Source organism: Nymphalis io, chromosome 27, assembly GCF_905147045.1.
Source record: "Nymphalis io chromosome 27, ilAglIoxx1.1, whole genome shotgun sequence".
NCBI classification, from domain to species: Eukaryota; Metazoa; Arthropoda; class Insecta; order Lepidoptera; family Nymphalidae; genus Nymphalis; species Nymphalis io.
In genome coordinates, this window is record NC_065914.1 from 718,960 (window position 1) to 1,802,283 (window position 1,083,324).

General features: G+C 36.0%; 34 protein-coding genes, 2 long non-coding RNA genes and 3 other non-coding genes across 56 annotated transcripts; 22 read left to right on the plus strand and 17 right to left on the minus strand.

The window, feature by feature from the left end:
• Nucleotides 1-491: 491 nt before the first annotated feature.
• Nucleotides 492-87,308, plus strand: LOC126778717 (GTP-binding protein 2-like; the record flags this gene model as incomplete). Its single annotated transcript, XM_050502340.1, has 10 exons — nucleotides 492-620; nucleotides 70,919-71,131; nucleotides 72,072-72,165; nucleotides 72,748-72,863; nucleotides 79,218-79,382; nucleotides 82,601-82,762; nucleotides 83,111-83,220; nucleotides 86,794-86,899; nucleotides 86,980-87,134; nucleotides 87,215-87,308. Coding segments are annotated over 10 exons (1,344 nt in total), but the record flags the coding sequence as incomplete, so codon positions are not given.
• Nucleotides 87,309-151,724: 64,416 nt separating this feature from the next.
• LOC126778724 (uncharacterized) lies at nucleotides 151,725-152,555 on the minus strand. Its single transcript, XM_050502345.1, has one exon. The coding sequence runs from the start codon at nucleotides 152,553-152,555 to the stop codon at nucleotides 151,725-151,727; it is 831 nt and encodes a 276-aa protein (XP_050358302.1).
• Nucleotides 152,556-168,368: 15,813 nt separating this feature from the next.
• LOC126778700 (uncharacterized) lies at nucleotides 168,369-174,561 on the plus strand. Of its 2 annotated transcripts, XM_050502318.1 has the most exons (3): nucleotides 168,369-168,506; nucleotides 170,367-173,845; nucleotides 174,074-174,561. In XM_050502318.1, the coding sequence occupies exons 1-2, from the start codon at nucleotides 168,497-168,499 to the stop codon at nucleotides 173,837-173,839; spliced, it is 3,483 nt and encodes a 1,160-aa protein (XP_050358275.1). In that variant the 5' UTR covers nucleotides 168,369-168,496; the 3' UTR covers nucleotides 173,840-173,845; nucleotides 174,074-174,561. The 2 variants fall into 2 exon arrangements, with proteins under 2 accessions (XP_050358275.1, XP_050358274.1); XM_050502317.1 differs by having other exon boundaries at nucleotides 170,367-174,561.
• A 494-nt stretch (nucleotides 174,562-175,055) lies between these two features.
• Nucleotides 175,056-207,086, minus strand: LOC126778704 (fatty acyl-CoA reductase wat-like). The gene is made up of 15 exons (XM_050502322.1): nucleotides 206,959-207,086; nucleotides 192,175-192,370; nucleotides 189,480-189,741; nucleotides 180,747-180,862; nucleotides 180,252-180,374; nucleotides 179,921-180,105; nucleotides 179,579-179,662; nucleotides 179,191-179,300; nucleotides 179,027-179,112; nucleotides 178,539-178,654; nucleotides 178,130-178,252; nucleotides 177,929-178,048; nucleotides 177,072-177,262; nucleotides 176,365-176,431; nucleotides 175,056-175,727 (listed from the first exon to the last, which is right to left on the minus strand). Exons 2-15 carry the CDS (start codon nucleotides 192,364-192,366, stop codon nucleotides 175,625-175,627), a joined length of 1,878 nt encoding a protein of 625 aa, XP_050358279.1. The 5' UTR covers nucleotides 192,367-192,370; nucleotides 206,959-207,086; the 3' UTR covers nucleotides 175,056-175,624.
• On the plus strand, nucleotides 181,952-182,024 carry Trnav-uac (transfer RNA valine (anticodon UAC)). Its single transcript has one exon. It is a non-coding gene; the product is annotated as a tRNA-Val (tRNA).
• An 8,025-nt stretch (nucleotides 207,087-215,111) lies between the features above and the next one.
• Nucleotides 215,112-230,121, minus strand: LOC126778719 (uncharacterized). The gene is made up of 9 exons (XM_050502343.1): nucleotides 229,694-230,121; nucleotides 225,075-225,213; nucleotides 224,126-224,213; nucleotides 221,235-221,889; nucleotides 220,660-220,761; nucleotides 220,259-220,305; nucleotides 220,105-220,174; nucleotides 219,442-219,521; nucleotides 215,112-218,319 (listed from the first exon to the last, which is right to left on the minus strand). Exons 1-9 carry the CDS (start codon nucleotides 229,890-229,892, stop codon nucleotides 218,296-218,298), a joined length of 1,404 nt encoding a protein of 467 aa, XP_050358300.1. The 5' UTR covers nucleotides 229,893-230,121; the 3' UTR covers nucleotides 215,112-218,295.
• Nucleotides 230,122-230,709: 588 nt separating this feature from the next.
• LOC126778715 (uncharacterized) lies at nucleotides 230,710-236,177 on the plus strand. The gene is made up of 4 exons (XM_050502338.1): nucleotides 230,710-231,072; nucleotides 232,370-232,491; nucleotides 233,106-233,187; nucleotides 234,116-236,177. Exons 1-4 carry the CDS (start codon nucleotides 230,862-230,864, stop codon nucleotides 234,694-234,696), a joined length of 996 nt encoding a protein of 331 aa, XP_050358295.1. The 5' UTR covers nucleotides 230,710-230,861; the 3' UTR covers nucleotides 234,697-236,177.
• Nucleotides 236,178-246,312: 10,135 nt separating this feature from the next.
• LOC126778702 (uncharacterized) lies at nucleotides 246,313-256,299 on the plus strand. The gene is made up of 5 exons (XM_050502320.1): nucleotides 246,313-247,552; nucleotides 251,494-251,602; nucleotides 253,621-253,909; nucleotides 254,873-255,028; nucleotides 255,447-256,299. The coding sequence occupies exons 1-5, from the start codon at nucleotides 246,492-246,494 to the stop codon at nucleotides 256,187-256,189; spliced, it is 2,358 nt and encodes a 785-aa protein (XP_050358277.1). The 5' UTR covers nucleotides 246,313-246,491; the 3' UTR covers nucleotides 256,190-256,299.
• A 4,933-nt stretch (nucleotides 256,300-261,232) lies between these two features.
• LOC126778710 (scavenger receptor class B member 1) lies at nucleotides 261,233-357,018 on the minus strand. The gene is made up of 12 exons (XM_050502326.1): nucleotides 356,784-357,018; nucleotides 320,452-320,706; nucleotides 292,376-292,467; nucleotides 285,233-285,393; nucleotides 283,839-283,980; nucleotides 271,706-271,912; nucleotides 270,278-270,504; nucleotides 266,504-266,661; nucleotides 265,335-265,456; nucleotides 264,749-264,874; nucleotides 264,340-264,482; nucleotides 261,233-264,134 (listed from the first exon to the last, which is right to left on the minus strand). Exons 2-12 carry the CDS (start codon nucleotides 320,507-320,509, stop codon nucleotides 264,023-264,025), a joined length of 1,548 nt encoding a protein of 515 aa, XP_050358283.1. The 5' UTR covers nucleotides 320,510-320,706; nucleotides 356,784-357,018; the 3' UTR covers nucleotides 261,233-264,022.
• A 2,972-nt stretch (nucleotides 357,019-359,990) lies between these two features.
• Nucleotides 359,991-365,586, plus strand: LOC126778709 (zinc finger protein 43-like). The gene is made up of 6 exons (XM_050502325.1): nucleotides 359,991-360,317; nucleotides 360,799-360,925; nucleotides 361,378-361,422; nucleotides 361,926-361,970; nucleotides 363,176-363,307; nucleotides 364,079-365,586. The coding sequence occupies exons 1-6, from the start codon at nucleotides 360,177-360,179 to the stop codon at nucleotides 365,191-365,193; spliced, it is 1,605 nt and encodes a 534-aa protein (XP_050358282.1). The 5' UTR covers nucleotides 359,991-360,176; the 3' UTR covers nucleotides 365,194-365,586.
• A 776-nt stretch (nucleotides 365,587-366,362) lies between these two features.
• Nucleotides 366,363-372,700, minus strand: LOC126778708 (gastrula zinc finger protein XlCGF57.1-like). The gene is made up of 6 exons (XM_050502323.1): nucleotides 372,495-372,700; nucleotides 372,041-372,182; nucleotides 371,633-371,683; nucleotides 370,702-370,764; nucleotides 369,735-369,830; nucleotides 366,363-368,939 (listed from the first exon to the last, which is right to left on the minus strand). The coding sequence occupies exons 1-6, from the start codon at nucleotides 372,633-372,635 to the stop codon at nucleotides 367,723-367,725; spliced, it is 1,710 nt and encodes a 569-aa protein (XP_050358280.1). The 5' UTR covers nucleotides 372,636-372,700; the 3' UTR covers nucleotides 366,363-367,722.
• A 478-nt stretch (nucleotides 372,701-373,178) lies between these two features.
• LOC126778699 (codanin-1) lies at nucleotides 373,179-385,038 on the plus strand. 2 transcript variants are annotated; one of them, XM_050502316.1, is made up of 16 exons: nucleotides 373,179-373,440; nucleotides 373,514-373,602; nucleotides 375,239-376,702; nucleotides 376,926-377,061; nucleotides 377,134-377,231; nucleotides 377,900-378,006; nucleotides 378,423-378,640; nucleotides 378,845-379,345; nucleotides 379,496-379,672; nucleotides 379,778-379,994; nucleotides 380,179-380,312; nucleotides 380,477-380,633; nucleotides 380,880-381,080; nucleotides 381,413-381,642; nucleotides 381,889-382,044; nucleotides 384,841-385,038. In XM_050502316.1, the coding sequence occupies exons 1-15, from the start codon at nucleotides 373,354-373,356 to the stop codon at nucleotides 382,024-382,026; spliced, it is 3,954 nt and encodes a 1,317-aa protein (XP_050358273.1). In that variant the 5' UTR covers nucleotides 373,179-373,353; the 3' UTR covers nucleotides 382,027-382,044; nucleotides 384,841-385,038. The 2 variants fall into 2 exon arrangements, with proteins under 2 accessions (XP_050358273.1, XP_050358272.1); XM_050502315.1 differs by lacking the exon at nucleotides 384,841-385,038 and having other exon boundaries at nucleotides 373,180-373,440; nucleotides 381,889-382,856.
• LOC126778720 (uncharacterized) lies at nucleotides 382,999-384,924 on the minus strand. The gene is made up of 2 exons (XR_007670224.1): nucleotides 383,993-384,924; nucleotides 382,999-383,740 (listed from the first exon to the last, which is right to left on the minus strand). It is a non-coding gene; the product is annotated as an uncharacterized LOC126778720 (long non-coding RNA).
• A 3,041-nt stretch (nucleotides 385,039-388,079) lies between the features above and the next one.
• Nucleotides 388,080-392,792, minus strand: LOC126778725 (uncharacterized). Its single transcript, XM_050502347.1, has 6 exons — nucleotides 392,706-392,792; nucleotides 392,374-392,455; nucleotides 391,812-391,901; nucleotides 390,154-390,249; nucleotides 388,944-389,071; nucleotides 388,080-388,165 (listed from the first exon to the last, which is right to left on the minus strand). Exons 1-6 carry the CDS (start codon nucleotides 392,728-392,730, stop codon nucleotides 388,080-388,082), a joined length of 507 nt encoding a protein of 168 aa, XP_050358304.1. The 5' UTR covers nucleotides 392,731-392,792.
• A 1,372-nt stretch (nucleotides 392,793-394,164) lies between these two features.
• On the plus strand, nucleotides 394,165-403,465 carry LOC126778712 (zinc finger protein OZF-like). Its single transcript, XM_050502332.1, has 4 exons — nucleotides 394,165-394,481; nucleotides 396,738-396,882; nucleotides 397,307-397,376; nucleotides 398,074-403,465. Exons 1-4 carry the CDS (start codon nucleotides 394,282-394,284, stop codon nucleotides 399,108-399,110), a joined length of 1,452 nt encoding a protein of 483 aa, XP_050358289.1. The 5' UTR covers nucleotides 394,165-394,281; the 3' UTR covers nucleotides 399,111-403,465.
• A 3,391-nt stretch (nucleotides 403,466-406,856) lies between these two features.
• Nucleotides 406,857-532,627, minus strand: LOC126778711 (fasciclin-3). Of its 5 annotated transcripts, none has more exons than XM_050502328.1 (14): nucleotides 532,418-532,627; nucleotides 495,223-495,441; nucleotides 424,730-424,826; nucleotides 424,330-424,411; nucleotides 423,515-423,638; nucleotides 422,189-422,311; nucleotides 421,555-421,746; nucleotides 421,057-421,247; nucleotides 420,293-420,434; nucleotides 417,500-417,613; nucleotides 411,489-411,525; nucleotides 410,695-410,745; nucleotides 408,524-408,647; nucleotides 406,857-408,326 (listed from the first exon to the last, which is right to left on the minus strand). In XM_050502328.1, exons 2-14 carry the CDS (start codon nucleotides 495,272-495,274, stop codon nucleotides 408,180-408,182), a joined length of 1,476 nt encoding a protein of 491 aa, XP_050358285.1. In that variant the 5' UTR covers nucleotides 495,275-495,441; nucleotides 532,418-532,627; the 3' UTR covers nucleotides 406,857-408,179. The 5 variants fall into 5 exon arrangements, with proteins under 5 accessions (XP_050358285.1, XP_050358284.1, XP_050358287.1 ...); XM_050502327.1 differs by having other exon boundaries at nucleotides 408,524-408,650; XM_050502330.1 differs by lacking the exon at nucleotides 410,695-410,745.
• A 13,186-nt stretch (nucleotides 532,628-545,813) lies between these two features.
• Nucleotides 545,814-561,058, plus strand: LOC126778698 (WASH complex subunit 2). Of its 2 annotated transcripts, XM_050502313.1 has the most exons (13): nucleotides 545,814-545,959; nucleotides 547,432-547,540; nucleotides 547,788-547,885; nucleotides 550,003-550,090; nucleotides 550,368-550,495; nucleotides 550,956-551,044; nucleotides 551,416-551,543; nucleotides 552,308-552,409; nucleotides 552,593-552,677; nucleotides 553,318-553,535; nucleotides 554,478-554,594; nucleotides 554,861-557,768; nucleotides 558,642-561,058. In XM_050502313.1, exons 2-13 carry the CDS (start codon nucleotides 547,445-547,447, stop codon nucleotides 558,734-558,736), a joined length of 4,152 nt encoding a protein of 1,383 aa, XP_050358270.1. In that variant the 5' UTR covers nucleotides 545,814-545,959; nucleotides 547,432-547,444; the 3' UTR covers nucleotides 558,737-561,058. The 2 variants fall into 2 exon arrangements, with proteins under 2 accessions (XP_050358270.1, XP_050358271.1); XM_050502314.1 differs by lacking the exon at nucleotides 552,308-552,409.
• Nucleotides 561,059-561,891: 833 nt separating this feature from the next.
• On the plus strand, nucleotides 561,892-733,139 carry LOC126778820 (ribosomal RNA processing protein 1 homolog). 2 transcript variants are annotated; one of them, XR_007670236.1, is made up of 12 exons: nucleotides 561,892-562,162; nucleotides 562,611-562,690; nucleotides 563,917-564,066; nucleotides 567,279-567,381; nucleotides 567,455-567,546; nucleotides 567,855-568,031; nucleotides 568,104-568,204; nucleotides 568,818-568,961; nucleotides 569,220-569,383; nucleotides 569,507-569,601; nucleotides 570,064-571,352; nucleotides 733,122-733,139. XR_007670236.1 is itself a non-coding variant. In XM_050502520.1 (11 exons), exons 1-11 carry the CDS (start codon nucleotides 561,961-561,963, stop codon nucleotides 570,886-570,888), a joined length of 2,133 nt encoding a protein of 710 aa, XP_050358477.1. In that variant the 5' UTR covers nucleotides 561,892-561,960; the 3' UTR covers nucleotides 570,889-572,174. The 2 variants fall into 2 exon arrangements, 1 of the variants encoding a protein (XP_050358477.1); XM_050502520.1 differs by lacking the exon at nucleotides 733,122-733,139 and having other exon boundaries at nucleotides 570,064-572,174.
• LOC126778787 (protein son of sevenless) lies at nucleotides 575,465-604,434 on the minus strand. 2 transcript variants are annotated; one of them, XM_050502447.1, is made up of 35 exons: nucleotides 604,109-604,434; nucleotides 601,030-601,149; nucleotides 600,439-600,576; nucleotides 599,901-600,077; nucleotides 599,521-599,712; nucleotides 598,921-599,050; nucleotides 598,359-598,462; nucleotides 597,887-598,054; nucleotides 597,758-597,822; nucleotides 597,565-597,695; nucleotides 597,030-597,130; nucleotides 596,624-596,729; nucleotides 595,704-595,845; nucleotides 595,148-595,277; nucleotides 594,805-594,985; nucleotides 594,635-594,706; nucleotides 593,728-593,839; nucleotides 593,167-593,323; nucleotides 592,817-593,053; nucleotides 592,369-592,464; nucleotides 591,899-592,244; nucleotides 591,704-591,825; nucleotides 591,070-591,189; nucleotides 590,592-590,655; nucleotides 590,142-590,213; nucleotides 589,540-589,684; nucleotides 588,637-588,693; nucleotides 588,178-588,322; nucleotides 585,849-585,948; nucleotides 585,620-585,686; nucleotides 583,345-583,413; nucleotides 583,200-583,249; nucleotides 582,946-583,019; nucleotides 582,483-582,655; nucleotides 575,465-582,223 (listed from the first exon to the last, which is right to left on the minus strand). In XM_050502447.1, the coding sequence occupies exons 1-35, from the start codon at nucleotides 604,202-604,204 to the stop codon at nucleotides 582,166-582,168; spliced, it is 4,317 nt and encodes a 1,438-aa protein (XP_050358404.1). In that variant the 5' UTR covers nucleotides 604,205-604,434; the 3' UTR covers nucleotides 575,465-582,165. The 2 variants fall into 2 exon arrangements, with proteins under 2 accessions (XP_050358404.1, XP_050358405.1); XM_050502448.1 differs by lacking the exon at nucleotides 594,635-594,706 and having other exon boundaries at nucleotides 585,620-585,689.
• On the plus strand, nucleotides 605,151-634,410 carry LOC126778811 (SID1 transmembrane family member 1-like). Its single transcript, XM_050502504.1, has 20 exons — nucleotides 605,151-605,317; nucleotides 616,120-616,189; nucleotides 618,595-618,697; nucleotides 619,375-619,476; nucleotides 620,023-620,135; nucleotides 621,411-621,517; nucleotides 622,359-622,446; nucleotides 622,772-622,855; nucleotides 622,951-623,069; nucleotides 623,389-623,510; nucleotides 623,807-623,905; nucleotides 624,376-624,487; nucleotides 625,294-625,369; nucleotides 625,755-625,922; nucleotides 626,155-626,272; nucleotides 626,730-626,852; nucleotides 628,003-628,119; nucleotides 631,578-631,710; nucleotides 633,014-633,218; nucleotides 633,395-634,410. Exons 1-20 carry the CDS (start codon nucleotides 605,211-605,213, stop codon nucleotides 633,569-633,571), a joined length of 2,343 nt encoding a protein of 780 aa, XP_050358461.1. The 5' UTR covers nucleotides 605,151-605,210; the 3' UTR covers nucleotides 633,572-634,410.
• On the plus strand, nucleotides 636,894-649,741 carry LOC126778778 (uncharacterized). The gene is made up of 4 exons (XM_050502417.1): nucleotides 636,894-637,103; nucleotides 640,992-641,130; nucleotides 641,309-645,184; nucleotides 645,809-649,741. The coding sequence occupies exons 2-4, from the start codon at nucleotides 641,008-641,010 to the stop codon at nucleotides 646,697-646,699; spliced, it is 4,890 nt and encodes a 1,629-aa protein (XP_050358374.1). The 5' UTR covers nucleotides 636,894-637,103; nucleotides 640,992-641,007; the 3' UTR covers nucleotides 646,700-649,741.
• Nucleotides 672,360-710,613, plus strand: LOC126778843 (putative fatty acyl-CoA reductase CG5065). 4 transcript variants are annotated; one of them, XM_050502547.1, is made up of 13 exons: nucleotides 672,360-672,495; nucleotides 696,369-696,474; nucleotides 704,241-704,357; nucleotides 704,940-705,059; nucleotides 705,901-706,026; nucleotides 706,361-706,506; nucleotides 706,880-706,992; nucleotides 707,447-707,639; nucleotides 708,310-708,456; nucleotides 708,764-708,853; nucleotides 709,139-709,303; nucleotides 709,454-709,552; nucleotides 710,038-710,612. In XM_050502547.1, the coding sequence occupies exons 2-13, from the start codon at nucleotides 696,376-696,378 to the stop codon at nucleotides 710,192-710,194; spliced, it is 1,572 nt and encodes a 523-aa protein (XP_050358504.1). In that variant the 5' UTR covers nucleotides 672,360-672,495; nucleotides 696,369-696,375; the 3' UTR covers nucleotides 710,195-710,612. The 4 variants fall into 4 exon arrangements, with proteins under 4 accessions (XP_050358504.1, XP_050358505.1, XP_050358503.1 ...); XM_050502548.1 differs by having other exon boundaries at nucleotides 672,374-672,475; nucleotides 696,350-696,474; XM_050502546.1 differs by lacking the exon at nucleotides 672,360-672,495 and adding an exon at nucleotides 681,962-682,054 and having other exon boundaries at nucleotides 710,038-710,613.
• Nucleotides 713,440-718,138, plus strand: LOC126778931 (uncharacterized HIT-like protein Synpcc7942_1390). The gene is made up of 2 exons (XM_050502686.1): nucleotides 713,440-713,859; nucleotides 716,952-718,138. The coding sequence occupies exons 1-2, from the start codon at nucleotides 713,530-713,532 to the stop codon at nucleotides 717,111-717,113; spliced, it is 492 nt and encodes a 163-aa protein (XP_050358643.1). The 5' UTR covers nucleotides 713,440-713,529; the 3' UTR covers nucleotides 717,114-718,138.
• Nucleotides 721,228-723,932, minus strand: LOC126778930 (cyclin-dependent kinase inhibitor 1C-like). Its single transcript, XM_050502685.1, has 2 exons — nucleotides 723,818-723,932; nucleotides 721,228-721,841 (listed from the first exon to the last, which is right to left on the minus strand). The coding sequence occupies exons 1-2, from the start codon at nucleotides 723,857-723,859 to the stop codon at nucleotides 721,383-721,385; spliced, it is 501 nt and encodes a 166-aa protein (XP_050358642.1). The 5' UTR covers nucleotides 723,860-723,932; the 3' UTR covers nucleotides 721,228-721,382.
• Nucleotides 724,900-725,092, plus strand: LOC126778958 (U2 spliceosomal RNA). Its single transcript, XR_007670260.1, has one exon. It is a non-coding gene; the product is annotated as a U2 spliceosomal RNA (small nuclear RNA).
• On the minus strand, nucleotides 726,441-736,332 carry LOC126778869 (NADH-ubiquinone oxidoreductase 49 kDa subunit-like). Its single transcript, XM_050502603.1, has 10 exons — nucleotides 736,073-736,332; nucleotides 735,698-735,813; nucleotides 734,828-734,937; nucleotides 733,905-734,106; nucleotides 732,702-732,889; nucleotides 731,971-732,134; nucleotides 730,482-730,601; nucleotides 729,819-729,948; nucleotides 728,841-728,986; nucleotides 726,441-728,096 (listed from the first exon to the last, which is right to left on the minus strand). Exons 1-10 carry the CDS (start codon nucleotides 736,165-736,167, stop codon nucleotides 727,967-727,969), a joined length of 1,401 nt encoding a protein of 466 aa, XP_050358560.1. The 5' UTR covers nucleotides 736,168-736,332; the 3' UTR covers nucleotides 726,441-727,966.
• Nucleotides 726,441-751,574, minus strand: LOC126778951 (uncharacterized). The gene is made up of 2 exons (XR_007670255.1): nucleotides 751,426-751,574; nucleotides 726,441-727,273 (listed from the first exon to the last, which is right to left on the minus strand). It is a non-coding gene; the product is annotated as an uncharacterized LOC126778951 (long non-coding RNA).
• On the plus strand, nucleotides 736,797-800,186 carry LOC126778777 (ankyrin repeat domain-containing protein 50). Its single transcript, XM_050502416.1, has 39 exons — nucleotides 736,797-737,235; nucleotides 760,481-761,116; nucleotides 761,576-761,727; nucleotides 763,116-763,310; nucleotides 763,766-763,884; nucleotides 764,150-764,286; nucleotides 764,973-765,067; nucleotides 765,509-765,576; nucleotides 766,075-766,801; nucleotides 767,531-767,683; nucleotides 768,818-768,917; nucleotides 769,350-769,449; nucleotides 769,670-769,792; nucleotides 770,190-770,323; nucleotides 770,816-770,974; nucleotides 771,512-771,598; nucleotides 772,285-772,411; nucleotides 773,028-773,103; nucleotides 779,796-779,947; nucleotides 780,465-780,608; nucleotides 780,770-780,949; nucleotides 781,046-781,116; nucleotides 781,871-782,052; nucleotides 782,365-782,506; nucleotides 782,574-782,764; nucleotides 783,257-783,355; nucleotides 783,771-783,954; nucleotides 784,221-784,401; nucleotides 784,560-784,629; nucleotides 784,797-784,943; nucleotides 785,256-785,339; nucleotides 788,109-788,264; nucleotides 788,728-788,846; nucleotides 789,215-789,336; nucleotides 789,680-789,831; nucleotides 790,346-790,472; nucleotides 792,524-792,607; nucleotides 796,007-796,077; nucleotides 797,295-800,186. Exons 2-39 carry the CDS (start codon nucleotides 760,758-760,760, stop codon nucleotides 797,408-797,410), a joined length of 5,685 nt encoding a protein of 1,894 aa, XP_050358373.1. The 5' UTR covers nucleotides 736,797-737,235; nucleotides 760,481-760,757; the 3' UTR covers nucleotides 797,411-800,186.
• Nucleotides 744,416-744,495, minus strand: Trnal-uag (transfer RNA leucine (anticodon UAG)). The gene has a single exon. It is a non-coding gene; the product is annotated as a tRNA-Leu (tRNA).
• Nucleotides 800,187-818,014: 17,828 nt separating the features above from the next.
• Nucleotides 818,015-828,653, plus strand: LOC126778726 (brain-specific homeobox protein homolog). The gene is made up of 5 exons (XM_050502348.1): nucleotides 818,015-818,306; nucleotides 824,294-824,401; nucleotides 825,923-826,081; nucleotides 827,971-828,017; nucleotides 828,540-828,653. Exons 1-5 carry the CDS (start codon nucleotides 818,015-818,017, stop codon nucleotides 828,651-828,653), a joined length of 720 nt encoding a protein of 239 aa, XP_050358305.1.
• An 18,301-nt stretch (nucleotides 828,654-846,954) lies between these two features.
• LOC126778862 (leucine-rich repeat neuronal protein 3-like) lies at nucleotides 846,955-857,011 on the plus strand. Its single transcript, XM_050502588.1, has 10 exons — nucleotides 846,955-847,083; nucleotides 851,344-851,412; nucleotides 851,896-852,030; nucleotides 852,518-852,735; nucleotides 852,827-853,024; nucleotides 853,883-854,082; nucleotides 854,536-854,743; nucleotides 855,412-855,593; nucleotides 856,295-856,428; nucleotides 856,826-857,011. Exons 2-10 carry the CDS (start codon nucleotides 851,349-851,351, stop codon nucleotides 856,966-856,968), a joined length of 1,482 nt encoding a protein of 493 aa, XP_050358545.1. The 5' UTR covers nucleotides 846,955-847,083; nucleotides 851,344-851,348; the 3' UTR covers nucleotides 856,969-857,011.
• Nucleotides 857,012-857,694: 683 nt separating this feature from the next.
• LOC126778879 (uncharacterized) lies at nucleotides 857,695-875,642 on the minus strand. 3 transcript variants are annotated; one of them, XM_050502617.1, is made up of 19 exons: nucleotides 875,563-875,642; nucleotides 874,517-874,611; nucleotides 873,864-874,098; nucleotides 873,386-873,434; nucleotides 871,363-871,396; nucleotides 870,791-870,857; nucleotides 869,764-869,827; nucleotides 869,360-869,393; nucleotides 868,080-868,155; nucleotides 867,440-867,495; nucleotides 866,151-866,193; nucleotides 865,287-865,339; nucleotides 863,970-864,030; nucleotides 863,178-863,233; nucleotides 862,420-862,483; nucleotides 861,866-861,901; nucleotides 860,753-860,833; nucleotides 858,660-858,730; nucleotides 857,695-857,814 (listed from the first exon to the last, which is right to left on the minus strand). In XM_050502617.1, exons 1-19 carry the CDS (start codon nucleotides 875,565-875,567, stop codon nucleotides 857,747-857,749), a joined length of 1,248 nt encoding a protein of 415 aa, XP_050358574.1. In that variant the 5' UTR covers nucleotides 875,568-875,642; the 3' UTR covers nucleotides 857,695-857,746. The 3 variants fall into 3 exon arrangements, with proteins under 3 accessions (XP_050358574.1, XP_050358573.1, XP_050358572.1); XM_050502616.1 differs by having other exon boundaries at nucleotides 860,753-860,806; nucleotides 868,080-868,206; XM_050502615.1 differs by having other exon boundaries at nucleotides 868,080-868,206.
• Nucleotides 875,643-880,458: 4,816 nt separating this feature from the next.
• LOC126778910 (Krueppel-like factor 3) lies at nucleotides 880,459-927,975 on the minus strand. 2 transcript variants are annotated; one of them, XM_050502664.1, is made up of 10 exons: nucleotides 927,903-927,975; nucleotides 923,318-923,538; nucleotides 922,499-922,557; nucleotides 915,304-915,360; nucleotides 903,565-903,652; nucleotides 883,907-883,976; nucleotides 883,723-883,797; nucleotides 882,849-883,207; nucleotides 881,330-881,501; nucleotides 880,459-880,839 (listed from the first exon to the last, which is right to left on the minus strand). In XM_050502664.1, coding segments are annotated over exons 3-10 (834 nt in total). In that variant the 5' UTR covers nucleotides 922,511-922,557; nucleotides 923,318-923,538; nucleotides 927,903-927,975; the 3' UTR covers nucleotides 880,459-880,838. The 2 variants fall into 2 exon arrangements, with proteins under 2 accessions (XP_050358621.1, XP_050358620.1); XM_050502663.1 differs by having other exon boundaries at nucleotides 880,459-881,501.
• Nucleotides 927,976-935,078: 7,103 nt separating this feature from the next.
• On the minus strand, nucleotides 935,079-947,225 carry LOC126778876 (tRNA pseudouridine(38/39) synthase). Of its 2 annotated transcripts, XR_007670244.1 has the most exons (10): nucleotides 947,028-947,225; nucleotides 946,828-946,955; nucleotides 944,180-944,381; nucleotides 942,955-943,124; nucleotides 942,007-942,215; nucleotides 941,461-941,608; nucleotides 939,645-939,791; nucleotides 937,635-937,816; nucleotides 936,824-936,998; nucleotides 935,079-936,343 (listed from the first exon to the last, which is right to left on the minus strand). XR_007670244.1 is itself a non-coding variant. In XM_050502611.1 (9 exons), the coding sequence occupies exons 1-9, from the start codon at nucleotides 947,118-947,120 to the stop codon at nucleotides 936,919-936,921; spliced, it is 1,359 nt and encodes a 452-aa protein (XP_050358568.1). In that variant the 5' UTR covers nucleotides 947,121-947,225; the 3' UTR covers nucleotides 936,788-936,918. The 2 variants fall into 2 exon arrangements, 1 of the variants encoding a protein (XP_050358568.1); XM_050502611.1 differs by lacking the exon at nucleotides 935,079-936,343 and having other exon boundaries at nucleotides 936,788-936,998.
• Nucleotides 947,226-960,818: 13,593 nt separating this feature from the next.
• On the plus strand, nucleotides 960,819-990,698 carry LOC126778794 (anoctamin-4-like). Its single transcript, XM_050502464.1, has 25 exons — nucleotides 960,819-960,878; nucleotides 966,366-966,620; nucleotides 967,333-967,457; nucleotides 967,606-967,749; nucleotides 969,462-969,617; nucleotides 970,285-970,470; nucleotides 971,516-971,650; nucleotides 972,650-972,826; nucleotides 973,290-973,441; nucleotides 974,158-974,260; nucleotides 975,274-975,381; nucleotides 977,116-977,321; nucleotides 979,037-979,203; nucleotides 980,091-980,167; nucleotides 980,656-980,796; nucleotides 981,357-981,521; nucleotides 981,717-981,860; nucleotides 982,341-982,510; nucleotides 982,960-983,099; nucleotides 984,039-984,198; nucleotides 984,653-984,698; nucleotides 985,591-985,696; nucleotides 986,811-986,986; nucleotides 987,060-987,237; nucleotides 988,097-990,698. Exons 1-25 carry the CDS (start codon nucleotides 960,866-960,868, stop codon nucleotides 988,195-988,197), a joined length of 3,531 nt encoding a protein of 1,176 aa, XP_050358421.1. The 5' UTR covers nucleotides 960,819-960,865; the 3' UTR covers nucleotides 988,198-990,698.
• An 8,240-nt stretch (nucleotides 990,699-998,938) lies between these two features.
• Nucleotides 998,939-1,011,329, plus strand: LOC126778812 (cullin-2). 2 transcript variants are annotated; one of them, XM_050502505.1, is made up of 15 exons: nucleotides 998,939-999,061; nucleotides 999,786-999,868; nucleotides 1,000,362-1,000,486; nucleotides 1,000,973-1,001,068; nucleotides 1,001,672-1,001,765; nucleotides 1,002,190-1,002,264; nucleotides 1,002,838-1,003,005; nucleotides 1,003,122-1,003,269; nucleotides 1,003,658-1,003,998; nucleotides 1,004,308-1,004,415; nucleotides 1,004,491-1,004,733; nucleotides 1,005,316-1,005,480; nucleotides 1,006,148-1,006,580; nucleotides 1,006,724-1,006,836; nucleotides 1,007,859-1,011,329. In XM_050502505.1, the coding sequence occupies exons 2-15, from the start codon at nucleotides 999,806-999,808 to the stop codon at nucleotides 1,008,018-1,008,020; spliced, it is 2,334 nt and encodes a 777-aa protein (XP_050358462.1). In that variant the 5' UTR covers nucleotides 998,939-999,061; nucleotides 999,786-999,805; the 3' UTR covers nucleotides 1,008,021-1,011,329. The 2 variants fall into 2 exon arrangements, with proteins under 2 accessions (XP_050358462.1, XP_050358463.1); XM_050502506.1 differs by lacking the exon at nucleotides 998,939-999,061 and adding an exon at nucleotides 999,203-999,256.
• A 2,944-nt stretch (nucleotides 1,011,330-1,014,273) lies between these two features.
• Nucleotides 1,014,274-1,019,281, plus strand: LOC126778804 (coatomer subunit gamma-2-like). The gene is made up of 2 exons (XM_050502488.1): nucleotides 1,014,274-1,014,887; nucleotides 1,016,738-1,019,281. The coding sequence occupies exons 1-2, from the start codon at nucleotides 1,014,342-1,014,344 to the stop codon at nucleotides 1,018,784-1,018,786; spliced, it is 2,595 nt and encodes an 864-aa protein (XP_050358445.1). The 5' UTR covers nucleotides 1,014,274-1,014,341; the 3' UTR covers nucleotides 1,018,787-1,019,281.
• Nucleotides 1,019,282-1,019,624: 343 nt separating this feature from the next.
• On the plus strand, nucleotides 1,019,625-1,037,127 carry LOC126778795 (uncharacterized). Its single transcript, XM_050502465.1, has 15 exons — nucleotides 1,019,625-1,019,856; nucleotides 1,020,460-1,021,219; nucleotides 1,021,934-1,022,031; nucleotides 1,022,784-1,022,919; nucleotides 1,023,559-1,023,693; nucleotides 1,024,770-1,024,858; nucleotides 1,026,109-1,026,861; nucleotides 1,027,191-1,027,332; nucleotides 1,027,905-1,027,984; nucleotides 1,028,060-1,028,210; nucleotides 1,029,663-1,029,754; nucleotides 1,033,861-1,034,417; nucleotides 1,035,028-1,035,147; nucleotides 1,035,585-1,035,680; nucleotides 1,036,173-1,037,127. The coding sequence occupies exons 1-15, from the start codon at nucleotides 1,019,734-1,019,736 to the stop codon at nucleotides 1,036,309-1,036,311; spliced, it is 3,471 nt and encodes a 1,156-aa protein (XP_050358422.1). The 5' UTR covers nucleotides 1,019,625-1,019,733; the 3' UTR covers nucleotides 1,036,312-1,037,127.
• A 2,645-nt stretch (nucleotides 1,037,128-1,039,772) lies between these two features.
• On the minus strand, nucleotides 1,039,773-1,082,677 carry LOC126778832 (scavenger receptor class B member 1-like). Its single transcript, XM_050502533.1, has 12 exons — nucleotides 1,082,506-1,082,677; nucleotides 1,060,709-1,060,945; nucleotides 1,051,877-1,051,987; nucleotides 1,049,942-1,050,086; nucleotides 1,049,229-1,049,370; nucleotides 1,044,611-1,044,811; nucleotides 1,043,824-1,043,943; nucleotides 1,042,641-1,042,764; nucleotides 1,042,042-1,042,182; nucleotides 1,041,240-1,041,358; nucleotides 1,040,910-1,041,041; nucleotides 1,039,773-1,040,433 (listed from the first exon to the last, which is right to left on the minus strand). The coding sequence occupies exons 2-12, from the start codon at nucleotides 1,060,932-1,060,934 to the stop codon at nucleotides 1,040,170-1,040,172; spliced, it is 1,725 nt and encodes a 574-aa protein (XP_050358490.1). The 5' UTR covers nucleotides 1,060,935-1,060,945; nucleotides 1,082,506-1,082,677; the 3' UTR covers nucleotides 1,039,773-1,040,169.
• Between the last annotated feature and the right edge of the window lie 647 nt (nucleotides 1,082,678-1,083,324).

The window sequence follows — 1,083,324 nt, forward strand, 5'->3', positions numbered from 1 at the left end:
TGTCTTAAATACTTGTAAGTTTTTATTTAGTAATAAGGTTTGAATTAGCGACCCACCCGTCGTCCTCTGCAAGTCTCGGGCGGACAGCCTCCGAAAGTGGGCCGCTCGTGTCCCGCGGCGTAGCCCCCTGGCCGCGCCTTTACAAAAGAAAAGTAGTATATGTAGTATATCAGTTGTCAGGTTTCCAAAGCACGAGTTTTGTAAGAGCTTAATTTGGGATCAGATGGCCGTGTGTGAAAAATGTCCTAGGATATTATTATTATTAGTTTCAAAGATTTAGAATTAGGATTATGATGTTAATGTACCAGGAGAACATAAACAGTGAGACGGTCTCACCGAACGATTAGATTAAAAGAGTCAATTAGTTTCAGTTAGGATTACAGTGTTAATGTACCAGGAGATCATAAACAGTGAGTCGGTCTCACCGAACGCGGATGGCATTAATCGAAATAAGATCAATGTTAAATATATTCGATTTGGCCCTCAGAACATCCGACGCCGACGATTCCGGCGACGAGTGCTACGGGAGTCTACCCCCGGAGCCTCGTTTCGGGAACGTCGAGTACAAACTGCAGCTGGTCTCGCCGTGCGAGCGACGCTTCCAGCACCTGGTGACGCAAGTGAATAATAAATAATATTAAATATATAACATTATATATAACTTAGGTAGCTAACTGGGTAGGTATCACCCACTCATCAGATATTCTACCGCAAAACAGCAGTACTTGGTATTGTTGTGTTCCGCGTGACAGTATAATTACAGGCACAAGGGACATAACGTCTCAGTTCCCAAGGTTGGTGGCGCATTTGCGATGTAAGCGATGGTTAACATTTCTTACAATGCCTATGTCTATGGGCGTTAGTGACAATTTTATTGAGGTTGTGCTCGTGAAATATATCGATGCGATGCTCGTAGTTCCACTTGGGGCCGATAGGTGGCGCCGTTTCGAGTGACGTACAACGTTAAGCGGCATGTCAAAAGTATAATAATGCCCCGGATACACACGTGTGAAGCTGTTAGTTAGCGAATCGTTTAATTAAAATGAATTTTGATAGGCGGTTGACATTCAGCGAGATATTTTTTTTTTTATACAATAGGAAGGCGGACGAGCATATGGGCCACCCGATGGGAAGTGGTCATCGACGTCCATAGACATTGGCATTGTAAGAAATGTTAATCATCGCTCACATCATCAATGCGCCACCAACCTCGGGAACTAAGATGCTATGTCCCCCGTGCCTGTATTTACACTGGCTCACTCACCCTTCAAACCGGAACACAACAAAACCGAGTACCGCTGGTCTGCGGTAGAATATCTGACGAGGCACCCCCTCGTACCCGGACGGGCTCGCACAAAGCTCTCCCACCAGTAAAAATATATCGTATTGTCACCCCGACACCTCAACACGTGCCCCCCCCCCCCCCCGCAGCTGAAGTGGTGGCTGCGCTAGGGCGGCGGCGCGGCGGTGTACGTGGTGGGCGTGCGCGACTGCGGCGCGCCACGCGGACCTGCCGCGTGGCGCCCGCGCGCGCCGTCGCCGAGGTGTACATCCGCCAGGTGGGCACGCCTGGAACTGGTACACCGAGGGGCCGCGAGGCCGCGATCGAGACGGAGATGGTTTGTCGATGTGTGCTTATAACGTTGCCATAGTACCCGCGTTCCCTGTTTTGGGAGATTTTCGGGACTTAATTAAAACTAAATAGGGTTATTAAATTTTACTTTTTAATGTTTATTGTACATTTTTTTATTATAATATTTTTTTGTTTTCCTCCTACACCCGAAAACCGTTACATTGTTTGTTTTTGTTTCCGTTATCAATAGTACTTCGGCATCTTTATATGGTACTGGATTAGCGTTCTCCTCATAAAAAATGGTTGCCACATATATTTCTATGTTACCCTCTTGACTCGGAATCTAATAATATTATAAATTCATGAAGAATGTTAAATCATGTTGTCGTTAGAAAACTATAAATAGGATAACGAATAAATTAAAATAACATATATACATATAACGAAGCACTTTAGTTTATTAATGGACGCCGTATTTATTTGTTTCATTGTCGACGAGTCGATATTTTTTATCGAATATCGGGACTTTTTTTAGCCGATGCTTTCAGCACTTACATGATAAATAATTATAGGTTATGAATAATAAAAACTGGAAAATCATATTATCTTTAGGATTTAAATGCGATATAAGGTTCCGTCATGCTATGGCATAAATAAACATCACTGAGAAACTATATTATCTGTCGCTTTAACATGAAATAATACGACACTGCTCCATTGTATAACCATCGATATGATATAAGGATTGTTTCTCGGCCTTTACACTGGATTAGAATCGTTTTCTAACATAAATATAAGCGAAAATTGAACATAAAACACAATGAACGCACCAACTGTCAAGTTTCAACAAAACCAAAACTGGTTACACGATAAGGGTCAAAAGATTTGATAATTCTATCTCTGTCTAAACCTGTCTACGCTACAGTACGTACTCGGTTCGCAGCTGGCGGACACGCAGCAGAGCGTCGAGCTGCGGGTCGCGGTGATGGGGGCGAACTAGGCGGGCAAGTCGACGCTCATAGGCGTTCTCACTCAAGGTACGTTCGTTATTATCTTGTTGAAGTCGTGAGTTCTAGTAACTAAATTAAATATTGAGTATTTAATTACAGGCACAAGGGACATAACATCTTAGTTCCCAAGGTTGGTGGCGCATTGGCGATGTAAGCGATGGTTAACATTTCTTGCAATGCCAATGTCTATGGGCGTTGGTGACCACTTACCATCAGGTGGCCCATATGCTCGTCCGCCTTCCTATTCTATAAAAAAAAATATTTATAAGGCTTCGTATCCAGAAGTTTTTATTCGATTATCATGTAGAGATCCTATACGTGTGTACTCGTAATAAGGAGATGACGCCTTATCCCAGCTGTGGGTAAAAATGCTGTTACATTTTTAAACAAATTAAATGATACCTACTCAGTCGGGACAAATACCGACTTTGTTAATATTATATTGTAATATCATTTTTTTTATCCTCAGATAAATATTTTATGGTCAAGAACATACCATGAATTCTATAGAACACGGCTCCAATGTAAAATTCGAGATCTCTCTAGAATATTCTAGATAAATTAAATATATTAATTGTATCTGTAACAAGTTTTCTTGTCGTGTTCACTTCATGATTGCGTGGGGGACGTTTCGCCTTGCGGATTTAATTACAAAAAACGACAAACGATGATGGTATTTTTATGTTACATAAAAACAGTGTTGCCAACCTCTTAGAAGCATCCTCCTGACGGATGAATTGAAACAAATACAAAATACATTTATAATATGATGTTAAAAAAAAGGCAAATCAAGTACTGCAAGTAGCATTAGTAAACTTGAAATATACTCAATTAAATGAAGCTGAAGAGTTAATCCCCGGAGAGAATTTCTTTAAAAAATGTTCCTCCTAAAAAATGTCTAACCTGAAAATATCCTATTTGATTTCATCTGACATAGCCCTATTTAGGGGGAAAAACCCCAAGTTGGCAACACTGTATAAAAAAATGTGGACCATCCATATAAACTTTCATATATTTAACACTAGCGGACAAATTTTTAATAAACCATCATATGTGATCGAGCAAATTTTCACTTTAAAAAATCATTTTTATTCAGTCAGTTAATTAATCAGTGTCAGAGTTTTTATTACGTATATAACATACATGCAAAACGTCTATGCTTATGTATAAATAATATTGCAATATATAAAGGCTTATATATATATATATATATATGAAAATATAATATGGAACTAATGGCTTCTTATGTATGTACACACATACATCCAATTTCTAGTTAATATTAAATAATTATATGACTAGATTTATGGAATAACGTACATACACAATGGATATTACATCTTGGTTCCCAATGTTGGTGGCACATTGACAATATAAATGATGGTTAATATTTCTTAAAACGCCAATGACGCGGTGGAGAATTACCACCAAAATTACATTAGCCTTCCTATTCGAAATTAAAAAAGAGAAACAGAAATCGCAACAGTAAAAGGTTATAAGTCTTTATATTTGAAAATATGTACATTCAAAAACATTAAATTCTTAGTTATACCATGTTTGCCTATCTACCCTTCCGTGACGCCACGGTGACAGGACTATGATAATCTTATCGTATTTTAAATTGTTACAATAATAGTGTGCGAGTAATTGTTATATTGCTTGGACGTTTTTCATTGTTTTTATTATATTGTGAGTATCGCTTATCAGTTCTCGGAATTGTTTGCTAACAGCCGGTTCTAGTGGACTGGACCGGTTAGTGATATTTAGACCTTATCGCAATGAGTGTGGATCCAATCTTGAGTGAAGTGGGAGAAGTATGCGAGGAAGAAATAATAGTACCCTCACCAATTATTGAATACGGCGAAAATAGACTAGCTAAAAGAAGCAGGGAAGATGAAGGGGATGAGGAATGGGTTGAAATCAGAAATAGAAAAGCAAGGCGAAGGGAAGTGAGGGGTATTATAGATATTTGCATTTCCTCAACAAATATTTTACCCAAACAATTTGCTTTAGCCAAAATATTCAGGGATCAGGGAATTACCGACATAAGCCGCGTTAAATATATAAACCCATATAAAATAATCGTGGAGGTAACTAACGCGTGCAGTATGGAGAAATTAACTTCCTGCGAATACCTTCTCGGGTTGGGATGGAGATTTCAACGACCGATGGAAGTTGCTCTTTCCTATGGCGTTATCAAACATATAGAGCTGAATTTGTCTGAAGAAGAATTGCTAGATGCGATCACTAGCGTATATGAGGTAGCTAGTTTGAAAAGACTTAAGCGTCGAGCTGAAGTAGAGGGAGGTTGGACAGACAGTGAAGCAGTCAGGCTTGGATTTAAAGGGCCGTCTTTGCCTGCCTACATACACATTTATAGCATGCAAGTGAAAGTTGAGCCCTATATGTTTCCAGTGACGCAATGCTCTAGATGCTGGCGGTTCGGGCATACTATTAAGATGTGTCCTACGAAAACAGTATTTTGTCCAAAGTGTGGTGGGAAACATGATAACTGCCCAACGACAGTGTATAAGTGCATTAACTGCTCTAAAGACCACATGGCGTTAGATCGTAGCTGCCCGGAATATCGTAGGGAAAAAAAGATACGGGAAATAATGGCCGAGTTTAATGTCTCATACCGAAAAGCTATTGCAATGTACGTTCCGCCGCAACTTAATGCAAAGGAGGCTACGCTCCCAGCGAACCAAAGTTATCCTGATCCTCGTGCCCCAACGCCGGCACCTACAAATCATCAATCCCCGGCGAAATCTACCACGGAAGCCCTGACGTATGCACAAGTTGCATCAACTCGTGCGAGGAAGACAGAAATTACTAATAAAGTAAAGAATAGAAACACAAGTGACGCTAAAAAGAAGAACAAAGAAAAGGAAAAAAAACAAGAACTGGAAGCAAACAGCGATGAAGAAAATATGATGGTTACAGACTCCGAGGAAAGTGTGTCTTATTATTCGAAAAGGGAAAAGAGTAGGCAAAAGGGAAAGAGACTATCAAGAGATATACCGTTTACTTGTCTAGTTAAAGAATTTATTAATATTTTTTGTAACAGCAATATTTCAATAAATGATAAAATAGAAAAGTTAGCAAAATTGTGTCGAGTGGATTATCTCTTGGATATTACAAAACATCTCAAGTTTGCCTTTTTTTCAAGGATTAATATTTAATTATGAACAGTATTAATATTAATATATTGCAATGGAATGCACAAAGCTTAAAACCAAAAATACTTGAGTTGGAACAATTACTGTGTCAGGAAAAAATACATTTTGCTTCATTGTGTGAAACGTGGCTTAGTTCAGTAAATACATTCAAACTTACAAACTATAATATTTACAGGTTGGACCGGGATGACTCTTATGGGGGTGTCGCTATAGTGGCTCATAGATCCTTTAAAACAGAGCCTCTGTCAATTCAAAGTGGAAATACAGCCATTGAGATTATTTCTGTTAGGGTATTGAACTGTGAAAGATTAGAAAACATAATTTCAGTGTACTGCCCCCCGAGTGCTTGTACAACAAACGCAGATTGGGATTTTATATTCTCAATTTCTCATAGAAGGACTATAATACTCGGTGACTTCAATGGACACCACCCAAACTGGTCCAATAAAACTGACGTCAGAGGAATGCAAATATTTGACGCACTAATGGACCATGATTTTGTTACGCTTAATGATGGTAGCCATACGCGCATAAAACTTGCAAATGGTGTATTACAAAAGTCGAGTCCTGACATCTCTATAGTTTCGTCGGATATTGCATTGGGGTTCTCCTGGAATGTTACCAATGAATGTCTAGGCAGCGACCACCTCATCATAAAATTATCAACATCTTCTAACTATAACCCTATATTTAACAAAAAACGGAATTACAAATTAGCAGATTGGGAAAAATATAGGAAATCGATAGAAAATGACCTAGTACAAATAAGTTTGCCAGTTGAACCCCAAAAAGCTTACGATGTTTTTGTTAACATAATTAATAAAGCAGCAAATTTATGCATTCCATATACTAAGGTATGTGTCAACCCTAGTCCTAAATTTGTCACAAAAACCTACTGGAAACCGGAACTTTCTAAAGCCGTAGCGGAAAGGAGACTGGCATTATCAGAGTTTCGGAAAAACCCAACACCTATTAAATTAGAAGAACTGAAAGCCAAAATATCTGACGTTCAAAGGCTCATTAGAAAAGCAAAGAATAAGGAATGGTGGGACTTTTGATCTTCAATAAATGAGGAAACTTCTGTTAATCAAATGTGGATGCGAATGAGATGGATAAAAGGACACAAATTTGCTAAGCGAATGGTGGGCAAAACTGTAGCCGAAACGATGTTAAATAACCTCACACCCGATTTTGTTACTCCATGCCACCCTCGCTGTACATCTCGAAACTTAAAATTAGAATCCATCATTTCGACACATGAATTAGAAAAATGTTTAAAATCTAAGGACACGGCACCAGGTTTAGACGATGTCTCATATTCAATGATTTTTAATTTACCTACTATAGGAAAGACTACGTTACTAAAAATTTATAATATGTTCCTCAATAGTAATATAGTTCCTAATCAATGGCGATACATTCGCATACTTCTCATTCCTAAGCCTGGCCGGGACTGTACCCAAGTATCATCTCTTAGGCCAATATCCCTGATGTCATGTATATGCAAAATTTTTCATGCTATCTTAAAGAATAGAATCGAATGGTATCTTGAAAAAAATCATATATTTTCCGAACAAACAAAAGGGTTTAGAAAAACCCGCTCTTGCTTAGATAATCTAACAGACTTCGTATCTAGTGTACAAATTGGATTTAGTAAAAATCTAATGACAGTGGGGTGTTTTATAGACGTAGAAAATGCTTATAACAATGTTGATGTTACATATCTTATTTGTAAATTAGATCAATTAGGTGTAGGCAGTATGCTTTGTAATTATTTGTGGGATTTTTTACATAAACGATGTCTGATTATTGAAGGCCAAGACTTTAAAATTGTAAGATGTACGGGAGTAGGCCTTGCACAGGGAGATCCTATATCTCCATTACTATTTAATGTTGCAACAATTGATATATGTGATACTATTAATTCGATGGATTATATTAGTTTTTCGCAATATGCCGATGACTTTGTAATATTTACTTCTTCTGATAATTTAGTTGACATTCAAAGCCGATTACAAACTGCTTTTGATTGTATAGCCAAAAAATTCCATGATATTAATTTAGAAATTTCATCAACAAAAAGCAAAATATGTATTTTTTCAAGAGGGCACAAATTGCACAATATTACTATTACTCTAAATGATGTAGTTTTGGAAGTCGTGGATAATGTTAAGTACCTGGGGATGTGGCTGGATCGCGGTCTTAGATGGACTAAACATATTAAAGAGATTGTGTCTAGGGTGTCTAAGTTTTTAAATATATTTAAGGTGTTAACAGGATCAGGTTGGGGAGTCCATCCAAAACATATTCGTAAGCTGTATATAACGTTACTTAGAAGTAGATTAGATTATGGTTCATTTTTGTATGACAACTGTTGTAAAACCAATTTATCGAAATTGGACAAAATTCAAAATCAAGCAATGCGAAACATTGGAGGGTTTATAAGGACCACTCCCATACATGTGATGGAGAGTGAACTTTGTTTACCTCCTTTGTATTTAAGAAGATTATATTTGGCAGGAAAATTTTGGCTTAAAAACAGATCACTCTATAATAATACTTCTTTTTCATTAATTAATCAATTAACAGATCTGACACATAACAGATTCTGGACTAACAAGAAAAAACCTCTACTTACACAAATTTCCGAGATGTACAAATCTCAACCATGCAACTCTTTCTCAAGTTTAGGCATGTTTTCATTAGATCAATGGGCAACTAGTATTGATATGTCAAGCATTCTAAAAACAAATATCGAAGGATTTACCGGTTCTAAGCGAGAGTATCATCAAATTAGTTTGCGAAATACTTGTATAAAATACATAAATTTGAATTACTCCAACTGTCAAAAAATATTTACAGATGGTTCGAAAGACAAATATGGAATAGGAGCTGCATTTTTGGATTTCAATTTGAACATTTATTCTAAATTCCAAATTAAAATAGAGGTATCTATAATGGAAGCTGAGCTTGTGGCTATTTTAGAGGCTTTAGGCTATATTGAGTGTACAAGCTACAGTAAAGTAGTTATCTTGTCAGACTCCAAAAGCGCGCTTCAACACCTAGCTCGGTGTACCTCGATCTGTCGAGGGTTACCTGTAGCTTACGCGATTCTAAAGCTTCTATCTAAGTTACAATCAGATGACAAAGTAATTTTCTTTCAATGGATACCATCTCACGTAGGCATAGAAGGGAATGAACAAGTAGATGTACTAGCCAAAGAAGCTATATCTGACGGTGTTGAAGTCCTCTTTACACCTTCATTTGAAAATTACTTGCCAAATCTAAAAGTGCATTGCTATGATTTATGGAAAGAGTACTTTGACGAAAGAGCTAAGGAGAAAGGTATATGGTACCGTACGATCCAGCCTCATCCATGCAGATATCCTTGGATTGAGAATAGTAACATGAATTTTAATGAAACGAAATTAATTCTGCGGCTTCGGTCTGGGCACATCCCATGCAATAAGTTTGCATTTCTGATGCGGAAATCAACTTCTCCAAACTGCTCAACTTGTAATGTACCTGATGATCTTTTGCACGTATTGATGGAATGTGCTCAGAACGAATCTCTTAGAACTAGACTTAATTTGGATATAAAGTCTGTTGGACAATGCAATGTCATTCTGTCAGATCCGACGTCAAATCTCGCAAAAATGTTGTCCAAATTAAGTCTTAGATCTGTGATTAATTAAGGTATTTTTAAGTTTAATATATTATATTTTGTACCCTCCTAAGAATTCTCAACCAGGGCGGCATGTTCGCTTGTGTTCGCATGTGTTATGCGAATAAGCCCTTTTTTTTTAGAATTAAAAAAAAAAAAAAACAGAGCCTCATATCATCTCACACGGAATTGCAAGCGGAGCATAGCAAACTATCCGAGGAAAATTCCGCTTTAAAAGCTCATGTATCATCGTTACAAGAAGGTGTAGATGATCTTATTTATCAAAACTCAAAACATCAGCAATGGGTGCGGCAACAGAATATAGAAATTATAGGCGTTCCAGAACTAAAAAATGAGTGCGTGAGAGATATTGTAATTAATATTAGTAGACATGCAGGTGTTCAACTAGAGTGTAATGATATTGAATTTGCAAATAGAGTGCAACCTAAAAGAAGTATCAATGGCAGACCAAAAGTAATAGTCGCTAAACTTAAAAACAGACTTATTAAAGACAGTATTCTCTCCGGCCTAAAGAAAACGCGTGGTATCACGACGAAAGACATAAACATTGCTGGCAACCCAAATAAAATTTTCGTGAAAGATCATCTTACACTACAAAACAAGATGTTACTTCAGAAATGTAAATCACTTGCATCCGAAAAAGCGTACAAATTTGTGTGGACAAAAAACTGTCTAATTTTTGTTCGAAAAAACGAAAAATCACAGGCCATCGCAATAAACTCAGAAAAGGACCTTATAAAAATGATTTAATAACTAAAAAATTGTATGTATTATTAGATTTTTTTTTAATTTTTACACTTTTCCGCAATACTTTTTCTTATATTTTTGCTTTTTAGTTGTAATAAAAAAATTTACACTTAAAGGCGACGCACACACACTTTCCATCACTCATACAAACACTCTCAGACATACTGCTTTAATATTGGTTATGTTGACTTTTGACCGTCTTAGATCACTTAGCTTTACAATTATTTTGTTCCATTTTAATGAGTGTCTTAGTAATGCTTTAATTTCTACCCAACCATCATGAAACCATCGATAAACTGTTACTACCAGAACGTCCGCGGTCTTCGCACTAAATTGGATGACTTACATAAGAATATTCTTAGCCATGACTTTGACTTAATCTTTATTACTGAAACCTGGCTTAATGATAGTTTCTTAGCCGATGAAATATGTGATAATAGATATGATGTTTTTAGGTGTGATCGTAATAAGTATACTTCAGTTAAAGGCATTGGTGGCGGTGTATTAATATGTGCTAAAAATGTTTTTCAAGCCGAAGCTAGAAATGAATTTGTTGGGGAGGGAATTGAAATTATTTGGATATCAGTTAAAGCACGAGTTTTCGCTAATACTCAGTGTCACGCAATTCATTTTGGTGTAACGTACATACCGGGTGACTCTCTGCATTCTCATCGCCTCACACTGGCTCTAGATTCATTGTCTAATGTTATACGATCCCACCCTAATGATTATGTATTCTTTTTGGGTGATTTCAATATCCCCAACCTCGATTGGACACATCGAGGACCCTTGTGTTTAAAAAAGGGTACAACACAAAGTCAAGCTGCTGTAGCTAATTTTATGAACACTATTGAGTTCCTTGGACTTAGACAAGTCAATGAGCATTGCAATTGTTCCAATAATATTTTAGACCTTATTATTACCAATACCTCACCAAAAGTGTCAGTTTCGTGCGATCCTTTATTAGTCGAAGATAAGTATCACCCAGCACTAGAAATAGATTGTTCTGATATATTCATATCGCAACATCGCCTTTTAAAAAATATAAAATACAAATTTCATAAAGCTGATTATATTAAAATTAGAGAATACCTGTCTAGTGTTAATTGGAATGCATTGTTCATTGATAAGTCGTGTGAGGAGTCACTTCATAGTTTTTATGAAATACTGTATGAAACAAGGAATTCCTTCGTGCCAAAGTCTCTTTCGGGTGGAAAGTATAGCTATCCAGTCTGGTACTCTAAAGCGTTGATTTCTATAACTAAAGAAAAATATACTGCACATCGCAAATGGAAAATACATAGTAACCCTCTCGATTATGATGAATTTAAATTGCTTCGCGACAAACAAAGGCGTATTCAAGCTGAATGCTACGACTCCTACATTTTTGGAATACAAGCAGGCATTAAAAACTCACCTAAACTTCTTCACGAACATATTTCTTCCAAACGTAATAATCAAAGTTCGTATCCAAGTTCCTTACGCTGTGGTAATCAAATTTACAATAACGAAAAAGAAATATGTTCTGGTTTTAGTGACTTTTTCAAAAATGTCTTTATTAAACATGCGCCTAGCTACGACAACTTATTACACGAAATACCTTCAGTGACGGACGATACTTACCACTCTTTCACTGTTACTGAAGAGGAAGTTTTAAAATTATTAACATCTCTCGATACTCAAAAAGGCTCTGGTAGTGACAACATACCTTCAATTTTTTTTAAATCTTGCGCTATTGAATTATCTTTGCCTTTAACTCTAATATTTAATAAGTCGTTGAAGGAAGGCGTGTTTTCCGCTAAATGGAAGGAGGCACTTATAGTTCCTATTCATAAGAAAGGCCCCAAGACAGAGATAGAAAATTATCGACCTATATCTATTTTGAATATTTCAAGTAAAATATTAGAAAAGCTAGTATATCACAAACTATACCCTTTCCTCGCGAGAGCCATTCCGTATAATCAGCATAGTTTTATGAAAAATCGGTCTACAGTATCTAATTTGTCAATTTTCATTAGTGATATTCACAATAATATGGACTCAGGTGCTCAAACTGACGTGGTCTACACTGACTTCGAAAAAGCGTTCGATCGTGTAGACCATGTCATCCTTCTACATAAATTACACGGCTTAGGAATTCGTGGTGATCTCTTTCGTTGGTTTAAATCTTATATATCTAACAGAAGACAAGCTGTAAGAATTGGTGGCTCTTGTTCTGACTACGTTGATATTATTTCTGGTGTCCCTCAGGGGTCACACTTAGGGCCTCTTCTCTATAATACTTATTTGTTTGATATTGGTGCTTGCTTTAAATATTCAAACTTTTTAATGTTCGCCGATGACAAAAAAGTATATAGAAAAATTAACAAAATAGAAGATTGTTTATTACTTCAGAGTGATTTGGATAGATTATGTAATTATTATACAATGAATAGGATCTCCATTAACGTAAATAAATGTTCGCAAATTACTTTTACTCGAAAAATAAATACACATACTTATGGTTACACAATGAATGGCGTTCCTGTAAAGAAAACCAACCTGGTTCGTGATTTAGGCGTTCTCCTAGACTCGAAACTACTATTTAATCATCACATAGATTATATAACTAATAAGGCCTATAAACTACTAGGTTTTATAAATAGAACATGCAAACCTTTTCGCGACATTAATTGTCTAAAAATAGCCTATTTCTCTTATGTGAGAAGCATATTAGAGTATGCTAGTTGTGTTTGGAATCCTCAATATTTTAAATATATCGAAGGAGTTGAGGCCATACAAAAGAAATTTATTAAATATCTGAACTTTAAAACTTACAGTAACACAAACTACAGGGATGCTTGTAATCTTTATCGCATATCCAGCTTGACAGATCGACGTGAAACTTTAGATATGATATTTCTACATGATTTGGTCTCTGGTAAGCTAGACTCGCCTGAGTTGCGCTCGCGCGTTCTTCTTAATGTACCTAAAAAGCGAACTCGTTATGCATATTCGAATCTGTTACACGTCCCTTTATCCAATTCGCGTTACGCTGCAAACTCTATATTGCCGCGCGTTTTCACACTATATAATAAAAAATACTCGCACATCGACATCTTTCATCGGTCGATTAAATCATTTAAAAAGACATTCTCACGGCTCAAAATTCTACTTAACCATTCGAACTCATACAAAATTTACATACAAACACTTAAACACATAAATAAAACCTTCCCTACTACCTACCTACCTACTTATACACACACAAAACAACAGTGCAGTTAGCACTACGACACCCATCCACAACATAGTCTGTGTCGCCTAATTTATATTCATTCTTTTTTTTATTTTATTTATTTTGTATTTTTTTTTATAGATATTTTGTTACTTACATTTTTTTTTTTACCAAAACTGTGTGTTGCTACTTCTGTTTACTGATATCAAGTTTGCATAACTCAATGGAAAACAGTAATTGGCTCTATTTTTTGTATTTTTTTTATTTTTAATGCTTGTATTTTGTATTATATGGTGTTGTTTTCCTTAAATAAATAAATAAATAAATAGTCAAACTAGAAACTTCCACCGGTTAAAAGTAACACCCAGCCCTGTGTCGAACCAGTGAAAGAAACTCAGACTATTAGTCTATAAAGTAAATAGTAGTCTTTTTGTAATAAGCAACAAATATATTTTTATCAAGGCAGAATGTTTTGTACACAACTAGCATAGATACTGGTAAAAAAAATCAAATTTAGAAATAAATTCGAATGAAGTCTCTGGATCATTTCTTCTTCTTCTTCGAGTGCCACTCCGACTAGCGAAGGTTGGCAGTCAGCTTGAAATACTCCTTCTTGTTCTTCGCGAGGCGAAAGAGTTCGACAGCACTCGCGATTCCCGTCCATTCACGGATGTTGCACAGACAAGACTTTTTTCTGCGCCCAACAGCTCTCCTTCCGGCAACTTTTCCCATCATAATCAGTTGCATAAGTTCATATCTTTCATGCCTAAGCACGTGTCCGAGATATGCAACTTTTCTCTTCTTGACAGTCTCCAAAAGTTGCCGTTTTTGGTTGACGCGTCGCAGAACTTCCACGTTCGAGACCTTTTGAGTCCAACTAATGGCCAACATACGTCTATAAGCCCACAACTCGAAAGCTTCTATACGTTTTTTGAGATCTTCTTTAATTGTCCACGCCTCGCATCCGTAAAGAAGTATAGGCCAGATGTAACAATGTAGGAGTCGTATGCGCACAGGGATCTTAAGTCTGCGATTGCAGAGTACTTTTTTCAACGTGCAGAAGGCACTTCGAGCTATTTCGATGCGAGTCTTTACCTCCTGTTCACAGCTCCAGGTGTCATTAAGCCATGTCCCCAGATATTTGTACTTGCGCACCCTCTCAATTTTTTGGCCTGCTACAATGATAGCAATGTCATCGAAGCTATGTTTAGATAACACCATGATCTTCGTTTTTGATAGGTTCATCCTCAGACCAGCGTTTTCACTGCACTCATTAACACAGCTCATAATTAATTGCAGCTCTTAAGGAGATGATGCTATTAGGACTGTATCGTCAGCGTATCTGATGTTGTTAATATACCGGCCATTTATTTTGACTCCACTTTCTTGGCCTTCAATTGCTTCTGCTATTATTTGTTCCGAGTACAAATTAAATAGCGTGGGTGATAATATACAGCCCTGTCGGACTCCTCTCTTTATTCCTACCTCATCAGTCTCCTCATTGTCAACTCGTACAGTAGCCTTCTGGTTCCAATACAGATTCTGGATAATACGTACATCTTTGTCATCTAAGCCGATATCATGTAATATTGCAATTAGACGGACATGCAGTACTCTGTCAAAGGCTTTTTCGTAATCGATGAAACAAAGGAAAACGTCTTGTTGCATGTCTCTGCATTTTTGTACGAGAACCTGCATTGCGAAAAGAGCCTCTCTCGTGCCCACTCCTATTCGAAAATCAAACTGACTATCTGCGAGATGTTCGTCGCGTTTAGCTCTTATTCGCTCGTGGATGATATTCAGAAATAGTTTCAATACTTGGCTCATAAGGCTAATCGTTCGAAACTCTTCGCACCTTCTTGCGTTGGTCTTCTTAGGAAGCGTAATAAAAGTTGAGGTTAGCCAGTCTTTGGGTAAGTGGCCAGAGTCGTATACCAAGTTAAAGAATTTAACCAGGAAGTTAATATTTTCGTCTTCAATAAGTTTGAGTACCTCTATGGGAACATTATCCGGTCCGGTTGATTTTCCCGTTTTAGCTTTTTTAAGAGCGTTTGTGACTTCATTTTTCAGGATAGGATATCCCTCATTTGGATCACAATTTACCGCTATGCTTCGGAAAGCGTCGGTATATTGATGAAATGTATTGTTCCCATAGGTGTTTTTTTCCTGATATATCTAATATGGGAATATTATTTTCATCCGTAAGTTGGTGAGACGTCTTTTTGTGTCCTACCAAAGATTTTATTTCCTTATGCAGGTTAAATGCATCATGTTTAGCATAAAGGTCCTCCACAAAATCACACTTGCACTGATACCAAGCATCTGTAGCATAACGAACTTCACGCAGAATTTTCTTATCAATCTCAGTATACTTACTATTGTCGGAATTCTTTTAGATTCTCCTTTCTTCGATAAGATCATATATTTTTTCTGTCATCCAACTCTGCTTAGGAATCCAATCTCTTTTCAAGTGTGTCTTATTGATGTTTAATATTTTGTTCTTCATTGAACACCACTCTTCCTCCACCGTACGCATTATCCCAGGTTTCTCATCTGCTGCCCACTCGTTTATTTCTTTCGCCACTTTATCTTGGATGTTAAGTTCTTTAAGTTTCCTCACGTCTATTGCGTGGTACTGTGTTCTCTTCTTTAGTTGTTTGAGTCTACATGATATTAACATGGATCGGTTTGATTTTGGTACTAAGTTAACAGGTGTATTAATGTATTTTGTGTTTATGATTACTCCCACTCCATACTTGTTGGAGCTATCCTCAGAACCAGAGTAATACATGGTGTAATTATTATCTATTTGGTGTTTACCTTTGCCTATCCATCTAATCTCACTTAGTCCCATGATGTTAATCTTCATTCGTTGCATTTCTTTGTAGACATTGTAGACTTTTTCAGGACTCTTCAAGCTTCTGACGTTCCACGTTCCTATCTTCATTTGTTGTTTTTTACACCTGGAGATTCTTAGCACCCCTGTCCCATCTAAGGGACGCCAGGTACTCGGGGCCATTTCTTTCTTAGACTTTTCCATAAAGCTGACGATAACTAGGGAATAATAGTGCAGTGGTTTCCCCTTGCCTTCTGCACCAGACATTTTAGAGGTTACTTGTACCTCAAGGTCGCTGTTTCCCTTTTTCCAATCATGGTGCGTATGGTTATACCGCCATTGATCGGTCGCCAGAGCCTCGTTTGTTATCTAGCAGGGAGCACCACGTGCAGGTGAGGTTGGCAATTGGTTCGGTTTAGATGGTAGTTCCGTTCCCCCCTTACCCCCCTTTCTTATAAAATAATATAACATTTATAAACATATTTTATAGTAAACATACAAAAAGATTTTTTTAAATTTAACTTTTTCTAATCTGTTATGACTAATAAAAACATTAAAATGCCTTATCGGTTATCTGTTGTGATTATTTTGATAATGAAATTTGTCATTCATGTTATGTTATTGTATTCAAAAGGAATGTTACTTATCTGTTCCCAAGTCACTTTCTGTGTGTTTTTTTTAAATATATATATCGAGCAGGCATAGTGAAAACCATATAACACTACCTTAAACAATAATGACTGTTTCAAACCTAAACAAGCACCAGTGAATTTTCATGTGATTAGTTTGCGTTTAAAAATATCGTGAGACAGCCTGCATTTATAATTATCAAATTTCACTGAAATTCTGCTAAACAATCCACTGTGTATTATCCAAAAAGGTAGAACAGACCTTAACCAGCCAGCTTACTCGTACTTCCTAAAAATAACATAAAATAATTTTGAATTACATTGCTTGTTCGATTCTGTTACATATAATGACATTTTTGGAACATCCAGAATAAATACAGAAATTGGCAATATACCACTTCAATAAAAAAAAAATAACCAATGCCAGAAATGAAAATATGATGTGTTGCCAAAACAATTTATAAAGCTTTTATTTTACAATAATACTATAATTATGAAATCGATTTTCAATATTTATTTGTTAAAATAAAACTTCAAAATATACAAGCGCTGTCCCGCAGTTTTATTCGCATTCTATCCAATTGAAGTTAAACAAAATGACGCCCTGAATTCGAGCCTTTTATGAGACTAATTTGTTTATAAAAAAAGGAATGTGAATAAAACCTCGGGCGGAACTAATTTGAAGCCTAGCAGTAGTATTTATATTATATGACGAGCCGTTTGGCGTGGTTAGTAGGTACCTGCCTTTCACGCCGAAGGTTGTGGGTTCGATTCCCACCCAGGACAGACATTTGTGTGCATGAACATGTCTGTTTGTCCTGAGTCTGGGTGTAATTATCTATATAAGTATGTATTTACAAAAGAAAAGTAGTATATGTAGTATATCAGTTGTCTGGTTTCCATGGCACAAGCTCTGCTTAATTTGGGATCAGATGGCAGTGTGTGAATAAAGTCCCAGGATATTATTATTATTATTATACATAGAGCTATACAATAAATATTAGTTGGCGGTTCTGTGGTCGCGTTATCGTATGTTTATTGAATGAGCAAATAAATATTCGCTTTCAAATTGAGTTCCAATTTTAAATTAAGGCTTAGTTTGTTTTAATTTTTGTTATTTTCAACGTTAGGTAGTAATTATTAATATAAAACAATATACTTTTATTTAATTCTCGATGTCACCGCTTAACTGTGACATCAATTCCATCGCGAACAAAGAAATTTGGCAACTCCTTTCTTTGTCGCACTTCCAAAAAATGGAATTCCTTACCAGCTCACGTGTTCCCCTCCTCTTACAACCCGGGTTCCTTCAAACGAGGCGTGAAGAGGCATCTTGCGGGCCGGCAAGGCGAAGGCGGCTAGTGCAGAACGTTTTCCCCGTCTGTACTGGCCGTCGTCGCGTTTGGACTCTACTACCACTTACCATCAGGTGGAGTAGAGTCATTTGCCCTCCCGGCGAAAATAAAAAAAAAAAAAAAATTCGTGTCGTTTCGTCTCGGTAGAATCCACACGTGAGTCCGATGAAATTATGCCACTTCACTGTATCAGATTATATAGACTTTAGATAAAACAGTTCAGTGCCTTCTTCTCCTCTGTTAAAGGATTATTTTTTTTGAGCTTTAGTGTTATTCATAAAAAAATAAATTAAAGAGTAGAAAAAATTACGGTCGAAATATGCAAATTCATATATGTCTACAGAACTTGTACCTATGTAAGTATGTTTATAGATGTAGTAAGGGCTAGCTAATGTCGATAATATTAGTATATATGTTATTTTAAAGTTGCCGTCATGATTTTTCTTTAATACAATGATTATAAGAAAAAACTATGACAGGTTTTTTTTGACGTCAAAGAAAATGACGCCCTGAATTCGAGCATTTTACAAGATACAAAAAAAAGACAAGTATCTACTGCTGCTTTACGCTTTAAGGTCTTATATCCCTCTATGAAGGTTAGGAGCTGTCTCAGGTTACTGCATTACCCTCGTGGTTAGAAGCGCGTTATTATAGAGATTACTAACTCCGTAATATTTTAAGGGCTTAAATAAAATGTTTTTACGGAAGGACAGACAAAAAAAAATTACTTATTTTTGAGTCAGAAATCTTCGCAGTTTTACACAGAACACCTCACCAAAACTCATACACAATCGAATGATTAGTTCAAGAACGTTTACATAACGACAAACATACTTACAAACATTCCTTTTCATTTATTAATATGCTTAATGTTATTATGTATATTAGTAGTTTTATTCAAAACATAGAGCCGAGATGGCCCAGTGGTAACAACGCGTGAATCTTAACCGATGATCGTGGGTTCAAACCCGGCCAAGCACCACTGAATTTTCATGTGCTTAATTTGTGATTATAATTCATCTCTTGCTTTACGGTGAAGGAAAACATCGTGAGGAAATCTGCATGTGTCTGATTACACTGAAATTCTGCCACATGTGTATTCCACCAACCGGCATCGGAGCAGCGTTGTGGAATAAGCTGCAAACCTTCTCCTCAAAAAGAGGAAAGGAGGACTTTAGCCCAGCAGTGGGACATTCACAGGCTGTTATGGATTCAAAGCATGCTAATTTTATTTTTATCGTGTCAGTGAACTCTATTTAAATTTATTTATAATAAGAAAATTCACGATTGTCACGTTAAGAGTCTAAATTTAAAGAGGGTGACACTGCGAAGTACATCTATTTATATAATAATAGTTTTCGCCCGCAGCTTGACCCATGTTTGAGGGACTGAGACAGATGTATGTCCTTTGTCCTTTTCTGTTACAATGTCAACATTTTTTCGGTCATGATAATCGGTCGAGAAGTTAAAACGTACAAGCGTAACAAAGAAACAAACACACTTTCACATTCATAATATTAGTAAGGATTCTTTTGACCCTGTTGGTCTAGAAGCGATATATAACGCCGCTGATCTCGAGGTCCTCAGTTCAATCCCCGGGTGGGGCTGATAGAAAGTTATTGGGTTATTCTTTTGAAAGTTCTCAATAGCAGCTCGGAGTTTGGATGTTAGATGTGTGTTCATACCCGTGCCTCGGAAAGCATGTAAAGCCGTTTGTCAAGCGCTTGGACTCCCTTCGGTTGTTGTTGTATTGTTGAAACGTAAGCAATGAAGTTCTGAACAAAAATATCATCTATACTTAATATTATAAATGCGAAAGTAACTGTATGTCTGTTACGCTTTCACGGCTTAACCACCCCCCTATAACACGCGTGCGAAACTGCGAGTGTTAACTAGTATTCTAAAAGCAAAACAAAAATAAGCTTAATAAATATAACTAAATCTAAAAGTATAAGTAAGACATTCTAAAATAATTGTGTAACCATAAATCAATAAAATAACAAATAAAAAGCAAAAATTCACGCGAGTCTTGGTTCCAAAATGTCTTATACCATTCTAATCGCGCGCGGATTATACATATTTCTTCCATTTGTTTAATATTTAAATTTCATTATTGACGGGCCGGTTGGCGTGGTTGGTAGACACTTACCTTTCACGCCGAAGGTTGTTGGTTCGATTCCCACCAGGACAGATATTCGTGTGCATGAACATGTCTGTTTGTCCCTAGTCTGGTTGTAATTATCTATATAAGTGTGTATTTACAAAAGAAAAGTAGTATATGTAGTATATCAATTGTCTGATTTCCGTAGTACGAGCTCTGCTTAGTTTGGGATCAGATGGCCGTGTGTGAATAATGTCCCAGGATATTATTATTATTCGAACAATAATGGGTAATCTAATTTTTCAGACAAAAATGGACTCGTTCTTCAGCCTCTTCGATCCGTCAGATGGCAATACGAACAGACAGAATAATAAGAAAAAACATAAAAACGATCAAGAGAACGGCAGGAAGAACCCAGACGCACCCAAGGGTATGTACAAACCTTTGTATATATGTAATAAGTTTATTTATTGAAATAAAAACTAAAGTCGTTGCTATGTTATGCGAAATTTATTCTTTTTTATATCATATCACAAATTACTTCTGCAAACAAAGTATGAGTACAAATTATAATTATTTACTAACCCGTAAAAAGAAACAACATTAAAAGCTATTGCTTCAAATATTTTTTTACAATCTGAATTGTTTCTTTTTTTAAAAAAACGTCGTTAACATTTTATTATATTAAGCCAGTGTGAATTTCTCTAATTATAGAATGACACATGACAATGCAAAGTGTTGCCACAACAGATAATACTTGGACGTATTAAGTCGAAGTTAATGCACGTGGAATTTAAATTTAATGAAGAGCCCAAAGAGCTTCATTTACATATATATAAAATACTGGCATATAAACGCACAGCCCAAACTACTGCGACATGAAAATTTGCATACGGGTTCCTTTTACGCAATACGTTAGCACTTAGGAAGGATTTTTGAAAATTTAACACTGCAGAAGCAACTCGGGCAGGAAGAACAGAAGGAAGAAGAACAAAGTATCGGCAGCAAAGGACGACCTAACAACAGCATGGCAGAGTTCATCACAAGAAGTACCGGAACCGTTGAATAATCAATCGTCGATACCAAAGGTCTGTGACGATAAAATCGGAAAGAACGTCGACGATTTGAAATCGGAAGACGATTTTAAGAAGACGAAGAGGAAACCGACCAATGATGATGAGGATGCAACGAGAAGTGGGACAAAGTTTGCCGATAGAGTGTACAATGTCATCGATAAGTTGGAGAAGGTCAGGATAAAGGACGATATGTATTTAGCTGGTGATTTCAATTCCGAGGACTTGGAGAGTGACTTCTTCTACAGCTCTGATGATATGGAAGACTTCTACGATGATACGTAAGTGATGTTTTTTGTTAATTAAAAAAAAGTATTATAATTTATCTGTTGTAAAGTAGTAAAGTAAAGTAACAGTCTGTGTATGTCCCACTGCTGGGCTAAGATCTCATGTGGTAAAATTTCAGTGAAATTAGACACATGCAGGTTTCCTCACGATGTTTTCCTTCACCGTAAAGCACGAGATGAATTATAATGACAAATTAAGCACATGAAAATTCAGTGGTGCTTGCCCGGGCTTGAACCCACGATCATCGTTCAAGATTCACGCGTTCTTACCACTAGACCATCTCATCTCTTATGTGTTGTAATTTTGGGTAATTATACGTTTTTTCTTAAGGCTTTGCTTGCTTTCCACGGTATGGAAGAGCAAGAAACAATAACATATCTATTCGCTTCACCCGGAATTTCAATCAAGGCTTTATATTTAAGCTCATTAACTAACATCTAGACTAAAAGAGTCAATTAGTTTCAGAGATGTAGAATTAGGATTACAGTGTTAATGTACCAGGAAATCATAAACAGTGAGTCGGTCTCACCGAACGATTACATTAAAAGAGTCAATTAGTTTCAGTTAGGATTACACTGTTAATTTTGACTAGACGTTTAGCGCGGTTGATAGATACTTGCCTTTTCACGCCGAAGGTTGTGGTTTCGATTCCCACCCAGGACAGACATTTGTGTGCATGAACATGTCTGTTTGTCCTGAGTGTCATTTTCTGTATAAGTATGTATTTACAAAAGAAAAGTAGTATATGTAGTATATCAGTTGTCTGGTTTCCATTGCACGAGTTTTGTACAAGCTTAATTTGGGATCAGATGGCCGTGTGTGAAAAATGTCCCAGGATATTATTATTATTAGTTTCAAATATTTAGAATTAGGATTACGTTGTTAATGTACCAGGAGAACATAAACAGTGAGACGGTTTCACCGAACGATTAGATTAAAAGATTCAATTAGTTTCAGATAGGATTATAGTGTTAATGTACTTACGTGTTAACAGAATCGGTGAGACCGACTTACTGTTTATGATCTCCTGGTACATTTACACTGTAATCCTAACTGGAACTAATTGACTCTTTTAATCTAATCGTTCGGTGAGACCGACTCACTGTTTATAATCTCCTGGTACATTAACACTGTAATCCTAACTGAAACTAATTGACTCTTTTAATCTATAATTGAATTATAATAATAATGTTCTCCAGACCGATTTTGGCTACGGCGGCCAATCTCAAGATTGATTAGCCAAATACGCAGGAGATATTATAGTGCACAAGTGTGTGCGCAAACACAGGTGCACTCCCTATTCCCTAACTCTCATAATCCGATGGGACGGCAATCCGATACGACCGGAAAGAGTTCAGGCGCAGGACCATCAGCTTTAAGTGCTTTCCGAGGCACGGGAGTGTACACATTTCCAACTTCCAGACTCCGGGCTGCTACTCAGAATTTTCTGACAGACAAACCCAATAGCTTTTTTTATTTGCCCGACCTGGGAATTGACCCGGAGGGGGTCTGCCTTACATCAAGCCACTAGACCAACGAGGCAGTCATAATTATACGAGGACTTTGAAGAGAATAGATTAGCATCTCAACCACCCCATTTACCATTTCCCTTATAATAAATTATTTTTTATTGGACAGAGAGTGTCTGACCAGAGACAACTATTAACCATCTACTTGATACTCAAATATCAATATTTGCAAAGAAGATGCTCTGAACATAATGAAGATAGTAGAAAGCGGCACCAGCACCAAGTTGTACTACTACTATAATAATAAAAAATCCAAATACAGTGCAGACTGGCGACATCTAGTGTCTACTACATGTAACATTATGCTAGACATTATGGTAAGTTCGTTTAATCATTAATTAAATCATATAATCGACTAAATGGGTACAATGATATTTATGATTATATACTAATGTATGGAATTCGATTAACGCTACAAGATTTACTATTGAGTTTCTTTCTTCGGTTCAGTTCTTCTTGGTAGAATCTGCATATATCCACAACTAGTAGCTTTAAACCTTTGTGAAATAATTCGAATGTACTTATAAGTCTACTTGATTAATTATCACCAACTCAGCAAGCGCGCATTGTTGTGAAACTTTCTTATGAACGCGGGTTGACACAATAATTGCCAATTTATTTTTTACAAAGTGTAGCTTAAATTATAAAGATTTTAAATAAAAAATCCAACATACTTTAATTATTTTTATTATAGTCTAATGATGTGCTAAAAAATGTTTTAATTTTTTTTTAATATTGAGTGACTGATTTAAAAATTTTTTTAATCTTTGCTAATATATAACATTTTTCTAAGTCAGTAAAAAACATTGTTTTATTTTTTAAGTCACAATCACACGTTTTATTCAAAGCATAATTAAATAAACGATTAATTTAGTCTAATAACACCCTAAAATTTTCATAAATCGATGACATGAAGCTAACTTTTATTAAAACAGGCCGTTTACTCTGACAAAATTAAAAAATTAAAGAAACACACGTTTCAAATTAATAATCTAAGCGAACTGCCACAGATAATACACAATTAAATATTTAACACCATCATTTCATCGCTTACATTTCATTTTAACTTTATCAAAGTTAAAATGAATCTTAGTTGAATATATATAAAATACAAATTTGATGATAAATATAGAGTAAATGTAAAAAATACACTTATAAATACAATTTTTTTAGTAGGATTACTTTTTAGGTATTTTAATTCATACAAATTATAAATTAAAATATTTACTTACAATTGTTTTTACAGATGAAAAACGAAACAGCAAATTATATAATTAATTTTGTTCCCATAAATATTTCTGAATTTCAAAATGGTGTCACTTAAAAATGTCTTACGTTTGTGTTACATAAATACGTATATTTAACTTAAAATAGCAAGTTATATCAGCTTACAGGAACTAGAAAAATCATTTAGATTTATTGTACAAAATTTAAATACTTCGACAAAAGATATGTATACAACAATACAATAATATTAATCGCGCCAAAATTTAAATTTAAAATGGCGTCATGATTATGTTTAAAAATATATAATATTTTAATAAATTTAAATAACACAATACGAATTTGAAAATGGGGTCTTTTCAAAATAACAGAATATGCCATAACAGAGCATTTTTTAATATTCTTGAGGATGGTTATCACACAAATGCTATTTCTGATGTTAGGTCTGCTATTCTTTTAATAATTATTGTTATTTAGCTTAGCGGTATTTTTTTCCATTCATGTTGCCGCAGAGTCTTAAACACAGGCCATTCCTTATATATTCAAAATGATAATACGAATAAAATATAATTTTCAAGCAGTGATGAATCGCTTGAATTTTGTAAAAATTTACCAAAATAGTAATATATAATTTTGTGTTGGTACATAATCAAATTTAGTATTGCATAAGTTAGGTAATAGACGAAATTTCATTTATTTATAACTGATCAGAATAAGATTGACGGGAATAGTTCGTGCTTATAATGCCTGAAGTTCTCAAAAAAATATGACCGAGTTATTACAACTTATACCTAAATACCTGGATGTTTATTTTTTAATTTATATATAATTAACATTATTTTATGCTGCAATTTTTTTAAATTTGTTATGTGTAATATAATAATCAGGTTAGTAAAGGTTTGAGTATGTTTTTTTATTTAAAAAAATAACTTTTAACGCGACACGTTTTCTTAGACCAAAAACGTAAATGATACTAATTATCTTTGTTTAAAAAAAATCTTATTCAACTATTAATTGCTTTTATTAAATTATGTTTAATATTATTGTAGTTTAATTAATATCGATGCCACAGATAGCTATAAAAATATTAATTAATACAAATCATAAAAAGTCAATGTCATATCGTCTAAAGTAAAATCGGCATTAAATAATCCGATCATTGATAGTTAGATATCGTAATGTTATATAAATATGTATCATTAACGTAAAATTGCAATTTATAAACAGGAACTGGATATATCATTTAATGTACAAAGTTTAAATACTAACAATATGAAAACTAATTTTGGTTTACCTCTTGAGGTAGTTATTATATTAATGGCGCCAAAATTGTAATTCAAAATGGCGTCATGACGTTTGTGTTTTTAAAATGCCAAGCATGTTTTTTTTTTAAATAAATACAAAAATTATTTTACCGTACAACATTATTGTTTTAAATTTATAATCAATTGTTATTGGAGTCTTACATATCAGCGCGGCTTAATGCAAAAGTAACATCGGCATTGTAAGAGCTACCATTAAAAAAAAAAAAATACAAACCTAAAGATTTGTTCCTTGGGGCGTGATTATCATTTTAAAAACAGTTACGTTATATATGTATGCATATAAATATGTTATTTCATTTTAATAGAAAATAACTAGTGTATTAAAGCCACAAGAGTAGACAAAGGCAAACTAACAACCGACATTGAATTGGCGCGATATCATTGGTCGAGATTTTGAGTTATCTGTGATATTCATTATGGACTTGCGAAAAAATTGCGTTTTATCCGAGAAAGTAGTTAAGCTGAGCTATTAGCGACTATCACGGGATATGGAAATATAAAGTTAGTTTATATTTACTCCTACGATTGGAATATACTAAATATACATTTCAATTAATTGTAAAAGGTGTATTAAATACAATATGAACACGTACATAGTGCTATTTTACATTTAAATAAGAATATTTAATTTAAATCTCAGTTTATTTGAAACTTTAAGTCAACTAACTTCTAAATAAGTTATTATTGTAACAATTTAACATACGATAAGATTATCATAGTCCTGTCACCGTGGTGTCACGGAAGGGTAGATAGGCAAACATGGTATAACTAAGAATTTAATGTTATTGAACGTACATATTTTCAAATATAAAGACTTATAACCTTTTACTGTTGCGATTTCTGTTTCTCTTTTTTAATTTCAAATAGGAAGGCAAATGAAATTTTGGTGGTAATTCTCCACCGCGTCATTGGCGTTTTAAGAAATATTAACCATCATTTATATTGTCAATGTGCCACCAACATTGGGAACCAAGATGTAATATCCATTGTGTATGTACGTTATTCCATAAATCTAGTCATATAATTATTTAATATTAACTAGAAATTGGATGTATGTGTTTACATACATAAGAAGCCATTAGTTCCATATTATATTTTCTATAAGCCTTTATATATTGCAATATTATTTATACATAAGCATAGACGTTTTGCATGTATGTTATATACGTAATAAAAACTCTGACACTGATTAATTAACTGACTGAATAAAAATCAGTTATCAGTGAAAATTTGCTCGATCACATATGATGGTTTATTAAAAATTTGTCCGCTAGTGTTAAATATATGAAAGTTTATATGGATGGTCCACATTTTTTTTATACAGTGTTGCCAACTTGGGGGTTTTCCCCCTAAATAGGGCTATGTCAGATGAAATCAAATAGGATATTTTCAGGTTAGACATTTTTTAGGAGGAACATTTTTTAAAGAAATTCTCTCCGGGGATTAACTCTTCAGCTTCATTTAATTGAGTATATTTCAAGTTTACTAATGGTACTTGCAGTACTTGATTTGCTTTTTTTTAACATCATTTTATAAATGTATTTTGTATTTGTTTCAATTCATCCGTCAGGAGGATGCTTCTAAGAGGTTGGCAACACTGTTTTTATGTAACATAAAAATACCATCATCGATTGTCGTTTTTTGTAATTTAATCCGCAAGGCGAAACGCCCCCCATGCAATCATGAAGTGAACACGACAAGAAAACTGGTTACAGATACAATTAATATATTTAATTTATCTAGAATATTCTAGAGAGATCTCGAATTTTACATTGGAGCCGTGTTCTATAGAATTCATGGTATGTACAGGAAGGTTTGCGTGACCCGGCCAATGGCTCTGTAACAAAACAATTTCGTTAATATATAAAATGGCTGTTTGTGTATCTGTTTGTGATTAATAGAGTTTGGACCGTTTGAATCACCATCATAGTTGAAATTTAGATGTATGTCTCATGGATGATTTTATAATATCCACTTCGTTGTAACGCCGCTAGATGGCGCTGTACCACATTAACAGCCACCTTCCGGGTTTTGCTAGTAAAGTACAAAAGTGTCTGTTGGTCGAAGATATCTCTTCTTAAGAACAAAACTTATTCCAACATGATTCAAAACAGTTACAGTATATAAATGTCCCACAGCTGGGCTAAAACCTCTCCTTCTCAGGAGAAGGTTTGAGCTTATTCCACAACCTGCTTCGATGCATGGATTTCCTTCACCGAACACTTATAAATTAAATATGTGAAAGTCAGTGGAGCTAGCGATCTCGGATACGAACATTGAGTTGACGATATACTTTATTGGCTCAACAATTCAACTGTAATTAGAAGTTATCGTTGGGTTCGTTGAGCGGTACCTGGTCCCCAGCCCCGCCGTGAACAGCAGCCGGCGGCCCCGCACGAGGTACTCCGGACAGCGGGCGAACCTGAAAAGCACGGAGGCCCCCTCGCCCGCCCTCAGCACGTTGTTCGGAGACATTATACCCTAAAGCGAAAAATATATCCGTGGTCAGCGATGAGATGAGCAACCCGATGGTAAGTGGTCACCACCGCCCATAGACATTGACACCGAAATAAATATTAACCATCGCTTACATCAACAATGCGTCACCAACCTTGGGAACTAAGATGTTATGTCCCTCGTGCCTGTAGTTACACAGTTTTACTCACCAACAACAATGCTATTGCTGTTTGGCGGCAGAATATATTATAAGTGTGTGTGGTAACTGGTGGTAAGGGCATTGTGCAAGCCCGCCTGGGTAGGTAGCACCCACTCATCATATATTCTACCGCTAAACAGGAATGTAACATAAAAAAATAAATATCATTATCATACTTAAGTATTTTACGCAACACCACAAATAATACCAAAATTAAACTATTTAATTCCATTCCGCAAAGTGAGTTTGATGTATGTATTCGTTACCTCGATAATGGCCGTCTGACGCACGTTCCCGACATGCACAGAGCACTGGAACCCTGGGTAGATGGCCGTGGAGTGTCTCAGGACATGCACGGATACCTGTTACATTCAATCAAATTTAATTCATGACCGCATTACATATTATATTGCACAGTCTGTGCTAATATTGCTAGCATATAAAAAAAACAGCCAAGATGGTTCAGGCACCACTGAATTTTCATGTACTTAATTTGTGATTATAATTCATCTCGTACTTTACGATGAAGGAAAACATCGTGAGGAAACCTGCCTGTGTCTAATTTCACTGAAATTCTGCCACATGTGTATTTACCAAACCGTACTGGAGCAGCGTGGTGGAATAAGCTCCAAACCTTCTCCTCAAAAAAGAGAGAGGAGGCCTTTAGCCCAGCAGTAGGACATTCACCTGCTGTTACGGATAAAAAAAAACACACACACACAATGTGCTGTGCAAACACATACAAATCTATAGTCGATTCCAATAGCAAGTAGAGTATATAAGCAACTTTGACCTTGAAATTTGGTCGAAATCTTAATATTCTGTGGTATTGACTATGGATTCGCGAAAAATTTAGCGTTTTGGTTATCTGTGACGTTGTTATCGGAACTTTGTAAGTAAAACTAAAGTGTATATAAGTAGTTAAGTGTAACAGTGTCGTGTTATATATAGAGATATATTGATCGAGAAGTGTTTGTGGTGTACAATACAGCAGAGCTGGTAGCGAATCGCATGGAATCGCATATCTAAGGTTTGCTAATCTTTTAAAAACGAGTAGAGTTTTCTGCTCACCTGAAAGTATATACAGCGTCTAGGGTCGTTTGGGTCTTCGAGGAACACCAGGTCGTCACACACGCACTTGTCCTGCGTGTCGCTCGACACGTGCGCGTCGCTGTATTTGCTCCCGTCGTCCGACACGTACACGTTCGTGCAATTCGTGTCCGATGTCTTCGTGAGGCTGTTCTTCACGTTGGCGATGTCCTGGAGGATATTCTTGATCTGTCTCCTCACGTTCTTTCGATTCTTCTCCGAAGCTTGCGACCAGTGGACTAGTTCTGATAGTCCCGCGGCGTAGCCCCCCGGCCGCGCTAGCAGCACCATGCCCTGCCGCAGTCCCGGCGGGAAGCGACCCAGGCCCAGCGACGCCGACTGTCCTGCGCGCACGCGGCCGCACGTGACGCGGTTGCGGTATATCGTGCGCACGGATATCTCCGCGAACTCGCCAGACTCCAGAGGTTCTGGGGGGGGGGGGGGGGGGTTAAATATACGTCGCTCTATTCATCTCACAACTAACAGAACGCAACGCACCTATGATAAGTTCGTCGCCCTCGTAGAATCGCCCTCGCGCGAGCAGTCCCCCCACGACGGGCCCCGTCGAGTCCCCTACGTGGAAAATTTCGTCTATTTGAAACTCGCACGCCTCCTGTAAAGTGACATATATTATAACATTTATAATTTAATAAAAAGGATATTAGTCAACTGCGCAACATATGGTTCACTCACGTCCTCGGGGCGCTGCAGGTCGCGGCGCGGCGCCAGCGCCAGCAGGCACGCGTGCAGCGCGTTGAGGCCGGCGCCGCGCACGCAGCTCACCGGGAACACGGCCACCCTGTCGGCCGACAATTCAACTATATATATATATCTGATCCGAAACTAAGCAGAGCTTCTACTATGGCAACCAGACAACTGATATACTATTGTATAGACAATTACACACAGACTCAGGAAAAACAGACATGTTAATGCACACAATTGTCTGTCCTGAGTGGGAACCGAACCCACAACCTTTGGCGTGAAAGGTAAGTATCTAGCAAGGGTGGTTGGCGTAGCTATAGACAATATTATTACCATTACCAATAGTATGGAACTCGTTTTACAGTCATATATAAAAGTTCACCCAGAAACACTTCGGGTTAAATAAAGGCTTGTGAAGCTACTAACTCCTCATCCTTTTTGATTTCCTCGTCTACATTGTCTATGGTGTCCAGTATCGACTTTTGCGGCGCAACGCAGTTCCTTGCCATATTCTCGTCAGTTATTAACAGCGGTTTCTGTAATAATACCAATATATACCATTACTTTAAATTTAAATAAATCTATAAAGTATACAGCATCCCTGATTTATCATCTCGTGCTCCTTGAAGAACATCGCGAGGAAACCTGCATGTTTCCAATTACAATATAAACTAATATTATAAATGGGAAAGTAAATATATCTATTTGTCTGTTAAACTTACCCCCCCCCCCCCCCCGGCTTCTCTTTATGTTATATGTGTGTGGACGGGCAATTGGGCTACCTGATGGTAAGTGGTCACCATCACCCAAAAGCATTGATGTAAGAAATAATAACCTAGTTTATAAGCTAGTCTTTATAGATGCTATTTAAAATAAAATCACTGACCTTATTAGCGGGTTCCAACAATTGAGCCAGCCTCGCTACAACAGCATTGATGTTGCTAGCCAGTTCACACTTGTTGATGACTGCGAAGAACGGCATGTCCAAAGCCAGCAGAAGACCGATGTGTTCTTCTGTGATGCGAGTTATACTGGCTGTTCCCGAAATCTAGAAATAAAAAAAAACTTTATAATACAAGTTGATAATATGACTACAGTGCCATCTGTAATATTATCTTGTAGCTGAATTAAAAAACTTACAGCCACTGGGTCACTGTGACCCTGGCCCCTCGGGCCAAAAATTAAAGACACGACAGGTTAGGGGCAACCCCGCGGCCCGTACCCAGACTGGCCTAGGCCAGTTAGGAGGAACCAACTCTCTCTCTTAAAAAACTTTCATTAATAAGACGTATTGCTCGATAAGGGTTTATAAATATGATAAAAAATTGTGTTTAAACTCTTACATAGTTTAATTGTAGCAAAAGAGTTTAGTTTTTTGCCGATTATTTTTAGTAGGATCTACAGTTTGAGCCGGTGTTAGGTTTATATATTATTACCTGAATAAATTATTTTGATTTTGAGCTGTTTGTAAAAATGTATTATTAAGATAAGATATTTATTCAACAAAATGAAAATTAACTTTTGGTTTGATATGTCAGGACTCCAAAAAAATCCTTACCTAATAATAATTTGAAAACACGTTATCAGGGCTATAGAAAAAGACTTAGGCTACCTAAAATCTGAGCCCCCCCCACACTTATGGGAACTAGTAATAAATAAACATACTTACAACGAGCATGGCGTAGTGCGGGGAGTAACCCGTGAGCCCGTGGAGCGTGGTGCGTTGGTACTTGCTGTGGCCCGCCAGGTCCAGGAAAGACACCAGCTTGGCGCTCCTCTCTCCGATGCGCTCCGCTGTCATCAGCTCGGAACAACCGTAGTTGACGACATTACCCTGTTTATATGAATGTAATACATTAAATGACTTTCATTTTAGGTATAAGTAATACCGGGTAGTGTTGCATGTCGATAGTCCATTATCGATAAAATCGATAGTTTTGGACTATCGATAATCAATGATTTTTCGATAGTATTGACGTATTGATTTTTTGACGAGCCGGTTGGCGTGGTTGGTAGTTACTTGCCTTTCATGCCAAAGGTCGTCGGTTCGATTCCCATCCAGGACAGACATTTGTGTGCATGAACATGTCTGTTTGTCCTGAGTCTGGGTGTAATTATCTATATAAGTATGTATTTACAAAAGAAAAGTAGTATATGTAGTATATCAGTTGTCTGGTTTACATAACACAAGCTCTGCTTAATTTGGGATCAGGTGACCGTGTGTGAATATTGTCCAATATTATTATTATTATTATTTCTATTTAACTTTTAAAGTTTCTCTTCTTTCGAAGGGTTTAAACCGAAAACGCGGGCTGCAGCCAAGCGTTAAGGAGTGTTGCTTATATTAAAAACGTTGATGATAAAGTGGATGATGATATAAACATTCGGGTGATACGGCAGGTGTTAATGATAATGGCTTTTTGAAGTATATGGAGGATATACGCTGGCATTTGTAAGGTGTTCAGACTTCGTGTCAAGGATTTTGGCACTTTACCTGTGGATGATAGGACTATTGGGACTATGTGTACTGTTTGTGCTTTCCATTGCGTTTTAATTTCTATGGCGAGATCTTGATATTTACTTAACTTTTCAGATATTGTGGTTTGTATGTTATGTGAATTAGGAACGGCTATATCGATAAGATAAACGATTCTATTGATTTTATCATGAACGGTAATATCTGGTCTATTATAACAGATAGTTTTGTCAGTTATTATTGTTCTATCCCAGTAGATTTTGTGGTTTCTAGTGTCTAATACACTTTCCGGTTTATATTTGTAATATAGATTCATTTCTGTTATAAGTTTATATTTGTATGCTAAATGTTGGTGTATGATTGCAGCCACTTGATCATGTCGATGCTTATAATCGGTCTGTGCGAGAGATTTGCAAGCCTCCGTTATATGCTGAATAGTTTCAGAGGCTGCGTTACATTGTCTACATAAGTCAGTAGGTTGATTATTATCCTTCATTATGTACTTCCTATAGTTACGAGTTTCTATTATTTGGTCTTGAATGGCGAGCATAAAACCTTCGGTCTCAGGGAACAGTTCACCTCGTTTGAGCCATTCGTTCGACTACTCTTTGTCGACGTGGGGTTGGTTCAAATAGGCTGGGTGCCTCCCATGCAGTGTTTTTTCAGCCCATGCCAACATTTGTTGTTGTTTACTTCTGTTCGTTTACTTGAGTGTTTTTGTCATGTAGGTTTAATGGTGTAAGCTTTTTGTCTATTTCTGTTGCGTGTCTATGTAGAGGTGAGTGTTCGGATTTATCCTGGAAGTATGCTCTGAGTGAGAGTATCTGCTTATTGTGTAAATTTTGTATGTCTATTAATCCCCTTCCTCCTTCTTTGCGTGGTAGTGTGAGCCTTTGAATACAAGATTTTGGATGATGTTTCCTATATTTAGTGAAGTGAGTGCTTATAGTTCGCTGCAATTTTTTTATGTCACTTTTTGACCATTGTATTATTCCGAGAGAAGAGTACGTAAGTAAGGGTATGGCAAATGTGTTAATAGCTTTTATTGTGTTTTTAGAGTTAAGGTGTGTCTTTAATACGAGATTTAATCGGTGCGAGAATTTTGTAAGCAGTTCTTGTTTTGTCGTAGTTTGTAGTATTTGCCTAGATTGTTTAAAACCAAGGTATTTATATGTGCTTTGTTCATCCATTGGTTCAATTTGTTCACCAGTTTCGAGTGTGTAGCTATTATTAAGGATTTTTCCTTTCGAGATTGACAGAATTTTGCACTTGTCGACACCGAATTTCATATGAATATCTTTGGAGAACTGTTCCGTAATGCTTGCTAACTCAAGCAGCGCGTTTTTGTCAGTGGAGTAAAGTTTTATATCGTCCATGTACATGAGGTGTGATAAGTTATATTGGGTGTTATTACCGTAAAGTGTGAATCCTGTATTGGTTTTATTTAACAAGAGTGAAAGAGGATTTAAGGCCAAGCAAAACCAGAGGGGGCTCAGAGCGTCTCCTTGAAAAACTCCTCGTTGGATACGAATTGGTTCAGTAGTTAGAGATTTCATGGACGATTGTTTTATTTTTAATACAGTTTGCCAGTTTTGCATCGAATTTTTAAGAAATGATATGAGAGTTGGGTTTATTTTATACAATTTTAACACATAAAATAACCAGCTATGCGGGACTGAATCAAAGGCTTTTTGATAATCAATAAACATAGTATGGATATCTGATTTTGATTTTACCGCACTACTTAAAATGATTGCATCAAAAGTAAGCTGCTCCTTACAACCTTGGCTATTTTTTCTACACCCCTTTTGCTGTTCGGCTAATATATTATGTTTAGTTAAATGTTTGTATATTTCTTCACTTATGCAAGCTGATAAAATTTTATATATGGTTTGTAAGCAAGTTATTGGTCGGTATTTATCTGGATTTGTGGTATCATGTTTATCTTTAGGTACTAAGTATGTGATTCCATGTGTTATATATTTCAGTAGTAAATGTGGTGATTGAATGAATGTATTTAAGTACTTATGTATGTATGAGTGTATGCTACTACATTTCTTGTACCAATAGTTGTGAATATTGTCTGAGCCTGGGGATTTCTAATTGTGCATTCGTTTGATGACATCTATAAATGTTTCTATTGGTATGAAGTTGAACTCCATCTCTGGAATATGTGTAGTTATTTCGTTAACCCAGTCTGCATGTTCATTATGTTCTATGGGGTTTTCCCATGTCTTAGCCCAGAATTGTCGAAATATTTCAGGGGGAGGTATTTCTAGATTTTGCTTATTATCTTTTCAGTTAGATAATAAATTCTATAGAAGATTTTTTCATTGTTAGCAAATGTTTTGTTTTCTATTTTACGGGCAGTACACGTCAAATATCTCTTAAGTCTACTAGCTGCTGCATTGAGTTTCTGTTTTAAGGTATCTAAGAAGTAATCTATATGCGTGTTTGTATTTTCATATTGTGCGTGTGATTGATATTGTGTCTTTATGAGTTCTACTGCAGCTACTACTTTTCGGTTTCTATTTCCTCTAATAAATTGTGTTAACCTGCCTATATTGGCTCGCAACTTCCTTATTTTATTTTCTTATCTTCTTTGCCAACTAGGTTTTCTGTATGATTTGTTTTGGTGGTTGTTTTGTGTTAAGAATGTCATTCTTGCCCCATTACATTTAGCTGCTGTCCATGCTGCACAGTAAATTATTGTCTGTAGAGTGATAAAATCAGTATCAGTGTTTACAAATTTTGTCAGTATCATCGTATTTATGTATTTCATTATTAATGAAAACTTTTTAGAAGTTCTTTGTTTTGGAATGTATGGTCTGCTAGTTGGTTCAGTATCACAAAAATGTTCTAGAGCATGAACGAATGTGTTCTCTATTTCAGTGTTTACTTCTAAGGTCACATCATGATCGTGGGTGATACTTTCTATGTTTTGTTCATCGATAGGGGTTGATGTAACGGAATCAGTGCATGTAACTGTAGTGTTTTGCATTTTCCTAGCTTGTGAGTTTGTTTCTGAATTAGATTTGAATGCATCGTAGTGTGTAATATTACTTTGTTCTGTTGTTTGTAAATGTTCATTATCTGTGTCTTCCGTTAGTGTGTGTGTATAATGTAATTCATCTGCTACTTGTTGTTTAATCAGTGTTAATCTATCTTGTTTAATATATTTATTATTTATTATTGCCCTTCGTTGATCCGCTAATCTTTGCTCTGTAATGTGTGTAAACTCTGGATATAAGTTTATAAACTCTTCATACAAACGTTTTCTATAAGCGGTCTTATTAGTCTCTAATTGTGTTATTTCGAAATAAATCCTAATAATTGCTTCATTGCATTCATTTGTCCATTTCATACGTTTTCCTGTTAGTGTGTTAAGGGATGTTTTAAGATTTGTGGCGTTTTGTTGTATCTGAGTTTGGATTACTTGCAATTCTGTTTTAACTTCATCGTAAATCTGATCAATGGTTTCTTGTGATAATAATTTCTTTTGTATAATAGCTCTACGTTGGTCACCAATTCTCTGTCTGCTTACTTCCATATGTGGATATTTATCTATAAATTTTATATGTAATGAAGAAAGATATGAATTTGTGTCTGATTCTAAATTTGTAAGATATAGGTAGGTACGTAGGATGAACTTATTCATTTCCATACTCCATTTTTTACGTTTTTTTACGCCACTGGTGGTTGGCACAGGTTCACTGACAAAATTTATCTCCTGTGCAACATCCGCCAGTTGAGCACCGGTTGATGATGAATTTGGTGAAGATGCATACAAAATTGGTGATGAAGAGGGTATTGATGGGAATAAAGATTTAGAGGATGAATTAGAAGTCTGCGTGGACTCTTCTTCTAACGATGGCACGTTCGCCTGTATATATTTTTTAGTTTTAGACCTAGTTATCATATTATTCCCACGAGTAGCTAGGGACATAAAAGTCAATCACAGCAGAGCCCTGCATTCACTGTGATAAGGGTAAATTAAATTAGAGGTCCCCTTGTCTCTAAAGTTCGCATACTAACGACTAAGCACCCCCTTAGCCATGGAGCCCTCGGCGTACGCTGTTCCACCTTGGCTTGGGTTGTATCTCTCTTGGTCTGTCTTCTCATCTTAGGCCAATCCAACATGAGTAGATCTATTGGCATAGCCCTAAGAATCAGTGAAGCGCACAAGCCCCACCACGTCGGCAATGTAAAGATACGTCGGTGGGGTTATCATTTTTATTATTATATTATTATTGCTTTCTCAAGATAAGTAATGTAGTAGGCCCAATAACAACACTATTATTAATGAAGTTTTATTACATCGTTACTATCGAATGAATACCTATGGATTGCTGTTATCAATAGTATTAATAATAATAATGTCCTCCAGACCGATTTCGGCCACGGCGGCCAATCTCAAGAGAGATTAGCCAACTACGCAGGAGATATTATAGTGCACAAGTGTGTGCGCAAACACAGGTGTACTCTCTGTTCCCTAACTCTCAGGCAGGCAAACGAGTTATCAATAGTATTGTGAACAGAGAGCTATAGTAACTATCGATAATATCGACAATATTGACACAAGACGATACTTTCGGAAGTACTGTCGATAATAGTTTTCGAGGTCAAACTATCGATAGTTCTGCAACACTGATACCTGGGATTAGGTAAATGAAACTACAATTTATTAGATTACAAAAACAATCACTTCTACACTATATACACTCCGTAGCGAATATCTAGACAGCGCGATTCAGGAATGTGACATTTCGAATGAGCGCCATCTATCGTTAACGGGGTGTAACATACGCCATCATACAACTGGATAATAGAATAACGGAAGCTTTTACAAAGATTAATATAATTGAAAAATGAGTATGAAAACTAGATAAAGATGTTTAGACAACTTGTAGCCGAGATGGCCCAGTGGTAAGAACGCCTGAATCTTAACCAATGATCGTGAGTTCAAACCCGGGCAAGCACCACTGAATTTTCATGTGCTTAATTTGTGATTATAATTCATCTCTGCTTGACGGTGAAGGAAAACATCGTGAGGAAACCTGCATGTGTCTAATTTCACTGAAATTCTGCCACATGTGTATTCCACCAACCCGCCTTTAGCCCAGCAGTGGGACATTCACAGGCTGTTACGGATACGAACGGTTTAGACAACTGCACGGGACTAATAATGGTACTTGTGTGCGCGTGCAAGCACAGACAGTCTCTATTCCCACACACTCTTAATCCTATTGAGAACCGAGATGGTAGTGAATAGAATGTGTAAATCGTTACCAATGATAGCGTGTTAAAACCCAGATTAGCACCACTAAATTGGAACAGCGTATTGGAATAAGCTCCTCATCAAAGGGAGAAGAGGGATTAGCCAAGCAGTGGGACATAGACATTTACATAATCCCAGGGTGAAAATTAGAGAGTTCAGGCGCAAACAATGTCTTTACACGCTTCCAAATCTCACTTCTAGTGTACAACTTACTTTTACTTTTCTTTTCTATTTACTTATTATAAAAAATAACGCCTCTGCTGGGCTAAGCCCTCCCCTCCACTTGTGATTTGGAGCTCTAACTTGCAACTTCGATGCGGGTTGATGGATATACATAGCAATACTTCATCCCATAAAAGCAGATCTCCTGACAATGTGCCCATTAATTAAGCACATCAAAGTGCAGTGGTGTTTGCCCGGGCTTTGCAAGTGGGTGGGGGATTGTTCTTAATTTAAATAAACGTCAAAATAATCATTAGCGCACCTGAGCATCGAAGCCGAGTATCTCGTGGCTGAGCGAGGACGTCCTACCACTTTTCACTTCGTGCAAATGCCTGAACATGTTCAGGCGAGCGCTACCTCTACCGTTATCGAGTTCACCTGTAGAAAAGAAAAACTATTGTATTGCGCACTACAAACAGCTCACATACCATCAACCAATGACGTCATTACAATTTCAAGGCCAAATTTTATATTGCCATTGTAATTACAACTAAGTTTCTTGACCATAAAATATTTATCTGAGGATAAAATAAATGATATTTCAATATAATATTAACAAAGTCTGTTTTTGTCCCGACTGAGTAGGTATCATTTAATTTGTTTAAAAATGTAACAGCATTTTTACCCACAGCTGGGATAAGGCGTCATCTCCTTATTACGAGTACACACGTATAGGATCTCTACATGATAATCGAATCAAAAACTTCTGGATACGAAGCCTTAAATATTTTTAAATATTTTTTTTATAGAATAGGAAGGCGGACGAGCATATGGGCCACCTGATGGTAAGTGGTCACCAACGCCCATAGACATTGGCATTGCAAGAAATGTTAACCATCGCTTACATCGCCAATGCGCCACCAACCTTGGGAACTAAGATGTTATGTCCCTTGTGCCTGTAATTAAATACTCAATATTTAATTTAGTTACTAGAACTCACGACTTCAACAAGATAATAACGAACGTACCTTGAGTGAGAACGCCTATGAGCGTCGACTTGCCCGCCTCGTTCGCCCCCATCACCGCGACCCGCAGCTCGACGCTCTGCTGCGTGTCCGCCAGCTGCGAACCGAGTACGTACTGTAGCGTAGACAGGTTTAGACACAGATAGAATTATCAAATCTTTTGACCCTTATCGTGTAACCAGTTTTGGTGTTTGTTGAAACTTGACAGTTGGTGCTTTCATTGTGTTTTATGTTCAATTTTCGCTTATATTTATGTTAGAAAACGATTCTAATCCAGTGTAAAGGCCGAGAAACAATCCTTATATCATATCGATGGTTATACAATGGTGCAGTGTCGTATTATTTCATGTTAAAGCGACAGATAATATAGTGTCTCAGTGATGTTTATTTATGCCATAGCATGACGGAACCTTATATCTCATTAAAATCCTAAAGATAATATGATTTTCCAGTTTTTATTATTCATAACCTATAATTATTTATCATGTGAGTGCTGCCAGCATCGGCTAAAAAAAGTCCCGATATTCGATAAAAAATATCGACTCGTCGACAATGAAACAAATAAATACGGCGTCCATTAATAAACTAAAGTGCTTCGTTATACAGGGTTACAGGGTAATATGTCACGATCCTTTTAAAGGGTTATAGTTCAGGACAATAGCTATCAAATGACCCCCAAAATGCTTATGCAAAAGTGTATCGTTTTCGAGTAATTAATTTTTTAATATTTTTTTTATTTAAAGGATGCTTAAGATTCTAAAATTCAATAAAAAAAAAATCAACGTATTTTCCCTATTTTTTTTTTGTATTTCTTGCTAGGGTACATCCTAGTTAATAATAACCAGTTATAAAACAAAAACAATCTTCAAGCATTTTTAAATTACAGATCCAAAACTGTACAACTTTTCGATTTTTAATTTTGATTCTTTAAGTTACTCGCAATTTTTTTGTAAAAATCACTATGGCTCTTATCGTGCGGATCATTTTAAAAACATCTGCGTTTCCTTAGCTATCCATCGGTACATAAAAGTACAGTAACAATCATAAACTCAGGAGAAAATTAGATAACAAAGAGACCAGGTAGGAAATTCTAAGAAATGCTATTGTTAAGAAATTAAATCTGGATCAAAGACAAAAGGACCTCAATGCAAAGTAGTTAAAGATTATTTTTAATAGGGGTAATAGGTAAAAAAGGAGAGATAAACCAGAGCTGTCATTGCAATTTTGAATTTAAATCAAAAACAAAATACTTAATCTTTTTAGTTACTCCATACTTTCGAAATTACACTGTTTATTATTCATAATTCGTGTTCAAAATGAGATCCCCTATTTCGTATACAAATACGCATTCTTTTTCTTAATTCACTTTTTACTACAGCACTACTCAAGCTATGTCGAATAGAGTTTTCAGCATTCATTATTCTTGTTTTGAGTTCTTCAATTGTTTGTACTGGTGAAACATCATAAACCAGGCTTTTCATATGCCCCCAGACATAATAGTCCATCGGAGTCAAATCTGGACTTCTCGCTGGCCATGGGATTGGTCCTCCTCTGCCAATCCATCTATTACGATAATTGCTGTCTAGCCACTGTCTTACGGACATTCGAAAGTGTGCGGGGCAACCATCATGCTGGAATATCATTCTCTGCCTAAGTTTCAGCGAAACATTTTCGAGTAACTCATGCAGGATTTCTCTAAGCAAGCTTTCATAACTTTCACCATTTAAGTTATCAGGTAGGAAATGTGGCCCAATAAGATTATCATTGATAATCCCCATCCAGACGTTTACCGAGAAACGTCTTTGGGAACCGCTTAATCGCTTTTTGTGAGGGTTTCCCTGTTCTTTTTGAGACCAATATCGAATATTGTGGTAGTTAGTGATACCATCTTTGTCAAACTTTGACTCGTCTGTCCATAAAATTTTTCTCAAAAAATTGGGATTTTCTGCATCACAGTGTAGCATAAATCGGCAAAAATCTAAACGTCTTGCAGGATCTCCTTCTTCAATCACGTGTACGGGTGTGTAATGATAGGGATACAATCCAGCCGCGTGGACAGTAAACCAGACTCTCCATTGAGATACGCCCAGTCGGTTTGCCACAATATTGGTGGAAACTGTAGGGTCCTCTCGAAAATGACGAATAATTACATCTTCTTCATCTGTAGAACGGACACGAGGGCGTCCGGAATCAGATTGTCTCCTTTGCACGCGACCAGTTTCTCTAATTCGACGATACACACCAATAAAGACACTATTGTCAGGTGTGCGGCGATCCGGAAATCGACGATTATACTCACGACGAGCAGCTGCGGCGTCACCGTTACAATATCCATAGCAAAATAAGATGTCAGCGTATTCCTCATTAGAGTACGGACGACGAGAAGAATTTTGTTCTGCAGCCATAATAGTCCTTTTTACGCGCCAAGTTATCATAAACACAAATCACAAATTCCTTTTAGCTAGCCGAGTCACGAAGTTGTAAGAAACAGAGTCCAGTAAACGAAGCGGTTTTTTCAAAAAATTTAAGAGATCAATATTCACTAAAGCGCGTCCACACTATACGAGCAGTGTAAGTACAGGGAGTATTATGTACCCCGACAAGGTTTTATTACTCTTATTCCTAAAAGAAATGAGATAAAAGGAAATTAGAAAAAATGACGGTAAATTCAAAGGAATTGATAATAGTATTCCACAAACCGCTCTGGTTTATCTCTCCTTTTTTACCTATTACCCCTATTAAAAATAATCTTTAACTACTTTGCATTGAGGTCCTTTTGTCTTTGATCCAGATTTAATTTCTTAACAATAGCATTTCTTAGAATTTCCTACCTGGTCTCTTTGTTATCTAATTTTCTCCTGAGTTTATGATTGTTACTGTACTTTTTATGTACCGATGGATAGCTAAGGAAACGCAGATGTTTTTAAAATGATCCGCACGATAAGAGCAATAGTGATTTTTACAAAAAAATTGCGAGTAACTTAAAGAATCAAAATTAAAAATCGAAAAGTTGTACAGTTTTGGATCTGTAATTTAAAAATGCTTGAAGATTGTTTTTGTTTTATAACTGGTTATTATTAACTAGGATGTACCCTAGCAAGAAATACAAAAAAAAATAGGGAAAATACGTTGATTTTTTTTTTATTGAATTTTAGAATCTTAAACATCCTTTAAATAAAAAAAATATTAAAAAATTAATAACTCGAAAACGATACACTTTTGCATAAGCATTTTCGGGGTCATTTGATAGCTATTGTCCTGAACTATAACCCTTTAAAAGGATCGTGACATATTACCCTGTAACCCTGTATAAATGAAATTTCGTCTATTACCTAACTTATGCAATACTAAATTTGAATATGTACCAAAAAAGAAATTATATATTACATTTTGGTAAATTTTTACAAAATTCAAGCGATTCATCACTGCTTGAAAATTATATTTTATTCTTATTTGGCGCCATTTGGAATAGATAAGGAATGGCCTGTGTTTAAGACTCTGCGGCAACATGAATGGAAAAAAATACCGCTAAGCTAAATAACAATAATTATTAAAAGAATAGCAGACCTAACATCAGAAATAGCATTTGAGTGATAACCATCCTCAAGAATATTAAAAAATGCTCTGTTATGTCATATTCTGTTATTTTGAAAAGACCCCATTTTCAAATTCGTATTGTGTTATTTAAATTTATTAAAATATTAAATATTTTTAAACATAATCATGACACCATTTTAAATTTCAATTTTGGCGCGATTAATATTATTGTATTGTTGTATACATATCTTTTGTCGAAGTATTTAAATTTTGTACGTTAAATCTAAATGATTTTTCTAGTTCCTGTAAGCTGATATAACTTGCTATTTTAAGTTAAATGTACGTATTTATGTAACGGCAAACGTAAGACATTTTTAAGTGACGCCATTTTGAAATTCAGAAATATTTATGGGAACAAAATTAATTAAATAATTTGCTGTTTCGTTTTTCATCTGTAAAAACAATTGTAAGTAAATATTTTAATTTATAATTTGTATGAACTAAAAATACCTAAAAAGTAATCCTACTAAAAAAATGTATATTTATAAGTGTATTTTTTACATTTACTCTATATTTATCATCAAATTTGTATTTTATGTATAGCCGAGATGGCCCAGTGGTTCGAACACGTGAATCTTAACCGATGATCGTGGGTTCAAACCCGGGCAAGCACCACTGAATTTTCATGTGCTTAATTTGTGTTTATAATTCATCTCGTGCTTGACGGTGAAGGAAAACATCGTGAGGAAACCTGCATGTGTCTAATTTCATTGAAATCCGGCCACATGTGTATTCTACCAACCCGCATTGGAGCAGCGTGGTAGAATAAGCTCCAAAACCTTCTCCTCAAAAGGGAGAGGAGGCCTTAGCCCAGCAGTGGGACATTAACAGGCTGTTACTGTATGTATATTCCACTAAGATTCATTTTAACTTTGATAAAGTAATGGTAAGCGATGAAATGATGGTGTTAAATAATTAATTGTGTATTATCTGTGGCAGTTCGCTTAGAATATTAATTTGAAACGTGTGTTTCTTTAATTTTTTAATTTTGTCAGAGTAAACGGCCAGTTTTAATAAAAGTTAGCTTCATGTCATCGATTTATGAAAATTTTAGGGTGTTATTAGACTAAATTAATCTTTTTATTTAATTATGCTTTGAATAAAACGTGTGATTGTGACTTAAAAAATAAAACAATGTTTTTTACTGTCTTAGAAAAATGTTATATATTAGCAAAGATTAAAAAAAAATTTAAATCAGTCATTCAATATTAAAAAAAAATTAAAACATTTTTTAGCATATCATTAGAATATAATAAAAATAATTAAAGTATGTTGGATTTTTTATTTAAAATCTTTATAATTTAAGCTACACTTTGTAAAAAATAAATTGGCAATTATTGTGTCAACCCGCGTTCATAAGAAAGTTTCACGACAATGCGCGCTTGCTGAGTTGGTGATAATTAATCAAGTAGACTTATAAGTACATTCGAATTATTTCACAAGGGTTTAAAGCTACTAGTTGTGGATATATGCAGATTCTACCAAGAAGAACTGAACCGAAGAAAGAAACTCAATAGTAAATCTTGTAGCGTTAATCGAATTCCATACATTAGTATATAATCATAAATATCATTGTCCGATGTCCGATGGTCCTGCGCCTGAACTCTTTCCGGTCGTGTCGGATTGCCGTCCCATCGGATTATGAGAGTTAAGGAATAGGAAGTGCACTTGTGTTTGCGCACACACTTGTGCACTATAATATCTCCTGCGTATTTGACTAATCAATCTTGAGATTGGCCGCCGTAGCCGAAATCGGTCTGGAGGACATTATTATAATAATTCAATTATAGATTAAAAGAGTCAATTAGTTTCAGTTGGGATTACAGTGTTAATGTACCAGGAGATCATAAACAGTGAGTCGGTCTCACCGAACGATTAGATTAAAAGAATTTTGACGAGACGTTTGGCGCGGTTAGTAGATACTTGCCTTTTCACGCCGAAGGTTGTGGGTTCGATTCCCACCCAGGACAGACATTTGTGTGCATGAACATGTCTGTTTGTCCTGAGTCTGGGTGTAATTTTCTGTATAAGTATGTATTTACAAAACAAAAGTAGTATATGTAGTATATCAGTTGTCAGGTTTCCATAGCACGAGTTTTGTACAAGCTTAATTTGGGATCAGATGGCCGTATGTGAAAAATGTACCAGGATATTATTATTATTAGTTTCAAACATTTAGAATTAGGATTACGTTGTTAATGTACGAGGAGAACATAAACAGTGAGACGGTTTCACCGAACAATTAGATTAAAAGAGTCAATTAGTTTCAGTTATAATCAATGCTGTTTCTCACGGAGACGCAAATACTCCGCCCTGCCGACACCAGCTACCTTAACTATCCCGGCTACATGCTAGAAGAATCTTTTAAAGCGAAAGCCGGAGTATGCTTGTTCGTCAGGGCGGGTGTTTGTTATCACCGATTGCGCTGCTTGGAGGACCCCTCCTTCTCCATGTTGGTGGTACGTGTGGACCTGGTTCGTCAGAGTCGAGTCTACGTGTGTCTCTACAGATCCCACAATGGTGACTTGGAGACAAGCCGATTATTTGACCATCTTAGTCGGGTGGCAGATGCTGCGCAAGAGCAGTTTCCTAACGCGGAATTGGTGTTTTTGGGGGATTTTAATGCTCACCATGAATCATGGTTGAAATCCCTCAAAACTGACTATGCTGGAAGAACTGCTCATGCTTTTGCTCTCACACACGACTTGACCCAACTGGTTGATCAGCCCACCAGGATCCCAGACATTGATGGGCAAGCACCTTCTCTACTGGATCTTCTGCTGACTTCTCACCCGGTGGAATATCAGGTTGTGGTTCAAGCTCCACTTGGTTCTTCGGATCACGGCCTTATATCTACCAAAGTGCCACAGGCCAAGCTGCCGCCATCAGCGGTATGCAAACGTCGCGTTTGGCACTATAAGTCGGCAGATTGGGACGGTATGCGCGATTACTATGCGTCAGTCCCTTGGAAGGAACGTTGCTTCAGTGGGAATGACCCGACAGCTAGTGCCGCTGCTGTTGCTGATGAGATCATGTTAGGAATGGAATACTACATTCCTAGCTCAGATCTCATCAATAGGGGTACGCGTAACCGTTGGTTCACTCGTGAATGTGCCGACTCTGTATCATCTAAGCAGGCGGCATATCGCACGTGGATCAACGGCTGCATTAGCGGGGCATCTAACATTGACTCACTGAAAGCAAACTACAATAAAAATTCCAAGTCCTGTAGGAAGGCATACACGAGAGCGGATGCGCAGAGCATTGTACAGATTGGTCATGACCTTACTTCGCATCCTAGGGGCTCCCGTAGCTTCTGGCGTCTGACCAAGTCTGTGCAAAACTATTTCTGCCAACCTTCGCTGCCACCGCTCAGAAATCCGGACGGATCGCTAGCTCACAGTGCGCAGGAGAAAGCCGACCTCCTGGCTAAACTCTTTGCCGACAACTCTGTGATCGATGATTGTAGTGCGCAGCCACCAACAATACCTTCATGTGGCCACACGATGCCTGACATCAAAATCAGGCAACGTGATGTGCGTGCGGAGCTGCAATCACTTGATATACGGAAAGCTAGCGGTCCAGATGGAATACCAGCCATTGTGCTGAAGAAGTGCGCGGCGGAGCTGTCTCCTGTGTTAACGCGCCTGTTCCAACTTTCTCTTTCTTCGGGATGTGTGCCGGAGGCTTGGAGAAGAGCTAATGTGCAAGCGGTTCCCAAAAAAGGGGATCGGTCTGACCCGGCAATTTATCGACCAATAGCTATCACCTCAGTACTTTGTAAGGTGATTGAACGGATTCTAAACAACCAACTGATCCATTACCTAGAAGATCACTGTCTAATTAATGATCGTCAGTACGGGTTTCGACCAAAACGGTCCACAGGTGATCTTCTAGCGTACGTAACACACCTCTGGGGTGAAGCTATCGACAAGCATGGAGAATCGTTGGCTTTCAGCCTCGATATCTCCAAGGCTTTCGACAGGGTCTGGCACAGAAGTCTTCTCTCCAAGCTACCGGCATATGGTCTGCCTGCTCAGCTATGCACCTGGATTGCCAGCTTCCTACACAAGCGTAGCCTTCGTGTTTTAGTAGATGGTTGCGCTTCACAATTCTATGTAGTGAATGCTGGGGTCCCCCAGGGATCTGTGCTATCTCCCACACACTTTCTTTTGCATATCAATGATATGCTCTCCCTTGGGAACATACATTGCTATGCAGATGATAGTACAGTGCATGGTGGATACCACGGACGCGCAGTGGCTGGGCGGGCGGAAACTGAGGAGAGGCGGGAGAATCTTGTCATTGAACTCGATAGGACGTTAGATCTCATCGCCAAATAGGGCTCTGATAATCTTGTTGAGTTTAATGCCAAGAAAACACAGGTATGCGCTCTCACAGCGAAAAAGTCACCATTTTACCCTCATCCCTCCCTCTGTGGCATACCGCTGATGATACAAAGCAAAATCGCCATGCTGGGGATGGACGTTCGCTGCGACCTTAGTCCAAGGGCATATAATTACATCGAGGCTATTATAAAAACAGCTTCACGAAAACTCGGAGTTCTGAACAAGGTGCGGCGTTTTTTCACGCCACAACAACTGTGCCTGTTATACAAAACACAGGTACGATCTTGCGTTGAATATTGCTCGCACCTTTGGGATGGCTCCGCTAAGTACCTACTGGAGGCCTTGGACCGGTTGCAGCGACGTGCAGTACGCATTATTGGCGACGTAAAGGTCACAAACACCCTTGAACCTTTACAATTGCGTCGCGAGATAGCAGCACTGAGCGCTTTCTATCGACTGTATGACGGCGAGTGCTCTGAGGAATTATTCTCTCTAATTCCTGCTTCTCCCTTCCTTCTTAAGTCCACGCGAGCTGGTTCTCGATGTCACCGCTTAACTGTGACATCAATTCCATCGCGCACAAAGAAATTTGGCAACTCCTTTCTTTGTCGCACTACCAAAAAATGGAATTCCTTACCAGTTCACGTGTTCCCCTCCTCTTACAACCCGGGTTCCTTCAAACGAGGCGTGAAGAGGCATCTTGCGGGCCGGCAAGGCGAAGGCGGCTAGTGCAGAACGTTTTTGCCGACTGTACTGGCCGTCGTCGCGTTTGGACTCTACTACCACTTACCATCAGGTGGAGTAGAGTCATTTGCCATCCCGGACATATAAAAAAAAGTTAGGATTACAGTGTTACGACATCTAGTGTAACTACTACATGTAACATTATGCTAGACATTATGGTAAGTTCGTTTAATCATTAATTAAATCATATAATCGACTAAATGGGTACAATGATATTTATGATTATATACTAATGTATGGAATTCGATTAACGCTACAAGATTTACTATTGAGTTTCTTTCTTCGGTTCAGTTCTTCTTGGTAGAATCTGCATATATCCACAACTAGTAGCTTTAAACCTTTGTGAAATAATTCGAATGTACTTATAAGTCTACTTGATTAATTATCACCAACTCAGCAAGCGCGCATTGTCGTGAAACTTTCTTATGAACGCGGGTTGACACAATAATTGCCAATTTATTTTTTACAAAGTGTAGCTTAAATTATAAAGATTTTAAATAAAAAATCCAACATACTTTAATTATTTTTATTATAGTCTAATGATGTGCTAAAAATGTTTTAATTTTTTTTAATATTGAATGACTGATTTAAAATTTTTTTTAATCTTTGCTGATATATAACATTTTTCTAAGACAGTAAAAAACATTGTTTTATTTTTTAAGTCACAATCACACGTTTTATTCAAAGCATAATTAAATAAAAAGATTAATTTAGTCTAATAACACCCTAAAATTTTCATAAATCGATGACACGAAGCTAACTTTTATTAAAACAGGCCGTTTACTCTGACAAAATTAAAAAATTAAAGAAACACACGTTTCAAATTAATAATCTAAGCGAACTGCCACAGATAATACACAATTAATTATTTAACACCATCATTTCATCGCTTACCATTACTTTATCAAATTAAATTAATTCGGATTAATTGATACTTTGAGGCAAAGAGATCTAATAAAATACGTACTTAAAATTTATGCAATAAGGACTATTATTGTATAAACAATAAGATATGTAAGAAAATTTTAAAGTCGTTAAGAAGAAGATAAAAGTTAAAATGAATCTTAGTGGAATAAAATACAAATTTGATGATAAATATAGAGTAAATGTAAAAAATACACTTATAAATATACATTGTTTTTAGTAGGATTACTTTTTAGGTATTTTTAGTTCATACAAATTATAAATTAAAATATTTACATACAATTGTTTTTACAGATGAAAAACGAAACAGCAAATTATTTAATTAATTTTGTTCCCATAAATATTTCTGAATTTCAAAATGGCGTCACTTAAAAATGTCTTACGTTTGCCGTTACATAAATACGTACATTTAACTTAAAATAGCAAGTTATATCAGCTTACAGGAACTAGAAAAATCATTTAGATTTAACGAACAAAATTTAAATACTTCAACAGAAGATATGTATACAACAATACAATAATATTAATCGCGCCAAAATTTAAATTTAAAATGGCGTCATGATTATGTTTAAAAATATTTAATATTTTAATAAATTTAAATAACACAATACGAATTTGAAAATGGGGTCTTTTCAAAATAACAGAATATGACATAACAGAGCATTTTTTAATATTCTTGAGGATGGTTATCACACAAATGCTATTTCTGATGTTAGGTCTGCTATTCTTTTAATAATTATTGTTATTTAGCTTAGCGGTATTTTTTTCCATTCATGTTGCCGCAGAGTCTTAAACACAGGCCATTCCTTATATATTCAAAATAGCGCCTAATAAGAATAAAATATAATTTTCAAGCAGTGATGAATCGCTTGAATTTTGTAAAAATTTACCAAAATAGTAATATATAATTTTGTTTTGGTACATATTCAAATTTAGTATTGCATAAGTTAGGTAATAGACGAAATTTCATTTATATTTATAACTGATCAGAATATGATTGACGGGAATAGTTCGTGCTTATAATGCCTGAAGTTCTCAAAAAAATATGACCGAGTTATTACAACTTATACCTAAATACCTGGATGTTTATTTTTTAATTTATATATAATTAACATTATTTTATGCTACAATTTTTTTTAATTTGTTATGTGTAATATAATAATCAGGTTAGTAAAGGTTTGAGTATGTTTTTTTATTTAAAAAAATAACTTTTAACGCGACACGTTTTCTTAGACCAAAAACGTAAATGATACTAATTATCTTTGTTTAAAAAAATCTTATTCAACCATTAATTGCTTTTATTAAATTATGTTTAATATTATTGTAGTTTAATTAATATCGATGCCACAGATAGCTATAAAAATATTAATTAATACAAATCATAAAAAGTCAATGTCATATCGTCTAAAGTAAAATCGGCATTAAATAATCCGATCATTGATAGTTAGATATCGTAATGTTATATAAATATGTATCATTAACTTAAAATTGCAATTTATAAACAGGAACTGGATATATCATTTAATGTACAAAGTTTAAATACAAAAATATGAAAGCTGAATTTGGTTTACCTCTTGAGGTAGTGATTATATTAATGGCGCCAAAATTGTAATTCAAAATGGCGTCATGACGTTTGTGTTTTTAAAATGCTAAGCATGTTTTTTTTTTTAAATAAATACAAAAATTATTTTACCGTACAACATTATTGTTTTAAATTTATAATCAATTTTTATTGGAGTCTTACATATCAGCGCGGCTTAATGCAAAAGTAACATCGGAATTGTAAGAGCTACCATTAAAAAAAAAAAAAAAAAATACAAACCTAAAGATTTGTTCCTTGGGGCGTGATTATGATTTTAAAAATGTTACGTTATATCTGTATGCATATAAATATGTTATTTCATTTAAATAGAAAATAACTAGTGTATTAAAGCCACAAGAGTAGACAAAGGCAAATTAACAACCGACATTGAATTGGCGCGATATCATTGGTCGAGATTTTGAATTATCTGTGATATTCATTATGGATTTGCGAAAAAATTGCGTTTTATTCGAGAAAGTATTTAAGCTGAGCTATTAGCGACTATCACGGGATATGGAAATATAAAGTTAGTTTATATTTACTCCTACGATTGGAATATACTAAATATACATTTCAACTAATTGTAAAAGGTGTATTAAATACAATATTAACACGTACATAGTGCTATTTTGATTTTAAATAAGAATATTTAATTTAAATCTCAGTTTATTTGAAATTTTAAGTCAACTAACTTCTAAATAAGTTATTATTGTAACAATTTAACATACGATAAGATTATCATAGTCCTGTCACCGTGGCGTCACGGAAGGGTAGATAGGCAAACATGGTATAACTAAGAATTTAATGTTTTTGAATGTACATATTTTCAAATATAAAGACTTATAACCTTTTACTGTTGCGATTTCTGTTTCTCTTTTTTAATTTCGAATAGGAAGGTAATGTAATTTTGGTGGTGATTCTCCACCGCGTCATTGGCGTTTTAAGAAATATTAACCATCATTTATATTGTCAATGTGCCACCAACATTGGGAACCAAGATGTAATATCCATTGTGTATGTACGTTATTCCATAAATCTAGTCATATAATTATTTAATATTAACTAGAAATTGGATGTATGTGTGTACATACATAAGAAGCCATTAGTCCCATATTATATTTTCATATATATATATATAAGCCTTTATATATTGCAATATTATTTATACATAAGCATAGACGTTTTGCATGTATGTTATATACGTAATAAAAACTCTGACACTGATTAATTAACTGATTATATGAGTGAAAATTTGCTCGATCACATATGATGGTTTATTAAAAATTTGTCCGCTAGTGTTAAATATATGAAAGTTTATATGGATGGTCCACATTTTTTTATACAGTGTTGCCAACTTGGGGGTTTTCCCCCTAAATAGGGCTATGTCAGATGAAATCAAATAGGATATTTTCAGGTTAGACATTTTTTAGGAGGAACATTCTTTAAAGAAATTCTCTCCGGGGATTAACTCGTCAGCTTCATTTAATTGAGTATATTTCAAGTTTTACTAATGCTACTTGCAGTACTTGATTTGCTTTTTTTTTTAACATCATATTATAAATGTATTTTGTATTTGTTTCAATTCATCCGTCAGGAGGATGCTTCTAAGAGGTTGGCAACACTGTTTTTATGTAACATAAAAATACCATCATCGTTTGTCGTTTTTTTAATTTAATCCGCAAGGCGAAACGCCCCCCACGCAATCATGAAGTGAACACGACAAGAAAACTGGTTACAGATACAATTAATATATTTAATTTATCTAGAATATTCTAGAGAGATCTCGAATTTTACATTGGAGCCGTGTTCTATAGAATTCATGGTATGTACGGGAAGGTTTGCGTGACCCGGCCGATGGCTCTGTAACAAAACAATTTCGTTAATATATAAAAATGGCTGTTTGTGTATCTGTTTGTGATTAATAGAGTTCGGACCGTTTGAATCACCATCATAGTTGAAATTTAGATGTATGTCTCTATGGATGATTTTATAATATCCGCTTCGTTGTAACGCCGCTGTACCACATTAACAGCCACCTTCCGGGTTTTGCTAGTAAAGTACAAAAGTGTCTGTTGGTCGAAGATATCTCTTCTTAAGAACAAAACTTATTCCAACATGATTCAAAACAGTCACAGTATATAAATGTCCCACAGCTGGGCTAAAACCTCTCCTTCTCAGGAGAAGGTTTGAGCTTATTCCACAACCTGCTTCGATGCATGGATTTCCTTCACCGAACACTTAAAAATTAAATGTGTGAAAGTCAGTAGAGCTAGCAATCTCGGATACCAACACTGAGCTGACGATATACTTTATTGGCTCAACAATTCAACTGTAATTAGAAGTTATCGTTGGGTTCGTTGAGCGGTACCTGGTCCCCAGCCCCGCCGTGAACAGCAGCCGGCGGCCCCGCACAAGGTACTCCGGACAGCGGGCGAACCTGAACAGCACGGAGGCCCCCTCGCTCGCCCTCAGCACGTTGTTCGGAGACATTATACCCTAAAGCGAAAAATATACCCGTGGTCAGCAATGAGATGAGCAACCCGATTGTAAATGGTCACCACCGCCCATAGACATTGACACCGCAATAAATATTAACCATCGCTTACATCACCAATGCGTCACCAACCTTGGGAACTAAGATGTTATGTCCCTCGTGCCTGCAGTTACACTGTTTTACTCACCAACAACAATGCTATTGCTGTTTGGCGGCAGAATATATTATGAGTGTGTGATAACTGGTGGTAAGGGCATTGTGCAAACCCGCCTGGGTAGGTACCACCCACTCATCAGATATTCTACCGCTAAACAGGAATATAACATAAAAAAATAAATATCATTATCATACTTAAGTATTTTAGAATCTTAAACATCCTTTAAATAAAAAAAATATTAAAAAATTAATAACTCGAAAACGATACACTTTTGCATAAGCATTTTGGGGGTCATTTGATAGCTATTGTCCTGAACTATAACCCTTTAAAAGGATCGTGACATATTACCCTGTAACCCTGTATGTATATATGTTATTTTAATTTATTCGTTATCCTATTTATAGTTTTCTAACGACAACATGATTTAACATTCTTCATGAATTTATAATATTATTAGATTCCGAGTCAAGAGGGTAACATAGAAATAAATGTGGCAACCATTCTTTATGAGGAGAACGCTAATCCAGTACCATATAAAGATGCCGAAGTACTATTGATAACGGAAACAAAAACAAACAATGCAACGGTTTTCGGGTGTAGGAGGAAAACAAAAAATATTATAATTAAAAAAAATGTATAATAAACATTAAAAAGTAAAATTTAATAACCCTATTTAGTTTTAATTAAGTCCCGAAAATCTCCCAAAACAGGGAACGCGGGTACTATGGCAACGTTATAAGCACACGTCGACAAACCATCTCCGTCTCGATCGCGGCCTCGCGGCCCCTCGGTGTACCAGTTCCAGGCGTGCCCACCTTGCGGATGTACACCTCGGCGACGGCGCGCGCGGGCGCCACGCGGCGGGCCCGCGCGCCCACGACCGCCGCCACACCGCCGCGCCGCCGCCCGAGCGCAGCCGCCACTTCAGCTGCGGGGGGGGGGCACGTGTTGAGGTGTCGGGGTGACAATACGATATATTTTTACTGGTGGGAGAGCTTTGTGCGAGCCCGTCCGGGTACGAGGGGGTGCCTCGTCAGATATTCTACCGCAGACCAGCGGCACTCGGTATTGTTGTGTTCTGGTTTGAAGGGTGAGTGAGCCAGTGTAAATACAGGCACGGGGGACATAGCATCTTAGTTCCCGAGGTTGGTGGCTAATAATAATAATATCCTGGGACATTTTTCACACACGGCCATCTAATCCCAAATTAAGCTTGTACAAAACTCGTGCTATGGAAACCTGACAACTGATATACTACATATACTGCTTTTCTTTTGTAAATACATACTTATACAGAAAATTACACCCAGCTCAGGACAAACAGATATGTTCATGAACACAAATGTCTGTCCTGGGTGGGAATCGAACCCACAACCTTCGGCGTGAAAAGGCAAGTATCTACTAACCGCGCCCAACGTCTCGTCAAAATTAACTCTTTTAATCTAATCGTTGGGTGAGACCGACTCACTGTTTATGATCTCCTGGTACATTAACACTGTAATCCTAACTGAAACTAATTGACTCTTTTAATCTAATCGTTCGGTGAGACCGACTCACTGTTTATGATCTCCTGGTACACTAACACTGTAATCCTAACTGAAACTAATTGACTCTTTTAATCTAATCGTTCGGTGAGACCGTCCCACTGTTTATGATCTCCTGGTAAATTAACACTGTCATCCTAACTGAAACTAATTGACTCTTTTAATCTAATCGTTCGGTGAGACCGACTCACTTTTTATGATCTCCTGGTACATTAACACTGTAATTCTTACTGAAACTAATTGACTCTTTTAATCTAATCGTTCGGTTAAAAACGTCTCACTGTTTATGTTCTCCTGGTACATTACAACGTAATCCTAATTCTAAATCTTTGAAACTAATAATAATAATATCCTGAGACATTTTTCACACACGGCCATCTGATCCCAAATTAAGCTTGTACAAAACTCGTGCTATGGAAACCAGACAACTGATATACTACATATACTACTTTTCTTTTGTAAATACATACTTATACAGAAAATTACACCCAGACTCAGGACAAACAGACATGTTCATGCACACAAATGTCTGTCCTGGGTGGGAATCGAACCCACAACCTTCGGCGTGAAAAGGCAAGTATCTACCAACCGCGCCAAACGTCTTGTCAAAATTAACTCTTTTAATCTAATCGTTCGGTGAGACCGACTCACTGTTTATGATCTCCTGGTACATTAACACTCTAATCCTCACTGAAACTAATTGACTATTTTAACCTAATCGTTTGGTGAGACCGACTCACTGTTTATGATCTCCTGGTACATTAACACTGTAATCCTAACTGAAACTAATTGACTCTTTTAATCTAATCATTCGTTGAGACCGACTCACTGTTTATGATCTCCTGGTACATTAACACTGTAATCCTAACTGAAACTAATTGACTCTTTTAATCTAATCGTTCGGTGAGACCGACTCACTGTTTATGATCTCCTTGTACATTAACACTGTAATCCTAACTGAAACTAATTGACTCTTTTAATGTAATCGTTCGGTGAGACCGACTCACTGTTTATGATTTCCTGGTACATTAACACTGTAATCCTAATTCTACATCTCTGAAACTAATTGACTCTTTTAGTCTAGATGTTAGTTAATGAGCTTAAATATAAAGCCTTGATTGAAATTCCGGGTGAAGCAAATAGATATGTTATTGTTTCTTGCTCTTCCATACCGTGGAAAGCAAGCAAAGCCTTAAGAAAAAACGTATAATTACCCAAAATTACAACACATAAGAGATGAGATGGTCTAGTGGTAAGAACGCGTGAATCTTGAACGATGATCGTGGGTTCAAGCCCGGGCAAGCACCACTGAATTTTTATGTGCTTAATTTGTCATTATAATTCATCTCGTGCTATACGGTGAAGGAAAACATCGTGAGGAAACCTGCATGTGTCTAATTTCACTAAAATTTTGCCATATGTGTATTCCACCAACCCGCATTGGAGCAGCGTGTTGGAACAAGCTCCATACCTTCTCTTCAAAAAGGGAGAGGAGATCTTAGCCCAGCAGTGGGACATACACAGGCTGTTACTTTACTTTACTACTTTACAACATATAAATTATAATACTTTTTTTTAATTAACAAAAAACATCACTTACGTATCATCGTAGAAGTCTTCCATATCATCAGAGCTGTAGAAGAAGTCACTCTCCAAGTCCTCGGAATTGAAATCACCAGCTAAATACATATCGTCCTTTATCCTGACCTTCTCCAACTTATCGATGACGGCGTACACTCTATCGGCAAACTTTGTCCCACTTCTCGTTGCATCCTCATCATCATTGGTCGGTTTCCTCTTCGTCTTCTTAAAATCGTCTTCCGACTTCAAATCGTTGACGTTCTTTCCGATTTTCTCGTCACAGACCTTTGGTATCGACGATTGATTATTCAACGGTTCCGGTACTTCTTGTGATGAACTCTGCCATGCTGTTGTTAGGACGTCCTTCGCCGGCGATACTTTGTTCTTCTTCCTTCTGTTCTTCCTGCCCGAGTTCCTTCTGCAGGGTTAAATTTTCAATAATCCTTCCTAAGTGCTAACTTATTGCGTAAAAGGAACCCGTATGCAAATTTTCATGTCGCAGTAGTTTGGGCTGTGCGTTTATATGCCAGTATGTTATATATATGTAAATGAAGCTCTTTGGGCTCTTCATTAAATTTAAATTGCACGTGCATTAACTTCGACTTAATACGTCCAAGTATTATCTGTTGTGGCAACACTTTGCATTATGTCATGTGTCATTCTATAATTAGAGAAATTCACACTGGCTTAATATAATAAAAAGTTAACGACGTTTTTTAAAAAAAAGAAACAATTCAGATTGTAAAAAATATTTGAAGCAATAGCTTTTAATGTTGTTTCTTTTTATGGGTTAGTAAATAATTATAATTTGTACTCATACTTTGTTTGCAGAAGTAATTTGTGATATGATATAAAAAAGAATAAATTTCGCTTAACATAGCAACGACTTTAGTTTTTATTTCAATAAATAAACTTATTACATATATACAAAGGTTTGTACATACCCTTGGGTGCGTCTGGGTTCTTCCTGCCGTTCTCTTGATCGTTTTTATGTTTTTTCTTATTATTCTGTCAGTTCGTATTGCCATCTGACGGATCGAAGAGGCTGAAGAACGAGTCCATTTTTGTCTGAAAAATTAGATTACCCATTATTGTTCGAATAATAATAATATCCTGGGACATTATTCACACACGGCCATCTGATCCCAAACTAAGCAGAGCTCGTACTACGGAAATCAGACAACTGATATACTACATATACTACTTTTCTTTTGTAAATACACACTTATATAGATAATTACACCCAGACTAGGGACAAACAGACATGTTCATGCACACGAATATCTGTCCTGGTGGGAATCGAACCAACAACCTTCGGCGTGAAAGGTAAGTGTCTACCAACCACGCCAACTGGCCCGTCAATAATGAAATTTAAATATTAAACAAATGGAAGAAATATGTATAATCCGCGCGCGATTAGAATGGTATAAGACATTTTGGAACCAAGACTCGCGTGGATTTTTGCTTTTTATTTGTTATTTTATTGATTTATGGTTAGACAATTATTTTAGAATGTCTTACTTATACTTTTAGATTTAGTTATGTTTATTAAGCTTATTTTTGTTTTGCTTTTAGAATACTAGTTAACACTCGCAGTTTCGCACGCGTGTTATAGGGGGGTGGTTAAGCCGTGAAAGCGTAACAGACATACAGTTACTTTCGCATTTATAATATTAAGTATAGATGATATTTTTGTTCAGAACTTCATTGCTTACGTTTCAACAATACAACAACAACCGAAGGGAGTCCAAGAGCTTGACCAACGGCTTTACGTGCTTTCCGAGGCACGGGTATGGTATTTACTGGTGGTAGGATGCTAACATCCGCCTGGCTTGTTACCACCGTACGCATGGTGAAAAACTACTGGTGGTAGGATGCTAACATCCGCCTGGCTTGTTACCACCGTACGCATGGTGAAAAACTACTGGTGGTAGGATGCTAACATCCGCCTGGCTTGTTACCACCGTACGCATGGTGAAAAACTCGTGAAGTGGCTTGCAGCCGCGTTTCGAGGTCAGCCAGCGTACAGCCAGAGCCCGAGCGAGTATTGCCGCGATGGGTGTTGGTCCGGTTGGAGACGGCTGTTGAACCAATGCCGGGGGAAACTGTATTGACCTGCCGGTCAGGGAGACCCGAAGAAACGGCTGTTCCGCTGGCCGCCCGTGGCATAGTACAGGGGCCCGAGCGTGCCTAACCAGCTCGTGAGGCTGCCCCACCAGGCCACGCATAATCTCGGGGTGGACCGTCGTGCCGGTTGGTGACCGGTAGGTGGGGTCCCGGCGGCCACTTCCGGGGGGGTTCGGGGGCCCTTCCGTCCGGCGGGTCAGTGTATTTTTCCTTTTGGCAACCACTTGGGGAAACACGCCTCCACACTTTGCCCATCCCTATCGTGGCAATACATCGCTCGCTTCACGTCTCTTTTCCATTTAATTTCTCCCAAATGGCGCAACAAAAAAGAAATAACGGTCGTACAGCGGTGCTCACCCCCACCATACCCTCGCTGTTTGAGGTCGAGTTCTCTAACATCCGAGGACTCCACACTAACCTCAACGCTGTCCACCACCATCTCGAGACAGCACGACCAGCAATGTTGTTTCTCACGGAGACACAAATCCTCCGTCCTGCCGATACCAGCTACCTTAATTATCCCGGCTACACGCTTGAAGAATCCTTCAAAGCGAAAGCCGGAGTATGCTTGTTCGTCAGGACGGATGTTTGCTGTCACCGACTGCGCTGCTTGGAGGACCCCTCCTTCTCCATGTTGGTGGTACGTGTGGACCTGGTTCGTCAGAGCCGAGTCTACGTGTGCCTCTACAGATCCCACAATGGTGACTTGGAGACTAGTCGACTATTTGACCATCTTAGTCGGGTGGCAGATGCTGCGCAAGAGCAATTTCCTAACGCGGAATTGGTGTTTTTGGGGGACTTTAATGCTCACCACGAATCCTGGTTGAAATCCCTCAAAACTGACCATGCTGGAAGGACTGCTCATGCTTTTGCTCTCACACATGACTTGACCCAACTGGTTGATCAGCCCACCAGGATCCCAGACATTGATGGGCAAGCACCTTCTCTACTGGACCTTCTGCTGACTTCTCACCCGGTGGAATATCAGGTTGTGGTTCAGGCTCCTCTTGGCTCTTCGGATCACAGCCTTATTTCTACCAGAGTGCCACAGGCCAAGCTGCCGCCACTAGCGGTATGCAAACGTCGCGTTTGGCACTATAAGTCGGCGGATTGGGACGGTATGCGCGATTACTATGCGTCGGTTCCTTGGAAGGAACGTTGCTTCAGTGGGAATGACCCGACAGCTAGTGCCGCTGCTGTTGCTGGCGAGATCATGCTGGGAATGGAATACTACATTCCTAGCTCAAATCTCGTCAGTAGGAGTACGCGTAACCGTTGGTTCACTCGTGAATGTGCCGATGCTGTATCATCTAAGCAGGCGGCATATCGCAAGTGGATCAACGGCTGCATTAGCGGGGCATCTAACATTGACTCACTGAAAGCAAACTATAATAAAACTTCCAAGTCCTGTAGAAAGGCATACACGAGAGCGGATGCACAGCGCATTGTACAGATTGGTCATGACCTCGTTTCGCATCCTAGGGGCTCCCGTAGCTTCTGGCGTCTGACCAAGTCTGTGCAAAACAATTTCTGCCAACCTTCGCTGCCACCGCTCAGAAATCCGGACGGATCGCTAGCTCACAGTCCGCAAGAGCAAGCTGATCTCCTGGCTAAACTCTTTGCCGACAATTCCGTCATCGATGATTGTAGTGCACTGCCACCTACAATACCTGCATGTGGCCATACGATGCCTGACATTAAAATCAGGCAACGTGATGTGCGTGCGGAGCTGCAATCACTTGATGTACGGAAAGCTAGCGGTCCCGATGGAATACCAGCCATAGTGCTGAAGAAGTGCGCAGCGGAGCTGTCTCCTGTGTTAACGCGCCTGTTCCAACTTTCTCTCTCTTCGGGAAGTGTGCCGGAGGCTTGGAGAAGAGCTAATGTGCAAGCGGTTCCCAAAAAAGGGGATCGGTCTGACCCGGCAAATTATCGGCCAATAGCTATCACCTCAGTACTTTGTAAGGTGATTGAACGGATTTTAAACAACCAACTGATCCATTACCTAGAAGATCACTCTTTAATTAATGATCGTCAATACGGGTTTCGACCAAAACGGTCCACAGGTGATCTTCTAGCGTACGTAACGCACCTCTGGGGTGAAGCTATCGACAAGCATGGAGAATCGTTGGTTGTCAGCCTCGATATCTCCAAGGCTTTCGACAGGGTCTGGCACAGAAGTCTTCTCTCCAAGCTGCCGGCATATGGTCTGCCTGCTCAGCTATGCCCCTGGATTGCCAGCTTCCTACACAAGCGTAGCCTTTGTGTTTTAGTTGATGGTTGCGCTTCACAATTGTATGTAGTGAATGCTGGGGTCCCCCAGGGATCTGTGCTATCTCCCACACTCTTTCTTTTGCATATCAATGATATGCTCTCTCTTGGGAATTGGTACTACCGTCTGCATAGCAATGTAACATACATTGCTATTATTATTATAGTACAGTGCATGGTGGATACCACGGACGCGCAGTGGCTGGGCGAGCGGAAATTGAGGAGAGGCGGAAGGATCTTGTCATTGAACTCGATAGGACGTTAGAGCTCATCGCCAAATGGGGCTCTGATAATGCGCTCTCACGGCGAAAAAGTCAACATTTTCCCCTCTTCCCTCCCTCTATGGTACTCCGCTGGTGATGCAAAGCAAAATCGCCATGCTGGGGATTGACGATCGCTGCGACCTTAGTCCAAGGGATTACATCGAGGCTGTTATAAAAACAGCTTCACGGAAACTCGGAGTTCTGAACAAGGTGCGGCGCTTTTTCACGCCATAACAACTGTGCCTGCTGTACAAAACACAGGTACGGTCTTGCGTGGAATATTGCTCGCACCTTTGGGATGGCTCCGCTAAGTACCTACTTGAGGCCTTGGACCGGTTGCAGCGACGTGCCGTACGCATTATTGGCGACGTAAAGGTCACAAACACCCTTGAACCTTTACAATTGCGTCGTGAGATGGCAGCACTGAGCGCTTTCTATCGACTGTATCACGGCGAGTGCTCTCAGGAATTATTCTCTCTAATTCCTGCTTCCCCCTTCCTTCTTAAGTCCACGCGAGCTGGTTCTCGATGTCACCGCCTAACTGTGACATCAATTCCATCGCGAACACAGAAATTTGGCAACTCCTTTCTTTGTCGCACTTCCAAAAAATGGAATTCCTTACCAGCTCACGTGTTCCCCTCCTCTTACAACCCGGGTTCCTTCAAACGAGGCGTGAAGAGGCATCTTGCGGGCCGGCAAGGCGAAGGCGGCTAGTGCAGAACGTTTTTCCCGTCTGTACTGGCCGTCGTCGCGTTTGGACTCTACTACCACTTACCATCAGGTGGAGTAGAGTCATTTGCCCTCCCGGCGAATATAAAAAAAAAAAAAAACGCACCTATGATAAGTTCGTCGCCCTCGTAGAGTCGCCCTCGCGCGAGCAGTCCCCCCACAATGGGCCCCGTCGAGTCCCCTACGTGGAAAATTTCGTCTACTTGAAACTCGCACGCCTCCTGTAAAGTGACATAAATTATAACATTTATAATTTAATAAAAAGGATATTAGTCAACTGCGCAACATATGGTTCACTCACGTCCTCGGGGCGCTGCAGGTCGCGCCAGCAGGCGCACCAGCAGGCACGCGTGCAGCGCGTTGGGCCGGCGCCGCGCACGCAGCTCACCGGGAACACGGCCACCCTGCCGGCCGACACTACTGTGATTTGCGTTCAACTATATATATATATATATCTGATCCGAAACTAAGCAGAGCTTGTACTATGGCAACCAGACAACTAATATACTGTTGTATAGACAATTACACACAGACTCAGGAAAAACAGACATGTTAATGCACACAATTGTCTGTCCTGAGTGGGAACCGAACCCACAACCTTTGGCGTGAAAGGCAAGTATCTAGCAAGGGTGGTTGGCGTAGCTATAGACAATACTATTACCATTAACAATAGTATGGAACTCGTTTTAAGGTCATACATAAGAGTTCACCCAGAAACACTTCGGGTTTAAATAAAGGCTTGTGAAGCTAAGCTTGTGAGTGGGTGATACCTACCCAGTTAGCTACCTAAGTTATATATAATGTTATATATTTAATATTATTTATTATTCACTTGCGTCACCAGGTGCTGGAAGCGTCGCTCGCACGGCGAGACCAGCTGCAGTTTGTACTCGACGTTCCCGAAACGAGGCTCCGGGGGTAGACTCCCGTAGCACTCGTCGCCGGAATCGTCGGCGTCGGATGTTCTGAGGGCCAAATCGAATATATTTAACATTGGTCTTATTTCGATTAATGCCATCCGCGTTCGGTGAGACCGACTCACTGTTTATGATCTCCTGGTACATTAACAATTTATTATTAATATTTAAAATTTATTAATAATTAAAATTTTTAATAAACCATCATATGTGATCGAGCAAATTTTCACTTTAAAAAATCATTTTTATTCAGTCAGTTAATTAATCAGTGTCAGAGTTTTTATTACGTATATAACATACATGCAAAACGTCTATGCTTATGTATAAATAATATTGCAATATATAAAGGCTTATATATATATATATATATGAAAATATAATATGGAACTAATGGCTTCTTATGTATGTACACACATACATCCAATTTCTAGTTAATATTAAATAATTATATAACTAGGTTTATGAAATAACGTACATACACAATGGATATTACATCTTGGTTCCCAATGTTGGTGGCACATTGACAATATAAATGATGGTTAATATTTCGTAAAACGCCAATGACGCTTTGGAGAATTACCACTATGTACGTACATAGTGCTATTTTGATTTTAAATAAGAATATTTAATTTAAATCTCAGTTTATTTGAAATTTTAAGTCAACTAACTTCTAAATAAGTAATTATTGTAACAATTTAACATACGATAAGATTATCACAGTCCTGTCACCGTGGCGTCACGGAAGGGTAGATAGGCAAACATGGTATAACTAAGAATTTAATGTTTTTGAATGTACATATTTTCAAATATAAAGACTTATAACCTTTTACTGTTGCGATTTCTGTTTCTCTTTTTTAATTTCGAATAGGAAGGCTAATGTAATTTTGGTGGTAATTCTCCAAAGCGTCATTGGCGTTTTACGAAATATTAACCATCATTTATATTGTCAATGTGCCACCAACATTGGGAACCAAGATGTAATATCCATTGTGTATGTACGTTATTTCATAAACCTAGTTATATACATCTTTGTCATCTAAGTCGATATCATGTAATATTGCAATTAGACGGTCATGCAGTACTCTGTCAAAGGCTTTTTCGTAATCGATGAAACAAAGGAAAACGTCTTGTTGCATGTCTCTGCATTTTTGTACGAGAACCTGCATTGCGAAAAGAGCCTCTCTCGTGCCCACTCCTATTCGAAAACCAAACTGACTATCTGCGAGATGTTCGTCGCATTTAGCTCTTATTCGCTCGTGGATGATATTCAGAAATAGTTTCAATACTTGGCTCATAAGGCTAATCGTTCGAATTTCTTCGCACCTTCTTGCGTTGGTCTTCTTAGGAAGCGTAATAAAAGTTGAGGTTAGCCAGTCTTTGGGTAAGTGGCCAGAGTCGTATACCAAGTTAAAGAATTTAACCAGGAAGTTAATATTTTCGTCTTCAATAAGTTTGAGTACCTCTATGGGAACATTATCCGGTCCGGTTGATTTTCCCGTTTTAGCTTTTTTAAGAGCGTTTGTGACTTCATTTTTCAGGATAGGATATCCCTCATTTGGATCACAATTTACCGCTATGCTTCGGAAATCGTCGGTATATTGATGAAATGTATTGTTCCCATAGGTGTTTTTTTCCTGATATATCTAATATGGGAATATTATTTTCATCCGTAAGTTGGTGAGTCGTCTTTTTGTGTCCTACCAAAGATTTTATTTCCTTATGCAGGTTAAATGCATCATGTTTAGCATAAAGGTCCTCCACAAAATCACACTTGCACTGATACCAAGCATCTCTAGCATAACGAACTTCACGCCGAATTTTCTTATCAATCTCAGTATACTTGCTATTGTCGGAATTCTTGTAGATTCTCCTTTCTTCGATAAGATCATATATTTTTTCTGTCATCCAACTCTGCTTAGGAATCCAATCTCTTTTCAAGTGTGTCTTATTGATGTTTAATATTTTGTTCTTCATTGAACACCACTCTTCCTCCACCGTACGCATTATCCCAGGTTTCTCATCTGCTGCCCACTCGTTTATTTCTTTCGCCACTTTATCTTGGATGTTAAGTTCTTTAAGTTTCCTCACGTCTATTGTGTGGTACTGTGTTCTCTTCTTTAGTTGTTTGAGTCTACATGATATTAACATGGATCGGTTTGATTTTGGTACTAAGTTAACAGGTGTATTAATGTATTTTGTGTTTATGATTACTCCCACTCCATACTTGTTGGAGCTATCCTCGGAACCAGAGTAATACATGGTGTAATTATTATCTATTTGGTGTTTACCTTTGCCTATCCATCTAATCTCACTTAGTCCCATGATGTTAATCTTCATTCGTTGCATTTCTTTGCAGACATTGTAGACTTTTTCAGGACTCTTCAAGCTTCTGACGTTCCACGTTCCTATCTTCATTTGTTGTTTTTTCCACCTGGAGATTCTAAGCACCCCTGTCCCATCTAAGGGACGCCAGGAACTCGGGGCCATTTCTTTCTTAGACTTTTCCATAAAGCTGACGATAACTAGGGAATAATAGTGCAGTGGTTTCCCCTTGCCTTCTGCACCAGACATTTTAGAGGTTACTTGTACCTCAAGGTCGCTGTTTCCCTTTTTCCAATCATGGTGCGTATGGTTATACCGCCATTGATCGGTCGCCAGAGCCTCGTCTGTTATCTAGCAGGGAGCACCACGTGCAGGTGAGGTTGGCAATTGGGTCGGTTTAGATGGTAGTTCCGTTCCCCCCTTACCCCCCTTTCTTATAAAATAATATAAAATTTATAAACATATTTTATAGTAAACATACAAAAAGATTTTTTTAAATTTAACTTTTTCTAATCTGTTATGACTAATAAAAACATTAAAATGCCTTATCGGTTATCTGTTGTGATTATTTTGATAATGAAATTTGTCATTCATGTTATGTTATTGTATTCAAAAGGAATGTTACTTATCTGTTCCCAAGTCACTTTCTGTGTGTTTTTTTTAAATATATATATCGAGCAGGCATAGTGAAATACATATAACACTACCTTAAACAATAATGACTGTTTCAAACCTAAACAAGCACCAGTGAATTTTCATGTGATTAGTTTGCGTTTAAAAATATCGTGAGACAGCCTGCATTTATAATTATCAAATTTCACTGAAATTCTGCTAAACAATCCACTGTGTATTATCCAAAAAGGTAGAACAGACCTTAACCAGCCAGCTTACTCGTACTTCCTAAAAATAACATAAAATAATTTTGAATTACATTGCTTGTTCGACTCTGTTACATATAATGACATTTTCGGAACATCCAGAATAAATACAGAAATTGGCAATATACCACTTCAATAAAAAAAAAATAACCAATGCCAGAAATGAAAATATGGTGTGTTGCCAAAACAATTTATAAAGCTTTTATTTTACAATAATACTATAATTATGAAATCGATTTTCAATATTTATTTGTTAAAATAAAACTTCAAAATATACAAGCGCTGTCCCGCAGTTTTATTCGCATTCTATCTATATTTTTGAAGTCAAAGAAAATGACGCCCTGAATTCGAGCATTTTACAAGATACAAAAAAAAGACAAGTATCTACTGCTGCTTTAAGCTTTAAGGTCTTATATCCCTCTATGAAGGTTAGGAGCTGTCTCAGGTTACTGCATTACCCTCGTGGTTAGAAGCGCGTTATTATATAGATTACTAACTCCGTAATATTTTAAGGGCTTGAATAAAATGTTTTTACGGAAGGACAGACAAAAAAAAATTACTTATTTTTGAGTCAGAAATCTTCGCAGTTTTACACAGAACACCTCACCAAAACTCATACACAATCGAATGATTAGTTCAAGAACGTTTACATAACGACAAACATACTTACAAACATTCCTTTTCATTTATTAATATGCTTAATGTTATTATGTATATTAGTAGTTTTATTCAAAACATAGAGCCGAGATGGCCCAGTGGTAACAACGCGTGAACCTTAACCGATGATCGTGGGTTCAAACCCGGCCAAGCACCACTGAATTTTCATGTGCTTAATTTGTGACTATAATTCATCTCTTGCTTTACGGTGAAGGAAAACATCGTGAGGAAATTTGCATGTGTCTGATTACACTGAAATTCTGCCACATGTGTATTCCACCAACCGGCATCGGAGCAGCGTTGTGTAATAAGCTGCAAACGTTCTCCTCAAAAAGAGGAAAGGAGGACTTTAGCCCAGCAGTGGGACATTCACAGGCTGTTACGGATTCAAAGCATGCTAATTTTATTTTTATCGTGTCAGTGAACTCTATTTAAATTTATTTATAATAAGAAAATTCACGATTGTCACGTTAAGAGTCTAAATTTAAAGAGGGTGACACTGCGAAGTACATCTATTTATATAATAAGAGTTTTCGCCCGCAGCTTGACCCATGTTTGAGGGACTGAGACAGATGTATGTCGTTTGTCCTTTTCTGTTACAATGTCAACATTTTTTCGGTCATGATAATCGGTCGAGAAGTTAAAACGTAAAAGCGTAACAAAGAAACAAACACACTTTCACATTCATAATATAAGTAAGGATTCTTTTGACCCTGTTGGTCTAGAAGCGATATATAAGGCCGCTGATCTCGAGGTCCTCAGTTCAATCCCCGGGTGGGGCTGATAGAAAGTTATTGGGTTATTCTTTTGAAAGTTCTCAATAGCAGCTCGGAGTTTGGATGTTAGATGTGTGTTCATACCCGTGCCTCGGAAAGCATGTAAAGCCGTTTGTCAAGCGCTTGGACTCCCTTCGGTTGTTGTTGTATTGTTGAAACGTAAGCAATGAAGTTCTGAACAAAAATATCATCTATACTTAATATTATAAATGCGAAAGTAACTGTATGTCTGTTACGCTTTCACGGCTTAACCACCCCCCTATAACACGCGTGCGAAACTGCGAGTGTTAACTAGTATTCTAAAAGCAAAACAAAAATAAGCTTAATAAATATAACTAAATCTAAAAGTATAAGTAAGACATTCTAAAATAATTGTCTAACCATAAATCAATAAAATAACAAATAAAAAGCAAAAATCCACGCGAGTCTTGGTTCCAAAATGTCTTATACCATTCAAATCGCGCGCGGATTATACATATTTCTTCCATTTGTTGAATATTTAAATTTCATTATTGACGGGCCGGTCGGCGTGGTTGGTAGACACTTACCTTTCACTCCGAAGGTTGTTGGTTCGATTCCCACCAGGACAGATATTCGTGTGTATGAACAGGTCTGTTTGTCCCTAGTCTGGGTGTAATTATCTATATAAGTATGTATTTACAAAAGAAAAGTAGTATATGTAGTATATCAGTTGTCTGATTTCCGTAGTACGAGCTCTGCTTAGTTTGGGATCAGATGGCCGTGTGTGAATAATGTCCCAGGATATTATTATTATTCGAACAATAATGGGTAATCTAATTTTTCAGACAAAAATGAACTCGTTCTTCAGCCTCTTCGATCCGTCAGATGGCAATACGAACAGACAGAATAATAACAAAAAAGATAAAAACGATCAAGAGAACGGCAGGAAGAACCCAGACGCACCCAAGGGTATGTACAAACCTTTGTATATATGTAATAAGTTTATTTATTGAAATAAAAACTAAAGTCGTTGCTCTGTTAAGCGAAATTTATTCTTTTTTATATCATATCACAAATTACTTCTGCAAACAAAGTATGAGTACAAATTATAATTATTTACTAACCCGTAAAAAGAAACAACATTAAAAGCTATTGCTTCAAATATTTTTTTACAATCTGAATTGTTTCTTTTTTTAAAAAAACGTCGTTAACTTTTTATTATATTAAGCCAGTGTGAATTTCTCTAATTATAGAATGACACATGACATAATGCAAAGTGTTGCCATAATAGATAATACTTGGACGTATTAAGTCGAAGTTAATGCACGTGCAATTTAAATTTAATGAAGAGCCCAAAGAGCTTCATTTACATATATATAACATACTGGCATATAAACGCACAGCCCAAACTACTGCGACATGAAAATTTGCATACGGGTTCCTTTTACGCAATAGGTTAGCACTTAGGAAGGATTTTTGAAAATTTAACCCTGCAGAAGGAACTCGGGCAGGAAGAACAGAAGGAAGAAGAACAAAGTATCGCCAGCGAAGGACGTCCTAACAACAGCATGGCAGAGTTCATCACAAGAAGTACCGGAACCGTTGAATAATCAGTCGTCGATACCAAAGGTCTGTGACGAGAAAATCGGAAAGAACGTCAACGATTTGAAATCGGAAGCCGATTTTAAGAAGACGAAGAGGAAACCGACCAATGATAATGAGGATGAACGAGAAGTGGGACAAAGTTTGCCGATAGAGTGTACAATGTCATCGATAAGTTGGAGAAGGTCAGGATAAAGGACGATATGTATTTAGCTGGTGATTTCAATTCCGAGGACTTGGAGAGTGACTTCTTCTACAGCTCTGATGATATGGAAGACTTCTGCAATGATACGTAAGTGATGTTTTTTGTTAATTAAAAAAAGTATTATAATTTATGTGTTGTAAAGTAGTAAAGTAACAGCCTGTGTATGTCCCACTGCTGGGCTAAGATCTCCTCTCCCTTTTTGAAGAGAAGGTATGGAGCTTGTTCCACTACGCTGCTCCAATGCGGGTTGGTGGAATACACCTGTGGCAAAATTTCAGTGAAATTAGACACATGCAGATTTCCTCACGATGTTTTCCTTCACCGTAAAGCACGAGATGAATTATAATGACAAATTAAGCACATGAAAATTCAGTGGTGCTTGCCCGGGCTTGAACCCACGATCATCGTTCAAGATTCACGCGTTCTTACCACTAGACCATCTCATCTCTTATGTGTTGTAATTTTGTTTAATTATACGTTTTTTCTTAAGGCTTTGCTTGCTTTCCAGGGTATGGAAGAGCAAGAAACAATAACATATCTATTCGCTTCACCCGGAATTTCAATCAAGGCTTTATATTTAAGCTCATTAACTAACATCTAGATTAAAAGAGTCAATTAGTTTCAGAGATGTAGAATTAGGATTACAGTGTTAATGTACCAGGAGATCATAAACAGTGAGTCGGTCTCACCGAACGATTACATTAAAAGAGTCAATTAGTTTCAGTTAGGATTACAGTGTTAATGTACCAGGAGATCATAAACAGTGAGTCGGTCTCACCGAACGATTAGATTAAAAGAGTCAATTAGTTTCAGTTAGGATTACAGTGTTAATGTACCAGGAGATCATAAACAGTGAGTCGGTCTCACCGAACGATTAGATTAAAAGAGTCAATTAGTTTCAGTTAGGATTACAGTGTTAATGTACCAGGAGATCATAAACAGTGAGTCGGTCTCACCGAACGATTAGATTAAAAGAGTCAATTAGTTTCAGTTAGGATTACAGTGTTAATGTACCAGGAGATCATAAACAGTGAGTCGGTCTCACCGAACGATTAGATTAAAAGAGTCAATTAGTTTCAGTTAGGATTACAGTGTTAATGTACCAGGAGATCATAAACAGTGAGACGGTCTTCCGAACGATTAGATTAAAAGACTCAATTAGTTTCAGATAGGATTACAGTGTTAATGTACCAGGAGATCATAAACAGTGAGTCGGTCTCACCGAACGATTAGATTAAAAGAGTAGAGATTAGATTAAAAAAAACCTTTGATATCACACAACGGTAATTAATTGATATAAAACAAACACTTTATTAGGAAAACATTTTCCTTGTTCGAAATATTTTATTAAATCACGAAGGTTTTAAAAATATGCTAATTTTGACTGTTAACGCTGATAAAACGCAACCACGAGCTACAGTGTGTGCTTTCATACAGACCCTGTGGTCTTGACAGCTCAACGCCACGAGGTAATTCATTTTATAACACGGATTAAAAAAAAACAATAGTGTTTTTATATGTCGTTTAAGCAATATATATGTATATTCAATTTGAGCGTATAATACAAACAATTTTATTGAGGTTGTGCTCGTGAAATATATCGATGCGATGCTCGTAGTTCCACTCGGGGCCGATAGGTGGCGCCGTTTCGAGTGACGTACAACGTTAAGCGGCATGTCAAAAGCATAATAATGCCCCGGATACACACGTGTGAAGCTGTTAGTTAGCGAATCGTTTAATTAAAATGAATTTTGATAGGCGGTTGACATTCAGCGAGATATTTTTTTTTATAGAATAGGAAGGCGGACGAGCATATAGGCCACCCGATGGGAAGTGGTCATCTACGTCCATAGACATTGGCATTGTAAGAAATGTTAATCATCGCTCACATCATCAATGCGCCACCAACCTCGGGAACTAAGATGCTATGTCCCCCGTGCCTGTATTTACACTGGCTCACTCACCCTTCAAACCGGAACACAACAATACCAAGTACTGCTGTACTTGTATAGCTCTCCCACCAGTAAAAATATATCGTATTGTCACCCCGACACCTCAACACGTGCCCCCCCGCAGCTGAAGTGGTGGCTGCGCTCGGGCGGCGGCGCGGCGGTGTACGTGGTGGGCGTGCGCGACTGCGGCGCGCTGCGCGGGCTGCGGGCGGGTGCGCTGCGGGCGTCGCTGCGCGCGCTGCGAGACATGGCACGCGCGCTCGGCGCCGCGCTCGTGGGCGCGCGGGCCCGCCGCGTGGCGCCCGCGCGCGCCGTCGCCGAGGTGTACATCCGCAAGGTGGGCACGCCTGGAACTGGTATCTGGTATCGAGACGGAGATGGTTTTTTCGATGTGTGCTTATAACGTTGCCATAGTACCCGCGTTCCCTGTTTTGGGAGATTTTCGGTACTTAATTAAAACTAAATAGGGTTATTAAATTTTACTTTTTAATGTTTATTATACATTTTTTAATTATAATATTTTTTTGTTTTCCTCCTACACCCGAAAACCGTTGCATTGTTTGTTTTTGTTTCCGTTATCAATAGTACTTCGGCATCTTTATATGGTACTGGATTAGTGTTCTCCTCATAAAGAATGGTTGCTCATATATTTCTATATTACCCTCTTGACTCGGAATCTAATAATATTATAAATTCATGAAGAATGTTAAATCATGTTGTCGTTAGAAAACTATAAATAGGATAACGAATAAATTAAAATAACATATATACATATAACGAAGCACTTTAGTTTATTAATGGACGCCGTATTTATTTGTTTCATTGTCGACGAGTCGATATTTTTTATCGAATATCGGGACTTTTTTTAGCCGATGCTGGCAGCACTCACATGATAAATAATTGTAGGTTATGAATAATAAAAACTGGAAAATCATATTATCTTTAGGATTTTAATGCGATATAAGGTTCCGTCATGCTATGGCATAAATAAACATCACTGAGAAACTATATTATCTGTCGCTTTAACATGAAATAATACGACACTGCACCATTGTATAACCATCGATATGATATAAGGATTGTTTCTCGGCCTTTACACTGGATTAGAATCGTTTTCTAACATAAATATAAGCGAAAATTGAACATAAAACACAATGAACGCACCAACTGTCAAGTTTCAACAAAACCAAAACTGGTTACACGATAAGGGTCAAAAGATTTGATAATTCTATCTCTGTCTAAACCTGTCTACGCTACAGTACGTACTCGGTTCGCAGCTGGCGGACACGCAGCAGAGCGTCGAGCTGCGGGTCGCGGTGATGGGGGCGAACGAGGCGGGCAAGTCGACGCTCATAGGCGTTCTCACTCAAGGTACGTTCGTTATTATCTTGTTGAAGTCGTGAGTTCTAGTAACTAAATTAAATATTGAGTATTTAATTACAGGCACAAGGGACATAACATCTTAGTTCCCAAGGTTGGTGGCGCATTGGCGATGTAAGCGATGGTTAACATTTCTTGCAATGCCAATGTCTATGGGCGTTGGTGACCACTTACCATCAGGTGGCCCATATGCTCGTCCGCCTTCCTATTCTATAAAAAAAAATATTTATAAGGCTTCGTATCCAGAAGTTTTTATTCGATTATCATGTAGAGATCCTATACGTGTGTACTCGTAATAAGGAGATGACGCCTTATCCCAGCTGTGGGTAAAAATGCTGTTACATTTTTAAACAAATTAAATGATACCTACTCAGTCGGGACAAAAACCGACTTTGTTAATATTATATTGTAATATCATTTATTTTATCCTCAGATAAATATTTTATGGTCAAGAAACTTAGTTGTAATCACAATGGCAGTATAAAATTTGATCTTGAAATTGTAATGACGTCATTGGTTGATGGTATGTGAGCTGTTTGTAGTGCGCAATACAATAGTTTTTCTTTTCTACAGGTGAACTCGATAACGGTAGAGGGAGCGCTCGCCTGAACATGTTCAGGCATTTGCACGAAATGAAAAGTGGTAGGACGTCCTCGCTCAGCCACGAGATACTCGGCTTCGATGCTCAGGTGCGCTAATGATTATTTTGACGTTTATTTAAATTAAGAACAATCCCCCACCCACTTGCAAAGCCCGGGCAAACACCACTGCACTTTGATGTGCTTAATTAATGGGCACATTGTCAGGAGATCTGCTTTTATGGGATGAAGTATTGCTATGTATATCCATCAACCCGCATTGAAGCTGCAAGTTAGAGCTCCAAATCACAAGTGGAGTAGGAATAATAAGTAAATAGAAAAAAAAAGTAAAAGTAAGTTGTACACTAGAAGTGAGATTTGGAAGCGTGTAAAGACATTGTTTGCGCCTGAACTCTCTAATTTTCACCCTGGGATTATGTAAATGTCTATGTCCCACTGCTTGGCTAATCCCTCTTCTCCCTTTGATGAGGAGCTTATTCCAATACGCTGTTCCAATTTAGTGGTGCTAATCTGGGTTTTAACACGCTATCATTGGTTACGATTTACACATTCTATTCACTACCATCTCGGTTCTCAATAGGATTAAGAGTGTGTGGGAATAGAGACTGTCTGTGCTTGCACGCACACACAAGTACCATTATTAGTCCCGTGCAGTTGTCTAAACCGTTCGTATCCGTAACAGCCTGTGAATGTCCCACTGCTGGGCTAAAGGCGGGTTGGTGGAATACACATGTGGCAGAATTTCAGTGAAATTAGACACATGCAGGTTTCCTCACGATGTTTTCCTTCACCGTCAAGCAGAGATGAATTATAATCACAAATTAAGCACATGAAAATTCAGTGGTGCTTGCCCGGGTTTGAACTCACGATCATTGGTTAAGATTCAGGCGTTCTTACCACTGGGCCATCTCGGCTACAAGTTGTCTAAACATCTTTATCTAGTTTTCATACTCATTTTTCAATTATATTAATCTTTGTAAAAGCTTCCGTTATTCTATTATCCAGTTGTATGATGGCGTATGTTACACCCCGTTAACGATAGATGGCGCTCATTCGAAATGTCACATTCCTGAATCGCGCTGTCTAGATATTCGCTACGGAGTATATATAGTGTAGAAGTGATTGTTTTTGTAATCTAATAAATTGTAGTTTCATTTACCTAATCCCAGGTATCAGTGTTGCAGAACTATCGATAGTTTGACCTCGAAAACTATTATCGACAGTACTTCCGAAAGTATCGTCTTGTGTCAATATTGTCGATATTATCGATAGTTACTATAGCTCTCTGTTCACAATACTATTGATAACTCGTTTGCCTGCCTGAGAGTTAGGGAACAGAGAGTACACCTGTGTTTGCGCACACACTTGTGCACTATAATATCTCCTGCGTAGTTGGCTAATCTCTCTTGAGATTGGCCGCCGTGGCCGAAATCGGTCTGGAGGACATTATTATTATTAATACTATTGATAACAGCAATCCATAGGTATTCATTCGATAGTAACGATGTAATAAAACTTCATTAATAATAGTGTTGTTATTGGGCCTACTACATTACTTATCTTGAGAAAGCAATAATAATATAATAATAAAAATGATAACCCCACCGACGTATCTTTACATTGCCGACGTGGTGGGGCTTGTGCGTTTCACTGATTCTTAGGGCTATGCCAATAGATCTACTCATGTTGGATTGGCCTAAGATGAGAAGACAGACCAAGAGAGATACAACCCAAGCCAAGGTGGAACAGCGTACGCCGAGGGCTCCATGGCTAAGGGGGTGCTTAGTCGTTAGTATGCGAACTTTAGAGACAAGGGGACCTCTAATTTAATTTACCCTTATCACAGTGAATGCAGGGCTCTGCTGTGATTGACTTTTATGTCCCTAGCTACTCGTGGGAATAATATGATAACTAGGTCTAAAACTAAAAAATATATACAGGCGAACGTGCCATCGTTAGAAGAAGAGTCCACGCAGACTTCTAATTCATCCTCTAAATCTTTATTCCCATCAATACCCTCTTCATCACCAATTTTGTATGCATCTTCACCAAATTCATCATCAACCGGTGCTCAACTGGCGGATGTTGCACAGGAGATAAATTTTGTCAGTGAACCTGTGCCAACCACCAGTGGCGTAAAAAAACGTAAAAAATGGAGTATGGAAATGAATAAGTTCATCCTACGTACCTACCTATATCTTACAAATTTAGAATCAGACACAAATTCATATCTTTCTTCATTACATATAAAATTTATAGATAAATATCCACATATGGAAGTAAGCAGACAGAGAATTGGTGACCAACGTAGAGCTATTATACAAAAGAAATTATTATCACAAGAAACCATTGATCAGATTTACGATGAAGTTAAAACAGAATTGCAAGTAATCCAAACTCAGATACAACAAAACGCCACAAATCTTAAAACATCCCTTAACACACTAACAGGAAAACGTATGAAATGGACAAATGAATGCAATGAAGCAATTATTAGGATTTATTTCGAAATAACACAATTAGAGACTAATAAGACCGCTTATAGAAAACGTTTGTATGAAGAGTTTATAAACTTATATCCAGAGTTTACACACATTACAGAGCAAAGATTAGCGGATCAACGAAGGGCAATAATAAATAATAAATATATTAAACAAGATAGATTAACACTGATTAAACAACAAGTAGCAGATGAATTACATTATACACACACACTAACGGAAGACACAGATAATGAACATTTACAAACAACAGAACAAAGTAATATTACACACTACGATGCATTCAAATCTAATTCAGAAACAAACTCACAAGCTAGGAAAATGCAAAACACTACAGTTACATGCACTGATTCCGTTACATCAACCCCTATCGATGAACAAAACATAGAAAGTATCACCCACGATCATGATGTGACCTTAGAAGTAAACACTGAAATAGAGAACACATTCGTTCATGCTCTAGAACATTTTTGTGATACTGAACCAACTAGCAGACCATACATTCCAAAACAAAGAACTTCTAAAAAGTTTTCATTAATAATGAAATACATAAATACGATGATACTGACAAAATTTGTAAACACTGATACTGATTTTATCACTCTACAGACAATAATTTACTGTGCAGCATGGACAGCAGCTAAATGTAATGGGGCAAGAATGACATTCTTAACACAAAACAACCACCAAAACAAATCATACAGAAAACCTAGTTGGCAAAGAAGATAAGAAAATAAAATAAGGAAGTTGCGAGCCAATATAGGCAGGTTAACACAATTTATTAGAGGAAATAGAAACCGAAAAGTAGTAGCTGCAGTAGAACTCATAAAGACACAATATCAATCACACGCACAATATGAAAATACAAACACGCATATAGATTACTTCTTAGATACCTTAAAACAGAAACTCAATGCAGCAGCTAGTAGACTTAAGAGATATTTGACGTGTACTGCCCGTAAAATAGAAAACAAAACATTTGCTAACAATGAAAAAATCTTCTATAGAATTTATTATCTAACTGAAAAGATAATAAGCAAAATCTAGAAATACCTCCCCCTGAAATATTTCGACAATTCTGGGCTAAGACATGGGAAAACCCCATAGAACATAATGAACATGCAGACTGGGTTAACGAAATAACTACACATATTCCAGAGATGGAGTTCAACTTCATACCAATAGAAACATTTATAGATGTCATCAAACGAATGCACAATTAGAAATCCCCAGGCTCAGACAATATTCACAACTATTGGTACAAGAAATGTAGTAGCATACACTCATACATACATAAGTACTTAAATACATTCATTCAATCACCACATTTACTACTGAAATATATAACACATGGAATCACATACTTAGTACCTAAAGATAAACATGATACCACAAATCTTACTATGCTTACAAACCATATATAAAATTTTATCAGCTTGCATAAGTGAAGAAATATACAAACATTTAACTAAACATAATATATTAGCCGAACAGCAAAAGGGGTGTAGAAAAAATAGCCAAGGTTGTAAGGAGCAGCTTACTTTTGATGCAATCATTTTAAGTAGTGCGGTAAAATCAAAATCAGATATCCATACTATGTTTATTGATTATCAAAAAGCCTTTGATTCAGTCCCGCATAGCTGGTTATTTTATGTGTTAAAATTGTATAAAATAAACCCAACTCTCATATCATTTCTTAAAAATTCGATGCAAAACTGGCAAACTGTATTAAAAATAAAACAATCGTCCATGAAATCTCTAACTACTGAACCAATTCGTATCCAACGAGGAGTTTTTCAAGGAGACGCTCTGAGCCCCCTCTGGTTTTGCTTGGCCTTAAATCCTCTTTCACTCTTGTTAAATAAAACCAATACAGGATTCACACTTTACGGTAATAACACCCAATATAACTTATCACACCTCATGTACATGGACGATATAAAACTTTACTCCACTGACAAAAACGCGCTGCTTAAGTTAGCAAGCATTACGGAACAGTTCTCCAAAGATATTCATATGAAATTCGGTGTCGACAAGTGCAAAATTCTGTCAATCTCGAAAGGAAAAATCCTTAATAATAGCTACACACTCGAAACTGGTGAACAAATTGAACCAATGGATGAACAAAGCACATATAAATACCTTGGTTTTAAACAATCTAGGCAAATACTACAAACTACGACAAAACAAGAACTGCTTACAAAATTCTCGCACCGATTAAATCTCGTATTAAAGACACACCTTAACTCTAAAAACACAATAAAAGCTATTAACACATTTGCCATACCCTTACTTACGTACTCTTCTCTCGGAATAATACAATGGTCAAAAAGTGACATAAAAAAATTGCAGCGAACTATAAGCACTCACTTCACTAAATATAGGAAACATCATCCAAAATCTTGTATTCAAAGGCTCACACTACCACGCAAAGAAGGAGGAAGGGGATTAATAGACATACAAAATTTACACAATAAGCAGATACTCTCACTCAGAGCATACTTCCAGGATCCGAACACTCACCTCTACATAGACACGCAACAGAAATAGACAAAAAGCTTACACCATTAAACCTACATGACAAAAACACTCAAGTAAACGAACAGAAGTAAACAACAACAAATGTTGGCATGGGCTGAAAAAACACTGCATGGGAGGCACCGAGCCTATTTGAACCAACCCCACGTCGACAAAGAGAAGTCGAACGAATGGCTCAAACGAGGTGAACTGTTCCCTGAGACCGAAGGTTTTATGCTCGCCATTCAAGACCAAATAATAGAAACTCGTAACTATAGGAAGTACATAATGAAGGATAATAATCAACCTACTGACTTATGTAGACAATGTAACGCAGCCTCTGAAACTATTCAGCACATAACGGAGGCTTGCAAATCTCTCGCACAGACCGATTATAAGCATCGACATGATCAAGTGGCTGCAATCATACACCAACATTTAGCATACAAATATAAACTTATAACAGAAATGAATCTATATTACAAATATAAACCGGAAAGTGTATTAGACACTAGAAACCACAAAATCTACTGGGATAGAACAATAATAACTGACAAAACTATCTGTTATAATAGACCAGATATTACCGTTCATGATAAAATCAATAGAATCGTTTATCTTATCGATATAGCCGTTCCTAATTCACATAACATACAAACCACAATATCTGAAAAGTTAAGTAAATATCAAGATCTCGCCATAGAAATTAAAACGCAATGGAAAGCACAAACAGTACACATAGTCCCAATAGTCCTATCATCCACAGGTAAAGTGCCAAAATCCTTGACACGAAGTCTGAACACCTTACAAATGCCAGCGTATATCCTCCATATACTTCAAAAAGCCATTATCATTAACACCTGCCGTATCACCCGAATGTTTATATCATCATCCACTTTATCATCAACGTTTTTAATATAAGCAACACTCCTTAACGCTTGGCTGCAGCCCGCGTTTTCGGTTTAAACCCTTCGAAAGAAGAGAAACTTTAAAAGTTAAATAGAAATAATAATAATAATAATATTGGACAATATTCACACACGGTCACCTGATCCCAAATTAAGCAGAGCTTGTGTTATGTAAACCAGACAACTGATATACTACATATACTACTTTTCTTTTGTAAATACATACTTATATAGATAATTACACCCAGACTCAGGACAAACAGACATGTTCATGCACACAAATGTCTGTCCTGGATGGGAATCGAACCGACGACCTTTGGCATGAAAGGCAAGTAACTACCAACCACGCCAACCGGCTCGTCAAAAAATCAATACGTCAATACTATCGAAAAATCATTGATTATCGATAGTCCAAAACTATCGATTTTATCGATAATGGACTATCGACATGCAACACTACCCGGTATTACTTATACCTAAAATGAAAGTCATTTAATGTATTACATTCATATAAACAGGGTAATGTCGTCAACTACGGTTGTTCCGAGCTGATGACAGCGGAGCGCATCGGAGAGAGGAGCGCCAAGCTGGTGTCTTTCCTGGACCTGGCGGGCCACAGCAAGTACCAACGCACCACGCTCCACGGGCTCACGGGTTACTCCCCGCACTACGCCATGCTCGTTGTAAGTATGTTTATTTATTACTAGTTCCCATACGTGTGGGGGGGGGGGGTTCAGATTTTAGGTATCCTAAGTCTTTTTCTATAGCCCTGATAACGTGTTTTCAAATTATTATTAGGTAAGGATTTTTTTGGAGTCCTGACATATCAAACCAAAAGTTAATTTTCATTTTATTGAATAAATATCTTATCTTAATAATACATTTTTACAAACAGCTCAAAATCAAAATAATTTATTCAGGTAATAATATATAAACCTAACACCGGCTCAAGCTGTAGATGTAGACCAGATATTACCGTTCATGATAAAATCAATAGAATCGTTTATCTTATCGATATAGCCGTTCCTAATTCACATAACATACAAACCACAATATCTGAAAAGTTAAGTAAATATCAAGATCTCGCCATAGAAATTAAAACGCAATGGAAAGCACAAACAGTACACATAGTCCCAATAGTCCTATCATCCACAGGTAAAGTGCCAAAATCCTTGACACGAAGTCTGAACACCTTACAAATGCCAGCGTATATCCTCCATATACTTCAAAAAGCCATTATCATTAACACCTGCCGTATCACCCGAATGTTTATATCATCATCCACTTTATCATCAACGTTTTTAATATAAGCAACACTCCTTAACGCTTGGCTGCAGCCCGCGTTTTCGGTTTAAACCCTTCGAAAGAAGAGAAACTTTAAAAGTTAAATAGAAATAATAATAATAATAATATTGGACAATATTCACACACGGTCACCTGATCCCAAATTAAGCAGAGCTTGTGTTATGTAAACCAGACAACTGATATACTACATATACTACTTTTCTTTTGTAAATACATACTTATATAGATAATTACACCCAGACTCAGGACAAACAGACATGTTCATGCACACAAATGTCTGTCCTGGATGGGAATCGAACCGACGACCTTTGGCATGAAAGGCAAGTAACTACCAACCACGCCAACCGGCTCGTCAAAAAATCAATACGTCAATACTATCGAAAAATCATTGATTATCGATAGTCCAAAACTATCGATTTTATCGATAATGGACTATCGACATGCAACACTACCCGGTATTACTTATACCTAAAATGAAAGTCATTTAATGTATTACATTCATATAAACAGGGTAATGTCGTCAACTACGGTTGTTCCGAGCTGATGACAGCGGAGCGCATCGGAGAGAGGAGCGCCAAGCTGGTGTCTTTCCTGGACCTGGCGGGCCACAGCAAGTACCAACGCACCACGCTCCACGGGCTCACGGGTTACTCCCCGCACTACGCCATGCTCGTTGTAAGTATGTTTATTTATTACTAGTTCCCATACGTGTGGGGGGGGGGGGTTCAGATTTTAGGTATCCTAAGTCTTTTTCTATAGCCCTGATAACGTGTTTTCAAATTATTATTAGGTAAGGATTTTTTTGGAGTCCTGACATATCAAACCAAAAGTTAATTTTCATTTTATTGAATAAATATCTTATCTTAATAATACATTTTTACAAACAGCTCAAAATCAAAATAATTTATTCAGGTAATAATATATAAACCTAACACCGGCTCAAGCTGTAGATGTAGACCAGATATTACCGTTCATGATAAAATCAATAGAATCGTTTATCTTATCGATATAGCCGTTCCTAATTCACATAACATACAAACCACAATATCTGAAAAGTTAAGTAAATATCAAGATCTCGCCATAGAAATTAAAACGCAATGGAAAGCACAAACAGTACACATAGTCCCAATAGTCCTATCATCCACAGGTAAAGTGCCAAAATCCTTGACACGAAGTCTGAACACCTTACAAATGCCAGCGTATATCCTCCATATACTTCAAAAAGCCATTATCATTAACACCTGCCGTATCACCCGAATGTTTATATCATCATCCACTTTATCATCAACGTTTTTAATATAAGCAACACTCCTTAACGCTTGGCTGCAGCCCGCGTTTTCGGTTTAAACCCTTCGAAAGAAGAGAAACTTTAAAAGTTAAATAGAAATAATAATAATAATAATATTGGACAATATTCACACACGGTCACCTGATCCCAAATTAAGCAGAGCTTGTGTTATGTAAACCAGACAACTGATATACTACATTTACTACTTTTCTTTTGTAAATACATACTTATATAGATAATTACACCCAGACTCAGGACAAACAGACATGTTCATGCACACAAATGTCTGTCCTGGATGGGAATCGAACCGACGACCTTTGGCATGAAAGGCAAGTAACTACCAACCACGCCAACCGGCTCGTCAAAAAATCAATACGTCAATACTATCGAAAAATCATTGATTATCGATAGTCCAAAACTATCGATTTTATCGATAATGGACTATCGACATGCAACACTACCCGGTATTACTTATACCTAAAATGAAAGTCATTTAATGTATTACATTCATATAAACAGGGTAATGTCGTCAACTACGGTTGTTCCGAGCTGATGACAGCGGAGCGCATCGGAGAGAGGAGCGCCAAGCTGGTGTCTTTCCTGGACCTGGCGGGCCACAGCAAGTACCAACGCACCACGCTCCACGGGCTCACGGGTTACTCCCCGCACTACGCCATGCTCGTTGTAAGTATGTTTATTTATTACTAGTTCCCATACGTGTGGGGGGGGGGTTCAGATTTTAGGTATCCTAAGTCTTTTTCTATAGCCCTGATAACGTGTTTTCAAATTATTATTAGGTAAGGATTTTTTTGGAGTCCTGACATATCAAACCAAAAGTTAATTTTCATTTTATTGAATAAATATCTTATCTTAATAATACATTTTTACAAACAGCTCAAAATCAAAATAATTTATTCAGGTAATAATATATAAACCTAACACCGGCTCAAGCTGTAGATCCTACTAAAAATAATCGGCAAAAAACTAAACTCTTTTGCTACAATTAAACTATGTAAGAGTTTAAACACAAATTTTTATCATATTTATAAGCCCTTATCGAGCAATACGTCTTATTAATGAAAGTTTTTTAAGAGAGAGAGTTGGTTCCTCCTAACTGGCCTAGGCCAGTCTGGGTACGGGCCGCGGGGTTGCCCCTAACCTGTCGTGTCTTTAATTTTTGGCCCGAGGGGCCAGGGTCACAGTGACCCAGTGGCTGTAAGTTTTTTAATTCAGCTACAAGATAATATTACAGATGGCACTGTAGTCATATTATCAACTTGTATTATAAAGTTTTTTTTTTATTTCTAGATTTCGGCAACAGCCAGTATAACTCGCATCACAGAAGAACACATCGGTCTTCTGCTGGCTTTGGACATGCCGTTCTTCGCAGTCATCAACAAGTGTGAACTGGCTAGCAACATCAATGCTGTTGTAGCGAGGCTGGCTCAATTGTTGGAACCCGCTAATAAGGTCAGTGATTTTATTTTAAATAGCATCTATAAAGACTAGCTTATAAACTAGGTTATTATTTCTTACATCAATGCTTTTGGGTGATGGTGACCACTTACCATCAGGTAGCCCAATTGCCCGTCCACACACATATAACATAAAGAGAAGCCGGGGGGGGGGGGGTTAAGTTTAACAGACAAATAGATATATTTACTTTCCCATTTATAATATTAGTTTATATTGTAATTGGAAACATGCAGGTTTCCTCGCGATGTTCTTCAAGGAGCACGAGATGATAAATCAGGGATGCTGTATACTTTATAGATTTATTTAAATTTAAAGTAATGGTATATATTGGTATTATTACAGAAACCGCTGTTAATAACTGACGAGAATATGGCAAGGAACTGCGTTGCGCCGCAAAAGTCGATACTGGACACCATAGACAATGTAGACGAGGAAATCAAAAAGGATGAGGAGTTAGTAGCTTCACAAGCCTTTATTTAACCCGAAGTGTTTCTGGGTGAACTTTTATATATGACTGTAAAACGAGTTCCATACTATTGGTAATGGTAATAATATTGTCTATAGCTACGCCAACCACCCTTGCTAGATACTTACCTTTCACGCCAAAGGTTGTGGGTTCGGTTCCCACTCAGGACAGACAATTGTGTGCATTAACATGTCTGTTTTTCCTGAGTCTGTGTGTAATTGTGTTATTTCAATAATATATATAATATAATGGTGACCAACGTAGAGCTATTATACAAAAGAAATTATTATCACAAGAAACCATTGATCAGATTTACGATGAAGTTAAAACAGAATTGCAAGTAATCCAAACTCAGATACAACAAAACGCCACAAATCTTAAAACATCCCTTAACACACTAACAGGAAAACGTATGAAATGGACAAATGAATGCAATGAAGCAATTATTAGGATTTATTTTGAAATAACACAATTAGAGACTAATAAGACCGCTTATAGAAAACGTTTGTATGAAGAGTTTATAAACTTATATCCAGAGTTTACACACATTACAGAGCAAAGATTAGCGGATCAACGAAGGGCAATAATAAATAATAAATATATTAAACAAGATAGATTAACACTGATTAAACAACAAGTAGCAGATGAATTACATTATACACACACACTAACGGAAGACACAGATAATGAACATTTACAAACAACAGAACAAAGTAATATTACACACTACGATGCATTCAAATCTAATTCAGAAACAAACTCACAAGCTAGGAAAATGCAAAACACTACAGTTACATGCACTGATTCCGTTACATCAACCCCTATCGATGAACAAAATATAGAAAGTATCACCCACGATCATGATATGACTTTAGAAGAAAACACTGAAATAGAGAACACTTTCGTTCATGCTCTAGAACATTTTTGTGATACTGAACCAACTAGCAGACCATACATTCCTAAACAAAGGACTTCTAAAAAGTTTTCATTAATAATGAAATACATAGATACGATGATACTGACAAAATTTGTAAACACTGATATTGATTTTATCACTCTACAGACAATAATTTACTGTGCAGCATGGACAGCAGCTAAATGTAATGGGGCAAGAATGACATTCTTAACACAAAACAACCACCAAAACAAATCATACAGAAAACCTAGTTGGCAAAGAAGATTAGAAAATAAAATAAGGAAGTTGCGAGCCAATATAGGCAGGTTAACACAATTTATTAGATGAAACAGGAACCCAAAAGTAGTAGCTGCAGTAGAACTCATAAAGATACAATATCAATCACACGCACAATATGAAAATACCAACACGCATATAGAACACTTCTTAGATACCTTAAAACAGAAACTCAATGCAGCAGCTAGTAGACTTAAGAGATATTTGACGTGTACTGCCCGTAAAATAGAAAACAAAACATTTGCTAACAATGAAAAAATCTTCTATAGGAATTTATTATCTAACTGCAAAGATAATGAGCAAAATCTAGAAATACCTCCCCCTGAAATATTTCGACAATTCTGGGCTAAGACATGGGAAAACCCCATAGAACATAATGAACATGCAGACTGGGTTAACGAAATAACTACACATATTCCAGAGATGGAGTTCAACTTCATACCAATAGAAACATTTATAGATGTCATCAAACGAATGCACAATTGGAAATCCCCAGGCTCAGACAATATTCACAAATATTGGTACAAGAAATTTAGTAGCATACACTCATACATTCATAAGTACTTAAGTACATTCATTCAATCACCACATTTACTACCGAAATATATAACTCATGGAATCACATACTTAGTACCTAAAGATAAACAGGATAACACAAATCCAGATAAATACCGACCAATTACTTGCTTACAAACCATATATAAAATTTTATCAGCTTGCATAAGTGAAGAAATATACAAACATTTAACTAAACATAATATATTAGCCGAACAGCAAAAGGGGTGTAGAAAAAATAGCCAAGGTTGTAAGGAGCAGCTTACTTTTGATGCAATCATTTTAAATAGTGCGGTAAAATCAAAAACAGATATCCATACTATGTTTATTGATTATCAAAAAGCCTTTGATTCAGTCCCGCATAGCTGGTTATTGTATGTCTTAAAATTGTATAAAATAAACCCTACCCTCATATCGTTTCTTAAAAATTCGATGCAAAACTGGCAAACTGTATTAAAAATAAAACAATCGTTCATGAAATCTCTAACTACTGAACCAATCCGTATCCAACGAGGAATTTTTCAAGGAGACGCTCTGAGCCCCCTCTGGTTTTGCTTGGCCTTAAATCCTCTTTCACTCTTGTTAAATAAAACCAATACAGGATTCACACTTTACGGTAATAACACCCATTATAACTTATCACACCTCATGTACATGGACGATTTAAAACTCTACTCCACTGACAAAAACACGCTGCTTGAGTTAGCAAGCATTACGGAACAGTTCTCCAAAGATATTCACATGAAATTCGGTGTCGACAAGTGCAAAATTCTGTCAATCTCGAAAGGAAAAATCCTTAATAATAGCTACACACTCGAAACTGGTGAACAAATTGAACCAATGGATGAACTAAGCACATATAAATACCTTGGTTTTAAACAATCTAGGCAAATACTACAAACTACGACAAAACAAGAACTGCTTACAAAATTCTCGCACCGATTAAATATCTTATTAAAGACACACCTTAACTCTAAAAACACAATAAAAGCTATTAACACATTTGCCATACCTTTACTTACGTACTCTTTCGGAATAATACAATGGTCAAAAAGTGACATAAAAAAATTGCAGCGAACTATAAGCACTCACTTCACTAAATATAGGAAACATCATCCAAAATCTTGTATTCAAAGGCTCACACTACCACGCAAAGAAGGAGGAAGGGGAATAATAGATATACACAATTTACACAATAAGCAGATACTATTACATACAGATATTATATTGTAATTGGAAACATGCAGGTTTCCTCGCGATGTTCTTCAAGGAGCACGAGATGATAAATCAGGGATGCTGTATAATTTATAGATTTATTTAAATTTAAAGTAATGGTATATATTGGTATTATTACAGAAACCGCTGTTAATAACTGACGAGAATATGGCAAGGAACTGCGTTGCGCCGCAAAAGTCGATACTGGACACCATAGACAATCTAGACGAGGAAATCAAAAAGGATGAGGAGTGAGTAGCTTCACAAGCCTTTATTTAACCCGAAGTGTTTCTGGGTGAACTCTTATGTATGACCTTAAAACGAGTTCCATACTATTGGTAATGGTAATAGTATTGTCTATAGCTACGCCAACCACCCTTGCTAGATACTTGCCTTTCACGCCAAAGGTTGTGGGTTCGGTTCCCACTCAGGACAGACAATTGTGTGCATTAACATGTCTGTTTTTCCTGAGTCTGTGTGTAATTGTCTATACAATAGTATATCAGTTGTCTGGTTGCCATAGTACAAGCTCTGCTTAGTTTCGGATCAGATATATATATATAGTTGAATGCAAATCACAGTAGTGTCAGCCGACAGGGTGGCCGTGTTCCCGGTGAGCTGCGTGCGCGGCGCCGGCCTCAACGCGCTGCACGCGTGCCTGCTGGCGCTGGCTCCGCGCCGCGATCTGCAACGCCCCGAGGACGTGAGTGAACCATATGTTGCGCAGTTGACTAGTATCCTTTTTATTAAATTATAAATGTTATAATTTATGTCACTTTACAGGAGGCGTGCGAGTTTCAAATAGACGAAATTTTCCACGTAGGGGACTCGACGGGGCCCGTCGTGGGGGGACTGCTCGCGCGAGGGCGACTCTACGAGGGCGACGAACTTATCATAGGTGCGTTGAGTTCTGTTAGTTGTGAGATGAATAGAGCGACGTATATTTTGCGTTCTGTTAGTTGTGAGATGAATAGAGCGACGTATATTTTGCGTTCTGTTAGTTGTGAGATGAATAGAGCGACGTATATTTCCCGTGCGGCAGCGTGCGCGCGGGACAGTCGGCGTCGCTGGGCCTGGGTCGCTTCCCGCCGGGACTGCGGCAGGGCATGGTGCTGCTAACGCGGCCGGGGGGCTACGCCGCGGGACACGAGCGGCCCACCTTCGGAGGCTGTCCGCCCGGGACTTGCAGAGGACGACAGGTGGGTCGCTAATTCAAACCTTATTACTAAATAAAATTTTACATGTATTTAAGACAGAATATATATACGCGGCCAGTAGTGCTATTCTAGAATTTTAGATTCATCACTCTCCGGTGAAATGTTGACATGATGATGATGCGTGTGGTAAAATGTTACAATTATTACCGTTTTCTGCGGTGAGTGAGAGAATGTTCTTACAGAGTACTGGTTTACTGGTTGTAGCTTTATATTTAAAATTATATTATACAAACGATTTATATAACGATTATAAGGTCGAGATGGCCCAGTGGTAAGAACGCGTGAATCTTAACCGATGAACGTGGGTTCAAACCCGGGCAAGCACCTCTGAATTTTCATGTGCTTAATTTCTGTTATAATTCATCTCGTGCTTTTCGGTAAAGGAAAACATCGTGAGGAAACCTGCATGTGTCTAATTTCATCGAAGTTCTGCCACACTGTCTCCTCGCGTTCTTTCGATTTTTCTCCGAAGCTTGCGACGATTGGACTAGTTCTGATATCTGTAACGATGAATTTTGAAAATAAAAAAATATATCACTTTTTTAATTTCGTATAGGTACGCTGGCAAATGACCACCTTATGGTAAGTGGTCGTCACTACCCATAGACTTTGTCACAGTCTATTAATCACCCCTAACATCGTAATGCGCCATCAAACTTGGGGATTAAGATATTACGTCTCTTGTGCCTATAGTTACACTGTCTAACTCATCTTTCAAACTAGCACACAATAATACTAAGTATTGCCATTTGGCGGTAGAGACGTTATTCAAAAAAGCCTTTTTAAATCGTTTCAGTACAGTAACAGCCTGTAAATGTCCCACTGCTGGGCTAAAGGCCTCCTCTCCCTTTTTTGAGCAAAAGGCTTGGAGCTTATTCCACCACGCTGCTCCAGTGCGGTTTGATGGAATACACATGTGGCAGAATTTCAGTGAAATTAGACACATGCAGGTTTCCTCACGATGTTTTCCTTCATCGTAAAGTACGAGATGAATTATAATCACAAATTAAGCACATGAAAATTCAGTGGTGCCTGGACCATCTCGGCTGATTTTTTATATGCTAGCAATATTAGCACAGACTGTGCAATATAATATGTAATGCGGTCATTAATTAAATTTGATTGAATATAACAGGCATCCGTGCATGTCCTGAGACACTCCACGGCCATCTACCCAGGGCTTTTTTATTCCAGTGCTCTGTGCATGTCGGGAACGTGCATCAGACGGCCATTATCGAGGTAACGAATACATACATCAAACTCACTTTGCGGAGTGGAATTAAATAGTTTAATTTTGGTATAGTTGGTGGTGTTGCGTAAAATACTTAAGTATGATAATGATATTTATTTTTTTATGTTATATTCCTGTTTAGCGGTAGAACATCTGAAGAGTGGGTGGTACCTACCCAGGCGGGTTTGCACAATGCCCTTACCACCAGTTACCACACACACTTATAATATATTCTGCCGCCAAATAGCAATAGCATTGTTGTTGGTGAGTAAAACAGTGTAACTGCAGGCACGAGGGACATAACATCTTAGTTCCCAAGGTTGGTGACGCATTGGTGATGTAAGCGATGGTTAATATTTATTGCGGTGTCAATGTCTATGGGCGGTGGTGACCATTTACCATCGGGCTGCTCATCGCATTGCTGACCACGGGTATATTTTTCGCTTTAGGGTATAATGTCTCCGAACAACGTGCTGAGGGCGGGCGAGGGGGCCTCCGTGCTGTTCAGGTTCGCCCGCTGTCCGGAGTACCTCGTGTGGGGCCGCCGGCTGCTGTTCACGGCGGGGCTACCGAGAGAGGAAGGTACCGCTCAACGAAACCAACGATAACTTCTAATTACAGTTGAATTGTTGAGCCAATAAAGTATATCGTCAGCTTAGTGTTGGTATCTGAGATTGCTAGCTCCACTGACTTTCACACATTTAATTTATAAGTGTTCGGTGAAGGAAATCCATGCATCGAAGCAGGTTGTGGAATAAGCTCAAACCTTCTCCTGAGAAGGAGAGGTTTTAGCCCAGCTGTGGGACAATTATAAACTGTAACTGTTTTGAATCATGTTGGAATAAGTTTTGTTCTTAAGAAGAGATATCTTCGACCAACAGACACTTTTGTACTTTACTAGCAAAACCCGGTAGGTGGCTGTTAATGTGGTACAGCGCCATCTAGCGGCGTTACAACGAAGTGGATATTATAAAATCATCCATGAGACATACATCTAAATTTCAATTATGATGGTGATTCAAACGGTCCGAACTCTATTTATCACAAACAGATACACAAACAGCCATTTTTATATATTAACGAAATTGTTTTGTTACAGAGCCATCGGCCGGGTCACGCAAACCTTCCCGTACATACCATGAATTCTATAGAACACGGCTCCAATGTAAAATTCGAGATCTCTCTAGAATATTCTAGATAAATTAAATATATTAATTGTATCTGTAACCAGTTTTCTTGAACTTGAAAAACTTGAAATGACAAACGATGATGGTATTTTTATGTTACATAAAAACAGTGTTGCCAACCTCTTAGAAGCATCCTCCTGACGGATGAATTGAAACAAATACAAAATACATTTATAAAATGATGTTAAAAAAAAGCAAATCAAGTACTGCAAGTAGCATTAGTAAACTTGAAATATACTCAATTAAATGAAGCTGAAGAGTTAATCCCCGGAGAGAATTTCTTTAAAAAATGTTCCTCCTAAAAATGTCTAACCTGAAAATATCCTATTTGATTTCATCTGACATAGCCCTATTTAGGGGGAAAACCCCCAAGTTCGCAACACTGTATAAAAAAAATGTGGACCATCCATATAAACTTTCATATATTTAACACTAGCTGACAAATTTTTAATAAACCATCATATGTGATCGAGCAAATTTTCACTCATAACTCATTTTTATTCAGTCAGTTAATTAATCAGTGTCAGTTTTTATTACGTATATAACATACATGCAAAACGTCTATGCTTATGTATAAATAATATTGCAATATATAAAGGCTTATATATATATATATATATATATATATATATATATATATATATATATATATATATATATATATAATACATCCAATTTCTAGTTAATATTAAATAATTATATAACTAGGTTTATGAAATAACGTACATACACAATGGATATTACATCTTGGTTCCCAATGTTGGTGGCACATTGACAATATAAATGATGGTTAATATTTCTTAAAACGCCAATGATGCGGTGGAGAATTACCACCAAAATTACATTAGCCTTCCTATTCGAAATTAAAAAAGAGAAACAGAAATCGCAACAGTAAAAGGTTATAAGTCTTTATATTTGAAAATATGTACATTCAAAAACATTAAATTCTTAGTTATACCATGTTTGCCTATCTACCCTTCCGTAACGCCACGGTGACACGACTATGATAATCTTATCGTATGTTAAATTGTTACAATAATAACTTATTTAGAAGTTAGTTGACTTAAAATTTCAAATAAACTGAGATTTAAATTAAATATTCTTCTTTAAAATCAAAATAGCACGATGTACGTGTTAATATTGTATTTAATACACCTTTTACAATTAGTTGAAATGTATATTTAGTATATTCCAATCGTAGGAGTAAATATAAACTAACTTTATATTTCCATATCCCGTGATAATCGCTAATAGCTCAGCTTAACTACTTTCTCGAATAAAACGCAATTTTTTCGCAAATCCATAATGAATATCACAGATAACTCAAAATCTCGACCAATGATATCGCGCCAATACAATGTCAGTTGTTAATTTGCCTTTGTCTACTCTTGTGGCTTTAATACACTAGTTATTTTCTATTTAAATGAAATAACATATTTATATGCATACAGATATAACGTAACATTTTTAAAATCATAATCACGCCCCAAGGAACAAATCTTTAGGTTTGTATTTTTTTTTTTTTTTTTTAATGGTAGCTCTTACAATTCCGATGTTACTTTTGCATTAAGCCGCGCTGATATGTAAGACTCCAATAAAAATTGATTATAAATTTAAAACAATAATGTTGTACGGTAAAATAATTTTTGTATTTATTTAAAAAAAAAAACATGCTTAGCATTTTAAAAACACAAACGTCATGACGCCATTTTGAATTACAATTTTGGCGCCATTAATATAATCACTACCTCAAGAGGTAAACCAAAATCAGCTTTCATATTTTTGTATTTAAACTTTGTACATTAAATGATATATCCAGTTCCTGTTTATAAATTGCAATTTTAAGTTAATGATACATATTTATATAACATTACGATATCTAACTATCAATGATCGGATTATTTAATGCCGATTTTACTTTAGACGATATGACATTGACTTTTTATGATTTGTATTAATTAATATTTTTATAGCTATCTGTGGCATCGATATTAATTAAACTACAATAATATTAAACATAATTTAATAAAAGCAATTAATGGTTGAATAAGATTTTTTTTAAACAAAGATAATTAGTATCATTTACGTTTTTGGTCTAAGAAAACGTGTCGCGTTAAAAGTTATTTTTTTAAATAAAAAAACATATTCAAACCTTTACTAACCTGATTATTATATTACACATAACAAATTTAAAAAAATTGCAGCATAAAATAATGTTAATTATATATAAATTAAAAAATAAACATCCAGGTATTTAGGTATAAGTTGTAATAACTCGGTCATATTTTTTTGAGAACTTCAGGCATTATAAGCACGAACTATTCCCGTCAATCATATTCTGATCAGTTATAAATATAAATGAAATTTCGTCTATTACCTAACTTATGCAATACTAAATTTGAATATGTACCAAAACAAATTATATATTACTATTTTGGTAAATTTTTACAAAATTCAAGCGATTCATCACTGCTTGAAAATTATATTTTATTCTTATTAGGCGCCATTTTGAATATATAAGGAATGGCCTGTGTTTAAGACTCTGCGGCAACATGAATGGAAAAAAATACCGCTAAGCTAAATAACAATAATTATTAAAAGAATAGCAGACCTTACATCAGAAATAGCATTTGAGTGATAATCATCCTCAAGAATATTAAAAAATGCTCTGTTATGTCATATTCTGTTATTTTGAAAAAACCCCATTTTCAAATTCGTATTGTGTTATTTAAATTTATTAAAATATTAAATATTTTTAAACATAATCATGACGCCATTTTAAATTTCAATTTTGGCGCGATTCATATTATTGTATTGTTGTATACATATCTTTTGTCGAAGTATTTAAATTTTGTACATTAAATCTAAATGATTTTTCTAGTTCCTGTAAGCTGATATAACTTGCTATTTTAAGTTAAATATACGTATTTATGTAACACAAACGTAAGACATTTTTAAGTGACACCATTTTGAAATTCAGAAATATTTATGGGAACAAAATTAATTAAATAATTTGCTGTTTCGTTTTTCATCTGTAAAAACAATTGTAAGTAAATATTTTAATTTATAATTTGTATGAACTAAAAATACCTAAAAAGTAATCCTACTAAAAAAAATGTATATTTATAAGTGTATTTTTTACATTTACTCTATATTTATCATCAAATTTGTATTTTATATATATTCCACTAAGATTCATTTTAACTTTTATATTCTTCTTAACGACTTTAAAATTTTCTTACATATCTTATTGTTTATACAATAATAGTCCTTATTGCATAAATTTTAAGTACGTATTTTATTAGATCTCTTTGCCTCAAAGTATCAATTAATCCGAATTAATTTAATTTGATAAAGTAATGGTAAGCGATGAAATGATGGTGTTAAATAATTAATTGTGTATTATCTGTGGCAGTTCGCTTAGATTATTAATTTGAAACGTGTGTTTCTTTATTTTTTTAATTTTGTCAGAGTAAACGGCCAGTTTTAATAAAAGTTAGCTTCGTGTCATCGATTTATGAAAATTTTAGGGTGTTATTAGACTAAATTAATATTTTTATTTAATTATGCTTTGAATAAAACGTGTGATTGTGACTTAAAAAATAAAACAATGTTTTTTACTGACTTAGAAAAATGTTATATATTAGCAAAGATTAAAAAATTTTTGAAATCAGTAATTCAATATTAAAAAAAAAATTAAAACATTTTTTAGCACATCATTAGACTATAATAAAAATAATTAAAGTATGTTGGATTTTTTATTTAAAATCTTTATAATTTAAGCTACACTTTGTAAAAAAATAAATTGGCAATTATTGTGTCAACCCGCGTTCATAAGAAAGTTTCACGACAATGTGCGCTTGCTGAGTTGGTGATAATTAATCAAGTAGACTTATAAGTACATTCGAATTATTTCACAAAGGTTTAAAGCTACTAGTTGTGGATATATGCAGATTCTACCAAGAAGAACTGAACCGAAGAAAGAAACTCAATAGTAAATCTTGTAGCGTTAATCGAATTCCATCATTAGTGGTTTTCCATGACTCATTTAGTCATTTTTTCTGTTTATTTCCATAATTTATGTTTGTTTATCCTTATCCAGATCCTAGGTCATCTTTTATTTAAATTTTATTATGAATTAACAAACACACTAGGTTCACATAAACAATATTAATATCAAAATACTTTATTCAACATTGAAGCATTACACTTGCTTATTGATAGTCAAACTAGAAACTTCCACCGGTTAAAAGTAACACCCAGCCCTGTGTCGGACCAGTGAAAGAAACTCAGACTATTAGTCTATAAAGTAAATAGTAGTCTTTTTGTAATAAGCAACAAATATATTTTTATCAAGGCAGAATATTTTGTACACAACTAGCATAGATACTGGTAAAGAAAATCAAATTTAGAAATAAATTCGAATGAAGTCTCTGGATCATTTCTTCTTCTTCTTCGAGTGCCACTCCGACTAGCGACGGTTGGCAGTCAGCTTTAAATACTCCTTCTTGTTCTTCGCGAGGCGAAAGAGTTCGACAGCACTCGCGATTCCCGTCCATTCACGGATGTTGCACAGCCAAGACTTTTTTCTGCGCCCAACAGCTCTCCTTCCGGCAACTTTTCCCATCATAATCAGTTGCATAAGTTCATATCTTTCATGCCTAAGCACGTGTCCGAGATATGCAACTTTTCTCTTCTTGACAGTCTCCAAAAGTTGCCGTTTTTGGTTGACGCGTCGCAGAACTTCCACGTTCGAGACCTTTTGAGTCCAACTAATGGCCAACATACGTCTATAAGCCCACATCTCGAAAGCTTCTATACGTTTTTTGACATCTTCTTTAATTGTCCACGCCTCGCATCCGTAAAGAAGTATAGGCCAGATGTAACAATGTAGGAGTCGTATGCGCACAGGGATCTTAAGTCTGCGATTGCAGAGTACTTTTTTCAACGTGCAGAAGGCACTTCGAGCTATTTCGATGCGAGTCTTTACCTCCTGTTCACAGCTCCAGGTGTCATTAAGCCATGTCCCCAGATATTTGTACTTGCGCACCCTCTCAATTTTTTGGCCTGCTACAATGATAGCAATGTCATCGAAGCTATGTTTAGATAACACCATGATCTTCGTTTTTGATAGGTTCATCCTCAGACCAGCGTTTTCACTGCACTCATTAACACGGCTCATAATTAATTGCAGCTCTTCAGGAGATGATGCTATTAGGACTGTATCGTCAGCGTATCTGATGTTGTTAATATACCGGCCATTTATTTTGACTCCACATTCTCGGCCTTCAATCGCTTCTGCTATTATTTGTTCCGAGTACAAATTAAATAGCGTGGGTGATAATATACAGCCCTGTCGGACTCCTCTCTTTATTTCTACCTCATCAGTCTCCTCATTGTCAACTCGTACAGTAGCCTTCTGGTTCCAATACAGATTCAGGATAATACGTACATCTTTGTCATCTAAGCCGATATCATGTAATATTGCAATTAGACGGTCATGCAGTACTCTGTCAAAGGCTTTTTCGTAATCGATGAAACAAAGGAAAACGTCTTGTTGCATGTCTCTGCATTTTTGTACGAGAACCTGCATTGCGAAAAGAGCCTCTTTCGTGCCCACTCCTATTCGAAAACCAAACTGACTATCTGCGAGATGTTCGTCGCGTTTAGCTCTTATTCGCTCGTGGATGATATTCAGAAATAGTTTCAATACTTGGCTCATAAGGCTAATCGTTCGAAACTCTTCGCACCTTCTTGCGTTGGTCTTCTTAGGAAGCGTAATAAAAGTTGAGGTTAGCCAGTCTTTGGGTAAGTGGCCAGAGTCGTATACCAAGTTAAAGAATTTAACCAGGAAGTTAATATTTTCGTCTTCAATAAGTTTGAGTACCTCTATGGGAACATTATCAGGTCCGGTTGATTTTCCCGTTTTAGCTTTTTTAAGAGCGTTTGTGACTTCATTTTTCAGGATAGGATATCCCTCATTTGGATCACAATTTACCGCTATGCTTCGGAAATCGTCGGTATATTGATGAAATGTATTGTTCCCATAGGTGTTTTTTTCCTGATATATCTAATATGGGAATATTATTTTCATCCGTAAGTTGGTGAGTCGTCTTTTTGTGTCCTACTAAAGATTTAATTTCCTTATGCAGGTTAAATGCATCATGTTTAGCATAAAGGTCCTCCACAAAATCACACTTGCACTGATACCAAGCATCTCTAGCATAACGAACTTCACGCCGAATTTTCTTATCAATCTCAGTATACTTGCTATTGTCGGAATTCTTGTAGATTCTCCTTTCTTCGATAAGATCATATGTATATGTTTTCTGTCATCCAACTCTGCTTAGGAATCCAATCACTTTTCAAGTGTGTCTTATTGATGTTTAATATTTTGTTCTTCATTGAACACCACTCTTCCTCCACCGTACGCATTATCCCAGGTTTCTCATCTGCTGCCCACTCGTTTATTTCTTTCGCCACTTTATCTTGGATGTTAAGTTCTTTAAGTTTCCTCACGTCTATTGCGTGGTACTGTGTTCTCTTCTTTAGTTGTTTGAGTCTACATGATATTAACATGGATCGGTTTGATTTTGGTACTAAGTTAACAGGTGTATTAATGTATTTTGTGTTTATGATTACTCCCACTCCATACTTGTTGGAGCTATCCTCGGAACCAGAGTAATACATGGTGTAATTATTATCTATTTGGTGTTTACCTTTGCCTATCCATCTAATCTCACTTAGTCCCATGATGTTAATCTTCATTCGTTGCATTTCTTTGCAGACATTGTAGACTTTTTCAGGACTCTTCAAGCTTCTGACGTTCCACGTTCCTATCTTCATTTGTTGTTTTTTCCACCTGGAGATTCTTAGCACCCCTGTCCCATCTAAGGGACGCCAGAAACTCGGGGCCATTTCTTTCTTAGACTTTTCCATAAAGCTGACGATAACTAGGGAATAATAGTGCAGTGGTTTCCCCTTGCCTTCTGCACCAGACATTTTAGAGGTTACTTGTACCTCAAGGTCGCTATTTCCCTTTTTCCAATCATGGTGCGTATGGTTATACCGCCATTGATCGGTCGCCAGAGCCTCGTCTGTTATCTAGCAGGGAGCACCACGTGCAGGTGAGGTTGGCAATTGGGTCGGTAAACCTTTCTTATAAAATAATATAACATTTATAAACATATTTTATAGTAAACATACAAAAAGATTTTTTTTAAATTTAACTTTTTCTAATCTGTTATAACTAATAAAAACATTAAAATGCCTTATCGGTTATCTGTTGTGATTATTTTGATAATGAAATTTGTCATTCATGTTATGTTATTGTATTCAAAAGGAATGTTACTTATCTGTTCCCAAGTCACTTTCTGTGTGTTTTTTTTTAAATATATATATCGAGCAGGCATAGTGAAATACATATAACACTACCTTAAACAATAATGACTGTTTCAAACCTAAACAAGCACCAGTGAATTTTCATGTGATTAGTTTGCGTTTAAAAATATCGTGAGACAGCCTGCATTTATAATTATCAAATTTCACTGAAATTCTGCTAAACAATCCACTGTGTATTATCCAAAAAGGTAGAACAGACCTTAACCAGCCAGCTTACTCGTACTTCCTAAAAAATAACATAAAATAATTTTGAATTTATAGTTGTATTTAACTATCATAGGAAAAGTTAAGCAGCGATAAATCAAACTATATAGTTTTTACACACATATATTGTCACAAGCACAGAAGGGGTTCACAAGAAAGATATAGCGAAGGTACAGTGATAGCGTTTAAGTATGAAAATAGAACAACTAAGAAATATGAGAGGAATAAAGCGTAATACGTAAAAGCGTTGTATAGCAATGAGTATCGAACGGTGCGCGCGCGGCCTCACGGCGTCGGTATCGGAAAACGACTGGCGAGCGGGGTAAAATCGATGTTGCACGACGGTCCCGAGGCGCGCCCGAGCGCATCATCTCGGCAGTGACGTCACGCACAGCGGTGCTTTAACCAACTATGCATGAAGCGAGTAATGCGTTTATTCAACGCTACATCAGCCCCCCCGGAGACCGTTAAGGTCGAAAAACGTCGGGAAAACGTACTCTTCGACCTGATCGAGTACGGCGATCTTCATTACTTCTAACTGTATCCTCTATCTGTTTCATCCCAACTTCCGTGCGCGGCGCTTGGTCACTCAGTATGTACGCTGGTTTTAATCTGTCTATCGAAACGGTGGTAGGTTTCCCCCGAATGTCGATCTTGAAGAATTTGTCTCCTCGTTCGATGACGGTATATGGTCCAGCGTACGGTGCCTGTAAAGGCTTGCGAACGAAATCTTGCCGTATAAAAACTTGTAGAGCAGATCGCAAGTCCTTGCTGATGAAAACAGGAGTTCTGCCATGGTGAACAACTGGTGTAGGTTTAAGTTTCCGAATGTTTTCTCGTAGTCGTGCGAGAAAATCTGTGCAATCCACGATTTCAGTGGGACAGTTGTTGAAAAATGTGCCAGGTAATCGTAAGGGCTCTCCATACACTAGTTCAGCTGATGACGTGCTTATGTCCTCCTTCCATGCTGAACGAATTCCTAAAAGAACTAGCGGAAGTACTTCAACCCAGTTTTCGTCATTGTGGCACATTATCGCCGCCTTGAGTTGCCGATGGAACCGTTCGACCATTCCATTCGCAGCGGGATGGTATGCTGTGGTCTGTATATGATTGACACCTATCAGCTTCGAAAGTTCCTTAAATAAAAATGCCTCAAATTGTTTTCCTCGATCCGTTGTTATCTTCTCGGGACAGCCAAAACGTGAAATCCAACCAGCAACAAAAGCATTTGCCACTGTGTCAGCTTTGATGTCGGAGAGTGGTATTACCTCTGGCCAACGAGTGAATCTGTCCACGGCTGTAAGACAATACTTATACTCTTGTGAGGCTGGCAGAGGTCCGATTAGATCAATGTGTACATGGCTGAATCTGTTCGACGGAGGAACAAAATGCTGTACAGGAGATCGAGTGTGTCTGGAAACTTTCGAGCGTTGACATGACAGACAGTTACGAGTCCACTCGGCACAGTCCTTTTTAATATTAGGCCACACGTAGTTTTGCGTGACCAGTCTGGTTGTTGCTTTAACACCTGGGTGACTCAATCCGTGAAAGCAGTCGAACGCTTGTCGGCGGAATTCTGGAGTCAGATAAGGACGTGGTGATAAGCAGGACATATCGCAGTAAATCGTCTTACCGGAACCAGAAATGTCTAATCTCTGGAGGTCCAGACAAGAAGTATTGCTTCTTAAAATTCCTTGGAGCTCGTCGTCATTCGCTTGCGATAAAGCTAATGCGTCCAAGTTGATGGCGGTGGTAATTGCATCCGTGCGTGAGAGAGCATCGGCTACCACGATGTCTTCACCTGCGACATATTTAATATTAGTTGTGAATTGCGACACAAAATCAAAATACCGAAATTGGCGTGGTGAGCAATTCTCTGAGGCCTTTCTGAACGCCGATACTATTGGTTTGTGATCGGTATATATGGTGAAGTCTTTCCCTTCTACCATATGACGGAAATGTTTAACGCCTTCGTAGATCGCTAGTAGTTCTCTGTCGAATGGACTATATTTTCGCTGTGATCTACTGAGCTTTTTGGAGAAGAAAGCAAGCGGTTGCCACACGGAGTCTATTTCCTGCTGTAGTACAGCGCCGATCGCGTTGTCTGAAGCATCTGTCCACAGAGTTAATTCAGCTGTTGGATGCGGGTGTGCTAAAAGTGTGGCTTGAGCTAGACTTGCCTTACACGCTTCGAATGCCTTCTGAAGCTCGTTTGACCAAACAATAGGTGTACTGGCTTTGATAGCTGGACCAGACAGTAGCTCGTGCAATGGGGCTTGTATCCTTGCTGCGCTAGGAACAAAACGGCGGTAAAAATTTGTCATACCCAGAAATCTTCGTAGTTCCCTGATGGTCTTGGGTTGCGAGAATTTTTGTATGGCTTCCACCTTTTGAGGATGCGGCCTCGTACCTTCTGCAGAGACGACGTACCCCAGAAACTCCACCTGTGGTTCCCCTAATACGGATTTCGAAGCGTTGATCACGGCACCGTGGTCCTGTAAACGCTGAAAGATTTGCTTCAGGTGTTCACGGTGCTGCGTCTCGTCCTGAGAGGCCACAAGGATGTCATCAATATAAGGAAAACAGAAGTCTAAACCTTTGAGTATCTCATCTATAAAGCGTTGGAATGTTTGAGCAGCATTGCGTAGACCAAAACTCATATATGGAAACTCAAACATTCCGAACGGGGTAGTTATAGCAGTCTTAGGTATATCAGCAATGTTGACTGGGATCTGATTATACGCCCGGATTAGGTCAATTTTACTAAACACTGTGCAGCCGGCAAGATTATGCGCTATATCACCTATATGGCGGACTGGGTATCGATCAGGTATTGTGCGCGCGTTAAGTGCACGGTAATCTCCGCATGGCCGCCACTCATTGTTTTTCTTTGGCACGAGATGTAACGGGGACGACCACGGGCTATCGGATCGCCTTGCGATACCTGCTCTTACCATATCCTCAAACTCCTTGATAGCAATCCGGAGTCTATCCGGTGCTAAACGACGAGGACGGCTGTATACAGGAGGTCCGGAAGTCGTGCGTATGTAGTGGAGTGTGTTGTGCTTGACCTCACGCGGAGACAGGTCTCCAGCGGGTCTAGTGAGATCCGGAAACTGTGAAAACAGGTCATGGTATCGCGAAGTACCTGTAAATGCGATAAAAAGTCTATGCCTATAATAGGTTTAGTGACGTCAGCTATGACAAAACGCCACGTAAAAGCACGCCTGAGTCCAAAGTCTAAGGAAAGGTTCACCCAGCCGAAAGTATTTATTGTGGACCCATTGGCTGCGAACAGCTGATAGTCTGTCTTTATACACTTCCTATCTCGAATATAATTATGTGGATATACACAAAGGTCAGAACCTGTGTCTATTAAATACTGCACTTTAGTCTTACAGTCCGTTATGAAAACGCGGCCACCAGCTACACTATTACAGTCACGCGTTGCCGCCTTCACTGACTGCTTGGTTCGTTTCCCGAGTGAATCGAACACGGGGAGCGGCACTTCGTCGACTGGTTGCCGAAACGCCGATGGTACCAGCAATGGCTCGAGCCAGCATTAGAGCGGCTCCGGGGCCGTCGACGCCAGCGTGGAGAACGCGCTCGACTTCTCGAACGCGAGCGGGACCTGATGGATAGCTCCGCAACTTGCCGTGACAGGTCGTCGACTCGCTGAACAAGCTTTTCTATGAGCGTCGTCGGACATCCTGACGGTGTTGAAGTCGACGTCGATGCTGCTGCTACCTGAGGTTGCAGAGATACCTCGTGGATCTTATCTACAATTTGCGCCACCGTGTCGAGGGGGAGATCGGCTTGAGCTGCAATAATCGCCTGAACGTGACTAGGCAATCGGTTCGTCCACAGCGAGCGTATGAATTCGTCCGGTACATCAGCTCCAGCTAGGCTCCGCAGATGTCGAAGAAATTGAGAGGGTTTCCGAACTCCTAACTCTTCGTGGGTAAGTAATTGTCTTACCCTTTGCTCCTGTGACGCCGACAACCGCGAAATTAATTCTGTTTTTATTTTTTCGTATTTATTTTCTGCCGGCGGATTCGTGATTACATCTTTTACCTCGCATACATATTTGTAGTCTAAATTGGCGATAACGTGGTAGAACTTCGTGCCATCCGCCGTTATATTAGACAAGGCGAATTGTCCTTCTAATTGAACAAACCACAATGCCGGTTCGTTCGGCCAAAATGGCGGCACCTTGACGCCAACGCGGCACACTTCTTCCTTCGCGCCATTGTTTGCCATTTTAACTTATTACTGTTAATTGCAACGTACACAGTCTATAATAGTGCGAGATCACGTCGGGGTCACCACTTATAGTTGTATTTAACTATCATAGGAAAAGTTAAGCAGCGATAAATCAAACTATATAGTTTTTTCACACATATATTGTCACAAGCACAGAAGGGGTTCACAAGAAAGATATAGCGAAGGTACAGTGATAGCGTTTAAGTATGAAAATAGAACAACTAAGAAATATGAGAGGAATAAAGCGTAATACGTAAAAGCGTTGTATAGCAATGAGTATCGAACGGTGCGCGCGCGGCCTCACGGCGTCGGTATCGGAAAACGACTGGCGAGCGGGGTAAAATCGATGTTGCACGACGGTCCCGAGGCGCGCCCGAGCGCATCAGCTCGGCAGTGACGTCACGCATAGCGGTGCTTTAACCAACTATGCATGAAGCGAGTAATGCGTTTATTCAACGCTACAAATTACATTGCTTGTTCGACTCTGTTACATATAATGACATTTTCGGAACATCCAGAATAAATACAGAAATTGGCAATATACCACTTCAATAAAAAAAAAATAACCAATGCCAGAAATGAAAATATGGTGTGTTGCCAAAACAATTTATAAAGCTTTTATTTTACAATAATACTATAATTATGAAATCGATTTTCAATATTTATTTGTTAAAATAAAACTTCAAAATATACAAGCGCTGTCCCGCAGTTTTATTCGCATTCTACCCAATTGAAGTTAAACAAAATGACGCCCTGAATTCGAGCCTTTTATGAGACTAATTTGTTTATAAAAAAAGGAATGTGAATAAAACCTCGGGTGGAACTAATTTGAAGCCTAGCAGTAGTATTTATATTATATGACGAGCCGTTTGGCGTGGTTGGTAGGTACCTGCCTTTCACGCCGAAGTCTGTTTGTCCTGAGTCTGGGTGTAATTTTCTGTATAAGTATGTATCTACAAAAGAAAAGTAGTATATGTAGTATATCAGTTGTCTGGTTTCCATAGCACGAGTTTTGTACAAGCTTAATTTGGGATCAGATGGCCGTGTGTGAAAAATGTCCCAGGATATTATTATTATTAGTTTCAAAGATTTAGAATTAGGATTACGTTGTTAATGTACCAGGAGAACAATAACAGTGAGACGTTTTTAACCGAACGATTAGATTAAAAGAGTCAATTAGTTTCAGTAAGAATTACAGTGTAATGTACCAGGAGATCATAAACAGTGAGTCGGTCTCACCGAACGATTAGATTAAAAGAGTCAATTAGTTTCAGTTAGGATGACAGTGTTAATGTACCAGGAGATCATAAACAGTGAGACGGTCTCACCGAACGATTAGATTAAAAGAGTCAATTAGTTTCAGATAGGATTACAGTGTTAATGTACCAGGAGATCATAAACAGTGAGTCGGTCTCACCGAACGATTAGATTAAAAGAGTCAATTAGTTTCAGTTAGGATTACAGTGTTAATGTACCAGGAGATCATAAACAGTGAGTCGGTCTCACCGAACGCGGATGGCATTAATCGAAATAAGATCAATGTTAAATATATTCGATTTGGCCCTCAGAACATCCGACGCCGACGATTCCGACGACGATTGCTACGGGAGTCTACCCCCGGAGCCTCGTTTCGGGAACGTCGAGTACAAACCGCAGCTGGTCTCGCCGTGCGAGCGACGCTTCCAGCACCTGGTGACGCAAGTGAATAATAAATAATATTAAATATATAACATTATATATAACTTAGGTAGCTAACTGGGTAGGTATCACCCACTCACAAGCTTAGCTTCACAAGCATTTATTTAAACCCGAAGTGTTTCTGGGTGAACTCTTATGTATGACCTTAAAACGAGTTCCATACTATTGGTAATGGTAATAGTATTGTCTATAGCTACGCCAACCACCCTTGCTAGATACTTGCCTTTCACGCCAAAGGTTGTGGGTTCGGTTCCCACTCAGGACAGACAATTGTGTGCATTAACATGTCTGTTTTTCCTGAGTCTGTGTGTAATTGTCTATACAATAGTATATCAGTTGTCTGGTTGCCATAGTACAAGCTCTGCTTAGTTTCGGATCAGATATATATATATATAGTTGAACGCAAATCACAGTAGTGTCGGCCGGCAGGGTGGCCGTGTTCCCGGCGAGCTGCGTGCGCGGCGCCAGCCTCAACGCTCTGCACGCGTGCCTGCTTACTCTGGCGCCGCACCGCGACCTGCAGCGCCCCGAGGACGTGAGTGAACCATATGTTGCGCAGTTGACTAGTATCCTTTTTATTAAATTATAAATGTTATAATTTATGTCACTTTACAGGAGGCGTGCGAGTTTCAAATAGACGAAATTTTCCACGTAGGGGACTCGACGGGGCCCGTCGTGGGGGGACTGCTCGCGCGAGGGCGACTCTTCGAGGGCGACGAACTTATCATAGGTGCGTTGCATTCTGTTAGTTGTGAGATGAATAGAGCGACGTATATTTAACACCACCCACCCCCAGGACCTCTGGAGTCCGGCGAGTTCGTGGAGATATCCGTGCGCACGATATACCGCAACCGCGTCCCGTGCGGCAGCGTGCGCGCGGGACAGTCGGCGTCACTGGGCCTGGAACGCTTCCCGCCGGGACTGCGGCAGGGCATGTTGCTGCTAGCGCGGCCGGGGGGCTACGCCGCGGGACACGAGCGGCCCACCTTCGGAGGCTGTCCGCCCAGGACTTGCAGAGGACGACAGGTGGGTCGCTAATTCAAACCTTATTACTAAATAAAAACTTACATGTATTTAAGACAGAATATATATACGCGGCCAGTAGTGCTATTCTAGAATTTTAGATTCATCACTCTCCGGTGAAATGTTGACATGATGATGATGCGTGTGGTGAAATGTTACAATTATTACCGTTTTCTGCGGTGAGTGAGAGAATGTTCTTACAGAGTACTGGTTTACTGGTTGTAGCTTTATATTTAAAATTATATTATACAAACGATTTATATAACGATTATAAGGTCGAGATGGCCCAGTGGTAAGAACGCGTGAATCTTAACCGATGAACATGGGTTCAAACCCGGGCAAGCACCTCTGAATTTTCATGTGCTTAATTTCTGTTATAATTCATCTCGTGCTTTTCGGTAAAGGAAAACATCGTGAGGAAACCTGCATGTATCTAATTTCATCGAAGTTCTGCCACATGTGTATTCCACCAACCCGCATTGGAGCAGCGTGGTGGAATAAGCTCCAAACCTTCTCCTCAAAAAGGGAGAGGAGGCTAAAGGCCTCCTAAAACGCCAATGTAGCGGTGGAGAATTACCACCAAAATTACATTAGCCTTCCTATTCGAAATTAAAAAAGAGAAACAGAAATCGCAACAGTAAAAGGTTATAAGTCTTTATATTTGAAAATATGTACATTCAAAAACATTAAATTCTTAGTTATACCATGTTTGCCTATCTACCCTTCCGTGACGCCACGGTGACAGGACTATGATAATCTTATCGTATGTTAAATTGTTACAATAATAACTTATTTAGAAGTTAGTTGACTTAAAATTTCAAATAAACTGAGATTTAAATTAAATATTCTTATTTAAAATCAAAATAGCACTATGTACGTGTTAATATTGTATTTAATACACCTTTTACAATTAGTTGAAATGTATATTTAGTATATTCCAATCGTAGGAGTAAATATAAACTAACTTTATATTTCCATATCCCGTGATAGTCGCTAATAGCTCAGCTTAACTACTTTCTCGAATAAAACGCAATTTTTTCGCAAATCCATAACGAATATCACAGATAATTCAAAATCTCGACCAATGATATCGCGCCAATTCAATGTCGGTTGTTAATTTTTCTTTGTCTACTCTTGTGGCTTTAATACACTAGTTATTTTCTATTTAAACGAAATAACATATTTATATGCATACATATATAACGTAACTGTTTTTAAAATGATAATCACGCCCCAAGGAACAAATCTTTAGGTTTGTATTTTTTTTTTTGTTAATGGTAGCTCTTACAATGCCGATGTTACTTTTGCATTAAGCCGCGCTGATATGTAAGACTCCAATAAAAATTGATTATAAATTTAAAACAATAATGTTGTACGGTTAAATAATTTTTGTATTTATTAAAAAAAAAAACAAGCTTAGCATTTTAAAAACACAAACGTCATGACACCATTTTGAATTACAATTTTGGCGCCATTAATATAATCACTACCTCAAGAGGTAAACCAAAATTAGCTTTCATATTTTTGTATTTAAACTTTGTACATTAAATGATATATCCAGTTCCTGTTTATAAATTGCAATTTTAAGTTAATGATACATATTTATATAACATTACGATATCTAACTATCAATGATCGGATTATTTAATGCCGATTTTACTTTAGACGATATGACATTGAATTTTTATGATTTGTATTAATTAATATTTTTATAGCTATCTGTGGCATCGATATTAATTAAACTACAATAATATTAAACATAATTGATTAAAAGCAATTAATGGTTGATAAGTATGGGATAAATCGTTTTTCAATATAAGGGCGCAATAAGATTTTTTTTAAACAAAGATAATTAGTATCATTTACGTTTTTGGTCTAAGAAAACGTGTCGCGTTAAAAGTTATTTTTTTAAATAAAAAAACATATTCAAACCTTTACCAACCTGATTATTATATTTTACATAACAAATTTAAAAAAATTGCAGCATAAAATAATGTTAATTATATATAAATTAAAAAATAAACATCCAGGTATTTAGGTATAAGTTGTAATAACTCGGTCATATTTTTTTGAGAACTTCAGGCATTATAAGCACGAACTATTCCCGTCAATCATATTCTGATCAGTTATAAATATAAATGAAATTTCCTCTATTACCTAACTTGTGCAATACTAAATTTGAATATGTACCAAAACAAAATTATATATTACTATTTTGGTAAATTTTTACAAAATTCAAGCGATTCATCACTGCTTGAAAATTATATTTTATTCTTATTAGGCGCCATTTTGAAAATATAAGGAATGGCCTGTGTTTAAGACTCTGCGGCAACATGAATGGAAAAAAATACCGCTAAGCTAAATAACAATAATTATTAAAAGAATAGCAGACCTAACATCAGAAATAGCATTTGAGTGATAACCATCCTCAAGAATATTAAAAAATGCTCTGTTATGTCATATTCTGTTATTTTGAAAAGACCCCATTTTCAAATTCGTATTGTGTTATTTAAATTTATTAAAATATTAAATATTTTTAAACATAATCATGACACCATTTTAAATTTCAATTTTGGCGCGATTAATATTATTGTATTGTTGTATACATATCTTTTGTCGAAGTATTTAAATTTTGTACGTTAAATCTAAATGATTTTTCTACTTCCTGTAAGCTGATATAACTTGCTATTTTAAATTAAATGTACGTATTTATGTAACGGCAAACGTAAGACATTTTTAAGTGACGCCATTTTGAAATTCAGAAATATTTATGGGAACAAAATTAATTAAATAATTTGCTGTTTCGTTTTTCATCTGTAAAAACAATTGTAAGTAAATATTTTAATTTATAATTTGTATGAACTAAAAATACCTAAAAAGTAATCCTACTAAAAAAATGTATATTTATAAGTGTACTTTTTACATTTACTCTATATTTATCATAAAATTTGTATTTTATATATATATTCCACTAAGATTCATTTTAACTTTTATCTTCTTCTTAACGACTTTAAAATTTTCTTACATATCTTATTGTTTATACAATAATAGTCCTTATTGCATAAATTTTAAGTACGTATTTTATTAGATCTCTTTGCCTCAAAGTATCAATTAATCCGAATTAATTTAATTTGATAAAGTAATGGTAAGCGATGAAATGATGGTGTTAAATAATTAATTGTGTATTATCTGTGGCAGTTCGCTTAGATTATTAATTTGAAACGTGTGTTTCTTTAATTTTTTAATTTTGTCAGAGTAAACGGCCTGTTTTAATAAAAGTTAGCTTCGTGTCATCGATTTATGAAAATTTTAGGGTGTTATTAGACTAAATTAATCTTTTTATTTAATTATGCTTTGAATAAAACGTGTGATTGTGACTTAAAAAATAAAACAATGTTTTTTACTGACTTAGAAAAATGTTATATATTAGCAAAGATTAAAAAAAATTTTAAATCAGTCATTCAATATTTAAAAAAAAAAAAAATATTTTTTAGCACATCATTAGACTATAATAAAAATAATTAAAGTATGTTGGATTTTTTATTTAAAATCTTTATAATTTAAGCTACACTTTGTAAAAAATAAATTGGCAATTATTGTGTCAACCCGCGTTCATAAGAAAGTTTCACGACAATGCGCGCTTGCTGAGTTGGTGATAATTAATCAAGTAGACTTATAAGTACATTCGAATTATTTCACAAAGGTTTAAAGCTACTAGTTGTGGATATATGCAGATTCTACCAAGAAGAACTGAACCGAAGAAAGAAACTCAATAGTAAATCTTGTAGCGTTAATCGAATTCCATACATTAGTATATAATCATAAATATCATTGTACCCATTTAGTCGATTATATGATTTAATTAATGATTAAACGAACTTACCATAATGTCTAGCATAATGTTACATGTAGTAGACACTAGATGTCGCCAGTCTGCACTGTATTTGGATTTTTTATTATTATAGTAGTAGTACAACTTGGTGCTGGTGCCGCTTTCTACTATCTTCATTATGTTCAGAGCATCTTCTTTGCAAATATTGATATTTGAGTATCAAGTAGATGGTTAATATTTGTCTCTGGTCAGACACTCTCTGTCCAATACAAAATAATTTATTATAAGGGAAATGGTAAATGGGGTGGTTGAGATGCTAATCTATTCTCTTCAAAGTCCTCGTATAATTATGACTGCCTCGTTGGTCTAGTGGCTTGATGTAAGGCAGACCCCCTTCGGGTCAATTCCCAGGTCGGGCAAATAAAAAAAGCCAGAAATGTCAGAAAATTCTGAGTAGCAGTCCGGAGTCTGGAAGTTGGAAATGTGTACACTCCCGTGCCTCGGAAAGCACTTAAAGCTGATGGTCCTGCGCCTGAACTCTTTCCGGTCGTATCGGATTGCCGTCCCATCGGTTTATGAGAGTTAGGGAATAGGGAGTGCACCTGTGTTTGCGCACACACTTGTGCACTATAATATCTCCTGCGTATTTGGCTAATCAATCTTGAGATTGGCCGCCGTAGCCAAAATCGGTCTGGAGGACATTATTATTATAATTCAATTATAAATTAAAAGAGCCAATTAGTTTCAGTTAGGATTACAGTTTTAATGTAACAGGAGATCATAAACAGTGTGTCGGTCTCACCGAACGGGTAGATTAAAACTGTAAAACTCCTGGTACATTAACACTGTAATCATAACTGAAACTAATTGACTCTTTTAATCTAATCGTTCGGTGAAACCGTCTCACTGTTTATGATCTCCTGGTACATTAACACTGTAATCCTAACTGGAACTAATTGACTCTTTTAATCTAATCGTTCGGTGAGACCGACTCACTGTTTATGATCTCCTTGTACATTAACACTGTAATCCTAACTGCAACTAATTGACTCTTTTAATCTAATCGTTCGGTGAAACCGTCTAACTGTTTATGTTCTCCTGGTACGTTAACAACGTAATCCTAATTCTAAATCTTTGAAACTAATAATAACAATTACCTGGGACATTTTTCACACACGGCCATCTGATCCCAAATTAAGCTTGTACAAAACTCGTGCTATGGAAACCTGACAACTGATATACTACATATACTACTTTTCTTTTGTAAATACATACTTATACAGAAAATTACACTCAGACTCAGGACAAACAGACATGTTCATGCACACAAATGTCTGTCCTGGGTGGGAATCGAAACCACAACCTTCGGCGTGAAAAGGCAAGTATCTACCAACCGCGCCAAACGTCTAGTCAAAATTAACTCTTTTAATCTAATCGTTCGGTAAGACCGACTCACTGTTTTTGATCTCCTAGTACATTAACACTGTAATCCTATCTGAAACTAATTGACTCTTTTAATCTAATCGTTCGGTGAGACCGACACACTGTTTATGATCTCCTGGTACATTAACACTGTAATCCTAACTGAAACTAATTGACTCTTTTAATCTAATCGTTCGGTGAGACCGACTCACTGTTTATGATCTCCTGGTACATTAACACTGTAATCCTAACTGGAACTAATTGACTCTTTTAATTTAATCGTTCGGTGAGACCGACACACTGTTTATGATCTCCTGGTACATTAACACTGTAATCCTAACTGAAACTAATTGACTCTTTTAATCTAATCGTTCGGTGAGACCGACTCACTGTTTATGATCTCCTGGTACATTAACACTGTAATCCTAACTGGAACTAATTGACTCTTTTAATTTAATCGTTCGGCGAGACCGACTCACTGTTTATGATCTCCTGGTACATTAACACTGTAATCATAACTGGAACTAATTGACTCTTTTAATCTAATCGTTCGGTGAGACCGACTCACTGTTTATGTTCTCCTGGTAAATTAACAACGAAATCCTAATTCTAAATATTTGAAACTAATAATAATAATATCCTGGGACATTTTTCACACACGGCCATCTGATCCCAAATTAAGCTTGTACAAAACTCGTGCTATGGAAACCAGACAACTGATATACTTTATATACTACTTTTCTTTTGTAAATACCTACTTATATAGATAATTACACCCAGACTCAGGACAAACAGACATGTTCATGCACACAAATGTCTGTCCTGGGTGGGAATCGAACCCACGACCTTTGGCATGAAAGGCAAGTAACTACCAACCACGCCTACCGGCTCGTCAAACAATCAATACGTTGTGCCTACGTATTAACTTTTATTAATGTAAGCAAAAATCACTGTCCATAATGGCACCTAGAAACAAGTCGATATTCGATATGCTACATTGTCAAGTAATACATTATTATATGTTCTGTCGCCAGTCGCCATTCTAACATCGCACTGTAATATCGTCGTAACAATTAAATATTGTAAATTATATTACATACATATATCTATACTCAATTGCCTTTCATTACATCATCCTCAAGACATTTAAGGCAAAACGTCAATACTATCGAAAAATCATTGATTATCGATAGTCCAAAACTATCGATTTTATCGATAATGGACTATCGACATGCAACACTACCCGGTATTACTTATACCTAAAATGAAAGTCATATAATGTATTACATTCATATAATCAGGGTAATGTCGTCAACTACGGTTGTTCCGAGCTGATGACAGCGGAGCGCATCGGAGAGAGGAGCGCCAAGCTGGTGTCTTTCCTGGACCTGGCGGGCCACAGTAAGTACCAACGCACCACGCTCCACGGGCTCACGAGTTACTCCCCGCACTACGCCATGCTCGTTGTAAGTATGTTTATTTATTACTAGTTCCCATACGTGTGGGGGGGGCTCAGATTTTAGGTATCCTAAGTCTTTTTCTATAGCCCTGATAACGTGTTTTCAAATTATTATTAGGTAAGGATTTTTTTGGAGTCCTGACATATCAAACCATAAGTTAATTTCATTTTATTGAATAAATATCTTATCTTAATAATACATTTTTACAAACAGCTCAAAATCAAAATAATTTATTCAGGTAATAATATATAAACCTAACACCGGCTCAAACTGTAGATCCTACTAAAAATAATCGGCAAAAAACTAAACTCTTTTGCTACAATTAAACTATGTAAGAGTTTAAACACAATTTTTTATCATATTTATAAACCCTTATCGAGCAATACGTCTTATTAATGAAAGTTTTTTAAGAGAGAGAGTTGGTTCCTCCTAACTGGCCTAGGCCAGTCTGGGTACGGGCTGCGGGGTTGCCCCCTAACCTGTCGTGTCTTTAATTTTTGGCCCGAGGGGCCAGGGTCACAGCGGCCCAGTGGCTGTAAGTTTTTTAATTCAGCTACAAGATAATATTATAGATGGCACTGTAGTCATATTATCAACTTACACTGTAAAGTTTTTTGTTTATTTCTAGATTTCGGCAACAGCCGGTATAACTCGCATCACAGAAGAACACATCGGTCTTCTGCTGGCTTTGGACATGCCGTTCTTTGCAGACATCAACAAGTGTGAACTGGTTAGCAACATCAACGCTATTGTAGCGAGGCTGGCTTAATTGTTGGAACCCGCTAATAAGGTCAGTGATTTTATTTTAAATAGCATCTATAAAGACTAGCTTATAAACTAGGTTATTATTTCTCACATCAATGCTTATGGGTGATGGTGACCACTTACCATTAGGTGGCCCAATTGCACACATATAACATAAAGAGAAGCCGGGGGGGGGGGGGAAAGTTTAACAGACAAACAGATATATTTACTTTCCCATTTATAATATTAGTATATATTGTAATTGGAAACATGCAGGTTTCCTCGCGATGTTCTTCAAGGAGCACGAGATGATAAATCAGGGATGCTGTATACTTTATAGATTTATTTAAATTTAAAGTAATGGTATATATTGGTATTATTACAGAAACCGCTGTTAATAACTGACGAGAATATGGCAAGGAACTGCGTTGCGCCGCAAAAGTCGATACTGGACACCATAGACAATCTAGACAACGAAATCAAAAAGGATGAGGAGTGAGTAGCTTCACAAGCCTTTATTTAAACCCGAAGTGTTTCTGGGTGAACTCTTATGTATGACCTTAAAACGAGTTCCATACTATTGGTAATGGTAATAATATTGTCTATAGCTACGCCAACCACCCTTGCTAGATACTTGCCTTTCACGCCAAAGGTTGTGGGTTCGGTTCCCACTCAGGACAGACAATTGTGTGCATTAACATGTCTGTTTTTCCTGAGTCTGTGTGTAATTGTCTATACAATAGTATATCAGTTGTCTGGTTGCCATAGTACAAGCTCTAATTAGTTTCGGATCAGATATATATATATATATATAGTTGAACGCAAATCACAGTAGTGTCGGCCGACAGGGTGGCCGTGTTCCCGGTGAGCTGCGTGCGCGGCGCCGGCCTCAACGCGCTGCACGCGTGCCTGCTGGCGCTGGCTCCGCGCCGCGACCTGCAGCGCCCCGAGGACATGAGTGAACCATATGTTGCGCAGTTGACTAATATCCTTTTTATTAAATTATAAATGTTATAATTTATGTCACTTTACAGGAGGCGTGCGAGTTTCAAATAGACGAAATTTTCCACGTAGGGGACTCGACGGGGCCCGTCGTGGGGGGTATGCTCGCGCGAGGGCGACTCTACGAGGGCGACGAACTTATCATAGGTGCGTTGCGTTCTGTTAGTTGTGAGATGAATAGAGCGACGTATATTTAACACCAACCCCACCCCAGGACCTCTGGAGTCCGGCGAGTTCGCGGAGATATCCGTGCTCACGATATACCGCAACCGCGTCCCGTGCGGCAGCGTGCGCGCGGGACAGTCGGCATCGCTGGGCCTGGGTCGCTTCCCGCCGGGACTGCGGCAGGACATGGTGCTGCTAGCGCGGCCGGGGTGCTACGCCGCGGGACACGAGCGGCCCACCTTCGGAGGCTGTCCGCCCGGGACTTGCAGAGGACGACAGGTGGGTCGCTAATTCAAACCTTATTACTAAATAAAAACTTACATGTATTTAAGACAGAATATATATATGCGGCCAGTAGTGCTATTCTAGAATTTTAGATTCATCACTCTCCGGTGAAATGTTGACATGATGATGATGAGTGAGAGAATGTTCTTACAGAGTAGCCATACTGGTTGTAGCTTTATATTTAAAATTATATTATACAAACGATTTAAAAAGGCTTTTTTGAATAACGTTTCTACCGCCATGGCAATACTTAGTATTATTGTGTGCTAGTTTGAAAGATGAGTTAGACAGTGTAACTATAGGCACAAGAGACGTAATATCTTAGTTCCCAAGGTTGATGGCGCATTACGATGTTAGGGGTGATTAATAGACTGTGACAAAATCTATGGGTAGTGACGACCACTTACCATAAGGTGGTCATTTACCAGCGTACCTATACGAAATTAAAAAAGTGATATATTTTTTTATTTTCAAAATTCATTGTTACAGATATCAGAACTAGTCCACTCGTTGCAAGCTTCGGAGAAGAATTGAAAGAACGCGAGGAGACAGAACAAGAATATCCGCCAGGACATCGCCAACGTGAAGAACAGCCTCACGAAGACATCGGACACGAAGTGCACGAACGTGTACGTGTCGGACGACGGGAGCAAGTACAGCGACGCGCACGTGTCGAGCGACACGCAGGACAAGTGCGTGTGTACCCTAGAGGCTGTATATACTTTCAGGTGAGCAGAAAACTCTACTCGTTTTTAAAAGATTAGCAAACCTTAGATATGCGATTCCATGCGATTCGCTACCAGCTCTGCTGTATTGTACACTACAAACACTTCTCGATCAATATATCTCTATATACAACACGACACTGTTACACTTAATTACTTGTATACACTTTAGTTTTACTTACAAAGTTCCGATAACAACTTCACAGATAACCAAAACGCTAAATTTTTCGCGAATCCATAGTCAATACCACAGAATATTAAGATTTCGACCAAATTTCAAAGTCAAAGTTGCTTATATACTCTACTTGCTATTGGAATCGACTATAGATTTGTATGTGTTTGCACAGCACATTGTGTGTGTGTGTTTTTTTTATCCGTAACAGCATGTGAATGTCCTACTGCTGGGCTAAAGGCCTTTCCTCTCCCTTTTTTGAGCAGAAGGCTTGGAGCTTATTCCACCACGCTGCTCCAGTGCGGTTTGGTGGAACACACATGTGGCAGAATTTCAGTGAAATTAGACACATGCAGGTTTCCTCACGATGTTTTCCTTCATCGTAAAGTACGAGATGAATTATAATCACAAATTAAGCACATGAAAATTCAGTGGTGCCTGGACCATCTCGGCTGTTTTTTTATATGCTAGCAATATTAGCACAGACTGTACAATATAATATGTAATGCGGTCATGAATTAAATTTGATTGAATATAACAGGCATCCGTGCATGTCCTGAGACACTCCACGGCCATCTACCCAGGGCTTTTTTATTCCAGTGCTCTGTGCATGTCGGGAACGTGCGTCAGACGGCCATTATCGAGGTAACGAATACATACATCAAACTTACTTTGCGGAGTGGAATTAAATAGTTTAATTTTGGTATAGTTGGTGGTGTTGCGTAAAATACTTAAGTATGATAATGATATTTATTTTTTTATGTTATATTCCTGTTTAGCGGTAGAATATCTGATGAGTGGGTGGTACCTACTCAGGCGGGTTTGCACAATGCCCTTACCACCAGTTACCACACACTCATAATATATTCTGCCGCCAAGCAGCAATAGCATTGTTGTTGGTGAGTAAAAGAGTGTAACTGCAGGCACGAGGGACATAACATCTTAGTTCCCAAGGTTGGTGACGCATTGGTGATGTAAGCGATGGTTAATATTTATTGCGGTGTCAATGTCCATGGGCGGTGGTGACCATTTACCATCGGGTTGCTTATCTCATCGCTGACCACGGGTATATTTTTCGCTTTAGGGTATAATGTCTCCGAACGACGTGCTGAGGGCGGGCGAGGGGGCCTCCGTGCTGTTCAGGTTCGCCCGCTGTCCGGAGTACCTCGTGCGGGGCCGCCGGCTGCTGTTCACGGCGGGGCTGGGGACCAGGTACCGCTCAACGAACCCAATGATAACTTCTAATTACAGTTGAATTGTTGAGCCAATAAAGTATATCGTCAGCTCAGTGTTGGTATCCGAGATTGCTAGCTCCACTGACTTTCACACATTTAATTTATAAGTGTTCGGTGAAGGAAATCCATGCATCGAAGCAGGTTGTGGAATAAGCTCAAACCTTCTCCTGAGAAGGAGATTTCGGCTACGGCGGCCAATCTCAAGATTGATTAGCCAAATACGCAGGAGATATTATAGTGTACAAGTGTGTGCGCAAACACAGGTGCACTCCCTATTCCCTAACTCTCATAATCCGATGGGACGGCAATCCGAAACGACCGGAAAGAGTTCAGGCGCAGGACCATCGGCTTTACGTGCTTTCCGAGGCACGGGATTGTACACACTTCCAACTTCCAGACTCCGGGCTGCTACTCAGAATTTTCTGACAGACAAACCCAATAGCTTTTTTTATTTGCCCGACCTGGGAATTGACCCGGAGGGGATCTGCCTTACTGATGTAAGGCCACTAGACCAACGAGGCAGTCATAATTATACGAGGACTTTGAAGAGAATAGATTAGCATCTCAACCACCCCATTTACCATTTCCCTTATAATAAATTATTTTTTATTGGACAGAGAGTGTCTGACCAGAGACAAATATTAACCATCTACTTGATACTCAAATATCAATATTTGCAAAGAAGATGCTCTGAACATAATGAAGATAGTAGAAAGCGGCACCAGCACCAAGTTGTACTACTACTATAATAATAAAAAATCCAAATACAGTGCAGACTGGCGACATCTAGTGTCTACTACATGTAACATTATGCTAGACATTATGGTAAGTTCGTTTAATCATTAATTAAATCATATAATCGACTAAATGGGTACAATGATATTTATGATTATATACTAATGTATGGAATTCGATTAACGCTACAAGATTTACTATTGAGTTTCTTTCTTCGTTTCAGTTCTTCTTGGTAGAATCTGCATATATCCACAACTATTAGCTTTAAACCTTTGTGAAATAATTCGAATGTACTTATAAGTCTACTTGATTAATTATCACCAACTCAGCAAGCGCGCATTGTTGTGAAACTTTCTTATGAACGCGGGTTGACACAATAATTGCCAATTTATTTTTTACAAAGTGTAGCTTAAATTATAAAGATTTTAAATAAAAAATCCAACATACTTTAATTATTTTTATTATAGTCTAATGATGTGCTAAAAAATGTTTTTTAGTTCATACAAATTATAAATTAAAATATTTACTTACAATTGTTTTTACAGATGAAAAACGAAACAGCAAATTATTTAACTAATTTTGTTCCCATAAATATTTCTGAATTTCAAAATGGCGTCACTTAAAAATGTCTTACGTTTGCCGTTACATAAATACGTACATTTAACTTAAAATAGCAAGTTATATCAGCTTACAGGAACTAGAACAATCATTTAGATTTAACGTACAAAATTGAAATACTTCGACAAAAGATATGTATACAACAATACAATAATATTAATCGCGCCAAAATTGAAATTTAAAATGGTGTCATGATTATGTTTAAAAATATTTAATATTTTAATAAATTTAAATAACACAATACGAATTTGAAAATGGGGTCTTTTCAAAATAACAGAATATGACATAACAGAGCATTTTTAATATTCTTGAGGATGGTTATCACTCAAATGCTATTTCTGATGTTAGGTCTGCTATTCTTTTAATAATTATTGTTATTTAGCTTAGCGGTATTTTTTTTCCATTCATGTTGCCGCAGAGTCTTAAACACAGGCCATTCCTTATATATTCAAAATGGCGCCTAATAAGAATAAAATATAATTTTCAAGCAGTGATTAATCGCTTGAATTTTGTAAAAATTTACGAAAATAGTAATATATAATTTTGTTTTGGTACATATTCAAATTTAGTATTGCATAAGTTAGGTAATAGACGAAATTTCATTTATATTTATAACTGATCAGAATATGATTGACGGGAATAGTTCATGCTTATAATGCCTGAAGTTCTCAAAAAAATATGACCGAGTTATTACAACTTATACCTAAATACCTGGATGTTTATTTTTTAATTTATATATAATTAACATTATTTTATGCTGCAATTTTTTTAAATTTGTTATGTGTAATATAATAATCAGGTTAGTAAAGGTTTGAATATGATTTTTTATTTAAAAAAATAACTTTTAACGCGACACGTTTTCTTAGACCAAAAACGTAAATGATACTAATTATCTTTGTTTAAAAAAAATCTTATTCAACCATTAATTGCTTTTAATAAATTATGTTTAATATTATTGTAGTTTAATTAATATCGATGCCACAGATAGCTATAAAAATATTAATTAATACAAATCATAAAAATTCAATGTCATATCGTCTAAAGTAAAATCGGCATTAAATAATCCGATCATTGATAGTTAGATATCGTAATGTTATATAAATATGTATCATTAACTTAAAATTGCAATTTATAAACAGGAACTGGATATATCATTTAATGTACAAAGTTTAAATACTAACAATATGAAAGCTAATTTTGGTTTACCTCTTGAGGTAGTGATTATATTAATGGCGCCAAAATTGTAATTCAAAATGGCATCATGACGTTTGTGTTTTTAAAATGCTAAGCATGTTTTTTTTTTTAAATAAATACAAAAATTATTTTACCGTACAACATTATTGTTTTAAATTTATAATCAATTGTAATTGGAGTCTTACATATCAGCGCGGCTTAATGCAAAAGTAACATCGGCATTGTAAGAGCTACCATTACCAAAAAAAAAAAAAAATACAAACCTAAAGATTTGTTCCTTGGGGCGTGATTATCATTTTAAAAACAGTTACGTTATATATGTATGCACATAAATATGTTATTTCATTTAAATAGAAAATACCTAGTGTATTAAAGCCACAAGAGTAGACAAAGGCAAATTAACAACCGACATTGAATTGGCGCTATATCATTGGTCGAGATTTTGAGTTATCTGTGATATTCATTATGGATTTGCGAAAAAATTGCGTTTTATTCGGGAAAGTAGTTAAGCTGAGCTGTTAGCGAATATCACGGGATATGGAAATATAAAGTTAGTTTATATTTACTCCTACGCTTGGAATATACTAAATATACATTTCAACTAATTGTAAAAGGTGTACTAAATACAATATTAACACGTACATAGTGCTATTTTGATTTTAAATAAGAATATTTAATTTAAATCTCAGTTTATTTGAAATTTTAAGTCAACTAACTTCTAAATAAGTTATTATTGTAACAATTTAACATACGATAAGATTATCATAGTCGTGTCACCGTGGCGTCACGGAAGGGTAGATAGTCAAACATGGTATAACTAAGAATTTAATGTTTTTGAATGTACATATTTTCAAATATAAAGACTTATAACCTTTTACTGTTGCGATTTCTGTTTCTCTTTTTTAGTTTCGAATAGGAAGGCTAATGTAATTCTCCACCGCGTCATTGGCGTTTTAGGAGGCCTTTAGCCTCCTCTCCCTTTTTGAGGAGAAGGTTTGGAGCTTATTCCACCACGCAGCTCCAATGCGGGTTGGTGGAATACACATGTGGCAGAACTTCGATGAAATTAGATACATGCAGGTTTCCTCACGATGTTTTCCTTTACCGAAAAGCACGAGATGAATTATAACAGAAATTAAGCACATGAAAATTCAGAGGTGCTTGCCCGGGTTTGAACCCACGTTCATCGGTTAAGATTCACGCGTTCTTACCACTGGGCCATCTCGACCTTATAATCGTTATATAAATCGTTTGTATAATATAATTTTATATATAAAGCTACAACCAGTAAACCAGTACTCTGTAAGAACATTCTCTCACTCACCGCAGATAACGGTAATAATTGTAACATTTCACCACACGCATCATCATCATGTCAACATTTCACCGGAGAGTGATGAATCTAAAATTCTAGAATAGCACTACTGGCCGCGTATATATATTCTGTCTTAAATACATGTAAGTTTTTATTTAGTAATAAGGTTTGAATTAGCGACCCACCTGTCGTCCTCTGCAAGTCCCGGGCGGACAGCCTCCGAAGGTGGGCCGCTCGTGTCCCGCGGCGTAGCCCCCCGGCCGCGCTAGCAGCACCATGCACTGCCGCAGTCCCGGCGGGAAGCGTCCCAGGGTTCGGGGGCCCTTCCGTCCGGCGGGTCAGTGTATTTTCCCTTTTGGCAACCGCTTGGGGAAACACGCCTCCACGCTTTGCCCATCCCTATCGTGGCAATACATCGCTCGCTTCACGTCTCTTTTCCATTCTATTTTTCCCAAATGGCGCAACAAAACAGAAATAACGGTCGTACAGCGGTGCACACCCCCACCATACCCTCGCTGTTTGAGGTCGAGTTCTCTAACATCCAAGGACTCCACAATAACCTCAACGCTGTCCACCACCATCTCGAGACAGCACGGCCAGCAATGTTGTTTCTCACGGAGACACAAATACTCCGTCCTGCCGATACCAGCTACCTTAATTATCCCGGCTACACGCTTGAAGAATCCTTCAAAGCGAAAGCCGGAGTATGCTTGTTCGTCAGGACGGATGTTTGCTGTCACCGACTGCGCTGCTTGGACGACCCCTCCTTCTCCATGTTGGTGGTACGTGTGGACCTGGTTCGTCAGAGCCGAGTCTACGTGTGCCTCTACAGATCCCACAATGGTGACTTGGAGACAAGCCGATTATTTGACCATCTTAGTCGGGTGGCAGATGCTGCGCAAGAGCAATTTCCTAACGCGGAATTGGTGTTTTTGGGGGATTTTAATGCTCACCACGAATCCTGGTTGAAATCCCTCAAAACTGACCATGCTGGAAGGACTGCTCATGCTTTTGCTCTCACACATGACTTGACCCAACTGGTTGATCAGCCCACCAGGATCCCAGACATTGATGGGCAAGCACCTTCTCTACTGGACCTTCTGCTGACTTCTCACCCGGTGGAATATCAGGTTGTGGTTCAGGCTCCTCTTGGCTCTTCGGATCACAGCCTTATTTCTACCAGAGTGCCACAGGCCAAGCTGCCGCCACTAGCGGTATGCAAACGTCGCGTTTGGCACTATAAGTCGGCGGATTGGGACGGTATGCGCGATTACTATGCGTCGGTTCCTTGGAAGGAACGTTGCTTCAGTGGGAATGACCCGACAGCTAGTGCCGCTGCTGTTGCTGGCGAGATCATGCTGGGAATGGAATACTACATTCCTAGCTCAAATCTCGTCAGTAGGAGTACGCGTAACCGTTGGTTCACTCGTGAATGTGCCGATGCTGTATCATCTAAGCAGGCGGCATATCGCAAGTGGATCAACGGCTGCATTAGCGGGGCATCTAACATTGACTCACTGAAAGCAAACTATAATAAAACTTCCAAGTCCTGTAGAAAGGCATACACGAGAGCGGATGCACAGCGCATTGTACAGATTGGTCATGACCTCGTTTCGCATCCTAGGGGCTCCCGTAGCTTCTGGCGTCTGACCAAGTCTGTGCAAAACAATTTCTGCCAACCTTCGCTGCCACCGCTCAGAAATCCGGACGGATCGCTAGCTCACAGTCCGCAAGAGCAAGCTGATCTCCTGGCTAAACTCTTTGCCGACAATTCCGTCATCGATGATTGTAGTGCACTGCCACCTACAATACCTGCATGTGGCCATACGATGCCTGACATTAAAATCAGGCAACGTGATGTGCGTGCGGAGCTGCAATCACTTGATGTACGGAAAGCTAGCGGTCCCGATGGAATACCAGCCATAGTGCTGAAGAAGTGCGCAGCGGAGCTGTCTCCTGTGTTAACGCGCCTGTTCCAACTTTCTCTCTCTTCGGGAAGTGTGCCGGAGGCTTGGAAAAGAGCTAATGTGCAAGCGGTTCCCAAAAAAGGGGATCGGTCTGACCCGGCAAATTAACGGCCAATAGCTATCACCTCAGTACTTTGTAAGGTGATGGAACGGATTTTAAACAACCAACTGATCCATTACCTAGAAGATCACTCTTTAATTAATGATCGTCAATACGGGTTTCGACCAAAACGGTCCACAGGTGATCTTCTAGCGTACGTAACGCACCTCTGGGGTGAAGCTATCGACAAGCATGGAGAATCGTTGGTTGTCAGCCTCGATATCTCCAAGGCTTTCGACAGGGTCTGGCACAGAAGTCTTCTCTCCAAGCTGCCGGCATATGGTCTGCCTGCTCAGCTTTGCACCTGGATTGCCAGCTTCCTACACAAGCGTAGCCTTCGTGTTTTAGTTGATGGTTGCGCTTCACAATTCTATGTAGTGAATGCTGGGGTCCCCCAGGGATCTGTGCTATCTCCCACACTCTTTCTTTTGCATATCAATGATATGCTCTCTCTTGGGAACATACATTGCTATGCAGATGATAGTACAGTGCATGGTGGATACCACGGACGCGCAGTGGCTGGGCGAGCGGAAATTGAGGAGAGGCGGAAGAATCTTGTCATTGAACTCGATAGGACGTTAGAGCTCATCGCCAAATGGGGCTCTGATAATCTTGTTGAGTTTAATGCCAAGAAAACACAGGTATGCGCTCTCACGGCGAAAAAGTCAACATTTTCCCCTCTTCCCTCCCTCTGTGGTACTCCGCTGGTGATGCAAAGCAAAATCGCCATGCTGGGGATTGACGTTCGCTGCGACCTTAGTCCAAGAGATTACATCGAGGCTGTTATAAAAACAGCTTCACGGAAACTCGGAGTTCTGAACAAGGTGCGGCGCTTTTTCACGCCACAACAACTGTGTCTGCTGTACAAAACACAGGTACGGTCTTGCGTGGAATATTGCTCGCACCTTTGGGATGGCTCCGCTAAGTACCTGCTTGAGGCCTTGGACCGGTTGCAGCGACGTGCCGTACGCATTATTGGCGACGTAAAGGTCACAAACACCCTTGAACCTTTACAATTGCGTCGTGAGATAGCAGCACTGAGCGCTTTCTATCGACTGTATCACGGCGAGTGCTCTGAGGAATTATTCTCTCTAATTCCTGCTTCCCCCTTCCTTCTTAAGTCCACACGAGCTGGTTCTCGATGTCACCGCCTAACTGTGACATCAATTCCATCGCGAACAAAGAAATTTGGCAACTCCTTTCTTTGTCGCACTTCCAAAAAATTGAATTCCTTACCATCTCACGTGTTCCCCTCCTCTTACAACCCGGGTTCCTTCAAACGAGGCGTGAAGAGGCATCTTGCGGGCCGGCAAGGCGAAGGCGGCTAGTGCAGAACGTTTTTCCCGTCTGTACTGGCCGTCGTCGCGTTCGGACTCTACTACCACTTACCAACAGGTGGAGTAGAGTCATTTGCCCTCCCGGCGAATATAAAAAAAAAAAAAAAAAGGCCCAGCGACGCCGACTGTCCCGCGCGCACGCTGCCGCACGAGACGCGGTTGCGTTATATCGTGCGCACGGATATCTCCACGAACTCGCCGGACTCCAGAGGTCCTGGGGGGGGTGGTGTTAAATATACGTCGCTCTATTCATCTCACAACTAACAGAACGCAACGCACCTATGATAAGTTCGTCGCCCTCGAAGAGTCGCCCTCGCGCGAGCAGTCCCCCCACGACGGGCCCCGTCGAGTCCCCTACATGGAAAATTTCGTCTATTTGAAACTCGCACGCCTCCTGTAAAGTGACATAAATTATAACATTTATAATTTAATAAAAAGGATACTAGTCAACTGCGCAACATATGGTTCACTCACGTCCTCGGGGCGCTGCAGGTCGCGGTGCGGCGCCAGAGCAAGCAGGCACGCGTGCAGCGCGTTGAGGCTGGCGCCGCGCACGCAGCACACCGGGAACACGGCCACCCTGCCGGCCGACACTACTGTGATTTGCGTTCAACTATATATATATATATATCTGATCCGAAACTAAGCAGAGCTTGTACTATGGCAACCAGACAACTAATATACTATTGTATAGACAATTACACACAGACTCAGGAAAAACAGACATGTTAATGCACACAATTGTCTGTCCTGAGTGGGAACCGAACCCACAACCTTTGGCGTGAAAGGCAAGTATCTAGCAAGGGTGGTTGGCGTAGCTATAGACAATACTATTACCATTACCAATAGTATGGAACTCGTTTTAAGGTCATACATAAGAGTTCACCCAGAAACACTTCGGGTTTAAATAAAGGCTTGTGAAGCTAAGCTTGTGAGTGGGTGATACCTACCCAGTTAGCTACCTAAGTTATATATAATGTTATATATTTAATATTATTTATTATTCACTTGCGTCACCAGGTGCTGGAAGCGTCGCTCGCACGGCGAGACCAGCTGCAGTTTGTACTCGACGTTCCCGAAACGAGGCTCCGGGGGTAGACTCCCGTAGCACTCGTCGCCGGAATCGTCGGCGTCGGATGTTCTGAGGGCCAAATCGAATATATTTAACATTGATCTTATTTCAATTAATGCCATCCGCGTTCGGTAAGACCGACTCACTGTTTATGATCTCCTGGTACATTAACACTGTAATCCTATCTGAAACTAATTGACTCTTTTAATCTAATCGTTCGGTGAGACCGTCTCACTGTTTATGATCTCCTGGTACATTAACACTCTAATCCTAACTGAAACTAATTGACTCTTTTAACCTAATCGTTCGGTGAGACCGACTCACTGCTTATGATCTCCTGGTACATTAACACTGTAATCCTAACTGAAACTAATTGACTCTTTTAATCTAATCGTTCGGTGAGACCGACTCACTGTTTATGTTCTCCTCGTACATTAACAACGTAATCCTAATTCTAAATCTTTGAAACTAATAATAATAATATCCTGGGACATTTTTCACACACGGCCATCTAATCCCAAATTAAGCTTGTACAAAACTCGTGCTATGGAAACCTGACAACTGATATACTACATATACTACTTTTCTTTTGTAAATACATACTTATACAGAAAATTACACCCAGCTCAGGACAAACAGATATGTTCATGCACACAAATGTCTGTCCTGGGTGGAAATCGAACCCACAACCTTCGGCGTGAAAAGGCAAGTATCTACTAACCGCGCCCAACGTCTCGTCAAAATTAACTCTTTTAATCTAATCGTTCGGTGAGACCGACTCACTGTTTATGATCTCCTGGTACATTAACACTGTAATCCTAACTGAAACTAATTGACTCTTTTAATCTAATCGTTCGGTGAGACCGACTCACTGTTTATGATCTCCTGGTACATTAACACTGTAATCCTAACTGAAACTAATTGACTCTTTTAATGTAATCGTTCGGTGAGACCGACTCACTCTTTATGATCTCCTGGTACATTAACACTGTAATCCTAATTCTACATCTCTGAAACTAATTGACTCTTTTAATCTAGATGTTAGTTAATGAGCTTAAATATAAAGCCTTGATTGAAATTCCGGGTGAAGCGAATAGATATGTTATTGTTTCTTGCACTTCCATACCGTGGAAAGCAAGCAAAGCCTTAAGAAAAAACGAATAATTACCCAAAATTACAACACATAAGAGATGAGATGATCTAGTGGTAAGAACGCGTGAATCTTGAACGATGATCGTGGGTTCAAGCCCGGGCAAGCACCACTGACTTTTCATGTGCTTAATTTGTCATTATAATTCATCTCGTGCTTTACGGTGAAGGAAAACATCGTGAGGAAACCTGCATGTGTCTAATTTCACTGAAATTTTGCCACATGTGTATTCCACCAACCCGCATTGGAGCAGCGTGGTGGAACAAGCTCCATACCTTCTCTTCAAAAAGGGAGAGGAGATCTTAGCCCAGCAGTGGGACATACACAGGCTGTTACTTTACTTTACTACTTTACAACACATAAATTATAATACTTTTTTTAATTAACAAAAAACATCACTTACGTATCATTGCAGAAGTCTTCCATATCATCAGAGCTGTAGAAGAAGTCACTCTCCAAGTCCTCGGAATTGAAATCACCAGCTAAATACATATCGTCCTTTATCCTGACCTTCTCCAACTTATCGATGACATTGTACACTCTATCGGCAAACTTTGTCCCACTTCTCGTTGCATCCTCATCATCATTGGTCGGTTTCCTCTTCGTCTTCTTAAAATCGTCTTCCGATTTCAAATCGTTGACGTTCTTTCCGATTTTCTCGTCACAGACCTTTGGTATCGACGATTGATTATTCAACGGTTCCGGTACTTCTTGTGATGAACTCTGCCATGCTGTTGTTAAGACGTCCTTCGCTGGCGATTCTTTGTTCTTTTTCCTTCTGTTCTTCCTGCCCGAGTTTCTTCTGCAGGGTTAAATTTTCAAAAATCCTTCCTAAGTGCTAACCTATTGCGTAAAAGGAACCCGTATGCAAATTTTCATGTCGCAGTAGTTTGGGCTGTGCGTTTATATGCCAGTATGTTATATATAAATGTAAATGAAGCTCTTTGGGCTCTTCATTAAATTTAAATTGCACGTGCATTAACTTCGACTTAATACGTCCAAGTATTATCTATTGTGGCAACACTTTGCATTATGTCATGTGTCATTCTATAATTAGAGAAATTCACACTGACTTAATATAATAAAAAGTTAACGACGTTTTTTTTAAAAAAGAAACAATTCAGATTGTAAAAAAATATTTGAAGCAATAGCTTTTAATGTTGTTTCTTTTTACGGGTTAGTAAATAATTATAATTTGTACTCATACTTTGTTTGCAGAAGTAATTTGTGATATGATATAAAAAAGAATAAATTTCGCTTAACATAGCAACGACTTGAGTTTTTATTTCAATAAATAAACTTATAACATATATACGAAGGTTTGTACATACCCTTGGGTGCGTCTGGGTTCTTCCTGCCGTTCTCTTGATCGGTTTTATGTTTTTTCTTATTATTCTGTCTGTTCGTATTGCCATCTGACGGATCGAAGAGGCTGAAGAACGAGTCCATTTTTGTCTGAAAAATTAGATTACCCATTATTGTTCGAATAATAATAATATCCTGGGACATTATTCACACACGGCCATCTGATCCCAAACTAAGCAGAGCTCGTACTACGGAAATCAGACAACTGATATACTACATATACTACTTTTCTTTTGTAAATACACACTTATATAGATAATTACACCCAGACTAGGGACAAACAGACATGTTCATGCACACGAATATCTGTCCTGGTGGGAATCGAACCAACAACCTTCGGCGTGAAAGGTAAGTGTCTACCAACCACGCCAACCGGCCCGTCAATAATGAAATTTAAATATTTAACAAATGGAAGAAATATGTATAATCCGCGCGCGATTAGAATGTTATAAGACATTTTGGAACCAAGACTCGCGTGGATTTTTGCTTTTTATTTGTTATTTTATTGATTTATGGTTAGACAATTATTTTAGAATGTCTTACTTATACTTTTAGATTTAGTTATGTTTATTAAGCTTATTTTTGTTTTGCTTTTAGAATACTAGTTAACACTCGCAGTTTCGCACGCGTGTTATAGGGGGGTGGTTAAGCCGTGAAAGCGTAACAGACATACAGTTACTTTCGCATTTATAATATTAAGTATAGATGATATTTTTGTTCAGAACTTCATTGCTTACGTTTCAACAATACAACAACAACCGAAGGGAGTCCAAGCGCTTGACAAACGGCTTTACAAGCTTTCCGAGGCACGGGTATGAACACACATCTAACATCCAAACTCCGAGCTGCTATTGAGAATTTTCAAAAGAATAACCCAATAACTTTCTATCAGCCCCACCCGGGGATTGAACTGAGGACCTCGAGATCAGCGGCCTTATATATCGCTTCTAGACCAACAGGGTCAAAAGAATCCTTACTTATATTATGAATGTGAAAGTGTGTTTGTTTCTTTGTTACGCTTTTACGTTTTAACTTCTCGACCGATTATCATGACCGAAAAAATGTTGACATTGTAACAGAAAAGGACAAACGACAAACATCTGTCTCAGTCCCTCAAACATGGGTCAAGCTGCGGGCGAAAACTATTATTATATAAATAGATGTACTTCGCAGTGTCACCCTCTTTAAATTTAGACTCTTAACGTGACAATCGTGAATTTTCTTATTATAAATAATTTTTTTTATTAAATTTAAATAGAGTTCACTGACACGATAAAAATAAAATTAGCATGCTTTGAATCCGTAACAGCCTGTGAATGTCCCACTGCTGGGCTAAAGTCCTCCTCTCCTCTTTTTGAGGAGAAGGTTTGCAGCTTATTCCACAACGCTGCTCCGATGCCGGTTGGTGGAATACACATGTGGCAGAATTTCAGTGTAATCAGACACATGCAGATTTCCTCACGATGTTTTCCTTCACCGTAAAGCAAGAGATGAATTATTATCACAAATTAAGCACATGAAAATTCAGTGGTGCTTGGCCGGGTTTGAACCCACGATCATCGGTTAAGATTCACGCGTTGTTACCACTGGGCCATCTCGGCTCTATGTTTTGAATAAAACTACTAATATACATAATAACATTAAGCATATTAATAAATGAAAAGGAATGTTTGTAAGTATGTTTGTCGTTATGTAAACGTTCTTGAACTAATCATTCGATTGTGTATGAGTTTTGGTGAGGTGTAAAACTGCGAAGATTTCTGACTCAAAAATAAGTAATTTTTTTTTGTCTGTCCTTCCGTAAAAACATTTTATTTAAGCCCTTAAAATATTACGGAGTTAGTAATCTATATAATAACGCGCTTCTAACCACGAGAGTAATGCAGTAACCTGAGACAGCTCCTAACCTTCATAGAGGGATATAAGACCTTAAAGCTTAAAGCAGCAGTAGATACTTGTCTTTTTTTTGTATCTTGTAAAATGCTCGAATTCAGGGCGTCATTTTCTTTGACGTCAAAAAAAAACCTGTCATAGTTTTTTCTTATAATCATTGTATTAAAGAAAAATCATGACGGCAACTTTAAAATAACATATATACTAATATTATCGACATTAGCTAGCCCTTACTACATCTATAAACATACTTACATAGGTACAAGTTCTGTAGACATATATGAATTTGCATATTTCGACCGTAATTTTTTCTACTCTTTAATTTATTTTTTTATGAATAACACTAAAGCTCAAAAAAAAGAATCCTTTAACAGAGGAGAAGAAGGCACTGAACTGTTTTATCTAAAGTCTATATAATCTGATACAGTGAAGTGGCATAATTTCATCGGACTCACGTGTGGATTCTACCGAGACGAAACGACACGAAATTAAATATAAGTATATTGTTTTATATTAATAATTACTACCTAACGTTGAAAATAACAAAAATTAAAACAAACTAAGCCTTTATTTAAAATTGGAACTCAATTTGAAAGCGAATATTTATTTGCTCATACAATAGACATACGATAACGCGACCACAGAACCGCCAACTAATATTTATTGTATAGCTCTATGTATAATAATAATAATAATATCCTGGGACTTTATTCACACACTGCCATCTGATCCCAAATTAAGCAGAGCTTGTGCCATGGAAACCAGACAACTGATATACTACATATACTACTTTTCTTTTGTAAATACATACTTATATAGATAATTACACCCAGACTCAGGACAAACAGACATGTTCATGCACACAAATGTCTGTCCTGGGTGGGAATCGAACCCACAACCTTCGGCGTGAAAGGCAGGTACCTACCAACCACGCCAAACGGCTCGTCATATAATATAAATACTACTGCTAGGCTTCAAATTAGTTCCACCCGAGGTTTTATTCACATTCCTTTTTTTATAAACAAATTAGTCTCATAAAAGGCTCGAATTCAGGGCGTCATTTTGTTTAACTTCAATTGGATAGAATGCGAATAAAACTGCGGGACAGCGCTTGTATATTTTGAAGTTTTATTTTAACAAATAAATATTGAAAATCGATTTCATAATTTTAGTATTATTGTAAAATAAAAGCTTTATAAATTGTTTTGGCAACACACCATATTTTCATTTCTGGCATTGGTTATTTTTTTTTTATTGAAGTGGTATATTGCCAATTTCTGTATTTATTCTGGATGTTCCGAAAATGTCATTATATGTAACAGAGTCGAACAAGCAATGTAATTCAAAATTATTTTATGTTATTTTTAGGAAGTACGAGTAAGCTGGCTGGTTAAGGTCTGTTCTACCTTTTTGGATAATACACAGTGGATTGTTTAGCAGAATTTCAGTGAAATTTGATAATTATAAATGCAGGCTGTCTCACGATATTTTTAAACGCAAACTAATCACATGAAAATTCACTGGTGCTTGTTTAGGTTTGAAACAGTCATTATTGTTTAAGGTAGTGTTATATGTATTTCACTATGCCTGCTCGATATATATATTTAAAAAAAAACACACAGAAAGTGACTTGGGAACAGATAAGTAACATTCCTTTTGAATACAATAACATAACATGAATGACAAATTTCATTATCGAAATAATCACAGCAGATAACCGATAAGGCATTTTAATGTTTTTATTAGTCATAACAGATTAGAAAAAGTTAAATTTAAAAAAATCTTTTTGTATTTTTACTATAAAATATGTTTATAAATGTTATATTATTTTATAAGAAAGTGGGGTAAGGGGGGAACGGAACTACCATCTAAACCGACCCAATTGCCAACCTCACCTGCACGTGGTGCTCCCTGCTAGATAACAGACGAGGCTCTGGCGACCGATCAATGGCGGTATAACCATACGCACCATGATTGGAAAAAGGGAAACAGCGACCTTGAGGTACAAGTAACCTCTAAAATGTCTGGTGCAGAAGGCAAGGGGAAACCACTGCACTATTATTCCCTAGTTATCGTCAGCTTTATGGAAAAGTCTAAAAAAGAAATGGCCCCGAGTTCCTGGCGTCCCTTAGATGGGACAGGGGTGCTAAGAATCTCCAGGTGGAAAAAACAACAAATGAAGATAGGAGCGTGGAACGTCAGAAGCTTGAAGAGTCCTGAAAAAGTCTACAATGTCTGCAAAGAAATGCAACGAATGAAGATTAACATCATGGGACTAAGTGAGATTAGATGGATAGGCAAAGGTAAACACCAAATAGATAATAATTACACCATGTATTACTATGGTTCCGAGGATAGCTCCAACAAGTATGGAGTGGGAGTAATCATTAACACAAAATACATTAATACACCTGTTAACTTAGTACCAAATCAAACCGATCCATGTTAATATCATGTAGACTCAAACAACTAAAGAAGAGAACACAGTACCACGCAATAGACGTGAGGAAACTTAAAGAACTTAACATCCAAGATAAAGTGGCGAAAGAAATAAACGAGTGGGCAGCAGATGAGAAACCTGGGATAATGCGTACGGTGGAGGAAGAGTGGTGTTCAATGAAGAACAAAATATTAAACATCAATAAGACACACTTGAAAAGAGATTGGATTCCTAAGCAGAGTTGGATGACAGAAAACATATACATATGATCTTATCGAAGAAAGGAGAATCTACAAGAATTCCGACAATAGCAAGTATACTGAGATTGATAAGAAAATTCGGCGTGAAGTTCGTTATGCTAGAGATGCTTGGTATCAGTGCAAGTGTGATTTTGTGGAGGACCTTTATGCTAAACATGATGCATTTAACCTGCATAAGGAAATAAAATCTTTGGTAGGACACAAAAAGACGACTCACCAATTTACGGATGAAAATAATATTCTCATATTAGATATATCAGGAAAAAAACACCTATGGGAACAATACATTTCATCAATATACCGACGATTTCCGAAGCATAGCGGTAAATTGTGATCCAAATGAGGGATATCCTATCCTGAAAAATGAAGTCACAAACGCTCTTAAAAAAGCTAAAACGGGACAATCAACCGGACCGGATAATGTTCCCATAGAGGTACTCAAACTTATTGAAGACGAAAATATTAACTTCCTGGTTAAATTCTTTAACTTGGTATACGACTCTGGCCACTTACCCAAAGACTGGCTAACCTCAACTTTTATTACGCTTCCTAATAAGACCAACGCAAGAAGGTGCGAAGAGTTTCGAACGATTAGCCTTATGAGCCAAGTATTGAAACTATTTCTGAATATCATCCACGAGCGAATAAGAGCTAAACGCGACGAACATCTCGCAGATAGTCAGTTTGGTTTTCGAATAGGAGTGGGCACGAGAGAGGCTCTTTTCGCAATGCAGGTTCTCGTACAAAAATGCAGAGACATGCAACAAGACGTTTTCCTTTGTTTCATCGATTACGAAAAAGCCTTTGACAGAGTACTGCATGACCGTCTAATTGCAATATTACATGATATCGGCTTAGATGACAAAGATGTACGTATTATCCAGAATCTGTATTGGGACCAGAAGGCTACTGTACGAGTTGACAATGAGGAGACTGATGAGGTAGAAATAAAGAGAGGAGTCCGACAGGGCTGTATATTATCACCCACGCTATAATTTATACTCGGAACAAATAATAGCAGAAGCAATTGAAGGCCGAGAATGTGGAGTCAAAATAAATGGCCGGTATATTAACAACATCAGATACGCTGACGATACAGTCCTAATAGCATCATCTCCTGAAGAGCTGCAATTAATTATGAGCCGTGTTAATGAGTGCAGTGAAAACGCTGGTCTGAGGATGAACCTATCAAAAACGAAGATCATGGTGTTATCTAAACATAGCTTCGATGACATTGCTATCATTGTAGCAGGCCAAAAAATTGAGAGGGTGCGCAAGTACAAATATCTGGGGACATGGCTTAATGACACCTGGAGCTGTGAACAGGAGGTAAAGACTCGCATCGAAATAGCTCGAAGTGCCTTCTGCACGTTGAAAAAAGTACTCTGCAATCGCAGACTTAAGATCCCTGTGCGCATACGACTCCTACATTGTTACATCTGGCCTATACTTCTTTACGGATGCGAGGCGTGGACAATTAAAGAAATCTCATAAAACGTATAGAAGCTTTCGAGATGTGGGCTTATAGACGTATGTTGGCCATTAGTTGGACTCAAAAGGTCTCGAACGTGGAAGTTCTGCGACGCGTCAACCAAAAACGGTAACTTTTGGAGACTGTCAAGAAGATAAAAGTTGCATATCTCGGACACGTGCTTAGGCATGAAAGATATGAACTTATGCAACTGATTATGATGGGAAAAGTTGCCGGAAGGAGAGCTGTTGGGCGCAGAAAAAAGTCTTGGCTGTGCAACATCCATGAATGGACGGGAATCGCGAGTGCTGTCGAACTCTTTCGCCTCGCGAAGAACAAGGAGTATTTAAAGCTGACTGCCAACCTTCGCTAGTCGGAGTGGCACTCGAAGAAGAAGAAGAAATGATCCAGAGACTTCATTCGAATTTATTTCTAAATTTGATTTTTTTTACCAGTATCTATGCTAGTTGTGTACAAAACATTCTGCCTTGATAAAAATATATTTGTTGCTTATTACAAAAAGACTACTATTTACTTTATAGACTAATAGTCTGAGTTACTTTCACTGGTTCGACACAGGGCTGGGTGTTACTTTTAACCGGTGGAAGTTTCTAGTTTGACTATCAATAAGCAAGTGTAATGCTTCAATGTTGAATAAAGTATTTTGATATAAATATTGTTTTTGTGAACCTAGTGTGTTTGTTAATTCATAATAAAATTTAAATAAAAGATGACCTAGGATCTGGATAAGGATAAACAAACATAAATTATGGAAATAAACAGAAAAAATGACTAAATGAGTCATGGAAAACCACTAATGATGGAATTCGATTAACGCTACAAGATTTACTATTGAGTTTCTTTCTTCGGTTCAGTTCTTCTTGGTAGAATCTGCATATATCCACAACTAGTAGCTTTAAACCTTTGTGAAATAATTCGAATGTACTTATAAGTCTACTTGATTAATTATCACCAACTCAGCAAGCGCGCATTGTCGTGAAACTTTCTTATGAACGCGGGTTGACACAATAATTGCCAATTTATTTTTTACAAAGTGTAGCTTAAATTATAAAGATTTTAAATAAAAAATCCAACATACTTTAATTATTTTTATTATAGTCTAATGATGTGCTAAAAAATGTTTTAATTTTTTTTTAATATTGAGTGACTGATTTAAATTTTTTTTTAATCTTTGCTAATATATAACATTTTTCTAAGTCAGTAAAAAACATTGTTTTATTTTTTAAGTCACAATCACACGTTTTATTCAAAGCATAATTAAATAAAAAGATTAATTTAGTCTAATAACACCCTAAAATTTTCATAAATCGATGACACGAAGCTAACTTTTATTAAAACTGGCCGTTTACTCTGACAAAATTAAAAAATTAAAGAAACACACGTTTCAAATTAATAATCTAAGCGAACTGCCACAGATAATACACAATTAATTATTTAACACCATCATTTCATCGCTTACCATTACTTTATCAAATTAAATTAATCCGGATTAATTGATACTTTGAGGCAAAGAGATCTAATAAAATACGCAATTAAAATTTATGTAAAGGACTATTATTGTATAAACAATAAGATATGTAAGAAAAATTTAAAGTCGTTAAGAAGAAGATAAAAGTTAAAATGAATCTTAGTGGAATATATATAAATTACAAATTTGATGATATATATAGAGTAAATGTAAAAAATACACTTATAAATATACATTTTTTTAGTAGGATTACTTTTTAGGTATTTTTAGTTCATACAAATTATAAATTAAAATATTTACTTACAATTGTTTCTACAGATGAAAAACGAAACAGCAAATTATTTAATTAATTTTGTTCCCATAAATATTTCTGAATTTCAAAATGGTGTCACTTAAAAATGTCTTACGTTTGTGTTACATAAATACGTATATTTAACTTAAAATAGCAAGTTATATCAGCTTACAGGAACTAGAAAAATCATTTAGATTTAATGTACAAAATTTAAATACTTCGACAAAAAATATGTATACAACAATACAATAATATGAATCGCGCCAAAATTTAAATTTAAAATGGCGTCATGATTATGTTTAAAAATATTTAATATTTTAATAAATTTAAATAACACAATACGAATTTGAAAATGGGGTCTTTTCAAAATAACAGAATATGACATAACAGAGCATTTTTTAATATTCTTGAGGATGGTTATCACACAAATGCTATTTCTGATGTTAGGTCTGCTATTCTTTTAATAATTATTGTTATTTAGCTTAGCGGTATTTTTTTCCATTCATGTTGCCGCAGAGTCGTAAACACAGGCCATTCCTTATATATTCAAAATGGCGCCTAATAAGAATAAAATATAATTTTCAAGCAGTGATGAATCGCTTGAATTTTGTAAAAATTTACCAAAATAGTAATATATAATTTTGTTTTGGTACATATTCAAATTTAGTATTGCATAAGTTAGGTAATAGACGAAATTTCATTTATATTTATAACTGATCAGAATATGATTGACGGGAATAGTTCGTGCTTATAATGCCTGAAGTTCTCAAAAAAATATGACCGAGTTATTACAACTTATACCTAAATACCTGGATGTTTATTTTTTAATTTATATATAATTAACATTATTTTATGCTGCAATTTTTTTTAATTTGTTGTGTAATATAATAAACAGGTTAGTAAAGGTTTGAATATGTTTTTTTATTTAAAAAATAACTTTTAACGCGACACGTTTTCTTAGACCAAAAACGTAAATGATAATAATTATCTTTGTTTAAAAAAAATCTTATTCAACCATTAATTGCTTTTATTAAATTATGTTTAATATTATTGTAGTTTAATTAATATCGATGCCACAGATAGCTATAAAAATATTAATTAATACAAATCATAAAAAGTCAATGTCATATCGTCTAAAGTAAAATCGGCATTAAATAATCCGATCATTGATAGTTAGATATCGTAATGTTATATAAATATGTATCATTAACTTAAAATTGCAATTTATAAACCGGAACTGGATATATCATTTAATGTACAAAGTTTAAATACTAACAATATGAAAGCTAATTTTGGTTTACCTCTTGAGGTAGTGATTATATTAATTGCGCCAAAATTGTAATTCAAAATGGCGTCATGACGTTTGTGTTTTTAAAATGCTAAGCATGTTTTTTTTTTTTTAAATAAATACAAAAATTATTTTACCGTACAACATTATTGTTTTAAATTTATAATCAATTGTTATTGGAGTCTTACATATCAGCACGGCTTAATGCAAAAGTAACATCGGCATTGTAAGAGCTACCATTACCAAAAAAAAAAAAAATACAAACCTAAAGATTTGTTCCTTGGGGCGTGATTATCATTTTAAAAACAGTTACGTTATATATGTATGCATATAAATATGTTATTTCATTTAAATAGAAAATAACTAGTGTATTAAAGCCACAAGAGTAGACAAAGGCAAATTAACAACTGACATTGTATTGGCGCGATATCATTGGTCGAGATTTTGAATTATCTGTGATATTCATTATGGATTTGCGAAAAAATTGCGTTTTATTCGGGAAAGTAGTTAAGCTGAGCTGTTAGCGAATATCACGGGATATGGAAATATAAAGTTAGTTTATATTTACTCCTACGATTGGAATATACTAAATATACATTTCAACTAATTGTAAAAGGTGTATTAAATACAATATTAACACGTACATAGTGCTATTTTGATTTTAAATAAGAATATTTAATTTAATCTCAGTTTATTTGAAATTTTAAGTCAACTAACTTCTAAATAAGTTATTATTGTAACAATTTAACATACGATAAGATTATCATAGTCCTGTCACCGTGGCGTCACGGAAGGGTAGATAGGCAAACATGGTATAACTAAGAATTTAATGTTTTTGAATGTACATATTTTCAAATATAAAGACTTATAACCTTTTACTGTTGCGATTTCTGTTTCTCTTTTTTAGTTTCGAATAGGAAGGCTAATGTAATTTTGGTGGTAATTCTCCACCGCGTCATTGGCGTTTTAAGAAATATTAACCATCATTTATATTGTCAATGTGCCACCAACATTGGGAACCAAGATGTAATATCCATTGTGTATGTACGTTATTCCATAAATCTAGTCATATAATTATTTAATATTAACTAGAAATTGGATGTATGTGTGTACATACATAAGAAGCCATTAGTTCCATATTATATTTTCTATAAGCCTTTATATATTGCAATATTATTTATACATAAGCATAGACGTTTTGCATGTATGTTATATACGTAATAAAAACTCTGACACTGATTAATTAACTGACTGAATAAAAATGAGTTATGAGTGAAAATTTGCTCGATCACATATGATGGTTTATTAAAAATTTGTCCGCTAGTGTTAAATATATGAAAGTTTATATGGATGGTCAACTTGGGGGTTTACCCCCTAAATAGGGCTATGTCAGATGAAATCAAATAGGATATTTTCAGATCAGACATTTTTTAGGAGGAACATTTTTTTAAAGAAATTCTTTCCGGGCATTAACTCTTCAGCTTCATTTAATTGAGTATATTTCAAGTTTACTAATGCTACTTGCAGTACTTGATTTGCTTTTTTTTAACATCATATTATAAATGTATTTTGTATTTGTTTCAATTCATCCGTCAGGAGGAAACGGGGGGCTTTCGAGATGGTGCTAGGGGAGGATGCTTCTAAGAGGTTGGCAACACTGTTTTTATGTAACATAAAAATACCATCATCGTTTGTCGTTTTTTGTAATTAAATCCGCAAGGCGAAACGTCCCCCACGCAATCATGAAGTGAACACGACAAGAAAACTGGTTACAGATACAATTAATATATTTAATTTATCTAGAATATTCTAGAGAGATCTAGAATTTTACATTGGAGCCGTGTTCTATAGAATTCATGGTATGTACGGGAAGGTTTGCGTGACCCGGCCAATGGCTCTGTAACAAAACAATTTCGTTAATATATAAAAATGGCTGTTTGTGTATCTGTTTGTGATTAATAGAGTTCGGACCGTTTGAATCACCATTATAGTTGAAATTTAGATGTATGTCTCATGGATGATTTTATAACATCCACTTCGTTGTAACGCCGCTAGATGGCGCTGTACCACATCACCGGCCGCCTACCAGGTTTTGCTATTATAGTATAAAAGTGTCAGCTGGTCCAAGACATTTCTTCTTAAGAACAAAACTTATTCCAATATGATTCAAAACAGTAACAGTCTATAAATGTCCCACAGCTGGGCTAAAACCTCTCCTTCTCAGGAGAAGGTTTGAGCTTATTCCACAACCTGCTTCGATGCATGGATGATTTTCTTTCAACGAACACTTATAAATTAAATATGTGAAAGTCAGTGGAGCTAGCGATCTCGGATACCAACACTGAGCTGACGATATACTTTATTGGCTCAACAATTCAACTGTAATTAGAAGTTATCGTTGAGTTCGTTGAGCGGTACCTGGTCCCCAGCCCCGCCGTGAACAGCAGCCGGCGGCCCCACACGAGGTACTCCGAACAGCGGGCGAACCTGAACAGCACGGAGGCCCCCTCGCCCGCCCTCAGCACGTTGTTCGGAGACATTATACCCTAAAGCGAAAAATATACCCGTGGTCAGCGATGAGATGAGCAACCCGATGGTAAGTGGTTACCACCGCCCATAAACATTGACACCGCAATAAATATTAACCATCGCTTACATCACCAATGCGTCACCAACCTTGGGAACTAAGATGTTACGTCCCTCGTGCCTGTAGTAACACTGTTTTACTCACCAATGCTATTGCTGTTTGGCGGCAGAATATATTATGAGTGTGTGGTAACTGGTGGTAAGGGCATTGTGCAAACCCGCCTGGGTAGGTACCACCCACTCATCAGATATTCTACCGCTAAACAGGAATATAACATAAAAAAATAAATATCATTATCATACTTAAGTATTTTACGCAACACCACCAACTATACCAAAATTAAACTATTTAATTCCACTCCGCAAAGTGAGTTTGATGTATGTATTCGTTACCTCGATAATGGCCGTCTGACGCACTTTTCCGACATGCACAGAGCACTGGAACTCTAGGTAGATGGCCGTGGAGTGTCTCAGGACATGCACGGATGCCTGTTACGTTCAATCAAATTTAATTCATTACCACATTACATATTATATTGCACAGTCTGTTCTGATATTGCTAGCATATAAAAAAACAGCCGAGATTATCCAGGCAACACTGAATTTTCATGTACTTAATTTGTGATTGTAATTCATCTCGTACTTTACCATGAAGGAAAACATCGTGAGGAAACCTGCATGTGTCTAATTTCACTGAAATTCTGCCACATGTGTATTCTACCAAACCGCACTGGAGCAGCGTGGTGGAATAAGCTCCAAACCTTCTCCTCAAAAAAGGGAGAGGAGGCCTTTAGCCCAGCAGTAGGACATTCATGTGCTGTTACGGATAAAAAAACACACACACACTATGTGCTGTGCAAACATATACAAATCTATAGTCGTATAAATTTAGCGTTTTGGTTATCTGTGAAGTTTTTATCGGAACTTTGTAAGTAAAACTAAAGTGTATATAAGTGGTTAAGTGTAACAGTGTCGTGTTATATATAGAGATATATTGATCGAGAAGTGTTTGTACTGTACAATACAGCAGAGCTGGTAGCGAATCGCATGGAATCGCATATCTAACGAAAAACGAGTAGAGTTTTCTGCTCACCTGAAAGTATATACAGCCTCTAGAGTCGTTTGGGTCTTCGAGGAACACCAGGTCGTCACACACGCACTTGTCCTGCGTGTCGCTCGACACGTGCGCGTCGCTGTACTTGCTCCCGTCGTCCGACACGTACACGTTCGTGCACTTCGTGTCCGATGTCTTCGTGAGGCGGTTCTTCACATTGGCGATGTCCTGGAGGATATTCTTGTTCTGTCTCCTCGCGTTCTTTCGATTCTTCTCCGAAGATTGCAACGAGTGGACTAGTTCTGATATCTGTAACAATGAATTTTGAAAATAAAAAAATATATCACTTTTTTAATTTCGTATAGGTACGCTGGCAAATGACCACCTTATGGTAAGTGGTCGTCACTTCCCATAGACTTTGACACAGTCTATTAACCACCCCTAACATCGTAATGCGCCATGAACCTTGGGAACTAAGATATTAAGTCTCTTGTGCCTATAGTTACACTGTCTAACTCATCTTTCAAACTAGCACACAATAATACTAAGTATTGCCATGGCGGTAGAAACGTTATTCAAAAAAGCCTTTTTAAATCGTTTGTATAATATAATTTTAAATATAAAGCTACAACCAGTATGGCTACTCTGTAAGAACATTCTCTCACTCATCATCATCATGTCAACATTTCACCGGAGAGTGATGAATCTAAAATTCTAGAATAGCACTACTGGCCGCATATATATATTCTGTCTTAAATACATGTAAGTTTTTATTTAGTAATAAGGTTTGAATTAGCGACCCACCCGTCGTCCTCTGCAAGTCCCGGGCGGACAGCCTCCGAAGGTGGGCCGCTCGTGTCCCGCGGCGTAGCCCCCCAGCCGCGCTAGCAGCACCATGCCCTGCCGCAGTCCCGGCGGGAAGCGACCCAGGCCCAGCGATGCCGACTGTCCCGCGCGCACGCTGCCGCACGGGACGCGGTTGCGGTATATCGTGAGCACGGATATCTCCGCGAACTCGCCGGACTCCAGAGGTCCTGGGGTGGGGGGTGGTGTTAAATATACGTCGCTCTATTCAATTCTATATCAAGGTATGGAGCTTGTTCCACCACGCTGCTCCAATGCGGGTTGGTGGAATACACATGTGGCAAAATTTCAGTGAAATTAGACACATGCAGGTTTCCTCACGATGTTTTCCTTCACCGTTAAGCACGAGATGAATTATAATGACAAATTAAGCACATGAAAATTCAGTGGTGCTTGCCCGGACTTGAACCCACGATCATCGTTCAAGATTCACGCGTTCTTACCACTAGACCATCTCATCTCTTATGTGTTGTAATTTTGGGTAATTATACGTTTTTTCTTAAGGCTTTGCTTGCTTTCCACGGTATGGAAGAGCAAGAAACAATAACATATCTATCGCTTCACCCGGGATTTCAATCAAGGCTTTATATTTAAGCTCATTAACTAACATCTAGATTAAAAGAGTCAATTAGTTTCAGAGATGTAGAATTAGGATTACAGTGTTAATGTACCAGAAGATCATAAACAGTGAGTCGGTCTCACCGAACGATTAGATTAAAAGAGTCAATTAGTTTCAGTTAGGATTACAGTGTTAATGTACCAGGAGATCATAAACAGTGAGTCGGTCTCACCGAACGATTAGATTAAAAGAGTCAATTAGTTTCAGTTAGGATTACAGTGTTAATGTACCAGGAGATCAAAAACAGTGAGTCGGTCTCACCGAACGATTAGATTAAAAGAGTTAATTTTGACGAGACGTTTGGCGCGGTTGGTAGATACTTGCCTTTTCACGCCGAAGGTTGTGGGTTCGATTCCCACCCAGGACACACATTTGTGTGCATGAACATGTCTGTTTGTCCTGAGTCTGGGTGTAATTTTCTGTATAAGTATGTATTTACAAAAGAAAAGTAGTATATGTAGAATATCAGTTGTCTGGTTTCCATAGCACGAGTTTTGTACAAGCTTAATTTGGGATCAGATGGCCGTGTGTGAAAAATGTCCCAGGATATTATTATTATTAGTTTCAAAGCTTTAGAATTAGGATTACGATGTTAATGTACCAGGAGAACATAAACAGTGAGACGGTTTCACCGAACGATTAGATTAAAAGAGTCAATTAGTTTCAGTTAGGATTACAAGGTTAATGTACCAGGAAATCATAAACAGTGAGTCGGTCTAACCGAACGATTAGATTAAACGTTTGGCGCGGTTGGTAGATACTTGTCTTTTCACGCCGAAGGTTGTGGGTTCGATTCCCACCCAGGACAGACATTTGTGTGCATGAACATGTTTGTTTATCCTGAGTCTGGGTGTAATTTTCTGTATAAGTATGTATTTACAAAAGAAAAGTAGTATATGTAGTATATCAGTTGTCTGGTTTCCATAGCACGAGTTTTGTACAAGCTTAATTTGGGATCAGATGGCCGTGTGTGAAAAATGTTCCAGGATATTATTATTATTAGTTTCAAAGATTTAGAATTAGGATTACGTTGTTAATGTACCAGGAGAACATAAACAGTGAGACGGTTTCACCGAACGATTAGATTAAAATAGTCAATTAGTTTCAGTAAGAATTACAGTGTTAATGTACCAGGAGATCATAAACAGTGAGTCGGTCTCACCGAACGATTAGATTAAAAGAGTCAATTAGTTTCAGTTAGGATGACAGTGTAAATGTACCAGGAGATCATAAACAGTGAGACGGTCTCACCGAACAATTAGATTAAAAGAGTCAATTAGTTTCAGATAGGATTACAGTGTTAATGTACCAGGAGATCATAAACAGTGAGTCGGTCTCACCGAACGATTAGATTAAAAGAGTCAATTAGTTTCAGTTAGGATTACAGTTGTACGGTAAAATAATTTTTGTATTTATTTAAAAAAAAAAAATGCTTAGCATTTTAAAAACACAAACGTCATGACGCCATTTTGAATTACAATTTTGGCGCCATTAATATAATCACTACCTCAAGAGGTAAACCAAAATTAGCTTTCATATTTTTGTATTTAAACTTTGTACATTAAATGATATATCCAGTTCCTGTTTATAAATTGCAATTTTAAGTTAATGATACATATTTATATAACATTACGATATCTAACTATCAATGATCGGATTATTTAATGCCGATTTTACTTTAGACGATATGACATTGAATTTTTATGATTTGTATTAATTAATATTTTTATAGCTATCTGTGGTATCGATATTAATTAAACTACAATAATATTAAACATAATTTAATAAAAGCAATTAATGGTTGAATAAGATTTATTTTAAACAAAGATAATTAGTATCATTTACGTTTTTGGTCTAAGAAAACGTGTCGCGTTAAAAGTTATTTTTTTAAATAAAAAAACATATTCAAACCTTTACTAACCTGATTATTATATTACACATAAAAAATTTTAAAAAAATTGCAGCATAAAATAATGTTAATTATATATAAATTAAAAAATAAACATCCAGGTATTTAGGTATAAGTTGTAATAACTCGGTCATATTTTTTTGAGAACTTCAGGCATTATAAGCACGAACTATTCCCGTCTATCATATTCTGATCAGTTATAAATATAAATGAAATTTCGTCTATTACCTAACTTATGCAATACTAAATTTGAATATGTACCAAAACAAAATTATATATTACTATTTTGGTAAATTTTTACAAAATTCAAGCGATTCATCACTGCTTGAAAATTATATTTTATTCTTATTAGGCGCCATTTTGAATATATAAGGAATGGCCTGTGTTTACGACTCTGCGGCAACATGAATGGAAAAAAATACCGCTAAGCTAAATAACAATAATTATTAAAAGAATAGCAGACCTAACATCAGAAATAGCATTTGTGTGATAACCATCCTCAAGAATATTAAAAAATGCTCTGTTATGTCATATTCTGTTATTTTGAAAAGACCCCATTTTCAAATTCGTATTGTGTTATTTAAATTTATTAAAATATTAAATATTTTTAAACATAATCATGACGCCATTTTAAATTTAAATTTTGTCGCGATTCATATTATTGTATTGTTGTATACATATTTTTTGTCGAAGTATTTAAATTTTGTACATTAAATCTAAATGATTTTTCTAGTTCCTGTAAGCTGATATAACTTGCTATTTTAAGTTAAATATACGTATTTATGTAACACAAACGTAAGACATTTTTAAGTGACACCATTTCGAAATTCAGAAATATTTATGGGAACACAATTAATTAAATAATTTGCTGTTTCGTTTTTCATCTGTAAAAACAATTGTAAGTAAATATTTTAATAAAAAAAGTAAATTATATAATAAAATAAAAATAAAAATCAAAAGTAAATATTACAGTAAATACCTAGTACACCGTACTTGAGTTTTTACACATTTATTTAAATGATAATCATAGAATATAGTTAATTTCTGAGTCTATCAAATAGTTACGTTTACACATTTATTTAACTAACAATCTTGATAGGTGGGTTGATAATTTCAGTTTTGATCAAACATTAAGAAAAATTTAAAATGATTCAATCACTTAATTAATCAATAGTTATTCTGTTAATGTCAGAAACACTAATAACGCACTTCACTGGTAATCACTACACTAATAAACTAGATATCACTTCATTCTTATTTGGACGTACATTGTGTCAAGCTTAATGAACTTGAGCTACCGTTTGCCGCCCTCGGGACACGGCCTGCTCATTAACAGCACATAGTCGAGGTAAGCTACCGATTGTCACCATCGGAACACGGCCTGCTCATACGTCACATAACGAAGCTACCGTTTGTCACCATCGGAGCACGGCCTGCTTATACGTCGCATAATGAAGCTACCGTTTGCCGCCATCGGGACACGGCCTGCTATTCGATTTTACTCTTCATTTCATGGGATAGTCTTTTTTTTTTAAATAATTTCGGGAAATATTTAATTTAGTAATCACTTGCCCTTGATATTATTTGATAGTATTTAGTATTTATTTGATTGAACTAGGTAAATTGAATTAAAACACGATCTGAGCAAAACGACGGAAACAATGTGTATATTTGACAAGGCAGATTTACAGAGTATATGCTTTTTTTCTTTTTTTTTTAATGTCATAATATGACATGTGCACAATATTTTAAATAGATGGCGTTCAGTGTTGCAATTAATCATTTCAACATCCTCTTCTTAATTGCAAACCCATAGCCATGGAACAGTCATCAGTCTTCTTTGGAGAAATTGGTTTTGTAAGTATGTCAGCAACCATATCTTGAGTCCCAACATAGCAGAGTTGAATTTCCTTATCAGCAACTCTTTCTCGGAGAAAATGATGTCTCAAATCAATATGTTTGCTGCGGGCACAGTAAGAATCAATACCTGCAAATTTGATTGCGCTTTGATTATCACAATAAATTATGGTAGGCACATCTGTAAGCTTCCAATTTAGTTCCGACTCTAAATGCCTTAGCCACATAGCCTCCTGTGTGGCCGTAGCTAGTGCCATATATTCAGCCTCCATGGTTGATAAGGCAACTGTGTTCTGTCGTTTAGAACACCACGAGACTGAAGCACCCTGAAACAAAAAAGTGTAGCCAGAGCATGATCTCCGGCTGTTAATGTCAGAAGCCCAATCTGAATCACAGTAGCCAAACACTCTTCTTTCATCTTTATTTTGGCTCAATTTTAATTTATAATCCTTAGTTCCTTTTATGTAGCGTAGCACTCTTTTAACTGCTGACCAGTGTTGTATTTCTGGTTTGTTGTTGAAACTACTCAATTTATTTACAACAAAACAGATATCTGGTCTTGTGCCTTGTGATAGGTAAAGCAAACTCCCAATAGCTTCTTGATAAGGTACATTACTAATAATATTATTTTGATCTCCTGTGCTGATCAATTTGGAGCTAAGATCACAGGGCGAATGGACTGGATTACAATCTGTCATATTGAATCTCTGTAGGATTTTTTCTATATAAGCAGTCTGATCAATATAAATTTGGTCTCTGGCCGCGTTTTGACTTATCCTCCAGCCAATAAAATAATTGACAGGTCCAAGCGATTTCATTTCAAATTTACTTTTAAGTTGTAGCTTGATTTCTTTACCTTTCTCTTCATTATTATAAAAAATTTATAAATCATCAACATATATCAATATAAAGATGATGCTTCCATTATCATTTCTGTAGTAAATACATGGATCAACAGATGTACTTTTCAATCCCAACTGTTTGAGAACAGAAGTAAGTTTCAAATTCCATTGGCGACTAGCCTGTTTTAAGCCATAAATAGACTTATTTAATCTGCAAACTTCTTGTCCGTGTTCATAGCCAGGTGGTTGATTATATATATTTCAGCATCTATATCTCCCTGCAAAAATGCTGTAACTGCATCCATTCGATCTATATATAAGTTTTCTTTTACAGCTAATGCAAACAAATATCTTATTGAAGTATGCCGTACGACCGGGGCAAAAATTTCATTATATTCAGATCCTTTCCTCTGTCTGAATCCTTTTATGACTAATCTTGCTTTGTATCGTACAACTTCACCATTTGCATCTATTTTCATTTTGTAAACCCATTTGCAAGGGATTATTCTTTTGTCTTCAGGTTGAGTTACCAATGTCCATGTATTATTCCGAAGGAGTGATTCATACTCGCTATCCATAGCTTCTTTCCACTCTTTTGCTTTTGAGCTTGAAAGAGCGTCTTCCACAGTCTCTGGTTCCTTTAATAATGCTGATGAACTTGTTGGTTTGTCTTCATAACAAAAATAAGTAGTAGGTTTGATATTCCTTGGCCTCAGAGTTATATTTCTTAATGGTATGGAATCGTCATCAAATCTTTCCGGTGTGTAATCTGGGTCATTATCTCTTTCTGAATTTGATATATCACTGCTGGCATCATACAATTGTTCCTCTTCTGAACTTTCATTTACTAAAGTATCGGTATCAGATTCTTGTTTGGCTGTCGTTTCCTGTTTTTGCAAAGAAGTGAGTGGCATAATTACACAATTATTCCTAGCTGTGTGTTCCAAGAAAACAACATCTCTACTCTTGTATATTTGTTTTTTACTCTCATCATACAATCTGTAGCCTTTAGTTAGTTTTTGTGAATACAATAACCCACAAATATCATCTTAGTAGCTTTTGAATTCCATTTTCGTCTGCTTTCTTTTGGTACATGAACCATTGCGTGACAACCAAATATTTTCATGTTATTTAAATTTGGTCTTTTACCTGTCCACATTTCATATGGTGTCTTGTAGTCCAAAGCTTTTGTTGGTGAACGATTTGTTATATATGCCGCTGTTGAAACCGCCTCAGCCCAAAATATTTTCTGTAGTCTGGAATTCAAAATTAGGCATTTAGCTCTCTCTACTAATGTGCGATTCATACGCTCTGCCATACCGTTTTGTTGTGGCGTATATGGATTACTAGTTTGATGCTGGATACCAGATTTACACAAAAACAATTTAAACTCATTGTTTACATATTCTTTTCCATTATCTGTGCGCAATGTCTTTATTTTCTTATTAGTTTCATTTTCTACTAAATTCTTAAATTCTTTAAACTTTTCTAGTTTCAGACTTGCTCTTCATGAAATAGACAGATACTTTCCTACTGTAATCATCGATGAAAGTAATATAATATTTGGCACCTCCAATAGAACTTGTCTCCATCGGACCACATAAATCTGAGTGAATTAATTGGAGCAATTCTGAAGCCCTAGTACCCGTATTTTTAAATGGTTGCCTATTCATTTTTCCCTCCAAACAAGTTGTGCAAACTTGATTACCTTTTTTCGATAATTCAACCCCTTCTGCACTATCAGTTATTTTTGTAAGTCTGTGAAATTGAGATGACCCATTCTTAGATGCCATAAATTTATATCTCGCTCATCTGTTGTTGATAGCAATGCCGGTGCTTCAGAAACATTATTCAATATATACATGTTATTGCGATGCAATGCTGTCAATATTAGCTTATTATTTTGATATATCTGACAACCATCTCTCTCAAATTTCACTTCACAGCCATTATTCACCATTTGACTTACAGAAAGTAAATTAACTGTTAGTGTGGGTATATATAAAACATCTCTGACCTGTATTGTCCGTATTATGCCATCTGAGTCTCTAATCTGAAAATCCACCTTGCCACTGCCTTTTACTGCTACTGTTTTATTGTCTGCAACCTTAATATTGTTGATAGTTGATGGGGATACATCATACATCCAATTCTTGTTATTGCACATATGCAATGATGCTCCGGAATCAACATACCAGCAACTTCCATCCAATGCAGCAGCAACTGTTTCGCTGTTGTAGCCTCTTGTACATGGACGTAATTAACCGGGTCTACCAACAGTATTATTTTCGATTTTGCTTTCGTATTTTTCTTGCTATCAGATACATAGCCTGGGTCAGATTCAATCTCCTGCCACAATTCTTCATGTTCGAGGTAGTTTTTCACGGCAAACTTCCAACTTTGGTAATTTTCTCTTCCAATTAGCTTCTCAATTGTACCCATTGATATTTGTGATGCCATTTTATTAAGTATTTTCTCAAAAAATTAAGCTGAAATTGCTGGGAAAAAATAACGAACTCGCCGGCAATGGCCAGTTTTGAGGTTATCTAACTTCAATCTAATTGAATCACAGCGCTTATGTTTCGAATTACTTTTCTAATATACTATCGGACATATATAGCCCATAACCTGATATTATTTGATAGTATTTAGTATTTATTTGATTGAACTAGGTAAATTGAATTAAAACACGATCTGAGCAAAACGACGGAAACAATGTGTATATTTGACAAGGCAGATTTACAGAGTATATTCTTTTTTTTTTTTTTTAAATGTCATAATATGACATGTGCACAATATTCTAAATAGATGGCGTTCAGTGTTGCAATTAATCATTTCAACAGCCCTGATCGATTCAGACATCAGACCTAAACTTTTTCCGGATTGTAGTTAGGGATTGTAGTGGTATGAATGATTAAGAAGGAGTGTTGAGCGAGTAAAAGTTGAAGAGAAAGAGTTTATAGATAGAAAGGACAGTTTATTGGAAGTCACAAGCACACACACACTAAAAGTCAGAAGAAGAAGAATAAGTTTAGAAGAGGTACAGAATTACACAGAGACAGTTACAAATTATGAATTATAAAAATAGGACGCGGCGGATACAATTTCTTAGAATTTCGAATCGAGTTAATCGTGTGTAAGCGTACAGCTGACTGACTCGATCGGCCGGTGCATCGTCCATCCGCGCGGCGCAAGCGCCGCCCCTCTGTGACGTAGTCGTTCGAGACAATGGGACCGGGCAGCGGCCGATCTATTTATTAACTACTAACAATTATGTTTGCGTGTCCGCTTTACATACAAATAAACATGTGCACTATTTTACAATACATTTCTTTACACTTACTCACTTTTATATTTATGAAAATATATAACCATGCTACATCACCCCCCTTCAGAGACCGGGTTACGGGCAATAATAGTCGGGAAATTTTACAATGCGGCCGAGTGTGTTTTCTTAATATTATCACCGGAAAAAGATAACCTCTGATGTTTCTCTCGTGTGTTGTGATGATGAGTGTGGACGTTGGATGGTGGTGTATTGTGATGGTGTGTGAGAGTGTAGGATGGTAGTGTGTTTGTTGGATCACTAAGTATGTAGGCCGGTTTTAAGCGATCTATCGATACTGTAACCTGTTTACCGTTTACCATGATTTTGTACACCTTGTCGCTACGTGAAATAACTAAGTGAGGTCCGGAGTATGCTGGTGTTAGGGATCGTTTAGTGGTGTCGTCTCTGAGAAAAACGTGAGATGATGTGGGTAAGTCCTTATAAATGAAACTTTTGACCTTACCACTGTGGTGTGAGCTTGGCGATGGATGCAAGTTCCGCACAAAACTACGCAACCAAGACAGGTAGTCCGTCATGTCTGCCGTTTCTTCGCTACGAGGATCGAGAAAGTCGCCAGGTAGTCGCAGAGGTTGGCCGTAAACAAGTTCAGCCGGTGAGGCTTGTATGTCTTCCTTGTATGCGCTGCGAATTCCCAGTAAGACAAGAGGAAGGGACTCAACCCAAGGTCCATTACCGTGGCAGGTTATTGCAGCCTTGAGCTGCCGGTGAAACCTCTCCACGAGTCCGTTGCACGCTGGGTGATAAGCCGTGGTTCTCCGATGCTGAAAACCAGCACAGACAGACAAATTTTTAAATAGGGCTGATTCGAATTGTCTGCCCCTATCGGTAACTATATCTGTGGGACAACCAAATCGAGATATCCATCCACTTAATAAGGCCTTTGCCACAGTTTCTGCGGTTATTTCCATTAGAGGGATTGCCTCAGGCCATCGCGTAAAGCGGTCTACGGCCGTAAGGCAGTATCGGTACCCGTGACATAACGGCAAGGGTCCTATCAAATCGATGTGGACAAACGCGAATCTCAATTGTGGCAGTTTAAAATTTCCCACTGGAGCAAAGACATGCCTGGTCACCTTACTGCGTTGGCAAGCGAGGCAATTGCGTACCCAGCTCCGGCAGTCTTTCCTTACTCCAGGCCACACGTAGCGTTCTGAGACCAACTTGGCAGTAGCATTGGCACCAGGATGACTCAAGCAGTGTAGACTTTCGTATACCTGCCTGCGTAAGTCTCTGGGAACAAAAGGTCTTGGGGTGGTGCTACTGACATCGCAGTACAGCTTATCCCGAGATCCAGGAATTTTTATTTGCTGGAGTTGCAGAGATGTGTTGCCTTTTAACAGCTCTGATAACTCAGTATCAGAACTTTGAGCTAAAGCTATTCTCTCAGGGTCAACAGGTTGGGTGATTTCCTCAATACGCGACAAAGTATCTGCCACCACGTTGTTTTTACCAGATATATGTCTGATATCGGTGGTAAATTGAGATATCAGATCGAGGTGGCGAAACTGCCTAGGAGAACAATTGTTCTTACGATTATGAAAAGCGAAGGTGAGAGGTTTGTGGTCTGTGTAGACTACGAAGTCGCGAGCTTCTAACATGTGCCTGAAATATTTGATGCTCTCGTAGATGGCAAGCAGTTCACGATCGTAAGGCGAATACTTGATCTGAGCTGGGCTTAACTTACGAGAGAAGAATGCAAGAGGCTGCCATGCCCCCTCCTTCAGCTGCTGAACGACTGCGCCAACAGCTCTATCCGATGCATCAGTGACCAGGGCCAGCTTTGCGTCGCAGTCTGTATGTGCTAACATGGCGGCTTGACAAAGGCTGTTTTTGCAGCTTTCAAAAGCCTCCACTTCCCGTGCTGTCAAGTTGACTGGACTGGAACCCTTGACAGAACCAGATAGTAGTTCGTTTAAAGGTGCCTGGTAAGTCGCTGCGCCGGGAATAAACCTACGGTAAAAATTCACCATGGCTAAGAAACGACGTAATTGTCTTACCGTCGTTGGAATGGGAAATTCCTTAATGGCATCTACCTTAGACGGCAGTGGTGTTGTTCCCTGAGCTGTGATGCGATGACCTAAGAACGTGACCTCCGATACACCGAAGATACACTTAGAGCTGTTTATCACCATACCGTATTCTCGGAGTCTGGTGAAGAGCTGGTGGAGGTGCATCTCGTGGGTCTGTTGGTCTTTTGAAAATACGAGGAAATCGTCCAGGAAAGCATATGTGAAGTCAAGACCTCTGAGCATTTCGTCGACGAAACGCTGAAACGTCTGTCCGGCGTTACGAAGTCCAAACGTCATGTATGGAAATTCATAAAGTCCGAACGGCGTTGTAATAGCGGTCTTCGGAATATCCTCTGGATTCACCCTGATTTGGTTGTACGCCTTTTCCAGATCTATTGTGGAGAATACAGTACAGCCGGAGAGGCTGTGAGTGAAGTCCTGTATGTGACGGATGGGATACCTGTCTGGAATCGTGCGAGCGTTGAGCATCCTATAGTCGCCACAAGGTCGCCAGCCGTCATTTTTCTTTGGCGCTAGGTGTAAAGGCGATGCCCATGGTGATTCGGAAGGACGACAGATACCACTTTGCAGCATGGTTTCAAATTCAGCCTTCGCAATTTTAAGCTTGTCTGGTGCTAGCCGGCGAGGTGTACAAAATACTGGTGGTCCAGGTGTTGTTTTAATGAAGTGCATCGTATTGTGTGAGTGTGTACGGTGTATGCCAGGTGGGCGAGTAATATCGGGGTACTGTCGTAGTATGTCGTGGTATGCAGAATTACCAGAGATTACCTTTACCGATGATATTACGTCTGCTGAATGGGCAGACGAAGCCGGGGACGTAAGCGTAGTTGTGTTGTCGATAAGACGCTGGTTTCTGCAGTCAACAATTAAATTGTAATAAGACAAAAAATCCACGCCTATTATCGCCTTCGTAACGTCCGCAATAATAAATCTCCAAGTAAAGTCACGACGTAACCCTAAGTTTAAATTTAAATTAATAAAACCGTAAGTATAAATTTGTGTACCGTTTGCCGCACTTAACTCGAACTTCGTTTTCTCACGTCGTCCTGATAAGGCTGATCGGGGGAAAACGCATAGATCGCTGCCGGTGTCCACTAAAAATTGGTTTTTGGTTCTGCGATCGGTCACGAATAAGCGGCCGGTATTCGGGCAATCACTGGCCGCCATTACTGATCGCCCTTTGCGTTTCCCGACGCTCGGTAGTCACATGGCGGTATACACTTTTTAGCACGTTCGCCGAAATGTTGATGGTACCAGCAGTGTGATGAAGATTTTGATCGCGTAGAACTCGAGCGATGACGACTGCGGTTCCGGTATCTAGACCGTCCGCGCTCTCTCGACATCCTTTCTATTTTTTCGGTTAAACTAGCGACTTGTTTAGCCAGGGCTGCAATTTCGGTATTTTCACTGCTATTACTCGTGACGGCTGATGTTGACGCCATTTGAGGTCCGACCACGTCGCTAATTCGGTCAGCTAATTCCGCCAGATCGTCCATCGTGCTTTTCGATTGCGAAGCAATAATTGCTTGCATATTATGAGGGAGTCGACTTGCCCATATAGTGCGCAGGAAGTCTTCTGGTACTCCAGGTCCAGCTAAGTTCGTAAGATGCCTGTAGAACTGTGAAGGTTTTCTGTCTCCTAATTCCTCGTGCATGAGGAGCTGCTTTAATTTCTTCTCCTTGGAAGCAGATAATCTTTTTATCAACTCGCTTTTTAGCCTTTCATATTTATTAGTAGTTGGGGGGTAGGTGATTATGTCCTCCACCTCGCAAGCATATTGAGGGTCCATATTCCCCGTTACATAATAAAACTTGGTCTCGTCAGTTTTTATATTTGACAGAGCAAACTGTGCTTCCATCTGGGAGAACCAAAGAGCTGGTTTCTCGGCGTAAAATGGTGGGATTCTTACACCAACCCGAAATGATTCATACGTGGTCTCACCCGCATGTTCCGGAACGTTCGGTGCCATTTCGATGCGTGCTTTAGGCTCGCTCATCTTGCTTGTGTTCTTCGGGGTCACCAGTTGTAGTGGTATGAATGATTAAGAAGGAGTGTTGAGCGAGTAAAAGTTGAAGAGAAAGAGTTTATAGATAGAAAGGACAGTTTATTGGAAGTCACAAGCACACACACACTAAAAGTCAGAAGAAGAAGAATAAGTTTAAAAGAGGTACAGAATTACACAGAGACAGTTACAAATTATGAATTATAAAAATAGGACGCGGCGGATACAATTTCTTAGAATTTCGAATCGAGTTAATCGTGTGTAAGCGTACAGCTGACTGACTCGATCGGCCGGTGCATCGTCCATCCGCGCGGCGCAAGCGCCGCCCCTCTGTGACGTAGTCGTTCGAGACAATGGGACCGGGCAGCGGCCGATCTATTTTTTAACTACTAACAATTATGTTTGCGTGTCCGCTTTACATACAAATAAACATGTGCACTATTTTACAATACATTTCTTTACACTTACTCACTTTTATATTTATGAAAATATATAACCATGCTACAGGGATCATAACTAAGTCACCACATTTAAAGAGTTTTGTAGGAGCCCTAGTTCTATCAAATGTCATTTTCATTTTCTTTTGATTTTCTATTATATTCTCCGCTACCTTTTCTCTAACTTTTTCCCTATTTTCTAAAATTTCCCTTTCATGACCATCCTCTAAAGCCCCTTTTAAAATATTTTCAGCAGGATTATTTGTCCGTTTACCAAAAACTACTTCTGCTGGAGATTTCCCGATACCTTTATTTAAAGTATTATTAAAACTTCATTGTAATTTATGAATATTAATGTCCCAATCCCTTTCATGAAGTCCGTGGTTCATAGCGGCCAAGGAGTTTAGAATGAATCGATTATAGCGCTCAACTTGTCCGTTTGCCCGGGGAGTCGCTACAGCGTTAAGGACATATTTTATACCTCTAGATGTCACAAAATCTTTAAATTCCCGTGAAGTAAAGCTTGTGCCTTGATGAGATATAAGTACATTCGAACAACCAAAATTAGCGAAGATTTCCTCAAGAATCTTTATTGATGTTTTAGATTTTGTGTTCCTTACAGCCCTAATGAATATATATTTGCTAAACCCGTCTACTGCAGCTAAAATGTATGTATTTCCGCGTTTACTTTTTATAAATTGGCCTAGATGGTCTATATGTATAGTATGGAAGATACAAGGAGTCTTGGGTATTGGATTTAAGAACCCGGTTTTTTTACCTGTCACCTCTTTATTATAAGCGCAGCTAATACATGCCGACACATACTTTTTAATAAACCTTTTCATTTTGGGAAACCAATAGTCCGAGCCTATCTTCTCCAGAGTTTTATCGAAACCAAAATGCTCTGCCTCGTCATGGTTTAACTGACAAATACGCCAACGAGCCCCATTTGGTACTACCCACTTTAAACCACGCCCAACTTTTCGATATATTCTACCGTTACGCAAAACATAATTGTGTCGGATATCTTTAAAATCACACTCTTTAATGTCAAGAATATCCTTTATATGTTTCAAGTGGGGATCGGTCATTTGTACAGTGTGGAGCCAATCCTCAGTAGATATTTGTGAAACCTCTAACTCTTCGGCGTCATCTGCTGGGGTTACTGGGTTCCGACTCAATGCATCTACGTGCTGCATGTTATGGCAAGGTTTGTATTCTATAACGAAATCATACTCTTGTAACATTAGCCACCATCTAGCAACTTTAGGCAACAAATCCCGTTTTGTTAGAGTAGTTCGTAGCGCATTGCAGTCAGTGACCACCTTAAACCGAATCCCTATTAAATATACCCGAAACTTCTTAAGTGACATTACAACCGCCATGGTCTCTAGTTCGTGAGAATGCCACATTGCCTCTTCTCGAGTCGTTTGCCGACTAAAATACGCTATAGGGCGCAAAGCAGAATTTTGGTCCAACTGCTGTAATAGAACGCCGCCGACACCAACTTTACTTGCATCACAATGTACTTCCGTGTCATATTCCGGGTTATATAATGCGAGAACGGGTCTGGATGTCAATTTAGATTTGATTTCCATAAAAGCTGCTTCTTGCTCGGGGTAAGAGGCTACCGCCCTTTACTGTAATGGGCTTACTCGAAAAATTTAGGGCGAATACGCTTCCTCTCCCTTCATGAAACTCATATATACCCTGAAGTAAGCAGTATTCTGCACCTGGTTTCATGCAAATATTCCCAGGAATGAAAAGGGGACCGTTAAATTCCGAGTTGTCTATATATACACCGAGATCGCTCTCAGACCATTAAACGTAACGTCTGTAGTCACTTTTACTCCTAATCTGCTTACATTAGTGTCGTCACAATACAGTGTCAGTTGCGTACTAGTCTTGTAGACGGTCACATATGTCAATTCGGTTAAGGATTGACCTATCAGAACATTTGTATTCATGAATTCATCGTCTATTACATATGCCTTCACGTCAGCTTTCACAGCATCCACTTCTATTGTTACCGTGACCCCACCGGATGGTACTACGCTGCCTAAGCCGAAACCCTTTATAACCGGAAGCTGTGTCATATCTAACTCTAAATTCAACTGTTTTGCTACTGTACGTTTTATAAGTGTACATTGGCTGCCAAAGTCTATATAAGCTGTATGTGTAACGCCGTTTAATTTAATAGTCTTAAAATACTTGCCGTTATCTTTCTCATCCTTAGTAATATTGAGTACATTTTTGGTGTCCGCGCTTTGTGGCACATATGTAGTCGTCGGTATTTCTTGGGGACGAAGCCTTGGTTTTGTGCAATCGGGAGCATTATGTCCCAGGCGTGAGCACTTGTCACACTTCCTAATTGGTTTTGAACATGAATGTACAATGTGACCAAACTCGTAACAATTGTAACAGCGTATACTTTTAAATGTGTTGCGAGGTAAATCACCAGACGGCTTAGAGGCAGAAGTTGATCGTGCCCGCCCATCATCTTTAGCATCTGTGCGTTGGAAGGCAGCTCGTTTAACGAGACTGGCGGTAATTTTCTTCGAAATTCGGCTTAAGTAGACTAATAGTTGCGATGGCCTCTTGAAATTCGATCCCTGTGCATTCAACCTTATATTGTTGTCGAAGATCCCATTAACTATGCAATCAACTGCGTTTCTACCTCTGATACCACACATCTTTACTAGTCGGGCTTTGTCGTGGAAGTATTCTTCAAGAGATTCATCCCATTTACTCTTTCGTTCTAACATCTCATAGAGTCTATCAGCATAGTTTCTGTCGTCTGGAAAAGTTCTTAGTATCTTTCGCTGCCACTGTTTCCAACTCATATTGACAGTGGTCTGACCCTGATACCACTTCTTTGCATATCCAGCCAGTTTGGGTATTGCATGATAGATCTTCTGCTTGTCACTCCATCCATAAATGGTTGCGGTATCATTAACCTTTTTAATCCAATCGGCAGCAGTTTGTGTATTGGCATCAGGATTAAATTCTGGTATTACATTTTGTGCCCCGTCAAAAGGAGTCGCTTTAGCTTTTCCATCAAGAAATTTTACGATTTTTTTGAAAAAAAAAGTAACTGTGATTACTATCAATACTTTCAGATCTAGATCGATTTCGTTTTCTACCTAACTTGGTATTCGTCCTGCGACTCCTTTCATTACTTTTCGATTTACGCTTCTTGTCACGTTACTTTCTTGGATAATCTGTTTCACGATCATTGCGAGACGAGTCAGAAATAGATGAGTCATCGGAACTGCTACTCGAAGTCGAGCTACTTGATATTGTTGATGGTCTTTTATAACGACGTATGCGTCGTGATATTATGCGATGACCCTTTGAACAGCCACGCGTTTCACTTTCCGACGTATCCGATGTCTCGAGACTACTACAACCCTGATAAGGGTATCGTAACTTGCGATACCGCTTGCGATAACTTGTAGTTGGTTGAGCTCTTACATTACTTCTAGAACGCCTGCTTGGTCTCGGAATTATATTTTCCTCAATGGGAGGGGTATGCGTCGACCTATCCGACATAATGTCCCTATACTAGGGTACTTTCTTTTCAGGTCAGTGATTATTCAATGGAGGCTACAATCAACAGCCAATCGTTGTCCACTGCTGAACATAGGCCTCTCCCAAGGTGCGCCAAAGCTCCCTGTCCTCCGCCTTCCGCATCCAGTTGGTGCCCGCCACCTTCTTAAGGTCGTCGGTCCACCTGGCTGGAGGGCGCCCTACGCTGCGCTTGCCGATTCGCGGTCTCCACTCTAGGACTCGTCTGCTCCAACGGCCATCGGTCCTACGACATACGTGACCAGCCCACTGCCACTTCAGCCTGCTAATTTTGCAAGCTATGTCGGTGACTCCGGTTCTTTTCCGGATAATCTCATTTCTGATCTTATCCTTCAAAGATACTCCGAGCATAGCTCGCTCCATAGCACGCTGAGCGACTTTGAATTTGTGGACTAGTCCCGCAGTTAGTGTCCACGTTTCGGCACCGTATGTCATGGCAGGTAAGACGCATTGGTTGAAGACTTTCGTCTTCAAACATTGCGGTATAGACGACTTGAGGACTTGACGAAGGTTGCCAAATGCTGCCCATCCCAAGCGAATTCTTCGATCGGCTTCCTTCTCGAAGTTGTTCCTACCGACTTGTATTATCTGTCCTAGGTAGGTATATTCACTAACAACTTCGAGAGGTTTCCCCTCGACGTATATCGGTCCCGGCACGACATGCCTATTGAACATGACCTTGGTCTTGTCCAAGTTCATACCGAGACCGACACACCGGGAAGACTCGCCTAGGCTACGCAGCATTTCGGTGAGTTGTTCCAGCGACTCTGCTATGATGACGATATCGTCGGCAAATCGAAGGTGTGAGATGTACTCGCCGTTTACATTGACTCCATACCTAGTCCAATCCAGCGTTTTGAAAACGTCTTCCAACGCGTTGGTGAACAGTTTCGGGGATATTACATCCCCCTGTCTCACCCCTCTGCGCAGTTGGATCGCCTTCGTCTTACAGTCCTGGATGTGGACAGTCATTGTAGCGGCGTTGTACAGACATCTCAGTACCTCGATATATCTCCAATCGATATGACATCTCTGCAATGAGTCGAGCACTGCCCAGGTTTCGATGGAGTCGAAGGCTTTCTCGTAGTCCACAAATGCCATACACAGCGGCTGATTGTACTCTTCGGTCTTCTGCACAATCTGCCGAACAGTATGGATGTGGTCCACGGTGCTGTAGCCTGATCGAAAGCCGGCTTGCTCTGGGGGCTGGAACTCGTCAAGTCGTCTGGCGAGACGGTTCGTGACGACTCTTGAGAACAGCTTATACACGTGACTCAGGAGGGAGATTGGTCTGTAGTTTTTCAAGAGGGTTTTATCACCTTTCTTGAAAAACAGTACCACCTCACTCCCGCTCCACGTTTCCGGGGTCTTGCCATGTTGGATGACGGAATTAAAGAGGCTTGCTAGCTCTTTCAGGACCGGAGTCCCGCCTGCCTTAAGCAACTCTGTTGTGATTCCGTCATCTCCCGGAGCTTTGTTGTTTTTAAGCTGTTCTAGAGCCGCCCTATTCTCTCCTTGGTCAACGACCGGGAGCTCCTCGGAGTAATGGCGCATAAGAGGGGCGCGCTGGTCATCAATACTGATTCCCACGGGTTTATCCGATCTTGAAGAGAACAACTTCCCATAAAACCTCTCTACTTCTCCGATAATCTCAGGCCTAGAGGTAACGACCCCACCATTTTCAGTTTTAAGTTTTGTCAGACGCGGCCTCCCAAACTTGCGAGCGAACACTTTCGATCCCCGATTTTGCTCAATCGCAGCCTTGATGGCACGGGTATTGGAGCGTCGGAGATCGCGTCGCGTCAGCGTTTTTATTGTTCGGTTTAAGGCCTTATCTGACAAAAACGATGGTAGTTCTCGTCGTTTTCTCATGAGCTCGAGTGTCTCAGCAGAGAGTTTTGGTGCGTTGTCTCTTCTCTGTGGCGGAAAACACTTGCGGGATGTGTTTTGCAGTATTTTGACCAGCGTGTCGGTTCTCTCATCAATGCTGCTTATGGTTTCCAACGCGGTGAATTGATTTTGAAGTTCCATTTGGAACTTTTCGGAGCCTTGAGCAGCTTGGAGCATGGTAGGTCGGAGAGTAGACCTCATCATTCTCGATCTTTCGGCTTTTAAGTTGATATTTAGAGTGCCTCGAACCAAGCGGTGATCACTTCCGGTATTAAACCTGTTGATCACTGAAACATCTCTAAATATGTGCCTTTTATTCGAAATGATAAAGTCTATCTCGTTCCTTGTCACGTTATCGGGGCTTCGCCAGGTCCACCTCCTCTGAGGCTTCTTTTGAAAGAAAGAATTCATCAAAAAAAGCCCCTGCGCTTCGAGAAAGTTTACCAGCATTTGCCCCCTGTGATTTCTGCAGCCCAAGCCGTAAGGTCCGACTTTCGATTCACCGCTATCTTGTACTCCCACTTTAGCATTAAAGTCTCCCATAACAACATTGTAGTGGGCCCTCGAGGTGTCGTTGAGGGCCTTTGCGATGTCCTCGTACATCGCTTCGACCACATCATCAGAGTATGTCGAAGTTGGCGCATATACCTGTACAACCTTCAGGGAGTACCTGTCGGAAAGTTTTAGGACAAGGTACGCTACCCGGTTCGACACACTACTGATTTCCACAATGCTGCTAATGAGATCCTTTTTGACTAGAAAACCGACACCACCCTGGGAGAGGTTATCACCTTCGCGGAAGTAGAGTAAGTTAAAAAATGGAGGCTACAGTGATTATGATATAAAATGCCAGTTGTGGTAAGTAAAATTAATAGGAAGAAATAGAAAATTATTATGTAAATAAGTTACCCAAATAAAGTAGACATAATTACTTGAATGAGACATAATCGTTCATTGTGATTGCATAGATAATTCGTACACGTAACTATGTATGAACTTTGCAGTAGTTTTATGGATAAGTTTATACTTACATTATAATTGATATTAAATTGTAGTAGGCGTTTATTTATGACAACAGTAGATATTTTGATGATGAAATGTTCCCAGGTAGGTAACCACTTAACAACAACATTATAGCCTCTTTATTTGTACCAGGCCAAACAAAGGGAATGCATTGAAGGAGATATTAATATGTATACCTACCTACCCATCCTCACAACTTTTCTTTAATTTCCATTGATATATATTATTGGTGGAGGTGGATAGTTAGATACATTATTACAATATAGATCGCGGCCGCCACAGTGCTGACCGCTGAACATAAATATCTCTAGATGGATAAGTACATAAAATAAGAAAACATACCTGTGGGTATCCTCGAACGTTCATCCCACTTCTGATGTTGAAAGTCACTAGCAGGAACAGATATTTAATGGGTGAATCCAAACTTTCCAAATGAATTGTAGGAAAACACAATCAAATCTATTAACAGTTTTTATTTTAAAATGTCACAGACACAATTCACACGGGACACACTCTCATTCGCTGTCGCCACCGATCGAATGACGTTTTATCCGTCAAAAAAAAGAACCATTGACAGCTCGCCGCCGGTTATCGTTCAAAAAACTAAACGCTAACACGAGTAAGTAATGAAACAATGAAAGTAGTGGTTTTTCAGCGACGACCGCGAACGCGAACTTTGTGCTAAGCGCCCGACTGTTGAGAGTCGACGGCCCCGAGAGTGACCGTAATATATATAGTATATTTAATAAATATCATGGGTCACTTCGTGTTTTTTTTATCGATAAAAAATAATCGTTTTATGTCATAAATCATTGATAGACCCCTTAAGTAATAATGTAGTTATACATGCAATATTTTATTTTTCACTATGAACTGGATTCACTTTCTGCAAAATCAAGCTAAAGATTAGCAACTTTGCTCTTAATTAAGATCGTTTATCATAGGTTTGAAGACAATTTTTGACAAGGCTGCTGTATATACAAGTACCTTATCCCATTAAGTTACGTTATTCTTGCCAATGTTTTGCGTTTACATATTTAATAAAAAATACTATTTCAGCTTCAAGGAAGTTCATAAACTTTCATGCCAAAGTGGGCATAGATGGATATAGTACATGTTCAATGCAGCCAATGAAAGATTTAAATACAAGGGTTTAACGGATAATTGTTTTATATATATAGAAGGTTTTTTTACCAATTATACGTTCATAGTCGAGAATAATCCTGAAAAATCTTTCAGTCTGCGATAACATAATCCCATACAATAATTTTTTTTACGTCATTAACTATTCGTAAAATCTAGATTGTTCTATGGTTCTATAGTATTTTCACTTTGTGTTAAATCTAATACAATCAAAGCAATTAACATTGTGTTGTAAAAAAGTAAAAACAATCATAATAATTGAGTAAAACACTGAGACTTTTATTCAACAAATATTTAAAAAAATCTGGATATTAGAGCTAGTAATAAAAAAGAATAAACAAAAACTTTCGATAATATTGTCAAAATAAAGTTTACGCCTGGCTATACCAAATCATAGCGTGCGACCGATGAAAGAGACAAAAAAACTATCTCTTTCTTAGGTATATGTTCTTTCTCTTTCACCCGATAAATCGGCGGCAGATACAGCATTTCCTCCATGGTCGTTCTTATCCGCCCCGACTTCGCACAGGTACAATTTAAAAATAAAGAAAATGAGATTTATTTTGCTTCTATAAATACTAATAATTATCGAGTACAGTGTTTTGATTAAATCCGTTGCGTGGTTTAGAAGAAGTTAGCGGAGATACAGATAGCAAAAATATGAAATACTGTATGCGTGTCTATTTATCTGTATATACGAAATGTAATACGAAAAAGACAAATTGTAAATATAAAGTTCTGTTTATAATATATTGACAGACGGACAGAAATCTTCTTTTCGGTCGTTTGCTTCATTGCTGAAGGTCGTGTCATTGACTATCATAACAGTTTCACCATCTTTTTACAGGTTAGCAATTAATACTGTCAGGTGCTCAGGAGCTCCCATCTCTAGTAAGATTTTCCAGAGACAGTCCCAGCGTACACAGTCAAAAGCCTTGGAGTAGTCAATAAAGCACATTAGAGTTGGCTTGCAAAATTCTCGGCTTTTCTGTATTAGTTGCCTAACGTGTACGATTTTTTCCCTGGTACCTCGACCTCTAACAAAACCAGCCTATTCTTAAGGTATTGGCCACTGTAGGAATGTCTTTAATCTCTCGTTAATGACGTAGAGCATTATCTTGATGTAAGTGCCACTGTGCGATAGTTGCTGCATGAACGAGTATATCCCTTCTTGTGGAGAGGGATAAGCATTGACTCTTTCCAGTCATTTCGCCATTGACCTGTTCTCCATAATTGGTTACACAGGTCTAGTAATATCTTAATATTTGCTTTAGTTCTTCAGCGTAAACTTTGTCTTTACGCACGTACGTTACGTTACGTACTTTAGCGCATCGTATTTCAGACTCCAGTATCTCAGGTTCACGATTGATTAACTTAAGTGAGGAGCAATTAAACAAACTTGAGCGATTACAAAACCTATGTATACGGTTCATATTTGGTTTGCGCAAATATGATCATGTTTCCGAATTTCGCCAAAAACTCAAGTGGCTCCCTATTCGCCTTCGCAGGAATACTCACATTTTATCTCTTCTCTATTCTATTCTTTTTAATCCAGCGACACCCTTCTATCTTAAAGAGCATTTCACTCTCCTAAGGGAGACTCATAAGCGCGCTCTTCGCTCGAATGAAAATTTAATTCTCTCCATTCCTTCTCACTCTTCTTCCTACTATTCTAAGTCCTTCACAGTTGAAGCTTCTCGACTTTGGAACTCATTATCCTTAGCTACAAGGCGCGCACAGTCATTGGCCGTTTTTAAAAGTATGGTTAAGGACTTTTACTTGTCGCATTATTAATACTAAGCAGTCGTTGTCGTTGTTAATTTTTTTTGTTTTGATATATCTCCTATTTTTATTATATATATATTATGTATTTATTTATGTATGTATTTATTATAGTATATATATATATGTATATTTATATTATATATAATAGTAGTGTAGTATATATATGTATGTATTATGTATTATATTATTATGTATGTATTATGTATGTAGTAATGTATGTAGTATATAGGTAAACTGGCTTGTACCCTTCCCATTTATAAATATTATGATCCTCTGCTCAAAGGTTGCCTGGAAGAGATCGCTGCTTAGCGATAAGGCCGCCTGTTGCACCTCACCTTTGTTTTGTTTGTTTAAAAATTGTAATTTTTAGTTTTAAGTTTGGGTGCAATAAAGTGTCAATAAATAAAAATAATTAAATAAATTGTTAGGGTCTATGAGCAGCCAATCTTTAGTCTGTTGATTATGACTATCAGCGTAGAGGCCCTAACAATACGATCGCCACCTTTTAATCACTTGGTTAATCTCTGTTAATAGATTGCCCGCACCATCCTCTACAGTCCATGTTTTCGGCTTTAATTCCCGACTAATATTCTTGACTTTCAGGAACAGATCGCTTGTGTGCGTCGTTTTTGAGTGCCTCTCTATGTCATCACATATGTTGTTAAGGTAACCATTGTAGTCCCTGCGCAGAGATATTGGATTCTCGCCTATAATCTTCTTTCTAAATTGCGTACGGTCAGTATCAGTATTGCCTTTAAGTATGTGTTTCCTCTGCTTTATTAGCTTCCAAGTTTCCTCGGAAATCCATTCCTTATTCGGATTGTCTACTTTATCCCTAAATGCGCAATACATGGCTATACATAGTCACTTAGCCTCTACCTGCCAACTCTACTCCCACCTACACGTGGTGAACACTGTTACGTCGAGAAACCTATTGTTAATCAACCAATCCCTTGGGAAAAATAGGCCAACAAGCCGACGGGAGAGACCCCCTCTCTCCGGACAACAATGTCCACTCCGGACGTCAGGCGCAGGTAGCAGGGCGCTGGACGATTTCTTTAACACCGCTGCAGTGCACAAGGCAAGGGGAAACCACTGCACTATTCCTCCCATAAAATCCACTTATGGAAGGACAAACTAGACAGGGAGTTTTAGCATATGACCCGGTCACCACCCGGCGCCAGGCGGATCCCAGGTCAATCAATCAATCAATCAACAGCCAATCGTTGTCCACTGCTGAACATAGGCCTCTCCCAAGGTGCGCCAAAGCTCCCTGTCCTCCGCCTTCCGCATCCAGTTGGTGCCCGCCACCTTCTTAAGGTCGTCGGTCCACCTGGCTGGAGGGCGCCCTACGCTGCGCTTGCCGATTCGCGGTCTCCACTCTAGGACTCGTCTGCTCCAACGGCCATCGGTCCTACGACATACGTGACCAGCCCACTGCCACTTCAGCCTGCTAATTTTGCAAGCTATGTCGGTGACTCCGGTTCTTTTCCGGATAATCTCATTTCTGATCTTATCCTTCAAAGATACTCCGAGCATAGCTCGCTCCATAGCACGCTGAGCGACTTTGAATTTGTGGACTAGTCCCGCAGTTAGTGTCCACGTTTCGGCACCGTATGTCATGGCAGGTAAGACGCATTGGTTGAAGACTTTCGTCTTCAAACATTGCGGTATAGACGACTTGAGGACTTGACGAAGGTTGCCAAATGCTGCCCATCCCAAGAGAATTCCTCGATCGGCTTCCTTCTCGAAGTTGTTCCTACCGACTTGTATTATCTGTCCTAGGTAGGTATATTCACTAACAACTTCGAGAGGTTTCCCCTCGACGTATATCGGTCCCGGCACGACATGCCTATTGAACATGACCTTGGTCTTGTCCAAGTTCATACCGAGACCGACACACCGGGAAGACTCGCCTAGGCTACGCAGCATTTCGGTGAGTTGTTCCAGCGACTCTGCTATGATGACGATATCGTCGGCAAATCGAAGGTGTGAGATGTACTCGCCGTTTACATTGACTCCATACCTAGTCCAATCCAGCGTTTTGAAAACGTCTTCCAACGCGTTGGTGAACAGTTTCGGGGATATTACATCCCCCTGTCTCACCCATTGCGCAGTTGGATCGCCTTCGTCTTACAGTCCTGGATGTGGACAGTCATTGTAGCGGCGTTGGACAGACATCTCAGTACCTCGATATATCTCCAATCGATATGACATCTCTGCAATGAGTCGAGCACTGCCCAGGTTTCGATGGAGTCGAAGGCTTTCTCGTAGTCCACAAATGCCATACACAGCGGCTGATTGTACTCTTCGGTCTTCTGCACAATCTGCCGAACAGTATGGATGTGGTCCACGGTGCTGTAGTCTGATCGAAAGCCGGCTTGCTCTGGGGGCTGGAACTCGTCAAGTCGTCTGGCGAGACGGTTCGTGACGACTCTTGAGAACAGCTTATACACGTGACTCAGGAGGGAGATTGGTCTGTAGTTTTTCAAGAGGGTTTTATCACCTTTCTTGAAAAACAGTACCACCCCACTCCCGCTCCACGTTTCCGGGGTCTTGCCATGTTGGATGACGGAATTAAAGAGGCTTGCTAGCTCTTTCAGGACCGGAGTCCCGCCTGCCTTAAGCAACTCTGTTGTGATTCCGTCATCTCCCGGAGCTTTGTTGTTTTTAAGCTGTTCTAGAGCCACCCTAATCTCTCCTTGGTCAACGACCGGGAGCTCCTCGGAGTAATAGCGCATAAGAGGGGCGCGCTGGTCATCAATACTGATTCCCACGGGTTTATCCGATCTTGAAGAGAACAACTGCCCATAAAACCTCTCTACTTCTCCGATAATCTCAGGCCTAGAGGTAACGACCCCACCATTTTCAGTTTTAAGTTTTGTCAGACGCGGCCTCCCAAACTTGCGAGCGAACACTTTCGATCCCCGATTTTGCTCAATCGCAGCCTTGATGGCACGGGTATTGGAGCGTCGGAGATCGCGTCGCGTCAGCGTTTTTATTGTTCGGTTTAAGGCCTTATCTGACAAAAACGATGGTAGTTCTCGTCGTTTTCTCATGAGCTCGAGTGTCTCAGCAGAGAGTTTTGGTGCGTTGTCTCTTCTCTGTGGCGGAAAACACTTGCGGGATGTGTTTTTCAGTATTTTGACCAGCGTGTCGGTTCTCTCATCAATGCTGCTTATGGTTTCCAACGCGGTGAATTGATTTTGAAGTTCCATTTGGAACTTTTCGGAGCCTTGAGCAGCTTGGAGCATGGTAGGTCGGAAGGTAGACCTCATCATTCTCGATCTTTCGGCTTTTAAGTTGATATTTAGAGTGCCTCGAACCAAGCGGTGATCACTTCCGGTATTAAACCTGTTGATCACTGAAACATCTCTAAATATGTGCCTTTTATTCGAAATGATAAAGTCTATCTCGTTCCTTGTCACGTTATCGGGGCTTCGCCAGGTCCACCTCCTCTGAGGCTTCTTTTGAAAGAAAGAATTCATCAAAAAAAGCCCCTGCGCTTCGAGAAAGTTTACCAGCATTTGCCCCCTGTGATTTCTGCAGCCCAAGCCGTAAGGTCCGACTTTCGATTCACCGCTATCTTGTACTCCCACTTTAGCATTAAAGTCTCCCATAACAACATTGTAGTGGGCCCTCGAGGTGTCGTTGAGGGCCTTTGCGATGTCCTCGTACATCGCTTCGACCACATCATCAGAGTATGTCGAAGTTGGCGCATATACCTGTACAACCTTCAGGGAATACCTGTCGGAAAGTTTTAGGACAAGGTACGCTACCCGGTTCGACACACTACTGATTTCCACAATGCTGCTAATGAGATCCTTTTTGACTAGAAAACCGACACCACCCTGGGAGAGGTTATCACCTTCGCGGAAGTAGAGTAAGTTACCGGACTCTAGAGTTATCGTGTCCTCCCCCTGTCTTCGGACTTCAGATAACCCCAGTATATGCCAGTTTATATGACTTAACTCTACTTCTAATTCGGCGAGGTGATGGTCCAGCCTCATCGAGCGTCCATTATACGTTGCCATTTTCAGTCGCTTTATACGGTAGCCTGCCGTGAACCGGTGATTCTTAGCACCCCCTGCCCTGCCGATACCGCGACCGCTACCTTGGTCGGGCCTAGCGGGCTTGCCGGTAACTGGGGGCCTTTTTTTGGGCGCATCTGCCATTAAGGGAGGGGTTTGCCCATACTCGCCGCGCTGGGCAGGCGTGTTGGCGAGCGCAGTAGGGGGTAAGATGTTTATGGGAGGGGGGACGCTGCTGCCCATCCCCCCTTTTCCCCGTCCCTCAGTCGCCTCTTACGACACCCACGGGATGAGATTGGGGGAGTACTATTCTAAGCCGGTACTCCACGGCGCCTCCCAGGTCGCAATGTGTGAAATATACTACTGGCCGTACCGATGTGAATCACCAGCCACGGAGTGGAGTAAATGCTACTGGTAACGATCACCAGCTAAACTACCATCTCAAAGTCTGTAATAATATAAAACTGGGCACATGGAACGTCCGAGGCTAGATTACGACGGGCAAAAAGGAGATAATAGCCCAAGAACAACCGAACTATCGACTGGACATTTTGGCACTTCCAGAATCACACATGAGGGGATCCGGGTTTTAAGAAACACCTTGTGGTCATACAATATACTACTCGGGCCCTGAAAACGAAAGCCGCAACAGAGTTGTCTGAGTTATCTGTTTCCGAGAAAGTAAGTTTTTTACTGGTGGTAGGGCTTTGTGCAAGCTCGTCTGGGTAGGTACCACCCACTCATCAGATATTCTACCGCAAAACAGCAATACTTGATATTGTTGTGTTCCGGTTTGAAGGGTGAGTGAGCCAGTGTAATTACAGGCACAAGGGACATAAAATCTTAGTTCCCAAGGTTGGTGGCGCATTGGCTATAAGCGATGGTTGACATTTCTTACAATGCCAATGTCTAAGAGCGTTTGGTGACCACTTACCATCAGGTGGCCCATATGCTCGTCCACCTTCCTATTCTATAAAAAAAAAAAAAAAAGTAAATAAGGCAGTCATAGGATACAACCCAGTGAGCGACAAGATAATGACAGTGAAGCCTAAACCCAAGCCATGCCATATGCATCTAATTGTGGTATATGGACCAACATCATCGTCGTCAGAGGCAGATATAGAGGCGTTTTACAGACTGCTGGAGGGCACGATAAAACTAGTACCCAACAGAGACATAATGTTACTCCTTGGGGACCTCAATGCTTAGGTAGGATCAAAAGAAAATGACGACCTTCTAAGAGAAATAGTTGGAAGATACGGTCTGTGAGAGCGGAACGAGCGCGGTGAAATGTGGCTGCAATTTTGTGCTAAGAACTCCCTCACGATAACTAACTCATGCTTCCAACAACATCCGAGAAGGCTCTATACATGGGTTATGCCAGGAGATCGACTGAGAAACCAAATCGACGGACAGAAATACATATACATTTTTGAAACTGTGTAATTACTCTAAATTTACGTCATTGCTGTATGAATGTACCCTGGAGCTATCTACATAAAAATATTTTTCTTAAATTTACGGAAAATATGAATAACTTATTATCCCAATGTAATTTTAATTTACTTTAGACATTCATAAAATATTATAATTATTATTTCTTTAACTCAGCGCAAAGCTATCGCTGTCCTATTATTTTTCTATAGTATTAAAGTTCAGTACAAGGTTATTTTTTTTGTGTATGGCATGCTTTCATGTTTAAATATTCACATTATTAAAAAAATACAATAATGCTTAGCAACTGTTAGTGAGTTTATTTAAGTACTTTTTATATATTTGAACAAAACTGATGATTAATTTTTTGAATATTTCGTTTATTATTTAAAGTAAAACGATAACTATTTCTAAGCGGCAACACTGAGTTGAAAGCTTTAGAGATTGACAATTAATGATATCATGAATCATTCCTGTTGAATCAAGTTGAATGTTGATAAACGTAGCATACGATATTGAGTGCCGGTAACTAAGGATTAAAACCAAGTATATGTGTTCCACAATAATTACACGCCATTTAAAACAGAAGATATAATTAAACTTGATGCCATTTGGTGAGTGTTACTATAATAACGTAATTAATATTACACAATGTTTTTTTTAGAAACTTAGTTGGTATTCTACTTATAGAGAATCTAATTTGTTTGAAAAATATAATAAATAGCGGTCAGAAAATAATGCATTTGATATATATATTTTGCATTTAAAAATGGGCGTCCAATAGATTCCGACTTATTTTAGTGATATTTATGCGTGATAATATTATAGTTGAGAGCATACCAATTATATTCTGTCATACGTGAAGTGTTTGAATATTACCTACTTCTCTGATCGCGCAGAAGAAACCACGCCTACAATTTCGAAGTATATCTGTACTAGTGTGATTGTAATGTGCACCTATTTTTAGGATTCCGTATAATGCGAGCTTTATCGTGTGCAATAGCTGATATTTTTAAACATCTGAAAAGCATTGCGTCAAGTTCCAATATAACATAGAAAAATCCTTAATTCTATTTTATTAGTATTGTATTATCAAAGGAAAAGGAGAATCAAACTCGGCTTAGTATCTATTCAAATAGTGATAAGATAATGTGATAAAAATGATAAAAATATACTATCTAAAATCATTTAATAAAATGTTATTATTAAATTCCATTAATCTTTACAATTCAATAAATATTATAAAAATAATTTAATGTATACAAGCCTTATATTCTATTGCATCATATATAATATTTAAAAAAACAATAAAAAAACATCTTTGTTTAAGTATTCTCAAATGAGCACATTTGATTTGTCAAGTTACAGTTTTGAATTTAATATAACCAACCACCTGTTTATATTGTAGATTCTACCTTGATAAAGCCTCAAAAATTCCGTATTATTCTTTACCACCAATTAAAACAATTAATCTTGTAGATATATATATATATATATATATATCTGTTATTGAGTAAAAACAGATAACTTGATTTTATATTGCATGAAGTTAAGAATAAGGTTATATGTAGCTTTTAACACAAATAAATTGTAATTGTTAATGTAATAATGTTATTTATTTATTAAATATAAAATGAAGTATTAAAAGTATTTTTATTGATATTTTAAATATTAAAGATATATTTGATATTAAACTAAATAAGAAATGTCTCAAAAACAACAGAATGAATATAATTTATTTCTTTTAAATTCACTTTTATGTTGAATGATATTTTTATTGTCCGATTTATTTAATTAATAATAATTACTACTTCTAAAAAAAAGTAACTTATCGAAACATTTTTATATAGTGTCAAAATAATGATTAAAAATGTTTTATTATATTGCCGAGAACATTAAACTTTATACAAAAAGTATTTTAATTACTTCACTGGTACCTAATGCCATACAAATCATTTACTATCTATTAGAGATGTAACAGACGTCTGTGTTCTCTCCAATATCTCGTCATTTTTATCAATATTCGACTTCCTATCAGTCTCCAATAAAAATGTGGTTTTAATCGCAATTTGAGTTGATAATGGTATTCATTGTGATGTAAAATATTTTAATAAATTAATAACTATACTGGATTAATACTTCATTTTATATGCAAAACAAGTATCTAGTCAGTCATGTTATTAAGTATTACAGAGTATTAAATGAGTTTTATATCAATAAAACAAATTAATTCATTGGCCAATGCGGAGGGGATATATATAGACAATTAGTCTTAGACTAAGGAAATTGTCATACATTATATTTTTATTTTTTATGCACTGTAACCGACCTACTCAAAGTGTGAGAGTCTTCGGGGCCCACTTACCATCAGGTGGAAGATTTGTCATTACCTTTTAAAAAAGCAGTCCATTTAAAACAAATCTTAGAAATGTGTACCAAATTCTGTAATTTAAGTAAGATTGGTGTTTTTTCAGAAAACATGGCGCCATTGCTGATAGAAGGCAACACTTTAGGACAAAAATATAAGAACTACAACAAACTAGTAAAAGAAACGAAACAAGAACAAATTGCAGATATTGATTACGAAGAACCTGATTTGAGTAACCTCTTAAAAATCGACATAGCCATCAAAAACAGGAATGTTAACTACATTCTCAAAGTGTTTCAATGTGATGATATGCTCTACGTGTCGCGAGCTATCAAACGATCCACGTGGCTCGTGACCGAACCACAATATGCTCACGTCATCAACCCCACATACCTGTACAACGAGCTGTCTCCGAACATGACGGCGAGAGGTTTCAACAAACTCATTCTTCATATAAGAATTCATCTGAAAGATGAGAAGCGCGTCGAAGAATTCTTCAACTATTATATAGAAAGAGATTTAAAAGTAGCTTTCAAGTGGTTGCCGAATTGTTCTATACAATTAATAGAAAATATTATACAGAAACATGCAGACGACATTCCGAGACGTCTGCTTGTAAGGCTATGCGAGAGATCTATAACGTGTCTGTATAAGTACATGCACGGTGTGACGTCTTATTACAAACGCGACACGCTGGCGTCGACGATGTTCCTTTTAAAAAATAACATGGAGAAATACTTGGACATTGTCGAAGCGTGTGAGAGCTATGACGTTCCCAGGTTTGGACACAAGTCTACGAAGTTGATCATGAAGAGATGTAACGAGAGAGTTATGAAGAACCTCGATAAGTATGCTGCGTACGTCCACATACCGACGTTCGCGAAGTTTATTAAACCGGAAGACATCAAAGATTTCATAATGAAGAATGTCAAAAATGAAAAGATGCGTTCGTGGTTCTCATATAACAAAATAAAACCCTTCGTTCAACGTCTACCCGTAGAGAGTAGATTCGAGTTTGTTAAAGAAATATTTATTGACAAAAAACAGGAAGACTTAGAAGACGATATCGTCGCGTACTGTGGTGAAAATTTCAAATGTAAGGACTCCTCGTCACAGCATATATACCGCTGGTACACGTACGCGCCCTTCAACACTGCCTTTGCGGATTTGAAGAAAGTAATCCGAACTGAATCTAACCCTACAGAGAGAACGGCCATGTATGGAGTAATGCTAACATGTGCTGGAAAGGATATGAAGAACATTCACTCGCTGCTGAAATACTATCGCGAGAATCACATCAATGAGCCATTTAAATTCAAAATACAATTTGTGAATCTTGTGATTAGTTACACGAACACGCACAACTTCGATAAGGAGACTTGGGGATACTTAAACGACTTGTTTAGTAGCATGGAAGTGTACAGTGAGTCAGATAAGCTCGTTCAGAACTGCGTGAGGTCCATAATACTGTACAGAGTCACCCACGACGAGAGCGTTCCTGACATTATCGAGAAGAAGTTTCTGTTCGACACTTTCAAGAGCCATCAGGAGAAATTAATGGGAGAACAAAAAGAAAAGGTTTTTCTATATTTATATAATTATTTACAATCAAATATCGACAATTGCAAAATAAAAAACAAAAAGGAACTCACCAAGGCAGTGGAACTATTGACAAATATTTTAAATCTTCTCGTCGATTGGAAGAAGGAACTTAAAGAATTTCCAACGATTTTGAATAAAATAAAAGAAATAATTCAAATCAACAAAACGAATAAATGGGATGTAGATATATCGGTGTTGTACAACGTTAAAAAAACGTGGAAGAAACTTTTATTTGCAGAGTCGATTATTTTGAGTCCTTCTCAAGAAGCGTGCATTAACGCGTTGAAGCACGGCCCAGAGCTATTGGAGTCGTACAAGGCGGAAGTGGAATCCCTTTGTCTGAACGACAATATACTGGTAGATCAATTCCTTAAAAAAGTTCGCGTTTTTTGGTCTCATTCTTTAGCTAACAGCTATAAAGAGTTGTTTGTGGACAAATTGGACCAAAAAAATACACACAAGGCCGTAGTTATTGGACTATGTATATTACTTCCGAAAAACGAACTCTCGAATTTAATTCAAAAACATGTGCCAAGCGACACAAAAATTGATTGGACTCAACCTGACGACTTTGAGCTCAGTCTTCGCAAGCACATTGCATCTAACCTGCATAAGGCGAGGCCTCAACCGTCACCTGCCGCAATTCTATTGTATGCCAAAGGAGATTATCTTCAGTTTTCTCTGCCCTCATTAAATGCGATCTTTCACAACATGAGTTCCAAACATACCCGCGAACATCTGCCTGAGCTCCTAAATTCGCCGGTGTCTTTACAGAAACACGGTATCCGCGTTGCGTTTGCGAAACTCAAACACGACGAACTGAAGAAATTGTTTTCTGATATTTGGAAAACTAATAAAAATAGCAGCATTCGAGCGGCTGTCTTTAACCAAACTTTAGACTTTCTTTGTAAAGAAAAAGATCCAACGGCTATTGGAGAGATATGGGAGCTACTGAGTCTGTTCATCGACAACTTGACGGCGGAAGAGAGTAAAAGTATATACACGAAGCTTAGCAAAGTCGAAAGAGTACCGATGAGCGTGAGACCGGAGTTTTGGATGAAGAGCTACAGATTTCTGAAATCATTGCCTCCGAAAGACAACTGCGATAGCCTGCTGAAATATTTAAGAAACAAAATGAGCGACGTCATGGAGTTTCTCGACAATGACTTGATCGCTGAAATATTTCTAGAGTCGTTCGATGAAAACTTCAGCACAAAACAATATGAATTTCAATTTTTGGTTGCCGTATTCTTACTCTCCACGAAAACAGAGGAAGCACAAATCGCGCGCTATCGCAAAGTATTTGTTCCAATATTGGAACGTTCGCTTGCGATGTGGAACAAAACTCACGAAGGTGTTTACAACGTGAAGTGCAATCTAAAAGAAATATTAATGAATCTGGATAACCAATTCGAGGATTTAGTTGGACGTAAGAAAATGTTCCTGCCCACTTCAATATACACGGATATATTCGAACGACTTCGTAAGAATTTATCAATTACAGAGAATTATGTTATGATAACGACACGCCAACTGGCATTAGACTATGTACAATTATATGACGAGCAGATGAAATTAGCTGAGACATTTATACCAAATGAAGGAGACGGTGATGACCAAGACGATAGTGCTAAAATCAAATCAGTTAACAAGGCAATCGCCCAGAAACTGGGCGCGCTCTGTGTAAAGTACTTAAAGGAAGATGTTTCAAACAATTTCCCATCCATTTATATACTTTTCGCTGAAGCGTTTCATAATATATTTAACAATTTTAATTTCAATGATACAAACAAAATGATTGCTCTAAAAGTTTTTCTAGATTTCAAAGATTTCATTCCGGGCCACCTGTTCGTGCTCCAATCTCTACCGAAGTACATTTACGATGACGACGAGAAAGCCTTGAAATCTGAATTACTGAAGGACATACAGAACCACAGATCTGTGGAAATTAAAATGCATTACTGGTACAAGCAGTGATAACTTATGTTTAATATTGCGTTATTGTTGTGTTCCGGTTTGAAAGGTGAGTGAGCCAGTGTAATTACAGGCACAAGGCACATAAAATCTTAGTTCCCAAGGTTGGTCGCGCATTGGCTATATAAGCGATGGTTGACATTTCTTACAATGCCAATGTCTAAGGGCGTTTGGTGACCACTTACCATCAGGTGGCCCATATGCTCTTCCGCCTTCATATTCTATAAAAAAAAAAACTGAGAGGGTGAACAATATTTGGGCTGATAAAAAAATGTTCAGTCCTAATAATCTGTTACCTCCGAATGAAATGTTTTTAATATAAATAAACGCTTTATACTGCAAAAGGTGCACTCAAATATTTTGTTTATATTTATTAAACTGTACATTATTTACTTCTGTTGCCGTATTGTTTTTATGTTTATTATTTTTTTAAATGTGACATTTTTTTACAAATAAAACTAGAGAAGAAATCTTTTTTTATCATCTATTTTTTAACAAATGAGTGTCGATATATATAATTAATGATTTGTTTATCAAACCTTTGACAAACAGTTTTCATACATATGTAGATAATGTGCTAAACAAGCAAAAACGCTGTAATGTCAAATTAGTTGAGCCAATGTAACAAATTAATTTAAAAACCTACGTGTTATCACTACATACTTGTTTTTTTTAATTTCTTTTTTAGCAGCTTCTATGGAAAATAAACACTAGTTTTTGAAAAATATGTGTCCATACATATATTATTTACCCGCCCGCATCCCTCCCACCGAGATGGCCCTGTGGTAAGAACGCGTGAATCTTAACCGATGAACGTGGGTTCAACGGGTTTGAAGTTTGTGTTCAAGCACCACTGAATTTTCATGTGCTTAATTCGTGATTATAATTCATCTCGTGCTATACGGTGAAAGAAAACATCGTGAGGAAACCTGCATGTGTCTAATTTCACTGAAATTCTGGCACATGTGAATTCTACCAACCCGCATTGGAGCAGCGTGGTGGAATAAGCTCCAAACCTTCTCCTCAAAAAGAGGAGAGGAGGCCTTTAGCCCAGCAGTGGGACATTCACAGGCTATTACGGATCCCTCCCACCTCCGCCGATGCTCAAAGAACAGTCTGCATGTCCATGTTGTCTATACTTTATTACCGAGTTTTCATTTCTAAAATAAGGAATTTGATTTAAACAAAATATTATAAATACAATGAACTTTATTGTAATCTCAAATCACAATACATTTTATCAAATCTCACAGAATTAAAATCTCAGTGTTGCCCTTGTAAAAATAATCTAAAATACAATAAAAATGTTAGCTTAACGATCATTATGGTACAATAATTGGTTCATTCAAATCGTTCAGTAGCTGCGTAACGACTTATGCATTATTTGCCGAATAATTATAACGATAATTTTTATTTTTTTTTAAAGTATTTTATTGTCGAACAAATAAATATAACATATCTCATTAAATTAAGCTTGTCAATGTGACACGAATGACGATTGCCATAATATTTGTCCCATAGAACATAACCACAAGTTTGTTTGACATTTAACCTTATTTACAAACGTCGCTTAGCTGTTTAGTTAAATACAGATTTCACTCTTTCTGTCATTATTGATTTGATATTCGATAGAAGAAGACAACATTGTTGAACTAATCACCCGCTAAACGTTTCCAAGGCCGTCTAACTATATAAGATAATTAATCTTAAATATAACACCTATAATAATTAAACTAACATTTTATTGTACACTTATTATAAGTTATTAATATAATTTGTATTCAATACTTAACCCATTATGTATGAAAATATACTCGTGACTAGAATATAAATTAAATAAATTACTAAACTGAATGTTGTTATTTTGACGAGCTGGTGGAGATAGAACAACCTGAAATAGAGTATTCGTTCTAATATTAAAACAATCGCATAAATATTAATAATAAGGATTATGTACTACTGTCGAATTTCGAGTAATACGGTCGGGACTACCCAGCTGCGTAGGAGATATTATAGAGCACACACACACTAAGTTTTTCTATGTACTAAAGTGTAATACTGCTATTCCTAACTCTGGGATACTATTAGGAATTTCAAAATCCTTCTGTTTGTCTGACAAGAAGTACTTGACACGTTAATATTGTTAGGAATATGTCAAAAGTATAAAAATCAGAAGGAAAACATCGTGAGGAAACCTTAATGTGTCTAATTTCACTGAAATTCTGCCACATGTGAATTCTACCAACCCGCATTGGAGCAGCGTGGTGGAATAAGCTCCAAACCTTCTCCTCAAAAAGAGGAGAGGAGGCCTTTAGCCCAGCAGTGGGACATTCACAGGCTGTTACGGATTACGGATAAAAATCACTCAGTCAATTAATTTAATAACAATTAATACGTATATAGTGGAATAGACACAGACTAATAATAACAATAATACAACTATGAATACATCTATAACATACAAATCGAATTATATAAATGTCAATTAGTAATCTTAAACATCGTATGAATGTGAACAATGATTATACCTGTTCCATTTCTTCCGCGCCTCCGGTAACGTCGAGAGATCATCCTTAACCAAGTACACTCTCAAGCCTGTCGGGAAATGCGCACATTAGTATTCGAAAATATTACAAAAAATCACGCGCTAAATAACATCGAAAATATCATTCTGAAATAAAAATATCATTTTTGATTTTATAATTATGTATAACTTATTCATATTATAATTTTTTACTTTAAATAAAATAGTAAACAATATTGTTTAAATCTTTACTTTGGTATGCCGACTGTCTGTCTATGTAGTGATTTCACGAGTACTAATCAACTGACAGACGTCGGGGACGCTCTTAGCGGGCGGAGTTTATGTGCATTGGAGTGCGGTGCGGATAGCCGAGATGGCGTAGTGGTTAGAACGCATTAATCTTAACCGATGATCGTGGGTTCAAATCCGGGCAAGCACTACTGAATTTTCATGTGCTTTATTTGTGTTTATAATTCATCTCGTGCTTGACGGTGAAGGAAAACATCGTGAGAAAACTTGCATGTGTCTATTTTCATTGACATTATGCCATTTGTATTCTATCAACGCATTGGAGCAGCGTGGTGGAATAAGCCCCAAACTTTCTCCTCAAAAGGCTCTCCCTTTAAGGCCTTAGCCCAGCAGTAGGACATTAACAGACAGTTACTGTGCTGTATACTGTAATAGCTCTGAGCTATGCGGGTTATAAAATACCAAGTATGAACGTCTCCGCCATGTAGTCCCACGACATGTCACCGAAGTGGAATGGGAAGACGGTCTGGTCCGAGGGGGAGGTGCGCGCCCACATGCGCTGCACGCCCTCGTCGCTGAACTGCCAGTCTTGTGTCGAGAAGTAAAATAGGATCTTGGCTATTTTTGTAACTTTAGAGTAGAACTTTAACATCCTGAAACAATTTATGACTTCGTTATTGAACATTTTTAAAAGCTTTTATGTAATATAAATTCGCCTCTTATATGTATTATGTTTATTTATCTTATTCTATCGTCATGTTTACGTCGCTATCTTTTGATTCATCCATTCCATGTAACTAAATATGCTTATACGTGACGCATCCTTGAATTTTTTTTCTAAATTTTCATCCACCTATTGATTATCTTATAACCATTTTTGAAGTTTCACTTCAAAATTAATATGTCGATATGAAGTCCACCCAACTGATTGCGTCATGGAATAAGCTAAAACCTTCTCTTTGAGGGGAGAAGGCCTCTACCCTTTACTACGTGTGTGTTTTTTTTATAGAATAGATAAGCGGACGAGTAAATGGGCCACCTGATGATAAGTGGTCACCATCGCCCATAGATATTGGAATTGTAAGAAAAGTTAACCTTCGCTTACATCGCCAATGCGCCACCAATCTTGGGAAATAAGATGTTATGTCCCTTGTGTCTGTAATTACACTGGCTCACTCACCCTTCAAACCGGAACACAACAATACCGAGTATTGCTGTTTTGCGGTAGAATATCTAATGAGTGGGTGGTACCTAAACAGGCGAGCTTGCACAAAGCCCTACCACCAATAAAAATGTGTCGCTAGTTGTGTAACACTCACGCTCGCCGTTTCCCGGTGAGCGCGCAGTACACGTCGATGAGCAGCGCCGGCAGATAATGGAGGAAGAAATTGTAGATTTGAAACATGTAGTAGGAGTTCGTCGGGTTGAGACCGTAGTACCTGAAATATAAAATATGTTGTAGAACTCTCGTAAAGAAGATAGACTTTAATAAAATAAATATCACACAAAAGGTTTCTTGCCAGACAGCCTTCATAGTTGGAGTCTGTAATCCATATTTCCTATTGTATTCGATAAACTGTCCCCAAGTTATGGGGTTCTGGCTTCCTGACACGAAGTTGTACACCGGTATGTCGGACGTTTGACTGAAAATAAATATTTTCTTCTTATAATTTTCAAATACGACTTGCGCGCACCATCAAATACCAACAAAAACCGTACGAAGATTTCAACTTAATTGTATATTAGTTGCGCCAGCGCATAGAATACGAAAAACAATAACATTAGTAGCAACAATATTCATAGCAATAGTATTTTCATTCCAGTATATATCACAACAATGAATTGAATTGAAATGAATACAGTTTAACTCATTTTATGAATTTATCCTACTGGTATAGATAACAACATGTTGTACTATGTATGACTTACTTCTCTTTGAAAGAGTTCGCGGTGTGATACGTGGACGCGATGATGGCGTTCACTGTGAGGTCTACGGGAACCATATCTGCTACTTTGTTGAGGTCCATGTACATCGTTCGTATAACCTGTTGCATAACTATTGTCATTGATATAGGGGGAAATGTAGATTAGGTCACCTTAGAACACTAGTTGCAGGTGTTCAGCAGAATATCACTCATAAGTTGCTTTGAATCGTTTGAAGTTTACAATGGTGATTTTCAGCTGCATTCAGAATATTTACGTCAGTAAGTCGAGATGGCTCGTGTTTAGAAGATAAGAATCTTGACCGATGATTTCGTGTTTAAACCCGGGCACGCACTGAATTTTCATGTGCTTAATTTGTGTTTGTATATTATGTGAAAATAAACATCGTGAGGAAACCTGCATGTAGTGCTAGTAATGATGTATAACAAAGTATTCATCTCTCGATATTTACAATGATAATAATATGAACTCACCCCAGTGCCGATGCCGATAACCAGACCCATGGGTCCATACACACTGTCCGTCCAGCCTCTAACCGGTTCCTCATACGTTGAAATAACTGGAAGAAAAGTTATACTTTAAAAAATAATAGAACGATTGAAAGAAGAAGAAGATCGTATTTTCTACTCTCACTCACCGATAGAGGGTCGCACGATGCACACCGGCATGCCTTCAGCGTGTATCCTGACAGCTTCCTCGGCGACCGCCTTCGTGAGACAGTAGGTGTTCGGCCACTTGCCCAGAAGCCTAACATCAAAAGTATTGAAATGATCTACTATAATAATTTTAAATGAATTCGATTACATTATAATATTACGTCTGATAACCTGACTATTTAAATCTTGGCAAACTTTTACAAGTTTTTCAATAACTTCACATGTTAATGAAGAATCTACACTCTGAATACTAGAAAGACGTACGTAGAAGACCGTTTCAAAAGTCATTAAAAATGTATCCCTGTATTTTATACAAATAACATAAAATAATTGATTAACCGATTCAAATATCGCAACTTTGTAACCTACGTTGGTAAAATAGTCTCAATTAAGTTTTCATCCAGCTGAGCGATCGCTTCCAACGCTTCTACCGTCATCGGAGGCTCGTAGATTCTGAAAACAATTACAAATGTAACTTATACACTTAGGTACTTATCACCATGACTAGAGCTGTTCGCGTTTGCGCAAAGGTGCACATCTATTCAATCAGGGTCAGCATTATACGCAAGTCACTGTAGGTACGGTACGGTACGACAAAAACAATCTGCGTTATTTGGGATTTTTCTATGGATAGCCCGCGTAGGCTAATTTGCACAAAGACCTACCAATTGTATTTCTATCATCTCGGTATAAAGACATAATCCAACTAACTTTTCTTCAATGTATTTAAGATGTGTGTTCGAGTAAGCGGTGGACACGTGGGTGAACGCCTTGAGATTTCTGCACTCCTTGGCGAGCTTGATCACCTCCACAGTCCCCTTCACGTTGATGGCCGTCGATATCGACAGTTTCTCATCGAACTTTACCGTAGCCGCTGAATTTATAATTATTGTTACCTGGAAGTTTAAACAAAAAATAATAATTTTATGCTGACTTATATCTGCATGCTGAAAAAGGTCGAGATGGCCCAGTGGTTAGAACACGTGAGTCCTTACCGATGGTTGTGGGTTAAAATAGAAATTGAGATTTAAGATGATATTACCTTAGAAATAAGCATTTTCCTATCCTCCTTACTGAGTCCCATACCCGGCAGCTCCATGTCTCCTACAATCGGTATTACTTTATGGATACCCTTGGGATTTTCTTCATGAGCCCTTTGAAATACCTGAAAGATAAGCTTCCATTTAGTTTACTTTTAAAACATACAAAATGGAGTTTGGGTGATATCAATGTTGCTAAAATCAAGAATACATTTTTCTCAACATTTATTATATATTTTTGTCTGTAATTGCTGTCGCTGAACCTGAATCAATAATATCTCCGATATATTATTATTAATATACAAAATATTGTTGTAAACATATTGTACATTTTAATATTTTCATGTGGAAGGCAGTACGAAAATTTAGTATTAGCATTGTTTACACTTTTTTTTTAATCTTTTATAATCAACTTAGAAATTAGAGATTCTTTCGTACTATTGTATATTAAATTCGTAATAATTTATGTAGCTACGTTTAAAGTTACTGTTACTCACAAAGTCATCGAGCATGTCGTGAATCCTCGAGGTTGGATCTTTGCCTTTCTTCGATCGAACCAAAACGTAGATGGTGTCCACGTCGCCGCACGAACGCAACAACTTTTCAATTAAAACTGAAACAACAGAAAACGTGACAAACCATTTCACTTTATAAATGTTATGTATGTGTAGGGGGTGACATTATATTTGCCGTGTTTATATTCTATATATTAACAACAAACCAGTGCATTGCCAACTGCCGATTGCTTCGCTTATTTTAACAATAAAGAGTAGTTAATTCTTTTTTCAAGAAAATTCTAATATTAGCAATATTATTTTTCTTATAATATATATCTTATAAACAATAATTATTATTGTTTTTCTCGATTAACAATATTCAATAATCACTATCAAATGAAATAAAAGGATAATCTTAAATATGAGTTGTTAATAATTCTGTTGACACGTTGACTGGTGAGAACAAACACAGACAAGACCAGTATCTATATTATAATTTATATAGAGATATTCTGAAAGAACAATCTCGAAAGTACCGACAGCAAACGATCCTAAAATCGGAAAGTGATGCGACATCGATTATCATAAGTATAATACGTTGTATCAACACAGCGTATCGCCGGTCGCCATTACATCAGTGAGAAGCTAAGTGAGTTCTTACTGAGTAACGCCGTTGTTTCTGGTCTACGCAAGGACTACCTTTTTTTCATCAAAATCTTAATTTTCCATACGATGTCAGGTCACCTCCCCAGTCGGAATATAAAATCAATCACTTATCTCAATACCGGGCATAATTTATATTAATAATATCATAGTTATTTTTATAGTAGTTAATTTTTACTGTAACTTAGAGAGTTACTACTGACGATCCAAATGTGCTTGTAAAACTTCCTTGCGTAAAGTGTTTCTTCATTAATATTTGCTTAAACTTGACATACATTAAATTAATGTTATATTAATTAAAATATATTTTACTGTAATTATTAATTTCATTAAAACAAGGCCAATAGCATTAATTAGATAGGTATTGTATACATTAAAAGTAATAATAAAAGTTATAATAACATTCATAGCGTTCAATCTATTTTATAATAAAATTCTGTAGATATTTATATATTTTATATTTAATAAATTAGAAACGTATGCTAATAAGTATATTATATAACGTATATAATCATTACGATTATTTTGTGTATGTTTTCAACGGTTCCGTGGTGTAGTGGTTATCACATCTGCTTTACACGCAGAAGGCCGCCAGTTCGATCCTGGCCGGAATCACACGTTTTGTTTTTAATTTGACTTATTGTAAATACCTTTTACATAGATATTTTAATAATATCTCTCATTCCAACCTGATAAATTAAAAGTGAAAATTCTAAATATATATATACCGACTTACATAACATTTCTAAAAGAACCGCAAGACGGAACTTATATTGTTATATTAATGTTAAATGTTTTAATTTCACATAGTATATTAGGTAAATGTAATCTAGGAATATTTGACATTATTCGGATATTGTATGGGATTCCTATAATTTTCATTAATTTGTAATATAGCTTCCTTAAGGGTTTTATAAAAATATAATACAGTTTTTTTTAGGGTATAGGTAGGCGGACGAGCATATGGGCCACTTGATGGTAAGTGGTCACACAGTGGTATTGTTAACCATCGCTTACATCGCCAATACGCGACCAACCTTGGGAACTAAGATGTTATATCCCTTGTGCCTGTAATTATACTGGCTCACTCGCCCTACAAACCGGAACACAACAATACCAAGTACTGCTGTTTTGCGGTAGAATATCTGATGAGTGGGTCGTACCTACCCAGACGAGCTTGCACAAAGCCCTACCACCAGTAAAGTTGAAAAATAGAATAATAATGTATGAAACGAATGCTTTTTTTATGAATTCTCCAAAGATTAAGCGTTCGTGTCCTTGTTAAACTTTATTGCTATATTATAATTATATTTCTAGTTGCTCACAACTATTTGCAACTATGTAACAATGAATGTACTTCAAACACTAACTATAATTTCAAATGGATGCACTAGAGGACGAGGGAGGCTTACTGTCCAAATCACCAACCAAGCGCTTCCATCGCGTCACGTGTGATACGTGTCTTGATAGCGGATTCCTCTTGCCTTACAGTCGTAAAAAGCACATCTAGTAATAATTCATCCGTTTGCATTCACAGCACGTGACGAGATTATCATTGTTTACTCAGGCTCTACTTTATACCTAACTTGCTCAAATACGCTTTATTCAAGACTCTCAAGCACTTTCGAATCGCCATTTCACAATATTTATTATACCTAAAGCAACAACCGAATGAAACTCAGTAGTTAGTCATTATCATGTACATGTAATAAACACATACAATTAAATAACGAGTTCTAAACATTACAGTTACTACTGTCGCACTTATTAATTTCACTAGTTTAATCTCTGTTCAAGATCAAATTACATTTTGCCCAATATCATTTTAGTTTTTTTCTTTTCATCAATAGATGGCGCTAGTTGTATTCTACATCGCGCTATGACTGTGTACTTGGCCTATTTAAAAAGTGAGGAACAATTAAACCACCGAAACCAGCAGGACATACATATTGTAAAATTAGTACAGTATTATCGGGTCACCCCAATCAATCTCAGTTGAACCTTACCAACAATCAGATCTATTCATTCAGGCTCTATATTTAAATTTCAAAAAGTAAAGATAAATAAACATTACATATAAATATTTAATGCGAGTTGAAAATATATCCGCCAAATCTGTGTTTAAACAACACTATTCCACACATCCGACTCAATTTTACTTCCTAATTACTAACAACCCAAACAGGTGTGTCATTATGCTTTCAAGTTGAGTTTCAAAACCTAACACTGATTTGTCAACGTTGATTATTTATTTTCACTCCTGCCATTTAATTCGTCTATACAATAATTTATAAATGCGAGATTATCTCTCTCTCTCTTTCTCTCTCTCTCTCTCTGTCTCTGTTACGCTTTCACGAGTAAACCACTGAACTAATTTTGATGTTATTTGATATGAGGCTTCAATTCCAAGGAAGGATATACACCTAACATCTCCGGGTCGCGGGCGAAAGTTAGTTGTCTATATTCGCCAAAACGGTCATCGAAACCGCTAACCCTTTACTTATAATTGTGTTATCAATAAGGAAACAACACATAAGAAAGCGTTGTTATATCGAGATGTAGAAATGAAAAATAAACAAAATTAATAAAACATTTATTTAAAATCTAAACAATCACCTTGAATGTGTACAAGAGCAATAAATAAACAAGGTGGAGTAGAAAAACGGTCCACTTTTATGGTAATATTATTCAGAGCACGACCTTCTCTATGACGCGACTCGCCTTCAAACTTATCCTGCCATCTGTGGACACACAAACACAACAATGACGTCACACGAAGTGGCATCGCTCCACGTCACCGCGTCCCAGGGGTCAAAAGTATACCATATGGTGCCGTCGATGAAAACATAAGACGATTATGGTCACAGTAACTGTCGCAGCCAGAAGACGTTCAAGGACTTAAAAAGCAAAAGAAAGACATTAACGAAATGTTTATTTTTCGCAATTATTTATAATTATTTCATTATATATAAATAAAATATATAGCTGTTGCACAAATCGTGCCCACGTCGAATGATAATATGGAGAGCATTTCTTCGTTGATTTCGTTGTGATTCCAATTCGTTGGCCGCAAAATTAACCAGCCCCTCTCCTACTGGTATATTAGGGATATAGGTGAAGGGCTAGTTAATTTTGCTCCTAACATAGGCTTTAGGCTTAATTGGAGGGGAATAAAGAAAGAATAATTCCTGACAAATAGACTTACTATTGCATTATTAAAAAAAATAACTTGACGTTACGAAATTGTTTATTTAAATAATTAAAAAAATTAAATTGTTCAATAAATCGAATTTAATAGCTTTTTATTCTGTATAGGGTAGAAAGGCCCAAGCGGATCCGACCTTGGACGTCTTCTGATGACACACTAAGTAATACGAACTTATCTGTCATGCTCATCTATTTTGCGTAGACGGATTAATGTCTAAGAACTTACGCAATAGACCATTAAATTAATAAATATAACTAAGGCTTGTGACCTTTAATCTCATTGAAGAATTGGTGATATATTTGGTAATATCAAAGTCGACTCCAAATAATACACATCTGTCCCACTCCCCTGATAGGTACATATTTTTATAATCCGTTATGTTCATGCAATACAAAACACATTCCATATACAGCCAAGCAACAAAAAAAAACATGTAATACACGTATATAAAATTAATACACAACATAACAGATAAGAAATACAAATAAATAATATATACTTGTTATATTCATTGGGAATAAAGCTAATAATTTTGAACAGTGAGTAAGTCATTAATCACTAGATTTAGAAAAAAAGTTTTTATTATTTTTCTGTTACAATGACGTCATCGGTTCTTTACGCGATGTGTAGTTCTAACTAATTTTATAAATGTGATAGTGAGTTTGTTTGTTACACTTTCACGTATGGTTTATCAACCGATCATCATTGAATTTTTATACATTAGTATCAAACTCCTTGATTCTCTCACACACGCAGGCAAAGCCGCGGCCGGAGATAATAAAGTAATGAATACATACGCATTCTCAGCGTTTTAGAATGATATCCTTGTCGGGTTTTTTCCGTAGAACCTACATTCCGAACCAGTGGTTCATTTGTCCTATATAATTACGATTCGATGTGTATACGCGTCTACTAAGAAAACAATATATATTATTATCGCTTTTGTTAGTTTTCATTGATTTTCACGCATGATAAATTAATTTAATTATTATGAAACATATTAAATGAGTAACTACTACGGTTTCTTGCCGGTTATCTGTAGAATCTACGAGTACGTTCCGATCGGTGGTAGCTTTAAATTTAATTCATCTTGTAAATAAATGACCTTTATGTGTGTTTGCTTGAACAAAGTGTATTATGATTTTGAATTCAAAATACTCACAGCTGATTAACTGTCTGCCAACATCAAAGCGATATTAATGATCGCAATTTATATAAAATTTATAAAGGTAATTCCTTTTTAGAATCTTAATTAATTTACTTATAACATGCAACTCACATGATCGTAAATGTATATACATATGTATATGTGAGAAATTATCGATATCACTATACATAAATATTATTTCTCTGTCCCGTTGGTTTAGTGGGTAACTAATAAGGTTGTTGATCGCGAGATCTTGGGATCGAATCGAGCCAGTAACAATATCAGTGCGAACTTTTAAACTCCCGTACGGAACTTTTAAGTTCAATAACCTTTTGCTGACCCAAATCCGGTATTTATAAAGCTTTTAATAATTAAAATGGATACGACGAATCATAATTAATGTTTTTTTTTTCTATATTTCAAAAGTTTATTCGTTAAAACGAATATGCCACTCTGTAAAATTAAAAAAGTTAATTAAGTTCTTTGTACCTAATCCTTTCTATTGCTAAGCCGACCTTAACTAATTCAGACCTTAAGAGGTTCAGCCAAGATGCTATTTAAGCATCCCAAACAAGACTTTATCATAATTAATTAATGTTCCTTTTGAAAACACTTACTTTTGCAATTGTTGTCCCGAGACATGCGGTCTCGAGCATCTATCGAGCCCAATCTAAGCTTTTTAAAGTATTTTTAACCATCGGCTGCCATCTATCCCGTTACAAAACTTCCAACGTTCAAAAAGACATGCCGTTTTTATTGCGATAATGTATATAAGAGGTATAAGAATATTTATATGATACGTGACTCATGATCTCAGACACGGTTGAGAATCCCGGGTGTGTGGGCGTATTAGATGTTGGATTTATAATAAAATTAAATAAGAACATCAACAAATAACGTGTGCGATGATAGTCGCCATATTTAAATGTTTAGTAAAAGTTTTTATATATTTTTTAATATCTGTAACAAGTACAAATGTAGTAAGTATCTGAACCGCTATTGTTAGTATATTTAACAGTATTTAAATCATAACACCCCTTCTTATTGATGAGGGTTGAGGGCTGATCATTTCTCGCCCTCGGAATTCTAATTTTAAAGCGAAATGATAGCAATCTTGCTATATTTAGTAACGTAACCGTAACAACCTGTGAATGTCCCACTGCTGGGCTAAAGGCCTCCTCTCCTCTTTTTGAGAAGAAGGTTTGGAGCTTATTCCACCACGCTGCTCCAATGCGGATTGGCGGAATACACATGTGGCAGAATTTCAGTGAAATTAGACACATGCAGGTTTCCTCACGATGTTTTCCTTCACCGTAAAGCACGAGATGAATTATAATCACAAATTATATTTAGTGTGAATCCAAATATAAGTACTCAAAATTATTAATTATTATGTGAAAATATTTAATTTATATTATTTGACAACCTAACTCTGTACGCATGATATACAAACATACCTTCACCTTGCATTTTGTACAAATCGTATTGAACATTCCAGTGTTGACGTAATCGCGATTATCTTATATAAACATCAATGTTCTTCACAAAAGGAAAACTTATTTATATGTAATGAATGTAATAATGGAAGTGTTATATATATAACAAACAGTAAAATGGCTGCGTCTGGTCATGAAACATCGCATAGCTAAACGAAATATTAAGAATTGTGTTACTAAGGTACAAAAACTCTTTATTGCACCGCAAAATAAAATTAAAGTAGTAAAGAAAACGCTAGTTTTCAATAAGAAAACATTCGGAGTTATATATGCTATTATTTAAATAAATATCTATCATAACATTATCTCAAATGATGATTTGTATTTTCGTTTAAAAGTGGTTTTTTACAATTTTCTACGTAACTTCGTTGTTAATATGTTCGTAAACTTCAATTTTTAATCAGTCCAAAATGTGACACAGATGGGTTCTCGTTTAGAAAGCCACATACAAATGAAATGTATAACATTGATCATGGCGTAAGTGCATCGTCTGTATTGCATATATACATTTTTATAAGGACGTCATTGATAGTTATCGGTTATGGTAAGTGTACACCATGCGGAAATTCTCAGATAAATGATGAAACTTTACATGATTCTCTTTTCCCTGGAGCGACATATAGCATACTTTTATCCCGACACAAATAATCTTAAATGGACAGACAAAACAATTTGATTCATATGCAAAGTACATGCGAAAAAATGTAAAAACATATCACAAAACAAAAATGTACAAAAAATATTGAAAATAAAACTTACCTCAACCGTTCCAAATGCAATAAAAACACACACACGCGAACACAAAACCATGCAAGTAAAACAAAATACAGGAAATCATTTTTCTTATGTACAGTACAGTAACAGTAACAGCCTGTTAATGTCCCACTGCTGGGCTAAGGCCTCCTCTCCCTTTTGAGGAGAAGGTTTGGAGCTTATTCCACCACGCTGCTCCAATGCGGGTTGGTAGAATACACATGTGGCAGAATTTCAATGAAATTAGACACATGCAGGTTTCCTCACGATGTTTTCCTTCACCGTTAAGCACGAGATGAATTATAAACACAAATTAAGCACATGAAAATTCAGTGGTGCTTGCCCGGGTTTGAACCCACGATCATCGGTTAAGATTCGCGCGTTCTTACCACTAGGCCATCTCGGCTTTTCTTATGTACCTTTTTTCAATTTTGGTATTCTTAGTAAATGAAGTCAGCACGAACGATCCTTACTCTAGCTTACTCTTTATAAAAAAACAACATTATAACGATATTTTGTTACTTTTAAGTATATACAGGAACTAAGTACAATTGAAGAAACAATTTTATTATAAAGTTACAGCCGAAAGTCTCTCTGCTGAACAAAACTTGGTACTTAGTCCCCCACGCTGTTCCATCGTGCTTCACGGTACTCATGTGACAGAATTTCATCCGGCAACTTCCCTTCATCTGAGCACGAGATTCATATATAAATAAGATAAGCACATGAACACAGTTGTGCTTCTCGGATTTAGACCCAAATTGCTTTATATATTATAAAATTAAGTATGTTATATTATTATTTATATTACTATATAAGGGTGTTTTTTTACACTACGTTAAGCATTATTTTTTGTAAGTTCTAACATATTATAATGACAAGGAATGAATTCGGAGTAATATTTAAATATTTATATATATATATCTCTAGATTATTTTTGTTAAATGAGGAAATGTCTACGAATGAGCGGTCGAGATCGACATCTATTAAAACATTGGTTTCAAGATCGCTGTTAAATAAAATTCAAGTTCAACGAATCCATTACTCATTATAAATACCACTCTAGATCAGTCTTTCTATATAGAAAAATTAATAATACGTTTTCCTAAGCAAATTTTACGGGTCAGTCACGGACTGCGCCAACTGCGTAGGAAATAGGATAGCTTTAAGTGTGGAAGCAAATGGGGCGGCAACGAAATACGACCGGAGAAGATTAGATAAACAACCCACGATACTTGCTTTCCGAGGTAATTCATTAAATCTTGGAAAATTCCTAAATCCAGCCTGACAATAAGAATTTCATTACACAAAACTTGATGTCTTTTAACAGACCCAAACTGGGACTTAAAAGACAAATTGGTCAACAGCTAACATTGCGCTAGAAGCTGGATATATAATTTAAAAATCTTAGAAATATCAACTTAACGAAGCTGAATAACCACCACCGATCCACCAAACACACTCACCTTTACCCAAGAACCCCGTCCCACCCGTCAAAAACACACTCTGGTCCTTATAAAACCTCTGGATATCTGTTTTGTTCGCTTTACCCTTCGTGAGTCTTTGCTTTTCGGCTTCCTTCGCGTCTGCTTGATCTTCTTGCGAGTAGTAATCGTCGAGCTGGTTCGCAGAGACAAACTCGTGTTCCTCCGACGAGTCGAGAACGGGTGCAGTTGGATTCATAGCTTGGTTTTCCACTTCCGCTATGCGAACCGAATTTTCTAAGTCCTGGAAATATTAAATATTTAGCTTTGATTCAATTGCTCAAGTTAATTGACAATTGATAAATTAGTTATATGGTTCTGTATAATATTACATAGAGGATAAAGAACTTGGAGTTAGTATTCTTTGATACAACGTAGGGTCCTAACCACTAGACGATCACGGCGGATACAAAAGTCGAGATGGCCCAGTGGTAAGAACGCGTGAATCTTAACCGATGATCGTGGGTTCAAACCCGGGCAAGCACCACTGAATTTTCATGTGCTTAATTTGTGATTATAATTCATCTCGTGCTTTACGGTGAAGGAAAACATCGTGAGGAAACCTGCATGTGTCTAATTTCACTGAAATTCTGCCACATGTGAATTCTACCAACCCGCATTGGAGCAGCGTGGTGGAATAAGCTCCAAACCTTCTCCTCAAAATGAGGAGAGGAGGCCTTTAGCCCAGCAGTGGGACATTCACAGGCTGTTTTGGTCGGGCTCGGATACTTATACTGTTTACGATTATTACGTGTATGATAGAAGAAGAAAAAGAGATGACTGAGTTAACAATCTCTTCTTTCCGACAGACTAATTAAAATTGAAATGGTCAATTCAAAAGGTAGAACGAAAAAAAAATAGATTAAGAAAAGATTTTTTTTAACTGTGCGGTTTGTCCCTTTTTCTTTTCTAGTCGCAGGGTTAATGAGTACATATCGAATGTTTTGGCATCAAAATAAACTCGTAACACGACCAGTGATACAACAAGTTGAATTAACTATATAAAGCTGACATCAAACTATCTCAAACGGTAAATGACAGTCGCTATATTAGAAAACTCGTAGGTGCGCGCCAAGTTTATTCTATTTGCCAAATATATAATGATTATTGATTAAAAACTAAATTTCAATGTCAAATCCATATTGTAATTTAAAAGTATAAACCAAGGCGACCTCGGTTCTCGCTACTGATTCAAAACAAGCGAGACGAGAGCAACGAACGAACAATTATTTATTATTAACTACCTCATAGGCTCATTGGTTAGCTTATAAGGAATATTCCCGAGGTCCTGGGTTCACGTTCCGCTCGAATCAATAAATAAAATAATGTTTTTTTTCGTCGAGAAATTCTCAGTAGCAGCCAAGCGGTCCACATGATGGTAAACGGTCACCACCGCCCATAGACAATCGCTTTGGTAACGAAGATATGCCCATATTGTGCCTGTAGTTGCTCACTCACCCATCAAAACTAAACACACCAGTACTATTGCTGTTTCGCGGTATCTGAGGACCTGCGCCCGTCTAGGTAGGTACTACACATATTACAAAGCCCTACCACCAAGTAAGTATACATATAATATATACAATGGATATGTCTTAGTTTGTACTGACTCAACGTACTTCATAAGCGGAGCTTTGATAACGTACACGTGATTATATCGCACGTATCAAAGGAATAACAAAATTTTATTGAAACTTAAAAACACAGTGCATTGACCTTGTACGTGCGAATATCCGACTCATAAATCGGATCTCGAATCATATTCGACTAACTTACGACTAACTTTCGACCTTGTAGCTTACACCATCTACATTAAATTTTAATGATCTTGAATATATATTTAATAAGTTATGTAAACACTTAAAGTCAAACGTTGTTTGTTCGTATATATATATATATATATATATATAAAGAGGTAGTTTGTGAGTTTGTAAATTCGATTGTAGGATGACGATGATATTTTACAAAGCAAAGATGGCCTAGTGGTTAGGACACGTGAATCTTAACCGATGATCGCGGTTTCAAACCCGGGCAAGCATAACTGAATTTTCATGAGCTTAATTTGTGTTAATAATTCATCTCGTGCTTGACGGTGAAGGAAAGTATGGTGAAGAAACCTACTTGTGTCTAATTCCACTGAAAATTCTGTCACATGTGTATTCCACCAACCCGCATTTGATTTGGAGATTTTTGATTGGAGCTTATTCCACGCTGCTCCAATCAAAAATCTCCTCAAAAAGGGAGAGGAGGCCTTAGCTCAGCAGTGGGACATACACATGCTGTTACTTACTTTTCACTATAATTTTATTGTACACATATGGTTACGGATCGAGGTTTTCTTGTATATTGTATTTTTATTCTGATGTTATTTTTCATATAAATTAAATCAGAATAAGGGTGTGTACACAATTCTCGAGTAGGCTAGACACCGTCTGAGTATTCCGTGAACATGAATGTACGAGTACCACCGAGAAGAAACTCAACACTTTGGCATCGACCATATACAATTGAATTTATATAAGCCTGTAAGAAAACCAACGAATACTAACTCGCAGCTCTTCCGACAGTCACATTACATAATATATATTATATAATCGCTAATCTCTTGAGATTGGCCGCCGTGGCTGAAATCGGCCTGGAGGACATTATTACATATCAAATTAAATAAAAAACATACATGTAAATTGTCCTGCAGCTCCTTGCTCAGTTTTCTGACGTTCTCCAGCTCCTGTAGCTGCTTGTCCGAGGGCTTCCCGTACACATCCAAGTCTATATTTTCCCCTCTGCGCTGCCCTTCCACCCATTTGGAGATTTTGTCCCTGGTAAGGTCGGTGCGCGCCAGCGGCGACTCTTCTAAGGAAAAGTTCATCTTTCTGTAACAAAGAATTATGTTTGTTTAATAGAGCGATTTCGTAAAATAAAAAACCTACATCTAAATTTCAAAGAAAAACTAAGTTTAAATTAAAAAAAAGTGATTCATGATTCATTGAGGCGGATATTAGCATTCCGAACTGGCGGTAGGTATACTTTTTATTTTTATTTAATCTTGTTAAATGACGATCCTAAAGAAACCTAATTAAATTGAGTTCATATATTTTTCGAACTCATTTAAACTGATGATTGACGCGCCAGTAATGAATCGTTACGGTAATATAATTCATTCAACGGAAATTAATTTTAATTTAAATTTAAATTAAACCCTACAGATATAATCCACACCAGCCATATTAAATTAAAATAAAATATACAGTATTTTTTTCCACGAATAACATATAATGAAATTGATAAAATGATAAAAGTATATAAAGGTATAATATAATGAACATATTCTTTATTTATTAAACTAAAGTTCCTAGGACTCATAATAGTACTTTAAGTACATTTTACAACAAACATATTCTATTTCACCGTTAGGGACACGTAGTTTTTTTTTTTTAAATAATATACTGGGACAATATTCACACACGGTCATTAGATCCCAAATTAAGCAGAGCTCGTACTATGGAAACTAGACAACTGATATATTAGGTCCTTACATATGATATTAGCGTTTTGTCGTACTGACCACTTTGATCTGAAATATCTACTCTTTGGTTAAAAATTCCAAATTCAAATTTATAAATTCATTTAGTTGGTACATTTGAGTTTTCAAAACAGTCATTCATTTGTTTATTCCTCATTATTTTTTTCTTTGGCGTCGCTTATTACCGCACAATGGAAAACATGAAATATCGGTATATCGGCACCAGAAAAATAGCTCGAAGGATTAATGATGTGTACGGCGCTGGTGTCGCAAAAGAAAGCACGGTACGTTTTTGGTTTCAACGTTTTCGTTCTGAAAATTTCGATCTTCCCCAAACCAACCAACCAAGTGGACGGCCGGAGACCAAAGTGGAAAATGAAGAATTAAAGGCTATTGTGGAAGCGGATCCATCACAAAGCACTTCAGAGATAGCTGCAGGCTTTGGGGTAAGTGATAAAACTATATTAATCCACTTGAAGCAAATCGGGAAAGTAAAAACTTGAACGATGATGATTAACTCATGAATTGAGTGAATCGAACTTGCAAAAACGCGTCGACTGCTGTGTTACTTTGCTCAACCGACACAATAATGAAGGGATTTTAAATCGAATCGGCAGTCCAAACCGCCTTCAAAGAGTTTATTGATTCTCGCCCCCATGGTTTTTTTAGTAAAGGTATCAATGAACTACCTATGAGATGGCAAAAGTGCATAGATAACAACATAAAATAATATAACATATTATACAAAAAAAAAAAATTGACTTTATATTCCTCCCGTACAAAACGCCAATTTCATATGTAACGACCTAATAATACATATACTACTTTTCTTTTGTAAATACATACTTATATAAAAATTACACCCAGACTCAGGACAAACAGACATGTTCATGCACACAAATGTCTGTCCTGGGTGGGAATTGAACCAACAACCTTCGGTGAGAAAGGCAAGTATCTACCAACTACGCCAACCGGCTCGTCATAGTTCCTTACAGTGCATGCATGAGTGACGCCATTAGAGACGGTCAATATTATTATTTATTTGTTCTTCCAGACCGTTTGGTCTTCCAGACCGTTTTAAGCCACAACGGCCAATCTCAAGAAAGGTTAGCCAACTGCGCAGGACCTATTATAGTGCACAAGTGTGTGCGCAAACACAGGTGCACTCTCTATTCCCCTAGCTCTCATAACTCGATAGGACGGCAATTTGACACGACCAACGGCTTTACGTACTTTCCGAAGCACGGGAGTGTACATACTTCCAACTTCCAGACTCCCGGCTGCTTCTGAGAATTTTCGACAAAAAAACCTATAACTTTTACTAGCCCGACGTGGGATTTGAACCCAGGATCTCGGAGGCTGTGGCCTTATATCTAGCCACTAGACCAACGAGGCATTCAGCGTGTTATAGTACCCGTGTAGGACACCTACGGAGTTGCAAACGTTTTATTTTTTGCGTTTGCGTTTTTCGCCTTCCTGGATCTATCGCCTCCTTTCACTGAGGAGGAGCATTACATCACCTTTTACATATTTACATTGACTAGTCTGCAAAATATTAAAACCTTTTCTTAGAATGAGATTATTTGTACTCATCATCAGATGAGTTGAGTCTAACTGACATGCCGGCGGATAGAGCACGTGGACATCAGCCAAGGAGTGTAAAATAAAATTTGAATAGTCTGTAACCCGTTGGACCGGTCCGGTCAGGTCCGGTTTATTTTGTGAGGTCAGTGTTGCTGGCATTAGAAGATGAAGGTTACGACCTTTTATTGCTATTTCCAAAATACATAATGATTTCCTTACGGAGCACTATTTATTACATATTATGAATTGTAACTTTCCCCGTTAAAAAACGAACATAACAAGCTTCTTTTTTTATATTATAGGTAGGCGGACGAGCAAATGGGCCACCTGATGGTAAGTAATCACCAACGCCCATAGACAAAGTAAGAAATGTTTACCATTGCTTACATCGCCAATGCGCCACCGACCTTGGGAACTAAGATATTATGTACCTTGTGTCTGTACTTACACTGGCTCACTCACCCTTCAAACCGGAACACAACAATTATACCAAATACTCCTGTTGTGCGGTAGAATATCTGATAAGTGGGTGGTACCTACCCAGACGAGCATACTCAAAGCCTTACCACCAGAGAAAAATGCTTCTATAGCAAAAAAAAACAATATATATATATATATATGAAAGTGCACAGTCCGTATTCATTGATTTTCATAAAGTACTATGAATTACATTTGAGAAAATGATTCCACGTTTCATGTTGTAACGTGCTTTACGATTGCATCCTTTAACACGGTTTAACAGTACAAGAGAACTTAAATAAAGAAAAATATTTTGATTCAGTGCATTTATTATTTATACATATATGTAATAGATTAGTCATGCAGCCTGCCACTTTATTTGTACATTGCTTTTTGCTTTTTTAGCAATAACGCGGCGTAGGTACTCGTATTTGTTCAGCTCTTTAAAGATTGCTAACTCTGCGTATTATTATTCCGCTATTGTGTGCAATGAAGTATTTTATTAATAATATTTATTAAATGTTAATCTTTACCAGTAATAAAAAAAGACGTGTGTGTGTATGAAACGATCTTTGCTGTGCCACGCGTGTATTGACTTAAAGGCCAAAAATATTTGCTGTTATAAGTCTGCTTTATATTACCGAATCTTAATTATTTCTCGAAACATCAACATATTATCATCAGAGGTTGTAGTCAACAATCTTAATAAACAAAGACACAGTGATCGTGTAACGTTTGAACTACGAGTTTTATTACGTATTATATTTTGTTTATTACGTGTTTTTTCAATATATATAATCATGGGAACTATTTATTTTCCTAAAAAAAAAACAATATTACGATGTAGTATTTTGGAGTGATATCGGAATGGCGGAAACCGGTTAAATTAATATTTTAAATCACCGCCAATAGTTTAGGACGCCATTTCGAAATATACAGCGTTTTCTATTACAATGACAAAGCAAGATGAATTATTTATTTATTTATATTTAATTGTAATCAACATTGTTACAGAAATGGTTGTACAGTTATCACTCACTACTACAGTAAGGCCACATAGGATTACAATTTTATAATACGAAGCTTGAGAAAAAAATAACATTACATAGTATAAGTATTGATATTTACAGTAAAAAAACATTCTTGCTTAATATTATATAATTATTGATTAACTCTAGTAGTTACGTTGAATGAATTAACAGAGCCTTCCGTTTAAGTTTATCTCGGAAACGATACGAATCCACTGCCTATAACATTTTATTTCACGGTATTCATAATTTTCATACGTGTTGTTTATTGTAAAGTTAAAACGTGCCTGTTTCAGTTATTTCATGTTATTTCATTAATGTTTTTTGTTAAATACAATATCTATCTATCAAAAGGTACAATTAAAAATATCTGCTAATCTTATTATAGACACGAATATCTACAGGAATAATGATAATATATAATATATATATATATGATAATATATAATATATATATATATATATATATATATATATATATATATATATATATATATATATATATATATATGTATATACGCCGATAACTTAATGATTTATTAACGATACCTTTCAACTTAGTTCGGTTTCAACGTTATACTAAAAACAAGACCTAAAGTCATTAAACTGAACATAAATTGTAATGACTTACAGGTAATTTACAGAAGCCGAGATGGCCTAGTGGTAAGAACGCGTGAATCTTAACCGATGATCGTGGGTTCAAACCCGGGCAAGCACCACTGAACTTTCATGTGCTTAATTTGTGTTTATAATTCATCTCGTGCTTAACGGTGAAGGAAAACATCGTGAGGAAACCTGCATGTGTCTAATTTCATTGAAATTCTGCCACATGTGTATTCTACCAACCCGCATTGGAGCAGCGTGGTGGAATAAGCTCCAAACCTTCTCCTCAAAAGGGAGTGGAGGCGTTAGCCCAGCAGTGGGACATTAACAGGCTGTTACTGTTACTGTTACAGGTAACATTATTCTAGTTTAAATTTTTAATACGTCTTGTTTTTATTATTATTATTAATACTTCATAAGAAAACCTTAATTATTATGTTATTTTTTAATTCTATTCTTATCATAATTTTCGAGCGGTCAACTAATGAATTTGTTTCATTTAATTTCATTTCTAACATCAACAAATATTTAAAAGACTTTAAGGTAACAAATCGTCGGGTCTCACACTCGGGCAACTTTTAAAACAACATTTATATCTTATCGTGTAATAGTTTTTAAACTATACAAAATAATTATAAAACATATTCCACAAAGTTATACAACTTTTTTTTTATATATAGAATAGGAAGGTGGACGAGCATATGGGCCACCTGATGGTAAGTGGTCACCAAACGCCCTTAGACATTGGCATTGTAAGAAATGTCAACCATCGCTTATAGCCAATGCGCCACCAACCTTGGGAACTAAGATTTTATGTCCCTTGTGCCTGTAATTACACTGGCTCACTCACCCTTCAAACTGGAACACAACAATATCAAGTATTGCTGTTTTGCGGTAGAATATCTGATGAGTGGGTGGTACCTACCCAGACGGGCTTGCACAAAGCCCTACCACCAGTAAAACTTCTGCTGTGCTTAGTCTATAGACGACTAGCGACCCGACCCGACTTCACACGGCTAAAATTAAGGTTAATCGTGTTTTACTCCAATTATTTATTTTTAATAATATCCACAGCGACAAATACGTGAGTACCATTATACACGTGACAGAAATGACACGTCTTAACATGAATGAATAATAATATAATTTATAAGAAATGTTCTCCGTCGTTTAACATGCAAATATCAACTAATAATTTCATCAAATAATTTACAAAAAGATCACAAAAATCCCATTGTTGGTCTGAAGCCTCCTCTCCTCTTGAGAAGAAAATTTAGTGCTCAATCCAAGCTGTTGCAATGGGTTATTGGATATACATGAAGCAGAATGAAACGCTCAGTTCTCCTCTCGATGTTTCTCTGCACCGCTGACCTCAAGATGAATCATAACCATTCGAGTTTGAACCTGCAGTATTCGGTTAAGATCCACATGTTCTAACTACTGGGCCATCTCTGCTATTCGGCACTATTGCCCATAAAATATAATAATGGTCAAATATAATAACTGTGCGCGTCATAAAAGTCAATCGCCACCTTACATTTTTTATGTTCTTGCTACAAATCAGAATTGTAAACACGCGTTCAGTAGAACTGTTCTGTAAAGAACAAACTCTTACTTAACGCAGAGCACGGAGCACCTGAAATGTCAGAAAGAGATATGCGACGTTGTTTATAATAATTATAACATTTCAAGAATACACGCAACAAAACAGCGTGTTACTATAAATCGGTTTTCAACAATTGACAAGTGAGATTCGAGGTGAGTTCTTACAGAGTGGCACAGCTGACTATACAAATTAAATCATACACATAAATCGTGTGTTCCTGCAGCATCGTTAACACTGATTTTATTATCTGACATTGACATAGATTGTCCGCATTGTCGGGTCGGAATTATTATCCTTATAATTCCAAGTATAAAGCACTAGAAACTGGCTTCGACTGCGCACAAGGATTCTTAAAGTATGTTTGAGGATACGGTTTGAAACTTATTCCACCAAGCTGCTCCTTTTTTATGTGGTGTAAACGAGCAGGAGGCTCATCTGATGGAAAGTGACCACTACTGCTCATGGACATCTGCAACACCTGAGGGATTTCAGGTGCGTTTCAGGCGTTTAAGAACTGAGTACGCTCTTTTCTTGAAGTTTTCTCATGCTGATCCAACAGAGTGGTTGTACGAGGCCGGTAATCGCGCAATACAATCCAACGCGTCTTGGCTTTTTGCATTTAAAGCAATCGTATTGCGTCACTGCCGAGCACATGAAAACTCAGTACTAGCCCGGGTTCGAACCACTGGCCATCTCGGCATATGTTATATCTCTACAATATTGAAATATTATTATCACAAATCGTATTTGATTTTGTCTTTGGTCAATCCACCGCAAGCTCGACTGTTGCGTATCTAACTTGTTATTCAACAAAGTTTGTAATTAAATAATAAACGTTGAATAATGTTCAAGCTAATTGTCTTCATCTCAATTAAATATAGTTACAATGTTTATGTAAATATACACAGCATGGATATTTAAAGAATATTGCAATCGAACCGGTTTTTATTTATATCAAATATAAATCGCTCCAGTTAAAGTACATCCGCTAAGAGAATGCGTTCTCGGCGGTTGAGAAAAACGTCGAGGAAACCTGCATGTGTCGGGTGGAAATGTGTCACGTGTGTATTGCAGCATTGGTGAAATAACTCCAACACTTATCTTTAAGACGAGGGGCACCCTTTGCCTCTTATTTTACCACTAAGCCCGTCTTTTGTACAATATACTTATATTTTGTGTTCTTCAATATTTAAAAAAGCTCGATGATAATAGTAATGTCTACCAACCTAAGAAAGTGCAGGAAATTACGTCTTTTCTCACGTTTATATATATATATAACATAAACACAATACATACATATAAAAGTTGCTATATGCATTGGAGACTATTATATGTTTTAAATGTCATAACAATACGCTGTGCTTATTGTTCTGACAGCGATAACTATAATCACGGCCGCCATTATTCCGACTGCGGACCACACATACTTGTTCATACAAAACGAATGTTATTAAAACTTTAACACTAGTAAGATGCTAGTAAGTACATAACGCGCCATTTTATATACGAATTTTCCGTACTCTAATGGTAATTCGCTATTAATCTTTACTCGATAAAATGTATAATGTTTTTAAATGTCTTAGTTATAAATTGCGTGCAATATAATACGTGTCACGTTCACTTAGCTTAGTGTTTATAGCGTTGGTACCACCTACTCATCATATATTCTACCGCAATACTGTTGTGATCCGGTTTAAAGAATGATTGAGCCAGTGTAACTAAATGCACAAGGAACCATCTCAGTTCCCAAGGTTGGTACCGCATTAGCGATGTTATTGATAATATTTCTTACCACGTCGAAATCTCCGGGCGGTGGTGACCATTTACGATTAGGTGGCCTATATGCCAGTCTTCCTATTTAAAAACGTATTGTCACGTAACTAATTGGGTCGCTGCTGCCCAAAAATAATCAAGTCAACATTTTTTTTTTCGCAGCGTATTTACGCAGCTCCAGCTAGACTTGCCATACATACATATTCAAATTATGTTTTTATATCGCCCTAACGACATTTATGTAAATAAATTAAATTACTAAACGTACGAGTTGAATAATGAAGAAGGTCCAAAGTCAAGTTCGTATTCGTTCTGATTGAAGACTTTTACAGAAAATAATAATACAAATACATGCTAATCATTGTGTAATAAATGTTTACTTAAGTTAAGTTGAAACTTAATTACTTAAATTAAAAACGATGTGTTCAATTCAATAATGTATTAATTCAATAATGTTTCAATAGTATATTTAATAATACACGAAACATAAATAAAAATAATAAAAATATACCTAATGTAACTGTTTTTATTAAAACAATTTTTTTTATATATATATTATATTATTTGATTTAACAATTAATTACCTACACAATGTTGTTTTAATTACTTAACTTACATGTTGAATAATAAATCGTTTTTTTTTTATTTAGAAAAAAGGTCTTGGTGCGTTATGGTAGCAACATTTCAAGGCCGAAGTTGAGCGAACCGAGATGGTTCAGTCATGTGGACTTTAATTAAAGGTGGTGGGTTGAAACTTCGACAAGCATACTGAATTTTCATGTGCTTTGTTTGTGTAAACACAAAATAATTCATCTCGTGTTCGGTGGTGAAAAGATATGAGCTTCAAACCCATCGCTGCAAGTGAGAGGACGCCTTACCCCAGCAGTGGGACAAATACAAGCTGTTCATTCTTATATTATATATATTTGGAAGATACGAGCTGTAAATCTTTATCTAAAATAGAAACGTTATGATTATCAAGCATCTGTCACCAACGGAAAGAAACACGTCAGATTTCCGGGGTCACTTTGTAAAATCAATCACAATATATATCACTGAACCTTCGTAACGGGGTAACAATACTATTTGTTACTAATACTCGTCCCTGGTACTAATAGTATGTACATATGTATGTACGTCACAATTTCTAGAATATTTTTTTTTATTTTAATTGATTTAATTTTAATTCTTAAGTAAAACTTCAGGGCCCAGGTTATATATTGCGCGAATAGACCTTTTCTCTTTGTTTTCCAAGACTGTAATAAGCGTACAAATAGTCCCACAAGAGAGTTACTAGTCATATTTAGTCTGGTTACAGACGCAACTGGCATTATGTTTGTTACTGGTATAATAACTACGTCTGACAGTTCAAGAACATTCTTTTATTGAATTTCTTTTATATATACAGCGTCGGTCAGTATATTTCTTAAAAAACCCATCTAGATTCTGAGTACCCGTATAGGCAGCGCTTTATTTTGTATTTTTTGCGTTTACACGTCTGGCATGTGAGTTAAAGTCAATGCCAGCTGTTGAACCTAAACTGAAAGGCACAAACATACATACAGGTTTGTGTGTCACATGTTCGTGAAACTGTTTTTATCACTGTACCTATGTAGAACCTATGTATGAGAGCTGTATGTATATAAACGAAATAGTTCGGTGTCTTTGTCAACTCAGTTTGTCAAACGATTTGCTGTTAGTGTGTGTGTGTATGTGTGTTATCAATAGAAAAATAAGGGTAGAAAAAAAACATGTATGTTATAATTTATTATAATGCTTAGTGTCGAGTTTCAGGAGCTGCACCGCGAGAGCTCGAGTTATTTATTATAAAGAGCTGGGTTTTGTTTCTTTTGTCATTTAACGCAAGAATTACTACGCCGATTTATATGTAATTTCTTTATTTTTGTTTATAGTTACAGTACGAAGAAAACTATGTATGAAAGATTTGTAAGTATTTAAAGTTGCTATAGAAAATACAGCGATAGCATTTGTAAAAGTAAAGTAAATGTCCCACAGTTGGGCTAAGGCTTTCCCACTGTTTTAGGAGCTTCCTCTACCACACTACTCTAATACGGGTAAGTGGATTTACATGTGACAGCTTTTCATCCAGCACATATATTTTAATGCGCGGAGCACGAGATGAATTATGAACACAAATTAAGTACTTGAAGCTTCAGCGGAGTTTGTCCGTATTTGAACCAAGAGTCGGTTAAGTGTTTTAACCACTGGGCCACACCAGCTCTTTCATTTATAAGTGACTAAAGATTTACATATCAATCGGATTAGTTTACGCGTAAAACCGGAAAAAACATATCAACAAACATACCTCAACATAATAACTGTGAGTAACCAGTGATTATGTCCGTGAGGCGATTATTCTTTATTTTTTTAAGCGCAGTTCGTTCAATATTTGTATATATCGAAGTTTAATCAATTTAACAACACTACTATAGAATAATTTAAAGTTTTAAATATGATTTAATTATAAAAAATAAACATTTGAATGATTTACGGAAATAATCAATTAATTTTTGATATTTTTATAATTATTATTATTCATTTCCACTTCGTACGTTGGAAATTTTTACGAAGCCCCCCATTTCGTCCTCCAATTAAAATTGGAATTCCCAAAAAGTATTTCTTAGCGGTTGCTTACGTTATAAAATAAACTTATATTCTTAATTTCATTGTAGACTCCGTAGTTTTGTCTGTACGTTGGCAAAAGATTTATAAGTATAGATTTAGATATGAACAACTTTTATATGTACAAGAAAACTTTTTTGTTGAATCATAAAATGCTTCTCTATGTATAGTGTCATGGCGGGATAATTTAAATTGTATTTGTTATATATTGAGATGTTCAGCCGTGTACCGGAATAGTTGAAAAGAGATCCATTATCTTAAATTTATGTAATATCCTGACTTACTAACTTAATTTATTAATAGAACCAGTAGTTTTTATAAAAACGAAATGATGGTAATGTTGCTAAAAGTTGTTTTTAAAGTGAAAAGTTATTAATAATAATGTCCTCCTGACCGATTTAGGCCACGGCGGCCAATCTCAAAAGAGATTAGCCAACTACGCAGAATATATTATAGTGCACAAGTGTGTGCGCAAACACAGCTGCACTCTCTATTCCCTAACTCTCATAATCCGATGGGACGGCAATCCGACACGACCGGAAAGAGTTCAGGCGCAGGACCAACGGCTTTACGTGCTTTTCGAGGCACGGCAGTGTACACACTTCTAACTTCCAGACTCCGAGCTGCTACTGAGAATTTTCTGACAGAAAAACCCAATAACTTTTTATTGGACCGACCTGGGAATTGAACCCAGGACCTCCGGGTCTGCGGCCTTAAATCAAGTCACTAGACCAACGAGGTAGTTATTAATATTGCATTATCGAAGTTAGAGAACCAGCGATATGAACCAATAACCAGAAGCTGTTTATAATTGACACTGATTGTTCTAACGACCGGAAAGTCCGTGAGAATTCGAAAGATTACTGACTACAGTCACACTTCTTGATAAACGTAATTATAATTAATTAGCCAGTGTCTTACATCTATTTGTTATACTTCAAGGGTTTAACAGTTAATGATACATTTTCCAAGCGTCACTGATTTCCATGTGCTTAATTTGTGTTTGTAAGGCACATACATACACATACATCGTAAGGAAGCCTGCATGTGTCGCATGATTCCACATTCGTTAGTGTTGGTGATATAAGCTCCAAATCTTCTACTTTGAAAACAGCTCTTTGCATTTCTAGTAACATTTCTTACAGCGCTAATGTCTGCGAGTTATGGTGACGATTTACCATCAGATGGCACTTCCGCCTTCCTATTTACAATACAATATTCTAGATACGTAAATAAGTTAATTATAAATCAAGGTTATTAAATAATCTATCCATACTAAAAAAAACTACAAAAACCTTCACAAAAACATTGAACACTATTTATTGTTGATGATATTCTTATTATAATGTTTTGACTTTTTGTAAAGTATGTAAGAATAAGCAAATAGCATCACGCTCGCTGCTTCGTGGCCGAAGTCGCTTACAGTAATGTTCGCAGTTTGGTATCTATTGTAAAACTATTTCATTATTTATTCTAAGAACATGTTTTTTTTTTTTTATAACATAGGAAAGCGGGCGGGCAAATGGGGCATATGATGGCAAACCACCACCGCTCTTAAACATTGGCGATGTAAGAAATATTAACCATTCCCGGTGGTAGAGCTTTGTGCAAGCTCATCTCGGTAGGTACCACTCACTCATCAGATATTCTACCGCAAAACATCAGTACTTGGTATTGTTGTGTTCCGGTTTGAAGGGTGAGTGAGCCAGTGTAATTACAGGCACAAGGGACATAACATATTAGTTCCCAAGGCTGGTGGCGCATTGGTGATGTAAGCGATGGTTAACATTTCTTACAATGCCAATGTCTATGGACGTTGGTGACCACTTACCATCAGGTGGCCCATATGCTCGTCCGCCTTCCTATTCTATAAAAAAAACCTTACTTCATCAATGCGATACCTGCCTGGAAACTAAGATGTTATGTTCCTTGTGCCTGTAATTACACACAACAATGCTAATTGCTGTTTTGCAGTTGAGTGTTTGATGAGCGGATACCTTCCTAGACGAGGTAACTAATGCGTATATTGACAATAATTATAAAAATACGAAAACTAAAGTTTCCGACACCGCAAACTCAATAAATCCTTCAAGGTATTCGTTTCTAGAATAAATTTAAGCAGGCATTTTTAACGTGAAAAATTAATTAATTTAAATATTATGCTAATAACTAAGGTATATAACTCTATAAAATATTATACAGACGATAAAAAGTGTTGATTTTTTTTATTATAAAGGCAGGATGTATACATATTATTGTATTTGGTATTTGATTAACGCATCTTTGTTATTTAATCGGTGGAAATGAGTAAGTACGGAGTTCCTTGCCGGTAGGAATTGTATTGCGGTAGTATTTTACTTTTAATTTAATCTTGTAAAATAATAATTCAAAAGTGCTTGGAAGAGCCAACTGGTTTAAAGTATACTTTGATTTTAATTTTTGAAAGTAACTAATGTGTCGCTTCATACCATCAAGTCTACCTTCGGTTAGCCACCATGAGAAGCTTGAACACGACATCGGAATATGCGGCCTTATATCTGGCTCCTAGACCAACGGCAGTCATTTTTCTTATCTTTATATTTTCATTTAATTATGCTTTAATATTTTAAAGGTGAGTGCTTACAACCGTTTAGCGACGAGCCAACTCGAGGACGTCCTTGTGTACGTTTCGTACATAATATGTTTAACTATTTTCAACTGTTATTCCTTCACATGTTACAAAATATTCTGCGTGTAGGAGTAACCAAAAATAGAGGATCTTTGCCCCCGTGACATAAGTTTGTAAATTTTTTACCATACCATCAGCATAGAACTTTAACAACGCATAATATGTCAGCGGGGAACCACCGTCGGCCCATTCTACAGCTGACATTCCGCGGACTACGCAAAATGACATATGAGCGTACGCGTGATTGTCAAAAATACCAAAATGTTCAAGTAGACACTGAAAACACATTAGAATCGTCGTTTTACAGGATTAAATAAAATATACTAGTTAAATGTAAACCGGTTCGAAAAGTAGATTCTGCCGAGAAGAACCAGCGAGGAACTGAATTACTTTAATTGTCCACCAATTAAAGCACGTAGATAAGTTGACTAATGCAAACTAATTATTATTTATCCTGCATAAAAACTAACGAATATTAACTGCACTCTTTTTTATCATATTATTAATAAATCAAGCTATAATTTAATAAGTCTCATTTATATTAAAAAAATGAAGTTCTTTATATAAATGTTTCATATTTTTTATCTCAAAGTATAATAATCATCACAAGTAGTTATTACATATATATTAGTAAAAAATTTGAGAATTGATACTATTTTTTATTTAAACTGCGAATATATTTACTGGTGGTAGGGCTTTGTGCAAACTCGTCTGGGTAGGTACAACCCACTCATCAGATATTCTACCGCATAACAGTAGTACTTGGTATTGCTTTGTTCCAGTTTGAAGGGTGAGTGAGCCAGTGTAATTACAGGCACGAAGGACGTAACATATTAGTTCCCAAGGTTGGCGGCGCATTGGCGATGTAAGCGATGATTAACATTTCTCACAATATCTATGGGCGTTAGTGACCACTTACCATCAGGTGGCCCATATGCTCGTCCGCCATAAAAAAAATTAGCATAAAATATATAATATAAACGTATATTTTTTGTTTGGGCGCAAAGGACCATTCATTCATTACGATTTTTCTATATTTATATGTAATATGAAGAAATAAAATAAAATTATACATTAAAATTTAACTTTACATGTTTTTGAAATATTTTTATCTACAAATATGGCAATAATAAAAAATAAATCATTATTTTAGAACAAAAAAAAATATAGCATAAATAACCAGAGAGTTCAATTACCTCTGTATCGACAAAATTATTGTCACGGAGTATATTTAATAAAAAAATCGATAATGGCATCTCTTTGTCTATTACCTACTAATATCTACTTTAAATATAATATAAATTATATACAACTAGGCACGGCTACGCATTTACAATTACTTTAAGTATTATTATTGTAAAAACAATATATATTTAACAGTTTCATTTAAACATAGCACCTTAATAGAATAGCCGATAATTGGTAGTTTGTAAAATCAAAGTTATTGTAAGTGTCAAATTATGACATTTAAATTTTAGTAAAAACTTAGTTTAAAAAAATTGCAAAATTATTAAATCAAAAAAAAACTTAAGCTAAGTTTTGCCTAATTAATATTTACTATTAAAAATACTCACTTCTTTTATAATATATTTTTCGAAACGATATCAAATATATGCTACACGGTATACTGCACCGCCAAGTACTGGAACGCGTCCGACACTACGCGTTTTATTTCTAATACTGACGTGTCGGACACATGTCCCATGAAACGCTTCACTTTAAATACATATTAATAGTTCGGGGTTGCGTTAACAAATTTCATATTTATAAAATAAATATCTTACATTTAATAAATACGAAAATCTATAATAATATTGCTATCCTTATTTAATTAAAATTTGAATTCAAATAACGAGACGCGGAACCAAATTAATTATAAGAAATTATTTAAAAATTGAGATTTTTTCATATTATATATGTATATATATTAATACATAAACTGATTGAATATGTTTCATATATTGTGTTTATATGTGATTTCAATGCTTCGTTGGTCTAGCGGCTAAATGACATGACTGCCGACTTCGAGGGGCTAGGTTCGAACTCTGTGAGACCAAATAATTAATTGGGTTTTTCTCTTCCCGTGTCATGAATATCACGTAAAGATCTTGGACGTGAACTCTGTGGTAATAGAAGGTCAACTGTGACTGTGTGACACATACTCGAGCGCTATAATATGCATCGTAGCTGGCTTTGAAATCTGCCAGAAGGACATCAATGAGAATCTCATTCGAGACAATTTTGCGCAAATCTTGAAAGACATCACCTATATTGCGCATGCGTTGAAATATCTCTCAATTTCATTTTATTTTTTTAACTCGATAACTCGAACTTAGCCCTAATAGCTAAGTTAGCAATACATACAAGTTAGAGTGAAGTTAATTTCTTATACAAATAATAATAATAATTTGTAATTTGACGGACCGGCCTTTCACGCCGAGAGCTGTGGGTTTGATTCCCACACAGGACATTTGTGTGCATGAACATGTCTGTTTGTCCTGAGTCTGGGTGTAATTATCTATATAAGTATGTATTTACAAAAGAAAAGTAGTATATGTAGTATATCAGTTGTCTGGTGTCCATAGACAAGCGCTGCTTAATTTGAATCAGAGGGCCGTGTGTGAATAATGTTCCAGGATATTATTATTATTATTATTTATAATATCGCTCCCCACCGCCCGTGGACATAGCGCTGTGAGAAATATTAAGTTTTCCATCGTCAGTACGGCACCAAACTTGTGAACTGATGTTATGTCATTTAAATGTTATAATTATGACTTTCTGATATTACATAATCCTATTCTGCGCTGAGTTAGAAATTGTTTTTACAGAACAGTTCTCCTGTTACCTAGTAACGGTATAATGTAGCACACATAAGCGATATAAGCCCGAGTAAATAGCTCAAGAATTACACTTCACACTCCAACAAAGAATTATTTGTTTATAAAACGTCAAATAAATAATGTGTCAACAACTATTCATGTATATTATGTATTGCTGACATGTGCATGTTTCGTTATTGACAATAAATACATAAGTAATTATAATTATGTACATTAAAACCTACGACTGCGTCCGCCACTGTACAAATCATTTAAACATTTATTAAAATATGACATTCATTATTAAGTATGCTCATAATTTTGAATTCCGATTTAATTTCATTTTTTATGAGTGATTACGTTTATATATTTATTTATATATATATGTATAATGACCTCCAGACCGATTTCGGTCACGGCGGCGAATCTCAAGAGAAATTAGCCAACTACGCAGGAGATATTATAGTGCATAAGTGTGTACACACAGGTGCACTCTCTATTCCCTAGCTTTCATAATCCGATGGGACGGCAATCCGACACGACCGGAAAGAGTTCAGGCGCAGGGCCAACGGCTTTACGTGCTTCCAGACTCCGGGCTGCTTGCTACTGAGAACTTTCTGACAGAAAAACCCAAAAACTTTTATTGGCCCCACCTGGGAATCGAACTCGGGACCTCCGGGTTTGCGGCCTTACATCAAGCCACTAGACCAACGAGGCAGTCAATATATAATAAAATATATAAATATATATAATAATAATAGTCGTCCAAACCGATCACAAGAGAGATTAGCCAACTATAATCGCTCTTATGTAGCTGATGCAATTCGTTTCAAAAATGGATGCACCTTGGCATATCAAGATATTTTGTAATTGATTAATAAAACGCTGGGTCATTTTTAAAATAAATCAAATCACAAAATCGCTTAATGTCATTATATAATTTTGAAATATGACGTTTATTATACCTACTTTTTAAAACAACTTTTTTTATAGAATGAAAACAGACTGGCTGTAATGCCACCCGATGACCTATTGCTAATAATATAGAGTGTAGGGTATGGAGAAATAACTTTTTGTATAAAAAAGTGTCCTCGAAACGTACGAAACTTAGACGGCGTTGCTTGAAATAGAGAACGCTACGGAGCTCATTAAAGTAAAACGCAATTAGGGAAGGAAATTTTAATATCCGCCTTCAGGCTACTTCCTAACTATTCAGTTAGATAAATTTATTAAGAACGCAAAAATGTTTTTATGTAATAGAAAGGTACAGTACGGACAAATGGGCATGGTAAGTGCTCACCACCGCCCATTATAATTGGCGATGTAAATAATATTAACCATTTCTCATCTTGCCAATGCGCTACCAACCTTAGAAAATAACTTGGTTCAACAAAGATGTTATGTCTCTTGTGCCTGTAATTGCACCAGTTCGATCTACCTTCAAACCGACACACAATAATACTAAGTATTCCATTGTGGCGGTAGAATATCTGATAAGTGAGTGGTACCAATCAAGACAGACTTACATGAAACCCTACCAGTAAATAAGTTAATTGTAGATTTAGGGTGAAGTGATTTGTGTATATGCGATACATCTCTTTAGCTCTACACTCCACGGTCCACTACCCTAGTGGTATATAAGTGTTCAGCTTTGACCAAAGGCACAGCTTTGTTAAAAGTATAACCACCAACTTTGGTATTCATGCATTCAAAATCATAAGATGCATAATATTGTATTCCTATAGGAAATGAAAAAGAATGATAATAATTAAATCGTATCATCGTATATCGCCGTCACGGGATGTCTGGCGGACGTGACCGATCGAAATTAGTGGTCAGTAAAGAATATATAATTAAAGAAAACCCATAAATAAATATAGACCTAAAGTTTCGGTAGTAAATAATAATATCCTGGGACATTATTCACACACGGCCATCTGATCCCAAACTAAGCAAAGCTCGTACTATGGAAACCAGACAACTGATATACTACATATACTATTTTTGTAAATACACACTTATATAGATAATTACACCCAGACTCAGAACAAACCGACATGTTCACGCACACAAGTGTCTGTCCTGGTTGGGAATCGAACCCACAACCTTCGGCGTGAAAGGCAAGTATCTACCAACCACGCCAACCGGTTAAAATAAACATATTATATTATAATAGTAGTCTATAGCGACGAAGGCTCCACACAAGGGGATAGGGAGGGAGCATAAGAGTGTCATGGCGGTTGCCGACACTTCGAGCCGGTCTTATCCCCGCGACGCTCCGATATATGTTTCCGTCGAGTAAATACAAAATTATATAACTGATATAACTATACACATAACGGCCCGTCGTGTTGTCTCGTCTGATGACTCATTTGTTTTTGTTATTCTGGAAAATTGAAAAATGCAGTCAGCTTTCTTGTCGTGATTTGTACAGTAAATAATTTTAATTTTTATAATTTAAACAAATAAATATATATAAATTATTACTTTTATATACTGAAGATCTGAGATAGCGGGTTCAAACCCAGGCAAGCATCAATCAATTTTAATGTACTTAATTTGTGTTTATAATTTCGTCTCGTATTCGACGGTGAAGGAAAATATCGTGAGAAAACCTGCATGTGTCTAATTTCACTGAAATTCGGCATGTGTATTCATCGACGCTTATTGAAGCAGCGATCAACAGGCAACACTGCTTGTTGATCAGAACAAAATAAAACTATAAATAAGTGATTAATCACATGACGTCATAAATTCAATCCGGTAGTGCAATAATTTACGTTGGACAAGGTCTCAAATAATATTTGTTAGTCGTATGACCTTAATAACTACTATTAACGATAAGCTGATAAAAATTAGTGAATCGGTGCGAGGCATAACTACCAGACCATTCCCGAAACCATTCTGACAGTTACATCGAAAAACGTTGACGATCATACTTATTTTAAATAAAAAGGGCAGACGGGCTGACAAATGGACCTTCATACGGCAAGGTTTCACAAAGCTCCAACACCAAGTGAACCAAAAAATGAAATAAAAAAATTCCCTGTCGGTTATTGGGTCGCGAGGTGAGCAGGTCAAGTTCGCGACGAAACGAGGCGGAAGAGGCATTTTGCGGACCGGCAAGGCGAGAGCGGCTAGTGCAGAACATTTTTCCCGACTGTACTGGCCGTCGTCGCGTTTGGACTCTACTACCACTTACCATCAGGAGTAGTCATTTGCCCTCCCGGCAAATAATAAAGTACAAATAACCTAACGCATTGCTGGGTGGCGGTAATATATGATGAGTGGGTGGTACCTACCCAGACAGACTTCCACAAAGCCCTAACACCATGAAGTAGTGTCTCTTTCTGATATTTCACTGAGTTGTTCTTTACGGAATAGATCTACTGAACATGTGTCTATAATTTGGTTTTTAACGAGAACATAAAAAATACATATTAACACACAATGGCCACAAATGTAAGGTGACGATTGACTTTTATGACGTCGCGCACGGTTATTATATTTTACCATTATTATATTTTATGGGCAATAGTGACAAATAGCAGAGATGGCCCAGTGGTTAGAACATGTGAATCTTAACCAAAGAGTGTAGGTTCAAACCCAAAGGAAACATCGTGAGGAAACCTGAAGGTATAAACCTGACACTTTTTATTTGATTACACTACTTGAGTCCTCAATATAAGTAATTCTTATGTAAATAAAATAATCAAAGTAAAAATATTAAACAGCAGAACCTTTATTTAAGCTTTAACATTCATTTTTGAAAAAAAAAGTATGATTCGGTATATTCACTTCTGGGCTAAAACCTCTTTTCCTTTATGAAGAGAAGGTTTGGAGCTCTCTCCAGCATCGCACTCTAAAACGGATATACATACATGTGGCAGATTTTCGTCCGACACATGCAGGTTTCCTTACGATATTTTCTTTTACCGCAGAGCACGAGATGAATTATAAAAACAAATTAAGCACATAAAAATGAACCCACAATCTTGAATTAATACTTAAGTATTATCACCACGTCTCGACTCTCGTATTATTTTAAACTTTAACTTTCTATTAATTGTAAATTAAACTAAATAAATTTCAACCTTAGATATTTATTATTAAAATAATTTCCTATAATGCAGACTATTTATGAAGAGCGACACAATCACAACACAATTAAGGTCAGCGATGCGATCGAACCAGTACAGGAAACGCGTCATTTTTTTTTAAATTGAATACACGTAATGTATTGTTATTTAATAAACGAACACGATGTTTTATAAAGAACATGGCATTCACGCTTGTCACGTCAATAGTCCAAAGCGCGTGAAATTGCGAGTCGCTGCATCTTTTGGTATAAGTTTATATATATTAGATTAGTAGTTTTTTCAGTTAGACATTACAAAAATAACGTGTCCTTATGTATTGGTATTGATATTATATAAGTGTTATACATTAAAGCCTTAAATATATACAAATTAAAAATAGCTACTATACCAATCGTGATTCTCTGAACGAAAAATGAACCAGCCCCCCTGTCACCAGTAGAGGCAATAAGACGAGGAATTATGATGAGATAAAAAAATGTATTTCCTAACTTATAAATCCACGTCTTGACAGAGCTAGTTTTTACTTTCGATATGGAGAAATGAGGTTGTATAGGATGTTGACTTTTAGTCAAACATGTTTAGTCAACATTAGCGGCACATAAAACCATATACTTCCCTCGATTTAGTAGCATTATAATTAATGTTAAATATATATATCCTTAAAAATTTTCGATAGCATGCTTTGTGCCGGAATGCATTTAAAAAAAAGAAAAGTGCATCATCGCCTGTCATAAAAGAGGAATATCGCTTTTGGCGCGAAGTTTCGGTGCTTCTAACATACAATTACTTGAATTGACATTTTTAGTTGGTTTTGTTAACATTTAAAGTAATTAATAATTATTTTGTTTGTTATTTGTGTATTTCTTATTATAAAGTCAAATAGTTATTTATATATTCTTTTTAAAAGTCATTTTCACTTCTTGTAAGAATATATGTATGTATAATATGTAATAATTTGGGCGGGGCAGAAAATGCCTTTAAGCTGCTGTTGAAGATGGAATTTGGAATTCTAAAAAAGCTGCCAAAGCTTAACTAAATCGAAGGAAACAAAAACTCTGTTTTAAGTTGTATTTTAATAATAATTATAAAGTTTGATTACATAAAGTTAAGTTTCACTTGTTTTTAAGTCAACACACATTTTTAAATAAATACATAGTTAATATTATACATCCATTTAAACGATATTATGGCCATTGTTTATATACAATCGGTCAAAGGGCACAGCTGAGGTCTTGAATATTGATTCCACGAATTCATTAATACTTTGTATAATTTCACGTTTTCTTCGCTCTTTATGCCAAAATATTATCATTAATTTACTTTGGAAAGCAAAAAAATTACAGTTGTATTATAATTATCTTTTCTTTCATTATTATTTAAGATGCTTAGTGTCATTTTTGCATGTCGTGGTTACCTATAAGAATAGCAACTACCGTAGACCTATTAGTATGTAAACTTTTAATTTGTAATTATTACTGTATGCCATGTTAGTGATCCTAAATAAATAAATAAATAAATAAATAAATAAGTAGCTAACAGCAAATATAATAAGATAGTCAGATTGCCCATTTTCCAGGCTGCCTACCTATTTGAATTAAGACAATGTTTGCAAGGAATAATTGATTTTTCCTCTTTAATAACTTATACGCAGACAGCTGGCTTAGGATTGGCCGCCATGTTTGAACTTCGTTCAGGATACCATTAAATGGTCAGAGTAAATCAACCTTATTTTAATAATGGTTAATAAAACAACTACAATATTTAACACTTATTCAACAATATAAGACTGTACTAATATCAAAAAAGCGTGGAGTACGTATTCCTCGTTTTCCCTTCAGGCTATATAAATTTTATGTCTTTGTAATTTCATTTTAGAAAGAGTTAAGATAATATCCGTGTTTCGTTTAATTACTTCTCGATATAATCTTCCCGAACCGTTGATACCTTTACATTTAATTTTTAATCCTGCAACGTGTCATGGCGCACATTCAACGACGGTTTTAAGCCTACTTTGATTTAACAGTCTCAATTATTACACGTATTAATTACTTACTTTTCATTTTAAACATTATTCTGTAAAAAAAACAACTTGAACGTTATATCAGATTAGGCCAATGGCGTAACCATAACCATTGAGGTCAGCCCGAGGTACGTGGTGACCTTGAGGTCGACAGCAAGAACTATTTTACATTATTCAATGCAATGAAAAACCTTAATTTTTTTTATAAAATAGGTGGAGGAACGGGCCCCCTGATGGTAAGTGATCACGACCTTCATTGACCTTATCGATATAAGGTATGTTAAACTTACATCGCTAATACGCCACCAACCTTAGTAACTCAGGTGTTGTCCTGTAGTTACACTGGCTCACTCACCCTTCCTCAAAGATTATGTCATATTAAAATGTCCGATAAATATTCACACGTGTGGTTGTTTTTTAATGGTTTAACCAATTGAAGTCAATGTTTTAGGTTGGTCATAAATCAAACAAATAAGCTCTTCCGTTCGCCACCCTTCTATCTCATCTGTTCCTCTCGTGGTTATTTATATGTAAATAAATAATAATATCTTTGTTATCGTAATTCAACCGGCAAATATTTATATTTTTACAGACACAAGGGACGTAGCATTATAGATTCCATTAATAAATGTGAAAGTAATTCCGTCCGTCTGTTCATAAACCACTTAACCAATTTTATTGAAATTTGGTAGAAGCAAGTTTGGTATCCAAAGGACATAGGCCTTTTTAGTCCTCACCCCTCTAGACACGCGAGTGAAAAACTAATTTAAAATTAAACAAGATAGTGATTTTCCACTTATTTTATTTGAAATGGCCACTGCTGTAAAAAATATATAAACAAAATGTTGTTTCTAGCAATTAACTCTTCCTTAAACACTAAAAATTTGTTGTATTCATTTTTCTTTGTGAAAATTCCAAAAACACGCGCCCATACAATATCGCTTTACAGTACAACACGTTTAAGTACCATTGACGCGTCACGAGGACATCATAACAACGAAATTAAAAACAAAACGTTTTTGGGACATTCACAAAAAACACTATAATGGGTATTCGATCGTATAGTTTCACTTTTGCAATTAAAAATATATTATATAACAAATTGGTGTTCGCAGGCAAACGATTATCACAAACGTGACTTCTATCATTCAATTGTGTAAATATTTATTTTGTATGATTTTTATTTAGATATAAGTCTAGTATAGTAAGACATGATTTTAAATAATTTGAGTTGAAAACAACAACAAAACAACACTGTTTCCGTTGTGTCTTATAGCGACACTCCGCTTGGCGTTATTGAATCTGTTGTGCGGAGACGATAGAGCATATATATATGCTTTACATCACAAACATGGCATATAAAGCAAATACACATGGAAACGCTTGTCGGCGTTTTGTTACACATCAAAGAAATGTTCGTGTTGACCGTACACGCTCGAGTCATTTATGTACCAACGTAGTTACGAGTCATTTCGTTCGGACCACGTGTGACCGACTTACTTGTAATATTACAACCAACAAACATTCGACTGAACAGAGTCGCCTCAAAACGGCCGCGGTTTGCCTACGAACACCTTATTTAAGTATTCATTATAAATTTGTATCGCGAGTGAACGATTCCTTCGATCGAGTAAAACTATACAATCGAAGTTCTCTTAACTTCCTTTACATTAATTCACAGCTTTGGTCTAAAAGAGCGCACAGATAAAAAATATAATCTTTTTTTTATAATTACTCTCATATAAATATCCGATTTATACATCACAATTTTGATATCAAAAGTCCGAAAAAAAAAAACAAAAATTGCGCGCGCTCCCCCCCTTCCTCCCGCGATCTAATCTTAAATACTAAGTAAATAATTTTTTAACACTAACAAAAAAAATTTCGACATAAAACTAGCGTTTCATCTACGTGTGCGTCACAAATACAAATTATTATTAAAAAAAAAAAAAAACAAAAACAAAATTGTACTCATACGGTCGTATTAAAATGCAAGAACAATTCGAAAAAAAATATAATATTTAAAAGAGCACCAAAAAAGAAAAATCTAGTTCCTTAATATAACATACAAGAGCCGTATATTTCTTTAAATGTAAAATAAAAAAAATATATATTTTCATATGATTTCGCGCGCGAACGAGCCGACGTCACAGACCATATAACACACATCTATAATAACGTTTGTATATCAACGACGTCGATTTACGAAATTGATTTCCAAATATATATAAATTGTCATATAAAACAAAATAGACGACGTCGCCTGTCACACGCACGCTAGTCGCTATTAAAGGGAATGCTGACATTACAATTTGTATAAGACATTAGGGCACATTCACACAGGTTGTCCTTACAGGAACGTTGGTAAACCAGTCTGACAGCACGCGACCGCTGTGTGAACGTACCCTTACAGTTCGTTCCAATAACAAAATCAAGCAATATTCAACACATACGAAATATTCCCAAACATTTAACCGACAAAATTCAAATCATATCTTTACACAAGAGGCGGTCGTTTTACATTTATTTGTTAAATTTGTACAAATTCCAATTAAAACGTAGAGTGCTCGAAAACATTTTGACAGTTTCCTAAAAATCCCAGATTCCGAGGCAACTTTAAAAAAAAAAATAACACTCCTCAATACTAGAGTATGTCTTGTGCAACGTTAAAAAAAAACTTTGGCAAGATCTAAGTCTAGTTTTATCAAAAACATATTAATATCCAATTGTGACGAAAGAAATTAAGACTTACACTACACTTTCATTTATTAATAATTGCCACGTAAATTCGATAAAATATCACTTTCCTAACCGTTTACACTTGATTATATAGTTTCATCGAAATCGACACAGCAATCTACAAAAAATTCTCACGCAAACGTAGAGTGCTGTGTCGAAAATGATGTATAAAAATGCGATATCGAAATTAATGGTAACTATATTGTATTATATTGTATAAATAATGTTAAAATTATATAAAATAATAATAAAACAAATCTATACATAATCCTATAAAATAAAAAACAATCAGATTTTTGAAATAAGAAATATATATATGTAAAAAAATAAAATCTTGTAAAACAATGGCAACAATTTTCACATGAAATGATTAGTCACATAAAAAATACATTCGAATTCGATAAAGCAACCTTTTTTTTTAATTACTAACTCAGGTCGAATTCATGCATATATATATATTCAATAGCACGTTTGAAAACACTTATATACTATATAAAATAATACAATAATATTTTTTGTACTACAATATTACAATAAAAATATAACTGAAAAAGTGTGACAATTATGAGCTGCCATAATATTACCGTAACCGTAACAGCCTGTGAATGTCCCACTGCTGGGCTAAAGGCCTCCTCTCCTCTTTTTGAGGAGAAGGTTTGGAGCTTATTCCACCACGCTGCTCCAATGCGGGTTGGTAGAATTCACATGTGGCAGAATTTCAGTGAAATTAGACACATGCAGGTTTCCTCACGATGTTTTCCTTCACCGTAAAGCACGAGATGAATTATAATCACAAATTAAGCACATGAAAATTCAGTGGTGCTTGCCCGGGTTTGAACCCACGATCATCGGTTAAGATTCACGCGTTCTTACCACTGGGCCATCTCGGCTTACAATACATATTACGTGTAATGGCAAATAATACATAAATTACAAAAATAATCTTTCAACTGTGCTATTAAATAATTAAAAAAAAAATTGTCAATGTCAAAATTGCCGCCAAAATTAACATATAACCGTAAAATTTGTTTTGCTTTAAATGTCATATAATACAATATATGATATAAAATAAAATTTATTTACAATTTACACATAATATATATGTATATAAAAAATTAAACAAACTTTTTAAAAAAAAAAAGAAACACCGAGAGATTATCGTCGCTTACAATATAATAATTTTATTCAATTATATTATTACTTTCATCATCAACTTTGGAATGTCTCTCATCATTGTAGGATTCTGCTTAAATCCTGAAAAAAAAATAAACGTCACTTTAATATACATATCCCAGTGACACAGTACAGATAAACAAATCTTAGATTTAATTTTTTCATGCGATTCGCAAATAGCTCTGCTACAACATATATTAGATACTCATCAGATATTCTACCGCAAAACAGCAATACTTGATATTGTTGTGTTCCGGTTTGAAGGGTGAGTGAGCCAGTGTAATTACTGGCACAAGAGACATAAAATCTTAGTTCCCAAGGTTAGTGGCGCATTGCCTATAAGCGATGGTTGACATTTCTTAATAATGCCAATGTCTAAGGGCGTTTGGTGACCACTTACCATCAGGTGGCCCATATGCTCGTCCGCCTTCCTATTCTATAAAAAAAAAAAAAAAACATTCTCTACAAACAGTTCTTGATTAATATATCTCTATTTATTCCACTTAACTATTTATATTCACTTTTATTTCACTCCCATAATACCGATAACAACTTCGCCGTCGTTCATAACGCCATTTTTTCACGAATCCATAATAAATAACACACATTTTATTTTAGATCTCGACCGATGACGTCATCGTGTCAATTTGAGGTCAAAGTTCTTTATTTATCTGTACTCCTGCCTGACATCTGGTATATGTCATTTTATTACTTCGTTTAGTAAATAAAACAAAACTTAGCATAAATAACAACAATAATATTATCCATAAATCCACCTACACACTTTTATTTTATATATAGTCTATAATATTAAATACGTGCCGCCTAGTCTGAAAATTCCTAACCAAACATCATAACTCCCCTAGGCCTTTAAACCTTTTTACTTAAAAAAAAAAAAGAAACATTAATGGAAAAAAAAATCATAATAATAAAAGGGAAGTGTCGCTATCAAAGCACCGTAGGGGAATCCCATTTTCCTCCACACAACATCGTTAGTTGCTACCAAGCGGACCAGTTATGTAACAAGTGGTATTTATTACTATGTTATGTATACACAAGCCCAGTTTCATAGACCATTGCGTTCAATTGTCAGAAATTAATCTTTATTTCAGTGATATAATAAGTAAAGTATTTCACTGCACTGTCCACAGTGTCTACACGGAAGCCGGTTAGGAACATTAGTGTACTCACATCGTTCCTCACCTCATATCGATGCAGGAGTTGGGACGAGTTGTAATGCGGACTCTCGCTGTAAAAGAACGGCCGTTTCATCGTATTTTGCCCTGAAAATAAAACAAATATATTTAATAAAACATGAAAAACAAACTAATTTTACAATGAATATTTTCTATCTTCGCCTCCATTATAGTTATTATAAATCTTTTGAAAAAATTAAAAAAAAAAAAAAAACAATAACACAAGGCTTATTACACAATTACAGATTGTATAGCTAACAAAAAAGCGTGTAGTGGCATATTAAAGCAGTCGCATGTTAAAGTTACTTAGTGGTACTCTATAAAATCTACATTCTGAACCGGTGGTAGTTCTACACTTAATTGAATGCTACATGATTCGATATTGCACATACTTTGTTTACTTGAATAAAGATAACATATTCTGATAGTGATTTTCAAAATAAGTCTTTTTGACAATCTCACAGACAATACATGTGCTACAAGTACACTGCAGTAGCTGCGTCCGTGTGTATGTGTGTGTGTACGCGTGTGTGCACTCACAGAGCCGTGTGTATGGCTGTGTGTACTCATAGATCTGCGTGTGTGTGTACGCTTAGAGCTGCGCGTTTGCATGTACTTACAGAGCTGTGTGTGTACTCGCAATCTATTATGTATGCGTGTGTGTACTCACAGAGCTGCGTGTGCGCGGCGAGTGCGTTCTGCTTGGCGATGAGCATCTCGGGGCCGGGCCGCGCGCTGCCCTCCGCGCCGCCCGCCCCGCCCGCGCCCCCCGCGCCCCCCGCGCCGCCCGCGCCCCCCGCGCCGCCCGCGCCCGCCGCGCCCGCCGGCGAGTAGTACGGGCTGCTCTGCGGCTGCAGCACGTTGTCGCAGCCTGGAACGTAAATGTATAATGCTTCTATATTGAATAGTCCTCTATTTTTTACATTATTTTCAATTTTTGTATAACTGTTGTTGAGAAATAATGATAATGTCCTCGTGATCGATTTCGGCCACGTCTGTCACTCTCAACGGAGACTAGCCGACTGAGGGGACGCAAGTGTGTGTGCAATTCTAGGAGCACTCTCATAATCCGGGACGAGTTCTCCCAATTTACAGAAAAAAAACCAGGATTTAAAAATCTACAGCCTTATAAGCTAACCAGTGGACTAACGATATAACAGTAACTAGTAGGTGGTACTACAGACGTCCGTACCGACGCCTCCGACCACCCCCCCCCAATACTCACTGTTGGGAGTATCAGGTTCCTGCTTCACTTGATGCTGTATCTGTTCCAAGATCCTCTGTTGTTCGATGACTCGCCTTTGACTGTCGTACATCGCGTTTTGGTCTAGAAAAGTAACGTTTGGATACAATAGATATACACTTTTTTTAATAGAATCGTTTATATCGAACATTTGGACATTTTTTTTTTTTATAAAATAGGAAGACGGACGAGCATATGGGCCACCTGATGGTAATTGGTCACCAAACGCCCTTTGACATTGGCATTGTAAGAAATGTCAACCATCGCTTACATAGCCAATGCGCCACCAATCTTGGGAACTAAGATTTTATGTCCCTTGTGCCTGTAATTACACTGGCTCACTCACCCTTCAAACCGGAACACAACAATAATAAGTACTGCTGTTTTGCGGTAGAATATCTGATGAGTGGGTGGTACCTACCCAGACGAGCTTGCACAAAGCTCTACCACCACATGTCATACAAATGCTTAAGATTTGATATTATATATATATATATAAGTGATCGGACACACACATACATAAAAATATTTATATATTATATAAAGAGGTTACATACCGATTTGCTCTTTATTCTGTTCATATATGAACTTGTCCTCTTCGTTGCCGAAATCTATTTCCTGCTTTATATGATTCTCGTTAAAGAAGTTCTGATTCTCGTTGATCCTGTGCTGTTCCTGCAATACCTGCAGATTGTGCTGTTGGTTCCGGAGTATCTCGACGCTATCCTGGTACGGGCTCTGGTACACGAAGTCCGGTCGGTTCTGGTACTCCTTCTCCAAGTAGCCGTTGTATACGTCCTGTATTTTAGGGTAACCGTTCTCGAGCACCGATTTCTGGTAATCGATTTTGTCGTAGCTGTTATGGGATTTCCTTTCGAGGGCATATTTCTCGGCCTCCTTGTTGTATTCCTCGTTCGTCTGCGGGATGTAGTCGTCGGCCAGCTTCGAGAAGTCCTTCGGCATGTCGTATTTATTCAGCTCGGGGTCGTACGATTCTTTGAACTGACCGTAGTCCATTTCCGGGTTCACAGACTTCTCTGACTCGCTGTAGGTCTGCGGATTGTCGTCTTCCTCGGAGAGCACGGGGTCGGTTTGCATTATCGCGTCCTGTTTTTTTGGTTTCATTTGATTCTGTATCTGATTCTGTGGTGTGCTCTGTGGCTGTGTCATGTTGTTTGCTATCGAGTTTAACGCTTGCAGACGATATACTAGCTGGAATTTATAATATAATATTATTATAATAAGAGACATAGTATTGCCAAGTTACTGTTTAGAAACTAGAGATGCTTTCCGTACAAACTTTAGTAACTTATTACCGTAGCTTTTTATCCTATTCAAAATAGATAGGCAGACTGGCAAATAAGCCATCTGATGGTAATTGCCGCCCATAGACATTGATACTGTAAGAAATATTACCAATCCTTACATCACCAATGCGCCAACGTCAAAGTTAAAAAACCGATCCGACCATCAGTCATGAACGGCTATATCATAAATGGATAAAGTCTGACTAACAGTTATATACCAAATAAATTCTAATTTATGATACGGGCAGCAGTCGCCTGCTGGGTTTAAAAAAAAGTAAGTAACAGCCTGTAAATGTCCCACTGCTGGGCTAAGGCCTCCTCTCCCTTTTTGGGGAGAAGGTTTGGAGTTTATTCCACCACGCTGCGCTCCAATGCGGGTTGGTGGAATACACATGTGGCAGAATTTCGATGAAATTAGACACATGCAGGTTTCCTCACGATGTTTTCCTTCACCGAAAAGCACGAGATGAATTAGAAACATAAATTAAGCACATGAAAATTCAGAGGTGCTCGCCCGGGCTTGAACCCACGTTCATCGGTTAAGATTCACGCGTTCTTACCACTGGGCCATCTTGACTTTGCTGGTTTCTGCTACTTAATTAAAAAACGAACCTGACGGTTACATTCGTCCCGAGCGCTGGAGCCTTTAAATGGTCAGTTACCTCCGCAGTTGAGAGACAAAAAGCGCGATATAAAAACACAATTAAAGTGCAAATATATCTCTTGAGCGTTATTTATAAATTATGATCGACCTTCAAAGGTATCGTGATATAAGATTTATATTTATCTCGTTTAAAAGACGTTGATACGAGTAAAAGTTGAATACGTGGATCTGGTCATGTTTTGCTTAAAACTTGATACTGGCTCGCTTACTTAGACAATTAATTATTTATTTATAGGGCTTTGTGCAAGCTCGTCTGGGTAGGTACCACCCACTCATCAGATATTCTGACGCAAAACAGTAGTACTTGGTATTGTTGTGTTCCGGTTTTAAGGGTTAGTGAACGGGAGTAATTATAGGCACAAGGGACATAACATCTTATAGTTCCCAAAGTTGGTGACGCATTGGTGATGTAAGCGATGGTTAACATTACTTACAGTGCCAATGTCTATGGGCGTTGGGACCACTTACCATCAGGTGGCCCATATGCTCGTCTGCCTACCTATATTATTTAAAAAAAGTAGAGCCGAGATGGCCCAATGGTTCACACCGAATAAGAATCACTAAATCTTCGTGTGTTTAATTTAGAAACTGCATGTGTACTATTACTATCTGCACATCACACATGCATTGGACAACGTGATGAAGTAATCTCCTAAACGTTTGGTGTGGAAACGAGTGGAAACGTTTGCCCAGCAGTGGGGGAATTAGTTATATAGTTCATTGCACACAAATATCAATTGCTATACCTACAACAGTTTTGCCGAGATGGACCAGTGGTTAGAACGCGTGAATCTTAACCGATGATCGTGGGTTCGAACCCGGGCAAGCACCACTGAATTTTCATGTGCTTAATTTGTGATTATAATTCATCTCGTGCTTGACGGTGCAGGAAAACACTATGAGGAAATCTGCATGTGTCTAATTTCATTGAAATTATGTCACTTATGTATTCTACCAACCCGCATTGGAGCAGCGTGGTGGAATACGCTCTACACCTTCTCCTCAAAAGGGGAGAGGAGGCCTAAGCCCAGCAGTGGAACATTAACAGGCTGTTACTGTATACAAAAGTTTTAATACGTACAAAGGTTTACTTATCGCTGCTCTTCCGGGCAACTTCTGGACAGAACCTTAACTTTAAGAACTAAAAAATGTACACAGCAAGTTTAGACATCAAGAACTTCTTTTAAATAAGCTTTCATGTCAAATAGTGTACTGTATTTATTTACTGGAACAATATAAATAGTATCCTGCTTAAATAAAAGGGTGCTTCACGGAGACCTGTGTTATAGTGTTTGCAGTTGTTTTTGTAGTTATATTTAATCTAAAACTCTTGTTATGTTAATAACTGTTTTTATTTTTATACATGTGATGCCTACTTTGTTGGTGTTGTTTAATTAATAAAATAAAAAAAAAGTTTCGTCTTCGAAGAATAACTTAAATAAATGTTGGTGTGTCGATAAGTACGACGTGAACTCACGTTGTTGTCTTGTTGTTCCTGCGGCAGTCCGTCCGCGTTCATCGACAGTGCCGTTTGACTCATACTTGACCATTTCTCGACTTTGTCACTGAAACAATTAAAATAGTCAATATGACGTCATCCTGACCGAACGCGGTCGCGGCGGCAAATCTCAAGAGTTATTAGACAAAGTCGCAGGATATTTTAGTGCTCAAGTGATCTTTTTCCTATTGTGGGACGACAATCGACACGACCGAAAAGAGTTCAGGCGCAGGACCAAAGGCGTTACGTGTTTTTCAACTTCCACAATCCGGGCTGTTACTGAGAACCTTTATAGAAAACCCCAATAACTTTTTATTAGACCGACCAGGGGGACGTTGGGATCTGTGGCCTTATATCTAGCCATTAGACTGAGGCAGTCGAGTCTAAAATAAATGAACAGCGACGGCACAGTGGCTAAAACACGAGAATCTAAATCAAAGATTACAGGTTTCTATAGCACCACTGAGTTTTCATATGTCATATCTCTAGTCCATGAAAAAATCACAAGATGGCGCAAGAATCGTATCAGGTAAAGCACGCTAGTAATTCTAGTCTATTTTCAATAATTACTAATGTTATATACCCTAATATATGTATTTCGTAATGTAAGAGGGGACAAACGGTCAGAAGGCTCACATGATGAAAAGTGTCCACCGCCCATGGACACCTGCAACACCGGAGGACTTGCATGCGTTGCCGGCCTTAAAAGACTGATTACGCTCTTCCCTTGAAGGTTTATCAGTTCGTTAAAATCGCCGACACAGAGTGGTTGCACGAGGTATGAAATGCTTTAACAATCGCACTGTTGTGGATTTCGTTAACCTTACATTAGACGTGAATACGATAGCTGTCCAGTAACTCATGACCGGAGTAAGGGCTTTCAAGTAATGAAATTTTAGCTAGTGATTGAGTTCGAGAGTACACATACCCGATGCTTTGATCATCCTTTTTGCTCTCCTTGTATTTGACCGTGCGACTCTTCCTTATAACCATCACTGTGCCGTCGGGGTTCAACTTGGGCAGGTTCTGCGACGGAACCGCGTCCTTCGACAATGTCTTCCATTGACCTGAAATAATCTTCAACAATCAGTAAGTGAACGACGAGTCAGAACAATGAGCTCTATATAATAAGATTATTATTATAATTCTCATAAAATATGAGGTTTTCTTCGAATAATAATGGATGTTCTGGTTTTTCAAAGTGAATACTTTAGACAGGTAATAATTATGAAATGTCACTTTTATTTATTTGTATACATTATTATAGTATACGTAGACAAGGAACCTGTTAGTGTGGAGTGTTTTTTTTTAATTGTATTAGTTAGGCAGACTGACTAGTGGGCCACTTGATGTTAAGTCACCACCGGTCATAGACATTCTCTCTTCTCCCTGCGTCCCTTCTACGTGGGGTCGGCACAACGTTTATTTCCCGGCAAAATAAGTATAGGGCTAATCTATCTCCTCCAGTGGATGTCGTAGCCGACTAAGGGAAGAAGGACCTTGTGCACACTCCAATAAGCACCTTGAGGTACCCGCATGGTGGGGAGGAAATCACCAACAACAACAGCATTCCCAAGGGTTAACGTCAGGTAGGCGGCTGGCTATAAAACACTAGCCAAAACCTTACAACAAAGGATTTTTAGACATGGGCATTATAATAAATATTAACTGCTTACATCGGGAAGTAAGTGGTCACAATCACCCATAGACACTGACAACCGCACACAACGTCAATGCATTACAAACCTTTGGATAAAAGTTGTTATTTGCCGATATTAAACTGGCTAACTCGACCGCTTCACAAGTGTACGTTTGTTTATTTATAAAGAGCGAAATATTTTATAAATAATGTTAGTCTCATCTCCACATCCTTTACAGATAATAATTTTAAACAACCTCGTAAACAAAACTGGACTCATTACTTTATTCGCTTTGAATTTTGATAATGATATATTATAGTTCAAACCCGGGCAAACACCACCAAGGTTTTAAGTGCCTAATTTGCTTCTATTCATCTCCTGCTCGGCGGTGAAAGAAACCTGCATGTATCGGATGAAAATCTGCCATCAATCTGCATGAAAAAGACCCCAAACCTGCTCTCAAAAACTAGGGAGCATTTTATATCAACTGTTCAATTTTATAATAAACTTTATTCGCTTCGTTACATAGATAAAATCTTATTATTTTTGAAAAAATATTTTTAAACTTGATAACTTCTAAAATACTTTTCTATAAAGATGGTATACATCGTAAAGAGGTCTTGGAATTAAAATATATATAGTCCAACCGACTTCTGTGGAAGGAGTAAAGATAAATAAACAACTTTGACCTTGAACTGAACGACAAAACTGGTCGTCGACATCTAAACAATATCTGGTAATCATTGTGGAATATATGATTTTGAATGTCGACAAAGTTGTTATAGGAACTTTGGACGTAAAATTATATTAACTACCCATTGAAATATAGATTTAAAATTGCGTCCAACGGATCAGTTTCCGTGGTTCTCAGTGACGTGATACGAATGCCGACATTCTTGATTTGAATACTATATATACTCGTTTGAAGGAACCCGGGTTGTAAGAGGAGGGGAACGCGTGAGCTGGTAAGGAATTCCATTTTGTGGAAGTGCGACAAAGAAAGGAGTTGCCAAATTTCTTTGTTCGCGATGGAATTGATGTCACAGTTAGGCAGTGACATCGAGAACCAGCTCGCGTGGACTTAAGAAGGAAGGGGGAAGCAGGAATTCAATTACTCTAAATTAGACTTCCAATATCACATCACCCATGTACTTCATAGGGTTCAAACACTATTGTTTCAAACATTATAAAAACAAATGTAGTATGTGATGCCCATAAACACTCACCCAGAGTTGGTAGAATACACATGTCTAATTTCATTGAAATTATGCCACATGCAGGTTTACTCACGATGTTTTCCTTCACCATCAAGCACGAAATGAATTATAATCACAAATTAAGCACATGATAATTCAGTGGTGCTTGCTTTTGTGGGTTTGAACCCACGATCGTCGGTTAAGATTCACGCGTTCTAACCACTAGGCCATCTCGGCTTATCACGACTCATATTAATACAAATATATATAATTTGGAAATTATCAAGTCCCGTGAACAATAGCTTGTGGTTTTATATATTTCATTGTTATTATTTTTGTTAAATACATATGCAATAATAATTTATATTTTTAAACAATTAATGTCTGTGACCATATGTGGTTTATTAGTAATGTGTATTTCATATATTTCAAAATCAATTGAGAACAAAAGTGGAGCTATTGAATAAAACCATTAAAAAACTTTTTATATTAAAAATACTTAATGTTTGGGCTTTGTGTAAGCTGATCTCGGTATTCACCAGTCATCAGATATTCGGCCCCATCAGCATTATTTTGTTCCAGTTTAAAGTGAAAAGGAGTGAACAAGGGTTACTACGGGAATAAGGGTCATAACAACGTAGTTCTTACAGTGGCGATGTCTATGGGCTATGACCATTTATCAACAGGTGGCCTATTTTACAGTCCACAAACTAATTCCATTAACCAATAAATTATTTATAAACTATTTGACTGTCATCTGAAATGTAGACGTAGCGGGACAGTTTTCATATTAAATTTTACTGCATTACACATATATAGACAAAGAAATCAATAACAAGAAGGAGACCTTTGCTCAGCCCTTATTAATCATGTTCAAATACATGATTAAAAAAAGAAAAATCAAATTTACATTAACTAAATGTTAAACGATCTTATTATTTCAACAAAATATCTTTTGTTGTTTTATTTATTTTTTTCGAGGCATAGCAATGGAACTCTGCCAACTGACAACACCAGTAAACAAATGAAAAGTTTTCTCCCTAGGATTTGAACCCCAGAATTCCTGTGCAAAATTTGAACACATGATTTACCTGACTCATTACGACATCCATACTAATATAATAGAGGTGAAAAGTTTTGTTTGAAGGCACTTTGGTGTGCCGCGAAATTCTAAAAGTGTGCTGCAAAATTTTAAACATAATTATGTTAATATTATCAAATAATATGTTTTATAGAGAAAAATCCTTTTAACACGAATAGATATTTAATTCCATAAAATTCGATTGGGTTTGTAATCTATTTTACGCAGTGTGTATAGGTAAGTAAATAATTTTTAACCTTATATTTTTGTTTGTGTGCCGCCAAATTTTGACATTGTTAAAAATGTGCCGCAACAAAAAAAAAGTTGAAAATCACTGTACTAAACTCTGGAACTACAATATTCTTCGATTCTCTACTCTAATCTATCTATATAGTCTATTTTATACATCATGCTATGGCCCACAGGTTTAAGTTGGCTGAAACCAGGCAGAACAGCTATGAAAGCAAACAAAATATAAAAAAAAAAAAACAAATAATTCTTGAATTTTTCAAAATTATTGTTGTTAAACTATATACACTTATTATATGAATGGTTTTAAGTTAACATACAATCATATCCTTATATTATTATTATGTAAAAAAACCCAGATTTTTTTTTTTAAATAATTGACTCGTGCTTACAGCATGCTGTTATTATATACTTTTATTTATTTATCTTTAATTGTATATATTGGAATGTACATACTCTGTATACTAATATTTTATTTATAAAAATATTTTTAAAGATGAAATTATGAAAATCCAACGCAATAACTTATTAACCGGAGATGGCCCAGTGGCTAGAACATGTGAATGCTAACAGAAGTTTTCAGGTTCAAACCTGGAGCGAGTACCACTGAGTATTTGTATGCTTAATTTGAGTTTGTAATTCATCTTTTGATGGTGAAGTAAAATACTGTAAAGAAATTTGCATGAATCAAATGAAATTTTCCTAATTAAAAAGTTTTTGATACCCTCAAAGATTATATACTTACATAGGTGTGTATAATACATAATCTTATTAAATCATTTTCACTTGACAGTACCATTAATGACTCAATCAATTACATTGAGTAATATTTTATAATGGTAATACTTTATTGTGTGTCCATTTCCAACAAACTTTCAAAGAAAACATACATCTCACTTGTTATATTGTTTACACATGAATTTATAGAATATAAATAAATATTTTTATATTACGCAGTATTAAATTTATGCAAAATATTTATTTAAAATATGTGATTTATATAATAAAGACCGGAAAATTCGCTTCAAAATTAAACTAAAAATCCGTAAATAGAGGAAAAATGTATAAAAACGACGATGCTAAAGTTTTACATCTTTTTAACAAAAACAAGGTTGTTTTAACGAAAATTCTTATTGGAATATAAAAAATAGGACTTATGAATGTCAAACGTTCGAGATAAAGGGCATTCGCGATGTTTTTATACGATTACATGCAGATTCCGGTCTCGAAATGTTTCCGGCGAGCGAGCGTTTTCCCTGACGCAAAGATCGAAACATCACGCTGCTAGTCATTACAATGAGTCATGCGAGAGTGAAAACTTGTGATAGACTTTATACTATGCTAACCTGACATGGAAAAACCCTTATACCTTTATTCTTACCCATTGTTGTGACGTTGTAGTCAGCTTGGGTGAAGTGTAGACTGCAAACTTTTGAGTATTTCGTGTACGGTTTGCCGCGTTTTAGTATTAAATTCCACTTGTCTGCCATTATCACATCACGAGGAAAACGGTGGAACTTCACGTTCTTCGTCTTGCCGGCGAGCGAGGTGCATTGTGGCACGGTACAATAATAACCCATCTTAATTCCCGATAGACCAACCTTTGTTATGAACTTTCGGCGGTCGATCTTTTCTTGTGCGAACTAATCATTAAAAATGCCGAAAGGACGCACCGTCCGACAGTATGTCAAAATGGTTTATTTGTTGCAATCTTTATCACGTTTATTAAAATTGAAATCATCACACCGCAGCCTTGAAATATTTGACATGTATTCACCTTTTTTCCCTTCCCCACTTCCCACTTTTTTAGAAAAATGGCCACTCGTATGTATAGACAATAGAGTAAACAAATTGCACAGATTAATGAGCATACTGAGGTAACATTCAGTATGACCATATATAAATTATTATAATCTGTTTATAAAGCCATGTTGTTCGGATGGTAATGGTAAAGAATCATTCTTATTAAACTTACTAGTATGTAATTTTTTCTTAGATGGGAGGACTAGCGTATATCATTTAAAAACACTAAGACAGTAAAATTACTAGAGTAACATATAATACAGTAAAATTTTGTACATGCAAATATTCATCAATTTAATGGTATTAATAAAAAATAATTAAGCACTTAAGTATTTTCAAACTACGATAATACGTAAATTTCACAGAAAGTCTTAATAATTTTTTTTATCTTTCTTATAATGCTGAGTTAATAATAATTTGTTAATTATTTCATATTTAGTCAACAATTATTTAATGAATTTATATAATTTTAGAGAATACATTATATTTCTTTGATATTGTTAGCTATTCTCTTTTTACTTGTGCTTCGGCTTACAAGTCTTTTAGAAACTGGCAACCCTAGTATTTACTTTTTTATTTTTAATACCAAGTATAAAGTAGCAACTAGCAATCATGTCGCTGGCTTGGTGTGTATACGCTGTGTTTTGTTTGTTTTTGTAATTTTCTACCAAATTGAATTTAATAATACAATTTATAGATCATAGATATGTTACATTGTGGAACAAAGTTGGTAATGTGTTAACAAAATGCCTTATTATTGTACGGTTCCGCGGTGTACTTCAATGGCCGGCAAAGCTAAAAATGTTTCATTCCACCAATTTCCGAGGGACGAAGATCTAGCAAAGCTTTGGAACAAAATACTCAAACGTGGCAAGCCTTATACAAAATATTCGAAAGTGTGTAGTTTACATTTTACGCCAGAAGATTACACGATTACTAGCGGCCAAAAGAATAAAGGTAAACAAGTGGTTTTTTTTAATTGCTCCCGTGTTGTTTTTTTTTTTTCGCGCGGGAAATACATTTTGTCAATAGTTTGTAGATTAATGAAACTTGTGGAATATTACTCATTGATGATGAATTTGCTATTTTGGAACTTCTTTATATGTTGATATTTCTTTTCATATCATCCATACATAAAATGATCGTAGTGTAATAGTGTTTACGAACATTTTATCATAATGTCTTATATGGTAAATATGTACCACCTAGTAACCTGGTTTATAACTACCAATCAATATGATACAAAGCATGGCATGTGCCAGACATTACAAAAAAAGTAACAAACAGCTTACTGAAGTGGCCTTATTGCATGAGTGAGAAAGTTTAGTCAAATGTAGCATTTAAGGGTACAATATTTATAAGTCAGAATATTACAGAATATGTTATTAAAAATTAATTAAATTAATATACAAAACATAATTATGTCCATTAGCTACAATATACCTAATTAATAATAATTAGAAACATATTTGACAATGTTGATGACCAATGCAATATTTTGCCATGAAATATATATTATATGTTGAAATACCATAATATATAAGTTTTCAATGTTTAGTCTATTATTAAAGTGATTAAATACATATGAAGTAAATATTTGTTGGTTGCAACTTGTTGATATATCATTACTCTCAATGTCAACAACAGTCAAAGTTACTTGCCTAAAGCCAATTTGTTTAGTAAATAAACAGTTAGATAAAGTGTAAACACTTTATAACATTGTTCTTTATAATGATAAACTCCCTATCACATAGAAATAAGCACAATTAGTCATATTTTGTTTAGTTTACATAAGGAATTGACTAAATCTTTGAGGTGCTAAAATTTCTGTGGTCATAACAGCCCTTGCTTTTGTTGTTGTTAAGGTGGACGGGAAAATGGGCCACCTGATGGTAAGTGGTAACTATGTTGCTTTTAGATATTGTCTCTGGAAGAAATACTAACCATCTCTTAGATCTCCAATTAGCTGCAGTAGAATATGGTCCTTACCCAGATAAACTTGAAAAAAGCCTTACCGCCAAGTAATGAGAGTGTGCCATTACTCTTGTATCGTTTCGAGGAAATGATGGTCTCAGTTAACACTAGGTACCTTTAATAGATTATCAGTAGTAAAGTGACATTGGAAATGTTAACATGGCCAGTAAAAGAAAAGTTATACATGTCAATGAAAATGCTTGTATAATACTTGTGGTAAATAATTAATTTAAAAGTCTTGAAACAAAGAAGTAATTATTTTTAATTAATATAATTTCAGGACAATGGAGAACACTCAGGAAAGATGCTGTACCATCTAGAAACTTGCCAACTGACTCACCTGTACCATACCGGAGAAAGAACTCTTCCTGGACACCACCACCGACTATGATCAATGCCCAGGTATACAATATATATTTTTATTATTAGATTTATATAATATATTACCACATTCCCTTGGTTATGGTCCTGTGTCTGATATATCTTTGGTCATGGTGGAATTCCATCCTATCGGGTCATGAGACTGAAGAAATAGTCAGTTTCTTGATTGCATACAATGTAAAATTTCTTGCTCATTGAATTAGTTTTTAAATTGATTGTTTAGACCTAATTTCAATTAAGAGAAACTTATAACAACATCTTGCTACACGCTCCATAATCTTCAGCTCTACCACATCAAGAGAAATTAATAATTATAGTTTTTTTTTAATGTTGTGTCGTCGTCCCCACCAATGTGTTTACTGTATTTTTCTATCGGAGTTAGAGTTTGGTAGTTTTAATCTTTTTAGAACTAAGATGTAACATTCCTTTTGTCTGTTAGACTGGCTAACACTTCAAAATGGAACACAAAAATATTTGCTATTGCTTTTGGTGGAATATGTGATCAGTAGACGGTACCTACCTTAACTTGCACACAAAAGTCTACCACCAAGTGAGATATTTGGTGGTGGATCTTGCTACCAGGTAATGGACGTTGAAATGAACAAACCTTTACATATAGATGTGTAACTTTCCAGATGCAGCAACAAATGGCTCAAGCTATATATGTCCAAACCATGCTGGCAATGCAAGCGGCCAGCATCTCCGCTCTCAGCACAGGTGAGTTTACAGCGCTGTAGTATATTATTTATATGATCATGATGAGCTTAGGCCGATTCTCAGCGGACAACAGATCCAGAAGATTGTGTAGCACCTGGCTACTCTCACTATAAAACCTCCACTATTATAGTGAATGTGGCCAGGTGCTGGTCCAACAGATAACGTGTCCCGCCCTGGAGGAATTAAAAAAGAGGAGATGCTGTGCGGTGGTAGTTGGTAGTAGAATTAAATATAACTTTCCTCAGACGAAGTGAGATACCGCTCGAAGATGTGGGGAACATTTGCTCATCTTTAAGTCCATCTATAAGAAAATTATTATTTTTTTACTTATTTTTTAGTCAAATATCCTTTTACAAGACTAAGTAAGTAATGATGAAGAAGGAACTGGCAAGGAACTCAGTAGTTACAGATTAATTCCTTAAACGGCTAGTGTGGCGATCTGCGATATTGACAGAGCCCACCCACACAGTCTTGTACAAAGCTCCGTTGCCATAGTTTATATGATGATGATGGTTAGTTTTAACTGGAGGTAGGGCTCTGTGCTAGCTCGTCTGGGTAGGTACCACCCACTCATCAGATATTCTACCGCAAAACAGCAGTACTTGATATTGTTGTGTTCCGGTTTGAAGGGTGAGTGGGCCAGTGTAATTACAGGCACAAGGGACATAAAATCTTAGTTCCCAAGGTTGGTGGCGCATTGGCTATGTAAGCAATGGTTGACATCCAACTTGCCAATGTCTAAGGGCGTTTGGTGACCACTTACCATCAGGTGGCCCATATGCTCGTCCGCCTTCCTATTCTATAAAAAAAAAAAAATAGCGTGACGTCAGCAAAGCAATTAGCATGAGGGTTAAATGTAACTGTTTGTTGTAATATATATGTGTATGATTTATTATTTAATTAGCATGTTTTGCATATATTTTTACAGAGAATTCATCACCGACTGAAGAAACCGACGCTCAAATGTCATCACCCATCCCCATCACCTCACCTCTCGAACATAACAAAATCGGCAATAACACACACATAGAAAACGAACCTACAAATCTCGAACACTACACTAACACACATAAATATTCGACACACAGAGACACATTTAAATGCGAACAATGCTCAAAGTGCTTCAAAGATCCCGACGTTTATCTATTACACAAAAGAAGTCACACAAAGAGTCATACGGACAACGAAACTGGCAACACTGAAGAAATGTTGAAAGCGAATCCTATATTAGCAAACCTACTCAGGTCAAACGGTCCGCACACTTCGAAAAGGAACGAAACGAACGGTGTTTTCGATGTGAAAAATGTTAGGAGCATAGAAAATCAAATTATGTCAGCGTTGACGGCGAACATGGAGAACTATTTGAGGAATCTCTCGACGATTATGACGCATGGCAACACCGATGACGTAGAAAACGGAACCGATACAGACTCAAAGGAAGATTTAATTTCTAACTGTGATAAACAAGACTTGTACGACTCAAATTTAGTTATAGACGAAGATAATTAGACTAAGCTCAATTATATAAAAATAATTAGTTTCTAAGAGATCACGACTGAGTTCTTTCTTTTGTAACTTAGGTTAAATAGATAATTTTTACCCACCTTTAGTTGTAGTACTAAGATGTTTATTTTTCTAAGATAATGATGAGTGCGAATGAAACAACTGTTTCCTACTATTTGGTAGTTTTATGAATTTAGACTGATCGGAGCTTAAATCATGTGTTCAGTGTAAAGTGTAAACAATGTCAGTTATAAATTTTATATAGATCTATATAAGCCTCTTCTTTTTTTAAGATCTTCTTAAAAAAAGAGGAGGCCGTAGCCCAGCTGTGGGTTATTTGTTACAACTACTCCCACTACATATAAAAATCCTGAGCCGAGACGCTCCAGGATATGAACATGTCTTGACTGAAGGTCTCTGGTCCGGTTACCAATTTTTAATGTGCTTGATATTAATAATTAATTTTATTGTAGTTGCAGGTTCAAATTCAGCTAGTAAGCTTTCTATTCTTATAACAGAAGATATTTACAAAGTAGAAGTGAGACGAGCTCAATGTTATATAAGGCTAAGTGAGCCAGTGTAATTAACCATACAGGTGACATATGTAAGGTTGTATTAATAGTGGTTTCCAACTATAATCCTTATAATCCTTACTGGTGGTAGAGCTTTGTGCAAGCTCGTCTGGGTAGGTACCACCCACTCATCACATATTCTACCGCAAAACAGCAATACTTGATATTGTTGTGTTCCGGTTTGAAGGGTGAGTGAGCCAGTGTAATTACAGGCACAAGGGACATAAAATCTTAGTTCCCAAGGTTGGTGGCGCATTGGCTATAAGCGATGGTTGACATTTCTTAGAATGCCAATGTCTAAGGGCGTTTGGTGACCACTTACCATCAGGTTGCCCATATGCTCGTCCACCTTCCTATTCTATAAAAAAAAAAAAAAAAACCTGAGATTTATATATTTCATGCGATAAGCTATAATGCAATACTACTTGTAAACACAATACAGATCCAAAGTCGCGATAACAATTTCGCTGACATTCAAAACGCCATTTTGGTTTCGAAAACCACAGATTATGTAGAGCTTGACCAAAGTTGCATAATTATCTTTACTCCTGCTATTAGAAATGACGTAAACGATTATGGCCATTTATTATGAAAAGGCTTAAAGCGCTGTATTGCTTACACTTTATACGGTTAGATTATATACCCACAATTGAAATTATCTCACTATATATGGATCTCGGTATTTAGAAATTTAGATAAAAACTTAGTGCCTTAGTATAGAAGTATTTGTACGTGATTGTACTAAGGACTTTCTTGAAATTCGATAAATTGTTTTTGATATTAGCAAGTAAGTAATGAGATATATGTAACATTTGTATGAATTTGTGTATGTATCGTGGAACAGACCAATTATACAACTTACTCCTATTAACATTTATGACTTTATTTGATGATGTATAATAAAATGTGCGACTATCATGGCTTTTAATTTAAATCTCGTTACGAAACATTAATATTAACATTATTTATATCAGTTTAATAGGTGGTAGGGCTTTGTGCCGTCTCAACATTATACCTCAACAGAGTTGTTGCGCTCCAGTTTGACGGGTGAGCGGGCCAGTGTTACACTGGGCACAAGGAACATAAGGAGAATGATGTAAGAAATGAAAATAAACTTAAACAAGCAATGAACTAATATAATTAGAAAAAATAATAAACAAGAAGGCACGACACTAGTAGCGTTTCACGCTACTTTTTTTCGTTCGAGTCACTCGCTAGCTGTACATCATCCTCAGCAGTTAGTACTCAAAATGGCGGACGTTCGCGCCAGCAACTGACTTGTAATGTAACATTCAAAGGGATTCGCCAAAAATCGACAACTAGGTCGACTTATGGATCAGAGACGTGGTCGCTCTCAATGGGCCTCATAAGAAGGCTCAAGGTTACTCAAAGGGCAAAATGGAGAGGGCTATTTCTCTGCGAGATCGAATCAGAAATGATGAAATCCGCAGGCGAACCAAAGTAACCGACATAGCCCGAAGAAATGCTAAATTGAAGTGGCAGTGGGCGGGGCACATTGCTCGCAGAACTGACGGTCGCTGGGGCAGAAAAGTTCTCGAGTGGCGACCACGAACCGGAAGACGCAGCGTGGGCACGCCCCCTACAAGGTGGACCGACAACTTAGAACAAAGTCGCGGGAAGCCGTTGGATGCGGGCAGCGCAAGACCGGCCAACGTGGAAATCCTTGAGGGAGGCCTTTGTCCAGCAGTGGACGTCTTCCGGCTGATGATGATGACCTGTACATACATATACACATACATAACACGATAATAAAGACTAAAATAATTCATTTTATTCTATTAGATGCAAATACAGCATTCATGAATATAAAAATAATAAAAGTATTATTGTATGTTTAATGTAACAAATTATATCATGATTTATTTGTTCACCTTAGGGATATGTCACACTGGCGATTTGCGAGCGAGTTCAAAGCAAGGCGGGATCATTAACCAGTTTATACACACATTACAAGTTATTTTTTATGTTTAAATAAAATTTTACATAAAAAAGAAATCATCTTTTGTCGATTTGAATTGAATAAAATATCAGGTTGATTGAAGTTAGATAATGAACGGGTTTGCTAATTTTAAGAAGTGGGTTATGCATTTGGTAATTCCACCTGCGAGAAATTTAGGTTATCAAGGCGTTATAAGCGTTTTGTGTACAGAAGAACATCGGATAGAATTATCCTTATAGTACCTACCTTTATATATGTCGTATTTATATTTTACACGGTAGCTTTAAGTAAGTAAACTATAACTTAACTTTGAAACTATAAAATGCATAATTAATAAATACCAATAGCTAAACACTAGAGTTAAATTTACTAATTTTATGTGACCTTTTGTACTGACAATACAAAAGGTTGAACAATAAAACAAGAAATCTTATTATAGAAAACAAAATGGCTCGCCAGTTTTTACCGTTTCAAATAACTTTATTATAAATAATCTTCTAAGTATTTACATGTTATAAATATATGTAATGAAAACTAATATATTTTCTAAAACAAAAAAATTATATAACTGATAATATCATATTTTATAAATGTTGCACTTCTTCATTGTCCTATTTTAACATTATGCATTTCTACTTACGTCAATGTCAAGCTAAGAACATAAATATTGCATCTCTTTCTGTTTCATTGTTATTGTTCACTTTCTCTATCTTCAGATATATTTCGGGAGATCACCGTACTGTAGACATTCAGTAATACTAGTACAAAAAAATATTTAACGCCAAATATTTTTTATAAAATATTTATGTAAGCACCACTTATACCATATGAGTTTGTTTACGCTTTTGTTTACGAGGGAATATTAAACTTATTACACAATTATGAAATTGTAAGTAGATGACTATTTCGTATTATTTACAATTAGTTACATAAACTACAAACTAATAATTATGTGCCTTGTAGAAAACACAGCATCGCATTATGAAGAAGCAGCGTCGACTCGCCTTTATTGTTCTACTTACTCTCGTGTGTCTTAACCCGAATCCATAGATGTTCATCCTCTACCTTATTTGAAATATCTATGGTCTGTCACCGCAAGGCGGGGACCGGCCTGTCAAAGTCATTGGAGTATTCACCAGGCTCTTCCTGGTCATTCCTGCGATGACGACGACGATTCCTGGTCATTCCCGTCGTAGACATTTTTGAAGCAAAAATGTCTACGTCGGGTCTGCCCCATCTTTTGAAAATCTTTGAGGTAGATAGAGGTAGTAGGTGCCACTCCGGTACTGAACGTCTCCTTGACAGTCTGTCTGCTATGGAATTGTACCCGCCTGGAAGATACTGCGCTGACAGAACTATGTTCCATTTGTCTAGAAGAGTCAAGAGTTGAAATGTTAGAGACAGGAGACTTATCGAGTGAGTCCCTCCTTCCTTGCGAATGTACGCAATGATCGTTTTGTTGTCCATCTGTAAAAGAACATGCGAGTCTCTGAGACTCTTCGAGTGACCTCTCACTGCAGACAGCACTGCGAACATCTCTTTTTTGTTGCAATGCCACAGTCTCTGATGAGGTACCCAGGAACCTGACATTGTCATCCTGTCCAGGACCGCACCCCAACCGATGTCTGAAGCGACGGTAGTCAAAAAATGGGATACGGATATCGAGTGAATGGGTTGGGGGGGGTTGTTAGATAAACGGCTCCGAGCCACCACTGTAAATCGCCCTCCGCGGGAAGAATAACTTTGTTTTTGGCAGATTGCGAGGGAATTGTCTTAAAAAGATCTGTAGGTGCTGACAGTGAAGTCTCCTCCTCGGTATCACGAAGCATGTAAAGTTCAACTGCCCTAGCAGGCATTGTAGTTACCGTAAATTGCAAGCTTTCTTGGTTAACAGGTTTATTAAGGCAGTAGAAATTGATGTCTGCTTCTTGGTCGGAAGAGACATGATATTCCGCTCTGTATGCCAATTTATGCCTAGAAAGTCCAGGGACCTCACTGGTGTCAACGTTGACTTCGTGTAATTGATTTTCCATCCTCCAACTCTAAAAGCTCCACAACCTCCGCGGCCTGTGATGCCAACTTGGAAGGGTCTTGGTGTACCAAGAGAAAATCGTCTAGGTACACCACAACTCGCATCCCTCTCTTGCGTAGAGTCTCCGCGACCCAGCAAGTGACTGCTGAGAAAAACCGGGGTGCTGATGCATGCAGATATTTCAAATAAGGTAGAGGATGAACATCTATGGATTCGGGTTAAGACACACGAGAGTAAGTAGAACAATAAAGGCGAGTCGACACTGCTTCTTCATAATGCGATGCTGTGTTTTCTTTCGGCACATAATAACCGTTTTATTGTTATGTAAAACGTTTATATTAATTCGTGGAAATCAACGAATAGTAACTCCACACTTTTTATCATATATTATCTACTTATATTTTTAAGGTAAGCTTAGTGGATTTGGTACAACATGTATATATATTTCACGATTGGTGAAAGCACAACACACAAATAATCTGAGTTAGTTTACGCCCTTTTTTAAAATCAATTACTTTAAAGGAGTTTTTTCTTTATGAAAATGCCACCCTGCTGGTTACAGAACGTAAACATTACACATTGCTCAATTACATCTATTCTTAATAAGACCATAATTTGTACAAAACCTGCGCTGCTTCTCATGTAGTGTCAGCGAGGACAGTATTACATGCCCCCACCTCCCCGCAATAATTAATTAAACGTTGAACAATATTCTATCAGCTTCATTTCGAGCACACTCCATTATTACACGATACGTATCTTCTTTGATATTACATATACTGCAATTAGGTGAGGGTGTATTACCCATAAGAAAACGAGACTTATTTAATGGAATGTGTCCGGAACGAAGTCGAAGAGCTTTAGCAATTGAGGATCTGCACATATTGGCACCATCAAACCAAAGACTTTTCCACAGTCCAGGCTGCATTGTTGTCCAAACCCCCGTGGTAAGCGATTGTTCAATAAAATACTGTCTCCAAAATTTGTAATATCTGTGTTTAGCTGGATATAATAATTCCGAATTATATGGTAGGCAATGGTATAGTTTACGCATTTATAATATTAGTTATGGAGTTTGAAGAGTACTTATTAATACAAAGGTAATCAAGACTATTGCATTATAATAATACATAAGCACAGCTTCGAACGATACAAAATAACACATAACTACATAGATACAGTAAAAGAAGGAATTTTATTTTGTTAAAGAAACAAACATTAAATATTACATTATATTATAAATAATTGTATTATTAGAAAAGATTTAAAATGTTAAAAAATAAAGTACTATAAATATATAATGAGCATTTTTTGTGTATATATATTCATACATAAATTTATTTCATGCATCTCTTAAGCTTGGTACGTAAATAAGGTTTTGCTTTTTAAATATAAAAAGTTGTGTTTTAATCTTTATAACTAACAAATTAAAGTTCCTTTAACGAATCAAACCAATTCTACTAATAAACTGTCTTATTCTTTAATGAAATAAAATATAACAAATAAGTTTAGTAATATAAAAATTTTACCTTCCAATAAAATTTGTATTATGTTTCCTAAGACGTCCGAAGTCCATTATGAGAGAGTACATCGTCTGATTTCCGCTGCAGGTCGCTAAATTCGCTACTTCCGTTTCCTAACTCGTGCCTACAGCGCCCCCTATAATCCTTACTGGAACTAAACTGACAAGGAAATACGAGCCACCAAATTTGTCATTGTTCGGCTCACAATGATGGATGTAGCCCTAGGAAGACATTATCTGGGCTTCGGACGTCTTAGGAAACATAATACAAATTTTATTGGAAGGTAAAATTTTTATATTATGTGTTCCGGTCGACGTCCGAAGTCCATTCTGAGAGACGTGTTTGTTATCTCCTGGTGGCTTGTATTTGTAATAAAATAATATTTATTTAAGATGCAACAATGTTTATGTGTAGACGCATTTGAATTAATTCAATGTAAGCATATAATATTAACTACTGGATTTGAATCGACATAAATCAAATATTTTCCATGAAATATTAAGATTTAGGACAAAAATACTAAGACAGAGGTTTCTCAGAAGTTATCTCTATATTTGATTTATTAATAATATGTTTTTGATAGAACTTTCTAAAGGTAAGCTCATGTTGCCAGTTTCCTTTAGCTAAAATATGATTAATGTGGTAATTTTCTATCTAATTTAAAAATGAAACCGCTGCTCTACAACTTCCAACTGAGGCCTGAATATCAGAATTTGCTAAAAGTCCTTTTATCCAACCACCGATCATGTCACCGCTGCAGTAGCCGGTTTAGTAGGACATTCAATTGCTAAAAATAGATTACTAATATTCTCTGTGATTTGCTGTGTCATATACAAAAGAGTGCGTAGCCAGTAAATTGCATCGATGTTTCGGTACGAATAATACGAAGTTAAAGTACGAAGTTTAATTAAGTTAAAGAAAATACGAAGATGAATCATTTTTCGACCCAAATATGGGATAGGTAATGGAATCTACGTTAATAATAAAATGGTCACTGTCAACATGCAAAAGAGTAAGGTCATGTACTCTACGACCCGAAGATAACAGCAAAATAGCTGCAGTATGCTGGATATTTGATATACACTATTTAAATCTATATTATAATTCTTTAAATGACAAATCAAAATTCTTGCATCCCATATGGGTAATTTAGGAGGTGCAGGCTTTGCCAAGGAAATAGCTTTGAGTATATGTTTTACTATTGGGCTCGATGCTATTTTTATATCCGATAGTTTCGCAAACTGATTTATGAACAAGCATGGTTCGATAGGAGAGAACATGAGATAAATACAGGTAACCGAGGTATCTAGCTACATTTGCTGGTTCAGGTACACGATTTTCCTGACAAAACCTTACCCACTTATTCCAAATAGGGGCGTATGTACTTATCGTAGACTCTCTCCAGCACGATAGTAATATGTTTTTCTCCTGCGATTTCCATGTCCCCATCAGCGTGTCCCACCCAAATGAGCCAAGCTTCCAGGTATAGAATGCTGACTTGAGCTGGGAGTATCATTGTCATTGTGTCCACTAGACTGGTGCTCTGAGTTTCACGGATCGTGCTTTCAGGTCTGGCCTCCAAAAGGGCCTTTTCCACTTGGGTGCCACTAGTATGTACCGACCTGAGGCTGAGTTGAGGTGGCCCAGCACCCTAGACTGGGCTGCGGAAACAACAATTCCAGCCGATAGTGCCAAGATCTGCTGAACGCATCGTGAAAGCAGGCATTCGAGTCTAGCAAGTCCCGGTAGGTGGTGAAGGAGAAGTACAACATTGAGTTGGTCTACTAGAGCCAGCAGTTTTTGAGTCAGATCTAGCAATTTTCGTGACCAGGTTACTCCCTCGTGCTTTATGTAGGAAACAACTGTTCTGTTGTCACTCTGAAGAATGACTGTCGAGTCTTGAGGCAACGTTGCTCTGGAGGATATGGCTGCTGTCACTGATTACATCTCTTTCAAATTGCAGTGACATTTGCTCTGGTGGTGATCTCATGACCCTTTCACATTTTCTATGTCTACAAGGGCTTCAAATTGAATGTCCGACGCGTCGGTGATGACCTGGTTCGTGAACATTCTCTGAGGATGAATTAGCATCCTCTGACTGATGTTCTCTAACTACCACCCCAGCTCTATACGTACCTCGTCCGGATACTGCTTTGGTAAGTGAGGATACCTCCTGAGCTTGTTGCTGTGGTACTGCAAGACTCGGCAATGTAACCTTCCCCGGTGGGTGATGAAAGTCGCAAAGTTGAGGTGTCCTAAGAGGCGTTGTGCCTGCTTTATGTCCCAACTGCCTGTCGCAAGTCGCACGAGCAAATTATGACGAATTTTCTGTATTTTGTTCAAGGGACTTGATGTTGGATTTGGTGTCCCATACGATTCCCAGAAAGTTTATTAATCTCGTTGGCGTCATAATCGATTTTTCCATATTGATCCACCAACCTGAGCTGCTCAGTAAACGTATGGCCATCTTTACTTGAGCTTTCAAAACGTCTCTGCCCTGGTGTACGAGCAGATTATATAGGTAAGTCACTAGTCGCAGACAGACATTTTTGCGAAGTATTTCGGCTGTCCAGTTTGTTACTGAAGAAAATATCCGCGGTGCTGCAGCTAAGCCGAATGGCAGACAAGTCATCTAAAATAGACGACCGTTAACTGATCCGGAGAAACCTCCTGTGCTGCTCTATTATTGATAGATGATAATAATAATATCCTCCAGACCGATTTCGGCCACGGCGGCCAATTTCAAGAGAGATTAGGCAACTACGCAGGAGATATTATAGTGCACAAGTGTGTGCGCAAACACAGGTGCACTCTCTATTCTCTAACTCTCATAATCCGATAGGACGGCAATCCGACACGACCGGGATGGTTTTAGGCGCAAGACCAACGGCTTTTCGGCTTTGCTTTCCGATGGCACGAGAGTGTACACACTTCCTACTTCCAGACTCCGGGCTGCTACTGAGAATTTTCTGACAGAAAACCCCAAATATATATATATATATATGTTTTTTTTTTATTTATTTTTTTATTGGCCCGACCTGGGAATTGAACCCAGGACCTCCGGGTCTGCAGCCTTACATCATAAGGTAAGATGAGATGATAATAGACCAGTTTGACTATCCAATCTCCATGTTGTAAGAACTCGGGAACTTGTTGATGGTGGAAAAGATGAAAGTGTCTCGGTTTATGTAGTTACACTGGCTCACTCACCCTTCAAACCGGAACGCAACAATACTAAGTATTGCTGCTTAGCGGTAGAATATCTGATGAGCGGGTGGTACCCATCCAAACGGGCCTGCACAAAGGCCTACCATCAGTAAACCTCCCTTATTAAACCCTCTTAGGGGATAAATTATCGCTTTCGTTATACATATAGCAAGAGAGATTTGGCCGTGCTTTGTTAGGAAGTAAGTTTTAGAATTTTATTAGGTAGATTTGCAAAACTCGGGTGACGTCCTCCTGTCTGTATAATGCAAACGTAACATAACATTTTTATATAAATAACTTAATCGTTAATTTGTTGTGTGTTAAGTGGATAATTTTCTGATATCGTTAAAACCTTAGTTCACGTAAACCATCTTTGTTTAACATCGAACTGTACTTGCTACGATTTCCCCTATTGCAAGATTGTGTACCTCAATAATAATAGCATGTTTGATATTTTTTTCCGACGACGACGACGCATGATATAAATAATATTAGTTTCAAAAAAAGTTATTCAAATCGTGGATTTCTTGCGTACTACTTGGCAGCTCTTCATGAAGAAGTTAGTAACGAAATACAAACGTTCCTATAGTTTTTCGTCGACTTGGTTACAAAATTGACATTCGCGAAAAACCTTAAATTTTAACGGGATATTATATGTATATACTATGGCCTATGGCCACTGATGGTATATTCTAAATATGAATGGTTTTTTTTAATCGTATGAAGCTTAAACAGTGCCTCCCACATCAAATCTTACAAACTTTATTTGTTTTAATTATAGAAAACTAGTTTTCACCTGGGACTTCATTCGCATTTTAGGGGGTGCTTATAAGGTATAGAAGAGTAGCCGAATTCACCTCAGGGTTCAACTTTGCAAATACCAAATTTCATCAAAATCGTTTTAGTATTCTAACCGTAAAAGTGTAACAGAGTAACTATCACATATATAATATTAGTAGAAGATATATGATATATAAATATGTAAGATTACAAAGTACATACATCAACTTTGTAAATTTATCAATTTCGCAGAAATACAAATATGTAAGTAAAGAACATCGAATGTCATTTAAAAATAATAATCGATTTTGATGTTGTAACATTTAGTGAGTCCGGCTACTTGCATCGTAAAGAAACGTGACCAGTGACTGTCTTGCAACTCTTACTTCCTATTTCAAACTCAACCCCACGCGAACACACTTTATTATAAGCGCGATGCTCTAATAAATACGGATACTTCTAAATACTCGTTGAACTAGTTTTTGGAACAGGTTTTTATATGTACGTGTACTCGTAAGACTCAGTACATCATTTTCGTAGTAGGTACGTCTCATCTCTACTCAGGAGATTAAAATGAGTTTAAACATCAAATAGTTTGTCTAAAAGCGAGAATGTGTTATGTATTATTGTTATTAATGGTCTTTGTTATTCAACTATACACTATTTGCCTATTAATTGACATTAAGTTAACTGACATAGACCTTAGCCTTACGCACGCGTTAAAATCATAGACAATTTACATTTTTTTAAAGATTTGACACATTCCCAACATGTTACTATTTTCATTAGTTATCTTAATTATATAAATTCAAATCGATTTCCGAAGGTGTTGCTATTTGGAGAATTTAATACTGCTTTTTTCCTATAAGGATATCTACATCCTCATACTTTTGTATTGTTTCGAATGTACAAGAAAAATAGGAAACCACATCCGGTATAACGAACTTAATGTATTGTCATTAAAGAGACATTAAGTTCAAAAGTAATTTGTAAATAAATAATTAACGAGCTTAAATTAACTGTAAAGCTACCGGTTTAGAGTTTCGATCTTTAGGAGGTCCGTTGTAGCAGTAAAATAAAACTTCTTCTTATAGAACAGTAGAATTTCGTGGAATGATTTATTGAAAAACGGTACGAGTATTTATACAAAAAGTGAACTAAAAATTAACCAATCAGAATACAAAAAAAGTATAAGTTGTATGTTGTGTTGTTGTGTATATATAGAAATATATATATATATATATATATGATAAAAAGGGGTAAAACTCAAAATATAGCCATGTAAAGTGGCGAGTATATAACATCCATCTGTATCATCAAATTGCAATCTGTAAATTTAGTCTATCCCAAATAAATTTATTTTTAATAAAAAGTTGTTTTAATATTTTCATAATACAGTGGCGACTCTGCCGGCATTTTCGTGGTAAAAATGTTTGTGAAGATCGAGAAGATTTTTTTTTAATCTGTTGCGCAAATATGTCAATGCCTTCAAATCTCGTATGTATAATCTGTAGTCTTCAATATCCTTGGCATGCATGATATTTTATGGGGATGCCCCAGATATATTTTAGTATTTATCATTTGGTTGTTGGTACTTGGTGTACGTTTGCGTTTTAAGTTAAGCAATGAATTGATAAGGTTGACGTAAGCCAGTGGTTTTTATAGAAATAATGTATTAAAATTTAAAGTATTAGTTATTATGTACTAATTTACCTTAGTGAAACAATATGTCTGACACGGTACCACCAAAAACTGTTAAGATACGTACCTTGCCTGTTCTTATTAAAAAAAATGCTATAACGTCTTGTGATGAATTAAAATCGAACTATAATTTATTGTTTCGGTGTGTTAAAAATGCAAACCAGCAGTTGTACAAGGAAGACATCATATATAAAACAAGTGAACGAGATGTATTTAACGGGAAATACCCTAACTTAATAATTACCAATCGACTTAATATATTAAAAAACAGCAGTCGAACTGTTGCTACCTACACAGGTGAAGATTCTACCACCGTTGAGTTGAGCTCGGACGCCGTGACGAGTCTCATTGGGCAAAACAACTATGATATAGTTTTTAGTGCTTTGTGCTCAGTTATAAGTCAGGATTTAAAAGTAAAAGGGATCCTATCATTATTAAGCTTAGATACTCACGTCAGTACTAAGACTGGGCGTGCTGACCAGTCTACTCAGACGTATCAATCAAGTCGAGAAATACTTATGCGTGAGAAACAACGGAAATCTATCAAAAAGAAACCGGTACGATCTTACATCGTACAAGATGACATGTTACCAGAGAAACTGACGAAGAAAATTGTAATTCATCCGAAAAACCTCATTGAACCAGATCAAATCAAAACAGAGAAAGTAGGCAAGTCCGAGGAACAGTCAGTTGAAGAAGAAAATTTTATTAATAATAATAGTACAGAAGAAGTTAAAAGTAATCTATTGCCAGATATAAGACTTCTGCTTGACGAAGACAGCAACATTTCTGAAATAAGCAGTGGTAATGTATCAATAGGCAGTTACAACATACCAGACATATTAGAAAACCCAAAATCCCTGTTGATGAATATAGATAAACATACAAAAGAAACTGTTCCTGAATACACGACAATTGTTACAATGGATGGTTCATTAGTAAAAATAAAAGGTAATCCTGATATATTTCACTTGGCCACGCCGGAGGTTTTAGCACATTTGGAGCCGAGTGATCGAAAGAAAATTGTTTTGCACCAAGGTTACATTGATTGGAAGTACTGCCTGCATGAAGACAACAATCAGAATCTGTAAGTATCCTCATATAATATATACATTTACTGATAAATAAACTTTATGTTAAAGTAATATTAATAAATATAATATGCTATTGGGGACAAGATTTTATACATGATAAAAGAGCTTTGAGTTTTTAATCATAGATTTTTTATACGGGATACATAATTGAATATGATTAAACAAATGTTGAAATCTTGGATATTCTATGAAATTCATTATAGTTTTGCAAAATTTAGTGAGTGTTAGCAAAGTTTTTTAGATATTTGGAAATAAAATTAAAGTGTATATAAATAGTTAAGTAAAATAGTGTTGTTTTATAAACAAATATACATTAATCAAGAACTGCTTGTAATGCACATTACAGTAGTTATAATCAAATTGCATGGAACTTGAAGATTTAAGGAGAATCTACATCTACTGCTTCGATTGGAATAGTTTATAAAATTGAGCGATTTATAAGTCATCTTAGTACAATCAATTTTGAACTAGTTGAAGCTTTATGCTAAATAAACATCAAACAACTCAAACGAAACATTATATTTTGATCTTCTGAAATTATTGGAAAAAAGAAATTAATTTTATTATTAACAATTATGACACCAGTTAAAATACAGTAATGTATATATGTATTTAAAAAAAAAACCCATTTCAATGATGTAGCTGGTCTTTGTATAACTTTAAAATTGTGGTAATTTTATGTACATATTCGAGACATATTTAGTTTTGATTTAAATTTAACTGATTCAAACTGTAGCAGTATATTTCTATGATATAATAAAATTAATGTTTTCTTTACATTTCGCGGTTGACAAAACCAACTAGTTTGAGTGATATGGGATGTTTACTTCTTAATATATGATAACATCAAGATATATAATCTATACAGAGTTTTTATATTATAAAATACTGCATATTGATAATTTATAGATAGTCTCCTCGGAATGTAACATTCCGTTTATCACTTTAATACATTATAGCACAAAATTTATATTATTCCTTCAAAATCTCGCTGGTATAGTTATTTGGTGTCCAGTTTATATGCCTGCAGACCCTGAGGTCCTTGTTTCACACACCGTGATGATCTCCATGTGTTGGATGAAATTTACGTTGTTAGGTACACCTGCATTGAAACGGTGTGGTGAAACAATCTCCTCCTCCTCAAGAGGAGAGGAGGCTTTTGCCCAGCTGTGGGACACACGTGTAGCCTGTTATTTTTCTCCACAATTAGATAATCTTAATAGATGTATTGTATTATTGATATTTTATAGTGTAATGACAAATTACTTAAATTACATAGTTTTCGTCTTATTAATAAATAAAAATCTGTGTTTGTATGTTCGTCCTCTATGCTAAACCATTCATCCGATTGTGATGATACTGTGGTTAGTTGTTCTGCGTATTGCCGCGAAGGTTCCTAACCCAAAAAATGAGAATTTAAATTTGTGTTTGTTCTTCAAAATAACCGTTTTGTATATACTTTTATTATGCCCTTGCGAGCCCGCGACAGTAGCTAGTATTTTATATATTAATCAATTCAAATATAACATCAGAGAGCAGTGTAAACATAATAATAATATGATATTTATGGTGAACACTCGGCGTCGTGTTCAGCCCCTCCGCCCCTCAGCCCCTCTCGGGAATTCCCCGATCGTTGCGAATGTGAAAGTGCATATCTTGCTATTTTAACATTTCACGAAACGTGACTCCGTGTCACCGTGAACCGAAGACTGCGGTCTCCAACCTGGTCGAACACCACTGATTTTTCATGAGCTTATTTTGTGTATATAATTCACCTCGTGCGCGGCGGTAAAGGGTAACATCGTGAGGAAGCGTGTCTGTGTTAAATATTAAAATATATTTAAAAATCAATTTGTAAATGTTTAAAGATATCGGTACTTTTCATTAAAACGATTTGAATTTAAACCTGATGCTGCCGGTCCGGAATGACGATTGTTATTAATCAGAGTTCAAAAACTCAATAATTCCTCTTTATGTAATAACTAACTTCTATTTATTGTACCCAGTTATTTTATTTAAACAAAAAGTTGAAAACATCGTGAAGTATACAGACACGAAGCACCAACGAAGTGTGTAATGTATCAATACTCATTGTTTGCTTTCTATATAACAAAGAACAATTCATCATCATCGATGGACGGCTCACAAGTTTTGACACGACGAAGGAATGAGTTCAATCCCAAACCCAAGGAAATCACCAAACTGACCAGAAAGCGACAGAGAATAAGCAGTCGCGTAGCTAGGTGGACTGAGGCCCCGGTGTAGAGAGAACGAATCGAGCTTCCGAAGGGGGCGTTTGAGGCGAGGGGGAGCTCAATTCCCACTATTAAACTTATTTTTTTTATTTTGGGAAACATACAGCATAATTTAAATGTCTAAAAAAATAAGTCTCACATAAGCCAACAAAGTTTCCACTTTTACATTCAAACATGGAGTGAACCTAACAATAATAAGTTATTTAACAATTAATTAAAATATATAAAGTCGAGTATTAAAAAGTAATTTCAAAATCAGAACAAAAAAAAACCGATTTAATATAAAATAAAGAATATTAATGACAAATACAATTTTTTAAGGCTTCTAAGAACTTAAATACATTTTCGTTCAAGATATGTATATTAGTGTAGCGCTTATTATAATTGTCACATGCTCTCACCAAAAAGCGATTTTTAGCATAGTTCGTTCCACACATTGGGACATAAAAGGTATGTTTTGAACGGGCATTGGAATGTGAACTTATATATAAAATATTTCGTATTAAAAAGGACTTGCGCTTATTCCTATTAGTATAAAGCCATACATCATCTTTATAATGAGATGTAAATTCCGTATGTGCTAAAATGCTTAAAATTTCTGCGCCTTATTTTTGTGGTCACTATTATTTTTGAGGTATCTTTAATTGACTAGCATACAAAATTCCAAGTTTCTAAGTCAATGCGTTTAAAAGTTTATATAAGCTACAAAGTAGTACAGTCTCGTAGAAAAGTTTAGGCTCAGGAATGTCATCTGTCGGCTAGTTCTGTCGGCGAGTTTCAGCGACGTGTTTCATAAATATTTGAGGTGTAACAAAGGCATGGTGTAACAAGGTGGTGTAGCGCTCGGTATGCGGCAGATAACTGACGATGACACTTTGAGCGTCATATTACGTCAAAATAATATTTGTTATGTACACATAAAATCGCACAATTTTTAAAAAAAATAATATTTTGTTTTTGAAAGATCTTTCAGCTGTCGCAGAAGTGACAGGAGTTGGAGTTGAGTGAATGTGCTGTACACACTTACGTTACATTGTAGCGCGTTAAATTTCGTTAATAGTATTATATGCTATGTACAATATCGTTGTATTGTAAAAATACCCCAGTAAAACAATCTTTCACAATTACTATTAACATTTTTTCACACATAACTTGTAATATAATTTATTACCAATTAATATTTTACAAAGGCCGAGTCTAGAACGGTGCAGATGCAATAGTGCCAGCGTCTTGTGTACAATGCCACAGGACAATCTTTTAGACGGCGTGTTTCTGCTATAAATTTGTAATGTGTATTTTGTTTATCTAGTTTTCTAATAAAGATTGAGATGATTTTACAATTTTATTACAATTTTCATTGGAATTCCTGCAATCAACCGGACTACCATCAAGCGAGTCAATTTTTCTGTGTTGTTTTTTTTATATCGCGTAGTTTTTTACGCTCAATAATTTTCAACCATTGTTCATTTAGTTAAAAAGTAAAACCATTATTTTCTAAAAATCTCAAAATAATTATTAAAAATCAGTAAAACCTTACACGATTTAAACCAATTATGCACATCCTTATTCTACACGCGCATTCTGGTACGGGTAGCTAGTTTGTTAATAAATTATACACAAAATAAATAAGATAAAAATATAAAATAAATTAATATTTACATTGTTCGTGTTAATTTTAGCCCGATCCACTGGGCCGTGCTCAGAAACGATGTGCAGTTACTGAAACGACAGTGCCTGGTGTTGAAAAGTCGACATGAATCAGTTGACGTCCCATCCGGGAGTAACATGGTAAGGCGATACGTTTTTTTGAATTAACGATGAGAGCGTGGTCGATTCGGCATTCAGCATTCGGGTGTGATCACATATGAACGCAGGATAATGCATTCTTATTCGGGTTAACACCACATGGTATATCACGATTCCAATGTGGAACGGATATGACGTTAAAAAATGAAACTATAAAGTTGTTGAGCGCTAAATATGTATTTGTTACATACCACTCGTAATAGTTAACTTATAAAAAAAATATATATAATCTGTTCAATCTTATTTATAACTTCTTACAGACAATAATACCGTAATAATTTAATAAAATAATATATATTGTAATGTGGTAATTAATATAGTTGCATACTATCGCGTCTAGAATACATTCCTTGTATAATAGTAGTAATTTACTGGTGGTAGGGCTTTGTGCGAGCTCGTCTGGGTAGGTACCACCTACTCATCAGATATTCTACCGCAAAACAGCAATACTTGATATTGTTGTGTTCCGGTTTGAAGACTGAGTGAGCCAGTGTAATTACAGGCGCAAGGGACATAAAATCTTAGTTCCCAAGGTTGGTGGCGCATTGGCTGTAAGCGATGGTTGACATTTCTTACAATGCCAATGTCTAAGGGCATTCGGTGACCACTTACCATCAGGTGGCCCATATGCTCGTCCACCTTCCTATTCTATAAAAAAAAATAAAAAAAAATAATAGTAAATAAGAAGGATGGTACGTGCACGCCGTACGCGATGACGTATTACTTCTGCCGCGCATATATATGCACTTTTTATTCATATTTTTAATCAGATATGGAAATTTCCAAGAATATTTTAATTTGTTATCTAAACGTGATAAAATAAAGCTATGTACGTGATCAGTTATGACACGAATGTTCATTCATAAATTCCATATTGTTATGAAATATACCAAACCTTGGCAGACGTTGTGCTATCTTTGTATATTGTTTATGGGTGGTAGGGCTTTCTTCTGAGTAGGTACCACCCACTCATCGTGTATCATAGCCAAGTAATACTAAGTGACTGAGCCAGACGTCAGTGTGACTACAGGCATACAAGGCATGACATCTTGACGATGTAAGGGATGCTTGTTATTTCTTATATCCCCAATGTCTATGTAAGTTGGTGATCTTTACTGCCTCGTTGGTCTATTGAGACTATATATTTAATTATTTATCCAAAATACAACTTAGCTTATTTCTAATACAAAATATACAATATTAAGGTTATAATAAATAATGCAGTAAACACGTAACTAAATATTTTGTAGTATGTAATAATGCTAAGCAACCCAAGTTCGATTCATATTTCGTACTACCGTACTAGGTGAGCTGTACGATATAAGTCCGTAGACCCCGAGGCGGGTTCAAACCCGCGTCGATGCTCGCGAGATGTTGTCAGTAACTTTTTATTATTTATCACTTCATTATTAAGCAATTCGTGATCGTACGATTATTTTAGTTATTTTTATTTTACGATTTTTTTTCCAGCAGTTAAACACACAAACACTCAACATACATATATGTCTACATAGACATAATCTTCTATAACCACAACTCTCTCTGTGCTTTGCTATAGTCGGATAGTTATTGTTCAGAAGCTCATTACTAACGCTCCATCGCTTTCGCTCCGCCCCCCCCCCCCCACTCTCATAGCGCGCGGATCACAAACTAACTTCGAAAGTGGTGACTCGATTTTAGCTAATTCCAAATCTGGTTTATATTGTCCGGTAATCGCTCGTAAATGTCACACCGACTGGCAAAAGTCCACCGATGATGAAGGGTCGATGCATTGTGTATCACGACAAGTCACAACCGATCATGAAAAGACTTAAATACATAAAACTAACTCACGAATAACTCGGCGTCTGCTAGGTCTTAAATCCAGGAGATCACGCAGCCGGAAGATCTCGAACTGGAGGACCGCGGATGCAATAATAGGACGACGGTATACGGGCCGGGGGTCCGACTCGGTCCTACACGAGACTCGCACTAAACTGGAGGTTGCCCCCGTGTCGCAGACGGCGCTGCAGATGGCGCTGTTCCAGGACAGCGCGGAGTGCGTGAGCGAGCTGCTGCGGCACGGCGCCGACCCGCTGGCGGCCGACGGGGACGCGCGCGCCGCCGCGCACCGCGCCGCCGCCGCCGCGCCCGCCGCGCTCGCCGCGCTGCTGCGGGCCGCCGCGCGCCGCGCCCGGGACGTCCTGCAGCAGCACGGCGACCTGTGGAGGCCGCAGTTCGAGAGGAAGACCGACGAGGAGTTAGCTGACCATCTGTTGTACAAGATGTGCGTGATGTGCGACGACCAGGGTGATTAGTTTTAAAATATAAAGGTAGACTAGTAATAATCCACTTCGATGTCAAGTCCCCATTGCCCGTGGACATTTGCACTGTAATATAAAGTCTGTGCTTGTACTGGCTTTGTGCGACCTCGTCTGGGTAGGTCCCATCCACTCATCAGATATCCTACCGCAAAACAGCAGTACTTGGTATTGTTCTGAACCGGTTTGAAGGGTGAGTGAGCCAGTGTAATAACAGGCACAAGGGACATAAAATCTTAGTTCCCGAGGTTGGTGACCACTTACCATCAGGTGGCCCATATGCTCGTCCGCCTTCCTATTCTATAAAAAAAAGCCTGCTATAGTGTGTAATGACATAATTTATAATATTTTATAATAGTATATAGTATCATCGGAATTGCGATTCAAAAGAGAAAATGCTGCTAGTATTCTTGCCACCATTCCACGCGGTCACGATTTGTACCGTAGCTTTTTTCTTTTAAGATTTTCTTTTAATTTTTATAATTCAATTTTGTACAGACAAGTAACAGCCTGTGAATGTCCCACTGCTGGGCTAAGCCCACCTCCTCTCCTTTTTTGAAAAAAAGAGTTGGAGCTTATTCCACCACGCTGCTCCAATGCGGGTTGGTAGAATTCACACGTGGCAGAATTTCAGTGAAATTAGACACATGCAGGTTTCCTCACGATGTTTTCCTTCACCGTAAAGCACGAGATGAATTATAAACACAGATGTGATGGCCCAGCGGTTAGAACACGTGAATCTTAACCGATGATCGAGGATCAAAGCCGGGCAACACCACAAAGTTTTCATGTGCTTAATTTGTTTAATAATTCTGTAATAAAAAAAAAGTATTAGTAAATAATAATTATAACATCTAGTAACAATTTATTAGTCACTAAAACTCAAAAGCTTCAGTAAAATTTGTTTTTATGTAATAAGACGAATAAAAGAGGTCCTATAACCGTTTCCCAGGGTACACCCCGCTGATGTTGGCCAGCAAGGAAGGGAAGAGCGAAAACGTTAAGCTGTTGATAGAAGCGGCTCCGAGTACCATCAACATGAGGATGCCCAACTGTGGGAACACCGCTTTGTACTTAGCGGTGACCGCCGCCTGTCTGGATTGTTACAGTAAGTACTGTTGTGAGCCTTGAAAAAATACACACTTGGAAGTAAATTAGCAGTTCGAGTGACTGCTGGGCTAAGGCTTTTCAAGTCTCGGGACTTATACAGGCTGCTCCAATGCGGATTGGTGATACACATGTGGCAGATTTTTATTCGAGACTTGCAGGTTCTGGGGATGTTTCCTGTCACTGCTTGCTTGAAGTATATTTTTTTTTATTCTGTTCATATGCCGATGTCCTTGTCCAGGTCGCGGGCTGCATCTAAGTCAAATATTTATTTTTTATCCGTAGTGTCGTAGTAGTTTAAATTCCTTCCGCTTTAGTGGCTTGATCATGGCGAGATAACAAATGAAAACGTTCATTTCACAATAAGTCAGAAAATTTGAGAAATTCTATGAAATGATAAGATGTCCTTACTGTCGCAGGTCGCGGGAACAAGACAGAAGTGTCGCCGAACTTCTACTCTACCATAGACGCACTGGTGGAGGGGGGCGCCGACCCCACCATCGACAACGACTCGGGCAGCAACGTCAACCTGTTGCTCACCGAGTTCTCCATCGGCAAGCTGTCCATGTTGATCGCCAACAAGCTCACGTCCTCCAAGTACTTCGACGGGAACGAAACGAAGGATTTCAACTCGTATATGCTGGTCAAGGACTCGGAGGGTAAGGTCAACCTGCAGGAACTGAAGTCACCCAAGGCGGCGCCCCCGGAGTCGAAGGAAAAGGTGCCTGCGCACATCGTAACGCTCGACGCCAATAACGAGCCGCAGCCGCTGATCGAGACGGCGAGAAGAGGAACGAACGAACAGACGAACACGGTGGTCGTCAAACCGAAGAAAAAGATAAAGAAGCGGAAACCGGTCATTCTGCAGAATATACCGGTCGTGACGCAGTTCGTGTCGCTCGCGCAGCAACGGAACCGGCCGCTGATACTGAAGAAGTTCAACAAACCGAAGGCGGACGCGGCCGAACCCCCCAAGGTCATAACGCTGGCGCAAAACTTTATACCGTTACAGGCGACAGTTCCGATGAAGTTCGTTAAAATCTTGCCCAAAGTCGTGCAGCCCCCCCCGGCCCCGCTCGCCGCCACCCCTCCGCCGCCCACCGGCGTCATCAAGCGAGCTAAATCTGATTTAAACAGGAGCCCTAAAAAAATTAAACTCTAACAGCGAACTAAATCGATAACCATACTTACGACGCGATTAATTTTGCTTACGAGGCGTTCACGAGCGACCGTCGGCTGCTCGCTCGGCTTCTACGTTCGCGGCATCGTGACGTGCCGGTGTCGGGGGAGGGGGGTGAAGGGGAGCGTTGCGAGTGTAGAGGGGGGGGGGCATATTTGTCATGGGGGGGCCACCCGCGAATTTCCAGCCGATCATTCACCAGAAGGTTACGTGTAACACATAGTTTACTAACCCTAATTGTATGAAGATGACGGTTACTAGTGCGGCTACTATTACTATCCGTAAGCAAAACTAATCGTTTATTTTTTTATAAATAGAAATCGATCTTTAATGAAACGTTTGTGATCAAAATGAATCTGTTAAGAAGTCCGGGAATTAATGTTTTCCATCGAGTATTGCCGACACGTTTCCACAACACTACGGTTATATAGTCGTGGAAACTGTCGTCCTATCCTCACTGTCATATAGGAAGGGTTGCCAGTAACAAACTTTAAGACTTGCCATTGAAAAACAAGAACATACCTAATGGTATTTTTATAAACTTCACCTTTTATTTAAAGCCCGTCCGCTGGGAATGCGTCCCTGGCGTTTGTCCGTCGGTCACGGCCAGTGATAGCCTAGAAACAAAACGTCGACCTAACAGAGCAATGTGGATTATAATAATTATTGTTTTTTTTTTTTTTTATTTACAACAAGCATGAAATTCACTACGTCACGGCAATAGTTTTAATTTATAGCGAATGAAGCTGAAGCGCCTCTAGTTATATAAAAATATTAAATACTAAAATATTCTCCGGAACGCGCGGTGCGTTTTCTTCTGGTATGAGTTTTATGTATACTGGTTTATGATTAATATTATTAGTACCGAATAAATCGTGCGCATATTTATAACACTTAGTAAGTTTATATATTTGAAGACATAAATGAATGAAAGCGTTTCGTTGAATTTGTTTTTGTTACATGTTTATTATTTTACTATTTACAATAAAAAAATTTAATGAATAAACTATCAGGTCGAGGGCCAGACGTAATGGATGAATTTTCTTTGTACACGAATAAGTCAATCTGATAATTATTTATAATCTCTTTGATTCATGACGTTTTGTTTCAACATTTTTTGTCATGAATTCTTCGCTATGCTTCGCTTTCTTTAAGCTCGTCGTCCATTCGATCCCGGACTGGTTAGGTCGCATCCTCTTTTCGTCGGATTTGCGATGCTCCGGTGATGCGAGCCGGACATTATCATGACCTTGAACGTATACAGCGAGGTCGGTTCTTAATTCAAACTGCGTCATCCTGTATTTAAAATTAAAAAATAGTTTTATCGATTGAGAAACTTGTTCATGTGTATACTATGCATGAGCTCTTTAACCCTAAAATGCACTTCGGGTCATTCGCATACAGATATGTTACGATGAAAAAATACTTCGTTCAAGTGATGTTTTTCCCTTACCTTATGGTAATGTCTATTGAAGTTATTTTTTTTTTAATGGGTTGAAAAGTACCGCATCTGAAGCGTCACTTTATTTGTAATAGAATATAAAAGGGTCCCCAATCAGGGTTCCCAATCCTCATTTCAGGGTTAAAGTGCCTCAAAAAGATCACATGAAATCCACTATAAAGTAATTGAAAACGGGTATTATTGATGTAAATTATGTATTAAGTTAATATTATAGTTATGTTTTTATGAATGTGTCCGTCGGTTCATACAAATGGTATATTAATATGAAGTTGTCACGGACAGCTATTGTAAGAACTCACTTCGTAACTCACTCGTCAAATGTTGCCCGTCGGGGTATGTACCCACTCATCTCAATGAGTATATTTGAAATTCGGTTTGAAGGGTGAGTGAGACAGTGTAACTACGGGCACAAGAGACAACATCTTAGTTCCCAAGGTTGGTAGTGACGATATACGGTTAATATGTATTACATTGATAACGTCAATGTTCGGTGGTGACCACTTACCATCCATTGGCTCACTTGCCAGTCTGCCTACCTATAGTCTGCCTGCCTTCAAATATTAATAATTATAGTCAATTTCACGTATCACTTTCTGACATTTCACGATCGTGTTCTGCGTTGAGTTACGAAGTTTGTTCGTAAGGAATATCCCCACCCACTGATATCGTTCACATCGGGACAGTTTTAATTAAGAAAAGCACGTCTGTCCGTTAGATTCTGAAATAAATAAACAGTCGCTCGTTTTACCTCGCTTTACAACTCTCCTACTTAATTTTACTAACAATATTTCGAAAACAGTGAGTGAATCCATAATTAGACCAGTAAACTGTTTGTGGAGGGGATGATTCGCCACTAAAAGTTAAAAAAGTGGGGATAGAACATCCTTTTATTAGTTGAGAACTATTGTACTTGATTATTTATTAAGAGCAGAATTAAAGTAAATTCATGTTTAAATAATTATTTATGCCACAAAATACTCTGGACAAATCTCCGACGATGGGAAAAATGGGAGTGTATTCTACCGCGCTGTACCGCTGTGGGTTAGGGAGTACAATAATAATAATAATAGGATAGTACGTTCAACATCCAGAGAAATACATTTTTGTAAGTAACGGATATACTTAGCTAATAATGAACCCGAGTTTAATGTTGTTCAGCTTTTCAGAAGTCGTACGTTACCGGGTCCGTTTTCTAAACCAGTCGGGAACTAAAAGCTAGTTTGACGTGACGTTTGAACGGGACGACGTGACGTCATACACAAATTAGCAATTAAAGCTGAAACAAATTAACTTAATATGATATTTTTGCCGCGAAGTAATTAAATTTCATTGATACAGCAACGGAAGATACGAATAGGAATTAAATTAAATAGATATAGATATTAATTATTTAACCTTTTTTATTAAATTATTATTTTTATAATAAAATTGCCTATTAACAATAATTATAAAACAATTGAACCACCAAATTGTTTATTAAAAATTCTTCCTTCCCTATTAAAATAGAAGGAAGTTACTTACGTTGTATATTATTTATGAAAACATTCGTTTATATTTTTGTACATAATCTTTGAAAATTGTCAGCACTCAAAATATATCTGTCTATTGTTTGAGGTTTATAGAGATAGCAACACTTTTTAGATCTGTCAAGGCGAACAAGGAATTAAACACTTCTTTGCTCGTTTTGAGAACCACGAACTTGTCTGTAAGTTAGGTTAAAAAGAATTAAAACTGGACTAACAGTATATCTCTTTCTCTGGTATGAGATTAGAAGAGTTAGCAACTATTAACTTGGTTTGTTCTGTCGATTTAAATTTATCAACTAGAGATATATTTTTTTTTACATTTACATTACATTTCATTATAATAACGCGCAGGAACTCGAGAACATATAAAAACTATAATTTGTAGCTGTTAAATTTTTATATAATGCATAATGTATACTAGAGTAAGTTTTTATCATATTGATGTTTAGCATAATTTTAAGATATGTATTATAAGGTTCTGTTAATGTCTTAAAAATATTTAAGGCGTAACATTACAGGAATCGTATCGTTTTCATTTTTATATATCGAGTAGGTTTTATTTGTTTTAATTGCTTGCGACGTGTCAATTATTGGGGATTTTATTTTTTCAAATACTTGCCTCTGTTGTATAATTGTTTGTATATAAATAAGGTTTAAAATATTATTAAAGCATTCAATGAATAGTTGGTGTTTAATTTATTATTAATAATAATTATATTTGACTTCGTCTATAATTACTGAACGCGTGTGTATGATGTGGGCGTTATTAATTTTTATAACCGATTTCCGTTGCGGCGGCCAGTCCTAAGGTCCGTTGTTCACGGCACGGTTTTTTAACGGTCGGGTGTGCTAGCCACATCATAGTATAAACGTGTGTGCATTACACGGGAAACCATGTAATATAAGACAACTAATTTTTGATGAAGTAAAGACTAAACAGTGCCATAAATTATTTTTATAATTATTTAGTTATTTCAATACGCAAATTTTAGCTGTTTATTTAGACACGCGGTAGCATGTTAAGCCAAGTTCAAGCTAACAGAACTGGCGAGCAGCACCGTGTGTAATAACACGAACCATTTGGTACACCATAACTCGAAAACTATTTCACATTTACATGTCAAACTTGGCTCATATATTGAGACTTGCGAGATACATATTATGTGCTCCCAATTTCATAACACACCTCAAACAGTTATTTAGATATTAACGTCCAAAATTCGTAATTTTTATCACTGACTGACCTATAGATAAAACTAACCCAGTTCCAGATGACCTAGAAAGTTCAAATTTGGCATCCAGATAGGCAGTGGGGTGAAAACAAAGGAATAAGTCAGAAACTAGTAAATTTTTATCATTTTATTATAATTTTATAATAATTGATTCTATTACGAACACTTACAGTGCCTGTAATGTAAGAATCAGCAATCAATATTGATGACAGACAGAAAGAGAATAGTCGACTTTCGTATTTATTACGTTATTCAAAATTATTTATAAGTAATGATTTTATATTGTTGATTTGCGCTTCATATTGAAATAATAATTAATACTAAATCCCAGATAATAAGTACATTATAGCCTTCACAAGTTCTAAAGCTGTGAGTTCTTATTTTACTTTTCCGAAAATTTGGCTTGGTGGTAGAAACTAGCCATCGAACATAGGGCTCTTCCATGACTGTTTCAGTAGGTACTTAATAACAATTATATGAGAATTAGCCAAGTCAGACCTTATATAAGAAGAAATGATATTTTATGTTTTTATAAAATATTTTTTGTTGCTATAAATAAATTTCAGGAACGATCATTGAACTTGGTACCCATTTAGATCCCACTTCTTTTGTCATTGAAGGCACGTATCATAATATTTTAATCACATTTATGTTTTTGATGGGTAAGATTTTTCCGGAAAAACACACAGACAAATAAAAAAAAACGTTTGTTTTGGCAAATAGCCATATTAACTTTAAAAGAAGCAGTTAGTTTGAAGTCACAGAGAGAATTGTATTTATTTGTATAGATAATAAAAAACAATAGTAATATAACTTACACCTTTATTCATTTATTTACATTACGCACAATTTAACATTCACAAAGTAAACATGCGTTAACATTTAGTCCCGAATTTGAGCAAATTGTAGGTGATGTGGCAACACTAGCAGCGAGCGAGCGAGCGAGACGGAGATACACAAAGAAAATGACAATATATAGATAAAAATATTATTTGAGGTAATTATTAAAGAGCGCCAGCTGTTCCTGACTGACTTCGACCTATCGAAAAATAAAGAAGATATATATATTTTTTTATATTGTACAGTCAGCAGAGTTTACTGAACTCGTAAGGAATGAAAATAAGGTACACTCGTCGCCGTTCGGACCTCGACCTATCAAATGATCGGTTTCAGAGATATCGCCACGGTGTTGCCACTACTTACATTAAAACAATCAATACAAATACATCTTTACTATTTTTATAACTTCGCTTTTTACATTGTTTGATAATATAGTTAAAATTTAAAACATCTCCCAAGTGTAATCAAATACCAGTTAAACATGTGGTGACCGAAATACAATAAACTATAATCGTAAACTCAAATTATAAATTAAAAAAAAAACTCTTGTAACGTAAAAAATATTTTGTCGTACATTTAATTAAATTCTAAACAAAACAAGGATGTTTAAATGAAAAACACTTCAAAGATGTTTCTATAAAATCATAATTACAAATTAATCAAAAATATTTATATAAGATTTAAACCTTCAAATAGAGAATTTATCCAAAAATATTTTGGCTGTTACAAAACGTTTTTTTTTTTTAGTTTTATCTGCTTCCAGTCTCGTCCATCATGTTTGATCACACATTGTATTACGACAATGTGTAAACAAAAACTCAGAATAAAATCAATGAATTATTTCAGAAAATAATTCAACTGTAACCGACGCGACGCGCTGATCGGAATATCGTCCTCGGGTTTCTGACGTTTTTGTTTACCGTCGCACAAATGTCAAATGTCAGTTACACGTCACAATCGAGTCACTTATTACGTCACAACCTCCCGCCTTGCATCACGTCACAATTAATCATGCGGCGTTAGGATGATTAATTTTTGTATAGTCGGGAAGCTGCATTTTAATGTCCCACCGCTGGGCAAAGGAAACATGATTTAAGTATATGAAATATAATCGTTTACTGTAGCACGATGAATGGACATACATTTATTAGAATTTCTTGTTATATATGTATGTTTTTTATCATCGTAGCGTGAAGAAATATTTTTCCTTTGTTTTAATTCCTTAAATAAAAGTAAGTCTACAAACTTTCAATTCTATTCTACTGAGAATTTATTAATCTCTAACGAGTCGTTTAAACTTTATGTTTCAATCAATCAATCAATATATAACTTGTACCCCACTAAGCACCCGCTCCCATTTTATAACTTAGTTAATTGCGCATTTTAAGTTTGCCGATCAGAAGTTAGTCACAAAGCGGAGACAATATCATGTCCTTCTTACAGAAGTGTCTGTGCGTTGTGTCTCAATTAGAATGTTTATATATATATATATATATATGAATAGTTGAGTAGTTAAACGACAAAACGTCGTAACTACCAAACTTAAAAAAAAACGTATGTCTTCTGTAATATGAGTCAATCATTTTATATTCGTCTAATTAATTCGGAATTTAATAGTTTGATCATTAAACCGACAATTGTAACAAAAATTTTAAACATATGTAGTTCTTTAATAACTTTAAAGTCGTGATGTAAAATATGTATATATAACGAAGAATTAAAATCATTTTAAATATGACTAATAATATTTCAACACCATACCTTGATAGGTTTAAGATAAAAAAAGTTAATTGGTAAAAAAAAAAGTAAAGTACACCTTAACCTAAGGACGGATACAGACTAGTCTACCGATACGTTAATATTTTACAAACGACACTCGGAGCGGAACGCGCAACCTTCAGCCTTTGACATCTCTCAAAACTGCTCGAAAAAAAAAAAAAAATATTGTAAAGTTCTAAATTGAATACCAAATTATTTGCTGGATTTTTGAGCAAATATTCCGCCGTTTGTTGTAGCTGTATACTATTATATTATACATTTTGGTAAATTGTAAATCGTAATTAACTCTGCATATCGAATTAAACAATAATCAATTATTTTTCATCGCATTCGTAAAACTATTCTCAAAAGACCTTTATATATTACGAGATATTTTTGATACTGAACAAGTGTCTATCTAAGCGCTTAGATAGCGCGCCCCCCTCCCAACGTCTATGCTACCTGCCTTAAAACCGAAGAGATTTTTTATAATGGCAACCCGAAGCCCGATTGAAGATATAAAATATTTACAGATTAAAAATAGTCATAATTTTCCGAATGTCAATTTTAAAACTAAAAAAAACATAAATTTGTTCGAATCTTAAATTTGAATTATCACATTCGTTGGAAGATAACTTAAAAAAAAGCTAATAATATTTATGTTAAAAGGTGGTTTCTTAACGAGTAAAAATGCTAAAATTAAACAAATATGTCATTTTTCCCGCCGATTTTAAATCGCATTCAGTTTTAAAGTGCTATTAAAAAAAAGTCGTTACACATCAAAATTAACGATAATATTTTTATACATAGAATTTGATATATTTTTTAAATCTATACTTTTAATGCTACTGACGTGTGTATGTAACTGTTTTGTAGCCTTAAAGTTGTGCCATTTGTATGTGAAAGTTGTAGTTTTTTTTTATATAAAATGGTAGAAGTAGCGTTGCCAAAACAGTTACACACAAGTTTATACATACGATGCGCGGTTCCCTACACGTTATCTTCTATTGTTCAACTCGTATCCGTTCTCTTTGCTCGGAGTTTTCGCTGGAGTCGGCTTGGCGACCGCGTGACCTTCCAGTCTCAGGGTGCTCTGACGATGGGACGACCTGTTACAAAGAAAACGTTCGAAGAAAATTCTCAGAAACAACCCAGTATTTGTCCCAACGCTGGGCTAAGATATTCATTTTTTGTTAAGAATTCACGTTACGCTCGGCGGTGACGCTAGCATATATAGCGTTTCATTCTTTAATTCCGGATGGAAAAGAAATCGTCGGTCCTTCGAGCCGGATACAAGCCGGCTCGTGCACTGACCGTATGAGGCAGGTGACGGCCAGCAGGATGAGCAGCAGGCCGAGCGCGGACAGCCCCCAGCCCAGCGCCGCGCGCGCCACGGGCGGCAGCGCCGTCGCCAGGCGCAGCATGGACGACACCGACTCCGGCAGCTCGTCGATGCCCTGCGCGGGGCGGGTACAGTCACATTTTTGAATGAGGATTAATTACAGTTCCTCGCGTAAAAATATAATCGATAAAGAACCTGCTGCGGGCGGGGTTCGTCCCATTCACGAAATGATAAGCTAGTCAGTGTAATTACAGGCGCACGGTTGTGATATTTTAGATCTCCTGGAGGAATAGTTATTTTAACCCTATGAGCGGGGCCGATCGCTATCTGACTCCCAACTGCCCCGCCCTGAAGGGTGTATAGTGAGGCGCTGTCACCCACCTCCTCGAACCACAGAATGGGGAACACGATGTCCGGGAAGTTGGCGACCTGCTTGATGTCGACGACTTGCGACACGGCCAGGTTGATCTGGATACGCGCGCGGGCACGCAGCGCCGTGCCCATCTCCTGTAAAGGGGGGGGGGGTCGTATTTACACTTATGGTAAAATAATATGAATAAAAGAGTCAATACATCAATGCCGTACAAGATTATATAGGTAAGGTATCATACTTTGGAGTTCTTCATAGGCGATATATGCATGTGATAGATCGAAAAAACTAAAAAAATTAGATAGCAAATGGATTTAACCGAGACAAGTACGAAGATAATAAATGCTGTCGACTTTTGCGTCAATACTTTACTCTCCCGTATTTCCATGTCCAAGTAAAGCTGGTCATGCCTCTGACCATCTTAGTCTTTCCGTCATTGTCTCGTGAATACGAACAGACCCTACAGTAGTAACAATTGGCCGCGACTGGAATTTCTTAGTGGGACATAATCCTTGGTAAGATTCCGTCGTATTTAGATGATAACTATTTACTAATACTGATAAGGTGTTGTGGTGTACGTGTGTCGTTTATACTTACGGGTTGTACGTCGATGTAGAGACGATGAGCTTCAGGGTCCGGGGGGGAGACGCCCTCCACCGCGTCCCGCAGGCGAGGGTCGGCGAGGTAGAAGTGAGGGAACGAGAGCATTATAGGAGAATCTGTAAATAACACAAATAGCCAAGATCAGATATCGAATATCTGTTTGGAGAATCGTTTCCCGAATAACTAATATATTGTAAGGTATTACCACTTTCCAAAACATAAGCGAATCTTGTATTAATTATACTTCCGTATTATATTCATACTTCCGTTTTTAGTAAAATATTTGAAAAAATTATATTAAACGAACTTCTACCATAGTTAACAGCAATTCGGGTTTACAGCTGTCGGAATGGCGCTACTTGGACTTATAACGTCTAAGATACATGGAAGAAATCACAAAATGCTTTTGGCGTATTCTGCGAGAGACAGTGAGGTGTGAGGTGAGGTGTAGAGCACAAAGAGCGTTTGCATATTACGGTGTTAACAGTAAAGCTCATAGATATCATTACTTCATACAAAAAATAGAATTAAGCGTTTGAGTCTGTACTGAGATTAGGCGTTTCACGGGGATCAATTTTAGGTATTTTTCATATAAATAACATATTATGTTTAACGTAGTTATAGTAACAGCCTTTGAATGTCCCACTGCTGGGCTAAGGCTTCCTCTCCCTTTTTGAGGAGAAGGTATGGAGCTTATTCCACCACGCTGCCCCAATGTGGGTTGGTAGAATACACATGTAGCAGAATTTCAGTGAAATTAGACACATGCAGGTTTCTTCGCGATGTTTTCCTTAACCGTAAAGCACGAGATGAATTATAAACACAAATTAAGCACATGAAAACTCAGTGGTGCTTGCCCGGGTTTGAACCCACGATCATCGGTTAAGATTCACGCGTTATTACCACTTGTTATTATTTTTTCTGATATTACATCATTGTTTTTTAAGATAAGCAAGTCATAACATTGTATTATGATTGAAACAAAGTTAAAATCCTAAAGATCAATCTTATAAAACGATGTATGACGATATCTTATAAAATAATGACGTATATCTTACTTGAATAAACACTTATTTAAGTGAGATATAAAGTATATTTTTTTATTGAGAAACAATTTTAACTTGACAAAGGAAACAGTGATCGTTGATATGGATACCACTTACCATATTGACAGAGGGACACGTTGAAGAGCCCGTTGGGCGCGCACGGCGGGCCCGCGGGACAGAAGCACTTGTTGTGCTCGTCGTTAGCGAACACGTCCTCGGGCGGAGTGAACCTGAAGCCCTGCACGCCCGCCGCCGACTCCACGTCCTTCAGATATCTGAGAACATTATATACTGTGTTATTATTATTATTATTTTTTATAGAATAGGAAGGCGGACGAGCATATGGGCCACCTGATGGTAAGTGGTCACCAACGCCCATATACATTGGCATTAACCATCGCTTACATCACCAATGCGCCACCAACCTTGAACTAAGATGTTATGTCCCTTGCGCCTGTAATTACACTGGCTCACTCACCCTTCAAACCGGAATACAACAATACTAAGTACTGCTGTTTTGCGGTAGAATATCTTATGAGTGGGTGGTACCTACCCAGACGAGCTTGCACAAAGCTCTACCACCAGTAAGATTAGACACATCCATTAAGAACAAGACCATGTCGTATGCCGTCATGCCGTCCGCCGCTGGTCGCTACTCCATACGTATGCTATACACTTCGCTGCTATATATTATAATAATAATAAAACTGTTATATTTATATAACTGGACATGCTGCGTGAAAAAATGGCGTTTTGAATGCCGGCGAAGTTATTATCGGAAATCCGGAAGTAAAATTAAGTGGATATAAGTAATTAAGTGGAATAGTGTTGTATTATAAATAAAGGTATGTTAATCAAAAACTGTTTGTCGTGCATAATATGAGTAATCGCTATAAGCGAATCGCAAGATAAATGGAAATTTAAGGTTTATTGTTCTCTTCTTCTTCCTACCCTTATCCCCACGTCGGGTCGGCACGACATGTATTTTCCTCCCACTTCTCTCTGTCACTCTTCATATCAGCACTCACCCCTTTCACACACATATCCTTTTTTACGCAATCCATCCAAATTTCTTCGTCAACCTCCCCCGGCACTAAATCCATCAACATTCATACTCATCACCCTTCTAGCAACATGCTTTTCATCCTTCCTCATCACTTGCCCATACCATCTATTACTCTTCAAAATCGGTTGGAATAAACATTAAAATTCAGTGTTGTTTGCTCAGGTCTGACTATATTTCTTATAAAGTAAAAATAAAATAATTCAGTAAATAAGCTCCCACGTAGTTCACCTTCACCTCCCGCATCCTCAGACCACAAGCACTGCATCATTGATAAAACTCATTAAAAGAACGACGAGACGTTATCCCGACATTACGATCAGTAATTGTATAATTTATATATAAGTGCTTCGTCGTTATATTATCGTTAGAGTTGCTAACGATGTTATATATTAACCTAAAAAACTAATATATAAACGCTAAGTCAACAAGACCACAGATTATGTAACAGAAAAGATTAAACGATCGTATTTCTAGAATTTATACCTTGGTTTACGTGACGAAATTTTGATGAATGTAAAATAAATAAGAAGTCTCGAAATTACATCTTACTTGCTAATTTCAAGTTTAAATATATTATTATACTGGTGGTAGACGCTTTGTGCACGTAGTCGCATTGGAGCAGCGTGGTGGAATAAGCTTCAAACCTTCTCCTCAAAAAGGGGGTGGAGGCCTTAGCCCAGCAGTGGGACATTCACAGGCTGTTACTGTACTGTGTTTCTTGCCGGTTCTTCTTGATAGAATCTACATTCCAAACCGGTAGCGCTTGATGATTGATAAGTACTTGTAAAAGTCTATTTGAATAAAAACATATTATATTATAAATAAAAGGCAGTAGACAGTGTGTGCTTGATAGTATATAACATCGTAATTAGTTATGCCTCAAAAATACTATGTATACTACTGATGGTAGAGCTTTGTGCAAGCTCGTCTGGGTAGGTACAACCCACTATACATTAGATATTCTACCACAAAACAGCAGGTCATGGTATTGTTGTGTTCCGGTTTACACGGTTCCGGTACATAACATCTTAGTTCCCAAGGTTGGAGGCGCATTGGTGATGTAAGCGATGGTAAACATTTCTTACAATGCCAATGTCTAAGGGTGTTGATGACCACTTACCATCAGGTGGCCCATATGCTCATCCGCCTTCCTATTCTATAAAAAAAAAGTCAATGCAAATTAAGTAAATATACTGTTTATAGTAGCTACATATATACATAATATATGGTTTGTCGATGTTTTTCGTTGATCAAACTGTTTACGGAACGGCCATTGTTTGATTTGATTTTGTAAACACGAGAACGTATCGAGTTTGTTGAAATATCGAATTGCTTCCTGCGGACCGTCGGACATTTGTTATTAATCACACTTAGCAACTTGGATGACGTAAATGATGTTTTAAAGTTACTGATATAATATGCATTTCAGAAAATAATATTCGACTTTGACAATAATTATTAGATTTAAAGAATACACGCGTCATAATAGCTTATCAACATTTCACAAGTGAGATAGGAAGTGAGTTAGAGAAACGAAGTGATGATGAACCGATCAGCGAAAGAGAGTAGCTAGTAGTCAACGTTGACATTAGGACTCTAAGATATGTAAAATATTCTTACACCACCCACGCCTGTCCCCTATGGCTGTAATAACACTGAATCTGCTTTTTAAAACTTGAATTTAAGCTTGAAAATTATTTTAAACATTTTCGTAAATAAATAATAATAATATCCTGGGACATTATTCACACACGGCCATCAGATCCCAAACTAAGCAGAGCTCGTACTATGGAAACCAGACAATTGATATACTACATATACTACTTTTCTTTTATAAATACATACTTATAAAGATAATTACACCCAGACTCAGGACAAACAGACATGTTCATGCACACAAATGTCTGTCCTGAGAATGGGAATCGAACCCATAACCTTCGGCGTGCAAGGCAAGTGTCTACCGACCACGCCAGCCGGCCCGTCAAATGAAACTTACTTAAATATTTCCATAAATATAACTTTCCTTATATACGTACGTGTATTACATATGTACTTGTGATACGTTATAAAGATATCTGATGTTCGCCGTACTTTGTAATTGTTGTTAATATACGAGTGTCGCAAATGTTTTATTTAGGATTTGGCCCGAATTTTCTGTACTACATAAGAGGCGCTGTTTGTTATCTGTGGGGGCGTTTATCATAAATAAATGCAGTGATTTAATTGTACGTGCCCGTGCCTAAACAAACGAGAGCCGAGATGGCCCAGTGGTAAGAACGCGTGAATCTTAACCGATGATCGTGGGTTCAAACCCGGGCAAGCACCACTGAATTTTCATGTGCTTAATTTGTGATTATAATTCATCTCGTGCTTTACGGTGAAGGAAAACATCGTGAGGAAACCTGCATGTGTCTAATTTCACTGAAATTCTGCCACATGTGAATTCTACCAACCCGAATTGGAGCAGCGTGGTGGAATAAGCTCCAAACCTTCTCCTCAAAAAGAGGAGAGGAGGCCTTTAGCCCAGCAGTGGGACATTCACAGGCTGTTACGGTGCCTAAACAGCCTACAGACGATAGCTCTGCAAAGATGAGCGTTGGAAGAAATATCTTCAAGGCATTAGCATGCCTTGTCTATTTAAGTTCCCTTTCGATATCTTTTATTTCTGGTACAAGTAAAGAGGTGTTAGTATTACCTAAGAGCTTATTCTCTCAGCTCTCAGGAATGGATATGGAATGATAGAATAAGCTCCATACTATCTCCCAAAAAAAAAGGAGAGGATACCTTAGCCCAGCAGTGGGACATTCGCAGGCTGTTACTGTTACCTGAGAGGTAAAAGCCTGCACAGGTCCTTGTCGTAGACCGCCAGGCTGTCGTTTCTCGTGATGTGTGGAGGGAAGATGGACCCGTCGGACCCGGCGATGCTGTTACACTCGTCCGTGGTCCAGTGAGGAAGGCGCTCCCTGTAGTTGTACCGCTCGAAGATCCCGTACTTGGTGATGTCTGATGCGCCACTGAACATGGTTACTTCATCGGGTGACGTTCCGTTTTTCTGGAATGAAACAAATTAATGTTTATAAGTAATTTTCTTATAGTTTATTTTTATATATAAATATTGATTTTGATATATCTGTTTGAGGCACAAATATGTTTTTATACTATCCAGGTTGTTGATACTATCCGCTAGATGGCGCTGCGGCACATCTGTACTGTTTAACCGATAGCCATGAAAATCGGTACCTAAGGAAATATTGAAGCGAAAGTCGTAAACTAAATTACAAATAAACCTATGGACGCAAACAACGCCAGCCAAAAGTTAGTAGAAGATTGTTTTTTATTAAATAGGTAGGCGGACTAGCAAATGGGCCACCAGACTGTTAGTGGTCACTACCCACCAACATTGGCACTGTAATTTGGAACGTGTGGGGCGGCCTCACAGGAGGTACCCTTCAGACGTGCTTAGCCTGAGCTTTTAAATGGACTCCCAATGTATATGTTGAGATTTAGTTAAGACACGGCGCGTTGACGATGCCGATATCAACATATCACCCAAAAACAATACAGTTTTGTTGTTTATTACATAAATGCAGGATGAACCAGTACGATTATGATTGAGTTAGTTATACATGGTATTGTCATACACACTAGCGACTGCGTGACATAGCATTATCTAGAATGACGTAGACAATGGAGCTATTACCGATATTGTTAAAACGGTATTTAAAGGAGAATCTTACGAAACTATATTTTTTCCATTTAGAACATTAGTTACGATCTAAAAATTAAATATTTTCAAACGGAAAGACTAACGAATTAAAACAACGGAACCGCCCACTACAAACAGTAACGGGCTCGCGTTTACAGCGGATTTAAAAGTTGTTACGACAGATCTTATATCTTTATTTATTATGATATAAAATCATTCGCCGCGTCTATCTGTTTGTGTAATCTCAGAAACTACAGTATATATTAACGTACCGTCTTCACCAGTAGACAGATTGATATATGGTAAAGGATTTGGTATTTAGTTTGGGAAATATTTATGCAGATAACGTTTAAAACTATGTTAAAAAAATTCACTCGCCGCAGGATCAAAAAATCAATAAGTGGTATGCGACTTTGGCTATACTAATTATAACATTCAATCGATACACGCGTCAAAATAGCGTATCACCATCAGTCGTAAACATTTCACGATGAGATACAAAGTGAGTTCTTATAAGAGCTCTGAGAAATACTGCTGATAAACTTACCCCGTAGAAGAGACCGAACTCCTCGTACGGTAGCTTCTGTTCCTTCGGCACGACGTCCTTGGCTAGTTTCAGGAGCGGGTCCTCGTACCCCCAGAGCAGTTGTCCCACCGACACCTCCACGAATGGCTTGATCTTCAGGATATCCATAATGGAAGCCATCGCGAGGCGGAGGAAACGTGCTGCGTTTTTAGATTGGGAGGTTGCACTCTGTTGACAATCACATTATATTAGTTTTATTATAATTAAGTAACATTAGGAAATCTTCCATTGAGTTTAAGAACTTATTCTTTTGTAGCAAGTTTACCCCTTCAAATGTAGGTTTCATTTCTGGATTATAAAGATGTATTGATCGCATGAAAACTTATTTGGATTTAATACTAAGAGTTTCGGTTAAGAGTCTTTATCTGCACTAGACAATTTCATCTCTAATTACTATCTATCCGAAATAATCTATTTTTTTTTTTATTACAATTTCGTAATGAACTCAGAACAAAATGTATAAAATTCATTACTCCTAAAGTAAGATGCTTAAAAACGAATAGGCATTCGTTGCAGATGAGGACTGTTCTATGTAGCCTGAACCATAAAGCTTTACTAAACAGTGATTTTAAGATATACATCAAATCTAGAGTAAACAGGATTCTTCTAGGCAAGCGTGCCACATCCTAGACCGTGTCGATGCTTAACATCAGGCAAGTCAACGGTCAAACGCTGTCCTATTACGTGGAAAAAAACATATGTCACTGTAAGGACCGTTATTTTACAATTACTGAATAAATTGTAAGTTGTTAAAGAAAAATTAAATTAAGATTTAAGAAGTTCATATCTCATCAAGAACAAAAGTTCACACACGAGAAACTAATTAGATAATTTTCTTATATCTATGTTATAATTATCGGTGCCTTTATACAAAATAAAAGGAATTATATATCTATTTTCTAAAATCGAGCTTTGACAGTGTTTTCTTAGTTCAGTCTTAAATTTTACAATTTTGTTTCATTAATTAGTTCTATCGGTAAGCTATTGTAAAGCAGCTACGAAGTAATTTACATACGAAGCATAATATTTTTGCTTTATATGTACATTAAATATCATTAAAGAGTTATTATGAATAACAGCCGTCAGTGTCGAACTATCTGAATTATTTCTTGTTTTAAGAAAAATACGTTAATTATAGGTCGTCAAGGTTCAAGATTTATTATTCACATTATATTTAACAACTTTGAAACAAGACCTGTTTCGAAGGTGACATGAGACAAATATACCTAAAGTGTCATGAGCTTTTGACATTATATGAACATATAGTAACAGCCTTTGTATGTCCCACTGCTGGGCTAAAGCCTCCTCTTCCTTTTGAGGAGAAGGTTTGGAGCTTATTCCACCACGCTGCTCCAATGCGGGTTGGTAGAATTCACATGTGTCAGAATTTTAATGAAATTAGACACATGCAGGTTTTCTCACGATGTTTTCCTTCACCGTAAAGCACAAGACGAATTATAAACACAAATTAAGCACATTAAAATTCATATGAACATATACTCTAATTAAGTACGATCTTGCGAGTACTACATACTTGACATTATATAAGATTGACTGCCTCGTTGGTCTAATGGCTAGATATAAAGCCGTAGAACCCGACGTCCTGGATTCAATTCCCAGGGCCGGGCCAGTAGAATGCGATTGGGTTTTTCTGTCAGAAAATCCTCAGTAGCGACCCTGAGTCTGGAAGTTGGAAGTGTGTACACTCCCGTGCCTCGGTGCGGACGTAAAGCCGTTGGTCCTGCGCCTGAACTCTTTCCGGTCGTGTCGGATTGCCGTCCCATCGGATTATGAGAGCTAGGGAATAGAGTGCATGTGTGTCTGCGCACACACTTGTTTACTATAATATGACCTGCGCAGTTGGCTAATATCTCTTGAGATTGGCCGCTGTGGTCGAAATCGGTCTATATTTTCGGTCGGTAATCGGTAATATATTTTTTTTTATAGAATTTTTATATAAGATTGAAATTAAAGTTATATCTGGTTTACATTCATATAGTATTCGAGAAAAATGTTTGGTAGTTACTAATTTTCTTAATACGCATTATTTAAATTATTTATTAATGATTTAACATAAGATTTATATTTATTAAATGTATGAGATATCTTCCTGATCGATTTCGCGGAATATATCTGTTATTTTACATGATATGTAGGACTAATGAGCCACCGATGGTAAATGGAGACTACGTACTGCTTGAATATGTGCGTAAATACATAATAATATTATTTTTAATTTAAAGTTTATTAATGAATATTAGCTGTTATATAAGAGAGAGCACATAGACATACATATAACTAGTGTAATGTAAGCTTGTGAAAATATTTCCCATTATCCGATGGCGCGGCAAATCCGACACGATCGGCTTTCCGAGACACGGCTTTATCAATTATTCCACTTCCAGACTCCAAGACTTAATTGAAAATTTGAATACAGATGGTTCTAACCCAGGACCTGTAGTGGCCTGATAAGCTAGCCTTCTATATATAATATTATTACTATGTGGATAAAGAGAAATATACATTTCCAAAGTGGGTTATATTTATAAAGTGAGTTTACTCAGCATAAATTTATTTACATTTAGGTAACCTCTAATGAAATAAACTTCACAAACAGCATTGAGAAACATTTGATCATTACAAACATTCTTATTAACGAATTACTACTATTTTTACACACCGAAATGAACCTTACGTCTATAGCTATAAATCACATTTCTAAATGACATCTAAATGTTTAACTATACAAAGGATTTTCGACTCTATTTCCTTAATACTACTATTTATTTCTCTTTATACTTTTGTGAATTATTATTTATAATGAATGCATTATATACACTTGCGATAATATGTCTTAATCGTTTATGTATAGAAGTTGTTTTAGCGTGTTATTATTGAGTTCATTGCACTAAGCGTGATTAGGTCCTTGATCACGTATGTGCTAGGTAAAGAAATTTTGTAAGGTAGCCATGATTTCGATTTGTTAAGGGAAACGATTATTGTTTGTGTTGCAGTGGTGAACTACAATTGACCGGAAGAACTGCAGGTAAATGCCCCACTGCTGGGCTTTTAAAAATAATGTTTTAGGCTTATTCCACCAAGATGACGCACGAGGATTGGTAGAACACACAGTTATTATATACAAGTCCTTACGTTGTTTTCTTCACGTTAAACGCGAAATTAAGTAAATACGCATTTTTTTTAAAAATTAATCTCATTAAGAATTCTAACCACTCGGCGGTCTCTGCTTTTGAATTTTGTTTAAAATGTCATGTTGAAGTTTTATTTTGACTTATTTTATTATTTTACGGATATAATGTAACACACTCGACACACAGAAAACTTTGTTTTAATACCGACTTTGCTAGCACTTCTGGGGACCAGCCACTCAAACAACATACATATTCTACCGTCAAACAGCAATAATTAGTATTGTTGTGCTCCGGTTTGAGGGGTTAGTGAGCCAGACGCAGTGTTCGTACAGTAACAAGGGACATAACATCTTAGTTCCCAAGGATAGGTGCACATTGGTGATATTGTTAGGGTTAATATTTATCACATAGCTAATGTATATGGGAAGTGAGGTGCTATCACCATGAGGTACATTTGCCCACTATCCTACATTTAAAAATAATTATAATAATTTTGTATTGATCTATTAATTCGTTATTAAAGTGTACATGTCCTTGTAAATATACAAACCCGTGGTTACCCGCGACACGACTCGGCATTTGTGCGTGAACTAACCGTATGAATTTACAATGACTTAAAGCGTGATCACCACAATATTAACATACCGGTTATTCCGTTCGATGTGATCGTTATAGGTCGCGGATTTGATCCGTGCCATTAACTATATTATTTGTTAAATGTCTATTTATTGACTTGGTGGTTAGGACTTTGTGCAAGCACATCTGGGAGGTATCACCCACTCATCAGATTTCCTACCGCCAAACAGCAATAAAGCCGAAGCCGAGATGGCCCAGTGGTAAGAACGCGTGAATCTTAACCGATGATCGTGGGTTCAAACCCGGGCAAGCACCACTGAATTTTCATGTGCTTAATTTGTGATTATAATTCATCTCGTGCTTTACGGTGAAGGAAAACATCGTGAGGAAACCTGCATGTGTCTAATTTCACTGAAATTCTGCCACATGTGAATTCTACCAACCCGCATTGGAGCAGCGTGGTGGAATAAGCTCCAAACCTTCTCCTCAAAAAGAGGAGAGGAGGCCTTTAGCCCAGCAGTGGGACATTCACAGGCTGTTACGTAAACAGCAATACTCAGTATTGTTGTTCTCCGATCGAAAAGGTGAATGAGAAAGTGAAACTATATGGACAAGAGATACAACATCGAAGGTCCTAAGGTTGGTGACGCATTATTGATGTAAGGAATGGTTAATATTACTAATGGCATCAATGTCTATGAGGTGCGGTTACCTCTTAAAATCAGGTGACCCATCTGTCCGTCCATTTATCTAAACAAATATTATAAAGAGGTAGTTTGTGAGGTTGTAGGGGGTAATCTCCGGATCTACTTAACCGATTTTAAAAATTCTATTACCGCGTTTTTTAAGCCACACTATTTGTGAGTATATATATATATATATATATATATATATATATATATATATATATAAATTCAAAGACTTTTTCGTGGTAGTCGGATTTGCAAAGTAAGTCGGAGAAAAAACGGTCGAACGAAAACGTTTCTTACGAACGCTGCCTTAACGATGAGAGATATATGATTACATTCTAGAGAAAAGTTGTAGAAATTGATAATGCCTATAAAAAGTCAGCGACAGCATATATCTAACTATTGTATTTAAGTCACAAAAAGTAATTTTTTATATTTAAAAATAATTTAAATCGTTATATAATGGTCGTGTTTGTTGGTCATTTTCTCAACAATTATGAATTCTTATCAAAATAAATAAACTTATCGGTGAGTGAGGAAAAAGTCTTTTTCCTTTCATATAATTTGGACAAATAGTTAAAGACATAATACGGCATAGGTATGGAACCGCGACCGTGTGATCTATTTAATGATATTTCTATTAGACGGTATTTATAAATAAATTGCTTTATCACCAAGGAAATATATATATATTATATATATATATATTTACAGAATGTTTTTGGTTGTATAGTTTATCAAAAATAAAATATCAAATACGCGAGAAAATTTTATTATTGTTCGGTCAACGTGACTTTTGGCATTCAGGAAATAAATCATAGCACTCAGCACTAACCGAACCACAATCATAATTTTATCACAAGTAAAAATGTTTACCACCCAATGAAGTGGGCAAGGGTCAGCTTGTCTATATAATAAAATAAAAAAACAACGAAATCGAATCCAAATATTTTAATTGGTTTGATTATTTTTTATATAATATTATGAATGTATTATTATTTATATATTTCGGAATGTAGATTCTACCTTGAATAACCGGCAAGAAACTCAGTAGTTACTCTTTTCCATTAATTTACAGTTATGTAAATAAAATACAATTAATTTTATTATTTGCTCAGTCAGCTTATTCCTTGACCGGAGTCTGTGAGCTTCGTTTACGATCGTGGTGACGGCGGGGACGTTAAATATTCAAATTGGATAATTGAGTATGAATTCTCGTACCAGCATCCGTGTGCGCTGAGATGGAACTGAGGCAGCGGAACTTATAACAGTGTTGTGCAACGAAGCGTCTCCCGTCTAGCTATAGCACACCATCTAGCTTCTAGACTTATGTAATATAAATATACTAGTCGCCCATCAGTCGAAATTCGACCGTATTACATTGAATCATTCATATATATATACAAAATATCACTCACTGACTGATTCATCCGGAACTATACGCCCGATTGATTCAACATTTATCATAGTTACTCCTTTCGCGACGTAGGAGCTCACTAAGAATAAATTTTACGGAAACCCTGTCCTATGACTACATTACTTTATACTGCTGGGCTCAGGGCTGCTCTTCCTTTGATGAGAAGGATTGAAGGATTGGACTCTTTAAACGCTAATTCAATGAAGTTTGGTGGTTACACATGTGGCAGAATTTTGGTGAAATTATGGGCCGGGAGGTAGTGTTGCATTTTAGGTAGTGATTTTACGCCGATCGATTGCCATTAATTTCAATAGATCTCGAATGACTAATAAGCGAAGTGACCGGTAGCAACCTAAGTAGCGGTGGGTTTGGCTGTGGGAGGTTGCGAAAGTGGTAAAAAAAAGAAAAAAAAGTGATAATACACTGTACGAAAACAATAATCAGCTGCCTGGTTAGCAGTGGAAAGACCGTCAGGTGACGCAGTAAAGATTTGGTCGGGAGGTAGCGTAGTAGTAATTGGGTTGCTATGTCTTTTGTAAATGCAACGCTATATCACGGATCATTAGACAGGTGCAGGTTTCCTCACGATGTTGTCCTTAACCGTAAAGCACGAAATGGCACATAAATTAAGCACATGGAAATTCAGTGGTGCTAGAATGAGTTTGTATATATCTAAATACTAATATATATATTATTTATTTATTTGGTAATCAAACGGTTTAGATATATAACTTGTTAATTATGTATTACATCACTCGTAACTAAAACCGAAATATGATTACACAATTCAATTTAATAAATATTGCATTACAAACAAGAAAATAGTAATTAAAGTAAAGTTTAAAAAAGTAATTCGGTAAGTCGACTGACAAATGAGCCAACCGAGGTAAGTGGTCACCACCGCCGACATTGAAACTGTATAAAAATAATAAGTATGTCTTATTTTGCTAATGCGCCACCGTATGAACTGAGATGTTACGTCCCACGTCCCTCGTGCCTGTGGCCACACTGGCTCTTTCACCCTTCAATCCGGAACACAACGGTAATAATTAAAAAGTTAAACAATTTGTATGGTTGAACGCGCTTGTCTCAGAACCATTTAGAATTATTAAAAAAAAAACGTGATACACACAATCTATTCAGATAAAGTTTAAATCCAAGTTTAGCAATCGTTATAAATAATTCTAATATGACTTCCGACTCCAATCATATATATACTCGTAAAACAGGTATCTATAATTCAAATGTAACGCGTGTGAGACCGCTTGATACAGTTAGTTTTAAAAAAATAACTATAAGCTTAATGTTGCCACCTGTATTATACAATAAAATATAATAAATATTTTGTTTTGGGCAAACGAACGTTATGGAAGCAATAAAGTACGTGAAAATACTTTTAATAATTTTTGTGTTCCAAAAAAAAAAGATTTTTCTCGCGTGTAACGTAACGTTGAGAAATGAAGTATTTATATATATGGATATAGATATGCGCTACAGACGAGATGGCCTAGTGGTTAGAACACGTGCATCTTAACCGATGATCGTGGGTTCAAACTCAGGCCACCACCACTGAATTTTCATGTGCTTAATTTGTGTTTATTATTTATCTCGTGCTTGACGGTGAAGGAAAACATCGTGAGGAAACCTGGATGTGTCAAATTTCACTGAAATTCAACATGGAATAAGCTCCAAACTTTCTCCTCAAAAGGGAGAGGAGGCCTTAGCCCAGCAGTGGGGAAATTAACAGGCTTATACTAAAAATAGACATGCGCTAGTAACAAATACTTGTTACATTTTGATAGCAACAACAACAATGATGGAGCGCCAATAACTAATATATCGTGTTCAGATATTGTATTATACACTGGCCTCCAAAAAAATCGTCTTCTTCTTACAGTATTTTCACTCACAGACACTCCACGACTTTCTCGGAGTCTACCTTGAACGTCAACAGCCGAAAGATGTCGGTTTCTTAAAGACGTCAAACCAATAAAACGGTCATCGGTCGGGTTCGTGACACGCCCCCTGCCAGATCCTGGTCTCCGGCGATACTCCCCAGTCTCCAAGTAGCGTTTGTACACTCTTCGCACCGCTGAACGACTTAATTTTAGTGTTCTAGCCACATTTCGCTGACTTAACCCCTCATGAATAAGAGCTACGAATTGAGCAGCTTCTGCTTCAGTAGTATCCATTTTTTATGTTTAAACTTATTAAAATTATTGTTTCAACAAAGTTTCATACACTTAATCAATAATAAACATCGAACCGAGATGACTCCGCGTTAAGAACTGGAAATAAACTAACCATGCACTTTGTGCACAAAGTAACGTTTTCTTATCAATACTTTAAAAATATTCCAAATATCCTCAATAACACTTACAACTCCTCCAAATCAATATCAAGTGGGTAATAAAATGTTAAATGTATGTCCCATAAGTAAAACAATCCACCTAGGTCGTCGCATAGTTAAGATAACAACTTTGTAAGTATACTTTTTACTTGAATTTCTACACGAGGTCCGCAACTGACTTCGTATATTTCTGTCAGATACATCAAACAATGTATGAATCAAGACGCGTGACAGCGGAGGCTCGACAGTCGTACGTACAAATTATATAGTGCGTAATGTTCGGTCACACTCTACTTATGTTACGTATTGATTAGAGGTCTTCGAGAAAGTTCATTTAAAGCATTATTAACGGCATAAGGAAATTGTGTTTATATACACTCGATATGTATGTAATGACCGAGATGGCTCAGTGGTTAGAGCACGTGAATCTTGACCGGTAATTACGGGTAAAACGTGGGCTCGAACTATTGAATTAATCGTGCTTTAAGGAAGCAATCCTGAGGACGTTTGTCTGGGGTGTGGATGAAATTGTGGTCACTACCCAATTCGTATCCACAAATCGGAGTGGAGTAGCGTGGTGGAATAAGTTTCTAAAGGCTAGGAACTCCTCAAAGGTGAGCAAAATTTTTTATAACTATGTTTTTTTTAAAATGATTACTATTAATTTATTACATTTCCGTAGACGCGTTTTTCTTTTAAACTTATGCAAGATAACGTTGCTATAGCAATCGTTATTATCAAAGTATGACATTAAAAATTCGATGATCGGGGTCAACTTCGATATTCGGTCATCGGTTTGCGCGTCGCAATTAGGCAACGCGCTTTAACTAGCCATTATTGCGTATTGTTGATGTCATAACGACTATGGGGCGAGCGACCATTGAGGCGTAGATATATTCCGTCTTCTTATTACTTTGTTTAAATTATATTCATATATGAACGATGAAACTCAATGAACAACTCTGCTCAAATGCCGGCTTGGACAGCTTGAGGAGTCCGGGACTGAAAGGGCCAATACCAATATCCCTTACCTTTGGTAATGAGAAAAGAAATAATGAAAAAAAAAGTTTGTTGTTTGTTGAAATTAAGTTATATTTTAAATTATTTAAATAATAAAAAGAATATATCTTTGTTTATTAATTTGTAACAAATTATACAAAGACAGACATATTGTCGATCAATCTTCAAGTTAAACAGATAACTTAGAAATAAAGATATAGAATGAATACAGATGCAAATAATACAAAAGAAAAATATTAACACCTGCAACAACTAATGAGCAAATTTCCACAGATAATATAACACAAACATAATAATAAACGTATTTATTATAACAGGAAAACTTAATCACTCGGATAGTTAAAACAAGGGAAGGAAATGTGTATAAAAACAGAGCAATTATAGCATTTAACATACCAGAATACATAGATCTGATGGCTGTATAAATCAATACCTTGTTCTCAATAACATAAAAACTCATTACCGCATTTATATTTTTTTTTTACTAAAGTGTCTAAAATCGAAAGCGCGCAAGTCCTCGGTCGAAGTGAAAGGTATCGACCCACATACGTACGTGGGCTAGTTTTTATCGAGAGAATCCAATGAAGATAATAGTGTGTTTTGTTTTAAATATCTCCTGAAAGGCATTTAACAATATTTATTATTTTATAGTCACTAGACTTATAGACAAGATATTTTGTATATAATCACACAAACATAAGGCATTGCTTATGAAAAAAAAGTATCATTCTGTTAATGTTACACAGCTGAGCTAAGATTCAAGCTCAGGAAACGGTTTGGAATTTGTTCTACTAAGCTGCTCCAATGCGGGTTTGTGGTGACGCCATAAAAAAAAAACCTTATTTAACCTATCCGGCGATAGGCTCGTGTGTGACTGTGTGTGTGTGTGTGTGACGTCATATCATATCCACTCGTGGTATATAATCGTATATCGCACTGGTTACGATTTTTTTTTAATTAGTTTTGAAGTCGAGCCGTTATTCGACATTGTATTTACCGGAGTTTGACTTTAAACCATATATGAATGACATTAGCGAGGTTCAACAGCTCTTGAACTTAGTGCGCGTTATTGACAAACAGCGCTTCCGTATTCAGAGACACGAATATTAAACTTTAAAGTTACTCTACACAAAGGTCCATATCAAGGATTACGAGAAAATTAAGATAAAAAAAAAACATATGTATCTCTGATCACTGACTATATTATAATAGTAGTGACGTTTTATTTTTTATAAATATAGTATAATTATATAACTGGACTTACAAGGCAGGGGACAGCCAAGTGATTAGAATACTTAAATCTTAAAAGAAAAAAGCAAAGATAGATAGCGGCTATTTAATAAATAATATCCTGGGACATTGTTAACACACGGCCATCTGATCCCAAATTAAGCTTGTACAAAACTCGTGCTATGGAAACCAGACAACTGATATACTACATATACTACTTTTCTTTTGTAAATACATACTTGTAGATAATTACACCTAGACTCAGGATAAGCAGACATGTTCATGCACACAAATGTCTGTCCTGGATGGGAATCGAACCCACAACGTTCTGCGTGAAAGTATCTATCAACTACGCCAACCGGCCCATCAATTATTTTCATGTATTTAATTTTAGAATATAATTCTACGTCTACTCAAGGATGAAGGTAAGCAGCGTGGTGGTTTAAGCTCCGAACACTCTCCAATATTGAGGAAACTGTTGGACGTTAACAGAATGTCACAAACTTACTTGCTGGTTTTTGGATATTTATTAGTCAATCATTTTTAACCGACATTAATATGATTATTAAATATCATTGTCATGTGACAGGGAATTTGATTACAGTAAACAGCCTGTTACTGTCCCACTGCTGGGCTAAGCACTCCTCTCCCTTTTGAGGAGAAGGTTTGGAGCTTATTCCACCACGCTGCTCCAATGCGGGTTGGTAGAATACACATGTGGCATAATTTCAATGAAATTAGACGATTTTTTCCTTCACCGTCAAGCACGACATGACTTATAATCACAAATTAAGCACATGAAAATTCAGTGGTGCTTGCCCGGGTTTGAACCCATGATCGTCGATTAAGATTCACGCGTTCCAACCACTAGGCAATATCGGCTCTAAAAAATTAAACAAAAAAAAATAAGAAAAAAAAAATCTGACTAAAATTAATTAACGCCTACGATGCGGACTGCCAACGACTTGTTCGATAGCATATAAATATATATAATGATTGATATGTTATATCTTCAATTATAATAAATAGTTAATTGCGAAACAATTATATAAAAGTAGTAAGTAATTAATTCGTGTACAATCGATATATACATATGTACAATATAATATATCCTTTATACTTATGTAATAAGAGTCAATATAGCTTGTATGTTTTACGAATCACGTTCGTTTAATTACATATCTGACATGTTATACATAAAAGGGGCTTTTAAGTTATATAATTAATATTTTTATTATAATAACAGCGTCAGGCTTTAAGTGTTTACTCGACTTAAATATGAGCTGTCCGATACACGTATGGTTTCCTAACGATGTTCACTTCGAGATGAATTATAAACGACGTAAGTGGCACTGTGATCCTGTGACTCGACTGCATTGAGTCAGTAACTCTTTCGTGGGGCAGTTTATACATTAGTTATTACTTGAATTACATTGAATATATGAATTTGAGTTCGAGTTTGAGTTCAGTGGTGCTGGCCTTTTATATTTTAGTCAAGGTTCACGTGTACTGTCCCCATATATGCAATTGAATAAGCTTTTACCTACTCGTATTCTTTAAATGTCTATTAGACGCATTATCATCATACATATGAGTTTATCATCAGACATGATTCTGTTGATGTTTTGGCGCCAAGTCAATGATCAGCTCAGGTACTCACCAACATGGGTATGTTCGGCACGACGACGGAGTCATCGTCGGGTCCGGCGCTGAGTTCCGGCATGAAGGTGTACGTCCGCTTGTAGTGGAACGACAAGGTTCCATTCTCGTTGTCCGTTATATTCACCTTCTCCCACTCCTCGCTGTGGACAAACAGGTGACAGGTATAATCGAATCTATCAAAAATCGTTTCACCTGCCTAGCAAAGCTGCCTTGATAGGTAGCCCTTCTTCAAAGGAATTAAATAATCATGAGAAGTTGTTTTTCTCGTGATTATTTAATTGGGTTCGTATTGTAAGGTGATAAAAACCAAGGATAACCCTCAGTCGAGTGAGATATATAGTGGAAATATAAGTCTAAATCTTTCTCCTTGGGAAACATCTTTGCCCAGCCTTGGAATATAGTCGAAGGAGCAAACATGTCAAGGGTGATGTAAATGTTGGAAGCTGTTGTCTTTATGCATGGCCACTTATGTTAAGATTACGGCCGAACACGCGATGTGTCGTGACACGATATACATATAAGCAAATATATATGCATATAAGAGTTTGCCGACGTTTCGTTTGTACATTTATGTGATTATAAAATTAAAATATACTTTACTTAAAGGAGCTCCTGCAAATAATTTCGAATCATTATTTACGATATTAAATCCTGTGCTGTCCTTGAGATGGCTGGTATGTTTGTTATCAATCACCAGGATCATAAACGAATAGATTGTAAATTTACGTCAATTTGTCTTCTAAGGAATGTTTCGCTTAGATTGTTTAAGCTAATGACATATTCTTAATTAAATAGGGTAACATTCTTTCAATAATGAAGTTATAATTAAAACTTATTTAGAATTGATGATTATATAATCGTATTTTAAATTAATTAAATTTAGATCAATCGGTTTTGTTTTGTTTCACAATTCAAACTTTAACTAAACATATCTACTTCCTGCCGTCTATATATTTAACTGCTATTAAATTAACTAATTATTTCATATTAGCAGTTGAAGGTATTATGCAGCATGGGTTACGTGAGTTACGTATATTTTTTTATTTTATTCATGATTTTCAGAGACCTAATCATTTGGGCATCATACATAGCCTTGCAATAAAATATACATCTTTTTATCATTTCTCATTAACGAAAAGTGTATATGTTTGGCTTAGTATTATGAATATTGTGAACAATAAAAAAAATGAGAATATAAACCCACTGAGTTATTTTCGCGGGGTTTTCAAGTCAGGGTCTTTACTTTGACTATCAAAGACTTATTGCAAGTCTTCTATATTGAATCAAGGAATTTAAATTTGACTATCACAGCCGGTGAAGTTGGAGAAAGTAATTTAGGAATTAAATATGGCTTCCATCACATTACATTACATTATATTTCAAGATACTTACGAGTAAACATAAGGTCCCAACTCGTCCAGCACCGGCTTGGAGCCATTGTTGAGGAACTCGTCAGCGTTCGTCACGTTGTAGACGTACACGCGGACGAACGGTCGCACGGGCGGTCGCGCCCACCACTCGAACGTCATCGAGCCAGGGCGGAGCACCAGCTCCTGAAACACGACATCACGTTAAGCCTTCGATATATTTCTATGTCACAAAAAAGTCATAGGTTAGACTTTTTAAACAAATCAAATACATTTAATAATACTGTATAAATATCTATATAGTGTTGTATGACTGTTGTTGACTGCCTTGTTGGTTTAGTGGCTTGATGTAAGGCCGCAGACCCGGAGGCCAATAAAAAGTTATTGGGTTTTTCTGTCAGAAAATTTTCAGTAGCAGCCCGGAGTCTGGAAGTTGGAAGTGCGTACACTCCCATGCCTCGGAAAGCACGTAAAGCCGTTGGCCCTGTGCCTGAGCTCTTTCCGGTCGTGTCGGATTGCCGTCCCATCGGATTAAAGTTAGGGAATACAAAGTGCACCTGTGTTTGCGCACACACTTGTGCACTATAATATCTCCTGTGTAGTTGCCGAACCTTGCGATTGGCCGCCGTGGCCGAAATCGGTTTGGAGGACATTATTATTAGTCTTGTACGGTACAATATATCTGATTTTTTAATTTCTTAACATGAACCTTAAAGTTATTCGTGGGTAAACTTTAAATGAACTGCGAGATTCTATTCTTTTAATCAAAACCATAATTACAATAGACACCAATTATATTAATTCTTATTGAAAAAACGAATTAACATTAAAAAATAGATATTAAAATGACATTTGTAATTGTATTATTTGTATGTTTGTGTGTGCATATTGAAAATGACGATCACAGACGCATAGATATTGGAAAAGTGTTTGCGCTATAAATATGACGGCGCAGTTGGTCAGCCTCTAGGATATCGTCGTAGCCGAAATCTGTCAGGGGGACGTCATATACAATGGGTACTCATTTCTTATTTATAATAGGTTTTCAGACTTACGTGGTCACCACTACCCATAGACACTTACGTTGTAAGAAATATTAAACAACTATTTTATACTCAATGCGTCAACAATTTTGGGAACTATGATGTTATGTACTTCAAACCGGAAGACAATAATAGAAATCCTGTGGAAGTGGGTGGTACCTAATCAGACCGGACTACACGAAGCCCTACCAACAATTGTTACCAGCACTCTTGTTTGAACTGTCGGTTTGTATGTTACAAGTGAAACCATATGCAAAAACAAGTGTAACAAACACGATCAAGGATCATCTCACGCTGTTCTAGCAATTGTTTTAGTTTTGAAAGCGCGTGAGAGCGATCGTACTGATAGCGGATCACCTTCACACGGATACATAAACCCTTATATAGCTTGTTTTGAAGCCTTAAACTTTTTTTAACTTTAAATTGCAAACCATGTTACTAAATATTTAGTCCTCGTGACCGTTTGGTCTACGTCAGCCAATCTTACACCTGTGCCTGTTTATACAGGTTCTATACCCTCACTCTTATCATAGGATGGGGCGGTACCAACGGCTCAAGGTACTTTTTAAGGTTAACACGGGAACACTCCCATAACAACATCCGTAATCCGTAACAGCCTGTGAATGTCCCACTGCTGGGCTAAAGGCCTCCTCTCCTCTTTTTGAGGAGAAGGTTTGGAGCTTATTCCACCACGCTGCTCCAATGCGGGTTGGTAGAATTCACATGTGGCAGAATTTCAGTGAAATTAGACACATGCAGGTTTCCTCACGATGTTTTCCTTCACCGTAACAACATCCCAGTTGCTAAAAAGATCATGACCGAAAAACCAAGTAACTTATTACTGACCGACCTAGATGCAATGACCCAGTGGTTAGAACTCTTCAGGTTCCTTAACTGATGATCGCAAACCGAGGTTCGAAATTGGACAAGCACCATGAATTTCCATGTGTTTAATTCATGTTTTTAAGATAAAACTGTGATTATCCGGATTCCAGTCTGCTGTCTTGAAATAAACTACACACTTCATCTCAACCGTTCCTTCAAATTAAATGCCGAAAACAAACAATATAATAGCACCATAAATTAATAAGCAAAAGCAATAAATTTTCTAATTATAGATAATATATTCAAAGAGCAAAAATAGCATAAAAAGCAAACATTAATAAAAAGTCATTTAAAATACAATAAATAATAATATTACAACAACAATAAAAAAATGACAAGTATATTATATTAAGATTCTTACAATTAATCATGCATACGACAGACTTATACAGTTAATAAATAATGAAATAAATTTGATAACAACGCATTCTGCAAATCAACGTCTATCTTTATGGTTTTATAAATGTTTTAATGGCGAAGTTATTGTTTCAATATGCTCGGCCTTGAGAGACAGTTTAGGGGGGGAATGGTATTGCTTCACGCGAAAAAAATATCAGCTTATCTGTGCCAAGGATTTAGTTACAAAACAAGAAATATTTAATTCAGTTTATTGATTATTGTATAACTATTATTGTTTAAACGAACGGTTAAAATTATACTTTCAAGTGTTCCATTGCTTAAATTGCAGGGGTTCTACCATCATTTATTACCACCATTCCCATACGCATACTTTGACACTCAAAATTCAATTAAATATAAAAATTTACAGTTTTTTAACTTTTAAGCCGTCAATATACTCAGTATTTACTATTTTGTTAAATGAAACACATAACCAACAATATACAATTAAATTTAGTTAGAATTCGTGTTAAGTACAAGCGATCTCTATTTTAAATTTCATCTGAATCCGGTTAAGCGTTATTGAGTAACAAACATTCACACGTTTTTTTAATATTATTAAAATATATATATATACAGCCTGTTAATGTCCCACTGCTGGGCTAAGGCCTCCTCTCCCTTTTGAGGAGAAGGTTTGGAGCTTATTCCACCACGCTGCTCCAATGCGGGTTGGTAGAATACACATGTGGCAGAATTTCAATGAAATTATTATATTAAAATATAGACTCCAATAATAAGTAATATTTACATTACTTTCCAAATTATTATTATATTTTTACTATTAAAGAATAAAAATAAAAATTTCGTTTTCGAGATAATTAGATAATATGTACACACGATAGATTTGTTCTATATTAGTATGAAAGATTAATTTATGTGTTGAATATAAGACCGTTGTTCGTGACGCACCCTAACGGCAGATCGTCGGTGACAATTTACACCGCCTAAAAAGGTATCTCATGAATATGGAACGATGCTACGGTAGATTATGTTTGTCCATAAATCCAGTTTTGTTGTTGCTATAAAAAAAACTTCATTATTAAAAATTGATTTAGTTTAAGGGCATTATTTATATTCCATATTACTGTATAGTCCAGCGTCAGCTATTAATATGAGTGATTGTTGCGAGATGGATGAGCTAATAAAAATGTAAGGTATAGTAACAGCTCGGAAATATCACATTGATTACCAAAAGTCGCCTCCGCTTGATAATATATTAGTGCATTAATAAATGTAATTAAGTTTTTATTTTTTTATAATTGATCATTCTTATATATAAATAAACACCATTCACTGTGTGTGTGTGAAGTGTGAGTGTGTGTATACGATTTCAGAATACTTACGTACAATTTTAAGACAGAATTTTGTTTAGTATATAATAAAATAGAACATTTTTTATATAATAGGAAGGCGGACGAGCATATGGGCCACCTGATGGTAAGTGGTCACCAACGCCCATAAACATTGGCATTGTAAGAAATGTTAACCATCGCTTACATCACCAATGCGCCACCAACCTTTGGAACTAAGATGTTATGTCCCGTGTGCCTGTAATTACACATTACGTAACTACAGATCACAATTAATAAGATAATGAATAGAGAAGATGAAGTCAAGACATCCTTCCTGGGGCAAGGTGTTCGTTTCTATAATATACGATCGAGAAATAGATCAGCGGAAGAGCAAATGGACCACCTGATGCTATATGGTCACGATCGTCCATAGAAGTTCAATTGAATTAATATTAATCATTCCTTATATTAGAAGCCGAGATGGCCTAGTGGTTATAACGCGTGAATCTTAACCGATGATCGTGGGTTCAAACCCGGGCAAGCACCACTGAATTTTCATGTGCTTAATTTGTGTTTATAATTCATCTCGTGCTTGACGGTGAAGGAAAAACATCGTGAGGAAACCTGCATGTTTCTAATTTCATTGAAATTATGCCACATGTGCATTCTACCAACCCGCATTGGAGCAGCGTGGTGGAATAAGCTCCAAACCTTCTCAAAAGGGAGAGGAGGCCTTAGCCCAGCAGTGGGACATTAACAGGCTGTTACTGTTATTCCTAATATTGTCAATGCAACCTTGGGAACAAAGAAGTTCTATCCCTTGTGCCTGTAGTTACACTGGCTTACTAACTCTTCAAACCGGAACCCAACTAAATCCTACTTTTTGGTGGTAGAATATCTGATCAGTGTCTGGTATTTATCCAGACGAGCTCGCACAAAGCCCAATCACCAAGAAAAAAGTATGAATATATAAATAACATAAAAACAATGGAATTCGTATTACTTGATTCCCAAACAAGATATAAATTTAAATGGTTTTTGGTTTTCATTTGAAAAAAAGGTAACTACCGAGTGTCATTCTGATTCTCTTCAACCTACATGAATAATTTATACTTTGATTGATAGCAGTTAAGTATAAGCGAGTGGTATCCACCAACTGGTCTGCACAACTACCACTGGCTCTACTAACCGTTAAACCGAATAGGTATCTCTCTAGAGCAACAACAATGACCCCATTATAGTAACGTTATAAAAATCCATTCATCGTTACTCAACATAAACCTATTCTCTGTTAAACGCTATGCAATAAAAGTAACTTGAGCAATAAGACGATAATATACAAAACATTTTGAATTTAAGATGTAATTATATACATATTGCTTCATTATAATGGTGTACTTGCAATGATTATTATAAAGTACTGTCGAAAAAAAACATCGATTACAATATTTTATATTATCACCACGTATTATATACGGTGAAGGAAAACATCGCGAGGAAACCTGTATGTGTCTAATTTCACTGAAATTCTGCCACATGTGTATTCCACCAACCCGCATTGGAGCAGCGTGGTGGAATAAGCTCCATACCTTTTCCTCAAAAAGGGAGAGGAGGCCTTAGCCCAGCAGTGGGACATTCACAGGCTGTTACTGTATTGTAATATAAAGTGCCCCCGTCGCGTACGTCTGTGTGAACGCTATAAACTCAAAAACTACCAAAACATTTCCATATGGTTCATGAGGAAGGTTTTGGTGTATAATTCATTAATGTTTTGCATAAATTAGATGAAATATGACGTCGTTTTTGAAGATAAATTCACACCGACTTTTGCACGACGTGAACAAATTGCGGTATAAAGTGTGCATGTTACATTTTCACGTCTTAACTATTTAATCGATCATGAAGAAATTTTGCATACACGTTGTTATAGGGTACAAACACCTCAAAAAGGGGAGGGGGGAAACAAGGATAAATAATAATTTGAATATAAACTTACTTAAAAAGAGAAAAGTGCGTTTTCCGATATATTTAACACTTTTGCATACGGTGCTTCCAGGTAAAATTTACAAACCGGTTGCGGCTTATTAACATTATTACGAGTCTATAAATACACACAGACAGTAAAATTAAACACATGCAGGTTTCCTCATGATGTTTTCCTTCACCGAGCACGAGATGAGTTATAAACACAAATTAAGCACATGACAATTCAATCGCCTGGATTTCAAACCACGATCCCGATGATCGTAAAATTTAGGCATTCAACCAATTTTTTTTTAAATTTTTTATTTAAGTATGCCACCAATAAACATTATACAAAAAATAATTAATATATTAACATAATATTGTCAACGCTACACAGTCGTGTGGTTTCAAAATGGCCACTACGGCCTCTCGGCGACAGAACGGGTCGAGGGTAAGTGCGGTCTGCGTGAAATAAACCATGAAATACACTTTACACGCCGCGATAACTATCGTAATTCATTTTTTACGATTAACGACGATTATAATACGGTTTTATTATTATCGCAATCAATATTAACATTAAAATAACTAACTAATAAATACATAGTTCATTTATTCTAGAGATTTATTATATGATCTGTGTTTTTGTGTGTGCTTGTACATAATTCGTATTTGAAATTAATCTCGGTTTGAGAGAGGTTCGTAAAATATATAATAGGCATAGTCGCTATCATAGTAAAACATCAGTCTAGTGGCTGCTAGATATAAGGCAGTAGTCGAGGTCTTGGGTTTAAGATCCAGGTCAGGCAATAAAAAGTTGCTCAGGTCTGCGGTGTTTCTTACCCAACCAGTTGTAGATTATTGATAATAATTAAGCAAGAAACGCTTCTCAAGTGAATAAAGATTTTAATTTCTATAGTTACCGTCGTATCTTTACGACTCTGTCAAAACGCAGGGCAAGTGATAACGGTATAGAGTTAAGAAACAGTAACGATTTCTCTGTTTTAGAGGAGAAGGCTTTAAGGGAACTCCACCGCGCTGTATAACAGCTTTATATGTAAAGTAAAAGTGAATGTAAATAATCCACCACGCTGATCCAATGCGGTTTGGTGGATGTTTTCCCTCACCGCTGAGCACGAGATGAATTATGTGTAAACACAAATTAAATACATGAAAATTCATTAACGCAAGCCTGAGTTTGTGAGAGCCACCACCTAATCACTGGGCCACCTCGAGTTAAAAACTACCACCGGAAGTTTAAGATATATATATCATTTACGATCTCCAATTTTTATTGGTAAATATTAATACAGTGTAAGATGTAACGATGCTTAGAAGATGCAAGCCTTAGTGCACTCACCAGTCCACGGTATAGTTGATGTATGAATTTAACTATTGGAAATAATAATTATTCATTATATAACTGAAAGCTAGTATTTCTCTCTCAAGCCATCTCATGGTAATTTAGCGCTTAGAATTATTTATTATATAAAACGAATACATCGAATTTAAATTATTACATTAGTAATATTTTCTTATTCTTCAAATAATACATATTAATTGTATATACGTGTATTTACTTACATGGTCAATGAACATCCGGACCCAGGTACCGAAGAATATCGCGCATATTATGCCGAGGAGGAGCAGCACCACCGCTGACGCCAGCACGAACCCTGGAGACAAGTATATATTTTATAAATAAGTGTTATACGTGTTATGTAGATAAAAATCGAAGGCAATAATGACGTTGGAATTAAAATGAATATTGATTGATTTGTATTACTTGTATGATAATATAATCTATCTACCCCCCCCTTACCTTAAGAGGCCGGGTGCACCCCACTGCCTTGCCCTATGATAGCTACTTCCGGATAATGTCCTTAATTTAAACAATTATAAAAGTAAAATTACTTATTAAATGTTAGTTTTAATATTTAAAGTAATTATTTTAACAATATACAGTAAAATATAAAATTTAATAATCTATTGTTAATGAGACAGTTCATTGTCCGTTAGTTTATCATTAACGACATTTATAACGTCCATATCAATTCAATCTCCTTTTTATTATAAGTATTCGTGGACAAAAACATCACCGCATATCATTAATGATGGCCCAGTACGAGATGGCCCAGTGGTAAGAACGCGTGAATCTTAACCGATGAACGTGGGTTCAAACCCGGGCAAGCACCTCTGAATTTTCATGTGCTTAATTTCTGTTTATAATTCATCTCGTGCTTTTCGGTGAAGGAAAACATCGTGAGGAAACCTGCATGTGTCTAATTTCATCGAAATTCTGCCACATGTGTATTCCACCAACCCGCATTGGAGCAGCGTGGTGGAATAAGCTCCAAACCTTCTCCTCAAATAGGGAGAGGAGGCCTTAGCCCAGCAGTGGGACATTTACAGGCTGTTACTTTTTACTTTATATCATTAACATATTACATACTATATAGCATAGCTTTATGGTTGTCCGTGTGTTGATAAATATTACTATTATGTATGAAGAAGCAGCATATAAATGTCCCTCAGCTGGGCAGAGGCCTAGCTTTGCTACAATGCGAATTGGTAGTAACACGTATGTCAGAATTTCATCAGAGGACTGACAGTTGCAGGTTTGCTCACGACGTTTCCAACCCATTTCGATCGGCTCAATTATGTATTCGCAATTATGTTTATAAAACGTAAACGTTAAGTAACTAAACTTAAACACTTTTTTTAACGTACTAACTCAATGTCAACGTGCTCCGGTCCTTTTTTGGAGGAAACCGGGATCATGGAGTTTTTTTGCCCGTCTTTGGCTCGGACCGGAGAGGCTACGACATCGTGTCAATATAAGCCCGTGCTGTGTTCCGTTTGTAGATTGACGAAGCTTTTCTCAGAGGGCAACGGCGGTTTTCCTCTCAGGTCAGGGAGAGCGGTCTCCCGGCTCAATAAGTATATACAAAACACGCAATTCCGTTTATCTGAACCATGTATAAATTAGATTTATTACATGATATAACCGCGAGTCAAAATTAATGTATTTATAAATCAGATTGTTTGTTTTTTTTTGTCTATTGTTAATAAAACAAACAATGGCATGAAGGGTAATGTGATCACAGGCCATGTTTGACGTCACCGCAATATTTTTGATTGACGAGATACGACTTTTATCATCGTGGTCGTCAGATGTTTAAAATACAGCAGCTGTTCTGTAAGAACAAACTCACTAACCGCTGAACACGGTCGTGAAATGTTACAGAGCGAATGCAACATTGACTATAATAATTATAAACATCTTTTATAGTAGCTCCCATACAAGTGGACCGATTTTGATGCGGTTTTTCCATTTTAAAACCGAATATAATCTAAATATTTGATGATCATTAGCTCATTGCCTATTTGCAAAAGGGTAAACCAACTTTCACTAGTTCGATGATGCTGATGCTGATGATTTTAAACTGCGTTCTCCCTAAGCGACACATCAATTGATTTTTTCCTCTTAAAGGTTTTTTTGTGTGGGGGTTATATAAATTTTTAATTTTAGTTATAGCTTCGACCTACCTGTGACAAAATTTAATATTTAAAATTTTTGTGGCTAATAATCTATACGAATATTAAAATGCGAAACTAACTTTGTGTGTCTGTTACGCTTTCAAGGCTAAACCACTAAGCCGATTTTGATAAAATTTGGTATGAAGCAAGCTTGAACTCTAAGGACGGATATAGGCTTTGTTTTACCTAATATCCGCCCTTCTCCCAGTACAACGCGACGGGGGCGAACATTAGTATTACATATGTTCAACTAATGTTCGATTTGACACTTTCCCGCGGTACCCCAAGCCGTCAAGAGAGCGCGTTCGTAATTCAGCATTATTATGTCAAATCGTCGACGCGTGTGCGCTTGCGCAAAGAGGAAACGACTTACGTAACCTCTGCTCTGCAGATCACCGCACTCTTCTTTGTATTATTATACAAATATTACTTAACAAACTCTTACTGGGATTACAAGCTCGTAGAATTCAGTTAAATATAATAAACGTTTTTAAGTAAATTTTTTGAGAATCTAAACTGAATGTAACTCTTTCCCCAAACGGTCGAAATATTTGTTTCTATAATAAGATAAAGTAAATTAACAGCCTGTAAGTGTTTTGAGGAGTATGTTTGGAGCTTACTACCAACACTGTGCTCCGATGCGGGTGGGTGAATACACGTAACAGATTCTCGTCCGACGCATCCTAGCAATGTTTCCTTCACTGCCGAGCACGAGATGAATTATAAACACAAATTAAGCTCATGAAAATTCTATCGGTTTGACTGAATCATCGTTTAAGTAATTAAGGTTGACGTCTTCTAACCGCCAACAATAAAAATTCCCAGTTATTCTTTATCTTTGTGTATTAATAAATTTAATTATGACGTTAAAAGATATTCATTTATAAAAGATTTTATACTGTACAAGATTAAATATATGTGTGCTCGTTAGTATTCTTTTGATTTTTATACAGATTTTATCGTAGCATAAAATTCCGTGAATCAAAATTGTAAAATAATTAAATTATATTTTGTTTTTTATTATGTATATTATAATATTTTACATGATATAATAAACTTTCCTTAGCTTAAACAATTCAAGGAGTAAACATAATTATGGTAAATACTCGCGTCACGTGAGAGCATTGATTACGAAATGAGCTGTAAGGTATTTTGTAATGATTCAGCGAGTGATAAAGTTACTGGCGTTTAAGACTCAATAGATACATACTAAGGATATTATTTCTTTCATTGCATACTTCTTTACAAGGAAAGTAAGCATATTTATATAAGTGATATAAATCAACAAAAAAACGTCATCATATTGACGCACCTCAAAATTTTGTGGGTTTTGACACACTAAATGTAGCAACACCGGAGCAGTGTGTTTCTAAAGCGGCAGTGAGGAGGTTACGTCCCAAAAAATTAAATGTAGTCTAATTTAACGGCTGGAGACAAAATAAATAAACAACATTGACCTTGAGTTGATGTGACGTAGTTGGACGAGATGTAAATAGTCTGTGGTATTCATTGCGGATTTTTGAAAGATGGCGGTTCGAATGTTCGAGAGTTGGCATCGGAATTTTGTTAAATTAAGGAGAATATCTAGGTTCCACTTAAAAGTGAAAAAGTATTATAAATAAAGATTGAAGGGTGAGTAAGTTTGAAGGGTGAGTGAGCCAGTGTATATATCTTTTGGTTAGGGTATTTGTAAATTGAGATCAGGGTAGGTATTATGTTTATATATACCTACACACACCAACATCTACATAACAATAGGTATATAATATACATAATAATAATAAAGAAAACAAATACGGTGAAACGTACAATAAATATTAACCACTTTACACCGTCAACGCGCCACCAACTTTGAGAACTGAGGTATAATGACCCTTGTGCCTGTAGCTACAATGGCTCACCCTTCAAGCTGGAACATAGCATTACTAAGTATAGCTATTTTGCGGTAGCATATGTGATGAGTGCCTAGCCAGATGGACTCGCACAAGTCGCAACGCTGTCTTTGAAACAGAAGTTAAGCTCTTCAACCAGAAATAGGATGTGTATACGAGCACTATTAGTATTTTTCCAGGTGAAGGCACAAATGTAAAACATCATTACGCAAGTAACACGCGCTCGGCTGCCTTACCATCAAGTTCTTGGAACCGGTTCAATACAGTCAAGGGAATATTTATTAGCAAATGAATCGGTAATATTATTCGATACAGATATTTATACTAATGTGCAGAATTTAGTGTAATATTACACTGTCAACTATACACTAGCATATTCGATTGCTTATAATCGATTAACTCTGAAATTGGTGAATCGATTTTAATAATTCTTTCACCAATAGAAAGCTACTTTAAGTAGGATATATTTTAATTCAGTATGTATGTATGTACTCCTATAGTCCCAAACTGAATTCCACGTGGACACAGCTAGCACACTGTTTTAGTTATTTACAGCATCATTAGTGAACTGGCTAGGTTACGAATGGTTACGAAATATAAACAATTGTGAATGTAAATGGCTGTGCAGTTAGGAACGTAGCATATTATATGGATATAGTTTTTACAGTTTAGTGTAAAATTTTATTAAATAGTGGCTAATCATCCCGGCTTCGCGCTGGTATATAAGAAAAACGAATTTTGAGTAGGATTTGCATAAAATCCGTTCTTAGTGAGTGTCTACGTTGGAGAAGGAGTGACTGTGACAAATTTCAAGTCAATCGAGCAGATAGTTTAGGAGGTCTCGTGATGGTGGTATTTCACTTGTATACATATATAGACTAGAATAAACGTATAAGGTGAAGTGTACATAAGAACTCTATAATATGTATTTAGTATTTTAAAATCAGTGAAATAATTTTATACAAATTATGAAACCAAATATAGATCGAGGTACTGACGAACATGTCTGGGGATAATTGTAATTTAATAATAATAAAAAAAGGCTGTGAACAGCTCGGGTCAATAAAAGTTATTTATTTGTCGATAAATTATCAGTAAGATAAGCACGGAAAGCCACTGCCCTGCCGCTGGACTCGTGTCGGAGTAACGTCCCTTCGGACAATGACAATACAAGACAATGACAATGACAAGGAGAACGTAATATAAAACCTTCTGTCCCGGAACATATGTATAAGATAATACACCCAAATTTATGTATATAAGTGAATTACAATTCTTATTTATCCATCCTAACTAATATTATAAACGGGAAAGTGAATTTGTTTGGTACGCTTTTACGTGTTAACTGCTGTACCTTAAGATGACGTAAGACTTAATATTTTCTTTATTTTAAAATCTCAGCAATTCTTATTCCTATTAATTAACATTAAAATTAAATATTTAAATTTCGTTGTTTTTCATCAAAAATCTACGTTTGAATTTAACTTAATCACCTACACAGTATATTTTCTGCGCAAACACGCTTTGCACAAAAATATATTTTACGTAGTCTGACGAAAATGGGCACAAATATGTCCTCGTGTGGGCAAAGATAAATAACATTCCATTAACACTATGCTAAGTCGAGATGGCCCAGTGGTAAGAACGCGTGAATCTTAACCGATGAACGTGGGTTCAAACCCGGGCGAGCACCTCTGAATTTACATGTGCTTAATTTCTGTTTATAATTCATCTCGTGCTTTTCGGTGAAGGAAAACATCGTGAGGAAACCTGCATGTGTCTAATTTCATCGAAATTCTGCCACATGTGTATTCTACCAACCCGCACTGGAGCAGCGTGGTGGAATAAGCTCCAAACCTTCTCCTCAAAAAAGGGAGAAGAGGCCTTAGCCCAGCAGTGGGACATTTACAGGCTGTTACTGTACTGTAACACTATGCTATTTACATATGTATAGGTGTATACTGCATAATAACACGAAGGCATCATTCTTATTATGAGCAATTCATATTCCTGGTTTCTAACTATGTGGCCGAAGTACATCATTAAAGGTAAAAACTTTTAAAGAATAGATTAAGTATTTGGGCCAACAGTGCAGTACAGGAAATAGCAATCGGAAATCAATTATTATTTACGAAGAAGAACCGCGATAAAGTCATTAACATAAAAATACTCAACGATTATTATTATATACTTACTCAAAACTACATAAAATAAATATTAAGTAAATAGTATTTTCAAAAACAAACAACGGATTGGATATAGATTATAGAGTTCTTCAGATTTTTTTTTTAATTTTATATAAATTTCTTAAAATTCATAGATTTCTGGTAGAGGCGGGGAAAGAGAGAAGGACAACCTACATTGTTCCTTATTTATATGTATGTAATGTTCATAATAATTACCTAATAAATATCACATGATCAAATCACCGATTTTTTGAAGCTCGTTGACCTTGTACCTTGAGCTTCCATTTATAAGTTCGTTAAACTTAATTAATAAGTCATTTATAAAGTGAGCCGGTACCCGGAAACCGGTAGGTTTCACTAATAAAAGTATTTATCTCAAACATGCGCGGAAATGGTCAAACACATACGAAAAAACACACGCAAAATATCATATTTTCCGACCGTATTGAAAAAAATGTAATTAAAAAAGTATTGTAAAACCTTTTTTGTTGTTTAGTTTAAATTTCGAACATAAAACGTTAATTATAGTCATATTCGTTTTTTAATCTGGTCTGCGTCAATGGCCCGTTACAAGGCTGCACTGTCCAATTACCTTTGGCTGAAGAATTAATAAATAAAATACGATTTTCGGGAAAGCCAACAAGTTTTTTTATAGAATTTTAGTTGTTCCGATACATTGATTATATGGTATATTATAAATAATTTTCTAGAATGCTCTCAACCAGTGGACCAATAGTGTACAAAAGAGCTGATAAATATTATATAATACATGTAGAAATGGCGCAGTGGCCGGAATATGGTTCGAACCCAAAAAATAACAAACATAACAAGAAAGAAAACACAGCAAGAAGACCTGCACGTTTATTTTTCATTTTGTCACATGTGCAGCTAATTGGGGAAGCCTCTAAGTGTTATTTTCTGGCTATTGACTTACTTTTAATAAAAAAATACATTTAACGAATGTCTCAACACTTATGTAAAGTACAGTTGTTATTACTCTCCTCATCCATTGTGCTCTGAGAGCGGAACTGATACTTTAATGCATTGAACGAGAAAAGAGTCAATGAAATAATATATTATATTATTTTAGAGATCTTGGCGGTTTCGAACCAAATCGGGCCAACGGAAATTCATCGTTCCATCGTATCATGGGAGTGAGAATATAGTGCACTGGTGTTTTTGCACATACATGTACATTATACATTCGATAAAGTTACTTAGCATTCGTTGTGCATTAAAGATATTATTTATAGTGTCTTATTAAAAAATACTAATACATCAACTTTGATGGTGATCGATCAACTCATACCAACATTAATTTGCACGGGAGTCGGATTTCGACTCAAAAACCGACGTGTTTCGGACATTTTATTTCTCATATTTCCATTTTTTTAAATATTAACATTATAGTTCGTCTAATACAGGCAAAGGAGAAAAGAATCCTGAACTGTTTATCTTTTTCTTTTAAGTGATACAGACACAAGGGACATATCACATAAAGCCGCATGGTCATAGCGCATTGACAATGTAAGGCACGGTCAATGATGTCGTAACGTCAATGTCTAAAACCAAAGGGCTTTTACCATAAACCTCGTTTGCCAGTCAACCTGCCTGCCTGTCCGCTATCGTTACAACAGATAAATCAATTCAGCGATCGTTAATTAATTATCGAACCAATTGAGAATATAGGAAATAAACAAAATCAGGTCAATCTGTTTACGTTCAGCTTCATCTGCGGCGATTTTATTGTATAATTAATTAATAATCGATTAATAAGCACTTAGTATATATTATACATTTTGTATAACATATGTAGGTGGTGAACCGAAAAATAGGCCATTTATTGGTACCGAACACAGTCATTGGCACTATATGAAATATTAGCCATTCCTTACATTGTCAATGCGCCACCACACCAAAATTGGCAACAAATGTGTGTACGTCCCTCGTGCCTGTAGTTAAACTGGCATACGATTGGAAATCAAATTCATCTAAACTAATATAGCAATGCTGGAAAGTTTGTTTGTTTGAACGCGTGAATCTCTGGAACTAATAGACAGATTTGAATATTTTTTTTCATTTGATAGCCTCATTCTTAAAATGACGCTACGATCCATAGTGGCAGAGAAGGAACATTTAACGCGGGTGAAACCGCGTAGGACATATAGAATTTTATATCCTAGTAACTTACCAAAAGCACTATTTCCGTCGAGAAATTATAATACAAGTTTGCAAATACATTTATGAAGTCGGTAATAATGAGTGTAGAGCTTACACCTTAGTAAATGTACCTCGAGATTCGTTTCTTTTTTAACCACTAGATGGCATGCTATGTATGCCGCAGATCTTTATAGATATAACATTATTATTTATGAATCAATCAATAAAAACACACTCGATCTAACCTATAAACTTTGCTTAGTCAGCCGCTGTAGCCAAGCACTGATTTCGCTCTTTCTGTCATTATTGTTTTGACATTCGAAACAAGATACAGCATTGTTTAACACATCACCCGCTAAACACCGTTTGTAAGAATGATGGTAGAGCTTTGTGTAAGCTCGTCTGGGTAGGTACCGCCCAGTCACACTCATCTGATATTCTACTGCAAAACAGCAGTACTTGGTATTGTTGTGTTCCGGTTTGAAGGTTGAATGAGCCAGTGTAATTATAGGCACAAGGGACATAACATCTTAGTTCCCAAGGTTGGTGGCGCATTGGTGATATAAGCGATGGTTAACATTTCTAACAATGCCAATGTCTATGGGCGTTGGTGACAACTTACCATCCACATACCATATAAAAAAAGTAAAGCCGACAATATTACAGTAGCCACAGTAGTAAGAACTTAAAATAATAAATAAAAAAATGTAAGTCTATAACTGCGTTGTTTATTACTGCTTGAAAACCAAGTTATTTATTTAGTGTTTTTTAGATAAGATTTATTACGGAAACATTAAATATTTGAAAATCATGTAAGCTTAACTCCAAAAGCATCAAAACTGGGTCACGATACACACATACACACTAAGAGATCTCGTCCAAGGCGTTTTACCAATTAAACTATTCGTTTGAGTAACAGCAGCGCTAAGGTGTATGCACACGATGTAATAATTCAAACCAAAGATATCGCACTCTCTACCGCTCAATGTGAGCAAAGTGTATTATAGAAAAACCAACATCATTATACGTTTTTTACCGAGTGCTTTAAACATAGAATTAATTCTTTAACAAATAATAGTTTCTCGATTGTTTCTACCTTAGGAGATAGGACTGATTATCCTTGACACAGGTTATTGAATTAGCCTAGCTAGGATAGCCCACACTGATTTTAATTTCATTTGATTATAATAATATCAATACATTGAGTCTTATATTATCAGTATCATTCAATCTTTAAAATAAATATAAATTAAATGAATTAACATACATATTGTAAAATTATTTAAATGCGCTTGAGAGATCCGCCTGGAATAAGGAATATTTTCGATGTTGACTATAAGGTTTAGGAGTTTAGTATTATGTGCAAAATTTCAGGTTTAAAGATTCAGTCGCAGGACGTATACGAATTTAAATAAAAACCTTTTTCATACACACCATAAAGTATAGACGAAGACAATCATTAATCTAATTAAATTATATTTTTAATTGACTTTGTCACAATTTAACTAGAATTAAGGTAATTTATATAATGATTATGTGTAATTAGTTTATTTCGTATCATTGAGAGAAAGTCAGTTCTGCGTAATTTTAATATTAAATCACTTCGAGGCTAATTAAATTACATATAAGCGTATTTTTTACATTTACATAAATATATACATATAGACATGTTTCTATATATAGAAATAAAAAAAATCCAAGGCCGAGTTTTTGTACGTCGTCATGGATAATTTGTAAAGGTTAATTTAATTTAAAAAAAACACAAGTTGTTAACGTTAAATCTTCACTTCGCGCAAATTAAATTTTAATCATGATTTTTCTATGACTTAATAAAAAATATAAAAGCCCATAAACACTGTGTGTTATCGACTTCTCTATAATATTTAACTAGAATCTGTCCAGTTTTTCGAGATTGAGAACATACACAAACAATCACACAAACATACTCATACGTAATATTAGTAAGACGATATGGACGACAAACAAAACGAAAAATATTAACAAAATGTCTATCATACGGAAATTAAAGTTTATATACTTTCTTTGGAAATAAAAAATTGTTGAACTTCTGAATTATTGCAATTTATAACGCTGACGTCAACAAAGAGACTCGTATAAAAAAAAAAACGAGAAACTATGCAAAGTGCTTTTACATATATTAATATATACGCAGAGGAGTAGCGTGGCAGAATAATCTTAATACCTTATCCCTAATCGAAGTCTATGCCCAGTAGTGGGAAACAATTAGCTGTAATTGATAATTTTTTTTACTATCAACAAAAAACTTCAACGCGCATGCAGCTTGCATTTAACATATGTATTTTACATTGAACTAAAATTAATTCAGGATTAATTTTGAGTCTTATTACATTTCAATGACATTTTTAAACAATTATATAAAATGGTAGTTACAATCTAAACGGCGAACAAGCACAAAAATGTTATACAGTTAACGTGCTTATGAAAATGAGCAAAGTAAACGAACGAAATGACACGTACAGCAAAGCCAAGCTGTTTCCTTCTTACATTATGAACTGAAGGCCGAATATTTTGCACCGTCAACATGTAAAATATAATTAAATATAATAATAATTAAATGAAATAGAAATCGTTTAAAAAAATATAAATTAATAGTCTGTCATAGTGACCATTAAAATATTTCGATTATATTTATAAAAAAAAAAAATATAAAAGATCAAATTCTAGAATATAACATAATAATCATAACAAATAGATAATATTACAAACGTATTGTTTATATACAGACACATCACTACGTTCCATGTTCCAGCTGACGAAATGACTAACGTAAATAAACTTATAATACATAAGAATTGTTTGCAATGAAATTTCAAAATTCGAATCACGACCGAAAATTCCAGATTAATTCAAATGATAGAACCGATAGTTTGAACCGCCTTTCGAAATTAAGCAATATCCAACAAAAACCGAGTCGGTTTTCTTTATTTTAACTAATACACTACGAAGGCCGAATTACATTATATTTTGATTAACACAATATTACGAAAACAAAAACACTCACTTATCCCTCTGTGATCCTTGACGTATTCGAAAAAGCGGGAAAATGTAAACGCCATTTTGGAAATTCGAAATTAGAATGTCGTAACGCGGTCTCGATTGGATGAAATTAGAGCGCCATTATGCTTCGCCGGCGCGAGAGTGACTGGCCAGTTACCGCGATGCAAGTAGGTTTTACTTGCAAATTGTTTTTTTTTTTCGTGGAATGCCTATGTTATCTGTTGCAATCAATGGGACATTATGGGCAGCGGAGTGTAAACAGAAATTTACTTTACATAATTGAAACAGAGTGCAATATTAAATTAATATTTTGTTTGTATGGCTATTACGTTTTCAATATTCATTAGTAACTATGGTTTAAAATATCGTTAGTAAAAGTTACGTGTTGTTTTTTTTAAATTTTATCAGAGCTAAGTGTGAGCCTTTTGAGATAAATAGTACCATCTCCTTTTCTCTGCCACCAAACAGAAATAACTTGCAGTTCTATATTGTGGTATTAATATATATAGAAATATGGTAGGAGATGACTCATAACCATCTATCTGATAAAACAGCCTATTTGTAGAATAATCTAAAACTTTTATATAATACAAATAAATAAATCCACACAAAACAAAATGATTGTACAACAACATATCGGATGTATGTCGGTCACGTTGAAATAATTACTTAACATATATTACGAATAGAAGTTATATGATGTACATTTGGTGATAAATAACAAAAGTAATGGTTACCGTGTTGATATTAAATCATTTTTATTACTGCTCTCAACAACGTGCTGGAATAAATAGACGAATACGGACATACGTACATACTTATAGACATGCTTATAACCAGTTTTGTATCGTCATGTTAGAGGATTAAATTTAATGTTAATGTAGCTTAGAATTAGAATTGGTAAGAAACTAAGAAGTAACTATTTTAAAAATGAAATACTTAGTCAACTATACGATACGTACATACTATATTTTCAATGTTGAAAGAGCTTTGCGCAAAGCTCGTCTGGGTAGGTACCACTTACTCATCAAATATTCTACCGCAAACCAGCAGTACTTGGTATTATGTTTCGGTTTGAAGGATAAGTGAGCTAGTGTAATTACAGGCACAAGGGACATGACTTCTTAGTTTCGAAGGTTGGTTGCGCATTGGCGATGTAAGCGATGATTAACATTTCTTACAACGTCTATGGGCGTTGGTGACCACTTACCACCACAAACTCGTCCGCCTACCAATACTATAAAAAATACAATTAAGTTTATATGTCCTGTTTGGAAATCAATGAATACATAACTCCACGTTGATGAAGTTAGACAAACAAATGAGCTGATGATGAGGTCACAACGACAGCCTTCTCCCCTTAACATACGTAGATTACTACATCACGCTGTTCCAATGGGAGTTGGTGTATACACGAGGCTAATATTATCAACTAACACATGCAGGTTTCCTCACGATATTGTCTATCACTACCGAGCACGAGATGAAATATAAACATAAATCAATGGAAATTCATATATCGAATTCAAACCCTCCGTAACCTAACCTCGATTCTCTAACCACTGGGCTATCTTGGCTGTAAAGATAAATATTTAAATCGGAAAATATGTTTACTTCGTTATTATCAATAAACGAGACGGAAGGAAATCGAATCCGCTACCCTTGACGCACGTTCCGGCTAATTAACGATTAATTTCACTGCCATTGAGTTATATTAATATCGTTGTAACGATCGAATTTCGTCATAGTTCATTGCGGAGATTTAAAACCTTAAACATGAAATTATTAATTATATATTTCTTATTATAACAATAATGTATAGCAATTAAGTATACAGTATACGCGCCACGCTCATACAAGGGTGTAGAGAGCGGCCGCGGAGAGGGCGTGACGTCATAAGAGAGCGTCACGTCGTTTGCCGTCACGGCGTAAGTCGGTTTTACCCCCGAGGTGCGACAGTAGATGTATCAAATCCAAAAAACTTAGTGTATTAAGTTTAACTAAAATAGTCAACTAAGTTAACAAGCGATGGTATAATTAATAAAAATTAAACATTCATTAATATTCCTTCGCAAAAGTAATTAACTATAGTGCATAGTTTTAATAAATGCAAATTATCTCAGATTAGTCGTAATCATAAATATATTTATTATAATCAGCTAATAGTAAAAATAACTATTATATGTTGGGGTCGCCATAAGTAACTACATAACACAGGACAAGACTGATATTTTATTAGACGTATAAAAACCGGACGGACTTACAGATATACAGAAATGTTGAATCTAATATTATAAATGCGAAAGTAACTCTTATGTCTATTTAATACGCTTTCACGGCTAAAGGACTGAGCTGATTTTGATGAAATTTGGTACGCAGCAAGCTTGCATCCCAAGAACGGACATAGCCAACATTTAAGTAACATCTGACTACCCCTCACAAGCGAGTGAAGCGATAACCGTACACTAATCTTATATAGAAATGGATGTTGGTGTGTCCGTTTGAGATTAATAGACTCTTACACCGCTTGACCGGGCACCATGGAAGTTGTAATATATATTAGTATCACTGTACTTTTTATAGATACGTTTTTTATGCACACATCGTTGTGAATTACAACAAGCAAAAGCTTTATAGTGCTCTTGATCGTGACTATTACTAAATATTCATATAGACAGGACAAAGTCTGTTAGATTTTTTTATGCAAACGTACGGAACGCTCATTTGATGGAAAGTACTGTATGTTAAATACTCTGCTAGTACTGTAAAAAACTAGATATTTATCTAATATAAGAAAAAAACTAGCCTAGGCGTAGCCTAGGCGAGTCTTCCCGGTGTGTCGGTCTCGGTATGAACTTGGACAAGACCAAGGTCATGTTCAATAGGCATGTCGTGCCGGGACCGATATACGTCGAGGGGAAACCTCTCGAAGTTGTTAGTGAATATACCTACCTAGGACAGATAATACAAGTCGGTAGGAACAACTTCGAGAAGGAAGCCGATCGAAGAATTCGCTTGGGATGGGCAGCATTTGGCAACCTTCGTCAAGTCCTCAAGTCGTCTATACCGCAATGTTTGAAGACGAAAGTCTTCAACCAATGCGTCTTACCTGCCATGACATACGGTGCCGAAACGTGGACACTAACTGCGGGACTAGTCCACAAATTCAAAGTCGCTCAGCGTGCTATGGAGCGAGCTATGCTCGGAGTATCTTTGAAGGATAAGATCAGAAATGAGATTATCCGGAAAAGAACCGGAGTCACCGACATAGCTTGCAAAATTAGCAGGCTGAAGTGGCAGTGGGCTGGTCACGTATGTCGTAGGACCGATGGCCGTTGGAGCAGACGAGTCCTAGAGTGGAGACCGCGAATCGGCAAGCGCAGCGTAGGGCGCCCTCCAGCCAGGTGGACCGACGACCTTAAGAAGGTGGCGGGCACCAACTGGATGCGGAAGGCGGAGGACAGGGAGCTTTGGCGCACCTTGGGAGAGGCCTATGTTCAGCAGTGGACAACGATTGGCTGTTGATTGATTGATTGATTGAAGAAAAAAACTGTACTCTTCTAAAGAACATTATTAGACTTAAATAATTATAGTATATTCTAATAGGCCGGACTAGTCCTGAGGATACAAGATAATTGGTGACCCTAGACGGTATGACTAAGTATAATTCGGTAATTGCTTAAAATTTTCGAGGAAATCTTTATGTATAATCTGTGACTTAAATGTATAATTGACGTGTTATGTGACCAGTTAAACTCAAACCAGGATTCTTAGTATTATTTACTAATTTATATGATAAAATTAACGTAATAACAGACAAAATCTTTATTTACAAGTAAGTACCTTTATAATAGTTTATTTATTCCTGTACAGATGGGACGGAAAACCGACACAATCAGAGACAGCTTAAGCCAACGGCCTTACTTGCTTACAGGGCTTACACACACAGTAGTGTAACTTACAGACACAGTAGGATTTCCATTGAGAATTTCTCGAAAAATCCAATATTTCTTTATGGTCCGATCGGGATAAAATATAACTCATAATGGGACCCATGGACCTACATCCATGGCGAAACCTCAGTCACGGTTCATATGTTATTAAAGTCAAATACCAATGATAATTCACAATTGCCTCATGACTAATGAAATTAAGTAACAATTTTACTTAAAAACTATTTAAATTCATGCAGGCGTTTCGTTCATGATTATTAACAGTATAATAAAACCGGACTGAATTAAAACATAACAAGCGCGCTGTTACTAAGAAATCACGTGGATTTTAAAAGTGGAGGCCGCAAAATATAAAGTCAAAATCTTTATTTAATAAATACATTACACTTAAACGAACTTTAGTTAGAACACTAGCGGTTAGAACGCGTGAATCTTAACCGATAGTCGTGGGTTCAAACCCGGGCACCACTGAATTCCCAGGTGCTGAGTTTGTGTTTATAATTCATCTCGTGCTTGACGGAGAAGGAGAACATCGTGAGAAAACCTGTATGTGTCTAATTTCATTAAAATTCTGACACATGTGTATTCTACCAACCCGCATTGGAGCAGCTTTGTGGAATAGGAAAGGTTAATATAAACTTGCATAAAAATCTATTCTGGATGGGTGGGTGGATAGAATACGTAAATTCTAACCGAAAATTGCGAGTACAAACTCGGGTTCAGCCACGCCATTTTTATGCGCTTAATTTGTATAATTATATCTTGTCCGGCGGTGAACGAAAACACCGTTAGAACTTGGCATGTGGCATCTCCCATCCGTAAAGTATTTAATGAAAGAAACTGTTATTTACCATAATACACAATAAAAAATAATAATGTCTTCTAGACCGATTTCGGCCACCGCGGAAAATCTCAAGAGAGATTAGCCAACTGCGCAGGAGATATTATAGTGCACAAGTGTGTGCGCAAACACAGGTGCACTCTCTATTCCCTAACTCTCATAATCCGATGGGACGGCAATCCGACACGATTGGAAAGAGTTCAGGCGCAGGACCAACGGCTTTACGTGCTTTCCGAGGCACGGGAGTGTACACATTTCAAACTTTCAGACTCTGGCATGCTACTGAGAATTTTCTGACAGAAAAACCCAAAAACTTTTTAGTGGCTCGACCTGGGAATTGACCCAGGTCCTCCGGGTCTGTGGCCTTACATCAAGCCTCTAGACCAACGACGCAGTCACACAAAATACCTATATATATATATATATATATATATATATATATATCTTATACAAATTAATGTATGTAGGACGTAATGTAATTAAATATTTTACATACGTTTTTGAAATTAACACATTACAATAATAAAGCTACCTAAGGTTATAATTGTGAAAGTGTTCGCTCGTCCTACTTTTACACGACAATCTATCGTCATGTTCGAATTCAAATTGTTTGAGAAGGCGGTTACCTTAACGAGCATGTCTGCATGTAAGATATAAAGTAATATATATTACAATGGATGCACCGAACCGTTATTTAATAAAAATATAAATAACTATATATATAATAGTCGAGATGGCCCAGTGGTAAGAACGCGTGAATCTTAACCGATGAACGTGGGTTCAAACCCGGGCAAGCACCTCTGAATTTTCATCATCATTTCATGTGCTTAATTTCTGTTATAATTCATCTCGTGCTTTTCGGTGAAGGAAAACATCGTCAGGAAACCTGCATGTGTCTAATTTCATCGAAATTCTGCCACATGTGTATTCCGCCAACCCGCATTGGAGCAGCGTGGTGGAATAAGCTCCAAACCTTCTCCTCGAAAAGGGAGAGGAGGCCTTAGCCCAGCAGTGGGACATTTACAGGCTGTTACTGTTACTGTACTGTATATATTATAAAACAGACAGGCGGCGATACTTACCACTATACTACCGATATAAGCCGAGATGGCCTAGTGGTTATAACGCGTGAATCTTAACCGATGATCGTGGGTTCAAACCCTTTTTTTAACGCTCGAAAAACGCATTAAGTGTTTCCCCCACGGAAACAGTGGGGGGGTATGTAGGGCTCGCCGGTGTCCAAGGCGCCGAATGCGCTCTGAACCTGGGAATACCCACTAAAAAAACATCTCTCTCACCTCTGGGCCATCACGGCTGCATATGCTCATGTCACTGGCTGGTGTACATAAATGATCTATTTTATATTAAAGGTATTTAAATATCGTATTATTTGCTCATGATACTTCCTAATATTAATGTGAACATTATATTTTTCGACATAAAACCTCCTATGTTTCATTTAAAATAATATTAAACAGAAAATCGCTTACTAAAGCTGTAGAAAATAAAAATAAAGAAGTCTTAACCGTTTTCATTAAATAGGTGGAAATAACTGAGTTAATAAGCAAAGACAATTTCCCATTAAAAATGCCGGATTAAGTTGCCATTATAAATATTAACTACCTACCTGAATGCTTAAACAATAAAATATCTGTCGATAAAACAATGAGAAGTTGCATTTTTAATTTGAAAATAACGAGATACAAGTCTTAAAGCGATTCAAACGCCGCACCGCATGTGATTGATGGCATTTTTATTTATATATTACGCTGTGGTATTTCTTAGAAGTGAGACGTGTTTAATATGCGATTCGTTTTTTTACGATAATGAAATACTTCTACATAGCATTTTATTTTTAACTCATGTTGAATAAATAATAAGGCAACCGTTTTATTTCGTATTCGTTACATTCAGACAGTGAGATATTTTATCATGAGGAACTTTAATACACCCGAGCGATCAAGCGAAGCCACTGCTGAACACACATTTGCAATTGGAATCACATTAAAAACTATATTGATCGCGATTCCGAGTTACTCGTCGAGACCTACATACGAATAAAACACAAAGAATTTTAATTATGACTATTCTATACAAGATAATTGACTGAATTAGCGACAGCAATGAGCTTTGAACTCATGGTGGTTATGGTATAATGAGAGATAGTGTCACAGGTGTATAAGGGGCATTACAATATATTGTGGGTACTGCATTGATGGTTTATGATTTCTTACATGGCCAGTATTAAAACTTTGACAATTATAGTATAACAAGAACCGCTTGGGTTTTTTTTTTTGTATTTCTGTGCCCGCATAATCGATCGACTATCGTTATACGCAATTTGCTTGGAAACGATATATTTAAAGCTACGGTTACATAGATGCGACACAGGAATTATGATGTTGTTCGTACTGTGTTTTGTCTCGCTTGATTGTACAGATGTAACGGTAGACTTACGAGGATACTGCATCGAGTTCTATTAATTATTATTAATAGTCAATAAATATACACACGTCATGCCTGACATCACACGCCTCGCTGGTCTAGCGACTATTTTATAAAACTGAACTCCTGACGTCAGGCCGTAATAATTTTTTTCTGTTTAGAAACTCTGTTACTTACAGTTTCGAAGTAGTCGGTATGTAAGTCATACGTTGGTCCTGGGCCCGATTTCTTCAGTCGTACGAAATTTTCTGTCCCATTTCACTATAATACGGTTCGAATAGAGAATGCACCAAATGCTTGCGCATACAACTATGCACTATAATAATATATTCTAGTAAAAATATAAAAGGCTGTTCCGGGCGGTATGATTAGCGCTAAACGTTATTGTTTCGCCCCCGTGGATTGAGCGTGATGTTATATAATCTATAACATTTTTTTTTTTTGTTATAGGTAAGCGGATGGGCAAATGGGCCACCTGATGTTAAGTAGTCACCACCACCTTTAAACCAGATGCAATACGAGTATTGCTGTTAAGCGGTAGAACATCTGATGAGTGGGGGGCACTTACCCAGACGGGCTTGCACAAAGCCCTGCTCCTAAGTATTACATATGTCATAAGCATAACTAACAAAATATTTTAGAAAATCGGAATTCTAGATTGTTTAGTGAAACCCTTCAGTTTTATAATATACTAATATGTTGATAAATATTTCGTAATAAATAAAAACAATAATCGCCTTGATAATATCGGTCTGTAACGGTGACAAATATTTACAGGTTGGCTGCTGCTGTACAAATATGTAAAGAACATATTAAATTAGCGTGAATTCACATAATATAATACAATAATACCAATAATCAATTGTCTAGTCTAGCGGCTTATAAAACTACAGTAGTTACAGGCACAAAGCGTAAGCGATGGTTAACATTACTTGCAATGCCAATGTCTATGGGCGTTGGTGACCACTTACCATCAGGTGGCGCATTTGCCAATAAAGAGTTATTGATTTCTTTAATATATTCTCAACTGTAGCCAAAGTTTTCGAAGTTGGCATTATTTACATTCTTGCGTTTCAGACAGGTAGTTTTGCGTCTGAACGGTTTCCGGTCGTGTCGTTTATCGGATCGGATTGTGAGGGAAAAGCGAACGACTATGACATGAAACTTTTAAACCGTGATTTCAAGGGGACAGTGAGCTATATTTACGGCTTTCATCTCGCTCATTACGCTTGTTGTCGCTTCATTAAGATTTTTATATCAGCGCGATGTTCAATTTTCTCTATTATGGAAATTGACTTCTAAATTCACTTATTTGTAATCACTTATAAACGATTGACGTCCTACGGGTAAAACATTGAGTTACCAATTACGATGGTGATGACACCAAGAATCCCTACCACCGATCATACCCTTCCATTCCATGAACTTTGCATTTTCGTTTCATTCGCCTGTAAATCGTGGAAGAGTTTTCGGTTCAGTCTGTATGTATAATAACACAAATTCCAAATTCCTATTTTTTGTATGTCAAAAATTTTAAAGATATAAAAACAAACAAACATCCACTCGCAGTCCCGAACCCGCTTTAAACCTTAAACGGTATGCAATTTAAAATAATACAAAAACGCATTACATAAATCGTTTTTAGCGAAATAAAACAACGTCCACAAAACGTACAGCATACTGTTTTGTTTCATAATAAAACACTAAGATTCGTTTGAATTTAATTTTGCCTTTTTTTATCGAGGCTTAAAATATGTTTTTACAATTTTTTTTAGTCATGTAACATCCACATAACGACCACTTATGTTTTATTTCGGATATCCTTCTACTTTAATACAAGACAGCGCATTCTAAGTTGACTCTCCAAGATATTAGTTTCGATTGATCTCCGACATGGCGTTTTTTTTTTTTGCTTAAGTAAGCGGACTGGCAAATGGGTAAGTATGTAGTAAGTGTTCACGATCTTAAGACGCAATCCCTGAATATCGTGAATGCGCCACCAAGCTGAGGAACTAACATGTTATATCCCTTGTGCCTTTAATTACACTGGCTCACTCACCTTTCAAACCGGGTTAAACTTATACTGAGTAGTGCTGTTTACCGGTAGAAAATGTAAGTGGTTTGTACCTACCCTGGCTTACCTACCACCACTACTACCAGTATAGCCTAATAAAGATATTTTTCTAATTACAATTGGTTCAGAGGCACAAATGTTAATATACGTCTACGTTTTTATTGGTATTAACAAGTTAACACAAATTCCATTTTAAAGTAAATAACAGCCCGTTAATGTCTCACGGCTGGTTATTTATCAACAAGTGTTATCGTCTAAGACGTCATTACTATTAAGAAACCCATTAGATTCCAAAATAACTAAATATATTTCAAAGCGTCTTCTGTTATATCACGCACATTAGGCGGGTCTTACAATTTACATAGATTAAACATAGTAAATAGAAGTCATAAATATCCCATCGCTGGACAAATATCTCCTGTGCTCTTGAAGATTTAAAACCTTATTCCACCCCGGTATTCAGGATTCCTTTCGGTTCTTACCACCGAGTGGTACTCGCCTGGGCTTGAACAAGCAATAGGCATGATGACAGAATTAAAGAATTAAAAAATAAATGATTTTAGAGAAGAAACTATTTTAAAATTATTCTAAAAAATTATCCCAATTTAATATACACATTGAGATTAATAAGATTTTTAATAAAATAAAAGTACAAAATTCTGCAATCGGCCATTTTATTTGAAACACCTGATTGGTGTTTCAAATAAAATGGCGAAAAGCGTAATACTTAATATTCACGTGTTAAGCATTTCAACTTACTTGTTCCCCGTAATTACCATAATCAAGGAACTCAATTATCTATATTACGTACTATTGGAGTTATCAAAAATGATTTCATTAAACTGTCTTTTATATTCGATGAGCGTTATGTAACGAGAGAAAACCAAAATTATATATTTCTTTTTATAGAACCCGGAAAATAAAATAAATACTGAATAATTAAACAGTTCGCTTCAAGTTGATAACGGTGTGCAAATAAAAGGCGTTTGTCACGGTTATATGGGTAACAGATATAATAATATAATAGAAATGGCATCGAGTATATAAAGTACAAGATTGCATGTGTGCAGACGGATAAAATATCTAAATATTTATTAATTCTTTCTTAACTTATAGAGCCGAGGTGGCTCCGTGGTCAGAACATGTGAATTTTGACCGAAGATTGCGGGAAATTGTTTTTATCTGTTTAATTTATTATTATACCACCTCGAGCTCTTGGTGAAGGAAAACGTGACAAAATCTTAATGTATTTCATGAAAATCATTGAAGTAGTGTCGAGAATATCTACAAATCTCCTCAAGAGGACAGCAGCCTTTACCCAACAGTGGGACATTTAGGGCCCCATCGGTTTAGGTATAAGGGTGCACCTCCACCCAGTGCACAGGTTGCTAGTCATTCAGAAACGGCCTAAGCCGTAATTCAGTCAGGACTTCCAAACATAGACTACGTAATGCGATTTTTGTCAATATTTGTTTGTTTATATTTGTCAAGTCAGTCATACTATAATGCGAATGTCATCAGAGGCACAACTAGAAGGTACCACTTCTACTCAACACAATAGTTTGTGATCGGTGTAATATCTTAAAACGAGTTGAAACGACATTCGTCAGGGTCAATAAAGTATACAATGCTAGTGTATATAAACGAACATACATACATTCACTTAAACTAAAGTATCAATTCAAACGAAATGACATTTTGTCAAAGCATTCATTACAAATACATATTTACTTTATACGCCGAGTTATAAGAAAAAACATAATGAATATATAAAAATGGATGTCAGTATGTCTGTTTTTTTTTTATATATAGAATAGGAAGGCAGACGAGAATATGTGCCACCTGATGGTAAGTGGTCACCAACGCCCATAGACATTGGCATTGTAAGATACGTTAACCTTCGCTTGCATCACCAATCCGCCATCAACCTTGGGAACTAAGATGTTATGTCCCTTGTGCCCGTACACTGGCTCACTCACCCTTCAAATCGGAACACAACAATACCGTTAAGTACTGCTGTTTTGTGGTTGAGTATCTGATGAGTGGGTGGTACCTACCCAGACGAGCTTGCACAAAGCTCTACCACCAGTGTTTGAGATTCATAGATCGATACCGTTTGTTTGCTCACCAAGAAAGTTGTTATGTATTTTTTCAGAGATTTTTTTATTGAAAGTAAGTTGTGAATGTACCGTAAGAAATTTTAACGTCCATTATTATTATATCATCTATGCGCCATGGGAGCTAAGACGCCTCTTGTGCCTGTAGGTACACTGGCTCTGGTTATTAAAAGACAATTTGAGTCCATTCGCAAATGTTTTACTTTACAAACGTGCTGAATGTTAAAGTTTATTTATTCTAAACTAAACAATATAATTAATAAATAATTGTTTATTAAATTTTATTTTATGTAATGATCATTTGTCTGGTAATTATTCATCAAGTTCTTTTGTTTAGTGATTTGTTTTAAGATTCATCTTGGATTGGACGAATATTAATAATAATAATAAGCGGTTGATGTGTTATTTAATGATAATTTACTATTTTGGATGCTTCTACTGATAATCTTTCCTCTAGTCACTTAGCAATATATCCAGTTATCTTAATTGATATTTTTTATCGTATAACTTATAACAAAGCAAATATCAAATATATTGGGATTTTCCTTCGATAAATTCTCAGTAGCAGACCGAAGCTTGAAAGTTGGTATAACTTAAACTACCTGGCTTAGGAAAGCACGTCAATTATATGATCGTGTGTTCAAGTAATTTCCAGTCGTACCAAATTTGCCGACCCATTAGATTATGAGAGTGAAAGAATGGAAAGAGCGTTTGTGTGAAATGAATGAACACTTTGGGTAGTCTCCTTTGAGAACAATCTTCGTGAACGAAATCTTTAGGAGGATCTTTAAGAAACGTATTAACCTTACTCTTAAATAATCAAAGTGCCCACGGAACTTTATTCCGAAAGCGTTTATTGAGGATAATAAAATTTAATGTAAAGTTTTATAATGTAATTAAATAATCAATCATCGAATGTGATCTTTTATTATTATTATTGTATTTAATTTGTCTATATAAATATGACGCGTATATAGGTATCACCAATAAGTTTTATTTTCTTTCAAAACCAGTTGGGTAAGGCATTTCTTGAGCGATAATTTTCGCAAATTATTTACATAGATTACCTTTAAATTTTTTACACATATTTTGAAACAAAGCGGATAAACATTTAAATTAAAATATTTTATAAAACAAAGTACCTACCTATCCAACACACAGCCGGTTTTTTATAAATTAATGAATATCTTATAAAATATTCTCAGAAACTTCGACATTTGAGAAAAATAATTATTAAAAAAAGGCATTTTGCATTTAAATAAATCGTGTAAAACGAACATTCAAATGTGCTTTTAAGAGCCTATTTGAATAAATTATATTTTGATTATATTTGCTTTGCCTTTAAGCTCATCACTTATCCTCTAACATGTACCGAAACATTTCAATACAAAATATAATTGTCATGTCGCGGTAGAATCTTTAATGATTAGGCGGTACCTACCGAGACGGGCTTCCACAAAGCCTAACCGAGAACTAAATTATACCACCTACCCTGATCTCAATTATACAGTGCCCCAAGTTAGTCTGAAAGAAATCCACTAGTACCTAAGTGATAACACCTTTTGAGCACATATTTGGTTTTAAATTTTTTTTGGTAAAATTGTAATCTGTGTCGTAATGAGGCAACAGGCACTGGCGACTACGACAAAGTTTGATTGACGCAAATATTCAATACAGCTATTGAAATTTATATTTCCAAAACAAATATTTGTTCCGGTTCGCATGTTGTCTTTCATGGTCACCATGGTAAAAGACCATATTGTTTGCTCATTCCGGTTACATTTAAAATATATATATTTTTTCGCATAATCCTCTCCACTCAACAAATGTTTCGTCCGCCGTTCCTACAATGGAATTTATGTTATTTTGATGTGTCTCCATGTTTGACCAATATTAGTATTATTGATGACCATAAAAATTTTAATTAGAATCCATGACGACGAAATAATTGAATGGGAATGTTGTGCACTAATTGTTTTCGCGTGATTCTAGATTCCTTAACTGATCTAAATGATCTGAATGACCATGGTCGGGTCATTTTTATTCGTCTTCCTATCCTTATCCCACTACGTAGAATACCACATGTATTCTTCTTCCATTCCTTTCTATCATTCGATATATATATGATATGAATGAATGAATCTTTATTATGGCTCAGATGCGGTCATATTTGTGATTGTGGTTCAGAACGCCACATTGCACCAATAACACGTGGACACTGGTGAAGAGGGTTTCCCAACGAGAAGAAGCTTATTGTTATCCGATTATCGGAATGGATTCTGTTGAAATGTGTAGGTATTACGTATATAATAAATTATATATTAATATATAAATTACATATATAATAAAATAAATAAAAAAAAAAAATAAAAAAAAATATCAGTAATTTTTTTTTTTTTTATAGAATTGGAAGGTGGACGAGCATATGGGCCACCTGATGGTAAGCGGTCACCAAACGCCCTTAGACATTAGCATTGTAAGAAATGTCAACCATTGCTTATAGCCAATGCGCCACCAACCTTGGGAACTAAAATTTTATGTCCCTTGTGCCTGTAATTACACTGGCTCACTCACCCTTCAAACCGGAACACAACAATATCAAGTATTGCTGTTTTGCGGTAGAATATCTGATGAGTGGGTGGTACCTACCCAGACGAGCTTGCACAAAGCCCTACCACCAGTAAAAAATGAGAATATTCTGACTATTGGTCGAGCACCATAACCCCGATTATTGAAATAACTAGTCGTGACCGCAGTGCTAATAGTTTACATGATAATACAACAGAATGGAACAATGCTATTAACACTATTAAAGCAAAAAAACTATCAAGGAAAACTATCAAGAGAACGATTTCCTTATAATATTCTTATTAAATAATTTGATATATAAACATATTACGACATTATTTTTATTTTAACATATAAAGTTTTACACAAACTATATTTTAATTAAGCTACCAGGGCAAGTACTGTTCACTTAGCACATATTCTACCGCCAAACGACAGTACTTATACTTATTGTTGTGTTTCAGTTTAAAGAGTGAGTGAGCCAGTGTTAATTTACAAGATAACCGCTTAGTTCCGAAGTTTGGTGGAGCATTGACGATGTAAGGGATGGGTAATTTTTCTCGCAGTGCCATTTTCAAAAGGCGGCAGTAACTTATCATTAGGTGGCTCATTTACCAGTCGATATACCAAGTTAATAAAATTTAAAATATACGTTTCATTCATAATTTTTTTTCACAGGACTTTAATGAAAGGGCAAATTGTGATAGTTAGTCCTAAAGGCTAAAAACATCCATATTTTGGCTTTCTATTTCGGGTAAAAAGTAAAGTAAATAAATGTTCCAAAATTCCATATGAGGAGAAGGTTTGGTGTTGATTCATCGTTGTTTCATTGCACCGCCGAGCACGAGATAAACTACGGACACACCTGAACATTCAGAGGTGATTGAACCCGCAATTTTAAGATTCACGTGTAACTACTGAGCCATCTCTGCATGCGATTCCCTTTTAGTATTGTAGATGCTTATGGACGAGGGTTGTGTTGTGTTATAAATAGACACCATCAACGCACCTTTCGCGAGTACCACGGGACCGGTCCGGCGAGTTTTTATCAAACGTAGATATAAGATACCGTTCGCTGTACGTTTGCTAACAACGTTTGAATGGAGACGAGTTTTTTTTAATTATTCTTTATGGTCTAGAAGCGACTTTTCGTTAGATCCATAATTTAGTTTTATCTTTATAAATAACGATATATTGGAAGTTTTTGTTTTATGGTTTGGAAATAGGAAAAGTATTTCAATTTATATAAAAGAAAGAACTTTAAGATTTATAGCTCATCGGTAATGGGGCCGTAAGATTTGCAATCCTGTCGTTTATCGGAAACAATTCAGGCGCAAGACAAACGGCAGTACTTACTTTTCGAGGTACTGGACTATTAACACTTCCAAATACCAGTACAGGCTGCTATTGAGAATTTATCAAGGCCCAATACGGGGTTTGAACCCAAGACCGAAACCAAAACAAGTACACAGTACATCACTAATAAATACGAGCAAACTTATGTACAATATAATTTAGCGTTATCGATATAAACGAATGCTTTAAATTAAGTATTTATTTAAGTTATTATATTATGTATACCAAAAACAAGAGAGATACAAGAACATGTCAAACAGTACCAAATATATAAGTCATGCTTATTTATCTCTTGAAGATATTTCATCCAGAACATTCGAAGAGAAAAAATTAAAAATGACAGAAAACTATATGTAGTCACGTAGAATCATACAAAATCACGATAAAAATATACAGCGAAAACTCATACACATTCTCAGTTATATAGCAAGTTTCACATAAGGCCTTTGCCAAATGGCAAATACATTTGCACGAAAATAAGAAAAATACTAGTATATACTAAGTTCTTATCTTTTATATGTAGGTAAATAGTTTATCTTAATAAAAGGCTATAATAATAAAACCCAAGATTCATTCTACTACAATCATTTTTCTCTGAATGCACGACTCGTATCGTTTACCACACGAATAAGATACAAAATAACATATTCAAGGATAAAGTATAATATTATTTACTATTTTGTAAAGATTCTTATGACAAATATTTCTTTTAAAAATATAATAAAATAATTTTATTTTCTTTCGTCACAATCAAGTTTATTTGTAATCAATAGGAATAAAATCAAAATGTGCGTCTGTGATTTTAAAATAACTGCATTTTTGGAGTTAATATGATAACAACCATTTACCTTTATTTTGTATGTCTGTTTTTAATATAACCTAATAAGGAGTATTCAAAGGTACTAAGTAGGTTTCGATTTTATTTAATTAAAATCTGGTGATTCTATCTAAAGTTAGGAGTGTCCCAGTTCCGGCGATGTATCCATCAACCAGCAAACTCTCCTCTCACGAGTAAGAGACCTTAGCCCAGCAGAGGGACATACAAAGGCTTTTACGTTTCATTATCGTGTTTGTCATTTCTATGATACTCTGTTCTTGGTATAAAACTTATCTTACAGTTGGGGACGCTAAACACACATACTATTTCTCATTTGCAAAGTCAATAATTAAATAACAAAATTCAATTGAAGATTTTTACAAATGAATTAAATTAAAACTACCGCAAAAAATACCATAAAAACTGATCTGTTTTTTACAACCATACTGAGTATAGTACCGTCAAAAAAGTATACATACAGCAAAAAAATTGTACTTATTTTTTTATTAATGTAAATATTAATATACATATGTATATTTAATTTATTATGTAAAATCGTTCTATATATAACAATTTATAGTCATAAAAAAACATAATTTCTCTCGAAACTCAATCAAGCTTTCACTTGCAATAATTTCAATTTTAAGTTAATTTGTAATAAGCAATACTTACACCACTTTCTGAGGAATGCGCTCGTGAGCTTAGCACATAACTTGTCCCGGCCCTGCATATTGACTGTCGATCACAATTATTTAATAATCACAATATCACACAACACCACACAAACACTAAATCCGTTCCATTTAGTTGTTATTCAATTTATATATCAAATTCCACCGGGCGCGACGTCCTCCTTCACCGGCGGTCGGTCGCGAACTGACTTCGGCGACTTTTATGACGTTACGCGATGTGCGTACGAGCAGAAACCTGCAATATAAGGAAAAAAATATGTTTAAAAAACATGGCCTGGCTAACAAAGATCATGGTTGAGGACCGTCTCCGAAGGCTGGTTAAAGGTGAGTATAAATTTCACCAACATTTTAAAACATTTTTAACTACAATTAAGTTACCTTTAGTTTAAAGAGTAAAATTTAAGTGCTCGTACAAATTAATTAAAATTTAATTTACAATAATGGTTCAAGTATTTTTTTAAACAGAAATTGTTAAGCTGTACTCGATTACAATTATAGATTTAATTAGGCAGATTTAATATCTTGACTGCCTGTCATTGTTGTTGACGTCTGAAATGAAAGAGGGCGCGTATACTAAAACAATATACTCCTAGGCTAAATTGAAGAATAATTAATGCACAAATTTTTCAATTTTCTCAAGAAAGATTTTCGGTTTAAATGCTCTACTGAATAGACTTATAAAATGCTACAATAGTTTACCAAAAACAGTTGATTTTGATATATTTTATAAATCGTTGAATTACTTTAAAGCCAAACTCAATAAATATTTTTTGAAGTTTTATGATTAAAAATTACCATATACAAATTATTTTTAGTTAATAAATTTAAAAAATTGAAAAATTTAATATTAATATAATGTAATTAATTTTTATTATATTTACAGAATAATCATCTTTTTTTATCTCTTTAATATGTAGATTCAAATTTACATATTGACAATGCAGTAGTTTATATGTATGTATATCAAATATCAATTCTTTAAAGCCGATTATGACATCATATTGGCATCTCTTAACAATGTTGATTGGCTTCAAGAATTCAAGGATTGTCTCGATAATGTTAATGAAATGGTAGATAGGTTTTATACCATACTATATACAACTATTAATAAATACGTCCCGAAAAAACCTGTGTCACAAAAGTCTTATCCATCTTGGTTTACACCCACCTTAATAAAATGCCTAAAAAGAAAATATAAGCTCCATATTAAATTAAAACAGTATAACAACCCATTGGATAAAATAGAATTTCAATACCTAAGAAAAGACTGTAACAAATTGATCAAACATTGTTATGACAATTACATAACGATGATTGAAAATGCAATCTCGAAGAATCCTCGGTATTTTTGGACGCATTTCAAAAACAAGCGTAAAAATTCTAGCGCCTACCCTACATCGATGGTCTATGGAAATGTCGAAGCAAAAAATAAACAAGATGTTTCGAATATTTTTGCAGCGTATTTTTCCTCCGTCTATGTAAATGACAACACATCAAACTACTGTGCACCTGATCCCAAAACTTACGTTGGTAATATATACCTATAACAAGGCGACATCGAAAAAAAATTAAAGAGGCTTGATCATAATAAAGACGCAGGACCAGATAACATATCTCCCTACTTCCTTTCAATGTGTGCGTCTACTTTATCTTTTCCATTGTATCTCATTTTTAATACATCTTTAAATACAGGAATATTTCCACAAGTTTGGAAGGAGGCGAGAATTGTACCTGTGTTTAAAAGCAATGATCCCGCTTCCGTCGAAAATTATCGTCCGATATCAATCTTGTCAGCTGTGGCAAAGGTCTTCGAAAGCCTTGTACATTATAACTTAGCAGATTATCTTAAATCCCATATAAATAGTAATCAGCACGGATTCGTATCAGGAAGATCTACTAATACCAACCTTGTCACCTTTGTTACAGAAACATACTGGTGGTAGGGCTTTGTGCAAGCTCGTCTGGGTAGGTACCACCCACTCATCAGATATTCTACCGCAAAACAGCAATACTTGATATTATTGTGTTCCGGTTTGAAGGGTGAGTGAGCCAGTGTAATTACAGGCACAAGGGACATAAAATCTTAGTTCCCAAGGTTGGTGGCGCATTGGCTATAAGCGATGGTTGACATTTCTTACAATGCCAATGTCTAAGAGCGTTTGGTGACCACTTACCATCAGGTGGCCCATATGCTCGTCCACCTTCCTATTCTATAAAAAAAAAAAAAAACAGTTAGAGCTGTAGATGAGGGTGAACAAATTGATGCAATTTATACAGATTTTTCGAAGGCTTTTGATACGGTTAATCACTCTATATTATTGGAGATATTGAGATCGTTCGGTATAACTGACACCTTACTAAAGTGGTGCACCTCTTATATTAACGCACGCCCATCTACAGTAGTTATTGATGGATATCAGTCAGTTCCATACATTGCACATTCAGGAGTACCACAGGGATCAAATCTAGGTCCAATATTTTTTAATATATTTATAAACGAGTTACCCTTAATATTTAAACACGTTAGAGCCTACTTGTATGCTGATGATTTAAAAATAACAAAGACTATTAAAACTCACAATGACGTGACAATAGTACAGGAAGATATTGATCGCCTTGAAAACTGGTGCAAATTACATAAAATGAAATTAAACATCAAGAAGTGCTACCATATTCAGTTTACACGAAAAAGAAACACTATAGAAAGTGCGTACAATATATCTGGTATTACTATAAACAAGGTGCAAACTATTCGAGATTTAGGAGTTATTTTGGACTCGAGGCTTCAATTTAATACTCACGTCGAACACATTACAACATCCGCATTCAAGTCTTTGGGATTCATTTTGAGAAACTCTAAGGAGCTACATAAGTCATATACAATCATAACTCTTTACAACTCCTTGGTTAGAAGTAAACTGGAATACTGTTCTGTTGTCTGGAGCCCTCAATACAAAATTCATATTGATACAATCGAGAGAGTGCAAAAGAAGTTTTTAAAATTTTTACATTATAGATTTAATAACTTGAGGGGCGAACAGTACCAGGACCGACTTAATAACTACCACTTACTGTCTTTGAATTGTCGAAGAAAACTTTTAGATCTAACGTTTCTACACAAATTATTAAATAATAAAATTGATTGCCCACAAATCCTCTCTATGATTGGTTTTAACGTGCCTTTCAGAATACCTATATACGAGTCACCGTTATTTGTAACAACTAAACAAAAAACCAACCTAGGAAAAATTTCACCAATAAACAGACTAGCTAGGACGTATAACGAGCTATCGACTGGTATCAATGAACTAGACATCTTGCATGATAGTAACTACTCCTTTAAAAATAAAATTGCCTCACATCTAAAACACTTTGCATAGAATATAAATAAATAGTTATGATGTTATGTTATCTGCTTTTTTCTGTGTTTTTATTTTATATCGTGAAATTTTTTTTTTTAAATACTTATGAACAATTTTTTGACACCATTACTTTGTTACTTTGATTATTCAATGGAATTCTTATATAGTTTTATTAGCTTTTTTTCCTTTTTTACAATTTTTATTTTTTACATAAATTAAGATAAATCCTGTATTTTGTAAGCATGTTTTTTTACGCAAATGAATATCTATTATTTTTATTAATGTAACTCTGTTAGTCGATGATTGCCTATAACAAATTGCATGCTGTAATTACCTGTAAGTAAAAGAACAATTGAAATGTATTACTAAAAATTACTGCTGTACACGAATTATTGTATCTTTTGTTGGTAGTTCTAAAAAAAAAAATATATATTTATTCTATTTTGTTATTTAAGTTAGTTTTATTTTTTGATTGTTAAGTTAGTCGATAATTGGTATATATTTGGTTAAAATATTTTTATACATGCAATAACAAATGTTTTTCTAAATATATAACGTTGGCTTCCTATTTAATAAATAAATAAGAAATCTCAGTAAGTTTTGCTTTCTTGAGCCCTATTCAGGGCCTACTCAGCCGTCACGGTAGCATGCGAAAGCGATCCCGTGGCGCTCCTCGTCAAGACGGAAAAGGTACCGCTGGTTTTTTAGTGAGTATTCCGATGTTCGAGGCGCACTCGGCGCCTTGAACACCGGCGAGCCCACATACCTCCCCAGTGTTTAAAAAAAGGCCTACTCAGCCTACTCAGCCTTTAGATAAATCGGCGCCTTTGCTTAACGTGTTATAAAATATTACCCATCATATTATTGTATGCGGACAGCACTTGGTGATATGTGAAATTAAAAGTCATCGCCAGACCACGGCCAACTGATTTGCCTAATTTATAATCAGATGCGGATATCGGCTATTAATTTTCAGCCAACAGACGCAGCGCCAATCGTGGCAGCAGTTTGTTTTAGAAAAAAACAAGTGTTCTTATATTCTATGTAAACTAGCTGATAGCTGAGCCGGTTTCATCCGCATTAAATGTGACTGCCAACCTCGTCGGTCGTTTCGTGTTATTATTTCTTACATCGCCAATGTCTATGGGCGTTGGTGATCAATTATCATCAGATGGCCCATTTGCTCTACACTTATATATATTCAAAACAGACGAACGAACTCTTCAGCTTTATTTAATAGCATAGATAATTAGTACAGTCGTTATTTGTGAGATATTTCAAAACACAAATTCATTTATTCAACGTAGAAGTTTATGGATAGTCAAAGTAGACACTATCGCCGTTTTAGAAAATAAAATACCCTGCCCGAGTAGGATCTTCAAAGAAAATCTTCATCTAGAACTATAGAAGAAAATGTGCGAGAAGAAGAAAGAAGTGTCAACTTCTGTTTCTTGGTTATAAATGTTTTCGTACGATCTTTAGCTGCGCGAATTCAGACATAAGATTGAGAATACAATGGTCGCCGTGTGGACGGCAATTGATTATAATTTGATTGAATTGGCAATTGAATGTTGACATGTGTTCAGCCAATCTGATAACACAATTTACATACAATCTCTAATCAAATTCACTCGCGTGTAATAATGAAGATGTCCTCGTGACCGATTTTTCGGAAATTTATAATGGAAAATAGACTAATGCGCTGAAGATATTACAATGCACAAATGTGTGCGCAAACAGCTGTCACCTCTATTTTTGCACTTTCAGAACAGTAATATGACCAGGTAGATGTATACGCTGGACCGAAAGGCTGAAATGCTAAATTCCAAGAAAAGGAAACGTAATAAAACATAACACTTAAGCATATTTGGCTTAAATTAATAAATAACTAACGGCCTTACTTACAACCTCGTTTAGCGGGTGATTAGTTAATGAATGCTGTGAATGTTATTCTTTCCAATATATTATTCTATAATATAGCTCATTTTGAAAGAAACAGTGACAATAATTGTATAGAAATTAAGACAAAAAATATCATGACAAAAAAAACTTTGATAAATAAGGCATTTTGCTTAACACGAGATTATATAAATGCGTGGAGATAGTATTAGTTTATTTCCAAGCAGAATATACATAAATTGTATGGTATTTGATTCTGATACTCTGTAATTAAAAAAATGAAAAAGAGTGAATGCTGAGTGTCTTCTAGGTAGAATCTACAACCGAAGCGGAGGTAGTTTTACATTTAATTCAATACTGTAACATAATGATTCAACAGTGCCTTTATAAGCATACTTGAATAATGAATTATTTGATGTAATTTGAATGTGAAAACAATAAGGATAGAAAGAGATAAATAATTGGTTAACTAAACATCCACTGAGCGACGAAGTTACGCATTAAAACCAGTTACGTTTGACCTGTACCGAAAAAAAACCGTTACGATTTGTAGTAGGCGCGCGTAGAAACATTCTTGAATAAGAATATAAGTAATACGTTGTGTTTCGAAATCAAAAACTTGAAATATTCAATATCTTATGAGTTTTTATTGAAAGTATTAGAACGTTTTTATCTCCGTTGAAATATATTAATAGATAAGGCCATATATGTATCCACCAACCCGCAGTGGAGAAGGGTGGTGGAATGAGCTCCAAACATTTCCTCAAAAGGATTGAAGGCCTTAGTCCATAGGGTGATTAATAGACCTCACTTTTCTGGTTTTGAATGTAAATACCACCGAAATGAAGCGTCAAAAGCGCAATAGTTATATCAAATACCTCACGTTCGATCTTGAGCCCTTGTACCATGTTTTAAACTATATTGAAATTAAAATATTATATAATTGCGAGTTACATGAAATATTAAAATAATATAATTAAACACAATTAATTATTGGTCAGAAATTGATACATATTCCGGTCATGTGCTTGTATATTAGGTCACGGCTATTTATTAACGATTTTATAATTGGTTTCAAATATGTATACAGTACCTTGAATGACCGTCAACAGCCCAGCGCGATTCAAGTATCTGGAGGTTGTCGGCGCGCGTTTTAAAGCTTAAGCAAAGATTTAAGTATCGTAGCAATTATACATTCAATTATAATAATTACCCGTTTTTTCGTAGGTCTGGCTGACCAGATGAATAAGGTTATATTACAAGGCTGATGAATGTGGAAAGGGCGTGTCAGGTACGTTACGAACATTGTGCGGTATCACTGAGGACAGCAGTGCTGTGCTGTATGAACTCACTCACTCTCTCTCTCTATTGAAGCTTTGGGGTTTATTCACACACGCTACTTAGATACGAGTTGGCGGATATGACGGTATTTCATTAGACTTAGACATTAGGAATGTTTTCTAAGATCAATTAAAAACACAAATTGAGCACACACACCGAATACCACCAGCACCAAAATACCTGAAATTTTATTGATGTTTATGAAACGATCTTCGATTAAGATTACCCGCATCTGCTCTGGATCATGGCTAGTAATTTGTTTTATGCGTTATGTACCTACGTTATATAAGATATCATTTAAAGGTGACGTTTGTGTGTAAAAATTTATTATATAATAATTAAGTCTATAGACGAGAAGTGATAAGACATTAGGAACGAAACGATCGCCTGCCGTTTTCATTCATATTGAATTTTGTAAAAGATTATAAAAATTGTCAAAAAAAAAACTGTTTTTGTTTCTTACGTCTATTATCAGATCAGGGTATTTTCGGAATGCTTCTAATATTTAATATCAATTTGATTAATAATTTCAGAAACACAATAACTCTTGTATTAAAAACGACATGCAAAACAATTTAATATATATAATAAAATAAAGCCTCTTGATGCGTGTTTATTTATAACACTGGAAAAATCCAGTGATCGTTAGCGTGCATGTAAGCACATGCAAGTTATAAAAATACTACGAACAGTTCCCGCGTGGCTTCTCTGCGCGTAAGAAGCGGGAGGCAGGCGTTATCTAACCTATGTCCTCTTCTGTACCCCTAAGAACGTGTATATAAGGGATCGGTTGAGTATTTAAGTAAATAAACATATTCACTTTCATATTTACAATATCAATAATAACAAGCACATTATAAAATGTCGAAAAATTGTGAATGGAGCGTTCAATTCATTTAATTTGCGGTAATACCCCTCTACAATTATCGGGTAGCATACGTATATGTATGCGAAAGTACCTGTTTGTCTGTCTGTTATGCTTTCACATCTAAACCACTGAAGCGATTTTGATGAAAATTAGTATGAAGCTAGTAACCCAAGGAATTACACAGGACTCCTTTTCTTACACCCAACACCTGAATCACAATACAACACGTGGGCGATCTAGAAATAAATATAGTATAAAAACCTTCTCCATGACAAAATACATGCTCTAACATTCAAAGTGATCGGTACAACGGTATTGAAGTATATTAATCTCAAACAAATATTAAAGACCCTTTTTATATAAGATTATACGATAAGTCCAACTGTTATAAAAAGTGCAAGGTCAGTTAGTACTGCAGTTTTCTAGATGAAAAACTAGTTGTACCTTGATATTTTTATGTCAAGGCTACTCTGAGGAATCGATTTTTTTATATCAAACTATTTGTATTCAAAATATTTCTAGATAAGTGTTTAAATTAAATGAAACAATTAAAATATATATGTAAATACAGCAAGACATTTTATAAATACACTCAAACTTAATTGGTGGTAGGATTATGTGCAAGCCCTTCTGGGTCGGTAGCACCCAATCATCATATATTCTACCGCTAAAGATTGCTCAAGTATTGCTGCTTAATATTATTGCCAATCTACATGCAGACACAAGGGACAAAGCATCTCAGTTCCCGGGGTTGGTGACGCATTGGTGTTGCAAGGAACGGTTCATATTTCTAACAGCGCCAATATATACAGATAGTGGTGGCCATTTATCATCAGGTGGCCCATTTGCTCATCAGCCTACCTATTTTATAAAAAAAAGATGCCACGAGGTGCATGTAAAGCCAAAAAGGTTACAACTCGTGAATATTAACCGAAGTTCAGGCTCCTCTGAAGCGTGCCGGAGTAACCTCTTAACTGTCTCTTCAATATGAGGAAAAATATCTCCCATGACACAAGAGCATACCGTCAATTCTCAAAGGCAACACGAATGATAAACTTATACGGTTTCCTTATTCGTCGACGGAACCCTGAATACTGTTCCGATTAAGAATTACCAATTACGGGACAAGCATCAAGTTTTGCATAATATTACGCAAATGTGAAAGTGGTTCACGAGATCACGAGAACACGACACTCGACGAACGAAATTTAACTTTATTACTATTCAAAATTAAATCAACAACGCATTTGAACTGGTTCCATAACAACAACATTATATGCTAATTATATATGTATATATTATAAATATTTCTTATTGTGTGAACGTTCGCCTCGAACAAAGACTCAAATCTATAAATATTCAAATCGAAATATACTTTATCCAAGTAGGCTCTATAATAACTTCATCGTTTACAAGGTTTATAGCTGCCACAGGTTTGGTGTATGTAAATTATACCGAGGATAACCAGAAAATCTGTATATTATATATACATATAACCTGTATGAAAATGAACGACAAATATGAATGGTTTCCACCACTCATTGATCAAATATTATATACATCTAAACTCCAATACTTTGTACAGCTGTTTGAAAAGAGACCCATTTTAATTCCTTGGATCCGGTTGGCAGCGATTTAACGGTGCGTGAATAACTATTCCATGGGAGACTAGCCACCTGCTGACAGGCTATAATAGTGTGCGTAAATGCAAATGTATTCTCTATTACCTAAATCTTTTATAGAAAAAAAGGAAAAGGAAGGCGGACGAGCATATGGGCCACCTGATGGTAAGTGGTCACCAACGCTCTTAGACATTGGCATTGTAAGAAATGTCAACCATCGCTTACATATCCAATGCGCCACCAACCTTGGGAACTAAGATTTTATGTCCCTTGTGCCTGTAATTACACTGGCTCACTCACCCTTCAAACCGGAACACAACAATATCAAGTATTGCTGTTTTGCGGTAGAATATCTGATGAATCTCATAAACAAATGGCACGACAATCTGATCATGACCGGAATTAGTTCTGGCGCAGGACCAACGACCTTACAACATGTTTTCCGAGGCTTGGGGTTCTTTCAACTCAGGGCTTGTACTGAGAATTTCTTGATTAAAAACACCAATAACATTTTAATGGTCCGACCCCGGGTGCTTGAACCAATAAAATCGGGATTTGTGCACTTATAAAATAAAAAAAATATTCACATACACTTAGTTTTACAACCTTAGTATCTTGTATCAAGTGTCTTGTATTAGCTGAAACAACGAAGTATTTTATACATAGTAATTACTTTATTGTTAATTTGCGATGACTAAACATCGAACCTTGAACCCCGCATTATCTTGCCTTCGTCGACATTGTCTCATCGAGGCATTGTCAGCCGAGGATGAATCACGTCTGTCTGTATACCTTTTATAGTTAAAAATCGTGACACAAATCGCCAATAATATTCGTAATGTTTTCCTTTATTTTAACCGCACTTGATAACTATCGTGGAAATTAGTCGATGCTTACGCCAAAGGATGCCATACAATGCCATATAAGAATTTTTAGCCCGTTTGGGTTAATACGTCTTATCGCAAAATGGTATACCAAAGTGAGTGAGCCTGTGATATAACTGACATATAGAACATGCCGTCTAAGATTTCACGATTGGCACCGTAATGAATCAAATTGTGCCTGTAGTTACACTGGCAAACTCACACTTCCAACTGGAAGACAAGGTGATCACTCAGACGGGCATGCTAGCTACAGCGAAATAACAGCTAAAGTTAGTAATACCAATTACAACTCAATAAATATTACAAAATATAGCTGAGATCCTACGGAAGTGATTGTTTCAGCAATGTTGTGTGTTTGTTTGGCAACGTCCTCGGAGCGGTTTCGACACTCATCGATTTGTCTTCCGTTAGCGAACGCGTTTAACAGCTGATAAAACGCATTAATAACAATCCGGCTTCAGGATTTTCATGTAATTCCAAACATTTAATACTTTTTTGCGGTTCTATCAAAAGCAACGAGGCAAAACTTCGTCTTGATAAGAGTATGGAGTATATCCCAAGACGCTACTGTCAAGCTGTTTGGTGGACTTACGTCTAGCAAAAGACATTCTATTAGTCACACAGCATGTGCCACACGTGTCACAATATTCGATTAATGTTTACTTGTGCTAACGACTGGGCCATTTCAGCCACATTAAACTTATATGTATAAAGTATATATTATATAATAATAATTATAGATTATACCTATATATAATATCTTTTATATATAACATCTTTAAAAAGCCGAGATGGCCCAGTGGTAAGAACGTGTGAATCTTAACCGATGATCGTGGGTTCAAACCCGGGCAAGCATCACTGAATTTTCATGTGCTTAATTTGTGATTATAATTCACCTCGTGCTTTACGGTGAAGGAAAACATCGTGAGGAAACCTGCATGTGTCTAATTTCACTGAAATTCTGCCACATGTGTATTCCACCAACCCGCATTGGAGCAGCGTGGTGGAATAAGCTCCAAACCTTCTCCTCAAAATGAGGAGAGGAGGCCTTTAGCCCAGCAGTGGGACATTCACAGGCTGTTTCGGTTCGGTTCGGTTATAACATCTTTATAATTGACAGATAGTAAATAATAGTAATAATAAAGATTGTAATAAAACTTTAATTTATATATTAGTGAAAATCATCGAAAATTTATCCTCTAAATAAATTAAAACATTCGGAGCTACGAGTACATCCACAGAGCAATTAAATTAGATCAAACGCATGATCCAATTCCGCGCGAGGCGGTTAAAAGGCGGCTAACGTTTATCGCAATGCACCTCAGACTTGCCGCTTGAATAACAATAGCCCATGTGCTCAATGTAGGCTGAGAATGAAATTACTTTTACAGTTCCGTATATAAATTCCGTAATTTACTAGTGCTAGAGCTTTGTGCAAGCTCGTCTGGGTAGGTACCACCCACTCATTAGATATTCTACCGCAAAACAGCAGTACTTGGTATTGTTGCGTTCCGGTTTTAAGAGTGAGTGAGCCAGTGTAATAACAGGCACAAGGGACCTAACATCTTAGTTCCCAAGGTTGGTGACGCATTGGTGATGTAAGCGATGGTTAAAATTTCTTACAATGCCAATGTCTATGGGCGTTGGTGACCACTTACCATCAGGTGGCCCATATGCTCGTCCGCCTTTCTATTCTATAAAAAAAATAAGCGAAATACTACTCATCACGAGATTTTCTAAACTATCTGCCAGATTGACTTGAAAACTTGCCTTCTCCGACGTAGACGCTCATTAAAAACAGATTTTACGCAAACCCTATCCAAAATACATTTATCGTCTTAACCAACCGTGCGAAGCCGGGACGACTAGCTAGTATGATATATACATATTATACTAAATAACCGATGGGTTATACGGGTATACGGGTATTCCGATGTTCGGGGCGCACTCGGCGCCTTGGACACTGGCGAGCCTCAAATAACACCCACAGTTCCCGTGGGGGGAACGCCTGATGCGTTTTACCAGCGTTAAAAGAAAAAGTTATGATAGCCAGGATCTAAACGTCATTTTGTTTAATGGGCAGGTCATTATACACTAACGATAAATTCCATGTTGTCCTATCAATATTTCATGGTAATAAATGTGAAATAAATTTAAAATATATAAATTTGTTATAAAATTACAAGATTAATAGAGTATACTTAACTGGTGTGGATATTCACATGATCTTAAAGCGTCTGAGATGACTCGATCATAGTATTTGCTATAGGAAGCCGTTCCGTCTTACTTTTAATGCTTAAACTATTACTCTTTATATATATGATAATAAAAATGTCTGGAGTTAGAATCCATGCAGGATAAATAATAATTCAATTGTATTTCATTATCTATGTATTTCAATTGAAGTCGGTGTTCAGAATGACTGGTGGTCTGAATGGCCGGTGGTCAGAATTAAATGCTAATTTAATTTAATTTTGTAAAATGACGATTCTAAAAAAAATATTCAACTTGTCCAAAGTCATATATGAAGGATGACAACATAATTATTTAATAATAATAATAATTCCATAATGCATACCTCTTAAATGACAAAGCAAGAAATATTCCCCAGGGATTTTTATAGTACTTTATTTTATATGTTGAATTCAGTCAACTGCAGGGCAGTGTCTGTAACTTTACAAATATGAAAGTTTGATTGTCTATTTGCGTTTATGACAACTACAACCGATCATTGTGTAGTTTTGAACATATTTTTAATTTTTTTTCATTCATAGAATAATTATTTCAACATTGCCAATATGTGTATTATAATTTATTAAACTATACCGGAAATAACGTAATACGATTTTCACAACTGTCCACGTAACTCCAAAACAAGTGGACCAATGGCGGTGACGCGTTCGAATTTGGAACGAGCGTACTCGACCGAGACGGCGCGCGCGCATCTTTATATTGTTACCAACTTGAATCTATTCATATTGAATAAATCACGTTTAGTTTTTTACTATAAAAACAGAACGCGAACTAATAGACCACCTACCTGTAAATAGGTCTAACTTTGACATTGAAAATAATACAACCGACTTGCTATCAAAAATGTAAAGTTTTTGGTGGAAAAAGTTTATCTGTGACGTGAAATTACTCTGTAATTACACTGGCTCACCTTGAGAAACCGATGTAAGTGTTTTAAATGTCCACACAAATAACCTTACCAACTTACTATTGATAAAATAAAACTGTAAATTTTTCTTATTAATCGTTCAAATTTCGTGCGGACTAATGTTTTTTCTCCTCTTATCCATTTTGAAAGTGTGTTTGTTTGTTACGCTTCCACGTATAAATTACTCAAACGATCATCATCACTTCACTCTGCCTCTTAAACGCAGGCAAAGCCGCAGGCGGATACTAGTATTACTATAATCACCTTATAATTTCTTGATTACAAAACATAAAAAAACTCAACACATATTCAATTCGATATAAATTTAATATACATTCAAGCCTTTCGGAAGGAATTACCTAAATTATTATGTAAACCGAATATATATCCACGAACAGAGGCGACAGGCGATTATACATATATTTAAAGAAGCCTTAGACTTACGAACATATCATTCAGCAAAGACCTAATTTCCTTTTAAGGAAAATAATCGCGTGCTTAACACGCAGCTCCGTTTCAGATTCGTGTTTAGATATACGAACATGATTCAGAATTTCTTCCAAAAATAAAACAAGATTCCTTAAAATCTTTTCCTTTACGGACAAAATTTATGTCGTAACAGTTGCAAATTAAATGTGTTTTTGTATAGGGCAAATGACTCAACTCCACCTGATGGTAAGTGGTAGTAGAGTCCAAACGCGATGACGGCCAGTACAGTCAGGAAGAATGTTCTGCACTAGCCGCCCCCGCTTTGCCGGCCCACACGGCCTCTTCACGGCTCGTTTGAAGGAAAAAGTTTGTCCTCTAATCAATAACAGTAACAGCCTGTTAATGTCCCAGTGCTGGGCTAAGACCTCCTCTCCCTTTTTGAGGAGAAGGTTTAGAGCTTATTCCACCACGCTGCTCCAATGCGGGTTGGTAGAATACACATGTGACATAATTTCAATGAAATTAGACACATGCAGGTTTCCTCACGATGTTTTCCTTCATCGTCAAGCACGAGATGAATTTTAATCACAAATTAAGCACATGAAAATTCAGTGGTGCTTACCCGGGTTTGAACCCACGATCATCGGTTAAGATCCACGCGTTCTAACCACTAGGCCATCTCGGCTTATAAACATACATTCGATTTTGATAAAACTATATGTATGCCAGCGGAGGCCTAACAAAGTACTGGCTAAAGATCGAAATTCTTTGTGCTCGTATGTATGTCTGAGGTCCCTTGATATAATAAATAATAAAATGTCTTATTCTACGTGCGAAACAGTGACGGATGGCTTTTTATACAAAAATTTATGTTAATTTTATCGATAGTACGTAAAGAGCAACTGACTGTTTAAATATTATTCTAATGAGCATGCCGTGTACACAAGTTTAAGAATGTATTCTAGCTTAAAACTGTATAAGTTCGTAATTTTAATGTATGTCTTGATTGTATTCCGTTTGTGTACCCATATAAATAAATAAATTAATTAATAAACCATATCATTCTTATATTTAATATTTCTAAATAAATTTAAAAGTGCAGCGTTTCTCTACATTTCTATTTTTGGTTCGTATCAAGTGTCACGCGTCGAGTTTTTACTTTCAATCGAATTATTAAGGACATTATGCAATCACGAATTGGAACCGGTGTATGATTAATTACGATTCACTTAACCGTTAAAATACGAGTGCGTAATTTAACGGTATACACATACGTTATTTTACCGCGGTGGACCTACGGATCATCGTTGGCAAAAACGTAATATTATAAAAAAATATATATATTTCAAATTTAATTAAGAATAAGACTAATGTTAAATGTAGTTATATATGTAAATTTATATAATCAAAAAGATTAACTAGAAAAATGACTCGAAGACAATTAATAATAAGCAATGATATCATCCGAAATGGCCTAGTGGTTAAAACGCGTGAATTTTAACCGATGATCGTCGGTTCAAACCCTGGCAAGCACCACTGAACTTCATGTGCTTAATTTGTGCTTATAATTCATCTCGTGCTTGACGTTGAAGGAAAACATCGTGAGGAAACCTGCGTGTGTCTAATTTCATTGAAATTCCGCCACATGTGTATTCCACTAACCCGCATTGGAGCAGCGTGGTGGAATAAGGTTCTAAGGTGGAATAAACCTTCTCCTCAAAACGGAGAGGAGGCCTTAGCCCAGCAGTGGGACATTAAAAGGCTCTTACTGTACTGTATGATATCATCCATGATAGGATTTCGATTTAAGGCGCCCCAAACGAAATCCACGCAAAACTACAAGACATCGCTAGTCGTATTTATATGTAAATCATTATTTCTATTTATAATCGCCGACAGGGAGCCGTGAGAGTGCGTGTATGAATGGTTGCCTAATGCTTTGTGCGATACGTTCCCACATTACTCCGCAACTAATTGTACACAGGCTGCTCTGTTGAAATTAGACATCGAATATAGTCAGACTTGGAAATTAAAATGATGTTAAAACATGATAAACACTTGATTCTTTCTATATAAACGAATATGTAAAATATAAGAATGTATTGAATGAATGAATAATTATTTACTAGACTGAATTTTTTGACAATGAGTCTGATATTTTGAATTTGATTCAGTAACATATTATGGATGTTATATTATTCAGTAACTATGCATTTAAACGTAAACTTAAGTAAATCATTTAATTTAATTAATTATTGTTAATTTTAAGCCAAATTTCATTTTATATACCTATAATTTCATATATATTTTTATATAGGTAGGCAAATGAGCATATGGGCCACCTGATGATCAGTGGTCACCAACGTCCATATCTGACACGTGTATCCACCAATGCGCAGTCTAGAAGCATGGTGGAATGACAGTCCTTAAAAAGGAGATACGGCCTTAGCAGTGGGGCATTTACTGTGTACACTTATTTAATCTCCAAGTTAAACGTAATTACATCACATCGAGCAATCGTGTCAATCATTGCCGTTTATGATTAGCGAATACTAAACTGTAGCACGCTGTATACAGACGAGGCCTTCGAGAAACGAAAGCGAATATAGTTAGTTATCGTTCTTTGTCTTACGTTGTTTATATATACGACCCGCGCAGTTCGACACGAATTTCTTTTTTAATTGGACGACACTAATATATGTTAATGAGCTTTGTGATCAAACTAAGGGGCATCACGCACTTATCACTTATTCTACTACCAAACGGCAATACCTGGTATTGTTGTGTTCCAGTTTGAAGGGCGAGTCAGCCAGTGTAACTACAAACAAAAAGGACATACTTACTAGTGATTGGTAGTGGTAGTTGACTTTGTGCAAGCTCGTCTGGGTAGGTACCACACACTCATCAGATATTCTACCGCAAAACAGCAGTACTTGGTATTGTTGTGTTCCGGTTCGAAGGGTGAGTGAGCCAGTGTAATTACAGGCACAAGGGACATAACATTTTAGTTCCCAAGGTTGGTGGCGCATTGGCGATGTTAGCGATGGTTAACATTTCTTACAGTGCCAATGTCTATGGGCGTTGGTGACCACTTACCAGTACATAACATCAGGTTGCCCATATGCTCGTCCGTTTACCTACACTATAAAAAAAATTACATCTTAGTTTGTGGCAGTGACACAAGGCCCAAAAACCGAGTATATTATTCTGTAAACAGACTTAGTATGTCTTTTCCTCCTCTACTTGTCGGCCGATTTTATATATTTTTTATTTGACAACTATTGACGAACTTAGGTAGTGCCAAAAAAAAAAGGAAATGAGAGAGGAGAAAAATACAAAATTTTCTTTTACACATTAAAAAAAATTATAATGATTGAGTTCGAAATCTGTGTTAAATAAAAACGCCATGATCTTCAAGGTAATCTCCTAGAGGAAATTAAGCCGCAGGACAGAACTACTTTACATATACCTACACATTATATGCGCAACGCCGGAAACAATTTCGATGTATATAATTGACGAAAAACTGCGGAAACACAAAGGTCATAGCATTGAAATATGAAAATATATACGAACTTATAAAAGCTCGGCCTTAAAGTTACATTCAACTCTGCATTTACAGTTACTTTAGGAGAATATTTTAAGATTACAAGGCGTAGTAAAGTAGGATTAAAATTTTATTGTCTTGACGTATTATTTGTCTTATATTTGAATAACCGAATCCGTAACCGTAACAGCCTGTGAATGTCCCACTGCTGGGCTAAAGGCCTCCTCTCCTCTTTTTGAGGAGAAGGTTTGGAGCTTATTCCACCACGCTGCTACAATGCGGGTTGGTAGAATTCACATGTGGCAGAATTTCAGTGAAATTAGACACATGTAGGTTTTCTCACGATGTTTTCCTTCACCGTAAAGCACGAGATGAATTATAATCACAAATTAAGCACATGAAAATTCAGTGGTGCTTGCCCGGGTTTGAACCCACGATCATCGGTTAAGATTCACGCGTTCTTACCACAGGGCCATATCGGCTATAATAACCGAATAACTAGTATATTTTATGTATGTATATATAAATATGTAATTGATATTTCATCGCGGAACATTTTCGGTTTAGTATTTGTAGGTATAGAGGGCCGGTGACAATTTTTTTAACAGTTACGAACGGTCTAAGGTTTGCTTATAGAGAATGATTTTAGCATTAAGCCTGTCTCTAGTTTTGAAAATACATATATGAACTAACACATTTTTAAGGTGTCGCTTAATGTTTATTTATACATACATATAATATGTATTTAAATAAAGGATAGAAGTAGAAGTTCAAGCGTATGCGGAAAAAGAAAACAAGAATACTCTATTCCTTCGCTCCCATATATCCGATGTAAGGGCAAGCCGACACGACCGGAACGAGCTTGGGCGTAAGATCAGCTTTACTTGTTTTAGGAAGCACGGCAGTTTTATAATTAAAAACAAAACTTAAAACACTGGGCTGCTATTACGAGGAGTTTCTTGACAAAAACCTTTAACTGACTCGGGAGAGCATTGTTATAAAGCCAAGATGGCTGTCATATATAATACATAAGTTATATACATACGTAAGTATGTATATGTTATGTAGATATATACAATATTGCGTTGACTTATTACTAGCTAGCTAGTAACATCAATTAAAACTACAAAATTAGTCGCCGATCATTCTACGTGTTTCCGTCACACATGATATTGGCAGAATATTTTGTGCTCAAAACAAAGATACAAGTAAATTAAAAAAAATATATTGCTAAGCTGACAACTCATAATAAATATTTATGTCATAATTTGCATAAACCACTATATACAATACACGAAAAACTAGAAATACAAAATGAAAATGCATTTTATAATTTATATAAATTATAAAATTTCGTCTTTACATAACTCTAACAACCCAGTTTCACTGAACACAATAAATATTATATGCGAACTCACTTATCGTATCTCACTCGTAGAATGTTGATATCCGACTTTTGATAACACGTTTTCTCGTGCGTGTATTCTTTAAATGTTATAATTATTAAAGTCAATGTCGCATATCATTTGCTGACATTTGACCTATTCTACGAGGAGTACGAACTTCCTTATTGAACAGCTCTACATGGTCAAGATGGTTCATTCACTAAATATCTATCCATTTTGACCATCCATTTAATTACACTCACCCTTCAAACCGGAACACAAAAATACCAAGTACTGGTGTTTTGCGGTAGAATATCTACTCATCAGATATACAGGATTGTACCAAATACCCAAATGAGCTTGCTCAAAGCCCTACCACCAGTAGATGTATATTTAGATATAGATTTACTAGTTTTCGCCCGCAACTTGACTCGCATTTTGGGGAGGAGGGGAGGTGTTAGGCATCTAAACATAAAGCTATTTTAAAAAAATTAGCCTATGTCCAATGTCAAACATGCTTCATACCAAATTTCATCCCATTCGTTCAATATCTTAGCCGTGAAAGTGTAACACACAGACAGCGTTACTTTCGCATTTATAATATTGGTAACAGCCTGTTAATGTCCCACTGCTAAGGCCTCCTCTCCCCTTTTGAGGACAAGGTTTGGAGCTTATTCTACCACGCTGCTCCATTGCAGGTTGGTGGAATACACATGTGGCAGAATTTCACTGAAATTAGACACATGTAGATTTCCTCACGAATTTTTCCTTCAACGTCAAGCTCAAGATGAATTATATTCACAAATTAAGCACATGAAAATTCAGTGGTGCCTGCCCGGATTTGAATTCACGATCATCGGTTAAGATTCACGCGTTATTACCACTGGGCCGTTTCGGATATTAGTATATGTATATTTAAAATATTGACAATTATGTGAACTAAGTTATAGTCCAGCCTTGAGAACGTTATATAGTTACAAAAACATAAACACGTAAGCTATTAAACTTGCTTATTTTTAGAATTAATAACGAGTAAAAAAAATTACTTCATAGATGATGTACGTATGTTTGTATATTCTAAGTTACTTTTAGCATCTGTCCGTTTATTTGCTTATTTATTCTAACTATATATAAATCAAAATAGATTTGGATTTGATTTGAAATATAATATAAGTAATAATTTTTTTTGCAAGTGCTAAGATAAAATGCATTCAAAAATAGACTAAATGTTTCCAACTGTGTAACCACCAACACGCAATGTAGCAGCGTGGTGGAATATGCCGCAATACCTCCTCAACGGGAGAGTTATTTACTAAAGCCTAATTGTAACAGTAACAAGACGAAGCCAGGCTGATTGGATAGTGTACTATAATTTGAATACACATTCTTGATCAGAATTTCGATAAAAACGTATGATAATTTTCAAGGTAATCTAAAGAGGAACTCAGTTACAAGGTCTAAGGTCCTCGATCACTGCAATGGAAGGATTAGTAAAACCAAAAGACTTAATCTTCCGGTATTCACTGTGAACCGGTACTTCGACCGCTGGCTTTGGTTTTACAGGGGCGGATTTAGGGGATCTTAGGCCATATCCGGGGCTTCCATAATAGAAAACTTATAAAACCAATTTCGACGAATACACAAGAAAACAAGAATAAACCTTGCATTATATTCTATTTCTCCGTATGTTCCATTTTACTGGTGGTAGGGGTTTGCGCAAGCTCGTCTGGGTGGGTACCACCCACTCCTCAGATATTCTACCGCAAATCAGTAGCAGTACTTGGTATTGTTGCGTTCCAGTTTAAAGGGTTGTAAAGCCAATGTCAATGGGCGTTGGTGACCAAACTGCTTACCATCAGATGACTCATATACTTGGTGATGGTTCGCCTACTACTCTATAAAAAATGTTTTTAAAAGAATTTAATTTGTAAATAAATTATTACTAAAACGATATATGACGATGTAACGTAATGTATGACCATATATCGAACACGACAGCCAATCTCAGACACAAGGAACAAGAGATCACCACTAAACTCCGAGCTTCTACGTCACGATTCGAGTATGAACCAATGACCTTGGATCTATACCATAAAAAGCTGATCAACGACGCAGCTTGAACATATAGACAAAGGATATATATAAATTGTATTTAAAATGTTTAAATACAATAACTATTACGATAAAACAAAAGAATTGTTAAGGAAAATGAATATGTAGACGATTTTAATAGAAGACTATTGTATGTTAATGAAACCACAGCGAACAGACAAGATGAGACTTAATTTTGCTCAACAATGAAGTCTTTTGGCGTTTGTTCATTTATTAAATCATTAATAAATATTAACGCCCTTGCTTATTCGCTTAAACAATTATTTCTTTCATCCTATCATCATTGCTGACGGGTCGGTTGGCGTTGTTGGTAGATACTTGCATTTCACGCCGAAGGTTGTGGTTTCGATTCCCACCCAGGACAGACATTTGTGTGCATGAACATGTCTGTTTGTCTTGACGCGTCCGTGACGTTTACCTCGCGAATTCACAAACCATTGCGCTATTGGCCATTGCGTAAAACCGCTAATTACTAAATTTGTTCAAGATCCGTCTATCGATCACGTTAGATGGATAATCAATAACATCTTAGCTAAACTCTCCTACTATTCTAAAGTAAAAAATGAAAGAAAAATAATTTGGTTTTTGTTACGTGTTAGTGAATCCGAGTCATTCAGAATAGCTCACCTGCATACGGATGGAAATTGAGAGTTGAAGATCAAGCTCAGTGGTGTACCATTGTAAGTAAGTATATTAGAAATTTGACGAAACATTTTTGTCTTCCTGAATAAAAATATATAACAAATTAAAACATCGTTTTAATGAATACATTTAAAATAAAGTAATGAAAAAATATGTTTAATATTGAACCTTTTTTTAAAATTACAAATATACGAATTTAATGAATTTTTACTCCTTTTTTTTATAGTCTTACGCTTGACCTATTGTGGTCAAGCGTAAGATACACCTGATGGTTAGTACTGATGCAGCTTAAGATAGATGCTAATTCATTTCTATCTTTAAATTCACTCACCAAACTATGTTAAAAAAATTCGTCAGAGCCATTGTATCTATCAACCCGCATTGGAGCAGCGTGGTGCATTACGCTTCAAACCTTCTCCTAAAGAGGACCTTAACTCAATAATAGGTTAGATTTTTATAAGTCAATACGCTTGAGGATAAAGTCCACTTCAAATCTCTACAACACGCCAACGCCACTCCTATAGAAATACCAAAAAACGACAGAAAGTTAGCGTCAGGAAATCGCGTGACAGCGTCAACTTAGTAATGGCCAGACGTTACGAGAATAATACATTGAGAAAATAACTCGGTGGAAACGGATGTGACGTAAGGTACAAGCGATGACCGACTTATAATTATATATATTTAATTTTGACATTGGAACCCTGCCTTTGGTAATGCTGTTTCACGTAACTTAAGGGAACGGAGCATATATTTTAATTACATTTATCAATACTGTATCATGAGGATTCAAAAGTGTCTCTATAAGCCAACTTGAGAAAAGAACTAGGTCATTTGATTTGATATTTGAATGATTGAATAACAGTGCCTGTTTTAATAAGCCATTTTACAAGTTCAATTAAATTTGAAGCTACCAACGGTTCGGATTGTGGATTATACAGGAAAGACCCGAAACTCGGTAATTAGGTAAGTACTCTTTTTCATCGTCCGTATATGTAAATGCAACAATCATTTAAAATTTAATCAAAAATACTAACCCATGATAATAATTTATAAAATATCACAAATATATCTTAGTATGTATGTTTATTGGTATGTATAAGTATATAAGTATTTTTTTAGAAATGACATCTACTGTTGTCCTTGATGCTTCCTGCGATGCTGAACTTTGGTTTAGGACGCCGTCAACATCGGGAGGACATGGAGTACTGATTATCACCCCGTCATAAACCTAATCGTGGACGGGTTCTAATGGTTAGCGTTTATTATTCTCTTAGAGTAATTTATTTCTCTTCTTCGTTTACAAACTTTTTCTGTACTTTCCATTTGTTTCGCTGGTAGATCCATTTAATAAGGCCGCCTTTTGTATATATATGTCGACCAAGCAATTGTTATATATATATACACAATTCAATGAATACTAACCAGAAGCTCTTTTATCATCTAATTTCTTATATATCATGATATTCCTATCATCGATTTTTCTAATATTATAAAAGCGAAAGTAACTTTGTCTCTGTTACGCTTCCGCGGCTAAGTCATGAACCGATTTTGATAAAATTTAGTATGAAGCAAGCGTTAAGCCTAAGTAAGGACAGTCTACTACTTTTTTATACTTAATACCAGGCCCCCGCCTCCAAAACGCGGGCGCACCGCGAGCGTATACTAGTATGTTATAAGTGGGGAAATCAAAATGTACTTTTTTTTTATATAGAATAGGAAGGTGGACGAGCATATGGGCCACCTGATGGTAAGTGGTCACCAAACGCCCTTAGACATTGGCATTGTAAGAAATGTCAACCATCGCTTATAGCCAATGCGCCACCGACCTTGGGAACTAAGATTTTATGTCCCTTGTGCCTGTAATTACACTGGCTCACTCACCCTTCAAACCGGAACACAACAATATCAAGTATTGCTGTTTCGCGGTAGAATATCTGATGAGTGGGTGGTACCTACCCAGACGAGCTTGCACAAAGCCCTACCACCAGTAAATTATTTACTTTATTGAAGTAGACCTTTATAAGCAATTTTAATCGTGATATTAAAGGAATTATGTTAAATTAAACTTATATATACCACCGTCAAATATAATAAAGTTATCTTCTCACACAGAAGTCAGTAGTTACTCCTTTTATGTAACGAAATACATAATTTCAATTCAATTAAACAAAAAAATATATATTTTATAACGGCTTATATATATTAACGGCAATATAAATAGGTTCAGTTCCGTATCTTGTCTGTTTCTGTTTGTTAAGTGATTTTGTTTGGGAGCTATAGAAGTACTTTAGTATTTTCAATATAAAAAACATTAAGAAAACAAAAATATATATGAAACATGCAAAATTATATAACCTGGGACATCCTGGGACATTTTTCACACACGGCCATCTGATACCAAATTTGAACGAAGCTTGTGCTATGGAAACCAGACAACTGATATACTACATATATTACTTTTCTTTTGTAAATACATACTTATATAGATAATTACACCCAGACTCGGGACAAACAGACATGTTCATGCACACAATGTCACACATGTCTCTCCCGGATGGGAATCGAACCCACAACCTTCGGCGTGAAAGGCAAGTATCTACCAACCACGCCAACCGGCTCATCAATATATCCTTAAATTATTCATAAAATGATGACTGTCGTACTTGGCCACCGTGCACACTTATCTAAAAGGCCACGAACAAAGCTCAACGATACAAATGCAAAAGAGACACACGACCATTTTCGTACAAGCTTAAATAGTACCTTAATTATAGGCGCCGTTAACGTTAACCTTGAAAATAAATATGACAATTAAGCGAGTTAAAAATATATATATAATGTTATGACTTACCTCAGAACTTATACTTAAGAAATTATAATTATCTTACGGCCTTAATTATAAACGTTGCTTGGCGACTGCTTAGTGAAACAGTGATATCTGATCTCTCTCTGTCATTATTGTTTTGAGATTGGATAGAAGGAGACACAGCATTGTTTAACTAACCACCCGCTACACACCGTTTATAAGTATGATCTTTAATAATGAAAGAAAAATTATCAAATAGTTTTCTTAAATTTAAAAGACCGGACGGTGCTTCGCTTGGGTCACACAATCAATCAGTTATAAATTTTGTGAAAAATTGTGTTTATTCAAGATATATTTAAAATATATAATTAAAAATCAAAAACTTATATAAACACAAAATTTGAGCCAGATCTACACAGTCGTTTACGAGATACACAAAATATATACATACGGAAATTGCTTATTTCATATTATTATATACACACACATATATAAATATATATTATGTTCTGGAATGACGTTATAAGTGCGAGGAAGATAAATATATAACTCGCATCTCTTCCAACTTACGCCACGCATACCAGGGAATCGGCTTTCACCGAATGTTATATTTTCAATGATTCACTTTCCGACCCGACTGAGATTCTACAATATTGTACGGAAAAAAAATCTATTGAATTATTTAACCAACTTTGAATATGTGTAGTTCGAACATTAGTTTATTTCGTATTGTTACTTGTTATTGGATATAATGCAACAGTTTCGTTCGACTCCAACTAAACAAAATCGTAATTATTGTAAGTGGTCACCAAAACCAATACACATTGGCATTGTAAGAAATATTAACCATTCCGCATCGCCAACGCGCCACCAACCCTTGGAACCAATAATAAAAACACCAGTAGAAGTAATAAATTTTATTATGTGTTAATTTTAATATCTTTAATATAATAACGTATGAGATATTTTAAATTAAATTATAACAAAATGTCATATATTGTTAATTTGATGACAATCGTTCAGTTCTCTTCGCGCGTGAATCTTAACCGATGATCGTGGGTTCAAACCCGGGCAAGAACCACTGAATTTTCATGTGCTTAATTTGTGATTATAATTCATCTCGTGCTTTACGGTGAAGGAAAACATCGTGAGGAAACCTGCATGTGTCTAATTTCACTGAAATTCTGCCACATGTGAATTCTACCAACCCGCATTGGAGCAGCGTGGTGGAATAAGCTCCAAACCTTCTCCTCAAAAAGAGGAGAGGAGGCCTTTAGCCCAGCAGTGGGACATTCACAGGCTGTTACGGTTCAGTTCTCCGTTTTTTATATATGCGCGGGAAAAACAATTTTTTTTTTAACTTTCTTTCATACCAAACAATACCAATGACGTTCTGAAACCGATTATATTTTTATTAAATCAAATACAATATAAAAATATGTAATTATTAAATATATTAAATGAAGTACATAAATAAGTATTTCTAACACTAAGAAGTACAGACCCTTGTGCCTGTAGTTACATTAGCTCGCTCAAAATTAAAACCGGGACACGACGATACTGAATATTCCTTTTTACTTTCGACTGTCTTATGAGTGGGTGGTAATTTCATAAATAGGCTTGCACAGAGCCATACCACCAAGTAAATACTGAGATTAACGCGCCAAACATACCCTTCAGCTTTATATATTAGTATAGACGGTAACTACAAAGAATGTTTATTATTTATTTATTAGATATCTCCAAAAAAGGTACACACTTACGAGTTTTTTTTTTTTTTTTTATAAAATAGGAAGACGGACGAGCATATGGGCCACCTGATGGTAAGTGGTCACCAAACGCCCTTAGACATTGGCATTGTAAGAAATGTCAACCATCGCTTACATAGCCAATGCGCCACCAACCTTGGGAACTAAGATTTTATGTCCCTTGTGCCTGTAATTACTCTGGCTCACTCAACCTTCAAACCGGAACACAACAATATCAAGTATTGCTGTTTCGCGGTAGAATATCTGATGAGTGGGTGGTACCTACCCAGACGAGCTTGCACAAAGCCCTACCACCAGTATAATATAACATCAACAACAGTAACAGTAGTACATAACATCATGTAATAATATTTTAAAATATATTATGTAGTACAGTACAGTAACAGCCTGTTAATGTCCCACTGCTGGGCTAAGGCCTCCTCTTCCTTTTTGAGGAGAAGGTTTAGAGCTTATTCCACCACGCTGCTCCAATGCGCGTTGGTAGAATACACATGTGACATAATTTCAATGAAATTAGACAGATGCAGGTTTCCTCACGATGGATTTCCTTCACCGTCAAGCACGAGATGAATTATAATTACAAATTAAGCACATGAAAATTCAGTGGTGCTTGCCCGGGTTTGAACCCACGATCATCGTTTAAGATTCACGCGTTCTAACCACTAGGCCATCTCGGCTTATATGTGGGGCTCCTGCTCTCCTCGGTAAGTCGTAAATACGTGTAATGACGTCATGACGTAGGTACGTCATGAGGTGAATTCGACTTTGACCAAATTATTATGTAGAGGAAGTGCAATTAAAAGAGATAAAGCGTATTACATAATTAATTGACAGGATTAAAGATTTTACATAGCATCACACAATAAAAAGGTGAACAACACATATTAAGATAATGTTATGCAAATGTGAATTTAAGTATTAACAATCAAAATGTATAAAATTTAAAACAATCAACTTTAAACTAGACTAGCCGGTTGGCGTAGTTGGTAGATACTTGCCTTTCACGCCGAAGGTTGTGGGTTCGATTTCCACCCAGGACAGACATTTGTGTGCATGAACATGTCTGTTTGTCCTGAGTCTGGGTGTAATTATCTATATAAGTATGTATTTACAAAAAAAAATAGTATATGTAGTATATCAGTTGTCTGGTTTCCATAGCACAAGCTTTGTACAAGCTTAATACAAGCTTAAGGGATCAGACGGCCATGTGTGAAAAACGTCCCAGGATATTAAAAAAAAAAAAATTACAGAAGAAACAGAGGTCAGTGACCTTCGTGAGTTTTGAAATAAAATGAAATATAAAGCGAAAAACGTTAGAGAGACGACCATTAAATATAAATAATAAATAAAAAACCGAGTCCAAGAATTTGTCTTAATGTACTACGCTTCAAGTAAAAAAAAATCCTAAATTTTAGAATTGATACAAGAACCATTGAGCTGTTCTAAACTGAACGCAAAAATAATGATTAAAAATGGTTGATACGCATAAACTTTATACGCGAACAAACATAAATATATACATATGTATACATAGCGAATTGATAACCTTGTTTATTTAAATCGTTTAAAAAAATCTATTTTTCTCAACGAATAACATTTTACATTTAAAATTGCAGTATTAAAATAAATAATATATACTGTAACTATAATTATAGACAATAACCGACTAACCTACAAAATGGCGGGGCTATTAATAGTTTTTAAAACATAACCACTCGACATAAAAGCCGTAATTAAAAGCATTTTACTTACATACGGACATAATCAATAATAAAACAGTGAAAATTTATTTACATACATAAATTTGACTGTCTCGGTGGTCTATTGGCTAGATATAAGACGGCAGATCCCGAGGTTCGAGCCTCAGGTCTGGCAATAAAGAGTTATTGGGTATTTTGTCGAAGATTCTCGATAGCCTGTAGCCTGGAACTTGGAAGTGAGTCCACTCCTGTGCCTCGGAAAACATGTAAAGCTTCGTTTACTTTTCTGGTCTTATCGGATTAATGTCTCATAAAATAATAGAACATAAGAAGCGAGAGTGCACTGGTGCTTGCGCACAAACTTGTGCTCTATAAAATGCCGCACACAACTCCCTACTCCCCCTCGTGAATGGCCGACGTGGCCGAAATTGGTAAGGCGGATACCATCACCACTTTCAAAACAATTTGTACCCTCATAGCGTTTCAACTCGGCCTTTGTTTTATTGTCTTTCAAATTATAATATGTAATTGAGGGATTTCCCTTTCAAATTTGCAATTTGCTATAATACATATTCGAATTATTTTATATTAATATATTTTGCCATCTGACGGAGATAATTACTTGCATCTTTGTTCGTGCATTGATGTGATCTAAGATCATTTGTGTCTGAAGTTACACTGGCTCACTCGCCCAAGCCAGAACATATAAATACTAAGAATTTCTATTTGAACGCAGAATTACTTATGAAATAAGTTAAGAGAGTGTAACATTAGCAGTTCGGTGGACAAAAAATAATCGATTTTTATCAGGCCAAAATTCAACTTAGCAATATATAGCCTTATATCGGTTTTACAGTATATTATTATGTCATGTTTAGGGTGGGCAGGTAGCTCATGTTTATGTTCCTTGGGAGTAAATTTTACCAAAATCGGTACAGTGATTTAACCATGAAAGCGCAACAAAAAGACAACGGTACTTTTTTATAATATTTATATACATTTCGGTTACATGCAACAGAGTGTTTATGTACTCAAAAGAAATAGATTTATGTATCTACCCTCAATTTACCGTTTGTAAATGTTAATATTAAAAGTCTTTCACATGTTTATTATTCGCTGCGCGTGAAGACATCCATTATTTGCTTCACCTTCATCACTAAATAGGAGAGTACCTATTACTTAACGCTCTATCGGGTTAAGGACGTAGTCAAGACATAGTCTTCAAAATGAGATGTCATGATCTTTAACTGTATTATTTTCAATTTTTTTTTTTAAATTTAAATTAAGGTTGATCGAGACATGGTTAAAAAAATCCTCAAACTTAAACACTTTTTAAGAAAGTACTAGAAGGACTGTTATAGGCAAGTCATTTAAGATAAATGGTGTATTTAGTCAAGATTATAACATGGTACAATACTTGTTACTTTCGTTTTTAAAACTACTTCACGTATAAGATATTTCTAGCAATTTAAGTTTGCTAGAAAAGTTACATCAAGGCTTTATCGATAGTTTTAAATTTTCATTACATAAACATCCTTGCACTACAATTTTAATTAAAACAACGTTAGGTACTAAAACGTAAAACGTAGCAATTAAAAACTACTAAAACGTACCAATAAAATATTATGAATGAAGTAGTATAAAACAATTCCAGTCATGTACAGACGTTTGAGTTTTATCTTTAAGGAATTTCGTGTCAAGGTAATGTCCTCGGGCGAGTTATTTAACCGGCAGGAAGGTTTACTATATTAATGAAAACTCATTTACCTATTCGCAAGTAGCATTCGCTTCCTCATCATCTGTATCCATATTCTCATCCGATACGAAATTATATCCAATAATGAAAGTATATAGAATTTATTTTTCAATATCAAGTGTATGTTTCAACTAAATCAGATGAATAATATGGAAACATCCAAACTGGTCTTAGATATCAGAATCCCATAGATGAATCACATTATTTCAAGGAATGTAACTGGCACAAAAAAATGTTTTGAATTGGAGGTATGTGGTATACTTGGCATACTGTTAAGATAGACATGAGATCGATAAGAGTAACTTGAAGCTTCATGTACATAAACATTACTTAAGTCGCATTGATCACCTTTATACTTACCGCCATTGTAATAATTGTAAGATTCAAATTATCTAGCCCTAGTAACCATCTCCCCAAGGTCCAATCACCAAGCCACGTAGCGCCATCCGGTCGTGCAACATCCTCGTGTCACGCCTAACCTCGTGTCGTAAGACGACCTCAGAACGTGCGTGTGTGCGTCGTGAATTGTGAAGCTAATTATGCTTGACTATCAGATAAATTGACTTCATTTTAGGGTATTCGTCTTTTTTTGAGGATAAAATACTGAATGGTTCTCTACAGTTTAATAACTCCTACGTTAAGTGTACATCATACAAGTATATTCTATGAACGTCAATCGTGACATATTAATAAATTTTAATTAACAAAATAACAACAGCCTGTAAATGCGTCAGGACCAGCCATCGCAGTGGTTTTATCGGGTAAGAAGCAAGGGCACATATCTGAAGGTTCCCACTGCTTGAAAGAAAGGCTTATTGCACTACGCTCATTTAATTTACTTTAGTAGAGAGAGAGAGAGATGTGTGACTTTCGAAAGATACATGATGCGCTGACAGAATGCGTTCCTGACAGGTTCATAATCGACTGGACGATATAATTTTGAAGCGGCGAAGTCTTTTATTGTTCTTACTAACTACTCGAAATAATACATTTATAAAAACTATATATTTATGACAACTTACAATAGACGTTACATAAATAAGTTTATCCATTCCGTGATATTATAATCTGCAAGTTTTTGTCAGCGGTTTATTTGTGTAGTTGTCATGATACGCCAGAAAAACATTCTCGTAAAAGCATACAATCATTGAGATCGAAATTAAGAGAAGTGGAAATTCGGTCAAGAGGACATCATAATGAAAACCTATTTATTATGAATACGATGAATTTTTAAAATGTCGAATGACGTAACTAAAAGTTACGGTTAGTAAACTAAACACAGTTCTCTAATTATTCAAACACCCATTATCGTTAAGAAAAAACTAAACAAACCAGTAGAGGATAAGTATTTCTTTAATTACAAAGAAGAGGTAAAATTATCTTGAATTATTATAGCCGTGATTGTTACGGAGAATTGTACTGTTCGCATAATAAATTTAATTAGTTTTAGAGTTTAAGGCAAACTCTAGATTTTTACGTTTTAAAATTATATTATATCTTAAATTACCAAACACTTGCTAGTATGTACATATGTAGTTTTATAAGTAATACAGATTTGTAAATTTATACTCAAATAAGATATTCGCATGCCTCATGCGGTTTTGGTTTTGTGACATTCGATACGAAATCCATTGTTAGAATGGATCTCACGGTTACAAAACGACCTATTTATCTTTCTATAGCAGATAGATTTTAATACGTTAATTAATCCAAGAGACATTACACTGATTCTTACGCGCAATAGCAATTATTAACACGTATGCCAAAGAAACATTAATATACATATAATATTAATGTTTATTCTAGTATAAGTATCAAACTTATTGAAAGCTATTTGAAAATATCCGCGAAATCTTAATACAGAAACGAATAGCTTACCCCAGGGTGTCTCAATGACGTCACGAAGTCGAAAACTTGGGACCAATTCTACGAACAAATTGTCACTATCGCAATCGAATCGAAGCGTGAGCGTTGCCGTTTATGCGATTTCTTATTCTTTAATTTAATTATCGACTATTGGCATAAATGTTAACAATGACGTTTGGTTTTGACATAACGGTATATGTTAAAATTGTATCGGTTTTTCAGAAGAAAATGGGTCCTTTGCCCAGCAGTGCAAGCAACATTTGCGAGCTCTTTAGACCCTTATCAAGCCTAAAGTTATCCCATAAAGTCTTGCTAACAAAAAGCAGAGAAATAGAATGGCAATATTACACTCCTATCCAGTCGTGTCTGCCGTCCCATCAGATAATAGAGGTATGAATAGACATTAGCAGAGTTTACACATGCCTGAACTATGAAATCTTCTGAACTAGGCATTCACCTGAAGACCAAAATTAGTATATTATCATCATCATCATCATGAACGAATTTCCCGTTCCCTTATATCACCGATCAGTTACCATAATTTGCCTTTAATACTATTACAATTAAAATACTAACCTCAAAAAAATGCAAACTTAAGCAATCTGCTGATATTTTCAAATCTATTTGATATTATATTACAGCTTTGAATTATGTACTATCCGAGCCATTAGCGTTTCTCGTTGTGACACACTCACGTAACTCGTACGTAACGTCTATGCAACAAAACTGGTATTCATCATAAAAGTGGCATTTAAAACTTGTCGAAACCAGTCGAGTAATGCTTCGGAATGCAAAGGAATTGTATACATTGTATATTTGTATATATTTTTTTAATTTTAAATGGGTAGGCAGATTTGTGGCGCCTGATGTAGACCTCTGGATCACTTGCCCTTCAAACCGGAACAACACAATATTCATGTTTGGCTGTAGAATGATGTGTGCCAGGATTGCAGAAAGCCCTACGACCGAGTGTTTTTTATAGCACCATATGGGCCACCTGATGGTAAATGTTTACCAACACCCATAGACATTGGCATTGTAAGAAATGTTAACCATCGCTTACATCGCCAATGCGCCACCAACCTTGGAAACTGAGATGTTACGTCCCTTGTGCCTGTAATTACACTGGGTCATTCACCCTTCAAACCGGAACACAACAATACCAAATACTGCTGTTTTGCGGTAGAATATCTAATGAGTGGGTGGCACCTAACCAGACGAGCTTGCACAAAGCCCTACCACCAGTAATTCAGTGATTCTGAATAATTCTCATGACCTATGTCGTCTTACTTAATATTACCAATGCTAATTCGCAAGTATATAGCATAATGTATTTAATTTCACTAACCACGTCGCTATAAATTAATAAGTAAAAAATAATGAAATCATTCTTCTTGCCGGTTGGTCTCGGTTGAATCTACATTCTGAACTGACATTCAAAAATGTGATTGTGTAGTGGTGAAATAGGCTCCATAAAGCGCTTCAACAAAATTATTTTGATTTAAAGTTAGGTACCCTCGTTAAAAGTGGTAACTTATCACGAGTTCCAAAGCGCACAGCTTTTAATTATATAGTAGCACAGAACATTTTTATTATATAGTAACTACTACAATAAGAGCCTGTGAATGTCCCACTGCTGGCTCTAGGCCTCTCCCTTTTTGAGGAGAAGGTTTGGGACTTATTCCACCACGCTGCTCCAATGCGGGTTGGTGGAATAGACATGAGACAGAATTTCGATGAAATTAGACACATGCAGGTTTCCTCACGATGTTTTCCTTCACCGAAAAGTACGAGATGGATTATAAACAGAAATTAAGCACATGAAAATTCAGAAGTGCTTGCCCGGGTTTGAACCGACGTTCATCGGTTAAGATTCACGCGTTCTTACCACTGGGCCATCTCGACTTTATATATATATATATAAATGCTACAACACTTTTAAGTAAATAGATATATATTTATTAATAGACCAGCTATTCAGTACCGGTTGATCTTATCTATAACGTAATTTTTCTTTCGCAATTTCTGGTTTATGTAACTGGGTCCTTTTCAAAGTCACAAAACTTCTATGATATATCTCCTTGCAATAACATTAGTCATTGGTTTCGTCGTAATTACGTTACAAAAAGACACGCAGGGTTACATCAGTATTAAAAAGATTAATCTGATAAAACTGATGTCGTCCTCGAATAATTTCTTCAATATCAAGCAATAATAGCTTAATTTTATTTGCACCTTAGATTATATATGTCTAAATTGTTTTCTTATATTACATATTATGATTCATTTTATTAATAAAAGTTAAAAATTGGTATAGCCCACCAACTAGCAACACCTTTTAATGTTGTTTTCCGGTTTGAAAAGTGAGTAAGCCACTGTAACTGCAGGCACAAGACCTCACGTCTTAGTTCCCAAGGTTGGTCGCGCATTGGCGATGTAAGGGATTGCTTATAATTCTTACAGTGCTATGGATGTTAACCACTTACCATCAGGTCAGTCGAACTGCCAGTCTACAGAGAATTCTCCTAATAAGGAGAAAACTTGCGAGATAATCACATGTCACTGGATTAATATAGTTGTACTAATTTTATATATATATCATAAAGATACAGCAGAAAACAAATATGAAATATCTACTCTTTAAAATTGTACATATAGTCTATAATCGAATCAGCGGACGATCGCACTAACTGCACCAATCAAATTATTTACACTTTCAAACGCATTAATATTTTGATACGGAACAATACCGGTTTATCTTTCACGATAAAACATTTTGGTTATTGTGCAATAACCATTGTCGAATATTGAAAGCGTAACGTTAATTACAAAACATTGGGATTAAAAAAAGTTGATTACAGATAATATAATTTACAATGAAATAATTAACCAGAAAAGATACAGATTATGAGATTGTTTAGTAGATCAATTGCGTATTCTTAACTTAAGAACGACGGTTATAATCCGGATATGTACTATTTTATGTGTTTAATGTAAAATAACACGATTAAGAAATTGTTTAGTAGCCGAGATCGGCCAGTAGTAAGAACGCGTGAATCTTAACCGATGATCGTGGTTCAAACCCGGGCAAGCACCACTTTCACGTGCTTAATTTGTGATTATAATTCATCTCGTGCTTGACGGTGAAGGAAAACATCGTGAGGAAACCTGCATGTGTCTAATTTCTCTGAAATTATGTCACATGTGTATTCCAATGCGGGTTGCATTGGAGCAACGTGGTGGAATAAGCTCTAAACTTTCTCCTCAAAAAAGGGAAAGGAGGCCTTAGGCAAGCAGTGGGACATTCACAGGCTGTTATTATTAGGTCTTGACTAATTAATCAAGGTTGTCTTCTTCTTTCGAATGTCAAATCAATGATGACAGACAGAGCAAAGACAGTGTCTAACTAACCACCCGGTAGACGAAGTTTATATAACGCGGTTAGGGAATAAAAGGGTTGATCTTTACTGTCGAACGAGGGACAACTCCGGAGCAACATTATAATCCGTGCTTTGTTTGTGTCCATAAAACAAAAATTCTCAAAACCATATCGATTTTTCGGGCACTTGTTTTTATTACCGTCTATTTTTTAAGGGAAATATTGTAAGAAACACTGAATTTTATTCCACAGATCCGACACCCAATGATGCTGACCCAGATACGAACAAGCAATTTTTGATTAACCACGAGTTATTATACACAGAACCATCTAGGCTTCAGAAATAATATGTAAATTTTAAAACTACTTAAATAATGCGTAGTTATCACACGGCCTAACTTATTTAAAACATTCTTTGGCTGTTCAGTTACACAATGTTTTCTCTCTATCTATCCTTATGCTTTGAAATTTGAAAGAAGAAGACACAACGCTTATCACCTTCTAAAAAATATTCATAAGTAAAGCCGATAATGACCGAAAATATAATGTTGCCAGATAATTAAACCCGTTCTCACAAAACATTGCCAAAGTCGTTTCAAAATATTCAAATTGAAATTATGTTTAACTTTTAAAAAGTCGATGGAGAAATATAGCGATAGTTTTACTCCAAGAATTATCGTAGAAAGCTTTTAGTATATGAACCGTACGTTATGTTAGCTGCTATGTTTAAATTGAAATGACCTGAAGACACACCGACATACTTCAGGTTTCCCTTTCATTTTAGAGAGTTCTCTGTTCCCTCACTCACATAATCCGATGGATCGGAGGCAACAAGACCTAGAATTTAGGCGCAGGACCAACGCCTTTACCGAAAGTCGGACGGAGTGTAATCAATGCCAAATTAACTATGGCAACTTCTGGCTGTTACTGGGCATTTGTAGAAAGAAAATTCCAAATACTTTTTCATTAGCACAAACCGGGGTTTATTGGAAGTCGACTCTCGACGGCCTTCTTTAGTAATTAGACCATCGAGATTATATTAATAATACTAACCAGGAAGAAGTATAAAACTTGTGTTAGTAGTGAGGATGACAACAGCCCACGGGATCAGAATTGAACCTGCCGCTTTCAAGTTTCACATCCATGCTGATATACTACGGGGGATATATAGTCCGTAAATAAATCGTAGGGTCAGATATTACATACAATTTATATTTTAAGATGAAATCATGTATTTTCTTTATCATGACCGTAAACAGGGATATGAAACGAGGTCACCAGGTTATTAATGTTTTCAGAGGATAACCAGAATCTTTCTATCCTCGATTCTCGTATTCAGGCTCGTATCTACCGTATCCTGTAATTCGGTGTGTCCTAGGACACCACACTTGAACAAACACACAGATTGTGAACACATACCCGTTCTGCGTATGAATTTGTCATGTCGTCATAAGCCGGATGTGTGTCTACATGATTTAACAAGTACCTACTACTATTACTATGTTGTTAATGTTCGTCTATATGCGAAATTTAAATATATTATTTACATTTGAAAATTATTCGATCATATTTTGAAAAAAAAATTTCAAGTATCGAAGTCATGTCTATGTATCTGTGTGTCTATGTGTCTATGCAGAAGGTAATCACGAAATTACGTGTGGGTACTATAATATAAAATGTCAACATTCCAGCGTAATATCAGTTGTCAATAAAAAAGCTAGTATAACGAGTTCCATCGACTAAAGCACTCGCTAAAACAAAATGAGATGGCGTCTCACTTACCTCAGTAAATGACCGAGTTATTCAGGCTTTTATTTCGAAAATATTTATGTAACAATGTCACGCATTTAAACTTAGACACATCACAAATATATTTTCACACCGTCGGCTGTAAACGAGAATTTTGACAACTGTCAAATATTCCCGCCGCTTCGTTTAAAATCGGCCAAGACAGTCGTACTTTTTTAATTGGAACTTTTTCGAGCAACGATAATACGCGCGACGTACTTTACGTCGCTCCACTGACTAACTGCTTGACTACTTTCGAATCTTGCGCCGGACAAATGCTGGGTACAATTAACATCAGAAAGCGTGTAAATAATTTATATCTATGAACATAAAGTTTAGAATCGTTTGCGTTCTTAAATCAATGTGTAAAACTATTTAAATTTAGTTTTAAAATGACTTACGGTGCGATCTTAAAAAAAAAACTTTTTAACACTCGGCATAAAATACATTTTTAAGTGACACATTATATAGTCGCGTACAAGATGATTGTTCGAAGAAGTATTTGCGTTACGCATACCTTATATGCCAAGCTAGTTCCATGGATTGTGTGGTAATTTTTACTATAATTACTTAAGACTATACAGCTCTTAATAGTACCAGTATAACTTACATGTACGAAACAGGTTTTTATATACTCTTCAGTACGTATAAGTATGACATGAAATAGGTTAAGTATATATATATATATATATATATATATATATATATATATATATATATATCTGTACTCATAGATAACTAGATGTTAATCAGCAAGAAAAATACGAAGTACATCATTTCATTCATAGTATATTTTAAGAGATAAGGGGAGAAATACGGAAATTACAAGATGATGTCTGATCTATATAACTAATAATTTCCCTGAACAGATAAAATGATAAGGCATCGCCGGTTTCCCATAGAAAACAAAGCTAATGGTTATCACATGTATGTAAACATAGGTATTTATTATGAAAAAAAAAACTTTCTGAAAATAATTATATAACAACCAACGACTAAGATCTAATAGTAGGTTTGACCAAATAACAATAAGTGCCTCTTAACAAAATTTCGGCTATTGTGGTCAATCTGCGCCAGAGAACAGAGAACTGCGCCAAAGTCGCCTGGAATTCTCTGCCATGATCGCAGATTGGCCACAGTAACCACGGCATCACGTACGCAACACGCATCCGAGTGACAAGTGGGCCAACACGTCCACATTGATATTGAAGCTGTAAGAAATATTAACCATTCCTTACATAACAATTGCGCCAGCAACCTTGGTAACTAAGATATTGTGGGTATCCCTTGCCAGTAGTTTCACTGGCTCACTCACACTCCAAGCCGGAACACAGCTATATTATGTATTGCTGTTTGGCGGAATACGTGCTGAGTGTATGGTACCCAGATGGGTTTGCACAAAGCACTACCAGCAAAAAATCTCCGAGGCAAGTGAGTGTGACATCATCTGAGAATTTCTTCACAGAAAATATCTTTGCAATCTGACACTACCGGAGAGAGTTCAAGCGGTTCAACGTTCTACGTGCTTTCCGAGGCACGGCAGTTTTAAAACTGCCAAATTCCAAACTTTGAGCTACGTCTAAGAATTCATTACACGAAAACCCAATTAAGCTTATAAGCTAGCCAATAGACCAAGGAGGCTGTCATACATAAAAAAACTACTTATTTAAGTTAGATAATGATTATTTTTAATAATTTATACAAAACTATAACACATAATTATGTGTAAAGAAAGTCGTTCGTTTAAACTGATTCATTCGTGGTTCAGGCGCTGCGTACAAAATAAAACAATCATATAATACCATTACATTATTTTATTCATTGATCGGTTTTGCAATTATAAAAGTAAGTGTTTAATATTCCCCTGTTTGACAAATGCCTCCTTTTAGGAGAAGAGATGAAGCTTAATCACCACGCTGCTTCAGTTAGGGTGGTCAGGATGTTTTCCTTCACCGCAGAAGATAAGATTAATTATAAAACAAATTAGTAGCCTAAATAAATTGGCAATGAAGTAGATTTAAAAAAAAAACATTTACGCGTAACACATTCATATCATGCATGTTCGTTAAATCAAATAATATATATGTAACAACTCTTAGAATTTTTTTTTATATGTTTACACACATAATAATAACATACATAACACTATCAAATTGGGAAGCGACAAACATATTGTGATATAGAGTAAAAAAAGCATAGCTTGAGAGATATCAACATATTTTAAATATTATATAAACGAAATAGGAACGCAAATTAAACCACTTAAAAATCCAACTTACTTCCATGGATTTGAAACCACAATCATTGGTTAAAATCCACGTACTATAACAGTTGAGCCGCCTCGATTCTTTCTGCTTCGCAATTATTATAATTATCTATTATTACATAGATACTCCCACTCATTTAACTACCCACCCATCGGTTATTCAACCGCTAAACTTTGTATATCTTTGTTCCGGTTGGAAGATTGGTTGATTAAGTACAATTATAAGCACAAGGAATTATACACTTAGTAACCAATAGTAGCTGTGAGCCACCATTTGATATTGGATTTAAAATGAACAAGAAATAATTAAAACTATTGAAATAGAATCATTTTAAAAATATATATCTTATATTTAAATTAGAAAACCCGTCTGCCAACAACACTATTTTGAAATGATAAATATATATATATATCTGCCTCGTTGGTCTATTGGCTTGATGTAAGGCGGCAGACCCGGAGGTCCTGGGTTCAATTCCTAGGTCGGGCCAATAAAAAATGCCAACACGAAGAGTTTTTCAAAAGGCTACCAGCTTATCAGTAAATACTATTAGTCAACGATGCTAAGTAATAATCGGCATATAACCTCCAAACGAATTAGAATACAAATATAATAAAATTATTTAGTAATAACAAACCAATGATATTACAAAGGCAATTAAACTTTTAATATTAAGTTCATTTTTATTCATTATGTTTTTATCGTTCATTGTTTTAACGTTTATTCTTGCAAAATATACTTTAAATACACGGAATCAGAATTTATTATTAATACTAATATATATTTTTTCTCTTACACAAAACAAAATATATATATTTTATGCAACTTTTGATAAGAGCTGAATATTCTAGTATTCAAGGCGAAACTAATTTTGGTAATTGACATTTGACAATCTTAACATTGATTAGACTTTTTTCTACTCATAAGAAATCGTACACAGAGAAACTAATATGAAATCAACAGCGAAGCAGTAGCTTTGGCAGAATATTTTACGCTCAAATAGCGTAGATAAACGCCAGAAACGAAAAAAAAAGCAGTACTGCAGTAGCTGTCAGCTTTCAGTTTCGGATCAGTATGAAACAAAAAGTTGTCGTTTGTATATTAAATAGTAACTCGATTTAAGATGACCGAAATTTGGAATTTAAACGCATTGTGCAGATGTTGTCATGCTGACGGAAACTTTAGAGATTTAAATTCAAATTGCAACGTAATGGGTTCTGTTGAATTATGTACGGATTTGTTGAAAGATACATTTGGGATAAATGTAAGTCAGGTTTCAATAATAAATTAAATAAATGTTTCAGTAGTATATACTTGCCTATTTTTTTTTAATTTATAACAATATATATTTTTATTTATAAAAAACTAACAAACATTTCATCATTTATTATTAGTATTAGATGTTTTAATATATAAGTGTAACAAAAATTAGGAAATAATACCTTCAAATGCAACATATAAAACTTTAATAATAGGTTATTTTACACTAAATATTTTAAATAAAAATAAATCATATAAATAATAACAATATTATTTTTCAGTCAAATGATAACCATACTTTTTTTATATTCTCCAATAGTATTATATATATTATCATGTACAATTATGTTAATTTTAGGTGCTAAATATTAAATTGTTATAAATTTAAAAACATTAAAATATAGTATGTACAATTAATATTATAAATTTAGTCTTGAGAATTAATCTAGATAATAATATTATTCCTTCGTAAATTTTATTTGTAGCTACCATCACCATCTATTGAAGTCAGTAATACCATATGTGATGAATGTGTACATCAGTTGCAAAATGCTACAAAATTCAAGAGACAGGTGATGCACTGCGAGCAAAAGTTTCAGGAGTATTGTAAAAGTGAGTTATATGTTTATTAATCAATATGTACTCCACTAGCTGAGCCTGAGACCTCACTCATGTGTAATTCAGCTTTGTAACTAAGAATACAGACATATGTATTGACTTTGGCGAGCTCAGAAGGTAGTTACAATGAGAATGAGGACTTGAACTTGACCCTGTTGTAACTTGTGAACTGATTCTGATTCAAATATGTTTCCTAGGTAGTGAAAGGAAATTTTACACTATATAATTTTTATAACAAATATTCTTGACGTAGAAGTATTGGCATAAAATCTTGTGACACATACTCGGAATATTATTCAGGAAAATATACTAATTTACCACATTTGGTCTCTTCCTGATCTTTTTTAGTTTATATCTTTTATGCCTAGAATATATGTTCAATAAATGTATGAAATTATTGTTGAATTAAAAAACGTTTTTTTAATTTATACTTTTTTTCTTTACAGATGAATTATTGCAAAATATAAATATTAAATTAGAGAATGAAGACGGTAAGTCAGATATAATATAACGGTAAGTCATTAATTAATATCTAGAAATGTCTTATATAATATCTTGTCATATTTTAAAGAATTGATTTTAAGGGCTCATTAATCGAAACGCAAAAACTTTGATGAATGATTCGACTACAAGATCTGGGGGGCAATTGAACTAGTTTGTTATGGTTATGATACAGGACAGACATTTGTTTGCATGAACATGTCTGTTTGTCCTGAGTCTGGGTGTAATTATCTATATAAGTATGTATTTACAAATGTAAAGTAGTATATGTAGTATATCAGTTGTCTGGTTTCCATAGTACGAGCTCTGCTTAGTTTGGGATCAGATGGCCGTGTGTGAATAATGTCCCAGGATATTATTATACTACTCCGATCTAACTTCGACCGAACCACGACTGGATCGGATAACGTTTCGTTTTGATTGTGTAAAGTGAAAATTTGTTAGTAGAATGTCTCTTTGAATATAAATCAAATTTTAAAATTTTCTTTTCCAGATTACCATGTTATAGTGAAAACTGAAATAGCTTTGAAAGATGAAGGTATTTATGAAAATATATAAAAAGTCTTTTTGAAATTTCAAAGCCAATCAAAGTTCATCTTTAAAATTTAGGGTATGTTAATATTGGGATCGACAGTCACATTAGCCAACGTAATGAGTTACAGGGCCGTTTTTTTACATAGCCAGTGATTAAAACAAAACAAAAGTCAATAATTAACAATTGAAGTTTTGGTGTGATTGGCTCACAACGTAGGGGGGAGGGGTTGGAGAAGATGGTAAATTTTCACGGGCCCAGTGTCTTGCAAGCGTGATTTTGCTATTTATTGCCACAATAAAACTCGGCCTTAACTTGATATTTTGATAACATCGCTTGCTGTTGATGATTTCCTTAATTTACCATGGACATAGACAACAGAGTAATAGCTCTAGGCATAGACAAAGCTACTGTGCGACTAATCTTTCTATAGTAGGCAACTTAGATGCATTATATAGAAGGTGGATTACCAGGGTGGCGGCGAAAATGACGATACGTTATATAAGAAAACACTTGTAATGCTCGTTACAACGGTTACAATACCAATGCCCGATATATTTAAACTGGCGGTATTTATACAAAAACATCTTGACCTAATTTAATACTAAATTTACAAACTTAAAAGATTAATTAAACATTGTTTATCTTAATTATTCTAATGATTATTTACGGACAAATATTATTTAATAATACAGGATTATGTAACATTAAAGATTAATATATTACACCGGAAGTTGATAAGCAGCAGATAACCTAGCCAGATCAGTAAAATAAGATTCTAGTAGCTTAATCCTTACATTATACATAATAAAACAAAATTATTATAGCATCGACATAATTTGAGAAAATATAAATAAACAATAAGCACTATTTATTAATTGCGCCGGAAGCTGACAAGCAGAAGGCGCCATTAATAAATAGAATAATATATAATAAAATGTTCCAAGTATAAACAAATATGAATCAACTATTTATTTGATTATGAAAATACTAATTAAATTGTTAAACAGAAGTTTTAATCTATACTTATAAATAATCATCAAGATGTACCCGAACTAGCCGTATATGCAGGACCGGAAGTATTAATTGATAAAAATTATCAGTTTATCTTTTTCTAATTTTACCGCCTTTATTTATATTCTCACTCAACGCAAATAAATACTCGGACGTTTTCACAAGAATATTTGTTTATATTTTTTTTTCTCTACAAGATATTGATCACGCTTATGAATTAAAACAAGAAACGCCAGCAATTGATATAGAATATAAAATTCGAGATAACAGACCAGAGGATGAACAAAAGATAGAAGAAATAACCACTACACAACACAGAAAGCAAGATAGTGAGTTGGTTTTTCATAATATGTTGTAACATTTTTTTTATAGAATGGGAAGGCGGACGAGCATATGGGCCACCTGATGGTAAGTGGTCACCAAACGCCCTTAGACATTGGCATTGTAAGAAATGTCAACCATCACTTACATAGCCAATGCCTGCCTACACTGGCTCATCCACCCTTCCTTCAAACCGGAACACAACAATACCGCTGTTTTGCGGCAGAATATCAACTTTAAATGTATGTATGTGTTTTCATAATATATGTTTGTTCACCTGGGCTTCATGCAGGTCCGTCTAGGTGGGTGCCACCCACCATCAGATATTCTGCCGCTAAGGCACAAGGTACATAACATCTCAGTTCTCAAAGTTGGTGGCGCATTGGCGATGTAAAGTATGGCTATTATTTCTTATTTTGCCAATGTCTGCGGGCTGTGGTGGCCACTTACCATCAGGTGGCCTATATGCTCGTCCGCTGCCTATAACATAAAAAAAATGTGAGCAATATCTCCTTTTTCATTGCATGAGGTTTTCTCCTTGATATATAATTAATCTAGTAATTACTCCTGGAGTCTTAATAAAAAAATGCGATCAGCTTCTAGATCAAATAGAAAGTACTATTGCTTAGTAAGTTAAATAATGAAAGTTCAAAGTGTACCGTTGCTAGACTTCCTTACTCGACGTCTGGATGTGATTCCACCGTGCTGCTCAAATGCAGTTTTATATATGCACCAGATTGCAATGTTTTTTTTTTTTAAATAGGCCTAATAACTTTCAGGTAAATATAAAAAAGCAAACCTCACGTGCAATATCTGTGATATTCATTTCAAAAGACTCGAGACATACAACAAACACGTGGACAACCATTCTATATGTGTAAATCCCACGATTCCTCTAACAGACATCAAGAAGTTTGACTGCAAGATGTGCAGCAAAAGTTGCCGTACGATAAATGACTTGCGTGCGCACAGAAACAAACATACCAGAGAGATTATATATATTTGTGATATATGTAAATCGGAGTTCCTCAACAAGAGCTCGTTGAGGAGGCACTTGCTCTTGCACTTGGGGCTCAATAAGAAATACATGTGCCATACGTGCGGGAATTCGTTCAACGATATAACGAATTTGAATAAACACATAACGACCGTTCACGATAAGCTGAAACTCCACAAGTGCACGCTCTGTCCGAAGGAATTCGCTGCGAAAAAAACGTTGAAGGTTCATATGCGTATTCACACGGGAGAGAGGCCGTACAAATGTAAAACGTGCGATAAGGCATTTATTTCCTACTCATACCTCGCTAAGCATGAGACTTATCATGAAAGAAAGAGAAAATTCGGCGGTATATATATTTGCAAGTTTTGCAAAGACGTTTTCGATCATCGTGGAGTTTATGTATCACATTTAAGATCTCACGTCACGGCGAGACAGTATAATTGTACGGAATGCGGTGAAAATTTCGCGAATGGGTACACTCTAAAACGTCACTCGGAAACGCACGGCGACATACCGAAATACGCTTGCGATAAATGCGATCGCAAGTTCATGACGAAAGCTAACCTACGCAAACATAAATTAAATCACGATACGAATAAATTGAACACGAAGACAAAAGTGAAGATTGAGAAAGTTAAGTGTAAGGTCTGTAAGAGGTCGGTTACAAATATAGACAAACATCTGAACGCACATTATAACAGGCGACACCAATGCGATTTCTGCGATAAAGCGTACGCCGAGAGGAACACGCTGAACCGACACGTGAAACAGTTCCACGATGGAGTACGCCAGGAGTGTGACGTGTGCGGAAAGAGATTTCTAAAAACAAGTACTTTGAAGGCACATCAGAAGAAATGTCATAATTTAACCATAAAGAAAAGTGAAGAGGAATGATGAATAATTCTGTACGCGTTTTTCCGTCATGTTTGTGCTAAAGTAATATAATAATTGTTATGGCGATCGGTTGAACGATATAAAAGTTGGTTGTAACTCGCCGTCATCAGATCGGATGTCGGCGAGTTACAACAAAGTTGGTAGCATCAAAATTCCCCATGAGAAATTACAAATACGTGCCGACTTTCATGGAGATTGGTCAAACGATGTCATCTTAAGCCAACCAACATTTTTATACATATGAGGATACCACGTAGGATACCATGAGTATCCCATTTGATACTTAACTAGTCCTTGTTATTTGTATGATGTTATATGATGATGGATATAACTAAGAGTGAAATCCTAATAGATATTGGTACAATAATATAAAATAATAAAATATGGGTACTTAAATAAAATCTTTTATTTCCTTCCACGGCCATAGGATTCCAGTAAACTCACGAAGGTTTGTGTATGTGAGTATTGCTGGCATTGGTAATAATTAATAAAATAGATTTACTTGGTGGTAGCTTTGTGTAGGTACCACAATCACTCGTCAGATACTCTTCAGCTAAATAGCAACACTTATTATTGATGTGTTCCGGGTCAACAGGTGATTGACCCATTGTAACTGCAGGACCAGTAACAGCCTGTGAATGTCCCACTGCTGGGCTAGGGCCTCCTCTCCCTTTTTGAGGAGTACAAGAAATATAACATCTTAGTTCCAAATGTTGATCGGCGATGTAAGGAATGGTTAATATTTGTTACATCGTCAATGTCTATGGGCGGTGGTGATCACTTACCATCAGGGGGCCCATTTGCCAGTCAGCCTACCTATTACATAAAGATCCCGAGTTCAAATCCCTAGATCGGGCCGATGAAAAGTTATTGGATTTTTCGGTCAAGTATTCTCAATTTCTCAGGCCGGAGTCTGGAAGTTAGAAGTGTGTACACTCCAGCAAAGCACGTGCAGATTTTGGTTCTGCGCCTCAACTATTTCCGGTCGTGTCGAATTGCCGTCCCATCGGAGTATGAGAGTAAGAGAACGGAGAGTGAATCTGTGTTTTCGCACACTTTTGCACTGTAATATATCCTGTGCAAGTGGCTAATCTCTCTTGGATTGGCCGCTGAGGCCGTAATCGCTCAGGAACCATCAGTCTAGGAATTTTCAAATAAAAGACAAAAGACAGAAAATATATTAATTATTATTTACATAAATCTTCGTACATCATTGTCACATATAAAAATCATATAATTTAGTAAAAATGTTTTTAAGTACAATATTATATTTGAGCGATTGTTAAAACTAAAAAACTATTTTTTTATTAATGTTAATCCATACTTACTCAATAGATGAAGTGGATATAAACAAAAATTTTTGTTTTTTTTTTTTAAATTCAACTCGTGCTCGGTGGTGAAGAACATCGTGAGGTAGTATTGTCAGCTAATAGTCCTATGCTTTGGAGTGACGGAATAACCTTCGAAACTTCCCCTTAAGAGGGGAGACCTTACACTAATTGTGACACATTCACAGGCTTCCACTAAATACCTTAACAAATTATACGTCTAGAACTAGATCTTCCTCATAACTCATTTATCACTCCTACCATTGGTGAAAACCGAAAATCAAGGCGGAAGGTGAAATTTTTGAGTGTTCAGACGGACACAGAAGCGACCGCTCCCCCGTTTGCTTTATAATCCCTACTTACCCTTTACCTAGGTAATAAACAAAGTATAAAATTTTAGGAACATTGAATTTATGCCAACTTTGCTGCTTATATTATTTTTCATATGTTCTTACATAAATTAATACATCGTGAACAAAACTGTTAACTTTTTGCTTTCCAACAAAACATTAGAATTAATTATAAAAATCAGCTAACACGATAGACCATATGGATAAAGCACATCCATAGAATATGAGAGCCAAATATATATTTTTCATTTCATATAAACGCAAATATAACAATAAATAAGATTATATAGATGATAAAAGACATGACATAACTGGTCGAGATCTTAATAATCTGTGGCGTTCATTGGATTTGGTTCCTAAGTAGCTCGGGTCTTTGGAAGTAAAATTAAAGGGGATATGAGTAGTTATGTTGAATAGTGTTGTATTATAAATAAAGATATATTAATGAAAAACAACAATAATGTTTGTATATTATTGCAGAGCTATTATTGAATCGTTGGACTACACTGTGTGCCGGCTACCGGACACTGCATGTCATACGACACTGACAATTCTTGTAAATTAGTGATTTATATTTTATTATTTATCATTAAAATATATAACATTGTTTGATTTTATTTGGGCATCGATGGCTGTACATAATATTCTTATACCTTTTTTCTTATTTATTGGAACCTTTTGTAATAGGAAAAAGGTAGGTTACCATACAGCCTTATATATATATATTTTTTTTTAATTTAGGAACTTATGTTATATGTTTTTTGTTTAAATGTTTAACGAATAAAGCTTTTTTCATTTACAAATCTACTTTAGTATTGCTTAAATATGAAATTCTCTTTCCAGCTAATATCTCAATCAATTTTGCCGATATGAACACATTTATGCCTTTTCAGACCACTGCTCTGTGTGAAGTGACTGTTACACACGTCACAGCTGAACGGCCGCTCCCCGGTGTGCACGCGCATGTGCAGCTTCAAATTACCATTTATAGAAAACTGTTTTTTACATATATTACAGTTAAACGGTTTCTCGTCCGAATGAACGCGCATATGTTTCGACAAATTACCGATTTGTTTATTACACACTTTACACGTGTACGGTTTAACGCCCGTGTGTACACGCATGTGGCGTTTCAGCTGACCCGTCTCTCGGAACGAACGCTTGCACACGTCACAGTTGAAAGGTTTCTCGCCCGTGTGTACACGCATGTGTATCTTCAAGTAGCCGTTGTCCGAAAAGGCTTTCTTGCAGACTTTGCAAGAGAACGGCCGTTCGCCTGTGTGCGTCCGTTCGTGGAGTTTGAAACTCGCCATCTGTGCGAACTGCCGATCACAGAACGAACATATATACGGTTTGAGGCCGGTGTGCACTCGCATGTGGACCTTCAGCGTGGTGTACGCCGTGAAGTCCTTCTTACACACCTCGCACGCGAACGGCCTCTCGCCCGTGTGCTGCCGCTGGTGTATCGACAAGTAGCTTTTACTCGAAAATTGTTTATTGCACACTTTACACCTGTGGGGTTTGATTCCCGTATGAATTATGAATATGTGTCGCTTCAAGTGCGTCCGTTGGGGGAACCTCCTACCGCATACGTCACACACGTAAGGCCTCTCCCCCGTGTGGGTCAATATGTGGGACTTTAAGGTCTGATTGTGGCCGAACGACTTATTACAAATGGTGCACGTGAAGTTCTTCTCGCCCGTGTGTATCTTCATATGTTCCTTCAACCCCTTCTTCCTCTGGAACTCCTTCTCGCACTGGCTGCATTTGAACTTCTCGTCACCGAAGTGCACGGATAGGTGGTTCTTCAAAAGGCGCGCTTTCTCGAAGACTTTCGCGCAAACTGTGCACGGGAACGAGCCGTTTAGTGAGTGCGTCGTGTTTATGTGTTTAATGAGTTCTTTATTGAGACTGTATCTCGCGTCGCAGATGCGACAGAGGTAGCTTTTCTCGCCGCTGTGTATCCGTTTGTGAACTTCCAGTGAGCCGTTGTACGAAAATTTCTTGTCACATATCTCACAGCTGAACTTTTTCGATATCGTTCGCTGAAGGGTTTTGCTGTCTCTGTCTGAAAATCGGATTAAAAAGCAAATTGATCTATATGGAATCGACTTATACCTGACTACTATATTCAAGAAACATCTCGTTCTGCTTACGGCCAGTACAACGTTCTAAGAGTAATTCAGATTCATTGGAACACTACTTACGGATCAGTAGCTATATTCTGTGAAAACTAACTCGAAACTCACCGCAATAAACGGTCTTAAAATATCAGAAAGATATATGCGACATAACATTTCAATAATACACGCAACGAAATAGTGTATCACCATAAGTCGGTTGTCAACATTTCACGGGTGAGTAATGAAGTGGTCTTACAGAATCGCACTACTGACGAGGGTAACGGATAGTTGGATATGAAGATGATGCATAAACAGTGTTTCAATAAAAAAAAGAGAATTAGACATGTAGAAGGGCTATGTTTACGCTGATATAACATCAGGGTATCAAATGGTAAATAAATCAAAGAAAATGGTGTCTCTGTATGAGTGTTTGCTGTTGGCCCTACTGGCCTTTACAGCGTCACCGGGCGTTTGGACCAGTTGCGACTAGACTCCACCTTGAAATTTGAGCCTCAAGCGCCGAGTGACGTCCATCCTGAGGGTTACATCGCCAATGCGCCACCAACCTTGAGAACTAAGATGTTATTACCCTTTTGCCTGACTCACTCACCCTTTAAACCGAAACATAAAGATACTATGCATTGGTCGTACCCAGAGAAACCGCAGCCTTAAAGGACAGACACACACGGAGCTCCATGCTCAGTGTTGGTACATTGACAGTTGTAATTGTACTATATTACCTTGAGGTAGCGGCATCCAGCTTGTATCTTGACCAGAATGACTTCTAAGGGTGGATAAGGGCTGATCATCCGCGTCCCCTCTATCGCTAAAATCGTCTATAAAAATATAATTTTACTAATTTTAAATAAATAATTAAAATGCTTATGTAATAAGGGTTTAATTGTATTTACTAGCCATCCCGGCTTTTAGGAATAGGTCAAAACTATAAAGTACTAAAAATTTATCTCATCTAGATATCCTTCATAAGATAGTCTATGACCTATGTCAGTAAACTGAGTGACATTTAATACGTTAATAGTCTATAGGTGTATCCGACCGAAACAGCCTGTGAATGTCCCACTGCTGGGCTAAAGGCCTCCTCTCCTCATTTTGAGGAGATGGTTTGGAGCTTATTCCACCACGCTGCTCCAATGCGGGTTGGTGGAATACACATGTGGCAGAATTTCAGTGAAATTAGACACATGCAGGTTTCCTCACGATGTTTTCCTTCACCGTAAAGCACGAGATGAATTATAATCACAAATTAAGCACATGAAAATTCAGTGGTGCTTGCCCGGTTTGAACCCACGATCATCGGTTAAGATTCACGCGTTCTTACCGCTGGGCCATCTCGACTTTTTCTATAGGTGTATATACAAAGACAAATAAAAACAATAATACACAGGCTTCGCACGGTTAGAGAACCCAAACCTTTATACATTATGCATAGAGCGTAAACAAACAAATATTCATTTAATTTATATAGAAAAAGAAGTTAATACAATAATCTCATAATATGTAAATAAATTATAAAAACACGCATCATTTGTTGGTATTCATATATGATATAAATTATTGCATTTCAATTGAAATTTTAACACAATCGGTGGTGTGGAACTGGTTTAAAATTTAATTGTAAAATAAGACCCACACACTACAAAAATGTAAATATAAATACATGAAATAAAAATAAAAACTTGTATCTACCATCATCAGACTTTTGGTTGGGTCCGTCATCATTTAGATCAAATTGCGATTCCTCCTTTACTTCTGGAAAAGAAAACAATTTCAAGTTATATATGTAACTCTGGCTTAGTATCTGTGCCCCGTCTGCCTAATTATACAATAGTAATGGAAGCAAAACAACACTCTCTTTCCACTACTCTGGGAAATTTTCTAAGTCCGTACCATAACAGCCTGTGAATGTCCCACTGCTGGGCCTTAGCCCAGGCCCTTAGGCCTCCTCTCCCTTTTTTAAGGAGAAGGTTTGGAGTTTATTCCACTACGCTACTCCAGTGTGGTTTGGTGGAATAAACATGTGGCAGAATTTCAGTTAAATTAGACACATGCTGGTCTCCTCCCTATGTTTTCCTTCACCGTAAAGCATGAGATGAATTATAATCACAAATTAAACACATGAAAATTCAGTGGTGCTTGGCTCACTGGGCCATCTCGGCTCGGAATTTTTTTAATTATCTACTAAACACTTTAAATAGCAGTACACAATTTACAAAAGACACTGAAATAATAATAATAGTGGTTGGTTTGGTAACTTGTAAATTGCCATCTTAACTTTAAAAAGGCGATTATTTTGAGATCACAGACATAATCATTTTATTTATTGTATAGATTGTGGAGTTTTTTTTCACCATCTGATAAATAGCATATAAATAATTTACTATAACATTAAAATCATTAAAATTGTTTTATTCTAATGAAAAAAAAAAAACGCAAGATCCTTATACACCAATGCAAAACTCTTAATTAGACATTATTTTATTGAAAGAATATAAAAATATTCATTTATTCATGAGCCCTAACATCTCAGTGGATTGAAGAGGAGAATCTAAACCAATGATTTCTCTCATGCAATATAAACATAAATCATTTTCCAATAAGAAATATATTCAATACTCACCAGGTGCTTGTTCTAGAAACTCATCTTTGATTTCTTTATCACAGAATGTAGCTGAAATCAAATTACTTCTATTAATAAGATCCTCCAGACCGATTTCGGCCATGGTGGCCAATCTCGAGAGAGATTAGCCAATTGTACAGAACATTTTATAGTGCACAAGTATGTGTGCAAGCCTACATGACTGGAAAGAGTTCAGGCACAGGACCAAAAGGCTTTACGTGCTTTCCGAGGCACGGGAGAAACAGGAAACCCAATAGCTGGGACAGAAAAACCCAATAGATTTTTAATGGCCCAACCTGAGAACTGAACCCAGGACATCTGCGGCCTTACTTATAGCCACTAGAACAACGGGGCAATTCAAGGCACTATCACCACCACTAAGACAGGACTATTATAAGTAAAATTTACCTTTATAATGTGTGTTATAATAGTGGTAGAATGATTGTTCACAGGACAACACTTGTTGGTGGAAGAGATATGCATCACATAACCGCGGAGCGCAGACATCACAAATAGAAAATGCTGTGGCTATTTCTGGCATTGGTTTGACCTGCAATATAATTTGATAGAATCAACTTAAAAAATCAAATTTATTTATATCATTCTTATAAAGACTTGATTCAAATAAAATGACAAAGTATTTTTTTATAATTTAAATAATTTTGTTTGTTATTGTATTTTGCAGTTAAATAGAGAATAATAATAATATTCATAATACTTTATTACGATTGTAACGTTTTGTTCTGATTATGCCACCATGATTGGCTTAATTACAAATTATATAAATTGCGGTTCAGTATTGTTTTATATCACAACAAAAGAATAAGTTAAAAATATGTTTATAGCATTAAATTATACGTACATCTATATTAAAAGCTTGTTGTAACATATTTAAATATATCTCCTGACGTCCCTCGTAAACGCAGGATTCGCTTAAACTTTTGAATGTACCCTGAGTGTGACAACAACGACAGATACCGCTTATATTATGGAATTCAGTCATTTTTTCATAATTTTAAGTATTATTTAAGCATACGACACATCTAATAAAGTTCTATGTTTTCATGTTTTAGGATATCATACACAAACTTTGATACATTACAGAAGCAAATTGACAATTTCATTTGGCAATGACAGTTATTTATTTTCCAGTTTTACGCCGAGAAAAATTTCTCTTTGCTTAATCGTTTTCATAAAGACCGAAAGTTCCGCCACCAAATGGCGAATACAATAATAATTTTATAAAAAAAACAGTGAAAATAGTTAAAAGATGTCTAATAATTATATGTAAATAAAATCAAAAAATAAAATCACAGTGGACCGATCTTTAATCATGTGGATGTTTGCGTGAAATTGGTGGTTAATACTGTTTTATATACTTCTTGTGGTGTCAGAGACTTACGAGCGTAAGATAAGTATTTTTAGTTGTTTATTTTGACATTGTTGATGAATATTCTCCGTTTACTTAAGAAGTAAGAAGTTTTAGAAGTCCTCATACTTTTCTTACAAATAAGGCTTTTGGGGCCTGTAGTACTGTCGTTTTAGGAAGTTACAGATTATACATGAACAATTAATGTGTCACTGACATCTGCGGGCTGCAGCGTAAATTTAACAACACAGTCGTGTCACTACTGGCAATGTCACTGTCATGGCGCTCAATGAAAAATTAGCGCGCAACTCCTTTCATCGATCGCGAATTTTTCTATTTTTATGTAGATAAAATGCCTGAAACAATAATTCAAAGTGCTATTTCGGGAGAGTTAGATTGGGATTTATTATCTAAATGGTTAAATAATGAGTCAATTGAGGTAAATAATCTAGTAAAGCTTAAAATTTATTACTCGTTAGAAATGTGTTTATATTTTTTGTTTAATATTTCAGGCTGCACCGGAAGACTGTATCTTATTTTGTTCTAATAGAAATGAATTTGTTGGATTCTTTCTGTCGTACCTCAGGAATCAGACTGAGAGGTGAGTTCGAATTTTATTTAAATGTATAATTAATTTACTATATTCACAATGAATGTTATTTGACTCTAACTTCATTCATATTATCTAAATAGCAATATGTATATCTGATCATAACAGACAGGTCAGTAATGTTATTGAATAATTTATAAGTGTTTTATAAATAGAAAACTTGATGTTTAGCAATTATAATTAATATCATTAGTTCAATTAAATTAGAAAGAGATGGTATTATTAATTATAAGTTACACTGAATGAATAAATAAATGATTGTAATTTCTAACGGATCTAAGTGATAGTGCCTTAGAAATATTTTAATTACATTTTTCAAGCGACAAAGTAAACCCAACGTCAAATGTGCAGTTCCTAACCTTACTTTTTTAACCTTTCACGCCAATCTCTTAACTAACTTGACAAGGAAGTCTTTGCTTCTGCTACTTTAATAAAATATATATATGGATATCTCTTATAGATTAATAAATATTACAAAAGCACTTATAGATCACCTTAAGAATAATCTGTAGTTTCCTCTAGTTTTGATATATAGCAAAAAATGTTTACAAGAACCAATGCTTATTATAATATATCTGTTATATTGACCATAATCTCAGGCCACAGCTGCATGCTTTATAACCAGCTTATAAAGGACTCTTACGACATAACCCATAAACCAACCTCATATAACTAATATTTATGGAGTCTTCTTTCTGTTTATTCACCAGCTGTTTTGTTAAGGTAAACTAAAAAAAACAGGTGCACTAAATAAGTATGGGTGGGTATAAATTTTAATTAATATAAACCAAAGGCCTAGTGGTAAGAATGCGTCAATCTTAAGCGATGATTGTGGATTCAAACCTGGGCAAGCACCACTGAATATTCATGTGCTTAATTTGTGTTTATAATTCATGTGCTTGACGGTCAAGGAAAACATTGTGAGGAAACCTGCATGTATCTAATTTCATTGAAGTAATGCCACATGTGTATTCTACCAACCCGCATTGGAGCAGCATGGTGGAATAAGCTCCAAACCTTCTCCTCAAAATGGAGAGGAGGCCAACAGCAGTGGGACATAAACAGGCTGTTACTGTAAACCTAAGGCTACATGACAATTGTACAATGTTAGTTACAAAAGTGAATTATACTATTTACAATATTAATATTGATGCATTGGTATGGTTCGATCATACAATGGAACAAAGCTGGTTGATATGGTGGTTTTCATGGTGCCACTGCGGTAGGCTTAAGGGTTGCATAGTAAAAATGATCAACACATAAACTACAAAATTTGGACACAAATTTTTCTTAACAGACTAAAGTTACATAGAATGAAACTCATACAATGATATTACATGTATGTAGCATGTTTTTCCATGTTGCATGTTGCGTGCATGTTCCAAATTACATATAGGCATATGTGAAATAAAGAAAAGGTGTAAGTTTTATACACAAATATATTATCTATAAACTTATTTAGGCGACTTTGTACCACATCAAGAAAAGTACTTGTGAAACATCACTATAGACCACTCGTATTTGATTATGTCATATGTCTTTATAACATATTTTAATTGTATATATATATTATTATAGTAATATTTAATGGAGTTGGAGAATTAATATTAATTATACACATTTACAGCATATTACAGACAAACAGCAATGCCTTGTCGATCCCACAACACCAAGGTACACCTGAGAAATCCCTTGGTCAACGCAAACACCACAGATCAGTTAGTGAACCAACGTGTGACAATGAAAATTCCAATGACAGTCTCATAGTAAAATCTGACAGAAAAACACACGAATCTCCAAATAGGGAGAGAAAGAAACCTGGTCGACGAGTCAAAACGAAGCTGTTCCCGGAGGATAAAAAAGAACATAATGTGTCTTTATCGTCTGATGAATCAAGACTCAGCACCGGGGTTGAGAGACTCATCATATCGAGTACTCCATTGAAAAATACCTTCAAACCAGATTACTCCAATTTACCTTCGAGTAGCCCTGTCACACCTCAATCAAGATCGTTCAAAGAATTCGAAAGGTGTGACACTCCACGCATCAGTAGGCATTCCAGGTCTCAGGAGAAGAGTGTCAGCTTAGCGGATTACTTAGTCAATGTCCAATCAAAAAGTTCGAAAAAGAGACGGTCGAAAAATACGTCGAATGACGACAGCGAAACGAAAATGGACCTGGATTTGAGCAATTCGGAAATATTTCCCGAAATCGGTGCAAGGAAGTCCAGTTCGCTGAAGTCTGAACGACGCAGAATCAAACCGACGAATATCGATAGAAGCAAAAAAAGCTGCTCGTTAAATAGCTTCACATCTGAGACGTTTCAGCAACCATCGCCTCTAGCGCTCGAGGAAAACTTAGCCTTCAAACCGAAATTACAGCCTAAGGAGCTGTCGAACGGCATCGAGGTCGAGCGTAATATTTTAAAGCAGGAAAGACAGAAATTGATGGAGAAATTTAACGTTCTGAACACGTCACTATCACCAAAAGTTACAACGCCACAGATAAAAGTAACCCAGAAAGATTTATCTGAAAGAAGTTTAAGTTATGTCGAGGCTGATCAGAGTAAAATCGCATTTATTGAAAAGATCGATATATTAATTGATATTTATAATGTTTTACTAAATAATAATTTAATATTAAGCATAAATACGGAAATATATTTCTTAATAACGATCCTGTTGTCGAAACAGTTGGACGAAGACTGTAAGATTTCTGAATCTCAATTACAGAATAATTTGTACGAATCGATTTTAAAACCAATTCACAATAGCACGTATTTCGCCGTGAAATCATTATGGCATCAACGGGCAACGTTAGAAGTGATACTAGACAAGAATTCACTAAAAACACTCGGCGAAAATAAGAAAGTACGAAGTTTCTACCCGGACTTGGCGAAGTTTCTCCTAAACTCGTACGGGTTGAAGTGCGAGGCGGAGTCCAACAGCGACAGGTCCAAAACGAGCGAGAGTACAGGCTCGAACGGCATGGTTTGCTTCAACCACGAGACGGATAATTCAGAAAACTTCCCATCGATACTGAGTTTCCAAAATTTCAAAAAGCAAAGGGACATGTTTTACGACATATTGAGGTGAGTCCGACTTATATCATAAATGCGAAAGCGAGTTTGCGGCGGTAATCGATCGTCGACGTCGCCGCCTTTAAAAATAATAAAATATCAACATCACCATAGAAAAATATAACAAAGATATATAAATAAACTAAAATCCCGTTCCCGATAGAGTCGATCGAAAGCCCTAGATAAGTCCCATGATATAGACGCGCCCACGGCATGTAGCGGTTTCCCTCGGCAGGTGGTACGCGTCGGGCGGCGGCGGCGCGGCGCTGCGCACGCGCACGCGCGCGCTGCTGGCGCTGGCGGCGCGCGCGCACAACCACGCGCACCTGGCCGCGCTGCTCACGCGCCTGCTGCTCGACGCGCCCGCGCCGGTCGGTGCCCCGCGCTCTGCGAACGCCCGGCCCGGCTGTGAGCCGACCCTACTACAACGTTTGCTCTTGCAGGAGTCGAAGCTGAGTAAACTCCGGCGCCGGCTGACGTGCCCGTCGGCGACCGAGTCTCATCGCTTCCCGCGTTTCTCCGATAAGGAAATGTTTTACAAGTAAGTCGCAGCTTCGAGTATCGAGCGATGCGGTCCTTCGTGCCGGGGCTTCTGCTTTGAAGAGCCCAGATAATTCCCCGTGTGGGGAATAATCTGGGCTGTTATACTATACTGTTTTCATCCTTGGGCTGGCGCCCCTGGGTACCTGGTCCTTCCCCTCGATTCGGTTGAGCTGCCAGAGTGACTTAGCTTTCTTTTTGTGCGTTCGCCGCTGAAGCGAATTTCATCCACGGAGCGTGAATGCTGTTATCCTATTAATTTACATGCGTCGAGGTCATTACTTGCAGGTCGAGGAATGATCTTCGTCCAAACATTTATTAAAGTGCTAAAATAATGGCGTTTTTAAACTCGGAATGTACAGGTTTGTTACTTCGAGGCCCACTACGCTACAGTTACCCCCCACTTTGACAATAAAAACAATAATTAAACTGCCTTATTGATAGTTAAAAATGTACGAAATTTAAATTTTTTAAATTCTCAAGAAATACCTCAGACCTAAGAGGAATCGGCGAACGAAACCCTGAGTTTTTTTTAATTATGGTAATGAATAAAATGAATTAAATCAAAGTATAAAAATGGTATTCGAGAAGTCCTATAAGCACTTTTGAATCGTCGTGTAATGTCATGATAACCAACTAGGTTTTTTTTTCTATATATAATTTTTCCAGAGAATTTATAATGTACGCAGAGAACGAGAGCTTCAGGGTGCATTTGAAAGACGCGCTCGCTTCAGAAATATTGACCCTGGACACGACGGGCATTAGCAACGAGTCTTGTAAGTTTACCATCAGCCCCTGTTCGTTCACTGTTGGACATATGTCTCTTATTTATATATACACATACATGGCAAATAGGTTTAGGTTTAAAGATTATTTATTCCCATAAAGGCAATTACATCACTTACATGAGAACACAATTGAAGAAAAAATACAAACAATTAACAGACATTCGGTGTCGTACTTACATTTTTCAATAAAGAAAATAACACACAAATCATCAAACACAATTTGAAATAACACACAAAACATCACCACGATTTGAAAACCACCCTGATTCCATTCTACATACTCAGACAGATATTTTTGTAATAATGTAATGAGACAGTCGCTTTTTGAATATATCGAACGAGTCAATATTTTTAATGTCTGAGGGTATCTTGTTATAATGAAAGACTTGTAATTCCTTTTTCAGCAAATAGGGCTGACCTTACAAGGGAGTATCTAGTTTTATCTAAAAAGTTATGTCTTCTGTCCAAATTCCTTGGATACTTAACATCGTTACCCTACGTACAGACGTCCGTAGATATTCTGTTGAAAAGTGGAACTCAGCGCGGTGATAATTACATGGAAGACATATTTGCAGCGCCGAAGGAGAAAATTTTGGAAAATTGCATCGCGTTACGGAATTATGTAAGTTTTTAATTAAAATAGAAGCTATTTATGTAGGGTTCTACTAAGAGTACCGCTTTTGGAGTACTGCTTTTGTTTATGTTAAGTTTCAAGTAGTAATAGGGCAATGAAAACACTGCAAATGTGTTTCTTTAAAGAAAAATAATGACCAGTTTTAAAGTTTTCTTTGATAATACTAAATAGATAGTTTATACCCTGTTACAGAGCCAACCTACCATAGATTTGAATGGAATTTTAAGAACAGCCATAGAGAATGGCAGAATGACAATAACTATACCATGGATAGTGCACTATTTGTCGATGCTCGACTACACCACGCTACGGGTTCAATACTATCAAAACCTTCTCAATCTACTCTTCTATATTTACGAAAAAGTATTAAAATACAACGAATTTATGAAGAAGAACACCGTCATATACATGAAATCGATTCTCGGCTGGCTATTCGACTTGCCGCATTTCCCCCAGGAGTTTTTTAGCCACAAACGAGATGCCACGCTCAGCGTCGCGAGAGATGGGTTCGATTCGTGTGACTTGATCGACGAATCGATTCTATTCGAGCTCTGCCCCTTCCTGAAGGACGTCAACGTGCTGCTCTCCACGTCGCGAGTCAATCCCGAGAAGGAGAGCTTCAGACACATAACGCCCGTCAGGCTGACCCTGAACACGGAAGACAGGATACGGAACAAGGAGAAGGAGCTGCAGGTACGTCGCGCCCGAAGCGTATCGGGTCGCACATCTTGACATTCGTCGCCGACGTACTCAATGTCAAACGAAACGAGGTCATCCCCGGACCGGGCGGAGTGACCAGTGACCCGTGACCAGGATAATCATTAGCGCCCCGTTCGATTGCAGTCTCGCCTCGAGGAGGAGCTGCTCCGCAGCCAGCCGTCGTCCAGCCGGCGCGTGCTGGAGCTGGTGACCGAGCGAGTGTGCTCCGCCGCCGTGCGCGAGCTCGCCGCCGCGCTGGCCGCCGCCCGCAGCGCCGCGCGCGCCGCCGCCGCCGGCCTCGTCGCGCAGCACGCCGCGCGGGTGAGCGGGGGGGGGGGCGTCGCGCAGAGACAGAGCAGGGGACTGCTATGAACTTCTTAATTGAACTTTTACTCGTGTCGTCAACACAGTATCGTATCCCTCCAGGCCACCCTCATTCCCGCGCTGCAAGCAATGTACGCAGAGCACCTGGACAGGCTCCGCTCTGAGGCCCTGGAGTCCTGCAAGACCCTCGCCCGCAGTCGGATCTCGTCCGCGCTGACGGCGCTGCTGCCCATGTCGCCCGCGCCGCTGCACGCCGTGGCCACTAGGACCTGCTACAACAGGCTGAGCAAGTGGATTAATGACCACTGGAACACCACGGGTGAGTGGATAGAATTAAATGATAAAAATTGAAATAAAACGAGAATTAAAGAAGATAATAATAAAATGAAAAAAAAAAGAATTCAAGGAAGAATATCTCTTTTTTTACTCTTATCTGTGTCTCTATTTTTAAATATCATGAAAAACGTTCCAACTCGATCAATAATTAGCCAATTAAACCGCAGCCGTGCTGTGCAAGGACATAGAGCAGGAGGCGTGGTCGCTGCGCGTGTCGCCCGACTCCCCCCCCGCGCTGCCGGCGCCCCCTGCCGACCTGCGCGACCTGTGCAGCCCCGCCGCCGCGCTCATCGCACTCAAGGTACTTATCCTACTTTTATCTATTAGTCGAACGGCGTCTTCTTAATTATAATATATACATATTTACAATTTATAATAATAAAACATTACACGGTACTTTTCAATTCTAGAAAAAAAATAACCATTTTTGTATTTTTTTTTATAATGATTTTTTCTTGGTTCCAGGAACAGACCTGCCTGCTGCTCGACGGCGAAGACATCCCGCCCCCCCGCGCGGTGCTGCGCGCCTGCGCCGCCTGCTGCTCGCCCGCCAACGTGTTCAGCCGCCCACCCACGCAGAGAGCCATCCTGCAGATGTCCATTGACTTCTGTATTGTTTATGGTGAGCCTTTCGGAGATTACCTGTCCTTTTGGCCGATTTCGATCACGGTGGCCACTTTCAACGGCAAATAATCGACGTAGTAGACGCAGACATATCCGACGTGACATGGAGAAAGCTAAAGCATAGGACCAACGGCTTTTGAGAGTATTAAACATCATTTTCACGAAGTTTTCAATTCAATGTCATGAAATTACACTTATATTTATATATATATATAATTAATATGATTGTGAAAAATGTCGCCAGTGAGCAGGAAGACGATGAAAATAATGGAGGTGTTGCCCGACCTGCACGAGCTGTGGAACACGTGCTGTCCGGACCGGCCTCAACACGACGAGGGGCCCGAGTCCCCCGAGCGACGACCGGACCTCTCGCCCACGGATGACTACGACGACAGGGCCCCCACCCCGCAATCTGATGAAGACGGGAAGACTGCAGAAGTTATCGGTAGGTTTTGCAATCTTAGTTGGTGGTAGAGAGGAGAAATATAAGGTTTGTGCAGGCCCGTCTAGGAAGGTACCACACGCTCATTACATATTCTATCGCTAAACAGCAATGCTTAGTAATGTTGCGTTCGGTGTGAAAGATCAGTGAGCCAGTGTACTGCTGCTGCTGGGCATGTCTGAAGACATCCTATCTGATTCGTCAATCCTCAAGGTTTTGTGTCAAACGCAACCACTGAGCACGTTTTTCTAATGTTATCTGACCGTCGGCCGGGTGAGCTCCAGGCCTTCAGCCCGTGTCCACCTTGACCCTAATCTGACCGGCCGTGCCCGCAGCCCCCCCGGCGCGGCTGGACACACGCACGGAGCCCCGCTCGGAGAGCGAGGCGCTGCTGGAGCTGTTCTCGCGCGTGGTGTGCGCGCGCAACGTGCGCGTGCTGGGGGCGCGGGGGCCGGCGTGGGCGGCGCTGGCGCGCGTGCTGCTGTTCCTGCTGGCGGAGCGCTACCTGGCGCCCGGCGCGCTGGCCGAGACCTGCCTGGCGCTCTACTCGCAGGACTGGCCGCAGGTACGCCACGTACTTAAACTGTATTCATTAAAGCAAATATCCTCGGTTCGCATCCAGCGTTAAACATGAAAGATACTAAATTTTAACAATGATTACATAACTAACGAAAATCATACTGAGTTCGACACTGCCTGAAAAGATGGATTATTACGTTATTATTATTTTATTCGTTCACGTATAAAAGGTACATTGCAATTATAAACACTACTTCTTATACTAATCTGCATATATCCCTTATACTTCCAGGATGTGCTGACGAATCTCTCGACGTGCATGAAGACGGTCTCGGCGGGCTGGTCGAGCTCGTCGGGGGGCAAGTTCACGCTGTTCTTGGACTTCCTGGCGGACTACTGTAACGATATGGACTTCGAGATAATCGAGTAGTGAACTGAAATCGATTCGGTACGTTTTAAAATCGATTTTACTAAATTAACGTTTAGAAATTTAGTGTAAATATATAACGAATAAATGTTAATTATTAAACAGTTCAAAAATATTTCTTTTATAATAATTATAATAATCGTTTGATGTTTTTGCCTGTCTTTCAAATAATCATTTTAAATCAAATGACTTTTATTGTTTATTTAAAATTCGTAAATATAAACAAAGTAGATTTACATATAAAATCGCGTCGCTAGTAGCTCGCTATATTATGCACTACAAACAGTTCTCGGTTAACAACTGGTATTTCAACGATGAAAATTATAATTCTGTTCATTGAGTATGTGACGTGATATTTTGAGACATATGGGAGTCCTTCCTGCCTTTAAAGATGAAATTTCGTATTATTTCGAATGCTAACGTTATAGAATAAGCATTCGTTTCAAATTTCAGCTTCCTAGACTCGGTAGTTTTCTGTGCGTTAAGAGTCAGTCAGGATCTATAGATGTTTAAATATTTAGTGCCCCGCCACACGTATGCTATTTTTATCTTCGAAAGGACTTAAAAAGGAATTAATATATATTAGTAGTAAATCTGTGTTTTTAGAATATTGCTCATAATAATTTTGAAAAGTTTTAAATATTTTGCTTAAGTAAACAAAATGGAAGGAATACTCTATGAGGAATTTTGTAGGATTTTTAGAAGTTTTTAAATATATTTAGGGAATAAATTGATAAACTAATAGCAACACCAATTCGAATGTCTTATAGTTATATAATGGGTAGGTAATTAAAATGGACACCCGATAGTGTGTGGTCACCTTTTGTTGTGAACGAATTTTAAACTAGATGAAAATGTTAATATAAATCTAGTATGTTATATACATTATGTATAAATGAGTATTATTCATAATTGTATGTCAAAAGTATAATCACGTTTAAAATCCTGAACGGAATAGCTTTTTTGCAAGAATAAACTCGAAACTCACCGCAAAAAACGGTCGTGAAATGTCAGAGAGAGAGAGGCAATTCAAGGATAAAGGCGTCAAAATGGCGTATAAACCATCATCCTGGGCCGGAGAGGCTGAGGGATCATGGCGATAAAACGCATACCGTGTCGGCGAAGCCCTCAAACCAATACGACCCAACTTAAGGGAAGACGAGAAATACTGCTATATAAACACGAAAAAGTATTAAAAACTTATGTTGGACTGCCATTTTTTTGTAGTTGAATTGTAGAATATGAGATGTACATATATAATAACAAAAAAAAATACAAATAAATATATAGAAATATATAGAAGGAATCTTTATAGTCTAGAGAGTAATCAAATCATATTATATTTTATTCAAGTGGGATGTTGTGAGGACTTTTGAATGGTTATAATACAAGATTAAATTAAATTTGAAGCTACCACCGGTTCGCAATGAAGGTTCCACCGAGAAGAACCGGCAAGAAACTCCTAATGATTTCCTCACTGTTTTTTAACAATCATGTCACATAGATAATTAAATACGATTGAATTATAATTTATCCTGTAAATCAACGAATACTAACCACACGCTTTTTTTTAATCTATATTATATTTTATTGAGTAATATGCCTTATGGATAACATTTTCGAAATTAAAGATATGTAACGAATTTTATTATAGAATGTACCTTCCTCTAGGAAGGAGTACTAAAACATTTCTCCCCTCCCAGCAGCCACTTACCCCCTGTAAGCAGAGTGAATTTTTTCATTTTACACGATCACACAAATATTTTGCGCAATCTTAAACTAATTTGACAATACTGAAAATGTTGCCATCTCTCTCATGTTTGCAATATTTTAGTTATATCGAGGTCATTTACGTCATCTTAGTTATATATGATATCAGTGAAACATAATATTTAATTCATACTCACTGTGTTGTTAATTATGAATAATGGCTCTAATTATTTATAATACTAACAAAACTTGAATGAACCTTTCCTGGCGATCGGTTGAACGGTACAGAAGTTGATGTGCTGCGGCGCCATCTAGCGGAGAGTTAAACCGTTTCCATGAAACAATACATGTCGTCCTCACATTGGAGTCTGTTGAAATAAATTTCACACCACCTCAAAACAGATGACATCTTCGATTAGCACTCTGACGGTTTTAATTTTAAATTATCCTCGACATGAGCGTCTGTTTTTTTTAGTTTCTTAAAATTGGGTACATTTTCATACAAATAAAAGGCAAACATTTTCATGTACATAGCGGTATGGAATGGACATTTTGGACGGATTTTATTGATTTATAGAATAGGAAGGCGCACGAGCATATGGGCCACCTGATGGTATGAGTATGAGTGGTCACCAACGCCCTTAGACATTGGCATTGTAAGAAATGTTAACCATCGCTTATATCACCAATGCGCCACCAACCTTGGGAACTAAGATGTTATGTTCCTTGTGCTTGTAATTAGACTGGCTCACTCACCCTTAAAACCGGAACACAACAATACCAAGTACTGCTGTTTTGCGGTAGAATATCTGATGAGAGTGTGGTGGGTGAACCTACCCAGACGAGCTTGCACAAAGCCCTACCACAAGTTTTTTAAAATTGTGTAGATTTTCATACAAATAAAAGGCAAACATTTTTATGTATATAGCGGTATGGATTGGACATTTTGGACGGATTGAATAAGGGTGGCGATATCGTCCCGGCTTGACGCGTCCCGAATTATAAAAATATTAAAGTTGTTGCCTGTACATCTCTATATTAGTTTAAGCTGTCTTTTAATTAATTAATCCCGGTTACTATGTTAAAAATATCACATTTTTAATATAGAAACACATTTGACGAGCCGGTTGGCGTGGTTGGTGGATGCTTGCCTTGATTGTGGATGGTAGATATATATAAATATATATATATATATATATATATATATATATATATATATATATAATGGAATTATCTTAGACTGTACTCATAGACATTATTACAACATTTAGATATATAGAAAATATGAAAAATAAAAATAAATATTATAATATTAAAAGGTACTTATTAATGTAATAGTTACATTATTAAGTAAATAAGAAAAATTATTATTATTTTTTGGTTAAATTTTTAATAATTTCATAGATAATAAATTAGGCTACGGTTAATTTATGTTCATTTATTAGGAATAAATGTATTTTTTTGTGTATTTATATAATTGACATTTCTTCTTTAGTCAATTTAAAATTAAAAAAATAAAGCGCCTTATTTTTGGATTTTACTTACTCGATGATATATAGTGTATTGAATGGCAATTTATCTTAAATTTTAAAATGCTATAACTAAGATATCTGAATTTGCAATAACACTGGCTCACTGCGTTAGTCTATATGCAGAGCCAAGATCCAGTGCTAAGAACCCAAGATTTTGGGATCAACCAGAGAAGTACTGGTAGTAAACCAGAGTAGTAATATTTTAATGTGCTTGTTTTTTTTAAATCATGTAATAGTCCTTATTTGTATGGACAAAAATCCAATATTTGTCTTCAAATAGAGAGGAGTCTATTTATATAAGTACAAAGCATTGCTTGTTTTGATAGTGGTAAGTATCATAGCCGGCAACGGCCTGTTTGTATACCATTAATCATGGCGTTTTGTTGAACTGTAGACAAGTTGAAGTGTTGCAGCGCCGTCTAGCGACAAGTAGTAATACAGTCGATATGTATACACGTACAATAGATGCCCAATTAGTAAAAAAAGTAAACCTACGGGTTTATATGAACGATATATTAAAAAGCTAAACAATATCAATAAATGATGACATAATACCAGTTTCCCCTATGTTCTCGCCTCCAGCGTTGTTATTTTAAAATAATTAATTATCTATGTTATTTTAAAATAATTCATGAAATAGTGTTGCCATTGACAAAAATGGTGTTACAAGTAAACACAATTATGACTTTATTATTTGTTCTTATATAATAACAAAGTACATATTGTATTATAATTTATAGTAAACCTCTAAATAATGTCGCAATTTTATCTTTTGTTTTGTGTCAAAATCGTGGTGGGATTGAAAATAACCTACCAATATTTTTTGTATATAGCAATAGTGTGTATGTGTGATGTATCTCTAAAATTAATATTACAATGCTGTCTTCTTTTTTCATAATTAATATTGTTATCAGGTTTAATTGTTGTAAAGTATTTTAAATCTTAAATTGTTAATAATAAGAGCGGTTTTTGTTTATACATACAATATGTTTTCTACTTTCAATTATATTATAAATATATTGATTAACTTTAATAGACAATACTTTGATGTACGCATTTTGTACTATTTACTTTATGTAATTATATGTATATATAATTGTGTGGACTTTTATTTACATAACCTAGAATACGCATGGGTATATGTGCGTGATGGCGATGATACCCTCGTGACCGATTGGGTAAGAATGCCAGGACCTGCTTAGGACATTATGGTGCTCAAGTGTATGAAACATAAGTGTACTATTTTCCCTCACTTAAATCCGATAGGGCGGCAAACGTGACCGAAGAGTTCTTTCACGGCCACCTCCATCGAACACTGCCAGCTAGCCAGACACACACTGCAGGACCGGACTGCTACTTAAAATTTCTCGACACCCAACAACTTATTATTGTCCCGGACTTAAATCCAGGACCTCGAGATCTGATGTCTTATAACCTAGCCAATAGACCAATGAGGCAGTAAAAGAAACATGTGACCTGATGATGAGCCTCTTAAATATAATAGACAACATATCGAATAGACACAGTGATATTGCTTAAAATATACTATATCTACTGGGCTGTAGAAGCCCTTATGCATCGGAACGTAGAATCTACAAAGAACCGATTAGAAACTGGCAGTACAATGCACTAAATTTCCTTATTACGATATGAGGCAATCGAATCAAGATTTACCTAAAAAGGCAAATTACTTCTCGTGGCTCCTTGTTACAAGAGTTCCACTAGGATAAATTCTAAGACCGTTTGGTGTCATTATGAATCCCGTAATAAGATAGGATTGTTATATGTAATTATAAGAACTAAACTATTTTAATATATCAATTAAAACATTAACATTCATTAAAGTAAATGTCCCACTGTCGGGTTAAGTACTTTTTTGAGAGATGGCTTAGAGCTTACGACACTGCGCTGCTCCAATTCAGACTGGTGGATAAACATAGCAGATTTTCGTAGGCCACTGAGGCAGGATATTTCAAGATGTTTTCCTTTACCGCCAAACAGGGAATGATTTGCTTGCCTGGGTTTCAACTCTAAATCATCGGTTAGATTTTCTTTTTCCAGCCACTGGGCCGTCGCGCTCGGTGTACACATAATAAACATTAAGGTTGTCGAAGGATTATGAATAAAAAACTATTACCAGAAAACCTTAAACATGTTTTTAAAATTATTAACCCTTTCATCCAACATAATTTTCCGGGACACGATATCCGTGGGGACAGTTGGATACCTTGTGATATTCACGACGCATTTTCCTTTTTTTACAGGAAACCAATCTTAAACATAAACATTACTTATAAACGTTTAGCGCACGTTACACACTCCTGTGAGGATAGGCTGATTATATAAACACTAAATCTATTAAGATAAAAGCATTTACAGATACACATTGAATCGTCACAAAAACGAAATATTATAAGTTAATAGATAGCCATTTATAAAATTATTTATACTTACAGAGTCCTGAAATTAAAATTAAAAACGTTAGAAATATGTCAAATCATTAAAAAGTACTACCTTGTCTATGGTTTCATATTAGTTAATATTAATTATTGACAGTACGGCACAAGGCTACTTGTAAGTAGGGTCTGCAGCCGTTAGCCTGACTGTAACAATTAACGCAAAATAGTTTATAGTTAAATAAATAAGACGAAAGACGTATAGTGCGATATAAAAAAACATTATTTGAGATGTAGTTAAGATTGAAAAGTTGTAAGAACACGAAGATTACGGGTTCAAACTTGGGCAAGCAACAATGGGCTTCCAATTTTGCATGATCTTGTGCTTATAATTCATCTCGTGACCAGCATATAACATTTAACTATTAGAAATGTGTCTAAATGTAGTTAATAAAAGTATTAATTGTCTCTGGTCTTCAATCAATGACCTTGATGTCACGTACGCTAGAAGGTTATGTGTGAGTTAAGCTTATGCTGAATACCCCGGGGCGCATAAAGGGGTGGCGTACGGGGTGAAACCCTGTGAAGCTGTCCCGACTAAGTATTTAAATTATCAAAGAATTATTTTTAATATTATAAATAGGGGGACGAGCAAATGAGCCTGGTGATAAATAATCAACACCACCGCTTATATACATTGGCGATGTAAGTAATAATAACCATTATTTACTGTTAGGAATATGTCAAAACTACTAAAAATTGTCTATGATCTGATCCTGGCGAGATCTTTCATTAGATATAAGAATCACATATTGACAGTCCACCTCAAGGGTACGTGTGAGTAAGGTTTATGTCAGTTAGCTCAGTGACAATTGATACTTTATTAGTATGTATTTGAATAAACCATAATACACTTACATCACCAATGCGAACCCAACCTTGGGAACGAAGATTTATGTCACTTGTGCCTGTAGTGCTCAATGGATGCGACTAGCCCAGGACCGGGAGAACTGGCGCGCTTGTGAGGGTTTCTATGTCCAGCAGTGGATTAATGTGGGCTGATTATGATGATGATGTGCCTGCAGTAACACTGGTACATTTGCCATTCAAACCGAAACACGACAATACTAAATATTTCTGTTTTGTGGTAAAATATCTATTGAGTGGGTGGTACCTATTTAGAAGGGATCGCATAAACAGCTATTACATAGTGGTAATTAGTAATTCACTCTATATCATTCGTACTCGACTCATAATTGATTAAAAGTAATTGTTAACATACGTTTTGTCTTAGATACACAGTTGGCGAGCTCCAAGTGACACAAGTCTTCGAAAAGCTTCAGTTCGTATACTAATTTTCCTTTTCTACCTTTGTCTTTTACAAGCCTCATGCCACAAACACTTCCGTAGCTAGAAAATGTAAAAGATGCGTTACTTTTAATAATTTGTATGTTAGAAAAAGACGACAGAGAATAAAATATATTGTTAAAGGCGAGTGAATTCATTCTATGTTAGTTTTTGACTTCTAGAATCTACCTGGTTAACATCATGCAAGAGCTCTATAACTCATTATTAGCTAGTCTTAAATAACCATAAATAATAATTGTGCGTTTTTTTTCGTGACAATTAAGGAACTGATTTTTTTGTGTCCGTTGCGCCGAATCTTCAAACGCGCTACTGCATATGGGTCGTAATAAAAAAAAAATTACCACTGGCCTCGAGATATACTTTCTACTGTAAACACCGATAAAAGTAGGTTTATCTCTGTGTTGTATGTAGGTAATAATAGCAAGTAAATAGTACATCCTCTGTACATTGTCTGTTCCCAATGTAAGCAAAAACTATATTATAAGTAACAGTCGACGGATATACAACATATATTTTTATACATAATACACTTATACTCAGAGCGGGAATCGATACCGCAACCCCGGAGCGGACGGTCACTGCCTGTCTAACAATAATGTGTGTAAAAAAAATATTCCACGGAGTTCTTACACTGAATACATTATATACGTCAGAAGCAATACACTGACATTGTACATTTAAAAATAATATAGTGTCGAAGCTAATTTTAATGAAGCGTGTCTTCTCATCAAGTAAAGTGTGGTTCTATTTAACAAAACGCGTAATAGTAGTGAACACTGCCAACGGCGTCAACGGGCCAGTCAATATATGAAATAATATCGATTACCTGGGTATATACCGAAGTTGTACAATATAAGTAGATAAATTACAAATTAGAGATGGAAATATAATTTGACATGTCTGTAGATCTATTTTATATAAAAGCTCATGTGTATCCGAAATAATTCGCCTATAACATAATTAGAAAATACAAATGACACGTATCAAAATTGCATATTTCTAGAAGTCGCTTTTCAACACTTTCACTTAAGTGCGCATAATCAGGCTGTTATGGCGTCGTCGACGTCGGTAACCCTTGGTGTTATAACCGTCAAGATGTTCGTAATAAGATAAAATAACCTTACTATTCATGAGCTTTCATGCATAGTTGGTTACATTCTCTGTGTTGAGTTGATCCCGTGTTCAGAATCTTGCCACCTGGTTTACTCGTTGTACCATTCCTGTTTAAACAATTAACGGAATTTGAAAACTGTCTGTCATTCTTCGAAACTAAAGCTTATTTGGTAGAAATATTTCGTACGTAACGTAACAGCCTGTGAATGTCCCACTGCTGGCCTAAAGGCCTCCTCTCCCTTTTTTTGATCAGAAAGTTTGGAGCTATTAATTCTTGTATTTCAAAACATTAAAAAAGTACTAAATTGTCTATGGTCTAATCTTAATATATTTGATTAGACTCTGTAACCATTAACACGTAAATAGTGTATCATTAAATAAACAATATTATCTTGAGTTATTTATTTTTGCTGCTTATTTATTAAATAATAAATTACTAATTATAACGTGTATAATTAGTAATTTATAATATGTCTCACAGCTGGACAAACCCCCCCAAAAAAAAACTATAAACAGAAGTTTTCAAGGTGTTACCGAATATACATATCCGATATCCCCTAAATGTGGGTTTCTTCCCCACTACAGCGCTGTAGTACTATAGTATAGTATTGTAAAATTGACTGCCTCGTTGGTCTAGTTGCTAGATGTAAGGCCGCAGACCCGGAGGTCCTGGGATCAAATCCCAGGTCGGGTCAATAAAAAGTTACTGGGTTTTTCTTTCGAAAGTATAGCTGCCCGGAGTCTGGAAGATGGTAGTGTGTACACTCCCGTGCCTCGGAAAGCACGTAAACACGTTGGTCCTGCGCCTGAACTCTTTCCGGTCTTGTCGGATTGCCGTCCCATCGGATTATGAGAGTTAAGGAATAAAGAGTGCAATTGTGTTTACACACACACTTGTGCACTATAATATGTCCTGCGCAGTTGGCTAATCTCTTGAGATTGTCCGCCGTGGCCGAAATAGTTCTGGAGGACCTTACTTACTTGTTGTAAAATTACTTTATTTACAATTTGTAATATTCTATTCATGGCTTTTATTCGGTTACGTTAGTCATTCTATGGCCATACCTCTTACTTTTCAAGTGTAATTATAAGATTATAAGTGCCTACAAATTTCAATAAAACCAGTCTATTATTTTTGTGTATATTAGTTTCGGAGTCAGAGGTCCACCACCTCTGTTGCTTATGTAAAAACCCGAGATTTAGATAAAACTGCTAATTAATATTGTGTACATGTTTTAAAAAAAAACCGAAATGGCCACTGGGCCGCTCTTACCACTGGGTAAGAGCGCGTGAATCTTAAGCGATGATCGTGGGTTCAACCCGGGCAAGCACCACTGAATTTTCATGAGCTTAATTTGTGATTATAATTCATCTCGTGCTTGACGGTGAAGGAAAACATCGTGAAGAACCCTCCATGTGTCTAATTTCACTGAAATTCTGCCACATGTGTATTCCACCATTAGAGCAGCGTGGTGGAATAAGCTGCAAAACCTTCTCCTCAAAAAGAGAAAGGAGCCTTAGCCCAGCAGTGGGACATTCACATGCTGTTACTGTTATCGTTACATGTTTTTAGGAGTAAATAAAATTTATTATTATTATATATAACTGGATGCAAATAGTTTATTTATTACTTATTAATAATTAAAAACTAATTAATTAAAAACTTTACCTATTAAAAACCCAGTCGCCTTTTTCCCAATACGGTTCGTAATAATCTATCTTGCTTTTCTTGTTATCTAAGGGTCTTGGTGTTGAGATCCTACACGAGAGATTAATACCTTTTATTTCAAAAACCAATATAGTATTGAGATTGTCATAGATAGTATGTTATTTCATAAATTCCCAACAAAGGGTTGGTTGAATGAATCATTAATATATGTAACCTCATTTCCTTATTTTATCAACTTTTAAAATATTACATTTATTTTATTTATTTTTTTACCCATTGAACCAGGGGATTGGCCATTGGCCAACTCTACTCACGATTCATTTTATCAACGAGGACTACTGATGGTAGGGCATTGTGCAAGCTCGTCTAGGTAGGTACCACCCACTCGTCAGATATTCTACCAGTGTAATTACAGGCACAAGGGACATAACATATGCTCGTCCGCCTACCTATTCAATGAAAAAAAAAGTCTGAACAACAAAGCAATAAGTTTGATGCATTCTACTGTTTGATCAAGAAACTTAGAAAGGCTTTAGTAATGAATATATTATTAAATTATCACCTGTATCGTTCAAGGTCTTTTTCCTTATTCGCCTGAATTGAATCACTTGAATTTGTTCTGAACATCGAAAAGAATGCCATCGCTATAGAAACAAATTGAACAAACCATTTCACAGTCACGTATAGTGCAGCCGCTATTTCCTCAATAAATAGAAGTATTATATTGGTAAAAAAAATATATAAAATCAAAGTTTAGGGTTTAAGTCAAAAATAAATGTCTTCAAATTATATATGTATTATATGTCTGCATAAAGTTGTGCGAGATAGTTTGAAGTATTTAGTAAAAAAATGACTTCTTAGAGTCATAACAATTAAAATACAGTAAATACTTACCAAAAAACAAAGTTTTCGTCAACATTTTTTACATTCTCAAATGATTTGATTACTTTCTGTGTAATTGAAATGCAAACTTAACGGACGATAAAAATATAATTAACTTTTTATACATAAAAAATGCATATATTTTTTATCTCAAACATAACAGGCCTATGGATATACATTTTTAAATATAATAATAATCGATCTAACATGCTATCAATTCATTCAAATGAAACTGGGGACACAAAGCAACTCTCAAATTAATTCAAATACTCGTAGGATCAAATCAAAATATACTTTATTCAAGAAGGCTCTTGCGAGTACTTTTGAATGGTTGACAACATTAAACTTAAAGCTACCACCGGTTCGAGATGTAGATTATACCGAAAAGAACCGGCAAGAATTTTGGTAGTTACCTTTTTCCGATAATCTCATTGATAATTAAATACAATCGAAATATAATTTATCCTACATGAAAATCAACGTATACTAATTCCACGCTTTTTTTAAATAAGACCATTGCAAGACCAACATTTTATAGAAAAAGAAAATTTTTGCGAGCCCCTCTGTTACAAGAGGCAACCGCAAACTTTATGAATTTTTATTTCGCTGTCGGGTTTAAGCTTATTTATATTTATATAAAATAATAACAAACTCTTGATCATTATATGTATAAATACGATAGAAACATTTGGATACTTTTTTAGTACTTCATTTGCATTTGTATTCTCATACTACAGAAGTGTACTAATTATTTATTGGGATTCATAATAATGCGAGAAGGAGATGTGTACCTCAATAATTAACGCCCTTGGCCAATAATGGAAATGTTATAAAGCTTAATTAATAATAGATAAATTAGTCAAAGAGTAAAATCAATCATCCAAGGACATATTATAATGCACAATGTGCGCAATAACAAGTGCACTTCAAAATCCGATGGGATAGAAAAACTAACATCACAGGAGAAAGTTCAGATACATGACTAATGGCTTTTCGAGGCACGGGAATAGAATCACTCATTCAACCACACATTCTAGGGATTATTTAGGTTTCTAGAAATATAGACTTCGGGCTGCTACTGAGTTTTACGCAAGAAAAACAAAACAACTTATTACCCAGCTACTCCGCTACTAAACTGAACGAGGTACTTATATCAAACTATACTTTATTCAATCAGCCTCTTTATACAACTATTGTAATTTTAATGATTTTACGGGATTATATTGAAACTTTTTATCACGTTGTAATATATTAAAAGGCGATCCAAATTTTTTTGACATAAATTAATCGATAAACAATTTTTGATGATAGAAATCGTAATTTTATACTGTGTGTGAGTTTAAAATACGAAGTGCTATCTTACGAAACTTTCAAAAATTGGTAGTGAATATCGAACCTTTATTTTTTTTTGATAAAATATTATGGCAGCACTGAATTTACGTACGTCAAGTGGGCCATCAGACAAGTGAAATTTGAGGTAGCAATAGGTACCTACATAGCGGTTTTCCATAGTAAATTACTCGAAAATGTAATATGAAAGTTGTAAAATAATGAAATTGTTTTTATTTAAATAATACTAACATTAAACATGTCATTCGATTGTATTAAAATTAAACAAGAACCGAACACCGAGCCGCCATCCTCGTCAAATAATATTGTAAATAATTACGATAAATCGGAACAATGTAAGAAAAATATTAATAACGAACAAGAAATAGTTCAAGATCTATCAAATTCGACGACCGAATTTGTAAATATAAAGATTGAACCGGAACTGCTCGACATCAGGTGAGTTCTCTCCACTTTATATTATTAAAATAAAACTAAGTTACATCAACGTCGTTCATCATAATTTTAGAAAATATTTATGTATAAATACTCTAATTAACAAATATATTGTTTATATTATATTTAATTAAAAAAAAACACATTATTATGGTTTTCAAGTTGTAATAAATCCAGTTTTACTTTACTTATATATTCAATTGTTTCTACAATTTGTCTAATTTGACTTTATAATACTTAGAACTACTCTAAAAAGTAGGTCATCATGTTTTTAATTATTATAAAAAATCAAAATCACAATATAAAGCACTTTTAAATTGTTATTTTATAGAAATATATTAAATTTAAAGCTTTCACCAGTTCATATTGTAGTTTCTACCAATAAGAAACGGTAACTCAGTAGTTACACTTTTCCACCAATTAAATTACAAAGTAGTGTCAATTAAATACAATTAAATTTATATATGTATATATACACTGCCTGAAAATCTATGTATTTTTAACATATATATAATCATAATATCCTGGGACATTATTCACACACGGCCATTTGATCTCAAACTAAGCAGAGCTTGTACTATGAAAACCAGATAACTGATCTACTACTTTTCTTTTATATATACATACTTATATAGACAATTACACCTAGACTCAGGACAATCAGACATTTTCATGCACAAAAATATCTGTCCTGGGTGGGAATCGTATCCACAACCTTCGCCGTAAAAGGCAAGGCCAACCATGCCAACCAGCTCGTCGATCTTGTGTTGTGTAATATACATTATTTATTAGAGTTTATTTTTAAGTGAAAACGTTTTAAATGCTGGGTAGTTTTTACTGGTTCATGTTGATAGCAGGAATTAAAACAAACATTACATTTCAATTGGAAACATTGATAAGTTATCACATAATGTCATTCTCTATTTATCTATTTAACCCAGTCCAAATGTGAAAAATGTTATATTGAGCAGTGTAGTGTATTGTTATTAGACAATAATTATAATTAAATGAAAGTCACATAATATTTTTAAGCAATGCTAATTTCATTTAGAAAAAACTGTTTAAGTACTTGTACAAGAATTCACAATTAAAATCATGTACTATTGTGTTATGGCCAAAACCATACATAATTGTTTAATTAGATGATTCTGAACCATCTTGGTGGCTAGTAATGGTCAGCAACATAACGGCTGCATGTAAGCCCGTTTCTGCTATGTCGAAAAAATAGCCTAATCACATATATAACCAATAATCCTATTATTTCATTATAATAGACGTAAATTTTGTTATTACATGACAAAAAGTTTGTTTTCAGACATTGTTGGCATAGCATACGGTGTGGGCGTACTCAAATACTATTATTATTAACTTATCAAAAAAAACTGGGTGATAGGAATATACGTAGTGTAGCATAGTCATATAGTTGGTGATAAAACTTGCATAGCTTATTCCAACCGCAGGAGATAAAGACAAATAAACAATTTTGACATCCACCTCATTCAATATCATTGGTCGAGATTTTTTTTTTTCTTTTTAAATATATAAGCCAGCGCTTGACTGTTATCACACCTGATGGAAAGTGATGATACAGACTAAGATGGAGCGCGCTTATTCACTCTAAACTTGAAGGTACCCATATTGTAGGTGGTGGAAAAAACGGAGGTCGGGAGGGTATTCCAGATCTTAGCGGTGCGTATCAGAAACAAGGAAGCAAAACGAGATGTAAATAATCCGTGGTTGAATACCATTATTACGGATTCGAGAGAATAAATAAAAATATTGCGTTTTAAAAGTCAGCTAAATTGTTATCAGAAGTAAAATGAAGTGACTACCATCCATAGACATTGGCGTTGTAAGAAATATTAACCATTCCTACATCACTAATGCTCCACCGACCTTGGGAGTGCACCAAACCTTGTTTATAAAAACAATGGATGATGAAAGAGCGGAAGTATGAAATTTTAGTGGTTAAATAGTCCGTTAATGTTCCACAGGTGGGCCTTCATGCTACTCCAATAAAAGTCGGTGATATACGCATTTAATTCACCGAATGCTATTCTCAAAACGTTTTCTTTCAATAGATTAATAAGCAAGAATTAATCACATGAAAACTCGGTTTCAATTGTTCGAATTTAGATTAAATCAGCGACCTTCGGTTATGTCTTATCGACTCCTCTAATCACTGGGTCACCACGTCTCAGTGGATATTTTTCTAAATAAATAGAAATGCGATAAATAATGAACGATTTCTAATTTCAGTGAAACCCGAGTTAGCTCAACACCGCTAGAGGTCGACACGAGTAAGTGGCACAGTGTACCTATTAAATATGAGCCGTGTGGGCAACCGAGCATCAACGTGGAGGTTGCGATTAAGCAGGAGCCGGAAGAGCCTGCAACTCCAGGGGTCAGTGGTGTCAGAATTATGTAATTGGATAAGATTTATTTTACTTTAAATCATTTGACGTTATTTGGTTCCCGAAATATGAACACCTTATGAATTAATTGTCGTGTTACAAATCGGGTTTTTTGTAAACCCAATAACAATCGTATCTTATATTATAATGTTAACTTACTTCGAACCGTCAATAGCATAATGGTTTACGGGTCGCCTAGCGATTTGAAAGTCGCAGGTTCCATCCTATCCGTTGTGCTTTTGTCGTTCCCACCCCACAAGTACGCTTAATTGGAGGGGTAAATGGGAATATTAGAAGCTTGATTAAATTTAATTTCAAAATGTACAGCATTAAATATATAAGCTATAAACTTACTTATTGATTGTTAAATTAAAAACTACTTAATATAAACGGAATAATAAATTATTATTTCAGGAAGACAGTTGTAACTACATCATACCAGACATGTGTCCGCCGAAAACTTCCAATATATACATAAGTGATGGTAAGTAAATTGTCGTCTCCCTGCGGAGATAGAGGCTGCTACTTACCAAAATATATATCCCGAGTTATATAACAAAACAATATGCCGGTGGAACCGTACAGCATTCTGTGAGAACTCGGTATCTCATGAGTGAAATGTGTACTTAAGATGGTATGTTGTAGTTATTATAATCAATATATTCTGATATTCCACAGAATGTGTTTTTTTTGTAGCATATGTAGGCGGACGAGCATATAGGCCTGATGGTTAGTGGTCACCAAAGTCCATAGACATTGGCATTGTAAGAAATGTTAACCATCGCTCACATTACCATTGCGCCACCTACCTTGAGAACTAAGATGTTATGTCCCTTCAAACAGGAATACAACAGTACCAGGTACTGCTGTTTTGCGGTAGAATATCTGATAATTGGGTGGTACCTACCCAGACGACCTAACACAAGAGTAGAAGGTGTGTTCTTACAGAAAACCTACTAGTCGGAGGAGTAATTATGAGTTGTTTGATTCAGTCATTCTCGAAATGTCGTTCTTTAATTGTCAGAAAAGACTGACCACTGAGTTTCTTGTCGGTTCTTTTAACTAGGAACTACATTCCGAACCGGTGGTCACTTAAATTTAATCTTGTAATAAGACGATTCAAAAGTGCTTAAAAAAGCAGTGTGGTAACTTTTCATTTATGCAGTTTTTTTTGTTTTTAGTGTCAGAGGAAGTCCTCAGTCTGAATTCAACAGTCGATGGTAAATACATGTGCCCGATATGTCACAAACGTTTCGCGAACAAGGGGAATGTGCAGAGGCATATGCTTCTGCACACTCGCGAGAAACTCGAATGTAATGTTTGCTTCCGACAGTTTGTGAAACAGGGCCACTATCAGAAACACCTCCTGACGCATTCGACAGAAAAGCGATACAAGTGCGACGAGTGCGGGAAAATGTTCAGGACTTCGTCGAACTTGGAGCAACACAAACGGATCCATTTGGCCGTTAAGCCTTACGAATGCGAGACCTGCTTGAGACAGTTCGCAGTTAAGGCGAATCTCGTTAAACATTTGAAGAGCACAAATCGATGCAAGATGCCCAACCACGAACCGATCGTCTGCAAAGTGTGCAATAAAGTTTTCCAAAAGGAGTTCTTGTTGAAGAGTCACCTCCGCAGACACACGACAGAACGGCCGTACGTCTGCGACAGGTGTCAAATGAGCTTCAAATATAAATCGACGCTGATCCGACACGTGCAGCTACACAATGGCGTGAAACCGTATTCCTGTAAGATATGCAGGAAGAAGTTTACACACGCGGGCCTGATAAAGCCACACATGAGGAAACACACAGGGGAGAAGCCGTACACGTGTCCGGTCTGCAATAAAAACTTCGCACACAAACACAATATGCAAAGGCACACACTCCGACACACGAAGGTGAAGCACCTGGTCTGCGACGTCTGCAACAAGACGTTTCCAAAGGAAAGTCGGCTCAAGTACCACATGCGCACACACACAAAGGCGAAGCCGTTCGTGTGCAACGTTTGCGGGAAAAAGTTTTCACACCGACAGAATATTATAAGGCACTACAGTCGCAAACACCCGAACGACACGTACGACTGCACAGACACAGACGCGAGTGTCGCGAAGGACGTTTGGGAGAAGGTGATTAAGTCTAAGAAAATGGAGGTGAAGTTGGAGATCACGGAGGTGAAGGAAGACTTGACGGAAGTCAGTGATAGCGTGTTGGGTTAGAAGTAGCTTGGGACTGTTCTGTGTAGCGCCTTTTAATTATTACTATTTGTCAATCACATTAGATTTGCTTTAAGATGCCGTTCACCGTTCGCACCACGAGTGAAAGTGGTGCAACTGTTATCGTTTGGTGACCATTTGGAGCAGTTCGATTGTGTGTCTCGAGGATTCGCTTGAAATAATTTGGATAGGATTTTTTTAACAAACCTGCCAATCTTTGAATCTAGATTCCTAAGTAGTCCAACAGAAAAAATCCACTATGAAATCTGAGTCAGCCAGTACACCCATAGTGTTATTTTTTATTTATTCGATGGCAGCCGAGTGACTTCTTGCTGCTATTATTGCAATAGTTTGTTATCAGTTGTTTATTATCTTACACAAATTATGTTTTTACGATTATATTTAATGTTTATTTATATTAGTATATTAATTGCGCACCGCATTACACGATTTAGTGTTAAAAGAGCAACATCACACGCATATCAGCTATAACCAGTAAACAACCTTGTGTTTGGTTGGACTTAAATCAAAAATTCGATGAAAATATGAAACAGCTGTGCTATTCTATAAGAACTCACTTCATCGCTCACCCGTGGAATGTTGACAACCGACTTATGTTATGTGATGTACAATTTGATGCGTGTATTCTTTAAATATTATATTAATAAAGTCAATGTCGCATATCACTTACTGATATTACACGACCGTGTTCTGCGGTGAGTTTCGAGTTTATTATAGTATATCAACAACAAGTCGGCTGTCAACATTTCACGGGTGAGTGATGAAGTGAGTTTTTACAGAATGTCACTGCTGTTATTATAATCGATTGATTATTCGCATTTCTGTGACACGATGGTTTTCTAATGTTACATGGCCGGTTGCTATATTGAAGAAATGATTGTTTTTACTAAGGGATAGTAAAATTACTTACTTAATTCATAAGCTTATATAATATATAAGAAGGCTACATGTTTTCATATTTATTATTTACACAAAACTCTTAAATATACACAAAAAAAATTAAAAATCTGAAAAAAGGCTACTGTACAAAATGTGGCCGCGTGGAATGGTGGCAAAAATGCTAGCAGCATTTTCCCTTTGATTTGCAATTTCGATCTTCTGGGCGATGTCATCGGCGAATCGAAGTTGTGAGATGTACTCGCCGTTTACTTTGACTCCATACCCAGTCCAATCCAGCGTCTTGAAAACGTCTTCCAACGCGTTGGTGAACAGTTTCGGTGATATTACTTCCCCCTGTCTCACCCCCCTGCGCAGTTGGATCGCCTTCGTCTTACAGTCCTGGATGTGGACAGTCTTTGTAGCGGCGTTGTACAGACATCTCAGGACCTCGATATATCTTCAGTTGATATGACATCCCTGCAATGAGTCGAGCACTGCCCAGGTTTGGACGGAGTCGAAGGCTTTCTCGTAGTCCACAAATGCCATACACAGCGGCTGATTGTACTTTTCGGTCTTCTGCACAATCTGCCGAACAGTATGGATGTGGTACACGGTGCTGTAGCCTGATCGACAGGCGGCTTGCTCTGGCGACTCTTGAGAACAGCTTATACACGTGACTCAGGAGGGAGATTGGTCTGTAGTTTTTCAAGAGGGTTTTATCACCTTACTTTCGCTCCAAGTTTCCGAGGTCTTGCCATGTTGGATGAGAAGAAAGAAACTTAAGAAACTGTTGTGATTCCGTCATCTTCCGTCAGCTTTGTTGTTTTTAAGCTGTTCTAGAGCCGCCCCAATCTCTCTTTGGTCAACGACCGAGAGCTCCTCGGAGCATTACTCCGAGCTGACCAGCGCCCAAGAGGGGCGCGCTGGTCATCAATACTGATTTCCACAGGTTTAGCTGATCTTGAAGAGAACAACAACAACCATAAAACCTCTCTACTTCTCCGATAATCTTAGGCCTAGAGGTAACGACCCGCACCATTCTACTGGTAGTAAAGCTTTGTGCAAGCTCGTCTGGATAGGTACCACCCACTCATCAGATATTCTACCGCAAAACAACAGTACTTGGTATTTTTGTGTTCCGGTTTGAAGGGTGAGTGAGCCAGTGTAATCACAGGCACAAGGGACGTAACATTTAGTTTCCAAGGTTGGTGGCGCATTGGTGATGTAAGCGATGGTTAACATTTCTTACAATGCCAATGTTCATAGACGTTGGTGACCACTTACCATTAGGTGGCCCATATGGTCGTCCGCCTTCCTATTCTATAAAAAAAAGATTTCGTTTTAAGGCCTTATCTGACAAAAACGATGATTATTCTCGTCGTTTCCTCATGATATCATATTCTCGTCCGCCTTCCGATTCTATATAAAAAAAAAAATAACCTCTAGTGTCTCAGCAGAGAGTTTTGGTGCGCTGTGTGTTTTGCAGTATTTTGACCAGCGTGTCGGTTTTCTCATCAATACTGCTTACGGTTTCCAACGCGGTGAATTGGTTTTGAAGTTCCGTTTAGAACTTTTCGGAGCCTTGAGCAACTTGGAGCATGGTAGGTCGGATAGTAGACCTCATCATTCGTGATCTTTCGGCTTTGAAGTCGATATCTAGATTGCCTCGAACCAAGCGGTGATCACTTCAGGTATTAAACCTGTTGATCACTGAGACATCTCTAAATATGTGCCTTTTATTCGAAATGATAAAGTCTTATTTTGTTCCTTGTCACGTTATTGGGGCTTCGCCAGGTCCACCTCCTCTGGGGTTTCTTTTTAAAGAAAGAATTCAAAAAAAAGTCCGTGCGCTTCGAGAAAATTTATCAGCATTTGCCCCCTGAGATTTCTGCAGCCCAAGCCGTAAGGTCCGACTTTCGATTCACCGCTATCTTGTACTCCCACTTTAGCATTAAAGTCTCCCATAACAACATTGTAGTTGGCCTTCGAGGTGTTGTTGAGGGTCTTTGCGATGTTCTCGTACATCGCTTCGACCACATCATCAGAGTATGACAAATGAGTATGGCGCATATACCTGTACGACCTTCAGGGAGTACCTGTCGGAAAGTTTTAGGACAAGGTACGCTACCCGGTTCGACACACTACTGATTTCTACAATGCTAATGAGATCCTTTTCACTAGAAAACCGACACAATCCTGGGAGAGTTGATCACCTTCGCGGAAGTAGAGTAAGTTACCAGACTCTAGAGTTATCGTGTCCTTCCCCTGTCTTCGGACTTTAGATAACCCCAGTATATGCCGGTTTATATGACTTAAATCTACTTCTAATTCGGCGGGTGATCCAGTCCAGCCTTATCGAGTGTCCAGTATACGTTGCCATATAAAGTCGTTTTTTATGGTAGTCTACCATGAACCGGTGATTCTTCGCACGCCCTGTCTTTTTTTTTTCTTGGGGAAATTCTCTTGGGATACTTACCCGCCCGGGGAGGCGAGAGAGTTATATCGGATTCTTACCGACTAAAACCCCAAGGTGTCCCTCTCGTTGCTATGCGGCGAAGCCACGGGAACACTTTCGCATACATCCGCGACTTCGTCAGCAATTGTCTGAATACAGACCCCCCTATGTTTTACTCCCATTACAGGTGCAACGGAACACTTGGTGCACCTCCAACTGTTTTAAGGCCTATTCTCGTCGGGTGGCAGATGTCCCCGCATCTGCCATCAGGGGGGTAGCTATCGATCGTTGGCCACTCGTCTACGCCCCACTTTCTTGCGGTCGCACCACCTGCCCTGCCGATACTGCGATCGCTACCTTTGCCGGGCTTAGCGGGCTTGCCGGGGGCATTTTTTTAAACGCATCTACCATGGAGGGTTTACCCATACTCGCCGCGCTGAGCAGGCGTGTTGGCGAGTGTAGTAGGGGGGTAAGATGTTTACATGTGGGACGCTGCTGCCCATCCCCCCTTTTCCCCGCCCCTTAGTCGCTCCTTACGACATCCACGGGATAAGATCATAGCAGAGTCGCTGGAACAACTCACCGAAATACTGCGTAGCCTAGGCGAGTGTTCCCGGCGTGTCGGTCTCAGTATGAACTTGGACAAGACCAAGGCATGCCGTGCTGGGACCGATATACGTCACCGCCATAGCTTGCAAAATTAGCAGGCTGAAGTGGCAGTGGGCTGGTCACGTATGTCGTAGGACCGATGGCCGTTGGAGCAGACGAGTGGAAACCTTGTTTTGGAAACCGAAGTTTGAATATAGTAACCGAACTGAAATCGATCTAATATATCAATTTTAAGACAACTCGATTGTTTTTAACATTCGACCATTAAGGCGCGGAAGCCGTACTATTAACTACTAATATTATCGTAAAATAAAACGATTTTAATAACACGGTAATAAAAAATAAAAGATCTCTCTTATATATAAATATAATTTATTAGAATTATAAATATATACTTTTTAAATTGTTCGTTAGTGTTAGTACGTACTTAAGGGACAGTGATAAGCAACAGCTTGTACGCCGCTCGCAAGATTGATAGCGAGCGGCGTACAAGCTGTTGCGTTTCGCTTCGATTGACGTTAAATAAAAAAAAATACGAAATGTCATAAACACATTATTATTAATAACAGACATTGTGTATATCATTTTGACCCCAAAACCAATTTAAAAAAAAACAAATGTCAAGAACAAAAAGAGTTTTTTCAACAAATCAGTAAACTTCTGTAAGCGATTTATTAAAAAAATACCTAGTCTAATATAAGTTAAAAAAACTTATATATTGATAAATGAAAAAATGTTATTTTATAAAAAACATTACTTGAGAACAGATTATATAGTTTTTTTTACATAAGTCAAAATATTAGGCTTTGATTTTATTTGTGCTTCCACTCTTCCGTGATCTCTTCAATGACGATTTTTTTCGTCTTGATATTTATTTTAAAAAAAGTTTAATAATAAGAAATAATAAATTTTATTAAATGAAATGCTTTTTTATCGTTTAAATTATTATTGTTTTCTTTTGAACAAAGCGATAAAACACCAAAGTGTGGAGACATGAGGTTCCTTTCGCTATACATCGTTTTAAATAACAGAAAGAATGACATAAATGAACAAAGTTGGAGAGTTATTGAATGAAAAAAATAATAAACATTTTACACACAGACATTACGAACACACGATACCATAGAGGCACGCGTGTAAACACGTACTGTAGCCAAAGTGTAGTAATAGACGATGGGGAGCTACCCAAGTCGCCGCGTGTCTAGAGTTTAACGTGCGATAAGGAACTTCGTACGAAAAGAGCGTATCTTTCGAAATACGTCGTCGTCACAATTAACAACACAATAATTGTTAGCGAGTGTTTAAAATTTAGATGTATTGTACTTACAATTAAATTGTACGGAAATAAAAATCATAATTTTAATAAACAGTCGTAAATCAACTTGATTCGATAATTTTTTAATATTGGTGTTAAGGTTTGACATTAATTGCCAAAAAAAATATTTTTATTTAATATGAATATTGCTGGAGCTGTATTGCTATCTCCTATCTTCTTTGTACATATTATATATTTTATAAGCGAGAAGGAATACGAGTGAACTTAGCAGACCAAATGTGGCTTTTTCGCATGCAGCTCAGTTCTGAAGTTCTTGATACTGACGTGAAATAAGTGAATTGACAATCCCATCTACCAATCTTCCGTAGATCATATTGTGACAGCATGAAAAAATATGAATTTCATGATTAAAAAATGATCATTGAGTTCACCAGTGGGAACTCTGTTATTATATAGTCTCGAGGATTGTTGGTAGATAATTTTGTCGACAGACTTATTTCAACTCGCCAAATTTGACAGACCTCACAAGACACCTTCACAATAATCTGCTCAGTTAGCTTCACTTCGATACGGGAGCGTTTGTTTTTTTTTTTTGAATCAATGCAATATCGAATAAGTATTTAATGTAATTTGTAAACATTTCGTTTTTAAAATATCGGAGATTTTATAAATATTTTTATAAATGGAGGGCGCAGGTCCTTCACTGGGTTGAGTTGTTGAGATTTTGATCCTGTAACGTTGTGTAGCTTTAAGTATTCTCTTAGAACGCGTATAATGTTATGCATAATAAAGAGCAATAATGTTTTATAATGTTTTATTTTATATTTTTCTCTGTTAGATTGATATCAAGCAATTTATTTGGCATTGAAATTTTTATACGTTAACATTCTGAAATCTGTTCAGAATGGTTTTATAAGTGGTGTGGAGTTTTCCGGGTTTATTATATTTAGTTCCTTTATTAATTGTAGACCCGTAAAATAGTTCCATATTTATCCTTTTTATTATTAAGTTAAATGTGTAACATTTGTAATGCCCAAAGTTATACTTACTTAATTAGAAAACGACGGACGTAGAGAGTGGTAAGAAAAAAATAGTTGATGCAAAAATATATTAATAATTTCAGTAATTCGTAACAGCCTGTGAATGTCCCACTGTTGGGCTAAAGTCCTCCTCTCCCTTTTTTGAGGAGAAGGTTTGGAGCTTATGCCACCACGTTGCTCCAGTGCGGATTGGTTAAATACAGATGTGGCAGAATTTCAGTGAAATTAGACACATGCAGGTTTCCTCACGATATTTTACTTCACCGAAAAAACTGAGATGACCCATTGGTAAGAACGCGTGAATCTTAATCGATGATCGTGGGTTTAAACCCGGGCAAGCACCACTGAATTTTCATGTGCTTAATTTGTGATTATAATTCATCTCGTGCTTGACGGTGAAGGAAAACATTAATAATTTAGTAAAGATAATTTACTTTTAAAAACAAACATCTTCTATATTATATATTATAAACGCGAAAGTTTGTATGGATGTTTGTTACTCTTTCATGCAAAAACCACTGAATGGATTTTAATGAAACTTTACAATAATATAGCTCATACGTCAGAATAACATGTAGGCTATAATTTATACAGCTATTTGATTAAATTGGCCAAAATATAACAATAAGTGTCACGTTAGTCGGAAAAAAATCCTATCTGCGAGCCATTCTGGCATGCGCTGCAAAAACCGTAAGAGCTATACGAATATAATGTATGGCGAAATTTATCTCTTAAATAGTTCTACAAAAAAGTCCGCGACAGCATATATCTATTTTTTATGTGTAAGCCATTATCGCTAAAATAGTGAATCGAAATACAATAAAATTTGATATTTATTTCCAAAATGCACATTTTGTATTAACAAATTGATTCTCATCGAAACAAATACTTTTATCACTTCCGAAATTTAAAGTAGATAAACTTTGTCATTTACACTGTGTCATTTGGACAAATATTTTAAAAGTTACGACGATGAATGTAAGCGCGCACCGCGCGGTGCTGTTGCTATGCGTGAGGGCAGACCTCGTTGAAGGTTGTGTCTGTTTTGCGATATTCAAGGCCCTGGCGATTTGTTAAAGACGCGCTATGCCTGTTTGTAATGTAATAGGTAGGTATTGGAAGGTTTTTTTTTGGTTAGTTACACTTACAAGAAGAACAAGACAAACAGTTTTTATTACTTTTTATTGTTTTGACATATTAATACGACTGGTAGTTGATTAGGTTGTTTGAAAATACTCATACATACATACGTATTGATTTTCTTGGATAAATACTAATATCCTACGAAAATAAAACGAAAAATGTTGTATACACTGAAATATTATAAGTCTGCTCGTAGAGATTTTTTTAAGTTATACGCGGGTGAAACCGCTTGCACAGCTAGTTTAATAATAAAAAAATAGCGCCAAATATTGCCGCCCATTTGTGACATTTCAGTGACATCAGGTGAAAGAAAAAAAAAACAGCAATTATGACACAAGATATTTTATTATCTTAACACACATACTCAGTATATATTTAAGTACCACACAAACAGCAAGCAAATTTTAAAACGTACAAAAAATATCTAGAACAAGCGCAAAGCCATTGAAGTACTTGAAATAATTTTTCCCAATATTTTGTTTCAAATTATTTATATGTTATGTTATTTAAATATTGATTTCATGTGACAAAGTGTAAATGTTATATAATAGTGTACAGCATTTAATATATCTAATTATATAATAAAACTATGTGCGTGATTCAAGCACCTCGTTTTAATATTAATTTCTCAAAATATGAATATTTTTTTTGATTCTGAAAAAATAAAACATTCATTTGCATATTTTTAAAAAATGGTAACATTGGTATGTAAATTATTTTACGTTTTGAAAAAAAAAATCTTCATACGTATTAATGGACGGAATTAAAAATGTAAAACGACCCACGAACGAGTCATCTATTTTATTTTAAGGCTAATTAAAACAATTTCATATAAAATAAAAAATATTTGTACCTTAAAAATTACTGAACAGTGTAAATAATGGGACCCTTATATTATAAGCCTCCAATGTGACCCTGTCGTTATTTAAAAATATACACCCTTACATAAACGTTGCTTAGCTCTTTACTTAAACAGTGATTTCTCTCTTTCTCTCATAGTTGATTTGACATTTGAAAGAAAAAGATACAGCGTTGTTTCACGCGCTAAACAAAGTTTATAAATAAGGCTCAAAGGAATTAACTTATATATCGTTTTTTAATTTATTTAGATACAGATAAAACATAAAAGAAAAGATTTTTAAATTACATTTCAAATATATCAAAGAGCATTTTTTATACATATTATAATTATTATAAAAATCGCAAGGCAGTTGAATAATTAAAAAATGTTTTAAATCTATTAATTGTATATAATATAATTAAAAGCACACGTATCTTAATCTATTAAGGAATAAATGAGATTACTAAGTTCCATCATAAGTTGTTTTTTTAATGTTTGTTAATCGACTCCGACATATACATAATCCAAAATTTAAATATTTCGATGAGTTATTTATTTACATATGAAAAGACAATTGATAAATAAATACTTATTTTTTTGTGGATTGGAATATGTTATAATTAGTAGATGTGGAACCGACATAACACTTCACAATAATTAAAAAATATTTTTTTAAATAATTTATAATATCTTGTCGGTGGATGCAATTAAATAACGATCGATCGATCGAAGAAATGTAAATTCCGATTATAATATTCAATTTAAATATAAGTTTTGTTTTAAAAGGTGCATACATGATATCTCATAGTTACTCTTTGTTCTCTTTCATCTGTGGCGACTGTTCCGTGCATACGATTTCTGCGTACTCTGTGGAGGGAGGAGGTGGTTTTTCCGCGTTCTGCTCCCCTAAAGCTAGTTCAGCGTAAATAACTCCCTTCTTGTCATCAGCTAGCGCCTGGAATTGTAAACATTAATATTTAATCAAGTGGAAGGAAATCGTCTAACCCTCATGGATGTACGTGAGGTACGGAGGATACTCGGTGTCCAGATAATTAATTTGTCTTAAGGTGTTAATCCAAATTCAAATATGAATAATGAATTGTTACGCAATCTGTATATAAGGCCGGACGCGAAGGGCCCCGTCCCCGTTACCTTGTCGTCGCCGCGCTCGGGCTCCGTCGCCTGCACGCGGTCGCGCCCGCGCGGCAGGGCGGCGCGCACGCGGGCCGTCAGCGCGCTGAGTCGCGACTTTTGTCCGGCGGCGCTCTCCGTGTCGCTACTGACGCGGAATATTATAAACATTTACCAACCGTGTGTACCGAGTTCGAAACGTGAAATACTTTTTTTTTCATATATTAAAATACAATTAAAAAAACCCAAGAGTGTTTGCAAAATTTCAGTTCAATCGGTTGTGTGGAACTGGCTTAGCACTTGCTAGGTAGAAGAAATTATGTAATAGAATTTTAACATTCGGCCCAAAAATTGTTAATAGATAAATTTGATTATTTCAAAACTTCCGGCAGTATAAACTTATAAAAAAAAAAATTATTAATATTTACTAATTATATATTGTAAATGCTAAAGTAAGTTTGTTAATTTGTTCGTTACGCTTTCACGTCGTAACTACGCAACCGATCATGAAATTTTGCATAAGCATTGTTAGTGGTACAGAAAAGAACATAGGACACCTAACACCTGCCTCACCCCACACATGGGCGAAAAGTAATAGACACACACAAAGCAAAGTTCTATTAATAGCACATAAGAAAGCACTACTTACCTTTAGATTCTGAAACGCTCACCAATGCAAGATTAACTAATTTTACTAATCCGTAATACAATTGGTGGTCGACAGCCGATGACGTAATGATCGACCAATGAGCGTGCAGTATTCGAATTAGGAAATCTGACATTGATCATCAATTCAGAAACTTGCGATTACTGTACTTGGCACCAAAAGTTAGTAAAGTTTGACTAAATTGGTATTAGTAATTTAATTGTATACATAAGACTCATGATTAGTCACCTAAACCCTTGATAAAAGCCGAAGATGGTGATCCCAAGGAGAGGCTTTCGCCTAGCAGTGGGCGTACAGGCTGGTGATGATGACATCAGGTCACATTGACATCACAATACTATACATATATACCGATGATCGTAGGTTCAAACCCAGGCAAGCACCACTGAATTTTCATGTGCTTAAATTTGTGTTTATAATTCACCTCGTGCTTGACGGTGAAGGAAAACATCGTGAGGAAACCTGCATGTGTCTAATTTCATTAAAATTCTGCAACATGTGTATTCTACCAACCCGCGTTGGAGCAGCGTGGTGGATTAAGCTCCAAACCGTCTCCTCAAAAGGGAGAGGAGGCCTTAGCCCAACAGTGGGACATTATCAGGCTGTTACTTACACATATAAGTTCTCTCATTCTTTAACATAATTAATGACGAATCAAGAAAAGACAATTTATTATTAAATGTTTAAAAAGCAAAACAGACTACAAGATTCGAGCCCATAAAAAATTCATGCCCTAATTTGTCACACAGGTGTGGTATTTTTTTAACAGATTGTACGACAATATTTATAAAATAAAAGTCATTCTTTGCCATACTGTCCCCTGGCTGACCTGTACGTGGAAGCAAAGACATAACGTCAATGCGCACCTATTTTAAATTCTAATCTTGAACAAAATGTTAAGCAATTCCAAAGTGGTTAGAAGCATAATGGCTTAAACGAAACGGTGTAAATAAGTTTTATTTAATTGTTTTAGTAATAATACTAGTAAACTGAGGGCCAGGGCCGGCTGCCGTCATTGCGCGGCTTGAAAACTAATATATTATGAGCCCTATTCCAAATTACACTAATTTATTGTTGGCAACAAGTACAACAACGGAGATGATTCCTGTTTGGCGATAGAGTATCCAATGATTGTGGTACCCAAGCGGATTACATTTTTTTAATTGAATACGTAGGCGGACGAACAAATGGGCCTCCTGATGTTAAGTGGTCACTACCGCCCATAGAAATTGGCATTGAAAGAAATGTTTGGGAATCTTGGGAACTAAGATGTTATGTCCCTTGTGCCTGTAATTAAAGGCAGGTATTGCCCGAAGTGCTACCACAAACATTCAACTAACCCATAAATATGATATGTATATATTTGAATGTATAAATAAATGCGCGTTAGAATTCACTTTAACAATCAATATAACTGAATTATAAAATAACTGTTTATAATGACAAATTTAAATAATTCGTTTAAGCCATTACGCCCGGGGCTATGTTATATACATACATGTTATATATCTACAAACGGACATACGTTTTAGAAGGTAGAACCACGCTCTCTAAAAGCACGTCCCCGGCCGGAGTCCTTATAACAAAATGGCGTATATTTACAAAGCATGTACTTCCAGAACCTAATTAAATTATCAAAGCACATATTATAAGTTAGTTTTATTAAATTTGTATTATAATTTATATTTGAATAAAGTTTTTTGGAATTGCAAAAAATATCGTTATTAATTATATTATTTTGACTCACGGATATTTACATCAAAATGGCGACCATTCCATTTACCGCCATTTTGATTTTACGTGAGAGTTACGTTTAAATTAATAAGTTTCCATTATTATATTTTATAATTAGAGTATTGTATAATATTATGGTAATTTTATGATAAACTAAAACTTTGAACAAAGTTTTAAAGCAAGTTTTTGCAATTCAAATCGAATTTGAATTGCATATATAAGTAAGACTGATATTAATGTATAAAATTTATAAATCATTTTATAAAATTACGAATAATGGCAATTCCGCTAACGTGAAATTATAATTTTTGATGTTTTACTTATCGTCATAAAAAATAGTCGAGCAATTCCGAACGCTGTTTTGCTCAACGCAGAAAACGGTCGTGAAGTGTCAGACGGTAACATACGGAATGTGTCAAAATTGCGTTACTATTTTTCTTACAGAATATCACTGCGGATTTTGTATTTACAGAAATATATATATAAAGTTATTTACTTATATAATTTATAATTGAAATTAAAAAATCCCATTATCGATATCCCGGTTATTTACAAGTGTGATGTATATTCGCTTGTTATACTTACGATTCTCCGGAACTCTTAGTGTGGTCTCGACTCCTGCCTGTAATGTTTTTAAAAATGTTTGTCTTAAATAATACATTATACAGCCTCGGTAACTTTTTAATTATATTTTATAATAACTATTGACGCGGTGAGAGTCTATTTTAATCGTCGATTTAAGTGCAACGCATTCGTGTAACGTTTGACTGAAACTTTTCTGACGATAGTTATGATTATATAAAATTTGTTAGGGATTTGTAATTTTTATGTGAATAAATAAAACGAACATGTTTCTTATTTAATAAATACTTTTATATTCAATTATAATTCGCAATATCGGTTGAAAGTCGCAAGTTCACAATTTATAAACATTTTAAACATTTATTTACTAAATGCTATATATTTGAATTGATAGAAATTTTGATACATAATAAAAAACCTAAATAAATGTTTATATAAAGTTTGATTATTTGCTATTTGTATTTGAAATTGATTATGAATTATATTCTGACGTTACGGATGCAAAATGGCAGTGCGTTTAATTCGATTTACAATTAAAACACTCTTTAAAACTAAATTGGTACAAAAATAAATTCTTATTAAGTAATTGCGTTTAATAATAAAAAAAAATACTAAAAATCACAATGACGGTGACTTAACGCTAACTTAAGCTAACTGTCATTTTATAAAATTTTGTTTTTACAAAAAAAAAAAATAATGGAAAAAAATACAAAAACAATGTATTTACGACTTTTTTTTCTTAATTGAATAAAATGCGTTTTATTGAGATTTCATTTAATTACAGAGTATCTGCATTTTAACAATTAAAAAAAAATATCGTTACAATTTTTTTTAAACAACTAACGTATTAAAATTATTTTTAAGTAGGTATGGAATTAAATCTACGGCAGATTATATACAAAACATTAAAAAAAAAATGGTGGTTCGAACACATTAGTCCTAAAATTAAGAAATAATTATGTACCTGTGTAATTTATAACCTAAATAAGAATACAAAATGGCATTTACATATATGTCAAAAAAATACAGATTAGCAAACATTTTCAAGTTTTCTTACAACGAAAACCGAGTTTGGCTGAACCACACACCACCTTTGACGAAGTAAAAATTAAACCAAATAAAAAAAACTGATATTTTTTTAAATGCTTAAGCAATGCCTTGAAACTTAACCGTCCCGGAGCGTCGAATTAGATGTTAATTTTATTTAATCAAGATTTTAAAAAATACTTAAAATTCTTATCAACTTTTATTGTAAAATGAGGTTTGAACGAAAATTATAGTAAATATGATGTAAATAAAAATTAATAATGAAGACAAAATTATTATAATGAGGAATTTCTTGTTGGAATTCCTAAAGTTCAGTTGTATTTATATAAACAAACAATGACAGTAATTTCAAAATGGCGTCGTGATTTTTTCAGCCGGATAAGTTCATGACCTTAAAGATTCTGACAATAATTTTGCAAATAGCCTATTTTAATTTCAATTTGAGTTGTTTTTTTAATAATATCTTAACTATAATTTGCGATGGGATTCGTTGTTTAACAAATGAGATTCTTAATTTCTATCTAAATATAATTCAAAGAGTTTACATTAGAATGATTTAGGAAGTATTCAAGTATATTACCCGACTGCGGTATAACGAATGCGAAATGAGTTTACTTCTAATGTCAATAAATTATGTAAATTTACTTATATATTTTCATACTTAGTTAAAATTTACTGTTAACTTTTAGCTTTGCGATGGGTCGAGACATTAATACGATATGACGTCACTGAAAACAACATGGCGTCCAAACAACATCGATACTCCGTATTGATACGAAAGTTGTTCAATATCATATTTGAGCCATATTGAGCAAATAATAAACTATATATTTGATTTTGTATATAATATAAATAAATGTTACTTATATACCGTAATCGGGTTATGTTATATTTAAATCAATTTGTTAACAGTTATAGACAATTACGCTCATATAGTATATAAAGGAGGCAGTATATAACAGTCTACAAAGGTGTACATTATTTAAAAATTGGAAAAATTCGTCGATGCGATTAAATTTTATATTCAAATAACACTTTATATATAACGGAGAAAATTTCGAGTTAAAAAGTAGTAGAGCTGTCACTCTTTCCTTAAATAAATTTTATGAATAAAATTTATTATAATATATGTAATTATATCATATACATAACATTTAATATAATTAATTGAACTAAATGTATATTGAATTTAATAGTTTTAATTATTCTTAAGAAACATTAAAAATGATTTAATAATTATAAAGTTTTTTTTTTTTTTAATTACATTATGTCAATATCAGCTGTGTATATAACGATTGACTAAGTATTGACATTACATGCAGTGTACATAAACGATTCTGTGTTATGTAAGTCAATTTACATAAGCCGAACGAGTCGGCTCGAGTGACAGCCCTCACTTACGATTTACACGGCCGTGTCGGGTTTCTTCTCGGGATGTTTAGTGTCACCGTTGCTGATGTAGTCTCCGTGATCATGGGAGGGGTTCTCAGAGCCTTTGACGTCATCGTGAGGGGGGAGGGGGGCTTCGGAATCAGCTCCGTCTGGGATGTCGGTGCGGTGGGACCGCCCTGCCACATACCAATACATTAAGCGATCAAGAGCGATGTTTCGGTTAACATGAGTTAGTCAAGCTTATCTGTGGGCCTTTTGTGAGCGTCACACGTGATCGTAAGCCGTCTACTTCGTACTGGATTGAATCGAGTTAGGATTATGTAAGATGAAGTATAATTGTTTGTGAATGTTTTTTGTCAAAAATAGTAACTTTATTTGTTCCAATAAAATATTATTAAAATATATTATTTTAATTAATTATATGAATTTTTAAGACACATAAAATATCGTTAAGTTATAAATCGGTTTTTAAAAATATTGTTCTTTATGTAATATAATTTACAATAACATATAAAATTATCAATTCGACATTTTAAAATTATGTCTTATAATTTTATATAAAACTATTTAGTTATGTTATATTCATTTCATTATATAGAAAAAAAAAATATTTTAACGCTTACTTTCACATAAACCTCATTAACCACTAAAAAATTTATATATTAAAAGTAGAATATATGTAGCGTTATATGATAATTAAGTTATATGTTTCGCTAACTTTAAATACTTCAATATATGTTATGTCATAATTATAAAGGGTCTGAAGATTATATCAATTATGTAAAAACTTAGTTTGATGTCTTTTTAAGATTTTTTTTTTAATATTTGAACTTTAGACTTTTTATTAATTATTTTGGCAAACTTCAAATTGCAAAAACTAAACTCAAAGGAACACTGTTTCAAAACGAATTATTCTACTAAATGGCGTTATTATATAAATAATTGCCTTTTATAATTGTAATTAACTATGTTTATTTGAGTATCAGATTTTTTTAGACGTGATTTGAAAAGGGTGAGCCACATATTATGATTATATAAAAATAATAATTAATTTTAATATGATAATGAATGTTATCATTATTAATGATATGAATGAAATGTGTAGTCTGTTATGTAGTTACACCACCACCCGATTATGTAATACTCAAAATATATAAACCAAAAACTTTAATCATCTGAAAACTAAACTAATTATATAATATAATATTAATTTACCAATCACCATTAACCGACACAGATAAAAAAATGTATTTAAAAAAAAAAAAACATTCCGTTACGTTTTACAACATGCAAAAGAAATAAAATCTTAAGACATGCGTCACAGAGAGATACATAAGAGGAAAAGAGATAGAAACAGTCACATGCTCCGTTTAGTATATAAGTCATGCGTATTTATATATAATTTATCAAATCTTGATCGCTTTAAATATTGCTAAGTGACATTACATTGAAATCCAATTAGAAATATATAATGTAAACCTTAATTAAATAAAACGTATGCGATAATAACACTGCCAGATTACAATGTATCCAAAAATGATTGCGTGTGTAATTTAAATATATGTATAAGCGAGTACGTGTGATTGTCTTTTTTTTTTTTTTTTGATAAAAAAAAAACAATTTACCTATCGACTCTCCCGCGTGGCTGTCGGAAAATTGACGTAATTATATTTAAACATAATTATAATAATTACATGCCTATATCTAACAGATAGTTCAAGCTTTAAAAGCGCTATCAATGAGGGAAAATGCAGAAAAATACTTAGAAATATTGACAAATTTTTGTTTTATTTGAATATTATGATTTCTGTAATGGCAACACTGGACGTAAATGTCATGAACGTGCAATAGCTATAGCTTATACCACAGGAGGAAAGACAAACAAACAATTCGACCTTCAATCGCAGCGATATCATTGGTCGAGAATGATCTATGATTCATTATGGATCACAAAATGGCGTCTTGAATATCGGCGAAGTTTATAACGTAACTTTGGAAGTGAAATTAAAGTAGATTTAAGTGTTGTAGTATGAAAAAATATTATTATTATTCAAGAAACATTTGTATTGCATATATAGTTAAGCTAATCGCATGGAATATGTAAATGGTTTTGTTTATCTTTACTCCTTCGACTGGAATACGCTCTCGCTATATCTGAATGCATGCAAATAAAAACTGTCAATATTTTAATAATAAAACTGGGATTATTCGAAACGATTAGACAATGACGTATTACTTTATAAAGTAATTATTACAATTGATTATAATTATTAGAACTTCTGCAATGCTATTCTGTAAGAATTCTTTTCCCGCCATCGATTTATGGTGATATACCATTTTGATTCGTGTATTATTGAAATGTTATAACTATTATGGTCAATATCGCTTATCACTTTTTGATATTTCACGATCGTTTTCTGCGTTGAGGGTGTTTGTTCTTACAGAACAGCTGGTGATATTTGAATATTTGAGTACAATAATGTTCTCGGAAAGATAAACGGATATAATAATATCCTGGGACATTGTTAACACACGGCCATCTGATCCCAAACTAAGCAGAGCTCGTACTATGGAAACCAGACAACTGATATACTACATATACTACTTTTCTTTTGTAAATACATACTTACATAGATAATTACACCCAGACTCAGGACAAACAGCCATGTTAATACACACAAATGTCTGTTCTGGGTGGGAATCGAACCCACAACCTTCAGCGTGAAAGTATCTACCGACCACGCCAACCGGCCCGTCAAATAAGTCCAAGCTAAATCCATTTAATAAGTATACATTTGAAGTAGAATTTTTTTGTCTTAGTGATATAAGGGTGTGGTTGAAGTTGAATAACTTCATATATATAAGTTATTGATTTAATTACTGGTAAATGACTTTCAAATGATATAATATTGAGAATGAACATGAAGGCATCACCATATTATCACCATCATATGAGATAAATAAAGTATTAGTCTTCTACCAGAAAATCGTCTAATTAAGACAACACGCAAGGGTGGGGGGATTGGGTGGTTATAGTGAGAAATTGCTAACAATTTGTGACTTATTAATGGGTCTATCTAAAGCTATAGTATTTGCTATCACGGCTGCTCTACGAGTGTACGTGTCGCACACTTATATTTCTACTAAACTAGCACTGTCTTTGTCTAATCGTTAAAGAGTTAGTTGCGAATGAACTCGTTGCACAATCATTCACGACTCATAAAAATATAAACCGTCTAAATATATATATATTAATCTGAATGTTAAATATGGTACATAAATCAGAATTATATCCATTTTTTATAGTATAATTAGGCGGACAAGCACATGGGCCACTTGATGGTAAGTGGTCCCCAACGCCCATAGACATTGGCACTGTAAGTAATGTTAACCATCGCTTACATCGCCAATGCGCCACCAACCTTGGGAACTAAAATGTTATGTCCCATGTGCCTGTAATTACACTGGCTCAAGGGATATAATATATTGTAAGTATGAAATATGTTTTGCCATATATATATATTTGAATTTAGACGATTTGAATTGTAATGCGATAGTTTAGTAAATGGTCTTACCGGCGAAGCACCAGCGGTCCGTCGCCTTCGCGAACACCACGAGGAAGACGGCGATGAGCAGCAGCAGCACCGCGAGCACGATGCCGACTATGGCGCCCGTGTCCAGCTCCACGCCTGGAGATATATTGTACCGTGAGGGAGTGAGATGGTGCGGGCGAAGTTTACTGGCATTGTGGTGTTTGGACTTTGGAATACTACCACTTCAATTTTTTTTATAACGTGGTTGAGGACGTGCTAATGCACCTGATGCTAAGTGGTCACCGACATCCCTTGATCTCGTCAATGTCTTTCAAGTTTCGGAACCAAGATGTTATGTCCCTTGTGTCTGTAGTGGCTCTGGCTCACTCACCATTCAAACCGGAACAACAAAAGTGCTAATACTGAACATTAAGGCGTTTCTATGTTTAAGGTTTTTTAAGCACTAAACCTGTTTACTTGAGCCTCTCAACCATATTTTTCTGTCAAAAATGTTTTCTGTAAAAATTCTATAATGTTGTGGAATTATAACTTAATATGATTTCTTATTTTTTATTAACAATATCGCAATATTTTGCTTATAATTGACTAATAAATCATCTAAAAACAAACGCATGCTTACACAATAAACTAAGTACGTTTATACACAAAATGCATTTGGAAGTAAAATTTACATTATTTCTTTACTTAACATTAATAATTACGTATCTAACATTATAATGAATTCATGCTCTAAATATACTATATTCTGTTCAAACATTTAAAAAAAAACTAGAACTCGTTGCTATTTAAAAAAAAACATTCAAGTAGAAACTTATTTGTCAAACAATGAAAATAGACAAAAAAATAGACTGGCAAGTGGTCACCACCGCCCATAGACACTGGTGTTGTATCCGCTGTGACATCAAACTAAGTAAGCTATTTAGCGGTAGAATATCTGATGAGTGGGTGGTAAATACCCAGGCTTGCAAGGCCCGTCAAGTAAATTATATATTTGAAATGATTGTACATACCATGCAATCTTATTCTGATGACAATTAATAAATAATCCAACTCTAATTGTACTCTGTTACAAATGCCTTTTTTACAATATTAAACATGATTTAGGTAATTTATGATAATAATATCCTGGGACATTACTCACACACGGCCATCTGATAAGTAAGCAGAGCTCGTACTATGGAAACCAGACAACTGATATACTACAGACATATCTTACTTTTCTTTTGTAAATACATACTTATTTAGAAAATTACACCCAGACTCAGGACAAACAGACATGTTCATGCACACAAATGTCTGTTCTGGGTGGGGATCGAACCCACAACCTTCGGTGTGAAAGGCAAGTATCTACCAACCACGCCAACCGGTCCGTCAAAATATGAAAATTTACAGAAGACCACACAGAAATAAACTATCAATCATACACTAAAGGTCATGCAGAACAGATGTCATTCATATGCGAAGTAGTTTATGGTTCAATTATTTCCTTACCATAGACATCGATTATAAGAAACGATGACTTTGCTTTGCGTGCTGTTGGAAATTAAACATTGTTATGTGACAAGCGGTTATGACGTCACAGTGACGTAATGTGTTATCAGTCCAAGTGAGATAATGAATCATGGGAACGCATCATGGGAAAGATCTATGTCCAGCAGTGGACGTGGGGCTGAATGATGGATTTTAAGTTGGAATATAGGACTTCAAGAGTGAGTCCAAGTTTTCATGGTCATTATGACTTCTTACTTGGACTGATAAGATTAATAATTAATTAAGTATGAATAAGTGTCCATTAGAGTCCATTAGATAGTTTCCGGCAAATTAGAAACGAATGATCACGGAAACCCTTATGGGCCCTAGTCTATACTAATGTTATAAACGAATGTAAGTCTATTTGTCTGTTATGTTTCATTGCTAAGCCAATGAAATTTTGTATGAAGCATGAACCCAATGATATAGGGTACTTTTATATATCTAAAATCTATTAACATCCCTAATCTAGTCCAATATACAGTTATTAATAAGAAAATATAACATAAGAATTGTTATAACCTTCACCTAAATTAAGTTTAATTATCTCAATGGTATTCAAAGTACTTAATATATATTTTTATAATATAATTTAATATGCGATTATAAGTGATATATAACAATATTTTTTTTAAATTATTGCCAAGAATCTTTTAAATGTAATTTTAAGCAGAAGCTCAAGCAATTGGATAGTTAAACTTAATGTTAGCAAGTTATAATGTCAAAATATTAATTGCGTATAACAACGGGCTGAAAGCCAGTGCTGTGTTTCGACTCGACTACACTGAGCTCATTTTGTCATACAGTGTTTTTCGTGAAATATAAATTATTATTCTTATATAGGTGATTTTGAGCGAATATTTGTGTTATACAAGAAACTTATTCAGCATGGTTGGACGCTACTGTACTAATTGGACTAAAAAAACAGTAAACAGTGACTAAATTCCGAGCTGCTCGTAAGTGTCCCACAGCTGGGCAGTCTCCTCTTAAAGAGAGGCTGACTATATTACACTACCACGTGAGAAGTGGACGTACAAGTGCCAGGATTACAATTCATGCAGGTTCCTTCACCGTTAATTATGATGAATTATAAATATAAAAACTAAACACTTGAAACACTTGAGGTGGTGCTTGACCTAGGAATTTAAGATCTTTTATGAAATATTTCGACTAAAATGCTAAAGTAACTAAACTATATATATAGTATATATATATATAATGTTATCGGTATGTCTAAGTTTAGTTACCGAAGTCCTAATAAGTGAATTAGTTATCAGACAGTACCGGCCGGCTCGTCCATGGTGCTGAGCCTCAGCGCGAACTCCTCCCTCCCCAAGTCGTTGGTAACCCTCAGGTAGTACGTGCGGTCCACGTCCTCCTTGGCGACTCGCGTCAGCACCAGCGTGATGTTGTAGTATCCGCCTCCCTGGGGGAAATTCGAAAACGATTACCAACATTTTCGTTATTTATTAATGACTCATAAATCGTTTGCTCAACCTCATGTACCAGTAAATAAGCAGATGATCAACTTTTCAAGTGAATTTAACGTGGACCCACTTTTTATTACTTATTTGAATGTCATCATCAGAACGCCATGGTATGATCCTATTTATATTTTCTTAAAGGTAAGAACTGCGCTGCAAGGTCGTATACGATTTTTATGAGTTTTATCGTCGACGTCCGATCGTCGGCATACATAAGAGGCAGAATTCTTAAAGCAAATGACAATATCGTTTATAAATATGTTGAGAAAAGTGGGCTCTAAGTGAGATCTCTGGGGGACACCAGATTTCATTGTATTGATTGCTGATTCTAATCCGCCTACCGCCACAAAAAACGGTCGGTTAGATAGGTATGATTGAAACCTCTGCAAGAAGATTACCACCCATGAAACCATTACAAGGGAGCCAGAAATGCCATATACAGCTAACTTACACTCAATAATTCCATGCGAAACTACGTCGAAAGCCCCACTCAGGTACATATATATCAGTACATGTGATGTTCTCTAGGATGAAACACAAGTAAGAGGGAGTCCCCGGGCTCACCAGGTGCAGCGGCTCGAGCGCGACGGCGGAGCGGCGCTCGTCGGCGGCGGGCGGCGCCAGCACGGCGTCGCCCAGCGTCCACTCGGCGGCGGGCGGCGGGTTGGCGCGCACCGACACGTTGAGGCGGCCCTCGGCGCCCAGCTTCAGCCCGAAGATCGTCATGGGGCCCGCCTCCAGCCGCTTGGGGGGGTCTGCGGGCGGCGAGACGACCGACGGTACTCCCACATTATATGGTTTTAATTATGTGAATAATTATATCGATCCACATTTTGACCAAATATAATTAGTTGATTTTCAATCGACAGTCGCTAATGAGTAACAATTTTGGATCCAAAAACTATATACAATGGAGCCACGAAAAATAATACGAGAAATCAGTGTTTAACTAACCAGTTGCTTTACAACGATTGTAAGTAAGGCCGTTAATTTTTAAGGATCAGTAATGGAACGATCAAAAACATAATCAATCAATCTTTGTTTAGTATAAATTGTACTCACAGTGAACCACCAACTGTCTTGCAGCTTCCCTGGGCCCATCCAGAGCCTCATGTTCAGCTCGACAAACCAGTTTCTTGCCATTGTCATCTGGAGTTAGGGACCTGGAGACATTTTGGCTGATCGTTTGTAAATCACTGCCAGGCTCCTGTGTTATGATGGGCTGGTGTACTCCGGCCAGGAGTTGGACCTCATCTGAAAAACATACATATTTAAATTGTTTTCTGGTAGAATAACTTCAAAAATTTATAACTTCAGAAATTTGTAACAGTTTTTGTTTCAATTATTAGTTATTTATTGTTGGATATGATGATGATGACGTTCTCCTGGCCGATTTCAGAAAACAGAAACTAGCCTGGATATATTGTAGTGCGGGTATCTGTGCACAAACACAGGTGAACTCTTTTATCAGTCTCATAATTCAATAGGACAACAAATGCGACACAACTGGACTGGGTCCAGGACCAACGGCTTTACCAATTTGCAAATTCTAGGCTGTTAATGAGAGTTTATTGAAAGAAAATCCTGTTAACTGTTTATTGGCTTGTCCTAGGATTCAAACCTAGGAACTCAGGATCAGTAACCTTATAAACGTAACCAGTACATCAACGAGTCACCCAAATACCATCACACTTACCCAAATACCACGTAATCTTGGCAGCTGGTCTGCCATCAGGAACTATGCATTGCGCCATGAAGTCATCACCCTCTTTGAAAGTAGGCTGTGGTGGGGAGATGAGTTGAGGGATTCCTGGAGCTCCTTTAAATATGTAAATATAAATTACAAAGTAAAATTTACCTTATTTAATCTAAGTCGATGATATTTGAAATAAAATATCGGCGTTTGTTTTTATTGAACACTAAATTATAGTCGAATGATTATCAACACCCATAGATACTGGCGCTGTAAAAAATATTAACCACCCCTCGGGGACAAAATATATGTCCCTTTTGCCGGTATATACTAGATTTTGCATTTATTAATGTTCCTACTGGGCCGCTTATTCGCTTATTCTGTCACGTTCAAATATGCCAAACGCTGGTTTTCCTCTCAATGTTTTTCTTTACACGAACACGAGAAAATTTACATGAAAACTTTGTGTTTGTTAAAATTTAAACCTACGACCTTTGTTAAAACTGAGACATCTCGGCTCTATATTTATTACTTAATCATTTATTTATTTATAATTTTTTTCTTTTTATAGGTAGTTGATAGGTATGCATTGGAAACTTATTTATTACAAAATTGGAAAATCATTTTCAATCCCTAACAAGTTAAGCATAAAATTGACCCACAAAGCTAAACGAAAACAAATAGGGGAAAAAACAGATTATATGAAAAAACATTGAACTATCACGTTGTATAGAATATACTCGTAGTACGCAGTTGAACAAAATAAAAAACCTTTATCGCAAAATTTAATGTCGGTCGTGATCGTCCATAAAATAAATAAAGCTTAAAAATTTTATGACGTTGTTTTTGCGTTGTTTTTGCTGTTTTTTTAGTCATTTTATATTTAAAACACGTTTTCAAAGTTACTCTTTAGTATAAAATAAACATTGTCCCATGTTGGGCGCCATGTCTTCCTTTTAAGTTTAATTAAATTATCTTGATTTATGCATTTAATATCATTCGTACTATGTAATAAAGGCTCACTGGTGGGGTCTTCTTTCACATTAGCAAGCTCATAGATATGTTCTTATTATGAAAACCGTAAATTATATAATAATTATGTCTTCAGACCGATTTCGACAATGACGACCATACCCAAGGGAGAATAGCCAACTTCGCAGGACATTTAGTGCATAAGGACATGTAGCGCAAACGCTTCTGCGCTCTATCTGTTTTCACTCATTATTCGATGGGATGTGATACCCGAGACGAACGGAAAGAATTCAGCTAATGGCATCACGTACTTGCATTTAGTTGGCATGTGAATGATATAATAGACTGTAAACTAACTTGCAACAAGCAGCCTCATGGCTGCAGTGACTTCAATGCTGCCGCTCTTAGGGGGCAACATACAAGATATGTTACCGTTCCACTCTTCCCTTATATGTTTTATGTGAGCTCCGCATTCGCCAAACTGGAAATATTGAAATAGTATAAATTTAATTTTATGCCCTTTTTTGCGTATTGACAATGGGCCACCTGATGGTATGTCATAAAACCATAAGAAATACTGGTAATTATTATATATTAATTACATCGCCAATGCGCCACCAACGTTGGGAACTAAGATGTTATATACCTTGTGCCTGTAATTACACTGGGTCACTTACTCTTCAAACCGGAAAACAACATGTGTGTACAATTTGCTAAAAAATATAAAATAACGATGATAAGCATATTATTGGTGTGTAAGCCTAAATTAATAATTTTTAGGGATATAAATATAACTGGAAACTTTGGTATCGAGCGCACAATTACTATACCAATAATATCCAAGGACAATATTTACATTCGTTCACGAAATACAGAGTAAAAGATCTTAAGCGCGATAGTTTTATTACAACTAACCCTCTGATAGCTAAAGAAGACTCATCTCGTGTGAAGTATTTAAGCCACTAACTCAACACAAATCCACTAACCCTGATTCACTGCTTTTTGGTGACCCGAGATATTCCAGGATAAGCCCTTCGGTGTCGCAACTTTTACAAGATTATTATAATACATGGAGTTTTAAAAGTAGGACAATGTGGACTTGCCCGACTTAATGAAAAAGTATAATAAGTAAATTAAGTAACTATATATTCTACCCTATATAATATATATACCTGTAATCCCTGACCCGAGTATACGACTTCTTCATCTTGATTGCTCGGAATGAGTCTGTATGATTTACCACCGACTGTCATTCTGAAAAACAGAGAGAACATATCAGATACATACATACAAGTATCAATTTGAGTTTTATATAATGATATTATGATGATATCCACCTGGCTAGACATGGTCATCATTCTCAACGGAGATTAACCAAACCTGTACGAGAAATCTTAGTGCAAAGAACATGTGCACTAACAAACCGGATGGGATAGCATTCTGACACGACCGGAGTCGTTCAGGCGCACCAACTACTTTAAATACTGTTCCAGGCCCTGAGTAATTCAGAATTTAAAACCCAGGCTTTGCAGCTGTATCAGCCAAGTATGTAAGTGAAAACAGTCCACTAACCGACAAGAGTCTATTGGATAGGGAACTTTGCAGAGCACAATCAGGTCGTCTCCAGCGCGGCGCACGGCCTCCTTAGGCGAGATGTCTACATTTTGACCTGAAATTAAAGAAAATAGTTTTTAGATATAAGAAAATGCATACATAGTAAAAGCACACGGTAAATTTCAATTAACAATTTGGAGGATTTTTGTCAAAAAAAACGTACGATGAAGTCCTTAAATTTTTAAATGTAAATTAAACTACAATCGGTTCGGAATATAGATTCTATCGAGAATAACTGGAAAGAAACTCAGCAACTAGTCTTTTTTTTTAATTTATAATATATATTTTACTATTGAAACAATGTACAGACATTTTTATAATATACAAAATTAAAATAAAAAACAAAATGTACATTACAAATTTATACCAAAAAGACGCCGTCTAAAAGATTGTTCTGTAACATTTTACCCAAGACGCTGGCACTATTGCCTCTGTGCACCGCTAGACTCAGCCTTTGGGCTAAATAAGCGCCAGCTCTTAGATCACCTGAAGTGTGGACCAGTTTCTTAGAAAGATCTATTACTATCATATCTACTACTCTTTTTTAATAATTTATTATTACCTGAGTATTACAACTGTTATAGCATTTATTAATAAACGATAAACAATTATAGCATATCTATATATTTTATCATTGATATTTATAATGATTAAAATCATTAAATGATAATAATAATAATAATATCCTGGGACATTTTTCACACACGGCCATCTGATCCCAAATTAAGCTTGTACAAAGCTTGTGCTATGGAAACCACACAACTGATATACTACATATAATACTTGTCTTTTGTAAATACATACTTATATAGAAAATTACACCCAGACTCAGGACAAACAGACATGTTCATGCACACAAATATCTGTCCTGGGTAGGAATCGAACCCACAACCTTCGGCGTGAAAAGGCAAGTATCTACCAACCACGCCAACCGGCTCGTCGACGATTAAATATTTAGAGGTATTTGGTTTAATTTTATTTTCTACGTAAATTATAAACAGAAATTGTTATAGTTTACACGTATTGCGAAAACACTTAGCAGTAATAGCCACCCTGTTACCTAAAGACATCTGTTTCAAACTGCTCGGAAAATCAGTTCTCGCTATCCCCGTTCATCCGGTTTTAACCGCTTTGAACTGGTTGTAACCGCTTTTAACAGGTTTCAAACGCTCTGAACAGGATTGCTTCTAGAGATTATATTCTACTGTGCGAATTTAAATGAAGTTGGAATTTAAATTTGGAATGTTTAATGGATTAATTTAAATAGTATTAATGTGTATATTAAGACATCTGTCTAATCACTCTAGAGTAGTCGCAAGACGGTTAAGATAATTGCTAAGGTTGGTTTGTACTATTTCTTGTCACTTTTAGAATAGTTAAAAAAAAAATCCACCAAAATCAATTTATCTTGCTTAAAATAAGTCGGTTTGTTAATGATTTCGAGTTCGATTCCGCTTTTCCTTTTGTTTTCATAATTCATCTTATGTTCGGTGAAGAAAAACATCGTCAGAAAACATTCATGCCATTACATATTTTTTATAAGTTTCTAAGTAATTAATAAATTTTATTTATAAGTTGATTGTACACTACGCCCGATTAATGTTTCTGGCTAAAAAGCAAAAATATGTTTGTTTTTATAGAGGTTGCGTGGAAGAGCTCACTGTAAGTGATAAGTCCGCCTTTGCATAGTTTATATACAACTTGCTCTTTTATATAATATTTGTATATCGTGTGCAATAAAAACGTAATAAATAAATAAATGCCTGATGATATTTGCGTATCTCCCAAACTAGTAGATCAGAGTATTAGAAGAGCCAATGTATTTGACAGAAAATGGGTTTTCGCCCAGCGAGACATTTACAAGCTACTTCTTACTGCATTCTGATTTTCCACTAAGTTTAGCTAAGTTAAAGTAAGTCAAAGTGCTCCTTTACAAAAGTTTTATCATTAAAACATTTGAAAGTACTCGTTCAATATTTTAGTATTTTCTGGTTTCAATTTAATATCAAGTTCCGAATAGAATGTTTAATATTCCTCGCCGGATTGTCTGGAGCGAGATCGTGTTGTCTATCAAATATTTATTTCAAATGTTGCATCTTATTGCGTTTCCTTCTCATGTGAAATAAAATTTAGAAATCTTATTATGTTACAAAGAAACATTTATATCCGCGTATTGTATATATGAACATTGAACGATGTTTTTGTTTCGAGACTTATTTGTTTTAAAAACATTTTTTGGGCATGACTGACAAATCACTTCTTCAATATAACAATAGTTTAGTAACTTACCTCGTGCTTTATACTCGCTATGTATAAAATTCCTATATACAATCATAACAATACATATGATATACATATAGTTACGTTAATCTTTTATGTCTCCGTTAGATTCATATTACTAATAAAATTAAGTATATATATGACTGCAATGTTATTATTTTTTTTGTCTGCTTGATAGCAAATGAAACACGAAAATCGCTGGCACTTAAGAAATTAATAATAAATTACATTACATAATTTATTATATAAATATACATATTTATTTTTAATTTAGTTTTTTTTTCTATTATCCAACGGAACCCCGAAACGAATTCTAATAAGTGTCGCGACAATTGATGAAAAAACACCGCCCGTATTACATCAGACAATCAAAAGAGATGACGCGGAACAGCGAGATGAGTGGAGTAGCGATTACATTGCGTTTATTTATAAACGCATAATAAACTGCATATAACAATAGTTAGAAGTATATTTTATAATAAATGTGAAAGTTTGTATGTCTGGGTATTATTTGGAACGAAGATAGTCTACAACTTTACTTAAAACAAAAGCTATCTAACTATCTACTACCTAAAACGCGGGCGAAGCAGTGGGCGAAGCTAATACATGTACACATGTGCCAACTTTCAAACTAATTGGGCAAACTTTGTCTATTAATAATAATAATAATGTCCTCCAGACGGATTTCGGCCACGGTGGCCAATCTCAAGAGAGATTAGCCAACTGCGCAGAAGATATTATTGTGCACAAGTGCGTGCATAAACAGAGGTGCACTCTCTATTCCCTAGCACTCATAATCCAGATAAGATGGGTCGGCAATCCGACATGAGCGGAAAAAGTTCAGGCGCAGGACCAATGGCTTCACGTGCTACTACTAAGAGTTTTTCTGACAGAAAAACCCCAATAACTTTTTTTGGACCGACCCGGATAGAACCCAGGACCTTCGGGTCTGCGGCCTCACATCTAGCAACTAGACCAACGAGGCAATCGAAGTCTATTAATCTACAAATCAACATACATTTCAACATATGAAATAAAGCCTCAAGACACATCAGTTGAACTATAACAATCATGACATATAAACAGATTCATTTCTCTGTCCTGTTGTCATATGTCGTCAAAATGGCCGTCTCTATTAGAATGAATCGCCGAAGATCATGTATTAGCAGATGAGGTCGTATTTAACGTGATATACAAAATGGCTTTAACTACTTCGTAAAATATATATTAGGGTTTTCATTGATATTTATTGTTATTAACCGATTGTAACGCAGTGGAGGTATTGTGTTAAACGTATTATGTGGGTTGAAAGATTGAATTGTTCAATACATTTAAAAAAACTCAAGAAATTGATATATAAGGTATATAATATGTATAACGTTTCGGAGAAATTCTAAAACTCGTATTTACTGGGTTTTGGTCTATAAGATATCTTATGGGGATGGGATAATTAAAATTTCTTACTTTTTAAATGTCTCTTAATTTATCTCCCTTGTAGCTGTAGTACACTACTCACTGGCTAAATCAGGTGGTACCACCCCACTAAGAATACGATGATGACAGGATGGAGATCAGGTGCAGGATTAACGGCTTTACGTGCTGTCCGAGGCACGGCAGTTTAACACTAACTTCCAGACTTCATGCTACCCACTATATTTTTTATTGTTCCGTCCATTGACCCCGGGATCAACCTTATAATCTACTAGAACAACGAGGCACAAAATATAGACATATAATATATTTATATATCAGTAAATACCCAATGGAATCTGTACAAAGTATTATCATAGTACATGCAGCTGTGTGTAGACTTCACGGTCTACTACATCTGATAAGGTTAACTTCAGAGCTTAGAGCTTACGCTAAAAGCTTTGGACGCTTTGACTTAGCAGAAGCTTTCATTTAACTATTGAACAACTGTTTTATTTATAACCATATGAATATGTACGATACCAAATTGACTTTTGTCACCCGTCCGGGTAGGTTGGACAAACTTATTGGGTTACGCGGCGAACGCCAGTAAAGTTCCAGTCATGATTTTCCCGATATCTTTAACAATCGTTGTCATATTACAGGTAGTTTACACAAAACTGTAATGGATGATATACCAAAATTTTCCTCATGTATCACTCCATCCATTGGTGAAAACCGTTTGAGTAACCTTTCGGTAGTTTTCGAGTTTATCGCGGACAGACAGACAAACAAACGAGCCGGGGTTTGTTTAGCATTATATATTGATTATTATTAGAACCAAACCTCGGTCGCCTAGTTACTGTGCTTAATTCGAGAAGGCTTTTATAATCACTTGTCATGTTACAGGATTCAATTGATTGTAAAGCTATCGCCGGTTCGGAATGTAGATTGAAATAGATGAACCGGCAAGCAACTTAACAGATACCAATTAAATTACACAGCCATATTAATTATGATAATATTCTAGGATAAGAAATATTTAATATTAGAATATAATATAGTTTATAACAATAGTACGCCGGAAATTCTTATATTTGTTAGCGTTATCAAGAAATATTATTTATAGTGTCAATGTCAGTTTGCCTATTTACTTAAATAAACGTCCGTTCGGGTAAAATTTTACATGTGTAATTTCAATAAATAAATATAAATTACTGGTCGCCATCCCCCACCCCTCGGGTGAACGTATAATAGAAACGAATTGTCTTACTCGAACCACAATACTAACGCAAGTGGCTTTGTCCCCGGGGATCTTCCCTTAATTTTGTTATAGAAATCAATCATTATTAAACACAGTGCGCTTTATGTAATTCAAATATCATTGTATTACAAGTATATCAATACTACATTAGTATCACTAAATATGTATGTCTGTATGTTACCTTAAACGACTAAACCACCTACTGAAACTGGTGTTAGGGCTTTGTGCAAGCTCGTCTGGGTAGGTACCACCCACTCATCAGATATTCTAAAGGAAAACAGCAGTACTTTGTATTGTTGTGTTCTGATTTGAAGGGTAAGTGAGCCAGTGCAATTACAGGCACAAGGGACATAACATCTTAGTTCCCAAGGTTGGTGGCGAATTGGTGATATAAGCGTTGGTTAACATTTCTTACAATGCCAATGTCCATGGGCGTTGGTGACCACTTACCATCAGGTGGACCATATGTTCGTCCTCCTAGCTATACGATAAAAAAAATTGACTGAAGCTGTTACAGTGAGCAGCTAGTTACTTAGTCGCACTTTCAAAATGTCAGGAATTGTTATTTAAATAAATGTCCACCAATATGCTCCTCCTTCTCAAGAGTAAAGGAATTTGCAAAGAAGTGGGGCATTAAGGTTGTTACTTTTCTATGATTATACAGCAGCGAGTGTTGAGTGGTTAGAAGATGACCTTAATTGATAATTCCAAATTCAAATCCGGGGAAGCACCACTGTCTGTTTATATGTCAACTTAACTAAAATTAGTATTTTATTTAATTTTATACGAGTCAAGTTAACATAGAAAATTATAACTTTATTTCGTACTAAATAAAAACAAGAAGTGAACAACCCACCTTCGAATCGTCGATAGGGGTGAGACAATAGTCCGAAGGGTGATATAATGTTCGCCTTTCCTAAACTTAAGTCTGTGATCCTCATACTTTAAAGCCGTTGAAGCTCAAGTGGATCCCAACGGATATATCCAGCAATGACACTTTTCAATTTAGCACTTTATAAATATATAGAAAACGAATTAAACGTTGAACAGGAAAAAAATATTTTATTTTAATCTATTAATTTTAAGCTATGTACAGTCATTTTTATTATATATAAAATTAAAATAAAAAAACAAAGTACGCATTACAAAATTGTTCTGCGGCATGGTACCCAAGACGCTGGCACTATTGCCTCTCGCAGCCTTTGGGCTAAATGTGGCCAGCTCTTGGGTCACCAGCAGTTAAAGTTGGAACGTTGAATTATTATAGTGAATAATTATAAATGCACGCATGTGGAGTACAGATGTTAGGAAGCCTGTCTTTAGCTGTACGCCTGAACAACGTGACTGCATTTGAAATGCTGGGAAGTAAAGGCATTAAAGTGTACCAAACAATCTCAATCACGTTTATAATATTACCAATGGACACCATTAAAGCATACAAGTTAATTGTTTAATAAATATATATCGAGTAATTAAATCTCATTTTATGTTAATATAACTTATCATAAACTTAAGTTGACTTGAATAAGTGTAATGAATAAAGTAATCTTCATTTCGACGATTGTTGATAAAAAAAAATCTAGCAATGTCCGTTTTTTAAGGAATAGTAGTTCTGTTATTAGGACTCATATTTCTGTTTACCCCTCCAATTGAGAGTACAGCTTGGATTAGTAGGGTAATAGCCCAAGGAGTCGAACCTGCGACTTACAGATCGATCGATCTAGGCGACCCGTAAACCATTGCGGTATTAACGCTTCAAACCCGGATTAACACGCTGATTCTTTCACCGGTTCTTCTCAGGTCGAATGAAATTTTCTTGAACGGTGGGAGATTAAATTAAAAACAAAAAGATATATAATAAATAAAGTTATGCGCTCTGGAGACCTGGGGGTAGGGGGGTAACACAAACATCAGTGTCTTCGAATCCAAAGTAAAAAGGTTTCTTCTAGGAAAGCGTGCTAGATCCTAGAACGTAACGATGCTTTACATCAGGCAAGTCAACAGTCAAACGCTGACCTATATGAAATGAACAAAAAGATGTTTCGACAGTCCATAAGTGAGTGAACGCTTCTATATTGTACAAATATTAGATATTGAATGACAGCTTTGGCAAAACGTTAACGGTTCATTGTACACTGGTAATATTGCTTCAAAGCGTCGTTGTTTGTTAACTAAGCGACGCCAGGGGGCTAGCTTATCACACAATAAAGTGTTGCCGCAGGCAATTATGGACACACGCTTGTTATACAGCGAGACTGATTTGATTTCGACTATACAGCGTGAATACATGTTAGAATCTATTTACTTATGTCTTGGTGTTATGGCTTTGGTGGATAGGTAGGACCCACTCTAAATTTTCAACTCCAAGAAATACATAGTATGACTGTTTTCCGGTTTAAAGGGTGAGTAAGAGTGAGTGTTAGTACAGGCACAAAGGATATAACAACTTAGTTCCCAAGGTTAGTGGCGCATTGGCGATGTAAGGGCTGATTAGTATTTCTTACGGCGCCAATATCTATGAGGTAGCTACGGGGCCCATTTGTCCGTCTACTTTTGATATAAAAAATACTTTCAAAAAATTATGATTACGAGTTTAATAATTGAGATAATTGATCCATGTTATGTATTTAGGTATGTATATACAAATAGACTGGCGTTACTAACTTTCACAAATAAAATAAAACAATATAACGAAATTGTCCGGTCACGGCTGATATTTTAACTAATATTATAAACGCGAAAGTGTGTTTGTTTGTTACGCTTTCACCTCTTAACTTATCAAGCAAACGTCATGGAATATTTCAAACGTGTTGTCAGTACAGAAATGGAAATATGATACAAAACACTACCTCACTCATTAAAATAATGTGAAGAATGCACAACAGAAGACTTGGGATTAACACAAACGGTGTGTGGCCTAGTGTAATGAAAGATACTGAGTCTCTGTAGCCCGGGAACCACATTAGAAATGAAGGCGCTCCTCAAAAAAATGGAGTGCCCCTGATTTTTAGTGGATATTCCTATGTTCGGTGCGTACTAGTCTTCTTGGACAGTGGCGAGTCACACAATCCCCAGACTTCACTTGGGGGAAACGCGTCCACGTTCCAGCAATATAAAAAAAAAGAAAGATACAAGACAAGCTGTAAATATATTTATATTCCAACAATAAATATAACTTATATTACTTTTAAATTAAATACAGCTACTCACAGCTTTATATTCCCCGAAGCAATTTGACACACCCTTTATTACAAACTCTCCAATTTTATTAAGTAACGATACAGTATTTGCAATTAGGGTTGTGGGAACGAGGGATGAATATATTATTAGGGATGCTTTGAGGTTTTTTTATATGAATATTTAATGGGATCGATTGCTCAGACTATGGTATATGCAGTGGACATCGTAAGTGATAACTCGTTGGGTTTATGGGTTGGGGGTTGAAGTTAATTATTAAGTGTTGATTAATTAAAAGAGGCGAGATGGCCCAGTGATTGGAACTCGTGATTCTTAAACGACGATCGCGGTTTCAAACCAAGCAACTGAGTTTCACTGCACTGAAGCACTGAAGTTTCATGTGCTTAATTTGTGTTTATAATTCATCTCGAGCTCGGCTGTGCAGGAAATATCGTGAACCTGCACGTGTCTAATTTTACTAAAATTCTGCCACACGTGTAGCCACCAGCCCGCTTTGGAGCAGCGTCGTGGAAGAAGCTCCAAAACTTATCCTCAAAGGCCTCAGCCCAATATTAACAGGCTGTTACTTTTAATTAAATAGTTAACCGCTTTAGATGTGGTCAATTATGTTCAATTGTTGTGTGCAACGTTTATGTAACGTTTGAGTGAAACGAAAATAGGTTACCCTTCTGTTACGGATAAGCTGCTAACGAATTATAATATTATAGAGATGTAATAAGACAAGAAAAATAATATGTATGTGTCGACATGTCCTAATGGCTAGAAGACGTGAATTTTAACCGAATATTGTGGGTTCAATCTTGTGTATAAATTATAAACTGTATAATTCAGCTTATATATGATTTGCGTGACAATGGGATATTTACATTTTTATAATTTAGATTACTCTATATATTATAATATATGTATTTAAATAAAAATAAAATATGTAGTGTCACTTTTTCTTATTGGAAAGCCGAGTTGGCCCAGTGGTTAGAACGCATGAATCTTAACCGATGATCGTGGGTTCAAGCCCGGGCATGCACCTCTGAATTTTCATATGCTTAATTTGTGTTTATAAATCAATGCTTGATGGTGAAGGAAATCATCGTGAGGAAACCTGGGTGTGTCTAATTTCATTAAAATTATGCCACATGTGTTTTATACCACCCCACATTGGAGCAGCGTGTTGGAATAAGCTCCAAACCTTCTCCTCAAAAAGGGAGAGGAGGCCTTAGCCCAGCAGTGGGACATTAACAGGCTGTTTCTCTAAGCTCAAATAACATAGTAAAATATATACACACTTCAAGTGTTAGATGAGTTTCGCTACGAGAATAGTTGGAGTTTCATTATATTTCTAAGTAATTAAGTCTAGATAGTCTAGGCTGTATAGACAGATAGACTAATATATTCAATTCTGGATGGATGGACCGTGACCAGAGATAATTAAGTATTATGTCCACATTCATAGGATTTTGGAGGATAATTCCCAGTATCGTGTTTTATGTAACTGACATTTATATTCATATTTAAAAGTAAACAGACGTTGTCCTGATTATGAGTCATGGCGCTCGGTTGAATGGTGTAGAAGGTGGATGGCGCTGCAGCGCCATCTAGCAAGTTGCAACTTTACGGGTAGGGCTTTGTGCAAGCCGTTTGGGTAGATACCACGTACTCATCAGATATTTTACCGCAAAACAGCCGTACTTTTTTTTTTTTTTTTATAGAATAGGAAGGTGGACGAGCATATGGACCACCTGATGGTAAGTGGTCACCAAACGCTCTTAGACATTGGCATTGTAAGAAATGTCAACCATCGCTTATAGCCAATGCGCCACCAACCTTGGGAACTAAGATTTTATGTCCCTTGTGCCTGTAATTACACTGGCTCACTCACCCTTCAAACCGGAACACAACAATATCAAGTATTGCTGTTTTGCGGTAGAATATCTGATGAGTGGGTGGTACCTACCCAGACGAGCTTGCACAAAGCCCTACCACCAGTAAATTTGGTATTGTTGAGTTCCGGTTTGAAATGTGAGTGAGTCAGTGTAATTACAGGCACAAGGGACATAATGTCTTAGGTCCCAAGGTTGGTGGCGCATTGACTATGTAAGCGATGGTTAACATTTCTTACAATGCCAATGTATATGGATGTGGGTGACCACTTACCATCAGGTGGCCCATATGCTCGTCCGCTTTCCTATTCTATAAAAAAAACTAAGTAGATAGTATGAAAATCTTTATGAAATAATACAAACATGTGCCATATTTCATGGTGTCGGTCTTTCAGCCTCAAACAGATATCCATATATACTGTTATCCATATTTATATATAATATAATATTATGACCTATTTTTAGTTTAATCTGCGGTCGAAATCAAATCGACGTTAAATTGAATTGCTTTTTTTATCACGAGAAAATTATAAATAAATCCACTCAAGTTTATCTCTTATATATATTTATTGCACAACCGACATACTCATATTGTACCAAAAAAGAAGAAATGAAATGTAAATGAGGACCTCAGTGCTAACGTTTCTTGTTGAAACGCTATTGTATTACGCCTCGTAGAAAATTCTGGTATCCGTAAGTAACGAGATATTTCTTCGACTTAAATGGAGTACCCTATCATACATAGCAATGTAAGATATGTAAACCATTACTTGCAGCGTCAAATCACCACAAATGAGATCGAAGATGTACTTGTGTCTGTAATTACACTAGCTCACTTATAATAATACCGGAACAGTATATTGAGAAGGAATACGTTGTGTTGATATAATTGCACTTCGCCGATATCAACGCCATTTTTTCACGAATCCACAATGAATACCATAGATTATTTCAGACCGCGACTGATGATGTTGCGTCGCTTCAAGGTTAAAGTTTATTTATATTTCATTTTGCCATGGCAACGGCTATGGGCGTGTTTGATCGAAGCTCTTCCCTATAAAAGAAAGAAGAAAAATAGACATCAAATCAAAATGTTACTGTTAATAAAACTGAAATCTATACCACATCAAACGTGAGCGTCACCCACATTGGGATATCTAAATTTATAATATATGCACCCCATCAACGTGGCGATGAGCTTACCACAAAACGGTAGGGTTGAACGGCGAGTCATGAATGAATAGTTATTGAAGAAATTTGCATCATGTGATTACAAATATTAATTGCAGTATATGTACCACTGTAAGTTATTACATTTTTAAAGAATACACCGGAGCAGAAGCGATTCTGTAAGAACTCACTTCATTCATCCGTGTAATGTTGACAGGCTACTTATGGTGATATACTATTTTGATGCGTGTATTCTCGAAATGTTATGATTATAACGGTCAATATCGCATATCACTTTCTGACATTTCACGACCGTTTTCTGCGTTGATAGAGATGTTCTCACTAGTGTACGGACAAATTTGCCAACGATTTGTTGAAAATAATATATAGACACAGCAAAGTAGATTTTAATCGCGACCGTGAAAGACCAGCTTTATATTTTATAAATAAACTAGATCTTAAAGTTGAGAAATCTTAACCAACAGATTGCGGTTCGAACCTGCGTGGAATATTAAATATGCTCCTTAAGAAGGCCTTTTTCCAGCAGTGGGAATTTTAATACAAATGAAACATAATAACATGTACCTAACAAAGACATCCACTGGGTGACAGTGTAATAAGAATTTAGGATAAAATGCAAATAATAATATCATGAGGGGTCACAGCAACAAACTCACAAAGTCATAGAGAAACACTAGTATAAATATTAGGCGAGTCTTGCCACTGTCATGGTCACCCTATATATAATCCCCTCAAACAAGATCCCCACATAGCAAATAATATACGCTTATTTGCTCGGAGATTATCTCTCAAGCGGCGCGTGTCCAATTACTTGTTTTCAAATGATGGTCACCCTCTATTGTCACTTTGACAGGATACTTCAAGTGGCATTTTGTTTTTTTTTTAATGTGACGTTGGCGAAATGCTGTATGCCCACTTTGTGCATATAATGCATAGGGAACATTGAATAAAAATATAGTTTTGTTGAAAATGGATTGAAATACAATAAACTATAATACGCGTAAGTAAATTTTTGCATGTTACATTTTAACAGTTAAGCTATTGACTTAATTTTTAAGTTTTTATTTTTTATTTCAATGAAACGAAAGAAAATATTTAATATTGTTTTTTTTTTAATATATCCACCTCTAAAAGACAAGGTATTGTAATAAAATAGTACTCTAATATTCGTACCGAGTCGAGCCGGCTACGTGGCACGGTAGAACACTCCTAACACTTATAGCGCTACAAATATTAAATTCACGCTAGTTGAAACTAGGTTCCGCCCGCGGCATCACCCGTGTAGGTAGCCTATGTGTTAAGTCAGGCTATAAGTTATCTGTATTTCAAATTTCATCCAAATCAGTTTAGTGTTTACGTGAAGGAGTAACAAAGATCCGTCCATCCTCATAAGCTTTCGCGTTCATAATAAAATCCGAAACGAGCTGCATCTTTTAGTATAAGTTTTATTATTTCATTTAGATAGGCATTAAAAAAAATATTCCAGACTTGCTATTAATATATATAATATACAAACAACGTTAATTTATGCATGTATGTACTCAAAAACCACGTGGTACATCCTCAAACAATACGTACACCCCCTTTTATATAATCTGGATAAAAAATAATCTAATATACAAATGCTACCGCGCACCCTGGTTTTGAAAAAGTCTTTGTGATGTCACAACAGACAGATGCGGTTACGGTCGGGTTTCTAAATTTTTTATAAGATTAACAAGAGAGATTAGATTAATTCCGGTATCTATCTTTTTGGGGGACGATGAAAGGTTCATAGTATATATATATATATGTATAAATAAAACATATAAATATATAAATAACCGTCCTATATTCGCATAAATCGAATATGCAACGAGATATGAATTTCTATTCTATATAATAATAATAATATATCATGGGACATTTTTCACACACGGCCATCTGATCCCAAATTAAGCTTGTACAAAGCTTGTGCTATGGAAACCAGACAACTGATGTACTACATATAGTATTTTTCTTTACTATATAGAAAATTGCCGAGATGGCCCTGTGGTAAGAACGCGTGAATCTTAACCGATGATCGTGGGTTCAAACCCGGGCAAGCACCACTGAATTTTCATGTGCTTAATTTGTGATTATAATTCATCTCGTGCTTTACGGTGAAGGAAAACATCGTGAGGAAACCTGCATGTGTCTAATTTCACTGAAGTTCTGCCACATGTGAATTCTACCAACCCGCATTGGAGCAGCGTGGTGGAATAAGCTCCAAACCTTCTCCTCAAAAAGAGGAGAGGAGGCCTTTAGCCCAGCAGTGGGACATTCACAGGCTGTTACGGTATATAGAAAATTACACCCAGACTCAGAACAAACAGACATGTTCATGCACATAAATATCTGTCCTGGGTGGAAATCGAACCAACAACCTTCGGCGTGAAAGGCAAGTATCCACCGTTTGGTGGATGCTTGCCAACCGGCTCGTCAAACTGAACTCACTTCATCACTCACCCGTGAAATGTTGACAACCGACTTATGGTGGTATATTATTTTGATTCGTGTATTATTGAATTGTTATGATTATAACGGTCAGTATCGCATATCACCCTCTGAAATTTTACGACCGTTTTCTGCGATGAGTGAGGTTGTTCTTACAAAATAGCCCTATTGTCTTATTAGTGTAAGACTTCACTTTGAATATCACTCGTGAAATGTTGTAAAGCGACGTATATTACGCTATTTTGATACGTATCCTTTAAATATTATAAATTTTTATAGTCATTGTCGCATGTTTGTTGCACTTCCTTATACTTATGATCGTTTCCTTATATAGTTTCGTAGTTATTTAAGTTTTAAACTGTTCGATTTAAGTTGACCAACTATTGGAGTTCAACATAAAAAATAAAAGGAATGGAAACTTAAAATGGATTCAACGAAAGTCGAACCACAAGCTGCTTGTGCTTTTTTTGATAGATAAAGAAATTTCAGCAGTGTTTACACTTCGATCCAGCAAACTCTGGGATATTTTTGACAGAAGCTGTACTGAGAAGTTTTCGACAGAAATACCCAACATTTTTTTAGCGGTGGTAGAGTTTTGAGCAAACTCGTCTGGGTAGGTACCACCCACTCATCAGGTATTTTACCGCAAAACAGCAGTAATTGGTATTGTTAACATTTCTAACAATGCCAATGTCTATGTTGGTGACTACTTCCCGTCAGGTGGCCCATATGCTCGTCCACGTACTTATCGGTAAAAAAAGGGATCCGCGACCTTATACCTTAGCCACACCAACGACATGCGACATACACATGAGCAGTAGAGCATATTTATCGATGAACATAAATAACGTAAGCGAAGCCGATATAAAAATATTATGTATGACCAGTTTCATATGATCACTTTAAGGCATATTAAGCTGAGAGATGAGACTAGAGAATTTGCGTGTAATGTATTAATAATAATAATGTTCTCTAGACCGATTTCGGCCACGGCGGCCACTCTCAAGAGAGATTAGCCAACTGTGCAGGACATTATAATAGTGCACAAGTGTGTGCGTAAACACAGGTGCACTCTCCACTATGGTACTTTTTCCTACTTGATGGTACCTAGTGGGTGGTATCCAGATGGGCTTGAAGAAAGCCCTACCAACAAGTATTTTTAAGTATTTCATTGGTTTATTTGTGTTTATATTTATTTCCTTTTCTTTGTTTTAAGATTTAGTATTTTATATATAATATAATTTCTAGTATATGCTAAGTATAGATTAAGTAAATTATTTAATTATCTTGATTTTAACGCTTCCTGTATTTTTTTTATTAAAACCCATACACAACTTTCACGATCAAACTTCGCGATATCTAGATATGTCTGTATGTCTTCCTGTTTTTTATAAAAAGTTAATTACCCGACACATTAAACGAACGTGATTCTTATTGCTTTAGAAATAAATATCAATATTGTATATATGATAATATTATACGCTTCAAAGACAGGGGGAAAGGATTTCCGGAATCAGTGTAGTAGAAGTTATTGGATGTTTATTTTGTATATATTTGTTAGAGTTTTAACATTTTGGGGCGATCTTTTAGCTGATGTCACTTAATGTAGGTTGTATATCAAATAAAAATTTACTTCAAGCAATTTCGTAAGAGTACTTTAAATGGTTATTTTACGAGATTATATTAAATATATCACCGGTTCGTAATGGTTCCGAGGAAGAACCGTCAAGACACTCACTCGTTACGGTATTCCATTAATTCAATTACATAAGTATATTAACTAAATATAATTAAATTATTATTATAATTATTCCAAAAACAATTTGAATTGAAAATGTGAAACGAGTAATAAAATGTACAAAATATTTCTTATTTTAGCTTATCTTTATAAGTGTCCTTTAGTGAAAATATATATACTAAAATAGTATACAGTAACAGCCTGTAAATGTCCCACTGCTGGGCTAAGGCCTCCTCTCCCTTTTGAGGAGAAGGTTTGGAGCTTATTCCACCACGCTGCTCCAGTGCGGGTTGGTAGAATACACATGTGGCAGAATTTCGATGAAATTAGACACATGCAGGTTTCCTCACGATGTTTTCCTTCACCGATAAGCACGAGATGAATTATAAACAGATATTAAGCACATGTAAATTCAGAGGTGCTCGCCCGGGTTTGAACCCACGTTCATCGGTTAAGATTCACACGTTCTTACCACTGGGCCATCTCGACTTATAAATATAAATAGTATATCATTTATATATTATATTTTAAAACATAATATAAATATATAAATATTTTATAAAAAAAAACACAAGCCGTTACTCTCAAGCCTTTGTGAAAATTCAAAATCTTTATATTCAAACAATGAAATACTCCGAAGAAATTCGTGAGTCGATTTTCCATTTTCTTGATGGGAATAAATTTAGCTTCATTGAGCCGTGAGTTCGGACGCGATCACACCGAAATGAACCAATCGAAAAATCCTAATATTATAGATACAAAGTGAAATTATTTGTCTGTTCGTTACGCTTAAGCCTTATCCTTATTTTGAGGCTTCCTTACACGCAAATAAAACCGCGAGCGCAAACTAGTAACAAATCTAATCTGTTTATTCTTGAAGGATTCTTAGGTTTGCTGTGTTTCTTCACAACCAGTAGACGTTCATCAAGTAAATATTACGTTTATTTTGTCAAAGAAGGTTATATATTCAAATAAGATTAAAAGCTATCCTAAAATACAGTTAATACCTATCACATTACGCAATTGATATAAAATATAAGCGAGCTCAAATATACAGCTTATTCCAATTACATAAAATAGAATTAATATAATTGATCGAGATCTTTAAAAATTTATTATGTTCTTTTTGAATTTGAGAAAAAATTACGATTTGCATCTCTGCAAAGTTGTTATAGGTAAAATTAAAGTCCCCTGATGCGTTATGATGAAGATGCGTTATATCAACACGATCCCACAGTCTCCCCCATGGAAACCGGGTACCTTTCTGAAGGTTTCCACTGCGTGAAAAAAAAAGGTAAAATTGTAGTACATATAAGTATTTAAGTGTTGTGATATAAATAAATATATATAATATAATGAGATCTGTTTGTAGTGCATAATATAGAAGAGCTATTTTTTTTATATGCCCCGGGATGGCAAATGACTACTCCACCTGATGGTAAGTGGTAGTAGAGTCCAAACGCGACGACGGCCAGTACAGACGGGAAAAACGTTCTGCACTAGCCGTATATTATTTTATATTGTACTATATTAGCGAACCGTTTGAAATGTATAAATATTTTTGAGTTTATTAACGTATTTTGAGTTTCCACATCGGTGTGAGATCACGCCAAAATGTATTATAATAAATTATTCTATCCAAGACAAATAGCAACCTATCGATTTCAAATCTTTTAACGATATTCTTCTTAAAACGTTTCCGAGGAAATATTTAACTTAAGGATTTAAGTTAATTTACATTTTAAGCGTTTCAATAGACAAATTACTTTTTAATTCATAACGAATCGAAACAAAATCAATATATTATGTACTCAAGAGAGCTCATAATAATCATTTTGAATGGTCATGTTACTGTGTTAAATTAATGGTCGACATAACGTCAAATGGGTTCGTTAAATGCAACATAAAAATTATTTTTTTCATTTAATTACTTTGTAAATAATGTATAATGAAGTTGGAGATTTGACGAGCCGGTTGGCGTGGTTGGTAGATACTTGTCTTTCACGCCGAAGGTTGTGGGTTCGATTCCCACCCAGGACAGACATTTGTGTGCATGAACATGTCTGTTTGTCCTGAGTCTGGGTGTAATTATCTATATAAGTATGTATTTACAAAAGAAAAGTATAATATGTAGTATATCAGTTGTCTGGTTTCCATAGCACAAGCTCTGTACAAGCTTAATTTGGGATCAGATGGCCGTGTGTGAAAAATGTCCCAGGATATTATTATTATATACTCTACTCTACTGGTTGTGAAACTACGATTCTTGAAAAATAACGATACTAATACGAACGAATAGTAACAGCGGCGGACGAAAACTACTGTATATAGTATGGTCTATACTGCATGTAGTACGAGGCAAACTATGTAAGATTATTAGTATGTAGTATGTGAGATTGGTGGTGATGGAAACACCTGAGCGATCAAGCGAAGCAAGTTATACCTTTGCACAGTTACACTCAGACAACGGAGCAATGTATAATAAATATATATTTTTTTATCTATATATATCCATTTGTGGATTACGGGATTACGTGGATTACGGGGAACATAAGATGACAATTTGAAACACTTAAAACACCCAAAGAGTCGGCCCCGGAATCGTACCCGCTATTACCGAGACTAATGCCCGGCTTAACGTCTAAGTAATATTAAGGAAGTCATAAGTACCCTATAGTTCAGTGGTTATTTACGACTTTTTATTGTATTCGCTTCCTGTTCGGATCGTTTTGTCTATGATGCAAGGGAGCGGTGTCTATCGTTATTTATTGCCACATTTATTTTTTTATATACACATTTAGAGGGGCTATGACCCCACTGTTTTCTTTTACGTACTAGTCTTATTAACTAACTCCACCTTCATACTGTGAGTATTAAGAGTGGCTGTAAGAAATCTCTTATAGAGCGGTATAAATTGTCCTTTGTAAGATATTTTCCATGACTTTATTCCACGCTGCTCCAATGCGGGTTGGTGGTCACACATGTGGAAATTTCAGTGAAATTGAACACGTGCATTTCTTCACCATGTTTTTCTTCACCGTCAAGCACGATGAAAACACATATTGAGCACATTAAAATTCAATAGGGCTTGACTGGATTCGAAACCGCGTCCATCCGGTTTGAATTCACGATAAAAGTAGGTATACTGCAGCGAGTTACAACGTGGACAGTATAGCAGCCTTCATGACCAAAAAACATATATGGGTCGAATGATCAAGCAATATGGAAGTCCATTCATCTCAGACATACTAAAATCCATTTCTATATATGTGATATATATAGTTATATATAAATGTTTATGTTTATGACATCGAGGAATCAGCGAATGAATTGTCCGTTTGCATATTTCTCGGAACCGTTTAAATGTACGTAACACAAACACACATACGAGTATTGAATTCTATGGCGTACATGTGTGTGTCCATTGTAAGTTTGTCGGTGATCGTGTAACTCCTAAATAAATTGAGCGATGGATTATTTATATTTATATATTTATGTATTATGTATTCTAGCTTCTAGCTACTTTCTACTAGCTCGCGTGTGATGGGAGGGAGCAGCAAAGACATAAATAACTGAAAAATACTAAGCCGATAAACATAAAACTTATACCAGAAGATGCAGCGCGTTTCGGAGAAGGGTTCAATATTTAATATATTTTTTTGAATAGTTGCACTAATTTCACTATTAACATTATACATTTTAGAAAATCCGCAGTATTAAAAATTCAGACATTGAAACCATTATGAGAAGATTTATTAAAATTTCATAGAAATTTAAACAATTTCAGTTTTTTAATACTCGTTAACATGAAAAGCACTTACAAAATAATCATTAAAAAGTATAAATGCACTATTTAAGAAAAATCTATATTAGGCTTAAACTAGACTAGGCTAACTGAGAGTTCGAGCGTTAGATGACGTCATAATCGATTTCGAGCGTCAGATGACTTTAGCTATTCACCAGAAGATTTGTTATTACAAGTGCGTTAATGTGTGCGTGAGATCGGTACATGAGCTTACACAACACATCAATTCTTGTAAGTACCTTGGCACTCATCTTTTTATTTTTGACATTATATTACATATATACATCATACGTCATCAACCCTGCGTCGTCCACTGCTATACATAGGCTTTTTCAATGGCACGCCACTGAGCTCGATCCTCAGCTCTCAACCTCCAATTAGTTTATTTATTAGCTCAATAATTGACGCAAAACCGCAAATAAAGATATCCCACAACATGAAAAGAATGAAAATAATTGCGAAGCTTTTAAAATCAGTTGTTGTTTGTATTTACAATTGCTTAAAAAAAAATGTACTTAATTATTATGTGAACGGACCAATTGTTCCGATTCGTACCGTCCATCAATGCGCACGCGCAATGTAACGGTATAATAACCGTGTCAAATCATTGATACAACACATACGTATATGTAATGTTTGTTCGGAGAAAAAATATTCTTATTTGATAAGACGGATCCCACTGTTTGGGTTTACTCGACTGCGACGATAAAATGAGTAATGCTTTGCTAATATGTTATAAATCAGCAATAGTTATTGTTAATCAAAAAAGTTTCATCGTGGATGTGTTTTTTTAGATATTTAGTATTTATCCTGGATCTAATCTGGGTAGGTGCCACCCCTGTATCAATTATTTATCTTAATAGCAATAAATAGTAATTATATCTGTGTTCCTGTTTGAAGGGTCAGTGAGCCAGTGTCACACGGACAAGGGACTTAAAATATTGATACAAAAGACGGTGTGTGAGCAGCATGGGAGCAGTGGTTAGAGCATGTTTAACGAAAGATTGCGAGTTCAAATCCGGGTAAGGAACATTCCGTTTTTATATTGTTCGTTTTGTATTTGTATTTTTAATTCATCTCGTTCATTGGAGCCTGGATCATCGTCGAGGGAGATATTCAACCTCAACAGTGCAAAGTTTACACGTTTATTATATTTTTAAATACATAAGTTGCTATGTTTGTATGCTTTACACTTTGTGAAATATTTTCTTTGTATTATTTTCAATAGGGGAACTGTCCTCAAAAAGAGGAGAGGAGGCCTTTAGCCCAGCAGTGGGACATTCACAGGCTGTTACGGAGGGGAACTGTTCTATTCTGTATGAATCACTTCATCACTGACCCGTGAAATGTTGACAATCGACTTATGGTGATATACTATATTAATGCGTATATTACAGAAATGTTATGATTATAAGGGTCAATATCGCATATTACTTTCTGACATTTCACGACCGTGTTCTACGATGAGTTTTGAGTACAGAATATCCCCTAAGCCCTATATAATTTTTTAAGTGGGATATCCCCTAAATATCCCACTTAAAAAACAGTGAAACTATTTTTTTTCTAGTACTTAATGTTGTCACGGAGTTCTCGTGTGTACGGGGTTCTTTTTTTTTTATATAGAATAGGAAGGTGCATATGGGCCACCTGATGGTAAGTGGTCACCAAACGCCCTTAGACATTGGCATTGTAAGAAATGTCAACCATCGCTTATAGCCAATGCGCCACCAACTTTGGGAACTAAGATTTTATGTCCCTTGTGCCTGTAATTACACTGGCTCACTCACCCTTCAAACCGGAACACAACAATATCAAGTATTGCTGTTTTGCGGTAGAATATCTGATGAGTGGGTGGTACCTACCCAGACGAGCTTGCACAAAGCCCTACCACCAGTTCGTTCGTTCGTTCCACCAAGACCGTTTCATTAATAAAACAATGAATGCCGTTTCGATAACCATAATTTATTTTATAAACCGGTTAGATTAGGTGAAATAAATACAATATTTTAATAAAAATTAAAATACTGAAAAATTAAAATTGATAGGGTTAATAATAATGTTTCAAAAATATTAAATAAATACGGTTTATTTAAAGCAATATCGCATTTCAAACCACCAGTTGATAAGTCGTGCCAGGATGGATCCCAAGTATAATATTACGATATATATGTATAAGACAGTTCAACAGGAAATTAAATGCAAGCGCTTCGCAGTTCGCTGCGTGTCTGTTACGTCTTGTGTTATACGACCAGTTCACAATGATATGTTTGTATTCTCTAACTTCGGGAGGGTAACCTCTGTATTGTTCATGGTTTTCTTAACAAGTTTTACTTAGTGGAGCTCTGTGCATTTGGCTAGCTAGGCATCACCTACTCATCAGATATTTTATTGTCACACAGCAATAAGTGTTGTTGTGTTACGGGTTGATAAATTATAATAAAATATAAAAAACCAGGTTTGAACCCGCAATCATTAGTTTAAATTCACGTGTCCTAACCACTGGGCCATTTCGGCTCTTAAATATAAGTGCCACCCTAATTTAAAAACAGATGTCAGGAATTAAAATAAAACAAAGAATGTGAAGTAATTACACCGCTCGACTCTCCGTTGTCGGTTAAATCGATTATTATAGAAAGTTTGTGGTTTGAAACAGGAAATTAAACTGAGACGATTGTCGTTCTGAGATATTAACGGCATAATATATATCATACGACTTTACTTGTCTGTAGTGTATTTGTTGGTGGTAGGGCTTGTGCCGGCTCATCTGTGTGGGTACTACCCACTCATCAGATATTCTACAGCCAAAGAGTTATACTTAGTATTGTTGTGTTTGAAGGGTGAGTGAGCCAGTGTAACTCCAGGCACAAGGCACGTAACATCTTCGTTCCCAATGTTGGTGGCGATATGCAATCGGCTTTGGCGATGTAAGGAGAGGTTAATATTTCTTAAACCAATATCTATAGGCCAATCACTTGTACAATTTACCGTAACAGCCTGTGAATGTCCCACTGCTGGGCTAAAGGCCTCCTCTCCTCTTTTTGAGGAGAAGGTTTGGAGCTTATTCCACCACGCTGCTCCAATGCGGGTTGGTAGAATTCACATGTGGCAGAATTTCAGTGAAATTAGACACATGCAGGTTTCCTCACGATGTTTTCCTTCACCGTAAAGCACGAGATGAATTATAATCACAAATTAAGCACATGAAAATTCAGTGGTGCTTGCCCGGGATTGAACCCACGATCATCGACTAAGATTCACGCGTTCTTACCACCGGGCCATCTCGGCTTATTGTACAATTTGCTTGTTTGCTATTCTATATTAAAAAATATACTCATATTATGTGCAATTCTGTTCGTGTGTTACTTTAATACGTCTAAGCTCAACCGATTGTAATGGAGTTTGAAACTGTGCTTTTCTTTAACCTGTATACATTTGTATAGCATATAAATTGAAGGATTTATGATAATGAAAAATGAATGTGGATAGCGTTGTAGGGAACAAACACGATACGTCATGTCGTGATACGATATGGCCCAGTGGTCAGAACGCGTGAATCTAAACAGATAGTCGTGGGTTCAAACCGAGCAACACTAAATTTTCATGTGCTTAATTTGTGATTATAATTCATCTCGTGCTCGATGGTGAAGGAAAACATCGTGAGGAAACCTGCATGTGTTTAATTTCACTGAAATTCTGCCACATGTATATTCCACCAAACCGCACTTCTCTCAAAAAGGCAGAGGAGGCCGTAGCCCAGCGGTGGGACATTCACAGGCTGTTACTGTTACTGTGACACGATATCGTGTCGCTTTAACGTAGGGTTTGCTTCGTATAAAACCACAATGCGATGTCGTTTAGTGGGACGACGTTACATTGGCACGATATGGTGGCGTTGATTGTATGTGTGGGTTTAAATATATATTAATGAGTATAAAATACGTATTATTTACTAAAGATCGATTGATGTTTATGGTAACGTCTAGTGACAATTCACTTCATACATCATTCCGGATTCGAACTCGGAACTTTATTCATACTTTATTTAGAAGTTCAATTTGGTCACACATATATATCGCTTCATTTCTTATAACTTGTTGAAAACATACGGGGATATAGTTCGGGCGGTTTTTATAACGTTTATTTGTGTTTGTTACTAATTATATATATATATATATATATATATATATATGTGTGTGTGAAGAATGCAAGTAGCCGTATATAAATTCATTTGAAGTCTAAATGGTAAGTAAGTCAGTGTAACTAGAGGCTAAAGGCATATAAAATCTCAATTCTCAAGATTAGTGTCGCATTGGCGATGTAAGAAATGGTTACTTACTACTGGAACTGTGGGAACAAAATACCATAAAGTGGCCCATTTGCCTGCGTATATTATATAAAATACATAATAGACTATTATATAACATCATGTTAGTATATAAGCTCGTCACATTAAATATCACATGTACCATTTTAAGGTATTCATTCATACATATTACATGAAGGAAGCTCAATTTGAGGGTTTTAATAATATAATAACTCGTACTGTTAGCTAGTGGTCGTGATTATCATACCTTATTTATATACTATGTGTACTGTAATGTTTGTGTATACATACGGACAAATTGATTGGCTAATAAGAAGCGTACATCATTCTCTGAAGATACCGTCACCGAACACTTGATTATAAGTCGTGATTTTGAATGGTCACCACTTGAGAATTGTAGGTTCAAAAACGGTCCAATACCAATGTTTTTTTATAATCATCGTATTCAGAAATATCCATTAAACTACATTAAAAGTGGATAATCCTCCATAGCATGTCATGAAGCCTTACCCAGTAGTAGTAGATAAACGCACAATCCCCTTCCACATCGCAGTCGGTACAAATCTACGGATCCTAGTTCTCCACCCACTATTTTTACTAAGCAATTAATAACAATTAAGCTTGTAACTGTAATTGTGACTGTCCTCAATTGACAGTTCTCACGGGTCAGTCTTTCTGGTGGGATTCCTTAAGCCGTCTCCTTGTTTGATTGAACTCGTGGTACATGTCTAGGCACAGTGTTGATTAGAGTTTAGATAAATTATTGATCACGTAATATCAAATCAAAATATTGTTATTCAAGTAGACATATAGAAGAACCGATGTCCCAGTGGCTGGAGAACATGGGTCTTAATCGAAGACTGCGGGTTCAAACCTCGGAATTACTTTTCGTATGCTTAAGTTGTTTATAATTGTCGTGCTCAGTGCAAGAATACATCGTAAAGAAACCTGCAAGACATGTATATGTAACCTATATTGAACCACCATGGTTCTCCTCAAAAAGAGGTCTTAGCCATACATTTTAGTGGTATCAATTACCATTGGTCTGCATAAAACGGTCTGTGTGTTTATGTTACCCACAGAATCTAATAAAAGTGTATAAGATTTAAACGAGAAAACCATTCCTTAGGGACAGTAGTCAGACAACCCTGTTATATTATGATGTCTTCATATAATTCTATTAAATAATAAAACACATTTCACATATAAAACATATTTCAAAACAACGGCTTTCTCTTTTAAATCGTAATAGTTTTATTATTATTTCAATTTGTTGGAACAGTTCTGCACAACACGGTCGAATTGATACGTGACAATAAAAAAATGTTGAATAAAATTTAAGAAAAAAATCTCTTAAAGAAAATCGTTGGTAATGAATGAGATCGGTGCCTCAGAGAGCACGTTATAATGTCTAATTGCCTTGGCGCTCCCTAGGATCATAAAAACAGGACGTCCTGTGACGTCAGATCATTTAAGATGGCGCACACCACTTATACGAAACAGGAAACGCTGTCAACTGATGGTAAATAATTATAGCTAGTCGATCTATTAAATACCTTATGAGCGAACAATTGTTGACATCTTGATTGAAATTACCTGAAAATAAATAAGTATCGTTAGTATTATTATTTTAAAAGCTATGTTTCTGTGGTTGATTAATTTATTAACTCAAGAGTGCTCGCTCGCAGTTCCGCCTGCGTTTACGTAAGAGATGTTGATGTTGGGGAGGGGTTGCTATAAAATTAGCCTATGTTCTTCCTTGGGGTTCAAGCTTGCTTCATACTAAATTTAATCAAAATCGGTTCAGTTTTTTAACCGTGAAAGCATTCGCATTAATAATATTAGTTTAGATATAAAAGTCTAAAATCTTTATTCAATATAGAAGCATTACAGTTACTTTTTGATTGTTAACATAATCATTTTTGAAAAACCTCCGACCTGAGAAGAACCGGCGGAAGAAACCAAGGTATATTAAAGTTAAAATAGAGATTTTCAAAATCAATAGAGTCAAAACTACAGGCACAAAGGATATAACGTCTTAGCTCCCAAGGTTGGTGGCGCATTGGCGATTTAAACAATGGTTAATATAATACGGCGCCAATGTCTATCACCACACTGCCCGAATCGTACAAGACTCCGCTCCTATAGCTCCTTCACAAAAATATCGTATCACCGTCAGTCGTAAAATGAAATTAGCGCTCATTGGTCGCTTATTACTTCATCAGCTACCGACCAATTACGATTCAGTTTAAAGTCGAATTAGTTAATTTTACTTTAACGTGACGTTTCAGAAACTGAAAACTTAAAATGGGATTAAAGTATTATTTCTTTTTAATATGTTGAGATGGAAAGGTTTTTGCTTCAGAGCCAGTACTGAGTAGCACTAGTATAGGACATAATATTGGAAAATTAAAAGATGGATGGCAATGGTTACAACACGAGAATGTGAACCAAGAATTGCAGGTTCCAACCCGGGTATGTTCAACTTCATTTTCAGGCGCTTATGAATTAGATACTCATGTTACATCCCATAGTACTGGATTCGAACCCCGATTCGGGTTTCCCTAATGTAATTGGTTTATCTGTCAAGAAATTCTAAGTTATAAGTTTGGGTGCGGTACAAACCCCAGAAAGCGGGACTTGAGTGAGGTATTTCTTATTGATGGCAAAAGACCAAATGGACCATGTATATGTATACATAATTTATTTAAGGTTATTATCGGATGCTAAGCCGCAATGAGCTACTTGTAAATAAATAAAACGCGTTTAACGTTAAACTTTCCCAGCATTGATGTAATGCTAAGCGATTATTGATGGTGTTTTTATAGTCTGGGGAGAGCGTAGATTAACGTGTAGGCAATATTACTGACTGGTTGCTATGTTCGAGTTAATCTCGAAAAATAATTATAGAATACATCCTAACAAACTAAGTGTTGAATGTTTACAGTGCATTTCACCTCGCTGCTCCAATGCGGCTTGGTGGGAGATTGAGATTGGATTAAAAGTTATTACTGACTGGTTACCTAAACCTTCTCCCGGCTTTCTTAATTCAATCTCAACCTCCCACCAATTTGGGATTGGGCAGATTTTTATCTCGATGCGATTTCCTACATCAACAAACACGAGATCCTTATCCTTACGAAAAGTTGGAATGCCCAGCTGTGGGATATTTATCAGCTTAAATATAATACCATACAACATAATAAAATAAATATTGTATATGTTATATATAGAATTATTTTCCGCATAATTTTCCTCACGAACATGAAAACGCTTTTAAACTTTTACAAACACCTCCAACTAACGTTTAAACAGGAAAAACATTTAGTGGTACCTTTTTAATCCGCATGGATACTGGCTGCTGGGTAGTGGGTGTGATTCCCGGTTATGACAAATATTTTGAGGACTAGTTGGTGAAGTATTTTGGGTAATAGTTTTCACACGGCTTTTAATTATAACTTCGCACTTATAAAGTATATAATACTGATTGTATTGGAAGTTCGTTCTATTATGTATTATATATAATATATTTTTATATTTAAGTCTGTCTGTATGTAGGGTTCATTATCGTGTTCTGGGTAAGTGAGTTTGTTCGTAAAGCTCTACAGGTCGCGTTTAATAGAAAATAGCGAACAAAATAATTTCGAAGTTAAATTTTACGGCAACCTTTGATTGAAAACTTTCTGCCGGGAGAAGGTTTCATTAAAATTCATTAAAATTTCATTTATTACACAGAGAAAAACCTGCAACAAACTCAGTTATGAAATAAATCACTTTTATATGTATTAATTTACTACATATATATAATAAAATTAATATATAATATAATGAAACTCAGTCATCGCGATTTATCATCAGTATGGTGACGAGTGATAACTTTTAATTCATGAAAGCTTTTAACGTGATATTTTAATGTATTGACAGACCAAGTTATTTAATTAATTTCTATAATTAACTAAACGCGATCTTCACACGACGACGGCACATATCTTTTACATGAAGTAATTAAGTTTAGAATTTAACTTTATGATTAAATTTTAAATATTCAACTCGGCTGTGTACGTTGTATTATTAAACGTGACAGCCTGTGAATGCGCCACTGCTGGGCTAAGACCTCCTCTCCCTTTTTTGAGGAAAAGGTTTGGAGCTTATTCCACCACGCTGCTTCAATGCGGGTTGGAGGAATACACATATGGCAGAATTTCAGTGAAATTAGACACATGCAGGTTTCCTCACGATGTTACCCAGACGAGCTTGCACAAAGTCCTAACACCAGTAAATCGCAATCGTATTATTTTTTTAATTTTAAGATAAATCATTGTTTATTTAATATTTTAAAATACTTTAATTTTACTTCTTTTTGGCGGTAGGGTATGCGATAAGTGGTACCCAGGAGGTTTGCACTAATGTGTACCGACCATATATACATTAAATATAAATGCAAAAATTAAAGACGCCAATATGATCTGCGTGAATAATTATTTATTACTATCTACATATATGTAAATAACAAATGACGAAATAGTTCGTTACAATTTTCTCGTTTGTTTATCGTTTTTTTGAGAAATGAGAGCAGTTCTTTTATCAAACGTTTCATGTGTATACCTTAAATTTTTAATGATAAGAATGATCCAAATTCGACCAAAGGGCGAACACTGATACACTTAATTATACAGGGTGCAGTTGACAGCTCACGCAAGATAGCCGCTGGTTGACATTTTATAACGATATAAGCGTTAATATGATTAGCACCTAACCCGGTTAGGAAATAATTAACCTTTAATTTAAATAAATGTTTTAGTTTATGAGATATACTCGCATGCAAATAGCTTTATAATCTTCTAATGGACTGGGGATTGAAGTGTTCTAGCAATCGCGATACGTTTAGCACGCAATACTATATATGTCATAGCTGAGTAAAACTGTTTTTTTTTTAAGTAATGTTATTGGGCGTAAATCGAAATGGTTTAGTGGTCCGATTTTGTGAATCTTAAGCGGCATCACGGGTTCAAAGTTCGATGTAATTATATTTATTCTTTGTATTGATTAATAGCCGTGCCCGTAGCTTCACCCGCGTGGAATTCAGTTTGAGTAACATTATAATAACAGCTCGGTAGAAATTTTTCTTCCGTTTGCATCACAAATACCATTATGTCGGGATTAAATCGTTTTCATATTGGAATTTGGGGTTAAATTTTCAAAAACTTAGTGCTAATTTTTTTTTTTTTTATAGAATAGGAAGGCGGACGAGCATATGGGCCACCTGATGGTAAGTGGTCACCAACGCTCTTAGACATTGGCATTGTAAGAAATGACAACCATCGCTTACATATCCAATGCGCCACCAACCTTGGGAACTAAGATTTTATGTCCCTTGTGCCTGTAATTACACAGGCTCACTCACCCTTCAAACCGGAACACAACAATATCAAGTACTGCTGTTTTGCGGTAGAATATCTGATGAGTGGGTGGTACCTACCCAGACGAGCTTGCACAAAGCCCTACCACCAGTAGTAGTAGTAGTAATCTTCTGTGTAATAGGAAATCTTATGCAAACTTCCAGTGTGTAGCTGTAGCTGGGCTTTGGGCCTTTGATATCTCAGTTAGTTAGTTATTCTTGTATACATATAGATAAATAAACGTCTATGTAACGTGACTCCGTCGTAAAAACTTCGTCCGACAGCAGTAATAGATTTCGTATAATTTCGTTGAGGGTGCCGTCCTGTTGCGTCAGAGCTTTAGTATCGCGTGAGATCGAAATACGCGATTTTCTTTTCTTTTTCATATTGTCGACTTAATTATAGATGTCGATCTGTTTTTAAAAAACAGCATTTGCTTTAGTAAAACGCGTCAAAATATTATATTACCATAAGTCGATTGATAACATTTCACGGGTGAGTAATGAAGTGAGTTCTTACAGAATAGTACTGCTGGTTTAAAATTCAGTTGAAAGATTCGATCCGACCATACCTGTCATCAAAAACACGTCTATTTACCAAAAGTTTGTACGATATAGCTTCGCATTGAACTTGCTACCTAACACAACGGAAGGGTGTGAAACCTAATGGGACCGCACCTGTCTCCACTCCTCGTAAACACGGACAAGCGTTACCAGTAATTGAATAATATTTTATATATATAGTTTGCACTGTCTCACAACAAAATGAATTAACCACGTAGCTGTTGGGCGAAGGTTGAAGATTTCTCCGATCATAGCAAACATTCAAAAATATATTTTTTTATCCTGGGACATTATTCACACACGGTCATCTGATCCTAAATTAAGCTTGTACCGAGCTTGTACTATGGAAACCAGACAACTGATATACTACATATACTACTTTTATTTTGTAAATACATACTTATATAGATAATAACACCCAGAGTCAGGACAAACAAACATGTTCATGCACACAGATGTCTGTCTGTTCTGGGTGGGAATCGAACCCACAACCGTCGGCGTGAAAAGCAAGTATCTACTAACCGCACCGACCGGCCCGTCAATTATTGAACGTGTCAATTGTTGAACGTTTCTTTATTAAGGGATATTATAAAACTAATGACTCAAGATGACAACATACCCTCAGAATGTAACGATCGCCTCCAGGCAGGTGACTATCGAGCAGCTAATATTGAATAAAGATTTCGGCTCTTAAAGGCATCGCTTTATTGAAAAGTACAATATGTACATACCAATGAGTACGTGGGAACTCAATAGTGCTCGCGCGGATTTGAGCCTTCAATCTTTGGTAAAAATCCACATGTTCTATCCACTACGCCGTCGCGGCCTTTGAATGAAGTTCGAACAAAAAGTGGGATTAATGACGTAGAACCATCGAGAAAATGTCCCTTGAAGGACTTTCGGAGGACTTTAAAACTTTTAAGTAATTCTGTAATCTAAGCGTGGCTTTTAGCCTCAAAATGTAGATGTTTTTAGCCAACTTAAAAAATGAGGTAACTGATTTAGAAATATTTTTTTCATTTTATGTACATATATAATCTTCGAAAGCTTAAAATCACAACAAAAAGTAAGGCAATAATATTTAAATATTATTATTATTTTTAGGTTAATTGTATATACAGACAAAGAATTTCTCACATGGCCGAATACAAGCAACAGACAAAATATACCATTATAAAATTTCTACAAGTTACCTCGCGAGAACACTAAACTTTTCTGTATTTTTCGTCCGGATTTGAATCCACGTCAAATACATCTTCTATGGACTGGGCTGTCGGCTCTCTGATAATAAATGACGTAATGCCCAGTCATCTTTGGTCATAGACAATTTTAAAGGCATTAGCCACATTTATCATTGCAAACGCTCTCCTGACTCATACGACTTTATACAGCGTTAGTACTCGAAAGAATATTAGAAAATTTTATTGTAACTTCGATTTAGTTCGAATTCATGGTCAAGCGGTTGGTTAGTTACACAGTAGAACGAAGCGAGGATGCTTTGGGAATGGCGAAGGAGTCTGGTGAACCGCAGTAACAAACATGGCTTTAGCGCTGCATACAAGTAGCTTTTGTAGCGAAATGCGACAATATAGAATATTCAATGCTTTTGTTATGTAATTAATATTTAACACTATTGCACAAAAAAAAGAAAAATACTCTTGAAGTCCCACTGTTGGACAAAACCATCTCGTTCCACCGAGCTGTTCCAATGCAAGACATTTGACTGGATTTAATTCGACACAGGTTTATGCACGTGCTTAAATATAAACACATGAAAACTCAGCGTATTAGAACCCACAATGTAATAAGATTCCATTACTCTAGCTACTGAGCCATTACCTCTCAGAATATGATAATATTAAATCAATACCAATTTAAAGTACAAATATAACAAAACCTGAGTTTAAATTTATGTATGAAAAAGCTAAAGAGCAAATTTGGTATCTATGTCTATAACCATAAAGCTCATATCACGTCGCGGCGCAGCTTTATGTAAAACATGAGTATGAATATGAGATTTTTATGAATAAGAATTGCAGTTCAGTTTATATTTATAAACGCATATTGTTCAAAGTTAATATATTTAGATTATATAAAAGCATAGGATAAAAGCATTCTCCGTACAAAAATACATCCTAACTTATATATTATATACGACAAAATGAGTTTGTTTGTTTGTTACAAATTCACATTTTAACTACTCAATATATCATTATGAAATATGTATATGTATTCTATATATATAAGTATATATAGAACTGTATAACATATTGTATAATTGTATATAAGATAAATATATATTATTATTATTAATTAAGTCTTTGATCCTGTATAAATAAACAAACCAACAATACATCCACTGTCCGAGCGTCTAATGTTGTTGTACGGAGAGACAGCGTGTAATTAATAACAATTATTAGTGCTCACACGCAACGCAAACACGCGACAGTTTCGTAACCTAGATTAGTTTTGAGTTTAATTGAACCGCTTTAATTGGAACATTGAACTATGTTTTATACAAATAACCTATTAAATTAAATTGGATGACTTTTTTATGTAAGAGGGGGAAAACGGGGGCCTCACCCGATGGAAAGTCTACCACCGCCCATGGACATCTGCAACATCGGAGGACTTGAATGCGTTACCGGCTTTTAAGGACTGAGTACGCTATTTTCTTTAAGGTTTAAAGGTCAAATGGTTTGGAAAAATCTCCGGCGAAATCTACCTAGAGTTAGTGGTAGTGTGGTTGTGCGAGGTGGGAAATGCCTTAAATAGCGCACTGTTGAAGATCCAATCCAATATAATATTCCTGTATAAGCATACTTGGTGGTAGGGCTCTGTGCAAGCTCGTCTGGGTACCACCGACACATATTCAAACAACACATTACAATTGCAAATATTTTTTTTCAGTCTTTTGCCGTCCACTGCTGGACGAAAGCCTCCCCCATAGAACGCCAACCATCCCGACCTTGGGCAGTCTGCATCCATCCCGTACCTACCACTTTTTTTTTTAAATCGTCGATCCACCTTGCCACATGGAAATTATAAATACAAATTACAATTGGTATAATTCCTTAGCTTAATAAATACACAAAATTTTCTCGTCCCGACATCTTTATCTGCAGCTTCAAAGCTAGCCACTGGAAGACGTAATAAGTATCTTCGTGCAACCAGCTCGTTAATCAAGAAACAAACTGATAAGTAGCCCGAAGGCGTTTATTTAAAATAATCTTTTAATAATTGACAGATAATATTTACCTCAGACGATCTATTGTTGAGCGTCGCGGTAGCATGCGCAAGCGATCCCGTGGCGCTCCTCGTTATGACGGAAAGGGTACCGCTGGTTTTTTAGTGGGTATTTCGTTGTTCGGGGCGCACTCGGCGCCTCGGACATCGGCGAGCCCTACATACCCCCCCACTGTTCCCGTGGGGGAAACGCGTAATGCGTTATTCCAGCGTAAAAAAAATAAAAAAAAATAAAAGACGATCTATTGTGTTATAAACGAATGTAATTAATTATTTAATTGGTGTTTTAATAATCGACTTGTTTGTTTTAGCTTTAAAGATTTTTCACACACACATACATACATAAAAATGTGGCCCTCACGATATGCCTGGCAAGTGTGAAATACTGAAATCGATGGTTATTAAAAAATAAATATGGAGCAAAATAATAAAAAATGCTGTGAGTGCAATGTATTCACGAGAATTGATGTGCAAATAACAAATCTCACGTCACCTGACGCTCGAATTCTTACGGTTACTTGTCTGACGCTCGAATTCTCAATTAGTCCCTAGCATGTACCGAGCGCTAAGATGTTAAAACATCAATATTCCTCTCGTTATAAGTATATTTTCTTAATTATCATAATATATAGCAACGAAGCACAAGGGAGTGGAGACCAGTGGTGGGAGACCTGATGGCGAAGAGTCTCATGTAGTGTCACGGCATACGAGTCGGTCTTACCCCACAACCAATCACCATCACACAGCTCAGTTGTCAGGCTGCCTATCTTATAATATATAATAATGAAATTTTAAAATATTATACTTAAATATGTAAATTTTCTAAACTATTTTTATGAAATTTTATTACATTTTCTATAAATGAAAATAAGGTAGTCTGATATTGTATGTAATTTATTATACTGTAGACATATATATGATATTTGCATGCCATCTTATGGTTTTTGTGGCGGAATTGTAACATCAAAAATGAACCTACAACTTTGCAAATAAATCATTTGAATTTGAATTTAATACAAATAGAAAAAAACACTAACCTTTCTCAATATATAATACGTAACATTAACAAACAAGTAACAGCTTATGTAGTATATTATATATAAAATATAATCAGTACAGTACAGTAACAGCCTGTAAATGTCCCACTGCTGGGCTAAGGCCTCCTCTCCCTTTTTTGAGGAGAAGGTTTGGAGCTTATTCCACCACGCTGCTCCAGTGCGGGTTGGTAGAATACACATGTGGCAGAATTTCGATGAAATTAGACACATGCAGGTTTCCTCACGATGTTTTCCTTCACCGAAAAGCACGAGATGAATTATAAACAGAAATTAAGCACATGTAAATTCAGAGGTGCTTGCCCGGGTTTGAACCCACGTTCATCGGTTAAGATGACGCGTTCTTACCACTGGGCCATCTCGACTTAATATGAATATATAATCATAAGTAAATAAATCTATGGTGTATGGATTCTGACTCATTTTATTATTATTGTTGTAATTTTAAGATCATGAAGATTCTTAAAAGCTTGTGCAAGTATAATTACAGTAAAAAGTGAATCGCTTATTACTCCACGATCGCAGCGCGACGTGGGAACCGATACGACCGTTATGAGCTAGTGATGTGCTACCTGTAGCTTATATCGATACCGATGGTAATATTAAACGTCAATAGCACGGTTACGGGCCGCTTGGAATATTGTCGCCCCCACTGACACAAGCTGTACGCTTAATTGGAGGGGTAAATAGGAATAAAAGTAATTCCATTAAAAAGTAGGATTGCTTTTATTCTTTTTATAAATACCATAGATTGGTAGATTATCGAAAAGCAATTGTCAAGTGTAATGATTTAACATTTAATCAATTTTATGTTTAATTTATTGACGAACCCTCTTCATTTGTCACATTAATCTATGTATGACAATGTGTCACAAACAATTAAATATTAAAAAACATTTAAATAACCTCCAACTTAAAAACGCTTTCCCCCACGCGAACAGAAGGGGGGTATGTGGGGATCGCCGGTGTCCTAGGCGCCGAGTGTGTCCCAAACATCGGAATACTAACTAAAAAGTCAGCGGTACCCTTTCCGTCTTATCGAGGAACGCCACGCATGCTATATATAGCGTGACGCTCTGACTCCATTCTGTAAGGGGGATTACCATAGTACTGAGAACCCCCTAGTCCCGGCGACGCCTATTGGGGCGGAGGGAGAAGGTGCGCATAGCACCTTTTTCTTCTCCCCTATCACCTCCAACTTTACGTAGCAAACTGATTCTTACGCAATCTTATCGGTTTACATATCAAGATAACAACAATGTTTACAAACATCGATACTTGTCGATAGATTAGCACATCTCTATCGATTATACTGTTCCATTCTATGACGTAGTTATAACTAATAGAAACCTAATGGACACGTTATGGTAATTGATTTAGTTTTAATAACAAGAATTAATTCGATATATAATAAAAACGATTTCATTAGTTGATTTAAAACTTAAAGTCCAGTTTTTTTTATCTTACTATGTATTAATAATTTATCATTAAGTACAATATTTGTAGGTATAAATCTTATATGTGTATAAGAAATTATTTCAGAATATAATTGTGAAAGGTGACAAAATGAAATGCGACATTGACAATAATAATTATAAGATCTTCTATGTGATGTGTATCTCGGAAACTACTTTTATAACTCATGCTAAAAGCTAAAAAGTATTAATAAATAAGGTATATTATATTGTACAGTCATCAAGAGAGATTAACCGCAGCGCAACAGATACAAACAGCGCAGGAGATATTATAGTGCACAAGTGTGTGCGCAAACCCAGGTGCACTCTCTATTCCCTAACTCTCATAATCCGATGGGACGGCAATCCGACACGTGCTTTCCGAGGCACGGGAGTATGCACACTTCTAACTTCCAGACTCCGGGCTGTGGACTGAGAATTCTGATAGAAAAACCCAATAACTTTTTATTTGCCCAACCTGGGAATTTAACACAGGACCTCCGGGTCTGCGGCCTTACATCAAGCCACTAGACCAACGAGGCGGTCAGATTGTACAGTATTATTTACATGATTAAATAGCTTGGAGTATTGATTTTTATACTGGATACATTTTAATAGTATATTATTTGAGTAATGAAAAAGAGTAATTACTGAGTTTCTTGACGGTACACCTAACGGATCCGGTGAAAGCTTAGCATTCAGTTTGATCTTGTAAGATTATGATTCAAAAGAAAAATGTATAATTTAATATAGATACTTAGTATTGTGTGTCGGTTTGAAAAAATAGTGAGCCAATATAACTTAAGCCTGAAGAGACATAACATCTTTGTTCCTAAGGTCGATGGAGCAATGGCGATATAGGGATGGTTAATATTTCTTGCAATGCCAATGCCTATGGGCGGTGGCCACTTACCATCAGGTGGCCCATTTGCCCGCCTGTTTATTATATATAAAATAAAACAAATATATATTAAATTGGCTTGTGTTAGCACCTTAACAGTGAAGGGAAATAAATTAGAAAAACCAGTAAGCGTGTTGTGCTGCAAATTGTAATCGAATATTTCGAAATGTTTTTTGCTTATGTAACAAAAAGAGCGGAACAGATGTTCCCTGACTAATGACCACGAGATATATTATTAGCTGATATATCGACGCGTGTTTATGCTTCCCCTTTCACCTCTAAGACCTATAATTAATAACATCTTTTGTTTAGAAAGTTGTTATGTATGAATAATTGTGTTTAAGCCACAGACGGCCAGTCCGTGCATGGGAATTTGTAGAGAATCTGTGTCAATTATTTCGTGACCGGTTCTTTTGTTTTGGTACGTTTGATCCAAATCAAAATATACTTTATTTCTATATGCTTTTAGAAGCACTTTTGAATGTTCATTTTACAGAATTATCTTAAATAAGTTTTTGCCCATGTTTTGGGAGTGGGTTAGGTAATAAAAAGTAGCATATGTCTTTCTTCGAGGGTTCAACTTGCTTCATACGAAATTTTATCAAAATCGGTTAAATAGTTTAGCCGTAAATGCGTAACAAACAGTGTTACATTCACATTTTTAATGTTAGTATAAATGTAAAGTTTAGATATATTTAATTTTTTTTTTATAGAATAGGAAGGCGGACGAGCATATGGGCCACCTGATGGTAAGTGGTCACCAAACGCCCTTAGATATTGGCATTGTAAGAAATGACAACCATCGCTTACATAGCTAATGCGCCACCAACCTTGGAAACTAAGATTTTATGTCCCTTGAGCCTGTAATTACACTGGCTCACTCACCCTTCAAACCGGAACACAACAATACATTGCTAATATTGCTGTTTTGCGGTAGAATATCTGATGAGTGGGTATCTACCCAGACGGGCTTGCACAAAGCCCTACCACCAGTATTAATTGGTAAGGTTAAAAATATTTTCGGATTATTATCATAGATAATAATACCTTGCTCCGTATGGATTTATTAACTTCGTGGAATCAGAAACTATGAATGATTTAAAAAAAAACTATACTTTTAGAATAAATTCGAAAGTAACTAACTGTCTGTCTGTTATGAATTCACGGATAGAACACTGAACTGATTTCGATGAAATTTGGTATGAAGCAATCTTGAGCTACAAGGAAGTACATAGGTTAGTTTTTTTTATAACAACTGCTCGACTAAGATTGGACTGCATGCTGGCAAATGGGTTACCTTATGGTCCCCATCGCTCATAGACTATTTGGGAACTAAGGTGTTATGTCCCTTCTATCTGTAGTTACACTGGCTAACTCAGCCCTACCACCAAGGAAATGTGGTGTTCTTTTTATAATAAAATCAAATAAATATTATATAGTTATTATAGTTCACTTTATATATAATTATTAAGGTAAATAACGTCTACTGCGTGATATTTATCTAAATAATCATATATTATACGCATGTGAAGTAGATGCGAGTAAATAGCGATATATAACTTGCATCCATGACTTCGCTACAAGCCACAGAATAATTTACGAGTCATTAAGTTTTACCCAAATAATGAAGAACTGTTTAATGCCCAAAACATCTAAAATATATTTACATTATTCGTGAATTCAACGTTGTACATAATTAAAATTGTCGGCCATTTTTAATTGACAGCTGTCACTCGTTCGCGCCTTTTTTGCTGTCATATCGATCCTCTCAGGACGCTAAATGAAAATACATTATGATAAAAGTTTTGAATAATTTATGTTTATTATTTTTTTAATAATTAGATTTATACTAGAGTGTAAGTCGTTTATCATTTGTCAAGTAGTTTAGCCCGTGAATGTCCCACAGCTGGGCTAAGGCCTCCTCTCCCTTATTGAGAAGAAGGTTTTGAACTTATTCTACCACGCTGCTCCAATGCGGGTTGATGGAATACACAAACAATATATGGCAGAATTTCAGTGAAACTAGACACATGCAGGTTTCCTCACGATGTTTTCTTCACCGTCAAGCACGAGATGAATTATAATCACAAATTAAGCACATGAAAATTCAGTGGTACTTGCCCGGGTTTGAGCCCACGATCATCGGTTAAGATTCACGAGCTCTTACCACTGCGCTATCTCGGTCTCGGTAAACAAATAGTTCTGTGCAAACTGGCAGCTTTAGTTGAGACCGATACACAGAAATGCAGCGAGGCGCTTCGATTTAATTTCCTGTCACTGTATTCTGATAGATATCTAGATATATTCAAGTCAAGAATTATCTAGAAATTAGTTAGGTCTTAATTCAATTGAAGCAAACGGTAGCTCTGTCATCCATTACGAATGATCAGCTCGAGGTGTTGCTGTTCGGAATCGAATTAGTTTAAAATATTAAATATGTTTCTCGCCGGTTCTTCTGAACAGAAATAGAAGTAATAATCTTTAAAAATATAAAAGAAGGTTTTAATTCCTTTTAAAATAATTAGATAGTTCCAATGTTTCTGTATAATCGCTATCATATGGACAGGTTTGCTAACGTCATTGTTTTCGTTTACTGGTAACCACGAGATAAATTATTAAAAATCAGGTATCTCGGCTTCGGACGAATTTGGATGAAATTTGAAATAGATATAGCTTTTACTATGAATTAACAGCTGCCCCATCCCACACATATTTTTTAATATTTGTCGGGAAGACAAATGACTCTATTATCTGAGGGTAAGTGGTAGGAGAGCGACGTCCAAAAGCGACGACAGCCAGTACAGTCGGAAAGAATGATCTGCAAGACGCCTCTTCACGCCTCGTTTGAGGGAACCCAAGTTATAGGAAGAGGGTAACACGTGAGCTGGTAAAGATTAAACTTTTTTGAAAGTGCGACAAAGAAAGCAGTTGCCAAATTTATTTGAGCGCGAATGTCATACATGAGCGAAGTCGCGGGCGGATGCTAGTTTAAACTAAATCGTCTCCATATTCAACATTAATATAAAAACGTCAGTAAAGTGTGGTTTCGCTCAAACATTCACGATATCAAAGATCGATTCGCACAGTATATAATAAATATACCGGTTTTTGATCGCGTTTGCATAAATCAGTTTAACCGGTTTCAATAACGAATATTTTTTTCAAATTACAGATTTATGATTAAATTGTATTAAAAACATATTTTTCCTCTCTCGTACAGTATACAATTTATTCCACGTTGATCCAGTGGCTAGCTTCATCATCATTTCAGCCAGAAGACGACACTATCGGACAAAGGTCCACCAAGTATCTCTAAGACGGCCGGTCTTGCGCTACTTATATCCTCACAAGATCTTTGGTTCATTAAACTTTGTTAAACTAAAGTCGGTAAATATAACTTTTATAAATAAAGCCGATAGCTAGGATATCACTTTTGAATGTATAGTTAAAATTAATTGCTTAATGAAATATTTAAGTTCTGAGATCACGTGTAACGTTACTATATTTTTTTTCTTCTCATATACAATGTCGTAAGCTCACGACAATAAAACAATGCGTGTGAAATGACAGTTTCAAAATATTATATCAAATAAATGCTTTCAATTTGCGTACTAATTTGTGTACTGCATTTTTATTGAATTACTAAACCAATATACCTAAACTTATAAAGTGCCTAACACGACACGCGAAGCCGAAAGCGAAAAATAGTCTTATATAATGACGCTTATAAAGTGCTTTTGCGTACTTAAATAATGTATATTTTCATTTTGCAATAACTGCTAAGTTTTTTGCTCGTCGCGATAGAATCTACATTACACAGCGGTTGCGGTACATGGCGATTACATTGACTTGCTTTTAAAGGCACGGGAGGTGCAATACTTTTAAAATAACTTAAATAATACTAGTACCTAACAACCACTAAATGACTTTTTATTCGTAATCCACCTTATAAGCGACCACTAGACCCTCATACATTTCACATGGAGACAGACAGGTATGTTACCGTTTTACTGTACATTTAGATGAATATCTCATAACATTAACGATAATATTTGTCATAAAACTGTTCTCAACGCAAAAAGCAGTTATACAGATGTCCCCAATAGTTCAGTGGAGCGCTCGAGCGTGACAGGAAGTGATGACCGTTAGATTCGTTTCCGCTTAGTTTTGTTTATAATTTGTTTTTGGAATTTGGGTTATTTAAAGTGAAAATGTTTCTGTATAGCATTTAACACTAGCTGCCCATCCCGACTTCATACGGGTGAAATTCATACAAAGTAACCGCCGTCATTCGGACTTATAGTTTCGGAGAACTCGTGATAAGTGAATTAGTCGTTTTTCGGTATTATTATATTTATATTTATTTAGCAGTTGAAGCCCCTGTGGAAGCTAAAGAAAACTGAATCACATAGCTAATATTATCATCAGTCTGACCCGAGTTTGAATCTAGAACTTCGGATCAGCACTATGAGGCAGTCAATTGTAGTATAATATCAAATCAGAACACATCAATACTAAGTATTACTATGTATATCTGTTTAGAATATGTGAGGTACGGTATCTACAGTCTGGGTGGGCTTGCACAAAGTTATTGGTTCGTTAAATAAAATATTACATCGATTACATAACATAACTGGTGGTAGGGCTTTGTGCAAGCTCGTCTGGGTAGGTACCACCCACTCATCAGATATTCTACCGCAAAACAGCAATACTTGATATTGTTGTGTTCCGGTTTGAAGGGTGAGTGAGCCAGTGTAATTACAGGCACAAGGGACATAAAGTCTTATTTCCCAAGGTTGGTGGCGCATTGGATATGTAAGCGATGGTTGACATTTCTTACAATGCCAATGTCTAAGAGCGTTGGTGACCACTTACCATCAGGTGGCCCATATGCTCGTCCGCCTTCCTATTCTATAAAAAAAAAAAATAATAATTACAGCGTTGTAACAAATGATAATCCACCGGAGATATCAATCAAGAACGCACCTTTAAAAAAATCATCAATTATCTTTATTGTTACCGCCGTAAAAGCACCTGTACGTGGCGGTCGCCCTCACCCCCAGCTTACCATGAAATAAGGGGGCCGCCGGACGGATAATTGTTAACGATCTATTTTAAAATATTATTAATGATCAACTAGTTGGTTCTGTGTTTGTACACTGTTGCATAAGGCCGCACGTTGTCCTAAGTTCAATTCAAGCTCAAAATGATAAACTATTTAGTGGATGGGATAAGACTGTATTTTGAGGATGGTGTCTAAAATGGGGTATTCGTTTTTTATGTTATAGGACGGGCAAATGGGCCAGATGATGTAAAGTGGTCACCATCTCCCATACACATTGGCGATGGAAGAAATATTAAACATCGCCAATGCATCACTCATGTTGGGAACTAAGATGTTATGTCCCTTGTGTCCGACGTTACGACGTTTTTTGTGAATGAAATAACCTGATGGCAATGATACTTCCCAAGGTATCTTGTAATTATTAAAATATTCTAAAATATGCGTTAAAAGTACATAAATTATGGACACCCGAACAATAAATAAATTATGGTCACCCCAATACGCCATATGCAAAGCGTTAGAAAAATTTGTAAAGAATACCAAATGAAACGTAATGAACAATGGACGTATGAAAATTTATTTTAATGGTATTGTTTGTACCGTCGCCTCACGGACAGACGTACGTTCAATTGGATACTTTTTGCTATCACACTCGGACCTTAAAGTAATTATGCAAGAACCTTTATTATATACTAACTGCCCGCCTTGACTTTGTACGGGTACAGCAAAAATTCAAAGGCTCATGTTTTTAACTTCAATCACATTCGATCCTCAACCCTCCCATTTCGCACTCTTAAACTTGAAATTTCCGAAAACCCTTACTTAGCGAAAGCCTATGTTGCAATTGTCACTTTATAGACTCAGTAGTTTTGTCTGTCCGTTCATAGCAAGTCGGGACAAAGGATTCTATAAGTAAAGATTTTATAAGCAATGATGTCATTTTTCACCCACGGGATAAAAAAACGATTCATCATAGAAATTCTGCTTGCATTCCTGGCGCTATTATAGAATTATGATTTGTACAGTTGATGTCCATTTGTATATACTTTAGTAATTCCTAAGACATATAATAGTGCGCGGAAATGCAATTAATGTAAAGTGCAAAATAAACCCAACACTGGCTACTTCCCAACCGAGGCAAAAGAGTGTCCAGACTACAGTTTCTGAGCCCAAAAAATATCAAAGTTTATAGAACTACTGACTTAGAGAGCTGCTGTAGACTTACATAACGAGTGTCGATTTTGTTTGAAGAAAAGACCAAAATATATAAAGCGTGTCTATTTGATTTATCACGTTACAAACAATTGACATACTGCATTGAATAATTTAGACGAAAGCGAAGTTCGACATAACTTTGACAATTGCCGCTTGTACTTTATTCAAGAGCCCGTACTATAAAGTGAACAAAGTTTTTATTTTTGCTTCTCTTATCACGTACTTTTACGTAAGCGAGTACAAATCGTGTCTGTATGTAGGTTACGTCGTAGCTGTAAAACGTGCGAAATATACTAGGCATTTCTTTGATCTTGTTTGTTACCTAGAGCTGTTGTAATGTATACAATAGTCTAACGGGTCTAATCTAATCTTCTCGGATCTAATCGTGTCTTTTCGTAAAATATTTTATTTAATATTTAATTTTCATACATACATGTATATATATAATTTATATATATATCGCCTGTAAACGTCCTACCTATGATATTGTATTGGTGTACTATGATATTTAATTAGTACATATTAAGTAATCGGGGGTAGTTTTACAATTAATATAAACCTGTTAAATAATTCAAGTGCCGTAAGAGTAGGTAGGTACTGGTGGTAGAGCTTTGTGCAAGCTCGTCTGAGTAGATACCGCCCACTCATCAGATATTCTACCGCAAAACAGCAGTACTTGGTATTTTTGTGTTCCGGTTTGAAGGGTGAGTGAGCCGGTGTAATTACAGGCACAGGGGACATAACATCTTAGTTCCCGAGGTTGGTGGCGCATTGGCTATAAGCGATGGTTGACATTTCTTACAATGCCAATGTCTATGGACGTTGGTGACCACTTACCATCAGGTGACCCATATACTAGTTCGCCTTCCTATTTAAAAAAAAAAAGGTTTTAATTTGATTTGTAATCGCTGAAGTAAAAATATTCCTTAGTAGTTTTCGCCCGAGTGTTTCGTGTTTACAGGTCTTACATATAAAAAAGTAAATGCTTGCTTAAAACCAAATTTCATTCAAGACATACGGACAAACGTAGTGGGGGGATTTTTTAGTACATAGTGATTAGTGCACATTTACACGTCTAGTAAGTTCAGTTGTATATTATTAAACAACCACGAGTAACATTATACATCAAACCACAATATCATAGATGAGTAATATAATTGTTGATGCGTTTCACGATTGCTCGATAAGTATGAAGCATTGACGAGTTTGGGTGGCACTTACTCCTTTGTTAAGGTTTGATGACTCGGTTGGTGTTGTGACCGGTTGATCCTTGGTACATAAACACAATATATATAATGAAAGATGAATGATGCCTCGGAGGTCTAGTCTACCTTATCATAACGCATATTTGGATTTCAGGATCGGAAATTCTCAGTAACTGCTCCAAGTTTGGTTAGAGTACACTCATGTGGCTCGGAAAGCACGAAAAGGCGCTGGTTCTGCGTGTAAACTCTTTCCAGTTGCGAACCATATATTAATATATTACAGGCACTTAATTAATTTAAATTGCTTGTTAATTGTTAAGTTATAAAACTAGCCGAAGTTAATAAACGCCATAAACTCATATCTCATAAACTAAACAGTGGATCATTCAACTGTGAACACCACAAAGTTGTAATAACCACCGGCATTGCTAAAAGCTTTCCTGTGCTTGAGACGGGCGACATTTACAGCTGACGACACGATTTGTCGTGACGTATGTGTATACTATTATACTTGGTACCGGATTGTTGTGTTCCGATTTGAATGGCGAGTGAGTCAGTGTAACTACAGACACGAAGGGCACAACATATTAGTCGGTGACATATTATCAGGGGCTCATTTGCCAGTTTGTTTACTTATAGAAAATTTTAAAAAAAGCTTGAATCGGTATTCAAAATTGATGTTAAAAAAGAAACTTAGTACTCTATTTAAATTAGTACAATGGGAACGCAAGTCGTATCATTGTTTTTAAGTAATTGAATGCCTTAGAGAGCAGAGCCTAGATAATTTGTGCTTATAATTCATTATCCTCAAGAGGAGAGCAGGCCTTAATCCTGCAGTGGGACATTAACAGGCTGTTACTACTTTTTTTTCACTTAAATAAATGAATCATTAATTGAAACAATAAAACAGTTATTGCAACACGACAAATCGATAGCTAGTTTGTAGTATAATTGAAACGACACAATAAAATAGTTAATGAGTATAAAATGAATGCTTAATATTGCATAGAAAAAAAGCTTAAAGAGCATCCTTTGAGTCGAGCGAACTAGTTAACAACGGCCGCAACGTTAAAAGCTTTTTCACACTGTGATGTTAAGTGCTTTTATACCTCACGACACGATGCATTTTAATTTAGCACGTTCGTCCTGAAACTTACGGTCGTGTCGGATTGCCAACCCATCGGACTACACTATACTTCTAGTCTATTCTTTATTACGATATATATTTGACGCGATGTCAGTTGTCGAGATCTTAAATGACCTATATGTTCATATTCATTACGGATTCACGAATAAATGTCAGCGAATTTGCTATCGGAACTTTGAATGTGAAACCAAACTTGATTAAATGGAATTGTGCCGTATAAAGATATATTAATCAAGAACTGTTTGAAGTGCATAAAATAGCAGAGCTATTGGCGAATCTTATGAAATATGTTAATCTGTTTGTTTATTTTTACTCAGTTTTCGTTTGGAATATCTCCTGCAGTTATCTAGTTATCGTTGAGATCGCAATGTAAGCGATGGGGATGACATTACCTTGACGAGTATTTTCACGGGGTGCACGTTTTTGATACAAAGAGGCTTGGTAACCCGAACCTCTTAAATAAGTTTTACAAAATAGATGACGTAGGTTTTTTTTTTATAGAATAGGAAGGTGAACGAGCATATGGGCCACCTGATGGTAAGTGGTCACCAAACACCCTTGGACATTGGCATTGTAAGAAATGTCAACCATCTCTTACAGCCAATGCGCCACCAACCTTGGGAACTAAGATTTTATGTCCCTTGTGCCTGTAATTACACTGGCTCACTCACCCTTCAAACCGGAACACAACAATATCAAGTATTGCTGTTTTGCGGTAGAATATCTGATGAGTGGGTGGTACATACCCAGACGAGCTTGCACAAAGCCCTACCACCAGTAAATCCTCATTTAGTATATAATAAAAAGGAATATATTTAATCGTTAAAAAATGACATGCCTCGGTAAGCGACCGGCGCCTGCTCAAAGATCAAAAGGCCCGAACAACGTAGTGCTGCCATCTCTCAAATAAAACAGATAATAAATGTCGATTCGATAACCGTAATTTATTTCATAAACCGGTTAGATTCGGTAAAATAAATACAATATTTTAATAACAATGAAAATAATGAAAAATTAAAATTTATAGGGTCACAGTATTTTTTAAATAGTTCTTAATAATATCGTCTTTGAATATATTCTAACAATTACCAAAAAAATCTCAACACTAAAATGTACTTCATTAATTAGTAATCGAGTTTAAACTAAGGATTAGCTTTACAAGATAAAATTGAACATTAAGAAAGTTAATCGTTACTGTTGTTTAATAAAAATAGATGTATTTATTTACAAATTATATATCATTCGTAAGTATTAAACAAACTATCTCCAGGTTTTACTACTTTTATATTAATTGGAAAATGTGAAAGTCTCGGCGGTATTTGATTATAGTTACTTCAATCGTAAAAGTAAGCCAGTTAATAATACTTTTGTTGAGCAATGATAATTCTGAATGTTTTTATTTTATTCTAATATATACGATATGGGTCTTGATGTTAAGTGGTTACAGTCGCCTACATACATTGAGGAGATTTTTTGTATATACAATAGGTAGGCGGACGAGCTTATGTGCTACCTGAAGTTTAATGTGGTCACCAACACCCTTAATCATCGCTTACATCGCCAATGCGCCACCAACCTTGGGAATTAAGATTTTATGTCCTTGGTGCCTGTGCCACTTGCCCTTCAAACAGAAATACAATAATAGCAAATACTGCTGTTTTGCGGTAGAATATCTGATGAATTGGTGGTACCTACCCAGACGAACTTGCACAAAGCCCTACCAACAGTAGAATATGAACAATTTACATCATTCGTTACTAACCATATGAGCCATAGGTCGAGATGGCCCAGTGGTAAGAACGCGTGAATCTTAACCGATGAACGTGGGTTCAAACCCGGGCAAGCACTTCTGAATTTTCATGTGCTTAATTTCTGTTTATAATTCATCTCGTACTTTTCGGTGAAGGAAAACATCGTGAGGAAACCTTCATGTGTCTAATTTCATCGAAATTCTGCCACATGTGTATTCCACCAACCCACATTGGGACAGCGTGGTGGAATAAGCTCCAAACCTTCTCCTCAAAAAGAGAGATGAGGTCTTGATCCAGCAGTGGGACATTTACAGGCTGTTACTTACTTTTTTTACTTACTAACCATATGAGCTAGGAAGTAATATCCCTTGTGCCTATAATTACACTGGCTCATTTACCCTTTAAATCGGAACACAAAAATACTCAAAAATACTAGCTGTTTGGCGGTAAAATATGTATGTATAAATTACTTTTATTTACACAATGTATATTTGGTGATGATTAAGCCGAAATTTTAGTTGTAATATACTGGATCCTAAAGTAAGCAGAGCTCGTACTATGAAAACCAGACAACTGATATACTACATATACTACTTTTCTTTTGTAAATACATACTTATATAGATAATTACACCCAGACTCAGGACAAACAGACATGTTCATGCATACAAATGTTTGTCCTGGGTGGTAATCAAACCCACAACCTTCGGCGTGAAAGGAAAGTATCTACCAGCCACGCCAACCGAAACCAAAGTTGTAAGTTATTTGTTTTTATAATTCAGTCGGTGCAGGAAACTTGTATGTGTGTGCTATCATACACATACAAGTTTGCCACACATTGATGGACAAAACTTTACGATATAGAATGTTGGTAGTTAGTTGTTTTTTTTAAAGTTGTTTATAGCAACTGATTTATATTTATATATACTCACACAGATACTGTTATTCCTTGATGGACACTTATCAGTACTAATTACCTGTAGCAAACAACAAATTATAATGTATATATTATGTTAATTACTTAGGCGCTATTGCATTTAGGGAAACAAAATCCACATCGTTGGATTCATCGATAGTCTAGTGACTTAGTTATATAAGTCTGTTGATACAAAGTCATGGGATAATTCCAAGTCAATGAATTATGGAATATCTATCAAATTTTCAGCAGCTGTCCAATGTTTGGAAATATGGAATGTTACACTCATTTAAGTGGCCTGTAATTGTAACACGTGTAAAACAGTTGATCTTGACTTACGTGTCTCTGTTCGCTGTACGTGTTGGATTGCCGTCCCATCGAACTATAAGAATGTGTATGTTATTTAATTTTTTTCAGCGAAAATTTTAACTGTTTAGAATTATTACAATACATAATAAATGTTGTCTGTGTGTTTAAATCTTAAATAATATTATAAACGGTGGAGATTATTTATTCGTTTGTTAGGCTTAACTATTCAACATCATGAATTTTTGCAGACGCTTTGTTAGGGGTACAGACAAGGACATCTATATACCCCTCTTATACCGCGTGCGGAATCTAGTATTATCACAAACTACTGGTTTTAGAACGGCTTACGTAGTCATCAGGAGCGGAAACGAAACCAACACGACATTCGTCGATAAAAAAAAGTAATTGAAACCGGAATAAGTAAATAATAAAACAGTTTTCTCTTCGAGATTGTTTCGTTTATAAATAGATAATTCATTATTAAACGCAAATTAAACCATAAACGAACGTATCTGTCTGTTCATTGTAAATTTTATTACGTGTAGTAAATGAATTACAATATAAAAGTATATTGCCTCTCACATCCACTCGACATTATGAGAAAAATAAATTTTTAAATGTCTTTATGAAGGCGTCGCGGCGATAAAAGCTTTTTAAACGTTTCAGAAACGTGCATTTACACATCACGACTTAATGTCTTGCTTTCAACTTTCGCGATTTATACTATCCTGGCTGATACGTGGTATGATGGCAGCCCGACTGGGACTGCGGCGAGAGGCCTATGTTTTTTTTTACAGTATAGGTAGGCGGACGAGTCAATAGGCCACCTGATAGTGGTTATCATTGCCCTTAGACAGTAAAAAAATGTTAAGGATCGCTTATTTCGCCAATGCGCCACCAACCTTGAGAACTAAGATGTTATGCCCCTTGTCCCTGTAATTACACTGGCTCACTCACCCTTCAAACAGGAACACAACAATACCAAGTACTGCTGTTTTGCGGTACTTACTTTAGTGGTACTTACCCAGACGAGCTTGCACAAAACCCTACCGCCAGTAAAGTGTTCTGCAGTGGATAGCGATTGGTTGAAGATACATAGATATAAATAAGCAGTTGGCATGCGTATGGCGTGCGTTGTTTTCATCATTAAACTACGAGTATCATCTCAAACATCTTTCGCTAAAATATTCTCCGTACAAATTGTAAGTCGTTTATCATGGCGATTAGTAACAATGGGCTAGTACCAATAATATGGGTCGTGTATAAGCTTTCTTCGTAAATAAAACCATATTTCATGGTGATCAAACAATATCGAGGTCTATTAATCTCATACAGACATATATATATATAGATAGACATATATATATATATATTATATATGCTAAGATATTATATATATAAGATAGTTAATAATAGACGCCAATATTCGTCCATATACGTAAATGACAGAAAAACTTCAGTTAAAACTTTTAAATAATATATACCCAGTGAATTGTTGAATAAGTGAATTGTATTCTTTTTTTTGAGAAATAAATTCATACACCGTAAATCCGTATACATCGTATCGTGGTCGTCACGTGGTATACAAAAGTTCCAGTGCGAGTTCATTATCCGTGCAATAATCAGAATGCATGAGCCTAGCTTTTGAGCTTTTTATCCTTGCGGGATTCACACGTTTGGATACTATTTCTGAAATGTTTGAAGATGCGTAATAACCGCTTCGACTTCGCGCGTCACTGTTTAGAGCTTTCATAATTTAAATAACCTTTAAGCCGAGAAGGCTCAGTGGCTAGAACACTTGAACCGATGATTGTGGGTTCAAACTCGGGCAAGCGTTAATAAATTTTAATGTGCTTTTATGTTTATAATCTTATGTTCGATAGTTAAGCCGCGTAGCAGAATAAGCTCCAAACATTATTCTCAAACGGAGATACCTTAAGCCCAGCAGTGGGACATTTACTTAACATAACGGAGCTAAAACTAATAAGCGACATTATTTTAAACCCGTAAACACATTCCTGATATACATTGTATTTCAACGTATTTTATCGCGGAATGACTGCAGCCTACAACCCCCTGACGTCATTCGACCTCGTGACGTCACCACAAATTACTTTATAGCACCTTAACTCACTGCAGTCGTAACTTGCGCTGTTTGTCGTTTCATTACGTGTTGCTGTAACATAGTTTTTCCTCCTTGAAATTGAAGGGTTTGTAAAAGGAAAATAACGATTTGCTTAGAATTTACGTATTTATATAGTTTTAAATGATAGGCTTAGTTAAATCGGACTTTGTTCTTTAATGTTCCCTATTTATTATACGATATATAAACATCTTTGTAACTCTGTGTTTTTTTTAACTAAAGCCATTAATAATTCTATGTTTTTATTCACAGTAATATAATTTTTACATGTAATATTTATTAATAAATTTAACGGATCACGTACTAAATATGGTATATTATTATGTACAAGATTATATAGATGAAAGAACAGCTTGGAAATAGTATACGTTGATTTTATGATACTGGATATGTAATCATAATCATAATATCATAAATAATAATTATTTTATCTTATCTATTATATGTATATTTGTATTTATTTTAGTTTTTTTTTTCATTGCATATAAATACGAAAGTGACTCTGCCCGTTTGTTATTCTTTCACGGCTACACTGAACCAATTTTAAAATATTTTTTAAAAATTGTCATGTTCTTTATTCGGTTCAAATTCGCTTTATATCAAACATCATCAAAATTTGTTCAGTAGCCGTGAAACAGACAGACAGGCGAGGACCTTACGCATTAACAATGTTAATATATATAATATAATATATATCTTGGGACATTTTTCACACACGGCCATCTGATCCCAAATTAAGCTTGTATAAAGCTTGTGATATGGAAACCAGACAACTGATATACTACATATACTACTTTTTTTTGTAAATACATACTTATATAGATAATTACACCCAGACTCAGGACAAACAGACATGTTCATGCACACAAATGTCTGTCCTGGGTGGGAATCGAACCCACAACCTTCGGCGTGAAAGGCAAGTATCTACCAACCACGCTAACCGGCTCGTCAAATATATACGTAATAATATATAAGTATACATTTATAATAATATAATTTGTAACACAAATGTCATATCGTCATCAGAATAAAGCGATATAAAGTCAATATGATTTTAATTACAACGAATATTGGCTTTCGATATTATGTCGAATAATTATGACGTCGTTCAATTTTAAATATCGCATTTCGATGCTAATTGGCGTTGAACTCACGATGGCGTCCACGGGGTGATATGAGTTATATGTTAACCAATAAACTATATATTGCTGATATAGCTTTTGTATTCTCTTACGCCGAGGTGGCCTAGTGGTTAGAATGCGAGAATCATAACCGATGATCGTGGGTTAAACCCGAGCAAGCACCACTGAATTTTCATGTGCTTAAATTTGTGTTTATAATTCATCTCGTGCTTGACGATGAAGGAAAACATCGTGAGGAAACCTGCATGTGTCTAATTTCATTGAAATTATGCCACATGTATATTCTACCAACCCAGAGAAGCGTGGTGGAAAAAGCTCCAAACCTCCTTAAAAGGGAGAGGAGGCCTTAGCCCAACAGTGGGACATTAACAGGCTGTTACTGTATTCTCTTAAGGAATTGGTAGAAAAGAGTAACTAGTAAGTTTCTTGCCGGTTCTTCTCAGTAGTCTATATTTCGAACCGATAATCATGTAAAATATGGATTCAAAATTGCTTGTGAAAGCTTACTTGAATAAAGCAGGTTTTAACCATATGGAAGGGATATAGAAAACTACATACGGTACCTAAAAGCCACTCTTGACTGTAATAATCTAGGAGCTATGCGATTATAGCGCTGCAAATTTAGTGGACGAGATGCGTTCAGAATATATTGATATTTTAAAACCACTGAGTAACAAAAGTAATTACTGCAATATTTTGAAATATACATATATAATATTTGTTGTATTATTTCTTTGTTCAATTGAATATTATGAATAGAATATTGTCATCATTGTTTTCATTATTAAACTAGTTTGTTGATCTAGTCTAGTGCCTAGCTTGATATTAGGAAGCTGATCTCATTGTCCTGGGTTCAAATACCAGAACAATAAAAAGTTTGTGTTTTGAAAGACTGTTGGTAACCTGGAGTCTGGAAGTTGACAGTGATGAAACTACCTTGTACTCTGAACGCGAGTAAGACTTGGTCTTGCGCCTTTTCCTTTTCTTGATATATAATAGTCGAACGTGCAAATAGGTCATCTGTTGATAAGTAGTAATCACCGCCCATACATTAGGGCTGTGAGAAATATTGACCATTCCTTACAACACCAATGCACCACCAACCTTGGGAACCAAGATGTTGTATGACACTGGCTCACCGCCCATCAAACCGGAACACAACAACACTGAGTATTGTTATTTGGCAGTAAAATATCAGATGAATGGGTGACACCCACCCAGATGGGCTTGCACAAAGCCCTACATCAAGTAAATAGATAATATTTTAATCTCTGTTCCATCCCTTGTAATGGCAATAGGTCACTCACCTTTCAAATTGAGAAAACAATAAACAGTTAAGGAGAGTGAGTGGGCGAAAACTATTTAGCAACTTTATTAATATATTGTGATATATATCGTATCAATAATTAAATACTTATATAAAATCGATATACAGATCACTGATACACTCGGAACTATTAACGGCGATTCGCAGTCAAAACTGACCAACTTATTTCGAATTTAATGCATTCAATTTTTCATGCATATTTTAATTAACGTTATCGAAATTAAAATTTTCAAGCACAAGCTCTCGACGAAATCGAATAAAATCAGAAGGACGAAGAAGAGGTTACAGAAAACATATATAATAGTTATATAAATGGAGAACATATTAATAAAACTTTATTAACCCGAGCGAAGTCTGGGTAAATGGCTATCATCACAAAATTAAATCGTGCTCAATATATAATGACATTTCATTTAAGCCCTCTGTAAATTTTAATACAATCGAAAATTATTGAAGCTACACTATTTGATATATTGAAACACAAATAATGTGGTTACGATGTTACAGGTATACACAATACTTATGTATTTATATAACTGCTCGTTGGTCTAGTAGCTTGATGTAAGGACGCAGACCGGAGGTCCTGGGTTCAATTCCCAGGTCGGGCCAATAAAAAATTATTGGGTTTTTCTATCAGAAAATTTACAGTAGCAACCCGGAGTCTGGGAGTTGGAAGTGTGTACACTCCCGTGCCTCAGAAAGCACGTAAAGCCGTTGGTCCTACGCCTGAACTCTTTCCGGTTGCGTCGGATTGCCGCCCCATCGGATTATGAGAAGAGAGAGTGCACCTGTGTTTACAATGGCCGCCGTGTCCGTAACCCGTCAAGAAGACATTATTATTATTATTATTTATAGAACAGGCGGACGAGCGTATGGATCACCTGATGGTTAAGTAGTCACCAACGCCTATATCCATTGGTACCATAAGAAACTAACCTTACACCTTCGCTTACATCGCAAATGCGCCACCAACCAAAAACTAAGATGTTACGTCCCTTGTGCCTGTAATTACACTGGCTCACTTGCCCTTCAAACCGAAACACAACAATACCAAGTACTGCTGTTTTGTGATAGAATATCATTATTATACAATATATTTACTGGTGGTAGGGCTTTGTGCAAGCTCGTCTGGGTAGGTACCACCCACTCATCAGATATTCTACCGCAAAACAGCAATACTTGATATTGTTGTGTTCCGATTTGAAGGGTGAGTGAGCCAGTGTAATTACAGGCACAAGGGACATAAAATCTTAGTTCCCAAGGTTGGTGGCGCATTGGCTATAAGCGATGGTTGACATTTCTTACAATGCCAATGTCTAAGGGCGTTTGGTGACCACTTACCATCAGGTGGCCCATATGCTCGTCCACCTTCCTATTCTATAAAAAAAAAAAAAATTATTTGTATGTATGTGTAGAAAATACAAAGCATTCTCTAATAGTATGTAATTATGATTAAATCGTTTAGATATTTTAATATTTTCTTTTAAATGTTTTATTATATAATAGAAGGTGCTTCATAGATACAATACAAATTGACCTCGCAGAGGGCATTAGACGCGGGGGCGTTGTTTCGAGTCAGCGTTGAGTCACGTTATGAGGAATTTAAGATTTAATTTAGGGACGTCTCTTCTATTTACTTTATACTAGTTTTCGTCCACGGCTTCGTCCGTGTTTAGTAGGTTTAAGACATCCCTGACGTGAAAATTTCATGATGATCGGTTAAATAGTTAACACGTGAAAGCGTAACAAATAAACTAATTTTCGCATTTATAATACCTAGCCTTTCACGTCGAAAGCCTTTCACGTCGAAGGTTTTGGGTTCGATTCCCACTCAGGACAGACATTTGTGTGCATGAACATGTCTGTTTGTCCTGAGTCTGGGTGTAATTATCTGTAAGTATTTATTTACAAAAGAAAAGTAGTATATGTAGTATATCAGTTGTCTGGTTTCCATAGTACAAGCTCTGCTTAGTTTGGGATCAGATGGCCGTGTGTGAATGATGTCCCAGGATATTACTATTATAATATTAGTCAGGATAAAGTTGTTAACATTAACGACGTAATCTATAAATTACGTTCAGTGGGTGGATTGGTAAACAGCTGTCTTCTTCTTTCTAATGTCGAATCAATTATGACTGAACGAGAGAAGTGAGTCTTTAACGAAACAATAAACTTTTATAAGTAAATGTACGTACGTACAATTATTTATCTTTGTGTTGAAAGTTAAAGTTTTATTGTTCAACTTAACTTGTATAACGTAACCAACATATTTACTTAATTTGAGTGAAATTGTTTTATTAACTTTAAAATACTTTTAACATAAATAACTTAATTTCATTATTATCTATTAATAATCACAACCCAGTACGTAGAAAGCGCGAATTAAAACTGAACATAGTAGCTTCAAATAGGGACAAGCTTGGTGGTAGAGCTTTTTGCCCATCTGAGGTACCCATCACATATTCTACTGCCAAACAGCAATACGTAGTATTCTGGTTTGAAGGCTGAGTGAGACAGTGTAACTACAGAACTACAGGCATCGAAAAGATCTTCACCCGTACATAGTTGACGTACTTAAAACACGTACGAACCGATTTGCTTCCTCGTTTCTGACACTCACCGCTAAGGTCTGAAATACCCTCCCCGACCTCCGTTTTCCCCACCACCTACAATACCACCTTCAAGTCAAGAGTGAATAGGCATCTTCTAGGCAAGCGCGCTCCACCTTAGACCGTATCATCACTTTCCATCAGGTGTGATAAGAGTCAAGCGCTAGCTTATATTAAAAAAATAAAATTAAAAGTATAACATTTTAGTTCCCGGTGACGATTTATCATCAGCCTGTCTGCCCGTCCGCCTATCTATATTATAATCTGTTTTTCATCGTTGCCGAAATTATTTGTTGCTTCTACTTTTATCTCTTAATGAGATATAAATAATTGAATCTGATAATTCGTATAACTCAATTACGTCTTACCATTAGGAGGTAAGAAGTGTCTATATTCTTACTTTCTCTTACAAAAATAATATCAAATTATCAAAAAACAAAACAATAATTAATCATTACTTATTCTAGCCATTCCAACCGATTTCATCTGCGTTAACCTTTACTGTATGGCTATTCTAAAAGAATAAACTCGAGACTCAGAAAACGGTCGTGAAATGTCAAAGTGACATGCGATATTGACCAAAATAATTATGACACTTCAATAATACACGCATCAATATAGTATATCACTATAAGTCGGTTGTCAACATATCACGGGTGAGTGATGAAGTGAGTTCTTATAGAATCGTGGCGTGATGTCTATGTCCACATTCACACAGACGATCGGTTTGTATAGAACCGTTTCTACCGGGTTGCGTTTACTTATCTACTTATCTACTTATCACTATCCGGAATAGTGTGAGTGAACACCTTCAACTATGTACGCCGTTACCGAAAAACAAACATGTACTATAAACCAAGGCGCCGAGTGCGCCCCGAACATCGGAATACCCACTAAAAAACCAGCTGCACCCTTTCCGTCTTAACGTGGAGCGCCACGGGATCGTTTGTGCATGCTACCGTACGCTATGTGTTAAGTTAAGCTTAACGCAAAATATTAACAAATATATCCGTATGTCATCATCTTAGGTCTTATTTCTTTTCGTTTTATATTAATTTTGGAGAGTAATTATATACATGTAAGCGTGTCTGTCACCTCATAACGACTCAATGAACATCTGTCGCCTGGGACCTAGAGAATATCAAAAATTTGAAGCCGACGAAAACACGGGACTGCGATATATCAACGCACAGCCCAAACTACTGGGGCTAGCACGATGAAAATTTGCATACGAGTTCCTTTTACAAAGTAAGTTAGCTGTACGGAAGGAATTTTGAAAATTTAAACGCTAAGGATGTTTTTAATTTAACCTCGAAGTTTGTATGAAAGTCCTTAATTTTTGAAGAAATGGAATTTTAGCAATTTTGAATAATAACGCGAGCAAAACCGCGTGTATAGTAGCAGTACTATTTATATATATATATATATACGGACGACGGGCGAAAGTTAAACGTTAATCATCATAAAGTCTCACCATGGACTATGGTTAAGTGAACAAGTTGTAACATAACTTGCTTCGAAAGAGAAAGCGATTTGAAGCAACAAGAACGCGATAAGAAACCGACATTTTATTTAATTGGACCTCCTGCGGCCCGGAGGATCAATATTTATTTATTTAGATAATATTTTGAGCTAGAATAATATTTATTACGGAGATAAGAGCTTCAATCATGTCTTATGTAAATTAGTTGCTGTTCAAAGACATATAATAAACAGCCAATATTTATTTAATGTACTTTAGAGTCTGTTTGTTTGTATGTTTGGAAACATCCAAAAAGATGCATCATATTCAAGATAGATAATTGTATACGCTTCTTCAGTATTTATACTAACATTATAAATGCGAAAGTAACTATGTCTGTATGTTACGCTTTCACAGCTAAACTACTGAACCGATTTTGATGAAATTTTGTATAAAGCAAGCTTGTAGCTTGAAGGTACTTTTTATACCTAAAACTTACCCACTACCCCTATCACGGACGAGAGTGAAAGCTTAATAAAACAGGCTGGAATTTAACAATATTTTTTTATCAACCGCAAGGAATTAAGCGAATTTCTTACAGTTTATTGTCCCTTTCTTTCTAAAAGCTGTTTTGTGAAACCGTGGTAAGAGTTAAAATGTTAACAATCCAAATACGCATGAATATAAATTAATTCGATTTGATTCGTAACCGTATTACAGACGTGCAGAAAATTAAATTTGGTCAAATTTCCAAAAAAAAAATAAGATTGTTAATTGTTAAACTAATTTACAGAAACAGTCAACCGCAAAGACAACCTCATATTTTAATTATTTTAAATATATCTGTTGTAGATTCGATAAATTTAATATTGCTATATACAAAAAACCGGGCAAGTGGCGTCGGACTCGCGCACTGACGGTCCCGTACCACCACACAATACTGAAAGATTTACTAGGTTTTTTTTAATTCCAATTAGTGCAGAAATGCCCGTATAATGCCCGTAGAATATACAAGAACTGAAACAAACGAATAATTAAAAAAAAACATTTTGCAAAAAGCATTCTCGCAGACGATGTTTATTTAAAAATTTTAAGGGGATAAAAAAACACACAGATGCGACCTCACGAAATAATTCGAGATTGTTTTTAGATATTTTTCAACCCCGTCAAGGGATGAACTGTCTTGAACCTGGGTGCAGTGACACCCGAGCGTTCACCTCGGTCTGATATTAAGGGCTGTCTCGTCTACATCAAGATAACAACTGTTACATATTCGGTGTCTATATAGTATATAGCAGTATATAGTGGTTTTTTTTTTAATTTATTTAATGTTTTTTTTTTAATAATATAATGCGTAGTTGGGTTTTATACAGCCTAAGGTTGTGAGGAATTACAAGTCATTTAACAAAGCAAGTTACATATTTTATGTTTTCCAAATAAATAAATTATTTGGAAAATAAATGAAAAAGATATTTATTACGTTATATACCTATTATGTTTTCTTCGTTACTAAAACATATATTAAAATTGTGCTTCGATTATTTAACTACCTCATTAGTTTAGTAATTTAGACTAAAGCGCTCTGTCGAACGAGGACGCAACCAGGGGCGGATACACGTATTAATATAAATTGTAATTGTCATGCGTTTGTCTCACGCGAGTATCGAACTCGCGACCGTCCGCGAGACCAAGTTCAATGAATGCAGCGTCAAGTTGAAGTTAATTATATTTTCAATGTTAAATAGCATTTCAAAAGAACACAATAGTTACAAATGCATCGCGTCATGAAACGGGCATCGAATCCATTACCCACGGTACTATTGACGATTCGTGACGGACGTGATTAAGTTCAAGTTTAATTCCATTATATTAAAATAGCAGCCTGTAAGTCCCACAGCTGGGCAAAAGCTGGGCAAAAGCCTTTACTATTAAGGAATAAGTTTGGCGCTTATTTCTCAACGCTACTCCAATGAACTGGAGAAGGTTGTTAGTTTCCAAGGTTCGCAGTTGGCGATGTAAGGAACCGTTAATATTGTAACCAATGGTGACTCAGGTGACATTTGCCAATTTGCCCGTCTGTCTGCCTATTCTTTAAAAATATGGATCCGGTAGATGGCGCTGTTGCCAGCATCCATATTTATTAAATATTTTGTATTTCTCACACAAAAAAACAAACATATTTTCAGCATCCCAGCACCTCTTATTATATTTTTTTCCCGTACGGAGTCGGGACGGGCAGCTGGTATACTTCTAAATCAAGGGTTTAATTTCATTTCAACTCACGACACAAATATATAAATAGATTCAAATCGAGTGTTACAAATACCACTAAAACGGACGGTAGACGTTTATGTGATGTGATTTGTATAATAAACATACATACATAATACAGTGTCTGCAACTATTTTAAGCGTGAGACGGTAACGTCAGGAATTCAGAGACGAGACGAAATACTTCAAGCGAACTTCATACGTCTTTGTCATTTAAGTGTTTCTTTCGAACGGTATGTTTATATGTTATTTTATAGTGTAAGACGGTTTCGAATTATTATTATATTATCATTGAACGGAGATGGCAACGTGAATAAAAGAAGATGGCGGGTTCCGAAACTAAGCACGAAACAATTAATGTTCATTTGTTTACAATACAGCTCGTTTCCAGCGGTGAAACAGCAAATCTCAAGAGAAGTTGATAACATTTATTGTAAATTTTTACGCTTTGTTACACTAAATAGAAACATTTACAAATAAATTTTAAACTCGTATTAAACATTTTAATAAGTAATATAAGAACTTGGAGTTAATATTTGTTGATGTTCATATAAATATCCAGTAACAGCCTGTGAATGTCCCACTGCTAGGCTAACGCCTCCTCTCCCTTTTTGAAGAGAAGGTTTTGGAGCTTATTCCATATATAATAAGCTATATAAATATATTTGTATATAATTATTACATGTATTTTTTTATTATTATTAAATATAGTAAATACTGAGTTTCTTGTCGGTTCCTCTCTGTATTATCTGCATTGATGGGACTAGTGGTAGCTTTAAGTAAAAATTTATATTGTAAAATTATTCAAAAGTGCTTTTGAGACTTGAATATAGTTTTGACTTTGAACAAGAAATACGAAAGGCAAATGAACTTAAAAGCTGATAACTTGCTACTTCCCAATGTTACGTTATTGCAAACACCTCGCTGAATGGTTCAAATAATGAAGGCAAGCGCTGACACGTACTGGGGTTCGTTCCGCTGTCGATTCGACATCTTTTTTCTTAAGTGTAATGGACTTTCGAACTAATTTTTTTATGAAGAGACCGTAATTATTGCTTTAAAAGGCTAAATTTATTTATATCTTAAATAATTTTGAAACTATTTTGCTGTTAGTTAAAGTAAAAAAATGACCCAATGTTGGAAGATATTATTCAGAAGGATTGAAGCTTATTGCACCATGCTGTTCTAATGCGGGGTGGTGTGGTAGATTTAATCCAAACCGTGCCGGTTTCAGAGTAAGGTGAAACTGCGCGGCGAATTAGTAGCTTATAAAACTCCTCGAGTTTGAAAACATTTAGTTCGTTTTCAATAATTCATACATAAAACTGACAAGTTTGATTTTAAGAACTATTTATCTATACTTATAAAATCGTTTGTCCAGACTGACATCAGTACCAACGCACATACAAAATGATTTGGTGTACGAAGCTGAAATTTTGAACAAACATAAGTTATTTCAAAAATCCTTTCGTAGCGGATAAGAAAGTTATTTAATTTTTGAAACGGGAGGGTAAGTTTGTATAAATAAACGCACGAAGTCGGGACGAACAGCTTGTTTATATTATATAGCTTCGAACGCAAAAAATATTCTCATGAACACCTATCGTGTTTCAGTAATTGATATGTTACTGATAAGGAATACGAATAAAAAAACTGATTAATACATACAAGCCAATCCATGTGACTCCGTTCGCATCAAATTCTAATTTTTTCCATATATTATAGTATATATATGTATGCATGTCTTATCCAAAACAAATGTTCAAGATTTAAGTGATGAGTTAACACACAGAGTTCTTTTCGCTTATTAGTCTAATTGTATTCAAACTGGTTGCGGTTTCATCAATACGGTTGATTAGGGAAATACATTGTTACATTTGGTATGAAAGCTGTGCGAGCGTGTAATTTCAGTTGCTTGGGAACGAAACGTCTTTATATATTAATGAATACTATATAGACAATCAAAACGTACATAACCTCGATATAGGTTAGTAATTATAAACATAAACTGTTCTTTATTAAATACTTTTCTTTTATCAAATTATAGGATTAAGGACTTCTTTATGTCGTTTTTTTTCTTTCATCAATAAATATGATTTTAAATACATATGATTAATAATGCCAACTCCATAGCTTTACTTGATATTAAACCATTTTAAAATTATGAAATATTAAATAGCAATTAGCATTGTTTGTTCTGGTTTGAAGAGTGAGCCAGTGTAATTAAAACAAGGGATCTTAGTTTCCATGGTCAGCGGCGCAGTGACGATGTAAGGGATGGTTAATATTTCTTACAGCGCCAATATTTATGTGCGTTGATGACCATTTACCATCAGGTTTCCCAATATATTTTTTTTGGGTCATTTTTCACACACGGCCATCTGATCCCAAATTAAGCTTGTGCTATGGAAACCAGACAACTGATATACTACATATACTATTTTTCTTTTGTAAATACATACTTACATAGATAATTACACCTTCGGCGTGAAATGCAAGCATCTACCAACCACGCCAACCGGCTTGTCAAAAAATTGTCCGTCCACCTATCTGTTTTATAAAAAAGTTGCTCTCATATCGTGGTCATTTACTCATTACTTCTTTTTTAGTTATTGTATTTTTTTATAGTTATGGTTTTTAGTATTTAATAGTTGTTTTTTTTGGTATTGCAATCTCATTTGAATACGTATGTAAGATAATGAAAATTTATTTTACGTAAACGATTTCCGATTTTATATAAACATTATTATTCAAGGGTAAACTTTTGCACAATAATCAGCGGCTCGTGTTGGTGAGTCAGCGATTATAACTAACTGTGAAGTGATTCACATTTCTGCGGTTATATATATAATATATCATATGAGCTGTGCATATACAGATTGTAAGTAACATAGAAGAATCGAGATCGCTTACGTTGATTTCAATCGAAGATCATGAATCTTATTTATGATTCTTTTTTTTTTATATGTCCGGGATGGCAAATGATTCTACTCCACCTGATGGTAAGTGGTAGTAGAGTCCAAACGCGACGACGGCCAGTACAGACGGGAAAAACGTTCTGCACTAGCCGCCTTCGCCTTGCCGGCCCGCAAGATGCCTCTTCACGCCTCGTTTGAAGGAACCCGGGTTGTAAGAGAAGGGGAACACGTGAGCTGGTAAGGAATTCCATTTTTTGGAAGTGCGACAAAGAAAGGAGTTGCCAAATTTCTTTGTTCGCGATGGAATTGATGTCACAGTTAGGTGGTGACATCGAGAACCAGCTCGCGTGGACTTAAGAAGGAAGGGGGAAGCAGGAATTAGAGAGAATAATTCCTCAGAGCACTCGCCGTGATACAGTCGATAGAAAGCGCTCAGTGCTGCTATCTCGCGACGCAATTGTAAAGGTTCAAGGGTGTTTGTGACCTTTACTTTGATTCATTAAGCTCGGTAGTGATATCGTGAGGCCTGTATCGAAATAAATGCACCAGGATGTGATACCTTATTCTAGCATTTATATTTTTATAATAAACTCCAAAACTACGAGTAATCCAAAAGGACGGAATAAAAGGTGTAAGATATGCCAAAGCGAGATGGTCATAGCTTCCATGTGTTAAAGAGAGACAGCACACATCTAACAACACACTTCCTATTTGGTTTAACTATTTTACGATGTGCTCATATTTAGATTTCTAACCTACGTCAATGAGCGTTATGAGGAGGGTCAGGGGCACGACTAAACCGTTATGGCTATATCAATGGAGATCACTGCCCAGGAGAAATGATAGCGTTCAGATAGTGATACGACTTTGACAATAATGATGTCCTCCTGACTCTCAAGGAAACTCTAAGGTGTGCAAACACAGGTGCACTCTCTATTCCTCACTCTTATAATCCGATGGGACGGCAATGCGACATGAAAGGAAAAGTACAGTTTTTACATGCTTTCCAAAGCACGGATGTGTGCACACTTCGAATTCCCAGAATCCGGGCCGGGAGAATTTTTCGGTAGAAATATCCAATTTTTTTTTTGGCCCGACCTGGTGTTTGAAACCAAGACCTCGGGATCTGCGGCTTCATATCTAGCCAAGAATTATAACATTTAAAGGGTACACGCATCAAAACAGCGTATCACTATAAGTCGGTTCTTAACATGTTACAAGCGAACGAAATGACTATAAGAACAGCACTGCTATTTTTCGGTTTGGCAGTTTATTTGCACAAGACTCCCCGAAACCCGCTTCTCGTGGCCTAAGAGCTGGTGCTTACCAAGCTCTAAGGTGGAGCCTTAGCGTTGAAGTACCAGCGCCAATTGTACGCTGAACAAAGGGTAAGACGGCTAAGTCTCGTTAGTTACTTTGGTTTTTTTTTAAAGTATAAGTAGGCGGACGAGTAAAAGGGCCTCCTGATGGTAAGTGGTCACCAACGCCCGTAGACATTGTCATTGTAAGAAATAATAACCATCGCTTACATCGCCAATGCGCCACCAACCTTTGGAAACTAAGATGTTATGTCCCTTGGCCTGTAATTACACTGGCTCACTCACCCTTCAAACCGGAACACAACAATACGCTGCTCCAATATGATTTTCACGATGTTTTCCTTCACCGTCAAGTACGAGATGAATTATAAACACAAATTAAGCGCATGAAATTTCAATCGTGTGATTTCAGAATTATCGACTATTTCACGTATTAAATTCGGTTCGACGTCATTTTAATTTTAAAAGATATTTTAAAACTAGTCATACTTTGCTCTAGTAATAAGATGTGTAAAACGAGGTGATAAAACATTTTTAGCATGTTAATTAAAGCACAAAGTTATAATTATGTAACACTAGCATAAAATGTAATTTTTCTCTGTGTATCTTTTTCAAATATGCACCAGAATGACGTGCATCAGAATGAATGTATATAATGACAGATCAGCTTTAAAATACTAGAACCTTTAGGTAATAATTTAGTACCTTTGTTTAAATATTTGGTACCTAAATCATTGACAGAAAAACATCCTTATTAAAATCTGTTAAGTCAAACAATTAAAAATTGTAAATTAAACACATAAACCTGTGTGTACGTTCTGTAAATATTTAGACGCGACAACGTAAACATTTGTGAGACATTGCAACGAGTTACAAAAAATAACAGTTAAGTGCGAGTCGGACACGAGGAACGAGGGTTCCGTGTATTATTAAGTATATTTATCCCATCGGATTATGACTGAGGAAATAGAGTGCTTATGCTTTGCACTCTTATTGACTATTTATATGTCCTGCGCATTTGGCTACTTGAGATTGGCCGCAGTGGCCGAAATCGGTCAGGCTGACATTATTTTATTAAGGAGTATAATTTTAATTTCCAATTTTACTAAAGTAATAACATAACATAACATATTACGTTTTTTTTCAATTATTAGAACTTATGATACCGGATTCTACTACAAGGAATATTCTGTAAGTGTATATACTTGCCGCATAATTGCTGTTCATGATTTTCAAAACATTAGATTTTGGATAACGATTATTATTATTACTAGAACTGCTGTCGTTATCTGTTTGCGACGACGCGAACTCGCTTGATAGTTTATATATTTATAAAATATTTTGCGCACAAACACAATACATAATGTATGACACATACAGTAACAGCCTGTTAATGTCCCACTGCTGGGCTAAGGCCTCCTCTCCCTTTTGAGGAGAAGGTTTGGAGCTTATTCCACCACGCTGCTCCAATGCGGGTTGGTAGAATACACATGTGGCAGAATTTCAATGAAATTAGAAACATGCAGGTTTCCTCACGATGTTTTCCTTCACCGTTAAGCACGAGATGAATTATAAACACAAATTAAGCACATGACAATTCAGTGGTGCTTGCCCGGGTTTGAACCCACGATCGTCGGTTAAGATTCACGCGTTCTTACCACTAGGCCATCTCGGCTTTTTTTTTTTGTGACACATAGCATAGAAAATATAATAAGTTAAACGCGTGTTAAGGGAAACTTATCGATGCAGCGATCTCTACCAGGAAACATTTGTGACAAAATTTAAATAAGAATTAAAAAAAAAAAACGATGCTTTATTGTAATTAATTACTATAAAATGTTGTTCTGTGTATTTTTAAGGCCTCGGATAATATACTTATCCATTAAATATCCAATAGAATATCCAAAATACTATATTATTGTGTAAAATCGATTGAAATTCAATAAATAATTTCAAGGTCACAAGCGGAACCCTAAATCGTCACGGGAAGTGTACAGGAAGAATATGTTTACATTAAAAAAAGTTACCCAGCTATCGACCATGTCAAAAGTACTGTATTCATTATGAAGCTGTTTTCTGTTAACTACAAAAGGAGAGCCGATGTGGAGCAGATTGTACACGTGACACAATCCCGACTATATACTAGCTGAACACGTGACTTCTCCAGCGTGGAATTCAGTTTGTGACGAAAATCCTTCATAACTGCCATTTTAACGATAAGCCTAAGAAGTGGACAGTAAAACTACGTGAACTTCTAAATTAACGGATTTTGTTGATATAAAGACTAAACGGTATCTTGGAATATTTTTTTTTTCTGCCTTTTGCCGTCCACTGCTGGACGAAAGCCTCCCCCATAGAACGCCAACCATCCCGACCCCCCTATGAGCGACGACATCTTGGAATACTCCATATTTAAAAATAATTGCATCATTTTTAGCCGTTTTGAGAACTATCTCGGTCAAAATGTTTTGTTTTTGGATCCATTTGGTGACTTTTTAATTAACTTCCGTAAGAAAATTATACCTTAACCGTTTGCCCTTTTTAATTTCTTTTAACTCGTTATCTCGTTTAGCTTTTATTTTATTTGTAATTTCGGTAAAATTCATAAATTATTCATTACATCCAGTTATGAAAGTGTTTTATCTTAATTTAATCTCAATGTGTTAATATTTTAATCATAATTAATTTCTACTTTTATATTGCATGAGGTGTATACCCAAATAGATAATAAGTATATAGACTGGTACATCAAAAAAATAAAAAATAATTTACAGCAGTTCGAAAGACGGTTATAAACATTTAACGTATATTTTTTTAAATCACAGAACCCATTTTTATGTGTATACGTTTAAGTCTTTAATGAAATATCTTATTTGAATAAAAAAAATACAGTTAATATATTACTATATTATCATAGTTTATAATGAGTAACATTAAAATAAGACGCCGCAACAAGACGGGGGAACGCGAAAGTGTTGAATTACGTAAATTGTGTTGTGTTGCCACAATTCCTTTCTAGATCTGAATCAGTCGGTGTTGCTACATCTTTTTAACTCATTCAAACATACTTCGTTTAACACGTATTATATATTTAATTGCCTCGTTGGTCGAGTGGCTTCATATAAGGCCGCAGACCCGGAGGTCCTGGGTTCAATTCCCAGGTCGGGCCAATAAAAAGTTATTGGGTTTTTCTGTCAGAAAATTCTCAGTAGCAGCCCGGAGTCTAGAAGTTGCAAGTGTGTACACTCCCGTGCCTCGGAAAGCACGTAAAGCCGTTGGTCCTGCGCCTGAACTCTTTCCGTTCGTGTCGGATTGCCGTCCCATCGGATTATGAGAGTTAGGGAATAAAGAGTGCACCTGTGTTTGCGCACACACTTGTGCACTATAATATCTCCTGAGTAGTTGGCTAACCTCACTTGTGATTGGCTGCCGTGGCCGAAATCGGTCTGGAGGACATTATTATTATTTAATTGAAAACTTATGTTCTAATTGATCAAATGATGTTAAATTTATTTTGCATAGGAATTGCGAAAAGTCAATCCCTTACTTTCGGAGATCTCGTGATATCAGCCTATATTAATTCGTGTTGTAAGTATATTCTAGTTCATAAGTATTATTGGTTTTATTTTTGCCCGATGTTGTTTATACCTGAGTTGCACCTATCGGGGTCAAGAGCTGATTGTCTAAGTCTGATAAAAAAATTGAATAATACCAGCTTTAACTTGAATCTTCTTTATAAAGATGTTTTTTTGCCCTCTAAGCGTCCGTAAACCATTTTTTCAATGGTGATAAAAACTATATGATAGCTACGCCACTGTTAAGCATATATATATATATATATATATATATATATATAAACAACACAATATCTTCCTGGTTTTGCTACTATAATGCAAAATGGATAACCTGCATTGTTCAGTACACTTGGAATGGATAACTTACAATAGATCGCGACTTATTAACATTACAATTGTGATATTTTTGGAAGACAAAACTCCGATGACAATCATTGTTATTCTTGAAGAGAATCCATTTAACGTGGGGAACGTCCTATCTAAGCGAAGCATCACCACCTTGAGTTAATCTACATTTTATTATTTAACCACGTGAAAATTATAGTTACGACGCGTCCCACTATTACAGCTACTATTGCAAATTTGCTTTAAATTAAAAAATGGGGCGCGTAATCATGATTTTTTTTTTTTTTTATAGAATAGGAAGGCGGACGAGCATATGGGCCACCTGATGGTAAGTGGTCACCAACGCTCTTAGACATTAGCATTGTAAGAAATGTCAACCATCGCTTACATATCCAATGCGCCACCAACCTTGGGAACTAAGATTTTATGTCCCTTGTGCCTGTAATTACACTGGCTCACTCACCCTTCAAACCGGAACACAACAATATCAAGTATTGCTGTTTTGCGGTAGAATATCTGATGAGTGGGTGGTACCTACCCAGACGAGCTTGCACAAAGCCCTACCACCAGTAAATTTGAATGTACTTATTTACTTTGTTATGTTATATAATATGTTTTCTATTCGCATTATGCATATCATATATGTCCCCACCAAGACAAGACAACGGAAGCACACGACACTACCTACCTTTTCTCGAAGCGTTTCGTATTTTTGTACCCTTACAGTCTAGCTATCAAGTGCTATTATTTGCCCATAATAGAAACTGATCCTAAATTTGAGTCACTAAATTTATATTGTATCACGAGGTCTGAGAAATAGAGATTTAACATTGACTAGCTTCCGACGGCTTCGTCCACGTGAAGGAGAGTTTGTACCCCTGACAACGTGTTTGCAATTTCATAATTTATTGAGTAGTAAGGACGTGAAAACGTAACAAATAAACTAACATCCCAAAACTCTTCCAAGGCGTCCACTTCTCTTAAGAAAAAGTATTTCATTTAAACAAGCTGATTCTCTCACAATGTTTTCCATTTAATACGTATTATGTATATAAGTTATATTTATATTATATATACAATTTAATCACTAGAAAAATATGTGATACTTGTTCGGGTTTGATCGTGAAATTATCGTTTGGAATCCACATGTTTTACTCTTGAATCATTTAAGTTTGCAAATTCAAGAGACCTTCTGATAAGAGGCTTATCAATATTGGCACTGGGGCGGTTTAAGGTATACAAGTTTATTTCCAGTTTTTAATCGTAAGTATTTAATTTCGAAGTTATCGCCTTGAATTATAATTTGAAGTAGATAACCTGAATTTATAGTTATCAAATGTATGTTATAGTCGTGATGGTTTAGTGTAGAGAGTAAATGGATTTTGGCGGATTCAAATCAAACTAGTAGTTTTAGGAGGTTCAATTCTATTTTCAATTACACGATAAATACAGTAATATCTACAGTATAAAGGTTGTTGTTTTAAAATATAGAGACAGATCAAGTCTCAGAACTTTTTTCCTTTTTTGTATAAATAGGCGGACGAGCAAGGGCTATCTGATGGTAAGTACTGGCGGTAGAGCTTTGTGCAAGCTCGTCTGGGTAGGTAAACAGCAGTAATTGGTATTGTTGTGTTCCGGTTTGAAGGGTGAGTGAGCCAGTGTAATTACGGACACAAGGGACATAACATCTTAGTTCCAAAGGTATGGGCTACCTGATAGTAAGTGGTCACCATCGCCCATAGAAATAGGCATTGAAAGAAATGTTAACCATCGCTTACATAGCCATTGCGCCACCAACCTTGGGCACTAACATATTAATTCCCAAGGTTGGTGACGCATTGATTTAAGGGGTGGTTAATATTTCTCACGGTACAAACGCACAGTAGCCAGTCCGCCAATATATTTTAAATGAGAAAACAATTGGAAAGTCGAATACGGTAACAATTTTTGTGTGAGTAAGAATCTTTATAGCATTAATCATCAATGATTACGTGTGTATTTCCGTATATAATCGGTAATGTACGTCTCAATTACTTTTGATATATATCGCTTTTCTGCGCTAACGGACCGGGGTTAAACCATTTAGTACAAACGTTAGAATGTGCAGAACATTTTTTACAGAAAAATTCACGCTAGAAAAAGTCACTTCCAAACGAATGAAACACAAAGCGGTTTTCAAATTCTCTGTTTACTACCACGCTCACATTCATTTAAATATCGTACGAAACGCCTGAACTAGCTTTGAAATAACTGTTTCACATTAATTACAATAATGTTCGTAAACAAAATTAGGTTCGAACTTCGGGTCTAAAAATAATAATAATAATGTCCTCCAGACCGATTTCGGCCACGGCGGCCAACCTCAAGAGAGATTAGCCAACTGCGCAGGAGATATTATAGTGCACAAGTGTGTGCGCAAACACAGGTGCACTCTCTCTTCCCTCACGCTCACAATCCGATAGGACGGCAATCCGACACAAACGGACGACGAGGCGCAGGACCAACGGCTTTACGTGCTTTCCGTGGCACGGGAGTTTGCACACCTCCAACTTCCAGACACCGGGATGCTACTGAGAATTTTCTGATAGAAAAACCCAATAACTTTTTATTGGCCCGACCTGGGAATTGAACCCAGGACCTCCGGGTCTGCGGTCTTACTTTAACCCACCAGTCCAATGAGGCAGTCAAGTCTTAAAATAATCACTACATGTTATAAATATAAAACAAGTGCCCGCATCGCGTCTGTCTGTCCGAACGCGATAAATTAAAAAACTACCAAATGGTTTTCATGTGGTTTTCATTAATACACAGAGTCATTCATAAGGAAGATTTAGGTGTATAATACATTAATGTCTCGTGTAAATTGATTGAAATATTACGATTATTATTGAAGACGTCGGAAAAATAACGCCGACATGATTTACTGGTGTGCGCCACGTAATCCAATATAGTTATATCCATTACAATAAAAACGTTTTATGTAGACCATTATTATATAATCCTGTAAAGTAATATAATGCTGTAAAATAACGATTCGAAAGTGTTGGTACGAGCTTATTTGAAATCTCACTCATACAAAACGGCGAAGTCGAACATTTCGAACTCACCCCAGAAATCGATCGTGAAATGTCAGAAAGTGATATTCGAGATTGTCGATAACAATTATAAGACTTCAAGAATACACGCGTCAGAATAGTATAGCAGATATATAGAAGTGAGGTCTTACAGAATAGCACAAGCGGGCACAGATATATAATAATAGTTTGTTTTTTAATTATTTTTAGAGTCAAACCTTATTTAAACTGCCACTTCAAATTACTTATTTTACGAGGTGACCCTCTATAATGTCATGAAACTTTATAACAATTTTTTTCCGATTTATCATTGAAATATTTGCTTTAGACATTTGTTAAATTATATGTAATAAATAGAATTTAATTTAATCACTCAAAATATGTATTGTGTATCTAAAAATATAAATATCTTAGTATAGAATTTCTAGACCAAATTAGACACTTTTGGGGAATAAATTATAATGAATAAAAACGACTTACCTGAGACAATAGTCAGAAGGAGAAGTCCAAAAAGCGCGGGAAGGGCAGCCATCTTGTTCTATAGAAATCCTCTCACAGACACTCACACACTCGCATAACTAGACACGAAAGCGGTCACTTTTTAACCTTTTTGGTTTAAAAAAATCCAAACAGGTTTAAACTGGACTCTTCTGTCTCACTCGCGCACGGGTGTCCACCGCTGTCGTCGTCCCTTTCACTCTGTAACAAAAAAACAACAATGTAGGATCTTTTTTTCCCGGGCAAGGTGTTTTGGAGTTATGTAATTCAAAACCGATGGATCCTGAACTACGTTCTGTCATTATTGGAGTGATTTTGTACTGTTTATCATTAGATTTTAACCTTTAGATAGTTCAAGATACAGTGGAGAGTCTATGACGGTATTAATAATGATACTTTTTTAGACGGAGGTAAGCTTCGACCGTATTTTTTTAAATATTTTAATAAAGCAACGATATTCTTGATGTAAATTCAAATTTTTGTAGACATGTTTTAATAACAAATTTATTATGATTTAAGTTTACGGTCTAGTCAGGTCGAGATAATACTATTCAAAATTATGCTACAGTATTTTCAGACGGATAAATGGCCCAACCGATAATAATTCTGGCCAATATTCTTCGGCTGTAAAATAAAAATATACTTTATTTAAGTTCCCAGAAGCATTTGAATAGATTTACAAAATCAATTGTAATGTTAAGTTAACCGGTTCGGATTGTAGATTCTATAAAGAAGCGTCAAGAAACTCAGTAGTCACTCTCACTTAAGCCTTACTTATTAATATTTTTAACATGAATATATCCTTTGTGCCTGTAATTACACTGGCTCACTCACCCTTCAAATCGGAACACATCAATACTGATTATTGCTAGCTGGCGGTTGAATATTTGATGAGTTGTACCCAGAGTTACACCAAATAAAATGCTGATTTAGAGGTTTCTGAGAGCGTACTTTAATAAAGTATATTATATTTTTATTTCTATATAACTAATCGCCCGCGTGATGGGGTGCTTGCTTTATACTAAATTTTATCAAAATCGGTTCAGGTCAGCCTTGAAAGCGTAACAGATAGACAGAGCTACTTCTCGCTCGCATTTATAATGTTAGTATATATAATTCTGATTACAAGCAAAATACGTTTATAAACTCGGAGCACCATGTTGTAAAAAAATCTCAAGTTATAAATTGTTACGATTATTAAAAAGTTAGAAAATCTTCTGTTTCGTAAATATTTCACATTCCACGGCTCGGAGTCTTTGAGTTTAATTGGAATCTCTGTGGATTTGAGGCTGGAGGCTTTGTAACTTAGATTCAAACAATGCCCGAGTTTGTAACTTCGGTGTCATTAGAAACTAATATTTCTTATTTAATCTAAGAATGGCTACAATCGTTTCCTATTCCACTGCTGGGCAACTCATTTTGTGAAGGTTTAAAATCATTCCCACAGGCTGATTTAATGACACGTTCGTGTTTTCTTTTAATATCATATTTATGTAATAGCTTTTGATTTCATTAATGCTAAGTATTATATAAATGCGACGAACACATTCAACCAAAATTTCTTTACAAAACACCCGAAGTATTGATATGAGTTTTAATTAAAATAACCAAGCAACCATGTTTATTTGTACGCCCGTCGACTGCTGCCGTTCTCACGCATCAGTACAGTCGGCATTAAGTTACGGCCTTACTTATGAAGCCGAGGTGACCTAGTGGTTAGAACGCGTGAATCTTAACCGATGATCGTGGGTTCAAACCCACAAAAGCAAGCACCATCATGTGCTTAATTTTTGTTTATAATTCATCTCGTGCTTGACGGTGAAGGAAGACATCGTGAGGAAACTTGCATGTGTCTAATTTCATTAAAATTCTGCTACGTGTATTCCATCAACCCGCATTGGAGCAAAATGGTGGAATAAGCTCCAAAACCTTCTTCTCAAAAAGGGAGAGGAGGCCTTAGTCCAGCAGTGGGACATTCACAGGCTATTACTTACTTATAAAACGTTGCTTAGCGTTTGATTAGGTAAACACTGCTCTTCTTCTTTTGAATGTCAAATTAGTAATGACAGAAAGAGAGGTGAGTGAACAGCCGCAATAAACTTTATAAGTCTTTGAATATTTATTTCCATTTCATTGAAGTCTTTTGTCTCGACTTTCGACGTGTTGAGTAAAATTACAAGTTCATATTTAATTTAAATTACCTATATATTTATAAATAAGATATGATAACTACGTGGTATGAGATTTTTATTTTTTATTTGTTATGTATAATTATAATAATAATGACATTTATCAATAAAAATAATACTGTATTAGAACTTTGCAGGTATGTATATAATATTTGCTTGCTGTTCGATTTCTCAATGCTAATTATTGTTATTTATAAAATGTAATATTTAATTTATTTTTTTCTGTCAACGCTACACGACGCGCCGCTGCGCGGGCGCATCCGCTGCACAGAAATAGCTTGCTTTGTCCCGAAGCCGTTCATACCGTCGATACTCGATCTCTCCTTAGCCATTGCTTACGTATATGGATATTATACACGCAGATTGTTTGACGCGATTGTTTCGATGATTCAAGTACATAAATAATTAGTTTGTAAACCAAATGACATTATATATTTTCTAAATGTTAAAACTGCAGTTAAATCAAACCAATTACTTCATTCAAATAGACTTACAAACAATTTAAATTTAAAAACTGTGTCTTCGTCTTACAAATGTCAATCAAATGATGACAGAAAGAGAGGAGTCAGTGTTTATCAAAACGGCTTAGCAACGTTTATAAGTAAGGTCGTAAGTTTTTAATCAACCCCTAAATAACCCCTAATTTATAGGTTAAGGCCGTAGTTAATGTTTATTAATTCACCCATAATTAAGAATTTATAATTAGCTTTTATCGTTTATATTTTTCTAACAATAAGGCAATTATTTAGGCAGCTGTGCTTATAAAAATAACCTAAGCTGGTGGTAGGGTTTACTCGTGGTAGGGCTTTGTGCAAGCTCACCTGGGTAGGTACCACCCACTTATTAGTATTGTTGTGTTCCGGTTTGAAGGGTAAGTGAGCCAGTGTAATTACAGGCACAAGGGACATGACATCTTAGTTCTCAAGGTTGGTGGCGCATTAGCGATGTAAGCGATGGTTAACATTTCTTAAAATGCCAATGTCTATGGGCGTTGGTGACCATTTACCATAAGGTGTCCCATATGCTCTAACGCTTATCTATATTATAAAAATAAAAGAATAAAACAACTGTGCTCATAAAAATACCCTAAACGAATTAATTTAAGTGTATAATAACTTCGTAATTTATGTGATTACGAAACACTTATTCGCTTAAATTTATTTTGGTTAAAATCTTAGTAAATTAAATTTTATGTTATCACCGATGCTGTATGTAGATTATACGGAGAAGACAGTTTGTTTACTTTAATCTGATTAATGACCAAGGGAATGTTGATAAAATACAATTAATTTATTATTTACGTTGCATAAATAAAATCAACGAATTCTAACTCCACGCTTGTTTATAAAAGTTTTTTTATAATTTAAATGTATTCATTAGCAAACGCTCTCGGGGATTGTATAATAGAACTGAAACCTAGTCCAAGGAGGGGAAAGGGGGGTATTGACTTTGTGGAGGCGGAAAATTGGCGTTTCAATTACATATTTACATCGTATTTATACAATGTTTATTATTATTTCTATCAAAAATAATAAATATTATTGTGGATATCATAAATATAAATAATAGGACTGGTGGTAGGGCTTTGTGCAAGCTCGTCTGGGTAGGTACCACCCACTCATAAGATATTCTATCGCAAAACAGCAATACTTGATATTGTTGTGTTCCGGTTTGAAGGGTGAGTGAGCCAGTGTAATTACAATCACAAGGGACATAAAATCTTAGTTCCCAAGGTTGGTGGCGCATTGGCTATAAGCGATGGTTGACATTTCTTACAATGCCAATGTCTAAGGGCGTTTGGTGACCACTTACCATCAGGTGACCCATATGCTCGTCCACCTTCCTATTCTATAATATATATATATATATATATATATATATATATATATATATATATATATATATATATATATATATATATATATATATATATATAATTAAAGACTCAATAGCGTAATGGTTTACGGGTCGCGTAGCGATGTAAATGTCGTAGGTTCGATTCACATGCTGTACACAAGCTTATTTGGAACTGTAAATAAGTAATTCTTGTATATATCATGTGGTATTCCAACTTCGCCAAACACATATCGAAGGACTCGCAAACTCTGAGTTTACAAAGACGAACTTTCGAGAACATTTTTGAACGAATACAATTTCTATTCCTGAAGCGTCACCAAGTAATATATAACAAAGTTTACGAGTTACGTTAACATTGTAATGGTAATGAAAAAACCTTTAAATAAAGCATGCAAGTGTGGATTATTTCACCCTCAATAGTGTTACCACTCTGACATCATTGTTGGCACACCGTTGCTGAGTAACCATTGATTAGGGCGTTCACCCCTTTGCGCCCTCATACACCTCATAATACACTTGATTATGTCTTTACGGTGGTATAATAATTTGAAAGCCTAATTTTACCAGATTCCATCTAATATTGTTAATAATGAAAGAGAAGGTTTTCCATATAAAGCAAATATAAAATTTCTCACCGCTGGGCTAAGAATATAATGAGCTATGCTCGGAGTATCTTTGAAGGATAAGATCAGAAATGAGATTATCCGGAAAAGAACCGGAGTCACCGACATAGCTTGCAAAATTAGCAGGCTGAAGTGGTAGTGGGCTGGTCACGCATGTCGTAGGAGCGATGGCCGTTGGAGCAGACGAGTCCTAGAGTGGAGACCGCGAATCGGCAATCGCAGCGTAGGGCGCCCTCCAGCCAGGTGGACCGATGACCTTAAGAAGGTGGCGGGCACCAACTGGATGCGGAAGGCGGAGGACAGGGAGCTTTGGCGCACCTTGGGAGAGGCCTATGTTTAGCAGTGGACAATGATTGGCTGTTGAATGATTGATTGATTGGGCTAAGAATTGCTCTTAAAGTTTGAACCCGTAATCATCGGTTAAAATGCACGATTAACCTAACCACTATAATAATGAAGTATTACTAACGATAAAAAAGCTATATATAAACTTATATGCCGAGTTTCTATCTTAATTCTGTGCGTAATTTAAAACACGTATTACAATATGAACTAACAAATTTCTTGTCGATTCTTGTCGGTAGAATCTACATTTCAAACTGATGTTAATTTTAATGATATAATCCTGTATTATAACTAAAGCCTATTTCAATCAAGACGGAGTGAAGATAAACAAACCTTATATATACATACATAATCTATGTGATTTGCTATGAGCTCGACTATATAATGATTAATATGTATTTATAATACAGCACTATTTCAATTATCTACATATATCTACTTTAATTTCACTTTCAAAATTGCGATAACAAATTCCCCGACATTCAAGACGAAATTTTCGCAAATACATAATGAAAATCATTGATTATTCAAGATTAATAATAATGTCCTCCAGACCGATTTCCGCCACGGCGGCCAATCTCAAGAGAGATTAGCCAACTACGCAGGAGATATTATAGTGCACAAGTGTGTGCGCAAACACAGGTGCACTCTCTATTCCCTAACTCTCATAATCCGATGGGACGGCAATCCGACACGACGCGGAACGGACAGACGGACGGAGCGGACGGACGACACGGAAAGAGTTCAGGCGCAGGACCAACCGAGGCACGGGAGTGTACACACTTCCAACTTCTAGACTCCGGGCTGCTACTGAGAATTTTCTGACAGAAAAACCCAATAACTTCTTTATTGGCCCGACCTGGGAATTGAACCCAGGACCTCCGGGTCTGCGGCCTTATATCAAGCCACTAGACCAACGAGGCATTCAAGATTACCAATTATATCGCGTAAAATAAATGTCGAAGCTGTTTATTTGTCCTTCTCTTGTAATTAGAAAAAGCTGTATAGTACATAATTTATATCAGTATATTTGAATCCGGATTTTAACGGGATAAATGATAAAACGTGCAAAACCACAGAACTTCGTTGTCATTAGCGCTATACATCACGGCACAAAACACTGGCAATTAGCCTTAAATCATGTTACGTCGATTGTGGGGAATGTGACCATAAATCTGTAATGTTGCCGGTTTGTATAATACTCGTTTATTGTTTACATTCTTGCGCTTATAGAAAATAATTTGCACGAGATTTTCTCGTTGGTGGTGATGGTTAACAGATCGCGATGCCTTGGATTCAAACCCCGTATGAAGTTATTGGGTTTTTTCTTTAGAGATATGCAATAGCACCCTGGAGTCCAGAATGTGATGGCGTTGGTCCTGTGCCTAAATATACTTTAGTGAAGATTAGTTTGTTTGTTTGGAAAACTCCAAACTTCTCCTCAAAAAAAAGGAGAGGTCTTCGCACAGCAGTGGGACATCCACAGGCTTTCACTATAATATCTTAATGCACTTTTTTACTGTAATATTATTGATTGTGCATCGAAGGTTAAAAATAATTTATATATATGTAAAGTTTATGACACTTTAGTTTATGTAAAAGAAACACTTTTATGATAAATTAATTCTTTAAACCGTAATCCATAAACTGCTACTACTGGAGCGATTTCACCATTAGAAAGCTACTTTATCCAGGAGTAACATTCACATGATTTAATAATAAGACTTACGTATATTCACAAACTGAATATTACGCAGACGAAGCGAGCAGAGATGGTAGGGAACAGTAAACTTTAGAAGAAAGTACAACTGCGCTTCAGTACAAGGCGACTGTACATTTCAAAGTTATTTCCGGCATATGGAGGTTTTCTCACGATGTTTTCATTCCGAACAAACGATGAATTTGAAACAAAAACAAATTCTTGGAAAATTTAACGGTTGTTCGGATTTAAACTTATATTACGCGTGTTTATCACTTTTTAAAATACATTAATAACAAAACACGAATATAAAACTTCTTTAATATTTATAGCTGTTCTTTACTAACTTAGATGTACTTATTTGAATATTACTGTATTATGTAAAAATAAATTTCCGTGTTAATCGTAATCAGAAAAAAAAAAAACAGTTTAATGAGTAACTGAAAAACACGATAAAGCGGTGCTTACACGTAAACAATAAACTTTATGGCGACCCCATTACACTATCAACTGCAGTTATATAAGGCGTATGTACACAGTGCGTTTTACAACTTTAAAAACTTACGCTATTGCCTTTGTTGTTGTTTTGTTAAACACAGATTTATCTCTTTCTGTCATCATTGATTCGACATTTGAAAGAAGACGACAGTATTGTTTGACTGAGCACCCCCCAAGCTTTAATAAGCAAGGTCGTTAGATCCTATTATTATGTAATGTTCATGGTATGAACATGTGAGACTTGACTGCCTCGTTCTAGTGGCTAGATATAAGGCCTAGATAGATAGATATAAGGTCCTGGGTTCAAATCTCGAGTCGCGTCAGTAAAAAGTTATTGGGTTTTTCTGTCTGTCTGAGTATGGAAGTTGAAAATATGTACACTGTACACTCCCGTACCTCGGAATGCACGTAAAGCTCGCCCTACGCGTGAAATGTATACGGCCGTGTCGAATTAGCCGTACCATCAGCGACTTTTTGCGACTTTCACAACCCTTAAACTGTTGTGTTATTGACGCATTTAGAAATAATAATTAATTAATAATAAAGTAAATGAAATATCTAATTTAAAAAAAACAATAAGCAACAGCTACATGCGAAAGTGCCCTAATTGCAACGTAAAAGTGTGCCAAGTTCCCGTCAAGTAGAAAGTAAAACTTACGTTTATTAATGCTTAACTGTGCTTAATTCGATAAGTTAGCTGTACGACACGTTCGATCCAACAACGATATCATTTTTAGGGGTCTGTAGTTGAAATATCATTCTGAATAAATAATACGACGCTGACTTCTGTTGTTTGAAATTAAATGTTAATAATTGTTACTTTATTTATATTTAAATAATCTAATTAATGCACCACCAACCTTGGGAACTAAAATGTTATGTCCCCTGTGCCTGTAATTACACTGGCTCACTCGACCTTCAAACGGGAACACAACAATACCGAGTACTGCTGTTTTGCGGCAGAATATCTGATGAGTAGGTGGTACCTACCCCGACGAGCTTGCACAAAGCTCTACCATCAGTAAGCTTGCTTATAAATAAATACACATAATTGGAATTGAATTAATGAAAATGTAATGACAAGCAATATAATTAAAAATTTATTACAGTTTTTAAACTGCGTCATTATTGAAAGTCAGAATATTATAATTGGAACGAGACATTTTGATGTATTTCTTTTTTTAAATTAAAATTTTTTTAAAATTGTGGCACTGACATTATATTTAGTTGACTGACATTATATTAGTTATGTTATATATATATATATATTAGTTATGTTACAACGTTATCTAAGGACTAATTTATCTTCTCCTCTGAAGGAGACGGTTTGAAGGTTATGCCATCACTGAACTTGGTAGTGTTTTGTGCACATATGTTCCTATCATGTTATGCATGTTTACGCACTGCCTTGAGAACTTGTCTATATATATATATATATATATATATATATATATATATATATATATATATATATATATATATATATATATATATATATAATGTACTAAGAAATATATAGCATACGAAACCCTTTTAAGCCTTATTGAATATATTTCGTACAATTTCTCATGCAAGTTAATGAGATAAAGTGATCGGACGTGATTCGAAAGTGCGATACGTTTTTATACCAAGATGATATATACACTTCGCACTAAGCATAGTTGAGGTTGCATGTTCACTAGTGCTTCGTGCAAGCTTCTGACCTTCATTCATCATTATTATTAAAATAGCTTGGTCTAAACTTCAGGCCTTGCTCTTACAAGAGAACCAATTTTTCAGTGATGCGACATATCGAATGTCATCATGTCAATATAATACACATAGGCGAATTGTTAAAGAACGCTTGTGTGCTAAAGGGCACAACCAATGACTTTTTAGACGATTGCACACCTTGGATATGAAACGATCACCTCCAGGCCATTTCAAATTAAAAAATAATACAATTCTATTGTTATATTTTACCTGTAATTGTAAATGATAACATATAAAAAAATAATCCCGCTGAATTTCTTTCGACGGTTCCCCTCAGGTCTGAGGTGTTTATTTCTGAACTGGTAGCAGATTTATGACAATCAATAAGTATGTGTAACGCAACAGATTAAAATATAGGTTACATATTATTATTTAATACGGGGGGGGGGGTCAGTGTTACGTACCGTTTAGTGAACCTCGGACAACGTGTATGCAAAATTTCATGACAGAGTAGTTAAGAAGTAAAAGCGTAACAGACAAACACACTTTGGAACAAAAAATATATATTTTCGAACAACTTATTTGAATAATATCATATCGAACAATGGCAGCTTATCAATAAACCGTTTCGAATCAATTTTCCGGCTATAACATATTCGATATAGACGATTGAAACGCATAATATCGCTCTTGTAATATAGGTTAACAGTTTAGGCGTTATTCGCATGAACACCAATATTATATTATTCAATTTAAGCAAATATAATTTTTATTATGATTTCTGTAATATCACCATCTATTTTATAGGTAGGCTTACGCGCAAATGTGCCACCTTTGGTAAGTGGTCCCCACCGCCCATAGACGTTGGCAATGTAACCATCCCTTCACCAATGCGCCATCACCCTTAGTAACTAAGATATCATGTCCCTCGTGCCCGTAGTTACAATGACTCACTCACCCTTCATATCACACAACAATACCAAGTACTGCTGTTTTGCGGTAGAATATCTGATGAGTGGGTGGTACCTACCCAGACGAGCTAGCACAGAGCCCTACTACTAAGTACTCATCTTTATTATTATAAACGCTAAAAAAGCACTTATGTTTTAGTTAGATTTTCTTGTTGAGTACAACCTTCAAAACTTCGTAATTAGGATAAAAGTTTTGATAATATTAAGAGTTGTTTGAAAGTATGAGAAAAAAAGACCCAAGGGTGTTCAACGCCAGTATATTATATATCGTATAGTGGTGTGGGTAGTATATTATATACACATAAGATGAAGATCGCCTTTATGTAGGAAGGAATTACAGTAGTATGTATAAGCGATACAATCGTATTTTATGTTGCATTTCCTGTTGCTATATATAATCGTTAATTATACTTTTGTGTTTACATACTGTATTTTTTATTATATATTGTATTATAACAATTAAGAAAATTATATATATTAGACGCCGTCCAAGCGTACCTATACTCGCTTTGCAGAAGACCAGCGCTGTGACATCAAACATTTTGTAGAATAAATCTTAAATAGTCATTACTATTACTTCGTTTTCAATACACTAGCTTACTCAGGCACAGACATTTTATATCATACGTACGCAAGTAATGAGCCACCATTGCCCCTGGGACATTGGCGCTGTAAGAACTATTAACAATTACTTATAATGCGCGACCAACTTTGGGAATTAAGTGATTTGAGCCGAGATGTTATATCATTTGAGCCTGTAGTGACGCAGGCTGAATAATCTTTGAAAACTTCAAACTTGAACACAATAATACTACGTATTGCTTATTAGCGGTCGAATATCCGGTGAGTGTGTACCTCGCTCGCACGAGGCCCTACCACCAAATATAATATTATTATTTTAAATATTTCCTGATATTAAGTAAGTAAATAATTAATTATAATGAACTAGCTGATGTCGCAAAAGGCCAAGGATACCGAGATTGCATCGTGATTTCTACAGAGTGAAAGGTATAGGCCAGGGAACGATCGGCTAATTAATTCACTTTTCTTCATTTAATTGATAGTGTATATTTGTTAATTAATGTTGATAATTTAAATTGAATATAAGCAATTTTTTATTGGTTTTAGACGAGTGCTGTAGTCTGTAGATAATTTTCAATAGATTAAAGATAAATAATCCGGTTATGTGAAAGCCGTATGTTCAATCCTGTCAGTCTAGCATAGCTTTAAGCTCAGTTGAGAAAGTAAATAGATTTAATATTTACTTATTCTTTTAAAGGTTATCTATTAAAATTACTTAGTTCATATGTATATATGCCATTGAATATAAATTAAAATTTGCGTATATGTCCATATATTTCAAGGTGTAACACAAAGAACAAGACTTTTGCTGTAATCTTTTTTATATTAAATAAAATTACATGTTCGCCAATCTCTAACTATTGACACTTTTATAAAACGAGTGAAAGACCATTATTTATCACTTATATACGTAATATTATATATCACTTTATATAAACTTTATATATGCACATCGTTAGTATTTCTATGTATTTATAGCTATATAATGTATATATTTTTATAAATACAACATTTTATATATTTGTTCCACCACCTGCCCAATTTCATTGCATACACTTCTTCGAAATATAAAAATATTCAATCGACAATGAAAAAAAAAAACCTTTAAAAACGAAAAGTATCATTCCATTTAAATCTTCACATAATGTCGACATCTCAATGGAGATTAAAGTTCTTAAGGCGTCAAGCCATCAAATGACTCAACAAGAATCCACTTTAACGCTACAATGATTCAAAGTTCTCTATTATGATGTTAAATCGACGTGTTCCGTGTATTAACCCGATTTAGTTACTTTCTCTTTATAATGCAAGTCGTGGTTTTTACCAAACTTTTTTGTCCTCAATGAGTTATATTTATACACTATATATGCAGTTGTGACTGTCATAACTTTTCTCACAAACAACTTTACAAATTGCTTATTTTTTTTAAAAAAAACCTCGTCAGTAATAAATAAATTTATTCGAAGTAATGTATGCTAATAAAGATACAAAAAAAAAGTTTTCGTTGCTTATAATACAATCACAATGTGTAAAATATCCACATGCACAAAAAGTAACATTAAAGTATAAATCTTCCTATTTCAAATTTCTAAAGATGTTCATATTACTTATTTCAACAAACATTAAAATAAAACTCTACTATAGCCCTCGCCTCCTGGCCTACGTAGCATACCGGTTGGCTCAGTACAATGGGCAAACGGGTCTGCGGTCAGTGACCTGCGGTTTGATCTAACTTTGAATAGACGTTAGGAATCATATTAATTACTTGTTACGAAATAAAAACGAATTTTAAAACAAAACAAGATAATTTTACTTCCAAAGATAATTCATAAAAAAATAGAAATGAATGATGTGAAAAGTATATTTGATACTAGTAAAGGCCATACTGGGTTAAGGCCTCTCTTCAAGAGGAGTAGGCTTAAGGCTTATTCCACCACGCTGCTCCAATGCGGGTTGGTCGACACATGACGCAGAATATCTCACGATTATAGGCTAGTCTCCCTTGAGTTTAGACGCCAAGGCCAAAATAGGTGTATATATATGTGTGTGTATATTGGCATCGTCACACTTCAGAGCCATTGTCACTTGAGTATTAAAACAGACTTAGGAGCTTTTAAATTGATAGTTAAAAGTTCGTACATCAGCATTTCGTGATCTTTACAAAATGTTTTTATACGAACTTTGAAATGTTTAGAAGCGTCTGCATAACGTATTTGAAAAAAATGTTGGAAAAAAATCTTGTTAACCTTTTTTTTTTTTTAAATTAATTACGTGCTTTGAAAGATGGTGCAATAGTAACAAGTATATCTAAAATCGAATCTCATTCCAATTCCTTTTTCATATTATTGACTTAGTCTATGTATCAGACTTAGTTTAATTTATTGGAGACATAAGTAATCTTTGAATAGCGCCGGGGTTAACCGCTAGTTTTAGATAGCAATTGATAATAATCAGCCACCTCATTTCAAATCAGTGTAATTCACACACATAACATTAATGAGCTTTTTGTTAAAAGATAACGGTTGACATGTCATTCATTTCGAGACGAGATCCTAAGTAGATACACGTATGTGGTACTAATCGTGGTCTAACATTTTCAATGGAATTCTTGGACAGAGCAGTTTCCACTACGAGTTAAAAACTGATTTCGTAAAGAAACTTCACCAGTTTTTTTTTTATACATATAACAACGCAGTAGAGCTTGCTTGCTCAATCTCCATAAGTCAGAATAAAAATGCGATTTAATCCTCTCTAATCTATCTATACTTATAAAATCGTTTCTCCTGACTGACTATCAATGAAAAGTCAACACTACTATATCATACTGTAAGATTGTTTTTGAGAATTTCAACTTTAAAGGGAAGAGTTAAATGGAAATATGAGAGCTGGTTATATACATTTGCTCAAAGCATTGGGAGAAGTTCATTTGTACCAATTACAATTCCCGCGGGAGATATCATTTAAATTTCACAATGTTTAAAACTTTCGAGAACATTCCGAAACTCCGAGCGCACAAAAAGTGTATTAAATACCGTTTCATATTTTAATGTTTCTAAAATACTTTAAATACTCAAAAATAAATGTTTACGAATACTTTAACAAAAACATTTTACTATGTAAAATATTCGCTTCACCGTTTAACTTTGTGTTTATAATTCATCTCATGCGCGTGTATGTGACGGTTTATCACACGTATGCACCAACCCGTATTGGAGCAGCATAGTGGAATAAGTTACAAGCCTTAACCTCAATATGAAAAAACTTTGGTCAGCAGTGGGTTATAGCCAAGCAGATCAATATTATCGTAGTCCAGACCTCAGTTATAAAGATGCAATGATGTTGATAATGGATTTGGGTCAAAGCGGCCTTTCTCAGAGGGAGGTCTGTGCGGGACATAGAATTTTTCACAATACGCAAACGCAGACACTATTTACTTACTTCGTTAGTGACAGGGCTTGGTGGAAGCCCGTCTCGGTAGGTAGTACCCACTCATCAGATGTGCTGCCGCTAAATAGCAGTACTTAGTTTTTTTTTTATAGAATAGGAAGGCGGACGAGCATATGGGCCACCTGATGGTAAGTGGTCACCAACGCTCTTAGACATTGGCATTGTAAGAAATGTCAACCATCGCTTACATATCCAATGCGCCACCAACCTTGGGAACTAAGATTTTATGTCCCTTGTGCCTGTAATTACACTGGCTCACTCACCCTTCAAACCGGAACACAACAATATCAAGTATTGCTGTTTTGCGGTAGAATATCTGATGAGTGGGTGGTACCTACCCAGACGAGCTTGCACAAAGCCCTAGCACCAGTAATTGGTCACCAACACCCAAAGACTTTGGCATTGTAAGAAATGTATCCATCGCTTACATAGCCAAGGCACTACCAGCCTAGTATTGTTGTGTTCCGGTTTGGAGTCAGTAACTATAGGCACAAGGGACATAACATAGTTCCTAAGATTGCTCCGGGATTGTCTCCGGGATTGTATCCCTCTAACTATTTTACAAAAAAACTCTTCCCTGAATCTCATATTTCGATGTGACGGTAAATCCGACACAACCGAAAAGAGTTCAGGCGCAAGACCAACGGCTTCACGCACTGAGGCACCTCCACTCCAAGTCGCTACTGACAATGTCTCGACAGTAAACCCAGGACTTTCACACCATTAAACAATACAAATCACAAATGATTATGATTTAAATACTAGACGATACATATACATAATATTTGCTTAATATACGTTTAAAGTAACTAATGTAACGGTGCGCAATACGGCCTTCAGTGACTTTTGTTTTCCGACGCGCTCTGTTGGTTTTGGGTTGATGTGCCGATTAGTGACGTCATGGGGAAAATTACACAAGCTTTTTAATTACATTACTCTCTAGATGTCGGTCGAACATTAAACTTTGATATTGAAATAACACTTAAATTAATTCAAGGACGCATTGAGAAGAACAGATTTGTGCTAACTCAAATAAATACTAACTCCAGGTCCCACAAGAATAGTGTAATTTTGTGGTCTAATGAGTAAGTATAACAGTGGTATCTACTCAGACGAGCTTGCACAAAGCTGTAGCTGACATTCATTATGGATTTGTGAAAAAATGGCGTTTTGAATGTCGACGGAGTTGTTTGGTGTTTATCTTTACTTCTTCGATTGGATGTTTATAAATCGAGTTTGTATGACAGAATGGATAAAAAGAGCTTAAAACCAATTTTGAAGTCTCATGATTACAAAATAATTCGTATTATTGCTCGAAAACTCAGTTACAGACTAACGCCTTGTGTTATCAATCCCACCCCCCACGCAAGCTTCACGCATAACTGGAGGAGAAAATTACTTATGTATTTCTAATAGCTGGAACACGAACGAACTTTGTATTATTCAAAATAAGATAAATAAACGGATAACTTTTTCGACTTTTATATTTAGCAACACAAACATTTAATTGATTTAAAACAAAGCAAACGAAATTAAACCTTGTAATTAACATTAAGAGGTGATAACGACAAATATTCTTTGCGAAGGTCTTTCACCCGTAACGGTACAAGCCGTTAGTTCGCGCGCAAAACAATCAACATGGCGGACGTCCTTCATAGACAAAAAATATTTTTTATCTACAATTGTCATAATTTTTTTATCTATAGAATTGAATAATAAAGCTACGTTCGCACACAAGATAATCATTACGTATACTTTACGTATGGGCAACACCAATTTATTATCATGTGCTTAATTTGTGTTTTTTTTATAATTCATCACGTGTCTGTTGAAGGAGTACATTTTGTGGGATTAAAATCTGCTTCATGTATATCCTCCAATCCGCATTGGCGCATCATGGTGAAATGAGCTTCTTAAATGGACTTAGCTTATCAGTGTATTTACAGGCATATTACTACAATTATAAGCGTTGTTAAGCGGTGTTTAGTTAATCACTGATTGCTCTCTTTCTGTCATCATTGATTTGACATTCGATAGAAGAAGACATAGCATTGTTTATCTGATAACCTCTTGAACATTTATAGGTAAAACTGTTAATAAATTGCTAAAAATAATTCAGATAAAGCAAATTAAGAAAAGTCTGATTAGCAAGAACCATGAATATTTTACGATTCGTTAAATCCTAACAGAAGTTATTCAAAGCCAATGAAATGTAGATTATATCGGACAAAACGTAACCAGACTTCAGTTGATTGCGAGAGAAATTGCGTGTTGGCTGTCTGTACAGTATTTTTTTTAGTTTGAATTTTGATTTTATTTCGATTTCTAGTTAACCTAACATCGTTGGTCTCGTAGCTGGCCTGAGCGGCTGCAAATCATGAGCTTCTGTGTTCGAATCTCGAGTCGTGACTGTACAAAATTATTATTTACACTCATAACAGAATTAAAAAGTTTTCGGTGTCACACGTCTCTCCCTCGAAAAGCATGTATAGCCGTTTGTCCGGAGCCCGATCTCTTCAACTCGGGTTAATATCGGATTATCATGGTGGAGGAACATTTATACCTGAACATGTATACATACCAGCGTTTAGAAAGGCCGTTCAAAATGTCATTGTCACACTATTTAGTCGATTCTTTTTTACCAAAAACGAGTAAATTCTCAAACTCCCCCACTTTTAGGACACAAATTAATCAAAGTCCCAACAGTCGCCTTCTAATAAGCCTGTTGCTCCGCTAAATATAATAAAAACCCCTTGCACTATTAATCTTTATATATATTTCTTTCGTACGTGTGTATGTCACTGAACTCCCTAAACGGCTGGACCGATTTTCATTAAAAAAATAGTTTGTATATAAGGTTAAACCCAGTGGCTTTGTGATTGGTTAACAGTTTTTTTTTAACAAAAAAATCCTATTTCGTGCAAACGAAATCGGGACGGGCATAGTTATATGTAATCGCTTTAAGCCGATTGAGAGATGTATATAATATCGGTTTTTTTCACCCAAATTAAATATATTGAGCATTTTTTTGGGTGAAACGTTGATTAAATCCCAAAAACGAATATCTCTATGTCTATTTGTATTGGTGTGCTAAAATTTCACTTTGAATTAGTCGACTGGATAAAAAAGGGAAACGCTTCCTTTTAAATATATATATTTTTCTCTTCTTTAGTAAGCATATTATAAAATCTCATGGAAAATATCCTCTAAATTATCAAATATCAATATATATTGATACCTCATAATATATACTATATACAAAACATACTTTAAATATAAAAAAAAAATACAATTATAGTAACAGCCTGTAAATGTCCCACTGCTGGGCTAAGGTCTCCTCTCCCTTTTTGAGGAGAAGCATTGGAGCTTATTCCACCACGCTGCTCCAATGCGGGTTGGAGGAATACACATGTGGCAGAATTTCGATGAAATTAGACACATGCAGGTTTCCTTCACCGAAAAGCACGAGATGAATTATAAACAGAAATTAAGGACATGAAAATTCAGAGGTGCTTGTCCGGGTTTAAACCCACGATCATCGGTTAAGATTCACGCGTTCTTACCACCGGGCCATCTCGACTTAATTATACAACAACTACAATTATAATATTTATTATGTAAAATATTTTGTAGTGATTAAGTTTTGTTATCAACGTTATCAGTAACACGGTTTATTGATCGATTGGTCACTTACGACGTTCGTTTATTGCTCGATTGGTCACTTACGACGTTCGTTTGTTGATCGATTGGTCACTTACGACGTTCGTTTATTGATCGATTGGTCACTTACGACGTTCGTTTATTGATCGATTGGTCACTTACGACGTTCGTTTATTGAATCGATTGAGAAGAAAGTTTAAACTGATGAACTATATAGCTATATTTAACAAATCATCATTTTACAAGATTCAATTAAACGTAAAGCTTGCAACGAGTGGGTAACCTGGTGGGAGGTGGTCACCACAGATAAATTTTCATTGTGGGAAACAGTAAACGCCCCATACATCGCCACATTGGCGACCAGCCCTGGGAACTGATGTCATGTCCCTTGTGGTTATAACTAGCTAACTCACGTTCAAACCAGACCTATTTGAAAATTAATTCAGTTTTCGTAAGAAGTAATCAATGTATAAACTTAAGTAAATCATTGAATTTAATTAATTATTGTTAATTTTAAACCAATTTTTATTTTATATACCTATCATTTTATACATATTTTTATATAATTATTTTAATGTACATTTGGTGCGATCTGTATTTAATATTAATTACTTGTTAACATACATATTTGCGTGCCTATCGCGGGCGAAATGTATTAGATACTTATAGAGAAATAATAACATCTGTAAAACTATGTTTCATGCAAATAAATAATAATAATTATTATTATTATTAAAGTATATTTTGATTATGACTAGAAAATCAATGAATACAAATTAAAAGCGTTCTATTATGTTTATATTACGTACGTATATAAATAATTTTATAGAATTATCATTTGCCTATTTCATCTTTTTTTATCAGTCAAAACCTTTTTCAATCCGAAATTCAACTATTTATCATGCAATTCCATATCAATGTACCATTTCAATGCTTTGTGTGTCATTTACTTATTCCTACAATGTTTTTTTAATATACAGATAACATACAAAACGTGAATAATACGACAAAAAATCAGAATTCACATCGGAACATTTGAAAAAAAACAACAAAAACAAAATAAGACAACTCCACAGAACGTTCTTATACGAATTCATTTAATCACAATCCAACGGAAGTCCTCTGGAAACTGGAATCTAAAATTATCATCGAAAATAAAACAAAAACCCCGCGCAGCTGACGTCACAAGATGGCAACCGGGCGCATTGACAGATGGCGCGGACCCGGCTCCTTTGGCGCCATTTCGTTTGTACATGTGCTCGTAATATTTATGCTCCAATTAAAGTTTTAAACTATACTTTTATCGCTTAGTTTCAATTGTTACATCAACGTTTTGTAACATAGCTTTTCTGCATTAAAATTTATATTTAATATATAATAATAAGTGTTATGAAGCCTATTTCCTTTTCTATATCCTTGACGTGTATGTAATTACATAACGATCGGTTTAGTAGTTAAGACGTGAAAGCTAAACATAAAACAAAAAAACAAAATCACTTTCGCGTTTATAATATTATGATATGATTACTCTCCTAGTCCTTAGAGCACTGTTGAATAATATGGGTACGAATTTAAGATTTTAGAACCGTCAAGACGCGTAGTAACGGTTTTTAATTAATCGTATTGCATTTATATTTATGTATAACCTACCAACCCGATTTCTAGAAGTATGGTGGCCACTTCATATTCCTTTACTTTTAACACTGAATCAAAATTTCGAGGCGGTGGTTAGCGCTTGCTATTTTAAAGTATATAATATTCAAATATATATAACGCATATTTATTATGCAATGTTCTCTACTCAAATTACGTCCTAACGGCATAAACATATTATATATTTGCTGATTTTATATGTCAATTAATAAATATAAATCTCTTGTTACTAAAAAAACATAAATAACACGTAAAAGATCACATAACTATTATATAGATGATAAAAAAGCCTTGCAGTTAGCATTCGTTGATATTCATACAGGATGTAAAATAATTATATTGTATATAATTAACATAAGTACCAATAATGTAATTTAATTGCTAGTGAAATGAATTAGTATTAAACAGTAACAGCCTGTGAATGTCCCACTGCTGGGCTAAGGCCTCCTCTCCCTTTTTGAGGAGAAGGTTTGGAGCTTATTCCACCACGCTGCTCCCATACGGGTTGGTGGAATACACATTTTCACAATTTCATTTCAGTGAAATTAGACACACGCAGGTTTCCTCACGATATTTTCCTTCACCGCCAATGAATTATAATGATAATGAATTATAAACACAAATTAAGCACATGAAAATTCAGTGATGCTTGCCCGGGTTTGAACCCACGATCATCGGTTATGATTCCCGCGTTTTTACCACTAAGCCATCTCGGCTTTATAAAAGAATTATTATAAGTAAGTATTTTTTTTTTTTTGCGTGAAACAGAAACAAAACAAAGGAATAATACTTATCTATAATAATTATAATATTAGTAAGATTACAATAAATAAAGCTACGCAGATTATATAACAGAAAAATTGCAAGATTTCCATTTGGAAACGAACATAAAATAGCTGACTGTGATTCTCGTGAGAAAAGCGCATATCAATGGCCAGACTTGATTAAGTTCCAACGGTTAAACGCCTCGTAATTAATCGAGAACTCCACCGGAAGCGGAATGTTAGAACTTTCTAGACTATATTTAGATTTGCGTTGTGGTTTTCTTTATCTATATGCGAAAGAAAATATCTATGTAAACGGTATTTAATTATATAAAATATCATTTAAAAGCACTTCCGAGTGGTAATTTTACAATGGTAATTTCAATATAAAGATACCACCGGTTGGAATGTAGATTCTACCGAAAAGAAACAAGAAACACAGAAGTTACCTGTTTGCGTTAATCAAAAATATATATAAAGATAATTAACTTGTAATTGTATATGATTATTATTTCATCACAAAACAACTATAAAAATACTTAATATATAGAATCTATGACTTGGTCAAAGTGAAATCATCTCATGTCGTATATACGTTTTGACACGTATATACGACTTACCGAGGAGACCAGGACCCCCTATAACCCCCTATAACTATAAAAGCCGAGATGGCCTAGTGGTTAGAACGCGTGAATCTTAACCGATGATCATGGGTTCAAACCCGGGTAAGCACCACTGAATTTTCATGTGCTTAATTTGTGATTAAAATTCATCTCGTGCTTGACGGTGAAGGAAAACATCGTGAGGAAACCTGCATGTGTCTAATTTCATTGAAATTATGTCACATGTGTATTCTACCAACCCGCATTGGAGCAGCGTGGTGGAATAAGCTCTAAAACCTTCTCCTCAAAAAGGGAGAGGAGGCCTTAGCCCGGCAGTGGGACATTAACAGGCTGTTACTGTTTACTGTTATAGAATCTATGTTAGTTAGCTTCCGCCCGCGGCTACGCTGACTTGTGGAATAAGTGAGAGGGTTAGGTATTAAGTTAGGTTATATGTTAATTCAGGGTATAAGCTATCTTCATACCAAATTTCGTATATTTCAGTAGTGAGTGAAAGAATAACAAAGATCCAACCTTTCATTCCCACAAACTTTCGCTTTTATAATATTAGTATTAAAAATTGTACTTATAATATAAAAAATAAGAGTTTGTTCGTTAGTACGCGCTTTCGTTAGAATCTATTTGTGCGATTTGAAAAAACCTTTCAGCGTTAGATAGCCCACTTTAATTGACTTTTATAATGTATTTATTGCAATTGAATATATAATATTCATATAATATTCCATGCGATTTGCTAATAGCTCTGCTGTAATGCACTTCAACTGTTGAGAAATGTTAGACTATATAACGTCCCATTACGAACATAAGGGGGGAGCAGTAAGCTGCGGAGCTTCTAGTAATATAAAGAAAACCACAATTAAGTTTATTAACTTAATTAATATTATATAGCAAAAAAATGTATAAAAGCAGATTTTGAACTTAGCTCCACCGACATAACGTCCACAATGCTCTGACAATCGAATTAATTTAATTATAACTTTGACTATTACAACGGACGACAGAAACGTATAACTTTTATTATTATTCAAGAATTTTTATAATTCAATTCTTATTATAATTAATTAGAATTATTATTCTTAATTAACATAGACTAACATTGAATTTATATTTTAATCTTTACCTATACGATGATGTACCAATAACAATGATATTTTTTTTTTAATTTATAATAGGTGGACAGACTGACAAATGTGTCATCTGATGGTAAGTGGTCAACACCATAAATAGACATATGAACCATCCCTTACATCGTCAATGCACCACCAACCTTACCAACCGGAATACAAGTATATTAAATACTGCTGTATGCCAGTAGATATGATGATATCCTGGCTGAATTTCAACCGCGACGGCTCAAAGAGTAGCTAACTACACAGTATATATTAGACGGGACGTTTGACGTGGTTGGTAGATACTAGCCTTTCAAGCCGAAAGTTGTAGGTTCGATTCCCACACAGGACACACATTTGTGTGCATGACTGTTTGTCCTGAGTCTGGGTGTAATTATCTATATAAGATATTTACAAAAGATAAGTAGTATATGTAGTATATCAGTTGTCTGGTTTCCATAGTACGAGCTCACAAGTTTGGGATCACATGGCCGTGTTTGAATAATGTCCCAGGATATCATATTACCCAAAATATACTCATAGTGCACAAGCGTATGAATAAACACCCATTCTCATAATCCAATGGGAAGACAGATTAATATTGATGAAACTAATTATAAGTACTTATTTATAATCTATTCCAACCACAAGAGGAGTAAATACAAATAAACGACTTTGAAATTGAACTGACGCGATATCATTAGTCGAGATCTTCAATAACCTATGCGATCGTCCATTAATCACGTGAGGCTCGAAAGGGGGGGAGGGGTTCGGAAAAAAAACACTAAATATCATAATGAGATATCACGTGTATTTATTTTTCGTAGACCGCACGATTTCTATACGGAAAATTAATAAGATTATACCGGTATTTAAAGATAATATTCTGAAACTTTCAATATACACTGAACTATAAAAATATACGTGCTTTTGTCTATGGTAGTCTACAAGCTCAACACATATCACCAGGAGGGGGTGTTGACCAAAAAACATCACGTGATCAATGGACTACCACTATGATATTAACTACGGATTCGCGAGAAAATGTCGTTTTGTCTGCGAAGTTTTCGGAACTTTGGAAGTTAAATTACAGCGGTTAAAACTAGTTTAGTGGAATAGTGTTGTTTTATAAATAAAGGTAAATTAATTAAGAAGTGTTTGTAGTGGAAACTACAGGAAAACTATTACCAAATCGCATAAATCTTACCTCCTATTTATCTTTACTCCTTCTTAGATTGAAATATACCATATATACCATATGTAACACGGTAGCCTGAAGCGAACCCGGGGCGTTCCTCGTTAATACGGAAAAGGTACCGCTGGTTTTTTAGTGGGTATTCCGACGTTCGGGGCGCACTCGGCGCCTTGGACATCGGCTAGCCGCACATACCCACTACTGTTCCCGTGGGGGAAACGCGTAATGCGTATTTCCAGCGTTAAAAAATAAATAAAAAAAGGATATATATGTAACGTTTAAGTGAAACTTATTTGACATAAAGTTACGTATACACATATGTAACGTGTAATAAGTGATGTGTTTTTTAATCTGTTACATTGTGAATTGTATATTGTTTTTGCCTTCACTAACCAAACCGGCTTCAAAACCTGTGCTTCGACTTATAACCGGCTGCTTTTGCCAAATAAGATTTAATAATTTATTTTGTATTTTCTTTTTAATAATTTGACTAATATTATTAATGTGGAAGTGAGTTTTGGTTTACTGGTTTTTTTATAGAATAGGAAGGCGGGCGAGCATATGGGCCACCTAATGGTAAGTGGTCACCAACGCTCATAGACATTGGCATTGTAAGAAATGTTAACCATCGCTTACATCACCAATGCGCCACCAACCTTGGGAACTAAGATGTTATATAACTTGTGCCTGTAATTACACTGCTTACATTTCAAACCGAAACACAACAATACCAAGTACTGCTGTTTTGCGGTAGAATATCTGATGAGTGGGTGGTACCTACACAGACGAGCTTTCACAAAGCTGTACAACGTGTAAACGTTGTGACGCTTTCAAGTCTAACTATACAATCGATCATCATGAATTTTCGCATATACGTTGTTAGATGCACAGAAAACGACGTAGAACATCTAACACACCCACCCCCATACAAATCCGCGGGCGGTGAATAGTTATTGAGAACTTATCCAGATGCACTTAAGTTACAAAACGACGTCACGTGGAAATACTTTAATCTATATCTACCAGTCTGATAGGAACATTATGTTAAAAACTATTTATTGAAAAAGTCGAACCCTCGAGAGGGGGCAGTGAGGTTTAAAGCGGGTGAAACCGAGCGGATTAGCTAGTCATAAAGAGCATTATCTGGATTTTAATGAAACTCACCTCAGTGATAGTTTCTCTTTTGAGACAACAAAACATTGTTCAAATCCCTAAAAACCACCCCTAACATAATAAAACAGGTAATCAAGTGTGATCCCGCGGAGTCTGTATTGGTTCACTAAATAAGGGAAAAAGTACATAAACTTTGATCCTATTAAGAGAGAGATGGGTAAATAAATCTCTCGGTAAGATGGAAAGAGTGAGATGGAGATACTGAAATAGGCTGTAGGTTTCGCTTGTGTACTGTTGCTTTTGTAGACATCGTTATTGGCTTTTGTTTTTTGGAACAAGTTCTGTTCCATATTCATTTTCTATATATATATATATGTTTGCTTGAGATTAATAGAATTCAACATTTACGTCTAAATTGTCCAACAAATAGTCATGGGGATTGCTGGTAGTTTGAATACGTGAATAATTAAATATAATATGTTTTACCATAAATTTACCATATTTATGTTGGCTTTAATTAAAACAAATTTAAACACAAACAGACAAATACTATACATTATATTGTTCACATGCTTTCTATTTACTACGAAATTCACTATTGGAATGTCAGTTCCTTTGTAGGGAACCCTTCTGATAATTTAATTAACACGCATACCTTAATGCGGTTTTGAACCTTTGTAATGCCGGCGCTGGGGCCAACGTTGGGACAAGTCTCGACGCTTGGGGAAGTGTATTAATCGCACTTTTGATGTGTTATGTGTATACATTGAAATCATTTACTCGGCTGTTCTGTGACAACATTTTATCGTGAGTTTACAAAGTGACATTAAGTGTATTGTAATCTTTGTTTATATATATATAACTCTTCTTAACGTGTGTGTCAATTAAATCTTAAACGAATGGACCGATTTAGTTTTTTTTGTGTGTTTGGGCTGATGACTTAGATTTCTGGTGGTAGAGCTTTGTGCAAGCTCGTCTGGGTAGGTACCACCCACTCCTCAGATATTCTACCGCAAAACAGCAGTACTTGGTATTGCTGTGTTCCGGTTTGTAGGGTGAGTGAGCCAGTGAATTTACAGGCACAAGGGACATAACATCTTAGTTTCCAAGGTTGGTGGCACATTGGTGATGTAAGCGATGGTTAACATTTCTTACAATGCCAATGTCTATGGGCGTTGGTGACCACGTACCATCAGGTGGTCCATATGCTCGTCTGCCTTCCTAATCTAAAAATAAAAGATTAGGAGTCGCTACAATCGAGTTACAGGGTTCTTTTCTAAATAAAATAATACAAATTATAATAATTTCAAGAGTATAATATATTAAATATAATTCTACCACCGGTTTAAAACGTAGACACCGAGAAGAACCGGCAAGAAACAGTAGTTACAACATTTCAACTAATGAAATCAAAGTCAAAATCATTATTTTTATATAGACGCATTAGAAAAGTACAATTAAATTTATATAGCCTACCTAACAATTAATAAATACTAAAGACTAAAAAACGGTGATATTTAAAGTTGCGTTTAAGAAAAAAACAATTTATCATATCATACTAGAAACGTTGGTGCGATTCCTTCCAACTCGCTCGGTCCGAGTTGGCGCATTGGTTCCAACTCGCACAGAATTTTTCTTTGTGAGAGAGCTGTTAAACTTTTTACAATGAGTTGAGTGTACTTTGGACTTTTATTGTGGTTCGAACAAACGGTAACATTTTTATTTAGCTAAAACGTAGACGAACAATTGTATTGTACGAATTTCTATACTTATTACATGTTCGTCCCGATGTCGCACTTATAAAAGAAATATTTCATTCAGAGATATTATTTAATGAGTTATTAATAAGTCATGAATAAAAAATATTGATAAGTCCGGAACGGAAGGTAATGTTTCATCAAAATCGGTCAAGCAGAAGGCTAACGATCGCACGTAGACATTTAATATATAAAGATATAACTTGAAGTTCTACATAACTAATAATAATAATGCTTAACTTATTCATTTACATATTAACATCACTATCCCAAGAGGTTTACTTGAATAATATATGAAACAAAGAGTGGGCAAAGATAGCGAAAGAATTGTTTTGTTGTCATTAACAATATTTATTAAACAGGCAGAGTAACCCTTTTTTTGGAAACGCGTTACGCGTTTCCCCCACGGGGACAGTGGGGGGGGGGCATGTGGGGCTCGTCGGTGTCTAAGGCGCCGAGTGCGCCCCGAACATCGGAATCATCATCATCATCATCATATCAGCCGAAAGACGTCCACTGCTGGACAAAGGCCTCCCCCAAGGATTTCCACGTTGGCCGATCTTGCACTGCCCACATCCAACGGCTTCCCGCGACTCGTTCTAAGTCCACTTTGTAGGGGGCCTGCCCACGCTGCATGTTCCGGTTCGTCGTCGTCGATAAAAATCATCGAATAATCGAAAACATCGAAATACCCACTAAAAAACCAGCGGTACCCTTTCGGATCGCTTTCGCATGCTACCGTGATGCAGAGTAACCACCCTGCTCCAGTTCAACAATAATTATGATCGATCATTGTAAATACATCGCTATTTATACAAAAGTCAAATAATTTTAATATTTGTAGTTGTATAAATCATATCACGAAATTGAAACAAGATTTATAATAAACTTAGCTTAAATAAATATTAGGTTATTCTAAATTATATACGCGCTGGTCGTAGCGTTGAGTCTAACATATATTTTAATTTTCTTATGTACAATGTAAAAATTTAGTATTTCACGTTCTAATTAATTGATTTAGTAACCAGTGTTTGTCGACAGCCATGTATACGTAACAGCCTGTGAATGTCCCACTGCTGGGCTAAGGCCTCCTCTACCTTTTTGAGGAGACGGTATGGAGTTTATTCCACCACGCTGCTCTAATGCGGTTTGGTGGAATACACATGTGGCAGAATTTCAGTGAAATTAGACTCATGCAGAAATTTCAGTGATGCTTGCCCGGGTTCGAACCCACGATCATCGGTTAAGATTCACGCTTTCTTACCACTGGGCCATCTATAGTCATGAATAGTAACTCAAGACTATAAGTTGACATATAACTTTATATAAAATTGAAGTATCTGTGTCAAGTCAATGGGGCATATACTTCGGAGATCTCGTGATGAGTCAGTAAGTCGTATTTAGCCGTATTTATATATATCATATAAGCGAAATAAGCGAAGATAAGATTAAAGTATTACAATTTATCCGTTTATGTAATTAGAATTAATTTTAAATACATAAGAGAGTGGAAGAACTATTTTTTTATTTTTGCTGACAAAGGAAGTAGGTGTCCATGAAGTAAATAACGTTATGTGAACTACAAAGGGAATAAGTGTATTTTTTCTTCGAATAAACTAATTTGAACAGAGATGTTGGACGTGCCTTTGTTTTTTTTTATTTATTTATAATAAAACAACCAACAAAGTTATAACATCCTGTTTAATTAAGATATCAACGCAAAATAACTTTGTATTTAAAATATTTTTTAAATTCAATATAAAAACAATTAAATAAAAAAAATGTAAAAAGATATAAGCTTCATTCTACAACTACGTAAATGAATCAAATCAATGTTTACATAGGTTATGTCCTTAGAGACTGGATATCAGGACCAAACCTACTTGTATAATAATAATATCCTGGGACATTTTTCTCACACGGCCATCTGATCCCAAAATAAGCTTGTACAAAGCTTGTGCTATGGAAACCACACAACTGATATACTACATATACTACTTTTCTTTTGTAAATACATACTTATACAGATAATTACACCCAGACTCATGACAAACAGACATGATCATGCACACAATATCTGTCCTTGGTGGTAATCGAATCCACAACCTTCGGCGTGAAAGGCAAGTATCTTCCAACCACGCCAATCGGTAACATACATTTTACACTGGAGTGAAAAGATACTTAAAACGTGGAGGCTTTTGCTCAGTGGGATATTTAATACGAAAATACTAAACAAATTTTGTAATCAAATCCGGACAGAACTTAAAATGGAATCCTGATTTTCAAGGATATGTGGTTACAACAGCTCAAATGGACTTGCACACATTAAGCTTAAAACGCTTTCTTTACAAGACCCATTAATCATGGAGCCAACCAACATGGAAACGTGTTGGCTAGGGCTGATAGGATTTTAAATTCATGAACGGTTTTATTTGAGAAGAAATATAACAATGATGCAGATAATGCACTGAAAGCTAAAAAATAATTGGATAAATCCTAGTCACCAGACGTCACAATCCAAGGCACTGATCAGCCAAAATACAAATACGCGTATTTTTATTATTTGTTTTAATAAACAAATGTATTCAAGTGTCGTAATATATTAACAAATATGTTTTATTATATAAACGTGGTATGTGAAATGAATAATATAAAATTGTTTCAGCCCTATTTCTAAAATGGATGTTTGCCGGTCAGAGCTAATTACTTTTAAACTGGAGCCGTCTAGCGCCCGTGTTACTACACAAGCTTATTAAAGCTAAACCGAAATGAATTTGTGTTCAAACTTACTGTAGCTGCTCCTCATCTACTCATCATGGTGAGGCCTCATGGGTCTAGTGGTCTTATAGGGCTGCAAGGGTACGGGGTTCAAATCCAATTAAAGGTTATCTTAGCGGAATTGATTGGAAAGCATGTCACTCAACTTAGCTGTTCACTTAGAATCTTTATAGGATTTTTCGAAATTTCATTTAATAATGACTAATGGATATTTTTATAAGATTTATAATATATATCTTTAGCTCACCGTCACAAATCATATTTAATATTATTAATGAGAAAGTTAATTTTTTTGTTTATTTGTTCGTTACAATGTCATGTCTGTACTCAACAGATCATCATGAAATCTTACATACACGTTGTCCTAGGACAAAGGCAAAGGACATATGGGGGAATCCCCCCTCACAGGCGCGAAGCCTCTGGCGTAAAATAGTTTTGAACATTTAAAACTTGAAAGAACATGTCGCGCTGAAAACGCACTAATTAATTTTTTAAACAATTTCCTCTTTAATCTAGCCGCCGCGCCGTATCATTAACTATTAAAAAAAGGAACTCTCGTCAATTAATTGTTTAAAATTTAAATATTTTTTAACATACGTCCACATTATCGAATAGATAAATTTTCCCCATTCATGAACACATTAATTATTACCAACAAGCATATATCATATAACAAAAACAACAATGGAATTTATATACAACAATGAAGTTCACACGACTGTCTTTGAAGCTATATTCGAAAGTGTTTGTTTAATTATGTCGTGTTGAGACTATGGGCGAAGATATACGATGCTTTAAATATACTATATATAATACTAGCTAATGCCCGCTTCGCACGGGTAGATAAGAAAAAAATTACTTTGGATAGGATTTGCGTCGGGAAAGGAAGCTGTGACAGATTTCAAGTCAATCGGGCGGATAGTTAAAGGAGATCTCGGGATGAATGGTATGTCGTATTTATATATATATATATATATAGATAGATTAATAATAATAATAATAATATCCTGGGACATTTTTCACACGCGGCCATCTGATCCCAAATTAAGCTTGCACAGAGCTTGTATTATGGAAACCAGACAACAGATATACTACATATACTACTTTTCTTTTGTAAATATATACTTATATAGATAATTACACCCAGACTCAGGACAAACAGACATGTTATTCACACATATATCTGTCGTGGGTGGGAATCGAACCCACAACCTTCGGCGTGAAAGGCAAGCATCTACCAACCACGCCAACCGGCTCGGCTAGATTAACCATTCCTTACATTGTCAATACTTCACCAACCTTGTGAACTAAGATTACTTCCCTTGTGTCTGTAAATACACTGGAAATAACGGCTGTGTGACGTCTTATGTATTGACTAGTGGATTATAACGGCTTGCGCTCAGTCGCCGTCCCGACCCGTCCCTATCTGAGCACGGCTTAAAACAAATTGGACGACCTGAGCTGATATCGATACAATTAAATCCATTTATATAAGTTATACTTACATTCAATATCGCACATAAATCATCATTTCTCTCGTTGTTTAGCAACACATCGCATAGCATATCCGAGCCTGTTATATCCGACACTTACCTAAGTTCAGTACGAGCGGTTCCGCGTCATTGTGTTAGTGTAATTATTATGTAATTAAGTTTTTCATCAGTAAAAGCGAAGTTAATCCTACGGAAAAACTTAGAAAGTTTAAATTTAATCTGTTGAAAATGTAAGAGTTAAGTTATTCACGTTGACGTCTCAAACATATTTTTCCACTTATCTTTATTGGTACGTAGGTTCAAATCCGGCTCGATATATATGACATTTTCTATCCCTAGGATTAAGTCCCTGGGGATCAACGAATAATACACGCGAGCTGATATCAATTATCCGAGCCATGAGACCAGTGGCTATAGCATGTCTTAACTGAACACTGCGAGTTCAAACCAGGGTGAGAATCACTGAATTATTATATGTTTAAAATCCTTGCTAATTCTGTAAGTCCTCAAAAATAGGGGCTCAGCCCAACAGTGGTATCTTTAAAGTCAGTTACTTAATTAAACCCGTATGATAGACAAGGCCATTGTTTTTTTCTATAGAATAGGAAGGCGGACGAGCATATGGGCCACCTGATGGTAAGTGATCACCAACGCCCATAGTCCCTGTAATTACACTGGCTCACTCACCCTTCAAACCGGAACCCTTAACGTGAAAATCATTTTTCAATATAGAAACATTTCTCTTACTTGTTTACATATAAACATTATTTAAGGGCTGTTCAGTTAAACATCGGTTTATCTCTTTTTGTCACCGTTGATTTGACATTGCCAGGTGGACCGACGACCTTAAGAAGGTGGCGGGCACCAACTGGATGCGGAAGGCGGAGGACAGGGAGCTTTGGCGCACCTTGGGAGAGGCCTATGTTCAGCAGTGGACAACGATTGGCTGTTGATTGATTGATTTTTTGATTGATTGATTTGACATTCGGAAAAAGACAGCATTGTTCAACTCATACCGACTTATCAAAATTTCTGTTAAAATAGTAACTTTTTTATTTACTTGTATCTTCAGAATCTTAATAATGATTGATAAAAATATCTAACTTAGATCTTAAAAAAATGTTATCAATTATAATGACTTCAACGTAGAAACATGTGTGTATGTCCTGTCGTTTTGTCAGTCAGGAAACTCCAAAACACAAAAAACCATTAGAAAAAGTTAACACTTCACGTTTGCATTTAGAAAGCAATTTTTTTTTCGTCACGAATCTGTTTTCTATCTTTACCTGTTTGTATTTTTGTTACACGACATCTTGTTTAGCAACAGAACGACAGATAATTACCAGACTTAGTTTTAACATTGATAGCGTTATTTTTTTTAAATCTCGAAGTCGTGTTTTTTTTTTTAAATATATAGGCTAGCGCTTGACTGTTATCAACCCGATGAAAAGTGATGATACAGTTTAAGGCGGAGCGCGCTTGCCTAGAAGACGCCTATTCACTCTAGACTTGACGGTACCCATATTGTAGGTGGTGGGGAAAACGGAGGTCGGGACGGTATTCCAGACCTCAGCGGTGCGTACCAGAAACGAGGAAGGAAATCGTTTCGTACGTGTCTTAAATACGTCAACTACGTAAGGACGCAGATATTTTCGAGGCCGGCAGTTCTGTGGTAAAAAGATTTCAGGGGAACAAAATTAAATAGTTCCTGAGCACACTCTCCGAAATATATCCTGTAGGATACCGACAGACAGGCAACCTTACGACGGTGTTCTAAGCTGTGGAGCTGTGGATCTGAAACTCGCAAAATATTCTGCCCATAACATGTTGTCGGTTGCTTATAGTTTGAATTGATAATATTTATAAATATATATTTATATTAGGTGAATAAATAAAACAAATATAAAAACCTCCACAAACGTTTTGAATAATACCAAGTTTTTTTACTGTAATTTTTATCACAATGTTCATACAAACACAGCTATTTTTAAATTGAACTTATTTTTACTTTCAACGTTTTAATAAATAAATAATAAAACCAGACTCGGGACGTGAATCGAATTCACAACCCCAGAGCGGAAGGCATACTTACTGAAAACTGTGCCAACGGATGGCCCGTTTCAAGGTCACCAGTAACAGCCTGTGAATGTCCCACTGCTGGACTAAGGCCTCCTGTCCCTTTTTGAGGTGAAGGTTTTGGAGTTTATTCCACCACGCTGCTCCAATGCGGGTTGGTAGAATACACATGTGGCAGAATTTCAGTGAAATTAGACACATACAAGTTTCCTCACGATGTTTTCCTTCACCGTCAAGCACGAGATGAATTATAATCACAAATTAAGCACATGAAAATTCAGTGGTGCTTGCCCGGGTTTGAACCCACGATCGTCGTTTAAGATTCACGCGTTCTTACCACTGGGCCATCTCGGTCACAAATTCACAATTCGGTCCGAGGTCACGGCTTCATATAATATAGACATGTCTGTTAGAGCTCTTAAGAATATTATCGTGAGATAGCGGTGCGTGTGCCTTGTTAGGAATTCCATTTAAATAAATAAATAACTTCGGAAGCAACCAGAAATCTAGTTTCGGTAAGTCTCCATGGATTGTAATATATAAATATAAAATGATAGTCACGTCCCCCGGTAGGAATACTCCCATATTCAATATTTATGGAATTGTTCTGTCCCGTGTTTAGACGCCGTTGTTGTCACAAACGATCACACTAGGAGTAAACTTGAATGATTAAAAATAAAATGATGAAAAACAGGCTGTCACAGTGACTGCCGATAGATGTGAAAACTTGAAACTGTTAATTATATTTGTCCAATGTCCAATTTTTATCCATTTATTGTCGTAATGTTATGTCGTATACTCGGAACAAAATATTAATACAGCTTAATTTATAGTAATAGTTAAAATACACATTTTATTTGTATATACTGTTAATATTTATATAAATTTCAATCATTATTATTATCGTTAATTTCTACAATACTTAAATTATTTGTACATTAAATGATTTCGTTATATTAACCTAATTTTAAAGTGTCGACGACGCGACAGCGCCACGCGCCTACAGAAGTTTCCCTTTAAAAATGGCGGACTGATCCCAATAGGAGATTCTAGAAGATCTTTTAGGTACTGAGAGGAGAATCAACGAAGAAATTAACCTATTCCAATCAAAGGAGATTTTTTTTTTTATAGAATACGAAGGTGGACGAACGTATGGGCCACCTGATGGTAAGTGGTCACCAAACGCCCTTAGAGATTGGCATTGTAAGAAATGTCAACCATCGCTTATAGCCAATGCGCCACCAACCTTGGGAACTAAGATTTTATGTCCCTTGTACCTGTAATTACATTGGCTCACTCACACTTCAAGCCGTAATACAACAACACCAATTACTGCTATTTTGCGGTAGAATATCTGATGAGTGGGTGGTACCTACCCAGACGAGCTTGCACAAAGCCCTACCACCAGTACAAATAGACGCATCAACCTTAGATTTACATATTCCAGCGACTCGCTAATAGCTCTTCTGTTTTATGCACTACAAACGGTTCTTGGTTAATATTTATTTATAGCACTTTTCAACTTGACTACTTATGGCGGAAGAAACCTGCGTCACTTCTGTATCACTGACAACGTGCATGCCAAATTTCATGTTGATCGGTTGAGTAAGACAGGAAAGCCTAACAAAACAAACCCACTCCGTTTATAATATTAATAAGATTTCTCTGATATATATCCGTTGATGGATTCAAAATCCTGTGGTTACTTCACATTAAATCGATTTCCTTAACATATTGTACGGTAACACCATCGTTTGATGGTACCACTTTGATACACCACTGACCCACTAAATCGAAAACACAAATCGCATCGTAAAACTTCATACAGCTTTAATCGCTACGTTTGAACATAACGGTTATTTTACACTCGTAAATTTTTTATCAAACGATTATAGCTAACCGTTATAAATTACTTGGTGGTAGGGCTTTTTGCCTCGGTAGGTACCACCCACATCACATATTCTATCGCCACAGCTATACTTAGTATTATTGTAAGTAACTACAGAAAGTTTCCAATATCGTTCTAAAGGGACGGTAAATATTTCTTATATTGGCGGTTGTAACTAATTAACATCAGGAGCCCATTTGTCAATATACCTTAACTGAACAGCTACAGTGCGCAGCTCATCTGGGTGGCTTCAAGCCACTCAAGTTACTCACAACCCAACAGTAACATCAACAAACACACTTCATACAAGTAGGCTCTTACGAGTGCTTTTCAATAGCCAACTCACGAGATAAATTATCCGTCAAACTACCGGTTCGGTGTGTAGATTCTAACTAGAACCACTAAGATAACAGGTATAATACAAAAGCAATAAATACACACCCGTCATGTCAATAGTCTAAATTTAAAGCATGTGAAATTAGCTACTTATATACTATATATATATAAGCATATATATAATAAGCGCAGCGTAGGGCGCCCTCCAGCCAGGTGGACCGACGACCTTAAGAAGGTGGCGGGCACCAACTGGATGCGGAAGGCGGAGGACAGGGAGCTTTGGCGCACCTTGGGAGAGGCCTATGTTCAGCGGTGGACAACGATTGGCTGTTGATTGATTGATTGATTGATATATATAAGCGAAATACCACACATCACGAGTGTAAGCTATCCTTAAATTTTTTTTAGATTTACTTGAAATTTGTCACAGTTACTCCTTCCTCAATGTAGACGATCACTAAAGTCCTATCCGAAATACATTTTTCCTCTTATCTACCCGTGCGAAGCAGGACTGGACCGATCAGCTAGAAATATATATACTAAGCCCTCCGAAGCGCGAAATGTATATTTTTTTGATCGTTTTTTTCAGTCAGGCATTATAAAAAAGTCTTTTCAATTATTAGTATATATACATAAGTTAATTATTAACATTATATAACCTGCTTTTTATTATTTATAGGCCAGCGTTTGACCGTTGACTTGCTTGATGTAAGTATTAACACGATCTAGGATGTAGTACGCTTGCCTAGAAGAAACCTGTTTACTCTGGAGTTGAAGACACAAACGTAAATGCTTCATATAAATAGCGAATACTAATCCGACGTATTATCATATAATATACAACCTTATACATATATGCTAAGTCTACATAATAAGTATTAAATATTACGTATTTTACTTCGATCAAAAAAAAAAATACACATTACCTTACTAACGGTGGGTGGTATATTTACTACCTTTGTCAATAAAAGGCCAGTAATGACGTCACACGCCGTAACAAATTGACCAAATCATACATATACACAGTATAATAAGTTTATCCGTATCCATGTAAGAAATCAATAAGAATATGTCTTCTCGCGAAATACCTAAGGAATGACTCATTTCTGACATATAAGAACTACGAACGTTTATTAAATTCTTGAATAACCAAACATCAGCCGGTTATATACATATTAATGTACATATAATAGAGATAATATAATCCTGTATGTAACTAGCTATGTATCCTGTCGTCGCACGGGTGTAATGAAGTACTCCAACTCGTGACATTCATTTATATAGGTAATGAGGTATTATGATATTAAATTTAAAACACTAAAATATGTTACAATAATTTGTCTGTTGTTAAAATAAATTGTTTAAATTGTACAAAAAAAATAATCAAAATCAATCAAGCCGTTTAAGAGGTGAAGATTAACGAACATACTCGTCTTATATAAAAATATATAAAGATGAAAGTACGCTAGAACACGAGTCAGAAATTCATTCTCAAAACGAAATTTCCGATTTAAAAAAAAATGCGTCCGATTGATCATTAGAAAGGTTTTCCAAGGTAAAGTCAATATGGTTCCGCGAATTACAGTATAATATACATTTCTATATATTGCGGGATAATGTTTCATTTTATACAAACTTATGTTCTGAAATCAGCAAATCGACATTCTAAAGAAGAAGACAAAACAGCGTTAATCAAATGTTACGTTTAAAAAATGTCCCAATTTCCTTGGATTGCTTCATACGAAATACCATCATCCAGATTCAGTGATTTAACCATGAAACAGTAATACACGCACCGACACTGGTTGTTATTCATAATATTAGTATAAATATACATTTTCGAAATAAGCTGTCACATTTTACTTTATGATAAAGGAAATTTATTAGTACGTTACAAACTTTATAGTTCGTATCCAGATTTCAACTCGCGACCTTTTCGGTGAAGTGTAATATCTTAAGGGCCATCTCTGCTCATTTTTTTTTTTTTTTTTTTTATAGAATAGGAAGGTGGACGAGCATATGGGCCACCTGATGGTAAGTGGTCACCAAACGCCCTTAGACATTGGCATTCTAAGAAATGTCAACCATCGCTTATAGACAATGCGCCACCAACCTTGGGAACTAAGATTTTATGTCCCTTGTGCCTGTAATTACACTGGCTCACTCACCCTTCAAACCGGAACACAACAATATCAAGTATTGCTGTTTTGCGGTAGAATATCTGATGAGTGGGTGGTACCCACCCAGACGAGCTTGCACAAAGCCCTACCACCAGTAACGTCATATATTAGTCGCGTGTTATAGTTAAATACAAAATAAAATAGTTTAAAATATGTTTTTATAGGTACCGTTTAATTAAAAAAAAAAAACAAAAAAAACGATAAAACTAGTCTAACACGAAAGCATGGCTTCCTTTTTTAAACTAAATTAATTGAACTAGTTTAAGCCGACTTTCAAATACCATTCAAATTACAAAAAAAAAAAAACTTAAAAATACTGAAATTTGAAAATGAAGGAAAATTCATCAATAGAACAGCTTCCATTTTTTATTATTCAATTTTAGTTATTTGTACACTATTCTAGTCATACAAAACCCGTTACCATTTGAAAGTAACTTAACAATGGCGGTAACTCAATAATTACTACACTACTATATAAAAGGCCTCTTAAACACAACTTTGAAACAAAGAAAACTAGAATGTTGAAAGTTTTAACCAATCCTGTAATAAAAATTAGCACGTTGCTAAAATTTTTGCACATTTTGTATGAGTATAAACATCAATAAATATGATTATGACCAAAACTAAGTGTAGATAAATAGATACATACCAAGATAAGGTCGTACAATCGTCGTGACTCACAAATGCACTTTTTTACTAACACAAAGTTGATTTTGAACTTTTGAAAAGAGTATTTTACGGTTGAACGCGGCACTGACCGCCTACGCCACACCTCAGAGCACTTTCAAAACCGGTTCTAAACGGTCACGTAAAAGTAGTCTCAAAACCCGGACAGAAGCAACGCACACTCACCCTACGGCTGTTGTCTGTGTACTGGCGCGCCGAGCGGTCGGGAAAAAGTTTTGGTGTTGCCGCATATATAATTTAAATTTTACTCGGAAAATTTGTAATTGCAGGTTTTTTTTAAGTCATTACAATTATTGTTATTTACATATTACTAATTTAGAACATAAATGGAATTAACACTAAAAATGGAACTAAATAGTATCGAATACCGAACAAAGTCTTCTAAATAAATAACAAGCAAATAAACAAATTTCAACATATTTTCCTTTCTATTAAAATGTTTTACAGAAAAAAAATTAAGTAGTACTTCTTTCATAAAATTTAATTATTTCGAATATTATTATTCAATAACCGATATTATACCTAACTAATATTTTAAATATAAATTTTGTTGTTTTTTTTAATATAAATAAAAGTATGAAATGTGCAATCCATAAATACGAAATAATTATTTACTTATTACAAAATAAAAATGTTCATCTTTTTGTTTCCCTCAATAACATTATCATTTTCAGAGCTGACAACACTCTCATGCAACTTTCATCGCACATTCGGCTAGTTTCGTAAGCACTCGTGTCAATTCGTAAAACGGCGCGCCACGGTTCATGGCGTACAAAAAACAACTTTAGTTAGAAAACAAAAGTGGGACATCTTTTGTTTATAACTACCTTATTACATGCACTTTTACGTTTGCTATTTAATTTTAAAATTGAAAATATGATTGAAATTTTCGATTAGCAATTCGTTTTGCTATAAATTCTATACAATCATAAATATTCTAATTATAATTAAACTTGAATAGACCTCCAGGAGTTTTATTTATAAGCTTATGAAAATTATACTTATCTATATTATTGTATTTGATGATCTGGTTAAATATAGCTTACCGTTCTAAGAAATTATTCTAAAAATAGCAGATTTCAAATAAATATGATTATTTATATGACGTATTGATTTTTTAAATTGCTGGTCTGAATATGAAGGACGCAAAGGAAACACTATATTTAAAGACTTTTTCATGATACTGATTTTGTGTATTTTAAATCGATAAATAAAAATAGTGTTAATAATTATCTTATATTACTTATTTGAAAAATAAATTAGTTTGACAGGACTAACAATATTGTTATATCTTACTTATCTACGAGCTTAAAGAGGGATAGTAGTATTTTTTTATTTTATTTTAGAGCCAAATGAATGATTCCGTGGAGGCAAGTGGTCACCATCGCCCAAACACATTGGCAATGCAAAAAATATAAACAACTCCTAAGCTATGGGAACTAGGACGCAATACAGCAATACGAATAATAATTTGTAAACGTAAATACCTGTCTGGCGTTTAAATTTATGAGTGGTAGGTTTATGGTATGTATAGATAGTGGTAGGTAGGTGAAGGTGTAGACGGACATACATAAAACTACCAAAAAACGATTGAAAAATGCTTGTAAACGTCTACTTAAATGGAAGTGTTTTTATATAGGCATACTTTACACATACAAGCAAAGAACCAATTAATAATGCCAATTGTAAATTCGACGTCAGTAAAAAAAATGTTTTAAGATCTGTAATCCAATATTTTAATCGTTATAGAATTCATCTCGCTTACTTCTATTAATGTTAAAACAATAGACAGGACCGCCGGATGTGGCCATCTTTATTTTACTAAACAAACAAAAGGAGTTCTTAATAAAAAGTTCTTATATGAATCATGTATTCCCAATAATATAAAAATACGTAGAACTTTCGCGGGTGGGTTCCGTCCTTTGTTTTTTGGACAAAGAGGCTTTGAAGCCCCCTTATTACATACAGATTAAAACATGAAATTAATGATTTTTACGTCTAAAATTAAAACGTAACAAATTATATATTAAAACCATCTCCGAAATGCGCTGTAACTTCTCATATAAGTTTTTTGTATATTTGTTTAAATTTTTTCAGTTTGGCATTACAAAAAACACGTCTCCTTATTTATTATATAGTATATATAGAATGTATGTATGTTTATCTTTTACTATTTATAAAAGGAGTTTCATTTAACTAGTAGCTTATTGTAAACAGTTTTTCAAGCCATGAATCATGGTATACACTGACCATGCAGTGAAGAAAGTAGCTCACTCGCTAATTGTGGACAATAGGTCAATTTCCCACCACTTTCACACGCCTTATTGAAAAAGTATTGATTGAAATACATTGAATAATTCATATCTACTGTAAATGTGTGTGTGTATAATAAATAACAAGTAACGAGTCCCGTTTTTGTTCGAGAAATAAATATATATTTGAAAACCAAGACTATCGCACTATCACAATAAACATTGTTTTACTGTTTCTGAATATGATATGATGACAAAAGTCAGCAGGAGTCTAAAGCAGTTGTACTCAACCGGCCCGCCGAGCTTTTGTGGTTGGCCCACCTGGTGTTACTTCATTTTCAACTGTTATACATTTCAAAGGTTTTTTATTAACACCCGAATAATTTGAATTAAACAAATGCTGGTTACCACGGACACTGCAGTGTTTGAAACGTAATGATGAAAGTATCATAAAATTTACGCGATAAATCCTAAGAAATCATTATTGTTTGTATAAATATTTTTGTTTGTATAAAGAAAAAGTTGAGTAAGGCTGGTCTATAGTCTCACGGTAGCATGCGCAAGCGATCCCGTGGCTCTCCTCGTTAAGACGGAAAGGGTTCCGCTGGTTTTCTAGGCGAGTCCCACATGAAAACCGACTTACAATGATGTGCTATTTTAATACATGTTTTTTTTTAAATACAATATTATCTATGTCACATCACTTTTTGACATCTCTTTTTTGCGGTGAGCATCGAGTTTCTTCTAATATTTTAGCTGGATATTATATTGTTATTAATATAAATAAATAATCATCAATTTAAATGAGTCGTGTATCTTGTTTACGAAACGGTACTGTTAGTTACGTTTAAGTTCCAACAATCTTTATGGCACATCAAAGTAATTGTTTAAATGAAAATGTTTTATGTAGTATAATCTGTAATTTTTGACAATAAACTGACATTTCTATATTATCTGTAGATGACCTTTTAAACGTTTCTAAAAAGTAAAATATTAAAGTGATTTTAATCTTTTGGAATGTATCTTACGTGATTAAAAGAAATCTTCGCAAAACTTCAAACTCATAAGCAAATAATTGAATTAAATTAAATATTATATTCATTTGTAAACTCTTTGTAACATTGGCCAAATAGCCTGTCAATTCACGAAAGAATCTAAAAAAAGCATAATATATTAAATAAATATTATATTATAATATTAAACAATTTAAATCTACATGCTTAATCTGACAACAAGAACATTGACAACTCTTTATGACGGGAAATTGATTCATAGTTTATATAACGGGCATTGAGCATAATTGCGAACAATATAAGCAATACCTCCATCGAAACCTCGTTTCATTTCTGAGTTGAGATCAAGTTCTTTCACATTTAAAACTAATTAGATCTCAAAATAATGATAGCGTTAAACAAAAGTAAATATCAAAAGTGTGTCAGCTTACAACAACTGTTCAAACGGAAGTTTTAAAAGAGTATCTTTATGAAGTTTCAGTTCCACGATACACGGTAAGCCGGATAGTTTTTTATCGTAACATTTCTGTTGGATTCTTGAAGAAGAATGTTGTATACTTTTCTCTGTTATTTATTTTTAATCTGTTCCTACGTTTTAGTTCAAATGAAAGTATTTATTGTTTTTTTTCCTTTTCTTTTCTTTGTGCCTTATGGTTTCGTAAGGTTATATTATTAATTATCTTTTAATATGTATATATATTTTAATAATCTCGGAAATGGTTGTAACGATTTGGCTCTAATTTTGTTTTGCTTTTTATGTTTGTTTATATGGTTGGATTTTTATCAATTATTATTATTATTATTCAATAAACTATAAAAGCAAAAATATAATCTTGTGCAAAAATTAGGTTAAAATAATATATTATTATTTTAAACCGTTGGCTAGTAATAATAAAATCTGTCAATTTTAAATATTTGATTTTCCTGCTACTACAGGATTATTAAATTATTATATAATAATTATTTTTTATAGTCTTTTGCCGTCCACTGCTGGACGAAAGCCTCCCCCATAGTACGCCAACCATCCCCATCTTGGGCAGATCGCATCGATCCCGTACCTGCAACCTTTTTTAAATCGTCGGTCCACCTTTCCTTATTGGGGCGGAGGAGCACAGCACGGGAGAGGCCGCGGATGGGTTATATCAAAACGTTCCTGAACCTCTTCGATCCGTGCCGAAGACGGCCATCGCAGTGGTTTTAATGGGTAAGAATCTCGCATAACCCAGCCCCTCATGGGAGCCGGATACCTTACTGAAGGTTTCCACTGCATGAAAAAAAGGGCAAATTGCACATACTAACTTAAACAATAGCTTGTAAAATTCATAGAGAATACAATCCAATAAAACCGATATCATAAATTTACCTTAAAAGTACAGCCTGTAAATGTCCCACTGCTGGGCTAAGGCCTCCTCTCCCTATTTGAGGAGAAGGTTTGGAGCTTATTCCACCACGCTGCTCCAATGCGGGTTGGTGAAATACACATGTGGCAGAATTTCGATGAAATTAGACACATGCAGGTTTCCTCACGATGTTTTCCTTCACCGAAAAGCACGAGATGAATTATAAACAGAAATTAAGCACATGAAAATTCAGAGGTGCTTGCCCGGGTTTGAACCCACGTTCATCGGTTAAGATTCACGCGTTCTTACCACTGGGCCATCTCGACTTTAAATTAATAAAATAGTAATTAAATTTACCTTAATTACAAACAAACAATATAAGGTAACTGTGAAAGTGAGATGAGAACAACTCGAAGCTACTGAATCCAACGCAAGAATGAACATCAAAATCAGTTAATAAATAAAAAAGTTATACGCGAACATACATAAAAATACATCCTTTTCCGAAGTCTGTTCATAACCACGTTTTTGTATCGTGGGAGAGTACTTCGATATCCGGGTGGGGTTGTTAAAATATGCGCTGCGAATATTGTATTAACCGTGTAATGAGATGCATACATTTAAATATTTATGATTAATAATAAATACCATTCATTATATTGGTTGAAAAAAAATTCAATCTATCGTGAATGAAATGAAATATGAATTGTGAACGTAGCAAAGACAATATCTTCGAGTGGTCTGCTCTCGAATCAGTTGGTGACTACATCGATGGCAGTTTTTCGCAGACTTTCCTCGCGCAACTTTAGCTAAACTGTCGCATTGGCTTGCAAAAACACAAATTCAGCAAATGTATATTCGTCTTTATTATCCTCAATGGCACATCGTTTTAAGTCTGCAAGTTGAACATGAAAAAATTAAGCGGCCATTTTGAACAAATTACAATATTTCGTATAAGTACTAAATTTAATTACTATACAAAAGTATATATTGAGGATTTAAATATATACAAATTAAGATTAAAATAGCTACTGTACAAATCACGACAGCGTGGAATGATGGCAGGAATGCAGTATTTTCTTGTTTAATAGCCACTCCTGTTCTCTAGATGAAAAATGAATCACTCTGGAGGCGTATGGGTTTTATATATTTTAGAAAAGCTTTTTTTTACTATTACTCCAAGTAGAAAGTGAAATTGCAAAACGGAACAAAATTTTAATTTTTAGACTAATATATATGTATATATTAAAGGAATACTGGCAACGCCCGTTTTCTTAAAGAACTATCAATATTATGCTACTAAGCCCTTCAATTAAGCGTACAGCTTCTGTTAGGAATAGGGACGACGATAGCCCAAGGGATAATAATTATCGACGAATACAATTTTGGTTTCCTTTTCATCATCGACTTGTATAGTATGTCTTAATATCAATATGTAATTACATAATGTACTCGTATTATAATATTAAATATTCTACAATTTCTCTTTATTATAATCAAATATCATTCAATCAGAAAATATATAGATTTCTTCACTACTTATAAGTAAATCTTTCAACAATAACAGATAAATAATATCGGGCGAATTTTTGTGTCGCGTTCTCACGTTAAAACCTTCAAATTTAGGAGTTGTGCTCATAGTTAGTCCGCAAAATGCGTGACCACGTAATTCAACAAAAATTAATTTGGCTCGAACGAATATTCTGAAAATGGACGATGCGATTGCTTTTAGTTTTATCTCGGTTTGTAATTAATGTACACTGCGGTTGTTGGAACAGCCGACAAAATAAATAAAACTATACGTCCGATGAAGAATCCCTTTTTCAACTTATCCTCTTTACATTAATGGCCTCGTTGGACTATTGGCTAGCTTGTCAGGCTGTAGATCTCGTGTTACAGGTCTCCAAACCCGGGTGCGGTTGGGTGTTTTTGTTAAGAAATACTCAATAGCAGCCCAGGGTTCGGAAGTTTTCAGTATTTATGCTCCCGTGTATTTCCGGTCTTGTAAAATTTTGCGACTTATTAGAAAAGAGTGTAATTTTATATGTTTTTTTTTTTTTTTTTTTTTTTTTTTTTTTTTTTTTTTTTTTTTTTTTTTTTTTTTTTTTTTTTTTTTTTTTTTTTTTTTTTTATAGAATAGGAAGGCGGACGAGCATATGGGCCACCTGATGGTAAGTGGTCACCAACGCTCTTAGACATTGGCATTGTAAGAAATGTCAACCATCGCTTACATATCCAATGCGCCACCAACCTTGGGAACTAAGATTTTATGTCCCTTGTGCCTGTAATTACACTGGCTCACTCACCCTTCAAACCGGAACACAACAATATCAAGTATTGCTGTTTTGCGGTAGAATATCTGATGAGTGGGTGGTACCTACCCAGACGAGCTTGCACAACGCACTACCACCAGTTGTGGACACATATTTACAATATACTATGCCCTGTATCGTTGGCCAGTCTCTCTTGACAATGGCCGCCGTAATTATAACCTACAAATACAAGACGTCCTATCTGAACGAAGTCTGCGCTCGAAATGTAGAAAACGAACGTCGTGTTCACACACTTCCTGACACGAACATAAAACCCTTTGACTAGCACTAATTTACCGACACAATTTATTTAATTGATTTGCGAACTACACAAAAGTACTTTTCTATCGCCATGTTACATTCATAAATTCAATTTAAAATCTCCATTGGAACCGACTAATTAAATTATACGTATATGTCTATTAAGTGCGATTAAATTATTATTTATCCTGCATGAAAATCGTTTGGCAAAAGTCGATAATGTGACCGTGGGATTACTGAGTCTGGGATTACTATTCTATTTTTTCTATTACATTGTAAAACGAAGTAGCTTGTTAATTTAGTTATCATACAATAAATTAACTTTGAATTAAATTGATGTTAAACGTTTTTATGACGAACAAGCCGAAACAGAAGCCAAAGATCATTTTTTTACTTTCATTCCTAAGTTTATCTCGAGTAAATTTAAAAAATCCTTAATTAGTGCAAAATTTCATGTTTCCACACCAAGTGGTGGTAGCAGTGAGTTATATCAGTTAGTAACTTTAAAAACATCATCAGATTTTATAACGGATTAATACTTCGGGGATACAATGACTCAGGTGTGATGAAAGTCATGAAAACATTACGTAATTATATGGTACGTAGCAGCCTGTTACTGTCCCACTGCGGGGCTCTGTCCCCCGGCCTCCTTTCCCTTTGAGGAGGAGGTTTGGAGCTTATTTCACCATGCTGCTCCAATTCAGTTTAATGGACACACATATGGCAGAGTTTCGGTGAAAATAGACACATTCAAAACCTCAAGATATTTTCCTTCACCGCGTGAGATGAATTGTAAACAGAAATTATGCACATAAAAAAACTGTGTTTCTTCCAACCATTGAGACCATCACGACTCTACGTAATAATGTAAATGCTAATTACTAATTAGATGGTCTACGAGAGACATATGCTCTTAGCAATTAGCAAGTACCGCAGACAAAACTTAATAATAATCAGCCGCCATTTGTATGTGTTCAGTGTTTCAGAACAGTATTATAATAGACATACCACTTTTACGGATTTCTATTGAGCCTAATGGTAGCATTAAATATTATGGAACAAAGTACCTGAGCATATAAGAAAAGCTACCTCTAAAATTACTTTCAAGCCTTGTCTCCGTGAGCATATTTTGTCAGAAAGTTCCTAGTTCTCTTCATCTTATAACATCTATATTGCATTATTCTTCATATGTATATATATATATTATAGCTCTGTTTTTATTTGCGTGTTATTGTTATATTTGTATATATCTGTATGTATGTATATTTTTGATTATTAATTACCACCTTCGCGGATTTCTGCTTAGCCTAAAGGTTGACTGGTACAGAATGCCTTCAGGCATTAAGTCCGCCTTTCTTTCTTACTATACAATGTGGTGGTCAAAAAAACTTTTAAATAAAAAAATAAAGACGTCTTTTGTTCCGAATGTATATATATATATATATATATATATATATATATAATTATGTGGTAGTCAATAAATAAAAAGCCGAGATGGCCCTGTGGTAAGAACGCGTGAATCTTAACCGATGATCGTGGGTTCAAGCCCGGGCAAGCACCACTGAATTTTCATGTGCCTAATTTGTGATTATAATTCATCTCGTGCTTTACGGTGAAGGGAAACATTGTGAGGAACCCTGTCTAATTTCACTGAAGTTCTGCCACATGTGAATTCTACCAACCCGCATTGGAGCAGCGTGGTGGAATAAGCTCCAAACCTTCTCCTCAATAAGAGGAGAGGAGGCCTTTAGCCCAGCAGTGGGACATTCATAGGCTGTTACGGTACAATAAATTAAAAAAAATACGTATAATATACACTTCTTCACTTTATTAATTCGTTGTTTTTTAAGTACAGATGAACGATCAATGATTTAAAAATATTAAAAGGCTATCTACTCTTTCACGTCAATACAACAACTAGTTGACTGTTTGCCCACTTCCGGACCTGCCGGCATTACAATGCTGTTAACAAAAAGTACGAAATAAGTATAAAATTTATACAGTCAAATGATTCATGTATCAATTATAAAAAGTAATAAAATGTTTGTAATAAGAATAAACCTCTAATAAAATAGATGATTTTATTCTACATAATAAAAGTACATAAGTGACATAACATTAATAAATTATTTTTAAAATAATACAAACTAAGGAGGTTTAATATCACTACAATATTCTTGTAAAACAATTAAAAAATTTACTGCAAACATAGCTCTACTTGAAGTATACTATTTTTTACACTGTCAATAGACGCAAACCATTTGATCCAAGATGTCTTACTCTTCAAGCCAGAGAAGACTACTACAGATTGATATTAAGCATTCGAATAATTTTACTCGGTGGTACGGCGAGCTCGTATCACTCGTCAAATATTCTACTGTCTAACAGCAACTTAACCACAAGGAACATAACATCTCAGTTCTCAAGATTGGCGGCGTATGGACGATGAATTGAATGATATTTCTTACAGTGTCAATGTCTTGGGCGGTGGTGATCACTTTAAGTGACCTATTTGCCCATTCTTCTATCTGTATATATTTTTTAAAGTGAGTAGATGGGATGCTTACCAAGACGGGACTCTTCAAAGCCCAACCACCGTGTACATACTTAAACGCTACCATTGAAATTCCTTTATTTTGTTGACTTGTTATAGCTTAAATATATTAATATATAACCCTTGTTTCTTGCAATAGTTTGTAATGTCATTTTGAATGGATTTTTCGTTCATCGAATCGGAATAGCGTTTCAACGGGAAACGCGAGATGCAGCATTCTTGCCACCATTCCAGGCGGCCATCATGTACTTACACCGATTTGAAATTTCATAAATTTAAATCTATTCATATTTCTTGAAGTATTTTATTATTTATTTATTTATTTATTATTTTGTGTTTATACTTTTTATTATTTTCTAATTTAGTCTATATAATATAATTAAGTTGAAAATATGCTTTTAATTGGATTAGATTCGAAATGAAGCACATGTAACTCTGGTGTTTGCCCGGATTTGAACCAGCGATCGTTGGTTAGGATACAAATCTATCCACTGAGCAAACTCGGCTCTTATTGATATAAGTATCAAAACTATCATAAATCTCTAAATACAAAATGGACGCATGAAATCATTACGTATCAATTTCCTTAAGAAACTTATTATTTTATAATATAAACAGTACCTACCGACTCCGAACGAGTGCTTATTATTTTAAGTGTACAGTAAACCTAGTCGATTTCAACATAATATGCATGATTGGAAAAACCGGAATTATAAATTGTTAAAAAGTTTTTAAAAGAAAGATACAAGTTAAATTGATTATAGTTCTAATAAATTGTAATTGCTATTATATGTTTTAAATAAACTTATGTTCAGAAATAGGCAATTGGTCCACCTGATAGTAAGTGACCACCACTGTCAATATTAAACATCCCCTAAACATGCGACACCAACCTTAGGAACTAAGATATTATGTCCCTTGTGCCTGTAGTTACACTGGCTCACTTACCTTTAAGCCTGACTGAACAATACTAAATATTGACGTTTTGCAAAGAATATCTAATGAATGAGTGTATCTATCCAGATGGGCCGAAGACATACCACCAAGTAAATTGTTAATATAAATAAACAATCACACTGCAATGATCACGTACATGTTGTGCCTCGGAATACACGATCTTACCTTGTTCGTGACGTATTACCGTCCCATCGGATTATAAGAGTGAATAGAGACCTGCATTTGCACCTGTGTTTGCGAATAAAATCTCCCACGCAGTTCTTTCTTTGCAGGTAGGCGTTGTAAACAAATTTCTGTCAAAACATTATATAGTTCGTGCAAATGTTTAATCAATATTTTCTTTCAATTAAATGTAACAAGTGGGGTAACTTTTTAACATTATTCCTTTATAATTTTGTCGTTTCCAGCGTGTATGACACGTGACTCGTTGAAGATTAAATGGTTTTAAATTTTGAAGTTTTTTTTTAATGATTTTGAGTTAAGGCTATACAATAAATGGTATGGTATGAATTCTATAGAAACGAACTATAGCCATTCACTCAGTAATCAACGAATGCAAGCGAGTATTATACCGCAATGCAGTGTCTAGTTTGGACTAGATTTTTCTAACATTAGTCATAATGACGCACGGATGAACGTCCTGTGATGACGCTATTATATATATATTATTATTAATTTATAAACATTACGTTATAATGTTTCAAAGTATCTTCATTTTATAACGACATTTTAAGAAAATAATTAATCTTATTAAATATGTAAATTCAAATTACCTTGTTAAAGTGCATGTTACAGGTCTTAAATAAATGTAAAGCTATCAACGATTTCGAATGAATATTTGATCGAGAAGAATCGGCACGATTTCCGTAGGTACTTGCAATTAGATATATAAATTAATTATTTACAATTATTGTAGTAATAATATTTATAAGATTTATAAATTAGTGGGAAAAATATATACTCATTTATCGAAAAGTACAGCGTCATGTACAAAAAGTAAATACTAAATAGGCGAAATGCGACCACAGAATATACAATTTTTTTTTTTTTAATTATATACTGCTTATACAATTTTTTTTAATGAAAATTTTAATTGATATTGCATAGGTACTCTTTTAAATACTATGTGTTATACATTATTGTTTTTATGAGTAATTTAATTGCGTTTAAATGCGTTGAAGCTAATTAGTAAGTGCAACCAACCCCCCCCCCCCCCTACTAAGTCCATAATAATAATTTGAAAGCAGTGACAGCAGCGGTTTCATTATTACGCGCCAAAACACTAAATTAATTAGGTATTCCGTTCTAGTCTAAGCTATTTTAAATATTTTCTATTAACGTTTTAATTGTTAGACAAATTCTACATTAAATTGTAAGCGTACTTAAATTCAATATGATATTCTTGTAATTAATTTTGTAATTAATACGTTTTTAATAAAACCTCTTAATAGCTTACTTTACCTGGTGATAACGGAGGGTTTACGGAGGAAGTTGCAACTTATTCTATTGAGACTTTTCTCATTTTTGTTATTTAAAACCATTAATCACCGATATAATTTTTAAAGTAATTTAAAAATAGATTTGAAAGGTTATTTTTGTTAAATGTCATAATTGAAATTGTCAAGAAATTTTTGAAATATTATTGTTCTTAATTTTATCTTGTTAAAACTAGTGATAATCCATATCAGTTAACGGAAAGGCAAAAAGAGAAGTTGTTTATTTATTGGCTCATATACCTACCAGTACAATAAATAATAATATAGTTAGGAGACTCCTTGATCCATACAACAGCGTTGTTAAAAAAAAACGCATTAGCATGCGTCTTTTTTTTAATATAAAATATAAAACTAATATAAAACCGCCATTTTGTTACAGACAAGATAGATTATCAAGAAGATTTTGGACAGAAAGGTAAATTAATTAATTCATTATTGGCGCAACTTGTGATTTGTTCAATGTGTTCAATTGTGTTATTTGGATTTTTAGAATAATTAAGTGAGTAATTTACATCAATTTATATGATTTGGTTTTCTATTTTTAAAAAGACCAACTCGAGGTTTTTATAAAATCAATTTCACTTCCGGATACTAAATATATAATATTCGAAAGTTGATAACCTCGTGCAATCACATATTTATTATTTTTATAATAATTCTCATGCAGCCAAAAAAATTGTGAGTATGTTTAAAAAAAATGAAAGTTTTTATTTATATCGTATAGATAACTCAAACAAACCCACTGAGAAACAAAACTTTATAGCAAAACGAAGTTTTCACAAAGTTAGTACAAGTGCAACTTTGTCGTCAGTTTTTGAATATAAAATGTGCTAAGTGTATTTTATCACTGAAAGTTGCTGCGCTCTAGTTACGTAATCATATTGTAACATGTGTTGAGATACATTTTTATTTTTATTATACCTTCAAATAACATTTAAAAATGAATCGTATCACAACTAACACACTGACAAAGTATATCAATAAAAATCTTCGACTCTAATCACTCAAAAAAATTTCAATAAATATTTATATAACATATGTAATATTTCAATTATTAAAGTTGTTAAATATTTTTATTAAATTTGACAATTTATTTTCAAACGAAAACGTGAAATGGAACGTTGCTTGTCATTTACTGTTATTGTGGTCTTGACATTGACAGTTCCGAGTATTCTTTGGAGTGCGTAGACTACATCTCATTTACTTTTTTGTTTTCTTAATGATTTAGTGGTTTTAATTAGAAAGTTAATTTAACGTAAACGCTATTCGGCACTAAGCTTTCTATTGCCGTACTAGTGATGTGAAGTGCTATCTGTAACGTAAGTATTAGACGTGTTTTTAATGTAAATAAACTGGTTTACTAAATTATTACAAAGTATTTTCACATGTCAATTTATTAAAATAACGCCTACATTATGAGGATGTTTATTTTCATATTATTGATATGATATGCCATAAAAAAAATACTGTAAGTATTTTTTGTAATTAAATATTGTAAGCTTAAATTCTTATCCAATTATTAATTAAATGTGATTTAAATAGTTATTTATTTTTATTGTTAATAGTAATAATGTGGTTCTAGTTTAAAAATATATTTTTTTTTTTTATATTAATATTATACAAAATATTTAAAAATTTATTGATGTTTATTTGTTGTTATTCCTTAAAGTTATGGAAATCTAAGTATAAAGCATTAAACTACACAAATATTACATTGATTAAGTTTATATTTAATGAATATTCTTTATTAAGTGTTCAATAGTACTCAAAACAGCTTTTAAAACTTATATTTCTTTAATTGAAAAGAAATTCTCTTGTACTCATTGGTTACATACATGTGCAAAATTCCAAATTATGTTAGTCACAGTGAAATTTTAATTAAAATAATCTAGTGCATTCATTGTGATATGCATTTATATTATTAAGAGTATGTAAAAACGATACTTTCGTCTCAATTATAATAATGTATAAATAAATTAATGATATACTAAATGATGCTCAATTAAAATACTTTCTCTGAAATGTTTAAAATAATTAGTCTCTAGTATTAATTTAAAACTGGATAATTTATATGTTTGAACCAGGTATGTTTACAGTAAATTGTATTGTACAGTAAGTACAGTATAGTAACAGCCCATGTATGTCTCACTGCTGGGCTAAGGCCTCTTCTTTAAGGCATTAAAGCCTTTTTTGAGGAGAAGGTTTGCTTATTCCACCACCCTGCCCCAATGCAGGTTAGTGGAGTACACATGTGGCAGAATTTTAGTGAAATTAGACACATGCAGGTTTCATCACAATGTTTTCCTTTACAGTCAAGCATGAGATGAATTATAAACACCAATTAATTAACATGGAAATTCAGTGGTGCTTGTCCGGGTTTGAACCCACAATCATTGGTTCTAACTTCACTCGTTCTAACCACTGGGTCATCTCGGCTTTTTCTTGTTATGACTCTATGAAGCTGTTATTTATATATTTTGTAAAGTCTATATTTTAAGGATTAAATAATGTATCTTTTTCGTTTAAATTAAGTAGGAAGACCAATGGGCCACCTGATGGTAACATTATAGGTAATTTAACAAATATTACACATATGTCACACAAGCATAAAGATGTTATGTCCCTTGTGCCTCCAGTTACACTGGTGCCCAGTTTTCAAGCTGGAACACATCAACACTTTGTATTGTTGTATGTTGGTAGAATAAATGATGAATGGTTACTTACATGGACTTGCACAAAGCCAAACCGCCAAGTAAAATGATTTAAATATTTTTCTCATTTATAATTATAGGTGTTAGTAAAAGATGGAGGGTGACACAGCATCCCTCCGAGAAGCGGCTCCAAACTGGAACCTAGCCGGAGATAAACAGCTGCTGGGGATGTTGCAGCAAATTCATCAGGTATATGACCGTTAATACTTTACCCGAAAAATGTTTTCCTATAAGCCTTTTATTCAACATTGATCAAAATATTATTGTAAATTTAACACACTTTGATACAAATTAACGTAATGTTCATTAAATTATTAGATATTATTTTTTTAAATAATAAAAATAATAAGAAACAACATTTTAGAAACTGTATTAAATTAAATAGCATGCTAACTAGGATGTATAAAAAAACTATTTTTTAATTTTTTACTTTCAGTCGATTATGACAAAATGCCAAGAAGCCAATGCGAAACTGGAAGCAATGGTAGATGCTCTGGACAACGCCAGCATAGACCTGCAAAATGTTAACAATAAGTAAGTGAATCTGCTCCGTAAACGAAAGTAGTCTGTCGCAACCATTTTTTAATAAAATGCTATGGAATTACTGCTTTGGAATGTTGATTTGCCGGGGACAACCGACATGCAGTAATCATATACAATTATATTTATATATCCTGTATGAACATCAACGGATACTAACTCCGAGCTCTTCTATCATTTATATAATCCTGTACATTACAATAAGACTCAATAAAAAAAATTGAACATAAGTTTTCATTAAAATGGTCTGCGGAATTTTAATACATAAACACTTGTATACTAAATACATATGCATCAACTATCATGGCGATCGATCACATTACAGATATAACAACGTTTTTACTAATCTATGCTTATATTGTGAGTGCTAAAGTGTCTGTTACGCTTTCACGTTTAAACCACTGTACCGATTTTGATGAAATTTGGTATTAAGGCTACTCCTATTATACCTGAAAGCAACTCCCTTAAATCAAGATTTGTAAAATCAAATAAAAAAAGCCACGAAAGGAGTTACTATGCTAAATTTCAAGTCAATCTATAGTTAAGGAGATAAGTCAGTCAGTCAGTCAGTGGTATTTCGCTTATATATGTATATACAGAGACAGATAAAACTGGTGGGTTTGTTTGGCAATGGAGCTAATCTCGGATGTATTTAATATACTATGTAATATAACGCTACAATCCAAGGGGGCGGTGCTACCACATATTTCAGTACGGTATCTCCCGCGTTTATGTGACTGCTAGTATTAAACACGAGAAGATTAAAAATTTATTACGCAATTCCACGACGGTGATTGCAAAAACTGAATCATAAAACATCCGGCGATTAAATCAAATCAATAACGATGTATACAAAACAGCGTATTTGTTTTAATTTGAATTTATTTTAATAAATCTACTCGCTGTTGATTTGCAATGACCGGGTTTTGTATGAACACTATTATGTAATAGCTTCCGTCCGGCTCGAATGTGAGGGGGGGGGGGCGACTTACGTTACCAAACAACTCTTCATCATGATTGGTTGTGTAGTTTAGACGTGAAAGCGTAACAAACACACTCACGCATTTATAATATTAGTAAAGATTACAACTTACGTATATTATCAGTGCTCAAATGTAAACCGGATGTCATGATGATCGCTTAAACGGTGTAGAAATTGATGTGCTGTAACGCCATCTAGTGGTGAATCACTCCAAACTGGATACAAATATTTGCTAAACTGTTTTACTGTTAACATGCCTCGGATAGCACGTAAAGCCGTTGGTCGAGCCGAACTGGCTTTGGTTAGAGAGGCATTGTTCATTGTGTTATATTATTAGCTAGTCTCCATTAAAAATGCCATAGTTGAAATTGTTCAGAAGACATTCACTGGTGGTAGGGTTTTGTGCAAGCTCGTCTGAGTAGGTACCATCCACTCATCATATATTCTACCGCAAAATAGCAGTTGGTGTTGTTGTATTACGGCTTGAAGTGTGAGTGAGCCAATGTAATTACAGGTACAAGGGACATAACATCTTCCTTGCCAAGGTCGGTGGCGCTTTGGCAATGTAAGGAATAATTGATATTTCTTACAGCGCCAATGTCTATGGGCAGTGGTTACCATTTATCCTCCGCCCTATTTGTTTGTTCCTGACACTGTAATGACTGACATATAAATAATGCTGTTATTTTTTCCAATGGCAATTCATTAATAACAGAAAGAGAGAAATCTATATACACCCGATAAACAATGTCTATAATTAAGGCCGCATATATTTAAAAGAAAGTCGAGATGGCCCAGTGGTTAGAACGCGTGAATCTTAACCGATGATCATGGGTTCAAACCCTATCAAAAACCCTATAAAAATATATTAATTTGTGTTAATAATTCATCTCGTGCTTGACGGTGAAGGAAAACATCGTGAGGAAACCTGCATGTGTCTAATTTCATTGAAATTCTGCCACATGTGTAATCTACTTACCCGCATTGGAGCAGCGTCGTGGAATAAGCTCCAAACCTTCTCCTCAAAAGGAAGAGGAGGCCTTAGCCCAGCAGTTAATGAAAAATGTTAATGTCCCATTAACAGGCTGTTACTGTTAATTGTATATTTAAAACGTTTTTTTTTTTACAGATTCATGGCATTAAGCAACAGTCAGTTCGTCGAGAGCCGAGTTTATGATGACGATGTTGATGTTAAAGTTGAAGAGTCTTCGATTAAGGTAAGAAGCACACATCCCATAAATGTTCCACCATGGGAAAAATGCCTCTTCTCCCCTGAAGATGGCTTATAGCTTATTTGCCTAGCGCAGTTGGCTAATCTCTTTATTTTATTTTATTACTAATATTCCTATGTATCATTCCAATTAAGCGTACAGCTTGTGTTAGGATTGGAGAAGACAATTGTCCAAGGGTCAGGATCTGCTGTTGACGTTTACAGAACTGAATTAATCATAAGTTCTGTTTAATTAAATCTTAAGTTAATCTTTCCTATTAAAGCAAGAAGCACCGAAATTTCAACCGGAAAGCGACCTTCAGAAGATCAAGCGTAGTCTCCAGAAATTGGAGATGATGCACGAGCCAGTCGTCATCGTCGACAGCGACAGCTCTGATGATGAGGAGAGCAGGTAGGCGTCAGCAGATGCTAAACTTACACTAAGCACATTTGCTTAATTTTGGCAATGTGTGTCTTTTTATATTTTGTATCTGTTTTTAAGATTTAAAAGAGATTATATTTTAAAATATATATCATCCGTATCTTCAGTATGTTTAAGAAAATCTTCTAGCTATGAATGTTGGGCTAAGGTCTCCTCTCCTTTTGGAAGAAGGCTTGGAGCTCATTCCACAACTCTGCTCCAATGCGGGATACACATGAAAGAATTGCATTAAAATTAGACACATGCAGGTTTCCTCGCGATGACGTCCAATTGAAATATAAGAGTGAGGGAATAGAGAATAGAGCTGTGTTTGCGCACATACTCGAGCACTATAATGTAACTAAACGTCCCGCGCCCCCCTCTAGTGATGGCCGCTGTGACCGAAATTAGTAAGGGAACCTCGTCGCTAATGATTTATTTAACCTTTCAGCATGGTGCTAAAACCTAAGAATGTTTATTCAAACCGTCCCGTGCCTTATGTCATTGGATCACAAGCCTGGAACAATAAATGGCATGCAGGTAATATTATTGAGTTTCTTATTCTGATTTATTTATATATATATATATATATATATAAATAGGTTGAAGGACATTCAGGCGATTTTGATATTAACCGATAAATTAATGGAGTATTATTGTTCGATAGACAAGTAGATGACGAAGGACCAACTCAAATTACCACCATTTTTTTACTGTCAAAAGGGTATGGTAAGTGGTCACTTTTAGAATAATAACCATCCCTTATCATCATTCCACTAGCCTTGGTATCTTAGTTATGGACCTTGTGCCTGTAGTTGTTAAGTATGTGGTATTTACCTAGATGGGATTACACAAAGCCCCACCAAGTATATAATAAGCGTACCTTAAGTAATGTCGAGCGATATCATCAGGTCTTTTGCCTGAGGACAGTGACAGCGATAGTTCACTGTCTAACCGAGACATCGTACCCATGGAGGAGTATTCGGACTCGGAACCGGAGATAGCAGAGGATATGACAGAGAAACATGCACAGAGAACTGTAAGTATAACCCATTTCAGTCACGAGTGTAAACACAAAGAAATAAATTTGATCTTGAATTGAAGCGATGTCATTGGTCGAGATCTTGAATAATATATTCATTATGGTTTTGCGAAAAAATGGCGCCTGTACCGTAACCTAAGCTCTGTTTTTCTTTATAGGCTATTGAGTATCATTTTAGAAGAATATTGTGAACTTATAGTTGCTATTATCTGTGCTCCATCTAGAAGTTACTAAATTGGATTGGTTTCATTCAAGTTGTCATTGTATAATTATTCAACTCAAGAAGTTAATCCGTTACTACCATCAAGTTACATAGATAATTAAATACAATTGAATTATTATATATCCTTCATGGAACTCAGTAACAGCCCGTTAATGTCCCACTGTTGGTCTAAAACCTCCTCTCCCTTTTGAGGAGAAGGTTTGGAGCTTACTCCACTACGCCGCTCCAATGCGGGTTGGAAGAATACACGTGGCAGAATTCCAATGAAATTAGACACATGCAGGTTTCCTCACGATGTTTTCCTTCACCGTCAAGCACGAGATGAATTATAATCCCAAATTAAGTACATGAAAGTGGTGCTTGGCGAAGATTCACGCGTTCTAGCCACTAGATCATGGAAATCGTCATAAAGGATTTTAAATTTGATAACATGGCTGAAAATTCAACTCTGCCGGAACTATTCTACATTATGGTTTACATTTAAATTGGTCATGCGTGAGAATTAGACGACCGCTGACCCGTCGCGTCTCGTGTCCAGATATCGTCGTCGTCGGCGGCGGCGGGCGAGCGGGCGAGCCGCGCGCCGCCCGCCGCCGCCGTGGCCGCGGCGCTCGCCCGCCGGCTGGCCGCGCCCGCGCACGTGAGACGCCACACTTGTACACGAGCTATTAGCCAATTCAATTGGAAGAATATATTGCTATCTCGTTTCTATGTATCGGATTAAAAGAGATAGCATTTGCATTGCGATTTGTAATAAATGGTATTGGACTCATATATCACATTGAATATTTAAAACTATATATAATATTTTAAATGTCTTCAGTTGCCCGTTCCCGCGCCAGAGGCGATAATGTCACCTCCAGAGCCGACTACGAGAAATGTTTATGGGATGGACAAACCGATACCAGGTAACATAATAAAATATATACATTGTCAGGTAACTTACATAATGTGTTGAAAGAACGGTAAAACATGTATATCCGCCTCGCAGAGGACCAGTTTGTTAAATGAAGGTATACAACCTTTTAACCAGAAAAAGAGTAATTTATCAATTAAAGAGATTTCGAACTGTTTCTTTTATCATGTTTTTATTATCTGTATTCGTCATTGCAACCATTAAAATTTCAACCAATAGCAAAAATTAACAATTTCAATAACTGTCATAACTTCATAGTATGTAGTTAAAATATACATGTCTTATATATCTGGTTGTGCTAAAAGATATTTATTCGAGAGATAAGCATTTATACTAAACATTTGTAATATTTTATCTATTTTATGAATATCGTTATGTTGAATATATAAATATGTTTATAAGTTTAATAATGTCCTCCAGACTAATTACGGCCACGGCGGCCAATCTCAAGAGAGATTAGCCAACCACGCGGAGTATATTATAGTGCACAAGTGTGTGCGCAAACACAGGTGCACTCTCTATTCCCTAACTCTCATAATCCGATGGGACGGCAATCCGACACGACCGGAAAAAGTTCAGGCGCAAGACCAACAGCTTTACGTGCTTTTAAATTTAAACATGTTTTGTTCCAGCAACGATTTTCCCAAGCGAGCCACCTCCACTCGACTCATACGAGTCGGATAGATACTCCGATGACGACATATTCGCGGAACTACACAAGAAACCGAATCAAAATAGCTACAGGGATCCGAATCGATCGAGTTTCGGTGCGAATAATGTCGTAGAGGAATTATTTGGTGACCGTTCGCCGTCTGACGATATTGGTAACATCGTACCGGATTATGTGCAGGTAATACCGGGTGGTGATTTAGGTGGTCAGATTTTAATGGTAGCTATGCTTAAACTTACTTAAATGAATCAACTAACCGTACGCCTATCTAAACCCAGTTAAAATCGGTGTAGGAGTAAAGGTAAACAAACCGTGCACAAATTGCATGCGATTTTCCAATTGTCCTGCTGTATTACGCACTATAAGCAGTTCTTGATTAACTAACCTTTACTTATAACACAACACTATTTCACTTAACTAGTTATAACCACATTAATTTAACTTTCCAAGTTCCGATTACAACTGCGACGACAATCAAAACGCCATTTTTTACAAATTCATAACGTAACCATAGACAATTCAACATCTCGACCAATGATATCGCGCCAATTGATATCGGTGGCCAATGATATCGGTGTGTTATTTCGGTTTACTCCTCTTCTGGTTGGAATAGGCTATAGAAACGCTTTTCACGGTAGCATGCGAAAGCGATTCTGTAGCGCTCCTCGTTAAGATGGAAAGGGTACCGCTGGTTTTTTAGTGGGTATTCCGATGTTCGGGGCGCACTCGGCGCCTTGGACACCAGCGAGCCCCACATACCCCACTGTTCCCGTGGGAGAAACGCGTAACGCGTTTTTCCAGCGATAATAAAAAAAAGGTTGTAGAAACGCTAGGTTCACGCTAAATTTCTCGAAGAAGTTTTTCAGTAAATTAAAGATCAAATACAAATTAAGTAATCGCTTAATCTAAATACAAGTTTTGTGTTAATGTCAAGTAATGGATTTTCTAAAATTCTTCCTCATCTACTCTATATAAAGAACTCTTGTCCATGATTGTGTCCTTCTTAACTCATAGCTGAGCTTTAAACCTTCAAGAGAACAGATCTGTGCTTAGCAGTGGGATGTTAATAGGCTGTTACGTTTCTATATTTTTTTCAATATGTTGTATTATTTTTTGTCTCAGCCGAGTTCCAACTTCAGGGTAGATTCGCCCTTATTTGATGAAGTATTACCAACACATGCCAATAGTGAAAATTCGACGAACAAACAAACATCGCCCACGCCCGAAACTAATACCAAGGTTAGTGTGTAAGCTTATTTAACTTTACTTCACAAGCTTTAAACTAATTCTAAAGAACCGATTAAGTTGAAATTTTGCGCATATTTACAATGCTGATAATTATATGTGTATCTAATCTAAAATAATAATTATTTTGATATTTATTTAGTGGTTTGAAAATGTAATACGCACTTAATCGAATTGAAATAAGGTGTACCGTCATAACCTTTTAATTCTCGCTATATTTATTGTTTTTATTGTTAAATTCTTATCCCGAATTATTTCAGAAACCGATAGGTGGTATATCTTTGTTCGGATCGAACAAAGGCGCTGAAAGCATCGGCGCCGCCATTTTGAAACGTAATCGTCGAAAATCCACTTCCGATGAAGACAGTAGCGACGTCACTGAATCACAAACTCAGCCTGCCAAAGAAACTGTGAAAGAGAATAAGAAAATTATCGAAGAATTATTCACTAAACCGCTCGTTAAAAAAGATAAAAATGTTGCAAATAAACGAACAGATAACGTTAAACCTGTTAAAGATAAAGATAAGGCTGTTGAAGTTAAGGCTAAAGATAAAGTAGATTTATTCAGTGATAATCTATTCGATGATATAGATGATATATTTACTACGAATGTAACTAAACCGAACGTTAATAAAATTAAAAAATCAATATTCGATGACGATGATCTCTTCAACGATGTAGTCGAAAAAACAGATAAACCGCAAGACAAAAAAGACACAAAAGGCATATTTGATAGTGAAGACGATTTATTCACAGATAACGTTAAAATTTCAACAAGTAAAGAAACAAAAACTAGTAATATGAAAACAGATACACATACAGACATAAGTAAAACGACAAGAGAAAATGTTAAAGTTAAAAGTATTTTCGATGATAACAGTGATGATGACTTATTTTCAGATGTAGCTAATAAATCTAAACCTAAAGTTGTTGAAGTTAAAGAAAAGATTTATAAAAATGATAATATAAAATCTATTGATAGTGAAATTAAAACAGAAGAATCTGCAAATGTTACTACATTATTTCCTAATGAAAACAATCTCAATGTTGATCAAAATATGATGTCTAATAATAAGCCTAATAATAATTCAATTATAAAACAAACACAAAGTCCTAATCTATTCGATGATGATGATGATATCGACGACTTATTCAGTGTAAATACGGAACAAAAAGTTGTTAAAACACTACAAATTAATGTTAAAGAAACTCCTTACTCTGACGAGAAGAAAGATGAAGTGAGTATTGATGTTAATATAAGCGCAGTAGAAAATAAAAATGCATTGAAAAATAGTTTTGAATCGATTAAAATATCAGATGATAAAGAAATAACAAAACAAAATGTTAATAATACAAAAGAGGAGAATTTAAATATTCAAAAACCTGTTATTACGAGTAATGATGAAAATTTAGATGATAACAATTTCACTAATAAACAAGGAATTAATGAAGAAGATGAAATTATAAATGAAGATGAAATAATAAAAACAAATAGCAATGAAATTAGTAAGGAAATTAATAGTGATAAATTTATAGATCCAGATAAAACTCCCGAAGAACCTTTATTCTCTAAACGAGATGCGGAATCGAAAGAACCCGACATATTTAGTGATATATTTAATGACTTACCGCCAGCTTTTGAAAAACCGAGTGAAACTAAAAGAAGTAAAAATGTAAATGCGCTTTTTGATGATGACTCGGATGATGAAGCGTTATTCTTTAAAAAAAACGACGTGATAAGCGACGAAAAACCAGATCTTGATTTCAGTAGTGATAGATTTAGGATATTTCATGATGAACCACCGGATATAGAGGTCGATTTTTCTCAAAAGCCACTGAAAAGTACAAACACTGTTTCTTATGAAAAACCTATTGATGAGTTATTTGATGAAATACCTCACGTGGAAAATATTGAAACAAAATATCACGAAGAACAAGTGGTTTCACACTCAAGTAAAGACGCACCGGATACTATTTCAAAGGAACCCATTCAAACAGTGGATATAACAAAATTATTAGAAGACGTTAGCGATACAAAAGAAGATGTTAATATTTCGAAGCTCCTCGAAGATGAATCAGATAACGATAACAATGAAATAAATAATTTAAATAGTGAATCTGCAGTAGAAAAAAGTATACAAAATATTGAACAAAATAAATCATTTGAATATGAATCTAAGGATACGACAAAATTAGAAGAAGATGGTACCAAAAAAACAATTGGAAAACTCAAACCAATGAACTTTAATATAAACGTGAATACATTGATACCTGGAGCTTCTCCTAAAAAGAACAAAATAAACGAAGAAACAGACGGACAAATCCTATCGACTAAGAGCAATGAAGACATTAATATACATAGTCCTAATAAAACAGATTCAAAAATGGTTAAATCTGTTAGTTTTGATGGTAATCCAGACTCAACGATATTGGATAATAAACTATCTAAAGACAGACCTAAAATTCAGGTTAAAAGACGCCCTTCATCCAGACGCGCTAGATTAGAAGCAGTTAGAAAATCTGGTATAGACTTTGGCTCTGATTCCACTGATAATTCAAGTTCCTTTGACGAACCTAAACCGAAAGAATCATCAAAGGATGAGATTGATAATCGCATACAGGTAGCAACTGTGGAACTTAGTCAGGAATCTGATAAACAACAAATTGATGCACCAACAACAAACAAAACATCAACACATAATTATAATTCAAATATGGAACATAAATCAGGTGACGTTTCAAACACAATAAAACCGGAAGTCAAGTCAAAGATTGTGTACATATTAAACGATGAAGACATATTTTCAGACACTAGTCAAAATACATTTATCAATAGCGAGAACAATAGCGGTCAACATAACATTACAACCCTCGGCAAAGCTTACGAAGAAAGCTCTAAAATGGGAACTATATCAAAAGATAAAAATAAAGATCAATCAAAAGATAGAAAACCTCTTTTCGATGATCTCAGCGATGAGGAACTATTTGGTAAGAAATCTTCAATACAGAAAACGAAAGACAGTGTATTCGATTCGGATAGTGAAGCTGATCTGTTTAGTAAGAGTGCAGTGAAGCCTGTTGACAAGAAAAAGTTAGTCAGGACTTCCTTATTCGGTGATGAAAGCGATGACGATGATTTGTTCGCGAGTAAAACTTCAAAAATAGCAGGTATGATTTTTAATTACTCCTTGATAAAAGGTAGAAATCCGAGATGGCCCAGTGGTAAGAACGCATGAATCTTAACCGGTGATCGTGGGTTCAAGCCCGGGCAAGCATCACTGAATTTTCATGTGCTCAATTTGTGATTATAATTCATCTCGTGCTTTACGGTGAAGGAAAACATCGTGAGGAAACCTGCATGTATCTAATTTCACTGAAATTCTGCCACATGTGTATTCCACCAACCCGCATTGGAGCAGCGTGGTGGAATAAGCTCCAAACATTCTCCTCAAAATGAGGAGAGGAGGCCTTTAGCCCAGCAGTGGGACATTCACAAGCTGTTACGGTAAAAGGTAGAACTGTAAAGCTAATTTTAGGTCAAAACATTTTTAACTGCAATATATCTTATTTCTTATGCTTAATTTGTGTTTTTCAATTCATGGTTTATAGTTTAGGGAGCTCCAAAGCTACTTCTCAAACAAAGAGGCCCAGAAAGAGCCCAGAAGCCCAGGGCTGGGACATTCAAAGACAATTAGAATCACGTCCTTAAAATCTTCTCAATATCAGCTCGAATTCAGAAGCAGTTAGACTTGAAATTGGCCACCGAGTCTGATACTCGACCAGGGACTTAAGAGGACTTAGTTAGGATATTTCAGTAATATATATTAATTTTTTTTGTTAATATTAAACAAACTTGTGCCAAAATGGTCCAGTGGCTGGAAGACGTGAATTTCAATCTTAACGTTATTCATCTCATGATCTGCTTTAAAAGAGAACATCTTGAGAATACCTACATGTGTCATCTTAAGAGGAGAGAGATCTTTGCTGTGCAGTTGGATATTGACAGGCACTTTTGCATTAACATAAACTATTTTTTTTTAGATATAAAACCAACTCTGCAAATCCAATCAACGAACAATTCAACGGAAGTCGTTTTTGAGGATCCCTTGTCATTGTTTGGAGAAGATGAGACTTAATGTTATGATATTATATAAATTATTGTTATATTATAGAAAGAGTGAGATATATAGACAAGAGATATATATTTATAAGCAGATTTGGGCAAAACACATATTAACTTTGATTCTTGTGAGAGCGAGCGGGACGCTCTGGGTCATTCACTTGACTCACACACTCACTCACTTTACTTTTTTGATTAATTTCTTTATACTGCAATCGTGGTTTATGATTACACATTGTAATCGTTAATCTGATTACTTTTTGCCCAAGTCTGTTTATAAGCGGTTTTAATATAATTTGTACGTACGTTTTTCTATTAGCTAATTTTCAGTGATTTTGTACCCCCAGAAAATAGTTAACAACGTTATAAATTAAATAATTCCGTGGCCTGGTTCCAAAAGGGTTAAAGCACAATGCCAGATCATTTTATTTGGCTTAAACTTAGACTTTACTAAAACCAACAATATTACCCAAAATTGCGTATATTATATAAAACAACAGACATCCGTTCATACCTTTTATCTTGATATAGGACCTTTTAGCACCAGTCCACTGAATTGGTTTTTTTATTACTAGCTGCTTTACGTTTCACCCGGTTTAAACGTTACTGCTCCTCTTGGGTTTGATCGTTGTGTTAAATGTAGTCTAGATAAGATCTTTTCTCGATTTTTAACGCAAAACAATTTTTTCATATCTGTTTTCATCTTGAGATAACTGCGTTCCAACGAATAAAGGAACTCCTCAGTTTTATGTAATATTGAATTATGTTCAATTCGCAGAACGCCTCTTAAGGAGTAATTTGTCCAGCAGTGGGACGTTTGTATACTCGTTTTGCTCTAACTATTAATCTGGTTTTTTTTGGATTGATCTATGTAACTTCCATAAATCTATTTTATATATTGATATATAACGTAAATGCTATTAACACTTAAATTTAGTTTTTATTAAATTTATTTCCAGTTAAATGTTTTTTAGAAATTGAATTAATTTCATTTAAACATAGTTTTCTATTCAGATGAAAGGAAAACAAGGTCGAAGTCGAAATGTTCGTGTGTTTCAGTTTCGTTTCCGTGTATGTTGTCTGACGCAAAAACGTTTCTGTCACTTACGTTTTTCGTAAATTGTTTATAATGTCGCTTTAGTTATGGAGTTCTTGTAGAATTTTATAATGTGTGATATAATAATTGTTATTATATAAGATCTTTGTTATGTTTTGAGTTTTTCAAAGTACATATTTTTCCGTCGCTTTATATAAAAACCAGATTACATATTATTCAAATGGTGGAAGGGATATATAAATCAGTGATATCGTTGATTCTGGTTCGTCGATCGAATGAATTTAATTAGGATTATATAGGCATTGTAGTCATGTTTTTTTGGACATAGACTCTTTTTTTTTTTTTTTTTTTATTTTAGGGCGAACGATGAAATTATGAAGTGCAATAAAAGAAACAAACATTCCGAATAAATACATTATGTAAATAATAAAGGCACTGATTTATTGTTGAAAAAATTGTCATTCGTTATTTAAATTAAAAAGATATATGTTTTGTTTTTTAATTTGATAATCGTTACTGAATTGCGAAAGGTCGTAAGTGAAAAGTTGATTCGCAATTTGAATTGAACATATATATGTGTGTGTGTTATAATATAAATATGAAAGATGAATGTTATGAAATATAAGAAAATAACATTTTTTTACGCGCTCCTGTCTTTAGTTACGAAAATTGTAATTAAAAGTAGCGACATATTGTTTATATAATCTAATATACATAAGTCACGGTCCTTGTATATATATTTGTTATATTGGTATAGTATAACTTGTTACTGTGATTCATGGGTTCAAATCCCGGGTCGAGAAAAAGTTATCGAGTTTTTCTCAGAAATTCTCAGTCGAAGTGAACCCTCTCTCCCGTATGAGAGAGAGGGAATTCAGCATGTATAACACTATCTCTCACGCGGCTTTTCTCCGATAAGAATAGCCGCCAGGCCGAAATCGGTAAAGAGATTTCACGGTAGAGAAGAACAAAGAAATATATTTATTATATAAAGAGAAGAATCGCGTGTCTATCCACCCCTATACAAAAACAGCATGGACCGATCATTTAAATATGTATTTATATAATATTGCTTATTTAAATTTAAAGTAAATTTATGTTATAGTAATGCTTATTTCAATTAAAAGTGTACAAAATTAAATATTATATTAGCTACAACAAATTTAACATGTTATATAGTTCGTATATATTATCTGTTATTTTTTCTTATGACATATCAAAATGTTTTTAAATCCAATAAGATATTTAAATCGGCTTTCGTTGACGATTCTTCACATTTTAAGGCCCAGAAGCATTTTTTAAATTCAATATGTTATTTATGGTATAAAATATTTTTAACTAAATATAATAAAATTATATTTACTTAGTAAAATTATAACTAAGTGCCTAATAATTGTAATGAGTTACGTTTATATTTTACAAATAAATTAGTTTTTATTCGAAGTATTTTATTGTATTCTTGGCCTGATTAAATATATATTCATTAAAGTGTAATTTATCAAAAAAATCGTTGAAATTAAAACAGGATATTTTATTGTTTATTACTGGCCCTGTTAGCGTCGTTGGGTTGGCGGTATCGTCTGGTATGGTACTTTCAGCCCATCACTCATCCAGCTCCATCTCAGATCAGTCTGCAGGAATAGCCGTAATTTGATATAGTGTTGAATGGTTATTTAATAATGCTATGAGCGGCTTGAGCACAGAACAATTGAATCGAGATTTTGTTGCGATCAAGTCTAAACCTCATCAATTATAAACTAATTTTATTAGTATGATTAAATTTAATTGCTCGCATAGCGATTCCTGCCGTAAATTCAGTGGTTTCCTGAAAGATATGGGTTATAAAGTTAGATCTATTTGCAGATCTGAATGTAAGAGGATAAATACAATTGACTTTTTAGAATGGATTTCGAATGTATTTCAAGACAGTTACATCACATACTTGTCAAATATATATTGTAGTAAAGAAATAACACTTATAAAATCTAGGTTTTGATACTTAAAACGATAAACCAACTCCCAACACGTGTGTTAACCAAAATGCGAAAAACCTAGTAACATTCACTCGTTAGTGTCAAACTGTCAGATAAGAAATAAGTTAGTTATCATTTAAGTGTCAAGCGTGGTTCAGTTGTGCGATTTTGTATTTGTGAACACAAAAATACTAATATATAAACTTAAACATGAAGCTTCCCGAGAAAAAGAAGCCGAAAAAGCAAAAAATTAAAAAGAAAACTATAGCTAAACCTAAGAAGGAGAAGGTACTTTTAGTAGCGCAAGAATTTAAATTTGCGCGTTTGTTATCTGAAAACGAGAAAAAAACACGAGATCGTGTGCTTAAAACATTTAAAAAATGGCTTTTAAACTGCTTCGAGAAGGGTTATGGTAAGTCCGTATCAAATATTGTTGTTTAAATATAGTTAATTAACTTATTTTGCGATAACATGTGATTTTAAAACATAACCTCAAAACAAAACAATATTACTACAGGATCCCGTTAATAAATCGGATGAGTAAACCAAGGTTAGAAGGACTGAACTGATTTTTTTATTAGTTATTCTTTCTAATATTTTTAAGCACTGGAAATCTGTATTACTTAAAATGTCTTCATTGCACATGATTTTATCTTATAAAATTGATTCAATACATGTAGTATATATGCGTTGATCGTAATTACAACTCATGTATTAATAGTTAAAAATTAAACATATAAAATGGATAATTCTTAATAATTCTTTAGCTAGTTTGTATGAGAAAAACATATGTGTATTTTAATTATCATCTATTTAAAATATTTCATAATTGTTATTTTAAAGTGTAATAATTCTTTCAGAGTTCAAAGAAGAAGATTTCATCAGAGTATGGAAGGGTTTGTTCTATGCTGTTTGGATGTCTGATAAACCTCTAGTTCAGGTTTGGTATCAACTTTGAACACTTATTAGACTTACACAAACATTTTATCCATTTAGCTTAATCTGTGATCATAGAACTGTTATTGCTAGACAATTTAAATACTTACAGAATATTTATTACTTATTTTGCTTATTAACAATTACTTACTTAGTGTAATAAAATATATAAATAAGTACATTATAGATATAATACTATAATAATAATAATAAATGAAAACAAAACAGACACTTGTTAATAAGTCATTCAAAATAGATATATACAGCATGGGCACAGATAACATATTTTTATGAATTATATAAAAAACCATAGACATTAGGACTAACTTAATGGCCCCATTACCCATAACCCTTAGTGTATGAGTCTCAAATGTATTTAATTTAAGAAATATTTAAAGTGATCTTATCTTGATTTTAATAAATAGTGGATTTATAATAACTGATCGATAATATATTATTTTAGTATATATAAGAAGCTTTTCTGTTTTTAATATAGTTTTATAAATAATATTATCTTATATCTGCCCAGAGGGAGAGTTCTATGTCAAAGGAGGAGGTTGTTGGGTACCCTTTGTCCTTTTATGTACTCCTGGCATTGTGTATGCAAAATTTCATGATGGTCAGCTGAATAATTGAGATATTAAAGTGTAACAATCACACTTTTACATTTATAATAAAATTTATGTTTACGAATTATAAAATTAAAATTTATAATTTAATTAATAAAAAAAGTACCGCCTTTTGTACAAAATAGTTTTCGTTTCTTTTGTGTTTAAAATAGTTCTGTAACTCTTTTGGTGTACAATAAATCATATTCTATTCTATTCTAAAAAAAAAGAAAAACTACTGATTGTCTCGCTCTCTGTAAAATCTATTTCTCAAGCAGCATAGGTAGCTTTACATTTCATTTGTCTTGTAAAATAATGATGGTAGTATATTCAAACATATTATTTTTTTTAACCAAGTGCTCAGTTATAAGGAGGATAATGACAACAGTATTTTTTATATGATATTCATATGATGCATCTTCTGGTATAATAATAACTATATAAAAAAATAAAATAAAAAATAATCAAATACATAACATATTTTGATATAGTTATTCAGTCATTACAAAAAATTTATTCTTATTTATTCATAAAGATAAAATGCATGTTAAGGCCTAGTTTATTACAGATATAGAATATTTTGATTTAGAATTGTAAGAAAATTTTTTCTTTTTTTTTTTAGGAGGATTTGTGTGAGAGTATATCAGAAATTCTAGACTTATTCCCGCCGGAACATATCTCTAGTGCGATGCTGATGAGCAAGGCTGGTTTCAAAGTGCTGGCAACCGAGTGGTATGGTATCGACCAGCACAGAATGGATAAGTTTCTTATGGTGAGATTTAATTTAATAATATTTTAACTTGCTTTGTGTAATATTGTTCAATCCCAGAAAAAATCCTATTTTACTTGACAGTAAAACCCAAGATAGTCAGCCATTTGTGTATAACAATGGTGAATTCCTACCAGTATAGTGTACTCGAAAATATTCATAGTATACTCGATTAGGCTGGACCATCACCTCGCCGAATTAGAAGTAAAGTCATAAAAACTGGCATATACTGGGGTTATCTGAAGTCCGAAGACAGGGAGAGGACAAGATAACCCTAGAATCCGGTAACCTACTTTACTTCCGCGAAGGTGGTTCCTCTCCCAGGGTGGTTTCAGTTTTCTAGTCAAAAAGGATCTCATTAGCAGCATTGTAGAAATCAGTAGTGTGTCGAATCAGGTAGCGTACCTTGTCCTAAAACTTTCCGACAGGTACTCCATGAAAGTCGTACAGGTACATATATGCGCCAACTTCGGCATACTCTGATGATGTGGTCGAAGCGATTTGCGATGTCCTCATCGCAAAGGCCGTCAACGACACCTCCAAGGCCCACTACAATGTTGTTATGGGAGACTTTAATGCTAAAGTGGGAGTACAAGATAGCGGTGAATCGAAAGTCGGACCTTACGGCTAGGGCTGCAGAAATCACAGGGGGCTAATGCTGGTAAACTTCCTCGAAGCGCAGGGGCTCTTTTTGATGAATTCTTTCTTTGAGATGTCTCAGTGATCAACAGGTTTAATACCGGAAGTGATCACCGCTTGGTTCGAGGCAATCTAGATATCGACTTCAAAGACGAAAGATAGCGAATGATGAGGTCTACTCTCCGACCTACCATGCTCCAAGCTGCTCAAGGCGCCGAAAAGTTACAAATTGAACTTCAAAATCAATTTACCGCGTTGGAAACCGTAAGCAGTATTGATGAGAAAACCGACACGCTGGTCAAAATACTACAAAACACATCTTGTAAGTGTTTTCTGCCACAAAAAAGAGACAACGCACCAAAACTCTCTGCTGAGACACTCGAGCTCATGAGGAAACGATAAGAACTACCATCGTTTTTGTCAGATAAGGCCTTCAACCGAACAATAAAAACGCTGACGAGACACAATCTCGGATGCTCCAATACCCGTGCCATCAAGGCTGCGATTGAGCAAAACCGTTACCTCTAGGCCTGAGATTGTCGGAGAAGTAGAGAGGTTTTATGGGCAGTTGTTCTTTTCAAGATCGGATAAACCTGTGGGAATCAGTATTGATGTCCAGCGCGCCCCTCTTACGCGCCATTACTCCGAAGATTAATGGCGCATAAGAGGGGTCCGAGCTCCCGGTCGTTAACCAAGGCGAGAATAGGGCGGCTCTAGAACAGCTTAAAAACAACAAAGCTCCGGGAGATGACGGAATCACAACAGAGTTGCTTAAAGCAGGCGGGACTTCGGTCCTGAAAGAGCTAGCAAGCCTCTTTAATTCCGTCATCCAATATGGCAAGACCCCGTAAATGTGGAGCGGGAGTGAGGTGGTACTGTATTTCAAGAAAGGTGATAAAACCCTCTTGAAAAACTGCAGACTCCTAAGTCACGTGTATAAGCTGTTCTCAAGAGTCGTCACGAACTGTCTCGCCAGACGACTTGACGAGTTTCAGCCCCCAGAGCAAGCCGGCTTTCGATTAGGCTACAGCACCGTGGATCACATCCATACTGTTCGGCAGGTTGTGCAGAAGACCGAAGAGTACAATCAGCCACTGTGTATGGCATTTGTGGACTAAGAGAAAGCCTTCGACTCCATCGAAACCTGGGCAGTGGTCGACTTATTGTAGAGATGTCATAATAATATTAATGTTCTCCAGACCGATTTCGGCTACGGCGGCCAATCTCAAGAGAGGTTAGCCAACTACGCAGGAGATATTCTAGTGCACAAGTGTGTGCGCAAACACAGGTGCACTGTCTATTCCCTGAATTGCACAATCCGATGGGACGACAATCCGACACGACCAGAAAGAGTTCAGGCGCAGGACCAACGGCTTTACGTGCGTTTCGATGCACGGGAGTGTACACACATCCAACTTCCAAACTCCAGGCTGCTACTGAGAATTTTCTGACAGAAAAACCCAATAACTTTTTACTGGCCCGACCTGGGAATTGAACCCAGGACCTCCGGGTCTGCGGCCTTACATCAAACCACTAGACCAACGAGATGTCATATCGATTGGAGATATATCGAGATACTGAGATGTCTGTACAACGCCGCTACAATGACTGTCCACGTCCAGGACTGTAAGACGAAGGCGATCCAACTGCGCAGGGAGGTGAGACAGGGGGATGTAATATCCCCGAAACTGTTCACCAACGCATTGGAAGACGTTTTCAAGACGCTGGATTGGACTGGGTATGGAGTCAATGTAAACGGCGAGTACATCTCACACCTTCGATTTGCCGATGATATCGTCATCATAGCAGAGTCGCTAAAACTCACCGAAAGCCTAGGCGAGTCTTTCCGGCGTGTCGGTCTCGGTATTAACTTGGACAAGATTGGTCTTGTTGATGACCTTGGGGTCATGTTCAATACCTCTCGAAGTTGTTAGGGACTATACCTACCTAGAACAGATAATACAAGTCGGTAGGAAAAACTTCGAGAAGGAAGCCGATCGAAGAATTCGCTTGGGATGGGCAGCATTTGGCAACCTTCGTCGAGTCCTTAAGTTGTCTATACCGCAATGTTTGAAGACGAGAGTTCAACCAATTACTTGCCATAACATACGGTGCCGAAACGTGGATACTAACTGCGGGACTAGTCCACAATTTCAAAGTAGCTCAGCGTGCTATGGAGCAAGCTATGCTCGGAGTATCTTTGAAGTATAAGATCAGAAATGAGATTATCCGGAAAAGAACCGGAGTCACCGACATAGCTTGCAAAATTCAGGCTGAAGTGGTAGTGGGCTGGTCACGTATGTCGTAGGAGCGATGACCGTTGGAGCAGACGAGTCCTAGAGTGGAGACCGCGGATCGGCAAACGCAGCGTAGGGCGCCCTCCAGCCAGGTGGTCCGATGACCTTAAGAAGGTGGCTGGTGCCGACTGGATGCTGAAAGCAGGAAGACAGGGATCTTTGGCGCACCTTGTGGACAATGATTGGCTGTGGATTGATGATATTCTACCTATATAACCAATGTTATTGACATTTGATTTCTCAACAAAAACTGTATGTATTGAATACATTTTATTCTAGCTCGTCCGTCGTTATTTGCGTGGAAGTCTCCGGTGCCTGCTGCGATGCAATTGGAGTCTCGAGAGTTGCACACTGTTCGCAGACATGCTCAGCAGCGGGGATGGTCAGTTGAAAGATCTGCAAAGGTTGAGCTAAATGTCAAATGCATAGTACAATATAATTTTCATTTTGTCAAGGTTTGTTGGCCCTGACGACGCCGCTGTACGCTCGTAACGCGCTCTCGTTGGTTTTGCACATCATGGATTGCTACTTGGAAGAAATTTCAAAGGTAAGCTCATTTATAATGCGAAGAAATTTCTCAGAGGCTTTTGTTTTAGACAATCTCTTTCTCTTTCTTTTTATAATCGTTAATTAAATAATTTAAGTATTTATGAAACGTCGTAATAGTTATATGAGATAGTAGTTATTATTTTGTTGAGAATTTTTTTTAAGTAAGGGTACCACAGGGTACTTTCTTTGGGCTTAATCTTCATGAACTTCTCCTAGTAATCTTTACTATTTGTTTATATATTTTTATTAATTAAAATCAATTAAATTATTATTTTGTATTGTCATACACAACGAGTACTGCCGCAGGTGTCGCGCGGCGAGATCCCGGGCGCCAGCCTGGCGCGCCTGCTGCGCCCCGCCAGCGCGCTCGTGTGCGGCGCCGGCGACGCGCGCGCGCAGGCCGCCCGCCGCGTGCTGGGCGCGCTCGTGCGGCAGAGCGCGCTCGGCCTGCGCTACGAGCACAAGGCGCGCGCCTGGCAGCTGGTGCGTACCGCACGGCGCTCTCTGGCGATACGGGGGCTTGCCAATGATATGTATTCATATCTCGACTTTCAGATGGGGTGCCCGGCCGGTGGACCGGACGCGTTGGAGCTGATGTCCGATGACGAGGCCGATGAGGAAGTCGATCCCGACGACACTGAAGATGTAGAAAATGGGTTAGTAACAGTATTAATTTTTAGAAGACGGTATTAGGGGCGGACCCGATTACGGGCACTTTAGAAAATTGACCGATTTCAAATAGGAGATTTCATTTAAAAGAATAATTATATCCGACCTATTATTCTTTTAAAAAGATTTCGTAGTTTGTTGATAATTTTATATATAAAGATTGTTAAGAATTTTCGGAATTTCAACAATTTCGAAAATTGACTGTCCAGCTGTTGACAGTCATTACCTAAATCAAAATAAGTTGATATTTATTTTTATATTGTATAATATTGTTGTAATGGTTTCATTATACAATAAGTTATGATTTTTTAGAAAATACAGCTATCTAAACATTTGAAAAACTCAGGTTTTATATCTTTAGTAAACTAAAAGACTAAATTTCAGATTTCACCTCGCCTTCCCTTACACGTCACTCCCGCTGAGTGATCTTATTTCTATGTTTAATTTAAATACTTTCATAGCTTCTGAGGTTGCAAATCGCGAGGTCGCGCGTCCAAATCCCGGTTCGAGCATATAAAGTAAATTTATCTGTAGCAGCCCGGAGTAGTAAACACAGGCGTGACCCAGTGTCCGCCCCGCTAACGCGCGCGCCTGTTGCAGCGCGCTGGACCCTCGCGCGGGCCGGGTGCACGTGGTGCTGCGGCCGCTGCCCGTGCCGGCCGCGCTGCTGGCCGAGCAGCTGCGCCAGCTGCTGGCCGGGGCCGGCTCGCGCGCCTACACGCGCGCCCGTATCTGCGCCGAGCGGTCAGTTCTAACGCATGCATCAAACCTCGCACGTTTCCCACCTCTATTATCTCTTGTCTTTCTCGTGGTCGTTTGTAAACGTTCATTATGTAAACTCCATCATGAAAACATCACAAATAACTTTCTACGTAACGATCTAATATATACTTTACACGCATCGCTTTTAATTCTTACTATTACGATAGAATTATAAAAAACTAATATTTCGTCCGGTGCTACTAGTTAATATAATGTCCATAACAATACAACTGTCCCCAGATTTGAAGAGCTGGCCCGCAACAATTACCCCCTAAAAGTACCAGATACGGATGCCCAGGGTCTGGAACCGAATCTAGATCGCGCGGAGCCGATGCGAGCCGCGTCACGACTGCAAAAGCTGGAGAAAACTCTAATTACCGCTTCGGACGAACTTGCTCTGCGAGGTGAGTCTTGCATTCTGCGCATGGATCAGCATAGTCAGAGGATAACAAAGGAATCTGATCGAAGTCTCTCTCCCCTCTCTTTCTGAAGCCGTTATCCATTATATATCTATCTCTTTTCGACAGGCCTGAGTAAAAAGCATCGCAAGCGTTTATTGGCTCGCAGTCGCTCTGGATTAAGTATCGTGGATGAAATCGCTGAAGGAAAATCGGATTCCGCCGTGAGTAACTTATTAACCTCTTACATAAATATGATGATGAGATAAGACCGCTTTTGCGTACTTTATGATCTACCTGTGCTTCTTTTATATATTGTTTGTAAATTATGTGCATATAAAGACTTAAATAAATCATAATAAACATATAAAAGGGTTCCTCTTCCTTCAGAAGAGGTTAAATGTAGTTGATACACGTGTGGCAGAGTATCCCCTCATATGCAGGTTTGTTCATGGGAGATGAATTACAAACTCCTTGAGACTACCATTAATATACTCCAATTCTTTTTTGAAACGATCAGACTGTTTCTTTATATGGACTATATATATAAGATGCTATCGAGTATGATACCTGATATTCATAAACTGTATTCTTTAAATAGTTATTTATTGATCTTTATAAGCTACAGAATAAACTCTGTCATCGTAAGATAAAGAAATCTTCAAATGATTACTTTTTTGTTACAGAATGGTGACTGGCAAGTAGAGACAACAAAAACAGACGACAAGACTAAAAAGGAGGAATCAAACAAAGAAAATAAAGCGTCCAAGAAGAAGAATAGGAAGAGAAAACTTCAGAAAGAAGATAATGTACCGCAAGTTGACAATAAAAAACCTAAAACAAATAAAATTGTAACAAATAACGACACAAATAAAGTGAAAACAAATGAAAAACAAGTTAATAATAAAAAAGTTAAACCAAATAATACTAACAACAACCAAAAACAAACAGAATATGCTTCGAACAAACCAAATATGAAACAAAACGACGACACAAAAGCTGGGAAGCAAAAAAAAAACAAGAAAAAATTAAAAAAGGAAAAAGACAAAAAGTTAGCAGAGGAGCCAGCGAAAGTTCTATCTGTTAATAATGCAGATAATACAAAAGGCAGCCCGAAACCTAAAACAAATGACAAACAAACAACAACGCAGACCAATGTTAAGAGAAATAGTGAAAATAAAAACGCTGTGAACGGCAAACCAAATAGAGGGAAGTTGGAACCGAAATTAGTTGTTAATAAAGTGAAAAAGTATGAAAAACAAACGAATGTCAATAATATAAAGAAAGACTCGAGTCCTAAGAAGAAAGCCGTCTTGGAAACACCGAAGAAAGTTAAGTTTGTATTGAAGAACAACAGCATGCAAGCTCCAGTGGATTACTACAAGAGTGTCAGACAAAGCCCCAGCATCCCGTTCGACAGCAGCAAGCAGCCGAACAAGACCAACCTGAAACCGTCCACACCATCCCCCATCAATCCATTCTTTAAAAAGAAGTTTAAATCGAAGTTTTGATATAAATGATTTTTTTTATTTAATTAATTAATATTTTTTTTAATGTATCAATCGATGAGATAATGTTAGGTGATTGGCACAATACAATACAACATACTATTTCAAAATGGAGCCTTTTCACATAATATATAGTATGCTCCATGTCAATATATTTTTTTAATATCAACAGCATGTTTATATAATGACTTTAAGCACTCAATGTTATGTCTTTACAAATATAATCATTTTTACTTTAAACATAAACTGAAAAGCATGACATAAAGTAGTCAAGACAAACAAACAACTTTGAATTGGCGCGATATCGTTGGTCGAGATGTAAATAGTCTGTGGTATTGATTATGAATTCCTGAAAAAATGGCGTTTTGAACGACAGCGAAGGTGCTATTGCAACTTTGTAAGTAAATTTAAAGTGATGTAAGTAATTAAGTGAAATAGTTTTGTATTATTAATAAATAATAAGAACTGTTTTGTAGTGCCTAATATAGCAGAGCTGTTAACAAATCGTATGGATTATGTAAATATAAGGTTTGTTTTTCTCTGTCTGCCATTGGACTATAGTATAGAGACGTAATGTCCATTTTAATAGAAATGATACAAAATGTTATCAATTTTATAGGCAAAATATTAATGTATTATTTTACCATTATGATATTGAGCCGGTTGGCGTGGTTGGTAGAACACTTTCCTTTCACGCCGAAGGTTGTGGGTTCGATTCCCACCCAGGACAGACATGAACATGCCTGTTTGTCCTGAGTCTGGGTGTAATTATCTATATAAGCATGTATTTACAGAAGAAAAATAGTATATGTAGTATATCAGTTGTGTGGTTTCCATAGCACAAGCTCTGTACAAGCTTAATTTGGGATCAGATGGCCGTGTGTGAAAAATGTCCCAGGATATTATTATTATTATTATTATGAATGAATAAGATATTTCAAAAAATAATTACAAAAAGAGCAAACAAATAAAAATTGACATTTGAAAATCGCGCGTTTCAAGATGGCGGCGAACGCTCGCATCTGCGACTTTAAACTTTGACGTTTAGTTATTATTACTTGTGTTGTTCATTTTAAATTATTGGTTTTGTTGCTAAAGATTATGTGAAACTTAATCAGGTTTTCTCATTTTATTGTACAAATCTGTTCGTTCGTTCGACGTATCTGACATTGTGTCGCTATGTAGCTCCTTTAGTGAATGCATTATCTTTAATTGTTGGCATATGTAATAGTAAAGGCGCTTTATTAGGGCTCATGTGTTATAAAAATTCAATAAATGAAGTGTTTTAAATGAAATTTATTTTATTTAAATCCCATATTAATCATGTATTTATGTATGTATGACTGTTAATAAATTGTTTTTTTTTCGAACAATCTACAATTGTTCTTTTCTTCACTTCCCAGGGTTGCTAGGAAGAGAATGTTTTAAGCATTATCTTATTATATTCAATATTGTTAAGGAATGAGTTAAAAACAAATAAAACGTATTCTTCTTCTCTTATAATAAATATTTGGGAAAGATTATAGTTAAACATAGAAATTATAAACAAGAAGTAGTTAGTAAATGAATGTTATAATAATTATCTACATAATACTGAAAATACAATTACTAAAAAATCTAAATATCTTTGGTCATTTGTTAAATCTAAAAAACAAAATACTGACCCGATATATTTTCCTTAAATGTTCCTCACAAATGATAGAATATAATTAATCTTTTAAACAGATATATTTATTTATCTTTTGAGCATTATTCCATCTTTATACCGTGTTCTTGTGTTTGAACTCTGGACCTCGGGATTTGCGGCCTTATATCTAGCCACTGGGCTAACGAGGCAGACGTTTCTTCGGTTAGTACTCAAGTATCATCACAAATCTTACCAGTTTCGTCATGTGCTCGAAGATGAATAAAAATACCGTGGCGACACCTATATGATTCGAAGTATAATTTGCGACATATCGATGGCAGCAAAGTAGATACGGCCATCTGCATTTTTATGAAATTGTTTCTTTAAGAAAATAAGCTTTTATTAACCTCATCTACAAATCTGTATTCGGTAACAGCCTGTGAATATCCCACTGCTGGGCTAAGGCCTCCTTTCCTTTTTTTTGAGGAGAAGGTTTGGAGCTTATTCCACCACGCTGCTCCAATGCGGGTTGGTAAAATACATATGTGGCAGAATATCAATGAAATCAGACACATGCAGGTTTCCTCAAGATGTTTTCCTTCACCGTTATGAATGAATTATAAACACAAATTAAGCACATGAAAATTCAGTGGTGCTTGCCCGGTTTGAACCCACGATCATCGGTTAAGATTCACGCGTTCTAACCAAAAGGCCATCTCGACTGTCGGCTCAGGCTGACAGTCTGTATTAAAGTTATTTTAATTTTTCTAAGTAATTACAATAATCTGGTACGTAAATGAATACACCTACACTCGAATTTTAACAAACGCCGCAGTAGAAACGGACATTTGAATTCGTCCGCCTTTACCTCGGAGAATCCGCAGATGATTGAAACGCAAGCGAAGATATCAGTCACTTGTCACACTTTTGCGCATACGCAGTTATGCGGGTACGCAGTTAATTTATCGCACTTTTTGTTAAAATTATATTGTTTACAGCACTTTACATTTATGTATTTTTAAAATATTAGTTTCTATCAAGATACCTACCATGATTTTACAAAAATATCAAACACAGTAGAGTAGGAGAATCAACTGCAGTTGACGACTCAGAATTTAAAGATCAACCTTTTTTTTATATAGAATAGGAAGGTGGACGAGCATATGGGCCACCTGATGGTAAGTGGTCACCAAACGCCCTTAGACATTGGCATTGTAAGAAATGTCAACCATCGCTTATAGCCAATGCGCCACCAACCTTGGGAACTAAGATTTTATGTCCCTTGTGCCTGTAATTACACTGGCTCACTCACCCTTCAAACCGGAACACAACAATATCAAGTATTGCTGTTTTGCGGTAGAATATCTGATGAGTGGGTGGTACCTACCCAGACGAGCTTGCACAAAGCCCTACCACCAGTAACTTAGTTTATTCGCACCTCATCGTTAACGTTTTATCTCTTTTTTTTCATTAGAAGAAGTTTGAAAGTGATAATAATTGTTGAGTTATAAAATTTCTTTACATTTTATACTTGGTAACTAATTTTTACTAATATTATAAAGCTACAGTTTGTTTGGTTGAACGCGCTAATCTCAAGAAATACCGGTTCAAATTAAAAATTATTTTAGTTTTGAATTGCCCATTTATCAAAGAAGGTTATTACATTTAACATCAAGCTACAACCAATGGGAGCTAAGCATCAATAAAAAATGTTGCAGAAACGGGGAAAATGTATTCTTTTTGAGAGCTTTCGTTGCGTGCGCTGCCTAAACGGTTAAAGTTAAGCAACAATCACGTATGCCAGAATTGTTTTTCCTAAAAATAAAAAAAGAGTCCACCTTATCATATGTGTTTAATTTAAGCATTAAAATATGACGGAATAGATTTAAGAGACTGTTTTTCTTATGGCCAATTGTATGTTGCCTTATGTACATCTGGTTTGCGAAAACTAATAGATATCCCACGAAAATAAAACTAAGAATGTTGTTATGACTGAAATACTATAAATTCGATTTTAATGATTTTTTTTAAGTTATACACGGGTGGAACCGCGGGCACAGCTCGTTACCAATATAACACTTAACTGAGTGATCAATAGCCTGATATTCTGTAAATTTCAAGGCTGATTATACTTTTAACAAACAGTGACATTAATCTTTTATTTGTATATTAGCATTATACTAAATTTAAATTCATTAATAAAAAAATGATTTTCTTTGATAGTTGATCTGGTATGATTTACTTAAAAATACTTTTGATTTTTTGTCCATAAACAAAAACATATAACTATTATGAATAAATAAAAACAGTATTATATTAACTGCATTATTATTAAAACAAAACATTGGCGTGGCTTAGAAAATTAAATGAGCTTAACTGAGAGCTATGTAAAATGTAATATGCAAATGCAATATGCAAAATGCAATATGCAAAATGCAATGTAATATGCAAAAAAAGTAAATGAAGACAACTACAAAATTCTAGTCTAAAAATGTTGAATATTGTTTTATGGTGTTAGATTTATTTAAATATCCTTAAAACATAGTTCTGGAGGTTGTTACCTTAATTTATCAAATACTTTAATTAGAATGAGCACTATTTTGATTACAACGAATAAACGGATATCAGGTAGATGTCTTCTTTTACGTAGAGGCTTTTACAGAGTAAAAAAATACATATACATTATTTCAGAAAAACCAACGAAAGTTTCATGTCAATTGGTACATAAATCTCGAAATGGTTACTATTTTTTACTTAATGTGATCTCCTGAAAAATTGCTATAATATATATGTCTGTATCTACTTTGCTGCCATCGATTGTCTGTGTGCTTATAAACCCGCATTGGAGCAGCATGATGGAATCGCCTCTAAACCTTCTCCTTTGTAACTTTAACAACCGATTATTTAGTTGACGATATATAAGGGTATTGAAATAAAACGAATACATTTATAACTGTGTATATAATGTTTCTACATCGCGCTCGATGCTATATATACAAGTATTATATAATTTACATGGTCACATCTTAACTAATGATTTAAGAAACAAAACCATAGACTATACAAGATAAGGGCAAATCAAAAAAATCCATAATAAAAAAAAAACTTAAATCGAATTGCATTGAAGTAAAAAAACGAGTGTAGCCTATGGTACATTGTTTCTAATAACTTTAAAGTTATCTAAAGCGCTTTAATGCAATGTTCTAAAACATAATTTTTAGAGACGAAACTTCGTGTAAGACCGAGTATTATCTGTCTCTCTCTCACATATATCTGAATCTCCCTCGATTGTCACGAATGCGTCAGGCAGCCTCGAGTTTCAAGCCATATACTATACATATTGTAACATTAAGAAATGCGACTCGGGGAATCACCTAGCCAAGCTTTTTTTTTATTTACAAAGACGCGCACAGACGGCCACGGTCCACATACAGCCTAAGCGAAACTACATTATTATACAAATATATCGATACCTACTTAAAATAACAAGCGCGGTCGTCTGTACTGTATAGACACCATACACGTGACGTAACACGTGTCTGAGCGAGATAGCTATATAACAATCGTTCTGTTTCCCTCGCACTTTTTCCAACATATTACAATATGGCAGACACCCTGTACATTTCACGCAAAATATTCCTCGACAGAGAACGCATAATGATTATTTACAATCGGCTGATATATTTCCTTATAAATTATACTTTACAAATTAGTAAGAAACAATTATGGTAAAAACTGATCATATCGTATTGTAACCTTTGCTTACCTCATGTGGAAGAAATTTAGTGTCTGTGCATGACGTCATTTTGAATCCAATATGGCGATGAATGATATCATTTTAATGCAACTATTAAAAAAACACTTTACAATGACCTTGTTGATTAGGCCACGCCCACATATCGCATTTCAAAAGAGAAATGAGAATGAGATTGGCAAAAGAAAAACTTATTTAATCGAGAAGCTCTAAGGGCTTGGAGTTTGTCTCAAGAGTGGGTAGAACTCTTGTATATTAAGGACATCTCAAATCCTTAATCAGAAACCAACTTAATAAAGATTTAGGCTTTTTATATGTATATACTAATCAAGCTGAAGTATTTATTTGAACGCATTAAACACAGAATTTACGAGAACGATTTAAAAAAAAGAACGCTTTATAATTCACAATCGCTAATTATCAATTTCCAAAGCTATTTCTTCAAAAATGAAGGATTTGCATACAAACTCACCATCTATCACCTCAGGGGTTACATTATCAAATATCCTTCCCCAGTGATAGCCAACCGTGTAAAAGGAACCCGTATGCAAATTTTCATGATATTATAGTTTGGCCTGAGCGCTAACATATAAATCAGGCAGTCAGACATTTATTATTTTATATACATAGATTACATCAGCTTGTATTATATATAAGAAATAATATCAATCGATATATTTACACGTTCCACGTAATCATTATCATCTACTGAATTATAAATAAATTCATAATCATCGTAACTACAAAATTTAAATTTCATCTCACAAAATTCAACATCAATATATATATTTGTGAATAAACCTTACAAATACATATACTCGGCATCTACATGTCGATCGTACATATGTATACATTTTTACATAAATTTATTTCATTATTCCAGTCACTGGCAACGATACTGGTATACTGTGACATAATCTGTATCCGCTGTGTTTATACGTTATAAAATCGAAAATAATAATATTATCTGTGATTCGATATTGGCAGTTCATTAATATTGATAAGCGAACTCGGTTCTCTTAATTCATATGAATTTTTGAGTCATTTCATTTCTTTTTTTTATCGACAGATACCTGTAATTAAAAAAAAATGGCCGTCGTAATCTCATGTAGATACGGATGTTGGTACGTGTATTTCTATATAAGATGACATTACATAAAAACATACATATAAATATTAAAACATCATTGTTGATGTTTGTCGTCTGTATAAAGTAACAGCAAGTAATTATCCCACGGCTGGGCTAAGGGCTCCTTCCAGCACGCTACTCAAATCGTGGTGGATACAGGATGGTAACTTTTTTAAGCACGTAAATATTCAGTGACTAGTAGTTAATATCCTCGTATCTAACCACTGAGCCATCGGGGCTCTATAAAAAATGTCAACTGTACAATGAAAAACAAATTCAAACGCCTTAAATATAACATTCAACGGATATATCGCTTGTAATGACGAACAATTAAATTATTTACATATAATTAATTGCACGGTGTGTCCATTTTAGCTTTTTTTAATATTGTTACGAGAAAACCTCAAAAATATTTCAGGAAGACGTAATTTTTTTTTTTTAAATCACAGATAATAAATTATTAAAAAAAAAACCTATTAACGTTGCTGCTGTTAAATTTATCTAATATTAATAAGTCGGTTTGTTAGTGCCAACGCGTTGGACATCTGGTATAGACTTTTATTACATGTATATGTTTTGTTATTATATGTAAATATATTAAATGTATCATAAAATAATATAATTTCGCTATAGCACTAACCGATCGACTTATTTTTGTATGTATCGTCTCCGACTACTGCAATGTTCACACTTGATGTGTATTATACTAAAATTATTAATCTCAAAGTCACCCGCGCAAGAGACGCTAAAGTTCTCATCTGTGTGCGCAAGCACAGACTGCTGGGTTGCTGCATTCCCCGACTCTCACGATGGGACGGCAATCTGACACAGGTGTTAGGAGTTCTAGCGCAGGAATGGACTTCACGTGTACACCGAGGCACGGCTGTGTGAACACTGGCAACTATCAAACTCCTGTGTCACTACGAATCTCTCTACAGGAAAACTCAATATACATACTAAAAATGATGCTATTTCATAAAACGAATAATAAAACTTTATAGTTGAAATAATACAAGTTCAATGAAATAACGATTTTGATATAAAAAAAAAAAACATTAACGAATCGGATCGTTCAAGAAGACAGGAACGAAAGATAAAGCTCACTGAGTATCATTCGCTACTTCTTTTCAGATTTGTGTCTTGTGATGTAACTTCTAGCATCGATAAGTAATTATTGTACAAATAAAATTTAAACGAACAGACATCAAGCGTGAAAACAGTACGAAACAGACGTATTGCTTTCCATGAAATTATCGTGTAAGGCAACATTAGTTTTTTTTTGTACTGGATTATGTCTCGGTATTGTTTTGCGACCTCATATGAGTTCTCAGGCTGTTTACGAGATAGTGGGGGGGGGGGGGGTTTGTTTAACAACTATAATATATCTAGATAAATTTCAAACCGAATGAAACTGATATTCAATATAAACGCTCATGAAATTACAGCTTACAATCTTATGTTTATATTTTAATTAAAATTGGACCATTATATTAAAAACAATATGCTCCGTTCACATGACATATCGTTTTGAATTTATCTAGATTTATTAAAAAAAAAAGCCTTAGAATACTATCCGGTAACATAAGGATCACATAACACCGAGACTATTATATACTACATAAGCCGCTGCAGTTAACGTGACATGACGGAAGTAATGTTAGGTTAAAAGATCCATTATACATATAACTACAATATATTTTAACTTATCATACGCTTTGTGCGATACTCCGTTAGTGTGGCACGACCTTTATGGCTATATTTATATACGATATCTAATTGCGATATTTATATGGGCTACGTATATAAAAAGTGATAATAACAATAAACGCCGTGACATACGGTAAAGTTGCAGGTATCTTGGGCCATTGACGATCTTAAAATAAAAAAAAAAAACAACAAAAAAATACCAATGGAAGATACTTTGTACATTCGACAGCAATAAGATAGGTAGAACGAGATGCGGTTCCATTTTTAAAATATGTTAAATATGAAAAGTACAGTTACCATAACGATAATAATTATACGGTACGGTTAGCAAAAAAAACTTATGTTTATTTCCTAACCGTACCGTATTTATCATGATTGACTTTTTTTATAGTGTTTATTAACTTTCCTGCTGAAACTGTACAGACCACACAATTTAATACATAGGTGTTTAATTTATTAACAGAAACTGAATGAACAAATCTCGTTAAGCAAATCAAATTACGACATTTTCATGTTTAAAAACCGCAAGTACGTTCTACGTCATCATCGTTCAAATTAATTTAATCGCTAAATACAAAAAATATATACACGTTGTATATTAAAATCGAGTATTTGAAGATTCTAAAATATTTTAATCTAAACATATACATATATAATTAAAACGGAGCGGGCTGTCGGAATTTAGAACATTTGTATATAAAACATTTTAAATATATGGATATATATAATCAATTATAGATTTTTAAGTATCAGGTAACGTCAGCATGTCACTATTATAAATCCATTCCTAGAATTCTCTTAAGGATCATCTATAAAAACGTTACATTTACATTAAAATCTGCATAGTCAACTTTAATATATATAATTTACAAACCGCTCGCTCTTATATACTTATATTATATCTCTTTACATAACATATTTATTTACAATAAATGCTTAATGAGCATGGGTATTTCTTCAATTTTTATTATATCGTAAAATTGTTTTGTTATCATTATTTATAATAATAATATTTTGTAATCTAAATTTATTTATACTATTTATTGGCACTGCACAGGACATTTTGTTAGGAGATGCCAAATAATTATAAAGAAAAATCTTCGGGCGCGATAAGGGACAGACAAGGTCGTTAGAGAAACGCTTCTGGCGCGAAAACGTTTCACTGTATCACGTGCACGCGATTTTTTTTTTGAACAATGACACAGTAGTATTTTGCTTTTAAGGATTTAGTTTTCGATATTAATTATAGATGTTATATAGCTCTTGCCGATTAAATCTATGTAGCAATTTTTTGTTTGGGAGAAATGGCATTTGTAGTTACGTGTTAACTTCAAACCAATGTGTAATGTAAGATATGAAAAACAAATCATCTGTTCATTTAAATGTAATTTAGTGTCTTTTTTTCGGAGAGATGAACTTGAGGTAACTGCATCATGGCTATCCAATATATATATGACCGTCAATGACGTCATTTGGAACTCGAAAAGTACGGTTAGCAAAATAAATATTTTACGAATAACGTTTTCTTTTTTTTACTTAATTCTTTGTTGGATTAATGTGACGTGTCACTTACCACTTCAAGCTCTTTTTTATTACATTTATATTTATAAGACCTTTTGAAGTGATAGATTTTTTTTTATAACGCTACTTTTTTATACGCTTTTATTTTGTTAACAAACGCGCATGTAATGTTTTGTCAAATTAAAATCAAGTATTGCATGTAATTCTCTACGAAAGAAAATGGAGGCTATTTATGAGAGCATTCGTGTTATTTAACTATTTGAATCAATACGTCGATAGAACATTCTAATGTACACAAACAAACAACGTCATAAAAGTTAATATTCAAAACGATTAGTTTTGATTACGGATGGTACATCTACGAGGCGTAAATCAAAAGCTACGAACAACAGATAAACGTCAATTGGAATTAATTTACTAAACGAATATTGTAACCGCGCTTCAAACGTACTTTTGACATTATCAGAATGGCATATGCCTTAACATATGTTTTGTATATATAATTCTAATGTATATAACGACTGGACAAATACAGTTCACGAACGCTCTGCGAAATGCCATTTTTTTCATAATCTTTTTCAGTCCACAGACTATTAATAATTTGCCAACTAATTACCGGCCAATTTATCGTTACATAAAATATAATTTGATAAACAATCGATATAATAATTATATCGCATATATTAGAAAATATAAACATTAGCATGCAGCATTGCTATTCTGTAAGAACGCACTTCCCTCACCCGTGAAATGTTGACATACAATATTGATGTCCCTTTCTGACATATCACGACCGTTTTCTGCTGTGAATTACCAATTTCTTCTTACAGAATAACCATACTGCACGTAAAACATTTGCGAATTGAGTGTTTATCTAGTTATATTTTATAAAACGATATGTTTGTCGCTTGAATGGTTTCTGAATTTTTTTAGCAATATTATCATTTTCCATACGTTTTTTAGTTAGCTGATTAGTTAAACATTGATCTCTCTCTTTCTGACATCATTGATTTGACATTCGATAGAAGGAGACAGAGCATTGTTTTAATCACCCGCAACAAACACAATCAATGAATTGGCTGAATTGAATTGTTTTTAAGTAATATATTAATATGCCAATGAAATGCTTTTTTTATATAATATTGGATGAGTTTTATAATTATTGTAATTAATTATTTAACTTTTAAATTATATTTGATACATTAAAAATCAATTTTAATTAGCATAAAATCTCTTGTGTACTTTTTCTTTTGAATATTTTGGAAGGAGTTTATCGTGAAATGGAATAAAAATAACTTTTTTAATCTATCACAGTACGGTATGTTACTTAATTTTATAGATTTTTATAATTTTTGTTTATTTATTTGCCAGGACGATATGACGACGTCAGTTCTATCTGAATTAGTTTAATTTGTAACTATTATCTATCTATTGGTGCGCCGGTCACGCTCGTGTGCCGCGGCGGGGTGGGGCAGGTTAGAGCCGCGTCCGCCGTGACGGCTGCAGGTCGTCGGGTGGGCTCTGGCGGTAGTGCGGTGGTGGTTACGTTCGCGGCGCGACCGCTGCCGCGGCTGGTTTAGGTGGTAGTTTTGGAGCTAATCTGTAACGAAAGTTATATTTATTATTGTTACTGTAATGTTCTGCATGTTTCGAACATTATTTTTTTTCTACTTTTATTTCCTATTTTTTTTATTGACAACTTATATACATATGTTTACTTCAAGATAGATGTTTTGTCACATTACGTAGTCGGTAATTTTGCGGTTTAATTTTATCTATACGTCTCGTGTTTGTTTTTACTATAAATATTAAGAATATTGTTGTAAGCATATTGTCCCGGGAGTCCCCGCGGTACTCACGCGGCGGTGTGCCGTCGCTGCAGCAGCGCGGAGTGCGCCGGCCGCAGCAGCTCGGGCGGGGGCGGGGGCCGCGGCGGCAGCGGGGGGGGCCCGCCGCCCGCCGCGGGGGGGCCCGGCGCCGCGGGGGACGAGCCCGAGGGGGACCCGCCCGCCACGCACTCGTTCCACGACGACTGCGAGGCGAACACACATTTATTACAATCCGTTATTGGATTAACATTAATTTGGAGCAACTACGAAATACGAGGGACTTCTACATCTCATATATCAGTGTCTATGTGTTGCCTAATTACTGCTCATTTATTTTAAAATAAATTAAATATTAGGTAGGGCTTTAGGAGATCCCTCAACCCTATACTACTATACTTGAAACTTTAGCGACACTGAAGTCGTATTATAAAAAGTCACACACACACACAGTACCAGGGACGGTATCTACGTCAGTAATACAAGTATAGCTCACGAGGTGCGGCGTGTGCGGCGCGGCGGAGTCCCGGCGCCGGCGCGGCGGCAGCGGCGGGGGGGCCGCGCCCTCCGCTGTGGACATACCGCGCGTTAGCACCGCCGTACAGTCGATTACATACCAACTATATATTAAAGTGTGTTGTATCCGGCTCGTAGGACCAACAAGAAATTACTTGAAAAATATGTAATAAAATGCAAAAACAACCGCATGTTCTATTATAATATAGCAGAAAAATAATTGGCTATACTTACAATTGTGGTGCGCTGACGGCGAAGTCGCTGAAGGAAAACTAAAGGCACCTCTAAAAATAAAAAAATAAATGTATTAGTAATTGGTTCGTGTGCCGAAGACTAGGGCTCGCTGGGGTCCAAGCAATGACCTTCTAGTGTGTAATACCTGTCTAGTAGCAGCGGACTGATCGGAGGGGCAGGCGCAGGTGATCGCTTCGGAGACATGGCTGGACTTCTGTAATTTAATTATTTATAAATTATTCACACATCACACCCAGACGGTGATTCTCTAACACGAGGACCACATGGTCGTTTAGACTTCATATTTCAAGTGACACTCTTAGAGAAACAAACTTTGTTTGAACAACCCTGTTTTAATCCAAAGTCGTTAAGCCATATTGCCTTCGTGTATTACAACGACGATAATAACGAAGCTGAGAGGAACCTAATGAACAGAACACAAACGGTGACCTCCCAGAAAATTCTGGACCGAAAACTTCTTTCCAAGTCCTTTATATAGTTTACTCCATCATGGACAGGACTATCTAGAAATTCAGAAACCCACTAAGATCAACACGATAAAGAGAACACAGCAAGAAAGTTTGTCTTCGACAAACAACAATTTTAATACCTAAGCTCGACCAAGTAATAGAAAAATGCACCAAATGTACGGACAACATATCTGTGGAGATTAGACTTAATAATATTTAATTATAAAAACGTGTTTCCTGTCTAAAGGGTTCCCTGCCTAAAGTTACTGGTGGCAGGGCTTCGTGCAAGCTCGTCTGGGTAGGTACCACTTACTCATCGGATATTCTACCGCCAAACAGTAGTACTTGGTATTGTTGTGTTCCAGTTTGAAAGATGAGTCAGCCAATGTCAGGCACAAGTGACATAACATCTTAGTTCCCAAGGTTGGTGGCGCATTGGCGATGTAAGCGATGATTAACGTTTCTTACCAATGTCTATGGGCGTTGGTGACCACTTACCATCAGGTGACCCATTTGCTCGTCCACTTACTTATTCAATAAAAAAAAAAAACACAGCCGGGTTAAATATTAAAATTAAAATATCACAATCACAAAATTAAATTTTTAAGATTACGATTCTACTATTTGAGAGCAAGTTGTATTTACCTTTTAGGAATATTTAAAACGAATTTAAATTATTATTTTTAATAATTTTAAACACTTCATAAATTTCTGAAACCAAATCAGGAAATGAATGTTTTTTTATTATAAAACAAACAACAGATTAATACACACACACCGTATTGCAGAACAGAAATTCAATATTATAAAAGTTTTGTAATTAATACGATAATTACTAATCTCATAGTTTTAATTTACAACAGATAATAAATGTCACATTATATTTATTTTTTAGTAATTTATAATAGGTTGGTAGGTTTACTAAATGGGCAAAGTGATGTTAAGTGGTCACCACCGCACATAGACATATTGGCGCTGTAAGAAAAATTAACCATTCCTTATATTATAAGTTATAATGCCATCGAAACCGATTTCGGCCACGGCGGCCAATCTAAAGAGAGATTAGCCAACTACGCAGGAGATATTATAGTGCACAAATGTGTGCGCAAGCACAGGTGCACTCTCTATTTCCTAACTCTCATAATCTGATGGGAAGGCAATCCGACACGAGCGGAAAGAGTTCAGGCGCAGAACCAACGGCTTTACGTGCTGTCCGAGGCACGGGAGTGTACACACTTCTAATTCCTAGACTCCGGGCTGCTACTGGGAATTTTCGACAGAAATACTCAATAACTTTTTATCAGCCCGACCTAGCATTTGAACCCAGGACCTCCGGTTCTGCGGCCTTACACATAGCCACTAGACCAACGAGGCAGTTCCTTACATTGTGTATATATCATGATAAGTGGGTAGTACCTGCACCTCGAGCACAAAGATAGGGCACCGAGTTAAGTAAAAGTACTTGTGCCTAATATAGCAGAGCTTTTGGCAAATCGCGTGGATTATGTATATGTAAGGCTTGTTCATCTTTACTTCTTCGATTGGAATAGGTTTATACATACAATTGTATTTGATATAAACAGTGTTATCTATTCAAATAAATACAATTAAAGTGTCCGTCTGTGGTTACAAAATATGTACTCCTTTTAAGTTAATAAGGCGTTTTGCAAGTTACCAAAACAATGCAGACACACGCAGGTTTCCTCACGATGTTTTCCTTCACCGTCAAACACGAGATGAATTATAACCACAAATTAAGCACATGAAAATTCAGTGGTGCTTGCTCGATTTTGAACCCACGATCATCGGTTAAGATTCACGCGTTCTTACCACTGGGCCATCTCGGCCATTATGTACATTAAAATGGAAGATTTTGAAAGGTATATTATATTGCTAGGTTTTTTTTTAAATAGTTTCATTACTTAGTGTGTAGTAGTGATTCGGACTTACCGGAACAGTTCATGGTGCTTCGGACTCGGCAGTGGGCGGTCCGGGGGCTCGGGTGGGGGTTCGCACGCTGCTGACACACACATTATCAATCTTCAATAACTTATTATTTTATTTAAACTAGTTTTATAATCAGATTTTATCATATATGTATATAAACAAAACATACATGCTCTATATTTAAAATACATAACTTTGAAGTTTGGTATAAATGATGGAACGTGTGCCTTACCCGCGTGAGGCGACGATGGCCTCCTCGGCACCACGGGCGGGGCCTCGTCGCGGGATTCGGGGCCCCCACACGCGCGCGGCAGTAAGGGGGGCACGCGCTCCTGGGACACGGACAGAGGTTGCATGTGACACTCCAAACATAAATGTTGTATTATCTATTTCAAAAGTATAATTAAAATAATTTTGATAAAGATGGTTTTAGGTTACCTGAACAGCTCTCACCAGACCTCGATGATCTGTGCCTAAATTTGGGATAATTGTCGTACTTGGTTGGTTGGTGCGGTACGGTCGCTCACCTGCGGCGGCGGCGCGTCCTGCTTGCGGCACGCGAGGTGGTCCATGCTGCGCGAGTAGAACAGCTCCGCGTCCACGATGGTGGTGGTGGTGGTGGTGCGGTACGGTCGCTCACCTGCGGCGGCGGCGCGTCCTGCTTGCGGCACGCGAGGTGGTCCATGCTGCGCGAGTAGAACAGCTCCGCGTCCACGATGGTGGTGGTGGTGGTGGTGCGGTACGGTCGCTCACCTGCGGCGGCGGCGCGTCCTGCTTGCGGCACGCGAGGTGGTCCATGCTGCGCGAGTAGAACAGCTCCGCGTCCACGATGGTGGTGGTGGTGGTGGTGCGGTACGGTCGCTCACCTGCGGCGGCGGCGCGTCCTGCTTGCGGCACGCGAGGTGGTCCATGCTGCGCGAGTAGAACAGCTCCGCGTCCACGATGGTGGTGGTGGTGGTGGTGCGGTACGGTCGCTCACCTGCGGCGGCGGCGCGTCCTGCTTGCGGCACGCGAGGTGGTCCATGCTGCGCGAGTAGAACAGCTCCGCGTCCACGATGGTGGTGGTGGTGGTGGTGCGGTACGGTCGCTCACCTGCGGCGGCGGCGCGTCCTGCTTGCGGCACGCGAGGTGGTCCATGCTGCGCGAGTAGAACAGCTCCGCGTCCACGATGGTGGTGGTGGTGGTGGTGCGGTACGGTCGCTCACCTGCGGCGGCGGCGCGTCCTGCTTGCGGCACGCGAGGTGGTCCATGCTGCGCGAGTAGAACAGCTCCGCGTCCACGATGGTGGTGGTGGTGGTGGTGCGGTACGGTCGCTCACCTGCGGCGGCGGCGCGTCCTGCTTGCGGCACGCGAGGTGGTCCATGCTGCGCGAGTAGAACAGCTCCGCGTCCACGATGGTGGTGGTGGTGGTGGTGCGGTACGGTCGCTCACCTGCGGCGGCGGCGCGTCCTGCTTGCGGCACGCGAGGTGGTCCATGCTGCGCGAGTAGAACAGCTCCGCGTCCACGATGGTGGTGGTGGTGGTGGTGCGGTACGGTCGCTCACCTGCGGCGGCGGCGCGTCCTGCTTGCGGCACGCGAGGTGGTCCATGCTGCGCGAGTAGAACAGCTCCGCGTCCACGATGGTGGTGGTGGTGGTGGTGCGGTACGGTCGCTCACCTGCGGCGGCGGCGCGTCCTGCTTGCGGCACGCGAGGTGGTCCATGCTGCGCGAGTAGAACAGCTCCGCGTCCACGATGGTGGTGGTGGTGGTGGTGCGGTACGGTCGCTCACCTGCGGCGGCGGCGCGTCCTGCTTGCGGCACGCGAGGTGGTCCATGCTGCGCGAGTAGAACAGCTCCGCGTCCACGATGGTGGTGGTGGTGGTGGTGCGGTACGGTCGCTCACCTGCGGCGGCGGCGCGTCCTGCTTGCGGCACGCGAGGTGGTCCATGCTGCGCGAGTAGAACAGCTCCGCGTCCACGATGGTGGTGGTGGTGGTGGTGCGGTACGGTCGCTCACCTGCGGCGGCGGCGCGTCCTGCTTGCGGCACGCGAGGTGGTCCATGCTGCGCGAGTAGAACAGCTCCGCGTCCACGATGGTGGTGGTGGTGGTGGTGCGGTACGGTCGCTCACCTGCGGCGGCGGCGCGTCCTGCTTGCGGCACGCGAGGTGGTCCATGCTGCGCGAGTAGAACAGCTCCGCGTCCACGATGGTGGTGGTGGTGGTGGTGCGGTACGGTCGCTCACCTGCGGCGGCGGCGCGTCCTGCTTGCGGCACGCGAGGTGGTCCATGCTGCGCGAGTAGAACAGCTCCGCGTCCACGATGGTGGTGGTGGTGGTGGTGCGGTACGGTCGCTCACCTGCGGCGGCGGCGCGTCCTGCTTGCGGCACGCGAGGTGGTCCATGCTGCGCGAGTAGAACAGCTCCGCGTCCACGATGGTGGTGGTGGTGGTGGTGCGGTACGGTCGCTCACCTGCGGCGGCGGCGCGTCCTGCTTGCGGCACGCGAGGTGGTCCATGCTGCGCGAGTAGAACAGCTCCGCGTCCACGATGGTGGTGGTGGTGGTGGTGCGGTACGGTCGCTCACCTGCGGCGGCGGCGCGTCCTGCTTGCGGCACGCGAGGTGGTCCATGCTGCGCGAGTAGAACAGCTCCGCGTCCACGATGGCTCCTCGCGGGGACAGCGCGGCGCGGCGCGCGCTACTGGAACACGTGCTGCTGGAACTCCACTTGCTGCGGGGAAGAAGGGAGTACGTTAGTGTGGCCTGGGTCTGCTGCGTGATGCGTATAAGCAGCCAATTACGAAGAAGTAATAAGTGCATGACAAACATGGTTCAGAAACTGAGTCTTAATAATAGCAATCAAATCAAAAATTTCAAATAATATTGAAGTCATCAAAGAGTGAGTTCGTTTAGAGAAAGAGAGTATAATAATCTATAAAAAACATTAACTATAAAGTTAATAAAAAACAGACAAGTAAAGTCGAGAACAAACAAACAAACAAACAGACATCAATTCTGGGGTGTTAAACAACAAAACGATCGTGCCTGGGAGAGTGGCTGTCCCGCGGAGACGGCGGCTCGTCCCGCGCCGACCCGCTGTTCCTGTAGAGACAGAAAAATATTAGATTATATACTTACTAACCCATTTATTCTATTTGCATTATAGTATACCCACTTCTGAGTACAATACATTCACGTTTATATTACCAGACGTACCTCCCACCCCGCTTCCCCGCATCGTTCCTCGATACACACCCGTTTAGTACGGTTAGCAAAACTTTCACGTAAAGTGAGCACATCATTATTTTAAAATATACATTTTTTTATCATGAAAATGTGTAATGCCTCTTATTATTTATGTCTATTGTTTATTTATATAGGTAACTAAACTCAATAAAAACATTGTTTTCTAAGCCATATAACTTCACTTCTTTTAATCCACTCATGACTATATTTCCTTACTAATATTTACCGTACAATAAAACTTGTTAATATATAACAAAAACTTTTGAATTCCTTTTATATACAAAGTAACATATTGTTACAGTAAAAAAATGCAATAAATATTTTTTTTGTCTACAGTACTAGCTGTGCCTGTTACGTCATTGTGTATGGGTCTACGACGGTTTTCTCGAAATGAACGGGCAGTAACTTGAAATTAGATTATGTTTTGAGCACTAGTGGGTTTACTTCTAAGCCGTGCTTAGCGACTGTTTAGTTAAATACTGATTTCTCTCTTTCTCTGTCATTATTGATTTGACATTCGGAAGAAGAAGACAGCATGCTAGTGTAAGTTTATAAGTATGGCCGTGGATGTCATATCCAAGTGTGTGTGAAGGCATACAGACAGTCAACGGCCAAATTAGTTTCTGTTATATACTACAAGTTAAAAAGTTAAATTTATGTGTAGTATATTTTAACTGTGATTGTAAATGCGTCACGTGCTACCTGTTGAGCGTGGCGACGGACTTGCTCTTGTCGAAGAGCGCCAGCCCCTTGTCGAAGAGGCTGAGCTGTCCGAGCTGGGCGAGCGAGCTGGAGCACGAGCGCTCCAGGCGCGGCGACGTCAGCGAGCCTCGGTCTTCCCGGGACCCTGCATATATCAACACCAAATTAAAAATCATCTGCACCAAGTATCAAGCTTGTATTTAATTTCACCTGAAAATATATATCAGTTAAATCTTAGAATTGAATTTTTCACTGACTTTTAGTATTAATCACAAAATAATTTGGCGTCGATATGTATATTTAGATATTGTGTAATGGTCATAAATCATCTCCAAATCAAAGATAAATTCGCAAACAAAACAAAAATCAGAGGTATAGTCTTATTTTGATATTCAAATATACTTGGATTGTATTGACGTTTTATAATTAATTGTTCTAAACATAATTATAATTCGTAATTATTAAAGATTTATTCAACTGATATCGCCATAATTTTGATGGTTTTACAAATATTCAAATTTGTTTTGGGCGACTTTCTACTGGACTTCTCATGGCATCTATGATGTATCTTTTGTACATGATTGCATAGTGGTTGCAAATACCATGATCGTGTACAGGCAGTGACACCACGGAGATACCGTCCCACGTACTCGTCGGAGACAGCTGAGCTACATCTGTAATTAAAAAAAAAAATAACGTATCCATTATTATAGTTTTATGAAAAATATTTAATATAGCTTTGTATTAAATGTGATGCAGCATCGCTCATACACTCAAAATGATACGTCCCTTGTGCCTGTAATCAGTCAAGGTCGCACAGTATTCAAGGCAGAAAATAACCATTCAAACATTGATGTTCGTTGGTACAATTATTAATTATTTGTAATCCTTTTGAAGAAAAGAGTAACTTTACATTGAATTTAATCCTGTAATATGAATATTCCAAAGTGCTTATAAAATTCGCTTGCATACATTTTTTTTTTTATTTTGTGGACGGTACCTTATTAGAACTAACGGTAAAATAAACTATATTGATTTATTCGTATACTCACTGGTGTTGTCATCGGAGACTTTCACCTTCACAGGCTTCAGTGAGAGGTCGGGATATCGTCGGGGCTAGACAAAAAAAGAGTATTGTGTATATTATTAATAAAAAAGGGGGAATTACTCGAAAATAATTTGAAATATAAATAATGAAACAGGGAAATCATATTAAATAACAATTACTAAAATTCTAAGATTTATACAGTGTTTCTTTCGCCTTTTCTGCTTAGGGTTTATTTCGGAATCCGTGGCACATTTTTGACACTCAATAAATAAGTGTATTTCTTTTATATTGAATAAATAATGACGATAAGATAAACTATTCAATTTCAATAAATAAATATATAATTGACTGTCCAATGAATTACCAGAATATTTACATTTTTAAGCTTAATAAACTAACATAAGGATACACATTACACAATATTACAATTCACTAATTGCACATATGTAATAGAATAATTATTAAATTAAAACTCTACTTACGAATTTCGGCATTTGCTTGAGAGGCAACCGAGGTTCTATCTCGAGGCTTTTCGCGTAGAGATAGTCGGTGACCTCTTTGTCGTCCATGCCAGGGAACGGCTCCAGGGAGTCCAGAAACGCCTGGAATTGGCAAAGTGGTATTGAAATTATTGTTATAGTTAGCTATTATCTGTGGACAATAGCTCTGGCAGCATATATAGCTGTCAAGAACTTCTTTTTTTTCCTATTTATTTCGGTTACCATGGCAGTTGTTATCTAAGAGTGTGGGATATCGATTTGATCTGTAACTAATTTGAGATGTTCATATTTTGCTTGATAAAATAACTATTAAAAATATTTAGTAATTTTGTGATAAATTACTTATTTACCGAGAAACACTAACAGCGATAGATGGCGCTGATTATTGAATCAGCGCTGGCTAGATATTCGATATTGGGGTATACAAAGCGTACAAACATAATGAGCATTTAAATAATCATTATATAAATAGTTTTCAACTTCTTTAGTATCATTCAGCATTTGATTCCTCTGATAATATTTCGGCGAAGACGACAATTTCTATTGGTCCTATTCGTTGGATCGGACCAACAAGTCTACCTAATATACAAAGCCAGCGATTTAATTGTATATGTACCCTCGTCCGTGGCTCGACCGTGAGACAGTAGGGCTGGTTCTGATACTGCTGGATCTCTCCTGTGATCTCCGCCACCTTGCGACGCTTCGAGAAGTTGATCAGTTCGGAGTTCGGCAGGTAGTCTGTAATATGACGAATTAGTCAAACACGAATATCGAAGAAAGGTCTCCTCCACCGTCGGCACGATGTGCTCACCGAGGTTCCCCTCCTCGATGTGCAGGATGTTGGTGAGGTACATGCCGAGGAAGGGCACGCAGGGCGGGTTGATGCTGCGCAGGCGTTCTTGGTAGCGGCGGAAGTGGTCGGAGTTGAGGTCGCGCAGCTGGTGCAGCGCGCGAGCCAGGCGCGGCGGCAGCAGCGCGAAGGTGGCGCGCAGGCGGTGCACGGACGCCGAGCCGCACGCCGCCACGACGCCCAGCACGCCGTTGAAGTTGTTCAGGTCGCGCAGCGCCAGCGCCAGCTCCAGCAGCCGGGCCAGCACCGCCGCGCGCTCCTCCAGGTTCTCGCTCTCCACCACCCACTTTTCCATCCAGCGCGTGAACTGGAGCGGTACGTTATATTAACACATTACTTGACGCTGATTAACATTGCTTCTAACGATAGACTTATAATGGCCGTACAAAATAGAAACATACTTAAAACAAAGATGGGTGCCGTTAACTCACGTTAGTAGTATGCTTGATGATCCTCAGCAAGTTTGGGCTGGTTTTCTCCTTGTCTTTTTTAGTCCACACGGCGCCAACCAGCTCCGAGGGTTTTACCTGATTTCAAAGTATCATCTAAGCCAGGGATTCCGAACCATTACGGGTGTAGTCTCCCTGGACTATTATAAATTACATATTCCTATTTAAGTTTTACACTGTCATAAGAAAAGTGAGTCAGTTTAATATTTAATTTTTCAATTTCAAATGATGATGAATATTTGAAAGGTTTGACGTTCATTTTTATAACTATGTACCATTAAAAATGAGTGATTTTAATAAATTATCCCGCTCTCCCCTTAATATACGACCCTCCCAGTCTATTTGGGAGGTCCAAGTCTTAAATAAGACAAGTCACCTTCCACCGTGGTAGCCCGCAACAGCCACGCATGCTTAGACGGCTATGCCTCACCTGCCGGTAGAGCTGGAACTCCAGCAGAGTCAGCTGGCGGGCCAGCTCGAGCGGGTGCAGCGCGAGGGGGTGCCAGTTGTACCGCTCGGGGTCGTCCACGTGGCGCAGCGGCGCGGGGGGCGAGCGGTCGAACACGTGCGACACGCCCCCCGGGCCCGGGCCCCCGCACGACGCGACCGCGCCCGGCAGGGCCGCCCCGCCGCCGAACTCCGCCTCGCCCTGGCCGCTCTGTGCGCACTGCGGACATTCGGAATGAGTGGTAGGCTATGGTTAGCGTCCAACTTAGCGCAGTTCAATCAATACAAGTCGATTTCCTGTATTTCAAAATAAAATTCCCAATCACCACCGACCTTTCTCTGAACGGTTTTGAGCACGCTCTGGACCCACTTCTTCATCGGTTTCCCGTCAACGGACTCCAAAAACGCGATCAGTTTCTCCAGCAGCGCCGGTTCTCTTTCGAAGTCGTAAAAGTGTTGATCCACCCAGTGACGAAGGACGTTTATTACACTATAAGAATAAGAAAAAACAGATAATTAATTTATTTGAAATACGTAAGTAGTCCTCAGAAAAACCCGAGAAAGAAACTTAGTACGGTACACAGTTTTACATTTAATCCTATAATTTAAATTATGATAAAGTATAAAGTTACATTAGTTAGTTAGTCGACATATGGTATATTGTTGAAAACGTAAAATTGAAGCAAAAGGATTACTTTGTCGTTTTGTTATTTTTATTTCATATAGGTAGGTGGAAAGGATTACACAAAGCCCTTCTAACAAGTAATTTTTACATATGATTAAGATTCAAGGGTATAACAATTTAACGCATGTAAATATATAATACAATTTAACATATGTAACCGCAAAGACTATTTTATCACACTAGACTTTCTAGCTAAACCGTCTACATACCGGAACTTGACGGGCTGCTGGAACTCCTTCCGGTACCTCTTCCAGTCCTCTCTGGCCGTGTTCTTGCTCAACTTCTCCGCGTCGCTGCTCGCGGACATCTCCACGCACTCCGCTATAGCAAACAAATGAAAACTTAATATAACATATTATTTTAGCTTAATGTTCAAAACGCCATTATGGACATAGTTTTGACATTACAAATCTTATGTCGTAGCTTATTGTATTTAAATCGCAGTATGTTGAAATATGGTCAGCATTAGGCTTCTGGACCGTAAACGCAGCGTCAAACACAAGTTGAAGACGTTGAGAATCATCCTGGAACTAAAATGGACTTTGGCAGGAGAAAAGGCGGGTTTTCGGGCAAAAGCAAGGCGATTATGATAACAGAAAGAGAAAACTTTTATAAGTTAGGCTGTTAATTATTAATTATTTGTTTTTAAAATTAAAATTATTATTATATTTTTGTTATGTTTGTTCATGAAATCACTTGTCTGTACAAGAAATTAGTGAGTTTATCAGTAACCCATTGTTGACAAAAGTTAACGCATACAAAGTGTAATAGAGGCGAAATTACACCGGCTCTACACATGACTCTTAAACGGTAAGTACCACTGATTATTTAAGTGTTTAATTTATATTTAGATTTCATTTTACCCTCAGCGGTAAAGGTAAATCTCGTGTGCATGTGTCGAATGAAATTCTATCACATGTCGTTCCATTCCTCGATAGGATAGGAAGATTTTGTCCAGCAGTGGGACATGTATAGGTTTAAAAAAAATAGAAAATAATTGAATTATTATAAGCACAGATATAAAAAAAAATACAGAAAATGAATTTAAACGATAACTAAAAAATACATTTGAACGCTGCAACAGTGAAATGCTACTTTATATGACATGTACGGTACCTATGTCGAGGTCTAAATCCAGCAACGAAGCGTTCGGACTGATATCCTTCTTCGGAGTCTTGATCCGAGGGGCTGGCGTGTTAGGGAGACAAGCGAGCGTATCGTTAGTTTGTTTAGTGGGTGGTGTGTGGTGGTGACCGTAGTAGGGGGCCGCTGTAGGTGGTACGCACCGGGTCGCGGCGCGTCGTACACGAGGTGCGGCTCGGGGATGTCGAAGCGCTCGATGAGCAGGTCCAGCAGCTCCGCGGGCGAGCAGAAGGAGCGGTAGGTGGTGAGGAAGGTGCGCACGAGGTTCAGATCCGCGTGCACGTGGTAGGTGAGCCGCTCCACTAGCTTCAGCAGAGTCGCGCCCTGAGATAGGGAAACAGATATATAAGCACAAAGAGTGGTGCTACACTGGATTATTTATTATTCTCCTCCCTTAAACAGTTTATAGATTTCTTTATTTGTTATATAGAACACCGTTATCTATAGTATAATTTCAACCCTCTTCTCAAAGCGTAGAGGCCTCACCTTGATGAGGGGCGCGTTCCCGGGGCGCTCCTCCAGCACGATGTTGTCGGTGCAGTCGGGCTCCGCGAACCGGTACAGCGACGCCGGCGGAAGCTGCAGCGGGTGGCGCCGCTCCAGGTCCAGCAGGATGCTGCACGACACGCAAACGGAACTTAGCAAACACCCTATTGCTTATAATATTTCATAAGAACAGTTCTGCTTATTAGTTATGATAACAGTAGTTTATAAACAAATTGGGTTTAACCCCTTTAACAAATAACAATGTGATATTTTTATAATAGATATTATCACTGTAAGAAGTATTAACCATCCCTAGGATGATCCTAGAACTAGGATGTTCCATAGTGCCTGTCATACAAAAATAATACTGCGTATTGCTGTCCGGCTCGAAGGACCAATTACTAATGTACGAGTTCTAATTAACTATGATGCCCCCAAATGGGCTTACACAAAGAACTACCACCAAGAAAATATTTAGTATTCCGATACGATGTCAACTGAAAATTAGTTAAAGCGATTTATAAACATTAATATTTATATGAAATGTGTGTGTTACCTGTCAAGACTGCGGTCCAGCATGGGCTTGGTGTTGAGTAGCACAAGGTCCGCCATCCAGCTGCGCTTGTCTGCACTCGAGGCGGCGGCCAGCAGCACGGGCGGGCCCACGCGTGGGCACAGCTCGATGAGGTTGCGGCCCTCTGCGGACACGTCCAACAATACTGTTACTCAAACAGTAAGAATACATACTTGTTTAGCTAAGTACAATACAGCCATATGACTCGCGATAAATAAAATATCGAGTCATGAGGACCAATCGGTTATCATTTCATCTTTCGACTCTATGGCCCTCGAGCCAATAGTTTACACTGGGTCACTCACCGGAACACAAAAAAATACTGTTTTGCAGTAGAATATCTGATGAGTGAAATTAAAAGAATTTTTAAATCTTGTATGAGAAATAAAGAATATGAACAACATGTTTTTTAATCACAAAATGTATAAACACTTTAGAAATTAACTAATTCGATTCAAAAGTGTCCAAATGTTCATACAAATATAATATCGATAACATATAAGTCCAATATAGCAGACAGTAGCAGACATATTATACTGTAACTTGCAAGTATTCAATACTTATACAGTAACACCCTGTGAATGTCCCACTGTTGGGCTTAGGCCTCCTCCCCCTTTTTGAGGAGAAGGTATGGAGCTTATTCCACCACGCTGCTCCAATACGGGTTGGTGGAATACACATGTGGCAGAATTTCAGTGAAATTAGACACATGCATGTTTCCTCACGATGTTTTCCTTCACCGTATAGCACGAGATGAATTATAATCACAAATTAAGCACATGAAAACTCAGCCCGGGTTTGAACCCACGATCATCGGTTAATCATACGTTCTTCCCACTGGGCCATTTTGGTTTCATACAATACTTATATACATTGAGTTAATATATCTTCAACATTCCTACCTTCCCCATCAGCACGATCGACAATCTTCAACTTCCGTATGTGTAATTTTTCTTTCAACTTCAACTGCTGCAAACCACCCGACGTCACACCACTATTAACAGTTACCTACAACAAATATTTAGATTTTTTTCGTTTTTTTTTTTAAATTAATACAAATAATTATGAAAAAAAAATATTCTATGTAATATCGTATTTACAAATTGTAAACACTATCAACTTCCAACTCCGGTCTGGTACTGATAAATAATCGACAAAAAACGCAATCATATTTTTTATAGTCTGTATTCAGTGGAGTTTGAACCTAAGTGCTCTGGATCTGCCTTATAAGCGAGCCACTAGACCAACGAAGTAATTGTTGGTCAATATAATAAAATATGTAGATATAAGAACATATATACGACTCACCAGACTAGTAACGGGCTTACAGAGAAGTAGTAGGCCGTCGAAGAGGAACGCCCGTCGCTCCGCTATCCGCTTGCCTGGACCGATTTTCGAAAGCGAATCCTCTGGAATAGGAATTTCATTTCTGTGCAGTAAATATTACTTATTAAATCAATTTTTTTTGTATATAGCTTGGTAAGCTGTCAAATGAGCAACCTAATGGTAAGTGTATTGGTAAGTAATATTAAATATCGCCAATGCACCACCAACTTTGAGAACTAAGATGTTACGTCCGTTGTGTCTGTAGCGACACCGGCTTACTCACCCTTCAAAATGGTTTTTCAAAATATTTGGTAAGCGGATGGTACCTACCCACACGGGCTCGCACGAAGCCCTACCACGAGTGGAATCTTCGAAGGCACAACTATGGAACTTTTTATTTGTAAATCTTAGAACTCGGAAGTAAATAAATTGACTTTACAATTTATCAATTTCGCTACGCTTATCCATGTAATTAATATTTGTTACTTCGCCGTGCGCAGTAGATACGGGGCCGTACCGCGGATGAACTCGTTGCAGCAGTGCGGCACGTCGCGCGCGTCCCAGTTGTCGACGAGGCGCGCCAGCTCGCCGCACTTGTCGATGGCCAGCTGGCGCCGCGCGCGCCACAGCGAGCGCACCGCGCCCTCCCTGCGCGCACACGCGTTAGTACCGCTCCACACACACACACACCCCACACGAGCTACACTCACAGTTTGGGCCCGTTCCCCAGCGCCTTCGTCAGCAGCTTCTTTATCGGATGCAGGTTGCACTCCACCTGCGAACACGGGCCGGGTGAGTGGGGCGCTGCAGGGCGCGGGGGGCCGCGGGCGGGTAGGCACCTGCTTGAAGCTCTCGCGGTCGTCGGAGGCGGGCGCGGCGGTGAGCAGCGCGCGCACGTAGCTGTGGTACAGCAGCACGTGCGCCACGGGCGCCAGCAGCAGGCGCGGCAGGCAGTACTTCACGGCCAGCCGGAACCCGTGGCCCGCCGTGTCCAGCCGCTCCGAGCGCTGGGGGACATGGCGGTCTCATGACTACTCTTCATTTTTTATGTAGATAGTGACAAATTCCAAAAAGGCTAACTGGAGAGAAAAAAATGCCACAGTATTTATTCAACTGCCTCATTAGTCAGATGTCAACAAGGCTGTAATTTTTTAAATAAGAACCGAAGGTCAATCAACAAAATGTTATCGATTTTTTTATCACGAAATTGTCTATGACTAATATTATACTCCCATTCCTCTATGAACACTTAGAGGCATCGCTTTATGGGATTTATTTCTACGGTTAATAATGTCAGCAAGTGTAGTTTACCACGGGATCATCCACAATCTTCTGCAGCGCTTCCCTGGACTCCTTCTTCGTGACGATGTTCGCGTACCGCACGTATGCTCTGAACTCTTCCACCTCGGCCAATTCTGAAAACGTATTGAATGACACATTGATAACAATAATATAATAATGTCCTCCGATACGACCGATATCGGCCACGGCGGCCAATCTCAGGAGTGGTTAGCCAACTGCGGAGGAGATATTGTAGCACACAAGTGTACTCTCACAATCCGATGGGGCGGCAATCCGACACGACCGGAAAGAGTTCAGGCGCAGGACCAACGGCTTTACGTGCTTTCAGAGAAACAAAAGTATACACACTTCCAACTTCCAGACTCCAAGCTGCTGCTGAGAATGGGCCTTACATCTAGCCACTAGACCAACGAGGCAGTCACAAATTCAAGATAATAATACTTGAGTTCAAACTTTAGCCTTGTAGACAGAACGTTCTGGTATCTAGCGATAATTAGTATAATTATGACATTAATAATATTACTATTGAATCAAGATAATTTTAATATAACAATTCTGAACTAAGTGCCACCTTCAAAACAGCTCCCAATATACGGCGTGTGCGAGTCCTGCGACATCTCCATGGCATCCTCCAAGTTGCCGAGCAGCGTCACCGTCAGCTCGTATATGTCCACTATGTTGCCGAAGATCAGGGATATCGTCTGGAAATATGTAAAAATTTTTTAGAGAATATTTTAGCCTCATTGCCAAAACAGCAATAAACAAAATGTTGTGAGATATATACATATATATATCATAACATTTTGTCTTCCTATTAAATAAATATATAAATAAACAGCGACGGTATAAAATACATAAAAAAAACCAACAGCAGGACTGAAAATTATTTATATATACATTATACATAGCATAGATGATAGCGTGGGTGGAATGGATATAACAAAATTTCATTGTTGTAACTGAGTTTGTTGCTTTTTGATAATTTCTATATTTTTTATTGTTATTTAACTACCCTGCGTAAATATTCTCAAGCGAATCGATAAGGGAAAGATTTATAAATGGCGAACAGTATTTATCCTAGTACAGAGAAAAAAAACATTAATTTTGTAATGCGCCGGCGTTGACATTTTAAACTAGGTTATCTAAGTGTATCAGTCGAGGGCAGCAGCACCTTGCAGTCGCCGTCCAGGATCTTGTCCAGCTCGTCCTTGAAGACGCGCACGACGAGGTTGAGGTCCCGCAGGAAGGCGCGCTCGTCGGCCAGCAGGTCGCGCACCAGCTCGCCGTAGCCCTGCGCGCGCGCGCCCGCCGCGCCGCCGCCGCCCGCCAGCGCCGGCTCCTGGTAGAACACGTCCACCAGCACCTGCGCCACGCGACGGAATCATAATTACTTATTGCCATTTTGAAACATTTATATATTATATATATCATAATCACTAGGATAACCATATTTGTATTGTATCATTTAAAAAAAAAAACGAAAATCCACCGAATTTCTTTGTACATAAGAGATCGGTGTGGGCATATAAGGAGTATTAATTAGAATAGCACCTTGTCGGCGCACATCGCCGTTTTGATATCGCTCGTCGTTATAACTTGGTAGCCGCTCTTCTGCGATATGGTCTTCACGAAGGTGCCGGACAGCCTGAGGATGTCGGTGCTGACGTACTCCAGCACGCTCGTCATACACGCCGACACGGACGTGTCGATCTTGTACAGGAGCACCTCCTGTAAACACCAACGTTTACATTTGTTTAATGACATACTTTGGTGGTGATGATTATGACATCCGGAGTGATTTCGGCTGCGTAGCGAATGTCAAAGGGCAGTAGCCAACTGCACTGGCCATATTATATGCAAACAGGTGCATTATACGATTGAAAAAGCTTCAGGAGTAAAACGTGCTTTCCGGAACACGGGTGTATTTACACAGCCAATTTCTAAAATCCAGAATGATAATTTCTAGACTAAAAAAACCCCTTTTTTTATTGGACCCACCCGGATTTGAAGTGAAGCAATCACTAAGCATCTTCAGCATCTATCAAGAATAGTACTACATTATCTGATGTTTAATCGTATACCGACGTACCTTCTGCAGCAGGTGATGTATCTTCTCCAGGGGCAGCACCAGCTTTTTCCGTCTCACGCTGGAAGGGTCACGCGTCTCGCCGATAGCCCAACTGTCCAGCGGCGTGGGAAATGTACGCGCGACGCGTTCCTCTACATCCTGAACAATGAGGATCGGTGTCGATAAAACACCACGGAAGGGGTTTTTGACTAGATCTTATTTTTAATAATGAAACTGTACTCTTAAGCAGAAAATGCAAGGTTTATATATAGTAGATACAAAACGATGCGATTTACTAATGGCTCCGCTATATTATGCACTACAAACTTGAATAATATATATTTATTTATAATTCAACACTATTAACTTAACTATTTATATTCACTAAAATTACGTTTCCAAAGTTGCAATAGCAAGTTCACCGAAATCCAAAACGCCATGTTTTCACGAATCCGTAATTTATACCATAGATTGTTCGAGATTGACTGAATGATGTTTTTTGTTTTTTTTTTAGTGAAATGTGCTATATATATCCGAGAGGAGTCGAAAGCTGAGCACCTGGTATATTGGCTTGCTTATTTCCAGGATAAAAGTAGTATACGATAAATGTACCTGCGCGGTGAGCGGAGGCGGCACCGCACACAGCATTGCCAGCAGCTTCAAGCACAGCGACTCGACGAATTCCAGTGCGCTATCCTCCGCGGTCAGCGTCGGGTGTAGCGACACGAGGATCTGGAAATGTTTTATGTATTATTAGTATATTTATTATAACATTTAATATTCTGAATTTAATAAAAACTTATTGGATTTTTTAATTGAAAAACTCTAGAAGTTGGAAGTGTTTTACTTTCATGCCTCGGAAAGCACGTAAAGCAGTTGACCTCTCTTAAACTCTTTCCGGTCGTGCCAACGGATTGTGAGAATTTATAAGTACACAAACAGGAGTGTTCGTTGGGGACACAATAAAGACCATCATTTGTTTTTCGACAAAATCCCATTCTCGACAAGCTTTTACTACTTAGGAAAATAGCAGGGAGTGTGTTTATAAAACTATCTCGCTCTCCCCTAAACCCATATCAAAGAGAACCATTGCAGGGTTTTTAGCTCTTTAACATCCCACATAAACTAGTCTTCCACAGAGCCAACAGTAATTAAGCATTCCACCATTCTTATTATATATTTTGTCTTACCGCATCCTTGGGGTAAAGTAGCTGACATTGAAACGATTTTTATTCTTCAAAAAAGGGCCACACAGTCTTATAATTTGGGAGCTTAAGCTACCCTCGGAGATGTGTTTAGGAATATTGGTATTATGATAGTTGCATCACAGTAATATTTTATATATATGTAACAATATTACTCATTCAAAGGAAAGTAACATACATCAATTTAATACTCGAAATAAAAATAAAATAATCATTCCAAGCTTCCATCTTAATAAAGTTAATCAATTATTATTCATATGCATATTAGGGCTATACACAAATTTTTAATAAAACTCTGCAGTTTATACTTGAGTTGCCACTAAACAGGCTTCAATTAGTTATAAAAAATAGTCTTATTAGCAAAGCCTATTACTGAATAAGAAAGTCTGACAAAAATGCATGGATTGAATGATTGCTAGATCTTGTGCAGAAACAAAGTGTATTTAAGCAAATTTGTATTTTTATATGTAAACTACTGAGTTTCTTGACGGTTGTTCTCAGTAAAATCCACATTCCAAGCCGGTAGCAATTGACGATTCGTCAATTGCTACGTATAATATAAGTACTTGTAGGAGTCTATTTCAATAAAAAATATTTTAATTTCATTCTACACAACCTTGAGCTGGCAGGAACTTTTCCTACAAAAAGTTTCTGATGTAACCAATACTATCTGAACAAATAATATTCCATACATTTCAGAGAGCTCTTCATAAAAAAAAGGATAATTTTTATTGAATTTTTAATTTCAACTGTGTCTCACAAAGGTATTAATGATTTAATATAAATATCAACATTTTTATAAAATGAAGTAAAGCCAGGAGAATTTTATCTATTGAGATGGAATCTTCACTCTTGAAATTGGCTCGACATTTTAAATACAATCACGTACTCATGCCCATGTTTAAAGTCAACAGGTCAGCCAATATCAAATCATTTCATTCTAATTATTGTTGTTATTTTTCAAGAATTTTTCAGGAATTAGGTTCCTTATGTCATGGAACTGAATGAAATGAAAACTGGAAAAAACAACTGGATGCAGAAGGCGGAGGACAGGGAGCTTTGGCGCACCTTGGGAGGCCTATGTTCAGCAGTGGACAATGATTGGCTGTTGATTGATTGATTGATGTCATGGAAGTTGACTGATATATGATACTAATGCTGTTTAAGTCACATTATTTATTCATTCTCTTATTAAACCAGAGAATCCCGGCAGATATTGTCCTACCTACCATGTGTGTATATATAAATAGTTGTGACAACCAATTGAATGAATGAACCGGTGCTGTGTATATCCAATTATGTATTTATTGTTTTATTATTACCTTATGTTATCAATTAAATAACATATCACTCTTATTAATTCATAAATATATATCTGAATTTAATATTAACAATTTTTTCTAGTATTACAGTATTCTGCTTAGTCTAATTAATATCTGTTTGACCTTAATTATCAATAGTAATATTATAGATGCAAAAGTAACTATGTCTATAATGCTTTCAAGGCTATACCATAGAACCAATTTTGATAAAATTTGTTATGAACCAAGCTTGAACTCCAAGTGGGGACTTAGGCTTTTTAAGGTATTACTCTCCACTTTCCCCATAACTGCGAATACCAGTAAATAATAGTTATATTATTTCTATTGTTCACTTTGCATAAAGATTTAGAATAAATATATATGAGATATTTTATAAGCATTGATGACTTAAGAAATAACACTTGAGCTATTGTTTTAAGTGTTTCCTTAAAAACTTTTTTGGTAGCTTTTAAAATAAATGCTTATAAATGCAAAAGTAATGTTCACCATCTATTAATCTACTAAACACATATCGATAAAATTTGACATGAAGCAAGGTTTAACCCCAAGAGAGAACATAAAGTAAATCATTATGGCTAATACCTACCCCCGTTCTCCATAACATGCAGAATAAAACTAGTACTAGATATATATTAATTATTTGATATAAGATTTGTAAAATAATAAAACAAAAAAAAAATTAGTAGAGGATTTCTATTATTTATAGTCTACATTAAAGCTTAGTTCTTTTATTAAGGTAAAAAAAATGTATTATATCGAATTGTTTGTAAATAGTGTATTATATCATAAAAATACTAATCTTAATCAATTAAATGTTGCATGTCATAAAATAAATTAATCCAAAATGCATCCTTGACCCATCTAGATTTCGTTAGTGACCTCGATTTGTATGCTATACGTAAATATATGCCGTTCTATACAAAATTATGAGTGTATTCTAATGAACATATCGAGTCCACTAGCACGATTGAAACAGCTATCAAAAATGCCATGTTTAGACTTAAAAGACAAAATTATAACAAATAAAGTTTGATAAATAAAGAAAGTTAATGAATTATAGAAAATCTTTTAAGATAATGAGAAATATAATAGATAAACTGTCGTTTTCGTCCAAAGTCAACACAGACAATGTTTTGAACGAACTATGACATATTGTACACAAACCTTTCGGAATGAGTTGATGAACAGTCCGCGCCATTTCTCCGCATTCTCGGGGTCCTGGAAATCGTAACCCCGGCTCTCCTCCACTGTGGGCAGCATATTGGCCGGAGTACCCGCGCCGAATTCATGTAAACACTTTTTAATCACGCAACTAGACAGAACATTATTTCGCTTCACGCGAATTATTCACAGCTCCTTATTACTTAACACTGAACAATGACACCCAAAAATATATCGTATAATGGAATAATATATATAATAAATTGTATTAGCTTAATTATAACAGGACATCACATAAATTATTCTTTGATTCATCTAATCGGCAAAACGACGCCATTTTCGATTTATTTACAAGTACGTTCCTTTTGGATATCAATATTGGTCTCTGAAGACAAAAGTGATTTTTGATTGGTTCATAGAGAATGATGTCAAAGAAATGCAAGGTTACAATTGGCTAAGGAACGTTTGACGTTATTGCACTTACACCAATCCGCAGATTACTGATTATATAAAGCTAAGTATAAGCTATTGAGGCATACATCTATAATTATTATAACTTTCCTAACTGATTTTTAATAGTATCCATTTACTTATATATATTATTTAGGATACAAAAATACTGAACTGAATTACAGCTTTTTTTTAAGGTAGCCGCACTCCGCTTGATTTCTTTAACGAACTAAAAAAAAAAAGTTTAAGTAAAAGTAAAGTTTTTTTTTAACCATTTATTTGACGCATATGTATTGGATGAACATTCATAAATTATATTATGATATAAAAGTAGTCTGTGTCTTTGAAGTACAAAGATATTTATATAGCTTGAGTAGTATGTGATAGCAAAAATCGTTGTTAAGATAGTTTTGAAATCCCAACTTATTCATGACAAAAATGCCATAAATACCAAAAGTTTTAAAGAAAAAGGGAGGTTAATATTATAGAAACCGATATAATTATTAACGCTGGCGATACAAATAATAAATGTCACTCAGTACTCAGTTTCGCATATGTTATTGACATTTGACATTGGCATTAGTCATCCAAACAAGACAATTTGATTTTCAACATAATAACATAAGTGCAAATATAAATAAAAATATAGTTCATAATGTTAAGTGTATTTATTTCAATTATAGTATTTAAATGTGTTTTATGTTACAATAATGTGGTGCCATTGCAAAATTCGACACAAAAACAATTTATATACGACAATACGTAAGTTTTGTAAAAGAATATTTTTTTTTACTACATAGTATTACAGTTTTATATATTTATAACTGTTGAAAATCATGCCAAATATCTATTATTATATTATATAGTTATATGAATTTATATATTCGTAATTTGTGCGTATTCAATATTTGCTTTGAGATAAACAGAAAATGGGGAATTCCCCATCAACGAATACTACTTAAAACTTCATATTATTTGAAAATAGAATTATCATTATTTTAATAATAAGAAGTCAATAACTGTACTGTGTTATATATATAACTATAAATAGTTGATTGCAATGTAATTGTTTTTATGAGACATTTATATTTTTTTTATTAAGTTAAACAATTTGTTTTATATTTTTTCATTTTTTTGCAAAAAAACTGCATCCTATGTGCAATGACAGAGAACATATAATATGTAGTGTAATATTTAAAAAAATTAAATAAAAACATGTTGCATTTATGTGTGGTTGAATTAAAGAAATCTTTTATTATATACCTAATAATTTTAGTGATATATAAAAAACACGGAAATCACGAGCAATCTTATGTTTAATACAATTATAGGTATGGTTAAATAGGAAAGTAGATGTAAGTGATAGGTCTTTGCGCAATCCCATCTCGGTAGGTACCACCAATACATCCAATATTTTACAGTTAAATAGCAATATTAGTATTAATATTGTTGTGTTCAGGTTTGAAGAGTGAGTTAGCTTGTGTGACTACAGACACAAGGGACATAACATTTTAATTCCTGAGGTTGGTGGAGCATTAGTGTACACAATGTTTAATATTTCTAGTGCCAATGTCTTCTGACATTGTTGACCACTTACCATCGAGTGCAAAAAAAATAGTAGCGACACATACATACACACATAAATAATCATTCCTACTTCTGGTCTGTATTGTCAAAATTAAATTTGCGAATGCAAAGTTTATAGTAGTGCTTTTCCAATTATACGAACAATAATTGTTTTTGAGCGATAATGGTGTTCTAAAACAATATTGTTTTGTTTTGTTGTATGAATATGCTGTTAGTAATCTGTTAGTAATTTATTATGAAAATGTTATAATCAAAGCTGCTCTGATTAACAAGGATCTAATAAATCACCTTCATTGGTTTTTATGAAACTAATCTCTGGCTTTAAGCACCAAAATGTCTCATGTATACTAGAGCCGCTTGTGTAAAAAACGAGACAAAAAATGTTTTTAGATTTTATTGCACACTGTATCTGACACAAACCATGAAATTGAATTGATGCAATTATTAGAGTCTTATTTAAGCGACATATTCTCGCGAGTAACAGATAGGCGGCATTATATTCCGTGGGCTTTTTAAGGATAAATTGTGTTAAGCGCTTCCGATAATTATAACAGGAAAAAATAATACCAGATGTCACTCAAACTATTGGAATTGTGGTCTAAATTTAATAAATCACTATATATTTTTTTAAATAAACTCATAAATTTCCTAACAGGAATATAAGATACGAACAAAAACTAATGATCTATATAGAAATATTTGTTGTTGTACGTATGATTTAATAATACTCACAGAAACCTGGTTATGTGACAGCATTCTTAATTGTGAAATGTTTGGCTCCAATTATAATGTTTATAGAAGGGATAGAGACATGTATAACTCTAAAAAAAAACATGGGGGAGGAGTGCTGGTTGCCGTGTCCAATAGACTTATTTCTCGAAGAATGGTCCACTGGGATAGTTCTTGTGAGGATTTGTGGATCGTTCTAGAAATAAAACCATCTATAAAAATTGCTATTTGTGCAACCTACATTCCTCCACCAGTTAATAAAAAAGTCTTGGAAACATTTATGGGCAATTTTAATCGTGTTACAGAACAAACGAAATATAACACACTAATAATTGGCGATTTTAACTTAAGTTGCATTGATTGGAACTTGGCTGATGGTCCCCATGATAGTTACCATACAACTACTTTAGCTCAATCTTTAATAGACTTTTCCCATACTAATTGTCTTCGTCAAATGAATCGCATTAAGAATGTAAAAAATAAAGTACTCGATCTAGTGTTTTTTAATGGTGAATCGTTAACGGTTACAGTAGATAATGCCCCTAAAGAATTAACTCGCATTGATCCACTACACCCACCCCTTAATATTGATATTGTCGTAACACACAATTTGCAGGAAAACTTGAGGATTAATCAAGATATCAAAAAATATAATTTCGCTAAGGCCAATTTTGTAGCTATAAATGAATTTCTTAAAAGTATAGACTGGAGTGAAAAATTTGCAGAGCTTCATGATATTAACACAATGGTTGATTACCTATATACGAAGATATATAATTCTATAGAACTTTACACGCCGAATTTCAAAAGAACAAAATCATTAAAATATCCACCTTGGTTCAACAAAACTCTAATAAAGAGAATAAGAGAAAAGGAAAAACTAAGATTGAAATTTAAAAAATACAAAAATGCTATGGATGGTTTGTCACTTACGCTCTTAGAAAAACGATGGAATAGACTATCTATTGAGTGTTACAATTCTTATCTTAACTTTGCAGAAGAAAAGATTAGATCCAACAGTAAATTTTTCTGGTCATATATGAAAAGCAAACGCGATAAAAATGTTAACACCTATCCAACATTAATGAAAAATGATGAAACTGTAGCGTCTGATGGTTTAGCAATTTGTAACCTATTTGCGTCACAGTTCTCTTCGCTGTATGAAGAAAACGAGAGCAAGTACGATATGGACAAAATACTGCGAACCATGGATGCTACAGTCAGTTGCAATAATAGCCTACCTTTGATCCAGCTTGATGAATCCGAAGTCATTAATAAATTAAAGAATTTAGATATAAATAGGGGTTCTGGATCTGACAATATTCCGCCTAATTTTATTATAAACTGTGCCCAAAGTCTTGCTGTACCACTAACAATTATTTTTAACAAAACATTAGTCACCGGAATATTTCCTTCTAAGTGGAAAACTGCGAAAGTAGTCCCTATTTTCAAAAGTGGAGAAAAAAATTATGTAAAAAACTATAGGCCTATTTCAATCCTTTCTATCTTTGGTAAGGTGTTGGAGTCTCTAATATATCCATATATTTACAGTCATGTTAAATGTTTTCTTAGTACCCACCAGCATGGCTTCATAGCCGGTAGATCTACATGCACAAATCTAGTAAATTACTCCGAAATCTTATTTGAATCTGTTGATAGGAACAAGAGAGTGGATGTTATCTACACAGACTTAAGTAAAGCATTTGACCTGGTTCCATGTTCAGTACTAGTCTTGAAGTTGTCCAATTATGGTATTGTCGGATCTTTACTGAGATTTCTAGCATCATATCTTACAGAAAGACATTTTTATGTTGTTGCCGGCGGTTATGAATCGGTTGAATGCCATGTAAAATCTGGAGTCCCACAAAGGTCACACCTGGGTCCGCTGCTCTTCAATATATTCATAAACGATCTGCCTAATTGTTTTAAATATTCTACACCATTTCTGTATGCTGACGATGTCAAACTTCTTAAAATGATTGAAGAACCAAATGACACTATTCTTTTACAAGATGATCTGACAAGATTATACCATTGGTGTAATGATAACGGCATGAGACTTAATTCAGTAAAATGTTCATGGATATCATTCACCAGGAGTTTAAAAGAATTTCAAACGAATTATTATAGCTGGTGCCCCTATTAAATCTGTGGACAGAATTTCAGACCTGGGAGTAATCTTCGACAAAAAACTAACTTTCATACCTCATATTGATGGTGTAATTAGCCGTGCCTCGAAAATGTTAGGTTTTGTAATAAGAAATGGAAGATTATTTCGAAATCCTAGAACAAAAATTATTTTATTTAATAGCTTAGTCAGGAGTATACTGGAATACGGAAGCGTTGTTTGGAGGCCACATTATGCAACACACTGCCTTAGACTTGAGAGGATACAGAAACGTTTTCTTTATCATCTTACTTTCTCGTTAGGTAAAGGGAAAATACTTCCTTCTTACAAAAAAAGATTGGAATTTTTCAAAATTCTTTCACTAAGTGATCGGAGGGATTTGTTGGATTTAAAATTTCTTTATAAAACACTTAACAACAACTATGATAACTCGTTTCTGATATCAAAAATTAAATTGAATGTTCCCATTAGATATCCACGTAAACCAGTAACACCATTAGTAAGACCTTTCCGCAAAACTGTTTTAGGAAGCAATTCACCTGTATCTCGCTTATGTGGGATTTTGAATGAGCACAGTGCTGTTTTAGACCCTTTTGGAGACTCATCAAACAAGTTTCACAAAAAAATATTGTCAAAATTGTCAGCTAACTAATTTATTTTGTTTATATTTGTATTTTATTATTTTACTATTATTGTTAATTCTTGTCATTTTTAACCTTGATTTACTAACAATTAATTATTTATAAATTTGTCATCTCCAACTTTATCTTTGCAAGTGGTATTCACCTTAATAGGTAATGCATTTAGTTTTAAGTTGTATTAAAATTGTATACCTTTGTACGTGTTGATGTATTTACCACTGGTGAATCTTAAATAAATAAAATAAAAATAAAAAAAATAAGAGTTATCCGATATGATACAGACAGACTATTTCTAATGCAAAGAGGTATCTTAAAATATAACTTATCTAGCCTCTAAAATAAATCAAATCAAAATATACATCAATCAAGTAGGTTTTTACATGCATTTTTAAATCTTCATTTTAGAGAACTATATTAAATGTAAAGCTACCATTTCGGAATTTAGATTCTAATGAGAAGAACCGACAAGATGGCTATTTTATGACTACATTGCTTGACATAAGTCGTATAATTTATTTCTACTAGCACAAGTAGACCATTAATTTGATTTGATGAATTAAATATGTTATTAAATTATTTTTATATTAATTACAAAAATTTAATTATAAAGTTCTAATCGTGTGTAATTAATTACACACAAACAAACAAAATTAATACCAAAATTATATGTTATTTGTTTACTACCACGAAATTATTTTAGAAATCTATTTAGCTATTATTAATGTTTCAACAACGTAAGTTAATAATTAACTGTATAATAATTTGTGTGTTAACTAGCACAGATTAATAGTTAAATTTGAAATAAAGTTCTCTCAAATTATCTATTCTTCTCTGATTTATATATCAGAGAAGGTTCTTACCATTCCTCTCGCTCCGCCCTCCTGCGTTTTTATTATCGTCGCGAACCTTTACATCGGCGTCCACCAGCATGCCGTTGACATCACCGATACCGCAACGACGCGTGACCCGCCCACAACCACTGCGCCGCAAGGTTTTCAGTCGGTCCGTGGCCGCCGCGGAGGCCGAACTGGACGCAATAATAGCGACCGGCGAAGCCACCTTTACCGTCCACGGACGTAAGAAAATCCCGGACTCGGCGCAACGTGAGCCGGCGAGGAAACCTCCGCCGTTAGCCCGCTCACACTCTCCTCTGCGCCTTCAACGGAGACAGTCTGGCCGACTGCTCAATGTCGCAGCACGATCCCAGCCGTATCCGCGCCGACACCGACTGTGCAGGCAACATCGAATCCAGCGCGCATCCCACGCTTTCCCGCCCCGCTGCCGAACACCACAGAGGGGCGTTTCCCCTCTCCCCCAAAGGAATTAGGAGAAAAGACTCCAGTGCTTGCACCGCCCTGCATGCCGCTTTTGTCTCTGGAATCCCCGATGGAGACAAACGCGGCAACATCCGACTAGGCTATGTCCCGGAGCATGTGCGGACGATCCCCGCCCGCCCAGGAAGACCAGGATGTCTAATGTTCGCTTAATTGCAGCGGTCACCAGACCTCATCCCGGGCATATACGAAGTGAACGAGCTTCTATGTATGCCCGGGATCACCATCGAGGCATGGCGCGGACGATAGGGACCCGCACAATGCCACCGCTGCCAGCAGTTCCTGCATTCTTCCCACAACTGCCACAGGCCCGTTGCCTGTGTGCGCTACGGCCAGGGACTGCCAGCACCCCTGGGGGAACCCCCGACGTGCGCTAACTGCGGCGGCGCACACACCGCGAATAATACTTTGTGTCCGGTCTTCATTAAAGAGACAAAGAACCGCCAAGCGGGAACAGTAGCACGCACCACAGCTGCGTGCATCCCACCAGCGAATGCTTCCACAGAAGAAGAGATTAACGCACCCGGCTCGCTCATGGCTGCCGCTAACCAGCTGCAGCAGCAACCGGGCAGAAAACGCCGACGCAAGCGCGCAAAGCGCGCTCGGCAAGACAAGCCACCTAAGGCTGTACCACCCCCAGTGCCCTCAAGCAAAACAAAAATGGTAACGACATCATCAGCGCCGCCCAAAAAACCGTCCAAGCTCACCGTGGTCGCTGCCCCTGTCACCGTGGTCGCTGGAGGAAGGCGAAGCGGATGGCCTCCTTGGACCCAAAACTGACTAACGTCATCGGCACCCTTAACCAGGTTCTGGTGGCCATCCAGGAGCAGCGTGACCCAATTCCGCTGATCCTGAAATGCATAATGGAGCTCTGTGTTGGGTGAACTCCGCATTGTATTCTGGAAAGCCGACGGACTCTCTTCGCAAAAAGCCTGTCTCTTCAAGAGCCTGCTCTCCCAGCGTCGAGTGGACATCGGCCTGATCAGTGAGACTCACCTCAGACCGGTAGACAAGCTGAAGGTTCCCGGATATTATGTCTACCAGGAGGACCAGACCTCACCGTCCGGGACTGCTTATCGGGGCTTAGCAGTCTTGGTCCGTCGGAAGATTATCCACCAACTGCTTCCAGTACCACAACTGCAAACGTCGTATGCCCTGGGCGTGGAGATCTGTATCGACCGCCAGCCCTACCGCGTGTTCGCCTATTACAAGCTTCCACAAAACCGACTTGCAGTGGCTGACGTTCACACTCTGCTGGACTCGCCGCTACCCACGGTTATTGCTGGAGACTTCAACGCGAAACACACGGCGTGGAATTCGAGCACTGTAAATCCGGCAGGCAGACGCCTCCTGGATGACGCAGACCGCCATGGCTACGAGGTGCTAGGACCAGAGGTCCCGACGCACTACCCGTACCAAGCAGCCCACATGCCAGACGTCATCGACATTGCAGTCACTCGCGGCCTGTCCGCCGCACCGTCGATCGACGTAACGGATGAATACCTCATTTCCGACCATCAAACAGTCCTTTTGACGCTGAAGACCGCGCCGATGACAATAAGATTACCTTCTCCGAAACATCGCCAAGACTGGCGACTCTTTGCCGAACACCTGGCTAAGCATTTGCCGTCCTATAGAGTGGAGTCCCCAGCGGACGTCGACCGACTAGCCACAGACCTCAGCGCGATTATGTCCGACGCGCTTCAAGAATCTAGACTCGACGCCGCCACCACACAGAGACAATCCTAGCCCCCACCCCACGTCAGGGCTATGTTAGAGGAGAAGAGGAAGCTGCGCAGGAACTGGCAAAACCAACGATGTCCGGCCATGAAAACGAGACAACACCCTAGCTATCAGGATCTCGGAAGCACTGGAAGCAATCGTAAACGAATCCTGGTACATTACCATCGAGCGAGCCGGCGAAGACTGGTACGGCATCCACCGCCTTTGCCGCCGACTCTCCGAAAAACCACCTCCGATTAGGCCCCTCATGGCCAGAGACGGAACCCCCCGTTACCGTGCGGAGGACCGAGCGGAGATATTTGCGGACTTCCTGGAGACGCAGTTCACACCGAATCCGACCTCAGATGTGCAGCATGTAGAAGCCATTGAGCGTCACGTAGAAGCATACCTAATACGTCACGTAGAACCGATAGGACCAACCGAAGTCCCCGTCGCGTTTTCCCCTGGACAAGTTAAACGGATGATTCGACGAACAAACGTAAAGTTCCTGGTCCTGATCGAGTCACCAACGAAGCCCTGCGTCACCTACCTCTGCGAGTAATCTCGACGCTGATGCGTCTCTTCAACGGAATTCTCCGTACCGGGCACTTTCCATCTCCGTGGAAACTCGGTCGAATCATCCTTATCCCCAAGCAGGGGAAAAAACATAATGCTTCCTGAGAGCTATCGCCCCATCACCCTGCTATCGTCGATCTCAAAAGTCTTCGAGAAACTACTACTGCTGCACATTACGCCCCACATCCAGCCACGTGACGAACAGTTCGATTTCCGTGCCGAGCACTCCACCACGATGCAAGTCTCAAGGGTACTGCACCATCTCGCTACCGCCTACAACAAGCGAGAACATTCTGTCGCAGTACTTCTTGATATGGAGAAAGCGTTCGACCGCGTCTGGCCTACTGAACTCATCTACAAGCTGTCTACGTCTACTATTCCCCGACGAGTAGTTAAGACTGTGGCCAGCTTCCTGGAAGACAGACGTTTTAAAGTGGCGGTTGAAGACGCCCTGTCCAAGAAACGGCCTATCCGATCCGGTGTACCCCAGGGAAGCTGCCTGTCACCCGTCTGCTACAGTAGATACACGAATGATATTCCAGTTGCGAACGGTGCTACACTGGCACTGTACGCCGACGACGCTGCATTTATAACTACATCTATGAACCTTGTATACAGCGACCAAAATGCAGCGAGCACTGGACGCACTTCCCCCTTGGCTGGAGCACTGGAGGCTTAAGGTAAGGGCACAAAGCCTACCCCCGCCGGTGTCGCTTCTAGGGGAATCCGTCGACTGGTCCCCGACTGTCAAGTACCTGGGCGTGACCATCGACAGAAAGCTCTCAATGCGACACCATGTGAAGACCGTGGTAGCGCAAGAACGCTCTTACGTCCTCTACTGGCGTCACACCTGCCGCTCCGTGTGAAACTGTGCGTTTACAAACCGTACAATTGCACACGACTCACCTACGCAGCCCCAGCGTGGTTCGCGCTGGCTAGCGATACAAGCCGCAAGTCACTGCAGGCGCAGCAGTCGCTAGCGTTACGCATTATCACCGGAGCCCCTCGCTACGTAAGAAACGCGGTGATTGCCAGAGATCTGCGTATGGAGAGCCTCGACGACCATGTTCGCCGCCTGAGCGCCTCTATGTTTGGCCGCGCTGACGGAGCACGATCCCAGCACCTGCGCGGTATCGCGCCATACCATCGGCGACCACCAGACCCAAGAGGACTTCCACGCGACCTCACTCAACAATGACCATTTACTTGTCGCTGGCTGATGGGCGCTCGCCGGCAACCACCGACGGGCTCGACCTCGCTGAGCCACGAGAAAAGACAACACAGACCCACCACTCCGCCACAGACCGCTGATCGCCGAGGCTTGATTGCGAATTAAACACCATGGACAATGATCCTACCCAGTGACCCGTCTGTAGTTGCAGACGGCGTTGCCACCACTGCAGGGGGCCATCGCCCCGAACAGTTACCCCAAGACACACGGGCCTGAGTGGACATTCCAAGTTCCATTCCTCTCGTTCCGTAGAATCGTCCTCAGAGGTTTAGTGGGGGTCATTTGGATTATATGCGACCACAAAACAAAGGATACACTATTTCATATAATTTGATTTTTCACTTCACAGTTCTTACCAACTTAAAGTTACTTAGCTAATAAAATAAACAATAATCAACAATGAATATAATCGAGCAGCGGGTTCACGACACCGATTTAAAACAACTCAAAATAATTATTTCATCTCCCAAATGGTCCACACCGATCACGCGTCTTTTTAGAATCCGAGCCGCCAAAAACACGTTAAGATGGCGCCTCGACCCCGCTCGAAGCAGTGATGGAATATTCTGAAGGAGTTGCTTCAGAATATTCCCCCTAGAACCAACTTCAAATTCCCTTAAATATCGATTAAGAACCCCTAAATTTTTTGTTGTACATTGGGTTTGGGAGGTAATTTCAAATACAAATTTAAAATACATGCAAGCAGTATAAAATAGCTGTTGTATTTATGCGGGTGCGTTTTACATATTAACATACATTAATTAATGACCTAATAGTATTCATGATGATAACAATGAAATTAAACGATTTTTATTTTTTATTCAGTGACCAGAAATCGAAGCCCGGGCCTCCTACGTCTTGTACAAGCACGCTGATCGTTGAGCTATTATTTCAAACTCAACATATTAGTTTTTTGATATTTCGATTATAGCCACGCCTGGAGTTTATATTTGGTTTAGTTTATTGGTTGCGTTCGAGGCTTAATATAAATTGTAGAGTCGTACGTTTTTTTAAGTAAAAAAAAAACTTGAATAATAGACCCCCTAAAAATCCCTCTAAATAAATGTACCCCCTAAAAAAACCCCTGGACATCTTATTTTTCCCTAAATTTGTGGGGAAAACCCCAGGTTGGCATCACTGGCTCGAAGCTAATCTCTACTCTGATTGGTCGTGACATATGACACAAAATAGAATTAAAATGTAGGATTTTAAACAATACAAAAATTATAACAAATCAAATAAAATGAAATTAAAATTTTAAAATATTAACTCGCGTTATGCAACCAACAATCAACTTTATTCTTTCACTTCCTCCGACATACATTTTTAAACATACGGACTAGGCCACCTGAAAGTAAACGGCCACCACCATAAACAGTGGCGCTGTAAGAAATATTAACCATTACTTATATCGTCAATGCGACCAACTTTGTGAATTAAGATGTTATGGCGCTTGTGCCTGATAGCTGTATTTACAGCGGCTCACTCACTCTTCAAATCGCCAATACAACAATACCAATTATTGCTGTTTGGCGGTAGAATATCTAATGAGTGCTCGGTACCAAGACGGGCTTGCACAAACCAAGTAAATATAATTGATTGTAATCAATTTTCAGGTATGATTATGACTCCGTCATAGATGTGACTGTTAATGACACTACGACGCATATATTGGACTTCAATGAGGTACATATATACATATATAATAAATTGGTAAAGCGTATATTTACTTCAATATCTTATAATATTTCTATAACTTCTAGTTCAAATTGCAAAGTTTAAACTGCAGTACATATTTATAGAACCATTAAAATCAATAAATTTTGACTATTTTTTTGTAGATTTATTTATTTATTTGGATATCCAAAAGTTGTACATAATATACTTCCAACACATGTATTACAATCACTTCCAACTAAATATGTATTACCAATAGGAGAACACACCATTCCCAATCACAATTACGGTGTTCAATCAAGAAGTAAATAAACATGAACTTTATATATATATATGGATGTCTATAAGCTTATTTAAATAAAGGACGTAACATAAAACAAATAAAATATAATCGTATTTGTAGTTTTTGTCTAAAGCCGAAAAAAAACAAAAACTTATATAAAGATTTTCAGCACATTTTAAACGTCATGTTTCGTAATTAAATTAAATTTAAAACTACCAGTTCGGAATGTAGATCGAGAAGAAACGCAGTAGTTGCACTTATGTATTATTTTTTTCAAACATTAAAATTAAATTTATTAATAGGCAACCTTATCTGCGGATTATATTATCGTATGTCTTAAGTAGTAAAAAACTGACTCTATCCATACCATAATTTCAGAAGCCCAAGAGGACTTAAATAATTTAAATATCTGGTTCCGATATTACCTACCAAAACAAATTATACAATTATTTCAGCCAAAAATAAGAAAATAACACACCACAAGCCATTAATGATAAATAATGAAATTAGATAGCCACTTAACTTCGAAACCACATCATCACAATATCAAAAGCAAATTAACATCATTAAACGGAATTATAAGAAATATTACTAGATGTCTTCCACGCCAAGTAAAGTATACGATTTATAACTCCCTAATCAAACCACATTTAGACTATTTAATAGAATCTGGGGTACGGCTGGCCCAACAGACTTAACGCAATTACAAGTTAAGCAGAACATTAGTAAAAACGCTTTTTAATTACGACTTTTTTACATCAACACAAAAAATGTCGCTCAAACTTACAATTACTTTATTTGCATACTAATCAAAAATTTTTTAGATAAAAATATACACACATAAATACAATTGAATAAAAACCAAAAATCACAAAGAATGAAATTAAGAAACGCTAATAATAATAACATCCGTAATCCGTAACAGCCTGTGAATGTCCCACTGCTGGGCTAAAGGCCTCCTCTCCTCTTTTTGAGGAGAAGGTTTGGAGCTTATTCCACCACGCTGCTCCAATGCGGGTTGGTAGAATTCACATGTGGCAGAATTTCAGTGAAATTAGACACATGCAGGTTTCCTCACGATGTTTTCCTTCACCGTAAAGCACGAGATGAATTATAATCACAAATTAAGCACATGAAAATTCAGTGGTGCTTGCCGGGTTTGAACCCACGATCATCGGTTAAGATTCACGCGTTCTTACCACAGGGCCATCTCGGCTTTTTTTTTAATAATAATAACATAAAATTATCAAAACCTCGTACTTATTAACTATGGGAAGAAAAATATTTTGTTTGACGGAGCGAAACGATTTAATACTTTACCAAAAAATATTAAAGAAGCAAAAAGTATGCATCAGTTTAAGAGACTATTAGAAATACATGTTCAAAATAATATAATATAACAAAATACATAATATGAAACAAACTATATAATAATGTTTATTAAATTTAATATTATAAAAAGTAGCAATGAAAAATAAATATATTTATTTAAATATAAAATAAAATAAATAATAATAAATTCTCACTCACTCATACCACTTCCTAGCTGTACTTAATAAGACAAGTCTATCGACAATAATGCAAGGTTTTCACAGATACCCTCTTCGAAATTGTATTTTTCTATCATTTAATAATATCATGTATCCATAATGCTTTGCCGCGCCGCTTGGCAATTGCTGTAGTAATATTATGTACTCATGTTAGTGAATGTGTTTCTTGATGAGAATATAGTTTCTTTAACCCCAATCGAATAACTTTGGCCTCAGGGAGGAAGTATTGTCTTCGTGCAGTTAGAAATTTGGTGTTATAAATTTGCTTTTAATCTTATAATAGTTCCGGCTTCGCACGGGTAGAAAATAATGCATTAATCGTTTATATTATATACATACATAAAAAATCTTGAGTTTCAATTGTCAGGGACTGTTTGGGAGCTTACAAAAAACAAACAATTTTCATCACATTTAAACGATTGATTTAGGAAGGCATTGAGAACACACATTAGGAATAAGGAGGCTTAGATTAGGAGAGGCTATCAAAACGTTAACGTACCTTAACCTTCAGGAATGAAGAGGCACTTAAAGAAGTAGGATAAAGAAGGTTTATATTTATTAAATTTTATTATATGTTGCAGCAATCAAATCTCAAGTCTGTGTATCCGACACGTGTCCACGTCAGCACAAACGACACACTTGATTTGTCCTATCCTCTATTCGTGACTGCCGCTCAACAAAAAGGTATGAACCACCATCGTCATCTCATTCCACTTTTCAATTCTTCTACTTCACTAAAAGCTTTTTTTTTAACACAATGTCATAAAGGTAAGCGGGCTTCGTAAGTTACTAAGTTGATCCATAGACAATGAGAATATTATTACGTTTTATCCATAGACATCTATTACATTGTTACCACTGTCTAAAATTGTAGATTTTAAAAGAAAATAATTAGAACAATAGCAATGATCGTTTTTTAAGGAGATTAATATTCCTATTTACCCCTCCAATAAGGAGTAAAGATCGAGTTAGGTCGTCTCCAATAATAACCCTATTCTGTGATTTTCACATCACGGTCATCACCCATAAACCATTGCGTTATTGACGAAAGAAAATCCATACTAAATGAATATAAGTAATGTTTGCCATTGATTTGTTGTAAACTTAAGTAAGTTTCTCGTTCAGGATACTATGTCATATAATATATTGTCTTGTAATGAAATCTAATTATATAAAATTTATTATATATAATCTCGGGCACATTTTGGCATAAAAGTTAATTCTTAATTACTTCTAAAGTCTCAGAAAGGAGATCTTTTTATCTCCTACCATAGGCTACCTTAACTGGCCCGACCAGGGATTTGAATTCAGGTTCTTTGGACCTGCATAGAGAGAGGCAGTTATATGAGTGATATTTGCAGGAGTATTATCATGGGAGCTACCGTTAGTAGTCAGCACGAAGCAGGCGGTACTGCGGTTCAATGACATGGCTCGGACGCTCTGTCCACACGACGCAGGACCTAGTGAGTAGACTTGATTCATAATATATTCTATTCTGAAATGTTAAAAACTTACGTGTTTATTACGCAAGCCTTTAAATGTTGTTATTATCAGAATAAATGTCGCGTATCGCCCTCTGATGGTTTGCAATCGTTTTCTGCGATGAGTTATGAGTTTGGTCTTACAGAATTGTTTCGTACCGTCATTCTTTATAGTCGATATGGCCCAGTGGTAAGAACGCGTGAATCTTAACCGATTATCGTGAGTTCAAGCCCGGGCAAGCAACACTGTATTTTTATGTGCTTAGTTTATGATTATAATTCAGTTCGTGCTTGACGGTGAAGGAAAACATCGTGAGGAAAAATGCATGTGTCTAATTTCACTGAAATTCTGCCATATGTGTATTTCACCAACCCGCATTGGAGCAGCGTGGTGGAATAAGCTCCGAACCTTCTTCTCAAAAAGGGAGAAGAGGCCTTTAGCCCAGCAGTGGGACATTCACAGGTTGTTACGGTCATTCTTTAATTTGGTAGCGACTTTAATAAATAAACAATTTTGTCAAAACTCAGATGTGACTTCTCAAGGCCGCCCCACGTTGACGTTGGCGACGTCGAGCCCTTTAAATATATCGGTTCGGATAAAACTTCGACGTGTGGAAGATTTCTTCGTTGAAGTTAATAAGGTATGATATTCTATTTGACATTCAAATTACATTATCGTTTGTTTTAAGCAACTGTGTTTTCGAACACAAGGAATAAGCGTGATTTTTTGTTATCAATCGACCCGGTTACATTAAAATCAAGTCCTGACAGATTCACTTTAGAAATTGTGTGTGTGAATTGGAAATCGGCACCAGAATTTTTTGAACCAGAATTTTAGTTAGTAGCTTTTGTTTATAATACGGTACGGTACGGTATTTGCTTGTAATACGGTATTCATATAATTTCTGAAGGGAGTATTCCTATATATATATATATATATATATATATATATATATCATAGTATCACCATTCTAGAGGACATTCTAGACGTCAAATATTGATATAAATGTGAATAGTAAATTAATATTTGCAACACATTTAATAATGTAACTCATATTCGCGTAAGATAAATATTTTTCTTTATTTTCCAACCACTAGAGCACTCAAGACCAATTTTTGACATTGACATTGCGTTGACATATCATTGGTCGAGATTTTTAATTATCTATGATTTTCATTATGGGTTCGCAAAAAATGGCGTCTTGATCGTTGACAAAGCTGTTATTGAAACTTTGGATGTAAAATTAAGATATAAGTAGTTAAGTGGAATATATTTTTTTAATTAGGTTTTTAGTGCATAGTATAATGGAGTTATTATTAGCGAATCGTATGCAATGTGTAAATCTAAGGTCTTATTTTTAGTCTTAAGTACATATCGGAGACTTCCTAATTTCCCAAATGCTAAAATAGATTTTCATTCGATTTTAAAATATATAATAATAATGCCATCTCCTTTATTGTATTTATTTATCTGTCGTTGCTTATATATTCTATATAATGGCCATTTGACGGGCCGGTTGGCGTGGTTCGTAGATACTTGCATTTCACGCCGAAGGTTGTGGGTTCGATTCCCACCAGGACAGACATTTGTGTGCATGAACCTGTCTGTTTGACCTGAGTCTGGGTGTAATTATCTATATTAGTATGTAATTACAAAAGAAAAGTAGTATTTGTAGTATATCAGTTGACTGATTTCCATAGTACAAGCTCTGTTTAGTTTGGGATCAGGGTCGTGTTGTTCCAGTAATTTCGTTTATTTTTATTGCATGACGTGAAAATAAAAACTAATATTTAAGTATCATGCTCACCAATACATGAACAGACTTGCTGGCGAGCTTGCTTGTGTGGCACGAAAGAATTGACCGTCGTGCGTTGACATTTATTTGAAATCTGTTTTAATGTTGGTATTATTACAGGACGTAAATCTAAATGTGACTCCGAGCACGCCAAAGTATTACTACTTCTCGTTCGACCGAGACCCGTGGACGCACTTGCAGTCTACGCATCCCCAACTATTCCCCCAGTAAGACATTTTGTTTTTTTTTTTATTAAAACAAGGGGCTTGCAAAATGTTTGTTTTTAAATTAAACAGTCTCTATATCAAGTGGCTAGCTCATTACAGATCGCGAGGTAAGGTTTGAATTTTCGAATTGCTACAGTAAAAGCTGTTGGGTGTGTCCGTCAAAAATATCTCAGGAACAGGTCGAATATAGAAGGTCGGTGGTGGTTCACTGGTTCTCTGTTTTCTCTTCACAACATTAAATATGTATTCCCTGGTATTTACAAATATTGGTTATCAAATTCTCTTTGGTTATATTGGATACCTTGGATTTATTGTCGCACTGCTAGCCAAAGGCATTCTCATTTTGAGGATTTTATCGTTTATTCCACCACACTCCTCCAATGCAGATTGGTGTTTGCACATATGTTAGATTATTAACGTACACATGCAGGATTTCTCACGATGTTCACCTTCACTGTGGAGGACGAGATAAAGTGCAATCTTTCTGCCCGGAATCTGGAAGTTGGAAGTGTACACTCCCGTGCCTCGGAAAACACGTAAAGCCGATGGTCCTGCGCCTGAACTCTTTTCGGTCGTGTCGGATTGCCGTCCCATCGGATTGTGAGAGTTAGGGAATAGAGAGTGCACCTGTGTTTGCGCACACACATGTGCACTATAATATCTCCTGCGCAGTTGGCTCTCTTGAGATTAGCCGCCGTGGCTGAAATCTGTCTGGGGGCAGGTGTCCATAGGCGGTGGTACTCACTTGCCGTCAGCAGGGCTTTCTGCTCGTTTGACTTACAGAAAAACAAAATGCTCTAACCGTTTGGTTATTTGTTATTAATATTAACAATTATTTCAGTTTCAACTACACGATACCGAAGAGTGTACTGCTGGAGATAAACTCGAACGACCACGTGTGCGCGACTGTTTCTATACAGAACAATTCGGTAAGCTTTTTTTTTACAGTTATGCAAATTTGAATCTTAAACCTTGAAGCATAAAGTTGTTTTATTACCTGAGCGACCGAGCTTGGCTCGTTATATATATATATATATATATATATATATATATATATATATTTCACACATGTAATGGGTGTTACATAATGTCGTTTTGCGGGTGATTACTTAAACAATTTCGTGTCTCTCTCTTTCGAATATGAAATCAATAATGATAGAAAGAGAGAGATCAGTGTCTAACTAAACATATTAAAAGGAATGTTTCTACACGTATTATTTATAAATGATAATAATTTTATTTATTGAATTACAGTGTCCTGTTTTTGACAACGAAAAGGATATGACGTATCAAGGGTACCACTTCACAATGACCACGAAGGGTGGTATAACTGTGACGGTACGTTTCAATATGAGTTGACTGACATTTGTGCACAGTGCATTCTTTAATTTAGGAGTTGTTTTAGATTGATATTTGGTTGAAACTTGTTGCAGCAATCAATGTTCCCTCGTGGTTTCTACATAGTGTTCATAGTGAAGGAGAGTGATGAGGAGTGCACCGGCATCAGCGGCGACCACGGGGCGGGTGTGGACAAGCGCACCAAGATATTCAGGTGCTTATGAGCTGCCTAGTAGCTAAGTGAGCTGGTCATGTCTCCAGACGCATTGATCGCCGATGGCGCCGACACTTGTTAGAGTGGAGATAATAATATTTCTTATAACGCCAATGTCTATGGGCGATGGTGACCATTTGCCATCAGGTGGCACATATGCCCAAAAAAACAATTAGTGCTTTCATGAATGGTAGCACACCTTAGGAATGAAACGATCGGGCTATTTATTTTTATACTGAAAATCTAATTACAAGAGTAGATTGACAGTCAGATTTTCCGGGCTAGTTTAAAAAGGTTTTCGATTTGATTCGATGCGCAGTTTCCGCGTGATGGCGGCGGCCGCCCCCTCGGACTACGTGACGCTGGTGCTGACGTCGCTGGCGCTCACGGCGCTCGTGGCGCTGCTGGCGCCCACCATCACGATGATCACCTGCCGCTCCGGTACGTAAGAGTTCCTCCTGCCGGCTGACACGCAAAAGGCACATAACCCAACCTAAATTTAAAATACTATAACTGTACATTTGTTTTTTTATTAATTATTTATTTTTAACTTGACCTATTAATTAATAATCATACATACCTAGTCGGGCTTGCACACATGCCTACCGCGTAAAAACTTTCCCAACTGACAGCCCCCCCCCTCCCCCTTAAATCTTCATTGTAAAATAAATTTATGTTCTAAATTTTAAACTCAATCTTTTCAGCTGTGTTTTTAGTATAGATTTCGATTTGCTTAGGTCAGACTATTGAAATAGAGGAGGCTCCCGGACCGTCAGGCTTGCAGGATCCTCACACCTCAGAGACCACTCGAATCCTTGCCAGCAGTAATCAGTCAGGTAAGTAAGAATACCTGTTATTTTATATGCTCGCTTTCTATCGACTGTATCACGGCGAGTGCTCTGAGGAATTATTCTCTCTAATTCCTGCTTCCCCCTTCCTTCTTAAGTCCACGCGAACTGGTTCTCGATGTCACCGCCTAACTGTGACATCAATTCCATCGCGAACAAAGAAATTTGGCAACTCCTTTCTTTGTCGCACTTCCAAAAAATGGAATTCCTTACCAGCTCACGTATTCCCCTCCTCTTACAACCCGGGTTCCTTCAAACGAGGCGTGAAGAGGCATCTTGCGGGCCGGCAAGGCGAAGGCGGCTAGTGCAGAACGTTTTTCCCGTCTGTACTGGCCGTCGTCGCGTTTGGACTCTACTACCACTTACCATCAGGTGGAGTAGAGTCATTTGCCCTCCCGGCGATATAAAAAAAAAAAAAAATGCTCCACGAATAAAAATAAAAATATATATTGTTACAGATTCCGATGTAGATTCTGAACCGGATTTAGACGACAAGTCTCTTCCGATACCTCTGAACGTGGCGAGGTTGAGTCGAGCGCGTCCTGTAGCGCACAATCGCCGGTCAAATAGGTGAAATATACTGTCAAACACATCCCATGCTATTCGCTAACAGCTCTGCTATAGTATGTACTACAAACAACTATTGACTAATATATCTTTATTTATAATACAACACTATTACACTCAAATACACGGTAACAGCCTGTGAATGTCCCACTGCTGGGCTAAGGCCTCCTCTCCCTTTTCGAGGAGAAGGTTTGGAGCTTATTCCACGACGCTGCTCCAATGCGGGTTTTGGAATACAATTCGACACATGCCGGTTTCCTCGCGATGTTTTCCTTCACCGTCAAGCACGAGATGAATTATAATAACAAATTAAGCACATGAAAATTCAGTGGTGCTTGCCCGCGTTTGAACCCACGATCATCGGTTAAGATTTACTCAAATACATATTTTCACTTTAATTTTACTTCAAAAGTTCTGATAACAACCGTCGATAATCAAAACGCCATTTTTTACAAATTCATAACGTAACCATAGACAATTCAACATCTCGAAATTCAAGGTCAAAGTTGTCTATTTGTCTTCACTCCTCTTGTAGTTATTATATGTTGACCCTTTGTATTTGCTGTATGGGTATATATCTAAAACCATACGGTCCAACATGAGTGGTCGTAAAATCGATTTCTTAACATAAATTACAAGAGATATTCGGTAAAAACTAATTCAATTAATCGACTATCCGACCGTAGACCGCACGCTGTAGTATTGAACATTTCAAAAATGTATATTCGATTTATAGTTCGATTAAATAATTTTGAACCTCGTAATCGAAATTATGAAACTACGTCGTTATATATTGTTTCATTGCTCAGGTACTTCTGGAGCGCTCTCACGGTAGCGGTAGTGTACGCGCTGCCCGTCGTGCAGCTGCTGTTTACGTATCAGCGCGTATGTGCCTCATACTTTTTTAATTAATTTTTTTATATAGTCTGGCGAATGAAACACATGATGTTTAGTGTTAATAATAAAAAGTTCTTTTCTGTAGTCACACTGGCCGACTCACCTTTCAAATCGAAATACAACAATAATAAAATGATGACGGTACCTTCGCAGACGGGAATTCGGCCAAGTAAAAAAAATAAGTTCAATGACTCAATATTTCCTATTTCATACGCGAACATTTTCACAAAAAGATCTGTGAGACTGTGTTTGAGCTCCTACGTCGGTCTCGGTCACTCGTAACGGTCACCGAGCTCGGGCTAGGCTGTGCGTCATCGCCCGCGCGTAGAAATACCGAGCCCGTAGCGCCCGAGTCAGGGTCGGGTCTGCGCAGATGGCGCTGCAGACGGGCGCGCAGGACGTGTGCTACTACAACTTCCTGTGCGCGCTGCCGCTGGGCGCGCTGCAGGACTTCAACCACGTGTTCTCCAACGCGGGCTACGTGCTGCTGGGGCTCGCCTTCATGCTGCAGGTGCGCTGCCGCGCCGCCGCCCGCCGCGCGGTGAGTGCTTCGGTCGTCTTTTAAGAATCCGACTGCCCTGTATAAGGAGCGCCTTACGCCTGTCTCTTTTTTAAAATATCGGAAATAATAATGAATACGTATGTAACACCCGTATACGTCTAACGTGAGACATATACGCTCGTACTCGATAAAGGTTAGTTTAGAATTAATTTAAAAAAAACTTATATACGACCAGTACGTACCTTATATATTAACGTTCGTTCCATAATAGGATCTGGGTATCCCCGAGCACCGCGGTCTGATGTATTCCATGGGGCTGGCGCTGGTTATGGAAGGTTTGCTGTCCGCCTGTTACCATCTCTGCCCCAACAAGATGAACTTCCAGTTCGGTGAGCATTACCCAAACATGGTATTAACCTTACTTACGTTTGCTCAGGATATTCTCATCAGCACAATAGTAGCAGTGACAGCCACTTTAAAGGGACATTCAACCTCATCTAGCAACACTCATGTATATCAACCATGAATAATAATCATATTATAAACACAAAAGTAATTCCGTCTGACTGTCATGCTTTTTTACGGCTAAACCATTGCGATTTCGAAGAACCTATATATATTTTTAGCCGACATGGCCCAGTGGTAAGAACGCGTGAATCTTAACCGATGATCGTGGGTTCAAACCCGGACAAGCACCACTGAATTTTCATGTGCTTAATTTGTGATTATAATTCATCTCGTGCTTTACGGTTAAGAAAAATCTCGTGAGGAAACCTGCATGTGTCTAATTTCACCGAATAATATAACCTAACCTAACACTGAAACTAAATATACAAATGTTTGCAGATTCTTCGTTCATGTACGTGATAGCGGTGCTGGGTATAGTGAAGTTGTACCAAAGCCGGCACTCCGACGTGAACGCCAGCGCGCACGCCACCTTCATGTTGCTGGCCTGCCTCATGGCCATCGGTAAGCCAACTGTGATAACACTGGGGAATCGTTGTTCGATGCTTTGAAATTACATACGGTTATTGAAATCTTGATGACCGTTATGGAAATATTTTGAGGTTCTTTGGTATTGAAGCAAAAGTAACAGCTGTGAATTTGCATGCTGCATTGCTGGGCTAAGGTCTCTTCGCCCTTTCGAGAAGAAGGTTAAAAGCTTTGCCATGTGGGTTGCCACATGTTTGAATTAAAAATGCAGGTTTCCGTTCGCCGACCGGCACGAGATGAATTATAAACACAAATTAAGATAATAAAGCTTAGTGTCACTTATCTGGTAAGTAATATAAAGTCTCTTTTGAGTGAAATTTGAAACCTTCTAAAGAGGAGAGGAGCCATTTTTTACAGGCTGTTACTTTACTATTTGAAAAGTTTAACCAGCGATTAGAACCCATCTATTCCAATCGAGTAAGAAATAGTGATAAACAAACTTTAAATATTTAGATTAATATATCTTTTGTTATAATACAACACTATTTCACTTAACACCATATATCCACTTTAATTTCGCTTCAAAAGTTCCACTAACAATTTCACAATGAATACCATAGACAATTCAACATCTCGACCAATGATATCGCGTCAGTTCAAGGTCAATGTTGTCTATTTGTCTTGACTCCTCTGTGATTGGAATAGGTTATAATAATGTCCTCCAGACCGATTTCGGCCACGGCGGCCAATCTCAAGAGAGATTAGTCAACTACGCAGGAGATATTATAGTGCACAAGTGTGTGCGCAAACACAGGTGCACTCTCTATTCCCTAACTCTCATAATCCGATGGGACGGCAATCCGACACGACCGGAAAGAGTTCAGGCGCAGGACCAACGGCTTTACGTGCTTTCCGAGGCACGGGAGTGTACACACTTCCAACTTCCAGAATAGCAATAGGTTATATGTATTATCCCGAACCTGCCACCTTTTTTAAATCATCGGCTCATCTTGTCACAGGGCGTCCTACACTACGTTTGCCTAAGCGTGGTCTCCACTTTAATACGATGCGGACTGCCCAAGATCGGGATGGTTGGCGTTCTATGGGGGAGGCATTCGTCCAGCAGTGGACGGCAAAAGGCTGTAAAAAAATGTATTATGTGTTGTAATATAACATATATTTTCAGGAGTCTTCGGTATAGTGTATCCGAACCTTTACTTCTGGGCGTGCTTCACGGTTGCCCATTTCGCTGTCTGCTTCTTCCTAACGCTTAAAATATATTACGTTGGAAGATTGAAAATAGGTAAGAATATATATTTGTCAATGCTAATATTTTAAATGCGAAAACTCTGTGTCAACTCTGCACTACTTGAATAAAACACATATTCTTCGAAACTCAAAACTCAATTTATTACTTTTTTTTTACATTTCTGAATGTATGCGGTTGGCCCTATTGGCCTTTATAGCGTCACCGGGCGTTGGGGCGAGTACTAGACTCCGCCTTGAATTTCGAGCCGTCTCGGGCTCTACATGACGGCCATCATGAGGATGTCTCCTACGAGATCGCACCTCGGCTCAGGACGTAGTCGGAGGGGTGGAAAGCGCTTCTAAAAGAAGCAAGTCTGGGACCTCGTTTCCGCCGGCGGAAACGGTGTATGTGTGTCGGGTGTAGTGTTTTCCCTTCGAAGGGAGCGTTTGCGACAGTTATTCTGTCGTCTTTGTCATCCAGGACGGACTGAGTCTGAGTGGGAGGTTACCTCTGAGAGAGGTGTATGAGCAGGCCTGCGCTATCAGCGGATTACCGTGTCGTTTAGCTCTCTCGAAATACGCCGTAGAGAGCATCTTGAGATGCTTGGCGATCGAATCGATTTTGAAGTCCTTATGTAGGTCGACGTTACGTACGTACCATGGCGAGTTGGTAGCGATACGAAGAAAGCGATTTTGTATCATCTGCAGTCGTCTGATCTGATACGGTGAGCAGAGGGCAAAGACAGGGCTTGCATAGGTCATTATGGGACGTATGAAGGTTTTGTATAATGTCGTCTTATTTCTAAGGGACATTTGACTCCTCCCACATAGCATCACATACAGTCTTCCTAGTACGAACGCTGCCCTGTTGCGCACTCTTTTGATGTGGGACTGGAAATTGAGTCTCCTATCGAGTGTGACTCCTAAGTATTTCACTTCGGATTTCCACGGGATAGGTTGTCGAACAGGGTTATGTTTCCCGGATTGCCCATATGATTCCTAATATAAATAGGATTGCGGGTGAAGTGTACTGCTACACTTTTGTCCGGATTTACTTCGATTCTCCACTTCCGAAACCAATCGCCTAGTGCGTTGGCCGTGGATTGGAGACGCTTTGTCATGACTGCCGTCGAAGGCGTGGTTGTGTATAGGGCGGTCTCGTCCGCGAAGAGGGCTAAGTTAACTCTTTGGGTTGAGTTTGGAATATCATTCGTGAATAACGAATAGAGTATCGGGGATAGTGCGGAGCCTTGAGGGACTCCTGCCCTGATGGGGCGAGGTGATGACAGGGCACCTTCGACTCTGTAGCGGAAAATACGATTAGTCAAGTAGTCTCGTATGATGAGAACGAGTCTGTCTGGCAATCCTAGAGTGTATAGTTTATATAATAAACCATTGTGCCAGACTTTGTCGAATGCTTTCGCTTTCGAAGAATAGGGCACCCGTCGAGGTGATTTTACCGATGGCGAAACCCTTGAGTATGTCTTCCGTTAGGCGGTGGACCTGATTGACGCACGAGTGCCCGGCTCTAAAACCGAACTGCTCGTTAATCTGAATCAGTTTGGCCTCTATGTGGGCTTTAATTCTTGCAAGGATGACTCTCTCATAGATCTTTCCGAGAGTGTTGAGGAGGCTAATGGGTCGATAGCTCGTAGGTTAATTCCTGGGTTTCCCTGGTTTAGGGATTCCTATAACTATGGCTTCTTTCCAGTGGTCTGGAAAGGAGCATCCTGCCAGAAGGGCGTTGAATTAGCACGAGAAGTGCTATAAGTTTTATTAGTGATCCGGTCCGCACCGGGCGATTTTTTGACTTGTAATTTTTTGACAATCGATTCGATCTCCTCGACTGATGTCGGTGACAACGGTTCGTCCGTTGGTGGCACAGAGCTGATGTTATCTACTAACGAGACGACCTTTAACAGGTGTTCCGGTTCTACCGGTTGGTTGCTTGGCGAGCATTGTGATTCTAAACTATCGGCTAAGCACTCGGCCTTAGCCAAGTCGTCTGTTGCGGGCGGGAGATTCGGGCGTAACAAAGGAGGCATGGTCGCGGCTCGTTCGCCTTTGAGGGATCTCGGCATCGACCAGAACGCTGTGTGCGATGGCTTGATTTCCCCTAGGCGAGTATCGTAATTATCATCACGGAAATCGCTGAAACGGGCTTTGACGTCCTTCTGAAGGGCCCAGAGTTTCCTCCCGTTTTCTGGTGACGGAAAAGCATCATGAGCTCGTGTGGCGGCGTTTTACCGCGTGATAAGATCTTTCAAGGCTTCAACGAGCGTTGGCTCGTTAGGGCAAATTTCGACCTCCCTAGAGCACATGTCTATTTTGTCGCGTATGCGGATCGTGAGTTTAATCGCGGTCGCTTTTGCAACGTCTACTGAGTCAATTCTGTCTGGAATGTCTTTTAGGGACTGTGATTCTGTTGTGTGAATTTATGCCAGTCGATGATAGTTTTAGTTGGATGGTTAAGTGGATCATCTGGTCCTAGTTCCACTAAGACTGGGCGGTGGTCTGAGTCTAACTCGGATAGTGCCTCGATTGAGCGTAACTGCAAGGTCACGCAATTCAAGATCACTACGTCGAGTACGTCTGGTCTATTTCTGCGGTTCACCGAGAATGGGAACCGAGTGGGTTCAATTTATTACAAAACCACATTTCATTTATACAATAAAATAAAAATCTAGCCATCGCGATTCAGAAATGCTCGATACTACACCCAGCGCCATCCAGTGACGAAGCGTCCGAACCACACATGACAATTCTATTCTACTCTTTATTTAAAAACATTCTTAACACTGTTTGCCTATTACGCTTTATAATCTCTAAACCAATTTTGATGAAATTTGCTAAGCAGTAGGCTAAACCCAAGGATAGATATAGACCACTTTTATGTGACACCGGTATTAATTATATGTTTTTTTCTTACGTTTTTTATTTTTTGCATATATGAATAAAAATATGAGCAATTCATGAATTTGTCAACATTGGTTGACTATCGTTACTGGTGGTAGGGCTTTGAGCAATCGTCTGGATAGCTCCCACCCACTCATCAGATACTCAACTTCCAAAAATCAATTAGTATTGTTTTGTTCCGGTTTGAAGTGTGAAAAAGGGACATAACATCTTAGTTCCAAAGGTTGGTGGCGCATTGGTGATGTAAACTATGGTTGACATTTCTTACAATGCCAATGTCTATGGGCGTTGGTGACCACTTACCATCAGGTGGCCCATATGCTCGTCCGCCTTCCTATTCTATAAAAAACAACGGAATTGGACAAAGCATTTGATATGTTTTTATTAAGGAAATGGATTTCTGAAATGAGTAGTAGTGGAGTTGTATCAGCGCCAACTATCGGTATCGGGTTGTAACATGTGCAATTCAACACTTATAATTTTATAAAGTTCTATAAAGATGTTTCAATCTAACAGCTAAAATTTCAAGTTTCACTTCAACATTTGCACCTATCTCCATTTTTCAAATCTTTATTTAAGTTGGTAAATAATTCGTAGGTAGTACAATGGTGAAGCGGGCGTGGGTGGAGGTGAGACGTACAGGGCGCTCCGCCTTCAGACCGAAGTACCCGGCGAGGGCGGTGTTCTTGGCGATCGCGAACTTGGCCAACTGGGCCTTGGCGGGATACGGGTAAGATCTATGTAATCAATGTCAGATACATGCCCTTCTCTATCCCTTTTAATCTTTGTTAGGATAACATCTTGTATTTCTGGAATTTGTAATCTGATGCCCAAAATCTAATTATATAATAACAATAATGTATAATGTCTCCGATGTATATAAGCCCGATAGGTTATGTATTTAGATTTTTTTTTAAATCGCAGCAATTTTTTATTACAAATTAAGAAGCCAAATATAACACAAGGGAATGTGTATGTCTGGAGAAATTGAATTATAAAAAAAAAACAGGCTGTCATAGTGACTGCAGATAGAAGTGAAAACTTGAAACTATTAAATATATTTGTCCAATTTCCACATCTATTGGCACTCCAAGTAATAATTCATCCCTTTTTTATTATACAGCTTTTTATTCATCAAAATACACAGTATGTCGCAAACTCGATACAAAATATAAATACAGCTTAATTTAAATAAATAATAGTTAAAATACACTGTTATGTTATATAATTTTTTATACTGTTAGTATTAACATAAATTTTAAATATTATTATCCTTATTAATTTCCACAATACTTAATTTTTTTGTACTTTCAATGATTTCCACTTGCCACACAAGCCAAAGTTTCCACTTCAAAAAAGCATTGCTTTGAAGCGCTATATACGAAAATGGTGGACGCAGTGGACGCCATATTGCTCTGTGGTCATGACGTCAGTTGGCCGTGTAAACAAATGTTGTATCGTTGGTTACGATAATAATAAAAGTTCAAAGCTATATACGCTGATCTGTTGAGATGACAGATGAGACATTTTTTAAAAAGCCGTATTACGTAATACGTGATGAAAAAAAATGACATAATAACATGGCGGCTACTATTTCATTGTGTTCAAGAACAGGTTTAAAACAGAAAATTTGAAATTGAAAATGTATTTTGTTATTTTATGCTACTAAAACTAACATATTCCGACTTCTTTTTGCCTAAGATATCCGTAACAGCCTGTGAATGTCCCTCTGCTGGGCTAAAGGCCTCCTCTCCACTTTTTGAGGAGAAGGTTTGGAGCTTATTCCACCACGCTGCTCCAATGCGGGTTGGAACATAAATATATATCGATAGTTTATTTTAGATTTTCTCTTCTGTAGAGTAAAATACTTTATTCTGTCCCAGTGGTTATGAATTGTTTTAATGTAAGTAAGTAACTCTTAGATCTGGGTATTTAGTTCCATATTGACTTCCAATAAATAAGTTCCATATAACGTATTAAATTTTATATTTTTTCAAAAATTGCCGCTTATGAAGTATGCTCGTATTCGCTAGCCTGTACGAGCACAACGCTGACTTCGCTCGGCACCTGCTGGCCGTGCTGCTGGGCAACGCCATCCTGTACACGCTGGGCTACGTGGTGCTGAAGCTGGCGCACGGCGAGCGCGTGTGTGCGCGCTCCTGGACCTGGCTGCTGCTCGCCACCGCGCTCTGGGCGCTCGCCGCCACGCTGTTCCTGCACTCGCGCACCAAGTGGTCGGTGAGTACTCGCTCGCCTGGATCTGGCTGCTGCTCGCCGCTGCTGACTGCTATCATTCCACCATGAATCATTTACTTAGTCTAACACTACGTCCTATGATGCTTATTTAGTCTCTACATTTTTCTATATACTGTAATAAATAAGGATGAAATAGTAAGATACACCCCCCCCCCCAGCAAACGGCGGCGCAGTCCCGCACGTACAACGCGCAGTGCTCTGCGCTGCGGTCGCTGGACACGCACGACCTGTGGCACCTGTCGTCCGCCGCCGCCATCTTCTCGTCCTTCAACGCGCTGCTCATCATCGACGACCCGCTCGCCTCCACTCCGCGGGTGGACATTCCCGTCTTCTAACCACTAGTCGTAGACATATCATTAATTCAAGAATCCAATGTTACTAGTGGTAGAAATTTGAGTTCCTCTAAGTAGGCACTTATTATTTTGCCAAACGTTGACATATTGTGTTGTGTTCCGATTAAAATGCTGATAATGTTTGCGAAGAATCTTGGATCCAATGGCTGGCGCATTGACTGTCAAAGGAATAGCTTATATGACTTAGTATTTATGGGCAAATTTTCCATCAGATGGCGTGTTGGCTCGTATACTTTCGTTGTATAAAATATCAATATTATTTTAGTAGAATCTCTTAGAATACACATTGTAGTTTTAATTTCAGTCAAATTTATCTATAAAAGATTTTTTTAGGTGGTAGGGCTTTGTGCAAACCCATCAGTACCATCAATACCGCACTAATCAAATTTTCTAGCGCCAAACAATAATACTCAGTATTGTTGTATTCTGTTTTGTAGCGGGTTTTTTTATGAACGATGAAATCATTGATCCTTTTAAATGTATATATATATATATATATATATATATATATATTTGAAACCAAACAAAATATTACGTCGTTTATTGTATGTGCAATGAAACGGAAAAGTAATTGAAAATATTTTATATAGAGTTCTTTACCTCAATGTTTTTTGTGTTCGTGCTATTTTAAATGCTATAAAAGTAATATAAGAAACGATCTAGACTAGGCTCAAGCCTGCTGCAAATCCGTACAGAAGTTAGTAGATGGCAAGCGCGCTCCACCTTAGACTGTATCTTCACTTCCCATCAGGTGTAATAACAGTCAAGCGCTAGCCCATATATTTAAAAAAAAAAGCTCATACCAAATATACGATTCAATAAGTGTAACATAGAATATTATTTAGAATATATAAAAGTAAAAAAAAAAAAAAATCCAGCCAGTTAAAAGAACAGTCTTTAAATAATCATTAGGATGATTTTTGAATTGACGTATAACTTCGTATTATAAGTGTTGCCAACATTAAATATTATTGTGTACAGTGTGATGCTATTTTTTTATTGTACCTTGTACTACCTTGATGTTCTATATTATTGATATTATTTCTTACCCGAATGTTTAGATATTTTTATTTTTTGTTATATTTAAGAATGAATTTGTATTTACATTAAATGATGAACAGCTTGTGTGTAAGTGTATTTTTTAAAAGCAATTTTTTTTTTCATTTTTCAAAACTTTTAAAAGTTATTGGGCTCGTCGAAATAAGCTGTAAAAAGGCTGTGATACAAAACATGCTTGGATTAGAACTTGCAAGTTCTACTGTTCTAATATTACTATATCTTTAAAGTATTTCCTTCAATAAGTTAAATAAATACATTTCGATAAATTTATAAAGTTTTGCGTTTTATTTTTTAAATCTGTTATAACTCATATCTGTTATTATAATCTAATATAATAATAAAATCTAAATGATACAGAGGATGATGCCCTTTTGCACAGAGTTTGTTCAGACACAAGTGCATTTTATAGTTTCCCAATCTCAAATCCTTTGGGACGCCAAATCCAACTGAGGCACGGAAGTGTAAATAACTAGCTTCTAGCAGGGATAATAGACAACATTGTTGCTGACTTTCTTTTACAGATAAGAAAGATTTTCTCCCGGTGGTAGGGCTTTTTGCAGGCCCGTCTGGCTAGGTACCACTCATCAGATATTCTGCCGCTAAACAGCAATAGTTAGTATTGTGGTGTTCCGGTTTGAAGGGTGAGTGAGCTAGTGTAACTAAAAGCACAAGGGGCATAACATCTCAGTTCCCCAGGGTCGATGGCGCATTGGCGATGTAAGTGTATGTAATGGTTATTATTTCTTACCTCGCCAATGTCTGGGCGGTGGTAACCACTTACCGTTAGGTGGCCCATTTGCTCGTCCGCCCACCTATAATATAAAAAAAGAGATAGTATCACTTTTAATCCAGACAAATTACTTGAGTATAAAAAAAGAGATGGAGTATAAAAAATTATGCTACTGAAATCCAGCTTGCAATAAGTAACCTTTGAAAAAATATAAGTAACCTTTTTAAAAAATTTAATCGATTTTAGTGAAACTCGAAGTAGCCTATTTACACGAGTTTTTCTTTCTGAATACATGCAACAAAAAAGATAGCCAAACTCTTTTTTACGTCACTTGCCTGTGGGCGGTATGTAATATACGAAGGCATTGTGTTTGCATGAAAGCAAGAACTTGTATGATTGTACAAGCTTTTTTCTACTAAAATAACACAAATTTTCAATAAATAATCAAGATATAATATCGGCGAAGCAGCGTTTTCAGAAGCTTTAGTCCTATCATCAGATCAAAATCAGAGACGAATCAAACTGTCGTTTCAACCGTTCATACCTCGGAATGTAGGCTACATTACGTATACGTTTATATATATATCATTTCCAGGACGGAGGAGATTTAACTTTTAGCCAGTTAAACTATCCATAAAGGTCATTATTTTTCTCTTTTCTGACGTGTATCTACGCTACCTGAGCGCAAAATATTCTGCCAAAAAGGTCATTATTATGACAACAATATTTTTGTTTTCAATTAGAAAAGCTTTTTATAACAAATTGAATAAGCTTTATAAAAAAAGAAATTGTGATGTGTATTTAGGGTCTTTGTATGTGTTTAACTACGATTTTACGAAAGTTTAGATAGACAATTGCTTCATGAACTTGCAAGTCACAACAAATTCACATAAATTATATGTGGTGGCAAAACCACTGACGTGAGGGTAGTGTATCCAGTATGCAAGATAAGCATTTTACAACAACAATAACACTTATAAGTTAAATATAAACTTATTTAAAGTTTCGTGTACAGTATATTGTACAGATATTAATAATAAAGATTACCAACTAATATTAATGTAGTTCAATACTCCGCGACCTACATAGTAACAATTATAGGTAGCTGTGTGAAGGATGACCTACTCGTAGTGGAGGGACGTCGATGCCCCAGTGGCATACTTTTGTTCTCGAGCGCATGTGCACTTCAGGGTTTGAATGAAATCGCACCACGTCGTTCGGGGAAGGAAATTTTTCATTAATACTTGGGAAAATTTTCGTAGTTGGTGGTTAATAATTATTTTTTTGGAAGTAATTGTAAAGAAGTATACTTTTTAGTTATTAATGGATTATCAATGTTAAATTTAACAAGTAAGCCGTTATAATTTTGTTCGTATTAATACTTGTTATCTTTAAGTCCATCAAGTAATATAAATATAGTAAATCAAATAAAATATTTTTAGGTATTCGAAATAAATTAAAATTATTGACGGGAAATACGATTTGATAAGTTGCAACATTAAGCCAGGGTTTTAAGAAAAATGGCCGACTCACGTAACGTCAAAACTTATTGGGCGAGTGTCTTCGAAAACGTGTGATTTATATCGAAAACTAAGCGAAAATTGTATATCCAGTGCATGTGACGTGATTTAGTGCTTGTGTTTTTGTGTTATTTCATAATATCAAGATAATTTTTACACGGTGGACGACGGAACCAACCAACTGTACACTCGGGTCTGATGCACAGTAAGTATTTTGGTATATATTTTCGTAAAACATACTATTTAACCAATAATATATTAATTCACGACAGCTATATAAAAAAATATATGCAACTTAGTATTCATATCATGCACAATGAATTCAAAACATTAAAAATAATCTCAAGATACATCACACACATAAGATATATTATTGAAACAATGAACAGGCCTTGATAATACACAGCAGATAGTTGTATCGCTGGGGCAGTATTCATATATATTTACGAGACGATAACTGAATATCATCGCATGACGACGTCAACCACAAATAGATTGCATTTTATACAACAAGATTTAAGTAAACAGTCGTATCGTATGCGTTCCGTAGTCATAATAAAAAAAAAGTGATTACGCGGGAAAAAAATATCGATATATTTTCTTACACAACAAATTAACTAAAATTCGTATTCGTATGTATTCATTAATTCTTTTATTTATGTTTTAAAATAAAATCCATTAAAACAAATTAAACTTATGAATTGGGTGGTTAATCAGCTATGACAGCAAGATATTTTTGTCGCAATAATGATAAGAAATTGTGAAAAGTCGTAGGCAGGTGATGAGATAGTTATGACCCATCCTCTTCCACTACCTGATGACTCAACTCTTAGTAGCATCACACTTGCAAAAACTTGTATTATTACATTGCTCATGGTTGTTAAATGTCATGTAAACTTTCAGTTTTTTATTATAAATGAATAATCTAAGATCAATAGTGCAATTTGTTGACTTTAGTGTGGAAATGTTGAAGAAAGAAATCAATTTCATTGGATTTTCTTATATTGTCACTTTGTTAAATCAAAAGTAAGTAAGTTTTATTGTTATCTTGATTATTATTTATTTGTGCTACTTAATGATGACAATTATTGAATCTTTTTAGGAAAATTTAATAAATGTTAAATTTATTTCTGATATTGTCATTACTCTGCCATTAGTATTTTTTTACTAAATATTTTTTTTTTACATTTTATCACCATACATTAAAAAGGCATCTTGTATTGAGAAAAGCAAAATTATTTTATTATGTGATTTCTTTTTGATGATTCAAGACAAATAGAGTTCCAGGGATGACATGAGTGATAATTATTTTCATTATTATATAGCTTTTTATACTATCGAGATTTAGTGCATCTCTAACACAGGTTAATTTATCATGGCCTTGCAAAATAATATTAACAGACATAATATAGTAAAAATACTGTTTCCTGTTTAATTTACATTTTCATAATGTTTTGTGAACAAAGACTCACTTAAAGGTAAAATATAAATTTAAAATATGATAGGTAAAAATATTATTGTTTTGGTAAAAATTGTATTGTAAGCTTGTTTCATGATAAATAAAAATATTACTTGCGTAAAGAACCCATACTTTTTTTGTAAATATAAAGTTAATTAAAATAAATTAGCAATAGGAGATGCAAATAATGAATGAGCTTTTTTATCAGTTAAAACCTCAGACCACTGGACAAAATATCTATGATAATAATAATAATTTATTTAAACACACAAACACAAGTTGACATATGGATTACAAACTGTTAAGATTATGTACTAAGGAATAACATTAAAATTCTATGAATAAAATAAGTTAATTTGTATATTGTAGATTCTTAATAATTTTGATAGCATGGTTTATCTAAATTAATACAGACAATTTAAACCAAGTGTTGAGTATGTCGTAATCATTATAAATCAAAATTTATATAAAATACTCAGGTAGCCGAAATAAAAATGTCTGTTCTTCTGTGCTATGATGTATGATTGACTGAATAAAAATAGTAATGATTCACTGAATGGTCTGTTTTGAATATTTTAATATTTATTCGTTAATGATAAGTATATCATTATTTAAATATTTATCTATTCCCAATAATAAAAAAGACAATTGTAACTATTCATTCGCTTTATCGTTGACTCTGTAGTTTATTTAATAAATAACACCTTTCAAAGTAAAGCAATATATCATCTTATAATACACTTTTTTTCCTTAGGCTTAATAGTTTAGTAAAAATAAACAGTAAGAATGATAGGACTTAGTATAATGTACGTAAACAAGAAGTCCGGTTCACACTTGTCATGTAATCTCAATCAATAAATATTAATTAATTATCTAGTATATATGTATAATGTATATATAAATTGGTTCTAAGTAGACAAAATAAATAATATTGTCCTTCGTCTTATTAAATTTTGTTTTAATTTAAATATTAGTACAAATAGGTATTTAAAACCATTTCATACAACTGGTTTAGCTGAACTGTGCAAACACTGGTGACAATTACACCAATTACATCATTTTCATAATCCGATGGTACAGCAAATCTGTCAAGAAGATGTAGTAAGAGTTCCCGTCTGGGGCCCTCATATTAATAAATTGGCAAATAGACTCGGCTCTGCAGCTTTCACAGTAAAAAAAATTAGAATGTTGACTGATGTAGATACGGTTCGACTAGTATTTTTTAGTTATTTCCACAGTATAATGTCTTATGGCATTCTACACTGGGGTAATGCAGCCAATATTAATACGATTTTTGGTACTGCAGAAGAGGGCTATTCATGCAATTTATAACCTGGGCCCAAGAGATTCATTTAGATGTAAATTTAAAGAAATAAAAATAATGACTGTCACTTCTCAACATATATTTGATAATTATGTACGTACACAAAAACAAAAGATTTTACTAGAAATTGTGACGTACATACTGTTAACATCAGGAACAAGTATAAAATTACAACCATTATTACCAGATTACACAGGGTTAGTAAGCCTTTTATGGGACAATGTATACGCTTTTACAACAGGATCCTAGAAAACATTCAAAAATATTCAATTATGAAATTTAAAAGAATCGTTAAAAAATAGAAAATATTACACATCCGATGACCTTTTTAAATGATTGTATACCCTGGGAATGAATCGATCGCCTCCAGGTTATCTCAAATTAAAAAAAAGGTATATATAATTTGGCTAGTGTTGTATATTTATTGCACATCTTGTAAAGGATGAGATATGAAAAAAAAACCGCTGAGTTTCTTTCGCCGGTTCTTCTCAGGTCTGAGGTGTTTATTTCCGAACCGGTGGTAGATTTATGACAATCAATAGGCAAGTGTAACGCATATATATTGAATAAAGATTTTTGACTTTGACGTACAGAATGAGATATCGAATGGTTAATATTTCCTACATCGCTAATGTCCACAGACGGCGGTGACCAATAATACCAACAGGTGGCCGATTTACATGTCCATCTACTATAAACATTAAAAAAAAAAATTTTACAAATCATGTGTACACAAAGTTTATTGTGTCTGTATATGAACCTAGGACCCTCGCTTAAAATTGAACTGTTCCATCTATTTCACAACAATGGGTAATTTAACCTTTTGCAAATGACATTTATGATCCATAAGATATATGTTTATTTTTAAAAATGAACTTATAAATACCATCATGGTTTAAGGCAAATTATGAGTATGTTTAATTGAATGTCATATGGGAAAAAAACATTAAGAAACAATTAGAAAACTCGTACTTCCTTCCTCATGACTAATCTGATACAATATAAGCTATTGACTCTTCGGGGTGGCTTTTTGAATGTATGTATTCGTTATGTAGACTATTCCTTGGCATATTAATTATTGAAGTTGTTTGTCTTGAACCAGAGTTTTCTCCGGTCATTATTAGTTTTTGTGTCATCAGAGTATGAGATGATGATGAGAGCGAGGGAGTAGAAAGTGCAACTGTTTTTGCGCACTTACCTGTGAAATAATATATATATTTTGAATGTTTGTATTGGCTGAAATCAATCAGGAAGACGACATAATAAATTATATTAATTATTACGTTAACACGATGCAATTGAATTTGTAGATGTGAGGGTGGTGGCATGTGGGGCGCGCAGGCGGGGTGGTGGTGCGGCGCGCTGGCGGCCGCGCTGCTGGCGCTGCTCGCGCTCTGCCGCCGTGCCAAGCGTGCGCCCTCGCCCGTGCCCCAAACGACAGTCACCCAGGTACCTTTTTATCTTCACGTCACTATTTACTTCAACAAATTAGACACGTGTAATATAAAATGTAGACAAATTATATTATACTCTCTCTCTCTCTCTATATATATATATATATATATATATATATATATATATATATATATATAAATATAAATATAATACAATGTATATATAATTCTAGGTGCACATAGTGTGTAATGGTGCGGCACGCGTGACTCGCGTTGGGACTCCGCCGGAACCCCCACGCGCTTGCGTCGCGCTGTCCGCTGCGCCCGCGCCTGAACCCCCCGCCAACTCCCAACAACCCCGACACGATTCTCAGCAACCTCCTCATATACTTATCGTACAAAGCTGCACACAAAATACTATTCCTCAGCAATCTGACTCACCCCAACCATCGAGCTCTCAAGGTCCGCGACAACCTCCATTAGAATATCGTGGAATACCGAAGCTACCTCTGCCGGAGCAGTGGCTTCATAAACGGCCTTTCGATTACAAGTATTCGGCTCTTGCTAGACCATTTGCCCAAATCGTTAGTTCGGATCTCATGGTCGATCAGCAAAGGGAATCGCGAGCCAAGAAGTACAGCGCTACAAGATCTCCGTCGTTGGAAAAAGACGAGAAGTCACCCTTTGTGAGTAGTGCGAAATTAGAGGACTCGGAAGTTTTTGGATTCGATAGTGAATCTGTGCGTAAGTTGAGCGAAGATAGCGAAAAATCTAGGGAAATGGGAGAACGACCGCCCTCGTCGCCGCACGAGAGCGAGAAAGAGATGTCGCCGACTAATTTGCGAAGATTTCGATCAGTGAGCACGAGGCTCAATATGTGTAGTGTTAACGAAAGCCCTCTGCCAGAGAGTCAACCGGAGAGGTTAGAAATGCAAAGTTCTCCTCGTATACTCGAGTGTAGTTCAGCTAAGGAGAAGACCTCCGGGACTAAATTCGATTTTTCACCGAAAATTTTAGCTGATACCATTTCCTCTCCGCGCTTCTTCACACCACCCGAAATGGTATCGCCTTTGTTTTTCGCGGAACCCTCACCAAAGTCTGTGTATTATGATAGTGTAAGATCACCGAAATTCTTTCCTGAAACGCCTCGGGACGCGGAAGTTCCTCAGTCGCAGCGAGCGTTAGGTGACCACAGAAACCGTACAAACGGTATGTCAGACAAACCCAGCTCGCCTAGAGTTTTAAGTGCTCGACCTAGCCCTAAGGTTCATAGTTATAATAAAGAAAATTACTTCACATTCGAACACGTCGCTGCAACGGATGAGAATGCAGCGAGAGTATCACCGAGACCGAAACGATACGGGGGGAGGAATTCCATAGAAAGAGAAAGATTTACGCCACCAGCCGAAAAGGTTGACGTAAAAAAGTATAGAAGACATAATAGCTGTGATACGAACTATAGAAGCGTAGAGGTTAATATATCCGAATGTGATGATATCAAAGAAACAGCAGATGCTGGAACTAAAATGGACGCAACTGACAGGGATGTAGTAGATTGTTGTGCCAAAATAGTGTCTTTGCAAGTCGATACAAAGGCAAATGAGACAAACGAATTGACTCCTATTTCGAATTCTGCGCAATTGAGACGACAGAGATTAAAATCAATATCTCTAGATTCAGATAATGCAAAAATAATCGAACAGAATCTAGGTTTACCAATAGCTAAACAGATGAAAGATCAAATGAACGAAGCGTACAAAAATCAGGAAGCGAGCGCGTCCTGTGAAAGCATAGAGCGGTATCAAAAATCACCTTCGAATGAACGACCAGCTTTTAAATTTGACGTTGATCAGAAGGAAAATGTTGAAAGTGACCCGAAATCGCCGGATCGCAAGCAGAAGAAATGTCTCCGTCAAAGTTGCGATACCCAGTCTTTCTTAGATATGCCCAGGTTTTCGCCCAAGGAATTCGAAATTACAGTAACATCCGAAGAAGGTGCAACGACATCCGCTGAAACTCAAACGAAACGAAGAGGTAAGAATTTACGAAACTTAACAATCGATTTGTCGAAACGCGATAGCGATCTCGAAAAAGAACTGTTAGAATTCGAGAAGCTCTACACAAATGCTGAAGAGAAGAAGGTTAAAACACCAACTTTAAAAGTCAAAGCGACATCATTGGATTCTTCTGAAACCGTAAATCTTTCTCTGCCCCAGAAGAAGACCCTAGAAGTACCCCAAAACTCCATTTCTGTCCCCAATACTCCAAAACGTCAGTTGAAACGTATACTAGCTCAAAAGAACGTGAAACACGATTTGTCTGGTGGTAAAGTGGGGTATAACTCAATACAATCGAACGCAGACCAGCGTAGGTTGTTCATGAAGGGGCAGGATAGTGGTATATTTCTAAGAGAGAATCACGCGAGCCTCATGTTATACCAACCTGGCACTTCTAGAATGGGTTCTCGCACAATGGGCTCGTTCGACGAAAACATGACGGATAACGCTCCGGAAATAAATGTTTCCACCGTTGATAATAGGCCTGGATTTCACCTGGATTCCGGTCAAACACTAGGGTCTAACCTATTAAATTATAAACAAAATTTAAGCGTGTCAAGTACAAACTTAAAAACCCTTCCCGAGGGTGTACCGTCTGTTGATTTCGAACCGTGCGTTGAAGACGAAAAATTGGTTAAGAAATTACATAGACGTAATTCGAATCAAAGTATGTTAGGTACGCACAGTTTGCAGAGCTCGAATTGTTCTCTAAGTAGCGCGGGCGCCTCGTGTCATAATTTAGCGACCGTTAGAACGAGTATATCGAATTTTAGTTTAAACAACGATAGCAGACAAAAGAAGTTTTCATTGGAAAGGCGAGATTCTAGCGCCTCCATCAACCCGAGTGATCACTTAACGCCAACCACGAGAGTGATATGTTCGTCTAATACAAATTTGTCTGGGGAAGTTTCCAAAAATTGTCTGCTACAGCGCCGTGGCTCAAACAATAGTCTTACCTTGAATATATTATCGTCAAACAATCTTAGTCGACATTCGAGTAACAGTTCTCTGAACAAGGAAGCTAAACTTACCCAAAAAAAGGGTTTATTAGAGAGGAGAAGCTCAAATACATCTCTTACTCTTAATATTAACACTTCGAACCCTCAACTATCGACTAATCGTGGCCTAAGCATATCAAATTACAATCTAAATGGTTCTACATGTAACCTAAGCATATATAACAGCAACCATAGCATCGATAATGCTGAACCAAGGAAGGGAATCTTAGAAAGAAGAAGTTCTAATACGTCCCTAACTCTCAACATCCAACCTCAAGAGCCCAGAGATTTAGAAATAGACGAGACGTTAATAGATGCAAATCTTAAAGATTTACCGCACCGAGATAAACATAGAAAGTCACTGAGCACTGAAAATTTAATACCAAAATCGTATAAAAATAGAACAAAATTCCGGTCAACGGAAAAGAGTTTCGGTTCACACGATAATTTGTGGTCAGCATCGTACGGCGACCAGGAATATACCCAGAACCTAACCTACGTTTGTGGTGATCAGGAAAATGAGATTATATACGCGTTCGGTCGTCAGGAGGACAGTAACTTCCAACCCGGTTTCGTCCGTAATATTACAACGAAACCTCTGAGCCCTCAAAGTACCTCTGAAGATTTCAGACTGTATTTAGCCAATATGCAACATTTACAGAACGCTTCGAGTGTTTTGACGAGACAACAGTTAAAAGACTTGAACGATGTCTTCCAAAATGGATATTCCAAATTTAAATGCTTGAGCAAAAATGAGGGTCAGCACTGTTGTTCAGGTCGCGTCGATATCGATCTTATGTCAGCAGAGAATCCAGAGATGGCTCTGTCGGAACCGGTGGTATCGCAACCATGTTCTGAATACCAGAAAATGTTATTGAGAAACTTACACCAGGAGTTTTGGGATATGCCGACTAATTTTCAGGAGAAGCCAATAGTGTCGGGGTCTCATACGAAGAATAGGTACAAGACGATCCTACCCAACGAACATTCTAGATTCATTCTTCGAGCTGATGGTGATAACGGCGAGGGATACATAAATGCCAATTATATAAAGGTTAGACTTAAAATCTTGTTAAATAGTTATAAAGTTCTATTCTAAATTCATAGGAATAACACGACACGTGAGCCTTAACGAAAGTGCGCATTATTTATAATGTGTACTGAAATTTTGCTGCATATAACTTTAGCTCGTAAAAAACAACAAGAAAGTATATGGCGCCCTTATCTACCACGTGGGCTGCTACTGTTTTTCTAATTTTAATAATCAGCTAATTTATAGCGTGGTATACGTAACTGAATGTTAAAAATGTTTGATCAAAGCTCTGCCCTCTACGCTATTTCTGACTCTAAACTATAACATTTAAGTACGAGGGATGAAACGATAAAATGTTTTCTAATCTTCATGATTAGAATGACGATTAAATATATTCTATTTGGGTGCATAATCGATACTAAAATTAATTACTTAAGATTTTACTTATTAATGTGGTTTAGGGGGTCATTTGTTGAACAACGGAGTCTCTCCTTCTTTCGAATGTCAATTCAGTAATGACAAGGAGAGAGAAAAATCAGTAATTAATTAAACACCCGCTAATAGCTAATCAACGTTTATAAGCCTGTTGATATAAATGATATAAGTAAATATATAATGTAATAATATCAATTTTAATTATTTCAGGGGCACGAATACACCAAAAACAGCTACATTGCAACTCAAGGGCCACTCCCGAACACATTATACGATTTCTGGCTAATGGTTCGGCAAAACAACGCCGAATTCCTCTCCCAAAGACCTCCTGGTACCAACACCGAATATGTGCAGAAGATAGTCATGCTGACAAACTTCATAGAGAACAACAGGCAAAAATGCGAAAAATATTTTCCACTGGAGATAGATGAGGAAATAACCATATCAAGTCCTGATTGCTCGGAGGTCTGCTTCTTTTTTGAAGACGATACCCCGAAGAACACGTTTAAAATCAAGAATACCGGGAAGATAAAGAAATCTGGTTACACTATAAGAAAATTGGATATGACATATGTGAATTCAAGTGGTGTTAGTGATGATAATGTCTCAGTGTATCATTATTGGTTTCACAATTGGGCGGATCATAAGTGTCCGAAGGATGTTAATGCTTTGTTAAATTTGAGTTTGGATATTTTAAAAGAAGAGTGTTATGACTTCAGTGAGTTTAAAGACGAGAAAGAAGAACAGTGTAAATGTAGTGATAGTCCTAAGCCCGGTTCCAAGTTCGTTTTTCCTCCGCTGGAGTCCCAGAGCATAGCGTGCCCTGTCAAAGTGTGTGTAACGTCACCTTTGAACTTCTCTGTTGAAAATCACTCACCACCAACAATAATTCATTGTTCTGCGGGTATTGGCAGGACAGGGTGCTTGATTGCTATCCTAAATGGTATAAAGCAGTTGACAAATGAACAGAAAGTAGATATACTGGGTATAGTTTGTAATATGCGTTTGAATAGAGGAGGTATGGTACAAAACTCGGAGCAATATGAACTTATACACAAAGTGCTGTGTTTGTTCGAACACGCTTGCTTGCCCGATTTATAGCTAAAACGTTAACTAACCAGTCTTGTGATTAATTTTTGTTTTTTTTTTTTTAATATTTTTCCAAAAATTAGTTTTAATGTAAATTTTGTTCGAGTATGATTTTAAATTTTATTTGTGACAATCTTTCATAACCCTCAAAACAGTTTTATTAATGATGCCTCTTTTTTATCTGTGGAAAATAATGTATCAGTGTAGAAGCTCCTTAATTTTGTATTTTATGTTTATATTTTATTAGTCCATAAAACTGTGTTACAATAGTAGAATAATTAAAAAGATTTAAAGTAAGGAATAATAATATCATATTGTAAAAAGGACATTATTTTAATAGCACCAAAAATTTTATTAATACACTAAGCATTATGCCATGTGTAAATTGTCCGAATAATAGATAAAAACTGATATTTTTGATCTAGAGTGATAATGTCACTAGATCAAAAATATCGGTTTTGTATGTCTTATTAAGTAAATAATCATTATTTATTTGTTTTAGGTATTTAGGTAATTTCTCATGTTTGCTTTTAAATACAACAGATATTAATTAAATTGCTACTTATGACATAAATTTTCTAATTTTAAAATGATAGCAGTTTTGCTTTACTCTAACAAAAGGCATAAATTTGTTTTATAATAAATATGTTTTATTTGATAAGACACATATATAGATAAACTTTATCCTAGTACAAAATTTGAGCCAAATCCTTAAAGCTGATGGTAGGGCTTTGTGCAAGCTCGTCTGGGTAGGTACCACCCACTCATCAGATATTCTACGGCAAATCAGCAATACTTGATATTGTTGTGTTCCGGTTTGAAGGGTGAGTGAGCCAGTGTAATTACAGGCACAAGGGACATAAAATCTTAGTTCCCAAGGTTGGTGGCGCATTGGCTGTATAAGCGATGGTTGACATTTCTTACAATGCCAATGTCTAAGGGCGTTTGGTGACCACATACCATCAGGTGGCCCATATGCTCGTCCACCTTCCTATTCTATAAAAAAAAAAAGCTATTTCCTAGATACACAAAATATATACATAATTTTATAGAAGAATTGCTCATTTAAAATTATAAGATACTAAATTATGATAGCTATTATTTTAAAGCGCGCAACGCTACACAATAGTACAGTGATTATATTACATTTTTTAATTCGTTTATTATAAAATTTAATAATTTATAATTGCTTTAGTAAACACTAAATACTAAAAAAGAAGGAATCCGCTTATTATTCTACTATTGTAAACATTCTATTGGTATAACATTAATGGACCCAGATAAAGAAATACTACTGATTTTAATCTAAAGACAGCGCACATTTTATTTTAAAATTAATTTATTCTAGTTTAGATAAGGTAGCGAATTCTGACAAATTTATAATTATATTGTTGTTTTATATTGGATTGTCCGGAAAGTTTGTGATGATGAAACATAAAGTAAAGGCCGGCCCCTTTACTTTACACAATATATGGCTTCATTACTGATTAAGTGTATGTATAAATGCCATTCGTTTTCTATCAACGGATATATATCAAATATATCAGATAGATATTCAGATATATTCTTGTGCTGCCTATTAATATTTAGGGAGAGCCGGACCACTGTATATAAAATATGCCCTCTTCCATAAATAAACAAGGACTTTCTTCAAAAACAGAAATTGCTTTGATCTAGATTTACTAATAACATAACTCAATTCGAATACTAGGTAGATAATTTTCTTTTTACAATGTTTATGTAAAGGCATCTAAAAATTATTTAGTAAATACTTTGTTGATTTGAATGATACCTATTTAGCATTAATAATATCAATTTGTAAATGTAGTATCAAGCCAATGTTATAATCAAGAACATTAGCACAACAAATCTAGGATTGATATTTAATTATGCAAATGCGAGTCAAATATAACTTGGTTACGGGTCATTTATGAAAATGATGGTGTTTTATGGATAAAACTGTCATGGTGAATACATAAAGTCCCCAATGGGTATTAAACCATCTGGGTTTAGGGTACAACCAGACCACAGCACCAAACAACAATCATTTGACCATAGTATTATATACAGTCAATTTTGCCTTATTGTCTGTAAACGTTAGTTTGTGTAGTGTAATTTAAAATTAATTGTTGTTGGTAGTTCAAATATGTTTGCACAGCACATACACTTGCCCTCTTGATAATACGATGAAGAAAGTCCTGTTTAAATAATTTTGTATAAACTTTTATATAAATATATCATTATATTTAATATAATAGTGAAAATATATTTTTTTCTTTTAAAGAGAAATAATTATCGAGCGCATGCGTTCAAGCATGAAAGAAGATTTATGTACATTGAGAATAATTGCAGATAATTATACTAAGAATTGATAATTATATTATTGTGTTATGGCAACACTGATCACCGTCAATTAAAATTTATTTTCGAGTATGCACTTAAATCGTAGTCTTATAATATTAATTGGCTATAAATACGGATTCTATTATTTTAAAATTATTGATACCTATAAAAATATGTATCGTTTTTAATAATATAATCCAATAATGATCTTAAAAAGGTATCAGCGTTTGCTCATTGAAGAAAAAGGTTTTTGATAATTCTATTTTTTATATAAAAATTACTTCGCTCAAATAAACCTTGCTTTACAAAATACTATGAATATTTTTGGCTTGTACACGAGCGTATTTTTTTAACAAATTGACCAACGTTCAGTGCTGTCATGCTAAAAAAAAAAAAACAAAATATTTTAGCGTTCATCAAACTTTCAAATTTGAAATTTTAAATATATTAAGAGAAAGCAACATTTTATATGTTTTATATATAAGAAGACCCATGTATATTACATAGTAAGTGACTTTGTGCTATATTTATTTTATTAGGTAGTAAATAAAAAAGGAATTATTTATTTCTATTATCAAAGATATGTAGTTTATAAGAATTTTAGTCATTTAAATATTATTGAATCATAAATGTAAATATGTGTGTCAAGTATATTAATATTCGTTTTTTTTTTAATTTTTAAATATTTTACGGCAAGCTTTGCAAGGAAAAATATACTGTATAGTACATTTTTTTTTTCATTTATTTAATTTTCCTTTGTTTTTATTAATTTTTGGCTGCATCTGGGGTGACTTCATTTACTAAACTGCTTTCGTTTCATAAAGTTATTAAAAAAAAAACGGTGTGGGTAACACCGTATTTTTTTTCTTTTTTAGAAATCAAAATAACTAGGAATAATATTAATAAAACAATTTTATATTGCTATGTTAGATTATTGTTTCAAATAAGTAACAATATTCGTTTTACGTGAATGTTACATTTCATAAAACCATGATATAGCGTTGGGATCTTTTAAAGCATAAATCATTTACAATCCACAACTTATTCATTTTGATATATTTCGACTTATATAACTACAGTTTTGAAGAAAGCATGAATAATTTTTTGATCATTTCCGATCGGATTTACATATACCATGCGAATTGCGAATAGCTCTCCTATAACATGCATAAACTGTTCTTATTTATCATATCTTTATTTATAATACAACAATATTCCACTTAACTACTTATATACACTTTAATTTTACTAAAGTTCCGATGACAACTTCGGCGACATTCAAAGCCATTCATATACCATAGATTATTGTCGACCAATGATATTAATCAGCGGCAATTCAAGGTAAACGCCGTTTGTCTTTACTCCTGTGACTGGAATGAACTAAATATTGGGAAAGCATTAAACGAAACAATTTTGCATCCTTGTTTTCGCGAAATATCGTGACGTAATATCGATATAAGGAAAGTCCTGTTCAAAATAAGACCCAGGGTCACGTTAAGAACAAAATGGTAATAAAAATATTATTTATTTAATTTCGATCTGATAACACTTAAATCGCCTGAACCTGCAAGAACTCAATACTTATTATTTCCACTATTTATGAAATACAATTAAATGTCCTTCATTCAAATCAAAGCATATTGACTGCACATTTTTTTTGCCCACTTTATCAGAGCTCAGATAAGTTCTCGGGTCATCAAAAATTACTACATTTTACAGGATTTATATAATAAAATAATATCTATATATTTATCTATTAAAAATTGTAAAAGTAACGTATTAAGTGTTCCGATTCTGAACGGTTACGGACATACCTACAAACAGACCGCGAATCCTTGAAAGTCAAATCTAGTTTCGAAATATTTTGTACCAATTATCGCGTTTGGTCATAAAGTCCATATGTTTTGGTAAATAAAGTCAAGGTAAAGGTTAGCAGTCGAAAAAAATATTTATTTACACCATTAAGTATGTTACAACAGGGTTGCCATGACATTAAATACTTCTGATACAAAGGGGTTAAGTGCATAACCTATAAATATTTTTCCTTAGAATAAAGTTCAGAGAAAGTAGCATGTTTTACATAACGAAAACAAAATATGTCGGTTAATTAAATAGAAAACGATTTCGATTTACAGCCTGCAAATATTTTTGCAGACTATAATATTTACGGGCAATGTGTTTGATTGTAGAAAAATATTGTATATTTTTTTCTTTACAACTGTAAGATTGATAGGCAAAGGGATTACGTAATAAGTCTTACACACGCATATATAGTCTCACACTGCCAAAATTCAAAATCAAAATATTCTTTATTCAAGTTTAACTTACAAGCAATTTTGAATCATTTAATTAATATTAGTAATTTTACGTTACATATTCCGTGCATTAAGTTCAAATTTTACCTTGAAATATAAACCTCACGCGTGAACAAGTTACTTGTTCCTATTCACTGTTCTGTGTCACTTATCAAAATGTCACAGGTAACATACGTTCAAAGGGCACAATGTAGTCTGATATAAAACTATACCATGACGAAATTAACAATTAATAAAATTAATTTAAAATGAAAGTTATTTTTTCATATTTGGGCATTATTACTTACGCCTTGTGCAAGAAAGTCTGTAATTTTGTGGGACTCTTACGATGGTAAAAGTGTTCAAAAATGTTCAATAGTAAACTGTAGAGCTATTCTTCAATAAACTCAATCACCTCAGCAATTATTATTTCATATTTTTTAGAGTATATATCCCACTAATTATATTACATTGATATGTTAAGTAAACAAGACTTTAATTAAGATTAAAGATGTTAGATGGTGTTATTTGTCGTTTGAAAATTCGCGGATTCTACGCGTCATAATTAAGAATTGCTAAATAAAATTTTTTGTAGCTCTTTCGTCAAAACAGAAAGATTTTCATACAAACTTTCATCCCCTTTATACTTTTATAACTTACGGATTAAATTTTCAAAAAGCCTTAGTGCTAACCAACTATGTAAAAGGAAGCCGTAAGCAAATTTTTATGGTGCTATCCCCAGTAGTTAGGGCTGTACATAGATATGTCAATCAGAGTCAGGCAATCAGTTATTATTTTATATACAAATGTATATAGATAAAATGAATAAAAGGTACAAGGTTCTATCAATTATATTTGTATGTCATGACGAGCGATCCTTAAATTTGACAAGAGCTACAGTCCGAATCCGTACAGGAATATATTAAAGAATATCCGGGGGATGACGAAGTAGATAGTGCTAAAATATTCTCCGTACGTATACCCCAATCGTCATGGTGATCACCAGTTGACTGGTTTAGAAGTGGTTGCTCTACAGTCAATAGCGTAGCTATTGTAGGGGTAGGTGGTGTGGTGCAGCAGGGCCCCCTATGGAAGGGGGCCCCTAGGGGCAACATATGTAATATTTATTACATAATATTTGCATACTAGCGATAGCATTTTTTTATATTTTTGCGTATCAACTATCATTCTTATTCCAGCTTAATTATTATATTTTATATTACTAGAAGACAATAAAGGTCATCTAACATTTATATATTATGGCGACTTCTGTATCATGCAAAGAAGCACCGGTGCCTTTATCCGCTACTTGCTGGAGCGCCATCGAAACGACTTATAATAAAGTGGAAAGTATATGAATCATTTTCATGAAAATATACCTACATATGTGACAAGTAATGTGGTGATCGCACAGTTTCAAACAAATATACAAACATACATTTATATATTTCAAACAACTTTCAACGCACAGCTTAAACTATGATACATGAAGTCGCCAGCAGAAAACCCCTTACTTTTTGTCCACTTACTCACCCCCTGAAAGAAAAGATAGGTATGGTTAATATGGTTTTATTATAAGTGCGATTAGAATTCCAATAAAAATAAGACACTTGTATATTTTTTGTGATATAATGAAGTTATAAATATATGTATTGCACGCCGCTAATTTTTGTAATCTGGATAAATTTCTTCATTCGACTTTATTTTAATGGATGTTAAAAATATAAATTGGAAATTGCCATATAATAAAAAACTTATATTGAGTTACTTATAAGAGATAATTTATCTCTGAATGTTATAATTAAAATTTTACAGATATTATTTTTATTTAGTACTTAAATAGCCGGCTTCTTTTTGGAAGCGAAACTTACACTATCGAACAAGGGATTATTAGGGATGTGACAATTACAGTATATTTTTTCTAGTTATCGATAATATAATAATATGAATGTACTTAATACACGACATTTAAATTAACATTAAAATATCACGTCTTTATTATAATAATGTCTGTAAATAACCATTTTTATTTATCAACAATAAACAGTACATGAGCTATTTTATATTTAATTGTGATATATTTATTACTAACATAATAATATGGGCTTATAGAGTGTATTTTTTACAAAAAGCTATATCTTTATAACATTTCAGCGAAATGACTCCTTTACCTCAACTTATTTATTTATGTAATATATACATTTAATAACATAATTGTACATCCAATATGTATGACTTAATCTTAGGAATATTTTAAATAAATACGTCAACAAACTTATCTGGCTCGTTGGGAGTGTCGTTATTCAATTTATTGTTGCTATTACATATTTGCAATAAATAAACTTTGTGTATATAATCGTTAAATCTTTGACAACATTTACAAAAAAAAAAAAACGTCTTTGTGTTTTAATGTCTTTTCTTGGCTATTGTTTCAATTGAAAAAAACATAAGTGACAGTGACAGTTCAAGTTTCATTTCAAAATGGCGTCGTCGTCAGGTGAGTCTGTTGCAACGCTACGACAAAATATAGTTAGATTACGTAAGTACTACGATGATCCTTGAAATTCTATTTAAAAGATGTATTGTAATTAAATTATAATATTTAGTTAATAAATATTAATTTGTATAAAAAATGTTCTTCTTTTTAAATGAAATTTAATTATTTATCGTATGTTTAAAAAATATTGTAATAACTAAAAAGAAATAAATTATAAGGAATTTATAATTGATAATGTACTTGTATTCAAAATTACTTAGCGCGAATTGGGATTGCGTTTTGTAAAAACTGATTTTATACATTAAAACTAAAGCGTCTGTTCATAATTAATGTTCAGAGGCAGAGAGAATGTTGTCTCTGCTTCGCTCGTGCGATAGAGGAAGAGCGAATTATTTATTATTTATATTAGATAAAAAAAATATAGCTATTGCCTTACTTGGCGTTCAAGCTTGCTCCATGTCAAATTTTACCAAAGTCGATTCAGAGGTTTAGCCTTGAGCGCGTAACAGACAAACAGAGTTACATTTATAATATCAGTATAAATTATGGCAAATTTAACGAAAACTACCCAAATGCGATCCGTTTTCACGCGTTTTCCGCATCTTAATAAGTATTGGCATGTTCTAAGGTATATCATGAAACGATGGTCGACATCTTTATGGATTTGCAGATTTTAAACAAAAGCTTCATTAACTTTCATTTCGAGTTACAAGAATTTACATTTCACGCCAATCAGCGTAATACGTATTCGAATTAAAAATACACCAATCAGCGTGCGCATCTTTTAATGGTTTATTGGTAACACTTTCACTTAGCTATATTGTTATAACGATTGTTATCAATATAATTATAATATAACTTACCTTTGTTATAATAAAAAAATAAAAAAAAAGTTTTTATAAAAGGCAACACCATAACGCTCGAACTGTAAGAAAACAAGAACACCAATATTTTAATATATATATTATGTAAGATTTCTAAATGTAACTTTTCGTATAGATGTTGTATAGTTACTTTAAATTATACCTTGTATATTAGCGTAATCTGTTGTTTGCACAGATAATAAATTATATGTCTATTGAATGCCTTTTTATTTACAAATATTTGAATAATTTATTGACAATCGTTATATTATGAATGTGATATTGTTCTTCAGTCTTTCGGTTATTTCGTCGAGCTATGCCAAAGATTAGCCAATCGCAGACGAGAAATGCAGATGCGCAAGTGAAAACTTAGACACACTTTCTTCTCTCACTCTCATAGTGCGATTAGACGACAATCAGACACGACCGGAGAGTGTTTAGGCACAGGCCGAAAGGGCTCATCTGCTTTCATGTGCATGTGTGACACGGGAGTGTAACACTGCCTATATCGTTTGTGACAATAGAAAGTCATAAGATATCCAACTTTTTTTCAGGAGGAAACGGGTTAAGTGAGATTCTTACCCACTAAAACCACTATAACTGTATTCCCATGCTGTGCCTTGCTCGTCACTCTCCTCAGGGGGTTATCTCGTCCCCCGCACTTCGTTATTGCATAGGCAGCGCGAAGCCTTCCTAGGGCCATCTGAAATAGGACACCCGAGACACCTCGCACATTCAAGGCCCCAGGGTCACGAGCTATCTTTTAAGCCCCGAGTGTCAGGGCTGATAAGATATCCACTAGATGACTAGACCAACGAGACATATGTATCATGTAATATGGGCAACACAATTTACCTTCTTGCCATGTTTTCGAGAAGGCCTCTTGAGAAGCTGATTCAGTACGATCCAATCTGCCTCTCGTGTATTAGTGGTAGAAGACGCACACACACACAAGAGGCTGATTTTAATCAGGAAATTTACGTATAACCATTGGACTATCTCCCCTCTCGGCTACATGTAATATTAACCACGCAAGATACCTTTTCACAACTCCTAAAAATATCACGCAGGTAACAACAGTTTTTCTTTATCTTAAAAGCTACTGCGGGTATATATAAATATATATTATAATGATGTATATTCCGAATATAGAGACAAAGAATACAACGATCAAGTGACATTATTCGTTACGCAGGACAGCTTTCCGTTTTTATATGGAATGAGGCTGACAAAGGCATTGACCGAGCAGATAAATCTGAGAAAAGACCTATTGTTCGAAGTAATAGGTTTTGTGAGTTAAAGTTGTTTTATTAGCCTACGTTATGAGTTATGGAGTGACAAATGTGTTTGCGTAATTTTATTATAGATGCTTATGACCTTGACCCAAACAGGGACGCCACAATAGCGGATTTTTTTTTTAAGGCATGGTAATTAAGAAGTTAGTCGCTTGTGCCTGTAATTCCACTAACTCACTCACAATACCAATTGTTCGGCGAAAGAATATGTTACGAATGGCACAAAGCTTTACGACCAAGTTTGGCTTAATTTCGAAAATAAATTGCTTTATTATTATATATTATGTATGTTCGTTAAATATAAAATATATTCGTGCTAAAATTAATATCGCTTAAGACGACATCAATGTCAGTATTATAGACTGATAGGCTAATTAAACAATCATTAATCTAATAAAGCTGTCAATGTTGATTAACTTTTAATTCTAATTGAGTTAAAAAACATTTTTAAACTTATAGTCCAACATCCCAGGTACCGTAGACCTCTTTTAGGTCTACGGACCTCTTTTTTTATCGCTAGAAAAACGCGCTACGTGCCACTGGAACAGAGGGGCGGTATGTGGGGCTCGCTGGTGTCGGGCGAGGAGAGAACACTGGCCGAGTGCGCCCCGAACATCGGAATGCCCTCTAAAAAACCAGCGGTAACTTTTCCGTCTTAACGAGGAGCGCCACGGTAGGTCCCGCAGACCTAACTAATTTTCTGATGGACAAAATATGTATAATGAAGTAGTATTAGTGTGTCCAGTGAATGTATACATACCCACTAGCTTGGGCCGACGGCCAATTGTCAGGTACCAGGTGCTACAGCTACGTAAAAATTGTACTCACTTTACTTACAGTCTGACTACTGATTCTTACGTATGTTGCAGGGAATATTGTAAAAATATATTGTAAAAAAAGCCGAGTGGCTCATAAGAACGCGCGAATCTTAACCGATGATAGTAGGTTCAAACCCGGGCAAGCACCACTGAATATTCATGTGCTTAATTTGTGATTATAATTCATCTCGTGCTTTACGGTGAAGGAAAACATCGTGAGGAAACCTGCATATGTCTAATTTCACTGAAATTCTGCCACATGTGTACTCCATCAAACCGCACTGGAGCAGCGTGGTGGAATAAGCTCAAACCTTCTCCTCAAAAAGGGAGAGGAGGCCTTCAGCCCAGCAGTAGGACATTCACAGACTATTAAGGAATATTGAAAACAATTTGAAATGAATACTGCCAGACGTCTTCTGTCGGTAGTTTTTATTGGCCGACACTTTAAATACGACACCTTACTTACAGTCTGACACTTGATTTTTATCTATGATATTTAGGGGGCTATATTGGATTTTGTAAGCTGCCAGACCAATCCTAGGGGCCAAACACCCTCTAAGCGAATTTAAGGTTCCACCGTAAGTATACCTATAGAGTGCATATTATTTAGTTAAATTTAGTGTTTGATCGAGTCCGTTCAGCACTACTGCACTTTGATTTTATCATTTGTGAATAAAATAAAAATATTTGCTGTGTATTTTTTAAAAATATAATGGCAGAGTTATTAAAATGTTTATTTGTAATCGTTTATAAATACATTGGCTAGATGACGAGATAAAGAATTTCAACGACGAGTACACATTATGTAACCTCTGTTCTCAAGGAAGTGACTATAATATGTCTTATTGAGAATAAATGTCTTTAAAAATAAACCTAGAAGTGCCCAGGTCCTGTTGTGAAGGGCCCAGAGTTGTAGCCCTTGATGCCTAATGAATGGAATAAAACGATATATGTTAAATCGATTGTCTGTTATGGCTAGCATTGAATTATCTCATAATTTAGTACCCGTTTTTTTAGTTTGAAGCGCCATAATGGCATCGTAAGACTTTAATTTACTGGACTAAATCGTTTCGTTTTGACCTGAAGTTGAATTGTTATGAATAGGAACACTATATGACTATATCATATACTCCCTAGCCATAAGCTAGCAGGCCTAGCGTCTGACAACAGGCGAGACAAATAATAATGTATTCCTTTAAATGAAAGCTAATAAAAGCCGGTCAACTGCGTGTCGGATAAACAGTTGCTGGAAAAACGCGTTTCCCCCATTTGAAGTGGGGGTATGTGGGACTCGCCGGCGCTGAGCATGCGCCGGAATACCTACTAAAAAATCAGTGGTTCCCCACACCGCCTTTTCGAGGGGCGTCGCGGGATCGCTTGCGCATGTATACTACCGTGACGCCACCACGGTTGACCCGCCTCTGCAGGCCTCCTAATCCTAGGGGGTTCTCGGAGTACAAAGACCCTCTAACCCCAGCAACACTTACGGCGGGAGGAGAAGATGCGCATAGCGCCGACGCCTTCTCCCCGGTCTTCTTCGGCGAAGCGAGTCAGCGGAGGCCCTCTCTTCACGCTCCCGCTCCGCTGCCTCCTTCTGCAACATGACATTTTCGCAGAAGTAGACCGTCTCCAACCAGCACCTCTCGCTACCAAGCATGGCGGGGTACCTGCCTTACCCCAGAAAACAATTGACCAATTATCATTATTTTTGTTAAAAACATTGTTACCATGACGATTGTTAGTTACAAATGTCCTAGGGTGACAGCGCAGGTAAAAAAAGAAGCTGGCACCGGAAGAAAAGGAAAAGAAAAAGATGGGGAGACTGACTTTTTCTACTTTTTGGGAACTTTCTATTTAATTACATAGCATATGTTCCTAATTACATTGAATCACGGGAGACTGATTACCAAAGATGGTTATTAAAATAAAAAATGATATTATAAAGGCCAAAATATTAGTTTGGTTGAGGTTCAAACGTTATGTACCCCATCTTGCCCCCCTCTCCCCTACTATAAATAAAGTTTGTTGTTTTTATTAATTCTGACAATTATTTTATTATACACATTTTATAAATTAAAAATTCTCAATAATTAAGTATACGTTCACTGTACACACAAATACTATTCTGCTGTACATATTTTGTCCATCAGAAAATATGTAAGGTCTGGGGGCCTGGGATCTTACTCAGTTATTTTATCTACTTTATGGGGTTCCACGGAGTAACGGATTTACCCTATGGTCAAGGGTGGTAAATCTTGTAAGAATGGCAAATTTTTCTAAAGCAATTTGAAGAACCTAATCAACATCACACGTGTACTCTAAAACTATTAATATACTTAGGTATACCTACATACCTACCTACTTTTAATTAACCATGAGTAATTAAGTTTACTGTTAATAAATATAAACGAAGTAATTCATGATTATGATACACTGTCGACACTATATTAAGAAGAAACTCGACTCACCGCAGAATTTGGTCGTGAAATGTCAGAAAGTGACCATATAGCGACAGTAACATTACAAGAATTGCACTGCAGTATTAGTCCAGTCAAATTATGAATCAATCTCGGAATGAGATATAATAAGCTGAAAACTCGTGTACATCTTTATTTTAGTATTCTAAATGTTTTCTTAAAAGTCTCATAAAATCTCGTGTCTGCCTCATATGTTATTCAAGGTCTATGGTCACGAAAATTGGTTTTTCGTTATTATCACGGTTTCTGTAGCTTTGTATTATAAAAATTATAAAATTTGCAACAACTTTTATCTTAAGCATTTTTTTATAGGCTCAACCGTTTTTGAGATGGAGGGCGGGGAGCGCGCTGCGCTCTGGCATACATACCGTAATGCAAGGTCAACTGAATCTGGGTGAATAATACCTTGAATTTTGAATAATTTGTATTATTTATTGGTCAATACATTGTATTTAATAACATTTAACATATATTTAATATACTCATTTACAGATACTTCGTGTATCACTAATATTATATAATGTTATTGATGAATGTAAATATCACTAAACAAGCGAGATGATGCTGATGTTCTTGTCAAAGAAACAGATATCGAAGAATCAAAACGCGAGAGGACATCATAATAGAGGGACACTTAGATTTGCTCGTTATTTTAATTGGACTTACTCATTGATAAGGCACTGTCAAAACACAAATCTATTCTCCAAAAAGTTTTGACAAATCGTTTTTTACAAGAAAACTGCCCTGTACGCTTCAGTCAGAGCACTGCACGTTCACCACCCTCTCAAAAACGGTTGAGCGCATGAAAAAATGCTTAAAATATCCTTCTTTTTTTAATATCATAGAACGTTATTCACACACGGCTATCTGTTCCCAAATTAAGCTTGTACAAAGCTCGTACTATGGAAACCAGACAACTGATATACTTTATATATTACTTTTCTTTTGTAAATACATACTTATATAGATAATTACACCTAGACTCAGGACAAACAGACATGTTCATGCACACAAATGTCTGTCCTCGGTGGGAAAACCACAGCCTTCGGCGTGAAGGGCAAGTATCTACTAATCACGCCAACCGGCCCGTCCCCGGCCAGTAAAATTTATCCCATATTTTATAGTCAATAGAAACCGATGTAATCGCGAAAAACTGATTTTTGTGACCTTTGACCTCGAATAATTTACGACGCAGACGCGAGATTTTATGAGACTTTGGCGACAACCGTTAGAACGCCAAAATGAAGGTGTACACGAGTTATCTAAACTTATTATCTTTCTTTTCGAAGTTGACCTCTTTTTATGCTTAAGTGGACTATATATAATACAATGGTGTAATGAAACTACGAAAATAGCACACATGACATTTGGCGTGAGGCAAACATTAGCGTGATTTAAATGACAAGTAACGCCATCTATTATTATAAAACATCATATCTCAATTTATTAAGTGTAAAGTTTCGAATTGAAATTCACAAACAAGCTACAAGATTGTAAAATTGGGTAAAGATTTTTTCCACTACGGAACTGTTTATCCGACACGCAGTTGACCGGCTTTTATTAGCTTTCATTTAAAGGAATACATAATTATTTGTCTCGCCTGTTGTCAGACGCTAGGCCTGCTAGCTTATGGCTAGGGAGCCGACAATACAAGCATCGGTATATGATATAGTCATATAGTGTTCCTATTCATAACAATTCAACTTCAGGTCAAAACGAAACGATTTAGTCCAGTAAATTAAAGTCTTACGATGCCATTATGGCGCTTCAAATTAAAAAAACGGGTACTAAATTATGAGATAATTCAATGCTAGCCATAACAGACAATCGATTTAACATATATCGTTTTATTCCATTCATTAGGCATCAAGGGCTACAACTCTGGGCCCTTCACAACAGGACCTGGGCACTTCTAGGTTTATTTTTAAAGACATTTATTCTCAATAAGACATATTATAGTCACTTCCTTAAGAACAGAGGTTACATAATGTGTACAATTACATTATTCGCGATTCCATCTTAAGTACTATGTTTTAGGTAATTAGGAAGTGTTAATAAATTTAAAAAGCCGAGATGGCCTAGTGGTAAGAACGCGTGAATCTTAACCGATGATCGTGGGTTCAACCCGGGCAAGCACCACTGAATTTCCATGTGCTTAATTTGTGATTATAATTCATCTCGTGCTTGACGGTGAAGGAAAACATCGTGAGGAAACCTGCATGTGTCTAATTTCACTGAAATTCTGCCACATGTGTATTCCATCAACCCGCATTGGAGCAGCGTGGTGGAATAAGCTCTAAACCTTCTCCTCAAAAAGAGGTGCGGAGGCCTTTAGCCCAGCAGTGGGACATTCACAGGCTGTTACGGTAATAAATTTAATTACGATTACAAAAAAAATTACGAAATTTACACAGTTAAAGATTTAATTACCGTAACAGCCTGTGAATGTCCCACTGCTGGGCTAAAGGCCTCCTCTCCTCTTTTTGAGGAGAAGGTTTGGAGCTTATTCCACCACGCTGCTCCAATGCGGGTTGGTAGAATTCACATGTGGCAGAATTTCAGTGAAATTAGACACATGCAGGTTTCCTCACGATGTTTTCCTTCACCGTAAAGCACGAGATGAATTATAATCACAAATTAAGCACATGAAAATTCAGTGGTGCTTGCCCGGGTTTGAACCCACGATCATCGGTTAAGATTCACGCGTTCTTACCACAGGGCCAACTCGGCTTTAATTACATATAGAATATTTAAGGGCCAAGATTTAATTACATATAGAATAATAAATGAGTTAAATAAAAACGAAACAAAAACAGAACATAAAACTACAATAAAAATTAGACCGATTATTTAAGGTTAAGTTAAATAATAATAAAACAGTCTATACACGAACAATCAGCGAAGCGGTATGTCCTTTTTTTAGGAATTAAAAACCAATTTTTACCACCTTAACTCATTGTATTGTCAAAAGGTGTTCATAATATAATTAGCTAGTTTTATTTTGAATGAGGCTTAAATTTTTTATAAGTGGGGTTTTATATAACTTATTGTACAATTAAAAAAAACAATCATTTCATTTAGTAAACAACGTTCAGCTTAACAATTTTCAGAGAATAATTAGAGGTCTCCACTCCTTTGCTGCCCCATGGAATTCAAACCAACAGTATAAGTTAAAAGTAACCAGCTTGAAAATGTCCCACTGCTGGTTTTAGGTCACAAACACACACATTACCGGTGCTAGGGCTTTGTGCAAGCTCGTCCGGGTAGGTTAACACCCACTCATCAGATATTCTACCACAAAACAGCAGTACTTGGTATTGTAGAGTTCCGGTTTGAAGGGTGAGTTTAATTAAGTGTAATTACAGGCACAAGGGACATAACATCTTAGTTCCCAAGGTTGGTGGTGCATTGTCGATGTAAGCGATGGTTAATATTATTTCAATGCCAATGTCTATGGGCGTTGGTGATTACTTATCCGATGACCCATTTTCTCATCCTATCGTACAAAAAAAAACACGCACACACTGACAATTCCACTGCGTCCATCCACGAGGCATTAAATCCTCTAGTAAATAATACTTTATTTACCAAACATTACGTTTTTATTCCGTTTTACAAAACAAGAAGCAAAAACTGCGTGTTCATACAAAAAATGAAATAATTTTCCCGGGTGTACAGAAACAATATTTATTCTTAAGTTAATTTATTTGTATTGCATGTTAATGCGAAGGTTGCGAAGTACAAATAAATACTGATAGGATTCACTTAGCACATACCTAGTTTACGTACTTCGCTCTAGAATCGCGGTGGACTTTGGTATATACTAGCAAAAATCGCGGCTTTTTTATAGAATAGGCAGGCAGACGAGCTTATGGGCCACCTGACGGTAAATGGTCATTAACGCCCGTAGACATTGGCATTCTAAGAAATGTCAACCATCACTTACATAGCCAATGCGCCAAAAACCTTGGGAACTAAGATTTTATGTCCCTTGCGCCTGTAATTACTTTGGCTCACTCATCCTTCAGACCGAAACACAACAATATCAAGTACTACTGTTTTGCGGTAGAATATCTGATGAGTGGGTGGTACCTACCCAGACGAGCTTCGGGACCACAAGTGAAGCTTCGGGAACGTGGAACTTAATTGTGTAATCCTTTAAAATTTTCCATTTTGACGTAAATCATGTATTTTTGGTATATGAAATAATTAATTTATTAAGTCTCGCAAATAGCCATATTAATTTAAAAGGAGTTATTTTTGTATCACAGATAGACTCTTCAGTTTTATTTATTTGTTCAGACTATGATATAGAGATGAAATTTTCCACTACAAGATAAAACCCTTCTATTCTTTAAATAATTACAGCTTAATGCACAATGCAATAAGCTTGTGAAGAATGACTGAAGTGTGAAGATCCAGTGCTAGGTGACTTGCCCAGTCCTTAACCCAGTCTTCGGTTAAGATTCAAGTGTTCCTTTAAAGCTAAGGATCTTGAAAACTAATATAGACAAAAGAAACACGCCAAATAGATATTCTACCGCAAAACAGCAGTACATGGTATTGTTGCGTTGCGGTTTGAAGGTGAGCCAGTGTAACTATAGGCACAAGAGACATAACGTCTTTGTTCCCAAGGTTGGTGGCGCATTGGCGATGTAAGAAATGGTTAATATTTCGTACAACGCGATGTCTATTTACAAATCCGCTTTCCTATTTTATATTAAAAAAAAAACATTTCATCCAGTTAGATAGATAGGCTATATTTTATTTCAGTAATAATAATCAGATTACAATATATAAGTACCATTACTCACGAATCGTCTTGCCCGAAAATTCGATGACTTCCAACCCGTGGAGCAGGCTGGGTTTCGAAAAGGCTTCAGTACCGTAGACCACATACACACACTAAGGCAAATAATACAGAAGACCGAGGAATATAATCAGCCTCTATGCCTAGCGTTTGTGGACTACGAAAAAGCCTTCGATACCATCGAGACATGGGCTGTTCTGGAATCCATGCAGAGATGCCTAATTGACTGTCGGTATGTCCAGGTGGTAAAGTGTTTGTACGAAGCCGCAACCATGACCGTCCAAGTACAAGATCAGAGCACAAGACCAATCCAATTGCATCGCGGGGTAAGACAGGGAGATGTAATATCACCGAAACTCTTTACCAATGCATTGGAGGACGTCTTCAAGACGCTCGATTGGAACGGACGCGGCATTAATATAAATGGCCAACACATTACACATCTGCGATTTGCCGACGACATTGTCATCATGGCGGAGACTCTGCAGGATTTGGAAGAGATGCTAAACAGCCTGAGCGATTCTTCAAGACAAGTAGGTCTCGGGATGAACATTGAAAAGACCAAAATTATGGCAAACCGTCATGTATCCCCGAGACCAGTGGTCGTAAATGGCTCTCCACTTGAAGTTGTGCAGGAATATATCTACCTGGGCCAAACTATACAACTTGGCCGGCACAACTTTGAGAAGGAGGCTAAAAGAAGAATACGTTTGGGCTGGGCGGCATTCGGGAGGTTACGTCATATTTTTGAATCGTCGATCCCACAGTCGCTTAAGACCAGGGTCTTCAATCAGTGCGTCCTACCTGTAATGACTTACGGTGCCGAAACGTGGACACTTACCGTAGGACTGGTCCACCAATTTAGGGTCGCTCAGCGAGCAATGGAACGCGCGATGCTTGGGGTTTCTCTGGCAGATAGAATCCGAAATGAGGACATTCGCCAGAGAACTAAAGTCACCGACATCGCGCTTAGAATTAGCTCGCTGAAGTGGAAGTGGGCTGGTCATGTCTCCAGGCGCATTGATGGCCGATGGAGCCGACACGTGTTGGAGTGGAGACCGCGCTTAGGCAAACGTAGTGTAGGACGCCCTGTGACAAGATGGGCCGACGATTTAAAAAAGGTGGCAGGTTCGGGATGGATGCGGACTGCCCAAGATCGGGATGGTTGGCGTTCTATGGGGGAGGCTTTCGTCCAGCAGTGGACGGCAAAAGGCTGAAAAAAAAAAAATATATATATAAGTATGTATTAATGCGTTTCCTGATTTCAGTACATAATTTTTCTCCAAAGTTGGATAAATGTAAATAAGATAAAAATGTTTTTAAACAATTAATATAATAATAACAAACAAATTATAAAACCACACGCACTCTTTGTCTATTGACTTTTCATATTGTTAAGTGCCTGTGTTAAAACGCGATACAAATAAATCGTGTTAATTGATTACTTAAGAACACGCGTTCCTGAATCGCGTTGGCAAGAATAGATAGTTACGTTGCTGTATTACAAAAGTTATCCAATCCACAGGCGCCTTAAGCACGTCCCTGATATCTACTGCCGACATTATTAGGACTAGGCTAGGGGTAGGTCTTTGTGCAAGGGGTAGGTACCACCCACATATTTTACAGCCAAAGGGTACTTAGTATTGTGTGACATCATCATCATCATCATCATATATATATATATACATATATACAATGTATATATAATGCAATGTATATATAATGCAATGTATATATAATTCTAGGTGCACATAGTGTGTAATGGTGCGGCACGCGTGACTCGCGTTGGGACTCCGCCGGAACCCCCACGCGCTCGCGTCGCGCTGTCCGCTGCGCCCGCGCCTGAACCTATAAATATATATATATATATATATATATATATATATATATATATATATATATATATATAATATATATATATATATATATTTCAACCTCTGTAAAGAGAAATGTTTATGTGTTTTTTTAGCCAGGGTCACTAATCGGGCATTGTGTGCGAACAACTTATACTTAAAATTTAAGGAGCTTAATACAAATATGTAATATACCAACCTACATACACATATATACATATACACTTATACATATATATATACATACATACATATTTAGTGTGTGCGAAAACAAATCTGTGCTCTCAAAAACCTCACTCTAATATTCCGATGGGAGCGCAATGCGATACGACCGAAAAGACTCCAGCGCAGAACCTTTTTATTGGCCCGCGGAATTTGAACCGAGAATCTCGAGGTCTGTGGCCTTTATACTAGATCAACGAGATAGTCAAATTAATATATTTTAAAAGAATACTCAATGCGCAATGCCCGTAACTACAATAAGCAATGCCCGTTTTAATTTATTACCGAATATTCCTACTTACCCCTCCAATTAACGGTTCAGCTTGTGTCAGGAGTGGGAACGGCAATAGTTTAAGCGGTCGGGGTCGAACCTGAGACTTTAGCATCGCTCGGCGACCCGGAAACCATTGCGCTAGTGACGCTTCTTACATTGCGCAACATTCGATATATAAACATGCTATAATTTAATATTTAACAAACGTCGCAAAAACAACATGTTGTTTTTTTACTCAAGAATGATTGATTAATATGTATTTAATAAGAAATACAAAAAGTAATAGCAAGTCGTTACCGTCAACACTAAACAGCAATAATAAATTAATATATATGAGCACTAGCTGCACGCCCCGACTTCGTACGAGTAAATTTCATGCAAAGAAACCTTTTTTGGATAAATTGAAAATTTATGTTCCAAATTTCAGCAAAGTAACAGTCTGTGAATGTCCCGCTGCTGGGTTAAGGCCTCCCCTCCCTTTGAGAAGAAGATTTTGAGTTTATTCTATGACGTTGCTCAATGCGGGTTAGTGGAATACACATGTTAGAATTTCAGTGAAATTAGACACATGCAGGTTTCCTCGTGAAGTTTTCCTTCACCGTCAAGCACGAGATGAATTATAAACGCAAATTAATGATAAATTAATTCTGGATAATATTTGCGTAAAGTTCTTAGTGAGCGTCTATGTCGCGGAAGGAGTAACCGTGCTAAATTTTATGTCAATTGGACCTATAGTTTCGGAGATCTCGTGATGAGTCAGTCAGCTATTGGTATTTCATGTAATATATAATATAGAATTAGTTGGCTGAAGTGGAAATGGGCTGGTCATGACTCCAGGCGTATTGATGGCCGATAGAGCCGAAACATGTTAGAGTGGAGACCACGCTTAGGCAAACGTAGTGTAGGACGCCCTGTGGCAAGGTGGACCGACGATTTAAAAAAAAAAGGTGACAGGTACGGGATGGATGCAAACTGCCCAAGATCGGGATGGTTGGCGTTCTCTGTGGGAGGCTTTCGTCCAGCAGTGGACGGCAAAAGGCTGAAAAAAATATTATTTATTTATATAGACTAGTTGCTATTATTAAATTCACGTGTAAAATAAGTACACATTTATTTATATATTTCTTACAACTAACATTACAAGACAGTCTCAATGCGATAATATAATATATAATAATAATATAGTCTCATAAAAACAAGATATACAATGAAGATTTTCTTAATTAGTTCACATACCGTAACCGTAACAGCCTGTGTATGTCCCACTGCTGGGCTAAAGGCCTCCTCTCCTCTTTTTGAGGAGAAGGTTTGGAGCTTATTCCACCACGCTGCTCCAATGCGGGTTGGTGGAATACACATGTGGCAGAATTTCAGTGAAATTAGACACATGCAGGTTTCCTCACGATGTTTTCCTTCACCGTAAAGCACGAGATGAATTATAATCACAAATTAAGCACATGAAAATTCAGTGGTGCTTGCCCGGGTTTGAACCCACGATCATCGGTTAAGATTCACATGTTCTTACCACTGGGCCATCTCGGCTCTAGTTCACATAACAATTATATTAATATATTATTTAACTGAATTTAAAAAAGGTTCTCATTTATATATAGATATTTTTTTTGTCTGTATGTATTCCATTGTTGGCTTAAAGTGCGTTCTTCTTTTTGGGAAGCTTGGATTTTACTCCATCACGCTGCTCCAATGCGAGTTGCTGGATATACTGTCCCTTGTGCCTGTCACTGGTTCGCTCACCCTTCAAACCGGACAACAATAATATTAAGTATTTATGTTTAGCGGTAGAAGATAAAAAGGTAGTACCTACCCAAGCGGGTTATCACAAAACCCTAGCAAGTAAATATTATGAATATACTAGTAAATAAAAATTATCTTCATCATCATTGCTGTACATAGGTCTCTACCCATGTGCGTAGGCGTTCCGCCACCCTCATCAAGTCCTCAGACCACCTGGCTAGAAAATACGTTGCGCTTTCCCTGTTAGAAATATCGCTTGGGAATTTTGTGTACTTTTCAAAGACGTCTTATTTATAAAATGAATTATCGTTATATCCGTGGAAATGTTCTGATTGTCGTAAGCCTTTACGTCAGTATGACGCATAATTTAATAACAAATTTAAGAAAAACAACTTTTTTGCTTCAAAAATTATGTACAAAAGAAAATATATAAATATATATTGATTATATTAACAGGATTATACTTATATATATAATATATGTTTAGCATCTGTATGCTTTTTCACTACTGCAAATGAAACTGATTTTATAATAACCTCGAATTTATCTTCTTTAAAGTAGAACTAAGAAATTAAAGTAGAACACTATATCATACAAATTGATGTAAATAACTAACTCGATAACACTTAAAAATAACTCAATAGAACACATCCAACAAATCACTAGTCGCGACAATAATGAATTAGTTACTTTACGTTTCTTTCTTAACGCTGATGTTGTGATTCAAGGAATCTTCTAAATATATTATATATAAGTAATATATTTTGAAACGTCAACGTCGCTATGGTTTACAGGTCGCCTAGTAATCTAAAAGTCGCAAGTTCAATCCTGACCACTTGGCTATTGTCGTCCCCAATCCCGGCACAAGCCTTATTTGAAGGTGTAAATTGGAATATTAGTGATTTTATGAAGATGAGAATCGCTATAGTTCATTTAAAAAGGAAATCCTATGCCGCCTATTTTCCGCTTTCTAAAATTCGACCAAATATTTTATATTTTACGGCCACATCATTTTAAATAAGAATAAAACAGTACAAGATAACAGCGATTAGCTCCCTACCTGCCTACTTTGGAATATTTGGAATATACCAAATGGACCACAAGATGGTAAGTGGTCACCATAGACATTGGCGCAGTAAGAAATTTTAACCATTACATTTCCAATGCGCTACCAACCTAGGGAACTAAGATGTTATGTACCTGTTATACTGGCTCACTCACCCTTCAAACGCAACAATGCTAAGTTTTGCTGTTTGGCGGTAGAATATCTGATGAGTGGGTTGCGCCGGCACAGGCGGGTTTGCACAAAGCCCTACCTAGCGAAAGCTATTAGTTTATCTTATAAAAATATTATTTGAATATGCTTGCAAGTTACTGAAATAGAGTACATTTTTGATTTTATTTTAATTTCGACTATCAAACAATGCTTAATTCCAATCGTATATGGAGTAAAGATCAAAAAACCTTAGATTTACATATTCCAAGCTCCCCGCTATATTATGCACTACAAACAGTTCTTGATTAATTTATCTCTATTATAATACAACACTATTAAACTTAACTATTTATATTTACTTTAATTTGACTTCCAAAGATAACATCTTCGTCATTCAAAACGGTAATTTTTACAAATACATAATATCATAGATTATTCAAGACATGATATCACCTCGAATGTCAAAGTTATTTATTTGTCTTTACTCCCTCTGTGCTTGGAATAAGATATACAGTTTTAAATATGATTTAAAGTCTTGTTTGTATTTCTTGATTAATATTATGATTTGATGTAAAACCTTCAATTAATTTTGACAAATGAGAAAGGTCATTACTGTGTCCATTTCATGAATAAATTAGTCTCTACAATTTTCAATCGAATGTATCAATTCCTTGTGGCGGAATATATTAAAAAAAAAAAAAGAAAAGCGCGTCATCACCCGTCACAGAAAAAGAATGTTATTTTTGGCGCGAAGTTTTGGTGTTTCGGACAAACAATTACGTTGTCAAGGGTTATTTATCGTTTTGGTAGGTTTTTGTTAGCATTTAATGTAACTAATGGTATTTGTTTGTTATTTGTTTCTTTTAATTATAAAGTCATACACTTATTAGTATATTCTTTTCAAAAAAGATTTTTTTCACAGCCTGTAAGAATAGTATACATATATTAATATAAAAACAGAATTTTCGATATCGCCTCACCAAAATAGAAATATATTATAAATATGAAAGTACCTCTGTATGTCTGTTTGCTTGTTAGGATTTCACGGCTAAACCACTGAACATATTTTGATGAAATTTGATTAGAAGCAAGATTGAACTACAGGGGAGGATATAGTCTACTGTTTATAAATATAATTTGATTAAATAAAGTGAATAATGTGAAGTGTCTTCATTGACCGTTGATTCATCTTTAAGAGAATACGAACTTAAGAGAGCAAGCTATAATATTACTTCTAAACTTCTCCAAAAGAATTTTTCTTACCTAATTTGTTTATTATTAACTGAAATGAAGCCAACAGTCAAATTATGAATGGCGCATATTATATATATATAATAGTTTAATTACGGAAACTTCTTTCACGCAGTGGTAACCTTCAGAAAAATACTCGGGGCATTGGGGGGGAGCCGTGTTCTGTGGGATTCTTATTCTCTAAAACTGCTGCGATAGCCGTTGTTAGCATGTGGACTACAAACAAGCTCTCCTCAATTTATGACCACACTTTTTTATCGCTGGAAAAACGCTTTACGCGTTTCCCCCACGGGAAAAATGGGAGTCTGTGGGGCTCGCCGGTGTCCCAAGGCACCGAGTGCACCCCGAACATCGGTATACGCACTAAAAACCAGCGGTACCCTTTCCATCTTAGCGAGGAGCGCCACTGGATCACTTTCGCATGCTACCGTGGAACCACACTAACCTAACCTAACCTAAAATATTATAAATTGTCAAAATTTCAAACTACTGTGTTTTCTATATAACGAGACGAGAAGGATTTGCCCCTCACAACTCAATGGTAAGTGGCTACTATCACCCACAGACATTGGCGCTGTAAGAAATATTAACTGTTCCTTACTTGCCCATGCAACACCTTGGGTACTAAGATGTCATGTCCCTTGTGATTTTAGTTATATTGGCCCACTCACCCTACGAACTAGAATACAACAATATTAAATATTTCTATTTATCTCCAAGTCGATTTGATTGTCGCTACGTTCACAATTTTTCGAAACTTTATTCCGTCTAGAATTATAATAAACTGTTCTAACATTACGGTGGCATGAGCATTCGTTATTTTATCAGAGATAGGTTGCATCCTGTTTGTACTACGCATATCTGAAGCCTAAATCATTGGCAATGTTCCCAGGCCCTGACTACTCAATCCATCAATGGATTGCCTTTTGTGAATACTAAGCTTGGTTGAACATTCATTGATTTTATCAATCACCAAGTAAGTTTATTCGTTGCTTCATACATTACTAGTTCGACCAAATGGGAGAAGGGCGTTTTAGGTATCCTATGTATTTTTCGGTATGCCTGACAATGGGTATGCAAAATATCATAACAATCGGTAGTGTGGTTAAAAAGCGTAACAAAGAAACATACTCGCATCTAACTTTCGAATTTATAATCTTAATAAAGATTCTATAGCAGAGGATGAGCGAAATAAATGCAAATAAAGCTATGACGATGTCTTCCTGACATGATTAGCTACGGACATATTATAGTGCATATATGTGTGCAAACACATTACACAAATGCACTCTCAATCCCCGAATTCATAATCCGATGTAAATCCTTACAACGGAAAGAGTTCAGGCGCAGAACATCGGCTTAATGTGTTTTCCAAGATGATTACATACCACGGGTATTTAATTGGAAACATTCAGTTTCCTACTATCTCGGCAAGAAAACCCAATAACTTTTATATTGGCGACGCGAAAGTTGAACCCAGGACTTCGAGTGGCCTAAGCTACTAGATCGATCAACGAAATATATAAACAAAACTATATAACAGTATTCAAATTATAAATAACGTTCGATTTTTGACACATAATAATTACATCTTATTCGTAACAAATCGTGCGCGTGCACATTTTGGCGCTAAATATCTATGTAAAACGAAGCTTGGAAGGTTGCGCTCAGTTGCATTGCATCCGTCGCTCGTAACGGTCTTGTGTATTGTTAATATTTTGAACGTATGATTATATACGTAAATTCTATAATATTATATTTATAAATGATATATTGAAGTTTTTTAATAATATTATTATTATTGAAGTGATTTTATTCTAGTGTTAGTGATTTTTAAACGGTGAGTTATTAATATATTTTTATTTTTTTAAATATTCATTTACTTTATCGTGATTTGAAAATTTTTGATTTAAAAAATATATATTTTATAGTTGAAGAATTAAAAAAGAATCCCTTACTGAAATACAATATACATTATTTATAACAGCTACATAATTTTAATTTCAACAAAATCTATTGATAGATTATACTTTATAATTTTAAAATCGAAATTAAACTCACACAATTCAAGTAAACTCTTATAAGAAATTTCTAATTGCTATTTCATAAGATTAAAACGATATTTAGTTCTGGATTATATGTAATATTTATTAAACAGTTAATTATATGCAGAAAAAAATATATTAATAATATGTCGATTATATATTAATAATATGTCGAAAGACAATTAAGTAATAAATGCTAATCCCTTAAAGAGATTTCATCAAGCAAACACAAAGATGAAATATAGACGGATAAATAAGAGACACGTAAAATGATACATCTAAATTACGGTAATACATAAAAGTAACAAGCTGTGTGAAGGGAGCCTGTGTATTTAGTCATGGTTTAATATATATCCATTCAAAGTTTAATTCAAGCCCGTTCAGTAGTTTTTTTTTTATAGAATAGGAAGGCGGACGAGCATATACCACCTGATCGTAAGTGGTCACCAAACGCCCTTAGACATTGGCATTGTAAGAAATGTCAACCATCGCTTACATAGCCAATGCGCCACCAACCTTAGGAACTAAGATTTTATGTCCCTTGTGCCTGTAATTACACTGGCTCACTCACCCTTCAAACCGGAACACAACAATATCAAGTATTGCTGTTTTGCGGTAGAATATCTGATGAGTGAGTGGTACCTACCCAGGCGAGCTTGCACAAATCCCTACCACCAGTGTTTGCGTAAAAGAAAGATTCATCCATCAAATTCAAATTATTTATTTGCAGTTTCATTTTTGATGTTACAAAAATAATAATAATATCCTGGGACATTAATATCCCGTCACAACAACCATGAGATGGTATGCAAATGTCATATATATGTCTATGGTATAATAAATTACGTACAATGCGCGTGCGCTTTCTACGCGAATATCCCACGCAAATATTATGTTTTGACCATATTTAGTAATCCTTGGCATCCAATAATAATGAAAATTTAAACAGATTTCTGATTAATAAAAATTTCAGTCTCTAAATTATGATATTACATTACATTTTTATAAGTACACAATTAAGCAAAAAATAATGGCAGAAAACAAACATCATTGAGGGAAAATCAACATAATTTGAATACTCCCTGCAAACGCGATTATAATATTACTTGATAACCGACAAGGCTTTTTTTCATGTGCTTAATTTGTGATTATAATTCATCTCGTGCTTTACGGTGAAGGAAAACATCGTGAGGAAACCTGCATGTGTCTAATTTCACTGAAATTCTGCCACATGTGAATTCTACCAACCCGCATTGGAGCAGCGTGGTGGAATAAGCTCCAAACCTTCTCCTCAAAAAGAGGAGAGGAGGCCTTTAGCCCAGCAGTGGGACATTCACAGGCTGTTACGGAAGCACATGAAAATTCAGTGGTGCTTGCCCGGGTTTGAGCCCACGATCATCGGTTAAGATTCACGCGTTCTAACCACTAGGCCATCTCGGCTCAAACTTTAATATAAGCAAATATGTATCAATCTTATGTGTATTATTTGTAAAGACCTGACGTTTCTTTTGAACACCTTAACCTCAGGATCGTATGTAAATTCTGTTTTTTATGGCATTACTTGCCTCCAACAACCATTCTGTGTCTTTTTTTCCATTCTTCGCCATTCGCCAGCGACTTTTCCGAACCGATATGTTATAGAAACCTTCAAGAGCGGACTCATTCCTTAAAGGCCGGCAACGCATGCAAGCCCTCCGGTGTTGCAAGTGCCATAGTCGGTGGTAGTCAATTACCATAAGGTGAACCTTCTTCTCGTTTGCCCAACCATACATAAAAAAGTCAAATTAAATTACATTAGTCCGATTGAAAAAATTAAACACAGTTGCTGATATTATTTACTCGTAATGTATATTAACTTAATCAAACGGACATACGATAAGAACTGTTTATATTTTACAGAGTTCAAAGAACGTTTCTTAAAGTTATAGGTTAAAGGCCACCACCGCCCATAGACATTGACGATGTAAGAAATGATTAATACCATTCCCTACATCGCCAATGCGCCACCAAGCTTGCAAACTAAGGTGTTATGTCAATTGTGCCTGAAGTCACACTGTTTGATCATTCACTGTTTAAATCGGAATGCAACAATAATAAGTATTGCTATAGAATATCTGTTGAGTTGGTGATACCTTCCCAGACACCACCTAGTAACTTAATTCCTATGTTCGTGTATAACATTAGTCTATTAAGCGATTTTCATGTTTATTTTTGTTAGCCACAAGTTCACATCTCAAATACATAGCTACCCTACATTGTTAAGTTTTTATTTGAAGCATACAGTGCAGTGACAGCCTGCGAATGTCCCACTGCTGGGCTAAGGCCTCCTCTCCCTTTTTGAGGAGATGGTTTGGAGCTTATTCCACCACGCTGCTCCGATGCGGGTTGATGGAATACACATGTGGCAGAATTTCAGTGAAATTAGGCTTACTCACGATGTTTTCCTTCACCGTCAAGCACGAGATGAATTATAATCACAAATTAAGCACATGAAAATTCAGTGGTGCTTGCCCGGGTTTGAACCCATGATCATCGGTTAAGATTCACGCGTTCTTCACTGGGCTATCTCGGCTTTATTTTACAGTGACTCTCACAATTATTAAAATTATATCAAATTAAAAAAAAAACTACAATAATAAGGATTAAATTAATTAATTATACAATTATAATTTAAAATATTCGTTTGACTGACTTGAAATAATATTAAATATTTAAATAAATAATGAAAGCAATTAAAACAACAAAATTGTGGGATTTATATTATAAAGCCGGTTCAACACAACACCATTCAATATTCGAGACAAGCACCATTGAATATTCATGCGTTATAATTCTCGTGCTCAGCGATGAAGGAAAACATCGTGAGGATACCTGCATGTGCTGTCACAAGAGTAATCATTGGAGCAGCATGGTGGAATAATCTTTAAGCCTTGTCAAGAGGCAGAGCCCAACATTAGAACACTTAGAGGCTACTAGTTCTGAAAAATGCGTGGATTGAATTGTTGCTGGATCACGTGTAGTGTAATTACATACACTTGTATCTTCTTAACAAAAGAGTTACTACTGTGTTTCTTCTTGGTAGAATCCACATTCCGAACCGGTAGCGCTGGACGATTTATAAGTATTGTCACTTGTATTTGAATTAAAAAAAAAAACTATTTTTACTTTACATTATACATACAAAGCCTCAAAGTCCCTGGACGCTGTAAAATCGATGTAATCCATCATTTAAAGTAACCTCCTTCGTCAACTCACGGTTGTATAAAATCCCAAATTACAATGGTATAATAAATGAGAAATTTATTTGTTTTTTTTTTTTTCGAATAATGTTTTCAAATATGTGTGCTCCTTCAATTATAGGAGACCACAAAAATGATTACTAAACTGAATTCTCTGCTTCTTCCTGCCCTTATCCCCACTACGTGGGGTCGGCACAACATGTTTTTTCCTTTCACTTCTCCCTGATACTTATCATCTAAGTACTTACCCCTTTCATACACATACCCTTTATTATGCAATACATCCACACTTTCTTCGGCCTCCCCCATCCCCTATATCCATCATATATATATATATATATGTATTATGATATAATAATTTATTTTGAAAGTGAACAAATGCATCCAGACAGAATGCTAAGACAATAATATTATAAATTGGTGATTATCGTTTGTATATTGTATTTTCCGTATTAGCCAATCAAAAAAGAATTATAATGCTCTTCCAAAAGTAAAAACTACCAATCAGAAGTGACTAATAATGTTGTTATCAAAGCTGCCATTGGTCGATAACTATAACCATCTCACCTAGACTGTAACATAACCAAGACAAAGAACTGTTTTACAGATATATAAAGTAAAAAAGTACTCGCATGTGTTATGAACTTGCTTTAAGAGTCATTTAATACTATCAACGCCTTATTTTCTACATTTTTATTTGATTATTGTATTTTCTTACAAAATTTTAATGTGTAAATTAACTAAAGATAATAATATCAATTGCTATGTAATTGCTATAACTTATCGTTTATGATAAGTAACATTGCATCTTGGTTTTGTCATACCCACATTATTTTAAGTGAAGAGTTTAATTTGCTGTTCTTTATTTTTATGTACAGCCCGTGTGTTGTATATGTATATGTAATATTTAAGGATGTTAATCTTGTTTTCTCAAATATTTAAAGTAAATTGTATTATTTTGTTTGAGAAATAAATTCTTAAGCCGTATATATAATTTATAACATTTAATTAGGTATTAAATATTAAATAAAATACTCCATCAGCTCGCTATGGACACAAACGTCACTTCGCGCCAATTCTAATATATATTCTATTTTTCCCGCGCTCCGCGATGTGTCACCCTAGCCAAATGGATAGATACAGATAATATAATTTTAGAACATAAGTGAAATATCAATTAAAAAAGTTATTAATCACAAAATTATGAATTTAAGGACATTTTATCAAGACACGAGAGGAACAATTCAAATTCAGTTAATCATGTAATAAAAATAATTTATAAATCATCTCGGTATCCCACACTGACATCTAACATTTACGTGTCTAAAACAATAATAAAAAAAACCAAATGAAGCCATTGACAGCTAAGATGTGTAAATTGCCAGTGCTATTTTCCACAGACAATTGCTAACAATATATTCATATTATAAATTACTAATTAACATATTATTGTATAGCCTATTAGAACCACAAGAGGGGTAAAGACAAATAAATAACTTTGACATCGAATTGAAGCGATATACACTAGGAATTCACGATAAAATGTTGTTATAATGTCCGCGGAACTTTGGAATTGGAAGTTAAATAAAAGTGATTATAATAATAGTTTATTGGAATAGTGTTGCAATATAAATAAAGGTAAATTGATCGAGAATTGTTTGCGGTATACAGCAAGTTCTGCTTTGTTATAAGCAAATCACATGGGATAAATTTAAGGTTTGTTTATATTTACTCCGATTAGAATAGCGTATGTGTACACCACACAGGTGTTCTGCCCTACCGAAGTATTTGTAACTCGCTGTTATTTCAACATAATATTAAGTTCATTAATTATTTAACCAGTTTCGAATCACGCCACGAACTTGACCGAAATTCTGACTTTTTCGTACAATGATCTCTTTCACTTGAAACACTTAGGAATCGTTCGCATGAGAGTTTTACCAGCGTTTCTATAAGCACTCACTTCATTCATCCGTGTAATGTTGACAGGCTACTTATGGTGATATACTATTTTGATGCGTGTATTATTGAAATGTTATAATTATAACGGTCAATATCGCATATCACTTTCGACATTTCACGACCGTTTTCTGCGGTGAGTTTCGAGTTTGTTCTTACAGAATAAACCTATAGTTATGTTACGCACGTTATTTTATACGATTGAATAGATATTATGATTTTTATGGGCTCGCACAAAGTTCTACCATAAAGCGTGTTTATTCCTGTCAGCATTATTTCGGTCCATTTTAATCCTTAAATGATATTGTTCAATAAATGCACCAGCTAATTCAAATTATGTGTTTATTAATACATAATTTTTTTTTATTATAATTGGGAAACACCACGTACATTATACAACAATTAACTCGTTTACACACCAATTTTTTTTCCACTTAAAACGAATTCAAGCAATTTAGTAAATTATAAATAATTATACAGATTCAAAAAGTTAACAAAACAATATCTTGAAAAAAACGTTGACCTTTTAAAATCCCTTAATTAATATTTAGGTAGATACATATATAGGTATTTACCGAATGAAATTAAAAGTTCATTTTGAAGTATATTAATTAAAGGCATATTTGTATGAATAAGATTATATGGAAAATAAAAAGAGCTTGGAGTTAGTATACATTGTATTATTGCACGTATACATTCAAAATCTATGTTCGCTTTAATCTTAGTTCCCAAGGTTGGTGGCGCATTGGTGATGTAAGCGGTGGTTGACATTTCTTACAATGCCTATGTCTATGGGCGGTGATGACCACTTACCATGAGGCCCATATGCTCGTCCACCTTCCTATTCTATAAAAAAAAAATAACCATTTTGTAAATAAAGTATAATTATAATTTATTGCTACGATTTCATTTTAAAAATGTAATTGCACGAAATGATATTTTGAATGCTCGTTTTGATTCCGAGCGCTTATTACGCTGCGTTTATTTTAACTCCCGTGCGAACGGTCCCTTAATCGAGTTAAGGGCCCAAACAAATTATACATATTGCAAGATTTTTACATCATAATATGATGTTATTGCAATAAATTAACAACCTTGATAGCCGACTTTCTTATCGGCATAAATGTTTTTTTTTTATTGAAATGATCTCAACGTTGTTTAGTGTTTTTTCTATTATTTAGATTGGGTTTTATGAGTCTGCGTGTTTTTATTTATATATTATTATGTATCTCCAGTCCAGCCCAGTCCAGCCCAGCTTCAACTAGTTCAGTTCTAGCTTCAGTTGAAACTGGCCATTTGATATTAATACAATAAATACGTAATACCACAGACAAAACCGTTACAATATCTAAACAAAGCAATTACATTTAGAAGTGACGTTTATTTTTTTAATAGTATTGTGGATTTATGTACTTTAGTGCACTTACATTCTTCCAAAGTCACGTCTGTTGAGGATGACACGAAGAACGATCGCTAAATATACTTTTATCTTTGTGAGAAGAATTTATTTATGAATTTTAAGCAATATTAAGCGTATTTAAATAATTCAACAGTAATTAGATAAATAATGTCAATTAAATATGACATAAAACAATTTTTATATATTAAATTGCAGAATAAGAAAAATAATGATAAAAATAGTTTCAATTATTTAAATTTGGCCGAAACCTTGCCGGATAAGCGAGTGTAGTGTTTTTAGGGTCCATTTATGTATGCCACATTCACTATTTATCCATAAAAAAAACTTTTAAATGCCTGAACAGGCATTTGGAATGGGGGACCGTTAGAATCCTTACATCATCCCCATTGACACTGAATTCGTTTTTTTTTTTAAATTATAGATATGTTTTATTTTTAATCTTTATTAATTGTAATAAGCTTTTGAATGCTTTGCCTGAGTCCTTATTTCCCGATAGGTACAATGTTGGTGTCTTCAAATCCAGAGTAAACAGGTTTCTTATAGCCAAGCGTGCTACATCTTAGACCGTATCGATGCTTAACATCAGGCAAGTCAACTGTCAAACGCTGGCCTATTAATAGTAAAAAAAAAGCTAATCCCGGTCCCGCTCGGTGGAGACGACGATGAGCTGTCCTATTTGCCAACCTCTCTGAACGTGAGAGAGAGGGAAAACAAACTTAAACAGTATTTGTGCACACTTTTGTGCTCTAAAATATTTTCTTTGCATTCTACGTACATTTTAGTAAAGGTATTAAAAAAGTTACTAGAATCTATATTTAAATACGGTAGCTTTTGTTATTTCAAATAGATTGCGCGACAAGCATGTTTGATGTCTGGTGCTGTAAGGAATATTAACCATTCCTTACATCACCAATGCGCCACCAACCTCGGAAACTAAGGTGTTTTGTCCCTTATGCCTGTTTGTTACGTATGCTTACCATTCAAACCGGAACACAACCGGAGCAATACTGAGTATTGCTGTTTGTAGAAATAATTGATGGCCGGGCTTGCACAAAGTCCTGCTACCAATAAATAAGGCTTTAACACGGCCTTAATCAAGAACATATTCTTAAAATTATTTTCTTTAAATATAAGGAAAATAAAATTTCGCGCATTGAGATCGGTACATTCATAAACCGATCACGTCTACGTCACTGGCTCCAGTTTATAAATAAATTTTCCTTAATGTACCTTTAAAATATATCTCTACGAATAATATATTTACATCTTTAGCCAAGAGGACAGGGTAAATCTTGTAAGGTTTTGGAGGCTGAACGTTAAGGATTCTTGCTTAGTTAAAAAAAAAAATGATCAAGAAATTCAAAAATGGATGCCGACAACATCATAAACAAAAAAAATGATAAAAATAATATATTAACTTATTACTAATAAACTTATTAATGATAATAATACTTAATAATTATTAAAAATACATGCATACATATTATTTGGAAGGTTTTTTATAAAAAATCGTCAATTTTTTACAAGAAAGGACAAATTTAACTTAAAATGTACTTTATTCAAGATACGCTTTCTTACTAAGCACTTTTTAATAGCCATTTTATAAGCCCTAGCGGCCATACCAGATTACGTACGTGTAAAATAAGTATGAAAATTTCTTTTAACTTTAAAAAACAAAAACTTTAATATTTCACCTAAGGTTGCAATTTAAATAAAAATCTTAATTAACGATAACATTTCAAATTAAATAAAATGAACCTATCTTCCTGTATTATTGTTATTATTTGTCTTTAGTATTTATTAATTCAACTATACACGATATTTAACGTATTGTAAGTTATAACACAAGACAAGTTGTCAAGTTACAACTACAGTGTCAACTGTATGAGTTAACTGACAGACCTTACTCACACATAGCCTTGAAGCGAACTGTCAATACTGAATATTAGGATAAGACCATAGATAATTCAGTATTTTTTAATGATTATTCATATTCTTTATGGTATCAAATTCAATTTTTTTATATAGAATAGGTAGGTGCACGAGCATATGAGCCTGATGGTAAGCGGTTACCAACGCCCATAGACATTGGCATTGTAAGAAATATTAACCATCGCTTACATAGCCAATGCGCCACCAACCTTGGGAACTAAGATGTTATGTCCTTTGTACCTGTAAATACACTGGCTCACTCACCCTTCAAACCGGAACACAACAATACCAAGTACTGCCGTTTTGCGGTAGAATATCTGATGAGTGGGTGGTACCTACCCAGACGAGCTTGCACAAAGAACTACCATCAGTAAACTTTATTTTCGTTATGCGTTGATAGTAAGTCAGGATAAGTATTAAACGTAAAGCGATCACAGATAAATTATATAAATTCCACTGATCACAAAATACAATAATTTATTAACAATTAATGAATAAAAACGCGCGTTTGGCCTCTATGTTTGACAGTGAAATATTATTACTTTATTTCTTATCCGTGACATTGGGTTGAATTATATGTGGTTCATTAGTAAGACTAAAAACCATATAATTATATAAATTCCTAATGGCATAACTAAATAATATTAACATTACGATTGCACTTTAATATTATAAATGCGATTGCGTTTTTAATGAGGTCTTTTGACGTGTTATTGCTTAGAGATTGTTTTATTTAGGGGCCGTAGTGTTATTGCTTTGCTCTTTTATGCCAGAAATGAACGGGAACCAATCAAGAGTTAACAAGTGAGTTATAACATTAAAATTATTAATCATTTGAAAAATTAATACTTGCGACGTTAGGATATTAATATTTTTTAATTTGAAATTTCGCAAATGGGAATTTTAAACTTTAGGCATATAGATTATTTTATAGTGATCTTAAAGATCCACAAAAATGGCAGCAACGGATATACCTACATATATTTTATAGATAACTCACAGTAAAATTTTCTATCTTTAAAAAAAGTGCAAAAAAAAAACGAATTATATCAAAATAAATAACATTATTTTAAACGTTTTATAAAGATACATATTGCGTTATGAAGATTGCAATTCAAACCAGTGGTTTTGGAAATATTACTTGATATTTAAATTAACGAAATAAGGTTACGATACGTTGTATAAGTAGGAAAACTGTTTTACGGCAACGATATCGTTTCGATTCGATTACGATAAAGTGACAATTTGTTTTTTTTTATATATCTCATTGGTTATAAAAGTAAGAATAAAGATCTTATTTTAAACATACAAAATCAAGACGGACAGGTGGTAAAAGATATGATAAATATTCTTTCAATGTCTAAATAACATATATTTAAAATAAACAGTTATTTTTAAACTGTATCTGACAAATTCGGTTAAAGCCTAAAATCGTTGAACTTGAAAGCTGTTTGGCATAACAAATGCTGCCTTTTTGTACCGAATTAAAAAAAAAAGAATCGTTCTTAACTTGTCTGTATATATATTTTAGGTATTTTCGTGTATATTTTTTTGTATGTAATATTCTTAAATTGGTATAGTGTTTTATTCTAAATAAATATAGATTTATTCAAGCATATTTTTATGGATAGGTACCGTTTACTAATCACATATTCTACCGCCAAACAGTAATTCTTGGTAATGTTGTGTTAATACACGTCAAGCTTATATTTGTCATCGTAACAATTAAATTTTTGTCCAATGGCCAGGAGACAATCATTTCATTAACAATGTGTGCTGTAATCACTCACTAATCCTTACTAATATTATAAATGCAAGTGTGTGTGTGTGTATTTATTGCTGTCTTTCACGTTTTAATCACTCAAAGGAGCATGAAATATCGCTTTCACGATGGTAGCACGCGAAGGGCGAAGGCGCGGTCGGAATCTAATTGTATTATAAACATCTTATACGCAAATTTTGCTAAAGATAAAATTTTATTCCAAATAAAATTATGTATATAAAAAATATTGAGTTACAAGTATCAAATGAGTGACAATCGTACCTAAATGAATATAATATATAAAAATTAAATTAAAGTACCTACACAGTCAATAGAATTATTCGTTTATTTAATCATAAATATTAAGGTTGTCGTGTTTTATAAAATTCTCTTCAAATAATTTATACGAAAATAATAAAAAATCATATTTCATTTTTATAAAATATTTTTAAATACCATTCGTTCCTCGGTTCCAAATATTTGAAAATAAAATACCTGAAAAGAAATTGTACATAAAATAGCTTTATATCTAAGTTTGTTTTTTATGTAAAACATTTCAATTTATGTATTTATTAGTGACTGTAATAGACTAATTGTTCAGCGCGGCTATACCTGCGGTACACGTCACCACTGGTTTATTTTAGCGTATTATAAACTTTCTAAATAAACTGCGTATCTAAACCAATAAGTTTTAAAGATTAACGCGCCCACAAACAAAGAAATCGGCCCCATACAATAGTATAGATTAATAAATGACAGCTCTCCTTGTATGTAGGCAGCCTTGCAACCATAGTATGATTAAAATATCATTCCCAATTGACCCTGCATGATCGCCTTCACAGGCCGGCTACGGTCAACCTTTTCGTTCGTGACATTTCGTTAATTCGGTACAATAAGTTATGCACATCGAGCGTTTATTGCGTAATTTGTAATCGCGTACAGCTATTCGCTTGACGATACGGTGGTTTTGCACAGATAAGGAAATATTCGAATTAAAAAAAAAAAAAAACAAATAAGCGAGACTATAATAACTAATATTATAAACGCGAAAGTGAGTATTTGTTTTTTCAGAAAATGACCTAATATCTTACACGCGGGCGAAGTTTTAGTACGGAAACTAGTGGATATATAAAAAGAGTCATGTTATTTGATAAAGAACATTAGTTAGCAAATAATAAGTTCACAAACAACTAATGGCAATGTAGGAATCATATTTTCAACATTATATTTTTTTATATAATCGACTTTTTCTATAAAGAATTAATTTGACAAATAATTACCGGACAAATTATCATTACATAATATATTATTTGATAAATGATTGATTTAATAATTTTATCAGTTATAATAGAAAATATTAACTTTATCAACAGCATTGCTATTCTGTAAGAACTTACATCACTCACCCGTGAAATGTTGACAACCGACTTATGATGATATACTATTTTGAGGCGTGTATTCTTGTTATGTTATAATTATTATGGTCAATGTTGCATGTCACTTTCTGACTTTTCACAAACGTTCTGCGGTGAGTATCGAGTTTGTTTTTAGAGAAAAGCCTTACAGCACGTGAAAATATTTGTTAATTGAGTGTTTGTCTAATGATATTTTACAAAACGATATGTTTGTCAATAGAATTTCAAACTGTTTTTGTATAAGTCAAATATTAGTGATATATTTAATTTATTTCACTTGCAACACTCACGGTATTTTTCGAAGAATGTTTAACAAGTGTCGAGAGAACTATAGTTATCATATATATTATCATAGTGCGGTCGCGTTGTTAACTTCAAGACGATGACACTTATCGAGCATTTCTCGACACATAACATGGTTATGTACTCCTGAACGAACTCCTTTTGATCACAATTTCCTCCAAAAACGCATACCAACTGCGCAGGATATTATTATAGTGCTCGAGTATGTGATCAAACACAGGTGCACTCGCGTGCCGATGGGACAGCAATCGACTGGAAAAACAACATGCTTTCCGAGGTACAGGAGTGTAACTTTCAACTTCCAGACTCCGGAAAAAATCCAATGACCTTTTAAATTTAACCCCGGTGCCTGAACCTTATAGTTAGCCAACGAGGCAGTTGGAAAAAACATATCTGTTTCCGGTGATAGATAATTTATTTTATGAAATAGTAAAGCGGAAATTTTAACATCTAAAACGTTTAGTCGACATTATTATTATGTTGTCATATAAAATAAAAAACAGCATGTAAATGTCCCACTGCTGGGCTAAGGCCTTCTCTCTTTTGAGGAGCAAGTTTTTAGAGCTTATTCCACTACTTTTCTCCAATGGTCACGATGTTTTCCTTAACCGCTGAGCTCAAGATGAATTATCAACACATATTTTGAGTGAGCCAGTGTAATTACAGGCACAAGGGACGTAAAATCTTAGTTCCCAAGGTTGGTGGCGCATTGGATATGTAAGAGATGGTTGACATTTCTTACAATGCCAATGTCTAAGAGCGTTGGTGATCACTTACCATCAGGTGGCCCATATGCTCGTCCGCCTTCCTATTCTATAAAAAATATATATATATTAAGGACATGGATATTCAAAAGCACTTGCCCGGGATTGAACTCGGAATTATCGATTTGGATTCTAGTTTTCTAATCACTGGGCCATCGCTCATGTTTTCGTTTATCGAATCGATGTTACAATTAGAAGTAGGTCAGGTAGGTCAGGTAGGTTACGATCAAACTTCAAACTTCCTAGATTTGTTTTTATAAATGTAATTTATATATTAATATAAAGTACTTATGTAAAATTCATTAATAAATAAGGTATATAATTGCTTTTTATACAAACATTATATATGCTAACTATGTATGTATATATTTTGAGGTAGAATCTAAATTCCGGACCGCTGCTTACATTAAATCTAATCTTATGTAAAAACGGTTTAAAATTATTTTGATTTCATATTGATGATAATATATTGAAGTACTTACAAATATAGTTTTATCTTAGCTACTGTAACAATCATGACCGCGTGGAATGGTGAAAATGCTAGCAGCCTGTCTCGTTCAATAATTACTTCGATTTTATGGACGAAAAATTAACTAGTATCCAGGGTAACTGTTCTGGAAACTTTTATTGGAGGACAGGGGTTTGTGCAAGCCAGTCTGTCTCCCGCCAAACAGCAATAACTAGTATTCTTATGTTCCGGGTTTAAGGGTGAGTGAGGCAGTGTAACTACAGTCACAAAGGACATAACATTTTAGTTCCCAAAGTAAACGTATTGGTGATTTAAGGAATGTTTAATATTTTTTACGGCACTAATGTGCATGTGTGGCAGTGGCCACTTACCCGTGTGGCCCGTGTGCCCGTCCATCTACGTATATTATTATATGTTTATGTCTATGAAGTCAAAATTAGATGTTATATATTTTATGAGGGTTTTCCAAAGGCTAAAATTTTAACTAAAGCACTAAAAAGTTTCCATGTACATAATTACGCTCCGATACTCTTTCGTGCTCCGTGGTGAACGAAAACATTGTAAGGAAATCTCCATAAGGCACACAAGATATCAGCAGTACAGCACAATAACAGGCTGTGAATGTCCCACTGCTGGGCTAAGGCCTCCTCTTGCTTTTTGAGGAGAAGGTATGGAGCTTATTCCACCACGCTGCTTCAATGTGGGTTGGTGGAATACACATGTGGCAAAATATCAGTGAAATTAAGCACATGCAAATTTCCTCACGATGTTTTCCTTCACCGTTTAGCACGAGATGAATTATAATTACAAATTAGTTAACATTTAGGTTAAGATTCGCGCGTTCTTACCACTGGGCCATCTCGGCTTACACAAGATATAATTACGATTATATATACATATATTTATGAATACATATGTGTTATTGCAAATCTGTCACGTATATTGCGTAATGACGCTGATGCAGCGATTGGAAGGTCGACAATGGTGCCGTTACAAGATATTGATTAACAAATAAATAGCTGAATACAATATCATACATTATACTAAACAGCTTACATAGCTAGTTATAATTTGTACTATATTAAATCAGACATTTTTGGACGCGTTCAACTCAAGGTCGATTTTATTGATTTAAAAAAATAACCGATAGAAAGAAAAGAGTTGATATTTAAAAAAAAAAAACTTTTTTAATATTATAAACATCGACAAAATATTTTCTTTTTAAGAAAATTCCTAGTGTGATGTATCCCGATTACTATTACGACATTGACTATAAAATATTTTTTTATAGTATAGGACGAGCATATGGGCCTGATGGTAAGTGGTCACCAACGCCCATAGACATCGGCATTGTAAGACATATTAACCATCTCTTACATCGTCCGTTATGCCTGTAATGATACTGGCTCATCCTTCAAAACGGAACAAAACAATATCTAATGAGTGGGTGGTACTTACCCAGACTAGCTTGCACAAAGCCCTACCACCATTTATAATATTTAACTAGCGAGCTATTACAGAATAGCACTGACGAATGTATGCCATCTACAATAAATAGGCAAGAACTTTTGCCTGACGAAATCGGACGGTTAAATAGGAAATAAACAGTTAAAGTTTTCGGTTTAATGAAGATGATGTACTCCTAAACGATTTCGGCCACGGCGGCCAATCTCAAGAGGGATTAGTCAACTGCGGGCAAGGACATATTATAGTGCACGAGTGTGTGCGTCTACTCCCTCATTTCTATAATCCGATGGGACGGCAATCGGAGAGTTCTGGTGCAAGACCAGGCTTTACGTGCTTACCGAGGCACGGGAGTGTACTCACTTCCAACTTCCAGACACCGGTCTGCTACTGAGATTTTCCGACAGAAAAACCCAATAACTTTTTTTTACTGCTCTGACCTGGGAAACCCGGGGATCTGCGACCATACATCGAGCTACTAGACCAATGAGGCAATCAAATCAATCAATCGGGCTTATTAATATTATTATAATTACTCAGTATTTCTTTCTCTCTATAAAGGGTACTAATTTATATTATTAGTACTTCTCGTAAAATAAATTTGAAAATTGTTAAAAAATCATTAATATTTAAGCCATATACAATCTTGTGTTGAGTACATAAGATTGTATGTATGATTGATTGCCTTGCAGAATATAATACATATTAATTTGGTTGAATTGTTAACAAATTCACCAACGCATTAAAATATTAGATATGATTGCTAGTTACTTACGGCGTTACGTTCGTGATTATTATATTTGGCTAGAGATGACACTCAAGGAGATCATTTATTATTCTTTGGAATGTTCATTACAAAATATAAAATTTCAATATTAAGAATCGTTAGAAGTTGGTCAAGGAGATACAGGCGGACTCTCGGTGCATACATAATGCATTGGATTTGATTCCCTTAACGATATCAGCGAATACCATTTTAACTTCAACTCGATTGCAACGCAAATAATATATGTAATGCGTTTATTTAATATATTTAATGTATGTAATGCCTTACTGAATAAACTCATACAATATACATAAAACTTATACCATAAAATGCAGCGCGTGCAGGTTTAATGGTATACTTAAGTAGCTGCACTTCGCAGTTTTACACGTCTTAAATTTAGACTATAAATATAAATATTTTTAACGTATAGGTAAGTGTACGAGCATAGGGGACAGCCTGATGATAAGTCACCAACGCCCATGGACATTGGCATTGTAAGAAATGTTAACCATCGCTTACATCGCCAATGCTCCACCAACCTTGGGAACTAAAATGTTATGTCCCATGTGCCTGTAATTACACTGGGATATTCAGCCTTCAAACCGGAACACAAAAATACCAAGAACTGCTGTTTTGTGGTAGAATATGTGTAGATGAGCTTGCAAATACCACCACCAGTAAAATATTTTCAAATCAAATTCCTTTACTCAACTTAGATGCTTTAAACTTACTTATTGATTGTCAAATTAGAATCTAGCACCGGTTCGGAAAAACAAATATACTGACATGATCCAGTGAAAGAAACTTTTTTTTATCATGTTTTGTAATTGTTTATCAGTTTTTTAAAATGAAAAGAAATAGTCAAGAGGCGATCGTTTCATCCCCAATAAACTCAGTAATTGTATAATAATTACCTTTACAAAATTATTACAAATTATTATATTTACAAAATTTAACTCCTAGATTTTAAAGGAGATGTAAGTTTATATTAAATTCCTACATTTTTTAAGAAAGAGCCATTGCTATTAATTTGTTATTGGCTATTGTTATTAAGCAATTCTGAATGACGCGAGCATATATCTAAATAAGGATTACGATTTAAGTATATATGAACCAAAAAGGCGAACATGTCCACCGACTTCGGTATGACACAGCATCCCTGAGAGATATTGTAAATAGGTTACGAAGATTATATACGTAAATAAACACGCAAATGCATTTAAGACACGCACACAATCATAAAACGAATACACGCACACGATCACGCACGCATATATCTACACGATTAAAAAAGACTTTTTTTAAATATCTAACTGAAAAAAAAAAATTAAACCAATATACATAAATACTTATACCAGAAAATGAAGCGCGTTTCGGAGTATATAATATCATGTTCTAGTAACATATTTTTTGCTGCGTCTGCTGTTTGATAGAGTGATTCGTAAGGAAGGTTTTTTTTTATAGAATAGGAAGGCGGACGAGCATATGGGCCACCTGATGTTAAGTGGTCGCCAAACGCCCTTAGACATGTTGGATGTCAACCATCGCCTACATAGCCAATGCGCCACCAACTTGGGAACTAAGATTTTATATCCCTTGTGCCTGTAAATAAAATAAGAGGAGCTAAGTAAACAAAACCGAAACAGCTTCAGTCAAGTGGACTCTTATATACTTTTGAATCTTATTGTTTAAAGTATAATTAATGTTGTAATTTGTTAATTTTATTCTATTGGTTATTTTTCTTTCTTTCCATTAAATTTGTGCAATGAAAAATTTTCATTGCACAAATTCAATGTTTTCACAAATTTCTTTATTATTACAAAACATTAAATTTGTGTAAAATTATTACAAAACATTTAATGTTTTGTAATAATAAAAAAATGTCGCTTCGTTGGCGGCCGTTGGTAACTGCGTCACAGTTATATATTGCAGTTATTATCGTTTATGTATGTTTCTGATCTCGTGATGATTCTAAATAAATAAATTATTATTATTAAAAAAAAAATCGTCGCGTTACAGTATTAAATTGAATGTGCACCACTCTGTCGGATTGAAGATTTAATTTAGCTAATTAATAGATTAGATTTAACCTGTTCAAGAAATATTATAGAGCAAGTATGCACAAATTAGAATCGAATATTACTCGTTCACTCTGACCATGAAATTGAGGCGGTGGACCAACAACGTTACGTACTTTCCGAGATCTACATATCTTCTTCTAATAAACTGTTTTTGAAAGAAGATGCCAATAGCTTTTTTTGGCCCCAGTGCTTAAATCCAGAACCTCAGAAATTGTCGTTATATTAACAATATGCATAGGAATGGTTAGAATTGGCACGAATTTATGTATTAATATACGACGGTAGCTGGGATGGCTTCGCGCTGCCGTATGATCGCATAAAGACCGAGCAGAGCTCAGCACGGGAGGGGCCGCGGATGCGTTATATCGACACGTTCCCGCAGCCTCTCCGATCTGTGCTGAGGAACTCACTAAAACTACTGTGATGGCTACAGTAGTTTTAGTGAGTAAGGTCTCATCTCAAAGGGTTCGGGTACATTTTTTATTCTTCCACAGCGAAGAAAAAGGAATTTAACTCGTTACAGTTTAACTTTTAGATCAAAATATTTATCTTCTATTTGCGAGTCCGGCTCATCTATTTCGGGCTTACTCGTAGACATCGACCCTGACTTTGCTAATGTTTGCCAACTTGTTATATATTTGTTTTGACATATCCTTCACATTGGGACGTCATACTCGTAACATATACTATGATACTGTAAGCGCAAATATTTGACATTTAAATTCGGTTCGCGATCAAAACAAATACACGTTTTAACGATATCACAAGTAATGTGCAAATAGTGCGAAAATTATTAAAGTTTTCAAGGCTTTGTAATATGAGCTAATACGAGCTTTTTTATTAACTGCATTTGTTTCCTCTATCTATCTATATATGTATGTCTTATCTTTTATTTTAATGTGCCTGTATATTTATTATTATCATTCTAATTTTAGGGTTCACAAAACTGCAAACCTCTTAATCTTATGTTAATTCAATGAAGAAGTCATTTGGATGCTACGAAGTCTTGTGGCTTCCCACGGTGCGTGATATTACGGAAGAACGCCGACTGGCCCGCACTGACGCATCGTGGGAAGAGTATCATGTGTGTAATAGCAAACAAATCCCGTATCCGCGAGTCGGTACCTTCAAAGGTGCGATGTGATACATTTATCCTTGAATCTCGAGACCGATACAGATTGACACGCACCGTTAAAGTCCTCAGTGCGGTGCGGGGCTGTCCGTGGTCGTCGGCCGAACGTGAATAATACACAGAAAAATAAAATTCGAGCCCAAAATAAATTACATCCTCTATTTTCACCCTTTTTAAGGGTGGTATTTTTCTTAAAAAATAAGCTTAAGGAGTGTACCTCCCAAACAAAATAATAACTTTCCAAATCGGTTCAAAAATGAATGCCGTAACAAAATTAAAAATAAAATTACAACCAAAATGAGAACCTAACTTCATTTGAAGCGATTAAAACAACAATTAATGAACTTCAATGACTAGAATTATATTTGCGCGACAAAGTCCACATTTGTATGACGAGTTCTGAACAAATAGACAATAAGGAAAACGCTACACGAGCGCGACAAAAAAAACGTTATATGGTTCCGTATAAACGGTGTCTGTTAAATTTAAACAATCTCAATATAAATAGGAATAACTTCCTTTGATTAAAACGCGTTAATTGATGTCACAGTGCTGAACAAACACTTTCTTTTTACAAACCGTGTTGTTTTTCTAGGTGGTAGGGCTTTGTGCGATCCAGTCTGATTAAGTACCACCCACTAAGATATTCAACCGCTGAATAGCAATTCTTAGCATTGTTGTGTTCCGGTTTGAAGGGTGAGTGAGACAGTGTAGCTACCGGCACAAGGGACATAACATCTTAGTTTCCAAGGTTGGTAGCGCATTGGTGATGTAAGAAATGGTTAATATTTCTTAGTGGTGATCACCCAATATCAGGTGGCTCGTTCGCCCGTCTGCTTACTTATAACATAAAAAAATAAATAAACCGAGATTGCACAGTCAATAGAACTGATGCCTTGATAACTGATGATGACAGATAACACGTACCCCGAAACACGCTTCGTTGATGAAGAACTAGCTTGCGTATAATGGTTTATTCTAACACCCACGGAACCCGGCTCAGTAAATATTATGAATATATATAATATATCACATACGCGAAGAACTTTTCGCACGTGGAGTTTATATAAATGTTGATCTTTTTGCTATTGTTTTACATTTACCGGATCTTTTATTGAATAACTGTTAAAATTACGTCATTAAGACTGGTAGGTAAATGACCGCGTTGCTGCTAACATTTTGGCTACCGTCGAACAGAAACACCTGTGGGCCTTGTGCATATTAGTCTTTTTTTTAACGCTGGAAAAACGCATTACTCGTTCTCCCACGGGAACAGTGATTCCCGAACATCGGAATACCCACTAAAAAACCAGCAATACCCTTTCCGTTCTTACGAGGAGTACCACGGGATCGCTTGCGCATGCTACCGTGACGCTAGTTATTTTACCGATATTATCAATATATTCTATTTCGGTTTGAATGGTGAGTGAGCCAGTGTAATATTAAAGGTACAAGTCAAAGACAAAAGCCTCATTTAATATAAAAGCACAGGCCACCTGGGACAGGTTTTCGTACGTCCTTTATAGTATACGCCATAGTTTACGCCTTTTATGTCCCTCCCTTAAAGTTTTCGAAAATCTTTACTTAGCTTAAGTTATATAATAAGCTAGTGTTTCACACGTTAGCTCTTTAGACTTACTAGTTTTTGTATGCGTTGTCACATCAAACCAAATGATTTAATAAGTATAGATTATGTTAAATTAAGTTTTCCAGTTGAAATCCTATTACTCTGTTTCTGAATATATTTCTGACAAAAATTCACGTTCATCAAACATTCCTGATCATTCATTCAATCAATTATTCTTTACGAATTTGTATTTAAAGAAAAAAGACTATCTACTGAGTTTCTTGCCGGTTATTCTCGGTAGAATCCACATTCCGAACCGGTAGCGCTTGAAGATTCAAAAACATTTCTCTGACATATATCATCTCTTTCTTCTTACTGTATTACTGCTATTATATGTCTTATTTTTTGCTAACATATTTACTATCTGCGTGTTAATTGAGTTATTGTATCCCGTATAGACACGTACACACACGTAGCCTTGTATTCTGCACAAACTATATTATGTTATGTATTAGGATGATTAAACGACTAATAATTACCTCCATTGGTGAAAAAAATAGGTTCATTTTTCGCCCAGATAGAATTGCGTTTCAACCGGATGCTGAGAGCCAATTCTACTAACAAATTGTCACTTTATCGCAATCGAATCGAAGCGTAATCGTTTATCCGTTTTATTATTCTTTAATTTTATTATCGACTGTTTGCATAAAAATTAATTATTTAGTTTGGATTTGACATACTGGTATGTTGACATCATATCGGTTTGGTCCTGATCCGAATGAATATAGAGTAGTCGAAGTTGGATAGGAATTGAATCGGAACAATCGTATCGATTAGTATAAAAGGACCCCTGCTAACGTTATTGCTGCCCACCGACTTCGTCCTGAGCCGAGGTGCTATCTCGTAGGAGACACACTCAGGATGGACGTCACGCGGAGCCCGAGACGGCTTAAATTTCACGGCAGTCCAGTACTCGCCACAACGCCCGGTGACGCTGTAAAGGCCAGTAGGGCCAACAGCACACATTCACACAGAAAAAGAAAAGTTCTTGCTGCCATTCCACAAGTATTTTTACGATAGCTATTTGTATTTACTAAAGTTTTCCTTCCTAATAAAATAACGTCTTGATTTATTGTCAACAATGAATATATGTACGTAAACATAAAAATAAAGTTAACAATAATATTCTAAATAGCAACTATGACATTGAAATGAAGAGATGAATCATAATGGTCGTGATCTTGAATCATGTCTATGGTATTCATTATAATCTGTGGATTTGAGAAAAAGCGCTTTGAATGACGAATAAATTATCGGAACTTTGAAAGTAAATTTAAACTGGATATGAGTAGTTGAATAGTGTTGTATAATACCAGTAACAGCCTGTGAATATCCCACTGCTGGGCTTAGGCCACCTCTCCCTTTTTGAGGAGAAGGTTTGGATCTTATTCTACCACGCTGCTCCATTGCGGGTTGGTGGTATACACATGTGGCAGAATTTTAGTAAAATTAGACACATGCAGGTTTCCTCACGATGTTCTCCTTCACCGTCAAGGACGAGATGAATTATAATCACAAATTAAGCACATGAAAATGCAGTGGTGCTTGCTCGGGTTTGAACCCACAATTATCGGTTAAGATTCACGCGTTTTTACCACTGGGCCATCTCGGTTACTAAATAAATAAAGATATATCAATTTTGATCACATGATATCAGGTTTGAATATAAATCAAAGTTTTAAATAATAATAAATTTAAGTTTATATAAGATTTAAATGTTTTAATTGACAAAGTTAAAATTATTAGCTGAACTTAACTTTTGATAATAATTTATTTATATTATAATTATATAAACGCGACTGCGTCACACCGTACTTCGAGTCACGATGTTTACTATAGAAATGTACTATCGTGGTGTATGAACGTCGTGGGATGGGAACGCTTTGGCTCTGGTTATTTCGAACCATCGCAGCGTGTCACGTCAGTACAAAATGTCAAAACCAGACGCGAGTACTCTTTATCGACTGTCGTTGTAATCGAAACGGTCGCTGTTACGACATGTATTAACCGCTGACGCTGTGTCGGGTGTTGAAGCATCGATCGGAAGTTCACCCTGAAGTCGGACGTCTTCCTATTGCATTGAAAACCGTAGTCTTAAATATAATTACCGTGTAGTATTTTTACCAGAAAGTTAGCACGACTATGAACGTCCATAACAATCCTCAACAATAATGTGATCATTTCATATCATTGACTGCCTCGTTGATCTAGTGGCTAGATGTAAGGCCGCTGACCCGGAGGTCCTGGGTTCAATTCCCAGGTCGGGCCAATAAAAAGTTATTGGATTTTTCTGTCAGAAAATTCTTAGTAGCAGCCAGGGTTTGGAAGTTGGAAGTGTGGATACTCCCGTGCCTCGGAAAGCACGTAAAGCCGTTGAACCTGCGCCTGAACTCTTTCCGGTCGTGTCGGATTGCAATCCCATCGAATTATGAGAGTTAGGGTATAGAGAGTGCACCTGTGTTTGCGCACACACTTGTGCACTATAATATCTCCTGCGCAGTTGTCTAATCTCTCTTGAGATTGGTCGCCGTGACCGAAATCGGTCTGGAGGACATTATAATAGTATAACAATCGGATTATTAGAGCTTTTATGTGTGATTTTCAATTATTATAATTTTTTATTTCAACTACCTGATGTTAAGTGGCCACCACCGCAAGACATTGGCACAGTAAGATTTACTAAACATCTCACATCTTCAATGCATTACCAACCTTGGGAACTATGTCCATTGCAACTGTTACACTGGCTTACACACGCTTCACAACAAAAAAAAATCTAATGCTGTTTATCGGTAGAATATGTTTACCTAGCCAGACAGACTTGCACAAAGCCGTTCCACCAAGTAAAAGTGTATATAATAACAACTTATTATAATAACTAAAAAAAACAATTACATACTAACTAATGCGATTAATCGTAATGCATGTTGATGCTGACCGTACCAGCTACATAAGGCGTATATACATATTTGCAAAGGTTTTAAGCTTAACCCTTTTATTCCCTTCGCGTGTTAGTTCTATTTAAGTTATGCATTACCAATATGGGAGAATATTTGTTTATATAACTCATAGCAATTAGTACTGGTTTCTGCTCGCGTATAAGGCCTCCCTTATATACCCTATGTCCCATTCTGTATCTGTGACAAACAAACTTACTGTCGCGTTTTATATTAGTTGGGATTTGTACGCTAATAAACACTAAAGCAAGAATAGTTTGGTTTTGGCAGAATGCCTATTATATACTATTATGTAATGCTTCGTTGGTCTAGTAGGTAAATAAGGTGGACCGAAGGCCTTATGAGACATTGCAATAAAGCATAATATTTTGTTCACAGGATTAAAATGGTAGCGCGACCAAAGTCGCCGAGTGGCGCGCTCCTGCCGCAGTTCTACGCAGGGAGGGACATCTTCATCACCGGCGCGACTGGCTTCATGGGAAAAGTGAGTTCATGAAAAAAGTTTTTACTTAATTATCAAATAATTAAATCCAAATAACATAAAAAACTAACTCAAAAAATTGTCAATAATAATAATAATATCCTGGGACATTATTCACACACGGCCATCTGATCCCAAACTTAGCAGAGCTTGTACAATGAAAACCAGACAACTGATATACTACTTTTCTTTTGTAAATACTTATATAGATAATTTCACCCAGATTCAGGACAAACAGACATGTTCATGCACACAAATGTCTGTCCTAAGTGGGATTCGAACCTACAACCTTCGGCGTGAAAGGCAAGTATCTACCAACCACGCCAACCGGTCCGCGGTCCCAGGATATTATTGATTACGATACAAAGTAAATAAATACAGTTATTACAAGATACTAATTCGATATTATCCGAGAGCTAGAGGCTGGTGACCTGTTGGACGGGTTTGTAAAGTACCACAGGCACTCGTAACGAAGTACAAATCGAGAGTACAAATGAGAGAAATGTGATATAAACATTTGCTAATCGCCCTATTCGCCCATACAGTACTTTTTTATATTATAGAATAGGTAGGTGGACGAGCATATGGGCCACCTGATGGTAAATGGTCACCGACGCCCATAGACATTGGCATTGTAAGAAATGTTAACCATCGCTTACATAGCCAATGAGCCACCAACCTTGGGAACTAAGATGTTATGTCCCTTTTGCCTGTAATTACACTGGCTCACTCGTCCGTCAAACCGGAACACAACAATACCAAGTGCTGCTGCTTTGCGGTTGAATATCTGATGAGTGGGTGGTACCTACACAGACGAGCTTGCACGAAGTTCTAGCACTAGTACAGTGCTTGGGCATAAAATAATGCAGATAAATCATAGTACAATACGTCCAGCGCATTATTTCATGCGTTTATTTAAATATCTCGTAATATTTGTAAAATTACTGATTCGTATTGCAAAGTATTACAGTTAGTTATATTTATCAACATGTCGCGTTTCAATTAATTTGTTATTTATTTTCATAAGGAGACTTTTGTGATAAACGAAACTACATTTGTCATTATTTTTTCTTTTCTTTCAACAATACAAATAACAAAATTAAAACTATAAGTTAATATGTATGTGTAAGTACATAATAAAAACAAACATATAAATTTACATGGGCAATGCACCTTTAGGATGATCATTAACGATTCAAAAACGACCGGTCCGCGTAACTCCGCACTGACTTCCCCGCCATCCGCTGACCAGCGGCCAACGTTAGCGATATAACCGTCCAAAAATAGTTTTTGGATAAAACACCGACATAGTTCAGCCATTTTGTACAAAATATTTAACATTATATGTTCAATACTCTTTCTTTTAGTAAAATCCGCATCACAATCCTTTGCTTCGTTAAGAAGAATTAACGGAGATACAGAACGAGGAATTTATCGACGTTGGTTGATACTATTTATAGATATACATATACATACATATATATTACGTACATATTAATGTAACGGAGGCATAAAATATAAATTAACAACTCGAAAAGACGGTAATTTCTTCAAAGAAAGAAATGAAATAACAAAAAACCACGTCTAAGTACCTGTTCGGAATATAGATTCCAACGAGAACCGGTAAGAATTCAAATAAAATTCAACACCGCCGATAAAATTAATAACAAATAACACATACGTACAATAAATAATAATTTAAAGAATACAATAATCAATAAAAATGTAATTATTGGACGTTAAGCGTTTTCTGAACTCTCAATGTGTGTACATTGATTTTTGTTTTTGCACAGCGATTTCCTGTTTGATTAAGAGACTCGGAACGAACGAATTCGATCGCAAAATTTATTTATTTAATTAATTTCTCGCGAAATAAATAGTACAGAATATATATATATATATATATATATATATATATGAGTGCTAAGATACTTACGAGAATTTATGTGTAAACACGTGAGCTCATACGTACTACGCATTTACAATAACGAATCTAACGCTGACGTCATCTGACGCTCGAAATCTTACGCTCTCCTCTGACGCTCGAAGTCTCGTAATCCTTACCGTGTACCTAGCGTCAGAATGTTTACAAATCAACAATAAAATAACACATAAATGTACAAAAAAGAAGCAGAAAGTAAATAGGGAGATAAAAATGATTAACTTTAAACAATTATATACATAATCAACCAATTAATATTAGTGATTATAAATTAAATACAAAAAAAAAACACAGAAATTTCTGAAATATCAGAAAGCGACGACCTTAATCAATAAGGGACATTAATTAAAAAAAAAATCAAAATTGATTTCGTTAAATAAGACGCACCTGAAAATAAACAAATGTTTACTGTTTTTTTTTAACAAAACATTTGTATTAATTAATTGTTAATCTTAAAAATTCTTGCAAAATATTATTAATTATCCTTATTACTGTTTTAAAATTAATATACTTAATGTTTTTATAAGGGGGAAAATTTCTGCTAACAAATTGTCACTGTATCGGAGCGTTATCGTTGCTGTTTATTTATATATTCCTATTCTTTTATTTAATTATATACAACTGATATAAAAGTTTACAATTAAGTTCGGTTTTGACATTACGGTATATGATGACGTCATATCGGTTTGCTTCAGAACCGGATAGATATAAAATAATCAAAATTTGACTGGAATTTAGTCGGGAACGTATATTAATCGTTATAAATTAGTAGAATTAGGCTCCTGGTCGCAATATCGCGACCTGTTTCAGATTTGACAACGACTTATTTAGTTACTGAATTTTAATGTACTTAATGTATAAATTAATCATGGAGCAGCGTGGTGGAATAAGCTCTAAACCTTCTCCTCAAAAAGGAGAGGAGGCATTAGCCCAGCAGTGGGACATTATCAGGCTGTTACTGTACTGTATTATTTAGCTGTGTCTTACATCCTCGTTTATAATATTATTATAGAATAATTTTGTATTATATTTTGTTGAAGAATAACTACAAAATAAATATACACTACCGTACGACCGTGAGGCGGATTTCGATTTATTACGATCGAGTGGAACGAGTGTCAATACACTCGAGTACAATACATATTTACAGAATAGATGTAGCTAGAATTTTCCTTAAATGCATCTATTTTGATGGTACAAAGAAATCTTATTAATTCTGTTGTTGTTGTACAACCTGTAGATATGAACAATTTTTATATAGTGGCAGAGCTTTCTGCAAGCCTGTCTTCTTATGGTATAGGTAGACGTGCAAATGGACCACTTGGTGTTAGGTCAACACCATGTAAGAAATATTAACCATTCCTTACGTCGCCAATGCACCACCAGCCTTAGGAACCAAAACGTTATGTCCCTTGTGCCTGTAATAACACTGGCTCACTCACCCTTCAAATCAGAACGCAACAATACTAAATATTGTTGTTTAGCGGTAGAATATCTGATGAGTGGATGACACCTTGCCCAAACAGGCTTGCACAAAGCCCTACCACCATATCCTAGGAAGTATAGATGGACTCTGAGTAAGCTTGGTGTTATAAGTGCTTACTTCTCGTATTTATACAATGATTGTCGCCCCTTCCTATAAAAACATCAATTTTATTATTATTATTAAATACGATGATGATTCACCTATATGTACACCTTGTTGGTGTCCATGGCAATGGTGTTCGTTTACCATCAGGCTGCCCATCTGCTCGTCTGCCGTCCTATTTTATATAAAAAAAAAAAAAAACAAAATTATACAAGTTTCTATTATACTTTCGGTTGATATTTTTAATTTGCTCAATTAATAAATTTAATTTATATATTAAATGAAATATTGATAAATAAAAGATTAAAAACCTTAGAGTTAATATTTATTGATTATAATAAAAGATAAATTGGTAAAACGTGTAAATAAATTTATATATAAAAAACCCGGTGACCGTTTCGAGTTTTACTTTTGTTCGTGATTATGTACCTTGGGTTTTTTTATATATCAATGTATGTTTACGATAAACTTCAATTGCTAGAGTTTACTGTCGGTTCTTTCCGCTAGAAAATCTATTCGGAGGACTTGATAAATTTGCATACTAAATGCGGTTTTTAAAATAGGAACTTGTTTGATATATTTCTTTATGCATGTCTAACTTTAAAAAAAAAATCATTGATAAATAATAATAAGCCTTCTTAAGAATATAAAGATTCTAATTTTTAATCTTATAATACAATCCCAATTTGATTCTTTTTTATTATTAATAAGATTAAGGAACAATGAGTATCTTACACGGATTTTTTTCTCTTTATTATAAGCTACATTACACCTATCTATAAATGCCTAACGTTTTGGAAAAGGCCGCCTCTCCCTATAAAAGCCACAACACCACACCTTCGTGTATCACAAACGTTAAAAAGTAGACAGTTTATTTTTAAACATAAAACTGACCTCGGCATATTAATATGAACCGGAAGACGACATCGACTGACTATTTAAGGAAACAAAGTCATTATCACTTGTAATTACATATTACAATACAATCGTCAAGATTCGATTCGATGTACGTAGCATCCGAAATTTATTGAGAGAAAGGTCACAGGAAGGTCGCCGCGATCTTTCCCTGTATTTTAATTTTATGCATCTTTAACATCGCGGTACTATATTACATTGTATGAGCAATTTGCGACGATAAACGAAAACAAAATATACTTCAAGTGGACTCATGCACTTTTGAATCATCATTTTTCAAGCTTAAATTATATTCAAAGTTAATTACCGAGAAGAACCAAGATAAGTACATACATTACACCCTTTTTTTATAATTGAGTTATATGTGTAATTAAATACAAATTAATTATTATTAATCGAGTGAATAAAGATGTAATTGACATCTGTGAAATGGGATACTTCATTATTAAAGTCCTACACATTGTTTAACGGCCGAGCATCGTTATATCGTCGTTATATCATTATATAGAAAATATCATTTATTCGCCGCGGCGGTAATAGTGAAAAATAAGACAATAATTAATATAACCGTAACAGCCTGTGAATGTCCCACTGCTGGGCTAAAGGCCTCCGCACCTCTTTTTGAGGAGAAGGTTTGGAGCTTATTCCTAATTATTATTGTAATTAATATAAGCTAGCAATTAAATTTTCATTGACAAAATTAAATACTTAAGCGAAAGAAAAAATACAGAGGAAGCGAATTTTATATTAAGTATGCAACCGGTTTGACTTAATGTATTAAATTCTTCTTGTAGGAAGTGGTTAGGTTAGGTTAGAATATATATTATTTAGGGCTTTTTTTATGAGCTACAGTAATAATATTGTTAAGGTAGGTTAGGTTGGCTGCGAGAACCATAAGAGGATACCGTATCCTTTGATAAAGCATGCGTTCCCGGTTCCCCATCTTGGGATTTGGAATCGGAAGTCTAGACGCGACTTATTTCCGACGGTCTGAATGCCGTAGACTATGCTTATTCGAATGTGGGAAGAAAGTCTGGCGGAACCCACAGCAGGCTAAGCTACAACAGAGGCGATAAGGCAGGTCCTGTTTAAATGGGGGTAAAAAGCAACGTGCTCCACTGACTTTCCACTTAGTGCAGGTTCTCTCGGGGCACGGATGTTTAGGGAGATATCTGTGAAAAACTCTGGGAGGGAATCAATCAATTTGCAATGCCTGCGGAGTGCATGAGTGAACACGGCGATATACACTCTACAGGCGTGCCCGGCATGAGAGGAACTGATACGGCACTTGGTCGCAGCTGTGAAAGAAGACTTATCGCTACCAGCTGTGGTAAAGTTCATACTAATCAGCGGATACTTCTGAAAGGCGATGATAACCTTTTGCGATTCTGTGATGAAGCAAAAGGTGGTCGGCGCAAATCGCGCAACAGACGGAGAACGCGAACAACTCCAGACCAAAAAGCTGAAGTATACGAGGCGTTTCGGAAAGCCAAGTTTGTGCTCCGAGTCGAGATATCAGACGCCAGTACGGAACAGATTTTTTTTTTAGTTAAAAGAAATAGTTAAAATGTATGTTAATTAAAAATGTTTGTCAAGCAATTAGACAGTAATAGCACGTCTTAGTTACCTTATCAGTGTTGTGTATATATATGTAATTGGTACATATATCAGAAATCCGATCAGAAAATATATTACTTTTCATAATATATAAAATTAAAATAAAAAAAACAAAATAGGCGTTACAAATTTATAGCAAAAACACGCCGTCTAAATTGTCATGTGGCATTGTACCCAAGACGCTGGCACTATTGCCTCTCTGCACCGCTACGCTCAGCAAAAATAACTGAATTGATAATAAAGATGTTACTAAATAAGTGCCTAATATGTGAACTCAACTTACATTGGAATCTAAATCTCTGAAAATTTTGTTTCTATAAACTTTCAATCATCATAATTTTACAGACTATTATTTATAGGTAGCTTAAGTTTCAGCCAATTCGACTGAACAGTTATTTTATAGCATTATTATCGAATAAATGTTCGACGTGATTCTTTAAATTGACATAATAACTTGACATTGACATTGACATAAACCGATTGAAATAAAACAAACACTAAATTTTAAGGGAAGTGTATCACAATACATTAATGAAAACCGCACCTAAGTCAAAAAACCAGTAATCAGTAGGTCACGTGATTATTGATTGACGAATGACATGACGTAAAGACATTTTTTTATCGCTGGAAAAACGCGTTATGCGTTTCCCGCACGGGAACAGTAGGGGGAGTAAGTGGGGCTCGCCGGTGTCCAAGGCGCCGAGTGCGCCTCAAACATCGAAATACCCACTAAAAAACCAGCGGTACTTATTCCGTCTTAACGAGGAGCGCAACGGGATCGCTTGCGCATGCTACCGTGCTTGACGTAAAGCCTATTACAACGAATAAACAACATTGACCCTTAATTGACGCGATATGAGTGGTTGAGATTGTGAATAATCTTTGATATTATTTATGGTTCTATAGATTCACATATCTTAATTGTTTACATTTACTTACTGTCTTCTTAGTTAGTAATAATAATATTAATATCCTGAGACATCTAATCCCAAACTAAGCAGAACTTGTATTATGGAAACCAGACATCTGATATACTACATATACTACTTTTCTTTTTTAAATACATACTTATATAGATAATTACACCCAGACTCAGGACAAACAGACATGTTCATGCACACAAATGTCTGTCCTAAGTGGGATTCGAACCCACAACCTTCGGCGTGAAAGGCAAGTATCTATCAACCAAGCTAAACGTCAATAATTCAATATATGTTTGAATAATTGTGTAATACTATTTTGGTTTTAGTTATGTTATATAATACTCAATAACTGTTATGTATATATATATTTTTTTTATAGAATAGGAAGGTGGACGAGCATATGGGCCACCTGATGGTAAGTGGTCACCAAACGCCCTTAGACATTGGCATTGTAAGAAATGTCAACCATCGCTTATAGCCAATGCGCCACCAACCTTGGGAACTAAGATTTTATGTCCCTTGTGCCTGTAATTACACTGGCTCACTCACCCTTCAAAACGGATCACAACAATATCAAGTATTGCTGTTTTGCAGTAGAATATCTAATGAGTGGGTGGTACCTACCCAGACGAGCTTGTACAAAGCCCTACCACCAGTAATCATATTATCCAGTCTGCTCACGACCCTCACAACGAAGCTTCTATAAAGACAAGTAAAACCGCTACGTAAAGCTTGTAAGATGTATACATATATATATAAATAATCACGTATGTTTCCTGTCCAGGTGTTGATAGAGCGTCTGCTTTCTACATGCCCTGATGTTGGACGACTCCACCTGCTGATGAGGCCTAAGAAAGGAGAAACACCCGAGAAGAGATTACTAAAACTAAAACAGTCACAGGTCAGTGTGCAGCTTCATTTGTTTTATTTGCCTCGTTGGTGGTAACTGTGGTTTGAAAATATCACCTAACGGTGAGTCACCCTGCCTATAGACATTGGTACTGTAAGAAATACTAACCATCCCTTACATCGCCCACCCTTTTTCAAACCAAAACACAACCGGAGTATGTGATGAGTGGAGGCTAACAATTTTTTTTTAACGCTGGAAAAACGCGTTAGGCGGTTCCCCTACGGGAACAGTGGGGGGGGGGGGTATGTGAGGCTCGCCGGTGTCTAAGGCGCCGAGTGCGCCCTGGACATCGGAATACCCACTAAAAACCCAGCGGTACCCTTTCCGTCTTAACGAGGAGCGCCACGGGATCGCTTTCGCATGCTACCGTGACGCTGAGTGGAGGCTACCTATCTTATACCTATATGGTAAAAATAGATGCAAAGTAGTCCTGGGTATATAAATTTCGAGTTGGCCCAATATTATTGGCTTTCTGTACCAAGAATTTTTGAAAAATAGAAAACCTATCAGATCTAATACAGAGAAAATTGAAATGTGTAATCTTTATTTATATTTATTTGTTTCGTTATACAGGCGTTCGACATAATCCGTCAACAGAACCCGTCACAGCTGGACAAGTTGTCGTTTATACAGGGCGATGTAGCGCAGCCTGGACTTGGAATCGGAATAGAATACCTTAAACAGCTCCAGGAGGTAATTTTCTTAATGTTTTTAATGAATTTGCTATTGCGCCTAACATCGTTACAGCTGTCAGCATCGACACATTTATGTATCATCTATAAATATATAAAATAAAGCAACAAAAACCGTGTATCTGTATCTTGAATAATTTTATTAAAAAAATGCATAAAAAATTGCATTTTTAAAATTTGTTTATTCTAAAATTATGTATGTACACACTTCCAGTTCAGCCTGGAGTAATTAAATAGGATCATAGTAAAAAATGTTATTGTCATTTAAAGATAGTTTTGCATTCTTCTATAATGAAGCAGTAGAAGCCGTCAATACATAATATAAATTAAAAACAAAGAGTTTTTACGTTAAATAAAGAGTAACAGGACACGAAAACATATATTTTTTTATATATCTGAATCAAGACAATTACGCGGACGAAGTCGCGGTCATCAGCTAATCGTTAATAAAGGCTGCGGTAGGTGGCTAAGGGATGCTATCGTGTCTATGGCTTGTCTATCTACAGTCGCAGTTGACCAGCTGGAATTAGCTACGTTAATATGTTTCCACACGCTTAAGTATCCGCTCTGATGCGTTCACTAGATCAAGGTTCATATCCGTTGATGGTCGTCAGCATCCTTATCGAGTAATTTCGAATGCTACATATACGCATTTAAAATAAAAAATGTGAAAGCTAATTGTAAAGATGGACCAAATACGAATCAACGTATATATACATAGTTACCACTCATAGCATTTAACTACCACATGTCCAATTTGTCTAGTGCCTTCATTAGGCTTTAGGCTTTCTGGTTTGAATATCCCGTCAATGATACAATAATAATTTTGATGATTCTTTCAGGTTTCAGTGGTGTTCAACTCAGCGGCGACCCTGAAATTTGACGAACCGTTACCAAGTGCCGTGGAACAGAATGTGCTCTCCGTGATCCGTCTCATGGATATCTGTGACACATTGCCCAATCTTCAGGTAGCATAGTCTCCTTTAAACTTTAAAATAATGCACAGAGATAATCACGTTTTTCGCGTCATATGTTTTAACCAGATTTGTAACAGTTCCCATAGGAGCTGGTAAAATAAATGAACCGTTTCTTACATAGCCAATGTGCCACCAAACTTGGAAATTAAGATGCTATGTCTCTTGTGCCTGTAGTTACACTGGCTCACTCACCCTTCAAACCGGAACACAATAATACTAAGTAATGCTGTTTGACGATGAGTAGGTGGTACCCAGACGGATTTTCAAAAAGCCCTACTACCAAGAATTAGTTATTTATTATGACAACAATTTTCTTCATCCCCAGGCCCTTATCCATGTGTCAACAGCATATTGTAATCCGGAGCTGAACGTGATTGAAGAGAAAGTGTACCCAGCTCCAACACCATTGCCGCGTCTTCTAGCATTAGTTGATGCTGTACCAGCTCCACTGTTGTCTACAATCACTCCTCAGTAAGGTTTTTCTTTAATAAAATAATTACATAATAACACCTTATCGGTTGTAACTAATAGGATAGGAGATCCCATGGGCTTGAACTCTCATTAGCCCAGTCTGCATTCTTGTTCATCTTGTCTCGGACAACACATAAATTCATTAAGCTCGGTGTTTGAACTCTGAAATCTTTCCCTTTGTTCAATAGTGAGAAATTGTAGTTGTGTTTGCGCTTGCTTGTGCACTATGTCTTCGCCTTTGAGAATGCCAGATTCCGTTCTTGAAAATGTAGATGAAGATGACGCTTAATTTGTTTTTGGATCCTGTTTCATCCACTGAGTTATAAATACTGTGTGAAAGAGATCGATCGATAGATTTGTTTTCTGATTACAGATATATAAATCCTAAGCCAAACACGTATACCTTCACGAAGGCGATGGCCGAGGAAGCGGTCCGCAGTCGTGCCAACCGCCACTATTCAATCGCCATCTTCAGACCAACCATAGGTAACCAACATACACGCATATTATAATAATTAGACGAAAAAGTTAATATTTTTTAACTCCCTACGCTACATAAACATTGCCGTAGGACAAAACAATTTAAGCATGTACGATTTTAGTGTTCCATCGCTTTATAACACTGCTGAATTGATTCTGATGAATATTACTGAATTTAAAAGGTGATGATAAGAAATTGCATGAGTATTGTTTCTCTGTGAGACAACGGGATCCGGAAATATAACAATAAGAAAGATACAATAATTTTATCACACGTTATGTTGAGTCCGCAAAATTATTAATATTTTTGTTTAAATATATGATATTTTATCGCTAAACAGCAATATTATTCTTTGTTTATCAGATCAAGTGAGCCAAACAATCACCAGTAACCCGATAATCAGTTTATATGAATTTTACAAACAATTAATAATGGAAATATTCTTTTGTACTTTTGCAGTGGTGTCTTCTCTCAAAAACCCTTATCCTGGCTGGATTGAAAACTTGAACGGACCCAGTGGAGTCGTGGCAGCTGCTGGAAAGGGCCTGCTTCATGTTTTCTGCAGGAAACCAGGAGCGAGAGCAGACCTCTTACCTGTGGATATAGCCATTGATACATTGTTGGCTGTTGGGTGGGAGACTGCGGTGGATAAGTGAGTTACAACATTATTTATAAGATAATAAAGATGAGGACCAAAAAATTGTTTAGAACAGAGCGATTTTCAAGGCATTTCCTGCCTCGCACAAATATTCTATGGAAACAACTTTAATATGTCAAATCATTAAAAAATATGACGACGGGATCGACGGCTGAGCGATACTAATCTCTATCTATTAGTCTCCATCTTGAGTTTGTGGTACAGGGTCCATTGCGTAGTAAAAATGATAGTGTACACTTTGTATAACCTTACTTTATTTTCTTATGAACACAATCAAACACACTTAAAAGTAAAGCTGGATAACCCGAAAGTTTCGTTTAGGAGAAGTGACCTGGTCCGCGTCCGAAATCGTAATTTGCCATATTTCAAATCCTCACTCTCCAACACGCGTCTGTCCACGTGTAGCCTTTACAATAACAAGTGACGTCACGGTGTTTACCCCTTCTTTGGAACTATGATACTTAAATCAGCAACTTAATATTAAACGATATTGCTTTCCACGAGAAATATATAAATTGTCTATGATTTCATCTAAATATCTTTGATTAGAGATTTTGATTTAATTTGATTCGATTGCATTTAACCGTCACATTTTTGAGCAAATGTAATATGAATCTAGAGTTAATATCATTTAGCTTTCTAATAATTGACATTTATTTCCCAGGCTTCCAGAAGTCCGAGTCTACAACTGCAGTACATACGAGAACCCGACAACTTGGGGGCAGTTCGAGGCTGCTCTGAAGGTTTACCTCATACGATACCCTCTAGATGGCTGTTTGTGGTATCCCAGTGGATCGGGCGTGGAAAACCGGTACATTATTACGAAATTACTATACTTTAAGTTTCTTTTTAGTTGGCTTTGTTTTCTCAATAAATATTTCTTTGTGGGTTTGTTCCTTAGGCGTTCTTTAACCATTCAACTGATTGTGTTGAAATTTTGTGACATAAAAACACAAGATATTTTTCTTTGCATATTGACCCGTGGGAAGCCAGGAATTTAGTATTTATAACCAAGTCCTCACGTTTATTTAAATCAATAAATATAATTATATCGTTATTATTATAAAACTGTAAAGCGTCTGCGTTCTTTCTCTTAAAATCTGTTTTTTTTTTTCTAGATATGCACACAAGATCCTCGAATTCAGCTTGCAGACTGTGCCCCTCCACATCGCTGAATACATCATGCGGGCACTTGGAGTTAAGATGAAGTAGGAACATTATAGTTTTCTATTCGACTTTGGTATTTTTATCACCATGAGCTATCCGTGTGGTTATTAGTTCTATACAAGGTACATATCAACATCTTAGTTTCCAAGGTCCTATAGAACTAGGGTGTTATGTCTTGTGCCTGTAGTTACACTGGCTCACTCACTTTTCAAACCGGAACACAACCCAGACAAGCTTGCACAAAACTCTAGCACCAAGTAAAATATTAAACTAAGTAAGGTTCTTTGTTAATATTTATAATACTCAATATCCATTACTTTTTACAGAATTAGTTTAATAACTGCAGAACAAAGGTTGCGCGCAATGAATAGTGTTCTTGCATTTTTCGCGTTACGCGAATGGAAATTCAAGACGGGCAATGTGGAAAAACTTCGAGCAAGACTTACTCCGAGTGACGCAGCAATATATAACTTAGATCCTCGGACCATAGAGTGAGTTTCCCCTCAATAGTTGAACCGTTTATAGTCTTAATAGTCGAACTGCTCATAGCTTAAATTGCTGAACTGTGTATAGCCTCAACAGCTACACTCGACATATACATTTGTGCAACTTATATATTAATTGTTGATATTATATTACAGCTGGAATGACCATTACAAAAACTTCGTGACCGGCACAAGGAAATATTTGCTGAAGGAAAAAGATCAGGATATGGAAGAGGCCAGAAAACACTCTAATAGGTAATATATAATACATCCTTACTAATATTATATATTAGTGAGCTTTCACGCCTTAATTACTCAATCGTTGTTAAATTTCCCATAAACAAAAGACACGATATAAACAATCTTATTTATCAATTCAAGATATGCATGCAAGCTCTATACGGAGCTGTCAACGTTTAATAAATATTTATTAAAAATTACCGTATAGAAAGCTGTGAGATATTTAACGTAGAATACACGATATTATTTATTTTAAAAAATACTCACTTTGCTAAAAGAAAATATTTGATTTAAAAAATTCAATTCAATCATTCAAAATTATGTCAAACAAAATAAAAAAACAAATCTTATATTCCACTTTATAAATAGACTTCCATGACTTCATTAGCATCTGTCAATTTAATAAAGCGCAATAATTGAGACAAAACAAAAACATTCTAATTTTTAATAATGGCAGCAAATTCTGTGTATTTATGTCATAACATTATTATTTTTTTCAGAATGTATTTCTTACACAAAGGCGTAATGTTCTTCGCAATGATTCTGCTTTTCCGGCTAATCTTACAAAATAAGACAGTTCGAGAAATCGTATACGGAACTTTAAGACTATTGTTTACTTTTTTACATGCAACCTATACTAGTGTGATAGAAGCATGATAGTTAAAGAATGTAGTTTTTAATCTATGGTTGTCATTTCTAATAATAAGATAAATCTACACTATCAATATTCGTAATATTTGTACCAATATTGATTATTGAATTTAAATATTATCTGTGTACGTACTAAGCGTTATTAAAATTATATTTGAACTTGTATTGAATTAATTACAAAACTACGATAAAGTTTATCGGATTATATATTGATAGATTTATTTTGTAATATAATGAATATTTAAAAATAATAGGAGACAACAAATTTTTTTAAGATTTGTAAATTTCAATCGGCTTATATATACACTTATTTATAATTTTTAGAGAAATATGTAATGTTTAAAAGCCACTCAAGTTACAGTAGCTTCTAAAGTTTTAGCTACGAAATGAATACAATATTAAATTTTTAATACAAATAATAAATTATATCAATATGAAATATTGACTGTATCGTCATTATTAAATAATGCTATTTACAATAAAAAAAAAACAAAATGCGCTTATCATTCCCACAAAACAAAAAAATAAAATATAACAATAACTTTTAAACAATGTACATACATTACAAGGTTATTTCAAAACTGTAAAAAATGTGTTTTATATTAATTATTATCATGTTATCAAATTAAAAATATTTATTAAGATCATAATTTCAAAACTTAAAGCGTTGGTATTCCAGGCTATAAAATTACTGTACATATATTTTTTTTATAAATTTAAAACAAGTAAACGAAACTTATGATACGCAAAGTAATACTAAAATATTACTTATCATATTTTAATATAAATAAGAGATTGTATTGTAATTAAAATTTCATCTAAGTATCATCAATTGTGATAATTAACACAAGCTGTATTTTCTTTCGGAACGACAAATCACAATAAAGATTAATTAAAGTCTCACAATTTTTAAATAACTGACTATCTTCCAAATAAGACGGAGGGGGTGGTGCAGGGATTAGGTTGTATGTTTGTCATAAGCTATCCCCATTTCATACAAATCTTTTTAGTAGTTTTTGTGCGAAAGAGTAACGGAGATCGTAATTAAATTTTTACTTAACTTATCTAAGTAGGTAAAAATGAGAATAATGTCTGGTTAAGACCTAGACTAGCTTTTTTTCAAGAATGGCGAATATTTAAACAAAATATTATAATATACTTTTAAATGTTGAACTTGTCATTTTCGGAAGTATATCCACTAACTTGCATTGGAGTAGCGTGGTGTTATAAGTGCCAAACACTCTCGTTGAGACTATTATCACTAACATTATTGAGTAATATGTCTTGAAATACCGTTCCTTCAGTTCCTATTGGCTGCTATGATTCTATAACATATTCATAGCTGGACTGGGTAGGTATCACCCACTCATCAGATATTCTATTATTCTATCACAGCATTGGCAATGTAAGGAGTGGTTAATATTTTTTACATTGCTATTGTCTATGAGCGGTGGTGTCCACTTATCATAAGATGGTGCATTTGCTCTCCTTTGAAAAAATTGCGTTCAATAAAAAAATTACTCTGACCAAAAACGATTTATGTATTCGCATTATATACATTTATAATAAACATTTTAAAATTCTATTAACCTAATAGTCATATTTATGCTCAATGTAATTATTGTCCTTAGAATGTAGGCAAGTAGCTATTAAGACAATTGTAACAGCAAAATGTAATCAAATTAATGATTAACGATTACGAGTACTCTGTGTAATCATTAATCACGATTACAAAATAACAAAAGTAATCAATAAGTAAAATCAGTGACTCGAGTAGTAATTCGGAATCATCCAAAGTTAATCTGTAATTCTGATTAATTATTACGAATTGTAATTTTAATTGTTATTAATCTGATTACATTTTGCCCAAGTCTGACTATAAGTATATATATAATTAAGTATTAGTAAATACGTGGTAAATGGTTTTATTTATTATTATTATATAATTGTAAATGATATATCGTCTACATAACGAAAGCTTTAATACATCTTTTGTAATTGTAACAAATCGTTTTATTTATATCCTACAATAAAAACTAATGAGCTATTATTAATATCTCGGTTTTTATAATTGAATCTCATACAAGATATAGGTAATTCTGTTTAATGCCGGATCTCGAACTCGCGGATTCAAATCCTAGGTCGGGTCAGTAAAAAAGTTAATAACCAGATCGAAGTTTGGAAGTTAGCAGTGCTAATACTCCCATGCCTCGGAAAGCACATCAAGCCTCCATTGATCCTAAGCCTCAACTCTCCGGTGATGGTCAGATTTCTGTCTCATCGGATTATGAGAGTGAGCAACCGGCCTAGGGGCCCCGCAAGCCAAAAGTAATATAAATTTATTGTAACCGCTACGGAATAGGGGAGTCTTAAAGGTCAGGGCTCCTAAGTGCTTAGGGCCCTGGATCTCTAAGTCCGGTCCTGCGTATACTGCGATCTTTCGAAAGCATTCGACAGTGACGAACAACAATCAATTAAAGATATAGTTCTTGATCTCATTGCTTCGTTAAAGAACTTTAAAAGTTTTCAAAAATGAAATAAACTATTCTGAGTCAGAGCTAAAGTTAGCATCTCACAAGGTCTAATTTCGTCCATGTTCTATTTTTCAAAATTCTATGTTAATGGTATTTACGATGTTAAATGGTTTTCTGATAATATACCATTATTATAATAGTTGAAAATGATAAACACTAATTATGATGACGTAGACAATTCATCAATGATCCCAAAATTGACTCACAACCAATTAATTGCTTTTAAAAGACAAAAAGGAGTTGCGTTTGTTTTATCCAATGCAAAAAAAAACGTTAGGCATTAGGTATCTTAGTATAAATTATATTCAGTCTTGGTTAAGATGGAGCAAATAAAGTCCTGAACTGGCAGTTAAAGTTATGATATGAATTAAAATCATACTTTATTCGTCACTATGCCGTACTCGACTGGGATCAATAAAACGGCTTGACAGCGTTTTCGTCTGTTCTTAAAAAGATTAATTGGAAATTACAGTTATGGTTAAAAAAACAATAATTTTTACGGCAAACAGAAAAAATAATGAACATTTTATGACCATTTATGCGTTGTATTTGTCCCAGTAAATATTTTCTTTAATATTCACTAATATATATGTTGAAACTGAAATACCAAAAAGATTAAAAAAATAATCATATTTAGTTGAACTCAAAAACCTTATATGCAAGCCATAAAAAAGAAACATCGTTGGAATGCGGTTAACCGTCAAGGTATATGTCAAAAATGTCAAAAAGCGGATATTTTTTTAAATCGCGCCGAATGATATCGCTGTTAGGATGAAATCTTGTTGATCGTATTTTTCAAACAGAAAAATGTTTAATAAAGTGTTCCAACGTGCCCTAAAGTTTAGATTAAAGAAGAGTTATCCTACGAATATATACGATATATCTAGAGGTGCTGCTGTCGCTGTACGTAGGCCTTATAGTGATGAAGTGAAACGCGCGCAAAACGCAGATGTATCTTCAACTGGTCCCACGATATTCGATAAAATAATTTCAAAAGAGATTAAAGCGGACATAATATACGAGGATGAACTGTGCTTGGCGTTTAATGATATCGCTCCGCAGGCCCCTGTGCACTTTCTCGTGATACCAAAGCGTAGAATTACTCGTTTACAGGACTCGGAAACCGCTGACAGAGAGGTAAAAGTTATATTTTATACCATTTATATTGCCTTTAAAGTTATTATTTATTCAACGAAACCTAAATTTACAATTTAACATAGGTGAAATTTATTTAATTTATTATAAAATCTATAAAATAGTTACAAAATATAACAAAGATAATAATATCTTCTAATAAGATTTTATTCAACAAAAGCAACTACATCACAATACTAATAGATATCCTTGTAGAATGTTTGTTATCAGATTGCTTGTACAAACAATGTTAAAGTCTTTCATCAATTTAAATAAATTATTTATGAAATAACTTAATTCTCATTATAATTTTGCTGATTTTTAAACGTGAACAAATCACTTCTAATCGGCTCACTCTTAGGGTCACAAATAGCAATTTAATTTATTAAACAACAATTAATTGATTTCTATCAAAATCAACTAAATGTTCTTTATGTAAAGTTTTTAAAATATAATTATGTAAAATGAAATAAAGAAAACGTGTTTACAATTAAATTACATTTAAGGGGTTGATTACAAAGACAACGTGACCAAAGACCATGAGCCCGTCATTTTCACAGACGGCAATTTTTATTGCTGGGATACGATTACGATTAAATATATATAACCTTATAAATAAATATCAATACATTTATAGACATGTTTTGTTTACACTTAAATTTACAATATTTGAGTATATATTATATATTAGACTGCATATAAAAAAAAGATTTAATTTTTAGATTTTTGCATACCAAAACTGTTTAAAGATTTTAAAGTGATAGCAAAAGTTTTTTGAAACAATGAAAACATATTTGAAAGTTAATCTGTGATAAAAAATTTGTGATGATTATACTATACTGACACTACTTTCTTTGTGTATATCCTGATGGGATTATAATTATGAATCGAATGAGAAAATTGAAGCGGAGAGACGACCTTAACCCAACCGACGACCTGAGCCCAACTGTGGGACATTTACAGGTACCTTTTTACAACCAGGTCCAAATGTCGGAAACATACAACTATATAGGTATCATGGTAAATTCTTTATGGAATATAGAAATGTAACACTTATTTACAATCTGATTCAACTATCGGTTCAACAACTAACCTAGACCTGAGGAAAACTGGAAGAAAATTAGTTACATTAATGAATTATTTTTGAATATAATTTTTTTTTAATATTATTTTATAGGTTGGCGGACGTGCATATGGGTCACCTGATGGTAAGTGGTCACCAACGCCCATAGACATTGGTATTGTAAGAAATGTCAACCATCGCTTACATCGCCAATGCGCCAACAACCTTGGGAACTAAGATGTTATGTCCCTTGTGCCTGTAATTACACTGGATCCGTTTACACACAGCTGTTGGTCCTGAACCCTCCATTCGTATTGTATTATAAGTGTGAGGGAATAGAGAATGCACCTGTGTTTGAGCACACTCGTGCATAAATATGTCCCAGCTGAGTAGCCTCCATTCTGAACGGCCACAGTGGTCGAAAACGGTCTTAATCATTGGTGTAGTTACGTACTTTGATAATTTTTAATGCAAGTTTCACGTCCAAGTCGTTTGGTAATCGTTATCGTAAACTTTCATAATATTATTCGTCATTTCGATTACACTGCGGCTGTTTATCTAGAAATGATCGACGTCGCTTTGTAATCCCGTCGCTGTAACATGTACAATATTATTCGATAGAAATTACAAAAAAATACTTGGCGGTAGGGCTTTGTGCAAGCTCGCCTGGGTAGGTACAACGCACTCATCATATCTACTGAGCTGTAATACTTATTATTGTTCCGTTTTGAACGGTGAGCCAGTGTAACTACGGGAATAAGACATAACATTTTAGATCCCAAGGTTGGTATTTCTTTATTGGAAAGGTAGTATTTCTTACAGTGCCCTTATAGGCGGTGGTCACCACTTAAAGCACGTAAACTCTTTCCGGTCGTGTCGGATTGCCGTTCCATCGGATTATGAGAGTTAGGGAATATGCACCTGTGTTTGCGCACACACTTGTGCACTATAATATCTCCTGCGTAGTTGACAAATCTCTCTTGAGATTGGCCGCCGTAGCCGAAATCGGTCTGGAGCACATTATATATATATATATATTAAGAGGTGCTGAAAATTATGAAATATATATTAGAACAGCTTCCAGGACGTCATCAAAATTGGTCGAGCATAATAAGAAATACTACACGGGATTTTATGTATAAAGGTAAAATATATAAGGAAAATTAAGGTTCTTTCGCTAGTACTTTACATAACATCAAACATAACAATACACGTCACACGTCGGTAATTAAAATTTCTTATTCTTATCACATACAATTATCAACATTAAATAAATTGGAAACGCAATTATAAGCTGTAAGCGGATTACATAAGACTAATAATGCCGTGGCAGATATGTGTTCGCAAGTCAGCCCGTCACCGAAGTTTATCATAAAGATTCCAAAAACGTTAGTCATATACAGCCATTAATTAAATACCTGATACTATGAATTATAAACTTTTTGCTGAATTTCTCTAATTTTACATAGAAAATTTACATGTTTTTTTTTCGCTGACTTTAACCTAAGGAGGTCTTAAACCTCTATTCGATTGTATTTTTTTTTCTTAGTACTCCGTAATTTTTGAATCGATTTCGAAAATTGTTGTTTTATTTGGGAGTGAATCAATATCCCGTTTGGTACGTATTTAATTATGGTTTAAAAAAGGGATGATATTTTTTATAGGATCGACTTTTATTTGAAGTCGATTCATCTGTTGAATGCCAGTTAGATGCTCAACTATTCAAATTAACACAAATACATTTATAAAGTTAGGCAAAGATAAATATTTGTATTAAAAATATTAAATTTATACATATAAAACATAGTAATTATTTCCAAATAAACCTGCATGTGTCTAATTTCATCGAAATTCTGCCACATGTGTATTTCACCAACACGCATTGGAGCAGCGTGGTGGAAATAAGCTTCAAACCTTCTCCTCAAAAAGAGAGAGGAGGCCTTAGCCCAGCAGTGGGACATTTACAAACTGCTACTGTACTTCTCTACTACTACTATCTCCAAATACTAACTAAAAATATTTAACTTCACAGCTCCTGGGTCACCTAATGTTAGTTGCTCGGTCTCTCGGTGCTGCGCGTGCGCCGCAAGGCTGGCGTCTCGTGGTGAACAACGGAGTCCACGGAGCCCAAAGCGTCTACCACCTACACTTGCACGTGCTTGGTGGTAGACAATTGAAATGGCCACCGGGGTAAATATACTGGAGTGAAAACGGGGGGTGGGGTAATGTTGGTGGAAATGTATTGTCCTGGCGTTAACAGTGAAATTTAAATAATGTTCCAAAATTGAAAATATAAAGGGGTTTCGATAACTCCCGTTTAGAAATCAATTAGTATTTTCTGAAAGTATATTTTGCAGAGTCACTAACATTAGAAAATTATTCAAGCTGAAATTATTAACGATATATATAATTTAAAATGTTCAGTAGGTGAATAGATAATGAAACATTATACAATTCATTATTCCAAAAAAGTAATTATTCTATATAATTAATCGGCACAAATTAATCTAACAAAGTATTAGGCCCCTTGTCGAATGGTTGATTTCGACTTAAGAGAGTAGGTACTCGACGCACAAGTGCCAAGCCAAGCCACGTACGGAGGCCTCGCTCTTTAAAAAAATAAGTTAAATTGGAATCATTTTTTGTTTCTTTTCGAATATTTCGCCTTTTTATTATTGTTAAATTAAATAATGGTCATTATTTACATATGTAAATAAAGTAAAAATAATCAAAAACGAATGTACGAAAAGCGTGAGGCCCTTTTATATATATATATATATATATTTTTTTTTTTATAGAATAGGAAGGTGGACGAGCATATGGGCCACCTGATGGTAAGTGGTCACCAAACGCCCTTAGACATTGGCATTGTAAGAAATATCAACCATCGCTTATAGCCAATGCGCCACCAACCTTGGGAACTAAGATTTTATGTCCCTTGTGCCTTTAATTACACTGGCTCACTCACCTTTCAAACCGGAACACAACAATATCAAGTATTGCTGTTTTGCGGTAGAATATCTGATGAGTGGGTGGTACCTACCCGACGAGCTTGCACAAAGCCCTACCACCAGTATATATTTGCCGGGGGCCTTCAAGTTAAATCTGAACCAATGTAATATGATATTTATTCAATCAAATAGTGTTAACTCTATGTTAGAATAGAATTTAATCACTACGAAAACAGTTTTATATATTTAAATATATATATATATATATATATATATATATATATATATATATATATATATATATATCATAATTATTACTTTTAATTTTCTTAACTATATTACTGATAGTTTCGTAAAATATCATTATATTCTGGCAAACTCGAAACTCAACGCAGAAAACGGTCGTGAAATGTCAGAAAGTGCTATGCGATATTGACCGTTATAATCATAACATTTCTATAATACACGCGTCAAAATTTTATATCACAATAAGTCGGTTGTCAACATTGTCAACAAGACGGGCCGGTTGGCGTGGTTGGCAGACATTTGCATTTCACGCCGAAGGTTGTGGGTTATTCCCACTCAGGATAGACGGTTGTGTGCATGAACGCGCCTGTTTGTCCTGAGTCTGGGTGTAATTATCTAAATAAGTATGTATTTACAAAAGAAAAGTAGTATATGTAGTATATCAGTTGTCTGGTTTCCATAGTACGAGCTCTGCTTAGTTTGGGATCAGATGGCCGTGTGTGAATAATGTCCCAGTATATTATCTTAATTCCTTCTACCATTGGAAACGTTGTAGGAACAACACATAGGCAGTTTATGTAATCTTTGATTATGTATTTATTTGAAATACAAACAGCCAGTGTTGTAATTCATAGTTGTCATAAAACTTTTTTTTTTTAATTTTTATGTCAAAGAAAATTAAGTGTCATACAAAGGCCATAGACATCTTATTATGTTTTTTTTTTAATTTTATTTTTTATGTAAGTTAAAATAAGTGGATATGAATGTTATTAAAGAAATTATAATTTGTATTTGGGATATTTGGAAAATGAAGAAAATATGTATTACAATTTGTGCAATATTGGGCCAAATTAACTTTAAGATATATGTAATGCCAAAGTTTGAAAAGCCGGTACGGAGTTTTAAACTAGTGGCTTTAATGCCAAAAATAAACAAATATAAATGCCAATTATAATAAATGCAAAATAAATTCCAAAAAGTCGCCATAATCTGATTTAGAATCTCGGAAAGATTAGCTTTTATAAAATTTCTAGTCACATTTTTTTAATATTATTTCTTACAAACCGAAAACAGAAAGCCACTGTGATTCTCTACTGTGCTTTCAAACTGCGGTATTTAATTATAATATCTTATTTAATTTTTTAGTTTAATTAGTTATGTTATCTGTAAAAAAAAACTTGTGACAATCTTTAAAAAGAAACAAGTTGTATGGTCATAGACCTTTATCTCAAATGAGGTTAATTAAAAAAATAATCGTATTAAATTTTAAAGGTTGTCTAAATGTTTTTCGCATTTTTTTTTCATAAAGTTGCTATCTGTTTATCTTAGATTAAGTGTAATCTGTTGATACCTATCTAATTAAAAAAATAATGTGTCAAAAAATCTGGAACAACAGAAATGATAAAATCAAAATGCATGCAAAAGTTTAATTTTTTAATTATATAATATTTATTTTTGTATGTAATTAAATTCAGGCCGGACATACCTGCGTGACTCGAAATCTTTTCACGACAGCATCTTAGCAGTTAAGCTTGATATCATTGATCGCTTTGTCATTACGCGGGCCTAAACAAAATATATTAAACTGTTTTTTTTTTTTATTTCAATGATCAATCGGAGCCAAGGAGTTTGGACTCATTTTTTTTTCTTTACCAAATGGACATGGTAGATGTCGTTGGAGGATTTCTTAAGTTATTTATACTATTTATATTTTAATATATATTTACCTTAAATCCATGCTGTATGAGTTTTGTCTAAGCCCGCTTGTGATAGCTTTGTGAATGATTTCGTGTGACGCGAACGCGTTCGACTCATTAGTGCCTTAGTATTTTAGAAATAACGGTTTTGGGTTTCGTGGCGTTTCATTTTAAAAGTTTTATTTCGTAAAACATTTGAAATTATTCGCTGCAATCGTATTTTGTTAAGAATTTAATTCATTTTTAAATTCTGTAACCAAAGTTATTAAATAATAAAAAATATAAGAAATCGTTGTTTTTTTTCAACAACAAATGTTTTGTTAACGAGTACACACTGATCATAATCGAGGATTTTTTCTATTTTCAACTAATTTGTCTTTATAAAGAGTAATCATGAATTATTTGCTTCTTTTTGAAGGACAAACAACCACTGTCCATGTGATGGTTAGTGGTATATATCGCCCTTTGTTAGGAATATGTCGAATCATTAAAAAATACTAAAGTATTAATGGCTTTATCCAAATATCTTTTTTTTTTATATTCGCCGGGAGGGCAAATGACTCTACTCCACCTGATGGTAAGTGGTAGTAGAGTCCAAACGCGACGACGGCCAGTACAGACGGGAAAAACGTTCTGCACTAGCCGCCTTCGCCTTGCCGGCCCGCAAAATGCCTCTTCACGCCTCGTTGGAAGGAACCCGGGTTGTAAGAGGAGGGGAACACGTGAGCTGGTAAGGAATTCCATTTTTTGGAAGTGCGACAAAGAAAGGAGTTGCCAAATTTCTTTGTTCGCGATGGAATTGATGTCACAGTTAGGCGGTGACATCGAGAACCAGCTCGCGTGGACTTAAGAAGGAAGGGGGAAGCAGGAATTAGAGAGAATAATTCCTCAGAGCACTCGCCGTGATATAGTCGATAGAAAGCGAAATCGATCTTCGATTGGATGGTATTATCACTATAGACAGAACGCAATGTTACGTTTTTTTTATCGAATAGGAAGGCGGACGAGAATATGGGCCACCTGTTGGTAAGCGGTCACCAACGCTCATAGACATTGGCATTGTAAAAAATGTTAACCATCGCTTACATCACCAATGCGCCACCAACCTTGGGAACTAAGATGTTCCCGATATAAAAAATAATAAAAATATCTGATGAATGGGTGGTACCTACCCAGACGAGCTTGCACAAAGTCCTACCACTAGTTACACTGGCTCACTTCCATTACATAACAATTACGTAAATATTTGTTATAAGCAGCCTGTACCTTAATTCCTAAAGTTTGCCAACATGTAAATAGTCACTGGATTTATTATATCCTGTAGCGCACAAACGTTCCTAAACAATTATTTTTAATTTTAGAATAAGCTTTAATTTTTATTTTGTAGTAATAAAAAGGCAAATAAAAGAAAAAAAATCATACAAAAACTTTATTATTTCGAAAATTTCTTTTACATTTTTATCTTATTTACATAATATATTTTGAGATTAATTACAATTCAAGGTAATACAATTCAGTAATAATCAAAAAATAATCAAAAATATTTGTTAACGTTTTAAATATTTTGATTTAAAAACATATACATGTAGGCGGGGCTGGAGCAGCGTAATATAAAGGAGCAGGGGCAGCACATGTGCATGTAGGAAGAGGGGATGCGTAAGTACAAGGGATCGGTGCTGGTGCAGCGCAGGCACATGGGGCAGGGGCAGCGTACGCGATTGGCGCCGGTCCACACGGCAACGCTGGCAACGGTCCGCACGGTAAGGCTCCCAACAGTGGTGCTGCTGCCGCCAAAGCTGATGTTAAAACAGTTGGCAGTGCTGCTTCTAATAACGGTGGTAGAGTAGCCGCCAGGGAAGCTGAGAGCGTGGACGCTAGCACTGGAGTTAAATAGGGCAGGTCCGCACAGGGAGGAGCCGCTGGTAGTGGCAATGGCAAAGGTGGAGCTAGCGGCGGCAGAAACAGGTCTATCGCTGGTGGAGATAGGCAATACGCTGGGGCTGCTGGCAGGCATTGTGAAAATGCTTGCTGAAATAATATTAACATAAAATTAATTAAGAATACAAATGTGTAAATATTAATATTTTTGTTGGAATTAATAATGTAATTTTATTAAAGACTTTAGAGTACCAGCTTGTTAATATCCCACTGCTCGGCTAAGTCCTCTCTTTGATAAATATATGCATATTATATTAATATCATATCTGCCAGAGTAATAATATTACTACATGTTTAATTATTTATCAATGTGATTATTATTATGAGTGCCTCGTTAGTCTAGTGGCTAGATATAAGGCCGCTGACCCGGAGGTCCTGGGTTCAGTTCCTAGGTCGGGCCAATAAAAAGTTTTTGGGGTTTTTTGTCAGAAAATTCTCAGTAGCAGCCCGTGATCTGGAAGTTAGAAGTGGGTACACTCCCAGGTACAGGACCTTTAAAATTATCATTATAATTCTTATACTGAGAGATAAAGGAAAATATCTTGATGAAATCCACTTTTATTTTTTTTTATCAAAAATGGTATCAACTGATGGTAGGCACCAAGAACAATATACATTGGCGCTGTAAGAAATATTAACCATTTCTACATCTACGTGTGGTGGTGATTAGGGTTGCCAGATGTTTGAGATTCGCCTGGATTATCCTATTTTACATCATCTCCAGACTCCTAACCAAACTCAAAAACTCCAGACAAATAACTTATCAGAAATATCTACCCGAATTGTAATTAAAAATTGCGGCGCTCTTTCACATCGCGTTCCACGGGTTGCAGGAGACTAAACATATATGAAAATAAATTGTATTTTAAATCTTTCCCGAATAATACTAAAGGGTCCAAATTGTTATACCAAATACATATGGGAACCTCAAAATTAAATTAATTGCGTCTCGGAATAATGAGAACATAAAACGTTTATATCGTAAAACCTAGAAGAGTTTTATATGATCTGTGGTAATACATAAGTATAACTCTAATGGTTTACGCGGCACACGTCAGAAAAGTTCCCAGTTGATATGATATTGTCCGACATTTTCTACATTTTTCATCACATTTTAGGCATTTTTCACAAAACTATTATGAATTATACACTTTAGTCTTCCTCGTGAATAACTCCGTCAATTAATGAAAACCGTATGGAAATCCGTGCTGTAGTTTTTGAGTTTATCGCGTTCAGATAGATAGTAAGCTGTAATATAATGTAAGTTCTCAAGAACGAATTCAGGTTTATATGCTCCACTGAACAGCTATAAAATGCCACAGTAGTTTACCTAAACCAGTTGATTTTGATGTATTTTATAAATCATTGAAGTACTTTAAAGCAAACTCAAAAAAATATTTTACAAAATTTTATGATTAAAAATACCTCTTTCATATACAAAATATTTTTAGTTAATAAATTTTAGAAATTGATAATTTTAGTTAGTATTTAGTTTAGTTTAATGTTATTCATTTTTGTTTATATTTACAGAATAATTATCTTTTTTTATCTTTTAATGTATAGATTCAAATTTACATTATAATGCACTAGTATATATTTATATCAAAATTCAGTTATAATTTGTTATTTAAGTTAAAGATGTTTTTGTTTTGTTTTTTGTCAATTAGAATTTTATTTTTTGATTGCTGTTAGCCTATAATTGTAAATATTTTGTTAAAATATTTTTATACATGCAATAACAAATGTTTTTCCGAATACATAACGTTGGCTTCGTATTTGATAAATAAATAAATAGAGGCGGTGGGGGACTTTTTTTTAATATGTAGTGATAGATATTTATTTCTCCCAATAACAAAGCTAAAATCCAACATTTTAGTACAGATATTTTAGTATTCATATGACAGCATTGCAGTGCGTATTGTACATAAATTCTCAATCGATATTATTATGTAAAAGAATAATTTACTGACTAGCACCATGAAAATTTCCTTTTACACAGTAAAATAATTTTAAATTATGAAGCCGCGGGTAAAATACCTATTAAATATATAGCAAATTAAACTCACCTGCAGTAAAGCAAATATGCAAATACAAAACGCAGTCTTCATGTCGCTGTCTGTCTATTTCGTTCGAACGCTTCGCCCTATATTAACTATTCCGACCTTATCAGAAACGCGCGCTGTCATGTTAGGTAATAATATTATATACACAATAATTATTTCGTAAACAATTATTTCTTAAACTTTTTTTGTAATTGTTTTAATTTTGTTTTTCAATATCGTACTATATCACGTTCTTTCGCGACCATCGGAAAATTTTGGTAAAAAAAAAGTTACACTGGTTTTTTATTAAACAAAATGACATTGAATCAATATGTTTTCATTCCAAACTGTCATACGCATTTTCGCGCCTTTTTATGTGGCCTTTAGAATTACTCCCTTGGATAGTGGTTTCAACCCTGGCAAGCGCCAAAGAAATTTCATGTGCTAAATATGTGTTTATAATTCACCTTGCGCTGTGCACTGAAAGAAAACAATGTTTCATTTGAAATTCTGGAAACAATGTCTTCCTAACTGATTTTTGAACTATATTAATGTATATATCGAAAAATACATATACACAGCATTTTGTATTTCAAAGACTAATGTGAATATAACTCTTGTGTCTGTAGTTACACTTGCTCACTGACCCTTTAAACCGAAACACCATAATAGTAAGTATTTATGTTTAGCCATAGAATATAATATGAGTGGGTGGTACCTATTGAAACGGGCTTGCACAAAGCTCTACGACCAAGTAACTTTATATTTTCCTACTACCTATTCTGGTTTCTTTCATAATTAAATCATAGCATTACGCTTTTCATTTAAATGAAAACGAAATAATCAATTTAATTTATATTAACTATAAAATAGCAACATATATAATACACCTCTTTTCAGTCTATAAATCGTTTTTATTTATTTATTTTCAATTGTTATTGTTTGTCTAGTTACCGGCGCACAATATTATAGGTCACCTTACGTTCACGTCACAAAATGTTCACGACGTTCCATAGATGGCGCTTTATATTTCGTAGCGAATTCTGCATCGCGCTGGCTAGATTTTCTCTCGATGAATGACGTTCGGGGGATCGTTTAGCATCAGCATCGCTTCTCGGCCTTTTGGCTAAGATCAAAGTGTAGTATCTGTTCTTTTCAGCTTAATATCTGAAAGTTCCCGCACAGCGGGACCAGTATATTAAACTGATTTTTGTACCACGACGGGATGTTCGGGGCTCGCTCCACTCCCGTCACGGGTCGACCCGGCATTGCAGTGCCGCCGGGACCGGCCCACATAATATATAATAATCTATTAAAACTCGCATTAATGTGTTCGTTTATATATATATATATATAAACGAACACATTAATGCGAGTACTACAAGGTGTAGCGAGTTTGAGGTTATAATATTGTTATATAAGTAGCTCAGCTTCTTAATCTAACCCGCTTAAAGTTTGACTTTTATATACTGTATGTAGGTGGACTAAGTTGGGCCAACTAAATCCTAATGGTAAGTGTTCATCACCGCCACATGTACGCCACCGTATGAAATATGGATCATTTCTTACATCACCAATGCGCCACCAACCTTGCGAACTAAGATATTATGTCCCTTGTGCCTGTATAATAAATGTATTATTAATGGTCCAACCCAGGGCTTCAACCCTGGACATCACATCTAGCCTGATAATCCGGCCTCTAGACTAATCTTATATCTTTATAAGCAACAATTCAAAATGATGCAACTAAATTTTAGATACAATCGTAATTAAATAATTTAGTGCTATCTATTATTTACTTTAATTTGTGTAATTTTACGTGATATATCTTGATAAAATATTCTTAGTAGAATTACTTAAAATACATTCCATAATTTAATATGTGTTAAGCGATTGATTTACCAATAAATGTTGCTTAAGGGGTGATTACAAGCAACTGTCTTCCTCTTTCGAATGACAAATCACTGATGACGGAAAGAGATAAATCGTTAATAATATACCAAGTAAACAGCGTTTACGTTGCGGGCCATTACCGTTAGTTGGCTGAGCATTAAAACCTAGCACGAGCCCCTAGATTCCCTAGGCATTAGAGTTTTTCTTTGTGTTGATCATTACATCTACAATTATTACAAAAAAAGTCCTCCAGACCGATTTCGGCCACGGCGGCCAATCTCAAGTGAGGTTAGCCAACAACGCAGGAGATATTATAGTTCACAAGTGTGTGCGCAAGCACAGGTGCACTCTCTATTCCCTAACTCTCATAATCCGATGGGACGGCAATCCGACACGACCGGAAAGAGTTCAGGCGCAGGACCAACGGCTTTACGTTCTTTCCGAGGCATGGGAGTGTACACACTTCCAACTTCCAGACCTCTTGCTGCTGCTGATAATTTTCTCACAAAAAACCCAATAACTTTTTACTGGCCCGACCTGGGAATTGAACCCAGGACCTCCGGGTCAGCGGCCTTACATCAAGCCACTAGACCAAAGAGGCAGTGAAAATAATAATCATTATATAAATATAAATAATGTAATATGCTTACACACATACACATTACACACATATAACGCTGGCCTATTGAGTGTAAAAAAAAATAGTAACGATGATGATAATGTAAGTTTTTAAAACACACAAATAAAGCAAAGATCCATTGATTGAATATATTTAATTCCATAGGGTTTCTAGATACACATTGATTATCACGAACTAATTAAATATTCGAGGTCAGATTTATAAAACATTTCAAACGCTAAATCGTTTTGAGTTGATCAAAAATAATAATAATATCCTGGGACATTATTCACACACGGTCATCTGATCCCAAACTAACCAGAGCTCGTACTATGGAAACCAGACAACTGATATACTACATATACTATTTTTCTTTTGTAAATACATACTTATATAGATAATTACATCCAGACTCTGGACAAACAGACATGTTCATGCACACAAATGTTTGTTCTGGGTGGGAATGGAACCCACAACCTTCGGCGTGAAAGGTAGGCATCTACCAACCACGCCAACCGGCCTAAATTTGGGAAGATTTGGAAAAAAAATGAAGCTTTTACTGAATCAAATAATATTGCTTCAAATAAATACAGTTACGGTCCAAATCGCTTCAAACTTAACATTTTTTTAATTTATGTACAATTTAATTTTTATTATACATTTAAAATAAACACGTTTTTATTTTAAGCCTATTAAATAATCTAAATGTAACTTAAAATTACTACATTGGTTTTGAGGGTTGTTTTTTTATATAATTCAACCCTTAAAGGGATACAATTACTAATGTCATATTTATCGAATCATATTAATAAATTATATATATTAAATATTGAGATATTTTATAGAATAGGAATAGGAAGGCGGACGAGCATATGGGCCACCTGATGGTAAGTGGTCACCAAACGCCCTTAGACATTGGCATTGTAAGAAATGTCAACCATCGCTTATACAGCCAATGCGCCACCAACCTTGGGAACTAAGATTTTATGTCCCTTGTGTCTGTAATTACACTGGCTCACTCACCCTTCAAACCGGAACATAACAATAACAAGTACTGCTGTTTTGCGGTAGAATATCTGATGAGTGGGTGGTACCTACCCAGACGAGCTAGCACAGAGCCCTACCACCAGTAAAATACAAATACTAATAATAATTAATTTTTAATACAATAAATAAATACAAGAGGCAATTTCAAACTACACAGGTTAGCATAGTATTATATAATCTATTGGTATATATTTATATATATGTTTAACAAAATTGAAATACTGTTATTAGAAACTTAAATATTTGTATTTTTTTAATATGAGAAAAAAAAATCTTAAAAAAATCCAATGAAATCTTACTACACTATGTAGAATATTATAAGATAATTATAAAAACCATTCTATGATTACTATATATTATAAAAACAAAATCCTCCCCGCGTATGTCTGTCTGACCGCGATAAGCTTGAAAACTACTGAACCGATTTTCATACGGTTTTCACCAATGGACGAAGTGATTCATAACGAAAGTTTATATGTATAATTTATTAGGGTTTTGTGAAAATTTGACAATCACGATGGATTTATTATAATCGAATGGTATACTTTAAAACTATCTATGTAAATATATATACATACATGTATATATGTATATTTAAATATTTTCGTATGTGTTTATCGATCGATCTCCCCAAACACGATGTCCAAGGTCCCGATGATGGCCACAATGTCGGCCAACATGGAATTCTTCCCGATTTTCTCGAGCGCCGCGAGATGAGCGAACCCTGGCGCCTTTATCTTGCATCTGTGTAATAAAATTAAATAATCATTATATTGTATATTATTTTTATTTATTTATTAAGAATTATCTTTAACTGGTGGTAGTGCGTTGTGCAAGCTCGTCTGTGTAGGTACCACCCACTCATCAGATATTCTACTGCAAAACAGCAGTACTTGGTATTGTTGTGTTCCGGTTTGAAGGGTGAGTGAGCCAGTGTAATTACAGACACAAGGGACATAAAATCTTAGTTCTCAAGGTTGGTGGCGCATTGGCAATGTAAGCGATGGTCAACATTTCTTACAATGCCAATGTCTATGGGCGGTTGGTGACCACTTACCATCAGGTGGCCCATATGCTAGTCCGCCTTCCGATTCTATAAAAAAAAAAATTATCAACATGACAGGTGACTATGGGTAAAACCCACCATAACTGTAGGTAACCACGACATGTTAAGAGATATAATGTATATACACTAAGCATCTTAAATAATAATTTAAAAAAAAGAAACAATTTCAATTTATATAGTACCAGTTTTCGGCCGCGTGTTGTAGGGGTCAGGGGTCAGGCACGGATAGAGCCTCCTTGGTTTTCAAGCTAGCTCCACCGAATTTCATCAAAATCAGTTACTTTCGATTGTATACGATGATCAGTTAAATAGTTCAGACGTGAAAACGTAACATAGGATTTTAAGATATACGAATACTAGGATCTTAAAACAGTCTTCCTAGAATAGTGGCTAGTTTATAAAGTGAAATTATTGGTGGGCACCGGTATGGCTTGGAGCTGCCGTCGGACACGAGGTACACGGCGAACTCTCCCTTGGGCGCCTCCACGGCGGTGTAGGTGGCCCCGGGGGGGACGGCGTAGCCTTGAGTGAATAGCTTGAAGTGGTGGATCAGCGCCTCCATTGAAGTCTGTAAACATTACAAATGCTATATTTGTATCCTGGTGGTAGAGCTTTGTGCAAGCTCGTCTGGGTAGTTTTTTTTTTTTTAGTTACCACTCCTTCATCAGATATTCTATCGCAAAACAGCAGTACTTGGTATTGTTGTGTTCCGGTTTGAAGGGTGAGTGAGCCAGTGTAATTACAGGCACAAGTGACATAACATCTTAGTTCCCAAGGTTGGTGGCGCATTGGTGATGTAAGCGATGGTTAACATTTCTTACAATGCCAATGTCTATGGGCATTGGTGACCACTTACCATCAGGCGGCCCATAAGCTCGTCCGCCTTCCTATTCTATAAAAAAAATACGAAGAAAAAACTCCTGGGTAGCCTGTCTTCCTTTCCTGTTAAGTCTACTCTGTTCCAAATCACTTACAAGGAAGGTTCAAGTCAGATGGAAATCCGTCAAAGTCTGCCGAACCATTTTCATATTAACTCATTGGGCTGACCTCGAAGAGGTGGGGAATGGGGAACTTAATCATGAAGATGATAATGATGATGATTACGACTCCTCAGGCAAGTCATCGTAACGATTGACGAAACAATAAATTAATGAATAAAATTCAGTTTTTATCTCGCTGGAAAAACGCATTGTGATTCTTCTATATGAAGTGTTTAGAGGGGGAGGGGGAGGGGTTCTATCCCTGACTCGCCAGTGCCTAAAGCGTCTAACACGCCTAGTGCACCGGAATACGCTCCGCACATCAGACAACTCCTGCGTTATACACAAACGCATTCTCTATTGCCAAATGAAAATAGACATTATTACCCATATAGTTAAGGCCGTTAATTACAGTCTTACCTTCATCTCCTCGCGCGACGGCGGCGTCAGCTTGGCGTCGTCCGTCTTCACCTCCCCGGGCGGCATCTGGTTGAGGCACTGCTCGATGATGCGGAGACTCTGCCGCATTTCTTCGACTCGAATCAAGTACCTGTTGAAACAACACCATAATTAAATAACTGTTTTTTTTTTGCGTAGGCTTCGGTACAAGGTACGTGCTAGCTGTGAGCTCATCCGATGACGTCAGCGTAAGATTCTTTATTGTAAGTGCCTTGTTGTTGGTAGTTTGTGAGTCTCTTTCATTTTTAGACAGCATCAACATTTACGAATTCTTTTTTTAAGTCTGTCCTGATGTTCGGCCAGCCTGTCCATGGTGGGGTCGTCTTTATTTTGTATCGCCATTTTAAGTATATTTCATCTCCTTGGTAGTCGCTCTTTGTTCCTTATTCACCAGTTTCCACACAGACATTCGTCTGGTCCTGATGGATTTTGGTCATAAAAGTGAAGAGGCAAATCTGCTGGTTTCATTTCCAAATAACTATTTCTTAGTGTCTATAGGCAGGAACGACCAGTTACCGTGTCATGGTTGGTTTGCCAATCTGCCTACCTCTCTTATATCTGTGGGCAGCGACATTGGCTGAACACCAAATGACTCCACCCGTTTAGAAGTTTTAAGCATCTCACCTATCGTAGCAGTCCCCGTGGGTGCCGATCGGTACATCGAAGTCCACCAGGTGGTAGGCGTCGTAGGGCTGACTCTTGCGCAGGTCCCACTTGATGCCCGAACCGCGGAGCATCACGCCGCTGCAATTACATTATAGACAAAGATTAAACCCAATTAACATTTCCAACTGATCAAGGCTTATCTTTTGGGCTAATTTGCAAATTTTACAACCGCTTTTTAAGGTCCCACTGCTGGGTTGAGGGCTCGTTTGTATGGATTACCGTGCGACAAATGCAGGTTTCCTCACGATGTTTTCTCTAACAAATCACGAGGAGAATTCAATATGTGGTTCTAGTGCATAATATAACAGAGTTATTAGCGAATCGTATGGAATGTGTCAATTTAAGGTTTGTTTATCTTTTCTCCTACTATGAGAACAACCAGTTGAGGTGATCGTTTCATTCCCAAGATGTGTTATCATCAGAAATATCAATTTTATGACATAATCTATCACACAAACGTTTCGAAAAAAATAATTTGAATTCCATTTCAACCAGTAATTGTCCAAACTACTGACTAATCCATCACCACCCATTAATCATTAAAAATTTAACCCGTATAGTGCCGGGAAAACTACCCACCAGCACAATCGCATGAACACGTCAGACGGCCGAAAGAATCCCCCATATCTCTTTCATGCGGCGTGGGAATGATAAGGAATTGTGATGGGGCTAGGTAACCCACAGGCGCGCAGGATCAGCACCGCATCTGCGAAAAGTGGGTTAGGGTTCCGAACTTCCTGGGCTGTGACGTAAGCTCGGGACAGAGGAAAGAAGGAACTATGTCGAGGAGACACATCGAATATGTCCAAAAAATTGTATAATAATGGCAAAGTTGCCAGAAAGATATTAATGAAGGATATATGTCACTGTTGTGGGAGGGATGCTGAAAAATCGTGGTGGGGAGTATATTTGATAGTAAGTTGTTATATATTTTTTAATCGATAGAAGTAGGTAGGCTGGCAGATGGTTGATTGGGGACGAATATGCTATGTCCCTTGTGCATTTAGTTACACTGAGTCACTCCCCATTCAAACCGAAACATAAAAATACTAAGTATGGCTGATTAGCGGTAGAGTATGAATGTTCTGTCGGTGGTAACTAACCAGACGGGCATACCACCAAGTAAATAACATTAAGTTGAAGATGTAAGTAATGGTTAATATTTCTTACGACAGTGTCTAATGGCAGTGGTGGCTATTTACCATCAAGCGGCCCATAATACCTATATTATAGGAAAAAAACTCCAATAACAGGAAGCGAGAATGGATTGATCACACGGAGAAAGAGATGAATTGAAGAGAACCACTGACCAGACAACAAATAAATGGTATAAAGAAATTATCACATTATCTGTATATACCACTTGGTGATGCTTGTCCAGATTTTAGTGCTTCGGTCACCCACGGTCGACTGGCAACGAGTGTGGTGGTGGTGACAGAGTCGGTACCTGAACCCGTAGTTGAGCGCGTCCTGCGCGGTGACCACGCCCACGTCCTTGGTGCGCTGCACCCAGATGCGGTTGGTGGTCAGCACGTCCTCCACCTCGTCGAGCCGCTCGGCGAACTTGCTCGCGAACTCGTATATGTCGTCCATCAGGCCCAGCGGCATGTCCTGGAAAATAAACACACGGAACAGTGAAAAATAGACGAAGGTTTACATCGTCATTACGCGAATTTCTCAATGAAGCTCTCAAGTAACGGTGCTTCATCCGTATTAAATAACACTTTTTTTTTCATTCGCGAACAATGAAAAAAAAGTGTTAATAATAAATTAAAATATTTACAGTTTGCAGTGTTTTTGTGTATATATATATGTATAAAACACATAAATTGTTTTTGTTATTCCTGCCCCTCTATTTCCCCTACTAACAAAAAAAACTATTTTGTTTTAAAAAAAAAAACGGAACTAAATTTAATCCAAAAATAACTATTATCAAAAAATAGAAAGTTCCATGACCTGGCAACACCTCCATACATATATACATATTAAATTATTAATAATACATATAATATATTAAATTTGATTACTTAAAAAAAATGCAATACAGCATATATTAAAATTCATTCACCCGAGACAAACCACTCCATTTATTTATGAATTTCCTCAACTTAAAACGAGATCGTATTTGAAAAAAAATCCAGTGCAAACTTGAAAAATCCAGCTCATAAGTTCACTCACCAGAAACACCCCCCCGGGCCGGATGTAGGCGGCGTGCATCCTGGCGCCGCTGACGCGCTCGTAGAACTCCATCATCTTCTCGCGCTCCTCGAACAGCCAGAAGAACGGCGTCAGCGCGCCCACGTCCAGCGCGTGCGTGCCCACCGCCATTATGTGGTTCAGCAGGCGAGTGATCTCCGCGAACAGGGCTGATGGGATAGAACTAGTAGTAGAAGTAGAACTGTAGTAGAAGCAGCAGTTCTATAGCCTTCCGATCACAGGGGCATAGACAACTTTGACCTTATTTATGGTATTCGTGAAAAAAAATGGGTTTCGAATGTGGGTTAAGATATTATCCGAACTATGGAAGTCAAATTAAAGTGTATTTAAGTGTGTATTCTTAAATAGTCTTGTATTATAAATAGAGGTCGAATATTCGAGAACTGTTCGTAGTGCATATACAATAGCAAAAGTATTAGCGAAATATAAGGTTAGTTAAATTTCGCTATATATAATATATTTTTACTCGTCCGGATATTGGAATACAGTGTAGTATTTTTTATTAACTGTCTCGTTGGTTCAGTGGCTAGATGTAAGGCCGCAGACCCGGAGGTGCTTGATTCAAATCCCAGGTCGAGCCAATAAAAAAGTTATCAAGTTTTTCCGTCAAAGATTCTCAGTATCAGCCTGGAAGTTGTAAGTATGTACACTCCCGTGCCTCAGAAAGCACGTAAAGCCGTTGGACCTGTGCCATAACTCTCCAGTCTTGTCGGATTGCCTCCCATCGGATTATGAGAGTTAAGGAATAAAGAGTGCACCTGTGTTTGTGCACACACTTGTGCTCTATAATATCTCCTGCGTAGTTGGCTAATCTCTCTTGAGACTGGCTGGCGTGGCGGAAATCGGTCTAGAAGACTATTATTACTGTTATTACAGTATACCAATTTTGATTTTTGAATACATCAAATGTGTATGGTGCACCTTGTTAAAGTTGCAGATATATCCTGACCCTTGAAACTATTATCGTACCGTAATCGTAAGAGACCCACAGGACAAAACATCTTAATTGGTAATTAATTAAAATTAGCTTGGGAAAATTGGTAATGTAACGAATGGCTCATATTTCTGACAGTACCAATATTTACCATCGCCCAGGGCCACTTATGGTGCCTTACTATGTATATATTAATAAAAGCTAGTTTTTATTATATAAAAAAAACTCACTTCTTATATACTTCGCCCTCAATGGTATATCAATATTCAGGAGTTTTTCAACCGCTAAGCTGTAGCATTGTTCATTACACATCATAGATACATAGTCGAGACGGTCGAAGTAAGGCAACGCCTGGGTGTACGTCTTGTATTCGATCAGCTTTTCCGTGCCGCGGTGGAGGAGACCAATGTGGGGATCAGCGCCGCGTACCGTCTGTAAAAATATATTATATAATATTTTGAGCAGCACTCACTAGTCCGGTGGCTATATTAGCTCGGACAAATACCCATAACTTTTATGTGTATTTCTGCTTGTCTAGAAGTTGGCACGTCTTCCGTCAGAGCGTCACGGTGACATGCGAAAGCGATCCCGTGGCGCTACTCGTTAAGACGGAAAGGGTACCGCTGGTTTTTTAGTGGGTATTGCGATGTCCGGAGCGCACTCGGCGCCTTAGACACCGGCGAGCCCCACATACCCCCCCACTGTCCCCGTGGGGGAAACGCGTAACGCGATTTTCCAGCGTTAAAAAAAAGGCTTTAGGAGTCTTCACACCAAACCTCGATATTTAGACATATCGAGGGTTATGTCCTAGGCTACCGTACGAACTCAATTGAAGGTTTTTCAACTAGTAACGAAATTTGAAGGCGTTAGTGGGTTACTTTCAAGTAAATTTTTTTGTGCACTCTAAGCTTTGACCTAACACGTAAATTAATTTAAATATATTATTGAATGGGATAAAAATAGGTCTTCGGTGTTATGTGGTCACCATATCACTTAGAATTTGCACGAGGAATAAATCACACCATACGCCGTCAAGCTAACCATCTATGGGTTCTAAAACTTTGTCATTGTCTCTGGTAGTAATAATTGATAAGCGGGTAGTATCCACCACATTTAAATATCTATTTTAATCTTCAATAATGTCGATATTCACCTCACCATCGAGCTCCATTACGAGACGGAGCACACCGTGAGCAGCGGGATGCTGTGGTCCGAAGTTGAGAAGCATATTGCGGACATTTTTTTCTGCTGGCGTGACGATGCCTGGGAAAATATTTAGAGAACTTTCGTGAGCCGACCGTACACGAGGATCTTTTTTTATTTTATATAATAGGTAGGCGGACGACCATACAGGCCACCTGATATTAAATGGTTACCTACGCCCATAAACATTGCCATTGTAAGAAATGTTAACCATCGCTTACATCGCCACTGCGCCACTAACCTCGGGAACAAAGATATTATGTCCCTTGTGCCTCTAATTACACTGTGTCACTCGCCCTTCAAACCGGAACACAACAAAAACAAGTAATGCTGTTTTGCGGTAGAATATCTAATGAGTGGGTGGTACCTACCCATTTTGTAAATGACAAAATGACCAGTAAATGACGTATGACTTTAAGGCAGGATCGTATTTCCCTATAGGCTGAGTACACTTAGGCCTGGTATGGCAAATACATTCATAAATTCATTATTTAGTCTTTGTATGATTGTGCCTGTCTATGTCTTATTTTTCTGTATACATATCTTCTCCAGGACACCAAAGATATCTCTTAAATTAATGTATGTATGCATCGTGCATGCATTAGACAGTACCATCTACAGTCCTATCCTAGGGGCCTTCGACCAAATGGCCTCATCCAGACAATGGCTCAATCATCAAAGTGCCTAGGACCTCTAAGACTGGACTTATACTTAGATATTAATCAATATTACCATATCTAGACATTATTTCAGGTGTATATAATTTTAAATAAAATATGTTTCTATCAAAACAGTAAATATTTGTATAAATAAAGCTCACTGTTATATGGTGGGTGTTTCAAAAGAGCTGTAACGCCTTCAGGGTACATGACAGCACCCTGAAATTGCTTGATGAAGCTTTCGTCGGGCATCCATCTGTGAGCTTCACGCTGAGAGCTGGTACAAAATTATATTATAGTATTATGACAGTGGCTATATGTCTTTACTTTTACAAGCTGTCTTCGAATTGAAATATTACATAATTTAAGTAAACATGAAGCTAACAACAATACATACTCTACGGAGTAGAACGGGTATTAATCAATAAGTATTATTTTCTAATTAAAAGTTGCTATATGCAATGTTACATAATGTTGAATTACTATTCTGTAAATTATATATAATATTATACTTTATTTGAAAAAAAAACACTCACTTCACATTATATAATGCCGGAAGATTCGCTAATAAGGCTTTTGAATTCCCTAAATTAGCACTTTTTCGCAGCAAAACATTCACCAAGAACGACATTTTTAAAAGTATGGCGTTCCGTTGCACATGAAATTATTTTATATATATTCAGCGCTATAATTATTAAACTGTTTCTATTTGTTTTTATTGATACTATTAAAATCAATACAAAAATTTAAACAACAAATAGAAGGAAACAATTGAATTTGTTGCGATTGATAAAGTCGATTCAAAAATCATGAAACAAAATTCGTCAAAATATTGCACTGCTCATTGTATTATCGTAAAACGACAAACTGCAGTATGCATTATGCAGAATTCAAATAATTGCAACTTGCAGAAATCAACTGCCAACTGTCAAGTAATGACATTTGACAAACATGACAAGTTGCGTTCAGGTTTCTTTTTATATTTATTTCTTATATTACTGGAAATTGGAATTGACTGTAAAGTAAATATTAACAGTCTACTAAATAACCATTTCTAAGAATCTGTTGGAAAAAAGTTATTTAGAAACTATTTAAGTAAAATTCCGGTTTAAATTTGTTGTATTTATCAAAAATCAATATGGGATCATTTGATGTTTTGTTAATTTTATAAATTAGTCAACTAGTAATTTTATAACACATTATGGGTAAATATTTTAGTCGCAGTCTAGCAACACCAATAGCTTCTCTTCAAATCAAACTCTATCCTCTGCTTTCTGCCGTCTGTTACTTTAGTGTACATTTTATGTATTTGTCTGTTTTATCTCAATTCAATAAATTCTGTCAGTCTGTCCTGTATCCCCTTCAGTTCAGTCTTAAAAAGTTACTCATTGCGAGTGACGCAGGGTGTCTGCATTGTATAAAACGTCGCTTAGAATGAACTTATTTATGTTTAAAATCCTACAGAATTAACTTAATACTCAATAGTTGGACTTATTAGTTTTAACATGTGATTACAAATGTATATTATTAATTTTATTAGCGCACAAAATGGACGTGAAAGTTTTTAATCGTGGGTGTGATGTGATGTGATTACGCTGGTGCAGTTCCACGGGATTCATTGCAGTCTATTTCTTTTTTTTAATCGAGCGATCGCTGACGTCCGTGTACTTGTCATTGCCGCATTGATCATTACAAAAAAGTAAGTAAATTTTATATTTAGAATAGAAACAAGTAAGAATTAAATCTGAAACAGGATGGTATTTTTTTAAATTACGACCTTATTAATAACGTAAAAAAGTTGGAACGGCACATCTGCTTCCAACATGGTGTATGAGTCATCTCCCATAAAGCTTTCATTTGATTGTTTTTGTTTACGATACAAATGATAATTTCGCGCGGCGCAGGTATGCTCCAAATTAGCGTCAATTAACACAAGTGATAATAAAAAGCGAATATGTATGTCAAACATAAGCTATAAAATCATATCACTATTAACAAAAAAACATTAAATATTAATGAGTTGATTAAAATAATAAATAGCTTATCACTATAATATCTCAATACTTTATTTGGATTAAGTATAAAATAGTGTTATTTTAAATGAATATATAATGTAATAATTTATACCATTTCATTATCATGAATGCTTCAACATGAATTACATTAATACAAATGACAGTTTTTTCATTATGAGGCTAATTACAATTTTAATTTGTAATTATGCTAACTTAATGTATAATTTGTTGTACAATGAATTATTGGGCTTTAAGTATAGACAATAATTATTCTTTTTTTTACATCTTATGTTTTATGGGCCAACATTGAAATATATCAAGACATGTTTTTAAAAATTTGAATGTTTTTTTTTCTTGTGATTAAGTATTTGATTGTTTGTAAAATTTACACTTATTGAAGTTATATTAGTTTAATTTGCATTATCTTTTGTCTTATCAACAAAGATTATAATTTGATGATTTTTAAATGTAGAATATTGCATTTTGATAATATATTTCGTGGATGTGTTCACACTTAAGCACATAATAATTAGCCTTATAATTTTTCAACTGGGCATGGATAGTCAAATCGAACTTGAGAAAAAAAAATCATATACAAGACATAATGAATTTGAAAAATTTAATGATGAACAATTTGATCTCGTAGTTATATTTTATTAATGGAGAAATGCTACTAGTTTTTCTATGGTACTAAAGAAAAGACATCACATTTTTATATGTATCAGTTTGATTTTAACATTTTTCTTTAGTCATCCGTATGTTATTAATTCCTGGAATTTAATTCTTATTAGTGACACTATCTGATAGTCTAATAATACAGTGCTTTTAAAATAAATGTTTTAATTCTTTGTTAGAAATAATATTTTTTCAAAAATGATACAGTTTGTTTTTATCGAAATTGAGTCCGAGCCTCCTTTTGTCCCATTGTGGGCTATAATTTCTGTGCTGTTGGCTCCATAAAAACTCTTGTCAGGATGGTGTCATATTTTTTTTTGTAGTCAGACTAGCAAATTGGCCACTTGACTGTAAGTGGTCACCACCATCCACAGACATTGGGCACTGTAAGAAATATTGCCCAACCCATACAATACTATGCACCACTAATCTTGCTACTATGTTGTATTATTTGTGCCAATAATGACATTAGCTCATTAAACCCTTGAAACTTGAATACAACAATGTCAATATTGCTGTTTGACTGTAGAAAAAGTGATGTGATACCATCCCGTACAGGCTTGCACAAAACCACCTAAGTCGTTATCTTTAATTATTTTATCAACAATACTTGTGTGGTTAGCCTTAACTATGTATGTTGTTTGTGACAAATAATGTTATAATCACAGACTACAAATAAATCTTGTTAATAATAATACCCTATGAAGCTTTATTCTTATTAAAAGAAACCTTTTAAGTATAAATATTATGCAGAATTGTATTTTAGTTTTATTTATATAACAAAGTAATATATTGTAGAAAAAAAATTAATAGTGGACATTTTTTTGTACATATAAATGTTATAACATTTTTTATCTTAAAAATAATTTAATGTAGAAATATCCTACTAATATAGTTAATGCGTAAGTTTGTGACAATAAATGGATCTTTGATTCATGCAAAAAGTATGAAGCGGATTTTGATGAAACTTGGAATGGAGCGAGACCTTGATTAAGTCATAGGCTACCTATACCAATAACCTACTTTCTCCCCACTTGTGCTGGCATAGCTAGTTTTAATAGTATACACCTTTTATATCTGAGAATATACAGGAATGAAGAATAAATATTAAATAATAGTTTGTTCATATAAAAATATAATGGAATAAGCTCCAGACCTTCTCAAAAACGGGGTGGAGGCCTTAGCCCAGCAGTGGGACATTCATAGGATGTTACAGCAGTTTATATAAAAAGAGTTTTCAAGCATATTAAAACGTAACAAATAAAGAAACTATGTTACTTGTATTCTTTGTCATAATATTATTAAACAAAATTTCTCAGACTGAATGTTTTGGGAATGGGAAAATGTAAGTTTCTACTTAATTATTCAACTCTGCGTATACAACTTTATGCATTCATTATTCCTATTTATGCATCATAAAAATGAATATATGGGTTCAAACTTTTTAATTAAAGGTATTTCATTCTGTGTTCATTAAATATAAAATATTTATGAATAGTCAAAGAAATGAATATGTAACGTTGGTAGTTGTAGGCTTGTCTACAATCTTGTATAAATAACTAGAAGATTTTATCTATTGTTTAAAAGGTGTGCTGTGCAAAGGTGTTCTCTTTTCATAATAGTTTTGTAGTTTATTCCACTACTTTGCTCCAACATGATTGGTAAATACATGTATGATAAATTTTCATCTATCGCAATCATGCAAGAATCCTCACAATATTTTCCTTCAAGCCCTAGAATGAGATGTTTTATATACATAAGTTAAATTATGAAAAATCATTATTATTTTGAATTTTAATGGTGGGAGAGCTTTGTGCAAGCTCGTCTAGGTATGTACCACCCACTCATCAGATATTCTACTGCAAAACAGCAGTACTTGGTGTTGCTGTGTTCCGGTTTGAAGGGTGAGTGAGCCAGTGTAATTATAGGCACAAGGGACATAAAATCTTAGTTCCCTAGGTTGGTGGCGCATTGGTGATGTAAGCGATGGTTAACATTTCTTACAATGGCAATGTTTATGGGCGTTGGTAACAATTTACTATCAGGCCCGTATGGTCGTCCGCCTACCTATTATATAAAAATAAAAGAAGATCGGTTAAGTTTCAAATGTTGTAACTGTGCAATATCCCATCTATTTGTCGTAAAATTAATTCTAATCAACATTCAAATGAATTCTATTTGACTATCCAACAGTATTTTCAACCTCAACACACAAATGTCTGACTTTTAGAAAAAATATTTTCATTCACCCCTAAACAAAGTGTAAGTTAGTGACGGATAGTTTCCTTGTAAGTGCAGTTTTGAAGCCAGTGAGAACTCTTTAAACACTCAAAGACAGGATGTGTAGTCGGCAAACACTTATGCATCCATTCTAACATTGCATGTTTGCAAAAATGTGTGATTTAACTTCGTGATGATTCAATATTTTTATTTAATATACATTCAATATATACATACAGACATATTAAGTTGTCATATATTCGTCAATAAACAATGGTTATATATTTTTATTTTATTTTATTAAATAGGAAGCCAACGCTGTATACAATTTTGTTTCTTATTGTAGACTACAATCGTAAATAACTTAAATATAAAAATAGCATACCTCACTTATAGGCTAACTTATCAACTTTTTTTATTTCTACACAGGAATAAAAAAAAGTATATTCTTTGTTATAAAACTTAAAAAAGAACTAAATTGCGTAAGCAAAAAAAAAAAGAAAGAGTTGTTTTTATAAATAGTTCATTTTAAAAACAAAACAAAACATGCAAAAATTATAACAAAAAAAAAAGTAAACGTCGTTCAAGTAAATGTGTAAAAAATTGACAATTAAATTAATGTAAATATATATTTTTTGACGAGCCGGTTGGCGTGGTTGGTAGAACACTTGCCTTTCACGCCGAAGGTTGTGGGTTCGATTCCCACCCAGGACAGACATTTGTGTGCATGAACATGTCTGTTTGTCCTGAGTCTGGATGTAATTATCTATATAAGTATGTATTTACAAAAAGAAAAGTAGTATATGTAGTATATCAGTTGTCTGGTTTCCATAGCACAAGCTTTGTACAAGCTTAATTTGGGATCAGTTGGCCGTGTGTGAAAAATGTCCCCGGATATTATTATTTCGATACAAGATTGAACACAGGTGTAAAAACAAGTGTATGTGTTACATGATTATGAATTCATCATAAAATAGGATTGGTTACTATATTTTAGTCATGAACATTTAAAAAAAAATTAGGCTGTTTCGACGTATTTACTTTTACTCATAAATAAATATGTATTAACTGGCTACCCATCCCTTCGCACGGATAGAATTAGTACACAAAACGCTTAAATTCAAGAACAAACGAAATAGCCCTTCGCTGACGTACGCAAAACATCTCATGCAAATTCATCACAATCGGTTGAATAGTTTAAAAACATAACCAACATTAATATTTATTTATATACTAACTATAATAAATACATTTTAAATTTGCGGTACTAAGGTGATGGTGTTAATGTGTAGGGTTAGAAAAATTCCACCCCTATATCAACCCTCGGGCGGCATAGCTAATATAAATACCCTTGAAGTCGCGTCAATGTTCGCTTATCGCAAGCGTAAGGTCTTGAAAAGGAAGCGGCTTGTCATAATAATTGCAATTATGCGTATAAATATGTAAACGGACAGTTGGACCAAGTATAAAGTCAGTTTTTTTAATTATTTCTTTACTTAATTGAACTATGCCGATGAGTATTCGTATTATAATTTTATGGATGCATCGGTATGAACACGTTTATCAATTAGCATAGCATGTAATTGCAATGGCTTTTCGTTTCTGTATATCCATTGTCGTATCTATTGTATTAATAAATATTTATATTATTTTATAGTTTTTATTATGAATTTTTATTTTATATATATATATAAGTGTTTTTCAAAGTTAACCTTTAAAATGACAAATAAGAAATACTTGATACAGCAAAGGTATGATAAACTGTGTGGATTAGAAAGAAAGGGCATCCTGGCAAGCCCCACAGATTTTTAGTTTAGGTAAAAGTAGAAAAAGTTACGTGTGAATGTCCCGTTTTTGACGAGGTGTGGACCTTACACGCAGCTCCAATTTGGGTTTGGGGATACAAAAGTGGAATTTCAGTGAAATTAGCACGTGATGCATTATAACAAATTAAGCACATAAATTCAGCTGCGCTTGCCTGGGTTTGAACCCGCGATCATCGGTAATTCGGGCGGGTTTATTTAATATAATTTGAGTATACAGTTGTTCCACCATACCAGAGCGGCATACTGCCACGCCGCATCCTGATGATGCCAAATGCCGTGTCATGATAACATCGCCTTGAATTAAAAAAAATTAATATAATCATGAAACGGCATATACAATTCTTATATTATATTTAGTGCATTAGTGCGACGCTCTTGTCTCATTAAACTTTTGAACTTTATTATGTATCTCTTCTATCTATAATATATAACTGCCTCGTTGGTCTTGATATAAGGCCGCAGACCCGGAGGTCCTGGGTTCAATTCCCAGGTCGGGCCAATAAAAAAAGTTATTGGTTTTTTCTATCAGAAAATTCTCAGTAGCAGCCCGGAGTCTGGAAGTTGGATGTGTGTACACTCCCGTGCCTCAGAAAGCACGTAAATACGTTGGTCCTGCGCCTGAACTCTTTCCGGTCGTGTCGGATTGCCGTCCCATCAAATTATGAGAGTTAGGGAATAGAGAGTGCACCTGTGTTTGCGCACACACTTGTGCACTATAATATCTCCTGCGTAGTTGGCTAACCTCACTTGAGATTGGCCGCCGTGACCGAAATCGGTCTGGAGGACATTATTATTATTATCTATAATATTTTAATATTATCTTATGATTAGACTTAAAAATTGGTATGTAATTAATCTCGCTACGATGACGGGAGCCGGAGATACAATAAAGCAATTTTATGAAAGTCCCCGATGGACGTGAAATGGACTCATTTGCCAATTTCTAAAAAAAAAAAAATTATTAATTTTTGTAAATCAAATTATCGCTGGACAATCTATAAGCATGAACAAAGATTTTTAATTCGACTCCGTAAAATTTACGCTGGTGAAGTTGCGGGAATGAACTACTTATAAGCAAAATAATAAAGATTTTGTCTGTGTGCTGTGTGATGTGTGTTAAAATAATTAATCCGAGGAGATTATTATTCTGTTTAGGTTAGCTGAAATTCTGTCACTGTAGTTACGTCATTAATTAAACCTACCGTTTTTGAAAGCAGACTAATTTACTCATTGGCAGAATATTTTTGTTCACTAACAAATAATGAATAAAATTAAAAAAAAAGACAACTTTCCTTCCATATTTAATACTCGTTAGAAAACTAAATAAAATATAATTTCGTTGTAATTAAACAATAAAATAGATATTAACAACAACAACAAATAAAAAAAAATTGTAATTAAGACGCTAGATTTTGGCTGATGTTACATTACATACTTAGACGGTAACTTTTTTTTAAATTCTTGACATTGACATTATAATATTTACTACTAAAAAAACCTTTTTTTTTTTAATTTAAATGCATTTCTCTAAACACAATCATGTCAAAGAACGTTTTCTTTATATAAGACGAGCTTATTTCGTTTTTTTTTTCAAATCTAACAAAAATAATGACAAAGAGGTAAAAAAAATATTTTAGGCTATTGTATTTTGCCTTATATATAGAAGTTATTTTTATATATAACTAGAGCAAGTTAGTTCTCCTCCTTTATCACATTCTAAATAAAACTTATGCAATGACAAGTTTAGTGTTTTGAAAAAGGCTTTAAAAAAAGATTTTTTTTAGAATATTCTGTATTTTAAATGTAATAATTAGTATGATGTTACATATATACGTGTTATTGAATTGAAATAGCGATTCAACGGCGAAATGCTACTAGCATTCTTGACACTATTCCACGTGGTTATGATTTGTGCTTTAGCTATTTTTATTTGAATCGTCTATGTAAATATTTCTTATGTATTATTATTAATACATCAGAATTATTGTAAAATAAATAAACATAAATGGTTTATATCAGCTTCTTATTATAATTTGAGAAGAGAAAAATTATATACTTTTTTTTTATTCAAGTTATAATATAAATTGTATATAAAGTACGTTAAATTGCATAAAAATTTTATAAAAGAAAAATAAAAAGAGTTTGACAGCGGTGGGATTCGAACCCACGCCCTTTCGGACTGGTGCCTAAAACCAGCGCCTTAGACCGCTCGGCCACGCTGCCTTATAGCATCGCAAAGGAAATTAGCATATAGTATTGATTTTGTGTTGTAAGCGTACTTAATTTTTTTTATACTGAATATAAAAGATGCGCAAAGATAATATTCAATAAAAATTAAATTTTAATAATAATATTTAAGATTTAAAAATGAACACAAATATGAAATTTTACGGCTTAGTTAATTTAAAAAAATAAATAAATAATGTCTGAATTTTAATATATATTTAATTTTAAGATTTTTGTGAGTCGCCATATTTTTTTTTAATTTGTTTAACGACAATTTTTCGACAGTGGCATTAGTCGTGGACACGAGGTGTCAGAATGATCAATCCTTAAAATTTATTTATACATAACACATAACAACTAACGCTTCTGTGCGCTGCTTATTAATGCATCTTTTTTAAGTTTTGTTATTTAAAATTAAATATTCGAAATGATTACGCCGAAGTGTTATCGCGGGTATTAAAAAGCGAATGAATCAAGATAGTGCTTTCACTGTTCATATTAAGTATTAAAATTATCTTTTGTACACTATATTTGTGTATGTACTCATTCGAAAATATCTAACCAGTGCGATTCAGTAATGTGATATATTCAGCAGCGCCAGCTATCGGCACCGGGTTGTAACATGCGCAATTGTCGCATTCATTTTTTTTTAATTGAGAACGCTACAGCTGTATAACTATAAGTTCATAAACAGAGTAGAAAAGGTAATGAATAGTTTTTATACATGTATTTAGATAGTTTTTTTTTTTTTTTTATAGAATAGGAAGGTGGACGAGCATATGGGCCACCTGATGGTAAGTGGTCAAACGCCCTTAGACATTGGCATTGTAAGAAATGTCAACCATCGCTTATAGCCAATGCGCCACCAACCTTGGGAACTAAGATTTTATGTCCCTTGTGCCTGTAATTACACTGGCTCACTCACCCATTAAACCGGATCACAACAATATCAAGTATTGCTGTTTTGCGGTAGAATATCTGATGAGTGGGTGGTACCTACCCAGACGAGCTTGCACAAAGCCCTACCACCAGTAAAGCTTTAAATGATTCGAGAACTAGACTATTCCAGAACACAACGCTGATGTATAAATACTCATCGCCAACAATTTTAAAGTCACCCCTATCAAACTATTGATTGCAGATGTCAACGACCCTTCAATCATCCGCAAAACCCTAAATTAAATACGAACGGCTGTCTAGACCTATACACGAACTAGTGCACAACACTGACTCCAGACGATTTACATTTGAAATTGATTTTCTTTCTTCGTATTAAAATTTGTCTGCAATATGTGCAATTCTTTTTTGTAAGAAATACAAAAAATAACGACTTTGAATTGACGCATTGTCATTGGTATAGAATCTAGATATTGAATAATCTATGGTATTCATAATGTTTCATATGTCCGAAGCTGTTATCGGAACTTTGTAAGGAAAATTAAAGTCGATATAAGTACTTATGTATAATAGTGATGTATTATATATATATTATTCGAGAACTGTTTGTAGTACGAGTTATTAGCAAATCGCATGGAATGTGTAAATAAAATATTTGTTTATCTGTACTCATGGATTGAAATAGCAAAATATCATGGTGGTCGGTCAAACGGTGTCAATCTATAAATCACAAACTATATATATTAGACTCTGTGTAATATTTATTGTGTTTAAGTGACAATTTAGTTGTTAAAAAACTAACTTTAATTACTTAATACTTTCAATATAATATATATATCAGATGTTCTAGCGCAAAACAGAACTTGGTATTGTTGTGTTCCGGTTTGAAGGGTGACTGAGCCAGTGTAATTACAGGTATAAGAGACATAACATATTGTGGCGCATTGGTGATGTAAGCGATGGTTAACATTTCTTACAATGCCAATGTCTATGGGCGTTGGTGACCACTTACCATCAGGTGGCCCATATGCTCGTCCGCCTTCCCATTTATATAAAAAAAATGAAAAAATATTATAGAGCTTATTTATCTAACAATAAATATGATATTTCATGCAGTTATAGTAAACATTTTTGCTTCGTAGTGCCGAAGCATTTTATGAACTTTATATCAATAGCAGTAAGGACTATTTTAGCGAAGTTTTAACATTGTTAACGCTTATCAGTTTATTTGTTGAGCGCATAACTCCGTAATGAGGAAACGGAACAGGGAAAATTGTTTGTTGAATACTCTCTGTATCATTCTCTCGGTTATATAACTGTCTTATATTTATTATACAGGGTGTTAATTTGTATACAGGGGATGAATTTTCAAGTCTTACTTTTGAGTTTTGTGCAGTGCCTGGGTGAATGCAAATCCCCCCTCATTCGCCCAGGCACTGCTTAAGACACTTGTTAATTATATTACTTAAGCAATAATGTGTTATAAATGGCGTTGATTGAACCTGTCACATTCTGTATCGCGCTGTCTAGATTCGCCACTGAGTATATATAATATAGGAAGTGATTATCTTGATATGATTAAATAAACTACATTTGTATGAACAGTGGACAGCTCTTTCTTAGTTTACCATTTGATCCCCGAAATTAGTTCGGTTTAAACACAAGAGTAAAAGTAATGTATGCTTTGTCTATATAGATACATTTGAAAGTATATATAAATAGATTTAAATTGAAAAAAAGTATCACGCATCGATCGCACGATCTTGGACGAATCCAGGGAATCTTGGAAGGTTGTAGTGTCCAATAGAGAGAAAGCTTTAGAATTCGCTCGCTGAAGCCCCAATCGGCTGAAAGCTGTCCCATATCGCCACTACTGTCCTATGTCATATATGGAAACTGTACAGCTGTACTGTAGCTCGAAACTCACCGCAGTAAACGGTCGTAAAATGTCAGAAAGTGATACGCGATATTGACCATTATAATCATAACATTTCAAGAATACACGCGTCAAAATGGTATATCACCATAAGTCGGTTGTCAACATTTCATAATTGAGTAATGAAGTGAGGTCTTATTGAATAGCACTGCAAACCGTCCCATGTTTTTGACTTTAATGTACATAATTTTGGCTAGGACTTATTTTTATTTAAGGAATTGCTGAGAAACTCGCAAATGGATCATCTGGTGATCACCTCCGCCTGGACATTGGCGATGTTTTTTATTTATTTATTATGGAATAGGAAGGCGGACGTGCATACCAACGCCCATAGACATTGGCATTGTAAGAAATGTTAACCATGGTTTACATTACCAATGCGCTAGCAACCTTGGCAACTAAGATGTTATGTCCCTTATGCTTGTAATTACACTGGTTCACTGACCCTTCAAACCGGAACCCAACAATACGAATTACTGCTGTTTTGCAGTAGAATATCTGATGAGTGGGTGGTACCTACCCAGATGAGCTTGCACAAAGCCCTACCACCAGTAGTGTGTAAGATATATTGACAAAAAACTTGGGAACTATGTTACGCCCTTGTGCCTCTTAAATACAGGCACATAACACTTCACTCACCCTTCAAACCGGAACGCAACAATACTAAATCTTTATATTTGGCGGTTGAATGTCTGAGTGGGTGGTACCTTCACAGATGGGCTTGCACAGAGCCCTAGCACCAAGTAAATATGTTCGAATTTCGATTAAAATAATTTTCGGTTACGATAAGAAATATTAAAGCGCCACGTGTGTTTACGATAAAATCTATGTGTATATATGAACACAAGACTCGAATTACGTACTCTACCGTATCGTATTGACATATGTCTGTGTCTCGTATAAGTAAGCCAGATGCTGATAAGCAGGACCATCTAGAATGTATCTAATATGTATTTCTCGCGTGCTAGTAATTAGCATGCTTAATCAAATTATAGTTTATTCAATTAGGGTTTAGCATATTTGTATCAGTTCAAAGCTACCGATAAGAAACGGCAAGATACTCAGTAGTTACTCTTTTCTCAAGTAAGAATTAATACAATAATATTTATCATTTATCCTGCATGGAAATTAACGTATATTAAGGGTCCGTTCACACAGACCGGCTCGGAGAGCATCGGCCTGCTTTTTTCTTTTCACACAGACCGGGTCGTATACGCTTGGAATTGGCCGGAGCGGAGCCGCCAACTATTTCACATCGACCGGCTGGAAGAGATCTGAAAGCGGGTGCGGTTGCGGTGCGAGCGAGAAAGAGCACGCAAGCGGAGCCGGTCGGCTCCTTTTATTACTTCACACGAAGCGCGTTCAGGCATTTTTAATGACAAAAAAGGTGCAAATGCAAAAATAAACTTTACTACAATCACTCAAAACACTGTTTCCAACGTGATAAAAATCTGCTCTCCTCTCCGAGCCGGTCTGTGTGAACGGACCCTAAGTACAAATATTTGGGCTATCATCGCCCAGTGTTAGAAGACGTGAATCTTGCTCTGGCATATTATAGACTAACGCTTTACCCGCGGCTTCGTCCGCGTCATAATTCATAATTGTTATATACTAATTTTTACTGGTGGTAGGACTTTGTGCAAGCTCGTCTGGGTAGGTACCACCCACCCATCAGATATTCTACCGCAAAACTTGGTGTTGTTGTGTTCCGATTTGAAGGTTAAGTGAGACAGTATAATTACAGGCACAAAGGACATAACATCTTAGTTCCCAAGGTTGTTGGCGCATTGGCGATGTAAGCGATGGTTGACATTTCTTACAATGTCAATGTCTATGGGCATCGGTGACCACTTACCATCAAGTGGCCAATATGCTTGTCCGCCTACCTATTGTATAAAAAAAACATAGTTCTTTATTCAAAAATGAAGGATTTTCATACAAGCTTTCATCCCCTTCATCACTTAGGGGTTACATTTTCATATCCTTATTGTTAAGCAACTGTGTAAAAGGTATGCGTATGCCAATTTTCATCATGCTAGCCCCAGTTTGCAAGTTGATATGTCAGCGAGTCAGTCAGTTATTCCTTTATATATATATATATAGATTAAATATAAACAAATATTTGGCGCGTAATAACACATCGATGCGTCTAATATTAATATGCAAATGCATTGACAGATAATGCAAGTCACATACATCATTCCACAGATAACAATTTGAACTAGCGGAATGTCAATGTTGACAGAATTAATCATGTTATAGTCGATATAGGTACGTTCGATTAGACGTTTTTAAAACTGTCTAGTTGATATTTATCAAATTTTAAAACGTCATATGCAATCGTTCATTCATCTCTGGCTTTAATTATTAATTACGAACGTCATTTTTTTCACAAAGTCCATGTTTTCTGGTTCATATCTTAAACTTTTTTTGTAATTTGGTAGAAACGAAGTAAAGATGAGATGCTTTTAATTATTACTTACAGTTATATGTATATGTAATTTCTATGATGTATTAATTGTTAAAATATACATTAGAATGAGACTATTTTAAAAGTAAAAAAAAATAATTCTAGACCTTATGAACTTTGACATGAAATTCAAATTGAATGTTACCTAATTAAAATATAAATAACGTTTTGTATGTAAAGTGCCTGTCCGTTGGCAGAATGACTTATTCGTGTGGGTTTGTATAACGTTTTAAAACATCACAACATATTTACGCGAACGTCCGTTATTTGTGTTTTTTAATAGTATATTATTGTTATTTTTAACGAAAAACTTTAATTACAAGCATTTTACGTGCAAAGAGAACATAAAATTTCATTCGAGTCGCGCACGTGCTTGCGGGACTTAAATCGTAACACATTCACATGTTACATAAAAAAAAGTAATAATAGTCTGTCTATGTTGAAAAGAACTCCACTTCATATGAGTTCGTTGTACCGGAGTAGACTCTTTTATTTGCACGTGTTAAATTATGCGTGTGCATACGGCGAACGTGAAAAAAAGTGTTTAAAAAGCGCGGGAAATGAGAGCTCGTGCCCCGCCATAATAGAATGAAGAGCTCTCATTCAAATTTCGAATGAATTCAGTATGGCTGCTTTTGGCTTAGGGAAGTGACTTTGGTTTAATGTCGATTATATTGTACCTACCTATATTTTTTTCCATAATATTGTATCGAGAAATAAAAATATTTATAGATGGATATTAAAATTGTATATAAGTTTAATCATAATTATTTTTTAAAACATATTTGAGATAATAACGTTTTTATATTAAATTGTTAAATTTACGCACGATATAATAAAACAATATTTGTCTTGTAATGTAAATTTTTCAACGGAGATGAATTTGTAAACATAAAAATTAAACTGCACCGCCTTGTCCGGTCATAAATTTTGTTATTTTTATCTTTTATTATCTTTAACATAAACATGTCATTAGAATTATGTCACACATTACTTGGTAGCCGGTTGATATGCTGTGGCAAATTACAAGGCTTTTAAAATAAATAAACTGTTCCTTGTCATGCGAGGGCCCTAATTTTTATATAAAAGGCTGAAGCCCTGGCATGCGTTGCAATGCTTTTTTTAACAACTATGTACTATTTATACTACGTCAGAAATCTTCACAGATATGTTCATATCACGCTTCACGCGTGAAGAATATAAGAAACAATTTTTTTTTTATAATTATGGTATAAAATAAACATGATTTTCTGTACCACGCAGAATCTTACGGCTATTTATTTGGCGCTAATCTTGAAGTTTTGAACCCTTAGATGCTCCATGGCGTTGATATTTTTTCCTTAATAAACATGCCTCTAAGCTTAACGACGATCACAGATTGATTGTGAGTTATCTTCTACGCTCTCGGAAATGGAACACGGCAAATACAAGATGAACTGTTTAAAAAAATATAACTCTGAAAGCACAGGTTCATTATTAAATGGATTTCATTTTTTTTTTTTTTATAGAATAGGAAGGCGGACGAGCATATGGGCCACCTGATGGTAAGTGGTCACCAACGCTCTTAGACATTGGCATTGTAAGAAATGTCAACCATCGCTTACATATCCAATGCGCCACCAACCTTGGGAACTAAGATTTTATGTCCCTTGTGCCTGTAATTACACTGGCTCACTCACCCTTCAAACCGGAACACAACAATACCAAGTACTGCTGTTTTGCGGTAGAATATCTGATGAGTGGGTGGTACCTACCCAGACGAGCTTGCACAAAGCCCTACCACCAGTAATATATTTTTATTTTTATCTCAAGCCAATAATCATGGTGTGTAATCAGGTCATGCTTACCTTTAAAATGAATTTTCATCTGAACTGAACCAACATGTGAAACTTCAGCTCCTTTAGATAAGAGGAAGTGTTTCTGATCGTGATTGCAAAATTTGACACGAACAAACAACAACACTTGACTTGCCACTTTACAAGATTATATTTAAAGTTCAGTTTAACAGCAGGAACCGTCGTTACTTACCACCGGTGAAAAGTAACTAACTAGCTATTTTAATACAATCGGAATTCACCGCACATTCTTCACAATATTTTTGTTAATATTATAGATTCTAATTTATCTAATTGACTAGTAAATATACGAATTAGACAATAGTCGTTAAACAAAAGTCACTTTAAGATAAATAAATGAATAGTGGAATTTATCTATCGATAATAACATTTCAGTACAATAAAATCCATGACATCCCTATTCCGCGCCATGTTTGTTTTTAGTTCATTGTTTTAACGTTCGACATTCATTAGGTGCCATCGTTCTACGGATTTTTATATTGGTAACATTGATCACGTTCTTATTGATGTGACATGCGTTTAGAAACACGATTTATAACTTGTTATATGTCATTTTTATTGGTTTTTATAAGTCGCGAAAGGGCAGTGGTAGAATTAATAACAGCCAAAAAATGTATAAATAACATTATTTATTACACACTACTATTCCTAATGAGCTGTATATGTATATAGATTGTTCTAGAATCTAGATTAAATACAAATGGGCTGGTATTACATAACTATAGCGCAGTCTACCGCAGTGTAAGTCGAGCAAGGTCGCGGCTTCGATTCCCGCTTAGTGTTAATTACATCTTACGTAACCCGACGTGGGAATTATCTGGCAATTGAGCGAGAATTTATTATTCAACCCAATGCCTTCTTGTTTCTGTCGAATTATTTATCCCCTGGGCTGTATAGAATACAGTTCATGCTTATTTATTTCGTAACTAGCTAACCAGCCATTTTATATACTTATACAATGTCTATTTGAATTGTACATATTAAATATTTCAATTATTTAATTAGTAGCGGTAGTCTTCAATAAAAAATGGTTGTTTTAGGTTTGGTAACTCGCAAATAGTTATAAAAGTTAAAAAGAGACAGTTATGTTCTAAATGACAGACAGACGCTACTATTTTATATTTTAATTAAAGTAAACAATTGCATCGTAGTCCTGACATTTCAGCTCGTGGCTAGCTTTTAATACTGTATATCGGAGTCCTGAGTTCAAATAACCAATTAGTTTTTGGGTTCGTCCAGAATTACTTAATAATAACCAGGTCTTTTGAAAATGGCAGTGTTTAATCCGTGCTTCGGATTGCACTTTGTTTCTGCACCTGAACTCATTCGTCGTGATGGATTGCAGTTCGGATTATGAATGGCTTTACCATCTGTGTTTGGCTAGTCTGTAATATTTGACTGCCTCGTTGGTCCAGTGGCTAGATGTAAGGCCGCAGATCTGGAGGTCCTGGGTTCAAATCCTAGGTCGGGTCAATAAAAAGTTATTGGAATTTTCTGTCAGAAAATTGTCAGTAGCAGCCCGGAGTCTGGAAGTTAGAAGTGTGTACACTCTCGTGCCTCGGAAAGCACGTTAAACCGTTGGTCCTGTGCCTCAACTCTTTCCGGTCTTGTCGGATTGCCGTCCCATCGGATTATGAGAGTTAGGGTGAGAGAGAGTGCACCTGTGTTTGAGCACACACTTGTGCACTATAATATTACTAAAATATATAATCATTGTTATCACACAATTAAACTAGTTTGTATATAAGGAGACAGTCCTACAGCGAACTGACGCTAAAATCAATAGTACACTCCGCCTACGCTTTAAAGCAGCGACAGATATATATTTTATTACTCATCTACAACATAAATAAGAAAGGTATATCGTTTGTCTATTTATTGACAAAGGAATTTTAAAAATGTAGCCTAAAGGATAAGCGAGAGAGTTCGGTCCTCTTGGCTGGCCTAGGCCAGTCAAGGTACGGGCCTCGGGGTTGCCCCCCCTACCCGGGCTGCTACTCCTCGATGGTCTTGACCGACGCGTCATTTCATTCTGGCCCAAAGGGCCAGGGTCTCAGTGACCCAGTGGCTGTCTATTTGTTGGTTGTTGCATTGTTATGGCTTTTCAAACCGGTGGTTGATGTCGTCCTCATCAGTCCAAATCGTCGTCTTCCTCTTCACCGATGCCCGCATCGGAGCAGATGGTCGGTGACAGTAGGAGCTCACGAGGTAAAGGACGCCCCTCAGGTGGTCTAGCGTGCAGCGGTGCTATACCGTGGAGGTGCACGCTGGCACTGCTGTCCGCTTTTGCGAATAGCGTGCGCGCGAGATTGCGGACGAACTCCTCCACGGTGGGTAAGGATCCTCCTCCAGGATAAGCGAGCGTTAGAATGAAAACCGTTTCTTATTGTGTGTCACTAGATGGCGTTAAATAATTTTTTGGTAGATTCTAAACCGCGCTGTATAGATTTTTTTCTAAATTGTATGAACTCTTGTGTCAATGTATTGGATTTTGATTAAAGAATCGTGAACAGTGAAATGTGATACTTAATTAGTTCATTTGATCTTACCAATTACTTGGAACGTAAACAGCAAGAATCGATAAATTATATTTTTTGTGCGGACACTACACAATGACATATGCTACTTATAAATACATAATAATGCAGGTTATTTATACAAAGTTGACGTTTTAATAATATATATATGTATATACTCTAATTATGTAAATGATTGATCTTGTCTACTTGGGTGGCGTAAGGTGTCGTACTTATTGTTTTATATTACTTGTTATGTACATAGTAACTTAATCTCATTAAAAGTAAGTTGATGTCCTACTGCTGTCAGAAAATTAATTAATTAGTTTTTAAAAATGTGGTGAAACGGCCAAGTGGTTAAGAACACTTGAATTTTAATCGAAGATTGCGGGTTCAAACTTGAACAAGCACCGCTGTATTTTGAAGTGCTTAAACTGTGTATGTGTCGTATGAAAATCAGCCATATATATATGTATATATATTTCCAGCCCCGCATTGAAGCAGCGTGATGGAGTAAGCTCCGAGCCTTCTCAAAAGGAGAGCCCTTAGCCCAGCCGTGGGCTGAGCTGGATGTTACTTTTGAATAACCTGTAATATAAGTTCATCTTACACCACCCAAGTAGATAAGATCAATTCATTTACATCATTAGAATGTATATATTTTAAAAATGTCATCTTTGTATAAATAGCTTGCATTATTTAAATTTATTTGTTAATAAATAGACAAACTACATACTTTCCTTATTTACATTGTAGTTGAGTAATAAAATATATATCTGTCGCTGCTTTAAAGCGTAGGCGGCGTGTGCTATTGATTTTAGCGTCAGTTCGCTGTAGGACTGTCTCCTTATATACAAACTAGTTCAGTTATGTAATTGCAATTAGTAATTATACATATATAATTTGTATGGTTGGGCTCTGTGCAAGCTCGTGTGGAAATGTACCACCCACATATCACATATTCTACCACCACACAGCAGTGCTTAATATTGTTGTGTTCCGGTTTGAAGGTGAGTGACCCAGTGTAACTAAAGAGACATGACATCTTTGTTCCCAAGGTTGGTGGCGCATAGGCGAAATTAAAAAACGTGTGACGTGAGTAATATGTCAAAATGGGTAAAACTAAAAAAAATGTTACCATTTAAATCCGTTTAAAGATAGTTACTTGAAAAAAACATTAAGGGTTGCTTGTTCAGAGAATCACGATGAATATTTTATTAACTTCCGGCAACTGAGGGATGCCGGGTTTTCCACGAAGCCCTAGGGCTTGCTTTGATTGCTATGAATATGTAGTAATGTTATCCAGCTCTTGTTTAAATACATTCATTTTTAACGGTCTGAATAAAATGTATATTATTACGTAAGTAGGTGTCAATCTGTTTGAATGTTACGCTTTTACGGCTAAGCCTCTGAACCGATTTGATGAACTTTAGTAGGAATCAAGTTTGAATCTCGTGGTAAAGCATAGGCTACTTTATTATACCTAACAGCTGACATTCAAACCCCCCCTCCCCACACTAACACAGGGGTGAAGCCGTGGGTGAGAACTTTTTTTAATAAGTATTGTATTTTTTTGGTTTTACAGGTTTTTTAACCAACTTAAAACAATGCAATCAATTCCAATGGCTCCATTTAGAGATAGAGTAAAGATAAATAAACAATAATGACATTGAATGGTGATGTCGTCATTGGTCGACATCTTATCTATGGTATTAATCAAGAACTCGTGAAAAAATGTCGGTTTGAATGTCGTCGAAGTTGTTATCGGAACTTTTGAACAAAAACGTAACTACGTATGTATTTTATATTACGTACAGTGCCGGATTAAACAAGCGCAGGGCCCGTAGCGAATTCTTTCTGCTATGGGTTCTTAAGTATAGTGTCAATAAGATTTGTAAAATTTAAAAGATCGAGACATAGACTTTTAAATAGACAGAATACCTCATTAGTTCGTCCGCAACACCAAAGCACCGTGACAAAAAGTTAAACGCATTCAGCGTTGAAATCTTAAATAGCCGAGATGGCTTAGTGGTTAGAACGCGTGAATCTTAACCGATGATCGTGGGTTCAAACCCGGGCCAACACCTCTGAATTTTCATGTGCGTAATTTGTGTTTATAAATAATCTCGTGCTTGACGGTGAAGGAAAACATCGTGAGGAAACCTACATGTGTTTAATTTCATTGAAATTCTGCCACATGTGTGTATTCTACTGACCCGCATTGGAGCAGCGTGTTGGAATAAACTTCAAACCTCCTCGAAAAGGAGAGGACGCCTTACCCCAGCAGTGGGACATTAACAGGCTGTTACTGTTGAAATCTAAATAATTTAACTCAATTTGTATATGCTGGTGATTATTTTAATCCACTTTGTCTAACGAATATGGCGAAGCGGAAGTAGATGTTTCCGACTGCCCACGCGTTTCAAATGTCAAGTGCATTTAACTTCTATGTTTTATATTATTTTATACGTGCGATAACTTCCGGGTTTCTTTGCCTATATGATGAACGTCTTATCGATTTTGCAATATTTGCAACGTTTAAAAATACTAAACATTGTGACATAAAACTTTATTCTAAACTTAGGGTTACGATATAATTATCGACCTTGATGCCAGCGATCATTACTCCAAGAAAAACAATACGAAACGTATGAGGCCTATAATAACGCGTCATGATTGTGATGATGACGTCCTGACCAATTTCGGCCATGGTGGCCATCCTCGAAGACGAGTAGCTCACTGCACAGGACCGAGTATAGTACACAAGTGTATGTGCAAACACAATTGTACTTTATTTTTAACTTCGAAACAGTTTCATCAAAGCGATTGAGTTGAAATTTTTTCACACAAGCTTAGTACTGATGACAAAACAGCTTAGTATAGATTGTTTTGTCATTATTTTGTCATCGGTACCACAAATGCTAAAGAAGTAATGTAACTCGATTTTATTTGTTTTTGAACATGGATTAAATAATAACAAGGGACATAACATCTTAGTTTCCAAAGTTGGTAGCATATTGGCGATGTAAGGGATTGTTAATGTATTTACAGTGCCTTTGTGTGGTGGTGGTGACCACTTACTATCAGGTGAGCCATTTGCCAGTCTGCCTACCTATTTTAAATTAAATCCTCTTGTTTTAAAAAATGGTTTAATATAAGAAAATATAACTTAAAACAGTCAGTCATTTCGTAGTAATTAATATTAGTAAAATGTCAATTGATTACAAGAGAAATTGTTTTATATTTTAATTATTACTAAATACACGCTCGTGGATTCAAGTTCAACTTGATAATAAATCGTTACCGGAAAATCGTCTTTATAACAATACTATAAGTCTCAATTTTAAACGGCAATTTATTATTAACTTATTTTGAAAATAATTTATAACTCTATTGTCATATAAATAAGGTTCAAATTAATAAAATGAAACAGAACATTTTTTTTTTGAATTGGTCCTCCACAAGGCTTCCGGCAATTGAGAATTAAGGAGGAAATCTACTTACGTTTTTATACGTTGGAGATGGAAATTGAATCTTAAACGCTTAGACGTAAGGTTGTTTTTTTTTTTGCAAAAACCTAGCCCCAAGGAATTGACTTTTTAATCCAGATCAGTCTGAGCTTTCATTCTTAAGTTATTCTACCGTCTCACAGCGATTATTTTTATTGTGTTTCGTAGCCAGAGTGAGCCAGTGTAAATACAGGCAAGTCAAAATTAAAATAAACTGTATTCAAGTTAAGCTAATCACAAGTTTGAAGTGAACCAAGAGCCGGCAACATAGCAGTTATTCAATTCCACCATATGTGAGTCAATTATAATAATAATGTCCTCCAGACCGATTTCGGCCACGGCGGCCAATCTCAAGAGAGATTAGCCAACTACGCAGGAGATATTATAGTGCACGAGTGTGTGCGCAAACACAGGTGCACTCTCTATTCCTTAACTCTCACAATCCGATGGGACGGCAATCCGACACGACCGGAAAGAGTTCAGGCGCAGGACCAACGGCTTTACGTGCTTTCCGAGGCACGGGAGTGTTCACACTTCCAACTTCCAGACTCCGGGCTGCTACTGAGAATTTTCTGACAGAAAAACCCAATAACTTTTTATTGGCCCGACCTGGGAATTGAACCCAGGACTTCCGGGTCTGCGGCCTTATATCAAGCCACTAGACCAACGAAGCAGTCAAAATGTGTGTCAATTAAATTATTATTTAATTGGATTGCGGGTGATAGGCCAGCTTTTGACCGTTGACTGATGTTAAGCATCGACACGGTCTAAGATGTAGCATGCTTGCCTATAAGAAACCTGTTTACTCTAGATTTGAAGACACCAACATTGTACCTATCGGGAAATACGGACTGCCTTCATAAATATTGTCATGGAATCATCTGAACTGATAAATGTGGAAGCGTTGTTTTTTGTAATGCCTAACTGAAAATACTACTAAACCAATATACATAAAACTTATATCAGAAAATGAAGCGAGTTTCGGAGAAGGTTTTAATATATAATATTGTTATAATAGCTGCGTTTCGCTATTCCACCTGATTTCAATATAAACTATTGTCGTGACAAGCGTGAACCTTATATACTTGTGAGTTGTGAGTAATTTAGATAGTGACAGTGACAGCCTGTGAATGTCCCACTACTGGGCTAAGGCCTCCTCTCCTTTTTTGAGAAGGTTTGGAGCTTTATTCCACCACGCTGCTCCATTGCGGGTTGGTGGAATACACATGTGGCAGAATTTCAGTGAAATTCGACACAGTCAGGTTTCCTCACGATGTTTTCCTTCACCGTCTAGCACGAGATGAATTAAAAACACAAATTAAACATGTGAAAATTAAGTGGTGCTTGCCTGGTTTGAACCCACGATCATCGGTTAACGCGTTCTAATAACTGGACCATCTCAGCTTTCATATCACAAATGATAGTCAAAATCAAAATACTTTATTCAAATGCAAATATTTTACTTTACAAACGTGCTGAATTATAGTTTATATATTCTTAACTTATCGTTATAATTATTAAAACAATTGTTCGTCAAGTTATTATTTATGAAATTAAGATTTGTCTAGTAATTCGTTTTTGAAATGATTTATTTATAGAACAATTCGAGCTATTCTGTAAGAAGAAACTCGAAACTCACCGCAGAAAACGGTCGTGAAATGTCAGAGTGGTTAGCGACATTGAACATAATAATTGTAACATTACAGAGCAGAATGCTAATATATTTTGATGTCAGTAGCATAAGGATGTTATGAACAATTCAGGTGTGAGTAATGGAATGAGTTCATAGAGACTTTGACTTTAAGTTGCTAAAAGTTGTTATTAAATTGAAATATTGCGTTTGTTTTTATTCAAAACAAGTACTTCAATATATCAGCTTATTCATATAGCGTTTCTAGCTATTGAAATGGAATGGTCAATACCGTCTGATAAAGAAATTCTTAAAAACCCTCGTCTAGTTGCTATGTCACAGCGACCTTCTTTCACCCTCCTGAAAGGGTTGAAAAGTTATTGAGAGCAAGACCTAGGGCTCTAAGAGACCTAGATTAGATATTTGTAAGCACTAAAAGGTGTTCGTTCTTCGCGTTTCGTTTAACGAGCTTGCATACTAATATCCCATTAAAATTGTATTTTTAATTTATTCACTTATATAAACGTTCTTTTAATTATTATATAAAAAATATTAATAGTCTGTAGTATCCCACTGTTGGTCAAACGCTCTAATACATTTGTGTCAGTATTTTATTCGACACATGCATGTTTCGTGCCGATGTTTTCCTTCACAGCACATGTAAAAAAAAATCATTTTTGCCTGGGTTTGAACCGGCAATCGGTAACGATTCACATTAGAATCGATCCTATATTTAGATAAGGCATGGAATAAAATATTAAACTACATCATATATATAAGAAGGCGGAGGACCGGGAGCTTTGGCGCACCTTGGGAGGGGCCCGCGGCGCTCCTCGTTAAGACGGAAAGGGTACCGCTGGTTTTTTAGTGGGTATTACGATGTTCGGGGCGCACTCAGCGCCTTGAACACCGGTGAGCCCCACACTGTTCCCACTACTGTTCCCGTGGGCGAAACGCGTAACGCGTTTTTCAGCGTTAAAAAAAAGGCCTATGTTCAGCAGTGGACTATGATTGGCTGTTGATTGATATATATATATATATATATATATATATATATATATATATATATATATATATATATATATATATATATATATATATATATATATATATATATATATAAATATATATATAGAGGTGGTAAATAATTTTGTTTTCCTTGTTTCAGATAAAGACCGGCTAAGCTGGACATCACAAAATGATCCGTAAACAAAAATAAAACAAACAAAAACCTACTACAAAGTCCTTAGAATGACTGGAATCTCCTTCGAACCTCACGTATGTGATAGAAACTACGTAAATATACCTATTTTAATACGAAAAATATCTTTTGAAGAATCGCGTTCCTGTAGAATTAGTGTCAATTAGCAGAAACCAAAGTAGTCAGGAGTTTAGGCCTTTCGTGGGGCGTTGAAATTATTTTTTCTAACCAAAGTTAGCTTAAGATGTCGAATATGCCAATATATAGTCAGGTGCTGCCTAAAAATCAGTATAAATCAAAGAATTCCAAAGGCGGCACCACGAGGGAAACTCGGGCCCAGAATGCCAGGGATTTCGACCCTCTCAATTTTAATCATGGGGGGAATATTCAAGTCCTAAATGCGCCGTTAGAAAGTAGAGTTGAGAAAATTGAGAAGAGGGAATCGAGAAGGAAGGACGAGACTCGGGCGAGGCGCACTCAGAACAGGAATGACGCAAACGAAGGGAAAGTTGAGGCGTATTTGCGGCAGAACCAAGTCAGCATACGACAGCAGCAACATCGGCACTCCGCTGTCAGACAGGCGGAGCACCGAGTCAATTTGAGGTATTTCCTAAAATTATGATTATTTTTTTGGCAGTGTTATGACAGTTCATTAACCTTTTAAATATCTTTAAAGTGAAATGCATGCACGTTATAATTATTGTAATTTTCTTAGTATTAGAATTAAACTGCAGTCAGTAATGGCCGACTGTTGAATGGAATGAATAAAATTCATAACATAAACTACAAATTTGTTCAAAATCAGCCAAGATCTATAAGAGAAATGTAATACACATCGCAATATTATAAACAAAGACTAACATTCGCCCGCGTGTTAAAGAGAGAGGAGCGGGTATAAGGTTTAAAAAAGTAGCGTATGTCTGTCTTGGGGTTCAAGCTAGCTTCATACCAAATTTTATCAAAATAGGTTCAGTGGTCTAGCCTTGAAAGCATAAGACAGACAGCGTTACATTCGCATTTTTATATTAATATTCGAGATAAATATGATCCTTTTTTTATCAGATCTCTGCCGCTAAATGAAATGTCCGTTCGCGGTCACGATCGGACGCCAACTGACAGACATCGAGGGTTTCCTGGTGACAGAGAAGCGGCCCGAGAGTATAGACGCGAGCGAGAGAGAGATAGAGAAAGAGAGAGGGATTTCGATTTTGAGGGTATGTTTTATAAAACAGTTGTTTTTTTAAATGTTAAATTTATTGGTATATATTATATATTGGATAAAGTTACGAAATATATTTATGAATTAATTAGTAGTTGATCTTTGTTTTTTATTTATTTATATTTTAATTAAATTTTATGTACAGACATTTTTATAAAATACAAAATAAAAAGAACAAAATACACATTGCAAATTTAAAGCAAAAACACGCCGTCTAAAAGATTGTCCTGTGGCATTGTACACAATATTTATGTTATTTTTTATTTATTTATACTACTAATGTATCGAAGATGTTATATCTGTGCTCCTTCATACTGGTTCTCCCAATCTTCAAATCACAACATTTAAAGTTTGGCTGTAATGATCGGGGAGTAGGTGGAAGCTATCCAGACATTGTACGGAGCTCCGTCACTAAAAACTACTTTTACTTGGTGGTAGGGTAGAGGTGCAAGCTCGTCTGGTACGTACTCATCAAATATTGACGAGCCGATTGGCCTGGTTGGTAGAACACTTGCCTTTCATGCTGAAGGTTGTGGGTTCGATTCCCACCCAGGACAGACGTTTGTGTGCATGAACATGAATGTTTGTCCTGAGTCTGGGTATAATTATATATATAAGTATGTATTTACAAAAGAAAAAGTAGTATATGTAGTATATCAGTTGTCTGGTTTCCATATTACAAGCTCTGTACAAGCTTAATTTGGGATCAGATGGCCGTGTGTGAAAAATGTCCCAGGATATTATTATTATTATTATTATAATATTCTACCGCAAAACAGCAGTACTTATTATTGTTGTGTTACGGCTTGGAGGTTGAGTGAGTGTAACTACAGGCATGATGGCAAAACACCTTCATTTCCAAAGTTGGCGACCACCTACCCATCAGGTCCATTTGCCCGTCCTACCAATTCTATAAAAAAAAAACTAAAATCTCCCGTTATTTCAATCCTCTTTCAATTATAATCAATTCTCTTCTCAAGTTGTAAAATTTATATATATTTTAGTTTTGGAGTGCAATAAAGATTAAAGCATTAGTTACTAAAAATAATTTAGTTGATTATTTTAACAGAAGTCTGGCTTGCTCATCATGGTGATATTTAATGGATTTAATATGTCGCAATTACTAGTTATGACCTTCGCAAATCATTTACTTATTTATTAAGTCTGTATCGCGCACAATTTACAAATAGTATATAAAAGAACAGGTAGTACATAATGTATGCAAAGGCCTCACTTACACGAGCTCTACTCAACCTCTATTCTATCTTTGCTTTTTTGATTGGAAGGGTATAGTTTAAAAATTTTGCTCTTAATATTCATTTTGAGGTTGGCTGGTAGTGCAATAAATTATATAAAAATAAATTTGTTCGATCTACCTTCCAGGGTCCCCATTGAGTCCAATAGCAAAGTTAGGGGATAAAGAGCGACCAGTACGTAAGTCGACGTCCGCCCAACGCGTGTCCGAGATGATATCGGCTGATAAGCGTCGGTTCTTCTGCAGGGAGTGGGTGTTCCAGAAAATAGCTCATTGTTTGGAACAGAGGGCTGTTAGTAAAACGGCGGGAGCCTTGATTTTAGGTATGAACTGTTTTGTATACCGATTCTCATGACGATATCGATACATAAATTTTAGTGTTACAGCGCCATCTTGTGGCGAGTTAGAACACAGTGTATAGATTATTTATATTTAATATTATTCATTATAAAATATATGTGTCAACCATCTATCTTTATTATTTTATAACTAGTTTCCGCCCTGGGCTTCGCCCGCGTGTGGTGAGGGGGATACAAGATACCCTATGTTTTTTATATAGCCCCGATGTAGTGTATGCAATTTTATTATGCTTAGTTGATTTTTGATTAGTAAACACGTGAAAGCGTGACAAAGTCACTCTCGCTTTTATAATATTAGTATTTACTCCATGTCCATAAGTTAAAATGAGTATATATAGTATGTTAATTAATTTTGTAGTTTGTTAATCATCATTCTCATTTCATCACCACTCCACTACCTATGAAATAATAAATTTCAGGCGACGCCGGTAGCGGTAAAACAGCGCTTTGCCAGGAGCTGAGTCAGCCCGGGGCCGGCCCGCAGGCGCGCCAGCAACGCGCGCTCAACAGGCGACTTCTCGCTAGACATTTTCTACAGGTGAAGAAAACTATTCAAAAAGTCACTGGTGGTGTTGACTGCCTTTCAATCATTTCGGGATATTGTTTCTAACCCAAGTTCGGGCAAGTAAAAGCTAAAAAAAGCTGATTGCATAGGTTTGATCCTGTAGTCATCGATAATGATTCACGCGTTCTAACCACTGAGCCACCTTGGATGAAATACTAAATCCTAAATAATAAATGAGTAGAACATGAATATTTAATTGCAAGCAATAAAATTAATTGTAATGTGTTGTTCCACTCAGGGTCCAGGAGAAACCAGTCAGCGCCCGGGCGAGTTCGTCCGTTCATTAGCCATGCAGATATTGAGCCACTCTTCCCACGCCAGACCCAACGAAAGAGACCAATCACCGAAAGACGACAGTACGCCTAACAGCAATAGGTATTCCAGTTTTTATTTGTATTTACGTATGTTACTATAAGTTACGGGTGGTAGGGCTTTGTGCAAGCCCGTCTGGGTAGGTACCACCCACTCATCAGATATTCTACCGCAAAACAGCAATACTTGATATTGTTGTGTTCCGGTTTGAAGGGTGAGTGAGCCAGTGTAATTACAGGCACAAGGGACATAAAATCTTAGTTCCCAAGGTTGGTGGCGCATTGGCTATAAGCGATGGTTGACATTTCTTACAATGCCAATGTCTAAGGGCGTTTGGTGACCACTTACCATCAGGTGGCCCAAATGCTCGTCCACCTTCCTATTCTATAAAAAAAAAAAAAAAGTTGCTTTAGCAGCGGAGAATAGTCTTTCCTTTTTTTACGAAAATCCCTGCGATAAATGTGGGATCGTTTTACATACGTATTTCCCGTGCCGTGTTCCACTCTGGTGGAGGACCTTTTGTCAGAAGGATAGAGTAATTTAGCACTCCCCATTATTGCTTAATGCAGCAGGAGGCCATCCCTGCCTTCGTCCTCGTTGGCCTATAAGAAACAAAACAGAAGTCAAAAGTACGGTACGCACAAAAATGTCAAAATTTTGGTATCGATTTAAATGGAACATTTTTTTTGTGCCGATCGTACTTTTCGAATAATATAAATACTCGAGTTTAAATGATTTATTGTTTTCAGAAGAAATTCTACGGAAGAAAATTTAATAATGCGCTTCAAAGATCTGGGTGACGACGGGGAAGAGAGCTCGAAACCTCTCCTGGCTGATAGCGAAGGTACATCACTATTTATCGATAAATATAAGTTAAGAGCATTAGTGGCTCGATTAATATGGAACTCCCACTTTATGATAGATTATAGTTTCAGGACAAATATAAGCAATAATGCAAATCTTTTTCAGAGTAATCTTTCAATATTTATTCCATATTTATTGACGTTTTTGGAGATTAAATTGACATTCCGAACGCTTTCCATTTCTCGCTTCAATTCTTCTTATCACTATAATATGCAGCATTGTCTAGTCCCCCTCGAAAAAGACTACCGTGACTAAACCTACCAGCTCCTCCTCATAATAATATTCTCATCACCATCATAGCTATCCTAAATTTTCTGGTACAAAGCCTTATAACTAGTAAAACATGTTTTTATTTAACTTTATTATACATATACAGTAAAATATTATTATTATATAAATTAATTTCCTTACAATCTTACAGACACACGCACGGACGAAGAGGAGTGTCGCGCCGGAGCTGACGCGCCGCTCAGCAGCGCTCAGATACATGTCAGTATCTTGTTTAAAAAAAAGAATAAACAAATAAGTAAAGACAATCTCTGTCGGCTGGAAGAGGAAAGATAAATAAACAACCTTGTACTTGAATAATTTAATAATACAAAAATATAAGCCATATGTAATAATCTCGGTCAATAAAGAGCAAAGATTTAATAAAATTGATAGCTTAGTAAGCTAACAAATGTAATAAATCTTAGAGTCAAATTAGAAATATATATAATTTTGTCTTTAATCCTGAAATATCGGTTCAAATAAAACAATAGAAAAAAACACCAAACAATACGAACAACGTCTTAGGAAATTTGTTTTTACAACAAAAAATAATGAATTAGCGAATGAATATATGGGACATTCGTTTAGATTTACATATAATATATATCTATGGGCGTTGGTGACTACTTACCATCAGGTGGCCCATATGCTCGTCCGCCTTCCTATTCTATAAATATATATATAAACGTATTGATATTGACATTTAAACATTTACAGTTGCCAGAAATAATGCCCCGGGCCAGCGTGAAGCCGACGAACCCGTTCGTAAACGACGAACAATCAGAAAACCGCCTCTACGAGAATCATGAAAACTTATTTCTTCGTAACATTTCTCAGCGGCAGTCGAAAGAGTTGCGCAATTCCAGACTTCTCCGACAAAGCTCGGAACCGCTAACCGAGAAAAAGACAACCGTTCTACAGAAGAGCCTCTCAACGGAACAGAGAGACGACGAGAAGTCCAAAGAATCCAAAGAGATTAACAATAGTCCGCCGAAATCTAGAATTCCGGTAGCGAATTTCCGTTATCCGAACAAAAGTGATCTGAGGCCAAATTCAGCGGAAAATTCGCCGAAGAAAACCGAAGCCAGAGCTCCCTCGCCGAAGGACGACGATTTGCCGGAGTACCAGAACGTAATCCACCAGCCGGAAGATGATATACAAACAGATTTGGAAAAACTATTAGAGAAGAAACGCTCTGCTTCCGAAGACGTTCCTCCACCGATACCAAGCCTCCCGGTCAACCCTAGAACGTTGATAGCCAATGCGTATTATGAGAAGCTTCTATCTGAAACGGAGATACAACAGGCGTTGCTTCCTCAGAATCTAGATAAAAATCCAGACGAATGCTTCAAGAAGGCTATACTGTTTCCGCTGTTGGAAATAGATCCCCCCAAGCAATGTCTGTTTTTGTTGGTCGATGCGATTGATGAAGGGTCTACGACTGGTGAGTGATGGTATTAACTGACATTAGTAAAGTAAAATAAGTAGGCTAAGTAACATGCTATAAATTTCCCCCTGCTGGGCTAAAGGCGCCTCTGTTAAAGAGAGGTTTTGGAGTTTATTCCACTAAGCTGCTCCAATGCGGATTGGTATACATGTAGCAGATTTTCATACTGGATTCCATACTATGTTTTCCTTCAACAGAGTCCGAGATGAATTATAAACACAAATTAAGCACATTAGAATTCAGTGATGTATATCCGGGCTTATACCCGTCATATTCGGTTAAGGTTCGCGTGTTCTAACAAAAGGGCAACTGTATATATTTACATGAATGTCATCTACTTAAGGTAATTTAATAGGTTTAAATAAAGAGCTTAGATTCACGGGTACTTTCGAGTTTTCAATGTTTAAAATATTTGTATTTACTTTGTGCAAGCCCGTCTGAGCAGTTACCACATACTCATCAGATATTTTATGCTAAACAGCAATACTTGGTATTGTCGGGTTGAGTGAGTTACCGTAAATATAGGCACAAGGGAAAAAACATCTAAGTTTCCAAGGATGGTGGCGCATTGGCGATGTTAAGGAATGGTTAACACCTCAAAGAGAGAAATTGATAAGTTGTTGGACATTGGCCTATCGATAGCGCCCATATGTATGTGCTAAGATTTAGCTTAATCAGCCATATTTGTTAAAAATAAATTAATATTTTATCCGATATTGCTTGCAGGTTCGGGCTGTGCTCCGGGCTCATGCGAGGTCGAAGGCTCGGAGGGCGGCGTGGGGGCGCTGCTGGCGAGACATCAGCACCTCCTGCCGCACTGGCTGCTGCTGGTGGCGAGCGCAAGGCGACACTCGCGACCGCTCACTAAGTTGTTCACCGGTAATACTTTTGACAAGTGTCAAATATACCGTAACAGTCTGTGAATGTCCCACTGCTGGGCTAAGGCCTCCTCTCCTCTTTTTGAGGAGAAGGTTTGGAGCCTATTCCACCACGCTGCTCCCAATGCGGGTTGGTGGAATACACATGTGGCAGAATTTCAGTGAAATTAGACACATGCAGGTTTCCTCACGATGTTTTCCTTCACCGTCAAGCACGAGATGAATTGTAATCACAAATTAAGTACATGAAAATTTAGTGGTGCTTGCCCGGGTTTGAACCCACGATCATCGGTCAAGATTCACGCGTTCTTACCACGTAATAATCTCTTGCTTATCTTGAATGGATTGTACATAATCTTGTAATATTAAATTGATTTGTATTGTTGCACACACATACCTCGGACATGGCTCTAATTTTGTCTTAAGAGAAGTGATTCCTTTATGGTGTATTTTATGGACAACAGAATATGTTTAATGTTGATGTAGCTAAACAAATATCGTAAGTTCTTCCTGTTTTCGTTCGTCGAAATGTTGGCGAGGGAAATTTTAAGGTGTTTTTTAGTAAATAGTTTCAGTGAAAAGTTATTACTTATGACAATTGAGCTATTCTGTAAGGAAAAACTCTCTCTCATTACAAAAGTGATATGCGATATTGACTATAACAATTATAACATTTAAAGGTAGTACCTAATAGCTACCCAGACGAGCTTGCACAACAATCACAAAGCTCTACCACCAGTAGAGCTTTGTGCAAGCTCGTCTGGGTAGGTACCACCCACTCATCAGTTATTCTACAGCAAAACAGCAGTACTTGGTATCGTTGTGTTCCGGTTTGCAGGGTGAGTGAGCCAGTGTAATAACAGGTGCAAGAGACATAACATTTTAGTTCCCAAGGTTGGTGGCGCATTGGTGATGTAAGCGATGGTTAACATTTCTTACATGCCAATGTCTATGGGTGTCGGTGACCACTTACCATCAGGTGGCCCATATGCTCGTCCGCCTTCCTATTCTATATAAATAAGGATGTAAATATCAAAATAGCTTATCATCGTATGTCGATATACAACATTTCACGAGTTATATACGAAGTAAGTTCTTATAGAATAGCAGTGCTTATGAAACGTTGTCATTTTAGGGTTCCGCAAGATAATTCTGGATGAACTCCAACGAGCACACGTCTCGGCCGACGTGCAGCGCTACGTTCTCGCCCGCTTGGATACGGAACCGAGATTACGGTAAGATTTTTTTAATCTATTTAAAAACACAGGTACTGCCGACAAAAAAATGCTGATATAAAAATAAATAAATTGTACAAAAAAAAAAGTGTGAATGCCAAGGTACTCACAATAATTGATGTGTACCGATCTCACACACACATTAACGTACATACAAAAACCAATTACTGACGTCATCTGACAGTCGACGTCACAGTTCACCTAATATGTTTACCCATCAATATAAATGTAATTAAGGAAACAATACAGGAAATTAAAAATATATCACTTTTTTTTACTTTTCTTATTTATTGGCTCACTGATTGCTTACAAAACTAAATATTATTTATGTAAAAAAAATATTTTGATTGTGACAGTAATATAATTGTACGAAATTTTGGCAACTCTGCATGTGAATGTAGATGCAAAATGTTAATATCATCCCTCGCACAGAGCGCGGGTGTCCAGCGACTCGGCAGCGGCTGCAGCGGCTGCGGCTGCGCTGGACCATTTGCGGATCAAAAGCGATGGCTGTTTGCTTTATCTGGAGAAGGTATGTTCCAACCACATTATATTATATAATTAATAAAGTCATCAAATGTAGTTTTAGTATTGTTAGTATTTTATATTGAACCCTTTTGGTAAAATTCTCCTCCATCTCTCTCTGTCCTATGCAGTTTCTTCCGCAACTTGAATTATATTATCTGTCTTTTTGTCTACTTCGAAGTTGAATTTGGTTTCCAATTATTGACAAATAATTTCTGCCTGAATAGGTGCTAGATGGTGTGGCTGATGGTTTTATAGCGTTGCGTGAAATCCGCGAGATCCCCGGCACCCTCAACGGCCTCTACCTGTGGCTGGCGCAGCGTCTGTTCCACGGGAGACGATTCAACAAGGTACGGCGTTGATACATTCCCGAATTCGAGGTTATTGTTGACGGGCCAGTTGGCGTGGTTAGTAGATGCTTGCCTTTCACGCCGAATTCCCACCCAGGACAGGACATTTGTGTCCATGAACATGTCTGTTTGTCCCGAGTCTGGGTGTAATTATCTATATAAGAATGTATTTACAAAAGAAAAGTAGTATATGTAGTATATCAGTTGTCTGGTTTCCATAGCACAAGCTCTGCTTAGTTTGGGACCAGATAGACCAGGCCGTGTGTATAGCTCCGCTCGTGTCGGAGTGTCGTGTGAGAGTGAGACAATAACCATTAAACCATTTAAAAGCCGTCAAATTTTGTAAATGATATTTATTGTATAGAAACGATATTTTATGTATGCATATGGTCGGTAGGTTCGCCTGTTGCTGGACGTGTTGCTGGCCGCCCGCTGCGGGGTGACTGAGGACATGCTGTACAAGTGCCTGCTCAGCAAGGAGTACAGCGTGACGCGCGAGGACTTCAATCGACGTCTACACCTTCTTAGACGGTTAGATGAGCTTTTAAATTGAGAATGTCGCATCCTTAGATTTATTTGTTTATTAGAAAGATAACGTTACATTTTAAGAAATACATTTTCTTATTGCTTATATAAATATTGTGTTACAACATATATATGACAATTATAAGCTAACATTTTTACATTTAAATAAAATTTTCTCTAATTGTCGTAAAACAAAAAAAATATATATTTAACTTAAATAACGAAATATATAACATAATTTTGACATTAATATAAACTAGTAAATATCATTATAATCTAATTATGAATATAATCTTAATCATTAGATTTAGATTAGAGTGGGTACAGTTTATATAAGTATTTAACTTATGTATTTCTAAAATTATGAGTAACAGCCAATCGCTAGTTATTAAAAAATAAAACATTAGGATCAACTATTGGGTTTCGTCATAGCTAACAGAATCACAAATGAAAAAGTCTATGTACAATTGTACATATATACATATGTTCATCATCCAGGATCCTGGTGATGGAGCGCTCCACTGGGTACATGAGCCTGTTCCACCACTCGTTCGCCACGTGGCTGGTGGACGTGAAGCACTGCACGCGCCGCTACCTGTGCGCGCCCGCGGACGGACACGGGGCGCTCGCCATGTACTACACGCTGGACGCCAAGCGGTGAGTGCTGGTGGTGGTGGTGGTGGTAGTGATAAGCTGGTGGTAGCTGTAGCGATCGCGGACGAATACGCAGCGCTCACCATGTACTACACGCTGGACGCCAAGCGGTGAGTGCTGGTGGTGGTGGTGGTGGTAGTGATAAGCTGGTGGTAGCTGTAGCGATCGCGGACGAATACGCAGCGCTCACCATGTACTACACGCTGGACGCCAAGCGGTGAGTGCTGGTGGTGATGGTGGTGGTAGTGATAAGCTGGTGGTAGCTGTAGCGATCGCGGACGAATACGCAGCGCTCGCCATGTACTACACGCTGGACGCCAAGCGGTGAGTGCTGGTGGTGGTGGTCGTGGTAGTGATAAGCTGGTGGTAGCTGTAGCGATCGCGGACGAATACGCAGCGCTCGCCATGTACTACACGCTGGACGCCAAGCGGTGTGCTGGTGGTCATAGTGGTTAGATGAACTTATTCGACTAAACAATAACACGATTCAGCTTAATGATGTAATTGGTTCACATTTAACGTTCCTGATTGTTGTTCCAGGCTGAGCGCTCTGGAGATCCACAACTACGTATACCACATGACACACATCGAGCAGCATTTAGCGTCGCAAAAAAAGAACAAAGCTGGGTGAGCCAAACTATTTACTAATGGGAGTTGATTTCATAATTAAAAATGGGTATTATTATAATATATGGCAACGAAGTATGTGGTATCGGAGTGGACTGGTGGCGGAGATGATTTATAAAAAAAGAGATAAGCTTATATATTTATGAGAATTAATTTTATTTTTTATCAACAACCGAACAATAACTTTACTGGTGGTAAGAGCTTTGTGCAAACTCGTCTGAATAGGTACCACCCACTCATCAGATATTCTACGGCAAAACAGTAGTACTTGGTATTGTTGTGTTCCGGTTTGAAGGGTGAGTGAGCCAGTGTAATTACAGGCACAAGGGACGTAACATCTTAGTTCCCAAGGTTGGTGGCGCATTGGTGATGTAAGCGAGGGTTAATATTTCTTACAATGCCAATGTCTATGGGCGTTGGTGACCACTTACCATCAGGTGGCCCATATGAACATCCGCCTTCCTCTTATATATATAAAAAAAAGAACTAAGCATGTCCGTAAACACAGACACACTGTTCCTTTACTCATAATCCGATGGGACGGCAATCTGGCACGACCGAAAAGACTTCAGGCGCAGGACCAACGGCTTTACGTGCTCTTCGAGAAGAGTAAGGCATTATTTACAAACCGGTGACAAGATGTTGCCCCAAACCCCACCACAAATAACTCGAGTTCTCGTTTATAGTGATGAAGATGAACCTCTAGATCTGCACACGCTCATCCTGTTATGGGTCCTGGATTCCGGGTGTGACGTCGAAGCAGCTCTGAAACGTGAAATTGAAGTGAAACATGCTGATGTTGAAAATACAATGGTATTTTTTTAGCTTATATACATACATAAATAAAGCGCTAATATTGCAGTGATTTACGGGCCGTTTTTTTTTAAATAACGTCTGATTTAAAATTAAAAAAATAAAAAGGCAAGGAAAGATAGCACATATATACTTTATTTTATGGTGGATTATTCATTCACTATATAAAAACTATATATCTCCTGAAACTATAAATTATAATAATATGAAAGTTATATCAATCGAATTAGAAGTTTTGGCGTAAAGACGAAAAAAGGCAAACATTTAAATTTTCATATTTTATAATAATAGTATGACAATATATATATATTTTTAAATGGTTTTTTATTAAAAATCATATTAAAAAACCTTTATTACCGTATTACTCTGATTAAGGATAATATAGAAAAAAAATAGTTTAGTTATATTTGTTTTTTTTTTTTTTAATTTAAAGAAGAACTAAAATGTAAGTCACATTTTATTTATAGTTATTCTTGCCTGGTCTTAGTAGAATCTACATTTCGAACCGGTTGTGTTTTTACAATAATCTTGTAAAATAACGATTTGAAAGAGCTTCTAAGAGCGTTAAATAAAGTGTATTTCAATATTGTCTTTTAAATAATTCTATCTGTTACAGAATGAAGATGCTAAATTGGAAGATAAGGACGTGGACCCAGAGTCTGAAGGCAGGGAGTCGACGTCATGCAGATCGCGTGAGTATCAATTGAATTATTATATACTTACAAGTATTTCCTTGTGGTTACATTGCTTACCACGTGGGTTTTAGCGCGGTGTTGAAAGTAATATCCTGTACTGGGTTAAGGCCTCTCTTTTAGAGAACGTCTCGTAGCTTATTACACGCTGTATCAATACATTATATACATTCATTCGACGAGCCGGTTGGCGTGGTTGGTAGACACTTGCCTTTCACGCCGAAGGTTGTGGGTTCGATTCCTACCCTGGACAGACATTTGTGTACATGAACATGTACGTTTGTCTTGAGTCTGGGTGTAATTATCTATATAAATATGTATTTACAAAAGTAGCATATGTAGTACATCAGTTGTCTGGTTTCCATGGTACGAGCTCTGCTTTGGGATCAGATGGCCGTGTGTGAATAATGTCCCGGGATATTATTATTATTCATTCGGATATGAGATAATTTTAAAGAATATTAGTAATGTGCGTTTTTTAAAACGAATAACTAATATTCCTATAAAGCCATTTAAGCTTGTTAGAAGTTGGCCAATAGTTAAGTTGATTGGGAATTCTACATCGCTATGGGACCCTTACACCATTGCGCTATTAAGGTTTCCAAAATACACAACTATACATAAGTCAAGCACATAAAGATTATGTGAATCTTCCCCGTGTTCTAACCACTGAAGTTCCTTGCTCCTTGCTCAATAAATGATCTATGTAGCGCTAAAAGACTTTTCCAAATCGAATTAGTAGATACTGAGATTAGTGCGTACAAACATTTAAGTTTTATAATTTATATAATTATATAAGATATTTCCATATAATACAAGATTTATATTTACATATAAAATTAAAAAGAGTAAAAGTTTTGTTGGAACACATGAATTTTAACTGAAGATGAGTGTCGAAACCTGGATGAGCATCATTGAATTTTCATATGCTTAAGTATATATTTCATATATACTTAATTATAAAATATATTAAACTCGAACATATATACATTAAGAAACCCTTGTTTTTTGAATTTTGAATACAGCAGAATCCTGGATTAGTGAACAGTAATACTAGAAAAGAGTAACGATTGAAATTCTTGCCGATTCAAGCCTACTTGATTAGAGTTTATTTTGATTTTGATTACATAAAAAGAAATACCGTTATTGTGTTAAAAAATAAAAATAAAGCTATTCTGGTACGTGGTTAAAAACCACCAATCAAAAATCCCATTTTACATTCAAGTAATTCTAATCTCACGGAAAACCAGTGGTCTATTCTTATGTTTTCCTGGTAATCGGGACTTATTTCCGCTTTATAATATATATTTATATAAATCTTATTTACTATTACCAAGTAAATATACATTAACGCTATTTTATTTTTAATTTGTACATTTTTAATAGATTTTTTTTTTTATAATCTTTATTCACATAAAAAGTAAATTATAATGAAGTCCCTGATTTCTGAGCTAGGATCAAAGACCTGTATTACAGAAATCAGTGTCCTCTCTCATATTTTAATGACATATCGTTCGGTGTGTGTCCGTGTTTGTACGTGTGTGTCCGTGTTTGTACGTGTGTGTCCGTGTTTGTACGTGTGTGTCCGTGTTTGTACGTGTGTGTCCGTGGTTGTCCATGTTTGTACGTGTGTGTCCGTGTCCGTTTGTGTGTGTGTGTGTGTGTGTTTTGTTTCACAAGATATTATAGCAACAACAGGTCAGTTTGTTCATAATCTAGTCCTAGTAGCCAATTTTTAATAATCACTTTAGCTTCACGATTACATAATATGTATATTTTTTATTTTATTAATTTTGTTATACAAATAAACTGCTTTAAAATCATGCTGTCGTCTGGCTGAAGCTGTTCAACATATAACAGATGGACATACGTTTTGGTTTTTGGACAACACGTTGTTTACTGCATTCGTCGGCATGATAGGGGATGATTCTATGTTATTGGATAACTAACTGATAGACGTATAGTTGCCTAACCGTTAGGAGTTGACATTTTTCATACAACTCAGTTGTAGAAAATCTGTATGGGCTAGAGGTCATGACTTTTAAGATAGATCTATGCGCTCTTTCCAAGTCTATTATAAAGGTTTTACAAGCACCACCCCAAGCTTTTATACAATATCCAATGACTGATTGACCCAGTGCATAATAAATTGTGCGCAGAAGTTCTAAATCAGCAACGTGCCTCAACTTCTTGAAAACCCAAAAAAGTTTTCTGGTGCGCGCAGTTGTGATGTCTATATGAGAGCGCCAACTAAGTTTTTCGTCCAAAATAACTCCTAGATATTTGATGGTCGTAGATTTAGCTATCTCAAAGCATGAACAGGAAGCAAGAGAATCACTGGGGTAGTTACATGCGTATACCTTAAGACTAGTGTTTTTTTTTATAGAATAGGAAGGCGGACGATCATATGGGCCACCTGATGGTAAGTGTTCACCAACGCCGATAGACATTGGTATTGTAAGAAATTTTAACCATCGCTTACATCACCAATGCGCCACCAATCTGGGAAACTAAGAATTTATGTCCCTTGTGCCTGTAATTACACTGGCTCACTCACCCTTCAAACCGGAACACAACAATACCAAGTACTGCTTTTTTGCGGTAGAATATCTGATGAGTGGGTGGTACCTACCCAGACGAGCTTGCAAAAAGTTCTACCACCAGACAAAGTTCTCTGGTTTTGTTTTGGCCACAGAAAAGATGACCAAAACATTGACCATTGTCAGCTTATAATCGTTTTAAACTAAACGATGACATTATTTATTATTTAATTTTGACATTTTTAATTATTAAATTGCTGATTATTTTTTTGTTGCTTTTAATTTGAATTTGATTAGATTGAATCTGCAAGTGCTATGTACAATTGACATACGTATTGGATATACTATTATTGTTTTATAAATTATTTTTTTCAACGCTTTATGTATGTTATGTAAGTGTGCTATTACAAATTAAAAAAAAACCCTATTAATTTATACTAGTGACACTGTTGCATAGTCATATTTTTATTTTATTTTATACAAAAGTGTTAGGCCCAGCAGTGTTGATTGCTTTATACATATTTTTTTTACATAATCAATTCCGTGGAAGTCCGTATCGCAATATGATTAATACAGAGATTGTTAAAACTATACATATATAAAAATATTTGTGTATATGTTATACAAACAGATATATAGTGATTTTTTTTTTATTAAATTCCCAATTTTTTTTATTAATTATTTTTATCATAACTACAATATTATTATGAAACATTTAAGTGAATCAATAAAAAAAAAACGAATTTTAATTTTAATATTCAGGATAAAAAAGCCGAGATGTGACGAGTGGTTAAAACGCGTTTATTTTAACTGATTGTCGTGGGTTCAAACCCAGACAAGCACCATTGTTTTTCATGTGCTTAATTTGTGATTGTAATTCATCTCGTGCTTGACGATGAAGGAAAACATCGTGAGGAAACATTTCAGTGAAATTAGACACATGCAGTGTCTAATTTAACTAAAATTATGGCACATGTGTATTCCAGCAACCCGCATTGGAGCAGCGTGGTGGAATAAGCTCCAAAAACCTTCTCCTCGAAAAGAGGGAGGAGGCCTTTAGCCCAGTAGTGGGACATTCACAGACAAATTATTAAAATAAGTAAAGTAATTATAACATCAACAGACACAACATTAAATAATATTGTAATTAACTAGTTGTATTTACTCAAATTACCTAATTAAGCTCCTAATTATTCTCATTACAAAATTATCATACTGTTTGTTCAAGATAAAATGACATTATGCCAAATATTAATTTATTTTTTTCCATATTACATACCAAAAACGTCCATGAATAGTAAGGTCGATGATTGTGTAATAGATTTCCGTAGCAGAACCAACGAACCGAAATCCGAATCGCAAAATTCGCGCTATCCTTTCTATTCCGTTTTATTCCAATTGGTTAGAAAGAGAAAAAGCGAATTTCATAGTACGCAACAATCGGTTTGCGTTTGGATACCATACACAATTCGTTTGGTGATTTATCCAGTGATTTTATTTGTCGATTCGAAATCTTTTAGTGATATGTATCTATAGATCGTTGGCGTTTGGTTCGGCTAGGTCGATTATTGAAATCGGATATTTAGTTTGCGAAATCGATATGAATCGATTTGTGTTTGAAATCGGATTTTGAATTCGTTTTGATATATCGGACGCATTCCTATCAAAACACTGTTATTTATTTTAATAGTAAGCTTAATAATAAATAATTTCATGCATAATATTTTCTTGCTGTCCATACCAACAGAACTTTCTACATGCAAGTATTTTTTTTTTTTGATTTATTAATTATATACAAAGTCGCGAGATATTATTTGCTTATATTTAATCTTACTGCTAATTATGTTACCATATCCTGTCTATACAATAATTGCTATTGTTATTTAAATTTCAACTTTATCTCAATGCAGTAGAGCTTTAAATGACCTGTTAATGAAATACGATGTGACAATTTTAATGCTTAGGATATTAGTCTTGAAATGTAAGGCACAAGGAAGAGACCCTTTTAATTGTTATATTAATTAACAAATAAGTTAAATCATTTTTACATTGTTTTTAGTTTATTTAAAATGTGTGATTTAAGCGTGAACAAGAGTTTTACGGTCGCAGATGTGATGAATATTTATGATTTTATATGTATGTATAGTGTTATTATTATTATAATATAACTTAGACTATTAATGTATTTAAATTTGTCAAAAAACATTGATAAATACTGGTGGTAGAGCTTTGTGCAAACTCGTCTGAATAGGTACCACCCACTGATCAGATATTCTACCGTAAAACAGCAGTACTCGGTATTTTTGTGTTCCGGTTTGAAGGGTGAGTGAACCAGTGTAATTACAGGCACAAGGGACATAACATCTCCGTTCCCAAGGTTGGTGGCGAATCGGTAATGTTAGCGATGGTTGACATTTCTTACAATGCCAATGTCTATGGGCGTTGGTGACCACTTACTATCAGGTGGCCCATATGCGCGTCCGCCTTCCTATTCTATAAAAATAAAATAAAAAATAAAGAGTATGATAAACAATAAATTAAATTGGTGGAAATAAGTAACTATGAGTTTGTTGTCGGTTTTTCTTAGTAGAAAATAGATTGCGATAGCTAGCTTTTTTTTTAATTCAATGTAAAATGTTGAATTAAATATGTATTTTTAAGAACCAATATGATTATACATTCTTTTGATTTTATACAAATTATAGGTAATACAAACTTAGGTATGCCATATACATATATTTCACATAGTAAACATGTTTATTGTGCAAACAAAACTCTTATGCTTTTGTAAATTTATAGTCCGTATTTATTTATTTAATTATAATTTATTTTATAATAAGTTGTGAAATATTTTCATTAATGTCAGTTCGTGTGTTTTGATATCTATAAAATAATGATATATAATAATATCCTGGGACATTATTCACACACGGCCATCTTGTCCTAAACTAAGCAGAGCTTGTACTACGTAAATCAGACAACCGATATACTACATATACTACTTTTCTTTTGTAAATACATATTTATATAGATAATTACACCCAGACTCTGGACAAACAGACATGTTCATGCACCCAAATGTCTGTCCTGGGTGGGAATCGAACCCAAAACCTTCGGCGTGAAAGGCATTATTATATTAAAGATACTCGTGTTAATAATAATAATTTCTCCGTACATACAACTAAGTAAAACTATATAAAAATACAAACATTCTATATAGCCAGATGTACACAGAGAAATACCGCAAGTACGTCAATAGTGTCACATTATTGTACCAACTGTGACGTTGTGAACAGTTTTGGGAAATCACGTTTACGTCAAACGTCTGAATAGCTAAATTATCAAAACAATTGCTGTGTGTTCAATATTGTATTACCTATTGTAGGTGAGCCGAGATGGCCCAGTGGTAAGAACGCGTGATCTTAACCAATGACCGTGGGTTCAAACCCGGGCAAGCACCACTGAATTTTCATGTGCTTAATTTGTCGTTATAATTCATTTCGTGCTTTACGGTGAAGGAAAACATCGTGACGAAACCTGCATGTGTCTGATTTCACTGAAATTCTGCCACACGTGTATTCCACCAACCCGCACTGGAGTAGCGCGGTGGAATAAGATCCAAACCTTCTCCCCAAAAAAAGAGAGAGGAGGCCTTTAGTCCAGAAGTGGGACATTCACAGGCTATTACGGATACGGACGGATAGGTTCATTATTCTTTAATTAGTAAATATAGTTTTTATTTAAAATGACTCAATATACATGTGGCATATTCGTGTAACAGTGGAGATCACGCTTAGGCAAACGTAGTGTAAGGCGCCCTGTGACAAGGTGGACCTACGATTTAAAAAAATTTAAAAGGCAGGCACGGGATGGATGCGGAATGCCTAAGATCGGGATGGTTGGCGTTCTATAGGGGAAGCTTTCGTCCAGTAGTGTACAGCAGAAGGCTGGAAAAAATAAATAAATAATATTCGCATACAAGCAACATCTGAAGGTTTCCTCACGATATTTTTTTTCTTGTCAAACACGAGATTATTTTTAGGTTACCACTGTCAACGAATATCTTAACAAATGTCCTCTGTAAATTGTCTCTTATATAGTTTTGGTTGTTTATATTATCAGATATATTTATAAATGTGTATTTGTCTGCAGTTGAACCTTCTACCCTCGAGAACATCATGCCAGAACTAGTGAACGGCTCAAGCTCCAGGTGGCCGAGAGACAGACGGGTATTGAGGGCACTGCTCGAGCTCAGCCGGACGGACTCAGCTCCCACTGAGCCGGAGGAAGACGTCAACGATTTGGTAAGTGATACAGTTTGGCATTTTTAATATGTTTATCAATTTTACAGCCGAGATGGTCCAGTAGTTAAAACTGACTGGATCTTAACTGATGATCGCGGTTTCAAAACCAAGGAAAGCACCATTGAATTTTCATGTGCTTGATTTTTGTTTATAATTTATCTCGAGCTAGACGGTGAAGCTAAACATCGTAAGGAAACCTGAATGCGTTTAATTTCACTGAAATTTTGTATAATATAGTGATAGTATTGTATTTTTAAATAAATATATATTCTAAAGGTTTGTTGTTCGTAAATCATTATGTTTTTGGTTATTTAGGTGAAGTTATGTCTTAGAATCGTTTTCAATGAATAGCCAATTCCTGATATTAGTGTGCTCTAGGCGCAGCTTTATAATATTTATCATTCATATAATAGTTTCAGGATTGCGCTACGTAAGAAATGTCGATGTGTTGATGATCAATAAAAAACGAAGGAAGCATTTGTGTGCATAAATAAGAAAGGTTTTTTTCTTTTGTCAGCTGTCAACAGATCAAGCTATCGAAAGCGAGGACAACAATGACGGGACTGGGGACGAACACGAAGACGCTCTGCTGTTAGACCCGAGCACGGTCCACGAGCTGGCGAGCAAGGGGGACGAGGAGGCCTTGATCGCTTTGCTGAAGGTACTCGTTTTTGCCACCGGATTGGAAGTGATCGACTCCACTCGGATACACTGGCAATGCAAGAAATATCACCAATCATTTACACCGTCGATTCGTACCATAGATAACATATATTTAAGCGAATGAGGCGAGAGTGTGTGAAGTGCAAGTGTGTGCCGCAGCGCCGGCCGGAGCTGAGCCGCGCGCCGGACGCGGCGGGCAGCACGGCGCTGCACGCCGCCGCCCGCAGCGGCCGCGCCGCCTGCGCCGCCGCCCTGCTGCGCGCCGGCGCCTCGCCCGCCGCCGCCGACTGCGACGGCTGGAGCCCGCTGCGAGCCGCCGCCTGGGCGGGCCACACCGAGGTGCGGAGCAGCCCCCCTATATAAATGCCCTCCGACACGGTTAAAACTAAAACCATGATCTATTAAATATAGTTAACGATTATATAAATATTTAAGGTCGTGGACGTTCTACTGGAACACGGATGTGACGTCGACTGTGTGGACGCGGACAACCGAACTGCTTTACGGTAATAACGTTTTCAGTGATTTTTATACAACGATATGAGACTATTCTGTAAGAACAAGAGAGACTCACCGCAGAAAACGGTCGTAAAATGTCAGAAAGTGATATGCGACATTGACCGTTATAATTATAACATTTCAATAATACTCGCGTCAAAATGGTACATCACCATAAGTCAACATTTCACGAGTGAGTAATGAAGTGAGTTAAAATCGCCCTTATAAATATCCATCTATCCAATAAATATGAAATGTCCTCATATACATAAATGAAGATGAGCCTACCTACCGTCCTCCCATCGTTTTATGTAATATCTTTCATTCCCAATAATAAGCGAATCTTGGAGCCAAATAATTGTCTCATTCGTTCCCACGTTACATAGTGACTGCCAGGCTGTGTTCTAGGAAAAATATAAAAAATACCATTTGTCACGAAGGTTCGTTTATTAGTTTTTCCTAATATACTTCGTGAGAACATTTATATGGCTTTCACGTACACACTACAGTAACTATTAGATCACCTGTCTTGCTGATAAACTAATTAATTTTTTAGATTTTTTTTTTGTTAATAAATAACATTAATCATTGTTGCGCTAAAAAGCTGACAGTGTTAGACTCTTTTGTTCGGTGTGCACGTAAAGTCCACTGTCCTGCACATCTCCCCCTTCTCGTGTGGGATTGTCCCCTTAAGTTGTCTTGATTCGAGATGAGAGTGACGGAAAAGAAAAAGACTATATTAGGGCACATCATATATCCCAGGGCCGCGGCGTGGTCCGGTCACGAAGCGGTGGTGGCGCGCCTGCTGGCGGGCGGGGCTCAGCCGGAGCGGGCCGACGCGGAGGGCCGCACGCCGCTGATGGCAGCCGCCTACATGGGCCACGCCGACATCGTTCGGCTGCTGCTGGACGCCGGGGCCGGACCTGACCACGCCGATCATGACGGTGAGCAGCTTTATTAAAATATCTGACGTTACTCTTTTGTGGAGGGACTTTCGGACGACGGTGAAGATGTTAGCCACTCAGTGTAATAACAGAATGTATATTGCCGTTCGTTTTAATTTTAGTGACGCTATCGCTAATATTATTCTATTTCGTGTTTCGCCGGCCGACCGCCGCTCACCATCCCATCATACGAATTAGAGCCACTGGGTGCCGATGAAAATTTAGAGGGAAGCGGTTGTCCGATTCGATCAAAACGGCCCGTCGACCCACTAGTATATATATAATATAAGTGTTCGGGGCGGGCGCGCGCAGGTCGCACGGCGCTGGCGGTGGCGGCGCTGTGCGGCGCGGGCGGCGCGTGCGCGGCGCTGCTGCTGGAGCGCGGCGCCGACCCCGCGCGCGCCGACCGCGACCGCGCCACGCCGCTGCTCGTCGCCGCCTTCGAGGGGCACACGTGAGTAGCGCGGCTCCGGCGACGGGCCGCTGCGATAGCGGTGACCGTACCGAGCGTTTCCCTCCAGCGAGATCTGCGAGCTGCTGCTGGAGGCGGAGGCGGACCTGGAGGCCGGCGACGGCGCGGGGCGCACGGCGCTGTGGGCGGCGGCGTCGGCCGGCCACGCCGACACCGTGCGCCTGCTGCTGTTCTGGGGCGCCTGCGTGGACTCCATGGACGCCGAGGGCCGCACCGTGCTCAGCACGGCCGCCGCGCAGGGTGAGCTTTTCATGCAGGCGCCTCTGCATTTTTATATACTTAATTTATTCTAATTTATCTCGTGCTCGACATCATCACTGTCCACTGTGCACTGGTGGTAGAGCTTTGTGCAAGCTCGTCTGGGTAGGTACCACCCACTCATCAGATATTCTACCGCAAAACAGCAGTACTTGGTATTGTTGTGTTCCGGTTTGAAGGGTGAGTGAGCCAGGGTAATTAGAGGCACAAGGGACATAACATCTTAGTTCCCAAGGTTGGTGGCGCATTTTTGATGTAAGCGATGGTTAACATTTCTTACAATGCCAATGTCTAAGGGCGTTTGGTGACCACTTAGCATCAGGTGGCACATATGCTCGTCCGCCTTCCTATTCTATAAAAAAAAAAAATGAAATTGAAAAAGCTCATCTCCTCCCTAGGAGGAGGGAGGTCTTAACTCAGCCGTGGGACATTTACATTGTTGGCTGTTACTTTACTTCAAATATTTTTCTACAGGCAACGTAGAGGTCGTGCGACAGTTACTCGACCGTGGTCTGGATGAACACCATCGTGATAACTCGGGCTGGACTCCGCTACATTATGCAGCTTTTGAAGGTATATTTAACACATTAACATAACAAACTTATATTACTTACACTCTGAATAAAGCTTTCACGATTGAAACTTACATGATTAAATAAAAAAAAAACTCAAGAAAAATCAACTTTAAATATTAACTCATAAGATATAGTTTTGCTTGCACTTTTCATCATCTCCTGAAAGTAACTAATAATGTTTTATTTTATGCAAATAGGATTACTGGTACCCATTGAAGTTTAATACTCGTTCATTGGTTATTACCTCCAATTTATACTGTGTAATGTTGTGCTTAGCTGTATATTAAGTGAGTCAGTTTAATTAAAGGCACAATATGTATATATTATATTTTTTAATAATAGAAACTAATTATTTTTCAATTTATTCTATTAATTTCCAATTCCATAGTGATACAATATTTACATGATTACAGGACACGTGGAAGTCTGCGAAGCCTTACTGGAAGCTGGGGCGAAGGTAGATGAAGCAGATAACGACGGCAAGGGTCCTCTCATGCTAGCCGCGCAGGAGGGCCATACACGACTTGTCGAAATCCTCATAGACCAATGGGGAGCCCCCGTAGACCAAAGAGCTCATGATGGAAAGACAGCTTTAAGGTATTTTTGGATGAATAAGTATTATACTTATAAATATAAAGTGATAAGTTCATATCCTGAGATATAATTATTACTTTAGTGTGCAGCGTTTTTGTTGTAGAACACTAATAACCTCACAGGTCTTTAAAATGCTTTATAATAAAATGAGCATTGCAATTATTCGTATTTATCAATTGTGCATAAACAAACATTAGACATTATTATATCATTTTCGTAACTATTCAAGTTTATGTTATTATACAACCTGTATATGGTGCCCGTCGCAGGCTGGCGGCGCTGGAGGGGCACTTCTCTAGCGTGTCGGCGCTGCAGGCGCGCGGCGCGGACGTGGACGCGCTGGACGCCGACCGGCGCTCCACGCTGTACGTGCTGGCGCTCGACAACCGCCTCGCCATGGCGCGCCAGCTGCTCGCGTGCGGCGCCAGCGTGCACAGCGGCGACACCGAGGTAGCCGACGTCACTCGTCTCCTGTAATCTTATCATGATATTACAGAAAGGAAGAGAGATAATAAGGTCTCTCCCCATCTTGTCGGTCCATCGGATTGTGAGAGATGCGACGACATGAAATACAACGAAGTCGAGACCGAGCCGTTTGTCTGTTTCAGGGCCGAACTCCACTGCACGTATCCGCGTGGCAAGGTCACACGGAGATGGTCAACATGCTCATCAAAGTCGGTGAGCCGATACTGATATCAATTTTTAAAGATACGCCGTTCTACATCTTGGAATTTCGATAGTTAAACTAATGCGGTCATATCTGGTCAATATTGTACTATAAACTAAACGAAGCGAGAACCGCTTATAGTGCGTAATACAGCGGAACAACTGCGCGTGTGTGTCAGGCGGCGCGGCGGTGGACGGGCGCGACCGCTGCGCGCGCACGGCGCTGCACGCGGCGGCGTGGCGCGGGCGCGCCGGCGTGCTGCGCGCGCTGCTGCAGCGCGGGGCCTCGCCCGCCGCCGTCTGCACGCAGGGCGCCACGCCGCTCGGTACGCACGCCGCACCGACGCCTGCTTACGCTCGGCTGCGAACTTTATCGCCTTTGCCCACCCTTATTATAAATATTTCATTACCGTTACTCGCCTGCTCGTATCCCATTCGTTTTGTATTGGAACGCAGCGGTTTATTGTTTACAAATTAATATAACAGTAAATAATAATTTTATTTGTCTAATGTCACTTAAACGAATCTATAGACTTAATAAATTATATTAAAAATAGATAGCGATTATTTAGTAATACGTTATTTTTTATCCCTGGGCCATTTGGACTCGAATTAGATTATAATCTCGTGCTTCTCAGGCATAGCCGCGCAGGAGGGACACGAGGAGTGCGTGCTGTGGCTGTTGCAGCACGGGGCTGACCCTCTGCAGGCGGATCATTGCGGTAAACTAAACTTATTTTGTACTAATATTATAAATGCGAAAGTATCTGTCTGTCTACGCTTCCACGGCTAAAAAACTAAACCGATTTTGATGATATTCGATATTTAGCAATCTTGAACCTCAAGAAAGGTCATTAGCTACTTTTTTATACCTACACCCATCCACCCATATTTTTCCGTCAAACAGTTATATAGTTATATCATTCTAACGTTACCAGTACCAGCTTCGCCCACAAATATTTAGATATATATGGATTGATTACTTGGTCGTAGGGCTTTCTGTGTTTTTGTGGAACATAATTATGAGTAAAAAATGTTATTAAATATTAATAGTGTTTGTTAAATGATAATAGATGGCGTTAGTAGTAAATTAAATCGCGATATAATTTGTTAAAATTTAATTACATAGAAGAAAGATTATTTCTAAGTCTGGCAGCATTGGCTTTAATTTGACACAATGTTAGAAGTGACGTGCTTTGGTATTGGAGTTTGTACAAAGGGGCTGGACCCCTTACTAGGTACTAGGTATGTGTAATATCGCTTTAAAGCGTGTCGGTTTTAAATATCGGATATCATATCTAGATATTGGATCGAGTCTATGGTATTCTGAAACCGAATCAGTACCAGATGATATCCGGTTTTACTGGTTTTTCCAATATTTTTGGTTTTATCCAATATAAAAAAAAATATTTGTGCTTATCGCATATGACGTATTGGTTAGTTTTTAGTTTTAAATCGATAATAAGATGGTTAAATGAGTTAATATTTATGCATTAATAGATATGTTGCTATTCTGATTTTGAAAATCGATGAAATGAACTTTCCTTCATACTATAGCGATGTTTTTTTTTATTATTATTATTATTTATTACTTATATAGAATACAATGTGAGTAATGCAGGCGTATTTAAAAGTTCATTTCTTTGTACATACATCTCTTTTAACTGTTCTCGAAAGAGCAATAGCTCGTATCTCTTTTGATCTAAATTGACTTTTAAAAATATTTGTAAAATGCCCGAAGAGCCCTTGTAGCTATAAATGCTTCGCAACAAATACGACATTTAGCTTTTTTGCCTACAAAGTTGATTTTATTTAGTAAGTAGTAGTAACAGCCTGTTAATGTCCCACTGCTGGGCTAAGGCCTCCTCTCCCTTTTGAGGAGAAGGTTTGGAGCTTATTCCACCACGCTGCTCCAATGCGGGTTGGTAGAATACACATGTGGCATAATTTCAATGAAATTAGACACATGCAGGTTTCCTCACGATGTTTTCCTTCACCGTCAAGCACGAGATGAATTATAAAAACAAATTAAGCACATGAAAATTCAGTGGTGCTTGCCCGGGTTTGAAGCCACGATCATCGGTTAAGATGCACGCGTTCTAACCACTAGGCCATATCGGCTTTTTATTTTATTATTTTAATTATTTATTTTATTTAAATAAATCCAAATTACGCTCGTATCGGGACGAGACATAATTCTTCATTTTATTAAACAAAAACATTGACCGAACTAAAAATCATTCTTTAAAATTACTTTCAATGAATATTAAAACTTGCCCTAAATACCTAATTTTCATGAAATGTTCAATACAATACGTACACTAATGAAAAAATTAATGAGTTACGAAAAACACCTAAAATTTTGAAAAAGAAAGCGAGTAATTAAATTAAACATTAAACAACGAAACTAAAAATAGATCATGAAATAATAGCAATTTCTAGAATGACACCTAAGGCCAAACAACCGTTACCAGCAAGAGTAAAAATATCATAATATCCTAAACGTGAATCGTATTTATGAATCGAATGTCTATTACCTGTATTGAAGTATCGATATTGAAATAACAATGCAGATATTAGATTCATAACCTGATAACAGATGCACTGGTGGTAGGGCTTTGTGCAAGCTCGTCTGGGTAGGTACCACCCACTCATCAGATATTCTACCGCAAAACAGCAATACTTGATATTGTTGTGTTCCGGTTTGGAGGGTGAGTGAGCCAGTGTAATTACAGGCACAAGGGACATAAAATCTTAGTTCCCAAGGTTGGTGGCGCACTGGCTATAAGCGATGGTTGAAATTTCTTACAATGCCAATGTCTAAGGGCGTTTGGTGACCACTTACCATCAGGTGGCCCATATGCTCGTTCACCTTCCTATTCTATAAAAAAATTAAAAAAATAAATACGACTCACGTTTAGGATATCTGTTGATATTTTTTAAAATATCGCATATTCGATATTTAGATATTTTTAAATGCATCAATATTGGAGTTAGATATAACAAAAAAAATATCAATATATCGGCTTTATTAAAAAAAAAACAAACGTAATGCAGCTCGAAGTTATTTAACACGTTTTAATCCTGCATATTTATTAAGCAAATTAAATTATAAATGTATAGTTTTTTGTAATTACTGTTTTATTATGCGTACCAAAATTTTTTAATGAGATTTTAAAAATGTTCGTTGTATTGTAAGTTCGATATATCGATATTTTATTAATAATCGTATTCGCGTTCGGGCGTACTCGTTTAACAATTAACAAGACGGTATACAGATTATACTGAACCGATATCAGTGAATATCCGAATATAGATATTGGATTTTGTATAAATAAAAAGACATTGTATCTATATTTGTAGCGCCCATGCCTACCCAGAACCCACCCAGATGGACATGGTTGTAGCTCTACCACGTATAAGATAAGCTGATTTATTTTAAGCATGAATGTTAATATGTTATTATAATGTTTATCTTGATGCTTTTCCAGGTCGGACCCCAGCGAAAGTAGCGTGGCGGGCCGGACACGCGAACATCTGCCGCCTGCTGGAGCGCTGGTCGGCGCCCTCCGCCCCCGCCGCGCCCGTCGCCCCCGCGCCCGTCGCCCCCGCGCCCGCCGACGACCTGCTGCGACCCGGGAGGACGGGTACGATTAGATAACGCCTGGTCCGGGTTTGCATTCTGAGTCTGACCGATAAAATTGGAATTATTCAAGATTTTTTCAGTATCAGCTCCGTTTGTTGGAGCGCATGTCGGTTTCAGCTTCTCTGTATAAATATTACTTCTCTCATATTTTTACATCCTTCCTAATATTATAAAACCGAAAATGAGTTTGTTTATCTGCTACACTTTTACTTCTTAACTACGCAACCGGTCACCATCACACACATGTGGGCGAAGCCGCGAGAGGAAACTAGTTGAGACATGTTTGAAAACTGGTTCAAAATCAAGATGATAGATCAAGTAGACTCAAACAAAAACTTATCGTATTAAAATGAAATTTATCGCGTCTATCGGCTTGGGAATCATATTTTACCGAAAATAACCGTCAAAAAACTCAGTATATACTCAAATATGTTTACTGTTTTAATTGTTACTTTTCTCCGTAGGCTCACCAGATTATAAACGTCGGAGCGTCCACAGTTCGAATTCGACCAAGTCATCGTCCAACTTGACGGGAGGATCTAATCGTTCGCACGAACAGAACGAAGAAACGCCGCTCGATAAAGTAATTACCGTTTTTAATAATTAAGCAAAGCATGTATATGTCCCACCGCTGGGCAAAGTCCTCATAAGTAATGGTTTTTGGAGCTCATTTCACCATGATAGTCCGATCGGCCATCGTGGCTCTATATAATAATAATATCTTGGGACATTATTCACACACGGCCATCTGGTCCCAAACTAAGCAGAGCTCGTACTATGGAAACCAGACAACTGATATACTACATATACTATTTTTCTTTTGTAAATGCATACTTATATAGATAATTACACCGACTCAGGACAAACAGACATGTTCATGCACACAAATGTCTGTCCTGGGTGGGAATCGAACCCCGTCGTATATATAAACAAGTATCTGTGTCCGTGCAGGCGCGCGCGCCGCCGCCGCTGTCGTTCGCGCAGCAGGTGGCGCGCTGCGGGCGCGGCCGGCGCGCCGACTGCGAGCGGGCCATCCCCGAGGACTGCGCGCTGGAGCGGGACTGCCGCCTCAGGTGACTCTCCTACCTATCAGATATTACCGGGCTTGGGCCTGTGCAAGCTCGTACTGAGTTGTATTAAAGTTCATTGACCCAGTACAATAACAGGCCTCTGGGAGGAGGTTATGATAAGCGTTAATGTAAGAAATCTATACTTACCTTGCGATTCCTTACTTTAAGTTATTAATTTAAATATATTGCATTTGTATTACATTAAAATTTAGAACGATATGAGTTTCGCGTTTGAATTAATTAGAAAAAAAAAGAAATTTTCATTAATTGGGAAGTGATTTGTCATTTGAAATATTTAAAAATCGAAGTCGACATTAAAAATTTATACAGTTGTTTACATTTCCAGAAGTTATGTTGCAAACGAGCGAGACGTCGAACTCCGCGGCTATGCGTGCGAAAGAGACAGACGACGCGAACAGAGACACGGGGCGGCCAGTCCGCTGTACGCGTCCCCGCCAAGGAGTCCCAGCGAGCCGAGGAGCCCTTCACCTTTACCTGGTGCGTGCGAGTGAGACATTCGTGCGAAAGAGATGGAATGAGAAAGAAACATATTTTTTTGTTGTCAATAAAAGTTGGTGATATCGGATACTGTCACTAACTTAAGTTGTCAATTAAAATTTCTATTTTTTTTTAATTTATATCTCCACATACTTTAAGTACGCGCCATTTTTGTATGTCTTTTTTTATTTCATTTTTTTCGTAATCAAAAAACAGATTGTCACATGTCTCCTGTATAATATGTATCCGCCATATAATCCTTTGGTTGGCTTGTCGAAAGTGTATCTGAGACACTTTTGATGTCCTTGCTAACATACGGACCAGTTTAAAGTCTTTATTCAATATAAAAGCGTTACCCTTGTTCATAGATTGTCAAAAATCTACTTCCGGTTCGGAAATAAACATCTCAGATCTGAGTCCTGAATCCTATCTAATTTGTTTTAACGGATATTTAAACTATCGGAGAGATCAACCCTAAGTATGACAATAAAATTTCAAAATGTTTCGTTTTCAGAGTCACAACCCCCCAGCCTAACAAACGTGCAGCCAACGGTGTCCGACACGCACTTCAACAGGGACACCCATATGCGAATCATACTTGGGCGTGGACGAGATAAACCGGCAGCTGAGCGGCAGGACAGGTAACGCAAATAGACAAACATATATATGATAATCATTTCTTCATGACCGATGTCGATGCTCGAGAGATACCAGTAAACATCTGGTATATTATGACAAGAATTTTCGCAAACATAAGTGCACTATATTCCCCCCCCCCCCCACTCTCATAATGTAATATCCGTCATATTATATCATATCAGATACTACGGAGAGAGTTTAGGCGCATGCGCAGGTCGCACATGCAAACAAGCACTTATGTAAACACTGAAAAAATCCATATTCCTGGTTTTTACTGAAGATAACTTATTCGAAAATCCAAAAATTATTTTGTCACCAACTCGGGGGTATAACCAGGTTTTTGATATCTGCATCTGCATTATTACTTGCTTTAGTTCGACGGGCCGGTTTGCGTGGTTGGTAGATACTTGCCTTTCACGCTGAAGGTTGTGGGTTCGATTCCCACCCAGGACAGACATTTGTCTGCATGAACACGTCTGTTTGTCCTGAGTCTGGGTGTAATTATCTATATAAGTATGTATTTACAAAAAGAAAAGTAGTATATGTAGTATTTCAGTTGCCTGCTTACGAGCTCTGCTTAGTTTGGGATCAGGGATCAGATGGCCGTGTGTGAATAATGTCCCAGGATTATAGTCTACTAATGAGACATAAGAACGTAACGTTTGTTAGTAAACTCCGAGCTAACTGCTGAGCGACAGCAATGATATCTTCTACTTTTTTTTTTATAGAATAGGAAGGTGGACGAGCATATGGGCCACCTGATGGTAAGTGGTCACCAAAAGCCCTTAGACATTGGCATTGTAAGAAATGTCAACCATCGCTTATAGCCAATGCGCCACCAACCTTGGGAACTAAGATTTTATGTCCCTTGTGCCTGTAATTACACCGGCTCACTCACCCTTCAAACCGGAACACAACAATATCAAGTATTGCTGTTTTGCGGTAGAATATCTGATGAGTGGGTGGTACCTACCCAGACGAGCTTGCACAAAGCCCTACCACCACCTACTTATATAGTAATGTTCTTAGCATTGGCAACTAAATATATCCAGCTTATTGTTAACCTAGTATATATATATATTGCATTATATATGTGTCTAAACGAATGTGAACAAATAACTGTCTGTAACTCAAAGGTCGTATGTCGCATGAATGTTTGCATAAATAATTTAAACGATTTAATAATTTAAACATATTTATAAAATTTGCTTATTTATTATTTAGGGGTTTATATACTATATAGGGGTTAAACTGCGAGAAGTAGATAGTTTATATAATACGGATAGTGTATTTTTTTATTTGATTGTTTCAATCTCATAAATTAAAAATATTTTGACGTTAAATAATATATTTATATATGAAGGTTTTGATGAATTGTAATAGTACAATACGATATTAAGCCGAGATGGCCCTGTGGTAAGAACGCGTGAATCTTAACCGATGATCGTGGGTTCAAACCCGGGCAAGCACCACTGAATTTTCATGTGCTTAATTTGTGATTATAATTCATCTCGTGCTTTACGGTGAAGAAAAACATCGTGAGGAAACCTGCATGTGTCTAATTTCACTGAAATTCTGCCACATGTGAATTCTACCAACACGCATTGGAGCAGCGTGGTGGAATAAGCTCCAAACCTTCTCCTCAAAAAGAGGAGAGGAGGCCTTTAGCCCAGCAGTGGGACATTCACAGGCTATTAAGTTATTATGATCTAAATATCAAAGTATACTTCATTATGATAAGAATGTTGAGTAGGAGAACCGGCAATTAATTCAATAATTTTTTTTTTATAACTGATATTAGCATATATATATATATATATATATATATTTTAATCTGAATGAATATTGCTTAAGGGTTCCAGCTTAGCATTAAGGTCTTGAAAATTATATATAAATGGGATGAAGATTAAATTTTGGAAAACAGAGCTATGATAATTGTTCTTTAGCAATTCTGAATTAAGACGCGAGTGAAGTCGCTGGTAAAACGTGTCCTTGTATATAAATGATATTTATTTTGAATATATTTTTATTTTTCTTGTAAATATATATGTAGCGAGGTGGTATTCTCGACGCGGATCGCGTACAAACGAATGATCGGCAGTCTGGGGAGAGCGAGAGGCAGGATATTTAAACAAACGTGAGTGAAAAGGACGGGTTATCGTTAAAAATTATGCAGTGGTATTTTTATAGTTTGTTAAAAAACTAAGCATTGATATTTTTTTTCAATAAATATAATTATCGTCCGCCATTTTGAATTTTAAGTGGCGTCAAATTTCGTATTAAGTCATGCGATTTTAAACTTTAAATATATGTAATAGAGTTCGAATTATATGTTTCTTTATCGTCTTATTAAGTATTTTTATAATTTAGTCAAAGATGATTGTAAGTAGCTTTTAAACTACTATAAAAAGACCACAGCAGTAATTATTTGTTTGAGTAACTGCAAAAGTCGGCTGGTATATGCTGTAACAAAGTTACACACATTCATTCTATATCACCATCTAATCATGCTGAATATTCCTTATATATATAATTATAATATTTTTATATTAGAAATATGAATAGCCGAGATGGCCCAGTGGTAAGAACGCGTGAATCTTAACCGATGATCGTGGGTTCCAACCCAAGCGAGCACCTCTGAATTTTCGTGTGCTTAATTTGTGATTATAATTCATCTTATGTTTGACGGTGAAGGAAAACATCGTGAGGAAACCTGCATGTGTCTAATTTCACTGTAATTCTGCCAAGTGTATTCCACCAAATCGCATTGGAGCAGCGTGGTGGAATAAGCTCCAAACCATCTCCTCAAAAAGGGAGAAGAGGCCTTTAGCCCAGCTGTGGGACATTCACAGGCTGTTACTGTCTTTTTATTTATATATAATTACTATAAAGATAATATAGTATTACCGTGAACATATATATGCGTAGAAGCCATGTATAAATTTTTTCATATGACTTTGACATTGGCTCACACCCTTCGAATCGGAACACAATAATACTGGTCTTACCTATCCAGAGGAAATTGCTCAAAGACAGTTGCACTAATAGAAGCCATATCTATCTATATCATATAATCTGGAGAGTTCAAAATATATATTTATATATAACATTACGTGTAATCATTATAAGGGCGTTCAGCGGGTGAATTAAACACTGCTCTCTCTTTCATTCATAATTAATTTGACATTCGAGAGAAGAAGACACAGCATCGTTAAACTGATCACCCTCAACGATATCAATAAGTAAATTGTATATATTTAGTTATAAGTATATGTAAATAACATGCTTTTCATATACATTATAATATGCTTAGCTTATTAATTTACTAACAAATAAGCAATTGTTTTTTTTCTGTTGCCACTACAGTTTAAATATTATTTGTAAAAGGAATTTACTTAAAAACGTAATCAGTGATATTATGTAAGAACTCATTTCATTCACTCGTGAAATGTTGTCCGACTTATGGTGATACTGGTGGTAGGGCTTTGTGCAAGCTCGTCTGGGTAGGTACCACCCACTCATCAGATATTCTACCGCAAAACAGCAATACTTGATATTGTTGTGTTCCGGTTTGAAGGGTGAGTGAGCCGGTGTAATTACAGGCACAAGGGACATAAAATCTTAGTTCCCAAGGTTGGTGGCGCATTGGCTATGTAAGCGATGGTTGACATTTCTTACAATGCCAATGTCTAAGGGCGTTTTTCGACCACTTACCATCAGGTGGCCCAAATGCTCGTCCGCCTTCCTATTCTATATAAAAAAAATACTATTTTGATGCGTAACTTTATTATTATAACGGTCAATGTCGCATATCACTTTCTGACATTTCACGAGCGTTTTCTGCGGCGAGTTGAGTTTGTCCTTACAGAATAGCTCTAGAGATGTTTTTAAGTCATTTATTTTTCTTAATAGATTTTTATTATCCAATACCAATTAATATGTATATATGAGAATCTTGTGTCAGAATTTTGATCCATTTCCAAGCAATCGATTAGGCTAACATTTTCGTAACACTTAGTACTGATGACAAAAGAAAATAGTAAACTAAATTAAATTATTTTAATAAAAGTTTAGTTGAGTTTATTTTTCGGTGAGTAGGTCACAAGTTATTACTAAAGTATTAAGAATATACATATATATATATGTATATATTCACTCACCATTCAAACCGACAGCAAAAAAATGTATGGCATTTGAATAGTTAATAAGTGGATAGTAGCCGGCTTGGCTACAACACAAAACCCAATATACAAATCCTTACACCCGATATTGCCTGTATGTTTAACTGGCTTGAATCAGCTGCTAGGCGGCACCTTTGATGTGTCTGCTATCATGCAATGATTTCCTAAAACTAGCAAATTTCACAGACCTGTGACCACATGTCATGTGTCCGTTGTCTTCCTTGAAGCGCTGTTATTGGTTTTTATAATTTAATTTTTTTATAAAAATAAATAAACTTTGGTGGTAATGGTATGGTAGTGGTGGTCGGTTTGCATGCACTATCAGTTTTATGTGTGTGGTATTTATAATGATGATGAAGACGATGGTGTCCTCTTTACTGATGTCGGTCACGGCGGCCATTCTCAAAGGAGACAAGTCAACTGCGCATGATGTATTGTGGTGCACAAGAGTTTGCGCATACAGAAATGCACTCTCTATTACTCTCATAATCCGATTTAACGGTAATACTATACGATCGGATAGCTTAGGCGCAGAATCAACGGCTCAACGGCAGTTCTTATACGCCCGTTTTTAATTTCTCCTTAAAAACGGGAGTATAAGAACCAACAATTTGACCCTGGGCCCAGTACCAGGATATCTCCGTTATATTTTGCTATTTAACCCCTTCTAACTTTTAATTAATAATAATAATAACCAAATAATAATAATAACCAAAGGCACAAATATTTAAGTCGTTGGGAATTTGTTAAATAAAAAAAAAAAGTTTTTTAAATAACCGTCATTGTTATGGATACAGTACTACAACGTTTTAACAATAGAATATTACGTCTATCAATGAAGATGAAAAAAAAATTGACGTTAGCATAACATCCGAGCATTTTATTTAAACAAATTAAAATACTCTGTTTTTTTTTTCTTTGTTGTTGTTATATTTGTATGTATGTATATTTTTGATTATTAATTACCGCCTTCACGGATTTCTGCTTAGCCTAATGGTTGACTGGTAGAGAATGCCTTCAAGCATTAAGTCCGCCTTTTGTCCTACCCAATGTGGTAGTCAAAAAAGTTTTAAATAAATAAAAATAAAATACAGTCCGCCATATTGTAGTTTGGTGACGTCATCAAGTTATATTAGGACTTATATTCGTATGCGCACATCAATGACGCAATAACTTATCATGAAGTATTTCACAAGAACTATTACAGCGTTGAATAAATTCAAAACTACCGCCGATTCAGAATGTAGATTTCACAAGAGCAAGAAACTAGGAAGTTACTCTTCCTTTATTCAAATTATATATATCGATTATATATTTTCAATGATCTCATATTGATCATTTTTCTTTGTTCACAGTAAGAACAAGAGGAATGGCATCGTGACAAACCCAGCGATGCGTCTAGTCGCTAACGTTAGAAACGGGCTTGGTAAGTTTTTTTATATAGTATAGGTAAGCGGACGAGCATATGGATCATCTGATGGTAAGTGGTCACCAACACCATAGTCACATATTACATCGCCAATGCGCCACCAACCTTGGGAACTAGCTTATGTCCCATGTGTCTGTAATTACACTGGCTCACTCACCGTTCACTGTGGTGTGAAATACACCAATACCAAGTAAATGTCACTTTATATAATACTGTTTATGAATACTAATATTATAAATGAATGAATTTACTTCTTTGTTACGCTTTCAGGTATTAAGTACTTCATTCATTATCATGAGATTTTTAAATATACGTCATCAGGTGTACATTAGACATAGACTAAAGTATTATATTACGATTAAACATCTGTTTTTATATAAATCAATTGCCATGTATGTTGTTGAACGGTATAGAATGTGATTTGTGGGAGCGACATCTAGCGGCGAGACAATAAAGTCGATGGATAGACTCGTCAATTCACAAATATATGTGTATATCAACATCAGTTGTTGTATATACATATATAGGACTGCTTTTGCCCACCAGTTGAGTGGGGAAAAGTATATGTCCATTCTCGGGGCTCAAGTTTGCTTCATATTTTTTTTTTTTTCAAAATCGGTTCAGTGGTTTAGTCGTGAAAGCGTAACAGACAGACATAGTAAATTACTCCTTTATAATATTAGTACAAATAAATATATAAGATTACACATATAACGACCGAACAAAAGCCAAGATGGCCTAGTGGTTAGAACGCGTGAATCTTAACCGATGATCGTGGGTTCAAATCCGGGCAAGCACCACTGAATTTTTATGTGCTTAATTTGTGATTATAATTCATCTCGTGCTTTACCGTGAAGGAAAACATCGTGAAGAAACGTGCATGTGTCTAATTTCACTGAAATTCTGCCACATGTGTATTCTACCAAATCGCACTGTAGCAGCGTGGTGGAATAAGCTCCAAACCTTCTCCTCAAAAAGGGAGAGGAGGCCTTTAGCCCGGCAGTGGGACATTCACATTTCAATTCGCAATTCACAAATATTCGCACATTGAAGGTGGAAATTTATCAGGGCTTATACTCATTGACGTGCTAGGGTTTATGGGTGAAGCTGACCACTGACCATCAAAGACCATTTGCTCGTAAGCCTTAATTTTATAACGAAATAAAATAAAAAACAACACTAACAGTTATATTAATCTTTTTACATCTTAACAGATAATGCAGCGGCAAATATCCGTCGTACGGGCGTCGCGTTGGCCGCCAGCGCCAGCTCGGCCAACCCAGCCGTCAAAACCAACGCGTTCCAGTGGAGGAAAGAGACGCCGTTATAAATACACTGCGAAGACAGGGACGGTAGACATTGCAATACATGTCTGTGTTTCTACATTGTTTTCATATTGATATTTGCTAAAAGCAACACCAGCGAGATGTGGCTTATATAATCGAGTTGCATAACGTCTATATAGAATCGATTTTTTTTTTTTTGTAATAGAACAAATCATAATTTTGCTAACAATTCTGCGATTAAAATACGTAAATATACACTCTAAGGTACAATTTATATAACCGTATAACACAGGATCGATTATATTTTTTAATATGAGTCATTAATTATTATTAAATTCATGATTATGTTAACGTTTCTACGATTAAAATACGTAATTATACATTCATAGATGTAGTCGGAAACGACGTCATAATCGAGACGAAATATCGAATAGGAATCGATTATTTTTTAAATATCGAATATCATTTTGACAGATTATATTACTACTCCGAAGATCTAAATCTTCATTACTCTGTATTATTTAATCTGTGTACTGATTTTGGATCCTCAGACCAGGCTGTTGAACAAAAAAAATAGCTCGATAATATTTTGGTCACATACGTATAAAATAAGCGGGTGATGAGTTGCTATGCTTTTTATGGCAGGCGCTAACAACAAGAATATAACGGTTTTATTTTCGCCGTATATATTCGATATACTGCAACGGAATTTTTATGTCGAGGCATTAGACAGAGACAAAAAACGTTTGCTGCAAGGCTCGATGTGTGTTTTCGGTTCTAAGTTGCAAAGACGTATCAACAAATGTATATCTATCTCTGTTTAAATAATCAATCGTCAGTCGCTTTAGATAATTTAAAAGCACTCATCGTTCTCCCTCTCCCTTATGTGAATTGATTATTTAAGAAAGGAATAAATATATGTCATTCTTATGTTTTTCAAATTCACAGTTATTTCAAGTTTTACAAATCGTATTTTGTTAGAATAATATGTTATGCAACAGCGATTCTATTGTAGCGTCAGAAAAATAATTGGAAGCATTTAATCATTAGATTTGTTTGATTGGAATATTTTTAATACAAGACTTCAGCGTTCAATTAAGCACTAAAATTGATAGCGCTGCTGACAGGCGTCAACTGTCGTCATCCTACCTGTATGATCCATTCCAGAATTTAGAACTGTATATTTGAATAATATATCTCCTTATATAAAAAAAAAAATGAATCTCACTCCACGTGATATTTTCACGAAATAACTTCATTTAGTAATTAACGTGATAAAAAAGAACTTATTTGAAGTGGTGGCTTTCGGTAAAAAAACGGATCCCATTCAAAAAATCATGGTCACATTGCTCAGAATTCCAACCAAAAATATTACAAGTTATGCGATTGAATTGCAAATTCAATATATAATCCTAACTTGGAATAATCCCTTACGTTCAAGTAAACTTAACTCTTAGTTATTGGAGAAAATAAGTATATTAATAATTTCTTACAAGGAGGCTTTATTCAATCTCAATAAACTTATTTCACCCATATCTGGTAACGCATAATTAAAAAACTACAAAAAAATTACAAGGCATTTATTGTTTAATATGATTGTAATTTAAAAATACTAAAAGAAAGTAACAATGTATGTATTCAATTAAAAATATAACCCCCTATATACAAACGGACGCACCTATACTGTTCAAATTGCCGGTTGGCGTGGTTGGTAGATACTTGCCTTTCACGCCGATGGTTGTGGGTTCGATTCCCACCCAGGACAGACATTTGTGTGCATGAACATGTCTGTTTGTCCTGAGTCGGTGTAATTATCTATATAAGTATGTATTTACAAAAGAAAATAGTATATCAGTTGTCTGATTTCCATAGTACGAGCTCTGCTTAGTTTGGGATCAGATGGCCGTCTGTGAATAATGTCCCAGGATATTATATAATCCAATCTTAAATCTGACGTTTACCCGGAGAAATACTATGTCTAGAAATGTCTAGTGCCTACAACTGGCTAATAGTTAAATGCCATTCAGTGGCATTTATAAGACTATATAAGACTCGACAGTCTCGGCCGAGTTTTACTATCGTATAATTATTATACGTAATTTTATTATTTAATAAATTAAAGGCGTTTCACCTCATGTACCTAAAACAAGTAATTTAAGAGCTAAATTGCTAAAGATATATTAAAGCACGCCTTATAATCCATTTTATCGGTAAAGTTGTATTTTTAGAATTATCTAAAAATTATATAAATTATAAGTAATCGTGTATGATTTATTGCAATTTAATTTATACAATATTTAAACAATTTTAATTTTAGCAAATATGTTATATAACTCATTATGATAAATACATTCTAGCTTATTGGTGGATTGACAGAAAGGTCAGAAAAATATAAGCGATTTTTGACAACAATAATTATAATATTTAAAGGACACATGCTTCAAAATGGCTGTCAAATTTCTTCCCTAGAGATTTTTATCAAAATTTTGACATTCATTTGACATTTTTGTCATAATTTTTGTTTAAAATTTGTATAAATTGAATCGAAATAAATTATACGAATTATACATCGTTATACTATACGTATAATTTAGACATTGTATAATATATCCTTTAACTAACCTACTACTCGTTCCAGTAAAATGTAATCAATGAAATATATATTTTATTATCATCGTATAACCAAATTGTGACAAATCATTTATTTAATAATACTTTAGCAAGTTAAATAAATAATAACAAGCTTTTATTTAATCTGTGTACTGAAATAAATTAAATATAATTTAGTATATATTACATATAGACTTTATTTGTCACAGGTACTATATACTATGTTATGTATATATATATATATATATATATATATATACTATGGTGTTAAAAACTATACATATATATATATTTTTTTTGAATTGTAAATCGGTTGCGTGGTTTAAATTCCTTTGTAAGATTTGCCCCACACATGCAATCAAGTCAAGTTAAATAAAAGCTTGTAGATGTACAATAAAAATATATAATGTTGCCAACTAATTCTAAAAAAGAACTACTAAACTTTAGGTTCTCCAGTAGTTTGATCATGAACAGTATTATGTATACTTTAAAAATTAAACATTTCAAAATTGCATTTGTTATTAGTACAATTTTTTTTTTAATTAACAAACCCTAACTTAGTAACAAAGAGTCAAATCTACGCGGTTGGGCTTAAAAAATCCTGATCTCAACTTGAACAAAGTTAACTAACCTAGTTTTTTTTAATATAGATTAAAAATGCTATTATTTTAGATACTAGTCCAAATTATGCAGGTGCATCTGTTTAACCGGTAGTTTAGATATATTTCTGTGCGTAAAATGTAATTGTAAATGCGAAAAATAGTCAAAAAAATTATAGACGTACCTTCTTAATAAATAACGATTCGCTGTGTTTGTTTCATTTCAAATTAATTAAAAAAAAACTTTTAAGGTTTTTTTTTAGATTCCTAATAAATGTTGTATAGGGGTTTTAGTAAAAACACTGTTTTCTCTCTTTTTTATTTCTGATTTGACATTCGAAGGTCGAGAGCATTGTTTAACAAAACACCTCTAAGCAACGTTTATTGGTAAAGCCGTGCTTAAAGCCCTTTTAAGCTTCATATTAGAATCCATTTAAATAGAATATATATAAACTATGAATAATATAAGCTGTATTAATATTTATTAAAAAAAAATGTAATAATATTTTTCGCGGTAATTTAAATGTCAAATGTAAAATTTGAGGTTATATACAGACTTGACGTTTTTGTTTTGTTTATAATTTTTAAATATTTTTTTTAAATGGATGGATGACTTATTTGGTTTCTGTTATTCTGTGCATTAAAATGTGTTGATTAAAATGTATATTGGTAATGAAAATTAAGTACGGTATTTCAACACCAATGTGTGGGAGTGTGATTTTTTTTTTAAATTCGTGACATAATTTTGAATAAATAGTAATTGTAAGAGAAATTGTATAAAAAGGTTATAAGTGCTTTTTTATTTATATTGATTTATATACTTAATATTTTTTTCAGATAATTTTTTTTACAATCCTTATATTGTAAGTGCTTAAATTAAAAATGAAACAAGTTTCTTCATTAAGCATTAAAACGTATATAATTTGAAATATCGAGGGTTAATATTTCGTTTTTCTTCTTTACAAGCTAAAGAAGCCTAAAAAATACGAATGAAAGGTAAAAAAAATAAGTATTTTACGTTGTAATCAATAGAATAGGTGCTGTAAATTATTTTTTTATAATTTAATGTAAAAAAAATAGTTTTTCGACCTTAAAAAAACATAAGCATAGACGTAAAATATGGTAAATACATAATAATTGAATGTTAATGTTGCTAGTGAAAAAAAAATTATATAAAACAATTTCTAAATTTAAAGATCTGTGAAATACATATTATTTTATTATTAAACAATTTATTTTCTAATAAGGTTAATAATTTTTCTTTCATAGATACGTAAAAAAAGGTTAGTAAGTGTCCTAAAATTAAAAAAAAAACTAAATAGATAAGAAATAAAATCTATTAAAAAGGAGCTCACATTGTCTCGGTGTGAATGCGAAATTGATTACATTTGGGTGGTTTTCTGGGTTTTATTTTGGATTTTTTTTTAAATGTCATATCATATTTTGAGGCTATTTTCGATTAAGTGAAATTTACAATTATATATGCTTAGTGTTACATTCAGCTTCTTATTTTAAAAGCTTAACACCAAATTACCATTCATTCTACCACAGAGTGAATGGTAATTTGTGTGGAGTGGAGCGAAATGTCAATGAGTTAGTGTAATTACAGGCGCAAGGAAATTGTTCTTAGTTTGGCTTACATTGATAAAATTGGTTTTTTATGTCTATAGACTATGCTACGCTCTCCATGTTCTAAAAGTAAAACATGATAGCTGTATATAAGGAGAATGACATTATTAAAATATGTAAATCTTTGAAAATATAAAGGACGCTGAATATAAAACACGAATCAAATATTAATTGTCAATTTTTTTTTATTGACAGGTGTGTATATATTTTTTTTTGGTAAGAAACGGTGCAAAGATGTAATTTTTTCATTTTAAATTTCTCAATAACTTTGAAATGTGATGAATTAATATTTTGTCAGGTTGTATACATCTTTTTGTGATTGGTTCTTGCTATTTACTTAAATATATTATATTATTAGTTAAATAGACTCCATTATAACTTATGAAGTAATTTTTTTTTTGTTTAATGTTCAATCGAAGATCACGTGGCATTTGGAATTCCTGTATTGTATATATCTGTATAGTATATTTAATCTATATTTTGCTGTTGTTTGCAGCTATGGTCATAATGGTGCAATCACACTTGCGTACGCGATAGACCGGTTTTCGTGATTGTTATTTTAAAAAAAAACAAGTTTATATTGAATCCACTTGTAAAAAAAATCAAATAGCTCAGTCAGTATTGTAGAACTGGTTTAAAATGACCCATACATACTAAATACTATAACTCCACAAGTTAAATAAAAGCTTGTAAGGATTTGGTCATAAGTGTGTCGGTAGCTTTACAGATCAATTTGCTTCGTTCAGTTGCAATAGTGTCACTTTTTACTTTGTGTAATATATACATATATATATATTTAAATTTTGTTTTTTTTTCATGTATATTTTTATTGTAATTGTTATATATATATATTTGTCTGTTTGTGATAAATTGATAAGTTTATAGTTGGAGTCTATATGGCGCTAATGTATTTTGAATGGGAATTTAAGGTCTTCTTTAATTCCTGAAAAACAATTACTATAATATATAATCTGAATGCACTAATTCACAATTTTTTATTCTTGGAATAAAAAATAAAATACAAGAATTCACTTTCAAAAAACATTTCCCGCCAAATTTTGAGTAACGCTTATTTTGTATAAAAAAAAATAGCCATATTTATTTATTTATAAACCTTTTTTTGTAATCGAGTGTGTGTGGGATTGTGATTTAGGTAATATATAAACAATTTTTACGAAATGTAACGTAGATGGTAAATGTCGTGAAGAAATATATTGAAATATATATAATTTCTCTTATGTATTGTTTTATTTAAACCTTTATTGACAATGATTATACTAATTGCTCCGGGTCTTACTTGGCACAAAGGTTGTCCGTTGCCGTACAGCGTGAAAATGCGGCCTGCGTTATGGGCAGCTTTGCGTCGGGTAGGGATCGGGAGGGACTTTTAAATTTGATTTAAAAAAAGGTCATTAATCAAATTTACATAGTTATCTTTTGTAATAATAATAATTGTGTATTAATTTTATGTTAAATGTTTTATTGCAAAATAGTACAAGCTAATGTCCCACAATGAAATTCAGTAAGACCTCAGCTGAGGCTGAAGAAGAGAATAATTGTTTGGATTTTAACAAAACGCTTGATAAGTAGACAGTTGTAGTAGATGGGTTTTGTCTACTTTGCAATCAATGTTGTCATTACTAATCTTTATCTTGCATTGAGCTCAGAATTAGATTAGGGGTAGGATCTAAAGGTATTGACAATGATTATCCCCGACGCCCAGCAATTGTTGGTGGTGTGTTCCGCGTGATACTGTTCTTTTTTTATAATATAGGAAGGCGGACGAGCATATGGGCCACCTGATGGTAAGTGGTCACCAAACGCCCTTAGATTTTGGCATTGTAAGAAATGTCAACCATCGCTTACATAGCCAATGCGCCACCAACCTTGGGAACTAAGATTTTATGTCCCTTGTGCCTGTTACAATTACACTGGCTCACTCACCCTTTAAACCGGAACACAACAATATCAAGTATTGCTGTTTTGCGGTAGAATATCTGATGAGTGGGTGGTACCTACCCAGACGAGCTTGCAAAAAGCCATACCACCAGCAGTGTTCTGCGAGATGTGACGGCCATTTTAAGAAATTACTTATATTCCTAATTACATTAATAATAGTCCGGTTACAATAAACAAAAATAGTGGTAAGCTTGCAATAATTCGCATAGAACTAAAAATTGATCTTAGGTTTAATTCAAATTAATTATTAACGCTCCCCACTCATATTGATTGAAAAAAAAACATTCAAAAAAATGTTCATGACATTTTTTTACCACCATACAGTGTATTTTATTAAGTAAAAGCTCAAAATGCTAACATTAATAAAATAGTATAACCGTATTATAACATTCTTACAAATATAACTTAATAAAGAGTCTTCATACATATACCGGTTACATAGATTAAAAAAAGATAATTAACTGTTCATTTTATAACTTTTCATTATGTTACATTAAAAAAAATTTAAACAAACGAACCCTCAAAATCCTAAAATAACCAAACAATCGACTAATTGCCCTTACTATACAAAAACTCGTACGTGAAATTTGATACGCTCTCATCCTTAACGTCCCTTTGGGATTGACATCTTTGGATTTCACTTTTAATCGTAAAAACAATTTAATAGTAAAAACAAAGTATATTTTGTTTTGTGTGTAAATTTAAAAATTTATACTAGTTATACTGTCTATTGGAATGAGGGTTTCATTATTAATTCCTTTTGACAATTATCTACTCAAAATTATTTTAATTTTTATGTTCTTACAAAATATTTTTTTGTATTACTTACTACCCATTAAACTATAATTTACAAGTATATATATAACTAAGTGATAGGGCTCTGTGCAAGTCTGTAGCATAACATATTATAGGTCCCAAGTTTAGTAGCACATTGACATTGTAAGGAATGGATAATATTTCTTACAGCCAATTTTGTGGGCGGTGGTGGTGGTTGGCGGCTCACTAACCATCAGGTGGGCCACATCCCCGTCCTACTTGTAACATAAAACAAAAAAAAATGTTTTATGATGATTTATTTCGTGTCATTAAAGTGTTTATGTAAAATGTCCAATATATTCTTTGCGTATTTGAGCACAAAATACTAAGGAGCATCTTCGGACCTGTGGTAGAAAATGAGAGATGGCGTACGCGATATAACCACGAGCTATACCAAATGTACGATGAACCTAATGTCGTTAGGACCTTAAAGATCGGACGCCTGCGATGGGCTGGGCACGTTTTACGAATGGTCAAGGTCAGAGTAACCAAACGCCTCCTGGAAGGCCTCATCAGTTAGTTAGACGGCGTCGAACGGGACACCAAGATCTTAGGGGTCGGGATCGCTTTCGCACTAACTAACCTGATACATTAAAAGCTATAGAAATTGTATACATGTTGTGAATGCTCCCTTCACAATCTTTTTATATTATGCTAACTGTTAAAGCCGATCAAAGCCAGCCGAAGATGGCCCAGTGGTAATAACGCGTGAATTTTAAATGATGATCGTGGGTTCAAACCCGGGCAAGCATCACTGAATTTTCATGTGCTTAATTTTTGATTATAATTCATCTCGTGCTTGACGGTGAAGGACAACATCACGAGGAAACCTGCATGTGTTTAATTTCACTGAAATTCTACCATATGTGTATTCCACCAACCTGCGTTGGAGCAGCGTGGTGGAATAAACTCCAAAATCCTCTCCTCAAAAAGGTAGTGGGAGGCCTAGTCCAGCAGTGTGACACTCACAGGCTGTTACTGGTTACTGGTAACTGTTGAAAATAATACGGAGATGTAAAACATTTAATACCGCTAATTACTACAAAAACCGGGTAATCCTAATCCGCACTCGAGACATCGTTAAACAAACAACTCGGTGTCATTTTACAAGAGGGTAGTTCCGCTATCCGCCGCGTGGCGTGCGCGTGTCGCGTCTTAGAGGGTCGTTCAGACGGTATTGTTCGGATTTCCTGTCACGAATCCTTTTGACACGTCGAAAGGAACTTAAATCTTAGAGTGACGTCCTTTTGACGTAAGATGCTTTCGGAATAAATAAAGTACTTCCTGACTTTTTAAATTTATTAATTATGTTTTTTATTTTATTTTTTACAATGTTGGTTGTGACTTTGTGTGTATTTCATAATCGCCACGCTTGACAGACGGGATCACAGTATAATATAATATAATACTCAGAGTGGCGCTGCTGCCCGTTCTGCGGTGTATATTCTCTCGGGACGAGATGGGGTCACCACACCGTCACCACACGGCCACCTGAGATAATCCTCATTATTAACCCGATGCTTGGATGTTAAATATTATACTCTTACCTCGGAAGAAGAGCTGAACTCCCCCGCCGTATCAGACTGCCGTCCCATCGGATTGTAGGAGTGGGATGGAGACTGACTTCATTTGGTCATGACGTCATTATTTATACTCAACGTTTTGCATACTGGGAACTTTTATATAACAGTGGTATAATTGTGCTAATATTAAAGCTATAGCGTGATTTTTGAAATTACATAATATTTTACATTAATTTAACAAAATTTTACAAAATTTAAGCTGTTATATTTTGGCAAGGTGTTTTCAATATTTGTATAAATATTAACAATTTCATCGAGTTGAGCTAAATAACGATATGCGACATTGATTTAAGACGCCGATCGTATTCTTACCAACGCTGTCCTTAAAAACATTTAGTTCATGCTCATTGATAATATATTTTTGTGGTAAAATAAAAACATGTTACTACGAGCCGAGATAACCTAGTAGTTAGAACGCGTGATTCTAACCGATGATAGTGGGTTCAAACCCGGGGAAGCACCACTGAATTTTCATACGCTTTATTTGTGTTTATGATTCATTTCGTGCTTGCTGAAGGAAAACATCGTGAGGAAACCTGCATGTGTCTAATTTCACTGAAATTCTACCACATTGGAGCAGCTTCCACCACTCTTATAAGCTAATCTTACAATATTACGGCGATTGACCTAAGTCCGTATTATTCTTCTATACATACATACATATATTTCAGCGCCCGTAACACAATCAAAATGTCTAAATTAAATAAATTAATAATAATCCGGTATATTATGCGATCCTTTAGATATTTCCCCTCACGATAATTCCAAGAATCAAATTATTGCTGTCAAAACAATTTGTTAAAAGGAAGACTCGTATTATGCGTTGATTGACGACGCGTGCCGCCGTACCGACTTCAAATATTGTCGGTATTGTGTTTGCTACGCAACAATCGTTGCAAATTGAACGTTCAATTTGTAAACTTCAGGGAATCAATTATAATGCGTTATTTAATTTCGTGGAATATTTAATTACATGACAAAATATCGAATGAAATTATTTCGCGTATTTATGCGACATAGTTCGAATTCAAAATATTCTATTTTTTAATATAGGTAGCCAGACTGGCGAATCGGACCTGCCGGTGAGTGGTCACCACCGCTCATAGACACCACCATTGTCTCAATGTCAGGAAAATATATTACACGTTACACTCATTAAATGTTGCCAGTTAAAAAATAACTAACCGATATAACTATTTAAAATAAATTTTAATATAATAAGGCAGGAATCTGTGGGTTTAGCTATTTTTGAATAAAGTTTAATAATGTTTTATCTTTTCACATAATCTTATCTTTTATCTATATAATCTGAATGGCTCTCAATTCTTGTCCGGACGTGATGTTTTACCTTGGGAACAATTTTCATCTCGCACCCCTAATTTTATTTAATCAATGCTCCACGCAAAGTCAATAACACTGGTAAAAGGGTTGCTATGAAAAAGTTCATTAATTTTTTACCTTTCCAATTCAATTAATTTGGACCTTATATTATAATGCATAAGGTATATTATACGATAAAAAATATGTATAATTAAAACAAATAATAAAATTAATATAAAAATAAAATAAGTAATCCAAACTTTTAAATGACGATTTCTAAGAAAATATATAAATCAAGCCGATAATGGAATTAATATATTCTTAAAGACCAGAAGTGAAAATGAGTTTTAATTTAAATAATTAATAACAAAAACCAGCTAATACGATAAAGCGTAGCGTCTTCGCGCCAAAAAGTAAGCCGTTGACGTTTGTGATGGGCGATCGCGCGTTTTTAATTTTTTTTTATAAATTACGCCACAAGGCGTATACGTTCGGTTGGAAGATTGTTAAGAATATGTATATGTGTTATGGAAACTTTGTTTAGAAAGGTTTATATAATTATATTTTAAACCAAGTAATTAATAACTATAATTTTTTTAAATTGTATTTTCATCTTATTACAATCAATACGGACCTATTAAACATAGGTATTTTTTGTTTTTAATTTTTAATCTTGTTTTAACTAACCAGGGTTTGAAATCAATAAATTGTATTTTATTTTTGCTGTTTATCTTAAGAAAATGATTAAAGCATAAAAAAAAATTGTATTTTTAATAATTTGTATAGAAATATCAAAAAATGGTCCATCTGTTTTCCCATAGAATCGTGGGACGTTACTTACCCGTGCAAAAACATTACGTGTTTTATCAAAATCTCCGTGATCTAGAGAGCTCGTTGACTCTCGCATAATAAGCATGATAAAGAGCGGGGTGGAGGATCGAATCATTTTTTTATTATATATTTATTTATAAAGTGTGATTTTTTTACCAATGACTATGAGAATATCTTAAAGCATAGCAATCCCATGTTAAATGAAATCAAAATATACTTTTTTTAAATATTTTTTTTAAGTTATAAGAACTTGAATCGTCATTTTACAGTATTATATCTTTTTTCTTTTAAGAATATATATTCTTTTGTTGAGTAATGCCTTATCAATAATGTTTTTTTAACAAATTGTTTAAATTTATTAATAGGTAAAGTTAAAAATATCTGTGGAATTAACATTAAGTTTTATTATTTGGTATTACTAGTTATTAATTAATAAAGAATATAAATATAATTAAAACTACAATTTTGGTCAAGAGCGAATAATCCAACATCGAAGTTAATGGATAGCGTAACTATTTATAATTAAAGAAAACAAATCAGTATGTAGCGATTATTCCTAAAAAACCAAATCGAATTAATAAATAATTACTTTATCTTTTCTGTCCACTGACAAAATGGCGGCTTGAAATTAGCGCACTCTTTTTTTTAACAACGCTTATATATGTATCAGGGAATCTCCTAACTATACCTATTACATATATATTTTTGTGAAATCAACTTTGCTTAATGTAACATTTAATTGTACGCTGTTTATCAGTTCCATATTTGTGTCCCAATAAACAAACATACTATACCGATTTTTTTTCACCAGATTATAAATAATCTCTTTTCTCTTGAGGCTTGCAGCTTACCACCACGTTACTCCGATGCGGACGCATCTTCATCAAACGCGTTCAAACTTCCTGACGATTCCTTTTATCATCGCCGAACACAACATTATACAAAACAAAACAAAATAGTGAAAATGTGCATCAATTTTGTGCAAAAAATTTCCAACCCTTCTAAAAAAAAGGAAAGGAATCCAGCCCAGCCGTGGGACATTTAATGCCAACTGTATACTTCATTGATTTATTCATACAAACTAATTTATCAATCGCTTATTTCGTTCGTTTTTAAATTGTTCATTTTCATAACAAAACCGGTCGTGTTATATCTTCATCTGATATGTAGTACCACTTTAAATGTGTCGGGTTATACGTAACAAATTAGTTAAGGGCTCATTTAAATAACCGACTGCGATGAAGGGGAGTGATTTTATCTTGTACATGTTTTTAATGAAGCATATTATCTCAATTAACGTCAGTTAATTGTGTAAAAATACCCCAATAAATCAATCCTTCACAATTACTTTTAACATTTTATTCTCTTTCATACGTAACTTGTAATATAATTTAATACCGATTAATATTTTACAACTTTATTATAATTTTCATTGGAATTCTTGCAATCATCCTTTCAACCACCAAGCGAGTAAATTTTTACGTGTTTTATTTTTTATATCGCGTAGTTTTTTTCGCTCAATAATTTCCAACCAGTGTTATTTTAGTTAAAAATATTACCATTATTTTCTAAAAAACTCAAAATAATTATTAAAAATCAGTAAACTCAATTGTTCAATTTGTTTTAAAAATGACATCAACTCTAAAATCTGGTTAAATACGCAAATAGATTCACGTATGCTCGGGACTGGACATGTATATGCGATTTATCACGTGACCAGACAAATGACGTATTGCATTGAATTACTTTTAGCTTTTTTTCATTAAATAATTAATTTTATTATACACAAATAAAATTTGTTGTTATAATTGATCTCGTGCTTGACGGTGAAGGAAAACATCGTGAGGAAACCTGCACGTGTCTTATTTCATTGAAATTCTGCCACATGTGTATTCTAACACCCACATTGGAGCAGCGTGGTGGAATAAGCTCAAAACCTTCTCCTCAAAAGGGAGAGGAGGTCTTAGCCAAGCAGTGGAACATTAACAGGCTGTTACTTAACTGTACTGTACTGTAGTTAAAAAAAAATGTTCTATTTGCTACACTTTATTGATCTCATTTAATTTTATTATGCTATGTGATTTTATGTGTTAAATTTTAGTGATTATGTAATTATTATCTGTGGAAACTTAGCTGATATGTTATAAGTGTCGTCACATTGTATGTTTCCCTAATAAATAAATAAACTTGGACGAAAGCAAGATAACCTGATCAATGAACATTATCCAGAACAAAAAAGCCCATTTATTCATCTTAAAAAAAATTGAGCTTAAACATAGTCTTCCAAAAATAAACTTGACTCAGACTTGAACCCGCGACTCAAGAACCACGTGCTATATCCTTAAATTAATTACCACTCATAATATATATTCAATTCATGGCATGTCATTTTATTAACCCAGAAGATTTCTAATTTGGAGAAATAATGACTGGAAAGTTTCAGGTCAAAATGGAGATGGGCTGGACACTTGGCCAGACGGGAAGACGGAAGGTGGACTAAAGTTGGCACGGAGTGGTGGCCTACAGAAGCGAAAAGGCCAGTGGGCAGACCACCCGCCCGATGGTCAGACGATTTTAGAAATATAGCAATTCGCACAGTAGAGAATTGGCACGCCTGTGAGGAGGCCTATGTCCAGCAGTGGATTAATTTAGGCTGAATATGATGATGATGAAGAAGTTTCTAGAAAGTCATACACGAGACAATTTTTTAATAGGCCACCTGATGGTTAGGCCTCTGCCCATAGAAATTGCTGCTATTAGAAATATAAACCATCACTTACATCCCCAATGCATTTTCTTGGGAACTAAGATGTTATGTCCTTTGTGGCTCTAGTTACACAGCAATACTATGTAAAACTATAATATTACTTAACAACATATTTGTAAATAATTATAAAGAATCATTATGGGTTGTATAAAATTCTTCCAGTTATTGGGTAATTATATTTAATTACAGATTTTTATTAATGTAATATATACTTCTTGGTTCGAAGTCTTCATAAATAAATTTAGAACGTGATATTCTATTTTTAAAATTGAAATTAATAAAAGAAACAATTGGTTGTTATACGATAATGCATGCGGACATATTGTTATTGCTATTTTAATGAAAAGGAGAAATATAATCATTGTAAGCTGGTCTTATTGATTTTTTTTTAAAGTTCCCATTAACCTGAAGTTCTACAGCACTTAGTATTCCTATGTGGTGGTAGAATATATGATGAGTGGTATGTACCCAGACGGACTAAAAATATCCATATTTTTTTTCATTAATCTCAATTGAAAGTAAAACCGAGCTGAAGCTATTAAAGTCTATAATAAACGCTTACAAAACGAGAAACGACGGCAAGTGACCCCAAACTGAGAGCTTTCATCGCTAATTGGCGGTATATGATTGGCTGAAATTAAAAACGTGACTGCGCACCGCACTCTCATTGGGGGATTCCGGGAGCCACGCCCCAACCCAGGATAAGGGTAAGGGTGAGGGGTGACGGCTTAACTGCGAAGAGTTTTGATACTTTGGTATTATGGATTTGTTTTTTTTTTTTAATCGACTCTTTTGAATCTAATTAGTGTTTCACTTAAAGCTTTTTTTTTCAATTTATATTTATATAGTAAAGTAATAGCTTGTAAATATCCCACTGCTGGGCTAAGGCTCGGACGTGATTCCACAACTCTTCTTTCAATCGGGTTGCTTAATTTAGTCGATTGTCAACCATCACATGCAGGTTTCCTCACGATGTTTTCCTTCATCGCCGGTAATGAATTATAATTCCATATTAAGCTCTAGAAATTTTAACCGTATTTAGTAATTAATAAAATTTGTATCTCTTCATATTTAATTATAACTTATCAAATACTTGATCCCTGATGGACTGACCGTGGTTCCCTAAAAACGAGGACAAGCCCTGGAGATCGCTATATGCTGATAGTCTAGCCCCGTCTCGTTCAGAGAAACAATGTTAAAGGTTTGGCCTTGACCTTGGAGTAATTGTGGAAAACGTTATATTTAAAATATGACATCTTATTGCCTCTACTGATGACAGGAGGGCTAGTTCATTAAATAGTAATAAATATAGTTATAATGCTTAATATTCAATACTGCTTTAAATAATAATATCCTGGGACATTATTCACACACGGCCATTTGACATTTGACCCCAAACTAAGCAGAACTTGTACTATGGAAACCAGACAACTGATATACTAAATATACCACTTTTCTTTTGTAAATAAATACTTATATAGATAATTACACCCAGACACAGGACTAATACACATGTTCATGCACACAAATGTCTGTTCTGGGTGGAACTCGAACCCACAACCTTCTGTATAAAAGGCAAGTATCCAACCACGCCAACCGGCCTGTCTAATGAATTATTAATAAGTCTTCGGGTCCGGTATTAACGGTATATAATATAATATACTTTTTCACACAATATACTTTATTCAATCATTCAATATAAATGATAATTATGATGATGATGATGATGATTACCTCGTTGGTCTAGTGGCTTGATGTAAGGCCACAGACCCGGAGGTCCTGGGTTTAATTCCCAAGTCGGCCCAATAAAAAGTTATTAGGTTTTTCTGTCAGAAAATTCTCAGTAGCATCCCAGAGTCTGGAAGTTGGAAGTGTGTACACTCCCGTGCCTCGAAAAGCACATAAAGCCGTTGGTCCTGCGCCTGAACTCTTTCCGGTCGTGTCGGATTGCCGTCCCATCGGATTATGAGAGTGAGGGAAGAGAGAGTGCACCTGTGTTTGCGCACACACTTGTGCACTATAATATCTCCTGCGCAGTTGGCTAATCTCTCTTGAGATTGGCCGCCGTGGCCGAAATTGGTCTGCAGGACTTTATAAAGTATGATTATAAACTTCGTTATTCTTACTATTGACATCACTAGTACGTGAGCAACCGGCCTTAATAAAATTATTTATAAAAAAAAAATGATACCGCGTTTTATCGGAATAGACATACGATTATGTATAAAAAGAGCAAAACTATATCCGATTACATTTTTTTTTTATATGCCCAGGGATGGCAAATGACTACTCCACCTGATGGTAAGTATAAATAGTTTTGTTAATTTTGTCATGAAATGTGATACCGGGTCTATTAAAATGTATTATTTTATCTGTGATTATAGTTCTGTCCCAGTATATCCTGTAACTATTATTTTCTAGTATAGTGTTGGGTTTGTATTTTTTTTTTTATATGTCCGGGATGGCAAATGACTCTACTCCACCTGATGGTAAGTGGTAGTAGAGTCCAAACGCGACGACGGCCAGTACAGTCGGGAAGAATGTGACGCAAGATGCCTCTTCACGCCTCGTTTGAAGGAACCCGGGTTGTAAGAGGAGGGGAACACGTGAGCTGGTAAGGAATTCCATTTTTTGGTAGTGCGACAAATAAAGGAGTTGCCAAATTTCTTTGTGCGCGATGGAATTGATGTCACAGTTAATGTCAATAATATATACATATAAGAATTGCTAATGATACGTAAATAATTTTGTAAGATACGGCCATATTTAAACCCTATCATCTCTTTCTGTCATTATTGATTTGACATTCGAAAGAAGACGACAAAGCATTGTTCAATTGATCCGCTAAACAACATAATATATATTAAAAAGAAAGAAATGTCATTATATCCTAATATTTTACACAACAATACAATTATCAGATTGATATTTGAAAAAGGTAATTCCGCTATAAATATTTCAAGTATCAAGTCGCGTCGCACTCAGTACACCCGTTTTGCATCGGATGATCCGTTCCATCTTACGGAAACTTAACCCTTGCGATATACGCTATGTGATATATAAGGCTAGTACATACAGATGAAACGATAATATTAAAAAAAAAAAAACATTTTTTTAACAAGCTTTTACATATTATTTATATAAATTTCGTGTCTATGCTCTGGATCGTTGAAGAGTTTCATGAAGACAATCCTAGGTGTAGAATCAGGTCATGCTTACCATTAAAATGCGTTGTCATGGCAACTGAACCAACTTGTAAAATTGCATCTCTGTTAAATAAGAGGAAGCGGTTCTAATACAGCTTGCAAGATTTGACAAGAAAAACCTAACAAATATTGCAAAAAAAGTACTAAATGGTCTATGATCTCGTCTTATACTTTTATAGAATAGGAAGGCAGACGAACATATGGGCCATCTGATTGTAAGTGCCCAAACACATTAGCATTGTAAGTAATGAAATAAATAACCATCGCTTACATCGCCAATGCGCCACTAACCTCGGGAACTAAGATGTTATGTCTCTTGTGCCTGTAATCACGCTGGCCGACTCACCATTCAAACCGGAACACAACAATACGAAGTACTGCTGTTTTGCGATAAAATATCTGATGAATGGGTACGACGTAACACAAAGCCTTACCAGTGGGCGGAGTATCAAAATCTTAATCTTATGAATATCTACCATAAGATTGACAGTCCGCCTCAAGGCTGCGTGAGCAAGGTCTACGTCAGTTAACTCAGTGACGATTGATACTAGTACATAGGTGTATATACAAAGACTAAAGACTTATAATACATAAACAGTATCCTGCACATAATATTAATAACAAGTATTCGTGTGATGGAGGTAGGCTAGTCATATGTATAAAACGTAGCTTTTAATATAAAGCTTGCTTCATCAAAATCGGTTCAGTCAATCGTGAAAGCGTAACAGACAGGGCTACTTTCGCATTTATAATATTAGTAAAGATTAAGGGTTAAAAGTTATCGATTACATTCTTTTAAATATAAAAATGATATTGTAATAAAATTATAAGAAATTACTTGACTTTCTTGATAAGAAGGATTGGAGTATCTTGGAATGAAATGAGCTATTTTTTTAATAGTAAATTTTTTTGGAGATGATAAAAAAATTCCGTGAGATTCTTTCGCCGGTTCTTCTCAGTGTATTTCTTTTCCAAGCCGGCGGTAGTTTCTAATTTGACCATCAATGAGTGTAATGTTTCTATGACGAGTGAAGTATTTTGATTTGATTTGAGTTTATAAGCTACGCTAATAAAATATACGCAAAGATATACGATGAGTGACATCATCGTGTAGATTTCTGTAATTTTTTTTAAGGCTTCATTTCAGTAAACATACCAAATAATAATAATAATATCCTGGGACGATTTTTTTCACATACACTGATCCCAAATTAAGCTCGTACAGAGCTTGTGCTATGGAAACCAGTCAACTGATATACTATATATACTACTTTTCTTTTGTAAATACATACTTATATAAATAATTACACCCAGACTCAGGACAAACAGACATGGCCGAATTTGGAACAACTTTGACTGTGGACCGAATGGAAATGCTGGACCTGCGAGTCTCCATATCCAAAACGGAGGCTCTCCTCTTCCACGGTCCACGGAGAGGCCCCCCTCGGGGGGCGAGTATCACCGTCCAGGGGACGGTGATCAAGGTGCAGGCCCAGATGAAGTATCTGGGTCTGATCCTGGACGGGCGATGGAGCTTTAGGCAGCACTTCGTGCAACTCGGCCCGAAGCTCGTCAACACAGCTGCCGTCTTGTGTCGCCTCTTACCCAACGTCTCTATGCCGGCGTAGTGAGGTCGATGGCACTGTACGTCGCCCCGATATGGGTCGATGCGCTCACTGCTCACAACCGGGCCCTCCTACGGAGGCCGCAGAGGGTCAAAGCGTTAAGAGCGATAAGAGGATATCGTACGGTGTCTTGAACAGTGTTGACGCTCCTCGCGGGCGATCCGCCCTGGGAACTCCAGGCGGAGGTGCTCGCAGAGGTGTACCGCTTCCGAGCCGAGGCGAGAGACCGCGGCGACCGTCCAGGGTTAGCGGATGTCGAGCGGATCAGGGCTCTAGCCCAGCAAGCCCTGACTGACCACTGTGAGTCTGACCACTGTGTCTTTATCCCTGGAAGGAATAAATTACAAGAGGGCTGGTTTATTTTGCGCCCAAAGGGGAAATGCTGTAATATTGCTACCATTCCACCTCATGATTTGTTTAATACATTTTTAATTTGTATTTGTATATAATGTAAATAAATATTATGTTATTATTGTTATTAAAATAATTTAAGTTAAGATGTGTTCATACTAAAAGAGTTATTATACCACCAAACAATGTGACCCAGCCCTTACGTTATCGGAAAATGACACTCCAATTTTCGATTTACTTCATATTCGATTCTGATAACATACGAAGACGTATAGAGCTTATGTGATTTGTGAAATTTATAGTTATATTGAATTTCTATATGTTTTTTTGCAAAATTAGCAATGTGAAGGTTTGATAACGTACGTGGAATGACATTACGAATATCACCTCACAAGTAACCCAAATCAAAGGAGTTTAATTAGGAAAATGTTTGCGTCAAATCGCAAGAATTTCGTTAATATTGTAAATGAGCAATTATTTTGAGTATGTTTTAGTTATTACGTATGTAATATTTTCGCAAATATTTTGCTAAGCAAAGAAATAACGCTTAATACTTTTCTATTTACAATGACGTACATAAACTATTGTAAAAACATTTAAAATTAAAATTCGAGTAACAAATTCGATCAACGTCTAAAGTAAATCAATTATTGTTATGTGTGTTGTGACTAAAAAAATATATTATTTTTACGTTTAAAAGTAATCGTAGTCACGTGATCAAAGCATACTTATTCAACCACTTCATTCAAGGTGTTACCGCTCTTAAATCTAGTATTATTAATATATTTGAAACGAATAACTCGGAAATATATTAATTAGAAAATAAAATCGAGTAGAAATCGGTAATTATAATACTATTACATACAGCACTGGTTATATTTATAATACTTAATTTTAACTCAAAATATATATAAATATATTTAAAAAAAAACTAAAAATCATCATATCTACGAATACAAAAAGAACCAAGCTAAACTCGTTCCGTAACACGTTCTGAATCTCTCCATATTTCGCGTCCACCACCCCCAGGGGGCGTCACCCCACACCCTGACAACCCCTATAACGACAGTTTAACTCGGTCCGCGAACCAAATCGGCTCGTTTCGGCTAAACAACGAGCAAACGGACAATTATCTGCAATAATCATCATTTATTTTACGTATAATATTATTTTAGCGCTTCCATAAAATTACCGCGAAAGTATTTGTCGCACAGATTATTAAATGATATAATTTTTCGTGTGCAAAAAGATTTTATATTTAATTGTGATATTTTAAAAATATAAATTTAGAATATATGTTTCCTTTTTAAATTATGTATGTAATGATTTAAAAAATTGATTTCAATTTAAAAATGGAAGAAACAAGCAGTGACTCGCCTGGAGATACGAACCGTCAAGAGCATAATTCAAAAACTTCTTTTTTAATTGAAGACATATTGTATCGCGGGCAAAGGACATTCAAGCAACCAGATCCAAGGAGGTTTGATTACGAACGGGAACCGAAATATTTTCCAGTAGCTAATGATGTTAGACCAGTGCCCAGAGAAGGATCATACTTGCAAGTGGCTATGGGAGCTTTAGGGGCCTATCTACATACACCGAACACGTATAAAGCAGTCGAAACACCGTACTTTCTTTCTCAAGGTAGGATTTAAATTAGATTCTATTTGTTTTATGTTAATCTGTCGAAAAAAAATAGTTAATTAATATTTTTAATTAGCAACACGTCCCGAATTTATAAGTAAAGAATAAGGTCTTTAATATAAAAAATCGGGAAATTATAAAAAAAAATGTATTAAACAATCTTTTTTCCTGTACACTGTACTTTGCTTAAAATATAACCATTAGCGTTATATTTTTTTCTTTTTATATAAATAATATAAGATTATATAACAATATTTCTTGTCTTAATATTGGAAAGCAATCATGTATAAATTGTCTTATTTATTTAATTTTATTTACAAACATAATTTATATATTGTGACAAGTATTGTAATATGATCTAAATAATTTAATATTATCGTAATTCTCAATTGTTTAAACAGAAATTTGATTGTCACGTAATTTTTTCGTCGACATTTTGGAAATATATTAACCTTAAAAATAAGTTTTCGAGCATCTGTTATAGTTTTATCTGTTTATTGATATAAGAAACACCATCGGCATATTTACAAAACGAACAAAAAAATAGATAATTAGGCTAGCGGAGTGTGGTACACCATTACAGGCAGTTACAACAATACAATCGAATGACACTAAACTTATAAAATAAACAATACGATGATAATGCATTACACTCAACTTAAATTTATAAAGTTGGAAAGATAAAAATAAATTATAACCCACTCTGGTAGCGTTTGTTTCGAACGCGCCCGAACCGATAATATTCGCTTCTCCTAAGCTAGCATATTAAATTATTTCTCCAATGATTACTAATTATAGCAAGACATTTTTTAATTATATTTCCATATTAATATTTAAAATCGATTATTATAACGCAAAAAGGTTGCATATGTTTTAAAAGATACACGAATGAATGTTACAAATTAATTTAAATAGCTTTATTTGACAATGCATTGAGTTCGTTTATAACAGTGGCAAACGAAATAGTATCCTTTGATGTATCCATTCATCCAGCAAGAGCATTTAAAAGCCTTATGCTTATTGTTATTATGTCTTTAGTCTTTGTAAATACACCTATATACTATTAGCGTATTAATCGTCACTGAGTTAACTGACGTAGACCTTGCTCACGCAGCCTTGAGGCGGGCTTATATATAAAAATATATTATATATATGCTATAGGCTTATATATTATATGTATGCTTTCATATAATACTATGAAAGATATCAAGATGAAATCGTAGACAATTTTTAGTGAATTTTATAGTTTTTTTTATAGAATAGGAAGGCGAACGAGCATATGGGCCACCTGACATTGGCATTCTAAGAAATGTCAACCATCGCTTGCATAGCCAATGCGCCACCAACCTTGGGAACTAAGATTTTATGCCCCTTGTGCCTGTAATTACACTGGCTCACTCACCCTTCAACCCGGAACACAAAAGTACTGCTGTTTTACCTACCCAGACGAGCTTGCACAAAGCCCTATCGCAAGTTTTTACATATTCCTTAAATGTAGGCCATTTTCTTATTGACTGTTTGTTCTTTTGGACAAAAGCTCTATGTTAACACCATTCTCATCGGCCTTATCATCGCTCGTCTCATTCTTTACGTCAATAGACATAATTTTTATTCGATATAGAAGTTACATAATCTTATTGGTTGCCAAAAATCTATAACCAGTATCGTAAGAAGACTTAACTCGAGAAGAACCGGTGCAAGAAATTTAGCGAAAGATACTGGTTATCGTAACTTGAGGAGATCTTATCATTCCCGAGGTTTTTCATCTAAAAGGTCATTCGTCAAAGGTCGTTTTGTAATATGTCTAACATAGAAACGATCCTTAATTTTTAAAACATTTTCTAGAATCTTCTAACTGTATACCCTGAGCCATAAACGAGTTAGTATCCTGCTTTATCTGTCTGTCTGAACTGAAATATAACTAGACTAATAAAGATATAGATTTTTATTTGGTTATAATCCCCTCCTCTTACAACCCGGGTTCCTTCAAACGAGGCGTGAAGAGGCATCTTGCGGGCCGGCAAGGCGAAGGCGGCTAGTGCAGAACGTTTTTCCCGTCTGTACTGGCCGTCGTCGCGTTTGGACTCTACTACCACTTACCATCAGGTGGAGTAGAGTCATTTGCCCTCGCGGCGAATATAAAAAAAAAAAAAAAAGTTACATAGCCTGAATCTCATGTGAATATGGTTCGATTTGGAGAGTGAGTGATCCAGCGTGAATGTGGAATGAAAATAATAAGTGAATGATGTTGAACTAAAAACGAATTAATTGTTATAAAGTAACAGCCTGCATGTCCGAATGGGGGGCTGAGTACCTCCCTTTTTAGAAAGGAGCTTATACCTCCAAGCTGGATGTGGCAAATTATCCGAAACATGCAGGTTTCCTTTCTATGTTTTCCTGTAGAATGAGATGATCAATGTGATTGATTTAACGGGCCGGTTGGCGTGGTAAATACTTACCTTTCACGAAGAAGGTTGTGGGTTCAATCCCCACCCAGGACAGACATTTGTGTACATGAATATGTCTGTTTGTCCTGATTCTGGGTGTAATTATCTATATAAATATGTATTTACAAAATAAAAATAGTATATCTAGTATATCAGTTGTCTGGTTTCCGTAGTACGAGCTATTTTTAGTTTGGGATCAGACGGTCGTGTGTGAATAATGTTCACATGTGTTAAAGGATATTATTATTATAAACACATTTAAAGCACATGGAAATTCAGCAGTGGCGATTTCAGTTACTTCAAAAGTCAAAATTGAAAATTTAAGATCAGAGTGATGTTTACGCACAATTTTAACTGTATATTGGTTTTTTATTTCATGCTTTTTGTCTTGTATTTTTTTGTATTGGAATTGAAATTATTGACCAACAGAGCTGTAACATTTTGATCTCTTTCATCACTAGAATATCATATAACAATTTTTTCGATATTTAACTTCAATTAATATTACATTTTTCTAGGGTAATATAACTATACCAGTTTCGAATAATATTCTTTTTATTTTTGAATAGGTAGGTGGACGAGCATATGGGCGACTTGATGGTAAGTGGTCACCAACGCCCGTAGACATTGCCATTATAAGAAATGTTAACCATCGCTTACATCACCAATGCACCACCAACCTAGGGAACTACGATGTTATATCCCATGTGCCTGTACTTACACTGGCTCACTCACCCTTCAAACTGGAACACAACAATACTAAGTACTGATGTTTTGCGGTAGAATATCTGATGAGTGGATGGTACCTATCCAGACGAGCTTGCACAAAGCCCTATCACCAGTAAAATTATTCTTACTATATCCCTGCTTCGAACGGGTAAAAATAAGGGTATAAATAAAACATTTATATCGTAAATGAATTACGAATTAAAATAATAAAGCTCATGTTTTGTTCCACGAACTTTCCCAGACCCTAATGAATTATACACTAAAACCTTTCTCATAAATTACGGCTATTGGTAAAAAGCGTATGAAAATCTGTTTAATTCGGTAGTTTTTGCGTTTATCGTGCTTAGACAGACAGAAAAATTTATTTTGCAATATGTAGTGATGATTAAAATATTCAGGAGAGTTTGGACATTTCTTTTAACTCTTTCAAAGAGTCTTCCAGCTCCAACTTCCAGCAGATCTTGACGAATGTAGTTTCAAAACTTCAGTGTCAGGTATAAGACTTTATGGTAGTACCTATTTATCATATTTTCTAACGATTAGCAGCAATAGTATTGGTTTGTTCCGGTTTGAAGCGTGAGTGAGCCAGTGTAATTACAGGCACAAGGGACATAACATCTTATATCCCAAGGTTGGTAGCGTATTGGCGATGGTAGTTGCTTAACATTTCTTTTAAAACAAATATCTATAGGCGCTGGTGACTACTTACCATCAGGTCATGTCAGTATGCCTACCTAAAAACTAAAACACAAAAAAAACAATTCATTTTTTGAGCTCTGCGTATGTCCTTTTGATCCCAATCCCTAATCCCTAAAAATTGTCGCAAACAGGGACGTTTGTGTGGTTACGGTAACAGTAACAGCCTGTGAATATCCCACAGCTGGGTTAAGGCCTCCTCTCCCTTTTTGAGGAGAAGGATTGGAGCTTATTCCACCACGCTGCTCCAATGCGGGTTGGTAGAAGACACATGTGGCAGAATTTCAGTGAAGTTAGACACATGCAGGTCTCCTCACGATGTTATCCTCGATCGTCAAGCACGAGATGAATTATAATCACAAATTAAGCACATGAAAATTCAGTGGTGCTTGCCCGGGTATGAACCCACGATCATCGGTTAAGATTCACGCGTTTATACCACTGGATCATCTCGGCTTTGGCGGTTACGGTAAGGCTCTTGTAAAACTAAGTACCTTTATAACATATATTAGGCCCAGGAATCTGGTAATTCCATCAACACCATCTTGTTATCTGGGCGATTTTACAGATTTCCTCGCAAACTACACTTTGGAACCAGCTTTTGTCGGCAGTTTTCCGAACCGATAAAGCTTGGGAACATTCAAGAAAAGAAACTATTCGTAAATTGCTGGTAACGCACCTACAAGCCCTCTGAGGATGTCTGTAAGCGGTTGTAGTCACTTTCAATCAAGGGAGAATCCTGCCCGTTTGTCCCTCTTAAAAAAATCTTATAGTAGATGAAAATTTATATAGTATTTTACATAATTTGGATTTCACAGAAAACAGAAAATCAACCGCGATATGTATTTTTAAACTTAAAACAGCAATGTCTAATAAAAAATAAAATTGAGTTAATAAAGAAGCTCTATTGCAAAGCAAACACGATTTAAACAGGCACGCAGGGTTCAAGGGTCTGATAAAAGCGACAATATGATTGGGAACGAAAGGGCGCTAAATGACAATCTCGCTGTACCCTAATAAAGGTACAGGTTATAACATTATAGGTGAGGAGTGTATTCGAAGTAATTATTGATAAATACTTTTTACTTTGAAGAAATTATAACGCCTTGAATATATACAAATAGTAACTGGAATGCTTCCAGTATTTTAGCTTAAAAATTTTATTACACATAAATAATATAAACAGTTCACTTATAATGGGAGAGCATTATTCAAATTTTAAATAAAAAATTTAAAATACACAAAATGTGTTTAAAAATATAAACAATGTTTTTAACAAGACGAAGTACAAATTATATACGGCTTGGCGTGCTTTCCGAGGCACGGGAGTGTATACACTTTCAACTTAAAGACTCGGGCTACTACTGAGAATTTTTCAGACAGAAAAACCCAATAACTTTTTATTGACCCGACCTGTGAATTGAACCCAGGACAGGTCTGCGGCTTTACATCAAGTCACTGACCAACGAGGCAGTCAATACAGAGAATACATATATAGCTTTGCACGGTTTTCGTAAAGTTCGTAGTGAACGTCTACGTCGCGAGAGGTTCTTCTCTATCTTTGCTAAATTTCAAGTCAATCGAACTTATAATTTCGGAGATCTGAATCAGTGGTATTTTACTTATGTAAAGACTATATACCAACTGTTTGCCGAGTTTCTTTCGCCGGTTCTTCTTAGGTCTGTGGTATTTATGAATACAATCATGGTTTTTTTGGTAATTTTTGCATTCAGAGAATCGGAATTTCGATCCAAAGAGAAAATGCTTTTAGAATTCTCGTCGCCATTCCAAGCTGTCATGATTTCTACAGCAGCTAATTCTAATTTAGATTCGTATACTGGCAGAATTCAGAACGCGTGAATCTTAATCGATGTTTGCGTGTTCAAACCGAGGCAAGCACCACTGAATTTCCATGTACTTTATTTTTTATAATTCATCTCGTGCTCAACGGGAAAGCAAAACGTCGTATCTAATTTCTCCAAAATTCTGTCACTAACTAGCGTTGGAGCAGCGTGGTGGACGAAGCTTCAAACCATCTCCAAGCACAAAATAATTACAGGCTACTTTACTTATATTCTTATGTAAGACCTCTTTCTTATAGAAGTATGTTTTCAGGAGTACCTTATCATGCTCTCTTCACACCGTCGGAGCTGTCCCTCTCTGCGTTGAAGCACTGCCGTCGGAGGAAAGCGAGGACCGTCTTCTCAGATCCACAACTAACAGGTATATATACAGAACTTTTTAGATTTTTTTTTATGAAATAGTTAGGCGAATCCATTTGCCCGTCCGCCTTCCTATTTAATAAAAAATACACAGGTAAAAAGGTAGAATATCTGATGAGTGGTACTTTCCCAGATGGGTTTACACAAAGCTCTAGCACCGAGTGTGCGTTAGGTACCTGACAACGTGATTAACGAGCCGGTTGGCGTGGTTGGTAGATACTTGCCTTTCACGCCACAGGTCGTGGGTCCGATTCCCACTTAGGACAGACATTTGTGTGGATGAACATGTCTGTTTGTTCTGAGTCTGGGTGTAATTATTTATAATATATTATATTATAGTAATTATTTATAATATAAGTATGTATTTATTTATTTTTATAGAAAAGTAGTATATGTAATATATCAGTTTTCTGGTTTCCGTAGTACGAGCTCTGATTAGCTTGGGATCAGATGGCCGTGTGTGAAAAATATCTTAGGATATTATTATTATTATATTTTTATTTTACATTTTCCCTCGTATGAGGTAATAAAAACCTAAACACACGGGCCGTAGCCAAGCGCGAGTAGGGTCTAGGTGATCGTATAAGAAGATGAGATGGATGAAGTCGTGAGGAACTTGCGAGTGAGGCGGCATGTGTTCAGGAAGATTGCGTTTTGGAGTAAATTATGAGTGTGTTGGGGAACCTGTAACATATCAAGGCTACGTTGTAGGCTTTTAGGTACGACTCCAGTTGATGATATGACAATGGGAACAATATGGATGGTGTTTGCTGGCCACTGACGTTTCAATTCAATTGCTAGATCTTGGTATTTACTAAGCTCTTCCGAAATTGTCGACTGTATGTTATGGGTGTTAGGAATAGCTATATCAATAAGATAAATAGTTTTGTTAATTTTGTCATGAATCTATTAAAATGTATTATTTTATCTGTGGTTATAGTTCTGTCCCAGTATATCCTGTAACTATTATTTTCTATTATAGTGTTGGGTTTGTATTTATAATATGGAGTCTTCTTTTTTATAAAATTATGTTTATGTGCGAGATGTTGATGTATGATGGCGCTCACTTGGTCGTGTTGATGTTTATAGTCAGTTTGCGCCAGGGCTCTACAGGCGGAAGTTATGTGTTGAATGGTTTCAGGATTAAATTGACAGTGCCGGCATGTATCTGATTGGATATTAAGTGTGCGTATTATGTGTTTCTGCTATGTCGGGTGTCGATGACCTGGTCCTGAATCGCCAACATAATGGCTTCCGTTTCAGGAAAGAGTTCACCACGCCTCAGCAAAGCGTTTGACGCCGCTTTGTCAACATATGATTGCTGTAAGTCGTGGCGATGTCTTCCATGAAGGGATTTCTGTTGCCATGAGGCAGTTTTTTCATTAATGTTTATTATTATTATTATGCAAAATTTCATGATGATCGGTTGAGTAGTTAAAACATGAAAGCGTAACAAACAAACTCACTTTCGCATTTATATTGTTGTAAGTATATTCGCGTCCTTATCAGATTCATTTTCCAGGTTTAGAAAAGCGATTTGAAACTCAACGCTACCTCTCAACACCAGAGAGGGTGGAGTTGGCTGGTGCTCTGAACCTCTCGGAAACGCAAGTGAAGACCTGGTTCCAGAACAGACGGATGAAGCACAAAAAGCAGATGAGGAAACAGCAACAGCAAAGGAGTAAGTTTGGATAGACAGGCTTCAGCTTAAGCGTGATACGTGAATTTTGATAGATAATAATCCAGTTGTCTATATCATAAAAAAACTTCAGAAGTATCTCACTTCACGTTACGTTCTTGTTTGACGGAGTTAGCAGCCGTGCGATTCTGTAAGAATTCGCTTCTTTACTCGCTCGTGAAATTTTAACAACCCACGTATGGTGTTATACCGTTTTAATGTATTCTTGAAATGTTATGATTATTATGGTCAGTGACGCCTTTCGGTGTCTTCAAAATTTGTATTCTTTTTTTTTATATAGATAGGCGGACGAGGATATGGGAAACCCGATGGTAAATGATCATCAACGCCCATAAAAAGAAATTGAGCACGCATTGTAAGAAATTTTAACCATTGCTTACATCGCCAATGCGCCCCGAAACTTGGGAACTAAGATGTTATGTCCCTTGTGCCTGTAATTACACTGGCTCACTCACCCTTCAAAACGGAATACAACAATACCCAGTACTGCTGTTTTGTGGTAGAATATCTGATCAGTGGGTGGTACCTACTCAGACGAACTTGCACAAAGACCTACCACCAGTATTCACGGTCATCGTCAATAAATGGCGCATCAAAATGACTTAAAAACCTATGCGACTTTTTTGAATAACTTTGGCGCCATATTTGACGTTTACTTTTAAAATGATGTCAATGTATTCCAATATTTGACTTGAAAATAAATAATAAATTAATAAAAATATATTCATTTATCATCCAATTCTCAAGTTCAGAATCAAACAATTACACTTTTATATATAATTCGCTGACATTAATTACTTTCGGCCATTAAATAAAAGGTCGCACCGTAGACATTTTTTTATATCTAATAAATAAGGGAAAGGAAATAGTAATCTGTTATAATAATTACGACTACGACTGCCGTAACGTATGGTTAACGTAACAAACAAATTGACATTCATTTTTATATTTGTTTTATTTAAACTATATTTATACGATAGAAAATATATAAATAAATTAATAACAATAATTAAACAAGAACGCTCGCATAGTTTTCAACTCTCAAGAAACAGCAACTTGAAATTGCTTTATCAGGGAGTATCATAAGTTCTAAAACTTATAATTACGTTTCAGAACTTCAAACGTTCCTATCCTTATAAATTGTTCAATATAATATATTTGAAAACTATAAATATTCAACTAAAACAAACTAAAATATTAATTAAAATAAAATAAAGTAAACCTTTCTAAATACAGGAGACATCTATTCGAGACAATTTTCATTAATCGGTGAATACATTTACTCATTAGATACAACAATTTTGTGTCGAGCACAGTATCAATTAGTATACGTTTTAAGTTAATAATAAGGCACTTGACGAGCACAGCTTAATAGAGAGTCGTCTGTGTCGACAGTTGGAATACAATCATAATTCGAGTGGAGCAAACCTCAAAGACGAGAAAATTGAATTTGAAATTGCCGCTTTCGCGCCACAACTCGAGACGTTCCATGATTCAATTAGGAGCACAAGATGGCTGACGTCTTGGTTGCCATAGCGACGGAACGTCTTGGAATTTATTATAGATGAAATTTAGCTCTATTGCTATCGCGTTATGGCTCAATATTGTATGTAGTTTTATTGCTATGATGGGTAAATGGGAGTGGATAAACACGTATAGGGTAAAATTAACCATATACACTGGTATAAGGGACTATAATTGCTTGTCGTATAATAATATATTTGTAAATGGGAGCTATTCAGCGTTGCTTTTTTAAAATGGCTGCTTGGGGAGACGCTGGCATATGCTACCTATCATTTCAAGAAAGTGTTGATTTAAGAAAATGTATATTTTTTTGTTCTTTTTATTTATAAACTAATATTTGCCAACAGATTCCGCTGCAGTCGATTTCACAACAAAACATCCTTCACAACCAGCGGTAAGAAAGGTATTAATTACTTTAAAAAATATAAATAATTAAATGCCGTGAAATTAAATATATTTAAAAAGTTATTACATATATAGGTCCCTATATTACTGTGGCGTTGCCATAGCGACGGATGGTATTAAAATAACAGGGCTATTAGATGGTTAATATAAAGATATTGTAAATATTATTGACGGCCTCGTTGGTCTAGTGGCTATATTAGGCTGCAGACCCGAGGTTCAAGCTCCAGGTCAGTTCGATTCGTTTTTTTCGAAGATTCTCAGTAGCAGCTCGGTGTCTGGAAGTTGGAAGTGTGTACTCTCGTGCTGGAAAGCACGTAAAGCCGTTGGTCTTGCGCCTGAACTCTTTGCTTAGCAAAGATATGAAGTATTAAACAAACGACATTCATATCGTAATTTAACCGTTCTACTCTTCTATTTCTAAAAGACTGAAATATGTTTGGGGAAAATTATAAATTGTTTGATGTCTTGATTATATCTGGATCTAGAATTTTATTTATATATTTTTTTACAGGATGACTCACGAATATCAACCACACACACATCCGATTCTGAAACGGAACACAGCGACAGCGATATCGATATCGTCGGCGAATCGAGCTACACACAACACTATACAGGATCTTAAAGCAAACGTCACCATCATACCACTAAATAAAACTTAAAACTGTTTCGTAAATCTGTAAAATATATATTATAAACATAGTTTATTAACAAGGTTTTTATGGTCCGCAATAGATTGATTTTTCACTATAGCAACATTTTAATTTTTTTTTAATTAAATAGATTTAACTTTAAAAAAAGTGAATATGTCTCATAGAAAGGAATAATATATTATGTTACGAAAGTCCAGTATTATATGAAAGTATTTCTAAAACGGCTGCTATCCTCTAAGAACTCACTTCATTACTGACCCGTGAAACGTTGACAACCGACTTATAGTCATATACTATTTTGACGCGTCTCTTCTTAAAATGTCATGTTTATTATGGTCAATATCGCATATCACTTTCTGACATTTCACGACCTATTGCTGCGGTAAGTCTCGAGTTTGTTCTTACAGAATAGCCCCACAGGTGATGGGATAGCTCTTACTCTCATATCAGTTACATTTTATTGATGACAGAGCCAAGGTAAAAGCTGGGATACACGGGATAGAAATTTGACATTAATTGTCAATGTCATTAAAAAATATAGTTATGGATTTACACCTTAGCTTGTTTGTTAAAAAAAAGTTAAATGTCAAAGCTTTGCAGTCAAACTATGAAGTGCAGGAGACTTATATTTGTGAATAAAAAGTGTTCCTCGAAATGTATGAATACGGCGCTGCTGGCGCTGAATTAAAGTATTAAATTTGAAAAAGACGCAGTACAGTTTATGTTACTGAAATATTGCAAACAAATGAAGGTACAATAAATAAACTTATAAAACAAAAATAAATAAAAAACAGTGTACAAAGGCGGTTTTATCACGATAAGCTCTATTATTCTCTTGTCCAGCCAATCTTTGAGATAGCAAAAGAATAACAGAAAAAGGATAGACGTAATTAAAAACGGAATCAGAGAATAAAGTTAAGCTGATAGGTATAATGTTGGTGTCTTCTAATCCAGAGTAAACACGTTTCTTATAGGCATGCTACATCTTGGACCGTGTCGATGCTTAACATCAGGCAAGTCAACGGTCAAACGCTGGCATATTAATTGTAAAAAAAGCATTCGCTTTCGTAAGGCGCCATTTAAACTAATAGCTTTAGTTAAAGTAGCGCCAATTTTGAAAATTAGGGACCTTAGCTTCACAAATTACATTAGAAAATTTTTCGGGTGAAGATGATATGCGCCTCCTCAATAATACACTCAAAAATTGATACGTAATAATTCCCAGCCTCCGTCTATTGATATGACACATTGCCAGTTCTCTTATCTCATCTCAGTTACCATAGTATTCGTTGATCAGCCAAAGGTTAATTTCATAGTTAATTCTAGATAAATAAAACTAATATATATATAATTTGTGTTTATAATTCATCTCGTGCTTGACGGTGAAGGAAAACATCGTGAGGAAACCTGCATGTGTCTAATTTCATTGAAATTCTGTCACATGTGTATTCTACCAACATGCATTGGAGCAGCGTGGTAGAATAAGCTCCAAACCTTCGCCTCAAAAGGGAGAGGAGGCCTTAGCCCAGCAGTGGGACATTAACAGGCTGTTACTGTACTGTAAAATAAAACAGATATATCCTTAAACCCTTTTCGAACTGAAGTTTCGAGCGTCTAATGAGTAAGCGTAAGATTTCGTCCGCCACCTAAGATTTCAAGCGTCACGTGACGTCAGTATAAAATTTATTATTTACACATTAATTATCACTTAAGTAATTTTTATTTTAATATCGATAGTTCAAGAAAGTAACGGGTCCGTCTATTTAATTTTATATAAATTAATAAGTATTTAAAACTTAATTTTATTTTTTAAATCACTGACCACAGACTTTATAATGAGTTATTTATCTGTGGTTGTGAATAAACCAAATTAATGAATTGTATACTCATAGACTATACATCCTTGATCAATTAAATTTAATATGAAAAAACTTATACGTACAAAAAGCCGAGATGGCCCTGTGGTAAGAACGCGTGAATCTTAACCGATGATCGTGGGTTCAAACCCGGGCAAGCACCACTGAATTTTCATGTGCTTAATTTGTGATTATAATTCATCTCGTGCTTTACGGTGAAGGAAAACATCGTGAGGAAACCTGCATGTGTCTAATTTCACTGAAGTTCTGCCACATGTGAATTCTACCAACCCGCATTGGAGCAGCGTGGTGGAATAAGCTCCAAACCTTCTCCTCAAAAAGAGGAGAGGAGGCCTTTAGCCCAGCAGTGGGACATTCACAGGCTGTTACGGTTTATACGTACAAGGACTACGTAGACTTGGTTAACCAAGATATCTGATTAAGCTTCGAATTATCCTATCGGGTTAAAACCGTAGTGTTTCTTTTTAATTATAATTTCAATAAGCAACTGTAAATGTATATTTGTCCAAGATATTTGTATTAAAATAACAAAGTCAAGTCAAAAATCTTCATTCAATAAAAAAACGTAGCACTTATTTATTTATGGATTGTCATAAATCTACAAACGGTTCGTAAATAACCACCTCAGACCTGAGGAGAACCAGCGAAATGGAATGAATGGCAACTATCGTTGTTATACCCCGCAAAATTGTCTCACTTGATATATATATATATACATATATATAGTAGCAAGCGCCGGCCCTAGCCCTAGATATTGTCTTTCAGCGCCCTTTAGCCGACGCTTTAACTATACATAAATTGTATTTTGGTTTTGTTTTAAATAATTCATGGATAGTCTCGCCGTTTCCAATAATTAGATTTAGCTTTTAGAAACGTCTGTCAATCCATGGAATTTCGGAATCTCGAGGCCATCTACGGATTTTTCTAACAACACAGACTCCGTGCTTCTAAAAATGCGCCATCAAAATACTTAAACGGAAATTGTTTTCACATTTGGCTTTTGCAGCCCTTACCTGGCGCCTAGAGCGACCGCTCGTCTCTCTACCCTAAGGCCGGCGCTGATAGCAGCATAATCTTTCTCAATAAATCGGCTATCAAATATCGGATATTGCTAATCGGAAAACATACTTATGGGTCCTGATATCAGCGCGTTAAAAAAACAAATTCCTCTTTATATATTAGAACAAATTCAAATTGAACGAACAAAAAGAGTTATTATATTCACTTAACGTGTTGCTAGAGATTAAATGGAGTTTATTTTATTTCAGTTCTATTTTCATATTTTAATGTGTGAGAGAGACACGAATATTGTGCAATTTTTGTTGATCAACTTAAATCAAATTAATTTGTCTTATATGTTGAGTTTCATCTAGAATTATCAAAATGATACGTATTTAATTGACGTGTATTGTATAAATCTCGCTTATCAAGCCATTGTTACCATATCTGTCAAAAACCAAAGAAATTACAGATTAAAAATAAAATACATAAAATTATAGATTATCATAATTGTATGTATCGCCGTTTTATTTACAGAAAAGTTAAATATATAAATTGTAATTATTTTTAATTTTATTGTATACGAATAGTATTTAATTCAATAATGTTTTTAAGAAGTAGTTTTATCGAGATGTTAGTAGATATTTATTGTGCAATAGTGTTAATAGCCATAGATAATATAGAAATAAAAAAATGAGTGAATCTAGTCTAAGCTAGTCAAGAATAAGCTTTTAGAAAAAAGTTCACAGTAAAAAGTTTATATTATATTTTTAAATTATTTAAATATAATTGTCATTGTTTTATATTTAATAATGTGTAGGATTCATTTATGTTAGTCTAAACTAATTAAAGTAGAATTTTGTAAATACTTTAATAAAATAATGCTCAATTAATTAAATTTTTATTTCATTTCTTTTTAACCTTAACCATCAATTATTATACTTAGCTTAGACCTTCTACTCTTCTCGAGCCTTGGAGCTTTTCACCATCGGTTCCAATGCGAGTTGGTGGCCACAGGTGTCGCAGATGCAGGATCACGATGATATCCCTCACCACTAATCACGAGATGAATTATAAACTTAGCACATAAAAAGTACTAGTGGTGCTTTTCCGGATTTGAACTCGCAAACTTGGTTATCTCTGCATATTATTATTTACAAGATATAAAATTATATATATTATATAATTAAATATATTGTTATTTATATTAATAGATTTTCTTGTGCGTAATTTTTGTTTCATTTAATCTCATCATCTCTGAACGAAATTATTATTTAAGGTACGTGTTGGATTAAATTTTGTGTCAAACATGGATTTGTTCGCATTGTGATGCAATGAGCGACACACTTATATACTTCTCCTGTATTAGAGGGCCCAGCTGAAATGAAAATAGTAATAATATAAGAATAATATCCTGGGACATTATTCACACACGGCCATCTGATCCCAAACTAAGCAGAGCTTGTACGATGGAAACCAGACAACTGATATACTACATATACTTCTTTTCTTTTGTAAATACATACTTATATAGATAATTACACGCAGACTCAGGACAGACAGATATGTTCATGCACACTAATGTCTGTCCTGGGTGGAAATCTGGTGGTAGAGCTTTGTGCAAGCTCGTCTGGGTAGGTACCACCAACTCATCAGATATTCTACCGCAAAACAGCAGTACTTATTATTGTTGTGTTCCGGTTTGAAGGGTGAGTGATGCAAATAATTAATATTCACAGAATCTAACGAACAATTATTTACCTCGTTATCACTCTTATTGCTGTTGTTGTTGATATTTAAGTGTAAACCATTATCGTTATTTAAATTATAGATTGTCAGTTTCTACTGTAAATTAGGACACATCTTCCGAAAGTGGCCTTTTATATTACAAACCTTACAGACGTACATTTTATATTTGCAATAAGCTTCGTTATGCTCTCTGCCACAAGCTCCATAATTTTCACTCTTGAATTCCGGATTTTAAGATGCCAAACGAACAAATTTTACCGACTGACATTTTTGTTGTATATTATTTTCCAATAATTATTTCTTTAAACGTTCAATTTGATTAAATACAATATGTAACACACTCGCCCGATAGTTCTAGCAGTAAATTCTGATTTCTAATTGCTTTTTATCCTCGTCGCCATTAAGATGTTTGTGGATAATAAGAGAAACACGTCTATTTGCTAGCTAGTTTATTCAAAAGAGACTGTTTTCCATGACAACCCGAATAACATGAATAACAAAGAGTCTTATCCATAGCAACACTAATGACATACATCACAATTTATTATATAAGCAATTTTTTTAACAAGGCTTATAAGCACGTTTACATCGTCCAATTCAGAATTATATAGAATGTTAATAAACGATGTTCGGAATCTGTATCTAGAAGAACTCGGAAGTTACTTCTTTTCTTAAATTAAATATGATGATATTCAACAAATAATAATACTACGTTTATCATTTATATAACATATTCATGCGTCTTTTATTAATGTTTTTTTAGCTCACCTGGGTACGTATAGCCGTTTGAGTACGACACACTTGTCAGATATTCTACCGCCAAACGGTAATAAGTACCACTGCAGACACAAGGGACATAACAACAGTAGTTCTCAAGGTCCTTGAGCGATGTAGACCACTTACCATCAGGCTCATTTCCCAATCCTATTATATTATAAAAAAAAAATATATAGCACGCAATTTTTTTTTTATCCAATGTATAAATGAACTTCGTAGAAAAAACAAAATAAACCATAAATAATTTGACTTTGTTATTAGTGTAATAATAGTGTCCAGAATAAGTAATAACAAACAAAATGACATCCATAACCAATAACGATTCGTTATTAAATATTCCTAAAATACATTAGCATTATAAAGCATATAATTATCAAAACAATTATACACAAATAGACGGACAATTGTTACAAAAATTTACCAAATTTAATAACATAATAATTGACACGTGCCCTTTTATACTCGATTTACCCTTACGCTAAACTGTTTCATGTGTAGCAGATCCAAAAAAGATAGTAAAATAAAATACATATATATTATTTAATATATTTTATTGTTAATCTACCTTCATTTCTATTTAAAAAAAATATTCAATTTAATTTTGTTATGTAAGCGTACAGCTACACAAAATTTGGCATTTGGCATTTTGGCATTACACAAAAAAAAAACATTTACAATATGTCGGCCTTTATTCATTTATTAACGTGATATAACTATAAAGCATTATAAAAATATTATTGTTCAAAATCAGATTACAATTACAATACTGCTATAAACATTATGTTAAATGCGAATAATAACTCTGCTATATTATACACAACAAACAGTTATTTATTAATATGTCTTTATTTATAATACAACACTATTAATCTTACTTCCAAAGTTCCGATAGCAACTTCGTTGATATCCAAAATGGCGTTTTTTAAAGAATCCCTTATGAATACCATAGATAATTTAAATGTTGCTAAATTCAAGGTCAATGGTGAAAATTGCAATATCCTTTCATCGTTTTTTTAAAATTAGATCACAGACCAAAGCTGAGTATCTGTTTTTTTTGCCTATTACAAAAAAAAAAAAACTGGCCGTCAACATCGTCCCCTAATCGTGCATTTAACTCGAGCCTTTCATATGAAATGGGGTGAATTATTTGTGTAAGTTTATTATTCTATGTTATAATTTACTTTTATTGGATGAAGGGTGTGTTGATTAAGAGATAAATTTAACTGTTTCCAACAATGCCATGTTCACAGACGGACGGATTCATTATTATGTTGAAGAAATCTTCGTAAGATAAGGGAGAATCTGTCTATGTGAGATTCTTACCTTTTTTTTATAAAATAATAGGTTGACAAATGGGTAACCTGGTGGGACTTACAATGTATACTTACATAATTGGTGATAGGGCTGCTGCAAGCCCGTAAGCCAAACAGCAATACTTATTAACACGAAATTTACTTTTGTCACGTCAATTAACTGAATTTAAGGCGGGTGAAACTGCGAAGCACAGCTACGTATACAAAAATATTATATTCTAAACCCTTCTCCGAAATGCACTGCATTCTGGTATAAGTTTTATATACATTGGTCTAGTAGTATCTTTAGTTAAGCATTACAGTATATATGTGTTATGTGCACTTTTTAACCGATTTCAAATCATCGTGAAATATCAGAAAGTGACATGCGATATTGACCGTAATAATTATAACATTTCAAGAATAAACGCATCAAGTCGAGCCGAGATGGCCTAGTGGTTAGAACGTGTGAATTTAAACCGATGATCGTGGGTTCGAACCCGGGCAAGCACCACTGAATTTTCATGTGCTTAATTTGTGATTATAATTCATCTCGTGCTTGACGGTGAAGTAAAACATCGTAAGGAACCCTGCATGTGTGTAATTTCATTGAAATTATGTCACTTGTGTATTCTACCAAACCGCATTGGAGCAGCGTGGTGGAATAAGCTCTAAACCTTCTTCTCAAAAAGGGCCTCTCCCTTTTTGAGCCGTAGCCCAGCAGTGGGACGTTTGCAGGCTGTTATTGTTACGCATCAAGTATAAAACTATAAGTTGGTTGTCAACATTTCACGTGTGAGAAATTACGGGACTTCTTACTTCTTTCGAATAACGGATAGTAATGTACGAAGATGACAGATACAAGCATTTCAATATAAAAATGTAAACGTCAGTTATATGTATTATTATAAAATGTGAAACAAAGCGGATTGTTTTTAAATATAGTTCACCGATTTACAGGTATTTAATCGGTAAGCAACCCCTAACAATTTCGCATATAGGATTAAATACAATTTACACAAAAACGACAGTCAATATATGGCATTTGACGTTGACAGATAAGAAAAAGGCGCCATAAATTCCACAGATACAAAAGCTTTTAATAAAACAGCCGGTGTAATAGCGAGCTTCAATGCGATTACATCGCATAACTCACGCACCTTCAAAAGATCACCGAAAAAGGCGGAATTAACGCTAAAAGTGACAGGATCATACATGAGGCACAGATAAAAAAATATTACCAATAAAATTTCTTCTTAATAAATAAAAAATAATATTTCTTAATATGTTTGTCCTCTATATCAATGCAAAAGTAACTGAAACAATCATAACGAACTCTAGCATAATGGTAGGCTAAGTTCTGAATAAGAGCTCAGCCTACCATTCTCTCAGTTGCTTAGCATACCAGCCGTTTGTTTGGATACAATTATGGAATTTACAGGAAAATGGATAATGTCATAGGAAACAGTATTGTTATGTTTAAATCCACAATCCACTAATAAGTAAGTAGAAGTAAAAAAGACGATAAATAATTAATCTATTAAAATATGTTGTAAAAATTAAGAAAATCCATCCAATTTACTGGTGGTAGGGCTTTGTGCAAGCTCGTCTGGGTAGGTACCACCCACTCATCAGATATTCTACCGCAAAAAAGCACTACTTGATATTGTTGTGTTCCGGTTTGAAGGGTGAGTGAGCCAGTGTAATTACAGGCACAAGGGACATAAAATCTTAGTTCCCAAGGTTGGTGGCGCATTGGCTATAAGCGATGGTTGCCATTTCTTACAATGCCAATGTCTAAGGGCGTTTGGTGACCACTTACCATCAGGTGGCCCATATGCTCGTCCACCTTCCTTATCTATAAAAAAAAAAACCTACCACCTCGATGTCTGGAAATCCACAATAGGGTGATTTTTAAGGTATTTCCTGCCTCGCACAAACACTCTGTGGAACCAGCTTTCGCCGTTTTCCCAACTGACATAATATAGAAACCTTCAAGAAAAGAGCGTAGTCGTTCCTTAAAGGCAAGCAACGCACCTGCAAGCCCTCGGGTATAGCAGATGTCCATGGGCTGTGGTAGTCACATTCCATCAGGTGAACCTCATGACACGTTTGTCCCATTACAAAAAAAAATGAAAACATTAAATACTTAATTCACAAAATAATAATAACAATAAAATATATTTTATAGAACAAAGGCAGATTGCTACGAACGCATAACACTGTCCACGATAATCAAATCAACGGTAGAAGCTATGCTCAAAATTAAAAGAGTTGTAGCCCCTCTCGCATCCCGTGACAACCAAATATGTCGAGACTGACCTTGTTGCGCCCAAAATTGACCAATTCTCCCTTATTACGATAGAATAAAGTCCAAATTCACTTGACTCAAGTATATATAAGTTTGTCTATCGTAATTGTAGTTATTACAGACTGGAATGCACTGCTTTGATCTGGTTATAATCGGATCGGTTCGGTATTTAGAGATATGTATAGTTAATTCAATATCTTCAGTAGATTAACTGTAGCGGAATTATGAAAATATTTGAATATTATGTTAATGGTTTGGAAAAATATGCTTTTACCAATTCTGTTAAATTTAAAACTCAAAAAATACAGAACAAATTATCATCCAGTTTTCAATGGACGAAGTGATTCATGAGAAGGGTTTATATAATAATTCATAAGGGACTGCCTTGTTGGTCTAATGGCTAGATGTAAGGCCGCAGACCAGGAGGTCCTGGGTTCAATTCCCAGGTTGGGCCAATAAAATGTTATTGGGTTTTTCTGACAGAAAATTCTAAGTAGCAGCCCGGACTCTGGAAGTTAGAAGTGTGTACACTCTTATGCCTCGGAAAGCACGTAAAGCCGTTGGTCCGGGCCTGAATTCTTTAAGGTCGTGTCGGATTGCCGTCCCATCCGATTATGAGAGCTAGGGAACAGAGAGTGCACCTGTGTTTGCGCACACTTGTGTACTATAATATCACCTGCGCAGTTGGCTAATCTATGTTGCGATTGGCCGCCGTGGTCGAAATCGGTCTGGAGGACATTATTATTATTATTCATTAGGGTTTTGTATAAATTGACGATGATTGTTGAAGATGTCGGAAAATATCATGTCGACTTCTTTGCTGGCGTGCGCCGCGTAAACCGTGCATGTTTAATGTATATAAATGTTTTTGTAGAACATTATTTTTTCCGTGCGAAACTGGGGCCGATAGATAAATAAATAATTAATGTTTCTATGTTTGTTACCTATGCGATGCTAAGTCATTGTATCAATTGTGATGAAATTACAATAAATCTACGAGTTTTTAAAGAATATATATATTTTCTTTATATGTTTGTCCATATTATATCTGTGCAAAGCCGTTGCCGTTCATCCGTTTTCCTATAATTTAATTTAATTATCGACTATTATATTATTATTATATATTATTATGTTATAAGAGTTAAGAATTAAGTTTGGTTTTGACATAACGGTATATGTTAACATCATATCGGTTCGGTTCCGATTCGAATAAATACAGTTGATTCAAAGTTGTATCGGATTTGAATGGGGAACGTACGAATTCGGCCCCTTTTTTTTAACACTGAAAAAATGCGTTACACGTTTCCCCCTTGGGAACATTGGGAGGGTATGTAGGGCTCGCCGGTGTCCAAGGCGCCGAGTGCCTTTGGTACCCTTTCCGTCTTAACGAGGAACGCCACGGGATCGTTTTTGCATGCTACCGTGAAAGAATTCTGCCCCTGGCAGCTAGTAGCTATTAAATTTCTAATTTAATTGTTAACGATATATATAAAATAGATTAAGACATTAAAAGGTTAACGTGCGTCGTGGGACCAAATGACATTTCAAAATGGCGTCGCGTTATTTTCTCTATGGAATTATTTGACATTGACAAGGGTTATTAAGCTTAAATTGATGGTAAATTGTTCCAATGGCGCGCCACTTACTTCTATTCCCTGTTAACATTTTAGTAATTTACAACTATTTTTGATTCGTTAGTCCAGTTGCTATTTTAGACTTTAGTCCTAGTTTTAAGCGCCGGGTTGAGTTTGAATATCTATTTCTATATATATATTTCTATATATGTTAATAACAATATAATAAGTTTCTAAACTAGTTTTATATCCAGCTGTCAGACATTTTATGATACCCAAGATTTGAAATAGGATGGCTAATAGAGCCATCCCATTTCCTACCTAACCGTAAGTACACGACTTTCTATAAATAAAACTACGCCTTCAAAGCAAAATTTATTATTATGTTTAATTTGTGTTTATATTTCAAATAATGCAGCCAGGTGGACCGACGACCTTAAGAAGGTGGCGGGCACCAACTGGATGCGGAAGGCGGAGGACAGGGAGCTTTGGCGCACCTTGGGAGAGGCCTATGTTCAGCAGTGGACAACGATTGGCTGTTGATTGATTTCAAATAATGAATATTTACTTTGAGAACTTAAATAAGTAGTACTTTGGTGAGCTCATAGAATAATGAATACAAAAAGGTTAATAGTGCCTCTGAGCAGACTTGGGCAAAATGTAATCATATTAATGATTACAATGAGTAATCATCAATTACAATTACAGAACAACGAAAGTAATCAAAATAGTATATTGCAACGATACAATAATATTTTATATAGAATTTTATATTACCTGGGCGAAGCCGGGACGGGTTACTTGTATATTATTATAATGAGATATATATATTTTAATTTAATAACGAAACTATGTTATTATTAATTTTACTCCATATTTATTCATTAGTTTCGCCTTTATTTACAAGACAGAAGCACAAGACGTTTTCATTGGTTAAAAGCAAATTAAAACAAAATAATATTTTCTGGTAATTATAATAACATTTCTATACATTAAAATCTTAAATAAATACAAATACAAATTTAAAAAAAAGTTACTGTAAAAATCGTGACCGCATGGAATCGTGGCAGGAAGGCTAGCAGCATTTCGCCTTTGATTCGTAATTCCGATGAAAAACACCTCTGAAAAAAAAACTTATTTTCTGGATTATTAATTGTCAATTCGTGAAAACAACTTAGCTGGCAGTCTGTAAGCGCGTCACAGTCTAGATATCCGTAATGAGAGCACGACACGTGTTCCTGGTGACGTCGTGCTCTGTAATTTGATATTTTCCGCGTTAAAAATAGGGTTGGGCCAAAATTACTTTAATTATTTTCTTTTTTTTTAAATTAGTAGGCTATGAGCGTAATTATAAATAAATAATGTCTTCCAGACTGATTTCGGCCACAGCGGTCATCTCAAGAGAGATTTGACAACTTTTTAAACACGGTTTACGCGGCACACGCCAGTAAAGATGCTCCCAGTCGACATGATATTTTCCGACATCTTCAACAATCATCGCCAATTTATACAAAATCCTAATGAATAATAAATAATAATGTCCTCCAGTTCGATTTCGGTCACGGCGGCCCATCGCAACAGAGATTAGCCAACACAGTGTGCGCAAACACAGGTGCACTCTCTATTCCCTAACTCTCATAATCCGATGGGACGGCAATCCGAAATGACGGAAAAAAAGTTCAGACGCAGGACCAACGGCTTTACATGCTTTCCAAGGCACGGGAGTGAACACACTTCCAACTTCTAGACTCCGGGCTGCTACTGAGAATTTTCTGACAGAAAAACTCAATAACTTTTTATTGGCCTAACCTGGGTATTGAACCCAGGACCTCCGGGTCTGCGGCCTTACATCAAGCCACTAGACCAACGAGGCAGTCAGCGTATACTGACAGTATAAAAAAGACGAAGTTGTGTGATTAGAAAATTTCAGAAGCAGTTTGGTGTCCGGAAGTTGGTCGGTTCCTCGAAAAGCAAATAAATGAATCATGTCCATGAATTCTATCCGTTCGTGTTGGATTTGCCATCTTATCGGATTATAAGAGTGTAAAGAGAGCACATTGTGTGTGTGTACTGTGTTTGTGCACATTATTGTGCAATATACATACACATAACCCGCGTAGTTGAACAGTCTCTTGAGAATGCCCGCTGTGGCCAGGAGGTTAGGAAGGCTACATTCCTGATGCACGACTGCGCGTCCAAAACTGAATTCGTTATCCTATAAACCCCCCATTTCTCAATAAATAGACACGAGGTGCCAACCCTATGTTATCTTGTTAGGAAATGTCACCACTAAACAGTACTAAACGACAAAATAGAACTCTCTCATTTACCTCGCTACCCTTAACCTTATTATAATGACATAAGGTTCAATATCGAACTTAACATCGTGAGATACTTAAGTTAACGAACCAATTTTAGGTACTGCGATTTTTCTTAAATGTTTTTTTTTTTTTTAAATATATTTTAAAGCTTGATGGATTGTTATAAACGTAGGATATTTGTAATTTTTGACTCTATATTATATATATTTAGCATATAGAAGTGAAAACTAATTTTATAAATACCTCGAATCGGTCTTTTTAAAAATAGAACACCAAATCATAGAAATAGATGTAGATAACTCACTTAATTTCTCTTAAAATTCCGTTCCGAAATACAAGTCGCGCCAATAATTATTTTTTTTTAAAAAAGCGCGCGTCTTTTTTTAACAAGCTGTTGTATGCTGATACATACTCCTAAATATAAATATTATAATCCAATACCTAATTATGTTATTCAACTAATTTTCAATATAGCCTCCGACTACTTTGAGGTGCTTTGACCCAATCGTCAGATATTCTACCAAACAGCAATATTTAGTATTGTTGTGAGTGAATGGAAGGGTGAGTGAACAAATGTAACTACAGACACAAGGGACATAACATCTTAGTTCTCAAGGTTGGTGAAGCATTGGCGATAGCCCATTTGTCTATCTATTATATATATAAAAAAAAATCGTAGTAGTTTATATCCTTGTTAAATGTTTTAGTCTGGGTATTTTCGAGAGTTCCAACTAACCCGTCCGCCTTATTTATAAGAAAGGTTAATGTTTGGTTACTATTTCGATAAACGATTTGTGGATCGTTTTGTTTATGAGGCGTAATTCAAAGCATACCAAGGGTATTATTTTTTTTTAATTCAATGCTATAATCAGAATTATCGTTAGTTACTCTAAATGGAAACTGTTTCAATATAAATATAGATATTTGTCACAAAGTGTATTTACATGTGTGTCGGGAGCTTAACCGTAACCGTAACAGCCTGTGTAGCAATAAAAATGGCCAATGTAGCAATAAAAAGATTGCATTTTGTCTTTCAAAATTATTTACTTTTAATCACAAAATATGATAAAGAAAAGTCAATAAATAAATTAGTCACTTTTTAAATCTTTTCATTTATAAACCTTCGCCTCAGTCCTTAAAAAAGGTAAAATCTGTAAGTGATATTCAAACTAATAGGTAGATATTGGTTATAGTAAAAAAATAAACTAAATCAATATTAAATAAAACACAACACTGAGAAAAACAATCATTAACGTATTCTTAAATAAATTCAATGCATATTTATAATATTAAGAAAAAAACAACCTTTATCACATCAATATAGAGTATATTTTCCTTCGAGAACTGATCTAAGAGTATTATTTTGTAAAACGGTGGTAAAGTCCAAATAAGTCCGTAGGGACAGTAATCCGAAGCGCGCCATCTAGCGTCGAGTAGGATAATCACTTGTTAATTGACGTTAAGCGTACGTTGACGACAAAACGCGGGAAATTGCTCGTCTGGCCGCCATTTTGCTATTGAGCTGTCAATTAATTGTATTTAAGTTGTAAATAACATAAATTGACGTATTTAATATCATTATATATTATGTTAAGCATATTTTTTATGTGAAATATGTATTAGCACGCTTTGGAGGTAACTCGTATGTCGTGACGGCAAACGTCATGACGCTGTCAAATGACGTCATGTCTCTCCACCGTCATTCTCGCTTACATGATAAAATAATTTTGTTTTCATACTAATTGTAGGTATTCAAAACTTACGTTGAAATACAATGCAATATATAGTATACGCGCAAACAGTGGATTAATTGATCTATTTCATTCAAAACAGCCAAAGCGCAATAATTTACCATGAGTTCGTAATTAGCTGAGAAGAACCGGCAATGATACTCATCCGTTGATTTCTCGTCGGTATCGATGTATACAATAAAGTAAATAACTTATAATATTCTTTCTTTAAGGCTGGACGGTTATTTTTAATTTTGTATTTTTTTTTTACGTTTTCAATAAGTATAATAATTTTGAGATTCGGTGTGTCCGGTTTGAAGGGTGATTGCTCAATCACCCTTCAAACCGGATTGTATAACTACAGGCATAAGGGATAAAATTCATCTTATATCTTAGTTCTTTAACTTGGTGGCGCATTGGTGATGTACGGAATGGTTAATATTTCTGGTGATCATTTACCATTGGTAGCCCAATTGCCAGTTCGACATACCATTTCATAAAAAAACTACATCAAGACTCGGAGCGGGAATCGAATCCTCAACCCCGGAGCGAAAGGCATTGCAAAATGCTTCGACGTCAGCCAAACAGGTCAATCGGGTCTGCTTCATGTTATTTTAGGAAGTCGAAATTATTTTCAAAGAAATGATTAATAGATTTGATAACAAAAATAATTCATGTTGATTTCTGCGTAACAATAAAAATGACAGTGATTCAAATTTTTAATAAATTATTTCATTAGTTATTTTGTATCAGTTGTCGGCCGCGGCTTTGCCCGCATGTTGGGAAAGGGGACGCAGACATTTGGTGTAAAAAATCCTTGTGTTGTCACTTTCACATTTATAATATTAGTGTGATTTTAAATAGCTATCCGACTTGGCTTCGCCTGACTGTATCACACCTGATGGAAAATGAAAGGCATAAATAAGTATTGAAAATAAATAAACTTTATTCAAGTAGGCTCACACCAGTACTATTAATTCGTATTACAAATTTTATTTTCAATACAAATCTATCATTGTGTCGGTACCATGAACATTCCTAGAAGAACCGGCGGATACTCGATTACATGAAATAATCATATACAATTATATTTATATATCCTGTATGAACATCAACGAATACTAACTCCGAGCTCATCTACCATTTGTATAATCATGTACAGTACAAGCTCGTCTGGGTAGGTACCACCCACTCATCAGATATTCTACCGCAAAACAGCAGTACTTGGTATTGTTGTGTTCCGGTTTAAAGGGTGAGTGAGCCAGTGTAATTACAGGCACAAGGGACATAACATCTTAGTTCCCAAGGTTGGTGGCGCATTGGTGATGTAAGCGATGGTTAACATTTCTTACAATGCCAATGTCTAAGGGCGTTTGGTGACCACTTACCATCAGGTGGCCCATATGCTCGTCCGCCTTCCTATTCTATAATAATAATAATAATAATAATAATAAGACTTTATTTATTTAAATAAATGCTTTTTTATATAGACAATAGAAAATGGGATTTATTGAAAGCAATTTTTAATTTGTACAAATATCGAAATGAGTTGGAGTCGCTTACGATTAATACGCAACGGTGCATGTAGGAAAACAATTGTAGGGTGTCTGTGTTAGCGTTTTGGTTCTTTTAATTTTTGATTCCATTTTTTAGATAGATTACCAATATAATCCAGTCAGTTAGGGGTTGAAATATAACAAGATGAAAATTTGTACGAAGCTTTATTTTGACGTTCTTAATTTTGCAACTAATATTAAAAATAAATAATAAATATCCTGGGACATTATTATTCACACACGGCCATCTGATCCCAAACTAAGCAGAGCTTGTATTATGGAAACCAGACAACTGATATACTACATATATTACTTTTCTTTTGTAAATACATACTTATATAGATAATTACACCCAGACTCAGGACAAACAGACATGTTCATGCACACAAATGTCTGTCCTGGGTGGGAATCGAACCCACAACCTTCGGCGTGAAAGGCAAGTATCTACCAACCACGCCAACCGGCTCGTCAAAACCTCGACTTTAGAAATTCAAGGTCATTCAAGGTTTGGCCTAAATATCACGTTTCCTATACTTTAAATCGTACATGATACAAATAATACAAAACATAGAATATACTGTATTGTACACCTTACCAAAATTACATAACATATGAATACAACCTAATTAGCTAATTAGCTTTGGCGGTCTTGTCGCTACATAGATCTATGTATACGTGCAATATAAAGATTTTTCAATTCTCTATTAAAATAAAATTCAAGCTATTTTAATATGATTAGCAGCTTTTAATTTGTAGGACGAAGAATTGGATGGAGCGCTCAGCCATACATGTCAATTGTCATGTATAGCTTAAAGTGGGATTAGTTTAAAATACAGTTTTTAAACTAAATTATCGGTTAAATATGTTATTTACTAACCATTGATTAAACCATATTTATAAAAACATAAGTAAATCGAATACTTACTAATAGCTTATACAGTAACAGCCTGTTAATGTCCGACTGCTGGGCTAAGGCCTCTTCTCCCTTTTTGAGAAGATGGTTTTTAGAGCTTTTTCCAACACGCTGCTCCAATGCGGGAGGCGGTACGTCCCCACTTGAGTCGCTGGGTCGAAAGGAAACGAGGCACGCTCTCGTTCAGGCTGACGCAGGTGCTTACCGGACACGGCTGTTTCGGTAAGTACCTGCACGAGATAGCGCGGCGGGAGGTGTCACCCTCCTGCCACGAGTGTGGTGCGCCATTCGACACGGCGCATCACATCCTGACGGAGTGTGCCGCGTGGGGGCCCCAGAGGCATTCCCTGGCGGCGGTTGTCGGCGGAGACCTCTTCTTGCCGATCATCATCGAGGCGATGCTCGGAAGCGAGGGGTGCTGGTCGGAGATGGTCTTCTTCTGTGATAGTGTGATGTCACAGAAGAAGACTGTGGAGCGGGCGCGGGAAGAAGATGCCGCTGCAGACCCGCTCCGCCGGAAAAGACCGGGGAGAAGAAAAAGGCGCTATGCGCAACTTCTCCCCCCGCCACAATAGGCGCCGCCGGGACTAGGGGGGTTCACAGTACTCTGGGAACCCTCCCTAGAGAATGGAGGCCCGCATAGGCGGGCCGGCTGTCAGAGCGCCACGGTAGCATGCGAAAGCGATCCCGTGGCGCTCCTCGTTAAGACAGAAAGGGTAACGCTGGTTTTTCAGTGGGTATTCCGATGTTCGGGGCGCACTCGGCGCCTTGGACAATAGCGAGCCCCACTGGGGGGTATCCCCACTGTTCCTGTGGGGAAAACGCGTAATGCGTTTTTCCGTCTTTAAAAAAAGGGTTTGAACCAACGATCATCGGTTAAGATTCAAGCGTTCTAACCACTAGGCCATCTCGGCTTTTAATAACTTATACTTTTACATATTATTTGAATTCACTAAGTCCAAATTTACATATTATATTTTTATTCATTTATTAAAGGTTTGCTAGCGAATGTTTATTAATTTACGATTGGGGAATTTGAGTCTCAAAATAAAAACATTCTGAATTATATTTATTTTGCACAATCATCGAATAACGCTGTCAATAACACCGCGCACTACCTGATAACAATTTCGAGCGAATGATAAAACACTGATAAGATAGCATAGTCAACCATTTTGTATTGTTAAGTTAATCAAGACATAGTGTGAGGTTATGTGTTTAAAGGTGTGTTCATTTTATTATTTCAAAAAGTGTTAACTCAGTTACAATTGTTACAAGCTTTTCTAACTCATTTGGAACAAAGGTAAATAAACTGGTTGTAAGTTAAATTGTCGAATAAATAATATTTGATATTATCTTATTTATTGAATTACAAAAAAAAATATAGTAAGTATGTGCTCGTATCTTTGCCTCAAAATTTTATATTTGTTTTTTTTTCTGTAACTCATTGTTTGATCAGTAAAGTAATTCTTATTGTATTAAAAGTTTACAGGTTTAAATATCGAAGAATTTATTTACTATGCAATACGTGTGCCTATTTTCCATTTTCGAGTATTCTCAAACATATATCTATCCCTTTTTAACAAATGCTTTCGCTTTTCTTGGAATCTGTCTCTTTCTTGATTTTCTAAGATCAAATTCCACCTGATAAATAATCACTAATAAATATAAATCACTCGTCAATGCGTCAATCCATGTAATCTAAGATTATTTACACTGTAATTACACTGGGTCACCATTAAAACAGTAACGATGTTATTTGTTTTTCATATGACGTCGTCCAAGCGTAGGTAATATACATATATTACATTTCACTGGCAGAAGTAAAGATAAACAAACCTTAAATTTATACATTCTATACGATTTGCTAATATGTATTATGCTATATTGCTCGTACATTATTCACACACGGCCATCTGATCCCAAACTGAGCAGAGCTTACTGTGGAAACCAGGCAACTGATATACTACTTTTCTTTTGAGATACATACTTATATAGATGATTACACCCAGACTCAGGACAAAACAGACATGCTTATAAACACAAATGTCTGTCCTGGATGGGAATCGAACCTTCGGTGTGTATGGCAAGTATCTACCAACCACGCTTATTATACAACGCACTGTATAATATTTATTGTAGGGCTTTTATACGGATTTATGGATTAGTTTAAATACTTTTTAGGATTTTTAGATAAATATATATAAATAATAATCATGGCAGAATTAACCAGATTTCTGAGGGTTCCTGTGCCTGGGCACCGCTGGCACCGTCCTTACTGCAATGCCTTTTACACTTAAAATTTATTGTACCGTAAATAAACAATTAATATTATTATTAAAAACAAATAATTATTATTTGTAGTATTGCTGTTTGATGGCAAGTTTTGATGAGTAGGTTACAAAGAGCCTGCACAACCCTCTAGTAACAAATAGTCTTATAAAGATACAAATTATATACAAATTTCCCGGGTTCCTTCAAACGAGGCGTGAAGAGGCATCTTGCGGGCCGGCAAGGCGAAGGCGGCTAGTGCAGAACGTTTTTCCCGTCTGTACTGGCCGTCGTCGCGTTTGGACTCTACTACCACTTACCATCAGGTGGAGTAGAGTCATTTGCCCTCCCGGCGAATATAAAAAAAAAAAAAAAAAAAATATTATGTAATCATGTCAGATAACAACCATTTTGTATTATAAATATAACAGGGGCCGAATTCTACTAATTTATAACGATAACGTTACGTTCCCGATTCAATTCCGATCCAACTTTAAATCATCTGTATTTATTCGAATCGGAACCGAACCGATAATATGTTAACATATACCGTTATGTCAAAATCAAACGTAATTGTTAACTTTTATGGCAATAGTCGATAATTAAACTAAAAAATAGGAAAACGGAAAAACTGCAATGATCATGCTTCGATTCAATTGCGATAAAGTGACAATTTGTTATTAGAATTGGTCTCCAGGTTTAGATATAATAATTAATTATAATTAGTTCATTGAAGTACTAAAATTTAACTAACGGCCTTACTTATAATCGTTGTTTAAGGGCTGATTTAATAAACAATGCTGTCTTCTTCTTTCGAATGTCAAATTAATAATGACAGAGAGAGAGAAATCATTATTTAACTGAACAAAACAGCTAAGCAGCGTTGATAAATAAGGCCGTGATTGTTTGAATCGACGACTCCAACGCTAGGAATGTGTTATATCTTTACCCTATTTATATATTTGTATATTATGTAATAATAATGTCCTTCAGACCGATTTCGGCCACGGCGGCCAATCTCAAGAGAGATTAGCCAACTTCGCAAGACATATTATCGTGTATAAGTGTGTGCGCAAACACAGGTGCACTCTCTATTCCCTAACTCTCATAATCCAATAAAACGGCAATCCGACACGACCGGAAAGATTTCAGGCGCAACAACCTTACGTGCTTGCCGAGGCACGGGAGTGTACACACTTCCAACTTCCAGATTCCGGGCTGGTACTGAGAATTTTCTGACAGAAAAAAAACAATAACTTTTCATTGGCCCTACCTGGGAGTTGAACCCAGGACCTCCGGCTCTGCTGCCTTACATCAAGCCACTAGACCAACGAGGCAGTCTGTATTAGGTTATATAAATATGTAAACAATGTGTTTTATAAAATACATGTAAACTGTTTATATATGTATCTGTATGTATGTATTTTTCGTTCTTCAGAACCTTTTATTGTGTGGTGGAGGCTTTTCGCATTGAGCCAATAAGTCTGTTTTGTCAAATATATATTTTGTGTTGTGCCTTTAGTGTAACAAAATTAATAAAGAAACAATATGAATGGTAATGTACTTATGTTATTAACTTAGGTCTACTTAAATTAAATAAATTTTGATATTTATTGTTTGTGAATGACTTAAATAAGCAAAAAAGGAGTTATTTCGATCACACTTATTTAACTGTTATTTTAACATAAGTATTTAACATTTAAAAGAAAACTATAGATTGTTTTGAATTATAGATACAAACATTTCAATTATACGTCCACTTTTGTCTTTTATGTAGTAAATGGTATTTTTTTTATTCTATTTATCTACGACCGATTATTCATCACAACATTTTTGTGTGCGGCGTTCTATAAAAGCCTAATATGAAATAATATATTTTTCAATTTAGTTTTATATTTAAAAAAAAAAAACAATAAAGTTTTCTTTACAATAAATTAATATTTAATTCGTATAAAAGATCAGTCAAAACAAGTATCTATCTACTGGCTTACGCGACGCACGTCAGTAAACCTCCCATTAGGAATGCTTTTTTTCCGACATCTTCAACCTTTATCGTCATATTTCAGCCAATTTACACAAAGCCGTTATGAATTATACACCAAAACCTTCATGAATCACTTTGTCAATTGGTGAAAACCGTATGAAAATCCGTTTGATAGTTTATCTCGGTTAGGCAGACAAACAGACAGACTCAGCGTGGGAGCCTGTCTTATCAAATGAAGCGGTATAGTGGTGATAGAAAAAAAGTCTAAAGACTTACATTGATCACATTACACGGTCATACTGATAAACTTTACGACACAAGAGAGCTTTTCTGTTAAGAACAAACTCGAACTCGCCAAAGAATACGGTCGTAAATGTCAAAAAGTGATACACGACATTGACCATATTAATTATAACATTTAAATGATACACGCATCAAAATAGCATATCAACGTAAGTCGGCTTACAACATTTAACGTGTGTGATACGAATTACAGAAAAGCATTGCCGATTTCTCTTTCTGTCATCAGTAATTTGATATTTGAAGGAAGAAGACAAAGTGTTCGTTACAATAGCATGTGCAGAGCGTTTATTATTATCGAGGCTTTTACATTCCAGATAATATTATAAAAACGACAGTGATTTTTGTTGATGATTTTATTTGTTTATTACGTTTTCACATCTTAAAACTCGAGTAATGATCTTTAATCAGAGGTTCAGAAAATGATAATTATAGTACCTAACCATTATGCTCTCCACTAGCGGATAGTACACAATGTAGATTAATTTAATTAGTACATAAGGGTAAAAGCCGAGATGGCCCTGTGGTAAGAACGAGTGAATCTTAACCGATGATCTTGGGTTCAAACCCGGGCAAGCACCACTGAATTTTCATGTGCTTAATTTGTGATTATAATTCATCTCGTGCTTTACGGTGAAGGAAAACATCGTGAGGAAACCTGCATGTGTCTAATTTCACTGAAATTCTGCCACATATGAATTCTACCAAGCGTGGTGGAATAAGCTCCAAACCTTCTCCTCAAAAAGAGGAGAGGAGGCCTTTAGCCCAGCAGTGGGACATTCACAGGCTGTTACGGATTACGGATTACGGAATGGTACAATTTTCGTTACTTTATGTTACGAGAATTGTTAATACTTTAAATTTTAAGTTTTATTTCGTGTTATATGTTAGCAACTGATAATATACATGATTAGATACAACATCGGATAAGATACAATACGCGGGTAACCCAGATTTGTACACGTTATAATATAATGCGTTACTCATATATATATTTTTGTTTTTCAGTGGAAATGGATACACTCATTTCCGTTCTTCTAATCTCTTTTGTTTTATCTGTGGCGAACTGTGACAATGGTAAGTAGCGCCATCTATTGCGTAGTAGCTTAGTTACAATAATTGAAGTAGCTTTGCTAGCTTTGTTAGCTTATTTCAATTTTTAAGCTATGTATTATATAAATATCGATGATTGTTGCTATTTCAATAATTAAGTGATCACCGATTCGAATTTTGTCGGTTAATTTAATTAAGATATAATATAATTACTGTAATGAAATGAAACACTATGTGTGTTTCATCAAATTTGAAAAAAAAGGTTGAAATTATTTATTCACCATCCTGCAATAGAGCAGAGTAGTGACATAAGCTCCAAGCTTTGGCTTGTCGTGAGACATATACACAAATAGCAAAAAATTTTAAGCATTGTTTTCTATCTAACGAATCTCTTATAAATTATTATATATAACACATTATTTTAAGCTTACGAATGTCCAAACGCGTTTCGCTACTGCTAGCGCCATCTATTATTTAATAGCGTAACTATTTTAATTGTACTTTTAGCCACTACTCTAGCCCCTGCAAAAGTGATCCCTTGGAATGAAACCGGTATTTGCAGAAAATGTGTGTGCAAAGACGCAAAGGTCGATTGCTTCGATCAAAGCCTCACGGAGTTCTTCAAAAGCGAAGATTGGGCTAGTAAGTAAATTTGTATTTATTAATTTGCGAGTTATTTTAATCACAGGCAACACTTACCATTTGTTTACAATAAAAATATAATAATCTATCCGTTCTTATAAATATCTTATAATATTAAATTAGACCTTAATTGGCTCGGTGGTTTGATCATCTTGATTGCGGGCTTATTATTTTATATTAAGGCTTTGTGCACGCCCGTCTGGGCAGGTACCATACACCCATCAGGTATTTTACTGCCAAACAGCAATTATTACTTAATATAGTTGTGTAACGGTTTGAAGGGCGAATTAACTAGTATAACTACAGGCACAAGGGATATAACATCTTAAGTTGGTGGCGCATTGTAGATTTAAGGGAGACTCACCCCGACTCACACGCGGATACTACGTAATTCTTTAGACAAATAACTACTTTTATTATCTAGTGAGATAAATCTATTTCTAATTATTACAATTACAAAGTTAGGTAAAAAAATGTTTTCTTTTAGATTTAAAAGAATTCAAACCCACAACAGTGGACCTCAGTGAAAATGGTATTACAAATATAACAGTCATGGCGGAACTGCCCATTAAAGTGCTCAACCTTTCCCGATGCTCAATAGCGTTCATAGAGAACGCTAGTTTCAGAGATCTGCAACAGATGGAGGTTCTGGATCTTAGTCATAATAAACTAACAACCGACAAGTTGAGTCCGCATGCTTTCGAGGTAAATATCAAATACAAATATTTTTTTTTAAATAAGTGCTATGAATATATAAAAAGGGGGTTATTTTAAATTAATAACCATTATTTTTCAGGGACGATATTTACCAGAGGAGTACGAACCACTCGCTGCCATGCGGACCCTGAACTTGGCCTACAATGACCTCCACTCCCTCCACCAAGACCTTTTCGAACATCTTCCAGAGCTGACCGAGCTGGATCTCAGTGGAAACCCTCTCACCACGATAGACCATGTCACCCTCATCGCTATATCGAGTCTACCAATGTTGAAGGTAAATTGAAATCAAAATATTTTATTAGGTGGTAGGGCTTTGTGAAAACTGGTCTGGGTAGGTACCATCCATTCATCAGATATTCTACGGCCAAACAGCAGTACTTGGTATTATTATGTTCCGGTTTGAAGGGTAAGTGAGCCAGTGTAATTACATACACGAAGAACATATCATTTTAGTTCTGAGGTTGGTGGCGCATTAGCAATGTAAGCGATGGTTAATATTTCTTACAATGCCAATGTCTATGTGCGTGGGTCACCACTTACCATCAGGTGGCACATTTGCTCGTCCGCCTCTTATTAACTCCAAGCTCTTACTCTCATAATCTTTTAACAACATATCTTGTACATAGTAATGTGCCATAGTAATTTATAAATACTTCTACAATATGTGCTTTATATAATAAGTATTCATTTAATAAGTTTAAAAGGTCGAGATGGCCAAGAGCGCGTGAATCTTAACCGATGATCGTGGGTTCAAACCCGGGCAAGCACTGAATTTTCATGTGCTTAATTTGTGATCATAATTCATCTCGTGCTTGACGGTGAAGAAAATCATTGTGAGGAAACTTGCATGTGTCTAATTTCACTGAAATTCTGCCTCATGTGTATTCCATCCACTCGCATTGGAGCAGCGTGGTGGAATAAGCTCCAAACCTTCTCCTCAAAAGGGAGAGGAGGTCTTAGTCCAGCAGTGGGACATTCACAGGCTGTTAGTGTGTAAGTGTAAAATATAAACAACATACCATATCATCATCGTCTACCTACTAACTCTTTCATTGAACACTTGAGTGAGTGACACCAAGATTTCCAAAATGCCTTTTAATATAAATATCGCTTGTTATAAATCTACTTTTAGGTCCTCCGCATGAGATCATGCGCGCTCACAGAAATCCCTGACAAGTTTCTCCACACTCCTCGATTCCTGGAGCGCCTGGACATCAGCGATAACAAGCTCACTTCCATCCCCCAAGAGTTGGATGAGACGAAGAACTTGAAGTTTTTAAACTTGAACCAGAATCCAATAGTTCAGCTCGATATGTCGTCAGAGGAATATCCGTGAGGAATTTTTCTATTATAAAAAAAAGTTATTCAACAGCTTGTCATCACTTTTTTTATCGATAATGGAAAACATTTTAAAGAAATTGGATAGCACATATGTATCTACCAATCCGCATAGGAGTAGCGTGATGAAATATGTTATAGAACGCCTTATAAAACGATAGCTTTGCCCAGCCATAAAGTGGAGCTGGCCTGTTACTTGTTTGTTTATTATAAATTAGAGATATGGCAAAAATGGTATCAATATATATTAAGTATATATTAAATAGTAAAATATGTCATATATTTTACTATTTAATAAGCGAATTCATACAATATACGTTTTTGATTTATATTTTCATTGTCGTATCTAAAAATACGGCTTAATGAACAAAAGAAGACACGTTGAAAATGTTTAATGTCAATTTAAAGTGTGTTTTACTTATATAAATGGTTATTTTATTATTACAGGGGATTCCCCCGTCTCAGAAAGCTGCAAGAGCTACACATGTGCAATATGAAGTCGCTGAAAAGCATCGGCGCAAGCGCACTCGCGGGATTGGAGAACTTACAAATACTTCACATGAGCTTCAATCCTAAATTATCCTTTATTGATCCGAAGGCCTTGGCCAGACCTGATGACATCGGAGAAACGTATGACTGGCCGCTTATTAAGGAGGTAAAGAAATAGGTGTTTTTATTTGTTTGCGCTTTTGCCTTTCCACATGGTGAAGTGTGTGGGATCACTTCACCTTGTGGAGGGTTACATATCAGAATTGTCTAGCACGAGCGGGTTTCCTCACGATATTTTTCATGGTAAATGGTTATTGTTATTGGCACAGATTAGTACTCTGTATTGTTGTATTTCAGTGGTGAGTGAGCCAGTGTAATTACAAGTGGTATACACAGTTGGTGCCGCATTGATAATGTTACTTACAGCCTGCTCCCTTCTTTACGAGTTCGGAGTGAAGATTCAACCGAGAACCGACAAGAAACTCAATAAATAATTTACTCCACCAATAAATTTAATAGCATAGGTATATAAATAGCAATTAAATTTATGTATACTAATTTTTTTGATGATGATAATCTACTTCTATCATCGTGTAGAGTATATGCTTTATTTATTGGATTCTTTTTTAACATATGAGCTTTTATTTGTTGGTAAATTCTGTATTTAATGGTTAATTCAAAATCAGGGCTCAAACTTGCTTATCATACCAAACAACAAAAGCGGTTCGGTGTTCCGCCCGTGAAAGCGTAATATACAGACATATTTATTTTCGCATTTATATTAGATATATGGATTTTTCTTCTGAATCTAAATATCCATGAAATTTCTTCCAGCTGTACCTCCAATCCAACAACCTCTCAGAGGTCGATTCTCGGTTACTCTCCCGCTGGGACCTCTTGAGCAAGGTGGATGTGAGCAACAACCCCTTCCTCTGCGACTGCAGCACGCAGTGGATGGTAGACATGCTGGTACCACTAGTGGAAGCTAAAGCCGTGAACGCTTCAGAGAAGATGGTGTAAGTTTGAAACATACCAATTAAAATGAATATGCCGCTCTAGTGGCTGGATAAGACAGCAGATTCCTTAGTCATGCTTAGGAAAAACGTTAAACCGTTGGTCATACATCTGAACCCTTTGTGGATTCGAATTGCCGTCCCATCGGTTGTGAGAGTGAGATAATAGGGACCAAACAATGGGTGCACCATTGTTTGCTTATACACTGTGATCTGTCTGGTGTCGTCGGCTCCTCTCTTGAGAACGGCGGCCGTGGTCGAAGTCAGCAAGTATTACATAATCACCATAAATAAATTTGACGAACAAAACAATGAACATAAGATTAACTTGATTCAACATCAATGCTTCTAAATTACATTAATTCTGAAAACTTACGTGAGCAATTAACTTATAAGCAATTCTACAGAACCGAGTCATGAGTATGAGTTTGAAGTAATTCTCCTCCGATGCAGGTTAAGATAAGCATGTGAAATTTTTTCCGACATTTTGTTTTCCTCACGACGTTGTCCTTCATCGCTTATAAAAGCTCAGTGGAACTCGAGAGCTCGCTTACAAAGCTATAGTATTCTTAGTATACAGAATAATAAGCATTTCATTTATTTTCTGACATTAAAAATAAAAAATATCATCGCGCACAAGTGACTACACTTTTGGTGATATAATTATGAATGTAGACTAAAATTTATTAAACTTGATTTCCTAGATGTGAAGAACCTGTGGAAATGAAGGGGTACACCATGAAACATTTGAACGAAATACATCGCACGATGCGTTGTGTAGACAAGTACGGCAATAGACCGGAGCGTGACGGCGCTATGCTTCTGGGAACTCTTATAGGTATGTGATACAGAGGAAATATGTCTTTACTCCATGGTAGCGTAAGACACGATTGGTAAGGAACAACTCCTGAATCGATTATACCGCCACAATATACTTCTATCTAATTCTGGTAGTATCTTAGAAGTCTGGCTAGGTAACACCCACTCATCACTAAACGACACTTAGTATTGTTGTGTTCCGGTTTGTGATGAGTGAGCCAGTGTAACTATAGGCACAAGGGATATAACATCTTAGTTCCCGAGGTTGGTGAAGCATTGACGATGTATGGTATGGTTAATATTTCTTACACTCATCATACGCGTCCTATTATTAATTATAAAGCTGATTTTTGTAAGTTTTGCTGTTGAATTGTGTTCGTATTGAATATATCACGGACACGTGTGTCGCGCGGCAGGCGTGCTGCTGGCGGTGCCCATAATGTTCTCGCTGCTGCTGCTGTGGCGGCGCGGGCTGTGCGGCTGGCTGGGCCTGCGCGGGCCCGCCGACGTGTCGCGCGCCTTCTACAAGCGCGCGCCCGCCGACGACAACTATATATAATTATAAGATATATTGTGTTAAATTATATTACTTTTTATTTTAATTCGTTGTTTTTTTTATTACGAAAACTAGAAAAATTAGCTAGAAGTACGTATTTAGTTAATTATACATAGAAAAACATGAAAATTAAATGGTACCATCTTGAGTTAAAATTGATATATTCTATATATTGAACCGTCTCGGCTTATTATTTTTTAATATCTCTTGCACAGATAACTAATTTTGAGTATATGCTCTTAGCCAAATCAATGTTAGACCTTATTTTTATATAATTCTCTATTCCCTTACTCATAATCCGATGGGACGGCAATCTATCACGATCGGAAAGAGTTCAGGCGCAGGACCAACGACTTTAGGTGCTTTCAGAGGCACAGGATTGTACACACTTCTAACTTCCAGATTCCGGGCTGCTACTGAGAATTTTCGGCAGAAAATCTCAATAACATTTTTATTGGCCAGACCTGGGATTTGAACCCAGGACGTATGACCTAACATGTAGCTACTAGACCAACGAGGCAGTCAATTAGTATTTTTATATACATTCTATTAAGGAAAATATTTTATGTTTAAGAAATTTCACCATTAAATTGTAACAAGTTCTCGTTTCAAATTATTGCTCTTCTAATAATTTTATATTAACGGTAATTAAATATATTTCATATATAAAAACTAAAATAGGTTTGTTTTAATATTTATTATAAATATATTGAAATATATAATAGTATATGGTGTCATATATTATATATAAAAGAAACAACAATTTTATCAACGTATTATATTATTGTGTGTAAGCAATCGATTCTTGTTTACAAGCTTGTGACGTCAGCATATATAAAAATTGCTTATCTGAAAAAGAAAGAACATATATAAACATATACATATAAGTCGGAAGAGTAACTAGCTGCTACTCTTCTGACTTCACGCCAAAAATAATTCGTAACAGCCCGTGAATGTCCCACTACTGAGCTGAAGGCCTCCTCTCCTTTTTTGAGGAGAAGTTTTGGAGCTTATTCCACCACGCTGCTCCAGTGCGGGTTGGTGGAATACACATGTGGCAGAATTCCTGTGAAATTAGACACATGCAGGTTTCCTCACGATGTTTTCCTTCGCCGTAAAGCACAAGATGAATTATAATCACAAATTAAGCACATGAAAATTCAGTGGTGCTTGCCCGGGTTTGAACCCACGATCATCGGTTAAGATTCACACGTTCCTACCATCTATATCTACTGGGCCATCTCGGATTTTTTCTCGGCGAAAAGTAATAGTCTCCATAAATCGTAATACATAACTGTTCGTCAGTAAAGCTCCCCAGACTTCATGATGTTTTCCAACAATCATCAATTTACACAAAACATTAATGAATTATATACCTAAACCTTCCTCAAGAATTACTCCGTCCAACAATGAAAGTTGTATAGAAATCCGTTATGTAGATTTTGAGTTTACAGACAGACGCGGTGGTGGACAACGGTCGTGAGCAAATCTGTTTGTATACCTTTTTTGATATCTTTTGGCAATAACATAAGCATATACTGATATAAACGTCCAAGCGGGTGATTAGTTAAACAATGCTGTCTTCTTCTTTCGAATATAAAATCAATGATGACAGAAAGAGAGGAAACAGTTTTTAACTGAACAGTCGCTACGCAACGTTTGTAAATAAGGCTCGATACTAATTATGTACTTACTGAAGTTATGCAGATCTTTAAGAAAATCGAAAAAAATAAAATTCTTCAATTTCCTTCTGAATTCAGCCAATCTGAAAATAAAAACTAATAGAGAACACTATGGTCTTCTTATTATTACTTATTTAAATAAACGAATCCATAGACGTGGTGTCCTTGCTGCTATTTTATTCTATTCTTATATATAAATGCGAAAGTATCTGTCTGTTACGCCTTCACGGTTAAACCACTCAACTGATTTTGATGAAATTTGCTAAGAAACAAGCTTACTTTCTTACTGCCCCCCTTCCTTTAACACGCTATCAAAGCGGCGGACGAACACTAGTATTTCTTTATTTGAGTTTATCTTTTATATGCCTGCATGTTTTATTTCCAGACAGCATCACAATCGAAACGTTATCTTGTTCAAATGTATCTTCTGCTAAGATTATTTCTCTTCAAAACAAATAAATCCATCCAGCTATACATATAAAGTATATAATACTCTACAGTCTCGTAATACCATTTGAAATTTAAGGACTGATCTTGGACTCTTTGGCTGGTCTGAACATTGCGAAAGCTCGTCTGGGTATCACACATTCATCAAATATTCGATCGCCAAACAGCAATAGTTAGTATTGTTGTGTTCCGGTTTGTAGTGTGATTGAGCCAGTGTAACTATAGACACAATAGACATAACATCTTAGTTCTCAAGGTTTGTGGCGCATTGGCGATGTAAGGAATGGTTATTATATAGTATATTTCGTACAGCGCCAATGGATATGCGGTAATCATTTACCATTTGGTGGCTCATATGCTTATTTTTTTCACTGAAATGACACATTACGCGTTTCCCGTGGGAACAGTGGGGGATACGCGTATATGTGGGACTCGCCGGTGTCCAAGTCACCGAGTGCGCCCCGAACATTTAAACCATTTAAAAACCATTTAAACCATTTATTTTGCTAGACACATACATTACATAAATTATACAGAAGAAAAATAATTAAATTTAAAGAATACAGTGTAGGTAGCAAGGGGTTCATCTCAGTATAAGTTGTGCTAATGCACAGCACTGATTTTCAGATGGCCCCTGACTATTAGGTAAACATAAACAAATGCGCGCACACGAAAATAAATAAATGAAATTATAAGAACAAAAAACTAAAACTAAAAAGCCCTTATCCTTGAGAAAAAAAACATATTACACAAAAAGAAAAACATCACAAGGAACTTAGACATAAGATAGACAGACAGACAGACAGACTTAGACATAAGACATTAAAAATGAATATGATAAATACTAAGTCTATGAGGTAGTATGACTGACACTATATTTGGAGGTTGTTACTCTGACTTTTGTTTATTTAAAAATAATACCGTCAAATGTTTTTTCCAAGTCACCTGGGACGTACTATTACGCAGAGGAGGGGGTAAGTCGTTCCATATCTTGGTGGCAGAGTATTTAAACCCTCCCTTATATTGAGTCGATCTGTGAGCTGGTACCACTAATTTATTTGCTTCTCTCCTACGGGTACATCTCTGCTGCACGTCTCTAACACAGTCCAGCTTATCGTACAGGTATGTCGGCTTTTTCTTAAAAATAACTTTATGTACTAGACACGCGAGATGTATTTTTCTTCGAGCTTCCATTTTTAATGTGTCTGTATCGTTAAGAAACGGCGTGACGTGAGCGCGCTTGGGGACAGGGTAACAGAAACGAACGCACGCATTTTGAACTCTCTGTATGGCCTTTTTGGTTTTTTCGTACAGTCGTGGCCCGTATACTGTGTCACAATAGTTAAACTGAGACAGTACAATGGATTCGACAAGTATTTTCCTAATGGGTTGTGAAAGATATTTTCTAATATTATATAATGTTTTTAAACGATAAAAGGCATTCCTTATTTTACAATTTATATGTTCGACGAACCTGAGTTCATTATTCATAACTAACCCTAAATTAACAATTAACATCGGAATACTACTAAAAAACCAGCGGTACCCTTTCCGTTTTAACGAGAAGCGCCACGGGATCACTTGAGCATGCTACCTTAACGTGGTTCATATGCCTCTCCACCTACATATATTAAAAAAAAATACAACTAGATACTCACTCGCTCCGAGTTGGACCGGCTGACTTCATCACCTGATTGCGCATACATCGATAACTGTGAGAATTCCGAATGTGTTTACATCTAGAATCGAATAAATAGCTTAATATATACATAACTTGTAATACATAAGTCAAATATTACATATAAGCTGATGGCTCTGTGACATGAATACTTGAATCCTAAAGTTATCGGGTTAAAACCTTCAAAGTTCATCTCTTGCTCAGTGGTGAAGGCAAGCATATTGAGCATACTTGCAATTGTGGGATCGAGGGAGTGAAGGAAGCTCTGCCACCAATCAATTGAAGTGTTCATAACAATGACTGCACAAAGTGATAAACCATTAATATATGACCAGGATTTATACCAATTGAACACAAAATCTTTACTCTTATAGTGAAAGTTACGTTCTACGGATCTTTATGTTAATATATAGTTAAATTAAAATTAGTAGACATAGTTAATAACATAGGTACCAAATATTTAAATAAGTGTATTTATTATGTGTGTCGTCATGGAGTGGTGGCCTAGAGAAGCAAAAAGGCCAGTGGGCAGACCACCCGCCCGATGGTCAGACGATTTTAGGAAAATGATAGGTGCTCAATGGATGCGATTAGCACAGGACCGGGTGAATCGGCGCGCCTGTGAGGAGGCCTATGTCCAGCAGTGGATTAATGTGGGCTGAATATGATGATTAAATAGTACTAAAAGTCCTGGTTATTGTTAACGGTGATCAGTCACTTTGTACAGTCAATGTGCACAGCCAATTGAAACAGAGGATGACTTTGCTCAGCGCTTTTTAGTGTTTTACTTTTTTATTTAACAGACTATATTCTTGTAACAGACATTTATAGTTAACAGACATTTATAGACATTTATGATTAAGGTATAAGTGGAACAAAAAGATGATTAAAAATAATTTTTTTTTTTTGTTTTTAGAGTTTATTACTAATTCGTGTACATACGCCATTTATCCCTTAAGCATAGCTCATAATAGTTTTAAAACGTGAGAACTGAAGGTACCATCATGTATATAGTGACTTGATATATTCATCAATTGTCACAAATTCTAAAAGATATAATATAAAAAATAAAGACATTTAGGAATTACTTTACCCAGAATTTTCTGGAATTTCGGTCATAATTTCTAACCTGTAAATAATTGTTATAACATATATAATAATTTATACCATTTATACAATTTTTTTTAAAAATATTTTTTTGGTTTTTTTTTTATATAACAATGTAATTTTTTTTTTATTATTTAAGTCAAATTTAAAATAGTCCCGATTCCCACCCGACGCAAAGCTGCCCATAATGCAGGCTGCATTTCCGCGCTGTACGGCAATGGACAACCTCTGTGCCAAGTGGGACCCGGAGCGCCTGTCAAATCCCCTCTCTCTAAGGCGACAGCCAATCTCCCTTATTAAAGTAAGGGCAAACAAATTAATCAAATTGAAGTTTCCGTCTGTGATTTCAAAATAACTACGTCTTTATCAACAAAAACAATCATTATTTTATTATTGTATGTATATCTGTCTGTTTGTATAGAAGGGAGGGGGGAGATGGTTGTCTAATCTTCTCAACGAGTCGATCGATACTAACTATACTATGGAAAAAACGTATCAAAATTGAGCCACTTTGAATATTACGTTCAATCCTCAACTCACCAACCCAATCTATAAGGTATTTTTTTGCTATTTATCGTTGAAAACAACCTCTTGAGTCCTCGACCTGAAACATAGGGGGTTCTATTCGAATCTTAATATTATAATATGTCATTATCCCTAACGGTAGTACGCGTAAGCGATCCCGTTACCAACGAAAATATAGGAGTTGGTACCGCTGGTTTATTAATGTGTATTGGATGTTCTACGTAACTCTAGGCGCGACTTCATGATAACGCGTAAATGGGTTTTTTCAACCAAACAAAAGGTTAAGGTCATTGTCCCACCGGACTATGTGTGTGAGGAAATATACATAGATGTGTTAGTCATGTTATGTATTTTGCTAGGAGGGACCTACGGCTTCGCCCGCGTATTCGGGGAGTTATTAGGTTCCCTATTTTTCTTTGTACCTGTCAACGTGTATGCAAATTTACATGATGATCGGTTGAGTAGTTACGTGAAAGCGTAACAAACAAACAAACATATTTTCGCATTTATAATATAAGTAAGGAAGCTCGTCTGGGTGCACCACCCCCTCATATATTCTATCGCCGAACAGCAATACTTGGTATTGTGTTCCGGTATGGACGGTGAGTGAGCCAGTGTAACTACAGGGACAAGGGACATAACATCTTAGTTCACATGGTTAGTGGCGCATTGATTATGTAAGGGATGATTAGAAAGCTTACCATCAGCTGTCTCCATACCCGTGGGTATAGCAAGAGAGGACCTAGAGAATTTAGCTAGGCAACGATACTCACACTGGTGTTCAGTAATATCGTAACGAAATAGGATTTTGAATCTTCTAGCTATACATCTGAAATAAACAAAGACCTATTATAATATACTAGAGTTCGATCGAGGCTTCGCCCGCATGTTCGATAGAGAGAATGTTGGTGTTATGAAAAGGTAACGTATGTTGTTCCTCGGGGTTAAAGCCCATCAAAATCAGTTTAGCATTCTAACCGTAAAAGCGTAAATATATTTATGATAGCAAACGAGTACGATTTTTTTTCACAATCTTTACGTAGATATTGAAATAGGGTATTGAAAGTGACTCAACTAAATTCTATAGTGCTAATAAAGCACTAAAAAAAAAACACAAAATTTGTATTCAATCGATAAGTTCCATAAAAATGTATATAAATTTTACATTTTCAAATTTCGCGCGTAATTTGACGCAAACGCTGAACGCTATTGGACGCCATATTGCTCTGTAGTCATAACGTCAGTTGGCTGTGTACAAAAATGTTGTAACATTGGTTACGAATATAATAAAAGTAAATACAAAGCACGCACGCTATACACGCTGATCACTTGACATTTGAGTACTTAGCTTACACAGCCGCGTGACGTAATAACATGGCGGCTACTATTTCATGATGTTCAAAAACAGATTAAAAAAACTGAAAACTTTAGAATGAACTGAAACATATCCATACATTATCCGACTGCTTTTTGCCTAAGCTATCTCAATAATATATTTTTAGTTTTTTTTTTCTATTTTTAGATATTATGTTACAGTAATCTACTTTAAAAAAATGACCACTTACTCCTTATCATCGCTGCTTAATGTATTGACGAGAGAGCTCCGATTTAAAATGTTCTTCTTAACTAAAAAAAAAAAAGAAAACATTATTAAAACTTACAGCCGATGAATGACTCGACTTCGTTTTACAGAAATTAGCAAATATTCCATTATGTTGATAATATACTCTGAATTTAAAACTAAGCTCGTTAATATTTTATCAATCAAATCAATCAATCAATCAACAGCCAATCGTTGTCCACTGCTGAACATAGGCCTCTCCCAAGGTGCGCCAAAGCTCCCTGCCCTTCGCCTTCCGCATCCAGTTGGTGGAGGGCGCCCTACGCTGCGCTTGCCGATTCGCGGTCTCCACTCTAGGACTCGTCTGCTCCAACGGCCATCGGTCCTACGACATACGTGACCAGCCCACTGCCACTTCAGCCTGCTAATTTTGCAACCTATGTCGGTGACACCGGTTCTTTTCCGGATAATCTCATTTCTGATCTTATCCTTCAAAGATACTCCGAGCATAGCTCGCTCCATAGCACGCTGAGCGACTTTGAATTTGTGGACTAGTCCCGCAGTTAGTGTCCACGTTTCGGCACCGTATGTCATATTTTATCAATGGTCTTTTATCGTATGCTCGTGATCATAAAGTGGTCATACGTCTTTCCCTTCGACCTTTCCTCCTCACATTTCTCATCCTCAACTTCCATTATGTACTATTTATATCTAATATTAATAATATAGTATAATATCATACTAATAAAATCTAGCAAACGTCGACTTCTGTCATGGCGGTCAGTGTATAGAATAGAATGTGATGTACTATAGCGCCATCTCGCGGTGATATACATCAAACTGGATATTAAGTATAAACACCCATGAAAAATCGTATAATATTTCACGTGTATGTAATGTGCCAACTGTCGTAGTGAACGGTCAAACGGAGTCGATGTATATTAATCACAAACAAATATACTCCATCTACTCTCATACATTTTTTTTATAGAGTACGAAGGCGGATGAGCATATAGGTCACCTGATGGTAAGTGGTCCCCAACGCCCATAAGTAAGAAATGTTAACCATCGCTTACATCACCAATGCGCCACCAACCTTGGGAACTAAGATGTTATGTCCCTTGTGCCTGTATTTAAACTGGCTCACTCACCCTTCAAACCGGAACACAACAATACCAAGTATTGCTATTTTGCGGTAGAATATCTGATGAGTGGGTGGTACCTAATCAGACGAGCTCGCACAAAGCCCTATCACCAGTATTTACATATACATATTATATATACTATAATTATTAAAAGATTAAATTTATATATTACTAACAAATTTTATATGGTAGCTTCATTATACTTCTGAATCGTCTGTCCAACCAGTGCCTATTAATTAAAAAAAAAACAATGTATCATAATAAAATGTTAAATCATAGATTACAGATATAAGTTAGGTTAGATATATTCATAGACTATTCAAGATTTCGGACAATGACATCATTTCAATTCAATGTTTTTTCTCTTCAATTCATTTGTCTTTACTCTTCCTGTGATTGTCATATACTATATAGAATATATGTCTAATAGGACTGTCTCGTTGGTCTAGTGGCTTGATGTAAGGCCACGGACCCGGAAGTCCTGGGTTCAATTCCCAGGTCGGGCCCATAAAAAGTTATTGGGTTTTTCTGTCAGAAAATTCTCAGTAGCAGCCAGGAGTCTGAAAGTTGGAAGTATGTGCACTCCCGTGCCTCGGAAAGCACGTAAAGCCGTTGGTCCTGCGCCTGAACTCTTTCCGGTCGTGTCGGATTGTCGTCCCATCGGATTATGAGAGTTAGGGAATAGAGTGCACCTGTGTTTGCGCACACACTTGTGCACTATAATATCTGTGCAGTTGGCTAATCTCTCTTGAGATTGGCCGCCGTGGCCGAAATCGGTCTGGGGGAGATTATTATTATAGAATATATGTATTTAGCAGCTAATTCGAAAATAATTTATTTCACATACATTCAACCAGCTGTGTTAAAAACATAAAGAAATTATTATTATTTTAATACTGTTTTAAAAATAAAAAAATGCTTTTCCTATGGTCAAGACCCAAGCATTATTTAAGACATTTAATGTAGCTGTTTATAATAGTTCAATCATTTTAAACTTTAATATATAAACGATTCAAAATATATGTTAATAAAATACTCACTTGTTAACGTTTCCTTTTGAATATTTAGTATCGCCAGAAGTATCTAGAATAAGAAAAAAATAAAACAAATAAAACATTATGTAAGTTCCTATTAATCTTCACAAAACTGACTGAACAGCTGCAGAAAGAACTTAAAAATTGTACCATAAATTTAAAACAAACTAATAAAATATTAAACTAAATCTTTACCCCAAAAAAGGTTATCAGGAGTTTGAAAATATCGACAATTAACCAAATAGTCGTCGATAGCTTATAAAAAATTTCAAACGCAGCTCCAGAGACACAAACGTCCACGAGTGTTGCAATTACAAGAACATAAAAACATCCTTGGTTGATAATGGGAGTACCAGAAGAGATAAAATATGACGACAATCGATTGTTAACGTTAGCTATGTACCTATAACCCCTTGAAACCTAATAAGGAATAAAGAAAAATGAACCTTAGATATATTTTTTTTTATAATATAGCTAGGCGGACGAGCATTTGGGCCACCTGAAGGTAAGTGGTCACCAACGCCAATAGACATTGGCATTGTAAATGTTAACCATCGCTCACATCGTCAATGTGCTGCTAAATACTAACCTTGGGAACTAAGATTGCCTCCCTTGTGCCTCACTCACATTGTCTCACTCACCCTTCAAACCGGAACACAACAACAACAAGTATCTGTTTTGTGGTAGAATATCTGATGATGCGAGTGGATACCTACCCCGACGTGCTTGCACAAAGCCCTACCACCAGTAACGATATGTACATACATATTCTATACGAGTTGCTAATAGCTCTGCTGTATTACGCACTACAAACGGATCTTGATTAATATCTCTATATATATAATACAACACTATTTTACTTTATTATTGATGTCAACTTTTATTTTACTTTATTAACTTCGCAGACATTCAAGGAGCCATTATTTCGCGAATCCATAATGAAAATCATTTATTATTCAAAATCTCGACCAATTATATCGCTTCCGTTTAATATCGAAGATGCTTATTTGTCTTTTTTCCTCTTGTGATTGGAATAGGTAATAGATAGAGATATGTGCGCAGCAACTTTTGTCTTATATCTGACCGGCAAACTTACATTACGCGTATTACACACACGGATCATAGATTAAATTAACCATAAACCACTTTGTTTAGCGGACGAACAGTTAAACAGTGCTGGTCTTCTTCTTTCGAATGTCAAATCAATAATGACAGAAAGAGATAAATCAATGTTTAACTAGAGAGCTAAGCAACGTTTATAAGTGAAGCGAGTATTTTTTATAATAAATACTAACCCGATTCTTGAGCCATGTATGATCTATTCTTTGATCTCATGTGACGTAGATACGACCTGGTCGGAGAAGTAATTTGAATAATTCATAATTAAAGAAAGTCAATTAATGAATACACAGTAAAATAAATTATGACAGAGTTTTTAAAGCGTAGTTCGATGTCGCTTCAAGTGTAATGTTAACGAGCAAACACACGGTGCCGTGTCACACACGTCATAATTATAAATTATAAAATATTATTATATAATCTATAAAAAAACAATTTAACATTTTCTTAAATATTTTTTTAAATATAAGGGTGATTGTCCCGAACAATTTATATATATATATATATATATATATTATATATAAATTGTTCGTTGTATCGGTATATTTATACATATTCACATAATGTTATTGGATGTGTTTTATTATAATCTTAAATAAATATTTCATTATTTTTCATAATCACAATATTATTTGTGGCATAATATTTAACACTTACGTATAAACTTTGTCTTTAAAAAAAAGATCTGTCACTATGACACACAGACAAAAAATATTTTCGTTGGAGAATTTTTATCGTGTTTGAATAGAGTAAATAATTGTTATGAGCTGATTTATGGGAAATATATAACTATAGAGATGAAGAGAGTTATCTCACTCAGATTGTATGATCACCGGAACTTCCGATCGTCTCCTCAGAGCAACGTGAGCCATCTCTCTCGAGGCGCCGAGCTCTGAAACGGAATCGCCACATACATCAACCCAGTGGATAGAACCCACGTTAGCTGCAAGAAACAAAAAAAAAACCAGAATGCCATTGAGTATAATTGTATTGTATAACTGTTTCGAGAATTTGAATTCAAATTTCGAATTGTCAATTAAACTTAACTAATATCATACATGTAATCCTTTCACGACATAACTACACAAACGATCGTACCAACACAGGGGTACAGAAAAGGACGTGAGAATGCTTGTGTTTGAATTGTATTGAAATATATAGCGGTTCTCGTTAGAATCTACATTTCAAACTTGTAAAATAACGATTCAAAAGTGCTCACATGAGTACGTGAATAAAGTATAATATTTTGATTTTATTTCATTTTTGTTTTTAATCTCGTAAGTGACGGTGAGGCAAACCTTATCATTTAAGTTTTATTATTAATCGTTATTTTAATTTTTGTAGCTATTTTTATACATTACTTAACTCACATTTGCACAATTTAGTCTGAATTTAATCACTATTTACCTTTTTTATAGTTCCTATGTTTTATTGAGGACCACTATGTAACATTTAGTTTAAAATATTTTTTTTAAGTTTCTGTTTAGTCATTATATATGCTTGCTGTGGTCTCCTTTAATTGAAGGAGCACACATATTTTAAAATATTACTCTACGATGTAATGTACTCGTAAGTGCGCATCCTTTGTTGGAGATCCTTAATAAATAAATAAATAAATAAAAAGGGGAGGAGAACTTAGACCAGCAGTGGGATAATAACAGTAACAGCCTGTTAATGTCCCACTGCTGGGCTAAAGCCTCCTCTCCCTTTTGAGGAGAAGGTTTGGAGCTTATTCCACCACCCTGCTCTAATGTGGGTGCTAGAATACACATGTGACAGAATTTCAATGAAATTAGACACATGCAGGTTTCCTCACGATGTTTTCCTTCACCGTAAAGCACGAGATGAATTATAAACACAAATTAAGCACATGAAAATTCAGTGGTGCTTGCCCGGGTTTGAGTGGGATAATAAAAAGCTGGAACTTTTCTATTAGTTTGATTTAAAACTTCGATTGAAATTCACCGTATTCTACCACCTCGGCTATCTCTCTTTAAGCACAATAATCCGCTGAACAGAAAGTTGAATTCAGTTCAGAAATTATTCAATTTCTTAAAAAATATCAAATGCTAAAACTAACGAAGTAAATAAGTTACCTGCTATTCTTATATCGCTGTCCATATTTTTTTTCTGAAACAAAAATATTGTCAAAATTAGAAATCACTCAAATCTAAAATGATAATACATTTTGAGATTGAACTGACTTGAGATCATTTGAGTCGAGGTCTTGAATAGTCTATGGTATTCGTTATGGATTATTCATTGATGTGTAAGCATCTTAGCGCTCTGTGTAAGGTGCTAACTGAGACTTCGAACGTCAGACGAGTTAGCGCAAGATTTCGAGCGTCAGATGATGTAAGCGTCAGATTCGTTATTGTAAGTGCGTTAATGTCTGTGTGAGCTCGGTACACGAGCTCACGTGTTTACACATCAATTCTCATGAGTACATAAGCGTTCAAGCCATTTATTATTTTTTATGATTATATTTAGAACGACTTACGCTTTGTACGACTTCATTTTTACATTTTTTTCTCGGCTTAGCTGGCGACGCGAACATTTTTTCACTGTGAAAGAAAATTAATGTTTAGCGTGCTGATGGATCATTATTAATTAGCAACGATTAATTAAAAAAACATGTATTATTTACTAGGGGCCAAGCTCGTCGGGGATACCTACTTAGTGTACTTCACCCTTCAAACCACAGGCACAAGGGACATACCATCTCAGTTCACAAGGTTGTTGTAAGGAATGGTTAATATCTCTTACATCGTCAATGTCTATTGGCGGTGGTGACCACTTAACATCTGATCAGGCAGCCCATTTCCCCTCTAACTTATCTATACCATAAAAAAAACTATTGTAACTTTTATTCAAGTACGCTCTTAAAACATTTTTAACGTAATTTTTCAAGATTAAATTTAATGTAAAGCTACCACCGGTCCGGTATGTAGATTCTTCCGTAAAGAAACGGCAAGTTACTCAGTAATTACTTTTTTCATCATCCATAAAAAACATAATTACATGTAGTAACATTTATACTTACATATGATATATACTGTATGAAACTATGACTATATGACTGCCTCGTTGGTCTAGTGGCTATATGTAAGGCTGCAGACTCGGAGGTCCTGGGTCCAATTCCCAGGTCGGGCCAATAAAAAGTTATTGGGTTTTTCTGTCAGAAAATTCTCTGGAAGTTTGAAGTGTGTACACTCCCGTGCCTCGGAAAGCACGTAAAGCCGTTGGTCCTGCGCCTAAACTCTTTCCAATCGTGTGGGATTGCAGTCCCATCGGATTATGAGAGTTAGGGAATAGAGAGTACACCTGTGTTTGCGCACACACTTGTGCACTATAATATCTACTGCGCAGTTGGCTAATCTCTCTTTAGTCGTAGTTTTGGTCGAAATCGGCCTGGAGGACAGTATTATTACTGTATGAAAATTCAAAGTCCAAGCTTTGAATTTTTATCGTCTTTTATCATCTATATACATATTATATATACCTTATTTACTTAATAAGTTACGTACTTGCTATCGACAGGTGAATATATATTTTGTAACAGTTCTTGAGTCACGTCCGTCGTTGTTGCCATATCTAAAAAAGAAAAGAAACGTTTTCATTACAGTACACACTGATATGGGTTATATGTTGGCGTTGATGTAATAATATATAAAGATTATAAATAGTCAGCAATCTCACTGTAGGGCTAAAGTCCCATTAAGAAGTCTTAAGAGTTTATAACACGCAAATTTTCCATCAGAGTGCTGCAGCTTCCTTACGATTTACGAGATGATACAAGGCCCAAAGTCCAGGTCAACTTCCGGTTAAAGTCCAAGTAAGCACCATTAAGCGTACAAGGGCTTAAATTGTTGCAGTTAATCTATTGGTTGGCGAAGGAAAACATCATGAGAAAACGTATGTGTTGGAAGCTATTCTGCCACACGTCTACAATCATCAGCACCATCCACCAAACCACTGTATGGAAGTGGTGATCTGGTGGAACTAGTTCTACATATGGCTAGATTTAAGTTTATCATAAAACTATATATTTCGAAAACATTTTTGTTCCTTTTAAATTTCCATTGTTCTGTTGACTTACCAACGCTGGCCTTCTTCAAGCTATCTTCTTTAATCTAAAAATATAAAAAATAAAAGTAAAGTAACAGCCTGTGAATGTCCCACTGCTGGGCTAAGGCCCCCTCTCCCTTTTCGAGGAGAAGGTATGAAGCTTATTCCACCACGCTGCTTCAATGCGGATTGGTGGAATACACATGTGGCAGAATTTCAGTGAAATTAGACACATGCAGGTTTCCTCACGATGTTTTCCTTCACCGTATAGCACGAGATGAATTATAATGACAAATTAAGCACATGAAAATTCCGTGGTGCTTGTCCGGGTTTGACCCACGATCATCGGTTAAAATTCACGCTTTCTTACCACTGGGCCATCTCAGCTAGCTGAGAAAAATATAAAGATAGCAGTGAAATACAAAATAACTTATTATTAATTTATTCGTAGACTACCCGGTGGTATGTGGAAACCAGCATTTGGAATGAGATTGACACAAAAAACTAATATTAACAATACCATAAATGTACCGTTAGAAAAAGTTATCGAACTTGTTAAATATTACGTTGCTGGAGCCAAAGTGTTGTATTCTTTTTTTTTTTTTTTTTAGAATAGGAAGGTGGACGAGCATATGGGCCACCTGATGGTAAGTGGTCACCAAACGCCCTTAGACATTGGCATTGTAAGAAATGTCAACCATCGCTTATAGCCAATGCGCCACCAACCTTGGGAACTAAGATTTTATGTCCCTTGTGCCTGTAATTACACTGGCTCACTCACCCTTCAAACAAACACAACAATATCAAGTATTGCTGTTTTGCGGTAGAATATCTGATGAGTGGGTGGTACCTACCCAAACGGGCTTGCACAAAGCCCTACCCCCAGTAAAATCCCGTTTTCTACAATAAAATCCCGCAAACTTTAATTAGATTCAATCATATTTTTAAAAAACATCGCTGAAACTATCCGACAGAACTAGCCGACACATGACATTCCTGAGCGTAAAATTTTCTACTATACCCTGTACAAGTTAGCTTGATCTTTTTGACAGACGGGCTAGTGATGAGAAACGGAAAATATCTATAAATAGTAGTCCAACAAATAACGTTTTAAAATACTTGTAACTGTGACGAGATGGTGTACATAATACACCCATATTATGTGTGAAATTCTTTATTGCACTAGACATATACAACATTGGATAGATAAGCGACGGTGGGTCAATATTCATAATAAGTACCTATTTAATATTACAGGGTTATTTTTTGACCTCCCGCCAAATTTAAATAGCTGGTTCAGACCATGAAAGTAAACAACTTTCCCAAAGAAACATGGGTCGAATCTTTTTTCACTTTTCGTAATTCAAATTAGAATTTTTTTTTTTATATTAAAAGTTACTGTCCGTTAACTGTACTTATCCGTCCGACCGATGTAACTTGTTTAAAAAAAATTGTACAAGCGTCTATTATTTTCAGTGTTCCTATTTAAATTTTACTTTGAAGCAATAAAAAGTTTTAAAAATTTCGGATAACGCTTGAATCTTTAGGAACTTTTGTGTTATATGTATTTTTTTAATATTTTTACATTAATTTATAAAATCATTAAATTAAGAAAATAATATGTTCGTCATTGCAAAGTTATGTCGATAAGAAAAATTTACATCTGTCAAAAAGATCAAGTTAACTTGTACAGGGTATAGACTGTACAACTTTGTAGTTTATATGACGTTTTAACGCATTGACTTAGAAACTTGAAATTTTGTATGCTAGTCAATTAAAGATTCCTCAAAGTGATGGTGACCACAAAATAAGGCGCAGAAATTTTAAGCACTTTTTTTTATTTTTCCTGCGCGGTCTATTGATCATGGCATGGATAGTTAATTAAAGATACACAAATGAGTTAAAACTTTATATAAGCTACAAAGTAGTACAGTCTCGTAGAAAAGTTTAGGCTCAGGAATGTCATCTGTCGGCTAGTTTCAACGACGTTTTAAAAAAACAACACGACTTGAATAAATTATACATATTTTGATTTCAATATGAAAAATACTCACTTCAACCCGAGACTCTTTCAATATTTTTGTTACATCGCTCGGTTGTTTGCTACAAACAAAATGACACAGTGATATTATTGTATTCCTATGTGACCTTACTTTAGTAATGAGTAATAACTGTACAACTATTTCTGTAGCGTTGTTAATTACAAGTAAAAATAAATAAATAACATTATAATAAGATAAAAATGATTTGTCATAAAAATTAAAACACAAATGCATGCACTGATGTAAAAGCCCACAGACGCATCACCTTATAAACTATCGAATACTAACACACACTAATGCGTGTTCAAACACGCACACACACGTTAATTAATTATAAACAAACTCAAACACACGCACAGACTCTCAAAACGATGACACGCACACACTCACGAGAACACGTTATAGAAACAACAAACGAAAAATCCACTCAGTCTAACACAGCCATACCGTTATCAAATATATCATTGAAATACAAGAAAATATATATTACCTTAATTTTGACGTTCCCGAATTGCTATCACTCACCAACGAATTTAATCTAGCGAGTTCAATGACCCTATTCTCATGCCCCTGTCGATAACGCGTCCTCCCCCTGCGCCGCTTGTTACCAGTCTTAACCTTGCGTGCTGTGGAACAACCTTTGAAGATCCGTCGCGAACATCCGGAGCAGAATATAACGCCCTTGAACACTTCCGCGTTGTGTAAATTAGTTTCGCTGCAAACGTCTGAAATTTAAAGAGTAGTAGATGGGTAGAGGGGAGGGAAGGTAGTGTCTCGAGCAGAGAGTACAACAGTTGCATCTTTGCATAACATTCTTGGTTGTAGGGCTTTATGCAAATCAGTCTGGGTTATGTCATCACATATTCGACAATATTTAGTATTTTTGTGTATGTTGTGTTTAAAGGGGGATGGTAACAACAGTTACAAGGGATATATCTTAGTTCCCAAGGTTGGAGGCGCATTGGTGATGTTGGTAATGGTTAATATTTCTCACAGCCAATGGTTGGTGACCAGTTACCAACAGGAGGCTATTTTGCACGTCCACCTACATATTTCATATATAAAAATTGACCTGTTCGACTTGAACCAAGGACTAGACCAATATGGCAGTGATTAACACTAAACTTATGGCGAGTAACTTACAACACTTGTTGCAGCGATCGTGATAACTGAACCCATCTCGTATGGTTCCCTCGCCTGGTCGCACAGGGGAATTGCAATGTTCGCACACCTCGCAACTGCCATCAAAGTATTATATACGGTAATTAAGCGTGTTTACTGTATTCAAAACTACTTACAAAAAACGATAATAGAAATAAAGAGTTGTTTAATTGAAGTAAATTACCCTACTATTCGTTATTCGTAGCTTTCTGATGTTTAAGCATACGAATCATTTTAAACGCTACATGTAACTAATGTCTGCCTTCAGCGTACACTTTTAATCGACGTTACAACGTCAGGCACACCGGTCAATACATCTCCCAACAGCGAACGAAGACAATTAATTTTGACATTTTGTGCTAACGCTAGACAAGACGTCCATACACCGACATTAACGTTTCAAAGAGACCACAACACTTCATGACGCGGCGTACGGTGTGACGTCGTAGGCGTCTGATGACGTTTCTAGCAGACCACAGGTAAGCCAATAATAGCTTCTAAATTACGCCTCTGAATATGTGATATTTGTTCTTCTTCCATGCTTACTAAGTACTTGGTTGCAACAATTTTATCATGCGAAAGCGATCCCGTGGCGCTCCTCGTTAAGACGGAAAGGGTACCGCTGGTTTTTTAGTGGGTAATCCGATGTTCGGGGCGCAATCGGCGCCTTGAACAGCGGCGAGCCCCACATACCCACCCACTGTTCCCGTGGGGGAAACGCGTAACTGCGTAACGTAAAAATGGTTGCAACAATTTACGATTACTGTCACAAGACTGCCCTGTCCATTCCATACAAATCGCAATCAACGTTAACGCTATAGAATAAGTAAAAATACTCTCACTGGGCACACAGGAATTGGTCGTCGCGTCATGTCATATCGTCGCTCACATAGGACGTGTTGAGCCCAGAAATATGGATGAAAATTTACGCGTAAATTAATAATGTTGTATCTATACATTTACTGCTAAGTTATTCACTTAAATTCATAAGGTGTACTCGTAATGAACAATATAAAGTAAACACTTACGCCATTTTGTTTGTTTTTTTTTGTATTGTATTTTTTCTACATTTTCTAAGTTACAAAAATTTCATATCGATTTTGACAAATTTGGCAATGACATAATGTTCTTGAATGCTTTTTAATTTCTGGTAGCGTTGTGTTGCCAGTCTTACGTCATAAATTTAAAATCTTTGCTAGACGCCAGTACACCCAAGATGATAGATAGATTCTCCAAGAGAATCTGAATTGAGATTAAGCGGTAATTTCTGCCACCATTCCACGCGGTCATGTTTTGTACAGAAGCTATTTTTAATTTAATTTGCATATACTTAGTGGTAAGAACGCGTGAATCTTAACCGATGATCGTGGGTTCAAACCCGGGCAAGCACCACTGAATTTTCATGTGCTTAATTCGTGTTTATAATTCATGTCGAGCTTGACGGCGAAGGAAACTATTAGATTCTTTTTTTTAACTCCCAAACGAATGAATCGATTTTGATGCGATTTTTTCAGTTGGAAACCTAATGTGGTCGAGATGATAATTAGCTTTAATTTTGGATGATTTGTCCTCCCGCTTCACATATAAAACGTATTCCACCGCGCTTCTCCAATGCACCAATCCGGTGCTCTACGCTCATGATGTATGGATATGTAGGTGTGGTTAGGTTCGAAGCTGTATTCTGTAGATGAGCGAAAGAGCGAAACACAGGACAGCATAAGAATAAACAAACACAAATAATAAAACACTTTTTTTTAAATATAATTTAATTATAAAATATATAAAATACGAATCAAGGCCTCTTTGAAATAGTTTGAATTAGTTTTTATCACAAGTAATTTACTAATATGTATCGTGGCGATTTTAGATCAAAGAATATTTATATAATATAATAAACGAAATATATATATTTAGTATAGCACCATAATTTAACATAAATATACATATTTAAACAAAATATTGAGCATTACATAGAAAATTCCTTATAATTATATATCATGTACAATTATAAACAAATTATATATAAAAAAATATTATTGTTTAGTTAAGTATTTAATTAAGCTGCATTAATTAAGTCTTCAGAAAATTACAAACAATTATAAAACATTTGTTCACAACGCAGCATAATTATACAGACTATTGACAAAGAGAATTTTTTGTTAACGACTAAACTTTATAAATTTTCCTTTAGCGGATTTCGATTTAAAACGGAACTATTGATTAATTATATAATCAAATACATTTTCAGCTTTACTTATAAATTTTATTATAATATAAACATCTTTAGTTATACGTGTTTTCTTCCGTCAAATCAATAATGAGAGAAAAAGAGCAATATGTGTTTCACTCGACACCCACTAAATGTATTTAGACATAATATGATTTAAAAAGCAAAAAACTGTGAGACGAAATCGAACGAAAGAGGGACAGAAAATGTCTTCAAACTATAAAAGTATCGTTAAAAAGAGACAAATATAATAAAATTGATCATTAACAAGTTCAGCCAATAAGAGAAATATTCATCCATTGAAATAAATTTGAAAAAATATTTGTCCTACTTACCAATAACATCGTTAAATATATCACTTACAACACACACGCCTACTACAGTCTTACTTACAAACGTTGCAAAGCGGCTGTTTAATTAAACACTGATTTCTCTCTTTCAGTCGTTATTGATTTCACATTCGAAAGAAAAAGTCGCAGCTTTGTTTAACAAATCACTCGCTGAAGAATATTTATAATAAAGACCGTTAGTCCTTGCAATAAATATACTATTTCAGTATTTGAGTTCATACAGAGCTGTTTTAAGGTTAAGTCATCTGTTTATAGTTGCGTTTTTTTTTTATTTTTCTGGCGCGTATGTACGCTATTTGAGCACAAAATATTCTGCCAATATCACTAGTCATAACCAACTGACAGATGTCAGGTGAAAATCGCACAGTGTCTTTTATGTAAGCAAACCAAGATCTCACTTTAAAAATATTCAAAGTTTTTTTTTTTTAATATTTTTTTGTAACACAATTTAATTTTATAATAAAATATATATGTGTATAAATCATTAATATTAACTTAAATACTAAGGGCAGATATTATTAAAACGCATTTTAAAATAATATCTTATACATTCAAAATATATATATTATATCAAATTCGACTAAATATAAAACGTGCACAGATTGTAAATAGGAATCTATCAAAATATTTAAGTTTTATCATTACTGGCCGAGCAAAATGCTGTTATTAAAATCTACAGGAATCAAACTTATTAACTATTTAAAATAATTTATAACTACGTGAACTTTAAAAGTTAAATGAAAAATTAATTTGATTTTTTTTAAGAAATATTACTTTTTTTTAAATTAAAACATAAATAAAATATTTGATTTGAGATCGAATTTCACAGAGAAAGAGGAATAACCGATTTGAGATCATTTTTTTTTGTTAAATATTTTTTTTAGTGTCATTATTAATTTTATTTATATATTTACTTAATTAAATAATTTCAAAAAATACTGGCCCCTATATTACCCATCATTGTATACAAAATACTTATATTCTAATACAAAAAAAAATACCCCGGATGACGAGAATTGAAATGAGACTATGGTATTACTACATACAGACTAAGTGTTCCGTTACTATTCGAAATTTGTTGAAATAGATAGACGTGCAACCTGATGGTAAGTGTCACCACAGTCCATAGATATTGGCGCTGTAAGCAATATTACCCATTCCTTACATCAACAATGCAATACCAACCTTAAGAACTAAGATATGAAATAACTTACCGTAACAGCCTGTGAATGTCCCACTGCTGGGCTAAAGGCCTCCGCACCTCTTTTTGAGGAGAAGGTTTGGAGCTTATTCCACCACGCTGCTCCAAATGCGGGTTGGCGGAATACACATGTGGCAGAATTTCAGTGAAATTAGACACATGCAGGTTTCCTCACGATGTTTTCCTTCACCGTCAAGCACGAGATGAATTATAATCACAAATTAAGCACATGAAAATTCAGTGGTGCTTGCCCGGGTTTGAACCCACGATCATCGGTTAAGATTCACGCGTTCTTACCACTTGGCCATCTCGGCTTTTTAAAATAAAATAACTTAGTGAGTACAATCCCTTACATGTTTTCTGTCTTAGACTGTATGTCGCAATATTTACTTCTAGATTATGAGAAGCAAAACACGTCTAGATGTTATGATGCAATACATATGCCTTAAATGAAATAATTAAAAAAAGTACTAATACAATTAACGTATCCGGGACAAATACTGCAAATGAGCAGTGACATTTAAAATTCAAAACTGACATATTACAACTAAATTACAAAACATAATATATTATTTATATTTATAAACTTTTAAAACATAACAAAATTATTTAACTAAGGCTGTGAGCAAATCTTAATTATTAATAGACTTATATTTAAAAAAATATATCTTTATATTTACTAATATACATTTACTAAAGTATATTATATAATTTTTATATTTTTGTAATTATTTTTTTTTATAAAATCATTATATATACATATATATATATATATATATATATATATATATATATATATATATATATATATATATATATATATATATTAAGTCTAATATTGCCACAATTGCCCTGTATTTTTTTTATTTTTGAGCATAAATATGTTTAACGTAATATCTATTTGTGACTTAAAGTCAATAAAACTATTAATAAAAACTCTTTACTATACTACAGATAAAAAAAATAATAAATGTTTAAAGTATTACTGGCCGTTAAGTGTCAAATAATGCCGCGAAAATTAACTTATAACTATTGTCTATTTAAATGTATTTATTGTTTAAGCTACGTTATATTGTATTCACGCCAAGTCCAGGGGGTATAGTGACAAAATGGCACAACTAGAAATATATGAGTTTTTACATTTGTGGTCATTTTAATTATGATTGTCGATGGCAATAGAGTAGCCATTAAAGCACCTAACACAAAAATATATAAAAATATATTTTAAAATATTAAATTATCCATATCTTTGCAACAAATTATCTTCATTATTTCACTTTTAAATTTAAATGACTACAATGAATAATTATTAATCTTTTTTCATACATTTACATTCAAACGAAACATTCAAAATGACCATTTAAGCGTTCTATTTGCCATATTAAAAAAAAAAAAAATCCTTTCACATATAAGTTTACCATTTGCCCTTCCCCCACATAGCAACTCGTGACATTTATACTTCAAGATTCCAAGTCTTATAATATATGAAAATCAAATAAACGCAATAGCATTGCAAAAATTACCATTATTTCCGACGCTTATGGACATATCCTTGTGTATATTATGTATATTATAATTCGTATATTAATTGTATTGTTTAGTTACATATAACAGATAAATTATAGTCTATTACAAAGGTAGAAGGAGTGAACATAAACAAACCATAGATTTAAACATACCTTGCGATTCGCTAATGGCTCTGCTGTATTATGCACTACAAACAGTTGATTGATATAATAAGTGTAATTACAGGCACAAGGGACATAAAATCTTAGTTCCCAAGGTTGGTGGCGCATTGGTTATAAGCGATGGTTGACATTTTTTACAATGCCAATGTCTAAGGGCGTTTGGTGACCACTTACCATCAGGTGGCCCATATGCTCGTCCACCTTCCTATTCTATAAAAAAAAAAAAAACCTACTATAAAACAAGAGTAATTGATTTGATAACTTTAAAAATATTATAATCTGCATTTTTGTAAAACAGCTTATCTCTTATTGTAATTTCAATACTTAATTCATTAACACGTGCGTATACAACGAACCATATAAATACGGCCGCACTATCGACACTCGGGCATTATTGCTCGAGTCGTCGAACAGAACGGACGTCGCTGGGACGTTGTTACGTTCCTCGTAAAATATAGGAAGCTCTACAAGTACTTGTTTTTCTTATTACAACGAATTAAATATGAGCAATCGTGAAGAAGTTGACAATTGTGACGTCAGCGATGCTGATGTCACTCTTTTTAAAAATACTACGGGGTTAACCCTTCGTTATATCTTTATTTATAAAAACAACCCTATTCCACTTAACTACTTACATCCACTGAATATTACTTCCAAAGTTTCGATGACAGCTTTCGCGAATCCATAGTAAATATCATAGACAATTCAACATCTCGACCAATGATATCGCTTCAGTTCGATGTCAATCTTGTTTATTTGTTTTCACTCTTGTGGTTGGCACAGGTCTATAAACTTTGTTCCAAGCCGGCGGTAGCTTGATTTTTTTTTTTAATTCTAATCTGCGGGTTGGTTGATACGTTTATAACATAATTTCATCGCGCTGAGGAAATAATTATAGGAAGACCATTTCTTATTTATTTTACTAAATACATAAAACAAGGTTACGTCTCCTAGATTTCGTTTTACTATGTGTATGAAACAAACCTAGACAATTAAAGTTAATTATATCGTAATTAGTTTTTTGTACGTACGTAGTAAGCAGACGCAAGTTATTAATGAAGAAAGAGAGAACAATAGTTAATTGATTGAAAGAATGAATGCGGCACCGCGCATGCGTGAAACACGAAAATAATACGAAGAAATTTCACTTAAATCCTCTGCTCGTTTATCATATTCGAAGTGAAAGTCCTTTGCACGCGATTGGAATTTGCCGAAATTGAGCGCAACGTTTATGTAACGTTTGAGTGCAACGTATCTGCCGCGTATATATTTTATCTTCTATCACATGTATTGAGTTACTCGCGTTTAATTTTAGATTATATAATGTACTAATGTCGTCTCATGTGAAGTCCGAGGTGGTCGGAGCGCGCGAAGGCCCTCCGGCACAGGGGGCATGAGAAAGGTCTGTGTCCGGTGTGCTTGCGTGTATGTCTTGTCAGTTCGTCCGATCTAGCAAACCTCCAGCCGCAACCAGCCCAGCCACAGCTATATGGTTTTTCACCTGCAAAACGAATTTATTTTAATCACCTGGTTGTAGGAAATCTGCCTTGGTAGTTACCGCCTACTCATCAGATATTATACCGCCAAGTGGCCATACTTAATATCGTTGTGTTTGAGTTTGAATGATGACTGAGCCAGCGTTTTTACAGACACAAGGGACATAACATCTTAGTTCCCAAAGTTGGTGGCGTTGGAGCGTTTATATGGAGCGTATATACGCGTAATGTGTTTTCTCCGCGACATAAAAAGCTACACATACATATATATTCGCAGACAAAACCGCAAACACAGCTAATTCTAAAATAAACCTCAAACCAAATTACGTAAATAAATATTAAGAATACACCGTTTATTTTTTCCCATTAATTAAAACTCAACAAATCAATTGTTCGACGTGATGTTCATTGTTTTCAATTTATAGATTCGACGTCTCAAGGTTTATATTGAATATTAATAATTAGCAAAATTAAAATCGTTAAGACATCAAATAAATAACACGTAAAAGAAATAATTCGAAGATAATAATAATAGATCTGCCTTCGATCGCCACGACACCGAATTGAGTGTAAAACTAGCAATTGAAAATCCAGTTAAACGGGATAAAAAGGCCAAAATATGTTTATTAGCCGTGGTAAAGCATCGTTACAGCCTGTGAATGTCCCACAGCTGGGCTAAAGGCCTCCTACTCGTTTTTGAGAAGGTTTGGAGCTTACTTCACCACGCTGCTCCAATGCGGTTTGGTGGAATACACATGCGGCAGAATTTCAGTGAAATTAGACACGTGCAGGTTTACTCACGATGTTTTCCTTCACCGTCAAGCACGAGATAAATCATAATCACAAATTAAGCATATGAAAATTCAGTGGTGCTTGCTCGGGATTAAAACCACGATCATCGGTTAAGATTCACGCGTTCTTACCACTGGGCCATCTCAGTCATCTCGGCCTGTGGCAAAGCATGAAAATAACTAATATTCACACACACCCACAAACTTTCGTATTTATGATATAAGTGCGATTATTGTTCTAGTAATTAAAGATAAATGGATACACTTTAATGAATTATTATAATTCCTCCTTATATATATATATATAAGGAGGCATACCTTATATATAACCTGTATATATATATATATATATATATATATATATATATATATATATATATACTGGTTATTTTATAGGCTAGCAAATGGGTCACCTGATGGTATGTGATCACCACCAAATACATTGACAACGTAAGAAATATTGACCGACTTAAATTGCTAACCGTAGGAAGTAACAAGTTATGTATCTTGCTGTCAATATAATACTGTATTGCTGATCAGCTATTATAATTATGGTCTTACCTGTGTGTGTCCGTTTATGGGCTTTCAAATGAGAACTTTTCGTGTAAACCTTATGACATCCGGCCACATCGCACTTATGTAACCTCCTTCGGTTTTGAGCCTCACACTCTTTGTCTTTTTTATCTGTACCAATTTTATCCGTTGCTATTTTATCTGTTGTCAATTTCTTCTGAGCGAGTTCACTCAACGAGTCATTTAGAGCGTTCTGCAAGGCGGTGTTTAGTAAAAAGTTTTTAATCTCCATATCTGGCGTGTTCGGTTTCAATTGGTTCGGAATTGCGAATGGCAAAATTGGCGGGAACAAGTTTGATAGATCGATTGACGGCGGTGGAGAGTGATGGTTCGAAGGTTGTTTTAACCTATAAATTAAAAAAAAAGATTTTATGTAAATTGTAATAGAAAAAGCAATTTCAAAGATTGTGTGTGCAAATACATGCACTCTCTGTTCCCTCACCCTCGTCCTAAAAGAGTGCAATCTAAAACAACTCTCAGGACCAATAGCTTTATATCCTTTTCAAGACACGGGATTGTAACATTCATTACTTCCTATTTTCAAGGCTATTTATTACTAAGAATCTTTTGACAGAAAAACTCGACTACTTTTAGTAACACGGGCCAGTATTTAAATCCACGAACTCTTGTTCAGAAACTAGTGTTCTGCTTTATTAACCAATTACTTTCTTTTTGACTGCCTCGTCGATCTAGTGGCTAGCTTTAAAGTATACAAAAAAGTAGCAGCTCGGAGTCTGGAAGTTGGAAGAGTACGAGTACACTCCTGTGCCTCGAAAAGCACGCGAAGCCGTTGGTCCTCCACCTGATATGATATAAAGGTGTGATATATTTGCAATTATGAAATTTAATTAATTATGCTCACCTACTAACATTCTTCAGCTTCCTCGCACTGCGAAGGTCGGGACCGATCTTAATCCTCGGCTCATCAATACTGGAGCTGAAAATATTATATAATACACAGTTATTACATTCTAAATAGACTTCCCCCTCCCCCGGCCTTCACAAGCAGGCCAAGTCAGGGCGGAAGCTAGATATATGTAACTTACTCGAAGGGTAGTTGAGTTGAAGTAGATTCTTCTATTTTGATCACTTTTGACGAAGTGGGGTAACTGTTACCTGGAAACATATAAATATATATATATATTATTGTTTATATAATCTATAAATAAGGAGACGTTTGTTTGTATGGCTCATCTGAAAGAACTACTATACCAATATACACGAAACTCATATCAGAAGAATCGGCGCGATTCGAGAATGTTTTAGTATATATTAGTAGCTTACATACAGCTGCGTTTTAAAGTTTCACCCGCTTGAAATTTAGACTATTTACGTGAAAAACGTACGTATTACACATTATACACATACATTACACGTGTATATACATTACACGTTTCGACGCAAATTCAGATGCACTCTATATTCCCTTGCTCTCGAATCAAATCAATTATATACTTCATTCAAGTAAGCTCTTACGAGCGCTTTTGCGTGATTATATTACAGGATTAAGTTAATTTTAACGCTACCACTAGTTCGGAATGCAGATTCTACCGAGAACCAACAACAAACGCATCTATACTCTATACCAATCGGAGTAGGAAGAAAAGTAAATGAACCGTAGATTTACAAATTGCATGCGTTTTTATTACGCACTATAAACAGTTCTTGATTATAATAACGATTATATATTATATACGACGAGCCGGTTGGCGTGGTTGGTAGAACACTTGCCTTTCACGCCGAAGGTTGTGGGTTCAATTCCCACCCAGGACAGACATTTGTGTGCATGAACACGTCTGTTTGTCCTGAGTCTGGGTGTAATTATCTATATAAGTATGTATTTACAAAAAGAAAAGTAGAATATGTAGTACATCAGTTGTCTGGTTTCCATAGCACAAGCTCTGTACAAGCTTAATTTTGGATCAGATGGCCGTGTGTGAAAAATGTCCCAGGATATTATTATTATTAACCTTTATTTATAATACAACACTGGTCCTCTTAACTAGTTATAAACACATTAATTTAACTTACGAATTTCAGATTAAAACTTCGCGGACATTGAAAACGCCATCCATAGTTAATATCGTAGATTATTCAAGATCTCGACCAGTGATGTCGGGGTCGAAGTTGTTTATTTGGGTTTACTCCTCGTGGGGTATAGGCTTCTTATGGAATAGGCTATACATCTATATATTTCTGATAGGCCGAAGTTATAATCGATGCTTTCACCAAGAGCTCAGGAGCAACAACGGCGTTACATGCTTTTCGAGTTATGGGATTTTGTGTTTATTTTTTTAACAATTACTTTGTAAATATCTGTCTCTGGGTTTGAGTCCAGGACTTTAAGGATCTGTAGCCTTTAGCAACTAACCTAACAGTCGAATATCAAACATAATTTTTTTATACATTTCCAAATGGCCAAATCAACTATGGTCATCTGCTTCGAGACATAATTCTTAATAAAAATAAGTTTTTAGATTAAATCAATTAACCATTCCGAATTAATATTAAGATCCAGTGTTAGTAATGTGTCAGCTTGATTGGTATAAGCCAGTCTGGGTACGGGTATCAAGGGTATCCTCCTTACCCAGGCTTAACCAGATCAGCAAATTAAGTTGCCGCGTCATTTCATCTGGCCTGAAGGGCTAGGGACAAACTTGACACGTTACGTTACATATTGTATTAAAGATTCTGAATAAGTAATGCTACTACACAATAGATGGCGCGGATCGTTTCGGTTAAATTAAACCACTCAAACGACTCGCGTGATACAATTATAGTTTCTCAAACGCTAGTCAAAACTAGATTTATCAAATAGGCTGTAATCACAACGCCTTTAGCCTTATTTACATTATATACGGTTGCCAATAGCTTTATCAACTAAAACCGATTAATACGAAGATATTTATAGAATTAGCAAAAAAAACTTTAGCAATTGTAAAAATAATTTATTATTTTTTGTTATTTGTGTTTTGTATTCATTAATATTCATATATAGACGAGATGGCGTAGTGGTTAGAATAAGTAAAACTTAACTGAAGATCGTCGTTTCGAACCCGGGCAAGCGCAACAGCTTTTATTAACTTAAAAAACTGTGCGACGGGTGTTTAAAAACTATGCTGTATTTACGTACTTTCTATGTGAATATGGACTTAGGTTGAATAACGTGTTGGTTAAATCCGCCTGTCGAGGCGCCATCTGCTCAGCACATATTTTAACACCAAGCAGCAATAAATGGTATCATTGTGTTCCAGTTTGAAGGATGAAGCCAGTGTATCTACAGGCACAAGGAAACAACATAAAATTTCTCACAGCGTCCAGGTCAACTTATCTGGTGGCCAATTTGTCCGTCCGCCTACCTATTTATACTTAATATATAAACTCTCATGTTGAACTATTTAAGGTGTTATGAGTAATCAGTTGTTATGAGCCAACAACCACCTTAAACCAAAGGTGGTTGTTGGCTCATAACAACTGATCTTTGTTTTATTAATTTTGGTCTTTATTTTGTTATTATATAGTTTTTAGTAGTTTTATAATATTAATGCCACTTGTATTTCATTTTGTACTTCCAAATTGTGTTAAATTTATTTTTATTTCTCTTATCATTTCTTTCATTATTATTTATGATGCTTAGTGTCATTTTTGCATGTCGTGGTTACCTATAAGAATAGCAAATACCCGTAGACCTATTGGTTTGTAAACTTTTAATTTGTAATTATTACTGTGTGTCGTGTTGGTGATCCTAAATAAATAAATATACCCCTCGTTGAGCAATTTACAATGTTAAATAGAAACAATTTTATAACAATAATAGTGTTCGAATATTTAAACAAAAACCAAGGGTGACCAGCTTCTCATGATGGTCACGCGATAGCTAAGTACAACACGCTATTATGGAATCAATTTTAATAAGATTGCGTCATAATAACGTGTTTGTTTCGAGTCAATTATTTGATCGATTTCGTTAAATCCATCAGATATGTATTTTGATATATGTATGTTTTTTTTGTCTTGCGTTCTTATTTATAAATGTGACGTTTGATTGAATTGGTTTTTTTTTAACCTTGGAAAAACGCGTTACGCGTTTACCTCACGGGAACAGTGCGGGTTATGTGGGGTTCGTCAGTGTCCAAGGCGCCAAGTGCGCCCCGAAGATCGTAATATCCACTAAAAATCCAGCGATACTCTTTCCGTCTTAACGAGGAGCGCCACGGGATCGCTTGCGCATGCTACCGTGACGCTCTGAGGATTGGATAGGTCCTGAGTCAGCCCAGGTACTAATCTTAATGAGAGCTAGCGTACATACATAATGCTTATTTAAATTACAGCCCTACCACATAATATATTTTTTATTCATCATAATATAATTTAATCATCCACATAATGTTATGGAAGCTTCACTTAATACAAATCTCTCGATTTGGCGCCTTCATTAAAGTGCTGTTTATAGGTGCGTTGCCGCTATTCAACACTAGATGGCGACACTCGGTGATTTCGCAACGCGAAGTGTCCCGGAGCACAATGGTGTTTGGTTGTTATTATCGTTTATATTATTAGCCTTGTTAGTGTTAAGTTCTGACATATTTATAACTTAATCCGAGCTTAGTAACTTAGGTAGCTTTTAGATTAGGACTCTAGTGACGCGGAATCGAAGTGAGCGGATTAAAGCTTAAGCGTAATTGCTATTATTACCTTTATTATCTATCTGCCTGATTATGTCATTTAACTTCCACACTGTGTGTGTGTGTGTTCCGGGTCAATGAAGAAGTTATCTGAACTCAACTCAAAACCAATATTATATTGCAAATGAATAAAAAGAAGCCGAGACGGCCCAGTGAAAAGAACGCGTGAATCTTAACCGATGTTCGTGTGCCGTGCTTTACGATGAAGGAAAACATCGTGAGGAAACCTGCATGTGTCTAATTTCACTGAAATTCTGCCACATGTGTGGTGCCAACCCGCACTGAAGCAGCGTGGTAGAACAAGCTCCAAATCTCCTCAAAAAGGGAGAGGAGGCCTTAGCCCAGCAGTGGGACATTCACAGGCTGTTACTGTAAATGAATAACATATCTCGATACTTGTTCTCGGTATTGCTTAATAAACATGCGTTCAAATTAAAGCTCCATTAACTTAAACCAAAGCTAAGTTACACCGAACGCACTTACAACTCGTCTGCGGAGATACAAATTAGAAATTACTTAGGCGTTTTTTTTTTCAATATTCTTAATTCAAATAATCCATTATTGAGCCAATCTATATGATTTTATTCAAAACGCTTGCCGCTCCTCGCGTCACCCTGCCACCCCCCGTTACACAATCCCCTGGTAGCGGTTTGAATATCACCTAACTTACAAATAATTAGTGTCGACAACTATTTACTATTGAATAACAACAACACTGATTTGTTACATAATGACTAATATTATTATAAAGAGGTATTATATATATTTAAATATATATAATACTGGTGGTAGAGCTTTGTGCAAGCTCGTCTGGGTAGGTACCACCCACTCATCAGATATTCTACCGCAAAAAAGCAGTACTTGGTATTTTTGTGTTCCGGTTTGAAGGGTGAGTGAGCCAGTGTAATTACAAACACAAGAGACATAACATCTTTGTTCCCAAGGTTGGTGGCGCATTGGTGAGGTAAGCGATGGTTAACATTTCTTACAATGCCAATGTCTATGGGCGTTGGTGACCATTTACCATCAGGTGGCCCATATGCTCGCCCGCCTCCATAATCTATATAAAAAAATAACTTTTTTCCTGTTACGCAATAGCTACTAAACTGTACTTGGTGGGGCTTGTGCAAGCCCATATGGGTAGCACTTGGCATTGTTGTGTTCCGGTTTGAAAGGTGAGTGAGTCAGTGTACTATGAAAGTAAAATCCACGGTTTCCACGGTTGGTGGCGCATTGACGATATAAGGAATAGTATCTTACAGCGTCAATGCTTAAGAGCGGTGGTGACCATCTACTATCAATAGGCCCATTTGTACCATGCTATTTTATTTTAAAAAAATACAGTACCTAACTCCCCGTGATATGCAGGCGAAAACTATTATATAATAAAACCTCCCATAAAATAAAACTTTATTATTATAAAACCGGGTTTATTGAGTAATTATATTTATTCTTGTAACAGTTTGGAGGTTATTGCTGTTTGAACTCCGACCTCTTGCGGAGGGAAGCGGTCGTCACGAGCAACTGTGCCACTGGCTCCGTTTACAAGTGGCGCGCATGTTGATATTGATGACGACTAGTGATGTATGTAAATAAAATTATCGATAGTTTTTTTTTTTTTTTGTTTTTAACTTATAGTGAGAAGATAAACAAATAAATTGGCCACTTAGTTATGGTCACCATTGACCATAGATGATGTAAAAACTTTTTTTTTCTTAACCCGACCATGAGAACTAAGAACAATTTTCAATTATTGTTAAAATGTGCACTAAGCTATTTCTTTAATTAGTAATGATGCTGTCGCAAATATGTCTAAATAATATAATGAGATAGGCCCACCTATGACGCTAGGACAGGACATACGAGGACAACAAACTAAAAGCGGTTAAAGGCCCTGTTTTTATATAAACAGACAGGGAAATGGGCCACTTGATGGTAAGTCACCACTGCCCACAGACATTGGCTATGTAAGGAATATTTACCATAACGGCTGGGAACTATGACGATATATCCCTCGTTGCTGTAGTTACACTGTCTCACTCACCTCTCAAGCCGGTACACAATAAGGCAAAGTATTTCGGTGTGATAAGCCCCTGCAGCGATTTATTTGGATAATAATAATAATAATATCCTGGGACATTTTTCACACACGGCCATCTGATCCCAAGTTAAGCTTGTACAGAACTTGTGCTATGGAAACCAGACAACTGATATACTACATATACTATTTTTCTTTTGTAAATAGATAATTATATAGATAGTTACACCCAGACTCAGGACAAACAGACATGTTCATGCACACAAAATGTCTGTACTGGGTGGGAATCGAACCCACAACCTTCGGCGTGAAAGGCAAGTGTTCTACCAACCACGCCAACCGGCTCGTCATATAACTCTTATAATACAATCTCAAGTATGACAAAAATTTAAAAATAGTTTAAAATCCCTAGATAATAACATAATCATAAAAAAAACTAACATAAGTTTAAGAGTTATATCTTTATTATAATAATCTATACTACCTTTTTACATTTATATAAGAGGGGTGCAAAAGGACAGGAGGCAAATGGAAAGTGACTACCACCGCCCATGGACACCTCTCTTTTGAAAAGTCTAATTGAATGTGAAACCAACATATATAAAACTTAAACGGTCCGGATTAATCCTAAGCCTAAAAGGAGCTTTAGAATGGACGATCTTCAAATTTCGAAGTGCTTGGGGCCTTGGATCTCATGCAAGAAGATGCAGTGCGATTCGTCAAAGTTGTCAGTATATAATATTATCATATTCTACCGCAAAACAGCAGTACTCGGTATTGTCGTGTTCCGGTTTGAAGGGTGAAGGAGCCAGTGTAATTACGGGCACAAGGGAAAAAACATCTTAGTTCCCAAGGTTGGTGGCGCATTGGTGATGTAAGCGATGGTTAACATTTCTTACAATACCAATGTCTATGGGCGTGGGTGGCCCATATGCTCTTTCGCCTACCTATACTATAAAATATATATATGCGCTTCGCAATTTCACCAGCTTTATAAGACTATTGACGTTGCAAACGTAAATATCCTTTGTAAGTTATATTAAAAAAAAACAACGCAGAAAGACATCGATATTGATAATGTTTACACGACACTACATCCAACGGTAACGTTACGGGCGTGGCTGATGAACATCGACCTACTTAATGCGTCGTTAGATATTACACTAGCCGTTAGCCGTGGTTTTACTTGATATTACCATATCGCCTTACTGTATAAATCAACGCAGGTGGGGATTGGGGGGGGGCAGGTTTTACCTCATGTTCTTCTGACAACTTGTATGCGAAATTTCATGATGATCTATTGAAAGATTAAGACGTTGAAGCATAACAAACAAACACTCGCATTTATTATATTAGTTAGGATATAGTTATGGTTGAGCCCAGATTGTCCAGTGATAGGAGCACGTGAATCTTTGCGGGTTTAAACTCAGCAAACACCATTGAACTTCCATGTGCTTGATTTGTGTTTATAATTCATCTAGTTCTCGGCGTTGAAGGATAACATAGTGAGGAAATCTACATCGGATAAAAATCTGCAATTTTCCCCAACCTGTATTGGGATAGCGTGATGGAATCGACTCATGAAAAGCACGAGAAGGTCCAGCAGTGAGACATGTGTGTCTCACTGTCAAGCCGTTCAGTTATATAGCGTGGTTATTACATTCGAAATCAGTAGATATTCTTTAAAAAAAAAAAACTCTCACTAAGCACAGAACGCGATCGTGATACGTCATAAAATGATATATTGACTATAATTGAAAACACAAGTGGAAGAAGGTGTCATGTAACAATAAAACGATTTAATTAATCGTCAGCTTTATGTTATTGAGCTGATTACTAATCCGTGTACAGACGCCATTCATCCATTTCTCTTAGTTTTAAAACTGAAGACGTGTAAAGCGAGTTATGGTGTACATTAAAGGCACGCACCAAAATAATAAGTCGGTTTACAATATTTCACGAGTGAGACTCGAAGTGAATTAAAGAATAGCAGCGCTGTGTTAAAGAGACGAACTAGCGAATTTTACTTTAGTAATCTAAATATGTGTTGTAATTGGAATCCTACCCCTCTCTCTCGCATCTGTCTGTATGTAAGTTCGCGATCAGGAACTATAGCCTATTTCAATCAAGGAAGGTGTAGATATAAACAAACCTAATATTAACATTTCTATACGTTTCGCTAATAGCTCTACTGTATTACGCACTACAAACAGTTTATGATTACAGTATCAGCCTGTGAATGTCCCACTGCTGGGCTAAGGCCTCCTCTCCTTTTTTGAGAAGGTTTGGTAGCTTATTCAACCACGCTGCTCCAATGCGCGTTGGTGGAATACACATGCAGAAATATCAGTGAAATTTGACACATGCAGGTTTCCTCACGATGTTTTCCTTCACCGTCAAGCACAAGATGAATTATAAACACAAATTAAGCACATGAAAATTCAGTAGTGCTTGCCCGGGTTTGAACCTACCATCATCGATTAAGATTCACGCGTTCTAACCACTGGGCCATCTCGGCTTTTATGATAAAAATATCTTTATTTATAATACAACACTATTCCACTTAACTACTTATATCCATATAATATTACTTCCAAAGTTTCGATAGCACCTTTCGCGAATCCATAATGAATACCACAGATGATTCAACATCTCGACCAATGATATCGCGGCAATTCAAGATCAATGTCGTTCATTTGTCTTTACGCCTCAACTGCACGTATGACACGTGCACGTATTATAGTGCACAAGTGTGTGCGCAAATACAAGTGCATTCTCTATTCCCTAGCTCTCATAATCGATGTGACACTAATTCCGAACCAAAACGAAAATAATTCAGGCAAGATTTCTAGTCAGAAAAACCCAATTAAACTCTATATATATATTAGCCAAGGTTTCGAACCAATCATAACATCTGGGGGTGGATTTTACTCATCAGTCATCATTTATCACAATCGAATCGAAGCGGAAACGTATCGTAATCATTATAAATTAGTAGAATTCACTCAAAGTTACGATTCACATGATAAGGCATTTTAAGCCATTTTAAAAACAGGAGGATGTTCTCAATTTGGTTGTATTTTTTTACCCCAGTAGTCAGAACTCTGATTTAAAAAGTCGTTTTGTTTTTCTAAAAGATAAAATGATATTATTCATTTAGAACAAGCTTACAAGCATATTTGAATCACTTCATTAAATAAATTATCTTTCGTCTCTTTAACAAACGTATAACTCCCATCGGTTCATAATAAAGACCTTAACAATAAGAAATTTCTAGAAACAGCCCTATTTATAAGCGTTATTTAACGGGTGATTAGTTAAACAATGCTGTCTTCTTCTTTCGAATATCAAATCAATGACGACAGAAAGAAAGAAATCAGTGTTTAACGAAACAGCTAAGCAACTTTTATAAGTAAGGCCGTAGAAATCAAAGAGAGTAATTAGTATATAAACAAATGCATAACGATTGCCTAAAATAATCTTAAGTATGTATGGAACTTAACTACGTATGTATGTAATGTAAGTTTTAACGAATAAATATATAACGGAAATTAATCTGTTCGTTAATTTCACATTTCCTATTTAGCATTTTGTATTGTGAAATTTTTTAATCGAATCGTTTCTTCAACCGCGTATCCTTGTATTCTTTGGTCACATCACAATGAGAAATACCATTAAGCATTTAGTGGTTCATGGTCGAATGGAAAGAACACCACACGTGATCGATACCAAGCCAGATAGTTCACCTAATCAGTAGGGCTGTTCTTTAATAACAATTCCAAACTCACCGCAGAAAACGGTCGTGAAATGCCGAAAGTGATATGCGATATTGACCGTTATAATCAAAACATTTCAAGAATTCGTAACAGCCTGTGAATGTCCCACTGCTGGGCTAAAGGCCTCCTCTCCTCTTTTTGAGGAGAACCTTCTCCTCAATTTCAAGAATACACGCAACAAAATAGTATATCAACATAAATCGGTTGTCAACATTTCACACGTGAGTTTCATGAAGTGAGTGTTACAGAATTAGACTACAGATCCGCAACGCCACCAGGAAACGAAAAAGGCCACTTAACCCCTCTAACGCGAGGAAGCCGCAGGCGGAATCTAATTTGCTTCCAACATTTGCATTTTACAACAAGGTTTCATTGTTGAAACGTCAATATTATCTTCAAACAGTAAAATATTTTCAAAGACCTGTGCCTGTAATTACACTGGCTCGCTCACCCTTCAAACTGGAACACAACAATACCAAGTACTGCTGTTTTGCGGTAGAATATCTGATGAGTGGGTGGTACCTTAAATTTTATTTACATTAAAATAAATAAATCTGTACCTACCCAGACGAGCTTACACAAAGCTCTACCCTCTGTGAAGATGTTATGTTCCTATTCGCTAGTCGACCTTCTAAATTACATATTCATATATATAAATAAATGTGCAAATATGTAATTAAAAAAAAAACAATCCGCAAGGACTCACATTCTATATTTACAATTAGTACATATGTACTTTAAATATAACAAGTTAAAGAATATTATTTGCAATTTAAAATATAATAAAATTTTATCATCGCCATTTAATACGAGGCCTCCAATAAAAAAATCATTTAAGATTCATAAAAAAATATATAAGTTTTGAAGATTTTAATTTCTTACGCGCATTAGTATGCATTTCAATATTTGTCTGGTTAACTCCGTTTGTCTAGTGGCTTGCTTATAAGGCTTCAGATAATGCTCTTGGAGTCATTCCCGGGTCGGGCAGTTTTAAAGTTATTTGGTTTATCTGATAAGAAATTCTAAATAGCAGTCGGCAGCTTAGTAGTTGACTGCAGTTCAAAGGTTGGTCCTACTCCGGACTTTTTGTTTAATAATATATAAAGGCGGACGGGCAAATGGGCTACCTGATAGTAAGTGGTCACCACCCATAGACATGTGCGATGTAAGAAACATTAATCAACCATTACATCTCCAATGCGCCACCAAACGTCCAACCTTATGATATTTTGTCCCTTGTGCTTGTAGTTACACTGGCTCACTCACCCTTCAAACCGGAACACAACAATACTAAGTATTGCTGTTTGAGGGACGAATATTTGAATAGATAGCATTCGACCACCATGGCATACATTTCTTGCCATGGAGCCACCGGACCTCTAAATCAGGACCTGCCTTTTGCTCACAAACCGTATACACACTAAATATTTCACATCAAAAGTACATAATAAATAACTCACTAACACCAACACAATACACTCACATACATAACAGATATAGAAACAATAACAGCCTGTGAATGTCCCACTGCTGGGCTAAGGTCTCCTCTCCCTTTTGAGGAGAAGGTTTTTGGAGCTTATTCCACCGCGCTGCTCCAATACGGATTGGTGGAATACACATGTGGCAGAATTTCAGTGAAATTCAACACATGCAGATTTCCTCACGATGTTATCCTTCACCGTCAAGCACGAGATGAATTATAATAACAAATTAAGCACATGAAAATTCAGTGGTGCTTGCCCGGGTTTGAACCCACGATCATCGGTTAATATTCACGCGTTCTTACCACTGGGCCATCTCGGATATATATAAACAAATGACACAAACACATTATCCATTCAGCGATCGTCGAAACGGTAACTATCACGACAATTATCGTATGCAAATACAAAATACCGGACGAATCACGAATTGCCATCAATGTCGCATACCACGTAACATGTCTCCGACGATTTTAACGAATGCTCACTGACAGACGAAGCAATTACGACTATTTCGGATTTGTGAATAATGAAAATCATGTGTATATATATACACTATGCAAGTAGGCTCTAACAAGCTCTTATTCCAGCGAGAAGAATCGGCAAGAAACTGAGTAGTTACACTTTTCCACCATTATTGTCAACGCTGGAAAAACGCTTTACGCGTTCCCCTCACGAAAACAATGGGGGTATGTGGGGCCATCGGTGTCCAAGGCGTCAAGTGCGCCCCGAACAGCGGGACACCCACTAACGTCTTAGCGAGGAGCGCCACGGGATCGCTTGCACATGCTACCGTGATATATACCATCAACTTAAGCCCAAGTACTTTCAATTTAATCTAATATACAATAAAAGACAAAGACAATAAACCTTTTCTCCTCATTATATGTATGAAATAATAAGTACATTGTAAATTAATTAAATTATTTATTTACATTAATTAAATTAATTGTTCATTTTTATAATGACTTTCTTTATTTGTTATAATTTTTGCATGTTTTGCTTTTATAAATAGATCAATTTTTTGCTTACGTAGCTTTGTTTTTTTTTTTTTTAAATGTTATAAAGAACGTAATTTTTTTTTCCTTGCATTTTAAGTTAGCTTTTATGCGAGGTATGCAATTTTTGTATTTAAGATTGTGCTCTAGAATAAAAAACAAAATTCTATTCAGCGTTAGCTTCCTATTTAATAAAAAAAATGGTGATTTATTAATTTAAATCTTTGGCTAAAAAATAATTTTAAAGTCATATGCTCAACACAGAATTCCATAAATTACTAGTTTCAGCTTGCGTGAGCCGAGCTAGCCCCTACATTGTACCAAGTGCAATAAGTTAACACATCAACAACGAAATATTCAAATTCATAATATATAAGATGCAATAAGATTGTTATATATAATATTAAACGTAATACGTATCATTATTAAATAAGAGTATTTGTCATTTTTCATATTAAACAATTATATTCTACATTTTTAATCTGTTAACAAGAACAATGACAATCTTAATGGCGGGAAACGGATTCACTTTGAATTCTAACGAGCATAACGCGCTAAAATATAAGAATTTTATGATTGCAAAATACATTAATTTCATCGAAATCTCGTTTTATTTCTGAGTATAATCTAGTTCATTCAATATGTCTTACACAAATTTACCACAACTAGACACATACACACAAACCTAACATACATACATACATACGCACCTAAAAGCGCGGGATTTAATGAAAACTCGCCCTTGTTCCAAACACATCTCAATCTGGTCACGAAGCTTTCAACCATGATATCCGTATGGACAGCATGACACTATTCACTGTTGTCTCTCTCTTTCTTACAAGACATTGTATTTGTTTGACAGTGACAAGCTGTCATTTACTGTCACGGTATAGCAATCTACAGGTTTAGTAATATAGCCGTTACCAGATAACTCCGATTAAGCCGAGATGGCCCTGTGGTAAGAACGCGTGACTCTTAACCGATGATTGCGGGTTCAAATCCGAGCAAGCACCACTGAATTTTCATATGCTTAATTTGTGTTTATAATTCATTTCGTGCTTGACGGTGAAGGAAAACATCGCGAGGAAACCTGCATGTGTCTAATTTCATTGAAATTCTGCCACATGTGTATTCTACCAACCCGCATTGGAGCAGCGTGGTGGAATAAGCTCCAAACATTTTCATGATCGCAGACGAGGTGCGATCTCACAGGACAGGATGGACGTAACTCGGACCCCGAGACGGCTCAAACTTCTAGGTCGAGTCTAGTTCACGCCCCTCACTTCCGTTAACACTGTTAAGGCCAGTAGCACAGCATACACTCATTCGTATTAAAAAACTGTAATTTTGCAACGATATCTTTCAGATAAACTTTATGACTTTATGTATAAAGTAAGATTAAGTTGAAGCTGTAAGGTACCTTACAGGGAGGGAGATGGCTCAGTGGTTAGAACGCGTAAGTCTTAAGCGATGATCGTGGGTGACCCTTTTTTTTTAACGCTGGAAAAATGCATTACGCATTTCCCCCACCGGGAACAGTAGGGGGGTATGTGGGGCTCGCCAGAGTCCAAGGCGTCGAGTGGGCCCCGAACATCGGAATACCCACTAAAAAACCAGCGGTACCCTTTCCGTCCTAACGAGGAGCGCCACGGGATCGCTTTCGCATGATACCGTGGCGATCGTGGGTGACCCGGGCAAGCTTGACAGTAAAAGAAAACATCGTGAAGAAACCTGCATGTGTCTAATTTCACTGAAATTCTGCCGCAGGTGCAATCCACTAACCCGCATTGGAGCAGCGTGGCGGATACGCTGCAACCTTCTCCTCAAAAAAGGAGAGGAGGATTTAGCACAGCAGTTTACATACTTACTGTAATAATTATTTGTCGCGCATGGCAATCAACGAGTGTTATCTGAAACATCAATTTCGATTTGTCTTCCATATTTATCTCATCTGCCCCCCCCTATCCCCATCTCGAATATCTTCCCCACACAGATAACAATCTCGGACAATACCTCTAAATTCGTCTAATTTATCTGAACCGTATCAGTTAACATTTCCAAGTCGACACGGACGTTAGAGTTAATCTTAACTCGGATTAAATTATTTGTTCTTTACTAACAAGATAAAGATGTTACCGTTGTAGCGTTGATGCTGGAAATCTTGAAAAAATCCACTGTAGAGTAATTTTAAACGATTACACAGTTTTAATATATATCGAGCGATTTTTTTTTAAAAAATGCTTTAATTTTTAATTAAAATTTCGTTTTTTGTGTTTAAAAGTCGATAAATATAAACAAAAGTATTTGAAAATAGAATTCACGTCCTTCAGCCTTAACTCAAGCGATCATCATGAAATTTTGCATACACGTATATTCAAAAATAAATCCGGCGCATTTAAAAAAAATACGTTGTGTCTCTCCGTCGAACGCGGGTGAAGCCGCATGAATATTTTTTTTTACGTTTAATAGGCAAGCGCTTGGCCGTTGACTTACCTGATCTTAAGCATAGTCACGGTCTAGGATGTAGCGCGCCTGCCCAGAAGGAACCCGTTTACCCTGGATTTGAAGACACCAATATTGTACCTATCAGGAAATATGGACTCAGGCAAAGTATTCCACCGTTTTTTGCTTATAGTTTCAACTTAATCTATTTATTCGCGAACGTGAGTAACATACAGACATAACAACAAAAAAAATTAAATGTACAAGCAAGTTCTGCCTTTAGGGATGACGAAGAAATTTTGAAATAATTTATTTATTTGGTAATCCAACAGTTAATATATACTTTATTTTATAAAGTACTTTTATATATATATATATATATATATTTTTTTTTTTATATATATTTTCCGGGAGGGCAAATGACTCTACTCCACCTGATGGTAAGTGGTAGTAGAGTCCAAACGCGACGACGGCCAGTACAGATGGGAAAAACGTTCTGCACTAGCCGCCTTCGCCTTGCCGGCCCGCAAGATGCCTCTTCACGCCTCGTTTGAAGAAACCCGGGTTGTAAGAGGAGGGGAATACGTGAGCTGGTAAGGAATTCCATTTTTTGGTAGTGCGACAAAGAAAGGAGTTGCCAAATTTCTTTGTGCGCGATGGAATTGATGTCACAGTTAGGCGGTGACATCGAGAACCAGCTCGCGTGGACTTAAGAAGGAAGGGAGAAGCAGGAATTAGAGAGAATAATTCCTCAGAGCACTCGCCGTGATACAGTCGATAGAAAGCGCTCAGTGCTGCTATCTCACGACGCAATTGTAAAGGTTCAAGGGTGTTTGTAACCTTTACGTCGCCAATAATGCGTAAGGCACGTCGCTGCAGCCGGTCCAAGGCCTCCAGTAGGTACTTAGCGGAGCCATCCCAAAGGTGCGAGCAATATTCCACGCAAGACCGTACCTGTGTTTTGTACAGCAGGCACAGTTGTTGTGGCGTGAAAAAACGCCGCACCTTGTTCAGAACTCCGAGTTTCCGTGAAGCTGTTTTTATAACAGCCTCGATGTAATCCCTTGGACTAAGGTCACAGCGAACGTCGATCCCCAGCATGGCGATTTTTCTTTGTATCACCAGTATCATGTACTATATGACTTGTAAATAAAACCAGAATCGGGTTACCCTATTACCCTAAACATATGTATATTACTATTTAGGAGGAGATAAGTAAAGTAAAACAATTAAGAGACGAGAATCCAAATCAAAAATCCAAATGGAGTTAAAAATTATTTAATATAAAAATGTCACAAATGTTTTTTTCAAGGTACTCTTTTTAACCATAAGTAATATATTTTTATTTGATTTATGAAAACCCTCGGAGGGTTTGGGTTCAAACCTCAGGACGGGCATCTTTGTTATCAATAGTTAGATCGAAATGCCAAACGCCTACATGTTTTCATGAACAATTTTGTTAAATGTCACACATATTAAAGACCTTAAACCTACCTAGAGCTGTAATAGTAATTTGCTCACAGTTATGAATTTTATTTTCAGTAGGGAAAATTCGACCCCATAGGCTATGGGTTCAAAAATAAAACAAAATCGATTGTTTTGCAAACTTAAAACAACTTCTAAATTCATTCACACATTTTTAATAACCATATTCAATATAGTAATATGTTTCCGTTAATAAATTAACTTTGAACCAATAAATCATACGGGTCCAGTTAAAACGCATAATGGAATGTCGGAGAGGCACTAAATCTTGTATGTCAGTCGCTCGTGTATCGACAGACTAACAAGAGCAAACGCGTGTTACGTTCGTATTACGGAATCGGACGGTTTAATTAATGTCTATTAATAATTTATTTAAAATCGTTTAATAAGAAAAAAAACTTGAATATATCCCACCACAAAGCTAAAATCTCTTCTCTTGAGAATGTTTTGAGCTCGTTCATGTGTTGGATACACATGTAGCGGACCACTTACATATATGCAACTTTTTTTTATAGAATAGGAAGGCGGACGAGCATATGAACCACCTGAAGGTAAGTGGTCACCAACGCCCTTAGATATTGGCATTGTAAGAAATGCCAATGCGCCACCAACCTTGGGAACTAAGATGTTATGTCCCTTGTGCCTGTAATTACTGACAGTACATTACTATGTTGCCACAATAAAAATAAAGCACATGAAATTTTTCGTTTAAAAATCACGTGTTCTAAATTCTAACCAACGGTATCGACGTGCCTGTATATGATAAAACTCCCAAAATTAAATTATAATAATAAAAAATAGACTTCTAACCCAGTGGTTAGAAGTCTATTTTTTATAGGCATCATGGTTCCGGGTTATTTCCTATATATTAATATATATATATATATATATATATATATATATATATATATATATATATATATATATATATATATATATATAGTTATCTATTATATTGGTTATTATTATATATTATATTAGTTTGTACACTAAATTCAATTCTGTTTTTATATAAAATTATAATTTTAATCGCTTGTATGAAAAGTATAATCATAATCATCGCATAATCTTTTAATACCACCATTACCGACGGTTAAAAATCACCTAAAAAATATTTAAAAAAATAATAACAATAATTAATTATTTGTTAAATTTATAATCTGTCCTTAATATTAACATCAGAAATGTACTCCAAGAGACAAATTAACATAATGCATTATTGTATTAATTATAATTTATACCGAACAATGATTAAAATAACAATTGACAAACGAATCGTTAATAACAACAATATTCGCATCGATTAGGAAACAACAATTACACGCACAGTTCCAATTTCAAAACCGAACAATGATCCGAAAAGTTTACAACCAGAAGACACAGCGACATCGTTAATACCTACATTACGAAACACGCACCAAAACCGGCCATTCCCATAAACGCCGCGCTAATATATCTAACCGTAACATAGCCAAACACGGTCCCTTTCACCGCCCCTCTGCTTTAATTAACGCGAAACCGTTCGGGCTAGGTTACGCAACTATCCCGATAACAGACGGACTTAACGCATTGTTGTTTCGAAGACAATTAAAAAATATAAACACAGCTAGCTGATTCCTTGATCCATATAACAGTGTTGTAAAAAAAAAAAAAATGACGCGCGCTAATTTCTTGCCGCCATTTTATTTGTAGACAAAAAGGTAAAGATTATTCGCGCGACTTGTGATTTTTTCAATGTGTTCAATTGTATTTATTTTATGCAGACGAATATATTAAGTGGTCACCACCGATGTAAGAAATATTAACCATTCCGTACATTGTCAATGTGCTATCAACCTTGGGAACAAAGATGTCATGTACCTAGTACCTTTATTTTTTTTTTTTTTTTTACATTGGAAAAACACGTTACGCGTTTCCCCCACGGGAACAGTGGGGGGGGGGTGTATGTGGGGCTCGCCGGTGTCCAAGACGCCGAGTGCGAACATCGGAATACCCACTAAAAAACTAGCGGTACCGTTTCCGTCTTAGCGAGGAGCGCCACGGGATCGCTTTCGCATGCTACCGTGACGATTACTACGATACACTGGCTCACTCATTTTTCAAACCGAAACACAATAACATTAATTAAGTATTGTTTAGAGGTTGAATATCTGATGACTGGGTGGTACCTACCCAGATTTGCTTGCACAATGCCCAGCTATAAAATTTTAAGTGGTAATAATAAAATTAAGTGTCATCCAGTGAGTATTTTATATGAATTTGTATAATTTGGTGTTCTATCTAAGCCGAGATGGCCTAGTGGTCAGAAAGCGTGAATTTTAACCGATGACAATTAACGATCGTGGGTTCAAACCCGGGCAAGCACTACTGAATTTTCATGTGTTTAATTTGTGATTATAATTCATCTCATGCTTTACGGTGAAGGAAAACAACGTGAGTTAATTTAATATCTATTTTAATAGTAATAAGTCTTATTATAATGTACCGTAACAGCCTGTGAATGTCCCACTGCTGGGCTAAAGGCCTCCTCTCCTCTTTTTGAGAAGAAGGTTTGGAGCTTATTCGACCACGCTGCTCCAATGCCGGTTGGACACATGTAGGTTTCTCACGATATTTTCCTTCACCGACAAGCACGAGATGAATTATAATAACAAATTAAGCACATGAAAATTCAGTGGCGCTTGCCCGGGTTTGAACCCACGATCATCGGTTAAAATTCACGCGTTCTGACCACTGGCCCATCTCGGCTTTTTTCGTGTATTATTAAAATGTTACAATTATAATGATCAATATCGCATATCACTTTATGACATTACACGATTGCGTTGAGTTTCGATTTTCTTCTTAAAGTTATACTATATACAAATTCAAGCTGTAAGCGCTTTCAAGCGAATGCAAAACAACAATCATCAGCGACCTTAATAAAGCGGATCCTGTCCAACGTCCGGATCGTCATGACCTCGACTTTTCATGACTTGCCCATAAAACGTAACACCTCAACTTGACGCAGTCCGTTCTAATCATTCAACCGTTTTTACCATAAAATTAAAACAAAAAAATATATAAACTGAATTTAATCAAAAATGAATGAGAAATTATTGTTTTGTTAGAAGCGTCAATAGCGCTTACGGAACTAGCGATGTAAAAGCTCTTCGTGCTGTTGTCATGCCCACTCTTAACACAAGCAGTGCGCTTAATTAGGGGGGTTAAATATTAGTAATAAAATCGGGCATTGCTAGTAGTTTAAAAAAAAGAAAAACGCGAATCTAAGTGTCTGCATTGTTGTGCATTTATATCGTAAAACATATATATATTAACTCTAATGGTTTGCCAGAAAAGCTTCCAAACGACATAATTTCTCGACCAACCTCAAAAATCATCGTCATATTTTACAAAAAACCCCAACGAATTATACAGATAAAATATCCTCATAAATCAATCCGTCTTTTGGTGAAAACCGTATGAAAATCCATAAAGCCGCTTTTGAATACATAATAGGCAGATGTAATCGTACTAATATACAAATATCATTTAAGGGCCTGAGTTTATTAGAAAACTTAACAAGGTTGGACATATATTGCTATTATATATTTATATTTATGTAATTTGTACAGTAACGACAAGATGGGTGAGCCAGTATAACTGCAGTCACAAGGGAGATAACATCTTAGTTCCCGAGGTGGTCACCACCTTGTTTTGATGTTTATGTTGATATTTCTTACAGCGCTAATGTATACGGGCGCTGGTGACCACTTACCATCAGCTGACCAATTTGACCAAAATACTAATTATCACTTACCGAGTTGTCTTGAACGGCGCCGTGGTGTGGGCGAGCGTCTTTTCAAACTAAGGTCTACTGGTTCCAATTGGATGGGCGCTTCGCATGCCTGGTGAACAAATATTTAACATGATTAATATTTAAATATGTATATATTTAATTTAATTAGTCTTCGCTAGCGGCTTTGCTCGCGTAGCAGCTAGCAGGTGTAAGGTATATAATTGTAGCCTAAATCCTTCCGTGGGGTGCAGACTTACTGCATAGAAAATTTCATCAAAATCGCTTCAGTGGTTTATCCGTGAAAGTGGTACAGACAGACAGAGTTACTTACAAATTTGCACTTAAAAAAGAAATGTTCATATTGAAATGTATTGATATAAATGGTCACCAACCCCCATAGACATTGGCATTCTAAGAAATGTTAACCATCGCTTACACCGCCAATGCGCCACCAACCTTGGGAACTACGATGTTATGTCCCCTGTGCCTGTAATTACACTGGCTCGCTCACCCTTCAAACCGGAACACAACAATACCAAGTACTGCTTGTTTTGCGGTAGAATATCTGATGAGTGCGTGGTATCTATCCAGACGAGCTTGCACAAAGCCCTACTACCAGTAAAGTAAAATTCTATTCATATAGTATTATGAAGTGAAAAGAGATTGTAAGCAGAGCCAAGTGTTGCGGTGAGGTGAGGTAAGGAGAGGAGAGGATTAGCTTTAAAGGTTGTTAAAAATTATTTGAAATTTGGTAAGCGGTGTTGACAGTTGCTTGACCAAAACACTGTTAGAAATAAATAGGATAATTTCAGTGGTTTTTTTTTCAAATTCATTTAAAGGTTTTGTTGATTATGTTAAAAAATCGATTGACATGTTTTATCTGTGCCTATTTATATATTGATTAAAAAAAAACATTATTCTCGCTTGATTAGACGGCTTGTAACTTATTAATTTATCGAGGCAGGCGCAGGCAGTAACGTAGTTCAGGCACCAAGTAAGAAGGTCTTCTTAGTCAAAGTCGTGGCACTTCAATGCGCCACCAGCTAGGGGATCTAAGATATTACGTCCCTTTTGCATATAATTAAACTCGCTCACAAACACTTTAAAATAAAGCGATATTGCTATTGCTCAAACCGGCCTGCGTAATACATATCACAAAAATAAACCTAAAAAAATGTTGGAAAGAATAACTACCGTTTTTGCCGTTTGTACCGGTAAACAACGAATAAAAGCCTGTGAATGTCCCACTGTTCGGCTAAGACCCTCTTCTCCATTTGAGGAAAAAGTTTGGAGCTTATTCCACCGCGCATTAGAGATGCGAGTTGATGGATACACATGTGGCAGAATTTCAGTGAAATAAGACACATGTATGTTTCCTCATGATGTTTTCCTTCACTGCTCAGCACGAGATGAAATATAAGCACAAATTAAGCATATAAAAATTCAATAGACCTTGTCTGTTGTCTTACTTAAATCGACAAATCGCTCCGCTTGTAACTCCGCTATCAGTCACATCCGACGTCCTTAGATCAAGACGAGTCGTGCATGCGTTGCGCAAAGGCCGATCGTGCGCCACGCCTCTTGATGCCACTTACTATATCTTAAATGAGACCTAACTCGCGTTCACCTCAATACAGCATCGTAATTATAAAACGTTTAAATCGTCAATTATATATAATTAATAATATCATTATATACTTTGTAATACATAGGAAAACTAATGATGAAACGCGATGGGTGATGAACACGAATTGAGACATGTGTTTCAGACAAACATTGACCGACTGTGAAATGGGTCACATTGGTGCTATAATAATGTCCTCCAGACCGATTTCAGCCACGGAGATATTATAGTGCACAAGTGTGTGCGCAAACACAGGTGCGCTCTCTATTCCCTAAATCTCATAATCCGATGGGACGGCAACCCGACACGAGCGGAAAGAGTGAAATAAGTAATAATCGTGTGATACCTACCAAGATGGGCTTGTACGAAACCCTACCAGTAAGTTTAATCGCCTGTAAAGATTATCAACTCATTTACTCGAGTTAAATACATAATAATACTTTATAAAACTAACATATAGCAATTATATGCAATTCAAAACACATTGTTAAGAAATTCTCCATTTTTAAGGTTTAAAGCATATTCCACAACGCTCCAATACGTGTTGGATACAAATGACATAAATATATAAAAGTTAAATAAACTCGCTATCATTCGGACCACAACCGATCGTTTCGAAGAAGCGACTAGCATCAATTTACGTAAGATTCGGTCGTGTGAATGTACCACGCCCGAGGTAACTTGAATCGTTACTAAAACACGAGCTGATTGGCCTCGTTTTAAGCCCAAAAACAGCAAAGTTACGATTTCATCCATCGGACAGTACAATCAAATTGTTTTACAGCTTTGTGCAATACAATACTCATCAAATATTCTACCGCTAAACAGCAATATGTATTGTCGTGATCCGGTTGGAAGGAGTGAATGAGTGAGCCAGTGTATATATAGGCATAAGGGATAAAACTACTGATTCCCAAGGTTGTTTTCGCTTTGGCAATGTAATTGAGGGATGGTTAATATTTCTTACAATGCCAATTTTTTTGGGCGGTTGTGGCCACTTACCAGTAGGTACAATATATATATATATATATATATATATTGAAATATACTACACCAACACATACCCACTCATATAAAAACAATAAACTAAGTAATGAACTATCGATAATAATTAAACGCTCACACATGCAACCCACATCTCATAAGATTTCATAGACACTGCGCATCAATTCACTCAAGTTTCACATCGTGCGATCGCGCCACGCCCGAGGTTAAAATGTTAAAACATTCATAATTAAGTCTATAACGTGTAACTTTGCATTCAAATAAAAACTATATACATATATAACAGCCTGTAATTGTCCATCCGCATATGAGGAGGGGGACAGGTTTTAGATAAGCTGTGTTATGTCAGGGTATTCCAAATCGTTTCGGCCGGTACCTGTGTGAGGTGGTCGGTAGGGAGCCGACGGTGGAGTGCCATCATTGTGGCGGAGGAGCCGTGGATACGGCGGAACACACGCGCGTAGAGTGCCCGGCTTGGGCGGAGCCTCGCGCGGTCCTATCCACGGCCGTAGGTGGAGACCTGTCGCTTCCGGCCGTCGTCGAGAAGATGGCCGGAAGCGAAGAGATCTGGGCGGCAGTGTCCCGGTTCAGCGCATGCGTCATGTCGCAAAAGGAGGAGGCAGAGCGGGAGCGGGAGGACGACGTGGACTCGCTCCCGCAACGAAGAAGGAGACCTCTTCGACGGCGACGTGCCTTCGCAGGCCGGACGCTGCCGCAGAGTTAAGGTGTGGTTGGCGGCGGAGTCAGTCTGTTGATCCGCCGCGGGGCTTGAAGCCCTGACACCCAGCCTCCAGTGGCGGACTCGGGGGAGTCCGTCACGTAACAGGACGGAGGCACAGAGAGGAGGGAGGCGCGCCCTAACATTCTGGCGCGCTCTCGAGATGGGTCGCAAAAAAAAAAAAAAAAGGGTATTCCAAATCCGTCTAACCCTTTATGCGTAATTAAGTAACAAATATACAAACTATCAAATTTATATTAGTAGGATTATAATACTACTCAGCGGCTTGGCACAAAGCAAACAGCTCTGCTTATGATTCCGTTGGCAGTGACACCACGCTCATATCTGAAGGTGAGACGCGCGTTACGTAAGGTGGGCTACGTTCAGATAAAACGCTTAAATATACATTAATATCTAAATAAGGCCAATCGTTATTAAACATTCATTTATTCTATTTAAACGTAAAAACTTCATAGTAATACGATGCTGAGTGATCATCACCACCCACAGACAGAAGTACCGAGAGGAATATTGACCATCCCTTACATCGTCATTGCGCCACCAACCTTCCATACGTTACACTGTCTCACTCACCCTTCAAACCGGAACACAACAATATTAAGTATGTTTAGCGATGGAATATATGATAGTGGGTGGTAACTACCTAAGTGTGCTTGCATAAAGCCACCGAGCAAACTTATTATTAAAAAAACGGTAATACATAGCAGTGACTGGACGAAAAGAAAGCGCTTAATGGAGTTGACAGGAGTACCAAGTAAAGGCACTGCAACCACACGGCAATTACAGTTAATGCTATTAACATTTTTTTTTATAGAATAGGAAAGCGTACGAGCATATGGGCCACCTGATGGTAAGTAGTCACCAACGCCCATAGACATTGCCATTGTAAGAAATGTTAACCATCGCTTACATAAACAATCTGTCTAATCGGTCTGAACCTATTTCTCGTTCTTTACTTATATTATTTATTTATTTATTTAATGGGAACTCTAACAATATACATATTAAATGGTAGCATACATAATATCCAAAGAAAAAAATTCAATTTCTGATATGTATGTCGCTTACAAATGTACATAACATTCAGGTAGTGTCACATCTTCATAAAATTATCAAGAGCAAATATGTGTGTTTCGTTTTTTTTAAGTTACAGGTAGGCGGACGGGCGATTGGGCCACCTGCTGGCAAGTCACCACCGCTCATATACATTGGCAATGTAAGAAATATTAATCATTGCTTACATCGCCAATACACCACCAAGCTTGGTAACTTAGATGTTATGTTCCTCATGCTATATATATATATATATATATATACTTTTTTATGTGCGCTGGGATGGCAAATGACTCTACTCCACCTGATGGTAAGTGGTAGTAGAGTCCAAACGCGACGACGGCCAGTACAGTCGGGAAGAATGTTCTGTACTAGCCGCCCGCGCCTTGCCGGCCCGCAAGATGCCTCTTCACGCCTCGTTTGAAGGAACCCGGGTTGTAAGAGGAGGGGAACACGTGAGCTGGTAAGGAATTCCATTTTTTGGTAGTGCGACAAAGAAAGGAGTTGCCAAATTTCTTTGTGCGCGAGTTACACTGGTTCAGTCAAAACGAAAAGTAACAATGCTAAGTACTGCTGTTTAACGGTAGAATATCTGACGAGTGGGTGTACCTAGATGGACTTGCACAAAGCCTTACCACCTAGATAAATTTGTAATAGATAAACTCTGTAACTATCGATATATATCGAATAGACAAATATTATTTACAAAAGTGTTAATTAAATAATAATAAAAATTAATTAAAAACACGAATAACTTCTCTTTGTAGTCATATAATTAAATATCATGCCGTGGAGTACCGGCTTAGAATAGTACTCCCCCAATCTCATCCCGTGGGTGTCGTAAGAGGCGACTGAGGGACGGGGAAAAGGGGGGATGGGCAGCAGCGTCCCCCTCCCATAAACATCTTACACCCCTACTGCGCTCGCCAACACGCCTGCCCAGCGTGGCGAGTATGGGCAAAGCCCTCCCTTAATGGCAGATGCGCCCAAATTAAATATCAATAAAACGCTCCGCCTATGAGTCCGCTATCACTCGGCACGTCACATTGAAGACGCTTCGTGTATTTGATTGCGTAAACCATTAAATCGTGCGCGGCGCCTCGCCCGTGTCTCTATTGAATTGTTTTTTTTTTATATACTATCATGATTTTCATGTTTAATAAGTTCTATTAACATATAAAGCTATAATCATTAATTAAGATAATCAAGTAAGGAATCGTTTTTATTAAAAATTAAATTATTGTCTAAGTAACAAAAGCTACAATTGGTTTTCTAGCTATAGCTAAGCCTTCGGATAACGGATAGTATGGTACATATTTTTTTTATATAGCATAGGTAGGCGGACGAGCATTTGGGTACCTGATGGTAAGCGGTCACCGACGCCCATAGACATTGGCATTGTGAGAAATGTTAACCATCGCTTACATCGTCAATGCGCCACCAACCTTGGGAACTAAGATGTCTCTTGTGCCTGTAATTACACTGGCTCACTCACCCTTCAAACCGGAACGCACCAATACCATACAGCTTTTTTGCGGTAGAATATCTGATGAGTGGGTACCTACCCAGACGAGCACAAAGCCCTACCACCAGTAAATATATGAAAGCAAGTATTACTACTACAAGAGTTTTGATAAAGAAATTTAAGCGTCAATAAGACAAAACTATCCGTATGCGAAACGGATCGTTTCTTGAATAAGTCGGACTTAAGAGAACAAAAACCACAGACTATTTAAATTCAGCTGATAAATATGAAAGTGAAATTGTTTGTTTGTTATGCAATCACGTCTAAACTACTCGACCGGTAATCATTAAATTTTGTTAACGCGTTGTCAGAAGTACAGAGAAGCACATTGTATACATTACACATGCTCCCCTCCACTAATAAGTGGAAGCCGCAGGAGGAAACTAATACAGAAATAAATCAAATACACTTCCATTCTTGGAATAGACGTCTGGATATGGACTAGATAATAATGTCCTCCAGACCAATTTCATGAGAGATTAGCCAACTACGCAGGAGATATTATAGTGCACAAGTGTGTGCGCAAACACAGGTGCACTCTCTGTTCCCTAGTTCTCACAATCAGATGAGACGTCAATACAACACAGCCGAAAAGAGTTCAGGCGTAGGACCAACGGCTTTACGAGCTTTCCGAGGCACGGGAGTGTACACACTTTCAACGCCCAGACTCACGGGTCTTACTGAGAATTTTCTGACAGAAAAACCGAATAACTTTTTACTGGCCCGATCAGGGAATTGAACCCAGGCCCTCCGGGTCTGCGGCCTTACATCAAGCCACTAGACCAACGAGGCAGTCGACAAAGTCGGACTAAGATAGGTGTTCCACAAGGATCAATTTTGAGTCATTTTCTATTTTTAGTTTGTATAAATCAAATTGTTTGTCTACGATACTTCGTTCATCTTAAAAGTTATCACTTTATTATTGTAAAAGCTAATTGGGTAGATACCACCCACTCATCAGATATTCAAAACAGTAATTTAGTATTATTGTGTTCCAATTTAAAGAGTGAGTAAGCCAGTGTACCTACAGGCACAAAGGACTCAAAAACGCACATTCACGCGCACACACACACAACCTTTGTTCTAAGCAATGCTATTCGTGCTCGTTCTATTATCAAATCATATGCATTTTTTTAATTATATTTGAAAGCATAAACCATTCAGCCTAGATTCCATCGTGTTTTTTTCTTCTATTTTATTATTGTTCATTAATAATTAATATTCGTTTTCCACTAAGTATCATAGCATATTGAATATTGCAGTAATATTTTGTCTTTGAACGCGTGAAGAAATACATTTTCACACTCCGCCGGTCTCGACGCACGCGAACTACACTAGTGACGTTTATTTATCGATATTAATAATCAATACGATTTCATTATTCGAACACATAAATACATTTAATTAAACGCCTTGTTTGGCAAAAATTATTGTTTTTTAACGATATTTGTTTGAAAATCAATATTAGATTTCATTATATGTTCAATTATTCTGTTTCCTGTAATCGATCAACATAATCCGATAATTTATGACTGTGTATGTTTTACTTGACTGCCCTGCAATGGTGCGTTGTGGCTTTGATCTGGTGATTTGTTAATGATAATTGTTTTTTTAAACGACTTCAAAAAAGGAGGAGGTTCTCCATTCGCTTGTTTTATTTAAATGGTTTTTTACCACAAAACTGCGTAATTTATGAATCGATTTGCTTTTTTTTTTTGTTGGTTACTTACGATTTAGTTCCATTTAAATTTGAACAAAACAAAAACCTTTAAGATTTTTTATGGGCTCGAAATTTATTTGAAGCCGGTTTTGTTTTTTAAATTATTAATTAAATAAGAGATAAACGGGGGGGGGGGTCTAACCTGATGGAAAGTCAACACCGGGGCGCGAGCAGGGCGCTGCCAACTTATAAGGAATGAACACTTTTCTGGAAGGAATCGCCGGCGACAGCTGGTTCCACAGATGTTGGCGGATGATTGCCAGACATCAAGGTGTTGTGGATGGACTCGGATATGTAGATATTTGTTTTTTAACTGACCATCGTCTTTAACTGATGTGACAAAGTTAAATTTAATGTTTAAGTTTTACGCTTTAATCAATTTTTTTAATAATCCGCAGGACCAATATATTGACAAATGCATTAAACAAAGTGGCATGCTTTTTAGCCATGACTTTTAAAACAAAATTATTGTTTAAACGCTCGATGTACGCATATTTAATTTCACGTGTCTTAAAAATATTTCTCACAAACTTTCTTTCTTTATTAATATAATGTGTGATATTAATATATATTCATAATTTGTTGATATTTGTGTGCAAAGTTTATACGAGAAAACGTAAGGAAAATTTCTGATTCATCAATGTAACTTTATTGGGGCTGATATTTGTGTGCAAGGTTTATAAGAGTAAGAAATATTATATTTCTGATTTATCAATAAACCTTTATCCTAATTTCATTAAAAAACTAAAAATACTTTTTTAATATGACAGTGCAAGACAATATATTTTGAATTTAATATAAATAAAAAACTATCGATATAATTCAGTCACAACACTGTGAGGCGTGGCAGAGGCGCGGCACCTTTCGTAACTTCCTACATTAGTTGATCGTACAACGAAGTCGAGTAGAAATCGCAACAAAAACAATTTTAATATCCAAAGATCTTATAATTCCTTCGTGCAATCCTCGTGCTACCCGTCCCGACCTCGCCCGAGTAGAACTAAGTTCTAGAAATTTCTATATATTCTATAAACAAAGTGCCCCGCCGCGTCTGTTTGTCTGAACGCGATAAGCTCAAAAACTATCGACGGGATTTTCGTACGGTTTTCACCAATGGATGAAGTGGTTCACGAGGAAGGTTTAGGTGTATAATTCATTAATGTTTTGTGTAAATTGGCTGATGTATGACCATGATTGTTGAAGATGTCGGAATCATGCTTACTTAGAGCTTTACTGGCGTGCACCACGTAAACTAATAGAGTTATAATATTACGATACAAACATTTTATGTAAACGCTTATTCTACCCGTACAGCACGGGTAGCTAGTTCTTAATGAAGGACTAACGCAAGACAACAACCGACTTGGTACAAGGAACAAACACAAGCTGATTCTCCTGTTATTGCACTGCCGAGTAACTCTTTTGTGTTATAGTTGCGGTTCTACAACAGGATCCAAGAGTTCAAAACATCTCACTTGCTGAATTAAATAAAAGGAATAGTAAAGGAACGCTTGTATGCAAACGGTTATACAATTAGTGAGTTCATGGATGACAGCACACCTTGGGGATGAAACGATTCCTAACCTAAAATAAACCTAACTCTCATAATCCGATGGGACGGCAATCCGACACGACCGGAAAGAGTTCAGGCGCAGGACCAACAGCTTCACGTTCTTTCCGAGGCACGGGAGTGAACACACTTCCAACTTCCAGACTCCGGATTTCTACTGAGAATTTTCTGACAGAAAAACCCAATAACTTTTATTGGCCCGACCTGGGAATTGAACCCAGGACCACCGGGTCTGCAGCCTTACATCAAGCCACTAGACCAACGAGGCAGTCAGTGCTACAATTACATAATGCTTCGCCCTATATACCCCGTTACATGACCATCAAACCAAGAGTTTCTGATAATTGACGAATGAATGGTTCAATTAAATGCTATCAGTTCAATGATCTAGACTCAAATTAACGATTGCATCCATTCTTATCCGATTGTAGGTACACGATTTATAATCACTATAAAGGGGGTTCGCTTGTTTTTATTATTGTAGCGATTATTATTAAATTTAAGTCAATTTTTTTTACAATCATTGGCGAATTTGTCAATCAAGTGATATGTCAGCTTGATCTATAGAAATGGGCACGACGAGAAAATACTGTAATATTCTTGGCTCATTTATACTTCAAACCTTATACTTTACTTACTTTTTCTTATAAAATAGGTAGGCAAATGGGCCACGTGATGGTAAATGGTAACCATTGGTTAATATTTCTTACAGTGCTAATGTCCAAGGTCGTGACCACTTACCAAAAGGCGGCGTATTTGACAGTCCGCCTTCTTTATGGAATAAGCTCCGATACCTTCTCCTCAAAAAAGGGAGAGGGGGCCTTAGCCCAGCAGTGGGACATTAACAGGCTGTTACTGTACTTCTTTATACCATAAAGAAAAAAACTGTACTAAAATATAACCTACACTTGTTACTTCTAAATAAACTACACACGTCAAAAAAGTCCAAGCAAATAATGAAAAGTGACCAACGCCGCCCATGGACATCTGAAACAGCCGAAAACTTGTAGGTGCGTTGTCGACCATATTAATCAATACCTTTTCTTACCAAATGTATGTAACCTTTTTTGTTCCAGAGAAAAAAAAATATATATATTTACAATAAAACACTAAACTTATTATTTAAATAATGAAAAAAAAGTATAATGTTAAAAACCATTTTGATGTGATGTACGTTTCTAATAGTGAAGGAATGATTAAAATCGGTTGAATAGTTTCAGAGTTTAACGAATACCAACAAACTGATCTATCGTCTTTATAATATATAGACGATATGTATGTATATGACGGCATATATTCAACCAATTCAAATTGCAAAGTGTGAACGGCAATATTTATTAGTTATGGCGATTTTTAGTTAATTCGATAAGGATAACACTGTGCTAATCTATATATACAGTACGGGCCGGTTGGCGTGGTTGTTAGATACTTGCCTTTCACGCCGTTGTGGGTTGGATTCCCACCCAGGACAGACATTTGTGTGCCTGAACATGTCTGTTTGTCCTGAGTCTGGGTGTAATTATCTATATAAGTATGTATTTACAAAAGAAAAGTAGTACATGTAATATATCAGTTGTCTGGTTTCCATAGTACAAGCTCTGCTTAGTTTGGGATCAGATGGCCGTGTGTGAATAATATTCCAGAATATTACTATTATTATTACTATAAGAACTATTCATTTTTCTTATTAGATTACAATGACTAACTTGTATCTAAAAAATATGTATCATGCTAGTTATCACCCACGGCTTCTGTGTTGGGGATCGGACAGTGGTAGGTATAAAAGCCTATGTCCTTTCTTGAGGTTCAAGCTTGCTTCATAGCCAATTTCATCATAATTGTTTCAGCGGTTTAGTTCAGTCGTGAAAGCGTAACGAACAGACAGTTTTACTTTCGCATTTATAATATGAATATAGATACGTATAGATAACCACGTTATATGGTTATATCAAAATTACCGCTGTTATACTATTTACTATGAATTGTGTTTCACAAGGATCAATTTTGGGTCCTTTTCTATTTTTGGTATATATGTATAAATGACTTATATGACTTTCTACAATTATTTACGTCTGTATTGTTTTCTAACGACAGTTTATTGATAAAATGCAAAATTGTATTAAAACGCGCGGCCTATTGGTTCGTGTATTCCCAAATCGATGACGCCATTACGCTGCTCGAAGCAAATATTACCTATGGCTTATGTGAAATCGAAGCATCATTCGTGTTATTTTGAAGCTCTCTGTGATCCAATCTACTCACCAGACAGCTCCAATATTTTTTATATTAAAAGGAGAAAATATTTAAAATCCAATAACGTTTTTACAAGTTTATCGTTAGCCGCACCATGTTATCTATCGCAGAAACATCAAATGATGAACAGTTTCCGTTAAACAGCAAAAGTAACTTGGGATGCACTTTTGCCATTAAATGTCATTTGATGTTTGTGTTTTCGATCTAATAAAGTAAAAGTTATATAAGTTCTTCTTCTTTTCTCCTTGAGATTCTTAAATATAATACTAACCTTAATAGAATTAGGCAACGCGGCACCGTCGCGGCGCCCAGCGCGCCCCCTCTCATCCTAGAAGCAAAAAATAATAATATTTAACTGCACATCGAAACATGAAGCCAGTGTATAATATATACTTTATTTATATTATAATTAAAACAACGTGATACTTGATAGCGAGCAAAGACTGAACAACTTTATTTCAATTACGATGAATGTTTTTACAGAATGACACAGATTAAAAATACAATAATTAAAATTTAATAGACATGGTCCAATAACACAAAGGTGTACTTTGTAATATAATTACAACACATCCCTCTTATCAAAATAATTAAATAATCTATTACCCCTTGTGTTTAACATAACACCCAATAAAACAGTACTTAAGCAATACCTAACAATTTCAAAAACTTATTATGATTTACAGTACATAAACCCTTTGTGAATATATCAGCAATCATCTCGCCAGTTTCTAAATAGATAAGTTTTACAATTTCAGTTCATATATATAACTAATCGTCGTTGGAGATCAGTTACCGTTTTTTTTTACAGTAATAAATATGCCCATTTTTAAGTAATTACTAATATTCCTATCATATTCCTTCGTCTATTCCTATTCCTTCCTCTGTTCCTGTTCCTCCTCTTAGTAAGCTTACAGCTTGTAAAAGGAGTGGGGATGACTATAGCACAATAACTTAATATTTACTTGCGATTTTTATCATCTACTAAACTAGCCGTTGAAAGTCATTCCTATACGTTTTTTACGTCAACGCAACGTCGAATAAGAAGTTATCACTATAATACAAATATATAATGGCAGAACCTTCGCTTACGTACGCAGAACACCTCACAAAAGTTTCACCACAATCTAATGAATGGTTTAAGAACACTTTGAGGAGATACAGACAAACATTATTTTTTTTTATATGGAATAGGAAGGCGGACGAGCATATGGGGCACCTGATGGTAAGTGGCCACCAACGCCTAAAGACATCGCTTAAGTCACCAATGCGCCACCAACTTTGGGAACTAAGATGTTATGTCCCTTGTGCCTGTAATTACACTGGCTCACCCTTCAAACCGGAACACAACAATACCGAGTACTGCTGTTTTGCGGTAGAAAATCTGATGAGTGGATGGTACCTATCCAGACGAGCTTGCACAAAGCTCTACCGCCAGTAAATTTCTATCAATAGAAGATAAATTCAAATTAATGTCTTCTTACGATTTTTTTTTAATTCATATTGTTTCATAGTTTCATTTATAAATACAGAGTCGTGCCAATATTATTACGAATCATTCAACTGCGAACTATCGTGGGGTCAGTATCAATTGGGTTAAATGATTGACTATACTCTATATCATGGACCCCGACACTTTAACACATACATACACATATACCAGTGTCTGTCTGTGATTACACAATAACTACCCATTTTTAAGTTTACATTGCGAATTACCAAAACCAGAAATTGTTTTTTGTCTGTCTTTTTTTTTTAAATATTTCCGGGAGGGCAAATGACTCTACTCCACCTGATGGTAAGTGGTAGTAGAGTCCAAACGCGACGACGGCCAGTACAGTCGGGAAAAATGTTCTGCACTAGCTGCCCCTGCCTTGCCGGCCCGCAAGATACCTCTTCACGCCTCGTTCGAAGGAACCCCGGTTGTAAGAGGTGCTCACGTGTTCCCCACACGTGAGCTGGTAAAGAATTCCATTTTTTGGAAGTGCGACAAAGAAAGGAGTAAAAGAGTGTCTGTTTGTCCGAGGTTACCTTCAATACAGCTAAAAAATAATCACAAGTTCAAATAATTAAATTATTGTAAGTAGTTTTCGAAGGTACCGTTAAGTTTTTATTTTATTAGACCTTAGTCCAAGGGATTACATCGAGGCTATTATAAAAACAGCTTCACGAAAACTCGGAGTTCTGAACAAGGTGCGGCGTTTTTTCACGCCACAACAACTGTGCCTGTTATACAAAACACAGGTACGGTCTTGCGTTGAATATTGCTCGCAGCTTTGGGATGGCTCCGCTAAGTACCTAATGAAGGCCTTGGACCGGTTGCAGCGACGTGCAGTACGCATTATTGGCGACGTAAAGGTCACAAACACCCTTGAACCTTTACAATTGCGTCGCGAGATAGCAGCACTGAGCGCTTTCTATCGTCTGTATCACGGCGAGTGCTCTGAGGAATTGTTCTCTCTAATTCCTGCTTCCCCCTTCCTTCTTAAGTCCACGCGAGCTGGTTCTCGATGTCACCGCCTAACTGTGACATCAATTCCATCGCGCACAAAGAAATTTGGCAACTCCTTTCTTTGTCGCACTACCAAAGAATGGAATTCCTTACCAGCTCACGTGTTCCCCTCCTCTTACAACCCGGGTTCCTTCAAACGAGGCGTGAAGAGGCATCTTGCGGGCCGGCAAGGCGGGGACGGCTAGTACAGAACATTCTTCCCGACTGTACTGGCCGTCGTCGCGTTTGGACTCTACTACCACTTACCATCAGGTGGAGTAGAGTCATTTGCCATCCCGGGGCATATAAAAAAAAAAAAAAAATCAAAATCAGTTATTTCTATCAAAAGTTATAACAACTTAAAGCTTACGTACGTATTTTTGTTTTCAACTATTGTAGTCTTATAACTATATAAATAAGTAAAATTGAAGTGACTGTCTGTTCTTTCAAAATAACTGCGTATATTTAAGTTAATCGCGAATTACCAGCCATTTTAATAATTTAAAAATTTATGTGTATAATACTAATAGGCATTATGTTTTAAAATGGGAGATCATGAAGGATTTTATATATATTATATATAAATAAAATCTACATAAAATTTAATTTTACTAGATAACAATAAAAGCATATTTGAAAACATACTAACACAGCGATAAACAAGTAAAAATTTCAATAAATAAATAATTACTGTACAGGATATGTAACAACCAGCAAAACGATCAAGGCGCTTCTAATGATACCTCATTTGTCGAATTTATATAATTACTATTCTCCCGTTGGTCTAGTAGGCCAATAAAAACTTATCGAGTTTTTCTGTCAGAAAATTCACAGTAGCAGCCCGGAGTCTGGGAGTTGGAAGAGTGTACACTCCCGTTTCTCAGAAAACACGAAAAGCCGTTGGTCCTGCGCCTGATCTCTTTCCGGACGTGTCGGATTGCCGTCCCATCGGATTATGTGAGTGCACTTGTGTTTGCTCACGCACTTGATGAAATGTCTTGCGCAGTTGGCTGATCTCTCTTGAGATTGGCCGCCTCGGCCAAAATCGGTCAGGGTCCTCCTGTCATCATCATCATCATCACTACTATTGCTGTCGACTTATGCTGTCTGTCTGTGCACGTATTACTGTGAAATATATAGTATATAGTCCAGCTTTATTTTTGTATTATAATGTATTACTTTTACCGACTGTATTTAATTATATGTTCTTAATAAATAAATAAAGAGAAGACAAAACAACAACAAAAATAATAAAATAGATAAAAATAACTCAAACGAAAACGTATTTAAGCGCTAGTTGCACTAATCAGACAATGCATACCATTTTAGTATATATCTTGATGGTACCATTTTGGGTGTATTGCGAAATGCTAACGCGAGGGACCTGCGCACTGCGGTACGCAAAATATTTAGCAACCAGCAAAGGCTTACCACTAGCGACATAGCTCGACTTCGCGATGTTACAATTAATTTATTTAATATAGTAAATATCCCACTCCAAAGCCTTCTCTTCTCTCCCAGTTTGGAGATTATTCCACCACGAAACACTAATGCGGACTGGCGGTTACACGTGAGGCGAAGTTTGGCAATTCCCCTCGCCTTTTTCCTTCACCGAGCACGAGAATTATAAACACAAATCAAGTACATTAAACTTAATGATGCTTATCCGTGCAAACGCCATCTTTTTGGTTCCTTACAAGAAAAAATAAATATAAGCCTACTAGTTCAGTGTTTCTTCAAGAACCGGCTAGATATTAAATAATCCCAATCCCATATTTAAATTCTATTTATTTATGTTTTGTCACAGTTTTTCCTCTTCTATACATCTCTATCGCTTATCATTTTCTGTCTCTTTCATGCACGTGATCATTTCATCTCTCTTTTTCATTCTTAACCTTCCTTAAAACGACAACTCTTAAAATCAGTATCAATGTCGCGCCGACATTATCCGATCGTATGTCTGTCTGTTCATAAACTACTGAACCGATTTTGATGAAGTATTGTATTTCGCAAGCTCGAACCCAGAGGAAGAACATGAGCTACTTTATTATACCTAACACATGCCCCCCTCCCCAAAACAGGCGGGCGAATTGTGTAGTGTTAAAGAAACCTAGGCATATAACGGAAAGATGGTACGATTGTCCTACAGCTGGGATTAAGTGTCCTCATGAGGTTTGGCACTATTCCACCACGCTTTTCGATTTTGGGTTGGTGGATACACTTGTCAGATGTTTTATGTAACATAGCACACGCCATTAACAACGAGATGAAATATGAACACGAATTTAATTTTTTTAATATTTTAATTTATATTTAACTAATTGTATTCATAATAAAAAAACAAGCATTTTTTCTAATATTACGATAAATAAATTAAAAAAAAAACATTAAACTATTTACCATCCTAATAACTTTATTTTCTATGCAAATTAAACTATAAACTTCTAGAATTTTCGATTTATTTTCAATTACACAATATAAGCGATCGTTTGTGCGTTAATGGCCTTACAAGGATGAGGGGTAAAGAGAAAGGTATTATATGGAGCAAATCAAACATAGTTCCGTCCTTGTCGTTACCACACGGATTTGTGAAGGTGTGAAAGGGAGACAGAACTGTACCGTGAGAACCTAACATTTGCTTTCACTGGTGTTGGTAAACGCACTTTAAAAAAGATGGTTTCAGATTGCAATATATATATATATTGATATCATAAATTATTATGTAATATAATCATGCTTATCTCGACGACATAAATAGAAGATAAATACATAAGAGCATTTACTTATTTTAAATAGCAACACTTAGTAGATTTTAAAGATTTAACCTTTCACAAAATACTTTAAATTCTAACATGCCGAATATTGTTTCTTTTCTGTATGTTAATCTGTTCGCGCATAACTTCTGAACTACTTATCATAATATGTCAAAGGAGAGTTCGTTAGAAGCGTCTTGATCGTCCGCTCGTTATACGTGACGTCACTCTGAATTAAATATGGCGGACTAGACTAGAACAAACTGTAGAGGACGTAAGGTCCTGTATTTGAAAGAAAAATGTATGCCGTGATGGGAATCAAATGAAAAGGCTCTATCAGCATATACTATATATACTAGTCCATACTCGCTGCTTTGCTTAAATTAACTTATAAAATAATGCCATAATGAATAGATCGCGATTTTTTTTTATAAAATAGGAAGGCGGACGAGCATATGGGCGTCATGATGGTAAGTAATCACCAAGGCCCATAGAGATTCGCATTGTAAGAAATGTTAAACATCGCTTACATCACAAATGCGCCACCAACCTTGGAAACTAAGATGTTACGTCCCTTGTGCCTGTAATTACACTGGCTCACTCACTCTTCAAATCGGAACACAACTATGCCAATTGCTGTTTTGCGGTAGAATGTCTGATGAGTGGACGGTAACTATCCAAGCGAGCTTGCACAAAGCTCTGCCACCAGTATCTCATATCATATTTCAATAAATGAAAAGGCTTTTGCGGGTCGGCGCCTTGGACACCGGCGAGCCCCACATACTCCCCCACTGTTCCCGCGGGGGAAACGCGTAACGAGTTTTATCAGCGAAAAAAATAAAGTCTAAGAACTCACTTCACTCACCCGTGAAATGTTGACAACCGACTTATATTTATATATTATTTTGATGCGTGTGTTCTTGAAAAGTTATAATTACAATTATCAATATCGCATGTCACCTTCTTACGTATCGCGAACTTTTCCCGCGATGAGTTCGGAGTTTGTTCTCACAGAATAGCCCAAATGTTTATCATATCATTAATACTGATGTTTGTCAGTGTAATATAAACAATAAAGCATCAAGATGACTCTGTAGCGATCGCCTCTGGAGGTTATCTGTTAATCTGACTGCATACATTCGAATTTGAATGATATTCAACAGCAGGTTGAACTGTTAAACGGGCTTTGAAAGAACTGAATTAAAAAAAAAAATTGCGTTTAGATATAAATTATCTTTTAAAAAAGAGAAGTTAGGATATTCGAATTCAAAATAGAGAGAGTAGAAGCATTACTTCTTCTAGTAGATGTAGTAGAATTAGATAGAGTAGAAGTATTGACAGTCAAATAAAATATTCCTACCATTTCAGAAAAGATAAATAATATCCAAATAATAATAATAATATTATGAGACATTTTTCACACACGGCCATCTGATCCCAAATTAAGCTTGTACAGAGCTTGTGCTATGGAAACCAGACAACTGATATACTACATATACTACTTTTTTTTTGTAAATACATACTTATATAGATAATTACACCCAGACTCAGGGCAAACAGACATGTTCATGCACACAAATGTCTGTCCTGGGTGGGAATCGAAGCCACAACCTTCGGCGTGAAAGGCAAGTGTTCTACCAACCACGCCAACCGGCTCGTCGATCCAAATAAAACGAAATCTAAACCTATAGGTATGACTTTTTTTTTTTATAGAATAGGAAGGTGGACGAGCATATGGGCCACCTGATGGTAAGTGGTCACCAAGCGCCCTTAGACATTGGCATTGTAAGAAATGTCAACCAACGCTTATAGCCAATGCGCCACCAACCTTGGGAACTAAGATTTTATGTCCCTTGTGCCTGTAATTATTATGACGTCATAGAGTCAGAAACATTGCCAGATAGCCTTACTAATATATTTATTTTTATATTTTATTTGGATGGCAGATCGCCCATAGACAGCGATGTAAGTAATATTTACCATTTCGTACATTGTCAACGCACCACCAACCTTATGGACTAAGATGTTATATATCCCTTGTGCCTGTAATACACTGGCTCACTCACCCTTCAAACCGGAACACAACAATACCAAGTACTGCTGTTTTGCGGTAGAATATCTGATAAGTGGATGGTACCTAACCAGCCGGGCTTGCACAAAGCCCTACCACCCGTTAATGAATTTGACTACCTATATTTATATAATTTATATAAATAACTCACCATGTACACCATTAAGTATATTTTGTGCAATTCTCCGAACCATCCACCAGTCTTTTTAACTGTGAACAAAATTAAATAAATGAGTTATATTGTTTAGATTAGATGAGCCGAGATGGCCCAGTGGTTAGAACGCGTGAATCTTAACCGATGATCGTGGGTTCAAGCCCGGGCAAGCGCCACTGAATTTTTATGTGCTTAATTTTTGTTTATAATTCAACTCGTGCGGTGATATGACGTTAGTGTTGACGGTGAAAGAAAACATCGCGAGGAAACCTGCGTGTGACTAATTTCACTGTAATTCTGCCACGTGTGTATTCCACCAACCCTCATTGGAGCAGCGTGGTGGAATAAGCTCTAAAATTTCTCCTCAAAAAAAGTAGAGGAGGCGTTAGCCCAACAGTGGGATATTCACAGGCTGTGACTTTACTTTTTTTTTATTGATTAGATTCATCTCTTACTCGGCGCGGATGGTAAGCATCTTTTTTTTATGTAATAGGTGGACGACCAAATAGGACACCTGATGTTCAGTGGTCACCATCGCCCATAGGAATTGGCGAAGTAAGAAATAATAACCATTCCGTACATCGTCAATGCGCCACCAACCTTGGGAACTAAGATGTTATGTCTAATGTGCCTATAGTTACACTTCACTCACCCTTCAAACCGGAACACACCATACTGAGTATTGCTGTTTAGCGGTAGAATATCTGAGTGGGTGGTACCTACCCAGACAATGATGGTGGTATATGGTGATTTTATATACATTGTACCGTTCTTAAGAAATAAATAAATTTAATTAAAAACCATAATAATACTTACATTTAATACGAGTCCTTTATATCTTCTTGAATTAGAAATATTTTTAAACATTTTATTTATTTAACTAATTTTTACTAACTAATACTGGCCATATACTAAAGAATACAAAATAATTACATCATATTTAATATTAAAACAAAAATTAAATATATTCAAATAAATGTCACATTGCTACTATTTTTTTTCTTTCTTAAAATAGTATTCTCTCCGCCATAATGCATCTGTAACAAAAAAAAAGAAAAATTAAACACGATTCAAACACAAGAAAAACTTTATTGTTGGGATAGCAACACCAGACGTTATTATAAAGATTGCTCAGCGACTGTTTAACGTCCTCCAGACAGATTTTGACTACGGCGGCAAATATCAAGAGAGATAAGCCAACTGCGCAGGAGATATTATAGTGCACAAGTGTGTGCCCAAATACAGGTGCACTCTCTATTCCCTAACTCTCATAATCCGATGGTACGGCAATCCGACACGACCGGAAAGAGTTCAGGCGCAAGACCCACGGCTTTACGTGCTTTCCTAGGGACGGGAGTGTACACACTTCCAGAGTCCAGGCCGCTACTAAGAATTTTCTGACAGAAAAACCCAATAACTTTTTTTATTGTACCGACCTGGAAATTGAACCAAAGGCCTCCGGGTCTGCGGCCTTACATCGACTAACGAGGCAGTCAAACAACGAATGTTTCGCTAAACACACTAACTTTTTTTTAATTGACAGAAAGAGAAATCAGTATAAATACTATGTGTAAGGCCATTAAGGATTTGAAATAAGGGTGTAATTATTTTCCTACTTTATTATCTTAACATTTATTTAATATCAATGCAAAAAAGATTGCTTTATATTTAATTGTCAAATTTATATCTAAAATATGTAACTTTTAAGCTCAACTTTTTAGGATAGGATATGACAGGATCAGCAAATGGAACAGCTGAAGTTAAGTGATCGACACCGCCCATATACATTGGCGATGTTAAAATGTTAACCATTCTATGCAAAGCCAATGCGCCACCAAGTTTGGTAACGAAGATGTCAAGTAGCTGATGCCTGTAGTTACACTTCACTCACCCTTCAAACCGAAACGGAACAATACTAAATATTGCTGTTTAGCGGTTGAATATAATAAGTGGGTGCTACCAAGTTATAACCCTAATAATCATATATTTTGTGTAATATATTATATATTAAATACTAACACTACACGTTATCTCCCGTGCATATTTCTTTTTAAGCATAAAATATAGTTAAATTAAATTGAATTTGTATAATGAAGACCTTGGACAAAACGTAACTATTTGTTAGTAAGAGATTTAAAAAAAAAAAATTGGTTCATTTCTTATTATATCATTTGTTATATAAACGTCATCTACGAGTATTTATTTTGTAGTTCAAGATGTGCATTGATAAATAATAATTATTAGTCAGAACTTTTAAAATATTATATGTCTGTCTGTATGTCCGCGATAAACTCAAAAACTACGGGTTGGATTCTTATACGGTTTTCACTAATGGACAGAGTGATTTATGGGATAGGTTTAAGTGTGTAATTCGTTACTGTAAAATATGACGATGTTTGTTGAAGATGTCTGATAACAATATGCCGGGAGCTTTACAGGCGCGAGTGGAAACCCAGAAAATATGTTTCATTATTTGGGAAGACCTTTATTCTACCGGTACGAAGCCGAGACACGTATAATAATAATATCCTGGGACATTTTTTTTCACACGGCCATCTGATCCCAAATTAAGCTTGTACAGAGTTTGTACTATGGAAACCAGACAACTGATATACTACATATACTATTTTTCTTTTGTAAATACATACTTATATAGATAATTGCACCCAGACTCAGGACAAACAGACATGTTCATGCCCACAAATATCTGTCCTGGGTGGGAATCGAACCCACAACCTTCGGCGTGAAAGGCGAGCACCAACCACGCCAACCGGCTCGTCATTGCTACCTAGTTAGTAGAAAAGGATAATGCTTTGACGTTTGACGCTACCAACTTATATAATAAAACCGACCATCTGTCGATAATGTCTAGAGACAGCTCAACTGACAGAAACATACTCTATATTTGTTTTTTTACACTCAATATGCCAGCGTTTGACCGTTGACTTGCCTGATGTTAAGCATCGACACGGTCTAGGATGTAGCACGCTTGCCTAAAAGAAACCTGTTTACTCTGGATTTGAAGACCATCTTTGTGTTTGTTATTCGTACGATTATAATTGTCGTATGTGTACGACTATAGTCTTTAGTACATTATTCATATAAAAATCCTAAAAATAGCAAAATCCGACATGCCTATTTTAGGCATGACGGATTCCGGTAGTATTGTATTTAATTGTTTTTCAAGTTGCACATATTTTATAGATTATCCTAAAGAATATGGTTGGTAGTTTGTTTATAAGATGATAATTAATACAAAGCGCTATCATTTTCCGTAGACCTCTCTACTCAACAGCGCTGCAGCATCTGATATAAGTTTTTATCTAAATAAACAATAGAGTTACGTGTATAAATCAGAAAAACGTAAAGTTTAGAGGACATTTCGTGTCTGTTTTTTGTAGAAACTATTTTATGCTTTTAATCAAACACAATCCTCGAAAATATAATATAGTTTACATACAATATTATATTCCTTACTATGAAATGGATTTTTTTGGTTACAGCCTGTGAATGTCCCACTGTTGGGCTAAGGCCTCCTCTCCCTTTTTTGAGAAGGTTTGGAGCTTATTCCACCACGCTGCTCCAATGCGGGTTGGTGGAATACACATGTGGCAGAATTTCAATGAAATTAGACACATGCAGGTTTCGTCACGATTTTTTCCTTCACCGTAAAGCACGAGATGAATTATAAACACAAATTAAGCACATGAAAATTCAGTGGTGCTTGCCCGGGTTTGAACCCACGATCATCGGTTCAGATTCACGCGTTCTTACCACTGGGCCATCTGGGCAAACTTTTCATATATAACCAACAATCATCCATATGTAACCAAAATATTCATACTTTCATGCGAGAGACGTTGTGTACAGTTTTTTGCACATTCAAAGTCCTGTGATTTATGCTCACAATCAAAATTATAAATAGTATATTTAATAAAATGATAATAATATATTAAAATAAAGGTAGAATATTATATTTTATGTCATATAAATAAATAAGAATTGTAATCTTTATGTATAAATAGCATATAAAGTATTTTCTTTTGTGTAACTTAAACACAAGATTACGTTTATTGTATTCTTTTAATTTAAATACAAATATGTTAGTCATATTTTATAATCATAATTTGTCTTAAATTTGCAACCGCCTTTAAATTGTATTTTAAATGTAATTAACAAATATAACATTGTTATGAATATATTTCTGTTGGGCATTCTAATAAAATAAATTATTATAATATAATTGTTAAATAAATTATTCAATATTTTGACTAAATTATTTAAGAAAATCATAGAAGTGAACGCTTTAAAGTACTAATTTGGAGTATTTGGTAATATTTATCAGGGATAGGTAGTGGATATCTTTTTTTTTTTAATATGTTGGCAGACTGACATATAACCCACTCGATATGGTCTAGGTATCCGCCACAAACTCATTGGTACCCTACCGCTATCCTATTAAGGCTGAACAGTGAACTTATAACATCACCAGCAAGCCCGTATAATTACAAACACGAGGGCCACATCATATACCATGGTTTGTCATTCAATCAATCAATCAATCAATTGATTGAATGACAAACCATGGTATATGATGTGGTATATAAATATCATAATTTGTCTTAAATTTGCAACCGCCTTTAAATTGTATTTTAAATGTAATTAACAAATATAACATTGTTATGAATATATTTCTGTTGGGTATTTTTTATATACCATGCTATATACCATGGTTTGTCATTATTGTTGAGTAATAGTGCCCATTTACGCTGAAGTGCCCACTAACTATAAATTATAGAATACTTTTGCTCTTAGTAAAATAAAAAAATCATGAGTTAATGTAATGCCTAATTTTCCATTAACTATTTACAACCCAAGCCATTTACAAGTATCATCGTCCAACATATATATTTTTTTATTAAATAAAATATCAACATTAAGACATGTCGATAACAGAAGTAGAACATAATATAAGTCTACTCTAAGCATAATATTTTTAAAACATTAAAAACAGAGATTTAAAATTAAATTAATTTTAGATATTAATGAATTGGTCTAATGAATTAATGAATTGGGAACTTACCTTGAAATCGTATTAATTATTTAAAATATATACTTATTCAAAATTAAATCAGTAGAATTAGTACAATTTACAAGCGAATAATAATGTTTAAACTATTTTTAATTAAAAAAAAAACGTTTATAAATAAAATTATAATGAAATCATTTGAAAATCAGTACATTTATAATATTTTAAAAAATTCCAACTGCATTGAATATATTTCAATTTATGTTAACGATCTAAATGATCGTTGATTTGCATTAATAACTAAGTAACAAGCCTCTATATGTTACGAACGAATAATTAATTAATTAGAAATTAAAAGGAAGTCTTACACACCTGAAAATCAATACAATTTGTCTATTAACTATATGTTGCTACAGCATAATTTCACATTATTAACACTAAAATAAGGCCGAGTGAAAATCACTGCCTGTTTTGAAAAAAAAAAACACGAAATCCATCAATTAAGTCAATTTTCACTTCATGTAAATATTTTTATTGAACTGTCAAAGTCAAGTTAATCCAATTTTTTAAACAAACGAAAAGCCTTGAACGACACATGGTGGATCGGCCGTTTTTAAATCCGTCGGTTTATATATTGAGTCACAGATATACTATTTCAATTTTTGATTTATGTTTATCGTACAAAAAAGTTTTTATTGTAGGTTAAAAAACCTTTGTTAAGGAATAGGTTCGCACGCGGTAAAGACCGCTATCCGCCCGTGGCAGCCTTCTAATACTGCATGTAATGAACAGTGCGATAGTAAAATATTAAGGCGACCACTTACCGCGGCCGGTTTAGCCGCGAAGTACAACGCACTTACAATGCCATAATCATTACAGGGACAATTACTGATACAAATGCGCTCCTGTTTAGAGGTCGCATTCATTTTGCTTTTGTTTGACCTACCTTTTGTTATCCGCTCAACCTTTTCACGTTGTAAAATTTAAAAAATTAAGTAACGCTTGAAAAATTTCTTGTTTAATATTTTTACAGGAAAGGTTTTCTAATATGATAGTATCCGTTTTCATTATTAATTTATATATTATATATTACTAAGGACAATGTAATCATTTAGTGTAATCATAATAACTGTTTTTGTTACTTTTTTTTTATAAAAGGCAGACCGACAAATAAGCCATCTGATCCCAAAAATTGCCACTACCATAGACATTGGCATTGTAAGAATTATAAATCACCCCTTACATCGTCAATGCGCTAACAACCTAGTTGCACTGGCTAACTCTAGAATATGTGATGAATAGATGGTACACAACAAACCTACCTGGTGGTAACCTACAAAGCCAGCTTTGCACAAAGCCCTATCAATATTATCAATAATTTAAAATACTATAATGTATTTCATTTATATATCACATTAGAGCATCCCTTTATTATTAATGAAGACTGAATAATGACGTCTTGTATGACGAAGACTTATTAAAAAAAACTAATTTATAAGTTTTAGCCGATTATATATTATAAATTTACTATCGTAAGTCGTTTATTACACAAGTACAAATTATCGTTCGTAAGCTAAAAAACATTTTTGTTAAATAACTTTGTTATTTTTAAACTTAATAACTTTTTCAAATAAATTTTAAATATCGACTAAAGTACTTATGTCGTATAAAGTTTGAGATGTAAAAGCAGACTTGGATAAAACGTAATCAAATTTAAATTATAAAAATTAACACACAATTACGGCAACAAAAATAATCAAAAAAGTAAAGTGAATGAGTCAAGTAAATCTAGAGAATCCCCGCGCGCCCTCTGCAGAATCAATCAAAGTTAATCTGTAATCGTGATTGATGATTACACGTTTATAATCGTAAACGCTAAGCATTCATCTGATAATATTTTGCCCAAGTATGATATGAGTATGTTTGAAAATAATAATAGTACTTACCAAATCAAATATCTCTGAACTGTTTATTCTTATAAAAATATTGAGTAACGAATTACTAAAAACCATCTCTGAATGGTATTTTAGAATATATATTATATTTAATTTTAATCTTTATATTATTTAGAACTGAAGTTTCAAAACGAACGATATTCAAAAGGATAGTTATACTTATTCATTGATTGACAATGCGCCATCTAGTATCGGATAGCGAAAGTTATTTTGTATTTGTTAAGCAATGTGTGTGTCGATCGCCCTATCAAAGTGTATCACGTGTTCAACCCTCAGGCTTTATCTGCATATGTGCAAAAAATAGGGGGGGAGGGGGTATGTGGACAAACTTCACAAACACTATGCTACAACCACAACTTCTACAACTACTCGGCCTTTGTCTCCTAGCCCATCTAACTCCAAAGATAAGAATTTTCGTTTTCGCTCTGAATAGTCGGGAACCAACCACCAACCAAGAACCAACCCCCGTTAAACATAAGGATAAAAAAGATTCAACGCAACCAAAAAAATTCTGGCTCAAGTCAAAAGCGGGGACATAAAGGCCACAGATAAAGTAAACAAAACTATCAAAAATATAAAAAATATGCCTATCAAAGTACAGCGCAGGCGAATACAAATTGTGACCTGCCTCCCGTTCGCATTTGTGACGAACTGGACTGCAGAAAGGCTTCGAGAGCAAGGACTCCGCCTCATTGTCTACCTGGACGACTATCTCCTGACTTATCAGTCCAGGGACCAGCTGGAAACCCAGGTAAAACTAACTGTCAACTTCCTAACCAGTCTCGGATCAACTTCGAAAAGTCCATCGTCACTCAACACCAAGTCCCTTCCCAAGGAAAAGGTCTCAAAGATCAGCCAGTACATACAAGCTCGACTCGCAGCAGGCAGTTGGGCCCTCAAGCAGGCACAACGCCTCTTAGCCAACTTTGTAACTATCATCACCCACCGGGGAAAGTTGCATTGCCACACTCTGTAGCGCCACACCAAAAAGCTTCGTCTGAACCCTCGAGCCCCAATAAAGTTCTCAGAAGAAGTCCGTCAAAATTTGGAATGGTGGTTGGACAACATAAATCAAGTGACACCAGTCCATCACGAGATGACGAAGACAAATTACATCGTTACGGACGCTTCCAATGTACAATGGGGAGCATTAGTCAACAACAAGAGGTTACAGGGTGTTTGGACTCGACAGCAGCAGAGTTCGCACTGCAACATGAAAGAAATGTATGCAGTGATAGCCGCAATATCAGCCGAAGCAAAAAAAATGAAAGATGTCGACTCTTCGAGCGAGTTATCCTGCAGAGCGACAATCGGACAGTGATTGCCTTCATAAGAAACGAAGATGGAACCAGGTCAGGGCCTCTCTTAGAGCTGACCAAACTGACGTTGGTGGACAGCCAACAACATTGTATTCCTCCCACACCACCTACCGGGAGTATAATGAGTGTACAATACGGCAGCGGATCACGGCAAAAGATCTTCGGCGCATTAGGGACCAGCCGAAATCGACCTATTCGCGTCAAGCCACATATTATTCCAACATATGTCGCGTTAGATTTGGCAGACTCGAACGCTTGTTTTCACGAGGCCTTCAGCAGGCACTGGCATTACGACCTGGCCTGGATCTTCTCTCCACCCAGCCTCATGCCTCGAATGCTGCAACACCTCAACTCAGCATCAGGCAAATTCATAATAATAACGCCCAAGTGGAAGAAACCATTCTGGCGTCCAGACCTCAAAAACAGATCTGTGACTCAGCCGAGAAGGATTCAAGACTTAGAGACGAATCTCATAGACACATGCACAGGGCGTCCTCCGGTTCAATGGACCGATTGTACCTGGAAGCCTAACTCATTTCGGGTGGGATTCGTTGATCAACAATTGGTCTGTGGACGAGAGACAGCTTTTGTCATCCTGCTGGCGCTTAAAACTTACAGGCCAGTATGGACGAAGTGGTCACGCTGTTGTGAAAGCAGTGGCATCGATCAGCGCGTGCCCACCTACATAAAGGACAAATTAGCTTACCGTACCATATTAGTGCACAAAAGCGCAATATTAACGATCTGTGAGACTATCTCCAGCGCGAAGATTTTCTCCAGCCACATAGCCAAGCAAGTGCTGAAAGCTATCTCCATAGCAAAACCTCTATGAGGTTTCAAAACGCACCGCCACGCTTATGCTGTTAGTATCAGGGCGCAGGGTACACGATCTTACCCTTTTAAATTGTTATGCAAATCATTTCGTGGACAATTCAGACTCAATTACACTAACACCCACGTTTGGGTCGAAAACATATTCCAGGTCACATTGTCAAACAGACTGGATACTCTCTGCTGCACCTGAAAGGAATATTGAACCAGTATATTGTGTAAGAACTCTAAAAGAAGTATCGGGAAACTTCAAGGGGTCTATACCAAATCTTTTTATCACTACTAGAAGCCCCGTGAAGCCAGCCACACCAACTATAATTAGTGGCTGGGTAAGGAAAGTGTTGTCTGAAGCTGGCATCCATGATTCACCAGGTGGTTTCAGATCAGCGGTCTCATCCTTGAAATGGCTGGAAAAGTATCATATTAACGATATACTGGATAAAGAAAATTGGCAACATGAAATTACATTTAGAAAATTCTATTGTAAGCCAATTCAATCTACCACTATTGTAGATTCAGAAAAATCCTTGTCTCAAATTTTCTCTTCTAAATAATCACTTAACAAAATACTGATTATTTTTCTTACTTATTACTTGTTTAATTACTTAATTTTATATAATTTTCATTCAATTGAATATAATGTAAGATCTCACACGTAGTTCAAATTACATAACTACTATTTTCAATAAATGCAGCCTTTATCACATTGTTTATTTTTAATAAAATTTCATTCACAAGCCACCAGGAGATAGCAAACAAGTCTCTCATAATGGACTTCATACCTCAAACGGAACACATAGTATACAAATTTTACCTAAAAATAAAATATTTATTATGTTTCCTGAGACATCTGAATTCCAGGTGATGTGTTCCTGGTGAGCCATCGTCATTATGAACTCCCAATGACGAAAAAATATGGTGCCTTGTGGAACTACACGTTGCAAAGTAAGTTGAGGGCGCCACTGAGCAGACACTTTTAGAGGGAAAACGGAGACATCTAGCGGCGAGCGGAAAAAGTACAATGTACCCTCTTGTAATGGACTTCAGACGTCTCTCAAATATAACAACAATTTTTTTTGTAGTTAAAATTTGTATTATAAGCAGAATAAGTCAATCTTTCCGAACGTCATACGTCAAGCTGTCAGATTGGTTTTAAAAAGTAATACACTTTTGGCGGGAGGCAGCGCGAAATACGATCAGGCGTATCACTAATATCATTTTTATAATAATAATTTATAAACCAGATTTTAATAAAAGTATTATGTCAATAGTTCTTATATTTTTCCAATAAATGTAATAACATTCATTTTGTTTTGTTTATAGTATATTATTTATAGAGGTGATTAGTTACAGAAAATAATATATGTAACAATATAAGTTAATTAAACGCTTCATGGGACCCAAATTACTTCATACTCATTACATAAAGTGTTTTTTACTTTGTAAGTTTTACTGTCTATAAGAATTAGTGTTTCACTGCGTATAAGTCGAGATAGCTCAGTGGTTAGAGTGCGTAATCTTAAGCGATGATCGCTTGTTGAAACCAGGCAAGCATTACTGAATTTTCATGTGCTTAATTTGTGTATATAATTCATCTCATGTTTGATGAAGGTAACATTGTCAGGACATCAGGCATGTGTCTAATTTTACTGAAATTCCGTCACCATGTGTATCCATTAACCCGCTTTCGAGCAACGTGATGGAATAACCGCCAATCCGTCTCCACAAAGGGGGTGGAGGCCTTAGCCCAGTAACGAGAAATTTGCAGGTCTTATTGCCATTACAAAGTTTACTGTATGTATAAAATTATTACATAATCCAATGTATCTTAAAAAAACCTAAAAACAGCGATTGACCGAAAACAAACTAATTGACTTAAGCCTTTATTTATTTTTTACGCTGGAAAAACGCACGCGTTTTACCCATGGGCACAGTGGGGGCGTATGTGGGGCTCGGGCTCGCCGGTGTCCTAGGCCCCGAGTGCGCAACATCAGAATACCTAATAAAAACCATGCTACCGTAAATTGACTTAAGCCTTACTTAACAAATATTTAGACAAAATGTTGAGTATGTAACCATACATAATAAATTTATTTAAAATAATATTTATGGTATTACCATAGGGTTTCCACCTGTCCGGGATTCCCCGGAATCATCGTCATTCGAACAGGGTTCAATATAAAATTTATACCTAAAAACAAGTGCAACAGTTTTAGAAGATTAACTACGGTATCAATATCTTAATAAAAGATAAATTAATTAAGATCTTAATTAAATTACCTAAGACTTTCGGGCTAAGGCCTCTTTAAAGGGTAAAGACATGGTTCGGATCTTATTCCACCACACGGCTCCAATGCGTGTTGGTGGATATACATGTGGCAGAATTTCAGTGAAATTAAACGCTAAACACAAATTAAGTTTGTTATATGATAATTTAATGATGATTACCTGGGTTGACATCCGCGATCGAGTTAAACGCGTTCCAACCGCCGCATCTTTTTACAGATGGCAGCCCTAAATTAATATTAAATTATAATCCCATCTGTGTAGCGTGATAACAACCAATTGAATGATATCGATGAATTAAAATTTTCACGCTCGATTGGTGCATTTTTATTTATTAGAAGACGAAATTATTTTATTATAACAATTTATTGCTGACCGTAATTGTATTCGACGATTATATAAATGATAAATAAGCGTGTAGTTTGTTTTTGCTGATTTCCAAGCAGGATGTGAAAAAACATTAATTGCTATTTAATTAACTGTTATTACGAGGGTGAGAAAGAGTAAATACTGAGTTTCTTGACGGTTTTTCTCGAGTGAATCTACATTGAGAACTGCTAGTTTTACATTAAAGTAACATGACGTTTTAAGAATGAAATTATAATTAGTTTAAAACTTAATTAGTGTCCACTCTTTGTTACTTTATTTTATATCATATATTTGTTATATATTTTATTTAAATAAACATGTAGACGTCCCTATATATATAAAGAATCAGGTTTAATTACTTATTGATAAATTAATTATATATGTATATATATATTCAAAGGCTGAGTCCATCGGTGCAGAGGCAATAGTGCCAGCGTCTTGTGTACAATGCCACAGGACAATCTTTTAGACGGCGTGTTTTTGCTATAAATTTGTAATGTGTATTTTTTTTTAATTTTATATATTATAAAAATGACTGTACATAGTTTGAATAAAATAAACTACTAATTATAAATTACTTTTAGAGTTTAAATATTGTAATTATGGTTGATAATGGTGTGTTCTCTTATAATTGGTTACATCAGGTAGCCCATTTGCCTACCCCACCTGGGTACATAGGTAGGTACCTATAACACAAAAAAATGGAAAAGAAGTAATAAAAATCATTTCACAATCAAATGTTTTATTTACTTAAATGTTATAATATTTCATACATTACAATTACGTAATAAGTTATACATATAATAAAATTTGTTGGTATGTCTGTATATACAGCTGTTCTCACACGACTGTCCAAAAAGGAGTGTTATGTCTTTAGGGTTCATGTATGTATATTTCTTTATTCCATCATAACTTTTAAATGACTGAGCAAATTTGGATGATCTTTAGAACATAATCCTGAGTGATTTTTTTTAAATATCTATTAATTTTAACATATTTTTTAAGTTTATTTTTACTCAATAATAGGCACTGTCCCCATGTCATCACCAGTTAGATCTATTGTTGAATTGTAATAATTGTTGATGACCGGGGACACTAGAGATGGTGCATTTCTAACTAGTTCATTAATAGACAGTCAGTTTGAGAGAACTTCAGATTGTGAGTATTATTTTCTAATTGTAATATGTATTGTCGGGCCTTGTGAAGCTTATTTTTTATTTCATCCGTGAGCATGAGGGCTCGGTCATACTCATCTCTGCAATTGTCCAACCCGTTGACTATTTGTTGCAGATTACCTCTTTGTTCTTCCATATCTAAATATGTATTTATGTAACTTTGAGAGTTTTTAACTCTTTGTTTTGTTGATAATCTGCAAAAGCTCTTGTTCATTGTCATCCCTTTCTTTTAACAATTGGTCACATTGTGTTCTAGACGCCTTTAGTTCCTGAAGCGTCAGCTGGTTCCACCGCCTGACGCGCCTTGGTACTGCGGGTCATCATGCTTAATAGGGATATTTATTACTTTAAGGAGTTTTATAAAAAATAAATTATATAAAAGATAGAAGTATCACTGGCAAATGTAATTTAAGTATTTTAAAAATGTATTTATGATAAATACAATAGCGAATTGAAGGGATAACAAGAGGTTGAACAAGGGAACTTTTTTTTAAATTTGATTTCGTTGCCAGCGTAATGTGAGCTGACGAACACAACACCAGTAAAAACACTATACACCATAAAACAATACACTCAGTAAATTAATATACAGTTCTTATATAATCTTGTACAATGATATTAGCGTTAAATTTTAGTTACAATTAATTTAAATTATTATTTTTGAATTCATTGGGAAGTTTATATGACATTTATTTACAGTGTTTCCACAGAAAAAAAAGGATCAAAAAATGGAATTCGTTACCAGCATACGTGTTACAACCTGGGTTCCTTCAAACGAGGCGTGAAGAGGCATCTTGCGGGCTAGACAAAAAGGCGGGGCGGCTAGTGCAGAACAGTCTTCCAACTGTACTAGCCGTCGTTGCGCTTGGACTCTTTGCCTTCCCAGAAAATATATTTAAAAAAAAACTAAGTAGTTAAGTTATGGTGGAATAGTGTTGTATTATAAATAAAGATATGTTGATCAGCCGTTTGTAGTGTATAATACAGCAGAGCTAGTAGCGAATCGCATATAAAGCTATGGTTTGTTTAACTTTACTCCTTCAATTGTTCAATTCTATCATGTACTTAACAGTAGATTAAAAATATATATTTGTATTATATATTAAAAATAGGTTATATAAGTCTTTTCATGAACTGTCCGGATCTCCAAACAACTTTGTGTCAAAACTGTTTTTTTTTTTTTTAATAAAAAGTATTTATACATAAATAGGCAAAGACAAAACAGTTTAGTGCTATTTTATCTGTTTTTCGATTATATCACTAAGAAAATAATCGAAACATGATTTTCATATGTCTTACTGAAAATTTTCAAAAATAAAACATTATTATTATTTTTATTTATTAAAGTTGACACATACAAATATGTTGTCACTAGATGGCGCTGTCCGTCGACTTCAAAACCGCCATGACATTGGTACATACAGACAAAGATTTTGCGGTTAAAATTATGCATTTACGTCTTCATTTCAACATCTTCATCTGATTTCCTTGCTTTTTTCTTCTCATAATATTCGATTCTTTCTTCTAGGCTTGCTGTAATGGATATATTTATATTAATAAAACCTCCTTAATATATTCCGACACTATTCAACTGTGAACTATACTTTATATTTTATGTATATTTCATCTGTTGTATAAGATATCAGAGGTGAGGTGAGTTTTAATTAGTGTATAACCAGTACAAGAAACAATTACATTATTATTATTTAGGGGTCTTAAAACTTTTTAAGCTGGAAGAAACCTACTAAAGATTTAATACGCACCAAATTTATTTACCCGTGAAAAGAACGAAATTCAACAAATTACTAAAAAGAAATAGTTAATATTTGAATTAATAATTTTATCACTATCTGGAGGTAGGGCTTCGTGCAAGCCCGTCTGGGTAGGTACCACCCACTCATCAGATATTCTACAGCAGAACTTGTTATTGATGTGTTCCGGTTTGAAGGGTGACTGAGGCAGTGTAATTACAGGCACAAGGGACATAACATCTTAGTTCCTAAGGTTGGTGGCGCATTGGCGATGTAAGCAATGGTTAACATTTCTTACAATGCCAATGTCTATGGACGTTAGTGACCACTTACCATCAGGTGGCCCATATGCTCGTCCGCCAACCTATACTATAAAAAAAAACTATATGATATGGATATATAAAAAAATGATACTCACAGCACTGTTGCCTCTTTTTCAACGGCTTGTATATCTTAGGCTTAGGCCCTTGAAGCAGGACGTCTGTATGTACTGCGATTGTTTGATCACTCTTCCCAATCACTGAGTCACCAGATGGTTGCCCGATAAAAGTATTATATAAAGCTTCCAGGTTTTGAAGGAAGTCCTTTATAAGTGTTGTTCTGAAAGAAAAAGTTTGTTCTCTGTCATTATTTTTTGCTAACTTGTGTATAAAAATGTAATATAATATCATCATAATTTGGATGTAGATTTTGTGAAATTTTTATTAATCAGAAATCTGTTTAAATTTTCATTATTTGGATGCCAAAGATTACTAAATATGATCATAACATAATATTATGTGCGTGGGATGTGTCGCGTTGAAAGCGCACGCGCATTTTTCGTCATTTATTATACCATAGACATATGACATTTGCATACCATCTCATGGTTGTGGTGACGGGATTTTTATTTATTTAGGATCACCAACATTGCATACAGTAATAATTACATATTAAAAGTTTACAAATAAATAGGTCTAAGGGTAAAAGTTGCCATACTTATAAATGACACTAAGCATCTTAAATAATAATAAAAGAAAAGATAAATAAAAATAAATTTAACACAATTTGGAAGTACAACATGAAATACAAGTGGCATTAATATTATAATACTACTAAAAACTATATAATAACAAAATAAAGACCAAAATTAATAAAGTTGCGATTCGTTATTAGACAACAACGAACACCTTAAATAGTTCAACATAAGAGTTAAATTTTACAAGCTTATTTGAAAATATATTGACATCTGACTTATTATGTAATGAGTTGTACAGTAACAGTAACAGCCTGTTAATGTCCCACTGCTGGGCTAAGGCCTCCTCTCCCTTTTGAAGAGAAGGTTTGGAGCTTATTCCACCACGCTGCTCCAATGCGGGTTGGTAGAATACACATGTGGCATAATTTTAATGAAATTAGACACATGCAGGTTTCCTTCACCGTCAAGCACGAGATGATTTATAATCACAAATTTAGCACATTAAAACTCAGTGGTGCTTGCCCGGTTTGAACCCACGATCGTCGGTTAAGATTCACGCGTTCTAACCACTAGGCCATAATGAGTTATACTGTCTGATTAATCTATTAATGGGGAGTATAATCCAAAGTTAGATTTGGACTTGTACGTGTAAAAAAGGAATCAACTTATCTATATATAATATCTTTTATAATATAAGGGAACATAATTATATACTCGAGGGGACTTTAATGGGGCGTTAATTTTTAATGTAGAAATGAATATTAATTTTAAACATTATAACATCAAAAATGTACCAACAACTTTGCAAATAAATAATATTGAATTTGAAAGTATTAAATAACATCGAAATATACTTTATTTAGGTAGGCTTTTGAATCGTCATTTTACAGAATTATAAAACTAATACTCGCCTATTAGGGGGAGTAGGAATAAGCTCCTGAATAAAAAGTGTACTCTATTACCGTTCCTTGGGGTTCGAGCTACTTTCATGTCAAATTTAAACAAAATCGATTCGGTGGTTTAGCCGTGGAATCTTAACAGACAAACAGACTGTCGCATTTATAATATTAGTAGAGATTATACATGTAAAGCTACCACTTTCGTTTCGGAATGTAGATTAAAAAAGAATGAAACGGCGAGAAACAAAATAAATGTTACCCTTTTCTAACATTTTATATACAAAGATATATAAATCAAATTTATACACTTACATAAAGTCATCTACATAATATTATGTTGAGTGATATGCCTTGCTGATTAATATTTTTTTTTTTTATTAACAAACAATATTAATTTATTAATTGTTTAATTTTATTGACATAATCTGTGCTCATTCCTCCAGAGTAAATTTGTTGAAACAATTATTTCCTGGAACAGGTCTTGTCCAGTTCTCCGCTGCTAATTTGTCTAGACTTATATAGCTAGATCGAGGATGGCATTTCTTTGTTAAAGTTAATTATGTCGACTTACTTGACACTGTGTTCCGTCCATAGTTTTTGCATGGTTGAAATGATATTCTTCAGCTCCAACGGATCATAAATCCAGAGGTCATCGATATCATAGACACACTTATTAAGGTTCAGAGGTACGTCCAGAGCTAAATTGTATTGAGGTTTTCTGAAAAATAATTATATTATAATTGAAAGGAATTAGATTAGTTTCAGCTGCTAACCAACTCCATCTTTGAGGCCCCCCTCGAGGGGCGTTTATCACCGTCCAGGGGACGGTGATTAAGGTGCAGGCCCACATGAAGTATCTGGGCCTGACCCTGGACGGAAGATGGAGCTTCGGGCAGCATTTTGTCCAACTTGGCCCGAAGCTCATCAACGCTGCTGCTGCCTTAAGCCGGCTCCTACCAAATGTAGGAGGGCCGGAAACGCCATGCCGGCGATTATACGCCGGTGTTGTGCGGTCCATGGCTCTGTACGGTGCTCCCATCTGGGTGGACGCTCTCACCGCTCGGAACAAGGTTCTCTTGCGAAGGCCGCAAAGAATCATAGCGGTGAGGGTGATACGCGGATATCGTACGGTGTCGTGGACGGCGGCAACACTTCTCGCGGGCGATCCGCCTTGGGAGCTCCAGGCGGAGGTGCTCGCGGAAGTGTACCGGTTCCGGGCGGAAGTGAGGTCGCGTGGCGACCGTCCAGGGTTGGAGGAGGTGCTGCGAATCAGGACTCTCGCCCAGCAAGCCCTGATTCGCAGGTGGGAGGAGGATCTGAGGTCCCCATCAGCAGGCCTGGCGACAGTGGAGGCGATCCGTCCCCACTTGAGTCGCTGGGTAACGAGAAAAGGCGGCACACTGACCTTCAGACTGACTCAGGTGCTTACTGGACATGGGTGCTTCGGTAAGTACCTGCACGGAATAGTCAGGCGGGAGGTAACGCCCTCCTGCCACGAGTGTGGTGCGCCTACGGACACGGCATGCCACACTCTGATGGAGTGTGCCGCTTGGGGGCCTCAGCGCCTTTCCCTGGCGACTTTAATCGGCGGAGACCTTTCGCTGCCGAGCGTGATAAATGCCATGCTTGGTAGCGAAAGGTGCTGGATGGAGATGGTCTCCTTCTGCGAAAATGTCATGTCGCAGAAGGAGGCCGCGGAGCGGGAGCGCGAGGAGAGTGCCTCCGCTGACCCGCTTCGTCGAAGAAGACCGGGGAGAAGACGCCAGCGCTATGCGCATCTTCTCCTCCCGCCGTGAGTGTCGCCGGGGCCAGAGGGTCTCTGTACCCCGAGTACCCCCTAGGATTTGGAGGCCCGCAGAAGCGGGCCAACCGTCGGGACGGCACGGTAGTATGCGCAAGCGATCCCGTGACGTCCCCCGACAAGATGGAGTGGGTACCGTTGGTTTTTAGTGGGTATTCCGGCGCCTTCAGCGCCGGCGAGTCCCACATACCCCCCCACCTTATGTGGGGGAAACACATAAATGTGTTTTTCCAGCGAGAAAAAAAAAAAAAAAAAAAACTCCATCTTTGAGAGAGACTTAAAATATTCTATTCTCCCTCTTACAATCCATTTAGAAGGCTACCCAACACGACCGGTAAGAGTAGACAGAGAAACCAAATAACTTTTTATCGGCTCGACCTGGGGCTGGAACCCAAGACTTCGGGATCTGCTGCATTATATTTAGCTAGACCAACGAGGTGACCGCTATATTTCATCTCAGTAATACTAACATTTCAAACTTAAATAATGGTATTTGTAAAGAAAAGTAGAATAAAAAGTTATACCAAGCTGTATGTATGTACTTTTATAGTCAGAAACTGAATTCCACACAGACAAAGCCACTCACCGTGGATTCTCCTCAACATTTAGGAGATATTTCATGATGTCAGGCGATTCTAAGCCTTGCCCCACTAGCAATATGACACCCATTACGCATCTTATCTGATGCCAGAGGAACGCGTTGCCCTCTATTATGCACACGAACATTGATGTTACTGAAATTAAAAATACAAAATATTTTTTTATAGTTACACACTATCTAGTAACGGCCTGTGACTGTCCCACTGCTAGGCTAAGGCCTCTTCTCTCTTTTTGAGGAGAAGGTTTGGAGCTTATTCCATCACGCTGCTCCAGTGCGAGCGAGATATTATAGTGCAAAAGTGTGTGCGCAAACACAGGTGCACTCTCTATTCCCTAACTCTCATAATCCGATAGGACGGCAATACGACACAACCGGAAATAGTTCAGGCGCAGGACCAACGGCTTCACGTGCTTTTTGAGGCACGGGAGTGTACACACTTTCAACTTCCAGCCTCCGGGCTGCTACTGAGAATTTTCTGACAGAAAAACCCAATAACTTTATTCTTTTATATATATATATACAATAACTTACGTCCATCAATGTCCTTCTCACTAACCGGAGCAATATAAGCGCTGAATATTTGCCGGATGTGCACCGTGACCCCGTTACCGACGTCCATCTTGCAGAAATTGCGGAAGTCGTGCGTGCCGACTAGGTGCGTGCACGCCTCGCCCATCGCTTGCAGGTTGAGAGACGACCTCGGAAAATAATATTTATACTGACGTCGCTTGCAATCGAACCTAAAATTAAAAAAAATATGTATTTAATTCTGTTTAATGGGTCGTATCACAAACAATTTAATATTCTATATTAATTCTATGGATGTTTTCTTTTACATACAAATGTTTAATGTAAAAATGTGTCTTGCTCTGTCAACTAAGAGCCATTACACTGGTGGTTGAGCTTTGTGCAAGCACGTCTAATTAGATACCACCCACTCATCAGATATTCTATCGCAAAACAGCAGTACTTGGTACTGTTGTGTTCCAGTTTGAAGGGTGAGTGAGCCAGTGTAATTACGGGGTACCACCCACTCATCAGATATTCTACCACAAAACAGCAGTAATTGGTATTGTTGTGTTCCGGTTTGAAGGGTGAGTGAGCCAGTGTAATTACAGGTACAAGGGACATAGCATCTTAGTTCCCAAGGTTGGTGGCGCATTGGTGACGTAAGCGATAGTTAACATTTCTTACATGCCAATGTCTATGGGCGTTGACGACCACTTACCATCAGGTGGCCCATATGCTCGTCCGCCTACCTATTCTATAAAAAAAATACACAAATAATTGTATTGAGAAAAACTAACAGCTGGAGATAATAATTTTCCCAAAAACACAGTTACTTAATAGTGGCGTTTCTCTTCACAAAGATGTGTTCAAAACTCAACAGACAGACCATGGTATAACCAAGGTGACCCAAGGTTGTAACCGTTATAGCTCTCAGATCCAGGACAATATTTTAAGCTTTTGCTGACCCACCTGGCGCTCATATCAATCTTGTCTTCGGGGAGGGGCAACCAGCTAACAGCCCTGATTTCCCTAGGCAATAACCGGTTCAACATCCTACAGTATGGCAACTCAATGGCTATAGCGCTGGAAAGATTTTGTTCTGCTAGTGGATATCTGCTACGGACCTTTATTGATATGACCTGAAAGTTTATAATTATTGAATATTTTTAGAAGCCGAGATGGCCTAACCGATGATCGTGGGTTCAAACCCGAGCACGCACTACTGAATTCATATGTGCTTAATATGTGTTTATAATTCATCTCATGCTTGACGGTAAAGGAAAACATTGTGAGGAAACCTGCATGTGTCTAATTTCACTGAAATTCTTCCACATGTGTGTTCCACCAACTACCATTGGAGCAGCGTGGTGGAATAAGCTCCAAACCTTAGCTCAGCAGTGGAACATTCCCACGCTGTAACTTTTAATTGTATTTTTTAATGAAACTAGTTTTCGCCTGCTTGGTGGGTCGAGGTAGAAGGTGTTTTCACGGTAGCATGCAAAAGCGATCCCGTGGCACTCCTCGTTAAGACGGAAAGGGTACCGCTGGTTTTTTAGTGGGTATTCTGATGTTCGCGGTGGACTCGGCGCCTTGGACACCGGTGAGCCCCAATACAATTCAAATAGGCATTAATAATAATAATATTTATAATATCCTGGGACATTATTCACCCACGGCCATCTGATCTCAAACTAAGCAGAGCTCGTACTATGGAAACCAGACAACTGATATACTACATACACAACTTTTCTTTTGTAAATACATACTTATATAGATAATTACACCCAGACTCAGGACAAACAGACATGTTCATGGACAAATGTCTGTCCTGGGTGGATCTACCAACCACGCCAACCGGCCCGTCGTGCATTATGTACGTTAAAATAAATTTTGGAGGATTTTCGTCGCAAGCTGAATTCCATTGTGGCGATACCGCGCGTTAAGGTAATTATAATATGATGAAGACCGAAAATACGTTCATAGTTTATGAGTTCATCGCGTTCAGACAGACAAAAAGATGCGATATCCCCCCCCATGCATATCCCCACCATCTACAATATGGGTACCTTCAAGTCTAGAGTGAATAGGCATCTTCTAGGAAAGCGCGCTCCATCTTAGACTGTATCTCACTTTCCATCAGGTGTGATAACAGTCAAGCGCTAGCCTATACATAAAAAAAAAAAAAAGAAAATACCTGTCCATATGAACTGACGCCTTTGTCTGTACGTCCGCATCGATTATACTCCGCCTTCTCCCTCGACTCGATCAGACGAGACTTGATCAGCGCATGGAACAGGTGGTGCTCGATGGTTTCAGTCGTGTCATCCTGGACGACAAAGCCTTTATAATCCCAACCGAGGTAGCTTATTCGTAGTAATATCTTACGGTAATGACACCTGTAAAAAAAAATCATCGAATATATATAACTAGTTTTCGCCTGCATGTTACATGGCGGGGGGGGGGGGAGTTACAGATATTAGATATAAAAAGTAGCCCATGTCCTCCCTTGAGCTACAAGCTTGTTTCATGCTTTATCAAAATCGGTTCAGTGGTTTAGCCGTGAAAGCATAACATACTTCCGTATTTACAATGTCGGTACATGTAGATAGGCTCTTCTTTCTCTCTGAACACTAGGCCAGGACCCCATCATCGAAAAGTCCCCTAGCCCTGCCAGATTACTAAGCGATAACCGATATTTATTACCGAAAAAATATTCTCCATTATAAAATATTATCCACGTCGCGGTCATAGGGGCCATAATCCTAATGTGCCAGGGCCTCCAATAGGTTCAAATTAGGTCAAAATCGTTGCGCGGTACTAATTTCACATCGGTGCGTACAGGCAGAGTCGTCAAGTGAAGCGAGATTTATCTCACACTCTATTCACGATAATAGAGAGATATCGGTTGCCTTCTCTTACTATATCCAATTTAATTGATGGTAAGGCTTTGTGTTAGCCCGTCTGGATATGTACAATCCACTCATAATGTATTCTAACTCCAAACAGCAGTAGTTAGTATTGTTGTGTTCCGGTTTGAAGGGTGTGTGAGACATAACTACACACAAGGGACGTACATCTTAGTTCCAGAGGTTCGTGAGGGATTTTGATGTAAGGAATACACCTACATATTATAAACAAAACATACAATTAGTGATTACTTATTGTGATTTGTGGCTATTGTCGAAACACTATTCTTACACAAATGTTTTAATCCTGAATGATCCAACATGTATGTATATATGTATATATATATTTACTTGCTACCCATCCCGGCTTTGAATATATGAAATAAGTGACTACAAATAAGTTTATATGGTATAATATATTTATAACTGTAGTGATTTTTTTTATAGAATAGGAAGGCAGACGAGCATATGCGCCACCTGATGGTAAGTGGTCACCAACGCCCATAGAGATTGGCATTGTAAGAAGTTTTAAGCATCACTTACATCAACAATACGCCACTAACCTTGGGAACTGAGATGTTATGTCCCTTGTGCCTGTAATTACACTGGCTCACTCATCCTTCAAACAGGAACACAAGAATACCAAATACTGCTGTTATAGGGTAGAATATCTGATGAGTTGGTGGTACCTACCCAGACGAGCTTGCACAAAGCTCTACCACCAGTAGAGCACACCAGTTACTCCCAATCGTTGTCATATTTTACACAAAACCTTAATGATTTAAACACCTAAGACTTCCTCAAGAATCACTCCGTCCATTGGTGAAGACCATATGAAAATTAGTTTGGGAATTTTTTGGGTTTACTAATCTTGGTAGTAGTATACGTTGATGTTTGTACAGGATAAATATAATTGTATTTTTCATTACACTAAATGTCCGTCCTAACTTTGTACAGGTACAATAAGGACTTTTTCCCAGGCATTTTACAGTCATTGAGATATAAAATTTCCCCAATGGATCTATTCGCCCATACAGGACAGTGCTAAGAGCATATAATATATATTAAACATAGTACAATACACCCCGCATATTTTGTTCGCATTGCATTTATCAACATGTTGTTAATACATCATCATCAAATTTGTATTTTTTGATTCATTTTGATAAAGATTCATTCTATATGACAACGAAACTAAACTACATGTATTTTTTTCTTCTTTTTTATAACAATAAAATAATTACATTAGACTTTTTGCAGACATCTTGGAGACTTATAAGCAAGATGTACAAAGTTTTTGTCTATCTGTTATAGTTTTATTCTTCACTACATAACAGCTTAGACCAAAAATGTTCTCTCTGATTATATCGGCATATTAAGCTATTTCTAAAAAGAAATGTAATACAATATATATAATATGTTTATGGTCAAACTGTAAATTAAATGAAAATGAAAGTTGTATATACAATTGTTTGTTTCTAAGGAATTGAAATTAAAAAACAAATGTTATGACATTAAGTAATATGTACATTATTAAATTTTTAACAACCGAAGTGGCTTTCAAATGCAGTCTTAACAATTTATATATCCTAATAATTTTAATTTTTGATGAAAATGAATGATTCAAATTAACAGATCAAGAAGGTAGATATTAAGTATGCATACAATAACAAATATTAAACAATTGAAGCTGCATTTAAGTGGGTGCCAGGTTAGTTTTGATAAAGCACATAACATAACTAATGATCAAATAAAAAATAATAATGTATCAGTTTACTCAGTTACAATGATTGTGAGACCAGAATTATATTGCCAATGGAAAAAGAACCAAGGATTTTTTTTTTTAAATAATTATTTCTGTAAATTAATTGTCGTAATTCCATTTATATTTCCTAGTCAAATACGAGTGAAAAAAGTAATATAAATATTAACTTACTTTGAATAGTCGAATTCTTTTCTGATTACCGGTTTTAAAAGGTTCGCCTTATTTTCCGTTCTTTTAGTAATAATATTCTTTAAATGTGTATTCTCTGTATCTAGTGCTATTATTCTATCAATTAATACCTGTAATTATACCAAAGAGGTTAGAAAATTAACATCGTTAAATTTTACTTTTTAATGTTCGTTTTTAATTACATCTTTATCAAATTGTGATAGTTCTTCCTTTGTCACAGCCTTCTTAAGCTCCTTTTTTAAAATTTTACGTGCTTTTATAGCCTTTCTGTCCATCGTAATGTTTGTTCACATGAAACATTAATACAACTAGGATAAATCAATGATTTTGTCTAAGCCAGTATAGGCAGCTGTAGTACTGTTACTGCACACACAGCACACTTTGACTTAGTAGAATGAGCCAAATTGACAACTAAATAACGACCTCTATTGAAAGTTGGACGACATTAATAATGACAGTGCAAATGACATTTATGACAAGTAATCAAATTTCAAAGTTTTAAAATTGAATTATTGAATATTTTACATATCTAAAATCTAAATACTAACTTTTCCGTTGGACCCTTTATTGTTAAAATAAAAAATTACAAAGCCTTTTTTTTAATTAAGATTGATTATTAAATTATCTGCAGAAACATAAAACTTGCTTACAATAATATACTATATAACCATACTTGTAATTTATAACAATTTTATATTTTACATAATCCAATTCAAATTTTTGTTGACATTTTTGCTTTCTGGAAAAAAAATAGAGGTTTTTTGTAAATATACTTTCTTAACATTATTTGTCTATACTATTATTTAGAAAACATTGATATTATTTTTTGTAAATTTTATTTCATTTAACAAATTACAGATCTCAGTAACTTCCAACATACAAGAAGAGCACGACTATTGCATTATAGAAAAACATATGTACAAAACACCACAACAAAGAAATTATATACGCGATTGGGTCTTAACAAAATGTTGGCGAATTTAAAATATTGAAAACAATGTAAATTTGATTTATGTGGCAATAAAATTATATCAAAATAAACATGCTTTTATTAGAGCTAAGGGATATAATAAGTCCAAAACGGGGCCGTGTTATCCAACAGATAATATAATGTTTTAAAAATATCCAAAACATAACATTGTCATTTTTGAAATCAGACCCATATGAAAAAAATTATAAACGATTGTATAGAATGCTTTGTAGATTTTTCTTTTTTGATGTGTAAAAGTCATTCACATCAAGAAGTACTTCATTGATATAACAATTCATATTATATTTTGTTTGATTTTCTGCTTTTATGTTTTTGATGATGCATAATCCCCAAAAGCAGAGTACTAGGTCGTAGGTTTGTGCAAGCCCGTCTGAGTAGGTAGGTAGGTACTACCCACTCAACAAAAAATCTACCGCTAAGCAATACTTAGTATCGTTGAGTTCCGGTTTGAAGGGTAAGTGAGCCAGTGTAATTACAGGCACAAGGGATATAATGACGTCGTTTCCATGGTTGGTGGCGCATTGGCGATGTAAGAAATTGTTAATGAATCTTACATCACCAATATCTTCGAGTGGGTGTGTCCACTTAACTTCAAGTGGCCCATTTACACGTTCCTTTAACTATAACATTAAAAAAATGTAGTTTAACTATGTACAATTTTTTTTATTTAGTTTGAAGGGCGGCTGTTCCAAACCTTCTAAAATGCTGGAAGGAGAACAGAACGCAGACGTGATGCGAGAACACGCGTATCTTCTTCCCCCGAGGTCACCGAGGTTAGGGACTAGCGAGGTCTATACACCTAGGTATTGAACTAATCAACATTTTCAGTATGTTTGTTTCATCATAAATTATATGCGTAATATATACACATATATATTACCACTACTTGAGTGCTATGTCTTATTTTCATTCTAAGATTTATTTTTAACCTTTTCAACAATGTGTATCGATTCACACCGCCGCAATTGGGTCATTCGTAATTACTTATTAAAATTTCATCCGTTCGTGTGACGTCAGCGCAGAGAACGAATTACTTTGTTTAGGTTTATTAAACTTTATTTATATTTAAAAAAAAAAATGAACATTTTAAATTCGGAATAAAAGTGAAGTTGCCATATATAAAAATAATGAAAATTAATAACAATTGTTGAACTTGGTTTGTCTTGAACATACTGAAATTATAAATGTGAATATTTGTATGTACGTTACTAAATCGCACAAAACAGCTGAATGGATTTTTAATGGAATTTGGATAAGGATATCCTATACCAAGACTTAACACATAGGCTACAAGCAAGACGAGAATCCAGCCCTCAAAAAAGGTTATGGTCTTTGCCATCCGAAACCAAGTGAGATTCGAACTACGGACTAACTTATGATACATACCATTCTATAAAGGCGTCCCGGCCAAAACCTTGCCCAAGCTTAGCCCGATAGACGCTTCTATCAAACTCATGGTCTAGAGTAGGTTTGTGGGTATGCCCAGCCCAACGGTGGATCCGCGATTTCTACTAGCTACCTAACACATTGATTCACGAATCATTTTTTGACATTATACAATTAAGTTGTATTTAAGTAATATAATAATAAACGAAAATGCTTAGTAATGTTTGTAAGTCGAGATGGCCTAGTATTTAGAACGCACCATACAACAGCACCACTGAATTTTCATGTGCTTAATTAGTGTTTATAATTCATCTCGTGCTATACCGTGAAAGAAAACATCGTGAGAAAACCTGCATGTGTCTAATTTCACTGAAATTCTGCCACATGTGTATTCCACCAACCCGCATTGGAGCAGTGTGTTGGAATAAGCTCCAAACTTACTCCTCAAAAAGCGAGAGGAGGCCTTAGCCCAGCAGTGGGACATTAACAGGCTGTTACTGTACTGTAATGTCTGTTGTAACAAAGAGACGAACTCTTGTATTAATTTTATTAGTTAATCAATCTACAAGGTATGTAGATAGCCTTAACGTAAATTAGCTTATTTATAACTCTTTCGTCACATCTACAAAATAGAGCGATTTTATTAAATTATACATATGGAAATATCATTTTAATTTCAGCAATTTAGTTTCATATCATAATGAAATACAAAAGCAAATTGCTTGTCTAATAAATATTTATATATAATAGTAGGACATTAACATGTGTATTATAAATCTATATTTTTAGAGTCCCGTCCCATAGAGTATTATTTTTTCTTTTAAATATATTACTAGTGCAAAGGTCTACAAATAAAAAGAAAGTTTTTAATCTTCATAAGCGTTATCAAAACCAAAAATGTTTTTTGTCTGTTTTTATTTTATTCAGGTGATTATTATATAGTATATAGTTTATTTAGAAAAACTTTAACGAATTTCATTTCAACAGATTTAAAATTAATTTTTTTTTTTATAGAGTAGGAAGGCGGACGAGCATATGGGCCACCTGATGGTAAGTGGTCACCAACGCTCTTAGACATTGGCATTGTAAGAAATGTCAACCATCGCTTACATATCCAATGCGCCACCAACCTTGGGAACTATCCCGTTGACGAGCGAAGACGTCGCGAGTATTGAATTAATGATTGGATACATAAGGTCAGTCGCGTCCTATCAGGTTGTACGTCACTTTCAGCATTATGAAACATTGCTCGACTACAATTGATATTTGTTACGAGTTTGTGTAAATTTATACTAATATTATGAATGCGAAAGTAACTGGTGGTAGGGCTTTGTGCGAGCTCGTCTGGGAAGTACCACCCGCATATTAGATATTCTACCGAAAAACAGCAGTTGGTATTGTTGTGTTCCGGTTTAAAGGTTGAGTGAGCCATTGTAATAACAGGCACATGGGACATAACTTGGGACTTACATCGCCAAAGCGCCACCAACCTTGGGAGCTAAGATGTTGTCTCTTGTGCCTCTAACCCTGGCTCGCTCTCACTTCAAACTGGAACATGACAATAGTAACATTGCTGTTTTGCTAACAATATCTGTTGAGTGGGAGGTGCACACCCAGGCAGGCTTGCACAAACCCCTACCACAGTATAATAGCTCCTACATGTATCTCACACTAATTCTCTCGTCAACTCCTAACACTCTATCTCCATTAATTTATATATTATATACATATCTATTTATTTATATATAACATTATATATTTAGTATTTAATAGCTTGGAACACCTTTAAGAGAGGACCCAACACATACGTTAATTAAAAAAAGAGAATTGCTAGTAGCAGTGGCCGTTTTTAAGGAATTACTAAATACTGATATTTCTTTTTACCCCTCCAAATAAGCGTACAGTAGGGGTGGGGATGACAATAGCCCAATGGTCAAAATCGAACCTGACACTTTTGTTACAAAGGTGTCAGCGGCCTTATATCTAGCCACTAGACCAACGAAACAGTCAAATTATTTATAATTAAAAGTAAACAAATAACATACAACGATCCTTTTTGACCAGACCTGGATATTTTATAACCCAATTCGAACTGGGATTCGAACGGCCCTGCGAATTTGCAATATTAAATAACCACTAGACCAGAGAAGCAGTTCTAGTAAACAAAAACAAACATTGTATTATAAATATACAATAGATCCCTCCCCGCCCGCGTGTTACAGCATTGGGTACCCTATATATATAAACCTATATCTTTTTAAGAACTCTGACATGTATGCAAAATTTTATAATAATCGGTTGAGCAGTTAAGCGTAACAAACAAACACTTTCACATTTATAATATTAGTTAAGATTTGTATCTTCAACAGAAAATTTAAGTGCATAATAAAACTATTTTTATCTTTTACATAATCATTAAGTAACAATACATATTACTTTATAATTTTACGAAGCGTGTTAACGAAGCCTGTTAAAATATAGTACTTCGTACTGGCATAAAATAAAATACCAATATAAAAAAAAAAAAACATTTTTAAAAAATATATTTTGTCACAGGCTATTGAGGGAAATACATCGTGTTATACTTGTAACGTGTTACTAAATTATATGCTTGTCGGTGGAGAAAATCGTTAATTGTAATCTATCGATATCGATAAAATAATTTTATTTATTTACATTATTTTAAATAATAAATGTAAATAAAACTTATAAATTAATTTAATTGTTTTTTTTAATGTATTTTTATATTTAAATTTATACATTATATTCTTCTTCTTCTTCGTCGTGACACTCTTGTCAGAGCGGTCGTGGTCGCCATGAAGTATTATAAATTATTCGGCGCAGATGTTATTCGCCTCACGAGCCTGCACCATATGTCTGTCAGTGGTAAGCCTCGTGCATTCATGCAAAATACCGCCAACAGTTGTTTTTATTTGGTCGGTCCATCGCATGGGCGTTTTTCCACGTGGTCTGATGCCATCCACCTTGCCTTGAATAACAAGGCGCTCAATGGAGTCATTTCCTTGCGGGGAAGGAAATACTTTATTTATGTACGTCTTAATTACTGTTGGACTCTAATTATATAGATACTAATTCAAAATATCCAAGAAGTTAAGGTGTAACTTGTTTGACGAAAAAGAGTAACGATCGAGTTTCTAGCCGGTTCTTCTCGGTTGAATCTACATTCCTAACCGGTGGTAGCTTTGAATTTAATCTTGTAAAATGACGAATCAAAAGTGCTCTCAAGGGTTTACTTGAATAATGTATCCTATTTGGTTTAATTTGATTTGATGATCATAGACAATTATTAATTTTTAACTAGTTAACAATGTTCCTAACAGATTTATTGTATTTATTTTATATAATTTGAACCTATAAATTGTAAGTGCGCAATCTTTCTACTTTAAAAGAAGCTTTCTGAAAGAAGTTCGGTGTTGCGACCGCCTTTGCGTATATTATACTTAGATTTTGTGTTTTTTTTTCTTTTTTGCAGAAGTGTGTACAATGTTGCAATAAATAACTAATTATGTTGTAGCTTTCATCACCGGATAACTACAAAACCGCAAAAAATATTTCAAAATGTTAAAGCAAACTAGTGGCACAAATATTTTTCTCTAGTTAAAAATTAGTCGTTGCTTAATTTGCGGTTTAAACAGTTGATCTTATATTGAAAAACATATCTAAGACATATTTAAAAAATAAACATATCTAAGTTATTGCCTTCACCGTTGACCGTGAAATTTTACGTTCAGAAAATTGAAATTGCTCATCGGGGAAATGTTGCTAACATTCTTCAACCATACCATGCAGTCATAATTTGTACAGTCGCTATTTTTAATTTTGATTTGTTTATACTTAATTCTTCGATGTAAATAACTCTTATGTAAATGTATCCTCAATTAAATAGTTTTATTTAATATATATTACAAACACATATACAAATACTATACATATAAACACACACTTCCTATGAGTTAGGATAATGCTATTTCAGCTTTTTTCTTAAACATAAAAATAGACTTGCCAGTGCGTATAGAGTGCTATAGTTTCGCTGTATTAAGATTGCACAAGATTAGTATTCGAAGAGTAGGGCAATAGAAGTTGAGCAGTTTAGAAAGGTAATTCCTTGTAATTAGCAGACAAACGCATTAAGTTATTGTTTTAATGACTTACGATATAAAAAGACAATTTATCATTAGAAAAGGTATACTAACAAGTATTCGTGTTACTCAGAGACGGTCGGTGTGTTTAGAGTCCATCAATGTTTTACAGGGCTATTCTCTAATAACTAAATTCGTACTTCGTAATTTACTCGTGAAATTCTGACTGATGACAATTGTTTATTTTAATAAATGTCGCTTGTTACTCTCTGACATTACTCTAACGTTTTCTGCATTGCATTTTGTGTCTACAGACGACAACAGTTAATTAGAGTTTTTATAGTTAATAATCAAGTTAAACGAGAATAGCATAACAATAATTACTTAAACTTAGATATAACTGCTTATAGACCTATGATTCGCTACTGTAATAAATATTCCTGACTAGTTGTTTCAGGTCGAATCTACGAGTACATCCGCACCGGTAAAAGTTTTATATGAAATTGCCAATAGATTTCTCTTAAATAAAGAATGCATTTTATTAAGGCAAGGAAATACATTTTAAATATACTTTATTTTTCCCGAAATATACTTTATATTGGCCCGACCTTACTCCAGAATCGGAATTCCATATATCTAGCTAAGACCATCGTGACAATCTCAGAAATATTATACCGAGAAGACGTCACAAGAAACAAATATATTTCTTTAATTACCTAAATATTGAAAACGGTAATTGGTATAAATTTTTTTAAATTACGATTTTTTATACATATTCAGTACAATATAATAACTTTATTGACTTTAGTTACGAAACATTTTTAAACTTTCATACTAGCATCGGAAATACTAATTAATTTGGAATTTTGGCAGCCATCAATCCCCTCGTGTTCTTTCCGCTGCCAATAATATTGAGACACATTTTGACGTTACAATAATCACCAACGCCGCTTGTAAAGGCACAAACTTTTATTAAACATACATCGACTCAGCCAACATACTATGTAAAATAATAAGCGAATAACATCGTAGTGTCTAATACACCATTAGTAAAAAAAAAAACATAAAATACATAACTTGTAATAAATATCACTAATACTTAGGAAAACATATACCATTTTATGTAGTACAAATAATCTTCAATAAGTGTTTTTAATAAATATAAGCTACATATTATTCATGAAAAAAAAAATTTAAAAGTAAGTAAAAAATATATTTTAAAACGAAATTATTATGAGTCGATATTTTCAGGCAGCATTACATCACTTCGTTGTCATTCAGCAGCCATCTTGGATAGTTATTTGAAAATCGAAAGCCGGCGGAAACGCGCGTGATTACAGCGCGGGAAATATTCAATAAAAAATAAATACATTCCATACATGAACGTTTGAACAATGACATAATGAGGTTCTATTAGAGTTAAATGTGATTGTGACTTTTTTTTAATAAATGGCTGTATAGTTTAATTCGGTGAGTTTTTCAATTTCACGGTATGAAATCAACGTGATTTTGAATCTGAAATCGTGACGATATTTACGTATGTATGTAGTTTATTTTTAAAACGTACACAAACGAACATATGTTTTATCGAACGCCAATATTATTTATGTGTGTTTATTTAAATAAAATGTATTTATTTGGAATGAACAATACAGAGTGCGTTTGTATAAACATTGCATGGAATCTGATTTGCCTAGCACTATTATAAGTGTAGTAGGTATTTTAATATAGCATTAAATTAATGTCGTGAGACAAAGTGTCCATAGTAGATTTAGTATTAAAAAGTTTACAAATTTATGTAATTTGTGAACGTGTATATTTTTATTTTATACCAGAGACCAGTCCCGGCTTCGCATGAGTAGAATAAGGGTCATACAAAGAAACAATTGATTTTATTTAACTGTGATAGTTTACTTTTAACATTAAAAGTTATTGAAAACATTTAATTTTAATAATATATAATAGGTAATGAATGTTTCTTTGTGTGTATATGTGTGTATGTCTAATATGTGTGCGTTGCTAAGCCGATTGTGATGAAACTTTGCCGTGTTGTTCTGTGTGCACAAAAAAACAAGCAATTATGTTTTTATTGTTGTCATTCAATTTGTTGTCTCTTATTTCTAGGTGCAAACAGAGCTTTGTGCAAGCTTGTCTGGGTAGGTACTACCCACTCATCAGATATTCTACCGCAAAACAGCAGTACTTGTTATTGTTGTGTTCCGGTTTGAAGGGTGAGTGAGCCAGTGTAATTACAGGCACAAGGGACATAACATCTTAGTTCCCAAGGTTGGTGGCACATTGGTGATGTAAGCGATTGTTATCATTTCTTACAATGCCAATGTCTAAGGGCGTTTGGTGACCACTTACCATCAGGTGGCCCATATGTTCGTCCGCCTTCCTATTCTATAAAAAAAATAAACGGGTAGCTAGAGATAAATATTAAACAATAAAGTTGAATGAAATGTCTAATAATAATGTCAGCAATGCATTTTGTTTTTATAAAATTCGGTCACAGATTATAAAACTATTTATCGTTTTGAATTAGTATTTTCTCGGTCACAATATACGCACGGTATTCGTACAATTAACGTTCCTTATATCGCCATTAATTCCGCAATGAAAAACGATGTTGGGGAAATCGAAACTGGTCTTTTATATGAACAAATTCGCCGTTCGAATTTAACCATAATTATTACAATATATATTTATATAATATGTGGACGCAAAGTGGCCACTTGAACGTTAGCGGTGTAAGAAATATTAACCATTTCTTACATCGCCAATGTGCCACCAACCTTGGAAACTAAGATGCCCCATGCGTCTGTAATTACACAAAATTAATTTTTCTATGCTTATTTCCAAATTCAAAAATTCTACATCCGTTGAAAAATAGAGTAAAAAAGGCACTGGACTGTTTTTGTCTTTTTTTTTATATAGACATTAAAACAATAGATAATTAATCCCCATTATATCTCACGCATACCTTATTAAGTTTTTTTTTTATATTTTTTTATTGATTCTCCACAGATTAAGGTCTGTGCCCTTGTTTAACTTAATTCTTTTTTGAATGCTCAGAAGTATTTAAAAATATATATATTTTTATCCAAACTAATATTATGAATGCTAGTTTGTTTATTTCTTTGTTACGCTTTCACGTCTAAACTGATTAACTGATCATCATGCAAATCAATCTGAAATGCATATAGGTTGTCACGGGTAAGAGGACATAGGGTTCCTAACAAACGCGGGTGAAATCATATATTTTTATATAAGACCATCTTGTGGGTGTAATGGTAATGGCCTAATGATAAGGCTGCAGAATCCAGGACAGGCCCCGTGTAGAGCCAATTCAAAAGCTATGGATTTTTTATGTCAATATATTCTCAGAAACAGCCCTAAATTTGGAAGTTACCAGCGCAAACACTCCCGTGCGGGAATCACGTTAATTTATCCTGCACCGGAACTCTTTCCGGTCGTGTCGTATGGGATATACAAATGAGATTGAAAGGATGATATAATAGAGAGTGCACTTGTGCTGGAATATGTGCTGAGCATGGTCAGAATTGAGCAAAAACTTCAAACATTTTTCTGTAATCTACGTTATAAAATGAAAGAACACCATTATTGTTTTGATTTATTCAAATTTCTAACATGAAGAGATAATATGGTTCAAATGTCGAAGGTCCATTGACTGGCGTTCTAGATTGTCATATAGCGTGCACGACAAAACCCTAACACGATACAAAGGCATAGACTGATATATACGATACGAATAATGAACGAATTGAAATATTCAAGAATCAAAAATGATCTACACACGTCATTGGTTATACAAACCAATAATATAGTTACCGTAGTCTTTGTTATGTCTATCAAAAACAATAACAACCTGAACCAGTAAGTTTTACCGGTGGCAGGGCTTTGTGCAAGCTCGTCTGGGTAGATACCACCCACTCATCAGATATTCTACCGCAAAACAGCAGTACTTGGTATCGTTGTGTTCCGGTTTGAAGGGTGAGTGAGCCAGTGTAATTACAGGCAAAAGGGATATAAAATCTTGGTTCCCAAGGTTGGTGGCGCATTGGCTATGTAAGCGATGGTTTACATTTCTTACAATGCCAATGTCTATGGGCGTTGGTTGATCACTTACCATCAGGTGGCCCATACGCTCGTCCGCCTTCCTATTCTATAAAAAAAAGTGTCACACTGCTGGGCAACTCTCCTTTCTGCTCCAATGCGAGTTAGATACACATGTGGTGGAATTTATTAATTAGACACATGGTTTCCTTACGATGTTTTCCTTTGCAGCTGAACATGAAAATTATAAGCACAAATTAAGCAGAGGATAACTAATTGCTGCTTACCCGGGTTTGAACGCAAAATATATATTTGTTATATATAAAAAGTAGGTGGGAAATTGGGCTATCTTATGCTAAATGGTCACCATTGAATATATACATTGGTGCTGTAAGAAATATTAACCATTCCTTACATCATCAATGCGCCACCAATCTTGGGAACTAAGATGTTATTTCCTTGTACCTATCGTTACACTGGCTAACTCACCCTTCGAACTGGAACGCGACAATACTAAGCATTGCTGCTTGGCTGTAGACTATATGATGAATGATTGGTACCAACTTAGACGGGCATCAAGGAAATTAAGAATTTAATTCTTCGCTAAGATTCACTTGCTAATTTGTCACCTCTCAGGGTGTTAGAGTACGAGTATGCACTTGTGAACTGTTGACAAATAATAAATAAGAACGGGCGGCGTTACTGAAAACAACAAAACATATAGCAATTAAATCGAAAGTAGTTTCTGCACGCGACTTCGCCCGCGTTGCATATGTAATTATTTTCTGTACCCCTGACGCGAATGGAAAAATTCATGATTATCGATTGAGTATGTGTATATATTAAGACTTGTGAACGTAACAAACAAATAAACAAACTGACTTACGCATTTAGACAAGAATTATTTAAGAATTGCACAAAGACGGACAATTAACTAAACATCAAAACAAATACCAACACAAAAAAAAATTAAACAATAAAACAATGGAAGAACTTATTTATAAATTCATCGTTTAATTACATTTAAATATGAGTTAAACCGTAAAACATCGCGCACAAAGAAATTTGGCAACACATTTGTCGCACTTCGAAAAATGGAATTCCTTACCAGCTCACGTGTTCCCCTCCTCTTACAACTCGGGTTCCTTCAAACGAGGCGTGAAGAGGCATCTTGCGAGCCGGCAAGGCGAAGGCGGCTAGTGCAGAACATTCTTCCCGACTGTACTGGCCGTCGTCGCGTTTGGACTCTACTACCACTTACCATCAGGTGGAGTAGAGTCATTTGCCCTCCCGGCTAATATAAAAATAAAAAAATAAAAATACAATTATATTTATATATCCCGTATGAACATCAACGGATACTAACTCCGAGCTCTTCTATCATTTATATAATCCTGTACAGTACAATAATCCTTATTTATCAAAAATAAATAACGTGAGTTTCAATTTAGTTAATTTTATTTGCAATTAGCGTAAAGTGGTAACAATTAATGTCAACTGAAATTACGGAAGTGTTTTTTTTTGGATCGCATGTTCGTAGTAAATTTTAGTATTGAAAAGATAATAAATGACGTCACAATGACAACGTAGACATCGGACATCCATAAACTCGTAACGAATGAGCGAATGAATGAATCTGGGTAAAAACAACGACGGATGTATTATGATAAAAAAAATAGAGTGAGATTAGTTCATTTATAAAAGCAACATTGCACAAATGAAAAAATTTAATACTTTTAATAATTTGTATAATGTATATGTTTAAAGCTTTTATGTATATAAATCTTAGTTATTATTTAATTTCTATTTATATATTGAGCCATCCCACGGGAACCTTTTTTTGTCATTAATACTCATGGATCTTCCGTATCGGATGATACGATGGAGGGTTATGTCGGACTCTTACCGACTAACACCACCACGGTTCATGCGATCCACACTAGACGAAGTTGCACGAAGCGAAGGGTACGCTTGCACATTCTTCCGCGCCTATGGCTGTTCTTTCGTCGAAGCCCTTCGATGTTAAATACACTGTTGTTAGAATGTGCCGGTTATGCTCACATATTTCTCGACCTGGGGGACCCTATACTTTAGGCAATCAACTCCCCCTTTTTATTGGGATTGGCCGAAGGTTTTCTTTATGTATGTATTTTTATCCAATTGATTCGGATATTATTATTTTTTATTTATTAAGGACAAAGGATACACACTTACGAGTATAGATGGCGCAATCATGTTTAAAAATATATATGCTCCTTATATAGGAGAGCACATCAAGTGCATTATATATAATATCCTGGGACATTATTCACACACGGCCATCTGATCCCAAATTAAGCAGAGCTTGTACTATGGAAACCAGACAACTGATATACTACATTTCTTTTGTAAATACACACTTACATAGATAATTACACCCAGACTCAGGACAAACAGACATATTTATGCACACAAATATCTGTCCTGAGTGGGAATCGAACCCACAACCTTCGGCATTAAAGGCAAGTATGTACGAACCACGCCAACCGGCCCGTTATATAATGACTAAACATAATTTAAAAAAAATTAGTTCCTAAAATTGGAGACATTTTGAGAAATCGTTAATCATTCTTACAGCGCCACTAATTTGCTCGTCCACATATATTATAACAAAAGTAAACTGTCCAGGAATTAACGTAGATTTGGTCACTTAGCCTGCTTTGGAACTATAAAGTACAAATTACAAAAATAGTTTCCACCGGCTGCAGACTGTGATGTAAACAGTACAGCAATAATTTCTACATATCGTCAGTGGCGCGAATTGATTTCTTAAGCGAGTTTCCGCTCGCGTGGGGGGGGGGGCTTTGTATGTACGCTTTTATGTATCCCTGACGTCTTCAATATGATCTTTGAGTAGTTAAGACTTGAAAGTATAACAAACTTACAAACTTACTTGATGGTAGGTAGCACACACTCATCAGATATTCTACCGCTAAATAGCAATACATAGTATTTTTGTGTTCAGGTTTAAAGGGTTAGTTAGCCAGTGTAACTACGAGCACAAGGGACATAACAATTTAGTTCTTAAGGTTTTTGGCTTTCGTTTAATACTTCACAGGTGGGCGCCATTTCACAGATAAAATAAATGTTTACCAATATATGCAATATTATAAATGAAATTTTATTCGTTTTTATACATCATATATGATGACATATATGATGGTTATATTTCAATAAATGTCATTTTATACTATCAGTAAGAGTACTCTTTCTATAATGTCCCAAATTTATTATTAATAACAAAAATTAGAGGTCGACAATTTTGGGTCTCGCACCATCATTGGATCATGCTACGGATGATTGAATAAAGAATGTTTTGATTTAAAATATATCTTCGAGTATATATGGTTGAACATATTTTTTATTACTCAATATATGTTTGGGGTTACCCGGTAGTACTGTACTAGATTTAGAATATAACCACCGAATGTGTACTGCGGGTGAGTTGGCTTTATTGTTCTCTCTAGTCTAAATAGTCCAAGCCTTATAACGTACTTACAGAAATAGATAGCTACAGCGCGATGTAAAATACTACTAGCGCCATCTATTAACGAAAAGAAAAATTTTAAATAATATTTTACATAATGTAATTGGATCTTGAACGATAAAGTAATTACGCAAACGTTTAAAAGCAAACGTTTTTATTGAAATCAAAACATTTTTTATTCATATTTGAATAAATAATGTTTTATTTATTATGACTTACAAGTACAATATGAATCGTTAAGCGACGACGGCCGAGATGGCCTAGTGGTTAGAACGCGTGAATCTTAACCGATGATCGTTGGTTCAAGCCCGGGCAAGCACCACTGAATTTTCATGTGCTTAATTTGTGATTATAATTCATCTCGGGCTTGACGGTGAAGGAAAACATCGTGAGGAAACCTGCATGTGTCTAATTTCACTGAAATTCTGCCACATGTGTATTCCACCAACCCGCATTGAAGCGGCGTGGTGGAATAAGCTCCAAACCTTCTCCTCAAAACGGAGAGGAGGCCTTAGCCCAGCAGTGGGACATTAACAGGATGTTACTGTTACTGTACTGTAAGTGATTCCACCGAGAATAACCGGCAAAAAACTTTGTAGTTATATATCACCACGATATGCACAATTAATTTACGTTTTTTTTTATCTTATTTCGACTATCTACATTATTAATGTGTAAACATCTTAACGCTACACGGTACGGGCTAACAGACTTCGAGCGTCAGACGAGTAAGCGTGAGATTTCTAGCGTCAGATGACGTCAGTATAAGATTCGTTATTGTAAGTGCTCGTTGTTACAGAGTAGAAAAGTCTAGCTGGCATGTATATTTTATATTCTTTCTTGTAACTATATATATATATATATATATATATATATATAATATGTATACCTAAGGTAACATAGATCCTAATATAAAAACAGCAGTGGTGCTATTTGTATCGCTTACTGAATATTCTGTTCGTAAAAATATTCTAAGGTCGAATTTTATTACGTTTCTATATGGAACGTTTTTAGATAACGTTCCTATCGGAAAAAAGGTTTCATTTTAGTCACATATGTCTTAAATTTTATAGCTTTTATAAGTAAACATAAAAATTGCTAGTAATTTTGCTGTGGTTGTACTTATACTGGCAGACTGAAGATTCATGAATAGACTGATGTATGTATATGACTTAAACGTGTTATACTTGACCTGAAATTGATAATAATGTCCTCCTGACCGATTTTGGCCGCGGCAGCCAATTTCAAGAATGATTAGCCAACTGCACAGGACATATTATAGCGAGCAAGTGTATACCAAGCACATATGCACTCTCTATTCCCCCGACACGACCGGATAGTATTATGGATACCTTGACGTGCTTTCCGTGGCGCCAACAGAAAAACCCAATTACTACTTTTATTGGTCCGATCTGGGTATTGAAATCAGGTCCTCGGGATCAGCGCCCTTATCTGGACTAACGAGTCAGTCAAGTTTCTTTTGTCCTGACATAAATAAGAAATGATGGTAACCCTACAACAGTTTAAGTAGAGCCTTGCGTGACTAATCGGCAGTTAGATTGAACTTCTGATTGGTTTTGTGTATAATCCGTTAGTTCACTTGCTTAGGTTATTATTAAAATGTAATGGTGTCCGTCCGTTTGCTATTTATTTTTATTTTATAAATAGGTAAGTGGATGAGCATATGTGCCACCTTATGGTAAGTAATCACCAATGCCCATGGACATTGGCATTGTAAGAAATGTTAACCATTGCTTACATCGCCAATGCACCAACAACCTTGGAAGCTAAGATGTTATGTCCCTGGTGCCTGTAATTACACTAGCTCACTCATCCTTCAAACCGGAACACAACGATACCAAGTACTGCTGTTGCGGTAGAATATCTGATGAGTGGGTGGTACCTACCCAGACGAGCTGGCACAAAGCACTACAACCAGTAAAAGATACAAGTTTTTATATCAATTAAAAGACAACTTCATGGTAATATTTTAAGTAATATATATGATGATGATGGCGTTCTTCTGGGCGAATTTGAAGATAATTTTTATTTTAAATTAGTTCGGCAGATTGACAAATGGTCCACCTAATGTTATGTAGTCAGCGTCCATAGTCATCGGCACTATTGGAAATAATAACCATCCCTTACATCATCATTGCGCCACTAACCTTAGGAACTAAGATGTCATATCCCTTGTGGCTGTAGTTACGATGGCTCTTTCATTCGAAACATAATATTAAGTATTGCTGTTTGGCGGTAGAATAATTGATGAGTGGTACCAAACGGGCTGGCACAAAGCCTTTACCACCGAGGATTTCCGACACGCTGGCTTACGGAGAATAGCCAAATGTGCTATATTTATATTTGTGCAATGTGCACAAACACAGGTACACTCTCTTTCGTCACTTTTAATCCATAACAGCGACAATTTTAATTAATTTACTGCATAACCACTCTGTGGAACCATCACACATATGTTATGTGTGATGGTTCCTAGGTAAGGAATGGTTAATATTTCTTACAGCACCAAAGCTAAGGGTGATGGTGACCTATTTCATATAAAAATATGCTATCAAGAATTTTTCGCGTATCTATTACAATTTGGCAACTCTCATGTCGTATGCAACTGAACCTAGAATTTCTTGACTACTGACCTCGGGTAGGGCCAATAGAATGTCCTTAATTATTTCCATCAATATTCTCATTAACAACCTGAACTGTGGAAGTTGGCGATGTCTTGCGTATAAAAACCTATTACATGGTTTTTGATTCCTTACACATAAGACAGGTATATAATATACAAACGATGTTACATAAACAAGTTGTATCATGTACATATGAATTGTTAAAGCGGGGTTTCCTAAGAAACCGTTGATTGACGGTGTATTTATATGAATTAATAATATTTCTTCGACATTCATTTAACGATAATTGTCTACTATCGAGTTTTACAAGGAAGTTTATGTTTATTTAAAAAAAAAGCCTTTATTTTTAAGAAAGCAGACTTGCAAATCCAATCGGTGGTGAGTCACTTTTGCTGATAGACGCTGGCAATGGAAAAAGTGTTATTTATTCGACCGCCACACAGCAATGTTAGTATCGATATTTCGGTTTGATAGGGTAGTGTAATAACAGGCACAAGGGACATAAAATCTTAGTTTGCAAGATTTGTAGCGCATTGACTATGTAAGAGATGATTAATATTTTCCAATTTCTTACAGTACAAATCTATGGGCAGTGGTGACTTATCAGCAGGTGGCCCTTTTTCTAGTCCGCCATTCTATATCAAAAACTTTATATTTAAAGTAATAAGTCAGCCATATACCTAAAGTATATGTTCCTTAATTTTGTAATTCTACTCGACACATTATCAGGAGCTTTTTTCCAATCCCCTAAACTCCAAACATTTTCCATAACATCAGACGTTGTCCAGCCCTCATTTAATTGTTTTTATATCCTTAAAAGCTGTTAACCGTCCCGTTTTATATTTTATACCGTTCATCTCGTGTTCAATGAAAGAAGACTTCGTAAGTCAACGTGTTGACTCGCGGTGAACACCTTGATGGAAAAAGCCCTAAACCTTGAAAAATACATAATTGTTACGTCTTATCCCATTTATTTTGGCGCCAGCATTATCTTCCATTTACCATTGATTAAGATCAGCCAATTTTTTCATACAGAATTTCACTGCTTCCGCGATGATAATAGTGACGTCATTCTATGTACACCCGAGTATCATGAGTAAATTTAAATACATATAAAATTACGTCCGTGTGAAAGTAGCAACGTGGATACACGAGGCGTTTGAATTATTAACGACGTATCGATTGTAGTCCTGTGGCATTATCTTTGATGTACGGTCTTAGGTTTTTTATACAACATCGTATTATGTGAAGTTTTAGAGATTGAATGTTTTCGTATAAAATCATCAAAAAATATTCACTAATCGATTCTATTATGTTTTTGTTACGCTTATGTTACGCTTTTACGGATGAAATACTAAACAGATTTTGATAAAGTTTAAAATTACGTTTTTTTTTATTATTGTATCAGGTAGGACTGATAAGTGGACTGCCAAATGGTGGAACCACAGACAGAGATTAGCGCTGTACGAAATATTAAAATTTAACATTCCTGTCATCAAGAATGGCAATTGGTGGCACCACCAACCCTGGGAAGTAAGATCAACCTTGTGCCTGTATCACTCACCATAAATAAGCTTACAATCTTGCAATTAATAAATTTGAATTTAAGAAGTTATTATTTAACAATAAAAACACCAAAAAAGTAGGAGTCAATTAAATATTGAATATGTCATATAAAAATTGAAAGCCATAAACATGGAGCAACGGAGTATTGATTGAGCCATCGTGACATCGGTCAATATGTTCCAGCGTATAATTTCACATGCCCTATTTGAATTATACAATACAACCCACTCTACTACGTTTCCTTTTTTATATCTATACAAATGAATAAAATAAAACTGTCTGTGTGTGTGTGTGATTTTAAAGTAACAGCTTATTTTTAAGTTATTGTTGGCTATTTGTGAGTTATTAAAAACAAAACAAACAATTATTTTTTAGTTTGTCTGTTTGTCCGGTGGTAATCTTCAATGCGGCTAAAGTTACAAAAGTTTTATAAATAAATTAAATTAAATAGTTTTCCAAGGTACCGTTTAGACTTTATTAAATCAAAATCGGTTAAGTCTATCAAAAGTTATAACAACTTAAAGTTCACGTACGTTTTAGGTAATGTGGCTATTTGCGAGTTACCAAAATTATAATAACCATATTTCATGTCATAGATTAGACTATTAACTTTAATATTTTATATCTTTAATTCAAATAGGCTGTATTTTTGACGGTTTGCGTCACAAATTGAAATCTGCTAGTATTGTATTAAAAAACATGAAAATACACGCTTATCGCGTTAGTCTATATTTGAAGCGGGTGAAACTGCGATGCGTATCTAATTATATAATAATATTATATACTAAAAACCTTCGTCGTAACGCTTTGCATCTTTTGATATAAGTTTCATTTATAAAAAAGTCTTTTGATTACGATATTTTTTAGCAAATATTAAAATCTCCATTGTATTTTTGGTGTATCTTATGATTGCTCTTAATTTTGATGTGCTTGTTTGTTTTTAATTCTAGGCAGTATAACATTCTAAATTTAAGAATTACTGTCGCCCATCATAAAATTGCGTACTCCTTGTCAGGAGTACAGAAATGGGTAGGGTACCTAGCACACCCTCAGGCGTGGGCGTAAATTAGTAAAGAACTATATATAGTTCTTTTCTTTATATTATTAGAACAATAAAAATATATTTCATTTCACAATTAAATTAATTCATAATTTTTTTTTAAACCTATTCCAAATTCGAAATAATTAAAAAGTAATATTCAATAGCAAATAAAATCAATGCTTTTCAGAAAAGACGATGGATGATGGCCAAGAAATAACCGTCAAGAAAATTATATCAAAACTCAATCAACGCGCGCCAAAACAATTCGAACACTTAAGCAGAAATCGTCATAAAATTGGGCAGACAGCTGGCTCGGTGCCAACACAAAATCTTCTAGATAGAATAACATTTGAAAGTGAACATTTAAAGGGGAGCCATAGCGAAAACTCTTCTAGAAGAAATAGTGATGACGGTGGACGAGCTAAGAAGCAGCGCAGAGGCGGTAAGGATATCCTGTATTTATTGAGACGATGAAGATGAGATGAAGTGACCACAGCCAGACCTTGGAACACATATACCCTAATTTAAGACGTGTTCAATCAATCGTCAATGAATTGTTACATGCTTAATTTACGTCTTAATCCTTGTTTTTTTCGTGTTTTATCTTATATATGTATTGTATGTATATGTATATTATGTAAAGGTGCTTTAATTGTCGCCTGCAATGATCTTCTTTTTGGGAAAAAAACATCCTATATTACACCTTTACTAACATTACTTTTCTCATAGGATAACTAAAAATATACAACATACCTATACCTAAACCAAATTTAAAACACTATATTCTGAACAATAACCTCATAATAACAAACCGTAACAGAAATAACCCATCAGCCTGAGTTTTGAATGCCTGGTCTAGTGGCTAGATATAATGCCGCAGATCTCAAGGCTTAAGCCCTAGGTCGAGATAACCCATCATGAATGGCTGGCTGAATACTATCCATATTAATCAAGTCATTCAGAATCCAACTAAGGTCAATAATACCCCTTCAAGAAAGGAACTGGGTCAGTAAAACATTTAACCCTAAAAATCGATTGTGATTCTGCTTATATATAATATATATAAATTCATAAATACATATAAAAGAAAAAGTCCGTGAATACTTCAATAGCTTAAACAAAATTTTAGCATCAGTTTCATGTTGTAATTCCAGATGGAACAAATTCAGAGCCACCAACGGCTGGTATAACCAATTATAACGCCTGGAACGATATAGCAAGCTCATCTTCAACAACGAGAACTGAACTGAGTACATCTGATGAGGCTGTTAATGATCATGTAAGTTATGTCATTAAGATGAGATTTTTTTTTACTTTTAATAAGTAAGTGTAATGCTTCTATACATGTAAGCTATAAGTAATGTAAAGTAATGTAAGTAAATGGGAGGTGGCCCAACCTAAAATATTCTTTTTAATTGTGGGTGTAGATACAAATCCGTCGTCAAAGCCACGACTCCGCATTACCCAGCACCCCCATCGACCGATCAGCTTGGAGATCAACTGACAGTCTCGCTCCCGATTCAGCGTTTGGGACATCTCTTGCAGATATCATGGAGAGTCCAGCTAACAAGGTATTTTATCAATTGTTTTAAGCGATGTTATCAGTTATTCTATTTTTCGATTTTAGAGTAATAATAATTTTGATCAGTCTGTCGGCTAAACTTTTACTTAAAAACATGATGAAATATTTCTTTTTATAATTGTTATTATATATATTCACAAATCCGGATCATGTTTTACGAAAATTGAACGATCTAAATATTAACAAGACCAATTTGAAACAAATTTTTTTCGATTATTAAGTTATGTCAATTATTATTCATCTAGTATTTGACTATTCCTTTGGCAATTTCATATTTCTACCATTTTAACCGCCAAAACCGCTTACACCGTATCATAATTATAGCCAATGATATGAACTACGACCATTAATTTCAACAAAATCTCCCCACATTTCCTCCTACTAACTACAATTTCAGAGAGGCAAAATTAAACTTCAAATCAATGAAGACAAAAAGAGGGAGATCATAGTGTAACTAAATGTATTGTCTAATGATTGACAGCAGTATTGTGTACTGTTGTACTAGATGGCGTTAGTAGTCGATTGAATCACGCTATCGTTTTGCATTTTTAGAATCTTAAAGGTTATATGAATATTATATGTGCTATGCGGTAAGGCTAAAATCTTACATTTCTCCTGTCTATATAGAACCGAGACGTGTATTATCGTGTTAATCTTTGTTTATACGCGTATATACTATTAACTAGCGGACTCATGCCCACTTCGGTGAGCCGTAAACATTTTTACTTTTGATAAAATTATGATTGTGATTAGTACTATGATTACTGATGAGTGCTATGATTTATTTCCTGACTGCCAAGAGTCACGTTGGGCGAACATTAATAAAATTGTCTCGCGTATTTGATATTTTAAATTATCTCTTTAACTATGCAACCAAAAAGCCGAGATGGCCCTGTGGTAAGAGCGCGTGAATCTTAACCGATGATCGTGGGTTCAAACCCGGGCAAGCACCACTGAATTTTCATGTGCTTAATTTGTGATTATAATTCATCTCGTGCTTTACGGTGAAGGAAAACATCGTGAGGAAACCTGCATGTGTCTAATTTCACTGAAATTCTGCCACATGTGAATTCTACCAACCCGCATTGGAGCAGCGTGGTGGAATAAGCTCCAAACCTTCTCCTCAAAAAGAGGAGAGGAGGCCTTTAGCCCAGCAGTGGGACATTCACAGGCTGTTACGGTATGCAACCAAAAAACATACTTTGAAAAAGAATTTTATCTAAATAAAATTTCCTTGGTGATAAAGCAATTTATTTCTAAATAGATTGACGCGTTGTATACTAAAATAACCGTCTAATAAAAATATTACTCAATATATTACGATATGGTTCCGGTTCCATATCTGTTGTATTATCTCTTTAACTATTCGTCCAAATTATATGCAGTAAAAGGGAAAAGTCATTCCGGTTGGCGTGGTTGGATTCCCACCCAGGACAGACATTTGTGTGAATGAACATGTCTGTTTTTCCTGAGTCTGGGTGTAATTATCTATATAAGTATGTATTTACAAAAGAAAAGTAGTATATTATGTAGTATATCAGTTGTCTGGTTTCCATAGTACAAGCTCTGCTTAGTTTGGAATCAGATGGCCGTGTGTGAATAATGTCCCAGGATATTATTATTATTGCTAACACTAAATACCTCTTTATCGACGTTTATAATTAAGGAAGTTAGTTATTTAATCTGCTCGTTAAACAACAGATACATCTTCGGGAAGACTTGAGATCCAGAGACAGTTCAGAGGAACGAAGAGCTAGGATTAATTGGAGATTAGTGAGGAATATTACTTCTGCAGCCGGGGCTTTCCTTAAACGAGATACGCCCGCTTTACCCGGCACGCCGTTACCTAGTTTTCAGGTAAGTTACAATTATTTTGGTAAAGTATATTTATGCAGTAATCGTTCTTGCTTTTGTTAAGTGTTTGCTTCAATAATTAGAAAAATAAACTAAAACAAAAATTAAGATATAAATATGTTATTATTATATAATACTTTAATAATTCCACCAACCCGCACTGGAGCAGCGTGGTGGAATAAGATCCAAACCTTCCAAAAAAAGTAGGCCTTTAGCCCAGCAGTGGTACATTCCCACTGGTGACTTGATTGGCTCCGTTTTACATAACTCCGTCCAATTTAAAGTCATAAATTACTGGTGGTAGAGCTTTGTGCAAGCTCGTCTGGGTAGGTACCATCAACTGATCAGATATTCTGCCGCAAAACAGCAGTACTTGGTATTGTTGTGCTCTGATTTGAATGGTGAGTGAGCCAGTGTAATTACAAGCACAAGGGACATGCGATGGTTAACATTTCTTACAATGCCAATGTCTATGGGCGTTGGTGACCACTTACCATCAGATGGCCCATAACTCGTCCGCCTTATTAATGTATAAAAATAAAAAAAAAAAACACTTTCGACATTTCACAACCGTTTTCTGCCGTTAGTTTCGAGATTTTTCATAAATAAGTGCCCTGATCTATTATTAAAATTAAATTAATATTTATACTAGTTTGTTTTTTATTTACAGTCAACATCAAACAGTCAAAATTCTAACTACCCTGAAGAAAGGAAACCTTCGGTTGCAAACTCGTTACCGAACACTTCGGCGCATAACTCAACCGCGCACAGCTCTGCGCATGATTTTGCACAAACTCCTTCTGAACCAAATAATAATAATAATGAAAAGGATCGTATCGGCGAAACAAGCCCAGAGGTAATATTGTGTATTTCATATATATAAATGCTATTTGTAATTGGTGCTACATAGGGCCTGATGGAAAGTAGTCACCACTCAGACACCAATCTTGGAACCTAAGAAGCCCCATTGTGCCTGTAGTTCTGGCTCACCCCTCAAACCGGTACAATAATTGTTGATTGGCTTGTACCTATACACATGGACATACAATGAGCCCTATAAGTATATTTACTGGTGGTAGGGCTTTGTGCAAGCTCGTCTGGGTAGGTACCACCCACTCATCAGATATTCTACCGCAAAACAGCAATACTTGATATTGTTGTGTTCCGGTTTGAAGGGTGAGTGAGCCAGTGTAATTACAAGCACAAGAGACATAAAATCATAGTTCCCAAGGTTGGTGGCGAATTGGCTATAAGCGATGGTTGACATTTCTTACAATGCCAATGTCTAAGGGCGTTTGGTGACCACTTACCATCAGGTGGCCCATATGCTCGTCCACCTTCCTATTCTTTAAAAAATATATATATATATATATATTAAAAAAAAACCGATATACTTGTGTATACACCAATAGTCATAGCCATCGATTATCATTAAGCCTATTTGTCGTCATCGGAGTAATTGCCTTTATGATAAACGCTTCTAGATTCCCCCATACCCGCCCTCTTTTACCATCGAACGGCGAGACAGACGCGACCAAAGCGCCACAGGTACATGGACGTTCCTCGCCTATATACAAAGCGCTTCGAATCCACATGTATTATTCGCTCTGCCAAACTGTGGAACACTTAGCCTGAAGCTTTATCGAAATATTCTATTCCTACCAGAAATGATAGGTACAACGTTGGTGTCTTCACATCCAGAGTGAACAGGTTTTTTCTAGGCAAGCGTCCTACATGCTGGACCGTGTCGATTTACACCAGGCAAGTCAGCGGTCAAACGCTGGCCTGTACGAGATTAAAAAAAAAACTTATATTCCTCTTCCACGCTACATCCAGTTTAGTCCACTAAGTCACCAAACATTAGCTAGTTATCATTCAATAATCACCCTTATATCTACAAGGGCTTAGATCCAGATTCATTGATGTTTCGAGACGGCAGACGTCGTATAGACATGGTTCTAGCGTATGAAGAAGAGGATTTCGGGGTAATGACTGAAGCAGAAGCCAAGAAGAGAGATCATAGAAAAACATTTCAGGTACGTTACTAGATATATATTTAGCATCAAGAAGTAAAACTGATTTTATAAAAGCCTCGAATTTATTTTTTATTTTTATGGAGTACGGATGGTGGACGAGCATATAGGTCACCAGATAGTATGTGGTCATCAACGCCCATAGACATTGGCATTGTAAAAAATGTTAACCATCGCTTACATCGCCAATGCGCCACCAACCTTGGAAACTAAGATGTTATGTCCCTTGTGGCTGTAATTACACTGGCTCACTCAGCCTTCAAACCGGAACACAACAGTACCAAGTACTGCTGTTTTGCGGTAGAATATCTGATGAGTGGGTGGTACCTACGCAGACGATCTTGCATAAAGCCCTTTCACCAGTACAGTACAGTAACAGCCTGTAAATGTCCCACTGCTGGGCTAAGGCCTCCTCTCCCTTTTTTGAGGAGAAGGTTTGGAGCTTATTCCACCACGCTGCATTCCTTTCACCAGTAAAGTAGTCTTTTTTTAAAAATAGAACACCAAATCATACAAATAGAGGTAAATTCTGATATGTAAAAATGTCTGTACATAGTTTACTATTGAATGTAAAAATATAATAAAGAAAAAAATTATGAATTACTTTTAATCTAAATAACATATTTATAAATTCAACACATCACAAGTCGCGTCAATAATTAATTAATTACTTTACTGTCCACGAACAAAATGGCGGTTTTAAAAAAGCGCGCGTCTTTTTTTTCAACAATGCTGTTGTATGGATTAAGGAATCTCCTAACTATATATATAAAGCAATTGTAATTCGATGTGTATTCAGGCTCTTTTCATACTTATTTTAAATCTTAATCTATATGCAAGCTGCTGGTTGAAGGCACAGCTAAAGCTATCAATGCTTTCGGATTGTAAATTCTAATGAATAGAACCAGCAAGACATTGTGTAGTTTCTTTTTCCATAATATTCCGATCTCCAATGTTTTTAAAAAAAACGTGAAGAAAGTCATTTTCATCCAATATTTTCAGGAAAATCTAATAAAAGAAGGTCTAGAGTTAGAATTGGAAAACAAATGCCTATCATTCGACGGGAAAACGTGGTTCCTAAAGATACACATACCCTGGAAGACGGAAATGAGACTAGCTGAAGTAATCGGGATGAAGTTACCGACGAAGAGATTCATCACCATATCCGTAAGAGCGTGGGTGAGTTCACAAAATTGAAGTCAATACGAGTAGTTTAATTAGAGAAATTGTATGAACTTATGAACTATAAGTTGAGTTATTTTCTAAGAAAAAATTCGAAACCCTCCGCAGAAAACGATCGTGAAATTTCAGAAAGTGTTATATGACTTTGAATCAAAAAATAAAAATCAAAGCGATAATCTGTTAAAATGTGGATTAATTAATGATATTGATTTCCATTTTTCTGCTGAACTTTTGCTCCGCATTGAATATATTTCATATCGATCGTTATTATTCTTACTGTTACAAAGATTGAAATGACTAATATATTTTTTAAAAGGAATTAAACATTAAAACTCCTGCGAAGTATATCTTTTGTTAAGATTCACGTTACCCGCGTATATCAAAAAAAGTACATACTTAAAATACCTAAAAACACATAAATAAAAGCTTACTCTTCTACTCCACGCCACATCATTAACAGAGCGAAGAAGCACAAGCTGAAAGAGACAAAAAATGGTACACAAAATGGCGTAGAAAATGGAAAGATTTGTACGAATACGAGCATACGAGAATCGAACCGGAACCTTCGTTTTACACCGCCACTGAAAAGCAAGGTGTGAAAAGGGAAGAACAGTAAGTATTCAACGGCCAGAATCTTAAGAATAATCTAAACTTTTGACTGTATTGCTTCCTGATAATAAAAATATTCGTACTATACCGAAATGTAAATACATCATACAATTATATTATTATATATTTTGTATCATAATTTTTTTTATATATATATATAGACATTTTTATAAAATAAAAAATTAAAATAAAAAGAACGAAATACATATTACAAATTTAAAGCAAAAACACGCCGTCTAAAAGATTTTCCTTTGGCATTGTACCCAAGACGCTGGCACTATTGCCTCTGCACCGCTAGACTCAGCCTTTGGGCTAAATAAGCGCCAGCTCTTGGTCACCAAAAATGTGGACCAGGTTCTTAGAATTACATATTTATTTATGTCAGTCCGATTTCGGCCACTGCGGTTATAGAGATTAGCCAATTGCGCAGGACATATTATAGTGGACAAGTATGTACGCAAACACAGGTGCACTCTTTATTCACTCGCTCTTATAAGCCGATGGGACGGCAATCCAACATTACTGAAACAGATCTGACGCAGGACCAACGGCATTACATGCCTTCTGAGGCACGGGATATACACTTCCACCTACTGAGAATCTTCGACAGAAAACCCCATTAACCTTTATTTTGGCCCGGCCTGGTCTTGAACCCAGGACGTCGGATATCAGGTATATAAATAATATGTTGTAAAAATTTGTAATTAAAAATCTTTCAGGTTTTTAGTAAAAGACAGATACATGCAGTTCTCGCCCGCGCAGCGCAGTTACCTCGTTATGCAGATACTTCTCAGAGTTAGATACGACAACAATGAGATTAAGGTAAGTTTAACTTAACGAATGTCATCAACACTTACCACTGAACATAATACTATGATGATGAATTATAACATTTAAAATAACATTTTACGAGTGAGATACGCAGTGACTTCTTACATAATATTGCCGATTACAAATTAATCTAGAAGTAACCAGCAGTTTCTGAAACGATAAAAGTCATTTTAGTTATCAAACTTCTCCTTAACCTTACCGCTCATTGGTCGTACACAAAACGAACTAGCGTGTTCCTTTCGACGGTTCTACTCAGGTTTGTGTATTTCTTATTCTGAACCGTGGTGTTTACTTTGACTAGCTGATTAGTCATCGAGTCGAGTTGTCATGATTAAATTAATTTCAATTTCCTCAATCGGTTTGGAATGTAGCTTCTATCGAGAAGAACCGGTAATAAAGTAGTTACTTTTTTTCAAAAGACGTATACAATTCAATGACTATGATGTTATTTTATCTGTTGCCACAATTTAAATATCTACTTCGTTTTTTCTTTCTTATCTTCAACGATTTTATATCATTAAGCCATAAATTTCTAGCTCTTTTTAGCTCCTATGTACTAACTATGTATATCACGAATATATATATATATATATATATATATATATATATATATATATATATTATATAGAATAGGACAGCGGACGAGCATATGGGGCACCTGATGTTAAATGGTCACTAAACGCCCTTAGACATTGGCATTGTATAAAACGTCAATCATCGCTTACATAGCCAATGCGCCACCGACCTTGGGAACTAAGATTTTATGTCCCTTGTGCCTGTAATTACACTGGCTCACTCACTCTTCAAACCGGAACACAACAAGTACTGCTGTTTTGCGGTAGACTATCTGATGAGTGGGTGGAACCTATCCAGACGAGCTTGCACAAAGGCCTACCACCAGTAAAAATATTGCTTATTGAAGAGTTTAAACTTGGTCTGTAATTGTATTTGTTTCTATCAGATCTGAAAGAACAAAAAAAAAATAAAGTTTTATTATTTTTCAGATGGGTATCCGTAGATTACTGAATGATGGAACCTATTTGGCTTGTTTCCCATTACACGAAGGTAGATATGATATGGACATGGAAGATAAGATGCAAACGGATCGAAGGGTAAGTTGATTTTGGACTAAGTTAATAAGAACTGCTCTAAAATATCTTTTTTTTTTGTGAGATGTAAGAAATATTAACTATTCAAAGACCCTACTATGCCACACATATTCTCTGATTAGAAAGAATACAAAAAAGATTTTTATGGCATTTAGCTTTTAGTGAGGGTTTTGTTAAAAAAAATCATCCTACACAGACCGCCTAACACATTACAAAATGACTTCGTTGAATAAACGCAGAGATCTGTTTGATCTGCTGTTTTTATATAAAATTGTCAAAAATATATTACTGTCCAGAATTTCTTATAAAAATTCGACTTAGAGTTCCTGCTAGATATCCTCGATCTCCGATAACACCCTTTTGCCCACCTTTACGAAGAGCTGTTCTTAGTGCAATTTCACCAATTCCAAGACTGTGTAAACTCCTAAACCAGGTGTGTTCTATTGTCGACATTCACGCGGATTCAATTCGAAACTTTAGAAAGTTTTTAGACAGGTACTTGAGTGATAAATTGTAATGAGTTGGATATATTTATAAAATTGTTTATTTTTTTTTATTATTCTGTTTTTTCCTTTTTTTTAAGCTTCATTTTTCTGTATTTATGAACTGGTTTCCATTTTTCATTCGCATGTTGTGTTTACTTTTAATTGACACTTAAATAATAAGTTTTTATTTATTGTTTCTTTAAATGTATTAGTGTAAGTGATTGTAAGTAAACCTAGTGTATAAAATAAAATAAATAAACCTTGGGAACGAAGATGTCATGTCCCTAATGCCTGTAGTTATACTGGCACACTGCTCTGCCTCGTTGGTCTAGTGGCTTGATATAAGGCCGCAGACCCGGAGGTCCTGGGTTTTCCCATGTTGGGCCAATATAAAAGTTATTGGGTTTTCTGTCAGAAAATTCTCAGTAGTAACCCGGAGTATGGAAGTTGGAAGTGTGTACATTCCCGGGCCTCGGAAAGCACGTAAAGCCGTTGGTCCTGCGTCTGAACTCTTTCCGGTCGTGTCGGATTGTTGTCCCATCGGATTATGAGAGTTAGGGAATAGAGAGTGCACCTGTGTTTGCGCACAGACGTGCACTATAATATCTCCTGCGCAGTTGGCTAATCTCTCTTGAGATTGGCCGCCGTAGCCGAAATCGGTTTGGAGGACATTATTATTACTGGCACACTCATATTTCAAACCACAACGCAACAATACTGATAATGCAACAATCTCACTGCTGGACAATACTTCTCCCAGCTTTAGTTTAATCTCATCGGAGACCAGCCAATCGTAGAAGATATTATACTGCAGGCGGGGGTGGCAACACCGAACACTCTTTTTTCTATCACTCTTATAATCCGATGGGACGGCGATTCGATACGAGGAACAGGAGGACGGGAAAACCTTCAGCCGTATAAGCTAGCCCATAGATCAACGTATCAGTATATTAACACTATGCTATCTTTAAATTAAGAGATATATATATATATATATATATATAAATCTTAATTTAAAGATAGAGAAGAAATAATAAAAAAAAATGTTATGTTAAAACTATATATATATATATATGTGAAAGGTATGTATATATATCTCACATATATATTTTTTAATTATTTCTTCGTCTAATTAAACCTTTCACAATCATTGGCATTACAATTAGATGTTTATAATTAAAAAGTTAATCAATGTACAGTCATTCTTATAATATATAATTTTTTTTTTTATTTATGTATATTTGTTTCTCAGCTACTATACTTAGAATGGGCGCGTCCTTGCAAATGGTATAAAAAACAACCGCTATGGCTTATAAGGCGATACTTCGGCGAGAAAATAGCATTATACTTCTGCTGGCTCGGCTTTTACACCAAGATGTTGTACGCGCCGGCCATCGTTGGTACACTGTGCTTCTTATACGGTCTAGCCAGCATGCACTCTAGCGATAACATTCCTAGGTACGTTTCGTTTAACCAAAGTTAATACATTCTTCCAGGGGTATTCGATTCTATAATAAAATTCCGCGAACTTTTTTTAAATTTTCCTAATAAATAAAGTCTTATTATAAGGTACAGGATTATATAAATGATAGACGAGCTCGGAGTTAGTATTCGTTGATGTTCATCCAGGATATATAAATATAATTGTATATGATTATTTCATGTAATTTTTTGATCAAAAAAAGTATCTACTAAGTTTCTTGGTTTCTTCTTCATAAAATCTACATTCCGAACCGATTGCTTTATATTAAAATTAAAATCATAATAATTTTTTTTTTGACAACGATAATATATTTGTTTTACGAAGATGGTTTATTTTTCTCATTTTTCTTATTTTAAATTAACAGGAAGCCGAGATGGCCCAGTGGTAAGAACGCGTGAATCTTAACCGATGATCGTGGGTTCAAACCCGGGCAAGCACCACTGAATTTTCATGTGCTTAATTTGTGATTATAATTCATCTCGTGCTTTACGGTGAAGGAAAACATCGTGAGGAAACCTGCATGTGTCTAATTTCACTGAAATTCTGCCACATGTGAATTCTACCAACCCGCATTGGAGCAGCGTGGTGGAATAAGCTCCAAACCTTCTCCTCAAAAAGAGGAGAGGAGGCCTTTAGCCCAGCAGTGGGACATTCACAGGCTGTCACGGTAAATTAACAGAAATAAATAGGCATTTTTACTTCTAAATGGCAACATATTGGCAATTCCTAATGTTCAAATTGAAATAGTATCAATAATTTATAAAGGTGACAATAAAAATTCAATATAAATATCGTAACAAGAACGCAGACACGGAGAATTCGAAATGATTTATTAGCAAACTTGACAAAAAGTACCTAATGGTAAAAAGCTTAAGAGAAATCTCACTTGAAAGAACTAGGAATCACATTTTTATAAGTGCAATGGTCGCTCCTGATGTAATTTATAGACATCACCTCTTTGACAACTCCCTTTATTTCTTTATCACCAGCCAGGTATAGACTCAACTACAACAGCTTCCCTTTTTTCAAGTAAATTAAAATTAAAGTTAAATAAAACAAAAACTTAAGTACTAAATATTAAGTAATAATAAATATAACACTCATCAGATATTCTACCGCAAAACAGCAATAATAACAATATCAAGTATTGTTGTGTTCCGGTTTGAAGGGTGAGCGAGCCAGTGTAATTACAGGCACAAGGGACATAAAATCTTAGTTCCCAAGGTTGGTGGCGCATTGGCTATAAGCGATGGTTGACATTTCTTACAATGCCAATGTCTAAGGGCGTTTGGTGACCACTTACCATCAGGTGGCCCATATGCTCGTCCACCTGCCTATTCTATAAAAAAAAAAAATAATGTAATTATAAACAAAAAGACTCAACTACAACATCTCCTTTTTTTAAGTTTCTTTTATAAATTTAGCGCACTTCTTACATTTTAAATATTAATAATTAATATTTAAAAAAACCGCTGTCACCATGTTGTAAATTATAGACATCACCTCTTTGACAACTCCCTTTATTTCTTTATCACCGGCCAAGTATAGACTCAACTACAACAGCTCCTATTTTACGGATCCATTTCCAGCGATAATCAAACCCAAGCATTCATTAAACGTATACAAGTAACACGTCATTGAAACTTACGTAAGGTAAACAGGTAAAAGACAATTATAATTTTGTTTTAAGCAAAGAAATATGTGACACAAGTGGACCAGGGAATACTACACTTTGCCCGCTCTGCGACAAGGCTTGCCAGTACCAGAGTCTATCAGACTCTTGTCTCTTTGCTAAACTGACTTACTTATTTGACAATCCAGCGACCGTATTCTTTGCTATATTCATGTCATTCTGGGGTAAGTATAAATTATGTAAATTTGTTGAGTATTTCATTAATATCGCAGATCAACCCAAGACATATGTTAAGAGTAAAATATGTTTTTATTGTTTATCACTAGATGGCGTTGATTATTTTTTTTAATTTCATGAATCGCGCTGTCTAAATTTTTTGTAAATAGTATACGTAATGTCAATGTCACATGATTTGATGAAATAAAGCTTCGTGAACATAAAATGATATGGTTATTGTATAATCAGTATATAATTACAGGCACAAGATACATAACATCTTAGTCCCCAAGGTTGGTGGCGTATTGGTGATGTAAGCAATGGTTAACATTTCTTACAATGCCAATGTCTATTCACTTACAATCAGGTGGCCCTTATGCTCGTCCGCCACCGTTTTAACACTTAAGTGTTTTTATTAATTATTTTTAAAGTAATTGTTTATTCTATTATGACGAGCCGGTTGGCATGGTTGGTAGATGCTTGCCTTTCACGCCGAAGGTTGTGGGTTCGATTCCCACCCAGGACAGACATTTGTGTGCATGAACATGTCTGGTTTGTCTTGAGTCTGGGTGTAATTATCTATATAAGTATGTATTTACAAAAGAAAAATTATGTATGTAGTATATCAGTTGTCTGGTTTCCATAGTACAAGCTCTGCTTAGTTTGGGATCAGATGGCCGTGTGTGAATAATGTCCCAAGATATGTCCCAGGATATTATATAAAATTCATTAATGTACAATAAGGAGTATTTTTATTGTATGTAAATCCTCATTGGTCGTCTATAGCAACACTATTTACCATCGAGCAATTACCATTCGGATTGGAGTCAAATTATTTAACCAGCTAATAAGCTGAAGGTTAGAGCCTTTTGTAATATTTATATATATTTTACAGCAACAACGTTCCTTGAACTTTGGAAAAGGAAACAATCGATTTTGAAATGGGAGTGGGATTTAGGGAGTGTTGACCAAGTGAGTATTATATTGTAGCGATACTAGACTTTGAATGAGTTAGGTAATACGTTCCCGATGACTGCCAATTGGACTCCACTTTTAATACATTACAATTATAGACAGTTAACATAACCTTGTACCAGAGCAGTATTGCGCTGACCTTTGGAACGATATGGGTTTCTAGACATGAGAGAATGGTATGTGATAACCATACCGAGGCATTTCTGATCCTTGTCAAAGACCGCCATCGTAGTTTTTTCTGTGGGAAAAAAATCCACCAAACGCAGGTCATGAATATATATGATTTTCTCAAAAATAAACGCTTAGAGTTAGATCGCTTCAAGATTTATACATAACTTAATTTACATAAGCAAAACTCATTAACAAAACTTACCACGATTTGTGCGATAGCAATTTTTATTTTTTATCTGTATTTATTTGAGGTTGTAATGTAAATAAACTTATCTATTAATTAGATAACAATAGAGGTCATTTTACTATTACAGGATGAAGATCCACGTCCAGAATTCGAGACATCGGTGAAGACATTCCGAACTAACCCAGTGACCAGGGAAAAGGAACCATACCTCCCAGCTTGGCAAAAGACCATGAGATATGTGGCCACAAGTTCAGCTGTTTTATTTATGGTATTCTAAGACCATCGTAACTTAAACCTTACCTTGTTAAATAAAATTAGACGTGTATTGTCACCAAATCAAGTTATGTCATGATATACGCTCTTTATCATCGAAAGGAGACCTTGGCTTGAGATCTCATCCTGAGTGGAATATTTAATCCATGCATAAAAGCTAAATAACGACCTGTAAATATCCTGGTCAATAGCCTCATATCTTCGCAGAACCTTGGAGTTACACCAATGCGGATTCAGAATCATACGAGACAGAATTTTAGAATCCTCACGAGGTTTTCCCTCGCCGCCAAGCATGAGATAAATTGAACCTTTATGTGTCGAAATATGATACATAACAACAAGTGATATGCCTTTAAAACAATAAATAACATTCTCTGACAGGGTTGCCCGTCGCTTTAAAAATGGTCCTCTTTTATACCATTATAATTTTTATAAGTGTACCTTCAAACATTTCTGCACAACACGGTACATTTATAAACACAAAGTCACGAGTTTTCTAATTCTTAGCTTCCATCGGCTGTAACAAATATAATATTATCCTTAATATTTTTACAGATAACCGTTGTGATGGGAGCGGTGCTGGGTACAATTATATATAGAATATCAATGGTGTCGGTGATTTATGGTGGCAGCGGATTCTTTTTAAAGAGACACGCGAAAATTTTCACCGCCATGACCGCGGCGTTGATCAACTTGATCATGATTATGATTCTCACGCGGGTAAGATTTTTCATCTGTCATATTTCAGGCAATTTACATCAAAATTGAATGAATTATACACCTAAACCTACATTAGGTATCACTCCGTCCATTGGTAAAAAGCGTATGAAAATCCATTCGGTAGTTTTTGAGTTTATCGCGGACAGACAGACAGGCACGGGGGACTTTGTTTGATAATCTGTGGTTCATTTTCAGATCTACGCTAAAGTAGCAGTTTATTTAACAAATGTGGAAAATCCAAGAACGCAGACTGAGTATGAAGATTCTTATACGTTTAAGATATTCTTTTTCGAATTCATTAACTTCTACTCATCTTTAATTTACATCGCCTTTTTTAAGGTAAGTAATTTTAATCCCCCAATACTAAGCCGAGATGTAGTGAAAAGAAGAAGTGGGTTCAAACCCGGGCAAGCACCACTGAATTTTCATGTGCTAAATTTGTTATTATATTTCATCTCGTGACGGTGAAGGAAAACATCGTGAGGAAATTTGCATGTGAAATTCTACCACGTGTATTCCATCAACCCGCATTGGAGCAGCGTGGTGATGTACTACCTATAAAATCGTATCCTTTAAAACTAACGCTTAGCTCCAGCAGTGCTATTCTGTAAGAACTCATTCCATTACTCACCCGTGAAATTTTGACAACCGATTTATGAAATGAAATGTTACAATTATTATAGTCAATGTCGCATATCATACTTTTTGATATTTTACTACCGTTTTCTGCGGTAAATTTCGTTTTTGTTGGTCTTACGAAATATAATAGGTCAGTTCAGACATCACGCGATGAGGCTTTTAATATTTCTACCGTTTCAGGGTCGCTTCTTCGATTATCCAGGTGATGACCAAGCGAGGAAATCAGAGTTTTTCAAACTTAAAGGCGACATATGCGATCCAGCTGGTTGTCTCTCTGAGCTCTGCATACAGCTCGCGATCATTATGATTGGGAAGCAGTGCTTCAATAACTTCGTCGAGCTGGGTTACCCGTATGTATGCGATTATATTAAAAAGTACTTTGTTTTCCCAAATGGGAGAATGAGTTTTGTACCATCTTGAGCATAAGACTGGTTCTACAAAAACCATTGAATATTGCTATTCAAGAGGTTCTTCTGAGGATTTCTGATTTCTGTCTCCAAGGTCGGTCAAGTCATATATTTATGACTAAATTTGTTTGTAAACACGGGTGATCTCTGTATTTCTTCTTAAATCTGATGGGACATAAATCCAACACGATCGTAGAAAGTTCAGGAGCAAGACCAAAGGCTTTACACTCCCGGCTACCAATCTTCGGGTTAAACCTTGGTCTGGCTCTGAACCTGGAGTCGGGACGTCAAATAATGTAATAATGATGTTCCTAACATAGAAACTAGTCTATATAAAGTTTTTGGAATGAAAACGCGGGTCATCGCGTTCTGGAATCCTATAACGTTCGCAGCAAGCTCCACAACTGGTGGCGGCGCCGCTCGCACCGCGCCGTGACGCGCGACCGCAGCAAGCCGCACATGGCGTGGGAGCAGGACTACCACCTGCAGGACCCCGGCCGACTGGCGCTCTTCGACGAGTACCTCGAGATGAGTGAGTGTCCCCTCTCGTCTCGCTCCGACACCATCCGAGCAATATTCTTTGTTCAACTTGATGACTTGTCTAGTTTGCTTCACCCCATATATAATCCCATTGCACGTATCCAAGCAAATCCAAGTCCAACGTGGATCCGAGTGACTCCAGCGGAAAGACTTTAATTGTGAAACCTTGGGCTTGATGAAGAAATTCGCGCTTGTCACATCAATCGTGTAAATTAAAAGCGGGTGAACCTGCAAAGCGCAGCGGGTTATATATAATATTATATACTAAAACCTTAGAAACGCGCTGCGTCTTCTCCTTTAAGTTTTATGTAAATTGGTTATGGAGCCGACATGTCTTAGAGGGGAGACCGCGCTGAGGCAAACAATAGGATGTTGTTTTATGGGAGGCTTTCGCGCAGCAGTGGACGGCTAGTAATCTGAAAAAAGATAATATTGAAAGTCTTCACATTTTTTAGTATATATTGGTAATGTAAATCTAGTTCGTTTATAAATGTGGAAAGGAACCTTTTTATATTAAAGGATATTACAAAATTAATGATTTTTTACTGGTGGTAGAGCTTTGTGCAAGCTCGTTTGGGTAGGTACCACCCACTCATCAGATATTCTACCGCAAAACAGCAGTGCTTGGTATTGTTGTATTCCGGTTTGAGGGGTGAGTGAGCCAGTGTAATTACAGGCATGAGGAACATAACATCTTAGTTCCCAAGGTTGGTGGCGCATTGGTGATGTAAGCGATGGTTAACATATCTTACAATGCCAATGTCTATAGCGTTGGTGACCACTTACCATCAGGTGGCCAATATGCTCGTCCGCCTTCCAATTCTATAAAAAAAAGACGATAAGACTCTTGGGACTTAGGAATGAAACGATCAGATCCCAAAACTTTCACATTTACTGACAATTTCTAAGTATTATATTTTTCATCTTCCAGTCCTGCAATACGGTTTCGTAACGTTATTCGTAGCAGCCTTTCCCCTCGCCCCACTCTTTGCCTTGTTGAACAACATCGCGGAGATCAGGCTCGATGCGTACAAGATGGTGACTCAGGCGAGGCGGCCTCTTGCTGAACGAGTCGAAGATATTGGTGCTTGGTAAGCATCAATTTACGTGAACATTTGAGTTATTTTTGTATGTTAAGTATTGCAAGAGTGGGAAATAATATCGATTGGTTGATGATTGTTTATTCTGAAGTACAACGATACACTGCCTAATATTAATTTATTATTTGCTTAGCTTTCGTGGCCACAGAATACATAAACAGATATGTCATACAAAAGTCAAACGTTAATGCCTATGTGCGGCACATAAGTAAAATGGCCTCTCCTGAAGATGGTTTGGAGCTTATACTACAACGCTGCTTCAATGCAGGTTGATAGATAATATGGTCGAATTTCAGTCACATGCAGCTGCCTCACAATTTTACTGAAGGTCTTTCAAAATCCCTCTCAATTTGCTAGTTGTTCGATTAAAATTAACTCGGGTGTGTGAGATGATGATTTAGTATGTACACAAAAAATTTTAAGCAATTATATATATTTCTTTCAGGTACGGAATTTTACGTGGCATAACGTATGCCGCTGTGGTTTCTAACGTAAGTTTTATTTCATCTAATGTGATTAAACTATCAGGTTCCGGAAGTTTACTGGTGGTAAGGCTTTGTGCAAGCTCGTCTGGGTAGTTACCACCCACTCATCAGATATTCTACCGCAAAACAGCAATACTTGATATTGTTGTGTTCCGGTTTTAAGGGTGAGTGAGTCAGTGTAATTACAGGCACAAGGGATATAACATCTTAGTTCCCAAGGTTGGTGGCTCATTGGCGATGTAAGCGATGATTAACATTTCTTACAATTCCAATGTCTGTGGATAGCTCATATGCTCTTCCGTCAACCTATTTAATAAAAAAAAAACTTACACGATTCGTTTTGCATACCCACGGGGAGCAGCTAGTTTTTATTAAAATCATTTATCAAATATTGTTAAGAATATGTCAAGTCTTTAAAAAAAAACTAAATTGTCTATGGTCTCATCCCAAAATTCTTGATAAAAGTATTGACAGTCCCTCACAAGGCTTCGTGTGAGTAAAATTTATGTCAGTTAACACACTGACAATTATTAATACACAGTGACGTAGACAAAGGTCATTGACACGGTGCGGATCCCAAATTTGACCATTTATTTTGCAATTGTTTTTAATAAACTCCGGTGCATTGTAAAAAGAGTACTCTTATTGAAATTATTGTGAAAAATGAAAATGGCATTTGCTGATATATGTATGAACAAAAAATATGTAAAATAAAACGAACACTTTTTTTTGATAATTGCAAATTATTGATAAACAATTTTTTAACCACCATCTGGGAAATGCTCTCAAAGTGCCGCTCGATGCTGATCGCAGCCTCTCCGCCCCTATGCCAATGTTAACACTTAAATATGTTGAATAAACAAAGACTTAGTAACAATTATACCTTTATATTTCACAGGCTTTTGTCATAGCATACACTAGCGACTTCATACCTCGTATGGTATACAAGTATGTTTATTCCCCTGACAACACCTTGGTTGGATACATCGACCACTCATTGTCGTGTAAGTAAATATATTCGTTCGCACTCGTCTCATTTAAAAGCTCCTTTGAGTGTCACAGCAGTGCAGTGACGAACTCACTTCACTCACCCGTGAAATGTTGACAACCGACTTACGGTGACATATTATTTTGATGCGTGTATTCTTGAAAGGTTATGATTATTATGATCAATCAATCAATCACTCAATCACGCATATTTCTGACATTTCACGACCGTTTGCGGTGATTTTCGAGTTCGTTCTTTCAGAATACAGTAGTCGAAATTCGGCCGTAATCGTTATTGAAAGTGAGGAAATCAGATATCAATTTTTATGTTTCGATCATTTTTCATGTGCAAACATCTTAGCGCTCGTAGTACATGGTAACTGAGAGTTCGAGCGTCAGATGACGTCAGCGTGAGATTCGTTATTGTAAGTGCATTAGTGTGCGTGAGATAAGTACACGAGCTCACATCAATTCTCGTGAGTACCTTGGCACTCAGACCATTTTTTGTTATTGCTAACAGTAGAGCTCGTCAATAATTTCCGAATAAAAAAGAAAATCGTTTAACAAACATAACAATACGAAAAGATATTGAACTGTGTTGTCTTTGTATATTTATGTATACATCTGTTATTATCTGTGAACCCAAATCTAAATCACTGGTGGTAGGGCTTTGTGCAAGCTCGTCTGGGTAGGTACCACCCACTCATCAGATATTCTACCGCAAAACAGCAATACTTGATATTGTTGTGTTCCGGTTTGAAGGGTGAGTGAGCCAGTGTAATTACAGGCACAAGGGACATAAAATCTTAGTTCCCAAGGTTGGTGGCGCATTGGATATGTAAGCGATGGTTGACATTACTTACAATGCCAATGTCTAAGAGCGTTGGTGACCACTTACCATCAGGTGGCCCATATGCTCGTCCGCCTTCCTATTCTATAAAAAAAAAAAAAAAAAGCGATGGTTGACATTTCTTACAATGCCAATGTCTAAGAGATATACGACATTCACTATAATAATTATAACATTTAAAGGACACGCGTATCAAAATAGCGTATCACAGTTAGTTGATTTACAACATTTCGCGAGTGAGATACGAAGTCAGTCAATTACTTTTTTATTAATTAATATAGTATTCAACACATCGGATTATCGAGAAGAGTGGGGCGCTGATGAGAACGAAATCGATCCACCTGTTTGCGCGTATCGGGGATACCGTAACCCTCCTCACCACGCCGACCCCTACGGCCTCTCACCACACTACTGGCATGTATTCGCAGCGAGGTTGGCTTTCGTCGTTGTATTTGAGGTAAGTTTTGGAATATACATCTGACCAATCACGTAACAGCTGTTTGATTGAAAAAAATGTATAAACCAATCAGCACGTGGTGTTCGGTCTGACGGGCTTGATGCAGCTTCTCATACCGGATGTGCCGACGGAATTGAAGATACAAATGCAAAGAGAAGCCCTGTTGGCTAAGGAGGCTAAATACGAACACGGCAGACGACGCCTCTCTACGGAGTACAGGCAGCTCATCAGCCAAAGCAACGATAGCAACGGTAAGATAATGTACATAGAACATTATATACATGCCTAATATATATAAGCCGAGATGGCCTTGTGGTTAGAACGCGTGAATCTTAACCGATGATCGTGGGTTCAAACCTGGCAAGCACCACTGAATTTTCATGTCCCTAATTTGTGTTTATAATTCATCTCGTGCTTGATGGTGAAGGAAAACATCCAGAGGAAACCTGCATGTGTCTAGTTTCATTGAAATTCTGCCACATGTATTCTACCAACCCGCATTGGAGCAGCGTGGTGGAATAAGCTCCATACCTTCTCCTCAAAAGGGAGAGGAGGTCTTAGCGCAGCAGTGGGACATTAACAAGCACATTTGAATGACACACAAATAAAAAGATGAACAAACCATAGATTTACATATTCCATGCGATTCGCTAATAACTCTGCTGTATTATGCACTGTAAACAGTTGATTCATATTTCTTTATTTATAATAAAACACTTTCCACTTAAACACTTATATTCACTTTAATTTTACTTTGTTGATATTCGAAACGCTGTTTTTTCAAACTGTTTCGAGCAAAAGCATATAAAAAACAATACTCACAAACACATGTGTTCGCACGCACACACAATCACGCACGCACTAATACATTATAAAAATGAGAAAATTAGAACATGGAAACGTTTTGACGTCATCATTCGTGACGTCATTAAAATACCCTAAACTGAGAAGTGTGATAGCTTTTCTTAGAATATTTAAAATAAATACTTTTATCACAATAGATTGTCACGATTCGCCAGCCCTATAGCAGCTGTGAGTATATTTGGCACGTTTGGCAATTGTTTGGCATTTTTCTGGAATTTCAAGGTTAAAAGTTGCTCCCCTTCCCAGCGGACAAGGCAGCTGGCAGTCAGCCACCTCGCTGGCAACGACGCACTTCTCGCGCCTCTGACGCCCTTGACGCACATGTGCCTCTCACACCAACTGCTTAAACTTTTTGTATAATATTTCATTTAAATCTTATTTATTTTGATTGGTATAAATATAGATAGATATACATAATAATTTATGATAAATGTGTATTTTTCATACATAAATATTATACGCACAATTTAAGTTGGCCGGCCTGAAGTTAGTTTCTTAGTTAGTTAGTTAGTAGCACCACAAACCTTGGGAACTAAGATGCTATGTCCCTTGTGACTGAAATTACACTGGCTCACACTTAAAACGAAATAATAAGTATTGCTGTTTGGCGTTAGATTATATGATGATAATCTACCCAGACGGGCTTGTATGAAGCCCTACCACTAAATATAAAACTAAAAATCATTGTCTCGAAATGTGTAATTTCCGGCCAACTTAAATTGCACCTATTGTACTTTGTTTGAGCTAGCATTAAGCCGGCGAACTGATAAACTAGCTCTCTCATACACACAGATTACATAACTAAAATTCTAAAGTATAACGTCCAAAAAACTTTTCCATTGGGCAGAATGACATTCTTAATTGAATGATATTTAATAAATTGCATATTTGCCAATGAAAACGCCGAAAATTTACACAAATAATTCCTATTTCGAATAATATTAGTTTAATTTTAGTATAAAATAAATTTAGGGTCCAATTTTTACAATTAGGCTTGTAATCTTTAAATCCGTCTTATTAATAAAAGATAGTCACTCAAATCATAGGTTGTCTCTTTCACTCTTATTAATCGTCTAATATGTCTATGGTATTATAGTGTGTGTAGATAAAAATATTATGTAAACAAATATGCATTGTCTTAAGTGTTTGTATTTATTAATAAGACGGTATTTTCTAGTCAATGTGAAATAGCTACTAGATATTACTTATAACATAAGTTGTATATAAAGAATTATTATAAAAATGCTAATGTTAGATTATCTAGAACATTCGATATAATATTGAAATTCTTATCGCTAAGAGATTGCGTTCCTGACATCTGTTAGTTGGTTACAATAAACAAAAAACCGTTGTCATTAACGTTATAGCGAGACTTCGGAAATGTTGTTTATTTTATTTTAATTTGTTATTTATTTACTTAATACAATTATGATATGAGAATTATGTAGATATTTGTTGAAATTTGACAATGATATAACTGATTATTATTCAATGGTAGGGCAATTACGTTAATATTTTTATAAAAAATATTTTAGCCCACAAGGACCTGTCAAGAACGCATTGTCTCAACCAGACTTAATTACTGTATAATTAACTTCTATCACTGCTTTAAATATTCAGTTCTTGTAAATTACTTTGAATTAAAAAATATTTAGTTATGTATAATCTATGTGTCACGAAAATAGATAATTATTTTATACTCATTAAAACAATTATTATTCTTATTAATTTAAACAAAACATTCCAAACTTTGTTTTTTTCATTATAGATTGTTTTTTTTTTCTATTTTTAACGGCTTTGGGTGTAAGTTTTGTACAGCCTTGGCGTAGAGGTTTCTTTGTAAATGAGGTTATATATTTAAAATTTGCATATCATAAAACTTAATTGAGAATGCTATATGTAAACTTATGAGACCGGCGAGTATTCAGGCACTGGAAATTAAGTAGAAGGTATTCTGACTTCGTGACCACGATATAGCTCGTGGTCACCAACCACGTGGTGATTGGACCGACACGGGATTTGATCTTAGGGAGTCGGAGAACGCAACAACATAACTCAAATAAACAGAGGAGTCTGTTAAGAAACACAATATGAATTGACTGTATATTTCAACACAGATTCTAAATGACATTTTAAAGATCTGACTAATGGTAGGAGGTTGTACAAGCCAAGAACCACTAAGTACGGTTTAACGCCAAGGGCAAGTGAGTAATAACTTAGCCAGGCGTTTTATATTTAATTGTGTATTTTATATCATTTAAAAATAATTTACCAAACGTAGGCTCATTTGCCCGAAAGCCTTTTAGATAAAATTTTAAAACCATTACCATATATATTTATTTGTAGAATAAGTAGAATATACTTAGATCATAATTACATTCAGGGCCGGATTTAGGGGTACGGGTTAGATAAAATGAAAAAAAGTATAATCTTTGTATTAAAATCCTTTTATTGTACATAGATACGTTTGTTAAAATAATTTAATTGTTTACGCAATAAATTATTATTATTGAAAATACTCGAATGAAAGATTCAATTTATTTGGAAAGTAATTAGAGAACTCAACCACTTTGTTGCCCCGGGAGCTAAAACCTCTAAATCTAGCTCTGTCTATATTGTATTATGGAGTAAAGGAAGAAGAAAAGAATTTATGTCACTTAGCCATAAAATCTAAGCCTAGTATATATAAGCTATTTAAGAATTTATAAGTAATAAACGTTTTATTTGTTTGTCTAAAACACGTCCAAACGGTTTTTTATTCTTTCTTATTATAAAACATAATATTATGATAAGTTTTTGTAGTTTAACAAAACGAAACGACAGTATTGATTATAATAACGTTTATAGCAGATCGACTTTATTAATGCCGCGGTCACATTATGAGCATTCGGCGAAGGATTTCGATAAGATTTCGATTTCGGAGAATTCGGGATCTAAAATCGTACCGCTGTCTGTAAATTAGCCCATATCAAAGAGTATTGTCGCGACTAAGTTTGTGATAGGCTTCAGTGCGTTCTCTTCAGTTTAAACGAAGAATCTGGCCGCGCTGCTTGTGTCATATTGTCGTCATGGAGCGGTGCAACCAAAATAGACTGAATCACAAAATGAAACTTATTTATATATGTGTTTAAATGGGATTATGATGGTGTTTAGACAAGTGCAGTTAAACATTAACTGCTTATTAAATAAATTTCAAATATTAAATATAAAGTAAGCATTTTCATTGTCAAAATATTCGTATCTAAACACACCAAGAAATTTTAATGATCTAAGGGCCAATTTTAGTAATTTATAAAGATTACAATACGTTCTCGATTCAACTCTAATGTGACTGATTATTCTATACCTTTTCGATTCTGAAGCAAATGATGTTACTATATAACAGCGTACTTTACTACTAGGTAGCGATAGATGGCGTTGATTGAATCTGTCACATTCCTGAATCACGCTGTCTAGATTCGCTACTGAATATATATAGTATGAAAGTGTTTTACCTTTAAAAGCATAAGTAAAGTAATAAGAACAGTAACCATACGAGTATACCTTAATGTCAAAACCAAACATAATTGTAAACTTATATATCAATCGTATAATAATATCCTGGGACATTTTTCACACACGGCCATCTGATCCCAAATTAAGCTTGTACAGAGCTTGTGCTATGAAAACCAGACAACTGATATACTACATATACTACTTTTCTTTTGTAAATACATACTTATATAGAAAATTACACCCAGACTCAGGAAAAACAGACATGTTCATGCGCACAAATGTCTGTCCTGGGTGGGAATCGAACCTTGTGGGTTCGATTCCCACCCTTCGGCGTGAAAAGGCAAGTATCTACCAACCACGCCAAACGGCTCTTATAGTAATTTATAAAGATTACAATACGTTCTCGATTCAACTCTATATAAAAATAGTATATAATTACATTAATGAATACGAAAAAGTAATAAACGGCAACGATTACGCTTTGATTCGATATAGTGTTGATTTGTTAATAGAATTGGTCCCCTGAACGAATGAACTATAACTTGCGCAGGCCATAACTAAACACAGGGTTATCGTGATAATGCAACACGAATTTCCCCGATAGTGTGACTATGGCTTAAGAATTAATAAATTAATTCAACGTTGGCTCGAATCGCTCGTAAAATGTTATATAGCTGTCGTGTTATCGCTTAATACATAAGAAAATAATCATTAAAATACTTAATATTTGTAAGTACTTTAAATATGATTTGATTGTCTTTATCGTGATACTCAAATGTAATAATAAAACGTATCGATTGGAAATTTGTTTGATTAAAACTTTTAAAATTTGACAGGGTGACCGAACACCATCATGACCAGCCTATGAATCCAGAAGACAATTGAAGCAAAACAAGATGAAGACAAAAAAATTACAATCCAAAAACTTTGAGTATTAGTAGAAAGATGCGCCTAAGGTGCTGTCTATGAACGTTAAAAAAAACCTGCGAAGTCACACTTCAATAACGTCACATGTCGATAGCATCATACCACAGTGGACATTCTTTTTTTTTCTCGCACTGGAAACCTTCAGAAAGGTAGCCGGGTCCTATGGGGGTGGAACTGGGTTATGTGGGATTCTTACCCACTAAAACCACTGCGATGGCCGTCCTCAGCATGGATCGGAGAGGCTGCGGGATCGTGTTGATATAACGCATCCGCGGCCTCTCCCGTTCTTTGCTCCGCTCGTAGCTTGGCGGAGCTCTCATCAGGGGGCGACAGCGGACATTTTGAACGAACGAAGAGAACATGATTATGTGTACTCCTGGTTGATTTTAGGCATGGCTACGATTATTAAGGGAAACTAGCCAGCCGCGTAAGACACAATGGCGTAGCTAGGTAACCAAGCGCCTTGGGGCAAATTAAAAAATGGGGCTACCCGGGCTATGTAAACTGATTAGGTTTTATCAAATAAAAATATGAAATATACCAATACTTTAAAAATGCTAAGCTACTTAAGCTCTTTTTTGCGCACTGCAGGGCAGGTAATGAAAATAATAAACAGTAAAAACATAAATTACTATTAATACTTGGTGTAGGTTTGGCTAACAGAACGAAATAGAGAAGATTCAAGGGTTTATTATATAAAGGACGGGCCTACCAACCGACTAAATAACAATTATATTTACAATTTTTTCCTAGCTTTAGTTTTTGCAAAAGTATCACCGACTTCGTTTAAATCCAGGCTTGATGCGGTTTTGTTTTCAATTGCTATTAGCGATAAATATCGGAGTCGAGTTTGGCCCATATTATTTTTTTATTATTTTTAATTCGCTAAATGACAGTTGCTGCAGAAGTGGATAGGAATTGTAAAGAATAATAATATTGCTGTAAATACTTCCGTTAGGTCGCATTCTAGCACTCCATATTTGCTCATTATTTCCTTACATAATTGGTGAACAGTTCATGCTTGAGTTAGTTGAGGTAAACACTAGGTGGTAAATATTAATAAATCCAAGTGAAAAACTAGGGCCTATTATACCTGAATATTTTCTTTGGAATTCGTCACACTTGTAATAAAGTTGCTTCATCAACATGTAATAAAAATGTTGGTGTTAGAAAATCGTGTATATGACAGACTGCACTCATACCAATAAAACGTGTATCTAATTGAGATATTACTGTGTCTAGTACATTATTGAAAATCTCAATTTTAAATATTTTTTCTCGGTTTGGAAATCGGTGATCAGCAGCTAATTCATCAAAATGTTTTTTAACTTTTCTTTGCCTTTTTTCTTGAAAATGGGTATCAATACCATATTTTCTTGCAGTTTCAATGGTTTTGCGCTTGAGTAATTCGAAATCATTTATATAAATTTGCTACTTTGCAGTTACCACATTATTTGAGTCACTATCAATAGAAATATTTTGGCCAGATGTACTTGCAGAAGGCTGACTAAAAAACTTGTCAATTTTTGTTTACTGTCTTCTCTTTCTTGGCTTTGTTTGCGTTTAAATGCACCACTGGGATTCTTTTATCCATAATTTTAGTTTTCTAATTTATTTAAACAATACAATATTACATTGTGCTCGAGTAGGTAGGTACTTACTGTTCCCTGACGACGTTAAAAGTAAAATAAAAGGAAATAGAAACACAATGATACACTACAAGTGCCGTTGGGGAATCCTCGAAAAAAAAATTGATCAGTACAAAAAAGTTTATGGACATTAGCTTACTTACTCCTGATACAGCATTAATTTTTTTACCGTTTTCGTAAAAAATCTTAACTCGAATTCACAATAAAACGCACATCGATGAATAATAAAACGCACATACCACTATCCGTCAAATTGACAACAGTGCCAACCTACAGAAAGAATTTAGGGGAATTCACTAGGCATAACTTTTGAATTTCTCTCAACTGAGTTGTCATGATTAAAGTAGGGTTGCAACCTGTCATATTTATTTTGAAAATGGGAGAAATTTCCAAAAGTTCAGTTCGATCGAGATTTCTGAGCTTAAGGGCCTCGGGGCACTGCCCCGCCAGCCTAGGTAGCTACGCCACTGGTAAGACATCATAGTGTACAAGTGTGTGTGTAAACAAGTGCACTCCATATTCCCTCATTCTTGATAGGGTCAGTGCAAAAGAAAAGGCTTTACAACAGAATCACAAAAATAGTTAAAACTTTTTCAGGTACAAGTTATAAAAATATACTCTGAGTGTGGTATTATATTAATTAGTTATTAAGTATATCACTGACAATATAATAAGTTAACAAGTAACGCTTAAGTGTAAATCTTCATATAAAATAAAGTATCTAATTGGATTGTTTTATTTGAATTTTTTATTGTTTTAACAGTCATTATGTATTATTAATTTAATCTTTCGCTTTTATCCCTTATTCTATATATTTAAGGCCGATGCTGTGCTTTTATAACTTATAACAGTCCAACGATTTGATAGACACACGTCCAGCGGTGGTGAATTAGTATTCATAACTAAATTATTTTTTAAAACGCCGAATGCTGATAGTATTATTGGGTGATCAAGTAATACGCCCATGGGTGATAATGGGATTAGGTGACTGTTTAGCTCAGTTGTAAAACGATTTTATATATGGTTATATATACTCAGTTATTGCACCAAAACAAAAGACGACTATCTTATTCTTCTTCTTCGTCGTAACACTTGTCAGAGCGGTATGGTCGCCATGTGGTACGAATTGTTCGGCGCAGATGTTATTCGCCTCACGACACTATAGTTAGGTTTTATTAAAAGTATAAATAGTTTTTAAAAAAAACCGTCGCCATCTTGACTTAGAAATAATTGAATTTTGAATCATATCTTCTAACAAATTGTGATTATTTATTTATTTATTATAATATCAACAGCAACAAGAAGTACACTAATAAATACAATTGACGCTATACAAATCAAGTGTCTCCTAAATTATAGGTGTTGCAAAATATATTAACATTTCGTGCTAACGTGAAACTGAATTTTTCAAATTGTCATTAAAAATATCAATTGTAAGAGCTTCGTTTGACACTTTGTTATTGTTATTCATATTATTGAGCATTTTGTACATATCATTAAAATCGATGATTAGCCTGTTAATTGGAGAATAGTAAGTTTTTCAACAAAGGGAGTATAAACAGATGGTCTAGTGGCCTTTTTAAGAACATGAATTATAATTTTATAAAGGAAGTAACTACAGTCGATAGTTCCGTTCAATAACTTATATAGGAAAATGTTATCGAGGACGCGTATACGATCGTAAAGAGAAAGAAGCTTAAAATGTGAGTCTATCTTCGTAAGTTGGCAGCTTTTTAGCTAAATTTTGACTATAAGATAAATGGCGTAAGAACCTTTTTTGTACACTTTCAAGTCTATTCTTGTAAATATCCTAGTGAGGATTCTATACAATGCTACCGTATTCTAAAATACTGCGAACTAAAGCAGTGTATAAAGTAATTTTAGTATGAGGCTTTTTAAAATCCCTACAATTTCGCAAGACAAAACCCAAAACCCTGAAAGCCTTAGTTACTATATCGTCCACATGAAGATGAAACCGCAGTTTAGAGTCCAAAATTATGCCTAAATCACCCACATTGTCCACCTCTGCAAGCAAATGTTCGTTGATGGTGTACGATCTAACGAAAGTGGTTTCTTTCCTACTGAACCGTATAACGAAACAATTTTCAGTGTTTAAGCTCATGTCGTTTATGTGACACCATGAGACTAAATTATTTAAATCTCTCTGCAGAAGTATGGCATCTAAAACAGTAGATACATGTCTAAACAACTTAAGATTGTCAGCGAATGAATAGCATTTAGTATGTTTGAAACATGAACAAATGTCATTAATAAAGATGTTAAGCAGTAAAGGTCCCAGGTGGGATCCCTGAGGTACTCCAGAGTGAGATATCAAGAGGTTGATGCGTAGCCATTGATAACCACAGTTGATTTGCAATCGAGGAGATAAGACCCACACCAGTTAAGAAGAGTGCCCGTTATACCAATCGATTCAAGTTTTTGCAACAGTTTATGATGATTAACTTTATCAAAGGCCTTACTAAAGTCGGTATAAATAGCATCAATGGAGTTGCCACTATCCACCGCCTCAGTAAGGTCTTCAACAAAGGAAACAAGGTTAGGTGTGATAGAACGGGCCCTCAAAAAAACGTGTTGTTGTGGTACAATGGTCTGCTTTAGTTGTGATAAGATACACGGAATTTTGAATATTTTACCGAACACTGAGATTACAGATATCGGTCTATATTTTTCTACAAAAGCCCTATCGCCTTTTTTATGGTATAACCAAGGCTTCCTTCCAAGCTGAGTTTTATTATTATTATCAATGATCGGTTGATGATTAAGTTAAGTGGCTTGACTAATTCATCAGCACACTTGGTAACAAATAATGCTGGTATAACATCCGCACCGCACTTTATGGATTTGGCCGGAGGAGAATGATAGAGAGTAAAGGCAACTATTAACGGATAAGGCTTTAACAAGATTAGGCTGAGTAGAAATAGACACAGATCGATTAAAGACTGAGGAAAAGTGTTTAGCAAAGAGATTACATATGTCTTCACCCTGGGTAGCCACATTAGAATTGCAATTTATTTTAGTTGGATATGTGTTAATTGCCTTTTTTTTCAGTTTAACATAGGACCAAATAAGCTTAGGATTAGACCTTAATGATAACTCAAGACGTTCCAAGTACTTTGAGTAGGAATCCTTTAAAAGCTTATTGCATCTTTTTCTTTATAAATCGAATGTTAGAATATCACGTGGATTATTATATTTACGAATTTTGACTCTGCATTTATATTTATATTTCTTTAATGCAGTTAATTAGCCCGTAACTTAACCAGAATGGATATTTATTACTACGATGACTTGATTTAGGTACATGTTTCCCAATTAGAACTAGTAATCGATCATAAAATACTGCACCATGTCGTCGACTGTCTTCCATATGCATAAAATATTATCCCAATTGATATTATTTAAATCCTATTGAATTTTAGAGTAAACGGCTCTGTGAAAACAGTACTTATTGATATTTTCACTGGGAGATTTGACTGGGAGTTTTGATGATGGTGTGCTTTCTAAGAAAAATGTCAAAGGGGGATGAAGCAAGTCAACTTTTATAAGAGGATTTGTGCACGCAGATAGATTATGAATTGATTTGTTGCTAAGAATTAAATCCAGTATTTTATTTTTGTTATTGAATATGTTATTATATTGAGTTAAGTCGTTTAAAGAAAGATAATCTGACAACATATTATTTAACAAGCTGTTAGAATTACCCACCATTAGAGAATTCTGAGGGCCCATAGTACAAAGAATGTTACTTAAATTAAATTCACCCAACACAAGCGAGGTGCCAGTAAACGATTCCAAAGCTCAGTTAGTGTTGTTTATAGAATGCTCCAGTATATGGCTTTGTATTGGAGGAGGAATGTGCTTGTTTAACTTCTTGCTACCATTACAGTTTAAAGTCTCAATACTGACGCACAAGTCCTCAAAATCCGATCCGATGTCATTAGAGACTGCTATCAGTACTCCTCCACCGCCTTTTTTGTCATGGAATCCGCTACTTTCACGATCTCGCCTGTAAACTGTATACCGATTACTATCGAACAACTGTGAGTCAAAGACGCTACTGTTCAACCACGTTTCAATCAATATGATAACATCACATGAGTTACACAAAACATTATTAAACAGCTCTAAAGTTTTAGTTCTCAAACCTCTCACATTTTGATAATAAACAGATATATATTTTTAAATTGGCTATAAGTAAAATAAATAAAATAAAATAGGTCAACCTTAGCATAATTATGACAAATTTAAAAGTAAGTCGTGATTACGAATATGAATATACTTAGCTTAAAAAATAAATAATAATAAAATAATGTCTTTCATACCGATTTTGGTCACGGCGGCCAATCTCAAAAAAGATGCGCAGCTGACTAGCGCAGTACATATTATAGTGCAGAAGTGTGGGCACAAGTACAAGTGCACTCTCTATTCCTTAACTCTCATAACACGATGGGACGGCAAGCCGACATGCCTGGTGCAGGCACACCGGCGACGACTTACGTACTTTCCGAGGCAAAGAACTGTACTGACTACCAACTTTCAGACTTCGGGCTGTTACAGAGAATTTTCGACAGAAAATCTCAATTTAACAGTTAATGACCCGACCTGGGATTTCGACCCAGGACATCTGGGTCTGCGGCCTTACATGTAGCCACTAGACCAACGAGGCAGTCAATTATGATACTATGACATCAACGCCAAACTGTTTTGCACTTATTTGCAAATACAAATACCATTACAAAAGCATAAAGAGGAATTATTATTTTTGCCCATTTATTTGACACTAAGCTACCCCGACGACCCCCGATATCTTAGGACATATGTGAAACTGAGCTGATTACATACAATATTATACAAAACGCTGTAATTATTACGAATTATTATTATATACCAACATAATATTTTGTTTATCGATAATATTAATGAGCAAATCAACTAGAATCAAAGCCGAATGGCTGTCAAAGTACAAGTCCTATTAAAAAAATCAAAATGTCAAACCTAAATTATCTCGAACTCACAAACTTCACTAATTATTTTCATTTGATTATGTTTTACATATTACGAGAATAAGATATATTTGAGATCATAATAAAGGTGCTGAATTTAAGAAAACAGCAATAGAGTGAGTATTTCCTTTTACGATACTGTGAATTTTTATTAATGGCGTAGTTTTATTGATGGGAGAAGATTTCGCTGAGTAATTTTGATCTGGTCACTGTATAGCTTTGTTCGTTGTTGTCACGATGCCAAGTTTGTTTCGAGACGCAAGCCGGACTGCGTGACCCTCGAGCTAACTCTGATATCTCCATACAACTAAGTATATCGCTTTTAAACAACCTGCTGTAGTCCCACACACCTTGCATGCAATCCAGTTAGAATGCTCCATTTTACAGCAATGTATCACTTGTATATGAACTATATCGAGTTTGTTATTGTTTTTAAGTAGGTTTTTTATTGTCACTACCTTTTTTCTATCTTTAGAAATATGTTTAAATATGTTTTGCCCCCTTTTCAATAAAACAATCATCATGATGTATTTGTGAAATAGATGGATTTGAAAACACATTTATTGTTTACTATTTTTTGTTGTCTATTAATATTACAGCCTATTGGATATACTGTTTACTTTAAAAATGCAATTAAAGCATAAAATATTGTCTATTTGCTTTTGATTGAAGTGATAGTAAAGACCTAGTTTATTTAAAGGTATTTTTTATTTTAAAACAAATATTCAATTAAAGATTCGAATTCAAAAATCTTATAGAACATACTATTTAAAGATTTGCATTCAATCATTGCATGTACTCTGAATTCTAGTTTTATGGGGTTATTTTTTTTAATTTCAGGTACATGAAGTGTTCTCCAAATGATGTCTCTAAAGCCTAGGAATGTGGACTTTCAGGAGACTTGGGCTAACCTTAAGGAAACTGTTAGTTATTGTCTAATAGTATTATTGTTTTATAAAACAATTTTGTGACTGTATTTGTGCATTTTACTCATATTTGATATCTAACTTACTCTTTTGTAGTTTTTCTGCATAATAGTAGTGAAAGATCATGATATTCTTTTTTTAAACTCATTTGAATCGTCATTTTATAAGATTAACTTGAAAATATATAAATCATATTTTTTATTATATTTGCATGTCAACAGATGTGTTTTCCATGCCTTTGATGTGTTATATAGTTTATTTATGTTAATTTTATTTTGTTGTACGTGTATAATTTATTCTGTTTTTTGAAAATCATAATCAATATTATTTCTCATTCTATTTTAATAAAATGTTTTTTTCCAAAATAATAAAATCCAACCGTAATATTTGTCTGAATAATCACTTTAAAAAGCTATGATTATTGTATATGTTATATTTCAAAGTTTGTTTCCTTTGGATAGCAAATAAATGTCTAACAATATAATTCCAGGTGGCGGGAGTTGTAGCTCTCCGTGCAGTAGAACGGGCTGTGTGGAACACTCGTTTTTCTGACGTTTATGCACTCTGTGTTGCTCACCCAGAACCACTTGCAGACCGACTTTATGATGAGACAAAGTAAAGTATTGAACGGTTGTACTTTTTTAATTTTTAATATGAGTTAGCGTTGATAATAAGTTTTAAAAACTAGAGTAAATTTTGTGTCTATATTAAACAGTATAAGATTGAGTATATAAGATGACATGGCTCAGTAAAGCCAAGACCAGGCCCAGTAAATAAAATATGTACAGACTTTTCCAACGACAGGAGAAGTAAAGATAAATAAACTTTTTTAACCTGGAATTGATTTGATACCATTGTGACCAATGTTGTTCGTTCGTTTGTCAGTCGTTATCGCAACTTTGGAAAAAAAATTAAAGTGGATATAAATAGTTAAGTGGGATAGTGTTGTGTTATAAATAGATATATATTAATCAAGAATGCACTATACAAGTGTATAATATAGCAGAGATATTAGCGGACATGGAATATATATAGCCATTATTTTGTTCGAGTAGGCTTTTAATGTATAGCATAAGAAGCTAAATAATCTTTTTTTTCTAGAAACTTCTTGGAGGAACATGTTGGTGGCCTTCTCCAAAGGGTCAAAGGATCATCAGAGCTTGAAAGCAGTGATTATAACGATGGACTTCTCACAAGGTATAGTTGTTACTTACTTGATAGCCAATAAAATGTGTCCATGAAGCAGTGGAACAGCATGAAGTGGATTTTGTGCAGCATTAGGGCATTACATTAGGGCATATATATATATATATATATATATATATATATATATATATATATATATATATATATATATATTCTCTCACTAATCACTAAAGAAAGTTGCCATTTATGAATATTTCGACTAAACTAAATATAATAAGTTTGATCGTGTTTTTTTTGGGGTACAGATTGAACATTTATTTTATTTCTTAAAACAAGTAAAGAAAATAACGTGTAGTTTAAATACGTTATTGATAAATAGTTAAAAATGCAATTACTTGTGTAAAATCCGATCCGGCTATCCGAAAATGAGATCCGGCTCGAAGGACCAATTTTCACAAACGATCTGATGATGATGAGAAAATTTTCTAAATCAGTTTCTTTCTCTTCTCTTCTTTTGCCTTCTTTTTTTTTTGAAGTCAGTTAAAAAGTAAATACATGTGCAGATGCCTATGAAACAGATATAACAATTTATTTTTATACATAAGATATATACTAACTATAAAGATTACTTGTAATATAAATCTTAAAACACAGATACGTGACAGCATGGCACGAATTCAGTCAGGGCGTGGCGTACCTCAACTCACTCTACTCTTATCTCAACCTGCAGCATGTCAAGAGACAAAAGGTACTTCTTTTATTATATACACACTCAGATGTACTTCACATACTGGCAGGTTATGGGTTCGATTTCCACCCAGGACAGATATTCGTGTGCATGAAAATGTCTGTTTGTCCTGAGTCTGATTGTAATTATCTATATAAGTATGTATTTACAAAAGAAAAATAGTATATGTAGTATATCAGTTGTCTGGTTTCCATAGCACAAGATCTGTACAAGCTTAATTTGGGATCAGATGGCCGTGTGAAAAATGTCCCAGGATATTATTAGACACTTTAATTTTATTTAGTTCTATAGAAAGAACAACAAACAACTTGTAATATTATATATAATTAGCTAAATAAGTCTTATATATATATATATATATAAGACTAAATAAATTATAATTTTGTAACAAAAAACTTATTGATATCTAATTTTGATTTTTCAGGTGTCAGACGCAGAGATAATATATGGCTCGGCTGCCACCGTCAGCTGTCCTGAACATGATACGAGACAGCTGGAGGTATGTTCTTCACTACAGATTATAAAACAAAGTCCCTAGTCAGGTTTGTCTGTATGTCCGCGATAAACTCAAAAACTACCGAACGGATTCTCATACGGTTTTCACCAATCGACGAAGTGATTCATAAGAAAGGTTTAAGTGTATAATTTGTTATGGTTTTGAAAATTGGCTGATATAAATTGATGATTGTTGAAAATTTCGGAAAAGAACATGCTTTTTCAGAGCTTTATTGGCGTGTGCCGTATGTGGACCACCACCGGGTATCTAGTCAGATATAAATAATCATTTGTTAGTTTAGCTATCCCGTTGCTTATCTTATAACACTTCAACTTTTTAAGTTTTCTATGTTCCTAAGGATTGTGGCGCATCGGTAATGTCGATGGGCGGTGGTAACTATTTACCGTCAAGTAAGCCATTTACCATAAAGCCTTTCTATTTTAAATAATAAAAAACAATGATTTTATCTGATCATAAATATATATTGTAAGATATATTTTAAAAAGATAATCAAAATTATGTTCGTATTGATATTGATATTTATATAATATTAATATATGTATTTCACTCTCGTAGGTCGGCGAGCTGGGTCTGCTGACGTGGGAGCGCGTGCTGGTCCGGCCGCTGTCGGGGGCGCTCAGCTCCAGGCTGGTGGCGGCGCTCAGCGCGGCGCGGGACTCCGCCCCGGACCCCGCCGCCGCCGACGCGCTGCGCAGCGCCATACACAGCGCCGTGCACGTGCAGGTGTCGACACACACACACACACACACACACGTCTCGCTGTGCACGTTCCTTACTACACGTTCCGTACTTATTTCTACCATAAAGCTGTTCTTTATTTTTCTCGATTCGATTTGCAGGCGTTTCGCGTGCGAGCTCCGCTTTCGCTATATCAGCAACTGGTGCTGGAGCCGTTTCTGGCGGCGGCGACCACCTACCACTCGCGTCGCGCCGCGAGACTCCTGGCCGAGGGGGACGTGTCGCACTTCATGAAACACGTTCTCGATGGTAAACACGATGTCGGCGCTTACGACACTTTGTCCTCTAGATAGTAGACTAGTTACATGTCAAGACAATAGATAATAGAAAATGAAGATTTTTTTTTTTAATTTACACCCAGTGAAGTTGGGTTAGAGGGATTTATACGGTTGAATCGTATTTTTGTACAAACATTCCAATTGTTTGATATAGCTAGGTACTTTTGAAATCTTCAGGTTATCTATATTATATGCAATCCTTTTTGCTACTCAATAGCTGTCAAAAATTTTTGTAATCATTTCTGAGGTACCGCTCAGAAGTCACCTGGTTCATTTTTCAATACTCTTGTTGATAGACTGACCAATACGTTTAAATAATCCTCGGTCCTGCATGTATGGAGATATCACACAAAACGCAGGTCTCGAGCGCGAGGTGTCGCTGGCGCAGCGCTTCCTGCACGCGTCGTCGCTGGAGAGCGTGCGCGCGTGCTACGAGCGCGCGTGCGTGGCGGCGCACCTGCCCGCGCTGCACGCCGACGTGGAGCGCCTGCTGCGCGAGGCCAGCGCGGGGGGCGCGGGCGGCGCGGGGGGCGCGGGCGGCGCGGGCGGCGCGGCGGCGCGGCGCGACGACGTGCGGCGCATGTACGCGCTGCTGCGGCCGCTCGGGCCCGCCGCGCTGCGCCCGCTCGTGGACGCCGCGCACCAGCAGGCCGTGCGCGACGGGCTGGCGCTGCTGGACGCCGACCACCCGCGCGACGAGGTCTCCGCTACCTTACGATATATCTAAACACTATTCCTGCTGTATTGTGCAAACAGTTCTTGATTCATTTACCTTTATTTATAATACGACACTGTCACGCTTAACTCTTTACTCATCTCGTGGTTGGAATAGATTATGTCCAAATTCGCTTAATATCAGATTTAGATAGTTATTTTGAATAAAGTTCTTTTCATCGACTACCTTAAAATAGAAAACCTTTATGTGAAATAATTAGCTGATGCGTTAACTTTATTTTTATCGCGTGATGGTTAACTATAATTTGAAACTAACAATTGTTCGTGGTTGCAGGCGCACGCACACTTCGTACAGGCGATGCTGTCTCTGCACAGCAAGTATAGCGCGCTGTATGCCGACGTGTTCGGTGGAGCGCAGCCGTTCGTCGGCGCTCTCGACAAGGTAAGCTTATTAAATAAAAAAAAAATTGTCATTAAAATAATATAATAATTATTAAGTATCCCGTGTTCGCTGCAGGCGTGCAGCGCGGTGGTGAACCGGCGGCGAGCGGGGGAGACCTGCGCGCGCGCGCCCGAGCTGGTGGCGCGGTACTGCGACGCGCTGCTGCGCCGGCGGGGGGCGGAGGCCGACGCGGACGAAAAGCTGTCCGCCGCCATCGTCGTCTTCAAGTACGTCGACGACAAGGACGTCTTCCAGAAGCACTACGCGCGCGCACTCGCCAGAAGGCTCATCCACCAGCTCTCCGCCTCCATGGAACAGGTCCGCCCATCGCTATCTGCCCCACGGAGCCAGACGTTTATAATCTCTCCGGCATTCCCCTCACTTAGCTTATTTACCACAATGCTCCAATATGTTTTGGTGTACACATAAATATGTGTTTTATTAAATACTTCAGTTTAGTTGAATAATAGAATATTTGGATCTTAATATAAAATTGCAAATTCAATACAAACTACTTTAAACTAAACACCGTAGCTGGAAACTAGAACATTCTAGTCTTTGCTTCCCACAACATTTCTTACAATGCCAATGTCTACGGGTGTTGGTGACTACATACCATCAGATGCCCTATATGCTCGTCTGCCTAACAATACTATATATATATATATATATATATATATATATATATATATATATATATATATATATATATATATATATATATATATATATATATATATATATATATATATATATACTAAATTCCACCAACCCACATTGGAGCAGCGTGGTGGAATAAGCTCCAAACCTTCTCCTCAAAAAGAGGAGAGGAGGCCTTTAGCCCAGCAGTGGGACATTCACAGGCTGCTACGGGATATACTAAATTAAGGTTTATTACAGGAGGAGGCGATGATAAACCGTCTGAAAGCGGCCTGCGGGTACGAGTTCACGAACAAACTACACCGGATGTTCACCGACGTTGCCGTCTCAGCCGATCTGAATGCAAAGTTCCAGCAATACTTAAGAGATAATAATTTGAGTACAAACACAGGATTCTTCATACAGGTAACACTTCCCCGTTCCAATCGCAAAAGAGTTATCTATGGAAAATATTATGGATGTAAAAACGAAGTTGCTATTGCAACTTTGAAAGTAAAATTGAAGTGGAGTGTCGACTGTTTGTAGTACGTTGTATAGCAGAGCTAGTAGCGATTCGCATGGAATTATGTAAATCTATGCTTTGTTTATCTTTACTCCGCCTGTCATTGTAATAAAGTATACTTACATTGAATTTAATTAATATATAATGATGATGAGATTCATGGAGACTAACCAACTGCGTAGAGGACATTTTAGTATTCAAGCGTGCGTACAAGTGCACTCCCTTTTCACTCACTCTCAAAATCCAATGGGGCGGCTATCTGACAAATCGGAGATAGTTATATAACTTACAGAACCAAAATGCTCCAGCCTTACGTGCTCTCCGAGACACGGAACTTAAAACACTCCCAACTTCCGGACTCTGGAGGGGAAAATGACAATCCAATATTTAATCCATAGGAACGTAATAGAGAAGCAATAATAAAGCGTAGAAAAAGTTTAATGTTTAATTTTTAGCGCGCAGTAGAGCAGTGTGTGCACTACTCTAGTGAATTTGTGTGTTGGTATGCACACGTGGCAGTTTCAACCGACACGTGTAGTGCGTCCGCCTGCTGTAACGACGCTCCCCCAGGTGCTGCAGGCCGGCGCGTGGCCGCTGGGCGGCGCCATGGCCCCGCTCGCCCCGCCCGCGCAGCTGGAGCGGCCGGCGCGCCTGTTCGAGGCGTTCTACCGCGCGTCGTTCAGCGGGCGGCGGCTGGCGTGGCTGCACCACCTGTGCACGGGCGAGCTGCGCACGCGCTACACGGCGCGCGTGTACCACGTGAGCGCCAGCACGCCGCAGTGCGCGCTGCTGCTGCTGTTCGAGGAGGCGGACGAGCTGAGCGCGCGGGAGGCGCGCGACGCGCTGCAGCTGGCGGGCGACGCGTGGGCGCGCCACGTGCGGCCGCTGCTGGACGCCGGCCTGCTGGCGGGCGACGCCGACGGCACGCTGCGCCTCAACCTGGCCTTCGCCTGCAAGCGCACGCGCCTGCGCCTCACGTGCGCCGCCGCGCCGCCCGGACAGGGTGCGTGCTCACTGTGGGGGCGCCGGGCCTCGTTCGATAATTCAAGTTTTTTTTAAACCTGTTCGACATGTCTGAACCTGCCTTTAGCAATACTAGTGGCCGAATTCGATCATATCTATAAATATTATGTCACTCGCTTGCAGGGGGCGGCAACGGATCGGGATCGGGATCAGGGGGTTCGGAGTCGACGCACTGTGACGACGACCGCAAGATGTACCTCCAGGCTGCCCTGGTGCGCATCATGAAGCAGAGAAAGGTGAGCGAACATAGATATGAACTTATAGCCTGTGCCATTCACGGGAGGTGTAAGGATGAATGAATACATATGAACTTGAATCGACGCGATTTCATTGGTCGAGATATAAAATAACCAGATGCTCACAATGGATTCGTAAACAAGGCCGTTTTGAACGTCGGTAAAGTTATATCGAAACTTAAGAAGTAAAATTAAAGTGGTTATAAGTTGTATTATAAATAAAGATTATATTAATCAAGAACCGTTTGTAGTGCATAATACAGCAGAGCTATTACGAAACCCATGGAATATGTAAATCTATGGTTTGTTTATCTTTACTCCTCCATTACATATATATAAACATGTAACGCCGAATCAGAATCATAATAATTATAAAAAGAACGTGCACACAGATTAAATAAATAGGATAGAACAGTAATATCCCATATGACTAAGGAATGGGGGGGGGAGGTATTGGTCAATTAATAACAATCTTTACTTGAATGTAAGTAACAATGACAGTATGAAACGTAGGTACCAAACATTTATCACATATTCTACCGCCAAACGGAATTAGGCTTAATGTTGTTGGATTCCGGTTTGAATGGTGAGTGAAGTGTAAGTACAAGCACAAGGGACATAACATCTTAGTTCCCAAGATTAGGAATTGTTAATATTTCTTACAACGCTCACCAGGTGGCCTTTTTGTAGTCTGCCTTACTATTAGTAAATACTAAATTTGGTAACACCAAACTGATTCAATAATTAAGACAGGATATGGAACCCTCGAACTGTGGTTTGGTTTAGTTTTTCAGCAATTAGTTATTGTAACACTCAATCCGATTGTAATATATAATATCAAATGTAATACAAATTATTATTAAATATTTTTAATCTGGCAACATTATATTGACAGATACTCTTAATGGCGGGAAATTGATTGACTTTAAATTTTTTTACGGGCATTGCGTTTTGAGATCTAGTTATTTTATGTACAAGCGAGGCGTGTATAAAATTTGGAAATGTATTGTTTTGTGAAACAGGTTCTCCGTCACACGGAACTAATACAGGAGGTAGTATCTCAAGCGAGGGGCTCATTCGCGCCGTCTGTAGCAATGATAAAGAAGTGTATCGAAGCATTAATAGACAAGCAATACCTGGAGCGGGCGCCGGGCACCCTCGACACGTACTCGTACCTCGCGTAGGACACACGGCGACACGTCCCCGAACATCTCGACACGTTTCGACACGTCCCGACACGTCTCGATATCGCGTCACGCAACTGAAAATATTTTTTTAAAAACATATTGTAAATAAATATTAAAAATGAATAATATAAAAAAAAAACAATGTGCTTTATTATGATTTCGCTTCCATTTTAATGTTTTCGTCAAATGTCACGGTGTCGAAAATCGTTATACGATGTTAAGGTTGAATATAGAAATAAAAAAAAAGCGGGAAATTAAATAAACGGTGTCGGTTTTCATGCTGTTTTAAGTAAATAAGGCTATTCTATAAGAACTAACTCGCAACTCAAATAAAACGATCGTGAAATGTCAGAAACAGTGTTCACCCAAAACAGTGCCCGTAAAATTATCGTACGTGGAGCAAAGTTATCGTACATCAGGATAATGATTATAAAATACAATAATATTATACAAAATCACAACAATATATTTCAAATAACTTGTAAATCAGCAGTAAACTAAAAAAAAAAGAACATCGTACGTAGTTATGAAATTATCGTACGGTTGTGAACCCTGGTCAGAAAGTGGTATGCGACATTGACCATTATAATCAAACATTTCTATAATACACGCGTCAAAATAGTATATCATCACGTCCTCATAATATTACAATAAATATAAGTTGAAGGGAAGAAAAATTTCGAATATGTTTAAATACTACAACCAAGGATATGTGAATGACTAATTTTATTTTTTGTTACATGCGTTTGTTTATGAGTCGTTTACTCACCTTAGCGCTCGGCACACGGTACTAACTAATTGAGACTTCGAGCGTCAGTAACAAGTAAGCGTAATATTTCGAGCGTCAGATGACGTTAGCGTAAGATTTCGCACGTCAGATTCAATCGTCAGAGTCTCGTGAACCTTAGCACTCACACCATTATATTTACTTTGCAAAATTAACAATGTAAATAACAAATCATATGATTATCTTTCGAATATAATGGGATTTACGTGAAAAGGTTTCTAAATCTTTTACTTGTAATCTGTGACGTCTCAGTATTTATTTCATAATAATAATTTATAAGGGTTTTGCCTATCATATACAGATTGTCACGCCATTCAAAATTAATAAAACTGTTTTACATTTAATGTCCGCTCTACATTCTGGCGTTCCCCGTTAAGGTAGGGACGACGGGAGGTGTTTAGAGGAACGATTCGCATCTAAATTTCGACCGCGATTCATGGGCGAGTGTAAGTCCAGCTTAATACATAATTGGCAAAATTACTATAATATATTCTAGTTAATTGACTATGATATATATGTTGGAATATGAATTTAAAAAATAATTGCAAAAAGTATTTACGTTTAAACCTTGTAGCTTTGACGTCTCGGTTGGAGAAAAATTTGCAAACATACTTACAGCTTATTGAAAAAAAAATTTGACAAGATAAAAATAGTATGAACATCGATGTCTTCTTTTGTATAAATAGATCGGATTCTATTAAAAATATATATAACCAATCTACATCCTAATGCGAACAAAGATAGAAAATAGAGGGTAGAAAATCCAGAGGAATTTCCAACGAAGGACATGTAACGTGTTATGAAATTACCAATATTTTCGATCAACGTTTCGCAATAAAATAACGACTGGAACCAATTTTGATATTATAATTCCCATTAATGAAATAACAACTAATATCTTGCTAAACGTACTTCTCAATTATTATTTAACAGCCCCGAACAAAGCCAGGACTAGACTAAATAAAATAGCTAATGCTTATATAAATGGAAGGTTTTGGGTGTATAATTAATTAAGGATTCGTAAAAATTTGCTGAAATATAACGATAAAATTTAAAGATGTCTGACGAAATCATGCAGACTGGGAGCTTTACAGACGTGTTCCAATTACACCATTAGAGTTGATATGTAAATGTTATATGTTGACCATTATTCTACCGCTACGAAACTAGGTAGCTTCAATTTAATTTATTATTATTAATTTTAATTCATATATACAAGTTCCAGTCTTATTCGTTTACATGAGGTAGGTTTCGAAGTAACCCAAAGAAAAAAAAAAAACAAAAAAAAAAAACTTCTATCATGGCGTCAATGCGTTATTACAAGGTCATAATAATAAATAAGCAACCAACACCGAGCGTCCAAGCGAAGTTTTAAATCGCGTACGAGTCCGTTAAAATAGATACATTTTGTAACATATATATTTATCGTTTTATTATTTTTGTTTTATTTTTATACTGTCTACTTTAGAAATGAAATAGAATTTATCTCCTATGATGCAATCAGTTCGCTTGGTCGCATCACCATTTTTATAAACTCGTATAACGATTGCGATCGATTAAAATGTGAACTAAACAGAGCTTTGACTTAAATATAAAAACATTGTTAGAAAATAACACCAACTACAAGCAATAATTATACATGATTGATTTGTATATCAATATTATGAGAAATTACACAGCACGCAGAATATTTTTATATGTATTATAACGATATTGTCACGCACGAAAATAGTTATATATTGATAGCCGTTTTGCTTAAATTGTCATTAAAATATGTAATCAATTATATTTTCTTTTAATTTATTGATTTATTTTCCAAATTATTTAATGTATGTAATAGAATAATTAACTTGCAAATAGTTCGGTGTTCGTCAATTGTGCTATTTAATTAATGATTAAAACAAATGGATATGAGTGAAGTGCAAGTGTTGCATTATCTGTTTTTTTTAATTGATATGGTCAAAACTTCATTTGAATTTTGCGCAAACGCACAAATCATAAAAACAAAAAAAAAACTGAACGTGACAACAATGTGACATTTCAGTGGTGTGGCTTTAACTATTAAAATATTAATATTAATTTCGCGTGACTTCTTTTCGTTTCTTACACAAAATATTTTTTTTAATAAAAAGAGAACGCAGTGTTCTCAATATAAGCTTTTCAAAGTTTGATCGTAGCTGCAATTAAAAAAAAATGTATATTTTAGGTTATATGCAAAGTTAGTTGTAATATTATTGTTACTCCATTGTCGAAATACAATATATATATTTTTAATAGTTAAATCTTAAATAAAATTGTTTGTTTTTAATAATGTATCAGTAATTTTATATTGTGTTATTATAAAAAAATAGTTTTAATTAATAATTGATTTGTACATTTATAAAACATTTTGATAAGGATGATTTTTTTTATTATCTAAATTGTTTAATCTGTGAATGTTGTTGCTGATCGTGGGTACGCGTGAACGCTGCGGTAACTTAAATGAATTATTAACAATAAACATTGTACGGATGCCGTTAGTCGTTGTTTTATTTAATATATTTATTAGAATCCAATCATGACTATGTAGTCGCCTCTAATTTGTTGCAGCGGTATCTTTGTTGATCTGTGAAATATAATTTGGAATGAAAAAAAAACTGTTTTTTTATTTTATTTTTCTAATATTTGTTTAAAACTTCAATAAAATTACCAGGATAAAAATATAAAATCGACGACATGGGACTAAACGACATCGTTTGAGCAATGACACGATTTTGTACGATGCACACCGTGTCCATGACATTGTGTCTTACGACGTTTTATCGTGTGTATGTCTTTTGTAAGGGCATTGCCATCGCATCAGAAATCTTAACAGACAAAGAAGCTTGAACCGTCAAAGGGCTCGATCAGCGACTCGACTTTTCGTATTGGTCATTAAAATATGCACACATTCTTGAAAGTTCAACTTCTAATATAATTTAAGGAAAAAAAATATTGATCATACATTATGATTGACGTTAGCTTCACTTACCTAGGTCATTATCTAATCAAATATAACCTTTTTTATCGAAAATCGCGTTACGCATTTCCCCCACGGGAACAGTGGCGGTATGTGGGGCTCGTCGGTGTCCAAGGCGCCGAGTGCGCCCCGAACATCGGAACACCCACTAAAAAACCAGGTACCCTTTCCGTCTTAACGAGGAGCGCCACGGGATCGCTTGCGCATGCTACCGTGACGCTCAATTAAATATAACCGGATCAATTAACAAACTAAAACAATTGTATAACGAATGTTTGATACTAATGAAAACACAGTTAGTTTTTGTCACAAATCATTTCATAAAAAGCTTAGATTTAAATCCGCTCGGAAGAAGTCACGGGCACTATTATTATAGTAATGCTTTTGACATTACGGTACGGCCTTAAAAATCGACAAGTTTGAAGAATGTCATTGTACCTGCAGTTTGGTGAATTAATAATAATAATATCCTGGGACATTATTCACACAAGACCATCTGATCCCAAACTGAGCAGAGCTTGTACTGTGGAAACCAGGCAACTGATATACTACTTTTCTTTTGTAAATACATAATTACACCCAGACTCAGGATAAGCAGACATATTCATGCACACAAATGTCTGTCCTGGGTGGGAATCGAACCCACAACCTTCGGCGTGAAAGTCGAGTATCTACCAACCACGCAAACCGGCCCGTCGAATTGTACAATTCTAATTGCTTAAATCAGTTACGAACATATATAACAAGAAAATGGATCATTGGGAGGAGCTTGCAGATGACCGTGCAGGTAGGAGAAAGACCTGTTGGGGTTGTTGGTGTAGGGGGGTAATGTCAGCCATGACCAGGGCGACAATTCAATTACTCATCACTTCTCACATGTATGCGGCTTCAATGCAGAGTATGTGGTCGCTTAGCCATTCTCGCATTGGATTGTACTTCTACATAAAGCGGTGTCTAAATATTATGAGACAGATGTATAGACCTGAGTAGAATAGTAATTGTGAGTGCGCATCTTCGTCCATAGACACTAGCACTGTACAGCACGCCAAAGTCGCCTGCACTGAAGTAAGCATGTCGCACAGCTACTTATATTTTTCGTGACGGAGCTTCACAAGCTAAATATATATATATATATATGGCATTTCATATTAGAAATAATTTAAAAAATTACAGGAAATGTATTAAAAAGTAAAAAAATTGACATTGTCTTCTGTAATTCCGAGCCATAAGCGCTATCATCGAGGCCAGGTTAAGACTCGATGCTAAACACTCCGTGTCAGCGCCGTTAAGTACAGTACAGTAACAGCCTGTTAATGTCCCATTGCTGGGCTAAGGCCTCCTCTACCTTTTGAGGAGAAGGTTTGGAGCTTATTCCACCACGCTGCTCCAATGCGGGTTGGTAGAATACACATGTGGCAGAATTGCAATGAAATTAGACACATGCAGGTTTCCTCACGATGTTTTCCTTCACCGTTAAACACGAGATGAATTATAAACACAAATTAAGCACACGAAAATTCAGTGGTGCTTGCCCGGGTTTGAACCCACGATCATCGGTTAAGATTCACGCGTTCTTACCACTAGGCCATCTCGGCTTTTTTTACCTAATAATGCCGTTAAGTTCCCCGCTCAAAAATAATGGCTACCACAGACAATATTCCTGATTATCTATATATAAATAGGCAAAACACCTTATGCATCTGTGTAGTGTTATCAATAAAAAACATTTGAAAATTAGATTATATGAATGTATGTTTAATAATGATTTTGATCGAATTTCGAACACTGTACGAACACTAGTTTATATCAGTAGACCACAGACAGACAGACAGACAGAAGACTTGATTGTAATGCGCATCACGTTATCTAAATAAAGAAGTTATTTTCATTATTTATTTAATTCTACATAAAAAAATACAGTTAATAGATATAAACGTAATTTAAAAACATATCAATGGAAACATTCATTTTATATTTTATTTTTCATCTGTTATTAAAGATATGTACAGTAACAGCCTGTTAATGTCTTACTGCTGGGCTAAGGCCTCCTCTCCATTTTGAGGAGAAGGTTGTGGAGCTTATTCCACCACGCTGCTCCAATGCGGGTTGGTAGAATACACATGTGGCAGAATTTCAATGAAATTAGACACATGCAGGTTTCCTCGCGATGTTTTCCTTCACCCTTAAGCACGAGATGAATTATAATCACAAATTAAGCACATGAAAATATAGTGGTGCTTGCCCGGGCTTGAACCCACGATCATTGGATAAAATTCACGCGTTCTAACCACTGGGCCATCTCGGCTCATCAAAGATACGTACAAAAATAAATTATAATTATTTCCATTTATTTTTTTTGTAGTTACTTATATTGTTTACACTAAAGTTTTGTATACACATAATAATTTCCGAACTGAATTAATTTGACATCTGTGATCTGACAACTAAACTGATGTGACGTGTAATTGTAAGCCGAAAGCTGTATTCATCGGCTCCGCATAATTTCCTAATTTTATCAAAAAAGAAGCTCAAAATGAGCTCTTTCAAACGTGATAAGAAAGAAGAAGAAGATACCGGTGGTAATCCATATTCGAATCTGGATAAAACTATCGTATTGCAAGAGGCGCGTTATTTTAACGAAACCCCAGTCAATCCTCGAAAATGTTCACATATTTTATCGAAAATCCTCTTCTTGCTGAACCAGGGTGAGAAGTTAACTACACAGGAGGCTACGGACGCATTTTTTGCAACTACGAAGTTATTTCAATCGAAGGATGTTATGTTACGTCGAATGGTATATTTATGTATAAAAGAGTTAAGTAAACTTGCTCAGGATGTAATCATCGTAACATCGTCTTTGACAAAAGATATGACTGGTAAGGAGGATATGTATCGGGCAGCAGCTATAAGGGCTCTATGCAGCATCACTGACAGTACCATGATACAGGCAATAGAAAGATATATGAAACAGGCTATTGTTGATAAGAACCCAGCAGTGAGCTCCGCGGCGTTGGTTTCCGCACTGCACTTGTCATCAACTGCACCAGATTTAGTGAGGCGATGGGCGAATGAAGCTCAGGTTTGTGACATGATTATATACATTTTTTTTTTTACAATTCGAAGGCAAAAGTAAAAATAGATCATATTAGGTAAAGTGATCACCGCTAGTTTAAATGACACTAATAAATATGATGCTCTCAATATAATTTTGATAATAATTTGACAGAAGCATTCCTTTTACTAATTGATCGTCAATAATCCACCACTAGTGTGTAAAGCCTCGGACATGATAATAACTTAACAGGCACTTAAAATGGCTTGAGTGACCATTATCCACATAGTACATTTATCATGTAAATAATACAATTATATTCTAAAAAATAAAAAATAAACTATTTATTATAAATAAGAATTATTAAATGCATTTTATGACAATAAATGTTGCATAGTGAAATATGATACATACTGTGAGTATTTTATGCGAGACCAGTTATTAAGGTCATTACAAAGCTTTTACTTATTTAATAATTTAAATCCCTATGCAATAAATACTTTCTTTGGCAATAGAATACATGATGAGTGGGTTGTTTATATCAAGATGGGTTTGCACAAAGCCTTTTTTTGTTTGATTCCCACCCATGACAGACATTTGTGTGCATGAACATATCTGTTTGTCTTGAGTCTGGGTGTAATTATCTATATAAGTATTTATTTACAAAAGAAAAGTAGTATATGTAGTATATAAGATGTCTGGTTTCCATAGTTTCACAAGTTCACAATTTGGGATCAGATGGCCGTGCGTGAATGATGTCCCAGGATATTATTATTGTTGTTTTAATATAAAAAACACCAAATCAACATGCCAATTTTAAATAAACTATATTGTTTAACTCCCCGTGTAAGTGGTTATAGCATCGATTAAAAAAAAATCTTATCAATATATCAATTGATGGTATCTACAATAAAAGTGTTAATGTTTTCTTTTATCTTCAGCCATATTAATAGCCACATGGTACAAAATAATACCTTGATAGGATCTAGGTAGGCTGTATAAAATTACTGGTGCTTAAAGAATTGTGAATTATAAACTTAAATCGTAATGATGTATTTATTAGTATGTATGTATATTTACTGGTGGTAGGGCTTTGTGCAAGCTCGTCTGGGTAGGTACCACCCACTCATCAGATATTCTACGGCAAAACAGCAATACTTTATATTGTTGTGTTCCGGTTTGAAGGGTGAGTGAGCCAGTGTAATTACAGGCACAAGGGACATAAAATCTTAGTTCCCAAGGTTGGTGGCACATTGGCTATAAGCGATGGTTGACATTTCTTACAATGCCAATGTCTAAGGGCGTTTGGTGACCACTTACCATCAGGTGGCCCATATGCTCGTCCACCTTCCTATTCTATATAAAAAAAAATATATAATATGTTGTTGATATTAGACACATTAGTCATATCATTTTTTTTTACCCTAATCTGATGGTCCTAGTTTTTTTGCGATCCCTTAAGTAATTCTAAGCTATACTTGTTATAGTATAGTATAGCTGAGATGTGTATATGCTATTTCAATTTACTAGAATAAAACCATTAAAACTGATTCAAAGAAATGTTCAAGATGAATAAATATTACTGAATTTTTGATATTACTGTTTCCTATCGGTTCGTCTAGTATCAGCATTCTGACCTAGTCGTAGATTTATTTAATTTAGTTTTATAAGGATTTAATAAAATTTGTATATAAAGTTCCAATAAGCTAATATCCAAATTTCAAGTTGAATTCCATGATGAGATTTACATTCTTCAAATAAACGTCTATACAAAAGTTCACATAAATGGGACATATGGGCATTTCGGAACGACACCGAAATACGTAATCAAAGTAGATATTTGATTTATTTATCGTATGTATATCGTTTTGTTACAGGAAGCAATCAACTCCGACAATGCAATGGTTTCCTATCACGCGCTGGGCATCTTGGCGTGTACTCGTAAGAACGACAAACTGTCTACCGTAAAATTGGTAACTCGCTTGGCCAAGTCACCTCTAAAATCGCCTTACGCGCTTTGCCTCTTGATCCGTTTAGCTGCTCAGCTAGTCGAGAATGATGACTCTGATGCGTCCCAACCCTACATTGAGTTTATTGAATGTTGCCTGCGTCATAAATCGGAAATGGTCATTTATGAAGCAGCCCATGCGATTGTCAATTTAAGAAAAACTGCCAGGGACTTGGCACCAGCTGTTTCAGTGTTACAACTATTCTGCGGATCATCCAAAGCTGCACTAAGGTTGGCTGGAGCGAGAACTTTGGCTAGATTGACTACTAAGCACCCAACAGCTGTGGCTGCGTGTGCTGTTGATCTAGAAAACCTAATATCTGATCCAAATCGGTCTGTAGCTACTTTGGCTGTAACAACTCTATTAGCTACTGGTGCAGAAAGTTCGGTTGATAGATTAATGAAGCAGATATCGAGTTTTGTGTCTGAAATATCAGATGAGTTTAAGATTGTTGTAGTCCAAGCGATACGTCGACTTTGCCAGAAGTTCCCGAGAAAACATCAGTCATTGGCCGCTTTCTTAGCTGGCATGCTCCGTGATGAAGGTGGTCTTGAATACAAAGCAGCGATAGCCGATGCTATCATAACTCTGGTTGAAGAGAACCCTGAAGCGAAAGAGACTGGACTGGCACATTTATGCGAATTTATTGAAGATTGCGAACACACGACTTTAGCCGTTCGTATTCTACATCTTTTGGGACGTGAAGGCCCCAAATCGCGTCAACCCTCGCGATACATACGTTTCATTTACAACAGAGTTATATTAGAATCTGGTCCAGTGAGAGCTGCTGCGGTTTCCGCTGTTGCACAGTTTGGAGCACAAAGACCAGAGTTGCTTCCAAATATAAGAGTTCTTCTTGCCAGATGTGAACTAGATGATGAAGATGAAGTCAGAGACCGCGCTATATACTACAACGCGATTCTGGACTCGGGTGATCAACAACTGATAAACGATTTCATTATAGATGTGCCTAAACCAAATCCAGTATTATTGGAAAAAGCGTTGCGAGACCATATCGCCACAAACCCAGATGAACCATTCGATATTATGACAGTTCCAATGGAAGAAGAAAAGAAGGAGGAGAAAGAAGACCTTGCAGCGATAGAAGTACGAAAACCGAAGCAGATGACTCTTGAGGAAATTTATTCAGAGCAATTGGCACAAGTGCCAGGCATCGAGAAACTTGGCTCGATCTTCAAAACCAATATGCCCATAGAACTGACAGAGGCCGAGACGGAATACAGGGTGCGTTTGCTGAAACATGTATATGTCCGGCACGTGGTATTACAGTTTGAATGCATCAATACGTTAAATGATCAGATTTTGGAGGAAGTTCATGTGAGATTGGAATGTCCCCCAGAATACGAAATAAAGTCTATTCTACCGTGTCAAAAACTTGTCTACAATCAACCGGGCAGTGTTTTCGTAGTAATTGAGTATCCTTCTTCTTATATAGACAGCTTAGGCACTTTCGGGGCAACACTAGAGTTTGTAGTACGTGATTGTGATCCTAACACAGGACTCCCTGATCCAGGAGAAGGTTATGCTGATACTTATCCCCTGGAAGAATTTTACATGGGCTGTTCAGATCAGATAAGGGCTAGAGGTATGGGTGAAGATTGGGAGACGACGTGGGAAAGGGCGGCAGGTGTACCAGAAATATCAGATACGTATGCGCTCCCAGATCAAGATCCCACTGCAGCAGCGAAATCCGTCTGCGAATATTTGGGTTTGCCAAAAGCTACTATTATTGGAGAGGCCGTTAAAGAAATTAGAGGGGGAGGTGTTTTCAGAGGCGGAGCGCCGTTTTTGGTAAGAGCTAGAATAGCTTCAAGTAATGTAGGTGTGACAATGCTGATTGCTGCTAGGTCGCCCCGAGAAGACGTCGCACAGCTCTTACTGGCTGCAGTCGGATAAATCACTTATGCGAAGCAATTTTTGTCGTAGTATCACTTTTTAAAATTAGGTTATGAGAAATTAATCATTCGCAAATACTAATATAATTATAACAGTACAATACAATATATGAAAATGAAATATTTATTAAAATAAATTTGAATTTTGAAAACGCTTAGCGTAAAGAAATTTGCAAAAAGTTTTTTATTGTCTTTAAAATAAATCTTGCATAACAGCTGTCAAAATATTTCAGAAATAATACTCCTTTCAGAATGTTAAAACAATAATTGTAATGCTTCAAAATGAACCGATTCAAATGCATAAATGATTTAATAGATGTTACACTTTTTTCACGTGTATTAATTTGTATGCGCTCATTTATATTTTTTAGGTAAACGTTTTCATTCAATTTAAAATAACTATGCAATTCATATTGTTTATTATTAAAGTATATAATAAAATTCTAGTGTTTTTATGCATTTATTACAGTATATTGAAATTGTATGTCATTCCTTATAGCATAATCATAACAATCAATGACTAAAATAATCGTAATTCTGTATCTTATAAAAAAAATGTAATCGAAGATAATAAAAAAATCAAAACAATGATTTTTGTCATTATTATTTTAATTCACAAAAATCGAGACTTGTTTTAAGAAATGACTTAATATTAGGAAGTTTTATAATTAATTATTCAGAATTAATTAATCACTAAGATTAAATTATACGTGTTTTTAGACGTATTATTTTAAAATCGAACATTTTTATTCTGTATGATAATTAGTGACTAAATAAATAATAGCTCAGTTTTCGCGGGTGTTAGTAAAACTTTTAACTTCAAACAAACAAAAGCTGACGTCACGTCTAAAACATTACATTTTAATAACTGTTAATATAAATGGCGATTGTATAAACATAACAAGCCCCATTTCCACAAAATTTAAAATAATCGATCAAAGTGCAAAAATGAATATAAATAGGAAAGATAACGGCGATTGGATATTTTGTCCGTCAAAAAGTATCCCAGGAAAATTTTATCATTTCAATATGCGGACTGGGGAAGCTGTGTGGTGTCAGATCGAAACTGAGGTATGTAAATATTATTTATAATACGAAGTCTTATTTAGAACTTGTTAATGAAGAACAATCCGTTTTATTTTCATAGTTTTACTATGATTATTTGTTGATATTATAATGATGATGGCGGCTAGCCAACTTTCCAGGCTAAGTCTTGTAAGCCGCTAGACCAAAAAAGCTGTTTATTGATTATCATTGTAAATATTTTAGGACACAATGTGACATGACAATGAATTTATCTGATTTCTAACATACATCATCTTTTGATATAACAAATGTCTAATATAAATAAAATTAATTGATTTTTATTTCATTAAATGTAGCGATAATAAAAGAGATACTTATTAAAAATATAGCAATTGTAACCCATTTATAAAGTGTAACTAATACTCAATATGTTTATAATTAAATTCAATTTAATAGTTATTTTTATAACTTACTGCTTAACATATTGCTTAATTTGTGTCTATGTATGAGCAATTAATATATATATTGTTTGCCTGATGGTCTGGAAGAGGTCACTGTGTCAGTGATAAAACCTCTTTTTTCTTGCTATATTTGTGTATGCAATACAGATTATTAATATTTTATTCAATATTTATAAAATGTTTTCAGAATAAAGTTCCAAAAAATGATAAAGAAATTAATAAGAGTTATGAATATCTTAAACCAGTTAGCCCGCCTAAAGAAAATCCTATGTCAAATATTTGTTGTCCTAGAAATTGTCTTGTAAACGAATCGCAACATATACATTTATCTGGTGATATGACATTACCTAAATACATATCAAATGTCCCGAACATCACTTGGACAATCCAGCTGCCAAATTGTACAGGAAACTTGTCAGAATTTAAGAAACAGACATCGGACCGAAATACACAAACGCCTGAATCAGATAGAGATACGTTTGTCCAAACATGCGCTATTCCATTGTCGCAACGTTTCACTCCATCTGCAAACTCTAAAACCAGTATGACTCCTAATACTAATATAAACGAAGATTGTGCAAGTGGTATGAGATTTCGATCGTCGACACCATTGAAAAATTGGTGCAATACAGAAATGTTCAATTCAAATACATTCAAATCAGATAAAATAACAAATTCAATGGTTAATAGAAAACGCGATCACTTAAAATTTGTGTTAAAAGAGCCACAACTTAAAAGACAAAGAACATTCCCGGACAGACATTGCAAATATCAACTCTCATTTTTAACGAATCTTAATTCTTCATTCGACTTAATTGAAAACACAAACCTAAATGCTCAACATAAGGTTGAAAATGCAATAAAAAATCCAACACCAGGTTCTAATCAAGAATTAGAGCCGAATGATTTACGATTTTTTTTACAAATGAAAAGAAGAACATCAATTGGTATGTATGAAAATAAAAAGCAAGGTTATATTTTTTTCATTATTAATACCATTTCATTAAATTCATCAGCTTATAAACTACTATTGCATGTAAAGGTTTTTAAAATTTAAACCTATGTCTGTCTATGTGTGTGTTTTTTTAATTTGAATATATTTGGGACGGCACTTGGCTTTATTTAAAGAAATATTGTGTATTCAGATTTTCATATATAGGATTTATATTCAGAATGGGTGGCTGTTTTAAATTGAATTTAATTTTAAGGTCCTACTTGAACAATGTTATTTTTTATTTTGTATATGTGTTTTGTTTTAAAAGTTTTAAATACATTTGTGTATTATAAATTGGAATATTTATAATATACAGAGTTATTTGTGATTTATTAAAAACTTGCAGTACAATTATGTTAATCATCACAAACAACAACAATTATTCAATTCCACTTGGTGGTACCCAAGCCCACCTGCGTAGGTACCACCCACTCATCATATAATTTACCGCTAAATAGCTTGGTATTGTTGTATTCCGGTATTAGAAGTGAGTGAGTTAGTAGAGCAACAATAGTAAGTTTTGCTGTTTGGCGGTAGAATATGCGATGAGCGGGTGGTCCCAGACAGGCTTTCAGCAAACCCTACCACTAAGGAAGTCGTCCAAGCTCCAACACAAAACGAAGTACTACTGTTTAATGGTAGTATAATTTTTGTCTCTTTTTATCAGAGAACAATTTATTGAAAGAGCCGCCGAACAAAAGAGTGAAATTTAATCTTGATAATAATGATGATGATGGCTCTTCACACTTAGCTGATGGTAATGAGGTGAGCTTAAACTTTATCTTTAAATATTCTTGTAATTCTTTAGACTTAGCCGATGCTAAGGTGTTACGCCAATCCATACTGAGAACGTTGTTATTGGTGGATTATTTTTTCTTAAAGATAATCCTTACTGATCTCGTGGGGGTTGAAATAGTATCTCTATCTTTCTCGTTGGCACATAATTTATGTAAATATATACATATATATATATATATAAATTATGTGTCATAGAGTGTTAACAAATAGATGCACTCTCTATTTCTATCCCATTATTTGATGGGACGGATACTCGATACGGTCAGAGAAAGAATGACAGGCTTTCATACCGAGGTTGCTGTTGAGAATTTGAAAATTATTGTGCAAGCTCGGCAGTACCACCCATTCACCACTTATTTTACTAAACAGCAATATTTAGGAGTGTTGCGTTTCAATACCGGCTGCCCCCTCTTGGGGTTTGAACCCAGGATTTTCGCATCTGCGGCCTTATATCTAGCCACTAGACCAACAAGGCAAGTACTTATGTATACTGTAGAACAATAACCATATAACAATATTAGTTTCATTTACCACTTGACCGTTCGATATTAATTTGTTTGTTATTTACTTCTTCTTTCGTATGTCAAATCAATAATCTCAGAAAGAGAGAAGCTTGTGTCTACTCTTTTCCTTCTTTCATAATTTATTTGACATCAATCACCTAGACAATACACCAAGCTTTAAAATGTTAGCTGATTAAACTTTAAGCCTTGTTTTAGGAGATACCAAAAACACGAATACCGATTAAATCATTAAAAGATTTAAACAAAGATGTTAATGACATATGGTATATAATTGTGGATGAAGATATTCTGATGAATGACTTTAATTTTATAATGGATTATATAAATGAAGGTTAGTTAATTTGAACGCTTTTTATATAATATAACGTTATATACAGTACAGTAACAGCCTGTTAATGTCCCACTGCTGAGCCAAGGCTTCCTCTTTTTTTTGAGGAGAAGGTTTTGGAGCTTATTGCACCACGCTGCTGCAATGCGGGTTTGTGGAATACACATGTGGCAGAATTTCAGTGAAATTTGGTTTCCTCACGATGTTTTCCTTCACCGTCTCAAGCACGAGATGAATTAAAAACACAAAAACTGTTAATAGTACATTATATAGCAGAGCTATATATCGCATAGAATATATAAATCTAAAGTTTATATCCTGGGACATTTTTCACACACGGCCATCTGATCCCAAATTAAGCTTGTACAGAGCTTGTGCTATGGAAACCAGACAACTGATATACTACATATACTACTTTTCTTTTGTAAATACATACTTATATAGATAATTACACCCAGACTCAGGACAAACATGTTCATGCACACAAATGTCTGTCCTGGGTGGGAATCGAAGCCACAACCTTCGGCGTGAAAAGGCAAGTATCTACCGACCACGCCAAACGCTCGTCGTTTGTTTAACTTTACTCCTTAATCGTATTCATAAGTCAAAAACTGTATATGTATGTATTTTTTGGTATTACAGATGTTCTCTGCAAGTTATTAATACCTTATTCCATGGTGCAATACACAGAGTCGTTGGGTAGAGGCGAGCACGGTGGCCGTGACCGTGTGATATTTGCTCGCCGGGTCTATCGGTATCTGGTGACTTCGAGACAGGGTAACATCCCAAAAAAAAAATACGTACCCACTCATCAGATAATCTACCACCAAACAGCAGTCCACCTGGCTGGAGGGCGCCCTACGCTGCGCTTACCGATTCGCGTATTTTATAGATTCGCAGCGTAGGGCGCCCTCCAGCCAGGTGGACCGACGACCTTAAGAAGGTGGCGGGCACCAACTGGATGCGGAAGGCGGAGGACAGGGAGCTTTGGCGCACCTTGGGAGAGGCCTATGTTCAGCAGTGGACAACGATTGGCTGTTGATTGAAACAGCAGTACTCAGTATTATTGGGTTCCGGTTTGAAGGCTGAGTGAAGTTTAACAGGCACGAGGGACGTAACGTCTAAGTTCCCAAGGTTGGTGCCGCGTCGGCGATGTTAGGATTGGTTGATTTCTCTCACAGTGCTAATGTTTATGATGGTGGTGACCACCTACTTAATCAGGTGGTTCATTATTTTCAGCTCTTTCGCCAGAAATAAGATTAAGTAATACCCTCTATGGGGGTGAAATCTTTATACTTTTTGGGTAAATATAACTCCCGAGATTAGTTTTAATAAGCCGACTACGGTTTTAACTAGAAATAAAATCGACTTTTTTCGAGTAGATTTTTACAAGAACTTGTACAAGGATTGTCAACACTGCACTATTTGAATAAAACACACATTGCTCAAAACTCATTTTATTACAAAAACAACATTTCACTTATACAAAAAAAATAAAACAACGAAAAGCACGAGATGAATTATAAACAGTAATTAAACACATGAAAAATTCAGAGGTGCTTGCCCGGGTTTGAACCCACGTTCATCGGTTAAGATTCACGCGTTCCCACCACACAAAGTAGGTATATTATAACTATCGGAGTCGCGTGAACCAACGGTCCCGTTTGGTAGGTCCGAACTGTATCGCTCTCTGTAATGAATTGAGCTCTCCAACCTTTAAAATGTGACAGTTACCCCTCCAAACGATTCCGATCACGTGACTCGTTACGTCACGGCGGTCACACCCCAGCGTTACAACAACTTAATTACTAATTATTCGTAAACGACGACATATATATATTTTTATCTTACAGTACAAATAGTTGAAATAGAAGATGGCTCATCACTTATGGATGATATAGTCAAGTGCTGTTTGCAGGTTATGGACGAAGACATCCAGATAGTAAGTAAATAAAATGACATAACAAAATATATAAACCATATACATCGATTTACATTAATTAACTGGAGATATTCTACCGCAAAACAGCAGTACTTGGTATGGTTGTGTTCCGGTTTGGAGGGTGAGTGAGCCAGTGTAATTACGGGCACAAGGGACATAACATCTTAGTTCCCAAGTTTGGTGGCGCATTGGTGATGTAAGCGATGGTTAACATTTCTTACAATGCCAATGTCTATGGGCATTGGTGACCACTTACCATCAGGTGGCCCATATGCTCGCCCGCATTCCTATTATATAAAAAAATAACAATGTTAATAACAGATAGCCTCCAGTGAAGTGCGCCCGTATGGTAGGTAAGGAAGGGAGGGGTTGTTATAAAAATGTACCCTATGTCCTTTCTCAGGTTTCAAGCTTGCTTTATACCAAATTTCATCAAAATCGGTTCAGTGTTCCCAACCGTGAAAGCTGGACAAACAGAGTTGCTTTCGCATTTAAATTATTAGTATAAATTTCATTAACAGAAACAGCCTGTGAATGTCCCAATGCTGGGCTTAGCCCCCTCTCCCTTTTTGAGGAGAAGGTTTTGGAGCTTATTCCACAACGCTGCTCCAATTCGGGTTGATGGAATACACATGTGGCAGAATTTCAGTTAAATTAGACACGTGCAAGTTTCCTCATGATGTTTTCCTTAAGGACACCGTCAAGCACGAGATGAATTGTAATCCCAAATTAAGCACATGAAAATTCAGTGGTGCTTGCCCGGGTTGGAACCAACGATCATCGGTTAAGATTCACGCGTTCTTACCGCTTGGCAGATTTCATTACAAGGAGTAAATATAAACAAACCATAGATTTAATAACTCTGCTGTATTGTACACTGCAAACAGTTCTTGATTAACATATATTTATTTATAATACAAAACTATTCCACTTAACTACTTATAAACACTTTATCCGGTTAAGGGAACCGGTTCTACATTGAATGAAATAGAATCTGACTATGGAATAAAAAAACTTTTGCATGAATAAATTTATACTAATAAACTAGAAGTCTTTTTTTCGTAATGTCTAATTGAACAAATTACTAAACTAAAATACATAAAACTTATACCCGAAGATAAAGCGAGTTTCGGAGGTTTAATATTATTATATAAGTACCGCGCTTCACAGTTTCAACCGCTTAAATTCAATCTTCATATGACAAGCGTGAAATTAGTTTTCTTGTATGTATAAGTACGATTATTTTTCAGGTATTTATAACGAAAAATTTCGAATTAGAAAAAGTAGCGAAAATGTATGGAATCGATGTTTATTCGTTTGACGATATTAAAAATTATTTAACAAATGCCAGAGAATCAACTGGAAATAATACAGAATTTAAAAATAATCTACAAAATATAAACAATTTTGATCCTTATGTCTTAAGCAAGAGTAATCTAGAAAGTAGACTTAAAATAAGTCAATTTATGTATAATAAGCATATTGATATGAATCCTGCTAATCAGACAAATGGACATTTAAAAGATGATTTTCGACATATATGTGATACAACAGATAATGTAAATACAGAAAATAATTCGACAGACGTATGTAAACGTATAGAAAAATTAAAAATAATTGTCGAAAAATTGACTAATAAAAATAATTCTATATATATAAATAATGAAATAGAAAAATCGAGAAATGACCCTAAAACGAATCAGACAGACAAATCGAACGATATCGAATATCGAATTGAAATCAATCAAAGAAAACGAAATTATTTGTCGAAATTCACTTTAAATCTTGAAGATAATAAAGATTTACGCCAGAATTCAAAGTCCACAGATAATTATATGAATTATGAAAAATATAATCGGCCAGTTGCATCAATGGACAATTTAGGTGATGAGCAAAATTTGATTGAAGATGAAGACGTCAGAAAGAATATCATCGAGAGATATGATGAGTGGATTTGCTGTTACGTGCAGATCATGGAAGAGTTTGTTCATAAAGTCCTGCAGGTACGTATTGATGTAGGCCAATCTCGAGAGAGATCAGCCAAATGCGCAAGTGCGCTCTTACCTAACTCTTATAATCCGATGGGATGCAATCCGAAAACACCGGAGAGAGTTCAGGATCCAGCGGCTTTACGTGCTTTCTAACACAGTAACATTGTATTGGTTCGACCCTGGATGTGAACGCTTCTCCTCAAGGGATAAGTGATATCGCACTTTTCCACTAGACACCCCCCACACTTTTGTGCGTATCGACGGTAGACTTACCAGCGAGCCTCCTTTTTTTAAAATCAGTTTAAAATGAATCATTTTTCTATGTTTTTCTTTTATTGCAGATACATTTGAACGATGAAAGTGATATGCCTTATTTTTTAAACGAGGGTTTGGAATTCTTGAAGGGAATATATTCTCACAGTAAAGCGGTTAGATCAATCATTGAAAAGATGTTAACATTTAACCGACTTTTTACAACGAAAGGTGGGTTCAAATGATTCGTTTTTTAAAAAGCTAGAAGATCTTGGTGGAGCTAGCTAGAGGGTCTTGTGCAAATTTGTGTACTTACCACCCACTCTTCATATGTATATTCTGCGACCAATCAGTAATGCTTAGTATTGTCGTGTTCCGGTTTGAAGGGTGAGTGAGCCAGTGTAACTACATGCACAAGGGACATAACATCTTAGTTCCCAAGGTAGGGTCTATGTCTATGGCTGGTAACCAATTTATAATATCCTGGGACATTATTAACACACGGCCATCTGATCCCAAAGCAGAGCTCGTACTATTTAAACCACACAACTGATGTACTACATATGCTACTTTTCTTTTGTAAATACATACTTATATAGATAATTACACCCAGACTCAGGACAAACAGATGTTCATGCACACAAATGTCTGTCCTGGGTGGGAATCGAACCCACAACCTTCGGCGTGAAAGGCAAGCATCTACCAACCACGAAAACCGGCCTGACAAATTTTCACGTGACTTTTTGTCCCATATTGTAAACGTTTTAATAATTTTATTAAATGTTTTCTATTTTTATTTTAAGATTTTAATAAAACGTATACGGAGCTGAGTGATTTTATGAAAATGTTAGAATGCGGTTTCTTGTTGATCGAAGCCCTTAAGGTAAGGTTTCAATGTCACATGTCAATAATATTTTCGAAGATAAATTTGTCACCAAAAAAAAACCCATTTTTCTAGAACATACTATCAGAAGATTTCTCAGAAATAGAAGGTTTTTTAGTGAAATTGTTAGAAAGTATTGAAAATTCAAAGTATTTTGAAGAATTCGAAACAATTGAAACGCCATTACGGAGAAGCGATGAGGACACGCGTGTGCTTAGACGTAACTGTAAGTGACTTTTATATACAAACTAGCTATTCGTTCCGGCTTCGCTCGGGTTTTTTTATATAGAATAGGAAGGCGGACGACCATATGGGCCACCTGATGGTAAGTCACCAACGCCCATAGACATTGGCATTGTAAGAAATGTTAACCATCGCTCACATCGCCAATGCCCCACTAACCTTGGGAACTAAGATGTTACGTCCCTTGTGCCTGTAGTTACACTGGCTCACTCATCACAAACCGGAACACAACAATACTAAGCATTACTGATTGGCCGCAGAATATACATATGAAGAGTGGGTGGTAAGTACACATATTTGCACAAGACCCTACCACCAAGATATTCTAGCTTTTTAAAAAAAAAAGCCTGTAATTTTTTTCCCCTGTAATTACAATGGCTCACTCAACCTTCAAACCGTAACAATACCAAGTACTGCTGTTTTGCGGTAGAATATCTGAAATATTTTTATAAGAAGAAAAATGTATTTCGGATAGGTTTTGCGTAGATTCCGTTCTTAGTGAGCGTCTACGTCGGGGAATGAGTAACTGTGACAAATTTTAAGTCAATCAAGAGTGGTCTTCCGCTTATATATATTTATATAAGCGGACGACCATTTTATTATTAATTATCTAGATATATTTATAGATAATTAAATAAACAGCGCAACATTAACAATAATAATAATTAGTAATTTCTAAGTATTTAATAAATTTTAATTAAGTCGATTGTAAACTAAGAACTAACTAGAAGCCGAGATGGCCCTGTGGTAAGAGCGCGTGAATCTTAACCGATGATCGTGGGTTCAGACCCGGGCAAGCACCACTGAATTTTCATGTGCTCAATTTGTGATTATAATTCATCTCGTGCTTTACGGTGAAGGAAAACATCGTGAGGAAACCTGCATGTGTCTAATTTCACTGAAATTCTGCCACATGTGAATTCTACCAACTCGCATTGGAGCAGCGTGGTGGAATAAGCTCCAAACCTTCTCCTCAAAAAGAGGAGAAGAGGCCTTTAGCCCAGCAGTGGGACATTCACAGGCTGTTACGGATTGTAAACTACGCCCGATTAATGTTCCTGCTTCAAAAAATCTTTCTTTTTCGCCTTTACATATTATATGTACTACTTATTCTTTTATATAATGTTTGTAAATTGTGTGCAATAAAGGCTTAATTAATAATAAATAACAATGCCAGCCCAGTGCTGGGCAGAACCTTATCATCTGTTTAAGAGTGGTATCTTAAGACGTTTGGAGGTTATGGGAAGATGGAGCTGCAATGCAATTTGTTGGACACCGTGAGGAAACCTGCACGTGCTTATAAATCTGCCATACGTATCCACCAACAAGCGTTGAAGCACCGTCACGCAATAAACCCTAAACCTTCTCCTCGAAAAGGGGGGATACCTGTTTCCAGAATTAAAATGCAGTTATAATAATACCATATTCATTTCAGTTGTCAAAAAGCGAAGCTATATTGTAAATTATTTGAAAAAACATTTCGTTGAATGGAAAAACTATGTTGAAGTCGAAAAAGAAAATACTGAGGTTAGTTTTTTTTTAATTTGTTAATATTAAAGTTGAATACGGTAACCGGGATCGCCTTGAACTGTCGTACGCACTAGATATGAGTTAGGGGCCCTAAAGGGTTTTTTTTTTTTATATTTGCCGGGAGGGCAAATGACTCTACTCCACCTGATGGTAAGTGGTAGTAGAGTCCAAACGCGACGACGGCCAGTACAGACGGGAAAAACGTTCTGCACTAGCCGCCATCGCCCTACCGGCCCGCAAGATGCCTCTTCACGCCTCGTTTGAAGGAACCCGGGTTGTAAGAGGAGGGGAACACGTGAGCTGGTAAGGAATTCCATTTTTTGGAAGTGCGACAAAGAAAGGAGTTGCCAAATTTCTTTGTTCGCGATGGAATTGATGTCACAGTAAGGCGGTGACATCGAGAACCAGCTCGCGTGGACTTAAGAAGGAAGGGGGAAGCAGGAATTAGAGAGAATAATTCCTCAGAGCACTCGCCGTGATACAGACGATAGAAAGCGCTCAGTGCTGCTATCTCACGACGCAATTGTAAAGGTTCAAGGGTGTTTGTGACCTTTACGTCGCCAATAATGCGTACGGCACGTCGCTGCAACCGGTCCAAGGCCTCAAGTAGGTACTTAGCGGAGCCATCCCAAAGGTGCGAGCAATATTCCACGCAAGACCGTACCTGTGTTTTGTACAGCAGGCACAGTTGTTGTGGCGTGAAAAAGCGCCGCACCTTGTTCAGAACTCCGAGTTTCCGTGAAGCTGTTTTTATAACAGCCTCGATGTAATCCCTTGGACTAAGGTCGCAGCGAACGTCAATCCCCAGCATGGCGATTTTGCTTTGCATCACCAGCGGAGTACCACAGAGGGAGGGAAGAGGGGAAAATGTTGACTTTTTCGCCGTGAGAGCGCATACCTGTGTTTTCTTGGCATTAAACTCAACAAGATTATCAGAGCCCCATTTGGCGATGAGCTCTAACGTCCTATCGAGTTCAATGATAAGATTCACCCGCCTCTCCTCAGTTTCCGCCCGCCCAGCCACTGCGCGTCCGTGGTATCCACCATGCACTGTACTATCATCTGCATAGCAATGTATGTTCCCAAGGGAGAGCATATAATTGATATGCAAAAGAAAGAGTGTGGGAGATGGAAGAGACCCCAGCATTCACTACATAGAATTGTGAAGCGCAACCATCTACTAAAACACGAAGGCTACGCTTGTGTAGGAAGCTGGCAATCCAGGTGCATAGCTGAGCAGGCAGACCATATGCCGGTAGGTTGGAGAGAAGACTTCTGTGCCAGACCCTGTCGAAAGCCTTGGAGATATCGAGGCTGACGGCCAACGATTCTCCATGCTTGTCGATAGCTTCACCCCAGAGGTGTGTTACGTACGCTAGAAGATCACCTGTGGACCGTTTTGGTCGAAACCTGTACTGACGATCATTAATTAGACAGTGATCTTCTAGGTAATGGATCAGTTGGTTGTTTAAAATCCGTTCCATCACCTTACAAAGTACTGAGGATAGCTATTGGCCGATAATTTACCGGGTCAGACCGATCCCCTTTTTTGGGAACCGCTTGCACATTAGCTCTTCTCCAAGCCTCCGGCATACTTCCCGAAGAGAGAGAAAGTTGGAACAGGCGCGTTAACACAGGAGACAGCTCCGCTGCGCACTTCTTCAGCACTATGGCTGGTATTCCATCGGGACCGCTAGCTTTCCGTACATCAAGTGATTGCAGCTCCGCACGCACATCACGTTGCCTGATTTTAATGTCAGGCATCGTATGGCCACATGCAGGTATTGTAGGTGGCAGTGCACTACAATCATCGATGACGGAATTGTCGGCAAAGAGTTTAGCCAGGAGATCAGCTTGCTCTTGCGGACTGTGAGCTAGCGATCCGTCCGGATTTCTGAGCGGTGGCAGCGAAGGTTGGCAAAAATTGTTTTGCACAGACTTGGTCCGACGCCAGAAGCTACGGGAGCCCCTAGGATGCGAAACAAGGTCATGACCAATCTGTACAATGCGCTGTGCATCCGCTCTCGTGTATGCCTTTCTATAGGACTTGGAATTTTTATTATAGTTTGCTTTCAGTGAGTCAATGTTAGATGCCCCGCTAATACAGCCGTTGATCCACTTGCGATATGCCGCCTGCTTAGATGATACAGCATCGGCACATTCACGAGTGAACCAACGGTTACGCGTACTCCTACTGACGAGATCTGAGCTAAGAATGTAGTATTCCATTCCCAGCATTATCCCGCCAGCAACAGCAGCGGCACTAGCTGTCGGGTCATTCCCACTGAAGCAACGTTCCTTCCAAGGGACCGACGCATAGTAATCGCGCATACCGTCCCAATCCGCCGACTTATAGTGCCAAACGCGACGTTTGCATACCGCTAGTGGCGGCAGCTTGGCCTGTGGCACTCTGGTAGAAATAAGACTGTGATCCGAAGAGCCAAGAGGGGCCTGAACCACAACCTGATATTCCACCGGGTGAGAAGTCAGCAGAAGGTCCAGTAGAGAAGGTGCTTGCCCATCAATGTCTGGGATCCTGGTGGGCTGATCAACCAGTTGGGTCAAGTCATGTGTGAGAGCAAAAGCATGAGCAGTCCTTCCAGCATGGTCAGTTTTGAGGGATTTCAACCAGGATTCGTGGTGAGCATTAAAATCCCCCAAAAACACCAATTCCGCGTTAGGAAATTGCTCCTGCGCAGCATCTGCCACCCGACTAAGATGGTCAAATAATCGGCTTGTCTCCAAGTCACCATTGTGGGATCTGTAGAGGCACACGTAGACTCGGCTCTGACGAACCAGGTCCACACGTACCACCAACATGGAAGGAGGGGTCCTCCAAGCAGCGCAGTCGGTGACAGCAAACATCCGTCCTGACGAACAAGCATACTCCGGTTTTCGCTTTGAAGGATTCTTCAAGCGTGTAGCCGGGATAATTAAGGTAGCTGGTATCGACAGGACGGAGTATTTGTGTCTCCGTGAGAAACAACATTGCTGGCCGTGCTGTCTCGAGATGGTGGTGGACAGCGTTGAGGTTAGTGTGGAGTCCTCGGATGTTAGAGAACTCGACCTCAAACAGCGAGGGTATGGTGGGGGTGTGCACCGCTGTACGACCGTTATTTCTGTTTTGTTGCGCCATTTGGGAAAAATAGAATGGAAAAGAGACGTGAAGCGAGCGATGTATTGCCACGATAGGGATGGGCAAAGCGTGGAGGCGTGTTTCCCCAAGTGGTTGCCAAAAGGGAAAATACACTGACCCGCCGGACGGAAGGGCCCCCGAACCCCCCCGGAAGTGGCCGCCGGGACCCCACCAACCGGCACGACGGTCCACCCCGAGATTATGCGTGGCCTGGTGGGGCAGCCTCACGAGCTGGTTAGGCACGCTCGGGCCCCTGTACTATGCCACGGGCGGCCAGCGGAATAGCCGTTTCTTCGGGTCTCCCTGTCCGGCAGGTCAATACAGTTTCCCCCGGCATTGGTTCAACAGCCGTCTCCAATTGGACCAACACCCATCGCGGCAATACTCGCTCGGGCTCTGGCTGTACGCTGGCTGACCTCGAAACGCGGCTGCAAGCCACTTCACGAGTTTTTCACCATGCTTACGGTGGTAACAAGCCAGGCGGATGTTAGCATCCTACCACCAGATGAGCAGATGGTCGCTCAGATATCCCTTAGTCGCCTCTTACGATACCCATGGGAAAGAGAGGGGCAGTGAAATGTATTCTTTCTCCGTCACTGCACGGATAAAAAGGGTGAGCTGATCACGTCAGGGCAGTTGAAAAAATCCCGCCGCCTGTCTTTTTGCAGGGGTTCCCATGGAGAACAATTCCATATAACTCGGTTCCCCACTGGGGATCTCCTGGAGATTAACCTCTTAGAATTAGCTAGTCGAATTATTGGTTTAAAATTGATTGCGTTAAAGGGGACTTTTTAAAAGGTAGCTCTGGTAGAGTACCATCAGTGTCTATGGTTTACCAATGTCTATGGGCGACCGTGATAACTTAGGATCTGGTGACCCATTTGCCAAATATTTAAAAAGAAACACGAAACACACATTGTTTTTATCGTAAGCAATGAAATTAAATAATTACACATTTATCTTTCAGGATGAAGAATTAAATACACACATGAAAATATACCGGACATCCGGTAGAAATCTAAATACGTTCAAAATCGATAGTCACAAACGAATATCGTTCGAAAACCCAAGAGATAATTTAAAATCACAAGAACATGGGATTGATAAAGTTAAACAACAAAGTGACGTAGAATCACCATTAAACCCAATACTTCATAGGAATACATTTAATGATAAAAATGGCCCAAAAGTGATAAGAAATAAAATTCTAATAAACGAAGCCGAAGAAAAAGTCAATAAAGCAACACACTTACATCTAGACATTCTTGATTATTCAGAAATAGTAACCCTATCGTCAGACAGTGAAATATCTAAGGATAATAAGAATAATGATGGCGGTACTCTAGATCATTTAAATAATGATTTTGATATGACAGAAATTAAAGAGAGCCTTTCATTAATTAATGATGCGAGAAATGACTCAACCGTGGACAGTGGGTTTGAAAACGAAGTACACGCTTGTAGTTTGATAAGGAGTTTTCTGACGGAACTTAGTTCAACGCTTAAGTTGATTTATAGTTTTGTGTGAGTATTTTTCATCTTGCCCAAACCAATAATCATGCTGGTTTCGTTCATGAAGCCCATCCTGTTTCGGTATAGTCTGGTCACGAGTCAGGAAGTTGGAAGTGTGTACACTCGTGCCTCGGAAAGCACGGGAAGCCGTTGGTGCTGCGCGTGAACTCTCCTTGGTTGTGTCAGAGGAAATAGAGAAAATCTAAATCTAAACCTCCCTTTGCTATTGTTATTGTATAACTTAGTCCCGCTTACCATATTGTGATATGAGAGGGGGGGGGGGAATAGAGTACATTTGTGTTTGCGCACATATATGTGCAATATAATATGTCGTGCGCAGTTTGCAAGTCACGCTTGAGGGTATCAGAAATTGGGCAGGAGTATATTAATGATCATACCATTTAGGTATATTTAAATAATTTGTACTAATATTATAAATGCGAAAGTAACTCGGTATGTCTGTTACGCTTTTAGTGCTAAACCACTGAACTGATTTTGATGTAATTTCGTACGAAGCAAGTTCGAATTTCAAGAATGAACATAAGCTATTTTTTTAACTAATACCTGCCCCCCCCCATTCCTGTAATACGCGGGTGAAAGCTAGTATGTAATATATTTTTAGTGATAAATGCATTACGGAGTTGCAATGTCAGGAATTGTCTGATGAAACAAAGAATAAACTCGCAGATAAAGCGAACCAGACGCACACACACATCGCTGACGTCATCGAGAAGTTGAAGAGGTTAGTTTTCATTAACGATCATATTATTGTAGGGGTTTTTTTAAATATTATTGGAGGTAGCCTACTGTTTGCAAAATCAGAGATATTATAATTTCAAAATTATTGCATAAAGCGCTTATGTTATTTAATTAATTATAAGCTTAATTAAAACAATGTAAACAAACTCCACTTGGTGGTAGGTCTGGGTAGGTACCACTGACCAGATAATCTACCGCCAAACATCAATTGTTTGAAAGATGAGTGAGACAGTGTGACTACAAGGGACATAGCATCTTAATCTCAAGGTTGGTACTGCATTGGCGATGTAAGGGATGTTTAATATCTCTTACAGCGACAATGTCTATGGGCGGTTGACTATTTACCATCAGGCGGGCCATTTGACAGACTACCTACATACTGTTAATAAAAAAACAATGATAATGGTGGAATATTTTTAGTATTATCGAGAGGGAGTCGGCGGATAGTACACTAAAAACCTTGTTCATAAAGGCCGGAACTGACGTCATAGAGGATAAGCGGATGACCAGATACAGGTAAATATAGTTTTAAATTTGAAATAAAGAAAAGACCAATTGGGGATATCCTGGAAGATTGATATCTGTTGATTAGTTAACTTATTAAAAACATCAATGCTTGGTATTGTTGTGACCCGGTTTGAAGGGTGAGTGAGCCAGTGTAACTACAGGTGCAAGGGATATAACATCTTGGTTCCCATGGTTACACTTCATTCAGCTACAGTGTGTGGACAATGGTAAACAATTGCGTTTCTCTCTCTGGTGGCGCATTGGTGATGTAAGCGATGGTTAATATTTCTTACAATGGCAATGTCTATGGGCGTTGGTGACGACTTACCATCAGGTGGCCCATATGCTCGTCCGCCTTCCTATTCTATAAAAAAAAATACGAAGATATGAATAATAATGAGATTCCTTTGATATGTTCCATAAAATTACATTGCCAGCAATATTTTAAGATAAAATGTGATAATATCTTTATCGAGTGTGACGCACTCATACACTTTTCAGACAAACGGTTACCAAATGTCTGGAACAGGCACGAGTTCTAGAAAGTTCTCTGAAGATTATGATGAAAATAACAAGCGAAGACTGTGACGTTTCTTTAAGCAGTAAAAACGATATAACACATTTTAATATATTTGAATGAATACATACAAATTTGGAATAGTAATCAAATTATTTCTTGTGAAATTAAAATCGCTTTATTATAAGTATAATTATTTGTAATCAATTTTTATATTAAATTTGGTTGAACCAATATTTGACGATGATTAACGGGATTTTCGATTATAGTATCATTTCTAGATATTATATAACACAGTTATATATTAAAATGTATCTTTGTCTATGGTGACTTTATTATTGAAGGTTTTTTTTTTTTAATTATATGCGCTGGGTATAAACATGGATACAGACTTGGGCTATATGTAATCAGATTACTGGTTAATGATTACAATGTGTAATCATCAATCACGATCACAAAGTAATTTTCTGAATAGGGTCACGGATGCTCTGGGACCCTACTCGACTCATTTTTTTTTATTACTTTCATACTGTAGTCGTAATCATTAATTAGATTACGCATTGCCCAAGTCTGGGTGGGCAGTGCCCCCCTATGTAGAACCGTTATGAAAATATCTATAATTATTTAATAATAAAAAGCCGAGATGGCCCTGTGGTAAGAACGCGTGAATCTTAACCGATGATCGTGAGTTCAAACCCTAGCAAGCACCACAGAATTTTCATGTGCTTAATTTGTGATTATAATTCATCTCGTGCTTTACGGTGAAGGAAAACATCGTGAGGAAACCTGCATGTGTCTAATTTCACTGAAGTTCTGCCACATGTGAATTCTACCAACCCGCATTGGAGCAGCGTGGTGGAATAAGCTCCAAACCTTCTCCTCAAAAAGAGGAGAGGAGGCCTTTAGCCCAGCAGTGGGACATTCACAGGCTGTTACGGTATTTAATAATAAATAGTAAATATCAAAACGCAGAGCTATCTATTTTATGAGTTAATGTCTATTATATACATATTATTCACTTCAAACAGTTCTTGCTTAATATATATATACTACTACATATATATACCTATTTTAATTTTATACAAAGTTCCGATAACAACTTCATCGACATACAAAACGCAATTTTTCAAATATCCATTATGAATACCATAGATATCTCGACCAATGGTGTCACGTTATTTCGAGGTCACAGTTTATTTGTCTTTAATCCATGACATTGGAATCGGATATGGCTACCAAGACAAAATTATAGCTACTAACATGATGAAGCTCATGACTTCATGTGTTCCATAGCTTGTGAAAGCTAGTCACAAAATTAACTTTCAAAATCGAAGCAAACCTTAAGAATTGTTTTTTTTTTTTAATTATTAAAAATATCAATTAAAAATTGAAAATTTTCATTTTTATTGCTTACATTACATACATTATTTTCATTGCTCACAATAAATGTACGTTGCAACCTTTAATTTGTTCTTAATTACTCAATCGATTACAATTGAATGCATACACGTGAGGGTAGAGAAACGGACAAAGGGTACCGGGGACGGTTTGTCCTCCCTTAAGATTTGGGGCTAAAATTAAGTGGAAATGTATCGGCCGTGATGAGTATGAAAGTGATTTTGAATTTGTTTTTTTTTTTATAGGTTTTAGCGATTCTGTGATTAAACTTGACATATTTCTAAGTCATTATTATATTTGTTGTTAGAAAACATATATTTTTGTTTCGTTGATTGTTATTACTGTTAAGTCATTGTTGTGTTAATTTGATTTATAGATTTTAATAAATATATTAAATATATATCATTGTTTCATTTACATAAAATTAATAAGGTATTTCAGAACTGGGTAGAACCACCCACTCGTCACTTATTCTTATCCAAATAGCAATGCTTGGTATTGGTGTGTTCCGTTGTTATTTTAAGTTTTCTTTTAGTTACTAGATGGCGCTAGTCGTTTTTTATTTATTGCATAGGTGGACTCGTCACCAACGCCCATAGACATTGACATTGTAAGAAATGTTAACCATCGCTTACATTCAAACCGGTACACAACAATATCAAGTATTGCTGTTTTGCGGTAGAATATCTGATGAGTGGGTGGTACCTACCCAGACGAGCTTGCACAAAGCCTTACCACCAGTAAATCTTAAATTTGTCTTTTGAATCTCGCTATAATTATTTATTTCTGTAAATACTAAATAAGATTTGGCGTATTTAGTCTGGAAAAAACTATAGAACTATCTGATAAGCAGTATTTATCCGGTAATTTATTCTAAAAGTGCCACAGTACAGTACGCCCAGGTAAACCCAAACAAAGTGAGCCAGTGTACTGAAAAAGGAATAAAACCTTTATGTTCCCAAATTTGGGGGCCGATCGGCGATGCAAGAAAAAATAGACAAGCTTTCTTAATTACTTTATTTCACTTAAATATAATATAATAGTTTACAAATAATATAAATGATAGGAACAATCGATTTTTATTAATAATAATGAAAATAAGTCTCATGCACATTACAGATGGGAAAAAAACAATTTGACGTCAGAATTAAATTCAATCAAATATGACCTTGCATAACTTCAAAAATTAATTTTTCTTTAAATAGATATCAAATTTTCAATATATTTTATATAAATCTTTAACACACCAGGATTATTTATTTGTACTCCATATTATACAATTTAAAAAATGTTAAGAAAGAATCAACTTCAAAATTTGAAACCGATTGATCTCATGTGTTATTTCTTTTATACGTGACATTGGCAGAATACTATGGCGCTCAACTGACGTAGATACATAAAAAAAAGAGATACAAGAAATGCAACACAAAAGGTAGAGGCGTCTTTATCGCTTTTTAGCCTAGTAAGCTTACAAGATGCTTACGGCTATGGTAATCGGCGATTAAACTTATACAGTAATTTATAAATTGAAAAAAATATAATTTTATGATGATTATCTGGACGTGTAGTAATTCCACATGTAAGAATAAAATTAATATTTCGATTAAATTGATGCAAAAAATTATTATTAACACACTCATCGCGTGATATAAAAAATGTGTTAATATTTTTCAAAGTAACTTTGTAAACATAAATGTTACTAAATCTTAAAAAGGAACGCATCAATAGTAAGTTAATGCCAGTATAAAACGGATTTGAACGCTGCATGTGTAAAAGGATCAGTTTATAGATTTAGTACAAGAGGTTTGGCACTTATGTCACTTAAAAATTAGAATAAACAATTACATAAATGACAGCTGTCAAATAATTGTCAAATTTATATATAGCCTACAAAAAGATAATTTGTCCTAGTATATAAAAATACATGTAAATAATATAAATGAAACATAAACCCTGTTCTATATATAATAAAAAGTCCCCAAAATACTCTCACCTTTACTTACTTATATAACTCTTTGATGCGATACAAATTCAGTCTTAATTTAAAACTATCTTAATTAAAATCTTTTTATCTATTTTATTAATATTTGATAAATCACTTATGCACTAGCTATTTACGTGAAATTTAAAACTTTTTTACTACTCATTATTCATTATTATAATTTCACATATTTGACATTTTAAGTATTCGTAGCTAAGACTTGTGAATTCATGTAAATTTAATAAAGAAAATAAATTAAAAACGTAAGTTTTCGTTGGCTTATCAAATAAACTATTAGTATTTATGTTTTCAGGAAATTGTCCGCTAAAACTTTGTTTATAAATATAGATAGTAAATTTTCAGCCGGTGTAGTGTAACACGTTGGCCTTTGAAATAATAGATAAAAAAAATCCTAGAGCGCTTAAAAATTCAATTTTTTTTTTTATTTATAAGTCCTAATGAAATATTCTTACTACAAAATACGTGAACAAAGATGTAGAATGAATTATTATATTTCTAGGCGTGTGTGCGTCCAGAATTTACGTCTACGTGCGTCTTTTGTTTATTTAGCCAATTATGTTATTAAGCTATGTGGCGGAAACTTAACTTTTCGTAGCTTTACTTAAAAATGTTTCTCTTTCGTATGAGAGTATTTTATTATGTTCTAAATTATCTACAATTGTTTTTTTATATTGGAAAATAGACGGTAACGTCTCCTTTCTCACTCTACCTCGATAAATTTGTTTTATTATGAGGTAAGTCCCTAAAATTAATGTCACAGTGAATATGACAGTTGACAGCGGAGGTAGGATGACCAACATAAAGTATACCATGTTCAAGACGTAAGTAGGAAGGCCTTCCTGATTCTGAAAAATAAAAGTGACATTTTAAAAATAGCTTAAAATGTAAGTAAATATAAAATATAAAGTCTTATCTATTAAAGATTTTGTAACATAATATTTATATGTAATGACAGGTAAATTTTACAATTTCGCAAAATTATGAAACTTTTTTTTAATCGTTTATAAATTTTAAAAAATATATGCAAAGTACTGATGCCATAAATAATTAATTTAAAAAATAATTACGAGACAAATCACATTATAAAGTATCATTTGACAAACAAAATAATTACAGTAGTTCCGGTCCTGCCGACCGGTATATGTAAATAGCTTTAAGTAAATTTTATAATATTTAATAAAACGATATGCTTGAAGAGAAATTTATTTCTTGAACATTAGGAAGCACATATCTCCAAAATATGATAGATTCAAAGGATGAACTGTCAGTTCACTTACAGAGCACAAGAAATCATACATACAGACGGTTAAAAAAAACTTACATACTCAATCCATCCTATAGGTAAAATGATATTGGAGAATTTATCGAGTTCTGGTGAATAAAAACTAGACAAATTGTGTATCTGTAAATTACACTGCATTCTAGCTACAGCCTTAAACGGGATACCGGTTACCTAAAAAAAAAAAAGTACAGAATATGTAAAACAGTAATAAAATCCATTTAGTGTTTTTTTTTTTTCATTTTACTATCAATGTTATACTTATAAAATTTAGTTCTTTTTTAAATTTATTTTACATTATAGCAATGGTATGTAACAACTAATGTACATATTATTTGTTTAATTAAATTTATTATATACGAAAAAATTTACCGGTTCAATATAAGCATATGAACTGTGTTTTGCCGGGTCTGGTTTCAATCCTGTGACATATTTGTCTTTAGGGGGTGATCCGGTGTAGAAGTGGGGGTAGGACGCCACCATTGGGAAATCTGAAATAATTATAATGCACCTTATAATATTGTTAAGAGTTTGTCAAAATTATAAAAAAGTACTAAAAATTGTCATGATCTCATCCGAATATCTTTCATAAGATATTATAATTAATACGTAAATAATTGACGAGCCGGTTGGTGCGGTTGGTAGACTTGCCTTTTACGCCGAAGGTTGTGGGTTCGATTCCCACCCAGGACAGACATTTGTGCGCATTGTCCTGAGTTTTTACAAAAGAAAAGTGTTATATGTAGTATATCAGTTGTGTGGTTTCCATAGCACAAGCTCTGTTTAGTTTGGGACCAGATGGCGGTGTGTGAATAATGTAACATGATATTATTATTATTATTCCTTGTTTTTAAACATGGTTAGTTAATTTGTACGTGACGAATGAATGAATTAAAAGTTGAAACCAAACAAACCCTGGCCCCTTGGGCCAAAAAAAAAAGACGCGACAGTTAAAACTGTTGAGGAGGATTAGCCCGGGTAAAGGGGGCAACCCCGAGGCCCGTACCTCGACTGGCCTAGGCCAGCCAGGAGGATCCAACTCTCTCAAACCTTTTCCTCAAGAGGGGGTAGCATCATGTCTTTGATTAAAACTGTACCTCTACCCAGACGGGTTTTAAAAAGCCCTACATCCAAGTAAATATGTATGATTATATGTATATTTCTCAAAGATTACCTGAAAAACATTTAGATGCATCGCTGACCCCGTCAGGTAGCGGAACATCTGATGCGTAACAGTCTGTCCCGTTGACTCGATCAAACACGTTCTCCGGAAGTTCATACCTATAAACTTTCACACCGTTCATTACTTCTTCCCCTGCAATAAAAAAACAAAGTTTTTTTTTTTAAATTTAATACAGTTTGGCAGATTAGCAAATGGCTCATGTCGTTTGTTTCTTAAAATAATACTTCAAATCTCGCATCACCTATGTCAAGGTGCTTCTATTATAATGAGATTTTTTTTATTGTATGTTAATAGTTTTTTGTGATAATAGATGGCGTTAGTAGTAAGTTAAATCGCGCTATAGTTTGTTATATTTGAATTACATAGAAGAGATTATTGTTTCTGTATTATTTAAGCAAAATTGAAGAGCTTGTCAGGAAGCATTGGTTTCATTGTGACATAGTGTAAGGAGTGACGTACTTGGGTAGCGGAGTTTGTATACTCAGACTGGCTAATGGACCACCTGATGGTAAGTGGTCACCACCGCCAATAGACGCGCTGTTAGAAATAATAACCATCCCTTACGTGTTTTAAAGTAAATGATAACTTACTATCAAAATATAAAGGTATAACTTTGCAGACAGTTTTTCTGAGAAACAAAAGTTCTTCGTCTTTGGATAGATGCTGGTGGTACAGCACGCCTTCCGTGGAATCTTTTAGTGTGTCTGGACATGTCTGAAAAAAGCTTGTTTTAAACATTTCACATCTTACATTACATTTTTAAAGAAACTGACATATTGTTCGAATTAAACAAAAAAACAGAATCTTAAATCAAATAGACTCTTACAAACTTACCATCTTAATATTGTAACGTCCTATTAAAAGTATTTTTATATATAAATAGATGGAATGTACCACGTGATGGTAAATGGTCACCACCCTTAGACATTGGCGTCGTAAGAAATATTAACCATTGCTTACATCGTCAATGCACTGACATTATTGATTTATTTTCTTTACGAAGAATCACTTCAATCACACAAAAAAATAAATATAAAAAACTTAGTTTAATGTTAAAATAACTAAATGTAGCGATTAATTATTATAAGTATACACATCATGCTAAATGATAAAATGAAAGATAATAATAAAAAAGAAAAAAAATGTTAATGTAATAAAAACTTGAGAACTTATGTTCTATCCCTTGTGCCTTTAGTTACACTGGTATTGCTATTTAGCGGTAGAATAAACTTTAATTCAAATTAAGTTATCATCAGTTATAGGTTCCACCGAGACGTACTCGCTATGTATTAATTTATTTATAACTTATTAAATTATATTAATTAAAGCACTACAAGTAAGGTTTACGCCCGCGTTGAATTAAAAAAAAAATACAGCGTCTTCACCGCATACCCTCTGTTTAGTTTCAAAAACGTATAACAATTGTTTTTTTTATAGGATAAAGTTGAAAATTTACGTTCGAAGTTTATCTTTTTTTTAAAGTGCGTCTTCACATTATGAAACAAAGGCATCAAAAGATGTGCCTATTTGTCATAGTCAAGTTCAAGTTGAGCGTTAGTTCATGTTTTATTATATACCTAATTTTAAGTGTGAAATTAATCTTTTTTATCTCCTTCAAGCATTCGAACAATAAATCTGTTTTTTATTTTATTTCGGTAGACAGGCAATTTCATTCATTTCGTAAATATATAATACATGAAATTTAACTCGAAAAATATAAATATTTTATTAAGTAGCTTCTTCACGAGACTAATAAATAATTCCTACACTTACATTTGGATCGTATCCAGTAAAGTGTGAAAGCCCCCTAACTTTATCGATTTTGAAAAAGTTTTCGTGGCCCCATTGTGGGCCAATTTTAACTGTCAGGTCATCTATGAAATCTGCGTATATCTGAAACGGATAAAATGTAGAGTGGTACTATTTTATTATGTTTAAAAAAAAACGGACAAATGTGTCATTAGTGGTCAGTCCCGCCCATAACCATTGGTACTGTACGAAATATTAACTATCCCCTACATTGTCAAAGTGCCACTAAGCTTGGTAACGAAGATGTTATATCCTATGTGCCTATAGTTACACTGTCTGACTCACCCTTCAAACCGGAACACAACAATACCAAGTACTGCTGTTTTGCGGTAGAATATCTGATGAGTGGGTGGTACCTACCCAGAGGGGCTTGCTTAAATATAATAAAGTGAAAGGTTCAAAAGGATATCAAAACTCGCGGAAAATTACCAAATGTAAAACACATTAAGACATTTAACAACATCTAGAGAGTTCTCTTAAACAACGAAGGAAAACCAACGTGTTTGACGCGTTGAAACATTTTGAAAAAAAACGTTCATTTATTTCGTTTGTATTATTATACGCAAAGTTGGTAATTCAATAAAATAAACATTACGTCAGATTATAAATCAAGTATTCATTGAAGATACATATTATATCCAGTTTTATATTTGACGCAGGGGACAGATACCCTGGCTTTGAGTGCTGTGACCGTTCCCCATATAGGATTTCCACATCACAAATATTCCATTTTACTGTTTCCATGATTTACCTTACTGAGCATGCCCATGTTCGTGGAAGGCACGATGGCTGGTGCCAAATTTTTCGACGTTTCCAGTAGAGCCTCCCTGTAGTCCCAGAGATATTCATAAATAGTCCTCCTGACGAAGAATTCGGTACCATGTGTATTTACCAACAATTTGAAGCCAGTGCGGACGAAATAATTAGCGTCGTGGAGGTAGGATGATATACCCTGTAAATAAATATAAAAAAGGTTTTTGAACAGTAAAGTAATGAAGCCGAGATGGTCCAGTGGTTAGAAAGCGTTAATATTAATCGATGATCGTGGGTTCAAACTCGGGCAAGTATCACTGAATCTTCATGTGCTTAATTTGTGTTTATAATTAATCTCGTGCTCGACGGTGAAGGAAAACATCGTGAGGAAACAAGCATATGTCTTATTTCACTGAAATTCTGCCACGTGTGTATTCCACCAAGCAGCATCGTAGCAGCGGAGTGGAATAATCTCCAAACCTTCTCCTCAAAAAAGGAGAGGAGGCCTTAGCCCAGCAGTGGGACATTTACAGGTTGTTACTGTACTGTAAGTAAAGTTTATTGGCACCAATAAGTCATGTTGCATACAAATTACATGAAATAAGAGCAAATAAAATTCATTTACAATACAATACGAATGCATGGATGAGCTGCTGATGTCCTGATTGATTTGCAGTCTATTAAGGAGATACAGTTTGCCTTTATAGTTAAGTCTTAATGTGAATTTTGCCTGCTACGATTATCTTCATAAAATGATGATTAGTAGTACTTTATATTATAACTCTATTTTTTAGGAGAAAATTTCCGTTTGGCAATTTTTAATTATTACAAGAAATGTTATTGTGTAGGTTGGTGGATAAATATAACGTGGCTTTCATCTAAAACATGCAATATTCCTTACGATGTTCTCATTCATCGCTGAACACGAGATGAATTATACATACAAATTCAGTACATAAAAACTGGTGCTAATTCGAGTGGGACAGGTTCCACTAAAAATTTCTACAGTAGGTACTTTGTATTGTTATCATACTAATATATATTTTGTTTGTTTTCCGTTTCACGCAAAAACTACTAATCATTTTAATATGAAACTTTTAATCATAAAATAGTTTTCATTATCAGGACGGACACAGATTATAAAGTAAGCTTATCAGCTGATGAACCATATTTGGTTCATATGCTTTTAATATGCCGACGTTGTCGGTGAGAAAATTAATGGTCCAGTCGCTTTCGAAACGAACGCTGTCAAAACTATAACAGTGTTCAAGATCAAATGACATTATGCCAAATTTAATTTAATTTATCTTCTCGTAAATAGATGGCGTTAGATGTATTTTACAGCGCGCTATAACAATGTTTTTCTGAAAGTACTAAAGTTTTTGTAAATTTATAATGTGAGAGACCAATTACACTATCTGTGTAGCAGTGTATACCGATGGTTATATTTTTGTCTCACCTTACCAATATTACGGGTAATCCCAAACGAACCGATAAACAAAAAAAAAAAATGACAGATTTGAAGGTCTTCGAAATGTCTATTGAAGAGACAGCGATTGCATATATTTATATTTTTATAGATAGATAACACACAGTAAATATTTTATCTATAAAAAGAATAATAAAAAAATAACTCTAGTTTTATATAAGTAACGTATTATAAATTATTTTAAAAGTTATACGGAAATAAATATAAACACAAAAACAGTAACAGAAACACAGAAACAGTAGTTATGGAAATATAAAGGAATATTGAAATGAACGTATGAATAAATATACGCGGCAAATAGCGAATTAATGATTAATATGTTATTTGTTTAAAAAAAAACAATTCCCGTTCTTAGAAATTAATACGTCCAATTATTCCAAAGGCTCTGCACCGACCTTACGATTCTTACATCGCTAGGCTTCCCATAAACCATTGTTTTATTAACGTCTTTTGTAACTTGATCCACACGATATCGTGACGAACAGTAACTCAATTATAACTTAATATACGCTTAATTAACTTAATGCTTAAGCAGGTGCTCGCTTATTTGACGATTACAGTCTCAACACATCGTAATTACTTACCTTGAATTCGGTTGTTTTGTGAACATTATTTTTATCGTAACTTAAGCATAAGTACTCTTAATGGCGTTACATCCTTGAGACGATTGTTTTGACAATAAAACATCCGTAAGATGAAACGGATTTCAAAAATATTATTAACCTTGGAACGCTGCAATCATTGGTCGCAAAACGTTTTAGAACGGTAGGAAATGATGTTTGGTTTTTAAAAAATAACCTCAAATCATCATCATTACATCATCTGATCCCAAACTAAGCAGAGCTTGTACTATGGAAACCAGACAACTGATATACTATATATTCTAGTTTTCTTTTATAAATACATACTTATATAGAAAATTACACCCAGACTTAGGATAAACAGACATGTTCATGCACACAAATGTCTTTCCTGGGTGGGAATCGAACCCACAACCTTCGGCGTGAAAGGCAAGTCATCTACCAACAACGCCAACCGACCCGTCATTAATAATTTTATATCGCCTCGTTGTTGTGTGGCTAGATATACCACAGATCCCGATGTCATGAGTTCGAACCCCAGGTCGGGCTGGGTTAGAGAAAAGTTATCCTTTTCTGTCGAAGAATCTCAGTAGCAGCCCAGAGTCTGGTAGTTGGAAGGGTGAACACTACCGTGCCTCGAAAGGTACGTAGTTATTGGTCCTGCGCTTCAACTCTTTCCACTCGTGTCGGATTGCCGTCCCATTGGATTATGAGAGTGAAAGAATAGGGAGGACGCCGGTGTTTGCGCACACACTCGTGCGCTGCAACATGTTCTCCGCAGTTGGCGAAAATACTAGCGCTTATATATATTAAAGCCGAGATGGCCCAGTGGTAAGAACGCGTGAATCTTAACCGATGATCGTGGGTTCAAACCCGGGCAAGCACCACTGAATTTTCATGTGCTTAATTTGTGTTTATAATTCATCTCGTGCTTAACGGTGAAGGAAAACATCGTGAGGAAACCTGCATGTGTCTAATTTCATTGAAATTCTGTCACATGTGTATTCTACCAACCCGCATTGGAGCAGCGTGGTGGAATAAGCTCCAAACCTTCTCCTCAAAAAGGGAGAGGAGGCCTTAGCCCAGCAGTGGGACATTAACAGGCTGTTACTGTACTGTACTGTATATTATTCATATATATATATAGTTAATCAGTCTTATTGTACTGTACATGCTTCTATAAATGACAGAAGAGCTCGGAGTTAGTATTCGTTGATGTTCAAACAGGATATATTGTATATGATTATTATATGTAATTATTTTATTGTTAAATAGAAATATATATTAGCGAAATACAAAGACGTTCGAACGATGACGTGGACATTACTAAGAACGGATTTTGCGCATTACGCACTTATTATATATATATATATATATATATATATATATATATGTTATATATATATATATATATGTCAAATGAATGAATGTATGTTGGTGGATATAGAGGACGGGGGAGGCCCAAGATAGTGTATGGATTGCGTAAGAAAGGATATTTGTATGAAAGCGGTAAGTGCTGAGATGACGAGTGACAAAGACCCGTAGTGGGATAAGGGCAGGAAGAAGATCTATATGTAATCGTAATTGTTACCCTAATAATAATATATTTAAACGGATGGTTATGGAAAGTTGTAAAAAGAGCACTGAAAGTAACACTTACTCATCATACATAATGCCAAATAGCTATACTCAGTATTATTGTGTTACGGTTGGAAGGGTGAGTGCGCCAGTGTAACTACAGGCACAAAGGACAAAACATTTCAGTTCCCAAGGTTGGTGACGCATAGGCGATTTTGAATGATAAATATTTCTTACAGCCCCAATTTGATCTTCCTTCCTTGATTTTAAGGTAGGCACCTTAATTATAGAAGCTTGCGATTTACAACGGCAATATATATAATCTTTAAATGTTTTCAATCGTTTCAAAAAGATATATAAATATTAATTAATAGATATCTTTTTTTATTTGCAAGGAATAACATAGCAATAGAAATAAATTTTATTCTAGTAGATTTTGCCATAAAAATAAACGTTATTTATTTCTCGGTTATTTTATTTACGATATGAAGTATAAACACATTTGTTTTTAATTTTATGTGCACTGGGTTGTTTTTTTTTGTATATATTATATAAGAGGAACAAAAACGCGTTGTCTTCATTGCAAAATATTCAACACGAAATTCGTGTTGTAGCTTTTATAATAAACGATCACGATTATTGGTTAACACAGATCGCATAGCAAAATCAGTAGCGCGATTATCATGATTTCAAAACAACGCGTTGTGGCAATGAAGTCAAACTATGCTACTAGAAGCAAAGATACGTAACGATCTTTCGATGCTTAAGTTCCTTCCTGGGACAGAGTTACCTATTACAAAAATTCCAAGCACTTGAATAAAGTAGCTTTAACAAAAGGTAGACAGTGCCCGGCTCTGCCGTTGTCTCGTCTTGGCGGGGGCACTAGAGTGCGCCCAGATATTTTGACTTTTATATGGTGTAGATGCTTGTGTGGGTGTTTTTTTTAAATATTTCTTATTCCTACTCACCAGCAATGCCAAATTCGGAACGATTACTGTATCGTTTAAGTCAATCGTATTTTCTTCTGGAAGGTAAATGAGATATCTCTCAGCCGTGTACGTTAATGTGCTGTTCTCGTTGAATTTTATATTGTAATGTTTAAGTTTTTCTCTGAAACGAATAGTTTTTTTTTTGTAATGATAGTCAAAGGTGTAGCGGTATTAATCCTAAATTTATTAAAGTAATATAAGTAAATATTAAATTAGTGACCGATAACTGAAGTAAAAACATATAGACACATCAAACTACCAAACTCTAAACTGATAGATGCGCGTCTCCACCATCATCCGTCGTGACCCCGTGACCTCGCGACCTTTTGGTTCGAATACACGTTGTTTTTTCAACTAGATCATATCAACTATAATTATAAATCAATCTTAATGTGCAATTGCTGGCTAAAGGTTCTGCAATTATGTTGCCATTACGAAATGTTGTAAGAGAATTGTAATATATACAGTCAATGGTAGGCAGCGTGCGGTGCACTCTGTTGCCTCACTTTTAGATTCAGGTCGGACCGCAAATCCGACACGACCACGAGTCGTGGGAGCGTACACACTTCCAACTTCCAGACTGCTACTCAGAGTTATAACATTTAATTGACCCGACCTGGGATTTGAACCCAGGACCTTCGGGATCTGCGGTCTTATTAGTGTCACTAGACCAACGAGGCTGTCATACTTACAAGTATACAATTGGACCAATTTCTTGAACATTCATCTTTGCGTCCAACCCATTCATGAACCTCTCGTGGTTTGTGATGTTAAAAATATAAGCCCTCATCTTTACCTCATCTGGGGGATCTGCCCACCATTCGAAAGGAGGAAAACCTGGAAAGAGAATTTATCCTAAGAACTTGAACTTATGACCTTTATTTACGTAAAAAATAATAAAGTAATCTTATTCAGTATTAAAGAGTAGAGATGGGTAAATGAGTTTGCGGGTTCAAGGCACCTCTGATTTTTCATAGGCCTAAATCGTGCTTATAATTAATTACGTGTTCAGTATATTAACTGGTGGTAGGGTTTTGTGCGAGTTCGTCTTAGGTACCCACTCATCAGATATTCTACCGTAAAGTCCTTCAGTTACAGTCCTTGATATAGTTGTGTTCCGGTTTAAAGGGCGAGTGAGCCAGTCTAACTGTACAAGGGACATAACATCTTAGTTCCTAAGGTTGGTGGCGCATTGGCGATGTAAGCGATGGTTAATATTTCTTACAATGTCAATGTCTAGAGGCATTGATGACCACTTACCATCATCATGGCCCATTTGCTCGACAATAACTGTTTGTGGTGAATAAAAGTACAAGACTATTAGCATGTAACATGGAATATTCAAATTTAGGATTTGTTCATCTTTACTCCTGCTTCAAATGGAATTGGCTGTATGTGTTAATTTTATTCCTAATTCCAAAACTGTGTTAGAATTAAAACCTAATCTAAAGCCAGGTAGTATTTTGTGCAAGCCCGTCTGGGTAGTACCACTCAATCATCAGATATTCTACCACAAAACAGCAGTACTTCGTATTGTTGTGTTCCGGTTCGAAGGGCGAGTATGCTAGTGTAACTGGCACATGGGACATAACATTTTAATTCCCAGGGTTGGTGCATTGGCGATATAAGGAATAGTTAATATTACTTACATCGCCAATATCTATATGGGCGGTGATGACTATGGCTAGCGTGCTGTTCGAATGCAGACCGTGTGTGTAGACAATAAGGTATATTTATCGTTACTCTTCTAGCCATTGGAATATATTTGGATATACTTAAATCTAACCAAAATACTTCATTCGAGTAGGCTCTTAGAGGCACTTATAGATCAATATTTTACTTATACGCTGTCTTGTTTGATATATAATGATTTCCTCTACCCAAAGATTGTTGAAAGATTGATGTTTTAGAAATAAAAATAGCATTGTATCATTTAAATTTTAAATATATATAGGCGCTATGACTGTAAGAACGACCGTTTTTATGCCGCGACGGCAAGCGACATAAGGTTTTATTTTGTCGTCATGTTATGTCGATGCTCTTTACTTCGCGTGTGTGGCGCGTGTGGTATGTACCTAATTCGTTGCGAAATATTAAGCGTGTAAAAAGCGTAAATATTCATTGTTGATAATTCGAGGAAATTATCTATGCATTTTCAAATTTCGATTTTTTTCTTCTAATCATATTTTTTTTAATTAATAAAACTGTGGTTCGTCAAAAACAACAAAATAAAAAATAAAAACATTTTACGTACAGAGATGAAAACGTTATTAAACTTTTTTGTCTTTGCCTTTTTATATAGTCACTTGCAAAACCCGCGGCTTCGTCAGCGTAGAATTCAGTTTACACACTGCCCTTTTAGCTTACATAATATCTATTTGAATTATACGTGATACAAAATATTAATAAAATAGTAGCGGTAAGCTAAAATTTAAAAAAAAGATTTGGTTTTGGTAAAATAGGCTGTGAACTAAAATAAAAAACTGTTGTTTTGATTTTGGTAACTCGAAAATTGCCATATTAACTTAAATAGAGACAGACATAATTTAAATAGACAAATATTTTGGAATCATAAACGAACAGTCGGACAGTTCTATTTTACTTATTTGTATATATGTATAGATTACCTGGTCTCATGTTTAACCTTTCCCAGAGCATAACGTCCAACGGTGGGAATATGAACCCACTTATCGAAATTATTATTAATATTATCGCCCACACCATACGTCCTATTGTATCTGTAACAGAAACAATGTATTAATTAAAAAAAAAGATATGTAAACTACATATATTTAAAAAACAAATATAAAACCTCTTTTTATATGTTTGAATATATTATGTACATCAAGTTGATGATAACCCCGGCGATGCCGGTTTTTTTTGCACAAGCATTGGTTTCGGTAATTTATAAGGCTGTATATCCCACGATCCTGTGTTGAAACTCAGAGTCGGACAACAGGTAATTATAGGGAACTTCGCCCTTCCGCTTGACGATATTGTTAAAGCCAGTAATGCCACCAGCAAATACTTCTCTATCAACCACGTCCTGGGATCAGAGGAGACAGTCCGTCCGACCGTTATTCAAACGGCCAAGCCTTGGCCATCTATTGGTACTTGGGGAGAAGCAGACTATGTTGGGCGTAATGTGGAGTAAAACGAGCCGAACGCGTGAATCTTAACCGATGATCGTGGGTCTAAACCCGTCTAATTTGTGTTTATAATTAAACGTGCTTGACGGTGAAGGAAAACATCGTGAGGAAACCTGCATGTGTCTAATTTCACTGAAATTCTGCCACATGTGTATTCCACCAACCCGCATTGGAGCAGCGTGGCGGAGTATGCTCAAACCTCCAAACCTTCTCCTAAAAAAGTAGAGGCCTTTTTATAAAAAAAGGCAGGCAGCAACCACCAAGTTATGAACAGGTACTCAAACCAAAATTGTTTCCTGATTGGACAACAAACAAGTCCAAAAAATTAAAAAAAAATGAAATAAATCAATATAGTTTCGAATAATTCTCTTGCAACTCGAAATCTAACATGAATCAGGTTTTAGATTTTTTTTCTGCGTGTTTTGTACGTAACTTCCGTACATTCGATTATAGATATTCTTAGCCTTCAACTTGTGCGATTTACTTTTAAATATCATTTAATTAAAGAACGACATTTGATTATCTATTTATATTCGAATCGGTATACATAACTGCAGCATTCACCTTTGATATTATAGATATATAGCTTCCGTCAACGGTACCGAATTAATAAAAGTCTAGGCACACCTTTAAGAATATGTCAAATAATTAAAAATTAGGAAGTAGTCTATGGTTTCATAGGATCCACTCCGGACCTCTGTTATGAATTGATAAACCAGACTAAAAATTATAGTGATAATAATACAAAATCATCAAAATATCAAATACTTCAATGGCTCTATTATATACCTATTACCAGTTTTCGAGCGCGCGTTTGGGAGTTGGGTTCAGGTGTTAGGTATAAAAAAGTAGACAAAGTCCTCCCTTGAGGTTCAAGCTTGCTGCATACTTTTCATCAAAATCGGTCCAGTGGCTTAGCTATGAAAGCGTAACAGACAAACAGATAGATAGAATGACTTTTACATTTTATAATATTAGTACATATTAATGTAATTATAATAAGAATGTAATGAAGCCACAAAAGATCAATATATTATATTAGTTAGGTGTTTAATTTGTTCTTTTCCGTACGTGTGACTATATACACGAAAGTTTCATTATATTCGGTTCAGTATTTATGGAAGCGTAACAAATATAAACTCATTTCTAATATTAGTAAGGATGATAAGTCAAGGACGCAAGCGTCTGACGAGTTATTAAGTTGACTGTTAATCTGTTAAAAGTAAGTTGCACTGCACTGGCAACTTGAAAAAACTGTGAGTTTAAAAATTCTAAATATCACAAAAAAAATTAAATGAAATTTAAGCCAAAGATCAACGGATATTCAGCCTAAAAAAGCCATTAGGCCGTGGAGGCAGTTAGACGTTGATAAATGAATCCTTAGTGACATAATTAAGGGTAACTCACTATATTTAGAAGGAATTAAGATAAAGCATCTACGATTTACATATCTATGCGATTTGCTAATAGCTCCGCTGTATTATGCACTGCAAGTTTTTTACCTCAAAAGTTCCGATAACAATTTCGTCTAAATTCAAAACGCCATTTCACGAATCCTTAATTAATACCATAGATTTTTCTAGATCTCGAACAATAATGTCGAATCGATTCAAGTTCGAAGTTGTTCAGTCAAATCTGTATATTGTCCTTCGACAGTACCTGCTGTATTTTTCACACAATTTATTTGTTCATGTATAATAATGTAACCTTGTCATTATGTTATTATTTTGTGTAAAGTTGTATAAATTGCTATGTCCTAATTATATATAAATATGTGTTAATGTGCATAGTATAAAAATATATAGTCATGAGATTACTTGTATACAACAGTGCTGTTAAAAATACGCGCGCTAATTGCAAACCGCCATTTTGTTGTTGGACAGAAAGGTAAAGGAATTAGTTTTTAATTAAAATTAGGAAGTTTACTGGTGGTAGGGCTTTGTGCAAGCTCGTCTGGGTAGGTACCACCCACTCATCAGATATTCTACCGCAAAACAGCAATACTTGATATTGTTGTGTTCCGGTTTGAAGGGTGAGTGAGCCAGTGTAATTACAGGCACAAGGGACATAAAATCTTAGTTCCCAAGGTTGGTGGCGCATTGGATATGTAAGCGATGGTTGACATTTCTTACAATGCCAATGTCTAAGAGCGTTGGTGACCACTTACCATCAGGTGGCCCATACGCTCGTCCGCCTTCCTTTACTATAAAAAAAAAAAAAAAAGTACATTATTGGCGCGACTTGTGATTTGTTATTGTGTTATTTGGATTTTTAAGAGTAAATGAGTTATATATATAAAATTTATTTACATAAATTTTGGATTTCAGATCATTTACTTGGTGGTAGGGCTGTGCAACCACCATTTCTAACGAGCTCATTGCATTACAGCCCACTCATTACATTAACCGCCAAACAGTGATACTTCCGTAACAGCCTGTTAATGTCCCACTGCTGGGCTAAAGGCCTTCTCTCCTCTATTTGAGGAGAAGGTTTGGAGCTTATTCCACCACGCTGCTCCAATGCGGGTTGGTGGAATACACATGTGGCAGAATTTCAGTGAAATTAGACACATGCAGGTTTCCTCACGATGTTTTCCTTCACCGTAAAGCACGAGATGAATTATAATCGCAAATTAAGCACATGAAAATTCAGTGGTGCTTGCCCGGGTTTGAACCCACGATCATCGGTTAGGATTCCCGCGTTCTTACCACTGGGCCATCTCGGCAGTGATACTTCGCACTGTTGTATTCCGGTTTGGAGGATGAGTGAGCCAGTGTAACGAGCTCAAGAGACATCGTAGTTGCCAATGTGACGCCCATATGTATGGGTGTTAGTGACTATTTACCATCAGGAGACTCATATGACAGTTAGCGTTCCTATTTTTTCAAAACTGGACATGGTCGGTAAGTATTAAAAATGGCAGCGCGGTGAAGAACTAGAAGAAGTAATTTTAATAAATGTCCTTGGCCATGACATATGGCCAGATCAGAAACAGAACCTTAATATTCTAACTGGCTACTTAAGTTATGATGAGACTGAAAATCTTATTAAACCTTTAATCTAATGTCACCCTATTTTCCCTTATCCTTTTCCTTCCACAAAACTTCCATTATTATTATCTTAAGTATTAAATTTATTTGATTAATATTATTATTTATAATAAATATTATTTTATTTCATTAAATATGTAACTTATTAAATTAAGTACATACACGAACATTAATATGAAAATTTTTATTCACAATGTTTTGTCTAAATCTTAAATGTTATCATTCATTAAATTTGTGTAAAATGTTGTAATTTTGTAATATTTTAATTTTAATTCTAACGTGTATTTTTATTAATATTTTCGTTCAACTCAATTGTTTTACAAACTAGAGATTTTTCGCTTTGTTGGCGGGCGTTAATAATCGCATCACAATTTAACACGATAGCAGTTATTATCGATCACATTTTGTTTCTGATCTAATATGATGGTTTTTAAATGAAATTATTATTATTATTATATTAGCCTAAGCATATACGAGCAAGCGGGACCACCTGCGAGCTAATCTCACGATATCCTTGGGCGGGTCGACGCTAGGTACCGATTAAGCGATACAACATTCTTTTTTTCTGACGTGTGTGTGCGCTAGTTGAGCGCAAAATATTCTGCCAATGTCACGTATTAAAGTGACGACACAGATGTCATCTCTTGTTTGTTTTTTTTTTCATTTCCCAATTCAAGATAGACAAGGGTAGAAGGCTAAACAACCTTGTAAGTTATTTTATAATAAAGTTTTTACGTAATTATGACAACTCGATAAAATACATTTAAATCGATATTTAAAAACGTCATACTTAAGGGAACTTAGGATTATTCTTAATTACATAAATATAAAGTCTAAATGTTTGGAACGCATGAATCTGAACCGATGATTGCGGGTTCAACCCAGGAGAACTTCATTGAATTTCATGTGCTTAAATTGTGCTCAGAAATCATCCCATGCTCGACGGTAAAGGAAATCACCATAAATAAACCGGCATGCTTCGAATGAAAAATCTGTCACATGTACACACCAAGCATTGGAGTAGCGTGGTGGAATAAGCTCTAAGCTTACAAACCTCAAAAGGAGATGAGGTTCAGCAGTGTGATATATACAGGCTGTTATTATACTATACTTTATATAAATATTAGATATCCGTTCCGGCTTCGTACGGTCAGAATAATGCTCTACATAAAAGGTTTATATCGTAATACAAATAACTATTGGTTTACGTGGCGCACGACAGTAAAGCTCTCAGTAGACATAATTCCGACATCTTCAACGATCATCGTCATATTTCAGCCAATTTACACAAAACATTAATAGATTATACACTTAGGTGTATACTTCCTCATGAATCAAACGGTTCATTAGTGAAAACCGTTTGAAAATTCGGTACTTTTATAGGTTATCGCGTTTAAGACAGACAGCAGCGGTGGTTGTGATATAATATATAGTAATAATAATATGTAGTTTGACCTTAAGAAGGAGCTTTAGCGCACATTGGGAGAGGCCTATGTTCAGCAGTGGACAATGATTGGCTGTTGATGATTGATGATGATAATAATTGTTTACCTTTCATAGTTCCTGTGTTTATTTTTTGAGTACCACTATGTAACATTTTTTTTTAAATTTCTGTTAAGTCATTATTTACGTGCTTGCTGTGGTCTCCTTTAATTGAAGGAGCACACATATTTTAAAACATTATTCCATGATGTAATGTACTCGTAAGCTTGTATCCTTTGTTGGAGATCCTTAATCAGAGACGGCCTTACTCATTGCGAGGCTCCGGGCGGCAGGTCTTGCGAGGCCCTTTGTCCTTCGTGAAAAGTATGTGATGCGAAAGCAAGTCTGGTTAATAAGTAATTAAGGATCAAGATCAAAAGTTTTAAATAAAAAATAATAGTTAAAAAATCTGTTTTTTTTTTAAATTTGCTTTTTCGCCACCCCCTAAAGCTGTCCTTAATAAATAAATAAATAAATACGTAGACGCACATAATACCTACGTGCCACAGCCAAAGTTCACACAAATGCAATCATGGTTTAAATAACAACGCATGTTACAAATAATCCATGTGACAATGGAACTAACTTCTAAATATGGTGTGTAGCTACAATACTGGGAGCAAATTCCACTAACAAATTGTCACTTTATCACAATACAATCGAAGCGTGATCGTTGCCATTTTCTTTAATTATCGACTGTTGGCATAAAAGTTAACAATTAAGTTTTTTTTTTATATTTCCGTATATGTTAACATCATATCAGTCCAGTTCCGATTTAAATAAATATAGAATAGTCAAATTTGCATTGGAATTGAATCGGGAATGTATCGTAATCGTTAAAGATTTGTAGAATTTCGCTCTGTATTGTGAACGACCTACGACACCAATGTAGGTCAGTGTGTCAAACGTAAGTCACAGATATGGAGTAGAGCTAAGGAGGAATGTATGAAGTAAAGATTCCATAAATGCCAGAATGCCGTAACTCTAGCAATGTACCTGAAATTAACATTTATGCGTTTATTATTAAAGTATAAATTTGTTTAAGATAATAATTTAAACATATCAACGTTTGAACGGTCACGTCTAAAATTTCTGTAATTGTCTTTCTCCAGCAGCGTCATATAAATTTCATACATTCTAAGGTACTATACACAAATATATTTCACAAGAAGTCTAATTGATTAAGACCACTATTAGGAATACGTCAAAACTTGTCTATGGTGTCTTAATTGTATTGTTGATCTTTAGTCTTTGTTTATACACTTGTATACTATTAACATATTAATTGTCACTGAGCTAACTGTCATTGATGTCCTTGCTCACACCTTGAGACGGACTGTCAATGTCTTATGAAATATATCGAGATGAGATCATAGAAAATTTTTAGTACTTTTTTAGTTTGACATATTCCTAACGTAAATATCTTTGATTAGTTTGGACAGGTCCCTTAAAAACTATTTAAATAGGTTCTATGTCGGATACCTTTCTTGTATTGAATACGTATACAGTGAACTAATATCCACCTGCGGCTTCGCTTTTGTGTAAATAAATTAACTTACAGGTATGAGTATTGAAAAGGAGTCTATGTCCGTCCCTGAGGCTCAAGCTTGCTTCATACAAAATTTTATCAAAACTGGTTCAGTAGTTTAGCTTTGAAAGCATAAGCGAGTTACTTTCGCATTTATAATATTATATAATAGGATAGATATATTATATGGTATATATTGGTAAATAAAAAACATTGAAGACTTATGCAATAATTTCTTAGTGTGCTAAACCGTGACGTCAAACGGCATAACGCTCTCTTATGATGTCATGCCGTCTCTCTGACGCTGGCGTTGCGTTGAATCACCATGTGTGTGTAAACAGCACACACAGCAAAAATAGATTTATTTAATTAAGAAACATATAAATTAATTTTCTCAAATAATATTTTTTTTAACCAAATCAACGTCAATGTTTTTTCTGTGACTTTTCGGATTTTAATATGATTCGCTGTGTAACTTATCTGTGGTCGGTTATTCAACGAACTCTAACATTTTAGGAAGCTAATTAGTCACCTCGATGCGTATTTGATTTGTCCGTGGATTAAGAGGTCAGATGGCGATCATGAAGTATAAGATACTTGAATAAATTAATTCATTAATTATAATTAACTCATATAATAATACAAATATATCATCCTCGCCGATAGTTAATAGCTTTTCGGGGCACAAATTTGTGAAAAAACAAGTGAAAATTATGATAACCATGGTGTCTAATATTATTATGGTATAGGTAATCCAATCAAATGGCCTAGTGATTTAAGAGTGGTTCAAACCTGTTTAATGCCACTGTGTTTATGATTAATCTCTTGCTCGGGTTTAAGGCAAACATCCTGAGGAAGCCCGCAGGTGATGAATCAAATTCATTCACATGTGTATCTTTCTTGTATTAAAACTGCGTGGTTGAATAACTCCGTCATATAAATAAGACTATAGGGGTTTACTGGTAGAGCTTTCTGCAAGCTCGTCTGGGTAGATACCACCCACTCATCAGATATTCTACCGCAAAATAGTACTTCGTATTGTTGTGTTCCAGTTTGAAGGGTGATTGAGCCAGTGTAATTACGGGAACAAGGGACATAACATCTTAGTTCCCAAGGTTAGTGGCGCATTGGTGATGTAAGCGATGGTTAACATTTCTTACAATGCCAATGTCTATGGGCGTTGGTTACCTTACCATCAGGTGGCCCATATGCTCGTCCGCCTTCCTATTCTATAAAAAAAAAGTAATTTCATCATATTCGGTTCAATGGTTCAGCTTTGAAACTGTATTAGACACAGACAAACAGTTACTTATTTATAATATTATTATATATATGTAGTTTTTAATATAAATATTTATATATCAAGGTTGTTCATTCAAATCGTTCAATCAATAATTATTAAGGATAATCTGTCGCAATTTGAATGATACGCGATTAACGTGGAAAGGAAAATGATAACAATTTCGCAACACAATCAGTTTTGGTATAGGCGTTGCATTTGAATATCAATTATAATTGAATAAATTATTATTTTTCTTATAAACATTGAGTTAAGTTGTTGGTAAGTTTAATAAAATCGCGTATTTATTAAAATCATGCTAATTTTTTATGATACTTTATTGATACTTTATGTAATAAATAAAAGTTATTAGTTATTTATTGTGTACTCAATGTAAGATTGAATAGATACTATAATGGTTTACGGGGCTTGCGATGTAAAAGTCGCAGGTTCGATTCTGCCCCCTTGGACCCCTTGGCTATTTTCATTGCTTGTCAAAGCTTGTGTTAGGAATGTGGTTGGTCCTAACACAAGCTTTACTCTTAATTGGAGGGATAAATAAGAAATTTAGTAATTTCCTTTAAAACAGAAAAAAAAATACGGGATTGTTTCAACATAACACTCTTTCCTTACGAGACCATCCCGGCTGCCAATCAACTCATGGTCATCGGAAAATGTCCTAATCTAAATTAAAAAAAAAAAATCAAAACAAAGTATTTCTCATCTTACAAGATAAATTCTACCGTTTAACACTAACCGTTCGGAATTAATATTTTACACCGAGAGATAAAAATTGCCAACAGATAACCTTATAACTTTTCATTGGCCTGATTCAGGGTTTGAAATCAAGGCTTTGGATCTGTAGCCTTGTATGCTATACCTATTCGACGACACAAACACAGGTGAACGCATTAGATTTTAGGCTGTATGTGTTCATGAAAAGAAATATAAATTAAAAAAAAATAACTCACTGAAATAAATCGATTTTCGTTTCTTCTTTCCATTCGTTTTATTATCTGTGCAAGACATAGAACACTCGTTCCCGGTACAGTCGTTGACGGTTATTTTCTGTGAACCGTCTTCGATGAGACTGTGCAAGGAATCCGTAGCGCATTCTGTGCCGTTGACACAGGTCGTTGAATTAGTGCACGATGAAGGTTCGCTGTTTAACGTTGAACTCGGTGTGCCGGTAGACATGTCTGTGGTCTCTGAAAGAAAATATATCGTAAATATACAGACTAAATATTATAATTGCATCTTATAAATTATTACAATATTTTATTATTAGAACTCGGAAAGCACGTGAAGGTTTTAGATATTTTTATTATCTGAGGATGTGACGTGACGTTTTGTGCAAGCTCAACTGGGTAGGTCCCACCTCATAATATATTCTACTGCCAAGCAGAAATACTTAGTTTTGTGTTTCAGTTCAATGGGTGAGTGAGCCAGTGTTACTACAGGCACAAAGGAAATAACATCTTAGTACATTAAAAAATGGATTTTCATACGGTTTTCACCAATGGATAGAGTGAGTCATAAGGACGTTTTGTATAAATTGACTGACATTTGACGATGATTGACGATCTTGATATCATGCCGATTAGGAGCTTTATAGCGCCGCGTGAACCATTACAGATGTATTAAGAAATAAACATTTTGTAAAACTTTATTCAACTTGTACGAAGCAGGGTCGGGTAGTTAGTTTATTTATATAAATATATAAAACGCGTTACGTTAATCATGTTGGTCAAGATTTTTACAAGAAGGCCTTTTTGGTCAAGGCCAGAATTACTATATAAGATAAGTATTTAAATTGTTACGTATTTTACACATCGGTTCATTCAACCTTTTATCTGATATTTATTATCTTATATATAAAAACTACTCCTGCGTTATGATGGGGGCAGATGTAGGGTATAAAAATTCCTATTATTTTGTGGTGGATTGCTACATATTAAATTTCATCAATACGTTCAAGTGGTGTAGCCGTGAAAGTAACAGGCAGACAGAGCTACTTTCGCATTTATTATATGACTTTATTATATTTTTTTAGAAGTGTGTACACTCCCTCCCGTACCTCGGAAAGCACGTAAAGCCGTTGGTCCTGTGCCTGAACTCTTTCCGGTCGTGTCAGTTTTCATAGGGAAACATGAGACAGATATATTTTATTCTCTTAGTTCTTACAAGGCAGGGTCTTGTCGTACGGAATTGTGTCTAACAAAAACACGTTTGATTCCGCTCGACACATGAACTCACTATCAGCCATATTTGCCAGATTCGTCGATTAATAAACACAACGAAACTTTGTAGTGATTGTCCGCATTTGAACCGCAAACAGCCGCAATCTATCCATCGGACCTTATGGTCCAATGGCGTAATAATATTCTTTGAAAATAAATATCAGAATTTATGCAAGATATTGCGTCTGAAGTTTAAACCCGTAATTACTGTAGTTCGTGTATATTTAAAGGTTATAACCATTATTGTTAATGTAAAAAATGGCGGCTTATAAATAATAATCACACGTTTATCTCGGTTGTAAGATATGATTTTAAAATTGCGCTTAAAAATACATAAGAAAATATACAATTATATTTGTCTATCAACTTAACATATTGATAATATATATATATACTATATACACACACCCGTACCTGGAAAGCACGTAAAGCCGTTGGTCCGGCGCTTAAATTATTTGCCGGTATTGCCGGTCGTGTCGGATTGCCGTCCCATCGGATTATGAGTGAGAGTTAAAGAATAGAGAGTGCACCTGTGATTGGGCACACACTTGCACGCTATAATTTCTCCTGCGCTGTTGGCTAATCTCCCTTAAGATTGACCGCCGTGACCGAAATCGGTCTGGAGAACATTATTATTATTAGTTGAATACAGTTTTACTTTTTAAGTTTCCATTGAGTTTCTTACGCCGGTTCTCTTCAGATCTGAGGTGTTTCTTTCCGAACCGGTGGTAGATTTTTTGACAATCAATAAGCAAGTATATAATAAAGATTTTTATCTGACTTTTGTATAAAGTTACCAACTCCGTTCGACCGGACGGACGTATCCGGACGGGTAGTGTTGCTATAACAACTTGATTATATTTTTTAAGCCAACTCAAGTTCCAAAGTCAGAGTGAAAGGGATAAACAGTACAGCGATAAACATCACTCTCGTTGGAAACATATATACAAATAAATAAAATTGGAGCGTCAGTCTGTGATTTCAAAGCGACTGCCTTTTTTAGATTAATATGGCTATTTATCAAAACCATTTTTTCTGTTATAATCATTAAAAGAGCGATCTTATAGGGAGTATTTCAAGGTCTTTATTTTATCAAAATCGGTTAAGTAAAATCTATCAAAGTTATAACAATATGCGGTTTTACTTATAAACTTTGTTACGCTGGTCGTTAGTTGAACAGTTAAGCTTTTTTTTATAAAAAAAGGTAGGCGAGTAAAAGAAAAAAAGCAAATGGGCCACCAGTTGGTAAGTGTTTATCACCACCCATAGACATTTGCTCTATTAAAACAAAATATTAACTATTCCTTACATCACCAATGCGCCACCAACCTTGGGGACTAAGATGTTATGTCCCTTGTGCCTGTAGTTACACTGGCTCACTATCAAACAAATCTTTATATATATAAATAAATAAAATTAAAGTGTCTGTCTATGATTTCATTATAACTGCCCCTTTTTAAGTTATATATGACAATTTGCGAGTTACCATTACTTATATGGGGATAAAACCGCGGGGCGCAGCTAGTCGTTAAGCATAAAAAACATTAGATACGCATCGTTGTTTGTTTCGCAATGATAATGTGTAATTGCATCAAGTATGGTAATGAGAACAAACTATTAATTATTACAAAAAAAAAATAGAAAAGCATTTTAACAACAGAATGTAATGAGAAAAATAAATATATTCACAATTAATTCATCCATAAAAAAAATTAAATTAAATTCACTGGCTCACTCACCCTTCAAACCTGAACACAATAATACAAAGTACTGCTGTTTTGCGGTAGAATATCTGATAAGTGGGTGGTACCTTACCAGGCAAAAGCCCTACTACCAGTCAATAAATAAAAATAATTATGACTATTGTATAAGATTCGATTTTAATCAATCACTGTTTAATCGATAACGAACTTGAAACGCACCGCAAAACGCTCCTGAAACGTCAGAAAATGATATGTGACATTCGCCGTAAGAATTATTACAATTACAAGATACACGCTTAAAAATAGCGTATCAGCTTCCGTTATCTTTTCTGGAGTCACTTACGAAGTAAGCTGTTACAGAATTGCAATTAACATTAACAAGAATCTATTCCTATTAAAATTATTTTTCTTTTAGAATATATTATATTATGCACAGACATTTTTATAAAACACAAAATTAAAATAAAAAGAACAAAATACACATTACAAATTTAAAGCAGAAACACGCCGTCTAAAAAGTTGTCCTGTGGCATCGTACCCAAGACAACATAAGTGTAAATTTAAATTTATACAGCCATATAAGCGTTGTTATGTAGTATATGATCAGTTAAACAGTGCTGTCTTCTTCTTTCGAATGTCAAATCAATAATGACGGAAAGAGATAAATCTTTGTTTATCCGAACAGCCGCTAAGCAACTTTTATAACGCAGTTAATTTTCAGCATTGAGTTTTCATTAGGATGCTGATATTTTTTTTATAATCAACGATAAATAAACCGCTATTAATATTCGTAGTTTAGTTTCTACGTCAAGTTTCAAGTATCAATTTTCAAATTGCAAAAACGTATAATAAATATAAGACATTCTCTTTTGCCCTTCGAAAGCGCGCTCATTTGAGCAGCGTGTTTAGAAGGGCCTATTCATATTTGATACTAGCTACCGGTCCCTACTATCCTTGGATGAAATAAGGATTTCATCCCGTTGCACCAATACTAACTAATATTATAAATGCGATAGTAAGTTTGTTTTTTTTTTTTTTAAATGCCTATTCACTCTTGACTTGAAGGTACCCATATTTTAGGTGGTGGGGAAATCGGAGGTCGGGAGGGTATACCAGACCTTAGCGGTGCGTATCAGAAACGAGGAAGCAAATCGTTTCATACGTGTTTTAAATACGTCAACTACGCACGGGTGCAGATCTTTTCGATGCCTCGCAGTTCCGTGGTAAAAAGGTAAGGGGAGAACCAAATTAAATAGTTCCTGAGCACACTCCGAAATATATTCTGTAGAATATCGACAGACAGGCAACCTTACGACGGTTTCACGTCTTAACTACTCTACCGATCATCATGCACTGAGCACCTATCTCCTCTTCCTCACATACGAGAGTAACTTTTTAATAGTCCGAACTGGGATTTGATCCCTATTAAAATGTTCCCAAAATTTAAAACCTAGATCTAAGGCTTTATATCTAGTCACTAAACCAACGAGGCAGTCATATTACACACACTTAACAGCCTGTTAATGTCCCACAGCTGGGCTAAGGCCTCCTCTCCTTATTGAGGAGAAGGTTTGGAGCTTATTCCACCACGCTGCTCCAATGCGTATTGGCAGAATACACATGTGGCATAACTTCAATGAAATTAGATGTTTTCCTTCACCGTCAAGCACGAGATGAATTATAAACACAAATTAAGCACATGAAAATTATACATAGTCATATTACTACGGTCTCGAATTGCAAAGTGTAAAATGCAATATTTATAACTGTATTGAAACGTGAAAGTTGAATAAGCTATTTATTTTTATAAGGATTAATGCTTTGTAATACATGTAACAATAAAATAAAACAAACGTCTTGTCGATTTTTCATTAAAAAATAATTACTCATGTATATATAAAAGGTATATTGTAACACTGACTTTAGTAATATCTTATGTAAGTTAGTGGAATAGTGATGTATTATAAATAAAGATATATATATACAAATTCTAAACTGTTTTTTTCTTACACAGCCTCACAATTGCATAAAAAAAATATTTGCACAGATAAGCAATAATTAAATTTATAATTGTGAATGTTATATTCGAGTAATTTGAGGTCGTGTTTATTGTTTATGAAATTAAACGATACATAGTTCTTTTGTTTTACTTAACTGTAAATAATCAGTTTAGCTGCTACGACTTCACACGTTTCTTTATACAGTTTTTTTACATTATCTAATATATATAATATAGATATTACTATAGAAATTCACTACAATAAACTACGACTCGGCAAAAAATCATAAGTTGCCGGACCAGGTGTGGGGTCTTGAAGAAAAAATCACTTTTTCATTTACTGGTGGCTTTGTGTACTGGTCGTCGCTCGTCTGAGTAGGTACCACCCACTCATCAGATATTGTAACGCAAAACAGCAGTACTTCGTATTGTTGTGTTCCATTTGAAGGGTGAGTGATTCAGTGTAATTACAGGCACAAGGGACATAATATCCCATCATAGTTCCCAAGGTTGGTGGCGCATTGGCGATGTAAGCGATGGTTAACATTTCTTACAATGCCAATGTCTATGGGCGGTTGGTGACCACTTACCATCAGGTGGCCCATATGCTCGTCCGCCTATTCTATAAAAAACAACAGAAGGAATATACGCAAATGAAGCCTCTTTGACATTTAATTGACACGATATAATTAATCATAAATAATGTATTCTTGATCACGAAATAAAGTTTTGGGTGTTACTTTGGAAGCGAAATTTTAATGGATATAAGTAGTTAAGTTAAATATTATTATTATATTAATTTAAAATTCTATTGAATATTAAAATTATTATTATATGCTCAAATACTCAAGCGCCGCAAATATTCACTTTTATCTAACGGATATGAATTTTCGGGGCTGGGTGGGGAAACATTGGGTCCATGGTCGTCCGATACAAAACAAAAAATTGACCCAAGAACTGGCGCTTATTTAGCCCAAAGGCTGAGCGGTGCAGAGAGGCAATAATGCCAGCGTCTTGGGTACAATGCCACAGGACAATCTTTTAGACGGCGTGTTTTTGATTTAAATTTGTAATGTGTTCTGTTCTTTTTATTTCAATTTTGTATTTCTGTACATAATTAAAAAGATAAATACTATTTTAGTAAAATTAAAATAGAATAGTATTTATTAATCTCAACTCTGATTGGAATAGGATATAGCGTCCGTCTCATACCATATCTAGTACAACTGGAGATTTCGCAATAGCGAGTTTCAACGTACGGTCTAAATACTCAACACCTGGAACGAAGAATTTAAGATCTATGTCCTTTCTAAGAAGCGAGTTTAACTTATCTTAATTAGCAAAGAATATTCTAATAGCAAGAACTGTTTGTATTTATAAAAAAAGCTTCTAGAAAAATGCTACGAGCTGGGGTGATTTTCAAAGTCAGATTTACTAACGTTTCTGCATCAATGGTTAGTGGTTGGCTTATAGCTGTAAACATTCCACATCTGGGCATAGCCTCCTCCACTCTTGAGGTTTGGAGCGTATTCCACCACCCTGCTCCAATGTGGGTTGCTGGATATGAGCATGAGATGAATTATAATTTCCTGGATGTAAACTTTGGTCAAGACTCAACTGTGTAAACAGCAAAACTTAGTTTTGTTGCGTTTCGGTTTGAAGTGTGAGTGAGCCAGCGGAACTACAGACACAAGGGACGTAACATCTACGTTCATAAGGTTGGTGGCGCATTGGCGATGTAAAGGAATTGTTAATATTTCTTACATCGCCAACATCTATTCGGTGGTGACCGTTTTTTTTTATAGAGTTCTTAACCTAGACGAACACAACTTCAACAGAGCATAACCACAAGTCCAAAAAACTTTATATTAATAGCTTTTATAATCAAGGAGATACCAAAATACATATTATTTAAAACAATTTTTCTTTCAAATAAAAAAATTATCTATCAATATCTAGGTCTCAACGCTGGCTTATTATTCCATTGATCAACAATTTATTATGACCTGAATTGTATATTGGCCTTAATACACCTAGCTCATGACCTAGTTTTTGGAACTATGGTATTTCATGTATATATGTTATGATTAAGAGCCTCAATTGCTTAGTACATTCTTTTTTTAAAATTTTCACAATGTTTCTTTATTAACGAGCCGGTTGGTGTGGTTGGTAGATACTTGCCTTTCACGCCGAAGGTTGTGGGTTCCATTCCCACTCAGGACAGACATTGTATGCATGAACATGTCTGTTTGTCCTGAGTCTGGGTGTAATTGTCTATATAAGTATGTATACTCGTCAGTTTTCTGGTTTCCATAGTACAAACTCTGCTTAGTTTGGGATCAGATGGCCGTGTGGCCCAGGATATTATTATTATGATATGAATCCGTGCGAAGCCGGGGCGGGTAGCAAGCTCTTTAATAAATGTTAATGTTATTCTTAATTTTTTTTTGTAGTATAGGAAGGCGGACGAGCATATGGGCCACCTGATATTAAGTGGTCACCAACGCCCATAGACATTGGCATTTTAGGAAATGTTAAGCATCGCTTACATAGCCAATGCGCCACCAACCTTGGGAACTAAGATGTTATGTCCCTTGTGCCTTTGATTACCATATATACCGTAACAGCCTGTGAATGTCCCACTGCTGGGCTAAAGGCCTCCGCACCTCTTTTTGAGGAGAAGGCTTGGAGCTTATTCCACCACGCTGCTCCAATGCGGGTTGGTGGAATACACATGTGGCAGAATTTCAGTGAAATTAGACACATGCAGGTTTCCTCACGATGTTTTCCTTCACCGTCAAGCACGAGATGAATTATAATCACAAATTAAGCACATGAAAATTCAGTGGTGCTTGCCCGGGTTTGAACCCACGATCATCGGTTAAGATTCACGCGTTCTTACCACTAGGCCATCTCGGCTTTTACCATATATATAAATTAATATCATTAAGAGCTATGATTACATATATACATTGAACTTACACCTTATGTTTGTATAATAGTATTAAGAGAGAAGTTGTTGGACCGCTTTTCAATTCAAGCGAAATTAATTATTTATTTCGAACAATTAATATGTATCGGAAACAATATATACGATGGTAACTACAATAGTATTAAACTGTGTCATAGCTAAAACAATATTCTACTATAAACATTAACAATTTGAATATAATTATATAAAAATATATACTTAATAGTGAGAGCCGACATGGCCCAGTGGTAAGAACGCATAAAGAATCTTAACTGATGATCGTGGGCTCAAACCCATGATAAAGCATTTGTATCGTAATACATATAACTCTATTGGTCTACGTGGTACACGCGAGTAGAGAACCCAGTCGACATGATTTTTTCCCCAGATCTTTGACAAACATCGTCACATTTCAGCCAATTTTCGCAAAAGTATAATGAAGTTATACACACTTATGAATCACTCAGTCCATTGGTGAAAGTATGAGAGTCCATTCGGTACTTGTTGCATTTATCGCGTTCAGACAGACGCAGCGGGAGGACTTTGATTTTAAATAGTTGTTAGTTGTTGTAATCGTAATCGTGAGTTCAAACCCGGACATGCACCGCTTAATTTTCATTTACTTAATTTGTGTTTATAATTGATCTCGTGCTTGACGGTGAAGGAAAACATCGTGAGGAAACCTGCATGTGTCTAATTTCATTAAAATTCTGCCACATGTGTATTCTACCAACCCGCATTGAAGCAGCTTGGTGGAATAAAATCCAAACCTTCTCCTTAAAAGTGAGAGGAGGCCATAGCCCAACAAACATTCACAGGCTGTACAGTACTACTGTAGATATAACATCTAAAATCCCTATTATTTCTTACAGTAGCAATATCTATGAGCGTTGGATGGCGTGTGGTATGGATGCTGGGCGTTCATTATAAAAATGACGCAGTACTGAATGCAGAGTCGAATACGCATTACTTCTTAAACATTGTCTGTCAACCCAAGAAATTTATAATTACACCTAAATCTATCCAAAGAAATAAAGATGATCCCGTAGACAATTATTATTTTTCAAATCTATAACAAAATCTAACAAGTGTTAAGTAATGTTTAAAAGTAAATTATAACTCAAGTGTGGCAGCAGCATAAGGTCACTGACTTTTGTTTATTTATAAACTGCAGTGATTTTTTTGTATATATTTGACGGGGGGCAAATGACTCTACTGCATCTGATGGTAAGTGGTAGTAGAGTTCAAACGCGACGAAGGTCAGTACAGTCGGGTAGAACGCCTTGCCGGCCCTGAAGTGTCCTGGGTGGGAATCGAACCCACAACCTTCGGCGTGAAAGGCAAGTATCTACCAAACACGCCAAACGGCTCAAAATTACAGATTAAAATTGTCTTTTACACAATACTATTCAAATGATTAACATAGAATATATCCGATTCTAAATTTGGTGCAACCAAAAAAATTAACCAACCAAAATATCTTTCATCTCCAAAATATGTACAAAACCGACAACGATAGCATATACCAATAGATATTGTATATTATATACAACTGACCATACCTAACCACTGTAATTATTTTGTTATCTGTAATGTTTACTTTTTTAATTGTTTACTTTGAAATAGATGTCCGCGTATGAAAGTCGTAAGCGGCGTTCAAACGCTTTGGGTAGCGTGGCTTTTTATTTCGAACCATTGCAGCATAAACGTTGTATCTAGTTGTCAGTAAAAAATGTCAAAATTATAAAACCACACAGCACTGTTTATCGACAATTGTTGTGATCGAGACGTCCGACCGGAAGCTTACGACGAAGTTGGATGTTACGTATATATAAATATAGAGGACAAGAGAGAAAGGCGGCGAGCATATAGGCTATCTGATGGTAAGTGGTCACTAACACCATTGGCATTGTAAGAAATGTTAACCATCGCTTACATCACCAATGCGCCACCAACCTTGGGAACTAAGATGTTTTATACCTTGTGTCTGTAATTATACTGGCTCACTCACCCTTCAAACCGGAACACAACTATACCAAGTACTGCTCTTTTGCGGTAGAATATCTGATGAGTGGGTGGTGCCTACCCAGACGAGGTTGCACAAAGCGTATAAAAGAATATCTACGAACTACGAAGTGATATGTCAGCCCAAGCTATTAGGGCTAGCACCACGAACATTTACATACGGGTTTCTTGTACACAGTAGATTAGCACTAAGGAAAGATTTTTTGGAAATTAAACCCCGAAAGTACTGATAATGGGGATGAAATTTTGTATGAAATCCTTCTTGAAGAAATAGCTATGGAAATTTTTATTTGGCAATTATTTATTATGACTCGACCATAACTATGGGTAATCGCAAGTAGCATATAACAGTCACATAATAGGAGACCGTAGCCTGAAATTACCCAGCACTTTAGAACTACACTGAACCCATCGCAAAACGAATCATTATCATCAAAATCAGTTTATTAACAATTAAGATATATTCATTATATATACGAATGAATTATTTATAAAAGAAATGAGCACCATCACAATCAAAGTCAGTTAATTTTTTTTTTAATAATCAATAATTGAAACAAAGCGAGGGGTTCGTAAAAAGCTATTTATATAATTTATTTTCATTATAAAAATAAATATATCTATATAAATAATAAATATATTTGTATGTTTATCCTCAATGCGTCTTTAAACTATTCATCTGACTGTGATGAAAATTTACTGAGTTGCTCTATGTACTTTTAAAACTAAAAATTTCTTTGTATATATAGTTATAAATTTTTTTATATGAATCCGTGCGAAGCCGGGACGGGTAGCAAGTTCTTAAATAAATGTAAATGTTTTTTCTTAATTAACATAGATATAAATTAATATCATTAAGAGGTATGACATATATACATTGAACTTATAAATATGTATTTATTTCGAACAATTAATACGTATCAGAAATAATATTACAAGAGTATTAAACTGTGTCATAGCTAAAAGAATATTCTACTATACATATACTATTGTAGTACTATTCGACGACACATTTATTTATAATTTGTTCGATGTAAACATTAACAATTTGAATATAATTATATAAAATATATAATTGTCAAAAACATTTGTTGAGACATTTGTTGTTGTCAAAAACTTTATTTTTTGAAGACTGCTTATGATAATATTTTTTATAGTCTTACATTAGCCAACTGCGCAGGACATATAATAGTGCACAAGTATGACCACAAACACAGCTACATTCTCTATCCTTCACTCTCATAATCCAATGGCAATCCGACCGGTACGAGTCAGTCGAAGGACCAACGGCTTCTCGTGCTTACCAAGGCACGGGATTTGTTCTCACTTATAGCTTCCAGACTCCGGTCTGCTGAGAATTTTCGAGAGAAAAAGTCAATAATTTTTCTTTTTGCCTGAATTGGAGTTTGAATCCAGGGCTTCTTGATTAGTGGCCTTACATCTAGACACTATAGTTAGACCAACGAAGCAGTCAAGACTGTAACACATCACGAAAGCTTTGTAAGATTTCGTTCTGTAAAATAACAATGTATTTTTAAATTTTATATCAATTTATTTAAAAACATTAATTCTTATCATAATTAGCAGTAGCCAAGCCATTCTCACTAATTGGGTGCGTGACCGGTGTTCCTCATTGCGTTATTTTATCTCCTTTATAATTATTTCTTTCAATCAACAATAATATTGATCTTGTTTTCAGTTTTTACATCACCGTTATACTGATGAATTGCAGTTTATAAATAAACAAAAGTCAGTGACCTTATGCTGCTATCACACTGGAATTATAATTTCTTTTTAAACATTACTTAACACTTGTTAGATTTTGTTATGGATTTGAAAAATAATAATTGTCTACGGGATCATCTTTATTTTTTCGATTAGATCTAGGTGTAATTATAAGCATCTTGGGTGGACAGACAATGTTTAAGAAGTAACGCGTATTCGACACTGCATTCGTAGTGCGTCATTTTTATAATGAACGCCCAGCATCCATACCACACACCATCCAACGCTCATAGTATTGATTGATAGATTGTACACTGTAAGAAATAATAGGGAATTTAGATGTTATGTCTACAGTAGTACAGTACAGCTTGTTAATGTCCCACTGCTGGGCTAAGGCCTCCTCTCACTTTTGAGGAGAAGGTTTGGATTTTATTCCACCAAGCTGCTCCAATGCGGGTAGGTAGAATCCACATGTGGCAGAATTTTAATGAAATTAGACACATGCAGGTTTCCTCACGATGTTTTCCTTCACCGTCAAGCACGAGATCAATTATAAAGACAAATTAAGCAAATGAAAATTAAGCGGTGCTTGCCCGGGTTTGAACTCACGATTATCGGTTAAGATTCACGCGTTCTAACTACTGGGCCATCTCGGCTGTTCTTATAGTTACTTTCTACATAACATCTAAATTCAACTTACAACAACTAACAACTATTTAAAATCAAAGTCCTCCCGCTGCGTCTGTCTGAACGCGATAAATGCAACAAGTACCGAATGGACTCTCATACTTTCACCAATGGACTGAGTGATTCATAAGTGTGTATAATTTCATTATACTTTTGCGGAAATTGGCTGAAATACGACGATGTTTGTCAAAGATCTGGGGAAAAAATCATGTCGACTGGGTTCTCTACTCGCGTGTACCACGTAAACCAATAGAGTTATATGTATTACGATACAAATGCTTTATCATGTACTTTATTCTACCCGTGCGAAGCCAGGACGGGTAATAGAGGATATATAACAGATGTCCAATATCGTTGCTAGTACTTCTTGCGGTTAAGTAGTTATATAAAAATCAAAACAGTTAAGTCTTCAATGCACTTTGGCTTGCAGTCTCTGGCCATTTTCTTGGTAATGAAACGATCGCCTACTCGCTATATTATTTGTATTGAAAATTTAGGGTCGTTATTCTTAATGGGTCATTATTCGAATTTCAAATTTTAATGTGACTAAATGGATAGTATATCATCCCAAAAAAAAAAAAAATTCCAAATTGTTTCATAAATGCAGTTCTTTGGTAACATACAAAAACCCACATTGAAAATCTACTGTTTTTTTAAGTCCTCTAAAAAAAACTACCATGGGCATATTAACCATTCCTTACATGGCCAATGCGCCACCAACCTTGGTTACTAAGATGTTAAGTCCCTTGTGCCTGTAGTTACACTGGCTCACTCGCCCTTTAAGCCGTAACGCAAGAATACAAAGTATTACTGCTCAGCAGTAGAATATAATTAAATAAATAATATCCTGGGAGATTATTCACACACGGCTATCTTATCCCAAACTAAGCAGAGCTTGTACTATGGAAACCAGACAACTGATATACTACATATACATACTTATATAAATAATTGCACCCAGGCCAGGACTAACAGACATGTTTATTGACACAAATGTCTGTCCTGAGTGGGACTCGAACCGACAATCTTCGGCGTGAAAGGCAAATCTACCCACCACGCCAACCGACCCGTCAAAAACTACCATATGCCTTAAGAAACATAATATAATTCACAAAATCAACATTCGGTCAGACAGGTCAGGTCGGTTTTACTGGTGATAGGGCTTTTTGCAAGCTCGTCTGGGTAGCTCGTCTGGGTGGCAACTCATCAGATATTCTACCGCAAAACAGCAGTCATTGATATTGTTGTGTTCCGGTTGAAGGGTGATTAAGCCAGTGTAATTACAGGCACAAGGAACATAAAATCTTAGTTCCCAAGGTTAGTGGCGCATTGGCTATGACATTTCTTACAAAGCCAATGTCTAAGGGCGTGTGGTGACTACTTACCATCAGGTGGCCCATATGCTCGTCCGCCTTCCTATACTATAAAAAAGACACTTAACCATTATATATTGATATTTTAAATAAGAAATTAATATATTTAATGTTAATTATTTATAGTAACAAGTTTATCAACAAACAACAACATAATTAGCACAAAGTCAAACATTGTGAAGAACACAACAACTTGAAGATAAACTTATTATTACTACGTTTTCAATTATATAAATGCATCGGGAAAATTTTCCTGGCAAGGTCTAAATGGTATAAAATTATACGCAAAATTTCTCGTTCTATATCTCTATCTCCTAAACCACGCAACAGAATCTGATACGGTTTTCGCTAATAGACCATTGAACGTTGAAATGGATGAACTATGTCGGTGCTTTGTCGAAGAAACATATATCGTACGCTTAAAGGGCTAACGCTGGTGGTAGAGCTTTGTGCAAGCTCGTCTGGGTAGGTACCACCCACTCATCAGATATTCTACCGCTAAACAGCAGTACTTGGTATTGTTCTGTTCCGATTTGAAGGGTGAGTGAGCCAGTGTAATTACAGGCATAACATCTTAGTTCTCAAGATTGGTGGCGCATTGGTGATGTAAGCGATGGTTAACATTTCTTACAATGCCAATGTCTAAGGGCGTTTGGTGACCACTTACCATCAGGTGACCCATATGCTCGTCCGCCTTCCTATTCTATATAAAAAAAGTAATAAATAATAATAATGTCCTCCAGACCGATTTCGGCCACGGCGACCAATCTCAAGAAAGATTAGCCAACTGCGTAGAAGAAATTATAGTGCACAGGTGTGTGCGCAAATACAGGTGCAGTCTCTAACTCTCATAATCCGATGGGACGGCAATCCGACACGACCAGAAAGAGTTCAGGCGCAGAACCAACGGCTTTACGTGCTTTCCGAGGCACGGGAGTGTACACAACAACACTTCCAACTTCCAGACTCCGGGCTGCTACTGAGAATTTTTTGACAGAAAAACCCAATAACTTTTTATTGGCCCGACCTGGGAATTAAACCCAGGACGTCCGGGTCTGCGGCTTTATACAAGCCACTAGACCAACGAGGCAGTCATCAAAATAATATACTGGAAAATTATAGTTCTTAGAAATGACTACAGAAAAGTCAGCGACAGCATATCTTTTAAGGTACACTCGCAATAACTATTTTATCTGTCACAGATAAGTAAAAAAAAACAGGTTACTAGCAAAGCCAATAACATATGATATAAAAATGTTAGTTATCTTGGGAATTTAATATAGATTTAAAGAGTTTTTTCCACAACACCATTCAAATGATTAATACAGGAGATATCAGTAACAGCCTGTTAATGTCCCACTACTGGGCTAAGGCCTCCTCTTTCTTTTGAGGAGGGTTGGAGCTTAATCCACCACGCTGCTCCAATGCGGGTTGGTGGAATACACATGTGGCAGAATTTCAATGAAATTAGACACATGCAGATTTCCTCACGATGTTTTCCTTCACCGTCAAGCACGAGATGAATTGGAAACACAAATTAAGCACATGAACATTCAGTGGTGCTTGCCCGGGTTTGAACTCACGATCATCGTTTAAGATTCTCGCGTTCTAACCAGGAGATATCACAGTTTCTAAATTTGGTGCAACCGAAAAAAATTGGCCAACTAAAACATATCTAAATCTCCAAAATATCTACAGAACCGTCAATGATAGCATATACCTAAATATATTGTATATTATATATAACTAACCACTGTTACTGTGTCAAAATAAATAACATATTAATTTTAAACATTTAAATTTTGCAATTCGTATCAGTTATTTCACAAATATTACGAGATATTTGTATACACGCATGAAAAAATACGCAAAGCGTGTTGTATTGTACTTGATGCGTATATATTATTTTAAGCCCCTTAGCACTGTACTCTATGGGCAAATAGATTGAATAGCTTGTGTTTATATCTTATTGATTAAATATTGCAAGGGATAAAATATTTATTTTACCCGTACGGAGTTGGCAGAGGCAGCTAGTTTACCGCGTTAGTACTTTATTATTGCGGACGGGCAAATAGACCACCTTTGGCGTTGTAGGAAATACTAATAATTAGGGGAAGGGGGGGTAGGTATGAGATGAAAAAGTATATCCTTATGCCTATGTCCTTCCTTGGAGTTCAGGCTCCATACCAAATTTCATCAAAATCAGTTCAGGGGTTTAGCCGTAACAGACAGACGGTATTTGTATAGATTGTCAAGACAAGTCTAAATTGAAACTAAATCTTATTGTTAGAGATTATTATATTTTTTTACATTATAGGCGGACGTGCAAATGGACCACCTGATGGTAAGTGGTCACTACCGCTCGCAAACTGCTTTGTATTGTTGTGTTCCGGTTTGAAGGCTGAGTGACCACTATAACTATAGGCACAAGGGTCATAACATCTTAGATCCCAAGGTCCATCGTAATTCCCTTGGTCAATTGTCGAGTGGTTAATATTTCTTACTGCACCAATGTCTATGAGTGTCCGTGGTTGCTCATTTGCCATTACCTAGCATAAATTAAAAAACAAACATTCTACTAGACAACCAAGACCGCCACGCAGACGTGTTACGACACACTGTGAGGTGATCATTCTTCATACGGCTTTGAACCTTGCGAACTAACGTGACCCTTCTCCGTCTATTGTAATGAGCGTCTTGCTCATTTACTGTTATAAATAATATATTATATAATATTTATACTTGAACTATATATAAGAAACCTTTTATATGGATCTTTGAATCGTTTTTACAGAATTATATTAACGTAGTTTTCGAACGCGTGTGCAGGAAGAAGAGCAGATGTTAGGTATATAAAAGTTGCCCACGCCCTTCCTTGTGGCTCAAGAATGCTTCGTACAAAGTTTCATCAAAATCGACTAAGTGGTTTTACCGTGAAACTTTATAATATTAGTATAGATGTAAAATTATACCTATACTAATATTATTCTATGCAAGAGAACCAAAGTTAATTGGTCAATAAAATGCAATAAATGTCCGCCATGCCTGCTTATAAAAGTCAACAAGTACTAACTCAACGCTTTTTTGTCATCTATATAATCTTGTGTTGCGTTATATGACTTATTTATGAATGTTTTTTTTAATAATATATAGGCTAAGAAATAAAACAAACACGATTTCCTTCGTTTCTTATCAGGTGTGGTTTAACGAAACGGTAGCTTTGCTTAGTTCGATAATCGCCTGTGCAATGTATTTAATATTGAATAATTTTAATTTGCATATATCGACAACTACCATTTCTGACAAGTGCAAGCCCGTCTGTGTAGATGCCACTCACCAGACATTCTACCGCCAAACAGAAAATATACTTAGTACTGTTGTATTCCGGTTTGAATGGTAAGCCTGTTTAACTACAGGCTCAAATACGTAAAATCTTATTCACAAAGTAGGTGGGCCAGTGACAATGTAAATGATAAGTACAAGTAATAAATATTATTTTTTGTTAATTTTAATATCATTGATCTTTATAAATTTAAAAAAAAACTAAATATCATATATAATTAATTCGATGACAGTCGTTCAGTTCTTTTTTTTAATAAAAGCGCGGGAAACATTTTTTTTTTTACTTTTTCACTAAGCAATAACAATGACGTTCTGAAACTGATTATATTTTTATTAAATCGGATACAATATAAAAATATGTAATTATAAAATATATTTATTTAAGTAAATAAACAAGTATTTCTAACATAAGGAATAGTTAATATTTTCTTTTGTCCAATGTGTGTATACATTACAGTCTGTAAATGTCCCCCTGCTGGGCTAGTGCCTACTCTACTTTTTTAAGAGGTCTGAGGTGTTTATTTCTGAACTGGTAGATATTTGACAATCAATAACGTGTAGTAATCAAGTGTAACGCTTCTATATTGAAAAAAGATTTTTGACTTTGACTAAGAGATAGGATATGAGTAATTACTTTTAATTATGACTTTAAACCATAATGTAGCAACTTAAATACATGTTGTAAATTCGACATTTCATTTACAGAACAATTAGGTAACAGATGCTAATTAACATTTTGTATCATGTTCAGTTTTTAGAATATTTGTTTGTCTTTATCTGTGTGCTCTGTTTTTGGCTGCACATCGAATGTCAATTACGAAGCTATTACAATTGACACAATATATTTTTAGTACAATTTTTGCGCATCATTATTGTATAGGAAAACTTTAATGATATTTTCATCTATATTCTACTTAAATTTATTTAATGGCACTCAAGCACACCATTTGCTGTCAAAGAAAAAAAAAAGAAACGGAAAACGTTTACGGAACACAGGTTAAAAAAGGTGCTGGCTGTTTTGTCTTGGCCTACATATATTCGTATTTTTTTGTTTTTTATATATTTTTAAAAAGGTATTTACCTACTAGTGGCTTATAAACAGGTTAGTATTTTATCAACGCGTTTTAGGTAAGGAATACGACTAATTCTTTATATCTACGTACATCAGCATGATGTACGAAAACGGTTTACTATTTTAATATCTATAAATTTAAGTAGATGGCGTTAATTAAGACACAGAGAGAAAAAACTTCATTTGAAATTTAGTTTGTCAATTAACTTTCATCAAGACGATACCACATTGTTAAAAAAAATACGCTGTGTTTTTGTGTGATGTTATTCGGATCTGTGCAGGTTAGTACATTAGTTTACAATTTTATAAAACAATTTCTTTATCTTATAATTATCTCAAAGTTGAATAAACTTATATTTTAAGAAATTACTTCTAATAATTATAGCCTCTGACTCTAGTGGTTAAGTCCGTCTAGTTGTTAGAGACAAGGACCGGTATATGCCGATCTTCGCCGTATCCAAATATCGTAAACCGTTTCCGACTAAGCAAGGTTTTTATTATTAACTGATGGCCAAACCCTATTGTACAATGAGTGCTTTTATTTGACTTTAACTAACTAAATACCATCAATTATCATCACAATTACGTATTCAATTTATTTAAATTAATTGAATAATTTGAATTGTCGAAATAAGGCCTGCCTGAAATAAATGACCTTTTTATTTTTGTTTGATTACCATTAAATAAATACTATTATGAATAAAATTAAATTTCCATTGATTGAATTTGAATGTAAATAGTCCACATTGGGAAAGTATAACAGAAAATCCAACAGGGGATCGTATTCTAAGGAAAAATTAAGAGAAGTTGTTTGTTGTTGAACAACACTTTTTTTGAGAATTGTGATAAAATATGAATGTGGTCTATTTTTTGTTTTTTTTTTATTTGTTTGATTATTTATTATATTGTTAATCACTCAAGAAATATTAAAAGCTGATCTCGTAAATAAACTTTTTATTTTTTGATTAATGAAAGTGTTTTCCTACCTCTGAATGGCGATGTGTGCCCGACTTATCTGACAAACGCTTCATTTTGATTTAAAAGCTGCCAGGAACGATTTATTAAAAATTTGACGGAACATTTTGAATATTTTTTTTAATACACATAGATAATCGGTACAATCATGTAAACTGTCTATTTATAGATTTTTTTAAATAATACGGTCTAAACCGACGTGTCAGAAAAGTCCGTCAATTTGATTGTTTTTTAAAAGTTATGATTTTTGCACAAACAAATGATTTTTAATTAATTTTGACGGTTAAAATGAATTTTGAATGAAAATTTTGAATGTTGAAATGTCGTAAAGTTAGCCTATTATGATCAATAAACTAAGTTTTTAATAAAGTATACATACTTTTTTCTCATCTTAACTAACAATTTACGTAACATTGCTTAATCATCTGTGCAATGGAATAACCCGCTCAATCATTTTAAAGCTAAATTTATTAACCAACATGGCCGTCCTTGGACATTCACTAAGATCAATGTACATATGTTTTTGTTTAAAATGCTGTGGGTTCATTGAAATTTAATGTAACTTGTAAATTTTACTTTTATTTATGTGAAACATTTTGGCGCGTTTTGAGGGTAAGGCCGACATCGTGTGCCGTGACGGCAAACAACATGGCGCTTTCTTATGTCCTTATAATCCCTCACCGCAGCGCGCCCTATACATATATATATGCGTGCCGTATTATACTATATAGTGTTATAATAATAGGAAAAACATATTTATTTTACTCAGGACACTATGTTTTTATTTTTTTGAATTCTTTTTTACAAATTCTTACAATAACTATTCAATGTTTCACATTTGATAGGCGTCTCGTGACTGCAAAATTATTTTTATAAGCTAGACGGACGGGCAAATAAGCCTTGACATGATGGCAAGTGGTCTACTGCCCATAATCATTGGTGCTGTAAGAAAGTTGAATCATTTCTTACATCGCCAATATGCCACCAACCTTGGAAGCTAAGTCTCTTGTGCCTGAAGTTACAAATCTCACTCACCCTTCAAACTGGAACACAACGACTGGGTTGGGTGCTTGTGTTAGAAATTCACCTCGCGCTCAGCGATAAACGACATCTGCATGTGTCGGATGTGATCTGTCACATGTGAATCCACCAGCCCGCTGGAGCAGCATGGAGAGATAGAAGCTGTATTTTATCAAGCGAAAAGGAGATCTTAGCTCAACCATGGGATATATATTGAATGTTACTGCACTACTTTAAGCTTATAGGAAGCAAATTTCCAGCTACCCTCGCGTGGGAGGGGTAAAAGTATAGTAAGTTAAGTAAGTAGGGGTAAGTTTTTTTCGAATTGATTATAGCTATTGGCCCAAATAACCTCGTCAACGTCACCGAGTCCGAGGCGAGTCCTAAAATACTCAGCCGTATGTTGGAAGCCTACTTAAGGGTTAATACGCGTGTCTTAAGGGCCTCCTGTGAAACCGAACTTCGGCTTAGGACACCATCGACGTCAGGAAGGAGGGAAGTGAGTGCAATAACACCATTATACGCCCTAGCACCGATGGGTTATAATGAAAGAAGGACCTCGACCCCGCCGGTGGGGTCGGTGTGTGTTCGCTCTGTGACCTAGCAAGCTGTCATTGCCAGATGTAATCTTATCATCGGAGGCGTCGAGGACATCTTTAGGACGCCGAAATAAAAGACCCCTGAGGACTAAACTTACAATTATTTAATATTAACGGGTTCGAGTGCCTGGCGGCTTTTTCGAAGTATTTCATCAACAGGGTAAAGGTGTAAGGTACCTTATATCCTTTTCTGTACAGCTAACAACGCGTATTAAGAACGTGTAGTAACAAAAACACAATATCACTTTCGCATATTATTAAGGATTCATTTTGTGAAATTCGCAGTATTTCTTTTTATATAGACGACTTTGTTTATATACTATTAATAACATTAGTATGTCTTATTTAATATTTTTGTTGTAACGTTAAATGAGTTTGAATGTATTTTATTTAAACTGGCCATTACCTATTATCATACACTCTTTAATAACGTGAAATTATAATTTTGTACATATAAGTTAAATGAAAATTTTGTATTTATTGCTTTTGCGATATGCATAATATTAAAAAAAAATGTAAGCGATTCTTTTTTTGAAATAAACATAATATATACTGCTCGTGTCTTTTTTAAAGTTAGTGCTTTGTTACTTAATTATTTTTATGAAAGAAAAAAATATATCTATCTATATATAAATCTCAAAACACTCGAATCAGAAACCGTTTTTTTTTTATTTTTTTAATTAAGAAATTTTAATCGACACTTGATATTAAAAGAAACCAGGGTATGAAGTACATATTTCTCATGAACTGGGGTCAAACTACGTTCACTATAAACCACTAGTCTCTTTCCAGTAACGGTTTAAATATTTTATAAATGTTACGACTATAAATCTAATATTTTGACATTTAGCAATCTGGGGATTTTTACCCTGACCTTAAATCAATTATTAAAAAAATGAATAAAATAACACAACACAATATTATACGTTCAATCAATTTTAATAAATAACGGTAATAAAAAAAGGTTGAATTAAAAAAGACTTATATAAAAAAAAAAAATAACAAACTATTTTTTATTATTAAATTAATTATCTTACCTTCAAAATATGTCCAAATTAAAAAACGACACCGGCTTTAAAATCACATAAAATTAATACAAATAAAATAAAAAATCTGTTCTAGCTATTTCATTTGCAATAAAACATATTAAAAAATTGAACTGTCAAAACGCGCGCGCTTTACCGCGATGCCTTCGTGCGTTGTTGCGAAACGATGTGATGTGACTACAGCCATTCATCCTGGCCTCGCTTAATAACGATAATAAGTTATTACTGTTACAATAATTAATTAGCATTTAACTATTAAAAACTATTCTGTTATCACACGAAAGTATTGACCACACTAATATAATATTGACATTATAAAAGTATAGATTTTGTTTTTTTTTTTATTAAAATTACAAAGGTTACAATTTTGAGGTTTAATAACTTTCTTGGTTTGTTTATTGTTTCGGAATTTTATTTTGCAAAATAATATCAAAACATGCCTAATCTTTATTATTATCACAACGTGTACAGATAGCAACAAACACATGTCCTTCTAACCGACCTTACCCATGGCGGCCATTCTCAAATTTTTCGCAATTTTCGAAACAAAAACAAAACAATGACACGTGTGGGTATGTATGTGCCTAAAGCTGCTACATTAATTTTGGATGTAATCAATCACAATTATAATATTCTATTTACCTAAAGTCAATACGCAAAATCTTAAAGTAAGCTCTTACAAGTTGTATTGAAATTTAATTTCCCAAATTCGTCGTATCGTTCGTAATGCTGCTATCGAGGGGAACCGGCAAGAAACTCAGATACTATTTTCCGACAATTAAATTACATAGATATTTTAATTGAATATAA

What these genes read in the sequence shown, in the direction of transcription:
- LOC126778724 (XM_050502345.1), bottom strand. Translation starts at nt 152,555, where the DNA reads ATGAGCGAGCCTAAAGCACGCATCGAAATGGCACCGAACGTTCCGGAA.
- LOC126778704 (XM_050502322.1), bottom strand. Translation starts at nt 192,366, where the DNA reads ATGAACTTTTCCTTAGAAGAGTCGCCGCTGGCGCGCACCGACCTTACC. An exon ending in GACGGGGTTCTTGGGTAAAG is followed by an intron (nt 180,863 to 189,479) that starts GTGAGTGTGTTT and finishes CTGTTGTTTCAG; the next exon opens with TTTTAATTGAAAAGTTGTTG. An exon ending in GGAAAATGCTTATTTCTAAG is followed by an intron (nt 180,106 to 180,251) that starts GTAATATCATCT and finishes TTAAACTTCCAG; the next exon opens with GTAACAATAATTATAAATTC.
- LOC126778719 (XM_050502343.1), bottom strand. Translation starts at nt 229,892, where the DNA reads ATGGGTTATTATTGTACCGTGCCACAATGCACCTCGCTCGCCGGCAAG. An exon ending in AAGGATGATCAAAGCATCGG is followed by an intron (nt 224,214 to 225,074) that starts GTATGTGTACTC and finishes TAATTGTTTCAG; the next exon opens with TGACAAAGTCGAGAAATGGT. An exon ending in GCAGCCCGTACTACTCGCCG is followed by an intron (nt 220,175 to 220,258) that starts GCGGGCGCGGCG and finishes GGCGGCGCGGAG; the next exon opens with GGCAGCGCGCGGCCCGGCCC.
- LOC126778715 (XM_050502338.1), top strand. Translation starts at nt 230,862, where the DNA reads ATGCCTTATTATTGTACGGTTCCGCGGTGTACTTCAATGGCCGGCAAA. An exon ending in TAGCGGCCAAAAGAATAAAG is followed by an intron (nt 231,073 to 232,369) that starts GTAAACAAGTGG and finishes ATATAATTTCAG; the next exon opens with GACAATGGAGAACACTCAGG. An exon ending in CATCTCCGCTCTCAGCACAG is followed by an intron (nt 233,188 to 234,115) that starts GTGAGTTTACAG and finishes ATATTTTTACAG; the next exon opens with AGAATTCATCACCGACTGAA.
- LOC126778702 (XM_050502320.1), top strand. Translation starts at nt 246,492, where the DNA reads ATGTCTGACACGGTACCACCAAAAACTGTTAAGATACGTACCTTGCCT. An exon ending in TCCCATCCGGGAGTAACATG is followed by an intron (nt 251,603 to 253,620) that starts GTAAGGCGATAC and finishes CCCGTGTCGCAG; the next exon opens with ACGGCGCTGCAGATGGCGCT. An exon ending in CGTGATGTGCGACGACCAGG is followed by an intron (nt 253,910 to 254,872) that starts GTGATTAGTTTT and finishes ACCGTTTCCCAG; the next exon opens with GGTACACCCCGCTGATGTTG.
- LOC126778710 (XM_050502326.1), bottom strand. Translation starts at nt 320,509, where the DNA reads ATGCAGGGCCGGGACAAGTTATGTGCTAAGCTCACGAGCGCATTCCTC. An exon ending in TCCGGATGTTCATTGACCAT is followed by an intron (nt 285,394 to 292,375) that starts GTAAGTAAATAC and finishes GTCGTGTTTCAG; the next exon opens with GAGCTGGTGCTCCGCCCTGG. An exon ending in AGTTCGGTCTCTTCTACGGG is followed by an intron (nt 270,505 to 271,705) that starts GTAAGTTTATCA and finishes GTTTCATTCCAG; the next exon opens with AAAAACGGAACGTCACCCGA.
- LOC126778709 (XM_050502325.1), top strand. Translation starts at nt 360,177, where the DNA reads ATGACCGAAATTTGGAATTTAAACGCATTGTGCAGATGTTGTCATGCT. An exon ending in TAAATTAGAGAATGAAGACG is followed by an intron (nt 361,423 to 361,925) that starts GTAAGTCAGATA and finishes TTTCTTTTCCAG; the next exon opens with ATTACCATGTTATAGTGAAA. An exon ending in AATAGCTTTGAAAGATGAAG is followed by an intron (nt 361,971 to 363,175) that starts GTATTTATGAAA and finishes TTTCTCTACAAG; the next exon opens with ATATTGATCACGCTTATGAA.
- LOC126778708 (XM_050502323.1), bottom strand. Translation starts at nt 372,635, where the DNA reads ATGACTGAATTCCATAATATAAGCGGTATCTGTCGTTGTTGTCACACT. An exon ending in AACAAGCTTTTAATATAGAT is followed by an intron (nt 372,183 to 372,494) that starts GTACGTATAATT and finishes ATTATATTGCAG; the next exon opens with GTCAAACCAATGCCAGAAAT. An exon ending in TTATAACACACATTATAAAG is followed by an intron (nt 371,684 to 372,040) that starts GTAAATTTTACT and finishes ATTTGATTTCAG; the next exon opens with CTACATTCTGTGATAAAGAA.
- LOC126778699 (XM_050502316.1), top strand. Translation starts at nt 373,354, where the DNA reads ATGCCTGAAACAATAATTCAAAGTGCTATTTCGGGAGAGTTAGATTGG. An exon ending in CTCAGGAATCAGACTGAGAG is followed by an intron (nt 373,603 to 375,238) that starts GTGAGTTCGAAT and finishes ACACATTTACAG; the next exon opens with CATATTACAGACAAACAGCA. An exon ending in CCGCGCTCATCGCACTCAAG is followed by an intron (nt 380,313 to 380,476) that starts GTACTTATCCTA and finishes TCTTGGTTCCAG; the next exon opens with GAACAGACCTGCCTGCTGCT.
- LOC126778725 (XM_050502347.1), bottom strand. Translation starts at nt 392,730, where the DNA reads ATGTTGACGAAAACTTTGTTTTTTG. An exon ending in TGCATGAAAGCTCATGAATA is followed by an intron (nt 389,072 to 390,153) that starts GTAAGGTTATTT and finishes TACATTTTCTAG; the next exon opens with CTACGGAAGTGTTTGTGGCA. An exon ending in CTGTGTATCTAAGACAAAAC is followed by an intron (nt 388,166 to 388,943) that starts GTATGTTAACAA and finishes ATAACCTTCTAG; the next exon opens with CGTACGTGACATCAAGGTCA.
- LOC126778712 (XM_050502332.1), top strand. Translation starts at nt 394,282, where the DNA reads ATGTCATTCGATTGTATTAAAATTAAACAAGAACCGAACACCGAGCCG. An exon ending in AAGAGCCTGCAACTCCAGGG is followed by an intron (nt 396,883 to 397,306) that starts GTCAGTGGTGTC and finishes TTATTATTTCAG; the next exon opens with GAAGACAGTTGTAACTACAT. An exon ending in CAATATATACATAAGTGATG is followed by an intron (nt 397,377 to 398,073) that starts GTAAGTAAATTG and finishes TTTTGTTTTTAG; the next exon opens with TGTCAGAGGAAGTCCTCAGT.
- LOC126778711 (XM_050502327.1), bottom strand. Translation starts at nt 495,274, where the DNA reads ATGGCTGCCCTTCCCGCGCTTTTTGGACTTCTCCTTCTGACTATTGTC. An exon ending in TATCCAATAGACTCTTGTCG is followed by an intron (nt 424,412 to 424,729) that starts GTTAGTGGACTG and finishes TCTGTTTTTCAG; the next exon opens with AATGACAGTCGGTGGTAAAT. An exon ending in ACTCGGGTCAGGGATTACAG is followed by an intron (nt 423,639 to 424,329) that starts GTATATATATTA and finishes CAATATTTCCAG; the next exon opens with TTTGGCGAATGCGGAGCTCA.
- LOC126778698 (XM_050502313.1), top strand. Translation starts at nt 547,445, where the DNA reads ATGGAGGGTGACACAGCATCCCTCCGAGAAGCGGCTCCAAACTGGAAC. An exon ending in AGAAACATGCACAGAGAACT is followed by an intron (nt 551,544 to 552,307) that starts GTAAGTATAACC and finishes TCTCGTGTCCAG; the next exon opens with ATATCGTCGTCGTCGGCGGC. An exon ending in CGCCCGAAACTAATACCAAG is followed by an intron (nt 554,595 to 554,860) that starts GTTAGTGTGTAA and finishes GAATTATTTCAG; the next exon opens with AAACCGATAGGTGGTATATC.
- LOC126778820 (XM_050502520.1), top strand. Translation starts at nt 561,961, where the DNA reads ATGAAGCTTCCCGAGAAAAAGAAGCCGAAAAAGCAAAAAATTAAAAAG. An exon ending in CTGCTTCGAGAAGGGTTATG is followed by an intron (nt 562,163 to 562,610) that starts GTAAGTCCGTAT and finishes TAATTCTTTCAG; the next exon opens with AGTTCAAAGAAGAAGATTTC. An exon ending in ACTTGGAAGAAATTTCAAAG is followed by an intron (nt 567,547 to 567,854) that starts GTAAGCTCATTT and finishes GTACTGCCGCAG; the next exon opens with GTGTCGCGCGGCGAGATCCC.
- LOC126778787 (XM_050502447.1), bottom strand. Translation starts at nt 604,204, where the DNA reads ATGCTGCCCACAGTGGAGGAGAGCCGGGGTTACGATTTCCAGGACCCC. An exon ending in TCCTGGACGGCGACTGCAAG is followed by an intron (nt 599,051 to 599,520) that starts GTGCTGCTGCCC and finishes ACATATTTCCAG; the next exon opens with ACGATATCCCTGATCTTCGG. An exon ending in CTGGGGAACGGGCCCAAACT is followed by an intron (nt 597,696 to 597,757) that starts GTGAGTGTAGCT and finishes GTGTGCGCGCAG; the next exon opens with GGAGGGCGCGGTGCGCTCGC.
- LOC126778811 (XM_050502504.1), top strand. Translation starts at nt 605,211, where the DNA reads ATGTTAAGTGTATTTATTTCAATTATAGTATTTAAATGTGTTTTATGT. An exon ending in TGCTGTTTACGTATCAGCGC is followed by an intron (nt 625,370 to 625,754) that starts GTATGTGCCTCA and finishes GGGTCTGCGCAG; the next exon opens with ATGGCGCTGCAGACGGGCGC. An exon ending in ACTCGCGCACCAAGTGGTCG is followed by an intron (nt 633,219 to 633,394) that starts GTGAGTACTCGC and finishes CCCCCCCCCCAG; the next exon opens with CAAACGGCGGCGCAGTCCCG.
- LOC126778778 (XM_050502417.1), top strand. Translation starts at nt 641,008, where the DNA reads ATGTGGGGCGCGCAGGCGGGGTGGTGGTGCGGCGCGCTGGCGGCCGCG. An exon ending in CCCAAACGACAGTCACCCAG is followed by an intron (nt 641,131 to 641,308) that starts GTACCTTTTTAT and finishes ATATAATTCTAG; the next exon opens with GTGCACATAGTGTGTAATGG. An exon ending in TAAATGCCAATTATATAAAG is followed by an intron (nt 645,185 to 645,808) that starts GTTAGACTTAAA and finishes TAATTATTTCAG; the next exon opens with GGGCACGAATACACCAAAAA.
- LOC126778843 (XM_050502546.1), top strand. Translation starts at nt 682,017, where the DNA reads ATGCCAGAAATGAACGGGAACCAATCAAGAGTTAACAA. An exon ending in AACCAATCAAGAGTTAACAA is followed by an intron (nt 682,055 to 696,368) that starts GTGAGTTATAAC and finishes TTTTGTTCACAG; the next exon opens with GATTAAAATGGTAGCGCGAC. An exon ending in CGACTGGCTTCATGGGAAAA is followed by an intron (nt 696,475 to 704,240) that starts GTGAGTTCATGA and finishes TTTCCTGTCCAG; the next exon opens with GTGTTGATAGAGCGTCTGCT.
- LOC126778931 (XM_050502686.1), top strand. Translation starts at nt 713,530, where the DNA reads ATGTTTAATAAAGTGTTCCAACGTGCCCTAAAGTTTAGATTAAAGAAG. An exon ending in CGGAAACCGCTGACAGAGAG is followed by an intron (nt 713,860 to 716,951) that starts GTAAAAGTTATA and finishes TTAACTTCACAG; the next exon opens with CTCCTGGGTCACCTAATGTT.
- LOC126778930 (XM_050502685.1), bottom strand. Translation starts at nt 723,859, where the DNA reads ATGAAGACTGCGTTTTGTATTTGCATATTTGCTTTACTGCAG. An exon ending in GCATATTTGCTTTACTGCAG is followed by an intron (nt 721,842 to 723,817) that starts GTGAGTTTAATT and finishes ATATTATTTCAG; the next exon opens with CAAGCATTTTCACAATGCCT.
- LOC126778869 (XM_050502603.1), bottom strand. Translation starts at nt 736,167, where the DNA reads ATGTCGTTCTTGGTGAATGTTTTGCTGCGAAAAAGTGCTAATTTAGGG. An exon ending in GAAACACCCACCATATAACA is followed by an intron (nt 734,938 to 735,697) that starts GTGAGCTTTATT and finishes ATATTTTCCCAG; the next exon opens with GCATCGTCACGCCAGCAGAA. An exon ending in GGCAGCTCCAAGCCATACCG is followed by an intron (nt 728,097 to 728,840) that starts GTGCCCACCAAT and finishes TTTATTACACAG; the next exon opens with ATGCAAGATAAAGGCGCCAG.
- LOC126778777 (XM_050502416.1), top strand. Translation starts at nt 760,758, where the DNA reads ATGTCGAATATGCCAATATATAGTCAGGTGCTGCCTAAAAATCAGTAT. An exon ending in GTCGACGTCATGCAGATCGC is followed by an intron (nt 773,104 to 779,795) that starts GTGAGTATCAAT and finishes ATTTGTCTGCAG; the next exon opens with TTGAACCTTCTACCCTCGAG. An exon ending in TGCACAGCGGCGACACCGAG is followed by an intron (nt 784,402 to 784,559) that starts GTAGCCGACGTC and finishes TGTCTGTTTCAG; the next exon opens with GGCCGAACTCCACTGCACGT.
- LOC126778726 (XM_050502348.1), top strand. Translation starts at nt 818,015, where the DNA reads ATGGAAGAAACAAGCAGTGACTCGCCTGGAGATACGAACCGTCAAGAG. An exon ending in GAAACAGCAACAGCAAAGGA is followed by an intron (nt 826,082 to 827,970) that starts GTAAGTTTGGAT and finishes ATTTGCCAACAG; the next exon opens with ATTCCGCTGCAGTCGATTTC. An exon ending in AACATCCTTCACAACCAGCG is followed by an intron (nt 828,018 to 828,539) that starts GTAAGAAAGGTA and finishes ATTTTTTTACAG; the next exon opens with GATGACTCACGAATATCAAC.
- LOC126778862 (XM_050502588.1), top strand. Translation starts at nt 851,349, where the DNA reads ATGGATACACTCATTTCCGTTCTTCTAATCTCTTTTGTTTTATCTGTG. An exon ending in ATGTCGTCAGAGGAATATCC is followed by an intron (nt 854,083 to 854,535) that starts GTGAGGAATTTT and finishes TTATTATTACAG; the next exon opens with GGGATTCCCCCGTCTCAGAA. An exon ending in AACGCTTCAGAGAAGATGGT is followed by an intron (nt 855,594 to 856,294) that starts GTAAGTTTGAAA and finishes TTGATTTCCTAG; the next exon opens with ATGTGAAGAACCTGTGGAAA.
- LOC126778879 (XM_050502615.1), bottom strand. An exon ending in CGATCGCTGCAACAAGTGTT is followed by an intron (nt 874,099 to 874,516) that starts GTAAGTTACTCG and finishes TTTAAATTTCAG; the next exon opens with ACGTTTGCAGCGAAACTAAT. An exon ending in TGAAAGAGTCTCGGGTTGAA is followed by an intron (nt 871,397 to 873,385) that starts GTGAGTATTTTT and finishes TTATATTTTTAG; the next exon opens with ATTAAAGAAGATAGCTTGAA.
- LOC126778910 (XM_050502664.1), bottom strand. An exon ending in CGTTGCCTAATTCTATTAAG is followed by an intron (nt 903,653 to 915,303) that starts GTTAGTATTATA and finishes TTTGTTCACCAG; the next exon opens with GCATGCGAAGCGCCCATCCA. An exon ending in CCATAAACGGACACACACAG is followed by an intron (nt 881,502 to 882,848) that starts GTAAGACCATAA and finishes TTCGTTTTGCAG; the next exon opens with GTGAAAAACCATATAGCTGT.
- LOC126778876 (XM_050502611.1), bottom strand. Translation starts at nt 947,120, where the DNA reads ATGGACAGAAAGGCTATAAAAGCACGTAAAATTTTAAAAAAGGAGCTT. An exon ending in AAAGAATTCGACTATTCAAA is followed by an intron (nt 944,382 to 946,827) that starts GTAAGTTAATAT and finishes TTTTTTTTACAG; the next exon opens with GTGTCATTACCGTAAGATAT. An exon ending in GCGTCAGTTCATATGGACAG is followed by an intron (nt 943,125 to 944,179) that starts GTATTTTCTTTT and finishes ATAAACTTTCAG; the next exon opens with GTCATATCAATAAAGGTCCG.
- LOC126778794 (XM_050502464.1), top strand. An exon ending in ATCATAGAAAAACATTTCAG is followed by an intron (nt 971,651 to 972,649) that starts GTACGTTACTAG and finishes CAATATTTTCAG; the next exon opens with GAAAATCTAATAAAAGAAGG. An exon ending in TATATTCATGTCATTCTGGG is followed by an intron (nt 979,204 to 980,090) that starts GTAAGTATAAAT and finishes TATATTTTACAG; the next exon opens with CAACAACGTTCCTTGAACTT.
- LOC126778812 (XM_050502505.1), top strand. Translation starts at nt 999,806, where the DNA reads ATGATGTCTCTAAAGCCTAGGAATGTGGACTTTCAGGAGACTTGGGCT. An exon ending in ACAGCGCCGTGCACGTGCAG is followed by an intron (nt 1,003,006 to 1,003,121) that starts GTGTCGACACAC and finishes TTCGATTTGCAG; the next exon opens with GCGTTTCGCGTGCGAGCTCC. An exon ending in GCATCATGAAGCAGAGAAAG is followed by an intron (nt 1,006,837 to 1,007,858) that starts GTGAGCGAACAT and finishes TTTGTGAAACAG; the next exon opens with GTTCTCCGTCACACGGAACT.
- LOC126778804 (XM_050502488.1), top strand. Translation starts at nt 1,014,342, where the DNA reads ATGAGCTCTTTCAAACGTGATAAGAAAGAAGAAGAAGATACCGGTGGT. An exon ending in GATGGGCGAATGAAGCTCAG is followed by an intron (nt 1,014,888 to 1,016,737) that starts GTTTGTGACATG and finishes GTTTTGTTACAG; the next exon opens with GAAGCAATCAACTCCGACAA.
- LOC126778795 (XM_050502465.1), top strand. Translation starts at nt 1,019,734, where the DNA reads ATGAATATAAATAGGAAAGATAACGGCGATTGGATATTTTGTCCGTCA. An exon ending in TGTTGATCGAAGCCCTTAAG is followed by an intron (nt 1,027,985 to 1,028,059) that starts GTAAGGTTTCAA and finishes CCATTTTTCTAG; the next exon opens with AACATACTATCAGAAGATTT. An exon ending in AAGTTGATTTATAGTTTTGT is followed by an intron (nt 1,034,418 to 1,035,027) that starts GTGAGTATTTTT and finishes ATATATTTTTAG; the next exon opens with TGATAAATGCATTACGGAGT.
- LOC126778832 (XM_050502533.1), bottom strand. Translation starts at nt 1,060,934, where the DNA reads ATGTCTACCGGCACACCGAGTTCAACGTTAAACAGCGAACCTTCATCG. An exon ending in ACATGGGCATGCTCAGTAAG is followed by an intron (nt 1,043,944 to 1,044,610) that starts GTAAATCATGGA and finishes TATCCGTTTCAG; the next exon opens with ATATACGCAGATTTCATAGA. An exon ending in TTACTGGATACGATCCAAAT is followed by an intron (nt 1,042,765 to 1,043,823) that starts GTAAGTGTAGGA and finishes AGCTTTTTTCAG; the next exon opens with ACATGTCCAGACACACTAAA.